Source organism: Schistocerca cancellata, chromosome 6 (genome assembly GCF_023864275.1).
Source record: "Schistocerca cancellata isolate TAMUIC-IGC-003103 chromosome 6, iqSchCanc2.1, whole genome shotgun sequence".
Taxonomy (NCBI): domain Eukaryota; kingdom Metazoa; phylum Arthropoda; class Insecta; order Orthoptera; family Acrididae; genus Schistocerca; species Schistocerca cancellata.
In genome coordinates, this window is record NC_064631.1 from 402409865 (window position 1) to 403563297 (window position 1153433).

At 42.8% G+C, this 1153433-nt stretch overlaps 2 protein-coding genes and 1 non-coding gene across 3 annotated transcripts; 2 read left to right on the forward strand and 1 right to left on the reverse strand.

Annotated features, from left to right (window-relative positions):
- The first annotated feature begins 212316 nt into the window (after window positions 1-212316).
- LOC126191340 (cytochrome P450 6k1-like) lies at window positions 212317-276760 on the forward strand. Its single transcript, XM_049932175.1, has 5 exons — window positions 212317-212430; window positions 223618-223780; window positions 238755-239054; window positions 255548-255799; window positions 276434-276760. Exons 2-5 carry the CDS (start codon window positions 223681-223683, stop codon window positions 276598-276600), a joined length of 819 nt encoding a protein of 272 aa, XP_049788132.1. The 5' UTR covers window positions 212317-212430; window positions 223618-223680; the 3' UTR covers window positions 276601-276760.
- A 44558-nt stretch (window positions 276761-321318) lies between these two features.
- Window positions 321319-845924, forward strand: LOC126191214 (COBW domain-containing protein 1-like). The gene is made up of 13 exons (XM_049932014.1): window positions 321319-321674; window positions 330608-330704; window positions 352336-352427; window positions 392236-392295; window positions 392394-392431; window positions 578517-578596; window positions 613186-613272; window positions 638235-638279; window positions 645264-645323; window positions 726397-726454; window positions 733070-733186; window positions 838745-838871; window positions 845729-845924. The coding sequence occupies exons 1-13, from the start codon at window positions 321503-321505 to the stop codon at window positions 845821-845823; spliced, it is 1128 nt and encodes a 375-aa protein (XP_049787971.1). The 5' UTR covers window positions 321319-321502; the 3' UTR covers window positions 845824-845924.
- Trnai-uau (transfer RNA isoleucine (anticodon UAU)) lies at window positions 573620-573694 on the reverse strand. Its single transcript has one exon. It is a non-coding gene; the product is annotated as a tRNA-Ile (tRNA).
- Window positions 845925-1153433: the final 307509 nt, after the last annotated feature.

Genomic DNA, 1153433 nt, shown 5'->3' on the forward strand with positions numbered 1-1153433 from the left:
AAGGGTGAAAGGAATGTATCCTCATCACTTGTTAAAGCAATTTCATGATGACTGAAGATTCTGAAGATTGAAAATACTATTCTTATCAAATAATATTGATTACAAAATTTTCATTAAACCTATGAATCATACTTAGGATAGTTTCTTTTTTTTTGCAATTTAGTAGTTAGTTTTTCTTTTCAGGCATAATGTACGAGAGATATGCAGGCATTATGTATTTGTTTTCCACTGTAAAGATAAGTTTTCTTTTCAGTATACAGAGAATTTAGCTATAGTATGAATGATTTCTTTTAAAATTTTTTTAATTTTTATTTAGTTGATAGTAACTTCAATCAGGTTTCACAATGCATAATGACCATGGGTTAGTAACTCAAATGAATCTGGTCTATGGCAAGATATTTTTTTCTTATGTCAATTTAACAATCTCAATGTATGTTTGTATTTGTTTTTTTTACTCGCTGAGCTGAAGTCATGCTGTTCGGAAGGGGTAACCCGTTCTCAGTTTTAAAAGGACGCATATCACTTTGTTTCAATCTTTTGTGATGAACATTGTCTTTAAAATTGTACTATTGTTGTAACATACCTGTGTATGTAAATTATGTTGTATCAATTGTTGCTCGCGAAGTTACCAACTGAGCGAATGCCTTTCAGTTACAAGCACATCAACAAGTGTTAAAGTCCATCTGAAAGATGACGAGCATAAGTTGACACGGCAGCTCCAGTTGGATTTGTGTATAGTGCATTCTAGGGTTGTTGATAGAAATGAAGAACACCTTACGACTTCCGAATATTTCGAATTCAGGACAGAGAATTAGAAAGAACTTTAATCTTAGATTCTATTTCAGCTCAGCATAGATCAAACACCTTTTCCACGGAACTTACACTGACTCTTATTTTCATGTTAACCATATGCGGAAAACCATAATACCCACGAGGAGACAGTGAAATGGGAATAGAATGCAATCAGTTACCCGGAGATGACTGATAGAAGGGAATCGTAGATGGACGTAAATCAACGCGTCGACGGTTCACCTCAAGACACAGAAGATTAACAGTGTTGTGTTTCTTTTGTGAACAGTGTTTAAATTCATTCAACAAAAAAAAAATCCATATTGTAAATATTTTTTTTATTTTCCATTGTAATTCAATTAATTATCTTTGCAAATGAGAAATACGAGGATGGTAAATCTACCCCGAGGTTTTCCTTGGTTTTCCTTTGTGGGGCTTGGCCGAATGGCTAGATTATCCGTTTGAGACATCCCAAGGCGAGTGACAGAAGCTTTGAGTGATGATGAAAAAGGTTTCTGATCACATCTCATGCCATCCTCGACAAATGAATAAAAGCAGCATGTAAGCTATGCATATATGCTGCATCAGGAATTCAGAACAGCCTTTGTCAGCAGTATATGCACCAAATCTATAATTTACATTTAGATAGTCATTCACTAATACCAAATATCATAAGAAATACAGTGGACATTAATACTCTAGTGGACTTTAATACAGCGTCATAAACAATCATCGATATAGTGTTGTGTGAACGCTCGTGTTTGTTTTTGCCCAAAAACGTTCGTCCACAAGAGGGGCATATATGATGTATCATGCAGCGTAACTTGCTGTGACAGTGCGAGAGAGAGACAAAGATATTGTTTATTACTCTGTGGCGGTCAGCGCTCACATAATTATTCTTAGGATATAGTTTTTTTCGTTTTGTTCTTGTTAAGAGTAATTTGAGGAGAGGAGAGCCATTCTTGTGATGTAAATTCGACGCCATTGCGAGTTTGTGATTCATATTGTAAAATATAAGTGCATATGGAAGGAAATCAGTTAATAGAACAATAAAAATATTGTTCATTTCAAGAAGGTACGTCTTATTATACACCCAGCGATATACTGCTATTGTGATCTACTAATATCCCACAGCTGAGAACAGTTCCGACGGGAGCGTTCAGTTCTAGTGAAATAGTTCGATGTTTTCTTCGGAAAAGAAGTCACTTCATGGATCATTCAAATCCACAATAGTAACTGGATATTTCTCAGAACTGAAAGCAATCTGATTGCTATGCAACAGAGCCCCGAAGAATATTTCTCCGTACTTTGGTTACCACTTTCAGCTCAACACGGTATCTGCAGCATCTGGAGCAGATTTCTACAACAGCGGAAGAGTGTAATCGCTATCAGTTTCACACACCGCCCTGTGTACGCTGTATGTATTTACCCACAACAGTGAACAAACAGTTACTCACACACATAGAAGTCAATACTAAGTGGTGTGGAGAACCATTTCAGTATAAAGGCCCTGTAGAGCTAAATAGTAATTAGCCTAGTAATAATAGGAGTCTTTATAGTGACCTGACTGACAATAAAATAAACACGAGTTAAGTAAAGTGAAATGTGGTAAGTATACAGAAAAGGAGGATATCGTACAATAAAATATTTAATAACATTACCGGACTTTAAAATTAAGGGCATAACTCCAGGTGTTAGGAAAACAAGAATTACGCCGTATAGTCCCTTAAAAGTTTAATGCATTACTGAACAATGGCAGGAAGGCATCGTGGCTGACTAGCCTGGGATAAATCTAGGCGGAAGGATACGCTCTGCATTATATCTTTGTTAACCACGAAACTGGTGTAGTAGAGTACATAAGTGTCAGGAAAAGGAACAAGCTCTATTGTCGTTCTACAGTATGTGCGTGTACGTGTATGTGCGTGCATGTGTGTGTGTGTGTGTGTGTGTGTGTGTGTGTGTATGAGAGAGAGAGAGAGAGACAGAAATATACACCTGGAGGTCATTTGTACATTTATCTTAACACAGAAATAATTAACAGTTACAATAATAACATTGTTGCGACAATTGTTCACACAGTGTACTGTAAAGTGATCTCTGACAAGACGAACCACAATTTCACATCTTTCGTCTTAGGAACAGCAGCTATAAGAATGCGACCAGATAAAATGATGTACGATATTGTTAAGTTAACATTTTTAGATGGTGGGCAGTAATAGAGGCAATTCAAATCCACGAGCCGTTTCCCGTCTTCCTTTTCGTCAAAAGGAATAATGAAAGAATCTCTGGATGACAAGCTAAATATAAAGAAGAATGGGGCAAGGGGCTTATGCCCTTTCCCGAATCAGGCTCCTAATTACTTACACTTAGTCACAGACTTAAATGTTAATAGGTGAACAGTCTCAATAAAAACCAGTATATCAGACTAATATTTGAAAATGTAAACACGAATCAGGCACTTTATTAGTTTTCCATAAGCAGATGTAAAAATTAGGATGCGAAAAAATACGAGTACGCAGAAACCTTTACAGAAAAACAATATGGAATCTCATACCCATTTCTCAATTATCTTACTCCTTTGTTACTGTGGTCAACTAATTTAACATCGTTAATGTGGTGGGATTTGTTTAACCTCATATCAAAGCATTGTTTTTAAATTAAAAAACATGTTTTGTTCCAAATATTTGTGAAAATATTAGTAATGAACCTCAGTGAAATACATCACTAGCAAAAAGTTACGATTTTTCCGTAACAGCATTAATTTTTTAAAGTTCTGAAAAATTTTCTAATTTTCGATCATAATTATCAAAAGTAAGAGAAATAATAAGTATACGTAAATTATCTTAATTTTAGATGTAATGCATAGTTTCCTTACTTAGGCTGTTGGGAACAAACAACGTTAATTCGATGTGCGCTCCACTTTTGTTCGAGGCGCAAATATTTATTGTATATATGACGCCAATGTTTAATTTTCCTACCTTCGAATCTAGGGCATGTCATGGCCCTGCTTTGTGATCGGATGGTTTTATTGGAAATCGTTACATTTCTTTTTCAGCTTCAGCTGAAGATTTACATAAAAATTCCTGACATCAGGGATATTTCCTACGTCCCACTTTTTCTGAGTCTTTAAAGGTCGACAACTACTACCTGAAGAGCTGCCTTATAAACGATAAACTCATAAACTACATATAAAATCTTATTTTACAATTTCAACTTTTCATATTTGTGAAAAATAGAATCCTCCATGGCTGTGGGGTTTGATAAAACTCAGCTGCGAAAATCATGTCTCCCTTCCTCCACAAACGAAGCTAAACTGATGTTACGTGTACTAACGCCATCTACATCTGTGAAAGTAAGCTACCGAAGAGTTCAGGTACAAATTATCCTTCATATCATGACAAATAGACTGGGGGAGGGGGGTATGGAACTCCGGAACAGTAAAGTTCAACAATTGTAACCACAAAACAACTATGATCGGATATTTAAATTTGATTGACTCCTGTTTATTTTATTGTACATTAGGCGAACTAAGCTCTGCTTCTAAAATAGTGTGACGTAGGCAAATAAGCTGACTGTAAGTCAAGTATGTGCATTTGACAGGTTACACTTTCCAAGTTCTTTTTTTATATTGTCGAGTAAACAACAAGTGGTTGATTTATGCTTTGTATTTTAATTGTTTTGTGCCTGATATGTACCGCTGATACCCGAGAAGAGCTGTATAACCGAAACTACGTTGTACTGAACAACAACAATAACAGCCCGTGGAGCAAACTGATATCAGTCAACAAGTTTACCATGGCTGCGGGGGCTGTTGCTACTACAGAGTCTGAAACACTATCGAATGCCTTCAGGAATCAGGGAACGCTGCAGTAACTCGCGTTCCGTGACTGAGATTTTTCTATTTGTAAGATCGAGTCGAATAGTACTTTTTTGTCTGTTATCCATGCCTGCAACGCTGATTTGATGTAAAGTGTTTGGTCGTTAGACGAGAGGTCTAAGGCGCTGTAGTCATGGACTGTGCGGCTGGTCCCGGCGGAGGTTCGAGTCCTCCCTCGGGCATGGGTGTGTGTGTTTGTCCTTAGGATAATTTAGGTTCAGTAGCGTGTAAGCTTAGGGACTGATGACCTTAGCAGTTAAGTCCCATAAGATTTCACACACATTTGAACAATTTTTTTTTTTGTTTGGTCGTCCAGCTGGAGGATGCCAAGGAGTGGTGGGCTCCATGACAGAGAGCAAAATAGTAAGCTGCACACTTAGTGACTGATAATCTTCTTTTACTTAGCTTGAATTCTAAATGCAATCCAAGAACAATATACAGTTCAAGTCCGTGAGGTAACCCTAGACTGTACATTCACAATAATCACAGAATCTAAGAGACGACGCTTACACTAAAGTGCAGAGCTGAACTGACAAGCAGGTTACACAGTTCCAGAGACTGGTCGGTGAGGCGAGGTTTAAGTCTGTTTCGTGGCGACGCTGGCCGAGCGGACCTAGGCGGGTGTGTCTCGGAGCCGGCCGCAGATTGGCGGCACGGTCATTGTCACTGCCAACTTCTATAACCACGGACTGGTGAGGCATCGTATCGATATCGCACGATACCACATTCTCCTCTGACGGGGGCGGGGGTTGGGGGGAAGGTGTAGGTTTAGGGGCAGGTGCAGGTGCCACTGAGGGAAGGAAGAACTGCAGCTTCAATGACAAGATTCTGCCCGCAGTTATATGAAGTTCCGAGAGGTGGTGGAACTATACGTAGCCTTCAAAATGGCTTCTGTAACGGAGGTGCGCTCCAAGTGGAGAGCTGTCATTTTCTTTTGGTGGCAAACCAGAACATCGCAGATATTCAGAGGTGCTTGCGGAATGTCTACGGAGACCTGGCAGTGAACAAATGAACGGTGAATCGTTGGGCGGGCCATCTATCATTATCGGAAGCAGATTGTGCAAACCTGTCCGATCTGCCACGTGCCGGCCGGCTACGCACAGCTGCGACTCCTGCGATGTTGGAACGTGCGGACACTCTCATTCGAGATGATCGATTGATCACGATCAAACACCTCGCAGCACAAGTGGATGTCTCTGTTAGTAGTGCTGACACACTTGTCCATCAGTTGGGGTGCTCAAAGGGATGTGCCCACTGGGTTTGTGCGGAATTGCTTGTCTGTTACGAAGCTGATCGTGACAATTCACTATTGAATATAGTCACAGGCGATGAAACATAAGTTCGTCACTTTAAACGAGAAACAAAACTGTAATGCATGGAGCGGCGCCAACCAGCTCTCGTTTGAAGATAAAGTTCAAAGCCGCACCCTCAACCTGTAGAGTCATGGTGACGTTTTTCTGGGATTCTTGGGACTCTGAAGCGGTTATTCTTTTTTCTATTCTCCCTCGTGGTGCAACTACCAACTCTGAAGTGTATTGTAATACCCTAAAGATATTGAAGAAAGGACTTCCTCATCAATTATACAGCCCGTATCTCGTTCCTTCCAACTTCCATCTGCTTGGCCCAATGAAAGCTGCACTCTGTGGGAAGCTGCACCTGGATGATGGGGAGGTTGTTGATGGCTCCGTCGTCGATCACTACAGCGTTACCATGCGGGCACACAGGCCCTCCCAGTCAGGCATCGCAAAAAAATAGGATTTTCTAGCCAAAAGAGTGGCAAATAACGTGGTGTACCGTAATCCTGAATAAAACAAACGTGTTTTCAGAAACAAAATGTGTTGCATTAGTTATTGAACGCCTCTTGTTCAAAGACACTCATACAAAACCCAAGAATCTCTACATCTACATCTACATCCACACTCCGCAAGCCACCTGACGGTGTGTGGCGGAGGGTACCTTGAGTACCTCTATGGGTTGTCCCTTCTATTCCAGTCTCGTATTGCTCGTGGAAAGAAAGATTGTCGGTATGCCTCTGTGTGGGCTCTTATCTGTCTGATTTTATCGTCATGGTCTCTTCGCGAGATATACGTAGGAGGGAGCAATATACTGCTTGACTCCTCGGTGAAGGTATGTTCTCGAAACTTCAACAAAAGCCCGTACCGAGCTACTGAGCGTCTCTCTTGCACAGTTTTCCACTGAAGTTTATCTATCATCTCCGTAATGCTTTCGCGATTACTAAATGATCCTGTAATGAAGCGCGCTGCTCTCCGTTGGATCTTCTCTATCTCTTCTATCAACCCTATCTGGTATGGATCCCACACCGGTGAGCAGTATTCAAGCAGTGGCCGAACAAGTGTACTGTAACCTGCTTCCTTTGTTTTCTGACTGCATTTCCTTAGGATTCTTCCAATGACTCTCAGTCTGGCATCTGCTTTACCGACGATTAATTTTACATGGTCATTCCATTTTAAATCACTCCTAATGCCTACTTCCAGATAATTTATGGAATTAACTGCTTCCAGTTGCTGACCCGCTATATTGTAGCTAAATGTTAAAGGATCTTTCTTTCTATGTATTCGCAGCACATTACATTTGTCTACATTGGGATTCAATTGCCATTCCCTGCACCATGCGTCAATTCGTTGCAGATCCTCCTGCATTACGGTACAATTTTCCATTGTTACAACTTCTCGATATACTGCAGCATCATTCACAAATAACCTCAGTGAACTTCCGATGTTATCCACAAGGTCATTTATATTCTATAGAAGAACTAGGGCTAGAGAGATAGAAATGGTACTTGGCAACGTCACAGCTAATATTTAGTTTCGCCAGTGCGAATGATCAATGTGGCAGTAGAACAATCTACACTAATTTTTCCTCCTGCTTGGGTAATGAGTTTATCCGAAATTTGTAGCAAGTGACTGCCTGTAAGGTTAAGTGAAATTTACTAACTGTCATGGTAGCACACCTGCAGAGGTAAGTAAGGTAAATAAAGCAAAAATTTTTTCAGAATAAAGATAAAATGGTATTCCCAGTGAACGGATAGTTTAAAACAGAGAGTGGTAATATCACATTAGGAACTATTGAATAGCAGTCCACTATCGGTCAAAGCTACACGATAGATTACTCTTGCTACTGTCGGTGGGAATGAATAGGGGTGATAGTAATACAGTCACAAATCATGGACACAGTGTTTAGAGAACTAGGCTAATATAAATGCTATCTAACAATCAGACACATTTGTTCGCATCATTAAGTTCGAACACAAATAATTCTTTTCTCTGAGGCAGTGCTGCAAACGGCCAACTTAAGGTGGAACAGTTTTTATCAACAGTAGGCGTTCGTAATCCGGGAGGGTTACGGGTTAAGGTTCAGTTCTCTATATTACATGCTGACGTCGAAGACAGTTCATTACAAAACGATAATCAACACATATTTGACTGGGGGTTAAGCTAACCGATTCGGCACCAAGCTTAAGAGAAACTATAGCTTCACAGTCAATCTACGTATTGCTCACTGGATTGGAAACAAAGGCTGCACGGAAGGTGCAAGTCAGAAGGGTGAGACTTGTTGCTTCCTTGTTGGTCGAATCTGATACCTAATAGGTGGATACCTCGTACGACAAATTGGAAGCAACCACGGAGGTCATTAATATTTTTTTCCTGGTACAAGTGCACTCATTGGTAGCTGGAAACGTACTTCATTAAAAAAATAAGTACATAAACTTATAATGATCGCGAAAGTGTGTGTAGTGAAATAAGTGCCAGCATATTCTTTTTTCATGGAAACTATCGCGGAAGCATACAAGTGTTTAGTAACATGGCAGCAACATTAATACAGTGCTGGAGGCGACTTGACTGTAGTCATTACGAGGATTCAATGGACGTCTAACCTTTAGTGTTTTACCCATGTAGTCATTTCGGGAAAGATGCTCCTTAAGTGGCAGGGAGCAGGAACACAGTAGGTTTTCACTTAGCCGTCGACAAGGATTTGGCTACAAAGTTAGCAAACATGATTGTAGCATCAGCTCTGTACTGGATAGGTGCTTTCGGGAGACGTTCGCCCTCATGAGAGTATTCTGAAGAGAGAATATAGTCGGTGCGATGGGAAGGGAAACACGACGTCACAGTGATCTTGGCCGGGAAAGATGAAATAGTGGGAGGGTTTAGCCAGAGACTATTCTCCATCAGCAAAAAAGGAAACAAAGAATAACATGAGTAGCTCAGCGGTAGAGTAGAATCACACAGGGACGGACGAAAATAAACGCAAGTAAGAGCCGACGGCAGCTGCCCACCGATATTAATTCACAACGCAGATCAGCAGAATGGACGACTGCTGTCGTGTCTGTTTGGTAGCGAAGAGAACTGAGCCACCTAAAATATGTCGAAATTAGTCTCCGTTTGTGCTTGTGATACCACCTCTCCAACTGCCTATTCACTAAATAGGTAATACCAAAACCCAGCGGAGAAGTTTCGCAGCATCTGACATGGCATTTCCTTAAGGTATGTCCTCCAGTACAGGGGTCAAGAAATGTTACGTAAGCCATAGTGAATGATGGAAGAATATTGCTCCATGATACTGAGGTAGGCGACAACGACAGGACAGTGTAGGTACTACCAGACTTAACGGGTTATGTATTAAACATATTCGTAATGACGAAAAATAACTGCTGATCCAGAGGGATTAAACAAACAGCGAGTATGTGTCCAGGGCCAAGAGAGGTATGTGAATAGTGTATGTTGTAGCGTAGTGGTTGAGAGTAGTGCTTTTTACACTAACGAAGTCTGTTAAGTGGAGAAAGGTGGAGTTCTCCTAATCCACAATCTAGGGCGAGGTTCACCCAACCAGTGGAGCCTTTGAGTACCGTAACAACGTTGAATTACAAAAACAGTGTGATGGATATGTATTCCTAGGGTAAGTAGAAAAGAGGTGCACGTCCACTCCAGAAAGAATATTCATTTCCGTGTGGACCGGGTTAAGTTCTCGTGCTAATTCGGCGCTGTGTGAAACGATATGCATTTTGAGTGGAAAACGCGGGGCCCACAGATATCTGGAAATTGTCGCTGAAAATGGTCAAGTAGGACTAACAATACTATATATGACAGCGCATTGGTTACCTCTAGTATGGAAGCATTTAAAGTAATCAGGAGGAGGGGGACGGGAGGGGGAATGGCTACACGCGGTACATTAATATCACAAACAGGAAAACGGTAGTACAAGATATGAAAATATCAAGGTATCCAACGCAACATGTGATAATTACTGCACTTAACTGACAATCTGTTAACGAAACAGTCCAAGGTAGTTTTATATCATTTTACAATCATTAAGTATGCCTTGGAGGAAGTTAAAGTAGAGGCCCCAGTACTGTCATTTAACAGCAGTGAGAGAGACAGCTGGAAGGCGGCGGTATGAGCTGAGGACCTGCGCTCAGCAGCTGACTTGCCGGGTTCCAGAGTGTGTGACTGGCGTAACTGCGCTGCTGACAGACGAGCGGATAGCGCGTAAGTTCTTCACAGCCATTCATCACTGGGTATAAAGGACGGAACAAATGAGAATAGAAATGTATGACTCAAATGGTCTTTCTATTGGTGGTGGCAGGAATACATGGAAGGACCGAGAGCCAGGTTCAACATCACTTACGGTTGACGACTTCTAGATTTATTTCGTGAGAACATTTATCATTTTCCTTTACAATGGAATGAAGCGAAAAGCCAGTTAACAACAAGCAGTAATCACAGAGTGCCAGAATGGTTTCAGAATTAGGTATGAAATTTATCCTAAATTACAACACGATCAAATCAATAATCACTGAGAGCCAGAAGGCTTAGAATTTTATTTAAAATTCTCTCTTAAAAATTTACAACAAGATCAAAATCAATAACGACCAAGCGCCACAAGACTTAGAAAATGCCTTGAAATTTGTAAGAATCACAACAAGGTCAAGATCAATAAAGAGCCCCAGAACACTTAGAATATTCCCTTTCAAAAAATTAGAAACAAACATTTTTACAGAAATTGATTAAGATTTTTACAATTCTTCCAAAACAGTTTAAACGAGTAAATGTCCCGTTTCACAGCACCTAGGCCACGGTGGTGGCTACCAGGAATACAAATGGCTTCAAATAGCTCTGAGCACTATGCGACTTAACTTCTGAGGTCATCAGTCGCCTAGAACTTAGAACTAATTAAAGTAACTAACCTAAGGACATCACATACAGCTATGCTCGAGGCAGGATTCGAACCTGCGACCGTAGCGGTCGCTCGGCTCCAGACTGCAGCGCCTAGAACCGCACGGCCATTCCGGCCGGCCCAGGAATACAACAAATGTAAAAAAGAGTGACGGGAAGTAAACCTTTAGGGGCTTAAACGTTTGGTAAATTGGCAAGAATGGCACATATATCTGTGTGTGTGTGTGTACATGAACTAAATTTGTTATAGAGTTTAACTTGGTGAAATTTAGTAACTGTCTGATGGCTTCAAATCTTCTCATTTGCACAATTTTGATGCTTGATTCCGGGAGGGGAATGCAGGTAAAGGCAAATTTAACGAGGAATGGAAAATTAAGAAGACCCCTGGGACAGAGCGTCGCAATAAGCATAGCAATTTAACCCACAACCAAAACTCGGCACGAAATAGCGGTCCCAATGAGGTCGTACTACCGGGATCCACCCAGGTCCTCGCCCGCTTCTACATCTACATCTACACTTATACTCCGCAAGCCACCCAACGGTGTGTCGCGGAGGGCACTTTACGTACCACTGTCATTACCTCCCTTTCTTGTTCCAGTCGCGTATGGTTCGCGGGAAGAACGACTGCCGGAAAGCCTCCGTGCGCCCTCGAATCTCTCTAATTTTACATTCGTGATCTCCTCGGGGGGTATAAGTAGGGGGAAGCAACATATTCGATACCTCATCCAGAAACGTATCCTCTCGAACCCTGGACAGCAAGCTACACCAACAATTAATTTTATATGATCATTCCACTTCAAATCGTTCCGTAGGCATACTCCCAGATATTTTACAGAAGTAACTGCTACCAGTGTTTGTTCCGCTATCATATAATCATACAATAAAGGATCCTTCTTTCTATGTATTCGCAATACATTACATTTGTCTATGTAAAGGGTCTCTGCTCCAAGCTCCTATCCGCTGCAGATCTTCCTGCATTTCGCTGCAATTTTCTAATGCTGCAACTTCTCTGTATACTACAGCATCATCCGCTATAAGCCGCATGGAACTTCCGACACTATCTACTAGGTACTCCAGTCCGTCGTCATATCGGCCGGCTGCTGAGGCACGCTGGAACAATTTGTTGGTCGGTCGGACAACCAGGAGCGGGGTCAGCGTGCAATATGGTTAACTCGTCCAGCCTGCAAAACTGAAAATCTGATATTAGTGTTGGATCAACTTAGTAACCATGTAATACACAACAATAACTCACCACTCGAACCTTCCGCAAATTCATTCCCTTCTTTTAAAAAAATTACAAACACTGAAATAAGTTTATAACACTTAATCCCAAGAAATACTCAAAGATAACTGCAAGAAAACTATTATTTGTCCCCATAACTGTATATACACTGACAAGCATTTAAACAAGAGAGTAATATTTAAACGCAAGATTAATCCAAGGTAATTACAACAAGTTGCCTCCACAAATCCAGTGCTTGGACAGCGCGACGTGATCCACACCGGTTCAAGCGTTGGTGGACTGTGTCATTGTGCGCGGAGCAGTGGAAAGGGGACGACGATACTCACAGTAGATCAGCAGGTGTTCCTTGCGGAAAGTTACATGACAATAAAGCGATGGAAACAATGTGTTCAGTTGTTTGCTGAGAAATTAATGGTGTTATAGCGCTAGCAGAGTGTGAGATGCAACTCTAAGTTAGACAGGATCTGTTTTGAATAAGTCAAAAAACATTCAGGAACCTTTCCGCACCCCAGAAAATGTGGCTGCAGTTCACCAGAAAATGTTTCTGAGCCCTACCAAACCAAATCAACCCGACGCCTGTCGCAAAAGACTGCCGTATCACGTCGATCGTGCAGACGATTACTTCATCTGGACCTGCACACGCATCTCTACCGAGTGTCTGTTCTTCGTGCATGAATGCCAGCAGATGTTCCTCAGCGCCTCCAGTTTTGCGAATGGCTGTTCACTGAGATAACAATGAATGGCTTGGACAAGGATATATTCTTAATGTCTGACGTGGCCTGGTTACACCTGAGTAGTTATGTCAACTCGCAGAATCACAGGTTCTGGGCAGCGGAGAAACCGAAAAACACCATTGCGTAATCTACATCTACATACATACTCCGCTAGCCACCAAGCGTTGTGTGGCGGAGGGCACAAAGTCATATTCCCCCCGCGAGAGGGAAAAACGACTGTCTGCAAGCCTCAGTATGAGCTCTATTTCCCTTATCTTTGAATGGTCATCATTGCGCGATTTGAATGGTGGTAATATTATATGCTCTGCATCCACGGCGAAGATCGGATTTCGGAATTTTGTGAGCAGCCCCTTCCGTTTAGCGCGTCGTTTATCTGCAAGTGTGTCCCACCTCAAACTTTCTATGAGATTTGTAACGCTCTCGCGATGGCTAAATGTACCAGTCACGAATATTGCCGCTCTTCTTTGGAGCTTCTCAATCTCTTGAATCAGACCCAAATGGTAAGGGTCCCAGACACACGAACAACACACTCAGACTGGACGAACTGACGTATTGTAAGCAATTTCCTTTGTTGAAGGACTGCATCGCTTCAGGAGTCTACCAATAAACCGCAATCCAGAGTTTGCCTAGCTCATTACTTGTGTAATCTGATCATTCCATTTGAGATCGTTTCGAATAGTCACGCCCAGATACTTGACGGATGTTACCGCTTCCAAAGATTGGGCATTTATTTTGTACTCGTACTTTAATGGGTTCAAAAATGGCTCTGAGCACTATGGGACTTAACATCTTAGGTCATCAATCCCCTAGAACTTAGAACTACTTAAACCTAACCAACCTAAGGACATCACACACATCCATGCCCGAGGCAGGATTCGAACCTGTGACCTTAGCGGTCGCGCGGTTCCAGACTGAAGCGCCTAGAACCGCTCGGCCACACGGGCCGGCACATTAATGGGGATTTTCACCTCGTTATACGCAGTAGGTTACACTTATTAATATTGAGAGATAATTGCCAGTCATTACACCACGCATTTATTTTCTGAAAATTCTCATTGATTTGTTCACAACTTTCGTGTGATACTACTTTCCTGTTGACTACAGCATCACCGGCGAACAGTTTAATTCCGCTATCAATACTATCAACCACATCATTTACGTAAATAGTAAAAAGCAACGGGCCTATTACGCTGCCCTGGGGCACACCTAGATGACATACTGCTCTCTGTTAGAAAACTTTCTATCCAACCGCATATGTCATCGGATACACCGTAAGCGCGCACTTTTTGGAGCAAGCGACAGTGTGGAGCTGAGTCGAACGCCTTTCGAAAGTCTTAGAAATATGGCATTAACCTAGGAGCCGGTATCTAGAGTCTGTTGTATATCATGCACAAAGACGGCCAGCTGTGTCTCGCATGACCGCTGTTTCCTAAAACCGTGCTGGTTTCTGCAGATGAGCTTCTCAGAGTCTAGAAAGGTCATTATGTCTGAACACAAAATATGTTCCATGAGTCTACAAGAAATCGATGTCAGTGAAATTGGCCGGTAATTATGTGCATCCGATTTTCTCCCCTTTTTATAGATTGCTATGACCTGGGCCTTGTTCCAGTCCCGTGGAACTTTCCGCTGTTTCAATGATCGCTGATAGATGATGGATAAGAATGGTACTATATTTGTAGCATAGTCAACATATAATCTTATGGGGATACTGTCTGGGCCAAATGCCTTCCTGGCGTATAATGATCTTAACTGTTTTACAATCCCAGATACACTAAAGACTATGTCAGACATCCTTGCGTTTGTTCGATAAATGAAAGGGGGAATGGTGCTGCAGTCCTCTATCGTAAACGAGTTTTTGAAAGCTGGGTTTAGAATTTCGGCCTTCTGTTTATCATAATCTGTTGCATTACCCGCACTGTCGGCAAGAGAAGGTATTGAATTATCTGTAGCGTTCATATATTTTACTTACGACCAAAATTTTTTGGGGCTGTTTTTAGAATCTACAGATAAAATATTACTTTCAAATTCGTTAAAGCAATTGACCTTTTGACAGCTGCTTTCATTTCGCATAATTTCTGTTTGTCAGCGGGGCAGTGACTACGTTTAAAACGACTGTGCAAAATTCTCTGCTTTCTCAGCAACTTCCTAATATGTTTGTTGTACCAAGGTGGATCCTTTCCCTCACCTGTATTTTTGCAAAGCACATACTTGTTCAGGACGTGGTGGACAATAACAATACCTTTAAATTAGGACCAAAAATGCTCTTTGCTTTCCAAATAAGAAAACTCTTAATATTTTTCCATCTCCAGTTGGTTTTCTAACCAAGTGCTCAAGGTTCTATGTTGAGAGCGCTCCTAGAATAACTTCACGCGAGTCTTTGCTTCTGCCTCCTATGATAAACGTGTAATTTTCCCAGTCAATGGATTCCAGATTAAAGTCTCCACCTATAACTAATGGATAATTTGGATATTTAGAAGGTAGGGACCAGTCTGAATTGTCTGCTCGCCGCATTGTTGGTCCTATCTTCTTTTATCAGACGCTGACTTCGGTACTTTACATTGCCAAACTTTTGAAACCATTTGTGGCGGCATTAACGGAGGAGGAAAAGATTTACAGTTATTTCCAACAGGATGTCCATATGGGCAGCCGAATCATGGAGCACATTTACACAATCTTCATGCCTGACTGAGTTGTTAGCAGAGGTCAGTCTGGTCGCTGTCCTAGCTGGCCACACAGATCACCTATGTCAGTGTGCGACTACTTTGTGTGGGAAGCTCTCAAGTCTAAGGCGTATCGCAACAACCCTCATAGTCTTCAGAACTGCAGCGGAACATTTCGAATGAGACTGCAGCAGTTCCAACAGTTCAGCTTCGATCACCTTCACCAACTTTCTGGCCCGGGCACAGAAGTGCTAAGAGATGAATGGGGGTCACTTTCAACATCTGTTATAGTCAGGTTAGTACTGTATTTACTTTCCTCTGCTATGTTTCTTTGTGCCCTGAAACCGTGTTCTCTGGACCACTTTTATCTGATCAACCGTGTAGTACTGGCCAATGAGGCTGTACGTGAATAGGATGGATTGCAAATAAAATGGCACACAGGTGCAAAATCATTTAATCCATAAAACGATTCTTTAAACGTTGTCATATTATAGTGCTGGTCATGAAAGGGGGTTAAGGTGTGCAACGGTACTGGAGTGTGAAAAACTACAATGTTTTTCCTAGCTATTCTTTGCTTCAGTGGATAGAATCAGTTGCGATTTTGTATGTAACGACATCATTAAAGGTGCATAGGTGTAGTAAGTAACGCGATAACACCAAATTGTACCTCTCTGTTTGCACACTGCTGTATAAAATCGAGCACGTCTTAAGTGGCTAGCACGACTTTGTTGTCAATATAGTCCCGAGACGAATGTATCAAGGCTATCATCTAGCCCGACAGTCGAGGTAGTTTCATTAAACAATGCGTGTCTACGGCACTAAGAAGCCCAACAGCTCGTGATAGGGGGCGAGGTGATGATACACGGGTTACCTGTCCAGCAGCGGAAATGTCACGCGCTGACGGAGTGTTGTGTTGAAGGCAGGGGGCGGGGGAGATGGGCTCCGCCTCTTTCAAATGGGAGTCTGATGCGCAAGCTCACAGCTTGACAGCTGAATGTCGCACAGCAGCAGACTACGCAGATTCTAACATTTCTTTTTGCTGACGTAGAAGTACCCTGCTAAATTCGCTAGATGTTATCTTGGCATGCCAAATTTTCTGAATGATTTTTACATTGGTGAGTCTTCCAGTTTCAGAATTTATGTTTAGCGTCGAGAAAGTTCGTTTCATGCACAAAGTACTATTAATTTCGTCTTTTGCGTTGCGAACGTTCTGTCTTAACCATAACCAGGGCAATTCGGTAGCACTGAGTAGCTCACTAGTTCACTAGCGCTGTGGTAACGCGGTGGTGCCGTAAAGCGAAGACGGCGTTTGACCTCGGTTCAAGTTCGTGCAAGACAACGTCTTACGTCTTCCGTGACGTGGCTACAAGAAGTCAACTCGAAAGTCAGCAAGTAAATCCTAAGAAAATATTTACATTACAAAAGTCTCAGTAGCTAGCTGCTCTGTTGGTAACAAACATGTGATACTTCGGAATTGTTAACTTGGTAATACTCCCAAATTTCTACTCCTATCGAAGTAACGTTTATCTTTTTATGAATATCAAATTTTACTGATGAAATTGTGATAATCAATAATTTGTTAACTGTGTTGCTTTCTGCGTCTACGCCCAGTGGCTCATTTCCATACTTATGTGGTAATCCCATAACGCTGTTTATGAAAGAGGAGAATATAGATCGTTTTGAAGTCAAAAGTGCTTAATAACTACTAATTACGGATAATTTAAGTTTAATTTATAGACTTTGGTGATAAAATTATCTTCATAAGTTGTAATTCATTTGCTTTCGCATAGTGCACATTTTACATCGTGTTACCATTAGATTATTAAACAAAACAGTTAAAAGTAAAAGAAAACTTAATCATCGACAATATATTCTCTCACATTATCGAAAACAGTCTGATAACGCTCAGGAAGTTTTTCTATTCCACGCCTGTAGTAACCTACTGGTTCAGAGTTAACTATGTCGTCAATCCGAGTTTAAAGCGCATTTTCGTCCACAAAGAGAAGATGGTCTGGCTTCTTTTCTGAAACGAGAACAGACGCGCATTCTCGTCCTGTAACAACACTTGATGCAACCTTTTCTTTCCCCTTACACTGCGACCAAAGGGGGTACCAATAAATCCTAATCGCGATGGACAGACCAGTGGGAAGTAGTTAGTAACACCAAACACCTTCTTTGTGCTACCAAACACATAACATTACATTTTGTGGACACACATTGGCCTTTGCTTGATATGCTTGTGTTAGGAATCAATCATTACTTTCCTTTTATGAGATTAACATATGGTGATTCAGATTCCCGTCTGGCCATGCTGATTTAGGATTCTCCGATTTCCTTAAATCGAGTCAGGCAAACGACGAAATCTCTCCTTCACAGTCTGAAGTTTTTGCTTCGTCCCTAACGACCTCATCGACGGGACGTTTAACCCGAATCTGCCTTCTTTTCTTTTTCCGCAACATTTCCCACGGGAAGCAAGTATCGCATGAAGTTAAATCCGTACAGTTCATCACATTTGTCAGTTATCGGGTACACTGACATTAGCCATCGCAGTGAACTTTAAATACCTTCATCATCAAGGTCTGTCGATCTCCCTGAATTTGGTGAATAAACCACGTCTAAACAGTGTTATTTGAAACGAGAAAGCTTTCTTCTTTCGTGATTATTTCAGTTCACTTTCCCCATTCACATAACAAATGCTTCAAGCTGCCTCCGCTGAATTCACCTATTTATTAAATCCAAAGAGAACAAAGTGTCACGGATGTAGACTTTTTTTCGTTTTATGCTCCTTTTGTAGCACCTAAACAGCGCTCCTCATAACCTTCAAATACGCAACAATCAATAAACCACCTCAGAAACTATGCTAGAACCTCAAAATAAGAAACGGCGATTGACAACGCACCAAATGAAACCGAGACGAACGTGTGGTGCGCATTTCAGCTTTTCGGTTACACTGCGCAGTGTTTACGTCTAGGCCACAAACAAATATAGCACCATAATAACTCAAGTAGGAAATAACACTGCCTGTATAATTTTCGAAATTCTGTGGTGCTTCCAGCTCATGTAGATGGTCATTATGTAATTTTATTGCAGTGATAAGAAAAGCAGGTCTAAAGAATGCATTGGGTAGCCGAGGCAGTTAATGAAAGGTGATGCGATCGAACAAAGAAATGAACGTATTTAACAGGCTTAACACACCCCTAGGAAATCATGGACACTGTTTCTCATCCAATGTGGCGTACCCTCCGTTACCACAAAATAATGACTCAGTCAAATGTGTACCTCGGAGATCTACTTGATTTGCTTAAGGTCTCGAATCCTACTTCAGATAATAATTTTTAACAGGTAAGAAACGCACGATTACAAACTTGTTTCTGCTATTCATTTTTCGCAGCATCCACACTAATGTATGTTCGACTCATTGTATTCAAGTCCTTGTTATGTTTTGCTTTATACGTATCTTATGTGACTAACATAAGCCGTATTTTTCTCGTGTAACAGCTGATAATGGGTGGAATATGTGATGCTTTTGAAGACACGTAATGCTGACGCATATGTGATCACAAGCCGTAACATTGTCCCTGTTTTTCCCGTGAGACTTTTATCATATTTTTGTGACACATAAGCAGTGGATCACAGAGATGCATCACGTGGGCATACTGTCGCTTCATAGATAGTACGTGTGTGGGAAAATCACAGCGACTGGTCACTGATCGTAGATTGCATGGAAATCCTAGGTGGTCTCATGAATCTGACTTGCATTTTGAAAATTGTGCTTTAAAAGCTGAATTGTGGGAACTTCATATTAGTTGTCAAGGTGCAATGGGCTCCATCTCATGACTCTGAGTTATTTATGAAACAGCTACACGTATTATTGAAGTTTTTAACTTATGAACAGAATGACATACTGTATATTCAAAGTGGAGATTTTAATTTAAATGTTCAGGGCACATCTACTCTACAGCTGTACTCAAGTCATTTTCCATGTCACATAATGTAACACTCCCTCGTACAATTTATAATAAGTGTTATGGTAATCAGCAGTGCTCCTATTGACAACAGTTCTGCAGACACACGGAGATCGCAAAACAAATTATGTAACTACTTGCAGTTAAACTGTAAGACTAATGACTGAAAAAGGCATTGAGGACAATAAATGAAAAACTACTTTTATTACCACACTGCGTAGTTACACACAATTCATTTGAAGTCGGTGAAAAAAGTAATACATTCTGTGATCAAATGTTCCCAAGAACAGCGTTTCAAAAGAAGTTTAACAAATTATAATTCCCATCTGTTTTATAACATATATTTTTGCAGCTATTCGTGGGAACACGAATATCAGCTGCTACCATTGCTAAACACAGCAGTTCATTTTCTATAGCAGAAGTTCTAGATTTAGTGACGTTCGTAATACTGGTTGAAAGGTTGGTGGGTGGGGGGTGGAAACCCGATTGCCGCGATATCATTTGTGATGGACTGCTGCGACCCGTCACTCGTCTGGGGTACCCTTTAATGAAATGGGATTTCGTATAGTTCATTATAATGCACAAAGATTATGATATCAATAAATGTTCGTTGAATCTTGAAAGCTAATAAAGCAGTTACTGTGATTTCCATGTTCTGCTGGACCCTGGAGAGGCTACCTGGATAACAAAGTGAATTCTTCAGGCATTTGAAGACAACTTTAAGGAAGAAGAATTTCGCTTATTATAGTTTAACCATGTGTAGAAGTTCTGTGCCCTTCAGCGGCAATTAAATGAATGATCATACATTATCATCTCATGCTAGTGAAATTCGAACCACCGGATCTAAAAATGAAAATTAATATTATCAGTCGACGAAGAATATAGGTACACAGCAGACAAGATAGAACTATTTTTTCAAATCCTTTGCTCTCTGAATGGTTATGTGGTGTTCAACAAACTTGGAGCAGACAAAATATGACAAGAAAATGGCAACACCACAGGACAGGCCCTTTTCACATCTGGTGAAGCCAAGAGAAAAGCGTGAGGTTACACAGTGATTCAGAACGTACATTAAGTACGATGTCCCTCCGTTGCCGACTGGAACACAGTCGTCTTAGGTTGGGCCATGACAAAGGCGGAAGTTCCCTCAAGCAGAAAACTCCACCACCAGTCAATTTTCTTATACATAATGTTTCATTGAATTTAATGGGCCAGTTGTCTAGTAAGATCACATGGCACTTATTCCTTATTTTATTTGAACATGAAATGTAGAAAATATTGGTGTTGGACTGGGATACTTTCTCGGATCTCCCATTTTGCGGAATTTGACCACAATGGGACGACTCAGTTCCATCGTTTCGTTGTCTCCGCAATTTTTTGAACTTCCCAAGATCTCCACAATAGGAACATGGCTGTATTCGAATTATGGTATGGCTAAAAAATTTTCATCATGTCGTTTCAAGCACACAGCTAACTAAGGCTAAAAAATAAATTTGATTTTTAGTATCTGTTCTGGTGTTATCAACAACAATGACAGAAGACGCTTTCGACTCTCCGTCAGACTCCCACCGTTTCAGCACATCATTTCAAGTTCTAAAATGACAGTCCCTCCTCCTACTGCTGGGATATAATGTAAGCTGTCGTTTGCTTTAATCATAAATTTTTGTTTGATTGATGCTAAATGTTATTATTTTTACATAAAGAAAAGTATTATCTTCTCAATAACGTTTAAGTATTGAGCTGCCCCCTTAATTTTTATATACGAATTAATGAATTTACTCATGGCACTTTCGTTGCCTATACCTGTGGTCACTTTCAGAATTCAAATTAGTAATCTAATTAATTAATTTAATAAGATTGAACCTGAAATTGCTGATGTACTCAGGTAGCACCATAAAAAAGTGAATAGTTGAGGGAGTATGAATGAGAACAGTGGCGTCATTAGGTTTACAAGACAATGACAAGCTTCATGAAACCTTTCGCTCATAATTAGAACTAGCTGATAAATTTTACACAAAAATGGCCAACAAACATTAAAAAAGAAATGGTGATGGATTGACAGAGCATACGTTGGGAAGGAAGCTACACTAACTCTCACCTGAAGTAATCTATGCTTGTATGAAACCACTGTGAGACCCAACTCTGTTCAAATATAATTAACTACGACCAAGCATACCACAAACTACGGTTCACATGAGAACAGAGAACTGTGAATATCATTTAACAAATCTACGCTGGTGCAGAGGATTTTATCCTTTCACCTTGATTCAGGCGCCAGTAGAAAACGGCGCGCTGTGGTAGCCGTAATATTCGGACGCGTCCACGCAAATTTGTAAACCACGTGGTCTGGCATTCTGATTATCAGAACGCGGGAAACTTCCTAGCAGAGCCGTGAACTCCCGGCAGATTCCAGTGTGAGGTGCACCCATCCGCTGGTCTGGCCAGACGAATTTGACTCACAGCACGACGGTGCGTGGTGAAATTGTCAAATTTCAGACGGCCGACTCATGACGAATAAGTTAACCCTCGTGACACGCGATATGCCCGAGATGATATGCAGTATCACTGTCAGTACACTGGCCACTGGCTCTTAGTCTACCCCAAGATACAGACCACAAGTCTCACCCACCAGGGAAAGACCTTAAGTTTTCCACCAGTGGAGGACCAGAAGATGAAGAAGGCAAAGGCTCACAACCACTTTCCACCAGGCCTTGTTACGGGAGACGAATTAGCAAAAATGAAACTGCACCTATTTTGCACAAACCAATCGAACTATCCTCTATTCATTGAATCTCCCCTCTACACTGTTCTGTTGGTCTGGTAGCCACTCAGGAACAGTACTGGGTTTCCAACACTGGGGAAGCAAACCTCCACCTTGATTATCCTGAGTGGAGCCAATCAGCGACTTCAAATCTCTCTTGTCTGAGAAAAAAAGATTGTATACTAGGGAGGCATCGTTCTTGCGGTAAGCATAGCAAAAAAACATCTATCTAAATGGGACCAAAGTCCCTCATTTACAGAGAGATCTAATCTTTCGAGGCTGACCGTTTCCAATTTCTGAAAGAAGGCTATTAAGCCCGCTAAAAGAACCTGGCGACTTTCTGCCGTCACAGTCAGTACACAAGCTGCTGTGTCTGTAACCTATCAGCTTCTAACATGAGAATGCACGGATTTTTATGACTTTCCCATCATTCGCACAAAATCTCAGTTTACAGCAGTCTCTCTTAAATGGCTTCCTCCACCCACTTTCCGCCAACTGGCTGCCTTTGCGATGGACTACTGCCTGGCCCAGGAAAAATGTTTTGCGAGCTGCTGCCCTTCTGTCTGACCATAAACAGGAAGTCCCTCTGCAGATATGATCCACTGAGTGCTTCTTCCCAGAATCATCAACACAGCCAGGCTCCTGCTCTTAGCATTTATGGGTTCCAATTGATACCTCTCCCCGTTCTCCGTCACATCCGCTATGGCCCCTCGGGTACAACTTCTCTACAGGTTAAACAAACGCTTATAAGAACATTCTGCCCACAATTTCCCTACGTAAAAGAGTCATAAACCACACATACCAAATGTAGTACTGGGGAACGCTGATATTGTGACCTAAAACATGAATGTTAATCTGACAGACAATGTTGTTAAAGCGAGCGAGTGGCGTGTAACTTCTCGATAATCCATAAGTTAGCACCTCCTTGAATGTAGTGATGCACAACAATATGTGCATGTGTTGACTCCCAGTCAGCACAAAGCTTTGTTTCGGGTTATTTCTAGTTCAAACGTACGTACATCTCCCTGTCGGTGAATCAAACCAATGTTTAACATGTATTAACGTCTAGTAAACAACGGCAATAGATTCGCAATTCGATTCTCAGTACAATAGTAATTTTTTTCTCATCATTTCAGATTCAAACATTTAGTTAGCAGTGAAATCATTAGATATCCAACTTTAAATTGTGCTTAGCGCTTAGCGATCGATTAGGTGCATGCAGTGCAGAAAGTTACATCATGTCATTTCCAGTTTAAACATGTGCATGCTTCGTTACTTGTGAGTGAAATAATATTTAACACTTCTGTGGTTAGTTGATAGGAACAAATATTTTGTGGATGCAAGTCCCTGCACGCTGTAATTTCACTATGTAATTTCATGGTGAGTCTTGCTAACTGGCTGTAGCTAAAAATGAGATACTTCAGGTCTCTTTAACCCCAATCAGTAATGACGATCAGTACTGCAATCGAGTCATGGTCAGACATGAAAACTCTGCTTAGGTAGCACTTGCTATGGTTGTTGGGTTTGAATCCATAGCCAGAAGAAAAGAGATCATCGTCTCATTTAAACATCAAACAAGTGTGCAACTAGCTGCTCGTGACTACCTTAGATATTTAATGCCACTACTGGCTAACAAGAACGAGAGGTGTAACTACACACAGGGCCATGTGTCATAATGTGTAGAGTGAAATTAGTAGTGAAACTCTGTTGATGTTGAAATTTCCATAGAGCACTTGACACTGTTAATAGCAAATTATGCAAAACAACTTATCAAGTGACTGACGATTAATAGTGGTTGGAAATCCACTTCAAGAGCAAGACTACTTCAAACTATTATAGAACTGTGGGATCCAGATATTCTTGAGAACTCGCTTACTCACAAAGAAAATTTTATTTTGATTAAGGAATAATGAATTATCTACATGATTGACTTACGGGTAGCTAGCTGAAGATATTCTCACGTATCAGTAGTTTAGCTATGACGAGTGGTTGTGAGTAGGTAAGCAATTGTATGTTCAATAACGTCAGTTTTCCTCACATATATACCAATATACAAAAAAATAAACATTAAAATGCAGTACTAGAATCAACAAAGCAAATGTATTTTCATACTCAGTGCTATCAATATAACATTATAATCTGTATTATAATTAGTATATTAATGAAAAAACACATGTTTACTGATATTTTTATATGGTTCTGTCTCCGTTTTCTCAGTTGTTAAATGTGACTACTATGCTTATATGACACAGTTGTTACAGAGATTTCTTTGTTTCGTGTGTAAGGCCTCCCCGAGCATTCTACATGTAACTATGCAGTTGGTTGTTACTGTTCATTACTAACGATGCCTTACATCAAAGACATCCACGACGCATTTTACTCCATCCGTGAAAACAGTAAGAGGGATGCATTCATTTCCAGAATATTGTCGTGCTGAAACACCTAGCCCAAAGAGGAGGAAGAACCAAGCACTCAAAGGAAAATCCATCACTTCCAAATACAATAATGTCAACCAGGGCAGTAACAACCTGAAAGTCTGCCGTGAAACACTCTTCAAGATGTTGGTACCAGTAACCAGGCACAGGATCATAGGCGTGTTCAAAAACGACAAGAAAGACTACTCCAATGTGTGAGAAGAAAGCCGAGGTGGAAATCACAAGGAGATCAGATTTGGCCCGCTTAGAGATGCGGTGAAGAGCTTCATTCGTCATTTAAATGTCTGTGTATCGCGTTATTCAAGAAGTAAAACATCCTATGTTTATTTTCCAACTGATCTCATCATCAGCAAAGTATGGAGAGTGGTGAATGCAGAAACAGACGATGAAGAGAAAGTTACTCAAGCTTTTCCTCGAAAAGTATTCTGCACACAGTTTTTAACATAGGATTTTCTTACAAGTGTAGCTCTTGTACCGAACTGGGAAATAAAATCTCAGCGGAACAAAAGCAGACTGTGAAGTCAGGACTGAAAATTAAATTATAGCTACACAAGAAAACACAATCTTTCTCCAGCATTTGAATATAAAATTAACAGGCTGTTTCCTCTCGAACTCTGACCGTCGAAAGAACCTTATTCTCCCTCAGGTAACAGCCTATATTGCCTACAACTTCAGACAACTTTACTGCAACAACCCTCAGTTGTTCAAGGCTTGTCAAGTGATTGTCTGAACTCCGCTGATGCTTCATTATACATCTGTACGAAGATGAAGGCAATAAATCCTCGAATGGTGTGGCCTCTATCGTATTCCATGAGTTGGAAAACGATGATCTCTCAGGCTACGACACCATCCGTCTGGTGGCGGATTGACGTACAGTGCAAAACATGACTATCAATATGCTTAACAATGTTGAACAGGTTCCTGGTTAGCCATACATCGCAGCAAAAATGATGAAGAGCTTCTGGCCAATCTTCCCTACCTTCCGATAGATTGCTCGTCCTAATAGAAAGAAATCTAAGGAAAAAAGATACCCATCATTAACAAAGCTGAATATCGCAATGTTTTTGAGCATTATGGAAATCTTAAAACTGGCTGGAAAAGACTAGGTATCTCAATACTGGATAGAACAAGCCAAACGGGCATGTGAAGTCAGAATGTCAGTTCCATTTCAAACTGTCAGCATGCAAGTGCGTAATTTTCCGGAATAGGAAGTGAGGCAAAGTGATGGCCAAACGAGATGTCGGAACAGAGTCCAGTTTCTAAAGTCAACAGCAAACCGGAAAGGATAAACTCTCAGAGTATTCCCATTGGTGTACCAGTCAAAAAGAAAAACTTCGAGATGTTGACAGGTCACTAGTCAAATATTTTTGAGAAAACTGGAAGAATCTTCCCACTCTTTCGTCGCACAAAATATACACTCCTGGAAATTGAAATAAGAACACCGTGAATTCATTGTCCCAGGAAGGGGAAACTTTATTGACACATTCCTGGGGTCAGATACATCACATGATCACACTGACAGAACCACAGGCACATAGACACAGGCAACAGAGCATGCACAATGTCGGCACTAGTACAGTGTATATCCACCTTTCGCAGCAATGCAGGCTGCTATTCTCCCATGGAGACGATCGTAGAGATGCTGGATGTAGTCCTGTGGAACGGCTCAGTTGGACCAGCGTTCGTGCTGGACGTGCAGACCGCGTGGGACGACGCTTCATCCAGTCCCAAACATGCTCAATGGGGGACAGATCCGGAGATCTTGCTGGCCAGGGTAGTTGACTTACATCTTCTAGAGCACGTTGGGTGGCACGGGATACATGCGGACGTGCATTGTCCTGTTGGAACAGCAAGTTCCCTTGCCGGTCTAGGAATGGTAGAACGATGGGTTCGATGACGGTTTGGATGTACCGTACACTATTCAGTGTCCCCTCGACGATCACCAGTGGTGTACGGCCAGTGTAGGAGATCGCTCCCCACACCATGATGCCGGGTGTTGGCCCTGTGTGCCTCGGTCGTATGCAGTCCTGATTGTGGCGCTCACCTGCACGGCGCCAAACACGCATACGACCATCATTGGCACCAAGGCAGAAGCGACTCTCATCGCTGAAGACGACACGTCTCCATTCGTCCCTCCATTCACGCCTGTCGCGACACCACTGGAGGCGGGCTGCACGATGTTGGGGCGTGAGCGGAAGACGGCCTAACGGTGTGCGGGACCGTAGCCCAGCTTCATGGAGACGCTTGCGAATGGTCCTCGCCGATACCCCAGGAGCAACAGTGTCCCTAATTTGCTGGGAAGTGGCGGTGCGGTCCCCTACGGCACTGCGTAGGATCCTACGGTCTTGGCGTGCATCCGTGCGTCGCTGCGGTCCGGTCCCAGGTCGACGAGCACGTGCACCTTCCGCCGACCACTGGCGACAACATCGATGTACTGTGGAGACCTCACGCCCCACGTGTTGAGCAATTCGGCTGTACGTCCACCCGGCCTCCCGCATGCCCACTATACGCCCTCGCTCAAAGTCCGTCAACTGCACATACGGTTCACGTCCACGCTGTCGCGGCATGCTACCAGTGTTAAAGACTGCGATGGAGCTCCGTATGCAACGGCAAACTGGCTGACACTGACGGCGGCGGTGCACAAATGCTGCGCAGCTAGCGCCATTCGACGGCCAACACCGCGGTTCCTGGTGTGTCCGCTGTGCCGTGCGTGTGATCATTGCTTGTACAGCCCTCTCGCAGTGTCCGGAGCAAGTATGGTGGGTCTGACACATCGGTGTCAATGTGTTCTTTTTTCCATTTCCAGGAGTGTAATATAGAAACCAGTTCGTGGCTCACATATTCCTGATGTTCAACGTGAATGTAGAGCACAGCAGGATGATTTCGGCATTGATCTCATTTTAATGTCTATTTGAGATCAGATTTACACTTATTTCGGTTTAAATGTCTAAATACAAATTAAAATTTTAGGTTTCTCTGGCGAAGTCCATATAACCAAGACCTGTAAAATACAAAAAAGTTTCATTGCTACTCAAAATCCTGTAAATGAGTAGAACATGTAAAATATCGCTAAAATCTGCATTTTATTTTGTATGTTGTACTCAAAAGATTATTACGTTTGTTGTGGTTTTTAATTCTTTAAATAATGTAAAACAGTTTAAAAACCTAATTTCGTTCCCTTTATATTCAAATTCCTACAATTTCCCAGTTGAGGGTCTATGTTCTATTATATACTCTTAAGTCTGATATATAGTCTAATGGCTACCAATAGATTTTAGGTAATTCGTGTATTTTATTTTATTTATAATGGAATATACAATGGTGTAACTTCACATCGTAGCTGTATCATACTGCAATGCCACTTGGTGACAATAGCTGCCACTTAATGTCTAAATGATTTGCAGCAGATAGTTTGCCTGTTTCCGTCGGCGGGACAACTTCAACTGGTTCCACTGTCATACTGGATAGTGTGTTACTCGTATATTGCTTATGATTATAATCTCAGCAGGTGTAAGATCACCATGCACATGGGATGATGATCCATTTTTTTTCATTGTGTGAGAGTTCTCAGCACTCTATACAATGTTTCGCATGTTGAACGTTCTTTGAACATCGGTAAGTAATGTACATAAATCTGTACACAAATATCCAGTTAGTTGCACAACAACATTGATTACCGCACAGGTTATACACTCTGCTTAATTGTAATACAACGCTTTTTATTTGGGTAAGATGTACTGAGCTCTATTTCATTGTAAACCTTTAGAGATCTGAAGATGGCCATTGAACTGGCTGAAACTGGTTATCTATGTAACAAAACTTGTAATGAAGCAATAAAGTGTCTAAAAGGTTACTACACTGTCAAACAAAAGATTAGAAGATCGCCTCCTGCTTCCACTGACGATGTCAGGTAAACATAAATTTCCCTGTTGATACCTTTGTGAAAGATACACAGAACTATGAAATGAACCTTTGTTCATAAAAAACAGACAGCTGCAAGCATTTTTGCAATAAGAAGTGAACAGCTACACATTTTGGCTTCAAAGGTAACACAGGCCAACGATGGAAAAACTTTTTTGCTGAAAATACCTTATTCTTATGTTTTTTTAGGATGGGAAATCCAAATATGATACTTCAAAAACTATATTTCTAACCATTTCTTCACATTTTACAATTAAATTTATTAAATTAAACGATTTTTTGAAGAATTTAACAGCTTTTATACAGTTATAATAATTTAAAAAGGAGGTGTAATGAATGTAGATGACGTTGGTTGCACTACTGAAAAACATTTGATGGCAAAAAAGTTTTTTTCTGTTTTTGTGTTAACAGATAGTGTTTTGTTTACTGTCAACCTAACCTCACTTTCCCGTTTCCTGCACAGGTGGTCACTGTGCTCAGTACAATGTCTAATCGTGGTTGTAAAAACTCTGCTGACAGTTTTGTTATATTTGTGGTGAATTTGTCATTAAAAACACCAAAGAAACAGTACAGACTTTGTGAAAAAGTTTTATCTATCATACTTTGAATCTAAACTTGGTGATCAAGATAAATCTTGGGCACCACATAAGGTATGTTACGTGTGCGTTGAAGATCTGAGAAACTGGTCCAAAAAGGAGAAAAAAGCCTTTAGATTTGCTGTTCCTATGATATGGAGGGAGCCAGGAAATCATTCTGATGACTGCTACTTTTGCAGTGTTGATGTTACTGGTCATAATTCGAAAAAAAAATAAGGAATAAGCTACCCCAACCTTCCGTCCACCATCCGACCAGTAGGGCATCTGTAGATTTGCATTTCCATGTCTTTTGTGTGAATGGGACAGTAGGGCTAGGCATCAACACTGGTTCAGAAAGAACTGGCCTGTGAGGGAGTCTTTAAAACCTGGTGAGAAGAATGTTCTACGCAAAAACCTTGTAGATCCAAGCAACGTACTCCTATCAGCTCTACATATAAAGTTAGGCCTAATGAAACAGTTTGTAAAGGCTTTGCCTAAAGATGAACCATGTTTTAAGTATCTCTGCCAAAAGTTTCCACGGCTTTCAGAAACTAAAGTAAAAGAAGGCATCTTTGTCGACCTGACATTAGAAAATTGATGTTTGATGTTAACTTTGAATCCACAATGAGATTAAATGAGAAAGAAGCATGGCTATCATTCAAGCAAGTCGTGACAAAGTTCTTATTACATGATTGGTTGGATGGTTGGTTGGTTGGGGGAAGGAGACCAGACAGCGAGGTCATCGGTCTCATCAGATTAGGAAAGGACGGGGAAGGAAGTCGGCCGTGCCTTTTGAAAGGTATCATCCCGGCATTTGCCTGGAGAGATTTAGGAAAATCACGGAAAACCTAAATTAGGATGGCCGTACGCGAGATTGAACCGTCGTCCTCCCGAATGCGAGTCCAGTGTCTAACCACAGCACCACCTCGCTCGGTTCTCTTATGTCATGAAAAAGACCCAGAATACATTTCTGTTATAGCTACAATGTTAAAGAAGTTTAAAACTTTAGGTGGTTTAACGAGCCTGAAAGTTCACTTTTTGAACAGTCACCTTGATTACTTCCCGGACAATATGGGAGATGCTAGCGAGGAGCAAGGAGAGCGTTTTCACCAGGACATTTAAGTGATGGAAAGACGCTAAGAAGGCCGCTGGAACACCAACTTGATGGGGGACTACTGTTGGTCACTTCACTGAGAAGTTCAGCAAGCGACTCATCGTAGAAAAAGTACACAAGATGCTTCGAAGCTAAAAGGGAAAGAAAATACGAACCAGTTCCAGCTCACAAGTGAAACCTCTATTAACACATATCATTGTTTTAAGTAGCTTACTGTAACTACAAACCATGCTTATGTTGTAACAAAGCGTTTCATTAATTTCCCCATTTACCATATAGCATAGGATTTTTATATAATATAACAAAAAGCAAATTGCTCAAAACCTATGTGTCATACAAAAAAACTAAGGCTAGATTTGGATTCAGCTCACAAAAATCTATTAAGATCAGCTATCAAAGTAAAAAAGTTTTTCAAAAAAATTTTTCGTTGGCCTGTGTTATTTTTACTGGTTTATCTAATTAAATAGGTATTGTATACTTTGTAGAGCCATTCCTGCAGTACTTGCGTTATAGTTTCCTAAATCAGCTTGAAATATGTTAATCCACATTTTGTAATAAAAAATTGTGTTTATTTCAATTTTCTGCCAATAACAGCTGTCCATATTTGGTCATAACCTACTCAAATATGATAAAGTAAAGAAGTGAATAGCATTTTGAGAGAGAATATTTTTCTCTGATTCGGACAGTATTCTTAAAATCAATAAATATCTTGTACCAGACACTTTCTAATGGAGCCTATGTTCTTCCTCAGCGTTCAAGCTATTCCCATACCAAGTTTCATAGAAATCGTTTCAGTGGTTTAATTGTAAAAATGTAACAGAGGAAGGTATTTTCGCACATTAAGTATGGAAGTGCGGATTGAACACGGCGAGCATTTATAAGCACTGTATTCACCAAGTTGAGTCGTGTTATGTAGAACATATCAATCAATAAAAGCATTTTAAACAATACGATAAAGTTCCAAAAGTTAAATAGTAAATAGCTTTTTCACAGAGTAAATATGTTTCCCCAATTCGTGTTATATTCTTCAGATCAACAAATGTCGTGTACAGCACACTTTATAAAGTAGCCTATGTTCTCTATACCAAATTTCATGAATATCGATCCAGTCGCTTAGTCTTGAAAAGTTAAATACATACGCACTTCCGCATTTATAGGCCTAGTATTAGTGTGATTTAATTGTGTCATACATTAATGACGGTGGTAAGTTTTAAAAATGACACTTATTGAAATAAATCTGAGTTTCAAAGCGATGAGGACTGCATGTGTAACAACGTGTTTCCTGACATTTTTTCCAAAATATAGCATTCGAATTAACTAAATCTACGAATACTAGACTTGCAACATCTGTTAACGTAGTTGGATGTATGCAGTTTTTATCCCTCACATCAATGGTCGCTTAACGAACTGGGTTTCACTCTTAAAAATTATACTTTCCGAAGATTTAAGGGAGGTTACTTAATGGAATTCTTTCAGACTGCTCTCATATCAAAAATCAGTTTGGAAGTCGCTGTTATACGCAGCTCAATTTCATCCCTTGTTTATCTCTCCATGATTTGATTTATTTACACTACAATAAAAGAAGGAAGAAAGATTGGGTTTAACGTCCCGTCATTAGAGACGGAGCACAAGCTCGGATTGCGTCAGGGATCAGAAGGAAATAGGCTTTTCAAAGGAAACATCTAGGCATTTGTCTGGAGCGATTTAGGAAAATCACGGAAAACCTAAATCAGAATGGCCGGACGCGGGTCTGAACTGTCGTTCTCCCGAATGCGAGTCCAGTGTGCTAACTACTGTGCCACCTCTCTCAGTGTATTTGTACTGCAGATACCAGGTAGTCCATTTCTAGTCACACCGTGCAACCTTGTACACTGCCGTCGTATTGTGTCCGATCACGTGGCTAGTGAGTAACTACCATACACTATCGCACTTCCCACTATCAATCATGTACACAAGCTTTCTGATCATCTCATAAATCAGTACATATTTCGTGAATGTATTTATATTTCACATACACTCTTGCATTTCGCACTAGCAATCATGTACACAAGCTTTCTGATCATCTCATAAATCAGTACATATTTCCTGAATGTATTTATATTTCACCGTGAGACTATTATCTGTGGCACATGAAACCTTCTTGTTATTGGTTAAATAGCGTTTTATAAATCTGAAAGTATGTAAACGAAATAAGAAGTGATTCATTTCAGACAGAAAAGAAGTGGCTCCAGCGCAACCGTTAGATGACAGTCGACAGCCACACATAACAAATAAAACAGTACTGGGAGATTAGGGCTAAATGTTTCTTTGTGTCGTAGGAGAATTACTTGTGGCTTCTATTTAGCGAAGGATACGAAGTGCGACAAAAGAAAATAAGTCTACAAATGTAAACAATATCATTATGTATGCACATACATATGATACCAGTATACAATACGAAACTTAACGCGCTCGTATAAATTGTTGTATCCAGTGATGACTGCAGTCTGTGGTCACCATTCGATGCCATGCCAGTTTCTTGAAGATGGCAACAGTAAACAAATCAGGGATATCCTGTTTTAATTGCATGTGAAACTGTATGATATATACATCAAACTTTAGGAAAAAAGAGGATACACATTGAACACTGTAATGAAGCTGTATGTAGGAAGACTGTACCATTGTAAAAAAAAGGAGCCATTTCCGTACGGAACTCATTATTGCGTTGCATTACGAAATTTCTCACTCCTTGAAACACATTTTCTTCGGTGTTGTGAACGGTTCTTAAGTGGTTGACGGGAAATTTTTCAAAGTAACTGAAGCTTAAGTAAAGATAATTATCAAAAACTATAATTAAACTTTGTTGTTAATCATTACTAAATACCCAGGCAAGCCACGATTTTTTAATGAATGCTAAATTGAAAGTACTATTTATATGCCCCTTGTAGAAGACATTTTGCACGCTTTCTAATTAATCTTAATACATGACGGAATAGAAAGCAAGTTTAGATCCTGTTCTATCTCTCTCTCTCTCTCTCACACACACACACACACACACACACACACTCTCTCTCTCTCTCTCCATCTATCTATTAATCTATCTGCTCTACTGCGATTACGATTTTACATCTTCAGATTTTATCATCAGTATATTTATAGACTAAAATTCAGGACAACAGAAATTCAAGCCACTGAAGGAATGGAATAAATAGGAAATTCAGGGAAGCTAAGGTGAAAAATGTGAAAAATGTGAAGAAAACCAAAAAAAATGATTGTCGGAAGGACTGACTCTGCATATAAAAAAAGTCAAAACAGTCTTCGATGAAACTGAAAGCAAGGGTGGTAATATAAAGAGTGCAATGGGAGTTCCACTGTTAAATGCAGAGGACAGAGCGTATAGGTGGAAAGGTGGAAAGAGTGCACTGAAGGCCTCTGTGAGGGGGAAGACTTGTCTTATGATGTGATAGAAGAAGAAACATGAGTCGACAGGGAAGAGATATGGGACGCTCCATTAGAATCAGAATTTAAAAGAGCTTTGAAAGGATCTGACGACCTAGAAAAAGCGTTCGACAAACTACACTCCTGGAAATGGAAAAAAGAACACATTGACACCGGTGTGTCAGGCCCACCATACTTGCTCCGGACACTGCGAGAGGGCTGTACAAGCAATGATCACACGCACGGCACAGCGGACACACCAGGAACCGCGGTGTTGGCCGTCGAATGGCGCTAGCTGCGCAGCATTTGTGCACCGCCGCCGTCAGTGTCAGCCAATTTGCCGTGGCATACGGAGCTCCATCGCAGTCTTTAACACTGGTAGCATGCCGCGACAGCGTGGACGTGAACCGTATGTGCAGTTGACGGACTTTGAGCGAGGGCGTATAGTGGGCATGCGGGAGGCCGGGTGGACGTACCGCCGAATTGCTCAACACGTGGGGCGTGAGGTCACCACAGTACATCGATGTTGTCGCCGGTGGTCGGCGGAAGGTGCACGTGCCCGTCAACCTGGGACCGGACCGCAGCGACGCACGGATGCACGCCAAGACCGTAGGATCCTACGCAGTGCCGTAGGGGACCGCACCGCCACTTCCCAGCAAATTAGGGACACTGTTGCTCCTGGGGTATCGGCGAGGACCATTCGCAACCGTCTCCATGAACCTGGGCTACGGTCCCGCACACCGTTAGGCCGTCTTCCGCTCACGCCCCAACAACGTGCAGCCCGCCTCCAGTGGTGTCGCGACAGGCGTGAATGGAGGGACGAATGGAGACGTGTCGTCTTCAGCGATGAGAGTCGCTTCTGCCTTGGTGCCAATGATGGTCGTATGCGTGTTTGGCGCCGTGCAGGTGAGCGCCACAATCAGGACTGCATACGACCGAGGCACACAGGGCCAACACCCGGCATCATGGTGTGGGGAGCGATCTCCTACACTGGCCGTACACCACTGGTGATCGTCGAGGGGACACTGAATAGTGCACGGTACATCCAAACCGTCATCGAACGCATCGTTCTACCATTCCTAGACCGGCAAGGGAACTTGCTGTTCCAACAGGACAATGCACGTCCGCATGTATCCCGTGCCACCCAACGTGCTCTAGAAGATGTAAGTCAACTACCCTGGCCAGCAAGATCTCCGGATCTGTCCCCCATTGAGCATGTTTGGGACTGGATGAAGCGTCGTCTCACGCGGTCTGCACGTCCAGCACGAACGCTGGTCCAACTGAGGCGCCAGGTGGAAATGGCATGGCAAGCCGTTCCACAGGACTACATCCAGCATCTCTACGATCGTCTCCATGGGAGAATAGCAGCCTGCATTGCTGCGAAAGGTGGATATACACTGTACTAGTGCCGACATTGTGCATGCTCTGTTGCCTGTGTCTATGTGCCTGTGGTTCTGTCAGTGTGATCATGTGATGTATCTGACCCCAGGAATGTGTCAATAAAGTTTCCCCTTCCTGGGACAATGAATTCACGGTGTTCTTATTTCAATTTCCAGGAGTGTAAAATGGTGCAAGATGTTCAAAGTTATGAAAAAATAAGAGCGTACTATAGGGAAAGACGGGCAATACACTATATGTACAAGAACGAAGAGGGAAAAATAAGACGGGTAGATCAAGGATCAAGAATGAAGTGCTCTGACTAAGAATCACCTAAGACAGGGACCCTGCCATACAATCTATACATCGTAGAAGCAAAGACGAAAACTAAAGAAAGATTCAAGCATGCGATTAAGTGAAAGGTTACCAATGATGACATTGCTATCGTTAGTGAAAGTAAAGAAGAATTACAGGATCTGTTGAATAGGATGATCAGTCTAATCCATAATGAGTTCATAATATGGACTGAAAGTAAATCGAAGAAAGACGAAAGTAATGAGAAGTAGCAGGAATTAGGACGTCAGAACTTAACTTCAAAATTGGTGATCACGAAATAGACGAAATTAAGGGATTCTGCTGCCTGGGTAGCAAAATAACCCATGATGAACGGAGGAAGCAGACAAACACTGGCAAAACGGGCATTCCTGTCCAAGAGAAGTCCGTTAGTATCAAACATAGGCCTTAATTTGAGGAATAAATTTCTGACAAGGTGCGTTTGGAGCACAGCAGAGTATAGTAATGGGAGATGGACTCTGGGAAATCCGGAGCAGAAGCGAGTCGAAGCACTTGAGACGTGGTGCTATAGAAGAATATTGAAAACTGGGTGGACTGATAAGGTAAGGGACGAGGAGGTGCTCCGCAGAATCCTCGAGGGAGGATATGTGGAAAACACTGACAAGAAGAAGGGAGAGGATGATGGGACACCGGGGTGCCATACAGAGTAAGAACTCCAGGGCGAAGACGGATAATGAAATACATTCAGCAAAATGGAAATGCCGTGTGGCTAGGGCCTCCCGTCGGGTGGAACGGTCACCTGGTGAGAATCTTTCGAGTTGACGCCACTTTGGCGACTTGCGTGTCGATGGGGATGAAATGATGATGACAAGGAAACACAACAGCCAGTCCCTGATCGGAAAAAATCTCCGACCCAGTCGGGATTTGAACCCAGACAGTTAGGTATGACATTAGGTCGCGATGACCACTCAGCTACCAGCGGCGGACTAAATTCGGCAAATGATTGAGGACATAGGTCGAAATCGTTACTTTGAGATGAAAACGTTGGTACAGGAAAGGAATTCGTGTCTGGCCGCATCAAACCAGTCAGAAGGCTGATGAAAAAAAAAAAACAACACAAAATACTAAAGAAAGGTATTCTTAAGCTACCGTAAGTTCTACATCAGTTTGTAAAGTCATAAATGCATCCGACAAATTATCTAAATGTGATGCGTTGGTTTAAAGCTTACCTAGGTAAGGCACTTACGTAAAATGAGGCATTTATGAACAAATAACCAAGTATTCAGTTACCATATATACTGGATGTCCCTGTTAATAGTCATCAGGTGAATGTTCTCTGATGTTTCGGTAGACATCTGCAGTTTCGTCCTCACAATGAGTAGCTGGAGTCTCTAACTTAAAGTAACTTATGCTATGGACAGCACACACACCCATGCCCAAGGGAGGACTCGAACCTCCGACGAGAGGGGGGTGGGGGAGGTGCGGGGGGGGGGCGGGGGGGAAGCACGGATCGTGACAATGCCGCAGTCATTGTTGACTAGGGCGATTCTGTCGCTGCTCGACTACTCGCTTTCTACTGTCCCTGTTAAAACATATCGATAAAACGACTATCGCACCAGATTAAATCAGGGCCCCTCTATGGAATGGACAGGTAAAAATCTGCTTGAAACATCATTAAGCTCATGACGGGAAACAAACCGATGTTTTTCATCGACGCTGAGAGTCACATGATGGATATGATGAGCTGTATTTGTTCGGGGTAACTCCAACTACACATCACAAAAAAGAATTTGCATATAACTGTTTGAGATATAGTTTTTGTACCCTTTTTACTTGGATAAGAAAATAATAAAACTGAAACTATAAATGTCTTTGGAGAACGGGTTTTTCTGAGTCCATTAACGTGTGAAGAATTCAGGCGAAAACAAAATTCGATTATAAAAAGCGTTCAAACTTCTTCGGTGACTACTTGGAGCACTATATTAGCACATGAGCGCAAAAGAGAAAAATCAGTCGTTCTAGCATATGACTGAGCGTTATTTGAAAGTAACATTTTTCAAAACGCTTTAAAATAATAGAAAATGATATACTGGCAATTACATACTTAAAACTAAGAGGTGCACTCAGTGTAAACTATGAGTGTAATCGTGAATTGTAGAATGCGTTTTTCTGTGGAATGTGTTAACGAAATTTGCTGGTGCTGAAAAAAAAATTACATGGACCTCAACTGTACTGAATGAGGAGCTTGGCGTCTAGTAAGTGAAATGTATTCGCAACTGCGAATGTGGACTGCCATATGCTGTATAATGAAATGCCGACAGTGAAAACTCGTGTCGGACAGGGACTCGAACCCTGATTTCCCGCTTATCGCGTGCGGTGGCCTTACCATTTGGCTATCCGAGCACGACTCACGGCCAGACGCAAACTTCCGTATGACGTCAAACATGTGTCCACAGTCTCGCGAATAGCGGGAAGTCCGGGTTCGACTCCCGATCCGGCACAAATTTTCATTGCTGTCATTCCATTATACATCTGATGATAGTCAAGGTTCGCAATTGCGAATGTATTTCATGTATTAATAACAGCTGTAGTCGCCGCAGTTTCTGTTCCTTCGAACATGCATGCATGTCCGAAGGAACTTTGTATTGTTAAGTTGGAATAACACAGGCACTGCAATATAGAAATTGATATCGAAATTGTCGAAACTAAATTTTCGGTGGTTAACTTACGTAGTTAGCCAGGTATAGACTACCATCTGAAATTTCGGTACAATTTCATGAACAAAATGTCTAATATCAGTCATGTAATTTAAAATTCTTCCTGTAGTGTTAGACGGCCCGCCCGACTAGCCGAGCGGTCTAACGCACTTGCTTCCCGAGCGGGAAGGTGTGCCGATCCCCGGCACGAATTCGCCCGGCGCTGGCCAGCCTGTAGATGGTTTTTAAGGCGGTTTTCCATCTGCCTCGGGGATGTGGACTGATTCCCATTATTCCGCCTCAGTTATATACTATGTCGGCGATTGCTGCGCAAACACTGTCTCCACGTCCGCGTACAACATAATTACCACGCTAACATTGGGGTTAACTCGTCTGAAATGAGACGTTCCCGGAGGCGGGATCCACTGGGGGCCGAACCGCACAATAATCCTAGGTTTGGTGTGGGGCGGCGGTGGGGTGAGTGGACTGCTGTAGCCTGTTGAGGGGTTGTGAACCACTGGAGGCTACGGCGGGGACGAAACCTCTCCGTCGTTTCTAGGACCACAGTTCAATACATACATACACACAATGTTAGATGAGATTCACCTCTCGACTCGTTCTGGCATTCAGCGATAAGCTCAACATAACAGGTTCCAATGTTGACAGCACACCCGTGGGAACGGAAGACGAAGTGATAGGTGGAATGATAAAAGTCTTATTGTTCCAGTAGTGAAGCAGAGCCATGTACTGAATCGCAAATCATACAGAAATTTGTTAAAAATAATATCCAATCGAAGCAAGGCAGGTGTACGGAGTGGGACGTTAAACCAGTTTGACCTCGGTTCAGACGCTGCTCATCATTACTGGCGCGCGGTTTCTTCTGTGCCTCCTACGCATTGTGCAGTCTACGCTGCAGACGGTCAGAGATAAAGTAAGGTACTGATTGGCGTCGTACATAGGTTGCCTGTAAAGATCCAGCGTAAACAAGTACGATAACAAGAATTAGTAGACTATTTCACTTGTCACGCCTCAATACAACAGGTTTCTTTGATAATACTGGGTGGTTCAAAACAATGTGTTCGATTTCGCAACAATATGTCATGTACATGAATAAATATACAAACTTAGGTTCTGTAAGAAAGCTAAAAATTAAGTGGTGTGATATGAGGTATAGACATAAAATTTAATTATCACCATGAAAAAATTATTTTTCATTTGTTTTAGTTACTTTAGGGTAGATCCTTATTTCTATCTAGGCCACTGCTCAAATTTTAAATAATAATTTATCAGCAATGGTGGCCTATGACGGCCGACATAAGGAATCACCCTTGTTCTGCGAACGGCCTTGTCAAAGATGGCAAATGAGCGGACAGAGTTTCAAGTCATCCTCTTGCCCTTGTGGTGGAAATTACTCCAAACAGGTGTAAAGCGCAGCAATGATCACCGAAATAAGGATGCAGAAGGCAATGGAAACTACTGCATTAAAGAGACATAAAATGTATTCACAAGACGTGCGGTCTAGAATTGATATTCCGGATCGGTCCCACATTCGGATATTCGGGAGGGAACTGCCGAGGGGCAGGTCACCATAAGAAGACTGAATAACCAACAAACGAGTAATGTTCTCTGCGACGGAGCGTGGAAGAGTGGAATGTTCGCCGTATGAACGTGACAGGGGATCTAGAAAATCTGAAGAGAGGAATGCTAAGGCTCAAATCGTTATAATGGCGGTCAGTGAAGTGAAATGGAAATAGGATAAGAATTTCAGCTCACACGAGTACGATGCAGGGTAATATCAGCAGCGCTAGTAAATGGTATAACGGGAGTGGGGTTTCGTTATGAATAGAAAAGTGGGGTAGAGAGTGAGCTACTACGAAGTGTTCAGTGATTAGGGTTGTTTTCCTCAGATTCGACAGCAAAGTAATGCCGTAAACGATGTTTCACAAACACATGTCGATGTTGCAAGCAGAAGATGAGAAAGTATATGAGAACATTGAACGTCTAATGCAGTATGTAAAGGGAGGTGATAATCTAGTAACCAGTAGTAACCAGGAGGGAGGAGTTGAACGTGATAGTACTGGAAGGAGCAGAACACGGAGTTCAGGGAGTTGGTAGTATGAATGAGAGAAGAGAGAGAGTTAGTGAGTAAGTTACAACTAATAACAGCGAATACATTGTTCACAAATCATAAGAGAAAGAGGTTCACTTGGAAAAGGTTCGGAGGCACGGGAAGATTTCAGCTGGATTACGTCATGGTCAGGAATATATTCCATCTACATGTCTACATCTTCATCTACGTGATTACTCTGCTATTCACAATAATAGTACCTGGCAGAGGGTTCCATAATCAGATATCGGATTCTAAGGCGCACTCAGAAGCTGATGTGGACTAGGATCACAATTTAGTAACAGTGAAAAGCAAACTGCAATTTAACAGAATCGTCTGAAGGTATCATTGTGGAGAGAAGTGGAATACAAAAATACTGAGGATTGATGACATGCGTTTTAAGTTCTCAAATGCTGCAAAAACTGCCACAATAACTCTACAGTAGGCAGATCAGTTGAAAACGATTGAACAACTTTAAAACAGAGAACACAGAAGATGGAGGAGCAAACTTAGGTACAAGGAAGGTAACTGCCAAGAAACCTTCAGTAACAGAAGAAGTACTTCAGCTGATCGACGGAAGAAGGAAGATAATAACGTTCGGAAACAATGGAATACAGCATTACAACATTATAAGTCACTTAGGAGTAAAATGAGAAGTGCAGGAAAGCCAACGCGAAATGTCTACAAGAAGAACGTGAAGAAATCGAAAAAGAAACGATAAGGGAAGGTATGTTCCGGTATACAGAGAAATCGAAACAAATTACGGTGAAATTAAAATAAAGGGCGTCAGCATTAAGAGTGAAATGTAATTTTACTGTTATCGCAGAGAAGAAAGCAGATTATGGAGAAGTCAGTCGGAATGGATGACATAGCGTACCCGTTTGTAACACTACCATTTCTTTGTGAACGAGATTTTAACTTTGTTTCACCGGAAAGCCAAATGTAAGACACGCTTTCTGTTATATTGAACGAGAACGTAACTTCCGTGTGTCCTGTCGTAACTTTACACTCGCATAAGTCATTTACATTTACGTAATGCTACACGCACGTTAGCTCTGCATAAGAAACAGTTAACATCACTACAACTAGACAAAAAAAGTGATTTATAATAAAGTTTTTGGTGATTTTATTGCCATTCTTACCTTAGCCATTGATTAAATGACTTCGAGACATCCATTGAATTATAGTGCTTGTATCAACAATGCGATGAGGAATGGGACAACCTCACCTTTTGATTTCTCCTCCTGAAGAAATGACATAATATTTGTTAAATAATACGGTCGTCAGTCCTGACTGGTCAAAAATCAAGAATTGATTTCGTATATTCACTCAAAACCGTTGACAGGATTTTTCTTGAAATTGAACCACTTCATTTTAATGAAAAATGAAGAAGTAAGCGCAGTTTTCTCTCTCTACATTTGTAACCAATGATGATGATGAAGTCCCATACTCCTTGACAGGCGTAGGGGATGATGCGGGATACCCGCACCGCCATACTAAGCAAGGTCCTAGCGGAGGTGGTTTGCCATCCGACCGTAATGGGGATGAATGATGATGATGAAGACGACACAACAACACCCAGTCATCTCGAGGCAGGTGAAAATCTCTGACCCCACCAGAAATCGAACCCAGGACCCCGTGCTCGAGAAGCGAGAACACTATCGCGAGGCCACGAGTTTGCAACCAATATTACTGCTTTTTTTCAAACAGAAGTGAGATCAATGGTTAATTCTGTTATTTTTCATAAAGCTTACAGAATCCTAAAAGTCAGATTAACCATGAACTACGACAAAGTGACCTTCCCAATAAATTACCAAAACTTTAGTTTAAAGTTAAATAATCTCTTTATCTGTGTGCTGAAGGCATTTTGTTTACACTTCTATTGCGTTAGATTAGCATTACTGTACAAGTATTTATACTACCTTTAGTTACTCTTGATTTAACAAAGTTACTTGGCAACAGGACGTGGGAAGAAGGAATGGTAAGTTTTCAAGTAGTTCTAACAAATGTTATTATAAATCATGTTAATGTATTGTCCACAACTGATTAACATCAACTTTTCCTAACACGACAGTACGTATCTAAATAGAAAAGGATAACGGTCTTATCCTCTTTAACTGAAGCATTTAACACATTACGGTTTCTTCATGTCTCATATCAAATATGTAGCTGTTGATCGCCTTATTGCATTCCTTGGCAAAAACGCTTGCTGGACTTTTGACGTGATTGATAACAACATGGATTTAGCCTCGAAAAAATTTTTCTCGCGAGGTAGTTACATGCTTGAGACGACTTACTGTTGGAAATTCCCAAAGTCGACGTTTCCATTTACCACTGTGCAATAAGTTATTGTACAAAATTATCTGCTTATTGTCAACTGTACTGTACCACTGTCTAACTACGACTGACTGCCAGTGACTGATAGTCACTTTACACGTTGCGCGCCAAGGCGAGAAACAGACACCAAACTAAAAACGTAGTGCATGACCTGGATTTGTGCTGAAGCCATTATCATAAATTTCTTTGAAAATCATTCCCTCGGGATGAGATCAGTTATTTACAAAAATTAATTTCGAAAATAAAAAATGGTTCAAATGGCTCTGAACACTATGGGACTTAATTGCTGAGGTCATCAGTCCCCTAGAACTTAGAACTACTTAAACCTAACTAACCTAAGGACAACACACAAATCCATGCCCGAGGCAGGATTCGAACCTGCGACCGTAGCAGTCGCGGGGCTCCAGACTGTAGCGCCTAGAACCGCTCGGCCACAATTTCGAAAATAATATGAAGTCTAACATAGTTTCAATAAAGCATATTACTAAGTATATACTGCATAATTATCAACAGTCAATCATTAGTTTCGTATTTAAGATACAAAACATATATTATGACGGCAAAACGTTCGAGATAACAAACAAAAGACACTCTTACAACGTTACACAATATTAGAGTCAGAGTTTAACAGAGTTTTGGAAGACTTTCGATCAAATAAGGCAGAAAGGATAAAGAACGTCCAACATGGAATTTCTAAAATGTTTGGGGGTGGCCAAACAACTTTTGAAGATCGTTGTAGAATCTATAAAACTTGAAACAAACCGTCTGACTTTCAGAAAAATATCATCCACACAATCCCGAAGATGTCAAGATCAGATTGGTGCGAGAACTATTGCACAATCAATTTATGAGTTCTTGCCTTCAAGTTGCTAACAAGAGTAATACATATAAAAATGGAAAAGAAAATTGCAGATCTGGGGATCTGTTGGATGACTATGAGTTTGGGGTGGCGAAAAGTATAGGACCCAGACAGGTATTTCTAACATTGCGTTTAATAGTGGAAGCAAGACTTAAGAAAAAATCGACACTTTCGTCGGATTTGTCGACGTAGTAAAAGCGTTCGACGATGTAAAATGGTGCAAGACGTCCGAAATTCTGAGAGGAAATTAGGAGTAAGCCATAGCGAAAGACTGATGATCCATACTGCTATATAAAGACAAGTCGTAGTTTAACGTTGTTACCAAAAATCCTGAAAAGTGCCTGAGCGATTTACTTCAAATTTTTACGCGATACTTTACTAATCGTTCCGACGCACAGAGCCTACGAAAGTTCTTTACCTATTTCCTTCAAATTTTCACAATATATTGCAATAAAATTAGGATGGTCGTAGACTATACACTTTTTAAACATACATAGTACATGAATATGTCCTACAATGATATAATAGGCCAACATTGTTGGCATAATCTCGAAAAATTCTTGATCGATACACTTCTGATTTTGCACAATACTTTAATAAACATTCAGATGGACATAGGTATAGGTTATATATTTTTTAAACAACAATGTACAGGCTTTCTGTTAGAACTGCCTGTGAGAAAAAGAACTGTGTTTTGCTGTGAAAATTTGTGGTTTGGTTTTCATGCTCACAGTCAATTTTAACATCGATATCAGGGCATTTAAACAGTTACACAAATTTTTTCTCCTACATATATTCTTTCTCCTTCTATATAATTTTAAGCAAAATTTGAATACACGACAATGTGCTTTTTCCGTTCATTCCTCGCAGTCGGTTTTAAACAGAAAACGGGGAAGTTGCATTCATGGTTTGTCAGTTATGGTTAGACTACTACTATGGAATCTTAATAGTTCGAAACTTTGTCATCCTACCCGTTTTCAGATTAAAATCAAGTGAAATACTGTTGTTGAAGCTACTGTCCTCGCAGATCCAGCAGCCGGAGACGTCTCTCTCACACCCCGTGTACTAATGATCCCACCCGATTTACCGATTAATTTTGAGTGACTTCAAATTTTAATCAAGGATTCCTTTTCTACAGAAATAAACAACGTTCAGGGTCAGAGAAAAAAGAGAAGAGGAGGTCGACAAAGAGGAGGGAGGAAAGGAACATAGAGAGAGGGAAGAAGGAGATTGACAGAGGAAGGGCGGATGAGTGGAACGACGAAGAAAGGGAGGAGGAGGAGATGGAGGACAGAGAAAAGGGGAGGAGGAGGAGATGGACAAAGAGAAAGAGTAGAAGAGAGGGCTAGAGAGATTGGGGGAGACGGAGATTAGGACGTACATCCAATTCCTATACATACACTCCTGGAAATTAAAATAAGAACACTGTGAATTCATTGTCCCAGGAAGGGGAAACTTTATTGACACATTCCTGGGGTCAGATACATCACATGATCACACTGACAGAACCACAGGCACATAGACACAGGCAACAGAGCATGCACAATGTCGGCACTAGTACAGTGTATATCCACCTTTCGCAGCAATGCAGGCTGCTATTCTCCCATGGAGACGATCGTAGAGATGCTGGATGTAGTCCTGTGGAACGGCTTGCCATGCCATTTCCACCTGGCGCCTCAGTTGGACCAGCGTTCGTGCTGGACGTGCAGACCGCGTGAGACGACGCTTTATCCAGTCCCAAACATGCTCAATGGGGGACAGATCCGGAGATCTTGCTGGCCAGGGTAGTTGACTTACACCTTCTAGAGCACGTTGGGTGGCACGGGATACATGCGGACGTGCATTGTCCTGTTGGAACAGCAAGTTCCCTTGCCGGTCTAGGAATGGTAGAACGATGCGTTCGATGACGGTTTGGATGTACCGTGCACTATTCAGTGTCCCCTCGACGATCACCAGTGGTGTACGGCCAGTGTAGGAGATCGCTCCCCACACCATAATGCCGGGTGTTGGCCCTGTGTGCCTCGGTCGTAGGCAGTCCTGATTGTGGCGCTCACCTGCACGGCGCCAAACACGCATACGACCATCATTGGCACCAAGGCAGAAGCGACTCTCATCGCTGAATACGACACGTCTCCATTCGTCCCTCCATTCACGCCTGTCGCGACACCACTGGAGGCGGGCTGCACGATGTTGGGGCGTGAGCGGAAGACGGCCTAACGGTGTGCGGGACCGTAGCCCAGCTTCATGGAGACGCTTGCGAATGGTCCTCGCCGATACCCCAGGAGCAACAGTGTCCCTAATTTGCTGGGAAGTGGCGGTGCGGTCCCCTACGGCACTGCGTAGGATCCTACGGTCTTGGCGTGCATCCGTGCGTCGCTGCGGTCCGGTCCCAGGTCGACGGGCACGTGCACCTTCCGCCGACCACTGGCGACAACATCGATGTACTGTGGAGACCTCACGCCCTAAGTGTTGAGCAATTCGGCGGTACGTCCACCCGGCCTCCCGCATGCCCACTATACTCCCTCGCTCAAAGTCCGTCAACTGCACATACGGTTCACGTCCACGCTGTCGCGGCATGCTACCAGTGTTAAAGACTGCGATGGAGCTCCGTATGCCACGGCAAACTGGCTGACACTGACGGCGGCGGTGCACAAATGCTGCGCAGCTAGCGCCATTCGACGGCCAACACCGCGGTTCCTGGTGTGTCCGCTGTGCCGTGCGTGTGATCATTGCTTGTACAGCCCTCTCGCATTGTCCGGAGCAAGTATGGTGGGTCTGACACACCGGTGTCAATGTGTTCTTTTTTCCATTTCCAGGAGTGTATTTAGCGATTACGAAACATTGTCAGGTTCGCTAGTATACAATACATACAAGAAACGAGAGCGAACAAGAAGAATCGAGATTAAGAGCAGCATGCAGTTTCTCGCCCCTACTGTGCATTCTGTACATGTAATAAGCAATCGCGTAAATCTTAAGAGTGGTATTAAAATTTAGGATGAAGGGATATCAATTATAAGATTCGCTTAGGACATTGCTATCCTCAGCGAAAGTGAAGACGATTTATGGGATCTGCCTAATCCTACGAACAGTCTAATGAGCACAGAATATGGATTGAGACTAAACCGCAGAAAGACGAAAGAAATGAGGAGCAGCAGAAATGAAACCAGCAACAAACTGAATATCAATATTGCCGACCACAAGGTTAACTGTCGGGTTTCTGCCACCTTGGAAGCAAAATAACACATGAGAGGCAAAGCAAGGAGGATGTAGAAAGGAGACTAGCATAGGAAAATAGGGAATTCCTGGCTAATGAAATGTACTTTCGTTTGGCCGGCCGATGTGGCCGTGCGGTTAAAGGCGCTTCAGTCTGGAACCGCGTGACCGCTACGGTCGCAGGTTCGAATCCTGCCTCGGGCATGGATCTGTGTGATGTCCTTAGGTTAGTCAGGTTTAATTAGTTCTAAGTTCTAGGCGACTGATGACCTCAGAAGTTAAGTCGCATAGTGCTCGGAGTCATTTGAATTTTTTACTTTCGTTTGAGAAGGAAATGAGCGTAGAACTGAATGGTTGACTGGAATACATCCAACAACTAATTGAGGTCATAGGGTAGTAGAGCTATTCTGAGAAGAAGACGTTAGCACAGGTAAGGCGGACCCCATCAATCCAATCAGAAGACTGATTACCAGGGCACTTTTCAAAACTTTTCATAATTTGTGGTTCCATCTGATGTGAAAAGAGCTGTCTGAAATTGGGGCTCTATACGATAAGGAGGAAACGTGCCTTCAACCTAAAAATGGAAAAATCCAGGAAAAAGAAAACTATCTGCTTGGCAAAATATTATCACAAAATTGCCACCGAAGGCCGATCGCTTATTTCATTTTCCTTTATGAACGCATCCTTATTTTCCAGTACCCTTTGGTTCGCAGTAAAGTCCCAGAATTCACATCTGTCGTAAAATGTAGTCGTCCCGTTTATAGCCACAAACAGAAGCATTAGAATATTGAGAACCGAAATGATCCCGACTGCAAAATAATACGAGGGTTGTCCAGAAGTAAGTTCCGATCGGTCGCGAAATGTAAACCACTGGGAAAATCCAATAAAGCTTTGCACAAACGTGTTGGGCAGTGTCTCTAGTATACCCGTCGATCGTATCGCGTAGCTCTTTTCAGTTTTGAGTGAACAGTGAGCACATTAAGATGCGTAGGGAATAGCGTCTCTCGCCACGTATGAGGGCCTGGTTAGAGGTTTCGCCTGTTTCATGCAGCCCACATAACACAACTGTTGAGCAGTTCCTTCTTCATGCCAATTCCCGGCCGCACACTGCAGGGGCAATGAAGACGCTCCTGCAGCGTTTCCGATGAGAAGTCTTTGGTCACCCACAATACAGTCCGTAGTTGGTTCCCCCTGAGTCTCATCTCTGCTCACAAGAACCGCTGGCTATGAAGACAAAATTTTTACACAGACAACGAGCTGCAGACCAGTGCAGATAACTGGCCGAAAGCACAGGCGGCTGCCTTCTATGACGAGGATATTGGAAAGTTGATACAACACTACGACAAAACTCGAAGTTGTAGCGGCGACTATGTAGAGAAGTAGGTGGAGGGTGTACCTAACTGTTGCAAATAAAACGCTTCTGATTTTCACTGTGGTTTCCATTCCGCAACCGATCGGAACTTACATTCGGGACAACCCTCGTATAAACTTGAATAACCGGTGTCGGTAGACTTGGATTAATAATCGGGTGCTTATTCTGATCATCAGATGCAGACCCTTCGGTTATAAAGTCATTCAAAGGTATCCTGAACTGGATAACATGAAAACACACTGAGCGTCCGGTTGCAATTGGTGGTAAGTTCGACCTGTCCAGTACCGGCCGGGAAAATTAAGCATACTGCCTCGAACAACTGGCCCGACGACCCACACGCGAAAGCAGTATTCTATAATTTTTAGTTATAAGCAGATCCCATCTTTTCGAGAGTGTCACCAGTGAGAGAGGCATTAGCGACCATCGTGTTATTACAGGAACACTGATCATAATGGGTACAAACATCATCAAGAAACCTAGGAGAAACTTTGTGTTTGATCGAACTGATAGTCAGTATCCACTCACTTAAAAAAAATTGAGAACGTTTAGTGCAGAAATAATGGCCAACGAGGAAAAACTGAACATATACTGAATGGACTTTCTTATTAAAACAATAAAAGACGGCAAAGGCTCACCCTGGTTTAATAGTACATCCGTAAAATGTTACTAAAAGAGGGACGTCTCCATTCTCGCTAAAAAAGAGACTCTACGGATGCTGCTAGATATAGTTTACTAGCAGCTCCGGGATTTGTAAAAAGGGCCTTGCGTGAAGCCTACAATAATTTTCACATTCAGATCCTGGCGAAAGATTTTTGGGGAAATCATTGGAAGTTATGGTTATATGTAATGTCAATGAACGGATCCAAACAAACCATTCAATCTGTCGTGGATCCATCTGCTGCCGAGACTGAGGACAGCAGACAGAAATCAGAAATTTTCAATTCCACATTTAAAAATGTACGCACGCGAGATGATACTATCGAAGAAATGTTTGCCACTGCACAGACTCGCCAATGAACGATATGGACATTAGCACCCCTAGAAACGAAAAACAATTAAAATTTCTCTGATGTACCAGCGTTTCTAACAGCCTGGTTCCCGCCACTTGGCATGCAAGAACCGCTCTGATTGTCTGCAGAAGTCTTGTCTTACGTTATGGCCCTGCCAGGGAGGTAGTATGAATCGCGTAATTGATTAGAAATCAGAAGAACGATTATGTGTGAATTCCTGAAGCTTATTATCACGTTGTTTACAGAATGATACAGGATAGAAATGGTTTACTGATAATTAAATTTAAAGGAGGACATACGAATATTTATACTGGTATTATATAGTTATAGATAACAATGCTTTGCTACCCGATAAGTTAAAACAAACAAGCAGGAACAGAAGTACACTCTGTAGAAATAGTTTCTGCAATATACTATACTTAAAAGACGTTAATTAATGTAGTTGGACAACCATTCCAGCTAATGTTCATCGTTATAAACACAACAAGGAGGGATTAGTATAATAGCCCTAACTAAACACTGACCTGGACAAAGACGCACGCTTGTGACAAGATCATATGTAATGCACTCCCTGCACGATTGCAATGTGTCATTTACCTTTGCTACACAGTGAGTCGGTGGACGTACAGGACGCCGGATGACGGCATCTGCTCCGCACAGCCTGTCAACCTATAAAACTGCTTATTATTCACTGAAGTGTCAGTCATATAGCATTACCGAGAGGATCTGTGAAGCAGAGGACTGTTTGTCCCTAATCTGTCTATAAAGGTTGCGTACACTCGCCTGGTTGGTGGAGCAACGTACATAGTAATACCCTCGCTGTTCTCGCAAGACCTTATTAACACCTCTCTTCTCGATCTCTCCTCTTGGAGAATATACTAGACTCTCAGCTTATTTAACGCTGGTCTGTTCAGAGTCCATTGTGATCAAAGTGACCACAGAATAAATCTCTCTACACGCCCCACGGAATGTTCAGCACTCGGTGTATCATCACAATGTTTCGGACAGAGAGAGAGAAAGCCGTTTTTTGTCTGCAAATTGCATGTACCGAGCTTATCTCCTGCTTCTGTGAAGAATACTGCCTTCCATCAAAACTGCCAACCACAGGAGTTACTCTTAAAACTTTACTTTCAGTCATCCTGTCCACTAACTCCACAACCATAAAGAAATGACGTAAAGGATGCAGTCTCCCTTCGCTCATGATTTTCAGACTGTTCTGCCAATGAGACAGCGTTCTAAAAGAGGCCTGGACCTTTACTAGCATTCATATCAGGCACTGTTCACATGAGTGCCACGTGCTGTTTCAACTATGTATTTCCTTCTCCGCCTCCAAAATTATGGCTCATCCAATTAGCGTGAATTGCGCAGTCGCCACTTCCTTCAGACATCTGAGGCAGTTATTGCACCGTTGGCCCCTGTGGCAAAATGAGCTACAGAAGTCTGTTGAGACCCACATAGCATCCCTTGATGCCGCGATATTTATGACCCATCCCTATCATTCAACACGGGTCTGCGAAGTGGCTTTTAAAGAAAAGTTATGTCGTGGTTCATGATCTCCTCTATGTTCCAGATCTGCATTGCCACTGACATGTATTTACATGCAAGTGGGAAAAGGGATTACTTACACTTGTATTCTGATCAGCCAAGTACACTTTCACTGTCATTTGATATACAAATGAAGTCTGTTCAACACAAAGTATGGCGTGTGATATACCATTTGAACTGTCTCTTTGAGGAGATGCCCACGGAAGGTGTTGAAATGCATTGTCACCTTGCCTGTTGCCTCTGCAAGGTGGTAAAAACGGGCTGCCACGTTACATAATTCCGCCTTCCTAGTTAATTTGGTGCTGGGTTTAGTCAAGGGTTAAGGGATTGACAAAAGCAGCACCAAATTAGATAACTGTCTCAATTTTATTCAGCTGTCTTTAACTTTGTCCTATTACCTTGTCTTAAGTTAAGGTGAGTCATTTTAAAGTACTATTTATCTTTAATACATAAAAGTTTCAAAGAAGTGAATGGCAAGACCCTTTAGTAAATCTTAATGTTATAATACTGAAATACTATATGTTCACAACTAAGTATCTATAATTATTGTTTAGCTTTTGAGAACACTTTATAAGAAATTACACTAGAATGTCTCTTTCACACTTGAATCAGTATCTCAGTCATCCTTTATCTAGTTAAATTACATTTCAAATTTGTGAAAAGAAAAACTCACATTCATTCCACTTATCAATAATTATGACGTGTATGGTTGAAGTCAAGGAAACCTTTGTCTCAACTATCATATTATTTTCTCTCAACCCTTCACAATCCATGTCCATTTAAAATGTTTGTATCTCTGCATCTACATGTGGAATATTATTAAGTTCAACCCTGTTGATGATAAACACGACATACACACATAAAATAATTGAAGATTACAATAATATACGTTTACATAATATAATTTAAGTTCACAAGGTATGTATTACATCAGACAATAGATTATACATTGACTAGAAGGTAACATCAACGTAACGTTTCTTGGCACTTGTAGAGGACAATTTTTTCCTTAGGTGACCTGGTACAGAATAAACTTTTTTCCAGTACTAAAGTGGCACTCTTATACTTATTTGTGGACTGTGGTACACAGTTCCCATTGTAGTCCTGCACTTATTTGTGGGCTACACTAAACATTTCCTGTAGACTGAGTGGCTGTGTGGACCACAGTCTGGTGTCACATCCCACAGGATCTTGTTCTGATGTGATAGAGACATTGTAATTACATATGCCAATAGTTCTAGTTGTAGAGTAGCTGGAGAATATGGAACCAGCATTGCTGGCAGTGTTTCATGGTAGACCATCAATTAGATGTGTGTTTGTACAGACTTCAGCATGACTTCCATGGTAGTCTTGTACTGTCAGGGTCATCACTTTGGTGATGTAACAGATCATGGTTTCGTTACATATCATAGGCCCTCATTCTTCTGGATTTTCTCACATTTCCATTTATGAAGACCAGCAGCAGGTCTATGTTAATATTTAGTATTTGACAGTCAGAGTGCTGTGTGTTCATACTATTGGATGAGCAATAAGCTGAGGAGTTGTGGAGTTTTTTCACGATATTTTTACATATTTGACTTTTGAGATCTCAGGAGAGAATTGTGGAAGGTGAATCTTCATTCTTCTAGCTCACATCATCTTTCTCCTCTCCCATGGTCTTCTCTTCTTTTTTTGCAGGAACTTCTGCTTGTATGTTTTTCATTCTTCTTGAGCTGGGATAGGGTGTGATCTCACATGTTAGTTGCCAGTACTGGATAACTTTGCCAGGTTTTATGTGGGATTTTGATAGGTTTGAACAGATGTTCATGGTGACCTTGGTAGCTCTATGCTCAGCATCAAGCCATTGTGTAACACTCCTGTTGGTACATGGATGTATCGTTTTTCATCGATTTCCTGTTGTCCTCTGGTGCGATTCCTATTTGAAGTAAGGTTCCATGTTGTTCGTTCTTCACTTCATTCGCCTTCATACTGCCTCTTTTTGATCTACTGTTTGTGTTTTATTGCTTGTAAACTGTCATGTCATTTGCTACTCATCATGAGTCGTCAATGCCTGTACCTTTTACCTATACCATCTCCTCGATGTTCCATTCTGTCGTCCCACCATCGTTGTCCTCCTGCTCCATGTTCCAACAGCATTGTCCCTTTGCTTTTAAGTTACACGTCGCTCTGAAAAACAAAGAATTTCATAACAGGTCATACGTAAAATTGTTAAAAGAACTTAACTCAGTTAAACCTTGTGCCCTTCATTTTAGACTTTATACATAGGGCGGTTGATTGCTCACGTTTACATACCAGTAATGCTATCAGGTTTCCTCATCTTCCTAGTTCATAGTTTATGACTGAAATGTGTTCATGACGCTTGAATTTAGGGTTATAACTTGCATGCTGTTAGTGTTTGTTTCCTACCTGTACTTAATTATTAGCTGTGCATGCTCTATAAGTTCTTTGTCATTTACTCTTTGATTGTGTCGTCTCTTCATCCACATTGATTATCATCTGTCAGCTCTCCACCTGTACGTGTTTTATCTGAAACAGAATGTTTGCTATCGCCTCTTCCTGGCATGGTAGAATTGGTTGCTTTTCCCTTCCTTACGACTAATCATCAATTTGATTCACATACCTGTATTTTTACTTACTGCATTGGTCTTATCTATTGTTTAGTTACAGGGTGTTTCAAAAATGACCAGTATATTTGAAACGGCAATAAAAACAGAACGAGCGGCGATAGAAATACACCGTTTGTTGCAATATGCTTGGGACAACAGTACATTTTCAGGCGGACAAACTTTCGAAATTACAGTAGTTACAATTTTCAACAACAGATGGCGCTGCAAGTGATGTGAAAGATATAGAAGACAACACAGTCTGTGGGTGCGCCATTCTGTACGTCGTCTTTCTGCTGTAAGCGTGTGCTGTTCACAACGTGCAAGTGTGCTGTAGACAACATGGTTTATTCCTTAGAACAGAGGATTTTTCTGGTGTTGGAATTCCACCGCCTAGAACACAGTGTTGTTGCAACAAGACGAAGTTTTCAACGGAGGTTTAATGTAACCAAAGGACCGAAAAGCGATACAATAAAGGATCTGTTTGAAAAATTTAACCGGCTGGGAACGTGACGGAGGAACGTGCTGGAAAGGTAGGGCGACCACGTACGGCAACCACAGAGGGCAACGCGCAGCTAGCGCAGCAGGTGATCCAACAGCGGCCTCGGGTTTCCGTTCGACGTGTTGCAGCTGCGGTCCAAATGACGCCAACGTTCACGTATCGTCTCATGCGCCAGAGTTTACACCTCTATCCATACAAAATTCAAACGCGGCAACCCCTCAGCGCCGCTACCATTGCTGCACGAGAGACATTCGCTAACGATATAGTGCACAGGATTGATGACGGCGATATGCATGTGGGCAGCATTTGGTTTACTGACGAAGCTTATTTTTACCTGGACGGCTTCGTCAATAAACAGAACTGGCGCATATGGGGAACCGAAAAGCCCCATGTTGCAGTCCCATCGTCCCTGCATCCTCAAAAAGTACTGGTCTGGGCCGCCATTTCTTCCAAAGGAATCACTGGCCCATTTTTCAGATCCGAAACGATTACTGCATCACGCTATCTGGACATTCATCGTGAATTTGTGGCGGTACAAACTGCCTTAGACGACACTGCGAACACCTCGTGGTTTATGCAAGATGGTGCCCGGCCACATCGCACGGCCGACGTCTTTAATTTCCTGAATGAATATTTCGATGATCGTGTGATTGCTTTGGGCTATCCGAAACATACAGGAGGCGGCGTGGATTGGCCTCCCTATTCGCCAGACATGAACCCCTGTGACTTCTTTCTGTGGGGACACTTGAAAGACCAGGTGTACCGCCAGAATCCAGAAACAATTGAACAGCTGAAGCAGTACATCTCATCTGCATGTGAAGCCATTCCGCCAGACACGTTGTCAAAGGTTTCGGGTAATTTCATTCAGAGACTACGCCATATTATTGCTACGCATGGTGGATATGTGGAAAATATCGTAGTATAGAGTTTCCCAGACCGCAGCGCCATCTGTTGTTGAAAATTGTAACTACTGTAATTTCGAAAGTTTGTCTGCCTGAAAATGTACTGTTGTCCCAAGGATATTGCAACAAACGGTGTATTTCTATCGCTGCTCGTTTAGTTTTTATTGCCGTTTCAAATATACCGGTCATTTTTGAAACACCCTGTACCTTCTTCTCTTATTTATATACACATCTCCTTTTTTCCATTCTATACTTGTCTCACTTCCACCTATAAAATAAAGATCAATTATATTTGCATACATTACGTGTGTTCATTTACATGTACTGTCTCTGGTCTCCATTCTCAACTGTTGTTCCTGACATACTCCTCATTAGTCTCCATCTCCCAACATGTAGGGTAGTTTTGCAACCATATTAATCTTATTTTATTTTTCCCTAAGAACAACATTTCACTTGCAGCCCATTCCACACAACATATTAATAACAATTAAGGTCATCACATCCTGAAGAATCCTATTAAGTACTGGGATCTCATATCTTTTGGTATGAGCCCATAATTCTTTTACACCTTCACTCGCTGTGTACAAAATAAACATATCGATACTTGTGGCCCTTGGGTCCACCAACCGTCCTTTATATTATTGCAATAACTCTTACTACCCTTTCATTCAGCGAGCTCTGGAGTTTGGTGTCCTAAATTTCATTTAACTACATATCCATTAAACTGTTGACAATAATCTTAATGTCTGGTAGGTTGTTCCTGTTTACATCAGTTCTCCATTCCCCTATATGCAAGAAAGAATTTATAACACTCTTATTTTTGCTTATTGGACAGACAATAAGTTTTGATTTGTGCCTTCTGGCCTATTTTAAATGCTCATCTACTTACAACTCTGTCTGCACTATTTTTTTCGGATCATGCCTACACAGAAAATATTAAGTATTGCTAGTGATACAATTTATCTGTGTTGTATCTCCGGATTGGTGGGAATTTAATTACTTCTCTGGTGGCTGTTGGCTATTTTAGAACAGTTATGAGTGGTAGTTGAGTTGTGGTATCAGGCAATTCATTTATCACGTCATTGGAAGTCTCGTAAATGAATACCCGAAGTGTTGTGCATTTTGTTGCAACATAGTGGCATAAGGACCCTAAATCTTTCATCATGCATTCTGATGGGTTATAATTGGAGGGTAAATGGGTGCCCTTGTTTGGAATGGTATATGTTTAGTTCGTTGACAGTCCTTGTACTTTGTTAGCACCATTCTAATTTGCCTTTCCATATTATTGAAGTGGCATGACCATTTGATTTTGATAAAGCATTTCTTTGGTAAAAATTACCATAGCTTACATTAATGTAACAAATGTATTTGCTAATTAATTCATTTGGTAGACAAACGGTTCATAAGGTACTACCTACACTTCATCGATAAAACAAGATGTCATTACCCAAGAAACAATGCTGCCTAATCTCTATCCCATTCTTATCGTTCCATTTATGTTTTCTGATTCCTTGTCTTGTTCTGTTTTGATATTGTTAAAGGTGTTAGTGAGAAAGTTTTCAAATGGAACATTTCGCATATAGTAGGTTGAGAAATGTTGCTCCTGTAGATCTTGCCCTCTGTCGTCTTTGCTGCACCTTGGGAAATGTGATAAGGCATTGCTGCAGGTACATAAATCACTGTGAAATCTTGTTCTTGTAGGGTAAGCACCCACCAGGTGCGTCTGCCATATGTTCACCATCAGTAAACATTATAACGCTTTTTTATTTGTGTAACCTCGGGTTTTTGTGACAAAAAGAAAACTCTAAAGTTTTGAGATCCTCATACTACAGCTAAAGCTTCTAGCTCTGTTGTGGAGTAGTTTCTTTCGCATCTGGTTAAAACGCTGCTTGCAAATGCAATGGTTTTATGAACAGTTTGCCCTTCTTGTTGAAATTGTTGACATATGACCATTCCCAGCCCTGTCTGTTGCCATGCAGAAATCCTGCATTAGGTCTGGATGTGATAAAATCAGCGCTGCTAATAACACTACTTGTAACTTCTTAAATTCTTCATCATCTTGTCTGTCTCACCGCAAGGACGTATTTTTCCCTGTCAGTGCACATAAGTGTGATGTGGCCATACTTCTGCTACAAAAATATCATTGACATAGCAAGTTAATCCCTGTCTATAATTGTTCCCAAGCCTTTTGTAAACGCTCCTGAAGAGGTATTGAGTCCAAACGGAAGTATATTAAATTAGTAGTATCTACCAAGTGCAATGAAGGATGTGTGTTGTTTACACTCTGGTGCCAACTCGATTTGCCAAAAGCTGGACCTCAAATCTAATAATGTAAACGCTTTAATCCTATGAAATATTTGTATTAACCTTGTAACTTTTCTGGTCTATACGTTTCAGTCATAATTTTGTATTTATCTGCCTAGAGTCATGCACGTGGAGGACGCTTCCATCTTATTTATCAATTTGTAGCGAACTACTGTCCATAGACTGTGCCAATTCTATCACCCCATCGTTCATCATTTTATGTAATTCGAGAAACACTTGTTTTTTGTAGCATAATGATATGGTATGGTACAGGGTGGTACCATGAAGAGTTTATGTTCTTTTACTTTGATCTTGTATTTGTAGTTCTTAATTGCACCTATCTTTGAGAGCAATACCTCTTAATTACAGTGTGTGTTCTGATTCCCATCTTTCTTGATCGGAGGTATCATCTGGGATATTTAGTTTATTGTCAACCTTGGCATGTATTTTATCAGTAAGTTCGTTTTCTATTGAGACTGGTTCCTCTGTCCATACATAGTGCAAATGTTTTTCCTCAGTTTCCCGTAATCTATCAGAATTTGTAATTTCAAATATTCCCCTGATAAGGATTTGTTATTAATTTTATCTTCCAAGTGAATTGTGATGTCCCCAAGATCACACATCAATTTCCCATATCTAGTATTGCCTTCTGTTGATTAAAATAATCGGCTCCCATAGTCATCTCAATGGACAGTTTTGGAATGATCAAGAAACTGGTTTCTAAGTAGTGTACCTGACGCAACACTGTGATTATAGTTTGATTTGTGATCTCAGTTGAGCATCCAATTATGGGTCCCTTGACTTTCGTCTTGCTGCTTTTCAAAACTGGCGGTTTTTGCTACGCAATTCAAGGGTTAAAAATAGTCCATAATGGTTGTTGGTTCAGTCCCTCTGCCGAGAATCGCTTTCACCTCTATGTCACCTATGGATAATTGGATCTATTGATGTCTTTGGTTTCTCCTCTTTCAGTAATGCTTCTTCCAGTGATTTATAGTTGAACCGATTTATTTCCTGTATTTCCAAGCCGAGAATTTGTATTTCTTGTTCATTGTTGGATGGATCTGCATTTTTCTCTTGCCTGTGTTATATAGAATGGTGTATATTACCTAATGTCAGGTGAATTCCTTCCACTGAAGTGAACACTTTGATTCCTACTTGTTCTTGTGATCCCTTCTGTGTTATCATGGCTCCTGTAATCTCTTGAGCGATCTCTCTGTCTACCCCATCCTGTTCAAACATTTCTATCAGGGAATCTAAGCCTGAATCATCATCTATTATTTCTCTCATGAATGGAGGGAGACCATCCTCCTCTTCATCAGATTCACATCCTATTGTGTCGCAGCATAATATTTGACCTTTTTGCCCCCATGTGTTCCATGTGTATCGTTTTGTTCACTTTGTGCACGATAAATAAGTGTAACTTTTCTCCTACATTCGGTTCTGAGTTAGGGTGAAAGTAAGCCATCATCACCCTGGTTTATCACTTCCACCTGTAAATGATTCTGGCGGCATCCCAAATTTTGTGGTCTTATCTCCATTGTGCCCTATTAGCGCCATCATTCCTTTCATTGCCCTGATTCTGTAGTTCTCGAACAAAACGCGGAACACCATTAAAGTTTTGGTTGCATGATTGGAAACTATTTTGTTCGCCTTGCCCATTCCAATGGCGCCCATACTTACTTGAGTTGCCATTTCCGTTGATGCTTCCGTTATAATTGAACTTGTTACCGGTCCTGGCTGGACTATAGTTCGGTCTACTCCCCTATGAATTTTGCCATACCCATTGGTATTGCCGATCCCCTATCACCGTTACTTTCTCTCTCATACTTTACTTTACGTGCTTCTGCTTCACTAAATATGAGCTCCAACTCTGTCAGAATCCCTTTAAACGCTTGCAAATTATCTCCTGTTCTTCCTACTAAAGACTGTCGATACTGAATCGGGAGTTTCATCATACAGAAACGTACCAGCTCCCTATCGCTGTACTGTGTGTCCGGACACTGATCTATCGCCATGTTCTCAAAATGTTTCACTGGCCTCTTCTCGCCAGAAGTTTCGAAAACGGTCTCTTGGAACAACTCATACTTTATACGATTTTGTGCTTCAGCTGACCAGTAAATTCTACGAAAAGATGTTTCAGAATCGTCATATGATGTGCAGTTCCTTCGCACTCTGTGCATGGTTTCTGCTACAACACTTTCCATGTGAGCGCATACAAAGTCCAATTTATACGCTAGTAGCTAATGTTCCAGTAAACCTACTTGTAACTGATTTATATAGGTCCGTAGATGCAATGTATTTCCATCTTCTTTATAATGCTGAAATTTCCTGACTGTTAAAGAGTGGCCGTTATCAAAATTTGTTGTTCCACCATGTGATGCTGACTCGACCGTCGTACCGCATCTTCCACCTGTTGTGTCCATATTGTTGCTTCCTGTTTGTTGAGCCGCTATCAGATACTGCAGTCTTTCTAGGTGCGTACTGATTCGTCTTAACGGTATGCAGTAACTTGTTTCTACTTGCCCTGCAGTTAACATTTTGTCTATTCCAGACATGTTTTCCCGCCCTTGACTTACGCTCGTTATCGGTTCTGTGTCCTGCCTTGCCAACGCCATTGAGCTATCATACGTCATAGACTCTGCTATGCTGTGTCTTGACACAAACTGCGATGGTACCTGTAGACCTGTGACAGGTCTGACTTGACACCTGCCTGCTTTTGTTACCGTGTACACGTCTCCCATCGGATTTTGTTATGTCAATATAATTTCTGTTTCTTTTGAACCTGATGTTACATCTCGTAATTCATGTAATTTTGATTGCACTTTATCTGTTTCTCTTATATACGTTTGATCATTGGTTCTTTCGCATGATCTACCTACTGGAGATTTTGTGGGTCTTACATTACACTCAGTTTCGGTTCTAGATGTCTTTTCACGTTCTTTATCACTTCCTGTATCCCGTTCTTCAATAGTTTTGTGTGGTGGTCTTCGGTCATTCTCCACAGTTAGGACATTCCGTGCTTTACTCACATTTACTTCAAGAAGAGCTTTACCAAATCTTGTGAGGTTGCAGACAGGTATATGGTCTCTGAACTTAAAGCACCTGTCACTGCGTTCCTCCATGCTTTGCAATATTTCCGATTTCAATCGTTCTAATTGTTCCTTGTTTTAGGATTCAATTACGAGGATTCAATTGCTGAATTTCTGTAACGCGGTGCATGTTGCTTTCTGTCATCCAACCGTTTCTCTCGACCTACGCAAAGCCCTGGTCGCGATTATTTTGACATTACGTACGTCATTGTTCGCGCTCGTCGCAGAAGGTGTTTAATTCGCCTCGGATTTCCGTCGTTTCTTTCTGTGCGTCACGGTTATTTACCTCCATGTGTTCTTGCTGTGGTGTCAGTTTGTCAATAGCGTAGCAAGTTGTCTTTGTGTCATCTCTTATACGATCCAACTGTTCATTTAGCGTCTCTTTTGCCACTCGACTCTCTTGTTGGTTTTCTCGAATCTCTTGTCGAGTTGGTTTTTGACTATCTGATATTTCTTGACTTTGTTTTTGACTTAAGGTAGTTGTCCGACTGAATTCCTGCAAAACTTCGAAAATGTCAAGTTCGTCGTCGAGTTTACTGTCCGTCTTCCCCTGTTACTATCGTATGCAATATTTTCCTCTTTCGTTTGTCAACTGCCGAGTTTTTCTTGCCTGTACATAGTACTGGCCCACTAACATGCAACCTTTCGGTATTACTTTTATTACGATCTTGTGACCTTCGATCCCCTATGACTATGTGTGGTTCCGCGTGACTCATCATCAATTACTTCTGCTTCCCCACGTCTGTCATTTTCAGGATGTGACACTTGTAGTATACTTAGTATCTTCGCCTCATTTCTACTCTCCTGTCCCACATGGTGCTGGACATGATCCAGCTCGGTGTGGTCCAACCATGGTACCTCGCGACTCTGTTGCGACCTGCCGACGTTTGCCATGTCGAATCGGGCTGACGCTCTCTGTTTCTCTAATTGTTTACGTGCTTTCATCCTAGTCAACATGTATTTATAGAATTTTACTCTTTTCAGGAAAATCATTCATGTTCCTATCTGACATCTCTGATATACGAAAGTTTTTGAGAGGGTACTAATTTTTCAAAAAACTGCTCTACTCTTTACTTTCCCTGACAATGCAACGTTATTCTCGTGGTGGAACAGAACTCAAAAAATAAAAATAAAGAACAAACTTGAAATACGCAACCAGCAGCACCCTAGAATGTTGTAAATTTAATGTGTCTATCCAATATCAATGTTATATTATTGTATGCGTGGTGTCCGTTCTTTCGCATGTGTCACATATTTGCTTTTTTCTCCTGGACAACCTCAAGTGAAAGTGATTTCACCTTTTGAATACTTTAGAGCTGTAGTTACTCTAAAAACATCGTCAAAATAATTGCTGTAGCCATCTTACGACATCTGCTAATCATAATCAGCACCATTTACTATATTCTGGCTACCATTGTTGCCAATCCTGGCATGTTCATCTAATTACAGTTGTTAATCAGAATTACTACCATTTTCGTCACCCTGGCCGGTTCATCTGATTGCAACTGTTTAAAAATTACGATTGATTATCGCAATTACTAGCAGATAATCAGAATCAGTATCATTTTCACTATCATGGAAGGATCGGCATTACCTAATGTATCGGTGATTCCTACAGATTGCTCCCCACCAATTGGTATGCAAGGACCGCTCTGTGTGTGTGTAGAAGGGTTTATGTTCTGGCGCTGCCAGGTGAAGAGCATGCACCGTGCAGTTGATTAGAGATCAGAAGAACGGTTATTTATGGATTCCTGAAAGAGCTTCTCTACCGAGTATTTAATTTAGTGATAGCAGGTAGCCTACTATAGGACATACAACCCGTTCCCTGTGCTATTATATTGTCTTTATTTTCACGCTGCTTACAAAATGAATCAGGATAAATATGGTTTGCTGACAAATTTAAAATAAGACTCACGGATCTGGATACAAGTATCAGATAGTTATGGATAACAACGCTTTGCTACCCGATAATTTAAAACAAACAAGTAAGCACAGAAGCATACTCTGTAGAAATGGATTCTCCAATATACTACACTTAAGCAACGTTAATTGACATAGTTGGACAAGCATTCCTAACTGATGTTCAACATTGCAATATTGCCTGGTAGGGTTTAGTATACTACTCCAAACTAAACACTGACCTTTGCTGCATGGTGTATCATTGGGTGTGTGAGACGCCAGAAGACTGCATCTGCTTAGTGCTACCTGTCCACCCGTAAAATTGCTTATTTTTTGACTGAGGTGTCAGTCATATATTCTTACCGAGTTCTTCTGTGAAGAAGAAGACTGTTTGTCCCTAGTCTAACTATAATGGCTGTGTACACTAGCGTGATTGGTGGGGCGATGCGGGCAATAATGATCTCGCAAGCCCCTATTAATTAACACGACTCTTCTCGATCTCTCCACTAGAAGAATATTCTACACTCTCAGTTTATTTAACTCTGATCTGTTCAGAGTCCATTGTGGTTAGAGTACGTTGTGAGCAAAGTGATCACAGAATAAATTTCTCTCCGCGCCGTACGGAATGTTAAGCACTCAGTGTACATTCGGAGAGAGAGAGAGAGAGCCGTTTCTTGTCTGCGTGTATCGAGCTACCTCTCCCGCCTTTGTCAAGAATATTGCTCCCACCAAAACTGGAGTTTCTCCCACTCTCAAAAAATTACGTTCAGTCGTCCTTACTCCACTTCCGTAAATAAGTCACATAAAGGGTTCAATCTACACCTTCACGAAATTTTCAGACTGTTCCGCAAATGAGAGAGAGTTCTGCGAGAGGCCGGGGCCTCTCGTATATACACTGAAGAGCCAAAGAAACTGATACACCTGCCTAATACCATGTAGGGCCCCCGCGAGCACGCAGAAGCGCCGCAACACACGAGGGCATGGACTCGTGTAATGTCTGAAGTAGTGCTGGAGGGAACTGACACCATGAATCCTGCAGGACTGTCGATAAATCCGCAAGATCTTGCAGGATCTTTCTCAGGCGGGTATTTGATGTTTTACTGGACTCATGATATTGGCGATACACTCGTGAAAAGGTCCTATGGAAAAATTCCCACTTCATCAGTACCTCAGAGATGCTGTGTCCCATCGCTTTGTGCACCGGCCATTACACCATATTCAAACTCACTTAAATTTTGATAAACCGCCATTGTAGCAGCAGTAACCGATGAACAACTGCGCCAGACACTTGTTGTCTTATATAGGCGTTGCCGACCGCAGCGCCGTATTCTGCCTATTAACATATCTCAGTATTTGAGTATGCATGACTATACCAGTTTCTTTGGCGCTTCAGTATATACTGTAAAGTATTACAAACGTATGCTATAGTTTATGTGCATCATTACCTTACTGTGTATAACTATTCCAACGAGTGTGAACCAGTTTATTCCTTATAATACTTTGCATTATACTAGACCATCATTATCTTAAATACTTCCTCCTTATCATAAATTCTTTCACCCTCAATTATCCTTCTACATTTAACTTCAATTACAGTAAATATAAACATCGTCCTTCATTCAGCTCCACTAGAATGCCTGCAACATTTATCAAACAGCCCCACCCCAGTGTGTGCGGCATTTACTTAGCAGCACCACCCAAGTGACTACAACGTTTGTTAAGCAGCTCCACCCAAATGTCTGCGATATTGATTTGGCAGTTCCCCAAAAGTGATTGTGAGAAGTCTGTCAAAATTTACATTTACGCAGTGACGTCCACCTTACATATACCGTGCACCAATACATACTGGTTCCAAACAGACTGTGCTCTTTCTATAATAAATGAGATAGGATATTCTTTTACTTCTGTGTATAATTTTTGTACCGCCGGTGTCTTTTCCTACACTACAGCTTAATGCTATTTCACCTTGGTCTCTATTCAGAAAACAGTTAACCTTAAATATTGTTGATCTGTTTTCCTTTGGTGTTGACAGTACTCCTAGACACATTTACCTACTCCATAAGCAAATTTTCTTTAAATTATTGCCAAACAATAGAAAATCTGGTGCGGAATGTAGCAATATTATGAAAAGGACAGTTTCTACTCATTATACAGTGGAGATGCTGAGTCGAAGACAGGCACAACAACAAAAACTGTAGGAAAGTGAGCTTTCGGCCAAAAAAGCCTCTGTCGAAAATAAATAACATGCACACACACACACACACACACACACACACACACACACCCTCACCTGAACGCAACTCACACACACATGACTACAGTCTCTGGCAGCTGAAGCCAGACTGTGTAAGAGCAACAACGCACGATGGGTGATGCAACTGGGGTGGGGAGGAGTGGGGTAAGGAGGAGGGTGGGGTGGGGAGGCGGAGGGATAGCAAGGTAGGGGTGGGGGACAGTAAGTGTTGCTTGTGGGAGCGAGTAGAGATGAGGTGGAGAGAGGATGCTCAGCTAGGTGCAGTCAGCAGGTTAGACAGGCGGTCGTGGAGAGGGGGGGGGGGGTAGTGGAAAAGAAGTAAAAAGACTGGTTGCGTTGGTGGAATGAGATCTGAGTAGTGCAGCGAGGGGGCTAGGTGGGTAAGGACAATGACTGACGAATGTTGAGGCCAAGGTTATGGGAACGTAGAATGTAATGCAGGGAGAGATCCCATAAGTGCAATTCAGAAAAATTGGTGTTGGTGGAAAAGATCCAGATGGCTCAGGCTGTGAAGCAGTCACTGAAATGAAGAACGTCGTGTTGGGAGGAGTGCTCAGCTACAGAGTAGTCCAGCTGTTTCTTGGCCATAGTTTGTTGGTGGCCATTCGTGCAGACAACTTGTGGTTGTCATGCCCACATAGAATGCAGTACAGTGGTTGCAGCTTAACTTGTAGATCACGTGACTGGTTCCACAGGTAGCCCTGCCTTTGATGATGTTTGTGACTGAACTGGAGTAGGCAGTGGTGTGAGGGTGTATGGGACAGGTTTTGCATCTATGTCTATTACAGGGATATGAGCCACAGGCAAAGGATTGGGAGCATGGGTTGTGTAGAGATGGGCACGGATGTTGTGTGGGTTCGGTAGGCGGCAGAATACCACTGTGGGAGGAGTGGGAAGGATAGTGGATAGGGCATTTCGCATTTTAGAGCGTGACGAGAGTTAGTCGAAACCCTGGTGGAGAATGTAATTCAGTTTCTCCAGTCCCAAAAGGTCTTGAGGGGAATGCTCCTCTGTAGCTGGACAGTGGGACTTTGGGAGACGGTGGGTGAAAATTAGATTATTATGTCAGACATGGATAGCGGGAAGACATCTTCCACTCCATGGCTTGACTGTTTTGTATTCAATACCACATCCTCCTCACTCATCGTATAACTCAAACTCCTTTTAAATATTAATATGCAAAACTCTCAAGACAATAAGATACTTCTTAAATGCAATTATCAATGTATTACATTATTTTAAACACATTTATCATGCAGCTCTATTTAAGTGACTGTGGTATTTACTACACTGGTTCACAACAGTGATTACAAAATTCATGAAGCAGCTCCACCAAAATGACTGTCAGATTTATTACGCAGCTTCACAATAATGACTGTGAAAATTTTGTTCCGATTTATGCCTAAGCTCTGTTCATGTCAAAATATCAATATTGCCTTCGTTACTCTACGCCAGGGAAAATATCATAACGACTTTGGCTGCTGTTGCCGCAGTTGAAAACAACTGAATAGGATTTCTAATGTTATGTAAATATTTTGATTCTCATAATATTGTTTTTGCCTTTTAAGCAATAAATAAATAATTGTATTTTGTCTCAAGTACATGACGTAACTGTATAAATCTTGAAAAACAGCTTTTAAGTTGAATAAAAATCATTCCAGTCACTCCACTAGGCGTGTCTGCAGTATCAGCCGATATCCGGTCGGCCTCACTTTCAAATACGCGCGCCGACAGTGACGCCGCTGAGTTTCCTACAGCCGCCACTGCTGCATGAGGGCGCTGCCAATCCCCTCTCCGGAGCCACAGTGGTCAATGCACGTAAGTTCGAACATTCGTGCAGACTCCCCATTTTGTGTGTTTGCCAGTTGAATAACATTTAAAGAGTTTCATACTGGCTAGGGCTCGACGTCTTCTGAATAGACACAGTATTGAAGAGTGACGTATTTATAAATCTTTTGTATCTGTATATATTTATACACTCAGATCTACAGTTAGCAACTGATGCTGAAAATACAGCAAAAAAGCTATGTATTATTTTTACTATTTAATATCAGGTTATTAATATCTGAATTCTCTGTTCATGAATGGCCTCTAATCCTCGCTCCTGTATCAATTACTGAACCACACAGCTTGCAAGGAAGTCACAACAGTGCCCTCAGCAAAAAATAATGTAATCATAACCTAGATCTGGGTAGTATGTAAATTCTAAATTCTTGCGTTTACATCGCAGTGAATAATACTTTTCTTGTTACTGCATTTACTATATCTAAGTAACTTAGCACACTTTGTATGTTCACAAAGAAATGTCTCTACGAATAAATTTTTCTCTTCTGGGACACAGTAACTAATTTCCTACCTTTTTACCATTTCTTCAGTTTTAATCTGCAATTCATCAGAAATAAATTATTGTCAGACTCCACATCTGCCGCTAGAAACATCTTACAGCTTCTTCGGTTTGGAAATCTCTATCTTACCATCATGTAATCAAATTGAAACCTTCCAGTGTCGCCAAGTTTCTTCCACCTACGCAACTTTCTTTTATGATTCTTCAACCAAGTGTTAGCAACGATTAGATTACGCTCAGTGCAGAAAACTACCAGGCGGCTTCCTCTTACTTTCCTTTCACCTACTATTTTTTTCCTTTTCCCACTATCGAGTCTCCCATCACAATTAAATTTCCTTTCCCTCATCTCAAATTCTTCAGTCTCTTCAATGTCTGCAGAACTAATTGGCATATAAATTCGTACACGATGGTGACTGTTGGCTTCATTATTTTGGCTACATTAACATAGTCACAATGCTGTTCATAGTAGCTTACCTGCTTTCCTATTTCATTGCTCATTATTAGGCAGCATTACCCATATTTGATTTTATGTTGATAAACCTGTACTGAACCGACCAGAAGTCCTGTTTTCCCTGCTTCTGCACTTCACTAATTTGCAATATATCTGACTCCAGCCTGTCCTTTTACCTTTCCAGGTATTCTAACCTACCAGACCGTTTAAAAGATCAAACACTTCACGTTCCGACACGTAGAATGGCAGGTTTGGTTTTCGTGATGAAGATATGCTCTTGAGAAGTCTCCACACGAAGTTTCGAGTGGGGGATAATTTCACCTCCAGAAAATTTTACCCATGAGGATACCATCATCATATACCCATACAACAGAGCTGTATGCTTCGAGAGAAAAATAATGTTTGTAGTTTCACCGGCTACGTGGACTTTCCGACCATGGTGTTTCCGAAAACCGAGCGACGTGGCGGAGTGGTTAGCACACTGGATTCGCAATCGGGAGGACGACGGTTCAGACCAGCGTCCGGCCATCCAGACTTAGGTTTTCGTGATTCACCTAAATCGCTTCAGGCAACTGCCGGGATGGTTCGTTTGAAAGGTCGCGGCCGATTTTCTTCCCCATCCTTCCCTAACCCGAGCTTGTGCTCCGTCTCTAATGACCTTGTTATCGACGGGACGTTAAACATTAATCTCCTCCTGTTTCCGACCTTTCTGTAGGCGCCGCAGGTACCGTGGGGCTTCCGACCAAGCAGTTTTGCACTGTGTGTTTGCCGACTAGACAATCCCAAACTGCTGATTTACGTTAGTCGTTCATCAGCGGCAGATGTGTTGTCACCGTCTGTCAGGCAGTCCCTTCACTGACAGCCTTCGTTCTCTTACATTTTCGTAGGCCTGAGCTATTGGGGTTGTTTTTACCAGGATACAGGTTGGCTGGCAGCTTTTCTAGGAGCTCTTTGCGGTGTGGGGGAGTAGCCAAGTATGTGACAAACGGCATCCCATTTGAGTCAATTGATGCTTCAAAATACTGCACTGAAAAGGTGTTTGAATGTTGTGCAGGTGTGGTTAAATTTAACGGAGCTAAACTTCTAACTGTTGTTATTTATAGATCCCCAGACTCCGATTTCACAACATTTTTGCTAAAGCTAGAGGAGGTTCTTGGTTCACTTTATAGGAAATACAAAAAGTTAGTTATATGTGGTGACTTCAACATTAATTGTATACGTGATTGTGCAAGGAAAAAGATGCTGGTAGATCTCCTTAATTCATATAATCTTATGCAAACCGTATTCTTTCCAACGAGAGTGCAAGGGAACAGTAGAACAACCATAGACAACATTTTTGTTCATTCCTCATTACTAGAAGGGCATTCTGTTAGCAAAAAGGTGAATGGCCTTTCAGATCATGATGCACAAATTTTAACTCTAAAAGATTTTTGTGCTGCAACACATATTAAATATAGTTATCAACTGTTTAGGAAAGCTGATCCAGTTGCTGTAGAGACCTTTGTGCACCAAGCTCCAGTGGCGGACACTTCAAGAAAGGCGTTACGCAATACGGAGAGGTTTATTATCGAAATTACGAGAGAGCACATTCCGGGAAGAGATGGGCAACATATTACTACCGCCCACATATATCTCGCGTAATGATCACAACGAAAAGATCCGAGAAATTAGAGCAAATACGGAGACTTACAAGCAGTCGTTCTTCCCACGCACAATTCGTGAATGGAACAGGGAAGGGGGGATCAGATAGTGGTACAATAAGTACCCTCCGCCACACACCGTAAGGTGGCTCGCGGAGTATAGATGTAGATGTAGATCAAGGAACAAGAGTGGCAAGATGTCTATAGCGCTGATACAGTAGACGATAAATATAATGCTTTTCTCGAGGCTTTTCTCGTGCTCTTTGAAAGTTGCTTTCTGTTAGAACGTTCAAAACAAAGTACTAGCACAAATAGGCAGCCTGTGTGGCTGACCAGAGGGATAAGAATATCTTGTAGAACAAAGTGGAAATTATATCAAAACGTTAAAAACAGGCAAAATCTAAATGCAGCAGCCCATTACAAACAGTATTGTAAGGTGCTTAAAAAGGTTATTAGGAAGCCAAAAAGTATGTGGTATGCAGATAGAATAGCTAAGTCTCAGGATAAAATTAAAACCATATGGTCAGTCGTAAAGGAAGTGGCTGGTCTGCAGAGACAGGTCGAGGATATACAGGGTGTTTCAAAAATGACCGGTATATTTGAAACGGCAATAAAAACTAAATGAGCAGCGATAGAAATACACCGTTTGTTGTAATATGCTTGGGACAACAGTACATTTTCAGGCAGACAAACTTTCGAAATTACAGTAGTTACAATTTTCAACAACAGATGGCGCTGCGGTCTGGGAAACTCTATAGTACGATATTTTCCACATATCCACCATGTGTAGCAATAATATGGCGTAGTCTCTGAATGAAATTACCCAAAACCTTTGACAACGTGTCTGGCGGAATGGCTTCACATGCAGATGAGATGTACTGCTTCAGCTGTTCAATTGTTTCTGGATTCTGGCGGTACACCTGGTCTTTCAAGTGTCCCCACGGAAAGAAGTCACAGGGGTTCATGTCTGGCGAATAGGGAGGCCAATCCACGCCGCCTCCTGTATGTTTCGGATAGCCCAAAGCAATCACACGATCATCGAAATATTCATTCAGGAAGTTAAAGACGTCGGCCGTGCGATGTAACCGGGCACCATCTTGCATAAACCACGAGGTGTTCGCAGTGTCGTCTAAGGCAGTTTGTACCGCCACAAATTCACGATGAATGTCCAGATAGCGTGATGCAGTAATCGTTTCGGATCTGAAAAATGGGCCAATGATTCCTTTGGAAGAAATGGCGGCCCAGACCAGTACTTTTTGAGGATGCAGGGACGATGGGACTGCAACATGGGGCTTTTCGGTTCCCCATATGCGCCAGTTCTGTTTATTGACGAAGCCGTCCAGGTAAAAATAAGCTTCGTCAGTAAACCAAATGCTGCCCACATGCATATCGCCGTCATCAATCCTGTGCACTATATCGTTAGTGAATGTCTCTCGTGCAGCAATGGTAGCAGCGCTGAGGGGTTGCCGCGTTTGAATTTTGTATGGATAAAGGTGTAAACTCTGGCACATGAGACGATACGTTGACGTTGGCGTCATTTGGACCGCAGCTGCAACACGTCGAACGGAAACCCGAGGCCGCTGTTGGATCACCTGCTGCACTAGCTGCGGGTTGCCCTCTGTGCTTGCCGTACGCGGTCGCCCTACCTTTCCAGCACGTTCATCCGTCACGTTCCCAGTCCGTTGAAATTTTTCAAACAGATCCTTTATTGTATCGCTTTTCGGTCCTTTGGTTACATTAAACCTCCGTTGAAAACTTCGTCTTGTTGCAACAACACTGTGTTCTAGGCGGTGGAATTCCAACACCAGAAAAATCCTCTGTTCTAAGGAATAAACCATGTTGTCTACAGCACACTTGCACGTTGTGAACAGCACACGCTTACAGCAGAAAGACGACGTACAGAATGGCGCACCCACAGACTGCGTTGTCTTCTATATCTTTCACATCACTTGCAGCGCCATCTGTTGTTGAAAATTGTAACTACTGTAATTTCGAAAGTTTGTCCGCCTGAAAAAGTACTGTTGTCCCAAGCATATTGCAACAAACGGTGTATTTCTATCGCTGCTCGTTTAGTTTTTATTGCCGTTTCAAATATACCGGTCATTTTTGAAACACCCTGTAGAATCAGTGCGTAGAGGGAATGTCCGTGTTACTGATAAGCCGCATATATGTACAGTATTTAATAATCACTTTTTGAATATAGCAGGTGAACTAAATAGAAACCTAGTCCCAACAGGGAATCATATAGCGCTCTTAGAAAAAAGTGTTCCGAGACTGTTACCAGAAATGCTCCTCCATGATACTGACAAGAGGGAGATTGAGTTAATAATTAAATCACTAAAGACCAATAACTCTCATGGATATGACGGGGTATCTAGTAGAATACTGAAGTATTGTTCTATGTATATTAGCCCAGTACTTAGCCATATCTGTAACTTTTCCTTTAGGAGTGGTCAGTTTCCTGACGGATTAAAGTACTCGGTAGTGAAGCCACCTTATAAAAATGGAGACAGGGATAATGTTGACAATTTTAGACCTATTTCTATGCCATCGGTGTTTGCTAAAGTTATCGAGAAGGTTGTATATACAAGGTTACTGAAGCATTTAAATTCACATAATTTGCTGTCAAATGTACAGTTTGGTTTTAGAAATGGTTTAACAACTGAAAGTGCTATATTCTCTTTTCTCTGTGAGGTTTTGGACGGATTAAATAAAAGGTTGCGAACGCTAGGTGTTTTCTTTGATTTAACGAAGGCTTTTGACTGTGTTGACCACAAAATATTACTGCAGAAGTTGGACCATTATGGAGTAAGGGGAGTAGCTTAAATTGGTTCACCTCTTACTTTAAGAACAGAAAGCAGAAGGTAATTCTCCGCAATATTGAGAGTGGTAGTGATGTTCAGTCCCAATGGGGCACTGTTAAGTGGGGCATTCCCCAAGGGTCGGTGCTGGGATCACTGCTGTTTCTTATTTATATAAATGATATGCCTTCTAGTATTACAGGGATGACATCAGCTTGGTAGTGAAGGATCTTGTGTGTAATATTGAAACAGTATCAAATAATGTAGTTCATGAAATAAGTTCATGGCTTGTGGAAAATAATTTGATGCTAGATCACAGTAAGACTTAGTTTTTACAGTTTCTAACTCACAATTCAACAAGAACTGATATTCTGATCAGACAGAATGGGCATGTTATAAGCGAGACGGAACAGTTCAAGTTCCTAGGCGTTCGGATACATAGTAAGCTGTTGTGAAAAGCCCATGTCCAGGATCTTGTTCAGAAACTAAATGCTGCTTTATTTACCATTAGAACAGTAACTGAAATAAGTGACAGTTCAACACGAAAAGTAGTCTACTTCGCATATTTTCATTCGCTATGTCGTATGGTATTATTTTTTGGGGTAATTCTTCTGATTCAAAAAGGGTATTTTTGGCTCAAAAACGGGCTGTTCGAGCTATATGTGGTGTAAGTTCAAGAACCTCTTGTCGTCCCCTATTCAATAGTCTGGGAATTCTGACATTGCCCTCACAGTATATATTTTCTTTAATGTTGTTTGTTGTTAGCAATATTAGCATATTCCCAAGAGTTAGCAGCTTTCACTCAGTTAATACTAGGCAGAAATCAAATTTGCATGTGGAATGCACTTCCTTGACCCTTGTGCAGAAAGGAGTGCAGTATTCTGCTGCATCCATTTTCAATAAGCTGTAAGTAGGCTGTTTAGGTTTTTATATTGGTAACGCCACGTAGCGCTCTGTATGAAAATCACTGGCTGTGCTGTGTGCAGTCTGTGGCTGGTTTGCATTGTTGTTGGCCATTGTAGTGTTGGGCAGTTGGCTGTTAACAGCGCGTAGCGTTGCGCAGTTGGAGGCGAGCCGCCAGCAGTGGTGGATGTGGGGAAGTTAGATGGATTTTTGGGAATGGATAATCTGGAGGTGTGTCCATCAGAAACAGTACATTTGTAAGAATGGTTGTCATGAAGTGCTATATATATTATGACTATTAAGGTAAATACATTGTTTGTTCTCTATTAAAATCTTTCATTTGCTAACTATGCCTATCAGTAGTTAGTGCCTTCAGTAGTTTGAATCTTTTATTTAGCTGAGAGTAGTGGTGCTCGCTGCATTGCAGTAGTTGGAGTAACGAAGATTTTTGTGAGGTAAGTGATTTGTGAAACGTATGGGTTAATTTAGTCAGGGCCATTCTTTTGTAGGGATTATTGAAAGTCAGATTGCGTTGCGCTAAAAAATATTGTGTGTCAGTTTAAGCACAGTCATGTATAATTTTTCTAAGGGGACGTTTCAAAGCTACCACAATAATTCAAAAATCTTAGCAGTAGCCCAAACTCTTTTAAGTCTGAACTGAAGAGTTTCCTCATGGCTCACTCCTATTCTGTCGAGGAGCTCCTGGAAGAGCTCATACGACTTGTCACCTGAATATGTTTTTTTATATTTCATTTTATCTGTTTCTACTATCGTGTTATAATTTCATGTATTGACTCGTTCCATGACCATGGGGACTCCTCCTTAATTTGGTCCCACGGAACAATAAATAAATAAATAAAAATAAATACACTGCGAGTAATATAACAAATTACAACGACACGGAAGCGGTGTCTCCTCTACGATGGTCCTCGCTAAAGGGTGCACAGAAAATGTGATGAGTATACGAACTGATTGCCCAACAGTTTCGAATGTAGTAAGTGCCGAGACCGTTTAAAAATTGCAAATGGTAGAATCATGGCTGAAGAGCAACATTCTTGCTCACCTGACGAAGCAGATGTGCAGATTAAGACACGAATGCATAACTGCAGGAAAAGAGTCCACGAAGAACAGAAAGTGCCTGTTTTTCAGATTTTTAAAGAGGAATTTCAAGGTTGGAAAGATAAAGATTTAGATCTCATTGTAAATATGCCAAGTTATGAGAACTCCAAAACTGTACAGTGCAAAACCAAAAGGGAAGTAATTGTGATGACGCAGAATCCTGGCGCTATTTCGGAGGATTCAATTACGCGAAGCCGTTCTGAAATTGACTGAAGGTAAAAGTTTCTTTCAGACATGTCCGAAAGAACAGATATCATCGGAACCCGCAGTTGTGATACATGTTATATAATTTAGAGGTGGGAGGGAGAGAAAGGAAAGGAAAGTGAACGAACTAATGATATCAGCTGCATCGGGACTTTATACGGAATCAGCAGCTTGGAGTGACAATGTGTGCCGGACCCGGGATGTCCCACTTACTAGGTGACTGCGTTAACCACTGAGCCACCCGGTCGCAGTGTTTATCTCAACTGCGCGGACTACTTCTGTACGCCTCTCGGCCGACTCGTATTTCCACCTAGCGCCACCTTTCCACAATCCTCCATTCTTTGAGATTCCCGACGGAGTTCGGACGTAACTGTGCATCCGCAATGAAAGTCGTAGATTCATTGTCCATGTGAGTCGTCCGAGATAGTCCGCGCAACTGCCATAAACACTGTGTCCGGTTGGCATAGTCGTTACCGCAACTGCCTAGTAAGAAGGAGATCCCGGGAGGGAATCTCGGTCTGGCATACATTTTGACTCGTCTCCGCTGACTCCGCATAAACCCCCGTTGCAGCAGATAATAGTTCCTTCCATTTTCTTTCCTTTCTCCTTCAACCACCAGCAGTTTACATATTTATGACAACTCGGAATTCCACATGGCGTTTGTTCTTTCAGACATGTCCGAAAGAACAGACAAACTCTATCCATATAATTGATTTGCCGAGATGGACAAGGAATCCACCATCATCAGTGCGGACGCACAATTACGTCCGACCTCCTGCGGGAATCTGAAAGTAACAAGCATGGAGGACATGGATACAGACTGTGGATAGGTGGCGCTAGGTTGGAACGTGCGTCAGCCGATAAGCATGCCGAGATAGTCAGCGCAACTACAATAAAGGCTGTATCCGGGTGGCGCAGTGGTTAACGCACCTGCTAGTAAGTAGACTAGCTTTAGTAGCAGAACAGTGCGGACGTTCCTTATATCCTCCTGTGGAGCGCGCGTGCTAGTTTACCTTCTGAGGCAGTTATCTGCCCCCTCTGCACTCATGCTCATAAATTAAGGATAACTGCAGCATGTTGTGCCACACAACGTGGCACCACACAAAACTGGTGCTGATAGCTTAGGCACATAGGGAACACACACGACACAGATCTGTAAGTCCACGGTATTGGTGATAAGTTGAGGAAACCGTCCCGAAACACATATGTTACAAAACGCCACTGTTTCCTGCACATGTACCAGGACATCAATATAGGATATGATCACCATGCACACGTACATAGGTCGCACAACGGGTTGGCATACTCTGGATCACGTGCTCGGTCGAGCAGCTGCTGGGGTACAGCCTCCCAATCTTGCACCAGTGCCTGTCGAAGCTCCTGAAGTGTCCTAGGGGTTTGGAGACGTGCAGCGATACGTCGACCGAGAGCATCCAAGACGTGCTTGATGGGGTTTAGGTCTGGAGAACAGGCAGGCCACTCCTTTCGCCTGATATATTCTGTTTCAAGGTACTCCTCCAAGATGGCAGCTCGGTGGGGCCGTGCGTTATCATCCATCAGGAGGAAGGTGCGACCCGCTGCACCCGTGAAAAGGCAGACATACTAGTGCAAAATGACGTCCCAATACGCCTGACCGGTTACATTTCCTCTGTCAAAGACATGCAGGGGTGTACGTGCACCAATCATAATCCCACCCCACACCATCAAACCACGACCTCCATACAGGGCCCTTTCGAGGACATTAAGGGGTTGGTATCTGGTTCCTGGTTCATGCCACATGAAACCCCGGCGAGAATCACTGTTCACACTATACCTGTGAACATAACCTGGGACCACTGTTCCAATGATCATGTACTGTGTTGTTGACACCAGGCTTTACGGGCTCTACTGCGACCGGGGGTTAGTGGAATGCACCTTGCAGGTGTCCGGGCGAATAAACCACGTCTGTTCAGTAGTCTGTAGACTGTGTCTGGAGACAACTGTTCTGGTGGCTGCAGTAAGGTCTCGATCAAGGCTACCTGCAGTATTCCGTGGCCGTCTGCGCGCACTGATGGTGAGATATTGGTCTTCTTGTGGTGTTGTACACTATGGACGTCCCGCACTGTAGCGCCTGGACACGTTTCCTGTCTGCTGGAATCGTTGCCATAATCTTGAGATCGCACTTTGTGGTACACGGAAGACCCGTGCTACGACCTGTTGTGTTTGACCAGCGTCCAGTCTCCCTAGTATTCTACCCCTCATAACGTCATCAATATGTGTTCTTTGAGCTATTTTCAAGACACAGTCACCATTAGCGCTGTACTCTGACATGCACCAACGCACCTCTGCGTATGTGAACTGCTGCCAACGCCACCGTACGACGACCGCAAGTCAAACGCGCTGCATGGTCATACTCCGAGGAGATTTAAAACCGCAAACCACCCACCAGAGCGTTGTTTCACCATGTATCAGCATTATCCTTAATTTATGAGCATAAGTGAGTACTCCAGAGCAATGACGATTATATTCCGTAAATCGACACTCCGTTTCTCTTTCGGCAGTGACTATACAAGACCAAAGGCGCTCGAGTCATAGCACTTCCTTCGTAATGTAGCCAAAATCCCGGCGAACGATATAGTGGGTATCCAGTTATAAATACTGAGTAGTACGATGTATGTTACTGTCACCCATGCCACAAGTTCCGAAGCACGCAGCAAGGACTCCATTTCTGCCACGCCGATGTAACGTTGGGCTGGTGACGGTCGACCACACAGCATTAGGTACGTGGAGAATTTGGGTCTTTGAGCTACCTTTCTAATCCACGGCGGCTGGCGTCATGGACGCTTTCCGTCATTATGGCACTATTCACGAGCATGTAGCCGAACGGTGGGCGCAATTTCGAACATACCCGGCCCTCAATAACGTCCGCCAGATAATCATATACCTCCGTCGTCGTTTGTCGTCCTACCTCCATATGTGTGGCTGCCGTGCCGTCATTTACCACGGCCAACCACGCACTTGCTCAGGATGTGGCAAGGATCAGATTGTCTCCAGCGTCGCCTCACACAATTGCTAGCCTCTAACTTCGCATCACCACCTGGATCTTGTATCGATGCCATTATCGGACACAACCGATACAACTGTTGTACAACCTCCGAAGCACTAAAAGGCCGTTTCGTCACCACTAGCACCACCCCATTGTGGACGCCGATCATTACTCACACGATCCGATGGAGTTTGCATTAACAGTACTACCGGTGACATTCTTTGTGGCAGAACGACACGATTCATACCTGACTTCCGACGTGGAAGGGCGGTCATGCTAGCAGCGGTCACTCAAGCGCCATAAACACAGATGCCATGCGATCTCAGATAGGGATTTCTCACCACGCGATGACTCCTTATTTGCAGTTCCCAAGGAGGACGACCACGAGACAATTGAAGCCTAGAGCACCAACATAATCACAACTACCACGAACGAGTAGCCACCAGCCCTGACAGCAAGTCAAAGCGTTGTTGAACCAGAGGACGCTTCCATCTCTTTGGAAGCCTTTTTCTTGCGGTATATAGTGCAACCCATACTCCTGACCATGGGTCCTTCTATGGCCAAAACATCTACCTCACCCTGCTACGTCGAGTGTAACACGACATTGCTGAATACACATATCTTGCAGTCCGTTGGTCAGATGTGTAGTGCCGTATCGACCAATTGTACCTCCTCACATATGTTTGAGCAATGTGGCACTTGCTTAGCAATGGCAAAACTGTGATACGACAGAAGTTACATGCAACAGGATCAGCTGACGCCCCGTCGTGTGCCGCCTGCCAACACCTCAACGAGGACATCCACTGCCTCACATACTCATCGACCCTTCAAATCAGGGAGCTCAGCCACAAGATGGTCACCTGCTTTCTCCACATCCCTCTGACCATGGTTGAATCTAAGACATACACCTTTTCTGAGGATATATACTTCCCAGCCGCCAAATCCAACTTCATACTCTGGATAAAAGGTTGGACGCTCAGCTACCTCTGTGACAATGGCGACAAATCAGGTCTCGGCTTTTGGTGTAGGTTATAGAATGCCCACTGGACTCTGCCAAGTACTTGCATGGAGTATTCTCGCCCCCACCATACAGATGGGGCGTAATAGGCCTTATCCCCACTCCCCCCTCCCTATCACTCCTCCTCCTGTTCTTCACGTTGCATCTGCATATTTCGTCCCTGCTTTCCGATGACGTCAAAAAGGGCAGTGCATCTTACTCGCTGAACAGGACAGACCACATGAGGCAGCACCACGGACCTTACCATCTCCTCCCACGTCACCTGAATTAGAATTACATAAATAAAAAGAAGCCTCCCTCCCCCTAACTACCACATGCACTCCCCTGCTATGCATCCGACTGTGGAGGGGTCAGGAGACACCGTGGCCAGGCCTCAGTTACGAACCCTGCACTCCGGCTCTGCTGATGGGCGGATGTAAAACCCTGACTGTTTCTCCTCTCCCCTTCCTTACCTTACAAAGTAAATTATACAGTAAATCCATCTTTCTATTGTTCCTCTTTAGCTTTGCTAATTAAATTATGCATTTATTGTTCCAGTGTAAAGTCAAGCGCTGGCACGCCGATTGGGAACATTAAAACAAAGAGGGTTGTGAAAAAGACATCAGCAATGGTACGCTGACCGACCCCTCTGTAGGACGACACCAAGACTGCAGCGGCCTCTAGGCGAAGAGAACATAAGCGCCGTGCCGTCTGACCGCAGCCCAGTTGAAGACTAGCCATTCCACAAGCTCTACGGTAACGACTTAGGAACTGTATAATTTCACTTGTATTAGGGATTGCATATACTGAAGAGACTTCCTTGTCTGTCGCCCATTGCTTGCAACACATCATTGTAAATTCTCAAAGTTAATTATGACCAACAAGTGGATGTGGTAGCGGCTAGGTACCAATTCTTTATTTACAAGAAGTGGTCAGAACAAACGTATCGCAAGTGAGTAACAGATTTGCAGGATATGACGAGGAAATGCAAATTCAGATGTGCATGTGGTGCTTTACATTTAAATGTTATGTTGCGTGATGTGATCATGTGCAGTGTAACTGATGTTTGACTTACACAACAGATTATGAAACAGTCCAATCCATCATTTCAACACATACTGTAAATACTAAATCAGTACGATTCAGGTGCCGTATTGCACTATAAGTTTGAGCAACCAGCAACTTGTCGGGTCGAGCCACCCCTTGCTCGCAACCAGCCCATTAAGCAGCGGCACCTTGCGCGTGCCACGCCACATAAACAGTACTCCATATCGTGTAACCAGCTCTCTAAACAGGCGAACGGAATTAAGTCATGCCCTCAATGCTATTCACTGCACAAACGCCAAGACTGGCCGTTCAGACAAGCAGTGTTACTCTTGTGATAAGAAAGGTCACATACAATCCATCTGTTTGCAGTGGAACAAACTTACAAATTTTGCCCGCTCACAAAAATCTTGTCACTAGGTCCATGTAATAAATTCAGTATATTCAAATCCTGCTGCAAGCATTAGCAAATCTAGCAGGCGAACAGTTTATTCAGTGCTACGCCACTCCAACAACTGTGTTGTTCATTTGTTTAATTACTGGAAAACGTGTGAAATTTCGGTTGGACGTAGGTGCCTCTGTTACGTTGCTGAATCGTAACACATACGAACTATTAGACTCCCTGCGACTGAAACTAGCGCGCACCTGGCAGCTTGTAACGGAAAAAGACATTCCCGTTCTTGGAAAATGTACTTTGCCTGCCATGCATCGCTCGCATACAAGAACTGTAACTTTCATTTGTTACAATCACACGATTGTGGGAACATATTTGGCCTTGACTCATTTGATTTGTTTGGCTTTCAAATTCAGGACAATGCGTTGTCAGTGTCTGCATTCAATGCTAAAGACAGTGTAGCTAGCTTGCTGAAAGAATTCCTGGAACTCTTTTCAGAAGGTTTAGGCAAGGCTAAAAATTTTGTTCCACGTATTACTATGAAAGATAATGCTCAGCCAAAATTTTACAGAGGCAGAACTGTTCCCACTGCATTATGGGACAATGTGGCTGCCTAACTTAAGGATTTGCAAGATAGCGGAGGTATTGCGCCCATACAAGCTAGTCAGTGGGCAAATCCACTGGTTTTCCTCCCCAAACCTTCAGGTCGCATACGCCTCTGTGTTGACTTTAAGTCTACAGTCCACCCACAAACTGTAATTGATTCTTATCCATTGCCACGCCCAGAGGATTTCATGGACAGATTAGGCGCTGGTCGCTACTTTTCTAACATTGATTTGCGCGACGCATGGTTTCAAATACCGCTAGATGAAGAATCTCAAAAAGTGAGTGTTGTGAACACTCATTTGGGCTTGTTTAAATAACTGCGTTTGCCATTTGGCAGTACTTCGCCACCCGCCATTTTCCAACGGTATTTGGAACAGCTGACTGCTCAAGTACCAAACTATTCAAACTATTTGGATAATACTGTCGAAGTAGGTCGTACACCTGAAGATCACATTGCAAACTTGCGTGCTTTGTTTTGTGTGTTATCTGATGCAGAACTAAAGTGTAGACTGAGCAAGTGTGATTTTTTTAAACCTGAGTTACAGTATCTTGACCATGGCATAAACAGTCAAGGTGTACATCCTCTTCAGTCGCATATTTTTGTCATATGAGACCTGCCAGTTCCTCGTAATGTCACGGAATTGCAATCAGTTTTAGGGAAAATAGGGAAAATGAAATATTATATTCGATTCATACCGAATGCTGCACAAATCGCAGTTCCATTGCATCGCTTGTTTGGATACATGAGTGTCAAGAAACTTTTCAGAAATCTAGAGCTGCATTGCTCAGTGACCTATGCTTGGTTCGCTTTGATCCTGACAAACCAGTTGTATTGCAAATTGACGCTTCTTCTTACGGAATCGGTACAGTGGTTTCGCACCGAATTGGTAATAAAGACAGGCATATTGCTTTCGTATCTAAAGTGTTGTCCAAAGCTCAGTGTAATTATTCACAAACAGAGAAAGAGGCATTGGCTATTGTGTATAGTGTCACCAAATTCCACCACTATTTGTATGGCAGAAAACTCTACATAGTAACGGATCACAAGCCATTGCAGTCCTTGTTTCTTCCAACGAAGACAGTTTAGTGAACGAACTGACCTTTGAATTATGTCCCATAAATGCTCGATGGGGTTCATTTCGGGCGATGTGGATAGTCAAATCATTGGCTCGAATTGTCCAGAATGTTCTTCAAACCAGTCGCAAACAATTGCCCGGTGACGTGGTGGATTGTCATCCACAAAAATTCCAACGTGGTTTGGAAACATGAAGTCCATGAATGGCTGCAAATGGTCTCCAAGTAGCTGAACATGACCATTTCCAATCAGTAACCTACTCCATTCAATGTAAACACAGCCCACCACACCATTATGGAACCACAACCAGATTGAACAGTGCCTTGTTGACAACTTGGGTCCATGTCTTCGTGGGGTCTGTGCCACACTCGAACCCTGCCATCAGCACTTACCAACTTAAATCGGGACTCATCTGACCAGACCACGGTTTTCCAGTCGGCTAGGTTCCAACGCCGCACTGTCCAAACAGATATGTTCATTGTACGTCCCACACTGATTTCTATGGTTATTTCACGCAGAGTTGCTTGTTTGGTAACATTGATAACTCTACATTAACACCATTGCTCTCCGTCATTAAGTGAAGGCCCTCGGCCACTGCGTTGTCCATAGTAAGTGGAATTGCCTGAAATGTGGTGTTCTCCTCACTCTCTTGAGACTGTGAATCTTGGAATACTGGATTCCCTAACGGAATGTCACATGCGTCTAGCTCCACCTTCCACTCCCCGTTCAGTCTGCCAATTCCCGTTGGGCGGCCATAATCACCTACAAAAAACTTATCACATCAGTCACCTGAGTACAACTGACAGCTCCGCCAATACACTGCCCTTTTATAATAATGTTTACGAGTTGTTACCGCCATCCTTACATATGCATATCGCTATCCCATGCCTTTTGTCACCTCAGTGTGTTTATATTGGAGCTCCACGATATCTTGAGACAAAATGCGTTTTACAGCAAGCTGGCAACCTGTGTATTTATTGGACAATTGACACTCTGCCTGGTGGCCTGTCTAAAATGGATTAAGCTATATCTGTAAGTAGACTAAATGCATACATGGAGAGAAAGGGAGAGAGAGAGAGAGAGAGAGAGAGAGAGAGAGAGAGAGAGAGAGATGGTTCAAATGCCTATGAGCACTATGGGACATAACTTCTGAGGTCATCAGTCCCCTAGAACTTAGAACTACTTAAACCGAACTAACCTAAGGACATCACACACATCCATGCCCGAGGCAGGATTCGAACCTGCGACCGTAGCGGTCGCGCGGTTCCAGACTGCAGCGCCTAGAACCGCTCGGCCACCTCGGCCGGCAAAGAGAGAGAGGGGGGGGGAGATTGAATCTGAAGTACAATGATTGACTTAAAATGTGTTGTAGTAAAGTACAAAACATTGTTTGTGAATATCTGTGTGTGTCAAGAAATTTGATGGCGAGAGTGGACGACACTATTTGATAAACAAAAGGCAGTAGTGAAGTATAAAATAATTATTTATGAGCTTCATTGTGAGTGAGTGTTACGCCTTTTCCTTTTATAAAATGTCGAAACACAACACTGTGTTGTTAGACTGTATTAATTAAACTCTTTTGAGAGCAATTGAATTAATGAGAGTAGTATTCTTTTAGAATCAAGAGTAAATAACAATCAACGAACAGTAACATCATTTGTAATTTTGCGAAGCAGAAACAGTAAATACGCGAGAGTCGGTGCGTGCTGAGCTGAGTCACTAGAGGTCTGTGTTTTGGCCGCAGCACTACAAAGCTGACGTCATCAAAGCGTTCCCAGGCCAGTATCTTCAGTCGGCCGTGCACGGGAACTCCCTGACGTCATCCACAGCACTGAGCGACGGTTAGGCGAATGTGTTCACGTCGACAGACGGGCAGGGCCGTGGTGGCAGTAGGACTAGGAGATGCAGCAGTAACTGACCTCTCGTATGCCTATCGCAAAGCAACTCTAAGCAATACCCTCAAACGCTACGAATGTGACGTTTCGCCTCATACTCCAGACGTTACAAAGCGAACTTGGTGTGAAGACGTCGGGAAAGATGACCCCCAACACTAAGATCTCATCGCCCATGTGTCACCACGTGCGATATCCAAACCTGAAATATTACCACACTTATCAACAGTATTCGATGTGCGGCGAAACTCCGTTCGCTGGCTAATTTCATGTAGGGTACCGGCGTTGACATTGCCGTACTGCAGGAGGTAGTCACTGTCTTAGAAGTGCCCCGTTATGTAATTACTGATAACATAAATATGAAAGATCCTGTAGAAACTGCCACCCTTTTGCGCGACGGTATACCTTTTACGGACGCGCCACGGCTGCCTGGTGGTCGTGGCACTTCTCTTCGAGTGAATAGTGTGCAGATTGTCAACCTACACGCCCCCTCAAGTAGCAGCCATAAGAGGTTAAGTTCATTTTTTTTAAATTAGATTCCAGTGCTTCTTAGCACTTATCATGCCCGTCTTACCGTCGGTGGTGACTTCAGTTGTAGGCTTAACGACAGAACCAAACTCTTCAAGTGAGAAAAACTACACTGTGAGAGAGTAGCGTACACCTTTCTCAAACAGTCACTCTGCCAGTTGTCTGGATACAAACTATGTGTCCGATGCACTCTGGCGACACACTGTGAACTGTAACATAGCTCCTGTCAACATCTCCAACCACTGCCCATATCAGTGTTACCCTAGCCTAGAGCGTCAGCAAATTTACCGCGGCAAAGGCTGTTGGAAATTAAATGTCAGTCTTCCACAGGATGCGCAACGTGAAGAGAAGTTAACCTAGTGTGCCAACAACTCCAGCGCCACGAACGTCATTACACTAGCGTTCCAGAGTGGTGGGTTCAACGCGCCAATCCGAAATTTCGCCTAATCATCATGAGCTTTAACCGATTGAAAAGTTTTTGGCAGAAACAGACCGCTTAAGTTTATTAGCGTTGTTTGAGAGAACTGCACAGTCAAACTAATAATCTTCCACCCGATATCGACGTACGTAATAAACGATAAAAGCGAAAATAACGGTGATTCATCGTAGACGGTGGGAATCATCGTGCGTGCCCACCCAAAAGACGTTGCCGCCGAAGAACGAGTCTCTCTGTACCATATTCTAAGAATGTAAATAACGATGTAAAGCTATGATGATCCAAGCAATCGTTGATGAGGCCGAGAATGCCATCAGCCAACTTTACGAGAAGCAGTCAGTTTATGAACAGTCTTGCGACAAATTTTTTATGACCCAGAGCTGCCGCTTGTCAGGCGAGGACGTTGCAGATCTGGAATCTGCTTCTACAGTGAATGAAACCAAACTAGCGGTGCACAGGGCAAAGAAAGGGAAATCACCAGGACCCTACAGCTTCAGCGCTGAGTTTTACCAGCGCTACTGGAACCGCCTCGGCCCGACACTCCTCAACATAGCGAATGAAATCGGGCACCAAGGAGATATATCCGAGGCATTCAAGGAACGTATTATCTTGCCCTTACCGATAAAAGGTGATAACAGGAAGGTAAAAAACATGCAGCCCATCACGCTTGTAACCTCCCCACAGAATTTTTAAATGTCAATAATTTTTCTGCAAATAATATATATTACTATAATTCAATGTTAATCGGAATAGAGCCAAATGTTGCTAAGCTCCCACAAAACATGGTTAAATTGAAATAAAAGCAACTGTACCTTCGCTACAAAAATATTGAAAAATAATGGCGCAATGTAAACTAGACACAAAAATTGAGAAATGAAATTTAATCATTAAACCCACCATAATAGGGCAGCATCGCTGACCTTAGGCGCTGTGCAAAAATTAATCTGATAAATTGATTCTAGGAGGAAAAGCATAGGAAATATTGTTTCAATTGCAGTGATTCTTTTCTTAAAAACGATTGCTTTGAAAACAAAATTATTATTGGGGCATTTCTTGAACAAATTAATTAGAATTAACATACATTACATTATCAGATGTGCACAATGCTGCTTCATTACCTTATTTAACAATATACCTCGTCCCGAACCTTGACCAGAGACCCATGTCGACGCCGGCCGACTCCTCACACGCGACTCCAACTCGCAACTGCTAACTCGCAACTGCTACTACATGCTCTCACGACTCGCTACGTACCACTACTTTCTCGCCACTGAACTCTCGCGCGGTCAAGCGCAGACTAGCAACGATAAACAACTCTCTGGTCAGAGATTCTGTCATGCCTCGCCATCGCTGCTAATACATACGTGTTTCACGCTATTGAAAGCCGATTTCAAAATCGTTACCAGATCGATTGAAATACGGCGACAAACCATTATGCGACAGGTTTTAGGCAGGCACCAATACAGTGCTGTGCAAAGCCGAAGAGCAATCTCAGCTGCCTGTGGATTGAAGGACTTCATCTGTTCATATGCTGAAATTAAAAGACATGGTGCCCCAATGTTTTTAGATTTTGATAAGGCGTATGATCGTGAACATCATGACTTCCTCTCTAAAAGCATGTGAAACTGGCACATGGATCTCTCTTCATCGAGTTAATTTGCAAATTCACTACAAAAGTTTCATCCTAGGTCATCATTAACGACCATTTTACAAAAGAAGTTGGCATTGGGCAGTTCATCCACTGTCAGTAATATTATATGCCATTGCAGTGGAGTCGCGACTCAACAACTTTGTGCACAGTGGGATCGTGCTTAGCACCTATCCTGTTACTATCCTGTGCATTGCATATTTTGACTATATATGCGTAGCTGTGTCATCACCACAACAACTTATGTCAGCAGAAATTCTTTTAGCGGCATTCACGTTTCGTTCCAGGACAAAATTAAATAGAACCAAAACCACAGCCTTAAAATTAGGCCGCGGTGTCGGAGACATATCCCAAACTACTTGGTGAACAGAAAAGGATTGTTGCACAATTCTCAGTGTTACCTTTGACGCCATTCCAGACAGATTGCTGACGAAGAACTGGTCACAAGTGCTTAATAAAGAACGTGTTATTTTGATACTCCGACCGTGATTTGAACTTAATTCTGAAGGTTAAGACGATAGAGCTCGCCTTTACAAATAAAATGAATTATTTGCTGCAAGTTCTCCCTATATCAGACTATCCACTAAAGAGTGTAAGCAACGCTATGCAGGTATCATTTTAGAGGGCACAGATTCAAAGTTCAATTTGATACATTCACTTTTTCCACGTCCAAAGGAAGTCTTCAACTCATTAACGTTCACAGAAAATGATTAACCCTGTTTCTAAATCGCATCAGGAAAGGATTTTGCACCCAGAGAACCAGTGTCATCACAACCTCATCAAGCGGCGGAAGCCCCATAGCCTTGTCCACCAATTGACATCACCGACATTCCGCTTTATTACCGGCATGTGCGACTGTAATACATGAAAATGAGTTACATTCGGCACACCGTCATCGACACCGGAAGCCTGACAAACAGAAAACTTACTAACGATAACAAATCACAAAAACAGTATCGAAGAGGTACATGTACAGTCGTGCTCAAAAGTATCTGAACGACCTGAATTGCATTTCGCCGGATTCGCATGCAACCCACATAACGCAGCTGTCTAGCAGGTACTCTAATCGCTCCTTGGTACAGTCGTTTGACTATTCAAAATAGTTCCAACAAGTCACCACTAGAAAACACTGCTCTGTATCGCAATAACTCAAGGTGTAAAGTAATACTACGACACTACAAATATCTGGGAATACCTTATCACAGATAAGACCGTCCTTAAGGATTGTAAGCTCACATTTATTACAATAAACGACATACCTGAAATGTTACCACTCTAATTATTACGTCAGATAGGTAATACACGTAGTAAGTTCGTCGTATTCATGATTTCCTCTTCAAAGTGACATACCGTCCTTATTATTAAACACAAAATGACATTAAAAATTTAGGTTATTCACGAGCAGCTAGTTGAGAATATGTAAAACTTCAAATGACACGACGAACCGTCTCGTTCTGCATATTGATTCAAACCCAGATCACGCAGACGAAGCAAAGATTTCGTAACTGACGGAAACTAGCAGTTATTCCTGATTAGGAATACAGAGAGTGATATACCTCGATTTTAGACAGTATCAATTAACAAATAACAACTTTAAATTACATAACGCAAACCTTTTTAACGGACGCGAATTCCTACCCAGCACCTATTGTCCCTGTTAACGAACTACGAGAGATGTTAAATATTGTTTCTTAACAAGTAACTTAACTTGAAATGCCGTGAGGTAAACCTTTGTGTTGGACAGGCATTCGAACCCAGAATCTAATAACATAGATATCGAAGCACAATCAACTGTGATATATCGCATTTTCTTGGCAGTAGCTAGATGTTTTAACTGAAATGACGAGAAGAAACATTAATTTTTTCCTTCCCAGGACTCCAACCCGGCACCTATCGCTGTTACATTATAGAGAAAACGAACGTTAAATATGGGTTTGTTGCACCAGCAGCGACATGTGAGCATGTTTGAACCAGAAATAATATGACGAAGAGTTCAGTGCTGACTGGGAGTAGAGCTCCACACATATCGTTGTTGACTACACATAGAGAGACGCCAGCTACCAAATTTTTCTCCACCAGCAGCTCGGAATAACATCTTGAACTTACAGTGATCTCGCAAATAGTTCTGTGTCTCATTGGGAGTCAAAAACGTCAAATATCGTTAGTGTGGTCAACGAATGAAAATACATTAAACATCGAAAATATTATCCACCAGCAGATAGGTGTTCTCATGGTAGATCTTGATAATACATAATGAAATCTTTAGTGCCGTGCCAGGATTCGAACCCATTCACGCGCAATATGTGGAGATGTTGAGGAATCTGCAGTTTTTACAAACAACAAATTGTAGCCGAGCTGTATTGTCACGAAGGGAACAAATTCCGCGTTAAGGGTGGTCTGAGTTGCATTCCCAGTTCAGAACCAATTTTATCGACATACAGAAGCTCAGATAAAAGATGGAATAAGTGCCCTGTGATCCTACATAGCGTTTGTTTCGTTACTAGAAATAAATAACTAGTATAAGAAAGGTTACTGGTGATAGAGTTTCTATACGTCGACACACCAGACTTTATTGTGGATCAACCTAACGTCAACTTGGTAGAGAAGGAATATCATTTTTAAAGTGAATGTCAGACCACAATGCCATTATATCTTCTTCACTTGGTGTAGCCAGAAGAGAATGGAATCTGTCTCTCCCTATCTAAAACCACTGACCGAAGTTGGAATCGAACCCAGACCATAGATATATGAACCTATCATCAGCCCAACAGACCACCAAACCCTCGCCGCATTGGCTCATTTTTCTATCATAACGCCGTTGTGCCACACTGCCTGAGAATTCTGACACACAGGCTGCCTGTATCAATTTGCAGCATGTTCAGTAAATTCATTTACTTGGTTGACCGAATCACCATGAACTAGATGCCTCGGCTACCCAGTGCATACATTCAACTTTATTTTGTAATCACCGAAATAAAATCACGTAACTGCCACCTACACAGAACTGCCAACAATGTAGGATGCAGAAATTTAAATAGGAAGTGTTCCTTTCCACTTGAGCTACTGAGCCTTATCTGTTTGTTGAAATCGTCGTGCAGTGCAAAAGAAAAGGTATAACTGTTTGTCTCTGATAAGTATTGACGTGGCCATATGCATTATCCCACAGCGCTGTGGAATGCAGAAGTTCTGGAGGAATTGTTCTTGATTTCTGGAGCAGTTATAGCTACGTGTCAGCTAGTAGCGTAATGCTACGTATCGCACGCAGTAGATAAGATGTCTCGAGTTCGAGTATATTCACTGCTATACTTTTTTAAAACGCAATTCTGCTGTCTGCTAAAGTTATCAATCTAATGGGACTTTTAACATAATTCTCTTCACTTCTCAACCCAAAATAGTTCGTGTGGGAAAAGGGCTAACTTCTGCGACATTTTATTCTTTTCAGGTTTAATAGACAACCAGGCAGCATACGCATCTCGAGACTTTTGTATTATGTATGGGGAGAGCGCATCGTGCCAAAATAAGTCGGAAAAGTATTTTCTACATTAGCTGTCATCTGGTAGTGGCATTTTATTCTTCTTCAAACCTTGTTTGACAGCTTTAACTAAGAACAGATTTTCTACATGCATGTAATCAATAAACTGCGTGGGCATTTTCAGACTGTTATAGATAACATCAGAGAATTCGCATATATCGTTGATTATTAATTTCTCTCTCATGTTTACTATTGTTTTAATAACACTAAAGGAAACCTCAGGAAAATTGTGAGCTGTATTATAAGAAATGTAATAAAACTAAGCACAATAACCTTACGACGAAAGTCTGTTTTTATAAAACTGAGTATCCGTACACGAGTGTTCCTCTATCGACACGAAATGGTAAAATACTACTCACTTAGATTTTCATTGGGTCTGTGTTTAATTGGTATGCTGTGTCATACTCAAGAGGTATGCAAATGTGGCATTTCATAAATAAAGTTCTGTACTCCTAGAAACCCAAAATTTGCTTCTCAGCAGCGGAAAGAGGCGTTACCTGTTGTACAGCATTGTAAGTTTTTCACCATTGCACTATGAGCCGAAAGTATTTTCTTGCGATTTCCTTATCGATGTTTGATCTGACTGTTTGTAGCTCTTTCACAGAAGGGATAAAAACGCTACACTCAGTGAGACTGGAACTCAGAACCATAACACACGCTTTTTCACAGGTCAGGACGTTACCACAGAGCTGGCGGAGAAGTATGTGGCATACCTTCCTCTTACGAGACCAATAGTGACTAGAACTCGTAAACCGCTATTTGAAGGATGAGATTAGTTGCGATTTCCACGTGCAACGACTTTCCTGGGCTGAAAACCGTAAATTTACAATCTTTTGTTACACCTCAAGCGATAATAACTCAGATTATTCAATGGAAATGACAGGTAAAATCAAGTGAACTTTGAGGCTTAAATCCGTGCACACTAGGAAGTAACTCGTCGATCACAGAGTTGCCAAACATACATTGCCTTGTTGCCAAATCTCAGTTGCAATACCAGCAGGAAGAAGACGAACCGATGTGATGTTATAGAGGGCTGCGAAGTGACCATAGCTGGTGTGACCAAGTCGCGGCTGCTACGGCCTGGAATACGTAATGCGTCTGATTCGCATTTCTGTAACTAGGTTTAGGGACTGGAGCGTAGTTACTAATAATACTGAGAACTGACTGCAAACTAAGCCTCACCGATGGTCGAGCACAACAAACTAATAAAAATAAAAAAAGAATGTGTGCGCGCGTGTGTGTGTGTGTGTGTGTGTGTGTGTGTGTGTGTGTGTCTGTGTGTGACAGAGAGAGAGAGAGAGAGAGAGAGAGAGAGAGAGAGAGAGAGAGAGAGAGAGAGAAATCGAAAAGAATGAAAGAGAGAGTAAAAAATTGTAAAGAAATTGAATCATGGTATGTAAAGAAATCATTCGTTAATATGACACGTTCCACATCATTACGAAATATCGTATTCATGATCTATGAAACAAGAATTAATCTAATGTAATATAATCTAATCATATCATATTGATGACTAGCCATGAAAAGTACCGAAATTTTTACTAATACCAGTAACCAAATCTAAACTTGAAAATAAAAGACGACAGTTTTTGAAATAAACCGGGACTTCTATCAAGACCCTTTCGTCCATGTTAACTAACCACGAAAGATGTCTGATATACCTCTATTCTGAAGTAACAAAGTGTGCCTGCATTTAAAGATGAAGTGCGTGATGTGAAGTTCTGTGACAGAGATACGAACCCAACACGGTTCTTTCCCTGTCTGCGGAATCATTTCATGTTAATATCAAACATCAGCAATACTCGTAGATTACATTAAAACTGAAGTAATTGATGAATACGTTACTTGATAACAAAAACGCGCTGCCTTTCTTCTTTTACCTCCGCCTAGAAATGGCTATCGAGTACTGCCAAAGCAAAAGCCAACAGATCTTGCTGCCTTCCGATATCCGTCGCTGTCAGTTCTTCCATATGATTTGGTCGACATGACCTGTTTCAAGTTGTGTATGACAATGTTTTAGAAAATCAATTGCTTTCCTTTGCAATAAACAGATTTTCATCTAAGCTATCCAAGTACAAAGTTTTCGCAATATTAGTTCAAATTTAATATTCGCTTCAATAATGTAGGAGAGTATTTCACAGTTGCAAAACTCGCATCCGACTCATTGACCTTACGCTTAGTCGCTGACCATAAATTCTAGCTCAGAGTGACACCAGATTAAGTAACCTAATGTAGCGAAGACTGTTTGCCAGTGCTCTTTCTCACCAGAAAATACGCAATTCACTCATTGGGCTCCATACGTACACTGTAACAGTAATTTCTGTGTGTATGCAATGCATACGGATTAGAATTTAGTGGTGCTCTCTCTTCACTTCTGTGTACAATATGCCTGACCTAAACGGGTCCTTTATCATTACTGGCCCTGGGCAGTGCAACATCATACTGACAACAGTAATGTGCTTATACGGACAACCTGACTGTTCGTTTTACCTGATTTTGTAATCATTTAAATAAAACAACATGACCTTCCAGTGAGAGACATTTCGTCCCTCTTTTTCTTCTGTGAAATTTGTTAGTAAACTTTTTGCCGTCCAGCCAGCGAAATGCAGCAGAGTACGGCCGGTAAACGATTCACAATCCACGATTTAGTGCCGTTAAGACGATTTATTTAAACGTCACAAGACTGCACATAGGTGCAATCGATTTCGAGATGCAAAGTATTTGTTATCTTACTTTTGTGACAGGTGGGCATAAGTGATTTCGAAAGACTTTTTATTGTACTGAAATAATCTTTTGTCACAAAGTAACAAGGTACGTGTTTTATTCGTATAATGTCTAATGTTTAATGTATTTTCATTCGTTGTCAACACTAACGATATTTGACGTTTTTGACTCCCAATGAGACACAGAACTATTTGCGAGATCACTGTAAGTTCAAGATGTTATTCCGAGCTGCTGGTGGAGAAAAATTCGGTAGCTGACGTCTCTTTGTGTGCAGTCAACAACGATATGCGTGGAGCTCTATTCCCGGTCAGCACTGAACTCTTCGTCATATTATTTCTAGTTCAAACATGCTCACATGTCGCTGCTGGTGCAACAAACCCATATTTAACGTTCGTTTTCTCTATAATATAACAGCGACAGATGCCGGGTTGGAGTACTGGGAAGGGAAAAATTAATGTTTCGTCTCGTCATTTCAGTTAAAACATCTAGCTACTGCCAAGAAAATGCGATATGTCACAGCTGATTGTGCTTCGATATCTATGTTATTAGGTTCTGGGTTCGAATGCCTGTCCAACACAAAGTTTACCTCACGGCATTTCAAGTTAAGTTACTTGTTAAGAAACAATATTTAACATCTCTCGTAGTTCGTTAACAGGGACAATAGGTGCTGGGTAGGAATTCGCGTCCGTTAAAAAGGTTTGCGTTATGTAATTTAAAGTTGGTATTTGCTAATAGATACTGTCTAAAATCGAGGTATATCACTCTCTGTATGCCTAATCAGGAATGACTGTTATTTTCCGTCAGTCATGATATCTTTGCTTACTCTGCATGACCTGGGTTTGAATCAATATGCAAAACGAGACGGTTTGTCATGTCATTTGAAGTTTTACATATTCTCAACTAGCTGCTCGTGATAAACTTAAATTTTTAATGTCATTTTGTGTTTAACTATAAGTACGGTATGTTACTTTGAAAAGGAAATCATGAATACGACGAACTTACTACGTGTATTACCTATCTGACGTAATAATTAGAGTGGTAACATTTCAGGTATGTCATTTATTGTAATAAATGTGAGATTACAATCCGTAAGGACGGTCTTATCTGTGATAAGGTGTTCCCTGATATTTGTAGTGTCGTAGTATTACTTTACATCTTGAGTTATTGCGATACAGAGCAGTGTTTTCTAGTGGTGACTTATTGGAACCATTTTGAATAGTCAAACGACTGTACCAAGGAGCGATTGGAGGACCTGCTAGACAGCTGCGTTATGTGGGTTGCATGCGAATCCGGCGAAATGCTATTCAGGTCGTTCGGATACTTTTGAGTATGACTGTACATCCGAAATGAAATATAGTTTGGCGAAATGTGCACAATGACATGTTAGCGTCACACGTCGTAACCGATTCGTGTCTAACAGCGAAAGATGAAGTAGCAAATAATGAGAAGCTACCTAAGATAGGCCTTCATCCGACGCACACTTGCGACGCATGTGGTTGAGTAGCCGCGCTAATTTATAGGTTCACGTGTGGACATGTAGAAATATTTGCAACACTTTTTCGTCATAGATTTTCGGGCTAGACCGGCGACACCCAGTTGTATAGACCACTTGGAGATCCTTCAACCACAAAAGCTGAGATATCCACAACAAAGAACAACGCTACAATGCGGTTCATGGGCCACACGCCTTAGTTTATCATGCCATAATAGGCATACTACTTTCAAAATTTATTGTTCATACATCGGAAAGGAACATCTTACAGTCAGCCAACGTAATGACTACAGGCAGTCATTTAGAAATATACTGAACGTCATAATCAACGGTTAACTAATTAAGTACAAGTAATTCGGATATTAGTAGATGGTGACACTGATCTGTGTGTACAGTAAGAAACCAAATTGCTTCAGGGGACTTCAGTTCTATTTTAATCTTTAAGGATTTACTGCAGACGTTTGTTTAACAATGCACAAGAGAGTTTTATTTCACACTTTTGTATTCTTATATTTCTTTTTCTCTCAAGGAATTAGAGAGACAACTTTCATTCAACAATAAAATGATAATTACTCGTGTACCATTTCGTTTTGATGTTAATAATTTGAAGAGAACGACTATCAAGAATAACTTTACTTTTAAAAATTGCTTCAGAGAAGATAGCAAATGATAAATTTTCTTTTTAAATCTACTCCCATCACAAATGTAGAGAGAATGTTGTTTACTTCTTCATACATGAACCTCCTATGTTTTCTCGAACTACAATATGATGATTTACTTGCAAATAAAGCTTAGAAGCCAGCCGATGAAGGCAATACAGGTGAATGGATGGCTAGGCTGTAAGGGGAGAAGGGATTCCTTTAAAGAGGAAAAAGAAAAAAAAAGAAAAAACGAAAAAGTCGTAGAGCACAAAATAAAAGAGAAAATAAATAAAAGTAAGCAGGAGGTCCTGAGTTCGAATCCCCGTCCGGCACACATTTTCACTCGTCGCCACTGTTCCCCATATAGTCCCGATGCAGTTGATCCATTAGTTCATTTCCTTTCCTTTCTCCACCCTCCCCCTCCAAGCTACACAACATGTATCACAGTTGTGGTTTGGACGTGTTGTCTATTCATACGACATGTAGAATATGTGGGTAGCTGTACCACAACCTACCGATCAAGATATAACTGCAGCATTTCACTGTAGTAGTAAGTAACGCTCTTAGGCACATTATAATCTCAGGCTATAGCAATATAATATGTAACGCTCGAAATAAAATCAAATTGAACTGAGATCATAGTGTGTTTAGGGGCAACAAAACAAGTGTCTTGGTAGCGGACGATTGAAATGGTTAAAGATGTAAGGGAAACTACGAACAATCCTAGAATCTTCACAAAAAAATATGTTATTGTGAACTGAAGGTAATCTAAATTATGATTTCACTCGATCGACCAAGTATATACAGTGTCAAAACATAAACAGCAAAAGATCAATAGCAGTTCGTAAATATTGGCAGAAGTGGAAAAGATCACGAAAATTTTCGAATATTATCTACGAGAATCGAGCAGTATTAGGGCAACACACCAGTGTTCCTTAAACATTGATTGTTTTTGAGACAGAGCTGAAAAATTACGGTGGCATTCCTCACTCGCTGTCTATTCCTGATGCTAACAGTGCCGGTTTAATCCTGTTACACGTCTGTCACATGTTTGATATGAATAAGAAAAACAGTTGAATGAAATGCAAATGAATTATGCAAGGTATCAGAGCAGCGATATTGCGCTGTTCGGAAAATGATAATTTACTTCAGGCCCCTACAGCAGGAAAAACCGTATATTCTTCTTAAAATACGGCACTAGAGGAGTCTTTGAGTCCGAACAAGGACACAGAAACAGTGAAAACAGCTTGTCACGCTTCAGGCGTCCACTGTCTTATCAGCAGCGGAAGATAACTGCTTGAGAGTACGGTCTGACCTCAGGGAGCATCGCTGAAGCCATGAAATTCCTCTTATAACGATGAGTTGCAGATACAGCAAAAGCAACTCATTGAGTTTGATCTTCTACTTGCATCACCCTGACTGGACGTTTTAGCTGCAGCGTACGCTTGACATTCGTTTCCAGTTGAAGGACTGACAAGTGACATGGCAGTGGCGATCGAACTGATTATGACTAAAATAATCTTAAAGGAAACACAGATCAATTGGCTGCACGTTACCTTCGTTTTTCTATCAAATAAAGATTTCTGGGACGACTCTAACACTAAAAAAACTATAACAATATTCATCTGTATAATATAATTTCTGCAGTGTCTACAAATGGATATCGACATTCCTGGGCATACACTGATGTGATAGAAGTCGTGGGGTAGCGATATGCACGTATGCAGATAGCGGGAGTATCGGGTGTGTACTTGTACAACGTATAACAGGGCAGTGCTTTGACGAAGCTGTCTTTTGTGCTTACGTGAATCATGAGAAAAGGTTTCCGACGTGATTCTGGCGGCACGACAGGAATTAACAAACTTTGAACTCGGAATGGTAGTTGGAGATACATGCATTGGACGTTCCATTTCGAAAGTCGTTACGGAGTTCAGGATTCCGAGATTCACGGTGTCAAAGGTGTGCCGAAAATGTCAAATTTCAGACGTTACCTCTCACCACGGACAACGCAATTGGCAACGACCTTCACTTAACGACCGAGAGCAGTGGCGTTTGCATGGAGTTGTCAGTGCTAACAGACAAGCAGCAATGCGTGAAATAAACGCAGAAATCAACGTGGGACATACGACGAACGTATCCGCCAGGACAGAGCGGTGAAATTTGGCATTAATGAGCTATGCCAGCAGACGACCGACACGAGTGCTTTGCTAACAGCACAGCGAAGAGTTCGTGACCATATTCCTAGGCGACTGGAAAACCGTGGCCTTGTCGGATGAGTTCAAAAAATGTTCAAATGTGTTTGAAATCTTATGGGACTGCTAAGGTCATCAGTCCCTAAGCGTACACACTACTTAACCTAAATTATCCTAAGGACAAACACACACATCCATGCCCGAGGGAGGACTCGAACCTCCGCCGGGACCAGCCGCACAGTCCATGACTGCAGCGCCCTAGCCCGCTCGGCTAATCCCGCGCGGCTGTCGAATGAGTCCCGAATTCAGTGGGTAAGAGCTGATGGTAGGATTCAGATGTGACGCATAACCCACGAAACCATGGACCCAAGCTGTCAACAACGTATTGTGCAAGCTGGTAGAGGTTCCATAATGATGTGGGCAGAGTTTACATGGAAAGGACGGGGTCTTTTAGTCCTACTGAACCATCGTTGACTGGAAATGGCCATTTTCAGCTACGTAGCGCATTTGCAGCCATTCATGGACTTCATGTTCCCAGGACAATGTGCCTTGTCACCGGGCCATAGTCGTTTGCGATTGGTTTGAAGAACAATTTGGATAATTTGAGCGAATCATTTCGGCACTCAGATCACCCGAGACACGAATCCCATCGAACAGTTATGGGAGATAATCAAGACGCCGATTCGTGCACAACATCGTGCTTGGGCAACACTTTCGTAATTATGGATGGCTATGTCCGCCCCGATAGCTGAGTTGTCAGCGTGACAGATTGCCATCCTACGGGCCCGGGCTCGAACCCCGGCTGGGAGATTTTCTCCGCTCAGGGACTGGGTGTTGTGCTGTCTTCATCATTTCATCCCCAACCGGCGCGCAGGTCGCCCAATGTGGTGCCGAATGTAATAACACCTGCACCAAGGCGGCCGGACCTGCCCCGCAAGGAGCCTCCAGGCCAATGACGCCAAACGCTCATTTCCATGGACGGCTATAAAGTCAACATGGCTCAATATTTCTGCAGGGGTCTTCCAATGACTTGTAGAGTCCGTACCACGTCGAGTTGCTGCGCTAAGACGGACAAAAGGAGGTCCGACACGATATTCTGTCCCATGACTTTTGTCACCTCAGTGTGTGGTACTGCTGGGAGTTGATATCGGTTTAAGAATTCCGTTCGTCATGATGTAGATACTCTCTTAATCTCTGGAATTGTTTTTCTCACATTATCTCCTTCGGCGTTTCAGAGATGTGAAAGTCACTGATAAGCAAATCTGATGAATACGATGATTGTGGAAGATTAAAAGACACTTGGTATTTTTTTTTTTTTTTTAAAAATGGTTCAAATGGCTCTGAGCACTATGGGACTTAACTGCTGTGGTCATCAGTCCCCTAGAACTTAGAACTACTTAAACCTAACTAATCTAAGGACATCACACACATCAATGCCCGAGGCAGGATTCGAACCTGCGACCTTTTTTTCATATTCTATAGTAACAGCAGCTGAACTGGGAGTATTGGGCGGTCGTTTTGATACAGGAAAAAAAATAGTAACTGACTGCTGATTGCATGAAAATAAGGCAGGTAGAATAGTGTTTAACTTCTCGTGAAGGGAAACGGCATTATATATAACTCGTACGGGGAAAGAAAATTAGTAGCGTCATTTTAATCGGACCCATCGGCGTGTTTTCCTTATGCAATTTCTGGGAACTACGAAACGCTCACATCGTTATGGCCAGATAAGGATTCGAACCGCTGTCCACCTGAATGCGAGCACAGTTTGCTGATCACTGCGCCACCTCAACCGATTGGTGACTGTAGCGCAGATGAGGCTTTTGAGCAGATCTTTAGGGTTTGCTCCGATGTCCCGTTGCCCTGCCCACTTAAGAGTTTGAAAATTGTCGACCACTGTCTGAGAAAAAAAGAAAAAAGCTTAAGCTTCTTTGCTGATATTTGCGTACTTAATTTCTTGTGTTTACGAGCTGCTGCGGCACTCCTCACTCGCAGTGTGTTCCAGATTGCTGACACTGCAGGTTGCATCCTGTTACAGATTTTGCAAGCAGTTGCATAGACAGATGGATAGATATTTGGCTCTGAGCACTATGGGACTTAACTTCTGAGGTCATCAATCCCCTAGAACTTAGAACTACTTAAACCTAACTAACCTAAAGACATCACACACATCCATGCCCGAAGCAGGATTCGAACCTGCGGCCGTAGCTGTCGCGCGGTGACAGACTGTAGCGCCTAGGACCGCTCGTCCACTCCGGCCGGCAGATGGATAGATAGATAGGGTGTTCAAAAAGAGTGTCGAATATTTTTACAGGTGGTAGTACTCATCGAAACAAGAAGAATATAAGTCCAATAAACATGGGTCTGGAAATTCATACTTCCTGCAATAAGCACGTGTTTACAGGAGGTGTTCAAATGGTTCTTAGCACTATGGGACTTAACATCGGAGGTCATCAGTCCCCTAGAACTTAGAACTACTTAAACCTAACTAACCTAAGGACATCACACACATCCATGCCCGAGGCAGGATTCGAACCTGCGACCGTAGCAGTCGCGCGGTACCGGACTGAAGCGCCTAGAACCGCTCGGCCACCGCGGCCGGCTACAGGAGGTGTGCAACGTAGAATCCATTCATGACATTGCACCCCTCTGCTCTCCGGCGTAAGGAATGACACAGTCTCTCAAGCTTACCAGGACGTTGTAGTAACTGCTGGCCCGCTTTAAGACGCGAACCTGCAATATTCGCACATCGTTGATTGGAGTGGTGTAGACCAATTCCTTCAAGTGTCTTCATAAGCAAACGTCTAGGGGGCTGAGGTCTGGCGAATGATCAGGCCAAGGTTTGCCCCACCCCAACCCTAGCCCCTGCCAATCCAGCGGTCCTGATACGTCTGCGTCAGATGTTCGCGCACATTGTGACAAAAGTGCACCATCATGCAGGAACCACATTTGTATTCGTTGCTGCAATGGCATAGCCTCCAGCAAGATAGGCAATACATTACTGAGACAGTCCAGATAATGCGCCCCAGTTAATCTTCGTGGTAGCTCGTACAGGACTATTAATCTTTCGGCAAGTATGTCCGCCCACACGTTGATTGAGATCGGCGTTGATGCCCTCTTTCCTGAATTTCTTGGGAATTTGTATCTGCCCATACTTTCTGACTTGGAAATTCTTAACACGATCTCTTGTGAACCCTGCCTCGACGGCAAATAAAATCGTGGATGAGAACTGTGGAAATGCGGCACGCTTCTGCAACAGCAGCTGACAAAACCGCGGGATGCCATGACGATCCTGTAGCCTTAGTGCCGGAAGGTGCTGTAGATGATATAGGTACAGCAATTTTTCATGAAGTACCTCCCAGATAATAGAGTGAGAAATGCCTTCTTCTGCTGCTAATCTTCGCACACAGGTCCCAGAAGTTTCTTCCACCGAACGTGGCACACTTTCTTCCATGTCGGGCGTGGGGACTGTGCGTGGCCACCGAGCGAGGTAGCGCAGTGGCTAGCACACTGGACTCGCATTCGGGAGGACGACGGTTCAATCCCGCGTCCGGCCATCCTGATTTAGGTTTTCCGTGATTTCCCTAAATCGCTCTAGGGAAATTCCGGGATGGTTCCTTTGAAAGGGCACGGCCGACTTCCTGCCCCGTCCTTCCCTAATCCGATGAGACCGATGGCCTCGCTTCTGGTCTTCTCCCCGAAACAACCCAAATATGCGTGGCCTTCCAAGGTCAGTGTTCCGAGCTGCAAGGGTACCTATGTGACTCAGACGCTGGAGAAGTGTGCCGAATAGATTACCAGCGCACTCGGCGCTGCTGGTGTTTTTAAGCGTAGAGAGAACGATCCATTTGCTAAATTATATCAAAATATCATATCAACCATTTCATTTGTGGAGTAGTAGGCTTCCATTGCTAACAAGTGGTGTAAGAGAGAAAATGTAAATGTACTACACCGTTTGTACGTACAAACAGCAGAATAACAATAAATACATAAGTGAATCCGCGTTTGGAAGAAGGTCAAACACTATTATACGTACCGGGGGTTGACACTACTGTACGATATGGTACACAAACACGACGAAAACTAACGTAGCCTACAATACCACTCGAGCCACACAACTAACTGCAGACCACCTAATGGTACGTAGAGTAATGTGCGTAAGATATCATAATACCCTCCCGTCACATTTCACGGAGCGACTGTGCTAATATTCGCAACCAACCATCGCGCAGTCCTTTCTATAAACAAGTGTTTATCTTGGAAAGTATGTATTTGTGGACCAATGTTTAATGGACGTACTTTTCTTGTTTCGATTATTATTACCACCTCTCAAAAGTATCCGACACTTTCTTGAACACTGTATATGTATATGAGGAGATAACAACCAAATATCCATTCTTTCAGTGCACACAAAGGTCGATCTCTTGCGGAAATCCGAAATGACGAGTAAGGGGTTCACGGGTAGATGAGACTACGCTAGTAGCGTGTAACAGAAATTTGAGTCTGATGCGAAGCGTTCTCGGATGGCCGAGGCGGTTACGGCGATTCGAGGCTCGGTCCAGCAAAAATTTTCACCTGTTACTATTGATTCATTTCAGTGTCACAACTGAAAACCTCTAGATCAAAACATTGCTCTCAGCCGGCAAACAACGCAAGTAGTTTCCCATGAGCATCAACGCGCCGATTTTTCAGTTCTGCAGTGTATTGATGTGGAATCCATCTTGCACACAATTTAAGAAACTACAGCTCATTATAAGATATCTGGCGCAGTGAACCGACAGTGTTTTCCACGTACACATTTACTAACAGCTACGAGGCCATCGTCTCTGTTACCATTTCTCTGTTTGAGCTGGACTTACGGCCTCTACCCGCCGTCAACACAAAGGCAGATAGCTCGATTTAAAAAACCGAAGCTGATATCGATATTTCTGTAATTAATACACCTTTGGAAAGACACTGTAAGTCATCTACGTGAGGATGTACCACGATTCATTTGTATGAAAACATAATTACTTTATGTTAAACGGTTCAGGAAATATCTGAGACGAACAGCTTAGCTGAATTATTCTGTGAGTTCATTTGGCTTCCTGAAGATTAACCCTTAACCTACGAGGTTTGGTCTCGCACATGGCGCAGAAATTTTCGAACCCGCTCTCCAAGGTCTCTTATGGCGGTGTGCTTTTATACTCATCCTATCCTCCTTAAATTGCCAACCCTACGATGTTTTGTTGCTGGCTGCATTATCTTCGCTGTTTGTTGTTGACACAAGTTATTGGCAGGTATTATAGATCGCGCCTCGTGAACTACGTACCTGTTTTCTTCAGTGCAGCGCAAAATGTGTTCGCAGAAACGTGTCAGTTTTAACGACACAGAGTTTGATGGAGTTGTTAGTCGGTGGAAGGAGGAAGGTGTCAATGACATATATAAAAAAATGGACGAGAAAGATGATGATTTTACAAACTCCAGTGATCACAGTTCTGCTACCGAACAGAGGATCATTCTGAGGAAGAATTTCGAGACAAATGTGATGAGTATCTTTCCGTTTCTCCAATAAAATACTTAAAGTGTTAGTCAAAATGAAATGTGTTCTGCGTAGTGATAAAGAAAAATGTGGACCCCAGCAATGAATGTCAATGTTACAGACTTTCTTTTTGTATCCATCGAGTGCAAATTTTTATGTGCGAGTTTAAACTCTGGAATTTAGTTTTATGTGAAAATTTACTTTGTTTCAGAGAGACTATAATTTGCCAGAATGTAAAATTGAGTTCTCTAACAAAATGGCTCTGAGCACTATGGGACTTAACTTATGAGGTCATCAGTCCCCTAGAACTTAGAACTACTTAAACCTAACAAACCTAAGGACATCACACACATCCATGCCCGAGGCAGGATTCGAACCTGCAACCGTAGCGGTCGCGCGGTTCCAGACTGTAGCGCCTAGAACCACTCGGTCACCCGGGCCGGCCAGTTCTCTAACAGTTCGTTTATGTGTACTATTTAAAAAACCGCACAAAAAGTAAGCGATTTTGTGTGACAAAAAGTAAAATGCTGCAGTAGTTATTTAGTGCAATAAAATGAACAAAAAGCATTTAAACAGCACTAAAATAACTCAAAATAAATATTCTATAATATGATTTAAAAGTTTTAAACGATTTCGGTCCTCAATGTCGGTTTAAAAGTAGGGGTCCCAGACACCCACCTCGTCGTACACATTTCTGAAAAGTCCACTCGGGAGTCAAGAACTGAGATGTGACTTATGTAGATGATTATTTGTTGGAAATTGGATTGGTACACCCTAATTTTGATGTTTAGTCCTAGTGATCTGCTTTTTAACGTATGTACTGAATTAAAATGTCCCCTTCTGGCTGCAGACCCATTTGTTCATCTTCTTTTTGTTCTTCTTTTCCCTTTTCCTCTTTCTTCACCGGAGTCCCCATTGTTATGTGGGCTGAGGCATGATAATGGCAGTTGGTGGCCGGATGAAGTTCCTGTAGCCATCAGTTCCCCCATTCCCCTCCTTCCGCCCCCCCCCCCACCACCCCCCCTCCACCCTTCCCACCTAACCTAGAACGAAATATGTTTATCCTGTCTGTCTGCGTCTAGAGTACTTCTCATTTTCCTGTAAGACTGCTTTCTAGAAGTTTGCGTGGCTTATGTCGGACATGGGACGTGGGTACCAGTCTTGCACTTAGTTAGGGCGATGTTGGAAACCGCATAAAAGCCGCATCCAGTCTGGCCGGTTCAGAAGCCTTCGTCATTAACGCACTCTGGGTCAGGCTAGCCTCCACGGGTACCTGAAAAGGCGCTTTAACACGCTCGGCTGTCCAGGAGCGTCCTATTTAGCTGCAGATCCTTCTGCATCAACTTTGGTTTCACAGCTGCTTAATTCATTGTAGATGCTCCCACGTATTGAAAGCTGTATTTTTTTTGAAAGCCACATCACTTCCTGTTAGAGCTGGATTTCCATTTCCACACTTAGTGAATTCCAAGCTCTCTGTTTTCCTCTCACTAATTTCCAATTCTGCCAGTAGTTTTGTGTTTTTGTATGTACTATGTACGTCAGTGAAATTTAATAAGCGTTCAATTATTAGGGCAATGCGATCTGCGAGGGAAATTTTCTCGAACTACTTTCTTTCCCGAATAGAGGCCTCCCAGCCAACGATACCATACACTCATTTCCATTTTTTTTATTCAACTCGTTTCAAATTCCTCGAACTATCGGTCAATCTCCTATTGTAAGCACTGCGTGGTATTGGTGACAACGGTTTCTTTGTCACAGAGCAGTTCTGACTTCGAACTGTGCAGAATTATCTCCACTAGCTCTATCCTACACAATGTTTTTCGTAAACTTTAAGATACATCTGTCCCGCCCCTTTCATATATTTTTGCTTTCGTAATCTGTTCATTGGCTTCTGTCACTTGCTAAATGTTTGCGAATACAACCAATCTCTCGCAAAGAAGTGTGGCACTGGGTTCTTTAAGTTTGCATGTTTGATAAATGACAGCCTGGGTCCGCACTCCTTTCCTAATCCAAAGAAGCAAAATAATAAAAGCCATACAGAAAGATCTGGCGTATGTCTCACTACGTGCACTTCTACCCGCTGTATTTAAATGTCGTTTAAAAGTGGTTTCCATCAGAAATTTCAGTGTGAGCATAATCATGGCACAAGTATAGGCAGTCACCCTATCAGTAAGCTGCTTTTAATGGAATCTAACACAGCAAGGAATAAGCAAGTGCACCAGTCACAAGGTGACAGCTACGAAACTGACGATGGTTTACGTCCTCGAAAGACTTGTCGCCACCAACCGAGAGTTGACAGTCTGTTCGTTGACTAGGAAGTTACGTCCTCGTCAGACTTAGCGACACTAAACGTGTTTAGAAGAACCGTGAGAACTTTCGTAGTTAAGATGATCTCGAAAATACACTCCTGGAAATGGAAAAAAGAACACATTGACACCGGTGTGTCAGACCCACCATACTTGCTCCGGACACTGCGAGAGGGCTGTACAAGCAATGATCACACGCACGGCACAGCGGACACACCAGGAACCGCGGTGTTGGCCGTCGAATGGCGCTAGCTGCGCAGCATTTGTGCACCGCCGCCGTCAGTGTCAGCCGGTTTGCCGTGACATACGGAGCTCCATCGCAGTCTTTAACACTGGTAGCATGCCGCGACAGCGTGGACGTGAACCGTATGTGCAGTTGACGGACTTTGAGCGAGGGCGTATAGTGGGCATGCGGGAGGCCGGGTGGACGTACCGCCGAATTGCTCAACACGTGGGGCGTGAGGTCTCCACAGTACATCGATGTTGTCGCCAGTGGTCGGCGGAAGGTGCACGTGCCCGTCGACCTGGGACCGGACCGCAGCGACGCACGGATGCACGCCAAGACCGTAGGATGCTACGCAGTGCCGTAGGGGACCGCACCGCCACTTCCCAGCAAATTAGGGACACTGTTGCTCCTGGGGTATCGGCGAGGACCATTCGCAACCGTCTCCATGAAGCTGGGCTACGGTCCCGCACACCGTTAGGCCGTCTTCCGCTCACGCCCCAACATCGTGCAGCCCGCCTCCAGTGGTGTCGCGACAGGCGTGAATGGAGGGACGAATGGAGACGTGTCGTCTTCAGCGATGAGAGTCGCTTCTGCCTTGGTGCCAATGATGGTCGTATGCGTGTTTGGCGCCGTGCAGGTGAGCGCCACAATCAGGACTGCATACGACCGAGGCACACAGGGCCAACACCCGGCATCATGGTGTGGGGAGCGATCTCCTACAATGGCCGTACACCACTGGTGATCGTCGAGGGGACACTGAATAGTGCACGGTACATCCAAACCGTCATCGAACCCATCGTTCTACCATTCCTAGACCGGCAAGGGAACTTGCTGTTCCAACAGGACAATGCACGTCCGCATGTATCCCGTGCCACCCAACGTGCTCTAGAAGGTGTAAGTCAACTACCCTGGCCAGCAAGATCTCCGGATCTGTCCCCCATTGAGCATGTTTGGGACTGGATGAAGCGTCGTCTCACGTGGTCTGCACGTCCAGCACGAACGCTGGTCCAACTGAGGCGCCAGGTGGAAATGGCATGGCAAGCCGTTACACAGGACTACATCCAGCATCTCTACGATCGTCTCCATGGGAGAATAGCAGCCTGCATTGCTGCGAAAGGTGGATATACACAATACTAGTGCCGACATTGTGCATGTTCTGTTGCCTGTGTATATGTGCCTGTGGTTCTGTCAGTGTGATCATGTGATGTATCTGACCCCAGGAATGTGTCAATAAAGTTTCCCCTTCCTGGGACAATGAATTCACGGTGTTCTTATTTCAATTTCCAGGAGTGTAGTTTGAATAGTGGGAGAATAAGTGAACATCTACTCATGTCGCATAGGCCAACACTGAGGCAAGAGCTCTCACTGGCCAGTAGTACGTGGCGTGCGTCTTCCTGAGGATTATAAAACGAGAGGAGGGGATTCGTGTGATAAACAATCTCTCTTCGGATAGTTAAAAAAAAATAAGCACAAGCCATGACTGGCTGACGCGGGCTTTTGGCGGAATTATTTTTGGGGAGAAGCCAGAGTTAGGGAATCAGAACGTACTTAGAGCATTCGATCTTGGTGATTGCTGGAGAGAGCTCTTTGGTTCCGAGGACGGTGGAGGACTCCAGACAGCACCGGAATAGTAAGTGTTCTTGCTGCCATGTAAAAATTTCACTGAGATTAGCATCGTGTTATGTTTAGGAACCTTGCGATCGAGTTACAGTCGTTTTACAGCCGTAGTCATGATTTTAAAGCTCATCATTTCAATTATTTCGCAATACTGGGCTCAACATTTGTTATAGTCAGTCTTGAGCTTGCAAGGTTCTTTAAAAATTGAAATATTAAACTCTACGATTAAGTTGAATGAATGTCTGAACTTCGGAATGGATACAGAACTCGAATTGTCGTGTTGCGTGTTGTAAGTGCGAGTGGTGTGCTTACTCTGTGTTATTGTTAGCAAAACTTCACACGAATTAATTGGGCAATGCAACTTCCAATACCAATAAAGAAATACAGTCACTGCAAAATACATTCAGCCCCTTAGGCACTGAAGCATCACAGTTAAAAAATCTGTGTTGCGTCATATTATTATGTACATTCATATGTAAATCAGAATAAGCATATATGAAAGCTGGCAATACATATACGCACATCTGTAAAAAAATTGACAATTTGCATAGTTCCTGAAAAATAGCATATAAATTTATACAACTTCAACTTTTGTAGTCCTGTCTTCCTCAGTTGCGTGTAATATTACGGTATATTGATAATTTTTAATTATGGGCCGTCTACAGTGGCACAAAAGTCGAAATCATTTGCAGAAGGATATTGGTTACTACACGAAATTAAGATGCTCTATTCGAAAAAACAGCACCTAAACATGATGCTCTACGAGACTCATCTAGAATTGGCAAAAAACGTAGGAAACGCCGCAGTTTTCATGGCACTAGTAGAAAAAACTGAACACAACACCTACACAGCAATGAAACATTTACAAAACAAACATAAACAGAACATAATGAAACTAAAATACATTTACATTTTAAATGTGAAACCACATGAACACCAACACATATTCCATCCACGCTTAGTTAACTTAACAGAGACAGAACTACACGAAAATGAAAAAATGCTCTTGGAAAAAGGTTTGAAACACTTCACCTATAGCAAAGTGAACAATCAATACATAGAAAATCTCATAGTAGAAACTGAACACATCCTTACACTGAAGAACAACAAAATAATTCTGAAATAAACATAGGACTGACAAGAGAACTAGTAAAAGAAGAAATAAAAGGCATAATAAAACAAACACAGCAGACACACAATTAAGAACAACCAAACAGAAGCAGCCACTATGAAAAGGTTAAAACAAAAGTTAACAAACAATAATGTATTAATAACAAGAGCAGACAAGGGGAAATGTAACAGTACTCATGGATAAAGAGCAATACATCACAAAAACGAAGGAATACATAAACACCAATGCCATACAAAAACTGAAGTCAGATCCAACTACACGATTCCAGGCAAATGTGAAATGAACACTGAAAAACATTGAATACACACTCACAGACAAACAGAAATACTACTTAACACAGAAAAACCTACAAGCACCAACAATCCGCAGTCAACCGAAAGTACATAAAGACGGAATGCCAATGAGAGCTGTTATCAACTTCAAGAAAGCCCCAACATACCGCATAGCCAAACACTTGCAAAAGTTAGTTACAAAACACTATAAAGTAGAAAACAACAGAACAGTGATAAACACAGGAAACTTAATAGAAAACATACAGGTACCACACACAGCATCACTGATTTCATTCGATATAGAAAATATGCATACCTCCATCCCTATCACAGAAACAATAGAAATCATAGAACAAAATCTCTCATCCCACAGCAACCTCACCACAGACGCAATAAAAGAAATAACAGATATGCTCAGACTGACAACTGAACAAAACTACTTACAGTTTGAGAAAGAATATTATCTACAGACTGATGGACTGCCCATGGGATCCCCAATATCAGGAACACTAGCAAACATTTTCATCAGTCACCTAAAAAATCAAATATTTGAAAAGATAACCACAAATGAAAGTTTCAAAATCATATATTGGTACAGATACGTGGATGAAATTATTTGTCTCGTAGATGAGCCAAGCGAAAAAAATAGATGAACTCCATTCAGAAATAAACAACGCTCATCAGAACATAAAATTCACACTTTAAAAAGAAAAGGAAAATCAAATAAATTTTCTTGACATTACAATTAAAAAAGAAAATGGCAGACATACATTTAACATCTTTAGAAAACCAGCAGCCACAGACACAATAATACATTTCACATCCAACCACCCCCACAGCCAGAAACTTGCAGCACTAAGACACATGTTACATTGATTAAACGGAATCTCACTCAGCAAGAGAAACTATGAACAAGAAATGTGTACAATCATACAAATAGCTAGGAACAACGGGTAATGACACACATGTGGTACACAGGCTCAATCAAAAAATAAAAACACAAATAAAAAACAAACACAACATTTCCAGAATACAAAAGAACTCACAAGCTGAAAACTTACAAACACACTCAACAAACACACACAATGACAACACCACACAGAAAAGAACCAGATGGTACACCATGACCTACACACATAAACTAACACACAGAGTTGCAAACATCCTAAAGAGACAGGGCTTCAAAATAGCATATAAGCCTGGGCAAACCCTTCAATTACACCTAAGCCAGCCAGCTACCAAGAGGCACAAATTCCAACAATCAGGAATATATAAACTTGAATGTCAAACTTGTGATGCAGAATACATAGGCAAGACATGCAGGAATTTTGAAACAAGATACAAAGAACATATCAGATATTGGAAGTATGAAACAAACCATTCCACATTTGCAGAGCATTTAAAACACTACAACCATCATTCTACAAACATGGAACAAGAAATGAAAATAATGAGAATAAGCAACCATGACAAACATCTTATACAAAGGCAAGAAAACTTCCACATCCAGAAAGCCATAGCAGAAAACAAACATGTGATAAATGAATAAACACACATCAGAACAGGCTCCCTACTACACTTAATAAAGGAAATGATAACATAAAACAAAAAAACTCTTCCCTACACCATCTGGACACACACACACATACATAGCCAACAAAAAAAAATATTTATACCACACCAAAATACAGACACACACACACACCTACACAAACGCACACACAAATGCATACACGAATAGACCACAAATACTTCAATAGTTACACTCATAAGTTTGGCAATAACATTCGATCTTTGGCAAAAACATTTGACAGCCGGCAACAGAAACCAAAACATTGCATTAAAACAAGCGTTCATTGCATAGTGCTGTGGAATGTGGAAAAATCGCAAATTGGCGTTCATAAGAAGAAGAACAACACCAAAAATGCAACAGGAGCGTAATATGTAAGAAATTATCCACGCAACCTGTAAGTACAGTTCAAAACATTACTACTTAATAGGAAATACCAACCACCAGAACTGTTCATAACCTCTAGGGACAGTGACAAAAATGTAAATAAAATAGCTAACAAATGTACATATTCCAGGCCACTGATGATGCCTCGCAGAAAATAAAGGCGAAACGCGTATGGCACTAAAATTGTGTTTTATTCAGTTGCTGTCAGACGGTCCATAAGTAAAAATTATCAATATACCGTAAAATTTATACAAACCTGAACGGCAAAAATAAAATATTAATAGCTGTAGTCTAATGTCTTCAGAATGCAAGACGTCGAACTGAAGACATAGTTTACATCGTCAGTGCATACCTGTAGCGGAAATGCCTTAAAATTTTATTGTGAAATTCTTGCTGCTGAAAGAAGGGTGCGTATAATTTCGTTCATAATCACTGCCTTATTCTTGGCGCTAAAACATACCTTCTTGGTATTTAAGTAATTTCTCATTATTGCTATACAATGGAAATTGAAAATCAGTACGTATCCAGGCCATATTCAGGTGTTGCACAGCTACAAAAGAAGTAGAAAAATAGACAAATTCAATGCATCAGTATCAAAATCGCGTGTAACGTCGCAGTCCGGGAGATCAAAATTGTATAAAAAGTAATTTATGTGATGGCAGAATCTGTTATGTTGTATTGACGTAGCGCAGTATTATTGATCCAGCTCTGTGTTTGGCTTGGCATAATATTTTTGAGATGAATGTAGATGTGCTTAGTTTTGGAAAGCGATGTTTCCAAATAATTCTGCTTGACGGTTTGGTGTTGGTGGTATTCATCTCTTATTTTATTGTGGACTGATTTGTTGTTGATGAATTTGTGACTAATTTCGTTGGATCTGTGCACTGCTGCTAAATCAGACGGGCACTGCGAGTAAAAATAAGTAACTCTGACGTCAGTGCGCTTGAAATATGCGGAGCAGAGTTTTGTTTTGGTAGGCGTAAAGGCTACATTGCTTTGAAGTACGCTGTGGCGTGTCGCTGTGCGGCGCGACGGCATTGTTGACCGCGCCGCTGCTGGTTTCAAGGACTGCATACCACTTCCCTGCTGCAGACATCATACTTTTATCTCCACGTGGCCTCTTTGCTTCCAATAAGCCGTACTATCGATTGAACTTGGCCATAAGTAAATTGTAGCATTGGAGAAATCTCAGCGTTATTAGAGCTGTTTTCAGTTTGTTTAGGATAACCGTGCGGGGTCGGTACATAGGAATCTGTAAGATTTTGCTCTGTATTAAATAAACGGTGAATTGAATATAAAATATTCTCTTCCGCTTGCGTAGTCTGTTGCGAAAATAATTTGGAACTGTTTTTGGCATTGTCCTGACTGGTTGTCTCATTAGATAGAACTGATTGATCGTAGATAATAAAATCCTGTTCACGTAAACTGACATCTGCATATGTCTTCTGAATATGTTTCCTACGACGTTGCTTTCGTGGCTTAGAATTTTGTGTACATACACAGACTCAGTGACTCGGCTTTAAAGTGGCTCGAGAGTAGTTGTAATGTTGTATAGTATTACAAGAGCACCTATAAAGGGTATTGTTACCATAGTTGTATGAGTAAATTGAAATTAATGTAAGAATGATTGCCTTTGTACATGCCGAAAGAGTAAATAAATTGTGTACTGGTGCTGAAAGTATTATTCTTGAGCGGTTTCACAAATTTTATCTGAAACATCACAAATGTTGCTTGACAGTGTAAGGTCAACTGCGCCAGAAGATAATTTTTTTATGAAAGCTGCTGTCAATTATAGTTCCCTAACGTAATCAGAGTGAATATGCGTTTCGTTAGAATTAGAAGTAGGCTGTTGAAATATATTTGAATTGTTGTGACATCATTGGCTCAAATGGTTCAAATGGCTCGGAGCACTTTGTGACTCAACTGCTGAGGTCATCAGTCCCCTAGAACTTAGAACTACTTAAACCTAACTAACCTAAGGACAGCTCACACATCCATTCCTGAGGCAGGATTCGTACCTGCGACCGTAGTGGTCGCGCGGTTCCAGACTGTAGCGCCTAGAATCGCTCGGCCACACCAGTCGGCTGACATCATTCTTACGGGCTATGACATCAGGTCGGGTTGACGTATCGTCCATAAAAACCCCGTTCCCTCAAAATAACATCTGCATCTGTGCTGACATTCTGAATGCGACTTCTACGAAGTTGCTGTGTTTTATTTTCTGTAGTAATGGACATCGTCTTCCTGTAGCTGTTAATTTTGAGTTCTGACTGTAGGTTGTCATGATTATACGCAGCTGCTTTAAAAACGGTGAACGGAATGGTGATATATTGCGTGGTTCAGTAGCAATAGTAGATCGAACAGAAGTGTTAGAAAAATTTTTCTTCTCATGGGCTGCTAAGTATGTCAGTGGGCTGTGAGGGGTATACGTAGTTTGCCTTTGCGCAGTATTAGTTGCACAATTCAAAGATTCAGTATAAAGGAAATAGTCTTCTTCAAAAACTTTAGCCATGTGACACAGTGACAATCTAACATTCTGATATGCGTCACAGAAGGAAACAAACTCTGTTCTGCGTATAGGACTGAACGTGGCGTAATATGTTTGATTGTTCGCATCCTTAATCTGAGGGAAATAAAAGTTATTTGTTGAGGATTGATTTTGCTTTATGAATCTGGTCTCCAAATCGATCGGTGGAGAATAGCATTTATCAGCACAAAGGTTGACTGAAGCAGGAGTGTTTGCACACGATGAAGGGGAAAGCTGTGGTGTGAACGGAAGGTTTTGGCGACAAAAGTCGACGTTCTGTGTACCATTTTTGGGTTGACAGAAAACTTTTTTAGTGTTAGTGTCATTATGCTTAATATGGGGAGCTGTCGTGTGCGTCACTCAAGACGGTATTGTCGTCAGTATCAATGGTATGTAATGAGATTTCTGACGTGGGAAACTTAGCTTTGTTATCAGATTTGGTAGGCACAAAGGGTACATTAATGTTTTCCGAGATTATCAAACTGCTGTTGCTGACGGTAGTGTTGGAGAAAAAACTGACAATTTCATGCGGCTTAATAGAAGTCATGGTTAATTTCTCAGTAAAATATTGCTCTGTATTGTCAACGGAATTTTCAATACAATGTGGGGTTTGCGAATTGGCAACGTCTGTGACGTGTTGGGCGGTGGGTGGAATAATTGTTAATGTTCCTATTATTTATTTAATGCTGTTGTTTGCCGTTCTCAACACTGGCTCTCTACTACAATATTGGCAACCAGAAAGTGATTAGCAAGACCTGAAGCCTGTAATTAGAATTCCTAGTGCCCACTTCATCTGAGAAATACATTTAGAGCAACAGCTTATAGCTCTGAGGAATTAGGAGATTGTCTGGGATTCCTAATCAAAAACCGTTCTCTCTAAAATGTTCACTATACTCTGAAAGTCACAGACCAAAAAGAATCCACACAATCCAGCTACCGGAGCAGTTCAGAGTCTAATGCGCTGATGCAACTATAACAGTTCAAATTAAATGTTTAAGTGAATGCTCGCCATAATTTGATGATAATGTTCATCAAACGCCACGTTAATAATGGTAGAATGTCTATCCTGCGGCGGCACGTGAAAATACGACATACGCAAACTAAGGATACATCATTAACGTCATCCCAAAATTAACACTTCACTCGAAAACGATTTCATGGTTACGCGTATCCCGAGTAACTTATTACTGCAACCGAGGCTGTTTATATAAACTATACCAACGCGACGCGACTCCCAGCACAGGTGGTGCGCTAATCAGCGTCTGGAGAGAACTGGGCCCTTCCTCCTCTCGCGCAGCGGTCTTACATATAAAGCCGCGGTGCGGACGGCTAAGGGAACGCCTGATCAAATCTGTTCTCCCGACTAGCCGCTGGGCTAGTAATGCACCACTTTAAGTTATCGAATAAATCATTGCTTCCTTTGCTGATGGCCGATGAAGATTTCAATTTAATTGTGCAATCAACACACAAGTAAGTAATCATAATAAAAGTCTGACGTGGCTAAGTCAAATATTTTGGGCGAGAGAATTAGTTTAATTACACTACACGCAGTAGATGAGCTCTGAACTTGCTCTTTGGAGATACGCTATAGCTATAGTTTTATAGTTATTCTGTTGAAACTTCTCACACTTTATCTTTTATGATTATAGCGGATCTCCCTTCTACTTAAATTTAAACATCCTAGCTTTATTTATTCGCCTACTTAATCTATCTTGCTTCCTTAATTTCTAAGACAAAAACCAGAAAATCATGAATTTCAACTAAAATTTTAATTTGTGAGATCCAGAATACTGTTTCTACTAAATTATTATGCAAAAGGAATCTAAATACAAATTTTTAATTTTCTAGCTCTTTTCTGTTGCGCCAATGATTTTTACAGAAAAACATCCAAATTTCGAAAATGGTTAAAGTTATTGAACTGATATCCAACACATATTGATTTTATATTACTCCTGACATGCTAGAAACGTTTCAGGTTATTTACTTCATTTTAAGGTATTGCGCAATATTTATGACGTCAGAGCTAGTTACAGCGGATTGGCTGGCAAACAGTGAATTTTATAAGGCGTGAGTAGGCTGCTTCCCTAGAGACGGAATCTATACAAGCCGTCAACATGGAGTTTAAGACGTGCATCTAACTGTCTTATTGATCCATTTTTTCAGTAACTGGTTGGATTTCATCTGTAACCTTTTATAGGTTTCACTACATTGATGTCTTAAAGAATTAATGCAATTTCCCAAAGGTTTGGTACTGTATGTGTATTGCCTTGCTATGGCTTCAATTTTATCGCCAAAATGTTTTTCACTGGCATCAGTTTTGTTATTTTGTTTAACCATCATTTTAATGAGATTTTGAAGCATCGCTTCCATATTCTTTTGGATTGATATGTCGGGTGTCTCCTGTGTTGTGCTTCGTGATGTGGAGATATCATCTACAACCATCTCGTCTGTTGCATTGTCTGCATAATTACTGCTAATGGAATCTGGCGGATGTTTCAGAACCTACTGAGTATTTTGCACTACTGTTTCCTCTGACATACAATTGGCAATCTAATTAATTGTGTGAAAAGTGGGTAAATCACTGACCTCATTCGGTAAAGAATCGTGTTCTGACATCTGCGTGTTAGCAAAATCTACCTCAGCGTCTTCCACTATGCCGGAATGGACAGTCTGAGCAAATGAGAAATTAGGTGAAATCATATTGTCAGGAAACTGTACATTACTCTGGGCAAGGGAACTCACGTTTTCTGTGGTGCTTTGCGACTGTTGCACCGCAGAGTGGTTACTGTCATCCTCAATATAACTGTCAATAATATGAAAATCGTCTATTTCGGTATCTCTAAATGTCAGACTACGCTCCGGAATCTTGACACTTTTGCGCGGCATCGCAAATCACATACAGGGTGCAAATCCAAGGACAAAATATTGAACAATCAAATCAATGGAAAACAAGGCGGAGCATAAGAATGCCGATGAACTGGAAAAATTTTGTACAAGTTAGTAAATTTTTTTGCGCCAAAAAATCTCTAACTACCATTATTGCTACACAGTGGTTGAGAGAAAAAAAATGGTTCAAATGGCTCTGAGCACTATGGGACTTAACATCTATGGTCATCAGTCCCCTAGAACTTAGAACTACTTAAACCTATCTAACCTAAGGACATCACACACATCCTTGCCCGAGGCAGGATTCGAACCTGCGACCGTAGCAGTCGCGCGGTTCCGGACTGAGCGCCTAGAACCGCTAGAGGTTGAGAGAACAGAATATATATACATCACTATTTTAATATCAGAATTTCACAGAGCAAACGACTGGCAGAACTGTCGCAAAGTGTAATGTTCTTTTAAATAATTAAATAATAAACTTTTATGATTACGTTGAATGGATGTGTGAACTTTGGGATGGATGTATGAACTCTAATTGTCGTGTTGCTTGTTGTACGTGCAAATGGTGTCCTTACTCTGTATCACTGTTAGCAAAACTTTAGACGAATTAATTGGGCAATGCAACTCCTGGATAAATTCTAGTGTCCGGTTCCACTCGTCGGCTTTGACCAATGACGTCATACCTAAGGCAAAGATGTTGTATAGAGGCAATCTGAACGGATCATAGTAGTAAACAAACGAATGTACCATGCGATAAAATTACTCTCACGTTCAACGCGATTATTATTTACGCACGAATTACATCTAACCGAATCGAAAATAATCGAAATAATAAGAAAAGGAGGGGGAAAATAGCGCATGGTGAAATCACACTATTATAAAATTGCGCTAATTTTAAAATTAATTTACTCATTCAAACGCGAGAAGCGCAGTAAAGTTGCGGTTCTGGCGGGGAGAAACTAGACTACAACACAACAACGGAAAAATAAAGCGAATGATAAGAGATACGAATTACTAACATGAAATATGGAGAAACCAACACCCTAAATCCTAAAAAAAAGCGTATACACAAGTAATGAAAATCAATAAAAGTAACAAATATCGGAACTGACAACCAGAATTGACCCATATATTATGTCAACTCTAGTTACCGATTTCAGTATTATTAAATTTTTGGGAAAAATTCAGAGAGCAGTTACGAGTGCTGAAATGGTATTATATTTAACACACGACCTCGAAAAATGATCTAATTAACGAACTATCGAGTAGGTGGAATCGGTGACTGGAATTGACCTAAATTGGAGGTCAATTCTAGTTACAGATTCCAATGTTCGTAGCCTTTTCGTAGTAATTCAGAGAGCAAATACAAGCGGAAAAATCCTATTAAATTTGAGACACCTGCTCCAAAAAAAAAAAAAAAAAAAAAACGATCCAGTTAATGAACCATCGATTTGTAGGAATAGTTACCGATTCCAATATCATTCACTGAAGACGCTGGCAGATAGTGCAGTACCATAACAAGTAGGTAAGAATTTATTGTTATTGGTCCATGCATGACACTTTATTTCAATATCAATTTAACGCACCTAGGTGTTCGTATATGGCTGAAAATAATGCACAAAAAGTAAATAAACAGCAAACAACTTCGATGTTCAAATCAAATGAAAGTCACATGTCGCAATTACGACATAATTTCGTTGTTACATCTACATGACTACATCAACAGGATTTCTTTGCATTCCAGACTTACGTGCCTATCAGAAGGTTCGGACTATTTCTCTACCGTCCCACTCATTAACAGTGTGCGGGAAAAAGGACCACTTAAATCTTTTCTTGCGAGCCTTGAATTACATTATTGCTATTGTATCTTCCTGTGTAAGTTCCCGAGGAAATAATGTTTTGGCATTCAGAACAGATGTTGGTGACTGAAATTTCGTGAAAAGATATTGCGGCAACGAAAAACGCTTTTGATTTCATGAATGTTACCCCAACTCGATTATCAAATCTGGGACCCTCTCTCCCCTATTTCGTGACATTACAAATCGTGCTACCTTTCCTTGGACGTTTTTGCGTGCACAGTCAATCACGTCTGTGAAGGATATTATAGCAGTGGACGGACAAACGTAGTGCAGGCAGTGTTTTGAGTCGACCTGTTGCGTATTCTTAGTGTGCGGCCAATAAAACGCAGTCATTCGTTTGCCTTTCCCACAAAAGTATGTTTTCGATTGTTCCAGTTTAAGTTTTACTGGGTACTGAGATGAACTGACAGTGCTTCGACTTGTGTTTTGTCATGTAATCGAAAGTTAATTATTGTTATTGGACGCAGCTTTCGTGTTAAATGTATTCCTCATTCAACAGAGTACACTCCTCGTACACCACACGTAACTCTGTCAAAGTATTAAATTGTTACTGATGTTACCAAGTTGCAGTGGTCATCTTAACTTGCCGTTTAGAAACAAAGGAAAATATTATAGCGAAATGTAGCAACTAAGAAGCGGAGTATCCAAATAAACAAACATTTCCGGTTTAAGCAGTTGCAGTAGGTCTACTACACAGTAACGTAAATTAGGAGCAAAGTCCATTAGTAGATCGTTATCAGGAAATCCAGCCCTCATAATGCAAAGTGCCACTACAAGAAAGCAAGTTTCCAAACACGTCAATGAGTAGTCGAGGAAAGTGGACGCATTCTGTCTACTGAATCCCAACGCACGCCACTTACGAGGGGACACGCCAAGTGTCATACCCCGATCTTGCTGAAACTTCGCTCAGTGAAAGAGGGGACAAAATAAGCGAACACGTGTCTCGGCTTATCTGCTTACGCTCTACCGCTTCTGAGAAAACGACGGTCAAAGTTTTCAATGCGCTGTTGCTATAGTGTAGAAACCTCTTAGCGGGTAAGGATTCAACTGAAGCGGTGGCTTTGCGGCTACCATAGCCACTTCGGAACTTTGCGCTGTGAGTTCGAAACCCGGTTTATCCTTTTTTCTCCCCCTCACTCTCTGAATTATCTACGAATGCTTATTCCAATTTATGTTGAAACACTGTTGTCGTTATTCGTCAGTTAATTTACTGTGTAAAGAAATAAGTTAAAAAGAGGATACATAGTGCGTAGTGGGGCGATCACTCTGTTGAAGAAATAATTCAGAGGCCAAGATCGCTTAAATACTGTTTACTGGATAACCGGTTTCAACACACTGAAGGTGGCATCATCGGATCTGAATGTAGATTAACATTTATATACCATTTGGATATAACGATACATGAGAGAGACCAGATGATTTTAGATCAGCTTGTCTCATTCGTTTATTATTTTTTTAATTCATCAATTACACATAAAGTTAATCGACGAATAATGACAAAACTATTTCAACACAAATTAGAAAAAAAAAAAATTCGTAGATAATTCTGATAGAGAGGCAGGAAAAAATAATAATAAAAAAAACCAATATGGTCTCGAACACGGGAATCAAAGTTAAGAAGGAACGACGGTAGCCACTGAAACACCGCTTCAATTGCGTTCTCGGCTGCAGAAGGTATCTACACTATAGCAACAGCGCGTTGATAACTTTGACCGTCGTTTTCTCGGAAACGGTCGAGTGTCTGCAGATAAGTCGAAACACATGATCGCTTATTTTGTCCTCTCCTTCACTGAGCAAAGTTTCCGGGCAATCGGCCTATGACACCTGGCGAGTTCCCCTCGTTAGTCGAGTCGCTTCTTACGCCCGGCGAGAATTATGTATGCTTCAGAGTAAACTGCGCCACTTGGAAACACGGCGAGCGGGGATAAACACGTTTTCCTTTTTATAAGGCAACCTTCTACAGCTAAAATTCACGAAGTGTTCTTCAGGTTGCCTCATATATTTCAGAAATGTTTCTTGCGTTAGGCCTGCCGCATATTCAAAACGTAAACATTTCATTTCATGTAATATTTATCAGGATAAGACATGACAAGAGTGGACCAGCCGCTTCTGAGAAAAATTACAGGTTCTAAGTTGCTCCCCTATGTAATGACACAGGTACGGGCTTGCTATCTCTCGTTTATGCCATCGATTTCCGTGTTACACATACACTCCTGGAAATTGAAATAAGAACACCGTGAATTCATTGTCCCAGGAAGGGGAAACTTTATTGACACATTCCTGGGGTCAGATACATCACATGATCACACTGACAGAACCACAGGCACATAGACACAGGCAACAGAGCATGCACAATGTCGGCACTAGTACAGTGTATATCCACCTTTCGCAGCAATGCAGGCTGCTATTCTCCCATGGAGACGATCGTAGAGATGCTGGATGTAGTCCTGTGGAACGGCTTGCCATGCCATTTCCACCTGGTGCCTCAGTTGGACCAGCGTTCGTGCTGGACGTGCAGACCGCGTGAGACGACGCTTCATCCAGTCCCAAACATGCTCAATGGGGGACAGATCCGGAGATCTTGCTGGCCAGGGTAGTTGACTTACACCTTCTAGAGCACGTTGGGTGGCACGGGATGCATGCGGACGTGCATTGTCCTGTTGGAACAGCAAGTTCCCTTGCCGGTCTAGGAATGGTAGAACGATGGGTTCGATGACGGTTTGGATGTACCGTGCACTATTCAGTGTCCCCTCGACGATCACCAGTGGTGTACGGCCAGTGTAGGAGATCGCTCCCCACACCATGATGCCGGGTGTTGGCCCTGTGTGCCTCGGTCGTATGCAGTCCTGATTGTGGCGCTCACCTGCACGGCGCCAAACACGCATACGACCATCATTGGCACCAAGGCAGACGCGCCTCTCATCGCTGAAGACGACACGTCTCCATCCGTCCCTCCATTCACGCCTATCGCGACACCACTGGAGGCGGGCTGCACGATGTTGGGGCGTGAGCGGTAGACGGCCTAACGGTGTGCGAGACCGTAGCCCAGCTTCATGGAGACGGTTGCGAATGGTCCTCGCCGATACCCCAGGAGCAACAGTGTCCCTAATTTGCTGGGAAGTGGCGGTGCGGTCCCCTACGGCACTGCGTAGGATCCTACGGTCTTGGCGTGCATCCGTGCGTCGCTGCGGTCCGGTCCCAGGTCGACGGGCACGTGCACCTTCCGCCGACCACTGGCGACAACATCGATGTACTGTGGAGACCTCACGCCCCACGTGTTGAGCAATTCGGCGGTACGTCCACCCGGCCTCCCGCATGTCCACTATACGCCCTCGCTCAAAGTCCGTCAACGGCACATACGGTTCACGTCCACGCTGTCGCGGCATGCTACCAGTGTTAAAGACTGCGATGGAGCTCCATATGCCACGGCAAACTGGCTGACACTGACGGCGGCGGTGCACAAATGCTGCGCAGCTAGCGCCATTCGACGGCCAACACCGCGGTTCCTGGTGTGTCCGCTGTGCCGTGCGTGTGATCATTGCTTGTACAGCCCTCTCGCAGTGTCCGGAGCAAGTATGGTGGGTCTGACACACCGGTGTCAATGTGTTCTTTTTTCCATTTCCAGGAGTGTATTTGGCCACTGCGTTGTGGCTGCCATCGTGGAGGAGGCAGTCTGTTTCCTGATAGCGCTGTTTCCGCAGCAGATATTAACCGCGACGAATCATTCAGTCAACGCTAAATGCCCCATCTGGCTGAGGAAGACAAGGGCGCTATAATAGCACTCCATGCAGAGGGATCTTCAAATGGCTATGTAGCAAGAACTATGGGTCTTCACAAGTCGACGGTAGCCAGGTGGATCAGACGACAGGAAGAGAGTGGTAACCTGAATGGGAGGCCTCATGGCCGTCGCCGAAAACAACAGCAGCTCAGGATCAGCAGATACGCCGTTTCAGTGAGAACCACCCATTTGTCAACGCACGACAAATTCAGCAAACTTTGGGTCTCAATGTTAGCAGTAAGACCGTCACTCGTCGTCTAAGGGAAGGTAGACTGAGAGTTAGAAGCGCTGCTGTGAAAGAGACATTGACTGTTTCCCACAGAGAAGCTCGCCTTGCTTTTGCTGCTGAAAATGTCGACAAACCTCTCCAGTTTTGGAGGCGAGTGATTTTCACGGACGAAAAAGTTTTCTCTACGGTATCAACCGGAAAAGTACTTGTTTATCGGCCTAAAGCTGCTAGGTACAATCGAAAATATATTTACAGTTGCCGAAGGGAGTCGGTAACGGTATGGGCATGGATATCGGCCGAAGGGTGTGGGCTCCTGTGGGAAGTGGAAGGAAGATTCGATGCGCGCAATTACATATCAGTTCTGGAGTACGTGATGTTGCCTTCTGTGACAGCAAGATTTGGCGATGATCAGATCATGTTCCAACAAGATCGCTCGCCTATTCATATGACACGTGTGGTTAAGAGGTGGTTCGACGACCATAGTAATATTACTGTAATGGAATGGCCACCTAAAGGAGCTGACATGAATCCCATTGAGAATATTTGGGCAGAAATGGTCAGAGTAATACGAGAAAAGGGGCAGTCACCGTCGACTCACCGACAGCTTTCTGATGTGATTCATGACGCTTGGAATGAGTTACTTGAATCTCCTAGTTATGTGGCTCGAGTTGTGGGCTCAATGCCCAACAGACTTCGAGCTGTTGTGGAAGCCGAAGGAGGCTATACGCGATACTAATCAGCATCAGCGGAGGTGTTTTTTTTTCAGCCCTTCACCAATCAGCTGCAACAGCTGTTTCCAGTTTTTTTTTTTTTTTTTGTACAGACGTATATTTTATATAATTTCAAGGAAACGCAGTAAGCGGAATGTGGACAAACAAATTAATTCACAGCAAGATATGTAATATTTAATTTGATAAGAGAAGTCTAAAAAATACATGACACACGTGTATGTGCAAGAAGGGTATAAAACAATTCAGCACAAATGAAAAATATTGAGTAGAAGCTCGCCGATGAAGGCGTAATTGGCGAACAAAGGTTGGGCTAGAAGGAGAGGTAATGAGGCCCGAAAAAGCAGAGAAAAATCAAATACCCAATAGACTTTGAGTCGTTGTCGCAGCAGAGGACGGTTGGTATAAGCGATTCGGAGCAACAGTAGAACAATAGTTTTATTTACTGATTTTTGAGGCTTTATTTTGTGACGGCTAAACAGTGCTGCATCATGAGACCCACTATTTGTCCACATGTCACTAAACATCAGAGGTGTAAAAAAATTTTGAGTGGTGCCGAAGTTCTCTGGAAGAGTAACGTGTTTTAGACAAGAAGATGATTTTTAGTTCATTCCATTTTAACCATTCACACTATGCTTTGACATTCTAATCTTTGATTTCATTTTATTATTATGTATCTTTTCTTCAGTGAAAGTCAACGGTAGTAAGTTTCAAGATATGAAGAATAACTGGAAGTTTTTAATTTGTGGAATAGCGTATTTAACAGCTAATATTTTCAACAAATCTGTAGTTATAGGACATACTAAGAAGCAAGTCAAAAATGGCATTGTGGAAAGATCAGGTTGGTCTCTAAAGGGTAACGACGGTAAAATAGCAAATACGAAACTATGGGTAACAACTATTGTTGATGGTGAGGAGCCATAATCGATATGCCACTATTCTGTAGTTGTATTTCTGAAGTTTATCGTCAGTCCTAGCATTGAAACCGATACTCTGTTTTACGTAAAGAATATAACCTTCAAAATTTATTTAGCAGCACAGAATATTAAATCATAGTTTATAGATCAGGAACCTAATCCAACTGCGTTTAATTTTATTCTCACGGATGACATTGAGACAGTAAATAACAAGAGAAATAACAAAACTCTCAGAATCAATATAGAGAATTCAAGTCTCCAGTGGATTCAAAAGTTTGCTATAATAGCGAATAATTGCTTTTACTGACTCGTTCGTGCCTACGTTTTCTGTTTGAAACTAGGACTAGCAAGGTAAACAATTTTTCCACAAATTGTCAAATTGGAAGTCGGAGAGCCAGTTACATAAATTACGCTGACAACAAACGTTTTTCAAGTAAACTGATCACAGGAGGCATCCAAAAGCATTTATTGTGAGTTACATGCACAGTATGTAAACTGGCAACGCCACCAACACACAATACCACTATCAACCGAATATCCCCATCGCAACCCCCTCAGATTTAGTTATAAGTTGGCACATTGGATAGGTCTTGAAAAACTGAACACAGATCAATCGAGAAAACAGGAAGAAGTTGTGTGGAACTATGAAAAAAATAAGCAAAATATACAAATTGAGTAGTCCATCTGCAAGATAGGCAACATCAAGGATAGGGGGAGCTCACGAGTGCCGTGATCTCGTGGTTAGCGTGAGCAGTTGCGGTACGAGAGGTCCTTGGTTCAAGTCTTTCCTCGAGTGAAAAGTTTAATTTTTTATTTTCAGACAATTATTATCTGTCCGTCCGTCCGTTCGATGCGAGGTAACTGCGTCGTAGTATGATGACGCTACACCTAAACAAACATCGAAACACATGACGTCAGTCGACTACAGCGCACGGAAGAGAGAGTATTCCTGCTAACGAGGCTCCCTGGCTGGCAGTAGACTGTTCGCTACTTTGGACGAGAGTGCATTAAATACGTGAGATGGATTCCGTGGGCAATATGAATCGAGCAAATATAGCTCGCGACTTTAATAACAATGTCAATGAATATTTTCTGAACTGTAAGGCATCGAAAAGTTCCTTAAGGGATCGAACGATTGTCGAACATTTGTATGATTATTTCCTACATTTTTTGATAAACAATACGTGTGGTTATGATTGTCTGAAAATAAAAAAGTAAACTACCCACTCGAGGGAAGACTTGAACCAAGGACTTCTCGTTCCGCAGCTGCTCACGCTAACCACGCGACCACGGCGCTCCCGAGCTCACACTATCCTTGATATTGCTTATCTTGCGCATGGACTACTCAGTTTGTATATTTTGCTTATTTTTTTCATAGTTCCACACAACTTCTTCCTGTTTTCTCGACTGATCCGTGTTCAGTTTTTCAAGACCTATCCACTACGCCACCTTATAACTAAATCTGAGGAGGGTGAGATGGGGAGGTTCACTTGTTAGCTATGAAACAACTGTAGCAAAACGGAGCATCCTCTTTATCCATGTGATGGATAAGACGACTAATTCGCAACATAAATGTCAATGTAAGCATCAATTTCTGTTGGAACGTGCATCCTGGACCAAATAACATACATTTCCTACGTTTTCAATCATGTAGCAAATGTAATTTAAAGGACATAAAAATATCGAGTGAATTTACTAACACAATTATGAAGCACTCACGAACATAAATCGATGGTCACATAGTTGTCAAAGGTATTCTACAGTATTGCCATTGTCCATTAAACTGGCAGCAGGAAGAAAACGTTCGCTCAGCTGTGCTGAGATATCTTGCACTGACGAAGCTCGCGCTTCGAAGACGCCACAGCATCGTCTGCCACCATTTCATGGGAAACGAAATATCTCAAGTGTACAGTATTAGACATAAAAACTGACCGCCGGCCGGCCGCCACAGAGACAAAGTCCGAGTCGTTCACTTAACGTGGCCAATAAAACTGACCGCCCCGGCCATCTGCACAATCTGGCAACACTGTTAGATGCGGAAGTGTTAGGAGGAAGTGTTGTCTACTTCCGAGATGTTCTCGGATTATGTGAGCCCGTGGTCAAGTGTAAATCTTTGTGCATTCTAAGCTTATGGTCACCTGTTCGCATCCAACTTTTTTTTTTTTTACCACTATTCGGTCTAAAGTTATGAGTCTGATTAAATATCGAAGATAATTCGCTTAACATTATACCCACCAGCAATAACAAGTATTCCAGAAACAACTCCGCAGGACAGCTCGTGGCTGCGTCGCGATCATAACAGCTTACGCTCGAGAGTTTCCCCGCGCTGCAGCGGCTACCGGCCACCGGCCATACGCCACCCGCCGCCTGAAATCCGGCGCCGCCCATGTGAACGCTGTCAGTGTATGTATCAACTGTCATTTTCGAATTTGAAGTTCTAGTTATCGTCTTGCAGTTAAGCATTGGATTTTGCATACTTGAAAATAATGAACTACAGTTAAGCATTGTAAAATTGAGTCGCAAGTGGAAAAAGGTGTAACATCTGCAACACAGCGTTTACTTTTGGTATAACAGAGGGGTGAATGCAGAGGAGGCAGCTAGAAAGATTTGAACTGTGTTTGGAGCGAGTGCTTTTGGGAAAAATACGCCAGAAAAAGATATTCGTGTTTCAACAAAGATCGTTCTGGCATGAATGATTTTCCACATTAAGGAAGTCTCGACTACTGATATATGTGACAGATTACCATTTTACCATCATGCGACATTTGCATCCAACAGGCAAAGTTCAGAAGTCTGGTGTAAGAGTACTGCATGCTCTAATTCGAAACAACAAAAATCAACGGAGTGACTATTATTGAACGTCATCAGGTCACTCATCGAGCATTCCTATGCAGTACTGTTAATGGTGACGTGTTATGATGCCTTTATCGTTAACTTCCTAGGAAGAAATGAAAGGCTGAGCCCCACCAATAGACGTAAACTCGAGGAAAGACTAGTGTGAACATAATATTTTACATCTGATAAATCCAAAAGTGTGTTTTGGGCTACAAATTCTGCCCCCAGGGTGTGTGAAACACAGCTGGAATTTGTTGCCAACAACTGAGACACCTTTCGGTCGCAGTGTAAGAAAATCGAGCAACAAAACTACATCACCTGTGCTACTGCATGATAACGCACTATGTTGATTGAGAAACAAAACTATCCAGGAGATTGATAGGAAAGTCGTCTCTCAGGCACTTGTATTGATAGGCAAGTCCTCTCTCAAGCACTTGTCCCTCTCGTCATGTATTCGTAAAATTTTACCTTTCCCGCTCTTGATCGATCAACCGTAAAGGCAGTTCATTTCTAGGCGAAAATACTCTTAAAACTACTCTGGTTTAATGACATCGTTAGAACCAGTAGGTTTCAACAGGCGTAGAATTTGTAAACTTTAGCATTGTCAGATCGTTTTAGATATCGTGAAAGAAAATTCTGCTGCTGATTAATTTCTCTTTGATAATTACTGTTGTGTTTAGTAAACTAATGGAAAACGCAATTACAATATTCACTGTATTAGTACAAATTAAATTCATCTTACTACAGAAACATCACGACGGCAGTCTATCTTAATAAAGCATTAAGTGTCTGTGAGACGATTGAGCCTATTTTAACACGAATTAGTAGGATATTATCTACTTTTGACTTCGAAAAGTTCTGTATTTATTTCATTTCCTGTGCCATTCGTAAGTATTATGAAAATGTGACATTTCATAGATAAAATTATGTATTCACAACAACAAAAAATACGTCGGCAGAAAACAAAAGTGGCATTATGAATTTGGCAGTGCCGTAAGGTTTTCGCTCTGACACTAAGAGTTACTGAAATTAGCAAGACGAATTTTGCTCGAGCGTTGTCTTACGATTCCCTTATTGAGTTTTTATCTGCCTGCTTGTAGCTGTGCTACAAAAGAAAAATCTGGCTTTCAGCCAGTCTCGAAAGGCGAACGAAAGCACCTTGCACTTGGTAGCTAAGCATGTTACCTGGGAACTGGTTTTTTCCTAAAGTGGGAAGACATCCCTTTGTGGTTGACCTGTTGGCAAATGTCAGTCAGACGTGTGCCGTTGGTACAAGCGTTTCGGTGTGTTGAATTTGTACCAATGATTTTTCTACAGGTTTTTTCTGTCCCAAATAGAGAGTTGAAGTCTCCCATTAGTATTTTCACGTCATCTTGGTGAATTTTGCTCATAGTGTTTTCGAGTGTGTTCCAGAATTTTTCGACATTTTCGGTGTTTTTCTTATTTTCGATTTTGGTGGGGACACGAGCATTGATGAGTGTATTTTTTACTGGGGCTCTGAATGAGCATAGTCATAAGTCGCTTGTTGATGGGCCGGCCGCGGTGGCCGAGCGGTTCCAGGTGCTTCAGTCCGGAACCGCGCCACTGCTACGGTCGCAGGTTTGAATCCAGCCTCGGGCATGGATGTGTGTGATGTCCTTAGGTTAGTTAGGTTTAAGTAGTTCGAAGTTCTAGAGGACTGATGACCTCCGCTGTTAAGTCCCATAGTGCTCAGAGTCACTTGAAACTTTTGATTGTTGATGGGTGTGATTCCTTTGACAGAGTTGATGTTAGATCTGTGTTCGAAAAATGCAATGCCGAAGATTGGTACGCCTTTCGCTACGTTTTGTTGTATTTTGCTCTTGAAGATACATTGGTTTCCCTGTTGTTGTTGTTGTGGTCTTCAGTCCTAAGACTGGTTTGATGCAGCTCTCCATGCTACTCTATCCTGTGCAAGCTCCTTCATCTCCCAGTACCTACTGCAGCCTACATCCTTCTGAATCTGCTTAGTGTATTCATCTCTTGGTCTCCCTCTACGATTTTTACCCTCCATGCTGCCCTCCAATGCTAAATTTGTGATCCCTTGATGCCTCAGAACAAGTCCTACCAACCGATCCCTTCTTCTAGTCAAGTTGTGCCACAAACTCCTCTTCTCCCCAATCCTATTCAATACCTCCTCATTAGTTAAGTGATCTACCCATCTAATCTTCAACTTTCTTCTGTAGCACCACATTTCGAAAGCTTCTATTCTCTTCTTGTCCAAACTATTTATCGTCCATGTTTCACTTCCATACATGGCTACACTCCATACAAATACTTTCAGAAACGACTTCCTGACACTTAAATCTATATTCTATGTTAACAAATTTCTCTTCTTCAGAAACGCTTTCCTTGCCATTGCCAGTCTACATTTTATATCTTCTCTACTTCGACCATCATCAGTTATTTTGCTCCCCAAATAGCAAAATTCCTTTACTACTTTAAGTGTCTTATTTTCTAATCTAATGCAAGGTTTCATTGTCAGTTAGTCGTGGTTCTTGAAGAGCAAGGATGAGAATTTTTTGTCGGTCGATTTCTTTTGTGAGATTATTTAGTTTTCGTGTTTGGATCAATGTATCGATGTTTACTTTTAAATGCATGTTTTTTGCTTGTAGGACAATTTACCAGAGTTCTTCGATATTCTCTGCCGTGCTAACCTGGACTCCTCAGAATCCGAAAATCCAACTGCCGCCTATGGACAGCCGGGTTGTGTACCACCTGGGGTAAAGTTGACTTTGCTTGCATAGTTCATGTTTGCTTGTGTTTCACTGGTCTGGCTTGGGTGATACCAGCACCGGACAGGACCAGAGGGTGTTGACGCCTTTGAAAACAAATATTTTCAGCCAAGCTCATTGAGCTAACAGACGGTGACCAGAGTAGCGGTGATTTTCACTCAGGTGTGTCTGGATTTTGGGTTCAACGGATTGAGTAGACGTTCAGGATTGTGTCAGCATTTGGTTCACCCATAGTATTTGATTTCCTCGGTACCACCCACATGGGGAGGATTTGCCCTATCCGCCACACGCGATTATTATTATTATTTTATTATTACTATGTCATCAGCAAATCCGATGTGGTGTATCTTCCCACCACTGAAATAGATGTGTATTGTTCGATTCAGTATTTCCATCACATAAATGTGGATTATAATTACGTTACATTGCTGCTAGTAGACATATTTCTCACTTTTTATTAGACAGTTGCTACCTGTTACTCCATCATAGGAACTTATGTGCGCAGCATTGCTGCAATACAGACGTTCAGATTATCCGATTTCTGTAATTTCATTTCGATACCAGATCGTTCTAATCGGATTCAACCAGGCAGCCTTAATGTGGATATCCGACTACGACTCTCATAATATGATAGACTGGGTAAACCACATTCTTAATCGGACTGTTGAATATAGATCACTAATCTATGAAAGGGCCTGAATTCTTAAACACTGTGGAAAATAATAATTCAATGTGCTTATTACAAATACGTTATTTAAATATAAATATATGAACTATGAGATAACAGGTTATTTACAGGAGCAGAGCCTCATCCATCATAGCAGAGCAGTGCGAGATTGGTTTCAGGGCCAAGAGAGGATAAAGCTGTTGCCGTTTGTTCCACGATCACCAAACATCAACCAGATAGCGAATATGTGGGCAGAGGTAACAAGGCCATTGCCACGTGGATCTACAAAAGCAAGCGACCTTTGGGCAAATATAGAAAACATATGTTGGGAAGTAAACCATCACGCTACACTGTCGACGACTTAATGAAATCAATTCCCCTACGCCTTCGAGAAATCTTACGTAATGATCGTGGGTGGGTTGGTTACTAAAAGAGAGGACTCGAACCTCCGCCGGGATCAGCCACGTAGCCCATGACTGCAGCGCCCCCGACCGCTCGGCAATCCCGCGTGGCTACTAAAAGTATACTCGTCCACAAAACCCATGTGGACAATTATCTGATAATAGGTCAAGCTTTGCTCTATCGTAGCTCTTTAGCATACAAGTCCATTTACTTTCAGGCTCCTCCTTACAATTCTTGCAACGCAAGGTAATTAAAAAAACTCATCCACTCGACGCCAACTGAGGAACTGACTGGTGCATGTGTTGTTCAACAAACAGTAGTTGTCACCCTCACTGGAATCAATGACTGTGTGTGTGACTGTGTGTGTGACTGTGTGTGTGTGTGTGTGTGTGTGTGTATTTTCGTGTTCATGCACAATCTGAATCAATACTATTAACATTAGAGAGACAACCAACATTAAATATTGCATCAAATATGACTGTAAAGTATTTTAATGCTATGGGAAGTTACAAACTGAATTTTCACCCAACCCACGTCCTGCATATTAGGTTAAGTAAGATGTATTAACTCCATAGTATCGTTAGCAGAGACAGTACGCCCTTGATGTCAAGGCTCTCGACAAGGGCAGCGATCAGCAGTGCCCAATGCCGCCGCGATTTCATTATGTTGGCTGAGCGTGGACTGTGCAGCAGACGCTTCGCCATAAACAGAAAGAAATCACCTTGGCTCTGACTCCAGTGAGCGGATATCACGGCCTGCGTGTTCTTATAGTAACCAACGTGGGACTTTACTCACAGGTGCCATGGAGCAATTGCAACGGGTATCATGTCATTAGTCATCAGATATTAACCAGTGATGAAATGTCCGCTCTATTTGAATCCCAAGAAAATAGGAACCTTATCACAAAGGAATGTGAGGTGATATCAAAATTTATCCAGCATACAAAAATTAACTGCAGGGCTTTCATGTATGCAGTAGTAGCACACAAGGAAATATTATGTCCTGGAAGCGTATATTTCAGTTCCTCTTCTCATATTAACGACCTTGTTTTAGTATGAAGTGGGAAAATAATCACGAAAAACGTAAGTTCCTGAGAAGCGTATAAGTTATTTCCTCTTCTCATATCATAACTTCTGTTTTAGTATGAGGTAAAAAAATATACAGTTTAGGGTTCTGAAACTTAATATGACACCACATTCTTATCGTAGGCGCTATCGGAAACGCAAAAAACAGGGAGCTATCCATTGTTTTGTCCAAAAGTCTGTTTCCTTTCATGCATTACTCACGCTAGGAGATTCTTATTTAAGGACTTGTGGGCATCAAGTTCTTCAGCAGAACAAGCCTTATGTTATTGTGCTAATTACGGTGTGGAAAATATGCAACAAAGACGAGTTCCCCTAGAGCAGTGAGGATAATTGCACATGTCTGTATTCAGCAATGACTGCCATCTGCCACAGAATCCTTGCGACATGCAACACAACTGTGCGTGCACTTCAGACTTCATTCAGTAAGACGTCAGGAGATGGATGGAAACGTCAAATTAACGTTGCTTTCCGAGTCGTATTCAATCCAGAATGAGGTGTTATTAAGGTAGTTGAACGTTCTAGCAACTACACTTCTATAATTCCCATATGAGTATTCCGATAGCCAAAAGACCCGTTAGTGTGAAACCATCTGGAACTGCATTAACATCAAACAGCAAGAACTTGAGACAATACGTGGACTCTTCTCTTCGCTAGGTGACCTATTACTGATATTTAGGATTCTCTCCATCCTAGGCGTAATGGAAATGGAACTTCAGAGGCGCTTTCCGCTATTCTTGACAAACATGAGAAACTTGTAATCACTGCGAGCTACAACTGTGTGATGATAATGGTTCAGGTTGTCAGTAGTTGTGGTGGTGTTATACCGTAAAACTCCTTACAGCAACGTTAATGGTGGTGCACATAATTTAGCGCTGACTACCTACTTAAGTAAAGATAGTGTTGTGGCGTCGTCGCTTGTCTTTATTTGGCCTCAGCTTGAGTAATCCGATTTAACGAACATAGTACTACTTTCGCGGGCTGCTAATGATACAGTATGACTACAGAGATCATCGTGCGGGTATCACATTAATTCTGCAATGAATTGCTTTGAAAAATATTACCCTCTGCTATGCAGCTGGAATGACTCATTACACAGGTACTCAATGTTGCACTCGGTTAAGTGATCAGCTCGCTGCAATCCTGCTTCTACTGTTTGTAAATACTTGTATACTTCAAAAATGGTTCAAATGTCTCCGAGCGCTATGGGACATAACGTATGAAGTCATCAGTCCGCTAGAAGTTAGAACTACTTAAACCTATGGACATCAGACACATCCATGCCCGAGCCTGGAGTCGAACCTGAGACCGTAGCTGTCGCGCGGTTCCAGACTGTAGCGCCTAGAACCGCACGGCCACCCTGGCCGACATACTTGTACACTGACCATTCGTTATTTGACTAAATATGTACTACAAAATAATTCGCATGTATATGACATGGGTTAGCGGCGACACGAAGGTATGACTAAGGATTGGATGCCTTAGGATTCCCGTTATTTTGATGGCAAGACAAATGTTCGCAAATCACCTCTGTTGCCTCAAAAAACAATTGCTTCTTAAATATCGAAGGACCGACGTCCGCACAGTCACAGCGCGTTGAAATACAGCAACGACGGCAGATGAAAATTTATGTCCGACTGAGCTTCGAACCTAGACCTCCTGCTTACTAGACAGACGTGCTGACCACTGCAGTATTATTTTTTTTAAAAGTTTGAGAAGACTTTCAGCACCAGGTAGGCGGAGGCAAAGAGAGCAGGGGTCGAAAATCTGAGGCCTGGCCACAATGACTCCCCCATACCGGTCACTGAGCAGCTGCATTATTCACATGTAGTCCATATTTGCACTCACATATTCCTTTAAATTGTTGAACAAAATTGAAGTAGTAATTAAGGTAAAATAAATTACAGATTGTCGCCTCCAACGGCGTGCGTTCCTTGTGGAACATAACTTAAATCAGTGAACAGGGTGACGGAAAAATAAATAACAAACATTCGTTCAGAAATATATTCACTATTTAAGTTATTATGCACTGGATGCATATGAGGTCTGTAAGGAAGCCATATATTTTTCAACAAATGGAAGAAGTTTCGGAGCCGGAGGGGTTTTGCCAAATTAGAACAGTTCTGATTTTAGAACCAACGTAGAAGAATATTCCTGGAATAAAAAAGTGAAAGAATAGTATTCTGCTTCTAATCAATAAAATTGTCCACCTCTTTGTAGCCCACATAAAGCAATAGAAAAATAAATTTAAACCATTCCTTGTATTTGTTATTCTTCTTCAGCTTAAAATGTTCTTCTGCAATATAAAACATGCACTCTTCTAAGTTCTAAGTTTTGTTTATTACGACGTAAAACACAAACTGTCCCAGAAGCCACGAATAACTGTTATTCTTTGCGGACGGGTAACATTTCCAGTCGGGTTGTAAAGCTTCAGTTATTGGTATATGACTTTCTGCGGTTCTGTTGATAGTGCTAATATCTTCCTAGTCCAGTTCCAAATTCTGATTCTATTTTCACATAAGAAGGTCTGCGCTACGGTTTCTACAAGCCCACATTTGTCGCAGTATGGAGATGGTCTCAATTTGATTTTTCATAATCGTTCCGCTGTGGGTATGGTTTCGTTTACAACGTCGCACCATACGGCACTGACTCTAGTTGGTATAATTTTATTGTTGATATTTTTCGAGACGTTCCTCCACTTTTTTGTAGGTTAATTTACCGGAATTGGTTTGTGTAGACTATGTCTGGTAATATATTCATAGACGGTTCTAGTGTTGGTTTGTTCTGGTGGAAGTCTTATACAGCTCCAATCGACATAGTACTGTCGGACGTAATCTAGGCTGGCGTGCTACATTAACAGGAGCGTTCCTATCCCCATGATCTAACAAGAGGAACAGAAGTTTCGTGATGCTTGTCTTAGTGGCGTGTATTAGTTTAAAAGCACGTCTTTTATTCCAAGTCCTCTCTGTTTTGCCTCTGCAAAGTCGCCGTGTGGAAGAATACTTTGAAGATATTTTGTTTCCACACATACCAAGAGGCTACAGCTAATATTTTATGTGCAGTGACCTGCAGTATCGGTAAGACTGCTGTGACATGATAAATATTGCCAAGTATGTATGTATTTATAAACTGAACTATCTGAAGTCAGTCTAACGATCGCAAGTCATGGTCCTTCAACAAGGCTCCGATGACATTAAGTTTCCGCTCCCAATTGTTCATGGCCATGCACTTGAGGTTCGCCCTTAGTCACAATCCGAGTTGCCGGCCGTGGTGGCCAAACGGTTAAAGGCGCTACAGTCTGGAACCGCGCGACCGCTACGGTCGCAGGTTCGTATCCTGCCTCGGGCATGGATGTGTGTGATGTCCTTAGGTTAGTTAGGTTTAATTAGTTCTCAGTTCTAGGCGACTGATGACCTTAGAAGTTAAGTCGCATAGTGCTCAGAGCCATTTGAACCACAATCCGAGTTAGAGTCTCTCTTCAGTTACATCTAACCAGTGCGCACCTATTGCACTATTGTAGGAACCGAGATGCAGTATTTTGGATTTAAAATTTTGTAAATTTGTGATAAGAACTTGTGAGACCAAGCCTCCCGGCCGTTATTTTACTCGCTAGCCCCCACATTGTATTCCAGCGTGGGTTCGGACGATGTCGTGCGTCTAGCACTGAAAACTTTAGATGAGCCGCCGAGACCCAAATAATTATACAGGATGATTCAGGAGGATCAGTAAATATTGTAGGAGGTGGTAGTACAGACAATTGCAGAAGAAATGCCATATCACATGTGTACAATTTTTATTTCGCACATACAGCTGGGTTCAATGCATTTCTGTTTCGTATGTTGGTCCTTACAGGACCCAGTTGTCTACACTTCCTTGAAAATGACTTCCAGCGTTATTGGAAGAGGTTCATTTGGCTACAGGAATGCCTATGTTCCTCCAGCATGACGGGGCTCCTGCAAATTCTAGTCATCAGGTGACACATTATCCAAACCTAACATTCTCTGGAAGATGGATCATTAGATATGGGCACTTTTCTTGGCCTTCAAGGTCCCTGGACGTGAGCCGATTTGATCGTTCGGATTGTGAATAGTGCAGCCCTCATAAAAGAACGCAAAGTTGACCTCAGAAGAGCTACACGTGGTGTTATCAAGAGAAGTTGGTGGGGGAATTTTTGAAAATCAACTTTGAACGTCCTCATTTGCCTTTGATTTGAGTTTGTTAGGGTTACGTACTAACAGCTGTGTCTCTGTCCTCAATAAAAAGTGGGCGCATTTATATGGAATTTTTTTATGCAATTCGTCTGTACTACCACCTGCTAAAATATCTACTATTCCTCCTGAAAAACCCTGTATATGGATACATGTGTGGTGTCTGTTCTTTCGGACATGTCCGCAAGAAAATGCTTCATGGCATTCTGCAACGACCTTCGATCTAGTTGTACGGGCTGATAGAGATTTCAGAGCTGTTTGGCTGTCTGAATAAAAGTAGATACTACGATTTTTGTAGGGTCTACTCTAATTCCCCTCCGTGCACATGCTGATAGAAGAATACTGTGGCCATCTTCCCTAAAGAGATTCTAGGCAGTACAAGACCCGGTACTTTCATCTGTCGTCGACCTGTCAGTAAACCACTATATTATGTCTCATGCACGGTGTAGTGGTTCGTTCTTCCACTGCTCCCTGTCTCCAACTGTTACATGGCAAGGTTTCTTGAAACAGCTAGAAGTTATTGTATAGTTAGTCGGCATTTCCCGAGCCATCGCCATACTGAGTTGGGATTCCGTATATTCTAACTATATCCAGCTATTTCCTATTTTTAGCCTTTGTGTGCCTGCCGCTCCCTCCATTTTAAGCCACAGGTGTAAGGCGGGCATGTCTAGCGTAATATCAATCCCAAGAGTGGATGTCCTGCTAACTCCATCTGTTTGTGAAAGCAGATCAGTCTCTGCACTTTGCCAGACTCCCTAGCAGCCACCTTCTGTTCGACTTTGTTCATATTATAGGCCTATAAATTATCAATGGTCTTTTTACAGAGGTGTATATCCAGTAAGTACTGGGTTTAGACCCCAGTTTACCCTACAGCAGCTTCTAGTGCTTACAAGATTGTCTTTCGCAGTGGAACACATTCTTTATGTGAAGTGTTCATAATATTTTTTTCATCCAGGGCGACCTCTAGATACACTACAACCCAGATACATGTACGTTCAATAAAAATTGGACACATGTTATATGTCATTGCTTCTGCAATTTAACTATACTACCATCTCCACAAGCGATTGGAATAATGACCGGTGGGGGGTGGGGGGGGGGGGTTGAAGGGAGGGTACCACGCATGTGGTATGCGGCAATGTTGGGAATTTGGCTCTGATGAGGAGCGTGTGTAGATAGATGCTGCAGAGAGGTTGGTTGCTGTGACCCGACAGTCCCCACCGACGGAACATCGAGTCGTCCCTCCGGCATGGGTGTGTGCGTTGTCCATAGTTTAAGTTAGATTAAGTAGTGAGTAAGCTTAGGGACCGACGACCTAAGCAACTTGGTCCCATAAGTTCTTACCACAAATTTACAAAATTTTAAATCCAAAATACTGCATCTCGGTTCCTACAATAGTGCAATATGTGCGCATTGGTTAGATGTAACTGAAGAGTGTCTCCATCTCGGATTGTGGTTAACGACGAATCCCAAGCGCCAACAAATGTTGGGTTTGGATAATGTGTCACCTGACGACTAGAATTTGCAGGAGCCCCGTCATGCTGGAGGAACATACGCATTCCTGTAGCCAAATGACCCTCTTCCAATAACGCTGGAAGTCATTTTCAAGGAAGTGTAGACAACTGGGTCCTGTAAGGACCAACATGCGAAACGGAAATGCATTGAACCCAGCTGTATGTACGAAATAAAAATTGGACACACGTTATATGGCATTTCTTCTGCAATTTGTTTATACTACCACCTCCTACAATATTTACTATCCCTCCTGAAACATCCTGAATAATTATTTGGGTCTCGGCGGCTCATCTAAAGTTTTCAGTGCTAGACGCACGACATCGTCCGAACCCACGCGGGAAAACAGTGTAGGGGCGAGGGAGTGGAATAACGGCCGAGGGGCTAGATCTCATAAGTTGTTAACACAAATTTACAAATCTTAAATCCAAAATACTGCATCTCGGTTCTTACAATAGTGCAATAGGTACGCACAGGTTAGATGTAACTGAAGAGAGACTCCAACTCGGATTGTGATTAAGGGCGAATCAGAAGCGCATGCCACGAACGATTGGGGGCGGAAACTTAATGTCATCGGAACCTTGTTGAAGGCCCATCACTTGCGTTCGTTACACTGACTGCAGAGAATTCAGTTTATAAATACATACATACTTAGCAAAATTTATCATATCGCAGCAGTCTTACCGATACTGCAGGTCACTGCACATAAAATATTAGCTGTAGCCTCTTGGTATGTGTGGAAACAAAATATCTTCAAAGTATTCTTCCACACGGCGACTTTGCAGAGGCAAAACAGAGGACTTGGAATAAAAGACGTGCTTTTAAACTAATACAAGCCACTACGACAGGCATCACGAAACTTCTGTTCCTCTCGTTACATCCTGGGAACGCTCCTGTTAATGGAGCTGTATAAGACTTCCACCAGAACAAACCAACACTAGAACCGTCTATGATTACATTACCAGACATCGTCTACACAAACCAGTTCCGGTAAATTAACCTACAAAAAACTGGAGGAACGTCTGGAAAAATATCAACAATAAAATTATACCAAATAGAGTCAGTGCCGTATGGTGCGACATTGTAAACGAAACCATACCCACAGCGAAACGATTATGAAAAATCAAATTGAGACCATCTCCATACTGCGACAAATGTGGGCTTGTAGAAACTGTAGCGCACACCTTCCTATGTGAAAATGGAATCAGAATTTGGAATTGGACTAGGAATAAATTAGCACTATCAACAGAACCGCAGAAAGTCATACATCGATAACTGAAGCTTTACTACCCGACTGGAAATGTTACCCGTCCGCAAAGAATAACAGTTATTCGTGGCTTCTGGGACAGTTTGTGTTTTACGTCGTAATAAACAAAACTTAGAAATTAGAAGAGTGCATGTTTTATATTACAGAAGAACATTTTAAGCTGAAGAAGAATAACAAATATAAGGAATGGTTTAAATTATTTTTATCTATTGCTTTATGTGGGCTACAAAGAGGTGGACAGTTTTATCGATTAGAAGCAGGATACTATTCTTTCACTTTTTTTATTCCTGGAATATTCTCTTACGTTGGTTCTAAAATCAGAACTGTTCTAATTTGGCAAAACCCCTCCGGCTCCGAAACTTCTTCCATTTGTTGAAAAATATATGGCTTCCTTACAGACCTCATATGCATCCAGTGCACAATAACTTAAATTGTGAATATATTTCTGAATGAATGTTTGTTATTTATTTTTCCGTCACCCTGTTCACTGTTTTAAGTTATGTTCCACAAGGAACGCACTCCATTGGAGGCGACAATCTGTAATTTATTTTACCTTAATTACTACTTCAATTTTGTTCAACAATTTAAAGGAATATATGAGTGCAAACATGGAATAAATGTGAATAATGCAGCTGCTCAGTGACCGGTATGGGGCAGGCATTGTGGCCAGGCCTCGGATTTTCGACCCCTGCCCTCTTTGCCTCCGCCTACCTGATGCTGAAAGTCTTCTCAAACTTTAAAAAAAAAAAATAACAGTGCAGTGGTCAGCACGTCTGTCTAGTAAACAGGAGGTCTAGGTTCGAAGCTCAGTCGGTCACAAATTTTCATCTGCCGTCGTTGTTGTATTTCAACGCGCTGTGACAGTGTGGACGTCGGTCCTTCGATATTTAAGATGCGATTGTTTTTTGAGGCAATAGAGGTGATTTGCGAACATTTGTCTTGCCATCAAAATAACGGGAATCCTAAGGTTGGTTGGTTTGGGGAAGGAGACCAGACAGCGTGTTCATCGGTCTCATCGGATTAGGGAAGTATGGGGAAGGAAGTCGGCCGTGCCCTTTCAGAGGAACCATCCCGGCATTTGCCTGGAGTGATTTAGGGAAATCACGGAAAACCTAAATTAGGATGGCCGGAATCCTAAGGCATCCAATCCTTAGTCATACCTTTGTGCCGGCGCTAACCCATGCGAATTATATTGTAGTTCATATTTAGTCAAATAACGAATGGTCAGTATACAAGTATGCCGGCCAGGGTGGCCGAGCGGTTCTAGGCGCTACAGTCAGGAACCGCGCGACAGCTACGGTCTCAGGTTCGACTCCAGTCTCGGACATGGATGTGTCTGATGTCCTTAGGTTAGTTAGGTTTAAGTAGTTCTAAGTTCTAGCGGACTGATGACCTCAGACGTTAAGTTCCATAGCGCTCAGAACCATTGAACCATTTTTGAAGCATACAAGTATTTACAAACAGTAGAAGCAGGATTGCAGCGAGCTGATCACTTAACCAAGTGCAACATTGAGTACCTGTGTAATGAGTCATTCCAGCTGCATAGCAGATGGTAATATTTTTGTCAAGCAATTCATTGCAGAATTAATGTAATACCCGCACGATGACCTCTGCAGTCATACTGTATCATTAGCAGCCCGCGAAAGTAGTACTATGTTCGTTAAATCGGATTACTCAAGCTGAGGCCAAATAAAGACAAGCGACGACGCCACAACACTATCTTTACTTACGTAGGTAGTCAGTGCTATATTATGTGGGCCACCATTAACGTTACTGTAAGCAGTTTGACAGCATAACATCACCACAACTACTAACAACCTGAACCATTATCATCACGCAGGTGTAACTCGCAGTGATTACAAGTTTCTCATGTTTGTCAAGAATACCGGAAAACGCCTCTGAAGTTCCATTTCCATTACGTCTAGGATGGAGAGAATCCTAAATATCAGTAATAGGTCACCTAGCGAAGAGAATAGTCCACGTATTGTCTCAAGTTCTTGCTGTTTGATGTTAATGCAGTTCCAGATGGTTTCACACTAACGGGTCTTTTGCCTATCGGAATACTCATATGGGAATTATAGAAGTGTAGTTGCTAGAACGTTCAACTACCTTAATAACACCTCATTCTGGATTGAATACGACTCGGAAAACAACGTTAATTTGACGTTTCCACCCATCTCCTGACGTCTTAATGAAGTCTGAAGTGCACGCACAGTTGTGTTGCCTGCCGCAAGGATTCTGTGAAGTGTTGTGGCAGCTGGCAGTCATTGCTGCATACAGACATCTGTAAATATCCTCACTGCTCCACGGGAACTCGTCTTTGTTACATTTTTCCATACCGTAATTAGCACAATAACATAAGGCTTGTTCTGCTGAAGAACTTGATGCCCACAAGTCCTTAAATAAGGATCTCCTAGCGTGAGTAATGCGTGATAGGAAACAGACTTTTGGACAAAAGAATGGATAGCTACCTGCGTTTTGTGTTTCCAATTGCGCCTACGATAAGAATCTGGTGTCATATTATGTTTCAGAACCCTAAACTGTTTATTTTTTTAACTCATACTAAAACAAAAATTATGATATGAGAAGAGGAAATGACTTATATGCTTCACAGGAACTTAAGTTTTTCGTGTTTATTTTCCCACTTCATACTAAAACAAGGTCGTTAATATGAGAAGAGGAAATGAAATATACGCTTCCAAGACATAATATTTCCTTGTGTGCTACTACTGCATACATAAAAGCCCTGCAGTTAATTTTTGTATGTTGGATAAATTTTGATATCACCTCACATTCCTTTGTGAGAAAGTTCCTATTTTCTTGGGATTCCAATAGAGTGGACATTTCATCACTGTTTAATATTCTGAAGACTAATGACATGATACCCGTTGCAATTGCTCCATGGCACCCGTGAGTAGAGTCTCACGTTGGTTACTATAAGAACACGCAGGCAGTGATATCCGCTCACGTGCAGTCAGAGCCAAGGTGATTGCTTTCTGTTTATGGCGAAGCGTCTGCTGCAGTGTCCACGCTCAGCCAGCATAAACAAATCGCGGCGGCATTGGGCACTGATCGCTGCGCTTGTCGCGAGCCTCGACAACAAGAGCGCACTGTCTGTGCTAACGATACTATGGAGTTAATACATCTTACTTAACGTAATATACAGGATGTTGGTTGAATGAAAATTCAGTTTGTAACTTCCCATCGCATTAAAATACTTTACAGTCATATTTGATGCAATATTTATTGTTGGTTGTCTCTCTAATGTTGATAGTATTGATTCAGAAAGTGCATGAACATGAAAACACACACACACCCTCGCACAAACACACACACACACACACACACACACACACACAGTCATTGATTCCAGTGAGGGTGACAACTGCTCTATTTTGAACAACACATGCACCAGTCAGTTCCTCAGTTGGCGACGAGTGGATGAGTTTTTTTCAGTTACCTTGCATTGAAAGAATTGTAAGGAGGAGCCTGAAAGTAAATGGACTTGTATGCTAAAGAGCTGCGACAGAGCAAAGTTTGACCTATTATCAGATAATTGTCCACATGGGTTTTGTGGACGAGTATACTTTTAGTAGCCACGCGGGATTGGCCGAGCGGTCTGGGGCGCTGCAGTCATGGGCTGCGTGGCTGATCGCGGCGGAGGTTCGAGTCCTCCCTCGGGCATGGGTGTGTGTGTTTGTCCTTAGGATAATTTAGGTTAAGTAGTGTGTACGCGTAGGTACTGATGACCTTAGCAGTTAAGTCCCATAAGATTTCACACACATTTGAACATTTTTTTATACTTTTAGTAACCAACCCACCCACGATCATTACGTAAGATTTCTCGAAGGCGTAGGGGAATTGATTTCATTAAGTCGTCGACAGTGTAGCGTGATGGTTTACTTCCCAACATATGTTTTCTATATTTGACCAAATGTCGCTTGCTTTTGTAGATCCACGTGGCAATGGCCTTGTTACCTCTGCCCACATATTCTCTATCTGGTTGATGTTTGGTGATCGTGGAACAAACGGCAACAGCTTTATCCTCTCTTGGCCCTGAAACCAATCTCCCACTGCTCTGCTATGATGGATGAGGCTCTGCTCCTGTAAATAACCTGTTATCTCGTTAGTTCATGTATTTATATTTAAATAACGTATTTGTAATAAGCACATTGGATTATTATTTTCCACAGTGTTTAAGAATTCAGGCCCTGTCATAGATTAGTGATCTATATTCAACAGTCCGATTAAGAATGTGGTTTACCCAGTCTATCATATTATGAGAGTCGTAGTCGGATATCCACATTAAGATTGCCTGGCTGAATCCGATTAGAACGATCTGCTATCGAAATGAAATTAGAGAAGTCGGATAATTTGAACGTCTGTATTGCAGCAATGCCGCGCACATAAATACCTATGATGGAATCTAACATCATAAATAACGAGAGGGAAATGAATTAGGCTTCCTTCGTCTTCCGTAACATCAAATATATTTTAGTTATTCTATCTTAAAGGAACTGCGCAGAAAAGCATTCACCAGAAGTAAATAACTTGTTAGCAACATCAGATGATATTAACAGCTTGCCGGCGCTGGTTAGCCGTGCTTTCAACGACGTCGTATCGCGGATCGCGCGGCTGCTTGAGCCGTCAGTTCGTATCCTTCCCCGGGCATGGATGTGTGTTAGGGTAGGTTGGTTTAAGTAGTTCTAGGTCTAGGGGCTGATAACATGAGCATTTTGGTCGCATAGTTCTTGGAGCCATTTTTTGACTTTTCACGTAAATTTTCTTTACATAAACGGCCATATCTTTAGATTGCTTTGACATAGAAGCTCACTTTTTTACACCACCAAGGGACCGGTTCCCGCAAGACGTGCGATACATTTCCGCTTATTATGTCCACCCGTTCTGGAGGTAAACGGGTTTTAAGGTTTGGGTAGGCCGACAGACGGTCAAAAAAGTGAGACTAGTAGGGTTCCTTTTATACTGGTTTAGGTGACGAAATCCTAACAAAGAATACAGCTACGACAGCTACTGAAGATGATGCAGTCGACACATCGGCATATTAATCGTAGCTACGCTTTCGATACAAATCACGTTTACAGGAATGCAAATAGAATCCATTTTCCAATACACGTGGTAATTCACATCCCAGTATTAATGCCACCGCGTTTTGGAAGTGCGAACATTCCCATTGTTAGCTAGTTTAAGAAACACTTCGGCTAATGAACGTTTTCTGGCTGTGGCGAGTCTAGTGGAGAATTCGAAACAGTGTAGAATACGTTTGGCAGCTATGTCGCCGTTTATTTCCTGGGGTGGTGCAGAATTGTCCTATTAAATTTACTCTCTAATAACAGTATTTTGTTATTTCCATAAACATCCCGAATGATTGTCACATAAGCGGTGACATAAAGAAAGAAAATTCATGTTCTTGAGTCTAGAAAGCTCTATGCAACAGAAACTGCAAATAATTTTGCCATTTTCATTGCGAAATTGCCGGCTTATTCATGTCTGGGGTAATAGTAGAGGGCTGTTTGCCTGGGCTGTCTGCCAGCGTTGTGAAAGGAAGGTCTGGTTTGTTTTCGGTTCTAATCTCGATGGAGGCAGGTAGAATATCAGTAAAGCAATTTTAAGAAATTCTCGTGCCCCCAATACGTTTCATCGCTACCTTTATTCTGTACTGGCGCCCTGTGGATGTCAATATGACACTCTTGTAGAATTTCATACATGTTACTGCCTACTTTTTCCGCTTCTGTCAATAATGGAATTGACTTAAGTGTGGCAGTGAATGATTTTTAACTGAATTTCGTTATGAATCTTCACGCATTGCTAAATTTGCACACTTTCATGGTAGGTCAGCAACGGTAATCCAGTATGACTGGTCTGAACGTTGACACAGACCGTTTCGCGGCCGAATGCGGATAATATTTTGCTAATTCGTAACGATCTCGGGTTCTTTGTCTTACTAAAACAGTTATGTTATGTCGATAAGTTGATATTCATTTTTTTTGGTACAGTTCATACCAATTAGCGTTTCTTCTTTCAGTTCTGTCTTATATTTACGTGTTGTGTTTAACACACTAATCAGCATTAATATAGTCTTACAAATTATTGAAAACAGCCTAAAAAAGTTCAGAAAGTTTGTCAATTTCACGCCTGTGCATAGTATGTTGGTAGCACTTCGTCGCCTTGCCTGTTATGCTGTGTAGCAGACTTTAAAGCCGTGCGGATCAGCATAACGAAAAGGCGAGGGTTCTCGCTCGTTTTGTCCACGACTGTACATAATGAAAAATTGAATGTTTGGAATCGGTAACTACAATTGAACAATACACCTAAATTCCAACTATCAGTTCCACGCTTTCCAGTGTAAATAATATATCATTATAGGTCAGTTATAGTTATCGATTCCACGAATCATTATTTTTCAACGTCTTTGCAGTAATTATGTACAGTAGTATGTTGTAGGCTTTCTATTTCGCTGTAACTTTCAGTACTACTGCAGTTAATAAATTGTTTGTCACGGAAGTACAAAGAGGAAAGAAGCTATGGAAATACTGAAAGAAACCACTGCAAACACACGTTATGAAAACGCAGAACTTGCAAACCTTGTAATCGACAAATCAATTCGCCTATAAAGGACAAATTTACTAATCCATTTCAAAGAACATTATTGTCCAGGGTAGTTAAGAAAACATTTCGAAAAAAGAAAATCTTTACAAATATCACTGCACACTTAAAAAAATAAAACGCAGAAATGACAAACCCTTGGAACCTCTAACTGTACTACAGGTTAAACACACCAGCTATAATAGCTCGAAAATAAATATGTAGGAGGATTTGTACCTCAGGAATGAAAGTAAAATTAACAGAAGTATAGAAAAAACATAAAAAGGAAAACACAAAATTGGCTACATAAAAAGAAACTTACTACATATAAATTTCCAAAGGAGTGAAAGATCGAGGCTGACGAAAAGAACTGAAAAAGGACATAACAATAACTGATCAAAAGATTTATAAGAAATACAAACTGCAAGGCACGAAAGAGGCACCACCCAAATCAATTCTTCCCTACCACCCGCCCCCAACAGGACTAAAAATCTTAAAACAAGAAAAATGATGTAACAAGTCAATCAAATAAACCCACCAGCACAAGACAGAACAACCAACCCCTCGCCCCACCATTGTACCCAAAAAAATATCTAAACGACAGAAAAATCTCCCTCCACAGAATCCCAAAAAACGTACCAAAACCACTGTAACAGAAAAAAGCGACATAAAACAAGAAAAAATGTGAAACCCACTCACACCTAACAAAACGTGGCTTGTACATTTTTCTGACTATTTTCATAAATGCTAGAAATACACAATGACATTTAGGACTACCCTTCCTCCAACAGTATTCATCTAAAAGGCCTTGCAACACTGTCCTTCTCTTTCCTCAGCCGACAACAGATTTTACAGCCCCCCAATACCCCCGATAGTATTGGTACATGCCCCCGTCTTGTAATCTTTAAACTGAATATTGTGATTTACAATTAAATGATGATAGTTCCTGTCTCTCAACCCCTTCTACATCTACACCTCTCTACATCTACACCCATACTCCGCAAGCCCCCTGACGGTGTGTGGCGGAGGGTACCCTGAGTACCTCTATCGGTTCTCCCTTCTATTCCAGTCTCGTATTGTTCGTGGAAAGAACGATTGTCGGTATGTTTCTGTGTGGGCTCTAATCTCTCTGATTTTATCCTCATGGTCTCTTCGCGAGATATACGTAGGAGGGAGCAATATAATGCTTGACTCTTCGGTGAAGGTATGTTCTTGAAACTTTAACAAAAGCCTGTACCGAGCTACTGAGCGTCTCTCCTACAGGGTCTTCCACTGGAGTTTATCTATCATCTCCTTAACGCTTTCGCGATTACTAAATGATCCTGTAACGAAGTGCGCTGCTCTCCGTTGGATCTTCTCTATCTCTTCTATCAACCCTATCTGGTACGGATCCCACACTGCTGAGCACTATTCAAGCAGTGGGCGAACAAGCGTATTGTACCCTACTTCCTTTGTTTCCGGATTGCATTTCCTTAGGATTCTTCCAATGAATCTCAGTCTGGCATCTGCTTTACCGACGATCAACTTTATATGATCATTCCATTTTAATTCACTCCTAATGCGTACTCCCAGATAATTCCCTTCTAGGAAGCAAGCCCATCCGACATTACTATTTGACCTTCTTCCACATATTCTTCTATTAAAGATGTTAATACTTCTTTCGCACGATTTGGAACGACCCTCCAGAAACTACTACTCCATAAACCCACAGCCCAGCTACCTCAGTCCCCTTTCATACTTTCTCTTTTACTTCAACTGTAACTCCTCCTCCCCCTTAATGACCCAAAACGAAAACCAGTCAACTACAATGCCACAGGCAACCCCTGTTTATATTCATAGCAAAAATAGTAAGTTAAGATGACTATTACTTCTACATTCAGCTTCGATCTTTCGAAGCAGGTTCCTCTGCATATAGGCCTCCATATATAATTTTTTCTGCACCTCCATATCTATTCATCGGAAGTTCTTTAATATGGAACTTTCGCCAACACCATATATTTACTACAAACATTTAACTTGGAAAAATTCTGCAATAACGCCCAATGATTGAAAAAATCTTATAGTCGAGTTATGGTCAGTCATTCCGTCAAGGAGAATATTCGCTGTAAGCACAACTGACTCATCCATAATGAAAAGCAATTGCGTGAGAAATCAGAAAAAATGGTTCAAGTCGCTCTGAGCACTATGGGACTTAACAGCTGTGGTAATCAGTCCCCTAGAACTTAGAACTACTTAAACCTAACCAACCTAAGGACATCACACAACACCCAGTCATCACGAGGCAGAGAAAATCCCTGAGCCCGCCGGGAATCAAACCCGGGAACCCGTGCGCGGGAACCGAGAACGCTACCGTACGACCACGAGCTGCGGACGAGAAGTCAGAATCTTATACATTACGAACACTTTCATCAACAAAAGATACCGAAAACAGGTTAGGATATGAAAACAAAACAATGTACATCGCATTTTTAACATACGCGCGTAACGAAGAAATCCAGAGAAATCATTTCACATTCATAACTACAATCTGAGACATAAGCGGAGTAACATCACACATTACGTCCTTGGTCAAAGCCGACGGGTGGAATCGGACACTAGAACTCGTCCCAACTCCCAGTACCAATAAAGAAATAGTCACTGAAAAATACGTTCAGCCCCTTCGGCACTGAATCACCTGGCCCTCTTGAAAACTAATAACTTTGGTCCCTGTGCATATAACAAATAAATTAAATTGTCTTACCTCTAAAGCAGCAATGGAGTAACGCGATATATTCTGGTCTCTCATAAAAAAAAGTATAAATATGCTAGCTACAGGCTCAGCAGTGTGCAATGCTGGCCATAATACTTGAAATGCACTTGAAATTCATTTGGCTGATAAACTACAACATTCAAGAAAACCCAACTTCTTTAACAAATATGACTTGGACAGAGAGGCGATACTGATTATAGTGAAAATAACACTCAGGTTTTTAGCAAAATTATATTGCAAGTTTGTCTTTTCAAAAAGTTCTGAAAGTTGAAGTTACATTGATTCAAAAACAGTGAAGTTTAAACAGAAAGTATTATCTAACTTCATTAATCCAATATAAATGCAAATCATCAAATTAAATGTAAGTGTTAACAAAACGTAGAAACATTACAAAGTGAAATATCTAACTAGTCATTTTATCAAAACGGTTCACGTACGTTCTGGGGTTACTCAACAATTACAAGCTATCAGCCAACTCATCTTACTAACGAGCTGGCAAAAAAACTTCTGCTTCCATGTTCACCAACATTTACATACCTACATTAATCTAACACTTGGTGGCTTCACACATCATACCACAAAAAACTGCCTACTCCATCGTCTTTCCTTCAAAGACAGCTACCTACAGCCCTGCACCCATCGCTCTCTTACTCCAACACTATAAAAATCTCAGACCAGAGACCTTTGGCTCTGCGATCGTACACAGACAGCGATCCGCATTATCGAGCCTATCAGAGACTTGTATCGTTTGTAGTATATTAGTTTCATTTTAACTTATTAATGTTCTTATCTTATTCTGGTAATATTCTTATCTTATTCAAGTGTGCCCCAGTATACTCCTTTCAAGTTACCATGACTTGCTCGTTAACTTGCCCAGTGCACTTGTTGATCCTGCTGCATGTCTAACCTCTCGTTGATACCATGGATAAAACAATTATTTCTGCAACATCATTTAAAGTCCACTCCGTCGTGACTCTGGGAGTTAAACCTCTTTTATATTGATCCTAGTATCTCTCGAACCCACCGTACGTGTATTACTTGTAACTCAGATAATTTGATACTTCTTGTTATTTTGAAAGAAGATTTCCGGCATGTTTAGCTTTTGTAATGTTTGTAGACCTTCGTGAAATAAATGTGCAGTAATCGAATTCTTCTTGATAATACTTCGGTAGTTAGTTATCACCATGTCACTTGAATATAGATTAGCCAAGGCCATCAGCCATACTTACATGTGGGGGACATTATTTCTTACGATAATTCCGTGGTGCAAATCTTCTTTTAAATGGCAGATAGCTTCCCATCAACCGGTAGGTCATAGGGTGTATACCTTTATTTTGTATTAATCGCAGATGCTCAGACATATGGCGACACTTGTATTACACCACTTGTAGGATCAAGTAATATCTTACTAAGTCTCCCGCATACAGATCACTTGCATCGGCCTCCGGGGCCGAAATCGTTAACGCATGCTTGTTCGGTGGCACTTCGACCCGTTCGTAAGCCGGTTCGAATCATGATGGTGAAAAAAAATTTCACTGCCTACTTGGCCAGTAAAGGGAGGAGAGGCGGTGGCGTAAAGTTCCAGATCACCAGACTTTGAGCGTATATCCTGGTTTTAATACGAAATCTCTCCGCATTGTCTCAGGAAGTGAGGGCATGTAGTACTCTTGATGGTCAAGGGGGTACCCGTGTGTTTGCGGGTCGCCCAGCCTGGCGAGGCGTGATGTCGCTGGGCAGCTATGGCGCTGTGTCCACGTGAAACGCGTCGTTGTTGCTATAATCTGTTCATCACTGACGCAGAGAACTTCAGGCCAATCTCATTACTGTGCATAACCTACAAACTGCTTGAAAGGATACTGTTGGAATGACTTAAACCAGTACTGGAGGAACAACTACCAGTGGAGCAAGCAGGTTTTAGACAAGGAAGAAGCTGCTGCAACCAGGTGCTGGCACTTGCCACACACACTGAACGAGGCTTTCAGGAAAAGAAGAAAACAGGGATAGTCCTCATTAACCTGACATCAGCGTACGACACTGTATGGCTAAATGGTCTCATGTTAAAACTGGCAAAGATAGTCAAATGCAAAATAACGTTGAAGCTCATGAACAACATGCTGAGCGAAAGGAAGTTCAGGGTCAAATTAAATGGTGAAACCAGGAAGTGCCATACCCTAAAAAATGGTCTTCCGCAAGGATCAGTCTTAGTTCCCTGGCTCTTCAACATCTATATAGCAGATTTGCCTGATCTGCACTCACGTAAATTTGCCTACGCAGATGATTTAGCTGTTACAACGCGAAGTAACTCGTATGAAAACCTGGAATCAACACTAAATGAAGATCTAGCTACACTTGAAAATACTATGACACATGGCATCTAAAAATCAATGTGACAAAAATAGTAAGCACAGTCATGCATCTAAACAACAAGGAGGCGTGAAGGGCCTGGCTATAAATGGTAAAGCTATCAGCCACGAGAATTTCCCAAAATATCTCGGTATTAAGCTAGATCGCAGCACGACTTTCAGACAACACCTTACTGATACTGCCCAAAAGGTAAAGACGAGAAATAACCTGCTCAACAGACTGGCAGGCACCACTTGGGGTTGTGATGCTGCCACTCTACGAACTGCTGCACTGTCACTGGTGTATAGCGCTGCAGAATACTGTGCCCCAGTCTGGAGCAGAAGCCCGCACGCCATTAAAGTGGATGTACAACTAAATGCCACCCTGAGAACCGTCACCGGCACTCTCAGGCCAACCCCCGTTGAGTGGCTTCCGGTGCTGGCAAACATCGCTCCTGCTTCCATAGGTAGAGAGAAAGCAACCCAGGACATAGTAGAAAAAATTGAAGCAACCCCAAGGCTACCCATACATGCCGACATGGGAGGACCCACGAGACTCAAGTCCAGGAAACCTATCGTATGGAGCAGAACTTTGGGCACAGAGGGTCTCGATGCTGAATGGAAGAATGTATGGCATGGTCTGAGAAGAGGCGTCGTGGAAAACCATCACCTAATCCACGACCCAACCAAAAGGGTTGAAGGCTTCAATCTCAACAGGAAACACTGGTCGGCTCTAAACAGGCTCCGCACGGGAGTTTGACGATGCAGACAGCAAACAACCAAATGGGGCTATACAGACGATTCGTGTTGTGACTGTGGCGAGGTACAAACAATGGATCATCTTCAGGTTTGTAACATTCATGGTTTCAGAGACGGCTCTCTGATGTCGCTCCACAAGTTAACGGACAATGCCAGGAAATGGCTCCGTAATTTTAATGTTACTGTGTAATTAATTGTCTTCAATTTATGTTATTTTTGTTCCATTTAATGTAATAATGTAGTTTCCATGACATAATTGTAATGTAATAACTGATATAATTTGTTTCCACATTGTAAGTTCCAAAAGTTTATTGTGATTTATATTAATCTCATCTGTTCTTTGTAAAATGCATCTGGCAGATCGAACGAGCAAAAAACAAATCATAAGAATAAACCTGATGTAAACAAACACAAGCGCGATGATTGGTCAGAAGCCGTAGCACACGTACACCGGTGTTGTTACGCTCTTGGAAGTACGTCCTACTTTATGTATTAGATATATTATTACTAAGTTACGTAAAATGAAACTTGAAGATATTCAAATGGATTAACAGCCATCAACGTTTTTCTTAACCACGCTTTAGCTACGTAGTTTTTATTTTAAAAATCGTGTACAGTCACAGCCTCTGCAGCGTTGTGCTCGGATTGTCGCGCTGTTAATGCGCAGTATGAAAAGGGCTGAGGCTGCTTTCTGTTCCGTAGTGAAACACGCGTGTGAGATACGGTTCAACAGTACTGAGAAATAGGCTGTTCTTAATGTTTGTCATAAATTTACGGAGATAGTCGGCTTTGAAGTTTCCCAGCCACTCTGCGTACTACAGTTGATACTACACCCGCGTCGCACATGGAGCGCAGTCGGTAGCGTAATGGGTGTTGACGAAACACTGATCATTACTCGTTGGTTCATATCTTCCGTGTGCCATTTTTTTCTCGTTCAATTTGAAATACCTACATCTCGTAATTATAAAACTCATCATTATCTTTTTGTGAATAATGCACTTCTTCTTGTTTCTGTTTACATATTGGACGCGAAATTCCAGTTTTCATTTCAAATACAAATTCTTAATTATCGATGTTTTATGAAAGACTGTTCATAAAAGTTGCTTAAATTAAGAAAGCATAACAATTTAATATTTTAAGGCAAAAATGAGAAACCAAATCCTCTTTATTTGGACTTGTCCATCATTTTATATCACAGAGGTAGATATCAGAATCATGAAAAACAATCATTTTCACAGCAGCGAGCACATCATACAAATGCTGCATTTTTACTTTTGCTACTGTACCATTACAATACGAACCCAACAGAACTGATCTGGAGCCAAGCTGCGGGATTTGGCCCGAGTAGTATCAAGACTGTTAAGCTGCCAGACGTACTGAAACTAACGCACGCAGCTTTTTCACACGTCACTGCCGAACGCTGGAGGGAAGTGGAAGGGCTCGTCATAAAAGAAGATGAGGAAATGCTGCGCCTGGTTGGCTTCGTGAATTCTGTTGTTGATAGCCTCGTTATCAACGTAGCAGGTGACACTTTCAGAACTGAAATGTATTTTTCGGATTCGGATAAGGAAGGAGCCAGGAGATTATCAGACGACTGACTAATACCTTCAGTGGCTTCAGTATTCAGCAGTACGGTGAAATCCCTGCAGTATGCTTTTGCAGCACACACAGTTCGCTCAGAAAAATTACCCTATGTTTACGTTAGAAATTTTCGTCGCTCTTGTTTGTAATTAGAATACTATGCCAGATGAGAACGAGAGCATTTTATGCTTTCCGTCCGGTCACCTAAGAAGCTAGAGTTTCTCAGATTATTATTTCATTCTCTTTAAAAATTAAATGACATTCGAAGCTATATTGTTTCTTTGCTCGTCTTTTTACGTCTTAACTGCAGCTGCTCACATCAATGCAGGTTAGTTTGGACCTCTGGCTGGCCTGTGCTGTCCAAGTTTAATGTGCCGGTAAAGCTGTTGTCCCGCATTATCGCTCATTCTGTGTGCGTGCAACACAGCATAAAACGTATCCTTATGATCGCACTTGACTGTACTGGTCACAGCTTGGCTTCCGCTCCACGTGAAACGAAATCCGATGAGATACAAGCAAACGCGGGAGAATACATGGCGTAATATTTACATCAGGTTTATTCTAACGATGAACTGGGTATAGTGCTGTGTTCTCGCTTCGTTGAGTGTAGTTCGTGACCTGTGGCGTATTCCAGTTGTTCACAGTATTTTCCGTGTTAAAATGAGCAAAAACACATCGTACTCTGCTGTTGTGCAGTAACTCTGGGCGTAGAACCGAGGGCGTTCTTTACCATCGGCTTCCAAAAGACTTTGAACTTCAACGAGAATAGCTGCTTCGTTGTAAACGTGAAGACAAAATCAATACTGAAAATGGGAACTTATGTTCCGAACATTTTCGTCCACACAAACGGGACATACAAAATGAGTTGTTGGGTTTACCTACAAGAAAGTTTCTGAATTCAGTTGCTGTTCCATCCCACAAAATACGTAACCATCACGGAAATAAAACTGATGCTGCAAGTTCTTACAACACAGAAGGCAACGTATCAGAAATAGAGCGTCGTAGTAACATCAGAACTTTGCGGAAGAGGGCTCTCAAAACATTGAAAGTTTTGTCTCCCAAGAAAACAAAACTGGACGTGTCAATTAATACAGAAATTCCTTCTGATCCGAATGTTATAATCAAAAAGCAAGAAATTAAAGTCGTGTGAAAGAACTGGCTATTGTGAAGAGCAGAAAAGCTTTACTGGTGGAAAAAATTGCAGCTACGAAGAAAGTTAAGACTTAGAAAGCGGGTGTGCCTCTCAAAATATCTGTTCCTTCTAATAAGAATATGGGAAGTCTAAGTAAGAAGTTTAAAACTATACTGTCTCAGTGTTTCACCCAAGGACAAATTCAATGTCTGATGAAGGAAAGAAAAGTGGAGTTCAGAGAATATTGCAATGTCCTTCCTGTGACAACATTGTCTTCAAAAGCATGTGGTTTTCTAAGAAGAAGGAACTGTTCTTTTCCCTGTCGACCAACGATTCAAAAATGGACAAAGCAGTTTAAAGCGTCAACTAGGCATTTTAAAGGAAGAACTAGATTTAAATAAAGCTAAGTCAGCAATGTTTACACTATTTGAGGCTACGGCTGTCCTAAGCTTTGATGAAATGAACTTTGGCTGTAGTACCGCTATGATTCATTTGACGCTGTCACACTTGGACCATACAAGAACGTTCAAGCAGCCATGATACGAAGTTTATTTTCAAAGTGGAAGCAGCAGTATATTTCGATTTTGATGTGACTGTAACAAGCCATTTTTTTGCATATAATCATTACAGAATTTGGGGCAACTGGTGTTCGTGTTGTTGGGGTTATGTGAGTGTTTAATATGGGAAATAAAACTGCAAAAGTGTGGAAATAACTTTGTGTGTCAAAACTGTGAGGTATTTTTCGAACCCTACGGAATTCAAGAAAAACATGGGCTTTTGCGACGTACCGCATTTCCTAAAATTTTTAAGAAATCAGTTTTTTGACGACGAAATACCTTGCCCAACAGTACCGTACTAACAAAGACTGTAATAGAAGATCCTCTGCATCATCATTACCCATCACCTATCACTTATCAGAAGCTGATATGAAAGTAAGTGGACGTGCACGTCAGGAAGTTAGAATGGCTGCATAGCTGTTTTCATGTCGCACTGCCCAAGCTTCACAAAGATCGTGATGGAAGCTTTATGGAAATGATAGACGACGTCTTTGATGTACTGGAGTCGAGATACACCCAAGATCAGAAAGCATCTTTTAGAATTGGTAGTGGTTTCAACCTCAGAAGTCAAGAAAATTCCCTGAAGAGGTTTTTGGAAATTTGCTCGAATATGCGTGTAGGGAAAAGAAATAAGACTCCTCCAGTTCAAAAAGGATTTATTACGTAAATAAGTTCACTTTATGAACTTTTGACAGATGTGAAAAATGCCGAAGCAACCTCCATCTGGACTGTCAGACTAAATCAAGATTTTTTCGGAAATTTCTTTTCTAGAATTCGTCGAATTGATGAACTTCTGCAGAAGAAACAGTGGACGAATTAGAGAATTTTATTTAAAGTTAGCTATTCAAAGAAGTAACTGACACGTGACGTCAGTATACAGGGTGAAGCGAAATTCGGGCACTTGGGCTTTACAGCGCGACTCCTCACATACCAGCGATAAAAAAAATGTCTCTCACAAAATTTCGTCCGGCGAGTCCATCCGGCAGAAAAAGGACGTTAAAGAGTGGCAATCTGGCAACACAGTAACTACATATATGGTAACCTCCGTCAGCACATATTAGTGCAGTGCAGTGGATAGAATTTTGGGTTAGCATGCAGGAGGTCAATGGTTCGATCCTGGGTTAAGGCATATGTTTCTTATTTGGTAAATGTAGTCCAGGTGTTAGGGTATCTGGCATCTTAAACGTCAACAGCGATAGCAGCGGATCCTCTAGAAAATATTTGCACTTACATACTGCAATTGTAGAAATGGAAGATTAGTCAGCTTTGAAAGAAGCCCTTTCCACGTCTTGGAAGTGAATTTATTCGCATCACTTAATCTACTAGATGCGAAATGTACTTTCTTTGTACCCTCCTCCAATAGTCCCATAGATTAGTACCAACTATTGTTCTTGCCTCGATCAGGACCACTACATTTCGTTTGGGTCTTATGTTGCTAGTAGGACTACCAATGTGCTTTGCGAATAATGTCCAAACTCGGTTACTATTTGTATGTGTTATCGCTATGGTCCCACTAATTATGCCTTTCAACACTGAGTCTGGTAACCGCACGCTGTTTAGTACACATCTCAACGCATTATTATTATTGTTCTATGTGTGGGATTGTAGAAACATCACGTCTATTACCATTAGGGAAACAGTGCAATTCGAAACCGAACATTTCACCATTAGCAGTGTCGGGATGAATTATGCAGAACAATATCTGTCAGAGGAGTAATGCGGGTTAGGTGGAACAGCGTGCAGGACTGACGGCGTGTTCATACTGTATGCGTTGTCCACCAGACTAGGACTAGTTGCGAGCAGAGTAATGTGACCGTGACAGACTCCAATGCACATGCATACACGTATCGAATTTTCTCATTGTAAACCACTAAACCAATGTTGCAGACGTATGGCATACACAAACGATGGATATGTAGATATGCTTCTTGTCCTTGGTGCATGTGATAATCGGGCTGGCATTGCCACTCGTGAAAATGTTGCTAGATATCCTCGTCGACGCCAACCAGATAAAAATGTGTTTCATCATCTGGAGCTGCGCCTTCGGGAGTCAGGTCCCCTCCTTCCACCGTCACGTGACAGAGGTCGTCCACCGACTCGCCGTACTCCAGCTACTGATGAAGCTATTCTGGAGGTAATACACCAAGAACCTCAGCGAAGTACACGTAGCGTAGCAAGGCAGATACGTGTCTCGCAAAGCACAGTCGTTAACATGCTGCACAAACATGGTCTACACCCTTATCATTATGCTTTCAAGCAATACCTGCATCCTGCAGATCACAATCAGCGGATGAAATTCTGTGAATGGTCCCAACAACAACAGGAAGCCAACGATGACTTCGTGAACACCGTACTATGGTCGGATGAAGCAGCATTCGCTCGTGAGGGTGTCTTCAATATGCACAATGCCCACCATTGGTATGAGGTTAACTCGCACATCACCCGCGACCAGGGATATCAAGTTCACTTTGGTATCAACGTCTGGGCCGGAATATCGGGTGACAGGTGTTTAGTCCCCTACATGTTGCCTTACTGGTTGGCTCCGAGAAGGTATCATGCATTCCTCTCAAACTACCTGCCTGATGCGCTGGAAGATGTTCCACTACATGTTCAGCAGAGGATATGGTTCCAACATGATGGTGCATCTCCACACTCAGGAATAATGTGCAACGGTATTTGGACAGAACATTTCCAGGGAAATGGTTCGGACGTGGAGATCCAATTGTTTGGCCACCCCGTTCACCTAACATAAATCCCCTGGATTTCTTCCTGTGGGGATCTCTACTCCGCCAACGAATGTGGAAGAATTGGTAGCGCATGTTCATCCTGCTCTTGTTACTGTGGACGTAGCTTTGCTGCGTAGGGTCCAGAGCTGTATGATCTGGAGGGTTGCGCAATGTTTGGAACTGCAGGGAGGTTGCTTTGAGCATCTGTTATTCTGAGAACATCGTATTTTGTTGCGAAGGTCATGCAGTCATTAATATGGACATTATTATTGCCACTGGGCGCAAATGTGCGGCATCTGAGAGCTCATATTACATGTAGCATAAATGACAAGTAGATCGTTCAAATGGTTCAAATGGCTCCGAGAACTATGGGACTTAACATCTGTGGTCATCAGTCCCCTAGAACTTAGAACTATTTAAACCTAACTAACCTAAGGACATCACACACATCCATGCCCGAAGCAGGATTCGAACCTGCGACCGTAGCAGTCGCGCGGTTCCGGACTCAGCGCCTAGAACCGCTAGACCACCGCGGCCGGCGACATGTAGATGCTGTGTTATTGTACTGTGCTATCATCTTTAGCATCTCGAAGTAGATATTGTTTTTGTACTTATTCTGTCCTCTGATAGGTCATTTCAACTGTCTATTTCTTATTTGTCTAACCACGTATTTGCTATGTTCAGCGTTACAAAATGTTGTAAATTTATGATATATGTGACCTAAGAAATGGTGTATATTACAAAATGAAACGTCAGAATGAAATTAGCAAATTAAAAAAATGCGCCTCCAGCCAGGATCGAACCCATGACCTTCTGCATGCTAACCCAAAATTTTCTCCAGTGCCCCAAATGTACAGCACAACTTAGATGTGCTGACAAAGGTAGTTACTGCACATGTGGTTACACTGCTGCCAGATTACCAGTCTTTAACGTCCTTTTTCTGCCGAATGGACTCGCCAGACGAAATTTTGTGACAGACATTTTTTTATCGCTGGCATGTTGGCATGTGAGGAGTCGCTCTGCGATGTCCGAGTGTGCGAATTTCGCTTTACCTTGTATATCAGACGAAGATGATTCGCTTCGAGATTATAATCTTAGTGACTCTGTGAGTTCAGTGAAGACGTTATCGACGATGCCTTAAAACACGTGTCAGGATACATCGCATTCAACTGCAAGAACATGGACAGTTCATTAGGTATTACAACAGCAAAATGCCATGTCGACGCAAAATTAACAGCTAATTGTGAAAGGTGGGCTTCCTTTCATGGAGCTTTCTTTTCATGGAGCAAGTATTTCACGTTGCAAATGCGTGATGGAAATATTAGCAGCACTAGTACTATCAGAATTCCCCGCAACCGAAAAGAAATTCAGCCGCATTAGATTTTTGAATAGATGAGCCAGATGGCATGCAAGGAAGCGGGCTTCGGCGAAAAGAAATCTTCTCTGAACTGCGCCGTCTTCAACAACTTCGAATTAAATTTTCCGCGTCAACATCATCTGGTAACTTTTGCCATCTCTATCACAGTATTCCCTAAATACCTCTGAACTAAAGTAGCACATAAAATTGTAAAATATTCAGTGCAGTTACATCTTACACCGTAAGTTTAAGTGACGATCATATACAGTTTGCAAGTGTTGTCATCAATGCTTTTACCGCTTAACATTTCCTTTCAAATATTTCATAAAAGTAATTCTTTGGAATCATCTTGAACTCCATCAATGAGATGCTAAAAATAGAATGCAAAGAGTCGTGAAAAATTGTGTTGCTGTGTACCACTAGCGAGAGCGCGACTGCGCCAGCGCTACTTGCCAACTGACGTAACACGTTGGTGACCAGAGTGTAATCGTCGGAATGGTTTACCAAACTTTGGTTGATGGTGATCCGTCTCCCGGTTAAGGATGTTAAGCTTGGCGGCCGCCTTGGATTCGCGAGGAGTAGGCTATGTACCGGCACCAGGCTTCATCCTCTCCCTTCTCTCATCATCATCGTACAACACAAACATTACACTACACTCCATACACACACACACACACACACACACACACACACACACATATGTAGTATTACAAATATTGTAATGGAGCATGCTGTACACAAATAAACAAAACAACAGGCCACTTTCATTTAGCTCATCCTGCCAGGATGCTTAGTTCCTCCCCACATTTTAACAGATTTCCTTCATTTAGCTCATCCTGCCGGAATATATGTACAACTAATGATAGACGGTCTTTCATTTGGCGAGCTTTATCTCAGGATTTTAGAACTAGTGCGAATCTTATGATAAGCAGTCAGCTTTCATCACGAGCATATGCGCGTTATTTAGAGTGAAATGATTAATGGTTTGCCTTTTTTCAGCTGCCTTAGCAAACAGACTGACATCCACGAGAGAAAAAATTTAAACGACGCCACAGAGGTTTAAATGTGAAGCGGCATCGATCAACACCACCTGCCGATGTAATTACGAAAATAAAACGATTCTTTGCCTTTTGTTACTAACAACAGGATTATTAATTTTGTGTTAGCAGAAGAGCCAACACCATGTTACGAGTGGAGGCCGAAATGCACGAGTTTTAGATCAAGCAGGCTAGCGTGAGGAGGGAAGAACCATACTGACGTGAGGTCTGGAAAATGACAAGGAATGAGAATTCAGAAAGCGGACGTAATTAGTTTGATACTTTAATCCATTAATGATTAACGTCGCTCTTGACGGTCCATGATTCACAATAGTATCTGTTCAGAATACATTCTTGAAGATAGTACTTATAGTAACTGAATATGGCGCCTTGCGAGGTCGTAGCAAATGACGTAGCTGAAGGCTATGCTAAACTGTCGTCTCTGCAAATGAGAGCGTACGTAGACAGTGAACCATCGCTAGCAAAGTCGGCTGTACAACTGGGGCGAGTGCTAGGAAGTCTCTCTAGACTAGACCTGCCGTGTGGCGGCGCTCGGTCTGCAATCACTCATAGTGGCGACACGCGGGTCCGACGTATACTAACGGACCGCGGCCGATTTAAAGGCTACCACCTAGCAAGTGTGGTGTCTGGCGGTGACACCACATTAATTTAATAAATTTCCATTTTCCTTTGCGGAGAAATAGTCGTTTTGGACTCTTCGTGAATAATGACAGAGAGATTTGTACGTTGAAATGACTTCGCAGAGAATGAAATATTAAAAGGGAGATGGAATCCAAGAAGAATTGTTGGAATTTGTAAACGCAGAAACATATTTATAAATGAGTAGCGTTTCATTGCAGACGTCAATACAATGTAACTTCTGTGAAGTACTTCCGTTAATTTTCATTGCCCAGAATGCAGCTTGCTGTTTTTCTTTAAAGACTTCAGTTGCAGTTTTCAGCGAGTAATATCACCAGACAATAGCTTTTGGTTTAAGTCAGTTATTGGAAATCGGACCACATTACCCTACACGGGAACCGACTACGTCTCTATTTTCAGAATGCAGCGTAGCTTGGTGTCTATTCACGAAGTAAGTAAAACAAAAATACATTTCACCAGCCCCCCGTCGGAGGTTCGAGTCCTCCCTCGGGTATGGTGTGTTGACCATAGCGTAAGTTAATTTAAGTTAGATTCATCAGTGTGTAGGCTTAGTGACCGATGACCTCTGTAGGTTGGTCTCATGAGACCTTACCACAAATTTCCATTTCCATTTCACGAGATTTCAGATTTGAATTGAAATGACCGTTTATCAACAGTGGGATCAATTCAGACCTCCTAGCGTGTGAAGCGAGAGACGTAAGAAATACCTTTCAAAAATTTAAATATGCGTTGTATTCCTACAATCTGCTTACTGCAGCTTGTTGCACTTAACTCCGTCACTAAAATTTCAAAAGCAAGAAAAGTATTTCTCGTGAAGCGCAGTGCTTAACTTCACTTTTCATGACTTTATCAATAGCAATCACGCATCTTTTACTTACTGATACAGGTCTCGGGCCTGTACCCGGCGAACGAATTTTACACGGAAGAGCCAAAGAAACCGGTACACCTGTCTAAGATCGTGTAGGGCCCCCGCGAGCATGCAGAAGTGCCGCAACTCGACGTGGCATGGACTCGACTAATGTCTGAAGTAGTGCTGGAGGGAAATGACGCCATGAACCCTGCAGGGCTATCCATAAATCCGTAAGAGTACGAGGGGGTCGAGATCTCTTCTGAACAGCATGTTGCAAGGCGTCCCAGGTATGCTCAATAATGTTCATATCTGAGGAGTTTGGTGACAAGCGAAAGTATTTAAACTAAGAAGAGTTTTCATGGAGCCACTCTGTAGAAATTTTGGACGTGTGGGATGTCGCATTGCCCTGTTGGCATTGCTCAAGTCCGTCGGAATGCACAATGTACATGCATGGATGCAGGGTCGTATCTAGTCGTATCACGGTTCCATAGCACTCCAACTGCACACGACCCGCACCATTACAGAACCTCCACCAGCTTGTTCAGTCTCCTGCTGACATGCAGGGTCCATGGATTCATGAGGTTGTCTTCATATCCGTACACGTCCATCCGCTCAATACAATTTGAAACGAAACTCATGCGACCAGGCAACATGTTTCCAGTCATCAACAGTCCAATGTCGGTGTTGACGGGTCCAGGCGAGGCATAAAGCTTTGTGTCGTGCAGCCATCAACGGTACACGAGTGGGCTATCAGTTTTTAAAGCTCGTATCGATGACGTTTGGTTGAATGATTCGCGCGCTGACACTTGCCGATGGCCCAGCATTGAAATCTGCAGCAATTTGCGGAAGGGTTACACTTCTGTCGCACTGAACGATTCTCTTCAGTCGTCGTTGGTCCAGTTCTTGCAGCATCTTTTTCGGGCCTCATCGATGTGGAAGATTTGATATTTTACCGGATTCGTGATATTCACGGTACACTTGTGAAATGATCGAAAGGGAAAATTCGCGCTTCATCGCTACCTCGGAGATGTGGTGTCCCATCGCTCGTGTGCCGACTATAACACCACGTCCAAACTCCCTTAAATCTTGATAACCGACCAATGTAGCAGCAGTAACCGATCTAACAATTGTGCCAGACACCTGTTGCCTTATATAGGCGTTGCCGACCACAGCGCCGTATTCTGGCTATTTGCATATGTCTTTATTTGAATACACATGCCTAAACCAGTTTCTCTGGCGCATCAGTGTAAAATATTCATTACATAATATACTTCGTTCGCCTCACGGACTAAGTCCGATACACGTTGTATTGTTTCGTGCACTAGCGCTTTTGCCAACCATTAGGTCAATATAAAAATAATGTGGTAGTATGCAGTCTGATAATGGAAATAGAATCTATTACTTTATTATTTGTGTAAGGTAAGCAGTTTTATAGAACGTTATACTACCACGAGTGCTCTGTTTGCAGTTAAACGTGACAGCGAGGGCAGACAAAAAGCCTTTGGATACGTTTGTATTGTATACTGACGACGCAGTCGAGTAACAGCGTTGTCAGCATAGAAAGAAACGGACCGTCTGGTGGAAGTTAGCTAAGGACCATTGTAGAAAAAGACTACAGCAAGCAGATATCGTCCAAGGTAAACTTCTTGACAAACAATAATTCTTTCTGCACCTGCATACACTGAACTTAGTGAAGAGCAAACGTTACTGATGTAACTGTGGGCCTCCGGTAGTGACTGTACTAATTTTCAACTTCAGAAATCTCAACTTTTTTTAAATTTGGGACACAGAAAATGAAAATATAAAATTCGTATTTTGCAACTAGAATGCCAGTGATGTAATGGTTTTAGTAGAACTCAAAATACTAATTTCCATTTAAGTAATTTATTTCCGGAATCGGTAAGCAATTTTTCAATTTCAGCAAAATAGCTAGTGGTGACAACAAAGATGAGTTTTTTGCCTGTTTGTTAGCAAGTAATAATATGTTATTAGATTATGGAAAAAGTGATTTGGCATAAAGTACTGAAGAGGAGAGGCAGGAGAATGAAGAACGGACGCAGAAGGAGAGAGGGGAGGATGAAGCAAGAATAGATGGTAGATGGCGTAAAAAGAGAAGGAGCCATAGAACTGCATATATGTCAAGAAGCGTTTAACCATACTTGCTAGATAATTTTACGGGACAAATGAATAAAATCAATAATCAAGTCATGCATCTGAATGAGGCAGTATCGAAACAAATAGTGGGAAGAAGCAAAGTTAAAGGAAAGACAGAAAAATTGCAGCCTAAGACTAGGGAACATAAGACTGATAGCGTGTCCAAGGAGGGTTGGACTTCTTCGACGAGAAACTGAATAATGAGATTTCACAGATGCGCAACGGGGTAGTAAAGAAGTGTAGAGCTTTTGATTTATCTGGGGATTGTGTGAGTGTGACAAATTTCGATGTTTGCGGCAGGGTAACAAAAGAAAGAAAAGTTCAGGGTAGTGATGAGACACCCCCTCCCCCCCCCCCCTCCTTATACTGTTGGGGGAGAGGAGAATCTGCTACAAGAGAGGATTAGACATTTAGGGAACCAATCTGAAAATTATATAGGACATCTAGAGAGAATTCAAGGAATAGTAAATTTTAGAAGTAGTGCTCCTTGTCAAGCAGAAGTGAATGATGGTGGAATCAGTTTTACGAAGAATTTAGGTCTGAAATGGGCAATGGTGTAAACTAAAAGTTTCCGTCCTTGTCCCAGAAGGGAGAACCCAACCAACTATTTTTGTGAAAGTGTTTCATGGAACTTTATCTGTAGCTTAGGACTCTAGAAGAAAGATACGTTTTGTGATAAATCATTTAGAGGAAAATACTTTGCGGTGGGAACTGTTGAATGTAGACAGAGATTTGAGTCTTATGAGCGGTTTGAAAAGGAATTATGTCACAATTTTGGTCAGAGGGCACACAAAAGAGACAATTGCTGGGTACAGTTGTATACCAAGAGACGTGGAGTGATACAGGAATTTCACGGAATGGCATCTCAGTCAGCAAAATACCAGGTGCATTCGAGTTCTAAGGCCTCCGATTTTTTTTCTCCGGACTGGAAAGAGATAGAAACATGCACATTGTTTTAAAATGAGGCCGCGTTCATTGTCAATACGTCCCAGAGATGGCAGCACCGTACGGCAGATGGAATTTTACCGCCAGAGGCGAGAATGAGAACTGTTTTAAATACTTATAATGGCGACGTTTTCCTTACTTGAACAACGTGCAATCATTCGTTTTCTGAATTTGCGTGGTGTGAAACCAATTGAAATTCATCGACAGTTGAAGGAGACATGTGGTGATGGAGTTACGGATGTGTCGAAAGTGCATTAGTGGGTGCGACAGTTTAATGAAGGCAGAACATCGTGTGATAACAAACCGAAACAACCTCGGGCTCGCACAAGCCGGTCTGACGACATGATCGAGAAAGTGGAGAGAGTTGTTTTGGGGATCGCCGAATGACTGTTGAACAGATCGCCTCCAGAGTTGGCATTTCTGTGGGTTCTGTGCACACAATCCTGCATGACGACCTGAAAATGCGAAAAGTGTCATCCAGGTTGGTGCCACGAATGCTGACGGACGACCACATGGCTGTCCGTGTGGCATGTTGCCAAGCAATGTTGACAAACAACGACATCAAGAATGGGACTTTCTTTTCGTCGGTTGTGACAATGGATGAGACGTGGATGCCATTTTTCAATCCAGAAACAAAGCGCCAGTCAGCTAAATGGAAGCACACAGATTCACCGCCACCAAAAAAATTTCGGGTAACCGCCAGTGCTGAAAAAATGATGGTGTCCATGTTCTGGGGCAGCGAGGGCGTAATCCTTGCATTCCAAAGGGCACTACAGTAACAGGTGCATCCTACGAAAATGTTTTGAAGAACAAATTCCTTCCTGCACTGCAACAAAAACGTCCGGGAAGGGCTGCGCGTGCGCTGTTTCACCAAGACAACGCACCCGCACATCGAGCTAACGTTATTCAAAAATTTCTTCGTGATAACAACTTTGAAGTGATTCCTCATGCTCCCTATTCACCTGACCTGGCTTCTAGTGACTTTTGGCTTTTTCCAACAATGAAAGACACTCTCCGTGGCCGCACATTCACCAGCCGTGCTGCTGTTGCCTCAGCGATTTTCCAGTGGTCAAAACAGACTCCTAAAGAAGCCTTCGCCGCTGCCATGGAATCATGGCGTCAGCGTTGTGAAAAATGTGTACGTCTGCAGGGCGATTACGTCGAGAAGTAACGCCAGTTTCATCGATTTCGGGTGAGTAGTTAATTAGAAAAAAAATCGGAGGCCTTAGAACTTGAATGCACCTCGTATTTATATGAGCGTATTTATGAGCCACAGGTTGATTAAGGTACATATCAGTAGGTTATCCACAGTCACTAGAGAAAAAGTGATCGGAAGTTATTGTACTTGAGACAGTGTTCAGCAACTGTTAAAATTTCTTGATCAATTGGATTATTCAAATTTTTCCCAGAAATATTTATAATTACGGACAAGAAAGTGGTCTTAGGATTAATACCTGAGACCTGGTCAAAATAGGAGAATAGCTAGGAGGGATGTACCTATCAGGCCAGTTATGGAAGGATAGTACACTACCAGCAAAATACTAAAGGAATCTACAGGTTTTACCGTACAAGAGATGATGAACAGGAAAGCCAGAACTGTAATAACCATCGTAGTGATAGCAATAATGTGAGGTGGTATGGAAGAGTCAGTTAGACAGCCCACCTCTCGCCTAGCGCTAAGAGACACTAATAGGACTTGGAGACAAGCAATTTGTACTGAAGGCGAGAGAATCAGTGAGTGTTCACCTGAGAGAGGAACCAGCTCTTCTGACAACCCCATAAACATTTGACTTGTATGTGAGTCAGCTTTTATAAGGCATCAAGAAGGACTAGAGGTAAAAAGAATCATTATTAGAGGAACAGTTAAAGGAGCAGTCAGACTTGTCGAAACCGTTGCGTCCGCAGCTTGTGGTCGTGCGGTAGCGTTCTCGCTTCCCACGCCCGGGTTCCCGGGTTCGATACCCGGCGGGTTCAGGGATTTTCTCTGCCTCGTGATGACTGGGTGTTGTGTGATGTCCTTAGGTTAGTTAGGTTTAAGTAGTTCTAAGTTCTAGGAGACTGATGACCATAGCTGTTAAGTCCCATAGTGCTCAGAGCCTTTTGAACCATTTTTTTGAAACCGTTGCAAATTGGACGTGTTAATGACACAGACCTGTCATTAGTGATCAACACTGAAAGCAATGTATGTTTGATTAACGGAACATGTTGGGAGGTGATTAAGAAACATGGGAAGGCAGTTACTTAACCCGTAGAACGTGTGATTTTATGCAGAGTGATTTTGAGTTTCTCAGTAGGTCTGTAGTCCGTAGCTGGTGGTCGGGTGGTGTTAGTACGAAAAAATCATAAATACAAAAAAGTAAAATAAAATAAGAAGTAAACATAGACAAACCCGCTAAATCCTCTCCCTGATCCTTTGATTCTAGAAGACGTTGCTTGGGCATGTGGACGGGATGGCCTGGACTCGGGCGTCGACCCCTGCCCTACACGTCGACCTATCCTGCACCGGTTCTTTAGATTAAAAAAAAGAAAAGTGGTTAGCATTGCTGCCTGTGGATCACGGGGTCACATTTTCGATTCCCGGCACGGTCAGAGATTTTCTCATCATTCGGGAAGAGGGCGAGACGGGACTGAGCAAACATTGGAAATTTCGACGGGCACTGATAACCGCGATGTTGAGCGCCCCAAAAGCCAGACATCATCAATATCATCATCATCGGTAGGTCTGTAAAGCGAAAAGCTAACATGAAATTTTTGGTAGAAGGAATTAATATCCGACAAACGTCACTTGAATATAGGTTAACGAAGGCCATCTGATACACTTATTTGTGAGGGATATGGTGTTTTGTGAGAATTATGCCGTGGTGTAAATCTTCCTTTAAATAACGGATAGCTTCCAAACGGCCATCAGGACGTAGAATATATTTCCTTATTTAGTATTCATAATTGATGCCCAGGCATTTGGCGACACTTATATTGTACCATTTGTTGTATCAAGCAACATCTTGCTTAGTCTCCCCTCAGATTAGGCCACTTTCGTTTTGGCTCACCCTCCCCACATAGTAATAGATTTCCGTCAACAAGTGTCAACTAGTCAACATATCTTAGTTGGGAACTTCAATTCTCGCAAGGTGTTTAATAGAGTCGAACCTTGTATGTTATCGTATACCTTGCTGGAATCTATGAAGAGCAGTTTAGTATCAATATTAAGTTGCCAGCTTTTTTCAGTAAGTTATCTCATAGTAAATACGTGACCGGCTGTGGATCTACTTCCCTTAAATACACACTGATCTGCAAAGTGGTGTGATAGCAATTTTATATAGGCTTGTCTTTTATTTATTTTTAATATTTATTACGTTTTAACCATTTTCCCTTCTATTTATGTTAGGGGCTCATAAACTCGTCGTTCAACGTCCATAAATCACACACACACACACACACACACACACACACACGCGCGCGCGCGCGCACATGCACATGTACAGGGCCGTGAGACCTGAGTTCTCGCGGTGAATAAATTTTTCACATAACTTACGGGAATGCAGCCGGGTGACATCGTCGACAACCGCCGATATTTCGACATGAGACCACACTGTCATTTTCAACGCAACGGTGCAATAGGAAAGCGCCGTGCAAAATAATTTAAAACCTCTGTCTGCAGTGTACTTCCGGAAAGATAAGACGCCAGAAGTTATCGATAGTGAGAATTACTGAACAACGAGTGAGGTAGCATTAACTATCACTCTCTGTTTTCTGACAAGAGAGAGAGAGAGGGTTCAACGCAGAATTTAAGCAAAAATCTCCGTCTTTATTTACAAGGTTACTTACTAATTTAGCCGAACAGTGTGGCCGCGAGGTTTGAGGCGCCTTGTCACGGATTGGTTTGAGTACTCCCTCGAGCATGGGTGTGTGTGTTGCTCTTAGCATAAGTTAGTTTATGTAGTGTGTAAGTCTAGGTACCGATGACCTCAGAAGTTTGGTCCCATAGGAATTCACATACATTTGAACATTTTTGTTAATTAATTCCTGTTACTTTCTTTACAACACTAACCCATTAGCTGGAAGCGCACGCCAGGAACTACCGACCGTTGCTGTGTTTCGAAATGTGTAGATCGTTTTTGATATTAGGAGGTTATGGGTTTTGTTGATTAGGTGTTCTGCGAAAGTTGAATGTGTGCTGTCACTCTTTAGAGCTCTCATGTGCTCTGTGTACCTCGTTCGGAAGTTTCTGCATGTTTGTCTTATGTATTGGGCCTGACAGGAGTTGCACGCAAGTTGATGTATTCCAGCGTTGCTGAATTTGTCTGAGGTTTTTCTGAGTGGTCTTCGCATTTTCTGAACTGTGTTGTTTGTTCTGAATGTTATTAAGATCCCTTGCTTTTTCAAGATGTTTCCAGTTACATGTAATTTTTGTTATTGTGTGTTAGTGTGTAACATTTGTCTCTCTTTCTGATGTGGTGTGGTTTGCTGTGTTGTCTGTGTCTACTACCTCTGAGTTTTCAGCTCCTTTCGTTGCGCTCTTGAGTGGCTGGCCGCTATTTTTGTGTTTCATTTTTACCTTTTTGAGTTTGCTTATGATGTCTGTTTTGAAGTCATTTTCAACCGCAATTTGTTTGATTACAATTAGTTACTGTGTGTAGTTTTCTGGTTTAAGAGGTGTACTGTTTATCCTGTGAAGCATGTGTGTGACACTGATATATATTTATGCACTGTCAGATGGTTAGATGAACTGTGGATAACAGTGCTTGTGGATGTGGGTTTTCTGTAGATGGAGAATTAATGTTGGTGATTATTTCTTGTGATTGTAAGATCCAAGAAATTTTGTTCTTGTTACTTTTTTCTATTTCTATTTTTTTTACGTGGGAGAAAGAGCAGGATTCCACGTAGAATTTAAGCAAAGACTTCCATATCTATTTACAAGATTATTTGAAGATTATTTGACTATTGGAGAACACTTTGCTTTCCGGAATTACACTGCAGACAGAGGTTTTAAATTCCTCTGCACAGCGCTTTCCTATTGCACTGTTACCTTGAAAATGACAGTGTGGTCTCATGTCGAAATAACGGCGGTTGTCGACGACTTCACCAGCTGCATTCCCGTAAGTTATCTGAAAACTTCATGCACCGGGCGAAACTCAGGTCTCACAGCCCTGTACATGTGCTTGTACAGGTGTGTGTCTGTGTGTGTGTGAGTGTGTGTGTGTGTGTGTGTGTGTGTGTGATTTATGAACGTTGAGCGACGAGTTTATCAGCCCCTTACGCATGTTACTCTAGTGCCGTAACATAGATGGGAATGTGGTTAAAACGCATAAAATATTAAAAATAAATACAAGACAAGGCTATATAAAATTGCTGTCACACCGCTTTGTAGATCATTGTGTATTTATGGGAAGTAGATCCACAGCTGGTCACGTATTTACTATGAGATGTGTTGTTGTTGTGGTCTTCAGTCCTGTGACTGGTTTGATGCAGCTCTCCATGCTACTCTATCCTGTGCAAGCTTCTTCATCTCCCACTAACTACTGCAACCTACATCCTTCTGAATCTGCTTAGTGTATTCATCTCTTGGTCTCCCTCTACGATTTTTACCCTCCACCCTCAACGCTCCCCTCCAGTGCTAAATTGCTGATCCCTTGATACCTCAGAACATGTCTTACCAACCGATCCCTTCTTCTAGTCAAGTTATGCCACAAACTCCTCTAATCCCCAATTCTATTCAATACCTCCTCATTAGTTATGTGATCTACCCATCTAATCTTCAACATTCTTCTGTAGCACCACATTTCAAAAGCTTCTATTCTGTTCTTGTCCAAACTATTTATCGTCCAAGTTTCACTTCCATAGATGGCTACACTCCATACAAATACTTTCAGAAACGACTTCCTGACACTTAAATCTATACTCGATGTTAACAAAATTCTCTTCTTCAGAAACGCTTTCCTTGCCATTGCCAGTCTACATTTTATATACTCTCTACTTCGACCATCATCAGTTATTTTGCTCCCCAAATAGCAAAACTCATTTACTACTTTAAGTGTCTCATTTCCTAATCTAATTCCCTCAGCATCACCCAACTTAATTCGACTACATTCCATTATGCTCGTTTTGCTTTTGTTGGTGTTCATCTTATATCCTCCTTTCAAGACACTATCCATTCCGTTCAACTGCTCTTCCAAGTCCTTTGCTGTCTCTGACAAAATTACAATGTTATCGGCGAACCTTAAAGTTTTTATTCCTTCTCCATGGATTTTAATACCTGCTCAGAACTTTTCTTTTGTTTCCTTTACTGCTTGCTCAATATACAGATTGAATAACATCGGGGTGAGGCTACAACCCTGTCTCACTCCCTTCCCAACCACTGCTTCCCATTCGTGACCCCCTCGACTCTTAACTCTGCCATCTGGTTTTTGCACAAATTGTAAACAGCCTCTCGCTCCCTGTATTTTACACCTGCCACCTTCAGAATTTGAAAGAGAGTATTGCAGTCCACATTGTCAAAAGCTTTCTCTAAGTTTACAAATGCTAGAAACGTAGGTTTGCCTTTCTTTAATCTCTCATCCAAGATACGTCGTAGGGTCAGTACTGCCTCACGTGTTCCAATATTTCTACGGAATCCAGACTGGTCTTCCCCGAGGTCGGCTTCTACTAGTTTTTCCATTCGTCTGTATAGACTTCGCTTTAGTATTTTGCAGTCGAGACTTATTAAACTGATAGTTCGGCAATTTTCGCATCTGTCAACACCTGCTTTCTTTGGGATTGGAATTATTATATTCTTCTTGAAGTCTGAGGGTATTTCGCCTGTCTCACATACCTTGCTCACCAGATGGTAGAGTTTTGTCAGGACTGGCTCTCCCAAGGCTGCCAGTAGTTCTAATGGAGTGTTGTCTACTCCCGGGGCCTTGTTTCGACTCAGGTCTTTCAGTGCTCTGTCAAACTCTTCACGCAGTATCGTATCTCCCCTTTCATCTTCATCTATATCCTCTTCCATTTCCATAATATTCTCCTCAAGTATATTGCCCTTGTATAGACCATCATTCCACCTTTCTGCTTTCCCTTCTTTGCTTAGAACTGGGTTTCCATCTGAGCTCTTGATATTCATACAAGTGGTTCTCTTTTCTCCAAAGGTCTCTTTAATTTTCCTGTAGGCAGTATCTATCTTACCCCTAGTGAGATAAACCTCTACATCCTTACATTTGTCCTCTAGCCATCCCTGCTTAGCCATTTTGCGCTTCATGTCGATCTCATTTTTGAGACGTTTGTATTCCTTTTTGCCTGCTTCATTTACTGAATTTTTATATTTTTTCCTTTCATCAATTAAATTCAATATTTCTTCTATTACCCAAGGATTTCTAGTAGCCCTCGTCTTTTTACCTACTTTATCCTCTGCTGCCTTCACTATTTCATCCCTTAAAGCTACCTCTTCTTCTTCTGCTGTATTTCTTTCCCCCATTCGTGTCAGTTGTTCCCTCATGCTCTCCCTGAAACTCTGTACAACTTCTGGTTTGGTCAGTTTATCCAGGTCCCATCTCCTTAAACTCCCACCTTTTTGCAGTTTCTTCAGTTTTAATCTACAGTTCAGAACCAATAGATTGTGGTCAGAGTCCACATCTGCCCCTGTAAATGTCGTACGATTTAAAACCTGGTTCCTAAATCTGTCTTACCATTATATAACCTATCTGAAACCTGTCAGTATCTCCAGGCTTCTTCCATGTATACAATTATGATTCTTGAACCATGTGTTAGCTATGATTAAGTTGTGCTCTGCGCAAAATTCTACCAGGCGGCTTCCTCTTTTATTTCTTCCCCCCATCCATATTCACTTACTTCGTTACCTTCTTTCTCTTTTCCTACTACCGAATTCCAGTCACCCATGACTATATATTTTTCGTCTCCCTTCACTATCTGAATAATTTATTTCATCATACATTTCTTCAATTTCTTCGTCATCTGCAGAGCTAGTTGGCATATAAACTTGTACTACTGTAGTAGGCGTGGGCTTCGTGTCTATCTTGGCCACAATAATGCGTTCAGTATGCTGTTTGTAGTAGCTTACCCGCACTCCTATTTTTTATTCATTATTAAACCTACTCTTGCATTACTCCTATTTTATTTTGTATTTATAACCCTGTATACGCCTGACCAAAAGTCTTGTTCCTCCTACCACCGAACATCACTAATTCCCACTATATCTAACTTTAACCTTTCCATTTCCCTTTTTAATTTTCTAACCTACCTGCCGGATTAAGGGATCTGTCATTCCACGCTCCGATCCGTAGAACGACATTTTTCTTTCCCCTGATATCGACTATGAGATAACTTATTGAAAAAAGCTGGCAACTTAATATTGATACGATAACATACACTATTCAGCTCTATTAAACACCTTCCGAGAATTCAGTTTTCCAACTATGATATGTTGACTTGTTGACACTTGTTGACAGAAATCCGTTAATAAGTGGGTAGAAACTAAGCAGGGTGAGCTAAAACGAAAGTGGCCTATTCTGAGGGGAGACTAACCAAGATGTTGCTTGATACAACAAATGGTACAATATAAGTGTCGCCAGATGCCCGGGCATCAATTATTAATACTAAATAAGGGAATATATCCAATGCCCTGATGGCCGATTGGAAGCTATCTGTTATTTAAAGGAAGATTTGCACCATGGCATAATTGTCATAAGACTTCATATACCTCCTTCGTTAAAGTATATTCAAATGACGTTTGCCGGATGTTAATTCCTTGTACCCAATATTTTATGTTGGCTTTTCGCTTTACAGCCGCTTTCCATGAATGATCACGATAGCAGCAGTAGAACAGTCGACCAGCTTCGCCGTTCCGAGATCCTCTTTCGCAGACACCGGCCATAAGAATCCGCCCTTTATCAGAGTCCCGTATGTCAGTGAATTTCAACATCTGACGCCCGTACCGTTGCTATAATGATTCACAATCCGTCTCTGCTCCATTTTGTTACATTAACTGATCAAAAGTATCCGGACCCCTATTAGATGACATTAACATGGGGTGTGTCACCCCTTCACATTTATGATGCCTTCAGCTCTGCTGAGTTCACTTACAATACGGTGTCTGCATGTCTGTGGAGGTCTGTCAGCTCATTCTTCGTCAAGAGCCAAAACCAGCGAGGATAATAGTGTTGAACGCTGGGATTTGGAGTGAAGTCGATGTTTTAACTTACCCCAACGGTTGTAAGAAAATGAAACACCTACAGATGTCCTTATAATGTCACATATTGTGTAGCTACCAGTCTCGGAGCTTCGCCGAAATTGGTAGCTACACAGTAATTTACATCGTAAGGACGGCTGTAGATGCTTCATTTTCTTACAGTAGTGAACGGCCGTCGTTCCCTAGACCTCCAGTCGCAAGGATGGACATGCAAAATACCCCAGAAGTGCTCCACTGCATTCAGATCGGGACTTTTGGCAAGCCAGTCCATTTCAGGAATGTTATTGTTCGTAAACCTAAACCCCACTGAAGCTGCTTTATGACAAAGTGTATTGTCATAATGAACCATCAAAGTCTCCGAACAGGCCACACCATAGCCACAAAGAAGCTCACATACCGTGACACCGCCTCTTTTCTACTTCCCTCTGCACTGACATGGTGGCAGGTAACGTTCTCCAGTCATTCGCCAAACCCAAACCATTCCATTGTATTATCAAAGGTTATAGGGTAATTCATCACTCCAACTCACTCGTTCTTAATCATCGACTGTCCAGTGGCGTCGTTGTTTACATCAAGTCATGCTTCGCTTAGCCCTGACTACAGAAACGTGTAGCTTATGAGCAGCTGCTAGACCACTGTAATCCCTACGAACAGTCGTTGTGCTAGCTGTGTCTGCTCGTAGCACTTCGGAACTTGCAAATGATTCCATCAGCTAATTTCACCAATTTTTTACAACCGCTCTCCACTAAGCTCGATGGTCCCTGTCTATCGGAACATGAGGACAGCCTGGTCTTTGTTTAGCTGTCTTTGTTCCTTCGCGTTTCGATTTCGAAATCTCGTCACCAACACTCAGCTTTGCCATCTTTTGAAGGGTTGAAACGTGCCTGGTTGATTTATTACTCAGGTGATATCCAGTGACTAGTCGATGTTCGAAATCATTGAGATCTTCTGACCTACACACTCTGCAACTCTTTTTGAGTCATCAGTCTTCTAGCTGGTTTATCCTTGCTATCTACGTCCTCAGTTATTTGCTAGATGTATTCCGATCTCTGTATTCCTCTACAGCTTTCACCCTGTACGGTTCCCCCCTAGTGCGATGGAAGTTATTCCCTGATGTCATTAGAGACGTCCTACCATCCTGTCTCTTCTTCTTGTCAGTTTTTTCCATATATTCCTTTCCTCGCCAGTGAGAACTCCCTCATTGCTTACCTTATCAGCCCAGGTAATCTTCACATCTCAAATGCTACGATTCTCTTTTTTTCAGTCCTTGTCTCACTACCGTACAATGCTGTGCTCCAAACATAGATTCTCATAAATTTCTTCTACGATTCTCTCATTTTCAGTCCTTGTCTCACTACCATACAATGCTGTGCTCCAAACATAGATTCTCATAAATTTCTTCCTCAAATTAAGGCCTATGTTTTATACTAGTAGATTTCTCCCGGCCAGGAATGCCATTTTACCAGTGCTAGTCTAATTTTTAAGGTCTTCTTTGCTCCGTCCATCATGGGTTATTTGTTGCCTTCGTAATCACTAATGCTGATGATAAGTTTCTCGCTGTTCTTACTCCTGCTACTTTTAATTACTTCCGTCTTTCTTCGATTTACTCTGACTCCATATTCTGTACTCATTAGACTGCTCATTCCAGCCGCGCGGGATTAGCCGAGCGGTCTGGGGCGCTGCAGTCATGGACTGTGCGGCTGGTCCCGGGGGAGGTTCGAGTCCTCCCTCGGGCATGGGTGTGTGTGTTTGTCGTTAGGATAATTTAGGTTAAGTAGTGTGTAAGCTTAGGGACTGATGACCTTAGCAGTTAAGTCCCATAAGATTTCAAACACATCTGAACATTTGAACTGCTCATTCCATTCAACAATCCAGTAATTCTTATTCAGTTTCACTAAAGAGAGCAATGTCATCAACGAATCTTATGATTGATATCCTTTCACCTTGAATTTTGTTTCTACTCTTGAATCACTCTATATGTCCCTCATTCGTTCTTCGATATATTGACTGAACAGAAGGGGGCGGAGAACTGCATTTCTATCTTACACCCTTTTTAATCCGAGCACTGATCCCTCTTGGTTCTTATACATATTGTACTTTACCCGTCTTTCCGTACACTCTTACTCCTATTTTTTCTCAGAATTTCGAACTTCTTGCATCATCTGACACTGTCGAAAGTTTTTTCCAGGTCTTCATATTCTATGAACGTCCCTTGGTTTTTCTGTAGTCTTGTTTCCTTTACCTTTCCTAAAACCAAACTGATCGTCATCTAACATATTCTCAATTTTCTTTTCATTCTTCTGTGTACTATTCTGGTGTTACTGCTTTTCTACTGACAACACAGTACTCCCCGCCCGCTTTTATACAGCCGGGTCCGCCTCTCGTGACATCTAGCGGCCAAATCCGCGTTATATGGGGCGTCCGGGTACTTTTGATGCAGTGTACTTTCCTTATCGCGCCACGTTCACGCAAAGCCAGTAAGCAGCATTGAGTATCGAGGTGTGCAGTGGTGTCACATTGTTTTGGCTCATCAGTGGGGATGCAGATGTAAAAAGAAATTTACGCAGCAGCTGTGAAACGTCCGTTTGCCGCGGTGACAGTTAACGCAACGCGAGTGCCTCGAGCTGTGTCAGGCACTGCCGGAAGACGGCGCCCGCGTTCCCCGGTGTCGCGCAGCGTGTGTGACGTGAGACCGGCCCGTGGCCGGCTCCCGGGACTGATTAGCCGTATCAGCAGCGCAGCTGATACCGCCAGTACCGGCGGCCACGCCTGCAGGTGAGTACTGCACACTGCCCCTGTCCTCATGTATTAATTAATTTCCCAGTGTGTGTGCGCGTTATATGAGAGCGAGACCTACTGGCATACCGTTCGACGCTTTCCTTATCATCGTGCTTACATTACCCTGTTTGTATTTGCCTGCGTAGCTGCTAGCACCAGACGTCTTTGTCTTTACTCGCCTCCAATGCTCGGCGATTACAGCCTCGGAAGCAAGTAGTGCAACTTTAAGACGGTGACACTGTATTTTAAGACGGTGACGTTGTTGAGTCTTGTTCCGCAGATGCGCGTGGCCAAAGAGAAAAGTGTATTTAGCCCTTAAAGTATGATGAAAATAATCCCAATAAAAATCCTCTCTGCACTTTACGGCGTAATGATAGAAAATAAAATCCACCTGCGATGACTTAATCTCATGATTGTACCTTCAGCAGAAGGCGAAACGCTGGATTTTATTTTACAATCTGACGTTACCGCGCTCTTCGCGAAATTATACGGAAACTGACTACAGCCTTCACTACTACCACTCGTAGAGAAGAAAAAAATAATTCTGTATTTGAGCAAAAAGTGATTAATACTTAAATAAATCTAATCGCTAGAGAAGCTTGACACTGATAGGGAGAAAACAAGGGTTTAATGTAATTTGTTAAATAATTTTTTCTGTTATGGGATGTAGGTCTCGGTTTGCAAAACACTGTGTTTTCTTGTTACCAAACATGTTTCAGCACCTCTGTGCCATCATCAGTGGGTATTGTTTATTGGACAACTGTAAAAATGAACATATATTAGGTTGTAAGTTATCTAACAAAATACAGCCTAAAGACAGTTTTTGTTCGTTATTCCTCTTACCTTGATTTTACGTTATATGGTTTTGCAGATCCATCTGTATGGTGTCCTGCGCTGATACCTTGTCATCTGTAAACTAAACGATGTAAATGTGAATTTCGTCAGCGAGTTATCCTATCCCTTAATTTTTAAAAACGTGATTTTGGTGTGGAAACGTGTTTTGTGTACGTATTTGTTATTACTCACATGATGCCATACCAAAATCACGTTTTTAAAATATCAAGCGATAGGATAACTCGTTCATAAAATTCACATTTACATCGTTTGGTTTGCAGATGAGAAGCTGTCAATGCAGCACACGATACAGATGGTTCTGCAGAACAATATAACGTAAAATCCAAGTGAGAAGAGTAACGAACAAAAGATGTCTTTAGGCTTCATTTTGTTGGATAAATCACTTCTACAGTTGTCCAGTAAACAAAACTCACTGATGATGGCACAGAGGTGTTGAAACATGTTTGGGTGACAAGAAAAAACTGTTTTACAAAAAATGCGTAACCTATAGCCCATAACACAACTGCAAACACGGAAGAAATACAAGAGCTGCAAACCCAAAAGATGAAAAATTTTTAATGTACAAAAACTTTTAATGCCTAGATTGCAATTTTCGCTATATAATTAAAGCTCGATTACTAGTTTCGGTTACTTTTCTATACCCACCTTCAGCTCAATTCGTAAAAACTTGACCTGCACAACTCTCGCATTGAGCGTTCCGTACAAACTTAATTATGTATACAGACAGTTCATCCATCCCGGAAATCGATAATTTCGTCGATTTTTTTCTCTTATCGACATTCATACTGAAAAGTTATCGGTCCCAGGGCTTCCAAGACTTTCGATAATGTTTTAATTTCAAGTTTGAAGTCGGATAACAAGTGACAAAATATTTTTTTCGTATAGTATGACTACAAATTAACAATTGTCGGATTTTTTCCTTTGGTTCTATGGTGAAACCTTGCTTCTTGGCAAATATCACGATCTTACGTCAACGTGAAATATCCTGTAGCTTTTGATGAGTGAGTTTGCGAGTATCAAAATATGTGACTTAAATGGCCATATCTTTTGATTGCATCGTCTTAGAAGCAAATTTTTATTATACAGCCAAATGACCACCGACCTTAGTATGTGACACAAATTGTGAGTTGATACGTCTACCCATTCCTGAGCAAAAAGGGTTTTGAACAATCGGACGGACAGACAAACAGACAGACGAACAACAAAGTGATCAGATAAGGGTTCCGTTTTTATCGACTGAGATATGGAACCCGTAAAGAAAGTGAATAAGCATTGAAAACCACGATCACTAGCTGTAGTCATGCAGAATCCGCTCGTATTATGGACCAATAAGACTATGACAGTATGTAGTTAAAAATCTCATCCTGACGAGCAAGGTTGTAAACAATAATCTCGCACGCAGACGGTAATAAAGAAGAAAAACTGCGGATTGCATTAGAATATATTGCACCAAATACTCATTAAAAGTAATTTTTATTAATGTAACTCTCCATAACATAGCACGAATGCATGTCATTGCATGATGACTGAGTGAGTTGAGTGATACGAATATAGTAACAAAAGAAATGAAACTGGTAGACACGATTTAATTGTGTAATGAAAACTGTTGTTTAGGCACGGAGAGTTTTTTTACATTAAAATGTTTTATTTGGTAAAGATAATTCCATAAATCCCGTAATTTAATACAGTCATTCGAAACGACAAACTGAGATTTGTTATGCTGAAACTATAAACAGATAAATAGGCACCAGAATTCTAGACAAAAAGGAATTCATCGCTAGTTTATTTGTGCTTATGATCCACTCACGAGTCTATTTTCTGAGCTCCAGAAGGTAGTACGCTTTTATACTATATTCTAATAGCGATATACGAATATAATGAGAAGACTGTAAACTGTATAGGAAGAGCATTGCGATATCTAAGACGGTAGATTAAGCGAGCTCAACAAAGATACGGTGAACATTTTATAAACAACTCTCTCATCTGATTATGGCAACAACAACCTGTTCACATATCTCTTCAGGAAGGATAATGTTACGAGTGTATCTGGAGTAAACCTTGGAAACGAAGTAGAGATGCATTTCATGTGTATTGTGGGAGTATCATTTATAATTTTGTTATATCAACATTCACTGACGGGGGAAACGTGTAGTGGCAATGTAATCAGTTTGGCTTTCGAATTTCCGCCTGAGACAGTGAACGAGAACAACGACTGTTCGCACTCCTGTCCCTCTCTTTTACTTTACTGTTTAAGAACTGTTAGTTTTTCGAATAGCTTTACTTCGGTTGCGACAATAAGGTACTGAGACTGATTTTCTTTGCAACCCTGCAGGCTTGTGCAGGTAAAATATCTTTTACCTTGGTCTATAAGCTGCTTCTAGTCCAAGTGGCACATCGATGCAACTGCAGAACGAATGTTGAAGATGAAGACGGCAGTGGACGACCATCAACCTCACAGACGGATGTGAACTTGGCCAGGGTGCAAGAATTGTTCATAAAGAGTGGGTGCCTCGTGAACAAACAGTTAACCAATATTACTACAAAGAAATTTTAGAAAGACTTCGTAAAAGAGTTCTTCGTGTCCGTGCCGACATTGTTGATAATTGGATTCTGCATCACGATAATGCACCATCCAATACTGCTCAGTCAGTACAGCAATTTTTAACCTCAAAACAAATTTCAGTACTACCACAGCCATCTTATCTCTCCATACGACTTTTTTCTATTTCCAAGAGTCAAAACGGCAGTCAAGGGACACCATTTTCAAATAACACAAGATGTCCAATAGGCTGTGACGAGGGTCTTGGAGGATATTACAGAAGATGAGTTCCAGAAATGTTACCATTAATGGCAGAAGAGCTGGAAAAAGTGTGTGCAATCAGAAGGGAACTACTTTGAAGGAGACAACACTAAACTGACTAAAACGGTAAGCAACATTTTTTTTTCACATCAGTCTCATTACTTTATTGTCGATCCTCGTAGTTTTTTTCGTTACTGAAATATTTCTTCATCACGGCTTACTCCTCACAAGGGAAACTTCCCATCGCACTCCCCTCAGATTTGGTGATAAGAGGGCCCTTTAGTCAGCTCGTCAAAAACTGAATACAGATCAAGCTTGAAAACAGGAAGAAGGTGTACTGAGCTTAAAAAAAAATAGAAACAGTGAACGGTCCGTGAACAAGAAGTGCGATATAGAACAGCGAGGAAAATATATAGCATTGTGATTAAATGGTTACGGTGTTCGACTGCGAAGCGAACGAGCCGTGTTTAAACCTCCTTCGTGCCTTTTTTTCCGCTGTTCGCTTTATTCAAATTTGCGTCTGTGTCGTGGTGTTACGTCCGTTTGCAGCAGCGGGGCGTAAGGTAGGGACCTATAATGAACGTTGATAGTGCACAACTTCACTATAAGCAGCCAAAAGGAAGCGGCTTTCGAATGGGAATCGGAAACGTATGACGACAAGGCAACGAGTCAACCGAATCCTCCGCCAGAAAAAACGTCTAGTGAGTCATACACGGCATTAGTGACAGTACGCGTGTCATATGACAGGAATCTCTTACCGACGCACACTGGACTCGCTTTCGGCAGGACGACGGTTCAAACCCGCGTCTTGCCATCCTCATTTAGGTTTTCCGTGATTTCCCTATAGCGCTTCCGTCAAATGCCGGGATGGTTCCTTTGAAAGGGCACGGCCAACTTCCTTCCCCATTCTTCCCTAATCCGATGGGACCGATGATCTCACTGTTTGGTCCCCTCCCCCAAACCAGTCAGCCAGTCAATCAGTCTTGTCGACGCATCCAATCTGTATGACTGGTAAGTGAATGAGATATGCCTCCTTGCCCGATAGAGGTGTTCTATGAATGTGAGTGTGATCACTCCCAAAGAAATTATGAAATCCTAATAGTTTGTCACATAAGGTGCAACAAATGAACGCAAGTTTCGCAAACACAATGTTTCTCTGTGATCTGTCAAAACACATGTTTTTAATATCTTTGAAGTTGCATTCCGTTTTGGAAGTCTTGACTTTTGAATCCCTTCGTTGTAGCATAGTTCACATCCTTTGCTTGCTGTTTTCGTTTCTGTGAAACGTCTATGTGGTATCTCGCTTTCTCTCACTGTTCGTCACATTTACTTGCGACGGTAACGTATTCTCACCACATGACTCATATTCTATAAACAATGTACAGTATAACAACTGCCAAGACTACAGAAAGAGAACAATCATTTCAATGACCCGAGGAACAGTTCATAATGTTGTGAATAATATAATTACTTTTGAATACATTATGGAAGTGACAGTGATCCATGTGTTACAAATATTTACTATTAAAAACAGTCTTGATCACGATTTATTTATTAAGGTGACCGGTTTCGACCACTACTGTGGTCATCTTCAGACCATTGAGTAGAAACCTCTTTCTGCTGGAGAATCACTACTAGTAGTGCCATTTATTTATTATTCACAAATATTTACTATTAAAAACAGTCTTGATCACGATTTATTTATTAAGGTGACCGGTTTCGCCCACTACTGTAGTCATCTTCAGACCATTGAGTAGGAACCTCATTCTGCTGGAGAATCACTACTAGTAGTGATTCTCCAGCAGAAAGAGGTTCCTACTCAATGGTCTGAAGTAGTGATTCTCCAGCAGAAAGTGGTTCCTACTCAATGATCTGAAGATGACCACAGTAGCGGTCGAAACCGATCACCTTAATAAATAAATCGTGATCAAGACTGTTTTTAATAGTAAATATTTGTGAATAATAAATAAATGGCTACTAGTAGTGATTCTCCAGCAGAAAGAGGTTCTTACTCAATGGTCTGAAGTAGTGATTCTCCAGCAGAAAGTGGTTCCTACTCAATGATCTGAAGATGACCACAGTAGCGGTCGAAACCGGTCACCTTAATAAATAAATCGTGATCAAGACTGTTTTTAATAGTAAATATTTGTGAATAATAAATAAATGGCACGAGGGTAGGTTCGAACAGGGCTCGTCCTCGTGGCAGTCCAACACCATGACCACTTACCCACGACGCAGCTGCTGTTCCAGCCTGGTCTTTATTGCACTTCTTGTGTTTGGAATGTTTTTTCACAGTTCAGTACACCTTCTTCCTGTTTCCATGCTTGATTTGCGTTCAGTTTTTGACGGGGGTATCCACTGGGCCATCTCACCTCTAAACCTGAGGGGAGTGGGATGGGAAGTTTCCCTTGTCAGTAACCTTGTTACATACCAACGGCGTACCCGGAACTTGATCGTCGGGGAGGAGGTGGCGATCTCATATTGGTTTCGTGGAAGGGAAAGTGTTGGAGGAATCGAAGTACAACTTATGACAAAATATATGTCAAAAATGTAGTGACAGTGTGACTATTGATCACCATACATATTGATAGTACCGTTTTATAATAGGCAACTGCTATCTACTGTTGCTGCAGCTGCAAACTAAAAACTATGTAAAACTAAGTAAATACTTTAGCCTAGCATGTGACTGCAGTACTGATACAGGTCCGACGGCTCAGTTTTCAATTATTTGTGCGCTACTGCACAAATGATGCGGTAGTAGAACAGGACTTCTTGGCGGTATAACCACAAGACGTCACACAAAACGTTGTGACTGAAAGATGTTATGAAAATAGTCAAAAGCGTTGTTATTTTCATTCGTGCACGCGGACGTAATCAACGAAAATTTAAAGAACTACTGAATGAATTGCAAGCTTGTTACGGTAATGATGTCCTGCGTGCTACTGTCAGAGGGCTAAGTAAAGGAGAAGTGCAGGAACGGTTTGTCAATTTGAAACCTGAAATTATTTTATTCTTACAACACAGCACTAAAAATGGCGAGCACTTGCAGCTTTTCTGTCCAATGTTACACAAAAATTCAACAAAAGCAAATTGGAATTTCTAGGACCAAACAGGATAACTGGGCATATGACTAATAAAATATCTGCATATGAAGCCAAATTGCAACTGTATATAAATGAACTTGAAGAAAATTATTTGTCTGATTTCCCAGCTGTTTCTGTGCTCCAATCTGACCAAACTATCGCTGCAAGTATTTACCATGACACGGCGTTTTATTTGAAAGAATATTTGCAATATATTAAAAAAGCCTATTTGTTTAATTCTCGTAGACAACTCTTAGCATGTTGAAGACGATGATCTCAAATTATATTGTCAATTTGGGTGTCATTTAACTAATCAGATAAATGAAATAATCGTACTTTCAGCAGGACATACAGCATAAACCTAAGTTTATAGGACATCATGAAAAGCAGAAGTAGACTGAATTTTGCAGATGAGAGCCTAGCAATTATAAAAGTTTACGAGACTGAACACAGTTTATTTTAAAAATTTACCTTTCTGAAGTTTCGTTTTCGAAAATGAACTACTTGAAAAACAAATATAGTTATCGATTGTCCAGTCATTTAAAAGCGCTTAGGAATGTATGCAGTACAAACAACACATGTATAGACAAAATACCCACAAAGTAAAACACATGTCATATTAATAACATCTTTATTTTTACACGTGAGTTTGGTGTGCAGTGAAAATGAATAAAAGCCCATTTTTAAGAACTGTAGCTTTTTTTTATAGCCTTTGGCATGTGGAGGCTATCGGGAATGGAGGGGCACATCGGCTTTTTGTTATTTTGGAAGTCTGATTATAATAACATTGGAATACAGTTTATATGGTCATTTGAATAATATATCATTATTTTTTAACGATAAGGCTAACTGATCGTGCATGGAAGTAGTTTGAAATCATCTTCACAGAGAAAATACGCTAATCCCAGACTCGTTTTTGATGGTGACTCAAAGTCGTCAAATTACTAATGACTTTCTTTCTCTCCTGCATCCTTCACATGCACCTGTCAAGTGACAACAATATAAGGTTGTGCAAGACGGGTGAACTTTATTTTCGCAGGGATGGGGATAACGGCCCCATCAGGCTTGTAGGCTCTTTCTGTTAGTTCAATGAAAATTGGTCAGCAGCACTTTAGGTTGATTTCTTCTCTCCTATACAAGCTGTTGGTCATGTTTGGTCGTGTTTAAATGCAGTATTTATTTCTAGCAAGGAATATGAAATTAAATTAAAGCTGTTGCAAATCAACGCAATGAGCAGAAGAAAAATTTGTGATCGTGTCTCATATTGTCTAATAGTTTTAAATATAAGTCCAGTTACTGTTATTAATCAATTAATTATCCGCGCAGACAGACAACGCAACACCACTTCGTCAGGCAATAACAATGGTGTCGCTAAGGACGGCAGTAATTTGAAAAAGAGGACAGTCAACACGAAGTGTTCCTAATGGTACTGAATTTTAACGATCAGTACTTGGTGCCCGGCGGCCAACTTATCGCAGCCTTACTATAATTAGTCTAATGTGGGCTCATAACTTACAAACCTGTGTAGGTTACCAATTAACAATAAGATCGGCACATACGCGGCCCAGGTGACGCCTGCATTGTCAGTATTGACCCTTGTACAAAAAAGTTTGACGACCACTGTCGTAGAGGCTTAAATTTTTCACACCGCTAAGGGACCATAAACCTTAGTACGTGACATAAATTTTAACTTGATACCTATACTCGTTCCTGAGAAAAAGGGTTATTAACAGTCGGACAGAAATAGACAGACGGACGAACGGACAACAAAGTGACCCTGTAAGTGTTCAGTTTTTACGATAGAAGTTGTTGTTGTTGTGGTCTACAGAAATACGGAATAGCACAGTATCTGTTAATTGAAGATGAGGGGACATCTCTAAAAAGATCAAGCATAGATGTTGGAAAGAGAAACATGGGTACTTAAATCTGAAGAAACCTACGATAGCAGAAGAAGTACTTCAGTCGATCGACGTAAGAGTGAAGTACGAAAATATTCAGGGAAAGACAGGATTACAGCAACATAAATCAATGAAATAAATAGGAATTGCAGGGCATCCAGTGTGAAGTGACTGCAGGATAAATGTGAAGAAATCAAAAAAGAAATGGTCGGCGGAAGCACTGACTATTCGGTGAAATTAAAACCAAGGTTTGTAACATTAAGAAGGCAGTGGGAACTCCACTGGATTACGTAGAGGAAAAAGCTGATAGGTGGAAAGAGTACATTGAAGACGTCTACGAGGAGGAGGAGGAGGTGTCTGATGTCTTGATAGAAGAAGAAACTGGGGTAGATAAGGAAGACATAGATTCGGTATTAGAGTCAGAATTTAAAAGATCTTGGAAGGCTTAATCCTTTCATGGTTAAAATTCATTTTGCGTATATTTGAAAACTAAAAGGTCAAAAACTGTCGTCCTTTTTGATAAACAATTCACTTCCATTACCAAAAAAAGTTTAAGCTGATCGATGTTGAAAATCGGTGAGTGGGACAGAGGGATCCAACGAAACTAACTAGATCCAGTTTTCATGCGACTCTGTGATTTTCAGAGCTAAATTTTTAATTGTAGAATGATTCATTGGGATGGCAATTATGGAAAAATGAGTAACAAATCAGTACAACAACACATTTCTTCTCCTTACAATGAAAAAATATGAAATACGGCATACAAGCTTTCAATACAACATTTGAAGATGGCTCTGACATACCATACATCAATGTGTTCTACATTCTATGAAGTTTTCACAGTGTTCCTATTACATATAAATTATGTACAAATCAGCGGAACTACTAGGTGTTTAGTAACGTTTCAAAACAGTGACTATGATGTATAAGAAAACATAATTAGTTACTTCAGAAAAGAAGATGGTGAAAATATGACATTCCATCGGAATCTCTAAAATCACTGGGGAAATGGCAAACAAACGTTTATTAAAAACGGTGTATAGAATCTATGAAACTAGCGACGTACCATCATACTTTCGAAAAAATATCGTGCACACAATTCCGCAGCTAGTAAGGACAGATAGGTACGAAAACTATCGCGCAATCAGCTTAGCATCTCATCCATCCAAGCTGCTGACACAAAAAAAAAAAAAAAAAAAAAAAAAAAAAAAAAAAAAAAAAAAAAAAAAAAAAATGGAAAGGAAAATTAAGGATCAAACGGCTTTAGGAAAAGTAAAGACACCAGAGAGGCAGTTCTGACTTGACACTTGACAATGGAAACAAGACTGAAAAAACCAAAGCTCATGGGGTTTATGGAACTTGAAAAGGCACTTTACAATGTAAAATGGTGCAAGATATTCGAAATTCTGAGAAAAGTAGGAGTAAACTATAGGAAAAGATGGATGATAAACATTATATACAAGAACCAAGAGGGAGCAATAAGACTGGAAGACCAAGAAGGAAGCTCTCGGATTAAAAGGGGTGCAAGACAGTGGTGCAGTCTTTCACCCTTACCGTTCAATCTATACATCGTAGAAGTAATGACGGAGATAAAAGGAAAGTTTAAGATTGGGCTTAAAACTCAGGGTGGAAAGATATCTTTGATAAGATTCGCTGCAGCACAATTACATGATCTGTTGAATGGAAGGAACAGCTTAATACACGGAAGTGAAAAGAAGTTATGGGATACCTCCTAATATTCTACTGGACTTCCTTTTGTCCGACGTATTGCAGGAACTCGATGTAGCATGAACTAGACAAGTCGTTAGAAGTCTCCTTCAGAAATACGGAGCCATGCTGCCTCAGTTGCCGTCCATAATTTCGAAAGTATTGCCGGTGCAGGATTTTGTGTACGAAATGACCTCTTTGATTATTTTCCATAAATGTTCGATGGGATTCAGGTCGGGCGAAAAAAAATGGTTCAAATGGCTCTAAGCACTATAGGACTTAACATCTGAGGTCATCAGTCCCATAGACTTAGAACCAGTTAAACCTAACTAACCTAAGAACATCACACACATCCATGCCCGAGGCAGGATTCGAACCTGCGACCGTAGCAGCAGCGCGGTTCCGGACGGAAGCGCGTAGAACAGCTCGGTCACAGCGGCCGGCAGGTCGGGTGATGTGGGTGGCCAAATCATTCACTCAAACTGTCCAGAATTTTCTTCAAATCAATCACGAACAACTGTGCCTCAGTGACATAGCGTATCTATTAGAAATCCATCGTTGTTTGGGAGCGTGCAGCCCATGAACGGCTGTAAATGGTCTGCAAGTAGCTGTTAATAACCATTTCCAGTCAATGATCGGTACAGTTGGGCAAGAGGACCCAGTCCAGACCATGTAAGTACAGCCTACACCATTATGACGCCACACAAGCTTTCACAGTGCTTTCTTGACATCCTGGGTCTATGACTTCGTGGGGTCTGCGCCACACTCGAACGCAACCACCTGCTTTTATCAACTGAAATCGAGACTCATTTCTCTAGGCCGTGGTTTTCCAGGCGGCTAGGGTCCAACCGATATGATCACACGAGTCCAGCAGACGCGCTGCAGGCGATGACTTGCTGCTAGCAAAGGCACTCACGTCGGTCATTTACTGCCATAGCCCAGTAACGCCAAATTTCGGCGCACTGTCTTAACTGTTACGTTCGTCGTACGTCCCACACTGATTTCTGCGGTTTTGCTTGTGTTGCAGTGTTGCTTATCTGCTAGCACTGACAACTCTAGGCAAACACCGCTGCTCTTAGTTGTTAAGTGGTGAGATGTAACGCATGAAATTTTTCATGCTCGGTACACGCTTCACACTGTGGATATTGTAAAACTGAATTCCCTAACGATTTCCGAAATGGAATGTCCCACGCGTCTAGCTCTTACGACCATTCCGCTTTCAGAGTTTGTTAATTCGCGTTCTACGGGCATAATCACCTCGGAAATTTCACATGAATCACCTGAGCTCAAGTGACAGCCCCACCATCGCTCTGCAATTTTATATCTTGTGTGCCGATACTACCGCCAACTTTATAAGTGCAAATCACTGTCCCATGCCCTTTGTCACCTCAGTGTAAGTAGACAATAACAGCTGAGAGTGAACCGCGAAAAGACAAAAGTAGCTATAAGTAGCAGAAATGAGAATAGGGAGAACCTTGACATTGGTGGTCACAAGTAGACGAAATTAAGCAATCTTGCTGCCTTGGAAGCGAAATAACCTTGACGGACGTAGCAAAGAGGACATAAAAAGAAGACTATCACAGGTAAAGCGGACATTTCTGGCCAGTAGAAATCTATTAGACGAAATTATAGGCCTTAACGTGAGGAAGAAATTTCTCAGAACGTTCCTTTGAGCACAGCATTATTTGGCAATGAAACATTGATTGTGGGAAAACCCAGAAAAGAAGAGAATCGAAACGTCTGAGGTACACTGATAAGATAAGGTATGAGGAGTTCTCCGCGAAATCGGCGATGAAAGAGATATATGGAAATCATTTAGAAGAAGAAGTGACTGAATGATAGGACATGGATTGATGCATTAAGGAATAACCTCCGTCATACTGGAGGGAGCTGTAGAGAGTAAAAACTGTAAGGGACGACAGAGATTGAAATACATCCAGCAAATAACTGACAGCTTGTAAGTTACAAGTACTATTCTGATGTGAAGAGGTTGGCACAGAGGAGAATTCGTGGGGAGTCGCATCAAATCAGTCAGAAGACTGATGACTGAAAAAGAAGAAAATGTATACTGGCCATCGTTGTCACCCTTTCATTGAATGACATTGCGGACATATCCGTCCAATGATAAGGCGATATAATGGGGTGTGGGATAATAGGGGGGAAGGGGGGGGCGGGGAAGGAAACGAAACTGCGGAGCAGAAACAGTCTGTGGACATGGTGAGTTCACATCCGAAGTCATTCTATCCTTTTGGAAGTCATTCGGTGATCATTCAGATACCATGCTGTGGTACTCTGATTTGCAGATGTTTGGAAGAACGTCCTGATTCTGAGACCTTCGGGAGTTCATTCTCATGTGATTGGAGAGTCGCACTGGTGATCCTTTCAGAACATTCTCATGTGGCGTGGTAAGTGATTCGTGTGCTGTTTCGCATAGAGCATTCTGATTTTGAGTTCTGGAGGAATGTCAGCCTATTGTATACGTAGTTTTCAGACTTTGAACCTAATCCATGCAGTCAGTTCAATGTATATTGTTACTTTGTAACATCTTCATTTTCTATTGCACACTGGCGCCCTTTCCTACCGTCTAGTGCCTGAATCTCTAAAGTGTCCAACTGTGTTACCTCTGTCTGACCTCCGCTTCCAAATGGACAGCGCTTCTGAAATCTAATTACTGAAGACAAAAAGCCTGCTCGCGTACTGGGAGCTGACGAGTGGTAGCTTCGGCGAGTAAAATGAAGCTGTGTCAACCGCTAGGCGGCGGTTTACCAGGATAGCAAGAAGCACGGAATGAGAAAAGGGGAGCTGCTCTGAGCGTCGCCCTAAATGCTGCGGTACATCAAAACAACAGCTGTCGGCTGCCAGCCCATGGCCTCATGACACCACATGAGTCTAGCAGTAGATAGATTCGTCGCTCTGACACCGCACCATCCACACATGCCTGCACGAGTCACGAATTCTGTCACGTGGCCAATACCCCCTCCCCCTACTTGCCAAGGGCCTAGCCGCTGTCTGTGCACACTCAGGTCGGCAGTGTGATTATTTTGTATTTATGAATCGTGCATAATTGCAATATTAATTTGAATTTATTCCATATGCATTCGCATTTCCAGTTATTACAAGCTGCTTAATATCCACTGCTGGATAAAACCCTTCTAAAGACTTTATGTATTATAATCTACAGTCTACTCCTATACGTTTCTGAAATCGACCACCCATCTACCATTGTTATCTCTTGTCCGTCTTGTGTTTTCATTTAGAATTCAGTAAAAGAACATCTATCTGCCATCCATTCGCGTACGAAACTCTCTTTCATTTTCTTTACTCTCATGGTTACGTCCTTCGCTCCATTTTGTTGCATCATCCATTTATTTATTTTCCTGTCTCAATTATTACAGGCTTTTCACACTGAATATCCATGTCTCACTCCCGTAGGGCAAAACTGATAAAACAAGCTCACTGTAAACGTTATCTTACATATATATAGCAAAGCCATACTTGGTTTACCAAAATCGTTCCAGGCTGTTTTTCCTTTTTTGTTTTACTTCCTGCTGTCTACCCAGTCGTCTTCTGTTTTCCTGAATGCCAGAAAAAACCTGTTTCTATGATTTCGTTAGCAATTTGTACAGTTTCCTTTTGAATGTGTTAATTATACTTTTTTTTAGTCTTGTGTTAATTGAGTTTCAGCAGTACTTTAGAAATTACTATATTATGCTCTTTGATTCGATTTGAACTTCATTTGCACAAAATCCAAACAGCATGAGCTCGTTAACAAAACAAAGATGATTCAGGCTTCTTCCGTTAACACACATTTTGTTCTTTCTTTCTCCAGTTCATGTACCTGCCAACATCCCCTAGTACACATGTGAAGAGTTTTGGTGATATCGAATATTCTTGCCCTTCTAGAACCCTTGTAACACTATACCCCTCCGATAAGAAAACAATGTCACGAAGCCAAATGCAACCATATTGTCCCCGACGCTTGGTGATATTAACGTTTATCTCGACCATTGGTCTTGTTTTTAATTTGGTTCTCTTTCAACAGGTATCCCATCATATCATTTATTCTGATGTAAGTGCCACGGACAAGGTGTTAAGAATAAGCTTCCTTTAAATTTATTCTATATTCGAGTCACTGTTTTATTCGTTACAGTGTAGCAGCTTGTGAAAAAAGATGTTAAGGTTCTGTGGCGAATCGGTCTGCACCCCTGGCTTCATCAAACGACGGTATGAAAAGGGCAACCGCCCCTTCCCCTACTGGACTGTTTTAAACGCTCTCCACGCCGACGACAGTTGATTGAAGCAAAAACTTCTACTGCCAATATTTTTTGTAACAGTTTCTACAAACTCTTTGCTTATAAACTAACAATTACTGAAAGCGAACAAACTTTAATTTTTCTTGAAGTCGACTTCGGTTTAACACTCGAAATTTCATTTGATTGGATTGCTATGGGGGAAGAGACCAAACAGCGAGGTCATGGGTCTCATAGGATTAGGGAAGGATGGAGAAGGAAGTCGGCCGTGCCCTTTCAAAGGAACCATCCCAGCATTTGCTTGGAGCGATTTAAGAAAATCACGGAAAACTTAAATCAGGATGGCCGGACGCGGGATTGAACCGTCGTCCTTCCGAATGCGAGTCCAGTGTGCCACAACTGCGCCACCTCACACGGTCGAATTTTTCTTGATGAATACATAAAAGAATAATGATTTCCACACGCTGTAGTGAAAAATGAGCACCACACATGCCAATACATCAATGCGTGAAAGTAGCTTCCACTCCTCAGAAAGGGTGAACCTACTTAACAGTAACACAACAAATTTACACACCACAGTAGGATTAGTTTCTTGAAAAAGGCAGTTGAAACATAGGAACTGTGTCATTATTAACGTAGTGTGCTGGTCAGTCGGTATCGCTTGGATATACTTACTTGTGATATTTTCTCACCTTCGTTCTCAGGCTGCAGAAACACTACCTTTCCTCTGGTCACTATCACATACAATGAAAGGTTTCACGACGGGATGTTTCAACTGCCCAGAATACTTTCGGGTTATATGGCCGTGGTCCATGTAACTCTTCTATCCATGACGCTTCGTGCAAAGCTACGGTGGACATCTTCGGAGATGCTCCTGGTTGTGCAGTCTTGCCGACGGCAAGAGTTCCGTGACGGCCATACAATACCGAAAGAATTTTCTGCAGCCATTATCACATAAAAAAATGGCTCTGAGCACTATGGGACTTAACAGCTGTGGTCATCAGTCCCCTAGAACTTAGAACTACTTCAACCTAACTAACCTAAAGACATCACACACATCCATGCCCGAGGCAGGATTCGAACCTGCGACCGTAGCAGTCGCGCGGTTCCGGACTGTGCGCCTAGAACCGCGAGACCACCGCGGCCGGCATTATCACATAATTTATTAGAAAAACGGTACACTTGGGGAGTAATCAGTGAAGTAAGGTTTCGTCCTTTTCAGGATGTTGGTCAAAACCCAGCTCATAACTTTTTTGAATGAGAAACCGCATGTATTCTGCAGACTTTGAAGGTGGGAAAACCACGAATCATCGCCTGGACGACTATGAGCAGTTCGACTATTCGCTATTAACTTCCCATCCGCGTTGGATTATGATAACTTTAACGGTGATGCCGCAACCTATAGTGTTATCTGAGTGGCAGCCATAGTTAACTATTTTACTGACAACTGTAGGGCCGACCAAGTCCCAGTGAAAAGGAGCGTTGACTACTCGTAACTTTTCTGAGATCTCGAAGAACGCCCTAGTATCGATAGCTCCTGAAGTCGCTAGCGCCGACGACGACTCCCTGTGGCGTAGGTCTCCCACCTACGCATACTTGTGCTGCCAACAAAGACAGCTTCACAGAGCTCTTCACTGCCGTCTGACCACTGCAGCAGCATTGGGGCCACCAGCTTACTTTTCACTGTACTAAGTCAGCTGTTTTTAATTAGCAGTGGGTTTTGCGTTTATTGCGAATCTGTAAGATTTGAATTTAGAAACTATCTTCCAAGGTTTTCCCCAATCCAGCTTTTTTGTTTTTTCGAATGAAGTACTCTCTATTACAACGTATGTTATGCTTCAAATATCTAAACGCATCTATCATTGCAGGTTTCGATCAATGTAAACGTTGCACAACATTTGTTAATCGAAATTTTGATGAAAAGAATTACACTATTCCATAGGATAATCTTTACACACTCCATTCATTGGAATCTTCATTTCATAGTCTTACATTTGTTTTTGTATCACACCAGAAAAAATGTTCGGTATAAAAACAATGACTTTATCAACGTACTTCTTAAAAATATTTACAAAGAGAAATCATAAAATAAGATACACGTTATTAGGACAAGCTACATAGCAGCAATACACTTCAGTGTGATGCAGGCACTTCAAACCATTTCTCAAAATAATCACCAAACATCTGCAAACAACAGTTGCAACTTTCTACCAATCATTCGACTCCTCGACGACAGAAAACCGTTCGTTAATAACAAAGCCATTCGAGAAATACCATATGAACTAGAAGTCTGCATTTGAAGTTTAAGCTCACTCAAATTGCCCGGTGCATGTAGTTCCACGTAAGTCAAGCAGATGTCAATACAGCCAATTTGGCCGCGGGGAGTAAGTACACTAGACTTCCTTGTTACTCGTTCGAGCATCTCAAGCTCGAACTGTCGTGCCGTCTACTATAGTTGCCCGAGTGACGCTGAGCCGCCCGCTGTAGGACAAGATGCATTAACGTACGATGAATGAGAATGTGAAAGCGAAGTTCGTTTACAAAGAATATATTCTGAGAAAGACGGTGGTCGTAACAGCGTTTGGAAGAGATTTTCGTAGTGACTGATAAGGATATCGACTACATGTAATTTGACAAGTGCTCTGACCTCCTATCCTACAGATCCGCCACCACACATCACGACAAAGTGTAAGTTCTGAAGCATTATCAGTCTCAGTGAAAGCTACAGTATCTGAAAAGGTGTACAAAAATGTGTGTCAAAGATCTTCTTCCATTTAAAACACATTAATATTAGGTGTAGCATTTCGCGCTACATGTCAGGACCTTGTAATCGTCCGTTCAGAACTGCGACATGTAGATGTCTCTAACCCTATGCCTTTCCCTACCACATTATCACGAAACACAGAAAGACACGCCATGAAATACGGGAGAGTATGATGCCCAGTATTATCCAGGCCACAGGCGTGAATACATTTGGATGAACAGCAGACACATGAACACATGAACCGATAACATCGGAAAATGTGTTACATGTGTATTATTGAACACATTGTTTATCAAGATTAGGCGCTGTCAAATATAACCGCTAACTCTCGTTTCTGAGCAGTAAAAACAGAGTGGAATTTATTAAGAACTACATTGAGGAAAAAATATTTAAATTGTCAGGAGTAAATTTGCAGCATTTTACAAGACTTCATTTGTCACTGATCGAGGCGCTAATATAGGAAGGCGTTGCAACAACCTCAGCATTATGCAGTCATTATATACGTTCTGAAGACCGTCCTGAAACACAATTTCGATGACGGTTATTTGATACATGAAGCTGCAGTGGTTTTTTCCACGACATATACGGCCAAAAATCCCGTCCGTTTCAGGAAGAAAATTGTTGACATGAATTCGATGCAGACAAGCTTGTAGCAAGAAACAGAGAGTAGGTGAAACAGCTTGTTTAGAATGCTGCAGTCAGTAGTTATCCGTACCATTAAATTATGGAAATGCTTCCGAGAGAGGTATCTCTGAAAAACTTACTGGTTACGATGACACTATGATAGAACTCGTGACATTTTGAGACATTGTTTGTATGAAAGAAAATTTTTGGATAATCCACAGGAAAAGTCGGAAATTTGGATGGTATTTTTGTATGTAAATCTCAATGAAAGCAGTATGACGGTCGGTTTGACAGTTCTGCTTTCATAAGTTTTCATAACATCTGCTGTCGTATGTTTTCATAACAACCAGTTTCGCAGAGAATATTGATATTTTGCGAAAAATAATACAACTGAAAGCGATTTTCAGTTTGTTATCGGTGATGACCATATCTTTCGTGTGCTGCAAAGATTGAATTGATGTCAGTTGATGGTAATTCGTTATGTTGCAAACATTCAATTGATTTCAGTTCGTGGTTTATTTCTTTCAAAAAAAAAAAAAAAAAGAAAGCCAACAGTAAGGCATCGAAATATCGGTCAGCGTACGCGAGCTAACCACCTGATCGTCGAGTCAATGAGACTGACGAAGAATGTAGACTGCGTTTGGAGGCAAATCGAATAAGAATTTCTCAAGCGCGATCCATTATGACACCAGGATCATGAATACAGTCGAGTTTCCACTCGCTCAGCTGGAGTTTACGCACAAAATAATTTGGAGCGTCGACAAAACAGACAGCCATAAGTAAAAATTAGAACTGAACGTTTGGCGTTCAAATACGATTCAACAGTCGATTACGCTTCAGATGTCAATGGTTGACTTCGGAGCAATGAACAATGTTTGTCAACATTGCAATGCTTTCAGGCTTCAACACGAACCTCTAGGACTATGTTTTGCGAGTGGAAAGGTCAAATTATCACAATTGACGTCAACACCAGAGCCAATAGCATCTCTGCTTTCTGGCCAAGACCAAAGCCAACTTACATTTCGCGGAAAGACCACAAAAATAAGGTAAGAGAGATTAGGGCTCGTACAGAGGCGTATAGGCAGTAATTTTTCCCTCGTTCTGTTTGGGAGCGGAACAGGGAGAGAAGATGCTAGTTGTGGTACGAGGCACCCTCCGCCACGCACCGTATGGTGGACTGCGAAGTATGTATGTAGATGTAGATGTAGATATTTCTTGTATAATATACGAAAGTACAACTGTTACTTCCAAATTGAGAACTATATTAATTATTTATTTGGAATGAATATTATCGAAGAACGAGGTTTAAACCCAACTTTTAAGGTTAATTCTTTTTCGACTGCATCACACATCACATATACAAAGACACCACACAGACGAACATCAAAGATTCACAAAGTTAACCGTTACGATGATTAATCCATTAACCGATACGTAGCAATATTGTTAATCGTGTTTCAGTTCGATTCCTAACAAGAGTTCGTTATTCACTTACAAGCTAAGAAACAAATAAAAAGTTAAGCTGTTTGGATTTTATGTCTACCGTTTGATGAGTTGTCGAAACGAGGACACTCACATATTTAATTATCTTAGATAGTTTCATCAGTTCGCTGTTGATATTTACTCGCATGTCAAAATCGAAGCGGGACGTCTGACATACATACGTCTAAATCAGCAAAAATTGTGTACTGAAAAATACATTATCTGTGTGATGCCAAGAATGTAGACGTAAATGCAAATAAAGTCGGACAACTTACCATTTTGCCAGCGATCTATGCTGGAAGCCCGACGCACATCCACGAATACGCATGGCCTATGTGCACCAACACGGTCGACCAGACTTATTCATCGTTTTCACTTGCTACCCAAAATGGATCGAAATAACACAACTGTTACTACCTGGTCAATCATCCAACGATCGCCACGACATCACAGCATGAGTATTCAAGCAGAAACTCAAAACGATCATGGAGCTGATTGCGAAATATCATGTCTTCGGAGACGTGTGATGTTGGATGTACTCCGTTGAGTGGCAGAAAAACAGGACTGCCTCATGCACAATTCTCCTGCGGATGGTCGAGAAAGTAAGACCGGATGAAACTGACGCCGTCATTTGCGCAGAAATAGCTGATTCCAAAATAGATCCAGAGTTGTATAGACCATGTGGGGATCACAACCCTGAATCGCCGTACGTGATCGAAAACAAATCCTCTAAAGGTTATCCGCGTGATTCGTTGGCTGACACAATCAAAGGAAATGTCGTGCTGTTGAGGATAACAGCATAACGATAACGTCGAACGTCAAGAATATGTACATTGCAATCGGCAACTACTGGATTGTTCCGTACTTGCCGCTGCTTTCGAGAACATTCAAAGCGAATTGCAATGATGAGTGCTGCTATTCTGTCACGTCCATCAAATACGTTTCCAAGTACGTCACGAAAGGAAGGGACAGGGCTGTTTTTGGTGTTGCAGCTCCAGATGCCAACGATGAAATTTTGCAACACATCAGATGGAAAGATATCAGCAGCAATGTGTCAATTTGCAGAATATTTTCATTCTCCATAAACGAACATCATCCTACTGTGGTCCATTTAGCCGCGCACCTGGAGAATGGGCAACGAGTTTATTTCTCGGCAGCCAACGCAGCGCAGAGAGCCGAACCACCACCAGCGACAACATTGACACGATACTGCGCGACATGCACAAGTGATCCATTTGCAAGAATACTGTTTCACTCTGAGATGCGGAGATATTTCACGTGGACTGCATCATCAAAAAATTCAAACCTCGAAAACACGGAAAGTCTGTTCCCGGATACGTGAATGCATATTCAGCTGATGCATTGAGGCGATTTAGACCGTTCATTCGAGCAATAAGGAATGTTTTTACCAGCGTTTGCTTTTGATTAATGTTCGTGGACCGACTTCAATTGAATTTTTACGAACTGTCAATGGTGAGATGTGCGCAACATGCCGAAAAACCTGTAGGCGTTTACATTTGCTCGAGGATGGCGTTCATTGGGACCACACACTCGCTGACGCTTATATTTCGTCTGCTGCTCATCAAATTCGATCACTTTTTGCTTTCATCATTTCAATGTGTTTCCCATCGAACCCCTCTTTAGCCCGCATCTCGTGGTCGTGCGGTAGCGTTCTCGCTTCCCACGCCCGGGTTCCCGGGTTCGATTCCCGGCGGGGTCAGGGATTTTCTCTGCCTCGTGATGGCTGGGTGTTGTGTGCTGTCCTTAGGTTAGTTAGGTTTAAGTAGTTCTAAGTTCTAGGGGACTGATGACCATAGATGTTAAGTCCCATAGTGCTCAGAGCCATTTGAACCATTTTTTTTGAACCCCTCTTTATTTGTGGAACAAATACAAAGGCAATATGGCTGAAGACATCCTGAATCGAGTGCGTACAATAGCGAATCCCGAACATGAATTTTAGGGGGGTATCCACAACGAGATATTGAATTCTATGCAGGACTTGTATTTGATGATGCCCGGCAAGGTGTTGCACGAATTTGAAACACCAGCACCGAATCGCCTCCCACAAGGCGCATTCAGTCGAGAAATTGAACAAGAACGACAATACCATCGCGATGCTTTGAGTCGATCAGTACGAGCACAGATCTCACTTTTGAACCACCATCAGAAAACCGCGTACGACAACAGTCGACGACGGATATGGAGGAATCTTCTTCTTCGATGGACTTGGTGGAAGTGACAAAGTCAAATAGCACTGGCGGTGGCATCATCTGGGATAGCTGCCATAATGTTAGGAGGAGGACGAACATCATTCTGCGCTCAAACGGACACAGAATTTGCAAACGATAGGTGAACCGACATGCACGATTTCCTGAAACTGGAAAAACTTGGAACCTTGTGGTATGGTCTTTTGGGATCACACTGTTGAGGTCGTCGGTCCCTAAGCTTACACACTACTTAATCTAACTTAAACTAACTTACGCTAAGGACAACACACACACCTATGCCCGACGGAGGACTCGAACCTCCGACGGGGGGGACGGGGGGGGGGGGGAAGTCGATGACTTCAAGAAAGCGTTTATTTCAGCAGCAGCTCTTGATACTGGTATGACTAGCAGTGTTTGACGAAAACCACCGGCCAACACAATCATTGTACCTCCTAAGAGCTCCAGATCATTGCGCAAATCTCTCAACGCTCGATTGAGTGCTCCTGTGCTCGTATGTGCGCCATTGCATACTCATCCCAGACGATAATTCTGCTGTTCAGTAGTACTTTTATCATTGATGAATTTCAGGCGCGGCGCGGGGTAGCCGCGCGGTCTCGGGCGTCTTGTCACGGATTCTCTGTTCCCAGAATTCCTGTTGCTGTCACACAAGCCAGTTCTCAACTGTGTCCTTCAGTTCATCATCTGAGTTGAAGCGCTTCCCTTTGAGATGTTTTTTTTTCAATGGACAAAAACACATGGAAGTCTCAGCGCGACATTTCCGTGCTCTAGAGCGGATGCTCAAGCTGCTACGTCCAGGCCATTTGTTCTTGATGGACTTGCATAGGCTACGGTGTGTCTTACGGTACATGTCACTGTTAATAGTTTATCCATGCTCCAGGATTTCGATGAGTAGCAGACCGCGGTCGAAAAACGTGGTGAGTATCACCTTGCCTGCTGAGAGCACAGCTTCGAATTTTTTAAGGAGAGGTGGCGACCCTACATTCGAGTTTCTAAATGTACAGGAATTGTACCCGTGGTCTAGGGGTAGAGTCTTTGATTCATAATCAAAACGTCTTCGGTCCCGGGTTCGATCCCCGCCACTGCCTAAATTTTGATAAATAATCAGCATTGGGGGCTGAAGACTTCCGGCATAAGAAGTCAGCCTCATTCTGCCAACGGCCCTGTCAAAGAGGGCGGAGGAGCGGATAGAGGTTCAGGGCACTCTTGTCCTAGGGGTGGGAAATTGCCCCTAAAGGCGGAAAAATCAGCAATGATCAACGACATGAGGATGCAGAAGGCAATGGAAACCACTGCATTAAAGACACGTAACGTGTATCCACAGGATATGTGGCCTGTATTTGAAGAAGTGTCATGATGATCTCTCCATTGGCAAAAGATTCCGGAATAGTCCCCCATTCGGATCTCCGGGAGGGGACTGCCAAGGGGGAGGTTACTATGAGAAAAAGATGGAATAATCAACGAAAGGATAACGTTCTACGAGTCGGGGCGTGGAATGTCAGAAGCTTGAACGTGGTATGGAAACTAGAAAATCTGTAAAGGGAAATGCAAAGGCTCAATCTAGATATAGTAGGGGTCAGTGAAGTGAAGTGGAAGGAAGACAAGGATTTCTGGTCAGATGAGTATCGGGTAATATCAACAGCAGCAGAAAATGGTATAACAGGTGTAGGATTCGTTATGAATAGGAAGGTAGGGCAGAGGGTGTGTTACTGTGACCGGGTTGTTCTAATCAGAATCGACAGCAGACCAGCACCGACAACGATAGTTCAGGTACACATGCCGACGTCGCAAGCTGAAGATAACAGACAGAGAAAGTGTATGAGGATATTGAAAGGGTAATGCAGTATGTAAAGGGGGACGAAAATCTAATAGTCATGTGCGACTGGAATGCAGTTGTAGGGGAAGGAGTAGAAGAAAAGGTTACAGGAGAATATGGGCTTGGGACAAGGAATGAAAGAGGAGAAAGACTAATTGAGTTCTGTAACAAGTTTCAGCTAGTAATAGCGAATACTGTGTTCAAGAATCACAAGAGGAGGAGGTATACTTGGAAAAGGCCGGGAGATAGGGGAAGATTTCAATTAGATTACATCATGGCCAGACAGAGATTCCGAAATCAGATACTGGATTGTAAGGCGTACCCAGGAGCAGATATAGACTCAGATCACAACATTGTAGTGATGAAGAGCAGGCTGAAGTTCAAGACATTAGTCAGGAAGAACCAATACGCAAAGAAGTGGGATACGGAAGTACTAAGGAATGACGAGATACGTTTGAAGTTCTCTAACGCTATAGATACAGCAATATGGAATAGCGCAGTAGGCAGTACAGTTGAAGAGGAATGGACATCTCTAAAAAGGGCCATCACAGAAGTTGGGAAGGAAAACATAGGTACAAAGAAGGTAGCTGCGAAGAAACCATGGGTAACAGAAGAAATACTTCAGTTGATTGATGAAAGGAGGAAGTACAAACATGTTCTGGGAAAATCAGGAATACAGAAATACAAGTCGCTGAGGAATGAAATAAATAGGAAGTGCAGGGAAGCTAAGACGACATGGCTGCAGGAAAAATGTGAAGACATCGAAAAAGATATGATTGTCGGAAGGACAGACTCAGCATACAGGAAAGTCAAAACAACCTTTGGTGACATTAAAAGCAACGGTGGTAACATTAAGAGTGCAATGGGAATTCCATTGTTAAATGCAGAGGAGAGAGCAGATAGGTGGAAATAATACATTGACAGCCTCTATGAGGGTGAAGATTTGTCTGATGTGATAGAAGAAGAAACAGGAGGAGAAGAGATAGGGGATCCAGTATTAGAATCGGAATTTAAAAGGGCTTTGGAGGACTTACGGTCAAATAAGGCGGAAGGGATAGATAACATTCCATCAGAATTTCTAAAATCATTGGGGGAAGTGGCAACAAAACGTCTATTCACGTTGGTGTGTAGAATATATGAGTCCGGCGATATACCATCTGACTTTCGGAAAAGCATCATCCACACAATTCCGAAGACGGCAAGAGCTGACAAGTGCGAGAATTATCGCACAATCAGCTTAACAGCTCATGCATCGAAGCTGCTTACAAGAATAATATACGAAGAATGGAAAAGAAAATTGAGAATGCGCTAGGTGACGATCAGTTTGGCTTTAGGAAAAGTAAAGGGACGAGAGAGGCAATTCTGACGTTACGGTTAATAATGGAAGCAAGGCTAAAGAAAAATCAAGACACTTTCATAGGATTTGCCGACCTGGAAAAAGCGTTCGACAATATAAAATGGTGCAAGCTGTTCGAGATTCTAAAAAAGGTAGGGGTAAGCTATAGGGAGAGACGGGTCATATACAATATGTACAACAACCAAGAGGGAATATTAAGAGTGGACGATCAAGAACGAAGTGCTCGTATTAAGAAGGGTATAAGACAAGGCTGTAGACTTTCGCCCCTACTCTTCAATCTGTACATCGAGGAAGCAATGATGGAAATAAAAGAAAGGTTCAGGAGTGGAATTAAAATACAAGGTGAAAGGATATCAATGATTCGATTCGCTGATGACATTGCTATCCTGAGTGAAAGTGAAGAAGAATTAAATGATCTGCTGAACGGAATGAACAGTCTAATGAGTACACAGTATGGTTTGAGAGTAAATCGGAGAAAGACGAAGGTAATGAGAAGTAGTAGAAATGAGAACAGCGAGAAACTTAACATCAGGACTGAGGGTCACGAAGTCAATGAAGTTAAGGAATTCTGCTACCTAGGCAGTAAAATAACCAATGACGGACGGAGCAAGGAGGACATCAAAAGCAGACTCGCTATGGCAAAAAAGGCATTTCTGGGCAAGAGAAGTCTACTAATATCAAATACCGGCCTTAATTTGAGGAAGAAATTTCTGAGGATGTACATCTGGAGTACAGCATTGTATGGTAGTGAAACATGGACTGTGGGAAAACCGGAACAGAAGAGAATCGAAGCATTTGAGATGTGGTGCTATAGACGAATGTTGAAAATAGGTGGACTGATAAGGTAAGGAATGAGGAGGTTCTACGCAGAATCGGAGAGGAAAGGAATATGTGGAAAACACTGATAAGGAGAAGGGACAGGATGATAGGACATCTGCTAAGACATGAGGGAATGACTACCATGGTACTAGAGGGAGCTGTAGAGGGCAAAAACTGTAGAGGAAGACAGAGATTGGAATACGTCAAGCAAATAATTGAGGACGTATGTTGCAAGTGCTACTCTGAGATGAAGAGGTTAGCACAGGAAAGGAATTCGTGGCGGGCCGCATCAAACCAGTCAGTAGACTGATGACCAAAAAAAAAAGAAATGTTTCACAGCGTTATCAAAAAGCGGCGTATGCAAATTTCAGGGGATTTGAGCGCTATGACATTTCACATCTTTTCATTTGAACATTTTTAATACTCGTGCACTCGGAATAACGCGCCAGGCAACGACTCCATAAGCAACACCTATTTGAAACAGTTGCCCAGAAAGCCAACTGTGCTCCTTACCCGAATTTTCAACCGCTGTCTTCTGCAGGGATACTTTCCTATGGCATGGAAGACGGCTCGAGTAGTTCCAATACCCAAGCCAGATAAAGACCTAGCACAACCCAACAGTTCAAAATGGTTCAAATGGCTCTGTGCACTACGGGACTCAACTGCTGTGGTCGTAAGTCCCCTAGAACTTAGAACTACTTAAACCTAACTAACCTAAGGACATCACACACATCCATGCCCGAGGCAGGATTCGAACCTGCGACCGTAGCGGTCGTGCGGTTCCAGACTGTAGCGCCTTTAACCGCTCGGCCACTCCGGCCGGCCAGCCCAACAGTTACCGGCCAATTAGCCTCTTGTCGACCCTTGGCAAGGTGCTCGCGAGAGTGCTGTTGAAGAGACTCCATGACACGCTTACAGCCCATGATGTTATACGACCCGAACAATTCGGTTTCAAGGACAGGTTATCTGCCGAACTTCAACTTCTACGGATCACCGAACGGATACAAGAAGGGTACAACAAGCAGCACTTCACGATTGGTGTATTCCTCGACATAGAAAAAGCTTACGATAAAGTGTGGCGGTCCAACCTTATCGTCAAACTGCATCGCACTACCCCTAATGCGGATTGTTACATTTGACTCATAGACAGCTTTCTGCAGGACAGGAAACTGTATATCCGAGTTGACGATAAAAACTCCGAAATGAAACTGATCTCCGCAGGAATTCTGTAGGGCTCTGTCCTTTCGCCTCTGCTTTTCCACTTATATGTAAATGACATCCCAACAGTCCCCATTGTTACGGCGAGTTTTTATGCGGACGATACGGCCTTTCTGACAACTGGACGACACTTGGACCAGCTAATCGCTAGGATGCAACGGCAACTTGCTGTAATGGAACGCTGGGCGCTGCAAAATAAGATAACAATCAACCCGACGAAGACGGCAGCCGTTATGTTCACAAGGAGGAAACCAGTTCTGAACGACAGACTCCAAATAGCTGATCAATTTATCCTTTGGTCGCCGGGAGTGAAGTACCTTGGTGTCTACCTTGACAAAAAATTACTCTTTACGCAGCATATTGACGACAAGAAGACGGCAGCCCAGAAGATGGCCAGGTCATTGATTCCGTTCCTGAAGAGTCAAGATCTCAACGCTAAGGCTAAACTCCAATTGGATAAGGCAACGGTGGAACCAACAATGTTATATTGCTCCACCTCGTGGGGAACTACGTGCGTCTCCAACTAAAACAAACTCCAAACGCCGCAAAACATTTGCTATCGATGGATCTCAGGAGCTCCATGGTGGACAAGAAACGTCGACATCCGCACCGCACTCCACGGACCACTGTACAAGAGAAGGTCCATCACAAGGCTCTACGAGTTTTTGACAAAATCGATGCCCTTAGGGACAAAGTTCGACAATTAGAATTGGTAGGACGCTAAACCCCGCAAGATGGCACAAGTATCGAGTACCGAAATCAGTACCGTTTAACACCCCCCCCCCCCCCCCCATAGGCGATCTGTCATAACACAAGGAAGCAGTCACCCGCAACAGCCTAGACACGTCTCACCCTCCAGAGGAGATAGACACAAGCACCGAAGTCAACATTACCTTCCTTCAATTGGGCCAATTGGTGGCGAATCGAGGAAGTACAGAAACTAAAATGAGCTCTAACATGGAAATTAAGCGGATCCGGACACATGTCCACATAACATCTTTTCTTTATTTGTGTGTGAGGAATGTTTCCTGAAAGTTTGGCCTTACATTTTTGTAACACCCTGTATAAGAAAAAAAAAGACCGTCGTACATAGCCTCGGTCTGACCACGCCATTTCAGAGTAAACGGCACAGTTTTCACCGGCCCTTGCCTGTTAGGCGCCTTCGCCCCTCGCCGAGCGCAGCGCTGATGACCCGGCAGACGACGCGCTGAGCCGCCAGATGGAGTGGATTACGGCGGTGCTGTCGCTGGTGGCGCTGGCGCTGGTGGCGTTCCTGGCGGCGCGCGCGCGCTACTACGGCTACTGGGCGCGGCTGGGCGTGGCGTCGACGCGGCCGCGGCTGTTCCCGCTGGGCGACACGTGGGCAGCCGCGCTGCGCCGGCGCTCGCCGGGCGAGGCGCTGGCCCGCCTCTACCGCCGCCTCGCGCCGCTGCCCGCCGCCGGCGTCTTCCTGCGCACCACGCCGGCGCTGCTCGTGCGCGACCCGGACGTCGTCGCCGCCGTGCTCGACACCAACTTCGCCTGCTTCGCCGACCGGCACCTGAGGACCCGCGACAGCGACTCCTTGGTGCGTACGTTCTCCCACACAGTTTGCCTGGAAGCTCCGTGTTTTCTATTCTTGTCGTTGTTGTGGTCTTCAGTCCGAAGACTGGTTTCATGTGTGTCTTCAAAATGTTCAAATCTGCGTGAATTCCTAAGGAACCAAACTGCGGAGGTCATCGGTCCCTAGACTTATACACTACTGAAACTAACTTATGCTAAGAACAACACACACACTCATGATACGCCCGCTAAACCCGCTGGGCAGAACAGGTAATAGGATTGTGGAAACGGCTAAGGGTTGAAGTCAGCTTCTGCTTCTTATTGTCTCTGATTGTAATTTAGCAACTCTTTCACGGCCGAAAGCCTCCGACAAGAAATCTTAACAATATAAAAATCCAATTAAGATGTTGTTGTTGTTGTTGTTGTTGTGGTCTTCAGTCCTGAGACTGGTTTGATGCAGCTCTCCATGCTACTCTATCCTGTGCAAGCTTCTTCATCTCCCAGTACCTACTGCAGCCTACATCCTTCTGAATCTGCTTAGTGTATTCATCTCTTGGTCTCCCTCTCCGATTTTTACCCTCCACGCTGCCCTCCAATGCTAAATTTGTAATCCCCTGATGCCTCAGAACATGTCCTACCAACCGGTCCCTTCTTCTTGTCAAGTTGTGCCACAAACTCCTCTTCTCCCCAATTCTACTCAATACCTCCTCATTAGTTACATGATCTACCCATCTACAGCATTCTTCTGTAGCACCACATATCGAAAGCTTCTATTCTCTTCTTGTCCAATCTATTTATCGTCCATGTTTCACTTCCATACATGGCTACACTCCATACAAATACTTTCAAAAACGACTTCCTGACACTTAAATCTATACTCGATGTTAACAAATTTCTCTTCTTCAGAAATGCTTTCCTTGCCATTGCCAGTCTATGTTTTATATCCTCTCTACTTCGACCATCATCAGTTATTTTGCTCCCCAAATAGCAAAACTCCGTTACTACTTTAAGTATCTCATTTCCTAATCTAATTCCCTCAGCATCACCCGACTTAATTCGATTATATTCCATTATCCTCGTTTTGCTTTTGTTGATGTTCATCTTATACCCTCCTTTCAAGACACTGCCCATTCCGTTCAACTGCTCTTCCAAGTCCTTTGCTGTCTCTGACAGAATTACAATGTCATCGGCGAACCTCAAAGTTTTTACTTCTTCTCCATGGATTTTAACACCTACTCCAAACTTTTCTTTTGTTTCCTTTACTGCTTGCTCAATATACAGATGGAATAGCATCGGGGAGAGGCTACAACCCTGTCTCACTCCCTTCCCAACCACTGCTTCCCTTTCATGTCCCTCGACTTTTATAACTGCCACCTGGTTTCTGTACAAATTTTAAATAGCCTTTCGCTCCCTGTATTTTACCTGCGCCACCTTCAGAATTTGAAATAGAGTATTCCAGTCAACATTGTCAAAAACTTTCTCTAAGTCTGCCTTCAAAATGTTCAAATGTGCGTGAATTCCTAAGGAACCAAACTGCGGAGGTCATCGGTCCCTAGACTTAACTAACTTATGCTAAGAACAACACACACACCCGTGATACACCCACTGGGCAAAACAGGTAATAGGATTGTGGAAAGGGCTAAGGGTTGAAGTCAGTTTCTGCTTCTAATTGTCATTTATTGTAATTTAGCAACTCTTTCCATGCTGAAGGCCTCCAAAAAGAAATCTTAACAACATAAAAATCCAGTTAAGATAGCAATAAAATAATTTAAAGAAACAACATATGCAAGGTGCAATACCAGTGGCTAAAGACCCCAATCAAACTTCAAAATTCAAAATATATTACCATAAAATCCTCAAGGAGGTAGGACGTCAAACGGGCTGAATTGGAGCAGGAGAGGCACCAGAGGACATTTTAATTTCCACTGTCTATATTTTTACAAGTAAATTCATAAACCTTTGTCAGCGTGACCAGCAAGGATTCTGAATTCACACTCGTAGCAGCGGAAGTTCAAAAACATAACAAAATAATTTTTTTTACATGTTAAATTTCATCATTTTTTCACTTACTATTGGCTGCATTTGTTGCTATAGGTACACTTTTCTTCATAAGTAAGAGAGACTGTTCGATGAATTTTGCACAGCATACAAACCATACTTACAGGTGTCTGAAACTCTAGAATCTATTTAATTTTTAAAAAAATGTACGAGCTGTTACGTTTTAAACTTTATGTTTAGAAAAAATCAAATTTTGTAGTTAATTATCTCAATTTTTACCACAGTTTTTAATATATTTGGAAAATTCTTGAGTTTCATACACCTGTAAGTATGGTTTATATGCTGTGCAAAATTCATCAAAGAATCTCTCTTACTTGTGAAGAAAAATGTACTTATAGCAACAAATGCAGCCAACAGTAAGTGAAAAAATGATGGAGTTTCGTATCTAAAAAAATTTATTTTGTTATATTTTTGCACTTCCACTGCTATGATTGTGAATCCTGAATCCTTCCTGGTCATGCTGACAAAGTTTTATGAATTTATTTGTAAAAGTATAGACAGTAGAAAATAAAATGCCCTGTGGTGACTCCCCTGCTCCAAGTCGGCCCGTTTGACGTCCTACCCCCCTTGAAGGCAGAAGGCCGCAGTGTTTAAGCTTGAAAGATAAATTTAAAAATTAATTTGCAAAATTTTAAGAAACAAACAGTAACCATAAGGCTAAAATTTAAAATAGCTGACAACAGATAATTAAACACCGGTGGCACTCAGAAGGCCTCCAGGGAGGTCGGTCTACCCTCGTTCACATAGGTGACACAGGTGGTGAGCCCAACCATACTTGATCCGTCGGAAGCCAACCAGGGGGCAGCCACCGACCGACCGACACAAAAACTTTCTTCCCGTCAATCATTACATGAGAACCCCAACTGGCAATGTTACAAACCTGACAGTCCATAATGGAATACATATTAGCTGTCAAAATTACAAACCATGTTGGACAGCGACAACAGGTGAGGAAAGGACGCTGCCTGAAATTACCATAGTGGCCAGGGCAGGTAACCGGAACACTAACGGCCAAAGACAGAAAATTCCACTGGTGCACTCAAATCGTACTCGATCAAAATAGTTAATTGCACCGCCGCCTAAATCCGCAACAACCGACCGACTCATTGCCAGTACGCCGACAACATTTAACACAAGTTATCAATGGAAATGACACCAACTACACATACAGTTAGACAAAAACTTGCACGAAGACCTGAACGATACTCAACAGTAACTAATCACACACGAGGACAAATCGGGAGTCTTGCGCGCGCACACACACACACACACACACACACACACACACACAGCCGACGCATGAACGATCGGCGAGCCAAAACGCGTCGTGCGGTTGGACGACCGACCGACGATCCACCAAGACCGTAGCCCGGCTCAAGCGATGCGTGGCGGCAATGGTCGGGCGAGCCATGTTGATGCAGGACTCACTGTTGCTCCAACCCGACTGCACTAGTGCCGCATTGCAACTCCCCGACTGGCAGGTCCGGACTGCGCTCCAGACGCGTTCCAACTGACTGGCAGACCCGAACTCGCGACCAACTCCCTACGACAGACAACGTCCGGTAAGTAATAGCAGTCGAGCAAGATACTACGAGAGGGGATATATCGATACGCGCTGCTAACGCCGCTCACGATCAGGAAAAGCAGCAACTCAGTGACAGAAGTAATTTAAATTAACGTAGTGAGGTGGAAGTACGTTAAAAACAGGGTGTAAAAAGATGATGGCGGGAACACTAGCCATGCACGGCTCAACCCATTCCCGAGGTAGGATTCGAACCTCCGGCGGGAGGGTCCGCGCATCCGTGACATGGCGCCTCAAACCGCACGGCCACTCCGCGCGGCTGCATGTCTTCATACTGGTGTACTGGGTGAGTGAGACTCAATTAGGAAGTATCTAATTATATGTTACTTTTATGAAACCATCACTCATCGGGCAGTGTGGTGCAGACGAACGGCCTCGAAATTACTTAGCGCAGCCCAGATACGCTGCTCATCACACTACTCCTTTTCTACGCACCTAATGGGCTCGCTCCTCGAGGCACAAATATACAATGGTAGCATGATGAACTGAGACGTAATTTTTAAGTAAAACAAGTAAAAATTTACGAGTAACTCGCCAGATTAAGCGCCAGCAGCCTAGACAAAACAGTTGTAATAAATCGCTGCAAGATAATAAGGAAACTACCCAAGGCAACCGCCACACTTACACCTGATTGTAAAGAAGTTCAGCGGCCAACGGATTTTCAGCTTCAGATCACGCCACAAGGCGGCAACAGTAAATACTTTATCGTCGTGTGGGATGTAAAACATTGGTGGAACGAAGACACAGACAGGCGGCTGATGAACATCACCTACGTTAAATAAAAGCTTAGCTTCAAAGTACAACTAACCAAAACACATGTAAGAAGATTTGACCCCGTAAGATGATAAGCTTGGGGGGCCCAGATACACTGAAGAGCCAAAGAAACTGGTACACCTGCCTAATATCGCGTAGGGCCCCCGCGAACATGCAGAAGTGTGGCACCACGACATGCCATGGACTCAACTAATGTCTGAAGCAGTAGTGGAGGGAACTGATGCTATGAATCCTGCAGGGCTGTCCATAAATCCGTAAGAGTACGAGGGGGTCGAGATCTCTTCTGAACAGCACGTTGCAAGGTATACCAGATATGCTCAATAATATTCATGTCTGTAGAGTTTGGCGTCAGCGGAAGTGTTTAAACTCAGAAGAGTGTTCCTGGAGCCACTCTGTAGCAATTCTGGAGGTATGGGTTGACGTATTGCCCTGTTGGAATTGCCCAAGTCCGTCGGAATGCACAATGGACATAAATGGATGCAGGTGATCAGACAGGATGCTTACGTACATATCACCTGCCAGAGTCGTATCTAGACATATCACGGGTCCCATATCACTCCGACTGCACACAGCCTACACCAATACAGAGCCTCCACCAGCTTGAACAGTCCCCTGCTGACATGCAGGGTCCATGGATTCGTGAGGTTGTCTCCATACCCCTACACGTCCATCCACTCGATACAATTTGAGACGAGATTGATCCGACCAGGCAACGTGTTTCCAGTCATCAACAGTCCAATGTCGGTGTTGATGGATCCAGGCAAGGCGTAAAGCCCGTATCCTGCAGTCACCAAGGGTACACGAGTGGGCCTTCGGCTCCGAAAGCCCATAACAACGATGTATCGTTGAATGGTTCGCATGATGATACTTGTTGATGGCCCAGCATTGAAATCACCAGCAGTTTGCGGAAGCGCTGCACTTGTGTCACGTTAACGATTCTCTTCAGTCGTCGTTGGTCCCGTTCTTGCAGGATCTTTTTCCGGCCGCAGCGATGTCGGAGGTTTGATGTTTTACCGGATTCCGGATATGGTCGTACGGAAAATCCCCCCTTCATCGCTACCTCGGAGATGCTTCATCCCATCGCTCGTGCGCCGACTATAGCAGCACATTCAAACTCACTTCAATCTTGATAACCTGCCATTGTAGCAGCAGTAACCGATCAGACAACTGTGCCTTTTTTTTTTTTTATATATAGAGGTGGAGCCCCTCCACGCCCACACCGGCATGATGGCCAACACAAAAGGTCTACTGCCATCTCTGCATAAGGGTTAGTATTCACTAAAGTGAGGTGTCGCAGGATGTGGGTACTGCGATGTTTGCGTACGTCTGGTTAGGATTAAACATTAATACGCGCTCATCTGGAGATAGATTGGTCGAAATCTGACGAAGGGTAGCGGTTTGAAGGGCAGAGGAAAAAAAAAGTGCCAAGGCAAGAGCCAAGGGAAAAAAACCTCTGCGAAAGTTAGGTCGGGCGGCAAGAGCAGTAGCGGTTGTCTTGCTGCCTGCGATAGGTTGTGCAAGGATAGGCTTTGTTAGTAGTGGGTATCATGCATGTCGATACCTTGACGTTGTGCGTTTGTGCTGCTCGGCGGCTGGCGCTGGGTGCTGGTACAGAGTCCTCGTTCAGCGTCCTGCAACCTGCAACAGTTGGGTTTGTTATCGGTCTTGTGTCCGATAGGTCATATACAGTGTGAGGGAGTGTTGGCAAATTGTTCGTGCGTCTGTGGGCGAGCTCGTCGGTGTCCCTGCTGTGGCCTGTTGGTCGGCTCTAATAGCAGCTGGTAGTTGCCAGTCAGTGTTGCTGATATGCAGGGGCTTACCGACGTTTGTCGCTGTTTGCGTATGTTAGTTTACCATAGGTGGTTATGCCCTAGCTAGCAGTGTCTTTGGTCGCTTGTGTTTCCACCTGTGGTTGTGGACAACTGTGCCAGACTCTTGTTGTCTTATATAGGCGTTGCCGACCGCAGCGCCGTATTCTGCCCGTTTACATGTGTGTATGTGAATGCTCATGCCTATACCACTTTCCCTGGCGCTTCAGTGTAACTAAATAAAGCGACTTGGCGACTTAGTGCACAACGTACTAGGCAAAAAAAAAAAAAAACTATTTTTTGATCGTCAAGAATAATGACACACTGAACATAAAAATTATTTTTAAAAGTCAAATAACTTACAAAACCTTATAATTTAAAGCACTCAATCAAATCACATCTCCCTGATAACTTGTATGAAGACGGTATCTGTTCTTTTGGACATGTCCGGAAGAGCAGACACCATTGGTGATCATGCAGGTCTCGAAGAATGAAGTTACAATGACATCCAGACCTTTAGCTGCTTACAGGTGTTGATAAATATCAACTAGGACAGTTGAAAATGTGTGCCCTGAGAGGGACACGAACCCGGGATCTTCTACTTACATGGCAGACACTCTATCCGACTGAGCCATCGAGGACACAGAGGATAGTGCGACTGCAGAGACTTATCTCTGGCACGCTTCCCGCGACACCCACATTTCCAACTTACTGTCCACACACTACGTTTGTAGTGCCCCTGCCACAATCTTCCGGCCCGGTTGGAGCACACATTTTCAGCTGTCCTCGTTGATATTTATCAACGCCTGTAAGCAACTAAAGATCTGGATTTCACTGTAATTTCATCCATGACTGTTGCCAAATTGAAGCTATTACTTTTTCATACGAGGGACACGCTGCTCAAATCGCCAGGCCAGACACAAGCACATGGGACAACTACAACTGGAGGCTGAACCCAATTTTTTCCCTTCTCCGATAATATTCAGTTGCAATTTGACGTCATTCTGACCAGTGGTGTTAATTCTACAGCGGTTTGAAAATTTTTATCTGCCGTGTGTGCCAACGGCCTTGCCGCAGTGGTAACTCCGGTTCCCGTCAGATCACCGACGTTAAGCGCTGTCGAATGGGTGACCACCTGGTCTGCCGACCGCTGTTGGCAAGCGGGGTGCACTCAGCCCTTGTGAGGCAAACTGAGGAGCTACTTGATTGAGAAGTAGTGGCTCCGGCCTCGAAAACTGACATACGGCCGGGAGAGCGGGTGCTGACCATATGCCCCTCCATATCTGCATCCAGTGACGCCTATGGGCTGAGGATGAAACGGCGGCTGGTCGGCACCGTTGGGCCTTCATAGCCTGTTCGGGAGGAGTTTAGTTTAGTTTTAGTTTTAGATGCCGTGTGAACAGACACCATTTTGATCCAGCAGCTACTGTGAATTGAGACACATATTAACCACGTCCACAACATCCAGAGAATTTAAGAAGTAATTTATTAACTACTTGGCCCAATTTGTTTTTTTTTTAATTCCAGACAATTGCACAAAGTTTTCAACGGAAGTTGTAGAGAATTTAATTTTGAAAAAATGATGGTAGTAACTGTATACCATAGCACACATGAATTCATGTTAAACTGGAAAAAACAAAGCTTTGTGTTAACGAAGTTGTACAGCGAACATACCATTTCACAACACATTCACAATAAATGTTCAAAAATGTCTCCACCAAGTTCATTGCATTTAACTGCCCGTGTATGAACAAATTTTGTTGATCGTTTCAGTTTCACGGGGTTGTTCTTAATTTCGTCTATTGGATTCGGAACGCGATCAAGTAATGCCTCACGTGTATTGACTTTGTCCTCATGTTTTATTAAACTCACCAGACAAATAACAACAAAATAAATAGAAATTGTGCTTTACTTTAACCTCGTACGGTTCTGCGAGGGCTTCATATTAGCGAAGCTGCTAAATTTCAGGCAAAATCTTTTATTAGCCGTAACTCCGTAAGTAAACGTTTGCGGACCTATGTTTATGTAAACTTTTTTCTTTAGCTTTACTTGTAGGATAACATTAAAAAATTTGCATATCTTCGTGAATAAAAAAATGTTCAAATGTGTGTGAAATCTTGTGAGACTTAACTGCTACGGTCATCAGTCCCTAAGCTTACACACTACTTAACCTAAATTATCCTAAGGACACACAGACACGCCCATGCCCGAGGGAGGACTCGAACCTCCGCCGGGACCGGCCACACAGTCCATGACTGCAGCGCCTTCAGGGCTCGGCTAATCCCTCGCGGCTTTCGTGAATCACCCTGTATAATTCTGTTTATGTTGAAAAGTATGAGCGAGATGCTACAGCATTGTCTGATCACCACGTTAGTGACGAAAGGTGCCGCCAGCTCTGAAATTACATCTAAAATGATCGTTGCGTGTTCGTATAGATTAATAGAGTATTTGCTAATTGGACTGATTACTCCCTTTTTTCATTATCCTCCACAATTTCGCTATGTTGGCTTTATTGGAGGCTTTTTCCTGATCAAGAAATGCTGAGGTGGTTATTCGATAAATCTCTGCACAGTTTTCATAACAAATATTGTGTCTGTTGGATGTAAAATTTAGACTGGCAATGGCAAGGAAAGCGTTTCTGAAGAAGAGAAATTTGTTAACATCGAGTATAGATTTAAGTGTCGGGAAGTCGTTTCTGAAAATATTTGTATGGAGTGTAGCCATGTATGGAAGTGAAACATAGACGATAAATAGTAGGGACAAGAAGAGAATAGAAGCTTTCGAAATGTGGTGCTACTGAAGAATGCTGAAGATTAGATGGGTAGATCACATAACTAATGAGGAGGTATTGAATAGAATTGGGGAGAAGAGGAGTTTGTCGCACAACGTGACAAGAAGAAGGGACCAGTTGGTAGGAAATGTTCTGAGGCAGCAGGGGATCACAAATTCAGCATTGGAGGGCGGAGGGTAAAAATTATAGAGGGAGACCAAGAGATGAATACACTAAGCAGATTCAGAAGGATGTAGGATGCAGTAGGTACTGGGAGATGAAGCAGCTTATACAGGATAGAGTAGCATGGAGAGCTGCATCAAAGCAGTCTCAGGACTGAAGACCACAACAACAATAACATTGTGTCTGTTATACATCTTCCTGTACGGAAACCGAACACAGAAATCTGTTGCGCGTAAGCCTGTCGCTGTGGCCGAGCGGTTCTAGGCGCTTCAGTCCGGAACCGCGCTGCTGCTACGGTCGCAGGTTCGAATCCTGCCTCGGGCTTGGATGTGTGTGATGTCCTTAGATTAGTTAGGTTTAAGTAGTTCTCAGTCTAGGGGAGTGATGACCTCAGATGTTAAGTCCCATAGTGCTTAGAGACATTCGAACGATTTGTTGCAAAAAAAAAAAAAAAAAAAAAAAAAGGTTCAAATGGCTCTGAGCACTATGGGACTTGACTGCTGAGGTCATCAGTCCCCTAGAACTTAGAATTACTTAAACCTAACCTAAGGACATCACACACATCCATGCCCGAGGCAGGATCCGAACCTGCGGTGGTAGCGGTCGCGCGGTTCCATACTGTAGCGCCTAGAACCGCTCGGCCACTCCGGTAGGTAAGCCTTCGGACAGTCAGAGTGACCTGACCACAAGAGCCAGTCGCTACGAGTACCGCGCGTGTGCACACAGCTGCGCGCCAACGACCTGTCGCTGATGCCGGGCGGCGACGGGCGCTGGGCGTCCCTGCGCGGCCGGCTGGCGGCGGCCGTGTTCGGCGACGCGCGCACCGAGGCCGCCTTCCCCAGCCTGGCCGCCGTGGCGGGCCGCCTCGCGCAGTCGCTGCGCCGCGCCGCCGGCATCGTCGACGTGCACGACTACGCCACGCGCTTCGCCATCGACATCGCGGCCTCCGCCGTCTTCGGACGACCCTGCGACGCCCTCGCACGTCCCCAGGTATGACAAATCTCCCACCGCCCGCACTGGGCACAATGGCACGCTTTTGATCTACACTGAAGAGCCAAAGAAACTGGTACATCTGCCCAATATCGTGTACATCTACTTCTACATTTATACTCCGCAAGCCATCCAACGGTGTGTGGCGGAGGGCACTTTACGTGCCACTGTCATTACCTCCCTTTCCTGTTCCAGTCACGTATGGTCCGCGGGAAGAACGACTGTCTGAAAGCCTCCGTGCGCGCTCTAATCTCTCTAATTTTACATTCGCGTAGGGCCCCTAATGTCGTATACGACCACGCGAGCACGCAGAAGTGCAGCAACACGACGTGGTATGGACTCGTCTTATATCTGAAGTAGAGCCGGAGGGAATTGACACCATGAATTCTCCACGGCTGCCCTTAAATCCGTAGGCGTACGACGGGGTAGAGATTCTTTTCTGAACAGCACGTTGCAAGGCATGCCAGATATGCTCAATAATGTTCATGTCTGGAGAGTTTGGTGGCCAGCGGAAATGCTTAAAATCAGAAGAGCCACTCTGTAGCAATTCTGGGCGTTTGGGCTGTCGCATTGCCCTGCTGCAATTGCCCAAGTCCGTCGGAATGCACAATGGACATGAATGGCTGCAGGTGATCAGACAGAATGCTTACATACTTGTCACCTGTCAGGGGTCCCATATCACTGCAAATGCACACGCTCCACACCATAACAGAGCCTCCTCCAGCTTGAACAATCCCCTGCTGACATGTAGGATCCATGGATTCGTGAGGTTGTCTCCATACCCGTACACGTCCATCCGCCACATGCAATTTGAAACGACTCTCGTCCTACCAGGCAACATGTTTCCAGCCATCATCTAGGCAATGTCGCTGTTGACGGGCCCAGACGAGGCGTAAAGCTTTTTATCGTGCAGTCATCGAGGGTACAAGAGTGGACTTTTGGTTCCGAAAGCCCATTACGATTATGTTTCGTTGAATGGTTTGCACTCTGACACTTGTCGATGGTCCAGCATTGAAATCTGCAGCAATTCATGGTGCACTCATGAAATGGTCGTAGGGGAAAATCCCCACTTCTCCGCTTGCTCGGAGATGCTGTGTCCAATCGCTCGTGCGCCGATTATAACACTACTTTCAGACTCACTTAAATCTTGATAACCTGCCATTGTAGCAGCAGTAACCGATTTAAAATGGTCCATATGGCTCTGAGCACTATCGGACTTAACATCTGAGGTCATCAGTCTCCTAGGACTTAGAATTACTTAAACCTAACTTAAGTCACTAACACTGCCAGATGCCAAATTTGTTTAGTTTACAGATGATACGAACAATGCAATAAAAGTAAATCGAGTATAGTTTTACAATTATGGAATAATGAAATTTTCGTGCGCATTAGTAAATGATTCATTGCCATTTGTCATTAAAACCCTGGAAAAAGATGCTGTATTCAGTAAAGACTTGGAAGAATGTCGTCCCCCCCCCCCCCCCCCACATATACCTACAATGTGACGAGAAGCGTACAGAAGAGGCTGACAGCGTTAAGTTCTTGCGATTACTACTCGATAGTAAATTTAGCTTGGAGGAGCATACCGCAGAACTGCCGAACATCATAAACAAATAGTCATATTTTAAATATTAATTACTAGATTCTAAGTTGTACATATTGACACCGGATTACTAGTTTTGGTCATAAGCTAGATCATCTTCAGATCTGATTAACCACGACCTGAACCTCTAATGGAACGTTTAATTGACAACATGATCAAATTTATCATTACTAGGTGGAGATTCAGCATTAATGGAAGAGTTATCACTCTCTCATGACCATATTATAGTTCTCTTATTAACAATTACAGTAATTGTAGTTTATGTTCTTATTCATACCGGGTGTCTCTTCTAACAATTGTCAGGCACATGTTCTCTGGTGTTTCAGGAGGTATTTGCAATTTCGTTTTTGCATTGTGTAGCTGGACTCAGCCCAAACAACTGCAGGTCATCACGTCTTTGCCGGCCGGAGTGGCCGAGCGGTTCTAGGCGCTACAGTCTGGAGCCGCGCGACCGCTACGGTCGCAGGTTCAAATCCTGCCTCGGGCATGGATGTGTGTGATGTCCTTAGGTTAGTTAGGTTTAAGTAGTTCTAAGTTCTAGGGGACTGATGACCTGAGCAGTTAAGTCCCATAGTGCTCAGAGCCATTTGAACCATTTGAACCATCACGTCTTTTATGCGACACCCAGTGACAACAGAAAGCGTCGGCTTGCTTCCTATTACAAACAGAATTATTTTTAAATCGGAATTTTACTTGCCCAAACGATACAGCGCAACCAAATTAGTATAGTCCGATATTCGTTTTATCGGTATGTATTAACAGGGAGAGCAAATCACGAAGAATAAGCAGCAATCCAGCAGCGAGTCAGTAATGCAGCATCTTGGCGACAGCAAATGGCTCTGAGCACTATGAAACTTAACTTCTGAGGTCATCAGTCCCCTACAACTTAGAACTACTTAAACCTAACTAACCTAAGGACATCACACACATCCATGTCCGAGGCAGGATTGGAACCTGCGACCGTAGCGGTCGCGCGCTTCCAGACTGTAGCGCCTAGAACCGCTCGGCCACTCCGGCCGGCTGGCTATAGCAGTCAGCGCATGTCAGGGCAGTGCTATTACTGCTTGAGTGCTGGTTATTCTTCGTTCTTAACTGTCCCTATTAATACAGATCGACGAAACAAATATCGGACTAGACTAAGCTGGGACCACTCCATCGAATGAGCACGTAAAATTCCGACTTAATGATCATTTTGTTTGTAATGGGAAACAAACCGACACTTTCCGTCCACACTGGGTGTCGCATGAAAGATATGTTGAGCACTATTTGTGTGGGCTCACTCCAGCTACACGATGCAAAAATGAAATTGCAAATATCTGCTTAAAGACCAGAGAACATGTACCTAACGACTATTAAGAGAGGCACCCCCTTTATACAGGGTGGTCAGAAACAGTATGATTACCTTGTAAGGGGGTTTCAGGGTAGGTTATACTGAGAAATAATAACTGTTCAGAAAAAAATTCGATTCGTTGCGCCGTTCCCGAGTTAATAAGCATTGAACTTATCCAATCAGGCCGTTGCACGCGCCAATTCAAGCGGCCCGCCAGATACAATTAGTGTCAATTGTTCAAGTGTAGATGATAGCACACAAGATTGCTCAGCCTTTAGCTTCGGTTCGATCCTTACTACAGTCCCATATCCGATTTTTGTATCGCTCTCTTGTTCGGTATTAGGAAACCATATGAAGAAGGCGTTAGGCGACAACGTCTCTGGCCGGCTACTTGAATTTCTGCGCGCAACGGCCTGATTGGCTAACCTCCATGCTAATCACATCGGTAATGGCGCAACATATCCAATTTTTTTCTTAACAACCATTTCTCAGCAGAACCTACCCCGCAACACAAGACCACCCTGCATAGTTATACAGTACATCGCGAGTATCGTGATTAATCAGATCAGAAGGTGATCATGGCTTATGATCGAAACTAGCGATCCAGTGTGAACATGTGCAGCTAAGACAGTAACACTAAATATTTTTTAAAATAGCTGAACAGTTGCAGAATCTCTCAGATAATATGCCATTCATTATTAAATCCTTCATTTGCAACGCAGATCTTGGTATACGTAGGTGACACAAAAATTAAAAAGAGAGCTTTCTGCGCTTTCTTTCATTTTGTTCAAACCAAGCTAGAATTCTCCGCGTCCAAAAGCGTGTAGTAAGAATTACTTGTGAACGCGAAATGAAAAATGACCTGCATGGGCCTGTTTGAAGAACTGGGCATAGTGACCGCTGCTTCCCACTAAACCGGGCGGTTATAATTAAAATGCAGCTACTCATAAAGGTCCAGTGCAGGTTGTAATTATCGTATAGCAACGAAACTTTATAGATATTCTAATGTGCTAATGCGAAACAGATTTACGCTGGAAAAAAATTAGTCCAGTTTTGGCCACAGGCGCAAATTTTCGGCTGTGAATGCAAGAAAGGTGTATGGAAATGTTTCCATATGTAATGGATTAGGAATGGGAAGTGTACATAAATGGTCAAACAAGTGAGAAGTTCATAAAGTTGATTTTATTGCTAATTGCTGTTTACAGCCGGCCGCGGTGGTCTAGCGGTTCTGGCGCTGCAGTCCGGAACCGTGGGACTGCTACGGTCGCAGGTTCGAATCCTGCCTCGGGCATGGGTGTGTGTGATGTCCTTAGGTTAGTTAGGTTTAAGTAGTTCTAAGTTCTAGAGGACTTATGACCTATGATGTTGAGTCCCATAGTGCTCAGAGCCATTTGAACCATTTTTTGCTGTTTACACAGTTTGTTCAACATGAGTACCGGAGACGTCGACGAAATTACCTACAGCCCAAATTTTGAACATGCAGGCCTAAATTTGAACCTCTTTTCGTCCAGTGTAAATCGGTTCCGCATTAACGCATTAGAAAATACACAAAGTATCACTGCGATACGATAATTACAGCCTGCACAGGAGCTCTGTGAGTAGCTGCATTTTAATTAAAACCGCCTGGTACTTATTCCTTATGAAAATTGTTATAAGTAATACACATCTTTTTGAGCCCAGCAGTTCATTTCGTGCCGTCAGCACTATAAATAAGATTAATATTTAAAGGATTGAACATCACTTACTTTTGTCCAGAAAGGCGCCAATTAGTCAGCAAAAAATATTTTAATAACCTGCAAGCAGCTATAAGAAATTAATTGCCAACAGACTTCAATACAAGAGGAGCCTAAAGGACGACACGTAATGGCCAAAACGTTTAACTACCTTGACGAATTTCTTAGTAGATCCGAAAAAGTGTGCATATTATTTTTATCAAATACCATGAGTATTGCGTACAATCTGATTTCTGTACAGTGATTAGTGTAATGTGGTTAGTGTAAGGTGATCGATGTAATTTGATCAGTGTAAACATGTTATGTAAATTAATTTATTCTTCGCTACTGCTTTGCCACAATGACCTGTGAACTATATTATGCACCTCACTGTATTGAACTTTTATGTTTTGTGACAAGTTTCTTATTGTCTTTTAAATTAAAACATGTTTAAGATTTTTTTGACGTATTCAAAATCGATGACTGACATTCCACTTTGGATCTATGCAAGGTAACAGCATGCTGAAAAGTATCCGAAAGACCTGAACCACATTCCACATGATTTGCATGTAGCCAACACAACATAACTTCCATGCATGTTCTCTAAGCTCTTTTTGGTACAGTGGAGAAGATTTACGTTCTCTTTGGAGAACATTCATAATTCTTGATCGTAAGGTATGTTCCATAATTCTCAACAGATGGACGTCAACGATATAGGTCTATAATTGTGTGCATCTGTCCTACAACCCTTGAAAACGGGAATGACCTACTCTTTTTATCAGACGCATGGTACTCTTCGTTGCTACAGCGACCTACCATAAACTGTTGCTAAAACGGGTGCAAGTTCTATCGCATAAGCTTTGTGGAACCTTACAGGTATCACATCTGCTTCTGATGCCATTCCACGATTAAGACATTGTAGTTGCTTTTCTATTGAGAGATCGGCTATCTAAATATGTGCCATTTCGCCGTTCGTACGATAGGTGAAGGGAGAGACCGTATTACGATTTTCCGCAGGGAAAGAGTTTCGGAAGATCGAATTCAGTATTTTGGCCTTCTCCCTGAAATCTTCCATTTCGATGCCTGTATGGACACTGAGTGATTGGATAGATAATTTCGACCGCGTACTGATTTCACGTAAGACGAAAACATTTTAGGGATCTAGTCAGATCAGTTCACAAAATTTTACTTTCAGTGTCATTGAACATTTCTCTCATTAATCTCCTTAGGCTCAATGTCGCTTCGTTCAGCTTTTGTTTGTCTGGTAGGTTTTGACTTCTCTTGAATCTGTAATGTCGCTGTCATTGTTTACATAGTACGTTTTTACCAGGCTGTTAAACGACAGAAGGTCTTTCCCATCTCTTAATAACTTACTCGGAACATACTTGTCTAAGGCGTAACACTGCTGATTTTTATTTTTTGTGTGTATCGTGCTTTAAAGACACCGCTGTAAAGTCTGTGAACAGTGGTGAATAAGTCGAAAAGAGCCATGAAAATAAAGATGCCTCAACACATCACAAAAAAACATCAACGCCACAGGAACAAAGTGAGTGAGTACTTTATAAAAATTATGATATTGACAGAAGACCAGTACACAAAGTGACATCGTCTCTTACTAGGTTAGCCTTCTCTCTCTCTCTCTCTCTCTCTCTCTCTCTACAGGATTATCAAAGCAGACATGTAAAGAAGCTTTAATATCTGTATAAACACGTGTTAAATGTTTCTGTAATGCCAATATAGTTTGATTAAGAGGTATCACCTCGACACCTGTCGATAAAGAAATAAAATAATTTAGTTGTCACCAAATTTTGCGACTGTTAGCGGTATTTGAAAACCTTTTCATATTTTTGAAACAGTCGCGGTCGATTAATAGTCAGTATTACATTGAACGATGCTTTTAATTTTTTTCCTTTTGTGCTCCACATCTTTGTCCTCAACACTGAATATTTGTAATGCGGAATACAAGTACTTCCACGTACTTCACTGCTATCGGAACTTCCTGAAGGCCGGTCATTGCCAGGAGAGCTGGGTCGCCATTGGAGGGAGCTGTTGGTATGGCAAAATGCTGCGTCGATTGGCTACAGCGAGTGCCTTGTGTACCGCACCGGGCTCCTGTCTGATACTGTACCGATACAGTTCTATGAAAATTCCAAGTATTCTTGCTCTCTAAATGGTTTCCAAAAACGTCGTTCGCTTGGCAAGGTATCTGAACTAACGAATTACTAAAATAAAAATAAAAAGTGATTAATGGCGTCAAGCGCTCTATGAAACCTCAATATCAACAGCTCATTACTAACAATTTCACTGTACTCACTAGCGACACGTGGCTTTACGAGCAGATGTGCAGTTTGAAAGTCACCTATCGCCTTTGTTATCTACCTCAGACTGAGATTAATTATCTCAGGTATTCGTGAGCGTGTTTACACTTAAATGGACGTCCGGAACTGTTTTGTTCTAGATACTATTCAAACCCAGCACCTATAGCCAATGATAACTAACTACACAAAGTTTTCGTCCTTGATCGAGACTTGAACAAAGGGCTGATCGTCACTGCTGACTAGGCATAACCAAACGAGGAATTTCTCATTTTTGGCCAGTATCAGTTAACAGGTCTCTACGTGAAATTACACGAAGAAAATTTTTGTAGTTGACCAAGACCCAGGACTCCTATCCATTAAACTACTGCCGCTGTTAAGTGATCACGAAATATCGTAAATATAGTTTCTTCATTCCTTAATAACAAATGATGATGATGAAGTCCCATACTCCTTTACAGAGCGTAGGGGAACGATGCGGGAGACCCGCACCGCCGTACTAGACAAGGCCTTAATGGAGGTGGTTTGCCATTGCCTTCCTCCGACCGTAATGGGGATGAATGATGATTATGAAGACGACACAACAACACCCAGTCACACCCAGTCATCTAAACACCCAGTCATTTCGAGGCTGGTGAAAACCCTGACCCCGCCGGGAATCGAACCCGGGACCCGTGCTCGGGAAGCGAGAACGCTACCGCGAGACCACGAGCTGTGGACTAATAACAAAAGATCACATTTTTAAAATTGAAATGAGGTGATATAAATTTTGTGTCGCACGAGGATTCTAACTCAGAACCTAATGGGATTGTTAACTAAGCACAATCAAACAGCAAATATCGATAAAATTTTAATAATGCGTGAAGTTTTGTGCTGGATCGCATTACGAATACTTTTTGATTTATTAAGGTAAGTTTTCGTCGTAAGATTTTCATGGTAAGTTGTAATGCATTTGTATTAGAGCAGTGCTTACATTTATAGAATTTCTTCCTGGTTTATTGAATATAAGAGAAAGCTATAAGACATAAATGAACCATTAACAATATATTCTCTCATATGCACTAAAACAGTCTGACAATGCTAAGGTACAGGAGTTTTAGGATTCTACACCTTTAGAAACCTACTAGTTCGGAGATAAAGTTGTCGTCAATCCAAGCGTAAAGGACATTTTCGTCTGCAAAGAATTTTTCTTGATGATTGTTCGGTAAGAAGCGATAGAGGTAAAAGTTTAGATCAGAAGAATAAGTGTGGTAGGGATGGTCTTGTACTGCAACAACACTTATGCAATGTCCTGGTTCTTATTCTTGTAATGCGACCACTCAGTTGTTGCCTATAAATAGCAACTGCAGTGGACAAATCAGATGTATAACATTACATTCTGTGCACTCACACGCGCCTCTTCTTCAGACAGTTTCTTGTTAGTGAGCTAACCATTTATTTGTTCTTTAATAAGTTAACACACGGTCGTTGAAATCCCCATCAGGCCACCAAATTTAGGTTTTGCTTTGCTTCCTTAAATCGACTATGGCAAATGCTGGGATCCTTGCTTTGAAAGAACACAGTCGATTGCTCATTCATTCCCTATCCTCCTCAATGGATGTGAGTGTCTCACGAATATTACGAGGACGTGCTGAAAAGTAATGGCTCCGAATTTTTTATGTGAAAACTCTCAAAGCTTTTAAAATAAAGCAAACGTTATAAACATACTACATCTTTTATTCTTCAAGACCACACGTTTACTTCTCAGCATAGCCACCTTGGCGACGAACACATTTCTTCCAGCGAGAGACCAGTTTGTTGATTTCTTCACTGTATAATGTTTGACTCTTTTGACGGAGCCACATCCTCACCTGTGCTTTCACCGCTTCATCTGTTTCAAAGTGAAGTCTTCGAAGGTGTTGTTTTAAGCTTTGGAAACAGATGAACATCAGATGGAGCCAAGTCAGGACTGTATGGAGGATGATCGATGAGAGTGACCTCAAGGCGCGCATTGTTGCAGGTGTCGCAGCGCTTGCGTGCGCTCTGGCGTTGTCATGCTGAAGTAGAGGGTGCTGCAAGTGTGAAAGAACCCTTCGAATTCATGCTTTCATTTTTCTGAGGAAATAGTACCTTGCAGATTTATTGTGGTGCCTGTAGGTATGAATTCCAAATGTACCACACTTTGATTCAAATGGCTCTGAGCACTATGGGACTTAACATCTATGGTCATCAGTCCCCAAGAACTTAGAACTACTTAAACCTAACTAATCTAAGGACATCACGAGGCAGAGAAAATCCCTGACCCCGCCGGGAATCGAACCCGGGAACCCGGGCGGGGGAAGCGAGAACGCTACAGCAAGACCACGAGCTGCGGACCCACACTTTGAACATCCCAGAACACTGTAACCACGCCTTTGCTTGCTGATGGCATAGTCTCGAAGTACACTTATGCTCATAAATTAAGGATAATTGCCGAATGTGGTGCCACACAACGTGGCACTACACAAAACTGGCGCTAATAGCAAAGGCACATAGGGAACACACACGACACAGATCGGTACGTCCACAGTATTGGTGATAACTCGAGAAAACCGTCCCGAAACACATGTGCTACAAAACGCCACTATTTCCCGCTCATGTAGCCCGACATAAAGATGGAATATGATCACCATACACACGTATACAGGGCGTGCAACGAGTTGGCATACTCTGGATCAGGTGGTCGAGCAGCTGCTAGGGTATAGCCTCCCATTCTTGCACCAGTGCCTGTTGCAGCTCCTGAAGTGTCCTAGGGGTTTGAAGACGTGCAGCGATGCATCGACCGAGAGCATCCCAGACGTGCTCGATGGGGTTTCGGTCTGGAGAACAGGCAGGCCACTCCATTCGCCTTATATCTTCTGTTTCAAGGTACTCCTCCACGATGGCAGCTCGGTGGGGCCGTGCGTTATCATCCATACGGAGGAAGGTGGGACCCACTGCACCCCTGAAAAGGCGGACCTACTGGTGCAAAATGACGTCCCGATACACCTGACCTGTTACAGATCCTCTGTCAAAGACATGCAGGGGTGTACATCCACCAATCATAATCCCACCCCACACCATCAAACCACGACCTCCATACAGGTCCCTTTCAAGGATATTAAGGGGTTAGTATCTGGTTCCTGGTTCACGCCAGATGAAAACCCGGCGAGAATCACTGTTCAGACTATACCTGGACTCGTCCTTGAACATAACGCGGGACCACTGTTCCAATGACCATGTACTGTGTTCTTGACACCAGACCTTACGGGCTCTCCAGTGACCAGGGGTCAGTGGAATGTACCTTGCAGGTCTCCGGGCGAATAAACCATGTCTGTTCAGTCGTCTGTAGAGTGTGTGTCTGGAGACAACTGTTCCAGTGGCTGCAGTAAGGTCCCGAGCAAGGCTACCTGCAGTACTCAGTGGCGGTCTGCAGGCACTGATGGCGAGATATCGGTCTTCTTGTGGTGTTGTCCACTGTGAACGTCCCGTACTGTAGCGTCTGGACACGTTTCCTGTCTGCTGGAATCGTTGTCATAATCTTGAGATCACACTTTGTGGCACACGGAGGACCCGTGCTACGACCTGCTGTGTTTGACCAACCTCCAGTCGCCCTAGTGTTCTACCCCTCGTAACGTCATCAATATGTGTTCTTTGAGCCATTTTCAACACACAGTCACCATTAGCACGTCTGAAGACGTCTGCACACTTACTCACTGCACCGTACTCTGACATGCACCAACACACATCTGCGTATGTGGACTGCTGCCAGGGCCGCCGTGCGACGACCGCAGGTCAAATGCACCACATGATCATACCCTGAGGTGATTTAAACCCGCAAACCGCCCACCAGAGCGTAGTTCACCATGTATGAGCATTATCCTCAATTTATGAGCACAAGTGTATTAAGAATAATAATTATTTGATTAGCTGAATGCGCAGTGTCTGTTCCTTCGAGACAACAGACACCACGCAGATCCATATTAAGAATAAATATATCTGATAAAGAATTGTGGAACATTATTTATTGAACGTCCCTCGTATCGGACTTACAGTAAATTGAGATATAGCAGTTACTGAAAGTAGTTTATTATACCAAGTAATAAGTGCTGTTTTACAAACCTACAAAAGAAGAGAGAAGCACCGAAGTGAGAATCGCGGTTGCGGATAGCGCACTTGCCAAGTCCAGAGTTAGAGCCAAAATGAAACTTCCATTGCGTTCTGTTGCAGAACGACTTCTCGCGCTGGGTGAAAGACAGGAAGAACCCGCTGGCGGAGTACTTCCTGGAGGCGATGGTGATGGACACGGTCAACTACCGAGCTCTCACGGGCACTCGCCGCGCCGACTACCTCCAGCTTCTCATCGATGCCACTAAGAACAGCACTCAAGACGGTCAGTATACCGGGTGTTCCTGCTATTCTGACCACGCCTGTTCCTAGACATGATCACATTTGATTCATCTATTTGCTTCCACAGGGTGTTCGGAAATCCCCGTTACGAACCTCAAGCACTTGTAGAGGAGAGTGACTACGTAATATTTTGAAAATGAACTCATGTCCAGAAACGTACTGTCCCTCCACGGCGATCTCAATACCAATATGTAACGCGTCCACGTCTAATGAGGAAAAGAGAAAAGTATCAGTTGATTGTCCTGGTATACAGTAGGGGAGACAGGGTGATGTGTACCACGTCAGTCACCTGATGTCACCTATCCGTTTGCCGTGCTGCGAGACCTATTAAGTGCCTGTGCGTCTCCGATACTGTAAACATGGTTCGATAGACATTTTCTCAAAAAACAGACATGCTCCTTGTGAATGAATGGCGAAGTTCCAAAGGACTAGAGAGCTACTATTCGGCTCTATCACGGACGTTTTCCGCAAAGTATCACGTCATCGCACAAACTTTTTGTCCAAGTTACGCAGCGGCTTCGAGAAACAGGTACCTTCACCGTGAGGATGCAAGGTTGTGGTGCACCACGGCAACGCCGCGAGCCCGAATTTGGTGAAGATGTACTACATCGCGTCGAATAGATACTGTCAACGACTACTCTAACAACTAAGCGTGTAATGGGTATTAGTGTTAGTATCGTCTGGGATGTTATCCTTTAGCATCAGTTACACCCGTACCATTTACAAATGGTAAACGCTATGGGTCCAGCCGATTTTCCACAACGCCTTACCCAGTTCCTGCACCGCTGCATCGACACACCCCTGTTTCCACGTCACGTTCTGTTCACATATGATTGTAAATTAACAAGCGACCGTGTTCTGAATTCACGAAACAGCCATGTGTGGGCAGACGAAAACCCTGTTAGATGCATGTACATGGATTCCACCACCTGTTTGGTATTAACGTGTGGGCAGGTATTATGGACGGTCATATGATTAGGGCATATCTCCTTCTACTCAAGCTAACTGGTCTTGCATACTTCGTACAAAACGTATATGTCCCGTTCTTGGAAGCAGTGTCATTGAATGTTAGTCTCAGAATGATGGTGCACCATCTCATTCCTCACGTGCGCTTCGGAGACATCTCAATAGACGATATGATGACAGACGGATAGGCCGATGTGGTCCAACCGAGGGCACGATTGCCGAATTTGACTCCTATGGACTACTTCTTGTGGGGTCGTATGCAAAAGTTAAATACACGATACTCCTGAGAGACAGAGGAAGATCTGCTGGCACGAGTTCTGTCCGCTGCACTAGTAATTAATGAGACACCCGGTGGGATTCAGAGTGTGTACCAGAATAAGCTGCGTAGCTAAAGTGTGATCGCCACATTGAGCGGCTGTTGTAATGAATCAGTACTGTTCTGCGTGTACAGTATCCCGGGTTCTCTTTTGTTCTGGAATAATGCAAACACGTTAAGTTAAAACGAATGAGCTTAAGTAATAAAGCTACGTTTCCTTTCGAATTGTTACCTAATAACTGTACTGCGTCACGATAAATTCAATTTCTCCCAGCAAAAGTAGATGAATAAAACATCTGAATTGAAACAGTCGTAGAACGGAAACGGTGCGTTTCCGAACATGGGTTCCTTTTCAAAATATTTTGTACTCACTTCTCTCTGTAAGTCCTAGAAATCTGCAGCGGGGATTTCCGAACACCTTGTATACCGATGTAGCGCGACGTATGTGGTGGGCTTTGTTAATGTGCTAATAGGGGCCAATACATCCACGTCCGTAACTAGGTGAATTCTCGATTTCGTTTGCTGTTAGGTGTTTAGTGTTTGCAATTGAGGACGGAACCTCTACATCTATATAAATCCCGATCCGCCACAAATTTTCGTATGTCACAGTTTGGCAATACACTGTTGTTGTTGTTGTTGTTGTGGTCTTCAGTCCTGAGACTGGTTTGATGCAGCTCTCCATGCTAATCTATCCTGTGCAAGCTCCTTCATCTCCCAGTACCTACAGCAACGTGCATCCTTCTGAATCTGCTTAGTGTATTCATCTCTTGGTCTCCCTCTACGATTTTTACCCTCCACACTGCACTCCAATGCTAAATTGGTGATCCCTTGATGCCTCAGGACATGTCCTACCAACTGATCCCTTCTTCTAGTCAATTTGTGCCACAAACTTCTCTTCTCCCCAATCCTATTCCATACCTCCTCATGAGTTACGTGATCTGCCCACGTAATCTTCAACATTCTTCTGTAGCACCACATTTCAAAAGCTTCTATTCTGTTCTTGTCCAAACTTTTTATTGTCCATGTTTCACTTCCATACATGGCTACACTCCATACAAATACTTTCAGAAATGACTTCCTGACACTTAAATCTATACTCGACGTTAACAAATTTCTCTTCTTCAGAAACGCTTTCCTTGCCATTGCCAGTCTGCGTTTTATATCCTTTCTACTTCGACCATCATCAGTTATTTTGCTCCCCAAATAGCAAAACTCCTTTACTACTTTAAGTGTCTCATTTCCTAATCGAATTATCTCAGCATCACCCGACTTAATTCGACTACATTCCATTATCCTCATTTTGCTTTTGTTGATGTTCGTCTTATATCCTCCTTTCAAGACAATGTCCATTCCGTTCAACTGCTCTTCCAAGTCCGTTGCTGTCTCTGACAGAATTACAATGTCATCGGCGAACCTCAACATTTTTATTTCTTCTCCCTGGATTTTAATACCTACTCAAAATTTTTCTTTTGTTTCCTTTACTGCTTGTTCAATATACAGATTGAATAACATCAGGGAGAGGCTACAACCCTGTCTCACTCCCTTCCCAACCACTGCTTCCCTTTCATGCCCCTCGACTCTTATAACTGCCATCTGCTTTCTGTACAAATTGTAAATAGCCTTTCGCTCCCTGTATTTTACCCCTGCCGTCTTTAGAATTTGAAAGAGAGTATTCCAGTCAACATTGTCAAAAGCTTTCTCTAAGTCTACAAATGCTAGAAACGTAGGTTTGCCTTTCCTTAATCTTCCTTCTAAGATAAGTCGTAAGGTCAGTATTGCCTCATGTGTTCCAACATTTCTACGGAATCCAAACTGATCTTCCCCGAGGTCGGTTTCTACCAGTTTTTCCATTCGCCTGTAAATAATTCGCGTTAGTATTTTGGAGCTGTGACTTATGAAACTGATAGTTCGGTAATTTTCACATCTGTCAACACCTGCTTTCTTTGGGATTGGAATTATTATATTCTTCTTGAAGTCTGAGGGTATTTCGCCTGTCTCGTACATCTTGCTCACCAGATGGTAGAGTTTTGTCAGGACTGGCTCTCCCAAGGCCGTCAGTAGTTCTAATGGAATGTTGTCTACTCCCGGGACCTTGTTTCGACTCAGGTCTTTCACTGCTCTGTCAAACTCTTCACGCAGTATCGTATCTCCCACTTCATCTTCATCTACATCCTCTTCCATTTCCATAATATTGTCCTCAAGTACATCGCCCTTGTATAGACCCTCTGTATATTCCTGCCACCTTTCTGCTTTTCCCTCTTTGCTTAGAACTGGGTTTCCATCTGAGCTCTTGATATTCATACAAGTGGCTCTCTTTTCTCCAAAGGTCTCTTTAATTTTCCTGTAGGCTGTATCTATCTTACCCCTAGTGAGATAAGCCTCTACAGCCTAACATTTGTCCTCTAGCCATTTTGCACTTCCTGTCGATCTCATTTTTCAGACGTTTGTATTCGTTTTTGCGTGCTTCATTTACTGCATTTTTATATTTTCTCCTTTCATCAATTAAATTCAATGTTTCTTCTGTTACCCAAGGATTTCTACTAGCCCTCGTCTTTTTACCTACTTGATCCTCTGCTGCCTTCACTACATCATCTCTCAGAGCTACCCACTCGTATTCTACTGTATTTCTTTCCCCCATTCCTGTCAATTGTTCCCTTAGCTCTCCTTGAAACTCTGTACAACCTCTGGTTCTTTCAGTTTATCCAGGTCCCATCTCCTTAAATTCCCACCTTTTTGCAGTTTCTTCAGTTTTAATCTATAGTTCATAACCAATAGATTGTGGTCAGAGTCCACATCTGCCCCTGTAAATGTCCTACAATTTAAAACCTGGTTCCTAAATCTCTGTCTTACCATTATATAATCTATCTGACACCTTTTAGTATCTCCAGGATTCTTCCATGTATACAACCTTCTTTTATGATTCTTGAACCAAGTGTTAGCTATGATTAAGTTATGCTCTGTGCAGAATTCTACCAGACGGCTTCCTCTTTCATTTCTTAGCCCCAATCCATATTCACTTACTATGTTTCCCTCTCTCCCTTTTCCTACTGTCGAATTCCAGTCACCCATGACTATTAGATTTTCGTCTCCCTTCACTACCTGAATAATTTCTTTTATCTCATCACACATTTCTTCAATTTCTTCGTCATCTGTAGAGCTAGTTGGCATATAAACTTGTACTACTGTAGTAGGCATAGGCTTTGTGTCTAATTTGGCCACTATAATACGTTCACTATGCTGTTTGTAATAGCTTACCCGCACTCCTACTTTTTTATTCAGTATTAAACCTACTCCTGCATTAACTCTATTTCATTTTGTATTTATAACCCTGTATTCACCTGACCAGAAGTCTTGTTCCTCCTGCCACCGAACTTCACTAATTCCCACTATATCTAACTTTAACCTATCCATTTTCCTTTTTAAATTTTCTAATCTACCTGCCCGATTAAGGGATCTGACATTCCACGCTCCGATCCGTATAATGCCAGTTTTCTTTCTCCTGATAACGACGTCCACCTGAGTAGTCCCCGCCCGGAGATCCGAATGGGGGATTATTTTACCTCCGGAATATTTTACCCAAGTGGACGCCATCATCATTTAACCATACAGCAAAGCTGGATGCCCTCGGGAAAAATTACGGCTGTAGTTTCCCCTTGCTAGCAGCCGTTCACAGTACCAGCACAGCAAGGCCATTTCTGTTAATGTTACAAGGCCAGATCAGTCAATTATCCAGACTGTTGCACATGCAACTACTGAAAAGGCAGCTGCCCCTCTTCTGGAACCACACGTTTGTCTGGCCTCTCAACAGATACCCCTCCGTTGTGGTTGCACCTACGGTACGGCTATCTGTATCGTTGAGGCACGCAAGCCTCCCCACCAACGGCAAGGTCCATGGTTCATGGGGGGTGGGTGGGGGGGGGGCAGTACACTATGTGATCAAAAGTATCCGGACACCCTCAAAAACATACGTTTTTCATATTAGGTGCATTGTGCTGCCACCTGCTGCCAGATAATCCATATCAGCTACCTCAGTAGTCATTAGACATCGTGAGAGAGCAGAATGAGGCGCTCCGTGGAACTCATGGACATCGAACGTGGTCAGATGATTGGGTGGTACTTGCGTCATATGTCTGTATGCGAAATTTCCACGCTCCTAAACATCCTTTGGTCCTCTGTTTCCGATGCGATAGTGAAGTGGAAACGTGAAGGAATACGTACAGCACAAAAGTGTACAGGCCGACCTCGTCTGTTGACTGACAGAGACCGCCAACAGTTGAAGAGGATGGTAATGGGTAATAGGAAGATCTATCCAGAGTAAAATTCGGAGGCGGTGGTGTTATTGTGTGGTCGTGTTTTTCATGGAGGGGGCTTGCACCTCTTGTTGTTTTGCGTGGCGCTGTCACAGCACAGGCCTACATTGAAGCTTTAAGCATCTTCTTGCTTCCCACTGTTGAATAGCAATTCGAGGATGGCGATTGCGCCTCTCAACACGATGGAGCACCTGTTCATAATGCACGGCCTGTGGTGGAGGGGTTACACGACAATAAGATCCCTGTAATGAACTGTTCTGCACAGAGTCCTGACGTGGAAATGGAAATGAGCGTTTGGCGTCATTGGCCGGGAGGCCCTTTACGGGGCAGATCCGGCCGACTTGGTGCAGATCTTATTACATTCGACGCCACATTGGGCAACCTGCGTGCCGGATGGGGATGAAATGATGATGAAGACAACACAACACCCAGTCCCTGAGCGGAGAAAATCCCCTACCCAGCATGGAATCGAAACCGGGCCCCTTCGGACGGCAGTCCGTCACGCTGACCATTCAGCTACCGGGGCGGATAGTCCTGACGTGAATCCTATAAAACACCTTTCGGATGTTCCGGAACGCCGACTTCGTGCCAGGCCTCACAGACCGACATCGATACCTCTCCTCAGTGCAGCACTCCGTGAATAATGGGCTGCCATTCCCCAGGAAACCTTTCAGCATCTGATTGAACGCATGCCTGCGAGAGTGGAAGCTGTCATCAAGGCTAAGTGTGGGCCAACACCATACTGAATTCTAGCATACCGATAGAGGGCGCCACGAACTTATAAGTCATTTTCAGCCAGGTGTCCGCATACTTTTGATCTCATAGTGTACGTCTATATCCACGGAATCTGATGTCATGAAATTCGCACTCAACTATCAATTTAGAACAATACTGCATACAGCTGCTGATCGTCAAGTGATATGTAACTGTATATATGCCTCACAACCCACTATAAGGTTCAAGGCGGAGGATACCTTGTTCGACTGCTATCATTTCCTTTCCTGTTCCACTGGCAAATGATGCCAGTGGAAACCAGCTGTCAGTTTACTTTCGTACGAGCACCGATTTCTCTTAACTTGCTTCACGGTCCTTAGGGTATATGATTGTCAGTGATAGTGGCATTGTTCTGCAGTCTGTTGCAAATGACGGTTCTCTAAACTTCCTCAAGAGTGTTTTGCGAAAAGAAAGACTTCTTAACTCAGGGATTCCAATTCCATTTCATTTTCCGTAATACTCGCGTGTTGATCGAACGCACCGGTAACAAACCTAGTAGCACGCCTCTGAATTTCTTCGAGATCTTTCTTTAATCCGACCTGGAGGGGATCCCAAACGGCCGATCACTACTAAAGTATGCGTCAAAGTGTTCTGTGCGCGGTCAACTTTATAGGTGAGCTACACTTTTCTAGAACTCTCACAATAAACCAAATTGGACCATTCACCTTACCTACAATCGAACTTACGTGATCGTTCCATTTCAGATCGTTTCACGTCTTTATACCTAGAACACCTAAATTTTTAATCGAAGTGACTGTGTTAATCAGCGTGCTACTAATATTGTATCAGAATACAGCAGATTTGTTTTTCCTACACATCTGAATTAATTAACATTTTCTGACGTTTAGAACAAGCCGCCACTCATCCCACCAAATACAACTTCTCTCCGAGTCATCCTGCACCCTCCTATAGCCATTCAACGACGACGCTATCAGGAAACACTTGCAGGCTGCTGCTCACCCTATCCTAGAGATTGTTTATGTATATAGGGGACAAGTGTTGTCCTACGACACTTCCTGGGGCACTGATTATATCTGTCTTTGGTGAACACCCGTCATCCGGGACAATGCACAGGGTTCTATTACTCAACGCACCTTTGGGCCATTGACATATTTGAGTAACTAAAAGCGTTTCTGAAGAAGAGAAATTTGTTAACGTCGAGTATAGATTTAAGTGTCAGGAAGTCATTTCTGAAAGTATTTGTATGGAGTGTAGCCATGTATGGAAGCGAAACATGGATGGTAAATAGTTTGGACAAGAAGAGAATAGAAGCTTTCGAAATGTGGTGCTACAGAAGAATGCTGAAGATTAGATGGGTAGATCACATAACTAATGAGGAAGTATTGAATAGGATTGGGGAGAAGAGAAGTTTGTGGCACAACTTGACCAGAAGAAGGGATCGGTTGGTAGGACATGTTCTGAGGCATCAAGGGATCACCAATTTAGTATTGGAGGGCAGCGTGGAGGGTAAAAATCGTAGGGGGAGACCAAGAGATGAATACACTAAGCAGATTCAGAAAGATGTAGGTTGCAGTAGGTACTGGGAGATGAAGAAGCTTGCACAGGATAGAGTAGCATGGAGAGCTGCATCAAACCAGTCTCAGGACTGAAGACCACAACAACAACAACACCAACAACGCCGTAAGCCCAGACTTTCAGCCGCGACGGGTAGCCGCGTCGTCTAAGGCCTCTTGTCACGGTTCGCGCCCCCCCCCCCCCCCCTCGGGGAGGTTCGAGGAGTCCTCCCTCGGGCATATGAGTGTGTGTTGTCCTTAGCGTAAGATAGTTAAAGTTAGATTAAATAATGTGTAAGCTTAGGGACCGATGACCTCAGCAGTTAGGTCCCATAAGATCTACTCCAAATTTCATTTGCGGACTTCCATTAACAGTCTGCATTGTGGCACTGTGTCCAACGTTTTTCGAAAATCTAGGAATCTCTCACCCATACCATTTCCAAATTTCTGGAGCCCTAAGGAAAACGTCGCGACCGTCGATTTGCCTCGGCGAAGAGGTGCACCCTGCAACACTCTTACAAGCTTTCCAGACTGTTTCTGACCACCCTATACATCATACTACAAGCCACATACAGTAGTTATTATAAACATTAGACATCGATTTTGTTTTACTTCATATACCCCTAGAAAGATTATACACTCCTGGAAATTGAAATAAGAACACCGTGAATTCATTGTCCCAGGAAGGGGAAACTTTATTGACACATTCCTGGGGTCAGATACATCACATGATCACACTGACAGAACCACAGGCACATAGACACAGGCAACAGAGCATGCACAATGTCGGCACTAGTACAGTGTATATCCACCTTTCGCAGCAATGCAGGCTGCTATTCTCCCATGGAGACGATCGTAGAGATGCTGGATGTAGTCCTGTGGAACGGCTTGCCATGCCATTTCCGCCTGGCGCCTCAGCTGGACCAGCGTTCGTGCTGGACGTGCAGACCGCGTGAGACGACGCTTCATCCAGTCCCAAACATGCTCAATGGGGGACAGATCCGGAGATCTTGCTGGCCAGGGTAGTTGACTTACACCTTCTAGAGCACGTTGGGTGGCACGGGATACATGCGGACGTGCATTGTCCTGTTGGAACAGCAAGTTCCCTTGCCGGTCTAGGAATGGTAGAATGATGGGTTCGATGACGGTTTGGATGTACCGTGCACTATTCAGTGTCCCCTCGACGATCACCAGTGGTGTACGGCCAGTGTAGGAGATCGCTCCCCACACCATGATGCCGGGTGTTGGCCCTGTGTGCCTCGGTCGTATGCAGTCCTGATTGTGGCGCTCACCTGCACGGCGCCAAACACGCATACGACCATCATTGGCACCAAGGCAGAAGCGACTCTCATCGCTGAAGACGACACGTCTCCATTCGTCCCTCCATTCACGCCTGTCGCGACACCACTGGAGGCGGGCTGCACGATGTTGGGGCGTGAGCGGAAGACGGCCTAACGGTGTGCGGGACCGTAGCCCAGCTTCATGGAGACGGTTGCGAATGGTCCTCGCCGATACCCCAGGAGCAACAGTGTCCCTAATTTGCTGGGAAGTGGCGGTGCGGTCCCCTACGGCACTGCGTAGGATCCTACGGTCTTGGCGTGCATCCGTGCGTCGCTGCGGTCCGGTCCCAGGTCGACGGGCACGTGCACCTTCCGCCGACCACTGGCGACAACATCGATGTACTGTGGAGACCTCACGCCCCACGTGTTGAGCAATTCGGCGGTACGTCCACCCGGCCTCCCGCATGCCCACTATACGCTCTCGCTCAAAGGCCGTCAACTGCACATACGGTTCACGTCCACGCTGTCGCGGCATGCTACCAGTGTTAAAGACTGCGATGGAGCTCCGTATGCCACGGCAAACTGGCTGACACTGACGGCGGCGGTGCACAAATGCTGCGCAGCTAGCGCCATTCGACGGCCAACACCGCGGTTCCTGGTGTGTCCGCTGTGCCGTGCGTGTGATCATTGCTTGTACAGCCCTCTCGCAGTGTCCGGAGCAAGTATGGTGGGTCTGACACACCGGTGTTAATGTGTTCTTTTTTCCATTTCCAGGAGTGTATAATTGAAATTTATTTACAATAATGACAAATTTGATTTGTTGTGTCCAACATTTGAGTAATATTTTTCAATAAAGCTTTATTTTTATTAAACCCTCTAACAAAAACATAGATTTTGCTAAATATGCATAGAAAATACTGCAGGAAGGTAGTTTTAGGCGGTGAAGGTGAGAGAGGAGGGCTGAGGAGGCAGCTTTGGCAATTCTCCCGAGACAAAGGATTTTCTGATTTACAGAAAATTCGAACATACTAAAGCAACAGACACTTGTAAATCCGATATCTGAATGGGCTAGCAAAGTCTGGTTCAGGCCACACTTGAAAACGCGGCAAATCTATTTTCATCTTTTGCGAATTGTGATACTGTTATGAAATAACACAGGAGAGCGAGGATTGGGAAGAGTTTGACAGAAGAATTCGAGATGAATAAGGGTTTGCGGCTGGGATGTGGCTGTCACCAACCCTCTTTAAGCTGTATCTTGAAGCAATCCTGCAGACTTGGCATGGAAAATTTCAGGTTATGAGAGTGACAGTAAAGGACAGCAAGATATTTCGGCTTGTCCATCCCTGTTAAGTAGGAGGAGAGCCATTTTCAATATTACCGTTAGCTGCAGTAGTTACAATGAAACTACAGCTGGCAGTGGTGTCGAAAATTAAGAAATAGCAAAATATTTAGCCTGTATTTTGCAGCTGACCAGATTGTACTACCAAAAGATGATGAGGATCTGAGCTATATGATGCGAAAGCTTAAAAAGGAATACAGTAAAGCTGCCTGAAGTTGAACATGAAGAAGTGTGATACTTGGCTGTCGGAACAGAAAAAATTAATAATTTGTAGGTAGATGGAGAAGTAGTTCTAGACGTGGAAAAGGGAAAATATCTTGGAGTATAATAAACAGGGCACAAACAATGACGAAATCACTAGGAGGATTAATAAAGGACGAGCTGCAAAAGGGCAATGAAACCAATTCTGTGGAACAATAGATGAGAAGAACAACGAAGAAGAAAACGTATAACACTATACACTGAGGAGACAGAAGTCATGGGATACCGCCTAATATCGTGTCACACCTCCTTCTTCGCTGCGTAGCGCAGCAACTCAACGTGGCATTTACTCAGCTTACTCAGCAAGTCGTTGAAAGTTCCTTACAGAAATACTAAGCCATGCTGCCCTCATATCCGTCCACAACTGCGAAAGTGTTGCCGGTGAAAGATTTTGTGCTTGAACTGACCTCTCCATTGTGTAAGGTGAATGGTCGTTGTGACTGAGGTCATTCGCTCGAATTGTCCAGAATGTTCTTGAAACCAATCGCGATCAATTGACATCCATGAAAATTCCGTCGTCGTTTGGGAAGATGAAGTCCATGAATGGTGGCAGATAATCTCCAAGTAGCCGAACATAACCATTTCCAGTCAATCATTGACTTATTTGGAGAAGAGGACCCAGACCATTCCATCTACACGTAACTCACATCATTATGCAACCACCACCAGCTTGCACAGTGGCACGTTGACAACTTGGATCCATGGCTGCGTGGAGTGTGCGCCACACTCGAGCCCTACCATCTGGTCTTCCTAACTAATATCGAGACTCATCTGACCAGTCGTCTAGGTTGCAACCGGTGGGGTCACGAGCTCAGGAGAGAAGCTGCAGGCGATGTCGTGGTATTAGCAAGGTCACTCACGTCGGTCGTCTACTGCCATAGCCCATTAACACCACATTTCGCCACACTGTCCTAAAGGATACGTTCGTCGTATGTCCCGTCCCCAATTGATTTCTGCCGTTATTTCATGCATTGTTGCTTTTTTGTCAGCACCGACAACTGTACTCAGACACCGCTGTTCTCGGTCGTCAAGTAAAGACCGCCGGCCACTGCGTTGTCCGTGGTGTGAATTAATGCCTGAAATTTAGTATTCTCGGCACAGTCTCGACACTGTGTATCTCGGAATATTGAATTCCCTAAACATTTCCGAAATGGAAGGTCCCATGCGTCTAGTTCCAACTACCACTCGGCGTTAAAAGTCTGTTAACTCCCGTCGGGCGGCCATAATCACGTCGCAAACTTTTTCACATGAATCACCTGAGTACAAATGACAGGTCCGTCAATGCACTCACCTTTTATACCTGAATATGTGCGAATCGCTATCCCGTGATTTTTGTCACCTCAGTGTAGTTCAGAGTGTAGTTTTATAGGCAGCAGAAGCCTAGGATGGTAAAAAAAAATACTGCTTGCCATTGAGATGGTTTACTTAAGACGAAGCTTAAGCTCTACTAGGACAGATAGGATAAAAAATTGAGAGAGATATTTGTGACGACATCAACAAAAACAGCTGATGTGGTTTGGCCTAGTGAGTAGGATGAATAAAGACAGGTTGCCAAATAGCATAGTAAGGAAGAAAAGGTTAGTCAGCCGGGTTGGCTGTGCAGTCAAACGCACGGCTTTCCGGGCGGGAAGGAGCGCCTGGTCCCCGGCACGAATCCGCCCGGCGGATTTGTGTCGAGGTCCGGTGAACCGGCCAGTCTGTGGTTGGTTTTTAGGCGGTTTTCCATCTGCCTCGGCGAATGCGGGCTGGTTCCCCTTATTCCGCCTCAGTTACACTATGTCGGCGATTGCTAAGCAAACAAGTTCTCCATGTACGCGTACACCACCATTACTCTACCACGCAAACATTGGGGCTACACTCGTCTGGTGTGAGATGTTCCCTGGGGGGTCCACCGGGGACCGAACCGCACAATAACCCTGAGTTCGGTGTGGGGCGGCGGAGGGGCGATGTGGACTGCGGTAGTCGTCGTGCGGTTGTGGACCACTGCGGCTGCGGCGGGGACGGAGCCTCTCCGTCGTTTCTAGGCCTCCGGTTAACATACAATACAATACAATACATGTAGTTGTTGTTGTGGTCTTCAGTCCTGAGACTGGTTTGATGCAGCTCTCCATGCTACTCTATCCTGTGCAAGCCTCTTCATCTCCCAGTACCTACTGCAGCCTACATCCTTCTGAATCTGCTTAGTGTATTCATCTCTTGGTCTCCCTCTACGATTTTTACCCTCCATGCTGCCCTCCAGTACTAAATTCGTGATCCCTTGATGCCTCAGAACATGTCCTACCAACCCATCCCTTCTTCTAGTCAAGTTGTGCCACAAATTTCTCTTCTCCCCAATCCTATTCAATACCTCCTCATGAGTTACGTGATCTACCCACCTAATCTTCAACATTCTTCTGTAGCACCACATTTCAAAAGCTTCTATTCTCTTCTCCAAACTTTTTATTGTCCATGTTTTACTTCCATACATGGTTCCACTCTATACAAATACTTTCAGAAACGACTTCCTAACACTTAAATCTACACTCGATGTTAACAAATTCCTCTTCTTCAGAAACGCTTTTCTTGCCATTGCCAATCTACATTTTATATCTTCTCTACTTCGACCATCATCAGTTATTTTGCTCCCCAAATAGCAAACCTCCTTTACTACTTTAAGTGTCTCATTTCCTAATCTAATTCCCGCAGCACCACTCGACTTAATTCGACTACATTCCATTATCCTCATTTTGCTTCTGTTGATGTTCATCTTATACCCTCCTTTCAAGACACTGTCCATTCCGTTCAATTGCTCTTCCAAATCCTTTGCTGTCTCTGATAAAATTACATTGTCATCGGCGAACCTCAAAGTTTTTATTTCTTCTCCATGGATTTTAATACCTACTCCGTAATTTTCTTTCGTTTCCTTTACTGCTTGCTCAGTATACAGATTGAATAGCATCGGGGAGAGGCTACAACCCTGTCTCACTCCCTTCCCAACCACTGCTTCCCTTTCATGTCCCTCGACTCTTACAATACATACAAGAAAGAAAAGGGGTCTCTCATGTCGCGAATGTCAAAATGATTGGGAGGAAGTGGTGCAAGCAAGAAATATGAACGTTGAGGGAAGCCAAGATGGAAGCAGATGGCGACTGGGGTCAGAGATGCGGCGCCAGCTCTAGATAATCTGCAAGAAGAAGTGAACTGCGTAGGATGTAGACGTTGTGAGCGTGGTGTCGCCGCCAGACACCACACTTGCTAGGTGGTAGCCTTTAAATCGGCCGCGGTCCGTTAGTATACGTCGGACCCACGTGTCGCCACAATCAGTGAGTGCAGACCGAGCGCCGCTACACGGCAGGTCTAGTCTAGAGAGACTCCCTAGCACTCGCGCCAGTTGTTCAAAAAATGTGTGTGAGCTCTTACTGGACTTAACTGCTAAGGTCATCAGTCCCTAAGCTTACACACTATTTAACCTAAATTATCCTAAGGACAAACACACACACCCATGCCCGAGGGAGGACTCGAAGCTCCGCCGGAACCAGACGCACAGTCCATTACTGCAGCGCCCTAGACCGTTCGGTTAATTCCGCGCGGCAGCGCCAGGTGTACAGCCGACTTTGCTAGCGATGGTTCACTGTCTGCATACGTTCTCATTTGCAGAGACGACAGTTTAGCATAGCCTTCAGCTACGTCATTTCCTACGACCTAGCAAGGCGCCATATTCAGTTACTATGAATGTATTCTGAACCGCCGGCCAGAGTGGCCGAGCGGTTCTAAGGTGCTACAGTCTGGAACCGCGAGACCGCTACGGTCGCAGGTTCGAATCGTGCCTCGGGCATGGATGTGTGTGACGTCCTTAGGTTAGTTAGGTTTAAGTAGTTCTAAGTTCTAGGGGACTGATGACCTCAGATGTTAAGTCCCATCGTGCTCAGAGCCATTTGAACCAATTCTGAACCGGTAATATTGTGAATCATGTACCATCAAGAGTGATATTCATCATTAATGGATTAAAGTTAAGTATCAAAGTAATTACGTGCGCTTTCTGAATTCTAATTCCTTGTCATGTTCCAGACCTCATACGTCAGTGTAGTCCTTCCCTCCTCACGCCAGCCTGCGTGAGCTAAAACGCGTACATTTCGGCCTCCTCTAGTAACACGGTGTTGGCTCTTCTGCCACCGCAACAGTTAGCGTGTGATGCTGATGTGGCGTTTGTGTGTTCAGGAGTTCGGTTCAGACCGCGGCAACCGCAGGGCCCAGCGGCCACGGTGGCGGAGGCTGCGGGCCCTGCCGAGAGCTTCCGGCTGGGCGGCGTGGAGCTGCGCGCGCTGCCCGTCTGGTACCTGGACTCCGGCGTCGAGACGGTCGCGTCGGCACTCGCCTTCTGCCTGCACGAGCTGGCGCTCGACACGCCGGTCCAGGCGGCGGTGCGCGCCGAGGTAGACGCCACCCTGCGCCACCACGACGGGCAGCTCAGCTACGCCGCTGTCAAGCACCTACCCTACCTGGACACCGTGATCGCCGGTAAGCGCCCTGCCCTCCAGCTTCGGAATGTAGGAGCGTGGTTTCATAAGACTGGCAAACAGGCAAGAAAAAAGGTTTGTTTCATAAACGACTCACCTTGCTTCTCGACATAGTCTCCTTGGAGGGCTATACACTTGGCCCAGCAACTGTCCAGCTTTTCCACCCCATCGGAAAAATACATTCGCTGAAACTCTGCAAAATGCTCTCTGGCTGCATATTATAACGGCTCTTCTTCTTGATGATTTGGTTTGATTTGTACTTGGCCTCGGCTAAATCTCGGCGACAGTCGGTAGAGTGTTGAGATCGTTATCAAGTTACTCAAAATAACAGTGCTGAACCGAAATGTCGACGTGCGTGAGATGTTTACTTCACCACGAATCGTAATTAATCGTTCGTAATCGATGTTTAACTGATTAATGATGGAATATTAATGATAAAACCAATGCAGTCACAGCCCCAACAAATTCCCTACAAGCTGGTCGTAATTTGAAGTATCTAAGAAATCGTAACAGAGGGCTTGTTATTTGAGTCAAAGATTCTATACAAGCGCCGAGTGCTACAGTCAAATATTATCGCTGCGCGTAATTATTACTCGGGAGTCTCATGTCAATAATTTGATAGAATTTTAAATCACAAATGCACGACTTGGCACGAGAGGGTGTTTTATTGCACAATAACAGTCACTTCCTAACCGAGCCTTGAGTAGAAAACTTTCCCAGGTGTTGGGGGGATTTAAATTATATGCTTCGGACCTATCACTGAAGTTCCATAAACCACTGGCTATTATAAATGAAAATTGTCTATCAGTGTTCGTTGCCTAAATCACTGTCTAAGTAATGTTTAGTTCAATTATCTAGTTAAAAGTTCACTTTATTCTAGTAGGTAAAGGTCCTCCGTTCGAATTCTAATGCCGTGATATTTGATGTCAGAAGATCATATTACTGCGTCATAATAGATCGCAATTATTCAATCTCAAAAACAATCTAAGCGCGCCTACATGTACGAGCATTCAAATATATGACCTGCTTCGGCTAACTCTCGTAACGTAGTGACAATGCATTGAATTATACTTAGTCATTACTCACGATTCCCAAAGAGTACTCACACGGAGTATTCTTTGGGATCATTGGTTCTACTTTGCGACTGTTAATTTATGGTAATTTTGCGATTTATTATGATTTTTATTTTTATTTTACTGAAATTTAATCTTTCTTTCGTAGATTGCTAAATTGCCAAGTATTAGATTCCTGATTTAATTACTTGTTATTGTCCTAATAATAGTGATAAATGGAACTTCGTTCGCTTATTCACTTTTCTGGGAATTTGGGACATGGGGGGAAATCTTTGGGGTATTGGGAGCTAATTTTTTATTTTTATTTCTCGTCTGAGGAAGTGGCATTACAACATACCACTTCCTCATTTGATGAAAATTTCTTCCCAGCAAGCCTAGGTTTCAGGTTTGGGAAGAGGAAGAAGTCACTTGGGACTAAGCATGGAGAACAGGGTGGATGAGAAACCAATTCAACGTTCAATTCATGCACTTTCACCATTGTTATCGCTGGTGTGTGGGATGGTGCATTATCCCGGTGGAAGAGCATTTTTTTTCTTCGTGACAGCCTCAGTCTTTTTTTAGCCAACGAATTTCACATGATCCAACAATGAAGTATAATAGGTTCCGGTTATGGTTCAGTCTTTCTACAACTAATCTATGGGACAAACTGCCTATTGGCTTCTGTCTCGGGTTTCTCGACCGACGTTCATCTAATGATTTTACTGACGTTTCGCCAGCACGAATGGCTGGCATTGTCAAAGCTTTACCCGATGGTGAACTGGAGCCGAGCTCGCGGCCGCAGACTATATGTACCTGGCGCGCCAACGTCCGAGGGCTTCTCCGCGGTCATCTCCGGTGCGGTTCTCCTCTTGCTACCGGCTCGGTCATTCGCTGCAGTACGTGAAGCCAGGATCCGTTTACCCTAAGGCTTTCCACTTATGTAATCGAGCTTACCAACCATGAAGGCGCAACAAAAATGTAGCATTCTTTCATTGAAATTTACCAGACTTACCAACCACTCTCGCAGTCAATGGACCGAGCGACGGGGAACACCAGATAGCTCACTGTAGGCCTACTCGCAATTTGGGGAACGGTATATTAGATGCTTGCCTGGCCATTGGTATTAGGTCTTCCACGGTTCAGAGTAGTATTTGCACCCAACGCCCTCAAATATTTGTTGGATATACAGCCTCTATCTTCCTACAGTGTTTACCCTCTACAGCTCCCTCAATTACCATGGAAGTTATCGGACTGTACACGATAGTGCACAGTACAAATGTATATTAAAAACCCGCGCACTAAAATGCGATTTTTCAGGGAGTCATATCTCGGGTTCTTTTGATCACAGATATAAGGGGTCAAGTGTTTTGGATAATCCATGGACTAGTAACCATTTGTATACCTATTGGAAGAATAAGCATTCTGTACCTGTCCTACAACACAGGGTCAAAATTTAAACACTACACACTTCCTCCATCCCAGGCAACTTGAAGCAAATCCCATGGTTCTTTTGTAAAAAGGTGTGGTCTAGGGTGGACCATGGGCGGCTTATGAAAGTCTGTTTCTCCATATGCGGTTCCTGAGAATATCCCAGAAAACCACTATGTTTGGGTACGAGATGCACCAGTTGTGGGGATGGTCAGTATCATAATTTCTGTTCATGACCGTCGTCGACATTTTCCGATATGTCCTTAAGATGTTCTCAGAGAACGTTACAGTTTTTTTCGATATCAGTATCCGTTACTGAAGTTCAGAGGTTCAAAGTTCCGTAATTACGCACGTAAAAATCCGTATTTTTAGCTGATGTAGTGAACACATGGTAAAGGTTCTAGGGCAATTGCACGTTTTTAGAGGTCACCAGACTAGCATTTTTTCATCAATAAAAATTTATGCTGCACTCTCTCTATATAATTGGCATTTCGCGCATATACAAATGTACCAAAAGTGGTACTAAAGTGACAAAAAATGGGCTAAAGAGGGTCTTAACATGCCTGAAAAGAGCTTAAAATAATTGCCAGAAATTATGTAAAACTGGAAAGGCTGAAAATTTAGTAAATATTTCTAATAAAATTTTTATTCTTTTAAGACATAAGCCATAAGTGCGCCATTTTCTATTAATTGCGATCTATGAGAAAAGTATTCATAAAATTTGTTAACTTTATATTATGCGTATTTATTTGTCGTTGATATGTGTCAAAGCACATAAATTTGTCGAAATATGTAGATAAACCACCAATTTTTTTACTTGTAGAATTCTTTTTATATAAGTAGCACAGTCTGCTGTAACAGAGAAAAGAAGGGAACTGGCGGAAAAATGCTCCTGTCAGACAACAAAAAGATGAATATGATCCACTTTAAAAGACTGAGAGAAAAGTGGGAAACCAAGTGCCTAATGGGCAGTCAATCTTCCTCATCAAAAATTTTGGCATGCGAACATATTCGAGCTTTTCTGTGCTGAAATAGAGTAGAATAGAGACAGCGACGGTGGAAGAGAGAGGATGCAGTGACAGTGGGAGAGAAAAGAGAGGAGACACTGATGGAAGGGAGGAAGTGGCAGTGAAATAGAAAGATAAGTAAAAAGATCGACGTGGGAAGGAACGGATAATTTCAATCAGTTTTTTGTAGTGGCCGAATTTGTCCGTTATGTTGCATCAGAACCAGCATTTCTTGCATAGAATTTTAACTTATAGTTTACAAAGGAGTTTTCGTCCAAAGCTGTCGAATGGAAAATATAGAGTGGGCGTAGTCCACCTCGGATTTATGAACAGCGCGGCGAGTTCAATTAAGTTATGTCATAGTGTTACCGTCAGCATTGCGCAGCATGGAATTTGAGTGTGTAACAGATAACTTCGATAGATGTTAGGACATAACAGTTTGATTTACCGTCGTAGGTGAAGACATCGCACAGAAAGGTTCCGACGGAACATAACACACCAGTCCATTAAAATCCGCTTCTCATCTTAAGATTGTGAAGTCACGTCCGTGCCTTTACGACACGTGTACAGCTACGAGACGTACTTGTACTGCTACCAACGAACGAACTGTTAGCTGGCGAGGTTGGATCACTCTCTACACTATCATATTAGTGAAACCGTTTACGGAAAGAGTCACCATCCTGGGTGAAATTCACGAGACAAGTTTAAAACGCCTCATTTCTGGGACAGGCGACCTCTGTCCTGTAGAAGTCCAGTTGTTGTCACATAACTACGTTAGCCGACTGTTGCTTTGGAGCAATGTAGAATATTTCATACATTATAAATGAAAAAAATAGACGGTGTTTGGGTAATATTCTGCAATATGTATTATTTAACTGGTTATTAGCTGTTAGTCTATTACCAGGTACAATAGTAAATATGTGGACTGTGAATTTCATGATATCAAGGATTGATTGAGACTAGGTGCGTCTAAAGATCTGTCAATTACCTCTGAAAGATAACAGTTATTAATGTTCGTTATAATACTAAAATTACTTTGATGAAAATGTGATATAAAAACTATGTAACTTACATAAGATGTATGATATGTTGAGTTAATGAACTACATGATAAATTACAATAGCTAATTGTACACTGAAGGAAAATAAATTGAGCAAAATGCAGAAAACTTTGAAGACATGTTTCAGAGGCGTGACTGAACGAGATAACGTTGTCTTGAGCAAAGCCATTATTACAAACAAGTACAATATAACAAGTGAGACTAAGCTGAGAAGTGAAACAAGTGTAAAAAGTAATACCTCCTGCGTCATAAAAATTTTAATAATGAACAAATAAAAGCGGAATTATAGCCTGGACAGTCCTCTACATAACACTATCGTTCGACGTAGTAACAACGCACTTGCACACATTTGCGCGATCGTTGAACCAAGGCATCAAAACGTTTGGAAACATTCAGGATTTTGTTCCTTGGCCCACTTTTCTCAGAATGTTTTTACAGAATTCTTTAAAAGAATTTTCTTTTAAAGGATGCTTCTGAAACATGAGAGTTATTAATGTTTGATGTTGTTGTTCTTGTTGTCGTCTGCAGTCCAGAGACTGGTTTGATGCAGCTCTCCATGCTACTCTATCCTGTGCAAGCTTCTTCATATCCCAGTACCTACTGCAATCTACATCCTTTTGAATCTGCTTAGTGTATTCAACTCTTGGTCTCCCTCTATGATTTTTACCCACCACGCTGCCCTCCAATACTAAACTGGTGATCCCTTGATACCTCAGAACATGTCCTACCAACCGATCCCTTCTTCTAGTCAAGTTGTGCCACAAATTTCTCTTCTCCCCAATTCTATTCAATCCCTCCTCATTAGTTATGTGATCTGCCCACGTAATCTTCAACATTCTTCTGTAGCACCACATTTTGAAAGCTTCTATTCTCTTCTTGTCTAAACTATTTACCGTCCACGTTTCACTTCCATACATGGCTACACGCAATACAAATACTTTCAGAAACGACTTCCTAACACTTAAATCTATACTCGATGTTAACAAATTTCTCTTCAGAAACGCTTTCCTTGCCATTGCCAGTCTACATTTTATATCTTCTCTACTTCGACCATCATCAGTTATTTTGCTCCCCAAACAGCAAAACCCCTTTACTACTTTAAGTGTCTCATTTCCTAATCTAATTCCGGCAGCATCACCCGATTTAATTCGACTACATTCCTTTATCCTCGTTTTGCTTTTGTTGATGTTCATCTTATATCCTCCTTTCAAGACTCTGTCCATTCCGTTCAGCTGCTCTTCCAGGTCCTTTTCTGTCTATGACAGAATTACATTGTCATCGGCGAACCTCAAAATTTTTATTTCTTCTTCATGGATTTTAATTCCTACTCCGAATTTTTCTTTTGTTTCCTTTACTGCTTGCTCAATACACAGATTGAATAACAATCGCGGATAGGGTACAACCCTGTCTCACTCCCTTCGCAACCACTACTTTCCTTCCATGCCCCTCGACTCTTATAACTGCCGTCTGGTTTCTGTACCAACTGCAAAATAGCCTTTCGCTCCCTGTATTATACCCCTGCCACCTTCAGAATTTGAAAGAGAGTATTCCAGTCAACATTGTCAAAAGCTTTCTCTTAGCCTACAAATGCTAGAAACGTAGATTTGCCTTTCCTTAATCTGTCTTCTAAGGTAAGTCGTAGGGTCAGTATTGCCTAACGTGTTCCAACATTTCTACGGAGTCCAAACTGATCTTCCCTCAGGTGGGCTTCTACCAGTTTTTCCATTCGTCTGTAAGGAATTCGTGTTAGTGTTTTGCAGCCGTGACTTATTTAACTGATAGTTCGGTAATTTTCACATCTCTCAGCACCTGCTTTCTTTGGGATTGGAATTATTATTAATGAAGTCTGAGGTTATTTCGCCTGTGTCATACATCTTGCTCACCAGATGGTAGAGTTTTGTCAGGGCTGGCTCTTCCAAGGCTATCAGTAGTTCTAATGAAATGTTGTCTACTCCCGGGGCCTTGTTTCGACTTAGATCTTTCCGTGCTCTGTCAAACTCTTCATGCAGTATCATATCTCCCATTTCATCTTCATATACATCCTCTTCCATTTCCATAATATTGTCCTCAAGTACATCGCTCTTGTATAGACTCTCTTATACTCCTTCCACCTTTCTGCTTTCCCTTCTTTGCTTAGAACTGGGTTTCCATCTGAGCTCTTGATATTCATATAAGTGGTTCTCTTTTCCCCAAAGGTCTCTTTAATTTTCCTGTATGCAGTATCTATCTTACCCCTAGTGATATATGCCTCTGCAGCCTTACATTTGTCCTCTAGCCATCCCCGGTTAGCCATTTTGCACTTCTTATCGATCTCATTTTTGAGACGTTTGTATTCCTTTTTGCCTGCTTTATTTACTGCATTTTTATATTTTTTCCTTTCATCAATTAAATTCAATATATCTTCTGTTACCCAAGGATTTCTACCAGCCCTCGTCTTTTTACCTACTTGTTCCTCTGCTGCCTTTACTATTTCATCTCTCAAAGCTACCCATTCTTCTTCTACTGTATGTCTTTCCCCCATTCTTGTCAATTGTTCCCTAAAGCTCTTCCTGAAATTCTCTACAACCTCTGGTTCTGGCAGTTTATCCATGTCCCATCTCCTTAAATTTCCACCTTTTTGCAGTTTCTTCAGTTTTAATCTACAGTTCATAACCAATAGATTGTGGTCAGAGTCCACATCTGCCCCTGGAAATGTCTTACAATTTAAAACCTGGTTCCTAAATCTCTGTCTTACCATTATATAATCTATCTGATACCTACTAGTATCTCCAGGATTCTTCCATGTATACAACCTTCTTTCATGATTCTTGAACCAAGTGTTAGCTATGGTTAAGTTACGCTCTGTGCAAAATTCTACCTGGCGGCTGCCTCTTTCATTCCTTACCCCCATTCCATATTCACTTACTACGTTTCCTTCTCTTCCTTTTCCTACTATCGAATTCCAGTCACCCATGACTATTAAATTTTCGTCTCCCTTCACTATCTGAATAATTTATTTTATCTTTTCATATATTTCATCAATCTCTACGGAGTTAGCTGGCATATAGACTTGTACTAATGTGGTAGGCGTGTGCTTCGTATCTATCTTGGCCACAATAATGCGTTCACTATGCTGCTTGTAGTAGCTTACCCGCATTCCTATTTTTTATTCATTATTAAACCTACTCTTGCATTACTCCTATTTGATTTTGTATTTATAACCTTGTATTCGATGTAATACTAAAATTACTTTGATAAAAATCTGAAATAAAAACTACGTAGCTTACATAATATGTATGATATGTTGAGTTAATGAACTACATGATAAATTACAATAGCTAATTGCGCATCGAAGGAAAATAAATTGAGCAAAATACACCAAACTTTGGAGACATGTTTCAGGGGCACTACTGAACAAGATAACGTTGTCTTAAGCAAAGATATTATTACAAACAAGTACAATATTACAAATGAGACGCATGATGAGACGAAGCTGATAAGTGAAACAACTGTAATTATAGAAGGGTGATCAGAAAGTAATGCCTGCTGTGTCATAGAAATTTAATAATGAACAAATAAGAGCGGAATTATAGGCTGGATTCTCCTCTATACAATACTACCATTCTACATAGTAACCACACATTTGTACACATTTGCGCGATCGTTGAACCCAGGCATCGAAACCAGTTTGGAAACATTCAGGGTTTTGCTCCTTGACCCATTTTTCTCAGAATGTTTTTAATGCTGTTGTTACTGAACTGTAACGTGTCTGTCTCCTCGAATCACTTCATAAGCACGTCCTCGATTGGTATCTGAGACAGCTGCGCGCTTTATCTGCGTCGTCCGTTTTTCTGTGACCAAACATTTTCCCACAATACCGCACTTTGCTCGTGTTCATTACTGCGTCCCCATACGATTTTCTCATGGATGGGATAAATAACTTTACGATCATGCTTGAAGAAGCGAAACCCTCAATTTCTCCAAACTGGATTAGATGGCTAGTTAGTCTTCCACCTCCGCAAACTCAAGTCTGTTAGAATTTTGTTACAGGTGGAAGACTGTGGTCCAAGGTTGGTGTTGGGAGCGGCGGCACAGAAGATGTGGACCGACTGAATTTTAGGAAATGTAATTTGAAAAGCAAGATGTGGTATTCGCTCTATGCTGTATGATTGAATGACTATAGATTCCGCACATAATAATCAGTTATAACTGACATTGTAAATTAGTAATAAAATCACACCAATGCCGGAACGGTTCCACATTGAAGTGTTGAGTCTTCCCTGCTAGAAATGATGGAAAATAAAACTCATGACACAATAAATAATGAAATTAAACATGTGAAATCGTTAACTGACAATAAAACAGCACTTACTTGCTTCAAAATAAGTTATTGTATCGTAAAAGTACTACAACAATACCACACGATCCTTGCATGTCAAAATCTGAAGGCAGACAGACCAGTGCGAACAGACATCTTCTCTTACCTGCGCTCAAAAAATTTGAAGGCTGCACTTTCTTTTATTACATAGGTAATACAAATATAAAATCGACTCTGTGGTAGCAATCTACATACCGATGTTTTACACAAAACAGTTATTTTTTTTTTAATGAGTCTTACACCAGATTCAACGACGATGCAGATGTGTAGAAATGCATGGAGACTATGTTTAATCGTAGCGTTATGTGCAATTGAGGCTATGATCTGTACTAATTCCGGTCTTACACATTCATTATTAAAGTGTAGGAAGACTAAAGCAAGCTGGTGCAAATGGGTGTAGGTTGCAGCAGTTACATAGAGACGAAGAGATTTGAACGTAACATAGTGTCATGAAGAGCTGCATCAAACCAGTCTTCCAACAGGAAAACACAACAACAACAACAAGCGCTACGTCATTCTGTAACACTTAATTATTAGCTGTTCTTCACTTTGTGCTTGTGTATGCTTGGACAAAAGTAATTCAAGACATTGTAGCGGTACTGGCAGGTAGGGCTAATGGATAGGTTCGAGTGACTGAGTTTGGGTTAACAGAACAATAATATTACGTTTATTTCTATCGTAAGTGTAATGAAACAGAGTAGTTTACAGACACGATTTAAATAGGCCTCAAATGAGTAAAACTAGCATGCACCAAATTTTATACGTCACAGGCTTCCTGGGCACAAAATATTTAACAGTGCCAGAGAAATTTTAAAAAACAAGTTAACAATAATTAAAATAACGCATCAAAAAAATAGCAGCGGAGTAGAAAACAGTTAAATCAAGTGAATAATCATACAGCAGATTTAAAAACCGCATTTCAAAATTTCAATAGGATCCTGAAGGTCAAGTGTTTAAGATACACAACTGAATAAACTGAGAACAGTAGCTTCCCTTTTGGAAGGAGCATCGACATTGGGTGTTAATAGATTCTCAATAACGTTTACCTTGGTACAAGACAATTTGCCCGCCTCCAAACCTACAGTGTACATGAAAATCAGCAACGCATTTGGCGACTGCGAGTTGTGTTTTTTTATCATCATTTCTTCATCATCATCGACATGCAAGTCGCCTAACGTGGCGTCAACTGAAAAGACTTGCGACTCGGCAGCCATCAATGCCACATGATCATTCCTTTTCAGTTCAGTATCAGGCACGAATCACAGCAATCATTTACCAACATCAACAGCAGGAATATGACCAATCAAGGGTTATGGCTGGTCTCGTTAGCATACTCAGTTATAATAGTCTGCATTTAAGAATTTAGTAAACAGTCTCTTTGGGAATTCACTTTTATAGTATCTGTTATAAGGTCCGCATCGAAAAGTTTAACTAATCATTCACTCTGGCCAGTCACAGTACTCAATCAGTTATGGTAGTCTGTAGTTAATCATTATGTTTCTATGAGCGTTAGCAAAATATCAGCTTACAGTACCTGCGGTGCAGTACAGCTAGCCACAGTCATGTACTGGTCGTGCCATTCCGTCCCGTGTCCAAAATAATAGAATACACAGCCACAATGGGGAGACGTGGGTTTCAACACTCCAAGTGTGCAGTCTGCCCACTAGGACACGAGATAGCTCCCCTGCGATCGCCCGTCACCTACTAGGGCTGTTGATAAAACAACAATATATCGATACTTTCTTCAAATGTGTAAATGCGTGTGACCAAAATGCTGAGGTCATCGGTCCCTAGACTTACACACTACTTAAACTAACTGATGCTGAGAACAAAACACACACCCATGCCCGAGGGAGGACTCGAACCTCCGGAGGGAGGGGAAGCGCACTCCCCGGCATGACGACTAACCGCGCGGCCACTCCTCGCGGCAATACTGTATTTTCATTAAAAATATCGATATGTATCGGCCTTATTCTCCTGCCCACGATATATCCATATACCGATTTCAAACCTGCAATATCGAGTGCCGATATTTTTATTTTATATTATATTCTTTTTCACAATTTTTGGTAAATATTTGAAGTTGTTGTTTAAAATTGTAGTATAACATAATTTTACTTCCACTGTGTGAAGGACTCTTATTACTTTTTGGGCTAATCTTTCTCTTTGCCTGTGAGCAGCATGTATATGTGGCACAAAAGGAAAAGTCAGATTACACTGGGGGGGGAGGGGGGGAGGAGTGGTGGTGTGAGTGGAATAAGATTTCCGATGTGAATAAATATCACACGAGTTGCGTTACAAAAAAAAAAAAAAAATTAACGCAACTAGTGTACTATTTCTTCACATCTGCGTCTCCAAAAATTGTTGCTAAAAATGTTCAACAAGAATTTAAATGACAAGATTGGTCTTTGTAGTGGGCGGAGACGTACAAATATGAGGGCAGATGTTGACGTAATCGGCGTTCGGCGCTGCCAACAGAAATTGCAGCCTTTAGCTTCACCACGTAATTTTGACACTACAGTTGCTAGGTCGCTGGCGTTGGCGGAAATGAAAAAACAGGGAAGTGGACATAGGTGTTGTGGACAAATGCGGTATGTGACGGGACCGAATGGGGGACCTTTTATTGTGCCACTGACATTCAGTTACCATTGTTAGCAAAGAGGTTACCGTCAACCGTGAAACTGCATCGTTTTCCTTTCAATTCTAGCTGTAAGGGGGATAGGCAGGCTGCGAGCTTGTTGATGTCCCCGAATATCTAATAATAAATCAATATCAAATACACAGCTCTAAAACCAGCACTATACTCTCAGGCGCTATAAAAACTGGTATAGGCAGGCGTATTCAAATACAGAGATATGTAAATAGGCAGAATATCGCGCTGCGGTCGGCAACGTCTATATGAGACAAGTGTCTGGCGCAATTGTTAAGTCGGTTACTGCTGCTAAAATAGCAGGTTATCAAGATTTAAATGAGTTTGAACGAGGTGTTATAGACGGCCCACGAGCGATGGGACACAGCATCTCCGAGGTAGCGATGAAATGGGGATTTTCCCGTACGACCATTTCACAAGTGCAAGTGTACCGTGAATATCAGGAATCCAGTAAAACATCAAATCTCCCACATCGCTGCGGCCGGAGAAAGATCCTGCAAGAACGGGACCAACGACGACTGAAGAGTATCGTTCAGCGTGACAGAAGTGCAACCCTTCCGCAAATTGTTGCAGATTTCAATGCTGGGCCGTCCACAAGTGTCAGCGTGCGGAACATTCAACAAAACATCATCGATATGGGCTTTCCGAGCCGAAGGTCCTCTCGTGTACCCTTGACGAGTGCACGACACTAAGCTTTACGCCTCGCCTAGGCACGTCATCACTGACATTGGACTGTTGATGACTGGAAGCCTCGTCGGACGAGTCTGTTTCAAATTCCATCGAGCGAATGGTTGTGTATAGTTATGCAGACAGCCTCATGAATCCATAGACGCTGCATGTCATGTCAGCGGGGGAGTGTTCAAGCTGGTGAAGGCTCTGTAATGGTGTGGGGTGTGTGCAGCTGGAGTGGTATGGGACCCCTGATACGTCTACATACGACTCTGACAGGTGACACATGCGTAAGCATGCTGTCTGATCACCTGCATCCATTCATGTCCTTTGTGCATTCTGACGGACATCGGCAATTCCAGCAGGACAATGAGACACGCCACACATCCAGAATTGCTACAGAGTGGCTCCAGGAACACTCTTATGAGTTTAAACACTTCCGCAGGCCACCTAACTACCCAGAGATGAACATTATTGAGCATATCTGGGATGCCTTGCAACGTGCTGTTCAGAAGAGATCTCCACTCCCTCGTATTCTTTCGGATTTATAGACTGCCTGCAGGATTCATGGTGTCAATTTCCTCCAGCGCTACTTCAGACATTAGTCGAGTCCATGCCACGTCGTGTTGTGGCACTTCTGCGTGCTCGCGGGGGCCCTACACGATATTAGGCAGGTGTACCAGTTTTTTTGGCTCTTCAGTGTATTTATAATGTGCAGCCGATATTTATATATTGTAGTGTTTTGGGATATTTGTAAACATCCGAACATACCATTGGGAAGCCGTCGACAAGAGATGCTCGTGAGTAAGTTGAATAAGGATAAATGTAGTGGGAAAGGAGAACTGTGTGTTTTTCTTTCTTGTATGCAGTGAATGTGGAGCAGTGGTGGAGCCGGCGAGAAGGGGACCAGTAAAAATGGTATTGCAACCACTGGTCGCTTGGGAGTCATTTGGGCCATGGTGCAGCAAGTTCCTGAATACCAGAGCCATGAAGTAAACGAAGCACCAACAAGAGCGTAATGAACAACATGAACTACTGAACAGCAGTAGTTTTTTATCTGTGCTTTGTTTGCTCTCTCAGGTCCTAAAGGACGCATGTACGGACGTTTTTGAATGTACTCAAGAGAGTGCTGAACCGTCAATTAGGGCGGTTCACTAACAACAACTCAAGTACACATATTATTCCAAAAACGTTATCGTGGAAGTCGGGGCCAGGAGGTGCTGGTGAAATATCACACACTGCTAAGGTTATCTTTTTATTTTAAAAGGCTTTCCCAATAATAAATTTTTTAAGTCTGGCATTTAAAAAAAATTTCAAAAACAATTTCGAATAGCTAACAAATTTTCTTTATGAAAAGGAGATGCCAGGTATGACGTTAACAACTTCCCAGTAGTAAAATATATATATATATATATATATATATATATATATATATATATATATATATATATATATATAAGACAACAATTAAAAAATACTCTTTTAAATAGCTGGCAAATTTTCTCTGTGTAAAGGATATTGCAAGGTATGACGTTAACAACTTCCCAATAGTAAGATTTTAAACTTGTTATATCTATAAGAGAACAATTGCTTTAAAAAATCACCTTGGAGTAGCTAGTTTGTACTAAAGCTAAAATAGTTGTCTCTCGCCAGTTAAATAACTTATATTACAGTTGTCAGTTCTTACAAGGTAAATGTGAATAAGCCAGCACACAAACCTTCACATTAAAGGCAGTTCCCAAAAAAAATTTCCTTAGCTCGGTGACGGAGTAACATGTGTAAAGGGGCCTAAATCACAACAGGCGGGATAGTTATTGGTGGTCTACAGGGCCACATCAGATCAGCCCAAAAACTTCTATTACAAGCCACCACTTCCCCGAGTTACCCAAAACTAGAAGATGTAGCAAGACTCCGAACCACAGAGACACGCGACACCGACCCTAAATCACCCAATCGACGTGTGAACGAAACGGCCTGACCAAGAAGCAATTACCACATTCCCACGGACAGGCAAACGAAAACTGTGGTGGAAAGATTCCAAGAAAACTATTGGTGAAGAAACTCATACACCTCACTAGAACTCAAAAAACCCCTTTATATATAAAACAGTACTCAACTTCTCACACTCCACAACAGCGCTGAGGACACGTTGCACTTCCAAATGCTCGTCAGAGCCAACCGCTGCCAGTGGTTTCAATGGCTGATAAGAAGACATACGGTCCCATGCGCTGACCTCCTGCACCACGGCTTCTAAGCTTCATGCGGGTAAGGCATATTTAGCCTCTGACAGCCAAGAGGTCGGGCAAAGAACGTGGCGAGCAGTTGACGATCCCCAATAACAGGGCCCCGCTCGCGCCACCACCTCTCTCGGTCACCGGCCAGTACATCCTCCTCGATCGTCTCGTGACCGTACACTTGATCCGCCAAAGACCGGTAGCGATCCAAACAGCGCGCTAAACCGAAAGCGCCACCGCAAACACTAGACGCGAAGCCAAAGCACTCCGCCTGGCGCGCTTTTCGAAGAGCCGGACACAACTACAGCTCAAGTGGTATTACCGTAGCAATTGTTTGTTATGTTGTTAAAAGAAATAGTGAAAATGTTGGGTAAATTTATACTCCTATTTGTGAGAAGTGTGGCTATTTATTTAGTAGCGCAGTAGAGAGAACTTGCGGAAGCATTCCAGGAATCTTCACCGCAGTTAGATCGACAGGGAGGTGGCACGGAAGGATCCGGGCCACCAAACAACTACTCTAAGAAGAGTGGATAAACGTAATACTACTTTCATCTGGCGGTGTATTAGGGTCGGCAAAATATTGCCCAGTTATATCGGCCAGAGAAGCAACTTCCCGCTAGTGCTGGTATAAGACCGACCACAAAGCCTACAAAATATACATCAGCAGGAGAAGAGGGAAAAATACACCCCAATAGGCAGGTACGTCGATATTTTTTTCGTCGATTTGTCGATACATTTCCTCGATATATTGTGGCCGAGCGGTTCTAAGTGCTTCAGTCCGGAACCGTGCCGCTACTACGGTCGCAGGTTCGAGTCCTGCCTCGGGCATGGAGGTGTGTGATGTCCTTAGGTTAGTTAGGTTTAAGTAGTTCTACGTGTAGGGGACTGATGACCTCAGATGATAAGTCCCATAGTGCTAATGGCCATTTCAACCATTTGAACCTCGATATAGTGAGAGCAGATAATGATATCTTTTTAAATATCGATGTATCGGATTCCGGACATTTTTAAAAATATCAGAAGTTGAAAGGTGGCTACACTGAGCCACAGTGCCAGAGATTGCGCCAAAGAGTATTATTCAGCCGCCTTCACTGGCAGTAGTAGTTCAGAGGTTGCCGTGGGCAGTGCTTGTTGAGAGGATGTCGAGAGCTGTACTAGTTGAGAGCATGTCGTGTGCAGTTGTTCTTCTGCTGGCCGAGAGAGTTGATGCTCTTCGGTTGGTGTAATGTATATATGGAAGATGTTGCAATGATCACAGTGTATTTTTCATCAATATATATGGAGGTAACAAAAATTTTTTTATTTCAAATTTCCTACATAACGATGCCTCTTGGTCACAGGTTCAGTCAACAAAGCATCGGGCTCGTGATTACGTATTACACTGTAATTCTGGTTTCTATGTGCAATTATAGTATTTCTGGTTTTTCAATTAGTTCATTGTTAATGGTGTTTAAAATATCTAGTCGTATTGAGGAAGAACCGTGCCAGATACGTGTACGTTGAATCACACTTCCACACACAGAACAGTTACACTTGTGCTTCGTTGTTTCGTAGCTTTTATAGTTGCTGGGGACTTAATTAATCAATTGTGTTAACGGAAATTTCCCTTCATTCTTTATTGTTATTTTATGCAGTCAGATTGCGTACTAATACTAGTCAGGGCCCACCCGTTGCGAGACTTCGCAACCGGACACACAGCTACTAAAATTATTGCATTCATTTTTAATAATTAAGCCCCCATGCAAAGTCACGTCCTCTATCGTCGCTGGGCTCGGAGCAAACTTCGCTACAATCGGCCGTCCCTCCAAAATCTATAAATTCACCCAGCTCACACTGCTCTTTCCCATTTTCGCCTCTCAGGGACGGCAGATAATACACCTTCCGCCAGAGAGGGTATAACAAAGCCATTCAGCGACTTATCGACACGGAGTAGTGCCAACCCCTGCATGAAATGGAAAAAGTGTCAGCCTTATGCCAACATTTATTATTGTAGGCCTCAATGACGAGGCCTTTACTGGTGAACTGCCTGTTCCCCAGAGACGCTGCGGAAGTACCCGCCCGTGGAGACGGTGACGCGCGTGACCAACGGCGAGTTCCGGGTGCCGGGCTTCTCGGCGACGCTGCCGCGCGGCACGCTGGTGCTGGTCTCCGTGCTGGGGCTGCACCGCGACCCCGCCTACTTCCCAGACCCAGACCGCTTCGACCCCGACCGCTTCCGCGAAGACGTCCGCAGGCGCCGCCATCCCTACGTCTACCTGCCTTTCGGCGCAGGGCCACGGGCTTGCTTCGGTAAGCTGAAGACCCTTCTTCTGACACGAAACGTCTTCTATTTCGGAATACACTAGTTACAAATGATAGTAGCCACTGTGGAGTCGTACCTTTGGACACACCGAAATTACAATCGAAATCAGTTGTAGCTGCCACACACTTCTTTATTACAAATACATTGCTCGTAATACATTCAGAGTAACCATAATTACAACAAAGCTTGTCTTATAGAACACCAAAATCTTTTAAGATAACTTCCACACATAGTTTTTTTTTTCAACCACTTGCATTAATTAAAACCCTGTCCATGGATCCATAATTAATTCAACATGACTGACAAATGAACCAATCCTACTTCATCACTTACATGGAAACTCTTATCTGTCTTTTAGCTCATCCAAGTTCGGAATTCAACAGACAATAATGTTTTACGGCTTCTTTGGCCAACTCTTCATAATTCAAACACAATATACATAAAAACATGCTCGTAAAATATGACTACATAATTATCACAATAAAAAATTCTGAGTTCAACAAACACCAAAATTTTAAGGTTTACTTAGCCAACTCTTCATTAACTAATACAATGTTCATAAAATCCTGATCCATAAAATATGACTAACATGACTAACTCACACCAAAGTTCTGAGCTCAACAAGCCCCAAAATTTTTAAAGTTTACTCGGCCAACTTCAGATTAATTAGAACAACACTGCTTGCATATACCACTTTCGTATGATTTTAGGACATGACTATAAGGAGAAGATCTTTCCAAGAGAAACTTAACAGGGGCCACTTCCACTCTACATGAGAATTAGTGATGGATTCGAGCACCCCAAAAGATTTTAACCAAAACAAGAAATCCACGGGACAGGAAATTAAATAAAAAGGTACTTAACTGTGCACTGCGATTGAGTCTCAGAAACCATAACTCTCTACCGAAAGGATCGAATTACAGGACAGCTGCAACAAAACCTGAGACGTAGGAGGGGGCAGGGCCTTAAATATCACTCTGCCACCGTGGTAGTCCGATCCCAGTTTGCTCGCGTCAAGCATGCCAGTTATCTGCAACACAAAACACACCAGCGGCAGACAATATTCTGAGGCATGAGATACACAATCCTAACTGCACAACTAGTTATCAATATCTTGCGACGATATACTCCACAAATGAAACCAAGAGAATTAACCTCCGTGACTTACTTGCGCAGTCAAGGCTCTTAAAATCTGGTTAGCCATTCCCTTAAAACCATCACTAAAATAATGGCATAAAAGAATAGCATGAATAATCTCGGCGCACATTTAAAGGCCAGACTAAAATAATGACATAACAGGTAGAATAGGAAAAATATTTCAGCGCAGCTTGGAACGCCAAACACAGACTTACGCAGATCTTCGTTACACTTGTAGCTACGTGTTTAGCCATGCTTCCTGTCTATTTGGTGGGCGTCGTTACACTTCCTTAACCGCCGTCAAGTTATCAAGTGACAATACCAATTTCAATGATAAGCTAATGGAACAATTCCAAACGGTTTTTAGTACACTGGAGTTTTTAGTTGATATGAACACCACCCACCGAAGCAACTCGACGACTCCAATTCGTTCGGCCTGTGTAACTTGTAACCAACTCGACGGAACTTGTCCTCCCAGCCTTGAGGAAATCCCCATCACCATGGCCAGAAGATTTGCATTGTAACGGTCAAACTCACAATAGCGGCTGGACACGCTCCTTCGTCATGCCCACTCGGCCTCTAGCCGTGCTGCATACAAACACAGTCCCACGTCACTCCGCTTCACACCGCGCATACCCGCACACCAGCCACCAACAGAGCGCGCGTATTGCAGTTAAAATCCCCCGCCGCCAAAGATGTGAAGAAGACAAATAACCATCTAAGTCAACTCAACGATGAGAAGAAAATCCATGGAAACTGGCGCCAGCAACGCACCAGCTCAGCCACAGTACGAGGGGCGTTGAGTAATTAATACAACACTTTTTTTCTGAAAGTAGGTTGGTTTTATACAGGATTCCAATACACCAAGTTATTCCCCACTCTTTTGGTTACAAAATCCCGTTTTGCAACATAATCTACGTTCAGTGCGACGACCTTGCAGTTTAAAATTACAGATATATGAAATCAGTAATACTACATATAACAAGAAAATGAAAGCTACATATAAAACTAACTAAATGTCAATATATAGGTTCCTAATCCGTATAAGAGCCGTATCATCAGCTTTCACGAGGGCGCTCCAACACCCCTGGTAGGAATACAAGGGGCATTCATCTGTAATGTGCTTGATTGTCTCGTTCGGAGCCCCACAGCCACAAACCGGAGACTCTGTAGCACCCCATTTGTAAAGAGAGTCTCCGCACTCGGCTATGCCTAGTGGCATATCTGTTCAATTCGACCTACCGTTTTCTGTCGAGGTCTGTACCATAGTATCACAGTTATACTTTTGGAACCACTCAAGCTACATCTACATCTACGTCTACATGGATGCTCTGCAAATCACATTTAAGTGCCTGGCAGAGGGTTCATCTTACCACCTTCACAATTCTCTATTATTCCAATCTCGTATAGCGCGCGGAAAGAATGAACACCTATGTCTTTCCGTACGAGCTCTGATTTCCCTTATTTTATCGTGGTGATCGTTCCTCCCATGTAGGTCGGTGTCAACAAAATATTTTCGAATTCGGAGGAGAAAGTTGGTGACTGGAATTTCGTGAGAAGATTCAGTCGCAACGAAAAACGCCTTTCTTTTAATGACATCCAGCCCAAATCCTGTATCGTTTCTGTGACACTCTCTCCCATATTTCGCGATAATACAGAACGTGCTGCCTTTCTTTGGACTTTTGCGATGTACTCCGTCAGTCCTATCTGGTAAGAATCCCACACCGCGCAGCTGTATTCTAAAAGAGGACGGACAAGCGTAGTGTAGGCAGTCTCCTTAGTAGGTTTGTTTACAGTCTTTGGTTAGCCTTCCCCACAACATTTTCTATGTGTTTCTTCCAATTTAAGTTGTTCGTAATTGTAATACCTAGGTATTTAGTTCAATTTACGACTTTCATATTAGACTGATTTATCGTGTAACGGAAGTTTAATGAGTTCCTTTCTGCACTCATGCGGATGACCTCACACTTTTCGTTATTTAGGGTCAACTACCACTTTTCGCCGCATTCAGATATCTTTTCTAAATCGTTTTGCAGTTTGTTTTCATCTTCTGAAGACTTTATTAGTCGATAAACGACAGCGTCATCTGCAAACAACGGTAGACGGCTGCTCAGATTGTCTCCCAAATCGTTTATATAGATACCGAAAAGCAAAGGGCCTATAACACTGCCTTGGGAATTTTCAGTTAGTTGACATCTGTGGTCCCACAGGTCTCTCATCTTGGTATTACTGGAATGTAGCTGTTCTGCTTGTCGTAATGGTGGGTTTCTTGAACGGAGTCTATTTCGTCGTAAACTTGGTATGTCTTCCTGTAGGTTCTCCTGTAGCTTGCGGTATTTCTTAAGCAAGGTCTCGCTTCTACGGATTGTGAGTGGATACATGTTATTCAGCAGAGGAAGCCAATAAGTCGGTGATGGTCGGATTGCCCCAGTTTGGTTCAACAGGACGACGATCCAGTTGGTGTGGCAGCTGTTTAGCGACACTGGGTCATAATACTTGGCTGCTGAGCAGACCAACGGAATCGATGATGTGCGCAAGGTGCCTACTGAAGCTACCCATATCAATCCACACAATTTTTGAATAATATTGATACGAGTTTTAATGTTGGCACCAGTGTTTTCGAGATGTTTTCTATATGAAAGGGTGCAGTCAAGGATGACACCAAGGTACTTAGGGTACTTGTTATGGCAAAAAGTGTTTCTATTAAGTTTCACTCTGAACTCCGCATTACCTTTTTTGTCTGTCGTGTGGAATGTACATACTTCAGTTTTACTTGTATTCGGTTTAAATCGCCACTTTCTAAAATAGGCACTCATAACGGTTAGATCTTCTGTGAGAATTGTCTCCGCTCGTCCATGATCCTTGGCTCTACAAGCAAGAGCGATATTGTCTGCTAGCAGAATTTTGTTGACCTGGTATTGGGGAGATCGGAGATACATAGGTTGAATAATAGAGTGGCTAAGATGGATCCCTGCGGTTGACCATTACATAATTTCCTCTCCTTGCTCACATTTTCTCCCAACACCGAAATATATATTGTTTATCATGGTGTTGATGAGAGTTACAGTTTTTAGGCATAGGTTTTTTTTTTAGTAAGTTGTGTATCATCTCTTCTCTCCAGACTGCGTCGTATGCCGCGGTTAGGTCTACGAACGCGTCAAATGTCTGCACGTTTCCTTGGAAACCAGCCTCTATTAAAGTTGTTAGAGCCTGTACCTGGTTGTAGAAACTTCTCTGTGGCCTGAAACCCGCTTGCTCAACTGGGATATGTTCCAGAATGAAGCCGCTAATACTACTATAGATGCACTAACAACCTCGGCGTCATCCACGTACTGCTTTCCGCGGAGTGCGTACTTCATAGGGCCAAACAGATGGAAGTCGGAAGGTGCGAGATACGTGTTGTAGGGTGAATGTGGAAGAATAGTCCAATGCAGATTTGTTAGCTCCTCTCTGGTGTGCAGACTAGCGTGAGGCCTCGCCTTGTCATGGAGAAGGAGAAGTTCATTTGCGTTTTTGTGGTGACAGACAAGCTGCAGTCGTTTCTTCGATTTCCCGCCGGTAGCACAATACACTTCAGATTTGATCGTTGCACCATGAGGGAGGACATCAGACAGAATGATTTCCTTCAGCGTCCCAGAAGACCGACACCATGTCTTTACCGGCTGAGAGTGCGGCTTTGAACTTTTTCTTCGGGGAAGAGGTGGTGCCACCCCATGGATTGCCCTTTTGTTTCAGGTTCGAAGTAGCGAACCCATGTTTCGTCGGCTGTGACGATGTCCGACAAAAACTATCACGATCAACCTCATAGAGCACATGCAATTCTGCAAAGTTGGTCGTCCGTTGCCCTGTTCGGCGGTAGGGAACTCAGCAGGCACACACAGCTTTGCATACCTCAACTGATCGACGAGTGTGTCAGCACTACCAATAGCGACGTCCAGTTGCGCAGGGAGGTGTTCGATGGCGATCCGTCGGTCACCTCGAATGAGTGTGTCCGCACGTTCAAATTGCAGGACTCAGAGCTGTGTGCGACCTGTCGGCACGCGGAAGATTGGACATATTTACCCAACTTTCTTGTGATGATGACAAACACCTCGCCAGACGACTCACCGTGCTTTTGTTCCCTGCCAGGTCTCTATAGACAGTCTGCAGGCACCTATTAATATTTCCGATGCTGTGGTTTCCCAACAAAAGAAACTCAGTGACAGCTCTCTGCTTGGAACGCACCTCCGTTACAGACGCCATGTTGAAGGCAACGTATTGTGTCTCCACCTCCAGGAATTCTATGAAACTGTAGGGGCTGAAGCAGGAATACTCCACGATCTCCCACAGCAAATTCCGCATTTTTTCAACTCAAACTGACCGAGACAAAAAATGTGTTGGGTCACTCACTGAACACCCCTCATATAATTGGATCCGATATTGCTTATAGACTTACCGCTAGGATTATACATTCCAGAGCAGCATACCTTAGTACTATGTAATCTAACAGTTATTTTCTTACTCGATTTCGGCCTACTACGAATTACATAAGTACCTACTTCTGATTTAACTTCCAAGTTTTCCAATAATTTTTGTTCCTATCATCTTCTTCAACGGGATTACTCTGCTATTCACAATAAAGTGACTGGAAGAGGGTTGAATGAACCACCTTCAAGCTGTCTATCTACCGTTCCACTCTCGAACGGCGAGCGGGAAAAACGAGCACTTAAATTTTTCTGTGCGAACCTTGATTTCTCTTAATTTATCGTGATGATCATGTTTTCGCAATCGGAGGAGGAAACTGGTGATTGAAATTTCATGAGAAGATCCCGTCACAACGAAAAACGCCTTTGTTTTAATGATTGCCACTCCAATTCACGTAACATGTCTGTGATACTATCTCCCCTATTTCGCGATAATACAAAACGAGCTGCCCTTCTTTGTACTTTTTCGATGTCATCCGTCAGCACCCACGTGCTGCGGATCCCACACCGCACAGCAATACACCAGAATAGGGCGGACAAGCGTGTTGTAAGCAGTCTCTTTAATAGACCTGTTGCACCTTCTAAGTGTTCTGCCAATGAATCGCGCGCAGTCTTTGGTTTGCTCTGCCCACAACATAATCTACATGATCAGTCCAATTTAGGTTATTTGTAATTGTAATCCCTAAGTATTTTGTAGAATTTACAGCCTGCAGTTTTGTGTAATTTATCGCGTAATCGAAATTTAGCTGAATTCTTTTAGTACTCATGTGAATAAAGTCACACTTTCCTTTATTCATGGTGAACTGCCACTTTTCGCACCATACAGATATCTTACCTAAATCATTTTGCAATTCGTTTTGGTCATCTGATGACTTTACAAGACGGTAAATGACAGTATCATCTACAAACAATCTAAGGCGGCTACTCAGATTGTCTCCTATATCGTTAATATAGATCAGGAACAATAGAGGGCCTGTAACACTTCCTTGGGGAACGCCGGATATTACTTCTGTTTTACTCGATCACTTTCCGTCTATTACTACGAACTGTGACCTGGCTGACAGAAAATCACGAACCCAGTCGCAAAACTGAGGGGATATTCCATGCGCACACAGTTTGGTTAGAGGACGCTTTTGTGGAAGATGTTGAAAGCTTTCTGGAAATCTAAAAATATGGAATCAATTGATATCCCCTGTCGATAGCACTCTTTACTTCATGAGTATAAAGAGATGTTGCGTTTTACAAGAATGAAGTTTTCTGAATCCGTGCTGACTATGTGTTAATAAATCGTTTTCTTCGAGGTAGTTCATAATCTTCGAACATAGTATATGTTCCAAAACTCTACTGCAAATCGACGTTAGTGATATGGACCTGTAATTCAGCGGATTACTCCTATTAACCTTTTTGGGTATTAGTGTGACTTGAGCAATTTTCCAGTTTTTAGGTACGAAACTTTCCTTGAGCGAGCGGTTGTATATAACTGCTAAACATGGAGCTATTGTATCAGCAAACTCTGAAAGGAACCTGACTGGTACACAATCTTGACTGGAGGCCTTGCCTTTATTAAGTGATTTGAGCTGCTTTGCTACACCGAGGATATCTACTCTTATGTTTCTCATCTTGGCAGTTGTTCTTGATTGGAATTCAGGAATATTTACATCGCTTTCTTTGGTGAAGGAGTTTCGGGAAACCTGGCAATCTTTACCATTTCTGCTAGTCGCCCGAAACCAGAGAGAATCTCCTCTGATCCAAAGCGACACACGTCATTGGCACCGACATCGGGCACCACCTGCAGTTGGCTGCATTCTGTACTCTTCATGGCATCTGGAAGCACCCTTTCCACATCTGGAATGACTCCTCTCGGTATGCACACGAAGTGCACACTGGCTTCCTTTCCCTACTAGGCAGCTATGTTCCTAAGGGGCCCTATTACGCGCCTAACGTTGGAGCTCCCAACTATCAATAAACCCAGCCTCTGTGATTGGCCAGATCTTGCTGGCTGAGAGTTTCCTCTGAAACAGGACAGGCGACTGCATCTGGCTGAGCGACAGTGATAAAGGGCATAGCTGTCTCAGATCCTAATGAGAGTGGTAAACTCTCTGTGAATGCCCAGACCTTGTGGGCCGAGAAGCTTCCTTTGGAACAGTCTGGACGACTGCATGCGGCTTGGAGACTTCCTCAGCCACAGATAACGCCCGAAACTTGTTCGTCAAACGAACTGGGGAGGCCCTACGATCGGCCCCTCAGAAAGTCTTTCGCTGCCTGCCAGACTTTGGAATGATCTCCCACTCGACCACAGGTGAGGGGTCAGCCTCAGTGCAGGCAGTACCCGGGGCGGCCACAGCAGTGGACCGATTGGGTGACACGTGGGACGTGCTCGATGTCCCTCGCATCTGACCCCCTCACAGCGATGCCACTTGGCAGCAGCCTCAAGCTGTGTGACAGAAGCCAACACTACCTGGAGCTGTGAGCGAAGGGTCAACAACTCACAGCAATCACAGTTTCTATCCATTACTGAATTCGCTCCTGTTTGAAGCTCATAAAAATATGTAATAAACGAACGCTGCACTCGCCTTATTAGCAGCAGGAACTCGCGGTGCTCACTGACGGCCTAACCGACACATAGTGCTGTTGTTTCCGAACTTCTCACGACTTTACTATAGTTTCCTTTTTGGTTTCCTCTGAAGATGGGTACCTTGAAGATCCTTTCGAAACGGATATCTGTTCATAATTTCATTTACTTCACTCTTCAACTCTTTCATATCACTTCTGATTCTATGCAGTCACTTGCACTACAGAGATTTTTCTCCAGTTGACGTCTTTAAAAATTCTCTTGCATATCTTATTTTCATTCGCAGGAACCAGATGGCCATAAAACATCATTCTACGTTTTCTCATCGCTACATGTATTTGTTCAGTGTTTCTGTACAGATCCTCGTTACTCCTCTTCTGGTATTCATTTTTCTGTTTTGTTGACTCCATAGTTCTTTAGGATTTTCTGTTCTTTCTGCTCCATATTTTCTATTTCTCCCGCCTTTTTTGAAATCGACACATTTGCCTTCATATAAATATTCAGGTTTTTTACAGTAAAACAGTACCGTAATTATGCTTGAGAGGCAATATATCTCTTATTGTTCATATCTTAAGTTCAGCGAAAAGCCTTTTCCACCTTCTTTGCCCGGAGTTTCTTAGCTTCGCAGTCACGGCCGTTCTTCTTTATTACTTCACCAAGCTATTCATACTGTTTTTGATCCATTCTGTTTTCCAGAATGATGAAATCACCCAGGGAACGCCACGAAAACATTCTTGAAACAATAACACTCCCACCTGTATGCCGGGTGTATGCTTTCAGACGTTTCACAACGATGAAACATAAAACCTTCATTCATGTAAAAAGTCCACCTGTCGCCAATCAGCGGACGTCCAATTGCGGTACTGACGCGCAGATTTCAGCCTTCGTCGCCGATGCACAGCAGTCAGCATGGATGCACGAACCAAGCGCCTGTTGTCGAGGCCCATATACAGCAACATTCGCTTGACGGTTGTTGAGGAGACAGTGTTGCTAGGCCCTTGGTTCATTTGGACGTTCAGTTGCTCAACAGTTGCATGTCTGTTCCCCTGTACGCATCTTCGCAGCCCTAGTTCATCCTTGTTATCTATGTCCCATGGTGCACCACAGTTGCCTCGGCGCCAGTTTTGGGTAACGCCATTTTCCCATGCACGGTACATTTTAACCACGGAGGCATGCGAACAGTCTACAGACTTAGCCGTTTCGGAAATGCTTCCACCCTTGGCCTGAAGGCTTATGATCGTCAGCTTTTGGTCGCCAGATAATCCGCTCCGTTTCCGCATTATAAAAACTACCGCACTATTTTCCGCGTCTCCCGACACACTTTATATACCCTCTAGTGCTTGTGCTGCCACATGCCGTCATTAAGTGGCTGTTGCATATTGACGCTGAACATAGGCGGTGGTCACATTAACGTGACTGGGCCGTTTATTTCAGACACACATACACCGAAGTGACAATAGCCATGGGATAGCGATATGCGCAAATACAGATAGCGCTAGTATCGGGTACACGTGGTAAAGGGCAGTGCATAGGCCGAACTGTCATTTCTACTCAGATTATTCATTTGAAAAGGTTTCTGACGTGATAATAGGCGCACGACGGTAATTAACGGAGTGGTACGCGATATGGTAGTTGGACATGGATATTCCATTTCGGAAATCGTTAGCGAATTCAGTATTGCTAAATCCACAGTGTCAACGGTATGCCAAGAATACCAAATTTCAGGCATTACCTCTCACCATGGACAACACACCGGCAGATGTCCTTCACTTAACGACTGTGGGCAGCGGCGTCTGCGTAGAGTTGCCACTGCTAAAATACGAGCAACACTACGTGAAATAATCACAGAAATAAATGTGGGACGTACGACGAACGTATCCCTTAGGACAGTGCGGCGAAATTTGGCGTTAATGGGGTATCGCAGTAGACAACCGACGCGAGTGCCTTTGCTAACAGTATCGCCTGCAGCGCCTCTGCTCCTCTCTTGGCTTGTGACCATATCGGTTGGAATCTAGACAGCAGGAAAACCGTGGCCTGGTCAGACGAATCCTGTTTCAGATGGTAAGAGCAGATAGGGCTAGAGTGTGCTGCAAACCCACCGAAGCCATGGACTCAAATCGTCAACAGATACTCTGGAAGCTCCGTAGTGGTGTGGGATGTGTTTACATGGAATGGACTGAGTCCTCTGGTCCAACTCAACCGATCATTGACTGGAAATGGTTATTTTCGCCTACTTGGATTCCATTAACAGCCAGTTATGCATTTAATGTTTCCAAACAATGATGTAATTTTTATGGATCACAACGCGGCATATCATTGGGCCACTATTGTTCGCATTTGGTTCAAAGAGCATTGTGTACAGTTCAAATGAATGATCTGGCCACCCAGATCGCGCAACACGAATCCCATGGAACATTTATTGGACATAATCGAGAGATCCATTTGCGCACAAAATCCTGCACCAGCAGCACTTTCGCAAGCATGCTTGGCTACAGAGGCAACGCGGCACAATATTCTTTGAGGTGACTTCCAATGACTTGTTGAGTCGATGCTAAGTCGAGTTACCGCACTACACCAGGACAATGTTAGTTGGTATCCCGTGACTTTTGCCACCTCGGTGTGTATTTCAGATGGATTTAACATATTTCACACATATTCGTACAGTATTTAATCCGTCTCTTCAGCGAGTTTAGCTGTAGAATTCCATTAGTCCATCTCCATAACTGAATGGTCAGAGCACCTGACTGCCATGCGAAGGATCCACATGCGATTCTGGTACTGACAGAGATTTTTCCTTGGTGGAGAGATTGGAACTGGGTGCACTCAACCTCGTGATACCTACTGAAGAGCTACTTCAATGAGTATTAGTGGCTCCAGGTCACGAAAACTGACAGTGTCTAGGAGAGCAGTGTGCTGACCTCAGGCAGTTCCATACCACATCCAATGACGCCAATGGTGAAAGATAAGTCGGCGGCCATTCAGTACCAATGGGCCCACCAGGGTCTGTGGGGGTATTTAGAGTGTTTAGAGAGAGTTTTGTAATTCTGCCAATAATGTCACCATGCAGCTGTAGAGAGGACGTTAAACTGTATCTGTGGTATTGAGCCATGTGGCATGACCTTTGGCCCCAAAACCCATTGAGTTACTGGCTTGTTGCTGTGTTTATCCTCATTATGTGTTTGGTGAATTACGCAACGCAAATAAGAGTCATATTGTGTTTCGTACTTCAAGAGTTTTCCAAGTCAACTAATTACAGGGAAGGTATACTGCTACCAACAAGTCGTTTTCGGACGTTTTATATGTCAGTCCTTGACATCGTCATCTCCATCCTTATCGGTAGTAGGACTGTCTTACTGCTACAGCATTTTTCAAATAATGTCTCATGTATGTACCGATGTATCCTCTATTCTGTTCGATTGTGTCCTTGAAAGGATGATCTGAGAATGCGAAGAATAACTTAGGAAGTGTGGAGTAAATAACCAGATGCAATCAAATATACGGGGCAGCTAAGACGGACCACCCCAGACATATCCAGAGTGAATCAATATGTCGAGCTGTGCTTTTCGCCAAGTAATAACGGACAACATTGCAAATTTCCTGACTTTCGCAACTACACTGATGAGCCAAAACATTATGGCAACTTGCTTAATATCTTGTTTGTCCGTCTTTGGAACGAAATACATCACTGATTCTGCGTATTAGGGATCCGACAGTTTGTTGGTAAGTTTGTGGAGATATGTGGCACTAGATGTCTACGCACAAGTCACGTAATCCGCGAAAATAACGGGCCACTGATTTGCGTACGCGGTGATGGCCCCCGACAGCGACCCATATGGGTTCTATAGGATTAACATCAGGCGAATCAATGTCAATTCTTTATAATGCTCTTCAAACCACTGCAGCACGATTCTGGCTCCGAAAGACGACATTGCTGTTGGAGAAGGCTTCACGGATGAAGGGATACAGGTGGTTCGCAGCTGTCAGCGTGTCTTCGATTACTGCCACAGATCCTATGCAAGTGCAAGAGTGTATTTTCCTCAGCAAAATACTGCTCCCACCAGCCTGCGTCCGTGGCGCGCTTCACGTTTCGAGCCCCCCTTCTCCTCGATAACGACGTTTGTGGAGACTACCATCGACCAAATGTAGTAAAAATGTGATTCACCTGAAGAGCCGACATGTTTCCGTTGATCGACGGTCGAATCCAGACGATTCCGTGCCCATTGCAGTCGTAATAGGCGATGTCGTTGGATTCACATGTCACCACGTAGGGGTGATCTGCTGCTGAGCTCCATGCTCAACTATGTGCGATGAACGGTGTGTTCCGAAACACTTGTCCGTGACCAGCATTGTGCTCTTTCAGCAGAGATGCCACAGATCACAATGTATCCTATTTTATAGAGCAAACAAACCTCAGATCCCCACATTCTGAGAAGACTCGTGGACTTCCAATTATTTGGCGCCTAGTGGTAGTTTCATTGTCCTTCTACCTCTTTCCGTAGATGCTCACGACAGTAGCACGTGAATATTTTAACAGTATCGTCTGCCCGGCCACGGTGGCCGTGCGGTTCTAGGCGCTCCAGTCCGGAGCCGCGCTGTTGCTACGGTCGCAGGTTCGAATCCTGCCTCGGGCATGGGTGTATGTGATGTCTTTAGGTTAGTTAGGTTTAAGTAGTTCTAAGTTCTAGGGGACTGATGACCACAGCAGTTGAGTCCCATAGTGCTCAGAGCCAGTATCGTCTGTTTCGAGATACTCGTTCACAGGCTCCACGTAATAATAATCTATCATTTATCAAAGTCGCTTCTCTCAACGGATTTCCCCATTTGCAGCCCATATCTTCTTTAGGATAGTCCCCCGTTCGTGTCTGCTCCGCCTACACACTTTTGTTACCGCGTCACCTGGCCGCAACGCCATCAGGAGGCATCCAACATCGCGGTGAGCAGCGGTCAGAATTTTTTGGCTGATAGGTGCAATTTTTATCGTTTATAGTCGCCAAATTACGGCATCAGCTTTGTTTTCTTCTAATGGAACTTCAACGACATAACATGTATGAGACTTGATCATATAGTATTAAGATAAAAGCGCCGCATACCACTGTCCCGCCGTTAGGAGAAGACGTTTCACAAACGTCTGTCGTATTATACCAAATCTAAGCTAACACGTAACTCAGCTATGATTCTTGTGTTTACCTGGCCTCTTGAAGACCGTCAGTCTGTCTTCTGCTGTTTTAGCAACCAGATTACTTGCTCTCAGGCCGCTGAGACATGCACAATGTACACTACAGTCGAAAAATTGAATGTCGTTCATGGCGAATGTCGCGAATCTATTAGAACAGCGATGTGGTTATATGCTGAGGAGTATGCAGATGGTGCCAAGGATTCACGATCTGTCTTTGCAAACATTATAAAAATTCTAGAAACTGGAAGAATAGAGAATAAAATTCGCCAAGAACAAAGAAGGACTGTGCGGCTGGTCCCGGCGGAGGTTAGAATCCTCGCTCGGGCATGTGTGTGTGTGTGTGTGTGTGTGTGTGTGTGTGTGTGTGTGTTTGTTTCTCCTTAGGATAATTTAGGTTAAATAGTGCGTAAGCTTAGGGACTGATGACCTTAGCAGTTAAGTCCCATAAGATTTCACATACATTGGATTGGACAAAGAAGAGCAAATGATGAAAGTAATGAACTAACATTTTAGCAGCAATAACACATCTACATCTACATCTACATCTACGTGATTACTTTGCAATTCATAATAAAGTGCCTGGAAGAGGCTTCAATGAACCAGTTTCAAGCTGTCTCTCTACCGTTCCACTCTCGAACGGCACGCGGGAAAAACGAGCACTTAAATTTTTCTGTGCGAGCCCTGATTTCTCTTATTTTATCGTGATGATCATGTTTTCGCAATCGGAGGAGGAAACTGGTGATTGAAATTTCATGAGAAGATCCCGTCGCAACGAAAAACGCCTTTGTTTTAATGATTGCAACTCTAATTCACGTATCATGTCTGTGACACTATCTCCCTTATTTCGCGATAATACAAAATGAGCTGACCTTCTTTGTATTTTTCCGATGTCATTCGTCAGTCCAACCTGATGCGGATCCCACACCGCACAGCAATACTCCAGAATAGGGCGGACAAGCGTAATGTAAGCAGTCTCTTTGGTAGACCTGTTGCACCTTCTAAGTGTTCTGCAATGAATCGCAGTCTTTGGTCTGCTCTACCCACAATATTATCTATGTGATCGTTCCAATTTAGGTTATTTGTAAGTGTAATCCCTAAGTATTTAGTTGAATTCACAGCCTTCAGATTTGTGTGATTTATGATGTAACCGAAATTTAGCGGATTTCTTTTAGTGCTCATGTGGATGAATTCACACTTTTCCTTATTCAGGGTCAATTGCCATTTTTCGCATCATTTTGCAATTCGTTTTGATCATCTGATGACTTTACAAGACGGTAAATGACAGCATCATCTACAAACAATCCAAGACGGCTATTTAGATTGTCTCCTATGCCGTTAATATAGATCAGGAACAACAGAGGGCCTATAACACTTCCTTGGGGAACGCCGGATATTACTTCTATTTTACTCGATGACTTTCCGTCTGTTACTACGAACTGTGACCTTGCTGAAAGGAAATCACGAATCCAGTCGCACAACTGAGACGATATTCCATACTCACGCAACTTGGTTAGAAGACGCTTGTGAGGAACGGTGTGGGAAACCTTCTGGAAATCTAAAAATATGGAATCAATTTGACATCACCTGTCGATAGCACTCATTACTTCATGAGTATATAGAGCTAGTTGTGTTTCACAAGAACGATATTTTCTGAATCCGTGCTGACTATGTGTCAATAAATCGTTTTCTTCAAATGGCTCTGAGCACTATGGGACTTAACATCTATGGTCATCAGTCCCCTAGAACTTAGAACTACTTAAACCTAACTAACCTAAGGACAGCACACAACACCCAGCCATCACGAGGCAGAGAAAATCCCTGACCCCGGCGGGAATCGAACCCGGGAACCCGGGCGCGGGAAGCGAGAACGCTACCGCACGACCACGAGATGCGGGCTCGTTTTCTTCGAGGTACTTCATAATGTTCGAATACAGTATATGCTCTAATACCTTAACTTCAGATTTTGTGATGTTTAGTGTTATTATTATTATTTTTAATTTAATCAATTTCCTAACAGGTCTATTATAACTCCATACTGGTATCACCAATATGATAGAGTAGGTCGAGGAAACAATGGAGCCTTTTTCTGAAGGTCCGAGGCGGAGGGATACAACTCTGCCAGGACGCCCCCTGAGAAGGACGAGGCCCCCTATGTCCCGAAATACCGCAATCTATCCCGAAACACCGCAATCTATTTCTCCTTACAGTATGATCATTGGGCTGCTAAGGATTGTCTCCACGAGTAGAGGACTTTGAACACATAATTAAACGTTCAGAAATACAAAACAGAAAAGAATGTGAACTTGGCTAAGGTCCAAGATGGCTATATAATCCGACATTCTGACGGACAAGGAGAGAATGAAGCTGAGGTTCGGCGAGAGAGGTCGTCGGTGTTAGGTCTACGCTGACTGCTGTCCCTAGCCTTTCACCTGCAAATGGAGCGAATAAAGCAAACAACTGTAGCCTGTCGCAGCTACGAACTTGACTGCTAACAGATGAGATGATACTTCGTGTGTTTTGTAGGGAGCAAATTGTGCTCATGTGGGAGCAATCTAGATGCTTGTAACACAATAAACTGGTAGCCAAGATCGCATGATACCATGGAATAAAAAGAATTCCTACGATCTTGGCTACCAGTTTATTGTTTTACTTCGTGTGTTCGTTTTCTGCGCTGATAATGCCTTCGGTATTGTCTTCATGGCCGAGAGGCTGGGACCAAGGACGCTGAATTGCCTTCGTAAGTGGGTGCACTACAGACAATGCTGCACTTTTTAAGTTTCTATTTTCTGACGTAATTCTCAACCAAATCCGCATAACAGCAACCCCCTATGAGGAACTGGCACTTCTGTCCACGGTGGCGTGAGCTCTGATTTCGGTAAGCTTTGCACCTGTATCTGACAGCCCACATTTCAGTGTGATTGTCTCCACTTGGGTACCAAACTTCAAATTTAAGGAGCCCAAGGACAGTGTAACTTTAAATTTAGAGAAGATCTGTTTTATAATATTGAATAAATGCGTGTTCGCAAAAGTAGTATAGGTACGTACTACGTCTTACTTTGCACTTAAACCCAGTATTGAATTATGTGATACCACTGATGTGATACTCCAAGATGGGCGCCACTTTTCACTTAAACGCCTTAAACGAATGTGTCACAAGCCACACTCCCTCTTATCAGTGACGTCTCATTCCTTATCTATGACATATCATGACGGCACAAGCCGCGAGATTTTTTCAATGACGGCATACTGGTGGGAAATGCAGAAAATACTAATGAAACATGCAAACAGTATTATATTACATGTTCAATTTAAATGGTTTGTATTATTTTTTTAAAGAAACACCTAACCATCATCTGAACTGTGTAAAATGTTACACTCCATGTTCAGTCCACAAGTGGCCCATCGGGACCATCCGACCGCTGTGTCATCCTCAGCTGAGGATGCAGATAGGAGGGGCGTGTGGTCAGCACACCGCTCTCCCGGTCGTTATGGTGGTTTTCTGTGACCGGAGCCGCTTCTGTTCGGTCGAGTAGCTCCTCAATTGGCATCACGAGCCTGAGTGCACCCCCAAAAAATGGCAACAGCGCATGGCGGCCGGATGGTCACCCATCCAAGTGCCAGCCACGCCCGACAGCGCTTAACTTCGGTGATCTGACGGGAACCGGTGTATCCACTGCGGCAAAGCCGTCGTGTAAAAAAATGTAACCAGATTCAAATAAAAATATTGCCAATACTAGAGTATTCTCATACTGAAAAATGAATAACCTTAATCTAAATTGCATAAAAATGGCGCCATGTTAAAAAAACATTGCCAATACTACAGTATTTCGAAAGACTGTTTAAGCTTGACGTAAGTTGTGCAGATCGGTGTTATTCATATCTCTCTCTCTCTCTCTTTCTCTCTCTCTCTCTCTCTCTCTCTTTCACACACACACAAACACACAAACGTCTGAGAAATATATTATGCATCTGAGTGTACTTGGAAGGCTGAAGAGAAAGAGAGAGAGAGATACTTCTGTGCAAGACCTTCGCTGCAGCGAAAACGTCTCATTAGGTCAGTACTGGTGTGTCTGACTTCATGGTCAAGCTGTAGGCGGTCCATGAGAAGACATGCTTCTCACTAAATAGACTGCTGCATCGATGTGAGAGGGAAGCCAACAGCTTTATAGTGTCAAAAAATGGCGTCCTTTGATGACATGACTTTTTCATTATGATATAAAAATATCCACTGCGCCAAAATTTTATACTGTTTCAAACAATAGTTCACGAGCCATTAGCAACTCGTCAATTTTCAAAATGAAACTGAGGTCCAATACACACTCTAGGACAATAAAAAAATGCGTACCGCGAAGGAATTATCCGAATGGGACGGAAATCAGTAGATGTGATGCACATCTACAGGCAGACATATGACTACAACTTCAGAAAGATTGGATTATTTATTCAAGGGAAAGAGCTTCACAAATTGGGCAAGTCAGTAATGCGTTGGTCCACCTCTGGCCCTCATGCAAGCAGTTATTCGGCGTGACACTGATTGACAGAGTTGTTGGGAGTGCTCCTGAGGGATATCGCGCCAAATTCTGCTCAATCGACGCGTCAGAACGTCAAAATCCCGAGCTAGTTGGACGGCCCTGCCCATTATGCTTCAAACGTTCTCAGATGGGTAAAGATCTGAAGACCTTGCTGGCCGCTGTGGGGTTCGGCAAGCACGAAGGCAAGCAGTAGAAACTCTCCCTGTGTGCGGCCGGCCATTATCTTGCTGAAGTATAAGCCCAAGATAGCTTTCCATGTAGGACAACAAAACGGACCCTAGAATATCATCGACGTACCAAAGGGGTCCTGTTATGAAGAGGAATGGCATCCTTGTTGTCGTGCCATATGACTAGGTCGTCGAATCTCTTTCCAACTGAGAACGTTTGGAGCACAACAGGCAGCGCCCTCCAACTATCTCCGGGATTTTGACGACCTAACGCGCCAATTACGAGGGTCAGTCAAAAAGTAATGCCTCCTATTTTTTTTTCTACGTTTAATTGTCAGGAAATTTAAATGCAATTACATAGGTTGAAAACCACAACATTGAGGATCATTTTGTCATTTTTCAATGTAATCTCCGCCCATCTCTACAGTTTTGGTCCATCTTTGAACAAGGGCATGTATCCCAGCACGGTAAAAATCACAGCTCTGCTTCCTAAGCCATTGACGCACGGATGTTTTGACGGCCTCCTCATCTTCAAAATGAATCCCACGATGAGCTTCTTTTAGTGGCCCGAACAGATGGAAGTCTGATGGTGCCAGGTCAGGGCTGTATGGGGGATGAGGCAAAACTTCCCATCTGGTGTGTGGTCTTGCATTGTCATGCAAAAGAAGAACATCTGCCATTGATTTTGTTGGGCGAACTCGCTGAAGACGTGCTTTAAGTTTGTTGAGGGTTGTGACGTATTGAACAGAATTTATTGTGCATCCCTGCTCCAAAAAATCAACCAGAATCACACCCTCTGTATCCCAGAAAACTGTTGCCATAACTTTCCCTGCTGATCGCACAGTTTTGAATTTTTTCTTCCTCGGCGAGCTTGTGTGACGCCACTCCATTGACTGCCTCTTTGATTCGGGTTCAAAAAAATGCACCCATGTTTCGTCCCCGGTCACAATTTTTTTCAGAAACTCATCTCCCTCCAAACGGAAGCGCTGCAAGTGTTGGGAGGCTATTGTTTTCCTTGCCTCTTTATTCTGATCGGTTAACATTCTTGGAACCCACCGTGCACAAACTTTTGAGTACCCCAATTGTTTAATAATCGTGATCACACTGCCTTTACTAAGAGAAATAATGCGACACACTTCATCTGCAGTCACCCGACGGTCACCACGAATGATGTCATCAACTTGCTGAATGTTGTGTGGAGTCACTGCACTCACCGGCCTGCCGCTCCGCTTTTCGTCAGTCAACGGTGTTTGCCCTTCAGCTTCCTTACAACGACGAACCCATCGTCTAACAGTGCTGACATCCACTGTCACAACACCATACACCTTCTTCAGTCTTTCATGAATGCGTATGGGCGTTTCACCTTCTGCATTCAAGAATTCAATCACACAACGCTGTCTCAAACGAACATCGATGTCGGCCATCTTACAAACTTCTGCTGTGCTGCCACCTGTTGACACAGAAAGTTACTACTGCAGTGGATTGCAGAAGAAGGTTTGAGGAATGGCGCCAAATTCAAATTTTTCACTTAACTTAATTTCTTTAAGTAGAAAAAAAATGGGAGGCATTACTTTTTGACCGACCCTCGTAGATTTAACACTATATCCGTCAGGAGGACACCCAACAAGTCTATCAGTGAATGCCAAGTCGAAAAACTGCTTGTATAAGGCCTAGAGATGGACCAACACGTAATCGCCTTGCTAAATTTCTTAAGCTCTTTCTCTTACATAAATCATTCAGTTTTTCTGAAATTGTAATCATTTGTCTGTCTGTACATGTACATCACATCTACCCATTTCCATCCCATTCGGATAATTCCTTCGTTGTCAGTCGATTTTATTTTAGAGTGTACTTTTAATGTTATGAACACCAAATTGGGAATGGGAGTTTTATTCTTGGGCGTTGTGACGTAGTGTGTTGAGCTTTGTGTCAATAAGCTTTTGCTTTGATTTACGTCGAGTCGAGACTTTATTTAATTTTTATAGATGTTGATTTTTGGTGTTAGATGTTTTAATAACACCACCGGATTGCAATTTCAGTCTTTTCTTGTGATCTTCGCTTATAACTTGAAAATTAAAAGCATTTTCACTCCATGCTCATTTACATACTTCGAGGAACGCATTGAAAGTCATATCAGTGTCAACATGACCACTGAGTACATGCCTCAGATTATGCTCGTCTTGTCTGAAAAGAATAATAACGTAGCAAAAAGCTGCCTGCGCCATAATTACGTTCATTTTACTTTTTTCTTTTTATATAGCCTGATCACATATTTTTCTTTGAAAATCATTCTCAGCTGTGAAAGAAAGGTTATTGCTTGTCATACTGCCATTGTAGCTGTAGAAACACCATCACTAGTAGCCGTTCCAAAACAACAAATGGTCACTTTATTTTGTATTTGTTCCACTGCACTGATCAGTTATCTATCATAATTCTGATATAACTTTAACTTCTTCACTTATATAATTCTCGCAGAGTAGCGAAATTTGAATGAAACTTTGTTGCCATTATGTATTGTTCGTGTGAAAATTTACTGACGAACGTTAAGTTAACGTCAAACTTATTGTGTTGCAGGGAACGAGCTTGCTTTGCTGATCCTGAAGATGGCGGTAGCTGCAATTCTTTCAGAGGTGGAACTTCGAGTATGTTACCGAACCAAGATGCCACTCAGGATTGATCCTACACGCAAGATCATGACACCGAAGGGTGGAGCATGGCTTAACGTTCTTCCCCGGGACTGAGTTTGTGCCTTAACAAGGAGGCTACAACAAAGATAGAAACGACAGAGCATAAAGCCATGTCACTCCATCAAATGTGTTAAAAGTCAAATGTTCTATGTAACTTGCCCAAACTGAATTGCATTCAATTTCTACGGTTTAATCATAAATATTTTTATATGTGTTTTGTGATTTAGCTTTAATTGTTTTTTTTTCCTATTCTCTTTGTGTATGGCAAGTAATAATCACTTTCGAAGAAGTTCTGGTGATACTACTATGTACCTCTACACTTACTCATAAAGTGCAATTTTTCAATAAATCTTTTTAGATTACTTCATGGCAGAAGCTACATACAAAGTTCATTACAAAAAAAAATAAAAAATAAGAAAGGCTGTCTTTGGTTATGATACCGGTTTACGAATTTATGGATTATTTAGTACTGAGGAAAACAGTATGAAAGATAATTATTTGTGTCATACTGACTGTGTGACTGCTGCGTAAGAAATAATATATTTCAGTGGTTACTGTGAATAGCTTTCATCTGTAAAGGTATCTTCATATTGTTTGGCCGGGAATTAAAGCGAAAATATGGACCATATTACCCAGTGTTTACTGATAAGGAAGGCACTAATCGTAGCTGCTCCATCTGCAGAGTGCAACAAGATGATACAGTCTTCGATGGATTATAAACAGTGTCTTGAGGAACAAAGCGAGGATAGAGACTCATACCTATATACGTCGCCCATGACACTGCAGAGCATCGTAATGAACTTTCAGACATTAGTCCTGATCCTCAGTTTGGTTCTCAAGACGTTTTCTACTACCACACAAAGCTGGTCAGTTCTGTTCCGTTATAATCCGTAGAAGGTGTATCATGACACATTTCTTATATCGTAACTTTTTTTTTTTTTACCCAAAGGAAACTGTCGTTTCTGCAAGCCAAGAATCAACAAATTTCATAAAGCTACTTATGTATGACATTGTTTCTACTAAGTCTTAAATAAGGGCAAGTGTCAATAAAAGAACGCATTTATTTATCTGTTTTACTTAAAAAAACAGTATTGGGAAGATTTAAACCATAAGCTACCCTCAAAGTAAAATCACTTGACCTTAAGTGTGTAAGAAGGTAGATAAATATGATTTATCAACTCAGATTCTAAGAAATATACAATGAGATGACAAACGACATGGCGTAGAGATAGCCACTTATACAGGTGGCGGTAGTGTCGCGTACAGAAGGTATGAAAGGGCATTTCTTTGGCGGAGCTGTCATTTCTACTCATGTGATTCATGTAAAAAAGTTTCAGACGTGATTATGACCGCACGACAGGAATTAACAGACTCTGAACACGGAACGGTAGTTGGAACTAGACGTATGGGACAATCCATTCCGAAAATCGTTAGGGAATTCAATATTCCGAGACCCTCAGTGTCAAGACCGTGCTGAGAATACCACTTTCAAACATTTACCTCTCACCACGGAAAACTTAACAAGCGAAAGCAGCGTCGTTTGCTTAGAGTTGTACGTGCTGACACACAAGCAACACTGCGTGAAATAGCTGCGGAAACCAATGTGGGACGTACGACGAACGTAACCGTTAGGACATTGCGGCGAAATCTGATGTTAACGGGCTATGGCAGCGGACGATCGACGTGAGGACCTTTGCTAACAGTACGACATCGCCTGCAACACCTCTCCTGGGCTCTTAGCTGTAGCGTGGTCAGATGAGTCACCATTTCAGTTGGTAAGAGCTGATGGTAGGATTCGGGTATGGCGCAAACCCCTCGAAGCCGTGGACCCAAGTTGTCAACAAGGCACTGTGCAAGCTGACGATGGCTGCATAATGGTGTGGTCTGTGTTTACATGGAATGTATTAGGTCCTCTGGTCCAAGTGAACCGATCATTACTGGAAATGGTTATGTTCGGCTATTTGGAGACCACTTGCAGCCATCCATGGACTTCATATTCCCATAACAAAGCGCCATGTCACCCTGCCACAGTCGTCTGAATACCATTCTGGATAGTTCGAGCGAATGGTTTGGCCACCCACATCGCCCGACATCAGTCTCACAGAATATCTATGGGACGTAATCGAGAGATCAGTTCATGCACAAAATCCTACACCGGCAATACTTTTGCAATTATGGACGACTGTAGAGGTGGCACGGCTCAATATTTCTGCAGGGGCCTTCCAACGACTTGTTGAGTCCATGCCACGTCGAGTTGCTGCACTACGCGGGACAAAAGGTCTGACGCAATATTAGGAGGTATCCTGAGACTTTTGTCACCTCAGTATACATATTCAGACATCACGAAACTTCTGCATATTATTGCCGCTCATGAGTGCATATGTGAAAGGAGGAGGGAATATATAGACGCTACTTGACAAAAAAGTGATGCACAAGAAGATATCTTCCGATGTCAACGTAACTTGATACACGAACACACTATCGGCAAGTATGTAAATGATTTAAAGTTGAAATTCTCCATGACACGAAGATCAACCATGAGAGTGCATTAATGTGCCTGATAGGATATGCAAGAGGCAATAACAGCCTCAGGTGCTGGGTGACCACTGTGAAGGACATACACTACTGGCTATTAAAATTGCTACACTACGAAGATGACGTGCTACAGACGCGAAATTTAACCGACAGGAAGAAGATGCTGTTATATGCAAATGATTAACTTTTCAGAGCTTGCACACAAGGTTGGCGCCGGTGGCGACACCTACAACGTGCTGACATCAGGAAAGTTTCCAACCGATTTCTCATACACAAACGGCAGTTGACCGGCGTTGCCTGGTGAAACGTTGTTGTGATGCCTCGTGTAAGGAGGAGAAATGCGTACCATCACGTTTCCGACTTTGATAAAGGTCGGACTGTAGCCTATCGCGATTGCGGTTTATCGTATCGCGACATTGCTGCTCGCGTTGGTCGACATCCAATGACTGTTAGCAGAATATGGAATCGGTGGGTTCAGGAGGGTAATACGGAACGCCGTTCTGGATCCCAACGGCCTCGTATCACTAGCAGTCGAGATGACAGGCATCTTATCCGCATGGCTGTAACGGATCGTGCAGCCACGTCTCGATCCCTGAGTCAACAGATGGGGACGTTTGCAAGACAACAACCATCTGCACGAACAGTTCGGCGACGTTTGCAGCAGCATCGACTATCAGCCCGGAGACCATGGCTGCGGTTACCCTTGACATTGGCGATGGTGTACTCAGACGAACCTGGGTGCCCGAATGGCAAAACGTCATTTTTTTCGGATGAATCCAGGTTCTGTTTACAGCATCATGATGGTCGCATCAGTGTTTGGCGACATCGCGATGAACGCACATTGGAAGCGTGTATTCGTCATCGCAATACTGACGTATCACCCGGCGTGATGGTGTGCGGTGCCATTGGTTACACGTCTCGGTCACCTCTTGTTCGCATTGACGGTACTTTGAACAGTGGACGTTACATGTCAGATGTGTTACGACCCCTGGCTCTACCCTTCATTCGATCCCTGCGAAACCCTATATTTCAGCAGGATAATGCACGACCGCATGTTGCAGGTCCTGTACGGGCCTTTCTGGATACAAAAAATGTTCGACTGCTGTCCTGGCCAGCAGGTTCTCCAGATCTCTCACCAAGTGAAAACGTCTGGTCAATGGTGGCCGAGCAACTGGCTCGTCACAATACGCCAGTCACTACTCTTGATGAACTGTGGCATCGTGTTGAAGCTGCATGAGCAGCTGTATCTGTACACGCCATGCAAGCTCTGTTTGACTCAATGCCCTGGCATATCAAGGTCGTTATTACGGCCAGAGGTGGTTGTTCTGGGTACTGATTTCTCAGGATCTATGCACCCAAATTGCGTGAAATGTAATCACATGTCAGTTCTAGTATAATATATTTGTCCAATTAATATCCGGTTGGACTAATGACCATAGATGTTAAGTCCCATAGTGCTCAATGCCATTTGAACCAATACCCGGTTATCATCTGCATTTCTTCTTGGTGTAGCAATTTTAATGGCCAGTAGTGTAGAAATGCTGCTTACACGTGTGAGGCAGCGTTATAAGCACCTGACAGCAACTGAAAGGAGTCACATTGTGGGTCCCGTTTAGCCGGCAAGTCGAATCGCGCAGTGTTGTGGCGTGTTAAAACGGCGTGAACCTTCCACATAAAATCACACAAAAAATAATCATGTGGGGTTAGGTCGGGAGAGTGTGCGGCCGTGACACGAATTTCTGACCATCAACCCCACCACAACCGATCCATCAGTTTCTCAATTTCCTGTAAAGAAATTCGCGAACCTCAAGATGAATTCCACACTGTCGGTCTCCAGTTATGGATGAGCCAATTTCTCAGAATGTCCAGATACGTGTGTCTCGTAACAGTCTTTTTGCGGCAGAAAAAAGGACTGTTAACTTTAAACCGCGAGACTACACAGAATACATTAAGTTCTGGTGAATCTCGAGTGTGCTGCACGATAGTATGGGGATTCTATGAATCTCAGATTAGCACATTGTCCCTGTTCATTGTGCCACTCACAAAAATTCTTGTATCGTCATTGAAAATGAGTTTTTCACAAAACATGTCCATAGGCTGTTACAAGTTTGCCGAAAATTCGAAGCGTCTGATTTTGTCATTGGGAGTTAGGGCTTGTAGCAACTGCAGGCGGCAAGGCTTGAACTTCACTCTTTTCCTTACGATCCTCCGTACGGTTGGTTGTGGTATGTTCAGTTCTCTGTTTGATCTTTTCATCGACTTTTGTGGGCCACGTGCGAAACTTGCCCGCACGCGGCCAACTGTTTCTTCATTCACAGCAGGTAATGGTAAAGCTTTAAACTGTGTGCACCATCGCCGAACGGGGCTGGCAGTTTTGCTGAACTTCATTCTTAGTGTCATTGCATTGTTACAGGAGTGTGATGTGAATGCATTTCAAGCTTAACATAGGCTTCCTTGGCACCTGTGGCCTTTTTTTTTTCCCCTCACTGCTACGCTCTCGTGGCAGAAATCTCAAGTGCGAGCCAACAATGCAAACCTTTTTGAGCTTTTCAGTATGAGTTTTGCGTTTTGTAACAACATGGCAATCTAGCTACAATGAATTTATGAAATCGTTTCATTCATTTATAATGACCTTGCATGATTTGATAAATTGAAACAATTAACAGGTGTCTTAGACCAACAGAACACAATTATCACAGCCCTTCAAGAGTTACGTAATACTGACCAGGACCCGAAAGAATCAGGAGGATATCGACTTTATAAGGGACCACCAGGAGAAAGGGCAACAGAAAATGTTCCCCAATTCGGTGTGCGTTTCCTGGTACATAATAGAATATTGAATTCCATTGAGGATTTTTCATCCAATTCCTCAAGAAAGGCATTATTAACAATTAAGGTTGAAAACTAAAGATACTCACTGATAAATATTCATGTTCCAACTAATATTAAAAGTAGAACTGACAAGGATGGGCTGGAAAAATTCTGGGATGAACTTGATCAACTAGTAATGCCCATACCAGGTACTAACATTAAAATTCTGCTTGGAGACTGTAATGCGAAGATAGGACGAGAGAAGAAATTTCGAGTTGTGTTGGGTCGATGGCCAGCGCATAAAGTTACAAACAAGAACGGGGAACAGTTAACTGAATTTTGTACTACAAATGGGTTGGTTTTGAAGACAACAAAGTTTAAGAAAAGACCACATAAGTTAATGACATGGAAATGCCCTAACGTCAAGCTAGGAGAGTTCCAGATAGATCATGTGGACATGGGTCAGAAATTCCATTAAAAAAATCTATAATATTAAAGTGCTGCGTGGCGTCGATGTTGATTCAGACCACTATTTTCCAAAATTAAACTCAAACTGACAACTAAAAGAAAAAGCAAATCTCAAAAGTTTGATACAAAGAGAATATATGACTCTAGCTATATTATTAATAATCAGATACATTACGAGAGATCAAAAATATCTCTAAGCGACAATCTAGAAGCCACAAAGATAAAACCTGTCGGCTGACGGGTGACGCAACAGAGTGATATCCTTGCTCGGTGGGCAGAACATTTTGATGACCTTCTTATTCCCAACCATCAGACGACTGATATTCCATACATAGGGCAATAGAAAGGCCTGCCAGTCGATGAACAACTTGCTGATGCCCCTTCATTCATTGAATTCAATTCGGCATTGGCTAAGCTGAAAAATAACAAATCAGTGGGATTAGACAACTTACCATCAGAACTTTATAAATATGGTGGACCAAACATTATGAACCGACTGTTTGTTCTAATTTTAAAGATTTGGGAGTGCGAAATAACTCCACAAGATTGGAAAGATGCCTGCATTTGCAAGATTTACAAAGGCAAAAGTGACATTTCTGACTGCAATTCTCACAGGGGAATCTCTCTTCTCTCGCCAGCAGGGAAAGTCTTGGTTCACATACTCAACAACCGGCAAATGCACATTGCAGAAAAAGTGCTATAAGAGACCCAGTATGGCTTTTGCCCAAACAGAGGCACAGTGGATGCCATATTTGCTGTAAACAATTGCAAGAGAAAAGCTTAGAGTAACATCAGCCTCTGTTCATGTGCTTTGTAGACCCGGAAAAAGCATTTGACCGAGTCCCACGGGAAGCTCTGGATTATACTAAAGAAAACTGGCTGCCCTGACGAAATTATTAATTTGATTAGACAGTTTCTTGACAACATGATGGCAAAAATACCCCATGAAAACGAGCTTTCAGACCAGTTTCCCGTGACATGCGGTGTAAAACAAGGCATCTTCGCTCTCTGAGATCAATTCTCCGCATAAAATGGGAAGACCGTGATCCAAACACGGAGATTTTTATCATACGCATGGATTACAGTAGACTTCCCAAAGCGGTGTTCTACTCAGAGCTCTCATGTGGAAAGTGGCGGCAAGGTGGCCAACGCCTGCGATATAAAGACACCATCAAACGCCATATCACAGCCTAAGGCATTCCGAGTAAACGTCGGGAGGAGCTTGCATTGCGCTGATCAGAGTGGCGCTCAACTGTACACAAGAGTGTGGAACAATTCGAACATATCCACCTAATGAACCTGGACGATAAACAAAAGCTCTGCAAATCCAAGCACAAACCTAATTACATATATATGCATAACTCCACTGGGCAACTGTATTGCACTTCGTGCAACCGTATCTTCAAAGCAAAGCTCGGTTTTGCAAGCCACATCCGAGTCCACCACAATGCAGACTAAACGACTGATGGAGTCACTGTCGCCGGACATGGCGAGGAGGACATAATGATATACAAAAACTGATTTAAAAGATATGCATTATGAGGCAATGAGATTGACATACGCCTTTAAGAACTTCTGTTTAAAACAACAGCCAACAAACCATTCAACAAATAACGTAAATCTTAAGTCATATCTTTAACCAAATAAGGGTAAAATGAGCGACAGTAATTTTTGAACAGTTAGAAATTTGCACATAAAGTTTGGTCAGAAGCTGCAATCGAAATGGTCCACAAGAAGTAGGAGCAGCAATAAAATGCTGCACAAGAAGAAAGACCTGTTTAACAGGAAACTACTATCTATGCAGCTCTGAATATCTAACAGAATACATTTCCTTATTTTGTGTAAAGAATACTGAAGATAATCACACTGACCAAATTTGGTCGAAAACGAGCAAACTAGTAGCACCTGACCGGAAGAGGGCAGAAGCCTTATCGCACCAGCAACTGTGGAAGTGTTTAGTACCCATGCTACAAGGCGTAACAAAGCCCAAGCAAGTGGAGCCAGAAGAGTATACAAATACCTAGCCACTCTTCTACTTAAATCAAGGGTGTCCAATCCATGACCCATAGGTTACAAGCAGCCCAAAGTATGTATCAGTTCAGTCCAAAAAGTGAGTTATCACACAATCATATATATATCTGTGTGTGTGTGTGTGTGTGTGTGTGTGTGTGTGTGTGGTGCTATTATCTCATTGGTCCATACTGTTCTTTCTTTCTTTATTTATTTATTTTCTCTCAGTGGTTAGTGTTAGCGTTAAGTATATTATGGGCAGCACAAACATACTCCTCTTCTTCCAATATGGCCCAGTTGATTAAAGCATTGAACACTACTGACTTACATTGTCTCATGTTAGTAGTGCAACACTATTGCTCTGGGGCTGCAACACATGGGGCACCATTGAGACTGCTGTACAGAATCCACAGTTCATCCTCGGATCAGGGCAGCCCGCCCTGAGACACTAGTTGCAGAGCTGCCATTTGGTCAGCCGAGCCCTGAGACGTAGCACACCAGCCACAGTGCTTTTACAGGATAGCTGGAGACATCAGCCATGCTTCGGCTGTGGCTGCCTTAGTAGCCAAGTACAGAAGATGTTGCTGTCAGAGGCACTGGCATTGCACCACCACTCAGCCAAGCCAGCACACTGTCAGCATCGCAGGATGACATGTAATAAATCAGGGTGGAAGGCTGTAATAAAGGAATTTGAAAAGCCCAAAACAAGTCTACTGACTTCAGTCTATTTCAACAAATTAAAATTAAAAAACTCAAAAGCAAATTGTTACATTTTATAATTGCTCTATGAATAATTAGACACCACAAAAATTTTTCAAGAAGAGAGTGAAAGGTTTAAAATATGATGTTCAGCCTCCACTAACCTCTAAAGTATTGAAGGATATTATTGTAATGGATATTGGAAAACTAGATGGTAATATCAAATTGCATGTAGGACAGAAAGCCAAAAAGGCTCTAGCTAACAACAAAACAAAAGCAGGTTACCAATATTCCCAGACTAGCATGACACTCACTGTCTTGAAGGAAGCCTTTTTTGTGGTTTACCTTATAGAATAACAATAACATCATTACAAACGTTTAATATCCTTCAAAGTAGTTCCCTTGGGCACCTACACATTTTTTCCAGTGACTCTGTTCCACACATGATATGCATCCTGGATGGCTTCAAATGGAATCTCAGCAAGGCTTCTCGTTACAGTGCTTTGGACAGTTATAATCAATCTAAAACAGATTCATTTCAGGGTGATCTTGATCCTCAGGAAGAAACAGAAGTCACCCATACCCTCTCCAGACAGTTGCAGGATTGCGGCAGCATTGCAAATTTGTGTTTCACCCGGTACTCACGGACACACAGAGAGGTGTCATGGTGGAGCTCCCAAGTAGTGGTGATCTCCTTTCTCACTCTGATGACCATTTTTCACAGCTTCTCCACCACATCAATGTAGTGAGCAGTGTTAATGGTTTGGCCTTTAGGAATGAACTCTCTGTAGACCACGTGTTTGGTGTTCGGAAAAGACAGTCAACAATGGTTTTCATTCTGGCTTACTCCTTATTGCTATTTGTGGTTTCCAAGGTGTGCCACTTGCAGTGTTGACATTTTGTTTCTGGGTTGTACTTGAAACACAACGTTTCATCGCTGGTAATGAAACTGTCCAAGAAAGAAGGTTCAGTTTCCACATCTTCAAGGAGTTCAGCCTTGATACTCACCTGATGACTTTTCTGACTGTCATAATTTTGTAAACCAGCTTGGCACACATCTCCCTCATGTGCAATTTATTGGCCACCAGTTCATGTACAGTTGTTTCAGGAATGTTTAGGGTTTCTGTAATCATCTGTTCACCCAACCAATGGCCAGAATTTGACAGATCACATACACTGACCAAACTGTTGTCAGTTGAGCTGGTTGATGGCCATCCAGAGCAAAGTTCATTGACCACTCTTCCTGGCCTTTCTTAAACGCTTTTAATCAATATGACACTAATGAATATGACAAGTACTGTCACCTTAAACTTGCACAATCAACTGGTGGGTCTTTGCAAGAGATTTTTTCAGTTTTCAGAAAGCATACACATGCATTTCAAGTTCATAGAAAAAATATAACCCCATCCAACAGCTCACAAACAAGCTGCATACAAATGTGTTATTAACAGGGCATTTAAACATCTCTTAAGCAAAATAAAGTTTATAAAAAAATCTTCAAGCTGAAATTAATATAATCCCTGAAAAAGCAGTAGTAAATGTCAGAGAACAAATTGTCACTCATTAAAATGTAAAGGACAATAAATAAAACAATGGAAAATCCAAGTTGGAATGTAACAATATAATGAGAAGGAAAGTTGCTACTCACCATATAGTGGAGATGCTGAGTCATGGATAGGCACAACAAAAAGACTTTCACAAAATTGGCAAGAAGTCAGAAGGTCAAAGTAAACAATAACTAATAAAAAAAATTAATAAAAATATACATATATTACTGTGGGTAGCAGGTCTCTCCTTTCCTGTGTTTCTCTTTTCGCCATACAAACTGCACTGCACACTCTACTTACAAGCCACACTGTATCAACTGTCTCAGTCTTGCACAACAGATGGCTACTAGACCACGCTGATTATTGGTGCAGCATCTAATGTCCCACATTACTCCCGCTGAAATAATTATCCTATACTTTCAAACTGATCACTCTTCCGGTGTCATTCCCATATGTATGAATATTAACACCCGCACCTTTCCGGTGCCACACTAAATTGCATCTCATCCTACGAATCCGTCTCCACCCCCCTCCACACTTTCTCCATTCTATCCCAGTTCACACTCCCTAATTCCACCATCCTGTCACATCTGCCATCCCCCTTCTTCATACTTATCCACCTCAGACCTGCTACCCACCGTAATTTTTTTTTTATTAGTTATTCTTTACTTTGATCCTTGTGACCTCTCGCCGATTTTGTGAAAGTCTTTTTTGTTGTGCCTATCTGTGACTCAGCATCTCCACTTTTCATAATATTATAAGAACAATAAATAGATACTTCTACCAGCACAAAAAGGGATAAAGTTAATCTACACCTGGTTGTCTATCTCACAACTAGCAAATAAACTCAAGGACCTCAAAGATCAAAGTAAACAATGCAAAGTACAGGTTTTTTCGAACATGTCACTCAAACCACATTAATGCATACTACCTTGACAACACACTAAGCATCAATTGTCTCACAGATACATGAAATTGGACACGCCTTCAACACCATAAAAACCAGTCTGCCGATACCAACAGAATCAATTGAGTTGACAACATGTATATTACAACATTAATCTAGATTTTCATTCACAACATAAATCAGTTAATAAAACAAATTAAATTTGTGAACTACTTTAAAAAATTCAGTGATATACATATTTTATAGCAACTAATTGTATGCAGAGTGTTCAAAATTTCAGTGCCCAAGCTAGCAAGGATAATGATGGAGACAAAAACAAATATATTTTGTAAAGCAACCAAGTGTGAGAAATGCATATTACTGGAATACTGAGTGCTCATGAGGTTATTGTGTGTGACTGAGAATAAAGCAAGGTTAAATCAGGGTGGCTATTCAAACTTGGAAAAAAAAATCCCTGAGAATTTCAGATGTAAGGAGGAAGATGATGTCAAGAAGCTCCTGATAAATTAATGGTGAGAGGAGGGCAATGGTTCAGCATACTACAACAATGGGTTTCCATTCCTCTCAAATGAGCTATATGCCAGCCATAAGCAGTAGTTTAACAGCGACTTTTAAACACTAATAATTTATTTGGAATAATATTTATATAACATTGATATATTGAGTATTTTAAAATTTATGATTTATAAAACTCAATAAAATTCAATTTCAATGCTAGTTAAAAAAAAAAAAAAGAATCCCTGAGATTTTATGATATTCTTGAAATTTCCTGAGATATCCCTGATTTTTCCAGGTAGAATTAATTCCCTGGAATTCCAGATTTTTCAGAAGAATCACCATCCTGTAAATATTTTTTATTGCTGTATTGTTCTGATCACTATTACATTACAATAAATGTTCAGAATGAGCACCATTACCCTCAGCACAGAACCAGTGTTGATGTAGCAGGGAGTCCTGTATTCACTGGAAAATGCGTGGTGTCTTCTGTACTTGAGTGGCCACTAAAAGAATTCTTGCAATAAATTCTGCCTCCAAATCATCAGGGATAGAATACACCTTGGTTTTTGTGTAGCCCCTGAGAAAAAAGTCTAATGGGATGAGGTCTGGTGATATTGCAGACCAATGTACAGGTCCACCCCAGCCAAACCTCCGACTCCAAAAAGAATGGTTATTACTGCTCACACTGGTTCTGCAAAGTGCATTAGGCCCCATTACACTGAAAACAGATTCACCTTCTGATTTCAAGTGGTACCTCTTCCAGTAACATTGGAAGGTGGACTTCCAAGAGCTCTCTGTCCATTGGATGCCTGCCTTGAGGAGGCATCATGTAAGGTCCAAATAAGTAGTCACCCATGACACTGGCCAACATGTTTACTGGAAAACGTCTCTGATGACCTTGCACAACTGCAGTATATGAGTTTACATCTGACCATACCGGTAAGTGCGAATTGTGACTATTGTAAATGCCTTCCCAAGTAAATTGAGTCTCATCTGTAAACACAATATTAGATTAGATTAGATTAGTTTTTCATTCCATACATCCGTAATGAGGAGATCCTCGTGGATGTGGAACATGTCATAATTTTTTTTAAGCTGAAATAACAATATTAATAGTATGAATATATACATCATTTGTTTCTATTAAAAAATTCGCCAATGGAGTAGAAGGAGTTGGCCACTAGTAAGTCTTTCAGGCTCCTTTTAAATTGATCTTATTTGTAACTAAATTTTTTATGTTTGCTGGCAAATTATTGAAGATGAGTGTTCCTGAGTAGTGGACCCCTTTTTGAACTAAAGTAAGTGTTTTTAAGTCCTTGTGCAGATCATTTTTGTTCCTGGTGTTGTAGGTATGAACTGAGCTGTTTGTTGGAAAAAGAGATATATTATTTAGGACAAATTTCATTAAGGAGTAAATATACTGAGAGGCAGTAGTTAGTATACCCAGTTCTTTGAAGAGCTTTCTACAGGACGTCCGTGAATTTACTCCACAAATAATACGTATTACATGCTTTTGGACTCTGAAAACTTTTGTTTGACTTGAAGAGTTACCCCAGAATACAGGTTCAGTAAAAAGATGATATTCATTAGCCTCTTGCAGGAACCAGCGTAAGTACTCAACATGAGGTGGATAGTCATCTGGTCCCATGGCCTATACTCTCATAGAATTACGAGGATGGAATAGCTGTCCATGCAACACATCCCTTACTAAACTATGGTGAATGCCGAGCAACAGCTCATGTACTTGTCTTGGATTGTTCTCAAAATGTAGCACCATGTCTTCCTGTACATTTGGTATATGCACCATTAGTGGTCTGCCGGCATTGTCCCTGCTTACCATCAATGTACTGGTATTTCCCAGTTGAGCATGGATTGCAGTAAATGTATGATAATGTGGGCACCTGTGTGCAGGAAAACATTACAGTACAATTGCTGGGCTTTTCAACTATTACCTTCAGCGACATCATAAAAGTGCATGTCTTGCAGCTCTCCCCATGTGTAGTACTCCATGCTGACACAGCAACTGTCATGTAGGCATGAGTGATACCCACTGTTTACTGACTTAGTGTTGAAGAGTGTGGCATCACAACATACAGCAGAGTCCCGCTGATCTGAACCCCTGTAATCTAAAGTTCGGTTCATCTGAACATGAAAAATGTAAGTCTAAGTATGGAAAACTGTGTGGTAAACTGCTGTACATACACACTATTTTAATTTACACAGTACAGTAAACATGTATTAGAAAAATTGGCAAGAAAACATTAGGTATAAACAATGCATAAAAATGAAAGGAAAGCTGTCAACCTTACTAAAATATGGCAGAAATTTTATCCCTACTTTTTAGATGACAAAAACTCAGTCATTGTTTTTTGGCATAATGAAGACAGTCTGTTATATGACACATAGTTGCACCATCATCTCATAAACATCAAATCAGCAGGTGTAGCAGTGGACTGTTGTTCCAAATAATGTAACGTGAGGTCAGGGGCTTCTGCTGCATCACTGAGTGGCACCAGCTCTCCTGTGTCGCTTTCAGGCTCATTGTCACTTCTGTCACAGCAGTCCACTTCTTCCTGGTCTTGAGTCACAGCAGCAACTAAAGCAGCATCAGTAAGGTTCTTGACACATGCCCCATCCACTGCCATCCACTCATCTACGTCTCCTTCAATAGCTTCTTCACATCCAGGAACTATCTGTATCATTTCTAGCAAATTTTCCTCTTCATTTTCAACTAGGTTGCCTGAAATTTAAGAGATGTCCACAGTTTTCTTCATGATTTTCTCAGAGTATTTTCTGAAACATTCTGACGTGCCTCAGTGGCCCAATAAACAACATCCTTTACATTGGTCTTTTTATTTTGACCACTAAAGGAATGCTATCATCTTGGAACAGCCTTCTTAAAAACTGTTTTCTGTAAATCAGTTTTAATGTTTGCAGTACACCCTGGTCCATCGGCTGCAGAAGTGGTGTAACATTCGGTGGCAAAAACATCGCCACAGTTTCTCCATCACATAATTCCTCAGTGATGGGGTGAGATGGCCCTTTATCAATCAAAAGGACTGCACAGGGAGACAAATGATTTTCCTTAAAAACCATCAGACAGAGGGAACAAACTGGCTGTGAACCCATTCTTTGAACAGTTTACCATCCATCCATGATTTTTTTCTGGTTGCGATAATACACAGGCACAGACTTCATGTTGCACTTTTTAAAATCTCTGGGCCTAGCAGATTTGCCGAACAGCATTAAAGGCAGCTTGTGACTACCAGCAGTGTTGCTGCACACTAATAAAGTCACACAATCTTTACACATTTTAAAACCAGGAGCATGGTCTTCTGCTTTTGATGCCAGGCTTTTTGTTGGCAATGCCCTAAAATTAAGGCCAGTTTCGTTAGCATTATAAATTTGTTGGGGAGACTTTCCCTCTCTTATCATTTTTTCAAACTCACCCAAGTATTCCTTTGCTGCATCATGGTCAGAAGAAAGCTTCTCTCCAGCAATTGTTAGCTTACGGATTCCATGACGTTTTTTGAATCTGTCCAACCAAACTGTACCCGCACTAAAAGACTCATCACCATTCATTAACTTGTTCAGGTAAACAGCCTTCTCCTGAACCAGTGCTCCACTCAAAGGAGTTCCCCTTACTCTTTCCCTCGTAAACCAAAGGAAAATAGCTTCATCCACTTTATTGTACTGGGACTGTTTCAAGTCTGCTGAATTTTGAGTGTTTTACCTGAAGACATTGCACAGGACTGTTCAAGCTTTGCTTGGTTCTTCTTCCAATCACAAATGGTTGCTTTACCAACACCCAGTTCCATTGCCAGTTTAGATACATTCTCACAATTGTCTATCCACTTCAAAGCATTCAGTTTTTCTTTGAGAGTTAACGTTGTATGTTTCCATTTACTCATGATGAAAATATGTACACCACTACACCAGAACAAATACAGTACAACTGTTACGCATGCCAGCCATCGATAACTAACATAACCAAATCCTTTACGAGCCAACTGGCAGTGCACTGACCTCAGACACTACAACGGTCTCAACAATCCAAAACAACAAGGGCAGAGCGTTCCCATGGTATACCTTCTTATCTGCTTGGTACACTTCATTCTAGAAACTCATTACCATAATTCCTGCTAATCCAAATAAAGCGGTAAACCGAACAAGGTCCGGTCCCAATTAATTCGGATTAATGGTACTGTACTGTACTATGTATCTCACACTAACGTTTGGTGTAAAAACATTAGGTGATGATAACTTTTACCTGCTCCGCTTGTGTTTTACCTGTGCATACTCAGTGCTCATGCAATATGGATGTCTGATACATTATTGCTTTACAAAATATATTTGTTTTTGTCTCTTGTATGATCCCTGTAGTTTGGGCAGTGAATTTTTAACACCTTGTATTAAGCATTGGAACTGCATCTGTTGATTTATGTAAACAAGTCTTCAGTGGCACATTATGTTTGACATACAGCTGGACGAAAAAATAACATCTGTAGTATGTTTATGTCCAAATAAGTTAATCAGTGTGTTAAATTGAAATCAACTGCAACTTATGCCAATGAACACAATAACAACAAACCACATATTTGCAACATATTTTTGTGATTATATGCCTTCCCACAGTCCTGGAGCCTCAACACTTATGCAGCTTGTATCTGTTCCAGCACTGCTGCAAACACAACAATGTGAGCAATTTACAGTTGTATATGTACAATATAACAAAATAAGAACCAGTCAGTGAATTCCAAGGTCGAGGAATTGGTCTGAAACCATCCCAATGACATGAAAAGAAGAAGAACCACAAGTGAAAGACTGGTCTTCACAGCCCAGAAAGACAATCAATCTTGAGGAGGAAACCCTGAGACCAAACTTAACAGGGTTATTATTGGTAGTAAATTAATTATGGCTTAACACCCCTGATCCCTCAATAAATTTTCAACCAAATCATGGAGGACATTTTACTGAAAATAAAATGGTAAAAATTGTAACTATTGTGAACTTTTTGCTAGATTGAATGTCAATTTCTTCCACAATATGGGTAAGTAGAAGCACCTAACATACACTTTGGCACAGTACCATATTGCTCACAGCAGTACAGGAGACCAGATACACAGATAAGTGTGCCTTTAAGTCACAGGGGTACTGGTTTTTCAAGAGGAAGAGAGGGCAGAGAATAATGAAGAACAGTCCACCTCCAGCAACTGGCTTGATAGTCAGTCACAGAAAGTTAAATTCTATTCACCCAGCAACAAAATACTGGAAGTATCTGATTCACAGAAGCCCCAGGCAAACAGAGGCACAGTCACAGAACAGTAATAACTAACAGCTAAGATCATCATACAGGTGAAGTTCCAGCAGACCCAGGAGCAATTAATAAATGGGCAGTGGTATGCATCACTAGGCCAAGTGTCAAAATGTCATGAGTGAGATAATGGAGCTCAAAGTTTCCATTCCCTTAAAAATGTATTTATGTCGAATTTTCCCAATTTTTGTACTGAAGAAGAGTTATTATTGCTTCTCTTAGTAGTGGAACCTCAATGTACGAGGTGCATTCAAGTTCTAAGGCCTCCGATTTTTTTTCTAATTAACTACTCACCCGAAATCAATGAAACTGGCGTTACTTCTCGACGTAATCGCCCTGCAGACGTACACATTTTTCACAACACTGACGCCATGATTCCATGGCAGCGGCGAAGGCTTCTTTAGGAGTCTGTTTTGACCACTGGAAAATCGCTGAAGCAATAGCAGCACGGCTGGTGAATGTGCGGCCACGGAGAGTGTCTTTCATTGTTGGAAAAAGCCAAAAGTCGCTTGGAGCCAGGTCAGGTGAGTAGGGAGCATGAGGAATCACTTCAAAGTTGTTATCACGAAGAAACTGTTGCATAACGTTAGCTCGATGTGCGGGTGCGTTGTCTTGGTGAAACAGCGCACGCGCAGCCCTTCCCGGACGTTTTTGTTGCAGTGCAGGAAGGAATTTGTTCTTCAAAACATTTTCGTAGGATTCACCTGTTACTGTAGTGCCCTTTGGAATGCAATGGGTAAGGATTACGCCCTCGCTGTCCCAGAACATGGACACCATCATTTTTTCAGCACTGGCGGATACCCGAAATTTTTTTGGTGGCGGTGAATCTGTGTGCTTCCATTGAGCTGACTGGCGCTTTGTTTCTGGATTGAAAAATGGCATCCACGTCTCATCCATTGTCACAACCGATGAAAAGAAAGTCCCATTCATGCTGTCATTGCGCGTCAACATTGCTTGGCAACATGCCACACGGGCAGCCATGTGGTCGTCCGTCAGCATTCATGGCACCCACCTGGATGACGCTTTTTGCATTTTCAGGTCATCATGCAGGATTGTGTGCACAGAACCCACAGAAATGCCAACTCTGGAGGCGATCTGTTCAACAGTCATTCGGCGATCCCCCAAAACAATTCTCTCCACTTTCTCGATCATGTCGTCAGACCAGCTTGTGCGAGCCCGAGGTTGTTTCGGTTTGTTGTCACACGATGTTCTGCCTTCATTAAACTGTCGCACCCACGAACGCACTTTCGACACATCCATAACTCCATCACCACACGTCTCCTTCAACTGTCGATGAATTTCAATTGGTTTCACACCACGCAAATTCAGAAAACGAATGATTGCACGCTGTTCAAGTAAGGAAAACGTCGCCATTTTAAGTATTTAAAACAGTTCTCATTCTCGCCGCTGGTGGTAAAATTCCATCTGCCGTACGGTGCTGCCATCTCTGGGACATATTGACAATGAACGCGGCCTCATTTTAAAACAATGTGCATGTTTCTATCTCTTTCCAGTCCGGAGAAAAAAAATCGGAGGCCTTAGAACTTGAATGCACCTCGTAATCAAATTCTAAGCAACAGTAAAAAAATAACAAAAATGTTCATTAGCGTACAAAAATGTCCATGAACCATGGACCTTGCCATTAGTGGGGAGGCTTGCGTGCCTCAGCGATACAGATGGCCGTACCGTAGGTGCAGCCACAACGGAGGGGTATCTGTTTAGAGGCCAGACAAACGTGTGGTTCCTGAACAGGGGCAGCAGCCTTTTCAGTAGTTGCAGGGGCAACAGCCTGGATGATTGACTGATCTGGCCTTGCAACACTAACCAAAATGGCCTTGCTGTGCCGGTACTGCGAACGGCTGAAAGCAAGGGGAAACTACAGCCATAACTTTTCCCAAGGGGATGCAGCTTAACTCTATGGTTAAATGATGATGGCGTCCTCTTGGGTAAAATATTCTGGAGGTAAAATAGTCCCCATTCGGATCTCCGGGCGGGGACTACTCAAGAGGACGTCGTTATCAGGAGAAAGAAAACTGGCGTTCTACGGGTCAGAGCGTGGAATGTCAGATCCCTTAATCGGGCAGGTAGGTTAGAAAATTTAAAAAGGGAAATGGATAGGTTAAAGTTAGATATAGTGGGAATTAGTGAAGTTCAGTGGCAGGAGGAACAAGACTTTTGGTCAGGTGAATACAGGGTTATGAATACAAAATCACATAGAGGTAATGCAGGAGTAGGTTTAATAATGAATAAAAAAATAGGAGTGCGGGTAAGCTACTACAAACAGTATAGAGAACGCATTATTGTGGCTAAGATAGACACAAAGCCCATGCCTACTCAGTAGTACAAGTTTATATGCCAACTAGCTCTGCAGAGGATGAAGAAATTGATGAAATGTATGATGAGATAAAAGAAATTATTTAGGTAGTGAAGGGAGACGAAAATTTAATAGTCATGGGTGACTGGAATTCGAGAGCAGGAAAAGGGAGAAAAGGAAACATAGTAGGTGAATATGGATTGGGGTTAAGAAATGAAAGAGGAAGCCGCCTGGTAGAATTTTGCACAGAGCATAATTTAATCATAGCTAACACTTGGTTCAAGAATCATGAAAGAAGTTTGTACACATGGAAGAATCCTGGATATACTAGTAGGTATCAGATAGATTATATAATGGTAAGACAGAGATTTAGGAACCAGGTTTTAAATTGTAAGACATTTCCAGGGGCAGATGTGGACTTTGACCACAATCTATTGGTTATGAACTGTAGATTAAAACTGAAGAAACTGCAAAAAGGTTAGAATTTAAGGAGATGGGACCTGGATAAACTGAAAGAACCTGAGGTTGTACAGAGTTTCAAGGAGAGCTAAGGGAACAATTGACAGGAATGGGGGAAAGAAATACAGTAGAAGACAAATGGGTAGCTCTGAGGGATGATGTAGTGAAGACAGCAGAGGATCAAGTAGGTAAAAAGACGAGGGCTGGTAGAAATCCTTGGATAACAGAAGAAATATTGAACTTAATTGATGAAAGGACAAAATATAAAAATGCAGTAAATAAAGCAGGCAAAAAGGAATACAAACATCTCAAAAATGAGATCGACAGGAAGTGCAAAATGGCTAAGCAGGGATGGCTAGAGGACAAATGTAAGGATGTAGAGGCTTGTCTCACTAGGGGTAAGATAGATACTGCCTACAGGAAAATTAAAGAGACCTTTGGATAAAAGAGAGCCACTTGTGTGAATATCAAGAGCTCAGATGGAAACCCAGTTCTAAGCAAAGAAGGGAAAGCAGAAAGGTGGAAGGAGTATTAGAGGGTCTATACAAGGGCAATGTACTTGAGGACAATATTATAGAAATGGAAGAGGATGTAGATGAAGATGAAATGGGAGATACGATACTGCGTGAAGAGTATGACAGAGCACTGAAATACCTGAGTCAAAACAAGGCCCCGGGAGGAGACAACATTCCATTAGAACTACTGTCAGCCTTGGGAGAGCCAGCCCTGACAAAACTCTACCATCTGGTGAGCAAGATGTACGAGACAGGCGAAATACCCTCAGACTTCAAGAAGAATATAATAATTCCAATCCCAAAGAAAGCAGGTGTTGACAGATGTGAAAATTACCGAACTATCAGTTTAAGAAGTCACAGCTGCAAAATACTAACCCGAATTCTTAACAGACAAATGGAAAAACTGGTAGAAGCCGACCTCGGGGAAGATCAGTTTGGATTCCGTAGAAATGTTGGAACATGTGAGGCAATACTGACCTTACGACTTATCTTAGAAGAAAGATTAAGGAAAGGCAAACCTATGTTTCTAGCATTTGTAGACTTAGAGAAAGCTTTTGACAATGTTGACTGGAATACTCTCTTTCAAATTCTAAAGGTGGCAGGGGTAAAAGACAGGGAGCGATAGGCTATTTACAATTTGTACAGAAACCAGATGGCAGTTATAAGAGTCGAGGGGCACGAAAGGGAAGCAGTGGTTGGGAAGGGAGTGAGACTGGGTTGTAGCCTCTCCCCGATGTTATTAAATCTGTATATTGAGCAAGCAGTAAAGGAAACAAAAGAAAAATTTGGTGAAGGTATTAAAACCGATGGAGAAGAAATAAAAACTTTGAGGTTTGCCGATGACATTGTAATTTTGTCAGAGACAGCAAAGGAACTTGTAAGAAGAGTTGAACGGAATGGACAGGGTCTTGAAATGAGGATATAAGATGAACATCAACAAAAGCAAAACGAGGATAATGGAATGTAGTCGAATTACATCGGGTGATGCTGAGGGAATTAGATCAGGAAATTAGACGCTTAAAGTAGTAAAGGAGTTTTGCTATTTGGGGAGCAAAATAACTGATGATGGTTGAAGTAGAGAGGATATAAAATGTAGACTGGCGATGCCAAGGAAAGCGTTTCTGAAGAGGAGAAATTTGTTAACATCGAGTATAGATTTAAGTGTCAGGAAGTCATTTCTGAAAGTATTTGTATGGAGTGTAGCCATGTATGGAAGTGAAACATGGACGATAAATAGTTTGGACAAGAAGAGAATAGAAGCTTTTGAAATGTGGTTTTACAGAAGAATGCTGAAGATTAGATGGGTAGATCACATAACTAATTAGGAGGTATTGAATAGAAGTGGGGAGAAGAGGAGTTTGTGGCACAACGTGGCAAGAAGAAGGGACCAGTTGGTAGGACATTTTTCTGAGGCATCAGGGGATCACAAATTCAGCATTGGAGGGCAATGTGGAGGGTAAAAATCATAGAGGGAGACCAAGAGATGAATACACTAAGCAGATTCAGAAGGATGTAGGTTGCAGTAAGTACTGGGAGATGAAGAGGCTTGCACAGGATAGAGTAGCATGGAGAGCTGCATCAAACCAGTCTCAGGACTGAAGACCACAACAACAACAACATGTTTAATTGTTGCTTTTGAGCTTCTGTTATGCATTAACAGACTAAAAGACTTGAAAATCCTTTGCTCTCATTATGTATAACTGAACCCATTAGGACTATTATAACAATAGAACATAGTATATCACATGCTTTTCATAGACTGAAACAACTTGATTATGATGATGTTTGGTTTGTGGTACACTCAACTGCACAGTCATCAGCAACCGTACGAAGTCGCAATTTTTACACAGTCCAATTTTTAGACTATCCTATTTAGCCACTGTCACGAGTGATGATGACAAAATGATCAGGACAACACAAATACCCAGTCCCTGCACAGAGAAAATCCCCAGCCCGGCCAGGAATCAAACCCCGGACATTGTGATTCAGAGGCAGCAACACTAGCTACTAGACTACGAGCTGTGGATGAAACAACTCGATGAGTCCACTTTTTGGAAACAAAGCTTCAATAACAACAAATTATGTTTTGTAACCTAAACATTGTTGAAGAAGATGCTGAAGGTAACACAATTTTAATTATTGTAATATGGCTGTATCTTTTATTGATCCTTATGGAACACAAAACAATTACATCATTGCAAATAACATTAAAGGTTTATATCTGGGGAATTTCTTAATGTGCCCAGCTACCTCTTGTATGTGGGCATCATCAATTTAAATTTTTCAACTCCATGACTGTCATGAACTTCTTCAGGGTGCTTCATATTTTGCAAAGCGTTATTCACTTTACGACTTGATATCCTGTATGTAACAACTCACACAATTCATATAACCTGCTAAACTTTCTTTTCTTTAATGTTTTCACTCTTTTCCATTTTATTTCAAACTTGGAGACCATTGGGCAAATCAATGCATGCCGGGCATTATGAGAGTCAACACTATAAAAATTTTTTGAATTCTTTCCTAGCACTGTCTTCTCCCACGTTTTAAACATTTGCATGGGCAGAGGTAATGTCCGAACTCTTTAGCTTCTTGGAGGGCATTTCTTTGAGCAAAACAGCCCTTATTTTTGATACATTTTTTTCTTATCTCATTGTTTTGGTTTTCAAACTTACATTTCCATCCCCTTTTTGGCCTCCCATTCAATAACTAATTTATATCTGGTTAAGGAATGTAATTTTGTACGTCATTAGTACACACATTCTGCTGTGGGATCACTTCATTTACATTTCTTTGTCTTTCATCATCGTCAACATGAGTAATGCCAGATCCGCAGTTTTCATCTTCATCACAAGTCACATCTTCACCAGTGGTTTCCTTACCCACTATTACACTTGATGTTAAATAATTGCTACTGTCATTTTCACTCCACAAAGTATCTTTGGTTGAAATGTCAGTGCTTCAAGATGTATACAGTGTGAATCACCTAAAACTTGCATCACAAATATTGCAGAAGTGAAAAGTGTTATTGATGAGTGGTTTTCACTTAGTGGGTTGGTAGTCAAGGGTTTGTGTTGTTACCCAATCAACAGATTGTAACAAAATTGAGAAAGTGTATTTTTGTGCAGACATACAATTTTTTAAATGGAACAATGCCTATTGACATTAACGAACAAAAAGTAGGTTAAATTAGAATTTCAGTGATCTTTGTTGCAGGATTCTAGTGCGAGTTGTTTATGAGATGTCATATTTTAAAAAGTTTTCACACTGACACTTGTACAATATCGGAAGTAGCACACACTAAAGAACAACACAAGTGCATACACTACTTATGTGGATTCTGACCAGTAATGAGACAACTGACCATCGCAGGTTGTGTTCAAAATGACCATCAGTAGTGGCAATACTTGTTTCCAGTCTGGTAAGGAATGACTGTCGCACACATGCTAGCATTTCAGCATTGATGTCCAAGCAGGCTGCAGTAATGTCATTGCATATCATTGGATGTAGCTGGTATGTCCCTGTAGACAGCATCTTTCAGCTTTCCCCACAGAAAAAGTCTACAGGCATCATATCTGGGGAATGGGCTGGCCAAGGCACAGGTTCTCTGTGTACTATCCAATGATTTGGAAAAAAATTGTGAAGGCATACTTTAGTGCTTCATGCACTAGGGGCTGGACAGCCATCATGTTGGTACCACAGGTCCCTCCTAGGCTGCAGAGCAATGTCTTCTAGCATCTGTGAGGAAGCTGCAATACATGTGCAAGTACTATGTTCCATCTACAAAAAATGGACTTATGAAATGGATGTTCACTATCCCACATCTCACATTTAAACTCCATGAATGCTGACGTTCCACCTGACGAATCCAACAGGGATTGTCAGGAGACCAACAGTGCATGTCTCAGCAGTTTACCTGGCCATGATCGGTAAATGTAACTTTATTCCTAAATGTGACATGTGATACATCTTGAGTATTGTGTCTTAGTGCCCATGTACCTGATTCTCATAATCGTTTCCATGAAGCTCTTGATGGAGCGGTATGTGATAGGGATGGAACTTATGTCGATGGTGAATGTTTATGACACTTGTCTGACTCGTGACACTTCTTCATGTGATTGCACAGGAGCTAATGTGTGGATCAGCTGCAACAGCAGCAATAACATTAACTTCCCCCCCCCCCCTCCTGTCATCACTTGTTTCCTTCTGTTATATTGTCTAGACAGTACACTACCACTTTCATGAAGAGGCTGATAAATAATTACTGAGATGGTTGATGTCTATTGGGATATCTTGCCGCATACACCATGAGCATGTTGACTTTTGCTGCATTGGTGAATCCCATCATCCATTCACAATCTACTATTTGGACTATCACTCACTAACTGACTAGCTAGTCACAATGCACTCAAGGAATACACAAGCATACTGTATGCAAATGTAATAACACTGTACCTTGCAACTACACAGGCTGAGTGACATAAACAAGGGTCAGTGAAGAAACTTTTCAAAATACTATATGTCATAAATGACTCATACTAGAATCCTTCGACAAACATCAGTGACACTCTAATTTACATTACTTTTTGTTTGTTAACATCCATGATGTAGCAACACATAACATAATATTATGTCCATAAATACCACACAGCTCACAGACAAAGGAAAGATGGCCTTTTGCATGGTCTGTGCACACAACCGATGTTGTGAACTAGCATTGCCACGTGTTCCCTTTATCATCATTAGATCAGAGACTGATAACTGGCACTTGGCTTGTGGATTTTGTTGCAAAACTGAAAAATCACATGAAGGCAAAAATGGCACTTAGTATTTTCCAATATTTCGTGGCAACCTTTGCTATAATGAAATTGGTGATTTTTTTTTCCCAAATAGGTTATGTTGTTTTCCAACAGTGTGCACTCACATCAGGAACCTAAAGGAATGGTGCTTGGTCTAATGATACACAACACAGTCCAAATTTGAATGAGGACTTTAAGGAGAAGAGTTACAGGATCTACTGTAGAATCATTAAGCAAAAGCTCAGTCACTACAGCACACCCAGTCTCCACCTTCGGGGATCAGATGGAAAATGGTATACAGTGGTACAGCCAGTTACAACCTCCTGGCTGAATACTTCAAAAACCTCTTCACCAGCAAACTGCCTCAACCTTCATTTTTATATCAGCACTGTCCCAGTCAACTAATCTTCCATCCTCCTACAGAAGAGAAAGTGAAGAGCATAATGCAGGCACTCAACAACAATCACTGAGAGAAGACTCCCTAGTGACTGAACTGTAAAAGCCATTGGAGAGAAAGTAAGTAACAGGTTAATATCTTGAAGAATATTTGATAGAAAGAGTGACTACTAATGGACTGGGCATCACCCCTAATCCATCCCTTACACAAGGAGGGTGATTGCCCAAAGCCTTACTAAACAGAGCTGATCAACTGGATCCACAAGTGAGGGAACATTGAATGGATCCTACACCTGAAGTCAATCCTAAGATGGGCTAAGAGAGCTGGAAAAGGCATGTCATCTTTGTGGACTTCCAGATGGGATTTGATTCAGTTGGAGGACCTACGCTTGTGAGAATTCTGCAGGAAATAGGAACAGACCACAATACCTACAGCCTTATCCAACAGTCCCTGAGTAATACCAGGTCACAGGTAAAGTTCAGAGTGATGGTCTCAGAAATATGAAACAAAGACAGGAGTAATTCTGGGGATAGACTCTCACAGTTACTTTCCAAATACACTTTACAGAAGGTCACAAGAGTGTGGCAAAAATAAGAGGATAAACAGAAGTTTCCAAATGGTCTGTACCTGGAAAACAAATACGAGAGAGAAGGGAACAGAAGTGGCTCAAAATACTCACACATCAGGCTGCTAAAGTGGAGCAGAAGTATCACTAGAAAAAACTAAATTCTTCACTCTCAACAGTGATCCCCCATGAACTACAATTGGAGTAGGGCAAGATCAAGAAACTCATAGGTTTAAGTATCAAAGAGAATGGCTGTGAATCTATCTCTCTGAAGTGGCAGCACAAACACAACAAATCAAAAAGCTGGAGCTAGCATATCAACTGACTAAGAACATCTACAATAAGAAATTCTCACATAGCACCAAATTTCAGCACTACCATGTAGTTATCCCCACAGATGCCCTTTATGCCACTAAATGTCTCCATTCCAATGGTGTAGAAAAGTGCAAGCAAACTGATGGGGAAGGGAGGAGGGGTATAGGAGAAAGGTATTAGGCCTAATTAAAGAAGTTATCTTCTGTTTTAAGAGCTTCATTTCAAAATTATTGAAACCTCGGAAGTGTGTCCAACACTAATGGCAAAAATTTGCCTCAGTTGTTGATTGGTGGAGGCCCTTATCTGTTACTATTCTGAGGCAGCTTTTTGGAAAAAGAACACTATCAATTTTCCCAATCAGTGTTTAAAAGACATGTGTGCCCTTTCTGCATAATGGGAACCCCTACTTTCAGCTAAAACAGATCAAAACAAGATTAATGTGCTTCAAACATTTCCAAAGACCGAGAGTGCCTACAAGACCCGCCTGAAAGTGATGACATTAAACAAATTTTCAAATAATGTGCCAAAAATAAATCACCAGGTCTTGATGGCATCCCCACTGAATTTTATCAGAGTTTGGGACATTATTGGAACTACTTTTACAGAGAATGTGAATCAAGTTTTTACTGCTGTCCAAATTTCTGGAAAATTCCTCAAAGGGAGTAATTGTGTTCATACTAAATAAAATTTCTAGTCACAGAGTAGGAGATCGTTGCCCAATAATGCTTCTAATTGTAGACTACAAAATCGTTGCAAAGTACATCATATCAAAATTAAAACCTGTCATGCCTAAATAATCAGTCCATAGAGTACCATGAAAGAACATTTTGTAAGCCATTCGTTGGTATATACATGTGACAGCACATGCAGCAACAGAACATTTGTCATCAGCATTAAAAGCTATGACCAAGATTTTTAACATGTCCAAACAAACGGCAGGGCAATTAGCTGGAGTTTGATTGCAGACTTCGAGAGCATCAGTTCTGAGTTATAGAAAGATGATACTTACCCTGCATTCTGTGATTAATAACAGTGTGTAAAAATAAACTGTTATGTGCAGATAATTTTTGATTCCTGCCACTGGCCATTACAATTTCTCTCCTTCCTTGTTTGTGTCCATTCCACACACTGTCTTTTACTGTAGGATGATAGCCAAAAACCAAGTCTGACAGAGATTCATTTACCACAGTAGGGCTTTGTGCATTGTTCCACTGTGATGACATGTTGGAACTTAGTTTTAACTGTCCACAAAAAGCAGACATCTGGAACAGCACAACCAGAATGACAGCACTCATACATCGAATGAGTCAGGCACATGTTTTACCTCATACAGTGCTTACCCCTGGGTTGTATCCTTGTTCAGATTCAAAAACAAATGCTAATATGTGGATCCTTGTTCATGCAGTTCATGCAATCATAGAAAGCCATATAACAGACTCAACAGATTATCCTTCTTTCCTCTAGAAAAGGTATCAAAAGAGACTACCAAAAAACAACCTACGAAAAAACTTTCAAATCTACCTATGGATACTATTAGAGAATGAATTTCAGGAGCTTTTAAGAGTTTATGAGAAGAAACAGAGAAAAACAAAAATGAGTAGAAAACAGATTGAAATATTTCTTTTATTCTTAATTAGTTTCATCGTTAAAAATGTTATATTTTATTCCAGTTTACTTAATTCCACATATTTAAATTTCCTTTCAGTTAACTTTTATTTCAGTTTCATTCCTTCTGTTTTAACTTCACACTTGGTCTGTTTTTTAATTTGATTACTGTTTTTTCTTTGCCTTTGATTGTATACAAGTATCCTCCAAATGAGGCATTTGTCTCATGAACAGCAAGAGTCCAGTCTCAATGATATCTCCTGCCTACCTAGTATTCTTATTCTATACACAAAGACCGTTCAATAAGTAATGCGACATGTTTATTTCTGAAAGCAGGCTGGTTTTATTTAGGATTTCAATACACAACATTATTAGCCACTCTTTTGGCTATGGAACCCTAATTTTCAACTTAACCTCCATTCAATGCAACAGCCTTATGCCACCTTACTGGGAGGGCCTGTATTTGTCAACATTAGAGCCAATGTCTCGCTGCATCAATAACCTCCTCATCATCCATGCACTGCTTCTCACAGAGGATATCTTTCACTGGGCCAAAGAGATGAAAGTCAAAAGGTTTGAATTCCAGGCTGTAGGATAGATGAGGAAGAACAGTCAAATGAAGTTTTATGAGCTCCTATTGGGTGCACAAACATGTGTGAGGCCTTGCATTGTCATGGAAAAGCAGAGGTTCATTTGCATTTTTGTGGTTACCAACACACTGAAATCGTTTCTTCAGTATCTTGAGGGTAGTATAATACATTTCAGAGTTAATCACTACACCACGAGGGCCGACATCAAACAAAATAACTCCTTCAGATCCCAGAAGACCATTGCCAGGATTTCACCCACTGAGGTAGCAGACTTCCTTGGAGGAGAGGTGGTGTGGTGCCACTCAATGGATTGCCGTTTTGTTTCTGAATCGGAGTGATGAACCCGTATTTCATTGGTTGTGATGATTTTCTACAAAAAATTGTCATTATCAGCCTCCTAATGCACAAGCAACTCCAATTTCATTGCTCTTATGGTCCTCTGTTAGGTGGTGAGGGACCCAGAGAGCATACACCTTCAAGTACCCCAACTGGTGGACAACTGTGTGAGCACCACCAACAGAGGCATCCAGCTTTGCATTGAGGTGTTTGATTGTGATTTGTTGATCGCATTAAATGCGAATGTCTGCACATTCCATCTCTGCAGTGGTAATAGCTGTGTGTGACATGCCAGTACGTGGGAGATGAGGCAGATCTACATCTACATCTTCACAGATATTCCACAAGTCACCACATGGCGCATGGTGGAGGGTACTCTGCACCAATACTAGTCATTTGCTTTCTCGTTCCATTCGCAAATAGAGAAAAGGACAAACAACTGTCTGCACCTCCGTATGAGCCCTAATTTCTGATATCTTATCTTTGTGGTCCTTACGCACTATATATGTTGGCGCAGTAGAATTGTTTGGCAGACAGCATCTCTAAACTTCTCAATAGTGTTTCTCAAAAAGAACGTCGCCAACCCTCCAAGGATTCCTGTTTGAGATTGCAAAACGTCTCCGTAACACTTATGTGTTGTTCGAATCTACCTGTAACAAATCTAGCATCCCATCTCTGAACTACTTCAATGTCTTTCTTCAATCAGACCTGTTATGTAACCTGTCTGAAACTTGATTCTTGGTTCTCCATTACAGGCCCCATTTTGAAGGCAATGTATAACGCCATCACCTATTGAAACTTCATAGAAGTAGAGGGGCTGAAACAGGAATATTCCACGATATTCCACAACAAAACCTGCACTTTATTTTCAACCGAAAATGACCAAGAAAAAATGTGTTTCATTACTTACTAAATGCTCCTCGTATACATAATCAAAAAACCATATACCAGCGTATTGAAGTACAATTAAAAAAACCAGTGTGGCATCAAAGACCAGAAATGGAAAAGTCTGTGGTTTGAATCTCCCTTATTACAATTTGTTTTACTTTTATTTAAATTTTATGTTTTTTGTCAACTGGAAATTATAATAAATATTGAACCATAATTTTCTAATGAAAATAAAACATTTTATTTTCATGATGGATCAAATGAAACAAATTACAATTTAATACAGACAAGAGTGAAATTCGTTCTGGAGTATTATTGATCTAAATAAGTCATTTCACATGTCTGCATCAAATTTTAATTTGTTTCATACGACCCATTGCTGAAAATAAAAAGTTATTTTCACTAGAAAATTCATCATTCATTATATCTTTATTATAATTTTCACTTGACAAAAGTGTAGAATTTAACTAAAAGTAAAAAAAAATATTGTTGTATACTGTAGGAGATTCGAATCATATACTCTTCTTTTTCAGCCTTTGAAGCTACACATGAATCCACAAATGTGGACGAAATATCTTTTGAATGTTTTACAATAAACAGTGGTCAGAATTCATCTCATTTTTAGAGGAAACTTTTTCGAGTTTTCCCTTTTTAAAATAGTGTAGAATTGCTTTAGAAAACTGATGTCTGAGCACAGACTTTCAAATCTTGAAAACAGACATACAGAAAATCGAATGGGGGCAGTCCGTCAGTGCCCTAGTCAGACAAAAGCTCGTATATAAGCTCACAAATGTAACCTCTGTAGAATCAGATGCCTCAAATTTGGAATATTATTAAAAGAGAAACAGGTCAACCAAGAGCAGAGGAAGACAGTATTACCATCAAATTGAATGAAAGCTTTACGAACAAAAAGTCACAAGTTGAAAATATTTTTAATAATCATTTTCTAAATGTTGTGGATATAGTAGGATCCAGGTGTTCATTAAAAGATGCTAGGCTGTTAATGGAAGAGGCCATACCTATGCAATTTGATACAATTGAAATCTCACCCACTTCTCCCTCTGAAATTAAGAAAATAATAAACTTGCTTAAAAGCAAAAACTCACATGGAATTGATGGCATTTCCAGCAAAATACTAAAAGCTTGTTCTCAACAGATAAGTAAGATTCTCAGCCACCTGTGTAATAGCTCTCTGGAACAGGGCAGTTTCCCTGATAGACTGAAATATGCTATTGTTATACCTTTGCATAAAAAGGGGGATAGATCTGATGTCAACAATTACCGTCCAATCTCCCTTCTAACAGCTTTATCCAAAATTTTTGAAAAAGTAATGTATTCAAGAGTAGCTTCACATATCTGTAAAAATGAAGTACTAACAAAATGTCAGTTTGGTTTCCAGAAAGGTTTTTCAACAGAAAATGCCATATATGCTTTCACCAGTCAAATTTTGAATGATCTGAATAACCGAAAACCACCCATTGGGATTTTTTGTGATCTCTCAAAGGCTTTTGATTGTGTAAATCATGAAATTCTGCTAGACAAGCTCAAGTATTGTGGCATGAGTGGGACAGTGCACAAATGGTTTAATTCGTACCTAACTGGAAGAGTGCAGAAAGTTGAAATAAGTAGTTCTCGTAACATGCAAAGATCAGCACATTCCTCAAACTGGGGAACTATCAAGAATGGGGTTCCACAAGGGTCAGTCTTGGGTCCTTTGTTGTTCTTATTATATATTAATGACTTGCCATTCTACATTCATGAAGAGGCAAAGTTAGTTCTCTTTGCTGATGATACAAGTATAGTAATCACACCTGAGAAACAAGAATTATCTGATGAAATTGTCAATACTGTCTTTCAGAAAATTACTAAGTGGTTCCTTGTAAACGGACTCTCACTGAATTTTGATAAGACACAGTACATACAGTTCCGTACAGTGAATGGTATGACGCCATTAGTAAATATAGACCTTAATCAGAAGCATATAGCTAAGGTAGAATGTTCCAAATTTTTAGGTATGTCCATTGATGAGAGATTAAATTGGAAGAAACACATTGATGATCTGCTGAAACGTTTGAGTTCAGCTACTTATGCAATAAGGGTCATTGCAAATTTTGGTGATAAACATCTTAGTAAATTAGCTTACTACGCCTATTTTCACTCATTGCTTTCATATGGCATCATATTTTGGGGTAATTCATCACTGAGGAATAAAGTATTTATTGCACAAAAGCGTGTAATCAGAATAATAGCTGGAGTCCACCCAAGATCATCCTGCAGACATTTATTTAAGGATCTAGGGATATTCACAGTAGCTTCTCAGTATATATACTCTCTTATGAAATTTGTTATTAACAACCAAACCCAATTCAAAAGTAATAGCAGTGTGCATAACTACAATACTAGGAGAAAGGACGATCTTCACTATTCAAGATTAAATCTAACTTTGGCACAGAAAGGGGTGAATTATACTGGCACTAAAGTCTTTGGTCACTTACCAAATAGTATCAAAAGTCTGACAGATAACCAACAAGTATTTAAGAAGAAATTAAAAGAATTTCTGAATGACAACTCCTTCTACTCCATAGAGGAATTTTTAGATATAAATTAAGAAAAAAAAATTATTAAAAAATAAAAAAAATAAAAATAAAAAATAAAGAAAATAAAAAAACACACAAAAAATAAAGTTGTTATATTAACTTAAGTATGTTGTTAAATTAACCTAATTATGTCATGTATTGGAAAATTCGACTCGTTCCACATCATTACGAAATATCGTATTCATGATCCATGGAACTAGTATTAATCTAATCTAATCTAATCTAATCAAAAGATTGCAAACACATACACAGTGTGCAACAAATCCAACGTTAACTTAGTTTCACAACTTTTGGAAAGAACTATCAGAGCTTAAGAATGCTTTGCTGAGTGTGACATCTACGGACAATGCCATGTACCTTTTTAGCGTCGTCATTGTTGTGATATCATGAGCCACAACCCCTGAAAACTCAGGATTTAACATTGAGTACTACGTACTTATAGATTGTAAAGATTGAGTCATTTTTACCGTTTACAAATCGTATTTGCAGTCATTTTTTCCAAACGTTGGCAGGTTCACACATCCAAAGTAAACAGAACAATCAATAGCTTCCAAAATTGCAGCGAATATACCAGTTGAAGATATTAACAAGCTGTGTTGTCTTCGATATAGAGTGCACACATCATAATGGCGTCACACCTCCATGCACCTGACTTTACCAGAGTGCAACCATACTCATCCTTCTGCAATAGCATATAAATTGACCGGTAAATGAGCTGCACATGACATTTTAGAGACCTTTTTCTCAAATTTTTCTGGCTAGTGTGCTTCACAACTTTTAGGGTGGACACACTTAACCCAGATAGTCCTGAGTTATTTGTTTTTCAAAATTGATTTATATCTTATCTACAGTCATTCACAAGGTTGTAAGGAAGAAAGTAAAAACAATTTTGAGTATTTATTTTTATTTAGTATTTCCAAAAATGGGCGTCCTTCCAGAAGGACATCAGGACAATAAGGGAACATGTTTTTAAAGTATACAGCATTGCACAATTAACTTGTTTTGGCTTTTATACTTTCAAATAAATATAAATACATTTGAATTATGGGCTAAAACAACTAATAAATACAAAAAAACAAAGAAAATAACCTATACACATATTTTATACACTAGTATGATAAGACAAAAAGCAACAAACATGAAGTGGTTCGTCACATTTTATGCACATAGTAGTAGTTTTTTTGTGGCAACTTCGACAATTCAGCTGCTTCTTCTCTTTTGTTATCTCGTCCGTTGGTAATTCAGCAACATAATGTTCTCTTTCATCAAATCTAGAATCTAGTTTTGCCCTTTTACTAGGACGTCCTCTGCTGGTAGTGACTCTTTTGTTACTTTCAAGAATTGCAGTGACAATTAGAAGACGAAATGTCAGATGATCTATGGGTTCTTCGTTGTGCTTGTAAAGATCCCAGGCAGTTTGCTCTGCAATGTCTATAAAATGTGCAATGCTCGGGAAATACCATTTTCCCTCTTATAGAGCATCTATATAGGGATACATTTTGGTCAGCTCGATCTATGCCTCCCATTTAAGTATTGTAGGAGTGTAATAAGTTAGGTTGAGGCACGCTAATCCTTTTCTTTTGTTCCCTGGAAAATCTTGCTACAGAGCATAGTGGTTGCACTCTGACAAAGTTGGTGGCTACAATAACAACACTGTTGTCATTCCAACGTACAATGGAAATCCTGGATGCTGAGTCAGAACAAACTTCATATGATTCTTTATTTTCTTTTATCATTTTACCTACAGAAGATAGAGTACAATTCTTAACTTTGTTTCCTATTATTATTCCTGTTGCTTCCACACCCCTCTCTTTTAGGTCATGTAGTAGTTCAACGCTGGTAAAGAGGTTATCAATGTATATTCGATATGGAACATGTGGAAGTAACTGGTCAACATAAGTCATTACCACACTGTACCCCTTACCTTTCGTTTCATAATCCTTACTACACGTGCTAGCTACTTGGCAGGGTTCGAGCCAAACAATACATCCACCACTTGTGCCTCCACACCAAAATGTGAATCCGCATCTGCTTGGTTTCCATTTTATGAATTGTTTGCACCCGTGACCCCCGAAGTATGGGACCATCAATTCATTGTCAGAATGATGGCGCACGTGAGTAGCATTGTTTGAATCTATCATTCAGCATACACAGTAATGGGCGGATTTTCCCAAAATGGTCTTATTTATCTAAATTGTTATTGTTGCATACATGAAAATTGGAAAAGATAAAGTCAAATCGATCTCTGCACATGGCATTTGTTACGAGATTGTTGATGGTCTTTCTGCGTGACACTGTTTCATATCCACTTAGCAGAAGTATTGCAATAAACACCAACATCTAGTCTTCTGAACAATCACTTAGTCTATTTCTCTTGGCTGCGTACTGATTTGTGTAAGTGACCATCATTTGAAGCACTTCATTATCAAAAAACTGTTGGAAATATTCAAGCAGTGTTCGCCCTTTCTTCATTGCAACTGTGAACATTAGAGGTCATACAGGTGTTGGATTAACTATTTCACCACTTTTCCAGTTATATTTCTTAAGGTTTAGAACTTTATTCTTTGATAGCCTTGCTGCTTTTGTTTGTGATGATTGTTGTTATTGTTGCTGTTTTTGTACTGCTGGAGGGTCCTGAAACAACGTCAGAGGTAAATGATTGTTTCCTTGTTGCATTCACAGCATTACCATCGGTATAAATGGCCAAATCACAAAGCGCAGTAGCACTGAGCTGACTTGCTGGTAATTTATCTACACTTGGATTTTCTTCAGCACCCGAATCTTCATCTGTTACGTCATCAGTTGAATTTAGAAGAGGGTGTAATGTTACATTCACACCAGTATTAGGTATTTCCTCATCTTTTGATTCTAATATGTCTAAAAGTTCCGTCAGTGTACATCGTTTTCTGTGAATACAAAATGACAGCATATTACCCTGACGTCCTGGAAGGATGGTTGAAAAGATTACTGAATTACAACTGACGAAAACGTTCAATCGTAATATGAACCCATAAATAACATAGGTTAATTCTTTAAGATATTATATGACAAGTTTCAGAATTATTGACGATATATGAAAGAAAATATACATACCCATCGATGTCAAGGTCAGTCAGTTCGTCCATGGTAAAATCGGCCCTATTTTCAAGACACAGTTTCTCACTCACTATGAACGACAGTGTCAAACTGACTATCGCAGCGCGCAACTGACTCTGCCTACTTCATATAACAATGCGTCACAGTCCGTTGCAACAATGCGTTATTCGCAAAATAAGGAGGACGTCAGGATTATCTGGGTTTGGTATACTACCAACCTGCGACGTCCCTCACAAATCAAGCTAGTCAATAATGCGTTGGTCCACCTCTGGCCCTTATACCTTGTACACACTAGTATATGAGGGTTGGAACTGAAATAGTGGCAACTATTTATTCAACACTGATACAAAAGAGTTACATGTTTGCACCTGTTACTGTCCTTAAAAATAGTCACCAGCGTTGTGTAGAACCCGTTGCCAGTTATGTGGAAGGCGTAGTATACCATTAGCAGAGCCTGTTCTGTTGATGGTGCGAATGGAGCGGTCTACTGCCTGTCGAATCCCTGGAACAGTTCTGAAGCGAATACCACGAAGTGGTTCCTTCATCTTCAGAATCAAACCAAAGTCACAACCCAGATAGCACAGTAAGCCGGTTTCAAACTTGTTTCCAGCTGTAAAGTTCAAGTATATAAGCTTGATCAAAGCTGGAATATTCAAGCCTGTTAGCTGGATTCAAGCTTGAAACAAACATCAAAGTTGGCAGAGTTCAAGCTATATTTCAAGCTTGACTTATCAAGCTTCGCTCCAGCTGTATCTACACACGTGGAATACAGCCTGGTATTTACAGCTTGTTTTAAGCTATATAAATATTAATCTGAATTTATTGAACCTAATTAATTACGTTACGTAATATTTAACATTTGTAACATTAACGTACCGAACTGTTTTCTAGTATAAAACAAACTTGTCAACAAACCACAACCATTAACGCGCGTCACAAAGGTAAAATGGCCATAAACATAGCAAGGCTCAGAAAAGTAAATAAAATAAGATAAAACAGAACTGGAGACAGCCACACTCAAACCAAATTCCGCGCCGTCATGACGTCACACACGACAACACCCTTACGTCACGGCTTATAAACGCTTGTGGCGCTTCCCGTGGACGTCTATGGAAGCTATGCTGCGCGCGCATCTGCTGTACAGCCTTCCAGGGAAATTATAGTTTATTTCAAGCTTGGGAAAATTATTTTAATTCAAGCTAAATTTTTACAGCTTGATGTAAACTGTGTAACAGGTTGATTTTTCAATCTTGAATTCTCAACTGAACCTAAACTCAATACCCACCTTGAAACAAGCTGTGTAACAGGTTGATTTTTCAATCTTGAATTTTCAACTGAACGTAAACTCAATATCCACCTTGAAATAAGCTTGAGTGCTAGCTGGGAAGGACTAAAGTCCGGGGAGTATGGTGGATGATACAGTAGTTCCCAGTCCCGTCGACCGAACAGAGCAGCCACAGCTTGCGCTGTATGCTCCCATGCATTGTCGCGCAAAATGATGGGTGCGTTGTGCAGGAAGTGTCGCCCGCTTCTTTCGCAAAGCATGATGGGTCGCCGCGAAAGTTGAAACTGTGACAGAGCCCCAGTATGGTGAAAGTTATGGTGATTCTTGTGTACGACTGTCATGGTGTTATCGTAACGCATTACGTTCTTCCACGGCAGACCGTCAATGCTCAGTATTACTGTTCTTTTTGGAGCACCACCTGCGACCAACTTTGCGAAAGAAGCGGCGACGCTTTCTGGGCAACCCTTCCATCATTTTGCATGACAATGCGAGGGCGCATACAGCGCAGGCTGTGACTGCTCTGTTCGGTTGACATGACTGGGAAGTACTGTACAATCCACCATAGTCCCCAGACTTAAATCCTTGTGACTTTGTTTTGATTCTGAAGATGAAGGAACCACTTCGTGGCATTCGCTTCAGAACTGTTCCAGAGATTCGACAGGCAGTATACCACTTCATTAGCACCATCAACAGAACAGACTCTGCTAACGGTGTACTACGCCTTCCACATCGCTGGTGGTTCTACACAACGCTGGTGACTGCTTTGAAGGACAGTAACAGGTGCAAACATGCAACTCTTTTGTATGGGTTGTGAATAAATAGTTGCCACTATTTAAATTCCAACCCTCGTACAAAGCCGAGCTATTTTTGTATGCAGACAGTGTCTACAGACAATCGAGCTATTTTGTAAACAGGGTGATTTTTTCCACTGTGTACAAACTCTTGGACTGATTCATGACAGGCTATGGAACAAAAAAGGTCTAATGAAGTCATGTCAGGAAATGCGTGGTTTCCATGCTAGAAACCATTTATTCAACTGTACTTCGTTACGGAGACTGTGGCCTAATACGCGCTTTACCATGCAGCCCTAGTTATAGTGTGCATGGTTTCCTACTAGAGGGTGGAACTGCTCCTCATATGTCATGCCCTAGCGCCCTCTCCTGCCACAGTAACTGGTAATGTTGTGTCCGATTCACATGTTTTTCTGACTCACTTCGTAGTGGATGTGATACAGCGTTTTGTACACGATGGTTCCATGTCCGAATCGAGAGCATGCCGACATGATGTTTACTTACAGAAATTCAAATGGAAACTGGATGCAGGCAGCAAGGTTGTGTCAAGGTACACATCCCTGCCGACAACAACCAAAGCATCCAATGTTTGCAACAGTGTTTCGCCGTTCGTCTGAGACAGTCGTTTCAGGAAGCAGGAAATCATGAAGGATCTACTCGAAATATTCGGACACCAGACTTGGAGACAGTTGAGCCGCCAGTACAGGGTAAGCCAGACGACCGTTTGTCATTCTCCATGACAATTGTTCCTACACTTATCACTTACAGCGTTTGCAGGGCTTACTAGCCACAGATTTTCCACACTGGGAGCGGTTTTTTTACTGGTTTCTTCACCAGGCAACCAAAGATTCCGGGTTTTGTGTCATCCGTTCTATTCACAGATGAGACCACCTTTACGCAACTTTCATAGCAATCACGGTGGAAAGAACCACCCTTATAGACAACTGAGTGACATTTCTTGTCTATAACACGCTCTTGCAACAAAATTACAGACCTTTTGGCTCTTATTTGAAATGGGAGACATGAAGACAATTCGTAGAAAACTGCGAAACATTTCGTAACATGAACGTGTTGGTAGGCATGATATTCAGTTATCCTCTTTAGAGCGTGAAAAACGCTTCGTCGTTTTTTTTTTATTATTTTTGTTTTTCTTATTGTTAAACTTCACTTATCAAGGTGTGGCCAACGGAAAAAGTGTTGCAGATGACTGAAGAGTTTCACGTGGTATCATGTTTGTGGGACTTTAACGTTTCCAAATAAAAAAAATCGCAACAAGAAGTAGCTGGTTATCGAAGAGCCGGCCTAAAAATTTTAAGTATCAGTGAGTAATGCTGAAAAAATCATGTGCTTCTACTTTCATAGTCGAAAGAAAATTACAGCCGAAACGAGGCTCCTCCGCAAACAGTTCATGTTTCGACCTACGTCTCCTTTTTTGATTTCTTTCACTATCCATTATTATCGCCGCCCAAGCTGCGATGCTAACAAGATCAGCCATACGTAGCAAATATCGAGGAACAAGGCATTCAAGTGTGTACACGAAACAAAATACCTAGGCGGTTTATACACATCGTCTAGCTACATTTCTATAAACAATCCCTCTACAATATCTGTAGACAGTCGCTCCATTTTCTATTAAAAAAAATGGTTCAAATGGCTCTGAGCACTATGGGACTTACCTTCTAAGGTCATCAGTCCCCTAGAACTTAGAACTACTTAAACCTAACTAACCTAAGGACATCACACGCATCCATGCCCGAGGCAGGATTCGAACCTGCGACCGTGGCGATCGCGCGGTTCCAGATAGCGCCTAGCACCGCTCGGCCGGCTTTTTTATACAAGTGTGTAGCCTACTCACCTTTACGCAAACAGTTATTCGGTTTGGCATTTATTTTTAAGAGTTGTTGGATGTTCTCCTGAGGGATATCTATTGGAATTTTGCGCAGCTGAATAAGTATTAAGGAGAAAAGGGACATCTTACTAATAACTAAATTTGCACACTCAAGAACAAAACAAGATTCCAGTGAACACAACACAATAATCAAAGAGTGTTAGGCAATGCCAAAGAGGTCTATTTTACACAGTGCACTTTGCTCCATCACACACGAAATATATTGTTCACACAATTCCAACACCCCTTCTTGAACTTATATTTTGTGTGTTGCTTCCACAAGATAAACCAAATAGTCCCACAATCTTCTCAAACTTCTCCCTTTCCAAGGGTTTGGTCAGAAGGTCAGCTAACATGTCTTCTGTACGCAGATAGTCCACGGCAATGTTCTGTTGTTCTACGTGGTCCCGAATGAAATGGTGCCGTATATCAATATGCTTTGTCCTAGCACTAGTAACATCATTTTTAGCTAGGTTTATGGCTCCTTTATTGTCACAGAAGATGGTTGTAGGTTCCTCAATTAAATTGGGATCTATTTCACTTATTAATGTTCGTAGCCATAATGCTTCCTGTGTGGTGTAGGATAGTGCCATATACTCGGCCTCTACGGTGCTCAATGCAACAGTTTTTTGCTTTTGACATGACCATGATGTGAGGCCCCCCATTAATTTAAAACAGCAGCCAGTGGTGGAGTATCTGTCTCCCAATTCACTCCCCCAGTCCGCATCGCTATATCCCTCTAGTTTTGCGTTACCATCTCTATGGTATTTTAGCTCATAGTTTGAGGTTCCTCTTAGGTATCGGAATATCCTCTTTACAGCTTTCCAGTGCTTTTCCTTTGGGTCTCTGCAATATCTGCTCACTGCATTGGTGGCAAAAGCAATGTCGGGTCGTGATGTTTGAGACAAATATAACAGACTCCCTACTGCTTCTAAATAAGGAACATTCTTGTCACATTCCACATCAGTCTCATTTACACTTAACTTCACTCCTACTTCCATTGGAGTACTTATGGGTTTGCAATCACTCATGCCAAACTTCTTTAATATTTTTTCCGTGTATGATGATTGACTTATGCTCAATTCTTGTCTTTCTTCATCCTTAGTAATTTGCATACCTAAATAACGTTTAACTTCTCCCAAATCATGCACCTTAAACTTGGTTTGCAGCTGTTTCTTGAAAATTCTCATTTGGCCTTCACTTTCGGTCAGGATAAAGAAATCGTCCACCCATATCGCCATTATTATTATTTCTTCTTTTCTCCCTTTACTCCCTTTATAGTAAATGCTGGGATCTGCCTTGGATTGCTTCATATTCATATTTATTAGAGTTTCATGTAGACATCGATTCCAGCAACGTCCACTTTGTTTAAGTCCATAAATACTTTTTCTCAAACGCCAAATCTTTTTACTTTCTGACCTGGTTTTTATGGCTTCCCTTGGTGGAATGACATATATCTCCTCCTCCAATTTCCCATTTAAATATGCCGTTTTAACATCCATATGATGAATTATTAAATTTCGTTTTACTGCCAAGGCTAAAAGATATCTCAATGATGCATACTTGACTACAGGTGAAAAAGTTTCTTCGTAATCTACCCCTTGTTTTTGTGAATATCCTTTTACCACAAGTCTTGCTTTGTATTTTGGTGATGAGCTTTCAGGGTTCTTCAAATTGAATACCCATCTTGCTTGCAGTGGTTTCTTATCTCCTGGCATATCTACCCATTCAAAGGTTTCGTTTTGATATAAAGATTCTAATTCTCTCTTCATCGCTTCTTTCCATTCTTGAGAGTTTGGGCCACTCATTGCTTCTTCTGCTGTTCTTGGCTCATCATTAAAGCACTGTGCTGTATACATCTCAAAATCCGGATATTCCTTCGGTTTTGGTACACGAGAAGAACGCCTTACATTAGTTTCTTCATGTTTTTCATCCTCTAACTCATTGTCATCATAAATTGCTTCCATTTGTCCTTGGCTGTCGTCTTCCTCTTCTTCACTTCCTATTTCCTCACACAAGGTTTCACCTTCTGAACTGGGTGCAGTTGACTTAGTGGTTTTGCTCTCTTCTGAGTCCTTTCTATTTTCAAAGAATATTACATCTCTACTTGTGACAATCTCTTTAATCAATGGATCCATTAATCGGTAGCCCTATGAATTTTCACAATAGCCTACAAAAATATACTTTTTAGCTTTTGGATCCCACTTTCCTCTTAGCTGTTTTGGAATATGTGCCATTGCATCACACCCAAAAACCCTTATATTGCTTAGATCAGGTTTCTTTCCTACCCATATTTCATAAGGGGTTCTACTCTTTAATGCTTTTGTAGGTGATCTATTGTTCAAATATACAGCTGTTGACACTGCCTATGCCCAAAAATCTTTGGATAATTCAGCGTCAGTCATCATGCTCCTTGCTTTCTCAACAATGGTCCTATTAGCCCTCTCAGCAACCCCATTTTGAGATGGGCTGTACCTTATGGTAGTTTGATGCCTGATTCCCTTTTCTGCCAGAAGTTTCTTCAATTTCTGGTTAATATATTCTCTCCCATTATCAGACCTGATGATCTTGATCTTCTTTCCTGTCCATCTTTCAACCATATTGCAATATTCCTCAAAGATATCACTCACTTGGTCTTTAGAACTAAGGAAATAAACATGAGTATATCGTGAGTAATCATCAATAAACGTAAGAAAATAATTACTCCCACCTATGGATTCACACTCCATCGGACCACATACATCTGTGTGGATTAACTGTAAGACTTCTGTGGATTTACTCTTACTAGTCTTGAAGGGTAACCTTGCTTGTTTTCCCTTTATACATGTCTCACAAGGATCCTTGGACACACTAAAATTCTGTATTCCCTTTACCATATCCTTTATTATAGACATACTCTTTCTATTTAGATGTCCAAGCCTCCGGTGCCATAAAAAACCTTCTGCTGAATATACTGAATCACTAACATTTTTATGTTTACTGTCAATGATATCCAACTTAAAAATACCCCTTTCGTTACTTGCTGTAGCTATAACTTCACCACTTTCACTGATTACTCTTGCACCCTGCATGTCAAAGGTGACTGTATTTCCTTTCTTGACAATTTCCCCTACAGACAGCAGGTTAGTTGCCACATTTTTCACATAATGAACATTGTGTGCTGTAACCATATCTGATTCACCATTTACACTTACATGTAGATCTAGTTTCCCAGCCAGGTGACACTGGAGTTTGTTGCCATCAACAGTAGATATCCCCATATGAGTCTTATTTTTGGTGTCATAAAGAAGTGATTTATCTCTAACAATATGCACAGATGCACCTGAGTCTAAAATCCATTCCATATTACGGTTGCTCATCCCACCAAAAGAATAAAAACATGAGAGTGCTTTACCTTTGTTATTGGTCCTTCTCTCTGGGCTATCAGTAACATACCTCCTTCGCTGAGTGTCTGATCCTGGGCTTACTTTTTCTTTGCACTGAGACGCAATATGTCCCATCTTCTGACATTTATAGCACCTCACCGGTTTCTTCTTTTTGTTTTTTGAGTAGAGAGCAGACGCACCTTCCTTCTCCAATGTACAACAGCTTGGAGCACTCTTTACGTCCTGTAGGATTTTCACCTTAACACTGTCGCCTGTGATTGGTATACCCGAGCTTTCAAGTCCCATAATCATAGGTGCATACCTTTCGGGCAGTCCTGCCAAAAGCAATGTTCCTATCCATTCTTCAGCGATCTCGAATCCGATGTTTCTCAGTCGGTTCGACGTGGTTAATATTTTGTTAACGTATTCGTCTACACTCTTACATTTGTCCAGACGAGTAGTAATTAACTCGCGTAATAATCCTACTTTTCTCGTAAGACCACCATCCTCGAATGCACTTCGTAAATTGTCCCAGACTTCTTTCGCTGTAGCAGCTTTTTCAACGTGAACATAATTCACCGAATCAATCAGTAATATCAATTTTGATTTTGCTTTCCTATCCTTACTTGAATAATTCTGATCTGTGGATTCCATTGTCCCATCTACCACGTCCCATAGGTCGTCTAAACGTAAATACGCTTCTACTGCGAACTTCCAGGTTGCATAGTTTTCGCGACCTATAAGTCTTTCAATCTGTGGAATTTGTGCCGCACTCATTCTTAACGGTAACTTGCTTTTTATTGCCGTAAAGAACACCGAAAAATAATGCGGAAAAAAATTGCGATCGTCTTGTAAGGATCACTCGCACTTCACGTAAATTGGAACTTTTCCAATACTTTCTCCTTACTATTTTGTTGATATACTTATTCCAAATGCACGCTGGGCCCATAACCTATTGGAATTTTGCGCAGCTGAATAAGTATTAAGGAGAAAAGGGACATCTTACTAATAACTGTATTTGCACACTCAAGAACAAAACAAGATTCCAGTGAACACAACACAATAATCAAAGAGTGTTAGGCAATGCCAAAGAGGTCTATTTTACACAGTGCACTTTGCTCCATCACACACGAAATATATTGTTCACACAATTCCAACAATATCGTACTAAATTCTATCCCAATGGCGCGTTAGACAGTCAAAATCCCAAGCCGATTGTAGGGCTCTGCCCATAGTGATGCAAACATTCGCATTTGGGGAGAGATCCGGTGGACCTGCTGGCCAAGGTAGGGTTCGGCAAGCATGAAGACAAGCAGTAGAAACTATCGCGTTGTGCGAGAAGCATTCAAATGGGTTGAAAACACATAGCTACAGAGTTAAACTGTAGTTCCCGATCTTTCGTAGGAGAAACAATTTGATTAGATCTCAGACGACGCGATGGGGATATTGCCAGATCTCGTTCTTTTCCGTTTCGTTGGCGTCCTGTATGACTGCCACCGTTTGAAGTGCACTGTGGAATGTTTTGGCGTTCCGTTCCGTCAAATGTGAATCCACATTTTGGCTGGATTGAAATCCTATCTCGCGGTGGGCTTACAGTTCCGACAGATGACTGGCTACATAAAGCATCACAGTTTGAACTGATTTTAATGATTTTATCGTTTTAGAGAGTATTTCGAAGGAAAGAAATATAGTAAAAACATATCGCTGCTGTCCAAACTAAGTAAGCTGGTTTTTCACCGGAAATCATCCAGCGGTACGCTAGAACAAGACTTTCCATTCGCATGCGCTTCCTTAATATGAAGCTTAAAATGCAAAAGGCGGCAGCAACATATAAGCGAAAATCCTGGCAATGGCACTCTTCAGCCGCTACTAACATCTAAACAGGTAAACCAACAGTTTTAAAGAATTTCGTGGGAACTGATTGTAGTGATAAGTAGTTATTTGTGCTGATCAGCCACTCGCTCCGCCAGCCGCTCCCTCGCTTTGCAGTTTGCAGTTTGCTCTTATAGTGACGTCACCGCGCAAGTCACTCGCAGTCCTCTTCGCTTCGGGCCCAGCTCTGTTTTTAATAACCTTGAATCGACCTGTTGGGCTTTGTAAAATTCCTCTACAGAACGTCAACGATAACTTTATTCGAAGCTTATTTAGAATCGTCCCTCAGTGTGAGCATCAAGCGTTGCAGATCAAATAGCTAATAAAGACATTTCTGTAAAAGAAAGAAGTTTTGTCTTGCAATATTGGCTAACTTGCTAGAAAACAAAAGCGAAATGCCGAACTTGTGTATGTTTTGAAAATTTGTGTGTACGAAGTGTCAATAAGTGATAACTTTTGTAAAATTTTAGACTGTAATCGAGTAGTAATTATGGAATCATCGGATGAGGATGTCCCAGAATTGGTTCCAGCTGTTTTCCAGCCAGTGCCAGTAACAATAATAACTGGTTATCTAGGCGCAGGGAAAACAACACTTCTTAACTATATTTTAACAGAACAGCACGAAAAGAAGATTGCAGTAATTTTAAACGAGTTTGGGGAAGGTAAAACAAAAACACTATATGTAAATATATACATGTCACTATCTCGTATGATGGTTGTATAACCGTTTGATTATCACCTAACAACGCGTGAATCAGTCTAAGTACCTGGTGCAGATTTGGGTGGGGAAAGTCAATTAAGTATTATAGAACGTTTCAAAAGCCAGTCATGGGATTGGGATGATGCAGAGGGCAAATTTTCGTTAGACATCATTTCTACCTCGTGTAGAAACTTACAGAACCTCCACGCGTGTGAATGGTTCGTTGAGCATAATATAGAATGAAAATAAGGGAGTCATACAGGCTTACTCGTTTGCATTCCATTGATGTCCTTGTATCAGAAATATATCCGTGAATTCTACAGTTAAATTCTACTGTCTTTGAGTTCTTTCAAAGGATGCTGTGAAGCAATCGTTGTCAGTATTATTCCTTTTTATCAAAGTATCAGCATCGGAGCACTGTAGCAACTTCATTTTTAAATCATTGAAAAAATTACATATATCATACCAGGACACTGATACCAGTTGTGTAAGAACTCGTACAATATGGTATTAGTGACAGATAAAGATTTTGACTTGTTTTACTTGTTCAGTATGCCTCCTCTGTAAACGGTCTGTATTATTTAGCACTTCACATACTGATGCTATGGAGTAGGCTTACTGTGAAGTGCCATATCCCTATGTGACATATGAATACAGTATTTTAAGAATGATAAATGTACTTGACTGTTCAAGGTAACAGTGGGGTAAGAGTTAAGTAGGGCCATGTCTCTCCCTTTATTACAACCTTTGTTTTGCATTCACATGTGTTGGTTTCCCCAAACTGCAACCGTATTGTCACCTTGCAACATAATCTAGATCTCAGGTTATGCAACACATCAGTCTGTCACCACAGGCAAGATTGTGGTAAAAGTGGGGAGGGGGTTACTAGCCAGTGTAGATACCCATGATATAGTCATCAAGACGTTATCAACATATTTGGGGTTCCAAAATTAACACATCACATTATCATGTTTCTTTCTTGTTTTCTCAGCTGTCCCAGAGTTGGGGACTGTTCCATCTTCTCATCTGCTACAGGTCCAAGATTATTTTAGGAATGTGATTATAGAGAGGACCAATAATACCACATTTATGTCCTTTTTCAGTTTGTATTTTTCATGATCTGCACAGAAACCTTGCTCATTGGCAACAAGTTCTTCTGGAATGATCTTTCTTGTTATAAGATTTGGCAGACACTAAGGAGAAGGATACACATCCTTGGTTTGAGGTGGTGGTGGTTGGTGTGAGGTGCATTTAACAAGGAAAATCCTATTTGGCAAAGTGCACATGGTCATTATGGTCATTTTGGTAGATTGCACTGGCTGAAGCATGTTTGTGTTTGTCTTGCAACTGTAATAACCATACCTTCTTCAAACCTTTAGTTTTGACCAATCTAGTGTAGGCCTAAATATTGTTTTCTATTTTGTTTCCCTTCTGGCAGCTACATCCTTTTCTTTGATAATGTTTTTGCTTTTGCTATGCCCTTCTCTACATCTATACTCTGTGGACCACTGTGCAGTACATTGGAAAGGGTACGTCCCACTATACCAGCTATTAGGACTTTTTTCTGTTCCATTCATGTATGGAGTGTGGCAAAAATGATTGTTTAAATGCCTCTGTGTGTGCTTTAATTAATCTAATCTTATCCTCATGTTCCCAGTGGGAGTGGTATGTGGTGAGTTGAAGTATATTCATAGAGTCATCATTTAAAGCCGCTTCCTGAAACTTTGTTAGTAGACACTCTCCGAATAATTTCCCTCTCTCTTTAAGACTCTCATTTGTGCTGCCCTTCTTTGTATACATTCAATATCCCCTGTTAGTTCTCTTTGGTATGGGTCCCACACACATGAGCAAAACTCCGGGATGGATCACAAGGGGATTCGTAAGCAATCTCCTGTGTAGACTGATTGCATTTCCTTAGTATTATACCAATAAACCAAAGTCTGACATGTATATAATAGAGGGAAATATTCCACATGGAAAAATTATATATTCTAAAATTATATGTTCTAAGATTCTACAACAAATGTATGTTTGTGTTTGTTTGTGTGTCTATCAACATGCCAGCACTTTCATTTGGTAAGTTACATCATCTTTGTTTTTAGATATAAAGTCTGACATGTGCTTTATCTGTGACCGAGCCTATGTGATCATTCGACTTCATGTCCCAAACAAGGGTAACACGCAGGTATTTGTATGAGTTTGCTGATTCAAACTGTGACTCACTAATGTTATATTCCTAGGATACTACATTTTTCCATTTTGTGAAGTGCACAGTTTTACATTTTTGAACATTTAGAACAAGGTGCCAACCATTGCACAGCTTTGAAATCTTAAAATCAAAATCTGAGTAGATATTTGTACAGCTCCCCTCTGACTGTACTTCATTGTAGATAACAGCATCAGGTACGAAAAGTCTGAGGTTACTATTAATATTGTCCACAAGATCATTAATAAAGCCTACTGCATCTACTTAACTGCCTTGATCCATGGCTTTCCGGATGTCATGCAAGAAAAGTGCAAGTTGGGTTTCACATGATCTGTTTTTGAGAGTTCTGTTGAAGAAACCTCATTGTGTTTGAGCTCAGAATATGTTTTAAGATTCTACAAAAAATTTATGTTAATGATACTGGATGGTAGTTTTGTGTATCACTTCTGCTATCCTTGTAGATGACTGTCACCTGTGATTTCTCAGCACACATTTTTGTTTGAGGGATCTACGACAGATTGCAGTTAAGAGAGGGGCTCACTCAGTTGCAAATTGGGTATAGAATCTGACAAGGGTTCCATTGGCTTTGGGATTTTGTTCAGTTGTAGCGATTTCAGTTTTTTCTTAATATCAGTGAGACTAATATCTATTTCACTCATCTCTTCTTCTTCTTCTGTAGTGGTCAATCCAAGGATTGGTTTGCAACAGCTACAATGGCAGCTTGTCTCCATTCTGTGCGTCTTTCAGCTTTTCTCTTCATTTCTTTATAGGTGTCACATCCCACATCTTTCATGATTTGATCCATGTACCTCAGTCGTGGTCTTCCTCTTGGTCTTTTTCCCTCGACATATCCCTCTATGATTGTGTTCAGGAGACCTTTATGTCGTAATAGATGGCCTGTAAATTGCACTCTTCTTTTAACAATGAAACTCCGGAAGCTTCTCTTCTCACCTGCTCTTTCCAGAACCACTTCGTTGGTGACCTTGTCAATCCATTTTATTTTGAGCATGCGTCTATAGCACCACATTTCAAAAGAATTTAGCTTCTGCTGTTCCTCTGTCCCGAGAATCCATGTTTCACACCCATAGCATGCCACACTCCACACATATGATTTCAAAAATCTTTTCCTGGTTTCAAGGCTGATGCTCTTAGACGTTAATGTTTTTCTTCTTGTTAAAAGCAGCCTTTGCTTGAGCTATTCTACTTCTCACTTCTGCCTTGCTCCTTCCATCCCTGGTAATATTACTGCCCAGATAAGTAAATTTATCAACTTGTTCAAGCAGTTCATTGCCTACATGAACTTGGACTTTCACTTGATCTTCTTTGTCGCATGCCATTACTTTTGTTTTTGCTTTATTAATTCTCATATTATATTCTTCACCCATAACTTTATCCATTCTATTCAGTAGGACTACAAGATCTTCTTCACTTTCAGCCAGGACAGCTATATCATCGGCATATCTTATCATATCTATTCGTTGGCCATGAATTACTACACCTGTCTGTGAATTTTCCCTTACTTTTTTCAGCGCCTCTTCAATGTATACGTTAAAGATAACAGGGGATAGTGCGCAACCTTGTCGGACACCTTTCCTTATCTGCACCTCTTCTTGTTTTGTCCGTCCACGGATAACTGCTGTCTCGTTTTTGTACAGGTTCCATATCATTTTTCTATCTTTATGGTCTAGTCCTACTTTTTTGAGTACCTCAAACATCTTATCCCACTTAACATTATCAAAGGCTTTCTCTACATCTACAAAAGCTATGTATGTTTTCAGGTTCTTATCTAGTCGTTTCTCTATTATTAGTTTTAGAGCAAATATTGCTTCTCTGGTTCCTCTATCTTTCCGGAATCCAAACTGGTCTTCGGAGAGTGTAGCTTCGACTTTTTGTTCTATGCGTTTTAGGATAATTGAGGTTAATATTTTAGAGGCGTGAGTAACTAGGCTGAGTGTCCTATAATTTTCACATCTTGTAGCATTTGCCTTCTTTGGAATGGGGATCATAACGTTTTTCTCAAAGTCTGTAGGAATTTTACCCTGCTCGTACATGTTGAAAACAAGATTATACAACTCCTGATTCAGTTTTGCTCCTCCAGATTTCAGAAGTTCGGCTGGGATATTGTCTATACCAGGCGATTTGTTGTTTTTCAATTTTTTCAGAGCTAGTTCAAACTCTACCTTTAATATAGGTTCACCTATGTTGTGTGCATCTACTTCTGTTTCTTCTTCCATGATGTTTTCAGACAGGTCTGGTCCGCTGTACAGTTTTCCTATATATTGTTTCCATCTTCTTGCAACTTCATCATCGTCATCCAACATATTGCCATTTTCATCCATCACAGCCCTACACTTGTTTCTTCTGTCTCCAAAGCAATGTCTCACACATTTATAGGCCTTGTCGATATTTCCCTTGCTCATGTTGTCCTCAACTGAAATACAGAGATCAACAAGGTATTTTTCTCTTGCTTGTTTTGCCTCTCTGTTGATTCTGTTTTTCAGACTCTTGTATTTCTCTTGGTCTTCCTTCTTCACAGAATTTTTTAATTTCCTTCTTTCTTCCATCATGTTTAGTAGGTCATTAGTGATCCATTCCTTCCTTTTCTCTGTCCTTTCTTTTCCTATTACTTTTTCTGCTGCTTCTAAAATACCAGTTTTTATTTTTTCCCAGCTGCTTTGGATGTCATTGCAGCCCTGTGTATTTGTTTTCTTGTCTGTTTCTAGTTGATAGTGCTTCAGTGTATTTTCGTTTTTCAGGTTTGTCAAATCCCATTTACATGTACTTCTTCTTTTAATGTTCTTGAACTTTAGTTCAGTCGTCATCATAACGAGTATGTGGTCACTTTCCACATCACAGCCTGGATATGATCTGCTGTCCTTAACTTGGTTTTTAAATCTTTGCTTCACTAATATGAAGTCAATTTGGTATCTGTTAATGTCACCAGGCATTTTCCAAGTATATCTTCTTCTTGGATGATGATTAAAGAAGGTATTTGTAATGCAAAGTTTATTTCTTTGGCAGAATTCTACAAGTTTATCCCCTCTTTCATTTCTTAATCCTAATCCAAAATTCCCTGCCACATCCTCTTCTTTACCTTCCCCAACAACGGCATTCATATCTCCCATGATGACAAGGTTTTCAGCTCTTCTGTGGTATGAGAATTAAGTTGGGCAATACTTCTGGGTTTTCCAGTGTAAAGGAACATTTGTGCCATTAACAGCCTTTACACATTATCAGAATTTCTGTGGGTTTTGTTAAAGATCATTTGACAGTATTATGCTATGGTAGTCATTCAAGGCTTCACACATTGCTCTCTTGACTGTCAAACACATTTCATTCAGCATCTTGCTATCTACAGCCCGGTGCTGTGTTTTGTACCTATTTTGCAGTAGTCTCTGTTTCTTTAGAAATTTCATTCTTTCTTGTGTCATACTTATCAAATTCCAGTACTTTGAACTTTCTAGTGACTCCCAGCTACAGATGGCATTTTACAACGGTTAGCTGCAGTTATAGAGTGATGTGTTACGTTCAAAGCTGTTTGTAAATGGTTTGAAAGATGAAGACTCATAGTTGTCTAATAACCTACTAACAAATTCATTACCTTATTAATCAGCAGGCTGTCTTTTTTTATTATTGTGAGAAATCAAGGACCAATTTAAATTAAATTCAAAATTAAAATCAGAGCTGAATATACTGATCCTAAAGACACAACAGGAATGCTTTCCTTATTTCCACAGTATTATTAATAAACCATTAATGTTAGCAAAAGGCAGTGAAAAAGCTTTTGTATGCTGATAAAAGAGGCAGTTGTGGTTGAGTTAATACTGAACATTTCATAGATGACTTTTTGTGGACTGTCATGTGGCCAATGAAAGTGCTAAACCAATGGTATGCATAGGAAAATGTCCCGACAGTGACTTACTTCCAGTAGGAATGGAAGAGAATATGACCAAGTAATGACTGTACAACTGGAAATAAGTTGTAAGATGGCTTTTGTACAGTTATCCCATTTGTAGTGTGTCAGTTTTAATATATTTGTAGTGTTTAAAATTGACATTGTTATTAATTTATTGTGCAATGATATTAATTTATAGTGTGATGATGCAGCTGTAAATGACAGGATGCGTAGAGCCTGCAGATGTGTTATGCTTTACAATTACAATATTATTGTGGTGCTGCGTTAAGTAGCTCATGGCCAAAACAAAAACTGTCACTTATAATGTAACCACACAACATGGAAAAACTCAATAGACTGCTGTTTGAAATCTGTTATCAATGAGTAATGTGATACATGCCTTTTTCAAGACACCTATAAATCTTTCTGCACAAGTTTGCTATATAATCTTTGGCTGCTTGTGGAACGAACATCATATCTCCCCTCGGTACTTGCCCATTGCTCGACTTTCTGGCGTCGAGGTCAGTTGTGACATGCTGCATTCCTTGTCTGCTTACAAATGTTTTTAGTGAGAGTATGTATCAGGATACTGTGAAGTGCAGTCAAAGTCCAGCCTGCTATTTCATTTGTTGTATACTGCCCACAATGCTGTGTTGCCTGAGGTGATACTAGATGTAAACCGTATTTTTCACACGAGAAGATATGTGAAGCCTGGTAACCAATGTAAGTAGCATGTGGTGTGTTATTTAGACACACAGGTGAAATCTAATGAACTGTTAGAGGGAAGAGAATTACCAAAAAAGAGTGAGGAAGTTAGAAGTCTGACTAGTCAATAACACTCCTTACCATCGCCAGAATAATGTATTACTTCTGGTTCAAATACTGATTTTCCAGAAGGTACAGAAGGGGGAGGCCAAACAATTATAAACAATAGCACACACATGAAATTGGCTTATAATTATCTGTTTGATATTACTGATCAGCAGAAATTGCTGTCGTGTAGTCATTTGAGTTGTCTGCATTCAGCATTGTTGGCTGATTATTCAAAACACTGAATGGGTGCTGGACCTCGGTATGAGACATTTATGAGTTCAACCCAAGAGATGACCCTGTCGAGGCAGACAATGAAGGCTTATTAATAAAGGGAATGAATTTTCTTTATGAGTCTGTGATCATTGTGAATATTTTCTGGAAAAAAAGTCTAGTTCGCTTACTAAAATTTCTTGATTTCTTACGATGTTTTGGCCACTGCCATCATCAGATATCAGCAATTGAGATGAAAGGAACATAATTAGAGACAGGCATTTGTTATACAACAACAAGCTAACAAGAGATAATAATTAATAAAGTTAAAAAATATTTTTAAAGATACACTCACCGGAAAGCTTAGAACTTATAAAAGAAAGTTCTGTGTCACTCCTGAAACCTGTACCTAAGTGGGTGCCAACTAATAGCTTAATTCAACATTTTTTTCAAATTCATAAGTTTTAGTTGATAGTTGGCGTTAGTGCTGGGGACATTACCTTTGAATTTTATATTATTACTTATATATGTGTATATTTTTTCTCCATACTTATAAAAAGACAACTTCACTGTAAAATATAAACATTCACAGACAGATTATAAAAAATGATTTAAATGAGTATAATTCCATACTTGTGCAATTAGCTTTTCAGAAGGTGCCAGTTACTTCTCTAAACAAGCCACAAGTATTCGTTTAAACTGCTACACAATAATATCTATGTAACAGCATCATGAGCTTTAGTATTAAATATATTTTTTACCTTATCATGATGCAGTGATTATAAAAGTAGCACTTATTGTTATAATTGCAGGCATCTGATAAATGAGAAGCTGTTTGCTGTGAACTAAAATGTAGTCAAACAATACCCAAAATCTGTAAACTTATAAACATATTGTAGAGAATAAAACAATATAGTTATTGAATTAAAATAGTTTGGTAGACATGTCCTTTTTGTGGAACCAACAGTAGCTTGCTCCCTGAGGTAGGTTGTTTGGTGCTCACCAGTGGGAGCTCTGCCAGCCCAGCAGAAGTGACATGAAGTATGGCCTAGTCACCAACAGGAGAGCACGTCACAGTCAGTACGTCTCACTGTCTGTTCTCGAAAAATATCAAAAGATCATTCAAAATTGTTTTTGGATATCTGTTTTTGTGGTTAAAAATATCTAGGTTTCCCAATATGTTTAAGCCATATGCCTTTCTGGTTCTGTGTAATACTTTTAATATTTCCAAACGTTCACTTATCTGATTGATGTTTCTGAGTGTCTGACTGTTGTGTCATCAATGTGCTGCCACTCCCTCGTAGGAGTATTCTTTAAACCTTGCGATGAATTTCCTTCTGGTTTGTCCTATATAAACCTTATCACAATCATTGCAGCTTATTTTGTACACTAAATACTTGTCACCTTTATTTCCAATGTTGTGATGTAACCTATTTGGCTGGTAGGAGTAGAGGATCACTACATAACTGGCATCCAGTGTAGGATCAGAAAAGTCTGTCACTACTGCAACCTCATGTTTGAAAAAGTGTGGGAGAGATCAGCTGCACATATAATCCATAGACCATATGCAGTGTTTGTCAGAAGCTAAAGTTAAATGTATTCAGACTGTAGAAATTGATATAGAACAAGCATGTCATTTGTAACACCTTCTATTTAGTATTTTCTTCGATATTTTACCATCTAAATGTAAAGTTCCAGTAGCTGATGTCATTCAAAGGAAATCTGTACAATAGTTGACTTTAAAATATTTGTGTGTTTCGTATCTTTACAGGCAGTGCTTTAGAGAAGAGTGTCTCTGTTGGGCAGGATGGAGAATTATATGAAGAGTGGTTGGAGCTCAGAAATGGTTGCCTGTGTTGCTCTGTCAAGTAAGAGAGACTTTACTATGTGCCTTGTATGTTATAGATAACCACACTTGTGTTGTGTGCATACATGTCTCAGTGAAACTGTTATTGTGGAACTACTCTCTTAATTCAAACTATTCTGATTTCGTTTACATGTGGCCAGCTTCACACAGCTACATTCATGCGTATGTACATGACACTGAGTGTGACAATAGTAACATGTTGGCTGCTTTGCTGTATAAATGATAATTCATTTCACATTGCGGCAATTTCCACGGGTAAGAATGAAAGAAGCGTTAGTAATGTGCATGTAAGATGATGATGTGACTATGCTCTGGCTTGATATGTTTTTGTAAAATGGTGTACAGTGAAGGTCTGCAGTGTCCAAAACAGGATTGCACCTAAGTTGGCAATTTTTTTTTTAATCTGGATTTCTAATCAGTTATCCCATTCTTGTCCATGAAAACTACCACAACCAAATCAAGTTGTGTCTGTCTGTACAGAGCAAGAAAGAACATGGTGCTAAATTTGTTGCATAACACTTATATGTAGCTATCTGAAGAAGAGAACAACTACCCAAAACAGGTAACTACTGCTATGTAGAAAGCAGTTTAATAATTTAGTCATTGTTGGCATTTAATTTTAATCATCTTTAAAAAACTGTAAAAAATGAAATATGGCTACTCAAATTGAAATAATAAGATTGGTAATTGGTAAATATTATGTGCCAAATCAGTGTGTCCGTTATTTGGTGTTGAACTTGCCTGTTATGGTTTCTCTCTGTTGTAATATTTCACATCCTGTATATAACTGGAATTGTGTGAACAATCATATATGTTTTTCCAAATAATTAGGAAGAATTTTCAGTCATGATTATGATATTAGCAGTGCTAACTAAAACACATTGAATGAGTTCTTTGATAACATGATTTAGCCTTCAACATATAGCAGGCTGTGCAAGGTAATTGCAGGAAACAGAATTATTAACCAGTGATCAAAACTGCAATCTTGTAGCAGCTATGAAGACGATTCAAGTTAAGGAATAGTAAGCCACATCCTGGCCCACATTTTAAGCACTCACATTGCCATGGGATGACATAAACTGGTAATCATAAAAGGTGGTTTATCCATTAGCAGAGGACCAATTTTGAGAAATACCTCCCTTCACTGTGACCCACTTCACTAGACTTGTCTCTGGACTGCTACAATCTACTGCCTCTTGGGACCATGGCGCTATCGCACCTGGCTATTCATGGGTGGACTGTCCACAAGCCCATAGCCTTGTGGAAACGTGTCGCTACTCTTCCATGGCACCTCCATGCAAATTGCCACTACATCATTCATGGACTTTGTCATAGTGAGCACCATCTAGGTATCATCAAAGATTGGCATTTCAGTTTTAATCAAATTGTGTGGACGTTTGTCCTCAGAAACTTTAGTTAGTTTAGTTCATGGTTAATAAACAGTTGTTATCCCAGTGTGTGCTCATCAATCACAACCTTGGTACACCACTTGGTTAAGGACATAACACAATGAAGAGGTATCACAGTAGAGTGTGTGATATTTTGTAAAGTATTGAAAAATTACTGACATTAATATTTGATGCTTTAGGTTTAGAAAGGCCACAGACTTTTGCTTCTAAATGCACAATTATTAGGAAAATACAAACATGACAAATTACAGTCTCCTTTTGAAGTGGTATTTAAGATTCATTTCAGAATACAAACAGTTTGAAGTGTTAAATAGCATTTGCCATTAACTTTGCGTGATGGATCACCCCTAGGGCATGGAAATATGCTCCACAAGGTAATGCTTCGACAACAGAGGTTACAGTTAGTTCTAAAAATTCAGTATATTTTTTGGGTTGCTGTTCCCTGATACAAAATTCAGGATTCAAGTTAGCATACATCACTTGGCCCAATTGTTGCTTGGCCATTTTATGTCAAATTACAGTTTGGAATTTATTAACAGTAATTTTCAGGATTGGTACAGACAGACTTGTATCTCAACAGCTCATCTTTTCCCCAGAACTTCTTCTGAGAATGATTTCATATACCCAGTGCCTGCATGATAAATGCAAGAAGTATTTTCCTGAAAAGTTGTCAGTCAAAATATACACACCTCAAAAAGTGCCATAATGCTGAAAAGCTGCTCGGTGAGAGTTACTTAGGCAACTTTGTTCTTTCCCATAGTAAGTTAAATATCCATATTATGTGTGAAACTACTAGCATCATTTTCAGATATGTTAATATGTAACGTTCATATTATCACTTCAGAAATATACAATGACCAAAATTTTGAACCTATTATTTGCATCCTTCATGTGTTTTCATGGCCATTGTTGTTCTGTCAAAAGCTTTATTTCTTTCTCTAATAACTTCAATTCCATGAATGAATCTTGTCCCTCTTGAGCTACAATTGACCAAGAACTGGATAACTTCTTGAATATTAGTGACATTGAAAGCATTTGCATGTGCTACCTCCTCAAATTTTTGAAAAATAAATAAATAAATCTTTTCCAGCATGTTTTTATAGTTGCCTGTATTGTTGTAACAAATCTTCCAGTTTTGGTATGCAATTTCTCAGCGAGTGGACACTTTGAAACACATTTAATTTACTCACTTGAAAATTCTATATGAAAACCTTTAATCTTTGTATGACAGATGACAATCTGCTCTCAGTAATTTCATCAGATTAATAATGCCAGAGCAAATAAATTATTGCCTGTACAGGGTGTTACAAAAAGGTACGGCCAAACTTTCAGGAAACATTCCTCACACACAATGAAAGAAAATATGTTATGTGGACATGTGTCCGGAAATGCTTACTTTCCATGTTAGAGCTCATTTTATTACTTCTCTCAAATCACATTAATCATGGAATGGAAACACACAGCAACAGAACGTACCAGCGTGACTTCAAACACTTTGTTATAGGAAATGTTCAAAATGTCCTCCGTTAGCGAGGATACATGCATCCACCCTCCGTCGCATGGAATCCCTGATGCGCTGATGCAGCCCTGGAGAATGGCGTATTGTATCACAGCCGTCCACTGTACAAGCACAAAGAGTCTCTACATTTGGTACCGGGGTTGCGTAGACAAGAGCTTTCAAATGCCCCCATAAATGAAAGTCAAGAGGGTTGAGGTCAGGAGAGTGTGAAGGCCGTGTAATTGGTCCGCCTCTACCAATCCAACGGTCACCGAATCTGTTGTTGACAAGCGTACGAACACTTCGACTGAAATGTGCAGGAGCTCCATCGTGCATGAGCCACATGTTGTGTCGTACTTGTAAAGGCACATGTTCTAGCAGCACAGGTAGAGTATCCCGTATGAAATCATGATAACGTGCTCCATTGAGCGTAGGTGGAAGGACATGGGGCCCAATCAAGACATCACCAACAATGCCTGCCCAAACGTTCATAGAAAATCTGTGTTGATGATGTGATTGCACAATTGCGTGCGGATTCTTGTCAGCCCACACATGTTGATTGTGAATTAAGGACGTACAGTACATACTGATGAAACTAAAATGTAACAGTAAATATTACTCCTGCAGCAAATTGCCATAAATATATTTTGGAAAATGGATCCATCATAAGTGGATAACGGATTCAAGCTGTCACTGCATGCACAAATTCTTCCTTAAATCCTGTAGAAAAGCATTCAGTCAGTTGATAAGCAAGCAGGAAGATAACATTATTCTAAGCATATTCTGATCGAAACTGAGTCAGCTGAGGGAGACTGTAGCTACTACTGTCCCTTAAAGATGAGGGAATCAAGGATTCTCCAGAGATGATATATGTGAAGAATTGGGATTTTAGTCCCCCACTGCCATACCAGTACATTGACGTGCCATGCATTAACAAGGTTGTGATCTTGTATTCAAATTTCAGTAGCATATACTCTGTCATTTCATTCCAAGATGTGAGTGGCTCTGACTTTAATATTCACCTCTGTTCTTTATTCCCTCTTCACTCCTCTGCTCATTCCCTCTCTACTGTTGTTAGATCTGGTTGCCTTTTTATTGTTCTTATTTTGTAGGACTCTTTAATGTATAGTTATATGCTACACTATAGTTTTAATGTGTGGTGGCTTATGTCAACTAAAACCTCTTCAGTCGCAATGTACACATATGTGCACTTCAGGTCTTTGTAGTGTCATCCTGCCAAGTGTCATTTTCTTGAATTGAGACCTGATGTGCACGACTGTGCACATCATGCGGTTTCTGTTTTTGCCACTAGCTCATGCACAAGTCAGTTTTGGGGGTCGTCTTGCATCGTGAAACTTCCAATCTGAAGGATGGTGTCATCTGCGACACATGAGAAAGATAAATTCAGTTACAATACTTGTTTTTGAATTGTATTACTGTTTTTCTCATGTCTTACTTGAAACAAGACATCAAGGAAGTGATATGTGCATGCAGTTAAAATGATAGTTTCGTAGTTTTACAAACATCAACTGTTGAATTTTGAACTACACATTTGTGTGCATCAGGTCTTGGCTCACAGAATGTAGTGGTACTAATGCTAAAACTGATCTCATTGCAAAATTGTAATGTAAAATGTAATCTGAATTAAAGTCTTAAAGTTTAGCTACTAACACTGTAGCTTAGGAGCAAAGTCTTTGTGGGTGTAATGGGTAGCATGCTAAATTTATAATACATAGGTCCTGGGTTCTAATCTTGGTAAAAGCTCTAAAATTTTTACTTTTGGTATTAGGTTCACTTTAATTTCTTTCGACAGTTACCAGTTACTCCAAAAGTTACCTTCACTTTACTTAATTTTCTTCTCAGCTTTAACAGACGATGAAATTATATAACTACTTGAGACGAGTGACTTGAGTTCCTTGTCAGACAAAGATGAAGATCCTGTTGATGGACTTCAAACTTCAACTGAATGAATTGGTGTGCTTGAAGTTGAAGCATGCAATGTGGATGTTACTTCTGAAGCATCTGCATCTAACAATGATGCACACAATTCTGGGACATCAGTTTCATCTTCTCACTGTCGTCCAGTAAGATGAATGCTATCTAAGTAAGCAATACATTGGTGTAGTTCTGTGTGTCGTCTGACTCGATTTAGATCACTATTTTTCAGTGGCACAATTTGTTTGCAGGATGTGTAATAGCAACAGCCTTCTTACAACAACTTTGAAGAACAAACAGATGGTGAACTGAGAAACCCTTCAGTTTTTCTTTGAGTACTTCGATAAAAATTTCTGGAAAAATGTTGCAGGACAAACTAATTTATGTGATTGTCAAAACTCAAAAAATCTTGTTACAAACAAAATTTTGTCCCTTGTCGACATTGAGATGTTGATGGGTACATTGAAATTGCCCCAGGCAAGACTTTACTGGAATATGCAACTTTCAGAATGAGATTTTCACTCTGCAGCGGAGTGTGCACTGATATGAAACTTTCTGGCAGATTAAAACTGTGTGCCAGGCCGAGTTTGAGTCTTGGCCTGGCACACAGTTTTAATCTGCCAGGAAGTTTCAATATGCAACTTGATATTCCATTTGTATCATCAACCATGATAAGAGATAGACACTAAAAATTATGTAATAATCTGCATTTTGTAAATAATTTGGAAGATCATGACACAAAAGACAAACTCTGAAAGGTTTGGCCTGTAATTGATGCTTTTAGAAATAAATGTATTCCTTTATCCAGGTCTCAGCACCTGTCTGTGGATGAACAGACGACTCCAGACGGGGAGGTGTAATATGTGGACATAAGTGCCTTCCAAACTAAATCCACTTGGCCTCAACAATTTTATTTTGGCATCATCAGATGGACTTGTCCTTAATTTTGATACATACACTGGCAAAGGAACAATTCCTGAAAGCGATCAAAAAGAACATCGCCTGAGAGCGGGTACATACTGGCTAGAACTGTGCCCAGTGATAACAATCGTGTAATTTACAGCAACAGATTTTTTGCCAGTTCAAAATATTTTCAGCTTTTACTAGACAGTAATATATTTCAAACAGGAACTGTGATGACCAATAGAATAAAATAAGTAGCTTCTAAGTTCAAGAGAAATCAGGGGCTACAGCGGGGGCAATGGGATGAATATGTAAAGGAGGACCAGGAAGTTTGTGCCCTCAAATGGAAGGACAATAAATCTGTCACTTTGTTATCCTCGTGCATAGGGAGTGAACCAGAGGCTACCAGCATATGACGGTGTAATACAGAGAAAGCAAAAGTTGGTGTCAAACAACCAGCCATCATCAAAAGTTATAATCGCAATAGGGGTGGCATTGATCTTTGTGATAGATACATGGCATACTACAGGTCAAACATCAGGACAAAAAAGTGGATTGTCAGAGTATTCAACCACTTCACTGATTTAGCCATAATTAATTCAAGGATTATGTACAAAAGGTGTTGTCATGTTCTCGCGCAATGTGTAAAAAGTGCAAAGTTTATTTGTATGTATTAAAAAAAATTGTTTTGCTAAATTCCATAAACAAGAGAAGTAATGTGTTCATAAAATGTAATGTGTACATAAAAATGAGAAGTAACATGTACATTTTTCATTGTAAATAAAAATATGAAAATACTATGAGATCGGCATTTTTTCTCTGTTAAGACCCAGTTTGCACTTATGTGTACATTCAATTATTCAAACATTACATAAAATAAAATTTCAAAATTTGTTTTTTTTGTATTACTTTGAGATCAACTGCACCAGAAAAAGCAACTGAAACATTTTTTCCATTCTTTGTTAATCTTCGGGTCTGAAGAGGGTATAGACAGCAAAATTTAACGATGTAGGAAAAGATAGATTGCTACTTACTGTAAAGAAGACATGTCAAGGTGCGGACAGGCAACTGTTTGCAACTTGATGTCTCTTCTTTATGAAAGTAGCAATGGATTTTTTCCTACATTGTTGATATTCCTACCTGGAGTTTCTATTGTTTGAGACTGCAAAATGTGATGTGATAAGACACTCAGTCAATGTACAGAGAAGGCACTGAAGAGCATATGAACATACAAACTAACTGTAGGTCACCATAGATCATTTTTTTGTATTTTTCAACTGTTCTCACTTCTGTCATTAGTACTACTCCCTTTTCAACTGCCATGGTACACAAATTTTCTTTTTGCTAGCTTTCCTGTACCTCGGTTATTTCTTTCATGTAATTATGGTACAGATTGTCTATTGTTTCTTATGTTGCTTTCTTCCCTTGACAAACTTTTGATATGTTTCTTTCCAGAGATGTTGCACATCTTAAATAAAATCATTTTGTATCACTAAACTTTAGCAATTTGTCTGTGTTATGTGCATATTCCTATCCTAGTCTGTTCTAGGTGTATATTGCTGTGCTTTAATACTTCAGTTAACTGTGACAATGGATAGTCAATCTGAAAATTATAATGGGAAACTTTGAATTTTTTGGAATCAAACTTCTCAGTAACTACTGCTCTAACATTAAACTTATGATTGACAAAAGCTGGGCTCTTCTTTAATTTCCTGTTAAGTCATTCAGTTGATTTGCAGCCCCTTTATGAGTCTCCACTCGCATTGAACATCCAGCTATTGGACTTCCCACTGCCACAGTGCTTTTTTATTGTTTTGTTTAAAATCATATTCTGCTCCTGACCCCTAAATCGTGATCTGTTTTCAATATTTAACTCTGCTGTTACAATTGAATAATAAGAAAATACAATTCGAGGTAGATAAGACAGCAGGAGCTTCAACACATCACTATTATGATAGATGATACACACTTACTAATTCTGGTAATCATACGTAAAACAATACATGAAATGATAAGCAAATACAGGCAACATAAACTTAGGGAATTTATTTTATAATTTTGTCACTAACTAGTTGGCACACATAGTTACTGTTTCACTATTGTTTTCAAGGAATAACTTATTTGTATATAAAATTGTGAAGTGACAAAAGCATGGGGGGGGGGTCATTAAATAGCAAACGAGCTCTACATTATGAATGCCATTTTATGTAGTAATAAGTTGCAAGTCTCACAGTGAAAAGCTGTTTCTGTGGTGACAGCATTATGTAATCCAACTTGAGAAACTGACTTATGTTAATTATATTTATTAACTAGTTGAGTACCTGGTATTGCCAGATATATATTTCTTAATTCTGTTAGTCAGTCATATCTTTTGGCTTCTCTTTGTCCATTTTCCCCACCTTTCCTTTCTGTGTCCATCTCCTCTTACTCATCTCTCTGTCCATGCTGTTCTCTTCTTTTTCTCTCTTCCCATCTCCTCCTCCCCCTTTCTACGTGCTGAACAATGATATAATTTTATAGGTACATTCAGCAGCATAAGTAGAAACTGTCCGCTAATTTTGTTATGAATAAAGTTAGTATCAAAGAAGTAATAAAATCCAAACATCATACATGATGTGGCTGTTTTTCATGCACCTCAGAATTTCTGACACTGTATCTCATGAACTACGTGCCATACAGTGGTATAATTTTGTGCATATATTCAGTGCTACATGTGAACACTGCCTGCAAAAAGTGTTGTGAATACAGTGTATAATAAAGAAGTAATAAATTAAAACGTTATGCCTAATGCGACAATTTTACTACATGAACAACGAAAATGCAGTATGTAAGTGAGATAATTTTTCATAAAGATTTGAAATTGTGTTGCAAGTCACAAAGTGCTCTCATTCTCAAATGATGAATATTGCGCATAGCAGCTACACATTATACTACATGTACATTATGCAACAGAAGTGTGAAAGTGTCAATTAAACTCATTGAAGAGTGTGTAAGCAGTGTTTTCAGTACTTTGAATTATATCACATAGCATGTATCAGCCAAGAAAAGCACTTTCACAGATGTAGTAAAGTTCAAAAATTAAAGAGTAAGTATCCTTTTCAAAGAGTAAATCTTTTCCTTAGCTTGCATAATATTCTTCAGTCAGTAAGTATCTTGTACTGTACACTTTCTAAAGACGCTATATTTTTCTTCAGCGTTCAAGCTAATTGCTTACCAAATTTCATCAAAATTGGTTCAGTGGGTGTGTAATAATAAATTTAACTCGCAAGCAGGCACACCGTTCTTCATAACGTGTGTGGGAATGCTGTGTACTTTGTACAGATATAAAGAATAACTGTCTTTATGTTACTGATGTAAACAGGTATGAGCAAAATCACTGTCTAATCTTAGTCTAATTAAACAGTGATAAAATAAACTTACATAATATGAGCTAAACTTCTGTTCAATTAAACAGTAATAAAAGACACTGTGATATATCACTTGCCACGGACAGGCGATGCAGATTATATGCATCATAAAAACCTTAAAATATGCAAGCAAATATGCATGAAAAGTGTCGAAATATGCAACATCAAATAATAAAAAAACATGGTAGTTACTGTGTGCATCAAAAGTTGAATCTGTGCATATCAGTTACAAGGAAGAGTGCCGGCCACATGAAAAATTGGTTCATATTGAATGCTGATATCATTTCCTGAATACTTTCTGGTAGAGGTTAGGAAGGGGGTCTTTCTGGGATTATTTTCTAAAAATTTGCAAAATGGGGATGCATACTCTGTTTCAAGAATTATTTCTCCTTTGATATTGTTGTTGGTAACAAGAGAATGCGATGCTAGTGAGTCACAGCAAGACAATTGATACGTGGAGGACCAATTTCGAGATATATCGCACACAGAGGGGCACGCTCAAAAATTGTGTAATATTTTATTTAGAAAACAATATACAATCATGATTTTTTCTTTGAATAGCATTAACTTTCAATTAATACTATTGGACCAAAGCATCATTTACAATTTATTTTACGTTTTTCTACTATTGTAAACATAAACGACGAAGTACTGTTCCAAATGATCGGTAGTGAGATTGTGTCTTCAATCACTCAAAACATTTTTATGAGCAAAAAAGGACCGTTCTACATCAACTGCGGTAACTGGGCAGTATCTGAATTTGGATGCTATGTTGGCATTTTATGTTTCTGGTAAAAGTCACCCATCCCATTAATAAAACTATCAATTTGGGACAAGGGTTCAAAGCCTGGGTAATTATTTAAATTGTTTTCAAACATATCTTTAAGTTCTCTTGGGAATACCTCCGGCAATAAGGAATTCATTAGAATAATTTTATTCATTAACTGAATAGATTCATTCAGCACTAAACATTGAGTTTCAAGCTTTTTAATACTTGCAGGTATATGGGAAATATGAGTTAATCACAGCAATGTCTTTTTTAATACCAGGATCATTACAAGCTTCCTTGCACTGGCAAACTGCCAAAGCCTCTGCACTATTGAAGTCATTTACTACCTCTCTAAAGACCTCGAAATATTCATTGTAAAACCATACAGCTTCGACCCACAAATCCGAACAAGCTACCACTGGTTCAGGAGATATACACACATTTGGTAATTTTTGTAGGTGTTGATGTGAGCAGGAGCCTTTAGAAACACTTTCTTTGTGAATGAAATCGGTTTATTTACATTCACAAATGTGGAACACACTTACGCACTTCTTCAGCAAGGCGCTGTGCTCCATGAACAAAGCACGTCACATGATCAAATTGGGATACAATACTCGGAGGGCTTTTCCTGCTTTGATCATACAGGGAGCAGTATCTGAAATAAACACAAACCCCTTTCATCTGCAGAAGAGTCTGGAAATATTTTTCTAATACCCTCAGTCACAAATCTGGCGATCGTAGAATGATTTACTTTTTCAACTTCTTTACCAGCAGGGATGGCTAGAGGACAAATGTAAGGATGTAGAAGCTTATCTCACAAGGGTAAGATATAGATACTGCCTACAGGAAAATTAAAGAGACCTTTGAAGAAAAGAGAACCACTTGTGTGAATATCAAGAGCTCAGATGGAAACCCAGTTCTAAGCAAAGGAGGGAAAGCAGAAAGGTGGAAGAAGTATATAGAGGGTCTACACAGGGGCGATGTACTTGAGAACAATATTAGGGAAATGGAAGAGAATGTAGATGAAGATGAAATGGGAGATACAATACTGCGCGAAGAGTTTGACAGAGCACTGAAAGACCTGAGTCGAAACAAGGCCCTTGGAGTAGACAACATTCCATTAGAACTACTGACAGCCTTGGGAGAGCCAGTCCTGACAAAACTCTACCATCTGGTGAGCAAGATGTATGAGACAGGTGAAATACCCTCAGATTTCAAGATGAATATAATAATTCCAATACCAAAGAAAGCAGGTGTTGACAGATGTGAAAATTACCAAACTATCAGTTTAATAAGTCACAGCTGCAAAATACTAACACGAATTCTTTACAGACGAATGGAAAAACTGGTAAAAGCCGACCTTGGGGAAGATCAGTTTGGATTCTGTAGAAATATTGGAACACGTGAGCCAATATTGACCTTACGACTTATCTTAGAAGAAATATTAAGGAAAGGCAAACCTACGTTTCTAGCATTTGTAGACTTAGAGAAAGCTTTTGACAATGTTGACTGGAATACTCTCTTTCAAATTCTAAAGGTGGCAGGGGTAAAATACAGGGAGCGAAAGGCTATTTACAATTTGTACAGAAACCAGGTGGCACTTACAAGAGTCGAGGAGTACGAAAGGGAAGCAGTGGTTGGGAAGGGAGTGAGACTGGGTTGTAGCCTCTCCCCGATGTTATTCAATCTGTATATTGACCAAGCAGTGAAGGAAACAAAAGAAAAATTCAGAGTAGGTATTAAAATCCATGGATAAGAAATAAAAACTTTGAGGTTTGCTGATGACATTGTAATTCTGTCAGAGACAGCAAAGGACTTGGAAGAGCAGTTGAACGGAATGGACAGTGTCTTGAAATGAGGATATAAGATGAACATCAACAAGAGCAAAATGAGGATAATGGAATGTAGTCAAATTAAGTCGGTTGATGCTGAGGGAATTAGGTTAGGAAATGAGACACTTAAAGTAGTAAAGGAGTTTTGCTGTTTGGGGAGCAAAATAACAGATGATGGTCGAAGTAGAGAAGATATAAAATGTGGACTGGCAATGGCAAGGAAAGCATTTCTGAAGAAGAGAAATTTGTTAACATTGAGTATAGATTTAAGTGTCAGGAAGTCGTTTCTGAAAGTGTTTGTATGGAGTGTAGCCATGTATGGAAGTGAAACATGGACGATAAATAGTTTGGACAAGAACAGAATAGAAGCTTCGGAAATGTGGTGCTACAGAAGAATGCTGAAGATTGGATGGGTAGATCACATAACTAATTAGGAGGTATTGAATAGAACTGGGGAGAAGAGGAGTTTGTGGCACAACTTGACAAGAAGAAGGGACCAGTTGGTAGGACATGTGTGAGGCATCAAGGGATCACAAATTTAGTATTGGAGGGCAGCGTGGAGGGTAAAAATCGTAGAGGGAGACCAAGAGATGAATACATTAAGCAGATTCTGAAGGATGTAGGATACAGTAAGTACTGGGAGATGATGAAGCTTGCACAGGATAGAGTAGCATGGAGAGCTGCATCAAACCAGTCTCAGGACTGAAGATCACAACGCCAACAACAACAACCAGCCACTAAATAGGAAGAAGAATACTCTTATTTTAAAGCACCAACAATTAAATTTGCAATGTAACGGCCACTAGTGTCTGTAGTTTCATCAACTGAAATCCAGGTAATGCTGTCCTTGAGTTTATTGTGTACTTCTTCCAGAACATTTAAGTAAATTGTTGGTATGTAATTTTTATGCAATGTTGATTCATCTGTTATATTGTGATTTAAGCAATATTTGCACAGGAAGCCTTTGAGGATAGGGTTTGTAAGTTTGTGAAGAGGAATGTTGCGTGCAATGAATGCTTCACATTGATCTATGTTAAACTGATTTTTTTTTTGGTTACCTTTGGCCAAATCCTTGCTAATGCAACTTGCTGTTGTCAGAAGATGTTGCTGTGATCCTTTCTTCTGCGTTCCTGCGATATCAAGACTTGTTCTTGACATGCTAGTCTATTTGAAACTTTCTTTTTTTGCACAAAACGTTTTTCTCACAAACACGACAATACAAAACAATTCCGTTATATGTAAATCTTCGAGGATGGTCAGCTATCCATGAAATGATGTTCCTTTTTTCGGGCGGCTTCGTGTACAACACATAGTTTAATTTAATTGTTACCAGCGCATGTGGTATGACAGCGGAGGGGATTAATGGGGGGTTGTGGGAGCAGGGGCATTGACTCTGTCTGTGTGTTCCTGTCCCTCTTCTGTAATGATTTCGCTAGGCAGTGGCCTCTCGGTTAACAACTGCATGCAGTTCTAGGTCGCAGTCAATCTGTGAGACATCAAAAGTAGATCGAGCCAGAGACCACCCATCTAAATTTTTAAAATATTGTAAATATAGGATGAAAATAAGCATCATCACTAGTTTTTAGTTAAAATATGCAATGACCGGTGAAAAGGAGCCAAATATGCAAATGCGTATGCAACTTGCAAATGCATATAATCTGGTCTCTAGTAATGACCCACTTGATGCATTAAACAGTGCAGTTGCATCAGATCCCAGGCTACCACTTATTTGATTTCTAATTACCTTGTAGACAACTGCTTCATTGTGGGATTGTACTGCTACCTCATAATCGGTGTCATTTTCCTGCATGCAAAGTAATTTTTTTCTCTCCTAGCTCACTGTTTATTTTATATCACTGCTGCTCTCTTGGACATATGACAACACAATTTGTCGCTGTGTTAGCTGAAGCAATAATGGAGGAATAAGTATGGACTCATAACTGTCAAATAACAATGGAACAGTGCAAAACAATTTTATTTCGAGTTGCACACTGTATACATAGGCGTGCAAGGGTTAAACACCATGCCTGATGTGGAAGCTTTCATGCATGTCATTGTTTGTGAATTAATACATTTTGAACTATGTGTCGTACAATGATATAGTTTTGCAGGTACATTCACTGCTATATGTGAACACTGTCTGCAGAATTTGCCGTGAATACAATTAGTAGTAAAGAAGCATTAAATTAAAATGTTAATGCCTTTAAAGGAAATTACATGTAAAGTTTGTTGCAAGTTGCTAAACACCCTCTACTCAAATACTGGATGAATAAAATCTGTGCATTCACATGTCGTGGCCTAAACTTCTCTTTCACCCCCACTATTACATGTGTGATAGTTAAGTCATTCTTACCCACAGAGCAATTCTTTCCACATTTGGTTGATATTGGGCGAGTGGTTTTGGAGGGGATGTGAAATATATATACATACATTTTGTGAAATATATATACATACATTTTTATGAGACATATGAATGCCTTTTTTCTGTGATCTGATTTTGATGAAATGTAGGCTATATGGCATATATAAATGTGTTAAAGTTATGAGTGAAAACCCCATAAAAATACATGTAATAGTCTTGCAGATTAGTGTGTTCAAAGACTGACAGACATGATACTGTTACAGATTCATTTTTAGTATAAATTATAAAAACATTTGTATGCAGCATTTGCTATCAGTAAAAAACAAAGGAAGTGGATCACCTGCTACAATATAATTAAAGTATGCCTATGTTATAATTGCATTTAGTTCCACAAAATTTGTCTATTTTGGACCACTGCTAAGTTGATGGTAGTTACCTTTTACTAAATTAGTTAATAATTTGCTCTAAAGTGTTTCACCTAAAACAATTGACACCTCTCCATCACACAGTAAGATTAAAAAGGAGATAGTAATATTCCCTTTTTATTATTAACAATCTCAGAGCCACTTTCGTAATGGTAGTTATTACTTTGGAATAAATGGAATTATGCAAGTGGGCTATTTTACTTGGATGTTTTAACGCATATAATTACCATGCACTGCATAGCCAGTCTTGTTGGTGCCAAATAAATTGTGGTTTTCATGTTGCATGCGTCAGATGGAAGTATGTCCAGGTAGTGAGAGTTGCTTGTGTAAAGACTGTGGTCACTGTGGGTAAGACCTCCTTCAGCACTGAGGATGATTGCTTAAGCTCATGATCAAAGTCAGGTGTAAGATGACTCACACCTGGTGTAGCAGCAAAGTGGCCCTCAGTTGGAGTATCTGTAAGTTTCTTGCTTCCCTTGGTATTATTGAAGTTCACACTGGGCATGACCTTTCTTTTTTTTTTGGCCACCATGGATTCTTCATCTCACCAGTTGACTTACTTGCATACGAGGTGCAGCTACTGCAAATGCTTCAACCTGATGACAGGTGAAAGTGCAAAGCATTTGCAATTGAGAGTCTGAGTTGCATCAAAAAGATAATCAAAACTTCCTGCAAAAGGTGATTCTCATAAACAAAGTTCCTTTCATGTGTCTGGTAAGCAAAACCAATGCAATGTGAAGATCAGGAACTCTGTCAGCCCTCCCTTTAGCATGGAAATTGTGTGTGATTATGCAAAGGTAAATGTGTGGTGTGGTTTGCTTTCTGAGTGTGTATGGTGGGACCATTTTCCTTTGCAAAGGTTTCAGTAACCTTGGCTTTACCTAGAAATTCGGGAAGAGTGCATATTTCAACAGTTCGATGAACAGCAACCTGATATGCTGCAGCAGGATGGTGGCCCTCCTCACTGGGCCTTGATTGTTAGGAGGGATTTGACAACGCATTTCCAGGTCACTGCATTGGCTGGAGAGGACCCATTGCCTGGCTCCTGAAGCATCAAGATGTAACCCCATTAGGTTTCTTTCTTTGGGGCTTTGTGAAGGATACTATGTACCAGCCTTCAGTGCCTACAGGAACTGCAAGTGAATTTTAGAGTAGCAATTGCACGTGTTAATGAGGACATGCTTAGCTGGACATGAGAGGAACTGGAATATCACTTAGATATTCTGTATGCTACAGACAGTGCATACATTAAAGTCTGTTAAAAGGCTACTAACACTTTAGGAGTGTGTGAACATTATGCCACAAATTGCACCTTTTTACCTATCCCCATTTGTGAAACATAGATTATCGAACTTGTAATCTTGGAACACCCTGTATTTGCAAATTGCAGTCTGGACACATGTATCAATACACATGAAAAAAATATAAAGTATTCCATAACCTAGGCATTGAATAATTAAATAAACTTTGAAAACTGTTCTCCTTAAAAAATGACCTGTGCAAATGAGTAGATTAAATTTTCCTAATCCCTGGGCTACAAATTCAATTTGAATATCAGTTAGAATAAGTGTCAAGGGACAATGATGATTACCATGTTAAATCACATTACAAACTGAATTGTAAAATGCTAAGCAAAATTGTAAGAGAATGAAAATGTATGTGTTATCAAAGAAGGGAGGAAGTTTCAGGTTTAACATCCTGTTGCAGAAGGGTAAAGAAGAAATAGGAAATACTCTTTCAAAGGAACTAGCCAGGTATTCACCTGGTGATTTAGGGAATCTGCAAAAATCTCAAATCTGGATAGGCAGATAGGGATTCGAAACACCATCCTTCCTGTGTATTGCCACTGCACATATTCTCAAGAAAAAATAAATTTCTCCAGTAACAAGATAACAATAATTGGAAGCTATTAAAATGTGGAAGGAAAAAGATTTGTGAAAATAAAGAAATTTCTTGAAAAATCAAGTAATTAAATGATCAATGATTGTCTCAAAATTGTAGACGCTTACAACACTTTCAGTGAGTTCAGGTAACAGGCAAATAAAGTAGGTCTGAACACTTCCTTAGTGGGCAGATTACAGTTTACAAGAAAAGTGTGCCAAAACAGGTTTAATAAATTTAAACTTTTTTTACGAGTGTAAGTCAACTTACATAGATCAACTGCCATTCCTATTAAACGTAGCAGTTCATTTTCCATGACAGAAATTCTTGGAAAATTGATGTTTGAAATGCTGATTGAAATGCTTGATAAATTTCTCATGTGTAGTGGGGTTGATGAGAGTGACCTGATTACAAACAACATTGCTACTTACAGTATGTCTTTCAAGTGTTTTACTAATCATACTTATGCTGTAGATAATTTATCACCAAAATGAAACACAGTGTTAAGCACTGATGACTATAGCATCAACCTTATTGTGCGCAGTAACATTTGGTAGCCAAATATGAGAGCAACACACACAAAAATTTTAGCAGTTCAGTTTCCAGTGACCCTTCTGAATCAGCACTAGGGAACAAGTAGTCAAGAGAACATGTACTGTGGCTGAGGATACAAACTGTGCTGACACAAAGATGATAAAGCTGACTAACCATATTTAATTTTATGGTAGTAGAATGAACAATTTCAAATCAATTTCATTACAGTAATATCCCAAACTCTTTAAGATGTCTATGATTTAAAACAAAAAATTATCTGACTAGCTACAACTTAATGCATGAAATCCATTTGTAACACATTGAAAACTACAGTAAAAATGAATTATTTTGAATGATACCTACACTGAAAAATGTGCGTTCCCATACACCATGGAGTTATACTTGATATGCCAAAAATTATCTATATGACCACATTAATAAGTGAACTTTGCATTGAAACTTTGTAAGAGAATGTATAATTTGCAGAATTCTCCTTTACCTCTAATTATAAGATTTATATAATTCAGGCACCTTCAGCACAATCTGCTTCAGGCAAGCTGCAATAAATAGACTGCATGATTAGTTTGCAAAATCAGAGTACCCGGAGTATAACTATCATGCTGAAATCCTCCATATCTACACTCCTGGAAACTGAAATAAGAACACCGTGAATTCATTGTCCCAGGAAGGGGAAACTTTATTGACACATTCCTGGGGTCAGATACATCACATGATCACACTGACAGAACCACAGGCACATAGACACAGGCAACAGAGCATGCACAATGTCGGCACTAGTACAGTGTATATCCACCTTTCGCAGCAATGCAGGCTGCTATTCTCCCATGGAGACGATCGTAGAGATGCTGGATGTAGTCCTGTGGAACGGCTTGCCATGTCATTTCCACCTGGCGCCTCAGTTGGACCAGCGTTCGTGCTGGACGTGCAGACCGCGTGAGACGACGCTTCATCCAGTCCCAAACATGCTCAATGGGGGACAGATCCGGAGATCTTGCTGGCCAGGGTAGTTGACTTACACCTTCTAGAGCACGTTGGGTGGCACGGGATACATGCGGACGTGCATTGTCCTGTTGGAACAGCAAGTTCCCTTGCCGGTCTAGGAATGGTAGAACGATGGGTTCGATGACGGTTTGGATGTACCGTGCACTATTCAGTGTCCCCTCGAAGATCACCAGTGGTGTACGGCCAGTGTAGGAGATCGCTCCCCACACCATGATGCCGGGTGTTGGCCCTGTGTGCCTCGGTCGTATGCAGTCCTGATTGTGGCACTCACCTGCACGGCGCCAAACACACATACGACCATCATTGGCACCAAGGCAGAAGCGACTCTCATCGCTGAAGACGACACGTCTCCATTCGTCCCTCCATTCATGCCTGTCGCGACACCACTGGAGGCGGGCTGCACGATGTTGGGGCGTGAGCGGAAGACGGCCTAACGGTGTGCGGGACCATAGCCCAGCTTCATGGAGACGGTTGCGAATGGTCCTCGCCGATACCCCAGGAGCAACAGTGTCCCTAATTTGCTGGGAAGTGGCGGTGCGGTCCCCTACGGCACTGCATAGGATCCTACGGTCTTGGCGTGCATCCGTGCGTCGCTGCGATCCGGTCCCAGGTCGACGGGCACGTGCACCTTCCGCCGACCACTGGCGACAACATCGATGTACTGTGGAGACCTCACGCCCCACGTGTTGAGCAATTCGGCGGTACGTCCACCCGGCCTCCCGCATGCCCACTATACGCCCTCGCTCAAAGTCCGTCAACTGCACATACGGTTCACGTCCACGCTGTCGCGGCATGCTACCAGTGTTAAAGACTGCGATGGAGCTCCGTATGCCACTGACGGCGGCGGTGCACAAATGCTGCGCAGCTAGCGCCATTCGACGACCAACACCGCGGTTGCTGGTGTGTCCGCTGTGCCGTGCGTGTGATCATTGCTTGTACAGCCCTCTCGCAGTGTCCGGAGCAAGTATTGTGGGTCTGACACACCGGTGTCAATGTGTTCTTTTTTCCATTTCCAGGAGTGTATATCTATACTACTGTAGAAAGAGAAATCATTGTTCAACATTTTAACAAAATTTGGAAAGTACTTGACCAATTTACTTCAGATTACATGATACTCTAATAAATGTTCAGGCATGAAATGTTGTTAGCAAAACTCTGGAAAAGTTCTTGACCGGTTTACTTCAAACTTTTACCTGATCTTTAACAAACATTCAGATGGACATAGGCTACATACTTTTCTAAATGACAATGTACAAGTTTCTTTTTAACTGACTGGGAGAAAAAAGTGCTGTACTGTGCTGTGAAAATGTATGGTATCATTTTCTTTCTTGCTTTCAGCTTTAATTATGATAGTGGGGCATGTAAACCATTAGAAAATTGTTTTTCCCATGTACATTATTTTTCCTTATATTTAACTTTAAACAAAAATAGTCTGCACAATGAAGTGCTGTTTTGCTTTCTTTCTCACTGTTAGTTTTCTCAGAATACAGAAAAGTTGTATTTCTGGCTTGTCAAGTTATGATTAGAATAAAACTGCGAAATACTGTCATTGAAGCTGTTATCCTCACAGATCCAGTAGCTGCAAAGGTCTCTGCCATACCCCTTATACCAATGATCATACTGATTTATCTATTTATTTTAAGCAGCTTCAATTTCCAATCAAGGTCTTGTTTGCAGTGGCAGTGAACAAGGCTCGTGGTCAGAGGGAGTGATGTAGAGGAGAGAGACAGAAGAGTGAAGGAGGGGGGGGGGGGGGGGGGCGTTGCGGGGATGGAGATGTGGAGATGGACAAAGGTAGAGGAGGGGGGGGGCAAAGATGGATATATAGAGATGGAGGAAGGAGTTTGGGATGTATATCCAATACCCTTACAGATTTAGCTATTGCAAAACTTTCCCATGTTTGCTAGGTCATTATATAGGCCTTTCAGAATGTATGCTGTGCATTCACAGAAAGACGTAGTTGTGGCATCTCAGACTGATTCTAATCATTGATGTTACTCAATGTGGGGCACGTGTATTGTTGAGCATTGCAACCGTCATGATGTGTTGCTAGTTTTAAGAGAATATATGGAAAATAGTCATCACATAATTAAGGTAATTACCCAGTTATAATAGTGGGCCATAATTAAAATGGGGATTCCAAAGAACATGCCCCATGGTGCACAAAGCAAATAAAGAAAAACATAAAAAATTGAAATGGAGGGAAAAGTGGAAAAAATTAGTAAAATATATCAATCAGGTGAAGTCTTTCACTGTGTTGAAATAACTGAAGCTGGTTCTGGAAATCCTTCAGAGGTTAAGATAAGTGAATCATTTACCTCCTAAGATCCATGTGTATAGGAGTCCAGTATCAGTTATCTGAATCTACAGAATGAAAGGGACTAAACGGAGCAAATATTTTTGGGTAAGCTATGAAGTAACATCTGTCATGAGTGGTGTACATGATGGTGTGCAATAAAGGATCAAATTACAATTTAGCCCTTGAAGACACTGTAAGAGAGTAATCGAAAAATGCCCTATACTCCGGCATGGGTGAGAACATCTATATATTTTTTTGTTCACAGCATATCACAGGGGTAACATTTAAAAACTTTTCCCATAAGCACTTCCAACATGTTGAGCTGTGATATGATGCCATCATTGCCATTCTTAGGCCTCTGCCAAACTTAATTCATGAGTAAGAAATGTAATGAACTGAGTGTAGCATTAGATCTTAAAACATAATCCAGCCCTACAGCGTAATGGAACAGGAACAGGCTGTAATGAATGAGTCAGTAAAAAGAATCCTCTGCAAAGCACTATACACAGAGTATAGATGTATTTATGTACATTATGTGAAAGAGCACAAAATATTGATCTGTCTGAAATAATGGACCAATTTACACATAAAAGAATTAGGACACATTCATTGAAGTGAGACAAGAATTTAGGCCACATAGAACATACATTTGATTCAAAGTTTAAACTTTTACGTGGGTATTCACACTTATATACTACTTTTATTCCTGTATCATCATGCAATGTATTATTAGATGTTTGTATTATTTTCCTTTCATGATATTAATATGTGTTGTAACTAATTAATTTTTATTTTAAAAGTAGCAAGATTTTTTTATTAGTTAAATGCAGAATCTCATAAGAAACAGTTTGGTTTTATGTTGAATTAAGACATACCTGGGCAGTATGCAGTATTTGTTGTGTGCAGTGATGTAGGAATGAATAGCTGTTTCGTGTTTTGATAAATCAGAGAAAAGTTATTAAGATTATTTTCTTCTTTACCAAAGTATAAAAAATAGACTTTTTTATAAAAGTTTTTCTTTTTAATTCCACTTTATTACTCAATTTGGAGGAAAACAGCCTAGGTGATGATGTAGTGTAGTGTGTATTTAATTAAGGGAAAGGGGGTCTGTGAGAGAAATTAGTAGTCAACATTTTGTTGAATGGGGAATGGGGGTGTAGCCAAGCGTACAAGATGGGGAAGGGCCCCCCTACTGTAGGTACTTTCCTTGGGATCTGCATGACTGTAGTTATGCCCCTGAGACAAATGTTTTGACATATGAAACACGCAATTTCTGGTCTCTTATATGTTTCTTTCTTCATGTAGTTAATGCTATAGTCCTCGGAACTATTGTAACACCGTATGTACTGTTTCAGGGACAACGGTGTGAAAGCTATTGAGAATCTAATGAAAAAGAGAGGAAAATTTGATTATGTTCTACTGGAAACTACTGGTTTGGCAGATCCAGGTGAGTAATTTTACCTTGTGTGAAGTGTAACTCTTATGATGGAAAGACGTTGGTGAAATGTAAATAAAAGTAGGAGTAAAGCTAACAAATCACCTTATAATTGAGGTATTGAGTGGTTGATAGGCACATAAACATGACTGCAAAATTTGGCTAGTTTTGGATGATGTCCATATTCAGAACTAAATAATACAGTATACACGTAACACATGTACACCTCTATGGGTTCAGTCAACTACATTTTACCAATACTGCAGCTAGACTGGGCTGAGGGGCTGTATTGGTAGGAGAGAGTGAGGTGACAGAAGAGGATTAGAGGACTTGAGGGAAGAGTGGTGACATCTGGGGGAGAGGCAGCAGACATACTAGATAGGAATATGGCACTGGTGAGCTTGTTTTGGGTCACAAGCAGGAGGAGTTGTGTGTGTGCAGAATGATATGAAGGTGGTGACTGAGAATGGGAGATAGAACAGAGGCACATGGAGACTGCAGAGACAAGGGTGTGACTACAGAATGGGTTATGTGGCAGGGTTGGAGGTGGAATTGGTCAGGAGCTAGTAGTGAAGATTGAGTCCAGTAGGTTTATGAGATTAAAGAATGTGTTGTAAGCACAATACTATGTACATAAATCAAAGACACTGTTGCTGGGAGAAAGAGTTAGGATAGGAAGCAACCACTGAAATCCATCATCTTGTGCTCAGAGGTGTGCTGTGCCACAGGGCGGTCAACTCTACTCTTGGCTACAGTGTGGGAGTGGGGTGTATATTGGGTGTACAGCTGGTCTGGTGCTCAAGCTCATATAAAGTGGCTGTGCAAAAGTCACAGTAGAGCTCAAATGTGATACGTCTGTTTTCATAGGTGGCCCTGCCCCTGATAGGATAGTATATGTCTGTGACGGAATTGGAAAGCAATGTGTTTTGTGAGTGCATAGGACAGGTCTTAGGACATAGGAGATTTACAGATTAGGTTTGGAGGGTAATGGTTATTAGTGGAGGCTGTATTAAGACCTTCAGTAAACTGGGCAAATAATTGTTTGTTTTTTCATATGTGTTGTCTATGAGTGGCTGTACATATGAGAGAGACATTAAAATGTGGAAAGAATGACACATATCAAAAGTGAGCTTGATATGAGCAGAGGTTTTTATGCGTCCCTGAAAGAGATGGAGGTCAACTTCTGGGAAGATGGACCAGGTGAAGCAGATGAGAGAAAAGATCTTGAGGCTATGGAGGTATAAGGATAGTGTGTCTTGACCATAGATCCAGATCTTGAAGATATCATGAGTGGACCTGAATTCCCAACTTTCAGTTTACTTATCCTGTTTCTGCTTGTCATTGAATTGTGTGTGGGTTTTGATTTTCTCCTGACATTCACTTGTCCTTTAGGAATACAAACTGTTGATGCCCATTTCTCATTCCTCTTCATACTTGTGTCTTGATTAAACATCTGAGAAGTTATGTCACCAGAGTGGACTAATTATCACATATTGATGACTTCTATTTTCATCTGATTACCATGGTCACATCTGTGGTTTATGGCAGTTGTGTCATCCCCTCTTCTTACCAGACATGTACTGTCTGACAAAATGTTTGGGCAAGTGAAAGACTTGAGAAAACGTGTTATACGGAATATGGAAAGTCACACACAGAGTTAAAATTTGCCATACATTAGGGTATTAAGTGATACACTCGCTAACATGCTTTTCCTGGAGTACCAGAAATTCCTCAGTGTTTGTGAGAAATGTACAGAGGTTCCCTTCTTGTACTTATCAGGATACAGATAGAGAGCTTTTGTCCACAGCTGATGTATAAGAACAACATCTGAAAGTAATTTTAGAACACACAATGAATGTTACAGATGATGATGCAGCATTTGTCTGAAATGCTTGTAAGTGTATTTCAGGGTTTGCCTTATAATTTGTGGAAATATAATGGAGCTTCTATGACTATTATAAAAAAAAGTTTAGAAAGCAATTGTGTAAGCTTGTATTTTTCAGAATGTCCAGTCTCACAGAAAACTTGAAATGTTTGTAAATGTCTTTCTTCTAAAAGTCCTCTCCTTAAAATAAAACATTGATCTGTGGTTTATTTTTCCAACTGTGTTCTCAATTTATGACCCACTATTGAGGTCATTGGTCTCTAGATCCAATTGACTGAAACTACCTTTTCCAACATCCTCCTGATACCAAATCCACCACGTCTTTCTTAATCCTCCTAATCAACCACATCCTGACTCACAGTTATTTCGCTTTGGAAGGCCAAATCTGAAAACAAATCCATGGTACTGCCATTGGTACTCGCATGGCACGATCATATGCCAGCTGATTAATGGGAAATCTGGAAGAATCCTTCCTATACAATCAACTTCTGAAACCCCTTGTCTGGTTCAGATTCTTCAGATTCATTGATGACATTTTCATGATCTGGACTCAAGCCAAGGACAACCTTTCCTCTTTTCTTCATAAGTTCAACACCTACTCCCTAATTGACTTAATATGGTGCTTCTCAGTTCAATGTGCCATCTTCCTAGATGTTGATCTCCAACTCTCAGACAACTCCATAGGTATATCTGCTCATATCAAGTGCACTGACCATGAACAATACTTCCAGTTTGACAGCTGTCACCCCTTCCATGTCAAAAAGACTCTCCCTTACAGCCTCACCACCCCAACACACCTCATTGGATTGGAAAGCAGTAGTTGCTGAAATATACCAAAAACCTTACCAAAACCTTTTTTGACAGACAGTATTCTGCCCAATTTATCCATAAACAGATCCCCCATGAATCACTTCCTCTGACATCAGTAAAGCTGTTAACCAGCTGCTGACCAGCAGTCCTCTGGTCACTCATTATCACCCTAGCCTTGAAAAGCTTGACCACATCCTTCATTAGGCATCGAGTGACCAAACGACATGTCCACTGACGGCAGTGTGGGAAAAATAATCAGGTATAAAATGACCATGATGTTTATTGTGACACACTTGAACAGTCTTCTCCATGGGAATTAGTGTATAAAACAATAATTGAAAACAAGTCACTCATCAAATATTGAAAGAACAACAATAATATCTGGAGGCTGAAGGCCTGTAAATGTCAGAGTAAATGGAAAGTTCCAAAATCCAATATCCAAACACTAAGCAACACTAAGCATGTGGCAATCAAAGTTCAGAAGTGACATGCAAAAGTAAGGGATGCACAAAAAATTAAGTCTGGTGTATTGCCAACGATAACCAAAGAAAAGTCCAGTTGCTGGTCACAGCATTGGAAGGCATGTCTCTTCAGTGCATAAACCAAGAATGGTGTAGGTCTGTAGGTGGCAGCTCCTGGAGGTGAAAGTCGATGTGGATGGAACCATCACCATAGTGGCAACTCGAAAGTGAGATCTTGATTATGGGAATGTGTATGCAATTGGTGCATGGCCCAAGAGACTCACTTGGAGTGAACTGCTTGAGAGTAGCCCAGATGATAACCTGGGCACCATTCATGTTGCCCTCAGAGGAGAAAAGGTGCATGGGGCCAGTGACTGATGGAGGTGCTTGTGTTGGTGATTGTTGTCCTGACAGAGCATTTGTTCCTCTCCCTCCCCCCCCCCCCCCCCGCCCCTTTCCCTCCTGAAGGGGGGGGAGAGGTGGTAACACATCTTGACGTCCCTGGAAGAAGCTGGCTTCCTGCTTTTAGCCAGGATGGCTGGGATGCTGGTGTGATGTGTGGAGTAGCTGAGGATCCCTCCAAGGAGCTAGCCACAGTCCAGAGATTAGACAGGTGTGTGGGATGGGAATTGTGGAGGGCTCCAAAATACAATGGTAGACTACCGGATCTAGGAAGAGGTCCTCGGGAAGGCTGCATTTGGTTAATGTCCTTATAGTACACCGTACTGTCTTTAAGTGTCACTTCAACTTGGCTCAGCCCAGAAGACTGGAAATGACTGCAAGAAACCAATGCTGGCAGCTTTTGGTGAAGATAAGGGCTCACATGGGCTCTTGGAGAGAGAAACAGTGGCAATTGGACTGCTTAGACGAGGGGATGGATGCTAGTGAGGTGGATGATAGATAATTGTGACTGATGTGGTTAGTCGTGAGTTTTTCTGATGGGATTGACCTGTCCTGGGGAGCGCAACAATAAAAAGCCAGAAAGAGTGTAAGGGCATCATCCAGAGTGTGATGGTGCTGGAACTTGCACAATTGGGATTTAAAGGTATGTACAAAGCATTCAGCTAGGCCATTAGAAGCAGGGTGGAAGTGCACAATGTGTATTGGTGAGTTATGGCATTTGCTTCACAGAAAATGGGGAATTCCACAGAAACAAATTGAGGGGTGTTATCCATGACAATAGTTTCTGGTAGCCTTCAATTGAAAAATGTGGGACAGGGTTTGAATGATCTACAGACATGGTAGACATGTTTGAGACATAGGGGAAATCACTGTGAGCATTGTGGTGATTAACCAGGAGTACCCCAGGAAGGGACCTGCAAAATCCAGGTTTAGCTCTTACCAGGGAGCAGAAGTATCTGTCATAAAAGAAAGGACAACTTGGAAGGATGGCCTGTGTGGATGATCGCCACATCTATGCCCCACCTGTAAACTTATTGGTAGGCAAGGTACATGGTGAGTACAATCCACCAGTGCCTGACTTGCAAGAGCCACAAGATATGTTGGTGGAGGGTTTCTAGGATCTTGACCTTGGTGCGGCTGTTGTCCCCATGTAGCAGCAGTGCAATCTGAGGGCAGAGAGCTCATTCCAGTGATACCTGTAGGCCTCGACCTCTGGATGTCACAGCTGCTTGCAGTCTGGTGCCAAACTGCATGCACCAGGCAGAGTACCACCTGGAGCACTGGGTCCTCAGTAATGTGGCGCATGACAAACTTCACGTCCAGCAGTAGGTTGCCCATGGCTATGTCCAGGTGGAAGCAGAATTTGGAGTCTGCGTCAGAGACACAGCCCTGGCCCAGGGGCAGATGTGAGTGAATGTTGGCAATAGCATGTTGGAGTGTCGAATGTTACTGAAGTCATAATTACAGCATGAAAGAAACACAGTCCGCCAATGATGGTAGTGTGCCATTTTGGTTGAAATGTTTGCCGACACTTTTAAAAGAAGGTGTAAGAGGTTTTTGGCCTGTGAACAGCATGAAATGGCAGCTGTGGACCTCGTCAGTCACATGTGACAGGACCACTTCTAACCCGTAGTCTAATGCATAAGCTGCCAAGATTGGGGCTTGGTGGGGTTGTACGCCATAAGGCACTTGGGGCAGAGGATGGCTTGTACCAAGTCCCAGAAAGCGTTATCACATGCCAGGGTCCACTGCCAGCAAACTATTTTGCATAAGAGGTGGTGTAAGGGTTCTGCAATGGCTGCTGCATGCAGAATAAATTTACAGTAATACTTGAGCTGCCCCAACACTGGTTTCAGTTGGCATGTGTTAGTTAGGGCCTGAAAGTTTTTCACTGCCTCTATAATCTATGACATAGGGCAGATACCTCAGGTACTAAAAACCAGGTATTCCACTTGATGAACAAAAAGAAAAAAAAAACAGCACTTGTCTATTTGAGATAGGCCTGTGGGAGGACCATGAACAGTGTGTGCAGGTTGTGAGCCAAGTCCTGTGTGTTCTTGCCCAAAATGAGAATGTCATATAAAGAGTTCATCATGCAGGCGAGGTGCTTGAGATAGTGCTGAAAAATCGCTGGAGTAGTGGTGATGCAAAAGAGAAGTCTATTATGGTAAAACAGCCCAAAAGGAAGCATTGGGAATTCTTGGCCAGTAGAAGTTGGAGATATGCTTCATGGAGGTCAGTCTTGGCAAACGCTTTACCACCCATGAGAGGTAGATCATTATGTCCCCTACCTTGGGAATAGGATAAGCATATATGACAGATTGGACATTAGTGGTTGTCTTGAAGTCCCTGCAAATGCGCAGTGCACCATTTGGTTTTTCTACTAGACAATGTGGGTGGCCCATAGGCTTTTGTGAAAGGGAATGAGAATACCCTCATCCTGCAACCACTGTAGCTGTAGTTGAAGTTTGTCCCTGACTACAAAAGGAACATTTCCGGCTTCGAAGAACTTCAGTGTCACAGATGAAGGAAGAGCCACATATGCCTCAAAGTCTTTGACACCCAAGGAGGGTTGTGTGAACACTGAGCTAAACTTAGAAAAGGCAGGAGTTGGCACCCAGTGACTTGACGATGAGGATGGAGTCATTGATTTCTAAGCCAAGAGTGTTGATCATATCCAGCCCCAAGAGACTGATGGCTCCAGGAGTGCTGAAGACCATAATCCTGGCCATAAGAGCTGTCGAACAGTACTGAACTTGGACTGTAAATTGGCTGCTGACTTTAATGTTACTGCTGTAACTATGCAGCAGAGAGTCAGAAGGCTGAAGGGGAGGGGCTCCATGTGATAATAATATTGGCAGTCTATGATGGTCGTGGAGCACCCTGTGCAACTCAGTGAGCAAGTTGTTGTTGACTATTGTGAGCAATAGAGGTTGCTCTTAGTAGGGAAGCACAGATTGAATGTTGGATACATCTGGGAACAAGCCTGTCCTATCTTCCACCCCTGTGTCCAAGAGTTCCTTACATGCACAATCAACATTCATTCTGAGCACTACTCGGCACACTTAAGCCCTTTGTTAGGTTTTCCCACAAAAGGTGCACTTAGTGCGCTGGTAGTGGCACTGGTGTCTCTGGTGACTAATGAAACAGTGGCTATAGGAAGGGGGCTGTTGAGGGTGGCATGTGGCCACTGACTCTATGCCAGCAGGGTGTGGATCTGAGCTGGGTGGGGTTGCCTGACTTGGATTTAGGAGATCATGTTGGTCAGGTAGCAAATGCTTGTGATGGGTCCTGCAGGGTGGCTGACAATCTGAAACACTGCTCAAAAGATCTGATAATGTGAAGACATGTTTCTAAGGAAGGATCTTTTAGTTTAAGGAGATCTGTGCATAGTCCTTCAATGGGGGCATGCACGAGAATCACGCCTCGGATCAAGGACGTCACATATGATTGCTTACTCTGAGGATTACTACACTGGAAATGGCAGTCACAAGTTAAATCCTGGAGGCAAGCAATCCATTTGCAGTAAGACTACATGTTCAGTTTACGACAGTTGAAAAGCTTGTGGCAGGCTGCCACCAAATTCACCTGGGAGTCGATATATTCTAACAAACTGGACTTCAATGTGTCATAGGGCAGAGTGTGAAGTTCCACTTCCAGGTTAAGTTGTTGCAGAAGGTGATAAAACATCTGGGTGTGTGACTGACAGAAAGAATCTGCGCTCTTGGGTATCATCTTTGATGCCATGGGCTAGGTAGTGCTGTTCCATGCATGCGATATAGTTCGCTGCCCATGACCCAGTCTTCTTGATGAATTACTGCAACAGTGGGGGGTGCTGCCTGGAAGTCCTTGACAATGGAGTTGATGTGGGAGAGACAGTCGCAGAACTCCAGAGGCGATGTGGAGATGGCCCCAGCTGCTTGATCAGGAGTCCGTGGGTGCACTGCATCTGCTGGAACGAAAACAACACTTGGGCAGATACATCCACCAGTTCTGTCATGCTGGAATTTACATGATAATAAGTGTACTTGAAAGTGGAAGAACACATGTCAAAAGACTGTGTATCTGGATCAGACCACACATGTGAGACACTGACAAAAACTTGTAGCCAACTATGCTAAAGGCAGCATAGGAAAAGTACCAAGATATGAAATGAGTATGAAGTTTATTGCAACTCACATAAACAATCTTCACTGATGGAAATAGATTGTAGCTGTGGAAATAGATTGGAACACAGTAATTAAAAACAAGTCCGTAATTAAATATTGAAAGAACAACAATAACATCTGAAGGCATGAAAATATCAGAATAAATTAAATGTTCCAAAGTCCAGTGCCCAGACACTAAGCATGCCACAATTAAAGTCCCATGAGTATGAAGTTTATTGCAACTCACATAAACAATCTTCACTGATGGAAATAGATTGTAGCTGTGGAAATAGATTGGAACACAGTAATTAAAAACAAGTCCGTAATTAAATATTGAAAGAACAACAATAACATCTGAAGGCATGAAAATATCAGAATAAATTAAATGTTCCAAAGTCCAGTGCCCAGACACTAAGCATGCCACAATTAATGTCCCAGAGGGCTGCAGAGAAGATAAGTCTTGCATATTGTCAGCAAAAAACAAAGACAAATATTACAAAATCCAATTGCTGGTCATGGCGCAGAGGCCATGTCTCTTCTATGTAGAGCCCAAGAATGACATAAGTCCATAGCTGGCAGCTCCTGGAAGTGAAGGTCAATGTGGACAGTGGATGCATCACAGTGGTGGTTGCAGAGTGAGACCCAGATTATGGAATTTTTTTTTTTTTCACTGTCAGTACCTGGGCCAGAAAACTCACTCGGAGTGAAGTGCTTGAGCATAGCCTGGGTGCTAGCCTAAATACTGCCTGGGTCAGAGGACACTGCAAGTACTACTTTTGGTCTCGTAACCTGTGGAGGAGAAAAGGTTCTTGGGGCCAGTGACCTCTGATAGTTCTCAGGTTGCCCCCTGGTGGCCAGGTAGAGCATGGCCATCCCTTGTTTTGTCATCTGAAGAGCTGTCCCATGCAAAAGTCTGTGCCCGCGTAACTTGTCTGTGTCCTTGGTTGCTGTCTTAAGTAGGCACAAGCCCTCGACACAGGATCAAGAACCTCTCATTGTGCTCTGAAATGAGGGATATCCTAGCCAAAATCCTATCAGTCTCATCCAAAGTAGTATTGTGCTACTGACCCAACTTACAGAATATTCTTGTCCATCCCTATTCCAATCCTGGTTCCAGTCTTGTACCCCATGAGTAATTCCATTGTGGTTGTCCAAGGTACAAGAACTATCCATTACACCCACCACCACCACCACCACCACCACCTCCTCCTCCTCCACCACCACCACCACCTCCTCCTCCTCCTCCTCCTCCTCCTCCTCCTCCTACCACAGACCAACCACAGGAATAATTTCCTACTGAATAGAAGGTAGGGCCACATCTGAAAGCAGAAAGAACTTAGATCAGAAATATTGTCTGTATTTGATGGACTAATGACAAGAAAGGAAATTTGTCTGACTGCACTCTTATGTGATACTTCAGTTTTGAATTATTCCTTTTTCTGCAACTCATGTCCACTACATGTCATAGCTTTGTTGCCAAATTGTTGTAGTAAAGGTGATCCAAGAGGTATATACAGGGTGGTCAGAAATAGTCTGACAGGCTTGTAAAGATGTTTTAGGGTAGCTTATGCTAAGAAAAAACTGTTAAGAAAAAAAGTCAGTACGTTGTGCCATTTACAAGTTAATTGCCATTGAAATTAGCCAATCAGGCTGTTGTGCATGCAGATTGAAACAGGCTGCCAGATACAACTAGTGTCAATTTTTTTAATGGCGTAGATGATAGCAGATGAGACTCCTCTGCCTTTGGCTTGGGTTGGATCCTTCCTATCACGCCATGTCAAGTTTTTGTATTGTTCTCTTGTTTGATGTTAGGAAACTAAACAAAGAACATGTTTGGTGTCACCATCTCTGGCAGGCTACTTGAATTTGTGCATGCAATGGTGTGATTGGCTAATGTAAATTGGACACAACACAACCAAGAATGTTAGTTCAACATTATTAAACTGTGGCATGTACACCAATCACCATAACATACAATGAACACAATAGGATAACGCAAATGTAAGGAAGCAGTAATAACATGATAACTGAGTGTTAGTGCAGTGCAGTTTAAATAGGCACTAACGCATGGAAGGCTCTATCGGAAGTTCACAGTATTGCTCTTTTGTGGTGCACTTTCGCTGATGATAACACACTGCTACTGTGCACAGCTTTCAAGTGTGGATGCATTACTTCATTCCTCTTCCCTTGGGGAACAGCTCAGATTCACGAGATGTCCTTGACATTCTCCTCCGCAAAGCTCTATCGGAGATGACGTGCTGATAATGGGACATATGGTCAGAAGTACTTTGGGTGTGGGCAGCATTGCAGTCTGCCTTCTCGTGGCAACCCATATGGTAGGATGGATGTCGTTGGTGCAAGTTCCATGTCCACATCAGGTCCAGTGCCTGGTAGTAGTGGTGGTGGTGGTGGTGGTGGTGGTGGTGGTATCCTCGCAGTTGATGGCTGAGATGGAAAAGTTGGCTCAGTGTGGACGGCAGCTATGTTGGCACTGGTAGCCGTATTGGAGAAGCTGCACCAGATTCGTCCACTGGTGACAGGGGATCCCTCGTATGTTGTGTCAGGGACTCAACCACATAAGGTGATCCATCGAGCAAGGCAGACTGGCATGGTGATGTGGGAGTTCCAGCTAGGCTTGTCCAGTCATCCATGCACTGGCACAACAGGTCATAATGACGTGCACAGAGCTCTCCTCCATATGGATGTCATCAGAGATGGCAGCTGCAGCATCAGGATTTGATGGCGGGAATCCATTTTGGGCGATGACCAAACTCGCATGCCCGGACAGCCAACCCGAGCTGGAAAAGGAAGACAGCTCCACAGGTTGACGTCCCTGGTTGGGGCATAGGAGGTGCATGAGCATCCAGGGTTGACTCCTGTGGAGCAGTCCAGCGGGGCTGTTGTTGCCAGATAGAGTGTACTGATAGGAAGACAGAAATTGATCCCAGGAATTGTCAGACAGGGACTTAGTCACATACTTTTACATTTGCATGTTGAATGTTCCAACTTAATGTTGGACTGCAAGTGGAAGGGTGGGGTGAAAATGTGATGAATCCCATGGTCATCACAGTAGGAGGCAAACTCTTGTGACACAAACTGAGGGCCATTAAAAGAGGCCAACACTGCTGGAAGTCCATCAATGAAAATATTTTTTGTCTGTGCTGCCACGGTGGCAGCAGCTGAAGTTGACAGGCAAATAAACAACATATAGGAACTGAAAGAATGCGTCAATTACTATTAGCCAGTATGCATTAAGGAAAAGGCCGGCAAAATCAATGTGTAGATAGTTCCAGGCCTGTGAAGGTTGCGACCACGGAGACAATGTTGCCTACAGGGCAGCTTGCTGCATTGTGCATTCAGAACATGTTGTAACTAAACAAGTGATGTCGCCACCCAAACCATACCAAAAAATATGACGACTGGCTAATGCCTTTGTGCATGACACCCCCCCCCCCCCCCTCCCAGTGATCAGTGTGCAGCAATTGCAGGATATCTGAATGGAGAGCTTAGGGAACCACTAGATGAGGAGGTGAATAGTCTGTATTGAGAAGTAGAATGTGGTCAGTGATAGAGAAACAATGCTGAAATACACAGTAGTTATCGAGGGGGTCTGATGTCTGCGATGGAAGCACCACAGGCCAGCCGTGTTTTACACAGTGTATCACTTTCTGTAAAATCAGGTCGGTAGCACAGCCAAAGTGCTAGTGATTGGAAATCACCAATAGCTTGTTGAGTGCACTCATCAATGTGGAAACAGAGTAACTCCTGATCAAAAACTGAGTCTGGACCGGCTGGAAGACAGGAGAGCTTGTCAGCATTCGCATGTTTAATTGTGGGGCAGAAGTGACTCTCGTAGTTGTACTGGGCAACAACACTGAGGGGCTAAACAGCAAAACTAATGTCTTGTGATCTGTGATGAGATGGAATTTTACATCATACAGGAAAACATGAAACTTTTTGAAGGCATAAACAATGGCGAGTGCTTCATTCTATATTTGTGAATATGTAGTCTGAGCCAAATTAAGTGTCTTCGACATGCATGCAATAGGCTGCTTAGTAGCTTCAGAATATTTATGGCCTAACACTGCTCCCAGCCCATGCTGGAATGTATCTATTGCTAACACTAAATGTTGACCCAGTTGATAGATTACAAGGCAAGGTGCAGACTGTAACATAGACTTGAGTTTGGAAAATGCTGTTCCATATGCCTGTGAGCAGTGGAAATATGTCCCCTTATGCAGCAAAACATATCACCATTGTGCAACTGACACTGCTCCTAGCAAAAGCTGGTGATAATAAGCAGTCTTACTTAAAAAAAAAAAACTTGTAGTTCCTTGACTGACAGGTTGCGGAAGAGCCACAATGTCAGAGACATTGTGACCAAGGGGTTTGATACCAGCACTAGAGACCTTGAACCTAAAATAAACTGTAGAAGCCTGAAAGAAGTGGCACTTTTCCAAATTGAATTTTAACTTGGCGGCCTGTAACACCAAAAAGAGCACACATAAGTCATTGAGATGTTCAGCAGTGGAGGAGCCGGAGACCATAATACCGTCCAGATAGGTGGCACAGACCTTGTGAGATGTTAGAGATATGGTTGAAAAATCACAGGGTGCTGGCCATGCCAAATGGTAACCACAAGTATTGAGACAAGCCAAAAACCATTTAACAACCAAAAGTCATTGAGAGTCAGCATCAACAGGAAGCTGCATATATGCGTTGGAGAGATCAATCTCGGAAAAGTACTGGACCAGCAACCATGGCAAAAGGTTTGTCAGGGCATGGCAAGGGACACATGTCAATGATAGACTGGGCATTGACAGAAACTTTGAAATTGCCACAAAGATGTAACCATCCTGATTGCTTGTTGATGATGACTAAGGGGGTAGCCCACTCACTGGATACAATTGGTTGGATTACCCCAGAGGCCATGAGGTGGTTGAGCTCCACATTCACTTGGTCACTGAGTGCATTGGCACTGGGTAAACCCAAAAGAAAAGGGGTCTGGCTGAAGGTTTCATAGTGATGTTGGCTTTGAAATTATTGACACAGCCCAAGCCTGTGGAAAACAGGTGGGGAAATTCAGAGCATGAAGAGTCGAGTTGTGTACAAGGCACTTGATCAGAGACGAGATTAACTTCTTCGGAAATAGTGAACCCAAAAAGGTTAAAGGTATCCAAACCAAACAAATTTTCAGCGCATGCATTGCTCACCACCAGAACAGTCAGTGGACAAACCACAGATTTATACGTGACTGGCGCCAAGAAACTACCCAATATTGGAATGCTTTGTTTATTGTAACTGGCTAATGTATGGGACCCTGGTGCTAAAGGGTTTGTGTTACAAACAGGGGAAATTTGGCCCATTTTGTTGCACTGGCAGCAAATGTCCCACCACTTAGGACAGTCTGGCCTCATGAGTGACAAAACATGATGAACAAGAGAGGAGCATGGAGCACTTGCATTGTTGTTCATTACTGGGCATGTTGTGCTGCTGCTGCAGCCATAGCTGCCCTAGTGAATAGGGCCGGCCACTGTGATGTTTTGCTCGTCCTTGGACTACTGCCACCATATTGTCCCCTGGTGAACCGCTGGACAAGCAGTGGGGAAAGGTGGTTGAAGTTCTGCAACCTCACTCCACGATTCAGTCTGAGTACCTGCAGCCCTCGAAACCTCAAAAAGTTGTGTAATAGTCATTGGAGAGTGTGGGTTTTCACATTGAATGACCTGCTTATGAACCTCATGATTGGGGCCAACCGAATGATTGCATTGCAAACCATTTGGTTGGCATATGACTCGTTATGTACATCAGTGACAAAGTGACGACAACAGCTTAAACTGTGAAGCTCAGCTGCCAAGTCGTATAGGAATGTTCCAGTTTCTTGCGACACCAGTAGAACTTGACTCAAATGGCAATGATGTGCATCCTATTACAGTAGTATTTGGAAGAAGGTTGCACATGTTATCAAAAGAGAGTGAAGACCGATTGTGCAGGGGGGGGGGGGGGGGGGCAGTTGGCAAAGGAATTGATACATGCGAGGTGATAATCAAGACAAAAAGGAAGTGCAGCATACGATAACATCAATCCAAACACATGTAAATGCTGCCTCAACTGCTTTTTCATAGGCTTTCCATTCTTTGACAGACTCATCATAAGCTGGAAATGGGGGGTGGGGGGTGTAAACAACTGTGGTAGCGGCAGGAGGTGTAAGAGGCAACGTAGCAGGTGACATAGATTGAGACAGACCTGAATTGATCAAAACAGAGGCAAACGTTTCCAATATTAGGGTTTGATTGTGTTGTACTGTGGCGAATGCCCCCTGCTTTTAACGAAGACGCTGCAACACCACAGTAAGAACCCCTTGCTGATCAACCAGCCTGCATAAAAACTCGTCAGTAGTACTATGAGGCATTGTAGAAGCAACGGAGGACCAATCACCATAATATACATTGAACACAATAAGATAAGACAAATGTATGCAAGTAGTAATAACATGATAACTGAGCGTAAGCATAACGTGGCAGGGTTTAAATAGGCACTCACGTATGGCGGGCTCTGTCAGAAGTTCACAGTACTGCTCTTTCATGGTGCATTCTCACAGATGACAACACAGCTGATGCATGCAGCTTTCGAGTGTGAGCACATTACTTCATCTGACTTCAGTGCTAATTATCATAGAAATGGTACAATGTGTCTTAATTTTTATTTTACTTAACAGTTGTTTCTCAGTACAACCTACTCTTCAACCACCCTACAAGCTTTTCAGGCTGTTTCTGACCACTCTGTATATATTTCAACTAATAAGCAATGCATGAGCTGGCATGAGCTGCTTTGTGCACTTAAAATAATATTGTAAAATCATTAATAATTTGAGAGGATTGTTCCTTTCATACTAAAGTTTGAATTTTATGCACTGAATCAGTACTGTGTGCCTTCCTGACCTTCCTAGAAGTATGAGAATTACAAACACTGATGAAGTTGCCAAATTTCTTGTAACAGAAGCAAATTTCATTCTGCATAGTATACTGATGACATGGATGTTATAAAAACACTTGGGGCAAGGAAGTAGTGAAATACATTGAATACATGTGGACCCATGGTCTGTCGGTAGTGTCTGTGACTAATAATCAAAATGTTGTGAGTCTCTGGTTTGAACCCAGCAACTTCTTTAATTTTGATTAAAAATTATCAGCAATGGTGTCCAAAGACCACTGGTATATAAAAGTCACCATTGTTCTGCCAACCGCTTCCTCAAAGAGGGCAGAGAAGTAGATAGAGTTGCAGGGCAACGTCTTGCCCTTGAGGTGGGAAACCACTGCTAAAAGGTAAAAGAATCTGCAATGATTCGTGACGTAAGGATGCAGGAGGCAATGGTACCACTGCATTAAAGACACACAATGTATATCCACTGGACATGCCCTGTTATTGAAAAAGTGTCATGAGTGACAAAAGATTCCAGATTAATACTGCATTCTCACCTCCAGGAAGAGACTGCTAGAATGGAGGTAACCATGAGATTGAATATCCAAAGAAAGGGTTAAATTCTTCAAGTTGAAATGTGTGGTGTCAGAAGTTTGGATGTGGACGGAAGCTAGAAAATCTGAAAAGGGAAATTCAAGGACTGAATCTAGATATAATGGGGGTCAGTGAATTAAAATGGAAAGAAGATATCAATTTCTGGTCAGTGAAACATAGGGTAATATCAATGACAGCAGAGAATAGATAAGGAGTAGGATTTGTTACGAAGAGAAAATTAGGGCAGAGAGTGTGTTACTACAAAAAATTTGGTGGTAGTGTTGTTTTCACCAGAATCAACAGCCAACACCAGAAACTATAGTTCATTTATACAATCCAACATCAGAGCATATGATGGAGAGAGAGAGAGAGAGAGAGAGAGAGAGAGAGAGAGAGAGAGAAAGTGTATGAGGATACTGAAGGGATTAATTCTGTGGGTATTGGAACACAGTAGCAGGGAAGAAATAGAAGAAACAGTTAAGAAGAATAGGAATGGAAGAGAAGAAATATTAATTGAGTTCTGCAATAGATTTCAGCTACTAATAGTGAATACATTGTTCCAAATTCACAAGAGATGGTGGTATACTTTGTGCCAAAAAGTAGAATACCAAAGTACTGAGGAATTATGAGATGTGTTGATGTTCTCTGAGGCTATAGACACTGCAATAATAAATATCACAATGAGCAATCCAGTTGAAGAGGATGGATGGTCATATCTAAAAAGGTCTGTCGCAGAAGTCGGACAGACAAACATAGGTACAAGGAAGGTAGTTGCCAGAAATTGTATAACAGAAGAAATACTCCAATTGATCGACAAGAGAAGGAAGTATGAAAATGTTTAAGGATGTTTAGGAATACAGAAATATAAATTATTTAAGAATGAAGTAAATAGGAAATACAGGGAAGACAAGGTAAAGTGGCTACAGAAAAAAATGTGGAGAAATTGAAAAAGAAATATTTGTCATAATGAGTGATTTAGCATGCAGAAGTCAAAGCAATCTTCAATGAAATTAAAAGCAGGGGTGTTAACATTCAGAATTAAGCACAGAGGAGAGAGTGCATAGGTAGAAAGTGTAGACTGAAGGCCTCTGTGAGATGGAGGACTCGTCTGATGACATTATTAAGGAGGAAATAGGTCTGTGTGGATGACATATGGGATCCAATATTGTAGTAAGAGTTTAATAGAGCTTTGGAAATCTTGTGATCAGGTAACATGGAGGGAATAGATAACATTCTTTTGGAATTTCTGAAATCACTGGGGGTAAGTCACACACAATCAAGTAACTTCTCAAGTTGGTGGTAGAATCTATGAGGCTGGAGACATACTATTAGACTTTTGGAAGAATTCATCCACACAATCTTGAATATAGCGAAAGCAGATAAGTGTTAGAACTATTGCACTATTAGCTTAACAGCTTATGCATCCAGGTTGCTGGCAAGAGTAATACTCAGAAGAATGGAAAATTAAAGTGAAGATTACCATGTTGGATTACTATCAGTTTGGCTTTCAGAAAGGTAAGGGCATCATTGAGAGGCAGTTCTGATGTTGCAATTGATAATGGAAGTAAAACTTAAGAAAAATCAAGATACATTCAAAGGAATTGTGACCTGGAAAATGTGTCCATCAATGTAAAATAATGCAAGATGTTCAAAATTTTGAGAAAACTAAGGAAACATACAGGGAAGATGGATAGTATATAATTTATACAAGAACCAAGAGGGAACAATAAGAGTTGAAGACCAATAGAAAAGTGCTTAGAGTAAAAAGGGTGTAAGACAAGGATGAAGTCCGTTGCCACTGTTATTCAATCTAGACTTTGAACAATTAATGATGTAAATAAAAGAAAGCCTCAGTGGTGGGATTAAGATTATTAAAATTCAGGTTGAAAGGATATCAATCATAAAATGTGCTAGGATATTGCTACCCTCAGTGACAGTGAAGAAAAATTACAGGACGTGTTGAATGGAACGAAGATCTGAGGATGACACAATGTGAATTGAAAATAAACCAGAGAAAGACAAAATAATTAGGAGTTGCAGAAATGAGATAAGCAATAACTTAACATCAAAAGTGGGGACCACAAAGTTAAGGAAATGTTGCATATTTTAAGCAAAATAACACATGACAAATGAAGGGTGGAGGACATAAAAAGCTTATTTTCGCAGTCGGAGAGGGCATTCCTGGCCAAAGGAAGTCTAACCTGATGAAAAAATTTCTGTGACTGTACATTTGAAGCACAGCATTGTATGGTTGTGAATCAAAGACTATGGGAAAACCAGAAAAAAAGAAAATCAAAGCATTTGAGATTATGTGGTATAAAAAGATGTTGAATATAAGATAATGTATGAGGAGATTCTCTGCAGAATCATTGAAGAAAGAGGCATATGGAAAATACTGACAAGAAGAAGGGACGTGATGATAAGGCAGATGCTGAGGACACCAGGAAATAAATTTTATGGTACCCGAAGAATCTGTTGAGGGTAAAAACTTCACGGAACACATCCAACAAATAATTGAGGATGCAGGGCACATATGTTACTCTGAGGTGAAGAGGTTGCCACTAGAGGAATTCGAGGTGAGGAGGTAAGCCATATTGAACCAGTCAGAAGACTGATGACTCAAGGAGGGGGGAGGGGGGATGCTGAGCTTGGGGAGTAGAATCACCTGAGGAAGGTTTGGAATATTTTGTTCCAAGAGCTATCATTTCTTTGAACTCTGTTGTCTCAGTTCTTCTTCTTCTTCCTGAAATGTTTCTGATTATGCAGGTCATTCACAGAGCCTCATCCAAGCTTCTCCCTAACTATTGACTGCTGTCTTACTGGTCAAGCTGGTTATTTGTTCGTAATAACTGTGCAGTATGTGGAACCTTTGGAGTATGTTTGCCAGTGCTTTTAAGTATCCTATCTGAATTCAAAACTTTGCTCAATTCTTAGAACATAACCAAAGGTGGATCCAAAAACCTTATTGCCTGAATACACACCTCTTTATCAGGTTCATAACAAATAACTCATTATACTGAATTTACTGTGATTTACATGTTCTTAACGGGGCATGATTGTTAACAAGATGTGTGATCACCAAGGATGGCAATGTATGCTGTGCAATGTCCTTGCATTCTGGCTCCAAGGTTGGTAAGGTGCTTTTGTGGTAGGGCATTCAATTCCTCCACCATCATGATTGACAACAGCTGGGCTTACATTGGTGCTTGTGAACATACTGTAGTATGCCTCCCGAACACATCTCACACATCCTTGATGGGATTTAAGTTGGTTAAATTGGCAGGCCAGTTTATTTGCCAATATCCTCCCACTCTGAGAGCTCATCCACCTACACTGTTCATTGTGGTTGTGCATTGTGTTCTATAAATGTGAAGTCAGGGCAGAATGCATTGCTTGAAAGATGTAAATGGGGAAGGAGTACTGTGTCGCAATAACATAGACCAGTGGATGTATCAATTTCAAGACTTGGAGGTTGGTACATCCGTGCAGCATTATGCCTTCCCACATCATAACACTTGGATCACAAAACTGACGGTGTTTGACACTCTTCTTGGGTGTCTTATGTGTGGCGAGAGGTGGGAACATGTAATAAATCATGGAACATAGTCGAATGTGATCCATACATTATAGTGTGAGAAGGCATAATGTTGCATCGGCGTAGTGAGCTCCAAATTTTGAACACAGTACACTCATTGATCGGTGATATTGTGACACTGTACTCCTTTCCCGCGTGCATTGCTTTATTTTAGACAGTGTGTAAACACACTGGCTCACCTTATGAAGGACTTGAATTTTTCTTCAAAACAACTGCAGCTCTTTTCTTTGAATAGTAAAAAGACTTAGTTATTGATTATTGGAGGTAACAGCTCATTGAATAGTGTGAATAGTGGAAGCACTGAGTCATCAGTGAGCACAAAAAAAGAATGAGAACTTTGCTAGCTTTCTGATGAATCCTTTAATGACCTATGGTGTACACACACACACACACACACACACACACACACACACACACACACACACACACAAATACAGCTACATTATGCCAGCTGAAAACACAAGACTGGGCTTGGAGTTAAGAAGGTAGAATGTGGTGTGGGGTTATGTTGGGAGGAGTAGGTGAGGAGATATAAAGATGGGGGATATGATGGGAGAGTTTGAGAGCGTTGAGGAGGTGTGGCTTATGGCTCAGAGGGAGGCAGCAGGCATGCAAGATAGCAAGGCAGGAGGGAGAGGCAGCACGTAGATGCTGTAGGAAGCAACATATGAGCAACGGAGTCTGTGACATTTTGCAGCATATGATGAAGATGATGTGGTGGTGTGGATTTTGAATGGGTGGCAGGGCAGAGGAAGGGAAAACTGTTGGGTAGAGGGTGTTGGGGCAGTGGGTTATTGGAGACTTGGGCCAGTAGGATTACAGGAACAATGGATGTGTTGTAAAGATAACTCCCATTTGTAGAGTGTGAAAAGCTAGTGCTGGGGAGAAGGATCCTGAAGGCATGGGTTATGAAGCAGCCATTAAAGTCAAGCATGTTGTGCTGCTCAGAAGCATGTGTTCAGTTCTGCTCTTCTCCACAGTTTGGCAGTGACCATTCATTTGAATGGACATTTGGTTGATGGTCATACCCATATAAAATGCTATGCAGAAATTGCAGCAGATATGGTGTATGGCTTGGCTACTATCACAGATACCCCTGCTTCAGACAGGATAGGGCAAACTGGTGATGACACTGTAATATGTGCTGCACTTGGATTCTTCTACGGGGATATGACCCATGTGGCAAGGGATTGAGAGTGGTTGTGGCACAGGAACGAATCAGGATATTGTGTAGGTTGGGTAGGCAACATAATACCTCTTTGTGAGGTATGGAAAGAATTGCACATGGGATGTTCTTCATTTTTGACATGACGATAGACAGTTGAAGCTCTGGCAAAGGACATGTTTTAGTTGCTCCAGTCTGGGATGATACTAGCTGATGGGGTGGGTGCTCCTTTGCTGCTGGCTCTTGGTGGTGGTAGGAGGATGAGGGGTACATTAAGATATGACATGAAAAATCTATTTGTGGACTAGATTTGATGGATAGTGCCCTTTTGCAAAGGCCTTTGTAACACCTTCAGCATGCTGGGCAAAGGACTTCTCATTGCTGCAGATACAGTGTTCTAAGGAGGTCAGACTATATGGGAGTGACTTGTTGGCATGGAAGGATGACAGCTGTCAAAATGCACATACTGTTGGTGATTAATGGGCTTTATATGGACAGAGGTGTGGATGGAGCCATCATATAAGTGGAGGTCAACTACCAGAAAGGTGGCACATTGGCTGAGGATGATGAGGTGAAATGAATGGGAGAGGTGTTGAGGCTGTGGAAGAATGAGGGTAGGGTATCGTGGCCCTGGGTTCAGATCATGAAGATATCCTCAGTGAACAATATCCAGATGAGAGGTTTGGGATATTGGGGGGCTGGGAAGGTTTCCCCTGGGTTTCCCACAAACTAACTGGCCTAGGGCAGTGTCAAGTGAGTGCCCCTGACTCTGCTGCAGATTTGTGTAAATATCTTCCTCCTCAAAAGAGAAGAATTTATGTGTGAGAATGTATAAGAAATGATATGGTGGGTTTGGAATACTAAGGAGGTTGTGTGAGGTAACGCTGAATAGCAGCAAGGCCATGGCATGGGGGGGGGGGGGGGGGGGGGGGGCAGCTTAGTGTATAGGGAGGGGCAGTGACAATAGGGATCCCGGTAATAATGGGGATGAGATGACCAAGAGCTAATGAATGAAGTTTTTTGTAACTTTAATATGAGAGGATAGGATATAGAGAGTTTATTAAAGCCATTGGTCGACAACAGCAAAGAGTCTTTCAGTGAGAGCACAGTAACCACCTACATGGGGAATCCAAGATTGTTGGGTGTATGTATTTTGGGAAGCATGTAGAAGGTCAGTGTGTGCGGGATGATTATTGGGGTGAGGTGGGGGATGGATTCGGGGGACAGATTCTGAGATGGGCTGAAGGATTGTTATAGGGATTGGAGGTTATGCCCCACATCTGACATGGGATCACTGTGGCAAGGCTTTTAGGCAGAAAAGTCGCAGATGCTTTCTGCCAGGTAATCACTGTGATTCATCACGACAGTGGTGGAGCCTTTGTCTGCAGGACGGGGGGATGATTAAATCAGAGTCTGTCTTGAAGTTGTGGAAAACAGTCCTTTCTTCTGTTGAGGGGGTCGTGTTAGTGGAAAGGAACCTGTGGAAAGATAGTGAGGCCAAGGTAGAAGTACAGAATTCCTGGAAAGTAACCAAGGGGTAGGTAGGTTGGAGAGGGAGAAAGTTGTCGTCAGGTGGTGATATGAGCTCTAAACAGGCCTTGTTCAGTGTTGGGATTGGGTTGGCTTAAGGTGGAGGGATTGATAGTAAAAAATATATTTTTACTTTAGTGATTGGGAGAAAGAGAACAGTATTCAATAAGTCCACCTCTCATGAAGTGATACTCTGCCACCCATCCAACATACACGATATCCTGGTCCATCTCTATGCCAGACCCACTCCCAGCCCCTTGACACACAGGCCATATCCCTGAGGAAGGCCCAGGTGCAAGATCTGCCCAATCCATCCTCCCAGGGGGTAATGCTTGCCATGTCCTTGTCTTTCAATAAGCCACATACACCCCCCCCTCCCCCCCCCCCCCCCCCCACACACACACACACATACACACCTCCCCTGGCACATGCTAAGTGGTCAGCACCTCAGGAAGGTGCAGAGTTGGCAAATAAGGTTTTCATGAACTGTGGAATTGGTGAGTGCGAGCGGTCATCTGTTGTGAAGCCTCTGGGCATGCTTCAGCGACCACCATGTAATGTATTGGTGGAATTATGTGTGTCACAAGGAATGGGGATCTTGGATTAATCACCTGGATTGTGAGGATGGCACAAACCTCTCAAAAAAAAAAAAAAAAAAAAAAAAAAAAAAAAAAAAAAAAAAAAAAAAAAAAAAAAAAAAAAAAAAAAAAGAACCCCTCAGTCTTTTAAGGTGTACTGTGTGCCAAAGAGATACATGGCTGTTGATATGGAACAATTTTAATGGGGAATCTGTTGTACCCCATGTGTTCAAGGATTACCCAGACAGGCAGGGTCCTGTCGAGACAGACTTTTTGTTTCCTAAGCTGCTCATTGGATCACTATAGCATCCATGACTTGTCAGACACTTACTCCCAACAATTTGGTTGGTCCATTGGGCAGTAAAAACACCCATCCTACAAATAGAACTTGGGAGGGCAGCCCTCTTGAGCAGCCTTCATCGTAAGTTCAAGCACTGTATCATAACAGGGCTTGCCAAGTGTGTCAAAATATCTTTCTTGTGGTACAAAGAGAAGATAGTACATTTGAGAAGGTATCATCCTCTTATATACAAAATGGACTTGATGGATTGGTTGGAACCCTCTTGTATATTAAGTGGCTGCATTAAGGCACATTACTGCTTGAAATAGCGACATCACAGCAAGTTACCAAGCTCCAGGAAGTCAAGACTTTTGGGTGTATATCCTTTGTGGTAGAACTGCACCATACCATTAACTGTAGTCAAGGATGCTTATTCTACACTCTTTATTGATAACCACTACATATAGGAAAATTACATCAGTGATAACTGCATGCCGAATAATGACAAGGTTAGAGAAACATTAACACAACTATAAACTGTTAAAGTACACAGTCCTATCACTAACAACTGAATGCACACTGGCACGGAGCTGGTCTGACTCAAGAGTGTTTGTGTACAATGGAAAAGATGCAAGTGCCTGAGGCCGCATTGGCAGTAACCTAAAGTGTCCTTATTGGTTGGCCACAGCACTGTATGCAGGCAACAGTGGTGTGCTTGCTTTTGCCGGCTGCTGCTTGTTTCAGATACAAAAGTTGAACGTCACAACATCCCTACCCTCTTCTACGGAGCCAGCACCACTGGCATTGGTGTATGAAAATGGAAAACCATACCAGCTGGATCGCTACTGGCAGAGATCAGCATGGGGAAGGAAACCACCCAATCCGCCCAGGTGAACTGATGGCATCTGGGCAGACACCATCAGACACCAGTTGAGGGTCCAGGACAGGCAATGGCCCCATCCCAACATTTTCGACACTCACCAGCACATCCAGGGTAGAAGCCACCATGGCATTCGGTCCCTGGGAGGGGTGGCATCTGCAGGGGGGCTGGCCAGTGGTGTCTGCTGTGGCTGCCATAAGTCATTGCCCTACTGGTGGTGTAGTTGATTCTGATGGCGAGATTGTGATGCCCTGTGGTCATCCATGCTGAATATTAGCTGGCCGTGCATCACCCGAACCTTAGCCGGCCCCTATTGCAGCTGCTGGCAAATGGTTTGCACTAGATTGTCCATAGCATATTGTGAAGGGTGCAGCCATGTCACAGGCCATGGTGTAGCAATGTCTGCTGGGCTGCAGGTGTTCAGTGGCACGTGCCTGTAGGTGCTTAGGAACACAGGCAACACCGTATTGGTAGGTGAGTCCGCCAAGCACTTTGCCAATTTCATATGAAATGTGTGCACCATACGTTCCACCTCACTACTTGGTTGGGGGGGGGGGGTGAAATGGTGTGGACATGAGGTGAATTATACCATTTCAGATGCTGATATCATGAGAAAATGCTGTGACAATCTGTGGGCCATTATTGGAGACGATCATCCGTGGCAATAATTTGATCAGAAAAATCTGCATTAGAGCCCGCATAGTAGCTTCTGCTGAGGTGGAGCAGATGTGCAAGACATATGAATAATTTGACAGTGCATCCGCTGCTACTAAACACATGGAATGATGGAAAGGAACCCCAGAATCAATACTGATACAGTCACATGGCTGACTACGAATGGGTCATGGAGAAAAAGTTCATGTGGGAGGGCTGTCTGATGCTCGGAACACTGTTTGCACCCAGAGAGAAGTTTCTCAATTGCTGAATCAATGCTGTGCTTTTAGGCAAAATGCCTTGCAAGCATTTTCATGTGGTTATGCCTTGGTGCCCATGGTGGAGAAGCACAAGAATTCAGGACTACAGGCTAACAATACTAGTAGTATGAATATATACAATACATCATTTGTTTCTATTAAAAAATTCGTCAATGGAGTAGAAAGAATTGGCCACTAGTAAGTCTTTCAGACTCCTTTTAAACTGATCTTTATCTGTAACTAAATTTTTTATGTTTGCTAGCAAATTATTGAAGATGAGTGTTCCTGAGTAGTGGACCCCTTTTTGAACTAAAGTAAGTGCTTTTAAGTCCTTGTGTGGATCATTTTTGTTCCTGGTATTGTATGTATGAACTGAGCTGTTTGTTGGAAAAAGAGATATATTATTTAGGACAAATTTCATTAAGGAGTAAATATACTGAGGGGCAGTAGTTAGTATACGCAGTTCTTTGAAGAGGTTTCTACAGGACGTCCGTGAATTTACTCCACAAATGATACGTATTACACGCTTTTGGACTATGAAAACTTTTGTTTGACTTGAAGAGTTACCCCAAAATATTATACCATATGACATTCTGGAATGAAAGTAGGCAAAGTATGCAAGCTTTTTCATTTTTATGTCGCCTATGTCTGCTAACACTCGAATTGCAAATACAGATTTGTTAAGGCGTTTCTGCAGTTCTGTGGTGTGCTCCTCCCAACTGAATTTATTATCAAGTTGTAATCCCAGGAATGTAAGACTGTCAACCTCTTCTATCTGCTCTTCTTCATAGTTTATGCATATACTGGGTGGAAACCTCTTACAGGTTCTGAATTGCATATAGTGAGTCTTTTCGAAGTTCAATGTCAGTGAGTTGGCTTTAAACAATATATTAATATCCATGAAAATATCATTAGAAGATCTTTCTAAAACTACGCTCGACATACTATTTATTGCAATACTTGTGTCATCTGCAAACAAAACAAACTCTGCTTCTGGCAGTGTAACTGATGAGAGATCATTAATGTACACAAGAAAAAGCAATGGCCCTAAGATGGATCCTTGTGAGACACCACATGTAATTTCTTCCCATTCTGATGATGACTGATGACTTAATTTACTAGTCCCTTGCACTGACACCCTTTGTTTCCTGTTAGCGAGGTGTGACTTGAACCATTTTGCAGCACTGCCCGTGACACCATAGAATTCTAATTTATTTAAAAGGATGTTGTGGTTCACACAATCGAATGCCTTTGACAAATCACAGAAAATACCTGCTGCTTGTAACTTGTTATTTAATGAATTAAGTACATTTTCACTGTAGGTGTAAATAGCCTTCTAAATATCAGAACCCTTCAGAAATCCAAACTGTGTTCTTGATAATATGTTATTTGTGGTCAGATGGTTGAGAAGCTGCCTGTACATTACTTTTTCTAAAATTTTTGAGAATGCTGGCAAAAGTGAAATCGGTCTGTAATTTGATGGTATCTCTTTATCCCCTTTCTTGAATAGAGGCTTAACATTTGCATATTTTAGCCAGTCAGGAAATGTCCCAGTTATAATTGACTGGTTACACAAGTAACTTAGAATTGTACTAAACTCACAAGAACATGCCTTAATTAACTTTGTTGATATTTCATCGTAACCATTAGAATGCTTTGTTTTTAAAGATTTTATTATGGAAGTTATTTCTTTTGGCGAAGTGAGTGACATATTCATGTACCTGAAGCTATTTGTAAAGGCTAGTTTCAAATATTCAAGGGCATTATTTACTGATCCTGACAATCCCATTCTATCAGTAATGGATATAAAGTACTTGTTAAATAGATTTTCCACACGATGCCCATCGGTTACTAATGTGCCATCTACCCTTAGTGCTGTTAGCTCCTCTTCCTTTCTGGGTCTATCAGTCTCCTCTTTCACTATATCCCATATTGTTTTTATTTTGTTCCCTGACATTGCTATCTTCTTCTCATAGTGCATTTGTTTAGATGTCTGAATTACTTTTTTTAAATATTTTACAGTAATCCTTGTATTTAGCTAAATCATCAGCATTAGAGCTATTCTTGGTCGACATTTTCCTTTTTGTCTTACAGGAAATCTTTATTCCTAGTGTAATCCATGGTTTTATTATAGATTTCTGTTTAATTTGAGTATCTTTTAGAGGAAAATAGTTTTCAAACATGGTACTGACATTGTTCATGAATGTGTTATATTTTTCATTCATGTCATGAGCACTATAAACATCTTTCCAGTTCATATCTTTGAGCAGTTTTCTAAAACACTCAATTTTTGGTTGATTGACTACTCTCCTGTACGCAGATTTAGCAGTCTTGATAATCTGCTTAGAATTTATTTCTAAAACAAGGAGCTGCATGTCATGATCTGATAGTCCATTTATTACAGGTTTTATGATATGATTTTGTTCCTTTGATTTGTCTATAAAAATGTTATCAATAGCTGTCCTTGAGGATTTAGTGATCCTAGTTGGAAAGTTTACGGTGTGAGTTGGATTGAAAGACAACATTACTAACTGCAGTAAATGTTTACTGGAAGATTGCATTAGAAAGTCTGTATTAAAGTCACCAGCAATCAAAATTTCTTTGTTTCTTCCTGTTAAATAACCCAAAAGAGCTCCTAGATGATTTATGAATAGATTATAATTTCCTGCAGGTGCTCGGTAAATAGTTACTATTATGTAGGATCTGTTAAGGAACTCTACTTCTGTTGCACATGATTCTAGATGCTGCTCTAAACAGAATTTATTAATGGTAATGTTCTTGAATTTATGGCAGTTTTTAATAAATGTGGCAACTCCTCCTCCATCCATATCTACTCTGCAGAAGTAGGAAGCTAGCTTAAATCCTGAAATGTCTAACATATCTATACCAGTGGTCACTTGATGTTCAGAGAGGCAGATTATGTCAATTTGGTTAGATGAATTCATTTCATCGATACAAATGAGTAGTTCATCAACTTTATTTCTGAGTCCCGGAATGTTCTGGTGTAATAAAGATAACTGATACTGCATACTAATGGGATTATAACTGCTTTGGCGAAGATGAACTGGCAGTTTCTGATTACTTTCTGTTAAACATTGTTTAAATGGAGGCTGTATGCTAAAATCTGACTCCTGTCCATCTGTTTTCTCAAACTGAGTGTGTCTGCCAATCTCTCTTAAAACTTGTTTTCTTTCCCCCTTCCCTATCCTAAAAAAGGCATCCCTCTAACATCTGTGACCACTGGTATTTTACCATTTGTGACAGTGTCCCCCCTTAAGTTTTCTGCAATCAACCCAGACAGTTTTCCCTTCCCTCAACCCAGACAGTTTTCCCTTCCCTTTCCTATTGAGGTGAAGGCCATACCTAGTGTAGTCCCACCTATCGATAGCATCCACAGGAATCAAACCAATATGGGACCCCATATCCATCCTAAGCAGCCACTCCAACTCCAAGTTCACCCTCCCTACAGAAGAGTTCAAATGAGGCCGATCATTGTGTCTCAACACAGACATAAATCCCACACCTGTATGCTTCATTGCTGATGCTATCTTCACCAGGTCACTCTCTATGGAATATTCAGAGTCTCTGTCAATGGTATTTCCCGTACCACCCACTATAACCATGGCATCCTCCTTCGTGAAATCCGTGCATAAAGAACCTACATCCTCTGTTGCCTGACCCAGATCTGCACTAGTCTTGAAAAAGTTTGTGACCTGGTACTCTGGACGTAGATTTTCCTGCAGTAGTTGGCCAACACCTCTACCATGGGAGGAGTGTTCCATTAACCATCGCCAGCTACTTACGAAGAAGGAAAAAATTGCAGAGTGGGCCCAGCTGCTTAGTAGGCAGTCATTTGGGCCAACCTTTCGACACAAAATGAGATGCTTGATGGAGCACTGGATCTTGCTAAGTGGCTTTCTCTATACACTTCGCTGTGCTGGAAACCTATCCAACACTTACTGCACATTGATTTGGAAAGACACAACTTTCATTTTGTTGAATTCACAATGAGGACCAATGGATAAGGGCGACAGTGCACCTGTATTGGCATGACGGGCAGTGGGATGATAATGAATCTCATACTGATACACTTTCAAAAGGAAAGCCAACTGCTGAAATCTTTGTGGAGACCTGTCAGAAGCTGATAATGGGGGCCAAAGAGCAACACAAGGGGTTTATGGTCAGTGATGAGATGGAATTTGTTCTGATAAAGGAAAAGGAGGTCCTTGCGGGCTGCATAGACAGTTACCAAAGCTTCCTTTTCTGTTTGCAAATAATTGTGTTGAGCATCTGTCAATGTCTTTGAGGCAGATGCCAGAGGTTGTTCAGATATATCAGCTTCCCTGTGAGACAAAACCACCCCAAGCCTATTCTGGGATGCCTCTGTGGCAAGAACCAGCTGTTTACCAAGTGTAAAAATACTGAGAGATGGGGAAGACAGCAACAACTTGGCATGGGCAAATGCTTTGTTGCAGTCCACTTGCCAAACAAAAAGAATACCTTTCTTTCACAAGTTGTTTAAGGGGTGAATGACATCTACCGCCACGTGGGATTAGCCGAGTGGTCTAAGGCGCTGCAGTCATGGACTGTGTGGCTGGTCCCGGCAGAGGTTTGAGTACTCCCTCGGGCGCGGGTGTGTGTGTTTGTCTTAGGATAATTTAGGTTAAGTAGTGTGTAAGCTTAGGGACTGGTGACCTTAGCAGTTAAGTCCCATAAGATTCCGCACACATTTGAACATTTTTTGGACATCTGCCACATTGGCAATAAATTTTTAAATAGGAGCTGAATTTTCCCAAAAATACTTGGAGATCTTTCAGGTTTCATGGCTTAGTAAGGTTGGCAATAGCCACTAGATGATGCTTTGCAGGACAGATGCCATCATTTGAAAGAAGATGGCCCACATATTACACATGTGCCTGAAAAACTTTAACTTCCACAGGTTGCCCTTAAGGCCTGCCTCTTGCAGTATAGTGAAAAAGAGTCCAAAGGTTGTCGACATGTTCTTGCCATGACGACCCGATGGAGATAATGTCATCTAGATAGTTCACACAACAGGGGATATCATATATTAACAGTTCTAAGAATCACTGAAAAATTGTGGGAGCACTCACGATGCGAAAAGGCAAGCAAGTGTAACAACAAAATCCAAACGGGGTATTGATAACAATAATCTGTTACAAATTGGAATCCAGGCAAAGCTGTAGACATGCCTCTGCAAGATCAGTTTTTGAAAAATGTTCACCTACTGCCAGTTTTGCTAAGATTTTGTTCATCCACAAAGCCAGAGAAGACTCCACTACTGACTGAGCATTAATGATGAATTTGAAATATCCACACAAATGAAGAGTTTCTGAAGGTGTGTGAATTACAACTAACCCATTGGCTAGGGGAAAGTGGTTCAATAATACCCAGGCCCTACAGCCTATCAAGTTCCTCCTTAACCGCTGATCTCAGGGCGAAGGGGACAGGTTGAGCATGACAAAATTTAGGCACGGCTGTCTGTCTGAGGTTGATATTTGCCTCAAAATCCTTTGCTGCCCCAAAACCAGGCGAAAACAGGAGGACCAAACTCATGGCAGAGATCAACCAGTTCCTGGAATGGAACAGAGTTGGAAAAAAGATGTATTGCATCTTGAATTTGAAACCAAAAGATCGTGAATGCATTGAGATCAAAAACGTTCTCCAACATTTCACTATCTACTGCCAAAAACATGATTGCCCTTAAGACAGTTTGATACTTGACATTGATAGTGAACTGTCCTAGAACAGGAAAGTTGATACTTGATGTCGATAGTGAACTGTCCTTGAACAGGAATGGGCTGGTTTCCATAACCAATCAAACAATGATTTTTAGAGGGGAGAGCAGGTTTACCCAGACGATGATATGTTTCCAGGTTCATAAGGGACACAGAGAATCTGGAAATGGAACAGTTGTTGCTGAATCAACAGCGTAATGTAAATCTTGCTGGAGATATCAAGCTTGCGGCCATGGACTGGCATAACACTGTGCACTTCCATGAGCTCCACATCTGCATCCGGAGGCCGGCTGCACGATGAGCTATGACAGACTGTGGCCACATGGTCTTGTTTATGGCTCTTCTATGTGGGCAGCAGTGCCAGGAGTGTGCACAGAAAGTCAGGACACCATTGAAAACCACAGCGAAAACAGCAATGTTCAGTTGCACCCGATTGAATTAGAGGAACAAATTGAGGGCATCAGGGAATGTTTCCAATGTTGTGCTAATGAGCACTTTGATGCAACTTACATGACATCTGCAAACTGTTCACATGCAGATTATGACACTTCGAAAGCCTTAACGATAGCCAAAGCCTCCTCAGCTGTTGGATCATTAAAACATAACACATCCCAATAGACCTCTCTTTCTTAGACAGAACAAATGACAATGTTGCGACTCCGAGAATCGGCGTAAGAGTGTTGGCGTCGACCACACACAATTAAACTTCCAACTTAGCTCTTGGAGGTCAGATACCCATGCGTGATATGACTGGCCTGGTTTCTTATGCTACTGCTGGAACTCCATGTGGGAAACTACCACATGGGTTTGCTCAAGATAATGTGTACTAAGCAAGTCACACATTTCAGAAAATGGCAATGGTGATCAGTTTTTCAATGGGACAAGTTTTTGAAGTGGATGAAAGACAAGAAAAAAGTTTTTTGAAAGGGTTGATTTTCTACCTGAAATGCTGTGAAATGCTGCTGTAGACATCACACACATGTGTCACAGCCTGCCTTTGCTTCTTGGATTGGTGGAAAAGCTGCATGAGTGCATTGGCAGTCGTGGCTGGAGGGGCCAGTGCTCCCCGAATTTATAAATAAGTGATGAAGCAGGTCTAAGTGCTACTGGTATTGCTCATGCTGTTGTAGCAGTTGAACCATGCTGGATGCATTTCACTTGTGAAAGACAAGTGCAGAATGAACTACCTCATTGTTAAAACTGCTGTACCTACACTTCTTATTGACAACCACTACATGCACAAAAATTACATTGGATGATAACTGCACTTCAGATAATGATAAGGTTAGAGAAACATTAACATGACTATTAGCTGTTCAAGTACAGAGTCCTACCACTGATAACTGAATGTACACTTGCATGGGGCTGGTCGGACTAGAGAACATTTGCCTACGGCAGAGAAGGTGCAAGTGGCTGAGACCTTCCTAGCAGTGGCCCAACATGTCCTTATTGGCCAGATGGGTTGCTGGCTGCGGGAAACTTTGGTGTGCTTGCTTCACGTAGCCACTGCTTGTCCTGTATACAAACACTGTGGTGGTGGATAGTGCCAACTCACTGCCACAAAGTTGTAATCGCATGCAGTGACATCATGCATATGGACGCAACAGAGCTTGAGGAGGAGTGGACTGACCAAGAGATCATTGAAGTGCGGAGTGTAATGCATTGAGTGAATGGAAGACTGAAAAAAATCAGAATCGTTTACATTGATGTTCAATTCACCAGTTTTGCCAGATTGTATTAAAGCTGGATTTTTTTAGACTAAAAGTAAGACCATACTTCACCAATCCCATGACCGAGCGAGGTGGCGCAGTGGTTAGACACTGGACTCACATTCGGGAAGACGACGGTTCAATCCCGCGTCCGGCCATCCTGATTTAGGTTTTCCGTGATTTCCCTAAATCGCTCCAGGCAAATGCTGGGATGGTTCCTTTGAAAGGGCACGGCCGACTTTCTTCCCCATCCTTCCCTAATCCGATGAGACCGATGACCTCGCTGTCTGGTCTCATTCACCAAAACAACCCCCAACCAATCCCATGAGGTGTTTCATGTGACAGAAATTCGGGCTCACCACTATGGGGTGCAAAGTGCAAGCTGTATGTGGTAAGTGTGGTGGGGGCATACAACACTGAAGGAACTACGTTTGCCTCTCCTGACCTTCGTGTCAGTTGTTCAGACAGCATACTGCTTGGAGCAGAGTGCGTATGATGTTTAAGGAGGAAAAGAAAATCCAGGAATTAAAGGTGACTAAGTGCTTGCCCTATGAAGATGTGAAGAAGGTGTACAGAGCTTTTCAACCCCCAACCTTTTCAGCTGTACTTGCTGCAGTTCTCATGAAGAAACCTTTAATATTTAGTGTTTAGACCCATACATCATCTACAGATTTTGATACTAAGAAATATTCTAGCCATTGACCTTGCAGAAGCAACATTTCAGTTGAAACTGTAGCTGTCTCCACATGAGCTCCAATGATAAGCATCACTTCAGCCCCTGTTGTAGATGCCACATTGAAAGGGCAGTTGTTGAGAATGGTCTGCCTCAGCATAAATAAGTGTCACCAAATCTGAAGGACAAAAATAAGTTGCAGTGTACCATAAAGAAGGCGGAATCAAAGCAAGTGGACTGTCAGATACAGAAACATTTAAAGGATGCTGACTCAACCACAGACTTTGAAGTGTGCTTAATTGAACCCTCAAGTCCTGCCAGTTCTCTACCTTCGAAGTGGATTCGCCTACACACAAAAGAGCAAAGAAAAACAAAAACCTCCCAAATAAATTTATAACCTCCCAAGTAAATTGATTCTGTACTTCAAAGAAAAGATACAGAACACACAAGGAGGACCTGATACTATTGTCACAGCACACAGCATGTACACCTGTCTCTGTGTTTAAGGAAATGTATTTTAAATGTAGAGACACGCTTTGTACTCAATGGATAAAGCCTCCATCAAAAAGATGACCTCAGTAGAACAGTGGAACAGCAGCTGTCTTTGTGAACGACATTTACCACTCCACTTCCTCTCTGTTCAAACAGCTATTCAAGCAGTTGCTTTCACATTCTGCAACCCATTCACTGTTACAATTTGTAGTCTGTTGTACCTGCTACCCAATGAAATTTAGGATAGAGCTGCTCTTTCTGATATGATTTCATAACTCCCCCAGCCTTCCCTACAGGTAGGAGATTCCAATGCATATAATGTGCTATTTGGATCTACACTGACTTGCACCAGGGGTTGAGTTGTTGAAAGCCTCATTGTGTCAGAAGAGTTATGCCTTCTTAACACTGGTGGTAGCACATGCTGTAACACTGCCATGGACTCATTCTCAACAATAGACCTAACTTTCTGTTCTCTTGCCATTTATAAATGCTACTCACTGGTCAATGGGTAATGAAACTGCCATGAGGTCATTATTGGCCATAGACATGGCTTTCTGTTCTCTTGCCCTTACAGATGGCGCTCTCTGGGAAATGGTCGATGACTTGCATTCAAGTGACCACTTTCCTATCTGCTTTCCACCTCTGAGACAGAGCTGTCTCCAAAAGGAAGCCACCATAGTGGAAGCTTAGCAGAGAAAACTGGAACAGCCAATTAGCTGCGTTTGAACATCCAGATACTATCCAGAACAGGGTGGATCACCTCACTGTGCTATTGACGCATCTGTCCCAAAGTCCTCAGGCTGTCTTCAGAGGCAACAGATCACGTGGTGGAACAGTGAGTGTCACTCATGGCCTTGCAGCAGTTCAAATGTGAACTATTGGCTATGAACCTTGCAGGCTTTTAGGTTGTGAGAGAAAAGGCACCAATGACAATAAAAGAGAGCAAGAAGAGGTCTTGGCATGTGTTTCTAGACTTGATAAATTGTCACACTAGCTGTTCAAAGGTTTGGGAAGCCATGAGGAGGATATCTGGCTAAGGTGGGACAGTGCCTATAATTACTCTACAGAGGCAGGGTTATCTCCAGTCTATGCCTGGGGACATCACTGTGCAAGCGATAGCAGAGTACTTCAGTTCAGTCACTGCCACTGAAAATGTGGATCCACTTTTCCACCATCATCGGGCATTAATCTGGATGGGTGGTTGGAATTTCCACTCCACCAACACCAAGGATTACAATTGCCCCTTTTCTGTGTGGGAACTTGAGTATGCATTGTTTTGGGTCGAGACAGCACCAGGTAAGGATTGAATCCTGTATAGCATGGTACAGTGCCTCAAACAGGATGCAAAGGAAATCCTCCTATCCTTTTTTAATTTGATTTGGTTATCTGGGGCTTTCCCAGTTCATGGAAGGAGGCAGTTCAAGTGGCCCTTCTGAAACCAGGGAAGGGCCACACATTGCCTAGTAGATACTGTAGCCTGGCCCTCACTAGCTGCGTGGGAAAGATGCTAGGAAGTGTGGTCAACGACTGTCTGAGTTTGGTCCTAGAATTGTCGAGCATACTGGGTAGTTCAACTCTCAACAACCTCACCCTGCTGAATGCAGAAATACAACGATTTTTCCTATGCAGATGGCAACTCATTGGTACCTTCTTTGATCTCAAAAGGGTCTATGACACTGCTTGGAAGCATCACATCCTGGACAGCTTGACAAATGGGACTTCCAAGGATGACTACCAGTATTGATGCTGTCTTTCCTTTCTAGTTGATTTTTTAATCAGGGTGGTCATGATCTTTTCAGGCAATTTGAGCAAGAGAATGGCATCCTCAGTTATCTGTTTTAAGTGTAACTCTGTTTGCTGTTGCCATAAATGGTATTACATCCATGGTTAAGTCTCATGTTCGATTTTCATTGTTTGTGGATGATATTTTCATATTTCAGTCCTCCTCCAACTTCTCAGTGACCACTCGTCAGCTGCAACTAACGAAGTGATGGTTGGAAGAGGTTGATAGCATATGTTTCAAATTTTCCTCAGACAAATGTGTTTGTGTTAATTTTAATAATTCTTGTCACCCTCTTTCCCTGCCTATTCTTAAAACAAGGGACAGTCTTCTGAATTTTAAAAGTTCCGTGAGTTAAAAATATTAAGGCCAAAGCCATAATAGCATTGAATATTTTAAAATGCCTCATCCACAGGTCATGGGGAACAGACAGCATGTGTCTGCTTCATTTTTAAAAGGCATTTGTGTGATACCGCCGTGACTTGGATGCATGGTTTGTGGCTCAGCTAAGTCATCTTATCTTAAGATTATTGATGCTGTTCTCCATGAGGGGATTCAGCTGTTAAAAAGAGTATACAGGACAAGTTCAATCCCCAGCCTTTGTCCTGAGGCAAATGAACCACCACTCGTTATCCGATGGCAAATCTTCATGGTGCATCATGTGTACAACATACTCTCCACCCTGTGACCCCTGGCACTCTGAAGCATTGCTCAGCATCCAATGGAATGACTATTGCAAAACAGGCCAAAAGCAATGAAGCCATTTGGGATTCATGTGTGGCAGGTCTTAATAGCTCTTAACGTGGACCGTATCTCTGTGCTTCATCGAAGTTGGAGTTGTTTGTCACCCTGGTCAATAAGGAGACCCAGAATTATTTTAGACTTACCAGTGTACAAAAAGAATTTTCCCCCAGCTATGTTTTCAGATTGCTGTTCTACATAATTTTATTTGAGCATTGAAACTTTGTGATTGTTTATGCTGACAGTTCTAAACAGGATAATTCGATTGGCTGCATTGTGTTATTTCCACAAAGTGTTCTCAATATTGACTTATCTTATATATTCACAATGTATAACGGTGAATTACACTGATTGACCAGAACATTATGACTACTGACCTACTGTCAATAACAAACATTTCCTGGTGGCAGCAGCCTCACCTGGTGAGGAATGACTGCTACTCGGACACATGCATGATGCACATAGTGTCAGTGGGCATGCTGTCCATGTGTAGAATGGGGAAAGCATGCACTCTATCAGAATTTGACAATGGGCAGATTGTGATGGCCCGGAGACTCGACACGAGCATTTCAGCAACTGCACAATTGGTCAGGTGTTCGAAGAAAACTGTGGTGAGTGACTTCAACACTTGGTGAAACCACGTCCAGACATCATGAGATAGGGTGACCTCCTGTCATTATAGATTTCAGACATTGTAGGCTGGACAGACTGGTAAAACAGGACAGGTGGAATTGTGGTGGAACTAACATCAGACTTCAATGTTAGGCAGAGTACAAGTGTGTCTGAACACACAGTGCACCAAACATTTCTAATGATGGACCTCTGCAGCCAATGACCCCTGCATGTGCCAATGTTAACACCATGACATTGGCAACTTCAACTGAGATGGGCACATGACCATCAGTATTGGACATTGACGCAGTGGCAGAGCGTTGTACGGTCTAATGAACCCTGATATCTTTTTCATGATGGAAAGGCGCTAATCCGTTGTCTTCCAGGGGAACAACTCCTTGACATCTGTACTGCGGGTTGGAGACGTGCTGGTGGCAGCTCCTTTATGCTCTTGGGAACATTCGTGTGGGCATACTTGGACCCAGTGGAACTCATGCAAGATATCTTGACGACCAAGGAATATTGTACACTGGTTGCAGACCATTTACACACCTTCATGACAATCATGTTTCCCGATGGCAATGGCATTTTTGACTAAGATAATGTGCCATCTCACCCCCCCCCCACTCCCTCACCCCCCTCCCACTCCCTCACCCCCCCCCCCCCCCGACTCGTGAGATCCAAGCCCAATTGAACAAATCTGGGATGTGATTGAACGTGATGTCAGAGCTCATCGCCCTCCTCCCTGAAATTTTGGGAATTAGGTGACTTGTGTGTGCAGATGCGGAGCCAACCCCTTCCAGCGATGTACCGAGGCCTTATTGGTTCCATGACATTATGTGCCAGAGGTGAACATAACAGCTATTAGGTAGGTGGTCTTAATGTTCTGGGATCATCAGGGCACTACAGCAAATATGATTTCTTCCTGCTATCAAATTCCTCATCTGCACCGACTTCCTAAGTGCCCTCTACATTAGCTTTCAAGTATCTTCAGCTAATTCACAACGCCCCCTTTTCCACTTACAGAGGTAGGACACGGAGGTGTCATTTTGCTGATACCAGAAGACGTGTGTGTTCAGGGTAATGAAGCAGAAGAAGATGCAGCTAAGAAAGCCTGCTTGGAAAATACGATTTCTAAAGTGTGAGGCAGAGGGCCATGCGTGTGTGGGAGCTGGAGTGGTTAGGTTTGAGGAACAACAAGCTGGGGCTAGTGAAACCAGCAACATAGCCATGGCATTCTTCCTTGTGGCTGCTGCAGTGGGAGTAAGTACTGTTAATGTGTCTCCAGAGTGCTTGTTGTGTACAGGTATCTGTACACCACATTTTAACAAATGTTTTTTATATCAAGCCTCAAGGGCTTCAGCCAATACCAGGTGACCTGCTGCCTATTTTAGGAGACAATGAATCAAATGTGGGCCATGATCTGAAATTCTGTGCGATGTCTAGTATTCTCAGTGATATCTTAGATACTGGGTGGGGCAAATAAAAATGGACCAGAGAACAGAGTTCCAGGATACAAAGAAACACAGCAGAGGAAAGAAAATACAGAAGTGACCTGACCATAGCAGATGTTGAAGGTGACCCACATTCATCTCGTGGCACTTTTGGGCCCATCAGCAAGTTGCTGAGGATGGGTTGAAGCTGCACTGTTGTAATTGCTGCAGTCTCATCTGAAAAGTTCTGCTGCAGTTGTTGAATGCTATGAGGATAGTTACTATACACATTAGATTTGAGGGCTCCCCACACAAAGTAATCACGCACTGAGAGATCAGGTGACCTGGGTGGCCAGCTAGGGTCATGAAAAGACTGACCTCTACTAACAACTCTGTCAGCCATGAAGATTGTGTAAATGTAATCCAAAGTTTGGCCGGCTGTATGGGCAATTGCTCCATCCTGTTAGAAGTAACCGTAGGTCTTTTCCTCCTCATCAGTGCTACCAAAAATGGTTTCAAAATGAATGTTGGCAGTATAATGTGCCAAAGTCAGTGACTGATGAAAGAAGATGGGACCAATAATGTAGTGTGCAGACACTGCACACCAAACCCCCAACCTCCTGATCGTCCAATGGTGTTTTGTGGAAGTTATGCCGTTTCCCTGCTGCCTAGAAGCTGTGATTCTGTGAGTTGAAATTGCCATTCAGGTGAAACCAGCCATTATCAGACATAAAGAACAGATCCATGTCCAACCATTTGTTGTTATCCCAGAGAATAGCCGCTTACAAAACTGGAGGCACTGGTTTTAATGCGTGATCAACAGACACTCGCTAGGGATGCACGTGCTCATCCAAGTGGAGTATTCATCCGCATCATCGACGTGATATGCCAGTCTCTTGCAACAGGCATTGGGATGATTTGGCAGGACTCTGAAGCATTTTCTGGTGAGCTGCAGCCACATTTTTCTTGCATGGACATATTTTGAAATGAAACTTCCTGGCAGATTAAACCTGTGTGCCGGGCCGAGACTCGAACTCGGGACCTTTGCCTTTCGCAGGCAAGTGCTCTACCGACTGAGCTACCCAAGCACGACTCACGCCCCGTCCTCACAGGTTTACTTCTGCCAGTGCTAGTTCTGCAGGTTCACAGGAGAGCTTCTGTAAAGTTTGGAAGGTAGGAGACGAGGTAGTCTGCCAGGAAGTTTCATATCAGCGCACACTCCGCTGCAGAGTGAAAATCTCATTCTGATATTTTGAAATGTTTTTTTTTACTTGTTCAAAACAGAAATTGTTTGATGCCATTTTTGGATGAAGTGTTGCATGGCACTCTTTGCAACAGGCACTTTGACACCATTAAACTTCTCAGCGAACAGCTGACCTCATCATTTCTATGACTTTGCTGTCATGTAACCTTCCACAATGAACAACTGCTGCTCCACTGTGAGTACCATTGTCCCCTTTTCACTGCTACCTCACACTGATACAGCCCACAGTACATTCTGAACCGGTGTGGATCATGTGGCAAGTGTACGCGTGGTGTGTACGTCTTGGGGTGTGGTTATATGCATACATTCATGTCCAATCGCATCCACTCATCTGAGCCACTTTTGTTTGCCCCACCCATTTTTTATTTTCCAAATGCTGAACCAAGGACAGTTCCCTGTTATACTATTTTAGATGTCGTGTAGTTACAGTCTTCGTATTCCTGCCTTCACATCACATACACTTTCTGCCTTCTTCTGAGCCATCAGCCACCCTTCCCCAACCCTCCCTCCTGGCACCCACCTCTTTTCTTCCCTCACCCTCTCCACAATACAGCCCCAGACTACTTTCTTAACTGCAGTCCCAGCATTGTGTATTCAGCCGTCACAGTGTAGCTGTAGAGGCATGGGAGCTAGAGAACTTTTCATTATTTATTTATTTATTTTGCATGTCAACAATGTAACACTTGTATTATTCAGTGATGTGTTACCTTCACTCCCAAATTATATATTCTGCCAGAACGTTCTGTACCATATTGACTTTATTTTGTTGGAGTTACATATTTATATATTTATTTACATTTTGTGTAAGACAGTGGGAAGTCCATGTGCAATTTACTCAAAAACTTTCAGATGTTTATGAGTGCATTTATGAGACACAAGCATAAAGCTGTGTGATAGGAAATACCTACTCTGTAGAAGAAAGGAGAGGGTCTTGTTCTGACTGATAGTTAATTCTTTTGCTATTACTTTTTTTTACAGTGTTACAGTCAAATGTTGTGAAAAAATACCTTCATTGGGCAGACTATTTAATTTGCATCTTATTTTTGTAATTGATGAAACTTTTAAGTTTTGTGAATTTATTTATGTATTTATTTATTTTTTTTTTGTTTTGAAACGTGTGTTATTTCAATTTTGAAAGCTACTAAAATACTATTATGCATATATTTTATGAAGTTCTTATTTTTTTTTAATTTGCAGGTCCCATTGCATCTATTTTTTGGCTTGATAAAGAACTGGGGAGTGACATTTTTCTAGATGGTAAGAACATTTATTTGCTTAAACATTTACCAAAATGCTGCAGACTTGTGTCATTTTACCTGTTGTAAATATGAGTCCTTTTATTACCATCATTTCAGGAATTGTTACAGTTATGGACAGCACTCATGGATTAGAGGTAAGGACAGCATGTTTCTGTTAACATACATCACTTCTGAAGCCTCTTTAATCTTGTAGTGCAGTAATATTTACTTGTGCGTGGAGCTGCCCAATTAAGTTTTGTCAGGTTGTCACTCTCTTGACGAAGCATCCTTTTGGCTATCTTCTTAATACATCCGTTATTTCAGGCCTTGAATCAAGTGGAACCTACTTTTGTGAGAAATTAATGTAGGGAATGCTGTTTGTTGTGGTTTAGTGGGAATGAATGAAGTTTTATTAATATGATGATTATTTTTTATTTTTATTTTATTATTATTATTATTATTTTATTTTATTTTTTTAAAAATTTTTAGCTGTGCACAGAAGCCATAATACGGTTTTGGAAATGCTTGGTTTTGATATACATGTTGGATATTGCCTTAGCTACATTTTATATCTCATTTATTATGAGAAGGAGAGTTGCTACTCACTGTATAGTGGAGATGCTGAGTTGCAGATAGCCACAACAAAAATATTTTCACACCAAAGCTTTCAGCCAGTGGCCTTTATCAATAGTAGACGCACATATGCACACACACATACTCTCACACAAATGCAACTCACACACACGACTGCAGTCTCAGGCAACAGAAACCACACTGCAGTGTGGTTTCAGTTGCTTGAGACTGCAGTTGGGTGCATACGTGTGTCTATTGTTGACAAAGGCCATTGGCTGAAAGCCTTAAGTGTGAAAACATTTTTGTTGTGCATATCTGCGACTCAGCATATCCACTCTATGGTGAGTAGCAATTTTCCTTCTCATAATACTGTTACATTCCATCCTTGATTTTCCATTGTTTATTATTTATACCTCATTTAGCTGGACAATTTTTGGGCTTGGCCCTTTGCAATACAGCTATATACACTCCTGGAAATGGAAAAAAGAACACATTGACTCTGGTGTGTCAGACCCAACATACTTGCTCCGGACACTGCGAGAGGGCTGTACAAGCAATGATCACACGCACGGCACAGCGGACACACCAGGAACCGCGGTGTTGGCCGTCGAATGGCGCTAGCTGCGCAGCATTTGTGCACCGCCGCCGTCAGTGTCAGCCAGTTTGCCGTGGCATACGGAGCTCCATCGCAGTCTTTAACACTGGTAGCATGCCGCGACAGCGTGGACGTGAACCGTATGTGCAGTTGACGGACTTTGAGCGAGGGCGTATAGTGGGCATGCGGGAGGCCGGGTGGACGTACCGCCGAATTGCTCAACACGTGGGGCGTGAGGTCTCCACAGTACATCGATGTTGTCGCCAGTGGTCGGCGGAAGGTGCACGTGCCCGTCGACCTGGGACCGGACCGCAGCGACGCACGGATGCACGCCAAGACCGTAGGATCCTACGCAGTGCCGTAGGGGACCGCACCGCCACCTCCCAGCAAATTAGGGACACTGTTGCTCTTGGGGTATCAGCGAGGACCATTCGCAACCGTCTCCATGAAGCTGGGCTACGGTCCCGCACACCGTTAGGCCGTCTTCCGCTCACGCCCCAACATCGTGCAGCCCGCCTCCAGTGGTGTCGCGACAGGCGTGAATGGAGGGACGAATGGAGACATGTCGTCTTCAGCGCTGAGAGTCGCTTCTGCCTTGGTGCCAATGATGGTCGTATGCATGTTTGGCACCGTGCAGGTGAGCGCCACAATCAGGACTGCATACGACCGAGGCACACAGGGCCAACACCCGGCATCATGGTGTGGGGAGCGATCTCCTACACTGGCCGTACACCACTGGTGATCGTCTAGGGGACACTGAATAGTGCACGGTACATCCAAACTGTCATCGAACTCATCGTTCTACCATTCCTAGACCGGCAAGGGAACTTGCTGTTCCAACAGGACAATGCACGTCCGCATGTATCCCGTGCCACCCAACGTGCTCTAGAAGGTGTAAGTCAACTACCCTGGCCAGCAAGATCTCCGGATCTGTCCCCCATTGAGCATGTTTGGGACTGGATGAAGCGTCGTCTCACGTGGTCTGCACGTCCAGCACGAACGCTGGTCCAACTGAGGCGCCAGGTGGAAATGGCATGGCAAGCCGTTCCACAGGACTACATCCAGCATCTCTACGATCGTCTCCATGGGAGAATAGCAGCCTGCATTGCTGCGAAAGGTGGATATACACTGTACTAGTGCCGACATTGTGCATGCTCTGTTGCCTGTGTCTATGTGCCTGTGGTTCTGTCAGTGTGATCATGTGATGTATCTGACCCCAGGAATGTGTCAATAAAGTTTCCCCTTCCTGGGACAATGAATTCACGGTGTTCTTATTTCAATTTCCAGGAGTGTAATTGGCACAAGTTTCACGTATTTATTATGAACCATCATCCATGGGCAAAGTCCGAAAGCTGTCCAGCTGAATAAGGAGTCAAATTATATGAACATATTATACAGGTTGGATAAGAATTATAGTACGAGGGCAGTTCAATAAGTAATGCAACACATTTTTTTCTGAAACAGGGGTTGTTTTATTCAGCATTGAAATAGACCAGGTTATTCCCCAATTTTTAGCTACACAACACTATTTTTCAACGTAATCTCCATTCAATGCTACGGCCTTACGCCACCTTGAAATGATGGCCTGTATGCCTGCACGGTACCATTCCACTGGTCGATGTCGGAGCCAACGTCGTACTGCATCAATAACTTCTTCATCATCCGCGTAGTGCCTCCCACGGATTGCGTCCTTCATTGGGCCAAACATATGGAAATCCGACGGTGCGAGATCGGGGTTGTAGGGTGCATGAGGAAGAACAGTCCACTGAAGTTTTGTGAGCTCCTCTCGGGTGCGAAGACTTGTGTGAGGTCTTGCATTGTCATGAAGAAGGAGAAGTTCGTTCAGATTTTTGTGAACAATTGTGACAGCACTACCAACAGAGATGTCAAGTTGAGCACTGAGTTGTTTGATGGTGATCCGTCGATCATCTCGAACGAGTGTGTTCGCACACTTCGCCATTGCAGGAGTCACAGCTGTGCACGGCCGGCCCGCACGCGGGAGATCAGACAGTCTTGCTTGACCTTGCAGCGATGATGACACACGCTTTGCCCAACGACTCACCGTGCTTTTGTCCACTGCCAGATCACCGTAGACATACTGCAAGCGCCTATGAATATCTGAGATGCCCTGGTTTTCCGCCAAAAGAAACTCGATCACTGCCCGTTGTTTGCAACGCACATCCGTTACAGACGCCATTTTAACAGCTCCGTACAGCGCTGCCACCTGTCGGAAGTCAATGAAACTATACGAGACGAAGCGGGAATGTTTGAAAATATTCCACAAGAAATTTCCGGTTTTTCAACCAAAATTGGCTGAGAAAAAAAATGTGTTCCATTACTTATTGAACTGCCCTCGTATTTCGTATAAGCTCCACTGACTACAAAGCAGTCCTGCATTTGTTCATAGTGATAGTTGTTAAGATGATAGTTGGTATGTTGATTTCCTCATTATTTTAACCTGTTGTCACACTGGGTCAAGATATGTTGAGGTAATAAATGTAGGTGAGACGGTATCTCACAGCATCCCAAACAATGACAATAAATACAGGTCTAGTGGTTGGTCTGGCAAGCAGACTTGATGGCAACTCAGAGAACACGGCGATTAAAGTAATCAGTATTTGCATCAGTTGAAGAGCTTTGTTGTTTCATGAATATTGACAGAATGTGCAAGATGAAGTCCTGAATATACCCTGCACAGGTCATTTTTCGTTCAACAAACATCAAAGGTGTACTTTCATGACCCAAGTGAGGTGGTGCAATAGTTAAGACAGGACTTATATTTGAATCAAGTGGACATCAGATACCGATCCAACAATTCAGGTACAGGTTTTCTGTGGTTTCCACGTTAGTCAAATTTGATGACTGCTGTGATGGTTCCTTGGAGAAGGAGAGAGCTGATTTGTGTTTATATTTGTTTCTCACACAAACTTCTTTTCTCTCTCTCATTATTTATGGGATGTTATAGCATAATCTTCCGTTCATTTTGTATGTTTACTTTACACTATGGCTCCTCTCAGTATGTTTCCTTGAGTAGGTCCTCTGTGTCTTTGCCCAATGCCCTCTGGTAAATGCTGCTCTCCTGGCCAGCACAACAGTTCCTAACGACCATTACTGGTAGCGATACAGACTCTGCTCTCATTACTAACCAAAACTTTGTGCAAGTTCATATATGTAATCATATCTTTGGCTACATTCAAAGCAAATTTCAAGGCTGATCAGCACCTTCACTCACAACCTGTTCTTCATAAAATGTTTCATTATGATTGTAGATTACATTTTGAGTGTAACACTGATTGTAATTTGTACTGTGCTGTCTGTGTGGTCAGCACTGGCTGGTTGTCTGATGGGGCAGTTTAGGAGGAAACCTGTATGCTGCTGCCAAGTGGGGCAGGGTAATGAGTATATACATTTTTCTTGGACCAATTCAAAGCTGGCACATACAACATGTTGGGCAATTCTTTGGAAGGATATCAAGTTTCTCAAAGATCAGTGATTGAAATTCAAATTATTGCAGTAATTGTGCTCATTGGCACAGCCAAGACATACCTGGCAGTGTCTCATCCCAGTAAGGCATCCTTGCATCACATCTTTAGTACTTTTCATTTATTATCTATCAGCACATGTATCTCTGCAGCAGTAAATGTGATAGCTGTGCATGTGAAAACATTTAAAGTAGGGGGAAATGATACGTTGTATAGAATTTAAAATAAAAAGAACAGAAACATTAATTATATGAATTTTTAACAGAAGGGTCTTATAAGTTTAACCCATGTATCAGATCTGTGGCATTGTAGCTCCCAAATGAAATGTCCTGTTTAATACAGTTTTTTAAGTGAAATCTGATTAAATCAGGATGGTTCTTGGCTATGTTCCATGAAAGTCAGATCATCTGTTTAAATTTCATCAGCTAAATGAAGTAAAAATGTTTTCTGCTGGTGCACTTGTTTGTACTAAGTTGCATGCACTAAGTTTGTACATAATTATGGAAAAATATGGTAAACAGGTAACACTATTCTTTAACAGTGTCAGGCTAATTTTGTATTTACTTAACAGTCCCCAATGCTAGGACACTTAAATTGAAATGGTATTACGCTACTGGCCATTAAAATTGCAACACCATGAAGATGACGTGCTTCAGACGCGAAATTTGACTGACAGGAAGAAGATGCTGTGATATGAAAATGATTAGCTTTTCAGAGCATTCACACAAAGTTGGCACCAGTGGCGACACCTACAACGTGCTGACATGAGGAAAGTTTCCAACCGATTTCTCATACACAAACAGCAGTTGACCGGTGTTGCCTGTTGAAACGTTGTTGTGATGCCTCGTGTGAGGAGGAGAAAACATACCATCACGTTTCTGACTTTGATAGAGGTCGGATTGTAGCCTATCGTGATTGCGGTTTATCGTATCGCGACATTGCTGCTCGCGTTGGTCGAGATCCAATGACTGTTAGCAGATTATGGAATCAGTGGGTTCAGGAGGGTAAAACGGAACACCGTGCTGGATCCCAACGGCCTCGTAGCACTAGCAGTCGAGTTGACAGCCATCTTATCCACATGGCTGTAACGGATCGTGCAGCCACATCTCAATCCCTGAGTCAGCAGATGGGGACAACAACCATCTGGAGACAGCCACCATCTGCACGAACAGTTCGACGACATTTGCAGGAGCATGGACTATCAGCTCGGAGACATGACTGCTGTTACACTTGATGCTGAATCACGGACAGGAGCGCCTGCGATGGTGTACTCAACGATGAACCTGGGTGCACGAATGGCAAAACGTCATTTTTTCAGATGAATCCAGGTTCTGTTTACAGCATCATGATGGCTGCATCCATGTTTGGCAACATCGCGGTGAACGCACATTGGAAGCATGCATTCTTCATCGCCATACTGGCGTATCACCCAGCTGGATGGTATGAGGTGCCATTGGTTACACGTTTCGGTCACCTCTTGTTCGCATTGATGGCACTTTGAACAGTGGACGTTACATTTCAGATGTGTTACGACCCATGGCTCTACCCTTCATTCGATCCCTGCAAAACCCTACATTTCAGCAGGATAATGCATGACCACATGTTGCAGGTCCTGTACGGACCTATCTAGATACAGAAAATGTTCGACTGCTGCCCTGGCCAGCACATTCTCCATATCTCTCACAAATTGGTAACGTCTGGTCAATGGTGGGCGAGCAACTGGCTCGTAACAATATGCCAGTCACTACTCTTGCTGAATTGTGGTATCATGCTGAAGCTGCATAGGCAGCTGTACCTGTACACGCCATCCAAACTCTGTTTGACTCAGTGCCCAGGTGTATCAAGACCGTTATTATGGCCAGAGGTGGTTGTTCTGGGTACTGATTTCTCAGGATCTATGCAACCAAATTGCGTGAAAATGTAATGACATGTCAGTTCTACTATAATATATTTGTCCAATGAATACCCGTTTATCATCTGCATTTGTTCTTGGTGTAGCAATTTTAATGGCCAGTAGTGCACTTCTATTAAATTTAAAGGGGCAGTACATATTATTTGCACCTGTTTTGTGATATTTTTTTGTGTCAGAATCTCAAACATGCATTGCATTCCATTACTCTTTATACATTTAATGACTCACTTAAAGAATTATCTTTATTTTGATGAAACTTGATGTTTGGCTGCATCATTCTCCAAATGGCTGTTTCGACTTTCTTACACTCTGAGAATGTAATGTTTAAATTGAAAGATATTCAGTATCACATTTTGATGTCCTATTTTTAATGGAAATACAAGAAGAGTCTGTTTTCCACAATAACTTGAATCTTTGCTAGTCTGTGATATCAATCTGAAAATGGTTTCATTATATTTTTACCTACAATTTAAATGGTTTCATTACAGTTGTACCTACAATTTATTTCTATTGTAGTGACTAAGATCGTGTACATGAGAGGACCAATAATGGAAGCTATATTTATTTACAAATATGGAAACAGAATAAATTTGTAGATCTGTCTCTTGTGTCAGTACTACCTGTAGGTTGAAGCACCCAAGGTCCCGGTGGGTTCACATATACTGTAATAACTTTCATAGATATGGATTAGCAGATTGTGACCATCCACATCAACTATGAAACCTCTCTTCCAGTTAAAAAATTGAGTTTGTTTTGCTTTCTGTTAACAAGGGATTTGAGGAAAAAGTTACATCTTTTTTGTTATATTTTGATTTGGTATCAAGTTGTTGTCCACTTACAACAGGAAGTGCTGCAGGTTGTTTGTTTTTATTTATTTATTTTGAGGAAAGTGTTTTGCTAGTTCTTGGCCAGAAACTGTTCATATGTTTTTCAAGTGCTCTTGTTCTATTCTATAGGTTTGTCAATTTCTAGTTATGGATATGGATCGTCATTTCAATGTTAAACTACATTTCATTGTCCCAGGTGTGTCTGAGGTAGGTTTGTGGTTATGAGATGGATTGTTTTCTAACTTATAATTTGGAGATTGTCAGTAGCGATGTCACACTTCATGTCACTATCCTAAGACTGGCATGTCGGTATCTGGGTTAGTCAGATCATATGTTGTGCAGTGCATTTCACTTCACTGGATTTTTCCTCTTTTCCCCTTATCGGTTATTTCATTGTTGTTCAGGAATGTCTTTTGGGCTGAGAAAGTTACAAAATTGGGAGTTTAAGGGTACTTGAAGTGGATAATGTTGAATTCATGAAGTGGCTTGCAGATTAAGTCTTTCATTAAACCGTCATTAAACCCTCCTTTGTATGGTCCCTTAGTGGTGTAAAAAAATTAAGCTTGTAAGTCAATGCAGTCAAAAGAAGCAGCCATTTATGTTACATATGTTGATAGTTGCAAATTCATACATCAAAACCTATACTGTACCTCCTGTTGACCAAAAGTCTTGAAATTTGGCAGGAAGCAAGCTCTATTCGGTCCATGTTTTCCTGTTATGGGTGTGATTTTTTCCAAGTATTTGGTGTGTGTCAGTGGATTCACATGTGGTGTTATTTGATATGGTGTGGTGAAGTTTACCTGGGAGTCTTAGGTTTCAATGGTCAGAAGCTACTTTGCTTTCATATTGGGCTTTTGATGGTGCCTATAGGCAGGTGCCATGCTATAGCAGGGCCTTACAAATGTTCTGTATGTGTGTAGTACTGATTTTGGGTTTGCACTGCCAAATCTCAAGTGAGTCATATTTACTAGGTTTGTTCTTTGCTTTGCCTTGCTGATGATCACATCTTTGTGATGTTTCCAGGACAAGGTGTGGTCGAGAACTAGTCCTAGATATTTCATACTTTGTAGTGGCTCCACACTTTCCTGTTACAGTGTTACAGAAGGTTGTTTATTTTGAGCCTTGTGCTCATGTAACATTTCAGTGGCTAACATCAGCAGTTGTCTTTTTGCAGGATTTGGTTTAATACACCACTTCTTCATCTGTTGCTCCAAGCTGGGAACGTACATCACTGCTAAGTTTCTTGCATCTTCTACCTATGGTGCCATGAATCAGTAGGCAGTGTTATCTCTGTAAAGGGTAAAAAATTCATTCCACCTGCTGAGGCATGGGGTGTCTGCTTTGTATTGTGAACTGATTTTGATTCAGCTTAAGATTTTTATATTCTGTGACCTATAAATAATTATAATACATTACCCTGAAATTTTCCTTGTGCTGAAATATAGATGATTGAGGCAGTCTGTAGATAATCTGTCAGTTTCCCCTTAACAAAGTTTGAAACAGTATTGGAGACTATTAACCTGACAAAAATAAGTGATTGGTTGTAGGACACATCCTGAGGCATCAAGGGATTTGTGAGGTATAAGGGTACGATACATACAGGGAGTTCAGCGGCTGTTTCACATTCCATGCTATCTGGATCCATCCTTCCAGCTCCAGCTTTTCTAAACTACATAGATGGGAGTAATCCTTCCAATACATCCTTCACTCATGTAATCATCCACGTCATGTTGGTTGCATACCCAGACTGTGCTCCTCCCACCCGTACCTCATGCACTCCTGTCCTGCACACCTGCTGCCTTCCTCCAAACTGCCAGCTACCAGCCTCCAATTCCTCCTCCTGCTTCCTGCCTCTTTCCCTCTTTATTCGCCCCACCTGGTACAACTCCCACCTCATTCCATAACTGCAACCCGGCATTGTGTTTCCATACAGCTCCATGTGTGTGTGTGTTTTTCAAATTTCAAGACCATATTTACTTCACCCATTTATACGATAAAGTCTGTCTGTTGGTAGATACATTGTTGCTATAGGATTTGATGTAACATACATCTGACAATGAAATACATGTTGCCATTTTTGTACCTCGTTACATCTTTCCCTGAGGTCACTTACAACATAAATTTTCTGTCTCATTATACCTCCTAGAGGCCACTAACGTCAGGAGAATGAGTTTTTGTTGTGTTGACCTCAACCAAGGAACACATTGTAGAAATTGTGCAGAGAGCTGGAAGAAAATGTTTTTATATTTGCCACATCATGCTTTATGTTTGTACCTAAAGCCTGTAGATCTAAAAAGAACAACATGAAGAAGAAGAAACCTCTAAATTCCTCTTATTGAATGCAGGTGTCATTTAGATGAATTCACAACTTCTCTTGCACTCACTTACTGTAACCATCATTTTCCTTAAAGCACTAAAATTCTGTAATATTGAGCAAGTGGTGCACAGACTTCTGTCATAAAAATGGAAAATAAGCTCAGATTAAACATTTCCAATTGTAATGGAAATAACTGACTGCTAGGTAAACATAGTTTCCAAGTCACTCTTAACTATTCTTACTTATTTTAACTGCAGATCTTTAAACTAGATTATCTTTCAAGGCAAATGGTTTCCTTAACTGAAGTAGAATAAATTATAAAAAGAAAATAATTTCTTTGTTATGTCAAATACTCAAATTTCTCAACAATGATTTCAAACACCATAAGTGTATCCCGGCCTACTGATAACTTTTTGTTTCTACCTTCTAGGTACCAGGTGGGAGCTTTATTGCAAATTTTGTTATGTACAATAACTAAAATGTCACAATACTTTTCTTAAAATAGGGCCCACAGCCACTGTAAATATTCTAAATTATAAAATTCTGCTTCACTCTCTGTCATTGGTAGGATTAAAATATCCTTTTATTTTGTACGCATTACGAAGAAATTTTGGCAGTGTATTAATTTTCGTGTGATTGTGTAGTATAACATGTCAAAAGATTATTTCTGATAGGTGTAGAAACACCAATACGAGAAATGGTAAAGCTGCTAGAGATTATACACAAAACATTCGGGAGCATGATTATTTCTGGTATTGAGCTCCTGCATGTAAGAAAGATTGTGATGTTCAGCACCTGTGCACCTGTAGTGCTTGTGTAACATACAATAGAAAGGCTCACCTTTACAAACTGTGCTGCAGTGTCCACATTACTCCAGTTTTGCCGTTGTGTGACTTGATGAGTACTTCAACTGTAACACGAGTCTGTTCATTTGATGTTATGTGTTGTACTAATACAATCACTTAGAAGTAGATACATATCCAAAACAATGCAGCAGTCAATGTAAAATAAATTGGTATTTTAATCCAGCCGAGGATAACCCACGTGCCAGAAAGTTTTCGTTCATAAAATGACACATGTGCTTTTTTCACAAATGAGACAGTGCTTATATTCTCTGTTTTCAGTTATCTATTTTTGCTTGACAGATCTCCTGTGTACTACCACTTGCTTCATGCTGCCTTGATGTCCATTGTGTTTCCTTCAGACAAAAACCTCTCGTCTATGACTTTGTTGCTGTAATACATTAACACCTTCATCTCATCACGTCTAATCTCATTCGCTTGCTCAGTGGGTAGTTTCCTGCCTCTAGTGGGCTGCATCTTCATTTTGCCAGTACAGTCTTGTCATTACTCATTACCATAATTAATTTAAATTGTGCCCCTCTTTCATTGGCTATACAATAATCTAATCATTTTCATCACTGTGCATCGTTGCTTTTGCTTGACAGACTATGTACTATGTATCACTGACTTATTTTATTCTCATCCTTTAGTTATATGTTTCTGTCCTACCAAAGAGAAAACAGCAGTTCTGGAAGCTAGATAATCAGATAGTGTTTCTGGTTCATATCAGGTTTGGTCTTGATTGTGAAGTATTTTATTTCTTGCAAATCTTTTACTTCGGGTATTCAGCTTTGTGCATGATATCACAGTTGCTGTACTCAAATCTTATTTGAAACCTACGGGGACTGTTCTCCTCTTGAACAAAATCATTTTCTTGCATGAGGGCAGTTCGTTTTTGTTAGTAGTTACTTAGATTTTCGACCTTTGGTATTATCAAGCAGCACAAAAACAAAAACAACAACAATGTATGTTTCCATTTGTCACCATGTCATAATTAGTAGCATAGCAGAATGGAATAGATCAATATATGACAGTCACTCATATTATCATGAAATGGTGGACTCCATTAGTAAAGTAAATAACTGATCAGCTGCTGGAAGTTTATTTATTCCACATTGACCAATACAATGTTTAGATACTGCTATGAGTATCTTATTGGGAAGTACATGATGTTACCTAAAAAATTACGACAATACGGTGTTCACCCAAACTACCATATGGTGTGCCACATGTTGCGAGTTGATGTCGTAACGAAATGCTTGAACTATATTACCTCTATCTTTTTATCAACATCTACATATATATGGATACTCTGCAAATCACAGTTAAGTACCTGACAGAGAGGATTCATTGAACTACCTTCACAATAATGCTCCATTATCTACTCTTTCTCTATTATCCACTCTCAAACAGTACACGGCAAAAACAAACACATATATCTTTTTGTTTGAGCTCTGATTTCCTTTATTTTATTATGATTATCATTTCTCCATATGTAGGTCAGCGTCAACAAAATATTTTCACATTTGAAGGAGAAAGTTACTGACTGAAATATCATCATAAGATCTCACTGCAACAAGATATTCCTTTGTTTTAATTATGTCCACCCTAAATCCTGTATCATGTTCATGACTCTCTCCCCTTCTTTGAACTTTCTCGATGTAGTCCATTACTATTATCTGGTAAGGATCCCACACCACACAACAGTACTCCAGAAGAGGATGGACAAGTGTATTGTAGGCAGTATCTTTAATAGTTCTGTAACATTTTCTAAGTGTTCTGCCAATAAAACACGGTCTTTGGTTTGCCTTATCGATAACATTTCCTATGTGTTCTTTCCAATTTCAATTGTTTGTAATTGTAATTCCTAGGTATTTAGTTGAATTTACAGCCTTTAGATTAGACTGATTCATCATGTACTCGAAGTTTAATGGATTCCTTTTAGCACTCATGTGGATGACCTCACACTTTTCATTATTTAGTGTTCATTACCAGTTTTCACACCACTAGAATCACTTTTCTAAATCATTTTGCAATTTGTTTTGATCTTCTGATGAGTTTACTAGACCATACATAACACCATTATCTGCAAACAACCTAAGACGGCTACTCAGATTGTCTCCTAAATCGATTGTATAGATAAGGAACAGCAGAGGGTCTATAACACTACCTTGGGGAATGCCAGACATCACTTCTGTGTTACTTGAAGACTTTCTATCGGTTACTACAGTCACCTCTTGGACAGGAAACCACAAATTCAATCACAAAACTGAGACGATGTTCCATAGGCAAAGAATTTCACTACAAGTTGCTTGTGTGGTACAGTGTCAAAAGCCTTTTGGAAATCTAGAAATACAGAATTGATTTGAAATCCCTTGTCAGTAGCACTCAACAGTTTGTGTGTGTAAAGAGCTAGTTGTGTTTCACAAGAATGATGTTTTCTGAATTTGTGTTGAATGTGTGTCTATAGAGCGTTCTCTTTGAGGTAATTCATAATGTTTGAACACAATATATGTTCCAAAATCCTGCTGAATATCAATGTTAATGATATGGGCCTGTAATTTAGTGGATTACTCCTACTATATTGGTGTGATCTGTTTAGCTTTCCAGTCTCTGGGTACCACCTTATGGCACAAGTTGAGGAATCTGGAGCCTACATGGTCACAGAACCATTTGAGGCTCTGATTCAGAACCTCCACTCGACACTGTACCAAAGGTCTGCAACTGGTCCTGGCAGTCTTTACCACTTCTGTTAGCCTCTTGAAACCAGAGGGAGAATCTCTTCTCATCCAAAGTGATGCACATCATTGGTGCCGACATGAGCCACCACCTGCAGTTGGCTGCACCATGTGCTCTTCATGCCATCTGGAAGGACCCTTTTCACGTCCGGAATGACCCCCACCTGGTATGCACATGGAGTGCACATTGGCTTTTTTCCCCTCCGTGGCAACCATGTCCCTATGGAGCCCCATAACGTGGCTAACACTGGATCTCCCCACTACCAATAATGCCACCCTTTTTGACTGCCCGTATCTTGCAGGCTGAGAGATTCCCTCTGAAATAGGACAAGTGCCCACATCTGGCTGACATAGTGTTGTAACATACAAATAATAATCTCTTTTCCACCAGTAGAAGACAATGTAATAGTAATGCTAATTTCAGTACCTGTATTTAGAGCAGACAACTGCAACATATATGCGAGTTTGCCCTTTGTAACAGCTCACACATCATTTTACATTAAACTAGGTCAGCATATAGATTATTCTCCTCTCTTTATAACCTACCAGTGAGCTGAACGGCAAACACAGTTCTTGACTGATAGATATAATCATCTGAAACACATCTATTACTTTATTACTAGCAGTTTTATACTTTTTTAAAAATTAATACACATGTCAGATGACACAACTATGGCAATTACATTGTCATTTTTAGGGTTCCATCCCTCAGTTAATGAAAACAGTACCCTCATAGTACCGAGCGAGGTGGCGCAGTGGTTAGCACACTGGACTCGCATTCGGGAGGACGACGGTTCAATCCCGCGTCCGGCCATCCTGATTTAGGTTTTCCGTGATTTCCCTAAATCGCTCCAGGCAAATGCTGGGATGGTTCCTCTGAAAGGGCACGGCTGACTTCCTTCCCTAATCCGATGAGACCGATGACCTCGCTGTTTGGTCTCTTTCCCCAAAACCAACCAACCAACCAACCCTCATAGTATCACTTTGTTGTCTGTCTGTCTGTCAGGACCTTTTTTCCCTCTGGAACAATTTGAAGTATCAAGCTGAAATATATGTCAAATACGAAGTTGTGTGATCCCTTAGTGGTGTAAAAAATTTAAACCTCTAAGTTAATGCAATAAAAATAATGGCAGTTTATGTCACCTATTTTGATACTCACAAACTCACTCATTGAAGCCTATAGTTGAGCTATCTATGTACATAATTAAGTTTGTATGGGACCCTCAGAGCGTGACTCCTACTTGCACTTGTCCGATTTTTGGTAAATTGAATAGATTTAAAGCTGTCATGTCTATAGCTGACTGAGCATTATATGATGTGCAAACATTGTGCCTTTTTGGTGACACTACTTACCTGGAAAGTCAAGACTCTGATATTAGTTCAGCTGTTGTTTTTGTTACTTTAGGATTTTACACAGTCAATGCTTAGATCCTCAGACTTTTGACTGTAAGTTTATTTAGTGAAACACAGCTCACATGTGTAGATATATGTTGCAAATTTAATAAAGTAATTTATTTTTTCACATAACTGGTTTAGGTATTAAAGTATTTACACATGTGTTGTTTCATCCCTTAACAAACCTGGGTGAGAGTTTTCACCTGCAATTGCTTAGATTTTTGCACTGTTCATTAATGCCTTTCAGACGATTGTTTTCTTCTTCTTTATTGTTGTACAACAGTATAGACTGAATGTGAACTGTAGTAATATTTACAAAGTCAAGAAGTATAGCTGAAGATTGAAGCGTACATTGGTGAGCTATGAATAGCCAGAATGTACAAACTGGCTTTAATGAAATACTAAAAACATGCATCCAATATGGACTGAGAAATAACCTTTGAAAGAGTCGTGAGTAATATATTGGGTACATTTACAAACACTTAGCTGAAGATGTAACTTCACCACTTATTTATTAGTCCTGCACAGAAATTTCATCCTGCAGTGAAATGAACCTTTCTTGCAATTTAAAACTGTATGCCAGACAGAAATTGAACCTTTGGCTTAATCCTGATCCACCATAAAATTATAAGCAATTATAAATGTTTGTTTAAGAAAGACCAACTGAAACACCACTGAACACACATTTGGAAGGCACAGGGTGAAATAAATGACCTTTATGATATGGTGTTTATGTCTGCATCCAACATTCTCCTTATTTTCCAGCTCACTATTCTGTTAAAGTAAAACAGGGTGGTGGATAAGTGCATGCCATTGATAGTGAATACTACCTGTGTCACAATTGTGTTATAAAGAAAGTAATTGTATTGTTTGTGCATAATTTATTAAACACACATATTGTGCATCACAGTTTTAACAGCCAGTGGAATAATTCTCATAGTGTAGTCAACACAAAATAAGAACACTGAGACAGTCAGTTGACATTTCATTGCATGAAAACATTTGAGCACATTCTTGTATTTACATACTGCTTGAACACAAGCATAAACATTTCTGAATACAGATGATGCTACATCAGTATGACCAAGCACTTTGCAACTGCATTTTTTCAACTTCACAAACATTTTCTCATCCTGATTTCGATATCATGTAATGGATTGAGGCAAGTAGCATCAGCGAACTATCAGATCACTATCACCGTCTTTTTACATGAATAGCACAAGTCTTAAGGGCATTTCTAATATACATAGTAAGACTTGTTTGCCATGTAATATTAAGATAATGCATCTGATAACCTTTACCACCGAGCAATGCATTTCAGATTATACCTGAAACAATAAAAGATGAATTGCACCTAATCAATAGCAAGCTGTTTAAATGAACCTTCCATACCAAAAAGTTCATTCGCTAGTCGTGTCTTCCCTGGTCGTCTTGATTCATCTGCCCTCTTCTTTTCTTCTTCAAGAATCCAGTCACGATAACTTTCAAGTTTTTTCTGCCAGGCCACTTTTTACAAACAGAAATGAAAACAACTTGTTAAAATTCATTAAATATGTGTTCCACCAGCAGATAGCACATGAAATGAAGAGTAAAATGAAACTGTATGTAATAATATTTCACTGTGTGGAATAGGCTGTAGTAAAGTTATTTCCCAGCTTTCTGATAAGTAGCCACAAACATATTGATCAATGATGTTTTAAATATTGTGATTTATCTGCATTTCACTATGGTAATATTTCTGGTATACATTTGTTAATTATTATTGATATATTCCAGTTTTCACTAAGTTCCCTTCCTCTGTAAAGACATACAATGTATTCTAAGTCTTAATGATTGAATATAAAAATGTAATGATTGACAACTCACAGTTAAGTTCACTCCTACTGCCTGCTGATCCTCCATATTCTTCCGGAAGAATGTCTGTAGAGAAAAATTTTGCCAGACCTTCGCTCCCTCCAGTGTGGACATAGACCTGAAAATGTGATAATGTTAACTGTCAAAGCAATGATGCCAATATCAACATACATGAATACGTATAACACTGGTTGCTTATTTGTGTGACACATCATGACAGATTAAAACTGTGTGCTGGACAGAGACTCGAACTAAGGAATTTTGCTTTTGCGAGCAAGTGCTCTACTGGCATAAGTAAAGCTGTAAGGACAGGTCATGAGTTGTACTTGGGTTGCTCAGTCATTAGAACATCTGCCTGTGAAAAGTTAAGGTCCTGAATTCGAGTCTCAGTCGAGCACAAAGGAAGAGCCAGGAAGTTTCATATCAGCACACACTCTGCTGCAGAGTGGAAACTTGATCCTACTCACTCATGTATGTGCTCATTATCATGTACTGATATTAGATAAAAATATTATGAAACCAAGTAACAGACTACAAGTATTTCAAGTCTCATACATACCCTTTTTGCAAGTTTCTCTTTCATATAAGGCTTGAAAATTGCAAGTATTTTGTCTGCAAATGAAGGCGCATAGAGAAGATGAATTTGCTTAATACGGGTGGGAAGGGCATTCTGGAACAGAGACAAAAAGTAAATCTGTTTGATCTGTTAACCATAGAACAAAAAATGGTTCAAATGGCTCTGAGCACTATGGGACTCAACATCTGTGGTCATCAGTCCCCTAGAACTTAGAACTACTTAAACCTAACTAACCTAAGGACATCACACACATTCATGCCCGAGGCAGGATTCGAACCTGCAACCGTAGCAGTCGCGCGGTTCCGGACTGAGCGCCTAGAACCGCTAGACCACCGCAGCCGGCTAACCATAGAACATAATACCAACATTTCCCTTGAAGTAATTAGTATAAATAAATATATTTTGGTATCCATTTATAACTATAGGCTAACATTTATGAATTATGTTACTCTTTGTTGTTATGTTAATTGTTATTTGGGACTGTTGCTTCAAAATAATGACTGTCAGATTATTCTCCTACAGTTTCCGTGTTGTTTTTGCTTAATTTTGCCGTAAAGCAGTTTTTTAAAATTTAGCTGTTGTGTGATCTTCAGTGATTTGATGTCATTGTCAGGGATATGACACTGTTGTCGTAGATAAAATAGTAAACTGTCCACAAAAGAAAAGTTAAAATAGCAACTAAGAGTGAAATATTTTCTGTTATAAGCTATAAAATTGCCATAAGATGGATGTATGCTTTCTCTGAAATTATCTACACTGAAGTGCCAAAAAAATTGGTATAGGCATGCATATTAAAATACAGAGATATGTAAATAGACAGAATACGTCACTGCAGTTGGTAATGCCTATATGAGAAACAAGTGTCTGGTGCAGTTGTTAGATCAGTTACTGCTGCTACAATGGCAGGTTATCAAGATTTACGTGAGTTTGTATGTGGTGTTATAGTCGGTGCACAAGCGATAGCACACAGCATCTCTGAGGTAGCGATGAAGTGGGGATTTTCCCATACAACCATTTCACGAGTGTACTGCGAATTCCAGGAATCCTGTGAAACATCAAATCTCTGACATTGCTGCGGCCAGTAAAAGATCTTGCAAGAATGGGACCAACGACGACTGAAGAGAATCGTTCGACATGACAGAAGTGCAAATCTTCCGCAAATTGCTGCAGATTTAAGTGCTGGGTCGTCAACAAGTGTCACTGTGTGAACCATTAATGAAACATCAGCAACATGGGCTTTCTGAGTCAAAGGTCCACTTATGTACCCTTCATGACTGCACAACCCACAGCTTTATGCCTCACCTGGGCCCGTCAAAGCTGACATTGGATTTTTGATGACTGGAAACATGTTGCCTGGTCAGACGAGTCTCATTTCAAATTGTATCAAGCAGATGGACATGTACAGGTATGGAGACAACCTCATGAATCCATGGACCCTGCATGTCAGCAGGGGTCTGTTCAAGCTGGTGGAGGCTCTTGAGTGATATGGGACCCCTGATATGTCTAGATACAACTCTGACAGGTGACATGTACATGAGCATCCTGTCTGATCACCTGCAAACATTCATGTCCATTGTGGATTCCAACGGACTTGGGCAATTCCAGCAGGACAATGTGACACCCCAAATGTCCAGAATTGCTACAGAGGGGCTCCAGGAACACTCTTCTGAGTTTAAACACTTCCACTGGCTACCAAACTCCTTAGACATGAACATTATTGAGCATATCTGGGATGTCTTGCAACATGCTGTTCAGAAGAGATCTCCACTTGCTCATGCTCTTACAGATTTATGAACAGCTCTGTAGCTTTCATGGTATCAGTTCCCTCCAGCAGTACTTAAGACATTAGTCAAATCCATGTGACATTGTGTTTTGTCACTTCTGCAAGCTTGTGGGTGCCCTGTACATGATATTAGGCAGGTGCACCAATTTCTTTGGCTCTTTAGTGTATAACCTATTGCATGACATACACAAATATGTAATTGCAGAAGTAATTAAAATTGTAAATTATTCTGGGAACTAAGTCTCTAACCTGCTTTTGTAAGTGTTTCAAATTACATTTCTGTTTTCTTACTGGATTTAGTGCAAAGAGTAAGAGGTACCGATATAAAAGTCCTGATCATTAGGTTTTGTGCTGATTTCTTGTTAGTTTTTTTGATTTCCTACAATTTTCTCTGATGTACAATATTGTAATTTTTATTTTATTTATCTACTTGACTGTGTCGATCATTTTTTAACATTAAGTTTTGTGTCCCCTTGTTTCATTTTGGCATTGATGGATTTCATACACTTTCTATTCCTTAAACACCATCCTTTGCATGCTTGGTATTGTAATGTGTGTCTTGCATGATTTTGTGTAGTTGCCAAAGCCCTCACTGAGCGCATGAACTCCCTTTCAATTCTGGCTTATTTTTCTGAACTCACCAATAACTAACTTTATTTCTCATCCTTTTGTACAAAGGTATCCCATTAATCATAAGTGTCAGAAGGATATTGGCTATGGCTGTTAGTAATCACTTGATTTATTCATACTTTGGGGTCCATTCTGTGTACCTCCTGTGATGTTTTTATTTTGTTACATTGATACACATTGTGCAGTTATGTAAACTTAGCCTCAAATTTATCAGCAGAATATTTTGGTTTTATGTAATTGTGTTGTTAGTGTTGAATTGAAAAATTTGAATAGTGAACTGTAATAAAATTCTTTGTTGTGGGTGGTGGCTTGTCAGTAGAAATTCTTTCATTTGGTAAGTTTTACAAGAAGTCTCCTCTTCCAATTTCACCTGTTAGAAACAGTGAGGTGAATTAAGGAGTGGCAAGAGCAAACTAAGTGATCTGAAATACTTATAGTTGGAACATCTACCCTTTTCACCAGATTTGACACACACTGATGTATGACCACAGCTAAACAATGTTGTGGCTGGGAACTATTTTGATTCCAGCAAAGAGATTATGGCAGCCATATAATTTGGAGACATTCAAAAACCACATGGGAAAAAATGTTGGCTGCAATGCATTAACCTAAAGGGTGATTGTATTAAATCTGAAAATGCATTTTTTAATTTAAAAAATGCAATTGTTCACAAGCTGGTTTCCAACTTTTCACTTTGATCTTATTTGTAATTCGTACCTGGCCACAGACGAGGAGTTTCTTGGCAAGTGGCAGTGTAAACTTTACGAGATGCTGCAGCGTGAATCCACGTAGATCAAAGAGCAGCACTTCACCGAGGCAAGGCTCCTCCTGTAGGCGCACATCTGCTACCAGGAACATGCGCTTCATGTAGTCCCGAGGACTGAAGACTGATGGGTCCGTGTCTGCCAAAGCTGACAGGCTGACCCTGTAGCCCTCTGGAGTATAGCCAGGAACTGGGAAATAGTACCTGCAACATATTTCCTAATCAGTCCTGTCTTTTGATGGCACTGCAGTCTCTGCTATAACTGTTTCTACATCACATTTGAATAGCTTATTTATAAAAGGGGTAACTCATATTTGATAAATCATTCAGGAGTAAGAAAAATGGATTCCACAACCTTGTTTAACAATTTAAAGGCAAATTTCTTTCTGTTGTGTGAATGAGTACATTGGTTGGAATGTGTAAGGTTAATATTACCTAATTTTAAAAGTATTTGTAGCTGCTGTGGTGATTTTTATCACGTGGAGCTACCCCTTACAGCAATAGATGAGGAAGCAAATATATTTTAAGGCACTTATTTAAATAACATGAGTAAAAACTTATATTTAATAATGACAGTATTTTGAGTGGAATAAATCTAGTGTAAAGTGTATGTGTAAAGTGTCAGATGTGAAAATTACCGAACAATCAGTTTAATAAGCCACAGCTGCAAAATACTAACACGAATTCTTTACAGACGAATGGAAAAACTAGTAGAAGCCGACCTTGGGGAAGATCAGTTTGGATTCCGTAGAAATACTGGAACACGTGAGGCAATACTGACCTTACGACTTATCTTAGAAGAAAGATTAAGGAAAGGCAAACCTACGTTTCTAGCATTTGTAGACTTAGAGAAAGCTTTTGACAATGTTGACTGAAATACTCTCTTTCAAATTCTAAAGGTGGCAGGGGTAAAATACAGGGAGCGAAAGGCTATTTACAATTTGTACAGAAACCAGATGGGAGTTATAAGAGTCGAGGGATGTGAAAGGGAAGCAGTGGTTGGGAAGGGAGTGAGACAGGGTTGCAACCTCTCCCCAATGTTATTCAATCTGTATATTGAGCAAGCAGTAAAGGAAACAAAAGAAAAATTTGGAGTAGGTATTAAAATCCATGGAGAAGAAATAAAAACTTTGAGGTTCGCCGATGACATTGTAATTCTGTCAGAGACAGCAAAGGACTTGGAAGAGCAGTTGAACGGAATGGATGGTGTCTTGAAGGGAGGATATAAGATGAACATCAACAAAAGCAAAACGAGGATAATGGAATGTAGTTGAATTAAGTCGGGTGATGCTGAGGGTATTAGATTAGGAAATGAGACACTTAAAGTAGTAAAGGAGTTTTGCTATTTGGGGAGCAAAATAACTGATGATGGTCGAAGTAGAGAGGACATAAAATGTAGACTGGCAATGGCAAGGAAAGCGTTTCTGAAGAAGAGAAATTTATTAACATCGAGTATAGATTTAAGTGTCAGGAAGTCATTTCTGAAAGTATTTGTATGGAGTGTAGCCATGTATGGAAGTGAAACATGGACGGTAAATAGTTTGGACAAGAAGAGAATAGAAGATTTTGAAATGTGGTGCTACAGAAGAATGCTGAAGATTAGATGGGTAGATCACGTAACTAATGAGGAAGTATTGAATAGGATTGGGGAGAAGAGAAGTTTGTGGCACAACTTGACCAGAAGAAGGGATCGGTTGGTAGGACATGTTCTGAGGCATCAAGGGATCACCAATTTAGTATTGGAAGGCAGTGTGGAGGGTAAAAATCGTAGGGGGAGACAAAGAGATGAATACACTAAGCAGATTCAGAAGGATGTAGGTTGCAGTAGGTACTGGGAGATGAAGAAGCTTGCACAGGATAGAGTAGCATGGAGAGCTGCATCAAACCTGTCTCAGGACTGAAGACAACAACAACAACAACAACAACAAAGTGTATGTGTGTGTCAGGAGCGTGCAAACACAGAAAAATTACCATACATAGTCTTGATATGAAGTACATTTAAATGATAACCAACTAACTTACAGTTCCTCAATGCTTTTGAACCAAAACCATTGAATGTTTTTAATATTATCCTTATAACTCTTAAGTGTTTACAAAACTGCCCTAAGTACATGCAAAAATGAATACAAAACATGTTACAAATGATTACTGGCCACATGTTCACAGAAGTACATTAAATTTAGTAGTCACTTTCCAGTCACTGTCATCCACTTCTGTTATAGGCTACATCTCCAGCTCTTCTTCTAAACTTTATACTATCGATCTGTAATATCAGTATCATCTTTCTGCTTCTTGTTTATGGGAACTTTCCCATCATATGCTTCTGTTTGAGGAAGTTCAATATTCTAGGTGGCAAAATATATCCTGGCTTTCACATTGTAAAAGTATGGACATACAGCTTATAAGCTACTTCTCTTTCCTTGTTTGGTGTGTGCTATGAAGTACAGAAGCTAATAGGGAGCAAATGATACTTTCTCCTGTTTTCTAGCACCTTTTCCCATTGTTTCACTGAAGATAATGACATGTTTGTATAAAAGCATCCAACATATTATAAAATTTCTCTGTTTCTCTTCATTTTGCTGCATGAACATTAATGTGACCAAGGCAGCTAGATTCAGTGAAAAGTGGCATATACTGACCTGGAATAAGTACTTGGTCACACGTACGTAACTTCCTTTTCAAGACGTTTAATAGTCGTGGTCGTATGGTACACGAGAGTGCTCTTCAGTGGGTAAACAGTGGTAGATTTTATCAAATTGGTCACTAACAGTTAAGAACAGTAGCATTATTATAAGCATTTGGCTACTTCATGCATTGTGAACAAGTGGAGTTCTCTTTTGGGGATGACGTACTCAGTGTAATGGTATAGAAAGGTGCACACTTCTGTAGGCCCTTTCTTACATTGGTATTCGTTATGTCAGTAAAACCTACCTTCGTGTGTTTTCAGGTTGTGTGTATCAAAAACTCATAGCATGCTAAAAATTATTTGGAACTTCAAATTCTGAGCTGCCTATCTTAATATTATAAGTGAAATAGTTAATCAAAGTTTTCATCAAAATCTCGCTATTAGGAAAATTGCAGATTTAAATTTGCTTTCTGCAAGCAGCAAGACAATGATGGCCTCTTTCCAATCAATGCATCTATGTCTCAAGAAACTGAAAATAACAAAACCTACATTTTCATTTTTGAGGGGGTTGTCTCCTTTTAGTAATACGTGATTCATTTGCCTGTGCTGGTAGTTTGTTCAAAGTGCAGTTGTTGTAGTCATGTGTGTTGCTACCTTCAGAATTATTAGTAATTGTTATTTGGATACCTAATTTTGCTTGTAAGCATGCACGGAACTCACTAATTGATCCCACTAAGTAACTTATACTCATATTTTGGAAAAACAAGATACTCTTATGCCTAGCACTGCGGTTGAATTTCGTGTGGCCCCTCCAAATGAATTGGGGCAAATTCAGTAAGATTCCTTTGACAAGGAAATTATCAGTTTCTTCAGTGCATATGACCAACTGGGAAATAATTTCCTCTTTATAAATGGATTTTAATTCCATGAGTGTTACAACCATACCATACTTTTTACAGCTATTGTAAATTCTGATCTCGCTGTGTCAGCATGATTATGGCAGTTGACTGGTCACTTTTTAGAATATGGCGAACAGCCATACCTCCTTTTTTAGTATTATTAGGGTACATCCTCAGCTGCCAATAATACAACTGTCCAAAAGATGCCAGAGCTTTTGAAGAATACCATACAGAGTCTCACTGACAAATTAATCACACACAAAGCCTGATTTCCAAGAGAGTTATGCCTGCAATGACAGCATCTAACAAGAGTTAATAATAGATAATGTGCTATGGTAACATAAACAGGGCTCAACAATTCAGTGCTGCAAGAGTAAGTTACAGTGAGCCTCGTGGTCCATATAAATACAGTTTAGGGAACATCATACATGTTATGTAAAATATTTGGATAAAAAAAAAGTTTTTCTTTGTTAATTGTAGAGTAATTACTTACCTAGCTAATTTACATACTTGTAACAGAGTGCGAAACACACGGTCAATGGCAGTGAACATTTAATGACCACATGGAAAGAGTGTACCATTTCACAGACTGACACTGATTAACACCCAATGAAGCCACATTCCAGAATAGGTCATACAAGTGTTTTGTAAGCCATATGTTTACAGACTAACTGCAATCTGCAAGTTATCACACCAATGAATTGTTCCATTTTGTATCCCAGTACATTATTTCCAAATATTTTAGCACATCAGCTATTCCAGCTGTATCTTCTTAATTGTGTAGTGAAAACCTATTACAATTTTACATTTAATGAAGTGAACTACTTTATCTTTCTCTTCAGTAAGAGAGATTTTCCAATCTTTGCAACAGGGTGATTTTTTTGTCGAGATATAATTGGATACGAATGTGACAGTAGAGATTATGCTGAACGAGAACATGCAAGCGTATATTTGATTCGCAGTGGCTTCTGAGCTAAGGAAACTGTGGAAAACATTATTGGGAGCAGTGCAGGAGTTACAAATTTTGTTTTAACATAATTTTCTCTTTGCAGCTCATATTCAGAACTGCAACTGTGAGTCACATGTAATTTGCAGCTCATGTAAGCAGTGGGTGTTGCCAATAGAGTTGAAATGTGCATTTTTTCTGTAAAATACACACAACTGTTTAAAACGTTTACAGATGTGCTCCTTGGGTTGCACATTTTGCATGTAGGCTTCAGTTTTTAGCCAACCTGTAAGCAATCACCTGTAGAGAATTGGTTGGATGACCTTGATCAATGGTTTTGCACAACAATCTGTATGAACTATCCAGAATTCATGATAGATATCACTGAGTAAAGCTTTTATCAATACAAACAATGAAACCCAAGAAATTAATTAGTGGCATTTTTTAATATTTTTAATGGGAATTATCATAAAACTCAAGTAATAACATCTTCAGTGTTACATTGCTGACAGTTATAAGTAACTGCATTTCGCAAGCCATTGAGATAGTGTGTGTGGTTATATGTAGTTCTCCTTCAGAATGGTTAATAGTGCCACATATTTCATATATTAGTTTCTTCCTGTAAAATTTTCTATAATATGAGTGTTATTTGTCATATCAGACTTACCTGGAATATGCCAGATAGTGTGTTGCTTTCTGCCTGTGAACAGGTCAGTCCAGCAGCAAACCTGGCTGGCCATACCATGTGGATGTACCCTCCTTACTAACTTTTGCCAATTCTGAAGAGTGTAGGTGGGATTCTGCATGACCGTTGTTTGTAGAGTACTGGTATGTTGTAATTGCTATGGAGAAAGTTGCTTTAGTTCAAGGAAGGAAGATAGTGGTCAGTTCATTATGTTTGAATTATATGCTCTAGAATCTTGATGCAGACAGAGGTGATTTAATCGGTAAGGGAGTAAGCATTGCCTAAGAGTATGCACTTAAAGTTTTTCTGTATGGGCTGAAAATGGAGGCAACTGACATTGGCTGGTCAATGTAGTAGTGTGTAGTGTCATAAAAACTAGAGATATGCTGTTGCTCCTCTATTCTTTCTTGTTATTCGGGTAAGAAAGCATTATTTTTAGTTTCAGGGATAATATATACACCTCTTAATTTAAATGATCTTACTCAAACTGTCGCTGCAGTTTCATTTATTCTATTAGTGATGAAGTCTACACAGTATTGGTCCCTTGTGCTCCTGATAGCAGTTGCCCATCTGTTATGTAGTGGGATCTAACAGTACGTTTGTCAGGCAGTGAACTTTTGGCCAAGAGGACAACAGCGGCAGTTTATTCAGAAGTGCCTCCTGCCAGACAGCAACAGTAGGGAAGACAGTAAAAGTATTTGAAGTAACAGTAACGCCTGAACGAATGTGTATTCTTATCTGCCTGTCCGCAGTTAACTTTTTTGTGCCCTCACTCTTGTGTGTTTATTATGAATAATAATGCACTTATTTTTACAATGATCAATACCTGGGACTTCCCAAATGACAAATTGGTTTGTAAATATGTAGATTGCAACAAAACATTAAGCAGATATCCGCATTTTTTGCTTAACTGCGCACCACTAACTGAACTTCCCTTATGTAACTGTGTGAGTAGCAATCTTTTCCTGTGGCCGTGTGCCTATATTCAAGTGATATTTTAGGTGAACGACTTTGGTGTCGAAGTGACGCCGCATCTGAAAGAAGGAGTAAATTAGCGGTTGGGAGTTTGACAGTAACTGTTGGCAGAGGAACCCGTTTTTTTCGAGCTAGCGTGACCGGGCGGGCTAAGTGCCGTTGTCCGCGCGGTGCCGGGTGCCGGGTGTCGGGCGCTCGGTAATTACTTCGGCTGAGCGCCGCCGGTTCCCCGTCGCGACGTAACGGGTTCGCGGCACACTTCCGCCCCGCCGACCTGCTGTCTCTTGTTTCGTGCCGACGCTGCTCTCCCCGAGGCTTTCCAGCCAGCTGACTGCTGGCCGTAGGGCGCAGTACAGGAGAGAGAAGGCTTGTCCTCGCTTGGTATTGCTTAGCCTCCGTCGTGGCGCTAATTCGATGTTTATTTCGTTGTTTTTTGTGGTCTCTCTCATGTGCAGTATAGTTCTAGCTTTCCCAGTGCTAAAGATATTAATTAAACTGTAAAGATTGGTACGTGACCTGACTTTCAAAGAGCGCAGGTGTTCTAACGTTTCTAGCGCGGGGAAAACGTTACACAGACGGCTGTGTATGATGAGTCCGATCGTGAGCGCTCGTGACTCATCGACGTATAAATTGGCAAAACACTTGGCCGCTCTGCATCAGCTGCACGTGGGGAAGATCGACTGTTACATGAAAGACTCGGGACATTTCATTCATACGCTGAAGAAACTAAAACTTCGGAGCGACATCCTGTTCAGCTTTGATGATGTTTCTTTCTTTACCGAAGTTCCATTCATTGAATCTCCGACGCACATTGGTTTTATTTTCCCGCGCAACGTCACCAGACTTTCATGCACAAACTACTTTATGTGGAACTGTGATTTCTATGAACAGTTGGAAACGTGTCGCCATGGGTAGTCAACTTAGTCCGTTGGCTGCCAATGTCTTTATGTAGCATTTTGAAAGATAGGCGCTGTATTTAGCAGCCTTAAATGTAAGGTGTGGGACGGGTACGTCGAATCATTGTTCGGTGATGTCCTAAGACATCTGAACAGTCTCCGTACCAACATTAAATTTGTTTTGGAGATGTAAAAGGGGGCTAGTTACGAGAAATGTTGAGAACCTGGGCAGCATCGAGAATCAAAAACCTACGCTCATGTACGCACAAACTTTCAAACCATTACCCCAGCCAGTAAAGAGGAATAATTAATAACGCTCGTAACGCACGCAAAACAATATATAGGCCACAGCACGTCGGATGCGAGATGCAACACCTGGGGTGCAGCAATGGGTACTTCGAAAATTGCATAAGAAGAGTCATGAAACCCATCAAAGTGACACTCCGGTTCAAATGGCTCTGAGCACTATGGGACTTAACGTCTGAGGTCATCATTCCCCTAGAACTTAGAACTACTTAAACCTAACTCACCTAAGGACATCACACACACCCATGCCCGAGGCAGGATTCGAACCTGCGACCGGAGTGGTCGCGCGGTTCCAGACTGAATCGCCTAGAACCGCTCGGCCACACAGGCCGGCCAGACACTCCGGAAGAAGAAAAGTCGGATAGGGATTTCTGCAATAAATCTTTAGGCAGACGGACAAAATCGGCCGTACATTGCGCAAACACGACGCCAATGCTACAAACCGACAAAGAAGATCAAAAGAGGGTCTTACACTGAAAAGCCAAAGAAACTGGTACACCTGCCTAATATAGTGTAGGGCCCCTGCGAGCACGCAGAGGTGCCGCAACACGACGTGGCATGGACTCGACTAAAGTCTGAAGTAGTGCTGGAAGAAATTAACAGCGTGAATCCTGCAGGACTGTCGATAAATCCGTAAGAGTACCAGGGAGTGGAGATCTCGTCTGAATAGCACTTTGCAAGGCATCCCAGATATGCTCAGTAATGTTCATATCTGGGGGTTTGGTGGCCAGCGGAAATGTTTAAACTCAGAAGAATGTTCTTGGAGCCACTCCGTAGCAATTCGGGACGTTTGGGGTGTCGTATTGCCCTGCTGGAATTGCCCAAGTCCGTCGGAATGCACAATAGACATGAATGGATGCATGCGATCAGACAAGATGGTTACGTACATGACACATGCCAGTGTTATATAGACGTATCAGGGGTCCCATATCACACCAACTGCACACGCCCCACACCATTACAGAGCCTCCACCAGCTTGAACAGTCTCCTGCTGACATGCAGGGTTCATGGGTTCATGAGGTTGTCTCTATACGCGTACACGTCCATCCGCCGATACTCGTCCGGCGAGGTAACATGTTTCCAATAATCAACAGTCCATTGTCGGTGTTGGCGGGTTCAGGCGACGCTAAAGCTTTGTCTCGTACAGTCATCAAGGGGTACATGAGTGGACCTTCGGCTCCGAAAGCCCATATCAATAGGTTTCGTTGAATGGTTCGCACGCTGACACTTGTGGATGGCCCATCATTGAAATCTGCAGCAATTTGCGGAGGGGTTGCATTTGTGTCACGTTAAACGATTCTCTTCAGTCTCGTTGGTCCCGTTCGTGTAGGATCTTTTTCCAGCCGCATCGATGTCGGAGATTTGATGTTTTACTGGATTCCTGATGATCACGTTACACTCGTGAAATGGTCGTACGGGAAAATCCCCACTTCATCGCTATCTCGGAGATGCTGTCCCCCATCGTTCGTGCGCCGACTATAACACCACGTTCAAACTCACTGAAGGGGCGGTGGAACGCCCTATCGCGACAATGTTAAATTGAGCGACGGCTTCCCAGTATTTGAGGAACCACTGTAGCCATTGACATGAAACTTTTACAGGACCTTAAACTGTATGTTCTGAGTGTACGTAACTACAATAATTGCATTTCAGCCACTGCTTTCGGAAATACAATTTTTTAACTACTCGGTTAAAATTTTGTGTACTTTTTGTACGTTATTGTAAATAATTTCAATTATGTTCAGTAGAATCAGGATATGTATGTTATTACTCCATGAAAATTTGAATACTGTACTCGAAGTGGTTTCTGAGATTTAGGGAAAAATACAACATAAAATATTTCAGGAACGGCTTCGAAAGCTGCAAAAGACTGTAACTTACTCAATATATGCTTAATTTTAAAAGCACCCTGCGCCATACTGTGTATCATTCTCTAGATCTTTTTCCAAGTTTTTTTTCTTCTTTTCTTCATTTCGTCTTTCTGGACTCCTTAGTGGCCAACTGTGCTGCATACTCTGCTATGTCAATGCGAACCTTGTCCATCCATTCACGCTCTCTGATACAGTTTGCTCCAGGATTAATTCCCATATGCTGTAGCACTCACCCTACCAATGCTGCCATCATTAAAAGCAGTAACAGCATCACTAATCTCCCACTTTAAAGTTTTCAATCCAATAAAAACATTTTTTGGAAAGCGAGTCCATACAAGATTATTGAACGACTCATTGGGATTTTGAGTCTGACCATGCAGACACTTCTTCAGTAATTCAGTATTTGCCAGGTCTGTGTAAATAGGTTTTATGATATCCATGACTGCTGCTAGGATGGAATGTTCATGGCTGTATGAACTGTTTGAGTACCGAGCATTGCAGTAATTGCACTATCAGGAGTGCAAAGGTGGTGTACTGATTTTTTCTCAATTGACAGTCTGTGGAAGAAGGTAGCCCATACTGCCTGCTTCATTTTCAACAAATCCTCAGTATTATTTCTAATGGCCATCCTATAATAATGCTGTAGTTCATCAGTCAATTTGTCTGTCAGCCTGCATCTTATGGTTTTACCATCAGAAAGTTTTTTGTCTCTCAAACCTTGTTTCAACTTCCTCAGCCCCCTCTTATGGGCATGACCAACACTGTTAACCTTTATAACACAGCAATACACAGCTTTCTATATAAAAAATTACTGATTTTATTAGATCTTGAAGTAATGCACGTAAAAATTTTAACATTTTCTACTGGTGTAGATTATATTTAAAAAATAAAATAATAAAATAAAATACTTCCCATGTGAGTTTATAAGTGATATGTATATGTATATATAGGCTACATCAAATTTTATAATGAGATAAAAATCCGAAAATGTGAAAAAAATTTTCCCGTTCTAACTCCCCTTGAATCTTGATAACATGCCATTGTAGAAGCAGTGACTGATGTAACAACTGCGCAAGACCCTTGTGTTATATGGGCGTTGCCGACCGCAGCACCATATTCTACCTGTTTACATATCTCTGTATTTGAAAATGCAAACCAGTTCCTTTGGCGTTTCATTGTAGACATATAAAAGAAAAAAAGAACTCGCTCGCAGTATTGGGAACATTCCATATACGAGAAGGCCTGCATGTGGAAATTCTATGTTGACATGATCAGGCGCCTCATCGATACCGGATTCACTTAACACGAACGGTTTTGCAATTTGGGCAGCTGGAGAAATTGTCCGTGGCGGAACACACGCTCTGTGAGACCGATCAGACAATAATATTCGGCGACACGTAAATTCTCGCGTGGAGAAGAGCTAACGCACCCGTGTGTTCAGAAAAGCCATAGAAATTCACGAACATAACAATGGTTTTAACAAGGAAAAACAAAGCCTCAAGGTAAACGGATCCTGGATTCCCATACTGCAGCGAATAACCAATAAGTTATACGTGTCGTTAGCCATAGCCTACACAATAAGACAAGGCAGGATTCGGTATTGTAAAATTCTGCATTCATACCTGAAGCTGCAAAGATCACGCGGTGACACTCGATGCAAAGGAACTGGTTTTTATCTTCTTAGTGGAAAAGGAAATCTCCATCACCAGTACTTTGCCGACAAGGAGACGGGAGATGGCCTCGTGGAGTTCTTGATCACCAGACTGCACACATGCCTTCAGTCTTGTCACATACACTTCTGCAGTGTCTTACGGAATTATGGCATGTGACACAGCTAATGGTGATTCGTTCGTCGGATGAGACACTGCTTTTTCTTTCTCATTGTTATCAGCGGAAGCTGGCCAAAAAAGACATTAATTACCTAATTTATAATTATTGTATTCTAAAAAATCGATGTGAAGCCATTGGCCAGTTCGAGGGCGTAGCGAAATAGCCCTCGACAAGGGCGAAGAGGGGGCGGGGAGCGCATAAACTGACCAGAGAAAAAAAAAAGAAGAAAGAAACACGATTTAAGAATTAACCGGGAGCGGTACGTGAGTTGCCCCACACCTCGTGTTCCAGTCTTCTGCCTACGAGAAGAAACCACTCCCTCCGACTTTAAACGTACGATGATGACACAGTGTCTTTTCGTCCGAGTAGCATCACAAAGAAACGACAACTACCTAACAGGCGTCTATAGCTAACATGAGGTGTGTGACAACAGTGTGTTTGGTTCACACAGCTGACGCCTGCACAGCGCGGTCACGTTCAACAATGGAGTTCTCGAAACCTGGCAGTTCTGCCATTCTGCCACGACTGCTGGATCACCTCGAGTCGGCTCTGGCTAGCTGTAAAAGCTAAACGGTGCTAATCAAACCTGTTAACAGCGATTTGTTTCCAGAGCTTCTTGTTCACTGATTTTTTTCCTGCCGACCTACCTGCTGTGTGACAGAATATATTAGTGTTTTGTCATATGTCCTAATTTAGGATCAACTAAGTGACAAAGTTTAGAGTTTACACAATTTCACATTGTTTGACAACAGCGCAGTTTAACGATGTACGAACAAATTTGCTGTACCTCGTAATGGAACGGCCACATAGTGATGAAACAACGACGTAGTGAATAGGACGTCACACTGTGTGAGTTATGTGGATCTGGCCGAAGTTAGCGTGGCAGGGGAACGGGCCACAAAATTTACTGATTGACAACATCCTGTAAAGTACTCACTTCCTCGTTCTGAATTTAGTTTTTAGCAGTCGATTTCACTTCTTCAATTATAGCGTTCAAGGACACATGGAAGCATGGGAGAGGTGTTTCTGGGTTATTTGGTGTCGGATATTGAACGTGATGAAGAAATTATTGAAGAAACTATTACTGAAGAACCACGGCGAATCACACGTGGTACAGCATGGCGATTTCATGCTCTACAGCGTAATACAATAAATCAGGACTGTGATGAAGTTAAAAATATTGCCATTATTGTGTGGTGAGTACCGTCTTCTTTACGACCGCCGTATCGTAATGCATGTCTTTGAATGATTTTTACTTAAACATGGAAGTGAAGATGATAGCAAAGACTAATTAACTAACAGGCAATGAGGTGGTATGTGATGACGGTTTGTGCTGTTCGCAAGGATTTGTTTAATGTGTGCAGTACTTTCTAGCACGCTGACCTCATGAAGTTTTGCAATGTGGAGGTAAGACACTCTTCAGAATCGATGGCTGGAGTGGAACCACACGATATGCGATTGATTACCGTTTGGTGTCTCATCAGCGAAGTGGAAGCATTTTCTTATCAGCATCTTTCTGGAACTGCTATTAGATGTTCCACTTGAGGTTCGATGCCAGTTGTGACAGAGGCATACATATCACTCTACCTCGAAAAAACGTTGCAGTGTTTGAGAAGTATCGTCTTCAGAAGATGGATTGGCTGTGGAGTTCAACTTTACAGCTCCCACTTTCACCCTGGGCTCTTTTCCCTTGGAAACATTGGAAAGCATTAGCCTTCTGTCAGTGGGACATTGTAATTGGGGAGTGAATTAGTTCCGGTACCGAAATCACTCTCTTTCTTCCACTCTCTTTTGTTATCATGTGAAGCAATACGATCGCAACACTGTAATGTACTGGAACTCACCCCGTAATAAAGATACTTACTTGACGCAATAGATAGGGAAAGGGCTTGCATTCCTGTATATCAAACGAACGTACACAAATTGGTGTTAACTTTGGAGTTGAAGCTAATGACTAGACAAGTTTATCACACTGTTACTTACACGGCGCTCACGCTGCGCAGGACGTCGGCACCAAGAGGGTCCCTGTCGCTGAAGAACTCCGGCACTGCACCTCGTACCGTGTAGTACATGTCGAGCACCGTCTTGGCGCGCTCCACGCTGTACTTGCAGCCTATCAGGAAGCGCTCCAGCCATTCTTCACCTGCACACACCAGATATCCTCCTCAGTTCCGTAATTGCGGATGACCGTACCGGCAGCAGTTGCGAATAGGAGAAATTCAATTCTTAGCGTCTTGGGTATCATCTGCTCACGGAAACAAGACCCTGTTGCAAATTACTGCGAAAACTCACGTCTTCGATTCCAGATGATGAAGGAGAGACGAATATGTCTTTGTAGTATTCGTCATGGTGGCACGGAACAAGTGATCAGAGTGTACCGAGTGTATCATAATTAATAGAGAAAACTGACAGGGAGAAAATATATGATAATGGTGAAGAGGCGCCACTGGCAACAGAATCAAATGTAATCTTTTCTCTAAAGTCTCTGTCTTAGTTGGATCAAAATTTACCCATGGCCTTCCTTAATAAGGAAAACTGCTTCAGCACGCTACATTCTAAAACTATTAATTTTTAATTTAGAGAGATCCGATTCATTTGCGCTAATATTTATATAAATCGGGATCGGTTTCGGTATTTTAAAATCCCATCTTCATGTGCATGAATTTGTTGTATTCGGTAACGCAAGATACGCGGTCGGGCCAGTCACTGCAAGAGCTCCGTGCGGCTGTCCGGCGGCGAACAGTTTCCGTCAACATGCAATGATTGGAGCTCTTGCACTGATTGGCCCGACCGCATATTGTGTGTTAACAACTACAGTAATTTCATGCACCTGAAGATGAGATTTTAAAATCCCGAAACATATCGTGGTTTGAATAAATATTTGTGTAACTGAAGCGGATCTCTCTAAATTAATTGTCGTGCCTCTCAGTTGCTCATGTCCTACGTACCAAATGTCAGAGGAAGTGTTAAAGTGTTCCACGTATTGCTCTTGGGTTTGCATGCAATATTGCACTTGTCTTTGCAATGAGCTACAACGTCTTTGAAACGCCCGTGGATATTCGCGTTAATATGTACTGTTTGCTGCTCCAGTTGTTCAACCACATCATCTGAAATGCTGTACACTTCGCTAATACGCGTATGCGTGCATGGGACAGGTGGGGGGGGGGGGGATGTCGCGGATTGCAGGCGTTACCACAGAGTGACTAGGAGACAAAAGAAATATATTCGAAACTCTTATCAGAAAAATGGATGAGTCAGTGTATCTCGTAGCAAGGTATCGAGATTACTTCGTGATACTGGACGGACCAGTAAAGAGAAAAACTGTAGTGATGGATAGAGATTAGAATATGTAACCCACATTGCGTCGTTTGTATTAGGTTGGTGCTGAAGTTCGTACCGTTTTCGTTTTGCATGTTGGTATTTCATTTGCTGTAGGTTTATTTATCGATTGTCTTTTTTTTTTAGTTCGTTGTTGTTATTGGAGTTTACGTATTGTGATATTGTCGCTTGGAGATAGTGAGTGGAGCTGTGGACGCTAGAAAATGGAGTACAAAGTGGAGAAATCAGAACATTTCCGACGTATTCTTCTGTTTCAGTTCAATAGCACAGCACACGTTTTAAGGAGAATCGTTTTCAGATTAGTAACTGCCCACTTTCAGGAGGACCTTCGAGGTTTCACGAAGATCATCAAACGCATTAATCTACAATGACCCACGTCAGTGTACTCGAGAACTAGCAGATGTGATGAACTGCGATAATTCCATCATCGTGCGACATTTGCATGCAATGGGGGATGTTCAAATACGGATGTAAGGGTACCGCACGCTTGAAGTCAAACTCTCACAAATCAGTGGGTGGCCATATCTGTATCTGTGACTGCTCGTCTCAGTTGGTTCGTGAACAACACCGACCACTCGTATCCTCTGTCGCTACTAATGACGAGAATGGTGTCTTTATGCTAACATAAAAACATTTACAATTTGTACAGAAACCAGATGGCAGTTATAAGAGTCGAGGGACATGAAAGGGAAGGAGTGGTTGGGAAGGGAGTGAGACAGGGTTGTAGCCTATCCCCGATGTTATTTAATCTGTATATTGAGCAAGCAGTAAAGGAAACAAAATAAAAATTTGGAGTAGGTATTAAAATCCAGGGAGAAGAAATAAAAACTTTGAGTTTCGCCGATGACATTGTAATTCTGTCAGAGACAGCAAAGGACTTGGAAGAGCAGTTGAACGGAATTGACAGTGTCATGAAAAGAGGGTATAAGATGAACATCAACAAAAGCAAAACGAGGATTATGCAATGTAGTCGAATTAAGTCAGGTAATGCTGAGGGAATTAGATTAGGGAATGAGACACTTAAAGTAGTAAAGGAGTTTTGCTATTTGGGGAGCAAAATAACTGATGATGGTCGAAGGATATCAAATGTAGACTGGCAATGGCAAGGAAAGCGTTTCTGAAGAAGCGATATTTGTTAACATCGAGTATTGATTTAAGTGTCAGGAAGTCTTTTCTGAAAGTATTTGTATGGAGCGTAGCCATGTATGGAAGTGAAACATGGACGATAACTAGTTTGGACAAGAAGAGAATAGAAGCTTTCGAAATGTGGTGCTACAGAAGAATGCTGAAGATTAGATGGGTAGATCACGTAACTAATGAGGAGGTATTGAATAGGATTGGGGAGAAGAGAAGTTTGTGGCACAACTTAACTAGAAGAAGGGATCGGTTGGTAGGACATGTTATGAGGCATCAAGGGATCACCAATTTAGTATTGGAGGGCAGCGTGGAGGGTAAAAGTCGTAGATGGAGACCAAGAGATGAATACACTAAACAGATTCAGAAGGATGTAGGTTGCAGTAGGTACTGGGAGATGAAGAAGCTTGCACAGGATAGAGTAGCAGGGAGAGCTGCATCAAACCAGTCTCAGGACTGAAGACCACAACAACAACAAAGAAAAGAAAGGAATAGTCGAGTCCAAAGAAAGCAGCAGGCCCCGTAGAAAGGCCTGCGTCCATCCACAAAAGATAATGTTATGCATGTGGTGGAACAGCGACGGAATGATGTATTACGAATTGCTCCCCAAGAGGTGTAACCATCACTACTGACATATATCGTCAAAACTCAGAACGTCTTGCAGACGCAATCCAAGAACAACGGCCAAGAAGACAGCGTGAAGTGATGCTACACCACGATAACATCCGCCCGCATTCTGCTAGACTGACAAAACACGCTATATAGGAGTTGAGTTGGGAAGTCATTCCGCACCCACCTTATTCACCTGATCTTGCGCGTTCAGGTTTTCACCTTTTCCGCTCTCTATCGAACAACCATCGAGGAACTTCTTTCGGGATGAAAGTGCGCCCCCAACATGGCTCGACGATTCTTCGCCTCAAAACCACGTGGTTCCCACAGTCGCGGAGTCGAAAAATTACCCCAGCTTTGGCAGACTTGTAAATACACTCCTGGAAATGGAAAAAAGAACACATTGACACCGGTGTGTCAGACCCACCATACTTGTTCCGGACACTGCGAGAGGGCTGTACAAGCAATGATCACACGCACGGCACAGCGGACACACCAGGAACCGCGGTGTTGGCCGTCGAATGGCGCTAGCTGCGCAGCATTTGTGCACCGCCGCCGTCAGTGTCAGCCAGTTTGCCGTGGCATACGGAGCTCCATCGCAGTCTTTAACACTGGTAGCATGCCGCGACAGCGTGGACGTGAACCGTATGTGCAGTTGACGGACTTTGAGCGAGGGCGTATAGTGGGCATGCGGGAGGCCGGGTGGACGTACCGCCGAATTGCTCAACACGTGGGGCGTGAGGTCTCCACAGTACATCGATGTTGTCGCCAGTGGTCGGCGGAAGGTGCACGTGCCCGTCGACCTGGGACCGGACCGCAGCGACGCACGGATGCACGCCAAGACCGTAGGATCCTACGCAGTGCCGTAGGGGACCGCACCGCCACTTCCCAGCATATTAGGGACACTGTTGCTCCTGGGGTATCGGCGAGGACCATTCGCAACCGTCTCCATGAAGCTGGGCTACGGTCCCGCACACCGTTAGGCCGTCTTCCGCTCACGCCCCATTATCGTGCAGCCCGCCTCCAGTGGTGAATGGAGGGACGAATGGAGAGGTGTAGTCTTCAGCGATGAGAGTCGCTTCTGCCTTGGTGCCAATGATGGTCGTATGCGTGTTTGGCGCCGTGCAGGTGAGCGCCACAATCAGGACTGCATACGACCGAGGCACACAGGGCCAACACCCGGCATCATGGTGTGGGGAGCGATCTCCTACACTGGCCGTACACCACTGGTGATCGTCGAGGGGACACTGAATAGTGCACGGTACATCCAAACCGTCATCGAACCCATTGTTCTACCATTCCTAGACCGGCAAGGGAACTTGCTGTTCCAACAGGACAATGCACGTCCGCATGTATCCCGTGCCACCCAACGTGCTCTAGAAGGTGTAAGTCAACTACCCTGGCCAGCAAGATCTCCGGATCTGTCCCCCATTGAGCATGTTTGGGACTGGATGAAGCGTCGTCTCACGCGGTCTGCACGTCCAGCACGAATGCTGGTCCAACTGAGGCGCCAGGTGGAAATGGCATGGCAAGCCGTTCCACAGGACTACATCCAGCATCTCTACGATCGTCTCCATGGGAGAATAGCAGCCTGCATTGCTGCGAAAGGTGGATATACACTGTACTAGTGCCGACACTGTGCATGCTCTGTTGCCTGTGTCTATGTGCCTGTGGTTCTGTCAGTGTGATCATGTGATGTATCTGACCCCAGGAATGTGTCAATAAAGTTTCCCCTTCCTGGGACAATGAATTCACGGTGTTCTTATTTCAATTTCCAGGAGTGTAGTAAAGGACGATATATTATTGATGACTAGAGTCTGTTGTATGTATCTGTTGTGTTTATTAAACTTGTGGAAAATCGCTACGAACTTTCGCACCAATCGAATAGCTAGTAGGTAGAAGCACGAGACAGGATGAGAGAGGCGACTCAATCAGCTCATTAGAAAGAAGTTCTACAAAGTCTGGAAATAGGATATACTGCTCGGGACTAGGTTGGTCAGGGTGATACGCATGACCGGGCTTAGCACAGGGCAGGAGAGAGGGCTGCGCACCGTTATGCCGCAGTTTTTCCTCTGGTTCCTTTGTCCGGCGGCCGCCGCGCCTGCTGGGATGTGGGCCACGCGACCGGTTCCTCGTTGCCGCTACGTCCTCCCGGGAAGACTCCTGGCGGGTACGTGCCACCAGTGGAGGCGGGGACCAGGATGTGGGTACTCTCTCTGCTCGCTCTCTTCGTCCGTGAAGTCCAGAGGGCAACATGTTTCCTCTCAGTCCAAAAGTTTTGAAGCTGGAGTAATAAAAAATAGAGAAAAGTTAAGATGGTGGTTTTAATTTTCAGGTGTTCTGCATAAGCCCTCCCCAGTTGCATACATCGCACAGAACGTTCATGCAGCCAGGTGAAACTATCAGAAAAGTCATTCTGTGGGCTGTTGTTCACATCGCACGTCACATTGGCATCTTCTTCGGTCATGGCGAACCATCAGAAACCCATCTGTACTTTGTCGTTACGTGGGAGTTTTCTATTCGTAACACCGATTCTCGTGATCCGTGATCACTAGTTTGCAGAAAATAATTGTACGCGTTTTGTATTTCAGTCAAGTCGCGGCAGACGTCCACGCGTCGTTGTTTTTGTTTGAGAGTCGAGGTGTGCGGGACAAACTTTGAACGCACTTCTTTTTCAGAACATTCTCGAGAATGTCTTGAACACTTGATTTAGAGATGTTCAGCTCTTTCTCTACTACACTTTATGACGTCACAACGCTGCCACATTATAACCGCACGTCCACTACTTTTAACAATTGCTGCCCACAAATGCCTTAGTTGTGTATAGTTGTTAATCCAAGCTTCCACCGCAGTTACTGCACTAACGTCGCTTATACACTAAATATAAAATCAGAAGTAACCAGAGTGTCCATCTTTTATCATCATCTCTCTTGAGCGTGAAGTGTGACGGGTATACTGATCTGTTATGCCGAGACTTTATTATTTTTTTTCTCGCACACAGATTACTGTAAGTAGCATATGCTGCATTTCAGAAAAAAGGAAATTTGATAGAATTACAACTAGATGAGTCTTCCACAGCTGTGAATAACTGTACGTGCCAATATGCAGTTGGTTCTTCTTCGGCCGCGCCTACCGAGCGAGGTGGCATAGTGGTTAGCACACTGGACTCGCATTCGGTACGACGACGGTTCAAAACCCACGTCGGCCATAATGATTTAGGTTTTCCGTGATTTCCCTAAATCGCTTCACGCAAATGCCGGGAAGGTTCATTTGAAAGGGCACGGCCAATTTCCTTCCCCTTCCTTCCCTAATCCGAGCTTGTGCTCCGTCTCTAATGACCTCGTTGTTACCGGCCAGTGTGGCCGAACGGTTCTAGGCGCTTCAGTGTGGAACCGCGCGACCGCTACGGTCACCGGTTCGAATCCTGCGTCGGGCATGGATGTGTGTGATGTCCTTAGGTTAGTTAGGTTTAAGTAGTTCCAAGTTCTAGGGGACTGATGACCTCCGATGTTAAGTCCCATAGTGCTCAGAGCCATTTGAATCATTTTACCCTACAATCACTGAGAGCAACTGCCGTAACTAAGGCCTCGAGTCCGACCACTCTGTTGTGGGAGTCTGTAGTTTGGCGCATGCACCACGTCAGCCTTGTCATAGTAATTGCATTTTCTGTCTTGTTGACGGTTGGGATAGACCAGTCACAAAATGCATATCACATCTCTGAACTTAATGGATTCAGACATCATACCGAAGAGTCCTATACCGACGAACAGTATTGAAAGATAACAAGGTTTTTTTTTTTATACTAAGTCACACTTTGCTGTAATTCTTCCGATGAAAGCTGTCGGTCATTTGCCACCCCTGCTCAATAATTCACGCTTTCTTTAGCTTCAACTCAGTGATATAAGTATTTGTTTATTAAACAGCAGTGCGGGTTTGTACCAAAGTCATTTTTATGGAAACTAAGCCAACCAGTGCAGTTTAACAAACTGCTTTCAATGGAATCTGTGTATTAGAGACACTCTGTTGTAATGTTCGTAATCCCCTGACTATGGTCTACTATTCTGATTTTATATGTTACTTACAAATCTGCTTGTATTATAACCGGTGTTTTTCGGGTGGCATGTGATTCGAATTTTACCTAGCATCTTTCTTTTTGTACTTCACCAGTCGCCTTTAACCATTTTCCCAATATAAAACATTTAAATTTGCTTACTATCAGAATTTTCAACGATTCAGTCAGATTCGACTTGTAAGTTTTGAATCCATAATATTACGAATGTTAATTTCATGTTCGCGTTATTTTTTCATTCGATTGTTCATTTATACACCATGGAAAATGACGGATTATTTAAAGCCCACACTCACGTCAGAGGCGAACCTGCGACGTACGGGTTTCCGGTACAGCGACGCTACCACAGAACGATGGGTACCTGGGAATATAACAAACAATGCAGCTGCTGAATGCTAGAGCTGTAGGGGAGAAATGTAAACTCTTATAAAGTTAATCTTTCATTGACATGTGAAAGTAGTATTTACTGTGTGTTTCTAAAGCATGGAACTAACAAAGAAAGAATCCATGACACGGACATATGAAACTTGTGTCGCAATTGAAATAGAATAACATGACTCCAGCATTCGTGCGAAGTTAAACGGAAAGGCAGGGAAGTTTATACTTCATGTAACTTATTTCCGCTACAATTAATCCTCTTGCGGTTTTGAAACACCTGTCCGATCATGTAGATTTAGGTTTTCAGTGGTTTCTTAAAAACATTTAAGGAGCACGGCGGGATGTATATTTCGAAAAATTCTGTGCCCATTTTGTGTCCTGTCCTGGTTCAACCAGAGCTTGTGATAACTTTTCTTTCTTCTTCCTTCAGGCAGATGGTTTCCACGCCACCTTATTTTTTTTTACTTCACTTCCTGCTGAACATTTGATTCAGTTTTAAACATTGGCAGCAGATGCTCCCGGTCTTCGTAAGTGATCCCACACCCGTTTTAGTCCACACTTGGTCTGCTTGTGGGAAAGAGTTGGCAACTCTATCGTAAAAGAACTTTCCTGGAGTTTTTGGTACCACAGTGAATGCATCAAAACTGAAATAATTCCTTTGAGCATTCACGGAAATAACATATATGGTTGGGTCATTTTACTGTGGTGTAGTCTGTGTGTCTGTGCAATCTTTATTCTTGCCGAGTTGGATTTCGTGTAATTCGTTGTAAGAATTAATGAATCCCACGTCTGCTTCCTCAACGTGTCTCACCTTTGCGTAAACAATATAAATATTTATATTATTAATATGACAGCTAACAAATACTCCCCTGTTGGACTCGAATTTGATGTACTTAGAGCCTGGCGAACTCATCAGCAGATTGTACAGGGCCCAAAAACTACATTAATGAATAACTTATGTATTACATCATTATGAAATATTCTTAAAACCAATATGAAATAAATAATCAAATTAATTTGTTGCCCAGGTCTTTTGTTTCTGAAATTCTAGCTCTGAGTGTAAGCAGTACCTGACTGTGCTTGAAAGTCCTAGTTATATCGCAAGTAAAAAAGTTATAAAAAGCAGTATTAGCGACTGTTGGCATAGCATTAATAAAAATATGTTTATATTCATTTAATTAAGCGGCATAGAAATATAAGGCATTGCCTCCCACTCTACATCCCGCCTTCTCTTGTGTTTCCGTAGTTCTTTGTGAAGTGTTACTGTTCATTTTGCAAGTATTTGCACTTAGACAGTCTACATGTAAGTCATCTCCCCTTCAATAATTGATTTATTACTCTCGGAACCACGACATTTGCGCTACAGCAGAGTGAATAAGCTACTGGGTGGTGAAAGCACGAAGTTTTGCAACGGCTTCGAACACAAATTTCTACTTTTCTGTTTGTATACAAGAAAGTAGAACAGCACCTACGTAATGGGAAGGAACAGGATGGGAAGCAGGTAGAAGCATGCAGAGACAACTTCTGTTGTTACGTTTGACGGCGGTTGCCGTTACTGGAGTAGTTTTCGAACAGGATACATCCGTCGCACAAAACACGCCACTCTTCTGTTACTTCCTGGTTTTGTTTTTACGAACGCTTCAGCGTTTTGTGGCCCCGGGCCTGAGAAAGTACCGCTGCTGTTTAGACTAGCGGCGGTGAAAGTGCGTATAATGCGGAAGAGAGGGAATTCCGCCGTTCAGGTTAGCGATACCACTGTTTACGTGACTTCCTCCGGGAAGCGTATTTCCCCATAATCTACTTTCGCCAACTTCTGAAGCATATGTTGTTACACTGTTTCGTTGCTTGGATTGAAGGATCTGGATATAGTATGGTTACGAAATGTCACCATTATGACGTCTTCAATTCTTGTTTGCCAACAGTATGTAGTTACCTCCGGCGTGTAGTTAACTCTTCACAGTCTAGACACACTCTTCAGTTACGTGTAGCGGATGACGTGGAATATGCCAGGGCTGTTAATACTGGATGGTTATAATTAACGTGCAGCTGCTCACAGACGTCCAGTGTGGGCTGTAATTATCTATGGCAGTGAAACATGGTAGATATGATAATGAGTTAATTGGAACTAATTTACGCTGGGAAACAAATTAGTTCCAGTTTTGGCCACCAGGTGCAAATATGGCGCTGTACACTGTATGACGGGATAAGATCCACGCTGTCATCTAACAAGCTATAACAGTATGGCTGTCGAGAAGTGAGACCGTGCACTGTTGTATGTGAACGATAGCAATGACAATGCTACATTGAGTGAGTGTCGGCGAATGAAAGGTCTGGGGAGAGACCCGATGTCATTGAACGGGTTAAAGGTGATGATAATGAAATTCCAAAACGCGAGCGAGCAAGGTGTGGCACATGGAAGTGGAAGGCATCCTGTCCCAGTGTACGTTATCGATGAGTTTGCTGTTGCAGTAAATGGCCATGCGGTACGTGCTCACTTGTTTTGCATTTTCTGCCCACGTTCCGTTCCTAATCCATAAAATGTGGAAAAATATATTGGCATGTAAACATATACGTCTTTCTTGCATTCACAGCGCTAGACTTGCACCTGGTGGCCAGAATTGGAACTAATTTGTTTTCCAGCGCAGATCGGTTCCGCATTAACGCATTAGCATATCTACCAAGTTTCGCTGCCATACGATAATTACAGCCCACACTGGCCTTCCGTGAGTAGCTGCACTTTAATTATAACCGCTGGGTGTGGTATGGTTACAGTTCGTACATGGAAGCACTTAATTTACAGTTGTTGCAAGACCTGAAATCTAACAGTACGCGGACTATTTACTTATTTATTAATTATTAGAGACTAACACCAACGAAGTGATATGTTACCTGTGGCAGTCTAACGAAAGTGCCATTACCTGCATAATTCTGGTAGCTATAATCAGAATGATTAGGGTAAAATGAGGAACATGCCTCGTAGCGCAAGAACAACAATCCAAGGAACAAGGTAGGCGTATCGTAGCGACAAGGAACTGAACATTATCTACCGTATCTTACTTTGAGCAGCAAACAGGTTGTTGAACTTAGTGTAATGGTCCGTTCATAATTATCTCAGTACTGTTGAATTTTCTATGCAGTACTTTCCGCGTGGGAGTTTCCCAGTTCCTGTTAAGAAACCTTAGGTTCACTCTTTGGACGGACATAATGATGAAAACGGCTTGTTTCCTGCATTTATTGCAGCTTTCATTTATTTGGGTAGGGATTTATATAAAACCATTTGTACTTTGCACCAATCTGTTACCGCGATTATTGTTGTTGAAATGTACTTGTAACGACGTTTCTGAGGCAGACGCGTATGATTCCCTAAAAAGTGAAAAGGCAGTGCGCTCAGATTCTTTTCGTGTTCTTAAAGCCATACTGAACAGCAGCTCCTTTGTATGTGGATGCAAATTCAACTTAAACGGGTGATCAAACAAAAATTGATGAAAAAAAGTATAAAGAAGAACAGTGGCTTTGTAAACATAAAAACAGCAGAAATGAAACAGGAAAGAACAACAGTGGCTTTGGAAACATAAAAACAGCAGAAATGAAACAGGAATATTAAAAGGATTCTGCTTCCTTAGAAGCAGACTGGGACAGACGACGTAAACTATTTTCTACCAGAGAGATCTGCTGGTGACAGATACTAGTGTGGAACGACGGAAGAAGCTTTGAGGTGTGATGAAGACGTAGGGCAAAAATGGTGGAGCGGTAGGGGTGAGGACGGGGGATGAGAGAGAACTAGAAGCATTTGATACGCATTACTACAGAACAATGATATACAAGTATAAGGTTGAAAGAGTTGAATAGAAGACGAAATAGTAAACTGAAAACACGAAAGGTTAGGGACAGCTTATTGAGACATCGGACAACGCACCAAAGAAACACTGGACGCTCTGGAAGGAGAGGGAGTATTTGCAGGAGCAATAGGTGTGAATGGTGGTGTGCTTCAGAGTATTCAGCCGATATATTGTTTCCATTTTATGCGCAATATTTCGATGGCCGATCCATTCTTCTTTAGGTGCTGTGAGTTTTGCTGATATGTGTACTCGCTGCCTCGACCTCAACCAGATCCTTTTTATGTACAATATTTTGATGGCCGACCTATTCTTCTTTAGGTGCTGTGAGTTTTGCTGATGTGTGTACTCGCTGCCTCGACCTCAATCAGACTGTAGAACTATTTTTCGTATCGCCCCTCTACCCCTATTTATTACTGAGTTCGATTCGCGACACCCACTATACCCAGCAATGCTCTTTTGTTTATCGCAGCTCGTACTGAAGGTCCCTGAAACATTCTCTCAGCGTTTTCCAGCTCTGGTGCATGTGAGGGCTACAGATATTTTATTTGATTGCGTGCCGGACCCCAAACGCTGTTGATACGGAAACATGCGTTTTTTTAAAGGTTGCCCGATGTCTTTGATTACGCTGCCCCAGAAACGTGGCGTTTGCACCACGATACTGATGTTATCGTGTTTCATTTCATGATCATATTCGAGGCAGTGCTTGGCGACAGCGGATTTGCTTGGGTGTGCTGCTGCTGATGTTGCTTGCATCTCTCCTCGGCTTTTTAATCTATCCCACGTAAGACTTCACACAATCGCATGAAATGCTGTACGCTTTCGGAGACCTTTATCGTATGTTTACATTACAAAGAAGACTTGGTTGATAAGAGCGAAATACACTGGAATCTCTCTATTAACGGAGTGCGCTCAGAAAACCTTGTGAGATGCCAGTAGGTGTGAATGTGGGATGGGTGAGGATGCTAGGTACAGTTAATACACACTGAAGCGACAAAAGCCGTGGGGTACCTCTTAATATCGTGTCGGACCTCATTTTGCCCGATTTAGTGCAACAACCCGACATGGCATGGACTCAACAAGTCGTCGGTAGTTCCTTGCAGAAGCACTGAGCGATGCTATCTCTTGCCAAAGTGTTGCGAGTGCAGGATTTTTTGCACAAACTGACCTTTCAATTATGTCCCATAAATGTTCGATGGGAGGCCAGATAATTCGCTCAAATTGTGCAGAACGTTCTTCAAACCAATCGTGAACAAATCGTGACTGGGCACATTATCATCCAGGAAAATTCCATCGTTGTTTGGGGACATAAAGTCCGTGAATGGTTACAAATGGTCTTCAGGCAGCCGAACATAACCATTTCCAATCAGTGATAGGAGGAGAGGACCCAGTCCAGTCCATGTAAGCAGAGCCCACCTCATTACAGAGCCAACACCAGCTTGCGCAGTGCCTTGTTGACGACTTGGGCCCATGGCTTCATGAGATCTGTGCCACACTTGAACTCTACCGTCAGCTCTTACCAAGTGAAATCGGAACTCATCTGACCAGGCCTCGATTTTCCAGTCGTCCATGGTCCAACCGATATAGTGACGTACTCAGGAGAGGAGCTGCAGGCGATGTCGTGCTGTTAGCAAAGGCTCTCGCGTCAGTTGTCTGCTGCCATAGCCCATTAACGCCAAATTTCGCCTCACTGTCCTGACGGGTACGTACGTCATACCTCCCACACTGATTGCTGCGGTTATTTCAAGCAGTGTTGCTTGTCCACTAGCACTGACAACTCTACGCAAATGCCGCTGCTCTCGGTCGTTGTGTCAAGACCGTGAGCCACTGCGTTGTCCGTGATGAGAGGCAATGCCTGAAATTTGGAATTCTCGGCACAGTCTTGACTTGTGTATCTCTGAATATTGAATTCCCTAACGATCTCCGAAATGCAGTGTCCCATGCACCTAGCACTTCGCGTTCAAAGTCTATTAATTCTTGTCGTACGGCCATAATCACGTCGGAAACTTTTTCTCATTAATCACCTGAGTACAAATGACAGCTCCGTGCCGGCCGGAGGGGCCGAGCGGTTCTAGGCGCTACAGTCTGGAACCGCGTGACCGCTACGGTCGCAGGTTCGAATCCTGCCTCGGGCATGGATGTGTGTGATGTCCTTAGGTTAGTTAGGTTTAAGTAGTTCTAATTTCTAGGGGACTGATGACCTGAGAAGTTAAGTCCCATAGTGCTCAGAGCCATTTGAACCATTTGACAGCTCCGTCAATGCACGACCCATTTACACCTTGTGAACGCCATACTACCGCCATCTGTATATGTGCGTATCGCTATCCCTTGATTTTTGCCACTTCAGTGTAGGTGACGGCGTAATTAGTAAGAGGTGGACTGGAGGGCGAGACTCACTCTGGTCCTGGGGAAGGTGCGGTTGGTGGCGCAGCCAGGCGCGCAGGTTGGCCACGTCGCTGGTGAGGCCGGCGCGGTCGCGGCCCATCTCCTTCTCCATGGCCTGCTGCACGGCCGGCGGCAGCGAAATCAGCGTCATGGCTGCAGCAGGGCAGGCACCGGCTGGCGGGCAGTCAGGGTAGGCCGCCGCTGCAAGAACAACACGACTCGTGTGAGGTCAGCTGTGCTCGCAAGTCTCGCACATCGAAGGCAACTGTGTCCCAAGCAAGCTTCGTGTGTTCCGCTAAATGAGATTCGCTGTGTAATTATTATGAATAGAAACTTTTCAAATGTGATGCTACAGCAGAATGCTTAAGATTCGAGGAATAGATCGAATAGATAATGAAGAGATGCTAATTCAGTTCCGGAAGAAAGAAATTTATGGCGCAACTTGACTAAAAGAAGAGATCAGTTCATAGGACACGTCCTGAGGCATGAAGGAATCATCAGTTCGGTGTATGGAAGGAAGTATATGTGTGTGTGTGTGTGTGTGTGTGTGTGTGTGTGTGTGTGTAGAGGGAGACCAATAGGAAAAGTAAGGCGGTGGTTTTATTTCTTCAGATGTTTTCTGGTTGTGGACGTTTCATAAAACATTTTCTGTGGGACGGTGTTCTTATCGCGCGTCGCTCTCGCATCTTCTTCGGTCTTGGCGAATCATTACAGACTTACAATAATCAGCCAGAACATTACGACCACATGCTTAATAGCTTGTGTGTCCGTCTTTGGAACGAAATACACCACTGATTCTGCGTACCAGGGATCTGACAGTTTGTTGGTAGGTTTGTGGAGGTATGTGGCATTGGATGTCTACGCACGGTGATGTAATTCGTGTAAACAGCGGGCTGCTGATTTGCGTAACCGGTGATAGCGCCCGATAGCGACCCAGATGGGTTCCGTAGGATTATCATCAGGCAGATTTGGTAGCGTGGACATCAACGTGAGTTCACTATAATGCACCTCAAACGACTGTAGCACAGTTCTGGCTGCGAGACGCGGACAGTTACACTGCTGAAAGCTGACATTGCAATCGGGGAAGACCACAGCTCTTTCGTAGCTGTCAGCGTGTCCTCGGTTACTGCCACCAGGCCCCATGCAAGCGCAGGAGAATGTCTCCCATAGCATAATACTGCTCCCACCAGCCTGCGTCCGTGGCTCGCTGCACGTTTCGAGCCGCCGTTCACCTCGATGACGGCGTTTGTGGAGACGACCAGACAGACCTAGTGTAGCAAAAATGTGATTTACGCGAAGAGCCGAGACGTTTCCATTGATCGACTGCTGAATTCCGATGGTCCCGTGCTCACTGTAATCGTAATTGACGATGTCATTGGGTCAACGTGTGAAGACGTAGACGTTTGCTGCTGCGGAGCTGCATGTTCAACAACGTACGACGAACGGTGTGCTCCCAAACACTTGTGCGTTCACCAGCATTGTGGTCTTTCGGCAGAGATACCACTATCTTACTTTACAGGGCAGACGACTCTCCGAACCCCACGTTCTGTGAAGAGTCGTGGACGTCCAACCTCTTACCGCCTAGTGGTTGTTTCACTGTCCTCCTACCTTTTTCCGTAGATGCTCATGACAGTAGCACGTGAACATTCGACCGGCTTCGCCGTTTTCGAGGTACTCGTTCACAGGCTTTGCGTAATAAGAATCTGCGTTTTGTCAGAGTCGCTTATCCCAAATTTGCAGCCCATATCTTCGCTAGGATGATCCCCCGTCCGTGTCCACTCCGCTGACATACTTTTGTTACTGCGTCACATGGCCGCAACGCTACTAGGTGGCATCCAACGTCGCGATCGGCAATGTATCCTCCACTTACGATATTGCAGGCCCGTGTTCAGGAGTACGATTCAGTGTTCCCGGAACAGGCACTGCAGCGACTAGAGCCGTTATGAAATACGTGCGATGTATTCGCAGTTACGAATACTGACAAGCATCAACTGTATAATGTAATGACGACAATGAAAATTCCATTATACAACTGATGCTTGCCAGTATTCGCAACTGCGAATACATTGCGTGTATTTTACAACGGCAGTAGTCGCCGCAGTGCCTGTTCCAGCAACACTGCGTCGTTACTTCTGAGCAACACAGACACTGCAGTATCGTATTTATCGCCCGCATCTCGTGGTCGTGCGGTAGCGTTCTCGCTTCCCACGCCCGGGTTCCCGGGTTCGATTCCCGGCGGGGTCTGGTATTTTCTCTGCCTCGTGATGGCTGGGTGTTGTGTGCTGTCCTTAGGTTAGTTAGGTTTAAGTAGTTCTAAGTTCTAGGGGTCTGATGACCATAGATGTTGAGTCCCATAGTGCTCAGAGCCATTTGAACCATTTTATCGTATTTATCAGCCGACATCGGGCAGTTGAAACATCTTCCCTGTAAGGGAATACACATAATGGATGTACGAGAGCAGGTTGTAGAAACATAAATGACGACATATGGAAGTTTGGATCTGGCTGTGAAGCATGCTCAGATTGCCTAATGATAAGGAGACCGCTCGTGATAAGTGCGAAATTTGGGTTCGAGTCCCGGTCCGGCACAAATTTTCAGTGTACACACGTTTTTCTTCTTCTAAACATTCTGGAAAAGTCTCGAAATCTTTACTTAGAGATGTTCAATTCGTTGCTCTATTGCGATTTGTGACACAACGTTAACACACTCCGGTTGCACACTCGCTATTTAACAGCTCACATGCCTGCTTTTGGAATATGGATTACTTGTAGGTATTGTGTGTAACATAGTTATGCATGGACCCACTCGCATAGCGTATGAACTAAGCTTGGTACTGAGAGAGTGAAGAGGACCCATTCGGCATCGGAACTGCGTCCTACAGAGCCACTGCACTGCCCCACAAACGAAGGGATTCGGCTATAACGTCTCGTCGGCAATGAGACCATTAAAGACGGAGCACAAATTCGAATTAGACAAGGATGGGAAAGGGAAACTACTTTGTACTTTCGAAAGGAAGTATGTTGGCATTTGCACGAACTGATCCAAGAAAACAACGGAAAATTTAGAACTGGTTGGTCGGACGGGAATTTGGACCCCTGTCTACCGAACGCGAGTGTTCTAACCAATGCTCCACCTCGTTCAGTGCTCACACGAAAGGCAAAGATTTAGGTTCTGCTTCCGTTCTCAGTCAAAATTTAGTACTGTCTGGGTTGTTCAAGTCTGCGATACACACACACACACACACACACAGCTATACGTTGACGACCAGGCTAAAGTAGTTGTCTAGAACACGCGGAGGTCCAGTTGACCCACAGCGAACTGCGGTAATGTGAGTAGTAATATGTACAGTAGCCTTGAAGATTGTTTATAGACACGTGATACAGCTAATATCATAAGTTTACGAAATAGCATTATAGACTCTTGCTTGTGAGAGCAGAAGAATTAAAACTAGCATTCCGGCAAAGCTGCTGATAAAGACTTACGGCCGGCCTCTGTGGCCGAGCGGTTCTAGGCGCTTCAGTCTTGAACCGCGCGACCGCTACGGTCGAAGGTTCGAATCCTGCCTCAGGCATGGCTCTGAACATTATGGAACTTAACTGCTGAGGTCATCAGTCCCTTAGAACTTAGAACTACTTAAACCTAACTAACCTAAGGACAACACACACATCCATGCCCGAGGCAGGATTCGAACCTGCGACCGTAGCGGTAGAGCGGCTCCAGACTGTAGCGCCTAGAACCGCTCGGCTACTCCGGCCGGCGCCCTGGGTATGGGTTTGTGTGATGTCCTTAGGTTAGTTAGGTTTAAGTAGTTCTATGTTCTAGGGGACTGATGACCTCAGATGTTAAGTCCCATAGTGCTCATAGCCAAAGACCTAAAAAACGAAAGAGACCTTCATGCGGTTGGAACTCATGATAACACTACGCAGTTAATTTCGTCGTAAATGACATCCTGCCTATAGCATACCCGTAGCATAATAATTTAACAATAAGCTGTCCAGATCTACATGCAACCTACAAGTGTAATGATTCATTTTGATGTCGTCATCGACTGCACGTTAATAAACTCTAATCTTCTTTCCTTCCTTCGTACGGTCAACTTCGGGGCTATAAATTATTTTTTCCTATTTAACGCACTGATGACACTTTCGAAAAGCCTCTGCTATCGTGTCGCTATATGAGCCGTAATTAATTTATGATCTCTCATTCGTGGGGGACCTCAGTCATATAGAATTTTTTTGAAAGAAATTTCCATCATTTGACTGTTAATTGTTCATTCATTTTATACAATTATGATTTAGGCTTTGTAGCCATTCTAAAGTGCATTTTGAAAAGTTGTGATATGTCTGACATGTCTATGAAATGTCATCGTCTACAAGACCAGGAACATGTCTTTTCGGCGATGACTTATCACAGACGGATCATACATATTTTAACTTTTCAAGGTGCACTTGAGAGTGGCTAAAAAACCTAAATCATTATTGTGTAAAATAAATGAACAGTTAACAGTCAAAAGGCGGAAATTTCTTTCAAAAAATGTAATTCGTTTGGTTGTTCGTTCTCTATCTCTTGCGTAACACCATGTTGGAGCCTAAGGATACTACTGGATTGATTTTTGCGGGTGGAGCCACGATCAAATCATTGTTCAATCATCGCCATATAGAATTTTCACGGTTTCTTTAAATCGCTTCACACGAATGCTAGGATGGTTCCTTCAAACAGGCCGCAGCTGCATTCCCGTCGCATCGTACTCCAGTTGGGCCAGTACTTCATCTCTAACGCCAGTAAAAAAATTTTAATTTCAGTGTTTCCGGCATTCTTTGTGGATTAATTACAGAAAATCACTACTGTCTATTTCCTACGTCGAATTTCATGAGTTAATACGCATCTTCTTTTCAAGCGTATGCCAGTTATTTTGGCACTTCCGTGGTATCTTATCGCAAGTCACAAACACTTGTGATTATTTCTCGTTGAACATGCTTGAAGATGTTTCTTAAGCTAACCTAGTGGGGATGCTACTTACTCTAGCACCATTTTGCTATAGGTCAGATGCCTTTTTGGTGATATACCTTTTCATAAAGAAGGGTGTGTGTGTGTGTGTGTGTGTGTGTGTGTGTGTGTGTGTGTGTGTGTGTGTGTGTGAGAGAGAGCGTTGCTTTGTCCATATTCACTTTATTCCCAGTTAACATTGTACACAAATTGGATTGATAGACCGGCCGAAGAGGAGACGAACATGATGAGGTGTCCCAGCGGGTATCTACTGGAACTAGTTCAGTAGATTCCAAGTTGAATACCTGCTGTTACTTCTTACTACGACCACTAATAACCACATGATCATCATCATCATCATCATCATCATCATCATCAACATTATTATTATTATTATTAAATGCATATGACTTACTGAATCTGTAAAACCCATGGCCTGCATTAAGCAACAGCGTCTTTTACAAAGTCAAATGGTTCAAATGGCTGTGAGCACTATGTGACTTAATTTCTGAGGTCATCAGTCGCCTAGAACTTAGTACTAATTAAACCTAACTAACCTAAGAACATCACATACATCCATGCCCGAGGCAGGATTTGAACCTGCGATCGGAGCGGTCGCTCGGCTCCAGACTGTAGCGCCTAGAACCGCACGGCCACTCCGGCCGGCTTACAAAGTCATTACTTCCACCTGAACAGTGCTTGAATTCGGGAATACGTCCCAAGACAATAATGCGCACATTATATTAGTGAAACCGTAAGCTTTGTGTGCTGTTTTGTTTACACGAACATGAAAGAGAAAGGGACATTGTCTGCACGAGAATTCCTTTTCTCCTTTGTGTTTGCGACATGCCAACGAAAGGTGCACCGAGGGAAATTTTGCTGTCGCTGCACTATATTCTGTGCTTATTTACTTCCGTTAAAAGACACCGAGCAAAGAATCAGATGCAAATGCAGGAGACACACCGTTCTTAAAGCGCAATTGGCAATGTTGTCGCCTTGACCACGTAATTCGTTTACGAGTCTCTTCAGCTTGGAGAAATGGTACGAAGCTTAAACTGTAGTATCTCGTAACTAGCGAGCGAGGCGATGCAGTAATTCAGACACTGGTTTCGTAGTCGTCAGGAGAGCAGTTCCGATGCCCGTTCGACCATCTAGATGTCGGTTTTCCGTACTTTCTGAGCATCATTTAAGGTAGGTGCCTTGGAAATAAGAGGTATAATCTTATGTTAAAAGTGTAACACGATATGTTAAACATTGCTGTTAGACATTACATTGACGGGAAAAAAATAACACCGGGGAGGACTTGTGCGACACAAACGGAAGTTGGTAGGCATGTTTCTACATGTGAAAGGTGATATCTATTCCATTTTCGCGCCAGTTGCATAAGAGAGGCGGTAACAGCGCCACTATGAAAATGTTAATTAAGTTTGCTTTAAATACACACAGTAACGATCATGAACGTTGAGACTGAAGTGGTGAGTTGATGTTAGTCAAGAATGCCTTTAAGGCGACAAAGACACCATTAACACCCCACCTAGTTTCAGTGGGGTCCTGTAATAGGGCTACGAGAAGCTCGATGTTCCTCCTGCGACACTGCAGAAAGACTTGGCAGAAATGTAGACACTGTGCATGGTTGCTGGCTGCAATGGTCGCAAGAATGTACGGCTGCGGACGGCCACGTGGCACTACCGAGACTGAAGACCATCGTGTTCGGCGTATGGCTCTGGCGCATCGTACTGCGTCTGCAGCAGCTGTTTGAGCAATAGTTGGCACCACAATGACCCAACGAACGGTCACGAATCGGTTACTTCCAGGACAGCTCCGAAAAAAATGGTTCAAATGGTTCTGAGCACTGTGGGACTTAACTGCTTGTGGTCATCAGTCGCCTAAACGTAGAACTACTTAAACCTAACCAACCTAACGACATCACACACATCCATGCCCGAGGCAGGATTCGAACCTGCGACCCTAGCGGTCGCGCGGTTCCAGACTGTAGCGCCTAGAACCGCTCGGCCACCCCGGCCGGCTGACAGCTCCGAGCCAGACGCCCTGTAGCGTGCATTCCACTGACCCCAAGCTCCCGCCATTTGCGACTTAATTGGTGACAAGCAAGAGATCATTGGAGGGCAGGGTGGGCCTGTTGTGTGTTCTGATGAAAGCTGGTTCTGCCTCGGCGCCAGTTATGGCCGTGTATTGGTTAGAAGTAGCCGGTTAAGGGCCTGCAACCAACCTTTCTGCGTGGTTATCACACTGGACCTACCCCGGAGTTACAGTCTGGGGTGCGATTTAATGCAACAGCGGGAGCGCTATCGTGTTTACCCCACGCAAATTCGTACCCTTGTGTGGTGTTTCGAGCAGTTTGCTGCCACTCATGAACAGCATTCCAGGGGGGGGGGGGTGTTTTCCAATAGGATAACGCTCGCCCACATATCACTGTCGTAACCCAACCTGTTCTACAGAGTGTCGACGTATTGTCTTGGCCTGCTCGATCGCCAGATCTGTCTCCAGTCGAGCACGTATGGGACGTCATCGGACGACAACTCCAGCATCATCCACAGGCAGCGTTAACAGTCCCTGTATTGAACAGTCAGGTGCAACAGGCATGGAACACATGCAACAAACTGACATCCGGCACCTGGACAACACAATGCATACACGTTTGTATGCTTGCATTCAACATTGTGGCGGTTTCACTGGTTATTAAAGTGCCAGCATTTTACATTTGCAATGGCTTATCTCGCGCTTACATTAACCTTGTGATCTTACAGTGTTAATCACTTAAATATGTTTACCAAGACAAATGTATACACGAAAGTTCATCAGTCTACATTATTATTATTTTTTTTTTGTGTTGCGATTTTTCTTCGTCAGTATAGGTTTCTGTCTACAGGCAGCTTAACTTACGACGCGCAAATTACACAGACTAGGTCTACTTTCATCCAGTATTTTGAGAACGAGAGCAGTCAGCAATTTCCAGCAACCTTTACGCATTCTTTCAAACCTTCACGAAACTTTTTCTCGCTGACACCTCACAGGAAATGATGAAAGGAAAAATGGTTTATCGTTTATTACATTTTCGCTCTCATGGAGTGAAATTTCAGCATCAGGTATGACATTTTAATTTATTACTTCTTAACTACTAACTATACGCAACACATTTTGCAGACTGTATTCACATATGCCACCGGAACTAGTCAGTGGTTATTTTTTTCAACACTGTTCACGATGACTGTCTCCCTCCTCCTCATACCGTTATTAATTCTTTAGTACAGAAGAAAGCAAACTTTGACGGCCAGTTAAGTTGACGAGGGGGTATGTTAGTCCTAACTGACAAAATCTGAAACCAATATTATTTAATTTTGTGACGCAACAACCAGTCGTTTCAAAGACGGGGCAGTAATTATATTACCTTTGAGTTAGTTAATTGTTGTTCTGTTGTTGATATCTAGACGTTCGGTCATTTGTATATTGCATTTAACTCCAAACGCAGACGTCTCTCGTAATAAATAGGAATGCTAGAAACAGTCAGGGATACATTAATTGTTAAGAATCGGTGTAATTGAGAAGGTGTAGTATACATCGTATATGAATTTCACCAAGAAGGAAGATAATAAGTTTGGTAAACTAGCAGCAGCAGGCCCCAATTTCGAACGTCTCCGGAATTTTTACTATCTGGGAGCTAATATTAATCGGACAAATTCCACGTTATCTGAAATGAAACTGCGCATCCTAAGCGATGGTAGACGCTTCCACATGTTTAAGAAATGATTGGCCTCCAGGCTGTCAAATAGAGAGCTGAAATTGCAAATATACAGATAGGCTCATAATCAGGCCAGTTATATCCTACGTATTTGAAACATGGGCATTAACGAATATTGATTAGCAGCAGGTTAACACATTTGAATGCGTGGTTCTGCGCAATATCAGTGGGACAGTCCAGGATAACAGTGATTTCTGGAGACCCAGAACGGACGCTGAGCTAGACCGCCTCATACAAAGAGCTGATAATAGAAGAGCAATAAGAAGCAGGAGAATAACCTGACTTGGACGTGTCCATGGGATGGATACTGGAAGAACGACTAAAAAGGTTCTGGAATGAGATCAGCTTTAAGAAGACAGAGAGAAGGCCACGAAGTGATGGATAGACGACGTCGAAGAAGATATAAAACCTCTCAGTCGGAAGACGGCGGAAAATGACGCTGGGGAGGGCAGAGAGGAGGAAATTCTGTGAAGAGGTAAGACCCATGGGGGTTATAAGGCCATGCGAAGAGGAGAAGTAAACGTCGTAGTAATTTTCACGGTCAGCGTTATGGATCTTCCTCGGATAGAAGCAGCGTATTCTTGGACCACTGCATCGAAGCAAGATAGATTTTATTTTTAAAGAATTATTGATAAGGTAAAAAAGATTCATGGGAGCAAGTCTTGTGTTGCCATTAAGGTGTATCTGAGAACTTTTGCCCATGTAACAATACGAGTTGTATGTGACAGGCGCTGAACCGCACAGTACTCACCGCAAAAACGTGTGGCCGCTGCTGATGGTCTGGCGGTGTCGCGCAGACTGGCGGAGGAAGCTCTCAGCACAGCTGAGGCAGCTGAAGCGGGCGCCGACCCCTCCACCGCCCCCACCACCCACCTGTAACCACCCCGCTTCCTTCTCGGAACATGATCCAGGGGCCTACTAGCAACTTCCAGCGACCGGCTGTGCTCGTATTGGTGTCACGGAAGCCTGGATCACGGCAGAAACCCTTACCATCGTCCTCTTCCAGCACCGTTCCACCGAATTGTGTCTTGCGACCACGTCATCCATAAGAGTTGCCCTTCGAAAGGAAAACTCATTACGTAGCTGATTCATTACCGTCGTAAATCTTGTTCATTTAACCCGCTGTAAAACGGTTACTTAAAGAGCTATACTTTCTCATGTTAAAAGCGAAACCCTTGTAAATGATAACGTGACACTTTCTTCTTATTTGGCTGACAGATACGTAATCATCAATCAAGGCCACTACCAGTATCCCAGTCGTGAATCATGCCTACCGAGCGGTCTAAGGCGCTGCAGTCATGGACTGTGCGGCTGGTCCCGGCGGAGGTTCGATTTCTCCCTTGGGCATGGGTGTGTGTGTTTGTCCTTAGCATAATTTAGGTTAAGTAGTGTGTAAGCTTAGGAACTGATGGCCTTAGCAGTTAAGTCCCATAGGATTTTACACACATTTGAACACAATCACGCCTAACTGGGTAAACTAAATGTTGAGATAAGCTGTATTATTTGCTGGCGTAGTTACAGTGTCACTTTTAAACATGGCGCTCCAAACAACAATATTTCATACTAGCAAACAAAAGTAAAATTAACGTATATACCAGGTGCCCCGTTTTCAAAGAACTTTTTGTCCAGAAGCGATGCACGTTGGGCGTTCAATAAGTAATGCAACCTCCTTTCTATTCAGTATTCCAGTACACCGTACACTATCTCTTGTCTACAAAGTCCTATTTTCAAACATAATAACCGTTCAGTGCGCCGGTCTTACGCCACCTTACTAGTAGGGGCCATATGCCCGCATGGTATCGTTCCGCTGGTCGACGTCGGAGACAACGTCTTGCGGCATAAGTAACCTCCCCATCGTCTACGTACTGCTTCCCATGGGGTGTATTCTTCATTGGGTCAAACAGATGGAAGCCGGAAGGTGCGAGATCCGGGCTGTAGGGTGAGTGAGGAGCTCCTGTCGAATGTGCAGTCTTGTATGAGGCCTTGCGTTGTCATGGAGAAGTTCGTTTGCATTTTTGTGGCGACGAACACGCTGAAGTCGTTCCTCCAATTAGCACGCTGCACTTCAGAGTTTCTCGTTGCGCCTTGAGGTAGGACATAAAACAGAATAATCCTTTCAGAGTCCCAGAAGACCGTCGCTATAACTTTACCGGCCGAGGTGCAGCTTCAAGCTTTTTCTTCGGAGGAGATGTGGTGTGTCGCCACTCCATGCATTGCCATTCGCTTTCCTTTTCAAAGTGATAAAACCATGTTTCATCACCTGCGACGATGTTCGACAAAAATTGTCACGAACAGCTTCGTAACGCACAAGAAATTCCGTGCAGATGCCCCTTCTTTGCTCTTTATTGTCTTCTGTTATAGAGCGAGGGACCCAGTGGGTACATACCTTTGAGTAGCCCAAGTGGTGGACTAATGAGCACAAAGACGTCCAATTGTACAGCAACATGTTTGCTTGAGATCTGTCGATCACCTCAAATGACTGTGTCCCACGTTCCAACATTGCAGAAGCCGCAGCTGACTGTGGCCGGCAGGCACACGAGAGGTTGGACACGTTTGCGCGACCTTGCGTTGATGACAGTCGCCTCGCCCAACGACTCGGTGTGCTTTTGTGCTTAGCCAGGTCTACATAGACATTTTGAAAGGGCCCGTGAATATTTGCATGCTCTACTTTTCCGTCAGAAGAACCTCGATGACAGCTCTCTACTTGGAACGCACCTCCGTTACTGATGCCATTTTGAAGGCTACGGGAAGTGGCGCTACGTATCGGAACTTCATGAAACTGTAGGGTCTGACGCGGAAATATTCCACGATGTCCCGCAAAACATTCCGCATTTTTTTCGATCGAAACTGGCCGAAGAAAAGTGTTGCGTTACTTATTGAATGCCCTTTTCAAAAAATGTAGGCAGCAAATGTTCTTTAGCTGCCAGGAAGACATTAACCAACGTGACTGCTTTTCATTATTTGTTACGAAGATATGAACAGAAGTACAGTTTTTTTAAATAGAATCCCGCACTTTTTACTCGGTAGTACATTCCTCTCTTCAAGACCTGTTCAAAACTATATCACAGTGTGAAACTTCCTGGCAGATTAAAACTGTGTGCCGGAGCGAGACTCGAACTCGGGACCTTTGCCTTTCGCGGGCATGTGCTCTACCAACTGAGCTACCCAAGCATGACTCACGCCCCGTCCTCACAGCTTTACTTCTGCCAGTACCTCGTCTTCTACCTTCCAAACTTAACAGAAGCTCTCCTGCGAACCTGGAGAACTAGCACTCCTGAAAGAAAGGAGAGCTTCTGTTAAGTTTGGAAGGTAGGAGACGTACTGGCAGAAGTAAAGCTGTGAGGACGGGGTGTGAGTCGTGCTTGGGTAGCTCAGTTGGTAGAGCACTTGCCCGCGAAAGGCGAAGGTCCCGAGTTCGAGTTTCGGTCGGGCACACAGTTTTAATCTGCCAGGAAGTTTAATATCAGCGCACTCTCCGCTGCAGAGTGAAAATCTCATTCTATATCACAGTGTACCGTTCACGTAAACCAAAGCGACTGTTCGATTATGTTGTTGTTGTCCTCAGTCAGAACTGATTAGATTGAGCTCTCCAAGGTGGTCTGTACTGTAAAAGCCTCTTCATCTCTACATAACCATTGCAAGCCACACCAATTTGAACCTATTTATCCCCTCCCGCTGGAGGTTCGAGTCCTCCCTCGGGCATGGGTGTGTTTGTTGTTCTTAGCACAAGTTAGTTTAAGTATTGTGTAAGTGTAGGGACCGATTACCTCAGCAGTTTGGTCCCATAGGAACTCACACACATTTGAACCTATTTATAGCAGTCAAGCTTTGGTCCCTCTCTACGATTTTTACCCCCCTAAACTTCCTTCCATTTCCTAAGCTACGTTTCTTCTATGCGTCTGGATGCATCATATCCTTTATGCTAGTCAAGCTGCGCCGTGTATTTCTTTTTCTATTAGATTAATTAACTCTTCGTTAATTATTCGATCTACCTGTCCAGTGTCCAGCATTCTTGTGTAACACCACATTTCTATTTTCTTCTTGTCTGAACTCCTTATCGTCCACATTTCACTTCCATACAAGGCCAGACTCCAGACAAATGTCTTGAGAAAGACCTCTTAACAGTTAAATTAACATTATATGTTAACCAATTTCTCCTTTTTCAAAAATAGTTTCCTTGATGTAGCCAGTCAGCATTATATACACCCCTGGAAATGGAAAAAAGAACACATTGACACCGGTGTGTCAGACCCACCATACTTGCTCCGGACACTGCGAGAGGGCTGTACAAGCAATGATCACACGCACGGCACAGCGGACACACCAGGAACCGCGGTGTTGGCCGTCGAATGGCGCTAGCTGCGCAGCATTTGTGCACCGCCGCCGTCAGTGTCAGCCAGTTTGCCGTGGCATACGGAGCTCCATCGCAGTCTTTAACACTGGTAGCATGCCGCGACAGCGTGGACGTGAACCGTATGTGCAGTTGACGGACTTTGAGCGAGGGCGTATAGTGGGCATGCGGGAGGCCGGGTGGACGTACCGCCGAATTGCTCAACACGTGGGGCGTGAGGTCTCCACAGTACATCGATGTTGTCGCCAGTGGTCGGCGGAAGGTGCACGTGCCCGTCGACCTGGGACCGGACCGCAGCGACGCACGGATGCACGCCAAGACCGTAGGATCCTACGCAGTGCCGTAGGGGACCGCACCGCCACTTCCCAGCAAATTAGGGACACTGTTGCTCCTGGGGTATCGGCGAGGACCATTCGCAACCGTCTCCATGAAGCTGGGCTACGGTCCTGCACACCGTTAGGCCGTCTTACGCTCACGCCCCAACATCGTGCAGCCCGCCTCCAGTGGTGTCGCGACAGGCGTGAATGGAGGGACGAATGGAGACGTGTCGTCTTCAGCGATGAGAGTCGCTTCTGCCTTGGTGCCAATGATGGTCGTATGCGTGTTTGGCGCCGTGCAGGTGAGCGCCACAATCAGGACTACATACGACCGAGGCACACAGGGCCAACACCCGGCATCATGGTGTGGGGAGCGATCTCCTACACTGGCCGTACACCACTGGTGATCGTCGAGGGGACACTGAATAGTGCACGGTACATCCAAACCGTCATCGAACCCATCGTTCTACCATTCCTAGACCGGCAAGGGAACTTGCTGTTCCAACAGGACAATGCACGTCCGCATGTATCCCGTGCCACCCAACGTGCTCTAGAAGGTGTAAGTCAACTACCCTGGCCAGCAAGATCTCCGGATCTGTCCCCCATTGAGCATGTTTGGGACTGGATGAAGCGTCGTCTCACGCGGTCTGCACGTCCAGCACGAACGCTGGTCCAACTGAGGCGCCAGGTGGAAATGGCATGGCAAGCCGTTCCACAGGACTACATCCAGCATCTCTACGATCGTCTCTATGGGAGAATAGCAGCCTGCTTGCTGCGAAAAGTGGATATACACTGTACTAGTGCCGACATTGTGCATGCTCTGTTGCCTGTGTCTATGTGCCTGTGGTTCTGTCAGTGTGATCATGTGATGTATCTGACCCCAGGAATGTGTCAATAAAGTTTCCCCTTCCTGGGACAATGAATTCACGGTGTTCTTATTTCAATTTCCAGGAGTGTATCTTTTCTACGTCGACCGTCATCAGTTATGTTACTGATCAAACAGCAAAAGTCATCTACTATTTTTAGGTCTCGTTTCCTAATCTAATACCCTCAGCATCACTTGTTTTGATTCGACTACATTCCTTATCCTTGTTTTAGTTTTCTTGATGTTTGTCTTATAATCTCTTTCAAAACATTGTATATTCCACTCACTGAACCTCTAAGTATGTCTCTGACAGAGTTACAGTGTCATCGGGAAGCCTCAAAGTTTTTATTTCATGTCATCTTAATTTCCTTTCCGAATTTCTTCTTGATTTTCTTTACTGCTTGCTCGCTGTATTGACTGAATAACGTCGAAGTTAGGCTGCAAACCTGTCTTACTCCTTTCTCAGCAATTGCTTCCCTTTCATATCCTTCGACTCTTATAACTGCAATTTGCTATCGGTTCAGAGTTTGGGTAAAATTTCGGTCCTTGTATTTTATCCCTGCTACATTAAGAATTTGAAAGAGTGTATTCAAGTTAACTTTTTCAAAAACTTTCTCCATATCTAGAACTAAAAAAAAGGAAAATAGAGACAGTGAACGGTCCAAGCTCAAGATTTGGAACATAAAACGTACTTGGACTGCCACGACGTCGTGGTTATGTGCTCACGGTGTTGGACAGCAAGGGGAAATCGGTGTTCAAACCTCTATCGGGCCCCATCTCTTTTTTTTCCTACAAAATTGTGAACTGTCCGTCCTGTCACTGACGTGTCTGTTCTTCTTCTGCACTCGTGGTAATTGTCATACTACACGTTGGTTATAGAATGTGAATCGTAAGAATATACACAACTGACCATTAAAATTGCTACACCACGAAGATGACGTACTAAAGACGCGAAATTTAACCGACAGGAAGAAGATGCTGTGATATGCAAATGTTTAGCTTTTCAGAGCATTCACACAAGGTTGGCGCCGGTGGCGACACGTACAATGTGCTGACGTGAGGAAAGTCTCCAACCGATTTCTCATACACAAACAGCAGTTGACCGGCGTTGCCTGGTGAAACGTTGTTGTAATGCCTCGTGTAAGGAGGAGAAATGTGTACCATCACGTTTCCAACTTTGATAAAGGTCGGATTGTGGCCTATCGCGATTGCGGTTTAACGTATCGCGACATTGCTGCTCGCGTTGGTCCAGATCCAATCACTGTTAGCAGAATATGGAATCAGTGGGTTCAGGAGGGTAATACGGAACGCTGTGCTGGATCCCAACGGCCTCGTATCACTAGCAGTCGAGATGACAGGCATATTATCCGCATGGCTGTAACGGATCGTGCAGCCACGTCTCGAGCCCGGAGTCAACAGATGGGAACGTTTGCAAGACGACAACCATCTGCACGAACAGACAGGAGCGCCTGCGATGGTGTACTCAACGACGAACCTGGGTGCACGAATGGCAAAACGTCATATTTTCGGATGAATCCAGGTTCTGTTTACAGCATCATGTTGGTCGCATCCGTGTTTGGCGACATCGCGGTGAACGCACATTGGAAGCGTGTATTCGTCATCGCCGTACTGGCACATCACCCGGCGCGATGGTATGGTGTGTCATTGGTTACACGTCTCGGTCACCTCTTGTTCGCATTGACGGCACTTTGACCAGTGGACGTTACATTTCAGATGTGTTACGACCCGTGGCTCTACCTTCATTCGATCCCTGCAAAACCCTACATTTCAGCAGGATAATGCACGACCGCATGTTGCAGGTCCTGTATGGGCCTTTCTGCATACAGAAAATGTTCGACTGCTGCCCTGGCCAGCACATTCTCCATATCTCTCACAAATTGAAAACGTGTGGTCAATGGTGGCCGAGCAATTGGCTCGTCACAATGCGCCAGTCACTACTCTTGATGAACTGTGGTATCGTGTTGATGCTGCATGGGCAGCTGTACCTGTACACGCCATCCAAGCTCTGTTTGACTCAATGCCCAGGCGTATCAAGGCCGTTATTACAGCCAGAGGTGGTTGTTCTGGGCACTGATTTCTCAGGATCTATGTACCCAAATTGCGTGAAAATGTAATCACATGTCAGTTCTAGAGTAATATATCTGTCCAACGAATACCCGTTTATCATCTGCATTTCTTCTTGGTGTAGCAATGTTAATGGCCAGTAGTGTATCTCCGTCGCAGGTAAATGTGATGAATAGTGAGAGTAGCGAGACGGCGCATAGACCTCTCACAGAAATGGAAACAACAAACAGCCGGGTGAGAACTACTGTATGTTACAACAAAGAAATCCAAGAGTCAAAACGGAACGCAAGAGTAATAAAGTGTGGTACTTGTGTAGGACAACTAGGAGGTACGTACGTCTGGAGGTCTATTCATTACACGTCGCTGTTGCAAACGGACGTCACACCACGCCAAAGACACAAATTTGAATACAGCGAACAGACACGTGAATGACTGGACGGGTAATTCATAATTTTGTGTGTGTGTGTGTGTGTGTGTGTGTGTGTGTGTGTGTGTGTGTGTGTGAGGGGGGGGGGGGGGAGCGGCACGAGGAGATTTGAATATGGATCTCCCCCCACGCAGTCCAACAACGTGACCACATAACCACGTCATCGTGGTTCTTCAGCTTCGCTCGATGTTGCACGTCTACAGCTTAGACCATTCATTTGTTCGATTTTATGTCTTTTTTTCACAGTTCAGCACACCTTCTTCCCGTTTTCTTGCTTGATCTGTTTACAGTTTTTGACGCGCTATCCACTGGGCCATCTTACCACTAATTCTGAAGGGGTTGCGACTGGGAGTTTCCCTTCTAAGTAGTGTCGAAGGATGACTAATGTCCTCGCGTGCTCCTACATTCATCCAAGACACAAACTTGTCCTTACCGAGACCGACTTCTACCAGCCTTTCTATTCATCTGTAAATAATTCGTCTTATTGGTTTACAATCACGACTTGTTAAACTTCTTATTCTGTAATATTAAACCCGTTGGTTTATAAAATGATATATTTTGCCTGATACTGTAACCTTATATGGCCATGGAAGTTTTCTGCATAGATTCCATTATTGTTTTTAATGTTATAAAATTCCTTTCAAAACATAGATTGTTAATAAGTGTTTTATGTTTTTGACGTCCTTACATTCCCCGAATTGAAGTTTACTTCATTTTGGTAACCTGGTATAAAATGTTCGATTTCTGCCACTTGGTTGATTTACTACTCACACTATATGTTATGGAAGATACCAGCTGTCTTCAGATGTGTTTCGCTGAAGATATTTTATTACTGCTTACCCCCGTTGCCACAGGCATCTTCATTCCAGGTAAGGAGATGCGCAAGTGTATGCATTTTGGATTTGTATTCGGAAGTTTAATCAAAACGCCAGAAAAGAGCACTCTCTTTCGTAGAATCTTTGTTGTGGCTTATCGTGTAACCACAGAGCTTTACAAACGGTGGGGATCGCCCTTCGGCAAAACAGTATGCAGCTTTAGTTTAAGTAGTCGCACATGGCTCAGTTTTTGCGTCACGAGATTGCAATTTAACAGGAATATTGTCTCCTGGCACATGGTGGGGAGAACCAGTTTTATTTTTATTCCTACTTGTGAGTGGTGACTCTAAACTTTTTCTTTTTGTGTTTGACTCGTATTTTTGATTTGTCTTCTTATTTTAAATGCCCTTTTTTCCTTTTTAGCGACTTCTGAAGATTAATAAAGAACCAAGTGAGATATGTGCTCTTCAACAAGTAAACATGATTTGTGCTTGCTACCCATCTATAAACGTCTAACATTGCATTGAAATTAGCTGTAATTTGCTATTTATGTATGCTTGTGACGTACATGTGAACATCATCTCAAAAGAATTATCCCTTCTGACGCGAACTGTAGAGGTTGCGCAACTGCTGTTATTTTACTCTGCCTTCTAGTATAAATCGAAAGCTTGTTACGAGGAATCTTCCATCTCTTGATGCCAAAAAGAACAATATTACTAGTTCTGCATATAGGGACCGTGGAAATGAAAGCTCATTGCGTACAATATTCTCTCTCCCACTCTTACTGCTAGTGTACAGAATAAAGTGAACAAGCGCGTAATAATCGCGTCCTGAGGGATCTCAGTCCTCCTGGGGATCTATGCATGTAAACCTTAAAAGGCGGTCAACCGTCCTTATGCCATTCCTCGGCGGTCCATTTGTTTAAGATATGCTGGCTGAAAGTAAAGCCGTCAATCTTTTTCTCAATTATGGTCGCAACTGTTCGTGACCACTCAAAGCTGACGATTGTGGAGGCCAGGTAAGACCTGTAACTTGATTCTCAAGTTTATCGATTCAGCCTTCGACATATACAGCTATGTTTATTGGGGTCATTATCATACTGTAAAATGTACGATTCACATTTGAAAAAACCTAGGCTGGGGAGGATACCCTCATCATTGAAGGAGTATGATCACATGTAATTCGTTCATGGAAGTCACCAGCTATCTTTCGTTCAGCGTGATCACCCTTCGATTATAACGATAGATGGCCCAGAACATTATAGAACCTTCATCACAATTCACATTTGGAAAAAGACGCACGCTTTCTCCCGTGTATTCCAGAACAAACTTTAACTGCAACAGAAATATTGAAAAAAATCCGTTCGACCACAGTACATTTTTATTAATTGATATTGTAATTTTTTGCATTTCTTGTGCCAGTCCAGAGAGGAAAGAGGTTTGTTAATACACTCCTGGAAATTGAAATAAGAACACCGTGAATTCATTGTCCCAGGAAGGGGAAACTTTATTGACACATTCCTGGGGTCAGATACATCACATGATCACACTGACAGAACCACAGGCACATAGACACAGGCAACAGAGCATGCACAATGTCGGCACTAGTACAGTGTATATCCACCTTTCGCAGCAATGCAGGCTGCTATTCTCCCATGGAGACGATCGTAGAGATGCTGGATGTAGTCCTGTGGAACGGCTTGCCATGCCATTTCCACCTGGCGCCTCAGTTGGACCAGCATTCGTGCTGGACGTGCAGACCGCGTGAGACGACGCTTCATCCAGTCCCAAACATGCTCAATGGGGGACAAATCCGGAGATCTTGCTGCCAGGGTAGTTGACTTACACCTTCTAGAGTACGTTGGGTGGCACGGGATACATGCGGACGTGCATTGTCCTGTTGGAACAGCAAGTTCCCTTGCCGGTCTAGGAATGGTAGAACGATGGGTTCGATGACGGTTTGGATGTACCGCGCACTATTCAGTGTCCCCTCGACGATCACCAGTGGTGTACGGCCAGTGTAGGCGATCGCTCCCCACACCATGATGCCAGGTGTTGACCCTGTGTGCCTCGGTCGTATGCAGTCCTGATTGTGGCGCTCACCTGCACGGCGCCAAACACGCATACGACCATCATTGGCACCAAGGCAGAAGCGACTCTCATCGCTGAAGACGACACGTCTCCATTCGTCCCTCCATTCACGCCTGTCGCGACACCACTGGAGGCGGGCTGCGCGATGTTGGGGCGTGAGCGGAAGACGGCCTAAGGGTGTGCGGGACCGTAGCCCAGCTTCATGGAGACGGTTGCGAATGGTCCTCGCCGATACCCCAGGAGCAACAGTGTCCCTAATTTGCTGGGAAGTGGCGGTGCGGTCCCCTACGGCACTGCGTAGGATCCTACGGTCTTGGCGTGCATCCGTGCGTCGCTGCGGTCCGGTCCCAGGTCGACGGGCACGTGCACCTTCCGCCGACCACTGGCGACAACATGGATGTACTGTAGAGACCTCACGCCCCACGTGTTGAGCAATTCGGCGGTACGTCCACCCGGCCTCCCGCATTCCCACTATACGCCCTCGCTCAAAGTCCGTCAATTGCACATACGGTTCACGTCCACGCTGTCGCGGCATGCTACCAGTGTTAAAGACTGCGATGGAGCTCCGTATGCCACGGCAAACTGGCTGACACTGACGGCGGCGGTGCACAAATGCTGCGCAGCTAGCGCCATTCGACGGCCAACACCGCGGTTCCTGGTGTGTCCGCTGTGCCGTGCGTGTGATCATCGCTTGTACAGCCCTCTCGCAGTGTCTGGAGCAAGTATGGTGGGTCTGACACACCGGTGTCAATGTGTTCTTTTTTCCATTTCCAGGAGTGTATATGGCTTCCAGAATATCATGTGAGAAAATCGGGAGTTTAGTTTCCCATGAGATGTTTTCACTATCCTTGCAAACTGGCATGAAGTCTTGCTGTTCGAGACATCTCATTACGTTCGAGCTCAGAATAAGTTGCAAGGTCGTACAACAGAAAGATGTATGTGATACTGGACGGCAAATTAGTGTGTCACTTGCGGTACCCTTCTTGAAGAACGGAGTTATTTGTGCTTTGCGAATTCTGTGCAGAATCTATCGGGCCCTGGAGCCTTGTTTAATTTTTGCGCTTTCAGCTGTTTCTCGACGCCATTGACACTATACTCTGCTCATCATAAGAATAAATCTCGTCTAAACATTACACTATATATTCTTCCGCGTTTGCTGGAACCTCATTGGCTTGCGTTTCACGTGCAGCGAAAGCCCAGCTGTCTCGAGTACAGTCAAGTACGGTAGTGGCAGTACGTTTTATCCTGTGCGTTACGCATACTTCAACTCAACGATGACCCGGGGCAACAGCTTTACCGGCGCTTTTAACTTGTACAGCACTGGCCAGACATGTGATCCACCCAACTTGGAGTGATGTGAACAGTCGCCGTAAAGACGTAACACGAGGCGAGCAAAGAAGAATATAGCTCTGAACATAATTTAATTTGTAAACAGAAGGAAATGTTATGCGGCAAAACTCAAGTGATACGCTTCTTAGGTGACCTGACGGAAAACACAGCTAACGTAGTATTGTAATTAAAAACAAGAGTGATGAAAATTTCTGACTTTTTATTCATGAGCTACACGGTACGTGGCATAAAAAACACACTGTTGATTTCCCATGTAGTTCAATATTGAAGCCACTGAAGGTATTACAGTCAGTCGTCTGGTGGTCTCTGAACTCCTTCCATATCGGACTCCGAGGAATACACTTCAGTACTGGTACATTCATAACGAGGCGATCAGCAACAGAATCCCAAGCCACCAAAAAGTGCACATTTCCTCCTCCTCTTCTGTGACATGCTGTTCTTCATTTCGCCATCGTTCGGCAGTGACGTGTCACAAAGCTTCGTGCATTAGTTGCTGTAAATATGCGAGCTTAAATGTCATGTTATTTCTCAAGACAATTGTTTGGTTCAGATAGTAGTGGTATAGTGACAACTGTAAAATGCGGTATTTTTACAGTGAAAATTAGTGTTTTCCATGTTTCTACGACACTTATCGCTCTGGCTCGTGTGAGACCACCTCTGTGCTTCAAAACAATGGACCTATTCAAATAAAGAGTATTTGATTTTTAATTTTTTCCAAAAAAATTTGATTGTGTAATGTTTTCATAACTTCAGCAATCTTTAATAATCTTTTTATAAAATATCGATACTTAAGAATTTATATCATCAATGAAAACCAGAATTGTGCGTTCGGTTTTTAATTAAAAACTAGAGGATGTGCATTTTTCTTGAAAAATGAAAGTTAAGTATGAGTTCATTAACATATATTTGGTGAATTTCATATTTAAATGATTTAAATATTCAAACCGAAAAAAATTATAGACCACGAGATTTGAACTGTCGCCCCAAAGCGTATCTGATTATCATTCTACGACGATGCCGGTATTCAAACTAAAAAAAGTAGTCTATAACAGGATCCGAATTGTCGCCGCAAATCATACTCTGTTATCGATCAACGACGTTACCAGTTACGCTGTAATGAAATATATATGGGTCCACCAATTTGTAACACACTGTTCCTGGAAAATCGTCAGAGCTGATTTTCTTTTCTGTAAGCTTCTGAAAAACATTAAGTACAACTTGTTTTGCGCCGTTAACAGTGTTGGGCGCATGTGTCGCTACGAAGCAGGAACAGTGTGATCCATTTTCGCAGTACGTATTAACAGCGAGACAATCAGACCACAAGTAGCTTTGGCGGAGACTGTGACTGTACACGATTCTTGAAATAAAAATTACGTAGGTAAAGTATGATTAAGAAAAACTTTGATGGCTGGCAGTTCATGAGGATGTCTTAAGTTTCATTTACAATTACGTTGTTGTTGTTGTGGTCTTCAGTCCTGAGACTGCTTTGATGCAGCTCTCCATGCTACTCTATCCTGTGCAAGCTTCTTCATCTCCCAGTACCTTCTGCAGCCTACATCCTTCTGAATCTGCTTAGTGTATTCATCTCTTGGTCTCCCTCTACGATTTTTACCCTCCACGCTGCCCTCCAGTACTAAATTGGTGATCCCCTGATGCCTCAGAACATGTCCTACCAACCGATCCCTTCTTCTAGTCAAGTTGTGCCACAAACTCCTCTTCTTCCCAATTCTATTCAATACCTCCTCATTAGTTATGTGATCTACCGATCTAATCTTCAGCATTCTTCTATAGCACCACATTTCGGAAGCTTCTATTCTCTTCTTGTCTAAACTATTTATACTCCATGTTTCACTTCCATACATGGCTACGCTCCATACAAATACTTTCAGAAAAGACTTCCTGACACTTAAATCAATACTCGATGTTAACAAATTTCTCTTCTTCAGAAACGCTTTCCTTGCCATTGCCAGTCTACATTTTATACCCTCTCTGCTTCGACCATCGTCATTTATTTTGCTCCCCAAATAGCAAAACTCCTTTACTACTTTAAGTGTCTCATTTCCTAATCTAATTCCCTCAGCATCACCCGACTTAATTCGACTACATTCCATAATCCTCGTTTTGCTTTTGTTGATGTTCATCTTATACCCTCCTTTCAAGACACTGTCCATTCCGTTAAACTGCTCTTCCAAGTCCTTTGCTGTCTCTGACAGAATTACTATGTCATCGGCGGACCTCAAAGTTTTTATTTCTTCTCCATGGATTTTAATACCTACTCCGAACTTTTCTTTTGTTTCCTTTACTGTTTGCTCAATATACAAATTGAATAGCATCGGGGAGAGGCTACAACCCTGTCTCACTCCCTTCCCAACCTCTGCTTCCCTTTCATGCCCCGCGACTCTTATAACTGCCATCTGGTTTCTGTACAAATTGTAAATAGCCTTTCGTTTTCTATATCTGACCCCTGCCAGCTTCAGAATTTGAAAGCGAGCATTCCAGTCAACATTGTCAAAAGCTTTCTCTAAGTCTGCAAATGCTAGAAACGTAGGTTTGCCTTTTCTTAACCTTTCTTCTAAGATAATTAGTAATAAGATACCTTATACACAAGCTGGACCTACTTCCAAGAGCGGAACAACATCAGTGTACGAGTGTTACGGCTGCTGACAAATCATCGCGCTTATGTTTGTTTACATTAGGTTTATTCTTATGATGAACGAAGCATAATATCTGTAGTATTCATATTTGCAGTGATTCGAGAATTAAACTATACTGTATCCCTGGAACCTTCTTTGTAAAGGAACCTTTGAATTCGAAGTTCTGCTTTTGGCTTGCTATCCTCAATTTCATTTGTTGTGTTATCCACCGCTGACAGGCTTTACATATGAGCAGAATTTCCTTGGGCTTAGTTCGTTGTCGTTTTGGAAATCAAATCTGTTTCATGTAGCATCTCCCTATCTATAACACGACACTCTGCTTTACATCTTTTTTGCTTGGAATCTGTTTCTTTAGAAGTTTCTTTACCGAAACTATGCACCATGGAGGCATCTCGCATCATGAACTTTTCTTCTGACACATCTGTGCAATGATTCTATCTTTATGTTTCTAAAATTATCGTACATGGTCATGCCTGGAGCCAAATGTTTAAAGTTCTTTCTTGAGATTTGACACAACTGGCTTTTAATCTGGTTTACTGAAGTCATAAATCGTTCCACTTTCAGACGCCCTTTGTACTTTGGTAGTCATTCTTGCTACGACTGCCTTATGACCACTGATACCAGCTGTAAAGTGGCCTTCCTGAAAGTGGTAAGAGTAGGAACACAATAGCGACTTTGGGCCAGATATGCACACTGGCCACGTGTCGGACTGTAACGGGTGGAGGCGAGGGCAGGACTGCGTGGACGAGAACTGTTACTGCGGCGTGATTGTGTCATCGTGTCCCCTCCTCTCTTTTCTCTCCGCCCACTAAAAATGAAACAGCGAATCATTATGTACCCAGAGCTGCCCTTTGCCAGCATTTGCAGAAGCCACACAGCTCTGTTAGTAGAGTGCAAATGCCCCCCCCCCCCCACACACACATACACATACACATTAGTTTGCTCACCCAGTTACTGGTCTTTGAAACTAAATGGCCAATCAGTATGCACCTCAGAGTCAACCCTCTTGTTCTCTGTACCCCACTTACTTGGCACTCAGATAAGACTATAGTTTGGCATTTGTACCCTACCTGGTGCAAGGGAAGTTGTCCCACAAATTAAATATCACAATGTTATTTCTACATCTAAATTGTCTGTATTAGTTTTCTGTAACAGTAGAAAATAAATGCGGCTCACTTATTGGCATTACTGGTGTAACTTATATGTTAAGGTACACTTTTTACAGGTTAAGGTACGCTTGATGCCTAAAACACGACTGTGTTTCTTCAGATTAAAACGTCGCAATGTTATTCTACATTGACATTGTCGGTAATATTTATCAAAATACGTAAAGAAATAGACGTTTCGATCTTAAGCCTTCTTGAGGCTATATTACTGGTGATATGTAGACCGAACTTTCACCACGTGAACATTGTTGTAACTTTGTCAGTAATGCTTCACCCCATGAAGCACCATTGTTTAGGGGGAAGACAATATTGCATCATGTTCTACACTAGGAAGATATAATTGATGTTATTGACTGGCTAATATAGATTTTTTATTACTTTTGATCTTAGGCGTACTTCAGGTTATGTTACTGGTAGTACGGAGACAGAAAGGCTGCAACATTTACCAATCAGAAATATGTCAGTTCTCTCTAAAAGCGTTTACACAATTCATTTCCTTTTCTTTCCATAATCAACTAGCAAATAAAACTGAGTTTTGTATCATGCTTAGGTACCAATACCACATTTTCTGACACTTTAGCACAATAAATTATACAAGAAATTATGCCTTTTGGAAAGATCTGTAATGCCATGTATTACTTAAACTTCATAATACCCAAATATAATTACAATATGCACCAAGTACAATTTGTTTGGTTTTTAAACACTTATATAAACACGGCGGCCTCTCGGTTTGCTTGACAGGCTCGCTGGACCACTACAAGTCTCAGAAGTAATAATGTCTTTGGACAAGACTCCTCACAGAGGAAAGTTCGATCTCTGATCACTAATGAAAATTCGATTCTTGCATCAAAGTAAAATAGCACTTAAAGAAACCAAAAATTTTCTATATTATTTTCCAATTGCAGTACAAAAAACACGTGGCTCAATTATTGGCATTACTGATCTATGTTTCAGGTTAAGGTATTCTTGCCAATGACTGACTTACCGTGTTGCACAGTGGAAAACACCTAACGCTTCAATGGGATAAAGTACTGAACAGTAATTCTAACATCTGGATTTAATACACATTCGTATAGGTAAGAAAAAAAGGGTTGCTATGCTTCCAGAGATCCACTTTCAACAATTAGATTCAGCCAAACATTAATATGACCCAGTGCTTGGATGTTAACTTTAAATTAACGTGCGTGGAGCCATCATTTTTTGCGAGTACTGCAACATATGGCCACTTTCTATTATAAGGTCTGCCCATCTGCAATGAATCGTTCATTTTCCAGTAGCAGATTACATTCTTCCTTCGTGACAATTGCTATCTCGAACATGGCTGACATTCAGCAACAGTATTTAAGTTTCATGAAGCCAGCTGGTTGGCTGTTTTTATCCTTCTTTAAAAAAATCGTAACAGTTGTTTTCGCCAGATATTCCAGATTGCGCTTTTTTGACTTTGAAATCTTCCATTTCCAGTTTTCTTTTGTGTATACATTGTCACATGCATAGCGTGAATATGGCCTGAGATTTAGGAGACGGGGTTCATGAGAAGGCAATTAGTCGATTGGCCTATGTGAGAGAGTCTTGATCTGGCTATAATGTTTAATCCGTTATTACAAAAGGTAAGGTTTGGAAAGGGACTTGAAATAACCCCAACTAGTAGTGTTTTGAAACTCCTGACTTGATTCAAAAAATATTTTCACTTCTTGGTCTACTTGCCTTGAAGGAGTTGCAGCCACGAAAAGGCCAAGTCTTAGTGCTAGCACCATACTGTCTGCTTTGAAATGAGACTGTCAGTACTAACAACTTAGCCTGCGCTCACTATACGGCCCACAGAGTTCCCCAGGTATTTGCCTATGATTTTGTTAACTGCATTGACACTACTGCAGCTACTTCTACGGAGCGTGGCCTGGCTACTCTCTCTCTCTCTCTCTCTCTCTCTCTCTCTCTCTCTCTCTCTCTATCTCTATCTATCCCCTGACTTCATTTGACTTCCATCATTGACTTCTCGACTTCTCCCTGGAATTCACTTCACTTCCCTCTTCGGAGCGTCCTGCCTCCGAGTTTTGTTCGACTTCCCCCTCCCCCTCTATCCCTGAAATGATGTGACTCCAAAGGCCTCTCATCACCCCATGGCTCTAATTTTGAACTGTTCGTCAGTAGTTTTCCAGAGACTGGGTGGAGAGAGAGAGAGAGAGAGGCGTGTATCTTTGTATGGTCACACTATGCATCCTAAACCTGCCACTGGCTTTTCATGACTTATCGGTGTCCCTACCAAAGACCCTTTCTCTTTATCTCTCTGATCCAAAGCTCTCTGCCTAGTCATGAAACGCTGCCTCATTGAGACTGTCGATATGTGTGCTGAGAAAAGTTGGAGCTATGCCTGTAATGTTCTTGGATCACCCTATGTTCACAGCATATAGCGTTATCGCTATTTGTGGCCGCTCGACATGCTGGCGCGTGGCTGGCCCTGACTGCACTAAGACTTAATGTTATTCTCCATTTGTAACTATTTTCCTACAAGACTTCGCTGTTTTCTGTGGATGGGACGACATGACACATTAACTACACTTAAAGGACTAATTCCTGTAATACGGAATGGTTTAAATCTGTGTGATAAAGTTGGTATGTTTCTTAAGACCTGCAGAGTATTTGATTATGTTATGGAGAACGATATCCTGCACTAAGAAAAATGTAACTTTTATGTAATAATTATTTCAGTTTTGTGTGAATATGTGTTAACAAATTCCAGAGGTAAATAATTAAAACTAAAGGCAGACAGGACATCAGCAAATCTTCTGTAAACTATCTGATAGAGGGCCTACATAGAAGTCACCGACACAGAGTACAGCGGAGCACATTGAAAATATTGTTTGTTGGCGTTTGATACGCGTATACAGTTTTCCACAGGGCCAGAAGCACCATCCATTGTGTAGTTCAAATCACAATTTCCTGGCTGTTATTTTCATGTTCATTAGCCAAGGAAGAGGTAATAGTTTCTCGTAGACACATATCAGGGACACATTGTAAAATCGGTTGGATGTTTACCGGTATCATTGTTTTCTCAAGGGCTTGTGATTCGACACAATTGGAGCTCATCCACGTTAACTGCCTATTTCAAATGTTTTATGTTTGTTGGGTAGGCTTCTTGCAGAAGGAATCGTGGTTTGATGTTAATTTATCACACATTTCCGTTTCGCTAAAAGTCGTAGCAAAATCTTGCGTTAAATTCAGATCCATAAGGTCATATTTGTAAATTTATGGTTAATGCAATATCTCAGGCAGATCATCCTGGAGAATTGATGTCATAGGTAACTGTTGCATACACCACATATTTTCTGCTTTAACATTACAGACTGTCCCTTCTCTAATTGTCCTTGGCGTCCACTGGCACACAGCTGCCTCCCCCTCCCCACCCCTCCCCCGTCGCTGAATGCATGCGCAGCCTGCATCTCTGTAATGTGGAAACAAGACACTTGCGAATGTGAATGTTTCAGCATGTCTCGACTTGTCTGAGACCTTGCTGACTAAGCACATGTACACGTGTCAGGACAGTCCCTCCTAATGTCACATGCATGTAGTGAGGAGTGGGAGCGGGGTCACGATGACGTCATTCCAATGCCTCTGCATTTCTCATCGCCACAGCCCTGCCCTCGTCTCCACGTGTCACAGTCCGAGGAATAGCCTTTCTGAATATTTGGCCCAAATTCGTTATTGCATTCCTACTTATTAGGTCTATCTGTTGCCATTACGTCTAATATCTTTCCGTCATGAGTTGGTTTTCGAACTATTCTTTGTAGTTTTCAGAGCCAGTATTTGCTAATTTATCACCGGATGCCATGTCATGTCCAATAATAGCAGAAATGTAATTTTGGCTATCGATTGTTGGATGATTTAAAGCCTGCTCTAGTGATGGAATTGTGACTGGGGAATGTACTTACTGGCGAACTGAGATTTTCTCGTAATATTTTGGTTGCCTCGGTGGATAAATCTTATGGTCGATGAAAGGATCCATTTTGCTTACCCTTAATACTTCGTCTTTTCCAAACAACCTCAAGTGTAGATTCTTTGTCGGTCGATTCGTATCTACTGCAACGAACATACCACTTTCGTTTCCCATTAGCCAGTTCTTTCGATAGAAAGAAAAATCTCACACTTGCAAGTTTCGGTTTTAGCCAGCTGTCTGCACCTTATAGTAGAAGAACTCCAATGCTTTTTACCACTAGTTCAAACTATGGAATTTTTTTACGAATGCTTCGCAGTTGATAATTTGGATTGAATTGTCTCCTTTGTATAGTACGCACATTTGTGTGTACTCCACAGGTATGTTGTCGGCCAGAATGCTATCAGACTTGTTTCTTGGTCATGTTGTTGAATCTGTGAGTTCTGTCCTAGGAGATTCTCATTGATTTCACCCACTGGAATATAATGTGGTTGCAGCAGTAGCTCCTGACCGTCTTGGAACTGTTAATCTCTGTAACAGTGTGTGACATATAGCTGAGTTGTAGTTGCGACATCTGTCTCATACATGATGGTTGTTGTTCTGGAATTCTGGGCTCAAATGGTTCAAATGGCTCTGAGCACTATGGGACTTAACATCTGAGGTCATCAGTCCCCTAGAACTTAGAACTACTTAAACCTAACTAACCTAAGGACATCACACACATCCATGCCCGAGACAGGATTCGAACCTGCGACCGTAGCGGTCCCGCGGTTCCAGATCGAAGTGCCTAGAACCGCTCGGCCACACCGGCCGGCGGAATTCTGGGGAAATGAGATTACGTAATCCTGAACCCGATCGCAGGAGCGGTATTCTGTTGAATCTTCTAATGACCCTCCCTTGGCCACTAGAAAAATTATTAAGTGTTCCTGATAAGAGCTAAAAGAACAAACAGACAGACAGCCTCGGAACTTTCCGCTTCAAAATTGATTGTAACTACTGTTCCCTACTTTTACCAGGTCCTCTTTCGTTCCTAGTATTAAATGATTTAAATAAATCTGCCCTTTGGTGTTACTTTTGAATATGAAACTTGAAATTGACTTTTCATCAAAAATAAAATATTTAATTCTGTGGATCTTTATTACTGTCTTCTTGGCTGAAAAAGAGTAAATTATTAATTTTGCAATAATTCGTGGCGTCTCCGGAGTGCAATCTAGCGCACCCAAGGTTAAAGTTCTTCTTAGCAGCCAGCGTAAGAAACACCTTTTCAAGATCTGCGTCGTAACGTAGCTCTGAAAAATTCTTGACGCTGTTATTGAAGAGCAAGTCAGATGGATACGATTCTGAACAACTATGATACTCTGTGTCGGTAGGGCAAGTTCCGCAAATTTTAGCTTTTCACAAAAGAGAATCTGTTCATTCCAAAAGATCGTGTTATTAAACAGGGACCGCACAGTACTATCTACCATTCAAAATCCTAAGTCTTCTCCTTGCTTGCACTTTGTATCGTAATTACTAGGAGAGGAAAGATGAGCATAGTATTCAATTCAGAAATGAGAAAAAATTCACCTTTTAAGATAACAATTATTATTTCATAAAAACGTTCATCTCAGTGTTCAACAATTACAGTATATATTCAGCTTTTTACAAGAGCGTATATTGAAAAAAATTAATATTTTCTGATATCTCACAGCAATGGTGGCTCTCTTTTTTTTTTAACAATAGAAGTACCCCTCCTTTGAAAATACGCCCTTCCGTAGTCAAGTCTACTATCAGAAAAAAATCATTAGTAAACTCACGGAATCCACAAGTTTGTTAAAAATCACGGAACGCTAACAAGCCAACGATATTTACGATGCTGCGCTCTCACAGGCTAAACCGATAATTGAGGTTATTTATAACTGAGATTTTTTCCGGTGCTAATGTTTAAAAAGTAATTAATATATAATCTTGCTGTAATATATTGACTCTTTGACATAATTTTTATGGTAAATAAACAAAATATTTGTTCTTCGAGCCGTCGCAGCACTCAGTATTTACATTTATGTCACAGTTTGCATTACACGTTATGAAGAGATGCTATAATCTGTTCATAATAATAGAAGGCAACAGTGATTGTTCAGGACACAGTATGGACTAGCTAACTCCAAGCCAAATAGCCACAGTCTTGTTGCCACTATATGAGAGTTATAATTATTCCACCTGCATTCGTGCCCTCCGCACATCTGGATAATGAGCGTGACTTTTCTCCGAGATTCGAATCAGGAAACTGCCTATGAGCCTTCAGCAGCGGTCAGTTTTGGACACCGCTGCGAACCCAATGCTCTGCTCATTGTCGTAGCATTAATTTCATGATCTTCTTGAACTGGCCATCAGCCAGTTCTTCTCTAAAGTTCTAAATTTCCGTAAAAGAGACGCACTCTATGACATACTGTCACTGGCGGACTGTTAGCTCTTTTCCAGCAAGCCTAATTTGACAATGAATAAACAAATGCAGTCTCAAGCACAATATAGACGTATTCTGTGATGATGACAACAGTTGCCGAGGACTTCCGGTATAAAGAGTCACCTTTTTCTGCCTACCTCATTCGGCCCTGTCAAAGTGGTCAGGGGAGCGAACGGAGGTCCAGTGGATCCTCTTGCCCTTGATGTGGAAAACTGCCCCTACAAGCGGAAGAAACATCAGTGATCAATGGCGTTAGGGTGCAGCAGACAACGGAGACACTGCTATCAGAATCGTCAGTTTCATATTACCTTTCTCATTGCATAATCTTTTCGGGTCTTCTGTATTTTAGCTAAAGCTATGTGGAAATTCTTAGATGACTAAGTATAGCGTAAATAAAAGCCAACGCAGAACACCATTCGTGTGAGAGCAGTTACACTGATGAGCCAAAACGTTATGACCAACGCCCACGGCGAGGCTCAGTGCCACCTGGTTGCGTTGCGGGCACGTGACACAGGAAAGAAAGAATATAAGCAGAACAAAGACGAATGGGTGGTCATTGTAGCGAAGATACGGGTCGCAAATTCGGAAATCCACTGATATAAACAGTTTTGACAAAGGGCACATCGTTGTGGCGCTGCGGCTAAAAAGAGAATCTCTGAAATGCTAAGCTGGTCGGCTTTTCGCCTCCTACTGTCGTGAACCCCTGTGGGGAGTGATTGAAGGATGGCGAAATCACGCGTAGGCCGTATGGTTTTGCACGTCCAGGTCTCATAATAGAACTTAGCAGTGGGAGGATCGCCGCTGTGTAACCCACGATACGTAGCGATCTGTGGCAATCTGACGAAAGAGTGCATTCTGGTGCAGACAAAAGTGTTTCGGAAGAAACCGTTCAGAGGCCATTGTTGAACATGGAGCTCCGCAGCACACGATCCCAATGTGTTCCCGTGTTGACACAGTGGTATCATCAATTACGATTGCAATGACCGCAGCATAACTGGGCTGTGACCGTGGATCGATAGAAACGTGTCACATCGTCGGATGAATCGCATTTCTTGCTACACCAGTTCGATGATTGTGTCCTTACACAGCGTCATGCAGGCTAGTGGCTGCTTGTAGCCGGCCGCGGTGGTCTCGCGGTTCTAGGCGCTCAGTCCGGAACTGCGCGACTGCTACGGTCGCAGGTTCGAATCCTGCCTCGGGCATGGATGTGTGTGATGTCCTTAGGTTAGTTAGGTTCAAGTAGTTTTAAGTTCTAGGGGACTGATGACCACAGATGTTAAGTCCCATAGTGCTCAGAGCCATTTGAACCATTTTTTTGCTGCTTGTAACATGCACCGTGCCACAGATGCAGGCCGCATGGGCAGACCTACGCTGTGGGCTACATTGGTTGGGCTTCCATAGGATCCCTGGTAGTGATCGAAGGCATCATGACAGCAGTAAATTACATGAACATTATTGCGGACCATCTGCATCGCTTCGTACTTGAAGTCTCTCCCTGCGCGAAGACATCTCCCGGTAGGATAACTGTCCGTGTTGCAAGGTCAGAATCGCGCTACAGTGGTTCGCATTGATGTCTTGGCCAACAAATTTGCTTGACCCTTACCCATTGGAACACATATCGGACGCCAGCTGCGTGCCCACAAACCACCGTCCAGTAATTTGCGGGAATTGCATGACCTGTGCGTAGACATCTAGTGCCACATACTTCTGGAAACCGACCAAGGACTTGTGGAATCCATGCCAAGCAGAACCGCTGCTGTATTGTATTTGAAAAGTGGACCAACACGCTATTAAACAGATGGTCATAATGTTTTGACTCATCGGTGTATGCGTACATTGTTGATTCCTAGATCACGTGCCCTTTGAGACGTTTTCCTTACAAACTACCAAAGTACGAAAACGACGTAGGCGTTACCTGTTTCGACAGCATTCCATCTGATGTAACATACGTAGCTGTTAGTGGATACAGCCCATGTTTTAGCATGAATGTGTTTTCACGGTTGCCTGCAAGGGCAAATTCATCAGGCAGAAATGAATCAATAACAAGTTTTATGTGATCTACTTTATGTGCCTAAGTTCGGATGCTCGTGCTTAAAACGATTACTTTTCGTGCGTTTACAGTTTTAAGGCACGTCTTACGATGCTACGGATTCATGGAAAAATAAATGGTCTCAGACTGGACTATCCAAGAACTGCAATGAAATATCACCGGGTGGAAACCTACCTGGTACAGACCTGCGAAGAAGAACTTTGGTTATACTCAATAGACTCAGAACTGGTCATGGCAGAAATGGCTAGATGCTCGGTAGATGGGGCATACGAGATTCACCACAGTGCGATTGTGGACATCCAGAGCAAACAATCCAGCACATCATTCAGGAATGCCGTAAACGTGCGTTTGAAGTATCCATTCGAGAACTTTATGCAGCCTCCCCTGCAGCCGTCGAGTGGATGGAAAACCTAGACATAGAACTTTAAATTGGTGGTACTTGTAAGGCGTTTCCTTCCGTAAACAAGGTAGTCGAGGTTTTTGGTGTTTCAAGATACACCATATCGAAGATTTACACAGCACACACGGAAAGCGGAAAAACGTCATTCACTAAGCCACAACGCGGACGAAAGTGTGTGCTGAGTGATCGTTACAGAGGTCATTGAAGAGGATTGTGGAGAAAAATAAGAGGACGACAGCTGCAAAAGGCATTGCGAAATTGAATGTCACACTCACAAATCCAGTCAGCGCCGAAACATCTCGAAGGGAACTCCGTAAGCTGGGAACTGCAGGGCGTGCTGGAATCCCAAATTAGTCATCAGTGATGCAAATGCCCGTAACAGGAATGCCTGATACCGAAGCCATAAAACATGGACTATGAAGCATTGAAGAGTCATATGATCCGCTGACTCTTGTTTCACACTGTTTCTGTCTTCTGACCGAGTTCTCTGGGCCCCTTGGATACACTGCAAGGTCGTATTACTTGCAAGGTTTATGTGACCATTTTGGCCTGTCAGATCCATCGCATGGTACAGTGGCTATTCCCAAATGATGGCGCTGCTCCAAGACGACATGACCCCTGGCCACACAGCTCGCACCGTCCGGGACTGGTTTTGTGAGCACGAGTATGAACTGGCTCATCTCCCGTGGTGACCACAGTAACCAGATCTCAATATTATTGAGGCTTTGTGGTCTACTTCGGAGAGAAGGGTTAGTGATGGCCATTCACCTCCATCATCATTATCTGAACTTGTCGTATAAGATTAGCTTGGGAACCATAGAGGACCTGTATTTTTCTATTTCGAGACGATTGGAAGCTGTTTTGAATGCTGTATTGGGCATGTTAATGTGTTGTGTCCTTTGTGTTTCTGTATTTTCGTCTACCCTTGTATGTGCGCCTACTCTTCGTAATAGACTATCTTTATCTGCATCGTTTCTTCTGATCACATCCATTCTTATATGTGACGATCATATTGTTGTTTGCAGCGGACTCATTTTCGTGGGATGCTCCGTGGCGTAGTAGCTTTTGTTGTGTATTCTCCGGAACAAAAGTGTTCTGACCGCGGCATAATAATAATAATAATGTGCATAATAATAATAAGAATATGCATTTCACTCATCAAGGCTTGTCACCGACTCGCCAGCGTGGCGTGAGCCATTGTGTTTTCATTGTAATGCCAATCTTTAATTTCTGTTTCTCAGTTTTATTGTAATTAGAGCAATTTTCCAAAAGTGAGAACTTTCAGTTTGCAGAGAATATATGAGAAATCTTCCTGAGAATATATGAGAAATCTTCTGTACCTTGAGAACGATAGGAGAAACAAAGGTTTACGCACCGAGCGAGGTGGCGCAGTGGTTATCACACTAGACTCGCATTCTGGACGTCGACGGTTCAAACCCGCGTCCGGCCATTCTGATTTAGCTTTTCCGTGATTTCCCTACATCACTTCAGGCAAATTCCGGGATGGTTCCTTTGAAAGGGCACGACCGTCTTCCTTCCACATCCTTCCCAATTCCAATGGGACCGATGACCTCGCTGTTTGGTTCCCTCCGCCAAATCAACCAGCGAACCATATACTTCCAAACGCTGCGGGGAATTTATGAGATGTAAATGTCGTGTGCCTAGGGCCTCCCGTCGGGTAGACAGTTCGCCGGGTGCAAGTCTTTCGATTTGACGCCACCTCGGCGACTTGCACGTCGATGGGGATGAAACGATTGGGACAACACAACACCTAGTCCCTGAGCGGAGAAAATCTCCAACCCAGCCGGGAATCGAACCCGGGCCATTAGGATTGACATTCTGTCGCACTGATCACTCAGCTACCGGGGACGGGCATTTATGAGATTCTTGCATTATGTGGCTGTAGCTTCTGTTTCTCAGTTTTGTAAGTGGTAGGAGCCTCATGCAAGAATCCACAGCTGTTCGGAAAGCAGTCCTGAAACTATTTACAGTTTACTGTTAGAAATGAGGACTACTTCCATATGTGCTAGACAGGGGCAAAAAGTTCCAGGTTCGGTCAAAGCCGATCGGATGATGCACTTTCACCACAGAGCTCCCGACTCGAATTCATCCACTTGCACCAGTATTCAGACAACTGTTGCAAATTACTCCTGCAACTCCTTATTTGAAACCCTACTCAGCTGCTACATCACTTTTTCTTTCACGTCCTTCAGTTTTATCTGTACTCACGGTAGAAAATAGAAATCTGCGATTTTGAGGTCGGTGTATTCACGTCAGACGTGCAGGGGAACTGCCGCAAGCGAGGGCAAAAAGTCTGCTGCCCATTTGTCTGGATGTTTCCTCATGACAGAGTCTGGTACGTAGGAGTGGAGAACGTCCACAAGCAGTTTTTTAGCCTTAGTCTGCACCGATTGTCTGAAGAATGCATACATTGACGTCACCATTGAGAAATCGCAACAAGCGACGTCTTTAATGGTGAACACAGCTTGCAAGAAACCGATTGTGCAATACGATCACTTGCTCTTTTTTCCGTTGCTTCTTAATCGTAAGTTCTGTTAAGATTAGCAACGAATCACGACATTTCCGTGACAACACACAAAGAGAAATGTTCGTGCACTGTTGCGTAAATGTCATTTCAAACTCTGGCGACTTTCCAGTAGTACCTGATTGCGCCGCGTGTTAGAGCACTTTGACGGCAAATGCACTGTAATCCCTACAGCCTGCACTCTTCGCCTGCTGCTGCCTATTTCAACCCGATAGATAAATAATTCGGAAACCTGCTCTAGGACTCCAGTGACATTTTTACTGTGTACATTAAGTGTTTTGTTAAAAGCCTTTGAGCATCCGGGCATGGTGGTCTAGCGGTAAAGTGCGTGTCTGGAGACCGGGAGTTTGCGGGATCGAATCCCGGTTGGACCACGGATTTTTCAGTCTTCGTTGTAACCTAGCCCTCACTTCTCAACCTTTCCCCGGTTGGATAAATGGGGTAGGATAGGGGCACACAGCTCGCCAAAGTGGCGTCCGAGAGAAAGATTTGCACCAGGCCATTGAGCCACACGAACTTAATTAATCAGTATGATCCTACTGCGTAGGACAACCGATGTTGGTATATGAATTTTGCATAATTTCGCAAATACGGCTTCCTGAAGGAGCACGATAATGATGTATCCTACGGCATATTGTCTATAAAGTCGCGGTATACCTTATGATATTTTCGATTTCGTAAGTTGTGTGTAGAGGAGGGCCACGTTGTTCGGAAACAGATTTACTGATTTAGGTTGTTGTTACAAAGATTTCTGCTCGGTAGGGATTGCAATTATATGAACAGAAAGACCGAGTTTTGCAGGAATGAAACTCGATGTTTTACTTCATTTGTGTAAAATATGTGATCAGCTTGTAGATATTCTATAGATTCTGTTGTAGTTGTCTACAACCGTGCAATCTGCAGACTACGTTAGCATCTGCGTTAATGTCCAAGTATGCATTTCACGCGGTGTTTCCATGTTTTTGTAATTGTGAGGAATTTGGCGTATAGTAGGCGAGCGAACGAATCCTCTCTGGTAAGCGAATGTGACGTCACCCAGTGGGGGCTTAAAGGGCTCGTCCAAGCCCGAAAAAATTCTACTCTGATGTTGGCAGTCATGAGGGTAACATGTATTGTACCTAAACACACTGTTATAATAAATGAGTTTAGACTCAGTGATACTTAACGTGACCTATCACGACAGTTCGTCATCCTTTCTTATTTTTAAAACTGCGATGTAACATCTTTTGGTTAGCGTCGTAGCTAGGGGTACAATTTCCGGCTAACGCGTCAGATTGTTATTGATTTGGTAGGCCTGGAACAGACCCCATTCACTCTCATGAGTACAGGTGATTAGCAGTTTAAAAGTACCAGAAAAGAAGTGATATCTGAAATCTGACAGCAGGTTGTCAGGTTGGGAGCAACAAAAAATTTATATATGGCATGGTTATAATTTAACTTTTGCTATTTGAGCCAGTGGAGACGGAAAACTACAGGATGACTCAAAAGTCCGTTAACATTTCAAAGTTACATACTTCACAGAATAATGTAGGTGGAGAGGTAAGTAAACATTGACACACGTGCATGAAATGACATGGGGTTTTATTGAAAACAAAAAGTGAACTAAATGACCAACAGATGGTGCCTGGTATGACAAATTAATGCAGGAGTTAAAACTACACTTGATATGTGACAAAGACGATCTTGTTTACAACAAGTGCTCAACGCGTCAGTCGTCATTCATCAACAATACCTGAAATCGAGGGAAGACTTTGTGAACAGCGCTGTACAGCATATCAGTAGGTATGGTGAGGGATTGCCGTCGAATGTTGTCTTTTAGTGTCGCTAATGAGTTCGGACGATCACGGGAGACTTGCGACTCCAGGTAACGCCGTAACCAAAAATCACACAGGTTCAGGTCCGGGGACCTGGAAGGCCAAGGATGCTCAAGTGGCGGCTCGGCACGCAATCCTCACCAAATGATGTGCGCAAGACATCTTTCACACGAGTAGCAATATGGGGGGTGGAGCACCATACTGTACAAAAGTTGTAACGTGCAGCAGGCTTATATCAGCCAGTCTAGGAATTACGCGATTCTGTAAAATGGCGGCGTACCTCGCACACGTTACACTGACAGCTTGAAAAAGCAGCACCTGTGACTTTCTCGTCGCCAATATGGTTGCCAAGGGAGTTTTAGGATTTTCAGTAACCCATACTCTGGAGTTGTTGACAGAACCTCTGACTGTGAAATGGGCTTCGTCGGACCACAATAAGTTGACAACGAATCGCCATCGTTCATCATTGTTTGAAGTGCCCCACCACAAATGCTCTCCGCGTCATAAAATCGACGGCTAACATTTCATGATGACGCTGAATTTTGTACATATAACACTGGCGGGTACGCCTTAGTGCTCTCCAAACAGTAATGCGAGAAATAACGGTCTGACGTGCGACTTCACGACCGCTGACTTCACCATGCGGAGATGAACATGCTAAAGTCTCCATTTCTTCCTGTGTAGTAGCTTGTGTCTGGCTGCCCACTAGAGCACCGATCGTCTAAACAACCCATCGCTTCGAATATCGTGATCATTTTGTTCACAGTGACACTTATCACAGAATCATTAGTTATTCGAATACCCTTCTTATGGCGGTGGTATCGTAAAGCTGCAGTAGCGGCTTCTACATGCTGATAGTGAAGCTCCACTGACAGTGCCTTTTCAGCTAAAGTCAACATGCCGCGATTGCTTCTGGATCTGTGATAGGAATAATCCGCTGAATTACAGATTCCTGACTGCCTCTCTCACTACAGCTTATGTAATTCAGGGTTCTCATGTAGCGTCAGTGATTGTTTTGTGCCGTCTGTTGGCCGGTTGTTACACTCGTTTTTGGTTTCAATAAAACCTCGTGTCACCGCACTGCAGTTCCTTCTCTAAATCCTCGCACGAACGAAAAAAATGGCTGACATCGAAATAAGTGTCCAAGGAATAGAAAAGCAACTGGAATCACTCAGCAGAGGAAAGTCCACTGGACCTGACGGGATACCAATTCGATTGTACACAGAGTACGCGAAAGAACTTGCCCCCCTTCTAACAGCCGTGTACCGCAAGTCTCTAGAGGAACGGAAGGTTCCAAATGATTGGAAAAGAGCACAGGTCGTCCCAGTCTTCAAGAAGGGTCGTCGAGCAGATGCGCAAAACTATAGACCTATATCTCTGACGTCGATCTGTTGTAGAATTTTAGAACATGTTTTTTGCTCGAGTATCATGTCGTTTTTGGAAACCCAGAATCTACTCTGTAGGAATCAACATGGATTCCGGAAACAGCGATCGTGTGAGACCCAACTCGCTTTATTTGTTCATGAGACCCAGAAAATATTAGATACAGTCTCCCAGGTAGATGCTATTTTCCTTGACTTCCGGAAGGCGTTCGATACAGTTCCGCACTGTCGCCTGATAAACAAAGTAAGAGCCTACGGAATATCAGACCAGCTGTGTGGCTGGATTGAAGAGTTTTTAGCAAACAGAACACAGCATGTTGTTATCAACGGAGAGACGTCTACAGACGTTAAAGTAACCTCTGGCGTGCCACAGGGGAGTGTTATGGGACCATTGCTTTTCACAATATATATAAATGACCTAGTAGATAGTGTCGGAAGTTCCATGCGGCTTTTCGCGGATTCTGCTGTAGTATACAGAGAAGTTGCAGCATTAGAAAATTGTAGCGAAATGCAGGAAGATCTGCAGCGGATAGGCACTTGGTGCAGGGAGTGGCAACTGACCCTTAACATAGACAAATGTAATGTATTGCGAATACATAGAAAGAAGGATCCTTTATTGTATGATTATATGATAGCGGAACGAACACTGGTAGCAGTTACTTCTATAAAATATCTGGGAGTATGCGTGCGGAACGATTTGAAGTGGAATGATCATATAAAATTAATTGTTGGTAAGGCGGGTACCAGGTTGAGATTCATTGGGAGAGTCCTTAGAAAATGTAGTCCATCAACAATGGAGGTGGCTTACGAAACACTTGTTCGACCTATACTTGAGTATTGCTCATCAGTGTGGGATCCGTACCAGATCGGGTTGACGGAGGAGATAGAGAAGATCCAAAGAAGAGTGGCGCGTTTCGTCACAGGGTTATTTGGTAACCGTGATAGCGTTACGGAGATGTTTAGCAAACTCAAGTGGCAGACTCTGCAAGAGAGGCGCTCTGCATCGCGGTGTAGCTTGCTCGCCAGGTTTCGAGAGGGTGCGTTTCTGGATGAGGTATGGAATATATTGCTTCCCCCTACTTATACCTCCCGAGGAGATCACGAATGTAAAACTAGAGAGATTCGAGCGCGCACGGAGGCTTTCAGACAGTCGTTCTTCCCGCGAACCATACGCGACTGGAACAGAAAAGGGAGGTAATGACAGTGGCACGTAAAGTGCCCTCCGCCACACACCTTTGGGTGGCTTGTGGACTATAAATGTAGATGTAGATGTAGATTTCAGGCATATGTTGTCGATTTTTATTCTCTGCCTACATTATTCCATGAATTAGTGCATTTTCAAATGTTGACAGACTTTTGGGTCACCCTGTATTTAATGTATTTATGTATTATGGGTAATGCATTGTTAGTAGTGTCAGTGTGATGAGTTGCCGTTAGACGCCGGTACTGGTACGGCAACGTTGGGCTGAAACACTAGCATTAAATTTGCACACAGTTAACATGGGTCTAGACAAGTTGAGCAGGGCTACACTCGTAAAGCTGTTTTATCAAAACAACAGCAACAGTGCCGCTGCTTTTCGCGAGTCTCGACGCATTAAAGGAATACGGGGAGGTCATCTTTCCGCACCGGGATTGAAGAACAAGATTCCGAAGTTCGAATTAACTCGCGATTTGGGAATAGCTCCTGGGAGAGGCCGACGGCAAATTGCGTCACAAATTGCTGAAGAAGTTACTGTTGCCATGGTTGAGAAATCTGGGCACAATGTTCGATTTTCAAGTAGTGCGCGAGCTGTGTCACGGTAACTGAACATTCTGTAGTTCACCGATCGAAAAATGCTTAGAACCATTGTGGAATGGTATCTCTAATGCTGTTCCGGGCTGTCGAGTGTGCAGATGGTCATCACATTGAGCAACGCTTGTAACCTGGAATGTAAAAATGGTACGTAATTAACAAATGTTACAGTCTTAAGTGAAAATTAAAACGTGTTTCTTTCAATGGTTTATTCTTTGTTTCTCTTCCGCATGATGTTTCCACAAAGTTTCATTGTACTAGGAGCATTAGTTTTCCATGAAGACACCTTCGAGTAGCAAAAGTTTAGTTATAACCATCCTGTATATAGTGAAACACTCACATATTTCTATTCTTGAACCATTCAACCAGTAGCAATTTATATTTCAACCAGTTTTATATTTCGCAATAAACTGAAACCGCTAGTACACTCTGCAGACTATCTTGTCTTCATTACATACTTTATTTGTCAAAACAAAGTGCCAAATATCTCTGCGGCGGTTATACAAGTTTTCACTTATGTACACTGCACAGGGTTTGGTGGCTTCGTAGCTGATTGAGAAATCGGTAGACTATTAATCCACATTTTCAAGGTCCGGATTTCTATTGCTCTGACAGTGGTTTGCGTAGATAAAAATGCCGAGTTGAATACTGGTTCGGATTTCATTGAAGCCTGGGCTAGCCAGTTTAGAGAAAAGTCTTGGATATGACCTCAAGAGGAGAATATCTAGTAAAAAGCATTTTTGTGTTCAACCCTAAGTTATGAATACTGTAATTTCTGTACTCAGGTGTAAAGTACACCAGCGGAAAGCCACCATCAATACCTTCACTGCGCGATAACAATGGTGATGTTAATGATGACAGCGCCACTGAAGCAGACTTGCTAAATGCTGTTTTCCGAAGTTCCTTCACCAAAGTAGACGAAGTAAATATTTCAGAATTCGAAATAACAGTAGTACCAACATGAATAACTTAGAAGTAGATATCCTCAGTGTAGCAAAGCAGCTTAAATCACGTAAGAAAGGCAAGGTCTCCCATCCTGACTGTATACTTGTCAGATTCCTCTCAAGAGTACGCTAATACAGTAGCTCCATAATTAGCAATAATGTACAACCGATCGCTTGTTAAAAGATCCGTACCTAAAGACTGGAAAGTTGCACAAATCACGCCAATACCCAAGAAAGGAAATAGGAGTAATCCGCTGAATTGCAGACCCATATCACTAGTCGAATTGCAGTAGGTTTCTGGAAAAAATAGTGTGTTCGAATATTATGGGTTATCACGAAGGAAACGATTTATCGACAAACAGCGAACACACAAACGGAAAATACTGTTTTTGTGAAACACAACTAGTTCTTTACTCTCACGAAGTAACGAGTGCTGTTGATGGGGGATGTCAAATTGATTCCGTATTTTTACATTTCCACAGGGCTTTTGACACCGTACCTTACAAGTGACTTCTAATCAAATTGCGTGTCTGTGCACTATCGCCTCAGTTGCGCGACTGGATTCGTGATTTCCTGTCAGAAAGACGACAGTTCGTAGTTGTTGACGGAAAATCATCTCGTAAAACAGAAGTAATATCTGGCGTTCCCCAATGAAGTGTTACAGGGCCTCTGCTGTTACTGAACTACATTAACGGTTTTGGATACTATCTGCGTAGCACCCTTAGATTATTTGCAGACGATGTTGGCATTGACCGTCTTGTAAAATCATCAGATGATCGAAACAAATTGCAAAAAGACTGAGACAAGGTACATGCATGGTGCGAAAATTGGCAGCTGACTCTAAATAATGAAAAGTGTGAATTCATCCACTTGAGTACCAAAAGGTATCCGCTAAATTTCGGTTACACGATAAATCACACAAATCTTAAGGCTGTAAATTCAGTTAAATACTTAGGGATTACAACTGCGAATAACTTAAGTTGGAACGATCAGTAAATAATATTATGGGTAATACAAACCAAAGTCTACGATGTATTGACACAACACTGAGAAAATGCAACACACATCTATTGAAGAGGCAGCGAACACTACGCTTGTACGTTATTTTCTGGTATAGCTGTGCGGTGAGGGATTGGCATCAGATAGGATCGATTGGAGATATCGAAAAAGATCAAAGAAGGGCAGGTCTTTTTATACTGTCGCGAAATAGGAGAAAGAGCGCCACGGATATAACACGAGAATTGGGGTGTCAATCATTAAAACAAAGCTGCTTTTCGTTGCTGCAGAGTCTTCTAATGAAATTTCAATCACCAGCTTTCTCCTCATGTGAAAATATTTTGTTGGTGCCCACCTATATAGGGAGAAATGGTCATCGTAATCAAATGGGAGAAATCAGAGCTCGCATAGAAAAATATTAGTGTTCGTTTTTCCCGCGCGCCGTTTGAGAGTGGAAAGGTAGAGAAGTAGCTTGAAGACAGTTCGATGAACCCTCTGTCAGGTGCTTCATTGCGGATTGCAGAGCGATCAAGTAGATTAGATGCAGATACCGTTGAGTAGAAGATGGGTCAGGATGTTAGGACACTTTCACTGTGCTACAGGGAGACATAGGAGGAAAGAATTGTAGAGAAAGTCAGAACTGAAATATATGTAATAAATAATCGCAGGCGTTGGGTGAAGATGCACTCTTTGACAGTGAGATGAAGAGGTTGGCGGAGGAGAGAAAGTCTTGGCGAGTGGAACTGATACATTCAGGAGGCAGATGACGGAAGAAAAGTACAATTACTAAGTGAGATACCGCTCAAGTGTGGTTCACAACATGTAAACTACTAGCATAATATTCGTACTGGTTGCTTGCAATTCGCTTATTTTCAGGACTTCAGTGATACGAAGCCAAGGCAAAAATTTCTCCACCTGATGCATAGATCGACTGAATGCTGGAAATGGGAAACAACGAAAGTGCCAAAAATATTTACTTTTTTCCATGTAAACTGCTGGAAGTGCCATGGCTGGTAACTTGGAATGGTGGGAAATACCATAGAAATCTCCTTGTACGTCAAAATACCTTTCAGTTTTGACAGTGAGTTAAGTCCTTTGATCGCAACTTGAGGAACGCTGAATGTGACGAGCGAGTCTGACGGGGTGGGAAACAGGTTGTAACCTATTACCGCTCACTTCCTACAAGTAACAAGCTGTAGTACATTTTACTTCATTTTAGTTACTTTAGACGTGAATCTTTTGTGTCCAGTGGTTTATGACGGAAAGACAAGACTAGAAACGTGAAGAATGTCGAGCTAAGAATTCAAGGAGAGCCCTGTCTAACAAACGAAAGGATGACTTTTGCTCAGAAAGAACCACCACAATGTGATGTAACATGAAATTATTAGAATTTAACTACGTATTATGCAGCGTAATGAAATAAAACAAAATATCGTGAGTTTTGGGGTTCAAACTACATGATCTTCCCATCCTACGAAATATTTTCTCCTTCAGTTGGCCAGCAAATGGAGTGATGAAGAAAAAGGATGACATTTTACCCACGTTCGATTTTCGTAAACTGAAATAGAGGCACTTTTATTTGTCGCTGTGTCAGAAATGTCAACACCGTATTCTGTGTTACTGCTCAGAAATAAGCGAGGCGATGCTCTTCACATTCATCGTTTCCTTGGAAATGAAGAATGGCATTTACATCTTTACCTAAAGTGTTTTATGTTTTTTAATATCTAAACTTAGTTCATTTTGCAGACACTTTTTCTGTCAGACGCTACAGATGACGTGAAACTTATTATAATTTTCCTGCGACTGAAATGATTTCTAATCCGAATCTGTCATGTTTTTTTCTGTTTTCTTACATTTTGGTACTTAGCACTTTCAGTGTTTCCCATTTCCAGTCTACAATTACATCTTTTAGTGATCTCTGGAGTAACGCAAGCGAAAAATCAACTTGTTTGTAGGAGGCTTTTTAAAGATTTATTGTTTTGTGTGATTCGTTCGACTGGATATGTTGTTATATCGCGCCACCATAAAACTGTGCTTTGGATCATTTAACACCGACAGAAATTAATCTAAAGCTGTTGAACATCTCTCAGAAGTTCTTCCCTACATTGTTATAATTAAGAAGTGGGCAGTCTTCTCTTGAGATCTATGATAAGGTTTTTTTTGCATGAAGAGTATCACATTTATTCAACACTGACCGAGTGTGTCAGAAATGCTTGGACCCTTAAAAAAGGTCTACCAATGATTTCATTCGCCGAGTTGTTTCGATAGATGGTACAGAAGCGCATAATTTCGTCTCGAAAATGAACAGCATTCAAAGCATTTTGTGCAAGCCGTTGGCCTTCACCGACAAAATAAGCAAGTTGGACGCCATGTACTCGGTAGGGTTTGGCACATGTTTTGCTGGACTAATGAGGATTATTTTTATTGATTCTCTTATGAAAGGTTAAACAATAAATGACTAATACTACGGAAGCCTAACGGAACAACTGGATAAAAAAGCACAGAAGAACAAGCCTGGATTCTAATAAAGAAATAAATAAATAAATAAACAGTCTTTCCTCAGAACAGTGTACACGCCCACAGAAGTGCTATGGCAACGGGAAAACTGACGAATGTACAGTACAGCGACACGATTCACCAAATTTGCAAATTCTGACAGCCTCCTGCTCCCACAACGTATAAATTTGTTTGTGAAAAACGTCTTAAGTACAGTAAAGAGGCTATACCAGAAGTGAGTGAATATTTTTCAGACATTCGGGAACCACGTTTATGGGGTGGAGCCTACCCACAGGAAAAACTTTGGTCAACATGAATTATTGTGGATGAGGACAACCAAAGGTTATGCTTTCAGAAATAAAAAGACTAGTCTTTTACTAACAGGCCAGGGATTGTTTACCCTGCCCTCATAAAGGCTTTTGCGTGTTGTTGAGCAACTTCGTAGGAGATAAGAAAAGCAATCAAAGGAATGTTCGTGCATGTAGAAAGGCGGAACTGCGCTTATTAACTTCAGCGGTAAAGGACATGTGAAATCGCCTTGTGAGAACAGAGGTAAAGAACGCGAAGTCTTTTGCTGCGTCACGCAAGGCTGTTACCTACCAACCAGAACGAAAATTTACTTTAATTGCATTTTGCTGCCACGTCTTTGCTATAGTAGCCAGATTTCTTATTTTTGTTTCTTTTTGGTGCCACGATATTTTGTCGTGTCTTTATTTTGCGAATGAGAATGTAAATGCGGCAACAAGACGCCCGAACTTTACTTAGCCGCTTTGAGTTAACGTTTGTTTGTTTGCGTTCGGTAGCAGCATAGCGGTAACGAACGATACAGCATGCCAGTCACTAGATGGTTCTCGAAGCGACATTTTACCTCGGAAATAGGCAACATAGCGACAGTTATTCCAGTCTGTGAAGACCAAAATATGTGACTGGGGGGGGGGGGGGGGGGTCGGGGAATCCAAGGTCGCAAATTTTTGTACAGTGGTGGTGCTGGAGGGGGAGTACTACGAACAACGTACAAAAAATCCCGACCAGTGTGATGTTAGCGTGGTTGGCGGGGGGCTGTAAGTACACTTATTTACGCTTTTCTTGAACATCTCGAAACTCACAGCATCTAGCGAGAATGCTTCCCAGCACAGAATTCAACCACTTCAATTTTCTACATAAATGTATTATTTGTTTTTTCTATAAGACTAATAGTTTCCGCGTTGCAGGGGATGGACAAATCACAGACAATTAATAATAATTTTTTCATAATATAAAATTGATTCTTTTTGTTAAATGAACTAGGTTAAGATCAAATATTAAATGTATATACCACGTCTAAGCGCAAAAGAACCTTGTTAAGGGGTAAATTGCGTTCAGGGTGTTTCATAGAGTTGAAAGGCGGGGGTGGAGATTAGAAGCGTGACGGAAGGCAGGTCGCCAGATTGTGCTGATGCACTCACTTCCTTCATAGGCCCGTAAAATGAAGAGCGGGCAGGCAGTTCCCCATTCTCTCTACCGCACCACATCATAAAAAGTAACTACACGGTAGTTCACATAGTTATAAAGATCCTTCTGCAGTTCGCCTGATGAGCCGGCCGGTGTGGCCGTGCGGTTCTAAGCGCTTCAGTTTGGAACCGCGTGACCACTACGGTCGCAGGTTCGAATCCTGCCTCGGGCATGGATGTGTGTGATGTCCTTAGGTTAGTTAGGTTTAAGTAGTTCTAAGTTCTAGGGGACTGATGACCTCAGTAGTTAAGTCCCATAGTGCTCAGAGCCATTTGAACCATTTTTTTTCGCCTGATGACTCACTGGCGACGCAGCGCGCGGACACTACGGGTGGCGGAGGGATGTTATTATCCACAAAATGTGTTAACATTACATGGAATGCAGATATGAGTTGCTAATAACACAAATGCAAGAAAAGCGTTTAGAAATATTCTACGTAAATCTCTGCACACTGTTCCACATTGCTACAGGGGAAATTGATTCTTAGTCGTCCTATATGGCAGTTGTAGCGTTCTTCCACGGAAGGCGAATTCCTCCACTATGCGCTGCTGCTCGCGTTTTAGTTTACGGACAGACTATACCTCCACAGCATATCCTCTCCAGTTCTCTTATGTAAGTACATAAGAAACTTCACTAAGATCTTGTTTATAGAGTGGAATTATTGTCAGTTTGTTAAATGAGTACTTATTCGCAGTTGTTAAGTGACTTTTTATGTGAGATATGTTCCTATAAACAATGACTGAGAAGTGCTTAATTTGTAAATGTGATTGTGTCAGTAACCTATGTAGTGTTGGTGGGAAAGGAATTGGATTGGCAAATCTTGCATCTTGCTGCTCTCTTGTTGACAGAGTATTTGTATTGTAGTCAGTTGGTGGATGAATTAATGAATGACCAGAAAGTTACTGCTCTTCTCTCACCATTAACTGTGTTACTAGTAGGCTGCGTGAAACTCTTCGATTCAAGAACTGCTGGGACTTACAGAGGGGGCTGTACTGAGTGGCCTATGATACCCCAAGAACACAACTTATCTCTTAATACGGTTCTACTGCACTTAGATTTGGTATAAACATGTAATATTGGTTGTTAACCCACGTTATTTAACAATGTACGTTAATGTTATATCATTAAAACACAATTTTTTAATAATCTGTGATTTTACATTCCCTGCAAAGCAGAAACTGTTGGCCCTAGGGAAAAAATGAATAGGACCTTTCTTGTAGAAAATTTAGTGTAGTTTACTAACTTAATATGGTTCCAAATTGTTTTACAACTGAAATAAATGGTCGCAGCCTCGTCATAATTTGCATTGAGAAGTGTCTATTTTTTTCCTATTTCTTGATGGTGAATAGTTTTGGACAGCTGTGTTCATTTTCAAACCATCCGTGGTGTAAGCGTGACAAATACAGGCAATAGCCCATGCACAGAAACTGCCCCTGCAGTAATGAAAGCGGTGTGTAGCCGAATTAACAACAGGAACTGCTTTCACTACTGCAGGGGCAGTTTCTGTACATGGGCTATCGCCTGTATTTGTCACGCTTACACCACGGATGGTTTGAAAATGAACACAGGTGTCCAAAACTATTCACCATCAAGAAATAAGAAAAATACATACTTCTCAGTGTAACTTATGATGAAGCTACAACCATTTATTTCAAATAATGTAGTTTTAGTTTTGTACTGGGAAATATTTTCGCTAGGAGATGCGGGCTTATAGTTGCGAAAACATAAAAAAGTAGCTTTTACAAACTCTCTCCCACCACCTGCGCCCCCTAGGTTACACACCAATAGCTATAATTTTTTAATATATTATTCATTACCCTCCCGCTACCACTGTACAAAAATTTGCGACCACACGAATTTTTTCCCGTAAATTTCCTTCGTTGAATGGACTAAATAGTGGCGTGCGGCACTTTTGTTTGAAGAGTACTAAAAGCCACGAGACTTATGTGCGGAAATAAATACAATTTGGCCGATGGACTGAATGCACAGTGCCCTGTGTGTGAGTTTTGATGAGTCTGTGTAGGGACCAACATTGCAACTATAAACTACGTTTTGTAATAGAAATTAGCATTGGAATCGGAATTAAAATAGCTTGGATAAATATAAATAAAGTTACATACGCAAGCGGCACCACCCCAACGTCAGTGAGTGAAGAAGAGTTACAGACCCTCTAGCTGACGGTGAATGAAAAATGTGCAAATGCTGTTCTAATGCTGAATGACAAGGAAACAAAAAAGCTGTGGCAACTACACATATCATTTCTTGGCTTATACGAAGAGAAACAGTGTTCAGTTATCTCGGCTCCCTAGTTTGTCTGGTGGTGACTGTAGCCACGAAATCAAGAGACGCTTGTTATCTGGTAGAAAGGCAATGTCCAACCTAGAGAATGTTTTAACGAGTAGAGATATAACCTTAATAACGAAGATCATATAGTAAGGGCTATGTTATTTCCAGTTGCGATGTGCGAATGTGAGAACTGGACCATAAGAAAGGCTCTACGGCTTAGAATAGACGTATTTGAATTGCGATGTCGAATGAAACACCTTGACTTCCATGGACCTCAAAGAAAACCAATAGGTTAGTATTAAAGTAATTGAAATCAGACTGCTCCTTGGAGGATCTAATAATGAAGTAAAAACCGACCAATCTTGGGCGCACCACGAGGAGAAATGATTAGCTGGGAAAGACGTTAATGCTGCGAAGATCGAAGACACAAGGATAAGAGGGCGACAAAGGATAAGATGGATCGATGACATCTCAGAAGTAAGGAGATAGTGCAGTACAGAAGAAATTCACGTGCTTTACTTCATAGTGTCACGGAGTGTCGGAATCGACTGAACAACTTAAAGGGGGGAGAGAGAGAGAGAGAGAGAGAGAGAGAGAGAGAGAGAGAGAGAGAGAGAGAGAGAGGGGGGGGGGGAGAGAGAGAGAGATTGGGATTGCTTGCCGATACGTAATAACTCGCATCTGATTTCCTTTACCAAGCAACGTTAGGGAATTCCAGTAAAAAAGTGATATCATACAGGATGACAATTATTGAACTATATGAAATAAAATCATCGTAACTTCTGAATGGTTTGCGTTAGGATATGCGAACTGCACGGTTGGGCGCGGGGTATGATGGGAATTGTATTGTTTGATTAAGCGACGAAGTCCACATTCATCTGGGTGGATTCGTCAGTAAGCAAGATTGGCGCATTTGGGGGGCTGAGAATCCGCATTTCGCGATTGAGAAGTCGCTTCACTCTCAGTGGGTGACTGTGTGGTGGTGCAATGACCAGTCACGGTCACGGTGCGATATTCCTTGATGGCACAGTGACTACACTGAACGGTACCTGAAGCTTTTGGAAGATGATTTCATCCCCATTATCCAAAGTGACCCTGGTTTCGGCAAGATGTGGTTTATGCAAGACGGAACTCGACGCCATCGAAGCAGGAGAGTGTTTGAAGTCCTGGAGGAGCACTTTGGGGACCTCATTGTGGCTGTGGCATACCAGAAGCCACCGGCATGGACCTCGATTGGCCGCCGTATTCTCCGGATCTCAACACATGCGACTCCTTTTTGTGGGGCTGTATTAAAGGCAAGGTGTACAGAAATAACCCCAAAACCATTGCTGAGCTGAAAAGAGCCATCCATGAGGCCACTGACAGCATCGATTTTCCGACACTTCAGCGGATCATGCAGAATTTCGCTACTCGCCTGTGCCACATCGCGAATGATGGCAGGAATATCGAACATGTCATAAGCTAAATCTGAATATCTGTAGTGACGATTACACGTTGAATAAAGTACGTGCACGCCGTAGTTCGTAAATAATTTACGTTTCTTTGCCTATAGTTCAATAATTGTCATCTTGTACAGCACATGCCACTTCAGAGCATATACGCAGTGACAGCTATTTGGAGGCTCTTCTATGTTTTCGTAACTTTTATGCAGTTATCTTTTTTTAACACTAAAATATTTAATTATGGATTATTTAGCATACTTGTTACAGCATTGTTGTCAGTAATGCAGTATAATATTTACATACTTAAACCATTTTAAAAATAATTACAGCTTGGTTGATAAAGGAAGACGAGAAAAAACACCTGACGAAGAGCCTCTGTTAAAATTGTGAGACTGCTGTAGTGAACGATAGAGTCGATTTTGAAGGATTATTAAATAATGTTACATCGTTTTAATAAGCTGGAGTAAAAGAGACACGGGAGTGCAGCAGACGGATGGGGATAGCAAACGAAAGTTCCAATAGATCACTGACATTGTATTGTTTCTTGGGAAAATACATATGTGGATATATCCAGTAAGTAAACCATTGCCGGCCGGGTGGCCGAGTGGTTCTAGGCGCTACAGTCTGGAACCGCGCGATCGCTACGGTCGGAGGTTCGAATCCTGCCTCGGGCATGAATGTGTGTGATGTCCTTAGGTTAGTTAGGTTTAAGTAGTTCTAAGGGACTGATGACCGTAGAAGTTAAGTCCCATAGTGCTCAGAGCCATTTTTTTGAAGTAAAACATTACCAAGCGCTAATATTTTGTTGCTAATTACTACTACTTATTCTGTATCTCTGGGATATTTCTCAATCAAAAGATAGTATACTACAATGGAGAGAACAGGGATAGCTCTTTATTAAATTACAGGTAACCCCGAGAGCAGATTTTAGGAATCACTATGTCACAAATACGTACACATCGATGTATTCTTGCGAATATAATAGACCACTGTCGTAGAAAATTTCCGACAAATTAGCAGCCTCGTAAGTGCAGGTCAGCACTAAACTTGTTGAGATTGGGAAAATATGACCCCCTCCAAACCATAAATTATAAATCAAAATCAAATTTAAAAAATCCGCTCATGAATGCGGACTGATACTGAATTTAATTAGAAGAATACAGTCTCCAAAAAACATCTATTCCACATGGAATCGAATTGTTCGTGGATCAGGTCTCTGAATAGCTCGTCATCTCAGATACGTAAAGGCTGACCCAGTCAAAATCAGTCTGTATGGTGGGAGGAATTGTGACGCTCAAGGTCACAGCTACTCGCCGTCTGCCATTCCAGTATTGTCTTATATGCTGCATCAGTATTATTCTGCTGTGATTCGACCCTCAAGCACGAGTTTTAACATACTCAATGGAAGGTCTATGCTGTGTTCTCATGTGCTGTTAAGGAAGGTGATGTTCTCTTTAGGCAACATCTTCAGAGGTTCATCTGCTCAATACAGCTGTGGCTGTGTTATATTCAACAAATTAATGTCTATCGTGGTGGTAGGTAAATGAAATGTAGGTTTCGCGACACCACAGTTGCTCCTGTTGATCAACTACCTTGCAACTCTAAATGCCTTCATCCCATGAGGTTTCCTTACTCGTAGCTAGTAGTTACCACTATCCAATGTAAGCCTGCTCTCTGAAAATACATTTTTGGTTCGATCACCTCTTTCTGACGTGGACGTCCCTCTGCTCTACCTGTAACAATTGCATGATACATGTGTACTTTTCCACCTGTTGCAACTTTGCACATCGGCTATATGGCGACGATACCGCTCTAGCATTGTTGAAGCTCACCCTTGTTCATTACCACATGTCCAGCCCTATTTTTCGCCACTAGCAATACTCCTTCTTCTCTCACTTGCACACACTTTCCAACTGCCACTAACTAACTTCAGTGGGGTAGGTGTGAACTATGTAAGATATGAATAACACATTCTCGTTTGCTATCGGTATCCTCTGTGATACGTACAAAGTGTATTATTCGTTGTCACATACACAATTGCACTACGGTAGTGAAAATGCAAGTTCTGCCTACCTGGCTCTACTACTAACTGTAATTCTGGCGGTAACTCCCCTTGTACCTTCTTCAGTCCTCTCAAATGCGACTCACATGACAGCAAGACTGGAATCAGTTGGCCGTGAAGCACCTGGTGAACAATTTCCTGCAAGTTCGTCAGTTCTCTTGGCCGCCAAATGGTATCCCCAAGAGGTTGCAGTAGTCATGTCAGCATTATCCTCGCACCCAGTACAAGCATCCCTGCGTGTACGGCTTCCAAATCTCGGCTTCAAGTACTACCCGAGGTCCTGGCATAATTCATAACTTTCTTGGTAAGCTGCCAAAAAGTGCGTGCGTTGATCAACGTACCACTCTCCAGATTCACGATCTGCTTGGAATGCCGCTAAGTTGATCTGTTTGGCTTCGTTACCCCCTTTGTGGCTTATCCTATTTTGTTCAATTTGCTCACATTGCTTGTGTCTGCTGTTTCACATATGGTCTTCAGAATTCTACTTGCCACACCTGTCTATCCCCCTAAAGCTCCTTTTTTTGTGCGGTGCACTGACTTCTGGCACTGCTCTGATTACCTCCTGCAGCTGCTCTTTTGGTTCAAATGGCTCTGAGCACTATGGGACTCAACATCTTAGGTCATAAGTCGCCTAGAACTTAGAACTACTTAAACCTAACTAACCTAAGGACATCACACACACCCATGCCCAAGGCAGGATTCGAACCTGCGACCGTAGCAGTCCCGCGGTTCCGGACTGCAGCGCCAGAACCACTAGACCACCGCGGCCGGCAGCTGCTCTTTTAATCATGCATATTCCCCGAGTAACTTCCGCTTGTTCCTTGAGAACCTGTCTAAACACCCATTTCCATCTGTTAATTGCTGTACCCTTGAATCATCTCTTCAAGCCTGCTTACCTCGTTCCATAATTTGCAGACAGTAAACACTAAGCTCAATGGCCATCTACGGATTGATAACACTATGTCTTGATGCCTGGAAAGTACAACTCCTCTGTCCAGCTGATGATCTCCTAATGCTCCCACTCCACTTCCAGTGAACAGATACACCACTGCCAAAACTAGCAATCTTCTCTTCTCGCCATTCCGTCTGGCAGCCGGAGGACAGGGACCATTATCAACTCCCCTCACTTCAGTAGCCCACTGTCTCCATCAGCACGTCTCAGTACACTGCTGATGCATCCCTTCCTAACAAAAATACGAAATCTATATGAAACAATGTAAACAACATGTACTGCACATAAGAGAAAAAGTACCTGAAATCACAGAAACACAATACATATCTGTTATTTCCTTGGCCTCAATGCAAGTCGATCATGAGGTGTCTAGACCTCCTCTTTCTATTGTTTGTTCCCTCATTTCATCTTCTGTAGCTCTTTCCTCACTTTCATTCCCACCTCATGTGGAATCGCTTCGGGCGCACCCTTGAACGGCTGTAGACGCCCAAGATGCACAATTGTTACCTTTTTGGCACCTGTAGCTTCATATGTACTGGTGAAGTGGTCTTATCATTTGATATGGACCCTAGTACCGTGTTACAAACTTCTTCATTTTCCGCTTCGGAGTATGTGGAATCGATAACATCACCCATTGTCCTACTTTGTACTACTGTAACGTTCCTACTTGCTTCACTGCATCTTCTTGCTCCTCCAGTGCCTTAGTATTTGCTCGCTGGATGTTTCTCCGTACTCCCTTCACTTTTCTTGTAAATTCTTAGACCATATCACCGCTCCTGTCTCATTTCTGTCTAATCATGTCAAAAGATGATGGTATCTTTCTCATACACCACCTCAAAAGCTGTGCTAGTGTATACTTCGAAGTTATATGCACTCGCCCAAAGGATAAGTATGTGAATGGTGTGCTTTCGTGTAATAACCAATTACCTTTCCAATTGTCTGATGAGCCTCTCCCGTCCTTCCATTAGCCTAAGGATGAAGTGGATTCGTTTGTACGTAATTTTGTTTTACTCTTAAAACTGATATGACTCTTTCATTAGGTCAGACATGAAGTTTATTCCCTGATCTGTAATTATTATCCCCAGCATACCAAACTTAAATATCCACCTGTTCACCAGTTCTTGTCTGACTGTGAATGCCTGTTAGTCTGGCATCAGCACTATCCCTGCGTGTTGAGAAAAACGATCTTTATGGTCAGCACAAAACAGTTACCCACTGGTGTTCGGTTAAAATGGTCCTAACACATCCACACCAATGAAACTAAATGGCTCTGTCGCCTCTTGCAACCTCTGCAATAGTACCTACTTTTGGTTCAAATCCACACATTGTGCATACTCTACACAATTTCTGATCTATTGACCGACATTATTCCTCCTTCCCTTCCACCACTATTTTTCTGCCACTCTTTGATTCATTGCCCTTCATCCTCCATGTCCCGGGAAACCATGCTCATGCATTTCACGTAGTACTTCCTTTTTAAATACCTCTGGCACAACCTTAGTTCCTCTGCACAACAGTCTATCATGCACACTGAACTGCTGATGATTGCTATATCGGTGGCATTCCTCATTGGCGCTCTGTGAAGTTTGCCATTCCTCAAGGTTCTCACCTAGTGCTTATATTACCGCTATTTTCTTGCTTAACCCATCTGCATTTCCATGTTTCTTCCCTAATTTGTGGATTACTTCGTACTGAAATTCATGGAGTTTTAGTGCCCTCCTCATCAGTCTGTTGGATGGGCACTGGAACCTACTAACCACTTCAAAGCGTCACAGTCCATCACTACCTTGAACTTTCTACCATGTAGGTAACACCGGAAGTGTGTTACTCCATACACCAAACCTAGTCTCTCTCTCTCTCTCCCTCCCTCCCTTGTAGAGTAATTCCTTTCCACTCTGTTCAACTCCATGATACAAAAGCTGTTCCTAACCGTCTGCCGAGCTCTTGGATCCGCTATTCCCACATCTCTCAAGTGGCTGATGATACTTTTGGTGACTTAGTATGGTTTTAGAGCGTCTGAGAACGTTTCCGAATCGCTTCATTGATATTGTTCATGTGGTTTCGGCTTGGAAGCCACTATCCTGCTGAATCGGTGCGCGCGCAGTGTCTTTTAAAGGCAAGTGTTCTTGAGGACCTGCGTGTTTCAGCGTCGTGTGGTGCTGGCTAGCGCCCACATCGAGCTACATAGAGAATATCCGCCAAAATTAGTGCCCTTATAGAGTCTGAGTTTACCATCAGTATAACAGTTTTAAATTGTTGTAGCTGTGTTGGAAAAGCACCAGAGCTCCAAGTGCTAATAGAAAGCACTGATGCACACATTGTTATAGGCTAAAGACGGAGATAAGTTTAGCCGAAATTTTTGCGAAGGACCTAAAGTGTCCAAAAATAGTAGGCTAAACACAGTTGGCGGTGGCGTGTTTGTCGCTGTTAGAAGTAGTGACTTGTAGCGAAATTGAACTAGACAGTTCCTGTGAGTTATTATGGGTAGAGATGATTCTTGGCAACCGGAATAAAACAGTAATTGAATCCTTTTTCTGACCTCCCACCTCAGATGATACAGATGCTGAAAGATTAAAAGAAAACTTGAGACTAATTTCAAACACCAACCCGACTCATACAATTTGTAGTTGGTGGTGACTTTAGTTTACTCTCGATATATTGGCGGAAATACATGTTTTAATCCGAAGGTAGGCATAAAACATCATACAAAATTCTCTGAGGATTATTTCGAGAAATTAGTCCATGAGCCCTCTCGAGTAGTAAATGGTTGTGAAAACACACTTGACCTCTTAGCAACAAATAATCCTGCGCTAATAACGAACATCAAAACGGGTACAGGGATTAGTTAACACAGGGCTGTCGTAGCGAGATTGAATAATGTCACCCCGAAATCCTCCAAAAATTAACGAAAAATATACCTATCGAAAAAAGCGTATAAAAATTGGCTTGACGCCTTCCTGAAAGGCAATCCCCAATCCTTCTAAATTAACAGTGTTAAGTGTAGATCAGATGTGGCTTGAAATCAAAGAGATAGTATCTGCAGCAATTGAGAGATTTGTACCACAGCAATTGAGAGATTTGTACCAAATAAAATAACAAACGACAATGTACGCAAAACGGGTCTGAACACTGTTGCAGAAACAATGAAAAAAACATGCCAAATAATTTAGACAGACACAAAATCCCCAAGATTGGCGAACTTTTACCGAAGCTCGAATTTTAGTGCGGACTTCAATGCGCAATGCTTATAATAGTTTCCACAGCGAAACTTTGTCTCGAAACCTGTCAGAAAATCCAAAAGACTGTGGTCGCATGTAAAGTATGCTAGCGGCAAGACACTATCAGTGCCTTCTCTGCACGATAGTAATGGAGATACTATCGAAGACAGTGCTGCGAACGCAGAGTTACTAAACACAGCGTTCCGAAATTTCTTCATCAAAGAAGACGAAGTAAATATTGCAGAATTCGAATGAAGAACAGCTGCCAACGTGAGTAACGTCGGAGTAGTGAAGCCATCACTTAATCACTTAATAAAAGCAAGTCTTCCGGTACAGACTGTAATACCAATTAGGTTCATTTCAGAGTATGCTGATGCAATAGCTCCATACTTAAAAATCATGTACAGACGCTCGCTCGACGAAAGATCCGTACCCAAAGACTGGAAAATTGCACAGGTCACACCAATATTCAAGAAAGGTAATAGGAGTAATCCACTTAATTACAGGCCCATATCATTAACGTCGATATGCAGCAGGATTTTAGAATACATGTTGTGTTCGAACATTATGAATTACCTCGAAGAGAACGGTCTATTGGCCCGCATCTCGTGGTCGTGCGGTAGCATTCTCGCTTCCCACACCCGGGTTCCCGGGTTCGATTCCCGGCGGGGTCAGGGATTTTCTCTGCCTCGTGATGGCTGGGTGTTGTGTGCTGTCCTTAGGTTAGTTAGGTTTAAGTAGTTCTAAGTTCTAGGGGACTTCTGACCACAGCAGTTGAGTCCCATAGTGCTCAGAGCCATTTGCACCATTTAGAACGGTCTATTGACATACAGTCAACACGGATTTAGAAAACATCGTTCCTGTGAGACACAACAAGCTCTACTCGTCAACACGGATTTAGAAAACATCGTTCCTGTGAGACACAACCAGCTCTTTACTCACACGAAGTGTTGAGTGCTATTGACAAGGTATTTCAAACTGGTTCTGAATTTCTAGATTTCCAGAAAGCTTTTGACACTGTTCCTCACAAGCGGCTTGTCATCATATTGCGTTCTTATGGAATATCGTCTCAGTTACGTGACGGGGTTCGTGATTTCCTGTCAGAGAGATCACAGTTCGTAATAACTGATGGAAAGTCATTGAGTAAAACAGAAGTGATTTCTGGCATTCCCCAATGTAGTATTATAGGCTCACTGCTGTTCTTTACATAGATAAATGGTTAAGGAGACCATCTCAGCAGCCTTCTTAGGTCGTTTATCGTGTGGTAAAGTCATCAGAAGATCAGATCAAATTGCAGAACGATTTAGAAAATTGGCAGATGACCCTAAATAATGAAAAGTGTGAGGTCATCCACATGAGTGCTAAAAAAATCCATTAAACTTCGCTTACACGATAAATCAGTCAAACCTAAAGACCGTAAATTCAGCTAAATACCTAGGAATTACAGTTACGAACAAATTAAATCGGAAAGAACACATAGAAAATATTGTGCGGTAGGCAACTAAAGATACGTTTTATTGGCTGAATACTTAGAAGACGCAAGATATCTGTCAAAGAGATTGCGTACACAACGCTTGTCCGTCCTCTTTTGGAGTACTGCTGCACGATGTAGGATCCTTATCAGATAGGATAACGGAGTAGATCGAAAAAGTTCAAAGAAGGCAGCAGGTTTTGTATTACCGAGAAATAGGGCAGAGAGTGTCACGGACATGATACAGGATTTGGGGTGGACATCATTAAAAAAAGGCGTTTCTCGCCCCGGCGGGATTTTCTCACGAAATTTCAGTGACCAACCTTCTCCTCTGAATACGAAAATATTTTCTTGACACAGACGTCCATAGGGAGAAACGATCATCATAATAAAATAAGGGATACTAGAGCTCGCTCGGAAATATATAGGTGTTCGTTTTTTCCGCGCGCTGTTCGAGAGTGGAATAATCGAGAATTATTATCAAGGTGATTCAGTGAACCTGCCAGGCACTTAAGCGGGATCCATGTAGATGTAGATGGGTTGCACACCTCTGTTGACGCTATTGAAGAAAGGCATCCAATGTCTCGCCACAGCCGAGGCCTTGGTGCGGAGCTCCTCGACCTGGGTTTGAGGTCTTGTCAAGGAGAACGCCTAGATATCGAACCGAGGCGCTCTGCAGAATGTCATTTTCTTGCAACCGGATGTGATCTAGGTGTGACGGTCTCTTCTTTCTGAAGTACATTGCCACCGTCTCCTGATGAAATGTCACATTTTTGTGATGACTCCACTCGCTGTTCAAGTCTAACTGCCTCTGAAGTCGAAAAATATTGATAGCATGGAGTCTGCCAGGCGTTAGGAAGCACTGTCATAAGCGAACTGGGCCAGTTGGACATTGGAACGTAGGCGTGTCATTGCCGAAAAGTACAAACAGGAGTTTCTGCATCCGGTGTCTTATTGTCAACCTGCTCAGTCATGCGCCTGTTGTGGAGAAAGCTGGCGAGCTGTCGTTGGTATCAGACAGATATTGTGGTCTGTTGCCGTATCTTCGGTAGAAGATTCTGACGGCACATCTTATCACACACAGACTCATTGTCGAGGAACAGACGGCTGTCGTTTGAGATAAGTTGGTACTGATATGTTTTTTTTCAAACAGAGAAGTTGCAGTTCATCGGAACACTTCCTGCGGGAACACGGCTACCTTGGCAAATGCCTATAAGATATCCCTTTAACAGACACTACTCGTGTGACTTCCTTTTTATACTATAAATTTATAGCGGACATGGAGGGTAGAGTAAAGCGCCAGGTACTGAAAGAAAGCATTTGTCAGTTCAGCGTACAGCAAGGACCACGAGCTTGTCCACAAAATTATCACCCTATACCACTGACTTATATTTCTTCCATAATTTTACAACGCAGTGTAAACACATTCCGAACATAACTTTATTCTTCACCTTTATAGCCGTTCATATCAACACCTTTGATGACGTGTGTCAATTCTCATGCTATACTGCAAAGTCTCGGGCCGAAGCGGGCTGCTGTAAGTAATTCATATGTTCCTCTGGTATTGCCAAGAATTTTTCCAATACTATACTGTTTATTTCCAAGTAAAACGTTTTACCCACGACCTTTTTCATTTGATGTTTTGGACACAGAGTGATCAGAATAGCAGTTTTGTTTTTCATGTTGGTATTCCGTTTGCTATAGGTTTATTTATCTTTAATTCTTTATTTGTAGTTCAGTGTTGGTATTTGAGTTTACATATTGTCATTTTGTCTTTTGGAGACAGCGAGTGGTAGTGTTGACACTGGAAAATGGAGTGCCAAGTGGAGAAATCGGAACAATTCCCACATGTTCTTCTCTTTGAGTTCAGTAGAAGGGTGACAGCAGAGGAAACAGCCAGGAAAATTTGCGCATGTGTGGGGATAATGCCACTGGACAGCACGACAAGAAAATGATTTTCTCGTTAAGGAGGATCATTTTGACATTAGTGACTCTCGACGTTCAGGAAGACCTTCGAGGTTTGATGGATATCGTTAAACACTTTAATCGACAGTGATCCACGTTTGTGATAAAAACACTATTGTGCAACATTTGCATGCTGTGGGGAAGGTTAAAAAATCGGATGTATGGGTACCGCACTCTCGAAGCCAAAATCACACAAATCAGCGAGTTGTCATATGTGCATCTCTGCTTCCTCATCATCATTTGGCTCGCAAAAACACCTACCATTGGTATCCTGCATCGTTACTGGTGACGAAAAATGGTGTCTTTATGCTAACATAAGGAAAAGAAAGAAGTGGTTGCGCCCATACAAAGCAGCAACTTCCCAAGAACTGCGCGCACACACAAAAGATAAATGTTATGCATCTGGTGGAAAAGCGAGAGAGTGGTGTACTACAAATTGCTTCCCCGATTTGTAGCCATCATTGCTGACATTTACTGTCTGCAACTGAAATGTCTTGCAGACGTAATCCAAGAACAACGACGAGGAAGACTGCGTGAAGTGATGGTACTCCACGATAATGCACGCTCGCATTCTGCTAGACTGACGAAAGACACTATACAGGAGTTGGGTTGGGAAGTCATTCCGCACCCACCGTATTCACATGGTCTTGCGACCTAAGATTTTCACCTTTTCCGCTTTCTGTCAAACAACGTTCCAACCATGGCTCGACGAGTTCTTCGCCTCAAAGCGACGTGGTTTCTGCAAACGTGGAATCGAAAAGTTACCACAGCGGTGGCAGACTGTTATACAAAGTAAATAGTGAAGGAGAATATATTATTATGACTAAAGTCTCTGTTATGCGTATTTGGTGTGTTTATTTAATTTATGGAGAAACGCTACGATCTTACGCATCAGTCTAACAAAAATGTGATGCCCCTCGAGTCACGGAGCTGCGTAATAACACAATGTCAATACTGCTCTCTTTAAATTACTCAGTGCCTTAAATTACTTAGTGCCTGTCTTCGTCGTCTCAGTGTAGTGTCGCTACCACGTGAATAAGAATAGGAGGTTGAATTCTGCGTTAATCAAGGAGCGTGAGTTGTAAGTTTGCCGTTACTGTTCGTGTCCTTCGTATGCAGCGGAATAAAATTCATGAAAAGCTGTGTAATATTATTTACTGTGATGTTACCCCCTCAAGCACATTGAATTTTTACAGAAAATGGCTAAGACTTTCAAATATACCAACGCTTATTTGCCTGCCTGCTGTATACAAAGATGACTTAACACATTTATTTATAGACTCGGACATGTTTTTCATGCCAAGCCGCGGTGTAAATAGTTGAACTATATGTTTCTGGGGTGCGGAAGATAACCGCGTCTCAATAAGAATTATGCGACATATGAATGTGTTAACGGGTGATAAGACGTAAGGTTGCGTGACGCGATAGCTAGTCTTGCAATTCACACTTAAACGTAGAAAATATACAGCAGTGTGCTTTACCTGACACAAGAAACGCAAAAAAAAAGAGGGTAATCCCAAAAGGAAGGTCTCCTATTTTTTATTGGTACATAGACCTGTTTATTTCTACAATGGTTTACATCAGTTTACAGCTTGAACATTTAGCTATTTTTCGACATAATCACCATTTCTGTCGATGCATTTTTGTAGACGCTGAGGCAGTTTTTGTATGCCCATGTCATACCAGTTCGCCGCCTTGCTGTTCAGAAAGTTATGAACCTCTTCTTTCACCTCGTCGTCGGAGCTGAATCGCTTTCCGCCCACATGTTCTTTTAACCTAGGGAACAGGTGATAGTCACTGGGCGCCAAGTCAGGACTATAGGGTGGGTGGGTGATTATGTTCCACTGAAACTGTTGTAGGAGAGCAACAGTTTACCGAGCGATGTGTGGGCGAGCGTTGTCATGGAGAAATTGTACGCCCTTGCTCAACATTCCTCTTCTCCGGTTCTGAATTGCACGTTTGAGTTTTTTCAGAGTCTCACAGTACCTGTCAGCGTTGATTGTGGTCCTGTTCGTTATATTTTCAGCTTTCAGCTCGTATGATTCAAATGGCTCGAAGCACTTAACATCTGATCTCATAGAACTACGTAAACCTAACTAACATAAGGACGTCATACACATCCATGCCCGAGGCAGGATTCCAACCTGCAACCGTAGCAGCAGCGCGGTTTCGGACTGACGCGCCTAGAACCGCTCGACTACAGCGGCCGTCTCGGCTCGTATGCACAACAGTTTTAATGTTCACGTTTGCAAAAAAAACTTGCCTACGTGGTCTTTGCTAGCCCATAAACGTGCGCAATGACGGAAGACGCAAGGCATGCTATGGATATCTTGTGCCTGTCAAGAAAGTGAACAGTTGCTGAAATTTCAAAGAAACAGGGCAACTTTGAGGTGTTTTATTAGATTGTCAGTGCACTGTAGTTCACACATCTTCTCAGTTCATCTTACCTATGATGCGTCATTCAGTGCGTGACCAGTAATAGCAGTTTAAAGGATAAAATACTGAATACTGTAAATCTGATTAAGGGAATGGTCTCAAACGCTTAGACCCCGTAAAATGGATATTTTGCTTTAACATGTATGTAAGTCAACTTTTTTAGTAATGATATCCTAACCTGTGTAACATACAGGCTTACCTTTTCAACAGTAGCCTACGTGTTTATGTTCCCAGAATATTTCTCACTAGTAACTCTATCAGTCTTTCAGGAATAACCAAACATACCACAATTGCAATATACGTCTAGTTTGATTATTTGGTTCAGTTTATTTCTGAATTTCATTTTGAGGTTTTCAAAGTATTTAAGTCTATACCGTTCTTTGTGATAAACCAATAGTTAGTTAGTTTTAGATTAAATGTATCATTTGTATGATAAATCATAATGATGTGTAACAAGTCTTTTTATATATTTTGTGTAAATATGCCTCCTTGCTGATCGTTTTTTAGATTTTTGTGTTTCAACTGAAGAGAGACAGGTGTTAGTAATTCCTACCCATCACCGTTTACATATTACAATAATAGAAAGTCTTTTGCGAAATAGCAGGATTCGCCAAAGAGAAATGTTTTCAGTCTAGTTTCAAATTTTACTTTGCTGTCTGTCAGATATTTTGTATCACTGGGCAAGTTATCAGAACTTTTGGTTGCATAAGTGATCAGAACTTTTGGTCGCAGCATTGTGAACCCCTGTTTTTGCTACAGACAACCTTAATACGATGTAATGAATGTATTTTTTTTTTTATTCTGGGTTCCGAGAGTTGCGGAACCTGCACAGAAAAGACATAATCATCATTTCCGTCCGTTTTATTGCTCATGAAAATCACACATTGTATGTTGTATCACCATACAGCGAGACCTTCAAAGGTGGTGGTCCAGATTGCTGTACAAAACGGTACCTCTAATACCCAGTAGCAGGTCCTCTTGCATTGATGCATTCCTGTACTAGTCGTGGCATACTATCCACAAGTTCATCAAGGCACTGTTGGTCCAGATAGTCCCACTCCTCAACGGAGAGTCGGTGTAGATCGCTCAGAGTGGTTGGTGGGTCACGTCGTCCATACACAGCCCTTTTCAATCTACCCCAGTCATGTACGATAGGGTTTATGTCTGGAGAACATGCTGGCTACTCTAGTCGAGCGATGTCGTTATCCTGAAGGAAGCCATTCACAAGATGTGCACGATGGGGGAGCGAATTGTCGTCCTTGAAGACGAATGCCTCGCCAATATGCTGCCGATATGGTTGCACTGGCATTCACGTATCGTACAGCCGTTACGGCGCCTTCCATGACCACCAGCGGCTTACGTCGGCCCCACATAATGCCATCCCAAAACAGCAGGGAACCACGACCTTGCTGCACTCGCTGGACAATGTGTCTAAGGCGTTCAGCCTGACCGGGTTGCCTCCAAACACGTCTTCGACGATTGTCTGGTTGAAGACATAAGCGGCACTCATCGGTGAAGAGAACGTGATGCCAATCCTGAGCGATCCATTCGGCATGTTATTGGGCCCATCTGTACCGGGCTGCATGGTGCCATGGTTCCAAAGATGGGCCTCGCCATGGACGGCATCATACAGCCTTTAGCGCACAGTTTGTCGTAACCCGACGTCCTGTGGCTGCACGAAAAGCATTATTCAACATGGTGGCGTTGCTGTCAGGATTCTTCCGAGCCATAATCCGTAGGTAGTGGCCATTACGAAAGTAAATGACACCTGTGTTTGTACGTTACAAATACTATAGGTCCATGTGACTGCGGATTTGTTCATCAGCGTGACAAAAATTTGGTTGGTCTGAGTTTGAAAATTTAGAATCGTAAAATTCTACTTAGAATAATTACTGTACAGATGTAATCAGTCATAAAGTTGGAGTAAACATTTGTTGCTGTTGTTGTGGTCTTACGTTGAAGACTATAGTTTGTTGCAGCTCTCCATGCTCGTTTATCCTGTGCAAGCCCCTTCTCTGCGTAACTACTGCAGCCTACAGCCATTGAAAGTGTTTATTATATTCATGCCTGTAAATTCTTAAACCTCAGACACACACTTCATTGCCCCTGGACCTAATCACATTACTGGTTACGCTCTGTGAATATGTGTACTCAACTTATCTCTCTCTCTTTCTCTGCACGTGTGTGAAACAATCTGCGACACTGCGTTGCCGCTTGGAGTGGCCGCGCGGATTAGGGCGCCATGCCACGGATTGCGCGGTCGTTTCCACCGGAGGTTTGAGTCCTCCCTCGGGCATGGGTGTCTGTATTGTTCTTAACGTAAGTTAGTTTAACTTAGTTTAAGTAGTGTGTAAGTCTAGGGACCGATGACTTGAGCAGTTTGGTCCCTTAGGAATTCACACACATTTGAACAGTGATTACAGGTTTCAGTACATCGTAAATTCTTCAAGTCAAATGTGAAAATTTTACAGCAGTGAAGTATCATACAAAGATACTTAATGTTCCATTACATATTGTCTTCGCCACAGTGATGAAATCTGAGGATGCCAATTATTTATTGAAGTTGGTAATAATTCTGTGTTTAATAGCACGACCATCATTGATCTATAAAGTATTAATGTATCATGTTCTGATCGTGCTTATACTGATCAGTTGACTAATACCAAGATTTACAAAAATGTTGATTACCTGATTGTATTTTGAATCTTCAGAATTCTCCTTGAATTGTGTCAAATGTTGGTAATAGCAATTCAAATACGTAATTCTGAAACATTTTTTTCCAAGTCTCTGGTTATTCCCCTGATATCACTGTGTTACTAATGTTTGCACATTTTATTCTCACCATGTATTTATTCGTTTCAGGCAGTTTACTAAATTGATAGAAAGTGTAAAATCAAACAGTGTAAACCATGACGCTTTTCCATCGATGGCAAAATATATTTTTTTGTAATCCGTCACGCGTGATCGTGTTTATAGAAATATCAAGGAAAATATTAGCTTGTCTCGTTCGTAAGTAACAGTTTTTTTATCAGTTTCTAGAAAGTCTTTCTAAGAAAACAGCGATAATCTGCGGCTCTCACATACTGAACGGTGGCTACTGAAATACTTCCATTAATCCTATCTTTAATGGGATCATTATAAGAAATGTCATTTGTAGATTTTTTGGTATTTTCCTTTTTATTCTTAACTGTAGGAATAACGACACATCAGTATGAGTTCCGTCCCGAAAAGAGTTAATGATATCAACTACACTCTTATGTAACTTTCACACTGATTTTTCTTTCTTAGAACACTATAAGTACAGTGAGACTGCAGTTACTAAGAGGCGAGTTTATGATTTGTCAACAGTAATTTTACTTGGCTATTAAGTTTCGTTTTTAGGTAGGAGAGAGAGAGAGAGAAAAAGGGAAATCCGTTGCAGCTTCTCGTGCACACGATCATCAGTCATCAAATTATCAAAATCAATTGCAAAATGATTTAGGCAAGATTTTTGTACGGGGCGGAAGTGGCAGTTGTTTCTAAATAATGAAGAGGGTGAAGTATACGCATGTGTAATAAGAGGAATCAGCTAAATTTCGCTCACAAGGCCGAACACACAAATTTAAAGTCTGTAAATTCAACTAAGTTTTATTTACGAATAGTTTAAACTGGAACGATCACATAGATAATGTTGTTGGGAAAGAGAACCAAATAGTATGTTTTATTTGCCGTTCACTTAGAAAATGCAACAGGCCTACTAAAGAGACTGCTTACACTGTGCTTGTCCGCTCTCTTCTTGAATATTGCTGTGCGGTGTGGAATCCGCATCAGATGGTACAGACACAGGATAGAAAAAGTCCAAAGAAGAGCAGTTCGTTTTGCATTATCGCGAAACAGAGGAGAGAGTGCCACGGATATCATGTGCAAATTGTGGAGGCAACCATTTAACAGAGGCTTTTTTCGTTGCGGCAGGATCGGTTCATGAAATTGCAATCAGCATCTTTTTTCCTCGGAGGGTGAAAATATTTTGTTGGCGCCCACCTACACAGGGAGAAATGTTCATCATAATAAAATAAGAGAAGTCAAAGCTTACACTGAAAGATTTAGGTGTTCATTTTTTCGCTCGCGCTGTTAGAGTGTGCAGCGTTAGAGGGATAGGTCGAAGGTGGTTCGATGAACCCTCTGCCAGCCACTTAATTGTGAATTGCAGAGTAATCATGTAGATGTAGATGTTGTAGTGACTGTATGCATATCTGATGCGTGTTATGTGGATGTAATCGTGTTGAAATCGCGGTGTTTCTGACAGACTACCAAAATGGTTGTTTTAGTATCTTGTGTGTGCATCCTAACAGACTGTCGCTTACCTTTTCCAGCTGACAATACAGTATTTGCCTTTTTGCAACTTGTTTGGAGAGCGAAATCCACTATTTCGATTTTTCCTTTATCTCCCTACTGTATGTAAGTTCCATCAGCTGTGTCGTACAGCGTCAAAAGCTTACAAGCGTCCTACTAGAACAAATTGAAACACTCCTGAGAAATTTTAGTGTAATTCCTGTATGTTTAACTAGAAGGTATAGTAGCACACGTCCGACCGACAGCTTCCACATACTTAGATTTCGGGTAGGAAATAATATTCATATCCTCTCTAGATACAATCTTCGAGTAGTGTATGAGCTAATTTGTCGTCAGACACAAAATCCTGAATTTTGTGCCACACTATTTTAAATTGTCATCTGCTCGATATGTTCGGAAGTGTCGACATCACTAACGATGGTACAACAAAGTTTAGTTAAAATTTATCTACCGCGTTAGAATTGATTTTTCATCGCACTTCAACTTACTTTTACTCAGTTTTTTTTTCTTTTCAAAATATAGGTATGGTATTTGTATACTCGGAAATTAATTTTCTTTACCTCAGAAAGTGCAATGGATATGTCATTGCGAATCACGAGTATCTACAAGAACGACATGCGTTTAAGGACGCCTCCTTGGGGGTGCTGTTCTCTTGGGCGGTATCTTAAGATTTCACGTGCGTGACTGTTCAGAAAGTGTGTCGACCTGTCGCAACCGGCAGCAGCGGTCACAGGCAAGTACAGGTTGACACAAAACTTCCGCCGATGGAGGGACCGGCAGACCTGGTGACCCTGTTGAGAGCAGCCCGTGTGAATCTCCGCCGCTTTGCAGATCAGTAAATTGGCTTGCGCTTGTTGCGCCCCAAAGAAACAGATCTGTTCATCTGCGGATCTCTATCGGTTCCCAGTCTGGACACGGGCTAGAACCAAATGTCGTAATCAAATAAAATGTTCGTGAATGAATGTTCGTGAATGAATGTTAGTGGATGGAACTAATCCTGTTCTCAGAACAGTTATTTTTTACGAGCTAAAAAAATTGTACTGTGAGCAGTATCCCTTCCCGACAAATCAGTTCCTTCCAACGTTCTCAGAACTACAATCCAAACAGACGCCCTGTCTCAAACACTGTAGTTTCCACAAAACCAATACGGTTTATTTTTCATTTAGGCAAATCTAACCAGTGTAACGAACATGTAAAAAGAACGGAAAACTTGTGCCAGATCAGGACTCGAACCCAGATTTCCTGCTTTTCGCGAGCTGTCTCGTCAACTATCTAAGTGCTCTTGCAGGACTGAATCAAACTTGGATTATCACCCGTGTTCCCCTTTGATTTCCGGGCACTGTTATCAAAGATTTTCCCTCGCAACATGTGGGAATAGCACCGTTGGGGGAGTGGAATCTCTAGCAAACAGTCGTTTACACCGTCTGCAAGGAATGTCATCATTAAAAGACTCTAAAAGTTACACCTTGCAAATGCAGCCATCCTTCTCTGTTCCTCTCTGTATGAACCGTTTGTTTGTAGCTGCCGCAGTTCATTCCATTAATAATACCTCGTAATGTACATGTTCTGGGCCTGTCTCTTAATGTTTTTCCTGTGATTTTTCCTTCTAAGATGACTTTTGTGAAGCTATTGCGTCGAATTATATGTCGAATAAATTTAGTTTATTTTCTATACATCATGTTAATCAATGCCCTTTCGTCTTCAATTTTTTGTAGTATGTCTTCATTAGATTTTTTTTTTTCATTCCATAATGTTTTTGTGGCTCTTCTTCATATCTACATCTCTGTTTCTTCTACACTTCCCTTTTTCTATTCCCCCAGAGTCCACACTTCACACCGGCACCTTAAAATGGTGCTACGTTTCGTTCGTGTTTATAAATTGATTTTTTGATAACAAATTGCGGTGCAGTACTCCTATTTCTGAAGGCTTGTTTAGTCATTGCAATTCTTCTCTTAATATCCATTATACTTCTGTTTGTCATCTGTTTATTGTACCTTACAAGTAGCAAAATTCATTTACTTGAATTAGTATTTTATTTACTATGTTAATGTTTCCATTACTTATGTGTTCGATACACCTAACACCATTATTCTAGTCTTGTTTTGTTTATTTTCAGTTTGTGGTTTTGCCAGGTATCAGATAAAACTTTTAACGTAAAGTTCGTGTTCTATTGAGAATCTGCTAAGACTACTGCATCATCAACTAATCGAATTCAGTGTATTTGTTTACCATTAATTTTGATACGTTTTTTCCGCTTTTCATTGTTTATGTGACACTATGTATAAATGAAATAAATATGGAAACAGAGGACAGCCGTGTTGGAAGCCTCTTCTTATCGTAGCATCTTTCTTAATGCCGTTAATGTCTATTTCTGTACTCTGGTAGAATAATGAAGTTTACGAAAATGAAATGAATGGTCGATGAGGATGAAAACAGTGAAGATGCAGTGACATGAAATGATATCATTGCTCACCGTTCAAGTATATCTCTTCTGTTTTGTTTACAGTGTATTTAATTCATTTCAAACCTTACCAAGTTCGTGTTTTCGAGCATCGTCTGCCAGTGCTAAATCAGAACCCTTGTGTTTGAAAATTGGAATTGCTGATAGCAAGAAACGACCATAGCATTGAAAGGGAACGGAACCAAGGTTTCGCACTAATTCCGTGATTCCCCAAAATCGGTGCAGGCAAATTTCGGCGATGGTGCCTTTGAAAAGGCACGGCCTATTTCCTTCGCCAACCTTGACGCAACCCGAGATAGTGCTTCGTCTTTGATGACCTCGATGTCGACGGGACGTTAAACCTAATCTTCCTTGCTTTCCTTTGTCTGTATATAGGTATGTCATTTTAGTCGAACTGTAACTTTTCAGTTCTCTTCTCAATCTTGCTTATTTTGATCACCCGTTTTTTAACAAACATGTTTTATAACCGAAGAAAAGAAATCGATGTCATTCACAAATCTGAGAGGGTTTAGATAATATCCAATGCTGCAGATTACTTCGTCATCCCTGCTCGGTGATTTAGAAGCTTCATCTACGGTGTTCTTCGAATTAGTGTACAGTGGAAGAAGAAGAAGCTATATTTTATTGTTCTATAGCTTATCACTTCTATCTGTTCCATTTAATAATAGAGCAAGAAAGGAAGGTTGTTTCGTAAATACACAAGTCGCCGTTTTCCTATATCCTCGTTTACCTCAAAGTGTGCCAGTTGCCATTCGTACGCCGAAAATATGCAATTATTCCACTTAATATTCGCAAACGTTTTTGTTATGTTTAATATTCCCGTGAGTGTTTATATGACATGAGTAGTTGGAGCTGTAACTGACTAATTCAGTAATTAAAGGGTACCGCAGTTTGGGTTTCGCACGTCACAAAACTTCATATTTCACGACATTAAGAGCTAGTTGCTAATTTTTGCACGATATCTTGTCGGGACCTCTCTGGATAGAGCCTTAGGTTTCATCGGATAACACTTCCTCATTTTCGTGCGTCAACTGACATAAATATGACATTTCATCTTCTAACATTTGTCGAATCGTTAATAATTATTATGAACGATAATAGTTCCGTCACATTTCCTTGGGACTTGCTCAAAGCTCACTGTGGGGAAAAATCTCTGTCAATGGTAACGATCTACGTACTTCTGACAAGGAATTCTTATTGAGTAACAAACCTACCCAGGTGTCCCATACGAATGCTTCTTCTTTGGTAACCGCTGGTGGCACCTAATGGAGAGCTTTTTGAAAGTGTTGGAACACCGAATGCAGCTTGTTAACTGTTTTCAGGGCCATAGCTTCCAAGGCAGCGGAAGAAAAGTCTACTGATTTTTCTTTCTAGAAAGAAATGGAAAAATTTTAATGGTTGAAATCTCCACATTCACAGTCATTTGTGCGTATTACGAACGCGTTTCCTCTTCATATAATTGTTTCTTACGAGCTTTTTGATATATTTATTTAAGTTCGCATATTTCAGTTTCTTTTGAGAAGAACAACCTAATTTATTTGATTTTCTCCGTAAATAATTTCATTTTTGAAAGCTAACATGTGCATTACTAAAGATTCGTTCTCCTCTGATGATATTTTGTTGTAATGTCACCACTACTTGAAAGTCTGTTGTGAAAAGTGCAGCATTTTACGGGGTATGGTGCTATTGTAGGCGGTGGTATGCGATTGTCTTCGCCCGACATTAGAACACAACCAATTATACGTGTTTGGATTTTTCTCATACACAAAGTGTTGCAAGACATGTGAAAGGAAGGTAAGAGAAACAAATAAAGGATCGATTGGGGTCGAAAGCGAAAATATGGTTTTGTAATATGACACATATCTGCATAGCGCCCAGAATACGCTGTCTTTATCATAATACTACGAATAGATTATCATCCGGAACTGACACATCATGAAGATCATCCTTTCAAAAGAGACCATGGAGGTTATATGTGTTCAAAACTGAAACTTGATGGATAAAACAAGGTTCTTTGCTTTTACTTTTAGATAGAAAAAAATGTGTTGCATGAGAACTTCAACCATTTATTATAAATTATCCATTCAGGATATACTCAGTACTGCTGTGCCATCTTTCAGGTGTATGATGTTTGATAACAGATATTGTAGTTGTAAGAATATTTAAAAATATGAAATCCGAAGGAAGACTCTTGAAAGAAGTCAGCTTTTCACCGTGGATCAAGTTACCACACGCAGTTGTGTCGAGTTCTTGGATTCAGTTGTAGCGGTTCGACGTCCATCCGCTAGGTGTCTCTGTAGCCCGAGAAGGCGCGCATGGCATCTGTCGCTAGCTCGCTGAACTACGTGGACGTACTGTAGTTTGATAACGTTATTCTGCATGCGCTAAGTTAGCGTGTATTCGTTTAGGTAGCATGGAACCATATCTGCTTGACAAATAATCACTACACACGTAGCTCATATACTGGGAATAAGGTAATATTGTAGGCTAAAAATTCATTCCTCCTCCTAAACGAACTGAAAGTCGTATTTGTACTGTGACATAGCGGAAAACAGACAGTGTTTAAGAAGCGTTAGTTTTCATTTAAAGATCTACAACCGTACATATCGTAGAAGCACAACATAGTCGTAAGGAAACTTGTGATACAGGAAATGGTCCTGACGAGTGTGGCATGAGGATTGCTTCAGCGATAATCAGGACATGCCTTTACATAGGAAAGACCTCAACTTTTATAACACCAGAGTCAGATTCAGATTGTAATCCAGATACTTGTATATCCAGTGTTGTTTAGCCACTGTTACGGGTTGTTCTTCGATGAAGAGCTACAGCACTTCGACGACGGAAACCCGTACTCCCGGCAATCACAGTTACATGTATACTTTTCCAGCAAGCGAGAAACTGAAAATCTGTATGACCATAAAATAAAATTAGGTGTTTGAGTAGTGTTTTCCTAAAACATTTCGTACTAATGCCGGAATTGTTCTCTCAATAAAGCCACGGCCAGTATGCTTCTCCTGTCGTGACCACCAAAACATTATTTTATTAATGTTTTGGCAAGTATATTTTTTCATGCCATGAGTCCCTACACTCCATTTCCTTGTTGCTATGGCTGCCTGATCTTTATTCCTTGGTGTCAGAAGTATTATACCTCGATCGGAGTCTATTGGATATTGGTCTCTCGACGTGTGATTTTCCGACTGCTTTCTAAAAATACACAGACAATTACGAGATTTTCAACTGTCTTAACGGCTGTGTTGAGAAACAGACGAAATCAATTGTTTAGTTCAGATGAACTGAATCATTTCATATTTTCGTCGTATTCGTTACGTTGGATCTAAATCGTCAGTAATGATATCTGCTGTTTTTGTTCCTTCCACCAGTACCTCTTCTCCCAGTTTCTAAACTTTACAGAAGTTCTCCTGCACATCTTTCGAAACCAGACCTCCGCAATATCCTTTCTTGCAGGTGCGCTAGTCTCGCAAAATGTGCGGAAGAACTTATCGGAAGTTAGGGAATTAGGAGAAAGGTGCTGGTGTAAGTAAGAGGCGGGCAGTGAGTCGTGCTTGGATAGTTCAGACAGTAGAGCACTAGCCCGCTAAAAGCAAAAGCACCAGGTTCGATTCCCGGCCCGGCACAGTATTAGTCTGCCAGTAAATTTGAAAACAAGTATATGTAAAGCGCCATGCTTTGACATTGGTGATTTGCAGTGATTCATCATCACCTACTGTTTAACATACAATGTTGTATAAATGCTCGCTCTAAACTTATCCATGCATTCAGTCTTCAGCTATAAGCATCCGATGTGGCTCCTGCAACTACCACAGTGTCGTTTTCTCATGTGCAATTAAGTACTCGTGTGTCTTGGAATCCACAAGAAAGCTCCCTTCATCCATTAGCACACTTTATCATGATTTTATGTGGTACCCACCGGTGTTTCATTTTCATTGCACGCCGCCAGTTTCTTTCCTGGCGCATTTGTTACTTTTGGTCTGTCCCAGAAATTCCCAGCGTCCCCACCGCGAAACACCTCTTACTTGTAGGTGGTTTGCGCTTTAAAATTCGACGTATCACTGATTGTAAACCTTCCTTTTCAGTCACATTGGGTTCTTAGGTTTGAAATCCTCTCTTAGTTTGCCACAAGCACCTCTGGCCACTTTCACTCCTCTGTTTAATTATTTTGCTGTCCATCCAGTCGTTATCTTCATATGCCCTAAAGAAGGAAATAAAAGCACCAGTTGTCTGTCGGTGCTTGACAGAACTTGATAATAATATTAAACAGGAAACACTTCCTAATGTTCTGGAAACTTATATTTATTGGGGGACGAATCGGCTTTCGGCTTCTTATGCCACTTTCAGATGACAACTGACTGTCGCAAACACAGATAACATGACGCGCAGCCTACACAGATATTGTTTGTACCAAGATGAAAAAATGACGCAGTGTGTTTACATGGGAAAATATTACTTTTTATGTCACATAGAAATAAATATGTTAACTAAAAAGGGGCAACAAAGATTTTATGTATGATAACCTAATTCCAACAGCTCTGCCTAACTGACATATATATTCTTTTTCACACTATTTGCATGTGATTTTATACTACAGAAAAAGAAAATGGATAAAATTACAACAATTCTGTACGCTGGCCGACAGCAGTCAGACAGTAGTTACAAAGCCTGATGTAAAATCCCATATACTGGCAATGTTTCAGTTACCTTGCAAAGAAGATAAAATATTTCCCAACTACAGACCTGCATTTTATAATACCAATAGCTTATCAAAATTTCTGTTCAGTAGTGAAAACAAATTGCAGCTCATGGCACAGAGAGGTGTATATAACATCACACACTAGAAGTGTGAAAAGGTCTATATTGGTCAGTCAGGCAGAGCTGTGGCAGTTAGGTTACATGGACATCAGAGAAGCTGGATATTTAGAAAGAAAGATTCAACCTTTGCTCTTTTAACAGAAAATCATTAACACGATCTCGAATGTCAAGTCTTATGTTTCGTTAAGAAAAGCAGAAAGGAAATAACCGAATATCAACAAACATTTGACTCAAAATGCCAGTTTAGTATTAAATGAGCACACTCAGTTTCCTTTTTCCCTCTCTTAAAGTAAGTATTAATTACAAATTATAGATTCAAAATGTAAATTAATCTTATTTCTCATTAGTTGTCGTATGTATCGCCACAAAAATTGTTTCACCGTTTTTAGTTAATGTAATTACTTCCATGTAACAAAACATTGTAACGCTCTGCTAAGTAGACGCTCTGTTATTTTTGTATCTTGCGTGTAAATTATGTGTGTGTAAGTCACACATCATTTTTACCTGTGTTTGCGACATTCCATTGTAACCTGAAGATGATCTGAGAAGTTGAAGCATAGTTCGTAACCAAATAAATCTAATTTTGCAGAACACTACAATGTGTTTTCCTACTTAATATTAAAATCGCCTACTGATTTTATGACTTCATTGTCAGTTAGTAAAAATTCCACTATGTTGGTTTTACTTAACGTTAATTTTATTTACTGATTTCCAAGGACTACTTCGAACCAGCTGTGTACAAAATTGTTCCATTCGTTGCTGAAGTACCTTTGCACTAGAGGCCAACAGCATAATGTCATAGTCAAAAAGAAGGTAGCTCAGATATATTCCATTAACATGTATCCCATCTATGTTTTCCCTGTTCAATTATCTGAAAACTTTTTCTACACCTACTTACGATAGCTTTGATGATATAAAATCCCATGTCTTGTCTCCACTTCCAGTTTAAAATTACCGGTTTTCCTGAGGAAGTGTAATGCAAACCTTCGGATTGATGTATATATTTTTCATGTTTATGTTTTTCAATACTTGCTCAAAACAGATCACTAGGATTTGGTTGAAAATGAGTCGAAAACTCTCTGGAAACGTACAAAGTTCAGTCAGTGTGGTAATTAATACTTATTGCTTTTTTCCATAACTGCCTTTATGACTTAAAACTGGTTAACTCAGAAATGTCCATTTCTAGTGCCATTTTATTACTTTTCCGGATCAAAATCCATTGTTTCTTTGTGTACGAATGACAACTTTAGGGAATATCGTGAACCATAAAGAGAGATCTACAATTTATTATGTTCAGACTGTTACCTATTTTGTAATGTACAGCAATAACAGCATTGTTCTAGTTTTATGGATATGTGTTCTTCCGCAGAAATTCTGCATATAATTTTACAAATTCGCACGCGTTTTTCCCTTCTTCATACCTCAAATATTTTAATGAACGTCATAGAGCAATATTATTGTAATACCATTTTTTTAATTTTTAATACATGTTGTCCTGATGAACTGTGTACTTAAAGAAATATTTGAAAGCCATTATACTTTTCCCTGTATTGTTAGCTACTGCGCCATCTGCCATGTTCAGTGATTATGAGCAATGCGTGAACGGTTTACATTGTACAAGAATCAGAAGCTGATGGCTTCACCTGCAGGTGCAACACTGTTTAATTTTAATTTCTCTACTTTCGTTTTGATTGAGAAACATAACTTTCGGTTTTTACTTTTCAGAGTAACACACGTACCGAGTATTACTTATAAGCTTTTTCTTTATAGCTTCAACCTGAGAAAATTGTGGCACCAGTTGCATATTTTTTTGGAGAACGCCACTTATATACTGTGTAATTAAGGCGAGGACGACCAGTGATATCTCCAGCGCGGATGCACATTAAGCTCGAACTCTTACTGGAATCGGCGAAATTCCGCGAGTAATGCGGATAATGGACAAGGGGCACTTAACGTTAGTAGTGCGTGGATAAATTGAGAATCTGGGTGTGACGGGAGGCGTGCTAGGTTAACCCGTGCAGTTGCGATGGCCTCCGTGTCCGGACGGCTTAGTGGTCAGAGCATCTCCCTAGTAAGCAGGAGACCTGTGTTCCAAACCCGTCTCGGCACGAATTTTCAACCTTCCTTATTGATTTAAATCAATGCCCACTCGCTGCCAATGTCTGTAATTTCTTTGTCTTAACTTTTATAATAATTTATTTCCAGGTGCGTTTAAAAAATTATCTTCCTTGTCAGTGGCCATTTTCAGATACACTGCACATCCATGATAACACTATGGTGTAGTGTGAGGTTTTTGTTTGGGGGGGGGGGGGGCGGCTGGGACAGTCTAGGGCCTTAAACATTGCAGCACCTCTCTGCATACAGGTAGCATGGCTCCTAATATTCTAATCCACCAATTGTAAATGCCATACCTATCATTAAAGTATGGCAGGTTGTAGTTATGTGGTTGGAGGAATATTTACTTTCGAAGATGCGGACCGCTCGTGGAAATCATCTCCCTGAGTGAACACGGTTGCGTAAAGTACGTTGCAAAAAAAAAAAAAAAAAAAGAAAAAAAGAAAAAAAAAACACCCTCTGGGAAGGCTATTTTATTGACAAGTGAGGTAACAGGTAGCTCATCATTGTAGGAGTATATGATAATAAATTCAGACAAAACGAAACACACCTTGCAGCCTCCCAAGTGTTAAAAATAATAAATATATAACATTCACATTCAGTGCAACCTCCCAACAGAAAAAATTCCGTAACCTTGGAATAATAAAATGTGACTAATCTCTCAATAAAATTGTGGCTGACTTATAACCTTTCAATAATTAACTGACTGTGAATCTAAACTGGTAAATTTGGACGTCAGGAGTGCTGCGTCATTGCCCTGAAAGATCATACTGAAGAAATTACTCCTACTACTGACATTGCTCTTACTGCAGACAACACTGCTCTCTGGTCTGAGATTGTGTTATAGCTTACATACAGGCAGCGTGTGAGCAATCCATCGAAATGACATCTGCTCGAGTGCGCTAGCGACAAATTCCTTAGTCATGGACCTCTTACAACCTGTCACAGTCAAGTGTCTCCAAACACTCACATCAATAAACAGTGTACCTCCCTCCAGCAAGGCAGGCGTTTATTTTCGCTGGCAAACAACCATGAATGTGCCGAGTGGTATCCTGCAGTAGATTGTCCGAGGCATCTGGCGCCTTTTGTTGCAATGCGGAAATGGTTCTTGCAGGCCCTGCATTACAAATAAGGCCCCGCTTCATCATGTCCCAAACGTGTTAAGCTGGCGTGAGATGTGGTGCTTTTGCTGGCCGAGGCCGTTGTTGTGCACTACGATGAGCACGTTGCGTCTGAACAGCCGTATGTAGTCATGCATTGTCCTGCTGGAATACACATCACATTCCTGTCGAAGAAATGACAGTGGACGAGGATAACAGGCTGTGCAATGTAGCAGGCCCTGGTTACCCTCCCCGCGGAAACACCGGATGCGATAGCGAGTTTTAACTGACAGCCTGGAACAAGCAGTTCATCAGGTTCACGCCATACGCGAGTCCGCCCATCACTCGCATACAGACAGAACCTACTCTCATCAGTGAAGACAACAGAGCGCCATTCCAGCCTCCAGTCAACTGTTTTACGCAACCACAGCAATCATGCTTGACGGTGTCATGGTGTCAGTACTGTCTTGACCAGAGGCACATGTAACATTATTACTGCTGCAAGCAGGCGGTTCCCAATGGTCCCTAATGATACAGCAGTTGAAACGTGTGCCCGGATTTCGTCCCTGGATGATATTCGGTCGGCCACCGCTGCTCGCATAATGCGTCGATCTTGACGTTCGTCTGCAGTACGCGGACGTTCAGACCCTGGTCTACAAGTGTCGTTTATTGGTTGCTTAGTGTGTTCTCCAAGGACAAAGCCAAACTGTGGCAGGAGACGGATCACATTTCACGTTTGCACTGATTCGTAATACAGGTGCTCCGAATGTTTAGTTTACGTAGTTATTGTCGTACTGTTTTTGTTGAACCTGGCGCATATACTGTATCGGTGACAAGGTGCTTTAAGCGGCTGCTGTCATGCCCGGAAATAAGTGTGCTTCGTCCCGCACGTGGATTACCGCGGGGAAAGGAATTGTGCGAAGGGAAATATCTGCCGTCAATACATGTTTTTTGTGGGTCTGCGAAGACCGAAGAGAAAGACCTTATTTTCAGTTTATGTGTTGGCTGCGAAGTTGAGAAAATTTTGTGGTGGACCATGGACGGCCTTCTCACGTACTATGGAATATGATAAATACTAAACAATGGATATAACCCGTCGTACTACAAACTAAACTCACTGTGACTACTACGGCTTTACAATGTGGTTGGTAGCTAACTTGTGCAGATCTTTTCCACTTCACCACCGGAACGAAAGGTATTGTGGACAACATTGGCACAGAAGTCATCTTACTATAAGTAACATTCCTCTTTACAGATCATCGGTAAGTTTAATTTTTTCCTGGCAATTTATTCGAAATGTACGGCGCTTTCATTAACTTTTTATGCTGTCATGGTAGTGGATACAGTATAGGTAGATACCCTTTGTAGATCTCTGGTTGTGGCCAAGCATACACCAACGTAGCCGACGCCCATACTTTGAAAATGACAGTTGGTCTACATAATAGCACAACGATTACAGATGTTTTTGTTGTTAATGTCGCAGTCAAATAACGTTTTTTCTTTTTAACTTTTTAATCGTTCTGTTTCTCCCCAGTTTTCATACAATTGTTGCCCTGCACGGCTCACTCTTGTGTCACGGAATTTACTCCCTGATGGCTTCATACATGTTATCATCCTGTCTCTTTTTATGCTAAGTGCTTTCGACAAATACCTCCCCTCTTAGGCTTGCGAAGAAATTTCTTATAGTCCATTTTATATTCAGGGAGCTACTGTAACACCGCATCTCTAACGCTTCGATTACCTTCTTTAACGGTTTTCCCATTGTCAGTTCTCTTACATACAGAGCTGTGATCCAGATGTGTATTTGCAGAAATTTCGTTCTCAGATTGTAGCCTGTAGTAGTAGGCGCCTTTCTGCGACGAATGCTAGTCCGTTTCTGATGTGTACCTTGCTTTGTCCAAACAAATTATTTCACTTCCAAGGAATGCAGCTGTGTACATCATGAGCTACAATTGTGTATTCTGTAAACTCCGACAGTAAAGTCTTTTAGGAAAGTCTTTCTCCCTTACAGCAGTGGAGGTACTTACGTGATTAGTGTAATATGTCTACTGTTTTGCTCATTGATCTCTTTCATCTGAGTCAGTGTTTCAAATTTTACAATCGCAACGTAGATTTGACTCTTAGGGATCCAGTCTCTCATTTTGTTTTGTCCATTTTATAAATGCGTTATTGCCTTCCTATTGGTTTCCTATTTCAGTAGCAGTTGATGTTATCGATATTTGTCATACATTATTACTGGCTTCGACGTTGTTACACGAGTTTGTTACTTAGCATAATTTACAAAATTTTCAAGAAACAAAATTGTCTTCGAGAAATCTGCAAATTTTATCCCAGAGTTTTCTTTCTTCATTTTACACTAAACACTTTCTTCGGTGTTGTAGCTACAGATTTTAAAGAGGACTTACAATACCTGTACCGAAACAGATCCAGAAATTGAAGTAATATCAGCAAGGCTAATTTTATGTTAACTATTTAATGTTCAGATAAACTTGCACCAGAAAAATGCAGCGCTACTTTGAGTGCTGTTCTCGGCCACTGGATGAGTTACTTGCTGTTGCTAAGCAGCTGGAAATGGCTCTGACGGCTGTCAAGCGATTGGAAGCTGCTTCAAATGTTTGCTTTGGGCGACATGCTGATGGGCATATACTAGATATTTTGTAGGTACCCTAAGTAGTTTCCGTTCCAAACGGATGCCGTCTTACGTGCAGGAAATACAGTATGTATAACCACTCTTCTACTTGACAGTGACCGAGCGAGGTGGCGCAGTGGTTAGCATACTAGACTCGCATTCGGGAGGACGACGGTTCAGTCCTGCGTCCGGCCATCCTGATTTAGGTTTTCCGTGATTTCCCTAACTCGCTCCAGGCAAATGCCGGATCGGGTCCTTTGAAAGGGCACAGCCGAATTCCCTCTCCATTCTTCCGTAATCCGATGGGACCGATGACCTCGCCGTCTGGTAACCTCCCCCAAACAGTCCAACATTCCAACTTGACAGTGAGTGACGTATCAGTGATAGGTGTAGAAGTCCTTCACAGGGAGACAGAGACCAAGGAGACCTGAGTGTGTTTCACCCACTCACCTAACTAACAAGTTCGATGTGCTGTCTTCCACTGAAGCTGAACCCAAGCTCTTGACACACTTCATCTGTTGCGAAACATGCAGTGTCCAGTATCAAAGGGATGCAAACACAGAAGTGAAGGAGTCTGTTAATCGTTGACAGTTCGCACGTACGGCACTTAGGGAAATGACAGAAAGGGATGAGAGGGATCACGTAGTGCACTCTGTTTGTGTGCGGGGAGGCCTCATCCAACGTTTTGAAGAGTCTATTCCGGAATCCATTAAGGGGACAAGGCGAAACCAATTGTGACGCACGCTGGAACGAAAGATTCCTGTCGTCTGGGGCATGAGGTCGTACTTCGATCGTTCCAGCGACTGTCAGAGTTGAGAAGACCAGTCTTACTCACGGAGTATCTACGAAGCTCACAATCTACGGCATTGTCCCCAGATCTGATCAGGACTCTCTGGTTTTGAGCCGAGTAAAAGGCTTGAACCAGGGACTTCGAAGGTTCTGTGATAATTACAGTTTTGCAAGCTGTTGGAGTGATGAGACACCCTGCGAAACGTTACTCAGTACTCATCTAATTCAGGAGTCCGCTCTTTATGGAAAATATGCTAGACCTAATGGTGACAAATGGGGACCTAACCTTTTTAAGGATGTTCATATTGAAAATTGTGCCATTGATCATGAGACAGGTTGTAGTAACATGGACAGCTAAAGCACAAAGATCAGTTAAATCAAATAGGAAGATTTACATGTTCAGTGAAGTAGATAGGCAGTGGTCTCATATGTCAAGTAGGAATCCAATTATTTAGTTGTAGGCAATACGTAGAAGAAATACGGCTGAGGTTGAAAGTAAAACAATAGTTATCTACCCATTGGATAGATATGTAACTATTAAACAGTTTGATGGAAGGGGCTTTCCATGGTACACAGTCACAGTAAAGAAACTGTAAACTCTGCGGAATAGATGTAAAACAAAGCATAGTTTGAATGAAACGTATTTGGCTGTTAGTAGAACAATGGATGAAGTGAGACGTTCAGTGGCTGCCGTAGCAGAATCTTATCGAAAAAGCTCTTACAAAGCCCAAACAAATTCTGGTGGTCATGTGTAAAGGCTGTCAGTGGCATTGAGAAACAGGTAAAATCGATGAAATTAAACTAGTCTCCAGGATACGATGGAATTCCTGTCACATTATGTATAGAATTTGCAGCTGAGTAAGCTCCAGTTTTAATCATAATGCACTGTAGATCACGTGAGCCAAAAAAAAAAGTTGTACTCAGTGGTTGGAAAAAAGCAGACGTCACTACTGTCTACAAGAAGGGTAGAAGAAAAGGGTCGCAAAACTACCGTCGGGTCTGACTGATGTACGTCAGTTGTAGAACCCCGGAATATATTCTGATCCCAACTGTAATGATGTTTCTTTAACGGAATGACCTTTTCAGAGCAAAGCGTTAACGATTCCAAAACCATCAGTCACGCTTAACACAACTAGCGCTTTTCTCATATGACATCCTGAAACCAATGGATCAACGCAGTCAGGTAGATGCCGTATTTCTTGAAGTCAGAATAGCATTTGACTTGGTGCTACACAAGTGTTTATTAACAAAATTACAATTATATGGAGAATGAATCACAATTTAGTCTAGGTTGAGGACTTCTCGACATATGTAGAACTTAATTTGGGTGTACCACAGGGAAGTGTGTTGGGACCCATTGTGTTCTTGTTGTATATTAATAGCATGACAGATATATTAACTGCAACTCCAGACTTCACAGATGACCAGTTGGAGAAATGTTCGATCAGGTCTGGATAAGGTTTCTAAATGGAGCAAAGATTTCCAACTTAATTTAAAAGTACTGAAATGTAATTTTGTGTACTTCATTAAACAAAAAAACATAGTATCCTGTGAATATAATATCAGTGATTCACAACTGGAATCAGTCACATCACACAAACACCTGGGTGCAACACTTTGTAGGGATATGAAATGGAACGATCACGATGGCCCAGTCGTAGGTAGGCAGGTGGCAGACTTCGATTCTTTGATAGTCTACAGAGGAGACATCTCATAAACCACCTGTGCGTCCCAGCGTTGAACACTGCTCGTGTATGCGTGACCCAAAGTACATACGGCCAAGAAAGGATACAAGAGGAATACGGAGATAGGTTGCACAAATGGGGACAGGTTTGTTTGACACACGGATAGCGTCACGGAAATATTGGAAAACCTGAACTGACAGACTCTTGAAGATAGACGCAAGGTATCCCTCGAAAGTCTACTTAAAAAATTTCAAGAACCGGAGTTTTGTGAAGAATGTAGAGATAATCTTAGGGCCCCTACGTATCGCCCCAGTAAAAACCACGAGGAAAAAATTAGGCTACGTACAGCAACCGCAGAGGCATTTAAGCACTCATTTTCCCCGTCCTTCATATGCAGCTAGAACAAGGAGATATCCTATGTGCTGGTGCCACGCTAAGCACCCTCTCCTAAGTGCTTTAGATTGGCTTGCTGACTATACATGTAGATATAGCGGAATTCCTTCTCTTCGTCTAGTATGTAATCCCTAATTTTACTTTCAGTTTTGTAGCTAATCTCATTTCACCTACTCCTTAATACTTCCCTCTTTTTTTGGTTTAGTCTCAACCCAGAGTGTTCATTCCAGTCAACGTGCTATGCAACGGTGTCCTAATTTTGCAGACGATAGCTGTGTCATCAGCAAATAGTATCATCGACATCCTTCCACTTTAAAGTTAAATCACACTTATGAACTTGCCTTGTATATCCTTCATTGCGTCTGCGATATACAGACTGAACGGTGGAGGAGAAAAACTGCATGCCTGCTTTACTCCCTTATTCTTCTCTTTGTCTGCCATACTTATTGTTCTCTCTTTGTTATTGTACACATTTTGTTTTATCCCTGCCTTTAGCTAGAGGACTGCGCAAGTACAGTACATTTGCAGATATTCGCAATAATAATTACTTTATTGTTAATTGAGAAAAAATATTATTAATGGCCAGCTATTTATTATAAACCTATATAGGGGAACACTAATAAAACCGACAAACTGCAGGAACGGATTACTGCCTAGAAATGGAGGAAAAACTGTCCTGTGAACGTGTGTCCGGAAATGCGTCGTTGCCACAGTAGACGGCGCTGGCTAATGGAAGTTCCTCTGACCAGGTGCCGTGTGTTCCTTGTGTGTTGCAGGCTGTGTGATAGACGCAGCATGCTGTAAGCAGCAGAATGGTCCGGTTTTCATGTCGGGAACAAGTAGGAACGGTGTTTGTGTACGGCCAAGCGGACGGAAACGGTCGAGAATCAGAACCCGGTCCTCCAAATCTGGTGTACGCACAGTCCGCCGCCTCCCTGCATGTTGGTTTGTCTGAAAAGACGCATGATCACACAAACGCCCAGAAAGGGCCTGAAATGTTGTGTGATGTGGTCGGTGTCTGTGAGGGTACTTGTTGTGGTATAGCCGTGCTGCCTCTCGACCGTTTCCATACGCTTGGCCGTACACAAACACCATCTCGGGTTGTTCCAGACATGAATACCGCACCATTCTGCTACTTAACAGTATGCTGCGTCAATCACACAGCCTGCAACACACAGGGAACACACGGCACGTGATCAGAGGAACTGTCATTCGTCAGCGCCATCTACCGTGGCAACAATGCATTCGACCATGTCTCGTAGACTTTTTCCCTCTATTTCCAGTCAGGAACCTGTCTCTGCAGTTTGCCGGCTTTCTTAATGTTTACCCTATATGTCTGCCGGTTTCGGTCATAGACCACCATCACAGGACGTAAGGTGAAAATAGATCAGGCGAAAGCGTATTTCATGTTGCTTATAGTCTCATACAACGTCAAAGTTATCGTAGTGAGAGTCCACAATCCCCTAGGCTTTTATGCAAAGACGTTGAAACACGTGATGTATTCAAGACATATTGTGAGATTTACTGATGTAATAAAGTCTCTTATTTATGTCGTTTGTGAAACACAAGCAGGAGTCAAGATATGGAGCAACTGTTCCAAACGATACAATGTCCTAGAATAGCCTAGATTTCGCTTTGTGGCAATTTTCTTTTATTGCCTAAGTGACAGCCTTTAATGCAAACGAAACAGGGTAACTCACACATAGGACAGCTGCTAGTACGACGGAAACAGAGCGTACCTGTGTTGTGCGAAAAGGAAGGAAAGAGTTGATGTCGCCAGCGGTAACCCTTGCCTCTACCGAGAACGCATCTACCCTCTCCAGAATACTGTACCTTCCGATCGATATTGTGGCACTCTGTCCCTAACAAGTAATACCTGTGACTTAAAGACAGTAATAATTATTATTGTGGACCGTTAGCAGTCCAAACAGGTGAAAATTTAAGATGGACATCATTGTCCAAAGCTGTAGGTTTTATCCTGAACTAGCTGGTACCCGGCGCGTTGCTGCCGCAGAAGAAGTAAGTGTGCTAATATCGTTTGAAATTTGAAAGAGTTATCTTATTTAATTAGGAATGATAGAAAGGACGACATTTATTTTATTATCGATAATGAATACATTTACTGAAACTGAAAGATATATAAAGGAGAAATATAAATGACATTTTTTTTACTTTATCATTCAAGTGCGTTAGGGTAAGACAGTGATTTTTCTTTTTCCGTCTTCAGCAAAAACAAATAAATTTCAAAATGGTTCAAATGGCTCTGAGCACTATGGGACTTAACAGCTGTGGTCATCAGTCCCCTAGAACTTAGAACTACTTAAACCTAACTAACCTAAGGACATCACACACATCCATGCCCGAGGCAGGATTCGAACCTGCGACCGTAGCAGTCGCGCGGTTCCGGACTGCGCGCCTAGAACCGCGAGACCACCGCGGCCGGCGCAAATAAATTTCTTGGCTGTGTCACAAGTGAGCATGCAATGTACAACTGGGCATGTGAAAGACATGGATTTTGTAGATTCAGTTCGCACACTTGAGAAGTGATTGATCTTGTGCCTTGTTGACGATGATTGAGAGCGCAAATCGAATGCGAAACTGCAATCGTTTAAAATCAAATGGCATGTCGGCGGGAGTGATGGGAATGTGTGGAAAGAACAGTTGCCTCGATGACATTCGGCATCACTTTCTTCACAGCGAGTCTTGCTCCATTACATAGTGGGGGTGGGTCAATGTTCCGCAAGAGAATAATTGGCACGCCGAATTTGAGTGGGAAATTGTGCGGTGGCACGCCAGAAACATCCAACGAATTTAAAAACTCAGTTGGATAATTAACAACTTCGTCCCCATTCGTGACACTTTCAGTCCATTTGTAGGTAACAGGCACAATAAGACGCTGATCTCTTTGTGTCTGTCACATTCTAACATCTCACTACTTCGACGCTCTTTCAGATACATTTTCCGGTACGGCAACGCAGTCCACCTACTGTAAGTTAGCTGCACTATGGCTATAATCTTCGCAGAAGCGCAAGCAAGAAGTTGACATAGCTTTATCAGAATCGCATGAACGGTATGGCAGCGCATAAAATACGAAGAAACAAACAAACAATGATTTTTATGTATTAGATTGAGGCGGCAAGAAGTCCGAGAATGTTTTATGCAACAGTGCCGTCGTCGCGGAGTGTCGCGAAAGACTTCATTCTCATCTCAAGGTATGGTTCACTTTTTTTTTGTGGAGGATTCAGACATCTTGGATAACCCCCACGACTTTTACATTACCATTTACGACTGTCTCATCCAATTTATTAACACTCTAAAATACCTCGGGCTAACACTTGATCGCCGACTATAATGGAAGACTCATCTACTAACCCTTAAGCAGAAAGCTCAGAAGAGACTAAAATTACTAAAACTACTAACTGCCTGAACATGCCGATTGCACCCTTCCGCAATCATCCACACCTCTACAGCCCTAATCAAACCCGTCCTCTGCTATGGGATGGACATCTGCTCCTCCCTACTTTGATCACGCCTGCGGATTCTCGAACGCTATGCACTCCGTCTAGCCATTTAGATCCGCTTACCGTCCCCCACCCGCATCCTCTACCAACTTATCGAATTCCCCAGTATGTTCTTTCCTGTTCAACACCTCCGAATATCCTGTGTTACGCGTAAACTCGACACTACCCGCTCTCTAGTTTCTCCACTGTTCACTGATCGTTCTACAATGCCGCACCGCTACCACCACATTCCCCCAATACTGCGCCTCCATACCCTCCACATCCTCTCCTAACGATACTTTAATCGCCGTCCCTTAGCCGAGCATGAAATTTGCGCTGATCTAGACCCGTCTACCAAATCTAGGAGATCCCTAACAGCCACCCCTCGTCAGAACTGCATTCCCCTCCAATCCTCTCCATTCAGTTCGTAAGTCTTGATTCGGAACCGCATCGCACTCCACTTTCCCTACGTCCTTTCTCCAAATATCCACCTACAAACGTCCGCAGCTCGTGGTCGTGCGGTAGCGTTCTCGCTTCCCACGCCCGGGTTCCCGGGTTCGATTCCCGGCGGGGTCAGGGATTTTCTCTGCCTCGTGATGACTGGGTGTTGTGTGATGCCCTTAGGTTAGTTAGGTTTAAGTAGTTCTAAGTTCTAGGGGACTGATGACCATAGATGTTAAGTCCCATAGTCCTCAGAGCCATTTGAACCATTTTCCACCTACAAACGACCTCCTAGAAAATTGCCACAAAGCGAAATCTAGGCTATTCTAGGACATTGTATCGTTTGGAATGCTTCGTTCTCCTGATACCCTTCTCCCTGCCAGTCTATTCCCACTCATCTCTTCACTCAGCACATATCGGTTTAGTTTTACTTTATGCACTTGTCTGCGCGCGGGATTAGCCGAGCGGTCTCAGGCGCTGCAGTCATGGACTGTGCGGCTGGTCCCGGTGGAGGTTCGAGTCCTCCCTCGGGCATGGGTGTGTGTGTTTGTCCTTAGGATAATTTAGGTTAAGTAGTGTGTAAGCTTAGGGACTGATGACCTTAGCAGTTAAGTCCCATAAGATTTCAAACACATTTGAACATTTATGCACTTGTCTATCTGTTTTCATATCTTCGTGTGCGACATCTCATTCATTCATCTCTATCTGTATTTTAATTAATCACCGAACCAACCTTTTATATTTTAACTTATGCAACTGACGATCTGTCTTATTATTGCACAAAACGTTTGCTTTCGTCAAACGCCATTTTTATAATATGTTTTTTTTTTAAATTTTCCTTTCATGTGATTGAAGAGCGGCAAATTGTATCCGCTGACAACCCACCCCCTGCCTGTATGGGGCGGGGGAATGAAATAACAATAAAGAAAAAGAACTTGCGTAACTTTACCAGAGTGTTTGTAGTACAAAGTAAGAACAAACGCCGCCACCATGTTGAACATGAGGCAGGAATCACGTTTCGAAAACGATGTGTTTACATTATTTTGTCTAGATCCTCTTGGAACTTGTATTTTGTTTCGAATCGTTATTTATTAGAGGTCGCTAGGAGATGGATTGGCTACAGAGACTTTTGAGAGAACACGTGTAACTAGTGAGATTTGATTCTGTTATGCGACCAACAGTGTCGTTTGCTAGACTCGTAGCTGTGACGCAAGTTGGATTTTTAATTTCCCCTGTAGGCCGCAGAGCCAAAAGTACGCGCGTATGAGAGCGCGCGCCATCGCTACAGAGAGGGGAGGAATGCGCGCGCGCGGCGGCCGCAGATGGGCGCAGGTCGCGTCGCGTAATAACTTTGCGTTAGGCCAGCGCTCCGCTTCCCTCCGCCTCTGTCTGCGCCTGCCTGTGCCGGCCTCTTCGCGTCGCGTCGCGTCCCCCGCACCCCGTCCACAGAGCAGCCGGAGCCGCGTGTGCACAAAGGCCGGCCGGGGACGCCGCAGCGCCGCCGGTGCCTTTTTCCAATAACATTTATTGCCAAACAAGAGGCGGCTGCGGCTGCTGCTGCAGCGCTGCCGGGGTCTGCGGCGGCGCGGCGCGGCACACGGCGGCCGCGTTTGCCTTGGGCCACTGTCAACATGTAAAACTCATTTCGCAACTGTAATGGAACTCTGCGCTGTTGACTCGGCGCCTTATTGCACGGCCCGTGTGCGCGCCAGCCCGCGCCGCTGCGGTGCGCCGTGGCTGCGGCAGCGGCGGCGGCGGCGGGTGACTGGCTGGGCGTGGCCGCCGCGTCCCTCCCACCTGTCCCTCATTACCCGCCCGGGGCTAATGGCTCCCAATCCCGAGCTCCCTGTTTGTTCGCCGCCTCCGCTCCGCCACTCCGCGAGGCGAACGACTTACCGCGCTACAGCGTGATTGCCAAATACTGAACCACCGCGGCACACGCCCTTACACGTACACAGATTGCCATTAAAACTGCAACACCGTGAATGCGATAGACTTCAGAGTGACACGAGGTGTGCTACGTCCAAATGGCATTTCAGCCCATCCTACAAAGTAAGTAGCAGTAGTGCCATCTACAATGATGAACCAAAACATTATGAGACCACTGCCCACCACGAGGTTGAATTCCTCCTGGTGGTGTTGGGGGCACGTGACCCAGTAAGGAAAGAACGTACGCGGAAGAGAGACGAATGGGCAGTCATTATAGCGAAGATAAGTGCCGCAGATGCGGAAATCCACAGAAATAATCGGTTTTGACAAAGGGGACTTCGTTGTGGCACAGCGGCTGGAAACGAGAATCTCTGAAACGGCGCAGATGGTTACCTGTTTGCGTACTAATGTCGTGAGCACCTTTGGAAAGTGGTTAGCCGACCGTTGTGGTCGAGCGGTTCTAGGCGCTTCAGTCCAGAACCGCGCTGCTGCTACGGTCGCAGGTTCGAATCCTGCCTCGGACATGGATGTGTGTGCTGTCCTTAGATTAGTTAGGTTTAAGTAGTTCTAAGTCTACGCGACTGATGACCTCAGATGTTAAGTCCCATATTGCTTAGAGCCAATTGAACCATTTTTTGAAAGTGGTTAAAGGACGGTGAAATAACGAGTAGGCCGTATGATACTGGACGACCACGTCTCATCACAAAATGAGGTCGTAGGATTCTCTACTGTGTAATTCAGGATAGGCAGCGATCTGTGGCAGATCTGACGACTGAGTACAGTGCTGGTGCAGGCACTAATGTTTCGGAGCACACCGTTCAAAAGCCATTGTTTAACACGGAGTTCCACATAACACGACCCCTACGTGTTCCTGCGTTGACTCAATGACATCTTCAGTCTTGATTACAATGGGCACAGCATAACTGACTTTTCACCATATGTCGCCTGTCGCATTTCTTGTTACATCGGGTCGATGTTTGGGTCCTTACACGCCGACATTGTGGCGAACGGCCGCTTGTAACATGCACCGTGCTACAGAGGCTGGGCGGTGAGGGCAGAATTATGCTGTGGGGTACATTGAATTGGGCTCTCATGGGGTCTGTGGTGGTGAACCAAGGCAAAATGATAGCAGTGAACTAAGTGAACATTTTTGCGGTCCACCTGCACCGCTTCATGCTTTTAAGTCCCCCCTACGGCGATGACATCTTCCAGGAGGATAACTGTCTGTGCTGCAAGGTCAGAATAGCGCTGCCATGCTTTGCGAGGCATTATAGTGAACTCACATTGATGTCTTGGCCAGCAAATGTGCCTCATCTGTACCGTTGGAACACACATCCGGCGCCACCTGCATGCCCGTAAACCACCATCCCGTAATTTGTGGAAATTACTTGACCTGTGCGTAGACATCTGGTGCCACATACGTCTGGAATCCTGACATGTAGAATCCATGGCAAGCAGAATCTGTGTTCTAGTGTGTTTGAAAAGCTGGCAAAACACGCTGTTAAACAGTTGGCCATTATCGCGCACACAATCTATAAAAGGGCAGTGCATTGGCGGAACTGTCATTTGAACTCATGTGATTCATGTGAAAAGGTTTCGGACGCGATTATGGCCGCACGACGGGAATCGACAGACTTTGAACGCGGGATGGTAATTGGAGCTAGACACATGGGACATTCCACTTCGGAAATCGTTAGGACAATTCAATAGTCCGAGATCCACGGTGTCAAGAGTGTGCTGAGTATACCAAATTTCAGGCATTACCTTTCACGACCGACAACGCCTTCGCTTAACGACCGAGAGCGGTGGCGTTTGCATAGAGTTGTCAGTGCTAACAAACAAGCAACACTTCACGAAACAACTGCCGAAATCAATATTGGACGTACGACGAACGCATCCGTGAGGACAGTGCAGCGAAATTTAGCATTAAAGGGCCATTACAGCAGACGATTCAGGCGAGTGCCTTTGATAACAGCACGATATCGCCTGCAGCGCCTCTTCTGGGCTCGTGACCATATCGCCTGGACCCTAGACGACTGAAAAACCGTGGCCTGATCAGATGATTCCCGATTTTAGTTGGAAACAGGGTATCTTCAAACAAAGCCCGAAGACATTGCTCAGACGATGGCAGGGCATTTTCCAGCGACTACTGCCGATGGCAGTCAGAATCCGTTGTTTCGGTGCTATCATATGACTGCAGGGAGGGGCAAGTTGGACTTCAGATCCCACATTTCTGAGCTTGACGACTACCGTCTCTCCATGTAGGAACTGGAATCGGTACTGACTCAGATTCGTGATACTGCACCCGGTCACAACCAAATCCGACAGTACATACTATGACATTTGTCTACAGGAAGTCCTTCGCGTATGTTTTAATTTTATGTTGTAGACAGGCAACTTTCTCAACTCGTGGAGAGAGGCAATTCCGATACCTCTCTTCAAACCAGGGAAGAACCGTACATGTCCCAGTAGTTACCTGAGCGTCGCCTTAACTGACTGTAGGAAAGACCTGGTCTGGTTGTTAAGGCCAGGCAACTCCTTAGCCGCTCTCAATGTGGATTCCGGAGATTTCGGTCCACTGTTGACAACCTGACCCTATTACGGGTGTCTGTTCAGCAGGCTTTCCTATTTAAACATCGCTGTCTCAGTAAATTCTTCGATATCAGTAAGGCGCACGACACGGAGACACAGTATTCTCGTGTACGTCAGTGGGGTTGTTGCAACAGCGACCCGTCAGTTGCAACTTATAGTGCGGAGGTTAGAGGAGTGGGCTCCAAGGACCACGTTTTCAGTTTTCTGCAGATAAGTGTGTGTGTGTGTGTGTGTGTGTGTGTGTGTGTGTGTGTGTGTGTGTGTGTGTCTTCATTTTAATCGTTCTCGTCATATTTTTAGTTTTTCTGCCTTGCATAAGAGAGACACCATTTTACTTTTTAGGGACTCAGTGAGGTTTCTGAGCATCATTTTTTATCCCAAGCTGTCGTGGTTACCACACGTGAGAGACCTGAAAGAAACGCAGAAGGCACTGAATATCTTAAAGTGCCTTAGCCACAGGCTTTGGGGAGCATACAGGGCGCGTCTGCTCCAGTTTCATAGGGCTTTTGTGCGTCCACGGCTGGACTGTGGATGCACAGGGTACGGATGAGCGAGGCCTTCTCACCTGAAGATTATTGACGCTATCCTCCATTATCGGATTAGGCTGACCACATGTGCTTACAGCGCCAGCCCCATACCGAGTCTCTGCTGAACCGCCGCTCACCATCTGGCGGCAGCTCCTCATATTGTGCCAGCCATGTAAGTTCTTCGCAGCTCCGACTTCACCTGTATGCCATACCGTTGCTCGTCCACCTCTATAATAATGTCGTGTGACTAGGGCCTCCCGTCGGGTAGACCGTTCGCCGGGCGCAAGTCTTTCGAACTGACGCCACTTCGGCGACTTGCACGTCGATGGGGATGAAATGATGATGATTAAGACAACACAACACCCAGTCCCTGAGCGGAGAAAATCTCCGACCCAGCCGGGAATCGAACGCGAGCCGTTAGGATTGACATTCTGTCGCGCTGACCACTCAGCTACCGGGGGCGGACCGTCCACCTCTGAAATGCCTTTTATTTGGTCGTCCACGACCAATAAAGCCATTTGGGATCTGCGTACGGCAAGTATTGGACTCACTTGGTGTGGCGCAAGTACAACCCCGAAGTACAACCGTCTGTCACCCTGGTAACTGCAGAGGCCCTGATTAATTTTAGATTTATTCCCGTACAGGAGAGGTTGCACTCTTGTTTTTGTTTTTAATGCGATATTTTCTGACATTTTAGTTAGCGCTACAGCTATGTAGCTGCCTTTACGGATGGGTCTAAACAGGGGGACTCTGTTGGTTGCTCTGTTGTTTTCCCGGATCGTGTTTAGTGTGCCATGCCCCTGCATCCTGTCCCCCTGAGATACAGAGTCATGCATGATGAGAAGATGAGTGGCTGGAAGTGACAGACAACTAGCTCCGTCTCGTAAAGCCCACAGTGCGGTGGTGGTGTACCTCCGTCCAGCCACGCTGACGCGACTCTTCGCATAGGCCACAGCCCTATGACGCATGGTTTCTTGCTCCGGCGAGAGTACCCTCCAGTGTGCGGTGCTGTGGTGCTTGAGCCGTACAGATCAATGTGCGCCACGTTTTATTAGACTTTGTTTTATTTTCCGACGAGAGGCCAGCAGCAGATTTACCCACAGATGTGTACTCTGTTTTATGTAACGTTCAGACGAATGTGGCGCGAGTTTTACGGTTTTGTGATTTGTCTCATTTGTTACCTGAATCTCAGGGAGGGGTTCTTAATTTGTTAACAGGGTGACTGGCTCACTCAAGTTTTTTGTAAGTGGTCAGCCAATCATTTTCCTTTGTACCTTTCGTTTAATTCCTCTGTCGTTTTACTTCTATTTTAATTCGACGTATAGCACTTTTCACGCTTTTTCCGTTGTCTTCAGGCATGTGTGATAGTGTTTGTGCGGATCAACGCGAGTCACTTGGGAGTGAGTGTCATTTTATAGGTCTCCTTCTCACTGTGTGCCAACAATTTTAGTAATTTTATCCACATTCGTTTCTTTTAATGTATGTGAGGGCGCTGATAACCTCGCGGTTGAGCGCCCGTAAGCCTCAAATACACACACACACACGCGCACACACACACACACACACACACACACACACACACACATACACACACACCGATTTCTGATGGTAGGGTTCGAGTGTGGCTCAGACTCCACAAAGCCATGAACCCAAATTGCCAACAAGGCATTGTGCGACCTAGTGGTGGTTTTATAATGATGTGCGCTGTGATTATGTCCTTTGGTCCAACTAAACCGATTATTGACTGGAAATGGTTCTGTTCGGCTACTTTGAGACCATTTGCAGCCATTCATGGACTTCATGTTCCCAAACAACCATTATACTACTCTGTGTATCCGTTTTATTAAAGACAGCAATAGTTAAAATTGCGTCTTAAAACGAAACACTTTTTACGATGTTATCCGACGTTTTCAAGAAAACTCTACGGCTCTGATTGAAACTACGCAAGCAGATTTTTGTAATGACACCCTATATTTTTTGTAATTTGTTAACGTAGAATATAAATTTGGATGTTAGGAAGTCTTATCTGGAATTATTTGTATGGAATGTAGCTACATGTGGAAGTGGAACATGGACAATAAACAGTTTACTCAAGAAAAGAATTGAAGCTTTAAAAATATGGCGTTACAAAATAACGCTGAGAATTAGATTGATCGATCACGTAACTTATGAGGGGATACTGAGTAGAATTTGGGAGTAAAGAAATTTTTGGAGTAGCTTGATTAGAAGAAGGGGTCAGTTGATGGGACACATTCTGAAACATCATGGGAATCACCAGTTTCGTATTGATAGGAAGTGTGGGAGTGGGGGGGGGGGGGGGGGAATCATAGAGACAGACGAAGAGATGGATACAGTAGTAGATTCAGAAGGATGTAAGTTGCTGTAGTTATTCGAAGGTGGAGAGGCTTGCACAGGATAGAATAACATGGAGAGCTGCATCAAACCAGTCTTCGGACTCAAAACGACAGCAACAACGATAATATATGTATTATTTTGTAAACCAGTTCGATTCCTCCAGCCCTGTTCAACAACTTGTCACAGTGTACCATTCACGTGAACATGACGTAATTGAAAACGTTACACAAAACTGACTTTCACTCTCTTGTACTGGCGCACAGGGGAGATACTCGGGATAATGTACCTCGTCCACTTGTAGGTGTTGACAGTAAACAGTTGGAATCTCAGGTAACCGTTTTCGGTTGAAGGTTTTTCGAGGACGACCTGTATCAACGAAGGGATAGAGAATGTAAGTGAGCTGAACAATAATTCCAATACTGTTTCCTTGTACACGATACGTAAATATGTAGCACAGTACTGTAGTACTTGTAAACGGTAGGTTGTGTAAGTAAAGGCAGGCCTCCATTAAAAATTGTATCATTATTATTTTTCTTTTACAGTTGTTGACTGAATGACCGCTGTGCATTTTCCTTGTGTTCACATTCGTTTACTGTCAGCTCCAACAAGTGGACGAGTGACATTACGCCGGGTGTCTGCGCTTTGTACTATCATAGGAGAGGCAAAGTCAGTTCTGTTTTACATTTTCCATAACGTCATGTTTACGTGAATGGTACACAGTGACATGTTTTTGAACAGATCTTGAAAAAAGAAAGTGCATTAATGAATAAGAAAAATGTAAGCTGCTATTTCAAAAAGATGCTTCACTGATGATTTCTTCATACCGAACGAAGTTACAGAGCCGGCCGGTGTGGCCGAGCAGTTCTAGGCGCTACAGTTTGGAACCGCGCGACCGCTACGGTCGTAGATTCGAATCCTGCCACGGGCGTGGATGTGTGTGATGTCCTTAGGTTAGTTAGGATTAAGTAGTTCTAAGTTCTAGGGGACTGATGACCTCAGAAGTTAAGTCCCATAGTGCTCTGAGCCATTTGAACCATTTGAATTTGAAGTTACAGGAAAACAAAGTATGCTGGATAATGTCCTCTGATAGCTAAACAATACTTGCTCGATACATTTTATTGTTTTGCTTCTGCACGAAAAGTTGTTTGGTATGCTGAAGTTAAATGGGCAGGAGGAAAGTCCGCTTCCATAGCTCAGTGGTGAGCGCGTCTGGCTGCGATGCCGAGGACGTAGCTTCGATTCTTGGTGCTGACAAGGACTTTTCCTTGGTGGGAAGACTGTAAGGTGGTGCACTCAGCCTCGTGATACCTATTGAGGATCTGCTTGAGTGCGAAGTAGCGGCTCCCAAGGTGAATAAACCCGACAACGGCCAGGAGAGCGGGTTGCTGACACCACGCCACTCCGTACGGCATCCAATGACGCCGTTGGCAGAGGATGACACGGCGGTGGGTCGGTCATGCAGCTTTTCCTTGCCTTGCTGTATAAGGAAAGATTATGCAGCGGGTTTCATGTTAAAAAAATAGCGTTTTGATGTTGGTAGTGTAAGAAATAGAAACGTCTTCGAGCACGGGTCGGAAATCGACAACAGCAGGATCTTGGCGTAGCGAGGCTGTAGTGTATCGTTTCGCGATATTACTGGGTGCATTGGTCGGCAACCCACCATTGTCATGCGAACATAAAATTGATGCGTTCAGGAGGGCCACGCTATCGCCAAGCCGAATCTGGTCGGCTCCATGAGACTAGCGTCCGAGAGGACACATGTTATTTTTCCCTCGGCCACTCAGGATCGTACAACCGCGTCACGTACTTCGAGCCAGGAGATGGATTTACTTGCAGGAAGACAAGTATTCACACGGACATTACGACGACGCTTGGAACAGCACGGACTGTCAGCTCAGCGGCGACTGTTGCGGCTGTCCTTAGACAGCAGCAGAGTCAGACTCGCCAGCATTCATGAGCACAACGACAATACAAGAATGGCAACAAGTGGTCTACAGCACGGCAATGGACGTACCCATGTGTGAAGGCTCGGAGGGAAAAGAACGTTGACAGTTTTAATTGCGCAGGCTTTCGCGGCCAGAGTCAGCTAACGTAAATATTTTCTGGGTGTGGAACAACGTCATATTGTAAATAACTGTCACTGATGAAACCAGAATCTCGGTCACGGTTACAGGTGACGTCTTCTGGGTTACTGGAAGCCCATTCACACACAGTATGTTGATCATATGTACTAAAAGACTTGGTTGACATATTAATCCTTAAAGTGGACAAGACGGATACATCCGTCCATGGCCTGTTCGTTCTCTGTGGGTTCGACGGATATTCTACCCGCAGAATTCTATGGGTTGTATCTATTGGGAATGTTTATGGTTTCAGGCACGTTATAACACTTTTAGTTATTTCAAAGGGGGCCTTATTAATGACAATATTTTATCATAGGTGACTTTACTTTTTTATATTCTGTAACTTATACTTTTATTCTAATGACTAGAAATGGGTCTGTGTTAGTAGTTTGCAAAGCTTACGGCTGCCCCTGTTCCTTATGCCTCGATGTCTGGACTGGCCGCTGGTGGCCGAGCGGTTCTAGGCGCTGCAGTCCGGAACCGCGCGACTGCTACGGTCGCAGGTTCGAATCCTGCCTCGGGCATGGATGTGTGTGATGTCCTTAGGTTAGTTAGGTTTAAGTAGTTCTAAGTTCTAGGGGACTGATGACCTCAGATGCTAAGTCCCATAGTGCTCAGAGCGATTTGAATCTCGATGTCTGGGTTGCTGGTTTTGTATCCATGCGTTGTACAAGCACTTGTTTAGCTGTTTTACTTCGTATGACAGTTTTAATGACATGTTTTGACTTGCTATTTTATGTCTTTATTTTACCTAATTATTCTGTTTGATACAGGGGTGCATTGATGTACTTATGGTTTCATGTGGTTGCAGTGGTTTCCTTATATATTTCTTAATTTCTTAGGTTTAGTAGCTTTTATATTTCGTAAATGTGCCCTACACCGCTCATGGGCACCGACTGGACACCTTTTGCCACACTGAAAGTGGTATTTGCATCTCGATCTGTCATGGTAGTATTTGTGTGCACGCCAAATGGACATAAAGCTGCGTGCGGCTCATACCGCGTTTGTTTTGCAAGCGTGGACCTATTTTGTGCTACTATGTCAGAGTCAGCGGATGTGTTCAAGGTCCACCTTGCATTTTGCATGTTTTTTATGACAGATAAATTACATATACAGTTACTGTTGCGTCCATTTTCCATTTGATACCGCCTTATGGCGGATGGGTTTCATATCCAACTATTTTTACAAATTCTGATGATGCCACAAAAGGGCGAAACGCGTCATTGATATAAAGTAATTTCGCAGCCAAGACTGAGTTTATTCTAAAATAACTCAAAACTGGTTGCTTAGTATCTTGTCACAATTGACTGGAATAATTTTTACTGTTAATTAATACTTCCTCCGCTAGATGGGACCTCTCCTCCATCAGATACCGAATTCTCGCTTGGTTATAAAGAGTTTCATTGTTTACACTGATAAGGGCACAAATTACGGCTATCACGAAGAGAAAATAACTTTTCGAATTGTTTTGCAGTTTGCTCATGATTTGCTAGTAAAGGGTTATTGCATTTACCTCGATAACTGGTACTCTTGTCCATATTTTGTTGACAAACTAGAACACAGATGTTGCCGGCTTAATACAGCAAAACAGATTAGTTTCCTGGCTTAATGAAAAATGGAAATCTGAAGAAGGACGATTTCGTAAAGGCGTACAGAAAGAAGCACATATTGATGAAATGGTAGCACAAGAGACTTGTATTGGTGACCAGCAGGTTCTATGGGGACGCATTTCAAGAAGTGAATTCAGAGAGTGGCATCGTACAAAAGTCAGTTGTTGTCATGAATTACAACAATAATTTTCGCCAAACACGACGAAGAAAAGACCGAGAAGGAGATGTGAAGTATGCAGGAGAAGAGACCGTCTAAATGGAGAATGTGAATTTCCTCTTTGTGCAGAACAACGATGTAAAATATTTCACACAGAAAACTATCTGTATTTATATGAAAATAAAAAATCATTCTGTTCTTGTATACATTCTATTCCATTGTAATCCATTTTAGTTGTGGTCTTTTCTAACGCAAAGGCACTTCTTCAGCGAGGGGAGAAAATGTGCACCGCAGAAAGTGCATATAAGAGTACATTCGCTTGTCAGTCTCTGCGAAAGGAAGATTGTGGGTAAGAGGAATAAATAACGGTCAGTGAATAATGAATAGAACGTCTTGTTTCTTAGAGAACAGCGCAGGTCTGTGGATTTCGGTCAGGAAGTGACAGCGTGCTGTTCACTCGTGTTGATTCCAGCGCTGATTCACTATTTTTTTTTGGGAGGGGGGGGGCGGCGGCGTGCAGTTTCATACTTCCTCATTCCCCGCCGCCCCATATATAATTTTATAATTTCTTGAGATACTCGCTTTTAATGTACGACAAGAGCTAGAATATTGGTGACAATAAAAACAATGAAATATATAAATTGTAAATTGTTTTAATATGGTAATTATATATTGCCATTAATAGGGGATCGGCGACTACTGTGGCATCCTCAAAGCCAAAACTGGTACAAAGCTTTTGTTATTGTTTGGAAATAAGGTGTGATTGTATGAAAACTTTACCTGAACATTTGTTTTGATATAAAATATTGAAAAAAAGATTTCGAACTAAAAGGACACACAGTAAGAAATCTTCTTCAAAACTTAAAATTCGAGACGCTAAGAAAAGTGTTGGGCCATACAAGCAAAATAGGTTTTTAAATAAAAAAAGGTGTTTTTATGGCTCACAAAGAAATTACTCTATTTACATGTCAAAAGTACAAGATAATAAAAGTTTGCTAAAAAACCTTTCAGCTTGAGGATGATTATCTCTCAGGATAGTTCTGGGTTCTTTTTCATAAAGTTTTGATTGAAATCTTTACCTGCCAATTTATTTTCTGTTTTAAATCTGTAAGGCAGTTTTACACTTTCTGCCAAATCGTTAAGTGAAGTTTTGAAACTGAGTCTTAGTTAGCGGCATTAACCTAGAATCTACATCTCTCATGTGTGTTACAAGCATTTCTTCGTAATTTTCGTGAAATGTTTGTTTGAAAAACCTCATCTGAGTTGTCATAGATGTCTGCTGATTCCCTGCAGTGATTTCAATCTCCTTTGCGGTGTAGTTCGAGCTAGGAACATTAAAACGATCTGCAGCAGCCCTTTCAGTTATTTCGCCTTTCTAAACACTTGGCCGGCCGCGGTGGTCTTGTGGTTCTAGGAGCGCAGTCCGGAACCGCGGGACTGCTACGGTCGCAGGTTCGAATCCTGCCTCGGGCATGGATGTGTGTGATGTCCTTAGGTTAGTTAGGTTTAAGTAGTTCTAAGTTCTAGGGGACTGATGACCACAGAAGTTAAGTCCCATAGTGCTCAGAGCCATTTGAATCTAAACACTTGAAACCGCTTTTGTTATTTTAGTCTCGGACCGCTCCCCGCGACGCTCGCTGGCACTCTTTTCCTTCTTCAAAAAGCTACGTGACTGGCATTCCACATTAAACCACCTTGGGTCAGCGGATTTATTATTATTACGATACAGTCTATGCTAGACTAGTTAAATATTAATACTATTATGACAGTAGCACTTATTACCCTTAAGAGGATAAATGGATACTGAAAATTTAAACCTTCATCAGTTTCGACACTCAGAAGCAAATAAAATTTATTTCAGACATAAACTCAACAGCTAGATCAGTCAAGTTGTAGCAAATGGTGGAGTGATGATTGCTATTTATTCCAAGACCTATATGCGTCATCTGTTTTGCGACAAGCTCGAGAAACCCCGGCCAATACTAACTGCCGTTCTTTGTGTATAGTAACCTATAATTCAGAAAACTCCACCATTGTAAAGACATTAGCCCGTAAATTTGATAGGTTCACGTGTCAGCCAACTGATTGAAGAACAGTAACAGGTACAGAGTCGTAGAACTCCTCTAGCGTCGTATTTCACACGTTTTAAAGTAGCAAAATCGAAATGTGGATTGAGCATTGGAAGGAGTTACTTATTTTCGGTCCTCCCCGATCCCGTTCGAGAAAGCCAGTCTTACTTTCTTTTACGCGAATTCCTGTGATTTTCTGGTGCTTTATTGGTGTTTTTTGCAGCCGATCAAGATGCAAACGCTTACATGTGGACTAGCGCAAGGTGAGCGAGAGTATCCTACGCTAAGCACTACTTGTCGTGCTCTAGATTTCTTGACATTTGCGAGACTTAATTTTCACACCACTTTATTCTGAAGGTAGCTCAGAGACTTGAAAATTAATACATGAAATAATATGAACACTTTCAGTGAAAGAAGGTAAAAACTCCCTCCTTGTATCCGCGCCGACGTTCTATATAGGGTGCTCCATGGTATGAAAAAATTACCTCCGCCCCCCCCCCCCCCCCCCCCGTCCCCGCATGAATTTCGAACATACCGGTTGGTTATAATAAAACTTTCCCTATTTAACAAGTTATAACACGGAAATTAATTACCGTAGGAGGACCAAACTTGGTAGCATTAATGTCAAGGACATGGGGAAGAGAATTAATGCAGAATCAGTTCAGTTGAAACACTTTTAATGTGCTGCTACGGTACATCATACCGGTACATACCGGTACTATTACTGCTACAAAAGGGGGTCAATATGGCGCCCATCAGTGTCCAGAAGAGTCCGAAAGCGCAGGATTGCATTCTACAGTGCACAGCGAAGCATGTTCGTAGGTACACTGGCTGTCTCTCCCGATATGTTTGGCTTGAGATCAGCACATGTGTGAACATTCCCCTGGTAAACCCTGTCCTTCAGGTAGCCCCACAACCAGAAATCACAGGGAGTGAGATTAGGTGATGGTACCGGCCAAGCATTTGGAAAAGATCGACTCATTATTCGATCCTTTCCAAATGTGTTTCCGAGAAGCAGGTGACGTAACGATTGAGGTACGGTGGGGCCCCATCTTGCGTGAAAACTATTGTGTTCAGCGCGTCTCACCCCTGTAGGGCGGGTATGACATACTGGCGAAGCATATCGCAGTAACGCTGGCCAGTCACTCTGCAAGTCTATCGTTCTTGAGCGCCAACCTGTTCAAAAAAGAATAGGCCAATGATGAACGTAGCCGTGAAGCCACACATTCACCTGACAGAGGAACTTCATGCACTGTGAGAGGAGATGAAGATCCTCACACTCGACAATTCTGTGTTTTTACCTCACCCGTCAAGTGAAAATGAGCTTCGTCTGTCCACAGGATGGTCCAGAGCCAGCCCCCATCAGCTTCAATCCTTGCGAGGAAGTGGAGAACGAAGTCGATACGTCGTTGTGCGTCCTGTGGTGCAAGCTGCTGTACGATATGCGTCTTGTATGGATACAATTTGAGAAAGGTTCGAAGCACCTTCCGTTCAGTAAACCACGAGATGTTCAGTTGTCGTGGCGCAGCACGCACGCACACTGCCTGACGATCGGGAATTGAGCACAGCGTTGTCTGCCATAGCAACAGCGATTTCATCAACGACCTGTGGTGCAACCAGTCGTAGACCTCTTACCGGAACGACGCCCAGTTCTCCAGTTGATTCGAACTTCTTCTGATTCGAACTTCTTCTTGCTCCGCACAGCAGGTGGAGAAAGATGACCCTTCCGTAATCCTTTCAGCCGGCGATATTCTGGAATTGCAGCTGCAGAATTACTGTTATTTTGATAATACAGTTTCAACAATAATACCCTGCTCCTTTTGTCCAAGCTTATGTCCGCACGTCAACAAGTGCGCAGCTACTGGTCAGATGTGTGAGACTGGGAATCAAGATGACTGATCACGGAACTTGGTGGCCATAGTTGGATCTCGACGGTGGCGCTATGACGCATGGAAATCATGCACCGTATACTCTGGATATTAATGTTACCAAGTTTGGTACTCGTACGGTAATTAGTTTCCGTGTTATAGCTGTTAAACAGGGAAAGTTTAATTATAACCACACGGTATTTTGATTAGACACCAATTGTTAGATTTCTTCTCAGATACCGTCTCCCACAATTTGTCCCCATCTTTCATAACAACCCTGTTGACATATTGCGCTAGGGCACGTAAAGCGACACCCACCATGATCTACGCGTTGTATTTGTCACTTCCAGGAAATTGTCACAATAAAATGATTGGTGTGTAGCGTACGTGTTGTCAGTGAATGAGCTGCTCTAATGTGAGTCGCTGTTTGGCTTAGGGAGCTGGCTGTAACGGAGCTGCCTCGGAACCGGGGCGTAGGCCCTTGTGCCGGCGCACTCGGTGGCGGCGGCGGTGGCTGGGGGCCTCGGTTTGTGCCCTGGTCAAGTGCACGGCCCGGCCCGGGGCACACGGTGCGCTATTGGATGCGCGCAGCGGCCGGTGGGCGCAGTGTCAATATTAACCCAGCTATTAGCCGCTCTAATTACTGCTTAGCCAGCTCGCCGATATTGCTTTCGCCCGCGGAACCGATCGAAACTAGTAATCCACAAATACGATCCGACGGTCGCCGCTTGTTTGGCAACATCTGCAGCTTTATTTACTGTTCAGGTGCTTCCGTGTGTGTGTACTCGTATTCCTGCAGACTATAATATTATGTTCGGAGCATCTACCCGTTCAGCGGATTAGCCTATGGTGGATTTAATAATAATGGAAAAGGGAGATTTCAGTACAGTGGTTGATCACTCTTCTGAAAAGGAAAGTTTCCACATTGTTTCAATGGAATCAAAACCATCGAGGCGCATTGCAGTTGGCCAGCGGTAAATGATGGATATTTATATTGTAATCAGGTACAATTTGGCGCATAGGGTGAAGCATCTACCCGTTCAGCGGATTAGCCTATGGTGGTTCCTGATACCTATTGCTCTGTTCGTGCCGGCTCACTATACTCGTACACGATGACCGTCACAGTCAGTCATTTGATGACGCACCTGAAACAGAAATATAGACATAAACCTGCCGTGGATGGCTGTAATTAAGTACGAGGAGTCAGCGTTTTTTAAGAAGACTATGAAGCAAGGCCCTTGAACTTTGGTGTTGTAGTAGAAAATACCAAGACTGCTCTGATGCAGTTCTCAGTATTAGAGTGTCGTGGGCAAATCTTGTTACATCTCCATAACTACTGCACCCTACATGAATCTGAACTTGTTTACTGTATTCAATCCTTGGTCCCTCTCTGCAACTTTCGGCCCCCTCGAGATCTTCCATGAACAGATTCGCCACAAACGCCGACAAAGGACGCCCCATGGTGACATCGTTCACCCACTCATTATAATTTCCATCAAAAAGATAGTCATTTGATGTGAGCGTAAACTGGAGAGTCTCTTGCGGTTGGTCTCGAATTTCTTGCTTCCATGGAGTCCTTTAGTGGTGCTCTGGCATAGAGAGATACTACGTCAAAAGATTTTCTAGATGTTTTACAGAATTAGTGGGATTACGGACGTAATGTTGGCAATTCCCCACAGATGGACTCAGGAGGGAAGTCAAGTGTTTAAACAGGCCGTATAGAGCACATATCACTAGCTCACATCCCGTTTGTCCACAGTATCACCAGAAAAGTAAGCAGAATCGTGGGGTCACACATGTGAATTTCATCCACCCCTCATGACCTAGATACTATTGCGTTCGGTAAGGATGATCTAGGCCTTCGCAAACACGGGCGTACCAAATCTCCTACCATTGCGGCAAGGTATACAGTGGGGAAACTGTACACGGGGGGAAGAGAGGTGTCTTGAACTTAGACGTTACCCTGAACTACGCCAGACTATGAAATCCGCAGTGGCCGGCTACAGATTACAAAAAAACTAAGATACTTAGACAATTTTCCTCCTTTCAGGACTGCGTGATTAAAGAGGTCACTGAAATTAAGCATGGTCTAATGAACAAAGATAGCGGCTTATAACTCAGGCACTTGCACTGAACCGAGAAAAGCAAAGCGTTCCCCTGCAGTAAGGTCCGCACCCGGCGGTGATAGCACGCAGACTCGGAGATCGCAGTTCGCAGCCGGGCGTCGCCAGCTTACCATCGCCACTACGCACTACAGTGGCAGCACACATAAGCGACAGGAGCGGAGTGATAGAGGGAGTGACAGTCAACTTGTATAGTGAGCCGGCGCGAGCAAAGCAGCAGGCATCAGGAACCAACTGAAGACGGCAACGTGCTGCCGAAATATCGTGGAGAATTTAGGGCGTGACCATGGCAGACATCCGAGGATTCTACAAACATAGAAAAAATAAAGAATCGTATACCACACGATGGCTACCCTATCTAACTATACCTTGACGTAAAAAAGTACGTCAGGCAGGTATCCACTTACGTACAAATGGATTAGAAACTCCCTGCTAGAGTGTGAAATAGTCTTACGGTCTGATGGCGACAGTAACTCCTTGTCGCATGGAGATAACGAAATACAAGAATCGTTACGGAATTATGACAATCCTTGACAGATCAACACCACGTGAGTTTCGTTAGATCAGCATGCAAGGAGCTTACTTTTCCCTTCTCTGCATCCCACGTATATTCCATAGTATTGGGTCTAGGTGACTTCAGGGCCGATGATTACACCTGGAATGCCACGAGGCTATGCTCGAACTAATCGTACGTCATTGTACGAAGCGATGCTGCCTTGTCTTACAAAGCTTACTTTTCTCCAGTAAGGTAGTGTGCCAAAGACGAACATTCGAATAGACATATTATGGCCAGCTGTATTGTTCGACCGTGAGAGACGACGGATATGGAGAGCTTCAGTTTCACCCATGCAAATAATCCTCATGAAGTTAATACCACCAGCTGTTAATAAAAAGGTCCTCATATCTATATACACTTCCCGGCAAACTTTCCGAAGAATGCTTCTGTACTGTGTATTAAGGAAATGCTTTTGCATGGTATGCATGTTCATGTGTAGATGTCTAATTAGAATATCCGACAGTTGGCTGTAAGGAAATGAAGAGTAAACACTTTCGATTTAAATTGCGAGAAGCCAGTTAAAATCAGCCGCGAACCAGTATTTATTAGGCTACTGCTCGAGTGCTTGGAAAACTTACCAAGTCGGATTACAGGATAAGATCTAAGGAATCCAGGGACGTGCTGCTATGTTTGTAATTGATCAGTTCCTTTGGTATGAGATAATTACGGAAATATTCATTATGTTGCATGTGATTCTGTGGACGAAGCCGCCTTCATTTTCGTGAAATGATTTTAGACAATTAACAAATCACAGTTTGAGACGGACTGTAAAACGATTGTGCTGCCTCCATTATTTATAATGCGAAATCATCAAGAGAACTTACGAAGCGTACTATAGTTCCAGAATGAGATTTTCACTCTGCAGCGGAGTGTGCGCTGATATGAAACTTCCTGGCAGATTAAAACTGTGTGCCCGACCGAGACTCGAACTCGGGACCTTTGCCTTTCGCGGGCAAGTGCTCTACCAACTGAGCTACCGAAGCACGACTCACGCCCGGTACTCACAGCTTTACTTCTGCCAGTACCTCGTCTCCTACCTTCCAAACTTTACAGAAGCTCTCCTGCGAACCTTGCAGAACTAGCACTCCTGAAAGAAAGGATATTGCGGAGACATGGCTTAGCCACAGCCTGGGGGTTCGCAGGAGAGCTTCTGTAAAGTTTGGAAGGTAGGAGACGAAGTACTGGCAGAAGTAAAGCTGTGAGTACCGGGCGTGAGTCGTGCTTCGGTAGCTCAGTTGGTAGAGCACTTGCCCGCGAAAGGCAAAGGTCCCGAGTTCGAGTCTCGGTCGGGCACACAGTTTTAATCTGCCAGGAAGTTTCGTACTATAGTTACTTTTCCTGTATTTCTTTCTTTCGTGCAACAGAAAGAGAGGGACAGTGAACAATAGAGAATACCATACTCCATACACGATACAGTGAATTCTAGAGTATTTCTTCAAATGCAAATGCAAATTTTGAGGAAACACTGAAACACTGAAGAGGACTTCGTGGCTGGAAAACAGCAAAATGCAAGTAAGCATTGTCACTGTCAAGATACTTCCATAATGGACGAAAACGAAAAATACTCTCCTCAGTTATCATCACAGTTTAACAGACCCAACGGTTAACTCGATATGGAGAAAAACAGTCTACAACTACATGCACATACATACTCTGCAAAGCACTGCGAAGTGCATGGCAGAGGGTACTTTGCATCTTAACTACTTATTAGGACTTCTTTCTGTTCGATTCGCGTATGGAAAACGGGAATAATGTTGGGTTAACATCTCTAAGCGAACTGTAATTAGTCTAATTTATCGTCGCGGTCCCTACGGGAGAAATTTGTTGGCACTATAGTGTATTCCTTAATTCCTGACGTACTACTACTACTTAGAAACTTTTAAAGTTGGTTTTCACGGAATAATGTGCGTCTGTCTCAACTGGGTCGCATGCAGTTTTCTGCACAGACCGATTGCATTGCCCTGGCACCGAGCGGGGTGACGCAGTGGTTAGACACTGGACTCGCATTCGGGAGGACGACGGTTCAATCCCGCGTCCGGGATGGTTCCTCTGAAAGGACACGGCCGACTTCCTTCCCAATCCTTCCCTAATCCGATGAGACCGATGACCACGTTGTCTGGTCTCCTTCCCCAAACCAACCAACCAACCAACCATTGCCCTGGTATTTTACGTGTGAACCGAACAGTTGTTCCAGTTATGACTCAATGATATCGTGCTCGTATGTTTGTAGATTTTTTTAGTTTGGTGAAGTGAACAGTTTTACATTTTAGAACTTTTAAAGGAAGTTTCAATTTTTGCATCGCTGAAATCTTATCCAGAGGTGACATTATTGTTATTATTTTAATGTTGTGGCACCTGTTATTCGGCTTCTTGCTTCCCAGTAAAATGTTAAGTCTGAATTACAATCACTTAATTATTGCACTCTTTTAAATGATGTTTGTTCATGATCGAAAGAATTTAATGACACGGAACACGTTCCGGAGAGGGCAGGATGGCGACTTTATGCTGGTGGACGGGCGAGCAGTCACGTCGAGTAGACAAGTGGGATTATGGCTACTGCTCCTCTTATTGGTCCATCAGATACTACTGAGTCGTCCAAGATGTTTTTTTTTTCAAATCTTTCTCTCACATAAAAATTTATTGGGTCGTTTTAATTCGCCTTCAAGTAGTGCGTTTAACTGCAGAATACGACATGTTAGTTTTTCTAATACGTTCAATTTTTGTGCTCTTTCTGACTAGAAAATCTACTTTTTCGTTACTATCTAACCCACAGGAAGAAGGTATCCTCTTAATTAGAATTGTCCTGCTTTCCTTTTATAGAGTTTATGTATTTACTTCGCGGACTTCCTTAACGTGAATGAGTTTTGGATCTTGTGTGTTGATAACTGCCGATTATTGCGACTCCGGAATCCCAAAATTGACTGCTTTGTCGAATATGTGTAAACAAATGTGTATAAATATTCTTTAGTTGTCGTATTGCCATACGATGGCTTCAACTTCGCCTTCAGAATTTGAACGGTGTGGTATTAAAGTTTGTACAAACGAAAAATTTTGCTGTATATTCTTACGCCAACTTTTCCTCCTTTTTCCCTATATTAAATGGTTCAAATGGCTCTGAGCACTATGGGACTTAACTTCTGAGGTGTATGTGTAGCCATTGATCTTCAGGGCAAATTAAATTGTTTCCAGTTCTATAACTCTCATTATTAATTTATCCGTTTCACCTTTTTTATAATTATGTCTCATATCCAGTTTATACTGTAATTGAGAAAGCATAAAGGCATATAAATTTTTGTGTATAAACTTCCGGCAGCTTATGTTGTGGCCTTACGCCTTCTACTTTTTGGATCAAGCTAACCTGCATTTAGAGGTGCTTACTGTTATTGTCGTATGGATATTTATACACTGACGGAGAAAATGGCAATACCAAAAAATAATTAATGTAGAGTAATGAAATTTCGGGAATACGTAGGCTAGGTAACATATTTAAGTAATTAACATCGCAAGATCAAAAGCTAATGGAAGCGCGAGGTAAACCATTGCAAATGCTAAATGATGGTACAGTAACAATCGGTGCATCTGCCAAAATGTTGAACGCAAGCATGCAGACGTGCATGCATTGTGCCATAAGATGCCGGATGTCAGTTTGTGGGATGGAGTTCCCTGCTAGTTTCACGTGGTTGGTCAATACAGGGACGGTTAATGCTGTTTGTGGACGACGCTGGAGTTGTCATTCGATGATGTCTCATATGTACTCGATTGGAGACAGAGTTGGTGATCGAGTAGGCCAATGCAACATGTCGACGCTATGTAGAACGTGTTGGGTCACAACAGCGGTATGTGGGCGAGCTTTGTGCTGTTGGTAACACCCCCTGGAATGCTGTTCATGAATGGCAGCACAACAGGTCGAGTCACCGGACTGTCGTACAAAATTGCAGTCAGGGTGCGTGAGATAACAACAGAAGTTCTCTTGCTGTCATAACTCTAGGTGTAGGTCCAGTGTGTCTACCACGCAGACATTGGATCGATCTGATTAGCTGCTGCTGATGTCATCATGCCTATACAGGGTGATTCAAAAAGAATACCACAACTTTAGGAATTTAAAACTCTGCAACGACAAAAGGCAGAGCTAAGCACTATCTGTCGGCGAATTAAGGGAGCTATAAAGCTTCATTTAGTTGTACATTTGTTCGCTTGAGGCGCTGTTGACTAAGCGTCAGCGTCAGTTGATGCTAAGATGGCGACCGCTCAACAGAAAGCTTTTTGTGTTATTGAGTACGGCAGAAGTGAATCGACGACAGTTGTTCAGCGTGCATTTCGAACGAAGTATGGTGTTAAACCTCCTGATAGGTGGTGTATTAAACGTTGGTATGGGTGTTTGTGCAAAGGGAAAAGTTCTGGACGGCCGAGAACGAGTGATGAAAATGTAGCACGCATCCAGCAAGCATTTGTTCGCAGCCCAGGAAAATCGACTCGCAGAGCTAGCAGAGAGCTGCAAATTCCACAATCAACTGTATGGAGAGTCCTACGAAAAAGGTTAGTTATGAAACCTGAATGTCAACTACCCGAGGCGAAGGATCGGCCGCCAGGAAGCCCGTGACAGAGCACTTCATCACTGGCCTCCAAGAAGCCCTGATCTTACCCCCTGCGATTTTTTCTTATGGGGGTATGTTAAGGATATGGTGTTTCGGCCACCTCTCCCAGCCACCATTGATGATTTGAAACGAGAAATAACAGCAGCTATCCAAACTGTTACGCCTGATAAGCTACAGAGAGTGTGGAACGAGTTGGAGTATCGGGTTGATATTGCTCGAGTGTCTGGAGGGGGCATATTGAACATCTCTGAACTTGTTTTTGAGTGAAAAAAAACCTTTTTAAATACTCTTTGTAATGATGTATAACAGAAGGTTATATTATGTTCCTTTCATTAAATACACATTTTTAAAGTTGTGGTATTCTTTTTGAATCACCCTGTATAAGCGAGAGACCGTAACAGCCCCGGCAGTCAGTGCACTCCTGGCGACGATGGCGGAGATGGCCATCGAAAGCTCGAGGATTTTATTCGAATTGATGCGGCTGGAAAACCGAGAACGTTTTATTCAGGTTGGGCAGAGGTTATCAACTGGCCGATCTCCACCTGACCAACACACGACCATCGCGGGCACCGAGGCAGAACCAGATTTCATCTGAAAACACAACAGACTTCCTCCCTGCCCTCCAATGAGCTCTCGCTGGAGACGACTGAGTCGCAAATGGCGGTGGGTTTGGGTCACTGGAATGCACGTTACATGGCGTCTGGGTTCGAACTGTCCTGAATGTAACCGATTTGTAACATTCGTTGTGTCACTGTGGTGCCTATTGCTCCTCAAATAGCTGCTGCAGATGCAGTGCGGTGCTCAGAGCTATACGGCGAACACGATGGTCTTCCCTCTCGCTAGTGCCACGTGACTGTCCGTATCCCAGTTCTAGCGACCGTACATTCTCGTGACCACCGCTGCCAGCAATCATGTACAGTGGTTACATTCCTGCCAAGTGTTTCTGCAGTATCAGAGCAGGAACTTCCAGCTTGTCACAGTCGTATTACACGACTTCGGTTGACGTCAGTGCTGTGTTGATAATGGCATCATTGTCGCCTGAAAGGTATTCTTGACTAACGCCAACTCACCACGTCCAACCTCAAAGGTAACTAATGCTAACGACTGTTATAGCGTGCATTTAAAGCAGACCTGGTTTGCATCTTCATAGTGGCGCTACTAGCGTCGCCCTAATGTGACAGGCACGAAAATTTGAATAGACATCATGATCATCTGTAGGAACATAGACACGGGTTCCCAGGTAGCTGCCGTGTTTCTTGACTTCCGCAAGGCGTTCGATACAGTACCCCACAGTCGTTTAATGAACAAAGTAAGAGCATATGGACTATCAGACCAATTGTGTGATTGGATTGAAGAGTTCCTAGATAACAGAACGCAGCATGTCATTCTCAATGGAGAGAAGTCTTCCGAAGTAAGAGTGATTTCAGGTGTGCCACAGGGGAGTGTCGTAGGACCGTTGCTATTCACAATATACATAAATGACCTTGTGGATGACATCAGAAGTTCATTGAGCCTTTTTGCGGATGATGCTGTGTTATATCGAGAGGTTGTAACAATGGAAAATTGTACTGAAATGTAGGAGGATCTGCAGCGAATTGACGCACGGTGCAGGGAATGGCAATTGAATCTCAATGTAGACAAGTGTAATGTGCTGCGAATACATAAAAAAAAAGATCCCTTATCATTTAGCTACAATATAGCAGGTCAGCAACTGAAAGCAGTTACTTCCATAAATTATCTGGGAGTACGCATTAGGAGTGATTTAAAATGGAATGGTCATATAAAGTTGATCGTCGGTAAAGCAGATGCCAGACTGAGATTCATTGGAAGAATCCTAAGGAAGTGCAATCCGAAAACAAAGGAAGTAGGTTACAGTACGCTTGTTCACCCACTGCTTGAATACTGGTCAGCAGTGTGGGATCCGTACCAGATAAGGTTGATAGAAGAGATACAGAAGATCCAACGGAGAGCAGCGCGCTTCGTTACAGGATCATTTAGTAATCACGAAAGCGTTACGGAGATGATAGATAAACTCCAGTGGAAGACTCTGCAGGAGAGACGCTCAGTAGCTCGGTACGGGCTTTTGTTGAAGTTTCGAGAACATACCTTCACCGAAGAGTCAAGCAGTATATTGCTCCCTCCTACGTATATCTCGCGAAGAGACCATGAGGATAAAATCAGAGAGATTAGAGCCCACACAGAGGCATACCGACAATCCTTCTTTCCACGAACAATACGAGACTGGAATAGAAGGGAGAACCAATAGAGGTACTCAAGGTACCATCCGCCACACACCGTCAGGTGGCTTGCGGAGTATGCATGTAGATGTAGAACACGCCTACCAAATTTCGTTTATGTCGCACTACTCCTTCTTGTGTTGCGATGTTTTCCCTTCATTCTATTTCAGCATCTGACTCAGTATTCCTACGCCTATTTTTCAACCAGTACGTCATTATTCATACCTGCATATTTTGCGAAAAGTAACACATATCTCACTAGTTTACTTGTTGGGCCGTACCTTTCTGTACACTCCGCAGCGAGCATAAGGCATACATTTCGGCCTATGGCAAACTAGTGTATTTGTTCGAAATTGTTAAAGGATGCGTCCCGCAAGTTGTGTATGTTTGATTATTTGGTTGTGGCCTAAACGTCGAGCTAGATAGAAACAAAAATGTAGCTAGAGTTTCGTTTTATTTTATAGCTGATCGAAGAAACGTCGCTCGAATGGGCAACTGGCGGGGTTGCATTTTCGGTCAGAGATGCCAGTCTCGCATAAGAGACGACACGGTGCTTATTAACCTCGCCTTACCATTCAGGCCATAGACACGCTCGGAGAAAAAGAGATTGCTGCGGGCAGATTTTGTAGCAGGCGCTAAATGAAGACCAACCCACCCCTGGCGTGTCTGGCCGGAGGGGACTGACGGACGGACGGACGGGGCAGAGAATGAAATTGGCAGCAGTCAGGGAATCGCGAGGTTTATAATCACGCCATTGTGGCGGCCGCGCTGTCGCGGGAATTACCGCCGAGCGTGAAGTTGCCTCTCGGCGGGCCGGCTGACGCGGGACGCGCGCGCCCGCATTGTGCCGCCGAGCGCGAGGGGATCAAATAGCAGGGACAATCGCGACTTAAGCCGCTTAAGACGCGCCGCGCAATTTCACGAGCGCGTCTTTCTGTCCTCCTGCTCCCTCTCCTGCTCCTCCTCTCCCCTTTCCTCGCCTCCCACCCCCGCCCTCTTTTTTTCTGCTGACTCCGGCAACGGCGGAGCTAAATGTTTGGCCGCGAGGTGGGGCCTACTCAGCCCCGACCGCAGCGCCCCGCGCCCGGCTCCCGCCTTAATAACGCCATTGTCTCTGGCTCTTAATAATTCCATTCTTGCCAGCGCCACCGTCTCTGGTACCAGCGGCGGCGGCTGCGGCGGACAATCGCCCCCATCTCGGTGGCCGCCTCCCTCCGCCGCCGGGAGCCCAGCTATTGCCACCCAAATGAAATACCTTCCTCCGGCGCTAAGCGCTGCACTCGATTCATAATATTTGGGCGGGCATAGGCGGCCGATGCGTCATTATCCCGCGCGCTCGCTGCCATTGTCGGGACACGCGCGCGCACGTGCTCGCGCGTGTTAATTAAAAAGAGGGCCGGCGGCCGGCTGCGAGTACTCGCTACTCGCTACACGCGGCGCCACCTGCCCATCGCCACCCTACACCCTCGGGCCCTCCTATTGTGCGGCGTCGGGCGGCAGGTGTTGCACTCGTCCTGCGTGCATCGCTGCGTTTCCTTTGTCGCGAGGATCCTCCCCACTGTGAGCAAGTGTCAAACCTTTTCTTATGCTCCTGTCGTACGGTCACGTAGTAATAAGGATGACACGAGGCGTGTTCGAATGAAACACGCTCGAAAGCTACATAATCAGACACTAAAGGCAATACCTCGCTGATGTAGCCAGTGGAAGTAAGAAACTGAGCGAGTACGAGTCTAATGTTGCGGGTTGCATTCTTCACAAATCGGGGCGCCGCTGTTACAGCAGTGTTAACGGGTCTTCCTTCGTTCCGCGAGTATGACATGTCTGGGAACTGTGGCTCTGCGGTCGCTGTCTACTCTCTCTTAGTGAGGCATGCAGGAGTGTAACCCTAGTCGTGACTTATTGTTAGTACGAAAGATGGGCACCCGAATTTGTTACTGTGAAGTAGCACTGACAAGACGAAATGACCGATTTCGGGAACAGATGATCTCTAATGAAGCTGTGCTTGTGGTGTATGACGAAAATTAATTAATGCGAAGTACACAGTTGCAAATGGGTCCTATTACAAGGGGGAGTAATGTTGTCGTGTCCTAACACAAGGTAGAGGAAAGACTGTATTACAGGTCAGTCTCCCACTGCAGGTCCGGGGGTTAGAATAGGCCCGAGCTATTCCTGCCTGTCGTAAGAGGCGACTAAAAGGAGTCTCACACTTTTCGGCCTTATATGAGTTGAGGTCGCATTCTATGGTTTGACCTGCCACTTCCAAAATTCTACAGAAGTGCGGGCCATATAGGGAAGGACGCCTTACGTGGTGCGCGAGTTATCCATTGTGCCCTTACATTCGATCTCCTGAATCTCTTGTCATGGCTTTGCATCTCCACCTGTGATTCAACTGTTTGGGCGAGAACACTTTCTGGGGTGTGTCATCTCCTTCCGTTGTCTCCTGTCCTCTTTCTCCTCCATGAGAATATTGGATTTTTCTGCGCCCAATATCCAGCATGGTAGCCAGTCCGTTGTAGTGGGGCTGTCATGTGCATATTTGGTGGTAGCCCCTGACAACACAGGAATCGCACGGCTGATGCCTGAACTGTAAACTCCCCACATATTCCAGGGAGTAGATGCCTGTCTTCCTGGGGCATCAAAGCTCCTGGTAACGGCCATCATGTCAGTTGGCCTTTGCTGTGGCTGGGTGGCGCCCGTGGGTAGAGCCCCTGATCGAAGTGGGTGGCATCAGGGCGGATGACTCGTAATGAAGCGGACTAAGTCATCTTTCGCTGGTGACTGTACGGCACCAGCAGTCACTAAGAAGGGCAAGATCGAATTCAATGCCGGCAGGTATGGCCCTGAATCGTTTCCCTCCCTCGCTACATTATGGAAGGAACGTAGGGTTACAGAAAGGCGAGAGCCATATTCGCCTCTGTTTTTAGTCTGTAGCAGAACTGATGGGGACTCCTTTCTACCTACGAAGCCTCAGTTTTTCGTTGAACACCTTGAGGATAAGATTGGAGAAGTGACAGCGCTGTCCAAGATGCGAAACGGCGCGGTCTTGATTCAGACAGTATCCCCATCCCAATCACGAGTGTTACTCGCCTCTGACAAGCTGGGTGATATTCCTGTTTCAGTCACTCACTATAAAAGCCTCAACATGATCCAGGGGATCATTTTCCATCGCGATCTCCTCTTGCAGTCTGACGACGAGCTCCACGGTAATTTAGAACGCTCGGGTGTTAACTTCATCTGGCGCATTTACAGGGGACCCAAAGACAACAGGGTTGCTACCGGTGCCTTCATGTTGGCCTTTGAGGGCGATTCATTGCCTGAAAAGGTCAAGGTGAAGGTTTACCGCTATGACGTTAAATCATATGTCCCTCCCCCTATTTGGTGCTTAGGTGCTGGAAGTTCAGGCACATGTCTTCCCACTGCACTTCCAGCGCCATATGTCGAGACTGCGGACGTCCGCTGCACCCAGATACTCCATGTGTGTCACCTCCCACTTGCATCAACTGTGGAGAACACTACTCCCCCTGCTCGCCAGACTGCCCAGTACTCCAAAAGGAGCGGAAAATCATGGAGTACAAGTCCTTGGACCAGTTGACTTGCGCAGAGGTTAAACGTAAAATTTGAAAGATTACACCCCATTCAGTTGACATCGACATATGCTGCATCTACGTCACCATCGCTGTCCCAAGTGCCAGTGGTTCCTCACTCTGTGCCGTGAACAGTGGGCCCTCTGGGCCGCCAGAATACATCCGCCCCCATGGAGGTAGGGGGCAAATCTCCCGCTGTTGCTCCCAAAGCACTTACTTCAGTAGCATGCCCCCCCCCCCCCCAAATGCGGGGGACATCGGTCCCATGTCCCCTGCCAGAGAAGCAACAACCTCCTCAGGCTCCTCTTGTGCGGCAGGGTTCCCTTGGGACCCTTTCTCCCAAGATCTCCACTAATGCCACAGCGGACACTCGCCAGTGGATCAAGGAGCCAAAAGCTGCTGGACGAAGAGCTTCGCGGTCTTCCTCCGTGCCTGAAGCTGCTTCGGGGAAATCTTCCTAGCAAGCCCCTAAAGAAAAGCGAGAGAGCAAGCAAACTAAGAAAACGTCTGTTAAGAAACAGGACCCTCCCGTGGCCCCGACACCACCACTCCTTATCAATTCTGCATCTGAGGACGTGGTGGAGATTTTAGCTGCCCTGCGGACCTAGATCTCACTGATGCCTCATTCACCATAGAAATTGCTACAAATACTCAATCGGTGGCAGCAGGTGACCCTGAGGCATAAGCTGCCTCCTTGCATGCTTCATGCCTTCCCAGCCTCACGATAACATCATCCTCCAGTGGAATTGCGGTCGTTTTTTCCACCACCTGGCTGAGCTGTGGCAACTCTTAAGCTTTACACGTGCTTCCTGCATTGCCCTTCAGGAAACTTGGTTCCTGGAAATGTGTCCCCCTGCCCTCCACGGCTCTAGGGGATTTTACATGAACTGTAGTGACTATAATAGATTGTCTGGTGGATTTTATGTCTATGTCCTGAACTCAGTATGCAGAGAACCTGTGCCCCTTCTAACCCCTCTTGAAGCTTTGGCTGTCAGGATAAGGACGATGCAGGAAATAACTGTCTGCAACGTATATCTTCCTCCAGATGGTGCAGTACCCCTGAAAGCATTGGCTGCACTGGTTGATCAACTCCCTAAACCTTCCCTACTCTTGGTAGATTTTAACACTCATAAACCATTGTGGGGTGGCACTGTGCTTACGGGCCGTGGCAGAGATGTCGAAAATTTACTGTCACAGCTCGACCTCTGCCTCTTAAATACAGGTGCCCCAACACATTTCAGTGTGGCACATGGCACATATTCGGCCACTGGTCTCTCGGCTTGCAGTCCAGGCCTTCTCTCGTCTATCCACTGGAGAACACATGTCGACCTGTGTAGTAGTGACCACTTCCCCATCTTCCTGTCACTGCCCCAGCGTCAGGCCCACAAACGCCAGCCCAGATGGGTTTTAACAAGGCAGACTGGGAAGTCTTCACTTCTGCTGCCACCATTGAATCTCCTCCACATGCTAACGTCGATGTGGTGGTTGAGCAGATAACTACAACGTTCGTTTCTGCGGCGAAAAACGCGATCCCTCGTTCTTTAGGGTGTCCCTGTTCGAAATACAGTCCCTTGGTGGTCGCCGGAAGTCGCTGAGGCAATTAAGGAGCGCCGGCGAGCTCTACAGCGGCGTAAGTGGCACCCTTCCCTGGTTCCCTTAAGCACCTTATAGCCTTTAAATGGCCTTGTGCCGGCGTTCGCCAGCTTATCAAACGACAAATTAGGAGTGTTGGGAGAGATACGTCTCGGCCATTGGGTGCCATACGTCACCTTCCCAAGTCTGAGCAAAGATCAAACGAGTTTTTGGGTACCAGACCCCAACAGGTGTTCTCGGTGTTAACATAAATGAGTGCTATCTACCATTGCAAACGGGAATGCCCATCACTTTTCTGAGCTCAATACTCGCACCCCTGCGTCGAAGAATTACCCCTCAGCCTCTCGCGCTCTCAAACGGCGTATGGAAGGGAATGTCTTCTCGTTCAGTACACGCCGCAATGAACCCTATAACGCCCCATTTACAGAGTGGGAGCTCCTCAGTACCCTTGCACATTGCCCCGACACAGCTTCTGGGCCAGACGGATACACATTCAGATTATTAAACATCTCTCGTCTGACTACAAGCGACATCTACTCATGATCTTCAACTGGATCTGGTGCGATGGCGACTTTCCATCGCACTGGCGGGAGAGCACCATCATACCAGTGCTCAAAACCGGTGAAAATCCGCTTGATGTGGATAGCTATCGGCCCATCAGCCTCACCAACGTTCTTTGTAAGCTTTTGGAACGTATGGTGTGTCGGCGTTTGGGTTGGGTCCTGGAGTCACGTGGTCTACTGGCTCCGTGCCAGGGCGGTTTTCACCTGGGTCGCTCTACCACTGATAATCTCGTGTCCCTCGAGTCTGCCATCCGAACAGCCTTTCCCAGATGCCAACACCTTGTTGCCGTCTCTCTTGATTTACGAAAAGCGTATGACACCACCTGGCGACATCATATCCTTGTTACATTATACGAGTGCACCCGCTCCCGATTTTTATCCACAATTTCCTGTCGCTTCGTACTTCCCGTGTCCAAGTTGCAAGTTGGTGCCTCCCATAGTTCCACCCCCTCCCCCCCCCTTCCATATCGAGGAGAATGGGGTCCCGCTGGGTTCCGTATTGAGTGTATCTCTATTTTTTAGTGGTCATTAATGGTCCAGCAGCAGCTGTAGGGCCGTCCGTCTCACCTCCTCTGTATGCAGACGACTTCTGCATTTCGTACTGCTCCACCAGTACTGGTGTTGCTGAGCGGTGCCTACAGGGAGCCATCTACAAGGCGCAGTCATGGGCTCTAGCCCACGGCTTCCAGTTTTCGACCGCAAAGTCGTGTGCTATGCATTTCTGTCGGCGTCGTACCGTTCATCCGGAACCAGAACTTTACCTTATTGATGATCCCCTCACTGTAGTGAAGACATTTCGATTTTTAGGACTGGTTTTCGACGCCCGATTGACTTGTCTTCCTTTGTCTTCCTCACTGTCGTCAGCTTAAGCATAAGCGCTGGGAGCACCTCAATGCCCTCCGCTGCCTGAGCAATATCAACTGGGTGCAGATTGCTCTACGCTGCTGCATCTCTACAGAGCCCTTGTTCAATCCCGTCGTGACTATGGGAGTCTGTTATATGGTTCAGCGGCGCCCTCAACGTTGCCTTTACTCGACTAATGCACCACTGTGGCGTTCGGCTAGCGACGGGAGCTTTTAGGACGAGTCCGATGACCAGCGTCCTGGCGGAGGCTGGAGTCCCTCCATCGCAGGTCAGGCGCGCACAGCTGCTCGCCATTTACGTTGCACACGTTCGTAGTTCTCCTGCGCATCCGAATTACTGTCTCCTTTTTCCCACCAACGGCGGTTCATCTCCCGTATCGGCGGCCCAGGTGAGGGTGTAAAATTGCAGTTCGCATTCGATCCCTTCTATCTGAACTGGAGTCCTTGCCTTTACCACTATACTCGAAGTCCTTTCGCGTACACTTCCATGGTGTACAGCTAGGCCGCAGCTTCACCTGGTCCTTTCACATGGCCCAAAGGACTCAGTTCACCCCGCGGCTTTCTGCTGTCACTTCCTCTCGATTCTTGACATGTACCGAGGCCATGAAGTGGTTACATCAACGGCTCGTTGATGTTGTTGGGAGAACGCGGCACACTCTGCCTCGTGATTACAATTGAGTAATGAGTAGAAAATTCTGGGCAGCTGACAACGGTCGGGAGAGCGGCGTACTGACCCTATGCCAGTCCATATAGCAGTGTAATAACGTCAACACTAAATGGTCCGCCAGAACCAAAACGCGGAGCTGGTACTATTTTACGTTTGTTTGTATCTGTTTTCAGTTTCTGATTTTCTAAGGAACAAGAGAAAAAATTTTAACGTACTGTATAACTTTCTAAATATGCTAAGATGGCCGTATTATCAGCGAATGGAACTCAATGACTTTGTTCCTTTTGGTGCCGCTTTGTATTGTTTGTACTACAGTTCCTACAAATAAAGTAAATAAATATGAAATGAGAGGACAGCCTTGTCGAATGCATCTTCTTATTCTGTCCTCTTTTGAATGCCAATTATATCTATTTCTGTACTGCTTTTTGGGGGGAAGGTTGAGAACCGGTCTTCCACTTCTCCATTCTACTCTAATTTTATTCAGTTCTCCGAACAGTATCTTCTTGTCCCCACTATTGAAACCCTACTTTAGGCGAATGAATACGGCATGCCTTTTCCTGTTTGTCTCAGTACTTTTTTCCAAAATCAATCTTAGTGACAGTATAGCTTCCAAGGTCCCTTTTTCTTTCCTAAACCCAAGTTGGCCTTCTCCTAAATGTCGGTTTTACTCTGGGTTTTAGAGAGCTTTAGTCACAGGAAAAGGAAATTAAGAACGAAGAACAAGCAAATATCCAGATAAGTGCTTGCAGTCTATATTTTGCGAAGAAATCATCTGTAGTTGAGGTCTGCGTGGATACGGATGCTATTCATAGTGGTAAATACGTCGTCTACAATTAGATCTGTAATCAACAAGCTACCTTATAATGGTGTGACAGGGGTTCTTTTGATTCCCCTATCTTTTCCCCCTCTTTCCTCTTCCATCCACGAAGGACACTCTGGAAGAACAAGTTTCGATAAACTCCTGTATGAGCTGTCATTTCACTGTTATTTGCCGTCACCATTTCGCGATACTTATTTGGGTGGAACTAGTATGTTGCTCGACTCTTCATATAGTCCCGGAATTTTAATAGTGTACCTCTATGATGCACAACACTTTCTTTTAATGTCTGTAACTGGAGATTCTTGGGCGTCTCCGTAATACTCTCGCGCCGTCTAAATAAGTCCGTTACGAAATGCGCCGCTCGTCGTCGGATCGTGTCTATTCTTTATGTTAATCCTATTTGGTAAGGGTCCCGATACTGATGAACAGTTCCAAGAATCTGGGGAACAAGTGTTTTGTAAGCCACTTCTGTCGTGGATGAACCCCTCAGTAATCTCCCAGTGCATCGTAGCCGGACATCTGCCTTCCGTACTTTTTTTTTATGTCGTCATTCCTCCTTCGGTCACTTCAGATCAGTACCCCGAGGTATTTTAAGATAGTTACTGTTTCCTGTGATTTGTCACCAGCATCGTAAGCTACCATTAGTGGATCTCTTCGCCTATTTATGCGCAGTACGTTACATACATTATATTTACGTGCAGCACCAGCTGCCAGTCAATGCACCTATCATTTATCCTATTCAGGTATTTCGCGAGTAGAATCTTACGCCGAATCGGATATCAGCACGTATGTCTACCGTCATATTGGCACGAATGTGATTTGTTGAAATGAACAATGCCATAAGTTTGGGATATTGCCTTCTTCATGGGTTCCCGCACAAATACACGTACATCAGCCAATTTTTGTCGTACCAGTAGCTGCCGTACATGAACGTCATGTTTGTTTTGTTTTACAGTGCCGGAGGTCACTTACGCGGTAACCGGAAGCTGCCACAAAGCGACAAAAATGATTCTGTAGGATACTCCATCAATTAAAATGTTCACTTCACACTCCGACTCCTGAATGTGAATCACTTCTAATCATTAAAGACGGGAAACCCATGCACTATAAAATCCGAAAATATGCATGCTTTCGTGCACTATCAAACTACAATACATACTGGGTTACGTGAAAAGTACATTAATATATGCGCTATCATTTTTGTTCCCAGTTTATTAGTTCATTTTCCTTTTTGCGCAGTTAACTACTGATATTTATCAACATTTTTCTGTGATGATCCTGCACTTGTCAGCCAAAACATTTTTATAGGCGGAAAATGACCTATACATCTCAAGAAGTTATAGGCGCATATTTGAAAGAACTTATTTGTGACACTGTCAGATCAAATTCTACCACCACTAAATACTACCTTCACAGAACAAAGGAATCCATACTCTGAATTCCTGTTTATGACACTAACCAGTTCGTTCTTTGCATCTAATCCCACTTTCTCTCGGACATGACTGAGGAATCTCTGGAATTCCTCAACAACTGACACTCAGTCTACCAGTGGTAGACACGTGACTCCTAATTGTGTTATTGTAGAGGACAATTTAGAGGAGTTTGTCATAATGTTAATTAAATCCTGCTGCACATTTGTGCATTCAAATGCTACTTCTGCATCTCTGATACATACTGCATCATCTGTCGAGAAACAGTTTACTACCAAAAATGAAGTATTTCCTTTAGAATTAAATACTGAAGTATTAATTGTATTGCAATTAACTATGTATCAATCTTATTTCATACTGATTTAGTGGAATCGAAATAGTCAGAGTAAAACATGGCAGCTTCCAACCAAGTTGGAATAAAGATGGGCAGGTAGCCTCTCTTTGTAAGCATCTACACATACAGGGGCTTTCGAAAACACCTGTATAAAACAAAGTATTATTTTAAAATGACTAACTTGTTTCCACAGCTATGGGAACATTAAAACGGATACATCCCCAAAATTTACACACATATTTTTAGATGAAGAGGTCAAATTATTGATGGCATCATAACTAGAGATTTTCTTTTGCAACACCATGGACCCATGAACAAGACGTGAAGTGTGTTTTAAATTAGGGTAGAATATTTTAATTGCTTTTCCGGTCTTCAGCGTGCAGGGAGTAGCACCATTTAGAAAAAGAATTCTGCTTTTAGTTAGATTATTTAGCCACAGAATACTTAAAATAGAAGAAGCGTACTTTCAGAAAATTTATAAATATAGAGAGGCAAAAGAGAATGAAATAATTATTTAAATTTTTTTCATTTACAATATCTGATTAAAAATTAAGAAGCGCACTATAAAAGATGCTAGCAGTTGTGGAGTTTTTCTGTGAAAGTCGTCCTATTTTGAGAATCTTAACTTTCTATTTTATTATTCCCCTTTCTTTTTCTTCAGTCCTAATTCCTGAAACAAAAATAAGGATCATAAAATTCTAAAACCTGAGATATCTGCTCAGTACCATTAAAATATGCATTTACACAGAAACTAACTTGTGTAATTAACCTAAAAATGCATTGTATATGCATTATGCATGTTTGTATTCCAAAAAAAGGTCAAAAAATGCACGGAAAAACTATACACGTTCGGAATCAGCAAGTCATAAAATGGGTAAGTACTAAGTTTGAGGCATGTCCAAATCCTATAAAAACGTGCATTGACATGGAATTCTCGTCTTTACTAATAGCAAATCTGTAAAACTGTCGTGTCTGCCTGTTTGTCTCTTTGAACAGGGTAATCTCCAAAACGACGAGACGAATTTTTATCAGATTTTCATAGGTAACTTGAATGTAGCTAAGGCCACCATATAGACATTATTTAATCAAAACCGAACCACTGAAAAAAAAAGTTTCGTAAGAAAGTTTTTGGATACTAATATTATAAACAGCGAAAGTAACTCTGTTACGTTTTCACGAGTATCCCCTGAACCAGTTTTGATGAAATTTGGTATGGAAATTGCTTGGAGTCTGAGGAAGAATATAGGCTATTTTAGAAAGTGTAGTGCAACTTACTTCTATATTTGAAGAATATTACGCGAATTAGGGAGAAACATGCACTCCTTGTAAAAGTTGTTTACTTTTTGAGTTTTGAACTTTATCATATTTCTGAAAATGCGTTTATTGGTTGGTATGTAAATACGTGACGTGGTTCCAAGCAACGAATACAATGCCTAAACAATCTTCAGTGAGTTTAATCCATACTTCTACCCAATTTGTTGCATAATGTTCATGTTGTATAATGTATACCTATTTCAGTAGCACAGTGCATAGATGAGCGCTCCTGCCCATGCCCCTCTGCACGCACTACTCGGTAGCGGCGCTGTGCATGCCGATACAAATTGCATTGCGGAAGCTTGAGTGTGTGTGTGTGGGGGGGGGGGGGGGGGGGGACACCACATCACGAGCTTTGCTTATCCCATCAGGCAGACATTTAAGGACGGCTGATGTTATTGCATGTACAGTAGCTTACTTACCCACCATCACTCATCATAACAAAACCACTGATATGCGAATGCAGTCATGGGTGAAAGCTATTACGACGTAAATTATGTTTTGTATAAAATCCGTGAATGAATGGAAATGTGTTTCAAATACGCTGACAGGAAAAGAATCACAACATCAAGAAAGAGCTGTGCGATGCAAATGAAAGTTGGTAGGCGCCTTTCTACATCTGAAAGATGAAGTGTAATAGATTTCAGGTCAGTCGCACGAGAACGGCGCTAGTTGCACCAATATGACGATGCAAATCACGTTTCAAGAATGCCTTTAAGGCAACAATGATGCCAAGAGTTGGCAGGAATGTAGCCACTCAACATGATTGCTGGCAGTGGTGGTCACGAGAATGCAGGGCCGCTACAACACTGGGCTCCGGACGACCAAGTGCACTACCGAGGGGAAGACCATCATATTTGCCGTATGACTGTGGCGCATCGTACTGCATCTGCAGCAGCTGTCTGAGCAGCAGTTGGCACCACGGTGACACAACGTATGTTTCAAATCGGTTACTTCCAGGACAGCTCCAGGCAGATGCAATGTAGCGTGCATTCCACTGACCCCAAACCAGTGCCATTTCCGACTTCAGTGGTGTCAAGCGAGAGCTGATTGGAGGGCACGGTGGAGATCCGTTGTGTTTTCTGATGAAAGCTGGTTCTGCGTTGGTGCCGGTGTTGGCCGTGTGTCAGTTAGGAGGTCAGTTGAGAGCCTGCAGCCAACCTATCTTCGTGCTAGACACACTGGACCTACACCTGGAGACTGCAACAGGCATGGAACTCCATACGAGAAACTGCCCATCGAGCACATGTACCACACAATGCATGCACGTCTGCAAGCTTTCATTCAACATTCTGGCAGATACACTGGTTATTAATATAACAGCATTTCACATTTGCAGCGGCTTATCCCGCGCTTACATTAACCTATGATTTTGCAGTGTTAATCACTTAAATATGTTACCTAGTCAAACGTATTCCCGAAATTTCATTACTCTACATTAATTATTATTTTGGTGGTGGAATTTCTTCCGTCATTGTATATTGACAAGTACACAACCCAAACTTTATTACACTGACATGTGTAGAACGCTAACGTGATTTAACATGATTATGAATTAATGTAGATTTGATGCGCTAATGAATGACTAACATTTAACAATATGCAATAAGTGACAACTACTTGTAACACGACGTCATTCGACTTCCCAGTGTAACGTAAACGTTTCACAGAAAGTTTCACATATTCTGTTTCAGTCATTACGACAGTAACTTGTAACTTATGCTACTTGTCAAGGCCATGTTGTATAACAATGTGGTGATGACCGACACTTACGTTCTTAGTCAAAGGAATGTAAATTACGTGGTCCATTTTCGACAGTAAAAATTCGGACCGTGCGGAAACCTGTCGTCAGAGCTCCGGCGTACCGAACTGATAAAAGTGATTTACAAATATTTGATAAAAGACTTGCAAATGAAAATTAAGATGTTGATGCGTATGAAAAGAGTTGAGGACGCATTAGCATGATTTTCGTCCGCGCAGACGTCTGCCTTTGATATTTAATCATATCTTCCATTGTTTGGTCCGCAGCTCGTGGTCTCGCGGTAGCGTTCTCACTTCCCGAGCACGGGGTACCGGATTCGATTCCGGGCGGGGTCAGGGATTTTCACCTGCCTCGAGATGACTGGGTGTTGTTGTGTCGTCTTCATCATCATCATTCATCCCCATTACGGTCGGAGGAAGGCAACGGCAAACCACCTCCTTTACGATCTTGCTCAGTACGGCGGTGTGGGTCTCCCGCATCGTTCCCCTAGGCTCAGTCAACAAGCATGGGACTTCATTTCCACTCCATTGTTTGGGTATGCGGTGGGTTTCGTCTTGATATCGGTTGGTGATTGACGCATTTGCTAATTACATCCATTTCTTGTCCGTTTTAGTGGGATTTTGCCCTTTCAAATATTTCTTTAGCAGAAGGCAATTTCTACACTGACGTGGTGACAGCACTCGACTGTTTTGCTATATTTTCAAGGACTTCTCATTTCCTCTTTTAGTGTCTTTTTAGTGTTCGGTATGTTGGTGGGATACGTCCAGATATTTTTTTGTATGTTATGACACACAGTTTAGTGAATAGTACCAATTTTCCAATGCCTTGTTGACGGTTTGTCTTGAATCCATTGTTATTGTTAGTATTGAGGCTAACACACTTACAAACATATATACATGCAAGCAGTAGGCTATCGCAGCGACTAATCTCCGATGTGTGACTTGCACTTCTGAACAGACTGAAATTGTCAGTGCTCGCTGGGCCACATAATTATTTTCACCATCCTGCCGCACAGTCTTTTGGTAGTAGTTGTATTGACTGTGTTGTAGATACATCCATTTCACCTTTATTCATGTGAAAGGATGTCTTTGAATTATGCACAATGATATGATAAAATAAAAGATAATGCCACATTTCTGTATATTAGTTTGAAATAAAAATCCGATCCGTATTACCCATACAACTTTCGCACCATTTTCGTCATTTGGTAAGCTTTAAACGAATTCCATTTACTCAGTACCTCTACCAACGCGTTTACTGCCCTATATGTAGTCGGTAGCGTTCGAGTATTACGCTGGTGAGAGACATACTCTGCAGCCTGAGAATCACGTAAGAACTTTTCTGTCAAAAGTGAAATATGGATGTAAGGATGATTATACCAAGGAAAAGCAGATGGCAGAGTTGACTGTTGACTGACTAGTTGATCGTATCATACCGAGTGGCCTCGAATGATGCCCGAAAGTTATAGCCCGCTTACTGAAGACTAATTCTAAAAAGTACGAAAACTAAGCTCTACAGTGCATGGCGTCCTCCACTCCATTGTGCAACAGAGAAACGATGGTCTAGTGGTTCAGTCCGGAACCGCGGGACTGCTACGGTCGCAGGTTCGAATCCTGCCTCGGGCATGGATGTGTGTGATGTCCTTAGGTTAGTTAGGTTTAAATAGTTCTAAGTTCTAGGGGACTGATGACCACAGATGTTAAGTCCCATAGTGCTCAGAGCCATTTGAACCATTTTTGAGAAACGATGGTCTTCGAAAGCACTTCTTGGCAGGTTGTACCCTGGACTACACGAATCACGTATAGACATTGTGTTGCGAAACAACTGCTATTCAGAAGAAGAACGTAAATATTCACGGCTCCATCCTTTCGACTAAGGAGGAAGTGCTCCTAACAAGAAATTCATCTAGTAACTTCCAATTGGTCAGAGTGTCATTTTTCGGCTCCGGACCACTCACCAGTGATAACTATAATTTCAAGTACAATCAAACTGGCTGCACAATTCACCAAGCGACTGCATAGACCTTGCCGTAGCCTTGAGATTAAAGAGTTAATATAGGTTTCGATCGCACGTTGCCGGTCTGTGTGACCGAGCGGTTCTAGGCGCTTCAGTCGGGAACCGCGCGACCGCTACGGTCGCATGTTCGAGTCCTGCCTCGGGCATGGATGAGTGTGATGTCCTTAGGTTAGTTAGGTGTAAGTAGTTCTAAGCTCTAGGGGACTGATGACCTCAGATGTTAAGTCCCATATTGCTCAGAGCCATTCGAACCATTTGATCGCACATTCCTTACCCGCTAGTCAGTTGATCGCTACAAATTTAATTCCATTTTATATCGAGAAAAAAATATTGAACGGTCCGTAGTGGTCTTTTAATAGTTAACAGATGTGTTCGTTTCCGTTTTCCTTCTAGTGTGCTGGTATTACCTGAATCGCTTGTTTTCCATTGTAGGATACTGGATTCCACCCAGAATGTGGGTGTGAGCAGTTCATTAAGCGAGTTGGTAGTCGACGGAAAGCATTTATGTCGTTGCCTTTCTCCGAGCATACAATTCTGAAAATTTCGCTTTGGAAATTAGTCGCGTGATGTGCCAAGTACGTAGCTTACATACGAAAAACGCCGCCCGAAATGAGTGTTTACAGTCTTCGTAACTCTTTGTAAAAAATGGTTCAAATGGTTCTGAGCACTATGCGACTTAACTTCCTAGGTCATCAGTCGCCTAGAACTTAGAACTAATTAAACCTAACTAACCTAAGGACATCACACACATCCATGCCCGAGGCAGGATTCGAACCTGCGACCGTAGCGGTCGCTCGGCTCTAGACTGTAGCGCCCAGAACCGCACGGCCACTCCGGCCGGCAACTCTTTGTAGCTGTTGTTGTTTGGAACTGAGACGTGATAAAACGTCAGAAATCATAAACATATGAGTTACAAAGTCAGTTATTTTGTTGTTTATTTCGAACAGTTTCTCAGCCATGCTAGTTCTCTTTTCATCTGTCAATTAATACACATGTTGTTTCACGTTGTGTGGATAATTATTAACACTTACGCTTTCATGTATTTTCCAAGATATTATAGAAGACTATAATGATACAAAAAAAAAGAGAGAGGGGAAAAAGAAAAATGCTGTTCGAGATGTTCTGAGAGTGGAAACTGATGCCACAGTGTAACATAACCACATTAGCACCTAAACAGTGCATATGTCAACTTCTTGTTTAGCACATCAGCCATCAATTTCTGGAGGAATTACACTCCAGTTTTTAAATCACTATATTCCTCTTTTCACGAGCCCCGAAACAAAGTTAAAAGGAAAATAGTCCTGTCTCGTGCAAATATTTATCAAAAATTTTGTCACTGTGCCATGAACTGTATCCGCGTTATTATACTTGCTAACGTGACTTGGATCGCAGTGTACATGCATACTCCCTCTCGATATTTTCTTCTCTACATAGACTCACTCTCGTTGTCTGTCCAAACAGAGCCCTTCCGTGAAATATGCAAGTAGCCGACTGCAACATATGGCATATTAGCCTAGCAGCGGCGTAACGGAATCGCTTTGGCACATTAAGCAGCTGCATACTAAACTCCCCTCTTACGGGAACGCCATTGTGACTCCCGCTAAGCTATCACCAAATTCGTCATTACTGCCATCTGCGGGAGGCGTGTTCCTGCTGTTACCGTCTAATTGGATAGGACTGTACATGACTTACGTCAGTAGAGGATGCCATACGGTTCCACTCTGCCTACTAGTACTATCGCATGTGTGGCCGGCCGCGGTGGTCTAGCGGTTCTAGGCGCTCAGTCCGGAACCGCGGGACTGCTACGGTCGCAGGTTCGAATCCTGCCTCGGGCATGGATGTGTGTGATGTCCTGAGGTTAGTTAGGTTTAATTAGTTCTAAGTTCTAGGCGACTGATGACCTCATAAGTTAAGTCGCATAGTGCTCAGAGCCATTTGAACTATCGCATGTATTCTTTAACAAGGTCGCCAGATGGAGAAGGCCTACTGTATGCGGCCGCAGAGGTAAGGAGATGAGTCAAATGCATATTTCAGCAGCATTTAGTTGCAAGTAAACTCATTTCAACTTCCCCCCGTCTGTTAGTAATATTGCCAAGTCGTTCCAGTGAATATAGAACAAATAATAGACAATGGAAAAGTATTTGGATGCGGAGCAGCTTGGTTTTAGAAGAAATGCAAACTCAAGAGATGCACTAGAACTCTTGATAAATTTGACAGAGAGATTGTGAAATGAAGAGACTTACGTAAGTGTTTTATAGTCCTGGAAAAACATTTTACAATGTGGCTCATGGTAAGCCTACAACTATAATGAGGGAAAGCAAAGTGAAGTAGAAAAGCAGCAGGGAAAGAGAAAGTACCAACAAGACTAAATGAGGAAAAGAAATAGTACAGAGCTTTTGCCTGTCTCCTACTCTTTGAGAATATAATTGAACTGTACCCACTAGATGACAAATGGATAAAAATGGGGAGGACAAATATATAGTGTTTGAAGTTTGCAAACGACGTGATCCGTATGGAAACGGATAAAGAAGTGTCAGGGGAAATGGGAAGGTCATTGAAGCCAAAGGACAGAATATGGAATAAAATGAAAGTCAATACAAAGAAAGCAAAAGTAATGGCACTGCGAGCAAATAAAGGCATAAATGTAATGCTAAATGAACAAATATTAGAAAATGTGTTGCACATTGTTTAATATCTAGCTGTACAGGAATTAAAATCACGATAGCATTAGTGAACGAGGTATCTAGCTATACAGAAATTAAAATCACGATAGCATTAGTGAACGAGGCGTCTTGTACAAAAAAAAGTATACAATCCTGTAGCAATATGGACAAAGATTTTTGTGTTCTTTTGTATGATGCTGAAACGTGGGCACTGAGCAAGCAAGATAGAGATACACTGGAGGCTTTTGAAATGTGCACGGGGCAAAGAATGGAAAAAAATAGGGTTGATGGATACCGTGAAAAACGACGAGCTACTAAGAACAGTGGGAAGGCAGAGACAATTTCTTACTGAAATAAAGGAAAGGAAAAGGAATTCAGTAGGAACTATATTATGAAAAAGTAGAGACTTACAAAAACAGATTCGAATGGTGTGGCCGAGCACGGGGTCCCGTGTTCGATTCCCGGCGGGGTCAGGGATTTTCAGCTGCCTCGAGATGACTGGGTGTGTGTGTTGTCCTCATCATTTCATCATCATTCATGAAAATGGCGAGATTGGACTGAGGAAAGGTTGGGAATTTGTACGAGCGCTGATAACTGCACAGTTGAGCGCCTCACAAACCAAACATCGTCATCATCATCATCGAATGGTGTGTGGAGGGGAAGATGAGGCGAAGAAGAAAGAGATTTGTGAGCTTGGACAATTTTCTGGGTAGCAGCACATACTGTAGCTTAAAGAAGGAAGCCATAAATATAGACGCTAGTGACCTGTTAATACAGCAGAAAACCTAAAACTGATGAATAGACGTACATTTAATTGGTCCGATACCATAAAAGAAAATTATTCGAACATATGTCAATTTTGAGCAAAGAACCAGAAATAGACAACGAGTTTATTTCTCTGTATAATATCCCACGAATTTACTTTTTAGTTTGCTGCAGTCTTTGGCATAGTAATGTGAATAGATTTTCGACTCGTGTCCTTGTCGCATCTATTCCTGATGCTGAAAGGGGTTTCATTTTCAGTCGATAAAATGGGCAATACAAGCATAAAATTTCAGAATACTCTGTCGATAAATTTATTCGAGAGAGATAGAGAGAGAGGGAGAGAGAGAACCATCTACTGGTACCACTGTTAAACTATAGATGTTTCCGAGTGTGACAGTAACAAGTGATAAAAGTGAGAACCCCAAAAACTTGCCTAAATCAGTTCTCTGCAAAAGCATTTTAAATTCATTCTGTCGTATTGTGGAACTAATTTCGGCCATCACTTACCAGGCTGCAGAGCGAAGATTGGCACAGACAGTCTCTACGCCAGAAAACATCATCACTTCATCTCCCAGAAGTCTTCGACGAAAATCATCCTTTATTTCCTGTCAAGTTAATGATTAGTGATGCATGCACAACATTTAAACACCAAGCACTAACATTTCAAGTTCACGCCTCGCGCTGTCACAATTTCAGTGTGATGCTTGTACGAGCTCAGTCCCTCGTGAGAAGAACTATGTGCATTAAATTAGTTTTAAATAGGATTAGAAAGGAAACGAGAATTAACTTACGTCAGTTTAGAAGTGAGCATGTCTCGTCGGTCTCTAGACTGATTATTTCCATTAACGACTTCAGGACTCTACAAACAATGCTTGAAATTACGCATGTGGGGACCATCCGATATCAAAGATGCGTATCTTCCCAGTGTATGAATTAATTGGGCTACATAGATTAATCGAAATTGCGAGGGTAGATGAAAGTAATTGTCCCACAGTTGTCATTAACTTTCGCTCCAATGTCACTGAAGAAATTGCTTAAGGATTTGGAAAATGCTGTGGCAGGAGACCAGAGACGACTGTCTTTCTCGCTCCAAAACTTCAGTCGTTGAAGAGGGAAGGAAAATTGGTTTGGGCGAAGCTTCATTAAGAACGATGAAACACGGGTTTGTGTGTTCACTCCAGCGGCCAAAAAGGAACTCCATGATGTGGAAACATCCTTGTTCGCCGCCGCTAAGCAATTATAAGTTAATCTCTCTGCAGTCGATGCGATGGCGTTTGTATTTTGAGAGTCAAGCACCAATTATCAGTAAAGTCCACCGCAGACTCTTGCAATATCACGTGCAGCCATTAAGCAGAAACAACTGGGATAATAATATGAAGCCTGAGAATTCTGACGGACATTCTGTGATCCAAATCATTTAAACAAAGAAAAGCTTATATCGAAAAGAATCTATGAGCCATCGTATGGCTGTATCACCTCTTAAAACATAGTACGAAAGTTACATATTTTTGAACCGATGGTATATTTTGAAGAACTGTTTAACCTATCGACTCGGCAGTATAAGTACCAGAATGCGTCCAGTTATTGTACAGTCAAATTAAAAATTCAGAACATTATTAATGACACATGTTTCACTTATTGTAGAATAGAAACATTGATTAGCATGCCTTTCGGATTCAAGGAAGTGGTGGAGCTATAATTATTAAAAAAAAAAACGAAATTGTTTGCTTCTGATTCATTTATAACAGAAAAATTTTATTGGTGAATTGAGACGCAATAAAATACAAAAAAATAACTATAAGACGCTGTTTTGCAGACATGACCTGCAAAGACATCATTTCAGAAATAGGCCGGAAAGGTAATATTAAATTTGTCATAAGGAATTTGATAGCTGCGAACTACAGTGAACAATAAGGGTAACCAGGCGAGGCGATTCCCTTGAGTGGCGTCAGCATTCCTAAACCTTGCTTTGGGTTCCATCTTTGAGAGACGTGCTCTGTGCAGTACAGGACGAACAATGTGCTCTTAGTAGACTGGCATTGCATACTACATATTGGCTTGTTCACTCGGTTCTTGTGCGAGTCATCAAAATGACGTGCCTACTTCTCTCTTTCTGAGACTTCATGGTCCCACGTGGGACAGTACTGAGATCCTTGCGTCATCTCAGACATGCGGGTCTGCAGCAGTTTTACTATTGTCTTGCTCTGATCTCGTTATGCGACAGTGTAAAGCGCTGTCTAGGGAAACCATAGATTTCATTGTGAAAACTCGTAATGATCTCTGTTCTAGTGTACAATCCTAAATTGTTTTAGCACATTCCATAGGTGGTTAACGTGACAGCCCTCTGGTAACACAGAAGACAACATTGTGAACGCTTCAGCGAAATCTACTTCTGCGTAAAGGTGAGCCAACGCTACTGTGATATCTGCGGTTTGATGTTACGCAACTGTTTATTGCAACGTATACTCATATTTTTTACCCAACAATAGGGACAGACAGCTGACCGTCGCCAAGATGTCTAATCATGGATTACGTAGATCCCGTAGTTTAGAGGCCAGTGGCTCCCAGATGTACTCCATCGAGTTCAGATCAGGCGAATTTGGTGGAGACATCAATTAAGACATCAACGTGAGTTCACTTTCATGTCTCTCAAAGCACTGTAACACAATTCGAACCTTTTGATACGGAAAGTTATCCTGCTGGAAGGCGCCACCACCATCGATGAAGACACAAGCATGAAGGGGTGGAGGTGCTCCGCGACAGTAGTCACGTAGTTCACAGCTGTCACAGGATTCGTGGAAGCCCAGGTGAATGTCCTGCTCCCAGCAGGCCTTGTTCGTAGCGTGGTGGATGTTCGAAGAGCCGTTTGAGTGGACGACTGCGTAACCAGACGCGACCAACAATCTGGTGTAACAAGAAACATGATTTCTCGGACCAGGCGACACTTTTCCATTGATGTAATGTTCAACTAGATGATGCCATGCCCACCCTACTGGTAACTGTCGATTTCCTAGGGACGGAGTAGATAACACTTGCGAGTGTACTTCCATATGTCGTCAACCATGTGTCTACAACCTGTACTCGTACATCCATTATCGTAATTCGTAATAACACAGGCACTGCAATTTCATATTTATCCGCCGACACCGGTCAAGCGACTTCCAAGAAAAATATACTTATATGACCTGCAGCCGTCTAGAACGAAATTAGAATTATATTAATACCTTCAGCTGCTAACGGGCGTTGATATGTGCAGGGAGGAGACCCTTCAAGAGGGATCATTGCTGATAAAATTATATTAAATAATTTTTTCCATTCATAATGTACATATGTTCCAATTCCACAAGGTGCCCGTATTGATGTAGCCATAAATGAATGCTATGACGGCTCGTATACGGGAAGTCCACATGACCTCATATCACAACCTCCTGGGTTTGCATTTTCACGTAATGGTGGAAGGTGCTGGGCGGAAGACCGTGGTCGGCACCTTCCTGCCACGTCCTCCTCGGTCAGGCTCTAGTCCCACGGGTTGGTTGCGCTGACGAGGGTACGCTACTAGCAAGGCGCGTTGGCGGAATCAACCCTCCAATCAAAGACTAGTCGTGTGATCACGTGGGGACGCGGCCGCGAGCGGCGAGAACGGCTCTCAAACAGCTCCGCGCTCTCTTTGTTTCAGACCTCGCCCAGAGTAGTCGCTCCTCTAGCCTCTGCCTCTCTCCATAAACCTTCTGATGAACAGACGGCAACTCCTCTTGGTGCTGCTCAGCCCTACGTAGGCACCCATGTACAGGTATAAACTGGGTCCATTCCAAGTTCATTACTTTTCATTTTACCATGCCCACCGCTCCTGACCTCTATCCTGACGAACAGATATATATCACCGGGGACAGGTGAAAATGTGTGCCCCGACCGGGACTTGAACCCGGGATCTCCTACTTATATGGCAGACGCTCTGTCCATCTGAGCCACCGAGGGCACAGAGGATAGCGCGACTGCAGGCACTATCTCGCGCACGCCTCCCGCGAGTTCCACATTCTCACCTTGTATGTCCACACACACTACATTTGTAGTGCCCCACCCCAACACACTAACTACTCGTGGAAGACATTCTTACCAAGTCCCGTAAGAGTTCGGGGAATATGTGTGCATCCGTACAGAAGAAGAAGGTCATGGCCGGTATTGCCAGAAGTATATACTTATAGGTGTCTGGCGACCGCTCGGGATTAGCGGGAAATCCGGGTTCGAGTCCCGCTCCAGCAAAAAATTCTCACTGTCGCCATTCTATTATACAGGTAATGGTTTTCTATATTCGCAACTAGGGATACATTTTTTGTACTTACGAGGTCGTTTGCTGTTGAGCCCTATGTTCAACAGTGTACAATGAACGGTATGCTTCGAAATATTATTGCCTACATCTGAAGTGTACTCTTTCGTCAGAGCTAGAGAGCCTGCATAGAAAGAGAGGGAGGCCAATGATGATGTCAACGCTGATTGGCTGAGAGCTTAGGACGCCACGTTTTTACCTTTTCTATGTTTACTGTGGTTGGAGTAGTATGCGCGGTGCTGTCGTAGGGTTATTTTAATGCTCCCAATACTGTATCATGGGATATTTGCACGTAGAAATACAAGAAGTCTTGTTGCTCTTCTACATGTCATTTCTCGGTTCATGTTATATAATTTAACATTGGTAAAAGAATTGTGTTGTAACTGGAATCTTTGGCGGGATGCTGCACCATATTTTTCACACGAAGTTTTGTAAATTAGATATTTGTTGAGGGGGGGTTTAATGAATGTAAGTAATATGACTTACGAAATTTTAAGGATAATAAAGAGCACTTCCAGTTAGTTCCTCTACTGACTGTAAAAATTGCAGCGGAGGTAGGTTCAAGTCGGTAATATTTCCAATACATGAAGAAAGATGCAAATGTTGGGCAGTTGAAATGAACCTGTAGGACGGAAATCGTAAATGCGGTCAGTGGAAACTGACAAATTCTCTTTATGCGAAGTGTACGTATTTTGTACTGTTATATGGCATTAGTAATGTCTAATCAATAATATTTCGTTGTAACCTCGTTTGTTACAAGACTGTTCAGTGTTGCAGTGAACAGTTTGTAAAATGCTAGCAGAAGAAGCAATAGAAAAGCCACATATTTTCTACCAAACAGTTATCGCATGATGACTGTAGCAATTGAGTTATTTAAGTTATTCCTTTATTGCGTAACACATTATGTCTCATAAGTAATGAATAGTCATATTGGAATGATATGCGCTCTAGTAATGTACCAAATAACAAACGAGATGTGGTGCTTTGGTGTCACTTATCAGGTTGATGTAATTTATAGCCGTTAGGCGACTGCATTTCACGTTGCTACGCTACCTAATTCTACATCCCGTGCGCAGTCTGGAGAAAACATCACGGCCACCCGAGTATTGGACGCTCTGTATACGTACAAAGGATCGACAAAAATATGGAAACACCAAAAACACAGCAACTTTACCGTGCCTGATACGACATAGGAAACCTGTTGGCGTTCTAAACAGCTTCCACTCGTCTCGGAATGGATAAACACGGCTCGTCCACGGTCTTCAGGGGAATCTTGTACCATTCTTCTTGCAAAATAGTGGCAACTTCAGGTAACAATCATGGAAGTGGATAGAGATAACGCGCCCTTCTCTCCAGAGTAGACCACAGAGGCTCAATAATATTGAGATCTGGTGGCAGTTGGCCAGGAAAGATGCGACAATTCATCCTCGTGGTCATAGAATCAGTCCTTGACGATGCGAAATATGTGGATATGGGCCCTATCGTACTGGAACACAGCCTCGCCACTGGGGAACGAACGTTGTACCATAAGATGGATCTAATCAGTCAAAATGGTCACATAATCTTTGACATTTATGCGACATTGTAGAGCAAGCTCATGGAATACCACGATATGGATGCCCAAATCATCACCAAACCCCCGTCATGTTTCATTCTTGGGACATAAAATATGTCAGAAATTGGAGAAAATATGAAATAAGACTCATCCTCCAAATGACTTTTTTCCATTGCTCCATGTACAGGTTTTATGGCTTCATCACCTCATTTTCCTGTGACGGACATTTGCATCACTGAGGAGTGGTTTTTAAAACCAACCTCGCCCATCAACTCGCTGTTTATGGGTCTCCCTTCGTGTTGGGTTCGCGAATGCAGCTGTCGTCCTCTCATTTTCGTCACAATACTCTTCAATGACCGCCTGACAGCGACACTGAGCACGTACTTTCGCCGACGTTGTGACTTAGCGGATAATGTTACTCCGCATTACCTGTATCCAGTATAAATTCTTCGGTAGTGTGCCTCTTGAAACACCCAAACACGTCGGCTTTCGTGGCTACGGTAGCACCCATCATACGAGCACCAACAGTTTTACCATTTTAGAATTCACTTAGCTCCGATATAACGCATTCACAACTACACAGAACATTGTTCTGCCCATGACTAACACTTGCAACGTATTGAGGACATTGCACAGGTGCTATTCGTGGCCAAGATACAACATTACAACTTGCAGGCATACTAGTATCTGCATTTATGTTCGAGCAAGCGTTTCTCGCGAAGTTTTCATATTTTTGTCCAAACTCTGTATGTTCTCTAGTCAGATCTGTCACAGATCGCTGCTCATCCCGCTTCACAGAGAGAGCAGGCCTCTGACCACCATGTTCTGTTATCAGACGTGGACATCTGGCACAGTGTCGCCTACTCGTGGTTTCACCACCCTTCAACCACTTTCCATAGTTTCTCACGACAGTAGCACGGGATGAGCCGGCCAGCATCACTGTTTCCGAGATCCTTGTTCCCAGGCATCGGGCGATAAAAATCTGCACTTTGTCAGAGTCGCTTCCGTTAGTAGTTTCCCTATTTGCGGCGCGTTTCGGTGCTGGAATGATACCTCATCTGTCTGTGATCCACTCGTACACTTTCCGTACCGCGTCACGTGCCCGCAACACAACCAGCTAGTATTCATTCTCACCGTGGATAGTGGTCATAATATTCTGCCTCATCAGTGTATACGACGGTTATGATTATGATGCGACTGAACTGATATATAATGGTAGTATTGTAGAAACAATACTCAGGTCCTGCAACTTAGGTGACGGTCATTTCCTTCTTTTGTTAATTAGCATATTTATTTCGATTAGTTTGGCTTTTTCTTAAGTCATATAAAATCTGTTATATTTAGGAAAAATACCTATTATGAAACATTCTGATAGATTAAAACAATACACCGGACCGAGACACGTGTTCGATGCTTTTGCCTTTCCCGGGCAAGTACTCTACCGACTGCGCTACACAAGCACGACTCACGACCCGTCCTCACAGCTTCTACCCTCCAAACTTCACAGAATTTATCTGCGGAATTTGCGAGATTAGCACACGTAGAAGAAAGGATGTTGCGGAGACATGACAGGAGAACTTCTGTGAAGTTTGGAAAGTAGATGAGGTACTGGCGGAAGTAAAGCTGTGTGGACGGGGCGTGAGCCGTGCTTGGATACCCTAGTCGGTAGAGCACTTGTTCGCGAGAGGCAAACATCCCGAATACGAGTCTCGCTCCGGCACACATTTTTAATCTACCAGGAAGTTTCATATCAGCGCACATGCCGCTGCAGAGTGAAAATTTCATCCTGGTATACGTATTATGTTTTTTTAACTAAATTTGTGCCCTTACTATCCAACCATAAGCTCTACAAATAAACGCAATTCGTTTCTTGGTATTAATATCTTCATCGTTACATTTCAAGTATATTACCGGTGTTTCAGTATAGCCAGTCAGAAATACAGTATTTTTACTTCCGGTTTGAGTTCCACAGTAGAATTCATAAGAAATGATAGCAGTCCAAACGAGATGAGCAAACAATTACCATCAAGAATCAGGCCTTCCGTGGTCGTGCATTTCAGAGCAATGCCGAGGTTATTCCTATAATAGGAACGTGCCGATTTGTTGGCGATCATTATCTAATCAAGTTAAGTGCTCCGCCTCGAATGAACTCTTCTTTCACAGTGGGAAGCAAATTGCCACAGACTTGTGCATTGCACCTTTTTAAGTGTCGGAAGTAGAACTCCAGTTGTGACTGTAACTTGGAGAATTTTTAAATTGGGTGTGTATTTTAAATGGTTCAAATGGCTCTGAGCACTATGGGACTTAAACTTCTGAGGTCATCAGTCCCCTAGAACTTAGAACTACTTAAACCTAACTAACCTAAGGACATCACACACATCCATGCCCGAGGCAGGATTCGAACCTGCGACCGTAGCGGTCACGCGGTTCCAAACTGGAGCGCTTAGAACCGCACGGCCACACCGGCCGGCTGTATTTTATAATTACGAGCTATTGACTAAGGTAGACCACGCTTAATTCTAGCTATGAGGATGACTGACGAAACTACGCATTGCACACCACTATTAAAAATAAATAAATAAGTAAATAAATGTAAGATTAAAAAATACCCACATCAACACCTCTACGAATTCTATATCTCCTCTTTACTACTAGTGAAACTATTGTCATGTAATACATACAAATAATGTTTTCGCTTTCTCATTAATAAGCGTTTCATTAGCTTTTCCACACGATTATACGAGGTATAATTTAAGTATGTTGAACTCGTAGTTTTTAAGTGCAGTTTCATGAGTAGGAGTAAAAAATTATATGTTCATTAATATTAACACTGATCACGTATCCATATTTTGTTAACTGACTCGTTCTACATCATATCGACACAATAGTATTAGTAATCTGTGTCTGCATTTGTTGCAGCAACTACGTCAGAAAGATGGCGGCGCCTCCAGCGGTGATCACTCGTCCGCTTCAAAGCCGGATCTCAACGAAGCTGTCAGGTGAGGACCAAATTGGGAGACCGCTCCCTTTATCATTTTTACCTCTTAGTCCAATATTGGCGTCATCTGTCGCAAAACTATACAGGCTCGTTGTTTCTTCGTATCGACAATATAGACTGATATCATACTTCATAGAAATTGAGTTATTACGTGGAGAACACATTATTGGTGTTTTTATGATACTCCTAGCAAAAGAAATTGTAAGTTCTCACACATCGTCGTCATAGAGGTCAGTGCAGAGTGAGTACTAGCTTATTCGATTAGATATGTGTAACGGCTGTTGCTTCCTCGGTCGAACCTTCCTTGAACTCATTTATTGAGATAGGAGCGAACATAAATTAGAATGGCGAATCGTGATTTGAACCAGAATTATCAGGTGTTCCAGATGCGCCACTTTTAAAGCCCACCGTCGCATTCTCTCTAAAACTACATATGTTAACGGAATATTATGAATCCCCACCTTTGCCACGCAAAACAGTTCAGATAGTTGTGACGTCGGATATACTAGCGTTTGATACATTGTAGAAGGTGTTATGCAAATGACCAAACGCTGATTACAGTACTGCCGTCACCAACCGAGGTGGTTAGCACAATGAACTCGCATTCGGATGGACGACGTTTCAAATCCCCGTCCGGCCATCCAGATTTAGGCATTCCGTGATTTCTCTAAATCGATCGGGCAAATGCCGGGATGGTACTTTTGAAAGGTCACGGCCGATTTCCTTGTCCATCTTTGAAATACGAGAGTCGTCCACAAAGTAAGTTCCGTTTCTATTTCTATCCGCGGCAGCTCTACGATCGCAGTTCAGAGCATGCGCGGCAATTTCTCTGACCCAAGGATAAGACATGTACGCTATTTCAGATAGCTGCTGCCGACGTGTGCTTTGTAGTGCTTCTTTATAATGTCAGCAGTAATTGAAAATGCCACCGCGTATGAAATCAGATCTGTCATTCGGTTTCTACATGCAAAGAAAGTTAAACCAAAGGAAATTCATCGGCAAATATGTGTGGTTTACGGACAAAATGGTTCAGTGGTTAGAAGATTCGTCAGACTGTTCAATGAATGACGTGATCAAGTGCATGATGAAGAACGAAGTGGACGCCCGGCTGTGGTTACTGATGAACTGGTTCACACAATTGAAGAGAAGATTAAGCACAACCGTAAGTTTACACTTAGTGCCCTTGCTATGGACTGCCTCGTGATGGCTGGGTGTTGTGTGCTGTCCTTAGGTTAGTTAGGTTTAAGTAGTTCTAAGTTATAGGGACTTATGACCACAGCAGTTGAGTCCCATAGTGCTCAGAGCCATTTGAACCAACCTTGCTATGGAAGTTCCGCAAATTTCACGATTTCACGATCGCTAATTCATGAAATTGTTACTGAAAAACTGAAATTTCGAAAACTTTGCTCACTTTGGGTACCCAAAATTCTTACTGAACAACACAAAAAACAACGGATGAACAGTGCACTTCAGTTTTTGGCACGCTACTATGCAGAGGGCGATGTTTTTCTTTCTAGGATAGTCACGGGGGGATGAAACTTTGGCATCGTACGACACCCCTGAAACAAATTGGCAATCAGTGGAATGGAGGCACACTTTATCCCCAACGAAGGTTAAGGCTAAGCAAATCTTGACACCTCGAAAAGTCAGGTGCACGGTTTCTTTGGGCAGAAGAGGCATTTTGCTGATTGATTTCTTAGCACGAGGCCAAACAATCAGTGCACATGGTTACTGCGAGACCATTAAGAAATTGCTCCGCGCAATACAGAAAAAGCGCCGAGGATTACTGTCAAAAGGTGATGTTTTTTTCCACGAAAACGTCCGACCTCTCACGGCGAATGTGACCAAACAACTCTTACGGGTATTTCACTAGGACCCGTTTGATCATCCTTCGTACAGCCCGAACCTCACTCCTAGCGACGTTCATCTCTTCTTACACCTTAAATCTGTCCTTGGTGGTCAACACTTCAACGACGATGACGAACTGAAAGAACATGTTATCACATGGTTGAATACACAGGCGGCAACCTTCTATGAAGAAGGCATACAAAAACTTGTACCACGCTATGACATGTGCCTACAGAATTTCGGAAGTTATGTAGAAAAGGTAGTTTAAGAGTTGTAGATTTTTTTGCAATAAATATTTTTTCTGTATCTGTTCACGTTTGTTTTATACAACCAAACGGAACTTACTTTGTGGACGTACCTCGTATACCAACCTTGTGCTGTGTCTCTAATGACCTCGATGTCGGCGGGACTTCAAACTTGAATCTTCCTTCCTTCCATACTATTACTATAGATTTCAAGAGAACGGTTTACGAAGTCTAAGCTTTTGGTAGACAAGCTTGAACCACGTGACTGTTCCACAAATTAAATAACCTTATTTTGAATTTGGGGAGTGGACAGTTGCCCTGCTTGATAAATGTCATCCAGTGGAGAGGACAACAGTTTCAGTTGGGCTACCAGTGCTCTGAAATAAAACGTCTATGAGGCTTTCGTGCTGCTTTCTGTAAATCCGGTGGTATATATCAGGGAGGCCGATGGGACTGTAATTCTGCCAGAAGTGGCAAAGGAGCTGAAAGAGCTGTTGAACACAGTGGATAGTGAAACTTCCCCAGATTAAAACTGTATGCCAGACCGAGACTCGAACTTGGGACATTTGCCTTTCGCGAGCAAGTACTCTACCAACTGAGCTACTGAGCTACCCAAACACGACTCACGACCCGTCCTCACAGCTTTACTTCCATGAGTACCTCATCTCCTTCCTTCCTAACTTCGCAGAAACTCTCATGTGAAACTTGCGAGACTAGTACTCCTGGAAGACGGAAATTGCTGACGGACTTAGCCACAAAGTGGGGTATGTTTCCAGAATGAAATTTTCACTCAGCAGCGGAACGTGCGCTGATACGAAAGGCAAAGGTCTGAGTTCGAGTCTCGGTCTGAGACACAATTTTAATCTGCCATGAAGTTTCATATCAGCGCACACTCCGCAGCATAGCGAAAATCTCATTCTGAAACATTCCCCAGGCTGTGGCTAAGCCATGTCTCTGCGATATCCTTTCTTCCTGTAGTGCTAGTCTTGCATGTTTCGCAGTAGAGCTTTTGTGAAGTTTGGAAGATAGTGATGAGTTACTGGCGGAAGTAAAGCTGTGATTGAGGGTCGTGAGTTGTGCTTGGACAGCTCAGTTAGTAGAGCACTTGCTTCCGAAAGGCATAGGTTCCGAATTCGAGTCTCGGACAGGAGAATGAATATTGTATTGGAAAGAGGTTATGAAATGAATACCAACAAAAATATAAGAGATGATCAAAAAGTTTCGTTTTGATGGCGTTGCTGCAGCCTATATGGAGTGTGGCGCGACTTCGAACGTGCACAATGGGTGAATCACCTAAAACTTTTACCGCAAATATTGCGGAGATGAAAAGTGCTATTGACGTACGGTTTTCACAGAATGGTCTGGTAGTCAGAGCTCGTATTGTTAGCCAATCAACAGATTGTAATAATACTTAGAAAGTTTATTTCTCGTGCAAACATACACTTTTTTAAATGGAACATTGCCTATTGAGAAATCGGTTGGAAACTTTCCTCATGTCAGCACGTTGTAGGTGTCGCCACCGGCGCCAACCTTGTGTGAATGCTCTGAAAAGCTAACCATTTGCATATTACAACATCTTCTTCCTGTCGGTTAAATTTCGCGTCTGTAGCACGTGATCTTCGTGGTGTAGCAATTTTAATGGACACTAGTGTAAACTTTGGCAGTAAAACCTAAAGGGTACCTCCCGTTGACCTACAGTCAATAAATGTGCTAAGAAGCAAGGTTTCTCTCCACAACTAAAAGAAGAATATAGGAAAATTTATAATTATATCACTCGATTTTTTTATCAATTGTGATCAGACTGACAGAGCGTCCGTCCGACTGTTAAGCCCCGTTTTTCTCAGGAAGGGGAGACGTATCAGGTTGAAATGTTACAGAATGATCTCTGTAACCCTTTGGAGGTTAGTTAGTGTGTAGTCAAAAAATGCGGCGATTCATGTACCATATTCTGATACTCGCAAACTTACTCATTTAAACATATAGGATACTTTCCCTTAACGTAGAATCATTAAATTTGGCAAGAAGTAAGGTTTCACAGTACAAGTAAAGGATAAAATCAGAGAATTGTTAATTCATAATTATTCCAAACGAAAAAAAATTTTGTCTTTTTTTTTATCCGGCTTCAGAATTCGAGTATCTTGTCGATAACAGCCAAAAATAGTTGAGATCCTCGATTCGCGGAAATGTATGTAGTATACATAATGAAATTGGTACGAAATCGTCAGTGCGCGAGTTCTACTCACATCTGATCAATTTTTGTACAAGGTATAGTTTTTCCGTCTATACTTTGATGATAGAATACTTTTCATTTCGTTCAGCAGATGAATTAACGCTGAGGAATGTTTGGACATACGTCGTTGTAAAGTGTTATCCGTGGATTTGTATGTATCATAGAAGCGTCAAGCGTTGTACGCAAAAAGTTAATCAATGTGAGCAGTCATTTCAGACGAAACGTGAGTAATTTGCCGCGTAAGTACTCATATCAATTACGACTGCACGAGTAATTGCGTGATGTATTCTGCTAATAACAGAATTCTTGTAACTTACGCGGCGTTATGTACAAGACACTTTATGGGGCGAAGCGGCGGTGATGGATTTGTCAGCATGACAGATGAACTGTGTACGATCTGAGTGCGAGAGCACAAGGAATTCGTAAAATGTACCTATATGACGCATGTGATCAATCTCGGCGTTCCATTATCAAGGGGACAGACAAAATTATTGACTTGCAATGAAAAGTTCTGTCGAAGGACTCGTTTTGTAACATCCTGAACGAGAGCAAATTTTTGCCTTCCGTGAAAAGCTTTATCGCATCGTTGTAATACGTGCGAGCATAAAAGACCTTTACAGATCCCGGCGCGATGTCCTGCAATAAAGCACAACCTTCGTTATTGACTGCGTCTATTGTACCGCGGACGACACGTTATAGCGGATCAATAAGCGAACACTTTTCCGAAACACTGCTTCCCCTTTGGCGACTTCATTTCTACCGACAATAGCCGCTGCACTGCGTCGCTGAGAACGAATGTAAATTTTTTTCGCCGCGTTGCCAGTGACTCCGACTTTATTCGACGAGCTGCCGAGCACTTTTTTCCCTGCTGTTTCTCATTCGGAATAACAGCCTTTATTTCGACACAGCATGACGTTTTGTTTTCATCTTTGCTGCGATACAGTGCTATTGTTTCTGCTCGCTTCTCGCGAGTATTTGTCTTTTGCATGGTTTACCCTTATTTGTCTCATCTCTCGTTTACGAGACCTATTTTTACGGACACGTTCTATATATTATAACGTATTTATAACCGCCTATAAGGCTATCAATTACCAGTACACTTGGCCGTGATTTTTCAGCTGTTTGAGGTTTACTCAATTCCCGCCAAGTTAAAATTTTATTGTAAATAGGATCTCTCGTATTTGCCTTGCAGAAGCGGAAAGAAGAACTGAGAAATTGAATTGTTTAGTAATTGTGGGAACTGCACAAATGGACGATGTCTAAAGTCCTATTTTATCAGGATAAGTGTAATAGTCGCTGATTAACAGCTGTGTCTTAAATATTTCATTTAATTATGTCTCCAGTCAGAATATTCCACATAACCATCAGTAAATGCAGGTCTTTACCTGAACCCTGTGTGAATCGCAGTGAAGCACAAGACTTTAGCACATTAATAATAATAATAATAATAATAATAATAATAATAATAATTCAGCAATGATATAAATATGTCTTTTGGAACAGACAAATGTAAGAAAAATAGCATAGTCAAGGGCAAACACACTAAACAAGAAGATTACATATTGGATAACCACAGCGACTGCATAGAAGCGATGGAAAAAACAGATGCCTATAAATACCTAGGATACAGACAAAAAATAGGAATAGATAATACAAATATTAAAGAAGAACTAAAAGAAAAATATAAACAAAGACTAACAAAAATACTGAAAACAGAATTGACAGCAAGAAACAAGACAAAAGCTATAAATACTTATGCTATACCAGTATTGACCTACTCATTTGGAGTAGTGAAATGGAGTGACACAGACCTAGAAGCACTCAATACAGTTACACGATCACAATGCCACAAATATAGAATACATCACATACATTCAGCAACAGAAAGATTCACATTAAGCAGAAAGGAAGGTGGAAGGGGATTTATAGATATAAAAAACCTACATTATGGACAGGTAGACAATTTAAGAAAATTCTTTCTAGAACGAGCAGAAACTAGCAAAATACACAAAGCAATCACTCATATAAATACATCAGCTACACCATTGCAATTTCATAACCACTTCTACAACCCTTTAGATCACATAACATCAACAGATACAAAGAAAGTAAATTGGAAAAAGAAAACACTACACGGCAAGCACCCGTATCATCTAACACAGCCACACATAGATCAAGACGCATCCAACACATGGCTAAGAAACGGCAATATATACAGTGAGACGGAAGGATTCATGATCGCAATACAGGATCAAACAATAAACACCAGATATTACAGCAAGCATATTATTAAAGATCCCAATACCACAACAGATAAATGCAGAATTTGCAAACAACAAATAGAAACAGTAGATCACATAACAAGCGGATGTACAATACTAGCAAATACAGAATACCCCAGAAGACATGACAATGTAGCAAAAATAATACATCAACAACTTGCCATAAAACATAAACTAATAAAACAACACGTTCCCACATACAAGTATGCACCACAAAATGTACTGGAGAATGATGAATACAAATTATACTGGAACAGAACGATTATAACAGATAAAAACAACAACACATAACAAACCTGACATCATACTCACCAATAAAAAGAAGAAATTAACACAACTAATTGAAATATCCATACCCAACACAACAAATATACAGAAGAAAACAGGAGAAAAAATTGAAAAATACATCCAACTGGCTGAGGAAGTCAAGGACATGTGGCATCAGGATAAAGTCGACATTATCCCAATTATACTATCAACTACAGGAGTCATACCTCACAATATTCACCAGTACATCAATGCAATACAGCTACATCCAAACATATATATACACAACTACAAAAATCTGTAATTATTGATACATGTTCAATTACCCGAAAGTTCCTAAATGCAATATAACATATACCATACAGTTACAAGGAAGTCACGCTTGACCGAGGTCCGCGTCACGTTCCATTTTTAACCAGACTTGAGTCTGAGAAAAAAAAGTCAAAAAGATAATAATAATAATAATAATGTTATTGTTGCGTTATTCTGGATTTTCAAAGTTAAAGCTCTTTAGTTTACTGATTTTTTTTTCTTTTATAACTTTATGGATGTTTTACGGCCTGTTCTAAGTCTGTTATCGACACATATGACTCACTCATGAAAAAATAACGTACCAGCTATACTTTTCTTTGTCTTTCCAATTCTCTTATTTCTTTGTTTTGTTTTCTTCTCTGCTTTCAGCAGGATTTCCCCATCTTCCATAGCTCGAAGATTTGATATCTGGGTCAGTTATTTCCCCTCGTAATTCTTCAAGAGTTCTCACAATAATTATCTTTATTGTCTCATCCATTCGTTGTGAATGTATGCGGTAATGTAAAATATTTAACATGTTATGTTCTCGCTGCGTTCACAGTTTGTCCCCTAGAAAATGATATGTGATCTTACAAATAACATATATCGATAGTGGCAAGTCATTTAGGTATGTAGGCGTTTTACTACATTTCATCTTGCACTTGAGAATGGCTGTAAAGCTAAAATCATGATTGTGTGAAATAAATGAATAGTAATTTAAAGTGAAATGGCAGAAATTTCGTTGAGAAAGTTCGACTTGACCGTGGTCCGCCACGAAGGAACAATCATTAATGGTGCAGATTATTCGTATAGTGAAGGTAGAAGCATTCGGTTTCTGTACAATATCGTGAATGTAATACTTCCAAGAACGCCTTCCACCTACCGTCAGTTTTAAGAATTGAAAGTAGTCGACTTCCCTGACCTTGGGACAGAAAAAATTTCACTTTTACAAGAGTCCTGTGTCATAAACTGAAGCCATTAGGTGTTTTTTTTACGGGTAAGTGGTAATCTGTTCTCTGAAATCCATGTGTTGACATTACTGCCAACCCGTCAACTACATTATTTGTATTACGTTCCACGTCTTTCAGAGTATCGCTAGTGTCATCTGCAAAGAGAAAAATTATTGAATCATCTGATAAATTTAAATGGAGATCATTGATTACAGTATGTCAAGCAACGGACGCAGAACAGTCCCCTGTGACACTCCCTGCTCTGCATGCCCCGGCAAGTTGTTGACATGGGAAAACAACCTTTTGCCCCGTACTTTTCAGGCATGAAGTGAACCGTTGTTGGACTTTTTCCCTAATTCCCTGATGTTACAACTTATGCAAAACTATTGCATGATCCACACAATATGCCGTAGTGACCAAAATATTAACCACACCTGGATGTCATGTAGTTTACATGACAAGTGTTGCACAGGAAATGCTAAAACTTCGGACGTTACATGCGTTACAAACCACAATGATGGATTAACGGCATAATCGTTACGGCATGGGATAGAGTAAATTCTTATGGAGGGTAGCGATTCTTCTGGAAAAACTGGAATTCTCAGGTAATTACATTTTAACTGGAAAAATCAGGACAATCTAAGTGAATTTCTGGAATTTCATAAAACCTTAGGGACTTTTGCGTTTTTAACTTAGCATTGAATCTGAATTTACTTACTGTTTCAAGGTGTGTTGATTCTGTGGGTATTGTGTGGGATCAGGCAACAAGATCCCGCCTTAAATCCCGCAAGAGTTTCCTTGCTAGGACTGCACCATTGGAGGGAGTACCAGAGGCAATTCTTGTTGAAACATAGAAGAGCTCACTGCCCGTAGACGTACCACTAAAAGAACAACTAACTCCAGGCGCAAACCTACGATACCCTGTGTGGAGGTGCGTCAACCGCTTAAGAGTGGGCGTCCCCCGATGCAAGAGCAACCTGAAGAAATGGGGAATGCTTCCAGCGAGCGCAGACACCTCGTACGACTGCGGGGCTGAAGAAGATCCAAGCCACCTACTTGTATGCCCCCACCTGGACAACTCATACAAAGTACAATATGTTTACGAAGGAAATGACAAAGCTATCGCAGCTACTATTGTTTGGAAGTGCTGACAGGACACGGAAATGAAATGAATGATTCCATATAAATTATGGATGTTTACAAAACTGCGGTTAAACTACTGTTTGTGGCTGATACATAGCTCACCTGAGAGAAAAGTCGTTATTGTGGTATAATGGTGCCCCCGCTCACCATAAATTTATCAGGAGCTTCTTTGCACCTTTTTCCTCATCACAGAATTTTTTTTTTCCAAGTTTGAGTAGCCACCCTGTTTATCGCAACATAATACTTGCTTCGAGAGCAGCATTCTAATTTTTGCTGCTCTGTTCCGCCTAAGATGAACAGTGGAGTTTGTAATTTCTCTAAATGTTAATGTAGTCTTTCGATGTCCTCATACGGCCGTTAATGAGAACTCGAAGTGAATGTGTAATTACTCGTTAGCGACATTGTGAAGCGTCCGATTTGGGAAGGAGGACTGACTCTCGGTGCGGTGCTCCGGTCGGAGTGAATGCAGCGTCTCTGGCGACGCGCCGGCGCCGGTTTCGCCATTTGATTTGCCTGCGGCGACAAGTGGCGGGCCGCAGATGAAGCGGGCACGCGGATTGCGCATTGTCCGCCTTATTGTGCGCCGGCGCGATCCCACTCGTGCGGCTGGGCCGCGCTCCACACTATTTATCCGCAAATACCTCCCGGCGCGCACAATGGCCGGCAGATGGCGTGAGTCTAGCGGCCGCCCCGCGCCACGGCTAATGCTATTGTTTCGCCTGCCGAGCGCGACTTTTCGACGGCCGAGCACTAGCATGCGCGCGGCTCCGCTCTGCTCTCGTAGCCGCGCCCCGGTGTACGAGTGGTCTGCTCACAGCGCAGCGGTCGCCGAGGGGGAGGCTCTGTGTGGGGCCAAGACGTAGCAAAAGATGGAAAGCACACATCGTGACAGCGGGACAGACTATGGCACACGCCGTATTATTGTTATTGTTATTATCGTGTTGGCGAATTTATCACTTAGGATCACGCTACAACTTCGTTTTGTCCTCTGTGTCTGGAAATTCCTCTGTTTCTAGTACTTCTCCGTACAGTCGCTATTCTGAATAAAATGTTCTCGGGTTTCCAACCGCGTCAATTGCTTAAAACTACACGAGCTTTCGGCCAAGCACTCCTTGGCCATTTTCAAGTGTTATGACTGCCGGTGGGCTGTTGGTGCGCCCTTATATACGCTAGCTGCAGGCTGTGACGTCACTGGTGCCCGTGACATTGCCATATATGGGCATGTTTTGAGTCGGCATTCGACGTGCCCTCTTAAACCGTGCGATCGCTGGATCCCACGCAGCGCGGAGCTGCAAGCCACCGTCTCTATTCAGGGTGTTTGCGGTAATTTTTATTTCAATAGCTTTCTTTATTAAACTGCCCCAGAAGCGAGCCACGACAGATTTATCGTCCAATTTTATGTTGTGACCGTTTTCTGACGCAGATTTCTCTGGATATCGTAGGCGATAGTACCTCTCATGTTCTTTCCTGCGTTGTTCCAGAGTGCGCACTGTTTGTCCGATGTACTTCTGGCCATACTCACAAGGTATTTCGTAGACTCCAGGTGTTCTGAGACCTACTGCGTCTTTAACTGGTCTCAGCAATTGACAGATTTTCATTGGAGGCCTTAAGATTGATTTGATCTTGTGTCTTTTCAACAGGCGGCTTATCTTGCCCGACACAGAGCCACAGAATGGCAGCAAAGGAAGAGTGATCCAGCGATCGCGCGGTTGAAGAGGGCACGTCGAACGCCGACTCAAAACATGCCCATATATGGCAATGTCACGGGCACCAGTGACGTTACAGCCTGCAGCTAGCGTATATAAGGGCGCACCAACAGCCCACTGGCAGTCATAACACTTGACAATGGCCAAGGAGTGCTTGGCCGAAAGCTCGTGTAGTTTTAAGGAATTCACGCGGTTGGAAACCAGAGAACATTTTATTCAATGTTATCGCCGCGAGACTCTGCATTCATACAGTCGCTATTCTGTTGCTTTTGTTCGTCCGTCCACATCCTTCCGACCTTTGTAGTTCTTTCGACCTGAAACCCTTCCAGGCTTTGTATTCTGTTTCGAAATATATCCCGTTGTAATACGACGGCTTCCGGGCTCTTGAATCTCTCCAGATATTTCCGTACTTCTTTAATCCACATTGTAGTGGTCTTCTTGTTCCTGAAGTAATAAAATATTTTATCCATTCTATACGAATGTCCAAGAAATATCAACCTCCTTTTCCTCACGTCTCTGGAATCCTCTTCGCATTCTGGAAGACTTCTTTGTTGCTCCGAAGCCGTCTGAGTGGAGCTGTAAAACTACCGAAGGCTATCGTTAAGTAAGTGTAGGGTACGGTACTTTCCCTACCAGCTTTGTTCAGCTAGTCATAACCGCATTACCTGTATGTTAGGTGTTTTGCATACCTATCGGGCGTTGACTTGTTTCGATCGTTTTGTTTGCAAATGCGATCAGTGTGTCACAAGATTCCCCTAGAAACCGGAACTGGTGAACCGTCTAGAAATTGAATGTGAATATATAAAGGGCTGCATAACCTACAGAACATTTTTGTTCTAGATAGTTTTCCTCCTGTCTGTTACTTAAGCATAAACAGTTTTTATAGGAAAATTGATACTGTCAATGTTTAATTCAGGTTTTATTCGAAAATTGTTGATTAGTAACATGAAATAGAGGAAAGCTGTAGTAAAAATAATAAAAAAATACAGATTTATCATACAACGCTAGAAAACGTAATTTCTCCAAAGAAAGGTAAAACTTAAAAAAAATTCGAAACAAAATCGTGTCAGACATCGGTTCAGCACTTCGTCGAGCTTATATAAAACATGCTTCTGTTATTCATAAACAACTTTCGCATTTATCGATAATAACAGGAAAATCTTACCTTTGATCATGATGAAGAACGCTCTATTGATTACAAAATAACAACAATAACTACATACTTTTTTTGTGTTTCTACAAATAATGTTTTCTTGCATCAGAACTTGGTTACAGAAAAGCGCAGAAGTTACGCGAGCAGCTAATGTTTATTACTTATAAAATGCAATTTATATTTTGTAAGAATTTAAAATACGCAATGAACCCTGAATGATGCGCGATTCTAATTATGTGCAAAACAAACAAGAAACGGTTCCTGTCTCGGACATTAATTTATGTTTCTTTCCCTACCAGTGCTACCAATAATCGTATCATTTACTGCGTCATTTATGTACTGTACGCAACTCTACGTCTGATGCATTTAACCTGCAGCTGCACTACGTCGCTGATTTCGCGCGAGGCGTGGCTATAGCTTTAACGTATCATAACAATCGAACAACATAACATCAAACTCCGTGTGTATGTGATTCACAAAAAGTGGAGCAAGCAGACAGCATAACTTTAAATTCCATGTAGTACAATTTGTAACAACAACTGAATCATGTACGGTAAAACTCGGTGAACAGGAACCACAATTTCCTTCTTGCTGCTTTTTGACGATTCTTGTATCCTATGTTTCATTTCAGAACAAAGCAATTTCATACGTTTTCACTGCGCGTACGAGCGACAGTACTACATCAGCACGAATGTCGTGACGGAGAAACTGATTGTCCAATGATATCTGAAACAAGAACTGCGTGGATTTAACATTTCATACCGTGATTGCCAAAAACAGTGAAGTCTTTCAATGCCTTATCGTGCTCAGTGTGTCATACGCTCGAAAAATGGCCGACACAAAAATAGGGCGTGTTTTCAGTAATGGCACAACATCCGATATAAATGCACGGCACCCGATGACCAGTCTCTGAGCGGTCGTTTATTTACCTTAGGACTGAACTTAAGATGAATAAAGTTTTAATTAAAATCTGTAAGCGATTGTAATAATATTGCTCTTTTCACTTCGGATTTTCGTCTCTCCAATTAACGAGGGAAGACTTTCAGTGAAATTTTCCCAATCGATTGCCCTTCTGAGCAGATAGAACGGCATCTTGTCTAGAAAACCTGGAAATGGGGAATTCATAGGTAAACTGAATTTGCTGGGAAAGCCAGGGCCATTTCATGAAATTCTGAAAGACTCCAGGAATTTTGGCAGATTCTAGGGGGGGTTTGACCTGTTCATTAACGGAAAGAAATGTTCTGAATCATTTTGTCACTGTGAGTTCTGCATCAGAAACAATCGCATGTGTAGTTGCTTGAGGAAAGATGAAGAAGGGCGTTTACTTGTGATCTTCGTTACTTGATCGCGAATGTTCTGGCGCGCTCATAGACCTCGGGAATCTTCGGTATCGTCCCTGGGTTTTCTGAGTCAGGTCCATCTCTCATTGCAAGACTGCGATTGCGACTGAGTGAACAGTGCGCTTGACAACTGAAGCGACCGGCGTAAGAGAATGATAATCCACAACAGCATATTTTGAGTTATTACGTTCGTTTTGAGGTTGGTTAAATTTAAAGACGAAAATTTAAATTCAAAAAATAGCTTCAGGCTTACACCAAAGAAATATAAAGCCTGTCTTACATGAGCGACTTTCTGGACAAAATCGGGTACTCGAAGTGCGGGGACCTTTCGCGCTAGCGTGTAAATCAGCAGCCAACGACGACGCGAATGTCTATGACATCAATGATCAACATACTGTGGCGAGTGTAGGGTTCTACATTTACGAGTGTGCTGCACACTGCGCGTACGCAGAGAAAAGGGTCTCTGGCGTCGTCTACAAACATCGTAAATTATAACGTATTTTGCACGGCCTCACTCCTATTATACATAGAAATTGATTTTTTGCGTCCGTGTCGTCTTAATCTTTATTATGTTGTTTGCTTTGTTTTCGTAGCACACTGAAAAGTTACATGAGATCCTTGTATTTTTTCCTATTAGTGTTCTCCTAAAAGAGAGACGAAATAATTCAAAATAAAAAGTATTCACGTTTCAGAGAGCAAAAACCTATAATATGGAGAAAAAAATGTCAGAAGATAAACGTATTTTAATGAAAATTGTTTTAACAGCGTAAAAGTGAGATTAAGATAAAAAACTTTAAGCTTGTTACGTGGCACTTAGCAAGAGAACAAGATACAAAGGATAAAGCAAAATGGCAGTATTTACTGTGTTGTCAAATGTGTTTGCAACCTACACATACTCGTACTTTATCGAGCAAATACGAGCATATGTTCTGAAATGTTTGGATGACACTTTTCCTGTTCTTTCAGTTCTCAAGAGCGTAGAAAGCTCGCTTCACGACCGTTAACAAGAACTTTCACAACTAATTCTGCACCGGCCAGAGTGGCGAGCGGTTGTAGGCGCTACAGTCTGGAACCGCGCGACCGCTACGGTCGCAGGTTCGAATCCTGCCTGGGGCATGGATGTGTGTGATGTGTTTAGGTTAGTTAGGTTTAAGTAGTTCTAAGTTCTAGGGGACTGATGACCACAGCAGTTAAGTCCCATAGTGCTCAGAGCCAACTAATTCTGCTTTTGTCATTAATAAACTTTAATTTCATTGCTTGTTCCTACATCATGTCACTATATTTAAATTTTTCCGTAAAAAAGAATAGTGTATGTATGTACAGGGTGTTTCAAAAATGACCAGTATATTTGAAACGGCAATAAAAACTAAACGAGCAGCGATAGAAATACACCGTTTGTTGCAATATGCTTGGGACAACAGAACATTTTCAGGCAGACAAACTTCCGAAATTACAGTAGTTGCAATTTTCAACAACAGATGGCGCTGCGGTCTGGGAAACTCTATAGTACGATATTTTCCACATATCCACCATGCGTAGCAATAATAGGGCGTAGTTTCTGAATGAAATTACCCGAAACCTTTGACAACGTGTCTGGCGGAATGGCTTCACATGCAGATGAGATGTACTGCTTCAGCTGTTCAATTGTTTCTGGATTCTGGCGGTACACCTGGTCTTTCAAGTGTCCCCACAGAAAGAAGTCACAGGGGATCATGTCTGGCGAATAGGGAGGCCAATCCACGCCGCCTCCTGTATGTATCGGATAGCCCAAAGCAATCACACGATCATCGAAATATTCATTCAGGAAATTAAAGACGTCGGCCGTGCGATGTGGCCGGGCACCATCTTGCATAAACCACGAGGTGTTCGCAGTGTCGTCTAAGGCAATTTGTACCGCCACAAATTCACGAAGAATGTCCAGATAGCGTGATGCAGTAATCGTTTCGGATCTGAAAAATGGGCCAATGATTCCTTTGGAAGAAATGGCGGCCCAGACCAGTACTTTTTGAGGATGCAGGGACGATGGGACTGCAACATGGGGCTTTCCGGTTCCCCATATGCGCCAGTTCTGTTTATTGACGAAGCCGTCCAGGTAAAAATAAGCTTCGTCAGTAAACCAAATGCTGCCCACATGCATATCGCCGTCATCAATCCTGTGCACTATATCGTTAGCGAATGTCTCTCGTGCAGCAATGGTAGCGGCGCTGAGGGGTTGCCGCGTTTGAATTTTGTATGGATAGAGGTGTAAACTCTGGCGCGTGAGACGATACGTGGACGTTGGCGTCATTTGGACCGCAGCTGCAACACGGCGAACGGAAACCCAAGGCCGCTGTTGGATCACCTGCTGCACTAGCTGCGCGTTGCCCTCTGTGGTTGCCATACGCGTTCGCCCTACCTTTACAGCACGTTCATCCGTCACGTTCCCAGTCCGTTGAAATTTTTCAAACAGATCCTTTATTGTATCGCTTTTCGGTCCTTTGGTTACATTAAACCTCCGTTGAAAACTTCGTCTTGTTGCAACAACACTGTGTTCTAGGCGGTGGAATTCCAACACCAGAAAAATCCTCTGTTCTAAGGAATAAACCATGTTGTCTACAGCACACTTGCACGTTGTGAACAGCACACGCTTACAGCAGAAAGACGACGTACAGAATGGCGCACCCACAGACTGCGTTGTCTTCTATATCTTTCACATCACTTGCAGCGCCATCTGTTGTTGAAAATTGTAACTACTGTAATTTCGAAAGTTTGTCCGCCTGAAAATGTACTGTTGTCCCAAGCATATTGCAACAAACGGTGTATTTCTATCGCTGCTCGTTTAGTTTTTATTGCCGTTTCAAATATACCGGTCATTTTTGAAACACCCTGTATGTATGTATGTATGTATGTATGTATGTATGTCTCATAACCTCAGATGTCAAATTGCACAGCAGACAGTTCTCACAACACCGGCAATTTTGTCGCTTGAGTGTAAACGAAAATGACTACTCAAAACAGACAATATTTAGTATGGGAATAGAACTCCAGGTGGCTGCAGTAGACGCAATTGTCTCGAATACTCTGTTGAGACAAGAAAGTCGATCGTGTAAAATAGGATTCATAAGAACCTTACTGTTGACAATACATACAGGTTGAACCATAATTCCACCTACAAATTTTCAGAGATGGTAGTATAGACAAAAATAACAAAAACATATCCAGTAATCATAAGCTCTAAAATGCATACCTTAACATGTATGAGCACTTGTTCAGTACAAGAGATGTCTTTCACAGTAGCGAAGATGAACAACTGCTCACGGCTCTTAAAGTATGCGTTTTAGAACCCATATTTACTGGACGACTTTTTTTGTGCAGAATACTTCCTCCTAAGACATGGAAAGCAGAGAGCTTGCAGTAGAAGAGATGGCTCACAGTATCGAAGATGAATAAGTGCTCATGGGTCGTCACGTATGCATTTTAGAGCCCATGCTTACTAGAAATTTTTTTATTGTTTTAGTTTAAGCAACCTGTCCTTGAATTCTGTAAAGGGAATTATGTTGCATCGTGTACAGTACAAATAACTAAAAAGATAGACGTAAACTCAATCGGACAGTGAATAATTACATGTATTCGGAGTACAGACATCCAGTAATTTTGTGTTCTCAGCAGTACCCTACCTCCAGCTCTAAGGTGATCAGAAACTCTGGTGAACAAGATTCCTCAGTTACCCACTCATCGAGATAGTGCACAAGTAGACACAACGCTTGAAATTAAGGAACCATCGAGACACACTGCAAGAAACCTTGTTGGGCCTTCTTTCAGTGTCAACCATTCATGGAAAAATCCAGCGGGAGCGGTCATCAGTAGTCAACAGACATCCAGTTGCGTATACAAAGATTCCATCTCCCCAGACGTCAGTGGAGAATCTTGAACCTGATTCAAACCGGACAAGGCATATATGCTTATCTAATGCCCAAGTGAAGTGATATGAGAGCTGTGTACACAAATGTTAAGTGTTGGTGACTGTGGTGTGGTGGTGTGTGTGTGTGTGTGTGTGTGTGTGTGTGTGTGTGTGTGTGTGTGTGTGGTGTAGTGTAGTGTCATGTTCGTGTTGGAGACGAAGAGAGAAGGGAGAGGGTGAAACGCGCTGTCGATATACAGGGTGGAGAAGAATTGTGTCACGAAATTTTTAAGCCTGGATAGCTAATAGCAGTAGGAACCAAAATTACTAATGTTGTGTAGGTCGACAACGCACATTTTTAAACTACGGAAACTTGGGGCCACGCCCTCCGGTTGGCCGCGGGATTGCCCTGTTGCTGTTCATCGGTTGACGGAGACAGCGCTATGGGTATCGGTTCACAAACACAAACGTCCCTTACCCCATACTGCCCCAACGTGATACGCACTTGTCGAATAGGTCTTGCTGTTTGTCTCCACCTCACGTCAGAGGCATTCACGCGTAAGCTTCGCTTCGATGCACACACGCCACCTGCGATGTAGTCATACAGTAAGCTTGGCGGCACAGTATGCGTTTGAAGAACAACGAGATTGGTCATTGATTATGGACTAGCCAACGGTAATGCGCATGAAGCTAGACGGTTGGATGAGGAACGGTGCCCAGCAAGACGCCACCCACACCCTCAAACGTTTACAGCAATTCACCGGCGACTTGGCGAAACAGGCTCGTTAGCGGGATATCATGGTGATGCTGGAAGACGTCGAACACGACGGGATGCTTCATTTGAAGAGACTGTTCTGAGCGCTGCGAGGAAACACCTACGAAAAGTACTCGAGCGGTTGGACACGACGTAGGGGTCACTTATCGGTTAGTGTGGGAGGTTTTGAGGGGTGACGGCCAGCATCTATTTAGTTTCCACCCTATCCAAGAGCAAAACCCTGCGGCGGACTGTGAACACAGGCTAGGGTTTTGCCGGTGGTTTCTGCGACGTGTTGCACGAGATCACGACATCCCCGCCACTGTGTTGTTTACCGACGAGTGCACTTTCCATCGGGATGGCCTTTACTACACTCGAAACGTTCATTACTGGGCAAGGGAAAATCTTCACGTCACGTAGTCCACTGACTCCAGGAACGATTTTCTCTCAGCATTTTGGACTGCTCCGTCTACCTCCTCGACTTACTGGGACAAATTACCTTCACTTTTTGCAAAAAACTCTACCGGGTCTTCTGGAAGATGTTCACCTGGACATACGGCTACGCATGTGGTTGCAGCATGATGAGGCGCACATAACATTCGTGCTGTGTGCAGATATTTAAATGAACTCTTCGACGGCCGGGTAATTGGCAGAGGTACTCGTAGGGCATGGCCCCCGCGATCACCAGACGTCACGCCACCGGACTTTTTCCTGCGGGGATTTTTGAAGGTTCTAGTTCATCCACCCGGACGCGAACCACCTAGAAACGAAGTTCAAGCACCTGCTTTAAGTAAATGATGTTCTAACTACAAAAAATTCATGAAAGACTTTCTTTGCGCGAACTAACAGCTATTGACGGTTTTTTTTTATCATGACACTACAATGGATGTATCGGGATCCCGGCGGATTCGCCCCCAGAGTGGAAGGCTGGCGCGATACCACCGAGCGTGCGGGCTACCATGGATACATCGCGATCTCCGGCAGGCAAAGCATTCGCGGTCATGCGTTGTCCAGAGCATCCGGCAACAGGGCAATCCCGCGGCCAATCGGAGCGCGTGGCGTCAAGTTTCCGTTTAAAAAATGTGTGTTGTCGATCTACACAACATTAGTAATTACGGTTCTTGCTGGTATGAGCTATCCAGGGTTAAAATTTCTTGACACAATTTTTCTTCACCCTGTATAGCCTACAGCTCTCGAAGAGCACCAAAAGGGCCGCCGAGCTTAATGCCTCCATGCAACGGAGGGATCACCGCCAACAGTTCCACATGTGCCCTCACTTCATGAGACACTGCGGAGAGGTTTGGAATTGAATTGAGAATATTTAGCTCAAAGAGTGGGATGGGCTAGTACTTCGAATTGCGACTGCTGTGTATCCTTGCAGACAGTACACCTTAACGTTACTGACAGCTCTCTTCGAGCGCACAAAGGAACAATAATGGACATTCACCATGCATTAGATGAAGTGATTGAATGAAGCCGGCCGGTGTGGCCGAGCGGTTCTAGGCGCTACAGTCTGGAACCGCGCGACCGCTACGGTTGCAGGTTCGAATCCTACCTCGGGAATGGATGTGTGTGATGTCCTTAGGTTAGTTAGGTTTAAGTAGTTCTAAGTTCTAGGGGACTGATGACCTCAGAAGTTAAGTCCCATAGTGCACAGAGCCATTTGAACCATTGGATTGAATGGATATGGAAACTAGATAAGGAGATGTGAGATTGCACGATATTCAGATTGTGCACATTTGGTCACAAATTTCGTGTATATGTACTTCTATATCATATGATAAATAAATAAACCCACTTCTATTGCGTAATAATTTTAGGTTATAACTTCTATTAAAGCAACGTATTCGGAACAGATTGAGTGGTCGCAGTCGACGTTAGACTATCAAAAAGCGCGATAATTCAAACAGAATGGTATCAGAATATGAGTTAGAAGTCAGCACTGGTTTTAGATACCTTCCTATTCCAGTAAGGAATTACGTGTCGATTTATTGTCTGATAATAAGCGAAGAAGTGGTGCAGTGTCTACCATTTACCATTTACTTTTATCGATGTCGCTGGAAAAAGCGCCTGGAGAGCCGCTAGTGGGAGACACAAAATTTGACGCTGTCTGTCACATTATTATGAAGCTTCCCGGAGTTGCCATTCCTCCCGCTCACGTCCCGACTCTGGCAGATTGTCTCTTTTTATCTTCCCCAGGAAGCGCTTGTAAGGAAGCCCTCTTTCCCGCAGTCGGGAGCGTCTCCTCGCCACAGACATTTTCCATTTTATTTTGGGAGCAAGGAATACATTTGAATAATAATATTGTGCGGCCGGGGTGGCGGCCGGCGCTGCGCTCCGGTTGGTCGGCGCGCAGAGGGGGGCGTGGCGGGGCGCAGCGGACGCAGCGCCACCGCAAATGCGTTTACCGAGTCGGCGGCGCGGCCAAATGATATGGTAACCGCGTTTCGTCTCGGCGCGGGCCGCGTAATCCCGTTACGGCGCTCAGCCCCGCCCTAATGCAATCAGCGGAGACGAGGAGAGCGCCGGGCCAGCCAAGCCGCCACGTCTCTCCCAGCATCCAGTTCCCTCTCCTCTCATTCTCCTCCTACCCACCTCTCTCTCTCTCTCTCTCTCTCTCTCTCTCTCTCTCAACTCCCACATACACGGCACAGCTTTACGGTCGGATGTATCGTGTCCTGCCGATCAAGTTCTCCGCGAGGTAGTTTCGAGCGTCGTTTCCTGGTTTGTCGTGCAGTGGCCAGTAAAACAGAGCTCTGACAAGCCGAGAGTAATGGGACGCGTTCCGAATCATCAGCCATCTTGTATCTGCTGCTTCATAAAATGCCTTTTCAAGGATTTCGTCGTGCGTTAATAGAGCAAGTTTCTAAGTGCTTGCCATTTTCCGCAGCAAATGTACACTACTGGCCATTAAAATTGCTACACCAAGAAGAAATGCAGATGATAAACGTGTATTCATTCGACAAATATATTATACTATAACTGACATTTCATTACATTTTCACGCAATTTGGGTGCATAGATCCTGAGAAATCAGTACCCAGAACAACCACCTCTGGCCGTAATAACGGCCTTGATACGCCTGTGCATTGAGTCAAACAGAGCTTGGATGGCGTGTACAGGTACAGCTGCCCATGTAACTTCAACACGATACCACAGTTCATCGAGGGTAGTGACTAGCGTATTGTGACGAGCCAGTTGCTCGGCCACCATTGACTAGATGTTTTTAATTGGTGAGAGATCTGGAGATTGTGCTGGCCAGGGCAGCAGTCGAACATTTTCTGTATCCAGAAAGGCCCGTACAGGCCCTGCAACATGCGGTCGTGCATTATCCTGCTGAAATGTAGGGTTTCGCAGGGATCGAATCAAGGGTAGAGCCACGGGTCGTAACACATCTGAAATGTAACGTCCACTGTTCAAAGTACCGTCAGTGCGAACAACAGGGGACCGAGACGTGTAACCAATGGCACCCCATACCATCACGCCGGGTGAAACGCCAGTGTGGCGATGACGAATACACGCTTCCAATGTGTGTTCACCGCGATGTCGCCAAACACGGGTGCGACCATCATGATGCTGCAAACAGAACCTGGATTCATCCGAAAAAATGACGTTTTGCCATTCGTGCACCCAGGTTCGTCGTAGAGTACACCATCGCAGGCGCTCGTGTCTGTGATGCAACGTCAAGGGTAACCGCAGCCATGGTATGGTCTCCGAGCTGTTAGTCCATGCTGCTGCAAACGTCGTCGAACTGTTCGTGCAGATGGTTGTCTCGCAAACGTCCCCATCTGTTGACTCAGGGATCGAGACGTGGTTGCACGATCCGTTACAGCCATGCGGATAAGATGCCTGTTTAGCTCGCATCTCGTGGTCGTGCGGTAGCGTTCTCGCTTCCCACGCCCGGGTTCCCGGGTTCGATTCCCGGCGGGGTCAGGGATTTTCTCTGCCTCGTGATGGCTGGGTGTTGTGTGCTGTCCTTAGGTTAGTTAGGTTTAAGTAGTTCTAAGTTCTAGGGGACTTATGACCACAGCAGTTGAGTCCCATAGTGCTCAGAGCCATTTGAACCATTTTTAAGATGCCTGTCATCTCGACTGCTAGTGATACGTGGCCGTTGGGATCCAGCACGGCGTTCCGTATTACCCTCCTGAACCCACCGTTTCCATATTTTGCTAAAAATCATTGGATCTCGACCAACGTGAGCAGCAATGTCGCGATAGGATAAACCACAATCGCGATAGGCTACAATCTGACCTTTATCAAAGTCGGAAACGTGATGGTACGCATTTCTTCTCCTTACACGAGGCATCACAACAACGTTTCACCAGGCAACGCCGGTCAACTGCAGTTTGTGTATGGGAAGTCGGTTGCACACTTTCCTCGTGTCAGCACGTTTTAGGTGTAGCCACCGGCGCCAACCTTGTGTGAATGTTTTGAAAAGCTAATGATGTGCATATCACAGCATCTTCTTCCTTTCGGTTAAATTTCGCGTCTGTAGCACGTCCTCTTCGTGGTGTAGCAATTATAATGCCCAGTACTGTATAAAAATTTGTTCGAATTGTTATTTATTATGTGTTCTGTCCGAAGGAGGTGTTCCCACGGTTGCTCCTCATTTTCTTCTGTCTTCTGCTGCTCTCTTCAATTCCACTTGGCTTCGTATTCCTTTAACTTCACCCGCCATCTTGTACGAATTGTATGAAAAAGAGTAATGAGACTGACAACACTTCGAGCGGTATGGCAATGCTGTGTTGTTATAAAGTAGTTGTGTAGAAAAGTATGTTCATCCCTTCTAGATCCTCATTTCGAGTTTCAGCGCCGTACCGCCATCAAGTGATTTTTGAGAGCGTCATCAGTGACTATGTTTTATTGTTGTATTTTAGCGAAAATGGAACTGCGAAATTTAGATCAACGGTATCCCATCAAGTTTTGTGTTAATCTTGGGAACTCCGCGAGTATGACCTCTGAAAAGTTGAAGAGGGTATTTGGGGAGCATTTCTTATCAAGAGCACAAATTTTCCGCTGGCACAAATCGTTTATGGAAGTCCGAGAACACGTTGAAGATGAAGATCGCGTAAGCAGACCTTCAACTTCAAAAAACAACGAAAACGTCGAACGTGAGAGTGCTCTTGTGAGATCGGACTGACGTTTAACAATAAGGACAATGGGTGACCTGTTAAACAGTTTCACCGAACATCAAATTTTGACTGAAGATTTACACATGCCAAAATGGTGCAGAAAAGCCTCACAACTGAACAGGAGGACAATCGAAGAAATGTGTCCGTTGATTTCCTTGAGAGGACTGCCAATGACCACAAGTGGCTGAGTCGTGTGATCACTGTTGATGAATCCTGGGCCCTTGAGTACGATCCTGACACAAAGAGGAAAAGTGAGGAGTGGCACACTTGAGACATGTCGACGACCGAAAAATGGTCGATTGAGCAAATCAACAATTAAAACAATACTGACTTGCTTTTTTTTGACAATAGGGGTATTGTAAATAAAGAAATTGTTCCACGAGACAAAATGTCAACCAAGTGTTTTACAAAGATGTAAAAGAGTGAATCGAGTTAGACCGGAGATTGTAGACAAGCGGATGCTGCATCCTGACAATGCCCATTCCCACGGCCACTTCCATCACGAAATTTTTTACCTTATTAGGCATTCCCTGTTACTCCACAGCCCCCCCCCCCCCCCCCTATTCACCTGATCTGAATCCTTGTAACTTGTTTTCTTTTTCCGGAGTGGAAAGAGTCTTAAAATGACGTCTTTTGGGACTCTGGAGAACATTCAAAAGATTGTGACCGAATTAAAGGCCCTAGCAGTTGAAGCTTTTCAGAGCTGCTACCAAGATTGCAAACAACGACTCCGCCGGTGTACAGTTGCCAAAGGGAACTATTATGAAGGGAACAACATTGTTCATTCATCCTCTACACACTAATCCTCGTGCATTCACCATCAAACAGTTCCGTTGCAACAAGAGACCAGACCATAACTTCGAATAGACCTCTTTCCTCTCCTACACTTCCCAGCGCATCTTCACTAGCTTCACCCTGAGCCTAGCTAATTCTTTCCATCCTCCTCCACACCCATATTTCAAATATCTCCAACCACCTTTCGTCCTCTCTTATCAGTGTCCAAATTTCAGCTCCATAAAGTGTCGCACTCCAGACGAAACACTTGACTAATCTTTTCCTGAGAACATTATTCAGCTATCCAAATAATAAATTCCTGTTCTATTGAAAGCTTCTATAAACTGACATACCGTTTTCTGGCTTCAGTCCAGCATTTATTTACCCCATAGACGCGTTTCGCCTTCTATACAAAAGGCATCTCCAGTAAAACTGTATTATTAGAGATTAAATCCGCTGAAGATGATTTAAAATGCGAAGTGTGCCTGGAGCGTAAATCATTGTAGAAACTAAATATTTACTTGGGGCACTTGTAAAACTGCAACATTGTTTCAGGCGCGATATCATCCAATGTATTCTATTCGCTTAGCCAAGTTCCAAATAAAAAGAGGAACCGGCACGTAAACATCCTGTCAGGACTGCTTCATGTTCAGTTTATGTCAGCTTTTTCCGCTCACTCAGGTTTGAAATTAGCGATGCATTTAAAAATATGGATAAGGAAGGGTTCTTTGTAAACATCACTCGGAGGAAAGTCGTACTTATAAACCACGACTGAATATCATCATCTCTGAAAAAGTGGAAAATACACCTAAACATGAGAGTAATTGAAAGTCGTTGGTTTCAAGGTGTGTGTGTGTGTGTGTGTGTGTGTGTGTGTGTGTGTGTGTGGGTGTGCAAGAGAGAGAGAGAGAGAGAGAGAGAGAGAGAGAGAGAGACGGCTCAGTGTTCAGCGGCAGTAGAACATTCGAGGCAGTTACCCGTCTTGCAACATCATTAATCGTGAGGCCCGGTGATGATCGTCCATACCTGATACACTCGCTAGAATAACGCGTGTGGTATCGCCATTCGCTATTAATTACAGGAACGGAGTAATCGATCGTCGAATTATCTTCTTCTTCCTGTTACTCCTTGGCGTCAGCACTCGAGTAAATACTTCCACCAACATGACGCCTAATCTGTAGTTCCGTGTGTACTGCATCAACCTGGTGTCTCCTCGAAGTCCAACTAAAAAGTGTGGGCACGGTGCTATATCTCTGGGTCTTGTTTAAAGACTGCTACCTAGAGCAAAACAGTTGACTTAGGCCGGTATTACACTATCAAATTTCTTTGTCCAATATCTTTGTCAAAGATATTTGATGGTGTAATAGGGAAGTTTGACAAATGTCGTCCAATATTTGATCAAATCTAGGGCGAGGCCGTAGATTTTATCAAAGAAATCGCTTGTCTTCTGTTCACTGCAATGCGATATGTTAACACGCGGAGCGCCAGCATCGCTGGAGCGTTCTGTCATCTTTAGTGTTTGTAAAGATGGCCGCAAAATACAATTGGTGTGTGGCGTGTACCACAAAATTAATAGAAATGTATGAAGCGGATAAGGCGCTTTACAATGTGAGGCACCCTGATCATAAAAATAGATTAAGAAGATTGGAGAGTTACAAAAATATAGCGGAAATTATTAGCCGTGACATACGGCCTGGATGTACGGCTGAGGACATAAAGAAGAAGATTAATGGCCTCCGCACAAGCTACTCGTACGAGAAAGCAAAAGTACGTATTGACATATTTATTTATGCAAGTAAAGTTTACATGTCATACAAATAATTAGCATTAATTTGTTCACTGCAGCGACTTGAAGCATACAATAATGTTAACGTAACCTATAAGTAGTTTACAGTATTTTCATTACTAATATTGCAGATGCATAAAAGCAAAAGTGGAGCCAGTGCACAGGCGGCGTATACTCCACAAGTGTACTGGTTCTACATGCTCAAATTTCTGGACCAGACAACAGAGGCGGACGAGAGTGTTTGCAATATAGAAAGCACGGAAACTGAAAGTGTACGTGCCACACCAACGTTCGAAGAAATGTTTGAGGTATGTACATTTATTTACATTTTACGTAACTAAATGTGATTATCTTGCCAGGGCACTTTCCCGGCGCCATTGTAAAATGTTTTAAAGTATTCCCTAACTGCTCTCCCGTGTACTGGACGTCCAGAAGCAGCTTGGCAATCTATTGGTTCCATTCGCTGTAGGTCCTCAGTGCTTTGTGTCTCAAGATAAGTGCAGTCTCCTACTACGGCAGACACTGTTTCCTGACGAGTGTACAAGTGTTTTCTTCTCTCAGTTAACAAGTTGTGCAATGTGCAGGCAGCCAGTGTAGTTGTGGTAACTTTTTCTGGAGGCAGATTAATGGTAGTAAGAAAAATCCCGAAACGACTTGCAGGAATGCCAAAGCTGCTCTCCACTAATCTTCTTCCTCGTGACAGTCTGTAATTGAAAACCTTTTCTTCTTTTGTGATTCCGTTTAAGGGGTATGGCTTCATAATGTTATAACTCAGAGGGAAAGCGTCATATGCCAGTATTACCATTGGAGTTGTAATGTTTGTGTTCCCAAGCTTCCTGCCTTCAGGAATGTTGAGAATAGATCGGTCAATGAGACACTCACGTAGTTTGCTTTTTGAAAACACTACAGCATCACCGACACGCCCATTAGTTCGTACATCAACATACAAAAATTTGTAGGAAGCATCTACCATGGCAAATAAAATGATACTGTTGAAGGATTTACAATTGAAAAAGTGAGATCCACTAGCTTGTGGACATTTAATACGAATGTGCTTTCCGTCCATTGCTCCTTTAGTGTTATAACAGTTCCACTTCTTCTCGAAATCCTCTGCAATTTGCTCCCACTCTCCTCTGCTTGTGGGTACCTCTAAATAAATAAGATTTATGTATGTGCAAGGAAGTACGTAAGTAATGGCTTTTATCTCTTATTTTATAGAATGAGATGCAAGAGCCTGTCGCATGTAGCGAGGCACAGCCACAGCTCCAGCCCCTGCGTCAAGAGCGGCCTCCCACTAGAAGGAGGAAAGTCACACCAGACGTGGCAACAGACGTCGTGGTGGAGGCCAGCAGGACACTGAAGGCTGTGGCTGATGTTGCCAGAACCCTGCCTGTCCAAGAAGACCGCTACGGTACCCTTGGCGCCCACATCGCAGCAGATCTGCGTGAAATGGAAAAAGTGGGTGGCAAGGAATTCACCACTGCTACAATGCACTGTCTGGAGCGGAAATTAATGGACAGGTGGGATTTTCTGCATGCGACAACCCATGCACAACAAGCACAACCGTCCACCTCTGGGTATATCCAGGCTGCCTTGCAGCAGGCTGGAATAGAGGAAGGAGACTCAATTTTACAAATATATATGTATATAATTGTTGTGTCTCTCCAATCTTCGTAATCTATTTTTATAATCAGGGTCCCTCACATTGTAAAGCGCCTCATCCGCTTCATACATCTCTATTAATTTTGTGGTATCACACACCAATTGAAATTTGCTATGTGGATAAAATTAAATAAATAAAATAAAATAATAACAATTCATCTTCATGAACATAAAGTGTATCGAACATTTATTTACCTTCGGTCCTTGAGTGCTTTATAAATTGCTTCACACGTTTCAGGTATTATTTTACTTAATGTGCATTGTGGAATTCGAGTGCTGTACTGTAAGCTAGAGTAACTTTCTCCTGTAGCAAGGAATCGAAGTGTTACAGTGAGCCGGTCTTCTGCAGATATAGCAGTTGTCAGGTGAGTATTGTGTTTTGAGATATGAGGAATCACTTCACTGAGCACATACTGAAAAGTATGCTCATCCATTCGCAAGTAATTGATGTACGACTTGACGTCTTCCACTATTAGCTCACGTAACAAGTTTTGCTGAATGCTTTTTTCGTCTCGTCGTGAAACCCACTGCTTCACCCAGGTATGTTTCCTTTTTTTCCTCCGCTTCTGTATCACATGTGCACACACTGCAATTGCGGCACAAGCAGCAGCTGCTGCGGTAAATAACAATTTGTATTTGCAGCCATCTTGAACTTTGACGAAAATTTTGATGAGAGTGTAATACCCCGTCTAGAGCTACGTCAAAGATCTTTGTCAAATATATTTGACGGAATATTGGATCACATCTTTGATCAAATCTTTGACAAAGAAATTTGATAGTGTAATACCCGCCTTACGGAAGTGCGTTTACTTCTTGTGACCAATATAGCTCGGTACGTTTTCAGCATTTCCGGAAGTTTACTTGGCTCTGGCGACTTTTTACCGCCAATTTCACCTTGCAGATGGATCACTGCGAAAGCGGAATCTTTTTCACACTGGGCTTCGTTTTAAAGAAAATCGCAGTCCTGGCGATAACTGATGACTTGTTAACACCTGAGTAACTTCATTACTTTATCGTCGACTCGGCAATATGTATAGAAGTAGTGTTAAGATTTAAGTGTTTAATAACTAATGATGTTTTACATCAATTTTTAGCATATTTCACGTCTTCCGGTTGTTTTTCCTCAATTGTGAAATATCAACATGATGTCGCGACCCTTTATGGATGTGGCAGCACTGAATGTTAGTGGTCAGTTATGGTAATGATGAATTAAAGTACCTTTATATGCACAGCGTAAGAAACACGTACTCAACTGGAAACTATAAGCCCGTAAGTAAATTTGACGTAGCGAAAGAATCCTCTGCTGTTATAAGGATTATGCTGGGCTAGTAAACACCATATACATGTCAGACTGGCACTGACTGTCTCATTTGCGAAAATAGCCGAAATTCAGAGAGATGATACTGCAGATTATACTCCTGGATTAGCGTTCGGAGTAAATCCTTTCAGCGTTGGCGTGAGGTGTCAACCGCCTGTCTGTATTGATGCGAATGGTTCGAGGAAGGTACTGCAGTAGTCTTCCTTGTCCGTAGGACTGGACTGCGAGACTATATTTGGATTCAAATGACCTTGTCATAGACGTTCCAACGAGTGGAGCGATAGGGTCAGCAGGCAGTCAGTCGTAGTGTGTCTCCATGCGCCACGTCCTGGTATATAAAGAGCCTCGTAAAGGGTAGCTGGCCGCATACCGGTAACAGTGTCCTGCCGGTGAAAACTGTCAGTCGCAAAGTTATTATATTGGAGCTATAGTTGTAACCAATGTTGCACTCAAAGGGTCAAGTAGGATTGTTTTTAAATTTTTTTGAGCTCATCAATTTACGTGACTTGTTATTTTTGGACACAGCAGGTCTCATAAATACATTTCTATTTCTGTAATACACAAATTACACTACATTGACATGTTTTATATCTTCTAGACTAATACAATAATAATAATAATAACCAAACTGGCGCAAGCCAGACGAATTACAAGCATAATGGCAAGTACACCTAAAAACAACATTACCCCAGGTGGACGATCCACCCGTCGCAAGACGGCAACCAGGCACTCGGATTCTGGGGGACCTGGAGATGTACTAAAGGGCGAGTCGGAGCGCTCTGGCAAACTACCCAAGAAAACACACACATACTTTGGCACCTTCAACATACAGACACTAATACAAACGGGAAAATTACACAATCTAACAACGGAACTCACCAGTCAAAAGATCTCGATCCTAGCGCTACAAGAAACAAGATACACGGATTCAGACACAATAGACTACGGAAACTACAGATTCTTCAAGAGTGGAACCAACAGGAAAATCGGCAAAGGAGGAGCACTCCTCGGCATGGCCTTCGCAGTAAACAAAAACATCCTAGACTCAGTAAAAGAAGTCAACGCGATCAACAACAGGCTCATGACCATGCGAATCAAACACGCCAACAAGAACTACACCCTCATCAACGTACATGCCCCCACGAACGCAGACAACAAGGACAAACCAGAAGAAACAGACAAATTCTGGGACAAACTCGAAACCACCCTGGCAAAAATACCCCAAGACAACGCGAAAATTCTACTAGGCGATTTCAACGCACAAATCGGCAGAGAAAAACGCTACAGAAAAACAGTAGGAAATTTCCCTGCACACAAATTCACCAACAAAAACGGCACCAGACTGATCGAACTCTGCCAGCAAAACAACCTCAAAATCATGTCAACCTCCCTGATGAAAAAGCCCAAGAAACAAAAGACGTGGCGATCACCAGTCCACTCACTAGGCGAATTCCAGATAGATCACGTGGCAATCTCCTATGACTACCAGAAAGAAATCCTCGACGTCCAAGTGAGAAAAGGCGCCAACATAGATTCGGACCACTGCCTAACAAGAATCAAAATCAAACTCACACCAAGAAGACAACACAAAAAGAAATTGACCTCACCGAAATTTGATACAAGAAAGATCAGAGAATCGAACATCACAGAACACTGGGAAAAACAAGAGGCGAAAGATTGGACCAGCTTTAAACAAAAATTGTGAACACTGCCAAAGAACTGATCCCGCTGACTAGAAAACCCAGGCACCCTTTGTGGAACACTACCTGCGAAATCGCCCTACAAAATCGAAGAACAGCTTTCACAAACTACAACAGCAACAAAACACAAGAAACACAGGACAACTTCTATGAAATTCGAAGACAAACATCGAAAACAATAAGACAAGAGAAACGCAAATACATAAACGATCAGCTAAACTCCATCGAAGAGGACTTCAGAAATTTCAACACACGGGATTTCTACAGGACGTTCGCCAACCAAGTCAAAGGATACTCACCACAGAACCTCTGCTTCAGAAAAGAAGACGGAAAACTGGCACTTACCAACAAAGAAAACTGTGAAGAGCTCGCAAAGTACTTTTCAAAATTACTAAATTGCCCGGAACCTAACTCAACCTTCGAACCCCGAGAACCGGCCAACGTACCGGAAGACTCACCATCACCAACAAAAGAAGAAATCCTCCACTGCATAAAGAAACTGAAAAACAACAAGGCAGCCGGTGAAGACGGAATAACGGCAGAACTGCTGAAGAACCTAGGACCAAACTCGCTAAACGAAATCACACAAATCATACAGAACACCTGGACAACCGAAATCATACCTGACGACTGGAAGACCGCACTCATTCACCCGCTACACAAGAAAGGTGACAGGACAGACACAAACAATTATAGAGGAATTTCCCTGCTACCGGTCATCTACAAAATTCTATCAACCTGCCTTCTCACCAGAACGCAAGGACAACTGGAACCCGCCATCTCGGAATACCAAGCGGGTTTCAGACCCAACAGAGCCTGCTCCGAACAAATCTTCAACCTGAAATCAATCATAAAATCCCACATGAGAAGCCCCAAAAAAATCATCTGCACTTTCGTCGACTTCAAAAAGGCGTACGACTCGATCGACAGAAAGTCCCTCATCCAAATCCTCAGAGAAAAAGGCCTAGACCAAAAGACCCGAAGACTAATCGAACAGACACTAACCAATACAAAATCCAAAGTCAAATTCATGGGCGAAATCTCGGACCCCTTTGAAATCCACACTGGCCTAAGACAAGGAGATGGACTATCCCCGCTTTTGTTCAACATCGTCCTGGACAAAGTAATGAGCGAATGGGAAGCTGAAGTCAGGAGACAAAACACCTGGAGACCAGTCACATTAGGAAGGAAAAGACTGGAAATCCCTTACCTAGCATTCGCAGACGACCTAGCGATACTGACCTATGACCCAACATCAGCAAAAACACAGATCGAAATCCTGAAAGAATGCGCCGAGAAAGTCGGCCTACAAATCTCTTTTGAAAAAACGCAAGTCCTAACAAGAGAAGGCGACGACATCACAACCAAGTACGGCAAAATTAAAGGGGTCACACACTTCAGATACCTAGGCGAAATCATCGAACCGACCGGAACAGAGAAACTGGCTTACGAAGACAGACAACAGAAGACACGGAAATCACTAGGCATGGTACGAAACGTCTACAACAAACAATGCATTTCCAGAAACACCAAGATCAGACACTATAACACAGTGATCAAACCCGCCGTACTGTATGCCAGCGAAACACTAGCACTCAACAGGAAAATCAAAATTGAAGAAATCAAAAAAGAAGAACGCAAAATCATGAGGAAAATTTTAGGAGGAAGACCCACACCAGATGGCTACAGACTACAGAAGAACTCAACAGTAGAAGCATATTCGAACATCGAGAACGATATGAGAAAAAGGCGCCTTAAATTCTACGGACATTTAGATAGACTCCCTGAAACAAGACTCACCAAGAAAATTCTAGAACACATCAAGACACTTAAAGTCTCGACACATTGGATGGAAGGAGTCCGAAAAGACCTACAAGCAATTGGCACCACAAACACCACAGACAGAAGCACCTTCCGAAAACACATAGACAATTGGGAAGTAAAGTCAGAAGCGCTAAAACAGCGGACCAAACAAGAATGGTCTGAGGAGAGAAAAGAGGCCCTCTTCAAGAGAATGAAGGAGTACTGGAAGGACAAGAAGAACAAGCCTTCAAAGTCATAAGCTTAACGATTTCCTTTTAGGGAAAATTCGCCAATAATAATAATAATAATAATAATAATAATAAATATTTTAGCAACCACAGATCGAAGTTCGCTTTGTGTGATCCTATACGGGTCTAAACAATTTAAATAAATAAATAAATAAAGTTTTCGCCATCCCTTTTGACCAGCACATCTAAAAATAACAGTTTTTTGTCCTTTTCTACTTCCATGGTAAATTTGGTGTGGTAATAATAATAAATATTTTAGCAACCACAGATCGAAGTTCGCTTTGTGTGATCCTATACGGGTCTAAACAATTTAAATAAATAAATAAATAAAGTTTTCGCCATCCCTTTTGACCAGCACATCTAAAAATAACAGTTTTTTGTCCTTTTCTACTTCCATGGTAAATTTGGTGTGGTACAGATACATCGATGATACTTTCGTTGTGTGGAGCCATGGTGAAGAGCAGCTCGGTGACTTCCTAAGACACTTGAACAGCCTCCATACCAACATGAAATTTACCATGGAAGTAGAAAAGGGCAAAAAACTGCCATTTCTAGATGTGCTGGTTATAAGTGATGGCGAAAACCTGGGACACAGAGTGTATCTAAAACCGACACACACGGACCGATACCTGCACAAACTATGAAAGCACCACCCGAGCCAGAAAATAGGCATGATTAATACACTCGTAACGCGAGCAGGACGAAAATGTGAGCCGCAACACCTCAGACGCGAAATGCAACACGTGGAAAGTGTTCTGAGGAGCAATGGGTACTCCACAAATTATATTAGAAGTGTAAGAGAGCCGAACACTCGTCGAAGTAAGGAATCAGGAAAGGAAATGTCGAGTACGGCCTTTCTGCCATACATTCCCAGAGTGACGGACAGAATCGGCCGTATATTGCGCAAATATGGCGTAAAAGACGATTTTCAAACTGACAAGGCAGATCAAAGAGTGTCTTAGATCTGCAAAGGAGAAAAGGGACCCACTTGCAATGCCGGGAATATACCGTATACCATGCACATGCGGAAAAGTTTATGTCGGAATGACTGGACGATCAATCAGCACCAGAATCAAAGAACATAAGCGACATTGCCGGTTAGGACAGGTGGAGAAATCGGTCGTGGCAGAGCACGCACTGAGTGAGACCGACCACGTAATAAAATTCGCCGTCACGTAAGTTCTGGCTGTAGAGAAGCACTATCACACACGCTTGTTCAGAGAAGCTGTAGAAATACAAAAACACGCGAACAGATTCAACAAGAAAGAGGAAAGCCTTAAGGTAAATGGATCCTGGCTTCCCGTACTGCAGCGAACGACCGTCGCAGGTAGAAAGAGGAGAACCGGACCGGAAATGACCGCGGAGAAGCCCTCGGACGTTGGCGCGCCAGGTACATACAGTCTGCGCCCGCGAGCTCGGCTCCAGTTCACCACCGGCAATGGAGGGTGAAGCTTTGACAATGCCAGCCACTCGTGCTGGCGAAACGTCAGTAAAATCGTTAGATAAACGTCGGCCGAAGAACCGGAGACAGAAGCCAATAGGCAGTTCGTCAACAAGTGGCCACGAAAGTCTTAACAATTTTGCAAAGAAGGTATGCTGGCTAGCGTTCAATTTATTTAATTCTTTGATTGCTACACGGTAGGAATCTTACAGAGTGTACCCTTGGTGCACAGACATCAAGATTGGTGGGCATCACATAGTCATAATCGTTACTCTTTGTTCGGCATCCATTTTTAATGTTTTCTCGCACGCGACGAGGAGCAGTAAAAAATTAAGACATTCTTATTGTATATAAAGTCAAGTATTCTTGCTTGTAACATAAAATAAAGAACTGGTTTTGTTAGCTGCTTTGCTTGATACTGTCGTACCGTCTTGTTCTCCATTTCTTACCATGCTACGTTCAAAGTGGCCCCTGTCACAGTTTACCTACTTCAGCCACCTGTAGCTGAAGTTTCTCTTTGATCTTAGAAGTCAGTGACTTCTGGTATTTAGCAGTCGTTTGATTTTTATAGTCGCCAAACTATTTTTAAGTCGTGCAGAATAAAGTATAATAACTCATTTGTTTTGTTTTCTTGCAGGCAGGTGGCGTTGGCGGACCTTGTGATTGTAAATAAGGTGGACCTCGCGACACGTGAGCAAATCGACGCTTTGCGTACAGAGATCTCGTGAGTATCGTACACATTATAATGCCTCAGTCTGTCATAGAAACCACATACTGTGTGCTCTCTTCTATCTATCGCAGTTTTTGTTCTAGATATTTTTCCCTCATCTCCAAAAACATAGCCGTATAGAACGTTAACTGCTTTCCTTGTTACTGTGTAGTGCATATGCAGATGATACGTCAAAAATCTATCAGGACGAAATCCTGGATTCTCTCTCGACTCAGATCAGCGCGTGATATGTGTCAGAAACGAAACCTGAATGGTATGCATTTTTGTAAATCACAGATTTTAGGTGGTCATGTGGAAAAAATCGATAAGAAACAAAGACATCGTTATGGATGAGAAGAGTTCACGGACCAGTTAAACTATAATTCAAATAATAGAGTTCCGCCACTGACTTGGGGTATGCAGCAAGTAAAGAACGAGTTTTGTTTTAGATATTTGGAAATACACAGTAGTATTTTTTAATAGATTTTAATTACTTTCGGTTTATTCTTTTGCGGCTCAAATGAAACTACTGCTTATCAACCAAGATTTTATTAGTCTTCCTGAATTCAAATGGCGTTAAAAGTGTACTTATTCAAAAACTTAAGCCTCCTGTTTTAATGAGTTTTTTTAATGTAACATGTATCATTGCTGCGTGTCCGTGGTGTCGAAAAATTTAACTTCATCGGTTACCTTGAGTGCTTTCCATCACGATCTGCGAATCATGACAAGGGCGATGAATAAGTGGTCTCCCCTGTTGCTTAGACATCCCGCTCAGCGGTGAGGCTTCGTAAGAATCATAAGCGGCAGGCGTAGCGGTACATACTCGGCCACCGTAGTGATACATACTCGGACACAGTATTAAATAATATAGTTATGACTCTTGCAATATTAATTTCTGACTTTGAGAAAACATACTTACTCCTAGATTTTCCACGCGAACTATGGTAGCACGATCAGACTGCCCTAGATGGCTCACTATGGCACAGCATTCTTATCCTTGGATCGTGTTTATTCGCGTGCTATTCTCCACGCCTATCAGCTAACCTCACAACGATAATTGATTTCACCTTGCAACTAGACTCTAAGCGATTGTTGCAGTAAGCAGTGAAAAGTGTTACTCTGAATTCGTAAAAACTGTAGTCCGCTTTAAGTACAGTTGGCTTATGCTACGTTCATAAGGGCACTTTCATCTGATACTCTGTAATAAATGCTTGTTTACAATGTATTCATGTCTAATGACTGAGCGATTTTGGTACAGATCACGGTCGGTTATTACAAACGTTGTTTGCTTCGTTATCTGTTCTAATAGAGAGAGATCCGAGCCCAGACAGAGGCTTATCCGCAGTCGCTCTTCCCGCGAACCGCACGTGACTTGAACAGGAAAAGGGGGAAGCGACTGCAGTATACAGATAGTGTAAAGTGGCTTCTGGAGTACAGATGTAGACGTAAATATAATAAAGAATAATTATTTTTCGTATATTGACACCCTATATTTTTCTTTTCTCTTCGTGTTGTAGCATTTATTATGTCTCGGCAGCTTAATGAGTCTGGGAGGAGGGGCGATAATGGAATGTCCTGTGACGGTGTTCGCTTGAAGCATGATAAAAGCGTGATCTCTTTTCTGAGGAAGCACTGATGGTCATCACCACGAAAAAAAAAAGAGAGATCTAAGGGACTGAGCACATGGGTGCTTCTTAACATACCTAATGCGCTATTCTATCCGTGAATTGCTACTCTTACTCTCAGGGAAGAGATACGTTACCTCTACACATTAGTTATTATTTGTTTCAGAATAGTGTTTGCTGATTTTGTGGCCTCCCTCTTCATTCTGTTACACAGCATTTTCTAAAAGATAAGCATAACTGGGAAAAGAGGAAAATAGAAAGCAGAAGTAGAGCAAAATACAAATGACCGTCCCCAAAAGCTAGAATTGCGCCATTGCTATAGGAAAGGAGCACTCCCCAGTAATTCAGATATTTAAAAAATGCAATGCATTAGACCAATAATGTCAGTAGTGTAAGAACGTCAGTGTTTCGTGGCAGTAACCTTGAGTAAAATGTTCTTTGGCTTCTAGTCGCGTCAAGTGACGCGACATTAATACTAACAAATCGCGTGTATAAAAGTCGTTTTTAATATCATTAATTACATTTTAGGAAAATGTTTAAAATGACGTAATTCAATGCTGGGCGGAGTGGTTGAGAAACAAAACATTTCAAATGAGAAAAACGACAACAAAATGAAATAGAACAACAAAATAAATGTTGTATAGGCGTTCAAAATAACAGTTCATTGCTATTTGTTTAAACTTGTGCATTTGATTGGTAGTAAATTGGACACACCATGAGGAAAGTTCGGAACACCGCTTTTCCCCGTTCTTGTTGAATCGATATGGCAACTTTCTGCTCCGCTAAATCACGAGATATTAAAAATTCTGTTTTATTTAGAAGCAAAAATTTGTTTCTTTAGCTCAATTGATCAGTTAAGCGGTTCTTAAATCTTCCCCAAAAAGTTACCATTGTTGTGCTTTCCCCTTTTTTAAGGACAGCTACACAGTCTGTGCTAATGAACTCGTAGATGGGGAAACGTGCCTGTTCTTAGCTGATGCTGAATTTTCCATGTCATTTGCAACTGACAGTGTTTTTCAGTGTCTCCTCATCGTATTTTGATTAATTTGAAACTGCCACACCGGCAGTAATACCTGAAAAGCCGGCCGGAGTGGCCGAGTGGTTCTAGGCACTACAGTCTGGAACCGTGCGACCGCTACGGTCGCAGGTTGGAATCCTGCCTCGGGCATGGATGTGTGTGATGTCCTTAGGTTAGTTAGGTTTAAGTAGTTCTAAATTCTAGGGGACTGATGACCTCAAAAGTTAAGTCCCATAGTGCTCAGAGCCATTTGAACCAGTACCTGAAAAATGAGAGATAGCTTCAGTATATTTGTCTGGCCACTATCGTAGTCTCCGAGACTGGAGCCAATACTGTGGGTATAAAGAGACTTACTGCTGTTCAAAACTTGTCAGAAGGAGGTCCAACATTCCTATGAAGATTATCAGCGTACCGCTAGTAACATCGATGTTCACTTAACAACGGATTTCTCATCACCGACAAGGACAAAAAGAAAGTTTCTTGAGAAACAACACGCAACCATTTTGCTCTGCAACTGCAGAAAGTCAGCTTTACCATGTAAATGTGTAAACAAACTTGTTCGCCTCTGGAATCTGTCCGCCGCTGGGGAGAGCGCTGCTAATGGTTTGTTGCAAGGATATCTGTGGTGGATAGTCTGTCGTCTTTTAGCGTTAGCTTGCTTTCAGGTACTTGGACTGGTACCAGTACGTGAAGCTAGTTTAGTGTGAGGCACAATCAGCGTAGTGTGACAAAGAAATGAAGATTTTACTGTAATTGTATGATCAAAATTCATACAATTAAATGAAAGTGTGTTAAGCATATAATATACAAGGTCGAATCTGAAAGCATTTGCTCCTTTATTTAGCGAAATTACGGCTGCATGTGCGAAGTCAACATATCCACTCCTAGCGGTGGACCACTCTTGGACTACTCTGCCGGTAGCTGGAGTCCGTCCACGACGTACGAGGAACAAACTGTCATTGGTTTTGTATAGAGCAAGGGAAGAACGCCCATCGAAAACCACATGGGAATGCTGTCCATGTATGGGGAAAATTGTATCGCTTTGTCAAGTGTGAGGCGGTGATGTTCTGAGTTGGCAAAAGGCAGTGAAGACTTACATGAGAGTGAGCGTTCAGGGAGGCCGCGTTTGTCACTGACATTTCCCACGTGGATGCAAAGATGAAAGCGGATCGGCGTGTGCACACCAAGGTCATTTCGCAGCAGCTTGGGATTTCGTGTGGGAGTCTTAACAACACCGACGTTAGGGCAGTGGAAGATTTCATGTTGGTGGGTGACTAAGCAGTTGGATGACATGATGAATGGCAAGCTAATGTTTACTTCACTGAATCATCTGCAACGGTATGCTGAGGAGGGTGACAGTTTTCTGGATCTCATAGTTACTGGTTATGAAACGTGAATACTGTACTTCACGTTGGAATCGAAGCAGCAGAGCAGGAGCTTAGTGTAGAAACATCCGTGTTCACCTGTGACAAATAAATAAATAAATCCGTTCAGTGCCATTTGTTGGCAAAGTGGTGTTAATGGTCTTCTGGGAACGTCTTGGTCAGCCCCTGCTGGATTTCATGCCACTAGATGCAACCATTAATGCCGACAGTTATTGTTCTACACTGTCACGGCTGTGGGTCGCCATCAAGGAGAAGCGCTGATGGATTGTCGATGTCAACATCGTGGTTATCCTCCATGACAGTGCGAGACACCATGCGACAATCGGAACCGCAGACAAACTCCCGTCACAGGGAGAGTCCGTACCACGTAATATACAGGCCGGACGTCGCCTCTGGTGATTTATACGTTTTCGGTCCGCTGAAGGAGTTCCTGGCAGGATAGCAATTCACGTTGCAACGATGAATTCAAGAGGGCAGTCCGACCGGGGGCCCACCGTCAGCCAGACTAATCCTACCACAGCGGCATTCCAAATGTAGTGCTGCGATGGGATAAATGTCTAAACCGGTGTGCAGACTAAGTGGAAAAATAGTGTAAGGTACGCAGAATAATACATATATTTGTAATTACCTGTATGTACCGTTTTTCAGCTGATAAAAAATAGGGGCAAAGGCTTTTTGATTTACCCCCACATTAATTAATACGTGTTCAAGTTTTTGTAACGATTTGCTGTGTGTTATCGGGACTAGAGAGAGAAAGACGGAGAGCAGATATGTTACTCATTAGGTTCCGAAGTAATTTTGATTGTTTTTATTGTGATGTACTTGCTTTCAACATGCGATTATTCATTTTCACCAAGGTGAAGGTGACAGTTAGATAGATTTCTTTGTGTATAGAAGGATGTCATTAGCGCTAGCACACTTCGGCTGGGAGGTAGTTGGCGGTTAGGGTCAGGCCAGGTGATGGCAACCAAAGAGATATCTGTACACCCGTCTGCAAGAGTGATGTAATTATTTTAGAAATGTCTATTAAGAATGGCAACAGAAAATAGCGCCAACGATAACAGTACGGCACGTTTTGAACTCGTATAGCCGAGTGCGTTAATGCACCGCTTCTGGGATACGGGGAGGCGAGTCAGCCCCTGATCGAATCATCCTGGAGGGTTAACGATAAGGGGTGTTGAGCTGCTCTGCCTGGATGTGGTTTTTAGGCGGCTTCCCATATCCAACTAGGTAAATAATGAGCTGGTACTCGTGTCGCCTACGATACAGGATATGCAAACATTTAGAAAACGTTCTCCCACCTGACCACTATATTTACTATAGGCGCAGGCAGATGGGTTCACGACATCGGTCACGGGGCAAATGGTGACGTCAGCAAGGGAATTCGGCCCCTAACATTGCTCCAATCTATATAAAATTGGCGACCCCGTAGAGAAACGGAAAATGGCAAAGAAGATGAAGGATACTAACTTTGATAATGCATTGTGTTCAGTGCAGATTAAAAGCAAATGGAAAAACGAATTTCGCAACATTGTTTGGATCACTTTAATAGTTACCAGTCATGTGCGTCGATCTGTTACTGTTGGTCCATCACTTCGCTCCAGGAGCGAAACATTAAAGGAGGAATTCGTCTTAATTATTACCTTGCGAATGATGAAAGTATTACTAGCAAATAGTACGTAAGACTAAGGGGACAAGTACATGAAAAATTACATGCGAAGTGATTTGAATTTAAAAAGAAAAATATCAAAACAAATTACCTTCCCACAAAGGCCTTTTGTTAGTATGAAAATTGACGGTTTGTAGTAAAGATTATTAAACCATCTACCGAATATGTGATTAGAAAACATTCTGAGCCCAGTGCTTTGCCTTTTTACGGGCAGTGCCCTCCCCGTAGTGATCTCCATGCTGACTGTGGTGGAAAGCACTACAGTTCACTATGACGGGCATCGTACAGGCTATAGAGTCATGGATAACAGAGAGGCCTATGACTGAGTAGGAGAGAAAGTGGCAGGACGTCACGAACAACAAACTGCGGTCAGTCAAGCCGACATCATGGCCATGACGCATTTCCAGTTGGAAGGGAGGCACAAAGACCAGACTTCGTATCGGATACTGCCCAATGACGCATGCTGATCTTCTTCAACCAGAAGACCTATCGAATGCAGCGTTTGTGGGAAAACAGTCACAGCGCATCATATTTTAACATCTTATGCTTTTTATCTTTGACCTACCAAGGTATTTAGCCACAATTATTGGCGATAATGATGCGATACTTGTGTGGCATGAGGGCCCCTCCCAAATTTGATTGTACGGAGGCTTTTATGTGTTACAGAAGAGCTGGTTCATCCCATTAGTTACTAGATCAAGAGCCCTGTATACTCCCTAAACTAATTTTATCAGTAGGGGAGAATGTTGTACCTTGAGGATAGCGTACCTAGGATCACATGATGCTTTTCTCATCGCTATTTCCATCTAGCGACTGATTTTGCAATTACATGAAGGAAAGCGCAGTAAGAACAGACTTACAATTTTCGCCAGTTTCTACAGATTTTGTTGTTGTTATACATGAGATTGGGATTTGTGCAACATTTGTGAATGTTTCGCGTTCTGCCCATATATGTCCTGTATTAAAAGTATCTGGAATATATAGTTAATTCTTCAGGTACATAATTTTATGTTGCTTAAAGTAGTATATATTTTGGAACAATTGCGTAACATGTGGAAAAGTAAGCCGTCCTTTCTCGGTCGTGCACAATCGTGTATTTGAAACAGGAGGTGGTCTTGTACCGGAACACGTGACACTATGCAAGTGAGCTGAATTACTTTAATGTCTTAATAATTTAACCCGTCATGAAAATGGAAATTTGTTTTAGTTCCTATTTCAAACTGTATTTAACTTGCAACTGATTTTGATGACACTTGTGCTTAATTTGATTTCACTTACTGATTACTGGTGTGCACTAGAGTAATAATCTAAGAGAGAGAGAGACGATTAAATGCAGTATAGATAAGCTTTTCTCGATTAGCAAAGCTTTCAAAATTCAATAGAAGATATGTTTCTAGGCACTTGACCATGTTGTACATGGAACATGTTTAGAAAATGTTGATTTTTGGGAGTAATCTTTTGAAAATCAGAAAAAGACTGAGGCACATACAAAGTGAATGCCTTCATTTTAAATGGAGTAAGAAGGATGAATAGAGGCGAAAATCTGAAAAGTACCCCCAGGTGCAACATTCCCCCACCCTCTCCCCTTCTCGTGCTCTTTAAATGTATCACAGCCGTACGATCGAAGTACTGATGAATGTATATGCAACACTTTAATGACTGGCATGTAGTACGTAGTCTTCATTTTTAATTTTAAGAAATGTAACCGCCACTGCCACTATATTGAGAATGGGTGCTGACGACCTCTCTATTTAGCGCCCAAAATTAAACCCATCTTATCCAACCTCTTCTCACCTCCCTTTTTCCCATGTCTGTAATGTTCTGCACTTTTCTGCATTGTATTGAAGGTCTTGGAAAATCACAGTGTGGTGTCCATTCGATATCAAACCAGAGGATGTAATTGCCAGGAAGGTTAACCGTATCATCAGCGGGGCATTTGTGGTGCTGCGCACTAACGACTCTCGGAAAAGTCATGGAATTCGGGTCCCTTACGCGTATCTGGAGGCAGGTGCTCGCCTGCCAGTGACTGAAGTTTCGCCAGCGGGAAATATAGGAGCAAAGGCGCGTTCAGCTCCGTTGATGCGCAATCTGTTGCGTGATTGGCGTGCCGGGTGTCGGATTCGTGACGCGCCACTCGAGGCGAGGCTGGGGTGAGGGGTTGGCACGAGCTACGAGCCGCGAAGGCGGGCGCCGCCGAGTATTGCAACCAGATTACTCCGTAACTCAATCCCGACACGTGCGCCGTCATCAGATTGCCTGCGGCCCTCCCCGGCCGGATCGCTGTTAAACCGAGGCTGAACGAATTACCGCCGCCGCACAGGATACACCGCGTCGTCGCGCCCTTCTGCAGGCACCGCTCCGCCGTTATCCGCACTGTTGGCCCCCAAGTGCTTCAGAGGCTTCCCTAGCTCTTCCTGGAAGTCGCTTAGCTCAGATTTGCTTTGTAGAAAAGTCTCCACAGACTGATAACTGCAGAAAGTTGAGGAGTATTTTCAAAAAGGTACACTGTCTAATCACAAGTATCCGTCGACCTATTAGTGGACATTAATATAAGGTGTGTCAGTCATTCGCCTTTGTGACAGCTTGTACGCTACTGGGGCGCTTTCATTCAGGTGTCTGAATGTCTGTGGAGGAATGATAGCCCATTATTCCTCAAGAGCCGTAACTAGAACAGGTAGTGAGTTGGCTGCTGGGGTCTGGAGCGAAGTCGACTTTCTAACTCATCCCGAAGCTGTTCCAGTGGATTCTGGTCGGGACTCTGAGCAGGCCAGTCGATATTAGGAATGTTATTGTCGCCAAACCATTTCCTCGCAGATGATGCAATGTGACTGGGTCCACTGTTGTGCTAACACAAACAATCGTCGTCTCCGAACTGTTCCTTCACTATATCCAGTACACAATGCTGTAAAATGTCTTCTTAGCCTTCCGAATTTGGCATGTTTCCAAGCGCAGTAATGAGACCATACCGTAACCACGAAGAACACCGTAACTCATTTTGAGTCATCCACTGTCCAGTGGCGTCTCTCTTTACACCAGCTCAAGTGTCGTTTAGCACTGACTTCAGGAATGTTTGGCCCTTGTGGGGCTGCTCTCCCATCGGACCCCACTCTTTTTTGACTCCCTACGCACAGCCATCGAGCTAGCTGGACTGCTGGTAGCACTTGGGAACTCAGAAGTGATATCTTCCGTTGATTTTACGCGATTCTTACGACCACCCTCCACAATCTTCGACAGTCCCTGTCAGGACATGATGTCTGCCAGGTCTTGGTATAGCTGTACTCGTTTCTTCGCGTGTTTACTTCACAATCTGATCGTCAATTGTGGACTTGGGCAGTTTTGATTCAAATGGTTCAGAGCACTATGGGGCTTAACATCTGAGGTCATCAGTCCCCTAGAACTTAGAACTACTTAATCCTAACTAACATAAGGACATCACACACATCCATGACTGAGGCAGGATTCGAACCTGCGACCGTAGCGGTCGCACGGTTCCAAACTGAAGCGCCTAGAAACGCTCGGCCACACCGGCCGGCTTAGGCAGCTTTAGAAGGTTCAAATGCCGCTGATGGATTTATTGATCAGGTGGCAACCAGTGACTAGTCGACGTTCGGAATCGCTGAACTCTCCTGACCGACCCTTGCTGCTGTTACTGCTTCTCTGACAACACAGTACTCTTCACCTCCTTTTATACTAGCCGTTCCGCCTCTCGCGACGCCTAGTGGTCAGTTCCGCATTACGTAGTGGTGACCGGATACTTTTGTTCAGATGGCGTATTGTGTTGAATGCTCTGAGATATTTTGCAATGATGTCAAGTACAGTTGGCTGCGTCTGCATTACATTATTGATTTAAAGAGTGCATTTCGCCAACACTTATTGCTCTCAGTACTAGTTTCCTCAATGAGTTAATGGATATCTGCCAAAAATCAATGTGGAGTTCAGTCCTCCATTTACAGCCTCTTAGACACCTGGTAATAATTTGTAAATGTGAAAAGTGTCAAATTACACCATGGTCTACATTAAACTGCGGATCCTCCCATAATTGGCTCCGTAAGTCGGTCTGAGGAACGTCCTATAGGACCAGACCTAGTTAGAAACACTACCGGGATGAAAATTACTTTCTAGTTGAGGACAGCCTTACTTACTTGTCCACGAACAGAATTTCAGATTTACCATCGAGAAGGGATACAGTAAAAATTTTGTTTCGGACATTGCCCAGACTCGTATGACACATTGCGTGCACAAGAAGTACATACGATTGTATATGACAATCTATATCTCTATGTTAATTTGGGCAGATACGGCGAGAAGCCCGTAGTAAATTGCAGCTTCAAGTCTGTCCGCGATACGTGCTAGGATAACTCAACAACTCGCGCACTATCTTTGGGAAGTAGGTGTCCGGTTTCTAGCCCCGGCATGGTACACGGTTTTAACTTGTCACACACAATCAGCGCAGACTATATTCATCTAATAGAAAGGAAAATTCTTGCTCATGAGTCATATTCGTCTGTTGCTGTACGCAAACTGCAAATTTCTCCCTAAAGAAAGAATAGTGCTTGACAGAAGTTTAAGAAGGCTCCAAGCAGAGTTGAAGGCGCGAGTCAATCATCAGAAGATGGTAATGATCGATGAATCAGGATGTAGAGCTATTCTAGACGCCGCACAAATTTTTAATTTAATAGTGACATGTTTCACCAGTTGAACAATTTACGCTATGATAGAGCGCTGCATACGCCTGCTTTTCGAGACTTTGAATACAGCGTTACAGAGATCTGTTAGGAACTATTTCCGCATAAGAATTACAGTACATTGTTACAGAGATCTGTTAAGAACCTTCGCTGTTCACAGTGAAACGACTCAAAACACTGTTTCGGAACTGAGAACGACCTTTCATTGATTTCTTCAATCTTCCCAAGGTTGTGCAAGAGCCCGCAGTCTAACATACAGTATTCATCAGCACTGTAATCTCCGTTGTAACACTGAAATTAAATTAAATATTCCCGTGGCATTAACTAGTTCCGAATAGTATCTCAGTTAATTAGTTTGTAACATATTCCATAGATAATTTGAACGAGTGGTTTATCGAAATGACGTGGAAAGAGTCAGTTTACGGGATATGTATCGTATACGCGTTTACTGTTAAGATTATTAACGAATTTTTGTGTGTCTTAATACGATTTCTGGTCTTGTCGACCAAGACATTATATCTAAAGTGTGAGGCGATGTCCCAGTGCTTGTTTTAGGAGCTACTCCATCTTTTATCATTACTCTTTTTGGCTGAGATGAGCTAGAGAGGGGAACGAATTTTGGCTACTACAGTAATTGCTGTTTTGTACGAAGAAACGATTTGATTCTCGACTCATGACTTGAGCTTTGAATATATTTCTGTGAATGAAAAACATAAAACCATGTTACTATAAATACGAAAGTTTCTCTTGCGGCGTCGAAGTAATAATTTGAGGATAATCGCCACCGCTGTGAGAGAAGTGTTGTAAAGTTATCCTCACATGCCTACAGAATTAAATCAAATGGACATTCGGAGTCATATTTGAAAATGAAATTATGATAATACTGCTAATTGTCTGTAGCCCCGCTAGGTTGAAAAAGAAATACATAAAATAAAAATTTCAATTAATATTCCATTAGCTGTCATATCGATGTATTATATATTTAATCTAATAACGACATCACATGTCGTAAGATACAATATTATCTATCATAGCACGACCATTGAAAGGCCTGTCTGGCATGAGTGTAGCGTTGTGTCTCGATATGTTATGGGGCACATCAGATTTCTGAATATAACTTTCAACAGTCCACATTAGTATTCTCTGTGCAAGATATACGCAAAACAATGGGGAACAATCGCATTCAGGGGCATACTACATATGAGGAACTTGAAAAATAGACCGTTGTCTTCCCAAGCACACACTTTGATGGTTAGCCTGTAGCTTCCTACAACTTCGTGATAATTTACGTAAAAACAAACGTTGCCCAATATATATTTTTCACAAGATGACATCGCATACTAGTTTAGATTACGTACAATTATGATTTACGGAACACTGATAGTTCATTGGCGTTCTGCTCCAAAAGTCAACATTCCAGCAGGTTTACCTTATTAGTTGTACAGAAGATGTACCTCAGAAGAATAACAGATTTGAAAACGTGATTTAGTCTGCGAAGCTGTGTAACCATTCAGTCATTGATCACGGTTGATATCAGATATAGAAAGCGTCTACAAGAGGCGTCTGATACGAAAGATTTGGAACACACGATATGAAACTAACGCTATCTGAAATACATTGTACGTGCTTCTGACTTTTTAGCCGCTCTCTTCGTTGCAAGGTGTTGCGCAGAAAGCAGTATGTCGTATATAGCATCACTGAACTGTAAATTTCCGTCCATGAAATGGCTGTCAGCACCTTTGGTTATTGATGTTATTGTCCGTACTCCTATGGCCAATTATTGTGTTTAGAAAAGACTATGTCCGCAACTTATTATTAAAATACTATGTGTAAAAAACAAGTTGTATCAGTAATAAATAAAACGTACATCAATTTTCAAATTAGAAATTACCAACCCCTGAAATCAGAATTTCAATTACGGGCCAATTATTGAGACCTTTGTTTCAAACGGGGGATGCTGAGTAGTCAGTATAAATTGTACATGTGCTTTCATCAGGCTCGCTTTTTTTATATTTTTATCATTATTTTTTTAAAGGAATCCCATGTTTGTTAGCTGTCCTTACTTATGTGTACTCGTCTTTACTACTCTAAAAGTTTCCCAGTTACATTGATGTCCACGTAGAGTTTATGCTTTTGAATCAGTTACCCAGTTACATTGATGTCCACGTAGAGTTTATGTTTTTGAATCAGAGCTGCAACCTGTGTTTGGAGGCAACTCCACAACAGATGAATTTTCCAGGAATCCTTTCTGGAGTAAAAAATTTTTTGTTGAGGCGGTAACCAACTAAAGAATGAGACGATTCTCCTCTACTTATTGTTACATCAAGTTTATGGCCACAGTTGCCTTTCATCACTATTGTCATCATACTTTATCTCTGTGGTAACTAATAAACGAAACTTAGGCATGAAGCATATGCTGCATGTACACTGATGAGCCAAAAAATTATTACCACTGTTCAGCGAGAGACTGAATTTCGTCTGGTGGCAAGTGACACAGAAAGGAAATTAGAGGAGAATGAATGGGGGATCATTTCAGCGACGATACACGTCACAAATAGCGAAATCCACAGACATTGTAAGGTGGCTTATTGGGGAAGTGCCGATAAAAATGATAAGTGACCCACGTATTCTAATTCCTTGGGTTTCTTCTCATATCAAAAGTTAGACAAGTTAATGAAGCCAAAATGATATTCTAATATTCACATTGATAATTAATTCTTCATGCACAATAATGGGAACCTGCGACAACTTCTTAATAACGTTTAATAATGGCAACCTGAGCAGATGCAAATCTGACGAATCTAACATGAGGGTCGGGGGAAAACTGAGAATAAATAGCGCAAATACTGAGTGATTGTAGTGAAGTTGGGTAGTATAGAACAGAACTACTGAAAGTAGGAGTATTGAAGGTAATATGTAGAATTCCTGAAGATAATATGTCACATCTGCTGTGGGTATTCGAAGCAAACTGTTCATGATTTCAAGGCACATATTCAGAATGAGACTCTGAGGTTGTAAAATTATAAATAGAATTGAAATTACATGCATCTCACGCAATAGCGGCTCTGTGTCACAACAGTGTAGCCGTCAGTGACGGAAGTACTGTGACCTCTAGCGGCTCTGTGTCACAACAGTGTAGCCGTCAGTGACGGAAGTACTGTGACCTCAGTCAATGGCAGCGCCAGCGTCCATGTCCAGTCAGTAAGTGTTGGAGGGGCCGAAAATTTTCGAAATCCCTCAAACGCATCAGATCAGCCGATGGCTGTCGAAGATAACGGAGTGGCCGCAGGCTCTAAGACGAGAGGCGAGATGACAAGATCTGAAGTTGCCTAACAAGAAAGTAGAAGAAAAAGAAGAAGAAGAAGTGAAGTGATTCCTTTGTGGGGGCGTCCCATAAGGAAATCTCACATTCGCTACATGTCCAGCAGCAGGGCTGTGAATCTTCCAAACTCCAACCAACCCATATGTTCCTCATAGTGTGCAGGTCCCCTTCTCCGGGCTATGTTTTATTTGGTTAACCAGTGATTTCTTATCTACCATTCTCCTCTGAAAAAAGAGCCCTTCCTCGTTATTACTGTCGCTCTCCTCGGCAAATGAGGCAGCTTCCCTCCGGCACTGCCGTGCTTCGCTGTCACTCTAGAAAAAAATTTAGGTGATGCAATGAACGTAGGTCTTGCATCCGTAACCGACGTTTTTTGTAAGACCTACGTGTACAGCAGTATTTTGCTGATTTCAAAGGCTTATCTTGGGGCTCTCTTTTCGTGTACGCGATAGCGACCTACAGCGTTGGTCCCAAAAGTCGGGTTTAAACGTTCAGCTGATAGTAGCGCCTCTCCCTAAAAATTTCTTCTCATTCTGCCCTGTAGAAACATTTGTACCAGCAATCGCCACAGGGTGTCCTAACTGTTGTCCGTCTCGACGGTGACGCCGTGGAGTGTCACGAAGACACGTGCGGAGCTCGGCTGTTACAGTGGCCACTTCCCCTCGCTGATCTTCTAAGAAGAAGGACTCAGCAGAACCCCGGACTGTTTCCGTGTTCGGCTCTGCACCCGTGTCGTCCATTGTGCTTACAAAACATTCCTTGCAAATCTGTTTTAGATTACTATGGAAAGTGACAATCACTCTTGTATTCTATATCAGTTCATTTCTCCAAATATGATTAATTTTTCATGTCGAGGATTTAGATGAATTTACTTACATTGTATGACAGGTTTTGAAAAACAGTCCTTTAACAACAATAAGTGGGCTTGACGAAGGTCACATTGTCATGGTCCGGCATCTCGGAACAGTTATCTCGGAAACGGTGAAGCTGGTCCCGTGTCCACACGCTACTCTCGTGAGCATCCATGGAAAGAAGCTGAAGTTCAGGAGCAACCACGAGTAAGTGACAAGGTTCTGGACATCCACGCTTCATCACTGAACGTAGAGGTCGGAAGCTTGCCCCCTCTGTACAGCAAAATAGGTAGCGATCTGTTCCAGATCTGATAGAGTACAATGCTGGTGCAGGCACAAATGTTTCGGAGAACACCATTCAGCGACCATTTTTGGAGATGGGGCTCCGCAGCAGACGACCCCTAGCTGTTACAACGTTGACACAATGACATTGTCAGTTCCAGTGGGCACGAGATCATCAAAATGGGCAATGGGTAAATGGAAACATTTCGCGTAGCCGGATGAAACACATTTATTGTTGCATCAAGTGGATGGTCGTGTCCAGATGCACCATCATCCAGGAGAACGGCTACTGAAAACATGCACTGCGACACGGACGTAGGCCAGTTGGGGCAGTATTACGCTATAGAGGCCATTCACCAGAGTTTCCAAGGGACCTACGGTGATAATGATATTTGAAGGTGCCATGATAGCTGTGCACTACGTGGATATTATGGCGGACCACTTGCATAGCTTTACACTTGATACCTTCCCCGATGGTGTTGATATCTTCCAGAAGGACAATACTCCATACCACAAGATCATAATCCTGCTACTATGGTTTGATGAACATGATAGTGAAGCTACTTTGGTGTCATCATGACCTAATTTGCCTGATCTGAACCCGATCGCACACATCTGGGAGGCGATCGGGCAGCAGCTCCACGCCCACAATCTGCCGGCTTATAATATATGAGACTTCGTGACCTGTAGGTAGACATCTTGGGGCACGTACTTCCGGAAACCTACCAAGGAATTGCAGTATCCCTGTCACTCAGAAACGATGCTGTATTGCATTCCAAAAGTGTACAAACACTCTGTTAAGCATGTGTTCATGATGTTTTGGTTCATTAGTGTGTACGTTACGTTCTTGGACACTGACGAAGACGAAAAAGAGAAGAAGTGCTGAGAAGACTAAGAGTAACAAGAAGCCTACTAAGTACAATTATAAATGGAAGAAACATAGACTCGTACCCCAACGTTCATACCTTTCTGTATCTTGATGGAATGAATGGCAAAGGGAGAAGACGATGAGTACAATGACGACGTCAGATCAGGGACGAAAGTGAAAAATGCGGAAGTGTCGAGAAGCTAGCTTTAAGGAGGGAGATAGTAACAATGAGCCCTGCCGTTTTTGGTTGAGAATGAAGAGTGCTCTATCATATTCAAAATCGTACTCTGTGCTGCCAAAGGAGGGCTGGTTGATTCTCTCCTGTGACGTCAATTGCCTGACAAGTTGGCCTTCCGTCTGTTAGTGTGGGCTCCCAAAACTTCAACCGTTACTACTACTTCAAGTAACTTCTTAGTTGTCCTCATACGTCTGAATATTCCGCGCTCCAGACTGTGCTGAGCATAAATACCCAGGTCAGACATGCTGACTGTTGAGCTATGGAGGCGAGCTGAAAACATTAAAAATTGTAGATGGTCATCATTTGCCACAATGTGGGAGGTTCACTTGCTGACACGGCCATCTGTAAAATTACAGAGAAGCCATTGGGGTAGCTTTCTCTATAACAATACTTACCAAACGCACGAAGACACAAACTGAAATTGCATATTGAATAGTTCCCCTACTCATTTTGTCGCGTTCGAGTACTGTGATTCACATTCATAGGTTGATGTAGGATATATCTAGGTAATGATCTGCATTGTTTCAGGCTTGTCATAATTATCGTGAGTTTTTATGCAGGACGGTGTTATTGTCATTCCTACAACTATAAGAATGGACGCGAAAAGAGAGTGAAATGGTTCAAATGGCTCTGAGCGCTATGGGACTTAACATCTCAGCTCATCAGTCCCCTAGTACTTAGAACTACTTAAACATAACTAACCTAAGGACAGCACACACATCCATGCCCGTGGCAGGATTCGAACCTGCGACCGTAGCTGTCGCGCGGTTCCAGTCTGAAGCGCCTAGAACCGCTCGGCCACAACGGTCGGCCAAAAGGAGAGTGAAGTCTGCGTCAAGCGAGCTTCAGATTCCAGTCCATGATAGTTATATCAGTTTTCAATGCATTACCCAAATCACTGTAGGGGGAGGACCAGATTGTTTCCATGAAAACAGCATGGTTGGCGCCTGTCGGTCCCTCTGACAAGCTGAGTATCTGCTTCGCCAGGAAGAGTCTTTACTTCCACAAGAAGTCTACAAGGTAACCTCTAATCTTCTTCCCTTTCTTCAGAAGAAATTGGTCCACAGTCCGGTGATGAGACGATGTACGCCGCCGCGACCCCTACTCCGCTTTCCCATTCATAAAATAAGTCGTGTTGAATTATTCGAGGTATCATGAAACAAAACTCATACAACGTTTAGAATAACTTACGAGACGCCTTCTTCACTGTCCAGAAATGGATTATTCTTTCCATGACCGTGCCCTCTGCTTTTCTTTTTCATGAAAGCCTCTAAACGTGTCAATCAAATTACGTGTGAGGACGGCAGTCTGATTGTATGTCGTTGTGTACCAGTTAACACTAACAGTCGACTTAACTTCTGAATCAGCTTTTGCTTTCCGTAACTCTCCCACTACCTCAAGATCTTGTTATCGAGTATTCCTTCTAGTACGTTCACCACTGTACGTATCATCGATAAAAATTAGAATTACGTTGACTAAGGAGAGAAAAACTTCCTGAACTAAATGTACTTGTTGGCGTGCTCTGGATACATTTAATTAAATGCGATACACCTGCCATACAGTAATTTTCGTAGCACACTCGTCAACCAAGCAAAAACGGAATGGACAGTGTTAGTGCACACAGACCGTAATAACTGCGGCGCATGGTTTTGCATGGTTCAGCAACAGATTTCACGCCATCATTTGTTTCTCAACTCGACACCAACCAAATCAGAAATTATTAGTGTTAACAAACTAAGCTAATATGAGGGGCATTCAGTAAGTATTTTCGGTTGAAAAACATGGAGACTTTGTTGTGGGACATCGTGGAATATTCCCGCTTCAGCCGGTATTGTTTCGTGAAGTTCCTATAGGCGACAGCACTGTACGTTGGCCTACCTTTCAAAATGGCATCTGTAACGGAGGCACTTTATAAGGAGAGAGCTGTCATTTAGTTTCTTTTGATGGAAAACCAGAACGTCGCAGATAGTCATAGACGCTTGCAGACTGTCTGCGGAGACCTGACAAGGAGCAAAAGCACGATGAGTCGTTGGGTGAGGCGTCTGTCATCATAACAACAAGGTCTCACAAACCAATCCTATCTCCTGCGTGACTCCTGCAACGCTGGAACGTTCGTACACTCTCATTCGAGATGATCGACGGATCACAAACAATTAACACGCTGCACAACTGGATGTCTCTGTTGGTAGTATTGACAACTCGTTCACCAGCTGGGGTACTCAAATGTGTGTGCCCGCTGGCTTCCTCTCCGCCTACCGAAGCAGTACGCGTTGAAGGGTGATGGATGATGGGTGTGCGGAAGACATCGACCAGTAGAGTGGAAGTATGCAGTGACAGACATAGGCCCTCCCCGTAAGATGGCTTAAGGCCATCGTAATGGACGGAGATTATGTTGAAAAATAGAGTTTTGTAGCCAAAAGAGTGGGGAATGATGTGATGTAGTGGAACCCTGAATAAAACCAAACTATTCGTAAAAGGAGCCATTTGTTGAAATAAATACCCACTCCAAGCTGCGATTCTGGCCCCGTTAAAGAGGACATTGGACATATATACTATCAGATTATGGTAAATACAATCATCCAAGAATTGTACAATATTTTAAAATAAGGATTATTCTTGTCTTCGAGTACCTCTTACAATTGTTTCATGACTACGTCTGTTGCCAAATATATTTGCCATTTTATCTGCTTTTGTGAACTGTTACTTTAAAATATTTTAATATTGAAATATGTGCTTTTCATTGTAATGGTACAATCAGACTAATGTAATTTGTAAACCAGTCTGTTGAAAAATTGTTGCTTATCTTTATACAGTTTGACTATGTAATACATTGTGTTTTATATTTTGTAATGAAGTCGCACAAAAGTCCTATGTCATTATGAGACATAATTGTCTGAAATCAGTAAATACAAAAATTAAAATTGAACGCGAACTGCTGCTGTAAATATCTGAGGATGTCAATGTGTTGTTGAAACACGTCGTCGCTATCTTATTTTCTAAACGAATAAGTGAATAACGCTGAAAATGATTGAGTAAAAATCTTACATGCAATTACTGACCTCAACATGTACCTTGTAACACTGTAAAATAAATATTTTCTTAATTTTTGAAAAATATTCAGCAGTGAATTACAACTCTACAATGATAGCCGTTGTAGCGGTTACCGAGAGGGAAGGGAGTGTCTGTGACCAGTAGGACACACCGTCCCTTTGTGGTGGACGGCGCAGCGCCGCCCAGCCGCCTACAGAGCAACGCGCGAAGAGCAGGGAGTTTAGTCACCCGTCGAGTTGGTCGGCGAAAGCCAACAGTTGCCGAGTATCGCCTCGGACCTCGGGCGCGCGGCGGACGTGATATAAATTCCAGCGGGCTAATTACCAGCGGCGCTACATTGTCGGCGCCTCGATTAGTTTCTGCACCTATGCAATATCACCTTGGCGAGCGGCCGGTATTTTTCTTTGTCTGCCGCTACACAATTACCTGTAGCGATGGCCCCTTTGACCGCCCGGCCCGGGGCGCACAATTTCATTTCGCGCGGCGCCATTGTGCGCGGGCCAGTTTATTGGCTAAGCGGGGCGAGTCCCCGCCCCGGCCGCTGGCTCGCTCTTCATTGTGAGCGCCGGCGGTTTTTTTGCAGACCCGACGCCTGCCTTTTGTGACGGCGTCGCGACGCCGACCTGGTCACCGCGCCCGCTGCACTTCCTGCCTGCCGCCGTCTGCGACCGCCGCGCGGCTGTTCCTCCGTTCCGGGAACAGCCCTTTGCGGATTCCCTCGTCTCACTGGCGCGCTAATCTGTTTCTCTCCCAACAACCGGCTGTGCGTCTGCATATCGCGAGTGGAGAATTTCATTTCGGCGACAATTTATACACTCCATCTCCCTAGTCGAGACCATTAATGCACGATATTGCAATAGCGAACAACCCCAAGGTAGCCTGTACGAATCCCGATAGTTCCAGGAATTACCATCACCACTATTCTACAAGACGATATGCGGGGTGACCCACAAAAACCCTGTACGCCTCACGCTCGATTTCAAGTAACAATGAACTAACTAAAAAAGAGTAGTTAGTAGTAACGTTAAGAACATGTAGTTACATACACTATGCGATCAAAAGTATCCGGACACCCCAAAAAACATAGTTCAAGACATAAGCTAATGTTACCCTCTGAGAGGATTTATAATTTTGACCGCGCGTGTATATCTAACGGATAAAGGTATTGCACAGTAATTTTGAATATGGTCAATTTAACAGAAAAACTAAAGAGGCTTTAAACTTTGGTGTTTAATGAAAGTAGTAAATTTCGTATACGAATGAAAAATGAACGGTCGTCAACACAATTAGGCACATGAATTTGGAAATATATCTTTAACAAAATTAAATATTAGTTATTTAAGTTACTTTCATTAATATTTCCCTTTGAATAGTACGCAGGGTACAAACAGACACAGGGCACTCCCAGCTGTGTGTAGCAGCAGTCACCAGTACTCCACGTACTGGTAATCATAGAAACCAACATTTATACCAAACTCACACTAATAAGAGCTACACTCAAGAATGTTACTTGGATCAGTACTGAAATGTTACTGCAGAACTAAATTTGGCTGGAGGGGGTTCTGACTTAACTGACACATAAATACCACAAATAAAATAAATAATACCACAATTACACTGTTTATGCCCCCATTTATGGAAATGTATCAGATTTCCTTAGTAGCAATACTATTCCAATTACCTTTCTCATATGAGAAGATATGGTGGGGACCCATAAACTGATATTGTATCTCTAGTCAAACTCTATGATTATTTCAGCTGCCAAAATTCAGTTCGATTAAATTTAATTCTTATCTTCGCTTGGAATAATTTATGTTTTTTTTCTTTTTAAGGCAAATTATTCAACACTGAGCTCAATTAACTTAAAAAATTCGTTCATGACAGTAATCAAAGCTAAATTAAGTTTCAAATGAGTATAACTTATCTGCCTGTTTTCATCACCTGTGAAGCAGGTGTTTTAGACAGTAACATTTACAGTCTGGCACTGGATTTTTGCAAAACGATACTTTGCAATAAGTTGAGAGTATTTTAGTAAAATTCTAACTAGCTTCATTTTTAATAATACTTGCACATCTGACAAACATAAATAAATAATAATAGTGCATTGAAACAGGATATTCGGTTTTATAAACACGTAGGAGCGGATCCTGCACAGGTTCATGTTCAGGATAAGAGTTATGGTTCTAAACACACTATATAGCACTTGGATTATTACTAAAACCAATCGCAAAAATTAACTGGTCCACACTCTGATACATCTGTACGCATATAGTTGGTGGAGCAGTGGCGAAGTAGTGGTGGCAAGCGACGTGGCGGCTAACTGTACTCACGGCTCTTGATGTTTGAATGCTTTGTACAATTTCTTCTTGGCGACGGATTTTTAATGTGTTTGAGCCATTCCTTATTGCCGCGAGTACCATGCAACAGCCAAATCCACATCTGATTCAAAATTCCTTGCAAAGCGGCTTCCGATTGCCTCCCTTGGCACCGTCGATGTGTACCGCGCAACGGTTAGCCACTGACTACGTACCGTCCACACCAAGGAGCCACCTAGTCCGACCGCCAAAACCACCTTTTACATCGCGCCAAGCCACTTCCGTTGCGGTGGGACTTCCCTGCGTCTTTTACATTTTACAATACAAGTGCCCTAACCATGAACCAGCTTCCAATATACGATTTTTTTCTTCTAAATATACACATATTATAAAATTTCGTTATTTTAAACATCATTTAGCTTTTCCCATATATCCATTACAGTATTTTTAAATTTCCTGCCACAAATCAATGACTTTAATCAACAAAGAATAAACATTTCGTAATTACAGATACACAGCTACATAATATAAACCTACTTCTAATCGATATTAGTGTTACAATGTTATTGGGTGTCACTTGTGTCATACATCTGTACGCGAGATTTCCACACTCCTAAACATCCCTAGGTCCACTGTTTCCGATGTGATAGTGAAGTGGAAACGTGAAGGGACACGAGCAGCACAAAAGCGTACAGGCAGATCTCGTCTGTTGACTGACAGAGACCACAGACAGTTGCAGAGGGTCGTAATTTGTAATAGGTAGACATCTATCCATACCATCACACAAGAATTCAAAACTGCATCAGGATCCACTGCAAGTACTATGACAGATAGGCGGGAGATGAGAAAACTTGGATTTCATGGTCGAGCGGCTGCTCATATGCCACACATCACGTCGGTAAATGCCAAACGACGCCTCGCTTGGTGTAAGGAGCGTAAACATTGGACGAAAGAACAGTGGAAAAACGTTATGTGGAGTGACGTGTCACAGTACACAATATGGCGATCCGATGGGAGGGTGTGGGTATGGCGAATGCCCAATGAAGGTCGTCTGCCAGTGTGTGTATTGCCAACAGTAAAATTCGGAGGCCGTGGTGTTATGGTGTGGTCGTGTTTTTCATGGAGGGGGCTTGCACCCCTTGTTGTTTCGCGTGGCACTATCACAGCACAGACCTACATTGATGTTTTAAGCACTTTCTTGCTTCCCAGTCTTGAAGAGCATTTCGGTGAAGGCGATAGCATCTTTCAACACGATCGAGCCACCTGTTGGTTACTCGACAATAACATCCCTGTAATGGACTGGCCTGCACGAAGTCCTGCCCTGGCTCCTATAGAACACCTTTTGGATGTTTTGGAACGCCGACTTCGTGCCAGGCCTCACCGGTCGAAATCGATATCTCTCCTCAGTGCAGCACTCCGTGAAGAGTGGGCTGCCGTTCTCCAAGAAACCTTCCAGCACGTGATTGAACGTATGCCTGCGAGTGTGAAAGCTGTCATCAAGGCAAAGGGTGGGCCAACACCATACTGAGTTCCAGCATTACCGATGGAGGGCGCAACGAACTTGTAAGTCATTTTCAGCCAGTTGTTCAAATGGTTCTAAGCACTATGGGACTTAACATCTGAGGTCATCAGTCCCCTAGACTTAGAACCATTTAAACCTAACCGACCTAAGAACATCACACACATCCATGTCCGTTACAGGATTCGAACCTGCGACCGCAGCAGCAGCGCGGTTCCGGACTGAAGCGCCTAGAACTGCTCGCCCACAGCGGCCGGCCTGCCAGGTGTCCGGATACGTTCGATCACACACACACACACACACACACACACACACACACACACACACACACACACACATATATATATATGCATGGATTCCCTGCAGCAGCTGTTGTGTAGCCATTATGTGTGGCAGTTTTTGCTTTTAGGGTGCGTTTGGTTTGTATGTGTGTGCTAAACTGTTATCCATGCTTAAATTCAAGAACTATCACATCACGAAATATGTGAGATCGGCATTATTGCAGCTCGTTATGGTTGTTTTTAAATGGCTGTGGCAGTTGTACTGTAGAAATGAATTACATTTAGTCAGATGCTATTGTGTGCACATGGATTGTTTATAATATGTAGTGGTTCCAATGTGATGCAAACATGGTACAGGAGTATTTCAAGGAATCATACTTTTATTCTCTGCTGCAAAACATCTGCTTATGGATGATTGTATTGTATATTTATTACAGTGTAGATATACGACCTTATCACCCACTTATATTGTAGCTTGACACATTGTGTTACGTCATATACGATGATGGGTTGTGAAGTAAATGAAATGTTTATTTTAAAACATGTGGTTTCAGATGGTTTTCAGACATGATGTAGATGCACATCATCAAGCCCTGTAGCCCATAACAGGGTAGAACACACTGATTAAAACTAATATCTAATTACGTCAAACTCTTACAGAAGATTTATATATATTTAAAATGGTGGGGGTAATATCTGAGCATCTGTCCGATATCAGGGACGGGACCTCAGCCGCGGGGTTTACGGGAGGCCGCAGACGGGAAAGGGGGGTGGCAGGGGTGGGTACTACAGAGAGGTGTGTCGGCAGAAGGGGTGGCTGCCACGGAGGGACAAGGGCAGTACTGTTGGTTCCCATAGGGGTAGACATGGGAGTAGTGGGCTCTTATTTAGATTTGTCTAGGTAGATGTTGATGCAATTGCACTATTGTTATTAGACGTCATTGCGAAATTTCTCTTAAGTCAGATAATATTTAAGGAAATGGGACATGATGGGACTTGTACCCAGGACACTCACAGCTTAGAAGCTGTGGGCAGTTGTACTATATTGTGAAGACTATATTGTGAAGTCACTTGACCTTGGATTGCACTAATACAGCGGCACATCTGTCAGTCATACTGGCTGTTACCCCATTAACCACTGAAAAGGCTGCCCTTCATCAAAAATCATATATTATGTGCGTACTCTCAATAGAGATATTTTGTGACAAAGAAAAATGTCTTGTTTTTAAATGGTTCAGATGGCTTTGAGCACTATGCGACTTAACTTCTGAGGTCATCAGTCGCCTAGAACTTAGAACTAATTAAACCTAACTAACCTAAAGACATCACACACATCCATGCCCGAGGCAGGATTCGAACCTGCGACCGTAGCGGTCGCCCGGTTCCAGACTGTAGCGCCTAGAACCGCACGGCCTCTCCGGCCGGCTCTTGTTTTTAGATAAAAAGAATGTTTTCGAAGTTAACACTGAACTGTCAACTTAAGCAGCTGAGGAAGTTCATCGAAAAACGAGAATCAGCAGACACCGTAGATACCAATCGTCTGTGAGCAGTTTCAAAACAACTTAAACAATAACACAGGAATCTGGGTCTTCTACAGAAGGAAAAGCTTCTTTCTAAATATAGTGAAGTTCAGGATTCACGTACTGTAAAGAAAGGCATCTCCACATCACTTCTTGCTTTGTGGCTCCCATATACATGTAGTAATTATTGATTTATTAGTAATGACCACCTTCTGGTTTCTTAAAGCAATCACTTGTGACTCATATTTGTTGTGGCAGAAAACTATCTCATGTTGAGTTATTTGTACCTCTTAACAACAGTCGATCGTCTACATCACTTAAAAAATGCTTGTTTTCTGTTGTCAACAGGTGCATCAACTCGGCTGCTGGGGTGATTGAGACGACGCGCTGTAGGTAAGTCGGCACGCCTAATGTTTCGCAGTAGTCTCTACATTCAAGGATTTAGTCTGTAGAATGTCGCTGTAATTGCGCCACAGTCCACCATAAATCGTATATTCTATCTCATTTAAATTTTTCGCCCGCTTCATAAAATAGTGTTCTGTCAGGTGAATTCGAAGCTGAACGGTTTGAAAGCGCCACTCGATCTTGGTTATCCGATTATCTTTGCTTGTTAGTGTAAATCTGCATTTACCTGTATACTAGAATCAATCTAAATTGCGTATCAGAGGATACGTATGATTGAAGAGGTTTTACCAGGTATTATATCACTTTCTTATGTGTTCAAATTTAGTAACATTTCTGTCGATTTCTCCCGTGAGTAAGACTGTTCTTTGACCATTAGCGCTGTCTTTTTCTGTAGACTTCTGATCTCCTCTTCATTCCTTCCGTGGCTTCTGAGTCACAGTCGGTTCCGTCTTCCATTTGTTATTCATTCTCAGCACATGGAATGCCCCAATGCAATGTAGTTACGCTAATCTTCATTGTGGAGAAAAACGAAACATAGATAGGAAATTCTATATAGAAAATAATGAAATATGGAACATCAGTCTGTGTAACTAAGCTAAATGGGCTTAACCATCTCTGCGTATACTGCAAACTGTTCTACCTATTAAGGACAATTTGGACATTTGTCTGGTATTTTTTCGTTCTGTCATTTATTGAACACAAATAGAGAAACGTATGGCAACCAAACTCGCAGACATTTAATGGCCTGCTACGAGATTCGAACCATGCAAGTGATATTTGAAGGTGTGGAAGAATCTCATGTGAGAGACATATTGAACAGATGCTCTAGTAACAGAAAGGTACATTGTTGGGATCGCAGTTGTGGTCACCGTGAAAACCAATTGCACACCTAAATATGTGCGTGGTGTAACGTAGTTGCGTGTACGTTAATGTACATAACACAGTATCTCGACGACAGTTGTTTGAATGTAAGAATCCCTGTGGCTGCTGAGCTGGTGACTGGTAAGTATCGCAAGTCCTCTTTCACCGTAAGCTTTGGGCATGCTTCAGCGGCCACCGCGACAGTCATTAGCGGGCAACATCTGGGATACCTGCCGCACCTCAGTTGTGTAAGGCTTACGTGGGCATGCGGGAGTCTGTGTAGGTGGACATTTATTTACGTAGCTGCTCTTGGCACCGGTATGGAACCCTCGAAATTCTCTTATTTTCCTTCCAGTGGGGACGGTGGGCCACTGGTCGGTAAAAAGACCCAGTCAAACAAGATAGCTTATGTAACCAGTCGTCCTGATTGGGAGTTAATTCAAAAACTTTGAGATCTAGTAACACAACGCATGCTGGTCATCGGAACGTATTTTTAATTGTTAAAAGGAAAGAGGGCAGCTTCGAGAAAGTTTCGCGTTTCTGTATTCAAAAAGTCTTAGAGGGCATCACTGGCACTTTAAAATAAGTTAAGGGATTGCATAATGGGGCACTATTAGTAGAAATATCTTGTTTCCAACAAGTTAAGAACATACAGAAAACGCAATACTTTGGGAATATGCCATCGAAACTGAGTTTTACAGCACCTTCAATTACAGCAAAGGTGTTGTAATGTGCGGGGATCTGGTGGACATTCGCAAGGAGGAATTGAAAGATGAGCGGGCTGCAGAAGGCGTCGTGGAGTGCTAAACATCATGAAGAGGGTGGTGGGCACTTTGTATATTCCGGCTCCTTTATCCTGACATTTAATAGCACAAAACTTGGTGAGCACGTTAAGACAAGTTTTCTTTGCCTAAGAGTGCAGCCTTTTATTTCCAACCAAACGCACTGCTTCAAATGCCAGCACTTTGGCATACTACTCTTGGGCGTTAGGGAGAAGCGACTTGTGGCAAATGTGGCATGGCTGCCCATGAAGGAGTTGCTTGTTCATCTTCATTCAAATGTGGGAATTGCTCTGGAGGTCACCCTGTCTGGAGTTGGCAATGCAATGCATGTTTGGAAGAACAGAAGATAACAAGAGCTTTAGACTATGAAGCACATTCCGCATGGTGAGGCTAAAATGATGTATAAAGCCATGCTGCTTCCAACGTTCACTACCTCCTTTGCTTCAGTTCTTAAACATCCAGTGCAGAAAGCCAGTGCTGCTACACAAACAGAGGCTGCTAGTGTCATCACTAGCACCTGCATTTGCCAATGCACTTGTGCTGCTGCAGTTACTTTGTCACCTGTACCTCCTCCAAGAACTTCAGAAAAGGCCATGGTTGCCACCATTGCAGACCTCCCAGCCCCTCCAAAGTTTCAGTCTGGTACACTGTCCAGTGCAGCCACTACCACAGCCAAAGCTTACTGAAGGCAAAAAATCAAAGGTCAGGCTTACACAATTGCCGGAATCAGGAAGTACACTATCTGATGATATCTACATCATTCTCTCTGACATCTCCCAAGATTCTTCTGTGAAGCTAATGGACCTTGACATCAGACTGGTGCAACCATCTCGCCCCAAGACTGAACATCCACTAACTACGGCCTCACCTCCATGGCAGGAGGACAGGGTGAAAGTGCAACCCCTGTGACAGATGGCTCCTATATTAAAGTGGAACATTAATGGGTTCAGAACACATTTGGAGGAAATGAACGCCCCCTGTGCTTGTCTTTGCAGGAAACACATTTTAAAGTGTCTGATGCCCATATCCTTCAGGGCTATATGCTGTGATGACCTGACTGGGGAATGGGCCAAAGGAGAGGTCGCTGTGTTTGTAGATAACGTGCACCAACCCTCTGCTCCACCCCCCTCCCCCTTGGCTATTGACAGGCAAGAAGCTGAAGCTGAAAATCATGTGTATCGGAGGAATAATGTTTGCTCACTTTATTTACTTTTGCATGATGCAATAGCCTCTGAAGCTCTCACTGTCCTGTGGGGCTCGACCTCTGCTTGTCTTTGGGGATGGGTTCTGGAGAGGCTCATGACGTCTCAGGCACTGTGCATCCTTAACACAGGAACACCCATTCATTTCTGCCCTGCTACTGGGCCATTCTCAGCCATTGAATTCTCTTTCTGCGCTTCAGCCCTCGAGGTCTCTGTTCTGTGAGAAGTCATTGACGACCTTCATTCCAATGACCATTTCCAACTCATTCACCTACTGGAGGGAGGACTACTTGAACAGAAGCCACCAAAATGCTTGGTCAGCAGGGCTAAGTGGACACTGTTCACCCTGTTGGCTGTGTTTGAACACTGCAAAAGCGCCCAGGAATGGGTGGACCATATCTGACAAGTGGTCCATTATGCCACTGACTTACCCAAGCCATTTTAGGAGACGAACTGTACCTTGGTGAAGTGATGAGTGCTTTTCAGCAATACGGGAGAGGCATGCAGCTCTTCGATGGTTTAAATGTCACCCAACAAGAGAACACCCTCACAGCCTTTCGAGTCATGAGAGCCAAGGCTCGACGCGTAATTAAGGATAGCAATAAAACGTCATGGCAAATGTTCCTGCACTCCATCAGTCGTTCCACTTGTTCTATAAAAGTATGGAAAGCTATCCAGAAGTTTTCCGGTAAAGGCAGTCCATTACATGTAGCAGCGTTGCTGGATCAGGAATGTCTCCAAACGACACATGGAGACATTGCACAGACAAAGGCAGAGTATTTTGCCTGACTACTGCCACTGCTACCCAGGATCCAGCATACTATCGTTACCATGCCACCATGGAATGGGGTGAGTTGCACTCCTCCGGCCGCGGTGGTCTAGCGGTTCTAGGCGCACAGTCCGAAACGGCGCGACTGCTACGGTCGCAGGTTCGAATCCTGCCTCGGGCATGGATGTGTGTGATGTCCTTAGGTTAGTTAGGTTTAAGTAGTTCTAAGTTCTAGGTGACTGATGACCACAGATGTTAAGTCCCATAGTGCTCAGAGCCATTTGAACCATTTTTTTGCACTTCAGATCTAACAATTCAGAGTCCTTTAACTGCCCAGTCTGTATAAGGGAGCTGGATTTGGCACTATCTGCAGCTAGTGATACTGTACCCAGTCACGACCAAATCCGATGCAGTATGCTGCGGAACTTGAAACCAGTGTCTGAGGAAATAATATTTTAACTTGATGTTGTAGACACGCCACTTTCTCAGTCCGTGGTGGGAGGCGATTTTGGTACTTCATCTCAAACCAGGAAAGGACTGAACATGTCCAAGTAGTTACCAGGGCATTGCCTTAACAAGCTGTATAGGAGAGACTTGGAGAGAATGGTCTGGATATTGGAGACCAGGCAGCTCTTAAGTCGCTCCCAGTGTGGACTCAGGAGGTTTCGATCTGCTGTCGACAACCTGACCTTGTTAGAGACGGCTCTTCAGCAGGCTTGCAGGCTTTCCTATGTAAACAGCATTGTGTAGGTATACTTTTCATATCAGTACTACGTAAATACAACTTGGAGACACCTCCAGCCCGTGGCCATCTCCCCATCTTTATTCAGTCCTTTTTATCAAACCACGCTTTTGGCTCCGAGTTAGTGATGTGCTGTCGGATACTTTAGAGCAGGAGAAAGGCGTCGCACAGGGCAGTGTTTTAAGTGTTTCCGTCTTTGCCAAAGCCATCAGCAGTTTCATGTCTACAGTAAGGAGTCCGGTACAGTGCTCCTTATTTGTTGACGATTTTTCAGTTTTCTGTTCCTCCTCCAGTATTGCGATCTTAGTTGCAACTTACATTGAATAAGCTGGAGGAATTAGTTGCACAGACTGGTTTTACGTTTTGTGTGGAGAAGTAGGTGTGTGCTCATTTTAATCGTCCTTGTCTATTTTTTTAAGCTTAAGAACGTATGTGGAGCACCATTGCCCCTTTTAAAGACACTGTGCGGTTTTTGGGCCTCATTTTTGACTCCAAGCTGTCGTAGTTAGCACACCTGAAAGACCTGAAGGCAAGGGCCCAGGAGTCACTGTAGTATTGTAGCCACAGGCCTCTGGGGGCAGACAGGCCGCGTGTGCTCAAGTTTTATAGGACTTTCTTTGATCACGGTTGCACAATGTGTGCACAGTGTGTGGGTCAGTGAGGGCTTCATACTTGAAAGTCACTGATGTTGTCCACCATGAGGGGATGAGGCTGGCCACATGCACTTACAGGACCAGCCCCATACCGAGTCTCTGTGGTGAGACTGGTTAACTGCCACTTACCATCCAGCGGCAGCTTCTCATGGTGCATCAGGCTTTTTAGCCCCTCGTTACTCCCATTTCCCGAGCATACCATACCGTTGCTTGTACAACTATGGAACATCTCTTTACGAACTGCCCATGGGCAACAAGGCCATTTGGGATCCATGCAAAATGTGTTCTGTGAATTTTGTGTTGTCAGGTTCCCTGTAGAAGCCATTTTATTGTAATACAGGAGGTCACCGGCCTCTTGTTCAGTGAGTTTGTCAGTTGAAAGTAGTCATAGGCGATCGGCTATCCCTGCTAAAGAGCGGTTTGGTCTATTGTAGTTGTGATCTTAATTTTCCTAGTTTAGAACGAAGAGATTATTCGATTTTCTTGAGTTCCTGTACAGACATGCGGCTAACTTCTGGATCAGCTCCATAGTGGTGTCAAGACAGAATTCATTGTGCATGTCCATGGCGCGTATGTGTAGTGGAGCATTGCTTATGACTTGTAAAACCTTGCTGTTTGCAACTTGCAGATGTATTGGAGCTGCTTATCACCAGACTGGATCAACGTATGTAATTATGTCAACCATTTTGTCTTTTCGTTTCATTATGTTCTTTATTAGACAATTTTTTCTCATTCTCTAGTAGTAGGGCGGCTAAATTTTTTCGCCTATCTACCCATCAGCCTGATGTAACACCATATATCAAAGGTCCTAATTATTTCGTTACTATATGGGACTGCACTCTTTCTCGGCCAATTTCATTGACGAAATCTTCTCGGGTTATCAGCCGAGTCGTGTTGTCGCAACGTTTCGACGACTTTCCTAGTCGACATTTCCAGGGGAAGTGTCGCGTTTATGTTTGTTTAGTTCCTTTGCAGCCGTTCGACCGCTAACTTTTTGCCGAGGACCCAATGACCGGGCCAGTCGCCTGCCTCCGGAAGAGATGTCGCAGCAGATGGTAGGGTGGAGGGGGTCTGGCCGTTGAGTATTGGTGCGGCCGGTCTATTCTGTTCATGTCGTCGCCGCTTTCACACCATAGCGTTTTAGATGTATTTTTACCAACACCTCGTTCCATGCAAAGCTCAGTTGTAAATCGCTGTCCCGGTTGACAAGATCGTCCTGTATTTCGCTCAACGGGTAAAATCAAGAATATGTTTGAGTCAGTCAAATCCCAACTAGAGCTATGGTCACCTGCTGTCTACAGCATCAGGTGCAAATGTGGCATGCAGGACATCGGCCAGACGTAGCGGTGCGTCTCGCAAATAGGTTCAGAACATGTGAGGAACTTCAGTCTAGGCAGATTGACAAGTCTGCAGTGGCAGAACACAGCGACGGCAGGGCTACATGTTTGTTTTTTGAACACGTTCTGCGATTCGGTCATCAAAGTGGCAGTGGAAATAGGAGTACACGACGTACTTGTTAACCGTGGCATCTGTTTGCAACTGAGCTCTGCGTGGCATGTAGAATTAGCAAAAATACGTCAGGATCGCTCGTATGTGGCAGCGAGGGGCAGCGCCAAGACTCGACACGTGGACCCCACCCCCCTCCATACCTCTGGGGATGCCCCCACCACCAGCTGTGACTTCTGTTCCAAACGAATGGCCCACCAATTAGACCCTCAGCGCAGGAGTTAGTGATCCATTCGCATGGATATGACAAGTAGGAATTTCGTCGAATACATATCATCAGTTAACACTCATCTCATTCCATTAAGCGCCGGGCTCAATTCCTTTTCACTTTCGGCGGCCGCTACTGTGAACTGTGTATTGCTAATTGTTTGCATGTTACAAGCAACTCCCACATCTAGATACTCCTCTACTTCCATTTTAAGACTTATATGATTAAAAATATTGTGATATGTTGCAGGGTGGACCTCAACCGAATTCTCGACCTCAGAGCCTACAGCACTGGCGGCAACGATGAAAGGTTAGCGAAGTACTGTTTCTTTTTGACAGTGTTCACGGTCACCATCTCTGCTTCACCTCCCCTTTATCTTTCCTTTTGCTGAAATATGTGTGATTGTTTTCTTCTTTCTTATTTTAGGCTGCTCTGTCCATTTCACGCTTTGTTTATTTTGATTTATGTATTGTATATTTTAATTTTAATAGTTTTAGTGTCACTTTTAACGTTACGTCACTAAGTAGCTTACTTGCTTCAGCCACTGCCAGTAAATGAAAAATTGATTTTCTCCCTGATGTTGGTATTTAATGTAGAACTTTCTGGACGACAGTTTATATGAGCGATTTTAATTAGATCTAATATTGCGAAGGTGACGTTAGAAATCCCTGAACATTTCGAACAGTGTACTGTACTTACATTAACAGCTAAAAGCAAAGTGACTGAAATGAATATCTTCGACAGTGTGGCAATCTCTGCAGGCACCACGACGAGTCCATCATCGCTACAAAAGTGATGATGAAACCATCCATGATACGAAAAAGTTGATGTTGATGCAGTAACGTACTCCAGGAATTCGTCGTTTGTCTTTTATAGCAAGTTGACATCGTGCATGGTGGCCACATGAGAAATGCAGGCACTGAACTGCTTAGGCTCAATTCACACAGAAATCTCGTGGTGCCGACGCCTGGCGGCGGCGAGTCAGGACCGTGACGCGGAAGGGACGTGAGCTTTTCACACTGGAGAGGTGCTGTCAGAGAGTGGCGGGACGATGGAACTACAAGTGGATTACAATATGTCGTCTTCATCACACGAGGATACTGATGTACTGGATCTTTTGTAACTCATAAATGTTGGGCAGCGAAGTTTATATGGGGAATATCCGTTATGGTTGGAAAAGGGAAGAAATATGGCACATTCGACGTAATGAAAGATCTGTACATGTGTTCGTAACGTTACTAATATTTTTACGGATGTTTCACAAGTATTTCTATATTGTGTTACATAAACTAAAGGACAGCATTTAGAGAAAATCAACAAAACTGGAATGTTTTGATCATAATTCCTGATTTTTTTATGATTTTCATTTGAACGTAAGCCTAAACATTACTTATTTTGCGAGATTTTCATAATAGTCGACACTTTTCCAAAATCTGATCGTCCGTAAATATTTCACAGCAGTAGACGAGAAATTCCTCGTGATAGGGCTGTTTCCTAACATATGATAAAGATTTTGCCCTTAAAGAGAGCAATAAAATATTTTACCCAGAAAATTGGATTCCAGTCATTGCCAACGCCAAGGACGACGGAATCCCTCCGTACAAGATGCAACCAGAGGATTTTAAGATGCATAAGACGCGGATTGCACAGAGGTTCATTCAGAATAACTGAATATGTCTGGCTACGCCCTTCATCTGACGACCCTACCACATCTAGGGGAAGAAAAAGGCATAACGTTCAGCAACTACGGAATTGTCAAAACATTGCAAATAAGTCGAGAGGTGCTAGGAAAAGAAATCTACTGCTAGATAAAATTTTAGTTTTCCTCATCCTGTGTGATAAAATTCTGCCAGTTAAAAGTGCCAAGAAGAAAGCCTTACTTAACATTTCCCAACGTATCCCAGCTGAAAAACGGAATTTCTGTGAGCCAGTACCAACTGAATAGTGGATTTGCACGTCTGTCTGGCAAAACCCATTGGACTGAGGACAGAAGATGTAATGCTGACTGTACATGATTAGTGCAATTGCGACAGGAATAGTGTTAAATTTTTCCGTATATCTGCTGTTGCCTGTGCTGATTTATATTGCTGTAAACATTATGTGTTTTGACTTGTGTCGTTGTATTTTCTCAAAATAAGGTTTATGTTATTGTAATGAGTGATACTGTAAAACCTGGGCACTTCAGGAGTATAACTTTGCAACATCACAGATTCAACGTTGTCCGTCCAGGAAAATAACAAAGATAGTGCTATTTTTTCGAAGATAGCCTAATTAACTGTATCGTAACTGTTACAAAAAGATGTAAAATTGCGTTTTATCTCATATACACTGCCTGCGTCAAGAAAGCCCAAAAAGTGTCAGCATAAAGTAGGTATGGATAACACATCCAGAACACAGAATACTTCAGTCATATCAACAGCAAAGTCCCACTTCTCATTCGTTGCTCGCAGGAATACGCCATTTTTTCGACAACATGTGAACGAAAATAGTTATTGAACGTGTCGTGACTGAAAGCGTTAGTGAAGATAAGAAAAATTTGCGTAAACAGTATATAACTGACTCGGCTGCTGGATTTGCGATTGTCTTCCTCTAGTTTTAAAATGAAAAAACTCTTAACGCAATATTAACTTAAAATGTGATTGCAACTGACTTCATAAAGAGGTGTCGCTCTCCTTCCACCGATAAAAATAATTTCGATATTTAGCTATATTTCGTACGCAGTATCCTGTGTCCTTAAATACACGAACTGTAAACTGGCCAGAGACTACATTTTTCACTGCATACTTTTCAAAATATACCCGAAAGTTTACTTATTTGAGAAGTATCACAATAATTATAGGCGATAACGAAAATAAAACCAGTTCATTATCGAGCTATGATGTCGGACTGTAAACTGCCGAAAATTATTTTTGGGTTTTTTATTTTATTTACGTATTAATTTTTCCCCGAATAATTTCCTCAAAATCAAATGAGAAAGACTCCATAGCGGAGAGCAGTCTTAAATCCCAAAACTGTGGTTTTTCTTTACTCGAAAATTTAAAGTTTCACTGAGAAACACTCTACAGAGATGGGGGTAGCTTTGCTTCATCTACATAAAATAATATTTTTAGAGGCACATGACATGACTTCAAGTTAATGGAAACAGCAGTGCGCCAGTTTGACGTCTCCACCACGTGCCGACAGAGGGATGTGGCATGGACCACGAAGCGACGTGACCCCGCCACGCCATCTCTGTGTGACTTACTGCATTTGTATAACTTGGAGGTGTCGCGAAAGAGCGCCACCTCTCCGCCAGACGTCGGCGCCACGCCATTTCAGTGTGACGTGGGCCTTACACGCTACGAAGAGACCGATGGCCAAACGATTCTGTCCTGTAAAACAATTACCATAAATACCTACTACCATTTGAATTGGAGAAGACTCTATTTGACCTGTGCCACAGTTTTATGATCATCCGTTGTTCCTCTTGTTTTTCTCTTTCGGTGAAACAAGGCTAAGGATGATGCAGATATTTTTTTCGGACATGTCCGGAAGAACAGACACCATATCGATATAAGTGTATAGTTCTGGCAATACCGGCCATGACCTTCATCTTCTGTGCGGATGCACACATATTCCCCGAACTCTTACGGGACTTGGTAAGAATGTATTCCACGAATAATGAGTGTGTTGGGGTGGAACACTACGAATGTAGTTTGTGGACATACAAGGTGAGAATGTGGGTCTCGCGGGAGGCGTGCGCGAGAAAGTCCCTACAGTCGCACTATCTTCTGTGCTCTCGGTGGCTCAGATGGATAGAGCGTCTTCCATGTAAGCAGGAGATCCCGGGTTCGAGTCCCGGTTGGGGCACACATTTTCACCTGTCCCCGTTGATATATATCAACGCCCGTCAGCAGCTGAAGGTAATAATATGTAATTCTAATTAAGTTTGACAAATGTTCGAATACACTTAAATATCTTGTATATGGTGTCTACTTATGCTTTCGCAACATTACTGTACGTGTATGATAAGTTGGACAGTAGAGAATACGGTATATATTTTCTTCCGTGAGTTAAGCTCACGGAAGTAAATACTGCCATGCGTGCATAAATACCGCAGAATTCCTCTGGAAATAATTCCAGAGCTTTGTGCACCCATTCTGCCAACGGTCACAGCGGCATCTCACGCTAAATAGGATCTAAAATGTTTATTCAGATTGACTAGTATCTGATAATTACCTTTGTAAAATGGTTCAGTATCCGTGATAAGATGGCCTACACAAATAAAGATTGAGACAGTCCCGCAGAAAGAAACTACCAACAGAAATAATAATCATCAGAACAGACTTTAGCAACGAATAATCGTATTACAGCAGCACAAGTCGCAGCCGTGGTCATTGAACATTTGGGAGAATCTTTTTCGAACAAAAATTCCGACGAAAGAACACCACCTCATAGTCTTTTACGTGACCTGCAGTGTTCATATCGCTCACTACCAAAACAATATTCCTGGACTGAAGGTGGTGCGGAGAGTTTAAAACATCGTGTGCTATTACAGGGTGTCTACGACCCGGGACAACCGGGAGATCCGGGAAAAACCCGGGATTTTCTTCATCCGGGAGAAAACCGGAAAAAACCCGGGATATTTTTAGAATTCCGGGAATTTTTCATTGTTTTAGTTTTCAGTTAAATTTTTGTAATTTTGACTAGTAAGAACCGACACGCTAACAAAGGATAGTACTGTATCCCGCTACTGCAGAATAATACTTCAACAATAAAACATAAACGAGAGAAAAAAACGAAAATAACTTAAATTGCAAAGGAAATGCGCCATATACAACGACGACACAAGTGCTCATGCAAGCGTCTGCCGACTGAAAATGTGTCAAAGGCTTTAGGAAGACTATGCAGTGCTTCATAACAACAAATTGCCTCCAATGAGCGTGAAGTCGCAATTGTTTACATTCGATTTGTTTTAGCAGTTAACGCGCGGGCTCATGCGCATGCGCAGTAGAGTCACGTTTGAGTAGTAGATCCTCCCGCTTCTGTCAACAGGAATGTGGCTGTTAGCTGTGCAAGCAGTCGCAGCAAGCAGCTAGATACTTCCGGGAAAAGGGGGCGCCTAATTCATATTATTGAGGGGAAAAAAACTTGTTTCACAAAGCACCTAGCATCCAGCGCACATTTGACTATCATTTAGTCATATAATTTTGAAACGCTTCTCTGTTGGTATTTGAACACATTTTAAGTTGATTTCTGAATGAATCATAAGCTGACTTTTGAATGCATGCATAGTGTACGTGATGTCTCTGTCAGGAGAATCCTGGTCGCATCTAGAAATAAACTTTCCACAGACAAAAGGGGACGGGGCTGTACGAGCTGAGTGGAGTAAAGCCGAATGGATGAATGGCAATCGCTGTCTGATTATGTGGCTGATTGGGTGTGGGAATGATCAGCGTTGTTATAATTGCTAGCAAAATCAATAGATTCATACTATCAGAATGGAAATAAACGACTGACAGGAATAACAGGTGAGAAAGATTATGTATTATCTTCTCGGTGTGTCCAAGAAAATGAAGTTTTGACAGAAAATGTTTGGCCAGATCGCTACACTAGTAAGGACCAGTAGTACAGTCCCCGGCTACCAGCCGCTTAAGTTCTATTATGGAAGTAACGCGGAAAACGTGTTGTACGAACACGTAAGAACGCCTAACCGGAGAATAATTGCGGGGGAACTAAACCAGTGATTCTGGCAGGGTTAGTGAAGTTAATCGGCGAACAAATTTTGACAGTGGCAGCAATAGCTACAGAATTGGTGATGACAGGATTGTTTGTTAGAACGAGGACGGAGAAGAAACGAGGACATCACACAAATTATGGAAGAATAAGACGATTCCAAATTTATATAAAAATTTCGTAATACTAGTTTTCGATGTCATGCTAGAGAAGCTGGTGCATATGAATGAAACGTGAAACTACTTCCTAACATAAACCTTTTTGCTTGTAGTAGGCCTAATAGGCATTTGATATTGATACTTATTGGATTATATTCTGTCGTGTTATAAAAATGACCATTTGTGCCAAAACAGTCTCGTTTATTTGGTGTGTTATAAAAATGCTGCCGTATTAGAAAGGCCTATTTTGTTTTATCTAGCAGACAGTGACAAAATAGACGTAATCAGATCGAGAAACCACACCAGTCTTGAGTATTATTTGTATTAACAGCTTTTTCAGTATTAGATAACTACATTTCGATTTTTCATGTAGCAAAACGTTTGACAAACTTTGATGAGGTAAAAGATTCTTTCACAGAAAGGAAAACACGCCATGTAAAGCTGTAGCAAGATTAGAGAGAAAAAAATGCTAGGAGCTAAGGTTTGAAGAAATGTGTAATATCTTGCTTATCTCTTGTCAGTACTGGTTTTATATAGCCTATATTTAATTTTAGGACACACAAAACAGCAAGTTATTAACTAATGGGCAATGAAGAGTTCAGATTTTCCGAAGAGTTCTTGTTCTCTCCATTACAAATAATCCCGCCCGCTATTAATTGCGAGATTTTTTTTTTGAGAGAGGCAGGCTGCCAAACCGGCCGACTGGGAGCAGGAGAGGCACCACAGGACATTTCAATTTCCACTCTCCTGAATATAGTTTGGACGTGCAGTAGAAAAATGCTTTATGAAGAGGCATGGAACTGCACTTGGGCATACTTAAGACCAAATAATATGTCTTACATTTCCTCGAATACATACGTTATATGTTTCAGACTTTTCAGAAAGATGTGCGCTACACGATGAACATATTTTGAAAATTCGATTTTTTTTAGTATTGACCCGGTTCGCAAATGTCGTAGATCCGGGGCTGATGCGCAGAGCAATCTGAGCTATAGTGGGTAGTCTCCACGTGACCCGTGTTTACGTTCAGTGATTTTGCTGTTTCCCCTTCGTTTACTCTCACGTCAAATGAAAACAAAACGGATATCCGTGGCCGGGAGCTATCAAGTGAATTAAGACACATTCACATAATTACTAAAGGCCGAAATATGTCATTAGTTTCAGATTTTATTTTATTTCCGCCTTTCTGACAGTCAAGCATTAATCGCCTTGCGGAACAATGAAGTTATTTTTGTCTGTTTGCTGAAGAAATTTGACTTTTGCTAATCTTTTCCGCAGAGGCAGTCAATGTATCTGAAACGAAATGTTTAAGTCCACAGTACTGGGTAGTTTCAACTGTTCGCTGCATTTCAAGTGCACGTTTTCATTTTCTAGCACGTATGGCATTATGCCATAATAAAGAACCAAACAGGATATAATACAGTACTGGTGCTCCAAGAAAATTTACATCCTGGAAACCACACTTAAAAGCTTAATATCAGGTCGGGGTCTACGGTACTTCATTGGGAATCTGGACATACGAGTGTGCCTTTAAGTATGCACTTTAAATGTGCACATTTTAATATGGTTCACGAAATTCCGATGCTCTTGCAGCATCATCTTTCATTGATGATCTTTTACACGTACGTACATACGGGCTTCCTACGTCATGATACCTACCCAAGCGCGGTGTCGCCTGTTACCTGAGCTCTCTGGCAACTGCTGAAACGAACCTATTTGTAACAGGTCGCGGGAAAATATTACGATTGGTATGACTTCTGAAATTTTCCCGGCGTATTTCTTCTTCTAATAATTTCCGGGTATGCAGCCGGATCCCGTCGACATTCTGCCACGATATTTCGGCCCAGAGACGTCCGGCCATCATCAGGTGATGATGATGATGTTTGGTTTGTGGGGCGCTCAACTGCGTGGTTATCAGCGCCCGTACAATTACCCAATCTTTGCTCAGTCCAATTTCGCCACTTTCCTGGATGATGATGAAATGATGAGGACAACACAAACACCCAGTCATCTCGAGGCAGGGAAAATCCCCGACCCCGCCGGGAATCGAACCCGGGACCCCGTGCTCGGGAAGCGAGAACGCTACCGCGAGACCACGAGCGGCGGACATCATCAGGTGAGTACACAACTACTGAAGAGCCCAGGTGCAGTCGCGGTATTTATGCCGAATCTCGCGCATGTGAAATGTACTGGCATCCTACAGCGCATGCGTCAGGTGTTGACATGCGCAGCATAGCCGAGTTGTACGTGCTGCCCTCGGTGGTGGAAATAAAGGTTCATCTAGTCATTGAGTATCGAATGACACTGTCGATTCCGCTGTGATTGTATAATTTTAATAACAGGATTCCCATTTTTATCCAGCTGAAAGCCGTTGTCACGATTTATAAGATTATTGGCAAGACGTATTTCCACTGATTCCTTGATTACGGAATCCCAAAAACCGGAAACCGGGGATAAAATTTTTGTTACATTGTATTCCATTGAATGTCCCAAAGAAATACAGTGCTCTGCTACTGCCGATTTTGACGGTTGCCGCAGACGGGTGTATCTTTCATGTTCTATACATCGTTCATGGACAGTTCTTGTCGTCTGGCCAATATATGCAGCGCCACATTCACAGGGAATTTTGTAGACGCCTGCCTTCTTCAGTTGTAAATCGTCTACAAAATTCCCTGTGAATGTGGCGCTGCATATATTGGCCAGACGACAAGAACTGTCCATGAACGATGTATAGAACATGAAAGATACACCCGTCTGCGGCAACCGTCAAAATCGGCAGTAGCAGAGCACTGTATTTCTTTGGGACATTCAATGGAATACAATGTAACAAAAATTTTATCCCCGGTTTCCGGTTTTTGGGATTCCGTAATCAAGGAATCAGTGGAAATACGTCTTGCCAATAATCTTATAAATCGTGACAACGGCTTTCAGCTGGATAAAAATGGGAATCCTGTTATTAAAATTATACAATCACAGCGGAATCGACAGTGTCATTCGATACTCAATGACTAGATGAACCTTTATTTCCACCACCGAGGGCAGCACGTACAACTCGGCTATGCTGCGCATGTCAACACCTGACGCATGCGCTGTAGGATGCCAGTACATTTCACATGCGCGAGATTCGGCATAAATACCGCGACTGCACCTGGGCTCTTCAGTAGTTGTGTACTCACCTGATGATGGCCGGACGTCTCTGGGCCGAAATATCGTGGCAGAATGTCGACGGGATCCGGCTGCATACCCGGAAATTATTAGAAGAATTACGATTGGTAGTTTGAAAAGCGTTACTTTCAAAGTAAATATCCTTTTACGTAAGTTGAGCTATGTAAAAAAATGGACCGTGAATTTATTAAATCACAAAGCGTTTGACTCTCATCTAAAAATCAGGTGTCTGATGACGAGCTATTTTAGAAACATTTCGAACCCTCGAACCCTGAAGATCAGACATTTATGTCATTATTAAAAATTTTACAGGCACATTTGTATGATATCTCTTAAAGTGTAACACGCGCAAAAAGATCAACAGTATATGCGAAAGCTTAGCTTCTCTTGCAGCTTGAGACCAATATTTTATGTGAAAGCTTTGCTTTTCTTGTAACAACACTATGTATATTAATTTAAACTATTAACTTTCCCTGTTTGGCTCGCTACTTAACACTGATGTTGCTATTGGCTGACTACATCACGTGTCCTATGCTCTGAATATCCTCTGTCATCGGCTGGCGAGGTCACGTGACATGAGTTACGAACGGCTTACAAAAGCGCATCGAATCTCGGTTTCAATGGTTCGGAAAGTAACATGCGGTGTTTGGTGGATTTCTAATGTATGTTTTCGTAATACAAAAATACGCAGCGTACATGTTGCTGCACATCAAAGATATTTCCAAAACGTGTCTTTTTCTCTGAGTTTCGTTTTCTAAAATGCCGGGAAATTGTACACCCGTGTACAAAACCATAACCATTCAAAGGAGTGATAGGGGAAAATATACTGTCATCCGGGAGAAAGTGTGTTTTTAACGGGGAAATCCGGGAAAAATCCGGGAATTTTTTTTCCTTGTCCACGTAGACATCCTGTATTAACTTCCAAAGGTTAATTATGGTGTTTCACGTAATCGTTTCCTATTTCTTAGTCTATAGTAATAAAATCTCAAAGGATGCTTCCCGCGTCATAATTTTAGCGATTCTGCTAAACGTTTTTGAGGTGCCTTCTCAATATGTTACCATCGCCCTCGGAATCACCCATTACGCAAAACAAAATTAGAAGAGTTGAGTAGATTATATTCTGCTTGAGGCTGCAATACCGAATCCCAGGACTTTTAGGCATTATTGACGCCTTCTGCGAAAACTTTACCGTCTTAACGATAAACATATAAACTGATTTCTGTTTCTTTTTCTTCTAGTCCATATCACGATATTTTTCTGGTCCTGTTATTATTCTTAAAGAACAAGATATCTTTTAAACACAAGAGCAATTACCCCAATTCTTTCCTTGAAATTTAAACCTTTTCCCCTTCTGCATCCACGCTGGCGTCCAAAATTAAAGCAACAAACCGTTATTCCCCCTCCTGTGTCTAATTCACGATAGAATAATACGAACTTTTAACAGATGTCCGATCGTGGCATTCTGGTCAACAGACAACCACGCCAACGATGACGTCAGGACACCTATCGAACAGGGTAGTGTTTGCCTGTTAGTCCCACATCCACAATCGCCGTGTACACTGTCAAAGACGGTGCAGTATGGCACAGAGAAGACGCCTGCCGGTCTCTGCGGTGGAGGGCCATAGGAAGAACGGAAGCAGAACAGTCGTTCGATGGCTTAATGTGAATCGTTCTGTCGTTTCTTGGATGCGTCGACGGTTTATCGAGACCGAAACTGCATACCGAAAACAAGAACAGGGCCGACCTCGTGTGACACCAGAAAGAGAGGACCGTTATTTGGCTGTGAGCGCACGACGGTACCGCCTTAGTGTTTCACGGCAACTGGCATCTCACCTAGCATCAACCAGTGGACGTGTTGTATCAAGGCAAACGGTGTACAGAAAACTTCGTCAGAGTGGCCTTCATTGTCGGAGATCTGCTATATGCGTACCTTTGGCGCATCTTCACAGAAGCAACGCCTAGAGTGGAGTCGTGAACATGCCACCTGGGCGGTCGAACGGTGGGCTAATGTTCTTTTCATAGATGAGTTCCGATTTGGTCCGGAGAGTGATCCTCGACGGATTCGCATCTGGAGGGAACGTGGAACACGATTTCGGGACCCAAACATCGTAGAAAGAGACCGATATCGAGGAGGGCCCCTAATGGTGCGGGCAGGAATTATATTGACCAGTTGAACACCTCTTCATGAAAGTGTACAGGTGAATCGGCAAGGTTTAACTGTTGTCAGGTATTGTGAAGAGATCTTGGGACCTCACGTTTGGTTTTTGCGTAGTGCTGTGGACTTACATTTGATGTTGATGTACGATAATCCTCGACCTCGTAGAGCACGGATGGTAGGTGTTTTCTTGGAAGCAGAAGATATTGCAGGCATGGCGTGGTCTGTTCGCTCTCCCCATTTTAAACTCAGAGCATGTCTGGGATGCAGTAGGGAGACAGACTGCGTCACGTCAGCATCCATAGCCACTCTCCAAGACTTTTGAGCAGCTCTGCATGAAGAATGGGCGTTATTGCCTCAACATGAGCTCGATGACATCATTCAACGTATGCCCCGTCGTTGTCAAGCCTGTACTGCTGCCAGAGATGGTCACACCCCATACTGAGCACACTGACCAGTTGTCGGTATGTATGTGTAAATCTGTTAGGTTGAAAAACACGAACATTTTTGTCTGCCATTATGCATGTTGCGGTTGTTTACGTTCTTTATTCTTTACATTGTTGTTTCTATTTTACTATCACCTGTTTATAATGTTTCCTTGGAAAATAAACGGAACCTTGCTCAATTTTCGTTTGTTGCTTTTAATTTTGGTCACCATTGTATATTCCGAAAGTTGCCTCAGAGAGGTAATTTCTGCTGTATGAAATTATATTGATTCTTTGCGCTTAATTGAACACAAATAAGCATCGGATGAAAGGCTGCTTATATACCTGTATTGGAACAGCTATTTGTCCAAATGTTATTTGCAGTATCTCTGTGGGACTATTTGTAAGGGGTTTTCAAGAGATCTCCAAGTCACCCTCCCATCTCCCCCTCCTCTCACCTTAACCAGATTCTATGCAGCCGCTCTTACACGGAACGTGGCAGTTAATGTGGGTCCGGATGCGGTTTTCAACGTTGATGGTGAACGTACTGGGACATCACACTGGAAGTGCCCACCAACGTGATCTGTGACCGCAGTGTTCTCTAGCGGCAGTTATCGACTACATCTAACGTGCACTTAAAATTCATTTCCGAAACTGGACACGCATGGAGTAACTGCTTTAACCTGATTAGCGATTATCGAAGATGCGCGCAAAAAATCCCGAAAACAACTGTGGAAGAGTTATTAGTTTCTACGACAACTAAATAGCCGAAAAGATGTTTCGTCTTACACAAAATTTCTTTCAAAAACACATTTGAATAATCATCTGAGAGGAGTTAAAATTTTGTGTGTCTGTAGGTATCAATAGTTTCCCGATTTGAGAAAGCAGTACACCTGGGTTGGGTACGATATATGTAATAAGTGTGCCGGCAACGAGGAAACACTACACTGTGTAATCAGAAGTATGCGGCCACTCCATGTGAAGCGGAACTGGCCACTAGTTGTCACGAGAGGTGGACCTGCCGATACAAAAGGAGCCGGGGAGTATTGTGGAACGAATCACTCGTGAGTTCCAAAGTGCTACCAGTAGTTAAGCTAGCACAGTGACTGTGCCTGGGGAGTTAAAATGAATAGGATACAACGGTCGAGCTGGTGCTCATGAGCCATATATTTCTGTAGTCAGTGCGAAGCGAAGCTTGAGGTAGTATAAAGAGCGACCACAGAGGACAGTAAATGACTATAAACCAGTGATTTGAGTCGATGAATCACGTTACACACTGTGGCAGTCTGTTAGAGGGGTTGGGTTTGGGAACGCCTTGAGAACGTTATCTACTGTCTTGTATAGTACCAATAGACTAATGAAGTAGGGAGGAAGTGATGCTACGGTATCGGGATGTTTTTCATGTTTAGGCTTTGGTCCCCTTATTGGGCTTAAGAAAACGGTAAATGCGGAAGAATATGAACGTAAATTAAAGCGTTGTGTACTGCGTACAGTAGAGGAACAGTTCCGGGACGATGATTGTATTAGCATGACGATGCAATCCGTCACAAAGCAGTCTGCCCAAGTTTCTGACCAGAAAGTCGATTTCACTTCAGGCACCCACGACCAACATCACTACCTACTACCTTCTCATGCTTCGAATTTAGACGAAAAATGGGCTGTTATTCCTTCGTAGACATTAAGACATTTTATTGAAAGTGTCTTAAGTTGAGTTCAGGCCGTCATAAAGGCGAAGGTTGAACGCACCCCATTTTAACATCCAGTGACTGGTGTGCGCATACTTTTGATCAGATAGTGTACATGTCTCTTAACAAAATATATATAATTAAATAATTATCTTTTAGTTATAGACCATTGATGACGCCTAATACGGAAGGGTGAAACATTTCTGGTTGAAAACTGAATAAATATTCATTTGCAAAAGTTGGATGGTTATTATTCTTTTCTACAAGGTAAAGGTAATTGAGCGGTAGCAATAGAAGAATGGCCGCAAATTACTTACCTCATTGAGGGCAGGCGATCAAGGATATTGTCTCCCTGCTGCTCCCAACATAGGATGCAGTGACGTAACCACTGCGCCACCTCGGGCTGTGACTCGTCCAAAGTTTTGCGGGAAGAAAAAGTGTTCTGGGTCTCCTCCGCTTGTGCCTTCAAACGACGCTTCTAGGAGGGGGACGAAGCCGCAACATGAAAGCCACGCCGTCTGCCTTCGACCGTGGCTCCGGTGCGGCGATTAATGAGCTTTTCAGTCGCTAAATACACGTCTTTGTTGCTAACTGGAATGTTTCCAATTATTCCGCCGCTGGGAGCGCGCGTGATTGCTGCAATTACGGCCTCTTAATTGCTTTTGTTACAGAAAATGTGATCCGCGTGCGCTGAAAAGAAAGTCTCTGCCGGTAGCGCGGTGCTATTGTCCCGACCGTGGCTCGCCTCGCCTCGCATTGCAGAGCAGCGGCAGTAGCAGGCGCGTCTCTGCTGTGGGCTGTGGGGGCGCCACGCCCGCATCCCCAAGAAAGGTCTAATTACGGCGCTTATTGTCCAACTTATCTGCCGGAGTGCAGTGCTCCAGCCATCTGTCCAGCCCGCGCTGCCTGCAGAGTTATTTGTTACCGCGCCGCTGAGAGAGGCGAAGCCATTCGCAATAAAAATGTATTGTTTGCTGGCGCAACTGAGCAATTTCTTAATCACAAGTCAGCTTTCCTTTCTTTGCACGATTGGATTAAAATCTTAGATTTCCTAACGTATAGGTTTAAAGCTGTTTGGCTATCGCATAGACGTGAGTCGCACAAAAATATACATTGGCACCTCGTTTATCTCGACTAGGCGGGACCATAGGTTATACGGATAACAGAAAATTTAGATAATCCTGCTGAAAGTTACAAAGAAAAGGATGTCATGGGTTGAATTGTATAAACACATTCTTTATGTGGATTAATCGGAAACGCCATTTTTTTTTAAAAAAACGAGAATAATTAATGACTAAATAAACTGATGGAAAGAAATCGCAACAAAAATATTAATGTAGCGTAATGAAATTTCTGGACTACACATGTAAGTGATGAACGCTACAAGATCAGAAGTTAATGTGAGCGCGATATAAGCCGTTGCAAATGTGAAATGCTGATACATTAACAAGCGGTGTAACCGCCAGAATATTGAACGGAAGCACGTAAACGTGCGTGCTTTGTGTTGTACAGGTGCCGAATGTCATTTTTTGGGATTGAGTTCCGTGCCTCCTGCAATTTGTCAGTCAATACAGGGACGGTTGACGCTGGTTGATGATAATAATGAGCGTATGGCATTGGTGGCCGGGAGACCCCTCGCGGGGCGGTTCGGCCGCCGCTCTACAAGTTCTTTAGCGCCACTACGATGAGGATGAAATGATGATGAAAGACACACAACACGCAGTCATCTCGAGGCAGAGAAAATCCCTGACCCCGCCGCGAATCGAACCTGGGACCCTGTGCGCGGGAAGCGAGAACGCTACCGCAAGACCACGAGCCGCGGACGCTGGTTGATGATGACGCTGAAGTTGTCGTCCTATGATGTCTTATACGTCCTCGATTGGAGACATATCTGGTGATCAATCAGGCTAAGGCAATTTTTTGACGTTCTGTAGAACATGTTGGGTTGCAACAGCGGTATATGGTCGAGCGTTATCCTGTTGGAAAACACCCAGTGGAGTGTTGTTCATGAATGGCAGCAAACAGGTCGAATCACCAGATTGACTTACAGACTTGCAGTCAGAGAGCGTGGGATAACAATGAGAGTGCTCCTACTGTCATACGAATCCGCACCCGAGACCGGATCTCCAGTTGGAGGGTCGAATACGTCCAGCACACAGACGGTTGACCTGGTTGTTGATGATGCTGAAGTTGTCGTCCGATGATATCTTATACGTGCTCGATTGGAGACAGATGTGGAAAAAATCGCAACAAAAATACTAATGTAGCGTAGTGAATTTTCTGTAGTACACGTGTAAGTGATTAACGCTACAAGATCACAAGTTAATGTAAGCGCGATATAAGACGTTGCAAATGTGAAATGCTGGTACATCACTGGCACCAACTTTCATCAGGAAACACAATAGAAGTCCATCCTCCGCTCCAGTGAGCTCTCACTAGACACCACTGAAGTCGAAAATGGCAATGGTACGAATGCAAGTGAAACGCCGTTTACTGGGGATGGCAATTAATCTGTGTGAAATTCGAGTGAGGACTTCTTCAAAGTTTCCGAATATATATGGAGTAAATAGTTTGTTATTCGGTCTACAAAATCATCAGGTTGGAGTTTCAAATTCTTGCAGGAAAGACAAATACTTCGTTCGGCTACCAGAATCTCATTATACAGTTATATGAGCCGAATTTTTGAGCATCGGCTTTTATTATAAATGAAATTTGTAAAATCTTAAACAAGTTTTAAATAAGATTTTAAATAAGTTGTTTTGCCTTTGCCACGAACTAGAAAGCATGTGTAAACCAAAATCGTTGCTAAAGCTGATGGCTGGAAACTTAGCAGAGAGCGAACGTTACGACGGCAAGCGACGTGAGCTCACAGCAGTTACAAAGAAGATCGCCAACTAGCTTTGACACTATACTCATGATATGAGTTGAAGTCAAAGACTAGGCCCAAGAAGCTAGTTAAAATTATTGTATCCGAAAAGCGGCCTATAACGTTACAATAACATTTTTAACTTGTAGCAGATGGCACGCTCAAAGATTACAAATATCTCAAAGACGTTAGACGAGCACGTTAAGCGGCCCTCACACGTCCGATAACATTGTCAAACCGCCAATATATTGCAATTTCCTGGTAGATTAAAACTATGTGCCGTACCAGGAGAGTACATTGACCGTCTGAGGGCCTGTGCCAAGGTGCTGTCAATACTACGAATACTGACGAGCAATACTGATGGTCCCAAAAATTCTGTCGGTGTTGTCAACACATAGGCCTACCGAGCGTGAGAATGCGAGTATTCGCGATTTGAGAATATTCGCCACTCAAACTTTGACAGAGCTTCGTGAACCGACCACACGGCCTTAGGGAGCACTGTTTATATTTTTAGTTCGTCTTGTGCTTATAATTCCTCACATTCAATTTTTCAAGTAGTCTTTTTAACGGAAACAGCCTTCTTAGGCATATACAGGGTAGTAAATGTTTTTACCACATTAGGTTGATCATTGGACGATTCATTGTGCTATAGCTTTCTTGATCAGTTTGAAAACATAGTATTAACCTTTTGAATTTCACAGCAGTGTGGAAAAACGTTTCTACTTTGAAAAGTACGTCTTATAACGGATGTCCCTCCGAAGGACCGTGAGGCGCATTTCCTCTGATGCCTCAGCAGATATTTGCAGTTTCGTTTTTGCATTGTATATTTGAAGTCAGTCAAACAAAAACTGCTCGTCACGTCTTTCATGCGACGCTCAGCATCTATGGAAAGCGTCGGTTTGTGTCCTGATACAAACAAAAAGATCCTTGAAGTGGAATTTCCCGTGTCCATTCATACATCAGAGTCCAAATTACGCTAGTGCGGTTTTGATTTTATCGTTATGTATTAACAAGAGCAGTAAAACACGAATAATAACCAGTCTTCCAATAGCACTGCTGGATAGCGGTTACAGTCAGGGCGTGAAAGGGCGGTGCCGCCAGCCGCTGTGGCCGAGCGGTTCTAGGTGCTTCAGTCTGGAACCGCGCGACCGCTCCGGTCGCAGGTTCGAATCCTGCCTCGGGCATCGATGTGTGTGATGTCCTTAGGTTAGTTAGGTTTAAGGAGTTGTAAGTTCTAAGGGACTGATGACTTCAGAAGTTAAGTCCCATAGTGCTCAGAGCCATTTGAACCAAGGGCGGTACCGTCGCTGCTGAGTACTGGTTACTCTTCGTGTTCTCCTGTCTCAGTTGACACGCATCGATAAACCAAATATCGCACTAGACTAATTTGGGACCGCTCTATCAAATGGAAATGTAAAATCACGATTTAAAAAAATCATTTTCATTGTAATGGTAACATAACCGGCACTTTCCGTCGACGTTGGGCGTCATATGAAAGACGTGATGAGAAGTATTTGTTTGGGCTTACTCCAGCTACATATTGCAAAAACTGAATTACAGGTATGTACCGAAACAGAGAAAATGCGCCAGGCGACTCTTAGAAGGGACACCCTGTATATGCAGTGACTAGTAAGGAATGTGCGAAATGCGTGACAGTCACAACAACTCATCGCAAAACATACGAAAAGTTTTGCTTCAATTATCAGAATATATAACTGTAGGTCAGATAGAATTGCTTCACAGGTTTAAATAACAATTTTGATAATTGTGCTTAATAATACTACTGCACTAAACTTAAAGCATTCGAATCACCTGCCTGTCGCCAGAAATCTCTCGTACTTTGGTTCGCTATCTTGTGCGATATCAACAGCAGTAATTTGATGCCGGAATAACCGAGGACAGTTCATGAAATTTTCGTGTCTGTGCTTCCTTTTCTTCAACCATTTTCATATCCATATCCCCATTTCCTTGTCTTCTGTTGTTTCTTGTCAACTGTAGCTTAAATAAGTACGACATACTCTTTCTTCTGTGCGTTCGACATTTTAACCTTGTAAACTTGTGTTCCCAGCTGGTAATATTATTGATGGAGTTAGGCTCGCTTCAACATATTAAAGTTTAACACGTTGGTATTTTTTACAAATACTGAACGTGTTCAGGCCTCTTTAATTGTCTCCACCGAAAGCTCTGAGCTCAAACGCATTATGGGCGTGGCTACATCCATACGCCACACACTGTGGAGAATTTTCCATTATTTTTAGAATAAAACTGTTGCAGTTCTTTAAGAAGTACTAAATTTAGCGTTTACGATTTATCTTAGAACGCCAGATTATGTGGAATTGGTATGTGTATCGTATTTAATGAGTAACTGCTTTCCATACTTTGAGTGACGCAGCACTGTTGGTTTGGATGGTACGAGGCATATACTGCAAGTGAAACTTCCCTAGACTCCTGGAGTGCAGTCATGACAGCAATAAAAACAAGTATTTGCTTTACAGACGTTTTCTTTTTGATCATCGAGTTGCATAGAAAAAGCATGAAGTAACACGATCGATTTCCAACCGCAGAGCGCTGCTTTGTCGTCTTATTTTCTAAAGTAACACTGAAGTTGTTGCCTTATTCTCGAGCTACAATATTTTACAGTTTATGAGTCCCATTTATTATAAATAGTTGGTCGTCTCTTGTAGCCATCTTGTCACGGGAGTTTGTCTCTCGCACGCAGGACAACGAAGGATGTAGCTGTTCGTAGCAGGGTTGTCGCACATCCAGATGTCGCCCATCCAGATTTGGTTTCTGTCGCTCACGCGGGATATAGCCTTACTTCCTATCCAAGAAGCCACCAACTTACAACATTCCTCCAACAGACGAGTGTGGACCATGTGTTACAAGTATGTGCAACGGTGTTCCTCTGCCATGTACCTCGTTCTTGTCATTGATATTCAGAAAAAAAGTATATCAGAGATACCTAACATTGCTTCAGTACCACACGTCCATCTTACTGGTGACACCGGCCAGTGTGTCGCGCGTTTCTAGGCGCTTCAGTCTGGAACCACACGACCGCTACGGTCGCAGATTTGAATCCTGTCTCGGGCATGGATGTGTGTCCTGTCCGTAGGTTAATTAGGTTTAAGTAGTTCTAAGTTCTAGGCGACTGGTGACCTCAGAAGTTAAGTCCAGTAGTGCTCACAGCCATTCGAGCTGTTAACGACAAATAAACTCTGCCTAACGAGCAAAATAAAATATGTTACATACTTTGTTTATTTTTATTACATGTTCTTCTGTTTCTGTGTTGTTCACGTTTTAGAAAATGGATCACAAAAATAATATTTACGATTACGAGTTTGCTCAGGCAGAAATATGACAACATTTATGCGACTGCATTATCAACTCAAATTAACGAATACACTAAAGAAATTTATGTCTTCTACATCTACATCTACATTTGCATGATTACTCTGCAATTCACATTTATGTGCTTGGCAGAGGGTTCATCGAACCACAATCATACTATTTCTCTACCCTTCCACTCCCGAACAGCGCGCGGGAAAAACGAACACCTTAACCTTTCTGTTCGAGCTCTGATTTCTCTTATTTTATTTTGATGATCATTCCTACCTATGTAGGTTGGGCTCAACAAAATATTATCGCATTCGGAAGAGAAAGTTGGTGACTGAAATTTCGTAAATAGATCTCGCCGCGACGAAAAACGTCTTTGCTTTAATGACTTCCATCCTAACTCGCGTATCATATCTGCCTCACTCTCTCCCCTATTACGTGATAATACAAAACGAGCTGCCCTTTTTTGCACCCTTTCGATGTCCTCCGTCAATCCCACCTGGTAAGGATCCCACACCGCGCAGTAATATTCTAACAGAGGACGAACGAGTGTAGTGTAAGCTGTCTCTTTAGTGGACTTGTTGCATCTTCTAAGTGTCCTGCCAATGAAACGCAACCTTTGGCTCGCCTTCCCCACAATATTATCTATGTGGTCTTTCCAACTGAAGTTGTTCGTAATTTTAACACCCAGGTACTTAGTTGAATTGACAGCCTTGAGAATTGTACTATTTATCGAGTAATCGAATTCCAACGGATTTCTTTTGGAACTCATGTGGATCACCTCACACTGTTCGTTATTTAGCGTCAACTGCTACCTGCCACACCATATAGCAATCTTTTCTAAATCGCTTTGCAACTGATACTGGTCTTCGGATGACCTTACTAGACGGTAAATTACAGCATCATCTGCGAACAACCTAAGAGAACTGCTCAGATTGTCACCCAGGTCATTTATATAGATCAGGAACAGCAGAGGTCCCAGGACGCTTCCCTGGGGAACACCTGATATCACTTCAGTTTTACTCGATGATTTGCCGTCTATTACTACGAACTGCGACCTTCCTGACAGGAAATCACGAATCCAGTCGCACAACTGAGACGATACCCCATAGGCCCGCAGCTTGATTATAAGTCGCTTGTGAGGAACGGTGTCAAAAGCTTTCCGGAAATCTAGAAATACTGAATTAACTTGAGATCCCTTGTCGATAGCGGCCATTACTTCGTGCGAATAAAGAGCTATCTGCGTTGCACAAGAACGATGTTTTCTGAAACCATGCTGATTATGTATCAATAGATCGTTCCCTTCGAGATGATTTATAATGTTTGAATACAGTATATGCTCCAAAACCCTACTGCAAACCGACGTCAATGATATAGGTCTGTAGTTCGATGGATTACTCCTACTACCCTTCTTAAACACTGGTGCGACCTGCGCAATTTTCCTATCTGTTGGTACAGATCTATCGGTGAGCGAGCGGTTGCATATGATTGCTAAGTAGGGAGATATTGTATCAGCGTATTCTGAAAGGAACCTAATCGGTATACAATCTGGATCTGAAGACTTGCCCGTATCAAGCGATTTGAGTTGCTTCGCAACCCCTAAGGTATCTACTTCTAAGAAACTCATGCTAGCAGCTGTTCGTGTTTCAAATTCTGGAATATTCCATTCGTCTTCCATGGTGAAGGAATTTCGGAAAACTGCGTTCAATAACTCCGCTTTAGCGGCACAGTCGTCGGTAACAGTACCATCGGCACTGCGCAGCGAAGGTATTGACTGCGTCTTGCCGCTTGTGTACTTTACATACGACCAGAATTTCTTCGGATTTTCTACCGAATTTCGAGACAATGTTTCGTTATGGAACCTATTAAAGGCATCTCGCATTGAAGTAAGTGCCAAATTTCGCGCGTCTGTAAATTTTAGCCAATCTTCGGGATTTCGCGTTCTTCTGAACTTTGCATGCTTTTTCCGTTGCCTCTGCAACAGCGTTCGGACCTGTTTTGTGTACCATGGAGGATCAGTTCCATCTCTTACCAGTTTATGAGGTATGAATGTCTCAACTGCTGTTGCTACTATATCTTTGAATTTGAGCCACATCTCGTCTACATTTGCATAGTCAGTTCGGAAGGAATGGAGATTGTCTCTTAGGAAGGCTTCTAGTGACACTTTATCCGCTTTTTTAAATAAAATTATTTTGCGTTTGTTTCTGGTGGATTTGGAAGAAACGGTATTGAGCTTAGCTACAATGACCTTGTGATCACTAATCCCTGTATCAGTCATGATGCTCTCTATCAGCTCTGGATTGTTTGTGGCTAAGAGGTCAAGTGTGTTTTCGCAACCATTTACAATTCGCGTGGGTTCGTGGACTAACTGCTCGAAATAATTTTCGGAGAAAGCATTTAGGACAATCTCGGAAGATGTTTTCTGCCTACCACCGGTTTTGAAGAAGTATTTTTGCCAACATATCGAGGGAAGGTTGAAGTCCCCACCAACTATAACCGTATGAGTGGGGTATTTATTTGTTACGACACTCAAATTTTCTCTGAACTGTTCAGCAATTGTATCATCGGAGTCTGGGGGTCGGTAGAAGGAGCCAATTATTAACTTAGTTCGGCTGTTAAGTATAACCTCCACCCATACCAATTCGCACGGAGTATCTACTTCGACTTCACTACAAGATAAACCACTACTGGCAGACACAAACACTCCACCACCAATTCTGCCTAATCTATCTTTCCTGAACACCGTCTGAGACTTCGTAAAAATTTCTGCAGAACTTATTTCAGGCTTTAGCCAGCTTTCTGTACCTATAACTATTTCAGCTTTTGTGCTTTCTATTAGCGCTTGAAGCTCTGGGACTTTCCCAACACAACTACAACAATTTACAACTACAATTCCGACTGTTCCTTGATCCAAGCACGTCCTGTATTTGCCATGCACCCTTTGAGATTGCAGCCCACCCAGTACTATCCCGAGGCCTTCTAACCTAAAAAACCGCCCAGTCCACGCCACACAGCCTCCGCTACCCGTGTAGCTGCCAGCTGAGTGTATTGAACTCCTGGACCTATTCAGCCGAACCCGAAACTATATCGTTAGAGCCTTTATCAAACGCTTCTAACAGATATGAAAGTTGTGTGTGTCATCGTTGGAAATTCCTCAGCTCAATTCTCGCCATGGACTGTCGCTCTGAAGCAACTCTACAGTCACTCGTCCTGAAGGCTCGCCTATGGAATTTCTGGTAACCCTTCTGCGCAGTTCCTCTCGCGCGCGCCCAGACGAGCAATGATTCTCATACCACATATTCCAAGATTCGGAGCCCTCCCCCCCTCCCCCCTGTAACCCGTCTCACTTTTTTAACCTGCGTATACCTCACTGTTATTATAAAAATAAATAAAAAAAGTTGGTAATCGTTGCATGTGAAACAAGAAGTCCCTAGTTCTAGTTCAGAAACGGAATGGAGTTCCAGTTTGTCTGGAAAATTCAAAATTTTCTTAGTGCTGTAGCTTTGTTTTCACTAGTAGCCGCTGCCAGAGCGTGTAGTTGTAATACCTATAATTAGCTACTGTAGTTCTTTCTTTTTTCGGTATATTTAATGTTGTGTCCTGCCTACTCGTGAAGTATGGGGTGCCTAGGAAACCTGCTTCTTGGATCGCTAGACAACAATTCAAGCACATCGTATTAATGATTTTTTATTACAGAATGGTAAATGACAATGCTTAACTGAGAATTTACAATGATGTGTCGCAAGCAATGAACGACAGACAAAATAAGAAATATCATCAGTAAAGACAATGCCTAATGCAAGTGAAGTTATACAGTTACTAAGTCGCTGCTGTAGCGCTCGTAGAACGGCTAGTCTTCAAGTGGGCTTTTTTTTATGTGTGTGTGTGTGTGTAGTGTGGACTGAAGAGATCATCCTTGATGACTTATTCTTCTAGAATGGGATGTAAGGATAAAAGGAAAACACTTTATTTATTACGCATTCAGTTAGGCTTGGGCACGCAATGGGTCCTTTAGCCTGCTGTCTTTGGTGATGTCTATCTCCTGTGGAGGGTGAAATGTGTCAAGGCTGTTATGTGTGACTGCTTCCTCGTGTTATGACAGATTGCCTATGGGGAGTGAAACGTGATTGACTTCGGTACGCGATACTTATGCCATCTTGCAGGGTTTACCGTTCCTACCGATTGTAATTGTCAAACGTCGTCCCTAAGGGCATCGATCTTGTCAAAAACTCGTAGAGCCTTGTCATGGACCTTCTCTTGCATAGTGGTCTCGTGGAGTGCGGTGCGGATGTCGACGTTTCTTGTCCACCATGGAGCTCCTGTGATCCATCGATAGCAAATGTTTTGCAGCGCTTGGAGTTTGTTGTAGTTGGAGACGCACGTAGTTCCCCACGAGGTGGAGCCATACAACATTGTGGGTTCCACCGTTGCCTTATACAAGTGGAGTTTAGTCTTAGGGTTGAGATCCTTACTCTTCAGGAACGGAATCAACGACCTGGCCATCTTCTGGGCTGCCGTCTTCTTGTCGTCAATATGCTGCGTAAAGAGTAATTTTTTGTCGAGGTAGACACCGAGATACGTCACTCCCGGTGACCATGGGATAAATTGCTCAGCTATTTGGAATCTGTCGTTCAGAACGGGTTTCCTCCGTGTGAACAGAACTGCTGCCGTCTTCGTCGGGTTGATCGTTATCTTCAAGTGGGCTGCGGCCAGGCAGCGCGGCGCTTACGTTCTCTTCGCCTAGAGGCCGCTGCTGTCTCGGTGTCGTCCTAGAGAGGGGTCGGTCAGCGTACTGTTGGCTGACGTCTTCTTCACTGCCGTTTTAACGTCCCTGTCCGGCGTACCGGCGCTTGACATTACGCCAGAGTATTTAACGTGTTGTAAACTTGCAACCAACTAATCGATCGGTAGTGGGCTGTTTTCGTATTTTCCGTGATGACATAGTATGTCCCTACGGAGTAATTAAGGATTTACCTCTCGTCTTGTGTATATTATATTTCTTCGCCGTATGAAATATTTGGAAGGGCTTTGCTTTACGAAGGCGCTGAGACTTAAAAAACTAGAGAAATTAGTTATGGATATATTTTTCGTTAGCAATAATAAAAGCATCTAATTTCCCACCTGCTTTATTGAGACTTGGTCCACAGTGTAAGCATAATATTAATATACAGCCTAGCGCGAGAACTATTAACTACTTCTGAGACCTCTACTTAGATATGGAGGCGAGAGAAAAAAATACATTGTTCCAGTTCTTTTGATTCGTTCCTAAATAAGCCAAGCGAGATTTTTGCAAATGTTTCTGGAAAATATATTGCTGCTGGAGACCGCTCCACTTGGGTCTTTGACCAGTATACACTAAATGAAAGTTAGCAACAATAGGAAATAGGCGCTTGGGGACGTTACAGTATGGTTGTATGTGTTGTATAAGCTAGAAGACCGATGACTTGTGCACGCAGACAGTGAATCACGTTCATAACATCGGAGAATGGGTACAGTGACAGTACTGCGGTTTTACGGAAACCAGTGTAGCTGCCATAAAAGGAAGTAGAAATTATATCAGAAATAAAGGTTTGCGTGACAGCCTTCGAAAATCGGTTGTCACAACTCTGTTGATAAAGTGTAAGTCAAGGCCGACGTGATAACGAGTTAAATGTGGTGACTCGTGTCCTGGGAGTGAAAACGATGGCTTTTACGCAGAACAGTTGAAAATAAATATGAGCCAGAAAAATCGGTACATAAAAGAATGAGAACTGCCAGCGTTCAATAATTGAATATTACATGCTCTGTCCATTAAGATGAGGATATCATGCGAACGAAATTGACAGTTCAGACCGGATCTCAATGAATTAAGTATTCTCCGCTTATTGGAAGTATCAAAATTGTGCATGTCGGTGTCCTTTGACAGGCGTTATTAACCTGTAAATAATTACGTCTTTCAAATGAAAAATCGTAGAGAGCATTTTCTGTATTCTACACAAAATTGCATAGTCTGCAGAACGAACGAAACGTAATTTTCCCTCCTTGCGTTGTATTTCGTAAGATATGAGTAACTGAGGTACGCTTACATTAATTATATATTTGCAAGAACTATAATATTCAGACGTTTCTCAGTATTTCATCATTCTCTTGTGTCTACATCGTGGGTTTGATAACTCTGATTATAGTGAAAAAACCCATTCTTAAAGAGACATAAGCTGCCAAATCCTAAAGATTATGCGAAATACATAAATCATCAAGAACGTATTAACCTCAAGATGCATAACAGCACAGAACTGAAGACTATAACACGTTATATATACCAAAATATCAGAGTAAATTCCAGAAGAAAGGTACCATGCGACCTGTTAGATTTTTTTTTAGCACAGTGCAAAATTTCTTGAGCAGCATTGTGATTAGATTTGGTGCGTTCTTCTTCCCGTTCCCACTCTTTTTTGCTAGTCTGATTTGATTAAAGAACTCCCAGGGTAAAGTTTGTTTAATGCATTCTAAATTTGCCACATCTTCACCGTATCGTGCTATATCTTCTCATGATAGCGTCCACGTTCTTAAATGATTGCTCCATTGTTAGCCTGAACCTCGGGAGCTGAATTGATGAAGTATTATGCAAGAGCATAAGCAACTGTAATTCTAAGCAAATAATAGAGAATAAACTAAACAGAACAGTGTTGCAGAAACAACAAAAAAGCCTGCCAAATATAAACGAACGTTAAATTCCCAAGATTCGCGAACTTTTACAGAAACTCCAAATTTAGCGCGTACTTCAGTGCGAGAAGCTTGTAATAATTTCACAACGAAACTTTGTCTGGAAACCTGGCAGGAAATAAAAAGAGTTTCTGCTCGTATGTAAGGAATGCTAGCGGCAAGACACAGTCAGTGCCTTCGTTGTCCGAGAGAACGGAAATGCTATCGATGACAGCGCTGTTGAGGCAGAATTAGTAAACACAGCCTTTCGAAATTCCTTCACTAAAGAAGACGAAGTAAATATTCCAGAACTCGAATCTAGAACAGCTACCAGAATGAGTAACTTAGAAGTAGATATCCTCGGCGTTGTGAAGCAATTTAAATCACTTAATAAAAGCAAATCTTCTGGTTCAGAGTGTATACCAGTTAGGTTCCTTTCAGAGTATGCCGATACAATAGCTCCGTACTTAACAATCGTATACAACCATTCGCTCGACGAAAGATTCGTATCTAAAGACTGGAAATTTGCACACGTCAGACCAGGACTCAAGAAGAGCAATAGGAGTAATCCACTAAATTACGAGCCCATATAATTAACGTCGACATGCAGCAGGATTTTGGAACATAGATTTCGTTAGAAAATTATGAATTACCAAGAAGAGAACCGTCTATTCGCACACGCTCAATACGGATTTAGAACAATGTGTTCTTGCGAAACACAACTAACTCGTCGAGACTCAGAGGAATTGTTGAGTGGTATCGTCAAAGGATTTCAAATTGATTCCGTATCTCTTCATTTCGAGAAGGCTTTTGACATCGTAACTCACGAGCCGCATGTAATCAAATTGCTTGCTATCGTCTCAGGTATGCAACTGGATTTTTGATTTCCTCTCAGAGAGGTCACAGTTCGTATTAATTGACGGAAATTCATCGAGCAAAAAGAAAAAATAAGAAAAGAAAAAGAGAAATGGACTTCTGACGTTCCCCGAGGTAGTGTTATAGGCCCTCTGCTGTTTCTTTCTAAATAAAATGATTTAGCCGTTTGCTTAGCTGGGTGGTAACGTGCTCGCCTCCCATGCAAACGGTCGCGGGTTCGATTCCCGGCCGGGTTGGAGATTTTCTCCGCCCGGGGACCGTTTGTTGTGTTGCCCTCATCATCATTTCATCCTCATCACCGGCGCGCAAGTCGCCCAATGTGGCGTCGACTGAAAAAAGACTTGCACTTGGCGGCCGATCTTCCTCGAATAGGGGCCCCCGGCCAACGATGTCATACGCTCATTTCCATTTTTTTTCCTTTTAGCAGACAATCTGAGCAGCAGTTTTACGTTGTTTGGATATGACGCTATCGTTTACCGCGTAGTAAAATCATCAGAAGATCAGAAAAACCTGCAAACCATTTAGAAAAGATAGCTGAATGGTCCTCCCCCCCATGAACCATGGACCTTGCCGTTGGTGGGAAGGCTTGCGTGCCTCAGCGATACAGATAGCCGTACCGTAGGTACAACCACAACGGAGGGGTATCTGTTGAGAGGCCAGACAAACATGTGGTTCCTGAAGAGGGGCAGCAGCCTTTTCAGTAGTTGCAGGGGCAACAGTCTGGATGATTGACTGATCTGGCCTTGTAACAATAACCAAAACGGCCTTGCTGTGCTGGTACTGCGAACGGCTGAAAGCAAGGGGAAACTATGGCCGTAATTTTTCCCGAGGGCATGCAGCTTTACTGTATGATTAAATGATGATGGCGTCCTCTTGGGTGAAATATTCCGGAGGTAAAATAGTACCCCATTCGGATCTCCGGGCGGGGACTACTCGAGAGGATGTCATTATCAGGAGAAAGAAAACTGGCGTTCTACGGATCGGAGCGTGGAATGTCAGATGCCTTAATCGGGCAGGTAGGTTAGAAAATTTGAAAAGGGAAATGGATAGGTTAAAGTTAGATATAGTGGGAATTAGTGAAGTTCGGTGGCAGGAGGAACAAGACTTCTGGTCAGGTGACTACAGGGTTATAAACACAAAGTCAAATAGGGGCAATGCAGGAGTAGGTTCAATAATGAATAGGAGTGCGGGTAAGCTTCTACAAACAGAATAGTGAACGCATTATTGTGGCCAAGATAGATATGAAGCCCACACCTACTACAGTAGTACAAGTTTATATGCCAACTAGCTCTGCAGATGACGAAGAAATTGATGAAATGTATGATGAAATAAAAGAAATTATTCAGATAGTGAAGGGAGACGAAAATTTAATAGTCATGGGTGACTGAAATTCGAGTGTAGGAAAAGGGAGAGAAGGAAACGTAGTAGGTGAATATGGATTGGGGCTAAGAAATGAAAGAGGGAGCCGCCTGGTAGAATTTTGCACAGAGCACAACTTAATCATAGCTAACACTTGGTTTAAGAATCATGATAGAAGGTTATATACATGGAAGAACCCTGGAGATACTAAAAGGTATCAGATAGATTATATAATGGTAAGACAGAGATTTAGAAACCAGGTTTTAAATTGTAAGACATTTCCAGGGGCAGATGTGGACTCTGACCACAATCTATTGGTTATGACCTGTAGATTAAAACTGAAGAAACTGCAAAAAGGTGGGAATTTAAGGAGATGGGACCTGGATAAACTGAAAGAACCAGAGGTTGTATAGAGTTTCAGGGAGAGCATAAGGGAACAATTGACAGGAATGGGGGAAAGAAATACAGTAGAAGAAGAATGGATAGCTTTGAGGGATGAAGTAGTGAAGGCAGCAGAGGATCAAGTAGGTAAAAAGACTAGGGCTAGTAGAAATCCTTGGGTAACAGAAGAAATATTGAATTTAATTGATGAAAGGAGAAAATATAAAAATGCAGTAAGTGAAGCAGGCAAAAAGGAATACAAAGTTCTCAAAAATGAGATCGACAGGAAGTGCAAAATGGCTAAGCAGGGATGGCTAGAGGACAAATGTAAGGATGTAGAGGCGTATATCACTAGGGGTAAGATAGATACTGCCTACAGGAAAATTAGAGAGACCTTTGGAGATAAGAGAACCACTTGTATGAACATCAAGAGCTCAGATGGAAACCCAGTTCTAAAGAAAAGAAGGGAAAGCAGAAAGGTGGAAGGAGTATATAGAGGGTCTATACAATGGCGATGAACTTGAGGACAATATTATGGAAATGGAAGAGGATGTGGATGAAGATGAAATGGGAGATACGATACTGCGTGAAGAGTTTGACAGAGCACTGAAAGACCTGATTCGAAACAAGGCCCCCGGAGTAGACAACATTCCATTGGAACTACTGACGGCCTTGGGAGAGCCAGTCCTGACAAAACTCTACCATCTGGTGAGCAAGATGTATGAAACAGGCGAAATACCCTCAGACTTCAAGAAGAATATAATAATTCCAATCCCAAAAAAAGCAGGTGTTGACAGATGTGAAAATTACCGAACAATCAGTTTAATAAGCCACAGCTGCAAAATACTAGCACGAATTCTTTACAGACGAATGGAAAAACTGGTAGAAGCCGACCTCGGGGAAGATCAGTTTGGATTCCGTAGAAATACTGGAACACGTGAGGCAATACTGACCTTACGACTTATCTTAGAAGAAAGATTAAGGAAAGGCAAACCTACGTTTCTAGCATTTGTAGACTTAGAGAAAGCTTTTGACAATGTTGACTGGAATACTCTCTTTCAAATTCTAAAGGTGTCAGGGGTAAAATACAGGGAGCGAAAGGCTATTTACAATTTGTACAGAAACCATATGGCAGTTATAAGAGTCGAGGGACATGAAAGGGAAGCAGTGGTTGGGAAGGGAGTAAGACAGGGTTGTAGCCTCTCCCCGATGTTATTCAATCTGTATATTGAGCAAGCAGTAAAGGAAACAAAAGAAAAATTCGGAGCAGGTATTAAAATCCATGGAGAAGAAATAAAAACGTTGAGGTTCGCCGATGACATTGTAATTCTGTCAGAGACAGCAAAGGACTTGGAAGAGCAGTTGAACGGAATGGATGGTGTCTTGAAGGGAGGATATAAGATGAACATCAACAAAAGCAAAACGAGGATAATGGAATGTAGTCGAATTAAGTCGGGTGATGTTGAGGGTATTAGATTAGGAAATGAGACACTTCAAGTAGTAAAGGAGTTTTGCTATTTGGGGAGCAAAATAACTGATGATGGTCGAAGTAGAGAGGATATAAAATGTAGACTGGCAATGGCAAGGAAAGCGTTTTTGAAGAAGAGAAATTTGTTAACATCGAGTATAGATTTAAGTGTCAGGAAGTCATTTCTGAAAGTATTTGTATGGAGTGTAGCCATGTATGGAAGTGAAACATGGACGGTAAATAGTTTGGACGAGAAGAGAATAGAAGCTTTCGAAATGTGGTGCTACAGAAGAATGCTGAAGATTAGATGGGTAGATCACATAACTAATGAGGAAGTATTGAATAGTATTGGGGAGAAGAGAAGTTTGTGGAACAACTTGACCAGAAGAAGGGACATGTTCTGAGGCATCAAGGGATCACCAATTTAGTATTGGAGGGCAGCGTGGAGGGTAAAAATCGTAGGGGGAGACCAAGAGATGAATACACTAAGCATATTCAGAAGGATGTAGGTTGCAGTAGGTACTGGGAGATGAAGAAGCTTGCACAGGATAGAGTAGCATGGAGAGCTGCATCAAACCAGTCTCAGGACTGAAGACCATAACAACAACAACAACAACAGCTGAATGGTGCGAAAATTGGCAATTGACCCTAAGTAATGAAAAGTGTCAAGTCATCCAATGAATGGTCAAATGAATCCGTTAAACGTAGGTTACACGATAAGTCAATCAAGTCTAAAGACCATAAATTCGATTAAATACGTAGGAGTTACAATTACGAACAACTTAAATTGTAGAGGAAACGTAGAAAATGTTCTGGGGGAAGCGAACCAAAGACTGCGATTTATTGGTAGACCACTCATAAAATGCAACAGAGCTACTAACAGTCTGTCTGCACTACGCTTGTCCGTCATCTTTTTGAGTTTGTTGCGCTGCCTGGGGTCCTTACCAGATAGGGTTAACGGAGTACACCGAGAAAGTTCAAGGAGGAGCAGCACGTTTCATATTATCGAGAAATAGTGGAGAGAGTGCTACAAACATGATTCGAGATTTGGGGCAGACATCATTAAGACAAAGGCGTTTCTCGTTGCAGCGGGATCTACTCACCCGCTGTTCGAGATTGCAATAATAGAGAATTATTGTGAAACGGGTTCGATGAATGATCTGCCAGGTACTTAGGTGTGATTTTTACAGTATCCATGTAAATGTAGGTGAACCACTACAGTGAAGTATATGAACCGCTGTAATCACCCTTTTGCAAGATTCAAATGGTTCAAATGACTCTGAGCACTATGGGACTTTACATCTGAGGTCATCAGTCCCCTAGAACTTAGAACAACTTAAACCTAAGTAACCTAAGGACATCACACACATCCAGGCTTGAGGCAGGATTCGAACCTGCGACCGTAGCGGTTGCACAGTTCCAGACTGAAGCGCCTAGAACCGCTCGGCCACATCGGCCGGCCCTTGTGCAAAGACGATACATAATTATAGGATATTTACTAATCTTTCCATGGGTTTGAAGTTTTTATATCTTAATTTCAATTTATTTTGGTTCTTGGACGCCTTTGAATTCTCTTCTCTTGTCACTAGCACGCAGCGAGAAGTTATGAGTGCTGCGACGTTGAAAATGAGTATCACTTGGCTTGCGTCAGTACCAGACTACACTGCTGAACCAAAACAGTTTGAACAGCACCCACGGCGTGGCAGAACGCCGCTTTTTGGCGATGCAGGAACGTCACGCGGTAAGGAAAGTATACGAGCGGAGATTGAGGAATCACTCTAGTGACAGTACGGACTGCAAAGCGGAAAATCCATTCACAACGGGTACAGTCTCATTGCCTGACACCACCAAACGAGCGTCTCGCAAAGAGCGCATCTGCTCGGCTGCCTGTTTGCTACAGTCGTGAACATCTGTAGAGAGTTGTTGCAGGACAGTGGAACCACGAGCGAGCGACAGGATGTTTGTTGGACGTGGAGGTCGAAGGTTTGCCCGCTCTGTAAAGCAGGTTAGGTGGCGCTCTGTGGCAGACCTGGCGACACACAGCAATGCTGGTGTAAGCAAAAGTATTTCGGAGCACACCGTTTTGTGAACGTGAGTTTCTGTGACACAACGACATCGTCAGTTACAACTGCAATGGAGACTGGACTATCGAAGATGCACCATGAATCAGTGGAGACTTGTTGCTGGTGTTATGCCACGGGGGAAATTCATCTGAGCTTCCATAGTACCTGTGGTAATAACCGGAGACCTTATGACAGCTTGAGACAATGTGAACATTATTGCTTTCAGCCTGTATGTATCCCTTCCCCCCTGATGTCTTCCCGGACGGCGATGTCATTTGCCAGGAGGGTAACGGTCCGTGTGACTTCGCAAACTATAGTGGTTTGAGGATCATGATAGTGAGTTCACTTTGATGTCTTGGCCACCAAATACGCCTGATCGGAACCTAATGGACCGCACCTGGGACGCCATCGGACGCCAGATTTTCGCTCCAAACTTTCGGCTCGTCATTTATGGCGATTGAGTAACCTGTGCGCAGACATCTAGAAACCTACCAAGATCTTGTAGAATCCATGCCAAACAGAATGGCTGCTGTAAGCGTTCCATAAGAAGACTATCACGCTATTAACACTATAAGCGCCGAATTTGCGAACCCCTTAAAACGGCCGTCGGGACTAAAATGTCACAACTCTGCTCGATGCGTTTTTCTTTAACAAATAGTCACTCTTAGGATCTGTTACGTTACTTTAATTCTAAACGTTACGTACAGTCATGCTAGATACTTAGAAATTATTTCAAAATATAAAGATTGAATATTTTCTCAATTTTTGTCCAAATCAAGTTAAATATGCAAATACTTGGAAATTGTTCTAGTATCACGAAGAAATATTGTATTTTTTAAAGAAATACAGCCATGTCATAAAGGTTTCTGTACAAAATGATATTCTTTACACTAAGAAAGAACTGATAATATAGAATCAGTATATTAACATACTGTGATATAGATCTACACTTTGATACACATTATCTGAGGGTAAACATTACAGTCTGCGTTAAGTACATGTGTGCCTGTTAGCTACCCACAAAGCGTCGATGTTTGTAGACCGAGCTTTGCAAACTGCAAGGCGTAGGAAACTCTAAGAACTCATTTCTTGCAATTTGGTCTGTCACGCGAGTCACTTGTATAAGCTTTTTTCTTCTTTGCAAGATTTTCACACCAGTCAGTGGCGGCGGCAATTCGACGTAACTCTGAACGAGTTCCTATATACACTCCTGGAAATGGAGAAAAGAACACATTGACACCGGTGTGTCAGACCCACCATACTTGCTCCGGACACTGCGAGAGGGCTGTACAAGCAATGATCACACGCACGGCACAGCGGACACACCAGGAACCGCGGTGTTGGCCGTCGAATGGCGCTAGCTGCGCAGCATTTCTGCACCGCCGCCGTCAGTGTCAGCCAGTTTGCCGTGGCATACGGAGCTCCATCGCAGTCTTTAACACTGGTAGCATGCCGCGACAGCGTGGACGTGAACCGTATGTGCAGTTGACGGACTTTGAGCGAGGGCGTATAGTGGGCATGCGGGAGGCCGGGTGGACGTACCGCCGAATTGCTCAACACGTAGGGCGTGAGGTCTCCACAGTACATCGATGTTGTCGCCAGTGGTCGGCGGAAGGTGCACGTGCCCGTCGACCTGGGACCGGACCGCAGCGACGCACGGATGCACGCCAAGACCGTAGGATCCTACGCAGTGCCGTAGGGGACCACACCGCCACTTCCCAGCAAATTAGGGACACTGTTGCTCCTGGGGTATCGGCGAGGACCATTCGCAACCGTCTCCATGAAGCTGGGCTACGGTCCCGCACACCGTTAGGCCGTCTTCCGCTCACGCCCCAACATCGTGCAGCCCGCCTCCAGTGGTGTCGCGACAGGCGTGAATGGAGGGACGAATGGAGACGTGTCGTCTTCAGCGATGAGAGTCGCTTCTGCCTTGGTGCCAATGATGGTCGTATGCGTGTTTGGCGCCGTGCAGGTGAGCGCCACAATCAGGACTGCATACGACCGAGGCACACAGGGCCAACACCCGGCATCATGGTGTGGGGAGCGATCTCCTACACTGGCCGTACACCACTGGTGATCGTCGAGGGGACACTGAATAGTGCACGGTACATCCAAACCGTCATCGAACCCATCGTTCTACCATCCCTAGACCGTCAAGGGAACTTGCTGTTCCAACAGGACAATGCACGTCCGCATGTATCCCGTGCCACCCAACGTGCTCTAGAAGGTGTAAGTCAACTACCCTGGCCAGCAAGATCTCCGGATCTGTCCCCCATTGAGCATGTTTGGGACTGGATGAAGCGTCGTCTCACGCGGTCTGCACGTCCAGCACGAACGCTGGTCCAACTGAGGCGCCAGGTGGAAATGGCATGGCAAGCCGTTCCACAGGACTACATCCAGCATCTCTATGATCGTCTCCATGGGAGAATAGCAGTCTGCATTGCTGCGAAAGGTGGATATACACTGTACTAGTGCCGACACTGTGCATGCTCTGTTGCCTGTGTCTATGTGCCTGTGGTTCTGTCAGTGTGATCATGTGATGTATCTGACCCCAGGAATGTGTCAATAAAGTTTCCCCTTCCTGGGACAATGAATTCACGGTGTTCTTATTTCAATTTCCAGGAGTGTAATTCTTGGTAACTTCCTCTGTGAGGACCGTTGCTATTCACAATATACATAAATGACCTTGTGGATGACATCGGAAGTTCACTGAGGCTTTTTGCGGATGATGCTGTGGTATATCGAGAGGTTGTAACAATGAAAAATTGTACTGAAATGCCGGAGGATCTGCAGCGAATTGACGCATGGTGCAGGGAATGGCAATTGAATCTCAATGTAGATAAATGTAATGTGCTGCGAATACAAAGAAAGAAAGATCCTTTATCATTTAGCTACAAAATAGCAGGTCACCAACTGGAAGCAGTTAATTCCATAAATTATCTGGGAGTACGCATTAGAAGTGATTTAAATTGGAATGACCAATAAAGTTGGTCGTTGGTAAAGCAGATGCCAGACTGAGATTCATTGGAAGAATCCTAAGGAAATGCAATCCGAAAACAAAGGAAGTAGGTTACAGTACGCTTGTTCGCCCACTGCTTGAATACTGCTCAGCAGTGTGGGATTCGTACCAGATAGGGTTGATAGAAGAGATAGAGAAGATCCAACGGAGAGCAGCGCGCTTCGTTACAGGATCATTTAGTAATCGCGAAAGCGTCACGGAGATGATAGATAACCTCCAGTGGAAGTCTCTGCAGGAGAGACGCTCAGTAGCTCGGTACTTGCTTTTGTTGAAGTTCCGAGAACATACCTTCACCGAGGAGTCAAGCAGTATATTGCTCCCTCCTACGTATATCTCGCGAAGAGACCATGAGGATAAAATCTGAGAGATTAGAGCCCACACAGAGACATACCGACAATCCTTCTTTCCACGAACAATACGAGACTGGAATAGAAGGGAGAACCGATAGAGGAACTCAAGGTACCCTCCGCCACACACCGCACCCTCAGGTGGCTTGCGGAGTATGGATGTAGAGTAGATGTAGAGCTTGAGAAGGAAATCTCGTCCTGTCGTTTTAATACTTGTTTCTTCCTTGTAAATTACCCAATTTCTGGCGCCTGATAAATGTAGAATATTATAAAAAGTATAAAGAGGCCTCCTTCTTCGACCAGTTTGACTGAGTGCCTACAGGTCATGTGGTCAACGTCATCTACTTCCATACATGTTTTCGTCGTAACATGTCACTGTGTCATGGTTTGACTATGTGTTAGTTCCAAGTTTGTATATACTTGGAACCTTCGTAGAAAGTCATCCAGTATTCCTGTCCGTATTTGTCAGATTTTGAAGCCATGAACTTAGTGAACTGACATCTATATTAGCAGGGGAGCAGCTGGTCATTAACACAAATATAAGTATCAGGAATTGACAGTTTGCTGTGAATCTCTCTACGCCTGACGTGAGAGCTAACTTGTGATTTATTACTCGACCTCAAATACAACCTGAGAAATTTTATCAGTTCCCTTAAGAGATTACTTGACATAACTGACCTGCAAAATTGTATTCACCACTTCCTTGCTCGAAGAAGGTCCACTTCTATTCCCTTAGATCCAGTGGCACTCCGAGCACACTTGGTAGCAAAAGTGCATCAAGATCTTCTAAGGATAATGACCGTTTTTCACTTCCCAATAGGCAATAGGCTGCACATCTCTGTTACAGTGATTTTTGAATGCGTTTCAGGGCAGGTTCGCAAAAAAAAAAAAAAAATAAAATAAAATAAAATGCCTAGCAGAATACGGAAAATGAATGATAATACGCCTTTTGTGTACATGGAAAAGGTTCAGAATTTTCTCGAAGAACGTTTTGCTGTCCACGCCCTTCGGGAATCTCTATGTTGGTAGGCACTCTGTTCCATCATGAGCTTCAAATTCTGTACTTGGTTCTGGGACAGTAGCTGTTACCATCAAGCATGTGCATGACTCAATTCTGCATCTTTTGGATGAGAATCGCCATCGCCTTAAACTATGCTCTGTTCATCATCATCATTATCCTGCAAAATGACAACTACACAAGGTCTGGCAACGCTATACGACCCTCTGTGGCAGATTCTCCTCTGCTACTTTTTCTAGGACCATGACGACGTGAATAAGTGAAGTAAGTCTTTTATGTGGAATGAACTCAGTTGCAATGAAAAAAGGGCAAAGAAAAATTGCTTCTGTCTCGGGTTCTTCGGCCGACGTTCATCTAATGATTTTTCTGACGTTTCGCCAGCACGAGTGGCTGGCATTGTCAAAGCTTCACCCTCCATTGCCGGTGGTGAACTGGAGCCGAGCTCGCGGGCGCAGACTGTATGTACCTGGCGCGCCAACGTCCGAGGGCTTCTCCGCCGTCATTTCCGGTGCGGTTCTCCTCTTGCTACCTGCGACGGTCGTTCGCTGCAGTACGGGAAGCCAGGATCCGTTTACCTTAAGGCTTTCCTCTTTCTTGTTCAAACTGTTCGCGTGTTTTTGTATTTCTACAGCGTCTCTGAACAAGCGCGTGTGATAGTGCTTCTCTACAGCCAGAACTTCCGTGTCGGCGAATTTTATTACGTGGTCTGTCTCATTCAGTGCGTGCTCTGCCACGTCCGATTTCTCCACCTGCCCCAACCTGCAATGTCGCTTATGCTCTTTGATCCTGGTGTTAATGGATCGTCCAGTCATTCCGACATAAACTTAGTAACGTTGTTGCATTAATTTGCTATGAAAGCTGTGCTGATCGACAATAAAAGCGGTTTAAAAGCTGTGAACTGTCTGGGGAAGTTAACCTTGCATTACTGAGCAACTGTTTCACCAGGTATCCAGTCTAGCTTACCAAATTCCCAACCAGACTAACATTAATTATAATCTTTTAATAGTCATACGACAACCAGTGATATATATATAAAAGATAATTTAAATAAAAAGAAATAAATCAGTTTATATTTGGAAATTTATTTTAACATTGATCATTGAAATTTCGGCATATTAAACTTGATTCCTAACTAAACTGGTGCCTTATTTAGGATTGTAAAAATGTGAGATTGTAATCTTACGGAACACATCAAATATGGAGCCAAGATTGGGAGACTGCATACAACACTGCATTCATAAAACAACACACAAAGAACGTTGAAACATATGCAAGAGAAAATTAACCACTACCAACTGATTCAATTTTCACCCAAAGAAGTTACGTTCGTAGCACAATCCTGCCCGTCATGTAATTACCACACACTGGTATACTAAATTCATATTAACTCTTTGTGAAATCTTCCCGAAAGGAATAGCTGAGGGTTACTTTGATGATTACACCACATGCTTCACGTGGTCAACTTGGTTTACACAAAGAGTATAACTCCACAATAATTTTGATAATTAAAATAAATTAGATCGAAAAGCAATTTACAAAAGAAAAACCTCGAACTGGTTACTATCGTCTTACTAGTAACCTGATGGGTCAAACAATTGTATAAGCACGTGGTACTGGTTTCACAAAGTACACCCCACGTGGGTTGAACATAATGAAAAGTTGCTATATTGAAAAATATTGTCAAGACGAGACGTTATAATCTCACGCACATTCGCATTTAAGATTGATGAACTTAGTTAGAGTTACTGGTCATCACGTGGTTCCACTTTGCTCACAAAGTAGTGACAAAGCAACTACCGGAATATATTCTGAACTTCACACGAGAATTACACTGCGCTGCAATTTAAGATAACATTAGATATTTTAGAGCTAAACCTGAAATAAAGGTGATTAAATTTTCATTTAGGCTGAACTTAAGAAATCCATTGTCCTACGGACTTAGCAGAGACACGCTTAGCCGGAGATCTTACCACTTCAGACGCTCGCCACGGACAAACTGACCTGGTCCCTTTCTGAGGGTGGCTCACAAATACAAACGGAAGTGGTCAGAGGGGCAGCTTCCTATACCAACATGACAAGGGACAGACAGGACCATACTAAGGATAGAAACCTCTTTGCTTTTAGAAAGCATAGCTACCTGTTCCGACGTTGGTCCTACTGTTCTCTAGCAGACAGGCTTGTCTGCTACCCTCAAGCATGCAACTAGAAATACATTTGTTCATTCATCCTCTCACACAGAAGGGAAGGGGGATGACAGTATCTTATCATATACAGTATATAAAAGAAAGCGGACGTAGGTTCCGTATGAGACTGTGTGACATGAATTACATATAAACTGTGTTTTAAAGTGTAGTAGTGTGACAGATCGTTCTTGTTTATGTGTAAAAGTAACACGTTCCACTACTCAGTCTCCTCCCAGGTAGTCAGAAACACCACAGTAAATTTAGAAGAGGAATTTATGCCGTAAATGACAACAGATTTAAGAAATTAACATGAAAGCAATCCAACAGAGACCTTTCAACTTTTCCGCATGTGCATGGTATGCGGTATATTCCCGACATTGCAAGTGGGTCTCTTTTCTCCTTCGCCGATCTAAGACACTCTTTGATCTTCCTTGTCGGTTTGAAAATCGTCTTTACGCCATGTTTGCGCAATATACGGCCGATTCTGTCCGTCACTCTGGGAATGTATGGCAGAAAGGCCGTACCCGACATTTCTTTTTCTGGTTCCTTACTTCGCTGAGTGTTTGGCTCTGTTACACTTCTAATATAATTTGTGGAGTACCCATTGCTCCTCAGGACAGTTTCCAGGTGTTGCATTTCTCGTTTGAGGTGTTGCGGCTCACATATTCGTCCTGCTCTCGTTACGAGCGTACTAATCATGCCTCTTTTCTGGGTCGGGTGGTGGTTTGACAGTTTGTGCAGGTATCGGTCCGTGTGAGTCGGTTTTCGATACACGCTGTGTCCCAGGTTTTCGCCGTCCCTTGTGACCAGCACATCTAGAAATGGCAGTTTCTTGTCCTTCCCTACTTCCATGGTAAATGTTATGTTGGCATGGAGGCTGTTCAAGTGTCTTAGGAAGTCACCGAGCTGTTCTTCACCATGGCTCCACACCACGAAAGTATCATCGACGAACCTGTACCACACCTTAGGTTTGCAAGTCGCCGAGTCCAGTGCCTGTGCTTCGAATTGTTCCATGAAGAAGTTGGCCACTACTGGACTGAGAGGACTACCCATGGCGACGCCTTCCAGTTGTTCGTAGAAATCGCCATTCCACGTGAAATAGCTCGTGGTGAGACTTGCATGGAAGAGCTTTCTGATGTCTAGCGGGAAAATGGAACCGATGTGCTCCAGAGCGTCCTGAGTGGCACTTTCGTAAATAACGAAACAACATCAAAGCTGACCAGGATGTCGTTTGGTGCATACAGAATACGAATCGATTAATCAAGGCGTCTTCTCTGCCGGCGGACATACAGATAAACCTGCGCAACACAGAAGCCCTACCACCTCGGCTGTATGGATTACCCAAGATCCATAAGAACAACGTGCCACTGAGACCGATCGTTAGCACTCCTGGATCACCGACATACCGAGCGAGGTGGCGCAATGGTTAGCACACTGGACCCGCATTCGGGAGGACGACGGTTCAATCCCGTCTCCAGCCATCCTGATTTAGGTTTTCCGTGATTTCCCTAAATCGTTTCAGGCAAATGCCGGGATGGTTCCTTTGAAAGGGCACGGCCGATTTCCTTCCCCATCCTTCCCTAACCCGAGCTTGTGCTCCGTCTCTAATGACCTCGTTGTCGACGGGACGTTAAACAACACTAACCTAACCTAACCGACATATAAACTGGCAAAACACTTGGCCTCTCTGCTCCAGCCACACGTGGGGAAGACCGACACATACATTAAGGACTCAGGACATTTCATTGAGAAGCTGAAGAAACTGAAACTTGCGCCAAACGACATCCTGGTCAGCTTTGATGTTGTTTCGTTATTTACGAAAGTGCCACTCAGGACGCTCTGGAGCACATCGGTTCCATTTTCCCGCTAGACATCAGAAAGCTCTTCCATGCAAGTCTCACCACGAGCTATTTCACGTGGAATGGCGATTTCTACGAACAACTGGAAGGCGTCGCCATGGGTAGTCCTCTCAGTCCAGTGGTGGCCAACTTCTTCATGGAACAATTCGAAGCACAGGCACTGGACTCGGCGACTTGCAAACCTAAGGTGTGGTACAGGTTCGTCGATGATACTTTCGTGGTGTGGAGCCATGGTGAAGAACAGCTCGGTGACTTCCTAAGACACTTGAACAGCCTCCATGCCAACATAACATTTACCATGGAAGTAGGGAAGGACAAGAAACTGCCATTTCTAGATGTGCTGGTCACAAGGGACGGCGAAAACCTGGGACACAGCGTGTATCGAAAACCGACTCACACGGACCGATACCTGCACAAACTGTCAAACCACCACCCGACCCAGAAAAGAGGCATGATTAGTACGCTCGTAACGAGAGCAGGACGAATATGTGAGCCGCAACACCTCAAACGAGAAATGCAACACCTGGAAACTGTCCTGAGGAGCAATGGGTACTCCACAAATTATATTAGAAGTGTAACAGAGCCAAACACTCAGCGAAGTAAGGAACCAGAAAAAGAAATGTCGGGTACGGCCTTTCTGCCATACATTCCCAGAGTGACGGACAGAATCGGCCGTATATTGCGCAAACATGGCGTAAAGACGATTTTCAAACCGACAAGGAAGATCAAAGAGTGTCTTAGATCGGCGAAGGAGAAAAGAGACCCACTTGCAATGTCGGGAATATACCGCATACCATGCACATGCGGAAAAGTTTATGTCGGAATGACTGGACGATCCATTAACATCAGGATCAAAGAGCATAAGCGACATTGCAGGTTGGGGCAGGTGGAAAAATCGGACGTGGCAGAGCACGTACTGAACGAGACCGACCACGTAATAAAATTCGCCGACACGGAAGTTTTGGCTGTAGAGAACCACTATCACACGCGCTTGTTCAGAGAAGCTGTAGAAATACAAAAACACGCGAACAGTTTGAACAAGAAAGAGGAAAGCCTTAAGGTAAACGGATCCTGGCTTCCCGTACTGCAGCGAACGACCGTCGCAGGTAGCAAGAGGAGAACCGGACCGGAAATGACCGCGGAGAAGCCCTCGGACGTTGGCGCGCCAGGTACATATAGTCTGCGCCCGCGAGCTCGGCTCCAGTTCTCCACCGGCAATGGAGGGTGAAGCTTTGACAATGCCAGCCACTCGTGCTGGCGAAACGTCAGAAAAATCATTAGATGAACGTCGGCCGAAGAACCCGAGACAGAAGCCAATAGGCAGTTTGTCAACAAGTGGCCACGAAAGCCTCAACAATTTTGCAAAGAAAAATGTATAATCTCAGACTCGTTTTATTTCTCACCATCTCCACAACTGTGTACAAGGGGACATTTACCAGAATCTTCATCGCTGTCCTCTGATTCATCCGAGCTCTCTGATGTACTGTGTTCTGCATCATAATCAGAATCAATTGAAATAGCGTCTACGTATTCTGCTTCTGGATTCAACTTTTCAGTATTTATCAACACTAACAAGTGCACATCCGCGAGACCGCACCCGAGCCATACTACAGTATTTTACTTCACACAACCTGTTAATGTTACTTATACAAATTTTTATTCTGTCAAAGAAGCCCCACTTACAGTTTCATATCTGTATCGCAGTAGCAGACACCATTAGAGACACAACAGCAAAAAAAGTCCCGTCTGCGGTTCTTGTGTTCTGTTTTGGCTCATCGGCGTATGTTTCGTCGAATGCTTGGATGGTTTCTTTGAAAGAGCAAGTCCGATTTCCTCCGCCACGCGTCACGTATCAGAGCTAGTTCGTCATCTGTAATAACCACGTCGTTGACTGGACATTGAATTCAGTATTATTTCTTTTTTTCCTCATACTCATTCTGTTTAGAATTGGTGTTTCGGTTGTCTTATCTGTAAGAAACTGTGTATATTCCCGCCATTTGAAATTTGTTGGTTGAATTGGACACTGCCTGAGCTACCTTATAGGGGAATTTCTTTTGCGTCTTACATGTGTTTTTTGTAATTTTTCTTTATTTTTGACATCCATCGTAGTTAGGAATTAGATCGGTAATGCAATAGGAATATTAAAGAGAATACCAATGAGTAATTTCAACATAAGGTTCCGTAGGCCACAGATGATTACTATAGATCATCTGTGCGTTCCTTCCTTTGTCTTCCTCTTTCCGAACATGGAGACAATGAACACAGGGTTACTTTCTAGTACATCAGCCAAGAAGATTAGACGCACTCGCTTTCTCTCTATCTCCATTGTCCCTAATCTGATGTATACTGCGTGATTTTACTAAATGGAGACAAACTGCAGGAAACCATACCTGAGAGGATAAGGAGCAAAGAGAAGGGCTTATGATCGTGCAGGTGGAAGTGCGTTCCAAGGGAAGTGCACCCACTTGAAATTGGAGATAGCAGAGCTTTGACAGTGCAGGTTTCAGTGATTGAGAACACACCAAGCAAATGGGAATGTGCTCTTTGTACTACTGATTTAGCTCCACACTGAAGAGGTCAGTAATGTTGTCCTTGACGACGGTGCACTCACACTTTATTTCTAAGACGCACCCACTTCACTGATATCGTCGACTGAGTCTGGTCATACACAACATTATTGCGTTCTTGAGTCTGGAGCTAAAACGGTAGTATAGCCAGAATATTCACACTTGCCTGGAGTCATATCATGTGTGCTTTCAATAATTGAAACTGTCACTGTCACTGTCAAAGATCTTTTATCTCCACCTTCAACTAGGTGTAGCTCCCCTTGGAAACCATTTTCGGCCATATATCCGTATGACCATTTTTGCACCTTATCCTCCTAGGGTTCGATTCCTATAGTTTGTCCTCATTTAGTAAAACCACGCCATAGAAACGTTAATCCGCCATTACATGCAAGTCTATAGACATTTACATAAATAAAAATGTAAGTTTTCTTTTTTAAAAATCTTAAATCTCCTAAAGTTTTTCACCGACTGCTTTGAAGTTTTCGCACAACGTTACATTCAAATACGCGAGAGTTTTTATACCTTTTGAAGCGCCATATGTTGAATGTAAATATAAATATATATAAAGGGTGAACCATTTTAAGTCATAATGGGGAATAACCCGGGGCAGAGATGAGATCCAGCAAAATTATTCAGATAAAAATTGTAGGTGGCAAAGAGGATCACGCATTGCTCGCTATGTCCGTGATCTTGAACCTGATTTTCAAGGTGATTTAGAGGTTAAGCTGATTTTTTTCAGCGGGAACCCTAACATTTGATTTAGAATCTGAAAAGAACCGCAAATTTTACTTATAAAATGATTCATTATTCAAGGTCAAGACAACGTTGAATGAAAGTCATAAGTAAATATGTTTTTAGTTCTCGTAGCGATTAACTCGGAACAGAAGGCGGATACAGCAAATTACAGTGTCAGGTGCAAACTGGGAGGGGCTTCCCGACCGAATGTGAGGCGCCGGAACTCACTCAGAGATTTGTAAATCAATTATCTACGATTAATTTATGTTTGTTCCGCCTTGCAAATGTCAAAATAACATTTATACATTGTGATGTATTTGTTTTTGCCATTAAAAACGTTAATTGAAACTTGAAAGTTCAAATCTCTCTTCACTCTTTCCAAATCTGACGTCTCAAATAGGGGTTTCCGTGAAACAAAATTCAACCTTCGAATGACCTTCGACAATTACCTTTAAGGTCATGGTTATTGCTAACTATACATGATTCCTTATGCTCTTTCCAGTTTTTACCTAACATTGTATTTTGCTCTATCCGTCTTCTGTTCCCAGTTAATCCCTACGAGAACTAAAAACATATATGCTGATTTGACATTCATTGCACCTTGCTATGTCCCTGACTAATGTATCATAACATACGTAAATCTGAGGCTGTCTTCAAATCTTAAATCAAATATTTGTGTTCCCATTAAAAAAAAATCACTTTAAATTGCAATACACCATGCTGTTTCTTATTTTTCTTACTTGCTGAATATCTGAATAAACATTTCAGGCATCGTACTAATTTCAGAGTAAAAAATAGGAAACAGCTTATAAACAATTTGTAGGACGTAATCAGACCGCCAACGACACATCTGATGACATGTGATGTCAATATCATGTATGTTAATACACTTGTTGCTCAAGTGCAAAGTGTTATCGCGAAGAATTTGAGTACCTTTTTGGAGAGACCATCCAAAGATGTAGAAGAAATGGTGGCTTTATTAAAGTTGTTTTATCTTTCAATTATTTTAAATTCGAGGATGATTTTTATTCACAACAAGAAGGCTTAGTCATGGGCTCTCCACTTGCCTGTTGCATAGCAAATATTTTTATCACCAACTTTGAGCAAGAATTTATGACAAAATTCTCTGAAGATGCTAGAAGATTAACTTTATGGAATATATATGTTGACGATGTTTTCATAGTATATGATGGTAATAATGTTGAAAGTGACCAGTTTCTTCGGGCTCTAAATAGTTCGAACCATGCATGCGCCGAGAAGACACTTTACCGTTATTGGACGTCCAAGTGACCGTATAAAATGGAAATCTAGGCTTCGACATTTACCGAAAGCCAACCACGACAGATCTTGTCATACACAAGCAGTCATGTCACCCAGTGACACATAAATCCGCAGCATTCCGAGCCATTTCAAACAGTATGTATAAAGTGCCCCTTATCAGAGGAGCTGAAGTGGCTGAATATGAGGTTGTACAGTATATTGCGTATCAAAACGGTTACGATCCAGTATTAGTCAACACAATTAATAGAAGTATATTGAAGAGGAAAAGTATGCCTTCTCTTAGCGGATTAGAGGCAGATTTTATAACGCTTAAACGAGTCGATCAGACAAAGGAACACACTATTTTTTTGTGGAATACCATACCTGGGTGCAATACCCAAAAAAATTGGCAGACATATGAGATCCGAAAACATTATTCCCGCGTATTTTACATGTTCAGTTCTAGGCGGAAACCTCAGGCACAAGGAAAAAGTTGTGATGAATAAATATAATGACTGCTCTAAGAAATACTTGGGACAAAACCGATAGGCAATTTCGAATAAGATTTCAGAAACGCTTTAACTTAAATAACCCACTATCTGCATTAACAGCGCACTTACACAATGAGGGCCACAGCATCACTAGCCCTTCAGAAAATTTAAAAACACTTCACAAAAAAGAAAGAAAGCCATAATTTGAATATATATTAGTGGAAGTGAAAATTTTAGACACAAGAAAGAAACCGCACAGTTCTCGTTGAACAACCAATTGGAATTAAAGCGCCATAGCATTCTGGCTAATTTTCATTGTTTGTTTGGTTAGATGCTAGTATAAAATTCTGTACTATTCTCGCTTGTACAGGTATTGAGCCCAGCGCTCCTAGTAACAAGCATACGACGACACACTGTCCACATGAATAGCCTCCATTCCGCCAGCCACCTAATGGCTCTTTGTCATTCATGCGGGCAGCTTTTTCGTTGCCCTGCACTGTCACACTGGTAAGACATTATCACCTGATTCTTTCCACATAATAATTTGCGTGTGCCGCTACTAATCATGTTAGCAGTGACGGTTCTTTATCGCCAGTCCGACCTCTTTGACTAGAAGCGATGGGTATGCCTATGATCTTTTAACGTTATGAGTATATTTTAGACATTCCTTCATGAATTTTAATATCTACAAAATGTGCTGACACTGTACTTTGCCTTTGCCTTGTAGATTCACCTGATGATACGGCGTGAAGCTGCGAAGCAGGTCTTGTTTTAATAAACAACAATTTTACCAGCTGTAAGTGGAGTTCTTCCTAACATCACGCTTTTCAACAGCTGCGGTAGCCCGGGATATAAAATAATTCATGTGAAAAGGTTTCCAACGTCATTGTGACCGCTCGTCAGGAATTAACTTCGAATGCTGAATGGTAGTTGGAGATCGACGCATGCGACATTCCGTTTCGCAAATAGATCCACAGTGTCCAGAGTGTGCCGCCAATACCAAATTTTAGACATTCCCTCTCACCACGGACAACGCAGTGGCAGAAGACCTCCACATAATGACCGAGAGTTTTCAGTGCTAACAGAGAACCAACTGAGTGAAATAACCGCAGAAAACGAACGCATCCGTTAGGGCTGTGCGGCGTAATTTGGCGTTAATGGACTATGGCAGCAGACTACCGACAGTAGCACAACATCGCCTGTAGCACCGGTTCTGGGCTTGTGACCATATTGATTGGACTTTAAAGGACTGGAAATCGTGGCCTGGTCACATTAGTCCCGATTTCAGTTGATTAGAGATGATGGTAGGTTTCGAGTGTAGCACAGACTCCACGAAGTAACGAACTCAAGTTTTCAACAAGGTAGTGTGCAATTGTTCGCGATTGGTTCGAAGAACATTCTGGACAATTCGAGCGTATGATTTGGCCACCCATCGAGCTTTTCAGCAATGTGCTTTTTTTTCATCTCATAGTCTGTTTTAAGAGAATGGAGGAGAGTTGTATATGTGGCTTATCGTTAACTGGTTAGAATACTACTATGGAATCTGAATAGCCCCAAAAGTTTGTGTTTCTACGCGTTCGCAGATTAAAACTTTGCGAAATATTGTCGTTGAAGACAGTATTCTCACAGATTCAGCAGTGGAGAGGTTCTCTTCCTGTATATGGATGATCCTTCCCATTTATCCATTCATTCCAACGACTTCACTCCCCAGTTATGGTTACGTGTGTAACAACAATAAACAAGAGTGAAAGACAGAGGGAGGTAGATGGACAGAGAAGGGAGCGGGGAGGAAACGGGCGTAGAGAGAGGGAAGGTGAAGGTCGACAGAGAGAGGGAGAGGTGGAGATGGAATAGAGAGGGAAGGAGTTGATGGACAGAGAGAAGAGTAGTAAGATGAGATTAACAAAATGGGGCGGGGTCAGAAGGAGATAAGGATGTGTATCCAGTGCAGTATATATGTAGCAACTGCGAAACATTGCTGTATTCGGCAGTATGCAATAATAACGTAAATATGGCAGGTAAATTACTTTTCTGGGTAGCGTGCAATTCAGTTGGTACGAGAACAAAGATATAAAAATAAATAAAAGATAATAATAAACTGTGTTGATTTTGTTGTGAATTTTATCAGTGAAAATATAGGCTTTCTGTTCCCCTAACATTGTTAATCCGAAGGTGTGAGGAGCTACATGGTAAAAAAAAAAAAAAAAAAAAAATTACTGAGGCTGAGCCGAACGGTCTAAGGCGCTGCAGTCATGGACTGTGCGGCTGGTCCCGGCAGAGGTTCGAGTCCTCCCTCGGGCATGGGTGTGTGTGTTTGTCCTTAGGATAGTTTAGGTTATGTAGTATGTAAGCTTAGGGACTGATGACCTTAGCAGTTAAGTCCCATAAGATTTCACACACATCTGAAAATTTGAATGAGGCTGAATTACATGAAATTTACCTGGAAATATACACGTGGGAGCCACAACATAATGACCACCTATCTAGTAGCCGGTATGTACCCCTTCGGCACGGATAACACGGGCGACGCGTTTTGGCGTGGAAGTAATGAGGCCTTGATTGGTCGCTGGAGGGAGTTAGCACCACATCTGCACACACGAGTCACTGAATTCCCAAAAACTCTGGAGAGGGGCGATGAGCTCCGACGACATGTTCAATCACATCCCAGATCTGTTCGATCGGGTTCAGATCTGGCGAGTTGGAGGGCCAGCACATCAGTTGGAACTCGTCATTATGTGCCTCGAACCGCTCCATCACACTTCTGGCCTTGTGACATGGCGTATTGTCTTGCTGAAAAATTCCACAGCCGTCGGGAAACAAAGTTTTCCTGAAGGGTTATACGTGGTGTGCAACCGGTGCACGATACTCCTTGGCAGTCATGGTGTCTTGCACGAGCTACACTGGACCGATGGATGCCTACGTGAATGTTCCCCAGACCATAATGGAGCCGCCGCCAACTTGGTCTCCGTCCAGCAGCATAGGTGTCAAGGAGCTGTACCCCAGTAAGACGATGGATTCGTGCCCTCCCACGGCATGATGAAGATGGTATCGGGTTTCGTCAGACCCAGGCAAAGCTCTACCACTGCGCCACAGTGCCGATGGTCACGTGCCCATTTCAGTCGTAGCTGCCGATGTCATGGTGTTGACATTGGCATATGCGTTGGTCGTCGGCTGCGGAGGCCCATCATTAGGAGTGTTCGGTGCTCTGTTTGTTCACACACACTTGCACCCTACCCAGAATTAAAGTCTGATGTTAATTCCACCACAGTTCGGCACCTGTCCTGTTTTGCCAGTCTGCCCCGCCTACGACGTCCGACATCTCTAATAAATGGTGACCGTTCAACCCCACGACGTCCGGACATGGTTTCACTTTGGTTTCGCCACATCTTGAAGACACTCACCACAGCTCTCTTTGGACACTCGAAAGTCTTGCAGTTTCCGAAATACTCGTGCCGAGTCTCAGGGCCATCACAACGTTCCTTCGGTCAAACCTTGATAGATAGCGCGCTTTCCCCCTTCTACACAAGGACAGCACACTCGCTGATTCTGCATGCACCGTGCATATGTCTGACTAGCAGTCGTTCCTCGCCACGTGACGCTACTATCGTCTAGACGGGTTTATATCGATAGTAGGTTAGTGGTCACATTGTTGTGGCTTATCAGTGTAAGTAAGTTTCGCATTGCCATCACACATTACTCAGAGCAGGGCATCTGTACCGGGATAGAGCGTAGGCTATGTGAGCGACAGCACAACTTTTTTAGTGCCTGTATCATAACAGCGACGTAAAGATAGCAAAATGGAACGGTGGATGACGTACTCGCTCATAAGCGAGTGAATAACTTCTCACGCGCTAGTGACGCTGTTTGCGGAATGCAATCCCAGACGGCTGTGAGGGAGACACCTACCGCGGAGCCGTGGCAGGGGCGCAGCGGAGAGCAGCCGACCCTCCCCCTCTCGACCAGCCGCGAGGGTTGCACGCCCGGACTCGCGCGACAAATTGCCGGCCCGCCCCCGGCCGTGTTAATATCACAAGTTGCGCACAATGCGCCTAACGAGCGCACTGTTTACGGCGTAATCCCCCCCGGCTGGCACAGGGCGCCCGAGAAGCGCGCCAGCGGCCGGTTGCAGGCCGAGACCGAGGGAGGCACGCGCCGCTGCCTCGGGTGTCTGCTGCTCTGGACGTGTGCAGTCAGGTCGACATTTGTCTACCCTCGAACCAAGCACCGATCATTCCCAGTGTCGGGAATGGCGCTATAGACGCATATTATCTGATAAGAAGTATTCAGACACCCCTGTGTAATGCGAAGACGTCACGAGAGGCGGACCCGCCAGTGTAAAGCGAGGCCGTGAGTTATGTGCAGTCAGAAGATAGAGAAGCAGTAACACCAGAGTGGGTCCGTTAGGAGAACCAGTGACGTCGAACGTTAACTGGTCTTTAACTAACAGATCTCTCAGGGACATTTCGGCACTTCTAAAGCTCTCCAGTTCGACCATTGGTGATGTGATTGTGAAGTGGAAGCGCGAAAGAACAAGTACAGGTAGGACTGCCCTCTACCAGACATATGGTCTTTTAATTTTGGTGCAGTACATAAATGGCGTAGTAAATGGTAGAGTTACCGGTAATATTGGTAGCAGTGGTAGGAAAGGGAGCATAATTGAATGTGTGAGAAAGAAACTGGAAGCAGACGACTTCTCCTTTTTTTTATTTGTTTTTCACGTAATTAGAACCCCACATCGCTCAGTGTTAGTCCATTGTGTATTTTATATTTTTTCAAAATGTAAATCGCATTTTACAAGTAATCAAAATTAATTGATGACAGAGCCAAAACAATAAGGTTAGGTTAGTGTTGTTTTAACGTCCCGACGACAACGAGGTCATTAGAGACGGAGCGCAAGCTCGGGTTAGGGAAGGATGGGGAAGGAAATCGGCCGTGCCCACTCAAAGGAACCATCCCAAAACAATAAGTTTTGAAGTACGAGGTGCATTCAAGTTCTAAGGCCTCCGATTTTTTTTCTCCGGACTGGAGAGAGATAGAAACATGCACATTGTTTTAAAATGAGGCCGCGTTCATTGTCAATACGTCCCAGAGATGGCAGCATCGTACGGCAGATGGAATTTTACCGCCAGCGGCGAGAATGAGAACTGTTTTAAATACTTAAAATGGCGACGTTTTCCTTACTTGAACAGCGTGCAATCATTCGTTATCTGAATTTGCGTGGTGCGAAACCAATTGAAATTCATCGACAGTTGAAGGAGACATGTGGTGATGGAGTTATGGATGTGTCGAAAGTGCGTTCATGGGTGCGACAGTTTAATGAAAGCAGAACATTGTGTGACAACAAACCGAAACAACCTCGGGCTCGCACAAGCCGGTCTGATGACATGATCAAGAAAGTGGAGAGAATTGTTTTGGGGGATCGCCAAATGACTGTTGAACAGATCGCCTCCAGAGTTGGCATTTCTGTGGGTTCTGTGCACACAATCCTGCATGACGACCTGAAAATGCGAAAAGTGTCATCCAGGTGGGTGCCACGAATGCTGATAGACGACCACATGGCTGCCCATGTGGCATGTTGCCAAGCAATGTTGACGCGCAACGACAGCATGAATGGGACTTTCTTTTCGTCGGTTGTGACAATGGATGAGACGTGGATGCCATTTTTCAATCCAGAAACAAAGCGCCATTCAGCTCAATGGAAGCACACAGATTCACCGCCACCAAAAAAATTTCGGGTAACCGCCAGTGCTGAAAAAATTATGGTGTCCATGTTCTGGGACAGCGAGGGCGTAATCCTTACCCATTGCGTTCCAAAGGGCACTACCGTAACAGGTGCATCCCACGAAAATGTTTTGAAGAACAAATTCCTTCCTGCACTGCAACAAAAACGTCCGGGAAGGGCTGCGCATGTGCTGTTTCACCAAGACAATGCACCCGCACATCGAGCTAACGTTACGCAACAGTTTCTTCGTGATAACAACTTTGAAGTGATTCCTCATGCTCCCTACTCACCTGACCTGGCTCCTAGTGACTTTTGGCTTTTTCCAACAATGAAAGACACTCTCCTTGGCCGCACATTCACCAGCCGTGCTGCTATTGCCTCAGCGATTTTCCAGTGGTCAAAACAGACTCCTAAAGAAGCCTTCGCCGCTGCCATGGAATCATGGTATCAGCGTTGTGAAAAATGTGTACGTCTGCAGGGCGATTACGTCAAGAAGTAACACCAGTTTCATCGATTTCGGGTGAGTAGTTAATTAGAAAAAAAATCAGAGGCCTTAGAACTTGACTGCCTCTCGTACATACGGTTTACATGCATTAACATAAAAAATCTATGTAATTATTGTTCTTATTTTGTATTCAGCAGAACTTTCTTCATAACTACCAAAGGCAAGAGTTTTCTGTTGTTATTTGTAAGTCTCAAAGTTGTTTATGAAGGACAGAAATATGATTTGAATAAGCTTGACGCAGTACTGAAGCGATATTTGATGTGTTTTTATTTTGCGTTTTTTTTCTTTTTAAGTTGTACCTGTTTCTCTAGCGCTGTATAATAAATCAGTATTTTTTTTTTTCATTTTTAACTACGATTTCGGTGTGTTTGACGTTACACATCAACAATTTTCGAATAAAAGCTGATTTAAAAATCAACAGTTTCAATTTTACTATATGCGCAGTTTATTTTTAAGTAACAGACAGGAGGATAATTACATAGAACAAAATTGTTCCCCCGGCCGGAGTGGCCGTGCGGTTCTAGGCGCTACAGTCTGGAGCCGAGCGATCGCTACGGTCGCAGGTTCGAATCCTGCCTCGGGCATGGGTGTGTGTGGTGTCTTTGGGTTAGTTAAGTTTAATTAGTTCTAAGCTCTAGGCGACTGATGACCTCAAAAGTTAAGTCACATAGTGCTGAGAGCCATTTGAACCATTTTTGAAAACTGATCCGTAGGCTACATAGCCGTTAAAAACCCACATTGTTTCTAGACGGTTTTCTAGGCAATCTAATAAGACACTTTCACATGCGCAAACAAAGCGACCGAAATAACATCCAAAAGGCATGCAACACACTTAGCGTACAGTTAACGTGGTTACGATTTTAACTGGCCAGCGCTACTAGGAACACTATCGTATTCTACCCTCGCTTATGGTAAAGTATGGAACGCTTCTGAGTTCCAAAGTTTTACCGGCAGGCCAGCTAGCGCAGTGACTGCGTGGGGAGTTAAAAAGAACGGAGTACAGTGTTCGAGGAGTTCCTCATAAGCCAATCACTTCTGAAGTTGATCCCAAGACACAGCTGAGGTGGTGCAAAATGTAATCGATAAAGTTCAGCATTGTCGTTTAGTGAGCGGAATGCGAGCTTACCGAGTATCAGATCAGATTTATTACAGAATTAAAGACTTCTTTGCAGATATAATTCAACACGTTGTCCTTAACAGAACCAAGACGGGAGATATAAATTGAATTAGGAAGCACTCCAAGAGACTGCTATAGAGTTGTTACTGTTTACTCCCTGAGGCTATTCGAGAACGATGTTGGCCTGCCTGGGTGGCCGAGGGGTTCTAGGCGCGACAGTCTGGAACCGCGCGACCGCTACGGTCGCGGGTTCGAATCCTGTCTCGGGCATGGATGTGTGTGATGTCCTTAGGTTAGTAGGGTTAAGTAGGTCTAAGTTCTAGGAGACTGATGACCTCAGAAGTTAAGTCCCATAGTGCTCAGAGCCATTTGAACCATTTGAGAACGATGTTGTTGCCTACAGAGATGTTGCAAAGCCTGAAGATTGTACCAAAATGCAGGAAGACTTGCAGAGAATCAGCAATCGGTGCAAGGGCAGGCAATTTACTCTGAACGTAAATAAACGTAAAGTACTGTTCATAAGTAAGCTCAGAGTTTCACTACTATTACGATTTTTACGATTCGCGACAAGTCACAGAGAAAAGCAGCTATTGTAATACCTGTGTACCTAGGATGATCTATCCAGAGAGACGTTAAGTTAAATGACCACATATAGCTACAGCAGGACAAGTAATTATAAGCCGAGAGACACTTACAGATATATAGTTCATCCACGAAAGACATGGCTTACAATCGACAGATTCTTGAATATTCTTAATCATTCTCTGACCTTTACCAGGTTGAATCAATAAAAGAGATTGAGAAGATCCAACGGAGAACGGCGCGTTTAGTCACGGGATCGTTTATACAGCGGCAGAGCGTTACGGATATGCAACGAACTACTGTGATAGACGCTACGAAAGAGGTGTTATGCATCAGTGTTGGACTTCCGAGAGAGTATGTTTGCAACGAAGAGTCGGAAATCATATTCATTCCTCTCATTTACGTCTCGCAAGATGAACATGGCGAGGATATCAGAGAGGACTTACCTCTGGAGGAGGTTAGTTCCAATCATACTTTGCACGCACCGTTCGCGATAATAATAGGGTTGGAAGTAATGTTGCTTATCGCTGCACACCACACGATTACTTGCGGAGTGTAGATGTGCATGAAGACGTAGAAAAATACCGCCACACAAACACTCAACATAAAAATGAAGGCGTGTACCTGAAGATGTTTATTACATTAAATAATTGCGCAGGACAATTTTTGTTTCACTAAACGAAATGAAAAAAGAAATTATTTTATGAATGCACATGTTGTACGGGTTGAACATTGTGCACAATCTTAATCACATGTTTGTACGATGGTACTCATGGGGCCATACACCTGCAGACACTGTCGTGGACAACATTGGAGCCTTTTCTAGCTATAATGGGATCTCGCAATTCAAAAATGGTTGAAATGGCTCTGAGCACTATGGTACTTAACATCTTAGGTCATCAGTCCCCTAGAACTTAGAACTACTTAAACCTAACTAACCTAAGAACATCACACACATCCATGCCCGAGGCAGAATTCGATCCTGCGACCGTAGCAGTCCCGAGGTTCCGGACTGCAGCGCCTAGAAGCGCACGGCCACCGCGGCCGGCCGAATCTCGCAGTTACGCTTAGAGATGTCGTCTTGGTAGAATTTCCTACGCTTCTTCTAATATCGAAATTGGATTTGGAATTAGTGCATATGTGACAGTAGTGAAAACCAAGTCAGATATCGTCTAATCATACCCTATATATTGTGAATAACTAACAGTTCTGGCAAGTGGCCAGTAAGCTAAGTGGACAGTGAGCTAACGAATTTCTCGGAGAAACTGATTGCCAACACAAGAAATGTGTTAAGGAATTGTCCTGTAGAAAGAGGGCATATCCTCAAAATCGTAATGATTGGAACAGAATCGACAGGCTCTGGTTTCCCCCTCCCCCAACGCCATATCCTGCACTTCACACTGTCCTGCAGTCTCGGGAGTAAGAAGTCACGAGGTTAATGCAAAGGCAAGGGGTTGACTAATTCATCTGCAATCGTGAGTAGACGAGTTTCACTGGCCACATGGTGGTGTGGGACGAGACATTGTTGTCGTGGTGCAAAAAGACTTCACTTAGTCCAGTCTTCAGCTGGGAAATTTCGGAAGTTTAAATGATGGCAAAGCAAACTATTATGACACGCCTAAAACTCTTCAGAATTTATCTCTGCAACATGGCACGTTGGGAGAACAATGTGTTAACAGGGGACACCACTACCACTTGGGGTCTCTCAGGTAATGACCAAGACAAATTACTTACTTTTCGTTTTAGAGCCATAGTGATACATCGTACTTCGCTAGTGAAGATGTTTTGTCGCGGAGATAGGTATCCTTGTGGAAAACCTGCAATATCTCTGGGCACAGTTCAAACTTTTGCCACCTACTTCCTTCTCTCTCCCCCCCCCCCCCCCCCCCTCCACTTCCCCAGTGAGATTGTGAGACATTCACTATGAGACTTGCACGTTGTGCGAGATCTGCTTTTAGTCAGCGGGCCCGAAATGCTCCCCCACAAATCATCTAGAAGGCAAGCATAAAAATCTTTTCTCAGAAAATACACTGTTCAGCCAGAACGTTATGACCACGTACCTAATAGCCGGTATATTCACCTTTGGCACGGATAACATCGGCGACGCCTCTTTATATGGAAGCGACGAGGCGTTGGTAGGTCGCAGGAGGGAGTTTGCACCACGGTTGCACACACAAGTCACCTAACTCCCGTAAATTCCGGGGAGGGGCAAAAGAGTTACGACGACACGTCGAATCACATCCCAAACGTGTTCGATCAGTTTCAGATCTGGCTAGTTGGGGAATTGTACATCAATTGGAACTTGCCACAGTGTTCCTCGAGCCACCCCATCACACTCAAGAAGCTGTTCCTCTTTAAAACAACGAATTATTATCCTCCCGTCGATGTGATAAAGAGGGTATCGAGATTCATCAGTCCAGGCAATGCTTTGTCACTGTGCCAGTGTCCAGTGCCGATGGTCATGTGCCCCTTTCAGTCGTAATTGCCGATGTCCTGGTGTTAACATTGGCACAAGCATGGGTCGTCGGCTGCAGAGGCCCATCGTTGAGACTGTTCGGTGAACTGTGTATTCTGACACACGCTTGTACTCTGCCCAGAATTGAAGTCTGATGTTAGTTCCGCCACAGTTCGCCGCCTTTACTATTTTACCAGTCTGCCCAGCCTGCGACGTCCGACATCTCTAATAAAGGGTCGCCCCATGACGTGTGGATGTAGTTTCACCTTATGTTGAAGACACTCACCACAGCACTCCTCGAATACCCGGCAAGTCGTGCAGTTTCCGAAATGCTCATGCCCAGTCTCCGAGCCACCGCAATGTGCCCAATGGCTAACTCAAATAGTTCGCGCTGCTCCTCCATTCTACACACGGACAGCACACTCGCTGATATTACATGCACTGTGCGTAAGTCTGATAAGTGTATATGCTTAATTCCTCACCCCTTGCAGCTAATTCTAGTGTAAGCAGGCATTAAGACACCTGTTTTTCACAAAACAAGCACAAAATCATCACCGGCCGGCGTGGCCCAGCGGTTCTAGGCGCTTCATTCTGGTACCGCGAGACCGCTACGGTCGCAAGTTCGAATCCTGTCTCGGGCATGGATGTGTGTGATGTCTTTAGGTTAGTTAGGTTTAAGTAGTTCTAAGTTCTGTGGGACTGATGACCTCAGATGTGAAGTCCCATAGTGCTCAGAGCCATTTGAACCATTTTGAACAAAACCATCCGCCACCAGTGTTCGTTACTCATTACCTGTCCGTTCCCAGGACTTTCTGCAGCTCAAGGTAGTTTGATTTTTCCCCCCATTTTACTATTACTTTTAGTGTGAGCATATGTGATGACACAAGACAGTGTGCGGTGCAGTTAACCCCAGCCTTGGTTGCAATCCAGGTTCACTGTACAAGACGATATGCGCAGATGGAGGAGAGTCGCTGATAAACTGGGAGGATGTAGGAGAGCTGAAAGAGCAGTAATTCCTGCCACGATTGGCGTAAGAGATCAATTTTGAGTAAGCCTCATGTCCCAAAAGTACAGAAAAGGGTAGTATATAGTATAAAGTAGGCGCGATATAGTGACAATGAAGCACGCTCATTATGAGTTTGGAGGCATAACTGTCTAGTTTAAACTCCTCGTAGAGTCGAGGGTTTAATCGTTCCCATCATCTGCAGCAGCAAAAACGATATGATCAGATGACAGCAAGGTATGCTGTTGAAGTATCGTTTTTCGTAAACGACTGCAACGGGATGGCCACCCGATAACGATAAAAACAGTTTATATGTTTTGTTATTTTTAGAATCGCAGACATCTGTTCTACATTAAAAGTTTGGGTGACGGCAACGTAGATGTTACTAAAGGCAGGCTGAAGGGACATTAAGAATCTGTGAACCGTCTCCAGAACAGAACCCCGTTTACGTGTACTTATTTAGTGTTAAAACATGTCTGCGAAGACGTGAAGAGCAAAGTTTTAAAGCACTCAAAATTTGATTTTGTTAAAAGTAAGAAGGGTGTAACTGTAAACAGAAAAAAACAATAATAAATCATTATAAACGTCTAGCGAGTAAAGGCAATTATAAAGGACAATCAAGGATCGGAAAAGAAACTGGCTAAGGCTTTCCATGAAAACCTACGGCAGAACAAACTGGGCTTAAGGAGGAACAGTAACAGAAGATGCTTCAGAAGGAACCGATAAACGGAGAGAAGTCTAGGACGGAGGAGAGATCAACTAATACCCGACATTAGGATAAATTTGTCGTACTTGAAACCTAAAACTGTGGCGGGAATGAAATAATGCTGAGCTAGCCTCTAGGACAGAAAATGTGATGGCAGTGGTGATAGCTGAGGCAATAAATAAAAAAGGAATTGGCCATACAGCAAGCGGTGTTTGCTTGGTTAAACACTCGGCAGTGCGGCGGCCGCTACGTGGCGCCCTCGGAGCTGACATTCTGGTCTGTGTGGTAGAGGGTAGAGCGCCCACTTCCTCCCTCCCCGGAGCTCTGCCGCCACTCCCCGACCACTCGCCGCCGTCTGAACGCATTTAATTTCCGCGCCGCGCCGCAGCAGCGCCAGAAGAGCAGGCTGGGGCGTGGGGAGTGGGAAGATGTTGGCCACCACTTCCCGCGCGGCTGCGCTGGCAAAAGTTGGCCCGGCCTTTTAGCGCTGAGTCTGTGGAAGACGAGGGCCGCGGGGCAGTAATATGTCGCCTCCATTATCCACGAGGAGCCCCGTTATTGCTCCAGAAAAGTGTTTGACAAACATCTGCATGCCATTAGCATATTATCGGCTGCGCCGCAGAAGAGAGAGCCTGGCCTGGGTCGGCTCAAAAACACCGCCGGGACTTTCCCAGGGCTGATTACCAGCCCCAAGAGTGGTGGTCGCTGTTACCAGGCGGATTATTCAACTTGCTTAGCCGCAGCCAGACAAATACATATTTCGTACTATATGCAGATCTGCGAACGTGTGAAAAAAAAAATCCGTACTGAGAAATCTAGCAACACAATAACCTAAATTATGTTCTCGGTTTTCGAAACGTGGCTCTCTTCTGTGGTGGCTCTCCTGAGAACATCTAGTGCGTGACAATTACTGCTACGACGCATTCCAAGTTTCAGATGGTCCCAACCATCCTCAGTTGGCTTGACCACAGATCTTATCATTAAGTGGATTGTTGCCTCCAGGAGGAAGATGGTTAGGTCTTGTACACAGTTGCGTCATGCAAGATTATCTTTAAAGACGAACCCGTCGACGAAACGTTAAATCTAGAACGCCATAGCATATTTAAGTACTCTAACGCGATACTGCACCGCCCTGAAATTACCCTCAGTAGCGATGGGAGGCGTCCTACATTCGCACATGATTCCAGCCCAAAACATGACTGAAGCCTCCTTCCTGCTGAATCCGTCGGCCTGTATATCTCAGACGTGCATTGATACCTGACGCTTCCATCCTTTCCTACGACGCTCATCAGTTGTCAGATAAACATGCAGTCGTTGTGAAGAGAATGTGGCGTCATTAATGCAAGTTTCATTCCCAGTGTTTCCGTGACCAACGCCCTTCAGGAGCTACGGTGATGGTGAGTTTGTACAAATATTCGGTTTCCTAGAGGTTAACTGTGAACGTGGTTCAGCGGCAGTGTTAGAAAGTTGCCACCAGGCCAAAGAGAGTTTCAGCACAGATTTAAGCGAAGTCAAAGTCCAGTTGACAAACAGAAGCTGAAAGAAACTACCGTGAGTATCAGGCGAGGAATCCTAAAAGTGATCAGTTCGAAAGTAAAGTCTGACAACCTGTCTCATTAAAAACTTTAGGAAGTTTTGGACCTACTTAAATTGGTAAACTGATCGAAATCACTTCTTTGGCCGCTCAGTGACCATGTTAGCACCAAATGGAAGATGACAGAGAGAAGACCGAAGTATTGGATTCTGTTTTCTGAAGTGGTTTTGTCATAGAGGATCGTGATACGATTCCTCCTTTGAATCATGACACGAACACTGAAATGACTGACATTGAGAGAACTGATTACGAAATGGAATGTCAACCATAATCACTCAAAAGTGGAAAGCTATCTGGATCGGATACGATAGCTGTGAGACTCTACAGAGGTTGTGTCAAAGAATTTTCCCCTGCTACTATTAGTTTATTGATGGTCGCTGGAACAATGAAAGGTACATAGCGACCTGGAAAATGGCATGTTTTTCTCGTTTCCAAGAAGATCCCTTGAACGGATTTCCAAAATTATTGGTGTGGTATCATCCAGAGATCGCGGTGCAAGATCAAAATGGGCAGCGCGAATCGATACCACTGACATTAGCGAGGGTTCACTGTAATCCGCAACTGCATAAAGGATGTGCTCCAGAAGACCATGCCTCTCTCTCAGCAAAAGACAGCGATCTCACGCCGACGGTAAAACAGTGTTGAAGATGTAAGAACTCACCGCCAGTTCGAGATCTCGGCTACAGCACTCAACATTATTGTGTAGGACCAATGAAGTGCTAAAATTTCAGATGAACTTGCTGTGTTATTTATGTCGAACATTGTACATCAAGAGAACAGTTCGTTAATTAGTGCATAAAATAATGCTTTGTTAGTATGTGACAGTTGTACATTATCAAGTACTCCGGTCTCAAAGTTAAGTAAAGCTTTAATTCGTTTACGTAATAAAATGAAGTAATATTTCCCGTTTTGTGGTATGATGAGCCTCTTCCAGAGCAACCAACGAACCCACAGTTGTGGACAAACGAAAGAAGTTTCAACTGGTCGCAACAGGCCTATTTCAGTGACGTCTGTCTGTTGTAAAATGTGGAACATGATTTATGCTCACGTATCATGGCATTTTGGGCAACGAAAATCTCCTTAATAACAAGCAGCATGGCTTCCGCAGTCAGAACTCTAAGAAATTCAGTTCACCCTCTTCGTCCATGAGATCCACAGCGCTGTAGATATCGGCGTCCAGTTTGCTACCGTGTTCTGTGACCCCAGGAAGGCATTTGACACCGTCCCGCACTGCCGTTTAGTGAAAAAAATACAAGCTTACCGAGTATCGAGCCAGATTGGTGATTGGATTCAGGACTTCCTTACGGACAGAACCCTGCACGTCGTTCTTAACAGAACAACATCGACGTATTTTAAGGTAATTTCAAGAATACCCCAAGGAAGTGTAAGAGGACCGCTACTGTTCGAATTATGGTGTTTGTAAGTGATCGAGTGGATAATGTCGGGAGATCGAGGAGATTGTTTTCAGAGGACACGTTTGCCTATAGGGAGGTAGCAGCAAAGGAAGACTGTAGTGAAGTGAAGGAAGACGTGCAGAGGATCGGTGGTTGGTGCAGGGAATTGCAGGTGATCCTGAACGTAAATAACTGTAACATGTTGCGCATAAACAGGCGAAGATATCCCCTACTTTTCGGTTACATTATTGACGTCAAATAACTGGAAACAGCGACCACCGTAAAATACCTACAGCTAACCATGTGGAGCGACCTAAAGTGGAATGTCCACAAGAATCAAATAGTAGAACAAGCAAGTGACAGGCTGAAATTCTTTGGGAGAATGTTAAGGAAATGTAGTTCATTCGCGACAGAAGTGACTTGCAGAACACTGACAACGTCTCTCTGTCAGATAATAGTGTAAATTTTCACAGATGTTGGTTTGCATCGAACATACGTAGGCGCTCATGTGTCGTTCCCAAAGTCTTAGTCGCAAAAAAGGAAACAACAAGAACCTATGTTGCTCTATGAAAGTGGTGGATGTATAGAACTGTGTAACAGTTATGTATTTATTTACCCAGTGATTGATTATTGTACAGTAGTCTATTTCGTGTGATTGTAGGAGCTATACAAACAGCTTATCTAATCCAAAGCGAAACTTTGGGGTGTACAATATAATTAAAATTCCTGATAAATTACAGCAGTTTGTGGGGCGACCCTCCAGTGCTGACTTCTTCATCGTTCTTATGTGGAGGAAACCGAAGCTACAATATCGAACATGAGACGTATAGGGGTGGGTCAGATGATTCGAACGTTTCCTATGTGAAGCAAAAGTTCAGATATAAATGCGTGCACCGGACGTAGTTTAAGTCAGTCAGGAAATTTCATTACTGAGTATGTGAGGTTCTCTTATTTAATTGTTTTGTGTTACCAGTCAGAGTCCAAAAATACACAAGATCTTCCGTGCTTCGATGAAGATTGTAAGGCAGCTATTGACATATTGTCTGTGAGGTTTGCATCGTTATAGGAGAATTCTCCAGTCAAGCAAATGTTTGGATAAGTATCCTTGCCTGTCACATAATTTTCATCTGTTGGAACGTAGAACAGAACTAATATGTGGACATATGTTAAAACTGATTTCCGGACGAACACAGGAAACTGGATGCCTGCGCTTTTCATGGACACTGCGTTACCAACTGCACTCACTGTTGGAGCACTCGTCACGGACCGGCTCCCTGCTTCGACATGCCACTAGTTCCTCTCGGTGCTTTGCCCAGTCTCCACAGAGCCTCTTCCAAAATACTGCTCAAGTAGCACAGTTGAAGCTTTGGGGCGGCCTGTGATGCGTGCTCGCGTGTCGCAAGTGGTAGCATACTGTCAACGAAAGTCAAATATCGGGTTCGAGATTTAGTACTGAAATAACACAAGAAAGTAAGTTCAAAAATTGGTTACAGTCAGTGATGGAGAAAAATGTTCATTAAGACTGGAACAAAGTCGTTACTGTTTTACTTTACAACAAAGATCACCCACAAGGCATACCAAAATTGAATCCATTGGTCTACTCCGTAATTCGTTACAATTTGACAAAATTTTCCACCAACCCAGTAGGGGGCAAAAAAGATATGGTTTTTAATCAAACAAAGGAACAGGCTGGCGTTAGAAACGGATATAACTCAATGAGCCACTTGTAAGTCGTGTTGTGTACTGTCCTTAGGTTAGTTAGGTTTAAGTAGTTCTAAGTTCTAGGGGACTGATGACCATAGATGTTAAGTCCCATAGTGCTCAGAGCCATTTGAACCATTTTTTTGTAAGTCGTGACTCAAAATGTGGAACGGGCCAATGATTATGACTTATCGCTTTGTCTGGGATCAAAATCTTAAGAAAGCTTGTGACTTGGTTTCAGAGAAAACCGTATTGGCAGACTGAGAAACAAGACACTGCTTTCATCAGAATGAATATAACCGTGCTATTGCTTCCATTGGTCTTGATACGGATAGCGAGAAACTTGAAAGGAGGGATCAAAAAGTTTTCGTTTGAGGGTATTTGGTTCCAAAGGTTCTGAGCACTATGGGACTTAACATCTGAGGCCATGAGTCCCCTAGACTTAGAATTACTTAAACGTAACTAACCTAAGGTCATCACACATACCCATGCCCGAGGGAAGGATTCGAACCTGCGACGGCCAGCTTTGAGGGTATTGCTGCAGCATATATGCAACGTAGTGCGACTCCGATGCGGGTATCTAAGCACCGATAGGTAGGCCTAGAACAGTGTGGCATTCGTATCTTTCCGCTGCGCGGGCGGTAAATGCGGAAACATGAACCATGGTGACGTTATTCCCAAATGCGTCCAAACAGGAGCAACGCGCTGTTATTCTTTTCTTCATTGCCGAAGGACGAAGACCCGTAGATATCCATCGGAGAATGAAGAATATGTATTGTACAGCATGTCCGTCGAAAACCACCGTTGTGGAATTGTGCTTCAAGCACCGTGCTGGTCGCAGTTCGACACAAGAAGCCGGTCGATGCTCATCCTGTTCTTTGATTATTGGGGCTCATTGCTTACCAATTTCAAGCAACCTGGTGCCTCCATCGCTGGAATGGGACTGCGCGACGCTGGAGAAATTACAGTCTGCAATTAAGGCGAAACGTCCGGGAAACCAGCGACATGTGGTGCTGCTGCTCCATGATAACACACGTCCCCAAGTCGCAAATGTCGTAAGGCCATAGTTATGCCAACTCAAATGGGAGACACTCGAGCACCCGCCCCGAAATCATTTTTTCTCCACATGCGACTATCAGACCTTCGGTCCCATAAAAAAGGCGCTGAAGGGTCAACGATTCCTGACGGACGAGGATGTGCAGCAGACAGTTAAGCCGTCGGCACACGGACCGTGCATCAGAACGTTGAGCGTTGAGCGTGCCGAGTTTCTGACGTCATAACGTGGAACAGCACGTTCGGGAGTCTCTCCGAACGTGCAGAGCAATATCTAGCATGTTAGATATTCACAGCGTGCGTCTGAGTGTTGACCAATGAGATGGCACAACGCCACCCACGTCACAAGCACGCCATCTCCCTTCAGCACAGAGATGTGAGGCGCCATATTGGCATTCATTTAAAGTGTATACGTGTATGTGGCGTTGCTGAGCACAAGCGAAGTGAGAATCACTGGAAAACCCGTTGTTAACTATGTGATTCGTTCCAATAAAATAATGAGAAACATCATATTCGTGGCAAAAGAATTATTGTAACCTGCGTGTTATGAGAGTATTCTATTTGAAGGCGGCGACACACTGAAAAACTACCCAAAACCCATTGTTCTTGGTACAATTTGTTCTAATTAAATTTCAATCAGTAACACATCTACGATTAAAGTTTTCAGCAAGTTGTAACATGCTATGATTTGTTACACACAGCGTTTAGTTGGTTTAGTGTTGTGAGTAGCGTCACTAATCCGTATAAAGATTTTAACCTAGGGTGGCGGTTCGCATCCCCGAACTTGCAATTTTTTTTCTAGCATTTGCGTTTTTATTAGGTTCTGAAACTTCCTTATTAGTTTAATGTAAGTATATACTATGATATTCGATCCTATGTAAATATAAGTTCACCTTTTTTCGAGGGGTGAGTTTGTTCGATTGGCTCAATCTACAGGAGAGCTTGCACTACTTGTGTAAACATATTTTGCTCCTTTTTCTTTTACACTTCGTAATTTACATGTTGCAAAGATTCTGCCACTGGGTAGGAGCAGTGATCAAGTAAGACTGACCTTGCGGTTTTACTAAAATGTGGGAATGGTGAAATAACGTTTATCTTACGTGGAGAAGTATTGCAAATTTGTATCGCACTTTTTGTAATGGAACTATTATAAGCCTGTGTCCTTATTGATTGGACATGGTACTTTCCTTTTCGTGGACGATGGAGGAAATGTGCGATTTATTAGAACTAACATGGGAATTTTACGCGCGCCCGTTTAGTAAACAGTGTGATTTACGAACTAGAAACATCTCTCAACTGCCACTGGATTGCGTTGTGATCGCATGTACCACGTTGGGGCCCACGTACCGTATGCACAAGTCGCATCTTTTCTGAGCGTTCAGCAGCACGTTGAACTTAGCATGCTCAACGTTGACGTTCGACAGCACGGTCCGTGTGTCGACAGCTTTTTGAACTTCTTCACTCAGCAGGACACGGTGTTTTACCGAACTGCGCGTCCGTGGGACGATTGCCTCAACGTTCACGGCGATTTTGCCTGATTTCGCATATCGATTCTGGACTGTACGGCCTTTGAACGGAAACGGTTGATCGCCCCTTACAGAAGCGAAAGAGGAACGACAGAAAGAGATTCAATATTAGCAGCTGTTGTCCACGCTATAAAACCCTGAAATCTGGGAAAACGAAGAATGAGTACATGTTAGTGAAACATACTTGAACAACCTTTGGTTGGAAGATCACAGTGTGGTGTTTGGGCCACGGGCGGATAAATATTAACAAACGATGAATGATCTTAGTAGAGCAAGTTTGAAAGTATGCCTGAGGATCAGTTACAATATGACTAAAATTGTGTGTAACCCACACACTCGAAAGAAAGAAATACAGATTCACACCGAACTCATACTACTATTTGATAAATTTTTATATTTAGTGTAGGAGATGACGGTGACTTGATGGACATCAGAAGAAATAAACATCTGAACAAACGTGCTGTGTAGTATTGTTGTTAAACCCAATAGATTTTTCAAAACTAAAATTGCTCTATGTTAAAAAGGGAAGTTTTCAGGCAATGTTTGTTACCGATTTCGACATACGGCATCGTGAAATGGACTTATAACATAAAACCATTCAAATAGTGAAGTTTACTCATAGGATGATGGAGAACTGCATGTTAGGAATAAGTGAGAGAGGCAGGGAAACAAATAAATGTATTAGAAAACAGGCTGGAGTAGAAGACGTAATCATGAGAGTAATGAATACGAAATGGCGCTGAGCAGTACGTGTGTGATCTGGCGAATGAATGGTTGGTCGATATACGGAGTTCTCTGTGCACTTCAAAAAGGTAAGGTGCGACTGAGACGATTACCTGATGGAAAGTGGCTAGATCAGTAGCAGAACTTAAGGATGAACATGGAAGCGTATGATAGGAAAATTAGAATATGACGTCATTTCGACGATGAGGTCATTAGAGACGGGGCACAAGCTTGAATGAGTCAAGAAAGGAGAATGGTAGCGGTCGTATGTTTTTGAACGGAACCACCCCGCTATTCAGCTTGATCAGTTTAGGGAAGCCATGGAAAATCAGCGTCAGGAACAGCAGACGTGAGCTTAACACTCGATTCTCCCATACAATGCATTTGATGCGTGTGTCTGAAGCCTTATCAGATGAGAAAGGTGAGAAGTGGGCTCTATTCAACTGCGGATGACCACTGGCAGCTGCCGCTGCTATTTATGATGACTGTTTCATGGTAAACTACTGAGGAAACATGACGAATCTGTTTTCAGGATGAAATCTACGAATTTCACATGTAGGAGGAGGCTAGAGACAGAGTACTAGATCAATTGAAAATAATGAGAAGGTAATCGTTGAGAGCGTACATAGTGGAATCGCCTCGGCATTAAATTTGTCAGGAAAAAGATAGAATTATAATCAGTGTAACTTGTAAGAGGGGCGTTCAATAAATAATATAACCCATTTTTTCCTCACAGCAGGTTGGTTTTATTCGGGATTCCAATATATCATATTATTCCCCATTATTTTAGGTACGAAACCCTATTTTTCAACATACTCTTCGTTCAATGTGACGGCAATACGCCACCTAATTGGGTGGACCTTTATGCCTGCATGGTACCACTCTAATGGTTGACGTCGGAGCCAACGTCTAATTGCATCATAGCCTCCCCATCACACACGTACTGCTTCCCACGGGCTGCATCATTCATTGGGACAAACTGATGGAAGTCGGAAGGTCTTTTAGGTGGCGAGGAACCCAGCGGCACACACGTCTGAGTACCCCAACTGGTGGACGAGTGTGTCAAGCACTACCAGTAGAGACGTGCAGCTCAGCAGGGAGGTGTTTGTGATCCGTCGCTCACCTCGAATGAGCGTGTGAATATCTGCGATGTTCTGGTTTTCCGCCGGAAGTAAGTCAGTGGCAGTTCTCTGCTTGGAAAGCACCTCAGTTGTGAAGGCTACGTATAGCGCCGCCACCTATCGTAACTTCATGAAACAATGAAGCGGGAATATTCCACGATGTCCCACAACAAATTCCGCATTTTTTTCACGCGAAATTGACCGAGAGAAATGTGTTGCTTTACTTATTGAGCACGCCTCCTGCATATGAGAAAGTAAAAAGTAGTTATTGACCTGAAGATTCTATTGAAAAGCAGAGGATGGACGATCGGTGCAGGGACTGAAAATACTTAAAAAATAACATATTTCGCATAAGTAGGCGAAGATATGCATTGCGATCTTAGTGTGCTAATGACAACATGTCATTGGGAACAGTAACAACCGTAAAATACCTCCCAGTAGCGCTCCAGAGCTACCTGAAGTGGAATGACCACATAAATTAAATTGTAGGAAAGACAGATGCCAGGTCGAAATTCATTGGGAGAATCTTACGGCAATGTAGACCACACAAGAAAAAAAATGGTTCAAATTGCTCTGAGCACTATGGGACTTAACATCGGAGGTCATGAACTAGAACTTAGAACTACTTAAACCTAACTAGCGTAAGGACATCACACACATCCATGCCCGAGGCAGGATTCGAACCTGCAACCGGTCGCACGGTTCCAGACTGAAGCGCCTAGAACCGCTCGGCCACACCGGCCGGTAGACCACCCAAGAAAAATTTGGCTTACGAAACTCTAGTTCGATGAACTCTAGAGTATTGTTCATAAATCTGGGGACGCTAACGAGGTTGGGTTAATAAAAGGGATTGACACGATCCAACGAAGAGCGGGTCGTTTTGCCACGAGATCGTTTAGTAAACGCGAGAGCGTACAGAGAAACGCAACAAACTACAGTGGCACTCGGTACAAGAGAGGATTTTGGAGTATACTCGTAGATGCATTGTAGGTGATACGAGGGGCTTTCAGTGAGTAATGTAACACATTGTTTTTCTGAAAGCACGTTGCTTTTATTCAGGATTCGAATACATCATATTATTCTCCAAGACGAAACGTTATTTTTCAAGATCATCTCTGTTCAATGCGACAGTTTTACGCCACCTTGCTGGGACGGCCTGTATTCCCGCATGGTACCACTCCACCGGTCAACGTCTGAGCCAATGTTTTGCTGCTTGGACAACCTCCCGCATCATCCACATACTGCTTGGTGCTGCAAACAGTAAAAAGGTGCGAGATTTGTGCTGTATGGTGGATGAGGAAGAACTGTACAATAAAGTCTTATGAGCTCCTCTCGGGTGCTCCGGTTGTGAGAGACCTTGCGTTCTCGTGGAGACGTTGGTTTGCATTTTTGTGGCGACGAACACGCTGAAGCTTTTTTTTTTTTTGAGGGTAGCGCTGTACACATCATAATTGATCATCGCACCATGAGGGAGGACATCAAACAGTATAGCCCCTTCCGTGTACGAGAAGACTGACACCGTGACTTTACCGCCTAATAGTGCGGCTTTGAACTGTTTCCTTGGAGGAGAGCTGCGGTTTAACGCGGAATCATTTGCACAGTAAGCGCAGGAGTCGCAGTAGGGCAGAGTGGCCCAGATGCGCTGCGGCTGGTGGTCCTCCTCCAGCGGGGGCGGCGGCAGCGGGGAGCTGGGCGCGGCGTGCCGTCAGCAGCGCCCCGCTGGGCCGCCCGCCTCATTAGACGGCGCTCCCCGCCCCGGCAGATGGCCGCGTTTCACGCCCTCTTGATCAATATTGCGGATCAAACCCCGCGCGCTTTGTCCGCCGTTTAAATCGTTATGGATAGTGGCCGCGAGGAGCGGCGCGTCCTCATGAATAAAGCGACGATTGTGCCCGCGGCCTTTGTGGGCGCCGCGCCGGGGTGACACGGCCGCGGCCGCAGGTAACCGCAAACAATGACCTCCCGCCGCCGCCGCTGCTGCCGTCGTGCGTTGACTCACAGGTACACCGCACAGCAAAAACAAAGCGCCGCTGACATCTGCCGTCGTTGACGCTGACTGGAGTTGAAGATCGTTGTGTGCTATTTCGTTTACAACGGATACAGATTGATGCGGCAACTGTCGTCATAGAGAAGCCGGACAGGAGCAGAAATGATCAGCGAAAACCTAAGTACAGTAAACAGAAGTTTTACTTAACTTCCAGGTTTGTGCAAGCGTTCCGAAGAAACTTTACAAAATAACAGACAACAATGAAGTCCAGCTATTACAAGAAGCGAAAGAGCGTCGTGCAGTGGGAGTCTCCCGCTACTAATGCGCGAGCGAACTGTCGAAGGCTGACTATGGCTGAAGACAGGGCTTTGTACGTGCCGCCGGCCAAACTACATCGCGGCGGCAGAGGACGGTCGGCCCGTGGCAGGGGTATCGATCTATGATACTACAAAGATGACGTGTTGATAAACCTGTAGCCGCGCGGTTAGAGGCGCCATGTCACTAATCCTGCGGCCCCTCCCGCCGGAGGTTCGAGTCCTCCCTCGGGCATGGGTGTGAGTGTTGTCCCTAGCGTTAAGGTACTTTAAGTAGTGTGTAAGTCTAGGGACCGACCACCTCAGCAGTTTAGTCCCTTAGGAATTCACACACATTTGAACATTTGATGAACCTATGGAAGAATCGAAATACAGTGTCAATGGAAAGTACTTAAATGGTTTCCAAAAGAAATGACACACGCCAGCAGACAATCTCGATTCGCAATACATGCTCCCGTGTAGTTACAGAGCGCATCTGTAGGGCGCAGGGGCATCATAACTTTGCGTATAACGGCGCGATGCGCGTATTTTATATCTTTGAATTCGCAAAATGTTTGTCAATTGTGACGCTTCAGCGACGATTTCGCACCAAATATCAGGTGAGAGTTTCATTAAGCAGAACAATCCGTGGGTGGCAGAATCCGTTCCATGTGACTGTCTGCTTATATGGTGCAAAGAAAACTGGCTGGCCGGCCAATGTGACCGTGCGGTTCTAGGCGCTACAGTCTGGAATCGCGCAACCGCTACGGTCGCAGGATAGAGTCTTGCCTCGGGCATGGATGTGTGTGTCGTCCTTAGGTTCGTTAGGTTTAAGTAGTTCTAAGTTCTAGGGGACTGATGACCTCGGATGTTAAGTCCCATAGTGCTCAGAGCCATTTGAACCATTTTTGAAAACACGCTGGCCAGTTTCGTCAGTAGAGAAGATTGAGCATTTGTGAGGACCATTCGTCAGGAGCCTGAAGAAATGGATAATAAGTGCGAGCAGAGAACTGCAGACACCACAGTCAGCATCCTACGCAAACTTCTGTGTATAAAACCTTTCGGGCTGCAGCTGTTACATGCGCTGACTACTAGGAACAATTAACTTCATTCTAACTTTCTCAGTGCGTACTGTAGCAAAAGATAGCAGATGGTTTTTCACACAAGTTGGTTTTCAGTGTATAAGCCACGTTTCATGTGTCAGGAAAGATCAGTCCTCAAAACGTGTGTGTTTAGGGTACAGAATATCCACACGAAAATCTGGAACAAATCGGTGATTCACCTAAATTTATATCCTTTGTGTCACGTCTTAAAACATGTGTGAACCATTTTTCTTTTCGGAGAAAACTGACTGACTTCATGTAGCTGAATATGGTTTTGCCGCAATTACACCAAAACCTTGGAGACTTCATTTTGCAAAAAGACGGTGCTTCACCACACCTTCTTCAACATGTTCGTGATTATCTCTATGCCGAATTGCCTCAGCATTGGACTGGACATGCTTGCCGTCATAACTCTCCTCTTCTGCTGTGTCTCCCAAAGTCTCCTGCCTTAACTGCATGTGATTTCTTCTTATGGGACTGTGCTCCCGACTCCAGTGCCACTTAATTTGGAATAGTTGCAAGGAACGTTAATTGATAGTGTCGGTGATGTTTACCTTGCCGTATTGGAAGGTGCATGGCAAGAATTCAATTATCTTATTGACGTTTTCCATTTCAGTACTGACCATCTGTAATATGAGTTAAAAACTAGAGACGTTCCGCCCACTAATCTCTGGCTTCTTTTGTGTATATCTTGTGATATCACGCAGTCTGAACCACATAGGTATTTATGAATAAACCAATACAAGCTTATTGTGTGGATCGTGAGCTGTACTACTGTACTCCCGCGAATCATATGCCGCACGATTCAATGTGCCATGGTAATGGCAAAACTAACAAAATGTTTTTCTGCTGTGGTAATTCCGTACTCACTTTTCATTATGTCTCTCATGGCTGTCGAATTGTATTAACTTAAGAAGTGGCGTGGCTACGAGGAAACGAGAGAAACTTTATTAAGGGAAATATTAAGACAATGCATAAGGCATGGTGTCACGCGCACATCAGAAAGTTGCCCAGTGCTCCGTATGAGGTCAGACTTCTTCACAACCAGCTCAGAAACAGACTCTTCTAGAAGGTTCTGGAAGAATCTTTGGGAACACCTTCGGAAGATTCAGGAGTAATTGGAAAAACTCACATGAAAGTATCTGAAAAAGCAGTATGTAAAGGGCTAGCGCGTGGGGCCAAGTCAATGTGGAATGTGACTTAGAGTAATTACTAGGAAGCAACTAGTAGCAGTACAACAGACCAGTCGCCGGGGGCAGTTACTTTAGAGTGACACTTCGATGCTCGTGCAGTAATAACTACAAACAGTGTGCACACATTTGAGAGAGTACAACTAAATTCCTATAAGTATCCACCAATATTTATTATCTTGACTTTCCTGCCTGTTCGAAAATAACAAGTTCTATAGAGTACTAGCAACGAGTAATAGTTGATACGTGCTGGGTATCAGTACATAAAGAGTAACAAACATTGTCTCGCATTTGTCTCCTGTTGTAATCGCAACTAGTAATCTTCTAGATCTATATACAAAAGTCTTGTGTGTGTACGTAATGGCAGACTTTCCTCCATGACCACGTAATACCAACCCATTCGTGGTTATGGTAGTAGATATCCCTTGCTCTCATGCTGTTAGTAACGGAGTCTGGGTGCTGTACGTGACAGTGGGTGAGTGTCGCGAACGAAAATCCGCGAATTATGGAGTAGTGAATACTCGTAGTAAAGGCTATACACTGAGGTCACAAAACTCTTGGGATACCTTCTAATATCGTATCGGACCTCGTTTTACCCGGCTTAGTGCAGCAATTCGACTTGGCATGGACTCAAGAAGTCGCTGGAATACCCCTGCGGAAATTCTGAGCCATGCTTCCTCTATAGCCGTCCATAATTGCGAAAGTGTTGTTGGTGCAGGATACTGTGCACGAACTGACCTCTCGATTATGCTCCATACATTTTCGATGGGATTCATGTCGGGATAACTGCATGCAAAATCATTCGCCCGAATTCTTCAAACCAGTTGCGAACAGTTGTGACCTGGTACATTGTCATCCATAAAATTTCCTGCATTGTTGGTGCTGCAGATGGTTCCAAGTAGCCGAACATAACCACTTCCAGTCAATGATCGGTTCACTTGAACCAGAGGACCCAGTCTATTTCATGTGAATACAGGCCACACCATTATGGAGCCACCACCAGATTTTACAATGCCTTGTTGATAGCCTGGGTCCACGGATTCGTTGAGACATCACCACAGTCGAACCCTACCTCTTACCAACTGAAGTCGGGACTCATCTGACAAGGTCAAGGTTTTCCGGACGTCTAACGTCCTATCGCCAGGAGAGGCGATGCAGGTGATATCATGCTGTTAGCAAAGGCAGTCACGTTTATCGTAATGTACATAGCCCATTAACGCTAAATTTCGCCGCCCTGTCCTAGCGGATACTTTCGTCGTACGTCCCACATTGATTTCTGCGGTTATTTCACGCAGTGTTGCTTGTCTGTTAGCTCTGACAACTCTTAAGTAAACGCCGCTGTTCTCGGTCGTTACGTGGAGGCCGTCGGCTTCAGCGTTGTCCATGGTGAGAGGTAATGCCACTCTTGACACTGTAGATGTCGGGATATTGAATTTCCTAACAGTTTCCGAAGCTGAATGTCCCACGCCTCTAACTCAAAGTACCGTTCTGGATTCAAAGTCTGTTAATTCCCGTCGCCGGCCGCGGTGGCCGTGCGGTTCTAGGCGCTCCAGTCCGGAGCCGCGCTGCTGCTACAGTCGCAACAGTTGAGTCCCATAGTGCTCAGAGCCATTTGAACCATTTTTTAATTCCCGTCGTGCGGTCATAATCACGTCGGAACCTTTTCACGTGCACACCTTTGTATAAATAACAGCTCCGGCAATGCACTGACCTTCAGTACATTGTGTATGCGATACTACCGCCATCTCTATATGTGCCTACCCCTATCCCATGACTCAGTGTATACTCTGTGGCTTGCGAACTTTACCGTACATGTGAAAATGCGTTTATTGTTTCGTTCGTACGACTTAATGCGAAGCTAACGTGGTTTCGTCATTCAGACATTAATAACGACGTGTAATCGTCTTCGTCAAACCACTTTACTGGCTATCAACAGAGACACAAAGAAAAATATCCAGATGGGTAGAGATAAAAATACTCGTAACTAACAAGTGAATAGTCAAACGGTATACTACAGTAATTTCGGATAAACATTTCGCTTATTCTTCGTGAGTATAGTCCTTTTCGTAGTTGTGTGTGTGTTTTCGTCAATCACTTCACATGAGCCACATGGTGTTGGCCGTGGTGAAATATGTATCCGTAACGTAATGTTAATGCCAATTTGGATGGAACAAGGTGAGGAGTCTATAAGCGAGTAGATTCACTAATACGGTAAAGTTCAAAAATCATAGAGAATATAAGTTTTTGACAGAGAACTGTGTGTTCTACATTGCGCATTATGTTGAGATATTTACCAACCACTATCACCCATTTCCACCCACCACAGTGTGGATGAAATACTTTGAGGACTCTATCACTTTCATATTGCATTGTGACTGAACCAGTAAAAAGATTTTTACATGGACGGTAAAGTTCTCAAGTCATATATCATTTAACTGTACGTAAGAGTATTTATTGCTCCATATTTTGCGGATTTTTGCTTACCACACACTCACGCACTGCTATCAAACTACCTCACCAACAGGATAGCTGAATTCACAGTATCATTAATGAGATACACGTCTGTACGCGTCTCACATGTGCAGTATAATGGTACCGTGCCTTCTAGCACGCCGTATATTCTGACCTGGGAAACGCCGGGTTTCTCAGCTAGTAGTTGATTTTTTCTGTATGCTACAACATAAAGAAAACCAAGCGCTTTCTCGCGCTTGTCTCCCGTTGTGGTTAAAGTATTTGATTGTGTATTGTCGAAATGCGTTGCAAGCAGAGCACTTGTCTCTGATAACGAAAGGTAGAACACAGGAACCGGGAGTTCTGGAAATGACGTGACATACATAGTGATAGGGTGTACTCATTTATTTGCAAAGGTACAAAGCCGCTGTGAGGCCGCTCTCAAAATAAGACTGAACTATTGGAATATAAATCGTTCTTAAATTGAATCCTGAATTCACTTTTTTACGAAGCGAGCAAATTCTCCTCTCCTTTCCAAAATCACCTGTGCGAAGCATCCTAAGAGACTTCTTTTCTCTTTCTTGGTTAAAGGTTAACTTAGTCGACCTTATCCCACATTGTCGCCAACGTCCTGATAGCGCCACGCAGGCCACATCGTTGGTCAAAGCTGGTGATAGGACCTCTGCCGGAATGCGACAGTTCTGACAAAAATAAAATTTACGTAACATACAGATCCTTCTCTTGACATTACACTTCATGAATCCTGTGAGACCAGAGTGTTAACTCATTTTAGATACAATGGGTTTTTGTCATGTAAACTGAAATGCTTGAGGTAATGACACGTCTGTTTGGCAGGTGGCCTGAATTCGATGGTTGTACATCATATTCCCAGTTATGTTTCTTATTGTGTATGTTCCATTGCATGTATATTTACAGATAACCTCAGATCAAATGTTAGTTGCATTGTGCTTTATCAAATACAGATTCAGTGAGAATTAAGTATCTAAAACGTGCATCAGCTGTAGGAATGGAATAGAGATACATTCTAATTACTTTTATTTCCCGTGAATAATTGACTCGAGGCCAGAGCTAAATTTTATTGTGCATACACTTATCAGAACACTAGAAACCTGTAAGTCTCTCTTAGTAAATTATTATTCAATAAAATATTGAACAATTTATATATGTCAGGGATGTTTTCCTAGGTGTTATTGTAGCCTTGGGAATACATTAGAACAATGATGTGATGACAACTATTTGGGTGCACTAGTGCAACTTGGTACTAGCCAGAGATCACAGTTTGTGTCCATATTAGACATACAATTTTCGAAAAAAAAGAAGAAAACTTGCATTGACATCTGTTGGTGGTTACAAAATGTAAATTCATGATGGGGGCTGACTCTAGCAGCATGTCGTACAACTTCTGTCACCTGTGTCCAGCTAATATCTTGAGCAAAGTCTAAAGCAAAATTGTTCAAGCCTAACGCAGGACTGTCTCTATGTTACAGTGCTCAGGATGTGTCTTGTATCAGATTGGTAAGCTTGCGCTTTGAGTCCCAGTAATCGAATTATCTATACAATAACAGCCACTGCGTTAGCTGAGGTGTTTGTCCTCTCACCCAACCTTTGTTAATGGAAATATTCTGAGCAACATTACACTTCAGCAGTGTCTTTGCCCAAGACAGAGGCATTTCTGCATGGAGGTAAGTCTTCGGGTAATAAGTTTACATCTATTCTTCTAACTTTTATGTCACTGCCGTTCCTATCCTGCCTCCACTAGCGATGACAATTGGTCAGACGGCTCCCTAGGATATTCTGGTGGCTATAAGGATGTGGTGACTGTCCTACTATATATCGAGTCGTGTCAGCCCTACAGTGTGAACTTCTCAAGCTACAGAGATATACAGGGTGACTGTAAATTCTGTTTTCTCGCTTCTGACAAGTTATGCGGATAATAAACTCCAGTTTCTTGTTTGTTATTTGTGCAAGCATTGTGGGCTTGGCTACCAAAAAGTTTGCTCGCCAAGTCATTCTTAAATTGTCTGCCGATTCTGATGAACAGTAGATCAGTATCACTGTAACCATTATATATTTTGTTCGGAATTATTGAGGAATTACATAGCCGATTTCTAATATTTAGCTGCGGCTGTTCCTAATGTATTCAGTTGAAGTCTGCGCTTCTTGAAAAGTCTACACCCGAATATCAAAGTCACGGTAGTGTTTTGAAGGAAGAATACTACAGGGCGTTTCAAAAAGAAAGAGCAGATTTCAAACATTTATTTCTCAAAAACTACAAATGATAGAAACACAATTCAAACGTTTCTTGTCAGAGAAAGGTTCAAAGTTTTTCAATGGTCCGCGCAGAAGTTCCATGCAAATCCGCAGTGGCGCTGGCGTTTGTTTGTAGGAAAATGGCGACGACACCACAGGAACGATCATTTTGTGTGCTGCAATTTGCAAAGTTAGAGTCCATTGTTGGTGTGCAACGTGCATTCCGCCGTCAATTCAACAAACAGCCGCCTCGTCATAAGCAAATTTATGAGTGGCATCACAGATTCGTAGAAGATGGTTGCATCTGCAAGCGAAAAAGCACGGGTCGTCCACGCACATCGGATGAAAATGTCGAGCGTGTCCGTGCAGCTTACGAAAGGAGCCCTAGAAAATCCACGACACGGGCAAGTCACGAACTAAACATGTCTAAAACAACGGTATGGCGCGTTCTGAGTAACCGTCTGCACATGAAGCCGTACAAACTGCAGTTATTGCAAGCATTGCGTCCTGACGACCACAACAAAAGGTTCGAATTTTCAACTGCAATTCTACAGGACATGGAAGAGGACAATTTTGCCGAACGATTAATTTTTTCAGATGAATCAACGTTTCACATTTCTGGTAAAGTTAATCGGCATAACGTACGAATTTGGGCGAGTGAAACTCCGAGGGACGTTATTCAACATGAAAGAGACTCACCAAAGGTTAACGTCTTTTGTGCAATTTCGGTAAACAAAGTTTATGGACCTTTCTTTTTCATGGAGAAAACTATCACAGGAACCATTTACCTGGACATGTTAGAAAACTGGCTATTTCCTCAACTTCAGGAAGATTCAAATCACTTCATCTTCATGCAAGATGGCGCCCCACCACACTTCTCTGAACCTGTACGACGGTACCTAAATAACACCATTCCAGGACGGTGGATTGGAAGAGCAGGAGCACAAGATCAATGTCATCGTCTGTGGCCTCCCAGGTCACCAGACCTTACTCCCTGCGATTTTTATTTGTGGGGGTACATAAAGGACTGTGTTTATGTCCCACCTATGCCCGCTACTCTTCAAGAGGTACGACATCGAATTGTTGCGGCCGTGAATTCGGTAACTAAAGACCAGTTGCGTCGTGTGTGGCAAGAAATGAGATACCGGTTTGATATTTGTCGTGTAACAAATGGTGCTCATATTGAGGTACAGTTTTGATATTTGTTGTGTAACATTTGGTACTCATATTGAGTGAAGGACCGTTGGAATTGTGTTTCTATCATTTGTAGTTTTTGAGAAATAAATGTTTGAAATCTGCTCTTTCTTTTTGAAACGCCCTGTATTATTTCCTGTGAGAATAATTTCAAACAAAGATTTAACACTCACAATGAATTTTTACCGTCTCTGATTTTTTTCAGGATGTAGTAAATGCAAAATATGCACTTCATAAGTATTCATCCTATATGTTCCGAGTACTAGTCGGAACGTTATTTGATGCTAGGCAAGTAGCTACATGAGCCTTAGACAGTGTACTGTAGAATTTACTCCACCCGTACATCATAAACTTGTCGTTAGTCATCTTCAATCTGTTGCAGAATAATTGTGTGAGCCATTAAAGCTACAAAGTCCATTGTCAGTTGTTCCCACTTGAGGCGTATAGTCGTCTCATACATGCTTCAACCATCTTTTGAATCCGTAATTTTAGATTTGTAGTAAACGTTATATTATTATCATTCCATCTATTGTTATGATACCACTGTTTCATCACCTACGTCTGTAACGGTACTGACAAGTAACGGCACGAATTGCACAATCTGCAACAAACGCACTTTAAATTCCTGTTACGAAATCTCAACGCTTTTTATTCTTTATGTCTGTGATTGACTGCAAAGTATGAGTTTCGAAAGGGGGCATCGACTAAAATACTTTCTGAATATGAAGTTCGAGTTTTTCAGGCGCTGCCGTATTTAAAGTGCGTAAAGTCAGGATTGTTTTTTCTCTCAGCACCAAAGGTAGCCACTGTCTTTGGCCCTGTGAAGAATGACTTGATTCTGCAGAAAGCAGGCGTGTATAAGTTTCCCGTTCAGTGTGGTTTGTGGTACATCGGACGTACTGTCCGTTGCGTCAAACATTGACGCTATTCTCGGCTGCTGCAGCCTGATAAATCTGCGGTAACCGCGCGGGGTAGCCGCGCCTTGCCACGGTTCGCGCGGCATCCCCCGTCGGAGGTTCGAGTCCTTCCTCGGGCATGGGTGTGTGTGTTGTCCTTAGCGTAAGTTAGTTTAAGTTAGATTAAGTAGTGTGTAAGCGTAGGGACCGATGACCTTAGCCGTTTGGTCCCATAAGACCTTACTACAAATTTCCAAATTTTCCATAATCTGCGATAGCCGAGCACTGCTTGCAGGTTAGCCATACTATGGACTACGGAACGTTCCGATTTTAACATCTGTTTCATTCCTCTGGGATTCAGTTTTCAAGGAAGCTACTGAAATACGTTTGACGTACGATTTGATTAATGGTGAAGACGATTTTAACCTTTCAGAACATGCGAAATCTGGCTTTGGCAGTTGGTAATTCATATACAAGAAAATGAAAGAGGTCTTTGGAGGAAAGAGAAGCGACTGTATGAATATCAAGAACTCAGATGAAAAACCAGTCCTAAGCAAAGAAGGGAAAACTGGAAGGTTGAGGGTGTATATAGAGAGTCTACACAAGGGAGATGAACGTGAAGGCAATATTATGGAAATTGAAGAGGATGTACATGAACATGAGATGGGAGATAAGTTACTGCGAGAATAATTTGACAAAGCACTGAAAGACCTAAGTCGCGACAGTGCCCCAGGAGTAGACGACATCCCGTCAGAACTACTGACAGCCTTGGAAGGGCCAGCCATGACAAACCTCTTCCATGGAAGATATATGAGACAGAGGAAATACGCTCAGACTTCAAGAAGAACGTAAAAATTCAAATTTAAAAGATAACAGGTGCTGACAGGTGTAAATATTACGGAATTAACAGTTTGAAAAATACTAACACGAGTTCTTTAAAGAAGAATGGAAAAACTGCTAAAAGCCGACCTCGGGGAACATCAGTTTGATTTTTGGAGAAATGTAGAATCACGCGAGGCTGTACTGTCCCTTGGACTAACCTTAGAAGATGGGTTAAGAAAAGACAAACCTACATTTATGGCATTTGTGGACTTAGAGAAAGCTTTTCACAATAGTGAGTAGAATGCTGCGTTTGACATTCTGAAGGTAACAGGGGTAAAACACAGGAAGCGAAAGGCTTTTTGCAACTTGTACAGAAGCCAGACGGCAGTTATAGTAGTCGAGGGGACATGAAAGGGAAGCAGTGGCCGAGAAGGGAGTGAGATAAAATCAATGTTATTCAATCTGTACATTGTGCAAGCAGTGAAGGAAACCAAAGAAAAATTTGGAGTAGGAATTGAAGTCCAGGGAGAAGACATAAAAACTCTGTGGTTTGTCGATGACATCGTAATTCTGTCAGAGACAGCAAAGATCTTGGAAGAGCAGTTGAACGGAATGGAAAGTGTCTGGAGAGGAGGATATAAGGTGAAGATCAGCAAAAGAAAAACAAGGATAACGGAATGTAATCGAATTAAATGAGGTGATGCTGAGGAAATTAGATTAGAAAACGAGACATTTAAAGTAATAGATGAGTTTTGCTATTTGGGCAACAAAATAACTGATGATGGCCGAAGTAGATAGGATATAAAATGTAGACTAGCAATGACAAGAAAAGTGTTTCTGAAGAAAAGAAATTTGCTACCATCGAATATACATTCAAGCGTTACGAAGTTTTTCCTGAAATTTTTTGTATGGAGTGTAGGCGTGTATGGAAGTGAAATATGGACGATAAACAATTCAGACAATAAGAGAAGAGAAGCTTTAGAAAAGTTGTTCTACAGATGCTTAAGAGTAGGTGGCTAGATCACGTAACTAATGAGGAAGCACTAAATAGAATTTTGGAGAAAAGACATTTGTGGCACAGCTTGACTAGAAGACACATTCCGAGGCGTCAAGGTATCACCAATTTCGCATTGGAGGGAAGTGTGGGGGTAAAACTTGTAGAGGGAGAGCAAGAGATCCTGCGGATTCAGCAGGATGTAAGTCGGCGTAGTTATTCGAAGAAGAGGAAGAAGCTTTCACGGAATAGAGTAGCATCGAGAGCTGCATCAAACCAATCTTCGGACAGTAGACCTCAACTACTCTTATTGACGACGGTACGGTCACCCTGTCGGCCAGAATTTGTAAAACATCTTCATTCACAGAAGGGTCGCTGGAGTATATATCTCTGCTGCCTTTATGGAATTTCATCGACCACAAATTGTCATGTACACATATACCTGCCGGTATGTAAGGCGGGCGGGAGCCCTAAACCGCCGGCCGGAGTGGCCGTGCGGTTCTAGGCGCTACAGTCTGGAACCGCGAGACCGCTACGGTCGCAGGTTCGAATCCTGCCTTGGGCATGGATGTGTGTGATGTCCTTAGGTTAGTTAGGTTTAAGTAGTTCTAAGTTCTAGGGGACTGATGACCTCTGAAGTTGAGTCCCATAGTGCTCAGAGCCATTTAGCCCTAAACCGTGAGTCTGTCCGATCACTCCAGTGCTTTTACAGCCGAAATATTGCGAACGTACAAAATATGGTTATGGCTGTATTCTCGTAATTCGGTGGATCGGTTTTGTGCGAGTATTCCTGTTTTCGACTTCGATTTAGACAAATCTTCGATAGCAATGAACGGTTGTATTAACGGTGGTAATGTAGGGATTGAAATATTTTGCTACCGATCATTGTTGATTCGTTTGACGACTTTTTTACTTTGTTTACAATTGGTTATCACGAGGTTGCTACGCTTTTTGTTTTAAAAGTTAGACTGCTTTTTTTCAGTTTCAACGTATTGCTGCTTAAATTTCTCAAAGTTAAGTCGGAGAGTACTCGCTACGGATGCCACTGTTATGTACTTTTGTATCGCTTAATCCTTTTAACATTAAGAGAGTTTTTGAAGACATAACATGGCTTTAAAATTTTAAACTGAAGATATCTACTAATTATAGCGTTTGTAAACTGTGTTGCAGGTTGCGAGAAGTCGCTGAAACTGTGGAGCGATTCAGCAAAATTCCCCACATCAGCCAGGTCTGTACTGAAGTTTTATCATTAAATTATAGACTGTATTATCTGAATTCTCTCCAGAATCGACTAAGTATTTTTTTACAGTTATCTGAGGTATAATTTACTTAGTGATATTTACTTTTGGTTTTTGAATGTGGTGTGCAACCATCTTTTTTTCGCGTTGTCCTCTGAGCTCTTAATATTTCTTCAGTTTCGCTCCGCCGATGAATGCGTGTTCGTTTAAGCAGTAACTATCAAAGTAAGGTTACTAATACTGTGCTAATAAGGTAAGAAACGTGTTCTATTTATTAAACCCCGCCCCCCATAAATGTACAGTAAAAGATAGTTAAGCATCACTTTTTAACGAAAGAATATAGTACTTCTGACTGTAAATGTCATAGCGACCTAAAACTACTCTAGGCGGATTTGGAGATGAATATAAAACTTACACGAAGAAGAAATGTGGTCAGAGAACTTTCAGAGGGAATCACTACCAACATACAACACCGGTTCTGTAGGCTCGAAACGTATAATATAAAAACCATAACCATATAAAAGATTAGCTCAGGTTTTACGAAATGATCTCTCGGGTTTTCTCGACGTGATTGATGCCATAAAATAGCACCCAATGTATTTGGCTTCCTTCGGTTTACATAGAAAGTCACCTGTGTAACGTTAAAGACAATCTATGTCTCTGAAAGCAAGTTATGTACCGCATGCATATGTTTCACATATTTCGTGGAAAGAAAGAAGCAAATCAGTTGTCGCCGAGCAGTGCCTCGACTATTATGAAATGAAAATATGACTTTTTATTATTATTATTATTATTATTATTATTATTATTATTCTCGTGTCAGAAACATACATGAAACACAGTTTCTACAATTGTTGACAGATCAACACAGTTTATATAATTTTTACCAAAATTTGGCCGCTTCCAGTGCATTTTCCGTTGCCTGGTGAAACTCATGTTCTGTGCATGTGGCTGGACGCAATCGACATATGTTCAACAGTCTGTCCTTCTTCACAGCCAAATGGGTTTTGTTTTCTTCAGTGTATCCCCATCTTGCCAGGTTAACCCGTGATCTGCCCACTCCAGACCTCAGCCTATTCAGGGACTTCAGATTGTCCAATCTCATCATGATCAGGAGGTAAACATTCTGAAAATCTTTCACAACCAGGAGGATGGGATGTTCTCAGCACTCCGTAGTTGCAGCCTGGGTCCTTCATCAGTAGTTGTTAGTTTCTCTGATGTTCTAAGGAAACTTTTCCTTGATCTTTGTCGTTGTGAGTAGGATTGTTGCCCATGCATGGGATACGATTTTTTTCCCCTGCTCCAGTGTCGTTCTTTCCCTGTTTGCTGCTATATCTCTTCGAACAGGAGGTGGTGCAATTCCTGCAAGCTGGTAGAACCATTCGACTGGAGTTGATTACAAGCAGCCTGTTATAATTGTGCATGTGTAGCTTGGCGCAATATCCACCTTTTTGGCGTGTGTTACTTACACCATACAGAACAGGCATACTCTGCAGCGGAGCAGAATAATGCCATTGCAGAAGTTTGGATAGTTTGGGCTTGACTGCCCCACTGTAATCCGGCCAGTTCTCTCGGTAGATTGTTCCCTGGTGGAGAATTTTGATTTGAAATTCGTGCAGTGTTTTTTGAACATTAGAGATCTGTCAAATTTTATTCCCAGGTATTTTGGAGTGTCACACTGTTCCAATTTAACCCCTGACCATTCTATTTTTAACTTGCAGGTGTTTTCCCTCTTTATCAGGTGGAAAGCGCACACTTGTGTCTATGATGTGTTTGATTTAAGCTGGTTTATTCTGTAGAGTTTTGATAGATCTTCAAGAGCACTCTTTAGGGTGATTTCTATTGAATCGAAGTCGTGCTATGAGTTGCCAGTGCTAGATCATCAGCATACAAGAAAATCCTGTAATCGGGGGCTAGGGGTTGGTCGTTAGGATACATATTAAACAGAAATGGAGCCAACACACTTCCCTGGGGAAGGCCGTTTTTCTGCAGCCTCCATCGGCTAGGCAGTCCTTAGAGGTAAATGAATAATCTTCGGCTGCAGAAGAATGGTGACGAACCTGGTGAGGCTGAAATCCTTAGTTATCTTGTAGACCATATTTAACAGTTACTGGCGGTTGATGGTGTCTTACGCCGCTGTCAAGTCCACAAATACCACTCCTGTCACCTTACAGACTTCAAAAACATCTTCTGTGAACTGTGTAAGACCGAGTAATTGTCCTGTGAAGCTTTTACCAGGGTGGAACCCAACTTTCTGAGGTACAAGAGAGAGATCAATAACACGTAAGAGACGGTTTAAAATCATTCTCTGTGGCAATTTGTAAAGGTAGCCCAGTAGTGCGATTGGTCTAAAATTCTTTGGACTGTTTGGCATATATATGAAGATACGATGAGACCAGTATTGTAGTGCAAAAACCAAGCTTCTTGGACAGCGTAATTAAGCAATCTATGGAAATAAATATTTCGGAAAACGGAATATAAACAGGTTTCAAGTTAAACACAGTTTGTGGTCGGGCACACAATTTGTTAAGATCTCGTCAACTGTCACATACACCAGAGCTGAGAATCGCTGAGAAAATGAGCGTTTGAGGGAGTATCAGTAAGGCTTCTGAAAAACAAAGGAGCATTAAAGGGCGTAGCGGTCGTCGAGAATCGAACTCAAGCTATAAATATCGGCGTGAGATGAACAATAATTCATAATTTGGTTGAAGTCCAGGCGGCGAGTACACGTCACAGCAAAAGTCACAGCACGTGATGAAGACGGCTGGATCGGTTTTAGAAATATTGTGCATAAAATGGAAACAGGAACTCAGCAGAACACCCAGAAGCACACCATTAAGGTTCTATGAGTTGGGTGCCCGCGTTTGTAGACACAGCTGGAACTCTTTCATTTAATGGAGCAACATACCTAATTGCCCATGAGGGCAGTCACAGGCGAAATAATTGCTTTGAACCTTTCTGGCACGGTTATCCAAACATCCCAAATCCCACTCGAGCTGTTAAATACACTAGGACCTATTGTCAGACCAATCTGGGATCTACCCTAATCAGGCCTCATCCGTCTGTGGTGTGTCACATCTGCAGTATCTGAACAGTACTGAGTGAGTGTCTAGTGTGTCACATCTGGTGCAAGTGGCGGAGTTCAACCATCAAAAACTTCTATTTATGGGAATTAACGCACTAATCACGAAATACCTGACCAGAATCGCCGTTAATTTTGTCATTCAAGCAACGGGAGTGGTGCATTATTCTGTCAGTTGATTCAGATGGACCTTCAGTTATCACCAGTATTCTTTCGGTACAAAGTAGTAAATAATATTATTTTTTAAAGTCTCACAAATAATGCTCGCCGCTCAATTACTCCGAATAATTACGTGCTCCACGAAAACAGTACTGTTTTGAGAAGTCTTGTAGTACACATTTGAGCAGTCAGAATGAAGTATGATTCCAAACTGGCGCATGTTAAGCGCCTTTGTCAGAACTACAATTTTTAACCTTGTACGATGTATTTGTAACAGTTTCCAGTTCCTCAGCATCTCAGACATTTGGTGTCAGCCGAAAAACTGACGTCCTATTGTTGCATATAGAATTCGTGGATGTTGCAGTTTCGTCGGCAGTGACGTATTTGAAAATATGGATATTCCTACGATGATGGCTTGAGATTTGTTCGACACTGCTCAACTTCCAATAATAGCACACAGAGAAAATGATAAATGAACACATCTGGAGACGTGACACAGGAAATGATCGATACCATATGTACTTTGGACACGGATAGTGGGAGGTTATACTCGAATTCTGAGAAAAATAAGCGTAAGATGTAGGGAAAGACGGGTAGTATACAGTATATACACTCCTGGAAATGGAAAAAAGAACACATTGACACCGGTGTGTCAGACCCACCATACTTGCTCCGGACACTGCGAGAGGGCTGTACAAGCAATGATCACACGCACGGCACAGCGGACACACCAGGAACCGCGGTGTTGGCCGTCGAATGGCGCTAGCTGCGCAGCATTTGTGCACCGCCGCCGTCAGTGTCAGCCAGTTTGCCGTGGCATACGGAGCTCCATCGCAGTCTTTAACACTGGTAGCATGCCGCGACAGCGTGGACGTGAACCGTATGTGCAATTGACGGACTTTGAGCGAGGGCGTATAGTGGGCATGGGGGAGGCCGGGTGGACGTACCGCCGAATTGCTCAACACGTGGGGCGTGAGGTCTCCACAGTACATCGATGTTGTCGCCAGTGGTCGGCGGAAGGTGCACGTGCCCGTCGACCTGGGACCGGACCGCAGCGACGCACGGATGCACGCCAAGACCGTAGGATCCTACGCAGTGCCGTAGGGAACCGCACCGCCACTTCCCAGCACATTAGGGACACTGTTGCTCCTGGGGTATCGGCGAGGACCATTCGCAACCGTCTCCATGAAGCTGGGCTACGGTCCCGCACACCGTTAGGCCGTCTTCCGCTCACGCCCCAACATCGTGCAGCCCGCCTCCAGTGGTGTCGCGACAGGCGTGAATGGAGGGACGAATGGAGACGTGTCGTCTTCAGCGATGAGAGTCGCTTCTGCCTTGGTGCCAATGATGGTCGTATGCGTGTTTGGCGCCGTGCAGGTGAGCGCCACAATCAGGACTGCATACGACCGAGGCACACAGGGCCAACACCCGGCATCATGGTGTGGGGAGCGATCTCCTACACTGGCCGTACACCACTGGTGATCGTCGAGGGGACACTGAATAGTGCACGGTACTTCCAAACCGTCATCGAACCCATCGTTCTACCATTCCTAGACCGGCAAGGGAACTTGCTGTTCCAACAGGACAATGCACGTCCGCATGTATCCCGTGCCACCCAACGTGCTCTAGAAGGTGTAAGTCAACTACCTTGGCCAGCAAGATCTCCGGATCTGTCCCCCATTGAGCATGTTTGGGACTGGATGAAGCGTCGTCTCACGCGGTCTGCACGTCCAGCACGAACGCTGGTCCAACTGAGGCGCCAGGTGGAAATGGCATGGCAAGCCGTTCCACAGGACTACATCCAGCATCTCTACGATCGTCTCCATGGGAGAATAGCAGCCTGCATTGCCGACATTGTGCATGCTCTGTTGCCTGTGTCTATGTGCCTGTGGTTCTGTCAGTGTGATCATGTGATGTATCTGACCCCAGGAATGTGTCAATAAAGTTTCCCCTTCCTGGGACAATGAATTCACGGTGTTCTTATTTCAATTTCCAGGAGTGTACAAGAGCCAGGAGCAAACAATAAAAGTGGAAGACTAAGAACGAAGTGCTAGGATTAAAAAGGATGTAAGACAGGGTGCAGTTCATTCGCTTCTACTGTTCACTCTGTACATTGAAGGAGCAATAAAGGAAATAAAAGAAAGGTCTAAGAGTGAGATTAAAATTCAGGGTGAAAGAATGTGAATGATAAGCTTCGCTGCTGAGATTGCTACCCTGAGTGAAAGTGAAGAAGAATTACATGATCTCAAGGAGGGCATCAAAAGTAAACAAGCACTGGTAAAGAGGGCATTCATGGCCAACAGAAGTCTAATAGTATCAAACGTAGACCTTAATTTGAGGAAGAAATTTCGGAGAATGTACGTTTGAAGTACAGCATTGCATGGTAGTGAAACATGGACTGTGGGGAAACCGGAACAGAAGAGAATCTAAGGATTTAAGATATGTTTTCGAGAAGAATGTTGAAGACGACGAAAGAAATACATGGAAAACACTGCCAATAAGGAAGGGCAGGATGATAGTACATCTGTTAGGACATCAAGGAATTACTTCCGTGGTACCAGAGAGGGCTGTAGAGGGTAAAAACTGTAGGGGAAGCTGTAATAGGTACCCTGAGATGAAAAAGTTGGCACAGGAGGGGAATTCATGACGGGCTGCATCAAACCAGTCAGAAGACTGATGACTCAAAAATAAAAAATAAAAAAATAAGTACGAAGTAAAGACAGTGTGTAAGGCACCATGCTGTGGACAGAACAGGAACATGTCAAGAGCATGATACCACTGAGACTATGGCAACTGAAAGAGTGAACTGTTGTGTCGTAGTAAGTCGTAGTAGCGTAGTTAATACATGCCTGTATGGAGTGGACATAGCGATTCACGCAATTAAATTACTATCTCAGAGGTCGTGTTGTGTGGTCCTTTGAGATACTGAGTAGTCCTATCGAAGAATTTCCCATTATGTTTGGCGTGTTTGCCAGTTATCTATCCGTGGTGATTTTGATGATTCAAAGAAAAATTATACAATTTTGTCTTGAACGATAGCTTCAAACAGATCCACCCGTGAATCTCCACATTAGATGAACAGCCATTGCTTATGAAACAACGACTACAACACAGACTGGTTCCATTGTTGTAGTAAGAGAGTTTGGTAGTAGATGGAGGAAGCGTTTCTTTAAAGCTAAACCACAAACAACGGTGCCGCTTGTCATACTTTCATCGAGGACGTAGACATTTGTGTAATGAAAACAGCAACTTATTTCCGCTTTACCTAATTTAAGAATACTAATATAGAAAGATACCTTCTTACAAAAGAATGTAATTATGGAAAGATGCAACAAGTGATTACACAAGTTTAATTTGCTTGCAGTCTGTCCGTACCCTGACGCTGGAGTTCCCCATTACCTTGGAACGTTCCGCGCTGGATGCGTTCGTACAAGCTCTTCTGTGGGAGAAGGCTACTGGTGCAGACATCATCAGAATGAAGGTAAGCACCCAGTCCTCGAAGACCCTCTTTACAAGAATGAGAGACAACCTAAGTACCACTACAGGCAGCAGGAAGATCTTTCGTCTCCTGTCGTTTCCTCCACTACAGCTGCCATTTGTCTTTAAAACGCCTATCGCCTACTATTTGTCAAACCTATGTAGGTTTCGTGGTTTCACATACACACTGATCAGCCAGAAAATTATGACCACCTACCTTATAGCCAGTATGCCCTCCTTTGTCACGAATAACAGGGGTGTCACGTCGTGGCGTGGAAGCAATGAGGTCTTGGTAGGTCGCTGGAGGGAGTTGACAGCACATCTGCATACTCAAGTCACCTAAATCTCGTAAATTCTGGAGAAGGGGACGATGAGTGACGACACGTTCCATTACACCCCAGATGTATTCGATCGGGTTCAGATCTGGCGAGCTGGGTGGCTTGCACGTGCATTGGAACTCGCCACTGTGTTCCTCGAGCCAACACACTCTTGTCCTTGTGACATGGCGCATTATCGTCTTGATAACTGTCACTGCCGTCGGGAAACATGATCGTCATGAAGGGGTGTATGTGTTCTGCAATCAGTGTACGATACTCGTAGGCGTCGTAGGGCCTTGCACGAGCTCCATTGTACCCAAAGATGCCCACATGGACGTTCCACAGAGCATGCAGGAGCCGCCGCCAACTTTTCTCCGTCCCACAGGACAGGTGTCAAGGAGCTGCCCGCCTGGAAGACGACGGATTCACGCCCTCCCATCGGCATGATGAGGTCTGTAGTGGGATGCAACGCTGTGCCACTGTGCCAACGTCCAGTACCGATGGTCACGTGCCCTTTCAGTTGTTGCTGATGTCGTGATTGGCACAAGCCTGAGTCGTCGGCTGCGGAGATCCATCGTTACGAGTGTTCGCTGTACTGTGTATTCAAACACAGTTGCAATCTGTCCAGCATTAAAGTCTGGTGTTAGTTCCGCAACAGTTGGCGGCCTGTCCTGTTTTACCAGTCTGCCCAGCCTACGACGTCCGACATCTGTAATGAGGCGTGGCCGCCCAACCCCACAACGTCTGGACGTGGTTTCATCTTGGTTTCGCTACGTCTTGAAGACATTTACCACAGCACTTCTCGAACACCCGACAAGTATGCAGTTTCCCAAATGCTCGCGCCGAGCCTATAGGGTCTAGGCCATTACAATCTGCCCTCGGTCAAACCCATATAGATAGCTCGCCGTCCCCATTCTACACATGGACTGCACGCTCACTGATAATACGTGCGCCGTGCGTGTGTCTGACTAGCCGTCATCCCTCGTCAGGTGACGCTGCTATCGCCGGGACTGGCTGACATTGATTATAGGTCGGTGGTCATAATGTTCTTTCCGACCAGTAGGGATGTTTATTTGGTAGTGTATACGCTGTGGTCTTTTGTGAAATATTTTTATTCCTCAGTGTAGCACCTCTTGTTCAGCTTTTACTGATCGCTAAGGGAAGAAGTTGTAAGGGAAAAATAAACTCTGTCCACTCCAAAGACTGCCGCCGACGAAGGAGCGATGTGGCGGGCGTTTACATGCACCACCTCCCTCATGCAGTGGTGGCACTACACATACGCTTTGTGTTTCATTCCAGATATCTAAAATAATGGAAAGTACACATTATTCGCCATATACTGTGACTTTTTGTTCCAGAGAAGTTGTAGGTAGCGCCTGCGACTCAGCATTTTGTAATAAATACGCATACATACATCCCAATACGACAGTCACTATATTACGGCTGCTACAGTCTTTAGGTTGACAGGTGTCTGACATAAAATACTAGAAGCCAAATGGTTTCCAACTACTAGACAGTCAGAACAAGGGAGCGCAGCGATCGTGGAAAGTCGTAGAAATAGTAAATGTTACATTGTTCATTTGTGAGACCCTAAAATTTTTCCGCCATTGTGGGACCTGGACCTGGACACGTGCCCTACACGGAAAGGAGCTAGAGGTAAGTGTAAGGTTAAAGGCAGTTCGCGATACGTTCACGAATGCCTCAATCAGAAAGAGCGCTGCCCGTGAAAAGTATTAATTCAGGATTGGGGTTATAGGATGGTTGGTATTGGCACTTGCGACTATCTTTTATCCGCTACAATATGTGATCAGAACTTCGCTTCAGTGCCAGTGACGACTCCCGTCCGTGAGTTCGTACATGAGCAGTGTTGTGCTGGCCGAAGAAACACTCGTCTGCACTGTGGTGGGTTCTTACATTGGCTTCTGGAGGAGGCCGAGTGGATACAACACACGCACAATGTATTCTATCACTTTTTTATAATTTCAACAGGATTAAACACTTAATTTTAAACAGTCCATGTTCACAGGACAGTCTGTGAATATCTGTAAATGTCACTGAACAGTAACGTATCACTTGATATAGTACAAAATAATAGCCTCTTCTGTCAATGTTCGACTGACTATAAACTTGGTTACTTAGCTCTGTGTAATACAACTGCCGCGCGGGGTAGCCGCGTGGTCTATTGGCACACTGTCACGGTTCGCGTGGCTCCCCCCGTCGGAGGTTCGAGTTCTCCCTCGGACATGGGTATGTGTGTCGTGCTTAGCGTAAGTTAGTTTAAGATAGATTAAGTAGTGCGTAAGCTTCGGGACTGATGACCTCAGCAGTTTGGTCCCATAAGATCTTACCACAAATTTCCAAATTTTAATACAACTCTCGCGCTGCTGGCTCTTTAATAAGACGATGCTGCCGTCTTCGGCGATGATTGCAGAGTAGGGTGAGCGGCACTCCCTTCTTTTGTAAGGGCCGGCCGCGGTGGCCGTGCGGTTCTGGCGCTGCAGTCCGGAACCGCGCGACTGCTACGGTCGCAGGTTCGAATCCTGCCTCGGGCATGGATGTGTGTGATGTCCTTAGGTTTAAGTAGTTCTAAGTTCTAGGGGACTGATGACCACAGATGTTAAGTCCCATAGTGCTCAGAGCCAGAAAGCCCTGATGCTCAAATCGTTATAGGTCCCTAAAGCTGGCCAAAGCCGGACATAAGTTCAGCCGAAATTGTTTGTGAATGACCCAACGGCGTTCAGTAAGAATAGGCTAAATACAGTAGGCGATGGTGTGTTTGTTGCTGTTAAACGTAGTTTATCGTATGAAGAAATAGAAGTAAATAATTCCTTTGAGTTAGTATGGAGAGAGGTCATTCTTGTCAACCGGAATAAAATAATAATTGGATTCTTTTACCGACTTCCCAACTCAGAGGATACAATTGCTGAAAGGTTCAAAGAAAACTTGAGTCTGATTTCAAACACGTACCCGACTCATACAACTGTAGTTGTAGGTGACTTAAATTTAATTTCGATAAATTGGCGAAAATACATGTTTAAATCCGGAGGTACGCTTTAAACATCTACCAAAATTGCGCTACACGCATTCTCCGAAAATTATTTCGAGCAGTTTAGTTCATGAGCCCATGCGAATAGTAAACGGTTTGGAAAACATACTTCACCTCTTAGCTACAAATAATCCTGAGCTAACAAAGAGAATCAAAACGGATAAAGGGATTAATGAACACAGGGTTGTCGTAGCGAGACTGAAAACAGTAACTCCAAAATCCTCCAAAAATAAACGAAAAATATATTTATTCAAAAAAGCATATAAAAATTCAGTTGACGCCTTCCTGAGAGACAATCTTTACTCCTTTTAAATTAGCATTGTAAGTATAGATTAGATGTCGCTTGAATTCAAAGTAATAGTACCGACAGCAAAATGGTTCAAATGGCTCTGAGCACTATGGGACTTAACTTCTGTGGTCATCAGTCCCCTGGAACTTAGAACTACTTAAACCTAACTAACCTAAGGACATCACACACATCCATGCCCGAGGCAGGATTCGTACCTGCGACCGTAGCAGTCCCGCGGTTCCGGACTGCGCGCCTAGAACCACTAGACCACCGCGGCCGGCGTATCGACAGCAGTTGAGAGATTTATATCAAATGGTTCAAATGGCTCTGAGCACTATGGGACTTAACTTCTGAGGTCATCAGTCCCCTAGAACTTAGAACTGCTTAAACCTAACTAACCTAAGGACATCACACACATCCATGCCCGAGGCAGAATTCGAACCTGCGACCGTAGTGGTCGCTCGGTTCTAGACTGTAGCGCCTAGAACCGCTCGGCCAGTCCGGCCGGCAGATTTACATCAAATAAATTATTAAACGACAGGGGCTGATCCCGCATCGTACACAAAACAGGTCAGAACATTGTTGCAAAGACAATGAAAAAATTATGCAAAATTTAAACGAACGCAAAATTCCCAAAATTGGCGATCTTTTACAGAAGCTCGAAATTGCGAGATACTTGTAATACTTTCCACAACGAAGCCTTGTCTCGAAACCTGGCAAAAAATCCAAAGAGATTCTGGTCGTAAGTAAAGTATGGTAGCGTCAAGACACGACAATGCCTTCTTCGTGCGATGGCATGGAAATTGTATCGATGATAGTGCTGCTAAAGCAAGGTTATTAAACACAGCCTTTCAGAAATTCCTTCATCAGAGAAGAGGAAGTAAATATTCCAGAATTCTAATAAAGAACAGCTGCCAACATGAATAACTTAGAAGTACATACCCTCCGAGGAGTGAATCAACTTAAATCACTTAATAAAAGCAAGTCTTCCGGTCCAGACTGTATACCAGTTAGGTATTAACAGTCATATAGAACCGCTCGCGCAACGAAAGATCCTTGCCCAAAGACCGGAAAGTTGCACAGGTCACACCAATATTCAAGAAAGGCAACAGGAACAATCCACGAAATTACAGGCCAATATCATTAACGTCGATATTCAGCAGGATTTTGGAACATATATTGTGTTGAAATATTATGAATTACCTCGAAGAGAACGGCCTACTGACACACAGTCAACACGGATCTAGAAAACACCGTTCTTGTGGAACACAACTAGCTCTTTACTCGCACGAAATATTGAGTGTTATCGACAAGGGATTTCAGACAGATTCCATATTTCGAGATTGCCAGAAAGCTTTCGACACCGTACCTAACAAGCGGCTTGTAATCAAATTGCGTGTTCATGGAATATAGTGACAGTTACGCGACGGGATTCGTGAATTCCTGTCAGAGAGGTCGTAGTTCGTAGTAAGTGACGGAAAGTCATGGAGTAAAACGGAAATGATTTCTGGTGTTCCCCAAAGTAATGTTGTAGGCCCTCTGCTGTTCCTTATCAATATAAACAGTTTAGGAGACAATCCGAGCAGCAGATTTAGGTTGTTTGGATATGACGTTGTCGTTTACTGCTTAGTAAAGTCATCAGAAAATCACAACAAACTGCAAACGATTTAGAAAAGATATCTGAATTGGTAGTCGACCCTAAATAATGAAAAGTGTGAGGTCGTCCACATGAGTGCTAAAATGAATCTGTTAAACATAGGTTACACGATAAATCAACAAAATCTAAAGGCCGTAAATTCATCTCCATATCTAGGAATTACAGTTACGAACAACTTGAATTGCAAAGAACGCATAGAAAATGTTGTGGGATAGGCGAACCAAGGAAACCGTTTTATTCACGGAGTACTTATAAGGTGCTACAGATCTACTAAGCAGACTGCCTACATTACACGTGTCCATCCTCTTTCGGAGTACTGCTGTGCTGTATGGGATCCTTACCAGATAGGATTAACGAAGTACATCGGGAAAGCGCAAAAAAGGGTAGCATGTTTTGCATTATCGAAAAATAGAAGAGAGAGTCTGACGGATATGATACAGAATTTGGAGTGAACAAAGTCGTTTCTCGTTGCGACGGGATCTTCTCAAGAAAATTCAATCTCCAACTTTCTCCTCCGAATGCGATAATTTTTTGTTGACGCCGAGCTACATAGGGAGAAACGATCGTCATTATAAAATAAGGGAAATTAGAGCTCGCACGGAAAGACGCAGATGTTAGTTGTTTCCGCTCCCTGTTCGGAAGTGGAATATGGTAATAGAGAATTCTTGCGAAGGTGATTCGATGAACCCTCTGCTAAGTACTTACGAGTGATTTGCAGGGTATCCATATAGATGTAAATGTATATTTGTTGTAGATGCAAGCTATATGTATGAGGCAAGGAGCTGTAACAGACACATTCGAAATTCATACGTCTTTGTGGAACGGCTAAACAGTGATACAGTGATTTGGCGCAGTTGAATTCTTCCACCATACCACATCGTTACTTTTATTTTGACAACCAAAATATCTTGAAATTTATATACCGGTACATGGAAATGTGATGGTTGTTTGTGCTTGTTAAGTCGTTTGTCTTTGGACACCATTGTAGTTAGACGTACTGGAGATTTGTGGCCTTTCACTGTTCGGTTCCACTTGACAATGTAACTTGACAGAATGACAAAGGCAGATAGTCACACAAAATTTCTTGTGATTTCTTATACATTTGCTTCCATTGACATTACGGTAATTTTATTTTAAACAGTGTATGTACTGTACCTCTCCTTACCAAGAGAAGTCTACCGATATCAAACATAGGCCTTAATTTGAGGGAGAATTTTATGAGAATCTACGTTAGGAGCACGGCATTGTATGGTAGTGAAACATGCATTCTGGGAAAACAGGAACAAAAAAGAATCGAAGCATTTGAGACGTGGTGCTACAGAAGGATGTTGAAAATTAGGTGGACTGTTGACGTAAGGGATGAGGAGGTTCTCCGCAGAATCGGCGAGGAAAGGAATGTATGGAAAACACTGACAAGAAGATGTGGCAGGATGATAGGACACTGTTAAGACATCACGGAGTAAATTACATGGTACTAGAAGGAACTATCGAGTTTAAAACTGTAAATGAAGACAGAGATTGGAATACATCCAGTAAATAAGAGAAGACGTCAGTTGAAATTGCTGCTCTGAGCTGGAGAGGTTAGCAGAGGAGGGAAATTCGTGGCGGGCCGCATCAAACTAGTCAGAAGACTGATGAGAAAAAAAGGTACAGTATACTTTGTATGTCATATAAAATCCTTTTCCGTCTTCGCACCTCCATTTTTTTGTCAAATGTATTCTACAGTAGCCCAGGAGCTTGTAGGTTGTATAAAATGGGATGTTTTTCGAGTTAATTTGCAAAGCTAAGTTAATGTTCACAACCTGCTCTTTCGTCTTCAAATTAAACCAATACAGAGCTGTGTTGGAGGACGCAACTCAGTTCGCTTGGCAGCGCGGGCGCCGTCACTGGCAACTGATGGGCAACACATTGCAAGCGATTGACGAGGGAGTCACTCTGCAGTTGCGTCGTCTGCGGAGTGCTATTTAACTACACACGAAGTGATTCGCTGCAGACCCATTACAAACTCATGTCGACATCGAGGTGCTTTTGAGTCGCTGCATGTGCGGAGCGCATAAGTCTTTAGTAGTAGCGGCGTATGGTAACTTTTCAGAGCGTGTCTACGCCGACCTCTGTCATTCATCGCTGCGTCTGGCAACCACTGTGCTTTCTATTAGTTCCATGGTGAGGTAGCAACTTTGTCATGGTGCCTCGTTCTTCGGATGAAGCCACATGAAACAGGACTATTTCTGTCCTGTTGGTGGCAGAAATTATTCTTGTAACTGCATTAGTTTCCGAATAAGCAGAATATTCTGCGTGGTATCATGGCGGACTGACACAGCTGCAACCATTCCGCTGCCGGCGTAAACTACTATCGCACGATACCCAACTTTATTGATGGGCTACGCCATTTTATTTTGGCTCTTCTAGCGGCGGGCTACGATTCTGTGACGTGGGTAAAGCAAAGTGTACCAGGACTGTGGGTATGTCTCTGCAAACAAACAAAAAGGTCATAGTTGAAACGTTATGATTACTCCTCGTGCTGTATGCAAATTTGACGACCTGCTGCCGGTGTGCGATGCGAGAGGACAATAGATTAACATCTGCAACATAATGACATAAATAACATATTACATTGAAGGCGATATTACTCCTGTATTCGTGCATTTTAATGTTTTGATGAATTTGAATAGTGGAGAGTGGGAGAGTGCGATATTTTGTAACAATGGTTTTAATTTGGCACAGTAGCAGTCAAAGTTCTCTCGAGGAAATCGTTCGAATTATGCACCGAGGTGGCAAAATTCATGGGATAGCGATATGCACATATGCAGATGTTGGTAGTATCACGTACACAAGGTATTAAAGGGCTGCACGTTGTTGGAGCTGACATTTGTACGCAGGTGGTTCATGTTAAAAGGTTTCCGGCTTGATTATGGCCGCACGACTGGAATTAACAGACTTTCAGTGCGGAATGCTAGGTGGCGCTAGACGCATGGGACATTCCATCACGGAAATCTCCAGTGAATTCACTATTCTGAGATTGACAGTGTCAAGAGTGTCCCGAGAATACCAAATTTCAGACATTACCTGTCACCACGAACAACGCAGTGGCCGCCGGCATTCACTTAACGACCGAGAGCAGCAGCGTTTGCGTATAGTTGTCAGTGCTAACAGACAAGGAACACTGCGTGAAATAACCGCAGAAATCAATGTGGATGTACGACGAACGTATTCATTAGGACAGTGCATCGAAATTTGGCGTTAATAGTGCAGACGACCAACGTGAGTGCCTCTGCTGACAGCGCGAAATCGTCTGCAAAGCATCTCCTGGGCTCGTACCATATCGGTTTGACCCTAGACGACTGGAAAACCGTGGCCTGGTCAGATGAGTCCTGATTTCAGTTGATAAGTCTTGGTGGTAGGGTTTGAGTGTGACACAGAGCCCAGGAAGCCATGTACCCAGTTTCTAAACAAGGCGCTGTGAAAGCTGGTGGTGGCTCCATAATGATGTGGCCTCTGTTTACACGGAATGGACTTTGCCATATGTTCCAGAAGAACTAATCATTGGCTGGAAATGGTTATGATTGGCTGCATGGAGACCATCTGCAGCCATTCATGGACTTCATGGTCCCAAACAAGTCACAGTTGTTTGCGATTGGTTTGAAGAACATTCTGGAAATTACGAGCGAATGATTTGGCCACCCAGATCACCTGACATGAATCTCATCGAACACTTATAGGACTTAATCAAGAGGTCAGTTCGTGCACAAAATCCTGCACCGCCGACGCTCTCGCACTTATCGACGGCTATAGAGGTAGCATTTCAGATGACCTCCAGCGATTTGTTGAGTCCATGCCACCACCTCGAATTGCTGCACTACGCTGGGCAAAAGGTGATATGACACAATATTTGGAGATGTCCCATGACTTTTATCACCTCTGTATATTTAAGTATAACTGCTGTGAAAAGCACTTCTCTCTCTCTCTCTCTCTCTCTCTCTCTCTCTCTCTCTCTCTCTCTTTCTCTCTTTCCAAGCATTAATCCTGACTTGCGGGGTCTGCTGTTATGTTTAAACGGATGTGGTATGTTAATTTTAAGGGATGGCCAGATGCCCTTCCTGTCGCCACCCCTTACCCCTGGGGGATGGGATCAGTGTACCTTAGTTGTCTGTGTCTAGTGTAAGCCATGGAATAGTGCGAATGTTTTTGAAATATCTGCGAGTCGAGTAACTGAGGTGGATTGTGGGTACCAGCCCAGTATTCACCTACCGGGATGTGGAAAACCGCCTAAAAACCACATCCAGGCTGGCCGGCACTGGCCCTCGTCGTTAGTCCACCGGGCGGATTCGGTCCGGGGCCGGCACGCTTACCTGAGTCCAGCGTTAGAGCTCTCGGCTACCCTGACGGGTTGAAAAAAGCCTTCCTTGCCTCCTAAAAGCTAATCGTCGAATGTTGACGTTGAATTTGCATCATACTACGATGAGCATGTTGTTGAATAACTTCGCTTTGCCGTAAAAAGAAAAGTGAGTATGGTAATTGCAGTTACCGAGAACAGCATAGACGTCCTGACTGGAAACCGTATTAAGGTGCTGTGTGGGGAAACAGATCCGCAGTATTGGCGGATGCGTTTGTGTGGGAACATGTGTATTTTATTTGAATGAAAAGTTTCGTAATGAAAGATAAGTATTTCGTTGTGTCTGTAGTTGTATGTAAGATAAATAATAACTGTCAGAGCTAATATAGGCTGGAGTCGTCAAAGCGGATGAAGACGGGAAGAAAAGAAACTGCCTTTACGGCGCCGAGTGCCCCATCATCGTTGGCCCACCATTCGCAGAGAATGTGTTTATTTTGATGCTTCGCAGCGAGCACCAGCGGCCCCTCCCTGACGTCCAATAAATGTTTAAACGCACCGACAAAAGATCCGGCACGGCCTTTTATGTAACGATCGTTGCCGGATGCGGACTGTTACTCTACTCTCGCGCTCGATTTGCCGCGAATGGGCAACGGCCGTATCGCTCGCTAATAGGATTACAAAAACTGAACGCTCGCGTCTGCGGGCGAGTTGTCAGCAAGCACGGCCGGCCCATTCTGCGCGCACCTGGCGCCGCCCCTGATTCCTAAATTCGTTTACATCTCGGCCGCTCGCGGCGCTGTGCTGCACCACGCCGGCCGGCTTATCCCCGCCGCCCATTGTGGCCGGGCCCCTTTCGCGGAGCCACGGGCGGCCTGGTTACCGCATCTCGCCCAAGCACCGAGCCGGCACCCCGTCGCCGCCAGATGTCTGCGGGACTCGTCGCTCGCTGTCGTCCCCATTGAGGGCCGCGTGTGACGTCTTCACAGGCACAGTCGCATCCCCCCTGCCAGCCCGGTTCGTTCCTTTAACTCTGTTCTGAGAATAATCGGAGCGCAACAGGCACATTCTGAAACATCTAGTCTCGACGGACATATGAGATCTATCACTCTTCTAACGACGACGACCGAAGTTCTACACAAAAAAATCATTGTAAAAAAAGAGTCCAACCAGTTTTATCGAAAACAATAAAAAGCGAATCAAAAAACTTGGTTTTAAAAAAAAATTTCAGCCGAAATCAAGCTTTGCGACTAGTTGAAAATATTACGAAAAAAATTACTGTCCCTAAATCGATTGTAGCGATTAATAAGTTGTACTAAAGCTTATGACAAAGCTTTTTATAATGAAATTAATTACAATGATCACACGCCCTGACTAATGTATTAAAAATGGACCAACACACAAATAATTATTTTCGTAGATGCTGAAAGATCAGAAATGAAGATAATATAAGCCTGAATTCATCGAGGTTCTGTGCTATCGGCGACTGCCTCAAGGTGTATATTATCGTCATACCCTGGCATCAAGATGTGCCGTTTGCACCGTGTGCAGACAACAATGCGTTGTTTACAAGCAACAGACATAGGAATAAATGTACCAACGTACAAAAACAAGTCGTTACTGCCGTAAAATTCGGGAGGACGACGGTTCAATCCCGCGTCCGGCCATCCTGATTTAGGTTTTCCGTGATTTCCCTAAATCACTCCAGGCAAATGCCGGGATGGTTCCTTTGAAAGGGCACGGCCGACTTCCTTCCCCTATCCGATGAGACCGATGACCTCGCTGTCTGGTCTCCTCCCCCACCCCCACCCACCCCCCTCCCCAAAAAAAACTGCCGTAAAACTGTAGAGACCAAATAAAGTTACATAAGCAGAGACAAAATAAAAGCTGTCTGTCTTTCGAAGATATTATTGAACCTCAGAGTCAATATAATAATTAACTATCGTATTATTCCTCGGTCCGCCAATTATTTTTCAAAGGCCACAATACAGAAAAAGGACAAAGTGCGTTCATATTGCTAAGGCAGTGCCCCTTTTTTCGTCAGCAGTGAATTAGAAGCCAAAACCAGAATATTGTCATACAAAGCCACACTACTCCTTGAATTACTATGGCATTTCAGTTTCGGTCTTTGGCTCTGCAAACCAGCTTCTAGATTTCAGCCAATTAAAAATATAAGTTCTACGATGCAATCTTTAAACTGCTCCGTGGAAAAGCTTTGCTGACATGTATGAGAACTCGTAAATGGACAACATCAAAACTTCAGTTGGTGAAATCATGTGGAAAAACTGTACAATAAGACGAATCTATTAGGCAAAATATCCCAGCATTGAATGAAATATACCTGCTTCGCTCTCCATAATCCTAGAAGTAGAGTGGAAATACCTTTCAGCATTCGTGAACAAAAATAAAAGTTATGATTAAATAGAAAGATTATGTTCCAACTGAAGGTCGAAGATAGAGATTCGTGGAGGCTTACATTTGCCCCCAGTGAGGCAAACAAAATATTTCCCTAAACAATACGAAAAAAGATTAATTATGTCAAGTCGATGGCTCAGGTGGCTCAACTCCGAGAACAGAACAAGAAAAGCTGATCAGGCGACCATATACCTACATAACTGAACATGACAAGCAGTTTGTGTAGCTTTCCGCAAATTCCCTTTGCCTATACAAAAAGCAAGCATACTGCAATATACCCACTACTATATCTGGTAACGTACCGTCAAACTTAAGAATGAACCGACAGGTGTTTTCTTTTGAAAACAGTCTCCAACAACTTATCGCTCGGCGTAGTCCGCCTGTTTAGCTGGGTGGTAGCGTCCGTGCCTCCCATGCACTGGGCCTGGGTTCGATTCCCGGTTGGCTTGGAGATTTACTCTGCTCGGGGACTGGGTGTTGTGTTGTCCTCATCATCGGCCGCAAGTCGCCCAATGTGGCGCCGACTGAAATAAGACTTGCACCTGGCGACCGAACCCGACTTGGACATCCCGGTCAACAATGGCATACGATCATTTCATTTTCATTTATCATCGCTCGGCGTCTGTTTTGTTGTTCCACAACCTGTCTATATAATCCAATACAATAGCAGGTAGTTTTTTCGGAATGTATCATCCTACAACATTTACAGCACTTCAAGATCTGGCACTAACTCTCATCAAGTCACTGAGGTAACCACTTTCGTCGCTCATTCTAATATGATCCACCGTTGCGGAAGTGAACGTGATAATTTCTGAGCAGCAACTCCTTGTTTGTCTCCAAAACTAGTACAGTCCTTGCACCTGAAACTAATGTTATTATCACTTATTATACGTTCGTGAGTGATCGGGTGACAGTATGACCGCCCACTTGTTTGTGTTAACTCGGGAATTTTGATATTACGAAAACATAGTGGCATTTTTGATTAATAAAGAGAATTCCCCTGTGATACTCATTACTTTCTGTAAGTTGTCTGTTTACATTATATAGCATTAGATTGGGCGCCTACAGCGACCACATCGTCATGCGCAGTAAACGTCGTTTCCAGTGTTAGTATACTGAGTCAGCCGTCCACAGCTGTAGCATGTCAACTGCGCCACATCTGCCTGATAATTAACGAGGCGTGGCTTCACCACATCCTTGTAAACGTCTTTACATAAACGTTTCTGAGGCGCTGAAGCCTACTACTCCGATCAAAAATAAGTTAAGTAACGTAGCAGGGGAAAAAATTGCGGATTGTAAAGGAAACTTCGCAGTGCTTGTACAAACATCACTTTGTGCTTCGAACATGAGGAGCTCGGACGTACACGATTTTCTCGTTGCGGGCGGCGATGAGCAGGTTTCGAGATAAGTTACTTCTTCCATCGAGTGCCCAGCGCTTAAATTTTTTCAACATTAGGGCGTCTCTTCTTCCAAAAAACAAACCTTTCTCCTTTATATAAGACCAGTGTCTCCTTTTTAGTACTACCCAGTAAACCTGGGTGTTTCTGTGATGATGAAACCAACTTTCCGTGACAATGGAGAAAGTCGAATGTATGTATTTGAGATCGACTCTGTTGAAAGATTCAATCGAAAATTACAAAATTTAAAAATTAGCGTTTTCTATTGGTTATAAAAAATGTAAACACAATTCTTGTAATAATTGCATTTATTTGATCAGGTTATACAAGATTCTACATTCATAACAGTTTTCCACATTGGCATTCTCCGCTTTTGTGGTGTCATCATACCATCACAAATTTCACCTGTACCCGTCCGCACAAGACCAGAGTACTTTGAGCAGTTGTACGGGCAGAAAGGCTTATTGCCGGAAAATCCGCTTCAGTCTGACAGGTGTCTCGCACACAAGACTTTCCTCATGACCACAAAAATCGGAAACAAGGTGAGGATCCTGAAAGGTGAATGAGTTAGCCACGAAAGAGGACCTCATCTTCGTAACCATTTTCCAGGAGTACACGAACAAGATGTGAGTAATGAGGTGGGATTTAATTACGTTGTAAACAAAAGCATGCACTGAGGTGAAGTGAGATGCTACTGAAGAAAGTGGGGCGTCAGTCTCTGGAAAATATATGTACAGTCGTGCAAATGGCTCAGATAAGGGATAATTTACCAATAATATGTGATGCTTCCCCCCTGCCCCCCCCCCCCCCAATTTCTGCAAATGTATTCAGTGACTGTTCAGAACTGCAGCGTAGGGATTCTCATCGTCCCATTCGTGATTAGGTGCTGAAACTTGGGATTATTCCGTCCTTGGTGAAACACGCGTCATCCAAGGGTAGTAAGATCTATGTAGACAGAAAAAGTGATAATCTATCATACATCACAGCGGCACACACTGGCTCAAAACGACGCAAAGTCCCACGTCAACAGGAATTAGTGTTTCCACACTGTGTGATCGGTAGAGGGGTAGCTGGTCTCAAGGTATTACTTTCGACACCGTACTGCGCGCAAAGTCCAATTCACTTGTAGCTGCTAGAGGGTTAATTGAAAGCTTCTCATCGGTGTGAGCAAGCACTACATTTATCGAGTGGGGAGTCCGTACAGACCATTGTGCTCGTTGATCGTTGAACTGATAGTACTTGTCCGGCTTCAAATAACCTTGGGGACAAGGTGTGAGTTGGATGTCTCCTAGGTGGGTACCAGGCCCGATAAAGCCGTTAAACCTTCCTGGAGATTCCATTTCTTCGCCTCTACTCGAAAATCATGTCTGCGAATTACGTATTGGCTTACAATACCGTTTACGAGCGAGGTAGCGCATTGGTAAGACAGTGGACTGATATCCGGTAGAATGACTCTAATGATCCCCGTCCGGTCATCCAAGTTTTTCGTGATTTCCCTATATCGCTTAAGTAAATAGTGGAGATAATTCCTTTGAGGCAACGGTCGATTTTATACTCATCTTCCCAAACCGCGCATGTGGTCTATGGACTCGACGCCGATGAGACCTTAAACCTTAATCTTCCCTCCTTTCATCCTCCTATCGTTTGCCATTTCACCACGGCTGTTAAAGTGTTCATTTCAAGTTGGAAATACTGACTGCAGTCTTAAAGACTTTTACATCAGGACCGACCATTTCTCTGCAATAAGAGCAAATTGCCAATTCTTGAGATCAATTGATACCTCTTGGGGCCTAACTGGATATTTCAGGTATTAAAGCCGTTTTGCCAGTCTTTAATGAAAAAAAGCTCCTCTTAGGAAAGAACATTAACGGAGAAACACACACACACACACACACACACACACACACACACACACACACACAGGCACGCATGAACGCCCGAAGTTGAGCTGGAGACACCTACCTACTAGCGTGTTGCGACTCCAGTTCGCCATGATGAAGGCGGCATTGCGGCGTTGCTTGGCACGTGCTGCAAAAGGTAACATGTCTGGCGAACGTGTGGGACCTATTGCTCTTCGAAGAAGGAATTAATATTCCTGGCCACCTTGGAAAAACAAAAGTACCTATACCTCAGCCGGTACTTCGGTCTGTTGCTGTCCAGAGCGCTCTCAGTACACAGCAGCAAAGAATTCTTGTTCTATCCAATGATTTAGGGTTTGCCCCACATACAGTTCAATATAGCTGAGTTCCTGCTTGATGAGTCTACCAAGTAGGCGGCCAACGCTGTATGCTGTATGACAACTTGAAGTGGGACTTTTCTGAACAGAAGTAGACAACAGTCGTTGCACAATTACCAGCTTTGAGCTAACAAAATGGTTCAAATGGCTCTGAGCACTATGCGACTTAACTTCTGAGGTCATCAGTCGCCTAGAACCTAGAACTAATTAAACCTAACTAACCTAAGGACATCACACACATCCATGCCCGAGGCTGGATTCGAACCTGCGACCGTAGCGGTCGCTCGGCTCCAGACTGTAGCGCCTAGAACCGCACGGCCACTCCGGCCGGCTTGAGCTAACACTGTGGACGTCGCTGTACAGTACTTTAAAGCCGTAGAAACAGAATTGTGGTTAACTCATAATGTGATCACCTTGCGAAGTCTAGTAACCAGTCGTCATTGTGTATAGCCTCTTTCGATCCACCGCTCCCACACGTGAATGTACATCTACACACATACTCCACAAGCCGCTGCACGTGGTGGGAATGAGAGAAGCGTGCGTTGCACCAGTGCTAGTCATTTGCTTCCCTATTTCACTCGAAATGACTTTTTACGAGTTCCGGTCTCCCTTACTTTACGTTGCGACCCTTAAACGAGATAAACACTCGAGACAGTAGGATCGTTGTGCAGCCTGTTGTAGATGTTGGTTTTCTAAGCTTGCTCTTCCTTCCTCGAAGAATTCCCATCTAAGCTCGTTAAGCATTTACGGTGGTAACTCTCCCATTCTATTCGAACCGACCGGTAGCAAATTTAACAGCACGCCTCGCAGGGATTGCAGACACTCTAACATTGCTTAACAATGGGTCGAAGAAGCAACCTGTATGCGATCTGCTTTATAGATGCGCTATATTTCCCCTGAAAACTTCCAGTAATCCGTACTCGGGCACTCGCACCGAAGTATACGTATAATCATTCTTATCACACTTCATACGTGAATAGAACGAAAGAAACATTAAGATGTGGTACGATAAATATCATGCACATAGCAGTGCTTCACAGAACATAGATGAACGTTAACCGATGAGTAACATCGATTAACGATTAAAATATTGGGTAGCTTCGATACAAATTTAAGTTTGAGGCGGTCTTCTTCTGTCGAGTGCAACTCATATGGAAGTGAAACTTTGACAACAAAGAGTAAATGCAAAAAGAAACAGAAGCTTTTGAAGTGTGGTGCTGAGAAAGGATACTGAAGATAGATGGGTAGATCAGAAACCTGATGAGTGGATATTCAATCGAATTGGGAAGAAAGAAATTTATGGCCTGACGTAAGTAAGGGAATCGATCGGTTAATGGGTAACGTTAAGGAATCATCAATTTAGTAATGGACGGGGGTGGGGGAGGCGTGTGGATATTATAGAGGTAGACCGAAACTGTAATGTAGTAAACAGGTTCAAATTGGTGTAAGTTGCAGTATTGATGAAGAGTTCTGCCCAGCTTAGACTAGAGTGGAGAGGTGCATCAAATTAGTCTTCGGACCGATGACTGCTACAGTAGCAACAACAGATGCTGGAATATTTAGTTGGAGGTCGAATCACCTGCTAACTGGCGTTGCATTACGATTGTCTTGTAAGGGAGATTAAAACTGATGAATCATGGGCACACTACGGTGTTAACGCCGTTTTCCATGTGCCAGTCGATCCTTCTTGTTTGGGTTGGTGTATAAAAGTTCTCTCAGTGTGGTTGTGAAGTATGTAAAACGAAGAAATATGGGGAAAATATGTCACAGAAAGGAGTATGGAAACTAAACTAAGATGCCGAGAGGCTTACTTTAAGCCCTCGTGACCATCTCTGATTATTTTAACAAGCAGCCAGGACATCCATCTCATTCCGACCCCCACCGTTCACGATTTTGGCAGAGGACTGGAGTAGCACACCTGCAGAAATTTTACTTGACCTAGCGGAGTATATTCGTGGAAGTGTGTCACTGAACAGTGTTACTGCTTCATCTATGTTAGAATAACTGCATATACAGTGGTTCACTTTAATATTCGGTTTCGCTGTGCCTCAACTATGTACAGGACGGCTAGAATGGGATAAAGACAAGGTGGAAAGAAGTAGATTCTCACGGCGAATGAAATTCATAAAATGCTAGAAAATGTCTTGTTACTATTGCTGATAAGTGTCCGAATGGTCCCTTGAGGAACAATATCCGATATGCCAATCGCATGGGGAACGGGGTGGAGACCAGAAGCTAAAAGGTGTTAAAAAAGACAGTGATATTTTGGGATGACTGCGGTATAATGCAGAGAGACTAAGGCAGGGACGGACGCATAAAGCCGCCAGCTCTGTAGGAGATATACGAGGTGCATTCAAGTTCTAAGGCCTCCGATTTTTTTTTTTTTTTCTAATTGACTACTCACCCGAAATCGATGAAACTGGCGTTACTTCTCGACGTAATCGCCCTGCAGACGTACACATTTTTCACAATGCTGACGCCATGATTCCACGGCAGCGGCGAAGGATTCTTTAGGAGTCTGTTTTGACCACTGGAAAATCGCTGAGATAATAGCAGCACGGCTGGTGAATGTGCGGCCACGGAGAGTGTCTTTCATTGTTGGAAAAAGCCAAAAGTCACTAGGAGCCAGGTCAGGTGAGTAGGGAGCATGAGGAATCACTTCAAAGTTGTTATCACGAAGAAACTGTTGCGTAACGTTAGCTCGATGTGCGGGTGCGTTGTCTTGGTGAAACAGCACACGCGCAGCCCTTCCCGGACGTTTTTGTTGCAGTGCAGGAAGGAATTTGTTCTTCAAAACATTTTCGTAGGATGCACCTGTTACCGTAGTGCCCTTTGGAACGCAATGGGTAAGGATTACGCCCTCGCTGTCCCAGAACATGGACACCATCATTTTTTCAGCACTGGCGGTTACCCGAAATTTTTTTTGGTGGCGGTGAATCTGTGTGCTTCCATTGAGCTGAATGGCGCTTTGTTTCTGGATTGAAAAATGGCATCCACGTCTCATCCATTATCAGAACCGACGAAAAGAAAGTCTCATTCATGCTGTCGTTGCGCGTCAACATTGCTTGGCAACATGCCACACGGGCAGCCATGTGGTCGTCCGTCAGCATTCGTGGCACCCACCTGGATGACACTTTTCGCATTTTCAGGTCGTCATGCAGGATTGTGTGCACAGAACCCACAGAAATGCCAACTCTGGAGGCGATCTGTTCAACAGTCATTTGGCGGTCCCCCAAAACAATTCACTCCACTTTCTCAATCATGTCGTCAGACTGGCTTGTGCGAGCCCAAGGTTGTTTCGGTTTGTTGTCACACGATGTTCTGCCTTCATTAAACTGTCGCACCCACGAACGCACTTTCGACACATCCATTACTCCATCACCACATGTCTCCTTCAACTGTCGATGAATTTCAATTGGTTTCGCACCACGCAAATTCATAAAACGAATGATTGCACGCTGTTCAAGTAAGGAAAACGTCGCAATTTTAAGTATTTAAAACAGTTCTCATTCTCGCCGCTGGCGGTAAAATTTCAGCTGCCGTACGGTGCTGCCATCTCTGGGACGTATTGACAATGAACGCGGCCTCATTTTAAAACAATGCGCATGTTTCTATCTCTTTCCAGTCCGGAGAAAAAAAATCGGAGGCCTTAGAACTTGAATGCACCTCGTATGGCACGGGAGACCTTGCTTCAGAAGCTAGTCTCTGTAGGTGGGCACAGCAGGAAGTCACGTGGCCTCTCTCCCGCACTCACTGATTAGTGATGCAAAGTGTGCTGGTCTACGCAGCGTCTTGGCACAGGTGTTTACTGCCCTTGGTCCTTGCTCTGTCAGTTCAGCACGCACATAGCGACACGTCTAGTTAGATGGAACGACTGGGTGCTGTGTGTAATATCTTAGGAAGATAGAACTGCAATAAAACTATTGATGTTTTGAGGTCAGCGGTGCGACTGATAACTGAGGCGCTACGTACAATTACTGGGCTTTACAACTCTTTCTGGTGATATTTCTTGCAAATTTACGAATGCATGAGAATCATTCCACAATTTTACAGTTTTTCTGTATGGCTTTTGCACCTTCTTTCCTCAGAATAATAATTATAAAGTAGCTGCTTTGAAATACGTATCTAGGTTAAATAACTTTACCGATTTAATACTGTCACCTTAATATGAATTAATATAACTCGTAATAAAAATGCTTTATTTGGTATCTTTCTTCAAATTATTTCTCTTAAACATTTCTACGTATTTCCTATTGTTTCTGCCATGCTAGGAGATGAAATCAGAGTAATTAATCTTGCAACCTCATCTCTATTTCCTCTAATGACGAAATTAGTCGTGACTTAAAGGTCTACTCCTGTCCGTCGAATAAATTCTCCTTCGGGAGAGATACGGAGATCATGGACAAGTATTAATAGTTTCCCTATAGTTACTGAGTAACTATTCACTCATCAGTATTTTTCTGTTCGCCGTTTTGCTAGAGTATGAATGTAAGTGTGAGGCACAATTTTTTTGCGTTTGGCTCCTCCAAATAAATACCCCTATACCTTTACACTTTCCGTGCCATACTTTACAATCACCAGAACTTACTTCTACAGCAGTTCTTTGTTAACTTCACGTCATAATTGTAACGTACTATGTGAGGTGAAGATATTACTTTCCTCTAGAAATCAACATTTCTTCATCAGTCAGATTCCGTATTAAGACAGGAAGTTATGAAGTCGTGTTTTTCATACCACTGACTTCATAATATAGTCAAGGCTTTTTTGCTTGGCATTTGCCCATTTGTAGCCTTGACGATGCAGCATAATTCTGCCTGTATCGGTTAAATTTCTTCCCCTAAATGACGTACGACTGGAATCAAAATTAACGGTATTCATATTCACTGCATGATATTTACCGATGACATGGCAATGATGGTATACTCAGAGAAATAACTAAATAAAATGCTTAAGGTCTTAAATCGAAAGATAACTAAACTAAAAATAAAAATATATACCAAGACAACAAAAGATATGGATACATACAAGAAAGGAGGTGGAGGTAAAACTGACAAAAAGATAGGCAATGAGTAACTCGAGAAAGTAACCAAATTTCACTATCTAGGAAGAATGTGGAGCAAAACAGTAGATGTCTCAAGTAAATCGAAAGAATGTCTCTGGCCAAGAGCTGCTCCCATAGCAAAGCACAGACAAGGTCGCTTCGAAGCTGCAGAAATATAGTTCTGGAGAATTACAAGAATAGTTCTGCTGACAGAAAAGCGAATGAGATGGTTCTACAAGTACGAGATAAGAAAGAACTCATTGGGAACTTAATTAAACATAGTATTCATGTATATCTACATGATTATTCTGCAATACACAATTAAATGCGTGGCAGGCGGGATCATCGAACCACCTTCAAGCTACTTCTCTACCCTTCCACACTCTAACGGCGGGCGCTAACAATGAACATCTAAATCTTTCCATGCGAGCTCTGACTTCTTTTATTTTATTACGAAGGCTACCTCTCCCTACATGGGTGGGCGCCAACAAAATATTTTCACACTCTGAAGAGGAACTTGGTGATAGAAATTTCGTGAGAAGATCCTATCACAAGAAAAACGCCTTTGTTTAATGATTGCCATCCCAAGTGGCGCGTCATATCCGAGACAGTCTCTCCCCTATTTCGAGATAGAACGTAATTCAGAACGAGCTGTCCTTTGAACTTTTTCTATGTCCTCCGTCGATCGTATCTGATGCGGATCCCACACCACACAGCAGAACTCCAGAAGAGGGCAAACAGATCTGTTGCATTTTCTAAGTGTTCAGCCAATAAATCGCAACCATTGGTTTGCTTTCCCCACAACACTATCTGTTTGATCGCTGCAGTTTACGTTATTCCTAATTGTAATCCCTGCATATTTAGTTGAGTTTATAGGCTTTAGATTTGTGTAATTTACATTGTAATCGAAATTTATCGGATTCCTTTTAGCACTCATGTGGATGAGTTCACACTTTTCGTTATTTAGAGTCAGCTGCCACTTTTCACACCGTACAAATATCGTAGCTAAATCATTGTGCAATTGATTTTGATACTTTGATGACTTTACAAGACGTTTATTGACAGCATCATCTAAGAACAGTCTAACAGGTTTGCTCAAATTGTCTTCTAAATCGTTTTTGTAGATCAAGAACAGCAGACAGCCTATAACACTTTCTTAACGCCAGTCATTACTTCTCTTTTACTGGATGACTTTCCGTCAGTATGTGAACTGCTGCCTTTCTGACAGGAAATCACAGGTACAGTCATACAACTGATGCGATACTCCACACGCAAGAAACTGATTAGAAGTCGCTTGTGAGGAACGCTCTCAAAAGCGTTCTCGAAATCTAAACATATGGAATCAGTTTGACATCCTCTATCGATAGCAGTCATTACTTCGTGAGAATAAAGAGATAATTGTACTTCACAAGAACATAATTTTCTGAATCTATGTTGGCTATTTGTCAATAAATCGTTTTCTTCTAGATAATTCATAACGTTCGAGCACAGTATATGTTCCAAAATCCTACTGCAAGTTGACGTTAGTTATATGGGTTTGTAATTCAGCGGATTACTATTTCCTTTCTTGGGTGTTGGTGTGGCTTGTGCAACTTTACAGTCTTTATGTACGGATGTTTTTACGAGTGTGCAGTCGTATATGATTGCTAAGTATCGAGCTATTGTATCAGCGTACTCTGAAAGGAACCTGACTGGTATACAATTTGAACCGGATGCCTTGCTTTCTTAATTGTTTTAAGCTGCTTCGCTACATCGAAGATTCTTACTTCTAAGTTAAGTTACTATTTTATAAAACATTTTCTAAAGCAAGATCTTAAGAAGGGAAACGAGGGGACGTCCGAGACCATCCTATTTACAAAATATGATCAGTGAGACAGGATGTTCTACATACATGAAGAAGAAGAGGATCGCTGAAGACAGGAAGCTGTAGCTACAGAGACAAGTGTTAGCCTTTTGAAAGAGGACGACACGCACTATGAGCGTCCTTTTTCCATCACTAAACTTCCGTCGAATCATGTCTTCTTTTCTGTGTGGGTAGCCGACTCACCGACGCTAGAGGGGATATGGTGAAGAAATGAGCTACTTATCTGTTCGAAACCCTCTTTTCATAACCAGCTGTCGCTGATAGATATATTTGTTGGATTTATATGAAGCCTTGGGGAAGAAAGGAGGTGGATCTGAAATTTCTCGTGCTATTTGAATAATGGTAACGACAGTTAATTACGCCTTGAGTGGATAATTACTAAGTAACGTGACGCTGTCTAAACGAGCAGAAAAGAAAAATAATCCAGTGTTGCACGTTAAGCATTTTGAAAAGACAACATTATAACAGGATGAAACTACACTTTCTTTATGCCATTACATTTTTTGTATCATGTCTGTTTGTGTTCTGAAATATTCTACAGAAACGTCGGTGTAAGAGGGTAGGCGGATATCATAGGCTGACATGCAATTGTAATAATACGGTATTGCACTTGAGATTACTTCTCCAAACCTGTTAATAACAAATGAATATGTATCACCAGTCTGTATCGTTTCTCCCCCAGATTCGCTCGTAGTCATCTTCCTAGCCTATAGCGAACGTCTCCTTGCAGAATACTTGTCAGGTTTAAATTAATTGAATGATAGGATCTTCATCCTCTCTGATTCCAGATTAGCGCTTCTATTACCCTACTCAGATACCTCTGCAGTGGCGTACGACTGTATGAACCGTATATTAAAAGTCATGTCTAGAAACCAGGATGTTCACGTGCTCGACAGAAGCTCTCTGTGGAATGCCTTCTAACGAAACAGCAGCATACAAGTTAGCCATAACAGCCTTTACAACGGAGAGAGAGATGGTGGTATCCACGTAATAGCACATACTTCCGTCTGATATTAGGTGGAGGTGGAACGTGACTCAAGATAGGTAACCAGTATAGCTGGGCATTAGACCGTTAATCCGTTTTCGTTACTTTTAGTGTAATGGATTACCTTTTAAATTAATTTTAGAAAACGTTAACGGACTCTTCAACCCCCCCCCCCCCCAAATTTCTTTGACTCCCTTAATCGTAAACTAGATACCTACTGATTATGACTAAAATGCCGCTCACGGAAGTCGTGTTCTGACAATTTTGGGTCGTGTAGGTGTGTGGCTACGCCGGGGTGAACGCGATTGATGCAAACCGTAGAGTACGAGCGAGAATAACTAGATGTTGGCTGTTTATTGTTGTTTGTTCACTGTGTTCGCATTGATTACTACTTATTGTTTGTGTGTTGACTGTGGAAACTAATCATGGAATCGGATTCTAGCTGGAACAACAATCTAAAGAGAAACCTAGTACAAATACGTCTGTAGAAATGAAAGTCCAGAGTCTACTTAAAATGTGGATACACATGAAATCAAAAGAGTCATTCAGCGATGTGGTATTTCTTGGGGAACGGGTTTTAGTAAATTTATTCATTACCGTAATACTCCTGTACCGTCGATTGCTACAGTCAAACGACTTTTCTCTGTGGGCGAAGACATTTTGTCTCCTGAACTAGCCTCGCTCTCGGAAGAAAACTTTAAGATGTTGGTGTTCATGAAGGGAAATATGCAACTTGTGTCCAATACTATCTGATTCTCTTGTATTTTGATACTCCCGTGATTTAACATTGATAATTAAATAATTATAAAACTGACTGAATAAATGACCGAATTATTTTGTCATCAATCTAAACTTCTCCAGCAAAAACCTTTTATTTGAGCAGCTGTAATACGTTTGATTCACTAGCTCATTTCAGTACACCCTCATCATAAAGTTCACTATTACGAGTTAACGGTTGACTTTAACATCCGATAAATCTCCTGTAAAATAACGCTTCAACATTTAACGAATTTAACTTTTTGAGCAACGAATTAATCATTAGGGAAGTTAACTTTCTGATTAATGTTGCCTAGCTATGCTAACCGGTATGTGGGAGTTGATCGGACGGACCCATAACTATCCGCACGGATTCGTTAAGTTGTATATCCGTCTTTCTCACGTATGGATTATTAAGCCAGACAGACAATCAGCAGTCTGCTCTTGAGAATATCAATCTCGAGTGTCTGCTGATGATCCCCAACTTGTGCTGCACAAGAATGTCGTTTCTGCTTTTTAGCTTGGTAGATGTTCATGTGAACTGGTCCTTAAAACAAAGTGTTCTGTCTAAAGCGATGCCAAGGTATCTTGGATGCATTTTGTGAAGAAAGTAGACATTAAGGCCTCTGTGTGCCGATTTATTGCACAGATGAAAATATGCAACTCCTGATTTGTTTGAGTAATATGTGACTTTTCAGGCTTTCCAGACGGAACTGTTGCAAATGCACTTCTCGAGTTTGCCGCTGAATTGTATTGTGTTAATCCCACAATATTTCATTGATTTGAATCAGGTTGTAACCTACATATACGGAAGTATTTGTGACGACTGTTTGCATCCTTGACATTTCTTAAGTCACACTTGTCGTATGGATGGTGGTAAAGAACTGTCACTTGGAAGTAAATATCAAACCGTGAGATGCAGAGGCAGCTTAATAATTTAGAAGATCTCCTGGCTAAAATGAATTTATCACAAGCCTTGGACTCAGACGGTTCTCTTCAGGACCCTCTTGCAATAAAATTTGGACCTGTTGTCAAGATAAGAACGTTTGGAAAAGGTAACACAACTGAGTTGGTACTTGTTAATTTGTTCATAAAATTTAATCGTATCGCAGTCGTAGGCCTAGTTACTTATTTTGCATTATCATCTGACTACTGCCAACATTTTTGTTACGTCTCAGAATTTTTTGTCAGAATATAAAACCAAATATTCAGGTTGGTTTCACGATAGTTCCTAGGAGTTTTCTTCTGGAAACTGAGATTCTCGTCCGTTGCAGTGGATTGTTCATTCGAAAGGAAACGAATTTGTGTAATTAATGAATTTACACAAATTATAAGTTTCACAAATAACAAACATCAAATTTGAATGTTATGCATACTGTGAATAAGCTTTGTTCTTAAACTGTCGGCACAGCTAACGTTTACGTGCACATTACGAGACACAGCGCCGTCGGCACACGCCACGATCTGGCTCTGCTCTGGCTCTGAGCACTATGGGACCTAACATCTGAGGTCCCCTAGAACTTAGAACTACTTAAACCTAACTAACCTAAGGACTTCACACACATCCATGCCCGTGGCAGGATTCGAACCTGCGACCGTAGCGGTCGCGCGGTTCCAGACTGTAGCGCCTAGAACCGCTCGGCCACTCCGGCCGGTGCCACGATCTGGTTAATGTGATCTAGCATTCTCCAGTGTCAGTTGTCGGCTTTATTTGGTCCACAGACGGTACAGTTTGTTTACTAAAAGGGACGCGTGTAGAATTTATTAGCACTATTAAACGCATATTTATTTTCTTGGCCATATACTAGCCATTGTGTTCTGTCTGTGGTATGCGTATGAAAACCTCAATATCTGTGAACATGCGTATGACAAAAATTAAAGATACATGTCCACTGAGGAAGGACATCGGCTTGTCAAAGTTCACCAAATCGAACAGGCTGACTCCTGACAGAGAGCGCACTTATGTTTACATAACATCAAATATTGCAGAAATTATTTGTATCAGTTTTATAGGAAATCCCCACAACCTTATAGAACACGCAGAAGTGAAAAAAGGGGATACAGCGGGATGCGAACATTCTTCCGATTAACCCTCGATTCCCGATCATGGCGCCTTAAACAAATACGCTACGCTATGCTGAAACTCAGCTTTTATCAACCTCGTATTTTATGTTACGAGTTTCTAAATGCCTTAATCGCCGAAATGTTATTAACTGACATTTAATTGTAACAAATCGTAACAAGAACGACACGTTTTCGTGAATCTTCAGTGGGTCGTACCCTTAAAACAGCTTACTCCCGTAACACGCGAGTCATAAGGCGAAAGTATTTTAACCATCAATATTACGTTTCCTGTCATTTTATTACAACAAATCATACCAGTAACGATTCGTTGTCGAGACATTCAATGTGATGATGCTTAGAAACAGCATAAATTCATAGGATGTAACATATAACGTAAAATCTACCGAGTATGGGCTTCCTGAACACGGGAAATACAGTATGGCGTCTTGCTTTCTGCTTGTAACGTAGGAAGCGATGTTACTTCCTATTCGTTTTACTGTGCGTGTGACGTCGCCTAAATATCGGAGAACTTATTTTGTGTTTCAGATGACAGTATGGCTCCTCAACGAGAAATAGCTGGAAGTGACATCATAATGCTCGAAGAACACGACATCAACGTTAGCAAACGTGTCCCGTGTACCGACGACTTTAGGCTTCCTCTAGATAAAATGTCTAATGTATGGTGTCGCATATTGTCTTCAAAATTCCACGAGTTCGCCGCACGTAGAACGTGCAATGCCTTCTAACTCACTGACTTATGTAACGAAGCAGTACATTTCACTGTGTATACGTTTGATACGGTAAATGCCGGTGAAATAGGAGTGGGGCAAGATGTGACCCAACTGGAAAACCTCTGCAAATCATTTCACCTATTTCACTTCACTGCTGCGATATTAGTATCACACTAAAAAAAGTAGTTGTGAGAAGAACGTGCGTTTGTTTGGTTACGTAAAATAGTCGCTTTCTTGCTCGACACGGGCTTGCAGTGCCACAACTGAAGACAGCATCCCTTATTGGAATCACGGTGAGGACGCTATGAACTGTTGCGACAGAGTGCTATAATATCCGAACAAAGCCCACTGCGAAGAATTATTGCGTACTGTGTTCTGATTCGAAACTGGCAATCATTTTGGGATTAAAGAGGCTATTGACCCAACTTGAGCAGTCCCTTCTGATAACTGTCGGGTTGGCTGTTGCGTTTTATTTCCCGCTTTTGGTCCACAGTTTTTCCCTTCGCCTCCGTAATCCTTCGGTCGCTACTCAAACGGAGCGAGCAAGACAGCTAGGTGAGGTCGGTCGCCTCGTAATTCCGTCGCCCCGGGCGTCGCTTTTCATCTCCACAATCGCCGGACGGCCGCGAGCTATATCCCGCCTCCCTCCGGCGCGCCCATTATTTCGACGCCATTGAGGCTTGTAAACAGGTAGAACGTAGCAAATGATAATTGTGGACATAAGACTCTGCAGCACTATGAATATATCCGTCACCTTTCCGTCTTTCACTGGCGGCCAGCTTTCAGTGCTCCTCTCTTTTTTTTCTCTCCCCCCCCCCCTTCCCCCTGCACCCTTATTATTTAGAGACCGGGCCGCGGTAAATCCCGTTCCGTATTGAGCGCCCGCCCTTTGTGGGGCGGCCATTGAGTTTTAATACACAGTTTACCGACCGTAGAGTAAGCCGGCTCAGGCGCGCCGGAGGCACGGTCCGCGCACATCTGTCGCTCGCTGGCCGCCGCGGCCCCACCCAGCCGGGCAGCGGGGCAGCGAGGCAGCGCCTGTTTGCGCAGACACTTCACAGACGCTCTCGCCGCTCTAATACGGCGGCCACCCCGGTGCGCCGAGTCGCCCGCAGACGCCATCGCTGCTCGTAAACGCCAGCGTCACTCCCACTCAGCGCCCTGCCTGTGAGGGCTCTGCAGCCTGTCGGTGGCTCAGCTAACCGATGCTAGCGTGGAACTTGTGACGCCAAGGGAGGCGGAGGTTGGGGGGGGGGGGGGGGGGGGGGGAATTCGTGAGAAGTTGGGAACTGTACTGTCTCAGTCTCTTCGTGTATGCACGAAATTGTGAGGCCAATTCTTTTTTACTGATTATTTTCTGATGTTTAATAGTCGCTCTTGATCATATATTGAAAACAATAGACTGGCTGGGTGAGATTAAGATATGTGAACACAAAATAAGCAGTCTCGCACATGCGGATGACTTAGTTGTGATGACAGATTCGATTGAAAGTTTGCAAAGTAATATTTCAGAGCTAGAGCAGAAATGTAAGGACTATGGTATGAAGATTAGCATCTCCAAAACGAAAGTACGATAAGCAATTACATCTCTATCATTAAAACTTTCAAGCATGGAAATGGATGGTTCACCGTTGCCATAGTAAGAGGTGGTAGCGGAGTTTCTAGTATACCTGGGCTTGAAAGTTTTAATGATAGAGATGTAATTGCTTATCGTACCTATCACGTGTTTGAAATTGGTAGTAAAGATTTTGGTAAATCAGCTTATGACTCAACCTCTCCACTTGTGTTGTATACTCGTAGCAAAAGAAAAATTAATCAAAATGAGTCTGTATTTATTTGGGTTGGAGATAAGGAGAATCGCATTCCAGTGAAGAGTGTTGCAGCCCACGCCCTCGTCGATGGACCTTGTTTATTTCTTGGATGTTCCCTTAATTTTAGCTTGGATATAAACGACACTTTCTCACATGGAAATGGATGGTTCACCGTTGCCATAGTAAGAGGTGGTAGCGGAGTTTCTAGTGTACCTGGGCTTGAAAGTTTTAATGATAGAGATGTAATTGCTTATCGTACTTTCGTTTTGGAGATGCTAATCTTCATACCATAGTCCTTATATTGGGGATGAAAGAGATATAAACGGATTGAGTGCCAAATAGGAGGAACAAAGTTACAACAGGTGGACGGTTTCAAGTACTTAGGATGCATATTCTCTCAGGATGGAAACATAGTGAAAGAACTGGAAGCGAGGTGTAGCAAAGCTAATGCAGTGAGCACTCAGCTACGATCTACTCTCGTCTGCAAGAAGGAAGTCAGTACCAAGACTAAGTTATCTGTGCACTGTTCAATCTTTCGACCAACATTGTTGTATGGGAGCGAAAGCTGGGTGAATTCAGGTTACCTTATCAATAAGTTTAAGGTTACGGATATGAAAGTAGCATGGATGATTGCAGGTACTAGTAGATGGGAACAATGGCAGGAGGGTGTCCACAATGAGGAAATCAAAGAAAAACTGGGAATGAGCTCTGTCGTGAATCACAGTAGCGCAGCGATTAGCAGTCGAACAACACTTTATTACATAGTCACAGAACATACAATAAAACAAGTCAAAGATACATTGTCCTAAGAGTAAACAAACAGTCTCTCACCTGCGAGAAGTACATCACTCTGTGACATCCTCCCCACCCTAGTCGACCTCCAAAGGTAGAGTCAGTTGCACAGGACGACTAATGATGTGACCTTCTGGTGTCCGGAGTATTATCGTCCTTACCCTGCCGTCTCTTCCTGGTAGTACCTTTTCTATCCTGGCCTTCTTCCACATATGTCGCGGACGAAGGTCCTCTTGGATCAGCACGATGTCGCCAGGGCGAAAGGGGATGACTCGTCCCGATGGGCGTTTAACTTCATGGTAGTTCCGGAGCTCCAATAGGTATTCTTTAACCCAACGGTTCCAAAAACTGTCACAGAGTTGCTGTCTCAGTCGGAATTCCTTTGTTAAATTCGTGTTCGCTGAAGGCTCTGGACCCGTCGGAATAGTCGTAAGTTTTTCTCCCGTCAGAAAATGGGAAGGTGTGAGTGCATCACAATCATCTCCTGGTGTGGTAGGCCTGGAGTTCACCGCGGCTTCAATACTGATCAAGGTGGTGTTCAATTGTTCCTCAGTGAGCTTCGCGAGTCCCAATACCTTCCGTAGGCAACGCTTTATAGTGCCCACCATTCTTTCCCACCATCCTCCCCACCAAGCCGCCCGGGAGACAATAAATTTCCAAGTAATACCGTGGTGAGCGAGGAACTGATAAGTTTTTGTGGTGGTTAATGCCTTCCAAAGTTGGGCTAGTTACATATTCGTGGCGTGGAATGTTTTCGCGTTATCTGTATATATCGTGTGGGGTAGTCCGCGTCTTCCGTCGAATCGCTGAAGTGCCATAAGAAACTTGTCCGTTGACAAGTCTGTACAGAGTTCGAGGTGTACAGCTCGTGTGATAGCACATGTGAAAAGAGTGATATATGACTTGTGCGTTTCCTTCCCCACTTTGATGAATAGTGGGCCAGCAAAGTCTATTCTGGTTACAGCATATGGTTTGGCAGGTGAAACTCGTTCAGGTGGCAGCGGTGCTTCGATCTGTTGCCCTCGTGGATTCTTCAAGATCTTGCATGCAAGGCATGAGTATAGGATTCTTTTGATGGCCTGACGAGCTCTAAGGATCCAAAATTCGGTTCGCAGGTCGGATAGTACAGAACGAACACCAAAGTGATGAAGGCGGATGTGTGTCTCTCGAATAACCAATTGTGTGAAGTGGTGGGAACCGTCAAGAAGTACAGGATGTTTTTGTTCCCTATTTAGGCTAGTGCACTGCAGTCGACCTCCCAGACGTATCAGTCCATCTTCTAAGAAAGGATTGTATCGTGCGATTTTTGACTCTTTTGTGAATGGTAAGTTATCCTGAAGTGCATGTAATTCGCTGGGGAAGGAATCTCTCTGGCCCACTCGAATCCAATACATTTTGGCAGCTGATAATTCGGTGGCTGTAAGTTCTCCTGAAGATTTATTCTTCTGACGAATGTTGTGTAGGAAGCGGAGAGTCCATGCTGTGATACGAATAAGCTTCCAGTATGAGCTGAATTTAAGTAAGTTCAAAAGGCTGGTTGGCGTAGATATCGACAAGACTTGGCTCTGGGTTTTCTTCCTCTTTTCTTCGGGAGGAAGTCGTACCATCGTTGGAGTATCGTTTGGCCAGCATTCAGGAGGGCGTGTAAGCCAGGGCGGCCCATGCCACCAAATATTCATTTGGTAGCCGAGGCGTCCACGTGAGAGGTGGTCAGCAGGATTGTCTCGTCCTGGGCAGTGTTTCCATTGCGTGGGAGTCGTGTGTGTTTGTATCTCAGTTACCCGATTACAAACGAAGGTCTTCCATCTGTTAGGATCACAGCGAATCCAACTTAGTGTTATTGTAGAATCCGTCCACAATATCGCATGGGCAATTTTAAAGTCTGTTGCGCGGCAAAAGTAACACAATAGTCTGGTCCCAACTACTGCCGCTAATAGTTCGAGTCGAGGCAATGTCACCTTCTTAATAGGAGCAAGTCTGTTCTTGCTATAGACTAAATGGGTTACGACGTCATCATCTAAGACAGTACGAATGTACAAAGCTGCTCCATATGCCTTTTCCGAGGCGTCACAGAATACGTGCAGCTGAGAGTCTCTTCCATGAGCTGTAGCTATCCATCTAGGGACACGTATATGTGACAATGAAGGTAAGCTAGATATCCAAGTGCGCCATCGTGCCCCTAAATCCCAGGGCATAAGTTCATCCCAGCCAATTCCTCGGCACCATGTGTCCTGGAATAGCAATTTCCCAACAAGAGAAACTGGGGAAAACGGTCCGAGTGGGTCATAGAATTTAGCCATACATTGTAAAAGGAGTCGTTTGGTGGCTGGCTCTTCTGACGACCTTCTGATGATTTCACTAGGATCGATACAGAAGTAGTCACCTGCAGTGTTCCAGTCTACGCCTAAAACTTGAGTCTGGGTGTGGAGTTCTCGCCCTTCTGCCCTCCAGATAGTGTGGAGTTGTTCACAGTTGGTAGCCCATTTTGATAAAGGGAGACTGATCAATTTCATTAGGGTTAAAAGTTCATAGTATATAGTTATAACCAAATTATCACTTTCTACTGAGATCACAAAGTCGTCCATGTACGCAGTCTTGTTTATTAGTCGCGCTACGGTGGGAAATGCTGTCATACACTTGTCGGCAAGTTCTCTTAGTGTTGCAGAAAGTAAAAATGGGCTGCAGGTCAGGCCGAATGGGAGTCTGTTAAAACGGTATTCCGTTAGTTCGTCCGTCGTTTGAAGATTTCCTGTTTGATCCTTGCTAATCTTGAACCAGAAAAATCTGGTCAAGTCTTTGTCCTTTTCGTTCAAGGTTAATTGAAGGAAAGCTTGTGTGATGTCCGCGACGATAGCCGCAGAATATAATCTGAAACGCAGTAAAATTTCCAGAATCTCTGGTAATAGGTTCGGTCCTACTTCTAATACCTCATTCAGAGAAGGTGCATTGTTTTCGTGAGATGAGGCGTCAAAGACTATTCTCCACTTAGTGGTTCCGTATTTCTCCTTCCTCACTGCGTGAGGTGGTTTCGCTTAGGATATATGCCTCTCCACCATTTCGCGATAGTACAAAAATAGCTGTCCTTCTTTAAACTTTTACGATGTTCCCCGTCGATCCTGTATGATGCAGATTCCACACTGCACAACAGTCCTCCTAAAGAGCCTAGACAAGGGTAGTGTAGGCAGTCCTTTTAGTAGACCTGTTAGGCTCGATCAGCATGCGAGTGGTACCGATACGCTTCGTGAACTCAGGTGGGAATCCCTGGAGTGAAGCAGACATTCTTTTCGCGAGACACTATTGGGAAAGTTTAGATAACTAGTGTTTGCGACAGACTGCCGAACGATCGTAATGTCATGAACAGACATCTCGCTTAAGGACTGCGGATACAAGAGAAATCAGGGCTTGTGAGGAAGTTGTTACAACACGCCTCTTCAATAACCTGTAGGCAATGACCCGTCCTCTGAACGGAATTTTGTCAGTATTGTGAGGAAAGTATCACTGAAGGGCATGTTCAGTTTATAAAATATAACTTTTTATTTTCTCGTTGTCTTCTCTTCAGGAGTATGACTAAGCCCACGGTCTTGTTTAAGCCAACAATATATATATATACTGATTACGGGATTATGAATCGTCGATGAATCGAAATAAAATGAACTGTCTCCATTTACACTGAAGAGCCAAAGAAACTTGTACACCTTCATAATATCGTGTAGGGCCCGCGCGAGCACGCAGAAGTGCCGCAACACGACATGGCATAGACTCGACTAATGTCTGAAGTAGTGCTGGAGAGAATTTACTCCATGAATCCTGTAGGTCTGTTCATAAATCCATAAGAGTCCAAAAATCTGTAAGAGTACGACGGGATGGAGATCTCTTCTGAACAGCACGTTGCAAGGCATCCAAGATATACTCAATAATGTTCATGTCTGGGGAGTTTGGTGGCCAGCGGAAGTGTTTAAACTCAGAAGAGTGTTCCTGGACCCACTCTATAGTAATTCTGTACGTGTGGAACGTCGCATTGTCCTACTGGATTGCCCAAGTCCGTCCAAATGCACGATGGACATGAATGGATGTGTGTGAGCAGACACGTTGTTTACGTACGTGTCACCTGTGAGAGTCGTATCTAGACGTATCAGGAGTCCCATATCACTCCTACTGCACACACCCTGCACCATTACAGAGTCCCCCCCCCTCCCCCCGCCAGCTTGACAGTCCCCTGTTGACATGCAGGATCCATGGATTCCTGAGGTTGTCTCTACACCTGTACGCGTCCATCCGCTCAAACGAGACTCGTCCGACCAGGCAACATGTTTCTAGTCATCAATAGTCCAATGAGTCCAATGGCGGTGTTGACGGGCCCAGGTGTGGCGTATAGCTTTGTATCGTGCAATGATCGAGGGTTCACGAGTGGGCCTTCTTCTCCGGAAGCCCATATTGATGATGTTCCGTTGAATGGTTCACACGATGGCATTTGTTTTGATGTTTTTCTGGATTCCTGATATCCACGGTACACTCGTGAAATTGTCGTACGTGAAAAGCCCCACTTCATCACTACCTGGAGGATGCAATTTAAAATCAACTGGCACCCATGAGCTGCAAATTCCAACTAGACATGTCTCCTTTCTACTGCATCACAACATGACTCGATTCCATTACACAACACCCTACAAAGTGCAAGCAGGAAGAAGGGCAAAGGCTACATTTGAAGGAAAGAGATTTAAATGATTTACTACTTTGTCAAAGACATGGTTTCGATTAACTGATACATAATTTTACAAAACTTAGAAAAAATTAAATTTACAGGTTTTCATGGTAAAGCTGCTAAATTATCATAAATAAGTAAAATTTAAATAGTTGTGCAGGCAGTAATGAATGTTAGTTAAATATAATTTTATATCCTGTTTTCTACTTAAAAATGAAATTATCGATACTCATTGTAACCTCCGCCATGCACCATATGGTGGCTTACGGAACATGTATGTAGATGTCTATAACAACGCCACACCACAGCCGACAGCGACATTGCCACTGGGCGCTGCTTCTGTGGAGCTTTGCAGCCTGTCAGTGGCTGAGCTAATCGATGCTCGCGTCGATATAGAGGCAAAAGGGGCAAGGAGACAGAGAGAGGGAGAGAGAGAGAGAGAGAGAGAGAGAGAGAGAGAGAGAGAGAGAGAGAGAGAGAAACCCTTTGCTAAGGGTTTTGTTTTCTCACTGTAGCTGTAGTTTGATTCAAACTAGTAGGCGTTTGACAGCTAGCGAGCTGAACTGCTCCCGTCGCCAGTATCCCTCCTGGCATTGTGCTTGCCATCCTCAAAAGTTCTCGAAAGAGTGGTGTAGGGGAGACGTTTTAGAGATCCGTACTATATGTGGATTTCAAAACCTTTGTATAATTTTTGTAGGGACTTTAAACTTAATGGTTGTTATTAGTTGAATATTGACAAAAAAATTTAAAAAATGTTCTCGCAGGTTATACATATCAAAGGCAATGCGATACGCAACTTTCGAAAAATATATTTCTGAGCAGTATATGTTGCTAAAAAAGATTCATGAAGTTTGATAGTTTTCTATGTATTACGTGATAAATTTAAAGCTGATTCCGTAAAATTTCATTCGTTAAAAAAGGGCGTAACGAGGGCCTTAACTAAAATTAAGAACACATTTTGAAAAATACATAGAGAATCTATGGAGATTTATACCCTACAATAACAAACAGATATATAACTTTCTCAAAAAGTTAAAGAAAATGCAGAACGCATTCAGAATCGACCACAGTTCTCTGCTCCCTAGTCAAATGGCTTGGTCGCTACACCAGTGGCGCTTTTGTGACAAGCGTTTACGTTGCGGATACATAAGCGGCTGTCGTAACAGTTTCTTTCCTCGACTTTCACAAAACAGGGGTTGAAACGACAATGTGATCAAGAAAAATGGTCAGTTTTCAGTTATCTATCGGCCATTTCAATTTTGAGTTGACTGCACGTCATGATCTGTAGGTCCAAATGACTCTGAGCGCTACGGGACTTAACATCTGTGGTCATCAGTCCCCTAGAACTTAGAACTACTTAAACCTATCTAACCTAAGGACATCACGCACATCCATGCCTGAGGCAGGATTCGAACCTGCGACCGTAGCGGTCACGCGGTTCCAGACTGAAGCGCCTAGAACCTCACGGCCACACCGGCCGGCCATGATCTGTAGGGGTAGTTTTCTCAGAACCGGAGGGGTGTTGACACAAAATATCTAAGAGTCCTCCATTTTATGCTGTACACGAGTTACCACCAAATATGAGCCGAATGGGCTCGCCGTGTCTCAGGTCTTGCCCTTATGGCAAATAATGGGTCACGATCCTACCACTATCGAATTTTGAGATGTGCTGCTGGACTCCGTCTCCGCATAACACTATCTTGTCACAAACTATCAACTTTGAAATATGATTTCTGAGTATGTAGGGGTTTACTGTGCCGTCGACATCAAGGTCATTAGACATCTGAATAAGTAATCCGCTGCATAATTTGCTCCAGTCTACATAAAGTAAATGGCATAGTCCTACTTACTTCTTGCGGCTGCGTTGACATTCTAATAATTTGCAGTTTTAAGGGATAACGATGCATTAATGGATGCCAGTTTGAACATTTCATGCAAGAAAGTCTAACCTGTGGTATGCTGATAAATTGTGTTCTTTTATTGTATTTATTTATTTATTTTGAAAAATTCATTCATGGTGTGATAATTAATTATACCACCAACGTTTAGACCGTCTCCACTGCGGTCATTTTCTGGACCACTAGTTGTGGTTTCCGTAGCTTACTGCTTCGAAAAACGATCTCAGCGTGCAGGTGTTCCGCGTTTATGCTCTACTGCTGCACATGATTCATTAATTATTTATTAATTTTATTTGAATCCGCACTGGTGTGTGGCCACCATTCATTGATTTCTTATTAGTTACAATAAACATTTATTTGATGAAAATGACTGTTCTGTTCTGTTGTGTTGGTCAAATTATTAATTCTACGGGGTTTATCCAGTAATTATATTATTAATTATTGGACTTCGCTAATCTTGCTATACATTATTAGACGGATAGATACAAGAGAGTAAAAACGAGTTTATCCGACACACCAAGCCGAGCCAGCCTATCACAGTAGTCAAGGTCGTACATCTGCCAGCAACGTTTCTGTCTTTCAGATCCTGACGCGTGCAATTGCTTTTTATAGAGGATATTTTTTCTGATTTGGTTAGAGTCTAATGTCGTAACATAAAAGACGAAACATGAATGTAATTGCGTGGGTTGTTTAATTCGTGCTTCCTCACTTCGCTACACGCAGCGTCAGCAGGATGCAAAATACAGAAACCTAATTAGAATCTGCTGTGCCAGGCTTTTTTTCCTCACTTATTTGCTGGATATATTACAGTCTCTGTCTCCATCTACAGTACGGCTTTTACTCTCTACAGCTCCTTCAGGTAACATCGAAGTTATTTCTGAAGTCGTAACAGATATCCTATCATCCTGTCCCTTCCTCTTGTCAATATTTCTCATATATTCTTTTCCTCGTTGATTGTGCGGAGAACCTCCCCGTTCCTTAGCTTATCAGTCTACATAATTTTCTACACTCTACTGTAACACTACATCTCAAATGCTTCGAAACGCATATTCTCAGAAATTTCTTCCTCAAATTTAGGCCTATGTTTGATACTAGTAGACTTTTCTTGATCAGGAACGTCCATTTTGCCATTGCTAGTTTGTTTTTTTATGTCCTCGTTGCTCCGCCCGCCATGGGTTATTTTGCTATATAGGTAGCAGAATTCCTTAACTTCGTGTATTTCAGTTGTGATGTTCAGATTCTCGCTGTTCTCATGCCTGCTGCTTCTCATTACTTCTGTTTTTCTTCGATTTACTGTCAGTCCATAGTTTCTGCTCATTAGACTGTTTATTTCACTCAACATATCTTGTATTTCTTTTTCACTTTCACTGAGGATAGTAATGTCATTAGCAAATCTTATCACTGATATCCTTTCACACTGAATGTTAGAGTTTCTTTTATTTCCGTCATTGCTTCTTCAGTGTCTAGATTGAACAATAAGGGTGAAAGGCTATATCTGTGTCTTACACCCTTTTTAGTCCGAGCACTTCGTTCTTGATCTTCCTTTCTTATTTTTCCCTCTTGATCCACGTACACGTTGTATATTATCCGTATTTCCCTATAGCTTACATTTGTGACATTGATAATTTCGAACATCTTGCAGTAATTTACATCTCGAACGTCTTTTCCAGGTGGACATATCCATGAACTTGTCTTGATTTTTGTTAAGTTATGCTTTCGTTATCAAGCGTATCAGAACTGCCCCTCTGGAACCTTTATTTCGTAAAGTCAAACTGATCATCACCTAACAAATCTTTAATTTTGTGGTTATGCAGTCAATATTAAAGGGACGGGCCGACAAGGCACAGTTATCAATACAATGAATTTTTAGGAGGGGCCCGCACACAAATTTCAACCCACCCATCGTGATTTGGGTTTTGCGTGGTTTTACTATTCTTTGCCCAAGAGATCTGCACCAAATCGTACTTTGGGGAACGTCGGGTGGTACCTGACAGTAGACTGTATCAGACAAGAGCTGTTGCTAAACTATCGATAGTGGTGACGTGCCCCCATCGCAGTGTCCGTCATGCAGTAACAAGACCACTCACGCAATTTTGAATGAAAGCAACAGTGCGTCTCAGAGTGGCAGCAACTTCTCTGTTCTTGTGAGTTTTTCGGTGCGCCATCCTAACTTTGGAGTGTTGTATTTTGTCTGGAAGTAAATAATATTACATTGTTAATCTTGATAGAAACAAGTGATATTCTTTTTCTTGAAGTGTATGTAATAACAATGCGACTGTTCAACTACGCTACAGCTCTACGCTCACGTTGCATCAGTGAAAGCGATACCAGGTCGAAGGGCACAAAGTGGCATAAGAACTTAAATTAGTACGTTTTCTTTTTTTTTTCTTTAACAGGCGAAGATAGAGACATCAGGGTATAAATGAGATGAAAATAACAAGAAGAAAGACGTGGAAAAGGTGAGACTATTTCGAACGAAAAAATAGGAAACCGAGTGAGAAATTTTAGATTAAACCTGCTCTTGGAAAACACATTTTTCCCCCTCGAGAACATTCAGTGATCAATAGGAAACAGTATGGTACGATTGTGTTAAAATTTTTCCTAAATCTAGTTTTTGGAATGCAGAGCAACTGAAAAATAAAGCATTGGTTGAATAAGACAAAAGCGAAAGCGAGTAAAGATTTTTACTTTGATATTGTAAAAAAACGTGAAGACGTAAGTCTGAGGACAGCTGAATGCACGAGTTTGCAGCGAGCAGTACGTTTCAGCATGAAAAAAGTTGACAGATTCTTTGACACAATATTGTTGGACAGATGGACAAGTTTAAGTTACAGTCATTTACGATCCACTTAAAGCTTTTTTCCGACAAAAGTGTTTTTTTTAAGCTCTACAATTTCACGTCCGATACAACCCTCCAAAAATGTAAACGACTAAGGCTCATAGGGTGGAAAAATATATACAGGAAACGTATTCGAGTGCGAATATGAACCATTGTCGGGTGGATGTTGGAATGACGACAAAGAAAATTTGTGCTGGACCGGAAAGCGAACCCGGATTTCCCATTTTACCCGGGCGGCCGCCTTAGCCGATCTGCCAGCCGAGCACATTTCACAGCTTGACCCAAACTTCCTTATGTCGTCATTCATGTGTCACAACCTGCACTCGTACGTTACGTATGTTCTCGTCCAGGAAGGACACATTTGTTGAAAGTCGAGGGCCTGGTTTTGGCGTATAAATGCAAAATAGCAGTGCCATTTGTGCATGGCCGAACGAATATAGCATCGAACATCTTAATATCACAGGCACTGTTATTTCGTGCAATAATATAACCAGCTCAACGACCGTCAATAATTATGATATCAAATTTTATGATTCTGCGAAGCAACGTATCATAGTATTATTTAGTGTGACGAATGTTTGAGTAGAACCATCATAAAATTGTATAATTTCCGAAAAGCTTATGTGTTCAGTGCCCGACCTTCGCCTGTTTCATGGCATCTCCGTGAAAATAGGATGGAGGAACCCAACCAGTCCTAAGTTTGGTTCTGTGCTGTTACTTGGTCCTGCGAAAATGATTCGACGACAGCATATATTCCATCCCGGATGACGCGACAAGGCAAATGACTCGGTTTCGTTCAGTGACGGACGGAAATTACACTGGGGTGACAAAAGTCAAGGGATACGTCCTGATATGTTGTCGGACCTCATTTTGCACGGCGTGGTGCAACAACTCGACGTGGCACGGACTCAAGAAGCCGTTGGAAATTCCCTGTAGAAATACTGAGCCACACTGCCTCTATAGCTATCCGTGGATGCAAAAGTGTTGCCTGTGCAGGACTTCGTGCACGAACTCACCTTTCGATTATGTGCTGCAAATGGTGGCTGTGTGCCCAAATCATTCGCTTGAGTGGTCCTGAACGGTCTTAAAAACCTTCGCGAAAAACTGCGAACCGGTGGCATGGCGCATTGTCATCCACAGAAATTCCATCGTTGTTTGGGTACATGAAGTCCATGAATCGTTGCAAATGGTCTCTAAGCAGCCGAACACCAAGAGGACCTACTCCATTCCTTGTAAACTCAACCCACACCATTATGGAGCCACCAACAGGTTCTACAGTGCCTTGTTGGCAGCTTGGGTCCATGACTTCTCAGGGTCTGCGCCACACTCGAACTCTATCATCATCTTTTAGCAAATGAAATCTGAACTTGTCTGACTAAACGACAGTTTTCCAATCGCCTAGCGTCCAATAGATACGGTCACGAGCCCATTAGAATCGCTGCAGGCGATGTCAAAGACTCTCGCGTGAGTCGTCTGTTGCCACATCCCATTAACTGCAAATTTCGCCAAACTGTCCTAACCTAAATATTCGTCCTTAGTCGCACATTGATTTCTGTGCTTATTTCACGCAGCGTTGCATATCTGTTAGCACTGACAACTGTAAGCAAACGCCGCTGCTCTCGGTCGTTAAGTGAAGTCCGTCCGCCACTGCGCTGTCTGTGGTGAGAGGTAATGCCTGAAATGTGGTATTCTCGGCACATTCATGACACTGTGGATCTTGGACTATCGAATTCCCTAACGATTTCCGAAATGGAACGTCCCATGCGTCTAGTTCCAACCATCATGCCGCATTCAAAGTCTGTTAATTCCGGTTGTGCGGCCGTAATCACGTCGGAAACGTTATCACATGAATCAGATGAGCACAATGATAGGTCCGCCAATGTATTGCCCTTTAATACCTTGTGTACGTGATACTATCGCCATCTGTACCTGTTCTTATCCCTACCCTGTGACTTTTGTCACTTCGGTGTATACTCTGTCAAGCTCTAACAGCGTGTGCTGTGTCTGGTTACACCGGACATCTCCTTGTTGTTTTGAGACCTCTCTACCGTATTCCTGCAGTGAGCACCAAACAGTGACCCTTAGGAAGACGGCGGGCGGCTACCCGCTCGGCGAGAGCAGAGCGCGCGGGGTCCCCTCCATATGTGCGACGCGTGCGGGCGGCGCGTGCAGGCGTGGCGATTGCCCTCGTAGCGCCGGAGAGTTCACACCGTGTCCTCGGGCCGGGCTCCTGGGGGCGGGCATTCCTGCCCGCGTCCAATATACGCCGGCCTTATCGGTCAATCTTGACCGTACACGACCACAACAAAAGCTGCGTAATGACGGCCGTGGAGGCGCGCCGGCGCCGCCCAGGAACGCCAATAGCCGCGCCGACCTCATCTGGCGCATTCCTGCTGCAAGGCGGGGCGGCGGGCGCCACGCACCGGCCAGCGATACGCCGCGGGCCGCACCGGCCGTATAAATTCAGCCGCGCGGAACGCAAGCGGCTCCTGCAGCCGCGCTGTTCCCAGGTCACGGCCCCATCGGTCTGCAGTAGGATTTTGGAACGTGAACAGTGTTCGCACATAATTGGTTACCTCGAAGAAAACGATTTATTGACAAACAGCCAACACGGGTTCGAAAATATCGTTCTTGCGAAACTCAACTAGCTCTTTATCGTAACGAAGCAGTGGGTGCTATCGACAGAGGATATAAAATTGATTCCATATTTTTAGATTTGCAGAAGGCTTTTGACATCGTTCCGACTTCTAATCAAATTGTATGCCTGCGGAGGATCGCCTTAGTTCTGCGACTGGATTTGTGATTTCCTGTCGGAAATAATAATTGACGGAAAGTCATACGGTAAAACAGAAGTAATATCTGTCGTTCCTCAAGGTGGTGTTCTGGACCATCTGCTGTTCTGATCTAAATAAACGACGATCTGAATAGCCCTCTTAGATTGTTTGCAAATGATGCTGTCGTTTACCGTCTTATAAAGTCATCAGATGATCAAAACCAATTGCAAAATGATTTAGGCAAGATATCTGTGTGGTGCGAAACGTGGCTGTTGACTCTAAATAACGGAAAATGTGAAGACATCTACATGAGTACTAAAAGAAATCCTCAAAATTTCGGTTACACGTCTAATCACACAAATCTAAAGGTTGAAATTTCACCTAAATACTTAAGGATTCAATTAGGCTTACGAATAACTGAGACTGGAACGGTCACGTAGATAATACTGTGGATGAAGCAAACCAAAGACTGCGATTTATTGAATCAACACTTAAAAAGTGCAGCAGGTCTATTAAAGGGACTGCTTAGACCACGCTTCTGCGCCCTCTTCTGGAGTATTGTTGTGCAGTGTGGGATCATTACCAAATTGGACTGACGGAGGACATCGAAAAAGTTGAAAGATGGACAACTCGTTTTGTACTATCGCGAAACGGCGTAGACAGTGCCACGGATGTGGCGCTTGGATTGGATTGGCAGCATTTAACCAAAGGCGCTTTTCGATGCGGCAGGATCTTCCCATGGAATATGTTGTTGGCGCCAGACTACGTAGGGAGGAATGATCTTCATAATAAAATAAGAGCTATCAGAGCTCGCATGGAAAGATTTTAATTGTTCGTTTATCTCCACACTGTTCGAGAGTGGAATGGTAGAGAAGTATCCTGAACGTGACATGTGGAATAATCGGGTCTACTGCCGGATGTTTGTGTCGCTCTGGGGCAATATTTCGGCCACGTAACTCGTTGCCTTCTTCAGGTGCTACCTGAGACTACCGTATTGGAGGATCTTGTCCAATATTTATGCCCAGAGGGCGCTGGGTGCTCGCTTGGCCGTCCGCGCCCGCCTGGCGCTGCTTGTAAGGTGTTGTCTCTTTCCCGGTGCTCCCTCGGACGTCCGAGCCCGACTAGGTCGCCTTCTGTGGCAGCTCTCAGAGGCCCGCCCTGTGTCGGGCGCTCCGTTCGCGGTCCGCGCCCACCTGGCGCTGCTCCTGCGCTGTTACAACTTCTTGAGGAGTTTCTTGGCTCCTTGCATTGGGCCCTGATAAGCTCCAGAACCGCAGTAATGATGTAGATGTTTGTCCTGTACACGGCGGACGTGGCCAGCAGTTGCTTAGACTGCCTGCTGTCAGTGAAGCTGCTTACTTGAACGTAAAGTTAACATTCACGACATGTCAACGACTCCTCAGTGCCAGATGTACGGGACGGTTGTTATCAATGGGCCACCTAAAGAAAACGTCTAATAAAACCCTCCGATATTGTAATAAATATTTTATTTTCAGTGTAACTTGAACCTTATCTTTTGGGTTTCAGTATAGTAGTCACCAGAAGTAATAGATATTCGGTGTTAATGAAATGTTTGAAAAATAAAAGCATGTGTCATCGGCCCAATAAAGCCGACTGGTTACCTTCATTGGGCCAGGTAGTTTCCGGGAGTGGGTTGTAGTGTAATTGCTAAATACTGGACACGTCTAAATAAGTGCCATTACATTTCGTATTTTTTACTTCACGAGTTCTTTTTTTGACATCTGAAATCAAATAAAATGTATTCGAAACCAGGGTGACTAAAAGTAGAAATTTCGTCTTCGAAGCTAGGAAACATTTGACTGGTTATCAAAAACGTGTGATAAAAAGAATTATTTAACTTTTGTTCACAGTGGCGTACTTGAGCTTAAGATTAGACAAAATTCGACGTGGTCCATTCAAGACAACTCGCACTGCGTCGGTTAACAATACTTACTCTTCGTCCACAGCATGAAATTTCGGAGTGTGAGTATGACAAAATGGTGTGAATCGGTCATATTTTCCAATGACGACTACTGACATTTAATCACTAGTACCGTATCAGTCCAGCTTTTCAGTCATTAATACTAGTCAATTACGAGAAGGTAGTGCAAATGCTACCTTTTTTCATCGTTGCTTCGTGTCTTCGTGGAACAACTCACGACTACAATCGCGAATCTTTGGCAACACGGAGTACCCTTAATGACCGGTAATATGCGACTATTGTCAGTCCTCGTAAAGAAATCGAGTCGGCCCATCGATGGAGCCGGTCCTCCGATAGCAACCCTACCCTTCGGTATCACATTTTTGTTGTTGTGAATACTGCACAACATATCACAGTAATATAGAGGAAGCTGACAGGAACATTTTAATGCAGGAGGCTTATGGTTTATCAAGTCGGAAAACTACCTCAAACTGGCCTACAAAAAGCACCTAATCTACAGCGCACGCGCGGCACGCGTGTTACTCAGTATTCTCGCGATCTCTCCGCGCAAACTGTTAGTTCTAGACCAAAAGAATAAATAGTACCTATTTCGTAGCAAATTTAATTTAGTTTACTTGTGTTCTGAAATACGTTTTCGTTGGAGTGTGCGATTTTCGAGTTATTAAAGAAAAACGTACAAAACTGATATAAACGTGTTCTATCTCGGAAGCCATTCGAAATAGGACATACGTCCACAAGAAGTTTTTTGCTCAGAATCACTAATATTATCGCATCTCAAAGCGTGTACCCTTTCTCATATATATGGTGTTTCAAAAATAATTCTACAAAAGTAGGAGATAGCTTCCTTAAATCAAAACAAGAAAAAATCCGTATAAACGTAAGTCCGAAAATTTGTCGTTTTAGAGTTATTAAGGAAAGCTTGCAACGGTAACTCAGAATAAATGCTCTAAACCTCCTCCTTTTGCTTCTAAGCATGCATGCACTCGTCGAACCCTTTCAAGTACTCCCAAATAGTTTCTAATGGTTTTGAAAGTTTCCATGACATATCGAAGAAGAGTTTCTGCATTCGGGTGGGTTGCTGCAGATAACAATTGTTTATCTTGCCCCCAGACATAAGAACCCAAAGGACCGAAGTCGGGGACATGTTCAGGCCATGTACGAGACAAGTCACCTGCAAGTGCAGCCCACACATCAGTAGTCTTAAACTGACGCTTATGTCTATCTGTACTGCAGCATGAGAATTGTGATCAGCCCATATGTGTTGGTTGTGGAAATTTGTTATTCAATTTCTTGAAAACTTTGCCTCATCTCTAAACAAAACTGGAGAGAAAAATAATGGATTGTCAGTTTGTGCAACAAAACATTGGCAAAAGTTCTCCCGTGGTGGGTGATCGGCAGGCGTAAGGCCCTACACACGTTGAAGATGATACGAATACATGTGCTAAAATTGAACTATCCTCCTTGCTGCATTTGGCACTGTACCATATGCAAGGGCCACTTGTCTTGTGCTGATACCTGGCTCTTCTTCGACAACGCATAGAACGTGTTCTTCTTAGTCAGGCGGACGAGCAGCACATGGTCTTTCTCTATCGAAATAGTCTGTGGTGCTGTAAATCGTCTTTCGGCAACGCAACGCTACAAAGCATCAAAGATTGGGCGATTCGGTTGGCTTTGGCTGTAAACGTTGGCTGACACTGCCATGCAGCCTCGCACGACCGCACATAAAAAATCGTGTGTGCCTGTTTACAAAAAGAATATCCTGCTGCGTCTGAGCACATTCAGTTAAGGCACTATCTGTAGTACATGTACTGAATGGACACGCGGAAGACAGACGAATGACGTAGGTAAACAAGTTTCCCTTTCAACTCAACGCCATCTAGGATACAACGAGGAAACGGGTGCATACGTAAGTGAAGTTGTTGGGTTGTAGTTGGAAAACCGTTGCACGCTTTTCGGACATATGTTTATATGAACTTTTTTCTTGTTTTGGTTTAAGGAACCTGTCCCCAAAGTTTGTAAAAGTATTTTTTGTGCTCTTATTCAGGGTCATGACAGGAACGATCATACGAAGTAAAAAAGGCTACTAAATGTGGGCTGTAAAATCCGTACCGATCATCGTTATTGTAAAACACGCCTCTTCTGCTGAACAAGTACTCATAGCTCTTAACGTATGCATTTTAGAGCCCATGTTTACTCGACAATTTTTTCTTGTTGTGGTCCATACCACCTTCTCCCAAAATATGTAAAGAAAAAAGGTTGCAGTGGAAGAGATTTGTTTCTCTGTATCGAAGTGAAGCAGTGCTCAAAGCTCGTAAGATATCCATTTTAGAGCCTATGTTTACTAGACTTTTTGCTTCGATTGATCGTTCCTGTCATATCTCTCAAAAATTACCATTCCTCCCTTGGCATTATATAATGATTTTGTTTGTGTGTATCCCACTTAAAAGATCCCGATTTGTTAATTCTTACAAGTTACGTGAATTCAACATTGTCTGTTCTACCTATCCATCGTTAGTTGCCCTGGGAAGCGAACAAAGTTCCACGAAGAGTACCGATGTCTTCCTACGTTTTTACAAGTTGTGTCGACATTGTTCAGACCTCTTTTGAACAAGGAATGTTGTCTTAGGACTAAGTATTTTTTTGTACAGCTTCACAGATAACAGATATTTTTTTAAATCAGGGAAATATACACTGAGAAATTTGACAGGAAAGACAAGAAATCAAGAATTAGAACCAATAATTTTATTAATAGAAGTGGAGCTGTTTTGTATAGAAGCAAATTAGTATCTATATGCTAGAAGAATAAACGGAGACATCGCACTGCTCATCTCAGTACATACGCTATAATGCTAGAAGTGGCGAATTTCCAAAGAGAATGATGAAATCGCAAGGAGCTCTTCACTGCAACAATGCAAGAGATGGAATAAATTTTTTAGACTGGTGCCTGTCACTCTCTGCCCGCGAACGTAGAAAAAAGTTTTTCAACTTTTGGAAATAGCAGCGTGTAATTCATCAATTCTCCACTGTAAATAGAGTGATCAACTTGTTAGCAGTTTGTTTTCACAAAGCCGAATGCCGATACTGGTTCTTCAGCAACGAACAGATGTCCCCGATAGAAAGGAAACAACAATCAATAAGACAGTAAGCAATATGCAGCTGTATGCGTTGTTCAGGTAAAAGAGTTTCAGTATTATTCTGCTGACTGTAATCTGTCCCACTGTGTTAATCCATGTTTTCTTTATCACGCCAGTACATAATTATTATCGTACATCTATAGTATCATCAGTTGTACTTGAACTCATATTTTGATAAATAATCTTAATATGTGAGATGTAATTTACCCTTTTTGCATTCAATTGTTCGAAAACGTATTTCAGATTAGACTGAAAATAATATTTTGCATCATTACTGGGAGCTAAATACGAGGGCTGTTTGAAAAGTAAGTTCCATTAATTTATAAAAAAACGTCAGAACATCAGAGGGATATTTTATGACTTAAAGCTACAACTGTCAGCTGCTTTTCTACGAAATTGCGTTCCACATGAAGACATTTGTCATATCGAGGAATGAAATTCTTCAGTGCCCTCAATGAAGAACTGGGCCGCCTGTGAGCTACGCCACCCGTTCGCCCTCTCCTTTAACTTGTCATTTTGAAACTGCTGAGACCCTAGCCGTTTTCTCATCTTCGGAAACAGGTGGAGATCGCTGGGTGCCGAATGCGTGCTGCACGGAGGATGATCATTTTCCAGTTTAAACTATTTAGCGACTTTTGTGTGCATGCGCCAGTGTGTAGCCTAGTCTAATCGTGCAATAAAAGCGATATCAGTACTCAACATCCCACGCCTTTTTTTCTGGATGTAGAGGCATATATCACTAGGGGAAAGATAGATACTGCCTACATGAAAATTAAAGAGACCCTTGGAGTAAAGAGAACCACTTGTATGAATATCAAGAGCTCAGATGGAAAACCAGTTCTAAGCAAAGAAGGGAAGGGAGAAAGGTGAAAGGAGTATATAGAGGGTCTACACAAGGGTGATGTACTTGAGGGCGATATTATAGAAATGGAAGAGGCTGTAGATGAAGATGAAATGGGAAATATGATATTGCGTGAAGAATTTGACAGAGCACTGAAAGACCTAAGTCGAAATAACACACCGGGAGTAGACAACATTCCACTAGAACTACTGATAGCCTTGGGGTAGCCAGCCCTGACAAAACTTTACCATCTGGTGAGCAAGATGTATGAGACAAGCGAAGTACCTTTATACTTCAAGAAGAATATAATAATTCCAATCCCAAAGAAAGCAGATGTTGACAGGTGTGAAAATTACCGAATTATCAGTCTAATAAGTCACGGCTGCAAAATACTAACACGAATTCTTTACAGGCGAATGGAAAAACTGGTAGAAGCCGACCTTGGGGATCAGTTTGGATTCCGTAGAAAATAACGAAAGGCAAACCTACGTTTCTAGCATTTGTAGACTTAGAGAAGACTTTTGACAATGTTGACTGCAATACTCTCTTTCAAATTCTGAAGGTGGCAGGGGTCAAATATAGGGAGCGAAAGGCGATTTACAATTTGTACAGAAAGCAGATGGCAGTTATAAGAGTCGAGGGGCATGAAAGGGAAGCAGTGGTTGGGAAGGGAGTGCGACAGGATTGCAGCCTATCCCCGATGTTATTCAATCTATATATTGAGCAAGCAGTAAAGGAAACAAAAGAAAAATTTGGAGTAGGAATTAAAATCCGTGGAGAAGAAATAAAAGCTTCGAGGTTTGCCGATGACACTGTAATTCTGTCAGAGACAGCAAAGTACCGGGAAGAGCAGTTGAACGGAATGGACAGTGTCTTGAAAGAAGGATATAAGATGTACATCAACAAAAGCAAAACAAGGATAACGGAATGTAGTCGAATCAAGTCGGGTGATGCTGAGGGGATTAGGTTAGGAAATGAGATACTTAAAGTAGTAAATGAGTGTTGCTATTTGGGAAGCAAAATAACATGCAGACTGGCTGTGGCAAGGAAAGTGTTTCCGAAGAAGAGAAATTTGTTAACATTGAGTATAGATTTAAGTGTCAGAAAGTCTTCTCTGAACATATTTGTATGGAGTGTAGCCATGTATGGAAGTGAAACGTGGATGATAACTAGTTTAGACAAGAAGAGATTTTTCAAATGGCTCTGAGCACTATGGGACTTAAACTTCTGAGGTCATCAGTCCCCTAGAACTCAGAACTACTTAAACCTAACTAACCTAAGGACACCACACACATCCATGCCCGAGGACAAGAAGAGAATAGAAGCTTTCGAAATGTGGTGCTACAGAAGAATGCTAAAAATTATATGGGTAACTAATGAGGAAGTACTGAATAGAATTGGGGAGAAGAGGAATTTATGGCACAACTTGACTAGAAGAAGGGATCGGTTGGTAGAACATGTTCTGAGGCATCAAGGGCTCACCAATTTAGTATCGGAGGGCAGCATGGAGGGAAAAAATCGTAGAGGGAGACGAAGAGATGAATGCACTAAGCAGATTCAGAAGGATGTAGGTTGCAGTAGTTACTTGGAGATGAAGAAGCTTGCACAGGATAGAGTGGCATGGAGGGCTGCATCAAACCAATCTCTGGACTGAAGACAACAACAACACCTTTTCTGAGTTTGTTTAGAATTTTACAGTAAATTATGGAACGTATTGCAGTGCTGCTTTCATTAAATCAACAAGAAGTATTCACTTTCTGTGCGAAAAAACCGTTGCCATCACATTTCATGGAGATAAAAGTGGGTTACGGGGCGGTACCTTACAATTTTTTGTTTCCAAGTTAGCATATGCAACGCATACGTCTTTCTTTACCGCATTGTGACTGAGGAAATCGGCTTCTTCTGCATCGTGTCGCATCAGAAATCTTAATGCGGCTCCCAAACTCTTTGTTTTGTGGACCTCAGTCCGAAGCTTAGGGAGCATCGTTGCGCAAAATTTGTGGTAACTAAGCTTATGGGTCACAAGTTCTTACGACACTGTTCATGATATCGGAGTGAAACTAATAATGGTCGTCCACACCACAGACGCTCATCCAACCTTACTGAAATAAACGCCACCATTTTGTGAAAGCATTATCACTCATACAGTTTTTTCCGTATGCTGCACGAAGTTAACCATGAATTTCTACTTGTTTCATCTTCTTCGCACGCAGGAATCAGATTACGGCACGTTATTCACAATCGGCGGGATTTTCGACCATAGCTCCCAATTTGTTTTACTGTTCAATAACCTTTCCGCAGCACTCGGAACTCTCTTAAACTACTTGGAAATAACTTAATCACCCAAGGGCGGTCATACGCCGGTGTGAAGGACTGGGGCTACATTAGTACTGAAGTACTGATGAACGCTAAGGAAGCGGCGTACTACAAGATCTACCTCACCTGGTAATCTGCAGAAGGTTGGATGAACCGTGCACCTTAGTCGACTTGCTTCCAGAAAGTAACAGGGCCATCCAGGCTGCTGTGTTCTGGACGAAGTTAAGCACCTGAAAGCTTTGTTGGAAGCCATTTTCATTACCAGAAGACATATTATACGAGGGTATTTGTTTTTCTCGCTCGCGAAATGGAAACCACAGTGAAAATCAAAAATGTTTTATTGGAAACATTTAATTTACCTTGCAACTGCTTCTCTCCATAGTTGCCACTCCGACTTACGCGTTTGTCGTAGCGTGGTACTAACTTTGCAATAACCTCGTCATGGAAGGTACCCATCTGTGTTTTCTGCCAATTTCTTACGCCGGTCTGCAGCTTGTTGTCTGTGCCAAAAAAGGTGTCCTCATAGCCAGCGGTTCGTGTGAGCGAAGAGATGAAAATCGGAGGGTTGTATGGTGGGTGATCAAACACTGTCCATCGAGAACGCTGCAAGGTCGTCTTCGTTACACCTGCAATGTGCGGCCGAGAATTGTATTGAAAAATGATACGCATGACAGGTTATGTGGGCTGCGTGAAATCAGGCGAAACCCCTCACAAGGGTTCCACATTTAGCAGGAGACACTATTTCCTTGAGATCTTTACGTGCTCACTGTGCGCTCAGAACTTAAAAAGAGCGACGTCACGTAATAGACGTGCGTACTAGAGGCGTTGCGTAAAGTTTCACAGGATTTTCATAGTGGTTTTAATTTCGCGATCCATCGAAGGTTGGAAACAAAATGTTGTCTCGGTTCTGTTAACTATTTAATACTGGAAATTCCAAATTTTACAAAATAATTTTATTGTTCTTTTTGTATGATGACTTGGACAAGACTAAAAGAAAAACTTCTAGACCCGTACTGAGCCGAGCGACATAGCTGTGCTGAATTCACTCAGCTACCTCTTCTCCTCCACGCACCAGACGGCATCAGATGTTGCTTTCAGAACAGCCCTAGTATATACAAGCATGCAGCCAACAATATTCTTATGTCACACCACTACTGTCACGTTAGGTCGTATGTAAAACAAATTTAAAAAAAATCGAGTTAAGTCATCGACGGGCATGGATGTGTGTGATGTCCTTAGGTTAGTTAGGTTTAAGTAGTTCTCAGTTCTAGGGGACTGATGACCACAGAAGTTTAGTCCCATAGTGCTCAGAGCCATTTGAACCATTTTTTTAAGTCATCGAGCAAATGGATCCTTTGCCTTTCTGTTCTTGTAGTCTGTTCCACTTACTTTTGAACATCATCCAGCTATTATTTCCTCCTCAAGATTTTTCCATTCCTCTCCCGAATCGCGTCCACTACCGACCGTACTATTCGCTGCGCACCTCCTCATTCTAAATGTTGTCTTTTCACTTTACTTTTTCCATTTTTCTTTAACATCGCATCTCAGATATTTCCAGTCCTTTTTCCTCAGGGACTAAGTTTCTGAGTCATATATTCTGTGAATAAAAATTCGTTAGCTGTATGTATTTCGGTTTTTAGACTTCTTTCCCCTGATACGTTTTCGGAGAGAAAGATCCATCAAAAGGGTTTCAACATTCAATTGTGGATTTCCTTTATGAGCTGGTGGTCACACCTGCATGTTGTGAGAAACTGCTTCATTGCTGGCTCACGGCGAAATTCCCCGAGATATTTTGCTTTTTAGTCCATACACACAGTCACACGTAAATGACTCTACAAAGCTGTCGAAGAAGATAACAGGCTTTAAGTTCTCTTAAAGTGCTAAATTTGGCAGCTGCACGACAAGCAGCCGCAGCGCTATTGTCTAACATAGGTTCCGCAAATGAACTCTAGTTTTATTGCGGCACCGCAAATACACACAGTCACGGCTCTTTACTGCCTGCGCTCGTTTGTGTATACTGTGAATTGTCTCTTTACGACAGCCACAGGAAAAACATTTGTTCAGGCCTGGAACAACAGAGGCCAAGTTTTGCGGTAGTTTGTGTTCTCTTTGCCGCCATAAAACAGAACTTCCGAAACGAAAACAAAGCGGCTGGTGCCGGCGTGTGGGTTAGCATTGTAGGCGGCTCTTTAGCGCCGCTCGCTGGGTGGGAGGAGGCGCGTCTCCCGAGGCGACGGAGTTTGTTGTTGCTGCCGAAGGTGGAAGTGACGTTGTGTCCCGGACGATTAATATAGCCGTAGCCGGTGTAAGAATGATTTCCCGAGATGGAGTCGCGCAGGTTCTGCGTGTAGTTACATTGGCCCATAGGAACTTTAAACACCAAGTAATTAGTGTTTTATCGCGAGATTTGCCTATAAAGATTTATTTATTAAGTTTTTATTTTGCTCTTGTGACATCTTATGGAAATATGTACAAACTGAAAAGACAATATAAGATTAGATATAGTTGTATACACTCTAAACTGCCATGAAGGACAGTTTGGAGTACATTACAGAGGAGCACACACCGACAGACTCGTACTCGTACTTTTAATCACCACAACAGGTTATTGTGAAAGAGTCAGTTAATCCTACACTCGAAGTCGGCAACTCTGCACGCAGGTAGCAGGACGGTCCGACCCTAGGCGTGAGTGAACGGGGGCGGTGTTCCTGGCCTAACTGAAATCTTCAGTCTTGCTCACATCTGTGAAGAATCGCATAGTGTTTCGTTATGCAGTTCAGTTCAAGGTATTCATCGAAGAGAAAAATAACAGAAAGTCACGCGCACCAACAGGGTGGCGGTACGGGTGAGTTATCGTGATACAAGAGCCATGAATTGCCTCGCCACATTTCAGGCCGTTTCCTTCTCAGATTTTCCCGCAGGCGTCACAACACGTCCCGATAGTACCATCAAATGGTTCAAATGGCTCTGAGCACTATGGGACTTACCATCTGAGGTCATCAGTCCCCTAGAACTTAGAACTACTTAAGCCTAACTAACCTAAGGACATCACACGCATCCATGCCCGAGGCAGGATTCCAACCTGCGACCGGGGCGGTCGCGCGGTTCCAGACTGAAGTGCCTAGAACCGCTCAGCCACATCGGCCGGCGATAGTACCATCGATTAACTGTTTATCCCTGTGGCAGAATTCATGATGAACTAACCCTTCAAAGTCAAAGAAAAAAGTCCGTGCTTTGACATTTGACCCAATCTGACGAGCATTTTTAGTCTTGGAGAAACTTTCTTGACTCATTGTGAAGACAGAACCTTGGTCTCAACATCACAACGGTAAACCCAAGTCTCGCCACCAGTTATGATTCTCTTAAGAAATATCTCGTTCTCATTTCCGCGACCCAAAAACTCTTCACAGATTGTGAAGACCTGAAAAAACTTTTACATTTCTACAAACGTTGTTTCTTTCTACATATTTCAGGTGGTGAGCAGTGGGAACAAATACATTCCAAGACGCTGTGTCAGGATTTCATGATATGATGCAACTGAAATGTTACATTCCTTTGCAATCTCTCGGACAGTCAGTCTTCGATTGGCACGCATTATTTAGTTGACGTTCCTGACATGAGCGTCGTTAGTAAACGTTGAAGTCTGTCCTGAACAAGGGTGGTCTTTTAACTTTCGTGCGGCCATTTTTAAACTGTTTGAATCATTCGTAACACCGAGTACGGCTTTAAGTACTCATCACCGTAGGCTTCCTGCATCATTTGATGTGTCTCAATAAAGGTTTTCTTGAGTTTCACGCAAAATTTAATTCAGATTCGTTGCTCCTCTAACTCTGCCATCTCGAAATCCGCCGACCGTGCGACGCAACGTTCTACTCAATACAGTAGTGAACAATAACTAACCGATATACAACAGTGAAACTTCCGGTAGTTGCATATTAAACACAGTCGTGTGCAGCTAATCCAAGCTCATTTCGTTTCAGCACACCATTGGCCCGAAATTACGAATGTTTCGGAATTTTTTGAACAGACCTCGTAATACAATTAGCGTTCAGCCTTATAAAAGACAAGAAAAAGGAAACGCATCTGAAAATTATACATTGTGTTCAAGATGACTGTAGAAAGAGGCAACTGTATTTTAATCCAGAAACGATGGTTATTGACTTCGAACAGTTCATTCATGAGAGTATCAAAGTTGCCTTCCCATCAGACAAGATAACTGGTTATAGGTTTCACCTGGCTCAAGCTTGGTAAGTACAATTGTAATTGTTGTTTTAAGAAAGCCGTGTACCTATTAAATGGGCATAATTAGTATAGAATATTATTTCCTTTTTGTAAAAAACGCTAAAATATGTATGTTCCTAAATTACGTTATTCCTAAAATTAATTACACATCATTCACGCTACCGGGGGTTGTGTACATTGCTTAATTCGCGGACCTTCAAAAACTTTTACATTTCCACAAACGTTATTTCTTTCTACATATTTTTGAGGTGGCGAAAAATAGAAATACTTGGTTTGATTTCTGCGGCGTAAAATAATAATATGATTAACTGAAATACTGAATCATGTCATCAACCTCCTCGGTGTTACCATTTGTTCTTGAAATGCGTTACACACGAGGTGCATAGTTGCTTTCACCGCACTGAGTGAAATGCATAGAATTGTGTTAATTTTGACCAACCTCTAGTGTTTTAAAGTGTCCCCTGCGTAGACAGTAGCACATAGGTCGTAGATACGTTGTCTTGAGGGTGTAATGAACAGTTACCGAGGAACTGATGTTATGTAAATAACTGGTTCGTTCACTATATTTTATGGATGTCATTAGTATTTTATTTAAGCAAAACACGAGAAACTGCAAGTTATAAATTTTATCCACTGTATCTTGAACAAAAACATTTTATTAATATAGTTACAAACTTTATCTTGCGATTACAAATTACTGCTCCTTAAACTGATTCACACTTAACATTTCTAGATAACATTAGTTAAAATCGACCGCACCAAACGATACATCTGTACCCCATAGCCACTCCCTTGCGATCTGATTAGGTATCGCCACTACTTCGCGTGGTAGCCCTGTCTGAACGCAGCTCCGAAGACACCCGAAGAGCTTCGCCTCCTTTTTCGTTTAGCTTTTGTTTTTAGTTTAACATTTAAGAACTGACTTTCGAAATAAGTAGGCGATAGCTTGCTGTTTAGAAGATACCTGTTTCAGTGTGTTCATGTTTAATGCACCATTATTAAAACATTGGTGAAAGAAAGTTAGCGTTTTGATGCGCAGCCTCTGAACGTATCAGCCATTGACAAACTAGAATTCTGGAGGTCTTTTCCACAAGAAAGGTATCATCTGCTACTGGTACCTCACACCACTGGTTACGTCGTACGCATAATGCTGCAACGTCTACTGCTCTGAGGAAAAAATCTTGGAGCTAGAAATGATGGCTGCTGAGCCCAGAAACATTACACTTCGATATACAAAGACCAGAACAGTGAAAAAGCCAGTGACTTCAATACGTCTTTAGAATTAGTTACTTAAGGGGGATAGGACGTCAATCGGGCCTACTTGGAGCAGTAGAGGCACCACAGGACATTTTAATTTCCACTGTCTATACTTTTACAAGTAAATTCATAAAACTTTTGTCAGCATGACCAGGAAGGATTCAGGATTCACACTCGTAGCAGCGGAAGTTCAAAAACGTAACAAAATATTTTTTTTTACATGTGAAATTTCATCATTTTTCACTTACTGTTGGTTGCATTTGTTGCTATAGGTACACTTTTCTTCATAAGTAAGAGAGACTGTTCGACGAATTTTGCACAGCATACAAACCATACTTACAGGTGTCTGAAACTCTAGAATCTATTTAATTTATGAAAAAATGAATGAGCTGTTAGGTTTTAAATTTTATGTTTAGAAAAAAATCAAATTTTGTAGTTAATTATCTCAATTTTTACCACAGTTTTTAATAACAGATTTTGAAAATTCTATAGTTTCATACACCTGTAAGTATGGTTTGTATGCTGTGCAAAATTCATCAAAGAATCTATCTTACTTGTGAAGAAAAATGTACCTAAGGCAACAAATGCAGCCAACAGTAAGTGAAAAAATGATGAAATTTCATACCTAAAAAAAATTATTTTGTTATGTTTTTGCTCTTTCACTGCTATGAGTGTGAATCCTGAATCCTTCCTGGCCATGCTGACAAAGTTTTATGAATTTATTTGTAAAAGTATAGACAGTAGAAAATAAAATGTCCTGTGGTGCCTCTCCTGCTCCAAGTCGGTCCGTTTGACGTCCTAGCCCCCCTTAAATCTTCAAGACATTAATGTCTTTTTTGCTGACATGGTCAGCTTACAGCCACTTGACCAAAAACTGTCCAAATTTTCGGATTATGTAACTGAAAATTACGTTGATGACGAAGAAGATGCGCTATTTTCTCTTCACATTTGGGCAGCAGACTGTATCCTTATGGAGAACGACAAGCACCTGTGAAAGCTTTCGTTCCATTTTCAATGGTTCGCAGGAATCATCTTATCCCATACGTCTTACAGTTTGTGAAACATCCAAAGAATGAACAAACTGATACCTACATAAAATTAGCCCGGAAAGAAATGGTCACATCACAAAACATGCTCAGAAACCGAGAAGAGGAAAGCTTTCCTACACCAGCAATTAAATTTACTCAAAAATGGTGAAATTGGCAAATTAGAATTTGTAAAGTGCGTTTGATTCAAAGTGGCCGTCAGCAGAATACAAGATAAAAGAAATGCAGTTGTTTTCAGGAGATATTTTTGTATGTAAAATTTGTAAAAAAACCGTTTGGTTTATGTGTAATTTGTTTTCTTTTAAATCTTGTTCATTGGTCCAGTGTTGACAATATTCCTTATGGACGTTGTAAATAGTGGCGGAGGTCATTGCCCCTTCAGATTTGGAAGAATTTGCAGTTGTTCTGCCACGAGTATGTCGAAGTGGCCAGAGTTCCTGCGTCCGCTCAGGGGGCGCTTTGGAAAGAGGTGCCAAATTCAAGTGCTTCGTTTTCCACTAGCAGGTAGAAGTTGCCGAGTTCGAGCGAGTCGACACGCACTACTACTGCGACTAAATTAGTTCATTTTATTACATTACATTGTTCCTATTCTATGCGTTTTATAACATTTCAACAGACGTGTATCAAAAATCACTTGGTCAAAATTTGTAAAACACCCTACGATAAAAAAAGAGAGAAAAGGAAAACGACGCACCACGAAGGAATTATCCGGAGGAGACGGAAATTGGTAGGTATGATTTATCTACCTGTACCGACAAACCAGTGAGTACAATTTTAGAAACAACTGGGCGATTTATTCAAGAAAAAGAGCTTAGCAAATCGCGCCAGTTAATAACGCACTGGTACACATCTGGCTCTTATGCAAGTACTTATTCGGCTTGGGGTTAATTGAAAGATGTTGGATGTTCCTGAGGGATATCATGCGAAATTCTCTCAAATTGGCGCGTAAGATCGTCAAGAATCCCGAGACGTTTGGAGGGTCCTGCCCATAATGCTCCAAAAGTTCTCAAATGGAAGGAGAACCGGCGATATTCCTGGACAATGTAGGTTTCGGCTAGCACGAAGACAAGCGGTAGAAACTCTCGCCGTCTGCGGGCGGGCATTATCCTGTTGAAATGTAAGTCCACGATAGCAATGGGAAACAGAACGGAGCGTAGACTATCGTCGACGTACCGCTGTGCTGTAAGCGTGCCGCAGATGAGAACCAAACTGGTCCTGCTATGAAAAGAAATGATACCCCAGACCACCACTCCTGGTTGTCGGACCTTGTGGGGGACGACACTCGGGTTGATATCCCACTGCCTTCTGGAGCGTCTCCAGACACTTTTTCGGTCTGAAATCTCATGGTCTGGAGTTGAACTGTATTCGGTGATGAGTTCCGCTTCGAATTGAGCCGCAATGACCAGCGCTATTAGGAGGTTATCGCTTGTGTAAGAACAAGAAACATCTTCTAGCGGCAGGATGTTGCTCTATCGAGACCGGTTTATCGTTCCGTGTTATTGCTGCTAGCGTTGATCGGAATCCTATGACTGTGATCTGAATATGGAGTCGTTGGAGGGCCATACTCAACACCATGCATGATCTTAGCGGTCCCAGGAGTAGCGCCCGAGAGGACAGACGCATTGCTCGCATGGCCATGCGGGATCATACAGCCACGTCACGTCCCTTGAGTCAAGAAACACTCTTGTTTGCAGCAAGTCAAGTACCACCCAGAGAGCGCGAAAGAGCGCCATGCACCGCCAACACGGCGACGTTTACTGCTGCTTCCTTTAGCGGGGCAGCAGAGAGAAATGCAGTAACAGTGGTGCACCGAAAGAGAATACTGCACTCCAGGGTGGTATCTCGGATAGTCTTTTCAGACGAGTCATGGTTCTGCGAATAGCATCAAGAGGGACATATTCCTGTGTGGCGGTTCCGAGAAGGACATAAGCTGCATCGGCTAAGTCACCGGCGTAATGGTGTGGGTATCACTGGGTACACAACACGATCACCTCTTGTGCGTGTAGCCGGTAATTTGGACAGAAGGCATTCCATGTCTGACTTATTAAGGCCTGTGGCCAAGCTTCATGCTCTTCGTGATGTTATATATCAACAAGATAACTCAAGACCCCCTATTGCCCGTAGTGTTGTTCCGTCCTGTCTTGCTATAGAGGGTGTTCGAGTGTGTCACTAGACACCTTGTTGTGCAGATCTCTAACCCACTAAAAACATCTGGTCATGGGTTCTTTAGAGACTGGCACACCGCGAATCGCCAGCCACTAAAAGTGATTAACTCTGGCAGCATGGAGTAACATAGCTGTATATGTGTCTCAAGCAAGCTCAGTTTGACTCGTTGCCGATCCTGTTAATAACCGTTTTTGCGGCCACGGGTGGGATTGTAGCTCTGTGTACTAAATTATGTACCCTGTACAACGCCCATCCCGAAGTTCTCATCGTCATCCTAGGTCCGTATGAGCTTGTGCATCATGTCTTATGATTTAATTTGTGGTTGTGGAGAAGAAAACACTAGAGAGCGCTTTATCAGACGATGCCATCAATGTGTACGTATTGCTGCTGAGTGTTAATGTCTCAGCATGGAACTTCAAAGGGGACGGACATTTAGTATCATTTGTTGACATCGCACATTCAGTACTGTATTGCTGACGTGGTGTCCAACAAGGCTTAGGAGGTACGTTACCCGTTGAACTGAAATGGTATTCTCCTACGTAAAATTAAAAAAAAAAACTTACGCGGATCGTAGCGAGCTGAACGCGATTAATTAATACGGGTTTCACAAATATTAATAATTTTGAAGTGCTTTGATAAAAGCCAGAATACGTCTTTTTATGACTAATACAATCAACCCAATACTGTCATCTCACTTATTATAGACTACCAATAATAAGAGTTCGGTGTACCGCTGCAAATATTGAGTACACCAGTGCCCAACGAGGCCACAATTAAACCTTCCTTAATAATATTATCTCAAGAGTGCCACGCCCCTTTTACACAGATGCAACTTAACACAGAATGCTTCAGTGCTTTTGGAATATACCTATAGAATCGGCTTGCGGCTAACTTTCCTCCTACTTCAGTTTGTGATCTACAAAGTGATACACTCTGACACTTTCATAAAATAACAGATACCAACATATGTTAAATATGTATATCGCAGTGTCTGGAGTAACTATAACTACTTAAAGTGTCGGTTGTTGTCCTTCTTCCCTTCTTGCCAGCAACAGCTGACGTCGAAAGACCTCGTTTCACGTATACACTTGGCAATTTTTGCCATTCTGTAGTAATCCTTGCGCTGAATTTGGGTTATTTACACTTCACCTTTGTAAATTTAACTGAAGTTATATGTGTTTTCGTTCATGTTGTGAGTTTTATCAACCTATGAAACCGCTTTTTTTTCATGTGTGTGTGAGAGAGAGATAGATAATAGATAGAGAGAGAGAGGGGGGGGGGAGGGGAGTGAGAGTTAGAGAAAATATCCTGTATGTTTGGCAGAGATGTGAGAGGAGATTTTTTTGCGGGGGAGGGAGGGGGGTTGCGATTGCGAGGGTCCTTTCTTTGCTCACACAGGAAAGCAGAAACGAAACAATGGAGGTAAACATTGTTCTGACGAGAGAGCTAGCCAGTAATGAAATTAAAAATATAATAACACAGACGAAAGAAAACAGAGGAAACCAAAACAGTACAGATGCCATAACACTGATGAAACTTAGAAAGGAACTACAGGAACACAATACCATCATGACACGGGTACATAAAGAAAACACAATGGTTCTCATGGATAAAGAACAATACATCAATAAGACACAAGAGTTCATCACAGAAAATAAAATTACGAAACTATAATCAGATCGAGCTAACAGATTCCAAACTTAGTTGAGAAACACTCTGAAAGACATTAACCATACAATAAAACAATGAAAAAAGAAAACTGTCACAAACAAATCCCAGTGCATCTTCCCTCCTATGCCAACCACAGCTACGCAAGAAAGACCGCCCCGTCAGTGCTATTGTGAATTATAGAAACGCTCCCGCTTACCCACTTGCAAGATACATCTTGAAAATCTTATCAGCACACTACGAATTACAAGAGGGTAGAACTATAAGGAACACCACACAATTGATTCATTACATAAAAGACATACAGGTTCCAGACACAGCCACCATCCTGATGTAGAGAATATGTATTCCAATATATCAGTAACTGAAACAACGAACATTATAGAACAAAATCTTAAGACACGCAGTACACTTCCACATGAATACATCAAAGAAACAGTCAGGCTGCTAGAGGTAATAACATAATAGAACTATTTCCAGTTCAGTACTGAATTCTATTTACAAAGTGAAGGATTACCAGTGGGATCCCCAGTGTCTGGACCATAGCAAACACATTTATGAGCCATGTGGTACAGATTATATTTAACAAAATAATACCATATAGGTACAGCATCCTATACTGGATTAGATATATGGATGACATCTTGTGTCAGTTAGATGAACCAAGCAATAAAACTGACCAGTTACACTCACACACAAATGCTGTTCTTGATAAGATACATTTTACAATAGAGAAAGAGCATAACAGGCAGCTAAAATTCTTGGACAGCACCATAAAGATAAAAAAAAGAAAAAAATGTCAAGGAAACGTTGACATATACCGAAAACCGACAACAGACACAATTATACATGAGACATCACAACACCCCAGTTCTCAAAACCAGGCAGCGTTTAGATACATGGTCCACATACTAAACACAGTACCATTAGATACAATTACAAAAAAAGAAATGAATACCATAATACAAACAGCCACAAACAATGGATACAAAGAAAACCTAGCAACATAGATAAACGATAAAATCAAGAAACAAAATGAACAAACACTCAGTCGTCACCAACACAAGGACAGAATCCCACACAAATACACAAAATACAAGAACGGGAACACAAAGTGAGAAAGAAACAGGTAACAAAAGATGGGACACAAAAACATATAGCCACATGTTCATACACAGAAGGTCCAATATTTTTTTAAAAAGAAAAACAAGGCATAAAAATACCATAGTTTGGATGCTCTGAGCTTTCGTATCGAACGCACGCTGTGTATTGTACTTAGTGGAAATAAAACTGTGTGTATGGTGTTGGTAATAATTCTCTATCGTATCGCCTAGACTGTGATAACCTCACCACAAAATAACTCATAAATGAATAGACCAACCTGGCAAATCACATACTCTTTAAACTGATTGCAAAGTGTATATGTCAAACGAAGTCTTTTCGACGTCAAGCGCTGCTAGTAAGGAGGGAAGAATTAACTTACGCACCAAATTTATAAAAGCACTGTTTTTCATCTAAAGCAACCAAAAATGTACAAACATTTGTATCCTGTTTGTAGAATAACCGTGGAAGATGCTTGATAAATAAAAGCGAAACGCGTCTGGTGTAATTCTCTTTAATTAAATCGCAGTAAGCTCAAGACGGAAAACCAGTAATAACTAATGATGGATCTGAACTTGATAAAGTATGCTGTCTGAAGCGTATAATAAACAATGACTGTTAAAATATCGGTTGGGTATGAAAATGCAAAGCGCACCTGAACTCACTGTTTGTAGTACAAAAGTACGGTTCTAGCAGTGATCGACAAAAGCACGTCTGAATAAAATGGGGGCTTCAAAGCAGCTAGAAAGTAAACATTAAACTCAGACAGCTTCGTGACACAAGCCACATGATGTTATATCATTAATCTTATCATTGCTACGCAAAAGCATATTCGTACTTTCCTCTGCTATATGTAAATATATTCATAAAACAGTTACTTCTATAACGACAGAGTTGATGATTACAGTAAAATAGATTATCATTTACACATCCTGTAATCCTAACGTAGTTCCTATTAAACGATATGATTACACATTCAAGCTGTGAGAGAGATTCATGCTGATTTAGAAAAGATAAGCAAGAAATTCCGTTTGTTCTTTTCTTAAGCAGTGCAAAACACTTGCTGTTTTCACAAGATTTGTGTTTTTACCGACGATTACATAATAATTAAATTACTGTTTTCATTAGATGTACAACAAAGTTGGTCGTGGTGTAAAAGAATCTCTCGAATATTCATTTGTTTCACTGTAATCGCTGTTTTGCATGCTCTTTGATTCCGACATGGTGCATCGGTTTTTGATGCTCGATGGACAAAGCTGGATGGCGTTGCTATCTTGTCAACAGGAAAATTAATTAATGAAAAGCGAAGAAAACTTCCACAGGTGCTCCAAATAGATTTTGCATCGCTGGGTTGAATACGATTTTATAGTTTTACAATGGATGACTGTATAACTATATGTTTTAATTGTTGAGCCGTTTCTTTTATTAGTATTCACTCTTTAATTATTTTAAAGGTTGGTCCTTACAGTGTGTAATTTTCCAAACATTCCACAGTTCAAAGTACAGACAACAGCTGTCAGTCTCCACTCGTAACATAGTTCATTGGCTGGACAAAATCATAGCCTCACTTCTGTCCAAAATAAACAAAAAGCAGCTCGGAATACTGCTAAGAGAAGTCATGGTGCATTTACATTCCCTTGATAAGACTGTCTCCGGCTTTATGCTGCTCGATGTATAATTGGATCTTGTCTGTCGATGTCTTCTGCGCTGGATCTTGAAAAATCTTCTCTCTTGTAATTCTTGGTTCCTGTTTTTCTTCTTTTCTTCAGTCTTGAACTCTTACGATATCCCCTTCTGCATCGACTTTCAGAAGCAGCTCTACTCTCGATATTCTGGTAAGCTATTACAATAATAGCGAATCAATAGTGTTCTTGCTTGAAGGTCTGTATTCCTCTCGCCTTCTCGTGATGTTATTGCGGTCTACATCCAGTGTCTCTGTGATCTTCGTAAACTTATTAAATTTCAACCGCCACAAAAAGTTTCTACCTTCCACAAAACAGTTAATTTTTACAAACTGACTGTGCACTCGTTCCCGTCCGTCCATGCACGACTTAGCCCTGACAATGGTTTGACTGTACTTCAAAATCTCGGATTCCTATGTTCACGGTACTTCGTCCTTCCATTACTGCACGAAAACCACCTTCCTGTTGCAAAATATAACAGAATTTCCACTAATAATCAGACATGCTACTTCCGTCCATCTTAACACTCCGAGTTCCGGATTAGATTGACTTAAACACTTGTTACTGCATGCATGAGGCAGGTGGAATACCCTCAGATTTCAAGAAGAATGTAGTAATTCCCATTCCAAAGATGACAGTTCCTGACAGATGTAAAATTTACGGAACAATCAGTTTAGTAAGTCATGGTTGCAAATTACTAACACGAATTTTTGCAGAAGAATGGAAAAATTGTTTGAAGCCGACCTCGGGGAAGATCAGTTTGGATTGCGGAGAAATTTAGGAACGTGCGAGGAAACAGTAACCCTACGACTTATCTTAGAAGATAGTTTAAGGAAAGGCAAGCCACAGTAGTAGAATTTGTGGACTTAGAGAAAGCTTTTGACAGTGTTGACTGGAATCCTCTGTTTGAAATTCTGAAGGTAGCAGGGGTAAAATACGGGGAGCGAAACGCTATTTACTCAGGTAAGAGAAATAAAAACTTTGAGGTTTGCCGGTAATATTGTAATTCTGTCAGAGACTGCAAAGTTCTTGGAAGAGCAGTTGAACGGAATGGACAGTGCCTTGAAAGGAGAATATAAGATGAAAATCAACGAAAGCGAAACAAGGAGAATGGAATGTAGTCGAATTAAATTAGGTGATGATGCTAAGGGAATTAGATTAAGAATCGAGACGCTTAAAGCAATAGACGAGTTTAGCTATTTGGGCAACAAAATAACTGATGACGACGGAAGTAGAGAGGATATAAAATGTAGACTGGCAATGGTAAGAAGAGTATTTCTGAAGAAAAGAAATTTGTTAACATCGAATATAGATTTAAGTGTCAGTAAGTCTTTTCTAAAAATATTTGTATGGAGTGTAGCCAAGCATGGAAGTGAAACATGAACGCTAAAGAGTTTAGATAAAAAGAGAGTAGATATTTTTCGAAATATGGTGCTACAAAAATAAAAATGTCGTGTGACTAGGGCCTCCCATCGGGTAGACCGTTCGCCGGGTGCACCTCTTTCGATTTGACGCCACTTCGGCGACTTGCGCGTCGCTGAGCATGAAATAATGATGATTAGGAAAACACATCACCCAGTCGCTGAGTGGAGAAAATCTCCGACCCAGCCGGGAATCGAACCCGAGCCCTTAGGATTGACATTCTGTCGCGCTGACCACTTTTTTTTTAATAATTCTTTGTTGATCTAATTTTGTTCTATTTTGTTCGTATTACAGTAAGCAGATTCAGAAAGCTGTAGGTTACAGTAGTTATTCGGAGATGATGAGGCTCACAGAAGAAAGGGAGCTGCATGAAACCAGTCTTTAGACTGGAAGACCACCACCACGACGACAACATTCCTTGATTGCCTGATCCTTTTGGCTCTAAAGTCATGCACGTTCGCAGATATGCTGGTGGTACAAAACATTTCTTTTTCTTTTTTTTCCATTGATGCACAAGACGAGTCGTTCTGTTTTGGTTGACAACGGTGGCCCTACTCATGTGGTGGAGCTACTAGACGTTTACTTGGCCACGCCCCTGCAAGACCGTTTCTCCCGGAGCCGCTAGTGCTGCAGGTGAGAGCGGGCAGCTGATATGCACGCCGCAGCGCCGCGGCGCGGCGGGCGCATTCCGCAGGCGCCGCTGGCCGCCTTGTGAACGGCGCCCGGCTGCGCCGACACCCGCGCCGCGCACCAATATTGTCTTTTGGCGAATGGGGAGGCGGGGCGAGGCGTAACGAGGCTCGGTCGCGCCGGGCCGGGCTGGGGGCCGCGGAATGCGCCGTAGCCGCTGCTCGCGGGGGCGGAACAGCGCGCCGCGCCCGCAATATCCGCGCCTCGCCTCGCAGCGGTTATGAGACCGGGGCGGAGCGGCGAGCCGGGCCGCCGGGGAAGCGACAGCGCGCCGCCCTGCCGCGCCAGGCCGCCGCCCCGCGGTTCTCCAGCTGCCGGATCTTTGCACAGCTCTGTTTAGATTTCCAAACAGCAACGTACGTCAACAGACCTGAAGCTGTTTTTACGCTAATGTTAAAACAGTTTTGGGAAGCATGCCCCCTGTGATACCTCGTCCTTTTCTCACATGATGTACACTGATGTGACAAAAATAATGGGATAGCAGTATGCACATATACAAATGGCGGTAGTGTCTAAGGACAATCCATTGGCAGATCTGTCGTTTGTACCCAAGTGATTCATGTGAAAAGGCTTCGAACGTGATTATTTCCGCACAATGGGTATTAACAGACTCTGAACGCGGATTGGTAGTTGGAGTTAGACGTATGGCAAATTCCATTTGGAAATCGTTGTGGAAGGTCGCTATCAAGGCCAGAGGGGGCGTTATATCTTACTACAGTCATGTCTCCTGGAGTCATTAATTTTTTTTTCCGGCGTGCTTGTACTGAGCTTTGGTAATAAATTCCTATGCCATTAATTTAAGGTAAAACAGGTCAATGAATATAATGATGTGGATACCCAGCTGGTTAGTACAAGTAAATTAAAGCATGATATAATGTGCATGTGATCTCTAAAGAGAACATGTGAAAAAGCGCAAGGAAACTATGAGATATCACGTAATGAAACAGTGACGTTGGCAAGTCCATGCTCCGTGAGGTGTAAGAGATCGCTCTGGCTTAAAGCAATGTTTTATACCTCACCCTTTCAATCCGACGACGACTTCCGTGACTTCTAGCAAGAAACTTTCTTTTTAAGTTTATTACACGTTGGCGACCCGCCTTCTGTGCGCGGAGTTTTTGTTTTGCTCGTACGTGTACAGGCCGGTCCACACGCAACGATCTGTCTGCGCAGATATCGACGCAGATGTCTGTACATGCAAAAGATCGCTGCAAATGTGTTGTGTTCACACGACACAAACTCCAATCTACTACACGCCTCCCATCTGTCGGCGTAGGAAAGAAATATCAGTGGCAAGCGATTACGCTCGCCGACGACGTCAGAAGTTTAATTAATTTATTTTGAAATTTAGGAATTGAAGAAACTCTGTTGTGGTCTATGTTCGCAACTTGTGTTGCAAAAAACATTCAGACAAAACGCAGGAAACAGAAAGAGCGGTCAAAATGGTGTAGATAGTGGCCGCTAAAGCGTAAGCATTTTTCGCACGTACATTTACCGCGAGAGTTGCAGGGCCATCCTAACGACTGGCGTAACTATTTACAGATGGATGTCGAAACTTATAATTGTCTCTTAACGCTCGTAACCTCTCATGTTATACGAAATAATACTTGAATGAGAAGAGCAATTTCTCTCCATGAACGGCTGACGGTGACATTAAAATTCCTGGCAACAGGAAGGAGCTATAAGGACTTTAAATTTTCAACTGCAATTTCTAAACAAGCATTGAGTGAAATTATACCCAACACAAGTGAAGCTATTTACGCTGTCCTGAAGGATGAGTTCATGAAGGCGAGTCAAGTACATTAATTCTGTCAAGTTACAAATATTTTTGCTGATGAAGAATCACAATATTTTTGCTGTTTTAGACGTGTTCGAATCACAAAATACCACAAACTTGGCTGGTATATTTCATCCACTCCAACACCAGATCTTCGAGATTTTTGAACTTTTGATAATTATTTACAGTAAACAGTCCACAACGATTTTTATTATTACCGTTTCTCAGTTCGCCGGTGCGTCAACTTCTCGTAATTTCTCAATTAATGCATTGTATGCAGCTGTCTTTTTATTCCTGTCACTGTACTCTTTACTTTTAATCTTCACAAACATGGGTCATTTCTATAAAGTTCAATGAATTCACTGATAAAGTGTCTACATCACTGACGAGCGTCAGCCATTTTAATGCTTCGTGCGCACAAAGATAAACACTAGACTGAACAAGCAGCTTTTTCGCGCCGTATTTGCGGCGATCTCCTGTCCACACGCTCCAACTTGTCTGCGCAGATGTGGTTTGAACGCACAGATTTGAGACGATTCGCTCAAACCTCCAACTACAAGTTCCAGGTTTGCACACAGCTCATGTCTGTGCAAATCTCGTGTCCACAAGCAACGATCTGTCTGCACAGATGTGATGTGTACAGACATTTGCGCAGACAGATCGTTGCATGCGGACGGGCCTTAGCGTACGCTAGGACGAATGCAACGTGTTTGCGAAACTGGCGTGTATGCGGCGTTATTATCGTTCCTTGCGGCACTTGCTGCAGCGAGCGATTATTCCATGCCCCTTACGCCCCGCCCAACAGATACGCCCAGCTCCACGGAATCTTCAGGGAATCTTCTTGGTTGTTGACGTCTCCAAGGAGATAAGTTGGTCATTGGTTGACAGCCAGAATATACAAGAGTCGTTGTACAAGGCAAATGTTTTATAAATTGGAGTATAACCAAATTTTAAGATGCAGTGTACGTGTTTGTAACGGAAAGTGAATAGAAAAGAAGAAGAGTCCGAAATCATTGTGCAATAGCTGGTATTTTATGTAACTTTCCAGATTGACACAGGAAACGCAACAGAGGGAAAGTAATGTGAAGCCAAGAGACCTGAGTACTTCCGCAGCTACTTCTAAGTGCCAGAAAGTTACGTTTATGTTTGGCGACCGTAAAATACACCCAAAAGGGCCTTTACAGACGCTTTATACATCGGAACCGAGCCGTTGGAAGAAGCGTAGAGATCATGACATAAACCTTAGAATGACTGTCAGACGGGGGAAGAGAAACAGAGAAATGAAACGGTGAGCGGGTAGTAGAGGACAAAATAATGCCAGGGCGTTTTGTCCGAATACTACTAGAGACACATGTCATACTGGGTAACAAGTTCTTTGGAGCAGCGGGACGAGACAAAGAAATGGTGGTCGTCAGCGCGCTATTTAGAGGCAGGCTCGCCGTTAAGGCATGCACGTAAAATGTAATCGCATTTGCGAATTTGGACAACCATCGGCTGTATAACGAAATGACGACAGTGAAAATTTATGCTGGACTCGAACACGAATTGCCCATTGCCCACTTATCGTGAGCGGCCGCCTTACCTTTTTTTCCAGTTTTTTTTACTTCAGAGGCCAACCCGCTCTCTGACAGAACACGCTGAGCTACCGTGCCAGCGTACCATTAGGCTATCCGAGCACGACTCCTGGCCAGACCAAAAGTACTGTCTGCCGTCAACCATGTATCTACAAACTGTACTCGTACATCCACTGCCGGCCGCGGTGGTCTAGTGGTTCTAGGCGCGCAGTCCGGAACCGCGGGACTGCTACGGTCGCAGGTTCGAATCCTGCCGCGGGCATGGATGTGTGTGATGTCCTTAGGTTAGTTAGGTTTAAGTAGTTCTAAGTTCTAGGGGACTGATGACCACAGAAGTTAAGTCCCATAGTGCTCAGAGCCATTTGAACCGTACATCCACTATTTATATTGCCATACAAGGGAGACATTTGAATTGGAAGTCGTTTGCCCGGTATCGACGGATAAATGCGATGTTGCAGTGCTTGTGTTGTCAAGCATGCATGCATGTGCGAAGGAACTTTGCATCATACTTCCGAACAACATGCAAGAATATTTAAAGGAATTCTGCATCGTACTTTTGAACAACAAATGCACTGCAATATCGTAGGTAACGCATGTAGTTTGAAGGAACACGCGGACTTCGCCTGAATGCGTTCATTCTGAGCTGAGTGTTCAGAACTCATGGATTCATTTACATGTATTTTTTTGTTTTGTATTTGTTTTAAAGCGTTATTCTCTAAATTATCGCGTGATCGTGATCTTCAGCTCTTTATAGTTTATTTGAGAAGGATGGGAACCTAATGATGAAGTGAGGTTGTAAGGATAATTTTCAGTATTATTGTAGAATGACTGTGTCCGTTACTCGATGGTACAAAGTATTGATGGCATGTTTGTTTCCTGATGTATGAGAGTATTCGGAACGAACGAGGAGGCGTTTGTTATCATTCTTACGACCTTATTTTGAAGCATCTAATTTTTTCGTAAACGAATATCTGGAGCCATTCCCAGGATCTCGCAACCATAAAGAACAGAGAGAAGGACCACCAAGTTCCGTAATTGTAATATGATCTTAGTGGTCAAACCATTGCTCCTAAGCAATGGATGCAATTGATATAAACTAATGAAACCTAGATTTCGTACATCGACTGTGTGACAATTCCGGTGTACGAGGTGCGGCTACAAAATAACGGGAATGATGCTGTTACAGAGAAGTAGCCATGCGCCAAGGATGAACGACCAATAGCTGTAAAGCTTCTCAGTCGAATTCGGCATCTGTGGTGTCTGTAGACAAATAAGTGTGGCCATGGCCTTCGTCTGTGTAAGAACTGTTATTCTGTTTTGTCGGAAAATTTATATGTGTAATAACAGGGCAACGAATTGTCATGTACTTTCACATGAAACTTGGAAAAAATGCTATTGAAACATTTCTTTTACTAAAGGAAGTATGTAGTGAAGATTGTTCACCACGCAAGTTTTTGAGTGGTTCAAGCGTATCCAAGACGGCCGAGAAGACGTTGAAGATGACTCATGCCCGAGATGCTCTTCAGCATCAGAAACGAACGAAAATAGAGATAAAGTACATAACCTAATTCGATCTGACCGTCGGTTGATTATTAGATCGATTGCTGAAACTTTAGGACTTGACAAAGAATTCGTAAGGTAAATTTAACAGAACCATTGTAACATGAGAAAAGTGTGTGCGGAACTGGTGGCTAAAATACTCACGATCGAACAAAAAAGAAGATGGAAAAAATGTTAGTAATGACAATACCATTAAAAAATTCCTAATTTCTTGGAAAGAGCGGTAACATGTGACTAATCTTGGTTTTTCACTTATGATCCAGGAACTAAGCCCCAATCCATGCACTGGAAGGCTCCACTACAGCGAGTGCGAAAAGAACTTGAATGAGCAAATCAGGATTCAAAGCGTTGATTATTGTTGTTTTCGATATTCCTGGAATTGTGTATCTCTACTGGTTTTGGGAACGTCCAGCTATTAATCATCTTTACTACCTTCAGATTCTTCCTCAACTCCGTGAGGAAATAAAGAAAAAAAGCCTTTATTGTGGAAGAACAAGTCATGGGTTCTGCATCAAGGCAACGCGCCCGTCATTTCTAGCCAAGTACAGCATCCCTGTATTAGACCACCCGCCTCATTCACCTGACCTGGCACCATACTACTTTTATCTGTTCCCCAAGGTCAAATTTACATTTAAAGGAAGGAGATTCCAGTCCGTTGAAGCAGTGAAAGAAAAAGCGGTACGCGTCATGAAGGAGCTCACAGAGGAAGAATTCCAGCATTGTTTCTGTCAGTGGAAAATTCGCAACGCAATTCTTAGACCCACGGCAGTCATCGACCCAACGCCTTTTTTCAAATCCTTCAGTGTCTGGAATTTATGCAGAGCAACATGTGCACAGTCATCATTCTTGTAATACACCTTTACAAGCAGAGCGCGATCCTGCATTGCGAGAGTCATGGCGAACGTCGCAGACGCGAAAGGAGGAAAAGCCTTGTACCCGGCGTGTTTATACCAACTTCTATGGGACGTGCGCATGACGGGTGTTTTCATTCACATATTCTGACACATACAGCGCCATCTATTGAGCAATTTTCACACTATTTTTTTCTTCTGCCGTACGTTTTCCCCCTGAAGCTTCGAATATTCACGAGAAGTACTGAAACCACTCCCAGACATTCTATAGAAAATCTAATGACAGCGCTGAAACCGCAATAGAGAGAGGAACCGACTAAAATTATTAGTATGTGTGTAAAGTCGATACTAACAAAGCTGTTAATATTTAGAGGAAATTGCGGCGGAGCCCTGGTGTCTTCGCTTTGCATTCTCCTAAACGCTAGTTGAAACAAGTGCAAATAGTAGTTTTGGCTTCTATCACTCTGTGGCTGAGTGCACCAGTCGCACCCCCTTCAGCTGGTACTTGTCAGCTCGCCGTTATATATTTTGACAATGGAAGAACTCTAATGCAGATTCGAAGAGGATAATGGGGAAGGCGAATCAAAGAAAGTGGAGTCCTTCTCAACTGACTAAAGCTACCGATGCAGGTCTAGAAGTAGTCCAATAAACAGTTTAATGTTTCAGAAACTACGCTTACGAGATTGTCTAACATGATGTACGATGCACCTGAGGAAGCAGCAAAAACAACAGGAGGCAAATCTACAAACTAGAGTACAGATCTTGAAGAAGCGCTGGTTTAATATGGTCTTGCTACAGAAGCTTCTTCCTTCGTTGTTACTCGCAATCACTTGTGAAGAATGTCTGTACAATTGACAGAGAAAAATTACACTAAATACTCCTTAAAAGACGACATTGCTGGGATCTAGTGGATTAGTCTTTTCCTTAAACGCAACAAAACCAAACTGTCAGCAAAGAAAACAGAGAGAAATTCTATATCCTTGTGGAAGATGTTATATTAAAACTAGTTTGGGATTGATTATGTTTTCTCTGATTTAATTCCTTTTTCCAATTTTGTTTATTGCTATTTTGATTAGTTTTATAAGGGGTCTCACTATGGTAACTAATTTTCAAACTCGTGTAGTGTAAATATTTTGGCAAGTAAAGCACTTTCTTATGTGTATAATATTGTTTGTACTGGGTCACATGACCAAGTTTTTAAATAAGCAGACAGAGTGAAGTTTGTGGTCTTTTGATATTCATGTCTTGGTTTCCTAAGGTTGTTTTACAAAATTTGCATGGCCAATGAGCTGCATGGGCTTAAGTGTAGGTTGAGGCTTAGAATTATTCGTAAGGTGCCTGTTCCGGACTTGGGAATATTTTAGTATGTAACAGTTCAGAAGATAGAAATATTTTGAACTTGAGTGCTAGAATAGCTATCAGTGAGTGAACTTTTGCCAAAGTTAATTTATTATTGTGTATAGTATTCAATGAACTTAATTCAGTTTGAGTGATTTGGTTTAAGGCTCAGTGCCTTTGGTTTACATTTGTTATTGTCTGTGAACTCTCCACTTACTCTGCTAAGTCTGTCTTTTAATTTCTTATTTAATACTGTGTTCAAATAACAGTCTGTGTAAGGCCACCATTCGAACTAATTTTGCGTCAGATTTGAATAAATTAATAGTGAACATCATATAAATTGATAGTGAACATCTTTTGGTTAGGCTCATAATTATCCTAGTTATTCCTTTAATATCTTCTTTATTTACTAATTCATTCATTATCGTATTATATTTAAAAATTCACTGGTTTGTCTTTGCTAAATTAAGGTAACTCTGGTTGTTTCTTGTTTTTAAGGGCTTGAAACAACCGTACATGACAAAACTTCTGTTGTACTGATGAACTATATATAAAGTCGAAATTGTATGTCCACTTCTCTCGCTTAGGTAGCAATGAATTGATCCCAGCTGACAATTTCTCATTATAACATTTAACGTTACTGAGCCCACTGTAGCGTTTGTTAAACTTATTTCAATATTTTTGTTCTACAGGAATTCTTCTGTTACTTCTTGGTGGAACAATTCCATGTTTAAGGTAGAATAACATACAATACATTGTATGACAAACTTGTTTTACATTGTAGGCTACATTTTTCTGTAGGTGGAAATACAGTATTATACACAGGACATGGTTAAAATACACAATATTAAAGTATTACAAGCTAAAGTGTTGAAGTTTATGGGGTTAAGAATAGGAAATTCTACTGTGTTTCATTTTTGGATAGCATTGTGTCTTTTTGACACTTTGTGGGTGTGTGGCTGGCCGATTGCGTCATGTGAAGCTTAAAAGAGCGGATGTGCTCAGATGTAACTGATAATTTAGAACCAGCTGGGAATTAAATACAAATTTGGAACTGTAAATTCGGTGAACCTCATTAACAAAATTAATGATGTTCATGTTCCACATAGTGCAAAACTAGTATCTTTTGACGTTAGCAGCTTATTTACAAACACCAGTTTACAGTTCACCATGGAGATTGATGTAAAATACGTTAACTTCTTAGACCTCAACTTGGTTATCACTACAAACACTCATAACTTCAAAATTTACAGTCAACCCACTGCAACAGACACGTAATACTCTCACGTTCACAACACCCAATATCACACAAACATACTGCCTTCCATTCCATGGTACATTGTCCTACATCCATACCTGTGTCGAAACAGAATTTTTGGTCAGAATTAGTCATCATTAAATGTATTGCATCAAACAGTGGCAGGACCCCCAAATTAATTGACAACATTTTACACAGAAAAACAAACAAGAAAACTATTTGCTCTCTGTGAATGCCCCCTTTGTAGCAACAGTCATATCTAAAACCAAATCATGTACTATCTCATATTTAGGAAAGCTACCAGTAAATTACCGAAACCCTCAAATCCTGCAATTACAAAACTTCATTTTATGTAAGAGGCACTAAAGCTCATACCTGTTCAACAGAATGGATAAAACAGATTTATTAAGCAACAGTGGCATTTATACAATGGCTTGCCATGAATGCAACGAACTGTATATTGGTCACACAGGTAGGGCCATAACAACTAGGGTGATTGAACACAAATGCAATTGTAATTTATATAAGTCAGACTCTACCTTTGCTGAACATGTGCAGAAGGAAGGACACAAATATCAAGTCCACACAGAAGTACTACATGTAGCCAACAAAAGAAGTAAACTAAATCTGTTAGAAGCTCTTGAGGTAAACAGACATTTAGCTCAAAATCACTAGGTAGTTCTAAATAATCAATTACAACTAAGCAAATCCCCACTTTTAAGCTTCACATGATGCAACCAACCAGGCATATACCCACAAACTGCTACAATGGCACATACTGCTATACAAAAATAAAACACAATAGAATTTCCTATTCCTTACTTTGCTTACCATACAAACTTCAACAATGTATGAAAAGGTTTTCAAATATTAATAGTCAATATGGCTTCAAATCAGTCAACAATGTAACTTGTAATACTTCAATATTCTGTATTTTAACCATTTACTGTGTTTAATATTTCCCATAACTTAAAAATGTGATTTACAATGTAAAACATGTTTGTTGTACAACATGAGTTACTAGTTCGTCGTTAGATAGTTCTCAACCAATACCACAACCTCACAAACTATAACATCATAACCATATAAAATGTAACAATGTAAGAATGTGTATTTTAATTATTTCATTGAATACTACCCATTGCCTGAAGTAGACAGTATGAAAAACATGCTCAAATTAACAGTTTCTCAGCCATTGTCAGGTCCTCACAAAATTTTGCATTATAATCATTTAACCTGTAATATTCTGTATTTAAATTATTTATTGCAGCTAACATTGTTGTTGTGTACATTGCAATTTCAGCGTTAAGGAACAAGTTTGATGCACAACACGCAATGCAAGTGGATTGCTTCTTTTCTTATAATGTTTGGTTACCTAAGAACTAGTGTCCTTTTGCAGATGCTAGCTAGTTGCTTCCTGAAGGTGGCCCAGTACGCCGAAAACTAGTATGAAATAAACAAAAACAATGTACTTGTTATTCAGTCTTTCATATTTTTCTATGTATTCTGTTTATGTAGAAACTTCTACTCATTATAGAGTATGGCACTACCATCGCACTCGGCTGTAATATATTTATAGGACGTGTAATCCTGCCAAATGGAAGAAAAAAAACTTAAACTTGTAAATAATAGTTATTAATTATGAATTAAAACTTTGATTTACTTCCTAAGTATTCTTTGTGACTTCTACTGCACAGAGATCCGTTGCTCGCAACTGAGTAAAAAATTACAAGACCACAGACTATTGTATGGCAATAGATTTAGTTTGTTGAAGAAACTATTCTTCACTGTTTGTATCCATGTGTTCAGGTTGAGTATTTTCTCATTCTTTAAATTCCTTTTGTTATTCATCTGCACTCAGTGTGAAACAGCATGTGCGTTTCATTTATAGATCAGGATTCGTCGTTCCATAACTAACGATATCGTCATTTGGCAACTATGGGACTGATACATGATCTGCGTCGGTTTACCTTTCTCTGAACTGCATTTTTTCATTACTTCGAAGTCTAAAAAACAGTTACAACAAACAGCAACCGTGGCTTGACCACTTACAAGTCTGCGTTTGACTGTTTATTTTTTAAGTTTTTTTTAGTTTTTGTAGATTCATAAACTGATTCTCTCACACAATTTACGAGAATATCTTATCACTTACTTCAGTCTAACTATGGATATCCGTACGTTACACGTATTTACGTATACATGAACACCTTACATGGATTAGGTTTTAGGACTGATCCGACTGGCCGATGCTACCTACAAGGCAATTGAAGTCATACAGTACTGCAAAATGAGTTTATCACACAGCCTAACTGAAACTCTTAATACACCGTGTGCGCTGGGGCGTACGGCAGGAGGAACTGTCAACGTTCCGTACAGTCATTCAGGTTTGTTTTTCCAGCGCTGTGACCATTTCATCCCACCTCTAACCATATCCATGTGCACGGAGCTGTAAAGGAATACTTAAAACGTTCAGAGTATGTAGCCCAAACGGTTGAAAGTCTTCGACTACAACTACGGTGGGAATGTATTGGAAGGCGGAAATTACTCGTCCTAGGGCTAAGAAGATACCGAAAGGAAGGAGAGCGGAACTAACAAAAGGACTCAGACGGATAGAGCGAGGTGGCTCACTGGTTAGCACACTGGACTCGCATTCGGGAGGACAACGGTGCAAACCCACGTCCACCAATCCAGACTTAGGTTTTTCCGTGATTTCCAAAAAATAGCTTCAGGCAAATGCCGGGACGGTTCCTTTAAATGGGCATGGCATATTTTCTTCCCCATCCTTGACACGATCCGAGCGTGTGCTCCTTCTGTAATGATCTCGATGTGGACGGGACGTTAAGCCCGATCCTCCTCCCTCCTCGGACTCAGCCAGGGCACTTCTCAGGCCTGATCCGCCTGTGCGGCGTGCCGGGCCGGTAAATACTGCAAGGAAATTCATTTTAAAACAGCCGCTAATGTCCCTGTTGGCGTCACAAAGCGTGTAGTTTAACAACAGCGCAGCTCTGCTGCAGCGACTATCGGCCGAGCTCGCTCCAGTTCACTGGAATAAAACAGTCAGCCGTAACATTTAAAACGGACCTGTTCGGGCTCAAAAACCAAAATGATTCCCGCATTATCCGACCGAGTGGCGATGTCGAGCGGTTTTTATTTCGCGAAGAGAGAATTTCCACGTAGTGAACATATTTTTTCTGATTCTCTGGTTGTGTATCAATCAGAGAAAAACCGTTTCGCGGGTGAAAAATCGGCATTCCGCGGGCGGCGTGCGCGGTCGGCCGCAGAGGGCCCCGCTGCGCATGCGCGGCCGGCCGCCCACCCGCCCGCTTTTTGCTTCGCTGCATCGCAGCTGCGGGAACCGGCGGTGGAAAATCCACATGTGCACCTCGCTGGCATCGAGGATGTCAGCTTCCCTACTCACGGGATCAACACGGCTCCACTCATGTAACGATCGTTTCAGGCTGTTAACGTAAGGCCACCTGAATGACTTGAGTCGTCTGTTGTCTCCCATTACTTACCAGAGTTCGAGAATATTTCTCGATAGGGCAGTGAAGGACTGTTTCTGTTACTTAAAAAAGTGCAATTCTTTTTCGACATATTGTCCTTATAGGTAATGCACTTTTTCCAACGTTTTGGCAGGTCTGACCCCAAAGCATGATCCTAAACCGCCATCAAACTACTGATCTACAAGCGGTCGCCTTAACCGCTTCCGCTATATGAGCACGCCTCCCAGACCAACCCAAATTTCCATATGTCACACTGCCCATTTTTCCTAATGCTCGCACGCTCTCTCTCACACACACTCTCACACAGACACAAACACACACATTATCTGATTCGCGCTACAGGAAGGGACATTTGCTGTGATCGTAGTTTTAATCCGTCGTGGCATGTAATGTGAATTATTTAGTTTTATTCACATGATAAACGTGGTTATGGCGACCGCTCGCGACAAGCGGGAAATCAGGCACAAATTTAATTTCGTAATATTTAAAGGGGCAGCTGTGGATCGTCAAGCAGCGTCTGTTCCTTCACACATGCATATATGCGTGAAGGAACATAGTACAATGTGAATTGTCAACACAGGCGTTTTGCTGAATACGGAAGACAGTTTCCCTGTTGCTGAAGCAACCTTGTAGACCGTTCAGGTCAAGTATGTGTTTTCCTTAAGCGCTCCCAGCATGTTCTGTACTTTTTTCATTTAGTCAATCTAGGCCAATAGCCAGGAATTATTTTGCGCTATCAAGACCAATTAATAACAAAAATGATCTGTTTTACATTCCAGGCGTCCGTAATCGTAAACGTTTTGCAGATAAAATCGAATTTTTTATGCTCTGTCGCCGACTTCAGTCCACTACTCCATATAAAGCACTTTGTCTTTGACTTCATTTTTTTTTATATTGGGACGCGCTTCAGAGACGTTAGTTTCAGAAACCAATTTATAAAATGTTGAATATACAGGACAAACTTCTTTATTAAACTTCACAAACTTTGGATGAGTGTTATGACGGAATGGTACTTCAGCTGATACATTTCAACGAAATATACACACACAGTGCTTCTGAGGGCCGCTGTGACAACCCTCTAATACTACCATTGCCAATTCGAGAGTAACATGCCGAAGACACGGGATGAGGACCGGAGAAAAGGAGAAAAAAGAAAAGATCTTTAATATATTTAAAAAGCCTGACTTTGTTTATGAGAATATCCAATGACTCTGGAACTCTAAAGAATTTAAGCTAATTTCTTTTCCTCTCTGTTCCAGCTGAACTAATGCTTATTCTGTGTCACAACCTGATAAGGCCTACAATGTTCAAAGCTGCTTCGAAATACACTGTATTTAAGACATGTCCCATATTCTTAATAGGTGACAGTATTAGTGAAAAAAGAAAATCTTAGAGGCTGTAAAATTATAGAAACAAAACTTGTCAAATTATCTACGATTGTGCTCTGTGGTGCCCGTCTCTCTTCTGATACTCCAGAAAGTGTTGATGTGACTACAAATCATTCTGTGGTACCCACCTCTCGTCTGACACGCCAAGAGATGTTGTGATTGCAGCCCATTTTTACACATTCTTCTGGATGACTTCCCGTATAAATACATGGATTGTTTTTAAATATCAGAAGAGACCAGGCGGGCTTTATTGTGGATCAGCAACACTTGATGTTTTGTTGACAGTTTTCCATACACTGCGACTGAAAAATGCCTCAACTGTTTCAAATGTTCGAATGTGTGTGAATTCCTAAGGGACCAAACTGCTGAGGTCATCGGTCCCTAGACTTACACTCTACTTATACTAACTTAACTAACTTATGTTAGGAACAACACACATACCCATGCCCGAGGGAGGACTCGAACCCTCGGCGGGAGGGGCCGCGCAATCCGTGACGTGGCGCCTGTAACCGCGCGGCCACTCCGCGCGGCTCAATCGTTTCGATAGACAATCTTCGGAGGAGCAGTTTGCACTGCACAGTACCCATTTTGCTCCACCTGATACAAAATATTATGTACTCACACTGCCCTTTGCTCGAGGCGATATCTTTTGTTAGGGCCCATCCACTGATTTTTGTTAAGACGTTAACGCAAAGGCATCCGAACTTGACACCAGTATCAGTGCTGCATAGCAGTTCTCATTGAACGAACTGATGTTCGAGCAGAAATGCAGTAATCGTCAAGCCCTTTGATTTTCGCTGCTTTGAATTAGATCGTACAGCAGTCCTACACCCGACTGCAGGACCTGGTTTGGCATATGTCGCACTAAGCTTGGCAGTTCATAACATAATTATGTCAATTATCGATACTTCCTGAATGTTGGAAACCGTTCACGCGATAGCGCTCTCTCTTGAAACAAGAAAATCCTTTTCTGGCTTAACTTGTCATATAGCACTCGCCTCACACAAAAGACAAATGTTTCGAGCTGCCCTCACTGCGTTTACCGCTCACCAAAACCTAGCGAACAATATGTCACAAATGTCAGTCCTTTGTCCACTGGCATTATAAAATTAAAGTATCTAAAAATCAGTACATAACTGCAAGACAAATACCGCAACTTCAGATAGGAAAACAACTGGTAAATACACTGATGTACTTGCAGTGCACGTGTAGAAGTTATTTCGCACGAGTAATAAAGTACAATAATAAACAATGTTATGGTACCCAATGAGAGAGCAGTGGCGGGTGGCTGCATGGCGAGGAAACTCTCGAGTATAAACAAGTCTCGTCTTGACGCAGCCCAAGAACTCCTTCATGGAAATGTTTCTGGAAGGCTTTGCTGTTACTAGTGGGTTACAAAGTGAGCTGAATTATTTTTGATGTTCCTTCAGACTGATGCATTTAGCAGACAGATAAAACACAGTTTAAAAAATGAAGGAAGGAATGGGCTCGAACACGCGACCTTGTGTCTACACTCCGACGTTTACAACTACACGACGAGCAAATACAGCTCTGTAATGGCTATAGTGTTGCCAGATCGTGTGGATTGTGTCTAAGTGCAGACCTGTTTTATTGCCACACACACATAAGATGTTCTGGTAAAAAAAGACTCGATGTTTTCTGTTTCCTGTTGATATATTTTTACACATTTATGTATTGAAATTGTAAATAAAGTTGTAATTCAGATAGATGTATTAATCATTCAAACTGCATAACAAAATAGTACAACAATACAATAAACATTAATATAATTACGTGTATGTTGATTTTACTATGCAGTGTCTAACTTTTACTTACAGTTTTTAAATGTGTATATAAGATGTTTCTATTTTTTTTACACTTAATACAGTTCACTAATCTTTTGTTATCAGTTTTTCCACATAGACGACATCTCCCCCGCTTCTTACTTCTGGAATCATTTTATTTCGATGTGGAGGATGCAGATTCAAACTGTGATCTCTCTGCAGCTTCTCTTGTGGCATTTCCTCTTGGAAGATGTCTTCATCTCTTCACATCCCCATGAATTAGCGGCTCGACAAGAGTTTCTTGAAATAGTCGTCTTCGCTTTAGGGTCTTTCCTTTTCATTAGGAGTAAGTTGCCTTGTATAGCACATATAAGAGTTATATGCAAATATGTTGATGATATTTAGAAGACAACAATAGGCCATCTTTTTCACTACCACCTTGTCTAGTATGTCACAGCTCTTTTCGTAGTATTGTAGTCTAAAATAATTTGATGTTTTCTCTTGGAGCCATTATTGACTTTTGCATCGTGGATCAGAGTGCTTTGCACAATAGCACATTTGCTTTTCTTTGGGGTCTATGAAACAAGTGTTGAGTCTTTTGTGAAAGCAAATGTTAATGTGTAATTAGGAACCCCACTGGTCTGCAATAGTTCGGGTGGGATGCAAGACTTATTTTTCTCGCACACCTCCAATTATTGTGGTACTTCTCTTCATCAGCATTTGTCCTAGCTCGTAAGAAGTGAAAAAAATGGTCGCAGGTAATGCTATGGCCTGTCAACCCATAAGGTACGTCAGTTACAACCCTTAGACTTTGGTTCTTTTCAGCGGCACTACCTACTGTTTTCTCTGTATGGTTGAACATTCCATGTATAACTTGTTTCATTGTCTGAAAGTACACAAAACTTGATTAGCATTTTGCCGGCTTACTAGGCATACTACTACAAAGGGTAGTTTTCCCTGAATGCAACAAGTTGTTCGTCTACTGCAACAAATATATTGGGATTGTATAATTTAGGTAATATCTCAACCCATTTCTACCGCAAGTCCCTTGTAGGTGCAAACTTTCCTTGTTCACATCTTTGTTGTCTTGTGTCACAGTCATCAAATCGAATAACCAGGTGACTTACAAACGTCTGCTAATAACAACAGACCTACGTAAGCATCTAGATAAAGGACATCTCCTTTTTCCCCCTTATCTTCACATAATTGCATTCCTTCAGCCGCGCGGAGTGGCCAAGCGGATTGAGGCGTCATGTCACGGACTGCTTTTAAGTTTAAGTAGTGTGTAAGTCTGGGGACCGATGACCTCAGCAGTTTGGTCCCTTAGGAGCTGACACACATTTCAACATTTTTGATCATTCATTCAGCGTTAGAATGGGGAGTATAATGTTTTCAACTGATGGAGCAAGAAAAATTTGAAAACTAAGTATACATTTGTAACGCGAGAAGTGGCGTACCTTGTTGGTACTGGCGTCAGGTGAACTACATTGAAGTGACAAAGAAACTGGTGTAGGCATGCGTATTCAGATACAGAGACATGTAAACAGACAGAATACGGCTATGGGCTCGCCAACACCTTTATAACAGATGTGTCTGGCGCAGTTGTTAGATCGGTTACTGCTGCTAGAATGGCAGGTTATCAAGATTTAAGTGCGTTTAAATGTGGTGTTAAAGTCGGTGCACGGGCGATGGGACACAGAATCTCCGAGGTAGCGATGAATTGTGGGGATTCTCTCGTACTACCATTTCGCGAGTGTACCGTGACTATCACGAATCCGATGAAACATCAGATCATCGACAACGCTGCGGCCGGAAAAATATCCTGCAAGGAAGGGACCAACGACGACTGAAGAGAATCGTTCAACGTGACAGAAGTGCAACCCTTCTGCAAGTTGCTACATATTTCAGTGCTGGGCCATCAACAAGCGTCAGCGTGCGAACCATTCAACGAAACGTCATCGGTAAGGGCTTTCGGAGCCGAAGGCCCACTCGTGTACCCTTGATACCTGCACGACCGAAAGCTTTACGCCGCGCCTGGGCCCGTCAACACCGACATTGGGCTGTTGATGACTGAAAACATGTCTCCTGGTCGGACGAGTCTCGTTTCAAATTGTATCGAGCGGATGGACGTGTACGGGCATGGAGACAAGCTCATGAATCCATGAACCCTGCATGTCAGCAGGGAACTGTTCAAGCTGGTGGAGGCTCTGTAATGGTGTGGAGCCTGTGCAGTTGGAGTGATATGGGACCCCTGATTAGTGTAGATACGACTCTTACAGGTAACACGTACGTAAGCATCCTGTCTGATCAACTGCATCCATTCATGCCCATTGTGCATGCTGACGGACAATTCCAGCAGGACAATGACACACCCCACACGTCCAGAATTGCTACAGAATGGCTCCAGGAACGCTTTTCTGAGTTTAAACACTTCCGCTGGCCACCAAACTCCTCAGACATGAACATTATGTCTGGGATGTCATGCAATGTGCTGTTCAGAAGAGATCTCCACCGCCTCGTACTCTTACGGATTTATGGACAGCCCTGCACTAATCATGGTGTCAGTTCTCTCCATCACTACTTGAGACATTAGTCGAGTCCATGCCACGTCGTGTTGCGGCACATCTGCGTGCTCGCGGGGCCCTACACTGTATTAGGCAGGTGTAACAGTTTCTTTGGTTCTTCAGTGTATATTACATGCTATATGCCGTTCCACTTCAATTAGGCGTGCTCTCTTCCATTCAACTGATTTATCCGTGGACTGATAATTGTACTGCTTACTATTTGCTGTTCCGGTGTATCATCTGCGTCTTCTAGTGAAGATGAAGAGCTGCATTTCGAAACATGATTTTCATCCTTCGAAACTACTTCATCGCTATCAGACATCTTCATCAGTATGTCTGCTATTTCATCATCTAGCAAAGAGGCCGTTCTCGTGAGGGGAAAAACCTACAAAATATATGAATTGTAAAGGTAGAAACATAATTACATGATTAGAAGTGAATCACTTTACAAACGAATTTGGTTATAGGAATGAACCGCACTCCCCCTCCCACCTTCCCACGAAAATAGATATTCAATTGTTAAAAAAAACTGATTTCACTTCTTTATTCCCACCTTCCTGCACCCACACACGTTCCGTTGTTGGCAAATTGAATATTGTCAGAATTGACTGTAAGAATGATGCTTAAATTACACAGGATCTGAAAAAACCCGTAAAGCTTGTAAAATACTATTTCTGTGGCTGTGACACCAAAGCTCCATTTTTTTTTCCTGTCAGAATATACTTCACTAAGGGGCAAACAAAATCAATGAAGGCAGTTTACGAAAACCAAATATTTTTAGAATTATAGACTATCAAAAATCCTTGTGCGTCAAAATAGACCCGAACACCTTACGAGGGTTAAGTGAATAACCTGGACTTCATTTCTGGGGCGGTCGGCTGGCGGCCCGATTTTATGACAAAGTCTGCACATGCCACGAATGTTTCCGTTGCTGCTTTGTTAGAAATACTCAATGAGCACGTGTTAATTACTTAATGTCCAAGACAATGTCATTATGTGCAATCACGCAGAGATTTTTGGCAACTTTTGGTATGAGTTAGAACCAGATTTTTTTGTAACAACCCGGCAAAAACGGTCAACTTGTATTAGTATTCTGAAGAGTGCTTACGGAATGATACAGCTCCCATTAGACTTCATCAGACTAGATGGAAATTTAGAACTGAATCAAGAGTCAGGTAAAAAATGGTTCAAATGGCTCTGAGCACTATGGGACTTAACACCTGTGGTCATCAGTCCCCTAGAACTTAGAACTACTTAAACCTAACTAACCTAAGGACATCACAATCTATGCCCGAGGCAGGATTCGAACCTGCGACCGTAGCAGTCGCGCGGTTCCGGACTGCGCGCCTAGAACCGCTAGACCGCCGCGGCCGTCAGTCAGGTAAGGAGACTTCATATTCCCATTGCAGTTTACACCATTTGTATAGGAAATTCTCAAATCCTTAAACCGGGAAGAAGAAGGAGAAGGAGAAGAAGAAGAAGAAGAAGAAGAAGAAGAAAAATAAATACATCTCACTGAAAATAGCTGAACCAGTTTAGTTTTTTGGATGACATTGTATTGGTTGTTGCAGCTCTCCACGCAAGTCTCTTCATCTCTACATTAATATTTCATCCTGCATCCAATTGAACCTTCTTACCGTATTTGACGCATGGTCTCCATCCACAATTTTTACAGCGCCCCCCCCCCCCCCCACACACACACAAATAAACATATATCCGCCACCCCCCGTCCCCCACGCGCACACACATTCACATTTCCATTCATTACCAAACTGACTATTCCCTCAGGCTTCAACATATGCCGTATTAATCGATCTCTTCTTTTAGTCAGAGATGTGAAATTGTCATCAACTTGAACGTTCGTTTGAACACCATAGTGCTTTGCTAGGCATGGTCCTGTTAGAAGTGGCGTACATTGCCTTCTTTCGAGCTTTGAACTGATTTATCGAGCCAAATATAGGTGATCTACCCTTAACGTGAATAATGGCGCACCGTGCAGCTCGGGATTTTTGAAATCAACAAACGTTACCATATGTGTAGGAAGTGAAAAGTAACAGATTAAAATCTTAGCGCCAGCCGGGGATCCAATTAGATCCCTTTGGATTCCTAGAGTAAACAGACAACAGTAACGAATGTAAGGAGCGGAAAAGAGCAAATCCTTTCGTTGTTGTTGTGGTCTTCAGTCCTGAGACTGGTTTGATGCAGCTCTCAATGCTATTCTATCCTGTGCAAGCTGCTTCATCTCCCAGTACGTACTGCAGGCTACATCCTTCTGAATCTGCTTAATGTATTCGTCTCTTGGTCTCCCTCTACGATATTTTCCCCCAAGATGCCCTCCAATACGAAATTGGTGATCCCTTGATGCCTCAGAACATGTCCTACCAACCGATCCCTAATTCTAGGCAAGTTGTGCCACAAACTCCTCCCCAATTCTATTTAATACCTGCTCATCAGTTATGTGATCTACCCATCTAATCTTCAACATTCTTCTGTAGCACCACATTTCGAAAGCTTCTATTCTCTTCTTGTCACACATGGCTACACTCCATACAAATACTTTCAGAAACGACTACCTGACACTTAAATCTATACTCGATGTTAACAAATTTCTCTTCTTCAGAAACGCTTTCCTTACCATTGCCAGTCTACATTTTATATCTTTTCTACTTCGACCATTATCAGTTACTTTGCTCCCCAAATTGCAAAACTCCTTTACTACTTTAAGTGTCTCATTTCCTAATCTAATTCTCTCAGCATCACCCAACTTCATTCGACTACATTCCATTATCCTCGTTTTGCTTTTGTTGATGTTCATCTTATATCCTCCTTTCAAGACACTGTCCATTCCGTTCAACTGCTCTTCCAAGTCCTTTGTTGTCTCTGACAGAATTACAATGTCATCGGCGAACCTCAAAGTTTTTATTTCTTCTCCATGGATTTTAATACCTACTCCGAATTTTTCTTTCGTTTCCTTTACTGATTCCTCAATATACAGATTAAATAATATCCTTCCGTAAGAAATCTGAATTTCGTGCCATAACCGTCTATAGGTGTACATATATGAGAATTATCAGTCCAGTGGAATGATAAATGTGGTATTTAGAATTTCTTTTGCTTGCTGCTTACTGTCAGGGAAAGCCAGGATTTTTTACATTTCACAGCTCTCTCTTACAGCAGTCACTAGTTCTCATTAAATATATTAAAATAATTTGATTGCCTCTCTTGTCTACCAAGATTTCGAAGCAACTACTTTTGCAATGGTGCAACATAGCTGCCTATTTAATTGCAGCGACAGGAAGGACAGAAAATAACATTTTTCTTGTGATACGTATACAGTACAGCAGGAAGAATACATATTTAAGTGATTTGGCAAAATTTGGGGTACTAAATTTAATAAACAAAGCAGCCACCTCTGGCAGCAAAATCGACAGTAAGCCGCGTGGGCACCGAGTCACACTGGCCTTGGTTGACAGGTACGGGTACGTCATTCCATGCTGCTTCAGGTGTTCATCAGTCGTAGTGGCTGGAGAGTGATGACGTGCCAGTGTGTGGGCGAGCCACAACCAGGTGTTTCCATTGGGTGAGAGGTGTTTGACCCGTGTAACGATGACGAATGCAGTATGACGACGTTTGTTCACCGTGCAGCCTCCACGCATGGATACACGTCCACTGTGATGGTAGCCGGCCGGAGTGGCCGTGCGGTTCTAGGCGCTACAGTCTGGAACCGGGTGACCGCTACGGTCGGAGGTTCGAATCCTGCCTCGGGCATGGATGTGTGTGATGTCCTTAGGTTAGTTCGGTTTAATTATTTCTAAGTTCTAGGCGACTGATGACCTCAGAAGTTAAGTCGCATAGAGCTCAGAGCCATTTGAACCGTGATGCTATGCGCAGAGCAGGAACTCGTCTGAGAAGTCGACGCAGTGTCCCTCATGTTCCGTTGCTGTCGTTGGACGCACCACTGTCGGCGCGCGTCTGTGTGCTGCGAAGTCAGGGGATCCCACAACGATAGTCGCCATGATGACAATGCGTGCTGCTCCGTGCAGCGTCGCACTGTTCTTGTGAATGTCTTACTGGACGATACTGGATGCTCAGGTGAACAAATCATGGGTTTCCTCGGGCTGCTGGCATCGTACGCGGCTTTGGATATGTCTTTGCTGAACAGACAGATTCCACATTTCCACCTTGGAACCTTGACCAAAGCGAGCAGCAAAATCAGTAAGAGATTCGAAATTCTCTATTATTCACTCAGTAACCATACTGGCACCGAACCATAAGATAACAGAGAGAAGGCCTAAGTACTGAATTCGGTCCTTCGAAATTGTTTCACCGCGAAAGATCGTAAGACGGTTCCTCCTTTCAGTCATCGAACGAACGTCGAAATGACAGATATTGAGGTTACCGATCGTGAATAGAAAAGGAGCTACAATCACCTAGTAGTGGATAGGTATTAAGCCAGATATGATACCTATAAGATTCTTCAAATGTTATGCGAAAGAACTTGCTCCCCTTCTAGCAGCAGTTTATCGTAGATCGCTGGAACAACGAAGGGTATCTAGCGACTGGAAAAAAGCTCAGGTCATTCCCGTTTTCAAGGTGGGTCGTAGGACAGATGTAGACAATTATACACCTATATCGTTGACACCGATATCAGCCTGTTGTAGAATTGTGGAACACGTTTTAGGCTAAAGAATTATGATTTTTTGTCTTATGTAAAAATCAGCGATCTTGACACGATTTGCACTGTCATTTAGTGAAACGGTACAAAATCGACAGATGTGGAGATAATTTTCGGAGTACCGTAAGGAAGTGTGATAGGACCGTTATTGTTTACAGTGTATATAAATTGTCTAGCAGAATGCATCGGACGCTCTTTAAGATTGTTCGTAGATGATACGGTTGTACATAAGAAAGTAGCACAGTGCCATAAGACAATTTCTATACGCAACGTGACCTACTGAAGTTGACCCTGAACGTAAAGGAGCATAACAGACACCGTCTTACATTACTTGTACTTGTCTTGTCAGGCACTATCGAATGCCGTTAAAAGTAGCACATAATTCTAAAAAAAAAAAAAAAGAAGTTGATTAGTGCTGTAGGTAGATACTTCTCACATCCCTTTCCATACTGACATTTGTTCAGTACCTTGTTTCAGCATCTTCAGAGGTTTCGAAAATATTTTCCAGAAGATAAAGTGTTACTCAGGTGAAAAAACTAGGAATTGTCTTCTTTTGCCATGTATCCTGTTGTTAAAAAAAATTGTGAAAAGGCACGCATCGTTAGTCCTCTGGTAAACGGCGTGGACCAATCATGCAATATTTTCCATCAATTTTCGTAATCTAAATCGCACCTATGATTGCTGTTGATTGTACGTGATTACTAAAATGATACTTTTGTTTCTTTCCCAGTATTTCTCTCTTACTTCTAGCATTCTAAATTGTGAAAATCTCAGTGAATACAGTGGGACAATGATTGAGGCACTGGACTGGTTTTCGGAAGGCGCTATGTTGAGCTTAGTGTGCGATGTTGTTGATTTAGAGTGGAAATCTCCTAAGTTATTGTGTACAAACAGTGGAATAGTTTCTTCGCCAAGATCAGACCAGTTGCTCCTTCTTCCAACTAAAATGGTTCTACGCCTCCATTGATTTCGACAACTCCAAAGTGACTACAGAACGATTGCTGAAGCGGTGGACTCAGGACAACAGTGTTGCAAGAGGTTTAGGAACGGTCCTTGCAGGCGGTCTGAATTATGAGAAGATCGTAGGATTGTTTGATTGACTCTAGCAATAGAGAGCTGACAATAGCTGAAATCTACCTAGAGGTGAAAGGCAGTGCGTCACCGCTAATCGTCGGGAACAGATCAGTTGAACGTAAGTTGATATCTCGAGTTGCCATGCGTCTTGTAGCATTGACACCACACCGCAGACAACAGAAAACGCGTGTGTCAACCGGTAAAGTGCGAGCGGTACAATTCTCCGCTCTTCATCCAAACGAATTTAAAAAAAAAAAAATGAGAAATAGAGACAAAATTTAGGACTTTTTTCTATTTTGAATTAAAATTGAAAGACGTTCAGTTAAAAATTAACCATATACAGTGTAAAAACACATCGTAGGAAAGTGAAATTCTTGTATTAAAAACACTGAAGCGTTGCATTTTCTCTTAAAATCTGAAGCACCTGCACTAAGGTGAGAAGTATTGCCGGAGGAGAGAGTATTTTCCGTAGAATTGAGGGGTGGAGATGGTAGGTGGGAGTAGAGATGGTAAATGAGAACTGCAGTCGGTGGGAAAGACAGAGGGTGGAGGGTACTGTGTTGTGTGGGTAAGGCAGTGGTTATAAGAGGAAAGGGATGGCGATGAATGGAGAGAAGAAAGGAGAGAGGAACCCTGATGAGGAGTAGGATAGGTGAGGAAGAGTTAAAGTTGGTAGTAGACTGATGGCCGTAGAGCCACGAGTTAAATAGCTTGCGATTTCCGCGACGAATGCGGATTACGTCTGCATCAACCTATGGCGTGAAATTTCGACGTTAAAGGAAATTTACAAACTAATGTCTCGTAGGCCAGGTACGAATATTATTACAAATCATCAGTCAAGTAGCCTCTTATATGAAAAAAGAGGCAGTCTTACAGAATGAGAGAGGAAGCAGTGTCACCTAGTGAAACTGATGTGAATGATAAAATCGTCGTTCTCACCAATGTTTTGCCGATAAACAAATGAACCAGAGAGAAGTAATTATGTGCACATGCAGATAACACTTGAATATATAATTAGGGAATATGGTTTCATTAAAAGATTCACCCATTGAAATACAGGACTATTACAAATGATTGAAGCGATTTCATAAATTCACTGTAGCTCCATTCATTGACATATGGTCACGACACACTACAGATACGTAGAAAAACTCATGAAGTTTTGTTCGGCTGAAGACGCACTTCAGGTTGCTGCCGCCAGAGCGCTCGAGAGCGCAGTGAGACAAAATGTCGACAGGAGCCGAGAAAGCGTATGTCGTGCTTGAAATGCACTCACATCAGTCAGTCATAACAGTGCAACTATACTTCAGGACAAAGTTCAACAAAGATCCACCAACTGCTAACTCCATTCGGCGATGGTATGCGCAGTTTAAAGCTTCTGGATGCCTCTGTAAGGGGAAATCAACGGGTCGACCTGCAGTGAGCGAAGAAACGGTTGAACGCGTGCGGGCAAGTTTCACGCGTAGCCCGCGGAAGTCGACGAATAAAGCAAGCAGGGAGCTAAACGTACCACAGCCGACGGTTTGGAAAATCTTACGGAAAAGGCTAAAGCAGAAGCCTTACCGTTTACAATTGCTACAAGCCCTGACACCCAATGACAAAGTCAAACGCTTTGAATTTTCGGCGCGGTTGCAACAGCTCATGGAAGAGGATGCGTTCAGTGCGAAACTTGTTTTCAGTGATGAAGCAACATTTTTTCTTAATGGTGAAGTGAACAGACACAATGTGCGAATCTGGGCGGTAGAGAATCCTCACGCATTCGTGCAGCAAATTCGCAATTGACCAAAACTTAACGTGTTTTGTGCAATCTCACGGTTTAAAGTTTATGGCCCCTTCTTCTTCTGCGAAAAAAACGTTACAGGACACGTGTATCTGGACATGCTGGAAAATTGGCTCATGCCACAACTGGAGACCGACAGCGCCGACTTTATCTTTCAACAGGATGGTGCTCCACCGCAGACAGTGCCCTCTAGTGTGTATCAGAAAATGACGCCGTTGTCAAAGTAATGCAGAGGCCATGATGCCAGCCTTGAAACCAGAGAAGTGTGTACTGAAACGGACACCGTTGCCATGGTAACGCAGAAAGCAAAATGGTAACTCAAAAACCAAAGACGTAGACATTGGGGACGCCGACTGCATCGTGGTAACGATCCAGGTCGATATCTTAAACGACAATTGCGCGAACGACTCATAAATTGCATACATTGCAGTAAAAACTGAAAATCGTCGTTACCAGGTGACGGCTTATGACTGGAAAATTGCCATAATAATATGCAAAAAATATAATGTCAAAGTAGGTACTAAAACGAAAATAAACATATTACAAATTGCTGTAAAACTGTTACCGAGATGCTATTGTCAGCGTGCCTTCGTGACAAAAAATGGCTGCTAGGAAAACAGAGAAACTGAAAACTGCACGTAGTAATGCCCATTTTGTCCGTGGTAACGGCAGATAGTCGATATCCTAAATAACCTCTGAGAGGAAGTTTTCATGGCATTGACTGCTGTGCCATAGAGGTAAATCCTACGTCATTTCTGTATTTTTTGTAACGCTATACGTTTTAATCTCTCTGCTAACTCTTGATAACCTTGTAGGTCTCACATCTGAAGATGACTTTAACTTAAAGCCGAAACTGATCGTCATAAATATCATTGCGCTCAAGACTGTTATTTTAAACCAAGAATGGCAAATCCGGTTGCCATACCCGTCATGAGTCCGGTACCAAATGGCATATTCCTGCGGGACGATGTAAGAGTCCACACTACAGTCCATAACATAAACGCCTTGAGAAGTGCCCGGATCCTTGATTTGTCTGGCCGGTCCCCCCATTATGTCCCATGGAACAAGTCTAGGATGCGATAGGAAGGCATATACTTTCCTACCGCTCTGAGAGGCTACACTTTTTACGTTCTCGGCTCGTGCCTTCCTCGGAATCGGATAATGGCATGTAACGCCAGCGCATCGGGCTGCGTAGATTAATAACGGCCTAGCGACCTAGCGACTAGGTGGTGGGTGGAGGGTTGTGTGTGGTGGCGCGCCCACGCTCGCACGCACGCCCACGCCTTGCGCCGGTTGCGGTGGGAACGGGGGCGTGTCCCATCGGCGCCGACCGCCGACATGAAAGCTGGCCGGCGCTCTATTAATATTTGTTCGCGCGAGCGGGGCGCCCGCCGCGGTATTAAAACATTCCACACACGCGCCAAAGACGGCCACGGCCCAAGTGTCAAAGGGGAAAACTAATTTAGCAGCTTTTTATATTACGCGCCAGCCGGGCCCTCCTTGTTTAAACACGCGGCACCGCTCCCACTCGAGGGTTACCTCCTCTTTCATCTTATCACTAATTGAGCCCAACACAGGACGCCCGGGGAACCGAACAGTGAAGATTAGGCGGATGCTCGCCGGGCGGCGGGCTTACCGTCTGCAATAACACGCTGGTCGACGCGCACGCCTCCATTGTGTCGCGCCGCGCATCTCAGTGCACTGGCTGCTGCATCAGCTGCGGCTCCGTCTCGTCGGCGGACGCGCTCTCAGCAAGGATTCGTCTGTACTCGAGGCTGACGTTGGCCCGATCGCAGTGCTTCTGTTGGTATTCTTGCAACGTATTCCAAAGTGCCGGCTCGATTCCACAGTGTGTCGCTTTGTGACTTTGGCAAATTGTCATAATTCAGATACGAGGTATGATCAAAAAGTAACAGGAACTTTTTTTTCATTTCGCAGGCTTTATACATCCGATTTTCAAAATGTTTTTCATCTTGCTGGCACACATGTTCCTGTTGCATGTTTGCACTTTCAGCTGTTTTGAATATTTAGTTTGCTATTGACTGTCGAAAAGGTTATACAAGTGTATGAGTGCTCAGCGAAGGCCGGCCGGTGTGGACGTGCGGTTCTAGGCGCTTCAGTTTGGAACCGCGTGCCCGCTACGGTCGCAGGTTCGAATCCTGCCTCGGGCATGGATGTGTGTGATGTCCTTAGGCTAGTTAGGTTTAAGTAGTTCTAAGTTGTAGGGGACTGATGACCACAGATGTTAAGTCCCATAATGCTCAGAGCCATTTGAACCATTTGCTCAGTGAATTTTTACTGTCGACAAAAATGGATCAAACAATTTCCATTAAATTTTTCTTGATAGTGGAATAAAGGTGAGCACTGCATTCGAAATGTTGACTGTGGGTGGCGGCTGAATTCACTATGAATAACACGAAAATGGTGAAAGGTGGCTACATTGAGCCACAGCGCCAGAAATCGCGCCAGAGAGTATTGTTCCGCCGCCTCCACTGGCAGTGATTATTGAGACGTAGCGGCAAGCAGTTCTTGCCGAGAAGTTGTGGTGGACACTGCTTGTAGCTGAAGTCAGAGTGAGATGCGGTAGTGGAGAGTGTTGTTCCATGTTTATGCAGTTATTTGATGGGAGAGATAGCAGACGTTGTTCCAATGGAGATATTGTAATGATCTGAGTGCTTTTCGTCAATATAAATTAAGGTAACTAACTACTGTTCTTTATTTTCTTACTATTTGTGTGTCCTGAATAATGCTTCATTACAGGTTCAGTCAACAAAGCATCTGGCGTGTGTTCTTGTATTAGAGTGTAATTCTGGGTTTCTTGCACAATTATAGTATTTCTAATTTTCTTTTATCACGCCAGTATAAATGATATTTAAAAATTCTTGTCTTGTTGAAGAAGAACCGTGCCAGATGTGCTTTGAGTCATACTACCACATACAGAACAGCTACACTTGTGCTTGTTGTTTCGTAGGTTTTATAGTTGCTGGGGACTTAATTAATTAATTGTATTAACTGAAATTTTCATTTCATGCTTTGTGGTTGTTAAATGCAGTCAGATTGCGTACTAATACTAGTCAGGGCCAGCCGTTTACGAGACTTGCGTAATCGGACTCACAGCTACTAAAACAAAAAAAATATTTGCGTTTTAATAATTTAAGCCCCCATGCACGTGGCGACCGCTGCTTCGGATCGTCCCTTGGAATCTTCTGATTGTAAAAATAGTAGACAGTAGTATTGTTGTAGTAATTTGTAGTTTAGTAATTGTAGTCTAGATTGCATGTGTAGGTTTGGTAATTGTCATTCTTCTAATGGTATTGTTGGTGATAAAGTGTCATTGTGTGAAATTTTCGTATAGTGACGAGTTTGTATGTTTTGTAAATGATTACACGATCGATGAAACAGGCAAAAATGATGAATAGTCAGAATAACGAAATTGTTAACATGGCGAACTCGCCAACACAGGAGAACAGTGTGATGAATAATGGTGTTGAAAACAATTTAATAAGTAGGGAAAATAGTCCGGAAATAGTTGAAAATTTTTCTCAATCAGAAAATTCACATATTACGTGGTTAACGACAGAAGAAACGGAGCAGTTGATGAGTGCAATATTAAATTTGGGATCACGGTTAGAAACCAGGATGGAAGCAATGACAACACGGTTATGCTCAAAAATAGGAACAATGGAAACTCGGCTAGGATCTGAATCTAAAACAGAAATAGGAACAATTAAAACCGAGATGAAAGCAGTGGGATCACAGTTACGATCTGAATTAGAAACTGATATGGGAACAATGGAAACACAGTTAGGCTCACGAACAGGGACATGTTTCAAATACATGAAAGACGAATAAAATAAAGAAATTAGAGAAGAAGTACAACCGATTTTGAAGGCTCACAATAATAGCTTAATTTCAACAGGAATTAGACAAGAGGAACAGGGCAGGGAACAGGAAGAAAAAGATCGCGTGATAGTACAGAAATTTTCAGAGTTAAATTTACAACGTGCACACGATAAGGAAGAAATAATTGAAGGAATCGAGGAATCCGTACCAAATGACAGAATAAATAACTTAACGCAACAGTGTGAACAGTTAACTACTAAATGTGACAATACTGAAACCCGAGTCGCGACACTTACGGAAGACGTAAATAAACAGAAAGAACAAATAGGTGACTTATCGGAAAGAGTTGAGGAGATTTCAGGTAAACTGACAAGTCTTAGTTTAAATGGGGACATAGATTCATATGATAAAGCTCCATTACCATTTGCAGAACCCGAAGAGTATCAGAACATAAATAAACATGTTGAAAATCATGGAAAATTTAATGAACGCGTTAAAGGGGAAGTTGAGGCATTACGAAAGCAAGTCAAACAAATCGAAGGCGAAATTGAAGGAAAAGACAGCAAAAGAAATTTGGAATCACAGATAGCAGAGGGGTTTGAAGAAAGTAATTTGTTTCATTTACGAGATGCAACAAGAGAGCGCCAGGCGCGCGAACTTGACAATAATCGACATTCGGACTGGGACAGACGCGGTAGGTCTTTGTCGCCACGAGGAGAAAACTTTGACTATAAACGCTTCTTAACTGTTCGGAAATTTAAGATCTTTCGCAATTCTAAGAATGACATACATCCATGTTCATGGTTAGATCAATTTACGTACGCACTTCCGCCAAGTTTGCCACTAAGTCACAAACTGGAATTTATGTGGAGCTATTAAAGTTCTCAGGGGATTCACTACTCTAAGTGAATATGTGCCGTAGCGAGCATAGGGCCCCGAGCTGTAGTGGTGCTATTTCTCTTTTAGTTTTCTGTACCGCTGCCTACTCTTTTACTATTCTTTGCATCTGTCAAAACAACTCTTCGACTATCAATCTATCTAGTGAGTAAGTAAACAATAACCGGATATGACTATTTACCTAAATGTGACTTCGGAAATTACCGTTCGGGCTTACTATATCTTCAGCAGCATTCATTCGTAGCTTAAATGAAATTTTACCTGTTTATCTTCGTGACAACATTACTTCATATGTTGACGACATTCTTATTGCTAAAAATTCTTGGAGTGAGCACAACAAAATTTTGGATTCATTATTACGTATTTTTGCAAGAGTTGGCATTACGGTGAACTTGGAAAATCTGAATTTGGTCGTTCTCAGGTGAAATTTCTCGGTCACATTATTTCTACAGAAGGTATTCTTCCTGATCCAGAAAAATTAGACGCTATTCGTAATTATGCTGTTCCTACTACAAAACGTGATGTTCGTAGTTTCCTTGGTGTCTGTAATTTTCTTAGACGCTTTGTTAAATTGGACGATTTGGTCACACCTCTTTTCTGCGATCTATCTGGAAAGTTCTTTTTAAACGAAAATCGGTCGACAACTCTGTTTGGTTAGTTTGTATTCCTGATGAGTGGGTTAATAAGCTGATTTGGTATACGCATTTCAGTTATGCACACTTTGGTCCCAGAAAATGCTTTCATAAATTACAGGAAAATTGCTACTTCAGTAATATGGAAAAACGTATTCGATCTGTTCTTGCCAAATGCAAATTATGTCAAAAGGCTAAGCCGCCAACAGTTTCTCACAGAGCACCGTTGTTTCCTATCATTCCAGCGAAATTAAAGGACATGGCTGCAGTTGATTTGTTCGGTCCGGTGGTTCATTCTACTAATGGTTTTGCGTACATTTTCGTAGCAGTGGAGTTGACATCAAAATATGTGTGTTTTACACCGTTACGCAAAGCAACAGCTCGTTCAGTATCTAATGCTTTCATCAAACATTTTCTTAAAGAAGTTGGTCATGTTGATAAGGTTATATCAGATAATGGATCACAGTTTCGTTCTAAAATTTGGCTTCGTACTCTACGGCGTCGTAAAATTAAACCAATTTTCGTTTCACCTTTTCACCCCCAATCTAACGCTTCAGAGAGATGGATGAAGGAAATCAATAAATTGTGTCGTCTTTATTGTCATCAGAATCACAGAACTTGGGATCAGTATCTTCATATTTTTCAAAACATTCTGAATGAACTTCCTAATGACTCAACTTCTTTACCACCTATACTGATATTAAAAAATAAAGCACCGACAAATCGCATTTCTGAAATCGTTCCTTTTCCGCCTTCACGGAAACTGCGGCATTCTGAAGTTGTCAACCTGGCTCTACAAAATATTGCATCTGCGGCTGCTAGAAGAGAGAAATCAGCTAAGCGTCCTGGTCGTTTAAAAATCTTGTCAGTTGGTCAGAAGGTGTTAATTAAGTCTCATCGATTGTCTCACAAAGGAAAAGGCTTGTGTCGCAAATTTTTTCTGCTTTATAACGGTCCATATAGAATTCGCAAAATTATTCATGATAACACTGTTGAAGTAGAAACTCTTAAATCTCGACGCTCTAAGGGAATACATCATATATCAAACGTTAAAATTTTTGTGGAATGACATGCTTGTGAGAAACTAACAGCTAGATGTAAACATGCGGAGAGTACAAAGGATACCGCGCTGTGTTTTGGCGGCGGCATATACTCAAAGCAACAGTCAAGTCTGCGCGCCGCACAAGGCAGTCGTTGACCGCAAACCATCACTTCCTACGTCACGCGCCTACAGCTGATCGAGCGCTCAGTGCGAATGCACTGACAGCAGTAAATAAATACACAGTCTAATTTCTCCGACTAAATTCAGTATAAAGCTATAGTGACTTGATGAATTCTGTTATTAACATTCAGTATTTTTCAGGATACGGTTCTATAAAATATTTAAGAACTTCAGGTAAATTCTGTGCGTGTCCGACGTTAAGACGACTTGCTATCGAGAAAATTTCAGGAAAAATGTCATTTCGAAGAAGAAAGTAATAAACTAAAAAGGTAATTATTAATTGAGTTTATTTTTCAGGTAACATATTCCCACTTAGGTACGTACTTTAGACGTAATTTGCTGCTCGCGATTACGTGATTCATACTTTGTGCTAATTACATGTTCAATGAAATTACTTGTGAAGCGACGTGCTTGCGTACGATAACTGATTTTGACAATGATTATTAATGAACTGGATTGTTACTTGTGTATATTATGCATCGCTTGGCTGCACTGCTTTTTCACTGATGTCATATTTTTAATTATGTGCCTGCTGTGCCTATTTATTTAAATTATAATTGTCACCTGATTAATTGTGCTGATGTGGTTAGGTATGTAAGTTATACTTTGTGATTTATCTGCTTGTGCCTTCATGTTTACTTATTAAGATACGATGCTAATGACCTGTTTAGTACGTAAGATATATGTTTACTGCTATGCGTATGGATTGCACATTTACACATTTCTGCTTGTTGTCATAACTATACTTTAATTTGGTATATAGCAATGCTGATGTACAGTGTACGGACATGGAGTGTGGGTTACGATGTGGTATGGGTTACGGATTGTTCGCTTGGCAGAGCCTCGTTGTAAGAATTGTGCTGCATCCACTTGTTGACATTCTGTTCACTACTGGTATATTTACTCGCTATTGCTTGTTTTGCTTACGCTCAGTGCTTTATATTTTTAAGATAAGAAAATGAACTGCTATAATTCGACGAATGACATTAGTACAAGAAACTTCATAGAAGTCACATGAGCTGGAGGTTTTATGAAAGCTGTATAAATGTATGCCAATAGGAAGGAAGCTAACGACATGACATACCAACACAGTTATTACACTGCATTTTTCGTGAGCAATTGAAATAGGAAGTGACACTTGACACAAGAAATACTCCACATGTTTGCTTCTGTTTGCCATAATTCTTGAAGTGGTGTACACACTGTGAAATATTAGGATCATTCACACTCCGTAATCGTACTTAACTACTGAGAGTTATTCGAACTAAGTCTGTTAGAGGTCATGTATGCATTCTTTGTTTATAATTCATAATGAGTAGAAGATTTTGGTCAGATGGATTACACAGAGGTTGTGTGTTGACAGTGTGTCTTAGGATTGTTTGGGGGAGGAGGTTTGCATTAGGATTTTATCTGTACTCGATCGAGGAGACTGACTAGAGGAAAGAGTTGTTATGGAAGTGAAATGATACTGGCAATAAGGTTTATATGTATCGACGTATTGAAGAGGTATTATGGAGGTATTGAGATTATATGAAGTTGATTGGAGTTATGGTGTATAAGAGGTAAAATAAGTGAGGTGCATATTTTTTTGTTGTTGTTGGTCTATATGGAACAAGAAGGATGAAGATAGCAGACTAGAACACTATAATGGAAGGAAGATTGTCTACACACACTTTGTTAAATCACTAAGCAGTATGCACTTTTTTTTTTTTTGGAGAGAGGAAGTTGCATATCTTGGCACGCTGACAGTTGTTCAGCAACCGTACATTTTGATCTGGCTTGGCAAACATTGGTCTTGACATGATGACTATGACGTTGACTTAACTATTATTGACTGTTATACATTGCTGTCACTACTGCTTGATACACATGATGAACATGAAATTTTGACAGAAGTGGATTCACACAGTTAACACTATTCAATTACACAGTAGTACTTAATGTGGATGAAAGATGAGTGAGTGTGTTTTGTGTGTTTTCCTTGATGGCTGGGTGTTGTGTGCTGTCCTTAGGTTAGTTAGGTTTAAGTAGTTCTAAGTTCTAGGGGACTTATGACCACTGCAGTTGAGTCCCATAGTGCTCAGAGCCATTTGAACCATTTGTGTTTTCCTTTCCTAATCCTACCCACCTATCTCCTAAATATTATTTTATTTGTTTGTAGTGGCTTGCACTGACACCCATAAATATTATAGGTTTACTGATGTTTGTGTATTTGTAATAGTAATATGACAATTATCTGATATCATTTGTGTGTTTGTTATGATTTGTATGTTTAGTGTAAGAGCATTGTAAAGGCATTTGTATGTGCATTCAAACTATTGTTCATGCTTGAACTGTCTGATTAGTGATGGTGAAATTATGGACTGTTACTTGTACTTTTTCTACATGATTGGTGCCACTAGGACATGTTTAATTTCTGCTGAGGAACAGTGTGATCAGTGATAGTTGTTTAATGTCATTTGTCGGTGTCTGCACCTACTCAACAATGCTGGGTGCCACTGATGAACTGCTTCTACTGAGAAATGTGACTTGTTGCTGTGTGTACCTCTTCAACATTGCTGGGTACCACAGATGGAACTGCTTCTACTGAAATGATGTTACTTCTTGCTGTCTGCACCTACTCAACATTGCTGGGTGCCACTGATGGACTGATTCTACTGAGATGATGTCACCTGTTGCTGTTTGCACCTATTCAACATTGCTGGGTGCCATTGATGAACTGCTTCTACTGAGAAATGTGACTTGTTGCTGTGTGTACCTCTTCAACATTGCTGGGTACCACAAATGGAACTGCTTCTACTGAAATGATGTTACTTCTTGCTGTGTGTATCTCTTCAACATTGCTGGGTACCACAAATGGAACTGCTTCTACTGAAATGATGTTACTTCTTGCTGTCTGTACCTCTTCAACATTGCTGGGTACCACAGATGGAACTGCTTCTACTGAAATGATGTTACTTCTTGCTGTCTGTACCTCTTCAACATTGCTGGGTACCACAGATGGAACTGCTTCTACTGAAATGATGTTACTTCTTGCTGTCTGCACCTACTCAACATTGCTGGGTGCCACTGATGGACTGATTCTACTGAGATGATGTCACCTGTTGCTGTTTGCACCTACTCAACATTGCTGGGTGCCATTGATGAACTGCTTCTACTGAGAAATGTGACTTGTTGCTGTGTGTACCTCTTCAACATTGCTGGGTACCACAAATGGAACTGCTTCTACTGAAATGATGTTACTTCTTGCTGTCTGTACCTCTTCAACATTGCTGGGTACCACAGATGGAACTGCTTCTACTGAAATGATGTTACTTCTTGCTGTCTGCACCTACTCAACATTGCTGGGTGCTACTGCTGGAACTGTCAACCACTTGTTATGAAAACATTTTATGTGAATATTTGTATAAACTGATTTTTTGTGTATTACTGTTTGTGAAAAGTTATAAGACTCTTACCTGCTCATATTCGTCATTGCTGACGCTATCGATTGAATTGTTTAACCACATGATATTTCTGTAAACTATTATGTAAAGTCATATGTATGAAAGAATTTGTATTCCTTACTGTATTTTATATATTAGGCTATTGTAAGGTCAGTGCAAAGCCAAAATTTTATCTAGTTATATGATACTTACGTATTAATATTATCTTTTATTTTTGTCTGTATTTTTTTTGACGAATTTGGTGGTATTTTCACCACCAATGCTGGCAAAAATACCATCAAATTCTAGCCCGTGGAGGAAGGGCATATGAAAGGTGGCTACACTGAGCCACAGCGCCAGAAATCGCGCCAGAGAGTATTGTTCCGCCGCCTCCCTAATTCGATGGGACCGATGACCTAGTTGTTTGGTCCCCTCCCCCGAATCAAACAACCAGCCAACCAATAGACAGTGTCCTCAAGACATTTATAAAACTATAGTAATTCTTGCAAGGCCACAGTGACTTCTTCAAACCTCGTGCTTCCTTTTATGCCAGTGAGCTTAGGGAACTGGACTGTTTTTGTCAGAATGTGCAGACAATTTCACAGAGTTTCGCACTCAAGTTGCCACGTAATCGTGACTTACTTAGTTTCATAATCTAAAAAGGATCTTTCAAACAAATAGATCGATAGAAATATTGTAGCAATTTTGCAGCCTCATTACGGACACTCGGAAAATTATCTGAGAAACCGAGCGAGGCGACGCAGAGGTTAACACACTTGACTCGCATTCGGGAGGACGACGGTTCAAACCCGCGTCCGGCCATCCTGATTTAGGTTTTCCGTGATTTTCCGAAATCACTTCCTTTGAAAGGGCACGGCCGACTTCCGCCCCCCCTCCTTCCCTAATTCGATGGGACCGATGACCTAGTTGTTTGGTCCCCTCCCCCGAATCAAACAACCAGCCAACCAATAGACAGTGTCCTCAAGACATTTATAAAACTATAGTAATTCTTGCAAGGCCACAGTGAATTCTTCAAACCTCGTGCTTCCTTTTATGCCAGTGAGCTTAGGGAACTGGACTGTTTTTGTCAGAATGTGCCTCTTCTACGACGCGATTTTTTTTTAATGCATCCCCATCAAAACAGAAACAATTTATCTTGCAGTGTCTTACTGTGGACTGCGTGCAGTAAAGTCCGCTTAAAATACGAAATCTGCAATCCATTCCGGATGTTCCAATCTTCGTTCCTGTATGTCTTTTTCCTTCATAAATTCAACAGTAGCGAGATTAATCGAAAAATCGTTCCATGCACGTCCCGTGATTTAACCAATGTAAAGTGCAGTAATATATGAAGTCTCCAAAGTCTGCATTCATGTCCATCGAAAACTGTTGCAACTGAAAATGGGATAATGCGTGCGATTTAAGAAACATGATTTTGTGGGTATGCCTTTCAAAGACGGCTCAGTCGTGCCAATGGAAACTGCCTGAAGAGCGAAGCCTGAAAAGAATTCGACAGGTTCGATCACATATGAAGGTTTTTCTCCCATTTTCTTCGATTACAATGGAATGTATCATCGCGAGTTCTTGTCTTATGGTCGCACGGTCAGTAAGGAATACTACCTGGAAGTTACGTGCCGCTTCCGTGAAGCAGTCCGAAGAAAACGACGAGAATTTTGGCAAAATCGCTCGTGGAAATAGGCTCCTGCTCACACATCAGTGCTTGTTCGTGACTTTTTGAAAAAAGAAAAAAAAGTTATGTTACCTCAGCTTCAGTATTTGCCGGACATGGCCCCTGCAACTTCTTTGTGCTCCCAAGAGTGAGGAGAGCCATGAAAGGACGTCATTTTCCACCATTGTGAGATAAAAACAGAATCGCTGAACGAGCTGAAGACCATAACAAAAAGTGAGAACGAAAAGTGCTTCCAAGATTGGAAAAAGAGCTAGTACAATTATATCTGAAGGGGATGGCCTTTTACGAGTGAAAGCGACTCTGTCTTTCGACAGTGTCCAGCCATCCAGGGACACAACTAGAATTCCGAAGAAGATCCCAGCACAGGAGTCGAAACGTTTGAAGAGAAACATGACACGGCCTAATGACCCTGAAGATTTTACCATCTGTCATTACAATGTTTACTCGCAGCGTAAGCTTCATTTCCTGCAAACAGCTATAATAGTTAGTAGTAATTGCTAAATCGCCTCGTACAAATTCAACGTGTATCATACGAAGATCGGCTTTTAAAATTACGAGGAGCCCTCTTTTACATCTTCCTACAAATTGTGAGCCTCCCCTACTAAAATTTTATTGCTTTCATCTGTGGGTGTAGCTGATTAATACTTGCTGTAGTCTGGCTGATTAGACAAATGAGACATCGGTCTTCCATACGTAGCCGATAAGCAGCCTATCTTCCACCTGCACCGAAAATACATGTCGATATGTTTACTCAAAGTTTAAATACCTCTGCCGAGTGCCTATCCTGTTCTTATTTCTCTGAAAGTCTGACAGTAAGATTGTTTCGTTATGCTTGTACAATTTACGCGTGCAGACTTTCCGTGTTCCTGTTCTCAACTGTAACATTAGCATCGTATTTAGGGAGGTATGGTACAAGAGTGTGTAACAATAAATATTGGGTACTCGAAGTAGCGGTTTGTGTGTTGATATAGCGCAGTTTAGAGGAAAGAAATTTTATAAATTTTATTCATAAAACACACTAAGATGACAAAAATCACGGCGTGCCTCCTAAAATCGTGTCGGACCTCCGTTTGCCCGGCGTAGTGCAGGAACTTGACGTGGCATGGAGTCAGATACGACTCGTCGGATGTCCCCTGCAGAAATATTGAGCCGCGCTGCCTCTATAGCCGTCCATAATTGCGTAAGTGTTGCCGATGCAGTATGTTGTACACGAAATGACCTCTCTGTTCTGTGCCGACCGAAATGGCCGTGCGGTTCTAGGCGCGGCAGTCTGGAACCGCGAGACCGCTACGGTCGCAGGTTCGAATCCTGCCTCGGGCATGGATGTGTGTGATGTCCTTAGGTTAGTTAGGTTTAACTAGTTCTAAGTTCTAGGGGACTAATGACCTCAGAAGTTGAGTCCCATAGCGCTCAGAGCCATTTGAACCATTTTGTTCTCTGTTCTGTCCCGTAAAAGTTCGATGGAATTAATGGTTGGTGATCTGGGTTGCCAAGTAATTCGCTCGAATTGTCCAGAATATTCTTCAAACTAATCGCGAACAGTTGTGGCCCAGTGACATGGCGCATTGTTGTGTTTAAAATTCAGTGGTTGTTTGGAAACATGAAGTATATAAATGGCTGCAGATGGTCTTCAAGTAGCCGAACATAATAATTTCCAGTCGATGATCGCTTCAGTTTGATCAGAGGACCCAGTCCATTACACGTAAACACAGCCCTTACCATTATGAAGACACCACCACCTCTAAGACACCACCAGCTTACACAGCGCCTTGTTGACAACTAGGATCCATGGCTTCGTGGGATGAGAGGCGCTGCAGGAGATACTGTGCTGATACCAAAGGCACTCGCGTCGGCCGTTTACTGCCACAGGGCATTAACGGCAAATTTCGGCGCAGTGACCAAACGAATACATTCGTCGTACGTCCCACATTGATTTCTGCGGCTGTTTCACGCAGTGTTGCTTGTCTGTTAGCACTGGCAACTCTACGCAAAAGTCGCTGTTCTCGTTCGTTAAGTGAAGGCCGTCGGCCACTGCGTTGTGTGTGATGAGAGCTAATGCCTGAAACGGACCACGGACATACAACCTGGAAGAATTCTCGACAGCTAATGCCTGTAAGTTGTTACTCTCGGCACACTCCTGACACTGTGGTCTTGGAATATTGAATGACTTTACGATTTCCGGAATGGAATGTCCCATGCATTTAGCTGCAACTACTATTCCGCGTTCAAAGTTTCTTAATTTCTGTTGTGCGGCCATTATCACATCGGAGACCTTTTTAAATGAACCACCTGAATACATTATGTACGCGGTACTACTGCTATTTGTATATGTGCATATCGCTATCCCGTGACTTTTGTCACCTCCCTGTAAATTCGTAAAATAATCGTACCATTGGTATCAGAAATTGTGAGGGCGATATGACTTAGTCTCTCACACATAGAAAAGACAGTCACAAGAGAAATGGAGACCATAGTGCTCAAAGACGGGCGTATCGCAATTCAGGCGATAGTGGAACAAGTGGAAATCAGTTATGGATCAGTTTCCATGATTGTGGACGAGATTTCTACAGAGGTTGGCACCCGAACAGAGGCAAGAGCGGAAATGTCTGGCCAAACCATATGGCTTCTTTAGCCTCCTATTAACCGTGGACGGAAGGGGGGTGTATCACTATGAGCCCGAAACATAGCAGCAGAGCAAGCGGTGAAAACGTGTGGATCCATACCGCCGGAAAAGGCGAAAATTCACCATCACAGGCATAGGTGAAACTGGGTACTTTTTGGGCGAGTTATGGCCATAAGACAGAAGCAGCTTCGTTGAGCTTTGGAATTTTGCCTCACCCCTTGTATTCTCCTGACATGCCATCCAGCGAATTCTGCGTCCCCTTTCCTCGGATGAAGAAACTACTGCGTGGCAGACATCTCCAGAATGACGAGGTGATCCTGAACAGACAAATGCAAACTTCTACCACCAAGGTCTCCGCCAAGTCAGACATTGTTGGGATGATGTTTCACGTATAAATCTGTATATATAGAGAAGGGCTATTACCATCAACAAGTTTTGCGGTCAGTCTTCATTTTTTTCTGCTGTGCTGTAGTTAAAACTTTGGAATTAACACTTCTAGACGTAGAAAACTATTAGACTAAATGCTTGAATTAAATGGTTAGTACTGCAAGCAGCTGTATTTTTGTGGAATAACTCGTGTAGAATATGGCATTCTGAATACTGGACGCAGTGACTGATAGATCGTTTCAGGAGCTAAGCATTCGCACCTTGTGTTGCAGGGCGTGATGAGCGTGCAGGGGGAGTCGCGGCCGCTGCAGCTGCAGGCGGTGTACGACACGTACGACGCGGAGCAACTGCCCAGCGGCTGGGACATGCCAGGCGCCCTCTGCCGCTTCATCCTGATCGGTGAGCGCCCATCCAGCAGTCCGAGTCAAAACGGCCCTCTGCGTATCCCCCACAGTCCTCGCCAGCACGTCCCTGCTCAGCTATGTACACTTCTGTGAAAAACTTGTGGATGAAAGTAACTTTCACCTTATAAGTTACTCCCAAGTAACATAGCTTCATGAAATATTGATCATACATTGAAAGAACTATTACACTCTACTATTGAAAGAAGAACGCTATGAATTACCCTTTTATTCAAAGACAATAAGTGCACTTAAGTCAACGCGTTTCAAAATTGTTAACTGGTTCTTAATAGGTTGTGTGATTACCACACACGGCAGTGAATGCTCCGCAACGTGCTCCCATCCTATCCACAAGGTTGGCATCGAGTTCTTGTGGTACAGCGTTCCATTCCTCCTCCAGCGCGAATGACATCTGGTAGATGGTCGATGGTGCACGTGGACGTGCTACAATACGTCTCCCCAACGCATCCCCCTAGGGTTTGATGGGATTTAAGTCGCGGGAGCGGGAAGACCAGTCCATTCACCAAATATCCTCTCGTTCGAAGAGCTTCCCCACCTCCGCTGTTTGATGCGGTAGCGCAGTGTCATCCACAAAAATCAAGTCAGGACCGAAAGCACTTTTGCAAAGGCACTCACGGGGGAAGAGTACAGTGCACAAGAACGTTCGCCGATCAGTGTATTGTGTTCAAAGATTTGCAATTCAGTACGCCCATGCAGAATGATGCTTCCCAAAACCATAACACCTGGGCTACCAAAACGATCATGCTCCACAGTCTGGACATACCATCGTATGACGAGAGGCGGTAACACGCAATCCACTCAGGAACATCGTCGAACATGACCGTTTTGGTAGTCCACGTGTCGTAGTGTGGAGAGGCATAACGTTACATAGACGTATTGATCTCCAAATCTTTGAACAATGTATACCCAATGGTTAACGTTATTGTGACATAGTAATCCTTCCCCATGTGCGCCTTATCGTGAGTACATTCAGCCCTGATTTCATTTTTATGGACGACAATGCGTGCCTGCATCGAACAGCGCACAGGTGGAGGAGCTATTGGATATTCCTCGGACTTAAATCCCATTGAACACGTGCGGGATGCGTTGGGGAGATGTACTGCAGCATGTGCACATGCACCAACGACTATGCAACATTTGTCAGCCGCGCTGGTGGATGGATGGAACGTCCTACCATAAAAACTCCCCATCAGTCTTGTCGCCAGTATGGAAGCAAGTTGCGGAGCAAGCACTGCGCGGTGCTCACACTCCCTATTAACAACCATGTCCCGTCTTTTGTAACGTCCAGAGGACAATCATGATACACAGTCACTTCAGTGTAATTATTGTCTTTGAAAAAATGTGTATTTTCTATTCGTCTCACTGCATACTATACCGCAAAAATTCTTTCTGTGAATGGCCCAAGTTTGTCCAGCCGTATTACAGACACTGAAACGTCATGCGAAAGTTACTTTTGTCCTTGGCTTTTGCACAGCATTATAAGCAGAGACATGCAGCAGAGAACGGTTAGTGCACACACTTCCTAACAGAAAAAGTGAAGGACCAAGAAGACTTGTTCGCTTGGCAGTGCAAATGATTGGAGCTTTAGTTCTCTGTGGCAGGTGGACTGGCCACCAGAGCGCATTACTGTTTAGTACTTTTCCCAGGCCTAGTTGAGTACGTGAGAGGCATGTACAACATGAGGTACTGACTGATCACTGTGAAGGATACAGAGATGCCATGTACTCAAGTGAGACAGCGTTATAGCACCTGATAGCGCATGAAAGCTGCCTCATTTTGGGTCTTCGTTTATCGGTTGGTCGAATTGGGCACTATCTAGATTTGTGGGATGTTTAGATTTGACAGAGGCCCTATGTTGCACTTCAAGGGAACGTGAGGGGAGGCATACTTGTCTCAAGATTCCAGTCGACCACGTTTCATCATGACAAGGGAGGATCACAATATTGTGCACCAAGAACATCGTAAACCCTCATATCTGCACCTGCCATCTGCGAACAAGTAATAGACTCCCTGCAACATTCTTTGTCTTCCCACACAATTGGTTGAAGACTAGCAGCAGCTGGATTAGGAAACTACCATCTCATGAGTAGGCTTCTGTTAACACCGCAACACACATGGCTGTATTCTTAGTGGCTGTTGAAAGGCGTCGGACTGTGTTCTGCGATGGATCATGGCTCTGCACAATCCTGGATGACCATCTCTGGCGAGTATGGCGGCGATCTGGGAAGAGGTTCATATCTTTCATATTTTCCCAGACTTGGGGCAGACACAGCGCTGATACTCTTGCGCCATGGTGTGGCGAGACATCAGGCATGGCTTCAGCTCATGTCTAGTAGTGACTGAAGGAACTTTTACAGCACAATGGTTCCTGCGTCCTCCTGTGTAACCTCTCATGTGACAGTATCGTGGTGCATATTTTTTAACAGGATCAGGGTCGTCCACGCACGCACGTATGTCTCTGAACAGTTTACATGATGTTGAGATAACACTGTGCCCAGCAAATTGCACAGATTTATCCTCTACTGAATATATATGGGACCGGTTCATACGTCGACTCCGTTGCTGTGGCAGTATGCAGGCTATCACGGACCAGTTACAACAGTTGCGGTGCAACTTGCCTCAGGAGAGGATACGGTGGCTTTATGACACCCTTCCCAACAGAATAAGTGCGTTCATCCAGGCCATTTAGGGTGCAAATTCTTACTGATAAATGGAGTCATGATGCGAAGTTCTGTATAAATTTGACTAGACTTTTTAATCACAGAATTAATATTACATTTCCTATTTCATTTCGTCCCCCCCCCCCCCTCTCTTTTGACAGGCAGTGTATAGAAAAGGCAGTCAAAGGAAAACGAGACAGATGAAGAAAAGTAATTAAACTGCTTATTATTTCACAAGTAATCGCCATAACTGTTAATAAATTTATCCCACTGTGTGTCGAGACCATCAATGTGTGCCCACGTGTTGCCAAGGTTGTTTCAACTGACCCGCAGAAGTTTCGCTTAGAAGCCCTTACAAATTCTCCATACAGTCCCGATCTTTCCCCATGCGACTTCCATATTTTTGCAGCCTGAAGAAAGACATCCGTGACCAATGATTTGCTTCGGACGATGAGGTGCATGCCTGGGTACAGTCATGGTTCCATTGGCAAACACAAACATTTTTCCATGACGACATTAATTGCCTTGTCTCACAGTACGATAAATGAACAGTAATAGCGATCACTTTCGAAATAATGAACATTTTTCTTACTTTCTTCATATGTCTCATTCTTTGTACCACTTACTAAGGGTTTATTCTGGATTGTCATTTTATTGTTGAAAATAAGGTTGAAAATATGTTTTAGTTTATGTCATTGAAGTTTTCAACTGTGACTGCGGTTGTGACTTGTTGGCCAATGCTACTGTATCAATTAACCATGTCGTATGTGTTTACAAATGTTGAGTATGCCGATAGGGTATTTGTGTACTGATGTTCCAGTGGGAACTGTAGAGAATACGGTAAGCTATTTCCTAAGTGCAGAGTATCAGATTCAAGAGCGTTTACTTCTTTCTTCAGTAAACTGCGCGAGGCTGGTACAGTGGCCATCAGTTATGTCACTTGAATGTGCAAATCAACTGAATTTTGTTGAATTAGAAGACATTATTATGTTCGTAAAGTGCACCATTTCAACAGGCACAAGTAGAATTTCTACATGTGTTGGTGTTCCACATAGAGGAATCAGCCAATACACCACGGCATTCGCCTCACCGACTTGCCTATTGACTTGTAAGTCTGTCTACTCCAGTCCGTTACCGAGCTCAGGTGGTAGAATCATCATCGACAGTAGACTTCTTGGCATCACACTTGGGACTGAGTAATAACTGAGAGCCTCAGTTCAGTGTAGCACCAGAACACCACAAATCCAGCCTGTGTATTTCATCAGTTAATATTATTATTTTGTTGGCCGCAGTTGATTCCAAATCTCTGGTCCTGAAGTTCATTTGTGCAGTCAAGTTTTATACCCATGTGAATTGTGAATCTTGATAAATCAAACAAATGATTGAAGTCGCACGTGGACATCATCTGTCATGTTTACTCACTGTTGCCAACATATATGTGGTTGGATTTCACAACAACAAAAGTATTGTGCATCTTTGTGACATGCCACAACACTAACTCACTCTGAAGTTACACTTGACGTCCCCACCAGCTTATGGGATGTGATAGCTCAAAACCAAGTCGACATTTCTGTTGCATTTTAATTCTGTTTGAATGTGTATTAATGTGTTAGCAACAAAACTTGATCCCACTGTTATACCCTGCAACCTGTTTGCCATCTTAGAAAAAAAACACATTTTTTACAAAATTTAAATGGTCTGAGAATTTATGGCTAAAGTGTCACATCTTAAAGGAATTTTCGTGCTCATTCAAACCTGCTTTTACATTCTGCTCTGTAATATGTTTCAAGTTACAGATGATTAAACATTTTGATTTATATTTTAATGATATTAATTCAGCTGATTGGTCGGATTGCAGCTTCAATTGCAAATCATTATCTTTTGTCTTCCAGTGTCTGCTGAATAAATGTTACATTTCAAAACAGTCTTTTAAAGAATATGCGGTATAATTTTGGTCCCCCATAAAACATATTTCCCTGCAATGGTCTTTAGTTGCTAATGATTCTCTGTTTATGGTATCATAACAAGGGTGAACTTATTAAAATAGTTTCAGGGTTTGAAATATGCGTTTCTTTCAGGAATCCTAAAATACAAATTCAGAAAGTTTGTGTTTTATCGACGAACTCAGCAGTATTGTACCGTTATCATAAATATGTCTCATGAAAAATGGAATTCACGTAGTACAAAAATTCTGTTTAAGTTCAAAGAGTTTGTTGTTAGGTGTTGTGATCGACTTTGATTCACTAATCAATCACGAAATTATATAAATTACTTGGCTTTTCTTTATAAAAATGTACACTTCATGCAAGAAACGTTTTCCACAAAAGTTTCAAGAAAATTCTCCCTTTTGTTACTACTCTCTTTTGTTTCTCTCTGAAACATATGTGAACTAGAGAAGAAGACGGTGTTCAAGAGAGCACTCTTCTCTGTGTGCCAACTACTGGCTAAGCTATAAAATTGGAATTAATACGATAAATATTGCAGTTAGGTTCATACACAATGACACATTGCCATCATGTGTATTTCGTAACCATATCGACATAATCTACAGCTCCATATTTACCTGGTAGTATACTATTTCTTTTTCCATCAGCCTTCTGACTGGTTTGAGATTGAGATTTTCACTCTGCAGCAGAGTGTGCGCTGATATGAAACTTCCTGGCAGATTAAAACTGTGTGCCGGACCGAGACTCGAACTCGGGACCTTTGCCTTTCGCGGGCAAGTGCTCTACCAGCTGAGCTACCCAAGCACGACTCACGCCCCGTCCTCACAGCTTTACTTCTGCCAGTACCTCGTCTCCTACCTACCTGTGGCTAAACTATGTCTCCGCAATATCCTCTCTTTCAGGAGTGCTAGTTCTGCAAGGTTCGCAGGAGAGCTTCTGTTAAGTTTGGAAGGTAGGAGACGAGGTACTAGCAGAAGTAAAGCTGTGAGGACGGGACGTGAGTCGTGCTTGGGTAGCTCAGTTGGTGGAGCACTTGCCCGCGAAAGGCAAAGGTCCCGGGTTCGTGTCTCGGTCCGGCACACAGTTTTAATCTGCCAGGAAGTTTCATATCAGCGCACACTCCGCTGCAGAGTGAAAATCTCATTCTGGAAACATCCCCCAGGCTGTGGCTAAGCCATGTCTCCGCAATATCCTTTCTTTCAGGAGTGCTAGTTCTGCAAGTTTCGCAGGAGAGCTTCTGTTAAGTTTGGAAGGTAGGAGACGAGGTACTGGCAGAAGTAAAGCTGTGAGGACGGGGCGTGATTCGTGCTTGGGTAGCTCAGTTGGTAGAGTACTTGCCCGCGAAAGGCAAAGGTCCCGAGTTCGAGTCTCGGTCCGGCACACAGTTTTAATCTGCCAGGATGTTTCATGGTTTGAGATTGTTCGAACACCTTTCATCCCCTACCCTTTTTACTCTGTACAGGTCTCTGTGTACAATGGAAGCTATTTCGTGATGTTTTGACACATGTTCTATGATCCTGTCCCTTCTTCTTTTCAGAGTGTTTCACGTGTTCCTCTTCTGGACAGCTTTGCAGAAAATCGCCTCATATCTTAGCAGCCCTTCGAATTTTCAACATCATTCTATAGCACCATCTCAGATGTCTAAATTATATCTTTAGTTCCGTTCAGTCTTTGGGGAAGAGCTACTTTGAACAAGTAGGGATTTGAGGAGTAGCTACTTCGAAAATTCAAAACTGCTGTAATCCCCAACTATGCTGATTTATTTATGTTCTGTCTGTTCTAGGAGGAGGAGGAGGAGATTAGTGTTTAACGTCCCGTCGACAACGAGGTCATTAGAGACGGAGCACAAGCTCGGGTGAGGGAAGGATAGGGAAGGAAATCGGCCGTGCCCTTTCAAAGGAACCATCCCGGCATTTGCCTGAAGCGATTTAGGGAAATCACGGAAAACCTAAATCAGGATGGCCGGAGACGGGATTGAACCGCCGTCCTCCTCTGTCTGTTCTACTTCATCCACTCTAATCGAAGTTGCTTCTGCACTGTATGGAGATGGAAATCCTACTGATACCACTCAAAATACGAATCCTGTTTGGAGCCTTTTCACTACCTTTAAAGACAAAAGGACTGCGTAAAGAGCCAGATTTCACATGATACTAATTCGCAACTTGTTCCAGACATTGGAGAACGATAGCTGGATGAGTTTCAACTCATAAGTGCTTATTTTGTTGCAGGGCGGAACCTGGACAGATCGGCTATCGAGCAGTTGTTCCACCAGACCGTAGTGGCCGCCGTCGATGGTAACAGCCAAGAAGGAATTTGTACCTAAGCTGCTATCTGGACACGCAAACTTCTTTTGTACATTATCTTGTTAACAAATCAAGTCGGTGTGTTGTTAATAAAGTGGTCTTATGGCAAGTGTAGCTTATAATCTATGTCATATCCACACATATTATAAAGATAGGTATATATATGTAGGCATGTACACATAGGTCGCAACAGGTATAAGTGCATAAATTACTGTTGATGACTGAAGATGGTGTGTTGAACAATATTACATCAGTGTTCATGTTATTTACAGATTAATAATTATAGCTGTAACAAATTAGGTTGGTTAGTACCTTCCACGTACATGTGGCAAGTGCATGCCATTAATTTTAATTTTCCCCTGGGCAGCAGGTCAGTTGTTGAAGCTTGGATGTACGCATGGAAAACATTTAGTATATACTGACAAGCATAGTCCACTTAGTGGTACAGTATGACCGCACAGAAAAATCAAGTCAGAGTTTGTGAGGTATGTTTGGGAAAACTGTTTGATTCAGAGAAAAAAAAACTAACCACTGATGTGTGTACATATTAAGATACCACATAGAAAATATCTGCACTTAGACCTGTTACACTCTGTGTATATGTTCCACATCTCCTCCTGAACCAATGGACCGATTTCAGCTAAACTTATTACACATATCACATACTATCTGGAACGAATCACTAAGGTGGAAAGAACCACCCACCAATGTCGGAGGTGGAGGTGCGGCAAAGAAGCAATGTAGCCTATGATCTGCGGAAAACTATAATTCATCCAGGCAGTATTTGAGAATGAGAGCACATAGTGACTTGCAACGAACTTTACACATGATTTCAAACCTTTATGGAACTTCTTCTCGCTGACAACCTACCCAAATGGAGAAAGGAAAAAGTTATCAAATATTACATGTCTGCTGTTTGAGCATTAAAACTGCAGCATGAAACATGATATTTTAATTTATTACTTCCTTATTACAAACTGTATTCGTGACTCATTTTGCAGACAGTGTTCACATATACCACGGAATGTACCATCAAAATTACACTGATCAGCCATAGCCTTATGATCTCTTATGTAGTATCTGGTATATCCACCTTTGGCATGCATAACAGCAGTGTGTGATGGCATGGAAGCAATAACGCCGTGGTTGGTCGCTGGAGCAAGTTGACACCACATCTGTACACATAAGTCACCTAATTCCCATAAATTCTGGGGAGGGGGTGATGAGTTGTGATGCCAGATTCAGTCAAATCCCAGATGTATTCAGTCAGATTTAGACCTGGTGAGTTGGGGTGTAGCACATCAACTGGAACTCGCCCCTGTGTTCCTCCAACTACTCCATCACACTCCTGGCCTTGTGACATGGCGCATTATCTTGTTGAAGAATGCCACTGCCATCGCAAAACATGATAATCCTGAAGGGGTGTACATGGTCTGCAACCAGTGTATGACACTCCTTGCCATCATGGTGCTTGAACGATCTCCACTGGACTCATGGATGCCCATGTGAATGTACCCCAGAACGTATTGGAGCCGCCGCCAGCTTGTCTCTGACCTGTACTTCAGGTATCAAGGACAAGTTGACACCACATTGTACACGCAAGTCACCTAATTCCCATATATTCTGGGGAGGGGGTAATTAGTTGTGATGCGAGATTCAGTCCTGGAAGACAACAGATTCGTGTCGTTCCATTGGCATGATGAAGAAGGTATTGGGATTCATCAGATGCCAGTGTGCCAACATTCAGTACCAATGGCTAAGTTCTCATTTCGGATCATAGTTGACGGTGTCATGGTGTTAACATTGGCACATACATGGGTAATAAGCTGCAGAGTTCCATTGTTAGGAATGTTCAGTTCATTGTGGTTTCAGATGCACTAGTACTCTGCCCAGAATTAAAGTCTGATGTTAATGCTGCCACAGTTTGCTGCCTGTCGTATTAGACCACTCTGTCCAGCCTATGATGTTCAACATTTGTGATGAGGGATGGCCACCCAACCCCACAATGTCTGGATGTGGTTGCACCTTCGTTTTGCCATGTGTTGAAGATTCTCACCACTGCACTTCTCAAACAGCCGACAAGTTGTGTAGTTTCTTAAATGCTCATGCTGTGCCTCTGGGCCATCACTATCTACTCTCAGTCAAAACTCAGATGGATCTCAAGCCTGCCCCGTTCTACTCATAGCATGCCCACTGGTATCACATGCACCATGCATGTGTCTGACTAGCAGTTGCTCCATACCAGGTGATGCTGCTATCACCTGGATGGGTTTATATGGGTGGTAGGTTGGTGGTCATTATGTTCCGGATGGTCAGTGTATATCAGTGTCTGATGAAAGATTCAGGTGATACTACATCATAAACTCTGAGATTCGCAAAAAAGTGCCACATCATGCATGACGTTTGGAATTATTATGTCTTTACTACTAACTGTAGTTTTGATACATTTTGCAGACAGTATCCACATATGTCTCTGAAAAGATATTCAAAAATATATCATTGCCTAACACACAGGGCAGGGGATACGATGACATAAACACTAAGATGTGTAAAAATGAACTACAGAGTGAAATTTGCTAGAGAGACAAATGAAATATATGTACAAATACTTGTTTAATATGTTAAATATGTATGACTTGTGTGTACATGGGCAAAGCCACAGGAAGAAAGCTCTCTTAACCTCTGGAAGATTTCAACCAAATTTGGTACACGTATTAGTTAAGCTGCGGAAGGTAATACTGTGGGAATAAGAACCATCAGCATCCTACTGGGGTGGAGATGCTAATGTGGAGAGGGAAGGGGTAGGAGGAGATGAACAGACAGAGGAGGGGGAGGAAAAAATGGACACAGGTAGAGGGGAGGAGGAGTTGGACAGAGAGAAAGCGGGAGGGGGAAATGAACAGGGAGAGGGAAGAGGGGGAGATGGGCGAAGTAAGGAAAGAGACGGTGATGGACAGAGAAAGGGGAGTGGAAGATTTGGGCACAGGGAAGGGAGAGGAGATGTAATTAGTCGGCGAGAGAAGCACGTGAACAGAGAGGGGACAGAGGAGATGAACAGGAAGAGATGGACAGAGGGGGGGATGGGGGACGTGAACAGAGATAGGATGTTGAGGAGGTGGACAAAATGAGAGGAAGAGATGGACAAGGAGAGGGGGAAGAAGGAGATGAACTAATTGAAGACTGGAATAAATACTTACCTGGGCAACGCTGAGTTCTCAGCTCGTGCACATATAAATTGATGTATTTGCGTAGTTGTGTATGATTCATGTCTTCACCTGAACCACTGGGTCGATTTCAACCAAATTTGGTATACATACTACTTATTGTCTGGAAGGGAGTACTGTGGGTGTAAGTACCACCTAGCTCCCGTAGGGGTGGGGGTGAAAAAGGATTGCAATGCCTGTGTTTAGACTACCCTGCATTACTGGCACATTTCGCAGCTAGTATTGCAATGCATTCCAAGGCACAGAGAAGTGGAAACAGGAGATGAATAATGAGAAGGGAGTGGATGAGATGGACAGAGAAAGGAGAGGAGGAGATCGACAGAGATAAGGGGAGGAGCATATGGACAGAGGAATGGGGGAAGAATTAGATGGACGAAGGGAGGGACTGGAGGAGATGTGTGGAGTGAGGGGAAAGAGGAGATGTTCAGAAGGAGAGGACACGACGGGGAGGTGTAGGAAGGTGATGGAAAATGAGAGTAGTAGTGAGCAGACAGAAAAGGAAGAGGGGGAGGACGAGATGGACAGAGAGCGTGGGAAAGTTGTATGCAATATATGTGCCATATGCATATGTGGTTGAAGCCATGCGCAAAAGGCTACTTGTATATATATAATTCCTAACGAAATCAACTTCCAGCAGCCACATTTTGTTAACGAAGACTGATGAAGTTTTTTTTAATGCCTAGTGCTTGTCGCTAATTTATTTGTTAAAATGAATAGAACTCTGATGAAAATGTTATGCATACTTTCATAGCTCCCAACATTGCATCCAAAAAGAGAAACCTGACGAAATCTTGAACTTACTCTTAGAGCAGGTATGCCACCAAGCAAATAATCCCATTGGCTATCTATCACGTGTTTGATATTTACATTTTGGTTCTAATAACTGACAACATCCTACATACAGGGTATACTGAGAGGCGCCTGTCGCATACTCGCCAGTTTCGCAGTTGGGTGGTTAAACTTTCTGTTGAAAAACGATTCGCGCTGACTTTCATGACCATTCTATTGCCAAGGAATTCCACGCGGTACTTCGACACCCGCAAACAACGCCATCAGTGGTATATCGGCCAGTACAATTATTTATTGTGGAACGATGAATTGCAATAAACGTTGTGGCACTCATATGGACCCACGTGGACCAGATAGATGCCTTGGGAACTGTTTGTAATTTGATAGTGAGTTGAGTGATAAACTGAGTGTATTTCAAACGACTGAGTTCTGTATAGATGACGTGGACTAGCACTGCAGTCCCTGATTTGTGAGCAGGACGTTAAACTTGGTCGACGGAAAAATAAAGGCTGGTATTTATTGGAAACATTAAAGGCAACAGCATATTCCCCGTGGAAACAGCTTCGAAGGGGTCCTTTTATATATCAGATGTCATGATGTTTCTTTTCGTAGGAGGAGGACCAGTGTACAATACTTCATCAGTTAATTTTGCTGTAAGACTAGCAGAAAATATTCGCAGTGGCTGAAGAATCGTCGTCGACGTGATGTGAATCAGTATCACCTTTTTAAAAAGAAATCCTGCCTCTTGTGTATCAGAACTAGTAGATATTCTTTCCCCTTGGTTAAAAAATAAATAACAGAAAAAGAAGGTACTTCGCACAATTTTTTATATAGATGGTGTTCGGTCAAGAAACTTTTAACCATGTAAGCATATGATATATCCGTTCATATCTGCAAACCAACATTTATATGAAAGGTTTACATGTTATGGTGATAATGTTTTGTTTATAGAGAAACTGACACGTGTGCCGTACCGTCACACACACACACACACACACACACACACACACACACACATGAAGTATACACCTGGAACACGTAAGAAAATGAGTTGTAGCACGAAGTCATTTGTAAATCTGTCGCTGTACAGGATGGAAGTCACTCTGCATCAACACATTTCCGTCTTAACAGGACATCGCAACCCTGTACTGTCTCGTAACAAAACACAACGTTCTTTTGTGCGGATGACCCAAAAGGGAGGATAGTCTTTTGATTGCGATACGTTACTGGTGCTGGTGTACTGCAACAGGCGGTGTCACAAGCCGATTCTGAAGTAGCACATGTGCGGGGCGGCACATGTGCAATGTACGGTATGGGGGCCAAAATAGCACGACGGCTTGCAGCCTTGGTATACGTCTTGCTGAAAAGTGCACTGCATGCCTTCAAACCAACCGACGTTCCCCTTACGGGGAAAGAATGAAAATGAGAAAAAACAAAAAAGGCCATGGCATCATTTTTCAGTGGGGCTCACCAGCAGCGTCTCTCTTGAAAATAGTGGACAAATGGATAGTCGAAATACCGATTCATGTCGATTTTCGGGCAGCAAATCCCAGGAGACTGCCAAGAATTATTACGCTGGCAAAGCGTACGCAGCCAAAGTTGGTCTAACACAGCCTAGTTATAAATTTTCCAAGCTATAAAGGTCAAAAAACTAAAACTTAGCAACACAAACTATTTTAAAACAATGCAACTACTAACTCATTTTTCTGTCATTACATACTGAAGTGACAGAAGTTATGGGATACCTCCCTAATATCGTGTGGGGCCTCATTTTGCCCGGTGTAGTGCAGCAACTCGACGTGTGTCAGTCATCTTAATTCGTCTTTCTAAATTACTTTCATCATGAGTGAAAAGCGTGGAAGCTGTCGTAGTCTAGTGAGTGGAGGATTTTTTGCCAGTCTTGTAGGAAGCATTTTCATGGAGAGGAGGGGGTAAGGATTTAGTGGTGAGTACACTGCGAAAACTTACGACACTCACTGCTGGAACTGCGTAGTATGCACCAGGAACATTTCAATAAATAACCAGGTACGGAGGTATGTGTCCCTCGGGTACCTTTGGAGGAAGCGAGGAAGGAACTGACCAGGATCGAGGACTATGAACAGCCATTGACCATTGCTAGAGTTCGGTAGAGAAGGGCCTCCGGTAGTTCCAGGGCTGGTTCGAGAACACATCACCACACAAGCGACATATCACTTGGTGTCCCCCCCTCCCCTTTCCCCAGTCACCCCGTTCCCCAGACATCGGTTGACTTTCCTTACGCTGTTGGCAATACAATTAACAACAAATGCAAAAGTAGTGATCTAGATCTACATGACAACTCTGCAGTTCACGCTTAAGTGCTTGGCAGAGGGTTCATATAACCACTTCCGTTACACTCTCGAGTAGACATGGGAAAAACGAACCTTTGAATCTATTAGTGTGAGCTCGAATTTCTCTTATTTTATTACGATGATCATTTTTACACATGCAGCTAGAGCTAACTAAATAATTTCGCATTCGAAGGAGACAGTTGGTGATTGAAGTTTCGTGAAAGGATCTCACCGTAACGAAAAAGCTTGGATTCTAATGACTACCACCCCAACTCGCATATCAAATTCGTGACGCTCTCTTTGCTAGATCGCCATAATACGAAAGGAGTCTTCCTTCTTTGAACTTTATCGATGTCTACCGCCAGTCCTCTCTCGTAAGGATCCCGTACCACGCAGCAGTATTCCAGAACAAGCGGACAAGCGCAGTGTAGGCAGTCTCTTTAGTACATCTGTTACTTATTGTAAGTATTCTGTAAATAAAACTTAGTCTTTCATTCACCTTCCCCACAACATTTTCGACGTAATCGTTCCACTTTAAGTTGTTCGTAACTGTAGCTCCTAGGTATTTGGTTGAATGTAAAATATTTAACTTTTTGTGATGTATCGTTTAAACTAAATTTAAAGGATTCTTTTTTTGTACTCATCTGGGGAACTTCTTATTTTCCATTATTTAGGGTCAATTGCCGCTTTTCGAATCATCAAATCATACAGATATCTTGTCTAAATTTTGCAGTTTGTTTTGATCTTCTGATAACCTCATAGATGGTAAGAGAGAGCACATCCGCAAATAATTTAAGAAAGCTGCTCAAATTGTAGGCACGCAGTGTGTCGCTTGCAAGGATTCAATCAAAAGCCTTCTGCAAATCTAGAAATATGGAATCAATTTGAGAGCCCCTGTCGATAGCCCTCATTACTTCATGTAAATTAACAGCCTGCTGTGTTTCACAAGAATTATATTTTCTAGATCTTTGCTGACTTACGTGCCAATAGATAGTTTTCTTTTAAATATTTCATAGTGTTCGAACACAGTATGAGTTGCAAATCGATTTCACCAATATCGGTATAACTCAGCGGCTTGCTTTTATTTCCTCTGTCATCTAGCACTGTAACCAGTAATACTTTCCAGTATTTTGGTACGGATCTTTTGTCGAGCGAGCGGTTTTTTATGAGACTGCTAAAAATGAAGCGATTTCATCAGCGCACACACTGGTTTGTATGCAATCTGGAACAGAAGACTTGCCCTTATTGACTTACCTGCTTCGCTACACTGAGGGTATCTCCTTTTTTCAGCTGTTCTTGATTCTAATTCTGGAATATTTACTATGTCTTTTTTGGTAAAGCAATTTCTGAAAAGCGCTTTTACTGACTGTGTTTTAATAGCACTGTCATTGATATCATTACTATTGCTTTCGCGCAGTGAAGGTGTTGATTGTGCCTCCGCCGCTGGTGTGCTTTATACACAACCAGAATCTCTCTGGATTTTCTGCCATACTTCGAGATATTGTTTCGTTGTGGAAACTGTGAAAAGCTCTTGCACTGAAAACAGCGCTAAATTTCGAGCTTTTATAAAAAATCACCGGATGGGAGATTTTGAGTTCTTTTAAATCTTTCATGCTTTTTGCGCTACCTCTGCAGCAGTGTCCAGACTTCTTTTGTGTACAAAGGTGTATCTGTTCCATATCTTACTAATTTCCTTGGTACGAAACACTCAGTTCCGATTTACTATTTATTTCAATTTGAGCCGTATCTGATCAACGCTTAACAATATTAATGCCGGCCGGAGTGGTCGAGCGGTTAAAGGCGCTACAGTCTGGAACCGCACGACCGCTACGGTCGCAGGTTCGAATCCTGCCTCGGGCATGGATGTGTGTGATGTCCTTAGGTTATTTAGGTTTAAGTAGTTCTAAGTTCTAGGGGACTTATGACCACAGCAGTTGAGTCCCATAGTGCTCAGAGCCATTTGAACCATTTTTTTTTTACAATATTAATTAGGAAGGAATGAAAACTTGTCTTTTAGGAATACGTCAAGCAAATGTTTATCTGCTGTTTTAAATAGATGTATTGTGCTTTTATTTTTGTGGATTTGGATGTTACGGTAGTCAGCCTCGTTGCAAGGATCTTGTCGTCACTAATCCCTGTATCCGTCAAGATGCTAGGGGTTATTTGTTGCCAAGACGTTGAGTATGTTTTCGCAACAATGTACACTGCGAGTGCGCAAGGGAAGTAATTGCTCAAAAAATTCCCGAAAAAAGCATTTAGTACGATTTCAGACGAGGTTTATGATAACCACCATTTTAAACAAATTTTCACCAACATATCGAGGGTAGATTGAAGTCACCATCATCTATGAGTGTATGAGATAGGTTCCTATTGGAAATGAGGCTGCAGTTGTCGCTGAAACTTTCAGCAACTGTACCATCTAAATCGGGGGATGGTAAAAGGAACCGGCTGTCGGGTACACACTCAGTCCATACAAACTCACACCAACTATCTGTTTCAATTTCACTACAAGATAAACTACAGTGCATCTAACAGCAAGAAACACGCCACCACTAACTGACTTTAATCGATCCACACCGAAGACCGTTAGGTCCGTGGCAAAAATTTCGGCTAAAGTTAATTCCACCTTTATCCAGCGTTCAATACCAATGACGATTTCTGCTTGAGTGCTTTCTATTAGTGCTTCAAACTTGCGTTCTTTCCCAACACAGCTATGACAATTTTCATCTATTATACCAATTTTTCCTAGGCCTACCCTCGTGTGCACATCATGTCACTAGCAGACTACACGCTTGCAGAACTGTCTGAGCTTCAGATTCAGACCCTCCAATCAGCTCTACACTAAAGGTCAGCAATTGGTCCTGTTAAAGATTCTGCAGATGCTGAGCTCCGTCATGGTCGTGGAATTAGGTTTTAAAATAAGTACTACGTAGACTTCCATATGTAACAGAAATATATTTTGAATCCTATCCCAATGCTAAAAGCTAACATGAAATTCATTTCCATCTGAGGTAGTTCCTGATACTTTAAAAGCTCTTAGTGAAAGAAGAAAGAACTGGCTATGTTGTATTGACGTAACTTCGGTAAATATCTACTGTCTATTAAACTGAATAGAAAGAATGAAAATATAATATTTCTGTGATTTTTTTAGTTTAATAACGGATTTTTTAAATTCTGTAATGTAGAATTTTTTTACTTTCTACGGAAACAGTTTGATGGAAATACAAAAAAAAAAAATATCAAATTTTATATTGGCGTATTAAACATAAGACACTGTTTAGTTGCATAAGTTGTATATTACACATGAAGAAAACTGACCAGTTAATTGTAACGTGTAACGTTCTAAAGTAGCATTGTATTTCTGGTTGTGCCAAGCCTTGGGTGAAATTTTAGCCCAATTACACTGAAGAGCCTAAGAAACTAGTACACTTGGTTAATATCGTGTAGGGCCCCCGCAAGCACGCAGAAGTGCGGCAACACGACGTGGCATGAACTTGACTACGTCTCTAGTAGTACTGGAGAGACCGAGCGAGGTGGCGCAGTGGCTAGCACACTGGACTCGTATTCGGGAGGACGACGGTTCAATCCCGTCTCCGGACATTCTGATTTAGGTTTTCCGTGATTTCCCTAAATCGCTTCAGGCAAATGCCGGGATGGTTCCTGTGAAAGGGCACTGCCGATTTCCTTCCCCATCCTTTCCTCACCCGAGCTTGCGCTCCGTCTCTAATGACCTCGTTGTCGACGGGACGTTAAACACTAATCTCCTCCTCCAGTACTGGAGAGAACTGTCACCATGAATCCTGCAGGGCTGTCCATATATCCGTAAGAGTACGAGGGAGCGGAGATCTATTCTGAACGGCACGTTGAAAGGCATCCCAGATTTGCTCAATTATTTTCATGTTTGGGGAGTTTGGTGGCGAGCCGAAGTGTTTAAATTCAAGAGTGTTCCTGGAGCCACTCTGTAGCAATTCTGAACTTTTGGGGTGCCGCATTGCCCTGCTGGAATTGTCCTAGTCCGTCGGAATGCACAATGGACATGAATATATGCAGGTGATCAGACAGGATGCTTACGTACGTTTCACCTGTCAGAGTCGTGTCTAGACGCATTAGGGTCCCATATCACTGCAACTGCACACGCCCCACACCATTACAGAGCCTCCACCAACTTGAACAGTCCCTTGCTGACATGTAGGGTCGATGGATTCATGAGGTTGTCTCCGTACCCGTACACGTCCATCCGCTCGATACAATTCGAAACGAGACTCGTCCGACCAGGCAACATGTTTCCAGTCATTAACAGTCCAATGGCCCCAGGCGAGGCGTAAAGCTTTGTGTCGTGCAGTCATAGGGTAAACGAGTGGGCCTTCGGGTCCGAATCCCATATCGATGATGTTTAGTTGAATGGTTCGCACGCTGACACTTGCTGATGTCCCATCATTGAAATGTGCAGCAATTTGCGGAATGGTTGCATTTCTGTCTCGTTGAACGATTCTCTTCAGTCGTCGTTGGTCCCGTTCTTGCAGTATGTTTTTCCGGCCGCAGCGATGTCGGAGAGTTGATGTTTTACCAGATTCCTGATATTCACGGTACACTCGTGAAATGATTGTAAAGGAAAATCCCCACTTCATCGCCACCTAAGGTCCATCGCTTGTGCGCCGATTATAACACCACGTTTAAACTTATTAGATCTTGATAACCCGCCGTTGTTGCAGCAGTAACCTATCTAACAACTGCGCCAGACACTTGTCTTATAGAGGCGTTGCTGATTGCAGCGCCGGATTCTGCCTGTTTACATCGTTCATCCGAAATTTAATGGATTCTTTTTTTTTTTAACTCATATTGAGAACGTCTCATTTTTCATTATTTAGGGTCAGTTCTTTGGCATCTGTGTAGATGGGAGTGATTATATTGCGCTAATAATGATACACTTGTCCTAAACGCATTTTTTTTTCAATTTTTAACTTGTCATGGCGCGTTTCGTATTATCTCATCATCGGATCTCTAACGTCAAAATACAGTAGCTTGTCACTCATAACCATTCCATTTCAGTTTGAGCACTGATGGCAGTGATGTTAAAGATCTGATGATGGGGATAGCCGAAACACGATATGAGAAGTTAAAGAAAACAGTTTTTCACGACCAAGACAAGTGTATAATCAATAGCGCCAACACGGTCGCAGATCCCCTCAGATACTTATTGTTTAAGGTGCTGGCCACTTTGCGGGTACATGTTTACCGTAAGTATTTGGCTTCTATTATGGTGTACCTCCTTACGTGTGAGTTTTCGCTACCAATTACGCTATACCGCGTTTACAAATTTTATCTTCCCAGTTCTGTATCCCAAGCAGCCGCTTGTGTCGCTTGGGCCTTAAACCGGCATTGGATAGAAGTAATATAAGAGCAGGAAACGTTGGGATGTGCTAAATGTTAGGAAGAAGAAAGTGCAGATGCACCATAGTCGATTTGTAGACCTTTAGTCGAAAGAAATTTTAGGGGCAGCGTACCAGGTCGTATGCATATTCAGAGCGCTGATTATAATAATAGGAGACTTAGGGCCTATATGTAAGGATTTTACAACAGAGGTCCTTTGATAGTAGTGAGTTGCGAAAATGTTTCGACAGGAAAGTGCCATATGACGTATGTGGTTACCTTTTTAAGATACGCTTTGTGACTCGTGGCACGAATGTGCACTTTGTGGAACTCTTCCTACTTCACGATCGACCACGACGCAATCGATGCATGGAGGCCCATTAATGCATTGTTGCAAATTATACTTATGGCAGCCAACTTTGTGTATGTTGCGTCGGTACCAGTAGGAACTATCGATTTATGGGGTTTCACAAGGCATGACCTACACCTAAACAGAACTAAAAAGGGAAGATCGGCTAAATATGAAAAGTATAACGGTTGGATCCAGGACCTCGCATAGTTGGTAACGAGAAATTGAGGATAAATCCCGACACTGAAAGAAGATATAGAAGCAATTCAGAGGTGAGCTGCTAGGTTTGTTACTGGTACGTTCGATCAGCATGCAAATGTTACGGATATGCTTTGGGAGCTAAAGTGGGAAAAGTGGGAATACATAGGGGGAACAAGACATTCATTTCGAAGAACGCTACTGAGAAAGTTTAGAAAACAGCAGTTGGTTCGAGACAGACGTGGAGCAGGGAAGTGTGATAGGACCGGTGCATTTAATACATACATAAATGACCTGCCACACAGGGTGGGCAGAAATTGTGGTTGTTCGCTGCTGAAGCTGTGGTGTCGAAGGCGTCGAAGACAAGTTACTATAGGTTGATACAAGATGACGTAGACAAAATTTCTGGTTGGTGTGATGAATGGCAGCTGGCTGTTAATGTAAAAAAATGTAAGTTAATGGGGATGAGTAGGAAAAACAAACCCATATGTTCGGATACAGCATTAGTCGTGTCCTGCTTGACATAGACACGTTGTTTAAATATCTGGGCGTAACGATGCGTAGCGATATGAAATGCAACGAGCATATGTGGATTGTAGTAGGGAATGCGAATGGCCGACGTCAGTTTATTCGGAGAACTTTAGGAAAGTGTGGTTCATCTGTAAAGGAGACCGTATATAGGACGCCAGTACGACCTATTCTTGAGTACTGCTCGAGTATTTTGGATCCGCAGCAGGTCGGATTAATTGAAGACATCGAAACAATTCAGAGGCGAGTTGCTAGATTTTTACCGATAGGTTCGATCAGCATGCATGTGTTATAGGTATGCCTCGGGAGGTCAAGTAGGAATCCCTGGAAGGAAGAAGACATTTATTTCGAAGAACATTACTGACAAAGTTTAGAGAACCGACATTTGAAGCTGATTGCAAAACGACCCTACTGCCGCCAACATACATTTCTCGTAGGGACCACGAAAATAAGATACGAGAAATTAGGGCTCTCTATGGAGGCATGTAGACAGTCGTTTTTCCCTCGCTCTGTCTGTAAGCGGAACAGGGAAGGAAATGATTAGTTGCGGTACAGGGTACGTACGCCTCGCCAGCACCAAACGGTGGCTTGCGGAGGATGTCTGTAGATGTAGAACAACGAAACAAACATGCCAAACTTAAACAGACGCAAAATCCCCAAGATTCTTTACAGAAGCTCGGAATGTAGTGCAGACTTTAATGCGAGATCCTTATAACAGTTTCCACAACGAAACTTGTCTCGAAACGTGGCAGAAAATCCAAAGAGATTCTGGTCGTATGTGAAGTATGTTAGCGGCAAGAAACAATGCCTTCTCTGCGCGATAGCAATGGAGATACTATCGAAGACAGTGCTGCCTAAGCAGAGTTACTAAACACGACCATCCTAAATGCCTTCACAAAAGAAGACGAAATAAATACTCCAGAACTCGAATCAAGAACAGTTGCCAACAGGAGTAACGTAGAAGTAAATATCCTCGGAGTAGTGAAGCAACTTAAGTCACTTAATAAAAGCAAGTCTTCTGGTCCATATTGTATACCAATTAGGTTCCTTTCAGTGTATGCTGATGCATTAGCTACATACTTGACAATCATGCACAACCGTTCACTGGACGAAAGATCCCTACTCTAACACTTGAAAGTTGCACAGGTCACATCAATATTCAAGAAAGGTAGTAGGAGTAATCCACTTAATTACAGGCCCATATCATTAACGTCGATATGCAGCAGGATTCTGGAACATATGTTGTGTTTGAACATAATGAAGTTTCCTCGAAGAAAACGGTCTATTGACACGCAGTAAACATGTGTTTAGAAAACATCGCTCTTGTGAAACACAACTAGCTCTTTATTCACATGAAGTGTTGAGTGCTATTGACAAGGGATCTCAGATCGATTCCATATTTCTGGATTTCCCAAGGCTTTCGACACTATACCACACAATCGGCTTGTAGTGAGATCGCGTGCTTATGGAATATCGTCTCAGTTATGTGACTGGATTTATGATTTCCTATCAGAGAGGTCACAGTTCCTAGTAACTGACGGAAAGTCGTCGAGTAAAACAGTAGTGATGTATGGGGTTCCCCAAGGGTAGTGTTATAGGCCCCTTACTATTCCTTATCTATATAAACGGTTTGGGGGACAATCTGAACAGCCGTCTTAGGTTCTTTGCAGATGATGCTGTCGTTTATCGACTAATAAAGTCATCAGAAGATCAAAGCAAACTGAAACACGATTTAGACAAGATATCTGAATGGTGCGAAAAGTGGCAGTTTACCCTAAATAACGAAAAGTGTGAGGTCATCCACGTGAGTGCTACAAGAAATCCTTTACACTTCGGTTACACGATAAATCAGTCAAATATAAAGGCCGTAAATTCAACTAAATACCTAGGAATTACAATTACGAACAACTTAAACTGGAAGGAACACACAGAAAATGTTGTGGGGAAGGCTAACCAAAGTTTGCATTTTATGGGCAGGACACTTAGAAAATGTAACAGATTTACTAAGGAGACTGCCTACACTACGCTTGTCCGTCCTCTTTTAGAATACTTCTGCGCAGTGTGGGGTCCTTACCAGACAGGACTGACGGAGTACATCGAAAAAGTTCAAAGAAGGGCAGAACGTTTTGTATTATCGCGAAATGTGGGAGAGAGTGTCACTGAAATGATACAGGATTTGGTCTGGACATCATGAAAGAAAGGCTTCTTCGTTGCGGCGGAATCTTCTCACGAAATTCCAATCACCAACTTTCTCCTCCGAATGCAAATATTTTGTTGACACGACCTACATAGGGAGAAACGATCACCACGATAAAATAAGGGAAATCAGAGCTCGTACGGAAAGATATAGGTGTTCGGTCTTTCCGAGCGATGTACGAGATTGGAATAATAGAGAATTGTGAAGGTGGTTCGATGAACCCTCTGATGATTTGCAGAGTATCCATGTACGTGTAGATGTAGATCAGTTTACCCTGCCTCTTAAATGTATCCATAGTTTAAAAACTTCTGCAGTAAGCATTCACAAGATAGATTCTGACACTCCAAAAGGCACACATACTACACGTCACAAAGTAAAAGAAATCAGGCAGACAAATAATGTTGAACTTGCCACAGACAAAACAACCATTAGCCGGCCGCTGTGGCCGAGCGGTTCTAGGCGCTTCAGTCCTGAACCGCGCTGCTGTTAGGGTAGCAGATTCGAATCCTCCCTGGGGCATGGATGTGTGTGACGTCCTTAGGTTAGTTAGGTTTCAGTAGTTCTAGGTCTAGTGGACTGTTGACCTCAGATGTTAACTCCCATAGTGCTTAGAGCCATTTGAACCATTTTGAAAACAATCCTTCATTAAAATATCGAATAAAAAGCTGCCGAAATTTATGACATTGCAAAACTAATCACCACTACGTGAAGAAAATAAAGTTATTGTATAGTTATATAAGCATTTTCACAGGCGTACTGCCGGATGATAACGTCCAGCAGGAACAATATTTCGGCGATTAAGCTCGTCGCCATTGACAGGTGGCGTCACGCCGAAATACAGTGAGGTGACAAAAGTCAAGGGATACCTCCTAATATCGTGTCGGATCTCCTTTTTCCTGCCGTAGTAGAGCAAAAAAATGGTTCAAATGGCTCTGAGCACTATGGGACTTAACATCTGAGGTCATCAGTCCCCTGGAACTTAGAACTACTTAAACCTAACTAACCTAAGGACATCACACACATCCACGCCGAGGCCGGATTCGAACCTGCGACCGTAGCGGTCGCGCGGTTCCAGACTGAAGCGCCTACAACTGCTCGGCCACACCGGCCGGCCGTTGTGCAGCAACTCTACGTGGCACGCACTCAAAAAGTCTTTTTAAGCCCTCTGTAGAAATATTCAGTCATGCGGCCTGTATAGCCATCCATAATTGCGAAGGTGTTGTGTAGGATTTTGTGCACCAATTGACATGTCGATTATATCCCATAATTGTTCGATGGGATTCATGTTTGTCAATGTGGGTGCTCAAATCATTCGCTTCAATTGTCCAGAATGTCCTTAAAACCAACCGCGTACTGTTGTTGCCTGGTGAGAAGCCGCATTGTCATGCATAAAAGTTCCATCGTTATATGGGAACATGAAGTGCACGAATGGTGCAAATTGTCTCCAAGTATCCGAACACTTTCAATGATCGATTCAGTTGCACCAGAGTATCCAGTCCATTCCTTGTAAACGCAGCCCAAGCTATTATGGAGCCACCTCCTGTTTGCATAGTGCCTTGTTGAAATCTTGAGTTCATTGCTCCGGGAGGGGGGGGGGGAGGACCTGCACCTACCATCAGCTCTTACCAACTGAAATCGGGACTCATATGATGAGGCCACGGCTTTCCTGTCGTCTAGGGTCGAACCGATGTGGTCGCGAGCCTAGAAGAGGCGCTGCCGGTGATGTCGTGCTGTTAGCAAAGGCACTGTGCTGTCATAGCCCATAAACGTCAAATTTCGCCGCACTGTCATAATGAATACGTTCACCGTACGTTCCACATTGATTTCCGCGGATATTTCACGCAATGTTGCTTGTCTGTCAGCACTGACAACTATACGCAAGCGCCACTGCTCTGGGTCATTAAGTGAAGGCCGTCGGCCACTGCATTGTCCATAGTGAGAGGTAATGCTTGGAATGTAGTATTCTTGGCACACTCTGGATCTCGGAATATTGAATTCCCTAACGATTTTCGTAATGGAATGTCCCACGGGTCTAGCTCCAACTACTACTCCGGGTTCAAAGTCTGTTAATTCACGTTGTGTGGCCACAATCACGTCGTAAACCTCTTCACATGAATCACCTGAGTGGAAACGACAGGACCTCCCAATACAGATCCCTTTTATACCTGGTATACGTGATAATACCGCCACCGTATTGTGCCCACTATAATAATAATGGCGTGTGACGAGGGCCCCCCGTCGGGTAGACCACTCGCCTGGTGCAAGTCTTTCGAATTGACGCCACATCGGCGACTTCCGCGTCGATTGTGATGAAATGATGATGATTAGGAGAACACAACACCCAGTCCCTGAGCATAGAAAATCTCCGACCCAGCCGGGAATCGAACCCGGGCACTTAGGATTGACAGTCTGTCGCGCTGATCACTCAGCTACCGGGGGCGAACATTGTGCCCACTGGACCTATGGTATACCAATGGACTATTCGATCTAGTGCAGTGGTGTTAAACATATCGCTGTTGTTTGCACTGGAGAAGAGTGTACGGTTCATGGTTAGTAGCCTATGCTTTAGCTCTGGGAATTCGATTATTCATCAATAACGGAAGCAAGTGTGTGAATCACTTTTCTGTGACGATGCGGAATAGTCAGTACAGCCGCTGAAGGTCGACGCCCATGCCGTGTTTTCGCATCCTCGGGTCTAATCCGGTTTCACTCTTCGCATAACACCACGGAGGCAAAGGCGCATTTTTTTCCTTTTTTCTTGTAATGCCGTTGTTCCGGTTCACCGGAGACTTTTTCTGCGGCTTTCGACTAATTACTTCCATCCATGAGTCTCGTTAAATATTTTTCGACGTGCTATTGACTCGGGGATACTCATAATCCCCCCGTTATCGAGTTAGCCTTCTTGTGAGCGCGGACTGGGGACCCGGGCTGGTAGTTAGGCAGCCTTTAAGCAGGGTAATGCTTTTACGCACGGGATGACGAGCGCTCGGCGCTGTGTTGCCGGCAATCACATCAGATCGATGCGGTGTGTCCCGTGGCGGCGGCGGCTCCGTGCGACCAGCCAGACTCGGAAGGAGCGACGCAGTCCCCGCGGGATGGAGCGCTCGCATTATCCTCTTTTCATTCCATTCTGCCCATAGGATAAATATTTAATACTGCTAATATAACTTGTATTTTTTTCCGGACGAGAAAGAGTTTTATTTGTGCCGGGGACGCGGCAAGCGGGCTCGGCCGCTCTCTCAGTTATTACTTGCCGGCGGATTTGCTTGCTATTTTTAATGAAAATAAAGGCCATGCCGCCGGCTTCTTCAGAAAACTTTCTTTATTTGCCGCTGCGAGTTGAAAAGCGGAGCAGCGCAGCGTCATATTCTTCGGTGCGCCTCCCCTCCCCCCCCCCCCACCTGCTCCACCAACCTTCCCTTGCCACCCTTCCCCCTCCCCCCTCCCCCTCGTTCGTCTTCTTCTTCGGTGCTCCGAAGAGATGAAGGTAATTATTAAGCAATTTTCTCGATATCTAAACAGAGAGTATTCAGAGGAAAAGTTGCCAGCGGATTCATTATGGGCTTAGAATAGCGAGAGGGGAGGGGGGCGCCGCTTATGAAGCGACGTCGATGCCTCTGCAATGTCAGTGGCGGAAGTGGCGGCAGCCGATAGAGCGGTAAGATTGGACCGGAGCCAAACTCAGCTGCGTCTTCAGGAGAGGTACTCCTGTGCGCTCCACCTTGGAATATTGTTCAAGTGTGTCGGACCCATACCGTACAGGACCAAGAGAGGATACTGAAAATACACAAGAAGACTCAAGCAGAGCGTCATTAAAATGCTGAAAACCTGAATTACTTCTTAAGCCTCTACGCATCGCTCTTGTTGGGACCACGGAGATTAATTACGTCACACACATAGCCACTCAAGCAGTTATTCTTCCCTTATTCCACATGCGACTGGAGTGGGAAGGAAGGTTAACATGTGGTACAAGTATCCTCTGCCATGCACTTTACAGTGCTTTGCAGAGTATGTATGTATATGTATTTGTTTGGGAAACAAGTTTTATGTAGCTGTGGAGTACAACATAACAAAATTCAATCACTATTATTTTAATTTCCAGAATATCCTATTACAAAAGTACAAGTTCCTGCTACACGTACACACTAAGTAAATACGCAAAAGACGAAATTAAAATGACCGCAGTCAACAGAATTTTGCACCCTCAATATCACTTTTATGAAGTCCTCAGCTGCAGACATGAAGCTACGGAGCGCTTTGTAGTTCACTGCATTGCAGACTGCCCTTCAGATTTCAACTTGTTCAGCGTTTCTTTGCCCTGTAAGGCTTCTTACAACTACCACACAGCCCTTCCTATTATTTTTGGACTAATCATCAACTGATTTACTTCGCCAGGGCCAGGGCCAGGGCCTAGGAAAGTTTTCTTAATCTACGAATTGTCATTTTTCAGGTTCTACCTCTGAACTTCTGTAGTCCTTCGTCGTTTCAACTCAGGACTTGTTGTGCACAGAAGGGTGCCGTCATAGCCATGATTTTTCTTAGTGTTCCCTCTTCATCACTTTTAATGACATATACCACAAAACTTTTAAGTGTTTCGGCTTACGCCATCATCGGAATAATTTGCGGAAGATATCTACGTATGTGCTAATCAGCGAAATCAGTATGACCACTGCTCGCGGATGGATGGAATAGCACCTGGTGGCGTTGCGGGCACATAACATGCCAACAGAAGTATATTAACGGAGCAGACAGGGATGGGGACACTCTACCGAAGATGCGGCCCGCAAATAGGAAAATCCACGATATAAGCGACTTTTGACAAGGGGCGTATTGTTATGGCCTGGTGCTTGAGAACGAGATTTCGAAAACGACGAAGCTGGTCGGCTGCTCACGAGCTCCTGTCATGAGCATTTGTCCCTATAACTAGGGAACAAGTTGTTGACGTCGTCAACATGGAGGTCGGAAGTTGTCCACTTTGTAAGTAGGTTTAATGGTGATCTGTGGAAGATCTGACGACAGAGAACAATTCTGATTCATGCGTAAGTGCATTGGAGCACACTGTTCAGCACACATGCGAGGGCCGTTTTTTTCAACCTCCGATAGGCTATAAATAAAAGACAAGTTCATAGAAAACAATTCTTATATTACCAAAAGTTTTGTACACTTATGGTTACTTTCAACATAATCACCGAAAAGATTGAGGCATTTATTGTACCTGTGGACAAGCTCTGCAGTACCCCGCCAATTATGTCAAATGAGCTCTGACGTTGTTTTGAAGATATACGTTGGTTTGAAACTGCTGCCCTCCTAGCCACGTCTTCAGTTCAGGGAAAAGGTGAAAGTCGCTGGGTGCCAGGTCAGGACTGTACGGCGGATGATCGAAAATGTCCCACTGAAATTGTGCAAGGAGCCGCTGGTTTGTGCCAGCAGTGTCTGGACGGGGATTATCATGGATCAACACTATTCCTGAAGTTAGCATTCCTCTTCGTTTGTTCTGAATGGCTCTCCGCAAACGTCGTGAAGTTTACACAATGAGCAGCTGCATTGGTAGTGGTTCCAGGCTGCATAAACTCTACAAGCAACACACCTGTTTCATCTCAAAACACGGTAGCCATAACCTTTCTGTTGTTGAATGTTTGTTTGAATTTTTTGGTTTGTTTGGTAAATTTGGATGCATCCATTGTTGTGTCTGTCGTTTTGTTTACGGTGTGTCGTATTGGATCCAAGTTTCATCTCCAGTAACAATTGATTTCACAACGTTCTCGCTTTCATCGTGATAACGATAAAGGAAATTCAAAGCTGACGCCATTCAGTGACTTTTGTGGGCGTCCGTCAACATTTTTGGAATCCAACGACGGACTGTACGGCAGATCTTGAAACTTCCGGAATTTCCATAAGTTATGGTGATCCTACGATTTTCTCTAACCATTCTGTCAACTCGTTCAACAAGGCCGGCTGTAACGACAGAGTTGCGTCCTTGGCCCCTTTCATCATGCACATAATTTCGGCCATCCTTAAACTTTCGGCACCATTCCCGCACAACACCATCGATCATGATGTTATCACTGTACACTCCGCTCATTCTCCTTTGAATTTCTGCTGCAGTATTCCCTTCTCCTTGCAGAAACCGAATTACATTTCGTAATTCACACTTGGCGGGAGCAATAATGACGGCAGCCATGTTTACGTGGCTGTAGTACAACGCAGACTGATGCCTTGATGCCAGCAATGGCGGAATGTGTAGTGTGAGAGTTGCGCAGTAGCCTACAGCGCATGTCCACATTCTGCCGCTCGCGTAGCTTCTATACTAAGCGGTCGGAGCCTGGATAAAAAAAATAAATAAATAAAAAATAATAAATTCGGCCCGTGTACTTGAACAAGGGGCTTCTCAGCTGACGACCCCTGATGTTTTCCAATGTTCACCTAACGGCATCATTAATTGTTATTGCAGTGGGCATGCAATCATCGAGGTTAGACCGCGGATCAGTGGAAATGTATCACCTGGTCGAATGAATCATCTTTGTTGTTACACCAGGTCGATAGTCGTGTCCTGTTAGCGACCACCCAGGCGAAAGGCTGTTCGAAACATGCACTGTGTTACGGACGTGTGGCGGTGGGGGCAGTATTATATTGTGAACGACGTTCACCTGGGCTTCCACGGGACCTATGGTAGTAATCGAAGGCACCAGGACAGCCGTGGACTGCGTGAACATTACTGTGAACCACCGGAATGCCCTCAATGCATTGTGTCTTTCACAACGGCTATGGCATGTTCCAGCAGAATAAGTGTCTGTGTCACAAGGCCAAAATCGTTCTACAGTGGTCTGAGGAGCATGGTAATGAACTCATGTTTATGTCTTGGCCAACAAATTTGGCTGATCTGAACTCGATGGAACACGTCTGGGACAGTACCTCGCACACGAGTCACCTACCCGGGAATAGCTGACCTGTGCCTCCAAATTTGGTGTCACCTGCCTCTGGAAACCTACCAGGGATCTGTCGAATGCACACCACACAGAATCGCTGCTATAGTGCGGTCTGAAGGTGAACCAACACGCTTTTAAGCTGTTAGACATAATGTTCTGGCTCATCAATGCCTATACACTGCTTGGCAACTGCTAAAAACAAAGACATTGTTGGCATTGTTGGACAGGAATAATCACAGCCTATGATGGACGACATGTAACGTACATACATAATAGCGGTGAAGTGGTACATTTATAACGAAGAAAGGAACAGTTTTCACCAAATGGGAAAGCACGATACCGGACATAAATAACGTTCATATTTGACACAGGTCAGACCCTCAACATAAAAGTCGATATCGGACTCTCAGTAAGGAGTACGCTCTCATCGGTCACACATTTTTCACTTGTTATGGGTGCTGGCTACCAAACTGTTGAGGAGTATTTGGGGGATACTTTCTCAATCCTCTCTCAAGGCGTCTTTCAGTTAATGCACGGTTAGAACGGGTTGTTCGTTGATAAACACGTCCGCCAAGAGCATCCCAGGCATGCTCTATAGAGTTTAGGGGCGTTGTGTATGTAGGCCATTCAATACGCTCAATATCTTCACTTGTCAGTGCGTCTGACACCTCAACGGTCTTGTGTGGTCGGACATTGTCGTCCATAAATAAAAACAGTCGGGACCTACCGCACTCCAATACGGACATGATCCAGAATTATCTCCCCGCAATATCGCTTTGTTGTAACGGTACGTCGCTCAAAGATATCCAACGGCGTTCGGCCATTGTGCATAATGCCTGCTCACAGCATAACGCTTAGCCCATACCGAAGACGTTCGTGAAGATTCTGTGGTGTGAACGTATTCCCCTGTTTCTCCACTCTAACGGTTGTCCAGAATCACTTGCCACAGTGAAACGTGTTCGTCAGAGAACATCACTCTCGACCGCTGTTGCTGACCCTAACCAACCTCCTCTCTACACCAAAGAACTCTCCCCCGACGATGGCGGGGTTGAAGTGCGATACATTTTACCGGCTGCAGAGCTTACAAACCAGCTCAGCCTGATTCAGTCGCCGGCAAATTTTTCTGGCAGAGACGCGTGTACCGGTAGCACTCGCGAAGTCTGCAGCGATCTACCTAGGAGTGAGATGTCTGTTCCTTTTCGCCACTAGGGCTACGCATCGATCCTCTTGCGGAGGGGGCAGAATGCCTTCACATAGCATTTCCACCTTCAGCGGCCGTTTTTCAACCGCGAGTTGACAGTTTGGACACAACCATCACTGTGGCCACACTAGTGTTGACCGGCTTCGAGCTCTCGAACTGCTCGCAACTGAACTGCAATTGATGCCATACAAACAAGTTTGCCGTTCCACACGGAATGTTGTACTAATTGGTGCCACAAAAACCTTCGTCACACAAAGTACTGCATGAAATGCCGAACGCATACAGAGATTTCGTGGACAGCTTCTTTTTACTATCATTGGTCTGATGTTCCGTAGCAATTGGCAGTTATTTTATATAAACCTTGTTTTAGAAAGGGGGTCAGTACACAGTATCTCGCCAGGCATCTGTGTACAAAAACATACCGTAGACTTCCTGTGTTTTCAGTAAGGCAGCCTGCTTTAAAGAAAACATTTGTGGCAAATAGGCGGCGCTGCAATAACTTTTTCATATTAAATCATGGAAGTACAGTATCTAAATAATATGATTTCAATTGCAGTTATTTATTTCCTGTAAAATCTTTACAAAATCGTAAAATTTATCAAGAACTACTTTTTTATTTTCATATTTTTATACTCTAGCCTTGAATATACAAGGGGATCTTTGTGCTCTGACCCACTGCACAGTCAAGGACTTACCTGTCAAATACAAATCGAGCTGGTAATGGGGCAGAGGGGATGACAGCTGGGAGTATTTGGGAGCGGATTTCCAGTTTCAACATTTGCCACACAACCGAGGGAAACCAGCCGAGAAACTTGATTAGAACCAGGAGAGGCAAACTGTTTTTAATTTAATTCTGTGGCAATATGTCCCAAACATAGAGTATGAAGCCTAGTGAATGTGTAAATGTATAGTTATGTGTATGCAGAGCAAAGGTCATGGCTTACTCTGAATGTGCAGCGTGCCTGTTGTTACTGATTGTTGGTGACGCGCCATGGAGCAATAATTTTTTTCGGCTTTATTATTTAATTCCTCTAACGGGAGTTGGGAAGAGGAGGCTGCCAGCAGCAACATCGCTGCTCCTGAGCCGTAAAGTTTTAAAATGCTGCAATGTACATTTAAAAACACTGAAAAATTTTACAGTGATGAATTAAACTTAAACCTGATGATTTTGATGTGGTGATGATTCCTTCTGTGCTGACTGACGTGCCGTTATTTTGCTCCTGATGATGATGATTGGTGCTGTTGATCTGCCTGGGAGTGGTCTATGGAAAATTTATCACCACGTCTGGATAAAGCAGGAGTACGAAAAGGTATAGTGAGGAGGAAAGTGGAACTGGGATGTGTAAGGAGTTGCTTTAAGGATATTGGAAGAAGGAAGCATTTACGCATAAGGACGCAAGGGTTGGATAAAGATAGGATTTGTTATACTTTGACGGAGATAGGACTACTGTAGGACAAGTTGTACTACACAGATGTAAGTGCGAGGGATTGTACGACAGAATCTAGGTTGATGAAAGTGAAGTGGGAATCGTTTTGAGAAAATTTAGCAATAGTATTAGCATGGAGAACGGAGTATGTGAAGACGTTCAAAGAGGGGAATATTTTATGCAATTGCCAATTAGTTGATGACTTCAGTGATTATGGATATAAGGAGTTGACTGGATGGAGCGCTGTGTCCATGGACAGACGGGGACCGTTAAATTGTATATGATGGATGGTAAAGCCTCGACCTGTAGGAATATGTTGGATAGATTCAAATGGCTCTGAGCACTATGGGACTTAACTTCTGAGATCATCAGTCCCCTAGAACTTAGAACTACTTAAACCTAACTAACCTAAGGACATCACACACATCCATGCCCGACGCAGGATTCGAACCTGCGACCGTAGCGGTCGCGCGGTTCCAGACTGTAGCGGCTAGAACCGCTCGGCCACCCCGGCCGGCGGATCGATTCATCACACATCTTGAGTTTGGGAGGGAATTGTAGGATAGAGCATTTTTTGGGTTAGTGATGACACATGTAGTGGAGACAGGTAGGCCAGCTTTTAAAATTTTGGGTTAAAATAGTTCTGACAGCAGTAGGCACTCTGCAGTGACTAATGAGGAAGCCAGAGTTGAGAATGTGGAGAGTTTTTATGATCGGCGTATTTGGGTTTGAATTCAGTTTCCACTGAATGTCTTGTTGTATTCTTCAGGTCACTCTTTGGTACAGCAGTGACATTTGGAAGAGGCGGTAAGTTTACGATTGTCTGGTACATGGAAGTGGCGAAGATATCAAGGAAGTGTGGAGACCAAACATTAATGTAGGGAGTTGCACAACAAGTAGGAGTAGATTTCAAGACTGCAGATTTTGTGATCATAGAGGTTTTACAGGTGATGATTTGGGTTATGTTCGAGTTGTAATTTCAAAGTATAGGATCTCTGGTGTAAAAATATTTGATTCAGAGTGGAACAGCACAAAGGAATTTGTTGGAGAGGATGTTTGAAGAATGTGTGGATTTAGTCCATGGGTTCAGGATTTTGTGGTGGTATCCTAGGGTTATTAAATGATGTTTGCAAAGACATTGGTTTATCTGTGAATAAGAACTAGAGGCCAGATGAATTACCTGGGGTATGGTGGGACTGAGATGAAGTTGGTGTGATGGCAGATGGTGGTGGTGAAGCCGATGTTGCTGAGTGTTAGTAGACTTTGGGGCAGATGGAAGAAGTGTAGTTGAGGCGATTGTAGGTCCTGCGACCCTCGTCGCAATGGTGGGATGGAAAGTGGTGGAAAAGTGGCTGAAAAAGGTTGACAATTTTTTTTGTCAAGGGGAGGTAGCGAAAGTGAGCAACATTGAAATAACTAGTCGTTTAAAGATGGGTTTAAAAGTATGTGTGGCTGAGGGAATGGGATTTTGTTATAGGTAGGTGTATATGACGGCAACAGTGATGGTTGCTGGAACATCGACGGTGATCATAGGAGCAGGAAATAAGAAACACAATAGATGCAGAGAGATGCAAGGCTATGTGGCGACTGTTTTACCAGACGAAGACGGACGAGGTAAATAGCGATGACGACAACGAGACGAAAACATTCCAGTTAAAACCTATAAACGCAATGGTATGCTGATGGAGGCGACAACAGTCGGTGACTGCGAAAGCAGAGGACGTTGGCCAAATGTACAGTGATGACGAGGAGACTTTCTCTCAGACCCGAATGCAGGCCTAAGAGTCATCAGCTCCTTACTTTCATGATGAGAAGAAGGTTTACAAAGGTCTGATGTGGTGTACTGATTTTTTTATTTCAGAGTTTTCTAAATGTCATTTTGGTGGGCAGGTACACTGAAGAGCCAAAGAAACTGGTACACATACCTAATATAGTGTACGGCCCCCGCGGGGACGCAGAAGTGCCCCAACACAAGGCGGAATGGACTCGACTGATGTCTGAAGTAGTGCACGACGCAATTGACACCATGAACCCTGCAGGGCTGTCCATAAATCCGTAAGAGCGGTTGGAGATCTTTTTTGAACAGCACGCTGCAAGGCATCCCAGATATAATGTTCATGTCTGGGGAGTTTGGTGGCCAGCGGAAGTGTTTAAACTCCGAAGAGTGTTCTTGGAGCCACTCTGTAGAGGTTCTGGTCGTGTGGGGTGTCGCATTGTTCTGCTTGTGCCCAAGTCAGTCGGAATGCATAATGTACATGAATAGATGCAGGTGATCAGACAGGATGCTTACGTACGTGTCACCTGTCAGTGTCGTATCTAGCCGTATCAGGGGTCCCAAATCACTCCAACTGCACACGCCCCACACCATTACAGAGCCCCCACCAACTTGAACAGTCCCCTGCTGACATGCAGGGTCCATGAATTCATGAGGTCGTCTCCATACCCGTACACTTTCATCCGTTCGATATAATTTGAAACAAGACTAGTTCGACCAGGTAACATGTTTCCTGTTATCAACAGTCCAATGTCGGTGTTGACGGGCCTAGGGAAGGCGTAAAGCTTTTTGTCGTGCAGTCATCAAGGGTAGATGAGTGGGCCTTCGGCCCCGAAAGCCCATATCGATTACGTTTTGTTGAATGGTTCGCACGCTGACACTTGTTGATGGCCCAGCATTGAAATCTGCAGCAATTTGCGGAAGGATTGCACTTCTGTCTCGTTGAAAGATTATCTTCAGTCGTCGTTGGTCCCGTTCTTGCAGCATCTTATTCCGGCCGCGGCGATGTCAGAGATTTGATGTTTTACTGGGTTTCTGATATTCACGGTACACTCGTGAAACGGTCGTACGGGAAAATCCCCACTTCATCTCTACCTCGGAGATGCTGTGTCCCATCGCTTGTGCGCCGACTATAACACCACGTTCAAACCTATTTAAATCTTGATAAGTCGCCATTGCAGCAGCAGTAACCTATGTAACAACTGCTCCAGACACTTGCTGTCTTGTATAGGCGTTGCCGATAGCAGCGTCGTATTCTGCCTGTTTGCATATCTGTGTATTTGAATACATATGCCTGTACCAGTTTCTTTGGCGCTTCAGCATATGTGGGTACCTCAGATGAGATTCTGCATCTGAATATCTCTAAGACACACAACCAACCTTCAGTTACACCGCTGTAAAATTTATGCACAGTAGAACTCCCCACACAGATAAAATAAATAAAGCTGATCAAAGAACCTTCTGGCTTTAAAAATGGAATCTGAATACATCTAATACGGTTGTCAGTGATTGAGAATTATTGACTGGAGCAACCTACCGCAATGCTCTTAAATCAGACGGCGACTGCTGCTGCTGTGAGCGTATGGTGCAGTGAGTTACATTCACTCTAAAAGTCCCTCTTGCTGCCCCTGCGAACGCACATGTAGAAATTTCGGATGCATTGGCCTGCTCGGTTTTACATTGGGTCGAGTGATGGACCACCATCTCCTCATCTCGTTCGGATCAACCTTAAAGCCCAGATCCCACAGCCCAAGTGAAATCGCCTTCCCTCCTCCAAGGCACAAGGCCTAATCGACCTCTCTGTTTCATGGCTCTTGATGGAATTCTCTGCTTCCTCACACTTAAAGCAATTCCGAAAAACACACCATATGGAGCACGCACAAAAAAGCTAAAACCACCAATCGAATATGATAGCGCTCTCCTACGCCACTCGCATACCACCCCGTTACAGTCTCTCTCCATAAGATGGGAAAAAACTGTTCCCCCAGTCCTAACACATCTCGCGTGACCGAACAGGCATCCATTGTTATGTTTTCTGATATCACGCTCGGTGTCCGAATGAAGATACCGTTATTTTGTTCGGGTGGGAAGCAGTGCGACTTGTGTGCATGCCACAGGAAGATTCCCAAGAAAAAACGTTAGGATCCGAGCAGAAATCACAGAACGCACTTATCCTCGGCTGAGAACACTTGTAGGAGCCTCCGTCCGTTGCAACTAAGGGGAAAAAAGTTCTGCCTCTGGCCTCTGTGACAATATGCCGCTTCCCATAGCCAGTGGACCCCCTGTGGCTTACACCATGTCCTCTGCCTCAGCTTCCACTGTTCGGAAACGCCAGTCAGAGTCTCACTTCACTCTGCCGATACCTGCTGTCGCAACCCGCTGTGTTCTCTGAACTGCCAAATTCAGGGCTGTCTGACAAACCAAAAGCAAGTAGCTCAGTTTCACCACGTCTAATATCTTCATGCGCCTCCACTGTCAACCCTCTTCGATACTCTCATTAACCGTATACCTAATGAAAGTACCTTAACTGTATAAACTATAAGCGCCAGTATCATCACGTTCTGTCGCATTAACCTCTGCCATGCACATCACGGTGGTTTACAGAGTATAGATGTAGAGTACATCAATCGGTCATGAAGGATGTCGAATTAGAAATTTAAACGGAAATCATTGTATTCGTCAAGCAGGCTCCCTCTTCCTGGGAGCAAATGTTTCTAACATGAGGATGCTAGGCTTATTTTACAGTGGATACACACGAAGTAAAAGCTGCTGTGCTACATAAACGTTCGTGTCTTTTGACATACTTTAAACCATTTGGAGCAACCCTCTGAAGGGTCTTTACCGATACACTACTCCGCATTAAGATTAAGCAGTCAATGTTTAAAGACATCATTGTCACAGTCAACGCTGAAAATCTATTTAACCATTACATTGCAACCACTATTGAACGTTGCTCGGGCTGTTTTCGTAGAAGAACCTATCGCACCCATCTTAGAACAGGAATCGTCACCTCACATGCTCCAGAGAAGGGAATCTTTGCCTTGCCATTTCCGCCCACTTACCTTATCTTAGAAGAAAGGTTAAGGAAAGGCAAACCTACGTTTCTAGCATTTGTAGACTTAGAGAAAGCTTTTGACAATGTTGACTGGAATACCCTCTTTCAAATTCTAAAGGTGGCATGGGTAAAATACAGGGAGCGAAAGGCTATTTACAATTTGTACAGAAACCAGATGGCAGTTATAGGAGTCGAGGGACATGAAGGGGAAGCAGTGGTTGGAAAGGGAGGGAGACAGGGTTGTAGCCTCTCCCCGATGCTATTCAATCTGTATATTGAGCAAGCAGTAAAGGAAATCCGTGGAGAAGAAATAAAAACTTTGAGGTTCGCCGATGACATTGCAATTCTGTCAGAGACAGCAAAGGACTTGGAAGAGCAGTTGAACGGAATGGACAGTGTCTTGAAAGGAGGATATAAGATTAACATCAACAAAAGCAAAACGAGGATAATGGAATGTAGTCGAATTAAGTCGGGTGATGCTGAGGGAATTAGATTAGGAAATGAGACACTTAAAGTAGTAAAGGAGTTTTGCTATTTGGGGAACAAAATAACTGATGATGGTCGAAGTAGAGAAGATATAAAATGTAGACTGGCAAAGGCAAGGAATGCGTTTCCGAAGAAGAGAAATTTGTTAACATCGAGTATTGATTTAAGTGTCAGGAAGTCATTTCTGAAAGTATTTGTATGGAGTGTAGCCATGTATGGAAGTGAAACATGGGCGATAAATAGTTTGGACAGGAAGAGAATAGAAGCTTTCGAAATGTGGTGCTACAGAAGACTGCTGAAGATTAGATAGGTAGATCACATAACGAATGAGGAGGTATTGAATAGAATTGGGGAGAAGAGGAGTTTGTGGCACAACTTGACAAGAAGAAGGGCCCAGTTGGTAGGATATGTTCTGAGACATCAAGGGATCACAAATTTAGCGTTGGAGGGCAGCGTGGAGGGTAAAAATCGTAGAGGGAGACCAAGAGATGAATACACCAAGCAGATTCAGAAGAATGTAGGTTGCAGTAAGTACTAGGAAATGAAGAAGCTTGCACAGGATAGGGTAGCATGGAGAGCTGCATCAATCCAGTCTCAGGACTGAAGACCACAACAACAACAAACCTTATCGTGTGGACGCCAAGACTTGTGCCAGGACACACATCATGCATTATCGACATCATCTTCATCGTGTCCGTCGTCATAATCATCATACCACGGCCACCATCACATGAATGCCTGCCACCACATGCACATCCTAGTAATATTTCGTCAACTTCCTTTCTGCTCGCCTCTTTCTTCCCCAACTCTCTACGCATCCTGCAACTGTGCAATTTTGAGCTTCATTGACACCAGCAGCAACGTCAATACTATCACCACAGCAAGAATTGTCACCATCACCAACACATGCAAAATCGCCTACCCAATCAGCAGCACAGCCGCCACAACCACCAGTGGCACCACTATTAGCCATCATCATCAACATCTGCACTGTTAACTGCAGCCATATTCTTTGACATCGCCACAGTTATAAGCTCCTGGTAACATATTTATCTCCACTGTCCAACAAACCTCATCCTGTGATAGAGGAAATTATCCAAACCTAATGTCATGAATCAGCCATCAACCAGGTAGCCAAAAAACCCAACATCAAAAAGGATAGCTTTGAGTATATGGATGTAACACCTATCGTGACATCTCCATCTCAACCATTCCCCACCTACTAACACATCTAATGTTCCCACCCAACCTCAGTGACTGCATATGCCTTGCTTCTATCTGGAGCAGAAAAAAGATTTTTAAAACCATAGACACTCTCCCAAGAAGCAGTTAAGTATAAACTGAGCCACCCCATTTTCCCACATGATCACCAGGACAGTGTATGTTCGTACAAAATCAGATGATCCCAGTCTCCATGACAACCTACACCAACAACTTCCACCTCTCCCTACCTATACTACCCTCACCCCTATGTCCTCTCTCCATCCATGCCTACCACATCCGCTCGCCAGCCATGAACCCTCTATTTCAAGGCCAGTAGATCTCAGTGAGGATGCACAGAAAGACAATTCCATCCCCGGTCTGAAAGTTCACACTGTAGTCTGCACCCATAGCTATCACGATCCAATATACAATGACTGCCTCGTCACAGAATCAACAGCCATCAACAACCATCTGATCTGTAATTCATTATTCACTTATTTCTATCCTCACCACGCCACCTAGTGATATCCTGCAGTGTACCTCAGTCTTCAACGGAGTCCTTAAATAAATCATCTTTAAATGCTTCAACGAAAACCTGGAACAACACCCACCTCTCCACAACACCCTGTGTGGCTCCTGTCCCAACTTCCTTCCTGAGGACTAACAAATTCAAGTCGTCTTCTTCTTATACCAACTACACAATAAAAGGTAAATGAGTATTGCATTCTGACCTCCTGTTCAAACGGTTCTGCTATGGACATCCAGTGAATTACACATGCCTAATCGCATTCTATCCAACTCTCCATCCATCCTATGTTGCAATAAACAACACCCTATTATAGACATGCCCCATTGATCTATACTGCCCCTGTTCCTTTATTTCCTGCACAGAGCCGACGTTATTAAGCCATCCACACCCATACACTTACTTCAATATGTTGATGATACTGCTTTCCCCGTCGTCCATCACACACACTCCATTTCTCCCAACAACCCCATCAGCTTCACCTGAACGATTTCACCTCCTTGTGTAATATGTATCACCTTTGCATCAATCCTTGAGAAACCCAGGCAGTTATTATCATACAAACGAACTGAGCTTTCTATCCTCGAGATCTTTGCCTCACTGGTCACTGTACAAGCTGCCCCAGGCCCCTAAGGGGAGAAATTTTTATTATTTACATTTTGCGAAGATGCCACCTTCCTCGTCTGTCGCCTTTCAGCTGACGCAACAACAATCGACCGGTTCATTCGGAACAGGCCCAATCGTCGTCAGCAAAGCCCATTACCAATCAAACCACACCACAGGATCACCTGACTTGTGAGACTGAGGGCTCTCGGAGCTGCGGCCGAAAAGCGTCTCCCCCTTCTGTTCCGAGCCGTCACCTACATGGCTTGTTTTCCATACCTTGGTATTTTCCCTTTACCCCCGAGATGGGTCTGTGGCCAATGCAATTATCTTCTCTCGTCCTCCTGGCAATCCTCACCATGTAATCTAAACGACAAAGAGAGCAGTCTGGTTTATTTTTCCAAACATTAGCACCATATGTTAATTACAATCCCACACCGCTTTCCAATTCCGTCTACATCATCGAGGGGGAGTACACCACAATAACCCAGTTCACCTAACTAAAACACTAAAATACCTTGGACTAATATTCAGTCAAAAGCTAACCTGTAACCCACACATAGTAACCAAAATAAAACCCATAATAGACTAAACCAGTAACAGAGCGAACATGGGGACCAGATCCCTCGAATATCATACATAACTGAAAGGCCATGTCCCATCCCTACCTAGGCAAATGGAACATGGTTTCCAACTCTCCCAAGTTTTTTCTCTCTCTCCAAATTCTTGAATACTGTGCATTCCACGTCACATTCTGCAGCCATTTACCCTCTCCCACCTATACCTTGTACCAGCTAATAATTTTTTCATCTTCTCATTTACCTGGGATCAGTTACGGCTTGTGCAAAATTTTACTAATGTGCTACAATATTACCTAAATAAACGCACTGTGTTTCATTATGTCTTCATGAAAGGCACGACTTAATACTGTTGTGATATTAGCTTTACATAATGCACTAAGGTAAAGTATGTTATTTATATGTTTACAATTTCGCTGGTTTTTTTGTTAATGCATTAATACACCCTAAATTTTTAACTCCCCATGTACCACAAGTATTACTATCCCCGAATAACAAACATGGAAAGCAAGAAAGTGCACTGTGAATATCACACCCACAGATCCGACTCTTTCATACACTTTCATACTAAATTTATTCGTATACTCGCTTTTTTCTCCACCAACTACAGCCTTTTGTCTTACACAGGTAGTAATTGTAACGAAATTGACTATATTAATTTTACATATATAAATTAAACTGTTTAAATATATATAAATTTTTTAAATTAATAGTTTAACATTGTGAGGAGTAAAATAAAATGAAAACAGAAAATGATGGTAGCAACGAGAGTCGAACCGAAGCTGACGAACTGCCAGTCAGTGCTCTTGACCGCAGTATCGCGGCGTCGACACGTCAATGGCTGCTCAAAAACCCCTCATACTCTACACATAAATATTTAGAGGGCGACACACTTTGAGCCAAATCGATGAACTCCATCCCAAGCCCTCCCCATATTACATTTAAATTTAGAGTAGGTCTGCCAAACTCTTAAACACTCAATCCTTTCTCCAAAGCCGGCCAATGTGGCCGAGTGGTTCTAGGTGCTTCAGTCTGGAACTGCGCGACCTCTACGGTCGCAGGTTCGAATCCTGCCTCGGGCATGGATGTGTATGATGTCCTTAGGTTAATTAGGTTTAACTAGTTCTAAGTTCTAGGGGACTGGTGACCTCAGATGTTAAGTCCCATGGTGCTCCCAGCCATTTTTTGGACTTCCTCCAAAGATCTACTGGGAAAGGGCCTATAGAAAATCATACACATAATTCGCCAGGTTGCTTGTTTAATACTTTACACGCACTTTCAAACAAAACTACTGGTTTCATGCTCTGAGCAACGTAGCACCATAGTGCTCGAAAAGACAGACCGTGTACAGTCATAGACAGATAGCTGCATTCCTTCTCTGAGCTGATCACAGCACGGCTACCGATAATTTCAGCACTCGACAATGGTTTCTAGTTATCGCGGAAAAAGCACAACAAAACACGTTTTCGTCCATTTTATTTGCATATCGGCACGAAAAATGGCATTATTCAAGTGCGATATTTACAGTGTGCTGTAGCACATTAGCATATGATCATCGGCCGCTACTACCATGTATACCTTCACCAGCCCTAAGCCTCCCGTAAAATCAAATCCCAAGACCAAAATGTATCCATCCTGAAGAACCCTGGTCCGGTGTATTCCCCTGTAACCACGACCCCCACCCCCCACCCCCACCCCCTTGCTTATGTCTCCACACTATTCATGTATATTTCAGGGTTGATTTCAACCAAAGTACCCTCTCACGCCTTCAAATCGTTCCTCAGATCTAAACATCTTATAACGTATTCTGTGTCTTCATTTTCCAAACGAAGGCTGCAGCCCTCCTTTTCCCTACGTAACTATAATCCTACCCGCCTGCTACCATCTACATCCCATCTCTTGACCCTTCCCAGTACTTATCTAACATCTTTTTTCACATCACTTCCCGTCCCCAACATCTATGTCCAAATCCCGCACCCAGAAAATGGTACCAGGAGCCCACAGTACTTTCAATTTTACAGTTTCAAGACCTCGCGAATGACAGACTGAACCTGAAGGTAATCGTTTTTATTCTTGTAAATTTATTTTCATACATTTGTAACCATTTGAACGAAAGACTGGTGAGCGGCAAAATGTCTGCTGGGAATGAGTTCTCCCCAAAAGATTAAAAAAATTGTTATTGACCTCAGGAGCCTACCATTGTTGCTACAAGGGAGCTTCCAGGCTTTTAGTCTGACACTCAGTTTGACCCCCACGCCTACGCTGTAAGCAGTGAACGTGAATGTACTATCACGTTTTACTTCCAAGTACCTGGGAATGCCGCAGTAGCATAGAAGCTTCCTGGAAAGTATTTGGTTTCCAGACGGGTTTGTCCATTATTTTAGAATGAATCAAAAATCACAAATTCCGAAATGTAACTCACACAATAGATAATAATTAGTTTCCAAATTTAGGAGGAATATATGCAATGAAGGGTATGAAATTAGTTTAGACACTGGCGAAATCAAAGAATAGGAATGCTCCTAAATTATTACAATAACCTTACACCTGACTTAATTTAAACAACAACCTGGGGCTGCCTATTTTACACAAAGTCATGCAGAGTAGACAAATGCACAGAATCTACAAATGGGCAGCTCTGTAAATAAATACGTATATTCTATTTGTTTGTAATATTTCTGTTTTCTTATTCATGTTATACTGTTCACTTGATAACATCTTAGTGTTGAATTTGTCGAATGTAGAATTAAAATTGCTCAGTCTTATTTGGAGAACATTTTGTGATCTGTAGAATTCAGTATGATTGTGGCATCAAACATAAGATCAGTAATGAAGTTCAGAACTGTAGCTGTATTTATTATATACCGAGAAAAGTGTGATGTATCTAATGGATGGAGCATACTGAAAGTAAACTTGCTATCCAAGAAAAGAGATCGAAATCATTCAAATAACAGTACCTAAGCTTGTCTTTGTGTACAGCTTATAAAGCTTATTATAAAATTGCAAATCAAAGATTGTAAAACATTACAAATGCTGTTTTAAATTAAGATCAAATGGGCTGCTGAAAAATGGTGTTCTTTAATGAAAATCAGTAAACCCCACCACAGCTTCTTAAAGGACTCGAACTCTCTTGTATAAAATAGCTTCAAATGTCTGATTGCTTTGCAAGTGAGTTAATGTGTTAAATACATGACATTAACCATGTAAACAAGAAAAAGGTTAGAAGAGGTTTGGTATTATCTTTAAATTTTTTATACATCATTAAGTATTCTCACTACCAGACACTAGATTAATATAGTCTGGGTAATTTGCTCTCTGTTTCAAGCAATACAAATTTTTCAAGCAACTCTATGTTTATGACGTCATATCTCCTGAACTGTCTATCGTACAATGATATAGTTTTGCAGGTACATTCAGTGGTATATGTGGATATCGTCTGCAAATTGGGTTGGGAATAGAGTTACCGTACAGGTGGGCAACTTTTAGCACTTTTTGTAACATAACCTTGCTGCTACAGTGAATTTCCACATATATGAAATTTTATAATCTTTATCCTTTAAGTGTGATAGAAATTTTTTTTATATGGATTGAGGTATTCAGAATATGGAATATTAACTGTCACAAAGTTACCCCACCCCCTCCTGCAGCTCAGAACAGGATTGTTCATTAAGTCCAAGATAGGGAAAGCAGAATTAAATTCATCAGACACAACGATGAGTTGACATAGTGTTTTTTATAATACACAGCTGTAACTTTGTTACGAATTTGCTAGTTTTATGCGTTTTACGTTATCCACATACAGAAGAATGTTTGTCACTAAGTTTGCCCATTTGGTGAGGTTTATTTTTCTTATTTTCTAATCAAAAAAAGTTTTAGGCTTTTTCTCATGAAACAAAATAAAAATGAAAAGAGCAAAATGCATTGAGCAAGATAATTAAACAAAACTATTACACACTTAGTTACATGTCTGTCCAGTGGAACTGTATGAAAAAGGCTGTATAAGGAAAGAAAACACAGTATCCTCATCGCTAGATAATTAATTCAAATTCTTAAACACTTAATAGTTCAGTGGCATGAGATTAAACAAAGTCATGACACATTCACTACAGTACAACCACATGTTTATTCAGGAACAAAGTTATAATTCGGACTAAAAGTTGGTCTTTTTTTACTAAAAATGCACAGTTAACGAGAGTTGTTTTCTGCAATTTTAACTGTCACACTTGTTTCTGCAAGTATGTGTAGTGTCACAAAGTTACCTCTGCAGTCTATGTAAATAACTTCTTGAAATAACTTCTTGCGCTTTCCAATGGCTCAAGAATTTTTTTACAAAGTTTAACTCTTATGCTGAATGATCTGCCGCATGTAACTTATTTAGATCAACTTACAATCAGTTAGTCAGCTCTTCAAAATTATCTGCATTAGCAGAAAATTCGCAAGAAATCTACAAACAAATTTTTCCACCTACCAACAATGTAGATTTTTGACCAGCTAAAGTGTAATGCACTTACTTGTTGCTGCCATCATTAATGGTAGTACTGTGCAAGAATACACAATAGTAGAGCTCTGTAAGTAATGTTCACACGAATTATTGTAGTTGGCGTGTTTTCTTTGTCAGCGAGTAGCATTCAGTCACGAAGTTGCTCACTTTTAAGGTAATAGAAAAGAAACAATAAATTAAAACGTCATACCTGATGCTGAAATTTTGCTGCCTGAAAGGCGAACATGCTGTAAGCGATAAACCTTATTTCTTTCATCAATTTGTTGGAGGAGTGTCAGCATGAAAAAAGTTAGTTGCGAATCACTAAATGCTCTCATATTAAAATACTGGGTGAATGAAATCTTGATAATTTCCGCACCATGAGTTACACTGCCTCATGATATGTACTGAACACAATTTCTGATTGTAATTCTTACTATGTTAAACCTTCAACATAAAAATATATCTCTTCATGAGTAGATTATTACAGCACTTTATACTTTAAATTCGGTCAGTGATTATATGAAATACAGCAAATCAAATTCTTGTCGCCCCTGGAAGCTGTTATATAGGCAGCCAGCTATTTGGACTGTGACCCATGAACCACGAATCGTAAACCTGGTTAGCAGTTTAGTAATTCAGACGGTTTAATTGGCAAACGAACAATATAAAGGAGAAGCTAATTTAACTAGGAAACACACGTAACCTCCATAGATTTTGTGAAACCGTTATATTGTGTAATCAGATATATATAATTGTTCATGACACGGAAAATAGCTTACTTAATATCGTACAGAACATAACACTTAACCAAAAATCGCGTTCTTTTCTTTCCTTTCTTCAGTCAGCAGCAGATTTAGTATCTTCAGATCCCTCTACGAGATCTTAGTGTGATACTGTGAATATCACAATAAAATATTATTACAGAATAAATCTCTTCTCTACTGAACGGGAGATGTATAAAAAGAGGTAGAAAAGTAATGGAAAGTGAATAAACTCTTATTTGAGTATGAATATCGAAAACGAGATACATTTTTACGCTTCTTGCTGCTAATCAGAATAATTTCCAGGAGAGACTGATAAGATACACTGGGTAGTTCACAAGTCCCTCAGCAGTGCTACTGGGACTACTAAATCTTCACTTTCTGTGAAAATCGAATAGTTAATAGACAGCGACCAGTAGCAAGTACACCCAGAATCATTGCCAGCTTACCGTTTGTGTGATTCCAGTTGGAGGTTTGGAAATTGGGCCCTGGATCTGATATGCATTAATTAAACACCCTCCAAAATAATGAATTAGTAATTAAATGACTATTAACTGAAACAAGAATCAGATTTATTCGGTGTATTATGTTAAAGAAAACATTTGACAAGCATTGATAATAGTATTCTAGTAAAACCCTGACACATCTGACAAAATGATTTGGAATAATATTCTGATACTCAAGTAAATGAAACGATTGCAATTGGAAAGTCGTATGCGCTTGTTGTGAGTTTAGTGCAAAGAGATGAAAGCAAGCTGGCAGTGGAGTCTGCATGCAAGGCTTGAAAGTGAAGCTTGCAGTTACGAATTTCTATAAAATGGCTTTAATGTCCCTAGGCATTGCGTCAAGATTGTGACTCGATCTCACCGCAGTAAATCGTAGGTGGGGGCTGAAGTGACTACAAAATCAATCAATGGCACGACACCAACAACCCTCACCAACAGCTTGTGCGAATCATCCTGTAATCTCTCTAAGTCCCTCGTTGCATCTGCTTTGGTGGTGAACTCTGAATCATGTACTATCATTTGTCATCAAATCTCAGAACCAATTAGCTGTAGGTTGCTTGTTCCATTTGCAACTCCAAATCCCAGATGGCTGTAGGCTCTAAAAGCTTCAGTTCACAATGTTACGTCAAAGTAGCAGAAATTTCATACGATACATAGTTTCTCAGTGAAGAACATTGTACGTAGTAGGTACCTGTAGCATTTATATGTAGTGCTACGAATAAATATATTTTTCAATAATTTTTAGTTTTATTTCGTTAGAAATTGTGCTTTGTTTGATCTACCTTTCACGCTTTTACAAAATTAACTTGGAATGCAGTCCCGCCCCCCTCCCCCATCCCCCCTCTCCCAGCCCCCCACACTCCATCCCAGCCCAGATCCTAGATACAAAAAAATGGTTCAAATGGCTCTGAGCACTATGGGACTCAACTGCTGTGGTCCTAAGTCCCCTAGAACTTAGAACTACTTAAACCTAACTAATCTAAGGACATCACACACATCCATGCCCGAGGCAGGATTCGAACCTGCGACCGTAGCGGTCGTGCGGTTCCAGACTGTAGCGCCTTTAACCGCTCGGCCACTGCGGCCGGCTCCTAGATACATTCTTGATAGGTTACATAGCGGTAAGTGTACCATTCCCATAGCGGTAAGTGGACCATTCCCATTTTCTTAAGTGTGACATGACTCATAACAAGAACAGAGCTGCAGTCATTTGGGTTAGTACTGTAACAGTTGTGATACTAAATGTAACACTTCTGTCACTAAATGTAACTGGGTTTTCTCCTTGATGCTGTCAATTGCCAGGATGAGCATTCTCAAGCATTCTGTCAGGGTGAAAATATTAAATAAATAAACTTTTTTCTCTTAACAACATCTGGGCAGGGTGGGTTCTTCCTTGGCTCGGGTATGAGGTAGAATGAAACAGCATTTTTACATAAGATAACTTTTATTGGAAGTTTCGTACAACTGTATCTTACTGGGACGTTCTGGTTCGGAGAGCGGCAGCCGTGTCGTTTGCGTAGCCTTCTGCTGCGGCAGCGGCGCCGGCGGCGGCGGCGGCGGCGTCTGATTACGCGTAGCGGTGTGTATCTCGTGTCGCCGTCTCGCCCAGCTGACCGGAGACGCGCAGCGCGAGGTGGCCCGTTTAATTATTGCGAGCGACGTCGTGCATCGGATGGTGATACCTTGAATGTGGCGTCCCAGTGTTTCTCTTCCCTAAGCGGCCGCGTGTGTTGTGCGTCGACCAGCGGAGCGGCGCGGCGGGGGAAGGCCAGTGTCCCGGACTCGAACCACGGACTCCCGCTTGCCAGTCTTCGGCTGTCAGGTCTTCATCCCAGCTCACAGGTGACTGCTGATGTGAGGCCGTCTCCTTCCCGTCCTCACGAGTCACCCGGGTGCGTAAAATCCGACTTCAAATACCTTTTAACTTCTGTCTTCTGGCGCTGAGGCTGCTGCTTGCTGTTCCATTACAGCGGCGGACTTGGTGCGTTTGTGCATGATGTAGTCTCTTCTTGCATGACGGTCTTCAGCACCGAAACTGACTTAAAACAACTGCTACGCTTCTTCACTTCTTCGTCTTCTTCGTCGCTCGTCTCCGTCTTAGTCTCCGTCTCCGTCTTCCGTCTTCGTCTTCATCTGTCGGGCCCACCGCGTCTCGCGTATTTATTCACTTCAGTTCACTGGAGGTGAACGACTTCACGGCCATTGCCTCTTCTGTCACGTTGAAAAGCTTCTCGAAGAATCTTCTTAACGTCGGTCATTGGCTCTTGGGATGTAGGCGAGGGCCTTTGCTCACATGTGACAACTGAGAAACACGTGAGCCGGTCGGGCGATGCCCTGACGGCTGAATCGACAGCGCCCGCTTATGTGGAACTTGCTGACTTCACGGTCATTATCTCTTCTGTTCTGCTGTTCTGCCCGCTGAATGCCAGTATGTAACTCTCTAAACTAAACCAAGTTTTTCATTTATATTCTAATTTCTACTTCACTTTGATTTCACTAATTTATTTACTTAAGTACCACTCAACAGTGCCGGCCGAAGTGGCCGTGCGGTTAAAGGCGCTGCAGTCTGGAACCGCAAGACCGCTACGGTCGCAGGTTCGAATCCTGCCTCGGGCATAGATGTTTGTGCTGTCCTTAGGTTAGTTCGGTTTAACTAGTTCTAAGTTCGAGGGGACTAATAACCTCAGCAGTTGAGTCCCATAGTGCTCAGAGCCATTTGAACCATTTTGAACCACTCAACAGTACCTACCAGATAATATGAGGCACCAGAGAAATGACCTTCTGTAAGATATTGGCAGTTCGTGAATTTTCATGTAAATCAGAGTACGTCAATACTCTCAAGAACAAAATATGTTGACCAAATACAGCAATTGAGAATAAATTTCCGGAAGCTGGTAAAGCGATGCAGCAGAGCAGATAAAATTATAAACCCGTTGGACGAAGGTAGAAATTACATACTACCAACGAAACAAGAATTCCATTCCAATCCAGACAGGAAGTACCAAATTATTATGGGGAGAACACACATTGTGAATACTGGAGGTGATGACTCCAAACCAAATTCTGTACCACAGCTCTTCAGAAAGATCAGTTTTATGAAATAAAATAGGGAAATGAAACTGAAACAGATTGTTTCAGCCTAAACATGATAAATAAAAATACGTGGAAGCTTTGACGTAAAGCGTCTAGACACCCACATGAAATCGCAATCTTCGTCCGCTCAGGTATCATCTCCTGCACTTTATATTTGGACAGTTCATTCCTTGCCTTCATGGGCTGGGTAATTTTGTTTGTTAGGATGGCAGTAACACTCACAGGCATATTTATTATCAGATGAGTTAAAATTCTTGATAAAAATATTGATATAAGGGTGATTTTTATCAATGACATCGACTCATTGTGTGACAGTATAGAAGTATTTTACCTATGACAGGAAAAGTTTATGGAAGAATTAACACTGTGCTTGAGCACAACTCGAACAGCTCGAATTGTTTTTGTCACAACTCGAGAAATCTCGGGTTCTGCTGAAGCTTTCACTCATCTTGTGACTGTGCAACACATGTTGATACTATCTTGACGATGGGTCTTGTTACTGTAATTTAATTTCGTGATGGCAATTATACACAATTTAATATTAATTATTTCATGTATTATGCAATAAATCCTTAATTAATTTTAATCCCTAGTTTCATATGAATATTACAATCTTGTTTTCAAGCTGATTAAGATGTGATAACTGATTAACTCATTGTTACAACACGTAAACAGGAACCAAAATGCTTATTTGCAACCCATTTGATAAGTCTTTATGGCCTTTATTAACAATATGAAATGTGTTGAGTTCAGAATAAAATATTATTTTAAGGTACAATATTTTCGCCTTTAACTGTTATTTTTACTTTAAAATCACTTTAAACGTTTACATTTCCATAAATACTGTGTGATAACTTCTATTCCAAAATTTAAAATACAACGAAAGTTGTACAGAATTGCATATTCGTATCATAATACTGTGAATCTGTTAACGTGCAGCTAACACTACTTGAAAAAGAAACCCGAGACAGAACTGTGCATTACTGAATGCAACATTGAGGGAATTTATTGTTGTCAACAGCAAATACCGTAACAAAGAATCTCTCTTTTCACAGGTTATTCGCTGTCTTACGTTTTCCGATGAAGTCAGGACGAAGCAATAACTTACGAGCCTGCTAATAGCCAAAAACACATCCTGATTTCATAACTTGTTTTAAAGGAAGACTTGTACAACTGGGTATAGCGTCACAAAAACTTTTTTTTAATTGATGTAGTTCTTTTAGCCTGAAAATTTGATAATTTTTCTTGTGTCTCCATTAGTTACGTGTGACTTTTTGTGATTAGACCTTTTTTTTACAGTCGATAACGTTATGAGAGTATTCCATAGTTGTATTATAATATCTTCTCAAAGCAGCTGCCAACCACTAATCTGATAACATTTTTCGTTGCATTATCGGTTTTGACCGTTTTGCTCATCATCGGGCGGCTGCATTGTATTTACAGGAGGAACTGTTAATCAATTTTTGAACGCTTCGAATGCCATGGTGCCCTACTGTAAAATCATTTCAAACTGATCAATTTTCGAAAAGGAGATGAAAATCGGGTAGAAATTCAACCTGAAATTGCACGATAGGTGTATAGTGCTTGTACATAACACTGCATGTATGCTATTATCTTCGAAGGCATGCTTTTTCTCCGTGTAGCACGAAATACGGTATTGAATAAACGTACCAGTATCACTATATTGCATATCTTTTAATAACAGTCATGAATGCACAGTGTTAAGAGTGGGTAAGGAAAGACTGTGCAGAGAGGTTCTCACCAAAAAACGCATATAGATGTTGCTTGTTTGTGACAAGCCTATGTAAGATGGAGAAACGTTTACCAGTACCAGTCGGAATTACAGAATTCAGCACAGCCAATATTATGGCTTATCGAGACTGATTTGCTGTTTCGCGATACTGGTGTTTGCGATCACTGACTGTTATGACGGTACAGAATCAATGGGTTCTGGTGGGCCGTACTCAGTGCTGTTGAGGAGTTCAACGACCTCACGCAAATGGCGACAGAGAGCTTAGACACGTTCTTTTGGCCCTGCAGGATAGTACAATCACACAAAGTATGTCGAATCAGGAAGTGGTCTTGTTTAATTGGTTGGTTGATTTGGGAAAGGAACCAAACGTCGAGATGATCGGTCTTATGACGTAGGTTAGTAGAAACAAAGGGAGGAACAACACAAGCAGCACAGTCCAGTCAAGGGGAAGGGATAACGTGCAAACAAGATGGAAAAGGAGGGTCAGAGCAGCAGGAAGAAGAAAGAACAGGAGTGGGTGGGTGCAAACGGGGAGAACAGGGGTGCCACAGAAATGCTACATGCGGTGGGACAGTAGCACCGCCACTGAACCATCCCAACACCTACACCATGCAATTATCACGATACAAAGGGGACAACGCCAGGGGGAGAAGAAACAAGAAAAGGGGAAACAAAACACAGATCAGACAAAATGTAGGGAACTCGCATTTATCACGAAGGGCCAAAACGCCCAGTAAAACATGGATCACCGTGAGCGGAGCCACGGGTCTTCAAAGGGGCGTGGTATGGGGACAAAAGGGGGGGGGGGTTGATTGCGAAGTAAAAAACCATGGGTCAACCTAGTGTGGCCAGTACCAAGCTGGCAGAGAATGGTAGATTCCCGCCGGGATGATGATGATGTATGGTTTGTGGGGCGCTCAACTTCGCGGTTATCAGTGCCTGTACAAATTCCCAGCCTTCGCTCAGCCCAATATCGCCACTTCCATGAATGATGATGAAATGATGAGGACAACACAAACACCCAGTCATCTCGAGGTAGGTGAAAATCCCTGACCCCGCCGGGAATCGAACCCGGGACCCCGTGCTCGGGAAGCGAGAACGCGACCGCGAGACCACGAGCTGCTGTCACCCGCCGGCAGAGGCACAGGGAGGAACACTACATGGTAGGAGTCTCCCTGATGGCGCAAAGCTTATTAGACAGTGGGGTAGCCTCCGAAGAGGCAGCCCACGATTGAGCGAAAAGAGATTTGATATGAAGTCGAAAATACTCGGGGGGAGAACGGGGGCAAGTGGTCTTGTTTACAGCAAGACAAGTATCTATACGCACAGTGCGACTACGTCTGGACTGCAACAGACTGTCAACACAGCGACCGTTACTGCAGTTTATCTTGACGTGGAAGCAGAACGGGGCGCGTGACAGTGGTGCGCCCAACGGTGGTACTGGACGCAGAGGTGATAACATGTCATCTTTTCAAATGAATACCAGTTACATATACAGCATCACAAGGGATGTATCCACGCGCCGTGGTTTCAAGGAGACTGAACGATGCCAGATTACATTCACCATCGTCATACGGACTCAGAGCTTCGGAGCACACAACAAGACCACTCTGGTTGCACAGCCGGTAATCCGGACGCTAATGACAGCCTCGCCGTTGAGTGGCCGCAGACTGCAATGGAAATGGGTGCTACATTTTTGTATAATGTTGTTGCGGGTAGCTGCATTTTACTTTAGATGTCTCCAAGACACTAGCTTTCAATAAGATAATGCGTGAATGTACGTTGCCCCTGCTCTCCTGAGTTATCTCGATACAAAGGGCGTTTGACTGTTCTTCTGGCCAACAACGTCTTCAGACCTCTCACCCACTGAAAACATCTGGTCAGGGGTTGTCAAGATACTGGTACACGACCACTCGGTAAGTCACTGTGAATGGTGACCGTTTGACACAGACTTTCTTCATTATGAGTTAGTGTAGTAACTTTTGTTCATAATTTCACACTTTGATACAAATTCGAATGTGTTTCACAGTTTTTCAGCATAAAAACCGTAAAGTGCTGCATAAATATAAACTACTCTAATGCAATCTATAAATAAACTCCTGGAAATGGAAAAAAGAACACATTGACACCGGTGTGTCAGACCCACCATACTTGCTCCGGACACTGCGAGAGGGCTGTACAAGCAATGATCACACGCACGACACAGCGGACACACCAGGAACCGCGGTGTTGGCCGTCGAATGGCGCTAGCTGCGCAGCATTTGTGCACCGCCGCCGTCAGTGTCAGCCAGTTTGCCGTGGCATACGGAGCTCCATCGCAGTCTTTAACACTGGTAGCATGCCGCGACAGCGTGGACGTGAACCGTATGTGCAGTTGACGGACTTTGAGCGAGGGCGTATAGTGGGCATGCGGGAGGCCGGGTGGACGTACCGCCGAATTGCTCAACACGTGGGGCGTGAGGTCTCCACAGTACATCGATGTTGTCGCCAGTGGTCGGCGGAAGGTGCACGTGCCCGTCGACCTGGGACCGGACCGCAGCGACGCACGGATGCACGCCAAGACCGTAGGATCCTACGCAGTGCCGTAGGGGACCGCACCGCCACTTCCCAGCAAATTAGGGACACTGTTGCTCCTGGGGTATCGGCGAGGACCATTCGCAACCGTCTCCATGAAGCTGGGCTACGGTCCCGCACACCGTTAGGCCGTCTTCCGCTCACGCCCCAACATCGTGCAGCCCGCCTCCAGGGGTGTCGCGACAGGCGTGAATGGAGGGACGAATGGAGACGTGTCGTCTTCAGCGATGAGAGTCGCTTCTGCCTTGGTGCCAATGATGGTCTTATGCGTGTTTGGCGCCATGCAGGTGAGCGCCACAATCAGGACTGCATACGACCGAGGCACACAGGGCCAACACCCGGCATCATGGTGTGGGGAGCGATCTCCTACACTGGCCGTACACCACTGGTGATCGTCGAGGGGACACTGAATAGTGCACGGTACATCCAAACCGTCATCGAACCCATCGTTCTACCATTCCTAGACCGGCAAGGGAACTTGCTGTTCCAACAGGACAATGCACGTCTGCATGTATCCCGTGCCACCCAACGTGCTCTAGAAGGTGTAAGTCAACTACCCTGGCCAGCAAGATCTCCGGATCTGTCCCCCATTGAGCATGTTTGGGACTGGATGAAGCGTCGTCTCACGCGGTCTGCACGTCCAGCACGAACGCTGGTCCAACTGAGGCGCCAGGTGGAAATGGCATGGCAAGCCGTTCCACAGGACTACATCCAGCATCTCTACGATCGTCTCCATGGGAGAATAGCAGCCTGCATTGCTGCGAACGGTGGATATACACTGTACTAGTGCCGACATTGTGCATGCTCTGTTGCCTGTGTCTATGTGCCTGTGGTTCTGTCAGTGTGATCATGTGATGTATCTGACCCCAGGAATGTGTCAATAAAGTTTCCCCTTCCTGGGACAATGAATTCACGGTGTTCTTATTTCAATTTCCAGGAGTGTATTTGTTTTACAATGTTTCATGTCACTATTAAAGTAAAATCTATATAATGTTAACTGTAATAAAAGTACTACGGCTCAATACGATAAAATCAAATCTCTGTAATTAAAACATAAGGAGAGTGATAGTTAAAAGTTGAAACTGTTGAGTGGTACTTATTGGTTGGAGCTGTCCTCGCTGAGTTTTAGCGTTCGGTGATTATGGAATGAAAAGTTAATTTCTAGACAAGAAACGGTCAGTTACTAGTGTACTGAATGCAGCAGAGGAACGATTTAAAGCAGGCTTAAGACTGAAACAGTCTCTGAAGGTCATTATAAGAGTACTGAAGGAACTTCCAGAGCCTCATCATGGTATCATTGTTGTGTGAATAACTGCAGTTTTAATGTGACCTTTTACATACACAAATTAAAAGCTGAAGGAGTTGAACGAGACGTAAGATCTGGAGATGAAAAGATGGCAGACACTGTGTCAAGTGAAAGTTGGCACAGAAGATCGTCAAGATGAAGGAGTCAAGATGTCGGTAGAACAATAATAGCCTGAGTTCGCTCAAGGAACAACAGCAGTGATAGTGGTCGAAGAAGTTAACAGCTATTTATATTAAGCGAGATGGGCTACAGTGGAGGACTGGACTGTGTATATAAGGAGTGACAATTATACGATCTTTGTTGTAGCGAAGGTGCTCTTGGAACTGTGTAGTTTTGTTTTAACAATTACTGTGAGGGCTAAGCACTAATAAGTCTGAATGTCAAAGATTTAATAAATTGAAGCCACGCCACTTAAATATACAGAGGGGTCCAAAAAATGTATCCACTGTTTAAAAGTCCATAACTGGCAAACTAATTGACGGAGTTGTCTCATCTTTCGTAGTGTAATAGTCTGTAGTTCCGGCAATCGCCACACAAGTGTTGTATTGCGTTGTTTTGTTTTGTCAGATAACAATTGTCAGATAGTCAGTGTTTTGTTCTTAGTTGCACCTAGTTACTCGAGTAAACATGGCAGGCGCATGGCTTACATTCGATGAAAGGAAGTCAGTTTTGAAGTGGTATTTTAAGTACGAAAACATTAATGAGGTTCAACGGCAATGGCTAAATGAGTATCAAACAGAGCCACCGACACGTTTAACGATTCGTCGCATTTGAGACAAATTTGAAACCAAAGGCTGTGTTAAAGATGTACACAAACAACGATCTGGACGACCTGTAACAGTAACAAGTCCAGCTAACTCCCGTCGTGTGTTACAACAATTCACTCGTTCACCACAGGTCTGTGAGACAGTGTGCCCGTGAAAATGGAGTGAGTCGCCCAAGTGTTCGGCGAATTTTGAAGAGAGCAAAGTGGAAGTGCTACATCCCACGACTGCTGCAAGCAATGAACGAGGACGACCCAGATCGAAGAATGGAGTACTGCGAGTGGTTTACTAACATGGTGCGCCACGATGTTAAGTGTGTGCAGAGATGATTGTGTGGTCTGATGAGGCACAGTTCAAACTCAATGGTACAGTAAATCCCCACAATTGCATCTACTGGGCCGCCGAAAATCCGAACGTCCATGTAGAAAAAGCCGTGAATTTGCCAGGAGTAAATGTGTGGTGTGGGTTGTCTTACCGGGGCTGGATTGGGCCATTCTTCTTTAACGGCACAGTTACCGGTGAGGCGTACCTTCAGAAGCTTCAGACATCCATTTTACCTGACATCCGAGACTTGTATGGATACGGAAGAGTTTACTTTCAGCAAGATGGTGCCCCAGCCCATCACCAAAATCGTGTTAGGCCGTATCTCGACAAAAATCTACCAGGAAGATAGATAGGCCGTAGAGGTGCTGTGGAGTATCCACCGCGTTCCCCAGACCTAACTCCTCTGGACTTTTACCTGTGGGGAACACTAAAGGACGTCGTTTATCGACAAAAGCCACACACATTCGATGAACTTCGAGAATCCATCGTACATTCATGTGCAAATATCCAACTGAACACGTTGCAGTCAGTAGTTCGTGCTGCAGTTCGGCGGCATCGTTTGTGTGTGGATGTTAATGGTGACCATTTCGAACACCTACAGTCATATCTTTAATTTGGACTTTAAGCTACGCTTTCACCAAAATTGAGATAACTCCGTCGATTTGTTTGCAAGTTATGGACTTTTAAACAGTGGATACATTTTTTTGGACCCCTCTATATTATTGCTTCGGTATTCACTGTTGAATTTAAAAAAAAATATATCAAAATCTAACCCAGAAAATAGCCCTCTCCTTGTTTCATCCGAAGGGTTTCCACACTTTTATGTCGCCAAGTTCTTTTTTGGAGCAGCAATTTTGAGTGATAATATTCTTTTATAATCGCCAATTCTTGCTTTGAGGACGCTATGCCATATTCCCAGCTACCTTTGGTACAGTGAAACATCTGCTAAGCCAAAGGTCAGGAACTTTCTTCGGTCGCTACAATTTCTACAGACTCATGTGAGCAGAAAAACCAACTATACATCTTTGGAGCAGACATTTTCATAACAAACGAATGAGTGTGTGGTTACGTAACTCCACAACACACCGATGACCCTGTTTCAATGAAATTAACTGCAAAGTATATTAGAACAGTAATAATTATTCAAAACATTTGATAATAGAACTAAATAAAATCTGTATGTAAAGACTATTAAGATATTACTTGCAGTCAGTTCTTTTTGCATTAGTGTGTAAGACACAAGTAGTAAAGCCAAGCAGAAATATATTGTGTTCTGCAAGAAGTGTCAAGTAATTCAGCACTAAGTTCAGTTTGCTTGATAATATAACTTTATTTGGAGAGTAGATCAGTTGTGACATTAAACTGTCATATTTAATGATAGTCTGCATTTATCACATGTGACTATGTACGCAGCAAAAGAAACTTTTTATAGTAATTTCACATTACTGTGTCGGTTCAGTTACAACTAATTGCACACAGATTGTCTAATAGAGTTTAAAACATTTTTAAAGTTTATGTAAGAAAATGTGCACTAGCGATATCAATACTCACTAACTCTGCGACGTAATACATTTTACCTACTTAAATACAGGGTGTACATAAAGTCTGGGAACACTAACAATTATTTACTGCACAATAGCCAAACATTGTACAGATATCAAACATGTGTCATTTTGAAGAGAAACCCTTAAAGTTTTTTTTTTTCATTTATACCGCCACTGTGTAGTCTGGTAATTTGCCGATAGTCAGCGCTAGTCGCAAACATGGCGAGTTCAAGTGCGTAGCTAGCTTTCTGTGTGTTGGCGAGTTCTACAGAAACAAGTGTGCTACAGCTGTTCAACGGATGTTTAGAACCAAGTACGGTAAGAAGCCACCAACAGGGAAGGTCGATTACCACTGGCACAACAAATTCGTTACGACGGGTTGCTTGTGCCTGGCAAAGAAAAGCGGATGTCCCAGTCTGAGTGAAGTAATTGTGGACCACGTACGAGAGACATTTATAAGGAGTCCTAAGCAATCGGTGCGTCGTGCATTATCTTTTCTAGTCAGCTTGCTGTCTTCGAACTGAGGTGTGACTTCACCACACTAAAAAAAAGTGACAAGAAGGCAATAGAAGGACTGCCAGTAGTGGTACTGAATCATGATGCAATAATTACGAGGTGTGTGGGAAAAGTAATGATATTGATAATACTGCCAGCGACCTGGCAACGCTGTGTTCCTCTGCTTCTGTAGAATGGTGCGTTAATCCCTTCCTTAAGCTCAGTCAGAGTCTAAGCCCTGTACCGTCATCACGCGATTTTAGTGAGCGCCATTAGTGACACTGTCTTTCATTAGTGTGTTACGAAATCAGAAAAGCGGAATGTAGAGCAACGTTATGCCATCAAGTTTTGTGTTAAACTTTGGGAATCCGTGAGTGTGACCTTAGAAAAGTTGAAACAGGCCTATGGAGAACAGCCCTTATCGAGAGCACAAGGTTTTCACTGGCACAAATCATTTTTGAAAGGCCGAGAACACGTTGAAGGTGGATCTCGCAGTCCGTACCTCGTGGTCTCGCCGTCGTGTTCTCGCTTCCCGAGCACGGGGTCCCGGGTTCCATTACTGGCGGGGTCAGGGATTTTCACCTGCCTCGAGATAACTGGGTGTTTGTGTTGTCCTCATCATTTCATCATCATTCATGCACGTGGCGAGACTGGACTGAGCAAAGGTTGGGAGTTTGTACGGGCGCTGATAACTGCGCAGCTGAGCGCCCCACGAATCAAATATCATCATCATCATCATCATCATGAATCTCGCTTAGGGAGACCAGCTTCAAAAGCGAACGAAAACGTTGACCGTGTGCGTGTTCTTATGAGATTAGACCGACGTTTAACGATCAGGACAATGGGTGACCTGTTAAACATTTTCACTGTACATCAAATTTTGACCGAAGATTTGCACATGCGAGAGGTTTGTGCCAAAGCGGTACCGAAAAAAGTCACAACTGAGCAGAAGAACAATCGAAGAAACGTGTGCGTGGAGACATTACTTCCCATTCAAACCTCGTACGAGGGTGAGTCAAATATTTTTTAAATATTATTTATTGTGTAGAAGTGGTACAAAGCTACATCACTTTTCAACATAATCTCCCCCACGCTCAATGCAAGTCCTCTAGCGCTTACAAAGTGAATTAATTCCTTTAGAAAAAAATTCTTTTGGTAGTCCGCGCAACCACTTACGCACCGCATGGCGTACCTCTTCATCAGAACGAACTTCTTTCCTCCCATTGCGTCTTTGAGTGGTCCAAACATATGGAAATCACTTGGGGCAAGGTCTGGTGAGTATAGTGGATGAGGAAGACACTCAAAATGCAGGTCTGTGATTGTTGCAACTGTTGTACGGGCAGTGTGGGGCCTTGCATTGTCATCTTGCAAAAGAACATCTGCTGACAGCAATACACGTCGCTTTGATTTGATTGCAGGCCGCAGATGATTTTTTAGGAGATCTGTGTGAAACGTCCCCTTAGAAAAATTTATGTATGATTTTCAAACAGCTGAGCAAAACTGAACGTGCACAAACATTTCTCTCTTTACTTATTCAGATCATCAATGAACTGACACAAAATATTTTTAGCACAACGCAATCTGACTTTCAATAATCCCTACAAAAGAATGGCCGTGACCAACAATAACCTATACCTTTCATGAATCACTTACCTCACAAAAAAAATCTTCGTTACTCGAACTACTGCAATATAGCGAGCGCCAATACTGCCAGCTACATAAAAGATTCCAACTACTGAAGTCACTAACTACTGATAGGCATAGTTAGCAAATATATATATATATATATATATATATATATATATATATATATATATATCAGTTCATGACTTCCAGTCTTACAAATTTACTGTCTCTGATGGACACACGTCCAGATCATCCGCTCTCAAAACTCCGCCATCTCTCACCCCACATCCACCACCGTTGGCGGCTCACCTCCAACTGCGCAACGCTACGCGCTGTTCACATCCAACTGCCCAACACTACAACAGCGAATATTCCAACAATGCCAACGAGCCACAGACTGCACACAGCACAGGCAGTGATTTTCATACAGAGCGCTACGTGGCGTTACCAATACAAAAACCTAAACAGCCTACTTACATGTGTATGATTCACTGGTGACAGTGGTCCTCTAGGCATGTAATGCTCCAAAATGACGCCTTTTTCTTCTCAAAAGAGAGTCAGCATAACCTTCTCTGCTTATGGTTCTGTTCGAAACTTCTTTGGTTTTAGTGATGAGTTATGGCGCCATTCCTTGCTCGCTCCCTTCGATTCCGGTTGGTAGAAGTGAACCCAGGTTGCGTCCCCAGTAACGATTCTTGCAAGGAAGCCATCACCTTGTCGTTCAAAGCGTCGAAGAAGTTCTCCACAAGCATCAACACGTCGTTCTCTCATTTCAGAAATCAGCTGCCGTGGCACCCATCTTGCAGACACTTTGTAAAACTGGAGCACATCATGCACAATGTGGTGTGCTGACCCATGACTAATCTGTAAACATGCTGCAATATCATTCAGTGTCACTCGGCGGTTTTCCTTCACTATGGCTTCAACTGCTGCAGTGTTCTGTGGAGTCACAATTCGTTGTGCCTGACGTGGACGAGGAGCATCTTCCACTGAAGTCACACCATTTGCGAACTTCCTACTCCATTCGTAGACTTCCTGCTGTGACAAACATGCATCACCGTACTGAACCTTCATTCGTCGATGAATTTCAATAGGTTTCACACCTTCGGTAAGCAAAAGCCGAATAACAGAACGCTGTTCTTCCCTGGTGCAAGTCGCAAGTGGGGCGGCCATCTTTATACTGATACTGCGACGGTATGTATGCATCTGCACTATGCTGCCACCTACAGGCCATTCTGCACCCTGTTTGTAGCATGCTTACCAACTTTCAGGATAACGGAGCGAAATTTCGATTTGTTATTACAAATTTAAGGTTTTCATTTAATAAACTTTCCATTTTGCAACTGACTGGCTGTTTATTATTTCTACAAAGAAAGTACGAGGTGCATTCAAGTTCTAAGGCCTCCGATTTTTTTTCTCCGAACTGGAAAGAGATAGAAACATGCGCATTGTTTTAAAATGGGGCCGCGTTCATTGTCAATACGTCCCAGAGATGGCAGCACCGTATGGCAGATGGAATTTTACCGCCAGCGGCGAGAATGAGAACTGTTTTAAAAACTTAAAATGGCGATGTGTTCCTTACTTGAACAGCGTGCAATCATTCGTTTTCTAAATTTGCGTGGTGTGAAAGCAATTGAAATTCATCGACAGTTGAAGGAGACATGTGGTGATGGAGTTATGGATGTGTCGAAAGTGCGTTTATGGGTGCGACAGTTTAATGAAGGCAGAACATCGTGTGACAACAAACCGAAACAACCTCGGGCTTGCAGAAGCCGGTCTGACGACATTATCGAGAAAGTGGAGAGAATTGTTTTGGGGGATCGCCGAATGACTGTTGAACAGATCGCCTCCAGAATTGGCGTTTCTGTGGGTTCTGTGCACACAATCCCGCATGATGACCTGAAAATGCTAAAAGTGTCATCCAGGTGGGTGCCACGAATGCTGCCCGTGTGAGCAATGTTGACGCACAACGACAGCATGAATGGGAATTTCTTTTCGTTGGTTGTGACAACGGATGAGACGTGGATGCCATTTTTCAATCCCGAAACAAAGCGCCAGTCAGCTCAATGGAAGCACACAGATTCACCGCCACCAAAAAAATTTCGGGTAACCACCAGTGCTGAAAAAATGATGGTGTCCATGTTCTGGGACAGCGAGCGCGTAATCCTTACCCATTGCGTTCCAAAGGGCACTACGGTAACTGGTGCATCCTACGAAAATGTTTTGAAGAACAAATTCCTTCCTGCACTGCAACAAAAGCGTCCGGGAAGGGCTGCGCGTGTGGTTTCACCAAGACAACGCACCCGCACATCGAGCTAACGTTACGCAAAAGTTTCTTCGTGATAACAACTTTGAAGTGATTACTCATGCTCCCTACTCACCTGACCTGGCTCCTAGTGACTTTTGGCTTTTTCCAACAATGAAAGACACTCTCCGTGGCCGCACAATCACCAGCCGTGCTGCTATTGCCTCAGGCATTTTCCAGTGGTCAAAACAGACTCCTAAAGAAGCCTTCGCCGCTGCCATGGAATCGTGGCGTCAGAGTTGTGAAAAATGTGTAGGTCTGCAGGGCGATTACGTCGAGAAGTAACGCCAGTTTCATCGATTTTGGGTGAGTAGTTAATTAGAAAAAAAATCGGAGGCCTTAGAACTTGAATGCACCTCGTATTAGGGAATGTCACAAGCAGAGTATGATGTTGCTAGGCACAAAGAATTTTAGAGGCGGCAGCCGATAAACAGGGACAGAGTAGTGCCGGCAGGGTTACAGTGTCTCTGAAGTGGATCCGCTGGCTTCCACCAGTCGAGAGGATTTTTACCAGTGCGGAAGGAGAGCCCCAGAGCATTCGCAGTCCGCAGCGCCCTCTCAGAGCGGGCGGCCACTGCCAGGCGAGACGAGACGGGGAAGGAGGGACTGCTCAGTGTCCGGCGCCGGAATCCCTGCCGGCTAAAACAATTGTTTGCCCCGCGGGGCAGAGCTGGGAGGCGAGGCGAAGCAAAGCGAAGCGGGCTGATATTGCAGGCAGGCCGGCTCGCCGGGCGGGCGGGCGCCGCCTTCTCAAGACCTGAGCACACAGCGGCCCGCGCCCGCCGCTGCCGCCTATATGACGGCCGGGCGCAATTTTACAATATTTATTCGCGATATTGTTCTCAAAGGATATTGGAATATATTGACGCACGGGCCCGGTGCGCGGCGCATGTTGTTTGAGCTCACATCAAACACGGCCAAACTTTGCCGGCGCGCGCAGTGATACGGTACCGCTGTAATCTGCTCCTTTTGTCTCGCGCCCGGCGCACCGCCGCGCCGCACCGGCTTACTGCGGGATGTTTGCCCTGTCTGATGATCTCAAACATCGCCGCTGCCTGCGCCGCGATATTGCACCTCCGATACTCTCCCGTCCGTCCCTACTCTTCCTCCTCCTCGTCCGCCCACGCAGCCGAGGTTTCCCGCACAGCGCCGCCGCGGACGCTGCCGGACGACTTCGTGTCTACGCTTTTTCCGCGATCACCGCGGCATTTATGATGCCTCTTACTATCAAATGGTAGCAGCTGATTGCTGGTAATGATACTCTACAGAGAGCGACAAGCAACTGCGAACGCATTAATGCTTACAGAACTGTACACGATTTTATTCCACTCCAGCCGCGTTTACCTTTATAAAACTGTCATGTATGAGGCGGAACTATGGGCCTCACGGAGAAAGGGTGACCCGGCTGAGTCACGCAATTTGACTCTTAGTCTGTTCACAAGGGGTGGCCATTATTGCACGCTTGATCACGTAGGCTGACGTGAGGATCGATTAACTATACTTGACGGGATGTATCTGGAACATCTTAGGTGATTGGAAGTTAGTAGACAGGAATACAATTAAATACTTAGCTTTAATTCAGCATCAGCGATGAACGCCGATCTTGAGTTTGTACAAGTGCAGTTAAAGACTGAACCGCGAATACTTCTTTACAATTCTGATTGCTTCACTCATATGTACTACTGGCCATTAAAATAGCTACACCACGAAGATGACGTGCTACAGACGCGAAATTTAACCGACACGAAGAAGATGCTGTGATATGCAAACGATTAGCTTTTCAGAGCATTCACACAAGGTTGGCACCGGTGGCGACACCTACAACGTGCTGACATGAGGAAAGTTTCCAACCGATTTCTCATACACAAACAGCAGGTGACCGGCGTTGCCTGGTGAAACGTTGTTGTGATGCCTCGTGTAAGGAGGAGAAATGCGTACCATTACATTCCCGACTTTGATAAAGGTCGGATTGTAGCCTATCACGATTGCGGTTTATCGTATCGCGACATTGCTGCTCGCGTTGGTCGCGATCCAATGACTGTTAGCAGAATGTGGAATCGGTGGGTTCAGGAGGGTAATACGGAACGCTGTGCTGGATCCCAACGGCCTCGTATCACAAGCAGTCGAGATGACAGTCATCTTATCCGCATGGCTGTAACGGATCGTGCAGCCACGTCTCGATCCCTGAGTCAACAGATGGGGACGTTTGCAAGACAACAACCATCCGCACGAACAGTTCCATGACGTTTGCAGCAGCATGGACTATCAGCTCGGAGACCATGGCTGCTGTTACCCTTGACGCTGCATCACGGACAGGAGCGCCTGCGATGGTGTACTCAACGACAAACCTGTGTGCACGAATGGCAAAACGTCATTTTTTCGGATGAATCCAGGTTCTGTTCACAGCATCATAATGGTCGCATCCGTGTTTGGCGACATCGCGGTGAACCACATTGGAAACGTGTATTCGTCATCGCCATACTGGCGTATCAGCCGGCGTGATGGTATGGGTGCCATTGGTTACACATCTCGGTCACCTCTTGTTCGCATTGATGGCACTTTGAACAGTGGACGTTACATTTCAGATGTTACGACCCGTGGCTCTACCCTTCATTCGATCCCTGCAGAACCCTACATTTCAGCAGGATAATGCACGACCGCATGTTGCAGGTCCTGTACGGGCCTTTCTGGACACAGAAGATGTTCGACTGCTGCCCTGGCCAGCACATTCTCCAAATATCTCACCAATTGAAAACGTCTGGTCAATGGTGGCTGAGCAACTGGCTCGTCACAGTAAGCCAGTCACTACTCTTGATGAACCGTGGTATTGTGTTGAGGCTGCATGGGCAGCTGTACCTGTACACGCCATCCAAGCTCTGTTTAATGCCCAGGCGTATGAAGGCCGTTATTACGGCCAGAGGTTGTTGTTCTGGGTGCTGATTTCTCAGGATCTATGCACCCAAATTGCGTGAAAATGTAATCACATGTCAGTTCTAGTATAATATATTTGTCCAATGAATACCCGTTTATTATCTGCATTTGTTCTTGGTGTAGCAGTTTTAATGGCCAGTAGTGTAGATCAATTGTCAGTGCATAAACTGTATGTGGCGCCTGGCTAGGTCGTAGCTACTGACTTAATTGAAGGCTATGCTAACTAGCGTCTCTGCAAATGATATCTCTGAAGCTATAAGAAGTAAACGATTCCTTATTAAAGTCGGATGTAGAACTGGCCAGTGCGCTAGCTTGTCTCGTAAGACCAGCCGAGTGGCGGCGCTCGGTCTGCTAGCGTCTACAGTGGCGACTCGCGGGTCCGATGTGTACTGACTGACCGCCGCCGATTTGAAGCCTACAACCTAGCAAGTGTGGTGCCTTGCGGTGACACCACAAAAATAAAATGACATGATGTTCTGTCTAATGTAGAGCTTTCAGAACTGGATGTACCGACACTCGTGGGTGTCAAATAGTAGCATCAGGGGTGTCGCGAAACTAGAAAAGGGATGAACACGTAGGTCTACACAAACAGAACAAAACAGCGTTTCCAAATCGCTCGCAGTGTTGTCAGTCTCATTACTTTTCTGCTTTCTAGCATCGACCCTGTGGTATGGCACAGAGATCGCATTGCCACCGCAAAGTTCGCAACTTGAATCGATACCACAGACATTAGCGAGAGCTCGCTGCAGTCCATGACGACATGGGACGCGCTCCTCAAGAGTATGATCCCCTATCGGCATAGCAGCGCCATCAATCTGAGGTCAATATCCTGCCGAGCTATAAAGAGATCTGGTAATTCGACACCTCGGCTACAGCAGTCAACATCATCGCCTAGAAGCATCGTGTTAAGTTTCATATCAACTTGTAGTGTCGTTAATGTTGAACATTGTACTCCAACAGAACTGTTTGTTAATTAGTGCTTCAAACGATGCTTTCCTATTACATGACAGCTGCAAATTATCGTACTAGTGTTGCAAAGAAGTGTGTCAAAGTAAAGTAAATCTTTTATTCACTTGTGAAATAAATTGAACGAATATTTCATCTGTTCCAATATGATGAGCCTCCTGCCACAACAATCAAAGAACCCACAGTTGTGGCCAGGCGAAAGCAGTTTCGCCTGGTTCCAACAGTATGTAGAAGTTATCATTAATTATTTTGTTTGAGAACAACATTGGTTTTAAGTTACTTGAAGTTTGTAGCTTTCAGGATATAGCGAGTAATTGGTTCACTCCGAGTTTAGCCAGTAGAATGCAGAGACGACCATGTTTGTTTCGAGTATGTGACACTTGTACGGTCTGACACTAGTACGGAGATGGAATATGTTAACATTTATTTGGAGCCCAGGGCACTTCAGTAGTGGACCTGGGAAGAGGGTGATCCACAAGTAGGATACATCAGGTGTCCAACCCTATCTGCGAGTTACCGCAGTAATAAGAACAACTCCCCATCGCGCCCCCCTCAGATTTGGTGATAAAATGGCCCAGTGGATAGCTCATCTGAACACAGATCAAGCATAAAAAGAAGGTGTTCAAAAAATGGTTCAAATGGCTCTGAGCACTATGGGACTTAACATCTATGGTCATCAGTCCCCTAGAACTTAGAACTACTTAAACCTAACTAACCTAAGGACAGCACACAACACCCAGCCATCACGAGGCAGAGAAAATCTCTGACCCCGCCGGGAATCGAACCCGGGAACCCGGGCGTGGGAAGCGAGAACGCTACCGCACGACCACGAGATGCGGGCAAAGAAGGTGTAATTAACTGTGAAAAAAGAAGCAAAATAGAAAAAGTGAACAGTCCAAGCTCAAGATTTGCAACATGGAGCAAATTCACAGAGCGAAGGCATCGTCGTTGTGTGGTCACGGCGCTGGACTGTAAAACGGTAGAATGGCGTTCAAATCTCCGTCCTGCCCAATTTTCTTCTTTTTCTTCACATAATTATGAACTTCCCGCCCGGTAATTGACTTGTCTGCTCTCCTTCTGTAGCCTTGGCAATTGTCATACTATGCATTGTTTATAGAATATAAGTCAAGTGGTGAGAATATGTTACCGCCGCAAATAAATGTGATGAATAGTGACAGCAGATGAGATGCCGCACAGACCTCTCACAGAAATGAAAACAACAAATAAACTGGTGTGAACTATGTTACAACAAAGGAACACAAGAGTCAAAATTTCCAAAACGGAATGTAAGAGTCGTAACATGTGGTACATGCGTAGAACAAATAGGAGGTACTTATGTACGGAGGTCCCATCCCCACAACTCGCTGTTCGACGTTACACCACGACACAGACACAGATCTGAATACAGCGAACAGACATGTCAATGACCGGACGGACATTGACATGTTCTAGGCGCTTCAGTCCGGAACCGCGCTGCTGCTACGGTCGCAGGTGCGAATCCTGCCTCGGGCATAGATGTGTGTGATGTCCTTAGGTTAGTTAGGTTTAAGTAGTTGTAGGTCTAGGGGACTGATGACCTCAGATGTTAAGTCCCATAGTGCTTAGAGCCATCTGAACCATTTTTTGACAGTTCGTAAGAGCTGTGAAAAAAATGGGGCACGAGGGAGATTTGTACACGGATCTCCTCTTTCGCAGTCCAACACCGTGACCAAACAACCACGACGCCATGTGTATTGAGATTCACTCGATGTTGCACGTTTTGAGCTTTGAGCGTTCACTTTCTCTATTTGACTTCTCTTTTCACAGTTCAGTACACCTTCTTCCTTTTTTCATGCTTGATCTACTTTCAGTTTTTGACTGACTATCCACTGGGCCATCTTACCACTAAATTTGAGGGAGATGCAATGGGAATTTCCCTTGTAAGAATCCTGTCTGTACACGAGTTCCTTGGCAGACGCTTGTGGTGCGTGGCTTTCTCCCAGAGCTCAATACTGCAGTTGATCACTGACTGGCAAGGAGTATTCAGTGTTGTAAGTGTTGTGAAGATGGATTTTACCGAGACGACCAAAGGGAATCCTTTATTGATATACAACAGGCATCAGAATACTATTCCATCTAAGACTATGTAACGTACTGGCGTTTTGTAAACGGTACAAAAGTAAGAGCAAAGGAAGACCATCAACCACAAATAAGTTAGTTTTAGGCGAAGATAGCCTTGTTTGAATTCCAGATGCAGCAACAAATGAAGTGCGTCTGGAAAGGAATCAGATACTACAATTTCATCAATTTACGTTGAAAAAGCAGGGCTTAAATGGAGGCTACGACTTAATACAGGGTGTTTCAAAAATGACCGGTATATTTGAAACGGCAATAAAAACTAAACGAGCAGCGATAGAAATACACCGTTTGTTGCAATATGCTTGGGACAACAGTACATTTTCAGGCGGACAAACTTTCGAAATTACAGTAGTTACAATTTTCAACAACAGATGGCGCTGCAAGTGATGTGAAAGATATAGAAGACAACGCAGTCTGTGGGTGCGCCATTCTGTACGTCGTCTTTCTGCTGTAAGCGTGTGCTGTTCACAACGTGCAAGTGTGCTGTAGACAACATGGTTTATTCCTTAGAACAGAGGATTTTTCTGGTGTTGGAATTCCACCGCCTAGAACACAGTGTTGTTGCAACAAGACGAAGTTTTCAACGGAGGTTTAATGTAACCAAAGGACCGAAAATCGATACAATAAAAGATCTGTTTGAAAAATTTCAACGGACTGGGAACGTGACGGATGAACGTGCTGGAAAGGTAGGGCGACCGCGTATGGCAACCACAGAGGGCAACGCGCAGCTAGTGCAGCAGGTGATCCAACAGCGGGCTCGGGTTTCCGTTCGCCGTGTTGCAGCTGCGGTCCAAATGACGCCAACGTCCACGTATCGTCTCATGCGCCAGAGTTTACACCTCTATCCATACAAAATTCAAACGCGGCAACCCCTGAGCGCCGCTACCATTGCTGCACGAGAGACATTCGCTAACGAGATAGTGCACAGGATTGATGACGGCGATATGCATATGGGCAGCATTTGATTTACTGACGAAGCTTATTTTTACCTGGACGGCTTCGTCAATAAACAGAACTGGAGCATATGGGGAACCGAAAAGCCCCATGTTGCAGTCCCATTGTCCCTGCATCATCAAAAAGTACTGGTCTGGGCCATTTCTTCCAAAGGAATCATTGGCCCATTTTTCAGATCCGAAACGATTACTGCATCACGCTATCTGGACATTCTTCGTGAATTTGTGGCGGTACAAACTGCCTTAGACGACACTGCGAACACCTCGTGGTTTATGCAAGATGGTGCCCGGCCACATCGCACGGCCGACGTCTTTAATTTCCTGAATTAATATTTCGATGATCGTGTGATTGCTTTGGGCTATCCGAAACATACAGGAGGCGGCGTGGATTGGCCTCCCTATTCGCCAGACATGAACCCCTGTGACTTCTTTCTGTGGGGACACTTGAAAGACCAGGTGTACCGCCAGAATCCAGAAACAATTGAACAGCTGAAGCAGTACATCTCATCTGCATGTGAAGCCATTCCGCCAGACACGTTGTCAAAGGTTTCGGGTAATTTCATTCAGAGACTACGCCATATTATTGCTACGCATGGTGGATATGTGGAAAATATCGTACTATAGAGTTTCCCAGACCGCAGCGCCATCTGTTGTTGAAAATTGTAACTACTGTAATTTCGAAATTTTGTCTGCCTGAAAATGTACTGTTGTCCCAAGCATATTGCAACAAACGGTGTATTTCTATCGCTGCTCGTTTAGTTTTTATTGCCGTTTCAAATATACCGGTCATTTTTGAAACACCCTGTAACTGCGCTACCATCACATAAAGTGCGAAAGAGTAGTTGCATGGCACAAGGAGAAAACACATTGAACCTACGCAAGGTCCGACCGATTTTGGAAGAATATTCTTTCAAGAAAATAAGTTAGTGTTGAACGATGGCAGCAAATTTTTATTTGCAGGTGACAACAGGGTACGGAATGTCTGACAGCGAAAACGGGAAATCATGTTTCTCAAGCTGTGAACCGTTCTTTGTGTATGGAAAGTTAAAAAATTCGAACAAATAGTTCGGACAGCTGTTTATAATTCCCACAGTACACTCCTAGGGAGGAAACAAACAGTTTTCCGACTGTCCTGTTTGCTACCGAACAAAAAGCGAGAAACATATCTTTTTATGTAACTACGGAAACCAGTGTGCTTGGATGGGACTTCGAAAATGCTATCGTCTACAATGTTTGTGGAAACAAGTTCACTTTTGTGAACTTATTCCTGCCTACGAAGAAAGCGAAGAAACGCACTTTTACTAGCAGATCTCCCCGTATAAATACTAAATGACGGTTGACTTTCAGTTCAGGAGTGCATGTTTGAAAATCAAAAGCTTCTGCACTTATATGACTGTTTATGGTCCAGCGGCTCGATATCGAGAATATACCAAGAGGTAAGTGGAACTGCAGTGGAAGGCGCCAACGCACTAACGTGTCTGAAGAATGGAACCCAAGCAGACACATTAATAATAAAAGTTCATCTAAATGTTTACTCATTGGAAAAAAAACCGAGAACACGGCGACCAGTTTGATTAATTTTAAATTTCGATGGGGAATGAAAAAAGAAATCAGCAATTGAGACTAAGACGAGACTACTGCTAAGACTTTAAAAAGACTACAAATTGATTGCAACTTAAAATTATTTCTGGCTTGTGTGACCTACAAACAGAAACTGTAATATAATAGAAACGATGGGAAATTTTGTAAATAATGAAGCACGTCAAACTGACTGGCAATCTTGTAAAAACCTGTAATGGACGACGAAATGAGATTACCTGCTCGTAATTTTCCTTGGAAACGACATAAAGTCGGCTAAATGTGTCTTGCAGTTGTAATACATTCGCTAACGAAGACCGACAAGACTATCTCAAAGGTCATGCCTCTGCTAAGCAATCATCGCGACACTGTCCTCTAGAGATTCTACGAATAAAAATCTATATGGGTGGACAAAATAGTTTCGCGGAAACGCAGGCAAATTACACGCAACTACATCCATCCATTCACGCTCCGTATGAAGACGTTTCGTGGACTACAGCAAGCTGTGCCACTCCGCTAAACGTCTCCGTGTACTGGTACCTGTGGAAAGCTGCTTACCCCATAAAGAGGCCCAGGCTTCCAGAAGTATCACTCTGTACAAGTGTTCGACCCACGTTGAACCATCTTTTAACGGTTCAAAAAGTTGAGTATTCCATTTACTTTTCTTCTTACTGTACGTAATTTACTCCCACCTTATTAATGATAAAGCAGACTAGTTCTGTTTGCTAATGATACAAGCATCAAAATCAGATCCAACAGATATGACCAGCAGAAGTAATGATAAATGAAATTTTCGTAAAAAAATTTGATTTGCTAAGTTTAGCCACGTGACATGCCGTTTCTCATTTTGCCGATGAAAGCATCGGAAAGTTACCGTGTTTTACGGATTATAAGACGCTACGGACTATAAGCTGCACCTTAATTTTCAAGCAAGTTTTTTAAAAAATAACATTTTTACCATTTTCATTATTAGATTTCAAAGCCAGACTAAAAAATTCTTAGTTTTTAAAAACGATCTGACATTTAAAATCCCTGAAAGTCGTCATCCTTCAGTTTTGGCCATTTTGCATTCAGTCCTCTATTTGCAAATTTAGTCTACCTCAATTTTTCAGTTCTTCTTTACTAGCCCGCCAATAGCGAATGTTTTTTTTCTGTTGGTGGAGGGCCTAAATGCCGCTCAGCTGCTCTGTTTCTACGCTCGTCTGAATATTCTATTACTTTCAATTTACAGCCCGCTTCCTATGAAAACCTTTTAATTTTTTCCATAACGAAACTAGGCACTAACAAAAATATTGTGCTGTTATCGTACCTATAACAGAGATCACTTTCAATTCAAGCTCACTGGCACGACAGTCTGCAATGACGCATCATAGGCTCTGGGTTTGTGATGGGACGGGAGGCAGACAACGTTGGCAAGCTTGTGAATCCCCGCAGCTCATGTTCGTCACATCAGTGGGCTGCTGCTGCTGCCAGTTGAATCCATTGTTGCCAGGTGGAGAGAGGCGTCTTCCGGGGTCGAGTATATGGCCATTGTTAAGACTAGCGGAAATTTTAACTAAAACACTGAACATTTTTACATGCATTTCGTGTAAAGGACGCGCCTGAATCTTGGAGGCAATTCCTCGAAGAAGAACGTGCGTCTTCTAGTCCGTAAAACACATTAGCATACTTTACATACGACCGTTCGTTGATGTTCCGTGGGGTAATATGTAGTAACTGGCACAGGAAGGCGTGAGTAGGGGGCAATGAAACAAGCAAATAATCCTGATAAACGAAGGTGCGGAAACAAACTATTTCTGTGATACGAAATTTTCACAAATGAAGTCATATCAATGTTTCAACTCTACCGATTTCTAAGGCTCTGAGAACTATAGGACTTATTTTCGATAAGTGAGGCGTAAATTAGAAAGTACTGAACTACCCTTGTTTGATTTTACCATCATTTCTAAGTCCTTGTAAACAGCATTTCGACAGCAAGTGTAGTGGTCACGGACTGCCAGGTGCCCTGACTTGAACCGGTTGAACTTTTTTTGTATCGGGATATTTAAAAGCTTTGGTGTATTCGATCCTTGTTGATAGTGCTGATTAACACCGTGAATGCATTACGGATGGCTGTCAATGCATTCGGATAACACCTGGTAGGCCGCTGTGAGCGAGCGGTTCTAGGCCCTTCAGTCCGGAACCGCGCTGCTGCTACGGTCGCAGGTTCGAATCCTGCCTCGGGCATGGATGTGTGTGATGTCCTTAGGTTAGTTAGGTTTAAGTAGTTCTAAGTCTAGGGGACTTAGATCTCAGATGTTAAGTCCCGTAGTGCTTAGAGCCATTTCAATCATTTTTTAAAACACTTGGATTTTTGAAAGTGTACGGGCATCGATAAAGAGATGATCTGAAGCCTGCCTTCACATGAATGGTGGCGACGTGGAACACATGTTGTAGTGTGTTTGCCCCACAGTTCGGATCCTCGGGGCTTCTGTTATGATGTGTTCACACCATATGTCGTGTGGGGGAAACCATATTTAGTAGGATTAATTCCTTGTTTCCTTGTCTCCTACACTCTCTTTCGCCTTTATACCGCGAACAGTGAAACACCCTGCATTCAGGTCAGCGTGTGGCCGCATTTTCACTGAGTAAATGTGCTATACCGGGTGTCGCAGAAGTCTTTCCTGATTAAAAAATGGCTCTGAGAACTATAGGACTTATTTTCTGAGGTCATCAGTCCCCTAGAACTTAGAACTACTCGAAGCTAACTAACCTACGGACAGCACACACATCTGAAACGCGATGATTTTTCTGTTATATAATTATTGAGAAGCCACATCAGCCACTGTAATTTACGACAAGTTAAATATGTAATTAAAGATAATTGAGGGTCACTGTAGACCATTTTTGATAGTTTTCTCTTTTACAAAATTCAATTTAAACGTAGATTATAGATGTGATATGGCATAGGTCATCCTTCGATCCATTGTAGAACTTGGAAACCCATTCAGGGAATATTCGTTCACATTTTTGTTGAATGCAGTTGGTTTTTATCATCCTGTATTAAAATATTTCCTTTTATCAATAGTGCAATTTATGAACAATGTTTTGTGAATAGAATAAAAATTCCAATGGTAAACTTAACTACTTTCTCGACGTTATTTTACCAGCTAACTAAAGATAGGAAACCCTTGAACCCCTTCCACTAAATTTAGTTAGTATTAAGATTCTTTTACAGGGAGTGCAGTGGAGCTGACGCTGAAACCATTAAGTATTTGATAATATCATCGCTAGTCTCACTGAACTCTACATGTCATGTGTGGTCTGGCGTCTCCTTGCAAGCGACAGGTCCCAGGTTCAAACTAGTCAATTCCCTAAAAAACACGCTCAGAGCGTCGTTGCGCGAAAGTGGTAGGGAGACACGACTTAGAACAAACAGAAACCACGTAGAATGTTAGACACTCTTTTCATACACTTTTATACTAAATTTATTCGTATACTCGCTTTTTACTTCACCAACTACAGCCTTTTGACTTACACATGTAGTAATTGTAACGAAATTGACTATATTAATTTTTTATATATAAATTGAACTGTTTAAAAGTATATAATTTTTTTAATTAATAGTTTGACATTGTGAGGAATAAAATAAAATGAAGAAATAAAATGATGGTAGCAACAGGAATCGAACCTGAGCTGACGAACTGCCAGTCAGTGCGCCTGACCGCACCATCACGGCTGCTCGAAAGCCCCTCATACTCTACACACAAATATTTAGAGGGCGACACACTTTGAGCCAAATCAATGAACTCTGTCCCAAGCCATCCCCATGTTACATTTAAATTTAGAGTAGGTCTGCCAAACTCTTAAACACTCAATCCTTCCTCCAAAGCCGGCCGATGTGGCTTCAGTCTGGAACCACGCGACCGCTACGGTCGCAGGTTCGAATCCTGTCTCGGGCATGGATGTGTGTGATGTCCTTAGGTTACTTAGATTTAAGTAGTTCTAAGTTCTAGGGGACCGATGAACTCAGATGTTAAGTTCAAGAATGGTTCAAATGGCTCTGAGCACTATGGGACTTACTTTCTGAGGTCATCAGTCCCCTAAAACGTAGAACCTAACTAACCTAAGGACAGCACACACATCCATGCCCGAGGCAGGATTCGATCCTGCGACCGTAGCGGTTGCGCGGTTCCAGATTGTAGCGCCTAGAACCGCTCGGCCACCTCGGCCGGCCTTTCCTGATTACAAAGATTCGTAAGACATAAAATATGAAACACAAACAAATACTTTTTTATCCTGAATAGCATACGGCAAATTAAAGTTTTTGTGTGTTATCTGTTACTTTGCTTTTTGCTTGCTGCAGGGTGCAGTGACGTAACGGGAAGCGGAATAGGGCACTCATTTGCAAATAAAATATGTATATACGCTGAGCCCAGGCGCCGTGTCGCTAACGAAGCGATTCGCTTTGATGACATCTTTTGCAATAAGGACTGCGCGAATCGACGGTATCTCGTAAGGAAGGAAAGAGCAGCAGATGGAGCTGAGGACTCTCCCGCGAGCATTTCCGATGACTTCTTGAGCTCTTATTCGTCATGGCATTCAGGCAGTCAAGGATGCTGTCGATTGTTGCACACGAATGCGAAATACCTGCAATGTGTCTTATTGTATCATGAGACACAGTCACCAGAAACAATGCACATGAAATGTAGCCTCATCTGTGAAAACAAAACGTTCGAGTGAGTAATCATCTTCGTCATTCTCAGCCAGAACGGCAATAGCAAATTCACAAGAAACACTGTAATCCACTGGTTGGAAGGACTGCATGATCTGGGTTTTTACGCACGGAAAATAAGTTGTTTGTATAGGATGCGGTGCACTGAGGTCTTTAGAATTTGCGACTGACGTGAGGCTCTGCGGATTGACTTCTTGTGACTTCTCACGAAGGTGTCTCTTACTGTCCGTGTTATCTGAGCACTAGATCCAGGCCTGTCTGTTGTAGACAGATCACAGATGCTCCCTGTTTTTAAGTAATTAGACTTCGTGCAACATACCTTGATGCTTCTAACATCTAATGGACTGAGCGAGGTGGCGCTGCTGGCCGTTGTGGCCGAGCGGTTCTAGGCGCTACAGCCTGGAACCGCGCGACCGCTACGGTCGCAGGTTCGAATCCTGCCTCGGGCATGGATGTGTGTAATATCCTTAGGTTAGTTAGGTTGAAGTAGTTCTAAGTTCTAGGGGACTGATGACCTTAGCAGTTAAGTCCCATAGTGCTCAGAGCCATTTGAACCATTTTTGAGATGACGCAATGGTTAGCACACTGGACCCGCATTCCGGAGGACGACGGTTCATACCCGTGTCACGTCCTGATTTAGGTGTTCTGTGATTTCCCTAAATTGCTTCAGGCAACTGCCGGGATGGTTCTTTGAAAGGGCACGGCCGATTTCCTTCCGCATCCTTCCCTAATCCGATGAGACCGATGACCTCGTTGTTTGGTCCCCGCCCCCAAATCAACCAACCAACATCTGATGGCTGACAATGATATGCCGTCTGGATGTTTTTCTGGGCTTTTTTTGGTGACTGTCTCGTGGTACCAGAGGACACATTAGGCTTTCTCCTGGTTTTAGTACATGTTGTTTGCAAATGGTACCCATTTCCGCTGTTGTTACGTCACAGGGCCCTGTATCAAACAAAGGAAAAGTACGAACGTATCTACGCAAAACCTTGAATATGTAACATGCAATTCGAGATAAAAAGTATTTGTCTATGTATCATATTTTATGGTACAAATGGCTCTGAGCACCATGGGACTTAACATCTGAAGTCATCAGTCCCCTAGAACTTAGAACTACTTAAACCTAACTAACCTAAGGATATCACACACATCGATGCCCGAGGCAGGATTCGTACCTGCGACCGTAGCGGTCGCGCGGTTCCAGACTGAAGCCCCTAGAACCGCTCGGCCACACCGGCCGGCCATATTTTATGCCTTATGAATTTAATCAGGGAAGACTTCTGGGACACCCGGTATTTGAAACGTAACTGACTCCTTCCACATTACAGACAGATAAATACGAACCACGAACAACGTAAATAATTATACTACATCGGTCGCTGACAAGATTATGATGTATCGTGCATTAAGGTACAACGGTGGATAGCGTTAGCCGGCTTGTATTCCGAAGTGAACAAGTAACGGCTAGCAACCTGATAACACTGTAGCCACACAGCCTGTCTGAGCGGCGGTTGCTGACCGCGGCGACTCCACCAGACGGCCGGCCGGCCACCTGTGGACACCGCCTACCCATAAAACCCCGTATGGCCGCCTTATCTCGCGCTGCAATGTTTATGGCGGGTGGCACCATAAAACTGCGCCCCGTCTCCCCCAGGCTCGCCCACTAATATTTAAATTACTGGTCGCGTCCACGCGCCACACGCGCCATCCCATAAAAGTTAACGGCGCAGTCGCCTCGCGCTGATGTTTTCAGGGCCCCCAGAATTCAGCAGGCAGCTAGTGTCCTATGGCGGACTCGGGCAGGTCGCCACGTTGTGAAGAGCTCCTTTGGTTAGACGGCCTGCGTGGCAGCAGCCTTCCGTAAGTAAGCCACTGACGAGGCTTACTCGGGTTATGGCGAGTACCGTAACCCAAGTTCCCAGAAACTTCATTCAGTGTAAGAGAGGTCAAAGTAAGCGAACACTTGTCTGGGCTTATCGATAGATAGTCGACCGTTTCTGGAAAAAACGACGGTCAAAGTTTTCAAAGTATTTTTCCAGGTCCTTTATGTGCTTCATATCGCGCGATAGCCCCAGACAAAATGGTGAGGGTTAGCATAGCGGCTTTTTAATTTTGTTCCCCGTCTAGAAACTCGATTTTTTTCATTTACATTTCCATGTTTGTAGGAGATTACTGCAACAATGTTTTCCAGTGTATATTGTTATAACGAACGCTCTCCTTATCCGTCTACTAACTGTAAGTCTGATGAATGAACTAAAAAGAGAAAGAGAGAGAAAATTATTTGAAATTGTTTTCGGTGAAATTCCTGAATTGTACGTTGGTTCATAATCAACTGCAGGAGCCAGTTTTTAGGAAAGTGATCCGTTATGTATGATTTGGTGCGAAATTATTGCCGACACGCGAAATATTCACCAATGTTAACGACGTTTCTCTCTCGAATGAGATTCGGACGAAAAATTGCTCGTGGTGTTCGGAATAGCCGGCCGCGGTGGTCTAGCGGTTCTAGGCGCTCAGTCCGGAGCCGCGCGACAGCTACGGTCGCAGGTTCGAATCCTGCCTCGGGCATGGATGTGTGTGATGTCCTTAGGTTAGTTAGGTTTAAGTAGTTCTAAGTTCTAGGGGACTGATGACCATAGATGTTAAGTCCCATAGTGCTCAGAGCCATTTGAACCATTTGTTCGGAATATTCGTGTTTCGAATGAACTACGATCGATATCATTCAAGGGAATGCACCAAATCTTCTTGGAGAGAAAACACGCGAACAAAATATAAAATTAAAATAAGAATTGATTTGAGGATGAAATATCAGACTAAGAGAATTTAAAAAGATCGTAACCCCTCAATGTATCATACATACATATATTATATAATAATTGTGAGACAATTATTGTGAAATCCAGTTGTAATTTTACAATTAGTATAATGCCCTTGTATTCCCTAATTTAATAGGAAACAGGCATGCACAGATACATGACAGCAGTTAAAATAAAGTAAATAAAATCAGCAATCGGGTTTCGAACACGGGATGCGATATTACGAAACCGCGAAACTAACAACTGCGCCACTAGGGCACTTGGGATTATCGTCCTGTAAAAAGCAGATAAAGTACTTCGATCACTTGGACAGTCGGTTTGTCAGAAACAGTTGAGTATCTATCGATAAGCCGAGACACGTCTCCGCTTATTTTGACTTCTTTTTCCACTGAGCGACCGAGTGATGGCACTTGTTGTGTTCTCCTTGTAAGGAAACAGTTGCTGCGAAATGAAGGGGGACACGGACCCAGAAAACGACGAACTTACTTTTTGTAAACTGGAATAGTATTTTACTTAATTTCAAGTCTTTGGTAATTTTCGTTTTATGGGCACCGGGCCTTGGCCCAAGGCATAATTCCCTGCCTATCGTTTCGTCTTCCAGTGTTGGAGACATAGTCAGAAGCTTCATCGATTCAGAGAGCAGTTACAATCTCATACAACTCAGCAAGTCGAACTGTTTGTACGTACAGACGCAACAGTTGGTTCGTGACATCATCAGACCGCTGTCTAAGATCGTGGAGACGCGCCGAATGTATTACGAAGTTTGTAGCTTGGAAGATTTTCTGCTGTTTGCTTTACTGGGCACGAAGGTCCACAACTTGTCTTATTTCAATCCTTCTTTTCTTCTGTTCAAGTGGTTTTCGTGGTTTTGAATTTATGAGGCCTCTCTGTACATGCTAGCATAGTAATGATTGGATATTGACAAAACCATGGTGTTGAAAAACCATTGGTGGTTCCCTGCTCCCACTATATGATCTCCTGCTGCTCATTTATCCGTATTCTCCAGATCAATTCTTACAGAACAATTACAGCATTCTATTCTGTACAGGAGTCCCAGTGACAGTGTTCCGGTTAGTAAGAATTGAACATAATTACTGGTTTTCAGTGTCGAAAAAAATTCATGTAAGAGACTGTAGTGGGATGGTTAGTGAATGTAATCTCTGCAGGGAGATTCAAAACGACTGGGGAAGAGAAGGGACGTAAACGTTGTTTTAAGCGGTTATTGTGAAGTGTGACATAGTGTTTTCTAGTTCTGAGTTAAATGGGACTGACATACTGCGAAGGCTCATACCTGGCCGAGAGACACACAAGTAGACATATACACAACAAATAAAAAGAAATTGGCCTGTTATAAGTAGTTGGGGTATGGTGATGAGAGGGGGGAGAGTAGGGGAGTGGATGGGAGGGGAGAGGAAAAATGAGACGATGGGAGGAGAGGAGACTGAGAAAAGGTGTGGAGAGGAGAGAGAAGAGGTGGGTGGAGAGGCAGGGGAGAGGTGAAAGGATCAGAGAGAGGTGGAGAAGAGAGGGGAGGAGTGGAATGGAGAAGAGAGGGGCAATGATTGGAGGGAAGGGGAAGTGAGATGATCAGACAATGGAGGTGAGGAGAGGAGAGGACAGGACAGTAAAGAGGAGGGGGAGGAGGGGAGAGGAGGATGGGGAGGAGTGGGGAGGAGGGGAGAGGAGGTGACAGGGGGGAGGTCGGTGGATGCGGAGGGGAGGTGAGGGGTGGAGGAGGAGGGGAGGAGAAGGGATGACAGGGAAGGGGAGGGGAGTGGAGGATGGGGAGGGGGAGGAGAGGGAAGGGGGAGGGGAGGAGAAGGGAGGGGGAGGGGAGGAGAGGGGAGGGGGAGGGGCTGGAGAGGGGAGGAGGGGAGGGGAGAGGGAGAGGAGATAATCATTCAACTGGTTGCCATCACATAGTAGAGAAGCTTCCACTGCTGCTTTTAAGACGCATTATACCGTTTGAGGAATTTCAGAATCGAGGTCGTTAGAGAGGAAGCAAGAGGCCTGATGGACAATGATCGAGAGCTGAATCAGCTACTAAATAGGTCAGAGGACGTGGTCGAATGGTAGTCGAGTGGTGCACTGTACACCACTGTCAACTGCTGCACGAATAAAAAGTAGAGGGAAGTCTGCGGTGCAAGCATGACTGCAGTAGAGTGCAGCCTTATCCCGCCGCGCAATAAGAGGGGGAAAGCAGTGGACCCACTCCCCGGACGCCTTTTTAGCCACGGGAAAGATCCCTGGTATTCATTTGATGGCAGTCTGAACAGTAATTAGCAAATAGGAACTGTTGACCGAAATTAAAGCATTCATAAAAGTTGAAGTTTTGTTCAAATCTCGTGACACTATGTTGTTCCTATAGTTCGGTAATAATTTGGACAAAGATGTAATAAATTACCAGCAACATCTGAATCCATTGTAATCAATGAAATCCACCCTACAATCATAAAATGATGAAACAACCTATAATCGACAAGAAGAAGAGTAGCTTTCTACGAAGTGAAACAGTAGGGGAGTTGTAAGGGAGGCACGGATCCAAGGGGTGGGGGGAGAGGACAAGGGGGTCATAGCACCCCCACTCTCCCATCCCCAACTCCACAAAAATTACTGTAAGCATTTTTATTTTTACATTAGTTGACAAACCCGGCATTGCCCAGCCATTCATTGCATCGATTTTCGATCACAAACGAAAACAAAAAATGAAGTGTGTTTGCTGTGTAAAATTGAAATAATTTTTTCATTTATTCATGAAAACAACTTTGAAATTATGAAACAGTCGTATTACTTAATATGCATACTGTACAAATGTGCAATGAAGCGTCAAAGAATCTGGTATAGGGATGCTTATTCAAATACAGAGACATGTAAACAGGCAGAATACGGCGCTGCGGTCGGCAACGCCTATATAAGACAAGTGTCTATCGCAGTTATTAGATCGGTTACTGTTACCACAATGGCAGGTTGCCAAGATTTCAGTGAGTCTGAAAGTGGTGCTAAAGTCGGCGTACGAGCCATTGAACACCATCTCCGAGGTAGCGGTGAAGTGGGGATTTTCCCCTACGACCACTTCACGAGTATATCCTAAATATCAGGAATCCGGTAAACTATCAAATCTCCAACACTGCTACGCCCGGGAAAAGGTAATGCAAGAACGGGACCAACAACGACTGAAAAGAATCGTACGACATGACAGAAGTGCAGGCCTTCCACAAACTGCTGCAGATTTCAATGCTGGGCCTCCAACAAGTGTCAACGTGCGAACCATTCAACGAAACATCATATGCATGGGCTTTCGGAACCGAATGCCCACTCGTGTTCCTTTGATGAGTGCACGACACAAAGCTTTACGCTGGGGTCATCAACACAGACATCGGACTGTTGATGACTGGACACATGCTGACTGGTCGGACGAGTCTCGTTTCAAATTGTATCGAGCGGATGGGCGTGTACGGGTATGGAGACAACCTCATGAGTCCATGGACCCTGCAGCGGACTGTTCAAGCTTGTGGAGGCTCTGTAATGGTGTGGGGAGTGCGCAGTTGGAGTGATACGGGACCCCTGATAGCTCTAGATACTACTCTGACGGGTGACACGTACGTAAGCTTCATGTATGATCACGTGCATATCTTCATGTCCATTTTGCATTCCGACGGACTTGGGAAATTCCGGCAGGACAATGTGACACCCCACACGTCCAGAATTGCTACAGAATGGCTCCAGGAACACTCTTCTGAGTTCAAACACTTCCGCTGGCCACCAAACTCCCGAGACATGAACATTATTGAGCATATCTGGAACACCTGCAACGTGCTGTTCAGAGGAGATGTCCACCCCCCCTCGTACGCTTAGCGATTGATGGATAGCTCTGCGGATTCATGGTGTCAGTTCCCTTCACCCCTACTTCAAACGTTAGTCAAGTCATTGCCACGTCGTGTTGCGGCGCTTCTGCGTGCTCACGGGGGTCCTATACGATTTTAGGTTGGTTTAACAGTTTCTTTGGTTCTTCAGTGTGTAAATACAGTATCCCGGAGAGTCTCTTTACGCTGGGCGCAGCTGCTTCGCGTGTCTACAACGCAACTTTGTAAACATCTCTATGGCAACGCCTCTTTATAGCTCTAAGGAAGGCTATAGTTTTGCTGACAGCCGTTTGCGCTTCGTAGTTGAAAGTTGTCAAAACCGTTGCCAGGTGTGAGGTCTTTCCTTCAGTTGACTCGATTGCAGGAATTTTTAGTAGTAAAGAACAAATGTAAGCAGCAGTTTTTCACGCATCTCAGTGTTTATGACGTCGTATCTATGGAAGTATGTGTCGTACAATGATATATTTGTGAAGGTACATTCAGCGGCATATGTGGATACTGTCTGCGAAATATGTAGCAAATAGTGATAGTACCAAAGGAGTAATACACTTAAACGTCATGCATGATGCGACAGTTTTTCACGCATCTCATTGTTTATGACGTCATATCTCCTAAACTGCCGCGCGGGATTAGCCGAGCGGTCTGCGGCGCTGCAGTCATGGACTGTGCGGCTGGTCCCGGGGGAGGTTCGAGTCCTCCCTCGGGCATGGGTGTGTGTGTTCGTCCTTAGGATAGTTTAGGTTAAGTAGTGTGTAAGCTGATGACCTTAGCAGTTAAGTCCCATAAGATTTCCCACACATTTGAACATTTTTTTCTTCTAAACTACGAGTATGATAGGTAGGTCATTAGTAAGCCCACATCGATTGTTGCCTCACAGTAAGGGTATGTGGACCAAGTTTGGTTGAGATCGATCCAGCGGTTTGGAGGAGATGTGGAACTTGCACATATACCCTCATACATACATACATTTTTATAATAAGTATGGATATATCAATTTTCAAATTTCACGGCAACTGTTGGAGGACAAAGTTGTATAAAAACTAGGAGACTCGAAAACGGAAAGGGTTTCTAGAACTTACAAGCTATGGTTAACAGAGGATACTTTTCAGATGCTGGGCGTGCTCCTGTCGATGGTCTAACAGTCAGGTAACGTTTGGCCAGGTAAAGGTGATCTTGACGTATCTGTTATTACCAACAAATGACACGGTTCGTGAATCAACAGGCAGAACCGGCAAACTACAGGTAATTGAGTAAGGGCAGACAGCAAGGAAAAGGCTCTCCATTAAGGAAAACAAACCGAAAATCTGATTTCCCACGTGTAGGCGGAAATTACTGAAGGATACAGTATTCCCCTACCTACACACTTACTTACACTCATAGTGGTGTTTGCAATCATACTGCTTGGTGAAATATTAACCGAGTGATGTGGCGCAGTGGCCATTACACTGACTCGCATTCGGAAGGACGACATTTCAAATCCACGTCCAGTCACGCAGATTTAGGTTTTCCGTGATTTCCCTAAATCGCTCCAGGCAAATTATGAGATGGTTCTTTTTAAACGGCAAGTTTGATTTCCTTCTCTATTCTTCAAACAATCCGAGGAAGGTTGGTGCGTCCGATCCACCGGGTGATCAAAAAGTCAGTATAAATTTGAAAACTGAATAAATCACGGAATAATGTAGATAGTGAGGTACAAATTGACACACATGCTTGGAATGTTAGAAGCAAAAAAATACAAAAGTTCAAAAAATGTCCGACACATGGGGCTTCATCTTATTAGAATAGCAATAACTAACATAACAAAGTAAGACAAAGCAAAGATGATGTTCTTTACAGGAAATGAGCAATATGTCCACCATAATTCTTCAACAGTAGCTGTAGTCGAGGAATAATGTTGTGAACAGCACTGTAAAGCATGTCCGGAGTTATGGTGAGGCATTGGCGTCGGATGTTGTCTTTCAGCAACCCTAGAGATGTCGGTCGATCACGATACACTTGCGACTTCAGGTGACCCCAAAGGCAATAATCGCACGGACTGAGGTCTGGGGACCTGGGAGGCCAAGCATGACGAAAGTGGCGGCTGAGCGAACGATCATCACCAAACGACGCGCGCAAGAGATCATTCACGCGTCTAGCAATATGGGGTGGAGCGCCATCCTGCATAAACATCGTACGTTTCCGGAAGGTGTTTATGAGCCAGGCTGGGGATGACGCGATTCTGTAACATATCGGCGTATCTCTCACCCGTCACGGTAGCAGTTACAAAATCAGAATCACGCATTTCCTCGAATAAAAAAGGCCCGATAACGGTAGATGTGGTAATTCCAACCCATACCGTGACTTTCTCGTCGTGGAATGGAGTTTCTACGACAGTTCTAGGATTTTCGGTAGCCCAAATTCTGCAGTTGTGAGCGTTGACAGACCCTCGGAGCGTGAAATGAGCTTCGTCGGTCCACAACACGTTACTCAACCAATCGTCATCCTCCGCCATCTTTTGAGACGCCCACACCGCAAATGCTCTCCGCTTCACTAAATCTCCAGGTAACAGTTCATGATGCCGATGGATTTTGTACGGATAGCATCGGAGGGTACGCCTCAGTGCCAACCAAACAGTAGTGCATGGAATGCCGGCGCGACGTGCGACTGCACGAGCGCTGACTTCACCGTGCATAGACGAACCCGCTACAGTCTCCATTTCTTCCTGAACTGTCTCAGCAGCATTACGCTCTGTGCTCGGTCGGCCACTACGGGGTCTATCGTCTAAACAACCCGTGACTTCGAACTTCGAAATCATTCTCGCCACAGCTGCATTTGCCAACGGACTTTTACCCGTTCGAATCCCCTTCCTATGGCGATAGGATCGTAACGCTGAAGTAGCACATTCCCCATTCTGATAATACAGCTTCACTAAAAACGCCTTTTCTGGTAACGTCAACATGCGGCGACTGCTGGCGCATCTGATTCTCTCTCTCATTACAGCTCCTTTTATACACGATTGTCATGCGCAGTCACTGACGTTTTGCTGTCCAGCGCCATCTGTCGGACATTTTGTGAGCTTGTTTTTTTTTTTTGTTCTAATAAAACCCCATGTCATTCCAAGCATGTTTGTCAATTTTTACCTCTCTATCTACATTATTCCATGGTTTATTAAGTTTTCAAATTTATATTGACTTTTTGATCACCCGGTATTACTGTCTGGTGCCTTCATAGTTATGTTAGTGATCGAGTGCCCACGCACTTTAAAACCTATGCTGCTTAATGATATGCCTAGCTTCTTTTTACCTTTAGGATTTTCATTCATAAAAAAGTTCCAAAATGCTTCTGTTCTTTCTCAACAACAATGTAGTCGACTGTGGCATAAAAAAATCTGGATGATAAGCTACCCGTGACTTCAAAAAACCTTATAATTCGAATTGGCAAATGAAAACAGTTGACGCATTTGCGTCACAGCAGTCTGAGCGGAGCGAAACGCCGACGTTAATGTGGCGCCTGCCAGTGGGCGGAACGAGGACGCTGCAAAGAGCGCCTGTGCGCTGCCGGCTCTCCAGCGGCCGGCCACGCCACAGTGGCGTTGCCATGGCGACCCGCCTGCATCAACGTTGACATTCCCCGTGATTGAAAGTTAGTGGTGGGGCCCTACAATAGCGAATACCGGGCAACTCGAGCGGACGGCTGCTTGTGATACGGGCATTATATTGTTGTTGCGTCCCCCTCCCATTCTCCACGCCGCATCTCCCTCTCTCAATCTCTCTCTCTCTGTCTCTCTCTCTCACTCCCCCTCACCCTGTGCCTTCCTGTACCTCCCTCTCTCGGTCGTCTGCGGAACAGGCAGCCCCAAAACGCGCTGCCTCTCCATGCCTCGGGCTTTGCTATTGCAGTTCACCTCCACTTCTACTTCGCCAGACGCTTCGTGCTTGTCGCGTGCTCCTAGCAGCTGTGTTTCTGTTTCACACGTGTACTATGGAATCATACTCAGAATTCTTTAAGAGTTAATACTATTCTTGTAATTACGATAAAAGTATCAAAAGCCAAATTCTTGCCGAAACTACGAGAGTAATACAAATCAAAACTTTTAAGATTGTAATACAAGAGGCGTTCAATAAGTAAAACAACATTTTTTCTGGGTCAGTTTTGGTTGGAAAAATGCGAGATTTGTTATTGGACGCTGGCCTGAGTGGCCGTGCGGTTCTAGGGGCCCTACAGTCTGGAGCCGAGCAACCGCTACGGTCACAGGTTCGAATCCTTCCTCGGGCATGGATGTGTGTGATGTCCTTAGGTTAGTTAGGTTTAATTAGTTCTAGTTCTAGGCGACTGATGACCTCAGAAGTTAAGTCACATAGTGCTCAGAGCCATTTCTTTTATTGGACAATGTGAAATATTCCCGCTTCCGCTCTTATAGTTTCATGAAGATTTGGGGGGTGGTGGCGCATACGTAGCCTTCGAAAAGGCGTAGCTGCGTGTGGCAGCCGCGAAGTCTGGGGCGCCTTGTCGCGGTTCGCGCGGCTCCCCCCGTCGGAGGTTCGAGTTATCCCTCGGGCATGGGTGTGTGTGTTGTCCTTAGCGTAAGTTAGTTTTAATTTATGTAGTGTTTAAGCTTAGAGACTGATGACCCCAGCAGTTTGGTCCCATAGGACGTTACCACAAATTAAAAAAAAGAAAAAAAGGCGTCTGTGACGGAGAAGCATTCCAAGCAGAGAGCTGTGGTCGAGTTTATTTGTCGTAAAACCAGAGCACCGCAGATATTCAGGGGCGGTTGCAGAATGTCTACGGAGACCTGGCAGTGAACAAAAGCACGGTGAGTCGTTGAGTGAAGCATCTGTGATCATCGCGACAAGCTCGCTCAGACCTGTCAGATCTCACACGCGCCGGCCGGCCGCACACAGCTGCGACTCCTGCAATGCTGCAACGTGCGGACACTCTCATTCGACGTGATTGCTTGCACGTTACGAGGCTGACTGTAACAAATTTTTGTCGAACGTCGTCACAGGTGATAAAACACGTATTCACCTCTTCGAATCGGAAACCAAACGGCAAACCACGGAATGGAGCCACACCACCTCTCCTCCGAAATAATAGTTCAAAGCCGCACCCTCAGCTGCTGAAGTCATGAAGACGTTCTTCTGGGACTGTGTAGGGTCACTGTGCAACGACAACTCGGAAACGTGTTGTGCTACCCCTAGGAAACAGAAGAAACGACTTCAACGTATTCGTCGCCACAAAAATGCTACTATTTCTCCATGGCGACGCAAGGCCTCACAAAAATCTGCAGTCCTGAAAGGAGCTCAAGAAGCTTCATTAGACTGTCCATCATCCACCCTACAGTCCCGATCTCGTACCTTCTGACTTGCCTCTGTTTGGCCCAATGAAAGATGCACTCTGTGGGAAGCAGTATTTGGATGATGGGGAGTTTACTGAAGCAGCACGACGTTGGCTTCGACGTCGACCGGTAGAGTGGTAGAGTCCGCGCAGCATACAATGGCTGATGCGCAAGGACGAATTTTCGTTCAAAGCGTTGGGCGATTTCATTCGTTTGTTCGGAAACGGTGGCCGACACTGTCTGCCACCGTTCGGCCATCGGCCATGACAGAATTGAGGCTCACGCCCTGCAGTTTTACAGAAACTATTCTTTAAAAAGTATAATTTTTGCTTCATTTGTAGCTTTTTAGGTGGGTTCATGATGATGTGCGCGTCATTTCGTTCATGGTCATAGTTATTGCGATATTTACGTGTAAATAAGACACTGCCGGAAATTCGGAAAAGTTTGCAGTGAAAAATAGGGGTCGCAATGATTTTGTGTTTGGTGCATATTACATAATACACTGAAGAGCCAAAGGAACTGATACACTTGCCTAATAAATATCGTGTAGGGCCTCCGCGAGCACGTAAATGTGCCACCACACGTCGTGGCATGGCCTTGACTAATGTCTGAGTAGTGCTTGGGGGGAACTGACACCATGAATCATGCAGGGCTGTCCCTAAATCGCTAAGAGTACGAGGGGGTGGGGGGGGGGTGGAGATCTCTTCTGAACAGCACCATGCAAGGTGTCCCAGGTATGCTCAATAATGTTCATGTCTGGGGAGTTTTGTGGCCAGCGGAAGTGTTTAAACTCAGAAGAGTGTACGTGGAGCCACTATGTAGCAATTCTGGACGTATGTCCTGCTGGAATTTCCCAAGTCTGTCGGAATGCACAATGGACATGAACGGATGCAGGGTGCTTACGTACGTGTCACCTGTCATAGTAGTATCTAGACGTATCAGGAGTCCCATATCACTCCTACTCCACTCTTCCCAAACCTTTACGGAGCCTCTACCAGTTTGAACAGTCCCCTGCTGGCACGCAGGGTCAATGGATTCATGAGGTTGTCTCTAAACCCGTACACGTCCATCCGCTCAATACAATTTGAAACGAGATTCGTCCGACCAGGCAACAAGTTTCCAGTCGTCAACAGTCTAATGTCGGTGTTGACGGGCCCAGGAGAGCCGTAAAGTTTTGTGTCGTGCAGTCATCAGGGCTCCGAATGCCCATATCGATGATATTTCGTTGAATGGTTCGCACGCTGACGCTTGTTGATGTCCCAGCATTGAAATCTGCAGAAATTTGCGGAAGGTTTGCACTTCTGTCACGTTGAATGATTCCCTTCGGTCGTCGTTGAGCCCGTTCTTGCAAGATCCTTTTCCGGCCCCAGCAATGTCGGCGATTTGATGTTGTGCCGGATTCTTGATCTTCACGGTACACTCGTGAAATGGTCGTACGGGAAAATTCCCACTTCATCTCTACTTCGGAGATGCTGTCTGCTATCGCTCGTGCGCTGACTATAACATCACGTTCAAACTCACTTAAATCTTGGATAACCTGCCATTGTAGTAGCAGTAACCGATCTAACAAGAGAACCAGACACTTGTTTATATAGGCGTTACCGACCGCAGCGCCGTATTCTGCCTGTTTACACGTCTCTGTATTTGAATACGCAAGCATATACAAGTTTCTTTGGCGCTTCAGTGTATGTTGCTGTGTATGAAGTTTAGCTAATATACTGAATTTTTCTTTAAACTTTGGTGGAGGTATCTGTATGTCACCGACCTCGAGAAAACTCATCTGAGTAGCACACCCATTTGCGATCGCGCCGCCCCAACGATAAAGCCAGAGTAAAATATCTACAACATTCCTTATATTTCATGAAAGGTTTGAGATGTCGAAATGAAATTTTGCAAATCGTGGCACTCAAAGGGGAGAGTATTTTGCCGTATGGTTATTGTGCCAAAACTTCATTATCCACCGTATTTTTCTACTAACTACAGACTGTTTCAATGAAAGAATGTAATTTTTAAGTGCCATCGATAGCTGGTGAAACGAGAAACGCTGTGTGTTTACACGTTTATTTTGTACCTAGGATGTGCTTTTTCAAAAGATATTGGCTTTATAAATTATAGAGTGCAGCAGTCAGTCGTCCTTTTTTACATTTTATTACGCAAATCCAGATTTCGGCTAGTGGCTAGCCATTCTCAGTGCACTATTTTCTATTCTCGATGCATGTAGGTCCCTATTGTTCGGGCATCAGTCACATTTCTTTGAATACCAGAAGAATACTAGAAGAATAGAAAATAGTGCATCGAGAATGGCTAGCCACTAGCCGAAATCTGGATTTGCTTAATAAAATCTGAAAAAGGACGACTGATGGCTGCACTCTTTAATTTATAAGCCACATAACAGTCGCTGAGTGCACCCACTTTCCGAATGGAAGGTAACCTGATATTGACTTTACTTCTCCTGATTTTCTCACTTAGTAAACTTAATAAACCAGTGTTCCAGAATTTTCTCGCAATTGCGTCTGCACAACATGCTAGTGAGGTGAGACTGTGTAAATTCAGCTGTGTTTTGGCAAAAGAAGCAAGTTTTAACATGGCAACAAGAGAAATGTGTAGGTTTTACTCAAAATTCGCCTCTCGTGACTCTTCTCTGAAAGTTACAAATGGTTAACAAGCCATTCGAAAATAAATCGCCGCATTTTCAGCGGAATTCTTTTTAGATACTAACCAAACTAGAGGTGACAGGTCTTTTTGAACAGTCAACATACGAGTGTGGGCGTTGGGGGCCCTGCTTAATATTTACAAAAAAATGCAAGTGTAAGCTTCAGTTTAGAACGGCAATTCGCGTCCAGCGCTCGGCATTTCCCCTACAGTGCGTAACCACAGGCTGCACCATTACTGCTTTCCCCACCCATGTCCTGCCGTCTGTGCATCTACCGGGCGCGGTATTCGGTGCGGGCTCTACCATGTGGGCATACAGACCCTGCCAGTAGAGTGGGGTAAGATCATTGCACTGAATGGAAATTATGTTGGAAAATAGGGTTCTGTAGCCAAAAGAGTGAAGAATAATATGGTGTATTGTAATCCTGAATGAAAGGTGTTACATTACTTATTGAATACACGTCCTAAAGTGCACTGGTGACAGTTTGAACAATGTTGTAAATTCAAGAAGCAGGCTGTTCTACACCAAGGCACTAAATTAAACAAACTTAAGCTAATGAAAGCATGGATGGTGTGGATGAGATGAAGAGTACTACCAAAGATGAAGTGTGTGTCTTAACAGTGCCCTCTGCCCTAGATCAGAGAATGACATAATTCAGAAATTTCTAAGAACTTTGTGAATCTCTAGAAAATAGGAACAGAATGATAAAGAACCCATCCATTGCAAGCCTATAAGTTGACAAGAATGTGACAACAAAAATATCTAAGTTGATTTCGGATGGAGAAATTGTGATGGAGGAGTGCTATGTTGTGCTCTATTCCGTTGTAGATTAAGACTTTCCCGATTATCACAAGACTGCATTACCACTCTGTTCCCAGAGGCATATGTTAAGCATTCTGGGACATAATGTACCAAAATTAAATTAGAAAGAGTTTTGCTATAAATCCCTGTTATGACCAAGGTTCATGGTGTGGGTTCCTGTAGTCATGTCCTAGTTCATGAACCACAGGCAATGTATGAGTGGCCAAGTAAGTGGTCCCGACAGTCGGGATACCAGTTACTTTGGAATAAGGCTGGGCATCTCGGACATATTCTGAGTCGTGGTCACCTTTGTGCTCATATGGCAAAGACTACCAAATCCACCGGTTAGTCCCTCAACCGTTAGGGGTAAAATCCAATGGGACTTGGGGCAAGTAAGGCTAGCAACCTGCTTCCCTAGTACTTTAAATATGATGCTGGTAACAATCAGAGCAAAATGCCTCGGACCTTTGGAGGTGACGGAGTCCCACCTCTAACTGACAAACCAGGGACTCCTAAGATAAGACTTGGCAAACAAATGGTAATGAGATGGGGAGCTATTAATATCAATGGGGGCTACTCTGGGAAGAAGGTAGAGCTGGCAGAGGCTGCAAGTAAGACGGGGCTGGACGTTTTAGCTGTTAGTGACATTCGGGTAAGGGGTGAGAAAGAAGAGGAAGTGGGAGAATACAAGGTCTACCTGTCAGGAGTCAAAGCAGGAATAGCACAATGGGGTGTAGGGCTTCACATCAGGAAAGAAATGGAACCCAGCGTAGTTGCAATAAGGTATGTAAACGAACGACTGATGTGGATAGATTTGACAGTGTCTAGCAAGAAAATTAGGATTGTGTCAGTATATTCGCATTGTGAGGGACAGATCAAGATAAGATGGATAGTTTTTATGAGGCACTCAGTGATGTAGTTATTAGAGTAAAGGACAAGGACAGTGTTCGGCTCATGGGTGATTTTAGTGCCAGGATTGGAAATCGAACAGAGGGGTATGAAAAGGTTATGAGTAAATTTGGAGAGGATATAGAGGCCAACAGGAACGGGAAACAACTCTTGGATTTCTGTGCCAGTATGGGCTTAGTGATCACAAACTCCTTTTTTAAACATAAGAACATTAGAACATTCACCGGTATACTTGGGAAGGCAGGGGAACCAGATCTGTCATTGACTATATAATAACAGATCAGGAATTCAGGAAGGCTGTGAGGGACACACGTGTATTTAGGGGATTCTTTGATGACACTGATCATTATTTAATCTGCAGTGAAATTGGGATTGTGAGGCCGAAAGTGCAGGAGGTCAGGTCCATATGTAGGAGGATAAGAGTGGAGAAACTTCAGGATAAGGAAATCAGGCACAAGTACATAACAGCGATCTCAGAAAGGTACCAGTTAGTTGAATGTAGTCACAGTCATTGGAAAAGGAATGGACAAGGTACAGGGACACAGTACTGGAAGTGGCTAAAGAATGTCTTGGAACAGTAGTATGTAAAAGTAGGATGAAGCAAACAGCTTGGTGGAATGACACAGTCAAGGCAGCCTGTAAAAGGAAAAAGAAAGCGTATCAAAAATGGCTACATACTAGAACTCAGGTAGACAGAGAAAGATATGTTGAAGAAAGAAACAAAGCCAAACAGATAATTGCAGCGTCCAAGAAGAAATCTTGGGATGACTTTGGAAACAGGTTGGAGACTATGGGTCAAGCTGCTGGAAAACCATTTTGGAGTGTAATTAGCAGTCTTCGAAAGGGAGGTAAGAAGGAAATGTCAAGTATTTTGGACAGGTCAGGCAAACTGCTGGTAAATCCTGTGGATGCCTTGGGCAGATGGAGGGAATATTTTGAAGAGTTGCTCAATGTAGCTGAAAATACGATCAGTAATGTTTCAGATTTCGAGGTAGAATGGGATAGGAATGCTGATAGAAATAGGATCACATTTGAGGCAGTGGAGAAAATGGTCAACAGATTGCAGTGCAATAAAGCAGCTGGGGTGGATGAAATTAAGTCGGAACTCATCAAATTCAGTGGAATGTCAGGTCTTAAATGGCTACACAGGATAATTGAAATGGCCTGGGAGTCGGAACAGGTTCCATCAGACTGGACAAAAGCAGTAATCACACCAATCTTTAAACATGGAAACAGAAAAGATTGTAACAACTACAGAGGTATCTCTTTAATCAGCGTTGTGGGTAAAATCTTCTCAGGTATTGTTGAAAGGAAAGTGCGAGTATTAGTTCAGGACCAATTGGATGAAAATCAGTGTGGCTTTAGGCCTCTTAGAGGTTGTCAGGACCAGATCTTTAGCTTACGGCAAATAATGGAGAAGTGTTATGAGTGGAACAGGGAATTGTATCTATGCTTTATAGATCTAGAAAAGGCATATGACCGGGTTCCTAGGAGGAAGTTATTGTCTGTTCTACGAGATTATGGAATAGGAGGCAAACTTTTGCAAGCAATTAAAGGTCTTTACATGGATAGTCAGGCAGCAGTTAGAGTTGACGGTAAATTGAGTTCATGGTTCAGAGTAGTTTCAGGGGTAAGACAAGGCTGCAATCTGTCTCCACTGTTGTTCATATTATTTATGGGTCATATGTTGAAAACAATAGACTGGCTGGGTGAGATTAAGATATGTGAACACAAAATAAGCAGTCTCGCATATGCGGATGACTTAGTTGTGATGGCAGATTCGATTGAAAGTTTGCAAAGTAATATTTCAGAGCTAGATCAGAAATGTAAGGACTATGGTATGAAGATTAGCATCTCCAAAACGAAAGTAATGTCAGCGGGAAAGAAATATAAACGGATTGAGTGCCAAATAGGAGGAACAAAGTTAGAACAGGTGGACAGTTTCAAGTACTTAGGATGCATATTCTCACAGGATGGCAACATAGGGAAAGAACTGGAAGCAAGGTGTAGCGAAGCTAATGCAGTGAGCGCTCAGCTACGATCTACTCTCTTCTGCAAGAAGGAAGTCAGTACCAAGACTAAGTTATCTGTGCACCGTTCAATCTTTCGAACAACTTTGTTGTATGGGAGCGAAAGCTGGGTGGATTCAGGTTACCTTATCAACAAGGTTGAGGTTACGGATATGAAAGTAGCTAGGATGATTGCAGGTACTAGTAGATGGGAACAATGGCAGGAGGGTGTCCACAATGAGGAAATCAAAGAAAAACTGGGAATGAGCTCTATAGATGTAACAGTCAGGGCGAACAGGCTTAGATGGTGGGGTCATGTTACACGCATGGGAGAAGCAAGGTTACCCAAGAGACTCATGGGTTCAGCAGTAGAGGGTAGGAGGAGTCGGGGCAGACCGAGGAGAAGGTACCTGGATTCGGTTAAGAATGATTTTGAAGTAATAGGTTTAACATCAGAAGAGGCAACAATGTTAGCACTGAATAGGGGATCATGGAGGAATTTTATAAGGGGGCTATGCTCCAGACTGAACGCTGAAAGGCATAATCAGTCTTAAATGATGATGATGATGACCAAGGTTTTGATGAGGTTTCCAATGGTAGTAAGGCAAATGGCGGAAGTGGAATTGCCTCCCAAATGTTTGCAATCTCCTGCCTCATTATCAGCTTGTTTCGTATTTGGCTATAAATATGCAGACTCAATTATGAATCAGAACTCTAACAGCTTACTTTACCTTCAGGCATACAAGATATAACATACTTAACACGGAACTGAACCTTATGCAGTAGCAACTGTATTGTAATTACGATTTACTTGTTTTGTTACACTGAGTCCGTTCTTTTCTGTGAAAATAGCTTCCCAACAGTGAATAAGTCCTTGATATGGAATCTCCAAAACGTACAAAATAAAAAACCTGGTCTTTGGGGTCGGAGTTCCTCAAAGAAAAATCGTACGCCGCCATACCAATAACGTCGGCTGATGGCAGGTCGTGATATTAAACACTACTGACAACGCATAGCCGGCTGCTGTGGCCGAGCGGTTCTAGGCGCTTCAGTCCGGAACCGCGCTCTTGCTACGGTCGCAGGTTCGAATCCTGCCTCGGTCATGGATGTGTGTTATGTCCTTAGGTTAGTTAGGTATAAATAGTTCTACGTCTAGGGGATTGATGACCTCAGACGTTAAGTCCCATTGTGCTTAGAGCAATTTGAACCATTTTTGACAACGCAAATCCTGCAGCGCACGGTCTGGCCGTCAGTCTTATTAAATTGAGAACTCTTAGGTAAATAGTTTTCCGTCTACACTTGCAGAAGTAGCGAAAGTTTAATTGTAACCACCGTGTATTACTGTCTCTCGTAATTCAGCTTTGGAGTACGTTTCCAGTTCCCACGTCATTTCACTCGCACACTGAATTGCACATGTTACCCATATGGCAGCAGAACTGTGTTTACATGAAATCCAGAACATGTACTCTCTTCTGAGAATGCGCCGCTCTTGTTGCCCAATGGTCTCAGCGTTGGATAAGAAGTGTAATTTACTTTCTGAAATCCCTATGTAGATGCGCAGAACATAAATCCGACTGCAGTTATTGGAAGTATCCATCCAACAACAGAGAAGAAATGCCTGAAAATTTTCCTGCTGAATCCTCAACTTTGCAGCACGAGTTTGGACAGACTTCGAACGGTCGTCTGCAACTGTGGTGCGCTCTAAGCAAAGAGCAGTTACTGGATTTCTTTTAACGGAAAACTTGACTGTTACGAATGTTCACAGGCGTTAATAGAACGTCCACACACTTCGGAGACTGAATAAAAGCACGGCAAGTCGCTGGGCGAAGCGTCTGTCGTAAACAGAATAAGGAGAAGGAACTCTAGAAGGAGATTTTAACTCTGCAGCGGAGTGTGCACTGATATGAAACTTTCTGGCAGACTAAAACTGAGTGCCATACCGAGACTCGAACTCGGGACCTTTACCTTTCGCTGGCGAGTGCACTACCATCTGAGCTACCCAAGTACGACTCACGCCCCGTCCTCACATCTTCAATTCTGTCAGTACCTCGTCTCCTACTTTCCAAACTTCAGAGAAGCTCTTCTGCGAACCTTGCAGAACTAGCACTCCTGGAAGAAAGGACTTCTCAATATCGAAACACCCCCAGGCTGTGGCTAAGCCATGTCTCGGCAATATCCTCACTTCCAGGAGTGCTAGTTCTGCAACCTCCGCAGAAGAGCTTCTGAGAAGTTTGGAAAGTAGGAAACGAGGTACCGGCAGAATTGAAGCTGTGAGGACGGGGCGGGAGTCGTGCTTGGGTAGCTCAGATGGTAGAGAACTTGCCCTCGAAAGGCAAAGGTACCGAGTTCGAGTCTCGGTCCGGCACGCAGTTTTAGTCTGCCACAAAGTTTCAGAAGGAACTCTGGTCTCCCACGCGCATGCCGGGCACACACACCAGTAACGCCTGTAGTTCTGCAAAGTGCGGACATACATATTCGGAGTGATCCACGAATTATAATCGACAACTCAGTGATCAAATGGACATCGCTGTTGGCAGTGCCGACACACATATTCGCCAGTTACATTACTGCTAGATTTGTACTCGAGGCCTAATCTATGAGCATAAAGAGGAATGAAGAGCACTGCTGCCGAATTACTTATTCGTTTGTGGCTGATGGTGGAGATTCATTGTGAAACCTTCTCACTGGCGATGAAACATGGATTCATCACTTTGAGCCTGAAACAAAACGGCAATCCATGGAGTGACAAAACGCAGTGCCTCCGAAGAAGAAGTAGTTCAAAGAAGTACCCTCAGCTGTTTAAGTCTTCTGAGACCCTGAAGAGGCTATTTTATTCGATTTCCTCCATAACGGTCAAATTCTGAAGTATACTGTGAGCCTATTAGGAAAGAAACAATGACAGGCAGTTCCTGACCATGATAATGCAAGGCCGCGCATACGTCTGCGCACCTGAGACGAGATCACGAAACATCGGTGGACCGTTTTCCCCGTGCGCCCTACAGCCTGTATCTCGCACCTTCAGACTTCCATCTCTTTGAACCATTGAAGCATAGACTCCATGGAAAGCACTGTAACAGCAATGAGGAAGTAATATATGCAACAACGACTTAACTGAGACGCAGACCAACATAGGAGTACCATGGCGGCATTCCCCTTTCAGTCCAAAGCAATTTCGCGACTGCGTTAGTAAGAAATAGAGAAAAGTTAAGATGACTCTGTCAGTTCTTCAGGTGTTCTGCGTAGTCTCCACCCACTTGAGTGCAACACACACAACGTTCTTACAACCATGTGAAACTCCTCTCCTTTGGGATATTGCTCAAACTGGCTTGATTGTAAGTTATGTCACCATTTCATTGACGTTTCATGTGAATTTCTGAACTTCATGGTTTTGTGATACGCTCGTATTGATAATACCAAGTCTCAGCATCCGTCTTGATTTTTTCCAGAGTAAGACTGTCCGCGTTTTCTATTTCATTCATGGAAATGCGTCCAATTGCCTTTTGTCTTTGTGCGGAGGTCAGGTATACGTTTTTCTTCGAAACATTCCGCAGCACGTCTTGAACATTTGATTTAGAGATATTTCTCCACTGCAATTTGTGAAGTACACTACGGCTGCACGTTCACTACGTAGCACTGCGTGCTCACTGAGTGGTCGAAAGCACAACTGTTGTTTACAGTTGTTAGATCAAGTTGCTACCGCAGTCACTGCGCTGACGTCGCTTGTAAGCCAGGCATAAAATCAGAACGAAACAGCAGTGCCTGGGTTATTAACAAGAGCGGTGCAATTTTCCTTCGGGATGCATGCACGCATCGTACTTCTTAATAACACAGGCACAGCTATTTTGCATTTCGTGTTAACTTTTCTAGCCCTTGACTCTACTGGGATGGAATAAACGTAATGTACGAGCGCAAGTTGTGACACATGGATGACATATGGAAGTTTGGGTCTGGACAAAATACGTGCGTAGATAACTGAAGCGATTAAGACGATCGGTCGTGTAATGCGGAGAATCTGGGTTCGAATCCTAGTCGGGGTACAAATTTTCACTGTCGACGTTCCAATATACAGCTGATGGTAGTTCATATTCACAACTGCCAATACATTTCCAATAAAATTAGTCTCGGAACATTTCGTGTAGAGGTCTTGACATTAAGGTGACTCATGTCCATAGTATGCAATGGAGGTTACGTTGAAAAATAGGGTTTCATAGCCAAGGATCGGAAAAAATATAGGGTATTTATGAATAAGGTAGTTTACATTGAATTCGGTTTAAATTGGCGTGAATGTTTGTAAATTCAATTATTGTAAGATTATGAACTTAATTTCAGTATTTTTAAAAAAGACAACAGTTATTCACATTGTAGTTGGGACGTCTTACATCGAAGACAGTATTGATCACGCCGCATGTTAATTTAAAGCAACATCTCTGACCAATAAAACAGTATTTTATGCGAATGCCTTCGAGCGCAGCTTTGCAGCCATCCCATTTTTAGTTGACAGTAAAATTAAACTTTAAATTTTTCATTTTGTAAAGAATATTAGCATTTGTGAAGCTATGAAAATGTGCACTTTTTTCAGGCAGAGCCATTTACTGCTATATTCTTCTGAGAAACTTCTTTGAAAGCATTGAAGTGTGGTACGGATAAGATACCATTTGGGTCCTTCAGAGAGATGAGCTGGCGGAGAAAACAGATGGAAGAGGCGGTGATAGGGGGAGAGGGGGGGTGGGGAGAGCAGCAACTGCAGCCACGACAGAGACGTTGCCTGGAATTCTGGGAACATCTCAAACAAAACGTTTGAATAGCGCCAAACGGTACTGAATGGGATGTTTATATACAGACTGGAGAAATTACGGTGGAGTTGGCACGAGGATTTCATTGTGACGGGGAAATATAATATTTTTCCTCGGGAAATTGGCAGGAATTTCGTCCGAGGAGCGACCGGGCTGCTAGGAGACGTCTGACGTGGAACAGCGAAGGGAAGGCGGCGTGAGGAGGGGAAATGGAGTGACAGAAGGAGATAACGAAACGGAATAGCGAGGAAGGACAACAAAGGAGCGGGAGGGAGAGGAAGGGACGGCAACAGGCGCCGGACGTCAGCAGCCCTGCGAGGTTCGCGCCGCGCCCGCCCAGATGGCGCTTCCGTCGCACCTCTTGCAGACTCGTCCACACGACCACTCCCAACCCGCCGCTGACATTCAAGTTTCCTGAATAAATTCCCCAACTTTCTCCAGCGGCTTTTACACGTCGATTTTCTCGCGCGCATTAATTCTCTTCCCTCCGCGGCTCGCAGATTTAATTGAAGTGCGCTACTGCACGTATTTGGCTTAGAATTACGCCATTCTTTACATTCGCTGGGTGACGGGGAACCCCGGACGCAGCATCTGTACCCCACCCCCCCCTTCCCCCACTCTTCCCCCTCCTCAGCATACATCTGACTCCCCAGAGCCCGTACTCTCGGAGGGAGAAAATTCGCACGAATAAACACGCGAACTGCTCGACGAGCGCCCGTCTGCGTGCCACCACACTCTCCTCTATTAAAAGTATAAAGTTCCTCCGAGCGTCCTCGTAATCTCAGTTCCTGTTATGCGCTGTGTACCGCCTTTTTTTCTTTCGTCCGAAAGGGAACGCGTAAACTTTGTCTTCCATTCTCAGTCTGAAAAATATTTTACGTCGCGTTCCGCTGCTGGTGGCAACCAGTGGAATATTTTCGTTGCGTGAAAGGCGTTAAGCGAGTCAGTGTTTCGAACCGCCTGAAACGGAGTCGCGTGGAATTGCAGCATTTTACGCGAGTTCTGAGATTTTTTGAAAAAGTTTCGGCTGTGTGCTTTTCGACATACGTATAATTTCTTAGTAGCACGTAAGCTGTTGTATGGATGTAGGATTCTAATTCGTGTACTGCTAAAATACGAGAGAAAGTTATGCTTCAATTATCATTCGTTTCCCTTTCCTCTCGTGAAGGAAGGAAGGTAGGTTGGAATTTAGAGTACCATCGCCAATGGGTCATCCAAGATGTGCTTAATTGCTCATAGATGAAGGGAAAAAGCAAGCTACGAACGGCACATGGTGAGTTTTCTAAAAGTTTAATGACAGTAAATTGGCTAGGAACACGGTATTAATGCCAATGAAAATATTATTCTCTTTCTGAAACTGTATTTGATTTGCTACTTATCGCAATTCTTATATAGTCAGTAAACAAAGCAAACTCATCATCTACTGATATTACTGTTGAAAGGTCATTAAAGCACACAAGGAAGAAAACTATGGCTATAAGATAGAACGTTGTGGATAATCATATGGAACTAATTTTTATTCGTGGCATGGCATGCAATTTTTAATCCGTCAGAAGTTTCAAGATAGTTTCAATTTTGACGTGTCTTCTTCGGTGAGATTATTAGAGACATGGTGGTAATTAATAGGGAGGAGATCCGTTGTGACCACCGTAAGAGACCCACACCAATAGTCCAATTAAGGAAAACTGCTGAAATTGCCAGTTGGGACGGTCATGGAAATGGTGAGAATATTCATTGTCGATTGGTTTAGTCAGCGAGAAATTGGCACAGAAATGCTGAACCAACTAGACTTGGAGACGCTATAAAAGCCGTTTTATATCATTACTCCCAAAAAAATCCGGATAAGTGCGAGTAGCATTCACGCACCGTGGGTTCTCTACAAATTTAATTATGTATACAGATAGTTTATCCGTTACAGGAATCGAGAGTCTCGACTATTTTTGAGTGCTGTGATGTCGATACAGACAATATATACGTCTATCTATTCCTGACAAGAAAGTGTCTTTTGCTGCACGGGATAGCGGCAGGTCTTGAACGCCTTGCCACGGTTCGTGCGGCTCTCCCCGTCGGAGGTTCGAGTCCTCCCTCGGGCATGGGTGTGTGTGTTGTTTTTAGCGTACGTTAGTTTAAGTTAGATTAAGTAGTGTGTAAGTCTAGGAACCGGTGACCTTATCTGTTTGGTCCAATAGCCACTTACCACAAAATTAAAAAAAAAATCCAAAGGTGTCTTTACTGGACAGATAGTCGGAGAAAAAATGACAAGAATTATTTTTTGATGTGATATAATTACAAATTAACAATTTTGCTTTTTTTCTTCTTTGCTTTTAATATGAAACTTTGCTTCTTCCCAAGTATCATAATTGTAGGTCAACGGGATGACCCCTATTGGTTTTGGTGAATGAGTTTGTCAGTGTAAAACATGTGACATAAATGGCCGTATCTTTTGATTATATTGACTGAGAAGCTTGAAGTTTTTACACTGCCAAGGCGCCATAGACTTTAATATGATACATTAATTTAAGCTTCGCATGTCAACCTTTTCCTGAGAAAGAGGGGAATATCAGTCGGCTTACAAATGATGAAAAAAAATATTTTTGTCATGTAATAAAATTACGAATAAATACTTTTTAAATTGTTTCCTTTAGATTCACTGTGAGATGTTGCTTCTTGACTAATTTCATGATTCTAGATCAACGGGAAGAGCCCTATAGGCTTAGAGGAATGTGTGACATAAATGGCCATTTCTTTTGACTGCATTGACTTAGAAGCTTCCATTTATAACACCGCCAAGGGGTGACAGACCAAAGTATTCAAATTATTCAAATGGCTCTGAGCACTATGGGACTTAACATCTGAGGTCATCAGTCCTCTAGAACTTAGAACTACTTAAATCTAACAACCTAAGGACATCACACACATCCATGCCCGAGGCAGGATTCGAACCTGCGACCGTAGCAGTCGCGCGGTTCCGTAACCCCGAGAAATCAGTTCGGAAGGCTAGTCGTGAATCAGCAATTCCAGTGACCTCTCTGTGGAGACTTTTAAGGACATGCTTATAACTACATCCTTGGAGCCTCTAAAGCCTACAGACTACAGTTTACGTGCCAACTTAGCAAAGGAAATGCTGCTGCGTGTCGACGAGCATATTCCGGATCTTGTCGTCTTCACTGATCAGTCGACATTTCACCTAAGTGGAAAGCTGAATAGACATAATCTGCGTGTCTTGGGTTCAGCGTATCTTCACGAGATGGTACAGCTGCAACGAGGCTCCCCTACAGTGAAGGTTTTTGTGTCATATCCCGGCGGAAAGTTTATGGACCTCTATTTTTCTGGGGAAGCAACTGTGTTTGGTGTTTCTTAACTTGAGCCGCTAGAACTATGGCTCATTCCTCAACTGGAAAAAGCTGAGCCACGTAACTTTATTTGAAAGTAAGATGTTGCGCAGGCTGACTGACATAATACGCCATTGCTTAAACAACTTTGTACCCGACCACTGAATTGGCCGCAAGTAGCCGGATGACAATTTGTTTTGATGATGATGATGATGATGTTTGGTTTGTGGGGCGCTCAACTGCGTGGTTATCAGCGCCCGTATAATTTCCCAACCTTTGCTCAGTCCAATTTCGCCACTTTCCTGGATGATGATGAAATGATGAGGACAACACAAACACCCAGTCATCTCGAGGCAGGTGAAAATCCCTGACCCCGCCGGGAATCGAACCCGGGACCCCGCGCTCGGGAAGCGAGAACGCTACCGCGAGACCACGAGCGGCGGACGACAATTTGTTTTGCACGATTTCCACGTCCATACACGACCTGACGCCATGCGATATTTACCTTCAGGGATTCGTAAAGGATCATGTATACGTGTATGTGCCTCCGTTACCAGCTGATCTACACGAATTTAGAAACAACGATCTTGCAACAACACTGATCGAGATTTGGGAAGAACTCTCCTGTCGACTCGATATGTGGCGAATGGTGCTCAGATTGAACACTTTAAGGAAAACTATCTGAGTTGCCCTTCCACTTGTTGTATTTATTATAAGTTGAATGTAATAAATGATATAAAACCTTAAAAATCGTATATTTACTTTTTGAAACACCCTCTAATTTGTGTACGCGATACTACCGCCATCTGTATGTATGCATATTGCTAACCCATAACTTCTGTCACCTCAGTACACACACACACACACACACACACACACACACACAGAGAGAGAGAGAGAGAGAGAGAGAGAGAGAATATGTTAACTCGTGTTCAGTATAGGTTTAGCATAATGCGAAGCCAATTTACAAGCGTGAGGAAGCTGTAACCGTATTTATAGACAGCGAAAGAAGGAACAGCTGTCGTCGCAGACACGAGAGTCGTCGGTCGCGTGGGCAGAGAGCTACACCGGGCTAATTGGTCAGCTGAGCAAACATCGTTAGCCCGCGTGCGCAAGAGCCCAGGCGGGCTGCGACTGAGCGCTGCGTGCCAGGAGGGCACAACTGCCGAGCAGGTAGCGTCGACAGAATCAGCAGGAGCCGCGCTAACTAAGTACAGTAGTAACGTAAGATAAGCATCTAGTGCTCATTAAGCCTGGCTCTGAGGTGACAAGAGTCATGGGATACCGGTACCCTCATATACAGATGGGGCAGTATCGCGTACACTAGGTATAAAAGGGGAGCGCACTGGCGGAGCTGTCATTTGCGGTCATGTGATCCATGTGTAAATGTTTCCGCCAATATTTTGACTCCAGAATGAGATTTTCACTCTGCAGCGGAGTGTGCGCTGATATGAAACTTCCTGGCAGATTGAAACTGTGTGCCCGACCGAGACTCGAACTCGGGACCTTTGCCTTTCGCGGGCAAGTGCTCTACCAACTGAGCTACCGAAGCACGACTCACGGCCGGTACTCACAGCTTTACTTCTGCCAGTACCTCGTCTCCTACCTTCCGAACTTTACAGAAGCTCTACTGCGAACCTTGCAGAACTAGCACTCCTGAAAGAAAGGATATTGCGGAGACATGGCTTAGCCACAGCCTGGGGAATGTTTCCAGAATGAGATTTTCACTCTGCAGCGGAGTGTGCGCTGATATGTAACTTCCTGGCAGATTAAAACTGTGTGCCCGACCGAGACTCGAACTCGGGACCTTTGCCTTTCGCGGGCAAGTGCTCTACCAACTGAGCTACCGAAGCACGACTCACGGCCGGCACTCACAGCTTTACTTCTGCCAGTACCTCGTCTCCTACCTTCCAAACTTTACAGAAGCTCTACTGCGAACCTTGCAGAACTAGCACTCCTGAAAGAAAGGATATTGCGGAGACATGGCTTAGCCACAGCCTGGGGAATGTTTCCAGAATGAGATTTTCACTCTGCAGCGGAGTGTGCGCTGATATGTAACTTCCTGGCAGATTAAAACTGTGTGCCCGACCGAGACTCGAACTCGGGACCTTTGCCTTTCGCGGGCAAGTGCTCTACCAGGAGAGCTTCTGTAAAGTTTGGAAGGTAGGAGACGAGGTACTGGCAGAAGTAAAGCTGTGAGTACCGGCTGTGAGTCGTGCTTCGGTAGCTCAGATGGTAGAGCACTTGCCCGCGAAAGGCAAAGGTCCCGAGTTCGAGTCTCGGTCGGGAACACAGTTTTAATCTGCCAGGAAGTTTAATATTTTGACTGCTCGACGGGAATTAATGAACTTTGAACGCGGAATGGTAGTGGGAGCTAGACACATGGGACATTCCATTTCCGAAATCGTCAAGTAATTCAATGTTCCGAAATCCACACTGTCTGCAGTGTGTCGAGAATATAAAATTTCAGGCATTACCTTTCACCACTGATAACTCAGTGGCCAACGGTCGTCACTTAACGATCAAGAGCAGCGGCCTTTGCATTGTCAGTGCTAACAGACAAACAACACTGCGTGAAATAACCGCAGAATCATTGTAGGACAGACGAAGAACGTATCCCTGAGGGCAATGCGGTGAAATGTGACGTTTTTGGGCTATGACAGCAGACCACTGACACGCTCTCCTTTGCTAACAGCACGAAATCGCCTGCAGCGCGTCTCCTGGTCTCGTGACAATATAGGCTGGAGCCTACGCGACTGGAAAACCATGCTTCAAATGGTTCAAATGGCTCTGAGCACTACAGGACTTAACAGCTGAGGTCATCAGTTCCCTAGACTTAGAACTACTTAAACCTAATTAACCTAAGGACATCACACACATACATGCCCGAGGCAGAATTCGAACTTGCAACCGTAGTGGTCGCGCGGTTCCAGACTGTAACGCCTATAAAACCATGGCCTAGTCAGATGACTTCCGATTTCAGTTAGTAGTGTTCGTGAGTGGCGCAGAGTCCGCGAAGCCATGGACCCAGGTTGTCAACCAAGGCACTGTGCAAACTGGTGGTGGCTCCATAATCATGTGGGTTCTGTTTACGTGGGCAGAGTGGGTCGTCTGGTCTAACTGAACCAATCATCGACTGGAAATGGTTATGATCGGCTATTTAGATACCACTTGCAACCATTTATGGACTTTATGTTCCCAAATAACGATGAAATTTTTGTGAATGACAATGCGCCTCCGGCCGCCTTGGCCGAGTGGTTCTACGCCTTTCAGTCCGGAACCGCGCTGCTGCTACGGTCGCAGGTTGGAATCCTGCCTCGGGCATGGATGTGTGTCATGTCCTTAGGTTAGTTAGGTTTAAGTAGTTCTAAGTCTAGGGGACTGATAACCTCAGTTGTTAAGTCCCATAGCGCTTGGAGACATTTTTGACAATGCGCCATGCCTGGGGCACAGTTGTTCGCGACTGGTTTGTAGAACATTCTGGACAATTCTAGCGAATAATTTTGCCACGCAGATCGCCAGACATGAATCCCGTCTGACATTGTGGACATAATCGAGAGGTCAGTTCGTGTTCAAAATCCTGCATCGGCAACGTTTTCGCGATTATGGACGGCTGTAGAGCCAACATGGCTCAATATATCTGAAGGGGAGTTCCAGTGATTTACTGTGTCTATGCCACGTCTAGTTGCTGCACTACGTCAGACAAAAGAACGTCTGATACAATATTGGGAGGTATCCCATGACTTTTGCCACCTCTATGTATTTAGCGGCGAAGGCTGCTGTTGAATAGGGAATCCTCTTTCTTGGTAAAGATAGTGGATGGTAAGTTCCCACTCACTTATTGATAGATAGGTTTTATATTTATTATATCGCTAACGAGATTCAACAAGTACAGAAAACATAGTCGAACAATCATCGACTTATTCCCAGTAATGTTAAGATGGTATCTGTTCTTTCGGACAGATACCATAGGTGATCTTGCATCTCTCGAAGAATGAAGTTACGTGAAATACAGACCTTTAGCTGCTTACAGGCGGTGATAAATATGAACGGGGACAGTTGAAAATGTGTGCCCCACGCGGGGATCGGTCCCGGAATCTCCTGGTTACATGGCAGACGCTCTATCCGACTGAGCCAACGAGGGCAGTTCGACTGCAGTGATTTATCTCTCGCATGCTCCCCGTGAGACCCACACTCCCAACGCATGTAAGCACCTAAAGGTCTGGATTTCATGTAATTTCATTCTCCGAGGGCTGCAAGATCACCAATGGTATCTGTTCTTTCGGACATCTCCGAAAGAACAGATACCATCTTCATACAGATAAGGCTTAGTGACCAATGATCTTCTTCAGTGTGGATGCACTCATATTGCCCCAACTCTTCCGGGAATCGGTAAATTGTCTGCCGTCAGTAATGAGTATAGTCGGGAGGGGCACTACAAATGTAGTGTGTGGACAGAAAGTTGGGAATGTGGGACTCCCGGGGAGCGTGCCAGAGATAAATCCCTGCAGTCGCACTATTGTTTGTGTTCTCAGTGGCTCAGTCGAATAGAGCGTCTGTCGTGTAAGCAAGAGATCTGGGTTTCGAGTCCCGGTCGGGGCATACATTTCCAACTGTCCCAGTTGATATTTATCAGTGCCTGTAAGCAGCTAAAGGTCTGGATTTCATGAAATTTCAATATTCTCAGTAAGTTAACTGATCTAATTCGACGATAAAATGGTACTTAATGATGACAGTGTTTGTGAATTCAACTCTTACAGGAAAATTTGGATTACTCCAAGACAATGCCACTGCAACGTTAAAACATATGATCTAGTGGATAATGTCATAAGCTCCATGTCGTAGACGATGTGGGGTCCGTGGGGAAGTAGGAAGATCAGCAGATTGTATCGAACTGCAGGAAGACCTGCAGAAAATTGATAATTGTAGCTGGCACATGACGCTGCGAGTAAATAAATGTAACATATTAAGCATAAATAGGTGAATAAATTCACTGCTGTTCGATTACACTCTTGGTGACAAATCACTGGAAACTGTACTACCTTAAAATAACTAGGAGTAACCATCAGTAGTGACCTAAAATGGAACGACGCATAAAGCAAATTCTATGAAAAGCAGATGCCAGACTGAGATTCACGGGAAGAGTCTAGAGGAAGTGTCATACACGAAAGAAGTGGCTTACAAAACACTTTTTCGACATATTCTTCACTATTACCCATCAGTCTGAGACCTGAATGCAAGAAGTAGACAAGATCCGACGTACAGTGGCGCTTTCTGTGCCGGAAACGTTTGTTCGGTGCGACAGCGTTACGTAGATACTCAACAAACTTCAGTTTAAGTCTCTATAAGAGAGGTCAACTATTCAAATTCCTAGAGATTACCTTCCGGGAAGAGTCGTGAATCCTGCCATACCTTCCGACATGCGTCTCGCGAAGCGACCACAACGAGAAAATATGAGAAATCAGAGCTAATAGAGAGATTTTCTAACATTCGTTCTTCCCACGAGTCTTTCGTGTTAGAGCGGATTATGATGATCGTGATGACGATATCTGTTTTGTGGGGCGCTCAATTGCACAGTTACCAGCGCCCGTACAAATTCCGCATCTTGTCATTGCCCAGTCTCGCCGCTTTCCCGAATGACAATGCAGTGATGAGGACAAGACAAACACCCACTCCCCGGGCAGAGAAACCCGGACCGGCCGAGAATCGAATCCGGGACCAAGCTGCAGACGCACGTTGGAACAGAAAAGAAGGGAACAGACAGTGGAACCAGAAGTATTTTATTAGTACGTTTAGTAAATTTTCTTTTACTGAACGTAGATATCGACAGGCGCTGGTATCGTAAGATTCGCAATATATCTTGGGCTTGATCACATTACGTGGTTCACTTCGGATTATTAATTGCCCACTTAAGAAATATAAAACACTTTTAAACATCAACGTGATTCCGAGAGCATCAATCACCTCTTGAAATTGGTTAAACATTTACACTTGTCAGTGAACCAGATCCGAGGTGCAGAATGATAGGCTTTTAAGTCCAATGACGACATTCTCACTAGTCTTACCCTTTCTTCATAACGTCACCTCTGAGGTGAATGCTTCCTCGTGACAGCAATGCATGCATTCCAGTATGCATTTTCCCTCTGCACCGGAGTGTTCGCTGACTGGAAACTGCCTCCCAAAGATAGAATCTAGCCTAGTACCTTTGTGTATATATGAAGATCGGTCACCATGCAGCTCGTTAGAATGAAATTACAATTAAATGAATACCCCTAGGTGCATACAGGCGCTGATGTAAGTCAACGGGAACGGTTGAAAATGTGTGCCCTGACCGGGATCTCCTGCTTAAATGGCAGACGCTCTATCCATCTGAGCCACCGAGGACACAGAGGATAGTGCGACTGCAGGGACTTATCACTGGCACGCCTTCCGTGAGACCCAATTCCCAACTTATTGTCCCGCACTATATTCATATATTCACAGTGTTCGGACATGTCCGAAAGAACAGACACCATCTTCATATATATATATAAGGCTCACAGGCCATTTGACCATCTTCTTCAGTGCGGTTGCACAAACAGTACCCAAATTGTTGCGGTAATCGGCAAAAAGCCGCGTATAACGAGTATAAAGGGCAGGGGCACTATGAGTATAGTGCGGGACAATAACTTGGGAATGGTGTCCTCGGTGGCTCAGATGGATAGAGCGTCTGCTATGTAAGCGAGAGATCCCGGGTTCGAGTCCCAGTCGGGGCACTCATTTTCAACTGTCCCCGTTGTCTTATATCAACGCCTGTATGCAGTTAGGGGTATTCATTTCATTGTAATTTAAACTAGTACCTTTGCTTTTCACGAGCAGTTGATCTACGACTGAACTATCCAAACACGACTCACACCCGCTTTCAGAGCTTTCTTCCGCCCGTACCTCATCTCATATCTCGAAACCCCACAGCTGCTGCACACCTTGCGGGACTAGCGCTCCTGAAAGAAAGGACCAGTCCTGGGGGGAAAGAATGCTTTTATTCAAATTGATGTTGGGGGAGAAACGAAGGGAAAGGGAAGGAACTAATGGTATCAACTGCATCGGAACTTCATGCGGAAAGCGACGAGGAGTGAAAATGTACGCCAGACGGTGACTCAATGCAAGGATCTCATACTTAATAGGCAGTTACTTTAACCACTGCGCGACCCGCTCACAGTGTTTGCTGCAAATGCGCGGACTGTCTCGGCATGGTCCCTGGTCGACTCACATTCCCTCCTAGCGTCACCTATCTGCAGTCCCCGTCCATGCTGGAGTTCGGGCATGTACAGACTCCCGCCCCCCCCCCCCCTCGGAATCCACACCTGTGAATATATTGTGTAAATTGAAGTGGGAGGGGGGAGATGGAAACGAAAGGGAAGTAATTAATGAAATCAGGTTGAATGTCGCGAGCTCTGTCTTCTTGTGTTTTCTACTGAAAATCTCGTGCTTGTACTCTTGTTAACTTTACTATTACAGAGATCGCCTAAACTTTATTTATTTTTTTTGATTGGTCCTGTGCGCAACAAATAACTTACTTGTTCTTTCTGCTGCCACTGCTTGATCTGCTGCATTCCATTATTTTAAAAAACACATAAAAAACCTATTATTCATGCTGAGTGCAATGCATGTTCTGTATGGCGGCTCCTGCTGTTGTTTCGGCTGCTGATGCTTAGTACAACTACATATAATTCAAGAGAAAGGGTTTGGTCAAATCTAAACTCGATAAATGATAAACCAAACAAGTAATTTCTTTTTTCAAAAACTATATTGTGAAAGCGATTCTTTCTCATTCAATTAACAAAACGCTAGAAGCTCTTTGAACAATCGTTTCGTATGTAAATCTGCCTCCAGTGGCATTAAAGCAATATTACTAATGAATCAAACTCTTGAGGCAGACTGAAATACTTCTCAATTCAATACACAGTGAAACAATTCTCTCACAATTGCAAAAGAAATCAGTGACAAAAATCAATACTTAATCTATTCGCCTAACAATGGTTTCCCTTAAGAATTCAACTCCTATCATTATCAAAATTACCGTCTGCTGCTACGCACATACACAAACCCATTTCTTTAAATTAATAAGCGCGCTGCAAATTATAAAAAATATCATCCCAATACCAAATCCTGTGTCGCTGCTGGCGGATACGGCAGTACGGCAGCTCGGCGACGACCCCTCGCCCAACACACGTGCGCACCACAGCAGGCGGGTTCCTACACTGGCTTCCAAACTGCCAGTAATTAATCCGTGCGCTGCGAAGCGTGACAACAATATCTTGGATTCCAGAGCTTGTGTATGCGCGCTGTAGTCAACCTTTAAATCCTAAGAGAGTACTGCCAACTCTCAAGGTGCATTGGGGCTTTGTGCAGAATCAGCGGCGACGAGTGAAAATGTGTGCTGGACTAGGACTCGAAGGCGACCTCCTGCTTATTTGGCAGTTGCATTAATCGCTGCACCATTTGGGCACAGTGTTTATCGTAAATGCGAGGATTATCTGTGCATGTCCTCCATCTCACTGATTGTAGATTCCCGCAGCAGGTCGAACATAAATGTGCATTCTTACTGAAGGTTGTGAATTCATTGCCCGTCGAGGCAAAGCAGTTATATGAATGCCCGGAAGAACAGACACCACACAGTCACATGAAAAGAAGTACGCTACCTTCCATGAGTGCTAGTTTCACTAGCCATGCAGGAGAACTTCTGTGAAGTTTCGGAGCACTGTCGGAATAAAACTTTGAGAGCGGGCGTGAGTCATATTTCGTTAGCTCAGCTGGTAGATGTGGTGGGCGTACTATAAGACCTTCAGTACACACACCATCAGATTATTTGACTTGTCGCTCTAACGAAGTAGGCGAGTGTCAGCGATATGTCTCGTGGTCTTATCGTGGCGTGTTTATCTTCTGCCGTTAGGTCAGACGATAGAAATGCCCTTGCACACTTAAAGTAGCAGATTGACAGTGACCAACTTTAAACAGAACTTGATTAATTTTCACACACATTTATTAAAATAATAACAAGCATAAAAATTACTTAACTTGGTGCTGTATGCTATTTACAATTGACAACCTAAAGTTCCTTTCGTATTGGTACGTTAATCTTGTTCTCACATATATCTCTGATACTTGACAAGAGTGGCTACATATTTATCTTCATGGCTATGTACAGGAATATGGCAATCTTATTAGGCGCAGACTGAAACTTGACTATAGACTGGTAGAGACAAATGTAGAACTCGTACAGACTGGTGCTGTCTAATGCAGACTGACTAATCGGAGGTCTGTACTCTCATTATAATACCTCGCGCGTTCATGTATCACTGCGTGAGTGTGATCCGCGAGGAGAAAAGGTTCTACATAAGCAGCAATCTCATTGGCTGCGTTACATATTAATACGCGGATCGGCGGAAGCAGAATGTGGTCCGTCTCTATGGCAGCGCCATCTCGTAGTGCGGAGACGGACGAGCGCTGCGCCTGCGCTGTTGTGCTTAGCGGGGCGCGTTTTAGTGGGAAAGTTGTGTACGCGCTGACTATGCGGAACTATGTACACAACAGTAGAACACTTGTCCGCTAAAGGCAAAATACCAGGTTCGAACCCCGAACCATAACTGCATTGCCTTTTTCCTCCTTATGTTTCTGAGAGAACATCTTACGTCATCAGAACATTTTCAACCATTAAGCCAGCCTATGAGACCGAATAGGCGTTTTGAATCTCCTCTACAGCTCATTGTAATGGGACTGGTGAGATCAAGCCTTCAGGTTTTGCATGTGTAACACCCATAGTCACGTTCCCAAGCCTCAGAATCCAAAGAAGAAGTGCGTGGAGATGACTGAGCAGGGGGGAGTATGAGATGAAGAGCTCTATGCTTTCGTACAGAAACAGCAACTTGCTGTAAGGAATCTGATACACGGATGGTATAGCCACTGCATTAGTGCATTATCAATTCATCTACCCATCAATTGCCGAGGTCTGAGGGCTTCTCGTCGCGACACGTTGATAGTATTACTGTGAAGTGTTCCGGTGCTCACGATGAGGAACGGTTGCTGAGGACCCTGGAGGCGGCTGGTGCCAGCCCGGGCCACCCCGTGACGTGTTGTGCTTGGCGGCGCGACCTGCCAATTACGGACCCCAAATATTTGGCCGCTGCGGCAGGGGGCGTGCCTGACGGCTCCCACCTGGCCAGCGAGGCCGGGCCGCGCGCGTCACACGCCAGTGTGTAGCGCCGGCTACTGCCCTTCCCCGTAGACAGCTGCGAGCGACCTTGTAACTGTTTTATGATGTAGTTTGTGGTTGTTGTGTATGTAAATCGGTACCCTATTCTTTAACCTCCGTGTATTTCTGTGCTGTAATGTGAACCCGATGAACGCAAATGTTGTGGTTATGTAAATGCTGGATGATAAAAAGAGACACCAAATCCACCAGAAACTGTATAACTGTATTGCAGTTTTTACCAAAAATACTTACAAAACGTAAAACTGTATGCTAAATAATATCAGGTGAAATGCTGTATTGTGCAGAGCAGTGAACAGTGCTGCTATGTGTGACGTCACAGTGCTTGCCTTACAGTTCTCAAACACAAAACTAGCGGAATAAAAAATCTACGTAACATTAAAAATCTAATTTTGAAATAATAACTGGCCAAAATGCTTCTGTTAAAATACCCTCTAAATTTTATGTTTGCAGACTGGCTGAATAAACTCCCGAACACTAAATGACACATACTCGAATATGTAACGCTGCAATGGCAGTTATCGCTGAAACAACTGGTTTTCGGTTATTTCGATTTTTTCAACGATAGTTTTCACGGAGTGTTAAAATCGCTCAAAATAACCCGTTTCTCAAATAAACGATTTTCGTTTTTTAAAAGAATTCCTATTTTTTCTGTAATAAACGTAGAAATCGAAAGAAGACTGAGACGTTTCGACTCTGTCACTTTCAAGATACTTAGAATCAAAACGTTAAATTGACAAATAAAAGAATGCTTATTCAGTCCATCGTTCGCTGCTTTTCTCAAAAAGTGGTAAGTGGTTGACGACTACATAAAATCTCAGGTAGTCTCCTATTGGTTCTAATTTTTTGAAACTCCGCCAAAAAATCATGTAATCGGAGATCACATTTGTACATTTTCAAGGGCTACAACCAGAAGCCTGTTATTTGTAGACACAAGCAGCAGGTCATCTGTTTCTATGTTCCAGGTTTGTTGTCCCTTCTCTCGTTTACAATCCTTTAAATCGAATGCAGCATTGTACTTCATTGTTAAATGGTTCAAATGGCTCTGAGCACTATGGGACTTAACATCTGAGGTCATCAGTCCCCTAGAACTTAGAACTACTTAAACCTAACTAACCTAAGCACATCACACACATACATACCCGAGGCAGGATTCGAACCTGCGACCGTAGCGGTCGCACGGTTCCAGACTGAAGCGCCTAGAACCGCTCGGCCACTTCGGCCGGCTTTCATTGATGCCACACATTGAAATACTTATGGCTATGGATGGTGCCATTCTGTAATACAACCCAAGTTCGACGGCAACAGTGAGACTAGATGGGGCTAGTCTAGCAGATCGCATGTACACGTGTACCATGCAATAGTCCACGCCACTTGGTAACAGCTACATTATTGTCTCAGCAATGTTCTACCCATTCTTATGCCATGTGTCTGCTGCTCATTTCTCTCAGCATTGTTATTAAAATAGCACTGATCACATCTCTCATTTTCTATAGTACCGCAATATTTCAAAGCAATACAAATGTTGCGAGCAAAAATTACTCGTTCCTTAAAAAAGGTTTATTTAAAAACGAAAAATTTTAGATTTGCTGTTGTGGCTGATTGATATTGCTGTTTTTTACCCGGTTCGAAGCAAAAATAAAAATATCTGTTATAACCAAGACTAAACCAATATCGGAAAATATCGGTTATTGAGAACTAAAATGCCGATATCAGTTTTAACCGATCGGTTTTACCCATCCCTACTGCACTGTGAGAATAAGATTGTCTCACAAAATAAATGAGATCTGAAGCAAACTTTACTGAACTCAATTGATAATAACAGCTTAACTGCAAGTGATCTTATTGCGTCCTGACTGTATAATGTTAAAATGGCCCTAACAAATTTCCATGACTTATCCTGTGGCAACGGAAAACCAGTACTATTCGAATGCGGTAAATTAAAATGTAGCGCAGCAGCAAATCAGGTAAAGAAAAAGCCTGGCAAGTGGAATGCAAGGAAAAGCAACTATGCTATGCACATCATGCTTTATGTTTTGAGCAACTGTGTTCCGCTAAGTGCAATGTGGCGACACACAATTGCAAAATTAAACTTTTGTGAGGAGACGGTGGGAAAGACTCGACTTGCTGAAAGACTGAAAAGAGACTAGCATTCAAACACTGTATTATGAAACTCTGATTCCTTAACAGTTATAAACTTTTTCACAAAATTCACTTATCATAAAAATATGACTCTGCTATGAAATTAGTTAACGAAATGGTAAAGGAGTGGTGAATCTATGACTCTGAGTCCAAGTTATGGGAGCAGATAACTTTGTTTAATCACGTCTCGACAATCATACTAAGTGACTCATCTCAATAAAGAAAAATCGTGATGAATATGTGTCTTTCTCAAACTCTACGTCTACATATATACTACGCTAGCTACCAAGCGGTTTGTGGCGCCAAAGTCTTATTCCCCCCCCCCCCCCCCCCTCTGTTCCACTCGCGAATCGTGCGAGGCAAAAACGTCTGTCTGAACTCCTCAGTACGAGTTCTAATTAACCTTATCTTCGAATGGTGATCATTGCGCGATATGAAAACTGGTGGTTATAATATATGCTCTACACCCTCGGCGAAGATCGGATTTTGGAATTTACTGAACAGCCCTTCCGTTTAGCGCGTCATCTATCTGCAAGTGTGGCCCACTACAAACTTTCTATGAGATTTGTAACGCTCTCGCGATGGCTAAATGTACCAGTCACGAATCTTTCCGCTGTTCTTTGGACCTTCTCAGTCTCTTGAATCAGACCCAACTGATAAGGGGCCCATACTGACGAACAATACTCTAAGACTGGACGAACTAAAGTATTGTAAGCAATTTCATTTGTTGAAGGACTGCATTGCTTCAGGATTCTACCAATAAACCGCAATCTAGAGTTCGCCTTGCCCGTTACTTGTGTAATCTGATCGTTCCATTTGAGATCATTGCGAATAGTCAAACCCAGACATTTGACGGATGTTACCACTTCCAAATACTGGGCATTTATCTTGTACTCGTATATTAATGGGGATTTTCGCTTTGTTACACTTACTAATATTGAGAGATAACTGCCAGTCATAACACCACGCATTTATTTCCTGCGAGTTCTCACTGAACTGTTTCCCTACTCTCGTGTGATACTACTTTTCTGTAGGCTACAGCATCATCGGCAAACAGTCTAATGCCGCTGTCAATACCATCAACCAGATTGTTAATGTAAATCGTAAAAAGCAGCGGACCTATGATAAACTACGCGCGAGAAAGCAATACAGCAACAACATTACCTGAATATCTTCACACTTCTCAAATCAGTCTTTTCAAAATCATATTTCCAAAATGCAGCTCCCTCTGCTTTTGCCTCATTCGTCCCGTTAGTCACTTCCAGACCGCTCAGCAGTGCGACCAATATCCGACACTCTCGCTTGCTTCTGACTGAACGCTACGCAGGCAATAATGCTTCTGACAAGCAAAGATCAAATTGCTTGTACTCAGGACCTCTGTGGCGTAATACATAGTCTGTTTGTCACTTCTGCTTGAACAATATCCATTGTACAGATATGAAAGTATGAGACATCAAATAAAAAGAGAACACATATCACTTTCATTCTCTCTTTCCAAGCATTAATCCCGACTTGCGGGGTCTTTTGGTTAATCGGATGTGGTATGCTAATTTTAAAGGGTGGCCGGATGCCCTTCCTGTCTCACCCCATACCCCCTGGGAAGAAATTAGTGTAAACCAACAGTCTGTGTCTAGTGTGATCCATGGAATAGTGCGAATGTGTTCAGATCTCTGCGAGCCGTGTAATTGAGGCAGAACATGGGGACCTGTTCGGTATTCACGTAGCGGGATGTGGAGAACCGCCTAAAAACTACATCCAGGCTGGCCGGCACACCAACCCACGTCGTTAATCTGCCTGGCGGATTCGCTCCTACACGAGTCAAGGAAGCAGCGCGTTAGCGCTCTCGGCTACCCTGGCAGGTAACTCATATCACTTTCACTGTATACCAAAAAATAAGTTTAAAACATTATAACCTTCAGTAGATCTTTGCGCGGCAAAAGAAAGAATAATATGAGAAATGATGTACGAAAATACACTCCTGGAAATTGAAATAAGAACACCGTGAATTCATTGTCCCAGGAAGGGGAAACTTTATTGACACATTCCTGGGGTCAGATACATCACATGATCACACTGACAGAACCACAGGCACATAGACACAGGCAACAGAGCATGCACAATGTCGGCACTAGTACAGTGTATATCCACCTTTCGCAGCAATGCAGGCTGCTATTCTCCCATGGAGACGATCGTAGAGATGCTGGATGTAGTCCTGTGGAACGGCTTGCCATGCCATTTCCACCTGGCGCCTCAGTTGGACCAGCGTTCGTGCTGGACGTGCAGACCGCGTGAGACGACGCTTCATCCAGTCCCAAACATGCTCAATGGGGGACAGATCCGGAGATCTTGCTGGCCAGGGTAGTTGACTTACACCTTCTAGAGCACGTTGGGTGGCACGGGATACATGCGGACGTGCATTGTCCTGTTGGAACAGCAAGTTCCCTTGCCGGTCTAGGAATGGTAGAACGATGGGTTCGATGACGGTTTGGATGTATCGTGCACTATTCAGTGTCCCCTCGACGATCACCAGTGGTGTACGGCCAGTGTAGGAGATCGCTCCCCACACCATGATGCTGGATGTTGGCCCTGTGTGCCTCGGTCGTATGCAGTCCTGATTGTGGCGCTCGCCTGCACGGCGCCAAACACGCATACGACCATCATTGGCACCAAGGCAGAAGCGACTCTCATCGCTGAAGACGACACGTCTCCATTCGTCCCTCCATTCACGCCTGTCGCGACACCACTGGAGGCGGGCTGCACGATGTTGGGGCGTGAGCGGAAGACGGCCTAACGGTGTGCGGGACCGTAGCCCAGCTTCATGGAGACGGTTGCGAATGGTCCTCGCCGATACCCCAGGAGCAACAGTGTCCCTAATTTGCTGGGAAGTGGCGGTGCGGTCCCCTACGGCACTGCGTAGGATCCTACGGTCTTGGCGTGCATCCGTGAGTCGCTGCGGTCCGGTCCCAGGTCGACGGGCACGTGCACCTTCCGCCGACCACTGGCGACAACATCGATGTACTGTGGAGACCTCACGCCCCACGTGTTGAACAATTCGGCGGTACGTCCACCCGGCCTCCCGCATGCCCACTATACGCCCTCGCTCAAAGTCCGTCAACTGCACATACGGTTCACGTCCACGCTGTCGCGGCATGCTACCAGTGTTAAAGACTGCGATGGAGCTCCGTATGCCACGGCAAACTGGCTGACACTGACGGCGGCGGTGCACAAATGCTGCGCAACTAGCGCCATTCGACGGCCAACACCGCGGTTCCTGGTGTGTCCGCTGTGCCGTGCGTGTGATCATTGCTTGTACAGGCCTCTCGCAGTGTCCGGAGCAAGTATGGTGGGTCTGACACACCGGTGTCAATGTGTTCTTTTTTCCATTTCCAGGAGTGTATTAGTTGTTATTGGTATACAACCTTACCATCTAAGTTACACTGTTGGCCAAAGTATCTGGACAGTTCTATGTAATGCCTAGGACTGTCAGGATACTTGACCACTAGATGAACGATTGGCGGGCCCGGCAGTACAAAAGAAGTCAGGGAGTACTGTGTCGTCATTAGAGAAGCAGAAACAGCAGAATTGATCGGCCAGGAGAGCTCAGTGACTCTGAACGTGGACTGGTCATTGAATGTTACCAGAGTAACTAATCCATCACAAACATTGAAACTCTTCTAAAGCCGCCCAAATCGACTGTTGGTGATGTGGTTGTGCGGTCGAAACGCGACGCAGCAACCGCAGTTATACCACAGTCTCACATACAGTCACGACACTCCTGCTCGTATTTGTTGTACACTGCGACAGCAGCGCCCCATACGGACAGAAAGCTACAGTTCTCAGTATGATATCGGATGAGAACGAATAGTATCGTGTATGTTGCTTTGTAACATACAATTTGAAACAGGGAGCGAATGTAGTGCCATAAAAATCGGCATTAACTAAAAACTGAGACCACATTAGGCCACTTTTGATTCCCAAGAACCCTGGGAGGTATGAAACCGTACATTACATGACAGTTGATTTATGACTCTCTCGTAACCTACTGACGTTTATTGAAAAACATTGTTTTCTTTTAAGAATAAAAAAGTTCTTAGTAAACAGCAGAAGACCTGACCTTTCGCAGAAAGACGTCGTTCGTATGTCTTCTCACCCATGTGAAGTTTTCTTCACTACACTTCCAGTCAAATCAGTGAACGTGGAACTTAGGAAACTTGGATAAAATGCAATACCTACATTATTTAACGTACCAAATTAGATACCACAACTGTAGCTGGAGGGAAAACCTCACAGACATGATAAGAAAACGTCAAATGCAGTAAAACGGTTCCTCAGCGCAGAAGGAATTAGTTCCAGAATTGTTACTAAATATGATCCACAGACTGCAAGGATGTTCAACACATTCGCTTTTGAAGCAACATTAATTCCATTTAAAAAAAATATTCGTGTTTTAGAGATTCGAATGAAGTGTAACAACGTGCGAACCATTTGACTCCATATAAAATTGTTGCGTGTCAAGGTACGTACCTATCGAAATAAGAATAGACACAACACAAACATATGCTTATCATGCATGAAATATGTGACTATGTTCTCTCGCTTTCAGTGGAAGTGAGGTGCACCTATGCATATATTCGAAAGTATTTCTTCATAAATTAGTAGTAGCTTATGCCACTGAATCAGTCAGATTCGGCTGTTTTTAAATTTAATTTTACGGTCATTCTGGTGGATTGATAACCTATAAATGCATGTAACGCAGAAATATATTAACAGTTTCGTTAATTTAATAGAACAATAATTAGAAATAAACTTTAATGTTACAAAAAGTCAAGGTGCGTAGTGTCTGGAGAGCGGGGTAGCCAGGATGTTGGACCGTTCCTTCCAATCCACCGATCCGGACATTACTCCTCTCTCCAGACATTACGCCCCTTGACTTTTTTTTCTGGGGCTATATCAAGGACAGAGACTTCGTCACACCAGTTGCTGACGTCGATGAATTGAAGGCTAGGATACAAGCTGCTGTGGGTACTGTGACAGAACACATGTTACGAAACACCTGGCGGGAACTGGATACTGCCTCGACATTCTTTAAGCTACCGAGGGAGCACACGTTGAGGTTTACTAACGTAAGTGATCTTAAAAAAAATAAAAAAAAATAAAAAACTAGTAACACTGACCTATGTAACGGCATCAAATGTAAATTATTATGTCAAATGGTTATTCTGTAACAAATTGTTATAATCAGGGCAAGACTTCGTGCTCACCCTGTATATTAAAGCTACAGCATCTTGTACCTTGAAACGGAAAGCCTTTTACTGTGCAACACATGATACTTGCAAATGAACTGAGTTTCTTTAACGCCTTAACAATATTCCCCTTGTTAAATATGGAAATGTGTTTTTTGTCAACAGCTTCTGTTTCAAAATGTTTTCAATTTGTAACTTTTTTATGCTATTTCTTCTTAATTTGATTTCAGTTACTGATTACTGATGCGCAGTAGAGTAATAATGTAACAAATATACAAGTACAGTATTGACGTGATTATCTCGATTACAATACTTCCAAATTTCGATGCAATATTTGTTCCACGGTGCTTTACCATGTTGTACCTTGGATCAGATTTTTATGGTTGAAACAACCTTACATTTCCGGAGTATTTTTTGTAATTTCAGAAAAAGACTGCAGTACATACGTATATGGTGCATGCTATAGCTTCAAAATGAAATAAGAAAATATGGGAAACTGCTATTACAGGGCAGGCAAGAGGTGAGAGTTTTAAAAATGATCCAATGTACAATATTCTATAAACCGGCAGGGAGAAAATAGGTATATATTTGCTCTGCCCAAGTACTTCCTAAACACAGGAACGGGAGTTGGATATTTAACGAGCGCGTGTCTAAACCCCACGTACCTGATCTCCGCGCGCCAGTTGCTCTTCTCTCCTTGCACTACCTGCTGCGATGTGTTCTGTAATAATTATTATCTAATAGGGTGCGGAACCGCTCACGCAAACAACGCTGTTAGACACACGTCTGTTACACACAAACACACAGGGGTGGGCTGCACTGTTCACAACTAACATTATTTCACATGCGACGCAATCGGTGTCTTCATTCCAACCCCGTAAAGTGTTGTGACTTACTAAGGTTGTTGCTGAAGCAGTATCTTCAAGTCAAGTGCATGCAACACAGAACACATATGAAATTCACTGTTCAAAAGGTACTTTATGAGTCGACAAAAAGCACAATTTTTTCAGTAAAACCAAAGAATTCCTTCATTCGTTACGGGTGATCGAATCGTGATGTGGACGTCTCAAATTGTCGGTGTGTGATATCCGAAACAAGGAAGTACACACGGTAGTGATAATCAAACAGTCCAATCATACACTTTTCTTTCACTTGTAACTTGTAGTCAGAGTCAATCCAGGTCAAGTTATCTTTGCGTAATAGTTCCGACCCGGCTGATTATTGACCTCCCGACACGACACACGAGAATGAAAATCGTCACCTTTTAGATAAAATATTAATACTGAGCCGTGAACACTGATACGAAATGTATGACTTGCATAACAAATATTTTTAATTATGTCAGAATAACTTGAGAAATGTACGTGCAGCCACGGCATCGACACTGCACGGTGCCACCATAACTAAACTACGACACTACTTTCGCGCTCTACATTCTCCAGAGCGGTGACAAACGATAGGTCAGCGATACAACAGTACATTTACAACTTCCGAATAGTACGGTCTTGCCACCCTCGTTGTATATCGAATAAATGTGTCAATATCTGTTTATGATAGAAATTCATTATTCTATTATACTTAGTAATATCGAAATACTGTATCTTACTGACGTCATGCCATGTTAAGTAATAAACACCATGTTTCCACTAGATCATGAATTCAAGTTTAGAACATAGAAATACTATTCCAGTTCATATTAGGTATTGTAGGGACCGACACCATAACCCATTTACTTGGGCCCAGATTGATAATTTAAACCATTAATCTCCATTGAAATAATTAGCTTTTAGGTTGCGTACACACTGAATAGGTAGCTTAGTTCCCTGTTGCTATCTGTCTCACGCAGGTCCAGGCAGAGCGAAGAGCGAACTCTTTTTATGGGACAATGGTTCGTGGCTCGATTGGTATCTTGCACCTTTCTCGATTTTTCTAGGCGAATGTTGCCAAGTGCTTGATAGATACGGCATCTTACGCCAGAGCGTGAAGCCATTAGCTAGCTGGAGGTAGTTTTCACGGAACGAAACTAACTTCGCGATGTTTAATAAAAGTAAATAAATTCTTCGTGTTTCCGTGGGAATTTCAGTGTTGTATTTCTGTGAGTCTTTTGAACTATTGACGTTGAACTGTATTTTTGTTTTGTTGTTGTGGAGATTATCGGAAGTTGCTGGAGCTAGCTGTACGTATTTCGGGAGACTGAAGATGACTCTGCAAATTGAGGCAAAGCGCCTCTGGCTAAACGTAAATAACATGTATCCAATTACATGCGAACATTGCCCAAACATCAGTTATATAATATTACAGTGCAACTGAGGATTTACGAATCTACAGTATAAAAAACTTTTCATACGTTCAGTAAAACTGATTTGCCCAGCTGCGCAATTTTAGCAGCCGTCTCCGATTCAACAAATCATGACCAATGACTGCTTGATGTACTGTCAGTTTCTTCGGGCTTGCGAACAAATATTCGCTGAGATTTAAAAGCGAAGAATTTATTTCAATAATACGCTTTGGCTTATTCACGATGATTGTGTCTAGCGTGTCTGTCTAGTTTGGTATATTGCATTTTTATTGATGGTTAGCAGACGCGGCATCTTGTTATCGGCAAAAGGTAGATTTAAAATGTGGTAGATAGATGCGTCCTTGTGATTGTCTGCAAACCATCTCGTCTATCGTACAAGTTATTGGAAGTTCTGGACGATCGTCATCTTCAGTGGGTGCACGAAAAACATTAAATCCAGGAGCCCACTTCTTAATCATTGAAATCCAGGGAGACGGCGGCCTTAATGTCACTGGTAACTCCACCTGTGTAGTCGGTGGGGTTTAAATCGTCTAAAACGAAGCACTTTACAATAACTCTAAACCAATTCGTTTCCCTTCTTCAATGAAACCGTAATATTTATTAGTGACAAACACAGAATTTAACTTTAAGTCTTTGCGACTTCGCTGCGCACATTATCAACAGCTGTGGTTACTCTATTTAGGCCAAAATCGCGTCATGGTTATTTTATATGTGGAGTATGGGAGATTTCGAGAAACTTCTATAGGCGAAACTTAAACGGCGATGAAAAATTCTGTCCGTACGGCAGACGTCGAAGGGGTCAATATACAGGCTGTGGAGAAGCTATTATCCATTTTTTGCTTCTGCCAGAACTGTTATCTTAGTAGGGTAAGCCAGAGAGTTTCTGCAGAGTGCGGAAAGTAGGAGCGCAGTACCGATGGGTTGAAGCTTAGAGCCAGTCACGAAACGCGACAGATACATCCTTTGGCATGCAATTTTTTTTTTTTTTTTTTTTTTTTTTTTTGCTTGGTCATCTTCCACAGTAGCTGTCATATATCAATTACTAGCACTTTTTTGACGTGTAACGTCTATTTGCTCGTCAGACAAAATTTCTCGTGTGATAAAACAGTGCCCGATTTGAATCACTAATAACTACGAAAATGCTAATGCCTAAACAGTGATTGAGTCCACAACGGATAGATCACAGGACCGATTTAAGCCAGATTTGGTACATATATCCATTTTAATTAAGTAACAATCAATGTTACAGTAAGAACAACCTACCTATCATAGTTCAGGAGATATGACGTTATAAACAATGAGATGTGTGAAACACTGCCGCATCATACATAAGTTTTAATACTTATTCTTTACTACTAAGACACTCCTACAATCGAGTCAATTAAAAAAAAACTCTTGACAGTTGATAGTTGATAGCTTTCAACTGCGAAACGTAAACGGTTGTAGGCGAAAACATTAACTGTCTACGTTGATCAGCCAGAACATTGTGACCATCGACACACTGTCGTCATAAACCCGTTCAGACAGCGTCACTTGGCAAGGAATGACTACTCGTCAGATACAGGCTCGGTGCATGTAGTATCAACGAGCGTACTGTACGTGTACACAGGGTGGTCCATTAATCGTGACCGGGCCAAATATCTCACGAAATAAACGTCAAACGAAAAAACTACAAAGAACGAACTCGTCTAGCTTGAAGGGGGAAACCAGATGGCGCTATGGTTGGCCCGCTAGATGGCGCTACCAAAGGTCAAACGGACATCAGCTCCTGAACTATGATAGGTAGGTTGTTCTTACTGTAACATTAAATAAGAACCCCCATTTTTTATTACAAATTCGTGTAGTGCGTAAAGAAATAGGAATGTTTTAGTTGGACCACTTTTTTCGCTTTGTGACAGATGGCGCTGTAATAGGCACAAACATATGGCTCACAATTTTAGACGAACAGTTGGTAACAGGTAGGTTCTTTAAATTAAAATACAGAACGTAGGTACGTTTAAACATTTTATTTCGGTTGTTCCAATGTGATACATGTACCTTTGTGAACTTATCATTTCTGATAACGCATGCTGTTACAGCGTGTTTACCTGTATGTACCACATTAATGCAATGAACGCTCGAAATGATGTCCGTCAACCTCAATGCATTTGGTAATACGTGTAACGACATTCCTCTCCAGAGTGAGTAGTTCTTCGCCTTCCGTAATGTTCGCACATGCATTGACAATGCGCTGACGCATGTTGTCAGGCGTTGTCGGTGCATCACGATAGCAAATATCCTTCAACTTTCCCCACAGAAGGAAATCCGGGGACGTCAGATCCGGTGAACGTGCGGGCCATGGTATGGTGCTTCGACGACCAATCCACCTGTCATTAAATGTGCTATTCAATACCGCTTCAACCGTACGCGAGCTATGTGCCGGAAATCCATCATGTTGGAAGTAAATCGCCATTCTGCCATGCCGTGAAACATCTTGTAGTAACATCGGTAGAACATTACGTAGGAAATCAACATACATTGCATCATTTAGACTGCCAGCGATAAAATGGGGACCAATTATCCTTCCTCCCATAATGCCGCATCATACATTAACCCGCCAAGGTCGCTGATGTTCCACGTGTCGCAGCCATCGTGGATTTTTCGTTGCCCAATAGTGCACATTATGCCGGTTTACGTTACCGCTGTTGGTGAATGACGCTTCGTCGCGAAATAGAAAGCGCGAGAAAAATCTGTCATCGTCCCGTAATTTGGTACGGGTGAAATCGATGTGGATGTAGCATTCTCAACACCGACGTTTTTGAGATTCCCGATTCTCCCGCAAGTTCTGTGCTACTGATGTGCGGATTAGCAGCGACAGCAGCTAAAACACCTACTTGGGCATCATCATTTGTTGCAGGTCGTGGTTGACGTTCCACATGTGGCTGAACACTTCCTTTTTCCTTAAATAACGTAACTATCTGGCTAACGGTCCGGACACTTGCATGATGTCGTCCAGGATACCGAGCAGCATTCATAGCACACGCCCGTTGGGCATTTTGATCACAATACCCATACGTCAACACGATATCGACCTTTTCCGCAATTGGTAAATGGTCCATTTCATCACGGGTAATGTGTAAGTAGGCTGTTTATGTTTTCTTTATGTAAGTAGGCTGTTTATGTTTTCTTATTGGCAACGTTACGTAGCGCTCTGTACGGCAGCTGGATGTGAACAGCGCGTAGCGTTGCGCAGTTGGAGGTGAGCCGCCAGCAGTGGTGGATGTGGGGAGACAAATGGCGGAGTTTTGATATTTGTAAGAATGGATGTTATGAACTGCTATATATATTATGACTATTAAGGTAAATACAATGTTTGTTCTCTATTAAAATCTTTCATTTGCTCACTATGCCTACTAGTAGTTAGTGCCTTCCGTAGTTTGAATCTGTTATTTAGCTGGTAGTAGTGGCGCTCGCTGTATTGCAGTAGTTCGAGTAACGGAGATTTTTGGTGAGGTAAGTGATTTGTGAAAGGTATAGATTAATGTTAGTCAGGGCCATTCTTTTGTAGGGATTTTTGAAAGTCAGATTGCGTTGCGCTAAAAAAAAAAATATTGTGTGTCAGTTTAAGCACAGTCATGTATAATTTTTCTAAGGGGACGTTTCATATGTCGACACTTAGCCGAGGATACCTCACTGGAATCTTCTGATTTTTTCTTGTAGTTTGTGTAATTAGTGTAGATTTTGTTTATTGCTAGCGCGTAATTGTAGAGAGAATCTCCTTTGTAGTTGCAGTCTTTCATTGTTGTACAGTAAAACGGTTGTGGCATGCATGTAGATTTGCACCAAGTATTTCGCAGCTGCGCTTGCAATTAACTAGATATTATTTTCAGTGCTATGTTAATGTATTCCCCTATTTTTGCTCTTCAAATTGTGTTTTTCTGTGTTGTCGTGTGAAATATTGTGACAATAATGGCGTGTGAAAAACGTAATACTAGGCTCCAAAGTAAACTGAGAAATAACAGTGAAGACGAAAGCAGTGTGTTAACGCCACCATGTAATGAATTAACAAATATTCAAAGTAGTAATTTGGTAACTGTGCATAGGGAAATGGAGTGGGCGGCAAACAATGGCGTAGGCAGTGAAACAATTAGTGAACAGGGAAGCATTATCGATCGATCGCTCGGCAACATCTCGCCTCAGGAATCCGAAATGATAGGACACAATTTTGCAAATACTGTAGATTCAGGTTTTGCGTCCTCACCGTTTTCCCAAATAAGTCAAGATACATTTTCTGCTTGTCAAAATGTGAATGTTGCTGGTGCAAATGCACTGCCGATAAGCGTAGAGGAACAGATTCCAGACACTAATGCATTGTTATTACAATTAATGCAACAAATGGGACAAAATCTTCAAATGTTAGACACATAGGAAAATAATCTTCAAAAGTTAGACACAATGGAACAGAATCTTCAAAAGTTAGACACAATGGAACAAAATCTTCGGAAGTTAGACACCACACTTGAACAAACACGTGAAGATTTAGCTACTGAGTTACATAACATTGAATCGAAATGTCAAAAAGTCTGTAATGACGTAAAAACACAAATTTGTGAGCATTTTCAACCTATTTTTTCGCTGCATGAAAATGCATTACAGAATCACGAAGCAGCCATAAAAGAACTGCAAACCATTGTTCATGAAAATCATGAGACCTTGTGGGCTAAAATTGACTCAGTTGCATCTACTGGTTCGGTTACGCAACTTGCAAAAACTCAGGAAAACTTAAAGGACACAGTAGATTCGATTTCAACACAAATGGACACTCTGAAACTTGGTTCAGAAAAACACACTGAGGAAATGTGTTCACTATCGGAGAAAGTAGCCGAACTTTCGGATAAGGTCACTAACTTATCTACAAAGGTAGATGATGATCTGAATGACACAAGACCTGTAGCCATCACTGACACAGAAGAGTGCGAACAAATTAGGAAATTCAAACAAAATCAGAATCAAATTAATACGCAACACCAAAGAGAAATCCGGGAAGTACAAGATCAGATGACACAGGTAATGCAAGAATTACGTATTTCAGAGGCCACTCGCGCTCCAATACGGGAAGAGGGACATAGAAATACGGAACAGCCACAAAATAATAACTCAGGGCACTTCGGAAATTATGAAAGAAATTGGCAAGGTACACCGAATTTTGAGATGGAACCGCCGACACGACGTAACAATGACCGATATGCTACTCGCCGACACGATGATTTTGACTATAAGCTGTTCATTACTACACGTAAATTCAAAACGTTTAAGAATTCTGCCAACGACATTCATCCACAAGCGTGGCTCCATCAATTCTCTCATTGTTTTCCTCCCCACTGGTCATTAGAACACAGATTAGAATTTATGTGTGGCTACTTAGAGAATGAACCAGCTGTAAGAATGCGACCTGTTATTCACGATTGCCACAGTGAAGGACAATTTTACCATGCCTTCCTCTCAGCATATTGGTCTCAAGCCACACAAGACCGAGTAAAACATGGCATCATAATTATGAAACGTTTCGTACAATCTGAATTTTCCAGTCTTATGTAATATTTTGAAGACATGTTGCATAAGAATCAGTATCTTTCAAACCCATACAGCCCCTCAGAACTCATCCGCATTTGCCTAATGAAATTGCCTGAACATTTAAGAAATATTATTTTGGCAGGACGTTGCAAAGACGACATTGAAGCTTTTCAGGGACTGTTACAAGAATAACAAATTGACACAGACAGTCGCGGGATGCGAAAACAGGAAAACAATCACTACAGGTCACATCCGTCACAATTCCGTAACGACAGAAACGATAACTAGCCACGACAAGCCTATTCTTACAACGTAAATCGTGATCAAAACAGACACCACCTGTATGACAACCACTGGCAGAGTAATAGTTACAGAGAAAGATCGCATTTCTGTAGTAATGAATATGACAGAGACAATCATAGAAACAGACAATTTGGCAACCAGAACTATTATTATCACGGGAGACAGAATAACTTCAGACGCAACGGTCCACTGTGCAGTGATAATTCAGGGAGAAATTCTCCACCACTTAACCGACAAGAAAGAAATTATGGAATCTACCGACATGACGACAGACGATATAATCATAACGACAGACCTGAATTTCATCAGAACTGGCGGGATTCTCACAGAGCTGGGCCCTCTCGGCACGGTGAATTTGTAGAAGTTAGGCCTCCTAATCCCAGTAACGACGCGCGCCAACAAAGAAACAGACAATGACTCACACCACAGGCAGCCACTTGCGCCCGCTGGCTCAGGGAAAAATAACATTGACGCTAACCTTGAGCAAAATTCCAGTATTCTTTACGGACGATTACCGCATGATAATTGCATTCAAGTTGAAACTCTGCGTACTAGGAAGAGTAACGGTTTACACCACATTTCACACGTAAAACCGTTTATTGAAAGATAATCTGCTTTTTAACTTTGTCTTTGCCATATAACTTTTCACTTTACATTGCTAGTAGGCTTTGTCAGACTTAGAATCTGTTAATATGCAACAATGTTTGAAGTTAAATATCCAGTCAAGAACCAAGAGAACTTATTTCAACATAAATTACGAATGCATTGTTATTGCGAACAGACAACACAGTGTTATTGTGTGTGTACATTCTTGCTTGTTAGTTGCACAATTATGTAATGACTATAAGGCTCACATACTTAGAACATATACTGGTACTGCTAATGAGATTTTAATGCAACATTTTGGTTTACTTGAAAATACATTCTGAATTAAAGTACTTTCTGAGAGATACCAGAAGACACAGTGGTTAGTTTTTGTGACAGCTACACGATTTTATCACGACACTGCTAATGAGTGACAATTTACAATGCTGCTTTTGCATTCTTTCTGTTTTATATCTGCACAGTTTTTCTGTATTATTCTGGAAAGTAAAACATGTTTTAGTAGTAACTTTTTTGGTATAGCTGCAATGAGAGTGCCTTTTTCGTAGCACAACAATACGTTACAGCACAGTACTTTACTCATCACAACAATAAGCATAATAACTAAGATATCTATACGCAAAGCATTTCACTTTTGTGTATCATGAGGTAAGTACATTGACTTCTGCAGACCTTAGCTTTCGGAGGACGATAACTACGACACTTCCACAGAGATTATCTTACAACCAGACGCACAGTTTAGCACTACAGTACACATATTTGAGTGATTAATTTTGTACTTAAAACATTTATTTTTAAAGATATTTGAAGTACAATGCTACAAAGGTTTTCCGTTATACATTTCATTCCATTGCTATAATCTGTAACACCTGAGGGTATAATTACATTAATCCTCAGGGGGGTACACGCTTACTTTGTGTACCATGTGTTTGGCAAGCACAAGGAGCCCTAGCTAATATGGTATTTGCTTATACAACTTTACACATCGGTACCATATTTCTCTAACACCTAATTACACAGCTATCTGATCATTTAACTGGGAGAGATAAACTTTTTTTTTACATCAGTGACATGTTTACACAATTACACAGTTGGACAACTTCACACTTATGAAACTGTATTTTGTCTGTACTGTGTGAACTCTTCATATTTTTTCAGAACAATTGTGATTCTATGAGAGCTTTGAATGATATATTTGGTAAGGGAGCATGATTTTAAAGTACGTTTGAAGTAGATGACACCATTGAAATGAGCAGAGAATTTTCTTTAGGTTTTGAAATCATTGCAGAAAGCTACGACGTTTTTGAGATTTGACTGAGGTGTTATGATGTTAATGTTACGACAACGATGTGTATTATGCTACTGAGGTATGTTTATGATTAATAAGCTGATGCTCTATGAGTTATTTGATTATGCTACATATCTGTTATGATGAACTATTGAAGAAGTGTCGACGAATATGTATATGTGTAATAAGGTAAGGAGTAATGAATAGTGGTTAGGGACTCTGACTTGTGAAAAAGGATGTTGGAAACCAAGAATCGTACTTTAAGAGTTATGAAATGCGTGTAAATGGATGAATGTATCACAATGCCAACGAAAACGTTTTGAACACTGTTATATTCATAGGATTTTGTTTCTACACATTTGCAACGTAAATTCTCGACCTGTGAAATTTTTATATGAGACTGTCACTGTAGCAGAAACTGCTGTCGTAAATATTTCGGTAAGAAAGGTAAGTGACCATGACGTAATGCGTTGTGAGCGGCCAGGTGTGCCAGCCGCCTTGAGAAAAAGCCATTAGGGTGTGCATTTCAGAGGCACAGGTAGAAAAAAAAAGGGAGGCCATTATCCTTGCTATTGACATTCCTTTGTAGAAAGCATCGTAAATACGACACCCTCAAACTTGAAAACATGATAACAGTGTGGAGCTCTTAATTTATGATATTTACTGCACTGCCTAATGAAATGACGAGAAATATTTAGTTGAGAGAAATGCCATATGGCTTGCTTTATGTATTTATTTGCTCATTTTGTTTAATATCTAGTTTCTAGCTGCCCTGCAGCATTGGTTAAAATAAAATTTTATAGATGTACTAATATAAATATTTTATGCCTACAGACCCAGTAAACACTAACTTTAAAAAAAAACGAAGGAGCACAAAAAGACATTTTCCTTCACAGGACTTGCATACATAATTTTCTTTTCAACTACTTGGTAATATTTTTCGTAGAATAAGTTGTGGTGCACCACTTTAATTACATAGACATTAAGATGTGAATATATATTTCCCTTATCTGCATTGTTGTCTTTAGTCTAATATTTTTCTGCTTGAGCTATGTCATGTTTAGGTATAAGTTACTGCTGTTTGCCAGGCATAGTGTTACTGAATTTGACTTTGTGTTACTCTGCTAACCCAGTTTATTACTGATTTATTTTTCTTGTTTGCTGCTCATTGCCTTATATTAGTTGTAATATTGTTGCTTACTTTGCCAATATGAATTTTTTTGTCAATGCTGTTTGTGTTAATTGTTTTGTGCTGCTGCATTGCCTCATCCCTTAGTTTAGCATCTGAGCTCAGTAGATTTAAGTTAGCTTAAGAGGGGGTAGCCTATAAGAGAATGAGTTGCAATGAATTTGAAGAAATGCACTGAGAGGTTATACGAGAAAAATACAGAAAGCATGCTTGGATAGGATTTTTTTTGGTGGAAGCAAAGGTTGAAATAAGACGAAAGATCTATGGAATGAAGTTTTGGGTTGGACTGCAGTACCAAATGTTACACTGAAAACAAACACTGTCCTTTCCTTTTGTGTTAGACCACTATGTGTTTGTGTACCCTTGTGTATTTGTTTTCTTCCTGTCTCTGTGTAGTTTCATAGAATTTTTTTCTCTTCTAATACTAAGCTACATTCACTATGATGAGGAATACTGTTATCCTCAAATATAATTGGCATTAATAATATGCTATTTACCTTGTAAATATGCTTAGACATTATTTATTTTGTTTTATTTTAATGCTCATGTGTAAAGCTGATGTTTCAATAATTATTCCGATCTTTTATGTATGTACTCATGTCATAATTACTGTAACACTGATGTATATGTTATTTCTATTCTTTTGTAAAGCCTGTATTACTACAAATGTTATCGGTATTGTTATGTTTTTAATGATGTATTTTGTACCTTTGTAATTGTGTTCTCATGTTATAATATTGTAATTGACACCAGATCATCAAATTAAGTAACTTGTAAGCATTCATTTCACTGCACACATTTCTGTTGGTCATAGTAATGCACAATATGTGAGAAGTTGGGACTGTTAGTGTTTGCACGTGTGTTACTAATTCAGCAAGGGACTGGATAACAGCATTGCTGGTTCTAAGGACAATTCCAAAAACTTCGTGAGTGTACAAGTGGTGGTTTATGGACTTGCTATATTATCCACAAGACTCTTCAATGGTGATTGTGCACCTGCACAGTCACAACAGATGGCTGCTGGCCATCTCCACAAGGACTACAGTGGGTCTGCATCTTTGATGGCCCACCAATACCATTATCTTTACAAGGACTACAGTGGGTCGGCATCTTTGATGACTCACCAATACCATTATTTCTACAAGGACTGCAGTGGGTCTGCACCTCAGATGGCCCACCAATAACACAATCTCTACCATGACTACAGTGGGGTCTACTCTGTGATGACCTACCTACCAATATTCTTCAAAACTTCGACTGACTCTGTTGTGGGTTTGCTTTGTTGTGGCCCATTACCTGTCTGCATGGAAATCCACTACTTCTGTGTGCAATTTCTTTTAGTAATGAGACTTTGTAAAAAAAAACTGTAATTACTATTATGATGAATGATCAGGACTGTCTTTATAGACTGTGAGAAAATTTTAGCTTTTGACCAACACTGTACCAATAAGTGTGTGCATTTGATATCTTTGTTATTGTAATTATGAAAAATTTTATCAAATCATTATTGGCCACTGCCCAAAAGAATTTGTAAAATTTTTTGTGGGGAGCATGGGGGCTATGTAAGTAGGCTGTTTATGTTTTCTTTATGTAAGTAGGCTGTTTATGTTTTCTTATTGGCAACGTTACGTAGCGCTCTGTACGAAAATCACTGGCTGTGCTGTGTGCAGTCTGTGGCCAGTTTGCATTGTTTTCTGCCATTGTAGTGTTTGGCAGCGGCAGCTGGATGTGAACAGCGCGTAGCGTTGCGCAGTTGGAGGTGAGCCGCCAGCAGTCGTGGATGTGGGGAGAGAAATGGCGGAGTTTTGATATTTGGAAGAATGGATGTTATGAACTGCTATATATATTATGACTATTAAGGTAAATACAATGTTTGTTCTCTATTAAAATCTTTCATTTGCTCACTATGCCTACTAGTAGTTAGTGCCTTCCGTAGTTTGAATCTGTTATTTAGCTGGCAGTAGTGGCGCTCGCTGTATTGCAGTAGTTCGAGTAACGGAGATTTTTGGTGAGGTAAGTGATTTGTGAAAGGTATAGATTAATGTTAGTCAGGGCTATTCTTTTGTAGGGATCTTTGAAAGTCAGATTGCGTTGCGCTAAAAAAAAAAAAATATATATATATTGTGTGTCAGTTTAAGCACAGTCATGTATAATTTTTCTAAGGGGACGTTTCATAAATGTATCACGAAGCAAATACCGTTCGCACTGACAGAATGTTGCATGATACCGCGTACTTATATCTTGGTGACTATTACAGCGCCATCTATCGCAAACCGAAAAAAGTGGTCCAACTAAAACATTCATATTTCTTTAGGTACTACGCGAGTATCTAATAAAAAATGGGTGTTCCTATTTAAAAAAACGCAGTTGGTATCCGTTTGACCTATGGCAGCGCCATCTAGAGGGCCAACCATAGCGCCAACTGGTTTCCGCCTTCAAGCTAGACGAGTTTCGTTCTTTGTAGTTTTTTCGTTTGATGCTTATTTTGTGAGATATTTGGCTCGGTCACTATCAATGGACCATCCTGTAGAAAGTGGAAGACGTACCATCTGTCTGAGTTTTACCGAGGGTGGATTGTGATGGCCCAAAGGCTCGGCACGAGCATTTCGCAAACTGCACGTCTTGTTGGGTGTTCGAGGAGTGCCGTTGCGTCTTCAACATGGCCATCTCTCATTACAGATGTCGGACGTTTTAGGCGGGTCAGATTGGTGAATTAGGACTGTCGGAGAACAGTGGCGGAACTAAAATCAGACTTTAAAATTGCGCAGAGAACAAGTGTGCCTGAACACTCAGTGCGCCGAACACTCCTCACGAAGGATGTCGGCAACCGACGACCCATGGATGTGCCAGTGTTAACACCACGTCGGCAACAACGACTGAAATGGGCACGTGGCCACCGACACTACACCTTGGCGCAGTGGCAGAGCGTTGCGTGGTCTGATGAATGCCGATACCTTCTTCATCAGAATGAGATTTTCACTCTGCAGCGGAGTGTGCGCTGATATGAAACTTCCTGGCAGCTGCAGAGTGAAAATCTCATTCTGGAAGCATCCCCCAGGCTGTGGCTAAGCCATGTCTCCGCAATATCCTTTCTTTCAGGAGTGCTAGTTCTGCAAGGTTCGCAGGAGAGCTTCTGTAAAGTTCGGAAGGTAGGAGACGAGATACTGGTAGAAGTAAAGCTGTGAGGACCGGGCGTGAGTCGTGCTTCGGTAGCTCAGTTGGTACAGCACTTGCCCGCGAAAGGCAAAGGTCCCGAGTTCGAGTCTCGGTCGGGCACACAGTTTTAATCTGCCAGGAAGTTTCACCTTCTTCATCAATCCGTCGTCTTCCAGGGGAACAGCTCCTTGAAACCTGTTCTGCTGCGGGACGGGACAGGCTGGCGGCTGCTCCATTACGCTTTGGGGAACATTCACGTGGGCATCTATGGGTCCAGTGTAGCTGGTGCAATGCACCATGAAGGCCAAGAACAATCGTACCCTGATCGTAGACCATTTACACCGTTTCGTGACGATCATGTTTCGTGGCCTAGCGGTTCTAGGCGCTTCAGTTCGGAACAGCGCTGCTGTTAAGGTCGCAGGTTCGAACCCTGCCTTGGGCATGATGTGTGTGATGTCCTTAGGTTAGTTATTTTTAAGTAGTTCCAAGTTCTAGGGGGCTGATGACCTCAGATGTTAAGTACCATAGTGCTCAGAGCCATTTGAACAATTTTTATGAAGAGGCGTTTACAGCACCGCGCTGTAGACACACGAAGCAGCTGTACTTATACATTTGTACATCTTTCTCCCTATCGCAATTTGAAAGGTGTTTTCACCAACACATGAAAATGAAATTTTTTCGGTATTGCACTACAAACACAGTTCATTTTTTTCCTTTTTTAATAGAAAATTGGCGATGCCGGGTTTGTCAACTAGTAAAGTTATAAGTTGGGGTAGCGTGGACACGCTTTTAGCTAGGACATTGATTCGTATGTCATTGTTAAGAACGTTAATTTTATTTACCATTTCATTTTCAGCTCTATGTTGATCGCCAAAGGCAGTCAGTGTGTCTTAAGTGTTCCAGAGTTCCAGAAATACGTACGGTTGGTTGTAAAATTCTTAGTGTTTTTGTAAATATTTACTTAAGTTTCATCTTGCATTTCATGTATCGTCCAAAATCGTGAAACCTGCAATGAAGTTGCAGTTCATTCTTCCTGACAAGATTCCTCCAGTCAAACTTGCAAAATCTTCACCATTCTTGCGTATACATTCACATGTCATGCGAATGGACTTGTAGCATTGCAATATAGCATGAACTGTGCGACTGGTACTCAGTCAGCGCGTGTCACCAGCTTGAGGTACTTCTAAAACAGATAGTTCTAAAGCACTATTGATTCCACGCAATAGATTTTCTTGTTCTGAAGAAACATGAAAATGTTTATGTGTCCGCAACTATACTAATGCATTTTATTATAGGGTGTTTATTCCTATAGGTGGTGGCAGCAATTGCCAAAACGTCTGCCCTGCAGTGAATGTAGGGCCAGCTTTGCCCCTTTCCTATGATAACCGAGCTCAGGCCCCAGTGACAGAGCCACTAGAATTAGCAACACCACCGAAAAAGCATGTTACTAATTTGCCGTTGACAGGTTTTCGTTTCTTTAATTCACAATCAACCTTTTCAAATGTAGATTCAGCTGTAGTACTCTTCATTTCAACCCGAAATAAAAACTTTTTCTTCACTTCAAAAGACGACGCAACATACCGAAGTCGCGAAGGCAGTTCACTTTGGTTACAAGCACTCGTACTTTCGACTGCCGTTAAGGAAAAATACTTATTGTTTCATCTTCACTGTTTAGAGCAGGGTTGCCAAATTCTGTTCCGCGAAACACTGTCCCGCAGAGAGTGAATTAAATGCTCGTGAAAAACCGTTAAGAACATGGTGGTTTTCTCGACATTTTGAAGATTAATCACTTTTTAAAATTCTGTTATGACTTCCGTGTAGTTAGTTACGGTTTGAAATAGACGTAATCACTGAATAAAACAGATTGTTCTCATTTTTTAAATATCTGTTAATCTTAAAATAAACTGGGTGTTCCGTCGAAGTTCCAGGATTTTCAGTGTTCCGTCAGAGGAAAAGACTGCGAACTCCAATGCAATTTAATTATCCTAAAGCAGTATATTTGCTTACATATGTAGACCTTTCACACTGAAATTTAACTAGCTACGGAATTAGAGATTCATGCTTTGATGGGTGGTTGATTTCCTCCTTGCTTAGGAAATAACGCACTTAGAATTAAATAATACACTGTTTGGTGTTTTAACGCTTTTTCAGTTTCATTTTACTTAGTTATCTGCGTGCATGAATTGAGGAGTTTAATACCTGTAATATACAATTTTCAAGTGCAACCTCTTTGCACGTTATGTGACTTGGTGTGTCTTTCCATACTGAAGCGCCTAAGAAATTGCTATAGGCATACGTATTCAAATACAGAGCTATGTACACATGCAGAAAACGGCGCTGCGGTCGGCAACGCCTATATAAGACAAGTGTCTGGCGCAGTTGTTAGATCGGCTACTGCTGCTACAATGGCGGGTTATCAGCATTTAACTTAGTTTGAACGTGGTTTTATAGTCGGCGTACGAGCGATGGGTCAGGCATCTCCGAAGCAGCAATGACGTGGGGATTTTCCCGTACGACCATTTCACGGGTGAATATCAGGAGTCTGGTAAAACATCAAATCACCGACATCGCCAGAAAAAGATCGCGCAAGAACGGGATCAACAACGACTGAAGAGATTCGTTCATCCTGACAGAAGTACAACCCTTCCGCAAATTCTGCAGATTTCAGTGCTGGGCCATCAACAAGCGCCAGCGTGCGAACCATTCAAAGAAACGTCATCGATATGGACTTTCGGAGCCAAAAGCCCACTCGTGTACCCTTGATGACTGCACAATACAAAGCTTTACGCCTCGCCTGGGCCCGTCAACACCGACATTGGACTATTGATGACTGGAAATATGTTGCCTTGTCGGACCAGTCTCGTTTCAAATTGTGTCGAGCAGATGGACGTGTAGGGGTATGGAGACAACCTCATGAACCCATGGACCATGCATGTTAGCAGGGGACTTTTCAAGCAGGCGGAGGCTCTGTAATGGTGTGGGGCGTGTGTAGATGGAGTGATTTGGGACTCCTGATACGTCTAGGTATGACTCAAGACATCTGACACGTACGTAAGCATTCTGTCTGATCACCTGCATCCATTCATGTCCATTGTGCATTCCGACGGACTTGGGCAATTCCAGCACGACAATGAGACACCGCACACGTCCAGAATTGCTCACGCACATTGCATAATCACGTCGTTCTTCCATAGCAAGATATTGACTTGTTAACTGTTAAAATAGCAGCATGTAAGAAACTGAAATTTAGTTCCCAATGGAAGCTTATTAGTGTGGCGGTTTGTAGCAGGCGACAGTCTTTGTGTTTAGATATATCCTTTACGCGCGTTTCATTATACGCAAAGTTATCCGGAGTTCCCCGGATTTCGTAAACGGCGGTTGCCGGCACAGTTGTAATATGTGAAAACAATACATGCTTATTAGTTATTTAATTACACCAGCCTACACCATAATTTAAACTCATACATTATTTTGACTTTTAATCCACACAAATTGTATCAATGTGTATATGTGTGTGTGTGTATGTTCCACATCTCCTAAACTACTGGACCCTTCAATTCAAAGTTCTACGAAACTTTTCTCGCTGACGACCCCGTCAAAATGAGGAAAGGAAAAATGTTTGTCGCTTATTACACTTTCACTGTTCATGCAATAAAACTGCTGTATGAATCATGACGTTTTAATTTATTGCTACTTACTGTTTTCGTGAAAGGTTTTACTCACAGTATTATCATATATCACTGACTGTTCTAAAAAATTACGTCGTTATACGACACTTAATTCAGGAGATACGACATTATGAACACTGAATGCGTGAAAAACTACCGCATGATTCAAGACGCTTTAATTTATTACTTCGTTACTACTAACTCTTTTTGCAACACATTTCTCAGATAATAGGGACATACAGCGCTGAATGTGCCTATAAAATGATATCACTGTACGACGCAGTCCAGGAGGAGAAACTGCCACATAATGCTACTAACCCTATTCACTACACATTTCGCAAAGAGCAGGCACATATAGAACTGCATGTACCTGAAAAATTATCTTATTGTACAGCACATTATTCAGGAGATACGCTAGACATTCCCTTGAAACATATGTTCAAATACGCGTGGAATGTAATAAATATGAGTGAAATATATTTGACATTTGTGTAAGCATGTAAAGATATGGATGAAAAGCTCAATACAAAACCGTTGCACGATTTCAGTCAAATTTGGTACACACACTAGTTACAATCTGGAAAGACGTACTGTGATGGTAATAAACATCAGCGTTCTTTTGGGTGGAGTGTGGTAAGGTGGACAGAGAAGATAAGAAAAGAGTTGGGCGAGAAGGAGATGAGCAGACAGAGGGGAGGAGGAAATGGACAGAGAAGGGGAAACGGTGGAGGACAGAGAGAGGGGAGAGAAGGAATGGACAGAGGGGAGAGGAGGAGATGGCCACAGAGGGGAATGGGAAGGAGAAGAACAGGGAGAAGGGGAGGAGAAATACAGGGAGGGGAGGAGGAGATGGACAGAGAGAGGGGAGGAGGAGATGGACAGAGAGAGGGAAGGAGGAGATGTACAAAGAGAGAGGGCAGGAGGAGGCTGGCAGAGAGTATGAGGAGACAGAATTAGAGGGAGGAGGAGGAGACTGACAGAAGATGAAAGAGCAGATAGACAGAGGAGGAGGAGCAGATTTACACAGAGAGGGGGGGAGGAGGTGTATAGAGAGTGGGGGGGTGGGGGTGGTGGGCAGAGAGAGAGAGTGGTGGAGTTGGAAAGAGAGGAGGAGTGGAGGTGATGGATAGGGACATGGGGGATGGATAGGTAGAGGAAGGAGGAGAGGTGTATAAAGAGAGAGGAATGGGTAGAGAGAGGGAGGAGGAAGAGGTGGAGAGAGGAGGAAGGAGGAGATGGACAGAGACTGGCGGAAGGAGATGGACAGAGAGAGTAGAGAGCAGGAGATGGACTAATAGAAAACTGAAATAAATGAATACTCGGGCAACGCCTGATTTCTCACCTAGTATTACATAAAAATAGATACTAATTTCTAGGGGATGGGGGAGAGGGATTTTTAATCCCCCCCCCCTGAATTCATCACTGATCACGTAGTTGGCCCGTCGGTTGGCCAGCGACGGTCCAAACTGCGATTTATCTATTCTGGTAACCTTTATACCTCTCAGAGATGGAGATTTCATGAAAAATCTACGTCGCAGACTTGAGCTGCGCACACAAAAACATTTTTCGTCTTAAACCTGTCGTAAAAAAATTGACACTGATCAGCCAAAACGTTACGACCACTGCCCACCGTGATCTTGCATGCCGCGTGATGGCGCTGCGGGAACGTGACGCTGTAATGAAAGTATGTAAGCGGAGCAGGCACGGACGGGGATCACCCTAGCGAAGATATGGGCTACTAATGGGGAAAGCCATTAGGATAAGCGTCTTTCACAAAAGGCAGATTATTATTACGCAAAGCCTATGAACGAACATTTAGAAAACGGTGAATGTTCACATGCTACTGTTGTGAGCATCTACGAAAAGATGAAGAAGAACAGCGAACCTACCACTAGGCGCTAAATAGTCGGACGTCCGCAACTCTTCACAGAATGTGGGATACCGAGGCTTTTCTGCTCCTCAAAGTAGGATAGATGATGATCTGTGGCATCTCTGCCGAAAGAGCACATTGCTGGTGCACTCACAAGCGTTCCGGGGCACACCGTCCATCGTATATTGTTGAACATGCATCTCCACAGCGGTCACCACTACGTGTTCACATGTTGACCCAACGACGTCGTCAGTTACGATTGCAAAAGACATGGGACCATCGGGATTCGATCGTCGATCAATGTAAACTTGTTGGTTCTTCGGGTGAATCAAATTTTTGCAATGCGAGTCGATAGTCGTCTCCACAAACGTCTTCACCGAGTTGAACGGCAGCTCTGAATGTGCAGAGCTCCACAGACGCAGGCTGGCGGGATCAGTATTGTGCTCTGGGGGGAATTCTCCTGCGCTTACGTGGGACCTGTGGACGTGTGGTAATAACCGGATACGCTGACAGCTGCGAATCAACTGCATCCCTTCGTGCTTGATGTCTTCCCCAGCGGTGACGTCATCCTTCAGCAGTATAATTATCCGTGTCTCGGAGCCAGAACCGTGCTACAGTGGTTTGAGGAGAATTGTAGTGAATTCGCGTTGATTCTCAGCGACCAAATTCACGTGATGTAAATCCTATGGAGCCCACCTGGGTCGCTTTCGGGCTCCATCGTCAGCGGCCCGTATTTACGCGAATTACATGTCCTATGTGTAAGCGTCTACTGCCACACACCTCCACGAACCTACTAACATTGTCTGATCCCTGATACGCAGGTCCAGTGATGTATTTCTTAAAAAACGGACAAACAAATTATTAAGCAGGTGGTCACAAAGTTTTAACTCATCAGTGTAAGAGTGTTTTTCACCAGTGGCGTTTCTCCTTTGTTTATGTGGCATCTCTAGTGTCATTTTGTAAAAATAGTACACGTAATATGTTTCTACACTTTGCTATTACCAGATTAAAATCAGGTTTTCTTTGTAAATCTGGCGTTCAACTTCCTTACAGTGTCTATTCCTCTTTCTACATACGTTGAAGACTACAGTTTTTTTCCTCAAAAATTGAGTGATTTCTTCTGTTCTTCCATACTTTTACTTTCTTTCTATCTGGTGTCAAATATTCTCCTGGTTTGTCCTGTGTGTATATATTCCATCACATGTTTTACATGTAACTAACGACGAGGGAAAATGGTGTCGACTTCAGAACATGTAAAAAAAGTAACAGGCTTTGTAAGTAATTTGCACGCAAACTGACAAAGAAAAATTTTTAATCTACAAACAGCGAAATGTGGAAGCGCTTTATTAATACTATGTTTACAGAAAGATGTCTGAAGATAATATTCTTGTCGGATCTGCAGCGGTTCTTACTATTATCTTCACACTATTTCAGAGGTCCATCGGGCTGTAAACAATTCCTCTGAGAACTTTCTTTGCTAAATCTCGCCGGAACTGATTCTTACCGCGAAGGGCGACCCTCTTATGCGTCACGCATATGTAAAATTATGGGATATATCGAGCGTCATTCAATATCAGTGCTTTCTTTGGCTCGGTTAAAGATGTTCTGGGGCTCAAAAGGTACGGTGTTTGCAAAATCCCTTGTAGCTATTGGAAAACGCAAATTTGTCGGACGATCCATAACGTTCACCACAGATGTGTTGAGCACCACCGCTGCACACGATTACTATACTTTTGGGAACTAAGCGGTGACGAAGCAATGTCTAATCGAGAGAAAAATTAGAGTGGCATGTAACAGAATAAATAGTGATAGGGGCTGTCGTTTAAGTAACATACTGAATCCTGCTTTAGCTGATATAAAACAATGCTCTTTGTTGGCAGAAACACATAGCTATAACGATTCATCCTTTCACCATGAGGAAACTGCACCTTCACATTGCGTTATGGATCAGAAGCGATGATTTCTCTCGCAGGCCTTATTTATACCCTCTGTGACATAAAATGGCCGTCGTTCATGGTAACTTGAAATTAATGTGTGAGATAAAACAACAGTGTGTTATTGCAGTTCTTACGATGTGTTAGTGTACACAGTCTTGTGAATAAATAACTATTGACTGGAAAACGAAATATGTCATAAGTACAAAGTTTATTGTTGCAGTTTGTACGAGGTGTTCGTTTATACAGTCACGTGAATAAAGATGTATTGATAGGTAAACTAAATGCATCACAAGTGTAATACCCAAAACTACATATATAGATGTGTGACGATGTGTACAAACACGAAAGGCGCCTGGTGGAAAACAATAAAAAAAAACAAGTAATCTATACACTGTCTGATCAAATATACATATCGTCACAACTCACTCTACTCACAGATGAACATCGTGGCCCCATGAACCAAGCGTCTCCATCCCGGACGGTTACCAGCTTCCCAAAATGATCATTTTCTGTAGATTTTCTCCATCTGTTCTCAGAATATGCCCGACTGACACGAGAAGAATGGCGCCGGAGGTACCGAGTTACTCAATTGACACATTGGTTCTTCTTTCGCCCCACTTTATGCCCTGCATCCTGCGCCAGCACCGAAGCTCAAATGCATCAATCCACTGCTTGTCGTTGCCCTTTTCGGGTTACTTTCGTAACCCTAAGACAGAAAACAAGAATATTTCAACAAGCCGGAATTTTGTGCTGTTCGTTATCATTCTCTTCTGAGACTTGGTGACGTCCTGCAGAGATACTCGCGCTATTAGGTGGACATTAATGTGGGGTGTCTAACCTTCGTCTTTACGCCGGCATCAACTTTGCTGGGAACATTTTCAGTGAGGTGTCTGAATGTCCGTTGAGGAGTGGCGTGCCATTCTTCGTCAAGAGCCGAAACCAGAGAAGACAGTGACGTTGCACGCTGCGGTCTGGTGTGAAGTCGTAACTCATCCCAAGGCGTTCCATTGACTTCAGTTCGGGAGTCTAAGCAGGCCAGTTCATTTCAGAAATTTTATTCTTTACGAACCATTGTCTCAAAGATGCTGCTATATGACAGGGCACTTTGTCATCGCACCACACAGTGCTATAAAATGTGTTCATATGTAAGTAGGCTGTTTAGGTTTTCTTATTGGTAACGCCACGTAGCGCTCTGTATGAAAATCACTGGCTGTGCTGTGTGCAGTCTGTGGCTGGGTGTCATTGTTGTAATATTCGCTATTGTAGTGTTGGGCTGTTGGCTGTTAACAGCGCGTAGCGTTGCGCAGTTGGAGGTCAGCCGCCAGCAGTGGTGGATGTGGGGAGGGAGATGGCGGAGTTTTGAGAGCGGATGATCTGGACGTGTGTCCATCAGAAACAGTACATTTGCGACATGGATGTCATGAACTGCTATATATATATAATGACTTTTGAACACTATTAAGGTAAATACATTGTTTGTTCTCTATCAAAATCTTTCATTTGCTAACTATGCCTATCAGTAGTTAGTGCCTTCAGTAGTTTGAATCTTTTATTTAGCTGGCAGTATTGGCGCTCGCTGTATTGCAGTAGTTCGAGTAACGAAGTTTTTTGTGAGGTAAGTGATTCGTGAAACGTATAGGTTAATGTTAGTCAGGGCCATTCTTTTGTAGGGATTACTGAAAGTCAGATTGCGTTGCACTAAAAATATTGTGTGTCAGTTTAGTGTTGATCAGAATAGGTAAAGAGCGAAATGTCTGAGTACGTTGAGTTTTGCTCAGCTGTTTGAAAATCAAATAATGTAAGAGGCTTATCAGCACAGTAATTCAATAATTTTTCTAAGGGGACGTTTCAATATCCTTCCGCAATTAGCGTCTTCTTAAGCGTAATAATGGGACGGCATCCTAAGCACGAAAACCTCTGCCACACCGTTTCACAGCCTTCTTGGCACTTCAGTGTTATTACTAGACGTGATGGTAGGCAAACCCTACTATCAGATTGCTCCAGAGTTTAGCGTGATTCGTCACTCCAAATCACCCCTATTTATTAATCCATTTTGCAGTGGTGTTGCTCTTTGCACCTCTTCAAGTATCGCTTAGCACTGGCTACAGAAAACTGTGACTTATGAGAAGTTGCTCCACTACTGTACTCCATTCTTTTTGACTCGTTACGCATAGTCATTGTACTACCTGGACTGCTGCTAGTAGTTTGGAACTCACGAGTGATCCCTCACGGTGATATCATTCGATTTTTATAACTACCCTCCACAATGGTCGGCGGTCCGTATCCGTCACGAATTATCTCTTACGATATTTTTTGTTATTCTGATTATTCATGAGTTTATAAGTTCAAGCTAAATGTTTAAATTTAATTTATGATGTAGTTCACAGAAGGTCCAGTTATGGCGCAGCTCTTGTGAACGAATGTGTCGACGGTCGGAGAGATTCCGCTATGTGCAATGCGTGTCCGAATAGTGAAGCTGGAAGTTCTCATAGCGGAGGCGTGTAATGTGGCTATGTGGCTGATCGTGTAGCAGGCTCGTCCGCAGCGTCCAGAATTTCTATTAACCCCGTACTGTCATAACTGAAACCTGGATGACAGATTAATTAAATAAGTAGTCGATATAATTTCATTTGAGTCTCACAAGCGATGTTTGACTCCTTCATATTGATAATTCCTTTTCCATTCAGTTAACACGTGTTTCAATTGACTTTTGATTTTTATTTAACACCATTCTCAACGATTTTTTCGTACTGAATAGACACAGAGCCAGAAACTCACAGTTTCACGCATGGATATCTCACAATAATCTGTAATAAAGAATAATCAGTGCACAAAGCGCATTTAACGTTTATGACACAAACTGAGGTGGCAAATGACGTAGGATACCTCCTGATATCGCGTCGGACCTTCTTTTGCTCTGCGTAGTGCAGCAGATCCACGTGGCGTGAACTCAAGAAGTCGTGGAAGTCCCCTCCAGAAATAGCGAGCCACGCTACCTTTCTAGCCGTTACAACTGCGAAAGTGTTGCTGCAGAATTTTATGCACGAAGTGACGTCTCGATTATGTCCCACAATGTTCGATGGGATCAGTGTCGAGTGATGAGAGTCACCAAATAGTTCGCTCGAATTGTCCAAAATGTTCTAAAAACCAGTCACGAACAGCTGTGGGCTAGTGACACGGCGCATTGCAGTCCATGAAAATGAAGTCCGTGAATAGCTGCAAAGGGTCTCCAAGAAACCGAACATAAATACACTATGTGATCAAAAGTATCCGGACACCTACTGCCACCTACTGCCAGGTACTCCGTATCAGCGACCTCATTAGTCATTAGACATCGTGAGAGAGCAGAATGGGGCGCTCCTCGGAACTCACGGACTTCGAACGTGGTCAGGAGTTAGGGTGTTCAAAATGGTTCAAATGGCTCTGAGCACTGTGCGACTTAACATCCGAGGTCATCAGTCGCCTAGAACTTAGAACTAATTAAACCTAACTAACCTAAGTACATCACACACATCCATGCCCGAGGCAGGATTCGAACCTGCGACCGTAGCGGTCGCTCGGCTCCGGACTGTAGCGCCCAGAACCGCACGGGCACTCCGACGGTAGTTAGGGTGTCACTGTGTCATACGTACGTACGCGAGATTTCCACACTCCTAAACATCCTTTATTCCACTGTCTCCGATGTGATAGTGAAGTGGAAACGTGAAGGGACACGTGTAGCACAAAAGCGTACAGGCCGATCACATCTGTTGACTGACAGAGACCGCCGACAGTTGAAGAGGGTCGTAATGTGTAATACGCAGACGTCTATCCAGACCATCTCACAGGAATTCGAAACCGCTTCAGGATACACTGCAAGTACTATGACACTTAGGCTGGAGGTGAGAAAACTTGGATTTCATGTTCGAGCGGCTGCTCATAAGCCACACATCCCGCCGGTAAATGCCAAACGCTGCCTCGCTTGGTGTAAGAAGCGTAAATATTGGGCGATTGAACAGTGGAAAAACGTTGTGCAGAGTAACAAATCACGGTACACAATGTGGCGACTCAATGTCACGGTGTGGGTACGGCGAACGCTCGATGAACGTTATGTGCCAGCGTGTGTAGTGCCAACAGTAAAATTCGGTGATGTTATGGCGTGGTCGTGTTTTTCATGGAGGGGGCTTGAACCTCTTGTTGTTTTGCGTGGCACTATCACAGCACAGGCCTACATTGATGTTTTAAGCACCTTCTTGCTTCCCACTATTGAAGACAATTCGGGGATGCATTTTTCAACATGATCGAGCATCTGTTCATAATGCACGGCCTCTGGCGGAGTGGTTACACGACAATAACATCCCTGTAAAGGATTGACCTGGCAAGAGCCCTGACCTGAATCCTATAGAAAACCTTTGATTTGTTTTGGAACGCCGATTTCGTGCCGGGCCTCACCGACCGACATTGATACCTCTCCTCAGTGCAGCATTCCGTTAAGGATGGGCTCATTTCCCAAGAATCCTTCCAGCACCTGACTCAACGTAAGCCTGCGAGTGTGGAAGCTGTCATCATGGCTAAGGGTGGGCCAACACCATACTGAATTCCAGCATTACCCTTGGAAGGCGCCACGAACTTGTAATTCATTTTCAGCCAGGTGTCCGGATACTTTTGATCACATAGTGTATTTGTGTCAATTATCGGTTCATTCGGACCAGATGACCCACTCCATTCCATGTTAATAGAGCTCACACCATTATGGAACCTCCACCAGCTTGCACAATGCCTTATTGACGACATATTTGTTTTATTTATTTACTGTATTATGAGTACAAAGTAACCCACCGCCTTGAAATGTAAGGTGGATCCGATGCTTCTAAATCTAACAGCAGAGACTTCTCATTGTTGTAATCTTATTGGTGTACAGTTGTTAACGCTTTTTTAATAATTTGAAGGACATGATTTATAAAAATTTCTCTAAGGTTACAGTGAATTGAATGCTTAACAATTGTTAAAATGATTCTATGTAATTTCTTTCTGCCTAGTAGATGCGAATATAATTCTATAATGCAAGTGCCAAACAAAAATTTTAAAAAAAGTAATACAATGAGTGTGGTGAAATTAATTTGCAATATGTAGAGGGAAGTGGTATACTATATTTGGATGTATTATATAGTCTAAGTAGATGTTGGTTGATAATGGCCTATTTCTACCTATTTCAGGTGAGCAGGTCTCGGTAGAACCTGGAGCTATTATCATCTGACAACTTCGCTCCGTGGCGTCTGCGACACACTCGAGCCCAACCACCAGCTCCCGACAACTGAAATCGGGATTCATGTGACCACATACGTCTCACCCTGATTTCTACGGGTATTCGACGCACTTTTTTCTGCCTGTTAGCACTGATAGGTCAGCGCAAGCGCCACTGCTCACGGTCGTTAAGTGAAGGCCTCCGGCTACTGTGTTTTCCGTGGGTGTGAGATAATGCCTGAAGTTTGGTACTCTCGGCGCAGTCTTGACACTGTGGATCTCGGAATTCCGAAATGGCATTTCCCACACATCTAGCTTCCAGCTAGCATCCTGTGTTCAAAGTCTGTTAACTCCCGTCGGGTGGCCGTAATCACGTCGGGAACCTTTTCGCTTAATCACCTGAGTACAAATGACAGCTCCGCCAACGCACCGCCCCTTTACACTTTGCGTACCACCAGCGGTATATGTGCATATTACTGACCCATGACTTTTCACCTCAGTGTACTACCAGTATTAATAATTTGTCTCCGACATACTGAACTTTCTGATCATACAACAAAAGATGATAGTACAGTCAGCAGATGAGGCCTACTTGGCCTTGGTTTAGCTGTGGTTGTTCCTTCCTGTTTTCACTTCGCAATTACGACACTAACAGTCGACTTGGACAGCTTTAGAAGGGTTGCAAGGTCCCTGATGGATCTGTTACCCAGGTGATATCCAATAACTAGTTCAGCTTTGAAGGCAGTGAGCTCTACTGTGCGACCTATTCTGCTGCTTTTCTAATTGGTAATACAATACACCCCGCATCGTATTACATTGGCGGATTGATATCTCGTGACATCTAGTGGTTAGCTAGGCATTACACAGTTGGGTGTCCGTATATTTCTGATCAGATAGTGTATTTTGTGTACTATTATGAAGGTGTAACACGTTCCGCAATCAATGCTGTTTTATAGCAGCAAGCAGTAACAGAGCGGTATGATCAGGCAGTGACACTAATATGTTATACGTGTGACGTAAAACAGTAATAACGTCTGTTAATGAAGGCATGTGGTGGTTGCAAAGCAGTAATAAATGGAGATACTAGAACCATGTTGACACTGAAGGAAGAGGTGTTAAAAGCTACATAGCAAAAGAGATGCTGGTATGCAGCGCAGAGTATAAATGTCAATAACGTGACTCCCGATTCTCAGATAGAGTTCATGCTGCATCTGAATGCAGCCACGGTATCAGAAATTGCATGCACTGCCGGAAAAAATAGTACAACTGGAGGGACGACGTCGAGTTTGATCCGATGACGGCTGGGGTACAGGAAATGTGAAACATCCCCTTTAGAGAATTATAAATGACTGTGCTGATAAACCTCTTACGTTATTTGATTTTCAAACAGCTGAGCAAAACTGAACGTACTCAGACATTTCTCTCTTTACTTATTCTGATCATTACTAAACTGACACACAATATTTTTTTAACGCAACGCAATCTGACTTTCAATAATCCCTATAAAAGAATGGCCCTGACTAACAATGACCTATACCTTTCATGAATCACTTAACTCACAAAAATCTTCGTTACTCGAACTACCGCAATTCAGCGAGTGCCAATACTGCCATCTAAATAAAAGATTCTAACTTCTGAAGGCATTAACTACTGATAGGCATAGTTACCAAATGAAAGATTTTGATAGAGAACAAACAATGCATTTACCTTAATAATGTTTGAAAGTCATCATATATATGTCAGTTCATGATATACAATATTACAAATTTATTCTTTCTGATTGACACACGTCCAGATCGTCCTCTCTCAAAATTCTGCCATCTCTCTCCCTACATCCACCACTGATGGCGGCTCACCTCCAACTGCGCAACGCTACGCGCTGTTCACATCCAACTGCTCAACACTACAGTAGCGAATATTCCAACAATGCCAACCAGCCACACACTGCACACAGCACATCCACAGATTTTCATACAGAGCGCTACGTGGTGTTTCCAACATAAAAACTTAAACAGTCTACTTACAAATGTACTTATAATGGTCTGAACATCGTCCGCCAACAGATAGCGCAATGACATAGCTACCACCTGTGTCTACCTTTAATAGAAAATAGTCATAGCCAGAAGGCTCAGTGTGGTGCAAACATATGAATCAAGCAGGCAACCAAGGCACGGAGACGTACTTGTGCTTCCTGCAGCCAACAGAGCGAGTTTGAAATGGGTCAAATTCTGGCCTTCCGAATGGCGGGATGCTCCTTTCGGAGAACTACGATACAAGTTGGACCTGCTGCTTTAGTTGTGCAAGAATGCTGGTATCAGTGATCACGTGAACATTCTCGTACCCACAGACGATGTTCTGGATGTCCACGCAACTCAGACGCCGGCAAGGATCGTCGTATTCAAATGGTTCAAATGGTTCAAATGGCTCTCAGCACAATGGGACTTAACATCTGAGGTCATCAGTTCCCTAGAACTTAGAACTACTTAAACCTAACTAACCTAAGGACATCACACACATCTATGCCCGAGGTAGGATTCGAACCTGCAAGCGTAGCGGTTTCGCGGTTCCAGACTGAAGCGCCTAGAACCGCTCGGCCACACCGGCCGGCGATCATCGTATTGTAAGCAGTGGCAGATAGTACAGCTAGCTCAGATAAGAGGGCTTGTGATCCCATACTTGTCAACACGAACTGTTGCGAACCGGTGATTAGCAATGGGACTACAGGAAACACACTCCTCTAGCACGTCCTTCACTCACGCCACGGAATCCATGTGCACAGATCGACAGGTGCCATCAGAGGATCACTTGGAATGGCGCAGCCTGGTCTTCAGCGATGAAACCAGATTCGTCTGTACGAAGCTTCTAACATTCTGCGTGGTGTCTGTCTGTTCCACGTCGTGTCTCCCTACCACTTTTGCGCAACGACGCTCTGAGCGTGTCTTTTAGGGAATTGACTAGTTTGAACCTGGGACGTGTTGCTGGTAAGGAGACGCCAGACTACACATGACAGAAGAGTCAGTGAGACTAGCGATGATACAATCAAATACTTAAATGATTTCAGCGTCAGCTCCACTGCACTCTCTGTAAAAGAATCTTAATACTAACTAAATTTAGTGGAAGGGGTTCAAGGCTTTCCTATTTTTAGTTAGCTGGTAAAATAACGTCGAAAAGGCAGTTAAGTTTACCATTGGAAATTTTATTCTACTCACAAAACATTGTTTATAAATTGCACTATTGATAAAAGGCAATATTTTAATACAGGATGATAAAAACCATCTGCATTCAACAAAAATGTGAACAAATATTCCCTGAATGGGTTTCCAAGTTCTACAATGGATCTAAGGATGACCTAAGCCATATCACATCTATAACTAGGTTTAAATTAAGTTTCACAAAAGAGAAAACTATCAAAATGGTCTACAGTGACCCTCAATCATCTTTAATTACTTATCTATCTTATCGTAAATTACAGTGGCTGATGTGGCTTCTCAATAATTAAATAACAGAAAAATCATCGCGTTTCAGATTTTAACTTACGTAGCAAATGTGAATACCATGAGCTTCAATTGACGATCGACACTAGTATTACGTAAAAAGGGGATGTAACAGATGAGACTTATGCAGTTCTGAATGAAGCCTTATGCGGTCAAAAATGCGGCATCGCGTGCGTTCATTACCTTGTCGGTGTTCGTCAGGGGGCGGCGACCGGCGCAGCTCCATACAGCTCTCCGTCTCGGAAGCAACTCTCTCCTAACTACTCCTTACTACAATTTACCGAAGTCGGTTTAAAAAAAACTATCTGGCTGTGTTTTTATCTGACCAATCAGGGTCTCAATGTTAACCTTAAGCTCCGCCTACAAAAATTCTGTCTAGCCAATGAGAAACGTTATACTTTTCGTGGTGGGGCAATGTTTTTAAAGTTTGCAACGTAACAGGGACGCGAAAAAGTCTCACGCTAAAACTTGCAGCTGGTGTGGCCCTTTTAGTGTTATCGTAAGATCTATACTGTTCTTCCGGAGGGCTCTATCTTTTAACATGGGCTGCGGGGTGGTCCTGGCGGTTACTTTTCGTGGTGGGGCAATGTTTTTAACGTTTGCAACGTAACAGAGACGCGAAAAAGTCTCACGCTAAAACTTGCAGCTGGTGTGGCCCTTTTAGTGTTATCGTAAGCCCTGTGCTGTTCTTCTGGAGGGCTCTAGCTTTTAACATGGGCTGGGGGGTGGTCCTGGTGGTTAGCTGGCGACGTGGGTGTCCGTCCCTTATCGTAGGGCCTTCTAGCTTAACACGGTTCTGCTCTCGGCTTCTGTTCTCGTTTCTCCCCTCGGAACTGTGTCTGTCTCACGGTGGGGAGGTATGACATGCATTTAGGCATTCTTGTGTTAGTCTGTGGTATTCCATTTGCTCACTCGTTACTCGTATTACTTTGGTTTATTTAATGTCACGATTTATTCGGAGCTATGTGACATACTACTGGATTTGCTTATCATGTCAGGGTTTTCATGGAAGGTGTTGGATGTGCCTGACACCTTACAAGCTGATTCAACAAGAACTGTTGTGAGTCGGGTATTACCAGTGGGACTCCAGGATCGCACATCTCTAGCAGGTCCTCCACTCACGCCTCAGTATTGATGTGCACGGCTCGACAAGTGCCGTCAGAGTATCACTTGGAGGATGGAATGGCGCGACGTGGTCTTCAGCGATGAAAGCAGGTTTCGCCTGCACGCAATTGATAGCCGTTTGGGTGTACGGCTGAGGCGGGTGAGCGCTGTCTCGTAGAGTAGAGTCGATTCATCCAAGACACTCCGGCCCCATCCCAGTCCTTATGGTCTGGGGTGCGATAAGCTACAACTCTCGTTTACTGTTGCTGTTTCTAGAGGGAACGTTAACCAGCGGTTAGTGTATGTCGGATTGTAAAACAGTTAAGATCCTTAGACGCCAGGAAGGCATATGGCCCAGACGGTATCCCCGTAAGATTATATGTTGACTATGCTACAAATATAGCACCATTCTTATCCATCATCTATCAGAGATCATTGGATTAGCGGAAAGTTCCACGGGACTGGTAAAAGGCGCAGCTCATAGCAATCTATAAAAAGGGTAGAAAATCGGTTGCACATAATTGCCGGTCAATTTCGCTGACATCGATTTGTTGTAAGTTCATGGAACATATTTTGTGTTCAGACATAGTGACCTTTCTAGACTCTGAGAAGCTCATCTGTAGAAACCAGCACGGTTTTAGGAAACAGCGGTCATACGAGACACAGCTGGCCCTCTTTGTGCATGATATACGACAGGCTCTAGATACCGGCTCCCAGGTTGATGTCATATTGAAACGTCCCCTTAGAACAATTTATACAAGACTGTGCTTAAACTGACACACAATATTTTTAGCGCAACGCAATCTGACTTTCAATAATCCCTACAAAACAATGGCCCTGACTAACTTTAACTTATACCTTTCACAAATCACTTACCTCACAAAAATCTTCGTTACTCGAACTACTGCAATACAGCGAGCGCCACTACTGCCAGCTAAATAAAAGATTCAAACTACAGAAGGCACTAATTACTGATAGGGATAGTTAGCAAATGAAAGATATTAATAGAGAACAAACAATGTATTTACCTTAATAGTCATAAAATATATATATATATATATATATATATATATATATATATATATATATATATATATATATATATAGCAGTTCATGACAAATTACAAAACTCCGCCATCTCTCTCCCCACATCCACCACTGCTGGCGGCTCACCTCCAACTGTGCAACGCTACGCGCTGTTCACATCCAGCTGCCGCTGCCCAACACTACAATAGCAGACAACAATGCAAACTAGCCACATACCGCACACAGCACAGCTAGTGATTTTCATACAGAGCGCTACGTAACGTTGCCAATAAGAAAATATAAACAGCCTACTTACAATATTTCTCGACTTTCGAAAGGAGTTCGACTCAGTTCCGCACTGTCGCTTGCTCCAAAAAGTGCGCGCTTACGGTCTATCCGATGACATATGCGGTTGGATAGGAAGTTTTCTAACAGCGGAGAGCAGTATGTCGTCCTGAATGGGGAGACTTCAACAGAAACAAGCGTAACAAGTGTGCCCCAGGGCAGCGTAATAGGTCCGCTGCTTTTTACGATTTACATAAACGATCTGGTTGATGGTATTGACAGCGGCCTTAGACTGTTTGCCGATGATCCTGTAGTCTACAGGAAAGTAGTATCACACGAAAGTTGTGAACGAATCAATGAGGATTTGCAGAAAATAAATGCGTGGTGTAATGACGAAAATCCCCATTAATGTACAAAATAAACGCCCAGTCTTTGGAAGCAGTAACATCCGTCAAGTATCTGGGTGTGACTATTCGAAATGATCTCAAATGGAATGATCAGATTACGCAAGTAACGGGCAAGAGGAACTCTAGATTGCGGTTTATTGGTAGAATTTTGAGGCGATGCAGTACATCAACAAAGGAAATTGCTTACAATACGTTAGTTCGTCCAGTATTAGAGTATTGTTCGCCTGTATGGGACCCTTACCAATTGGGTCTGATTCAAGAGATTGAGAAGATCCAAAGAAGAGCGGCAAGATTCGTGACTGGTACATTTAGCCATCGCGAGAGCGTTACAAATCTCGTAGAAAGTTTGAAGTGGGGCACACTTGCTGATAGACAACGCGCTAAACGGAAGGGGCTCCTCACTAAATTCCGAAATACGATCTTCGCCGAGGATGTAGAGCATATATTATTACCACCAACTTTCAAATCGCGCAATGCTCACCATTCAAAGATAAGGGTGCTGAGGCGTTCAGACAATCTTTTTTTCCCTCGCGCGATCTGCGAGTGGAACAGAGGGGGGGAAATATGACTTTGACGCGAATTGTCCCCTCCGCCACACACCGCTTGGTGGCTAGCAGAGTATATGTGTAGATGTAGATGTACATGTAGAATGTTTTTAGACCCGTTCTGTCGCCGTTCTTGTAACAGAAAGGTGACGTGTTGCTCCAACAGGATAACGCCCGTGACACATAACGTGTTTTGCAAGACGTACAGCAACTTCCCTAGGCAGCACTATCTCTGGACTTGTCTCCAGAATCAGAATACACTGCCAAGTGTGCATGTGTGAGATATGATGGGACGAGAAGTGACTGTTGTGACTACTTAACCAACAACTCTTACAGAACTATAGGAACAGGTCGAGCAGGCGTGGCTTAACATACCTCAGGACAATATTCACAATCTGTACAAGCGACTGGATGCCAGAGTTAGCACCTGCTTTGCCGCCCGTGGAGGCTACACTACGTGCTAACATAGGTGTTTCAGAACAAATCGATACCTTCTACACTCACGCTCATAAATTAAGGATATTTGCAGAATGTGGTGCCACAGAACGTGGAACTGGCGCTAATAGCATAGGCACATAGGGAACACACACGACACAGATCTGTAAGTCCACGGTATTGGTGATAAGTTGAGAAAACCAACCCTGAACAACTGTGCTACAAAACGCCACTGTTCCCTGCGCATGTACCCCCACATCAAAATGGGATATGATCACCATGCACATGTACACAGACCGTACAACGGGTTAGCATACTTTGGATCAGGTGGCCGAGCAGCTGCTTGGGTATAGCCTCCTATTCTTGCACCAGTGTCTGTCGCAGCTCCAGAAGTGTCGTGGGGGTTTGAAGACGTGCAGTGATACGTCGACAGAGAGCTTCCCAGACGTGCTCGATGGAGTTTAGGTCTGGAGAACAGGCAGGCCACTCCATTCGTCTTATATCATCTGTTTGAGGGTACTCCTCCATGATGACAGTTCGGTGGGGCCGTGCGTTATCATCCATCAGGAGGAAAGTGGGACCCACTGCAACCCTGAAAAGGCGGACATACTGGTGCAAAATGACGTCCCGATATACCTGACCTGTTACGGTTCCTCTGTCAGACATGCAGGGGTGTACTGCACCATCCATAATTCCACCCCACACCATCGAACCACGACCTTCATACAGGTCCCTTTCAAGTACGTTAAGGGGTTGGTATCTGGTTCCTGGCGCTCGCCAGATGAAAACCCGGCTTGAATCACTGTTCGACTGTACCTGGACTCGTCCATGAACATAACCTAGGACCACTGTTCCAATGACCATGTACTGTGTTTTTGACACCAGGTTTTACGGGCTCTCCTGTAACCAGGGGTCAGTGGAATGCACCTTGCAGGTCTCCGGGCGAATAAACCATGTCTGTTCAGTTTAGACTGTGTGTCTGGCTGCAACTGTTCCAGTGGCTGCGATAAGGTCCCGAGCATGGCTGCCTGCAGTACTCCGTGCTCGTCTGCTGGCACTGATGTCGAGATATCGGTCTTTTTGTGGTGTTGTACACTGTGAACGTCCCGTAATGCCTAGACGCGTTTCCTGCCTGCTGGAATCATTGCCATAATCTTGAGATCACACTTTGTGGCACACAGATGGCCTGGGCTACGACCTGCTGTGTTTGACCAGTCTCCAGTCGCCCTAGTATTCTACCGCTCATAGCGTCATCAATATTTGTTCTTTGAGCCATTTTCAACACACAGTCACCATTAGCACGTCTGAAAACGTCTGGACACTTACTCACTGCACCGTACTCTGACATGCACCAACATACCTCTGCGTGTGTGGACTGCTGCCAGAGCCACCGTGCGACGAAAGCAGGTCAAATGCACCGCATGGTCATATCCCGAGGTGATTTAAACCCGCATACCGCCCACCAGAGCGTTGTTTCACCAGATATCAGCATTATCCTTAATTTATGAGCATGAGTGTATCTCATAACTACTTGTGCTGTTAATCTAGAAATGTAAAATTTCATGGACTCCAATTGTACTGTTGTAACAACGACTTTTGAGTCAACCGAAAACTTTTAAAAGGTTGTATTAATTTTTTTCCGGCGCTGTATTCTTTGTAGAGACAGTGACGGCCTGTGATGATCAGCCTCCGCTAAAATAGCGACACTGTGTAACTGCAAACCTCATCCGGGATGTGTTTGCAGCATGCTACTGTCTTTCTTTAACCGCGACAAATATTGTGGACTGTTGACTACTACCGCCTAGTTGGGTGCTCTGTAGGAACTGTCGGGGCAGGCTGTGGGCGGCTACAAAGTAATTACACGTGTCTGGGCCTCGCGACACGCCGTGCGTGATGATCGCGTCACACGCATCCTTACTGCCCACCCTCCGCTCACAGGGCGGCAGCAGAGGGGGTGGCGCCGCACCTAGACAGAACCTCTCGCGGCAGCGCCGCCGCACCGGGCAAACACTGCTTCCGTAGCACTCGCTGTCCCAGTCACCTCCGCACTCGGAAACTCGAGGATAGCGTGAAACCGGCGCCGTATTGTTCCCCTCACATTCCGGCCGAGGTTTCCTATACGAGCGACAATAAGAAAATAGTGCTCCACATTCGTTTCTTCAACAGTTATTTATTCTACGGGCTGAAAATACCCACACGAAAGAATGACGTTTTCTGTACATACCCTATTTTTCTATATAATATCCCAGAGCTATGGCCTATCTCCAGTGAGACACATGGCCGTGTATGCGATGTAGGTACCAGTCCTTGATTGTGCTGTAATATGTATCGAAATGAGGAACGCAATTTTCGATGGATTTAATTTTTTACGTACCGTAACTAGTTTAACTAAGCAATTTTAGTATTGAAACTGACACACAATCACACTGTGAAAGCTTTTATTTACGGTATACAATCGAATATTAATTTTGTTGAGGTGTGTACTCTACAGATTGCACGATTTTAGACACTATACATTATAGCCTGGCATACACCGTTGCATTCAGTTGCTTCTAGTAAACTATATACAGTCACATTTAAACAGCTACTCACAGCTACAGTTAGTCAACCTGTTACTGTTGATAATTTGTTACATGTTGTTAGTTTTTAACTTTTTTACACAGATTTTTACTAAGTTGATCATCTATAGTCACAGATTATTAGACGTCTACAGTGTTAAGTAGTGAAGCATTTTCAGTTCTAAATGGTTAGCCACTTACATTGCCAGGTAGATAACCATCTATTGTTGCAGATAGTAAACCATCACAAATTACAAGTGGTGATGCATGTTTGCAGCAAGTTGTTAGCTACACTCCTGGAAATTGAAATAAGAACACCGTGAATTCATTGCCCCAGGAAGGGGACACTTTATTGACACATTCCTGGGGTCAGATACATCACATGATCACACTGACAGAACCACAGGCACATAGACACAGGCAACAGAGCATGCACAATGTCGGCACTAGTACAGTGTATATCCACCTTTCGCAGCAATGCAGGCTGCTATTCTCCCATGGAGACGATCGTAGAGATGCTGGATGTAGTCCTGTGGAACGGCTTGCCATGCCATTTCCACCTGGCGCCTCAGTTGCACCAGCGTTCGTGCTGGACGTGCAGACCGCGTGAGACGACGCTTCATACAGTCCCAAACATGCTCAATGGGGGACAGATCCGGAGATCTTGCTGGCCAGGGTAGTTGACTTACACCTTCTAGAGCACGTTGGGTGGCACGGGATACATGCGGACGTGCATTGTCCTGTTGGAACAGCAAGTTCCCTTGCCGGTCTAGGAATGGTAGAACGATGGGTTCGATGACGGTTTGGATGTACCGTGCACTATTCAGTGTCCCCTCGACGATCACCAGTGGTGTACGGCCAGTGTAGGAGATCGCTCCCCACACCATGATGCCGGGTGTTGGCCCTGTGTGCCTCGGTCGTATGCAGTCCTGATTGTGGCGCTCACCTGCACGGCGCCAAACACGCATACGACCATCATTGGCACCAAGGCAGAAGCGACTCTCATCGCTGAAGACGACACGTATCCATTCGTCCCTCCATTCACGCCTGTCGCGACACCACTGGAGGCGGGCTGCACGATGTTGGGGCGTGAGCGGAAGACGGCCTAACGGTGTGCGGGACCGTAGCCCAGCGTCATGGAGACGGTTGCGAATGGTCCTCGCCGATACCCCAGGAGCAACAGTGTTCCTAATTTGCTGGGAAGTGGCGGTGCGGTCCCCTACGGCACTGCGTAGGATCCTACGGTCTTGGCGTGCATCCGTGCGTCGCTGCGGTCCGGTCCCAGGTCGACGGGCACGTGCACCTTCCGCCGACCACTGGCGACAACATCGATGTACTGTGGAGACCTCACGCCCCACGTGTTGAGCAATTCGGCGGTACGTCCACCCGGCCTCCCGCATGCCCACTATACGCCCTCGCTCAAAGTCCGTCAACTGCACATACGGTTCACGTCCACGCTGTCGCGGCATGCTACCAGTGTTAAAGACTGCGATGGAGCTCCGTATGCCACGGCAAACTGGCTGACACTGACGGCGGCGGTGCACAAATGCTGCGCAGCTAGCGCCATTCGACGGCCAACACCGCGGTTCCTGGTGTGTCCGCTGTGCCGTGCGTGTGATCATTGCTTGTACAGCCCTCTCGCAGTGTCCGGAGCAAGTATGGTGGGTCTGACACACCGGTGTCAATGTGTTCTTTTTTCCATTTCCAGGAGTGTATATGTGAACAGTGACCTATAGATATTCTATTCTTGAAGTTGCAGATGCTCCAGTTTATAGTCTCAGGCAGTGCTTACTGTTAATAAGCACTTTTAGTCATTCACGGTTAGGCTGTCACAAACCTACTGTACTTATTTCACACAACGTTTCTTTACTTCATGAAGCGTATTTAGGACTATGTATACTTTTTTCTGAGTTAGTTACTCCACCGTAACAAAAGTATAAACGATGTCCACGTGTCCTTCCTCTTATAGTAAATTTTGAATCTTCTCTTTAGCTGCTGACTAAGAATTGTTTCTCCATTTACTCCAGTTATTACTTCTCGCGCGCACTTTCCTGCTGCCACGCTATTGGCAGCTCTACGCTAATTCAGCGATGTTTTATAAAACTTACAGTACCATACAACTGATAAACTGCCGCTAGTTACAATTCTTTCACGAAACGTACTTGTGACTTCCATACATTCCAGTACTAGTTGTTTCACTGTAATATAATTGTGTTCATGGTTCTTTAGTCACTTTCCGACACTTAATATTAGCCAATCATTGACAATTCTCTCTCCACTTACTACAGTTACAGGTTCCAGCGCCACATCCGATTCGCACTTTGGATATGAGTTTATATCACGTTTTTTGTGTGTAACTTACCGGTTGTAAATGAATAATAAACAGAAAAATAAAAAATACATTTTTCTGTTTGCAGATGAGAAGTTTTAGATTGAGTAGCAGACCAGCTACCATCATAAATATCCCATAGCATCATGTAAGGTATGTATACTAAAGCATACATCCACTCTTTTGCCAATTAAGCTATAACTAGAACTTTAGACATAATGTTATAAACAATAGATAGTGCATCAGGTCGTTAATGCATATCTCAACTGTGAATGATGTGTAATATTTTACAATAATCATTCATTCTAATTGTAAATATCATGTACCAAAAGTTTCGCTAAATATTAATAAGAGACAACAATTTCATAGTAAGAAAATAAAAAAATAACCCACTGGAGATAGCACAAAAAGTGCTGAAATAAGTCTGGGTAAAACAAAACTGTAAAGATATCTTGTATAAGGCGGAATTCCTCGTCCTATTTTCATAGCAAGCACGGACATAAGAAGAAGAATTGCAACACCACAAGATGATTAATCTTTCTGTATATAAGTAAATGTCCTGACTAACGACTCACCATCGCCCAGCCCAAAGCGCTAAGGACAGAAATTTGAAACTTGGAGAGGGATTTCATCGTATACTGTAGGTATCGTTTAAGAAGAGATTTTCGAAATTCCGTTCCTAAGGGAGTGAAATAGGGGATGTAAGGCTTTTTGAAAATATGTCGCTATTAGAACAATTTTGAAGCTAGACCTGCAGAAATGGGTATTTGGTGTCTCGGTGAGAAATAAAGAAATACAAGTTTCAGCATTTTTAAATTTAACCTTTACAAGGTTTGAAATAGAGTGTGAAAGTTTTTTTAAAAAATAAATCATTGTTGAACAACTACTAAAGCATTTCTAAAGCTATGTGTATGAAAACTGGTTTTTGACTTCTGGGTCAGAAGTAAAAAAATACGTGTTTCAGTGTTTTTGGAAATTCAACACCAATGGAGTGAAATATGGGATGAAACTTTTTATGGAACTATTTCATTATGAAACATTTTTGAAGATAAACCTCTGAAAATTTGTATTTGCCTTCTCGGTTAGAAATAACGAAGTATAGAGTGCAGAAATCAGTCGTCCTTTTTTACATTCTATTACGCAAATCCAGATTTCGGCTAGTAGCTAGCCATTCTCAATGCACTATTTGCTACTCTCAATGCATGTAAGTCCCGTTGTTCAGGCGCCAGTCACAGTTCTTGAGTATTCAAAGAACTGTGACTGACGCCCGAACAGCAGGGACTTACATGCATTTAGAATAGCAAATAGAGCATTGAGAATGGCTAGCTACTAGCCGAAATCTGAAACCGCGCGACCGCTACGGTCGCAGGTTCGAATCCTGCCTCGGACATGAATGTGTGTGATGTCCTTAGGTTAGTTAGGTTTAAGTAGTTCTAAGTTCTAGGGGACTGATGACCACAGCAGTTAAGTCCCATAGTGCTCAGAGCGATTTGAACCATTTTGAACAAGCCGAAATCTGGAATTGCGTAATAAAATCTTTAAAAAAGTACGGCTGATTGCTGCGCTCTATAATTTATAAGTCACATAACAGTCGCCGAGTGCACCCACTTTCCGAATGGAAGGGAACCTGAATAAGAAAGTACATGTTTCATGTTATTGGAAATTCAACTCCTAACGGAGTGAAGCGGGGGTTGAACAGTTTTATGAAAATATTTCATTGCGGAAGCATTTTTTAAACTGAATATCTGAAAATTTGTGCTGGGCTTCTTGGTTAGAAATAAAAAATACATCTTTCAATGATTTTTGGGAATTCAGTCTCTAAGGCGTTGAAATTGGGGATGAAAATTTTTATGAAAATATTTTGTTGTATACCATAAGAACTCAAATGACTGGATTAATAAAGACCTTCGACTTTAGCTACCAGAATCACTTTTTCGTCAGAAGCACGTTCGGAAATGACTGTGCTTCTGCAGGGTGTTTCACGAAGATATCCTAGTCTACAATTAACACTAAAGAAGAAAGTTCTTATAAACATAGGTCCGCAAATGTATGGTTGCGGAGTTACGACTAATAAAATATTTTGTCTGAAATTTAACATCTTTGCTTACATGAAACCTTGGCAAAGGTGTACGAGGTTAAAGTAAAGCACGTTTTCCATTTATTTTGTTGTTATTGGTCTGGTGAATCTAATAAAACATGTCCCAGACGTTTATCTGCAGTATTTTTCCAGAACATCCAGAGAAGCAAAGAAGTACTTCCGTAAAATTATTAATTCATTAACTACTTGGCTCAATTTGTTTTTTAAATTCCATACAATTGACTAAAGTTTTTAACAGAAGTTGTAGAGAATTTAATTTTGGAAAAATGATGGTAATGACGTTAACAGAAACTGTATGAATGTGTCAAATAATCTGCTTTTATTAATAGCATAGCATAGCATTCATGTTAAACCGGAAAAAAAAACAAAGCACATTTCTTACAGTCTGTGATGAAACAGACTTTCCTTTATGCATCTGAACAGCAGTAGCAAGTTTTCGACCATCTATTTCTGGATTTTCTGTGACATCTCTGTTATTTTTCCATCTCGGATGGAATTGCAGGACGACTGCTTCGTGGTTAGTTTTTGTACATTTTTCCTGATTAAACCGGCTTATAACGGTCTTCACTGTAGTGGTAGGTCTACCAATGATTTTACCGATTTCTTGAGAAGATTTGCATTTAGGGAACTACATTTTTCTCTGTCCTTGTGCAGCGTTTTCAACCAATATTACTTAAATATTGCGCAACGGCTTTAAAAACAGATAGGGAACTGTCCACTACAGTGGATGAAACACAACCGCACAAAGAAAGTGGGAAGGGTGTGTTGCATTGCGGGACCATGCATGCGATCTTGTTTACTAAGGCGAATACTTGTTTGACATCATCTGCGGCATGATTTCAAATAACGTCCATTTTTTCACAGATTAAGGAACATATGAACAGCAATTGCATTTTATTTCTAAATGCAGATATTAACCGATGTAAAGAAATAGTTTTTGTTTGTTTTTCAGCTACACTATTGTGATTATGGTTGTTATATTCTATTTACGGACGAATACTTTTTGGAGCCACTATAAAATAAATCACAACTTTAAAGCAAAAATGATGATTGGTAAATAATCCCATAACAACTGAAGTACTAGTACGCGAAATGAAAATTCATCCCTGTTATCAGCGGTATCTCTGTAACCACAAAAACTGGACACATATTATATGGAATGTTTTATTCGAATTAGTCTACACTGCCACCACCTGTAACATTTTCTGTCCGCCTCAAACACTCTGTGTGTTCACATTGTTATGCCGAAGTCGGAGGAGCAACCGTGTGTCAATATACAGACTGTTTCATGAATATTTTTACACATCTTATGGGACATTTTACTTAAACTACAATAAGAAAACATTTCAGATAAACGTATGTCTGAAAATACTTCGTTTTCGATTTATTAATGAAAGTTGAAGTTCAACGGCTGAGACGGTGCAGCGCAAGAACTTTACTTGCCTATCCATCCGTTTGACTCATTGTATCCTACGTGGCGTTGCGTTGCCAGGGAGACCTGTTCACATTCGTCATTCATCCGTCTTCAGTGCGTCTGTTGTATACATGTACTGTAGATAGCAGGCCCTCCGTCCGAACAAAGAAGGACATTCATTTCTTGAGCAGGCAGACATGACATTTAGTATGGCCGTGAATGGTAATGGGCATGAGGCTGTACGGCTGTAACAGACGGCGTTTCCAGACAGAAGACATCCAAGATATCAAACCTTTGGTACCGTGTCTCGCCCTGTTGCCAAAACAGCATCCGTAGCACCACATATCGAGGAAGACCACGTGCTGCCCGTACGCCTGATTGGGAAAACCATGTTTTGCTGGCTATCGAAGAAGAGCCAGGTATCAGCGCAAGACAAATGACCCTGGCATGTGGTACACACTAAACTGCAGCATGGAGGATACTTCACGAACAACCCATGTATATGTATCATTAACGTGAGTCTAGTTTTGCGTCTGTCGAACACTCATTACGGGAGAACTTTTGGCGATAGTCTGTTGCACAAACTGCGAATTCGTTATTTGTCTATTCTGTTCATAGACGAGGCAACCTTTGGAAGAGATGTAATAACAGATTTTCACAACTAACACGTACGTGCCGATCGTAATCAAATGGCTCTGAGCACTATGGGACTTAACATCTTGGGTCATCAGTCCCCTAGAACTTAGAACTACTTAAAGCTAACTAACCTAAGGACATCACACACATCCATGCCCGAGGCAGGATTCGAACCTGCGACCGTAGCGGTCGCGCGGCTCCGGACTGAAGCGCCTAGAACCGCTCGGCCACACCGGCCTGCCGATCGTAATCCTCATGCTACAGCACAGGCTAGAACATCAGAAGCAGTTAAAGCTTAATGTGTGGGCTGGAAGAGTAGGCGACAGTCTGGCAGAACCAACGTTCTCCCAGACAGTCACCTACACTTCCAGCCCACACATTGATCTTTAACTGCTTCTGAAGTTCTAGCCTGTACTGTAGCATGAGGATTACGATCGGCACGTACTTGTCGATTGTGGAAATCTGTTATTACATCTCTTCCAAATGTTGCCACGTCTATGAACAGAATAGACCTCTACGAGGTGCTTCGTACGTGGATTTTATTCAGGAAATCATCTTAGACCTACTAGAAGATGTGCCCCAGCAAAGAGTAAGACACGTGTGATTTATGCACGATACATGTCAGTCTAAGTGTTTAAAACGCACTGGCTGGTATCTAACGTGACAGATGGATAGGTAAAGGACAACCTCTTCCATGGCCTGAACGTTCCCCTGACCTCAGTTCTCTGAATAATTATCTCTGAGGGACCTTAAACCAATGATGTGTGCAGCAGGCCACCCCGATGCGGAAATCTTCATCGATGTGTCATGGAAGCTTGCAAAACAATGCGAAACTGGCTGGGAGTATTTGAAAGGGTGCGACTCCGTGATTCGACAAGTGAATGCGTATTTCAAAGTAATAGGAAGGCAGCCCGAGCATTCATTTTGATTTTATGTGTTGATGAGCTCCAATCACCTAAACTGCAAACTTTCATTAATAACGCGTTGATAGGTAAGACTACGGAGTAAGTTTGGAAGACGAGTGTTTGATATTTACCTACTTAGTGCCGTCACTTACACCATGGCGACAGAAGTCACTGGATGCCTCCTAATATCGTGTCCGACCTCCTTCTGCCTATAGCAGCGCTGCAACTCGACGCGGCATGGACTAACAAATCGCTGAAAGTCTCCTGCAGGAATACTTAGCCATGCTGACTCTAAAGCCGGCCAAAATTTCGAAAGTGCTGCCGCTGCAGGATTTCGTGCACAATCTGACCTCTCTATTATTTCCCATAAGTGTTCGATGGGATTGTTATCGAGCTATCTGGGTGGCCGAATCAAACACTCGAAATGTCCGGAATGTTCTTCAAAGCAATCCCAAACAATTGTGACCCGGTGATGTGACATCGATGTTTTCGAACATGAAGTCCATGAGTTGCTGCAAACCGTCTCAGAGTAGCATAACATAGCCATTTCCAGTTAATGATCGGTTAAAATGGACTAGAGGACCCAGTTCATTCCACGTAAACATAGCCCACACCACTGTGGAGTAACCACCATCTTACACAGAACCTTGATGACAGCTTGGATCCATGGTTTTGTGTGGTCTGCGCCAATAGCTCTTACCAATGGAAATCGGGGCTCATCTGACCAGGTAACGGTTTTCCAGCCATCTAGGGTCCAACCAATATGGTCACGAGTCCAGGAGAGGCGCTGCAGGCGATGTGGTGCTGTTAACAAAGGCACTGACGTCGGTCGTCTGCTGCCATAGCCCATTAACGTCAAATTTCCCCGGGCTGTCCTAACGGATATGTTCGTCTTAGGTCCCAAACTGATTTCTGTGCTTATTTCATGCAGTGTTGCTTTTGCGTTAGCACTGACAACTCTACGTAAACGCCGCTGCTCTCGGTCCTTAAGTGAAGGCCGTCTACCTCTACCTTGTCCATGGTGAGAGGTTATGCCTGAAATTCGGTATTTGGTATTCTCGGCAATGACATTGTGGATCTCGGAATATTGAATCCGCAAGCGATTTCCGAAATGGAATGTGCCATTCGTCTAGCTCCAATTACTATTCCACGTTGAAAGTCTGTTAATTCCTGTCATGCGGTCGTAATCGCGTCGGAAACCGTTACACGTGAATCAGCTGAGTGCATATGACAGCTCCGCCAATTCACTGTTCTTTTATGGCTTGTATACGTGGTACCACCGTCACCTATGTATGTACATATCGGTATCCAATGATGTTGGCACGTGAGTGTATTGCGCGTGGTGACTTCCAGGACAGGTCAAAGGCGTGACCCGCTTGGTGCGGCCCACAGCCGCCGCCGCCTCCAGACTGGTGTCTGCGGACGACCGCCGACCGGCGCGCCTCACAAGAGCCGGCCGATGTTTCTTTACTCAAGGATGAAAGGGCGGCGAGTATTTGTTTTCTCTGACAAAGCGAGTATTGCCGGCCTCTCTGCTCCCTTGACGAGACTAAAGAAAACTTGGCCTCAGCGTTTCCCATTGTTTCCCCGAGGTGCTGTCACTCGTAAACAGAAATACTGGCCGCGCCCGCGCTGCAATCATCGTCCGCTGCCCCCTCGCGCGACGCCCGCTGTAAACAAGCGCACACACATTGATCACAGACCTGGAGAACTTCCCCACGAAACGTTTCTCATGTTGACACACGGAACTGGTGGCTGCTAAAAATAGTTTACACGGATTAAGTAACGTTTTACCAACGATAGTCTAAGCCTTCGACTGTGTCCGCTCCCGTCAGTACCGTAAAAACGACGACAGCCTTTATTGTCCACCTGAACAGAAATGGCAATAAGAACTTAAAAATTAAAGGGCTGCGCCATAATCCATAATGATTAAGTTTTCTGTTCATGCCTTTGGATTTCACATGGACCTGGATATACAAGGTGAGTGGGTTGTTTGAGGAAAGAGACCAAACAGCGAGGTCATCGGTCTCATCGGATTAGGGAAGAATGGGGAAGGAAATCGGCCGTGCCCTTTCAAAGGAACCAGCCCGGCATTTGCCTGGAGCGATTTAGGGAAATCACGGAAAACCTAAATCAGGATGGCCGGACGCGGGATTGAACCGTCGTCCTCCCGGATATACAAGGTGACTTTTCGAGCGTACGGAAACGTCTTCTGCAAAAGGTAAGGACGTTTTTCACATAAAAAATTATGCTTTCACTTTTCTACCGATTTACTCGTCAATTGTCGTCAAAGATTTCTGTTTACAGGAACTACCTTGGTAAGCTGTAGATAGAACGATGAGCCGCGTGGGGGACTTCGTGCTCCTTGATCACGATGTGCGGTAGATCTGTAGAACCATAAACATGAGCAAATTTAATATATTGTGCACAAGTATGAAGAAAGATCTACATTACCCAACAAAATAATTAGGCACGCAGAAGAGATGGTCACATGTCAATGCTACTTAATAAACGTACACATTCTATTGGCAATATGTTGTATTTCTCCGTGATATGTACAACGGCCACCAGAACGCATTAGTATTGTCTGTGTTTAGACTTGTTACCAGATCTGTTAGGTGTATGAGAAACGTGAAGGTTGTCAGGTGTTAAGGAGGTGGAGACCCTGCGTACATGTTGAGACAGCTTTATCACCACATGACAGAGATTAAGAGTGGCCACATTGTTGGTCTCAATTTGGCCGACTGGTCGAACGGTGCAATGTCCAGGTTTGTGGGGCGTTGGGTTGGGTTGTTTGGGGAAGCAGACCAGACAGCGAGGTCATCGGTCTCATCGGATTAGGGAAGGACTGGGAAGGAAGTCGGCCGTGCCCTTTCAAAGGAACTATCCCGGCATTTGCCTGGAGCGATTTAGGGAAATCTCGGAAAACCTAAATCAGGATGGCCGGACGTGGGATTGAACCGTCGTCCTCCCGAATGCGAGTCCAGTGTTTAACCACTGCGCCACCTCGCTCGGTTTGTGGGGCGTTCAGCTGTGACAATGGTCCGATTTTGACACGGACAAGCACACTCCTCGTCAAGGTTCCGAACAACCACGTCTGACGACCGCAAGGGAGGATCAACGTAGTTATATTAGTTACGTGTTCCACTGCTCAATCTGACAGTAACGGTAATGATGTGGAAATGGCACAAAATGCATATATTATACCTATAGATTTATTGATTCCTATTAAAGAATTTATTTACGGTATAGAAGGAGTTGTCAAGGAGATATGACTTCAATTTATTTTTAAAACTGTTACTGCTATTTGTGAGACATTTTATTCCATCTGGTAATTTATCGAAAAATTTTACAGCAACATGTTTTATCCCTTTCTGTGCCAACGATAGGTTAAGTAGAGGATAGTGTAAGTCTTTGTTTCTTCTAGTGTTATAATCGTGAATGTTACTGTTTTTTTAAACTGGTTCATGTTGGTAGGAACAAATTTCGTTACTGAGCAAATGTACTGTGAGGCTGTTGTAAGAATTCCTAATCTCTTAAAGAGATGTGTACAAAATGTGCGACTATGAGCCCCACACATTAATCCAACTTACTACCTCTGGCAGCGGTATCGCTAGTCACCTCCCTTGTGGCTTATCTTTCGTTTTCCTGGATGAGGTGTGGAGGCTCGGCGCGGAACAGGATTGGAGCAGCAGTGCCGGCGGCGGGGTTTAGTTGGGCGGCTTTGGGATGGACAGCGCACGTACCCAGCCGGATCGCCGAGAGAGCCGCTAAAGAAGGTGGCGAAGGTCGTGCACGGAAGCTCTGCTGACCGGGGTCTCCTTCTGTCACCTGAAGAGGAGTTAAAATCGTAACTCACGGCCGGGAGACTGCCCCGTAACATACTGCCTATGGATATTCTGGTCCTATGCTTTTATTGTTTAAAGGAAAATTGGCGCAATATTTTTGTGTCGTGTTCGTGAATAATATGCATTTGTTTGCTCTGCAGTGTGCCTCGGCTTGAAAGTGGCCAATGGTTGTTCGTGCGCCTTTTTGAAACCACGTGATTCTGTTAACTGCTAAACCGCTTGTGTGCTTGTGTGCACCCACTTGGGGTACGAAGTTATGAACTGAAGTGGTAACACCGGTGAGTGGCACTGTACCCGGTGGCAGTGCTGGGGTACTGTATCAGGTACTGGATATGAATTTGAAACCTAATTGCGATTTAGTAAAGTGTGTTTATTCTAAACTACGTTCATGTGTTTTAGTCATAATTGAGTTACGTAGGGCTACCAATGAGAGAAATTTTCTGCCTTGCTTAAGGGTTTAACTGCAGTTACATGTACTCGCTTAACCTCTTATCCAAAAAGAGGCGTATGTATTTATGTAAGACAATATCGTTTCTAATAATCTTGGCGTTTGCAGCCGTAACTTCCAGGCCGCTACCGTGGCGGCATCCTGCCCAACGCCCGAGGTCTAAGTTACGGCCGTGGGAGCGCTTTACCGCGTCGCCTGTCATACCTAGCAGAAGTTGGGTAGTTGTCTTGTTCCTTGGAGCTATACCTGGGTTGAGCGACTGCCACCAGGGTTATAGATTGTGGAGTTAGGCGGAATTAACTCATGAATTTTGTACGTTACGATTCAAATTTTTCGTACTGTTATAAACTCAATGCATTGTGTTTATTGAATACTGTTTCCTTTTGCTTTTATTGGTAAGTTTCAGTAGTTTGTCACTTCATATGTCTCTATAATTCTGATAGTTTTCATGATTGTTATTTATCTGGAATTTAATTGATCAGTATGTTTTTCTTAAACAAATGTTAATTTGGTAAAAACGACGAACTATATGATGGGTCTCCCTTCCACGTGTTGATGTTTGATCCTTCCCTATCCCCAACCTGTAACCTGGGTTTCAGATACTAATGATTAACAAGTCAGAGGCAGGAGACAAGTTTTTGTAACAAGCAGTTTGACCAGTCAGCGCTCGGAAGACTGGGAGCCAAGCCAATCGAATTTAGTGGGAGACGGAAACTGCGGCAATGCGAGGTTTCCTCTTACTTCATTCAACTGGAAATCAAATGAAAGAGTTGAGTTCTGAGATCAAGACAAACATTCGGAGTCTCTACCGTTCAGTTGGTTATTTGTCTATGATTCCTTCCCGTCTCTGAACCGCTGCTCCCCTCTATTTTTTTAAGCATTAAACGTGTTAAGTAAGCAAAACATCTTTATCTGTATGCAAGCATAAATACAACAGGACATCCTTCCAGCGCAACAAACATAAGACATTACACTCTGTAAGTAGGCTGTTTATGTTTTCTTATTGGCAATGTTACATAGCGCTCTGTATGAAAATCACTAGCTGTGCTGTGTGCAGTCTGTGGCTAGTTTGCATTGTTGTCTGCCATTGTAGTATTGGGCAGCGGCAGCTGGATGTGAACAGCGCGTAGCGTTGCGCAGTTGGAGGTGAGCCGCCAGCAGTGGTGGATGTGGGGAGAGAGATGGCGGAGTTTTGATAATTTGTAATACTGGATATTATGAACTACTATATATACACTCCTGGAAATTGAAATAAGAACACCGTGAATTCAATGTCCCAGGAAGGGGAAACTTTATTGACACATTCCTGGGGTCAGATACATCACATGATCACACTGACAGAACCACAGGCACATAGACACAGGCAACAGAGCATGCACAATGTCGGCACTAGTACAGTGTATATCCACCTTTCGCAGCAATGCAGGCTGCTATTCTCCCATGGAGACGATCGTAGAGATGCTGGATGTAGTCCTGTGGAACGGCTTGCCATGCCATTTCCACCTGGCGCCTCAGTTGGACCAGCGTTCGTGCTGGACGTGCAGACCGCGTGAGACGACGCTTCATCCAGTCCCAAACATGCTCAATGGGGGACAGATCCGGAGATCTTGCTGGCCAGGGTAGTTGACTTACACCTTCTAGAGCACGTTGGGTGGCACGGGATACATGCGGACGTGCATTGTCCTGTTGGAACAGCAAGTTCCCTTGCCGGTCTAGGAATGGTAGAACGATGGGTTCGATGACGGTTTGGATGTACCGTGCACTATTCAGTGTCCCCTCGACGATCACCAGTGGTGTACGGCCAGTGTAGGAGATCGCTCCCCACACCATGATGCCGGGTGTTGTCCCTCTGTGCCTCGGTCGTATGCAGTCCTGATTGTGGCGCTCACCTGCACGGCGCCAAACACGCATACGACCATCATTGGCACCAAGGCAGAAGCGACTCTCATCGCTGAAGACGACACGTCTCCATTCGTCCCTCCATTCACGCCTGTCGCGACACCACTGGAGGCGGGCTGCACGATGTTGGGGCGTGAGCGGAAGACGGCCTAACGGAGTGAGGGACCGTAGCCCAGCTTCATGGTGACGGTTGCGAATGGTCCTCGCCGATACCCCAGGAGCAACAGTGTCCCTAATTTGCTGGGAAGTGGCGGTGCGGTCCCCTACGGCACTGCGTAGGATCCTACGGTCTTGGCGTGCATCCGTGCGTCGCTGCGGTCCGGTCCCAGGTCGACGGGCACGTGCACCTTCCGCCGACCACTGGCGACAACATCGATGTACTGTGGAGACCTCACGCCCCACGTGTTGAGCAATTCGGCGGTACGTCCACCCGGCCTCCCGCATGCCCACTATACGCCCTCGCTCAAAGTCCGTCAACTAAACATACGGTTCACGTCCACGCTGTCGCGGCATGCTACCAGTGTTAAAGACTGCGATGGAGCTCCGTATGCCACGGCAAACTGGCTGACACTGATGGCTGCGGTGCACAAATGCTGCGCAGCTAGCGCCATTCGACGGCCAACACCGCGGTTCCTGGTGTGTCAGCTGTGCCGTGCGTGTGATCATTGCTTGTACAGCCCTCTCGCAGTGTCCGGAGCAAGTATGGTGGGTCTGACACACCGGTGTCAATGTGTTCTTTTTTCCATTTCCAGGAGTGTATTATGACTGTTAGGTAAATACATTGTTTGTTCTCTATTATCATCTTTCAATTGCTAACTATGCCTATCAGTAGTTAGTGCCTTCTGTAGTTTGAATCTTTTATTTAGCTGGCAATAGTGGCGCTCGCTGTATTGCAGTAGTTCGAGTAACGAAGATTTTTGGTGAGGTAAGTGATTTGTGAAAGGTACAGGTTAATGTTAGTCAGGGCCATTCCTTTGTAGGGATTTCTGAAAGTCAGATTGCGTTGCGCTAAAAAATATTGTGTGTCAGTTTAAGCACAGTCTTGTATAATTGTTCAAAGGGGACGTTTCAACTCGAACAAGGCGTGCAAAAGTCCTTATTAACAAAATGTGGAGATAAGTAATAACAATAATACTGAAAGTAAGCTTAGATGTTTGAGGCCGTAGATAAAGAGGGAAGAAAGTGCGGGGGTGTGATAAGACTTTCAGACATCCCCCGTCCTCGGCAGATGGGGCGTGGAGGCAGAGTGGGCAGCGGTCAGGATTGAGGCCTGGCCACGGTGCCTCCGTCACCACTACTAGGAAGAAGCACGCGAAAGGAGGACAGAAGCCAAGGAAGAGGGGATAGTGGAGTTGGGGGAATGATCAATGTGCTCTGGTATATTGGATAAAAGAAAGGGGCGCGTGTCCATGCGCCTATTACGCTGTGGGGTACGATGTAGAAATGTAGCGCAGGGAGTCTCAGATGTCAGCAGGGGCGGGGGAGGGAGGGGGGGGGGAGGACCGGGGGTGAGTTTCGTCCGCGTTGTGCTACCATCCAGCTGAGTGGGAGTGGCGTAAAGATGGCTTGAAGGTAATTGGCGAAAAAGGCGCGGTAGCGCGGTCAGTGCTCGACTTCACTGAGGGCGGTTTGTAAGTACTCCCAGAAGCCAAGGCGCGATGTATCGCCATTATTTTACAGGTAAATGATCGTCCACCCCTTGGCCCACTCAACGGCATGACTTTTGATGGCAGGGAAATAAGTATCCTCAGGAAGAATAGAAGTCCAAAGGTCAATCGAGTCCTGCGGACCATGGAGATAGCAGGCAACGAATTGTCGACCGAGTTTTCAGACGTCATTGATGGCAGTACAAGATAGGTGATGGGTATCGTCATGCACGAGTTGGCAAACTGAATAAAGCGAAGTGTCCGACAATCCGATTGTGTGAAGACGTTGATTTGTCCCAAATTTTCCACATGCGACGTGGTAGCATGTTGCCCGAATGTTGGCGGGAAGGGAACGCTGGTCGACATGACGCCGAACAGTGAGCCACCGCGTCGATGGATGTTTGAGTTCGACGTTGTTGACGGATATGTAACAAAGCAGCGGGGTGTAGAAATCTTTGGTTCGAGGAAGGCGCGTTCTCGGTAAGGGAGTGTGAACATAACTGAAGTCGACGATGAAATCAGGAATGTGCGTCAGATGGTGGGTGATGTGACCTACTGGTATCGGCGGCGATATGGTCGAGAGTGTAACAATGTCCAGTAAGCTGCGCGTAAGAGAGGCGCCCCCGTTCCACTCCTTGTGCATGGTGGAAATCTACAAAGACGCCGCTCGTAGTCGCACATTGACAAGGCCGAGCCCCCGGGAGGGTGGGGGGGGGGGGGAGGTGGAAGGTGAGCGTTTCGTAACGGATCTTAAGGAGCGTACCGGCCGTAAGGAAGTATCCGAACGCGACCTGGAGGCTGCATCCAATAGTTGATGGCGGCGGGAGTACTTGTGCGATGTGGATCGTTTTGCACATGACATGCTGATTGAGGTATCGGATTCGTTTTAAATAACCGAGTCGGCGAAGGAGATCTTGTCGCGCTACAATGCGGACAATTTGGAGAGTAGCCCAAAACTGATGGCAGCGGAGCGGCGCACGGTGGAGGTGAACATGATGCCAAGGCATCATAATTTCTGTACGCACGAGCGAGGTGCTAAGTCGTCGTGGGAGAGACCGCGTTCAATGCGCATCGCCGAGGTTTTAGCCACATTCATGTTACTGCCTGCTGCAATTCCGTACGTTGATATGAAATCAAGAACCATTTGTATTTCATTCCGTGAGCGGACTAAGAGGAGGAAGTCGTCTGCATACGCACTACATCTAAAAGTGTGCTGTTGCAAAGTGAGACCAGAAAGGTGAGTCGTCAGGCTGCCGACGAGTGGCTTCAGGGTTATGGCATAGAGTATGTTGAAAGTGGGCAGTCCTGCATTATGGAGCTCCTGATGGTCACTGGTCTCGCCACACGGTCATTGATATGAATCACGAAGTCGACGCTGTCGTACCGACGCCGGATTATATCGATAAAGGCTGGTGGAAAACCCATTTGGCTCATTACTGGGAACAGAAAACGACGCCGCACCTTGTCCAATGCGCTATCAAAATCAATGGCAGCCACCGCGACGCGGAGTCGGCACGCCGCTGCTAGTGCAATTAAATCACGGCATTCTCCTGTGGCCGTTTGTATAGAACTGAGTCACCCGGAGCTGTCTCTTCTGCGGACAGAATGCTAGGCAGTATCTCGCGGCAAAGCGTCGCCAGGAGTCCTGCAAAACTTTGGAGTCTGCGTTAAGAAGAATTAGGGGACGGTAATGAGCTGTCGTCACTCCCAGTTTGTGGATGTATATAGTAATTCCTGTGACAAAGGATGGCGGTAAGATGTTCCCCACTATCAACAGTTCATAAAAAATTGTCGTCCACATCGATGCCATTAGCGCAAGGAAGGCTCTATAAAATTCTATCGGCAAACTGTCGACGCCAGTTGACCTATTCAATGCACCTTTGTTGACTGCATCGTGGACTTCGTCGTACGTAACCGGCTCCCTCAGCTCGTCCGCCGCGACGTCGGCGAGGATGCGAGTGACCTGTGGTAATACAAATTCCTCAGCGTTGTTGTTGGTAGTCTCCTCCTCGTACATGGTGCGGTAGTGGTCTACAAAGGCATTGACGATTTCAGCCTGGGCGCGACAGATGTAGATCTCGGTGATGAGTCTTCGTTGTCCGTGTTTTCCATCGGATGATGGATGGTGAGGTGTTACCGAATCTTGACGCCAGATCCGCACCATCGCCTCCTGCAGTCTACGGCGTGTCAGCTTTACAATTTGTGCCTTAATCCTGCTGCGTTCCTTCTGAATTTCAGAGGTGGGTGGTTGGTCGCCCAGGTCGCGAAAAACGGCATAGTCAGTAGTGTGCCGGCGCCACGCAGATACACCCTTACCATAATGAATCATGGTACGTCGAATGGCAGGTTTGGACATTCCAGCCACCAAGTCAAGATCGTGCAGTACTTAGGTAACCGACGTTCACAGGTGGCCCATGTCTCGGTAACACGTTGAAGACATTCGGGAACATGAAGATCGGAGGTTCTTAGCTTCCACGGTGCACGACTACGCCGAACCACTTGCTGCAGGGAGAAGAATGTTGACGATGTAGACACAGTGGTCCGAAACGCCAAGGGCTAAAGTTCTGCACCTTGGAGCGCAGATGGGAGTTCCCGAGAGACGTAAATCCTGTCAAGGCGGCTCGCGGAGTGACTCGTCTAGTAAGTATGTCCAGGTGCGTCGCCGTACCGAACTCCCCAAGTGTTACGGAGCAACAGATCACGGACGAGAAGGCGCAGTTCTTGACAGGTGTTCTGGTGGGGTATTTGATTCTTAGACTGAATGACACAATTAAGATCACCTCCATGCAAGTAATGATCACAGCACCCAACAAATAAAGGGGCGATTTCTTCTGAATAGAAGTGTGCTCTGTCGCATCTGCGGGTGGAGCATGACAGGGGAAGCAAAACAGCTAACATCTTCTGGGAACTCGAATGGTGCGTATGCCCAAGCCTTTGTGGTCGACAGTGACCGCACTGACATTGCCGTCGGCGTCGCAAAAGCGTAGACCATGTATGTTGTCACGAAGTATTCTTCCGCTTGCCGCGTTATTGACGACCTTCACCTACACTGTACTGCTTAAGATGGAAAAATGGGTGCCCAAAACGTCGGAAGCTGGGATCTTAGCTATGTCACTTAGGGAGCGTTCCACTTTCAAGACCTTTGGTCGGGTGTAATTACTGCAGAAGGTGAATCGTAGTGTTGATTTTCGAAAATGGTTGGCCATGGTTCTAGTACACGTAAACGACACGTAATTGTCGGCTACTGAAAGTAAACAACAGCTTTCCTTCGGTCAGTACCTCGCCTCCTACTTTCCAAACTTACGGAAGTTCTCCTGCGTACTTGCGGGACTAGCACTTCTGGAAGAAGGGATATCGGGGAGACATGGCTTAGCCATAGCCTGGAGGCTGTGTCCAGAATGAAATTTTTACTCTGCAGTGGAGTGCACACTTACATGAAACTTCCTGACAGATTAAAGCTGTATGCCGGACCGAGACTCGAACTCGGGTCTGTCTTTCGCGGGCTAGTGCTCTGCAGCCGGAAGTAAAGTTGTGAGGAGGGGGCATGAGTCGTACTTGGGTAGCTCAGTTGGTAAAGCACTTGTCCGTGAAAGGCAAAGGTCTCGAGTATCGGTCCGACACACAGTTTTAATCTGCCAGGAAGTTTCATATGAACACACACTCCGCTGCAGAGTGAAAATTTCATTCAGGGAACGGTTCTTTTAACATTCATAAGTTCTCCCGTCACAATTTTGGAGGGTAAGTTTGCACACGTTTCAACGATGCTTATCAGCAGCGCTAGTTTAGAGTAGAGAGAAGCATAAAATACGAGGTGTATTCAAGTTCTAAGGCCTCCGATTTTTTTTCTCCGGACTGGAAAGAGATAGAAACATGCACATTATTATAAAATGAGGCCGCGTTCATTGTCAATACGTCCCAGAGATGGCAGCACCATACGGCAGATGGAATTTTACCGCCAGCGGCGAGAATGAGAACTGTTTTAAATACTTCAAATGGCGACGTTTTCCTTACTTGAACAGCGTGAAATCATTCGTTTTCTGAATTTGCGTGGTGTGAAACCAATTGAAATTCATCGACAGTTGAAGGAGACATGTGGTGACGGAATTATGGATGTGTCGAAAGTGCGTTCGTGGGTGCGACAGTTTAATGAAGGCAGAACATCGTGTGACAACAAACCGAAACAACCTCGGGCTCGCACAAGCCGGTCTGACGACATGATCGAGAAAGTGGAGAGAATTGTTTTGGGGGATCGCCGAATGACTGTTGAACAGATCGCCTCCAGAGTTGGCATTTCTGTGGGTTCTGTACACACAATCCTGCATGACGACCTGAAAATGCGAAAAGTGTCATCCACGTGGGTGCCACGAATGCTGACGGACGACCACATGGCTGCCCGTGTAGCATGTTGCCAAGCAATGTTGACGCGCAACGACAGAATGAATGGGACTTCCTTTTCGTCGGTTGTGACAATGGATGAGACGTGGATGCCATTTTTTAATCCAGAAACAAAGCGCCAGTCAGCTCAATGGAAGCACACAGATTCACCGCCACCAAAAAAATTTCGGGTAACCGCCAGTGCTGAAGAAATGATGGTGTCCATGTTCTGGGACAGCGAGGGCGTAATCCTTACCCATTGCGTTCCAAAGGGCACTACGGTAACAGGTGCATCCCACGAAAATGTTTTGAAGAACAAATTCCTTCCTGCACAGCAACAAAAACGTCCGGGAAGGGCTGCGCGTGTGCTGTTTCACCAAGCCAACGTACCCGCACATCGAGCTAACGTTACGCAACAGTTCCTTCGTGATAACAACTTTGAAGTGATTCCTCATGCTCCCTACTCACCTGACCTGGCTCCTAGTGACTTTTGGCTTTTTCCAACAATGAAAGACACTCTCCTTGGCCGCACATTCACCAGCCATGCTGCTATTGCCTCAGCGATTTTCCAGTGGTCAAAACAGACTCCTAAAGAAGCCTTCGCCGTTGCCATTGAATCATGGCGTCAGCGTTGTGAAAAATGTGTACGTCTGCAGGGCGATTATGTCGAGAAGTAGCGCCAGTTTCATCGATTTCGGGTGAGTAGTTAATTAGAAAAAAAATCGGAGGCCTTAGAACTTGAATGCACTTCGTATAAAAAAACCTCCCTCATGTCACTTGTCTGTATCGCTACCAGGCGACATTCAATATCATGATGGGCAGGGGTCAATGTTTTGGCTGATGTTTTCCTCATATGAAGTTGAAAAACAGTGAATCATTGTAAAATGATCCTTGGACAAATATATTACTGATAGAAAGCAGACAGTCGTGACTCTCTGACAGTGTAGGTGCATGGTGGCGTGCTGACGAGTGGTATGCCCCACACAGGTTGTGTGTGAAGATGTTGGTGTGAAGTACGGTGAGCCGAGCTGCGTGCCCCCAGCCCGGCGGCGCCGCGCCGTCTGACGCTGCCGGCCGCCCGCGCCGCCCCCTCCGCCCCCGAACCGAAATAACACGGGGCCCGGCTGTGTCGCGGCCTCTACAGTTACCGCCACATGGCAGCCCTCGACCCCAATTAGTAGCAGCCGCTCCAGACAGCCGCCGCGCAGCCTCACGCGGCTGGCCGAGGCAAAAAGCAGCCACGCCTCCGTCGCGCCCACCTCGGCTAATTTTCACGCTCTTCCTTCACGTAGGCGACTCCTATTTTACTCTCCCTAGCACTCGTTACGGGGCACAGGACATCCACATCCGTTGCTCCGCTACAGCCAAGAATCTGCAAGAATTTACTGACGCGAGACACTGTCTTTGAGCCAAGCTTCACACCGCGTTGGTCCAACCCTGAACAACAGTGCACCAACACAACGGAAGTCATCACCAATGCCGTTCGCCTGTAGAAAGATGAAAAAGAACAGACGGCCGCTTTGACAATATACAGCACCTGAAAATTACACTGAGGTGTCAACAATACTTTGGTGGAGCTGTCATTTGCACTCATGTGATTAATGTGGAAAGATTTCTGACTTGATTTTGACCGCACGACGGGAATTAACAGTCTGTGAACATAGAATGGTTGTTGCAGCTAGGTGCATGAAACATATATGGTTCATATGGATCTGAGCACTATGGGACTCAAGATCTAAGGTCATCAGTCCCCTAGAACTTAGAACTACTTAAGGCTAACTAACCTAAGGACATCACACAAATCCACGCCCGAGGCAAGATTCGAACCTGCGACCGTAGCTGTCGCGTGGTTCCAGACTGAAGCGCCTACAACCGCTCGGCACGCTCATGGAACATTCCATTTCGGAAACCGTTAGGGAATTCAATATTCGGAGGTCCACAGTGCCAAAAGAGTGTTGAGAATACCAAATTTCAGGCATTACCTCTCACCATGGACAACCCAGTGGCCGTCGGCCTTCACTCAACGATTAAAAGCAGCGGCGTTTGCACAAACAACACTGCGAGAAATAATCGCGGAAATCAATGTGGAACGTGCGATGAACTTATCCGTTAGGGCAGTGCTGTGAAAGTTGGCGTTAATAGTCTATGGCAGTAGACGCAAGTGACGCAAGTGCCTTTGCTAACAGCACGACATTGCCTGCAGCGCTTCTCCTGGGCTCGCGACCACATCGGTTGGACCCTAGACTAGTGGAATACCGTGACTTGGTTGAATTAGTGCCTATTTCATCCGGTAAGAGCTGATGGTAGGGTCCGAGTGTGACGCATACGAAGCCACGGACTTTGGTTGTCAACAAGGCACTGCGCAGGCCGGTGGTAGCTTCGTAATGGTTTCTGCTGTGCAGGCCGTGTTTACCTGGAATGGACTATATCCTCTGCAGCAAGTGAACTGATCACTGACTAGAAATGGTTACATTCGGCTACTTGGAGACCATTTGTAGGCATTCATGAACTTCATGTTCCCAAACAATCATGGAATTTTTATAGATGACAGTGCACAGTCACACTGGGCCACAATTGTTCACAGTTGGTTTGAAGAAAATTCTGAGCAACTGGAGCGAATGATTTAGTCACACAAATCGCCCGACGTGAATCCCACCGAACGTCTACGGGACATAATCGAAAACTCAATTCTTGTACAAAATCACTTTCGCAATTATGGGCTGCTATAGAGGTAGCATGGTTCAATATTTGTGCTGGGGACTTTCAGCGATGTGTTAAGTCCATGGCACGTCGAGTTACTGCACTACCCCGGGGAACAAGGTGGTCCGACACCATGTTAGCATGTAACTCAGAATTATTTTCACCTCAGTGTAGTCTATAACATTTGAGAATATTACATAAACACTTCTTCGCAGTTACGTGAGAGCATGCTACGACTCTGTATAGGCCTATACATGAGGTTTTTGACTAGAACACTGACTAGGACTCAACACTGTGAGTCTTTATATGACTGTGGATGCTATTTCAGTTTGGTTTGTGTGGGCCTACATGGTTTAAAATTAACGTAACATAATACGTAAGTGTGCATCCCAGTAACGTAGGACTGTCAAGAATTATTTCACAGTGGTTAAAAAATGTTCTGAAAAGCTTTTACATCGTCGTCGCAGGCACGGTTGTCCTAGCTAGTGCCGAATAACTAGTTGATGTGCCTTGAAAACAGGTACGTAGGCGAGTTCTTCTTCCGGTGGCAGATGAAGTCACCATGTACTGTAGGTGGCATCAGTTGCTTACAATGGACGTTATACACCGAAGCGCCAAAGAAACTGGTATAGGTATGCCTATTCAGATACAGTGATACGTAAACAAGCAGAATACGGCGCTGCGGTCGGCAACGCCTATATCAGACAACAAGTGTCTGGCGCAGTTGTCAGATCGGTTACTGCTGCCACAACGGCAGGTTATCAAGATGTGAGTGGTGTTATAGTCGGTGCACGAGCGATGGGATACAGCATCTCCGAGGTAGCGATGAAGAGGGTATATTCCCGTACGACCATTTAACGAGTGTACCATGAATATCAGGAATCCGGTAAAAAATCAAAAGATCCTGCAAGAACGGGACCAAAGACGACTGAAGAGAATCATTAAACGTGACAAAAGTGCAACCCTTCCGTAAATTGGTGCAGATTTCAGTGCTGGGCCATCAACAAATGTCAGCATGCAAACTATTCAAGGAAACATCATCGATTGGGCTTTCGGATCCGAAGGCCCACTCGTGTACTCTTGATGACTGCACGGAACAAAGCCTTACCCCTCGCCTGGGGTCCGCAGCTCGTTGTCGTGCGGTAGCGTTCTCGCTTCCCGCGCCCGGCTTCCCGGGTTCGATTTCCGGCGGGGTCAGGGATTTTCTCTGCCTCGTGATGACTGGGTGTTGTGTGTTGTCCTTAAGTTAGTTAGGTTTAAGTAGTTCTAAGTTCAAGGGGACTTATGACCATAGATGTTAAGTCCCATAGTGCTCAGAGCCATTTGAACCCTCGCCTGGGCCCGACAACACCGACATTGAACTGTTGATGATTGGAAATTCGTTGCCCGGTCAGAAGAGTCTCGTTTGAAATTGTACCGAGCGGATGGACGTGTACGTGTATAGAGACAACCTCATGAATCCAGAAATGTTTTGTTCCGTACTTGCTGCAGGCAAGCAAACGTAGCCTATACTTGAAGAGTCATTCGTGGAATTCAGGAAATCAGAAAAGAGACATTTTGCGTGGCTGGTCTTACCAGTACCTTGCAGTAATAAAAGACGGCAGGTATCATTCACCTGCCAGAAGGTTCTCGAACATTCTGGCTGTGTGCCAATATCTGTTAACCGCCTTGGTACCCGAGTGTGTTATCCTCGCCTAGTCATTACGGCATCGCAGCTTCCTCAGCAGGTTGCCAACAAGTCTGATTTCATACGGAGCGCTCGTCTACTTTTTGATGTCCGGCTGACACCACGCCTTGTGCGTTGTCTTAAATATTACTCTTAATAAAGCTTCTCTCCTTCCCTCGCAGCCACTTCTTACATTAATGAAATTCGGTAGCCAACACACGGTGGCTGTTGTAGAGACTGGCAGTTGACGCTGAAGCTAAATACACTGAAGCGCCAAAGAAACTGGTACAGGCATGAGTATTCAAATACAGAGATATGAAAACAGGCAGAATACCCTGTTGCGGTCGGCAACACCTGTACAAGTTTCTGGCGCCGTTGTCATATCGGTAACTGCTGCTACAATGCAGTTTTTCAAGATTTAAGTGGGTTTCAACGTGGTGTTACCGTTGGTGCACGAGCGATGGGACACAGCATCTCTCATGTAGCGATGAAGTGGGGATTTTCCCGTACGACCATATAAAGTGTGTACCGTGGTTATTACGAACCCGGTGAAACATCAAATCTCCGACATCGCTGCGGCCGACAAAAGATCCTGTAAGAACGGGACCAATGACGACTAAAGAGAATCGTTCAACATGACAGAGGTGCAACCCTTCCACATATTACTGCGGATTTCAATGCTGAGCCATCAACAAGCGTCAGCGTGCGAACCATTCAACGGAAGACCATCGACATGGGCTTTTGGAGCCGAAGGCCCACTCGTCTACCCTTGATGATTGTACGACACAAAGCTTTACGCCTCGCCTGTGCCTGTCAACACCGACATTGGACTGTTGGCGACTGTAAACATGTTGCCCGTCGGACGAGTCTCGTTTCAAATTGCATGGAGCGAATGGAGGTGTACAGGTAGGGAGACAGCCTCATGAATCCATGGACCCGGCATAGGAGCAGGGAAATGTTCAAACTGGTGGAGGCTCTGTAATGGTGTATGGCGTCTGCGGTTGCAGTGATATTAGACACTTGGTACGTCTAGATATGACTGACAGGTGACACGTATGAAACCATCCTGCATCCATTCATGTCCATTGTGCATTCCAACAACTTGGACAATTCAGCAGGACAATGCGACGTCGCACACACCCAGAATTGCTACAGAGTGGTTCCGGGAACACTCTTATGAGTTTAAATACTTCCGCTGGCCACCAGACTCCACTTCTGTGATTATCGAGCATATAGGGGATGGCTTGTAACGTGCTGTTCAGAAGAGATCTCCACCTGAATAAATTACCGGAAAAAAATAGTGCACCCTTTCAAATGTTTCCAATTCACCCACGGCTTGTTTTTGCAACAGTGCATCTGGAGTACATGAAATGAATCCATTTATAATGGTTGTGAAGTACTGGGTATCGATTCACGCTGCAACGCCCATATTAGTATGTGGTGTAGCCACCACGGGCGGCAATGCAGGCGCTAAGTCTGGCAAAAAAAAAAAAAAAAAGTTCAAATGTGTGTGAAATCTTATGGGACTTAACTGCTGAAGTCATCAGTCCCTAAGCTTACACACTACTCAACCTAAAGTATCCTAAGGACAAACACACACACCCATGCCCGAGGGAGGACTCGAACCTCCGCCGGAATCAGCCGCACAGTCCATGACTGCCGCGCCCTAGACCACTGTTTTTTTTTTTTTTTTAAATCTCATTTTGTTCGTGTTTGTTCGTTGCTTCTACTCGTGGCGGACGTCGCAAGACACCCGTTTCAGTTCGTCGTTGATCAATTAACTCAGTTTTTTTTTTATTACAGAGGGCAGCTAACCCTCTGACCGAACACGCTGAGTTAACCGTGCCGGCAGACCGCTCGGCTAATCTCGCGCGGCTAAGTCTGGCATCGAGGGGGCCGTACAGATGGCGAATACTGTCCTGGCGTATGTTACGTAATGCCTGCTCAACCTGTTCACGAAGTTCTGTGAGAACTGTTGGTTCACAAGTCACGCGAGTCACTTTCCGTCCCATCACACCCCACACTCGCAAGATTGGAGACAAGGCTTGAGATCGTGCTAGCCAGGGAATATGCCGCAGGTCTTGCAGAACACGTGGGCAGAGTGTGGGCGAGGATTATCCTATTGAAACAACACATCGTCTTCCTGTTGCGAGAACGTCAAAAGGACGGGTCTAACAACATTCTGCACCTTGAAGTCTGCCGTGGGGCCAGTGTGTCTTGATGAAATTGCTCTGTGAGACAGCACTCACCAGGTCAGATGACTATCACGTGCATGTTGGCAGAATCTGCTTCCATCGCTGAAGACCACAGCTAGCCATTCCATCTTCCAAATCATCCCCTGATAGTTGCACAACTCACTCAGAACATCCAACTTGTATGGCTGTTCTCTGAAAGGACCATCGCGCGACTCGAAAGGCCACAGTTTGGTTCCTTTCAAACTAGTGCAGTTAGTCATTGGAAGCACGAGTGCGTCTCTGTGGCACGGTTTCCCGTTTGCTTCAGACATCTAAACGTCTGCATCACGATGAACCTTCTGGCTCTCAGCATTCCCTATTAAAGGATAGAAACAAATGGCGCTCTGATAGCTACGCCACAACGCTGTCTGTTGGTGGACGATGTTTAAACCATTATTAGTACATCTACGGTCCCTCAGGTCGAATTGCCCTCATCGGATCAAAATCGACATCCTCTTTCCAGGTGCACTGATTTCTTTTCCGGTAGTGTATTTCTCCCTGACACGTCACAATTAAAGTTAGGATAGCTTTAAGTAAAAGACGTGGAGGGTCGACCCACATATTTCGTGATCTGTTGTTTCATATAATACATTTTTATCACTTAACGATATTATCATTACACTTTAAAAATTTGTTAAAAGAGTCAGAATTCTCACACTCAAAACTTGAGAAAGTTTGCGAGGTGCCGTGGTGGGGAAGAGTTTGAATCTCTTTAATTCTGACGAATTTTGCATGAGAACGAGACATGGACTCGACCCCATCCTTATCTACCACCTACTTAATTTGTGCGCACTACGGTGACGGAAGGAAATGATAGTGAACCCTGCTAGTTGGTAAAATAAGGAGTGCACACTCACAATAATTTAATAAAAATCGTAATCTACTCAGATAGAAAAATAGAACTTTATCATAACAAACAACAGGAAATGGGATTCAGCATATATCTACGAAATGATATGCTGATTAATTATTACAATGAGATTTATTATACATCAGAACATAAAGGCACATGTTTATCGATACAAACAGTAGGTTAAATGATTGGGTATACTGAACTGAGAATAAGAGTTGGCTCGAGAACAAGGGGCTCCTACTCTCTGTGATGCAATAACTTGACGATAATGACTGGAGGTCCTAATCAATCAATATTACTCTCCCGACTATACTGCACTACCGCGATTAGTAGTGAGAGCTCAAATGGGATCACATGGAGAAAGAAGCAAGGTGGACTTGTCGCAAAGCGAGCGCGTGCTGCTGAGGGCTTCAGTATACAAATGATAGGTCGTACAGTGCCGGAGCCGCAAAATACTTCACCAATCCCGAAATCTGTCGCAGGTCGTCGGTAGGCAGCTTTCTGATGATGTAGGCGTCGGCTTCTGCTGTGCAGCAACTCTGTTTCAACCCTGGCCTCGAAAGCTGTCCGAGAATTCTAAGTTCTGCCGAAAAAGTGCGACTAAGTCGCAAGACCGTCCGACTCCCACAAAGATCAGATCCCGAATCCGACTGCCCGCGCAACGCAAGGGCGGAGCCAACATTGTTCAACCTCCTACTTTCCTCCAAAACCGCGAATCAGCATTCGTGCTGATTCCAAAATTCCCCCACACTGTCTCAGAACAACATTAGCGCCAATAGCGACCGTTCCCTCTAATTTCGAGCAGGGCTTCATCACGTCAACTAGCCTCAGTTTAAGTTGACCAACCATGCCTCTGCTATTCAGCTGAGGGCACTGAACTTGCCATTTGATCGGCTACGAAAACAACCTACCTAGACCACCGGCCACCCGGCAACAGCCAGTCGCACCCAGCAGGGTGCAGTCCACAAGCAATCTCAAAATCGAGAGTACAATGCAGTCAGTTGGTGCTAGGAATCTTCGTTCCGGACTCGCCGGAACGGTAAACACATAAACTGCGGCGACACTCAGACGTCTCGCAGGTCGTTTCGCCCTGCATACAATAGCCGAAACTCGACCGACGTCAGTCGTTCCGCCAGATGCGTAAGCCTATTGTACGAACCCCTCAGGATTCGGGGAAGTGCAGCCACCAACCGGATATGCAGTGTGCCGTGTCCTCCGATGCTCGCCTCGCACGGGCCACACGGGGAAGTAACCCAACATGCATAGCAATCAAATGAAATGAATTTTTGAGCTCTCAGTACAAATATTCTCATTACGATAACATTATTCGGTCTGTTACCACCATGCAATGACATAGAACATTAATACAATTGATGAAAATGAGAGACGACATGCAAAAGAGGGCATGGAACCTCTCAAGTTCAATTCATTAAAAAGCAATTTTAACAATTGCACCATTAATATCAGTGCATGAAATCGGAAGTACACAGTTCCCAAAAAGAAAAGGTCACACCAAGTGGGCGTAGCTGCAACCAGGTTCAAGAAACAATTTTGTCAACCAAATGAATTACAATGACAGCCATTAAATGTACTAACAATTGGCAGGATTAGGTAACCGTTACACAAATGGGTAATATTTGTCCAAATACAGGAAGGACCACAAGTCACGCCAGTGGTTGTAGCTGTTGAAAGGCCGCTTCGCAATGTATAACACTCAATAAAAAAAATCCCTTAAGCAATAAAATAGAGTCCCTCAAAACAGAAAAATCGGGAAGGTATAAAATTCGAATATAAATCCCAACCCGTACATTCCAAGCAAACATTAAAAATAACCTTTAATTAATATACAATTGCCCAAAAATTCGAGATAATTTGGAAGTACATGCAATTGAAATGTATTTCCAACTGGTACCAACCTGCAGAAACATAGACAAGAACCTGTAATAAATCTACAATTGCCCAAAATTCAAGATAAGTTGGAAGTCCATGCAACTGAAATGTACTCCGAATTGGTACAAACTGTCAGAAACGTTGATAAAACCTTTAATAAATATACAATTGCCCAAAATTCAGAGTAAGCTGAGGGCTCCCGCAGACAGTTATTACAGCCAGCAAGGAACGAGCAGACAAAACTTCACAAATGAAGTTAGCTAATGACAGTGGTCCAAGGTAACCTCCGAAAGCTTATATTGATAAGTAACAGGTCTTAAACTTAACGCGCTGAGAAGTAGTATTAAGAGTCCAAGGTTTAAACGAGCAGTTACAGAGGTACAAAGAGGAGGAACCTCGGGCTTGCCAAACAAACCTTAACCTCCTGAGCTCATTAAATTCACCAAATAGAACAAACTATTGGTTCCTTCTTAAACGGCGAAACTTGGTCGTGGCAATACAAAACGATCAACTTTACTCGAGTCACCACGACGCGACTGGTAGGTGCGGCGGGCTGGCGGTCAACCCAGACGCCTTGAGACGTGGAAGTGCCGCCGCGGCAAAAGCAAACACGCCACTCCTGCGGGCCCAGGTGACAGGAAAGCGTCGTCTGCTGCCAAAGCTGCCCTGCCAACACACATCAAAAGGCGACAGTAATCTTCGCAAATAAGGCTTCACACAAGAATGGCCAAGGAGTAGAAAACGTGAACTAATGGCACAAGCGGCTGCCGATACAGGTTAACACTCCTGATATTAATATTATTTAGAAGCGAAAATATCAGCGCCTGCTGATGCAATAACTCAGGCACACACACGAGCCACGATAGCTTTGCTTCCCACACGAATCATATTACGAGGTGCATTCAAGTTCTAAGGCCTCCGATTTTTTTTCTCCGGACTGGAAAGAGATAGAAACATGAGCATTGTTTTAAAATGAGTCCGCGTTCATTGTCAATACGGTCCCAGAGATGGCAGCACCGTACGGCAGATGGAATTTTACCGCCAGCGGCGAGAATGAGAACTGTTTTAAATACTTCAAATGGCGACGTTTTCCTTACTTGAACAGCGTGGAATCATTCGTTTTCTGAATTTGCGTGGTGTGAAACCAATTAAAATTCATCGACAGTTGAAGGAGACATGTGGTGACGGAGTTATGGATGTGTCGAAAGTGCGTTGGTGGGTGCGACAGTTTAATGAAGGCAGAACATCGTGTGACAGCAAACCGAAACAACCTCGGGCTCGCACAAGCCGGTCTGACGACATGATCGAGAAAGCGGAGAGAATTGTTTTGGGGGATCGCCGAATGACTGTTGAACAGATCGCCTCCAGAGTTGGCATTTCTGTGGGTTCTGTGCACACAATCCAGCATGACGACCTGAAAATGCGAAAAGTGTCATCCAGGTGGGTGCCACGAATGCTGACGGACGACCACATGGCTGCCCGTGTGGCATGTTGCCAAGCAATGTTGACGCGCAACGACAGCATGTATGGGACTTTCTTTTCGTCGGTTGTGACAATGGATGAGACGTGGATGCCATTTTTCAATCCAGAAACAAAGCGCCAGTCAGCTCAATGGAAGCACACAGATTCACCGCCACCAAAAAAATTTCGGGTAACCGCCAGTGCTGAAAAAATGATGGTGTCCATGTTCTGGGACAGCGAGTGCGTAATCCTTACCCATTGCGTTCCAAAGGGCACTACGGTAACAGGTGCATCCTACGAAAATGTTTTGCAGAACAAATTCCTTCCTGCACTGCAACAAAAACGTCCGGAAAGGGCTGCGCGTGTGCTGTTTCACCAAGACAACGCACCCGCACATCGAGCTAACGTTACGCAACAGTTTCTTCGTGATAACAACTTTGAAGTGATTCCTCATGCTCACTACTCACCTGACCTGGCTCCTAGTAACTTTTGGCTTTTTCCAACAATGAAAGACACTCTCCGTGGCCGCACATTCACCAGCCGTGCTGCTATTGTCTCAGCGATTTTCCAGTGGTCAAAACAGACTCCTAAAGAAGCCTTCGCCGCTGCCATGGAATCATGGCGTCAGCGTTGTGAAAAATGTGTACGTCTGCAGGGCGATTACGTCGAGAAGTAACGCCAGTTTCATCGATTTCGGGTGAGTAGTTAATTAGAAAAAAAATCGGAGGCCTTAGAACTTGAATGCACCTCGTACAATTGATTCCTTTCGAGGGACTTATAATACGGAATACTCTTACACTTGTATAACATAAAGACGTGGAACACGAATTGCAGTTAGTAACGCTGACCGATGATCGTTCGCTGAATCACTCGTAGGCGTGTTAATAAAACAGGTCCAATTCCATATAACATAGAAAAGGTCTTAAGATATGAAGTACTCTTAAAATAAGAGAACAGCACTTAACTCCGCTCGGGGGGGAAGGAGCCGTGACTTCCAGGCATCCAATCAGGGTGTTATTGCCTCCAATCCTTGCAGTCCATGGTACAGGTGCCATAAAATTAAGCTTGCAGACAAGGTTGCACGCTACGTTCGCACAGACCGCCGCTACCAATCCTTGAAAGAGTCTATAAAATGACTTTTGACTTAATAATATGAATATTTATATACGTGTTTGGAGAGAGAGATTGATTTTTGATTGAGACTTTACTTTAAGTTGTAACTGGTACCTGAATTTTGGTTGCTGCCTCCTTAAATGATCAGCTTCTGCACCAGTTGGTGACTTATTATAATTTGGAGGAAGTTATTGTTCTTTAAGATTTAAAATACGACTCTGTTGGTTACTTGGCCGTATTGCGGATAGCTTTGAGCCCAAGTTTTCGAAGCTTTTCCTACCTAAGGGACCACTTTTGTAAGTAAATAAGATCAAACAGCAATCTGCTTTTCGTGAGAAAAGGAGAATGCCTGTCACGCAAACTTCCTTCAAATACACGTCCTGTTGTATCAAAATTGGTCAGTGGAGTTCGGCACCATACTATTATACAAGAACATAATACAATTACTGCAATTAAGAAATGATGAGAGATTGTTACGTATTGAATGAAAAATATAAAGAATGCATTTCCTTACCTGTATTTTAGTGAACTTTCTACACTTACAATTCTATCAATTGATAGCCGGTGGCAACAATGAAGTTCACTTCCTTTTCCAAATACAAGATATTTCTATTCTTCACTTCCAGAAAATTTGTATACATAAATGTTTGGCAGCTCTTACTCAAACTTTACTCGGTTTTATCACTGAAATAGCAATTTTCGTTAAATGTAACAATATGTTCTGAGCGACGGCCTAGCAACACGTCCTCTTTCCACAAGATACATATTAACAGTCCTCTTATTTTAAAAATAAGTCAATTATTTTTTTTAGTCCATACTCAAAGGTTCACAACTACTATCGTAGCGGGGATTGCGCGCTAAAGAGTGCCAGCTGCGCTTCACTTCAAGTACTTTTTGAATCAAATTTACATTTACGGTATTTACATACATTACTGAGCCTCTCAGAATAAAATTAGGCACAAATTAGCTAAGAAAAGGCAGTGAGGCTCACATAGCATTAGAAGTCGGCCAGGCTTCCTCCCAACGATTTAACCTTTCGCGGCTTCTCGAGACCCGCGCCGGACAGCTTGGAGTCCCTCCAACGTTCCCTCCAACCAGCTGCTCTCCAGGCCGCGCCAAACCAACAACACGCACACCTCGACCAAATACCTTAGCAAGCGACATACGATCGAATCGATATCGACAGCAATAGTTAGTGGCGCCAATGGAATGCCATACCGCCAAGATTATAACCACCACCGCTCACACCCTTCTAGAGATTTCCAATTCACTTAAGATACGTATATGTACATGTAATGATCCCATTTACAATGGTTCTGGGGTTTCAGGTATCGATCCACACTACAACACCCATGTTAGTACGGGGTGCGGCAGTGCAGGGCTGACTCTGGTCGATTGTAAAGATGGCGAATACTGTCCTGGGATACGTTATGCAATGTCTGCTCAACCAGTTCACGTAGTGTAGTTGTTTCACGGGGCGCACCACTCACTTCTCATCCGGTCATCGGCGACACGCGCTTGTTTAAAGAAAAGTCTGGAGATCGTGTTGGTCAAGGAAGTAGCTGCACGTCTTGCAGAGCACGTGGACAATGTGTGTTTGTGAGCATTATACTATCGGAACAACATGTCATCTTCCTGTTGCAAGAACGGCAAAAGAAGGGCTCTAACAACATGCTGCACGTACCGAGTGCTGGTTAGCGTTTCATCCAGAAACAGCAAAGGTGAAAGAGATTTGTAGCTTATCGGACCCTAGACAATAAGGCCTGGGGTGGAGCCAATGCGCTGTAAGAGACAGCACTCACCAGGTCTACGTCATACGTGCCAATAACCATCATTTGCGTGCAGGCAGAATCTGCTTTCATCGCTGAATATCTATCTTCCAAGTGATCTTTTGGCACCAGTCGAGCCATGTCTGGGTGGAAGACGGACTGCAGGTGTGTGTACCCATAGTCCCCCTGCTAATAGCCGTTCACAACAGTTCATGTTGACAGGTCTGGGCTCACAAGCCGTCTTACCTATGCTGTGGTAGCTGTACGATCTGCCATTGCTGCTCTTACAATACGACGATCCTGACGGGCGCCTGTGCTGTGTGCACGTGCAGAAGCTCGTCTAAGGTTATGAGAACGTTCACGTGACCACTGATACCAGCCCCATTGCACGAAATCTCAGCACATCCGACTTGTGTGGTAGTTCTCCGAAAGGACCGTCCCGCCACTCGGAAGGCCACAGTCTGACTCCTTTCAAACTCGCTCAGTGGGCTGTAGGAAGCACGGGTGCGTCTTCGTGGCACGGTTGCCTGTTTGCCTCGAACGTCTAAACGCCTGGACCACACTGAGCCCTCTGTCTGTGAGCATTCCCTATTAAAGGGGAGACACAGATAGTGCTCTGGTAGCTATGCTACTATACTATCTGTTGGTAGACGACGTTTAAACCAATATGAGTACGTTTACTATTCCCAGATGGTACATACCCTCGTCGGATCAAAATCGACATCGTCTTTCCAGGTGGACCAACGTTTTTCTTCCAACAGTGTATTTCTCTCAGCGACTAGTGGGCGCTGGGTCCCAACGACCCATCACGCCACGACTCACCCTACCGAGAGCTGTCTATACTCTACAAAATAATCACATTCCGACCTAGTCTAGACATCGAGCTACGTTACCAATCAAGCCGTCAGCCAAAAGGTGGAGGGGGAGAGGGGTAAGCTGAGGACAACAGTTTTGCTATTACTGTATGTCCCATCCTAACCACAATCTTGTAAATCGCGGCGTGATCGGAAAAACATCACTGTAAAAATCAACCACATGATACAGAAAGTAGCACTGTAATCATCTTCCCTCAAGAAAACAAAAGGAATCAATTGGTGTTTTCCGCCTAAATAAATCGTTAGATTCAGTTATTCTCATTCCGTACCGTGCACTACCATCCGAATGGCACAAAAACGAAGTGTCATCAGCAGCACGTAACGGAAGAGCCCTGCACACCGCGAGTGCACTTGAGCCGTGACACTGTTATCGTCTGATGTACCAGTAAAGACTATTCTGGGGATACGAAAGTCATGGCATAGCGATGTACACATATACCGATGGTATTAGTATCGCGTACACACGGTACAAAAGAGAAATGCTTTGGCGGAGCTGTCATTTGTACTCAGGTGATTCTTGTGAAACGGTTTCAGGCGTGATTTTGCCGCACGATGGGGATTAACAGACTCTGAACACTGAATGGTAGTTGGAGCTAGACGCTTAGGACATTCTATTCGGGAAATCGGTACAGAATGCAGTATTCCAAGATCCGCAGTGTCAAGACTAAGCCGAGAATACCAAATTTCAGGCATTACCTCTCACCACAGACAACGCTGTAGCCGACGGCCTTCACATAATGACCAAGAGCAGAGCGTTTGCGTAGGGCTGACATTGACAACAGACAAGCAACACTGGGTGAACTAACCGAAGAAATCACTGTGGGATGTGCGACGTACGTGTCCGTTAGGACAGGGCGGCGAAATTTGGCGTTATAGCAGCAGACTACCGGCGCGAGTGCCTTTGCTAATAGCACGGCATCGCCAACAGCGCGACACCTGTGCTCGTGAGTGTATCAAGTGGAACCTAGGCAACTGGGAAAACGTGGACGGGTCGGATGAGTCGCGATTGCAGTTGGTAAGAGTTGATGGTAGGGCTCGAGTGTGGCTGAGTGTACATGGAATTGAGTTGATCCTCTGGTTTAGCTAAACCGTTCACTGACAGGAAATGGCTTTATACGATACGAAACGACATAGCAGTGCCTGCGTAATTCCAAATTACGATGCAATGCCCCTTGGGAAATGTTTATGTTCGGCTCCTTGCAGACCATTTGTAGCCATTTATGGGCATCAGTTTCACAAGAAACGATGGAATTTTTACGGACGGCAATGCCCCATGTCACCGGTCCACGATTGTTCCCGATCGGTTTGAAGAACATTCTGGACAATTTGAGCGAATGATTTTGCCGCTCAGGTTGCCCGAGATGAATCCAATCGAACGTTTATGAGATATAATCGAGATATCAGTTCGTGCACAAAATTCTGCAATTGCAACACTTTTGCAGTTATGAACGGCTTTACAGAGGCAGTAAGGCACAATATTTCTGCAGAGGAGTTACAACGACTTGTTGAGTCGATGCCACGATGAATTGTTGCACTACGCCGTGCAAAAGTATGTCCGACACGATATTAGGAGACATCACATGACTTTTGTCACCTCATCGTGCTTCTACATACGGATAAGGTACGAAGTTTAGGTGGTATTTCCATCATAAAGAACAAATGATACGTGTATGTTTGCTATATGCTGCAAGCCTTCAGTATCGATCATGGACCACCTCCTACCACAGGCTTTTCGCAACACTGGTGAGCCTTGTGAGGCTCGCGTTCTTGCCGTTCATAACTTGGCGCCTTGTAATAGCGTTAGTGGCGTCTCGTTTCCTTTTTGTGTTAATGGCGCCACTAAGTTTGCTAGTATTGCTTGTCCACGAGTGGCAGCCAGTACTGTGGTACTATCTTTGGTGGTACGGCTAGTATTTCCGGGTCATCGCGTGTGTCAGGCAGTTCGGCTTCGAGGAGGTCCGCAGTGCGGGGGCAGGCCGGGGCCGCTGGTGGCGCGCAGGCACTGTCGGATCGAGGGGCTGTAGTCGACCACTGAACCCAGGACGTTTGCAATTAAGTGAACCTTATCCAGTAGTGAAACCTCCACTCTTTGAGACCTCGCTGTTGTTTGCGTGTTGCTGCTCCCAGGGTTGGTGAGAGCAACTGCAAAAAAAAATGGTTCAAATGGCTCTGAGAACTATGGGACTTAACATCTATGGTCATCAGTCCCCTAGAACTTAGAACTACTTTAACCTAACTAACCTAAGGAAAGCACACAACACCCAGCCATAACGAGGCAGAGAAAATCCCTGACCCCGCCGGGAATCGAACCCGGGAACCCGGGCGTGGGAAGCGAGAACGCTACCGCACGACCACGAGATGCGGGCAGAGAGAGCAACTGCAGAAAGTGGAGTGTGTCAGGTTGGCGGAAGCTATTAGCCGCCCTCTACTGCTTGATGTTAGTTTGCATTTAGTGTTATTGTTGCTGAAGTACCACCAGCGGTATCTTACTGCCTAGTGGCCGCTAACACCCCAGTTACCTGCCCTGGAGGTTAGCGTATTTTGCGGCAGAGTACTTTTTCTCGTCTTGGCGATGCTGTCTGGCATGGCGTGTAATTTGATAGCTTCCTTAATTGGGGTATGGATAATTGTTTTCCTTGTCTCCTTTGGTTTATAGTGGTTCCTTCTGCTTTTTAGTGTTTTAAACACCGGATTCTGGAGCCGCAGTGCTGTCTGTCACTTCACTCTCGCCTGGATTATTCCATCGTTGTACTGGTTATCTGGCGTTAAGTAGATTTGCTGAGAAGGTTGATCAGCGTTTAAACCGTCTCTAATTGAGTTGCCCTCCTTAGGGGAACATTACTCTTGGCTGCCTGGCACTTACACAGCTGTAGTCACCTCCTTCAGGTCGATCCAGGGAGCACTTTCTGTGGATCACTCCCTCTTGCTTGGTCAAGTTCTTATAATTGTCTAAAATTTACCCTAATGTTATGACGTGTAATTGCCTTCCTCACTTGTAATTCAAGCCTTGCGCTGTTGAGTATTCTGAAGTTGCTTGTGGCCACAACCGACAAAAATTTTTTTGGAATTCTTTCTTAGTAAGGCCTTCAGTCGTCAGGGTAGTAAAATCTTCTAAAATGATTGTTGAAAGTTATTTCTTCGAATAAAATGTATGTATTTACTGATTACGGCCCCACCCACAATCGTTGCCTTATCCTGCCTCTCCCTCGCTATCAGATTATAATTCGGTTGGCTTGTATCATCAGCAATTACCACCAGTTTTCTGATCGTGATCACTGTCAGAATGGCCTGTATTTAGGGTGAGGTCGATTCGAGGCCAACGGACAACGCCAAGTGGGCAGCAGGCGGAGCGGTGGCTCGCTTCTCGGCGACGCAGGAAACGGAACAAAGCGGCAGCGCCGGCGGTGGAATAACATTATTTTGCTTGTCAGCGCGCGCCGACTGATCAAAGCCGCGCAAACAGCGCGATCGCGCGCCGCCCAAACAGCCGGCCGTGTGATGTGACGTGGCCGGCCGACCGGCCGGACGCCAAGCAAACGCCGACGCCCGCCCTCTGGAGCCGTTCTGCGTCTCCCTGCTTGTCTCTGCCGCGGCGGCCGACTCAGGCGGGGCTCGTCAGGTGACGAGGCGTCCAACACTGCACAGAACTGGCCGAGGGGAGGGCAGCCCCGTCTGTTTACGAAGCCTACGTGACAGGGAAACATCTACTTCGCACCCTAAATGTTTCCCCAGAAAACTGAAGTTTCTGATGGTGCATTCTGCAACCTTGCAAAACCTTTGATGGAGTCGATCTCAAAATTATAATTAGCAAATCACATTGTTATTTATGGTATCCCTCTTGCGTGGATGTAAAATGGCTCTGAGCACTATGGGACTTAACATCTGAGGTCATCAGTCCCCTAGAACTTGGAACTACTTACACCTAACTAACCTAAGGACATCACACACATCTATGCCCGAGGCAGGATTCGAACCTGCGACCGTAGCGGTCGCGCGGTTCCAGACTGAAGCGCCCAGAACCGCCCGGATGGATGTAATCTTACCGCCAACACAGAAGGCAGATGCTCTCACTAACAGACTGCATCTCATTCATAAAAATACACTCGGAATGGAAGAACGTAATATACGGAGTGGCACAGTGATCGGTACTGGCCCCCCTCTTGTTTCTGACCTACGTAAACGACCTTCCAATGACTTTGTGTTGATGGCATAAACATACCAATCATGGTCCAAATTCAGCCTTATCAGAGATAGTTTACATGAAACTTCCTGGCAGATTAAAACTGTGTGCCCGACCGAGACTCGAACTCGGGCTTTTGCCTATGGCGGGCAAGTGCTCTACCATCTGAGCTACCGAAGCACGACTCACGCCCGGTCTCACAGCTTTACTCCTGCCAGTATCTCGTCTCCTACCTTCCAAACTTTACAGAAGCTCTCCTGCGAACCTATCGGAACTAGCACTCCTGAAAGAAAGGATATTGCGGAGACATGGCTTAGCCACAGCCTGGTGGTGGGTGTGGGGAGTGAGATGGCGGAGTTTTGGACAGAGACAATAAATTTGTAAGACTGGATGCCATGAACTGATATATATTCTATCAAAACTTTCATTTGCTAACTATGCCTATCAGTAGTTAGTGCCTTCAGCAGTTTGAATCTTTTATTTAGCTGGCAGTAGTGGCGCTCGCTGTATTGGAGTAGTTCGAGTAACGAAGATTTTTGTGAGGTAAGTGATTTGTGAAACGTATAGGTTAATGTTAGTCAGGGCCATTCTTTTGTAGGGATTTTAGAAAGTCAGATTGCGTTGAGCTAAAAATATTGTGTGTCAGTTTGAAACGTCCCCTTAGAACAATTTATACATATGAAACGTCCACTTAGAACAATTGTACACGACTGTGCTTAAACTGACACACAATATTTTTAGCGCAACGCAATCTGACTATCAAAGATCCCTGCAAAAGAATGGCCCTGACTAACATTAAACTATACCTTTCACAAATAACTTACCTTACAAAAATCTTCATTACTCGAACTACTGCAATACGGCGAGCGCCACTACTCCCAGCTAAATAAAAGATTCAAACTACTGAAGGCACTAACTACTGATAGGGATAGTTAGCAAATGAAAGATTTTAATAGATAACAAACACTGTATTTACCTTAATATCATCAAAAGTCATAATATATGTAATTTCAAAACTCCGCCATCTCTCTCCTCACATCCACCACTGCTGGCGGCTCACCTCTAACTGCGCAACGCTACGCGCTGTTCACATCCAGCTGCCGCTGCCTAACACTACAATGGCAGACAACAATGCAAACTAGCCACAGACTGCACACAGCACAGCCAGTGATTTTCATACAGAGCGCTACGTGGCATTACCAATATAAAAATCTAAACAGCCTACTTACATAGCCCCCATGCTCCCCACAAAAAAATTTTACAAATTTTTTTGGCCAGTGGCCAATAATGATTTGAAAAAATTTTTCATAATTACAATAACAAAGATATCAAATGCACACACTTATTTATACAATGTTGGTCAAAAGCTAAAATTTTCTCACAGTCCATAAAGACAGTCCTGATCATTCATCACAGTAAAACTGCCGTTTCTTTTATCAAAGTCTGAGCAGTAAAAGACAATGCACACGGAAGTAGTGGATGTCCATGCAGTCTTGAAGTAGTAGTGTTGTCCTTGCAACTGAAAGACAGTGCTTACTCTTGACATGCTGACAGGTAATGGGCCACCACAGAGCAAACCCACAGCAGAGTCATTCGACGTTTTGAAGAGGATTGGTAGGTAGGTCATCACAGAGCAGACCCACTGTAGTCCTTGTAGAGACGGTCAGCAGCCATCTGTTGCGACCGTGCAGGTGCACAATCACCATTGGAGAGTCTTGCGGATAATATAGCAAGTTCATAACCACCACTTGTGCACTCACAAACTTTTTGGAGTTGTCCTTAGAACCAGCAATGCTGTTATCCAGTACCTTGCTGAATTATTAACACACGTGCAAACACTAACAGTCCCTACTTCTCACATATTGTCCATATACTGTGACCAACAGAAACGTGTGCAGTGAAATGGAAGTTACAAGTTACTTAATTTGAGTAACTGGTGTCAATTACAATATTATAACATAAGAATACAATTACAAAGGTACAAAATACATCATTAAACACATAACAATACAGATAACATTTGTAGTACAGGCTTTAAAACAGAATAGAAATAAACATATACATCAGTGTTACAGGAATTATGACATGAGTACATACATAAAAAAATCAGAATAACTTGCGAAACATCAACTTCACACATGAGCATTAAAACAGAATAAATAATGTCTAAACATCTTTACAAAGTAAATAACAGAGTATTAGAATTGTCTACAACATAGCTCTCATCAGCTAAACACATAAAGACAGGAAAAACACAAATACACAAGGGTACACAAACATATAGCGGAATAACACAAAAGGAAAGGACAGGGTTTGTTTTACTGCAGTATTTTGCATGGAGATCTCCCTTCGTTCATCATTATTCCCAAAAGTCCTATTTAAGCTTGCTTTCTGTATTCTGTTCACATCCTCTGTCAAAAATAGTTTTTCTCCCACTGTACAGTATCCTTTTTTTTTTAATACATTTCTTCCAAGTCATCATAGTTAGTCTCTTATATAGTCTACCCCTCTTAAGCTAACTTAAATCTACTAAGCTCAGATGCTAAACTAAGGGACGAGGCAATGCAGCAGCACAGAACAATTAACAGAAACAGCAATGACAAAAAATACAAAAGGCAAAGCAAGCAGCATAAATTACAACTAATATAAGGCACTGTGCAGCAAACAAGGAAAACTAGCTTAGAAGAGTAACACAAAGTCAAATTCAGTAACACTATGCCTGGCAAACAGCAGTAACTTATACCTAAACATGACATAGCTCAAGCAAAAAAATATTACAGTAAAAACAACAATGCAGATAAGGGAAATGGATATTCACATCTTAAGGTCTATGTAATTAAAGTGGTGCACCACAACAACTTATCGTAAAAAAAATATTACCATGTACTTGACAAGAAAATTATGTATGCAGTTACTGTTACTAGTCCCTTTTTATTGTTCTTTCCATTCCAAGAGCTCCTTTTTCGAAGAATGTGGATCATAAAATAATTATTTAATAGATCTGTTGACAGAAAGTGTTCACATTAGCAAATGCATTTTATTTTATCAAAGCAATGCTGCAACACAGCTGGAAACCAGATATCAAATGAAATAAGCAATTACGCAAACCAAAGCATAAAAATATCATTCAACAGTCATGTGACATTTTGTAAGTTAGTAGAAATTCTCTCAACTCTCGTAGAAAGATGCTTGTCGTAATCAGGTGTGCAGATGTAAAAATATTTCTTGTCATTTCATTAGGCATTTCAGTAAATATCATTTCATTAGGCATTTTAGTAAATATCATATCACGAGCTCCACAGTATGCTTTCAACAAGGAAATGTCAATAGCGAGGACAATGTCCTCCCCTTTCTTTTTTTTTTTACCTGTCCTTCTGACGAGGCACTCACTAATGACTTGTTCTCCTGGCGTCTGACACAGCTGCGTGCCCACGACGCACGTGCAGGTGGTCACTTAACTTTCTTACGGAAATATTTATGACAGCAGTTTCCGCTACAGTGACAGTCTCATATAAAAATTTCACAGGTCGAGAATTTACGTTGCAAATGTGTAGAAACAAAATCCTATGAATATAACAGTGTCCAAAAAAATTTTCGCCGGCATTGTGATACATTCACGCATTTACACACATTTCATAACTCTTAAAGTACGATTCTTGGTTTCCAACAACCTTTTTCACTAACCAGAGTCCCTAAACAGTACGCATTATTCCTTACCTTATTCGTTGACACTTCTTCAATATTTCATCATAACAGCTATGTGGCTTAATCAAATAACTCATATAGCATCAGCCTATTAATCATAAACATACCTCAGCAGCATAATACACATCGTCGTCGTAATAATAACATCATAACACCTCAGTCAAATCTCAAAATCGTCGTAGCTTCCTCCAATAATTTCAAAACCTAAAAATAATTCTCTGCTCATTTAAATAGTGCCATCTACCTCAAACGTACTTTAAAAATCATGATCTCATACCAAATACATCATTCAAAGCTCTCATAGTATCACAATGGTTCCGAAAAATATGAAGGGTTCACACAGTACAAACAAAATACAATTTCGTAAGTGTGAAGTTATCCAACGGTGTAATTACGTAAACATGTGTCACTGATGTAGTAAAAAAGTTTGTCTCCTCAGTTAAATGATTAGATAGCTGTGTAATTTATGTGTTAAAGGAATATGGTACCGATGTGTAAAGTTGTATAAGCAAATACCATATTAGCTAGGGCTCCTTGTGCTTGCCAAACACATGATACACAAAGTAAGCGTGTACCCCCCGGAGGATTATTGTAATTATACCCTCAGGTGCTACAGATTACAAGAATGGAATGAAATGTATTACGGAAAACCTTTGTATCATTGTACTTCAAATATCTTCAAAAATAAATGTTTTAATTACAAAATCAATCACTCAAATACGTGTCCTGTAGCGCTAAATGTGTGTCTTGCTGTAAGATAATCTCTGTGGAAGTGTCGTAGTTATTGTCCTCCGAAAGCTAAGTGCTGCAGAAGTCAATGTACTTACCTCATGATAAAAAAAGTGAAATGCTTTGCGTATAGATATCTTAGTTATTACACTTATTGTTGTGATGAAGAAATTACTGTGCTGGAATTACGTATGGCCTAACACAAAATTTAGTATGCTCACGAACACGAAATTGGTATTGAAATCCCTTGATTGTTCCTGTTTTGTGAGTAAAAACTGTGGAATGTACCTCTAACTGCGCAACACTACGCGCTGTTCACATCCAGCTGCCGCTGCCTAACACTACAATGGCAGACAACAATGCAAACTAGCCACAGACTGCACACAGCACAGCCAGTGGTTTTCATACAGAGCGCTACGTGGCATTACCAATATAAAAATCTAAACAGCCTACTTACAAGTTTAGTGTTGATCAGAATAAGCAAAGAGAGTAATGTCTGAGTATGTTCAGTTTTGCTCAGCTGTTTGAAAATCAAATAATGTAAGGGATTTACCAGCACAGTAATTCACTAATTTTTCTAAGGGGTCGTTTCATATGTCGACCCTTAGCCGAGGATACCTCACTGGAATCTTCTGATTTTTTATTGTGGTTTGTGTAATTAGTGCAGCCTTTGTTTATTGCTAGAGCGTAATTGTATGGCGAATTTCCTTTGTAGTTGTAGTTTTTCATTCTTGTACAGTAAAACAGTTGTGGCACGCATGTAGATTTGCACCAAGTATTTCGCAGCTGCGCTTACAACTAACGAGATATTATTTTCAATGCTATGTTAATGTGTTTTCTTATTTTGCTCTTCAAATTGTGCTTTTATGTGTTGTCGTGTGAAATATTGTGACAATATTGGCGTGTGAAAAACGTAATACTAGGCTCCAAAGTAAACTGAGAAATGACAGTGAAGACGAAAGCAGTGTGTTAGCGCCGCCGAGTAATGAATTAACTAATGTTCAAAGTAGTGATTTGGTAATTGTGCATAGGAAAATGGAGCGGGCTGCACATAATGGTGTAGGCGGTGAAACAATTAGTGAACAGGGAAGCATTATCGATTGATCGGACGGCAACAGCTCGCCTCAGGAATCCGAAATGACAGGACACAATCTTGCAAATACTGTAGATTCAGGTTTTGCGTCCTCACCATTTTCTCAAATAAGTCAAGACACATTTTCTGCTTGTCAAAATGTGAATGTTGGCGGTGCAAATGCACTGCTGAAAAGCATAGAGGAACAGATTCTACACACTAATACATTATTATTGCAATTAATGCAACAAATGAAACAAAATCAGAGACAAACACAGCAACAGTTAGACACAATGGAACAAAATCAGAGACAAACACAGCAAAAGCTTCAAAAGTTAGACACAATGGAACAAAATGAGAGACAAACACAGCAAAAGCTTCAAAAGTTAGACACCACACTTGAACAGACACGTGAAGATTTAACTACTGAGTTACATAACATTGAATCGAAATGTCAAAAAGTCTGTAATGACGTAAAAAAAAACAAATTTGTGAGCATTTTCAACCTATTTTTTCACGGCATGAAAATGCGTTACAGAATCACGAAGCAGCCATAAAAGAGCTACAAACTATTGTTCATGAAAATCACGAGACCTTGCGGGCTAAAATTGACTCAGTTGCATCTACCGATTCGGTTACGCAACTTGCAAAAACTCAGGAAAACTTAAAGGACACAGTAAATACTCTGAAAATTGGTTCAGAAAGACACATGGAGGAAATTAGTTCATTATCAGAGAAAGTAGTCGAACTTTCGGATCAGCTAAATTATTTATCTACGAAAGTAGATGATAATCTGAATGACACAAGACCGGTAGTCTTTAATGATACAGAAGAGTACGAACAAATTAGGAAATTCAAAGAAAATCAGAATCAAATTAATGCGCAACACAAAAGAGAAATCCGGAAAGTACAAGATCAGAGGGCAAAAGTAATACAAAAATTACATATTTCAGAGGACACTCGCGCTCCAACACGAGAAGAGGGACATAGAAATACGGAACAGCCACAAAATAATAACACAGGGCACTTCGGAAATTATGAAAGAAATTATGAAGGTGCACCGAATTTTGAGATGGAACCGCCGACAGGACGTAACTATGACCGATATGCGACTCGGCGACACGATGATTTTGACTATAAGCTGTTCATTACTACATGAAAATTCAAAACATTTAAGAATTCTGGCAACGACATTCATCCACAAGCGTGGCTTCATCAATTCTCTCATTGTTTTCCTCCCAACTGGTCATTAGAGCACAGATTAGAATTTATGTGTGGCTACTTAGAGAATGAACCAGCTGTGAGAATGTGATCGGTCATTCACGATTGTCACAGTGGAGGAGAATTTTATCATACCTTCCTCTCAGCATATTGGTCTCAAGCTACACAAGACCGAGTAAAACATAGCATCATAATGATGAAACATTTCGAACAATCTGAATTTTCCAGTCTTGTGAAATATTTTGAAGACATGTTGCACAAGAATCAGCACCTGTCAAACCCATACAGCCCCTCAGAACTCATCCGCATTTGCTTAATCAAATTACCTGAACCCATTTACGGCATATTATTTTGGCAGGACGTTGCAAAGACGACATTGAAGCTTTTCAGGGACTCTTACAAGAATTGGAAATTGACACTGACAATGGCGGGACTCAAAAACAGGAACACAACAATTACAGGTCACATCCGTCACAATTCCGCGATGAAAGAAATAATAACTGCACACGACAAAGCTATTCTTACAACGCAAATCGTGAACAAAACAGACACCACCCATATGACAACCACTGGCAGAGTAATAGTTACAGAAAGAGATCGCATTTCCGTAGTAATGAATATGACAGAGACAATCATAGAAACAGACAATATGGCAACCAGAACTATTATTATCATGGGAGACAGAATAACTTCAGACGCAATGGTCCACTGCGCAGTGATAATTCAGGGAGAAATTCTTCACCACGTAACTGACAAGAAAGGAACTACAGGAACGACTGACATGACGACAGACAATATAATCATAACGACAGACCTGAATTTCATCAGAACTGGCGGGATTCAAACAGGGCTGGGCCCTATCAGCAAGGTGAATTTGTAGAAGTTAGGTCTCCTAATCCCAATAATGACGCACGCCAACAAAGAGATAGCAGAAAATGACTCGCACCGCAGGCAGCCACGTGCGCCGGCTGGCTCAGAGAAAAATAACATAGACACTAACCTTGAGCAAATTTTAGCATTCCTTACTGACATATACAACATGATAATTGCTTTGAAGTTGAAACTCTGTGTGCTACAAAGGGTAAAAGATTGTACCACATTTCACATGTAAAACCGCTTATTGAGAGATAATCTGCTTTTTAACTTAGTGTTTGCTATAAAATTTTTCACTCCACGTTAATAGTATGCTTTGCAGACTTAGAAACTGTTAACATGTAACAATGTTTGAAGTTAAATATCCAGTCTAGAACCTAGGGAACATATTTAGACAGTAATCACGAATGCATTGTTATAGTGAACAAACGACACAGTGTTATTGTGTGTGTACATTCTTGCTTGTTAGTTGCACGATTACGTAACGACTATAAGGCTTACGTACTTAGAACATATACTGGTACTGCTAATGAGATTTTAATACAACATTTTGGTTTACTTGAAAATACATTCTGGATTTAAAGTACAGGGTTATTACAAATGATTGAAGCGATTTCACAGCTCTACAATAACTTTATTATTTGAGATATTTTCAAAATGCTTTGCACACAAGTACAAAAACTCAAAAAGTTTTTTTAGGCATTCACAAATGTTCGATATGTGCCCCTTTAGTGATTCGGCAGACATCAAGCCGATAATCAAGTTCCCCCCACACTCGGCGCAGCATGTCGCCATCAATGAGTTCGAAAGCATCGTTGACGCGAGCTCGCAGTTCTGGCACGTTTCTTGGTAGAGGAGGTTTAAACATTGAATCTTTCACATAACCCCACAGAAAGAAATCGCATGGGGTTAAGTCGGGAGAGCGTGGAGGCCATGACATGAATAGCTGATCATGATCTCCACCACGACCGATCCATCGGTTTTCCAATCTCCTGTTTAAGAAATGCCGAACATCTGGATGCAAGTGCGGTGGAGCAACATCCTACTGAAAGATGAAGTCGGCGCTGTCGGTCTCCAGTTGTGGCATGAGCCAATTTTCCTCGGGCTACGCGTGACACTTGCCCGCACGCGTTCAACCGTTTCTTCGCTCACTGCAGGCCGACCCGTTGATTTCCCCTTACAGAGGCATCCAGAAGCTTTAAACTGCGCATACCATCGCCGAATGGAGTTAGCAGTTGGTGGATCTTTGTTGAACTTCGTCCTGAAGTGTCGTTGCACTGTTATGACTGACTGATGTGAGTGCATTTCAAGCACGACATACGCTTTCTCGGCTCCTGTCGCCATTTTGTCTCACTGCGCTCTCGAGCGCTCTGACGGCAGAAACCTGAAGTGCGGCTTCAGCCGAACAAAACTTTATGAGTTTTTCTACGTATCTGCAGTGTGTCTTGACCATATGTCAATGAATGGAGCCACAGTGAATTTATGAAATCGCTTCAATCATTTGTAATAGCCCTGTACTTTCTGTGAGATACCAGATGACACAGTGGTTAGTTTATGTGACAGCTACACGATTTTATCACGACGCTACTAATGAGTGACAATTTACAATGTTGCTTTTGTGGTGTTTCTGTTTGATATCTGCACAGTTTTTCTGTATTATTCTGGAAAGTAAAACATGTTTTAGTAGTAACTTTTGTGGTATAGCTACAATGAGACATCCTTTTCCGTAGCACAACAATACATTACAGCACAGTACTTTCTTCATCACGGCAATAAGCGTAATAACTAAGATATCTATACGCAAAGCATTTCACTTTTGTTTGTCATGAGGTAAGTACATTGATTTCTGCAGAACTTATCTTTCAGAGGACGATAACTACGACACTTCCACAGAGATTATCTTACAGCAAGACGCACATTTAACGCTACAGCACACGCATTTGAGTAATTAATTTTGTACTTAAACCATTTATTTTTCAAGATTTTTGAATTACAAAGAAAGTTTTCCGTGATACATTTCATTCCATTGCTGTAATCTGTAACACCTGAGGGTATAATTACACTAACCCCCGGGAGGGGGGGAGGGGGGGTGTTTGGCAAGCACAAGGAGCCCTAGCTAATATGGTATTTGCTTATACAACTTTACACATCAGTACCATATTTCTCTTACACAGAATTAGACATCTATCTGATTATTTAACAGAGAAACAAACATTTTTTTTACTATGTCAGTGACACATGTTTACGCAATTACACAGATGGATAATTTCACACTTATGAAATTATATTTTGTCTGTATTTTGTGAACTGTTCATATTTTTTTCGGAACCATTATGATACTATGAGAGCTTTGAATGATGTATTTGGTATGGGATCATGATTTTTAAAGTACGTTTGAGGTAGATGACACTATTGAAATGAGCAGAGAATTTTTTTTAGGTTTTGACATTATTGCAGAAAGCTATGGCGTTTTAGAGATATGACTGAAGTGTTATGATGTTATTTTTACGATGAAGATGTGTATTATTCTGTTGAGGTATATTCATTATCAATATACTGATGCTATATGAAGAATTTGATTATGCTATGTATTTATTATGATGAAATATTGAAGAAGTGTCGACGAATATGTATATGTGTAATAAGGTAAGGAATAATGAGTAGTGGTTAGGGACTCTGACTTGTGAAAAAGGATGTTGGAAACCAAGAATTGTGCTTTAAGGGTTATGAAATGTGTGTAAATGTGTGAATGTATCACAATGCCGGCGAAAATTTTTTGGACACTGTTATATTTATAGGATTTTGTTTCTACAGATTTGCAACGCAAACTCTCGACCTGTCAAATTTTTATATGAAACTGTAGTACAAACTGGTGTCCTAAATATTTCGGTAAGAAAGTTAAGTGACCACCTTCACATAATGCGCCGTGGCACGCAGCTGCGTGATAGTCACCTGGAGAAAAGCCATTAGTGTATGACTTTCAGAGGCACAGGTGGAGAAAAAAAAGAGGCCATTATCCTCGCTATTGAAATTCCTTTGTAGAAAGCATCGCAAATACGACACCCTCAAACTTGAAAACACATGATTACACAGTGGAGCTCTTAATTTATGATATTTACTAAAATGCCTAATGAAATGATCAGAAACATTTTACATCTATTGTCTTTCTAGTTGAGAGATTGCTCATTTTGTTTAATATCTAGTTTCTAGCTGCACTGCAGCACTGGTTAAAATAAAATTTAATAGATGTACTAACATAAATATTTTCCGTCTACAGATCCAGTAAATAATAATTTTATGATATACTTCTAAAAAAATGAGGGAGCACAAAAAGACATTTCCCTTCACAGGAACTGCATACATAATTTTCTCTTCAACTACTCGGTAATTTTATATAGAATAACTTCTTGTGGTGCACCACTTTAATGACATAGATATTAAGATGTGAATAGACATTTCCCTTATCTGCATTGTTGCCTTTAGTGTACTATTTTTTCTGCTTGAGGTATGTCATGTTAAGATATAAGTTATTGCATTTGCTGCTGCTGTTTGCCAGGCATAATGTTACTGAAATTGACTTTGTATTACTCTGTTAAGCCAGTTTTAGTAAGGATTTATTTTTCTTGTTTGCTGTGCATATTAGTTGTAATATTGCACTTGCTTTGCTAATTTATGCTGCTTGCTTTGCCAATTTGCATTTTTTATCATTGCTGTCTGTGTTAATTGTTTTGTGCTGCTGCGTTACCTCATCCCTTAGTTTAGCATCTGAGCTCAGTAGATTTAAGTTAGCTTAAGATGGGGTAGGCTATATAAGAGAACGAGTTGTGATGAATTAGAAAGAAATACATTGAGAAGCTATAATAAAATGGTGTGGCCAAAAAGTATTTTGAAAGAGGATATGAACAAAAAAGTAGGGTTTAGGGACAACAGGTTTAGGTAGGATTTGCTTGGAAATAAATGATGAGGTAAGATAATGGAAAATAAATAATGAGGTAAGAAATATGTGAACATATGAATACAGAAAGCATGCTTGGATAGGATTTTTTTGGAGGAAACAAATGTTGAAATAAGACGAAAGATCTATGGAATTAAGTTTTGGGTTGGACTGCAGTACCAAATGTTACACTGAAAATGAACCCTGTCTTTCCTTTTGTATTATTCCGCTATGTGTTTATGTACCCTTGTGTATTTGTCTTTTTCCTGTGTTTATGTGTTTAGCTAATAAGATTTATGTTGTAGAATTTTTCTAATACACAGTTACATTCACTATGATGAGGAATACTGTTATCCTCGAATATAATTTGCATTAATAATATGTTATTTACTTTGTAAAGATGTTTAGACATTATTTATTCTGTTTTGTTTTAATTCTTATATGTGAAGTTGATGTTTCAAAAGTTATTCTGATCTTTTATGTATTTACTTATGTCATAATTCCTGTAACACTGATGTATATGTTTATTTCTATTCTTTTGTAAAGCCTGTTTTATTACAAATGTTATCTGTATTGTTATGTTCTTTAATGATGTATTTTGTTCCTTTGTAATTGTATTCTTATGTTGTAAATTTATAATTGTATAGACACCAGTTCTTCAAATTATGTTACATTTCACTGCACACGTTTCTGTTGGTCATAGTAATGCACAATATGTGAGAAGTTGCGACTGTTAGTGTTTGCACGTGTGTTAATAATTCATCAAGGGACTGGATAACAGCATTGCAGGTTATAAGGACATTTCAAAAAAATATTTGTGAGTGCATAAGTGGTGGTTCATGGACTCGCTATATTGTCCACAAGACTCTTCAATGGTGATTGTGCACCTGCACAGTCACAGCAGATGGCTGCTGGCTATCTCTACAAGGACTGCAGTGGATCCCACCTTTGATGACCCACCAGTACCATTATTTCTACAAGCACTGCAGTGGGTCTGTATTTTAGATGGCCCACCAATACCACACTCTCAACATGGACTACAGTGGGTCTACTCTGTGATGACCTACCTACCAACATTCTTCAAAACACCGACTGACTCTGCGGTGGGTTTGCTCTGTTGTGGCCTATTACCTGTCTGCATGTCAAGAGACAGCACTGTCTTTCCGTTGGAAGGACAGCACTACTTCTTCAAGACTACATGGAAATCCACTACTTCTGAGTGCATTTTCTTTTACTGCTCAGAATTTGAGAAAAACACTGCAATTTTACTGTGATGAACGATCAGGACTGTCTTTATGGACTGTGAGAAAATTTTAGCTTTTGACCAACATTGTATCGATAAGTGTGTGTATTTGATTTCTTTGTCATTGTAATTATGAAAATTTTTTAAAAATCTGTATTGGCCACTGCCCAAAACAATTTGCAAAATTTTTGTGGGGAGCATGAGGGCTATGTAAGTAGGATGTTTAGGTTTTTATATCGGTAACGCCACGTAGCGCTCTGTATGAAAATCACTGGCTGTGCTGTGTGCAGTCTGTAGCTGGTTGGCATTGTTGTTGGCTATTGTAGTGTTGGGCAGTTGGGTGTTAACAGCACATAGCGTTGCACAGTTGGAGGTGAGCCGTCAGCAGTGGTGGATGTGGGGAGTGAGATGGCGGAGTTTTGGACTGAGACAGTAAATTTGTAAGACTGCATGCCATGAACATATATATATATATATATATATATATATATATATATATATATATATATATATATAAAATGACTTTTGAACACTATTGAGGTAAATACATTGTTTGTTCTCTATCAAAATCTTTCATTTGCTAACTATGCGTATCAGTAGTTAGTGCCTTCAGTAATTTGAATCTTTTATTTAGCTGGCAGTAGTGGCGCTCGCTGTAATGCAGTAGTTCGAGTAACGAAGATTTTTGTGAGGTGATTTGTGAAACGTATAGGTTAATGTTAGTCAGGGGCCATTCTTTTGTAGGGATTCTAGAAAGTCAGATTGCGTTGCGCTAAAAATATTGTGTGTCAGTTTAGTGTTGATCAGAATAAGTAAAGAGAGTAATGTCTGATACGTTCAGTTTTGCTCAGCTGTTTGAAAATCAAATAAAGTAAGAAGTTTATCAGCACAGTATTTCATTAATTTTTCTAAGGGGACTTTTCAACCGCTCGTCGACGTCAAGTTAAAGTTTCACAAAAGATCTCATCGAATAAACTGAATACTATTGAAATTAACACCGTTCCCTGACTGAAATAGTTGGTGCGGCATGATTATCAATGCAACGCATCTGAGTGACTACCGGAAACTCAAACGAAGCTCGCACACATTTCAACTAGGAAAACACAGTTGCTACACAGAGCATCCGTACTCACCAGCGACCTAGGGAAGAGAAAAGTAACCTGCCCCGCGCCCGGGGTCTACAAAGCACTCTGAAAGGGCTCAAACAGCGTAAGCGGTTCCTGCCTGTACCAACCTCACAACGGGTGCTGTCAGTGGCCACTAACGCCTCTCTGACCCAACGTAGCCGTATTCTAAGCTCTACACTGTGGTTGGCTACAGTGCTCTTAACATTCATAGAACCATGTAGCGGCTCACCTGGAGCCGTTACAAAGATTCTGGGAGAATCTTTAGGAAGACCGTCGGAAAAGTAATGGGAAACATCTGTGTGCAAGAAACTATCAGAAATGTCCCTGAAAAAACAGTATACAATCGGACAGTGCAGTGGTCCACTTACACTTTCAAGACAGTGATTACTAGGAACTAGCTGGAAGCAATGCAACAGCCGAGTCGTCGGGAGCAGTCACTACAGGGTGACATTGTAATGATGATGTGGTGAAAACTACGCGAGGAGGACAAATGAATTTCCGATAAGTATCTACATCTGCATCTACATGATTAACACACACTTAAGTGCCTGGTACAGGGTTCCTCAAACTACCGTCAAACTATTTCTCTTCCATTCCACTCCCTAACAGAGCATTGGAAAACTGAACAATTAAATTTTTCTACACGAAATTTCATTTCTCTTACTTTATTAATGTGATCATTTCTCGCTGCGTAGGTTGGAGAGAGTAAAATATTTTCACATTCAAAGTTGGTGATTGAAATTTCTTGAAAATATCTCACTCATCGGAAAACTTCTTTGTTTTAATGATTGCCATCCCAACTCGCTTATCATATCCGTGACACTTTCTCTCCTATTTCGCGATAACGCAAAACGAGCTACCCTTCTTTGAACTTTCTCGATGCCTTCCGTCAATCATATCTGGTAAGGGTCACATGCAGCACAGCAATACTCTAGCAGAAAAATTTAATTGTTCAGTTTTCCAGTGCTCTGTTAGAGAGTGGAACGGAAGAGAAATAGTTTGTCGATAGTTTGAAGAACCCTGTGCCAGGCACTTAAGTATGTGTTAATCATGTAGATGTAGATGTAAATACATATCGGAAATTTATTTGTCCTCCTCAGGTAGTTTTCACCGCATCAGCATTAAACAAACTTAGTGTAGGCGGTCTCTTTAGTAGACCCGTCGCATTTTCTAGGTGTTCTGCCAATAAAACGCATTCTTTGGTTTGTCACAACATCATCTATGTGATCGTTCCAAAGTAAGTTATTCGTAATTTTAATTCAAATGTGTGTGAGTGACGAAACTGCTTAGGTCATCGGATCCTAGACTCACACACTACTTAAACTAACTTATACTAAGAACAAAACGCACACCCATGCCCGAGGGAGGACTCGAACCCCTGGTGGGAAGGAATTTTAATTCCTAGGCATTTAATCGAATAGATAGCCTTTAATTTTGTGTGATTTATCACAATTGAAAATCAACGGGTTTTCTTGAATTCTCCCTACTGCTCCAGAAGAAACTCCCTATCTTCTGCACAGTGCACTGACATCGAAAAGCTAGTGGTTCACGAGCCCACCACACTCAAATGTTTCCCATCGTAGGAGGCCACGTGAAAATGCATCAATCATCTGTGTTCGGTGCACTCAGCGAAATCGCACAAGCTGAATAGCAACATTTTTTTTTTACAGACCGTAGTTGTTGTCGCTAATTTTCAGTATTATTCAGTTTATCTCGCCACATCGCATCTTCTTGAGAAGCCCAGTCAACTCCCAGCGTTTTGCGAGATGTGCGAAAGCACCCGTAAAAACCGCCGCCAAAGACGAATAAAATATGTTCCATAAGCTAGGCACTGATATGTCAGGCGTTCCGTGATTTCAGATCTCAGATCCCGAGAACTACTGAAAACAATGCTATCACCTGGCATCGGCCAAGCGAAGGCAGCCAGACGCTATGGTTCATTCCTCCTCAAATTCGCAGAAAAACCAGCCCGGCCCGACCTCACATTTGTCTACCACACTAAATGCAGGTGGCCCTCGTCCAGCCCCAGCTCACCCACCCAACAAGGACAGAGGAGCAAGCAATGTCCCTACACCAGCTGAAGTATCACGAATAAAAATCATACTCCTCATCACCGGTTTCACTTATACCAATGACCTTTCTCGGTCTCCGCTCACTGAGACACATCAAGATAATGATGTCAAATAAAACAAAATTGAGAAAAATGAGACGAGACAGACCACAAGAGCCTTGTAACCTCTCACGGTTTCTCCTAAAATTACCTTTACATTGGTAGTTTTTTTCGTCAACTCAGGCACAGTTGTTTACAAGTTGAATTTTGCTTCGTAATTGAAGATGGCCCTCCTTGGGAAATGGAGAGCCTCCATACAACCACACAAGTACTGCGTACAGAACTGGATTCACGGAGGAAACGTGGCCGATTTAGTGCATCAACCTTCTGTGAGGAGGATGCAGCAGCCTTTCTTGTATGACTTCCCTGACAGCGGTGGAATCCACAGCAATAGTTCGTGTTATTTCTTAAATACTCGTCATCGTCTCTCTAGCTCCGTGGAGTTAAGTCTCTTTCAAAATGACACTTCACTACCGACTTTGAGCACCACAATTGTTGCTGCTGACGGCGAATGTGTCCTATTTCAGTGCCTGCTGGTAAAAATTGGCAAAGAGGATGCAGGCTGGTGTTTCACGACGAGGAAGGCTCTCCTCACAAAGTCGACGGGAAAATGTTCCGCTGTACTTCCCTCCAGCGTTCAGTACCACATTGAGTCTCGGGACATGTGTGGCCATATAGATTCGACAGCAAAGCACTGCCCCATGCATTACAGTTAATGCTGGAAGCACTAACGTAAGGCGGAGTCAAATGTCAGACACTTATAATTAATACCGTTTTTAGGAAGTTACATTTTTTGCGTGTAGTAATAGAAAGGCATTTCGTTATGTTCCGCCAAGCTGTACAAATTTTTATTTTAATACAATGAGAACTATGTTGCCACAGCACTGCAGGAAGATGATTTTGATGATGGGGCAAAATGGAAACACTGTTGAAGTTAAATAATTTGTTTTCTTAGAAGATATAAGGCAGTACGTTAAGTAATTTAACATTTCTATATGGTCCTCATTAAGTAGTATATAGTGAAAGAATTATTGTGTTGAAATTAATACAACTCTAAACCAACATTGCGTATCCGACAATCACACACAAATTTTGCCCTTCAAAGTTCAGGTAATCCACATGCCACTATGTGGGGTGTTTCCAGCATTCTGCCCAGTCATCTGGTGGAGCATTAATGTAGATCACGTGCAGGACACTGCCTGAAAGATTTCACCTTGAGAGGTTTCATCTTGACCAACATCTGTTTCGTAGGTAAGCTTAGTAAAACATCTGCACTTTGCACGCTGTGATGTTTCCGGTTTTTTGCACATACTCTTTCTGTAGGCCATGTTTTCAAATCAAAAATACTTCGACGCTGTTTAAGCGTGCTAGGAGCGCCATTCGTGGTTCGTCGTTTTGCTCTACCAGATGTGCATCAGCAGATTCGTTAGTATTTGCTGTAGGATGTCCTTTAGGTGTTGCGGCAAGAACAGGAGCATTTTCACTGTTGACAGTGTCCATGACAAGAACACAATCAGTGTGTTTCGTTGCAGCAAAATCACGTGTGTTAAACACGATGCAAACATGGCGTTAGAGCTAACATTACTTGAACGCACTAACTGCATTATCGATAGTAGCTGATTTTCAATAAGCAGTGTTCAATAGATGCTCAGTAGATGAGATGTTCGCCGTCTGAATCATTTTGCCTAAGTCGTCAGTGTTACAAGTCTTTCATTTTTGAAGCAGGATTAACAAGAATAGAACATAAGGGAACAGTGCCTGTGAAACGTATACTGTGTGAGGTAGTCATGTACAGCAAAGAATAATCAAAAATATTTCCCGTTGTACTGAAACGTGATTTGGTATTCATGCTCGTAGCGCCATAAAGGCTCACAGATCGCTCGTTTTTAGTAAGCTGGAAGCTGTTTATGAGATCGAGTGATATTTATTCAGTCCCATGCATTATGTACTGAATCATATCCTCTCGTGCAATTTAAATACCACTCTTATTGTTAGCTGAATACGCGTACACAGAATATGTAATTCTTGGCTTTATCAAACTTCGGTTCATGTTATGTTCACTGTAAATATCAGGTGCTTTATATGATTTTTCTGAGCAATTTGTGATCAATATAGTTTCTTAATTCAATATTACTGTATTACTGTTACTTATTATTGCTTCATGTGACGCCATCTTGTCGACACCTGTTGCCAGGATCCCTCTTTTGGTTTTTGAATGAGTAATCGCTGTTCAAACAAGCAAACAGTCCAGTTATACACAGCTTTTCAATTTATTAATGACACATAGCCCATTCTGTGTACAAGTAAATTACAAGTACAGAAATTAAGTTTGGACGCGGTTACCAGAAAGCAGATTGCTGTGGCAGAGTTTTTAGAGCGTATTTTCATAAACCGGGTTGTCTTCTATAGTACATGTTAGTGATACGCTCCCGTATTTCTAATAATATGTGCAGATTTTGTAGTTAGACTACGTTATGATTTTGGTGATTTGATGAGGCATTACGATCAAAATCACGTAATTACAGCAAGGAGCAACCACCCTCACTGCACTGACTTTGGCCACAGGCCGAACGTGTTTACACCACATAATTTGGTAGAGTTTTCTGAGTGAATACCTACTGTTTGATGTTAAGTTACACGAGCTACGCATATTCTTCTTTGCCGTTTCACTTACTGTATTTATGTAAAAAGTGTGAAGTTATAGATTCTTTTACTTTCTTGTGGTCATATTGAATATTGGGTCATCACCGTTCATAAAATAGGGCATAGTTTCGTAGATCAGCGCTTTGCGTAACTGCTCATGACAGTAGACAAGTTCTTAATATAGACATTCAGCGTATGTGCTTTTCGTGGGATCACATGCTTTCAGAAACTCGAGCGATATACTGAGAGGAAAGTGTGGCGGAATGCCGTTTGCTGAGAGAGATTTACAAACAGAAACAGTTTAGGCAGGCGGCAGCAGGCGGTGTGGAGCCGGAAGGCCTCACGGCTAACCCTCCCCACCCCCGCCCCCGCCAAAGCCACCGACCCGCGGGCCGCCTCCCATCTGGCAGGGCCGCCGCCTCAGATCTCGCCGCCGACTCCTCCCCCGCGACACGTCACAAGGTCGCCACCTGACAGCCCGTCCCGCCCTTCTTCTGAACGATCCTTCCTGCACGAGTGCAACGTGCAAACAGCCAGCGTCGCACTGAAACACACCTGGTACGACCGGCCTCACGCGGTCGCAGGGTAGCGGCCCCATACACAGTAGAGCCAAAGAAACTGATACACCAGCCTAATATCGTGTAGGGCACCAACGAGCACGCAGAAGTGCCGTAACACGACGCGGCATGGACTTGTCTGAAGTAGTGCTGGAAGGAAAAAAATGGTTCAAATGGCTCTGAGCACTATGGGACTTAACATCTTAGGTCATCAGTTCCCTAGAACTTAGAACTACTTAAACCTAACCAACCTAAGGACATCACACACATCCATGCCCGAGGCAGGATTCGAACCTGCGACCGTAGCAGTCCCGCGGTTCCGGACTGCAGCGCCTAGAACTGCACGGCCACCGCGGCCGGCTGCCGGAGGGAACTGACAACATGAATCCTACAGGGCTGTCCATAAATCCTTAAGAGTACAAGGGGCAGGAGAACTCTTCCGCACAGCACGTTGCAAGAAATCCCAGATATACTCAACAATGTGCATGCCTGGAGAGTTCGCTGGCCAATGGGAGTGATTAAACTCAGAAGAGTGTTCCTAGAGCCACTCTGTAGCAATACTGGACGTGCGGGGTGTCCCATCGTCCTGCTGGAATTCTCCAAGCCCGTCGGAATGCTCAATAGACACTAATGGATGCAGGTGACGAGAAAGGACGCTTACGTACGTGTCACCTGTCAGAGTCGTAACTAGACGCATCAGGGGTTCCGTATCACTCCAACCGCACATGCTCCACACCATTACAGAGCCTCCACCGGCTTGAATATCCCCTGCTGACGTGCAGGGTCCATGGATTCATGAGGTTGTCTCCATCTGCTCGATACAAGTTGAAAAGAGATTCGTCTCACCAGACAGTTGATTACTGGGAGATGAAGAACGTTGATAACGGCTATGATGAGGGGTCTGAGTGGGGTACAGTCAATTGGAGAGTGACCCAGGAATCAGTGTTGGGACCTCTCCTGTTCCTTATTTATATAAATGATATGCCATCTAGTATTACGGGTAACTCTAAAATATTTCTGTTTGCTGATGACACTTGCTTGGTAGTAAAGGGTGTTGTGTGCAACATTGGCTCGGTTTCAAATAGTGCAGCATATGACCTAAGTTCATGGCTCGTAGAAAATAAACTAACGCTAAATAACAGTAAGACACAGTTTTTACAGTTTCTAACACACAATTCAACACAACCTAACGTTTTATTTTAACAGAACGTGCGTAGTGAAGCTGAACAGTTCAAATTTCTAGGTGTTCAGATAGATAGTAAGCTGTCGTGGAAAGCCCACGTTCAGGATCTTGTTCAAAGACTTAATACTGCCATTTTTACTATTCCAACGGTATCTGAAGTGAGTGATCGTTCGACACAAAAATTAGTCTACTTTGTTCATTTGAATTCGCTTATGTTGTATGGTATGATATTTTGATGAAATGTGAGATAGGATACTGCGTGAAGAGTTTGACAGAGCATTGAAAGGCTATCCAATGTCGGTGTTGACGGACCTAGGAAAGGCGTAAAGCCTTGTGTCGAGCAGTCCTCAAGGGTACACATGTTGGTGGCCCAGCATTAAAATCTGCAGCAATTTGTGGAAGGGTGTAAGTAGGCTGTTTATGTCTTCTTATCGGCAACGTTACGTAGCGCTCGGTATGAAAATCACTGGCTGTGCTGTGTGCAGTCTGTAGCTAGTTTGCGTTGTTGTCTGCCATTGTAGTGTTGGGCAGCGGCAGCTGGATGTGAACAGCGCGTAGCGTTGCGCAGTTGGAGGTGAGCCGCCAGCAGTGGTGGATGTGGGAAATAAGATGGCGGATTTTTGAGTACAGAATGGATATTATGAACTGCTATGTATATTATGCTTTTTCAACACTATTAAGGCAAATACATTGTTCGTTCTCTATTAAAATCTTTCATTTGCTAACTATGCCTATCAGTAGTTAGTGCCTTCCGTAGTTTGAATCTTTTATTTAGCTGGCAGTAGTGGCGCTCGCTGTATTGCAGTAGTTCGAGTAACGGAGATTTTTGGTGAGGTAAGTGATTTGTGAAAGGTATAGATTAATGTTAGTCAGGGCCATTCTTTTGCAGGGATTTTTGAAAGTCAGATTGCGTTGCGCTAAAAATATTATGTGTGAGTTTAAGCACAGTCGTGTACAATTGTTCTAAGGGGACGTTTCAAGGGTTGCACTTCTGTCACGTTGAACGATTCTCTACAGTCGTAGTTGTCCATTTCTTGCAGGAACGTTTTCCAATCCCAGCGGTGTCGGAGATTTAATGTTTTAGCAGATTCGTGATATTCACGGTTCACTCGTGAAATGGTCGTACGGGAAAATCCTCACTTCATCGCCACCTCGGAGATGCTGTGCCCATCGCTGGTGCACCTACTGTAACACCACGTTGAAACTCACTTAAATCTTGATAACCTACCACGGTATCAGCAGTAATCGAACTAAGACCTGCTGCAGACACTTGTTGTCTTATATGGGTGTTGACGACCGCAGTGCCGTATTCTGACTGTTTAAATATCTCTGTATTTCATTACCTATGCCTATACCAGTTTCTTTGGCACTTCAGTGCAGGATACTGCCGTTACCAGCTAAACAAACAGCCTATACACAGCTGACGTCAACTGACAGTAGGAAAATCGGCCAAAGAAAGCTCGTCGCTGATTCATTGTGGACTACCAGCTGGCAGAAAGCCGTGCAACCTACCAACGTGTCCCCTCCATCTCTCCCAGCACCTACCAGTGTTATGTTACGGCCAATAGAATCTAATAAACAGAAGAAGACTCGGAACCGAAATATCGTGCCAGCAGTTGTCTAGTGACACTATTGGAAAAGTCATGTATTGAAGCATCCACTTCTCAGCTAGTTAGTCTTTTCCCTAGGAAGATCGCTGAAACTCGGGCGAAACTTTGCATATTTTATTTCTGTAAGTATTGTATCGGAAGAGAAGTCCATCTGCGAGAACCTGGTCTCAAGGAGTGAGACTTGGCATCAGATCGTGCTGGATGATACTCAGTTAATCCTGAATGAATTACAGAATTTATGGTGGAAGTGAATGATTGCTGACTGTGGAGGCAAATTCTTTAGTTCTCACGAAATGTGAGCGTTCTGAAAGCACTACCATCGCAATAGTTGATCTCATGCGATATGTTACAGACGTCAGTACAACATTTTATGTTAAACGGGTTCGTCCAAGGAGTAGAGCGGGATGTTTAAGATCCGGCTCATGGGAGTGCCTCGGTTATTTTCAGATATATATCAGACGAGCTGCTAATAGGACAGAGGGATTTCAATATGGGAATAAATGGGAGGTAATTACCAGTTCTATAAATTCTCGTACAACCAAGGCAAACCTCCCAAAAACCTTAATCAGAATGGGGGAATTGGATCTACGTTGAATTTGATGCGAAATTTAAAACTTTCCCGCCTTATAGATTGTTCATCGAAATTTTTGTCCAGTTGCCGGGGGTCAGTAACTTGCTGCAAGGATGTTTCAGCGGAAAGTCTTCTGATCATCTTCAGGTATATTCTGGCGAAAATACACTGAGCTCTTCTATTTAAGACTTTGCTACCGCATGTGTGGTGTGCCCAGTTGTCACTGCGATTGTGTTGCTAGAGCGCATTCGCTTCTGCTGCATGTCTATGTGTTGCTACTATGGATTCACATTCGGGAAGACGACGATTGAAATCTCTGTGCGGCCACCAACATTTAGGTTTTCCGTGATTTTTCTAAATCAGCCCAGGTAAATGCCGGGATGGTTTCCTTGCAAAGAGCACGGCCAATCACCTTCCTCATCGTTTCGTAATCTGCGCTCCGTCTCCAATAATAGCTCTGCCGTCGGACCGTCAACCTCTAATCTTCGTCCTTCCTTCCTGCCAAAAGCTCGTCTCGTCGATATCAGCTCTATCGTCTTCTCACGGTGAAATCGCAGGACGACGCAGCCACACTGAGCACGAATTTTTTCTATGACACGGTTTTCGTGCATTATGTAACTGGAGACCGCTTTTCTTAAATAGGAGAGCTGAGTGTACTTTAGCTAGTATACAGCTGAAGGCTCGGAACCGAAATACCGTGACAGCAGGTTATTGATATCCAGCAGTTCACCCGGATTATCAATGACCTATATTTAATTTATTTTTGGGTCAATTTTGATGATTATGTATACAAGGTGATTCCACGATGATGTCGCGTACTTTCATGGATAATGAAGAAGAATAAATGTATGAATATGATGTAAGGAACCATGATCAGGAAACAAAGAGGCGAGAGTTATAACCGAAAGTCGTCATAATACCTCTGACAGTGGACCACATGTACTGGTACTATTGTAAGATTGTAATGTAGGCAAGTTTCAGAGGTGGTAGTTTTTACCAAAACAAGAGAAAAATATGCGTAGTAAACATGGACTCTAAAATGCATATTTTAACTGCTACGAGCACTTGTTCATCGTCGCTTCTGTGAAACATCTGTTCTACCGAACATGTGCCCATAACTCTTAATGGATGCATTTACGAGCCCGTATTTACTGGACGTTTTTATCTTGTTTTGGTCCTCACTACCTCCTCCCAAAATGTGGGAGGCAAAGAGTTTGCAGTAGAATAGATGTATTCCACAGTTGCGAAGCTGAAGAAGTGCTCATAGCTCTTAAAGTATGTGTTTTCGAGCCCATGCTTACTACATATCTTTTTTTTTCCCTTGTTTTTATCCATACTACCACGTCTGAATGTTGGCTGCCCTACAATATGAACTACAACAGCACCGGTGCATGTGTCACTCTGTCAGGGGTATCAGAACGATTTTCGCTTGTAATTATCGACTCGAACGTTTCGGAACCAGGGTACCTTACCTCAAATTGACACATTTACACCTCTCCAACATCCATGAAAGTTTGCAACATCATCACGGAAACATCTTGTATAGATAGCTTATTTATAGTTTTTAAAGGGTGCTATAGACCTTTGTATTTGACATTTTTACCTCTACCCGTTCCTGAGATAAAGCGGCCTTCATAGACCGACACACGGGCCAAAAACGGCAAAAAATTACAAATTAACTGTTACGGCATTTTTTTTCTTTGCTTGTTCTATGAAACCGTGCTTCTTGCCAAAGTAGTATCTTTCGACAGCATTGACTTAGAAGCTTAAATTTTTTATACACCAACAAACCGAAGATCTTAATATTTGAGATATATTTCAACGTGATATCTGTTCCTGAGAAAAAAATGGTTCTTAAAAGACAGACGGGCAGACGAACGGATAATAAATTGATCCTGTAAGGGTTCCGTTATTATCGTTTGAGGTATGGAATCCTAAGAAACAATTGTTTGTCTGTCTGTTCGTGTGTGTGTGTGTGTGTGTGTGTGTGTGTGTGTGTACGTTGTATCTGTCCTCTGTAAACACTCCTGTAATAGTTTCGTAACTATTTTAAGGAGTCTCGTGTGAGGCCATTCGTCGAGATTAACTGATTGTGGGAGTGAGGTAGAAGTGTAAGGCTGGTACTATATTTGTATGCAGCCTCATATAGCGACAAATGCCAGGATGGTTCCCCTGAAACGGCGCTGCCGATAACCTACCCCGTCCTTAAAACATTCCGGGTGTGTGATCCATCTCTAACGACGTCGATGTTATTTATTTATTTATTTATTTACACGTCAAGTTCCGTAGGATCAAACTGAGGAGCAAATCTCCAAGGTCATGGAACGTGTCAGTACATGAAATTACAACATAAAAGTAATAACAGATAAAAGTAAATGTTTATGAACCTGAAAAAGTCAGTCCATAAGATTAAGTAAACGCAATCAACAATACAATAAGAATCAGCTTAATTTTTCAATGAACTCTTCGACAGAATAGAAGAGGAAACTCTTCAGTTTCGATTTGAAAGCGCGTGAATTACCGCTAAGATTTTTGAATTCGAATGGTAGCTTACTGAAAATGGATGCAGCAGTGTACTACACACCTTTCTGCACAAGAGTTAAGAAAGTCCGATCCAAATGAGGGTTCGATTTCTGCAGCCGCGTGGGATTAGCCGAGCGGTCTAGGGCGCGGCAGTCACGGACTGTGCGGCTGGTCCCGGCGGAGGTTCGAATCCTCCCTGCCGGCCGCGGTGGCCGTGCAGTTCTGGCGCTGCAGTCCGGAACCACGAGGCTGCTACGGTCGCAGGTTCGAATCCTGCCTCGGGCATGGGTGTGTGTGATGTCCTTAGGTTAGTTAGGTTTAAGTAGTGCTAAGTTCTAGGGGACTTATGACCTAAGATGTTGAGTCCCATAGTGCTCAGAGCCATTTGAACCAATTTTTTGAATCCTCCCTCGGGCATGGGTGTGTGTGTTTTTCCTTAGGATAATTTAGGTTGACTAGTGTGTAAGCTTAGGGACTGATGACCTTAGCAGTTAAGTCACATAAGATTTCACACACATTTGAACATTTGATTTCTGCTGAATATTAAGCGAGAGAATGCTGCTTATTCTTGGGAATAAGCTAATATTGTTAACAAGAAATGACAGTAAGGAATATATAGTGAGAGGTCAATGTTAAAATACCCAGACTCGTGAACAGGGGTCGACAAGAGGTTCGTAAACTTACACCACTTATTGCTTGATCCGCCCTTTTCTGAGCCAAAAATATCCTTTTAGAATCGGAATAGTTACCTCAAAATATAATACCATACGACATAAGCGAATGCAAATGAACAAAGTAGACTAATTTTCGTGTCGAACGATCACTTACTTCAGATACCGTTGGAATAGTAAAAATAGCAGTATTAAGTCTTTGAACAAGATCCTGAACGTGGGCTTTCCACGACAGCTTACTATCTATCTGAACACCTAGAAATTTGAACTGTTCAGCTTCACTACGCACGTTCTGTTAAAATAAAACGTTAGGTTGTGTTGAATGTGTGTTAGAAACTGTAAAAACTGTGTCTTACTGTGATTTAGCGTTAGTTTATTTTCTAAGAGCCATGAACTTAGGTCATATACTGCACTATTTGAAACCGAGCCAAACATCCTTTACTACCAAGCAAGTGTCATCAGCAAACAGAAATATTTTAGAGTTACCTGTAATACTAGATGGCATATCATTTATATAAATAAGGAACAGGAGACGCCCCAACACTGATTCCTGGGGCACTCTCCACTTGACTGTACCCCACTCAGACCCCTCATCATAGCCGTTATCAACGTTGTGAATAATGATCTTTTGCTGACTGTTGCTAAAGTAAGAGGTGAACCAATTTTGAGCTACTCCCCATATTCCGTAATGGTCCAACTTGTGGAAAATATTTTGTGATCAACACAATCAAATGCCTTGTTGTTGTTGTTGTTGTTGTTGTTGTGGTCTTCAGTGCTGAGACTGGTTTGATGCAGCTCTCCATGCTATTCTATCCTGTGCAAGCTTCTTCATCTCCCAGTAACTACTGCAACCTACATCCTTCTGAATCTGCTTAGCGTATTCATGTCTTGGTCTCCCTCTACGATTTTTACCCTCCACGCTGCCCTCTAATACTAAATTGGTGATCCCTTGATGCCTCAGAACATGACCTACCAACCGATCCCTTCTTCTAGTCAAGTTGTGCCACAAACTCCTCTTCTAAAAAATGGTTCAAATGGCTCTGAGCACTATGGGACTTAACATCTGTGATCATCAGTCCCCTAGAACTTAGAACTACTTAAACCTACCTAACCTAAGGACATCACACACATCCATGCCCGAGGCAGGATTCGAACCTGCGACCGGAGCAGTCACGCGGTTCCAGACTGAAGCGCCTAGACCGCACGGCCACACCGGCCGGCAAAACTCCTCTTCTCCCCAATCTTATTCAATACCTCCTCATTAGTTATGTGATCTACCCATCTAATCTCCAGCATTATTCTGTAGCACCACATTTCGAAAGCTTCTATTCTCTTCTTGTCCAAACTGTTTATCGACCATGTATCACTTCCATACATGGCTACACTCCATACAAATACTTTCAGAAACGACTTCCTGACACTTAAATCTATACTCGATGTTAACAAATTTCTCTTCTTCAGAAAAGCTTTCCTTGCCATTCCCAGTGTACATTTTATATCCTCTCTACTTCGACCATCATCAGTTATTTTGCTCCCCAAATAGCAAAACTCCTTCACTACTTTAAGTGTCTGATTTCCTAATCTAATTCCCTCAGCATCACCCGACTTAATTCGACTACATTCCATTATTCCAATCAACATTGTCAAAAGCTTTCTCTAAGTCTACAAATGCTAGAAACGTAGGTTTGCCTTTCCTTAATCTTTCTTCTGAGATAAGTCGTAGGGTCAGTATTGCCTCACGTGTTCCAATATTTCTACGAAATCCAAACTGATCTTCCCGGAGATCGGCTTCTACTAGTTTTTCCATTCGTCTGTAAAGAATTCGCGTTAGTATTTTGCAGCTGTGACTTATTAAACTGATAGTTCGGTAATTTTCACATCTGTCAACATCTGCTTTCTTTGGGATTGGAATTATTATCTTCTTCTTGAAGTCTGAGGGTATTTCGCCTGTCTCATACGTCTTGCTCACCAGGTGGTACAGTTTTGTCAGGACTGGCTCTCCCAAGGCCGTCAGTAGTTCTAACGGAATGTTGTCTACTCCCGGGGCCTTGCTTCGACTCAGGTCTTTCAATGCTCTGTCAAACTCTTCACGCAGTATCGTATCTCCCATTTCATCTTCATCTACACCCTCTTCCATTTCCATAATATTGTCCTCAAGTACATCGCCCTTGTATAGACCCTCTATATACTCCTTCCATCTTTCTGCTTTCCGAAAAAAGTATGCCAAGCGTTCGAAACCTTTTGTTTAATCCTACGGACACACTCTCTACGAGAGATTAATCCCTAACCTTCCTTGCTTAATATTGGGACAGGTCACGAAAACTGAAAGGAAAGGCGTAATCTAATTAAATCAATCGCACTTCTAAATCTGCCACTGAGGTTTCGTCAACGACGCCTCGCTTAGGACACACGGCGCGCTAGACGGCGGACTAGAGGCGTGGTTGGTGGTGGCAGGAAGCGGCTTGTTTTGACAGAGGCGGCCGGGGTGGCGGTGCCTGCTGCCTGCTGCCTGGTGGCTGCTGGCCGCGGCTTGTTTGGCCGCCAGTCTGCTGTTTGTTTAAGAGCCTCCGCCGCAGATGTCGCTTCCTGCAGCCGCGGCGAGCTTTGCGGGAGGGCCGGCGCCCAGCCGCTCATAATCGCCACTTTATGGCTCTCGCCGAGGCATCACGACGGCAGCCGATGGGTGCGCGGCTAGCTCGCTCGGCGAGCACTAAAACAGTTCTCGGCTACAGCGGTAGGGTTGTTTATTTGCGAGATCATCCCACTCCTGGTCGTAGCATCATGCTGGTGAGTGCCGCCAAGCAGCGAAAAAGAAAGAAAAAAGGCTGAAGGACTGACAGAAAATCCTGTGTAGTGAATGTGGTAACATCCCGTTTCACTCACTTGAAACAAGACACTCCCATACAGTGGGACAGCCCCAGACGATGACATCTCACGCTTTAACTAGCTGATAGATGTCATCGGGTAGTTGTGGAGCAGTAATACACGAACACTAATGGAATTCAAATGAAATGAAACTATATGATTCCAGAGATTTTTCAAGTCTCAAACATCTATGATGTATACAGGGTGGTCCATTGATCGTGACCGGGCCAAGTATCTCACGAAATGAGCGTCAAACGAAAAAACTTCAAAGAACGAAACTTGTCTAGCTTGAAGGGGAAAACCAGATGGCGCTGTGGCTGGCCCGCTAGATGGCGCTGCCATAGGTCAAACGGATATCAACTGCGTTTTTTAAATAGGAACCCCCATTTTTTATGACATATTCGTGTAGTACGTAAAGAAATATGAATGTTTTAGTTGGACCACTTTTTTCGCTTTTTGATAGATGGCGCTGTAATAGTCACACACATATGGCTCACAATTTTAGACGATCAGTTGGTTTTTTAAATTAAAATCTAGATTTACATCTACATGACTACTCTGCAATTCACATTTAAGTGCTTGGCAGAGGGTTTATCGAACCACAATCATACTATCTCTCTACCATTCCACTCCCGAACAGCGCGCGGTAAAAACGAACACCTAAACCTTTCTGTTCGAGCTCTGATTTCTCTAATTTTATTTTGATGATCATTCCTACCCATGTAGGTTGGGCTCAACAAAATATTTCCGCATTCGGAAGAGAAAGTTGGTGAATGAAATTTCGTAAATATATCTCGCCGCGACGAAAAACATCTTTGCTTTAATGACTTCCATCCCAACTCGCGTATCATATTTGCCACACTCTCTCCCCTACTACGTGATAATACAAAACGAGCTGCCCTTTTTGCACCCTTTCGATGTCCTCCGTCAATCCCACCTGGTAAGGATCCCACACCGCGCAGCAATATTCTAACAGAGGACGAACGAGTCTAGTGTCAGCTGTCTCTTTAGTGGACTTGTTGCATCTTCTAAGTGTCCTGCCAATGAAACGCAACCTTTGGCTCGCCTTCCCCAAAGTATTATCTATGTGGTCTTTCCAACTGAAGTTGTTCGTTATTTTAACACCCAGGTAGTTAGTTGAATTGACAGCTTTGAGAATTGTACTATTTATCAAGTAATCGAATTCCAACGGATTTCTTTTGGAACTCATGTGGATCACCTCACACGTTTCGTTATTTAGCGTCAACTGCCACCTGTCACACCATACAGCAATCTTTTCTAAATCGCTTTGCATCTGAGCCTGGTCTTCGGATGACCTTACTAGACGGTCAATTACAGCATCATCTGCGAACAGCCTAAGAGAACTGCTCAGATTGTCACCCAGGTCATTTATATAGATCAGGAACAGCAGAGGTCCCAGGACGCTTCCCTGGAGAACACCTGATATCACTTCAGTTTTACTCGATGATTTCCCGTCTATTACTACGAACTGCGACCTTCCTGACAGGAAATCACGAATCCCGTCGCACAACTGAGACGATAGCCCATAGGCCCGCAGCTTGATTAGAAGTCGCTTGTGAGGAACGGTGTCAAAAGCTTTCCGGAAATCTAGAAATACTGAATTAACTTGAGATCCCCTGTCGATAGCGGCCATTACTTCGTGCGAATAAAGATATGTACCTTTTTTAACTTATCATTTCTGAGAACGCATGCTGTTACAGCGTGATTACCTGTAAATACCACATCAATGCAATAAATGCTGAAAATGATGTCCCTCAACCTCAATGCATTTGGCAATACGTGTAACGACATTCCTCTCAACAGCGAGTAGTTCGCCTTCCGTAATGTTCACACATGCATTGACAATGCGCTGAAGCACGTTGTCAGGCGTTGTCGGTTGATCGCGATAACAAATATCCTTCAACTTTCCCCACAGAAAGAAATCCGGGGACGTCAGATCCGGTGAACTTGCGGGCCATGGTGCTTCCACGACCAATGCACCTGTCATGAAATATGCTATCCAATACCGCTTCAACCGCACGCGAGCTATGTTCCGGACAGCCATCATGTTGGAAGTACATCGCCATTCTGTCATGCAGTGAAACATCTTGCAGTAACTTCGGTAGAACATTACGTAGGACATCAGCATACATTGCACCATTTAGATTGCCGCACCATACATTAACCCGCCAAGGTCGCTGATGTTACACTTGTGGCAGCAATCGTGGAGTTTCCGTTGCCCAATAGTGCATATTATTCCGGTTTACGTTACCGCTGTTGGTGAATGACGCTTCGTCGCTAAATAGAACGCGTGCAAAAAATCTGTCATCGTCCCGTAATTTCTCTTGTGCCTAGTGGCAGAACTGTACACGACGTTCAAAGTCGTCGCCATGCAATTCCTGGTGCATAGAAATATGGTACGGGTGCAATCGATGTTGATGTAGCATTATCAGCACCGATGTTTTTGAGTTTCCCGATTCCCTAGCAATTTGTCTGCTACTGATGTGCGGATTAGCCGCGACAGCAGCTAAAACACCTACTTGGGCATCATCATTTGTTGCAGGTCGTAGTTGAAATTTCACATGTGGCTGAACACTTCCAGTTTCCTTAAATAACTTATCTATCCGGCGAACGGTCCGGACACTTGGATGATGTCCAGGATACCGAGCAACATACATAGCACACGCCCGTTGGGCATTTTGATCACATTAGGCATACATCGACCTTTTCCGCCATTGGTAAACGGTCCATTTTGACACGGGTAATGTATCACGAAGCAAATACCGTCTGCACTGGCGGAATGTTACGTGGTACCACAACTCATATGTTTGTGACAATTACAGCACCACCTATCACAAAGCGAAAAACGTGTTCCAACTGAAACTTTCATATTTCTTTACGTACTACACAAATATGTAATAAAAATGGGGCTTCCTATTTAAAAAACGCAGTTGATATCCGTTTGACATAGGGCAGTGCCATCTAGCGGGCGAACCACAGCGCCATCTGGTTTCCCCCTTCAAGCTAGACAAGATTCGTTCTATGTAGTTTTTTCGTTTGACACTTATTTCGTGAGATATTTGGCCCGGTCACGATCAATGGACCACCCTGTATATACAGACTGAAACGATGAATGAAAATTTGTACCAAGCCTGGGCTTCTAACCTGGATCTCCTATTGACTAGGCGTGTGTGCTAACCACTACACCACCCTGGCACAGAGACTTTGCACGTCTGCACAGACTACCCTAGCAAGCCTCCCACCTCAATCCAATTCGTTCGATGCTGAGGTGTTCGATGTTGAGGTGCTATTCCAATACAGCTGCAGAGCCTCTGCAGTGCTGTTCGAGTTTAGGGGCAATAAAAAGTGGTGTAAGCTGCAGGGCCAGACGAGTAGTGTACAGTATGTACAAGAACCAAGAGCGAATGACCACAGTGGAAGACCAAGTACGAAGTGCTCGAATTAAAAATGGTGTTAGACAGGGATCTAGTCTTTGAAACCTGGTTGGTAGGTACTCAGAGAGCGCACAGGATAAGGTTACAATTGTAAATGGGGCCATAAACAGTTGCTGTGAGTTGCACAATCAAACACACATCTTTATTTTTCTAGGAACCACTTATTTACACATGTCTTTAAAAGATCGCAATTAGACAATACAACTGAAGGCCTAGTTAAAAAAAACTTGAGATGCTTTCTGGACTGAAGGCACAAAACGACATCAAAACAAGAACGGCTGAAGGCCTGGTTTGGAAATCAAAAGCAATTAAAAATAGTAGTTAAATTTAAAAAAAACATGCAATTGAAAACAATTAGCGGCTGAAGGCCTACACTACACGTCTGAAGAACAACTGTAATTAAAACACATTAATAAACAATTTTCTTCTAACCAAGAAATTTCTTTTTAAACTTACAACAGAATGGCCAAAAGCCTATTTAATGAAATATTAACTTATTGCCTGGCTGAAGGCCCCAAAAATATTTCAAACAATGGCTGAAGGCCTGAACAACAAGTAAAACAAACAATTTAAAATAAACCCCTTCCTTCTCATAAAAATTTTTCTTTAAAATATACACACAGCTGAAGGCCTTATTAAAAGGGATTCACGTAAATCCTCGGATGAAGGCCACTCATAACACATCAAACAACTAATGGCTTGGGGTCTGGATTACAAACAATTTAAGATAGAACAAATTATAAGGAAAAAATATTTTTTTTAGGTAAAATCAATCTTCAAAACTTTAATTTAACACGGCTGAAGTCCTTTATGAGAAATTTAAAAAAAACTTAATTAATACATACAATACTTCAAACTAAAATGAAAATCACAGTCCAAAACAAACAGAACAAGTGATGCTCAGAAGTGTTCCAAGGGTCGGCCTGAGAAGGTACCTCAAACGTAAGGTGAGGTGAGACAGGCAGCCAAGAGTTGAAGTTAAATAATCTGATGGCAACCCAAACTAGGGATGGCCCAAGAACCGAGCAACAATTTAACCAATTCCCTTTCGTCTGACCAAAGGCACAACATTGTAAAATATTGGCTGAGGACGCTGATACGAACACAAACTGCCGTCTAAAAACAGCTAAGGGAACAATAACCACTCTAATCAAAATATAAACCAAACAACTTAAAGGCTGTCGAACTACACGCCGTGCCGGACAGCATCGACACGACGAGGAAAGGCGCACTTCCGAAAAACCACGCTAACGACCAGGGCCCGTAACTGAGGCGTTAACGGCCACAGGGAAGAAAATACCGCTGGTGGACTTCACTGGCAAGTAACAGTCAATTTTATAATTAATCACAATATAGGAATACAGCTGCAAGATTTCACCGACTCCAATACATCATATGCTGCTGCTAGCCCAAACGGCCCAGGGAGCAACAACTCGCAAATGAACGAAGAGGTTACTCAACTTCAGCGTCCAAGTTCGGTGGGCAACGAACTTTGTCGCTCTCGCAGGTAGCGCCTCACGATCCAATAGCGTGTGCACGCCGCCAGCGGTCCCGGCCTGGCCTAGCGCCGCGGAGACTTCCTCGCTGCTCCGTCACAACCGACTGACCACCACACACACCACCACCACCCGGAAATACTAGCGGTCACCCCCAAGATAGTACGACAGTAATGGTATCGATAAGTGGTGCTGCTGCCACTCAAGGAGACAAGCCAGCAACTTCGTTACGCCAGTAAGTAAGGAAGACAAAAGACACCACTTAGTGCGACAAAATGCCAAAGAACAAACGGCATGAACGCGAGCCGCATACGGCTCCGTCTTTCACCCCTACTGTTCGATTTAAACCTCGAAGAAGCAATGTCGGAAATAAAAGAAAGGTTCAAGACTGGGATTAAAATTCAAAGTGAGAGGATATCAGTGATAAGATGTGCTGATGACATTGCTATCCTCAGTGAAAGTCAAGAAGAATTACGGGCCTGTTGAATGGAATCAACAATCTAGTAAGTCCAGGGTATGGACTGAGAGCAAATAGAAGAAATACGAAAGCAATCAGAAGTAGGAGAAACTTGATGATCATGAACTACTTTAAGGCAACGAACTCTGCTACCTAGGCAGCAAAGTAGCCCATGATGGATGCTCCGAAGGATATAAAAGCAGATTAGCACAGGCAAAAAGGGAATTCCTGGCCAAGAGAACTCTCCTAGTATCAAACATAAGCGCTAATTTACCATTCAGTAACTTTACTTTATAATTTTAAAGTTGACAACATAGCGCTTTAAGTGAATTTCATTTGTGTTTTTGTACGTAGGGAATATGTTGATTACGCTGTTGATAGCATGTCACCGCTATCATATTTTCTTATTCATTGTTAGACCTACCTCTGCATTACACATATGTGATTTTACACTCATAACCCTGTACTCAGTTCACTATTTTTAACTTCATCCTATACATTTCTCTTATCAGTTTTTCCAACATAGCCGATGACGCCATCTCACATAGCATGCTTCGACCCCTAGGACGTCAGATTTATTTCTTTTTCCTGTTGTCATCATTCTCATGGGTAGACCCTTCCGGATATCCGAATGGAGAAGTAAACATGAGGAATATTTTGCAGAAAAGGATAGCATCGTCGTTAAATGATAAAGAACCAAAGGGGATATACTACGAAAAGAAATGGCACCCCAGACCATGATTCCACGTTGTCGGATCGTATGTTGAGCGACAGCCAGTTGGTGTCCGAACACTGTCCCGGGCGTCTCCAGACACATCTTCGGCCTGGTATGTCATTGACTGGAGTAGAATTGTATCCAGTGATGAGTCGTCATTCTCTCTGAGCCTCAGATGGCTAGCGAAGACATTTGGAGATGTCCCCCACATGGGGAAATACCAACGTGACTATCATCTGTCATACAGCACAATAACCAGAAGCGATGGTCTCGGGTGCCATTTTATTTCACAGCTCGATCACTTTGGTTGTCATTCCCTGCACTCGCGCAGCACAGCGGTGCTTGGAAGATACATCACGCCCTGTTTTGTTGCTCTTGAGGTCAAGCCATCCTGGGCTTACATTTCATCAAGATAATGCCTAGCCGCACATGGCAGAAGTTTATAATGATTGTCTTCGTGCTTGCAAAACTCTGCTTTGGTTAGCAATGTCGCCGGATCTCTCTCCAATAGGCAACATTTGGAGAGTTAAGGGTAGGGCATTTCAGTCATCTCGGGATTTCGACTATCTAAAGCGCCACTTGGTGAGAATGTGGCACATATCCCTCAGGGGGACATCCAACAACTCTGAGTCAATGCCAAGCCGAATAACTTCTTGCATAAGAGCTACAGGTGGACCGAAGTGTTACTGACTCGCTGAATTTGTGAAGCTCTTTCTTTTGAATAAACCACCCTATTTTTTTTTGGAACAGTAATCTTTTGTTTGCCTGCGTATGGGCACTACGCGTACCAGTTTCAATGTTATTCTTATAATTCCTTCGTGGTGCGTCGTTTTTTTTTTGTCTTAGAGTATACAGTCATATTGCTTAAAACAAAAGCTGCTGTATTTACGCATGTTCTTCCCTCATTCACTGTTGTTGGTATTGTTGTGGTCTTCAGTACAGAGACTGGTTTGAAGCAGCTCTCCATGCCCCTCTATCCTGTGCGAGCTTCTTCATGTCCCAGTACCTACTGCAACCTACATTCTTCTGAATCTGCTTAGTGTATTCATCTCTTGGTCTCTCTCTACGATTTTTAGCCTCCACACTGCCCTCCAATTCAAAATTGGCGATCCCTTGATACCCCAGAACATTTCCTACCAACCAATCCCTTCTTCTAGACAAGTTATGCCACAAATTTCTCTTCTTCCCAATTCTATTCAATACCTCCTCATTAGTTATGAGATCTACCTATTTAGTCTTCAGCATTCTTCTGTAGCACCACATTTTGAAAGCTTCTATTCTCTTCTTGTCCTGACTATTTATCGTCCATGTTTCACTACCATACATGGCTACACTCCATACAAATACTTTCAGAAACGACTTCCTGACACTTAAATCTATACTCGATGTTAACAAATTTCTCTTCTTCAGAAACGCTTTCCTTGCCATTGCCAGTCTACATTCTATATCCTCTCTACTTCGACCATCATCAGTTATTTTGCTCCCCAAATAGCAAAACTCCTTTACTACTTTAAGTGTCTGATTTCCTAATCTGATTCCCTCACCATCACTCGACTTTATTCGACTACATTCCATTATCCTCGTTTTGCTTTTGTTGATGTTCATCTTATATCCTTCTTTCAAGACACTGTCCATTCCGTTCAACTGCCCTTCCAGGTCCTTTGCTGTCTCTGACAGAATTACAATGTCATCGGCGAACTTCAAGTTTTTTATTTCTTCTCCATGGATTTTAATACCTACTCCAAATTTTTCTTTTGTTTCCTGTACTGCTTGCTCACTATACAGATTGAATAACATCGGGGATAGGCAACAATCTTGTCTCACTCCCTTCCCAACCACTGTTTCCCTTTCATGCCCCTCGACACTTACAACTGCCATCTGGTTTCTGTACAAATTGTAAACAGTCTTTCGCTCCCTGTATTGTATCCCTGCCACCTTCAGAATTTGAAAGAGAGTAGTCCAGTCAACATTATCAAAAGCTTTCTCTAAGTCTACAAATGCTAGAAATGTAGGTTTGCCTTTGCTTAATATGTCTTCTAAGATAAGTCGTAGGGTCAGTATTGCCTAACGAGTTCCAATATTTCTACGGAATCCAAACTGATCTTCCCCGGGTCGACTTTTATCAGTTTTTCCATTCGTCTGCAAAGAAATCGCATTTGTATATTGACTTATTAAACTGAGTTCGGGAATTTTCACATCTGTTAACAACTGCTTTCTTTGGGATCGGAGTTGTTATATTCTTCTTGAAGTCTGAGGTATTTCGTCTGTGTCATACATCTTTCTCACCAAATGGTAGAGTTTTGTCAGGGCTGGCTATCCCAAGGCTGTCAGTAGTTCTAATGGAATGTTGTCTACTCCTGGGGCCTTGTTTCGACTTAGGTCTTTCAGTACTCTGTCAAACTCTTCACGCAGTATCATATCTCCCATTTCATCTTCATCTTCATCCTCTTCCATGTCCATAATATTGTCCTCGAGTACATCGCCCTTGTATAGACCCTCTATATACTCCTTCCATATTTCTGCTTTCCCTTCTTTGCTTCGAACTGGTTTTCCATCTGAGCTCTTGATATTCATACAAGTGGTTCTCCTTTCTCCAAAGGTCTCTTTAATTTTCCTGTAGGCAGTATCTATCTTACCCCTAGTGAGATATGCCTCTACATCCTTACATTTTTCCTCTAGCCATCCCTGATTAGCCATTTTGCACTTCCTGCCGATCTCGTTTTTGAGACGTTTGTATTCCTTTTTGCCTGCTTCATTTACTGCATTTTTATATTTTCTCCTTCCATAAATTAAATTCAATATATCTTCTGTTACCCAAGGATATCTACTAGCCTTCGTCTTTTTACCTACTTAATCCTCTGCTCCCTTCACTGTTTCATCTCTCAAAGCTACACCTTCTTCTTCTACTGTATTTCTTTCCCGCATTCCTGTCAATCGTTCCCTAATGCTCTCCCTGAAACTCTCTACAACCTCTGGTTCTGGCAGTTTATCCAGGTCCCATCTCCTTAAATTTCCACATTATTGCAGTTTCTTCAGTTTTAATCTACATTTCATAACCAATAGATTGTGGTCAGAGTCCACAACTGCGCCTGAAAATTTCTTACAGTTTAAAACCAGGTTTCTACATCTCTGTCTTACCATTACCGGTATACAATCTATCTGAAACATTCCAGTATCTCCAGGCCTCTTCCATGTATACAACCTTCTTTCATGATTCTTATTCACTATAGAAGTTCAGTTCTGTGGATTCAATTAAGTTATTAAAACACGGAGGTTAGTTTTTCAGATTCTCAGTGTTTATCTCCTGAACTTTGTCGTATCTGCTGAACTGTGTTTCGTAAAATGCACTGTGGTAACAAAGAATGGATGAAAGTACGACAACAAAACAAGTTCGTTTTTGGGTTCAAATGGCTCTGAGCACTATGGGACTTAACATCTATGGTCATCAGACCCTAGAACTTAGAACTACTTAAACGTAACTAACCTAAGGACAGCACACAACACCCAGTCGGTTTTGGGAAATATGACTCTGTGAGTATTACATGTGTTAACGTAGACCCGCTGGTCAAACTATTAGGCAAGCGCTTAGAAGTGCACTGGGGTCTGTTTGGAGCGCTCTACGCGATGTAAACTGCTATCAGGCGGTTATGTGAACCTCCACCACTGACTTAAATCTTGGAAGTGAAATGCTGCGTATGTGCCAGACGATTATATGGATCAGTGTAGTAAGATGAACTGGTGTGGGGAAATGACAGAATGACAGACATGAGATCTGATCTTTGCATGTGGCCATGGTCACACCGTAAGAAGTTACCCAATTTGTTCGTGCGTTAACGCAGACTGTCGAATTTTCCAGTAGGGAATGTCGTACCACTCGTACCCATATATCGCGACGCAATAGCAGTCGTAAGGAGACCCTAACCGACAGAGAGCAGAGCCGACTGTCACGCCTTGTCAATGACATTTTCAGTCCCAAAAGAAATTGCTTCTTACAGTGCGTGTAGGTGCATCACAAACAGTATTCATCACTGCGAAGGGAACTGCATTCTGTGTACACTTAGAAAGAAGGAAGGTAGGTTAGAGCTTAACGTCGCAGTCATTAGTGAAGGAGCACACCCTGGTCCATGCCGCTTTTAAACGAACCATCCAGACATTTGCCTGAAACTATTTCGGGTAACCTAAATGTGGATGGCGGGTCGATGACCTGAACCATCGTCCTGCTGAATATAGGCACTTAGAGGCGGGTACCTCTCAAAATACCATTTCTCACAGCGGCATAAAATGCTGCGCTTCTTTAGTTGGCAAAACAAAACAGAAACTGAGCAGTAGGTGACTGCAAGCCTATAGCGACAACGGCCGAATGGCGATTTCGCCTCTTTCCAGACGATGCAAGGTGAAGAGTGCTCTGGGGGCGCAGAGAGGCGTTTAAACTGCAGTGAGTGGAGGACGTAACTCGAGTTCCTGAATGTTTGTCATATTTCCGAGGTGTTTTTCGTACCATGACCTGGGTCTATTCTTTGAAGTTATAGTCGTAAACATGAACCACGATGTGTTCTTCATTACAACCGAGTGTTTTCCAAGAAGACAACAACCGTGTTTACAGAGTTGCGCCCATACTTTCCCGGTTTGACGAACACTCTGCCATTCTATGCCACCTCGACTGACTAAATCAACCGATCTTAAGCTCGTAGAAAAGTATTCGCAGGGAGTGAAAGGCAGAAGTCAGCATCCTCAGAGCTGGGTGGCTCACCCATTTCCGCTGCATGTGGCATATCTGAAGGAACTCGTGGCCAAACTTCCTCTCGAATTGAGGCCATTATTGAGGATGGAGACCGTGTTATGCAATATTAGCGCGGCGTCTTTTGGAGGAAAATGATTTTGTTTGTCGTGTGTGCTTGTTGGAAGCAAATGGTCAGCTTTTTGCCAAATAATACCTCTTTTATGATTCTGCTGGTCATAACAGTCTTGTGCGGTATTGTTTCTTCAGCGACTTGTGCTTCAACAGTCATTAGAGTTGTTAATCTTTAAAGATCGATTTTACACGAATACTCAATTTTTCAGATAAATGTCCTTGACAGAGCAGATACATCTTCTCAGTCAAAAATTATTTTTATTCGGGTTTAGCAGTTAATTCCAAGTATATTCACTTTGTGAGACGAAAAGGTGCTGTGATGAAAATGGAGATAGCGGGAAACGAGAGTTGTGTGCCCATCAACTGACAAGATCAACGCCAAAAAATTTATATATATAGACTGAAAGTGCGAGTGAAAATTTGTACCAAAGCTGGGAATCGAACCCGGATGTGGCAGGTTAATCCGTGCAGTTGTGTGAACTGCTGTGCCAAGCCTATTGAGCAGGAGACCCGTGTTTGATCCCCGGCCTTGGTACAAATTTTTACTTGCCACTTCAGTGTATACGTAAAATCACATCTTCATGAAATCAGTAAAGTCTCTGAAATTGTGTAATTTCATTTGTAAAAGCCTCGTTCCAAGCTGGATCCCCCATATATGTTCGGTGCTGAGATGCTGCTCCAGAACAGGGACAGCCTCGGCAGTTCCGTTCATGTGTAAGGGGGAATTTCAGATAGCCTGGATAGGCAATGAGAATTTGGGTCGGGGAGGGAGGCATGCCATGGTAATCCATGCAGTAGTCTGAAACGCTATGCGAAGATGGCTTAGTAGCTAATATACTTCCCTAATAAGCAGGAGAGCCGGGTTTGATTCCCAGCCTTGGTAGAAATTTTCACTAGCCGCTTCAGTCCATTTACATAAAATCATGTCTGTATGACACCAGTGAAGTCTCTGACATTGTCATTTCAACAACAACAAAAACAACAACAACAAAAACTCGTTTAGACACAGGAAACGGTACTTCCATGGTCTTGGAACAAACGGACTTAATCTGCGTGTTGATATGCTGGAGAAACGACACACAAGGTTCAGTAGCATATTGCTAGAGGCTGAAGTGAAAAGAAGCGCTTTAATTCGGTTGAGATTGTCGTAAGTGCATCATATCTGTAGAGAAGTCGCTTGGACGACTACAACATGTGCTTCCGCCTTGTCACGGCTTCGCACTCCCTCCAGGCATAGTATTTAACAGCTTTGGAAATACTTGGGTGGGTATTTGCAATGTTTAAATTGATTCTGCGGAAAGTGATTTTTTCTATACGTGTCTAGGAAGTGATTTTTCCATCACATGTTACCTGAGATAGGCTCCTTTACCACCTCATACTAGTGCTCCATGATGTAAAGAACTCATAAACGCGTAAATCACAATCTGCAACAGACACCAATGATTGAAATGAATAATAATTGCTAATATTTGAGACGTTCTTTAGCATGGTTTTCAGTGAATGCAAGACAGTAGGGAGACCGGGGCAGACTAGCCCACTTTTTCCCTTTACTTTTTCTAGCTTGTATTTTAAACGTTTACACTGATCTTTTTATGTGAAAACATTGGTTCATTGTTTCAGCACATCTACAATTAACTACAACCTCTCATTGTTTACTATTCATAATACAACATTTGGTACAGTCATACTACCTGGACCAACCTACCCCACCCGCAGGGCAATTTGGCACGACAGTGAGGGCAACTTGGCCCACATGATTTTATCGTTTTAGTTACTACATAGGCTATTTAACTGAAAATATATCGACTTTAATACTCGCAGTTTATTTTAATTCCAGTTCTTACAACTTTGTGACAAAAACTGTTTGTATTGACACTGAGGTGACAGAAGCCATGGGATCGTGATATTCAAGTATACAGATGGTGGTAGTATCGTGTACACAAAGTATAAAAGGGAAGTGCTTTGTTGGAGTTGTTATTTGTACTCAGGTAATTCATGTGGAAAGGTTTCTGATGTGATTACGGCTGCAAACCGAGAATTAACAGACTTTGAACGCGGAATTGTAGTTGGGGCTAGACACTGTAAGGCCTCGGATTTTATGGATGTCTTACATGAAGTAATTAGAACAAATGAAATGAAATGATCGTATGGCATTGTTGGTCGAGTGGCCCCATTCAGGAGGGGAGGGGGGGAGTTCGGCCGCCGTATTGCAAGTTCTTTCTAGTTGACGCCACATCGGCGACTTGGGGGGGGGGCTGTTCGGCCGCCGTATTGCAAGTTCTTTCTAGTTGACGCCACATCGGCGACTTGCGAGTCAATGATGATGAAGGACACACAACACCCAGTCCCCTGTCGGTAATCAAACCCGGCCCTCTTGCGTGGTAGGCGGTAACGCTACCGCTACGCTACGGAGGCGGACAATTAGAACAAAAAAAATGGCTCTGAGCACTATGGGACTTAACTTCTCAGGTCATCAGTCACCTAGAACTGAGAACTACTTAAACCTAACTAACCTAAGGACATCACACACAGCCATGCCCGAGGCAGGATTCGAACCTGCGACCGTTGCGGTCGCGCGGTTCCAGAGTGTAGCGCCTAGAACCGCTCGGCCACCCTGGCCGGCTACAATTAGAACAGAACTTGTATTTAACTGCAGTAAGAGATCGAATTCATGTTATTCAGAACACTGACATATGCGGGCAATGAGGTGACGTTACAAATCGCGTGTCTTGCATGCTCAAGTTATAACTGGCAGTCAGACTATAGCACAATGTTTTTGCTAAGAAACCATAAGAAGTGAGGACAGCCATTTTTAACTAGCAGGCCACTCTGCGGTGCATGGGAGGGACGTAACAGCGTTGTTTCACTGGCGCCATCAGTGCAGTGTCATTAGGGGGCGGCTACGCTCCGGAGTCATTGGCACATCAGGGGACCCAGACCTGGAGGCTGAAAGCCATCTCGCAGTACGTGTGTATACGGGCTCTGTCCATGACAGTTTGCAGAAGGAGGAGTGGGAAAGTCGGGTCTGAGCCTTCTCCGTGAGCGGAGAGGTCATGTCTCTGTGTGCGCACCTTGTGCACAACAGAGAGGCACTAACTCCGATTGGTTATCGAGCAGATGTACCAGAGTGTCTCTGTGAGCTGTACATTCGTCACTTGGCAAGCAGATTGGAGAAATTAAGAATCTGTAGGAGCAGTTGGACAGTAGAACTGCTCTTTATTCACGTTTGCTTGTAATGAGATTCTGTCGTTATCTGGCCAATGGGCAAGCAGCTGATCTCACTCACAATGGACCGATACTAGAGCAGTTCCGAGGAAGGAGAGTTACGGACAATATTAGTCAAAGTGAGTAGGCAGGTATCAGAGCTGCAACGAGCGTCTACCGACGGTGCTGGAGCCGCAGTCAAGACAGTCAGCAGCGCCCACTTTCACTGTCGTTTTGGATATGGTGATATCGCAGCTCGGCAGAATATAGGGGCTTAATTCAATAAATCCGTTGAGCTCCATGCCATTGTGCTGTATTCAAAAGCTGTCAGATTCATTTTGCAGTTGGTTACTTCTTTTTCCTGTAACTCGAAGACATCCTATTTGTCTGTATATAGTTAGATCGCGCTGCCCAATTTATTCAAGAGGACGACAAGTTCAGTACTAATTAATGCCAGGCAAAACTCAGAGAGGTAGTTAAGGATAGGTGGTATTCTTGTCAATGTAAAATTTTAATTGAAAATTGTAAAACTTACTGTCAAAATTATATATAATTTATTGTCAAAATAATTTTTCAATTTATATATATATATATATATATATATATATATATATATCACAATGGAAACTCGAGGATTGAATGTAATAGCATAATGAAAAGGGTAGTTGCCACTCACCATATAGCGAAGATGCCGAGTCCTAGATAGGCACAAGAAAGAAACAGTTCGAAAATGAACTTTCGGCCAACAAGGCCTTCGTGGAAAATAGACGTACACCTACCCCCCCCCCCACCCTCCCCCACCCCCACACACACGAAAAACGCACAGTCTCCAACTATTGAATATTTTCTTTTTTATGATTTCCCACCCGCTTCCAACGCATAGGACATTCCATATCAGAAACCGTTAAGGAGTTCTATATCCAAGATTCAGAGTGTCAAGAATGTGCCAGGAATATCAAATTTCAGGCATTACCTCTCGCTATGGACAACGCAGTCGCCCGACGGCCTTCACTTAACCACCGAGAGCAGCGGCGTCAGCATAGAGTTGCCAGTGCTAACAGACAAGCAACACTGCCTGAAACAACCGCATAGACTAAAGTGGCTTGTACGACGAACGTGTCCGTTAATGGGCTATGGCAGCAGACAACAGACGCGAGTGCTTTTGCTAACAGCACAGAATCGCCTCAGCGGCTCTCCTGAGCTCGTGACCTTTTTTTTGCTCATCAGGTTTGGTGCGGCCCGCCACGAATTCCTTTCCTGTGCTAACCTCTTCATCTCAGAGTAGCACTTGCAACCTACGTCCTCAATTATTTGTTTGACATATTCCAATCTCTGTCCTTCTCTACAATTTTTGCCCTCTACAGCTCCCTCTAGTACCATGGAAGTCATTCCCTCATGTCTTAGCAGATGTCCTATCATGCTGTCCCTTCTCATTATCAGTGTTTTCCACACATTCCTTTCCTCTCCGATTCTGCGTAGAACCTCCTCATTCCTTACCTTATCAGTCCACCTAATTTTCAACATTTGTCTATAGCACCACATCTCAAATGATTCGATTCTCTTCTGTTCCGGTTTTCCCACAGTCCATGTTTCACTACCATACAATGCTGTTCTCCAGACGTACATCCTCACAAATTTCTTCCTCTTGCCGGCCGAAGTGGCCGTGCGGTTAAAGGCGCTGCAGTCTGGAACCGCAAGACCGCTACGGTCGCAGGTTCGAATCCTGCCTCGGGCATGGATGTTTGTGATGTCCTTAGGTTAGTTAGGTTTAACTAGTTCTAAGTTCTAGGGGACTAATGACCTCAGCAGTTGAGTACCATAGTGCTCAGAGCCATTTGAACCATTTTTTTTTAACCATTTCTTCCTCAAATTAAGGCCGGTATTTGATATTAGCAGACTTCTCTTGGCCAGAAATGCCTTTTTTGCCTTAGCGAGCCTGCTTTTGATGTCCTCCTTGCTCCGTCCGTCATTGGTTATTTTACTGCCTAGGTAGCAGAATTCCTTAACTTGATTGACTTCGTGACCATCAATCCTGACGTTAAGTTTCTCGCTGTTCTCATTTCTACTACTTCTCATTACCTTCGTCTTTCTCCGATTTACTTTCAAACCATACTGTGTACTCATTAGACTGTTCATTCCGTTCAGCAGATCATTTAATTCTTCTTCGCTTTCACTCAGGATAGCAATGTCATCAGCGAATCGTATCATTGATATCCTTTCACCTTGTATTTTACTTCCACTCCTGAACCTTTCTTTTATTTCCATCATTGCTTCCTCGATGTACAGATTGAAGAGTAGGGGCGAAAGGCTACAACCTTGTCTTACACCCTTCTTAATACGAGCACTTCGTTCTTGATCGTCCACTCTTATTATTCCCTCTTGGTTGTTGTACATATTGAATATGACCCGTCTCTCCCTATAGCTTACCCCTACTTTTTCCAGAATCTCGATCAGCTTGCACCATTTTATATTGTCGAACGCTTTTTCCAGGTCGACAAATCCTATGAAAGTGTCTTGATTTTTCTTTAGTCTTGCTTCCATTATTAGCCGTAACGTCAGAATTGCCTCTCTCGTCCCTTTACTTTTCCTAAAGCCAAACTGATCGTCACCTAGCGCGTTCTCAATTTTCTTTTCCATTCTTCTGTATATTATTCTTGTAAGCAGCTACGATGCATGAGCTGTTAAGCTGATTGTGCGATAATTCTCGCACTTGTCAGCTCTTGCCGTCTTCGGAATTGTGTGGATGATGCTTTTCCGAAAGTCAGATGGTGTAACGCCAGACTCATATATTCTACACACCAACGTGAATAGTCGTTTTGTTGCCACTTCCCCCAATGATTTTAGAAATTCTGATGGAATGTTGTATATCCCTTCTGCCTTATTTGACCGTAAGTCCTCCAAAGCTCTTTTAAATTCCGATTCTAATACTGGATCCCCTATCTCTTCTAAATCGACTCCTGTTTCTTCTTCTATCACATCAGACAAATCTTCACCCTCATAGAGGCTTTCAATGTATTCTTTCCACCTATCTGCTCTCTCCTCTGCATTTAACAGTGGAATTCCCCTTGCACTTCTAATGTTACCACCGTTGCTTTTAATGTCACCAAAGGTTGTTTTGACTTTCCTGTATGCTGAGTCTGTCCTTCCGACAATCATATCTTTTTCGATGTCTTCACATTTTTCCTACAGCCATTTCGTCTTAGCTTCCCTGCACTTCCTATTTATTTCATTCCTCAGCGACTTGTATTTCTGTATTCCTAATTTTCCCGGAACATGTTTGTAATTCCTCCAATCATCAATCAACTGAAGTATTTCTTCTGTTACCCATGGTTTCTTCGCAGCTACCTTCTTTGTACCTATGTTTTCCTTCCCAACTTCTGTGATGGCCCTTTTTAGAGATGTCCATTCCTCTTCAACTGTACTGCCTACTGCGCTATTCCTTATTGCTGTATCTATAGCGTTAGAGAACTTCAAACGTATGTCGTCATTCCTTAGTACTTCCGTATCCCACTTCTTTGCGTATTGATTCTTCCTGACTAATGTCTTGAACTTCAGCCTACTCTTCATCATTACTATATTGTGATATGAGTCTATATCTGCTCCTGGGTACGCCTTACAATCCAGTATCTGATTTCGGAATCTCTGTCTGACCATGATGTAATCTAACTGAAATCTTCCCGTATCACCCGGCCTTTTCCAAGTATACCTCCTCCTCTTGTGATTCTTGAACAGGGTATTCGCTATTACTAGCTGAAACTTGTTACAGAACTCAATTAGTCTTTCTCCTCTTTCATTCCTAGTCCCAAGCCCATATTCTCCTGTAACCTTTTCTTCTACTCCTTCCCCCACAACTGCATTCCAGTCGCCCATGACTATTAGATTTTCGTCCCACTTTACATACTGTATTACCCTTTCAATATCCTCATACACTTTCTCTATCTGTTCATCTTCAGCTTGCGACGTCGGCATGTATACCTGAACTATCGCTGTCGGTGTTGGTCTGCTGTCGATTCTGATTAGAACAACCTGGTCACTGAACTGTTCACAGTAACACACCCTCTTCCCTACCTTCCTATTCATAACGAATCCTACACCTGTTATACCATTTTCTGCTGCTGTTGATATTACCCGATACTAATCTGACCAGAAATCCTTGTCTTCCTTCCACTTCACTTCACTGACCCCTACTATATCTAGATTGAGCCTTTGCATTTCCCTTTTCAGATTTTCTGATTTACCTACCACATTCCACGCCCCGACTCGTAGAACGTTATCCTTTCGTTGATTATTCAGTCTTTTTCTCATGGTAACCTCCCCCTTGACAGTCCCCTCCCGGAGATCCGAATGGGAGACTATTCCGGAATCTTTTGCCAATGGAGAGATCATCATGACACTTCTTCAATTACAGGCCACATGTCCTGTGGATACACGTTACGCGTCTTTAATGCAGTGGCTTCCATTGCCTTCTGCATCCTCATGTCGTTGATCATTGCTGATTCTTCCGCCTTTAGTGGCAATTTCCCACCCCTAGGACAAGAGAGTGCCCTGAACCTCTATCCGCTCCTCCGCCCTCTTTGACAAGGCCGTTGGCAGAATGAGGCTGACTTCTTATGCCGGAAGTTTATCAAAATTTAGGCAGTGGCGGGGATCGAACCCGGGACCAAAGACATTTTGATTATGAATCAAAGACGCTACCCCCCTTTTTTTTTTTTGTTCGAGGATCGAAGGATCAGGAAGAGGATGTAGTGGGTTTGGCGATGTTGTTCTATTTATTTATTTCTTTAATTTTTACAACATTTTTTATATGATTTATTTTTGTTTCATTACAAAGAAAGATCCTACAACTGCCGTAGCCGTGCGTCCGAGTCGTCTTCTCGTCTGTTGGGAGGGGTTCCCCCCTATTCCGTCTATAGAGGATCAATATGTTCCAGGATTCTTCTTCATTTTCAGCGTCTCATACCCGGAACATCCCAGTGAGCAGGAGGATCCGCAAATAATGAACCTAAATAATTTGCGAAACGAGTTCTGTACTTCGGGTGGCGGCTGAAAGCTGCATGTGTCGTCATCAATAGGGACCAAAAGTCGAGTGTGCCTTTGGGAGCATCGCAAAATGTGTAGTAAACGGCCATGCCTTTTAGCCAGTTAACGGCGTTCGTTCTGGTTGATGGAAAGTATACGCTGTCGGGGCGCAATACTTCATCAGGGGAGATAGACTCCGGCAATCACCGCAAGAGTAACGCCAGCATGCGCTGCGTCAGTAGCCAGCACTCGCTGGTCGCGGCACACGTCAGACGGTGTGCGTCCGAGTCAGCGACTGAGCATGTCGGACACAAGGGGTCGTCCGTCAGATGTATGGAATGTAGCCTCTGACGAGTAGCGAACTTCCCATTCACAACCACGTACCACAATGAACGCACCGTCGTAGGTAGAAAAGGTGTGTGTACCGCTCGCCACACCGTGTTCCAGGCAACTTCTGGATGTCTGTGGGTGACCGTATTTACAGGTTGCTGCTGTTGGTAGAGGCGATAATAGTCTTTTGTGCTGGGCTTCCGTGTCGTTGGAAGTTCTGACCGTAAGTAGCTGAAGTCAATCAAGAACTCTCTGATGTGGGTGAGTGCCGGTGAAATGTGTCCTACAGAAACCGGGGGATGCAGAGAGTGCGGTGCCACTTCCGCTATCAGGGTGCCCGTCAGAGTGGCGTGGGCAGAGGTCCACGTGCGACGCATAGTGTTGAGATAAAGCGATCGCGCACGGTTGTATACATGAATTAAACCGATACCACCCGCCCGCTGCGACAGCGTCAGGGTGGCGTATCGAACTTTAAAAACCAGACCGGTGCTTACGAAATGTCCATATGCTGCTTGAAATCTGTCGGCCATCGTAGCCGTCAAGGGAAGGATATGCGCAAAATAGTTCAGTTTTGAGACAAGATAGGTGTTGACATAACGTGTTCTGAGGAGCATATCCAAGCGACGCAGTTTGTTGTCCTGCAGCAGAGCACGTGTCTGGTGTAGGAGCCGGCGGTACGTAGCCGCCGCCGTGCGGCGGACATTGCTATAGAATTGCACTCCTAAACACTTGAGTACGGGCACCTTGTCAAAGGGCACCGCCGTTGAGTGGGAAAGTCCCCCTCCGACATCCATGTATTTTGTCTTCTTCACGTTGATGACGCTCCCAGCGACCGCCCCGTACTGGCGTAGCCACTGTAGCGCCATATGCATTTCATCCTCTGATCTGGCCAGGAACACCACGTCATCGGCGAATGCACCACAACGAAAGGTCTCGTCCCGCAAGGAGATACCAGTTAATCGCTGTCGTAGACCATGTAAAGCTGGTTCAAGCGCTGCAGCATATAATATACCCGACAGGGGGCACCCTTGTCGCACTGACCGTCCAACAACAATGTGACCAGACTGATAACCATTGACCATCATGCGGGAGCGCGCTCCGTGGACCAGTCGAAGGACCAACTGTGCAGACTCCGGAGAGAGGCCCATGCGTTGCAAAACTGCGCGTAAGAAGCCGTGGTCGACGCGGTCGAATGCGTGGTCAAAATCTACGGCGACAAGGGCGCCTCGTATTTTGCAGGCCGTCGTCAAGGCAATTACGTCGCGATATGCTCCTAACGCCGTATGAATGTTGCTGACACCACCTAAACATGTTTGATCGGTGTGGATGGCTTTCCCGATAGCGGTGTGGAGACGCGCGCGGAGGATACGGGCGAAGATCTTGTAGTCGTTGTTGAGGAGTGTGAGTGGGCGAAAGTCCTGCCACCTACAACCACCATTCGCTTGCGGTACTGGGATCAAGATGCCTTCTGTGAATTCTGTGGGGACAGTGAAATCAGGGCGGATCAGGTCTTGAAACATTTGGAGCCACTTGTCACCCATAAGGTGGTAAAAAGTGCGGTAGAATTCCAGGGGTAAACCGTCCGGTCCAGGCGACTTGTTCGGTGCTCCACGTGCCAAGGCCGATGTCAGCTCGTCGGGTGTAATGGGCAACAGCAGACTATCATCGGGTGCCACGTCCCGAGGGGCGGGAAAATCGTGCAGCAGCTCGTCATAATCACGTACATTTCGCGGATCTTCCATGTACAAGGTCCCATAGTGTCTGACGAACGTGTGCGCGATGTCCGTTTGTGTCACTGCGCGGCCGCCCTCCTCCGTGTTTACCGCCGTAATGAGCTGACGTTTGCGGTGGCGCCTCTCGCGCACTATGTGATACACTGACGCTGTTTCGTTGGGGATACAGTCTTGCACTCGCGCACGGATGCGGACACCTTCGAGCTGCTCGGTCCTGATGCGAAGTAGACGAGCTTTGATGCGTTGTACGGACATCTGACGTTCGGGAGACGGCGGTTGCGTCGCCAGCTCAAGTAACGCTGTATAGTAAAATTCCGATGTTGCCCTTTGCCAGGTCGATCTGTCACGCCCGTAGGCCATCAAGGTCTTTCGGAGTGCAGGTTTGACACATCCCAGCCACCACAGCAACGTGGAAGCATACATGGGCGGGCGCCTGATACATCGACGCCACGTGTCAGTGACTGCTCGCCGACACGCTTCCGCGCGAAGGAGGGAGACGTTCAGCGTCCACGGGCCCCTGCTGCGTCTTGTGAGTTGTCGGGGTAAGGTGACAGTGCAGATGTACGCGAGATGGTCCGTGAAGGCCGTCGGCCAGAGTTCTGCATCACGGGTTGCTGTGCGGAGGGCACGCGAGACGTATATCCGGTCCAGACGACTGGCAGAATGGCTGGTAAAGTGCGTATATCCACTCTGGGTCCCATGATGTAAGAGCCATGTGTCGTGGAGCGCGAGGTCACGTATCAATGCTTGTAGAGCCGGGCATGGGACGTAATGCGGTACCTGGTCCTCGGGCCGCAGAACACTGTTAAAATCGCCGCCCACTATGTAATGGTCCATATTTCCTTGCAAAAGTGGGGCTACCTCCTCCGAATAGAAGACATGCCTGTCACCACGGTGCGAATTACCGGAGGGAGCGTAGACGTTAATGAGGCGGACTGCGCCAAGTGTGAGTGCGATGCCTCGCCCGTTCGGCAAGTACGTCGCGTCCGTCTATGCCATCTCGGAGAAGGATGGCCGTTCCTCCTGCACCATCACCTAAGGGTAGGCTGTAGGTGGTGTAGCCATATAGGTCTAAACGCAGCTCGGGACGGACCTCCTGGAGAAGGGCAATGTCCAAGTCTGCCGCTCTGATCACGTCGTGTAATATGCGGGTCTTGACAGTGGAGTGGACACCATTTACATTGACTGTTCCCACACGGTATGACTGAGACATATCAAGTGGCGGAGGCAGTGTGCCGGTGCAAGTCCACAGTGATCGCACACACCACACAGCCATCCATCTGCATTCTGTGCATTACTGTGCCGTATGAGTCCCTGACTGGCAGAGCCCTCCGGGCTCAATGTCAGCCATGGGCTCTGGTGGAGATATCAATGTTTGCTGTGCATCATCTGCCTCCATATCGTCTGCCCAAGCACCAAGAGACGATTGTGATGTCATTGGGGGCTGGTCGGTTTCACAGGAGCCCACATTTTGGGAGTCGACGCAATGCGCCTCGTTTTCTGGGCCACCAGAGAGTGTTCCTTGTCTTCAGGCACCTTCTGGTGAATGATGCCACTGGAGGCCGTTGCAATTGTGGACGAGTCAACGAAGTCGATGTCTTCCGCCGGCTTCACATCCCTGTCCTGTTCTTCAGCTGACAATCGCCTCTTCTTGTGTCGCTTGGGTGATTTTTGCTTTCGGGTCCGAGATTCGACATCCACTGGAGGGCGGGGCTCGACACAGTCTCGGTCGCTAGGAACCCCTGGGTCCGAGATTCGACATCCACTGGAGGGCGGGGCTCGACACAGTCTCGGTCGCTAGGAACCCCTGTGTCCGATTCCGACAGTGACGGTGGCTGGGTGCCCACGACGCTGCGGTGGGCAGAGGCTGTAGGAACCTCTGCACCGTTGGGCTGCGGCGTCGTCGACGGCGCTGACTCTCCAACGGAGCTGGCAGCGGCTTGAGGAGGTAGTAGGTTTTGATCATTCATCACATCATGTCGTGCCGCCTCCACGTATGTTAGCGGGAGAGAGGTCATAGTGGATCGTTGGGGAAGTTCATTGCGGGGCACCTGAACGAGGCGGCGCTGCAGACACTCAGTTCTAACATGGCCTTCCTGGCCGCAGCCCGAGCAGGTCCTCGGTTGTCCATCATATATAAGAATTGCGCGGCAGCCACCAACGAAAACATATGATGGAATGTGCTTCTTAAGTTCTATGCGCACTTGCCGTACCCCGTTAAGGACAGGGTACGTTTCGAATGTGTTCCATTTCTCCTCTGTGTGGCTCAGAACTGTGCCGTATGGCCGCAGCGCATCAACGACTAGGTTGGCAGGAACTTCGAACGGTAGTTCAAAGATGCGCACGGTACGCACCCCCAGACCAGCATGGTCAACTCCTACCACGCTCACGTTACCGTCTGCGTGACAGAAGCGAAAGCCGTTTGCAGATCGTTGGAGTAATCTGTCGCAGGCCGCTTCGTCAATCAGTTTGAGGTACACTGTGCTGGTTACAATAGACAGATGAATTCCTATCAGTTCTTGTGGTTCTATGTGCTTGATGTCTCGTAGAAACCGTTCAATTTCATGGGCCTTCGGTCTCGTGTACGATGCGTTGAACGTTAGTTTGATTGTAGCTTTTCGATATGAGAACGCCATGTCGGGTCGGTACAGGTACTATACGGCAATACAACGACGCGACCGCGCGCTAGCGGGTAAACAACAACACCTGCGGAGCACTGCCCGGCGCGCCGAGCCCGTCCGCACGGTATCACGGCTGAAAGCCGACTTCCCCTAGACCACGGGTACCATATTAGTTAGCCCCTAAACTACTGAAAAACCGTGGCCTGGTCAGATGAGTCCTGACTGTAGTTGGTAAGATCTGATGGCGGCGGGGTTCGAGTGTGGCGCAGACCCCACGAAGCCATTGACCTAAGTTGTCAACAAGGTACTGTGCCAGCTGTTGGTGGCTCCATAACGGTGTGGGCTCTGTTTACATGAAATGGACTGCGTCCTCTGGTCGAACAGAACCGATCATTAATTGGAAATTGTTATGTTTGGCTATCTGGAGACCACTTGCAGCCAGTAATGAATTTCATGTTCCCAAACAACGAACTATATCTTGTGAATGGCAGCGCCGGTGGGGCCACAATTGTTTACTTTTGGTTTGAAGAACATTCTGGACAATTCGAGTGAATGATTTGGCAACCCAGATCGACCTACATGAATCACATCGAACATTTATGGGACGTAATCGAGAGGTCAGTTCGCGCACAAAATCCTGCACCGAAAACACTTTCGCCATCATGTACTGCTGTAGAGGCAGCATGGCTCAATATTTCAGCAGGGGACCTCCAGCGACTTGTGCAGTCCATGCCACGTTGATATATATTGCTGACATAATGACTAGTATGTTGTTACGCTTAAGGCTATTTGGATCATCAAGGACACTCCAAGGTAGGAGATCAGAGATTAATGCAGACAGCAGCCAAAAGTCGTAGCGTTTGGGTCGCTGGAGACAAATTGTAACACTGCAGTCGTGAAAACTGTATACGCTCTAGGAAGTTGCCCCAAGGGAGAAGTTCCACTTCAGAGAATTAATTGGTAGCTCCATCCACCGCCTAGACACCGTCGTTAGGCGTCACTGTAGAAGATGGCCACGAAAAGGCTCGTCTTAGCAGAGGCAGCAAACTTGATACTTCTCCTGAGAACTGCAACGTCAACAACAGCTGATTCCTCAAACTGGGGGGCTATCAAGTACGGGGTCCCACAGGTTTCGGTCTTAGGTCCTTTACTGTTCTTGATATACATTAATGACTTACCATTCCACATTGATGAAGATGCAAAGTTAGTTCTTTTTGCTGATGATACAAGTATAGTAATAACATCCAAAAACCAAGAACTAAGTGATGTAATCGTAAATGATGTTTTTCACAAAATTATTAAGTGGTTCTCAGCAAACGGATTCTCTATAAATTTTGATAAAACACAGTATATACAGTTCCGTACAGTAAATGGCACAACTCCAGTAATAAATATAGACTTTGAACAGAAGTCTGTAACTAAGGTAGAATTTTCAAAAATTTTAGGTGTGCCCAGTGATGAGAGGTTAAACTGGAAGCAACACATTGATGGTCTGCTGAAATGTCTGAGTTCAGCTACGTATGCTATTAGGATTATTGCAAATTTTGGTGATAAGAATCTCAGTAAATTAGGTTACTATGCCTACTTTCATTCACTGCTTTCGTATGGCATCATATTCTGGGGTAATTCATCATTGAGTAGAAAAGTATTCATTGCTCAAAAACGTGTAATCAGAATGATTGCTGGAGCCCACCCACAGTCATCCTGCAGACATCTATTTAAGGATCTAGGGATCCTCACAGTATATATATTCACTTATGAAATTTGTTGTTAATAATCCAACCCAGTTCAAAAATAATAGCAGTGTGCAGGAGAAAGGATGGTCTTCACTATGCAGGGTTAAATCTGACTTTGGCACAGAAAGGGGTAAATTATGCTGCCACAAAAGTCTTTGTTCACCTACCAAACAGCATCAAAAGCCTGACAGATAGCCAACTAACATTTAAAAATAAATTAAAAGAATTTCTAGATGACAACTCCTTCTACGCATTGGCTGAATTTTTAGATATAAATTAAGGGAAAAAAATTAAACATTAGTGTCATGCAATATTTTGTGTAATGTAATACCTTGTACAGACATCTTTTATTAACCTGACACGTTCCACATCATTACGAAGTGTCGTATTCATGATCTATGGAACAAGTATTAATCTAATCTAATCTAATCTAATGTGTTTACACAGCTTAGAGTGCTACTGCAGCAGTCCCCACCCACAGAAGGACGGAGGGCGTGGCCAAGCGATGTTAAACACTGTTGTTGCTGACCGTAATAGGAGTGCCAGTGACGTTTAGCTTTCAGCTGAACGCTGTTGATACCAAACTTGGAATCTGTTAAAGTAAAATCCAGCAGCATCCCTATCTACCGAGAAGGGGTAAGGGAAGAATCTAAATGTGGTTGGCCAGTGGCGCCCTGGAGATGCAGGGCGACTCACCAGATTGACTGAAGCTTTTTAAGTGCCGGTAGATTGAAGGATCGACTATAGAAAGGAAGAAATCATGCGCAGCCAAGATTCTTTAAAAACCTCTGTTTTTGTAATCAGAGGGAATTCTCAGTCAGATCGCTGGCGCGCCTTCCCATGCCTCTTGTGGCCAGCCTCGGCAAGCTCCGCGTTGTCTGTTTTCCTCACTTGGAGTGCTGCTCTCAAGTTTGTAATTAACGTTTTGCTAGTTTTCGCTACTTCTGTTACCACCTGCCCCGTGGCTTCAGACACTGACTTCTACTTTGCAACCAATTGCCATCTTTGCTTTTACTAATCTTAAAATTACCCTTCGTGGAAGTAGTTAGACTGATCGCAAATAAATAGTGATATTCAGACCCTTGCATTCCGTGAGTCTCCTGATGCAAGCGATCTGTCGAGTCCCGCAGTCTGCCTCTCCCGTTGGTGCACTGTGACAGTGTTTGGCGCTCATCCAAGTCACCAGCCTGCCTTCACTGGGAATCTGCCTTTCCGCATTTGCTCCTCACCTCTTGGAAATTGCAGATTGGCCACAAACCCCCTAACTTCCCACTGCCCCGTGTCAGTACACGACAACGTCTAGCTGCTGCACCACGCCGGGAAAAAGGATGTCCCAACACCATATGATGTTCACAGTTCAGAAATTCATAAAAATGAAAATTCACTTCATTTGTAACACATGACATATATGAGCTTGTGATTAATTCATTCAACACCTTTAATACTGTGAGAAAATGTTTTGAGACCCAGGAGACACAGGAGATCTTCATCCTCATCTTCCTCATCTTGAAGAACCCCTTTAAATGTCTACTTTCTTTCTGTCCTATATTTGAGCAGTTTTATCATGTGATTTAGCTTGACCACGGCCACTTTTTTTTTTTTTAGAAAATACGTTATTTCGCAGAATATCTATATTTGTTCTTACAGTGGTTTTTTCTTTTACTTATTCCCGTTGTAAAGCGTCTTTCACTGGAGTTTCTTATGTCTACTGTCTTTCTTCGTGGGTGTGATTTCTTAAATGGCCTGACTTCTTTAGTCGTTGGTATGCACAGTTTGTTTGATGATATGAAGATTAAGTAAACAGGTGTTGTTACTGATCTGTCATTGTCTTTTCGAGCAGCCGAAGGTCCACACTTTTTTTTTTGAGTCATCAATCTTCAGACTACTGGTTTGATGCGGCCCGCCACGTATTCCCCTCCCGGGCCAATCTCTTTATCTCAGAGTAGCACTTGCAACCTACATCCTCAATTATTTGCTGGATGTATTCCAATCTCTGCCTTCTCCGACAGTTTCTGGAAGTCATTCCCTGATGTCTTAAAAGATGTCCTATAATCATATCCCTTCCCCTTTTCAATGTTTTCCACATATTCCTTTCCTCTCCGATTCTGCGCAGAGCCTCCAACAAATTTTCAACATTCGTCTGTAGCACCACATCTCAGTACTTCGATGCTCTTCTGTTCCGGTTTTCCCACAGTCCATGTTTCACTACCAAACAATGATGTGCTTCAAACGCACATTCTCATAAATTTCTTACTCAAATTAATGTCTATGTTTGATACTAGCATACTTCTCTTGGTTAGGAATGCCCTTTTTGCCACTGCTAGTTTGCTTTTGATGTCCTCCTTGCTCCGTCCGTCATTCATTAGTTAGCTGCCTAGGCAGTAGAATTCCTTAACTTCATCTACTTCGTGTCCACCAATCTTAATGTTACGTTTCTCGCTGTTTCATGTCTGCTACTTCTCATTACTTTCGTCTTTCTTCTATTTACTCTCAGTCCATATTCTGTACTGATTAGACTGTTCATTCCATTCAGATTTACCTGTAAGGGAAAAGTTCTGACATCAGTATGTGAATATATGACAGATAATATATACACATTTAGGTATAAAATGCTAAAAATTAATGATGGATGCTAAAAATTAATGAGAAATACCGTACAGTGGAAGAGCAGGATATTAATCAAGTGGATTATAGGCATAATTTCTTTTTAGTCATATTTATTTTTGAGTGAAATCTCTGTCTTCTCTACTTCCACAACCTAATTACGTGTTCTGTTTCCATACCATTTTTCAATTCCAGAACAAATGATGCTATATCTGCTCAGTTTAGTTTTATAAAAGCACTCAGATAGCAATGTGATCAGCGAATCGTATCATTTATATCCTTACATTCTGCATTTTAATCGCGCTTCTAGACCTTTCTTTTATTTCCATAATTGTTTCTTCGATGAACAGATTGAACGTAGAGGCGAAAGACAATATCCCTGCCTTACACCCTTTTTAATCCGAGCACTTCGTTCTTGATCGTCCATTCTTATTATTCCCTCTTGGTTCTTATTCATACTGTATATTACCTCTCTCCCTACAGATTACCACTATTTTTCTCAGACTTTAGAACATCTTGCACCATTTTACACTGTAGAACGCTTTTTCCAAATCTACACTCCTGGAAATTGAAATAAGAACACCGTGAATTCATTGTCCCAGGAAGGGGAAACTTTATTGACACATTCCTGGGGTCAGATACATCACATGATCACACTGACAGAACCACAGGCACATAGACACAGGCAACAGAGCATGCACAATGTCGGCACTAGTACAGTGTATATCCACCTTTAGCAGCAATGCAGGCTGCTATTCTCCCATGGAGACGATCGTAGAGATGCTGGATGTAGTCCTGTGGAACAGCTTGCCATGCCATTTCCACCTGGCGCCTCAGTTGGACCAGCGTTCGTGCTGGACGTGCAGACCGCGTGAGACGACGCTTCATCCAGTCCCAAACATGCTCAATGGGGGACAGATCCGGAGATCTTGCTGGCCAGGGTAGTTGACTTACACCTTCTAGAGCACGTTGGGTGCCACGGGATACATGCGGACGTGCATTGTCCTGTTGAAACAGGAAGTTCCCTTGCCGGTCTAGGAATGGTAGAACGATGGATTCGATGACGGTTTGGATGTACCGTGCACTATTCAGTGTCCCCTCGACGATCACCAGTGGTGTACGGCCAGTGTAGGAGATCGCTCCCCACACCATGATGCCGGGTGTTGGCCCTGTGTGCCTCGGTCGTATGCAGTCCTGATTGTGGCGCTCACCTGCACGGCGCCAAACACGCATACGACCATCATTGGCACCAAGGCAGAAGCGACTCTCATCGCTGAAGACGACACGTCTCCATTCGTCCCTCCATTCACGCCTGTCGCGACACCACTGGAGGCGGGCTGCACGATGTTGGGGCGTGAGCGGAAGACGGTCTAACGGTGTGCGGGACCGTAGCCCAGCTTCATGGAGACGGTTGCGAATGGTCCTCGCCGATACCCCAGGAGCAACAGTGTCCCTAATTTGCTGGGAAGTGGCGGTGCGGTCCCCTACGGCACTGCGTAGGATCCTACGGTCTTGGCGTGCGTCGCTGCGGTCCGGTCCCAGGTCGACGGGCACGTGCACCTTCCGCCGACCACTGGCGACAACATCGATGTACTGTGGAGACCTCACGCCCCACGTGTTGAGCAATTCGGCGGTACGTCCACCCGGCCTCCCGCATGCCCACTATACGCCCTCGCTCAAAGTCCGTCAACTGCACATACGGTTCACGTCCACGCTGTCGCGGCATGCTACCAGTGTTAAAGACTGCGATGGAGCTCCGTATGCCACGGCAAACTGGCTGACACTGACTGCTTCGGTGCACAAATGCTGCGCAGCTAGCGCCATTCGACGGCCAACACCGCGGTTCCTGGTGTGTCCGCTGTGCCGTGCGTGTTATCATTGCTTGTACAGCCCTCTCGCAGTGTCCGGAGCAAGTATGGTGGGTCTGACACACCGGTGTCAATGTGTTCTTTTTTCCATTTCCAGGAGTGTACAAACTCCTTTGAACGTCTCTTGATTTTGGTTTAGTCTTGTTTCCATTATCATCGGCATTGTCAGAGTCACCTCCCTGGTGCGTTTACCTTTCGTAAAGCAAAACTGATCATCATCTAACACATCCTCAGTTTTTTTCCCATTCTTCTGTATATTATTCTTGTCAGCAGCTTGGATGCATTACCTTATATCACTTCATAACGTGTAATGCAAACTGTGACATAAACCTAAATTCTAAGTGCTACAACGCCTTGAACATTTTCCGATAATAATATTCTGTCCATTCGTTAGTGGGGTACTGTAAAATGGTCTAATTGGTGGAACCAACCATTATGAACCAGATTCTACAGACTAACTCTCAATTATAAATAACCTGAATTATCGCTTTCGCCTGCGGAAGCGGAGCATTGTAAATAACATCGTTGGCTTGTTAGCATTCTGTGATTTTTAACAAACTTGTGTATTCCGTGACTTTACTAATAACTTCTTTCTGGTAGTAGACTTGACTACGAAAGGACGTATTTTCAAAGGAGGTGTACTTCTATTGTCAAAAAAGGAAACGACAGCGGCCATTGCTGCGAGATACCTGAAAATAGTAATTTTTGTCATTATACGCTCTTGTAAGAAGTTGAATATATACTGTAATAGTTGAGCACTGAGAAAAACGTTTTTATAATTGTTATCTTAAAAGGTAAATTTTTTCTCATTTTTGAAGTGAATATTATACTCATCTTTCCTCTCCTAGTAATTACGATACAAAGTGCAAGCAAGCAACAGACTTAGGAATTTGAATGCTAGGTCGTACTGTGCGATCCCTGTTTAATAAAACGGTCTTTTGGAATGAACAGATTCTCTTTTGTGAAGAACGAAAATCTGTGGAACTTGCCCTACCGACACAGACTGTCATAGTTGTTCAGAATCGTATCCGTCTGGCTTGCTCATCAATAACAGCGTCAAGAATTTTTCAGAGCTACATTAAGACGCAGATCTCGAAAAGCTGTTTCTTACGATGGCTGCTAAGAATAACTTTAACCTTGGGTGCGCTCGACTGCACTCCGGAGACGCCACGCATTACTGCAAAATTAATAATGTACTATTTTTCAGTCAAGAAGACAGTAATTAAGATCCATAGCACTAAATATTTTATTTTTGATAAAAAAGTAAATTTCAGTTTTCGTATTCAAAAGTAACGCCGAAGAACAGATTTATTTAAATAATTTAATACTAGGAAGGAAAGAGGAACTGGTAAGAGTAGGGAACAGTAGTTACAATCAATTTTGCAGCGGAAAGTTTCGATGCTGCCTCTCTGTTTGTTCTTTTCGCTCTTATCAGGAATAGTTGATAATTTTTCTAGTGGCCAAGGGAGGGTCATTAGAACCTGTTAAACTGATTGAGCGATAATTCTCGCACTTTCAGCTCTTGCAGTCGTCGGAATTGTGTGGATGATATTTTTCAAAAGTCAGATGGTATGTCGTCAGACTCATACATTCTACACACCAACGTGAATAGTCGTTTCGTTGCCACTTGCTCACACGATTTTAGAAATTCTGATGGAATGTTATCTATTCCTTCTGCCTTATTTGATTTTAAGTCCTCCAAAACTCTCTTAAATTCTTGTTCTAATACTGGAGTATCCTTCTCTTCTAAATCTACTCCTATTTCTTCTTCTATCACATCAGATAACTCTCCCCCCTCATAGAGCCTTCAATGTACTCTTTCCATCTACCCGCTCTCTCCTCTGCGTTTAACAACGGAATTCCCGTTGCACTCTTAATGTTACCAATCTTGCTTTTAATTCCACCGTAGGTTATTTTGACTTTCCTATATTTTGAGTCAGTCCTTCCAACAATCGTTTCTCTTTCTCTCTCTTCTCATTTTCCATGCAGCCATTTCGTCTTAGCTTCTCTGCACTTACTATTGGTTTCATTTTTCAGCAACTTGTTTTTCTGTATTCCTGAATTTCCCCCAATATTTTTGTACTTCCTTCTTTCATCGATAAACTGAAGTATTTCTTCTGTTACCCGTGGTTTCTTCGCAGTTACATTCTTTGTACCCATGTTTTGCTTTCCAACATTTGTGATTATCCTTTTTAGAGATGCCCATTCCTCTTCAATTGTACAGCCTACTGAGCTGTTGCTAATTGATGTATCTATAGCTTTGGAGAGCTTCAAGCGTCTCTCGTGATTCCTTAGTACTTCCGTATCCCACTTGTTGGGGTATTCATCCTCCCTGACTAATGTCTAAAACTTCAGCCTACTCTTCATCATTACTATGTTGTGATCTGAGTCTACATCTGCTCCTGGGTACGCGTTACAATCCACTATCTGATTTCGGAATCTCTGTCTGACCATGATGTAATCTAACTGAAATCTTCCCGCATCAACTGGCCTTTTCCGAGTATACCTCCTCCTCTTGTGATTTTTGAACAGAGTTTTAGCTATCACTAGCTGAAATGTATTACAGAACTCAGTTAGTCTTTCTCCTTTCTCATCCCTTGTCCCAAGCCCATATTCTCCTGTAACCCTTCAAATTGGTTCAAATGGCTCTGTGCACTATGGGGCTTATCATCCGAGGTCAACAGTCTCCTAGAACTTAGAACTACTTAAACCTAACTAACCTAAGGACATCACTCACATCCATGCCCGAGGCAGGATTCGAACCTGCGACCGTAGCGGTCGCGCGGTTCCAGACTGAAGTGCCTAGAACTGATAGGCCACCTGGCCGGCCTGTAACCTTTCCTCTGCTCCTTCCCCTACAACTGCATTCCATTCCCCTTTGACTATTAGATCTTCATCTCTCTTTGCGTACTGTATTACCCTTTTAATACCAGCTGTACTTTCTATATCTCATCATCTTGAGCTTGCGACATCGGCATGTACACCTGAACTATCGTTGTCCGTGTTGGCGCTGTCGATTCTGATAAGAATAACCCTATAATTGAACTGTTCACAGTAACACAATCTCTGTGATGCCTTCGTATTCATAACGAATCCTACTCCCGTTATACCATTTTCTGCTTGTCTTCTTTCTATTTCATTTTACTGACTCCTACTATATATTGGGCCTTTGCATTTCCGTTTTCAGATTTTCCAGCTTCTCTATGGCGTTCAAGCTTCTGACATTCCATCCCCCTGCTCTAAGAAGATTAGCCTTTCGTTGGTTATTCAATCTTTTTCTCATGGTCTACTTGTTACGTATGAAGGCAGAAAGTCACCATCTGTGGAAAGGTCCCTGTTTAAGGGGAAGATGTCTGTCACTCTGAATCCAGCCAATAAATTTCTGGACGTAACTGCATTTGGTAGTGCAGTTTACACAGCGTCTGGGAGTCGTATATTGTTATTGGTCGTTTGTTTGCTGTCCCTCATGCATCGCATGCTCTATTTACAAATTTCTTTAAGGAGCCATAAACGCTTCTGTCTGAGGGCTGTAGTTTGTGCTTCAGTGAGATGGAAAAGACGAAAGTGTGACAGACATCACTTTCCAGCAGATAAATGGGTACTACAGTTAGTACCAAGCAAGGATGGTCTTTGGAACATCGAACATATGACAAAAAGTGATGCATTTGTTTCTGTCATCCACCCTGAGGAATTGGCACTACCTTTGCTCGCAGCTAGCTTTGCTCCCAATAACACCGTCTCTGATAAAATAGGGTTCCACATTAAACTAAGGAATGTGAAAAATGAAGACATGCTATTCCCAACTGCACTAACAGCTGAAGCCATAGAGATAAATGATCTCTTTCAGCAGATGCTACGACTATTTGCCGTAATCCCCTTCGGCGACTATTCTGTGAAGCCTTTGGACTGTAGTGATTCCAGTTACATCAGCGTTCCAGGTCTCACCAGGGTTCAGTTTCAGTCTTGTCGAAAGATTGTTGATACTGTCAAAAACAAGGCCGTATTATGCTTGTTAACGCTAACATATTGTGCCAAACTAGTTGCCTTAGAATTTAGAATGCACTTTACCCGTTGTAATTACTTGTTTAGTAAGAGCGCTGTCTCTAAGTACTCAACAAATTAAGTCGAACAAGCAAAATTTACTTTCACTAACAAAGTAACGTAAAATGCGTGCTCTTTCTCGTTCGGCAATCTGATTACTTTGATGCATTTGTGGACAGACGAGGGTATTGTTGCCACCAACCTTGGCCGGTGGCGTATTCTGAGGGAATAACGAAATAATACCAATTGACCATCGTCCCCCTATGGCCAATGCGCCCCGGCCTCCCCTATCCGTTTTCAATGAAAAGATAGAGTTTACAAAATTATCACATTATAGCTAAATAACTATGAAATTTGAACTGTGTTTAAATTATTGCTATAAACGTGTTCTGTCTAATGCTGTCCCTTGTCCGTGTTTGTAGCTGCATGCTGCCAATGTTGTTGTACTTCTGTTGCAAGTCCATGTTAATGTGTAATTGGGAAGAGTACCATCAGTGAAAGTAATGTATGTTATCAAGGTACGTTACTTTGAGGACGTGGCTGATCCAAGTATCAAGTGTCAGTTCACAACTGTCTACTAGATCTGCAGTGTTAGTTCTGTGCATTCAGGTTCAGTGGCAACTGCAGCGAGTAATCAGCTTCATGTTTCAGTTTTGTACTACATACGTGTTGTTACATAACTGGCTAGTTGGCATTAGGATACGTGCTCATTGGACCAGTGACCTTTCGTTTTCGTTTCTAAATTGCAGTGGATTGATTTCTGAGCTGATCTTGGGCATACTATTCTCGTACTCGGTGTTTTTAACTATTACATCGAGATTTATTATCAGGCTTTGACAGGTTAAGAGAATGTGTAGTGGTCCACTTATTCTGGTTATAGGTATATAGAAATTTGATTTCTTGTAATAATGTTTAGGTAATATTTTTATGGTCATTTATAAATAGCAGTGGAATCGGAAACGGAGGACGGTGTAGCATATAGTTTACGTCATAACTAGTACTGTCGCACGCTCCTTATTTCGTTTTGTGCGTCATCTGCGCCACTGGTTCACACGCTGCCTCCCAGAAGACTGGTCCACAGACAAAGTCTTGTGGGCATTTCTTCATAATCATTTTCTATTGACCGTGCGTGACATATCACAAACCCTTCTGTCACAGTGATAGTCTGCAAACCCTCTCTAAGGACATCCAAGTTACGTTGGATAATGAATATCCTTAAACAGGACAAGAAGGAGCAAAGTAATAGATGTACAGTACCATTCCTCCATCATCCACTCTACGATGGCTAGTCGAGTAAAGTTGCAGATATGCAACGTCTGGACTACTTAGAAACATAAATGGTTGCACTTTTGCTGCAATGATTTCAAAAGCCTGAGGCGTGGGAAACGAACGTGACGCAGGAAAGTGTCCGCCTTTGCCACACGACCTCGGTGCATCGTACACGCCCAGGGGCTTGGCGCAGTTACGCCATCATTGCAGATAAGGTGGGCCCACAACACCCGGCACCCCGTTCGCGTAATGGAGCTCCTCTGATTTAAAGCGCCACTGCCTGGAATGATAGCGTAGCAGCCGGTGCGATGCGGATTTGCCTCGTGTTGTAATACACCTTTGCCGCTAGAACTGCGTATCAGGAGAAAAACTGGGAGGAGTACGCTCAGAAAAATTTACTGTAGTTAAAATATAATTAATGTGCCATCCATTATCGTAAAATGTGCACAATATTACAGATCGAGGTACTATTATAAGATTCAGTACCAAGTCTTGTGGCATGTATTATCCAGTCTGTCAGCGAAAGAGTGTCAGAGGCTTGCCCGCATCTCTGGTCGTGCGGTAGCGTTCTCGCTTCCCACGCCCGGGTTCCCGGGTTCGATTCCCGGCGGGGTCAGGGATTTTCTCTGCCTCGTGATGGCAGGGTGTTGTGTGCCGTCCTTAGGTCAGTTAGGTTTAAGTAGTTCTAAGGTCTAGGAGACTGATGACCATAGCTGTTAAGTCCCATAGTGCTCAGAGCCATTTGAACCATTTTTTTTGTCAGAGGCTTAATAATACGATACAGATTTTTGCACAAAGGTGAGTTTACGTGCATTAAGTGCAGTGCGAGAGAACCGTCCTAGACAACGAAACGAGTGGAAGCATCTGCCGGGTTTTGCTGAAAGGGTTTCGAATCCTTCAACTGAGAAGATATTCCTTTTGTTGGCAGCTTTGTCATAATAGAGAGTATTTTCTCCAAATGAAAGCACAATGTGGAACTCTGGGTTACGTGATCCTATGAAACCCGGATGTTATTTCCGTAGAAGAATGCAGCGCCCAGCGACAGCCAGGCTCGTAGGCATTACTTTACAGCGCGCACTCGTATATTTTAACGAAATTATATTACAGATCATACAAAAAGGATATACAAAAAAGTACACCACAAAATCGCTGCGATGGGGCGCGCTTATGTGATATCAAGCACAGATCTATGCTATTATTACAAAGGTTAGTATTGTTATGATAGATTATAAAATGAAGAGCCAAACAAAATGGTACGCCTGCCTAATATGGTGCAGAGCCGCAGCGAGCACGTAGAAGTGCCGCAACACTATGTGGCATGGACTCGACTAAAGTCTGAAGTAGTGCTGGAAGGAACTGACATCATCATTTCTCCAGGACTGTCGATAAATCCGTAAGAGTACAAGGGGGTGGAGATCTCTTCTGAATAGCACATTGCAAGGCATCGCAGATATGCTCAATATTGTTGAGGTCTGGGGACTTTAGTGGCCAGCGGAAGTGTTTAAAATCAGAAGAGTGGTCCTGGAGCCATTCTGTCACAATTCTGGACGTGTGGGGTGTCGCACTGTCCTCCTGGAATTGCCCAAGTCCATCGGAATGCTCAATGAACATGAATGGATGCAGGTGATCAGACGGGATGCTTACGTACGTGTCATCGTCAGAGTCTTATCTAGACGTTACAGGGGTCCCATATCACTCCAACTGCACACCCTCCACACCATTAGAGAGACTCCACAAGCTTGAACAGTCCCCTGCTGACAAGCAGGGTCCATGGATTCATGAGGTTGTCTCCATACCCATGCACGTCCATCTGCTCGATAAAATCTGAAACGAAACTCGTCCGACCATTCAACATGTTTCCAGCCATCAGCAGTCCAATGTCGGTGTTGACTGGCCCCAGGTGAGGCGTAAAGCGTTGTATCGTGCAATCATGAGGGATACACAAATGGGCCTTCGGCTCCGAAAGCTCATATCGATGACGTTTCGTTGAATGGTTGGCACGCTGACACTTGTTGATGGCCCAGCATTGAAGTCTGCAGCAATTTGATGTTTTACCCTATTCCTGATATTCACAGTACACTCGTGAAATGGTCGTACGGGAAAATCCCCAATTTATCGGTACCTCGGATATTCTGTGTCCCATCGCTCGTGCGCCGACTATAACACAACGTTCAAACTCACGGCCATTGTAGCAGCAGTAACGGATCTGACAACTGCACCAGACATTTGTTGCTTTACGTAGGCGTTGACGACGGCAGCGCCGTAATCTGCCTGTTTACATATCTCTGTATATGAATACGCATGCCTATACCAGTTTCTTTGACGCTTCAGAGTAATATGAATAACTAGTAAGTCACGGGAATAATCTGAAGGTCGCACAGCAGTTGAAAATGTCAGTAAATATCACACCATTCTACTTTTTTTTTATAAAAAAGGCTTGTATATAAATAATTACAGTTCAGTTTATTAAAAGTTGATACGCAAATATCCAATATTATTACGCTCTAAAATCAGATGCAGTATGAGGGCAGCAGGAGTTTCTTATATCATTACTTAATTTTCCGGCAGGATGACTATCCACAATTTATTATTCAAAATGTTTGCATATTTATACATCAGCTTTGTCGCAGTGAAAACCTGATGAACTTCGTCAATAGTTTGTTTACCACTGTGTTCATGTTTCAACGAGAGGTCGCAAAACGACCGAAATAATTCTCTCTGTTTTACAGTATCATAATTGTATATGTAACTAGTTTTAAATTTTAATGGTGCTCGTTAGTTACGTGTCTAGCTTGGATTCAGTAGTTTGTGACGCCACACATAACATTTAAGGGCAAGGGGAAAGGTGTGTGAGGTCTTGTCAGCGGGCTTTTGTCGGTGTTGGTGAGTGTGTTTTGTCAGGTTGCTGTGGTGCCGAGCAGTTTCGTGTGAGTTGAGGACCTTAGCGTTTTTAAATATTTAGAACCAGTTTGGCTGCACAAGTTATAGGCTATTTTTTCACTGCACTTGGAGCAACTGAATGTGTTTTTGGTGATTGATTTTGTACTTTAATTTTATTTACTGGATCTGAAGCAGCTGTGAACTATAATTATTTGCTGTAGTTAATATGTAATTGTTGTTTAATTTCGCAGTGGTTTTTCAGAATAACGAAATTTGGTTTACGTTTCGGTTGATCGAAGAAAAGTGCACTTCCAGACTTTGAATATTTGCTGTTGAATTTTGTAAAGTACTGTGCAGTCAAATGAACTTTACCCCCGAGTGTTTTTGTATTCATTGTTCTGCTTGTATCACATAACACATAATTTTTTTTTACAACCTTATTGACCAACTAGGATCACGTTAACAACTTCAGTTCCTCTTCTTCCTTTGTTGTTGTTTCCTATTTTTCCAGTATTCCCTCATTTTCTCCTCATGAAGTCTTTCCCTTTCTTCTGTCCATGTTGTTCCCGATTTTTTATTTCTTCTGCCTTGAAAGCCTTCTAAGTTTAGTATTTTGTTTTTAAAACGGTTTCTTTCTGCTATTTCTGATTCTTTGATGTTGTTTCTTTCAAGATCTTTTCTTACTTCTGTAATCCATGCTATTGTCGATTTCTTCTTCCAGAAATATGTTTTGTTAGTCTATTTACATCCATTCGGTAGAGATGTCCAAAAAAGTTTAATCTTCGTTTGGCCATTACTTGAGATATTTTCTCTATATTTTTGTAGATCTCCTCATTACTTCTCATTTTCCAACCATCTGCAGTTTTCATTGCACCCATTATTTTTCTAATAATCCTTCTTCCCAGTACCTCTACTTTGTCCATCTTATAGTTCATCGTTAGGCATTCAGATCCATATAAACATTCTGGTCGTACCACTGTTGTGTAGTGTTTTAGTTTTGTTTTTCTAGATATACATTTCTTGTTGTAAATACACTCCTGGAAATGGAAAAAAGAACACATTGACACCGGTGTGTCAGACCCACCATACTTGCTCCGGACACTGCGAGAGGGCTGTACAAGCAATGATCACACGCACGGCACAGCGGACACACCAGGAACCGCGGTGTTGGCCGTCGAATGGCGCTAGCTGCGCAGCATTTCTGCACCGCCGCCGTGAGTGTCAGCCAGTTTGCCGTGGCATACGGAGCTCCATCGCAGTCTTTAACACTGGTAGCATGCCGCGACAACGTGGACGTGAACCGTATGTGCAGTTGACGGACTTTGAGCGAGGGCGTATAGTGGGCATGCGGGAGGCCGGGTGGACGTACCGCCGAATTGCTCAACACGTGGGGCGTGAGGTCTCCACAGTACATCGATGTTGTCGCCAGTGGTCGGCGGAAGGTGCACGTGCCCGTCGACCTGGGACCGGACCGCAGCGACGCACGGATGCACGCCAAGACCGTAGGATCCTACACAGTGCCGTAGGGGACCGCACCGCCACTTCCCAGCAAATTAGGGACACTGTTGCTCCTGGGGTATCGGCGAGGACCATTCGCAACCGTCTCCATGAAGCTGGGCTACGGTCCCACACACCGTTAGGCCGTCTTCCGCTCACGCCCCAACATCGTGCAGCCCGCCTCCAGTGGTGTCGCGACAGGCGTGAATGGAGGGACGAATGGAGACGTGTCGTCTTCAGCGATGAGACTCGCTTCTGCCTTGGTGCCAATGGTCGTATGCGTGTTTGGCGCCGTGCAGGTGAGCGCCACAATCAGGACTGCATACGACCGAGGCACACAGGGCCAACACCCGGCATCATGGTGTGGGGAGCGATCTATTACACTGGCCGTACACCACTGGTGATCGTCGAGGGGACACTGAATAGTGCACGGTACATCCAAACCGTCATCGAACCCATCGTTCTACCATTCCTAGACCGGCAAGGGAACTTGCTGTTCCAACAGGACAATGCACGTCCGCATGTATCCCGTGCCACCCAACGTGCTCTAGAAGGTGTAAGTCAACTACCCTGGCCAGCAAGATCTCCGGATCTGTCCCCCATTGAGCATGTTTGGGACTGGATGAAGCGTCGTCTCACGCGGTCTGCACGTCCAGCACGAACGCTGGTCCAACTGAGGCGCCAGGTGGAAATGGCATGGCAAGCCGTTCCACAGGACTACATCCAGCATCTCTACGATCGTCTCCATGGGAGAATAGCAGCCTGCATTGCTGCGAAAGGTGGATATACACTGTACTAGTGCCGACATTGTGCATGCTCTGTTGCCTGTGTCTATGTGCCTGTGGTTCTGTCAGTGTGATCATGTGATGTATCTGACCCCAGGAATGTGTCAATAAAGTTTCCCCTTCCTGGGACAATGAATTCACGGTGTTCTTATTTCAATTTCCAGGAGTCAAACCAAATGGTCTTTCCATTTTGTTAATTCTTACATATATTGCACATTTTTCTAGTCGATTCTGTTTTATAGTTTCTCCAAGATATTTAAATTTATTTACTCGCTCTATTTTACCTATTTGTGTTTCTATGTATTTTGGCGCATGTTTTATATTTGTAACGAATTTTGTTTTTTCAGCTGAAATTTATTGTTTAGTTGTTTTTATTTCGAATCAGCGATCCATGGGAGACTACCACACTCATGCGTTAGAACTTCAATAATATTTGATTTACAATAGAACCCCTCCGGTTTCGCCAACATCATAAATCCTATGGGATTTACCCAGTCATATTCTTATTTATTTAAAATGTTTGTTCCATTAATATGTTTATTTACTAAAAAGAGTTTTCGTATTACCTCTGTTTTAAATTATGGGCATTAAAGTGACGGTTTACTACCAACCTCTTCTGACAAAAAGGAGTCAAGCCAACAAGTAATTAGGTCGTACGTTGCCCCACTAATAGCGGTATGTAAGATCATCGATGCGCTTGTTAAATTTCAGATACAGTAATTACCAGCATCGTACACAGTTGAATGTGGTGTATTTCTGCTCATGATAAACATTTCCGTATTGACGTAACTTGTACTGCGTAGCGTGGCACATACTGTAGCCTTTGTTACGTTGTAGGCTTTCAACCCATTCACCTCACGGATTTCTGAGTTGCGACTTTTCCGTTATTTGTAGAGACCAGCGTATTACGTCGCGGAGAAATTATCTTTCCTTATCTAATGGAAACAGTGTTTCCACAAGTGGGATAAGCAGTTGGGCTGTTGTCTTTGTTCAGGGTGACGTAGGTGCCCCTTTCGCGGTGCGCATATGCAACTTGGCGCGACACCTCACTGGCGTCTTCGCACCGGGGCAGACTGCTTATCCTTGCTAGACGATAACACCCTCCCGATTATAAATTTCCGCTGTTGGTTTGCGGTATCGCGCGGCTTATCTTCGAACAACATTCACGTGAATTACCCAAACGCCGTGAGGCCACACCGTCGCCCTGCTGTCTATGTACTTTGGCGGCTCTGCGAAGGAAAACACCTGCTTTCACAGCCGACGGAAATTGCAGAAGAGTCTTTGAGCAGATCAGTGTGTATCTTGTGTAATAACTCTGCAAACAGTTACTAGTTTTTAGAGGAATTGCACAGAAATGGTTCTTGCTACGTAACTGCATATCCTGTGTCTTCATGTTAACGTATCATTCTGTTTCTGCAACAGTTGGTACCACTACCTACAACAGTTTGTAGACAGTGGGCTTATGAATAGAAAAGTGGTCATCATATAAAAGTTTGTTTGGAATATAACTTTGCTTTCCTAGTTATGGTCCTTATGAAAGGTATAAATCCTCGACATCTAACGATAAGCGAAACAACTTATCAATTATGGGGCGAGGGAAGGGGGGGGGGGCAGGAGACTGATGGGCGTGTAACTTGATATTCTAACACTCTCTACAAGTGTAGTTTTGTGTTACAAATTAATTGAATCACCACATGATAATAGTTTAAAAAGTAACCATAGATGCAGGACACACGTTTCTATTTTTCGTGTGACATATACCCGCTCACACGTGAAGACACGTCCTAGGATCTTTAACTGCCAAAATAAATTTGCGAGAAAATCGAAATAGCTTAGCTCTGGGTTACTGTTAACATACAAGTGTCTTATACATCCTGAAGCACAACGAAGGATCATTATGAATTTTGGAAGCAAATTTTTTATGCAACGTATGGGATCATTTCTTAGGTATTGGTTGACAGCGCAAGTAATTTGTATACTACTTTCAACAACGTAACATTTGTAAGTAGGCTGTTTAGGTTTTTATATTGGTAACGCCACGTAGCGCTCTGTATGAAAATCACTGGCTGTGTTGTGTGCAGTCTGTGGCTGGTTTGCATTGTTGTTGGCTATTGTAGTGTTGGGCAGTTGGCTGTTAACAGCGTGTAGCGTTGCGCAGTTGGAGGTGAGCCGCCAGCAGTGGTGGATGTGGGGAGTGAGAAGGCGGAGTTTTGAGAGCGGATGATCTGGACAGAGACAGTAAATTTGTAATATTGGATATCATGGACTGATATAGATATTATGACTTTTGAACACTATTAAGGTAAATACATTGTTTGTTCTCTATCAAAATCTTTCATTTGCTAACTTTGCCTATCAGTAGTTAGTGCCTTCAATAGTTTGAATTTTTTATTTAGCTGGCAGTAGTGGCGCTCGCTGTATTGCAGTAGTTTAAGTAATGAAGATTTTTGTGACGTAAGTGATTTGTGAAAGGTATAGGTTATTGTTAGTCAGGGCCATTCTTTTGTAGGGATTATTAAAAGTCGCAATAAGTAGCAATAAACAAAAGCTACACTAATTACACAAACTACAGGAGAAAATCAGAAGATTCCAGTGAGGTATCCTCGGCTAAGGGTCGCCATATGAAACGTCCCCTTAGAAAAATTAATGAATTACTGTGCTGATAAACCTCTTACATTATTTGGTTTTAAAAGAGCTGAGCAGAACTGAACGTACTCAGACATTTCGCTCATTCCGTATTTTGATCAACACTAAACTGACACACAATATTTTTAGCGCAACACAATCTGACTTTTAATAATCCCTACAAAAGAATGGCCCTGACTAACAATAATCTATACCTTTCGCAAATCACTTACGTCACAAAAATCTTCATTACTCAAAACTACTGCAATACAGCGAGCGCCACTACTGCCAGCTAAATAACAGATTCAAACTACTGAAGGCATTAACTACTGATAGGCATAGTTAGCAAATGAAAGATTTTGATAGAGAACAAACAATGTATTTACCTTAATAGTGTTCAAAAGTCATAATATATATCAGTTCATGACATCCAGTCTTACAAATTTACTGTCTCTGATGGACACACGTCCAGATCATCCGCTCTCAAAACTCCGCCATCTCTCTCCCCACATCCACCACTGCTGGCAGCTCACCTCCAACTGCGCAACGCTACGCGCTGTTCACAGCCAACTACCCAACCCTACAATAGCGACTATTCCAACAATGCAAACCAGCCACAGAGTGCACACAGCACAGTCAGTGATATTCATATAGAGCGCTACATGGCGTTACCAACATAAAAACCAATGCAGCCTACTTACATAGCCCCCAGGCTCCCCACAAAAAATTTTACAAATTTTTTTGGGCAGTGGCCAATACAGATTCGAAAAATGTTTTCATAATTGCAATAACAAAGAAATCAAATGCACACACTTATTGATAGAATGTTGGCCAAAAGCTAAAATTTTCTCACAGTCCATAAAGACAGTCCTGATCATTCATCACAGTAAAATTGCAGTGTTTTTTTTTTCTCGAAGAAAATGCACACGGAAGTAGTGGATTTCCATGCAATCTTGAAGACGTAGTGTTGTCCTTCCAACGGAAAGACAGTGCTGACTCTTGACATGCAGACAGGTTATGGACCACAACAGAGCAAACCCACCGCAGAGTCAGTCGAAGTTTTGAAGAATATTGGTAGGTAGGACATCACAGAGCATACCCACTGAAGTCCTGGTAGAGATTACAGTATTGGCGGGCCTCCAGAGGTGCAGACCCACTGCAGTCCTTGTAGAGACGGCCAGCAGCCATGTGTTGCGACTGTGCAGGTGCACAATCACCATCGAAGAGTCTTGCGGACAATATAGCAAGTCCATGAACCACCACTTGTGCACTCACAAAAATTTTTTTTTAAATTTCCTTAGAACCAGCAATACTGTTGACCAGTCCCTTGCTGAATTATTAACACACGTGCAAACACTAACAGTCCCAACTTCTCACATAATGTGCGTATACTATGACCAACAGAAATGTGTGCAGTGAAATGTATGCTTACAAGTTACTTAATTTGATGAACTGGTGTCCATTACAATTTTATTACATGAGAATACAATGAGAAAGATACAGTAAACATCATTAAAACATAATAATACAGATAACATTTGTAGTAATGCAGGCTTTACAAAAGAACAGAAATGAACATATACATCAGTGTTACAGGAATTATGACATAAGTAAATAAATAAAATAATGAGAATAGTTTTCGAAACATTAATTTCACACATGAGCATTAAAACAGAATAGGATAAATAATGTCTTAACATCTTAACAAAGTAAATAACATATTATTAATTGAAATTATATTTGAGGATAGCAGTATTCCTCATCATAGTGAATGTAGCTTAGTACTAGAAAAATTCTACAACATAAATCTTATTAGCTAAACACATAAAAACAGGAAAAAGACAAATACACAAGGGTACAGAAACACATAGCGGAATAACACAAAAGAAAGGACAGAGTATGTTTTACTGCAGTATTTACAGTATTTGATTCGCAAACAAAACTTTCTTTACTTCTTGGAGATCTCCCTTAGTTCATCATTATTCCCAAAAAGTCCTATCTGTACCTGTTGTCACTAAACCCTACTGTTTTGCTCATATTCTCTTTCAAAATGATTGTTTCTCATTGAACAATACTCATTTTGGCCCAAATCTTTTTCTTGTAACTTGTCAATGCATTTCTTCCATTTAATGACAACTCATTCTCACATATAGGCTACCCCCTCTTAAGCTAACTTAAATCTACTGAGCTCAGATATGTATACTAAGGGATGAGGCAATGCAGCAGCACAAAACAGTTAACACAAACACCAATAACAAAAAAATGCAAATTGGCAAAGCAAGCAGCAGTATATCTAAATTAGCAAAGCTAATATAAAGCACTGTGCAGCAAACAAGAAAAATAAATCAGTAGTAAAACTGGCTTAACATAGTAATACAAAGTGAAATTCAGTAGCACTGTGTCTGGCAAACAGCAGCAGCAAATACAATAACTTATATCTAAACGTGACAAACCCACAAGCATAAAAAATAATACACTAAAGACAACAATGCAGATAAGGGAAATGTTAATTCACATCTTAAAGTCTATGTCATTAAAGTGGTGCACCACAACTTATTCTACAAAAAAAATTACCAAGTAGTCTAAAAGAAAATTATGTATGCAGTTACTGTTATTAGTCCCTTCTTATTGTTCTATCCTTTCCAACTGCTCCTTTCTAGAATAATGCGAATCATAAAATTATTATTTAATAGATCTGTTGACAGAAAGTGTTCACATTAGCAAATGCATTTAATTTTATTTCATAAAACCAATGCTGCAACACAGCTGGAAACCAGATATCAAATGAAATAAGCAACTATGTAAAGCAAAGCATAATAACATCATTCAATAGCCATGTGGAATTTCATAAGTCAGTAGAAATTCTCTCAACTCTTGTAGAAAGACACTTCTCATAATCAGGTGTGCAAATGTAAGAATATTTCCCGTCAATTCATAAGCATTTTAGTAAGTAGCACAAAGTACATGCTCCACAGTATAATCATATGTTTACAAGTAATAGTGTGTCATATTTGGGATGCTTTCTACAAAGGAATGTCAATAGCGAGGTTAATGGCCTCTTTTTTTCTCCACCTAATGGCTTTTTCTCCAGGCTTCTGGCACAGCTGGGCGCCCATAATGCATTACGTCAAGGTCACTTAGCTTTCTTACCGAAATACTTACGACAGCAGTTTGCGCTACAATGACAATCTCATATAAAAAATTTCACAGGACGAGAATTTGCGTTACAAATGTGTAGAAACAAAATCCTATAAATATAACAGTGTCCAAAATATGTTCGCCGCCATTGTGATACATTCACGTATATACACACATTTCATAACTCTTAAAGTACGATTCTTGGTATCCAACATCGTTTTTCGCATATCAGAGACCCTAACGACTATACATTATGCCTTATCTTATTACACAAATACATATTCGTCGACACTTCTTCAATATTTCATCATAATAAATATGTAGCATAACCAAATTCCTCATATAGCATCAGCTTATTGGTCGTAAACATGCCTTAACAGCATAACACACATCGTCATCGTAATAATAACATCATAAAAATTCAGACAAATCTCAAAATCGTCGTAGCTTTCTGCAATAATTTCAAAACCTAAAAAAAATTCTCTCCTCATTTCAATAGTGTCATCTACCTCAAACGTACTTTAAAAATCATGGTCCCATACCAAATACATCATTCAAATCTCTCATAGTATCACAATGGTTCTGAAAAAATATGAACAGTTCACAAACTACAGACAAAATACAATTTCATAAGTGTGAAGTTATCCACCAAGTAATTACATAAACATCTGTCACTGATGTAGTAAAAAAAATGTTTGTCTCTCTCAGTTAAATGATCAGATAGCTGTGTAATTTGTGTGTTAGAGAAATATGGTACCGATGTGTAAAGTTGTATAAGCAAATACCATATTAGCTAGGGCTCCTTGTGCTTACCAAACACATGGTACACAAAGTAAGCGTGTACTCCCCTGAGGATTAATGAAATTATACCCTCAGGTGTTACAGATTACAGCAATGGAATGATATGTATCATCGAAAAACTTCGTATCATTGCAATTCAAAAATCTTTAAAAATGAATGTTTTAAGTACAAAATTAATCACTCAAATGCGTGTCCTTTAGCGCTAAATGTGCATCTTGCTGTAAGATAATTCTGTGGAAGTGTCGTAGTTATCGTCCACCGAAAGCTAAGTTCTGCAGAAGCCAATGTACTTACCTCATCATAAACAAAAGTGAAATGCTATGCGTATAGTTATCGTAGTTATTACGTACATTACCGTGATCAAGATAGTACTATACTATAACGTATTGTTGTGCTACGAAAAGGGCTGTCTCACTGTAGCTATATCACAAAAGTTATTCCTAAAAAATTTTTTACTTTCCAGAAGAATCCAGAAAAACAGTGCAGATATAAAAACAGATATACCGCAAAAGCAACAATGTAAATTGTGTCACACATTAGTAGCGTCGTGATATAATCGTTTAGCTGTCAAAGAAACCAAATACTAAGTCATCTTCAATCTCACAGAAAGTACTTCAAATAAAGATTGCCTTTTCAAGTAAACCCAAAGTTGCATTAGAATCTCATAAGCAGTATATATTCTAAGTATGTAAGCCTTATAGTCGTTACATAATTGTGCAACTAACAAGCAAGAATGTACACACACAGTGACACTGTGCCCTCTGTTCACTATAACAATGCATTTGTAATTACTTGTCTAAATAAGTTCCCTAGGTTCTTGACTGGGTAGTTAATTTTAAAACATAGTTGCATGTTAACAGTTTCTAAGTGTGACAAAGCGTACTAGTAGCGTGAAGTGAAAGATTTTATGGCAAAGACTAAATTAAAAAGCAGATTATCTTTCAATAAACGGTTTTAGATGTGAAATGTGGCGCAATCCTTTACTCTTCCTAGTACGCAGAGTTTCAACTTCAAAGCAATTATCATGTTGTATACGTCAGTAAGAAATACTAAAATTTTTCTCAAGGTTAGCGTCTATGTTATTTTTCACTGAGCCAGCCGGCGCACGTGGCTGCCTGCGTTGCGAGCCATTGTCTGTCTCTTTGTTGGCGAGCGTCGTTATTGGGATTTGGAGATCTAACTTCTACCAATTCACCTTGTCGAGAGGCCCCTGCCCTGGTGGAACCACGCCAATTTTGGTTAAATTCTGGTCTGTTGTTAAGATTAGATCGTCTGTCATCATGTCGGTAGTTTCTGTAATTTTTTTCTTGTGGAGAATTTCTCCATGAGTTGTAACTGCGCGGTGGACCGTTGCGTCTGAAGTTATTCTGTCTCCCTTGATAACAATTATTTTGGTTCCCATATTGTCTGTTTCTCTGATTGTCTCTGTCATATTCATTACTATGGAAATGCGATCTTTCTCTGTAACTATTGCTACTCTGCCAACGGTTGTCATACGGGTGGTGTCTGTTTTGGTCACTATTTCCGTTGTAAGAATTGCCTTGTCGTGTCTAGTTATTATTTCTGTCATCGTGGAATTGTGACGGATGTGACCTATAATTGTTGTTTTCCTGTTTTCACGTCTCGCGATTGTTAGTGTCAATTGCCAATTCTTGTAACAGTCCCTGAAAAGCTTCAATGTCGTCTTTGCAACGCCCTGCCAAAATAATTTGTCGTAAATGTTCAGGCAATTTGATTAAGCAAATGCGGATGAGTTCTGAGGGGCTGTATGGGTTTGAAAGATACTGATTCTTATGTAACATGTCTTCGAAATATTTGACAAGACTGGAAAATTCAGATTGTTCGAAATGTTTCATCATTATGATGCTATGTATTAGTCGGTCTAGTGTAGCTTGAGACCAATATGCTGAGGGGAAGGCATGATAAAATTCTCCTACACTGCGGCAATCGTGAATGACCGATCGCATTCTTACAGCTGGTTCATTCTCTAAGTAGCCACGTATAAATTCTAACCTGTGCTCCAATGACCAGTTGCGAGGAAAACAATGAGAGAATTGATGGAACCATGCTTGTGGATGAATGTCGTTGCCAGAATTCTTAAATGTTTTGAATTTACGTGTAGTAATGAACAGCTTATAGTCAAAATCATCATGTCAGCGAGTCGCATATCGGTCATTGTTACACTCCTGGAAATTGAAATAAGAACACCGTGAATTCATTGTCCCAGGAAGCGGAAACTTTATTGACATATTCCTGGGGTCAGATACATCACATGATCACACTGACAGAACCACAGGCACATAGACACAGGCAACAGAGCATGCACAATGTCGTCACTAGTACAGTGTATATCCACCTTTCGCAGCAATGCAGGCTGCTATTCTCCCATGGAGACGATCGTAGAGATGCTGGATGTAGTCCTGTGGAACGGCTTGCCATGCCATTTCCACCTGGCGCCTCAGTTGGACCAGCGTTCGTGCTGGACGTGCAGACCGCGTGAGACGACGCTTCATCCAGTCCCAAACATGCTCAATGGGGGACAGATCCGGAGATCTTGCTGGCCAGGGTAGTTGACTTACACCTTCTAGAGCACGTTGGGTGGCACGGGATACATGCGGACGTGCATTGTCCTGTTGGAACAGCAAGTTCCCTTGCCGGTCTAGGAATGGTAGAACGATAGGTTCGATGACGGTTTGGATGTACCGTGCACTATTCAGTGTCCCCTCGACGATCACCAGTGGTGTACGGCCAGTGTAGGAGATCGCTCCCCACACCATGATGCCGGGTGTTGGCCCTGTGTGCCTCGGTCGTATGCAGTCCTGATTGTGGCGCTCACCTGCAAGGCGCCAAACACGCATACGGCCATCATTGGCACCAAGGCAGAAGCGACTCTCATCGCTGAAGACGACACGTCTCCATTCGTCCCTCCATTCACGCCTGTCGCGACACCACTGGAGGCGGGCTGCACGATGTTGGGGCGTGAGCGGAAGACGGCCTAACGGTGTGCGGGACCGTAGCCCAGCTTCATGGAGACGGTTGCGAATGGTCCTCGCCGATACCCCAGGAGCAACAGTGTCCCTAATTTGCTGGGAAGTGGCGGTGCGGTCCCCTACGGCACTGCGTAGGATCCTACGGTCTTGGCGTGCATCCGTGCGTCGCTGCGGTCCGGTCCCAGGTCGACGGGCACGTGCACCTTCCGCCGACCACTGGCGACAACATCGATGTACTGTGGAGACCTCACGCCCCACGTGTTGAGCAATTCGGCGGTACGTCCACCCGGCCTCCCGCATGCCCACTATACGCCCTCGCTCAAAGTCCGTCAACTGCACATACGGTTCACGTCCACGCTGTCGCGGCATGCTACCAGTGTTAAAGACTGCGATGGAGCTCCGTATGCCACGGCAAACTGGCTGACACTGACGGCGGCGGTGCACAAATGCTGCGCAGTGTCCGGAGCAAGTATGGTGGGTCTGACACACCGGTGTCAATGTGTTCTTTTTTCCATATCCAGGAGTGTACTTCTTTTTGGCGGTTCCACCTCAAAATTCGGTGTACCTTGCCAATTTCATAATTTCTGAAGTGCCCTGTGTTATTATTTTGTGGCTGTTGTGTATATTTATGTCCCTCTTGCTGTATTGGAGCGCGAGTGTCCTCTAAAATATGTAATTCTTGTATTACCTGTGTCAACTGATCTTGTAATTCCCGGATTTCACTTTAGCACTTTGTATTGATTTGATTTTGATTTTGTTTGAATTTTGTAATTTGTTCATACTCTTCTGTGTCAGTGAAGGCTGCCGGTCTTGTGTCTTTCAGATCATCATCTACCTTTGTAGATAAGTTAATGAACTGATCCGAAAGTTCGGCTACTTTCTCCGATAGTGAACTGATTTCCTCAGTGTGTTTTTCTGAACCAAGTTTCAGAGTGTCCATTTGTGTTGAAATCGTATCTACTGTGTCCTTTACGTTTTCCTGAGTTTTTGCAAGTTGCGTAACCGAATCGGTAGATGCAACAGAGTCAATTTTACCTTGCAAGGTGTCGTGATTTTCATGAACAATAGTTCGCAGTTCTTTTATGGCTGCTTAGTGATTTTGTAATGCATTTTCATGAAGCGAAAAAATATGTTGAAAATACTCACAAATTTGTGTTTTAACGTCATTACAGACTTTTTGACATTTCGATTCGATTTTAAGTAACTCAGCAGCTAAACCTTCACGTGTTTGTTCAAGCGTTTGTTCCATTGAGTCTAACTTTTGAAGCTGTTGCTGTGTTTGTCTCTGATTTTGTTTCATCGTGTCTAGCTTTTGAAGATTTTGTTCCATTGTGTCTAACTTTTGCTGTGTTTGTCTCTGATTTGGTTCCATTGTGTCTAAGTTTAGAAGATTTTGTTCCAATGTGTCTAACTTATGAAGCTTTTGTCCCATTTGTTGCATTATTTGTAATAACAATGCACTGGTGTCTGAAACATGTTCCTCAGTGCTAATCGGCAGTGCATTTGAACCGGCAATATTCGCATTTTGAAAAGCAGTTAATGTGTCTTGACTTACTTGAGAAAACGGTGAGGACGCAAAACCTGAATCTACAGTATTTGCAAGATTGTGTCCTGTCATTTCGGATTTCTGAGACAAGCTGTTGCCTACCGATCGATCGATAATGCTTCCCTGTTCACTAATTGTTTCACTGTCTACACCATTATTTGCCGCCCGCTCCATTTTCCTATGCACAATTACCAAATTACAATGTTGACCATTAGTTAATTCATTACATCGTGGCGCTAACACACTACTATCGTCTTCACTGTCATTTCTCAGTTTACTTTGGAGCCTAGTATTACATTTTTCACACGCCATTATTGTCACAATATTTCACACGATATCACAGAACAGCACAATTTGAAGAGCAAAATAAGAAAACACATTACCATAACACTGAAAACAATATCTAGTTAATTGCAAGCTAAGCTGCGAAATACTTGGTGCAAATCTACATGCATGTCACAACTGTTTTATTGTACAACAATGAAAAACTACAACTAAAAAGGAAATTCTCTCTATAATTACGCGCTAGCAATAAACAATAGCTATACTAATTACACAAACTACAAGAAAAAATCAGAAGATTCCAGTGAGGTCTCCTCGGCTAAGGGTCGACATATGAAACGTCGCCTTAGAAAAATTTATAAATGACTGTGCTTAAACTGACACATAATATTTTTAGCGCAACGCAATCTGACTTTCAATAACCCCTACAAAAGAATGGCCCTGACTAACAATAACCTATACCTTTCATGAATCACTTACCTCACAAAAATCTTCATTACTCAAACTACTGCAATACAGCGTGCGCCAATACTGCCAGCTGAATAAAAGATTCTAACTACTGAAGGCACTTACTACTGATAGGCATAGTTAGCAAATGAAAGATTTTGATAGAGAACAAACAATGTATTTACCTTAATAGTGTTCAAAACTCATAATATATATATATCAGACCATCCAGTCTTACAAATTTCCTTATTCTGATGGACAAACGTCCAGATCATCCGCTCTCAAAACTCCGCCATCTCTCTCCCCACATCCAACACTGCTGGCGGCTCACCTCCAACTGCGCAACGCTACGCGCTGTTCACGCGCTGTTCACACTATGCAACCTGGTATCCCTACAAGAATCAGTATATGCACCAAATGAACCCTCAACCCCCCTCCCCCAGCCTACAACGCTGTGCAAATTTGCCATTCATTATTTTGGCACACATTGAAATGGATGACATATGGCTGGGGTATATTCTTTGGGCGGACGAGGCATGTTTTTCTCTGCACGGTGCAGTGAACGAGCAGAACAGTAGTATATGGAGTTCTTCTCCGCAATGTAGTGTGCTGGACCATCCACTGCACTCAGATTATGTGACTGAATGGTGTGGTTTCACAAGCTCCTTCAGTGTAGGTCCGCTTTTCTCCGAAGAGATGACACTTTGCTGGTGTGTTAGGTACACATTGACATCCGAACGTTATAAGAACCTCCTTGTGGAACACGTGATTTCAGCTTTCCAAGACCATAACTGTGTCCACAACATTATTTTCACGCAGGATGTGAGAACAGCACTAGTTGCTTGCCAGGTGAAAGATTTGCTTCGAGAAAACTTCGATAACGACCGAATCATCTCTAGGTAATGTCAAGGTATGTTTTTTTTTTTTTTTTTTTTTTTGGCTCTGAGCACTATGGGATTTAACATCTATGGTCATCAGTCAAGGTGTGTTTCCATAGACCTAAATAGTGAATCCTGCTTATGGGGATATCTGAAAGATTGTGTATCACGGATGTACCCGGACTCTTCCTCATCTGAAGAATAACATGTTGTTGTTGTTGTGGTCTTCAGTCCTGAGACTGGTTTGATGCAGAAGAATAACATACGATGACATATCACTCTGATCACACCGAATATGCTGCGAACAACTGTCGTCCATGATGTTTCAAATGCATCGTATTGCTGAGTCTGTAGACCATTTTGAACACAGGTTGTAACTTCTGCATATTTCCTGATAAACGTGAACAGAACCACAGTTATCATGTGTTTGATCGTCCCTCCTCTTTCCCTAGAACCACACCATAATCTGCTTACAGCGCCATATTTTCAACTAGTGGCAGAAAGTGAAACAATTATGTTTTCATCATACTCCACGGGTGCAGTGAGTAATGAAGTTACCTATGATGCTTCAGCGTACTGCAATGTATACAGCCTACACTGCAGCAACCAGGACACCGTCAGTTTGATTATAACCATCCGGTATGTGATATAGTAAAGGTAGCTGAAATTTTCTGACTGACTGAAATTGTATGTCAGACTAGAACTCGAGCACGGAACCTTGTATTTGCCGAGACTGAGCCACCTAAGTAGGGCTCACGGCGCATCCCTCCAGCTTCATTTCAGCTACTACCTCACTCCTACTTTCCAAACTTCACAATGAGTGTTGGTATTTTAGAAACAGATTTTCCCATATTTTTGGATGTACCGATCATCGGTCTGTGAGTTCGGGCTAACTTTATATTACTGAACAAAGCAAGGTTATGACCCATATCGAATGAGTTTCATAAGCAGACGAGTACGAGTGTAGGAGACTGATCAGGGTCTACTAATCAGAAGTCTTCTTCGCCGTCTGTATCGAAGTTGTCCGTATTGAAATTACGTTGCATAGCGAGATCAAACGTGTCGTGAGTCGTAATTTTTTTATGACACCACCCCAAAAACTATTTGTCCATTTCATACCAGATATACTGTAGAATGCAATTCAGTGTCCGTTATCCAGTGCATGTTCTGCTGCCGCCGATTTTTCATGACACCGTAGGCAGTAACAGCTCTCGTGTTCTACATGGCACTATTCAACAGTGTGTACACATTATTCTGTGCAAAACTGTCCATACTCACACGGTATAAGATGCCTGTCCACAGTCAAGCACAGGTTGGGACCAGGTCATCAGACGGGGTGATGCGGGCACAGCGCTCCTGCTACCAAAAAATTACTTTATATGGCACTGGACTGGGCGCTAGTGTCGTCATAGACGATAGCGCGGCTATATAAGGACGGTAGCAGCAACCAAACTCGCCAGTCACGGCTTGGCAACACCCAAGGAGCACTGGTCGAAAGCTCATGAGTTTTAATACACTTGACGCTGCTGTATTTCCAAGATCATTATAAGGAAGATACACTTACCACAAAACTCTCAGATTTCGCGAGGGAAAAGTGCTATTCTATTCGAAGTACACAAAAACCTATTCAACTCTGAGACTGAACGCAGCCCTCAGGATCTCATAACAAACGATATCACATGATAGTTGATAATCCAGACAAGTTGCTATACCTCTGGGTGAACATCTGTATAAGACACAGCGTTACATCAAGACTGAATCACCTTAGGAACGTCATTACCATGGGGTTGTAGTCTTGTGGATTTCTTCATAACTATGCTGTTATTCCTAAAGGATTAATAGCGAATTGAATGTAGCACACGATTTGGTGGAGTGGGATTCGGGCAGGGGGCTATGGAGGAGACGACTCAGTTTAATAACTACTTTTTTAAACGTAAAATCTAATTGGCAACAGAACAATAGCAATGAAACAGAACTTAATCTGCATCCCAACGCAGTTCTTGAGAGCAGAGTTCAAGAAAGAGAATAACAATTAAAATGCCTTCCACAGAATTCAACGAAACAGAATTAAAATCAATTTATGCCTGTCACGCAGAGTCGGGCAACAACAATACTAATTACAAAAGATGGTCCACGGTCACACACAGGAAAAAATAAATATAGCTTCTGCAACTAACTGTAGGACAATACGATAACTCTCAGACTTAATTAAGATCACTCACATAGAATGCAGCTAAATATTGATCTATGACTACTCCCACCACCTGGTATTCCCTATGACAAGCTACTATCAAGTATCTAAAGGACTACCTACACATATATCTCGACAGAATCTTCTGTACAATGAACTATATAATGAAGCATTCTCACAGAGCATAATAATAACTTCCTTTGTACAAGTGAGAGAAAAAAAACAGTCACATTCACAGTATAATACAAACACACCAACTTCTTTATAACAAAACATATAAATCAATCACAGTCAAGACATGTAATTAAGAAAATCAAAATGACTCTGGGCTTTAGTGAACACATTCGCACGCCTGATGCGCCAGCACACAACAACCGTAACACATTGCACCATAGCTATAGACTTTCCGTGCTTAATATTATCTGTTAACCAGTGCATTAAGCGCACCACTTGCACTCTGCACTGTACACTATACTGAATCACTTAAGAACCAAGATAGAGCCATTGACTATTAAAACAAGTAGGTAGTGATCCTCTTGAAAAGCGGAAGATCCTTTCTTCTGTTCCACTGGTAATGCTGTCCTCTGGCCCGGAACAGGACATAGTTCGTTTGTGTCCACACCACGGCCTCTCCCCACGCTGGCCGCTGTCAACGTCGCGTAGGCAGCTCATTGGCCTGTCGGCTTGGAGAAGGCTCCCCGTTCTCGGCCACGTACCAACTGAGTTCCTTTCGTTGGTCGCTGCTCCACCTCGGTCCCATCACGTGCGTGTGCTGCCCTTCCTCTCGCGGCACCGGCGCGACACGCCGCCAAGCACGACTGTTTGACCACGGGCAAGACAAAAGTGACCCTCGACACGTCACAGGGGAAAGAATGCCGTAGGAATGCGGACACGGAGATATCCGGACAGCAGGGTTTACGGAGATTTGCGGACACCAGCCGAGGTGGCATTGCCGGTGCCGAGAAGGGTGTGTCTCCACTAATGTACTTGCGGGTCCTGCAGGTGTTCTAGAATGTGTTGGAAATATACCTGGCCTGTTGCTAAAATTTACCCGCGTGTGGCCACCTAGTATGAGGAAAACGAGATCAATGGCATCCCTGCCCAAAGGCATTGTTGCAAAGATAGGAGGTCGTTTCCAGTTACTTGCAACCACCACAATCACAGATATTTACAAATATAGACCATTTGCAGTGGTTAACAAACGATAAAGTTTATTGCCGTTCCTGGAAGAGCGTATGTAAATTTCAAAGTACTTGGAAAAATGCATGACACAATGCTGTCTTATAAAATTATTTGTTTAGGAGCGGTTTCCGTCACTAACCATATTCACGGTCGGAGTGTGGTCAATGACCGAAACTGGTAGTTAACAAATATCTTTGTAAGACAGCATTGTCACGTATTTTTTCAGGTAGATACATACTATTGATTGTGCCTGAAAAAAAAGTCGAAATCCAAAAAAAAAAGGAAAAGATGCACCACGAAGGAATTATCAGAACGGAACGGCAATCGGTAGACAAGATGTACATGTATAGACAAACAAATGATTACTCTCCCACCGCTATCTGGTGCGTTTCCAGACACGTCTTTGCTGGTCATCGGGCTCAGTTCGAAAACAATTCTACTCTGGCCAATGAGATTCCAGGCCGCAGACGTCTCTGGAGGCATCTCGAACAGCGACTGGATACTAACCTGACTGTCACCTGCCATGTGGCCCGACAACTATGGGTGATTGTCTGGGGTGCCATTTCACTTCATACCAGGATTCCTTTCGTTGTTATCTGCGGCACACTGACAGCACAGCACAGTGCACCGTTTTGTTGCCTGTGGCAAGCCATCCCGGGCTTACAATTCAGCAAGATATTCCCCGACCACACACGGCGAGAGTTCCATTGACTCCGCGCTTGCAAAACCATACCTCGGCCAGCTAGGTCAGCTCTCTTTCCACTTGGGGCGTTTGGAGCATTCGTTGGCGGATGGGCTATGAGGATCCGCGTTTTCCTGCAGCGTTGACCGTTGTTACCGCGGGTTTAGCGTGCAGCCTGCTTACGATGTGCATCAGTAAATTGTAGAGTGCTAAATAGGCCGAAATGCATTGGACAACTGTGTAAATCAATACTAAGCTCAATAACTGCTGGCATAAGGGCCAGAGATGGACCAATACGTTGCTGACTTGTCAATTTGTGAAGCTCTTTCTCTTGAATAAATCATCCAGTTTTTCTGAAATTGTTATCATTTGTTTGTCTGTGTGCGTACATTACACCTGATTTCCTTCTCATTTAGATAATTCCTTAGTGATGCGTCGTTTCTTTTTGTCTTAGAATGTATAAGTTGTGAACAAGTCCGCCCCCGGTAGCTGAGTGGTGCCGGCACGGTAGCTCAGCGTGTTCGGTCAGAGAGCCGGTTGGCCTCTGTAATAAAAAAAATCTGAGTCGAAGGATCGGCAAATGAACTTGAACGGATGTAATGTGACGTCCGCGACGACAAAACACAACGATCAACAACGAACAAAAGTAAAAAAAAAAGTGTCACCATGACAGAATGTCAATCCTAAGGGCCCGGGTTCGATTCCCGACTGGGTCGGAAATTTTCTCCGCTCAGGGACAGGCTGTTGTGTTGTCCTAACCATCATCGACGCGCAAGTCGCCAAAGTGACGTCAGATCCAAAGACTTGCACCCGGCGAACGGTCTACCCGACGAGAGGCCCTAGTCACACGACATTTACACTTTACTTGTGAACAGATATTATTTCATTTTCTGAATGTGGGCAACGCTTTTCAAGCAGAACTTAATTTTGCTAGTGTCGCCTGGAGGTAGGGGAGAGGAAAAAAAGTATAAGGACTGAGAGGCAGGGGAGAAGACGGGATACTATTCAAGCGCTTGAGTGACTGTCTCGGCAAATCTGCGGTGTCCGCAAATCTCCATATCCGGAAATCTCAGGACCCTGAAGAGAATAACTAAATAGTGAGGGAAAAAGGCGTGTACATCACTGACTGACTGAAGACGACCCATACAACTGAGAGCAAATAATCAGGAAAATAATTAAGGAGGGCTAAAATTGATTCATAGGGTTCTATGTAAGTTGCAGCAGACACTGAAGCAGTTGATAGTGAATGATGCTTCATTATACGGGCAGGGATATACCATTTCGAGCCCTAAACGGAGGAATGCAGCCAAAAAAATGGGCAGCGAGTTTGCAAAGCGTGGAGCAGCCCGACATCCGCAGTGGTGACAGAGGACGCGCTGTGCACAATCTGCGGCCCTTGTTTGGCGGCTGGCAGCCGGTGGCTGTGCACGCAATTACAGGCGGCGTGATGGCGCATTGTGCGGGCGCGCCGCCGCCCTCGAGGCGCCCTCCACGGCCTCCGTCAAGGACGCGGCTGCCTGGCGCCCACCAGCGTGCAAACACGCGGGGCTGAGGACAAGTCGCTGGGCGTGGGGTGCCGTAATGCGCCTTAAGTAAGGCAGCAGCTGCCGCTCTTGTTGGTGTTCAGCGATTGAGCACGATGACATCGTGGCAGTGTTAGGTAATCCGAGAACTCGGGATTACAGTGTGTTATCGAGAACTGGTCTCGAGTATTCGAGTGGCGCATCCGAGAACAATAGTTCTCTCTCCACGTCCAAGACTGACTCGTCCTGGCACTGGCGTTATTGCATGGTGGAAAGTTCTCGGATTTTTTTTTTTTTTTTTTTTTTTGGGTGGGGGGTCATCGGTTTTCTGACTCGTCTGATGCAGCCCGCCACGAATTCATCTCCTGTACCAACCTTTTCATCTCAGAGTAGCACCTGCAACATACGTCCTCAATTCCGGCCATAAGATTAAGCGTATGATACTGTCGAGAGGTCGCCTTGTCTTAACACTGCCACCTGGCTGGAAATCCGAGAGTTTTTAACCAGTAGTGTATGCCGGGAGAGCCTACATTCACATATACAGTTATATTATGTCTATGCCTTTCCGTTTGTCTCAAACGTCCTCTTATTGTAAGAATTCTGGAAACGATTTTCGCTTGTTCCCTTGCTTGTTACACCCACCCACCCACCCACACACACACACACACACACACACAGAAAGAGAGAGAGAAAGAAAACGTTCTATTGAAAGACTTTAAAACATCGAACATACATAATTTATATTTGCATTAACATGACCCCACAGAATTAGATATGGATTGTTCTACTAAATTTCATAAATGACTATGGAACGACAAGAACATAGGACTAATTCTAAGTTGAAACTTTCTGGCAGATTAAAATTGTGTCCCAGACCGGAATCGAATGCGTAACCTTTGCCTTCTGGGGCAACATTGATCTAACGACTGAGGTATCCAAGCACATCTCGTGCTCATAGGTAACCTTCCCCACCCTCCTCAAATCTGTAATTTCGTCAGTATCTCTTCTCCGCGGCCCTCTGGGAAATATAAACCCTGGAAACAACTTGTGACATCACACTAGTCGGTTTGTCCCCCACGCTTCGCGAACGCTCGACTCCGTGCAATACCCACGTGAAATCAGTATTTAATTGAAAAGAAACCCACTTAATGTCTTAACTTTTTCTTGTGCTATCCAAGCTTGCATACATTTAAACGCGCAGTCAAGAGTCACTTGTAAGACCTGCTGTGTTACCTGCTGTGACGCACGCGCCATAGCCTGCCCTCCTATTTTTCAACTTCAAGAGAGGCTCTCATACGTGCCTAGTCGGACAGATACTTCCAATAGAAAGGATTCTGCAAAGAAATGCTTTAACCGCAGCCAAGGGGATTGTTTCCAGAATCAATTTTCGCTCTGTATTGGAGTGTTCTCCGATTCAGGTGCGGCACACAGTTTTCATGTAGCAGAAAGTCTCACTCGGCAAACATTCCGTTGCAGAGTAAAAATTATTCGGGAAACAACCCACTAAGCAGTGGCTTAGCCATTTCTCCGTATTAGCTTTTCCCACGGGAATGTTTATCCTGCTAGGTATGCAGGAGAACATCTATGAAGCTATAATAGTGAAACTGGCGGAAGTAAAGCTTTGAGAGTCAGTTCTGACTCATGACTGGATAGCTCAATGGATAAAGCAATTACCCGAGAAAGGAAAACATCCCAGGTTTGAGTCAGCGCCCGAAACACAGTTTTAATGTGCCAGGAAGTTTCAAATTAGGGAACACCACGCTGCAGAGTGCAAATTCCTTCTGGAACGTTGATGTTTAATTTCCACTTTAATTCAGGAGTAAAGTTCTGACATATTTTGCAACCTCTGTTTCAAAAGAAACAAAAATCGTACGCCGGTTTTCCCTTCAAATAATATTGTACAGTATAATAAGCGGAAGAAACGATTTTGTTGCGAATACCTTTCTTAAAATGCATGAAAGACAGCATAACAAATCCACGTATTGAAATTTCCTTTTTTTATTTTTATGTAAAAAGTAAAATTTTATCTGACAAACTAACTTCAGGAATGGATATAGCTTTACTTTAGAATACTGCTGCGCGCTGTGGGGTCCTTACCAGATTGTACCGACGGAGTACGTCGAAAAAGATCAAAGAAAGACAGCACATTTTGTATTATCGCGAAATATGGGAGAGAGTGTCACAGAAATGACGCAGGATTTGGGCTGGAAATCATTAAAAGATAGGTGTTTTTGGTTGCGACATAATCTTCTCGTGAAATTCCAATCATTAACTTTCTCCTCCGAATGCGAAAATATTTTGTTGACACCAACCTACATATGGAGGAACTATCACCACGATAAAATAAGGGAAATCAGATCTCGTACGGAAAGATATAGGTGTTCATTCATTCCGCGCGCTGTACGAGATTGGAATAATAGAGAATTGTGAAGGTGGATCGATGAACCCTCTGCCAGGCACTTAAATGTGATTTGCAGAGTATCCATGTAGATGTAGATGTAGATGTAGATGTACATAAACTACTTTGCTTAGAAACATTGCATATATCGTAAAATCCTACATTGTGGTAACAGCACTCTAGATACACATATGAGTATTTCTCGAGTACAGTCGCTTGCATTGATGAAGTATACAGTGCCTGTTAGACCTGTTAGACCTGTTAGACCCGTAAATGTTCTCGGTTGTCTGATATCCATGTGATACATTTTATACATGTCCATCTTACTGCATGGACGAGAGACTTCAGCTAATGATATATATGAGAAAAAGTACCAACACAGCTGTATTCTGCTAACGTATTTATTCTATCACACGACTAGTTTGGGCAGCACCGTGTTGTCTCCAATTCCAAAACACGATGGAGACAACATAGTGTCAAGTATAGACTCCTGATGAAAGCTAGCCCACGTGTGCTAGTAATAAGGATCCCATAGTAAATGCGCCAAGGAAATCAAATGCTCTTTTGGCAGTTGTGAGGCCTAAGGATGGCGGCAATGGGCCGCCAAAACTAGTGTGATACACTAAAGACATTCTCAAGATACAGCTGTGGTGGTACTTTTCCATATAATGTGATTCATTTTGGTTCTTGAGAACAGAGTTATCGAGTTCTTGAACTGCTCACGTCTTCCCATTACCACAGTATAGGACTTCTTCCGTTCTTCTCACGATAGTTTCCTAGTGACCTAGTGAAGACGAAAGGCGACTTTCTCGCTCCCAGCTGCACGTACGAGGTATCGAACGTAAAAGAAACTTGGGATCAGTCAATATATCCTGCCATTCCTCTTGGAGAACGCTGTGGATGAGATTACCTGGAGTTCAAGTGTTTACATCAAACACAGAAATCATGGCTCACATACAGATATATGAACTAAGTGCCTAAGACGAACAATGCGTTGCTCAGTTATAGAAGTTCCTTAGGTCGTCGATATTGTCTTCAAGTGTTCCAGTGGATACTACACAATTTTGGTGCAAAGTCTCAGCAACATGAATGAGATTTTCACTGTGCAGCAGAGTGTGCGCTGATATGAAACTTCCTGGCAGATCAAATCTGTGCGCCGGACCGAGACTCGAACTCGGGACCTTTGCCTTTTTTGGGCAAGTGCTCTACCATCTGAGCTACCTAAGCACGACTCACGCCCCGTCCTCGTAGTTTTGGAAGGTAGGAGACGAGGTATTGGCGGAAGTAAAGCTGTGAGAACGGGGCGTGAGTCGTGATTGGGTAGTGCAGATGGTAGAGCACTTGCCCACGAAAGGCAAAGGTCCCGAGTTCGAGTCTCGGTCCGGCACACAGTTTTGATCTGTCAGGAAGTTTCATCTCAGCAACATGGTTTATGGGCTTTCTCCAACGTCCAGCTATTGATAACATAAAAGCTGGTCACCGTTATCGGATTCATAGGATGGACAATGTTAAAGAGATAGTAAATTTCAGTACTACCAGACGCAAATATCATCAGAGTGTCCTCAAGTGCAATTTCAACATACAGTAATTAACTCATCCTCAGACAAACGGAGGTATTCGAAAAGAACCATTACAAGATTGTCGACAACCCAACGTGATAAGGCGCAGAATGCGAATCAATTGTATAAAGGAGAATGTTAACCCACACTATCCACAGGAAGCTTCTTCGTGTGTGTGGTACGAACTTAGCCTGTTGTGTATGTGCCACAAACACTTGACACAGAATGGGAGAACTCGTTATTCAGATTATCTGAAGGCTCGAGATGTAGTAATGAGACTTGTCATCGCACATTCGCTTCTCGGGAGAAACTGGTGCGCGAAACAAAGTAACTTATGTTTGGAAATAAAATACTTCACCTTGGTCGAGAACTGAAGTATTGGGTAAAAATCAACATCGACATACTCGCGGACATTCATGTGATCCTACCATGTTATTTAACAACTCGATGGTGAAGAGGCGAAATCATTCTATAAAACTACAACACAGTATGTCACGTTATGCTACAGTATTATTTTATGTAAGGTTCAGTGCCTTTCATTATATACGAGTTCAGTGCCTTTCTTTGTGTACATACTTGCAATAATGGCATATTATTTTTGTATAACTGTTGGGGTCAATTTTTATAAATTTTGTAAAGAAGACACACTAGCCATGTCAGGGATTTTGCTATATACAAAATCAAACGTAATATTTAAATGGTAGTAGGATCTTTGGCATACGAGCGAGAAAAAAACACGCACAGGTAAGTGCGTACGTCGAACGAGTGGTGGCGGTGTATGTAGCCAGGCTTTGTGGATGTGACGGGTAAGTAGTTCTGTGGGGCACAGTACAGTATTTATTAAGGAAAAAGCTTCAAGAAAATTATTAATGGAAGAATACAGTGTGGATGAAGCCTATTTAATGTTATTCACAGCTGCTGAGCCTTGGCCGAAGTCATTGTAGCCGCAGGACTGTTACGTTGCTCCAGCAGTGTCGCTTCAGGTATGTCTGTATCATTTCAGACAGTCAGAACTGGAAAAGGCTTGCCAGAGTCGTAGAATTATTCTTTGGACAATATAATCAAATGTATAAAAATTTAAATCCAATCCTGTGGCACTTATATAACCAAATAATTAGTATCACAAGCAGGCTCCCTAATCATAGGCGTCCCCCAGAAACTGAAGTACACAGCTTTTATTCGCGTATTGAGTGGAATACAACAAGCTTTAGGTGTCACTTATAAAATGTAGTTCTTATGGCATGACTTCTCTCTAAACTGACCAACCACTCATACCTTTTTTTTTCAATGATCATAGACCCTGTAGTCCACGCGTTGCATCAACGATCTGCTTCCATTTTCTTGTATTCCTCGGTGTCTCTCTCCACCCTGCGATGATTCCTAATGCTGCGGCGTCCTTCTCTATGTCATCTTTCCACCGGTCGGCCCATTGGTCTTGATGCTTGGAGAGTGGCCTCAAATGCCTTATTAGGAATTCTGTTGGTTTCCATTCTAGCCACATGCCCAGCCCATTGCAGTCCCCTACTTTTTCACTTCTGGACGATAGTGGGTTGCTTCATTAAGTGATAAATTTCAGTGTTCTTTTGAACTTTTCAGATGTCGTTCTCCAACACTGGTCCTCAAGTTTTTCTCAGCACTTTTCTTTTGAAAACATTCAGTTTTTTTCTCTTTCTTTATTGGTAAGCGTCCTGCTTTCCGAACCATACATTACTAACTGGCAGATGATGGTGTTATATGTCTTCGTATTTGTGGTGAATGACAAAGCTTTACTTTTATGTGGGTTGCTTAGAGCTTAGAAACATTTTGATCCGGAGGCTATTCTCTCATTTATATCTAGTGTTACGAAATTTTTACTGCTGAAGCGCGACTCAAGGTATTTAAGCTGATGAACTTTTGTGAATCTCGAATGGTGGTCAGTTTAAACGTATAGATCTAGGTTTATGACTCGACCTGTTTCCATATATTCTGTTTTTTCTTGGTTTATCAAAAGTCCCATTTTGCTGGCACTGTGCCTGAGAGATTTGTACGTGTCCTTCAGCTCTTCTTCCGTTTCACTGAGTAAGACTACATCATCTGCTTATGCCAGGAGCTTTACATCCCTGTGTTGGAATCGGAGAGCATTGAATAGCTGTAAATTGCTCTCTCGAACCACTTTCTCCAATGCAAGGTCGAAGAGAACATATGAAAGAACATCTCCTTGTTGTAAGCCTGGTTTGATTTATACCAAAATTGGCAACTTTAGAACGAAGCTACTCTCCTCCCCCCTTCCGGAAAACTTCTCGCGGCATGCCCATACCCTATGATCCTAACAACCGAGTATACATTATTAAAATAATAAATTTTTCCGTTGCACTGAAAATGACTTGTTACCAGGTTAATCAAATTGTTACATGATCTTGCACTACAATAATATTAATAGCCTTTCTGAAAAAGAAGTTAATTAAATATGGAGATCGGTGAACTTGGCAAAATACAGTAATTTTATATTCTTAGTCAACAATATTCTTCAGTTTTGTGTTTAGTGACTGTCTATTGTACACTGAAGTGAAAGAAGTCATGGGTAGCGATATGTACTTATATAGACGGCGGTAGTAGCGCGTGCACAAGGTATAAAAGACTAGTGCAGTAGAGGAGCTAGTACATTAGCGGAGCTATCATTTGTACTCATGTGATTCATATGAAACGACACTAGACGACTGGAAAACCGTGGCCTGGTCAGATGAGTCCCGATTTCAATTGGTAAGAGTTGACGGTAGGTTTTGAGTCTGGGGCACACCACACTAAGCCATGGACCCACGCTGTCAACAAGGCATTATGCAAGCTTGTGGTTTCCATAGTAGTGTGCGCTGTGTTTACATGGAATGGACTAGGTCCTCTGGTCCAACTGAACCGATCATAGCTTTATTTATTTATTTATTTATTTATTTATTTATTGTTCCGTGGGACCAAATTAAGGAGAAGTCTCCATGGTCATGGAACGAGTCAATACATGAAATTATAACACGATATTAGAAACAGATAAAATGAAATATAAAAAAACATATTCAGGTGACAAGTCGTAAGTTTAAATGAAGACAATCAACAATGTAACACCGGAATTTGCTTAATTTTTTAGCTCTTCCAGGAGCTCCTCGACAGAATAGAAGGAGTGAGCCATGAGGAAACTCTTCAGTTTAGAATTAAAAGAGTTTGGGCTACTGCTAAGATTTTTGAGTTCTTGTGGTAGCTTATTGAAAACGGATGCAGCAGAATACTGCACTCCTTTCTGCACAAGAGTCAAGGAAGTGCATTCTACATGCAGATTTGATTTCTGCCTAGTATTAACTAAGTGAAAGCTGCTAACTCTTGGGAATAGGCTAATATTGCTAACAACAAACGACATTAAAGAAAATATATACTGTGATGGCAATGTCAGAATTCCCAGATTTTTGAATAGGGGTCGACAAGACGTTCTCGAACTTACACCACATATAGCTCGAACAGCCCGTTTTTGAGCCAAAAATACCCTTTTTGAATCAGAAGAATTACCTCAAAAAATAATACCATACGACATAAGCCTATGGAAATATGCGAAGTAGACTACTTTTCGTGTTGAAGTGTCACTTATTTCGGATACTGTTCTAATGGTAAATAAAGCAGCATTTAGCTTCTGAACAAGATCCTGGACATGGGCTTTCCACAACAGCTTACTATCTATCCGAACGCCTAGGAACTTGAACTGTTCCGTCTCGCTTATAATATGCCTATTCTGTCTGATCGAAATATCGGTTTTTGTTGAATTGTGAGTTAGAAACTGTAAAAACTGAGTCTTACTGTGATTTAGCATCAAATTATTTTCCACAAGCCACGAACTTATTTCATGAACTACATCATTTGTTACTGTTTCAATATTACACACAAGATCCTTCACTATCAAGCTGGTGTCATCAGCAAACAGAAATATTTTTGAATCACCTGTAATACTAGAAGGCATACCATTTATATAAATAAGAAACAGCAGTGGCCCCAGCACCACTTAACAGTGCCCCATTGGGACTGAACATCACTACCACTCTCATTATTGCGGAGAATTACCCTCTGCTTTCTGTTCTTAAAGTAAGAAGCGAACCAGTTGTAAGCTACTCCCCTTACTCCATAATGGTCCAACTTCTGCAGTAATATTTTGTGGTCAACACAGTCAAAAGCCTTCGTTAAATCAAAGAAAACACCTAGCGTTCGCAACGTTTTATTTAATCCGTCCAAAACCTCACAGAGAAAAGAGAATATAGCATTTTCACTTGTTAAGCCAGTTCTAAAACCAAACTGAACATTTGACAGCAAATTATGTGAATTTAAATGCTCCAGTAACCTTGTATATACAACCTTCTCGATAACTTTAACAAACACCAATGGCATAGAAATAGGTCTAAAATTGTCAACATTATCAATGTCTCCCTTTTTATAAAGTGGCTTCACTACCGAGTACTTTAATCGGTCAGGAAACTGACCACTCCTAAAGGAAAAGTTACAGATATGGCTGAGAACTGGGCTAACATACACAGAACAATACTTCAGTATTCTGCTAGATACCCCGTCATATCCATGAGAGTTCTTGGTCTTTAGTGATTTAATTATTAACTCAATCTCCCTCTTGTCAGTATCATGGAGGAGCATTTCAGGTAACAGTCTCGGAACACTTTTTTCTAAGAGCGCTATATGATTCCCTGTTGGGACTAGGTCTCTATTTAGTTCACCTGCTATATTCAGAAAGTGATTATTAAATACTGTACATATATGCGACTTATCAGTAACACGGAAATTCCCACTACGCACTGATTCTATATCCTCGACCTGTCTCTGCAGACAAGCAACTTCCTTTATGGTTTTAATTTTATCCTGAGACTTAGCTATTCTATCTGCATACCACATACTTTTTGCCTTCCTAATAACATTTTTAAGCACCTTACAATACTGTTTGTAATGGGCTGCTGCATTTAGATTTTGACTGTTTCTAACGTTTTGATATAATTGCCATTTTGTTCTACAAGATATTCTTATCCCTCTAGTCAGCCACCCAGGCTGCCTGTTTGTGCTAGTACTCTGTTTTAAACGTTCTAACGGAAAGCAACTTTCAAAGAGCATGAGAAAAGTCTTGAGAGAAGCATTATATTTATCGTCTACTGTATCAGCGCTATAAACATCTTGCCACTTTTGTTCCTTTATAAGATTTACAAAGGTCTCTACAGCAACTGGATCAGCTTTTCTGAACAGCTGATGACTATATTTAACACATGTTGCAGCACAAAAATCTTTTAAAGTTAAAATTTGTGCATCATGATCTGAAAGGCCATTCACCTTTTCGCTAACAGAATGCCCTTCTAGTAATGAGGAATGAACAAAAATGTTGTCTATGGTTGTTCTACTGTTCCCTTGTACTCTCGTTGGAAAGAATACGGTTTGCATAAGATTATATGAATTAAAGAGGTCCACCAGCATCCTCTTCCTTGCACAATCACTTATACAATTAATACTGAAGTCACCACATATAACTAACTTTTTGTATTTCCTATAAATTGAACCAAGAACCTCCTCTAGCTTTAACAAAAATGTTGTGAAATCGGAGTCTGGGGATCTATAAATAACAACAGTTAGAAGTTTAGCTCCGTTAAATTTAACCACACCTGCACAACATTCAAACACCTTTTCAGTGCAGTACTTTGAAACATCAATTGACTCAAATGGGATGCCGTTTTTCACATACATGGCTACTCCCCCACACCGCAAAGATCTCCTCGAAAAGCTGCCAGCCAACCTGTATCCTGGTAAAGGAAGCCTCTGAATTATCTCCTTAGTTAAGAAGTGTTCAGATATACCAATAATTTCAGAGTCAACATCTATAAGCAGTTCACTAACTTTATCTCTAATACCTTGTATATTTTGATGAAATATACTAATTCCCTCATTAGCCGGATACCTAAGCTTTGTCAAAAGTGATTCCCTTGTTAGAGAGACTTCCCTTAAGCAGGAATACCTATCAGCTGACTTCAATCTAAAAAAGGTGCAGCTCTAACACCCACTACTGCAGGAATTTTCCCATGAGTGATCCCACCAACCCCACCTATGCTGTCACCTATAAGCTTTGCCAACCTCCCCTTCCCATACCTGTTGAGGTGCAGGCCATGTCTAGTGAAACCCGTCCTGCTGATAGACTCCACCGACACCACTGAAATGTGACCCATGCTTTCTGTCATCAGCGCACCCCCAAGTCTCATGTTATTACGCCTGATGGCTGTATTAAGATGAGGCAGATCGTGACGCTGAAACAGTTCCACGAAATGCACATTCGTGTTGCCAGTCTGAGTGGCTATGATCGGCTATCTGGACACCATTTTAACCCTTCATGATTTTCATGTTCCCAAACAATGATAGAATTGTCACTGGGCCCCAGCTGTTCGTGACTGGTTTGAAAACCATTTGTACAGTTCTGGCGAATGATAAGGCCACCCAGATGGCTAGGCATGAATCCCATCGAACGTTTATGGGATATAAACAACAGGTCAGTTCGTGTACAAAATACTGTACCGGTAACATTTTAGAAACTATGGATAGCTATAGAGGCAGCATGCCTCACTATTTCTGAGCTCGACTTCCAACGACTTATTGAGTTCATGCTGCATACGGCGGGTAAGTGAGGTCCGACACCATAAGGTTTGTCACCTCAGTGTGTTTCGGCTTTGCCTTATAACACTAAATTTACTTGTGATGTCATTCATATTTAATAATTTTTTGTAATAAATGTTCTAATGACCCTCCCTTGGCCATTAGAATTTTTTTAAGTATTCCTGATAAGAACAAAAAGAACAGACAGGCAGCCATGAAACTTTCCGCTGCAAAATACATTGTAACTACTGTTCCCTATTCTCACCAGGTCCTCTTTCCTTCCCAGTATTAAATGATTTAAATAAATCTATCCTTTGGCGTTAGTTTTGAAAATGAAAACTGAAATTGACGTTTCCATCAAACATAAAATAATTAGTACTTTGGATCTTAATTACTGTCTTCTTGGCTGACAAAGAGTAAATTATTAATTTTGCAGTAATGCGTGACGTCTCCGGAGTGAAATCGAGTTCACCCGAAGTTAAAGTTCTTCTTAGCAGCCAGCGTAAGAAAGAGCTTTCCAAGACATGCGTCGTAATGTAGCTCTGAAAAAATTCTTCACGCTGTTATTGAAGAGCAAGTCAGACAGATACGATTCTGAACAACTACGATAGTCTGTGTCGGTAGGGCAAGTTCTACAACTTTTCACTTTTCACAGAAGAATCTGTTCATTCCAAAAGACCGTGTTATTAAACAGGGATCGCACAGTACGACCTAGCACTCAAAATCCTGTCTTCTGCTTGCTTGCACTTTGTATCGTAATTTTACCTTTTAAGATAACAATTATTCTTTCATGAAAACTTTCTTCTCAGTGCTCAACTATTACAGTGTATATTCAACTTCTTACAAGAGCGTATATTGACAAAAATTAATATTTTCTGACATCTCGCAGCAATGGCGGCTGTTGTTTCTTTTTTTTTTAACAACAAACGTACACCTCCTTTGAAAATACGTCCTTTCGTAGTCTACTATCAGAGAAAAAATCATTAGTAAAGTCACGGTATACCCAAGTTTGTTAAAAACGCTAGCACGTCAACAACGTTACTTGCAATACTACGCTCTCGGAGGCGAAAGAGGTAATTCAGGTTATTTATAACCGAGAGTTTCGCCGTAGCTTGTGTTCAATGTTTTCGAATCGATTGCCATGTTGAGTTACTGTTCCAAATAAAACCTTTGTTACAACAAGTTAGTGGTGAATAAGCAGATTTAATGGTTCAAATGGCTCTGAACACTATGGCACTTAACTGCTGAGGTCATCAGTCACGTAGGCCGACGTTATCAGTCCCCTAGAACTTAGAACTACTTAAATCTAACTAACCTAAGGACATCACACACATCCATGCCCGAGGCAGGATTCGAACCTGCGACCGTAGCGGTCGCGTGGTTCCAGACTGTAGCGCCTAGAACCGTTCGGCCACTCCGACCGGCTAAGCAGATTATATGTATTGGAAAATGTCTGTCTACCCGTTGCAGCACTCTGTATTTCGATTTATATCACAGGTTGTATTACAGTTTATGAAGTGATACTATAATGTCAACCACATGGAAGTTAAACTTAGTGACTGCGAGATCGTAGAACTTAGTCATTACTGCGTCGCTTGACACTGTAAGTCAATCAATCTTGAATTTAATTAATGCTAAGGTGTTCCTTTCCTCCATTTAAGTATAATGATAACTGACCAAATAAATTCTGTGAAGGCTTGCGTATTTAACTGAGCTCCCACATGTGAAATGACCGTTATCGCCCATGTACGCCTCATCCCATTTGCTGTTACGTGAATTAAATACCTATCTAGCTTGATCAGTACCAAAACTAAACTCCGCTCTGAGACCGGCTACCCTGTTATTTCACTCCGTAACTAAATCCTCATTAAACTGGACTTTCCTAAATAGATATTAAATTCGACTAACTGACAAAAATTTATTGTAATTACACATATTTGCAGCCAATCGTTATCAGGGCAACATATTCACTTGTCATAATAACGATTAGTCATGCACATTTCTCATATCGTTTCGGTTTATCTGCTTTGGAACTGACACCTCTCCCTGTAATTAGGTACACTTAATCAGACCGATTGCAAGCGTAGCGAAGCGTGCAAGGGGATTACTACCCGACATTTTGTTTAATATATGGCGTTGACATTTCTTTCCTCCATGTAGACGACATGGATGGTTATCCACATTCTTGCGCTGAGGTCGGCACGCCGCAAGATGGTGGTGTCACTCGAATGCAAAGGTCAGTGTGGTCCCTAGAATGAATCTCACTTGACGTATTTTAGATTCACTTGAAAGACAAATTTCGTATCAGCCACTACCTCACATACGTCTCCTAGCTAGAAGTGGCTCTCATTTGGGATTAACAATTTACCTTAAGAACCTCATCAACAATTTCATTGAATATATATAAAAATACTCAAAACACGATATTTAGCATTTCCTCTGACTGGACTCTGTATTAAAAGCTAAAGGTGTTATTAAGTTGAGCGTTGCTTGGAAGATCATAGTTCTCCACTAGTAACCGTACCATTAGAGATGTTGTGTTCGTGCCTACCTTCGAACTCTAAACTGACTCGCCAAGCCAGTTACGACTGGTTAATCTGGACTGTGAACGATGGCACAACTTGTCATTTTTTATTTACTAATTACTGCCAGTTATAGGGGGGCGGGGGGGGGGTCTATGCTTAATTTGGACTCTGAACGATGGTAAAACTTGGCATTTTTATTTAAAAATTATTGTCAAAGCTGATAGAAACTATTAGCGTCAGGAAAAAAATTCTTGGGCCGACTGCTCTCTGAAACCTGAACTAGCGGTTGTGAAATCAGGTACTTAATCGTTTACTGTTGTTCACCTTTTCTGAACCTTCGGAAGTGGGCGCTGAGTCTAATGTAACTACTTATAGTTGCTTCATTAGTCTGAGCTGTTTCACTGGTACTAAAATTGGTTTTCCTAAAACCTGGTCCATGTATAGAAAAATTATAGAGGCCCTGCATCATTATGTTCTATTACATTACTCCTTATCTGAAACTATTGAATGTTACAATGATTTCAGAGTGAACTGGAGCGTTGTTTCTAGAAATGGATGCATCTCCTGTTATGATCAGTGTAAGACTACAGGGCATGCTTATTATTTGTAGTATTATCGTTACAATGCTCGGCTCCTGTGAGGGCCAGAAACATGGGGTGAAAAGTTTCTCGGTTCAGCCCGGACCAGCGGCCATTTCTACAGTCATTCGAACATCCCCCTCACTGTAGCTATATTACCGTATTTAAAGTACGGTTTGAAGACGAAACGGAGCTGTCGCCCAAGCAAACTGTGCGAATCGATTACTTCCTTTTTCAAAACGGCGGGCTGAAATTAATGCTCCACTAATGACACTCTTTGCAGGTGCACCGTTCGGATTTTACGCGCAGAAACGGTCACCGTTGTTCGGATTTTACTTACAAAAACAGTCGCTCTTAAATAAATGCGGACTGGAGCGAGACAGATGGTTCAAATTTGGTCCACCGATGTAACAGACCTTGGTATAAGATGATTTCCAATCGTCTGAAAAAAATCTTGCTTAGTTTGGATTTTACGTGTAAAAAACACGTTTTTTCTGGGAGGTTTATAAAGTGTGCCACTTTTGTATTTTAAACTTGTACGAATCGGTTCAAACTTTGCACGGACGTTGACAAATGAATAAAGTCGAAACTAAATTTCTTAACCAATAATCTTTATCCGTTTTAGACATACGATGGTTTAGAATTGAGCTCGATGTGATCCGTAAAACTCGTTCTTGCTGGAACTGCGCAGAAACGGTTTAAAGTGAATCAGGTAAATAAAAAATGCATTCTTACAATACAATTAAAAACTCGCTTTCAGAAACATTGCTTTATTCGGATTTTAGGGGCAAAAATCACGTTTTTGTGAGCTTTTTTACTCGCGCCGCTTCTGTATTTCAGACTAGTGTGAATCGCTTGAAATTTTGTAAGAAGGCAGACCAACCGATGAAATTAATGGACGTCCTGTTGTTTTGTGAAAGCTTTATTCGTTGCCACGATGTAAGCATCTGTGGTGTCACCGCCAGACACCACACTTGCTAGGTGGTAGCTTAAATCGGCCGCGGTCCATTAGTACATGTCGGACCCGCGTGTCGCCGCCATCAGTACTTGCAGACCTAGCGCCACCACATGGCAGGTCTAGAAAGACGGACTAGCACTCGCCCCAGTTGTACGGACGACATTGCTAGCGACTAGACGTACGAGGCCTTCCTCTCATTTGCCGAGAGACAGTTAGAATAGCCTTCAGCTAAGCACATGACTACGACCTAGCAAGGCGCCATTAGCCTTACCTACTTTGAGAGTTATAGTATAAATGTCTCAAGAAGAACGCTGTATTCATCAGAGAATAAAAGTTAAGTATAAAGCAACTACGTACTTTTCTTGCTACCATTCAATTGTGATCCTGTTCCAGAATTCACGCCCGTCTGCATTACATCGCGTGCCTTTCGGCTACCTCCGAGTGGCGTGGCTCTTGCTACGCCACAACAGTTTGGCGACGAGTCAACGTGTTCTTCCTACTTGTTTTGCTCTGATTTGATTTGCTTGTGTCATGGCTTCGCCACAATCTCCAGATGTACTGTCCGAATTTTATCGCTTGCAGAATCAGCAGACGCAGGCGTTATTGGATGCCCTGGGACAGCTCGTCCAGGGTCAACGTGCGCTGCAAAACGATGCGGCCGCCGCCGCTTCGCCGTTCCCGCAGCCACAACACGCAGTTGCACCCTCTTTTCGTCAATTTCGTCCCGACGACGAAACATGGACGGAGTGGTCACGCCAGTTTGGATTCCATCTCGCCGCCTACAGAATTCAAGGTAACGAGCGGCAGCCTCACTTATTGTCTTGTGTCGGCGTGCAAACGTACCGTGTGATAGTGAAATTGTTTCCCCGACGAGACGTAGCAACTCTGTCCTACGAAGAAATTGTGTCGGCTTTAGATGCCTATTTCAAAGAAACAGTTAATGTGGTTGCAAAAAGGTATACGTTCTTTCGTACAAAACGTACGGCCGGTCAAACTAATCGGGAGTGGGTTGCAACTTTGCAAGGCCTTACTAGGGACTGCGCATTTGAATGTGACTGTGGCCTTCCTTATTCAGATACAATGGTGCGTGATGCAATAGCACAGAACGTTTCTGATGTTCGCATAAGGGAACAGATTTTGAAACTAGTTAATCCCTCCCTTCAACAAGTGATAGACATATTGGATAGGCAAGACACACTTGACTTTGCTCAGCAATCCTTTGAAACTTCGCCAGCAGTGTGTAACATTAACCGGCCCGCTGGACGCGCTGCGCGGCCCGGTAACCTGCCCTCGCGCACTTCGACGCAGCTGCCGCCGCGCTCTAAACCAGGTGTGCCTCGCCAGCACACAAATGCAGTGAAATCATGCCCGCGGTGTGCTACTAGACATTCGCGTGAACATTGCCCGTCACGCCAAGCTATTTGCTTTTTCTGCAGTAGGAAAGGACATGTTCAAAGTGTTTGCCAGAAAAAGCTCAGATCAAACAATCACAACCGTTCCAGGCCCTTTGCTTCGCGCCGGAATCAAACCAAGGACACTCAGGCTCGGGAACATTCGCCCATGGACATTCATGTAGTTAATGCCACTCTGTCCAGTGTTCCTCTCTCTAATAGTGACTGTGTTCGTCCCACAAAACGTGTGCGTCGACGTCGACGGCAATCCCGTCACGTCGCACGTGATTCTGTCCCAGTGTCTGTTAAAGTTGCACAAACCAGTCGCTCTTGTCGTCAGCAGGACAAACTTTTTGTAGATTTGGACTTTGCCGGACAAGTGATACCATTCCAGCTCGATACCGGAGCTGCAGTTTCATTGCTCAATCACGCCACGTACAAACAACTGGGCGCCCCGCCGTTGCGTGCCGCAAAAGTTCAGCTCACTAGTTATTCAGGACAGCATATGCCTGTGTTAGGACAGTGCAGCCTTTTTGCAACATACAAGGGACAAACAAAACTTGTGTCATTTTACGTTCTTCGTTCTTCTGCTGCAGTGAACTTGTTTGGTTTAGATTTATTTCAATTGTTTAACTTGTCTATCGTAAATCAGGTCCTATCAGTGAACCAGACTGTGCCTTCAGCCAGTGTTTCTAGTCTATGTGAGGAATTTGCAGACATTTTTGCACCGGGCCTTGGTTGCGCTAAGAACTATGAAGCACATTTGGAACTAAAAGTCAACGCGCAACCGAAATTTTTCAGAGCGCGCAATGTTCCCCACGCATTGCGTGAGGAGGTCGCAAGAACATTAAAAGATTTAGAATCGCAAGGTGTCATTGAACGTGTGCAGGCTTCTCTCTGGGCCTCACCCTTAGTGATTTTGCAAAAACCTTCCGGCAAATTGAGACTTTGCGTGGACTTCAAAGCAACAGTGAATCCACAACTAGTGACTGCTACTTTTCCTTTGCCCCGCCCGGAAGATCTTTTTGACAAACTGTGCCCGGGAAAATATTTTTCAAAGTTGGACCTAGCAGATGCGTACTTGCAAATACCGGTGGACGAAGAATCCCAGCGCGTATTGGTGGTTAACACGCATCTTGGACTATACAGATTCAAAAGACTGCCATTCGGGTGTGCATCCGCCCCTGCATTGTTTCAGCAATATTTACAAACTATTTGTGCGTCGGTCCCTACTGCAGCTAACTATCTGGACGATATAGTGATCTCAGGAAAGACAGAAGCAGAACATTTACAAAATCTCAGAACACTATTTCAGGTCTTGCGACAGAATGGTCTTCGCTTGCGGAAGGACAAATGTGTGTTTTTTGCTCGTGACTTGCCGTATCTGGGACACGTCATAAATGCCCAAGGCATACATCCAAGTCCAGAGCACCTCCGTGCCATACAGGACTTGCCTTCGCCGCAGAATTTGAAGCAGCTACAGAGTGTGTTGGGTAAAATAAATTACTACCATCGCTTTCTGCGCAATGCCTCTTCCATTTCAGCTCCGCTTCATCGCTTACGCCGTAAAGGTGTTCCGTTCGTCTGGTCGGCGGAATGCGAACGCGCCTTTCGCCACTTGAAATCGGCGTTGCTTTCAAATACTTGCCTTACGCCATTCGATCCCCAGAAACCCCTTTTGTTGATGGTAGATGCATCGGATTTCGGGATCGGTGCTGTGCTTGCGCACAAAGATGGTTCGCATGATCGCCCTATTGCCTTTGCGTCCAAATTGCTCTCGTCAGCGCAAAGAAATTATTCCCAGATAGAGAAAGAAGCTTTGGCTCTCGTGTTTGGTGTTACGAAGTTTCACGATTTCTTGTATGGTCGTCACTTTACCATCATCACAGACCACAAACCTTTGACATCGCTTTTTCATCCGAACAAGCCTGTACCTCCACGTACAGCGCAGAAATTCATTCGCTGGTCTATTTTCCTCTCGCAGTACCGCTACGATATCTTGTACCGGTCCACTGCTAAGCACGGCAACGCTGATGCGTTGTCCCGTTTGCCTGTTGCCGAGGATAAAGCATTCGATTCTTCCGAACTTGCTTGCATGTTCATTGATGCGGAAACCGATGACGTGGTCGAATCGTTTCCGATTGATTTTCGTCGTGTAGCTACAGCCACAGCTGCTGACCCTGTCCTTGCTACCGTTTTGCGTTTTGTTGCTACGCAATGGCCCTTGTCGAAGTCACGGATCGAGGATCCGTTGGTTCGCAGATTTTTTGCTCACAAGGAGAGACTTTTTGTACGACGTGGTGTTTTGTTGTTGCGTTCCGATAATGATCAGTCTAGGGTCGTGGTCCCACGTTCGTTACAGTCCTCTGTCTTAAAGCTTCTCCACCAAGGACATTGGGGTATAGTGCGTTCGAAACAACTTGCTCGTCAGCACTGTACTTGGTTCGGAATCGATGCTGCGATTACGAATATGTGCTCTTCTTGCATGGCGTGTGCCGAACAACAATCCGCACCGCCGCGGAAATTCTTTGCTTGGCCGCAAGCCGCTTCCCCTTGGCAACGCTTACACATAGATTTTGCTGGTCCATTCTGGAATGCTCGATGGTTGGTTGTTGTCGATTCCTTCAGTAATTTTCCTTTTGTTGTCCGGATGTCTTCCACGACGTCCTCTGCCACCATCCAAGCGTTGTCTGCTATCTTTTGCATTGAAGGTCTTCCGCAGACTATTGTTTCTGACAATGGTCCACAATTCATGTCCGCAGAATTTCAGTCATTCTGCAAGGCCAATGGTATTCAACATCTGACATCCGCGCCGTTTTCGCCTCAGTCAAACGGTGCCGCTGAACGATTGGTCCGGACTTTCAAGTCACAGATGTTGAAGTTGAAAGAGTCGCAGTCTCGGGAGGACGCGTTGTTGCTCTTTTTGTCTTCGTATCGCTCTCAGCCCCGCGATGGTCGCTCGCCGGCTGAGTTGCTTCACGGTCGTCCTCATCGAACCTTGATGTCTTTGCTGCATCCGCCGCATCAGGTTCCTGTGCAGCGGCACTCCTGCTTTTGCTCCTGGCGACGCTGTATTCTATCGCAACTATCGCGGTTCAAGGCGTTGGCTCGCAGGGCGCATTCTTCGCTGCCTCGGCCGCGCGATGTATTTGGTTATGGGGGCCTCTGGTGAGGTGCGTCGGCATCTCCATCAGCTGCGCCTCTGTCGTCGCCTGGGTTCTGCCGCTCCCCGTCTGCTTTCAGCGACGGAGCCGTCCGGTCAGCGCCCTGGGGACCCATCTACTGGCTCGCCTCATCCCCAGGTGTTACCGACGATGCCTTCCATTTTGCCCCATGGCGTCGCGCCGCCGCCGCCGCCGGCGCAGCCCGCAGAGGACGCTTCGCTGCAGCCGCCATCCGCCTCCCTGGGTCACGCGTCGCCGATCGCTTCCCGTGACCAGCTGTCCTCCGCCATGGAACTCTTGCCCGCTCCGGACCACATGGCGTCATCGCGCGTCGGATACCCCGACGCAATGGAGGTCGATCCTTCGGCCACTCATGTCTCATTACGGGCGCATGCGCCGCATGTTGACGTGCACCCTGGAGTAGGTTTCCAGGCGTTTCCTAGCTCCCCTCGGACCGAATGGCCGGGTGCGGGTGGCACAGCCTCGCCTGTTGTTAGGCTCCCCACCTCATCGCATACGTCAACATGGGGCCCTCCCCACGGCGGGCGGAAGCCTTATAACACGACCGTTCGCCGATTTGCGGGGGAGGAATGTGGTGTCACCGCCAGACACCACACTTGCTAGGTGGTAGCTTAAATCGGCCGCGGTCCATTAGTACATGTCGGACCCGCGTGTCGCCGCCATCAGTACTTGCAGACCTAGCGCCACCACATGGCAGGTCTAGAAAGACGGACTAGCACTCGCCCCAGTTGTACGGACGACATTGCTAGCGACTAGACGTACGAGGCCTTCCTCTCATTTGCCGAGAGACAGTTAGAATAGCCTTCAGCTAAGCACATGACTACGACCTAGCAAGGCGCCATTAGCCTTACCTACTTTGAGAGTTATAGTATAAATGTCTCAAGAAGAACGCTGTATTCATCAGAGAATAAAAGTTAAGTATAAAGCAACTACGTACTTTTCTTGCTACCATTCAATTGTGATCCTGTTCCAGAATTCACGCCCGTCTGCATTACATCGCGTGCCTTTCGGCTACCTCCGAGTGGCGTGGCTCTTGCTACGCCACAACAGCATCATGCTTAGAAACACGATAAAAAGAAAACCTATACGGGATCAGTCGTGGCACGAGTCAACAGATATCTATCTACATCGGTTGCCAAGGTACGGCGATGCGCTCTAATGTGAAAATAATGGTAGAGTAAAAATTGGGAACCGGAATGAAAAATGCTCCTATCGCAGCACAAAAACAAAAGAATATGTCCTGCGCAGATTTAGGGATGTAGAAAATGGGAACTAGCTTTTCCAGTTATCTGGAAGATTCAAAGATATTTAGATGAAAACATCTTGACATATTCGCACTTTTTAGGTTCCGTGCCTCAGTCTGTAAAAACGAAACCCTTCTAGCATCGCTTTCTTGTGCGTCCGTCCGTCTGTCTGTAAAGACCCCTTTGTCTCAGGAGCCGGTAACGCATCAAGTTCAAATTTATGGCACACACCTCGTGGTCTCTGGAACTCTGGTGTAAGAATGTTAAGCTTCTACGTAAATACAGTCAAAAGATGCTGTCAATTATATCACATATTTTGATTGCTCACGGCCTTGCCGTAGCCGTTACACCGGTCACTCGTCAGATCACCGAAGTTAGGCGCTGTCGGGCTGGGCTAGCACTTGGATGGGTGACCATTCGGTCTGCGAGCGCTGTGAGGTAAACTAAGGAGCTACTTGATTGAGTAGAGGCTCCCATCTCGTAAACTGACATACGGCTGGGAGAGCGGTGTGCTGACCACATGCCCCTCCAAATCCGCAACCAGTCAAGCCTGTGGGTTGAGGATGACAGAGCAGCGGCCGGTCGGTGGCGTTGGGCCTTCATGGTCTGTTCGCACGGAGTTTAGTTTTTAGATTTTTATTTGGATACTCGCAGACTCAATCATTAAAACTTTTAGATACTTCCCCTTGGCGTAGAACCGCGTAATTTGGCAAGAAGAAACGTTCCACACTACAAGTAAGGGAAAAAATCAGACGAATGTTAATTTTTAATTATACCACACGAAAAAGTGTTTCTTTTATCATTTGTTATCCGACTTCAAACTTAAAATTAAAACCTCCTCGGAAGTGTTGGAACCTCAGGGAATGTTATGTTGCAATTATCAATGCTGATAACAGGAGGAAACCATCGACATTCCAGATTTCCGGAAAGGAGGAACTGTCTATATACATAACTAAATTTGTACGGAATCCTAAGTACGCGCGTCCTGTTCGAACCTGGCCATTATTTTTTTAATCCGTCTGTCTGTTCGTCAGTTAAACTCTTTTTCTCTGAAATAATTTGGTGTATCAAATCAACTTCTAAGTCAATGCAATCAAAAGATACGGATATTTATGTCACATATTTTGATGCTCGAAAACTCACTCATTAAAACCTAGAGGGAGCTTCCCGTTGACCTAGAATCATGAAATTTAGCAAGAAGCAAGGTGTTATAGTACAAGCAAATAAAAAAATCTGAAACTTCTTAAACTGTAATTATACAACGTAAAAAATATCTTTTGCCATTTCAACATACATTGCATCTGTCAGAAGCATAACTGATGAACAGTTCTGCATGGAAACATGGAACGTTAAGTTACAATCATGTTTCAGTAAATAAATAAAAAATAGTTTATTAAATGTTATTTCTCTACATGTATGAACCTAAATTCCGTGCTCGCTTTGCTGTGTATGCCCGGGCTAGCCTGAGGAACTACTGAAGAGATTTTGATACGATCTTGTAATTCCCAGGACCAATCTCTCGCCAGTATAAATAGCAGACAAAAATCATTGAGATTCTCGATTCGCACGATGGAAGTTTGTACGGAACACGGGTCCTTTCTCGCAGTTGGCCAGTTTTTTTAAATAGTTAACTCTACTTCCCCCAGCGCAGTGACTTCCTTAGACCCTCACCTGTTATATGTATGGTGACGTGTGTAACAACAAATAGACACAGATTTATGTGCTCCTAGAGAGTAGAATGATGCTACTATAAGAAGTATGCGAGAGTGGTGGTATATGTGTAAGGGGAAGTATCCCAGAGTGGGATGCATGCATCATAAACTTCAATGACACGTTGTGTCGTATTGCACAATATAACAAATGCCATGTTCGATACTGTAATGGAACATGTAATATTATGCGACATGTTACTTTGCTTGGCACGGTGTATTATAGTACATGACATGGGGTACTGATACTAACAAGTAGAACAAGTAGAAAAGCGCGAATATTTCAAGATGTTTTGATTGAAATGTCTTTGAAGTTGCCAGAGAAGTCGAAGAGCTAGTTCACTTCTTTTATATCCCTAACTCTGCCCAGGACATGTTCGCCATTTTTTTTTGCAAGGATAGGAGCATTTTTCATTCTGGTGGCAGCGAAAGCGAAAACGGAATGATAAATGAGAATAAAATCGAACACTCGCGTAAATTACATGTTATTGTTTTTGAGAAGCAGCGGTAGGATCTTGGAAATTAAATTTTCCATAGACAGACGAAATTATCAACAGCATGCCTTATTTCCTTGCGCATTGTTGAATAATATGCAAGTTACTATAGCCTGTGATGTATGATCTAGTGATCACATATTATACACGACAGGCGCTCTTCTTTTTACTGACAAAAAGATAGTGAAAGAAAGTGACGAATTTCCCTAACAAAAGTGACACAGAAATTTTGTACTTTATTTTCTGTTTCTCTGTCCATGAAGAGTGAAGTAGGGTTGGCTGTGTAACAGCTCGATGCTGAAAACAGCCCACGATTAAAATTCAGAAGGAACTCATCCACAGAAAGAAGCAGAAATTATCTCTAATTACCATGTCCGAGAACACATAATAAACTCAGATATTCTGTTTTGAAAAAGAGGGAACAAAAAGAGCTGTTGGCAGTGATTTACTGTTCAACACAAAGGCAGGAGATAATAATAACCCAAATCACCTATTACGATATCAGACTACGACAAATATTTATCGATGCACTCTTAATATTTCCGTAACGGGATTAATAAAATGTCAGACCGCTGTAGCTAGAAAATGCGTTGTAATAAGAACGGAATGCTAACATATCTGTCGATTTCATTAGGTTAGATACACTGAATTTTCCATAAACCCTACAGTGAGGAGATTTATGGAGATGTGACTTATGTCAGTAAACAAAAATATATAATTCCTATTACGAATGAACTGGTATGCAAATCCTTCAACAAATCCTACATGAGGCAATCTTCAAGGACGTCGGAAAAGTAAAAAGAATCCATTATTTATTTACACATTAAATAAAAGGCGTACCACTTACGCCTTTAATGCCTCTAGTATAATGGACTAGACAACAGGTCACGTCCTACTCGACGTCATGACATGCAGCTCTTTGACATCAGATTACTCATCTAGGACACGATATGTCGTAGTATGCTGGTATGCGCTATGTGTCTGACGAATTCTAACGTGCTTGAAGCTTCTAATAGCTACTTTTGTCATAATGGTTCTAACACATATTGTAACCATCATTGCCTTATATTATACTCCAAAAGAGATTAGACACCACAATTAACTATTTTATGTGTACAGATTATGATTTATTTATTGACTGATTGACCGAAAACGTTAAACTCTCAACACTTCGACACTATGCTAAGAAATTCCTAGAAAATCCTATTTACGGAGGACCGAAGAAGAAGATAATGTCTACTACTGTTGTTTGGTTTAATACCACAGGAGAGCACTGTCACTAATATTTTAAACAAAAGTATGAATAAAAACGCCTTCAGTTACAAATCGTACGATGCATTTTCCAAACAATTTTAATACATTATTTGGTACTGCTCTTGAGTGGGGTGATGCGAAATGTTTGTTCCTGTTGTTAGAAGGTTAGCTATTCAGCGCTGATCATCTAACTTAACAGGTAACCTTCTCACAACAGGGACGTACATTTCACGGCACCTCATTCCAGAGCAGAAGTAAGAAATGTATTAGAAACAAATTTGTGGCTGCATGAGTTATTATTCATAATTCCAAATAAAGTCGCATCCACAACTGCAAAATGTGGATAAAATTAACATTTTAAGTTCCAGAGAATATCGCAAATTGTTATCTGTGTACAGGCATGCATGGGTTGCCTCCTAATGATACTCAGCAGTTACCTCGAATAAAAGGTTTAATCGGTTCACTTTGGTAACTAGGAACTGTGAGTTCGAATGAAAATGCAGGTAGGACTATTTCAGTACAAAGGATAGAGGATTTAAGAAAAAATATATTCTATCACCGAGTCTTTTCAGTTTATGTTTAAACTCTTTACATCGACACCTTAGTTACAGGTTTATTGTTAAGCGCCATGTAGACCTGCTATTTAGTATGATGTTGTAATTTCGATTGACAAACACTAGACAGCTGTTTTATGTAATCATTAATTTGCTGCCGGCCGCGGTGGCCGAGCGGTTCTAGGCGCCCCAGTCCGGAACCGCGCGACTGCTACAGTCGCAGGTTCGAATCCTGCCTCGGGCATGGATGTGTGTGAAGTCCTTAGGTTAGTTAGGTTTAATTAGTTCTAAGTTCTAGGAGACTGATGACCTCAGATGTTAAGTCCCATAGTGCTCAGAGCCATTTGAACCATTTCTGATTAATTTGCTGGGCCTTCTCTAGAAGTTAATTTAATGGAAACAGAGCTTTACATCATTCAGACAGAGAAACTAATTTATATTAATTACTTGTATTAGCTACAAAATTTACACAAATATTCAGTCACTGCAAAAAAGTATTAGATATGTCAGTAGCAGCAATGTAACTATAGCACATCTGAATCACTTTTGCGTTCACAAACTTTTTCTCATTCTGGATTATATCTAGGACCATTACTATCGCCCTTCGGATAAATTATTGTGAAACAATTCTCTCCCATCTCTCACAGATATTAAAAAAATAATGCGTCCTTTAAGTCAACAATTACCTTTGGGTGTAAATTGCAGGTTCGAAAGAAATAGAACATTGTCAGACGTACTTTTCCTTGGATGGTGTATTGCATATTATTACCAGTCTGTGTGTGCCTGAAATTTGGGCATGCCAACTGGCTGCAAATGGGATTCAATTAGTAGCATATCAAGGTGGCAGCCACCGAGTGTAAGCGGGGGTTGGTGGCCATTTTGGATTCTGCGTGTACCAACAGTGACTCTGGCTGTCGCTCATCATTTATTCTCGGTTATCTCCAGGTGCCGTTGCTGTTCCTTACGTGAATACTAGTAGCAAAGTTTGAGACTCTAGGAGGATCTCTTCTCTGGTTTTCAGTAAAACTGGCTCTGAATATGTCTTGACATTGGACTGGCCAGATCTGATACACTGTCTCGCCAATCAAAGTATCTGTTAGCAATGTTCATTGCACTTACGTAAAGCCCACCTTTCCCAAAATTAAAGGAATACCCATGTTCCAGTCTATAAGCATTCCTGCATGTTTAGCTTCCAGATATCCCAAAAACTTCCCGCATTGTGGAGCTGTGTAATGTTAAATAAAAAAAAATTATGATGGTATTTTCTGAGGAAAAACATGTCGGCGGTAAAACTGGCCCCCATTCAGAACTCCGTATGGGTTTTAGCCAACAGGATGACATCAGGGAAAACACAACGGATGTTTTACTGGTTGTGGTGTGATATGTTAAACAGTCCTAAAACAGGTAGGTGGACTAGAGAATTTAAAAAGGTAAGCGAATAGGCTGTTATTAGATATAGTGGGAATTAGGAGTAATGGAGGAACCAACCTGCTACAGCAGTACAAGTTTATATGCCTACTAGCACAGCATATGATGGAGAGACTGAAAGAGTGTATGATGAGGCAATACTTATTCAGTTAAATGAGACAAAAATTTAATTGTGGTGGGGGTCTGGAATTCGAGAGTAGGAAAAGGAAGAGAAGGAAAAATAGGAGTCCAGGGACTGGGGGAAAGGAGTGAAAGAGGAATTTTGTGCAGAGTATAATTTAATATTTGCTGACAGCTTAAGAATGATCAAAAATGGTTATATACTTGGGAAGAGTTGGAGACAGCTGAAGGTTTCATCTAGATAATATAATGGCGAGAAAGATCTATCAAAATCAAATTTTAAGCTACAAAACATTTCCAGGGGCAGGTGTGAGTTCGACCATACTTTGTTGGCTATGAACTGCAGACCACACCTGAGGAAGTTACAAAAAGGTGAGAAATTAAAGAGATGGGACGGGGGTAAATTAAAGGAACAGGGGAAAGAAATACAATAGAAGACGAATTGGTGGTGATCAAATAGGCAAAAAGCACAAGGCCAAACAGAAGTCCCTGGATAAAACATGGGATATTGAATTTAATAAATTTAAAAAATGGAGAAAATATAAAAGTACAATAAATGGGCCCAACAACATGCCGAATGGACCGCTCAGGATTGGCATCACGTTCTCCTCACCGATGAGTGTCGCATATGCCTTCAACCAGACAATCATCGGAGACGAGTTTGGAGGTAACACGGTCAGGCTGAACGCCTTAGAGACACTGTCTAGCGAGTGCAGCAAGGTGGAGGTTCCTTGCTGTTTTGGGGCGGCATTATGTGGGGCCGACGTACGCCGCTGGTGGTCATGGAAGGCGCTGTAACGGCTGCACGATACGTGAATGCCGTCCTCCGACCGATAGTGCAACCATATCGGCAGCACATTAGCGAGGCATTCGTCTTCATGGACGACAACTCGGGCCCCCATCGTGCACGTCTGGTGAATAACTTCCTTCAGGATAACGACATCGCTCGATTAGAGTGACCAGCATGTTCTCCAGATATGAACCCTATCGAACATGCCTGGGATAGATTGAGAAGGGCTGTATATGGACGACGTGATCCACCGAGGGATCTACGCCGAATCGTCATTGAGGAGTGGATCAATCTGGACCAACAGTGCCCTGATGAACTTGTGAATAGTATGCCACGACGAATACAGGCATGCATCAATGCAAGAGGACGTGCTGTTGGGTATTAGAGGTACCAGTGTGTACAGCAATCTGGACCACCACCTCTGAAGGTCTCGCTGTATGGTGTTACAACATGCAATGTGTGGTTTTCATGAGCAATAAAAAGGGCGAATGTGATGTTTATGTTGATCTCTATTCCAATTTTCTGTACAGTTCCGGAGCTCTCGGAACTGAGGTGATGCAAATCTTTTTTTGATGTATGTACAAACGTAAAAAAAATGCTGTGCATTACTTTATGGGAAAACCTCGTAGAAGATAACGTAAAATACGCTGCCTCATTTGGTACACGACAACTTTGCAACTAAAGCCGGTATTTTAACCGCGCGAGGACGTGATAAAAGCCAACTAAAAGTCGAGTTAAAGAAAAATTTCCAACAAATTTACGGAAATTCTGTGAGGTCACGATAATAAATTATGCGACCTGTAAAGACTGACATGATACAACTGTAAGCGATACACATTCCAAAGCCACGTTGCCTGCAAAAATAACGCGATTCGGCTTTCATTGTTTCGTCGCCGACAGATGTAAATTCGTAACAAACAAAGCAACAAATGCAGAGCATTATCGCTACGCTTTTATTGAATTAGCTCATCCGCGTAATGGGAGTGGCATTGCCACTAGTCGAACATACGGCTCCGTGTCGGTAAAAGGTAACTGTCGCTTAACAGACCAGACCGACTCCCCTCAGGGTTCCCTTTCATACACCTTGCCCTCCTTCCCATTTTAGCGGCCTTCATTCAGTTCCCTTCTTCTTCTTCTTCTTCTTCTTCTTCTTCCCACTTCGCCCTTCCTGTTTTTTGATCCTCCATGTTTTTCACCTGTCCCCTTGGAAATGTTGCCCTGGTCCCACCCCCAGGTGCTATACTCAGGTCACGCCGATGGCAAGAGTCAACAAATTGATTGTATTTACTGAAAAGCGTAATTTTATTTTGAGAAAGAAACAGGGTCTAAAGAGCCAATAAAACATCAGTCATGCTAACCTCAACTCGCGTTTTTATCACATGACGCTTTGAAAGCCACTGAAAATGACAGTCAAGTATGTGTAGGATATCTTGTCTTCTGTAAAGTATTTAGCTCTGTATCAAGCATACGCTTAAAACAAAAGTGCTGTTGTATCAGATAAAGGTAAATGTGAATGTAAACTCCGTCCACAGGCCCAGGTGGGCCCATAGATACCGACCGACCGCCGTGTCATCCTCTGCCAATGGTGTGATTGGGTGCCATATGGAGAGGCATGTGGTCAGCACACTGCTCTCATGGCCATTGTCAGTTTTCTTGACCTGGAGTCGCTAATAATGATGAGTCAAGTAGCTCCTTTTTTTAGTAGGCATTACGAGGATATTCCCCCGTTCAGGTCCTGCCATCAAGGAGGGCCTGGCATGGTAGCCAGCTGCTTTGACCGCTCAGCTACCGAGGTATACGATTATACTGAGTATCAAACAAAATTCGTGACTGTATTGAGGGTTTACTGGTAAGGAGAACGTAGCATGTTGTCTTGGATGCGGAGTCGTTGGTAACTGTAGAAGTAACTACAGGTGTACCAAATGCATCACTTTCAGACACCTACGCCATAAATTATAACGAGTCGACTGTGAGTGACACACGATCTAACATTTTATGTCTGCAGAATACGAGTAACACCTCGCACCTCACAGTCGGAAGGATTCGCAATCGGTACAACCGTGGTTACAGCTCTCTGTGCTCGCGTAGCATGGCCCGACGCGGCGAATGTCCGCATCACACGGAACACCAGCAACCAACTAGGGGTTGCCAGGAGACAGGTGCGCGGGTCGTTTCTAGAAGGCCCTCACACAATAATTACCTGCCATATTAATAAGAAACACAGAATTTTCACAAATCATGCAGTTACATATTGCCGTCTCCATAGCGCAGCAGTAGCGGTACCACCTACCACACAAGGGGGGTCGAGTTCGATTCCCGGTAGGGGATTGTGTGTTGTGTGTCCTTTATAATCGTTTTCATCATCAGAGACACGCAAGTCGCCGAAGTGGCGTCGACTAAAAAGACTTGCAATACAGCGGCCGAAACCCCAAAGGGGATATCCTGGCCAATAAATGCCATACGGTCATTTAGCACAGTGAGTCTTCGGATACCTCTTAATATTGAGTCGGACCTCTTTTTTCCCGCCATAGCGTGACATGGGCTCAACATGTCGTTGGAAGTTCCCTGCAGAAATATCGAGCCATTCTGCCTCTATAACCGTCCATTATTGCGAAAGTGTTTCCGGTGTAAGATTTTGTGCACGAACTGACTACTCGATTATGTCACATAAATATTCTGGGCGACAAAATCATTCACTCGAATTGTCCAGAATGTTCTTCAAAGCAAACACGAACAATTGTGGCCCGGTAAAATGGTGCATTGTCATCCATAAAAACTCCATTGTTGTTTGGGAGCGTGAAGTCCATGAATGGCTTCAAGTGGTGTCCAAGTAGCCGAACAGCCAACGATCGATTCAGATGAACCATAGGATCCAGTCCATTCCGTGTAAACACAGCCCAGACCATTATGCGGCCATCACCAGCTTGCACAGTGCCTGCCCGCATCTCGTGGTCGTGCGGTAGCGTTCTCGCTTCCCACGCCCGGGTTCCCGGGTTCGATTCCCGGCGGGGTCAGGGATTTTCTCTGCCTCGTGATGGCTGGGTGTTGTGTGCTGTCCTTAGGTTAGTTAGGTTTAAGTAGTTCTAAGTTCTAGGGGACTTATGACCACAGCAGTTGAGTCCCATAGTGCTCAGAGCCATTTTGCGCAGTGCCTTGTTGACAACTTGGGTTCATGGTTTCGTTGGGTCTGCGCCACACTCGAAACCTACCATCAGCACTTACCAACTGAAATCGGGACTCATGTTACAGGGCCACTGTTTTGCAGTCGTCTAAGTTCGATGCGATACGGTCACGAGCCAAGGAGAGGCGCAGCAAGCGATGTCGTGCTGTTAGCAAAGGCACTCTCTTTTGCCGTCTGGTGCCATAGTCCATTAACGCCAAATTTCGCCGCATTGTCCTGACGGATACATTTGTCGTACATCCCACATTGATTTATGCGGTTATTTCACGCAGTGATGCTTGTCTGTTTGCACTGGCAACGCTACGTAAACGCCGCTGGTCTCGGCCTTAAGTGGAGGTTGTCAGCCATTGTGTTGTTTGTGGTGAGAGTAATACCTGAAATTTGGTATTCTCGGCGCACTCTTGACATTGTGGATCTTGGAGTACTGTGTTTCGTAACGATTTACGAAATGGAGTGTCGCATGGGTCTAGCTCCAACTACTATTCCGAGTTCAAAGTCCGTTTATTCCCGTCGCGAGGCCATAATTACGTCGGAAACTTTTTCACATGAATAAAAATAACAGCTACGCCAGTGCATTGCCCTTTTATACCTTGTGTAGGCCTACGCAGTATTATTGCTATCTGTATAAGTGCATGACCCTTTCCCATGTCCATTGTCATCTCAATGTATATAATGTACTGGCTGAAGGAAAGCTGCAAAAACATTCAGTCAGATCGTGATAACGTTTCGAAGTGGTACAAGGATTAGGAACTTTCTTTCAGTGTCTAGAATGATGACATAAACTCAGTCGTAGCTACAACAGTTGGAGGACGACGGGTCATTGGTAGTATATTGGGAAAATGGAAACTCATTCTAGATTATTTTTTATGTGTGTGAGACTCATACCAGACACGACTAACAGGGGATATTGAACATAGATAGAGGAGGACACTGTGAATGGTTCGTTTGAGCCACTGTGGAGCGTTACTGAGATCCTGCGAAAACTAAAATGGCAGCAGCTTGAAGACAGACATCAGTTACCAGTGAAAGCCTACTTGAAAAAACTGAAGAAACAGCATTTACTAAAAGACCTAGGAATACACCCCAACCCCCTACACATCACTATCGTATGGACCGCGAAGTCAGGATTAATTATGGTGCGTACAGAGCCATTTAGGCAAACGAACTTCGCGCACTCCACACGCGAATGGAAAGGGGAGAAACCTTAACAAGTGGTACAATGTCAAGTGGTCTGCAGAGTATGGATCACAGTTACTAGAACAGACGGTAGGTATCACGTGCAGATTTGCTATAAGTGCTGACGTCATCGCTAACATTCTCGCTTCAGCGCAACTCATAGAAATTTATGGGTTTGCCGAGCACAATTATAAATACAATCGGGGTTTTTCATTTTATAGTATATTATTATTGTTAACTTTTCTATTAGTTAATGACCAAATAAATTTGTTTAAACAAACTAATTTGTCAGTATGTAACAGTTCTCTCAGTTTGCTTAAGAAATATCTAAAACACCGTTTGTTTTATAAAATTTATCTGGGTCGGTGAAATGATAGTACAAAACCTGGTGGAGAACTAAACTGCGTGACTCTTCGTCTTTTAATAGTGACCATAGTATAAGATGTTTCAATACATGCCTGACATAACACATGTTTTATAAGATATGCAACGTACGGTCACAACCATTTACTATTCTCAAATGACCAGTTAGAGCACCGCCCTTTCATTACCGTTTTTTGTTGACAGTCAGAAACAGAACCCTCAAACTACTTTTCAAAGAAGTTTTATTTTAAGTTACTCAGCATTACACCAAAATAGACCATCACTTTTTCTTAAGTACTTTCACTTCTTTTTTCAAGATTTCTGAGTGATGGCGCAAACGCTCACTGTCGCAATTACAGGATTGTTTATATTCATTCCTAATGTTGTCTCTACTACTATTTTCTTCACGAATTGGTAATTGTTTACCCGTAAAATCTTTTCTAATTTTACGCAGTTAAATGGTTCAAATGGCTCTGAGCACTATGGGACTTAACATCTGAGGTCATCAGTCCCCTAGAACTTAGAACTACTTAAACCTAACTAACCTAAGGACATCACACACATCCATGCCCGAGGCAGGATTCGAACCTGCGACCGTAGCAGTCCCGCGGTTCCGGACTACAGCGCCTAGAACCGCATGGCCACCGCGGCCGGCTTTACGCAGTTAACTTCCTTTTTTGCGACCGAATTTTTCTCTCACTGTTACGCTCATTACTAACTCTAGGGGATGGAAGCTGTAAGAACTGGAACAGCATCAGGCTTCAGCTCGGGTTTGGGTGGAAGATTCAGCACTACACTTTTGAAATTCCTTTCATAAACGGAATAGGCAACTTTGTTGAGTAGACACAGGCACTAGCAATTGAAAACTAACGGTACGTTTAGAAACATTTATCCATTTTTTAGTTTCGTATAGTTGTTCTTAGAAAGTATATGAAACATAATTTCTAACTTTTTTAGTTGTCTGCAGTGGTTAGTACAACTCGCGATTGATCATTTTCCGCTGAACAAAATTCAAAACATATTCTTAGAATCTCTGAGTACACCGTAGCTGTAGCGTGACTCTGCACTTGACCGTAAGTCGCCGGAAAAAGACTAAGATTCACGTAAGCAACTTTGTCGTTGTTACTGTTGTGCTGTTCAGGCCGAAGACATTTCAGGTAGCACTTCATGCTGGTCTATTCTGTGCAAGTCTCTTAATCTCTACAGAACTACTGCAGCCTACACGCAATTGAACCTGATTACTGAATTCAAAGCCGACCTCTGCTACCGAGCAGTTCTACGCGCTTCAGTCCGGAAGCACGCGGCTGCTACGGTCGCAGGTTCGAGTTCTGCCTCGGGCATGGATGTGTGTGATGTCCTTAGGTTAGTTAGGTTTAATTAGTCCTACGTCTAGGTGACTCATGACCTCAGATGTTAAGTCCCATAGTGCTTAGAGCCATCTGAACCACTTGAACTGAATTCAAGCCCCTGTCTCCGTCTATAATTTTAACCCCCCCCCCCCCCACCACACACACACACACACACACTTCGGTTTATTACCACATCAAAAATTCCTTGACACCTCAGGATATATCCTATCAACCGATCTCTTTCTTTAGTCAAGACGGTGCCATAAATTTACCCTCAACTCGATTCCATACTTCCTCATCTGTTATTCG

What these genes read in the sequence shown, in the direction of transcription:
- LOC126191214 (XM_049932014.1), top strand. Translation starts at nt 321,503, where the DNA reads ATGGAATCATCGGATGAGGATGTCCCAGAATTGGTTCCAGCTGTTTTC. An exon ending in GATCTCAACGAAGCTGTCAG is followed by an intron (nt 578,597 to 613,185) that starts GTGAGGACCAAA and finishes GTTTTCTTGCAG; the next exon opens with GCAGGTGGCGTTGGCGGACC. An exon ending in GCTTTGCGTACAGAGATCTC is followed by an intron (nt 613,273 to 638,234) that starts GTGAGTATCGTA and finishes TGTTGTCAACAG; the next exon opens with GTGCATCAACTCGGCTGCTG.
- LOC126191340 (XM_049932175.1), top strand. Translation starts at nt 223,681, where the DNA reads ATGGTGATGGACACGGTCAACTACCGAGCTCTCACGGGCACTCGCCGC. An exon ending in TAAGAACAGCACTCAAGACG is followed by an intron (nt 223,781 to 238,754) that starts GTCAGTATACCG and finishes TTGTGTGTTCAG; the next exon opens with GAGTTCGGTTCAGACCGCGG. An exon ending in AGGGCCACGGGCTTGCTTCG is followed by an intron (nt 255,800 to 276,433) that starts GTAAGCTGAAGA and finishes ATTGTGTTGCAG; the next exon opens with GGAACGAGCTTGCTTTGCTG.